At 44.2% G+C, this 1,153,433-nt stretch overlaps 1 protein-coding gene and 1 pseudogene across 1 annotated transcript; both read left to right on the top strand.

The window, feature by feature from the left end:
* The first annotated feature begins 179,794 nt into the window (after positions 1-179,794).
* LOC146855233 (cadherin-related family member 3-like) lies at positions 179,795-808,382 on the top strand. The gene is made up of 26 exons (XM_085651100.1): positions 179,795-179,855; positions 180,503-180,673; positions 187,971-188,153; positions 228,286-228,374; positions 244,506-244,628; positions 269,684-269,787; positions 284,434-284,600; positions 305,730-305,903; positions 347,078-347,166; positions 393,761-393,871; positions 394,278-394,390; positions 446,037-446,182; positions 505,353-505,533; positions 517,572-517,728; positions 556,651-556,756; positions 575,961-576,176; positions 636,735-636,880; positions 639,999-640,140; positions 675,935-676,188; positions 715,150-715,280; positions 735,554-735,643; positions 758,432-758,501; positions 785,966-786,002; positions 796,424-797,064; positions 804,559-804,653; positions 808,199-808,382. Exons 1-26 carry the CDS (start codon positions 179,795-179,797, stop codon positions 808,380-808,382), a joined length of 3,981 nt encoding a protein of 1,326 aa, XP_085507226.1.
* Positions 270,894-271,881, top strand: LOC146855234 (cilia- and flagella-associated protein 410 pseudogene; annotated as a pseudogene).
* Positions 808,383-1,153,433: the final 345,051 nt, after the last annotated feature.

Raw genomic sequence — 1,153,433 nt, 5'->3', positions numbered from 1 at the left:
GATTATAAATAAATAATAGTGTTTGTGTAGTATTCGCCGCTCTGGAAGATTTGCGTATCTTCAACCACATCTTATCCCATAACTTAATGGGCCAAGAAATTGCAAAATCTTTTTCCCAATCTTCCTCTAATGTAGTTTTAATGCGAGGAAAGGAAATAGTGTGAAGAAAAGCATATATCGTAGCAGCCTTAGAGTGCTTAATAAGTAAAGAGTGCAGGGAAGTAGTATCAGAGGGTATATGAGGAGATGAAAGATGCAAACCAAGTTGAGCATCGTAGGCCTGTTGTAGTGCGTGTGTCAATAGCGAATATTTAGTTCGACAAGCGAGAGGTAAATTGAAAGAAGTGGCAACTGAATCAAAGGAAATGATCTGAGTCTGATGGAACAATTGACGCACCCATATAAGGCCACGAGTTCTCCAGGATTTCCCAAAAAATTGGCTTATTGTTAATTAAGATGGACGCGTTATGCCAGATAGGTTGATCAAAAAATGATAAAACAGGAACATCAGGAAGAATTTTGGTGGTATATTTAAGAATAGGAGTTGAAACAGACTGAGGTCTGCGAGAGAACATAAGATATTCTCTAAAGGAAAAGGGAGAAATAAAAGACTTCTCCAAGGTCAACCAGAGAGGGGAAGATAATGAGGAATCTTCAATCCAATGAGAGACTTGACGCAAGAGAAAGGATTTATGGTACAAAGAAAAGTTTGGGAAGTTCACCCCACCTTCCTTTTTGGAACGCATTAGCTTAAACAAAGACATACGAGATTTTTTGTGCCCCCATAGAAAGGAAGATAAGATTGAGTTTATTTTCTTGAAATATTTCAAGGGGATAGCAAGTGGTATATTGGAAATTGTAAACAAAACAATGGGAGAGAGCATCATCTTAATCGTGTCTAATCTTCCCCACCAAGACAAATATAGAGGATGCCACTTGTTAGTGAGAGTGGTTAATTTTTGTATACAGTCTTCCATACATTTAGCGATTGTACCAGAAAGGGAGGAATGAAAATTAAGGCCCAAATATTGAATATAATCAGGACTCCAAGAAAAACCTGAAGCGGAGAAATCATCCCTGAAAGTCACTTTAGTCAGTGGTAGGATTTCACACTTATCCCTAATCAGTTTATAACCCGATATTTGGCCAAAAGAATGGACTTCATCTAAAAATGCAGGAAGAGAGGTATCTGGCTGGGAGATAAATAATAGGACATAAACACATAAGCGGCCATTTTAATGTCAGCAGTATGAAAATTAAAACCATGTATACTATCATTTTGACGGAGGCGCAAAAGGAAAGGTTCTAAAGCAAGATTAAACAAAAAAGGTGAAAGCGGGCAACCCTGTTTGACACCTCTGCCTAAGGAGAAGTAAGGAGATAAGCCGCCATTTGCAGAAATTGCTGCTCTAGGGCGAGAATAAAGGAAGGAAATTAGGGAGGAAATTTTTGGACCAAACCCAAACCATTTCAGAGTTTTAAATAAATAAGACCATTCGACTCGATCAAAAGCTTTTTCCCTATCCAAAGCTATGGCTGCAAGGGAGTGGGGATAATGAGAGGACTTGGAAAGAATATAAAAAAATAATCTAGTGTTATCGGATAACAGTCTGCCCTTAACAAAACCAGACTGCTCCTTCCCCAGGAGCTTGGGAAGAAAAGATTCTAAGCGCATCGCCAATGCTTTAGAATTTTTTTTATAATCAATGTTTACCAAGGATATAGGGCGATAATTTTTACAATACTGTGGATCCTTACCTGGTTTCGGAATAATACAAATAAGGGCATCAGAAAAGGATACAGAAGCGGAGCCAGTTTGGAGGAAGGTAGAGAGAAGTAAATGTAACTTGGGAATGAGCAATTTTGAAAAATAGGAAAAGAACTCAACAGTGAAACTGTCCGGTCCCGGAGCTTTCCCGTGTTTAAGAGTGTGAAGAGCTCGGAGGAGATCTTTGTGAGTAAGATCAGCTTTCAAAGATGAAAGGTCCGGAAGAGTGTCAAAGGGAGAAGATATGGTCGACAAAAATTGAGATATGGATTGGTCAGACGAAGATGATTCGGAAGAGTACAGGGTTTCATAAAAATGTAAAAATTTGTGTAAGATGTCCTCACTTTTATGTTTTAATAACCCGTCATGACCATAGATGGATTCAATAGTGATTTTATTTTGTCTCACCTTTAAATAATTAGCCAACAACTTTCCTGCTTTATGCTGCCCACCATAAAACTTGGCACTGGATTTTAAAAGGAAATTAGAAGCATTAAACGTAGAGTCCTTGTTAAATTGAAGTTTAGCAGAAATGAGATCATTTAAGCAATCATTTGATTTAGAGGTATAATATAGATGTTCTAATCGTTTAATCTTGGAAAGTAGGACAGTAGTGTCTTGCTGGGCTTTCTTCCTCTTGCGAGAAACAAAATTCATGATGAAATCTCTGGCCGCTGCTTTGAAAGCATCCCAAACTACGGGGAATGAAACTTTACCCGTATGATTAAATAGGAAATATTCGTGAAAAAAAGATGTAAAAGAGGAAACAAAGTGTGTATCAAGAAGGAGAGCGTTGTTAAAACGCCACTTTTTAATAGAGGCCTTTGTAACACATCTAGAACAATGGAGACTGGGGCATGGTCTGAAATCAAAATGGAGCCTATGACAGAAGAAATGAGGGACTGGGTAAGGTGATGTGAGATAAAAAAATAGTCTAGACGAGATTGAGTGTGGTGAGGGGGTGAAAAAAAAGAATATTCTCGCAAAGTGGGATTACATAGTCTCCAAGCATCAATGAGTTTGTATTGCGCAATAAGGTGAGGAAAAGATTTTTGGGATTTGTGTGGTATGTATGCGCTAGCCGAGTGTCGATCCAAAAAAGGATCAAAAACCTCATTGCAATCGCCTACTAAAATAAAGTTATCAACATAATGTTGAGTGATTAGCGGAGCTAAAGAAGTCCAAAAAGAGGCATCACCACTTGTTGGAGCGTACACATTTGAAATAGACGTAGGGACATTATCTAAAGTAAAAGTAACTAAAACCCATCTACCTGAGATATCAGCAAAATGCGATACTGACTTAACTGGGAGAGATTTTCGAAATAATATCAAAACACCGTTACGTTTACCGTCACCTGGAGAAAAATAAACCTCACCCACCCAACCCCTTTGTAATTTAGCAGATTCAACTGCCGATAAATGTGATTTCTGTATACAGGCTATATCTGCGTTGAGTTTGGACAAATGGGATAATACTCTCTGTCTTTTAATTGGTGAATGCAAACCTCTAACATTCCAGGAGAATATATTCAAAGGCATAAAACAACATTAAATATGCATACCAAAAATCCAGTTGAGAAATAATTCTGAAACATAAAGGCAAGTAAATCATTGAAGCATAATAATACTGTACATCTGAAATAAGAGAAGAACATGTCATAAAAAACAACAAAGAAAAAACCAATTACAAGATGAACAGAAGAAAGGAGAGTAAAAAAGAAGAAATATAGAAAAAATATAAGCAAGGAAAGTAGTAAAAAAAAAAACCGGATCAAGAGAAGTAGACAGGAAAGATGCTGAGAAGAAATAAAGATATGAAAGAAGGAATTAACTAAAAAACATAAAGAAGAGAGAAAAAGAAAGGTAAGAGCATATGCAAAGATAAAATAGTAGAAGATAAAGAGTAAAAAACTTACATAATGACGAAAACGGACAAACGAGGGGGAGGGTGGAGGCCACATAGAACAATGACGGGTCGTGCGCTCCAAAGGGAAGGCAAGGAATGGAAACAACCGCAACGAACTCCAAGAACATGAAAGTGGGTGACGGTACGGACGAAGACACCTGTGTAAAGGAGAAAGAGTACAAATGTGAAATATTAAATAAAAAAATAAAAAATATATAAAAATGTATATATATATATAAAAAGTGAATATAAAACATACAACTAATAAACATTACAGCTAATAAACATTATGAAAGCAGAACGGTCTGGATAACCAAGAAGAAATAAAGCACAAAAGCCTTAACATATGTGAACAAAACTAAAAATTAAGAACTTGAAGAAGCAGCAGTGTCCATTCCAGTGACATTGTGAGCGTAAAAAAACTTTTTAGTTTCAGTGGATCATCATAAGTAGTAGTCTTGTTGTTAAAAGTCACTTTGAAAAGGCAGGGATGGAAAAGACCATATCTCGCTCCCATAGAATGCAACTGAGGCTGAAGTGAAAGGAATTCCTTGCGCCGTTCTGCCGTGGGTTTAGCATAATCTTGTGAAAAGAAAAGCTGATTACCAGACCAGGTGAGTCGAGGAAGAGCCTTGGCCGCAGATAAGTTACACTGTAAGTAAATCCGTGTACTCTAGGAAATAGAGGATAACACCTCTCGGTCTTTTGACGTGAGTAGTAGAGAAGCCTGTAGGAGGAGGACCTAATCGATGCGCTCTCTGTATATTAAGATTAGTGGTATCTGGCAGTTTAATAATCTTCGGCAAAAAGGACTTGAAAAAGGCAAGGGCATCAGACCCCTCTGAATTTTCCGCCAGGCCGTAAATACGAAGATTGTTCCTCCGATTTCTATTTTCCAAACTCTCAAGTTGTTTGTGGAGTGCAGATATTTGAACGCATAAAGGATCAACTTTGGCAACAGAGGCGGTGAGAGTGTCCACAGATTGTTCTAGAAGGGTTACACGACCATCAATGTTAGACCATTTATCAGACAACAGTAGATTTAGTTTCCTCAAGAGTAGTTTTAGTTTCTTCAATAAAAGGAAGCAAAGCCCTAATTTCCTCCAATAATATATCCATTGTGACTTGTGAATTTTGTTTAGGAGGAGAAGGGGGGTCCTTTTTGAGTCATTTGATTGAGCCCTTAGCGACGCCGCTCGCTTGTGAAGCTGAAGCATAAGAGGAAAGTTTAGCAGAGGGGTCAGAAGAGTCATCCATCTCCAAACACTGAAATCTAGAGCTGGTGTGAAGGAGAAATTTGCGAGGAGCTGGAGAAGGCTTGCGCAACTCCTTATATGTTCTGCCCATAGAAGAGAGGAGAGATGTACCTCAGACAACAAAACAGGTTCCCTCATCCGATCTTACACCTATAAGGTGGGAGTTTGCGCTCCCCTTCAAAGGATTGCCAGTATCCAGAGAAGAAATCTTTAATATACCTTGCGAATTACTGGTGAAATGACTAGGATAACCTGGTTCCTTAAGTGAAGGTGATAACAATTGAAACTTTATTTCGCCACACATAAATAGCCGGCATAGGGTCTAGAAATACAACGTCCAAAATATACTCCCAGGCTCAATGACAAGAAGAAAAGAAAATGATGACGTCCATGACTAAGTCTAATAAGTGCAATGCAAGAAAAAATAATATGAGGGAATGAATCAAAAGACTCAGGGGAAAAGTATTCCAAACATGGGGCTCCAAAGGAGGTGAGACCTCAATTTGTACAGCTTTTAGGTGGTTATGAGGAGAAAAACAACATATGGGCAGGCATACCGCATTTGTGTCGCCGGGAGATCTCCTCACAGAAAAAAAAATGTTGAATCCAAGATGGCGGCCGCCATCATCTCCTCAGAAGCACGGAGCACAACAAAGTGGATTCACAAAGTTAAAGGCTGCCTAGAGTCTCGCAAAGAGGCTTGCCGGTGACAGCATTCCATCCGGCATCAGGAACCGCACACCATGTGTACTGGGGAGCCGTAGGACGCGGTGATTCCAATCTGGCTGCCGGAGCGTCACACGAACGCCGCCATTCTCTCCGGGCGCTAAGCCACGCCCCCTAATTATTATGTTTAGTTTATATCATTATGCATCCCAATGTCCTGCTATGTAATGCAACTTGTGTTCCCCTGCGTATGTAAAGCGATCTGTTACCCCCGGGTCTAGCTAGCGCTATATAAAACGTATAACTAAATAAATAAATAAATTACATTCTTTGTTGTGACTTTTCCTGAATCAACACATGATTCATACATCTTCAGACAGTGTGGGCTATACAACCAACTTTCCAGAGAACAGTTTGTTGATGACTTTCTTTTAGGCATTTATACAATTGTAGGTTTTGTTTTTGAAAAATATTGTGTTGCACTGTTTTAAAATTTACATTTTTTTTGTGTTTTTATGGCAATGCATATTTTCTGTGCACATGGATTATTACCCCATCAACTGATTGCTACTACACATAGCTAACGCTAATATAATGATGCACCTAGGGAAACCAGGGCAGTGAAAGAACAGACTTTTGGCCTTCTTAAGGCATGATTTTGCTGCCTGCACAAAGTGGTGGAGCTCTCCAGTGTTCCCTGGCAGTGGCCTGCAAAATAGTAGCAGTTTGTAACATGTTGCACTACATTGCAGCTGAGAAGGGACTTCCTATGCAGCCTGAGGTCCACAGCTCAGATGAGGAGGAAGAGCTACCACCATACATAGTGCCACCAGAGCTCCAGATGGGTGCACATACATTACAAACAACTATTTTAAATGTAAGTATATTAAAAGTGCAAAATAAAATCTAAAAGTAAACAGTCAAAACCACAAATTAATCGTATTTTTTATTTCCATATTATTCACAAGAAGATTGAAGACCCAGATCTGCAGAAAAGTATATAAAAAAAAATGGTTTGCCAACTGTATGCATACAACAAACATTTATGTTATGATTATCACAAAACATATTTCAGTGCCTTTTTCTTAACTTTGTAAGAGTTGGCCTTCTTATATTTGTCTGCAAAATGTCCCCTTCTATTTCAGCTGCAAGACTATGAGAACACCTACATACTTTGACATCAGACACAGATAAAGCTACTGTGCATGGAATCCTTCTTATTTTGTACAGCATGTGCTGTCTGATTGCTGGAAAGAATTTGCACGTTTGCAGCAATTCCATTGATGACATAACCTGCCCCAAAGCTTTAGCTCCGTCCTTGCTAACAGTGTGCCATTTACTGGAATATGTACTCCTGATGAGCAGTTCCACGGCAGTAGCAAGTTTTTCAACACTCTTCCCATAGTTTTGCATTTTAAACACTACATTGTGTTATCTTTTGTTCTGTTGGAGAGTCTTTCATGATTTTATTCATGTTTTCAAGGCTATTAATCATGGTTGACATGCCTTAATCCATGTTCATCCATGGTTCTGCCATTCTTATGTATATCGTCCTAATATTTATTTTGAACTTCTAACATAGATTTCTTTAAGTTCACAAATTCCTCTCTAGATGGTCTTGCAAAATGGTGGTCGTATTGCCTCCAGGGACCCCAACCCTAAGCAATTTCAATGATTTGACCCTGAAAACAGTACACAAAAATACAAAAAACAAGTCGACACCAAACAAATGCTCAAATACTGACATAGTTTGTTTAATTCATTATCAAATATTGATTTGGTTTTGTTTATTTGTATATACTTTAATCATTTAAATGTATTCATTTTATTTTTTAAAACAGTTGTGGACCCCCATGTGTTTTGGACCCCCAGGGGTCATCAGACCACAGGTTAAGAACCACTGCTCTACCGTATCAATATTCTGTTCTTCATGGTACTCTGAAATATTTGGTTCTATATCTATAGGGAAAGTATATAACATTATATGTTAAAAAGTATACTTTGTTTTATGTGTCATAGGGACATATATACAAACATTTGTTTGATAAATGTATGCTTTCACCTTCAATTTGTTTATTTTTTACATGAATATTGAACATAAAATTATTATTTTCATTGAACAGGTTCTTATTCTGTAATCAGTTATTGAAATGGCAATTACTGTTGATCTTAAACAGTCACAAGACTTGTAATGAACTGCAAATTCCATAATGCATTTCTATCTAGAAGATAAAACAGGTTGCATTTTCATTGAAAAAATAACCTTGAGGAATAAAAACAGTAAGTGAAATTTCATGTTTAACGTCCAATAAATTTACTCATTGTTATTAAGAAAATGAGTACACTAACCTGTGTTTCGCTGAGGAGGTTCTAATGGGTCTATATTAATTAGCCCAGATACAATCTATGTTAATTAGGTGTTTTAAATGACCTCACTTAAAGGTGTTTGTAAGGGGCCCCTCCATTGCCAGCAGCTTACTTCCTCCCTCTTCTCAGATTCTCCTTAGCTGTGGATCAATGGTCATGCCACCTTTTCCTTACCTCAGCCACACTCCGTGAGGTAATCCCAACAGCATTAAGTTTCTATTGGATCCTTCTCTAAATACACTTTTTTGTTGCTCCATGAACAGTTATGGGACCATTCCAACATAGCTAATTATTTCTAACACATTCTTGCACAAGGATTTCTATTATTTCATTCGTGAATTAATGCTTTATTTTTCTTGCGGAGTACTCATGCTGCCTTTTGTGGCTTACCATTGCTGATAAAGTCATTAGATGGTAGTCCCAACACTTGCTTCCTACCAGCTCCTTTGCTTTTGGATGTGATTGCAACAATGTATTTCCTGATTCTGATGTCATCACTATGTGTCTGGGCACCAGTCGCGTATTTCAAACAGAAGCAAATCTTTTTTTGCAATTTGGTATTTTAGGAAAGTGAATCCCAAGAAACTGTAACTTCAATCAAGTAGTCAGTAGTACATTTCATTTATTGAATCGCAAAATATGATTTCTTAACAATTGCAAATTACAGTTGCAAATTACGATTAAGCAAATTACACAATAGTATATCTGACCCTTAATCTCTAGCCTTCCATTGGTGTTCACCTCTCTATCATTCTCCTAGCTTCCTTCAGCATGTCTGAAAAAGGTTTCTAGGTCTTCTAAGCAATTCCGGTGAGTTGACAATATTACAAAAACTGCCATGCAGGGACTTTAAGCTAGGCTTATATTCCTTTGAATGACAGGTTTTTGCCATTTTTATAACGTTTTATATTTTGGCCCACTTCTGTGTATCTCGATAACTGCAATCATGTTTCTATGTATGCTTCTGAAGGGTGGCAGCCACTTTTTTGACATACTGACGGTCAAGTCCCACGTTTGTCACAGTACACATATTAGACATGGTTGTTTTCTATAGATTTTACCCATGTCATAAATATGTGTTCTAATGTTTCTTCACTGTAAGTCCCCTTTTACTTTCCCCCTTCCAAATTAAAGTCTGGCAGTCTAAGCTCTCTCCTTCATCTGGTTGTTTCATTGCATTTATTTTTACTGTGCTTCATTCCTATGCCGTGATTAGCCTTGTTTGCCTTTGGTCTAATTTAATAGTGCACCAGCTACAAGGCCACTGATATTGGCATCCTGACCTGCCTTGTTCACAAACTGTCTCTGAATGATTCACTGCCAGAACACCGTGAGACTGGAGACAAACTAATAAGAAATAAAATACTGTGAACATGCCTTCTCTATTTATTCAATCAAGATCTAGAACAACATCCCCATATGTAGAACTACACCAACCATCTTTCAATTCAGAAAAGACCTGGAGACTCAAAGCCCTCAAAGAAAACACTATCTACACATCCTATAAAGCATGTACCCTGTCTGACTGCAGCAGCTATATCTCTACTTTTCAAATGAGCCTAAGTTGTATGTGTGTTTACCAGCGCTGTACAACACTCTTTGCCACCGCATATATTTGAGCTTCATATATACCCACATCAATATCTCCATTTTGTGCGATGTATATACATGGATATTTGTACGAGTCTGCTCTCCAATGTATTTCTAAATTAGTCAACAGCTCTTGATTTTAGTCTGTAACTCTTACATCTGGCAAAAAAGTTGATTTACTGCCTGATTACTCCACCATAGTGAAAGTTGTAGCTGGACCTCCTTACAAAGTTGTCATGGGTAATAACCATCAGGGGGTATAGGTTATCCTCGACCATTTTTCCCACACCCTAATGACCAGGATACCTAAATATTTCTGACATTTCTGGTTCCATTTTATACTGGGCAGATATTTCAGATCTTTCCGGTTCCATTTCATGCTGAGTAGATATTTCAGACCTTTCTGGTTACATTTCATGCGGAATCGAACTAAAAAACACTTTTATGGTGGTGAAAGACATGGCCATCACAATACTTTTTCCTCAATTTACCTTTTAGCCAGAGTACTGTGAGAAGGAGTCTGTTAGGGATATCAAAGCCAGTATAGATGAGTCAGGTTTTTTATAAATATGTCATTAGTAGAAAGAAATGACTTCACAGGTCCTGACACAATAGGTATCTACTAGATCTTTTCCAAATGTTGTATTGCAGCGGATGGAGGTTCAAGTGCCAGGAGAAAAATGATGGAAGCAGAGGAGTTCTTGTCTTCTGCTTGAAACACAACACGGAGACTCAGTAGTTTCCCTACTTTGTCTGCCAGTTGTAAAGCCAATTGACTTTGGGCATAAAGGATCTGTCTAATATTTGAACAAGTAAACCTGTTTGATATGGTGGGGTCCCTTTTAGTTATAAAGAGAGATGGCTACAATATTGTTGGTTAGGTCTTTGGAGCTGCATAGAAAAAACACCAGTGCCCTCGAATCGTTTCCACTAGAATATTCAGTACAAATCCAACTTGGAATGGGTGTACTAGTGAGTGAATTCCCTTAAGCAGTTTTGTCATCAAGATCTTAGCTAGAATCGTGAAATCAACGTTATTATGGATGATGGGTCTGTAACTCCTGAAGTCAAATGGGTCTTTACCTTCCTTCAAGATAATTGTTGCAATGGCCCAATTGAATATGTTGCTCAGTGAAGTGGGTGTTTCAGTTTCTTTAAAAGCTTTAAATAGCATAGAATCCAGGAACTTCCATGGTTCCTTAGAGAATATGTCCTCCCTAGGTGATCTGCAAGTTGCAGAATCAGATTTAGTCGTAGATATAGTCGTAGAAATATGAGGACTGATGTATGAAAGAATAGTGATTTGCTATCCAGTCTCAAACATGTCGTGACTGCTGAAAAGGGTGTGCATGATGTACGAAGACTCGTTAAAGGTATATTTATTAAAGTAGCTTAACACATCAAATATTTAGTGATTTTTTTTTGCATTAGACAATACTGAACCACTGTTATATGGAATTATAAAACAGCATGTCACTATTGTGATGTACAAAGCATTAACGTACTGAACATTTGTTAAAAGATATCATTTTGTAAGTGCAAAATACCATAGCTTGCAAACAAATGGTAACCAGGTGCAAAGTGTAAAAGTCTGCCTGAAATATACTGCAATCTTTTGCAATGGCTGGCCTCTATGCTGTAGTGAGGAGGAAGCGGTTCTTGAAGAGAAAGGAGTTTCAGACAGAGGGTGACACTTTTTGACCACACAGATGATAAGGTTGATGATAAGTATAGGTTTACCAAATAGGTAATTGTATCCTTACTTAATGAATTTGACCCTGTACTAAGCAGGCCTACACAACGCAGTGATGCTTTTCCTACATTCAGGTATTTTTCAGCTTACAATCTTTTAGCTTCTGGTAGCTACCAATGAACTGTTGCAGTTGCAGGAAAGATATCACAGAGTGCTTTATTCAGGGTGTATAAATATTTTCAAGATGCAAAGTGGGCTATAATAAATTAATGCATTGCATTTCCAAGTAACATTACTGAGTTGTAAGCTACAAAAATCTAGTTCCACATAGAAGCACATTTCCCAAAAGTGATTAGATGTTTAGACGGTACAAGATTTTATTTATCCACCCTCAGAAATAGAGTATGTGTGTCATAATTGTAAAAACCCACATTTGTTACACATACTAGTAGCATATAATGCCACATGTCTGATCACAGACCTAGTTGCACGATCCCATCAGAGCGCTTCTAACTCCTACATCTTTAGACGCTGTGGAGTATATGACCAGCTAACAAGAGGACCGTTAGGGGATGGTTGGTTGTTAGGTGATTTCATTTAACATTTACCTTTACTATCCACATTTCAAAATTTACTTTAATCTAAAACAGTTTTGTAAATTTCCAGGTGATAGCGCATATGCAATATGACCATCATGTATCTTGACTCCACACTTTTGTCCCCAAACCTTTAGGCAAAAGAGGTACAATGCTGCTCAAAAGCAAACAAGGAGCATTACTGAGCAAACATTTGACCCACTTACAGGCAGACTTTAATGTCTGCCCAAAAGTGGGGGAGTCCTTGAGTACGATCCTGCCATGTGCTCCAAAAAAATAGCTGTGTGCTATGTTTCAGAACTTAGCAATACATAGGAATGTCCCAATTGACCCTGCAATTGAAAATTCTGATGAGGAAGATGTTGAATATCCCTCTCTCTTGCCACCTCCAGGACCTGATCCTGCAAGAGCTACAGACACATGTATGTGCATGGATGATGTTGCAAACAACTATTTTAAAGGGATGTATCACACAATTGTTTTGTAAATAAACATCAAAGTGTACAGAGTACTAAACAAGGCCTATTCTGTTAATTCACAGATTAGTTTAAAGATCGACAGCCATGGACATCGTAAAGATTTTGGGCACCCTGGGCCAAATGTATTTTGGGGTCCCTGTTCGGAACAGCTTTGAATTTATGATCCAATTTCTGCTCTTTCATGCCCTCTTTGGCCAGGTCACTGACAGTGCACAGGCACACTTGTCCAAATTCTTAATGTGTTTACATTCAATATTCAGGGATAGTTGTGTGTGTTTTCAATACTGTAAAACGGCATCAGCTTTTACTGCAAATATCTCTGTGACACCCTCGCATTTCTCATATGTGATGTCCTGTTTTGATCTAAAAATAAACCTTTTTTATGGCATGAATCATAAACACATTTTTCTGCAAAATGTCTGTAATAGATTCTGACTCAAAACCCACATTAACAATAATTTAGAGGAAAACTGTATTTAAAACCATTTATTTCAGATTACTCAAGGTCATCAGGGCAGGACTCTATGCAGAACAGAGCGGACTCTACGGGGGCGGGGGGGCTTGCATGGCCGGGGCCTTGGGCCAGAGCCCACTTTTTCCATACCTTAAAATGACTCTGCAGGACAGCATATCAATTAGGAACAGAAAATTATTTTAAAAATATGTTCTTTCTGTTTAAACCAAGAATATAAATAATATGTGTTTTCTTTTTTGACAGTGGCATTTTATGTTTCACTATTTATTTGACGACGTCTACAGGAAGCCAGGTTGAAGGTTCTCTTATAGTGATTAAGCTGGAAGAGTCCCTCAGAATTAGGGCTTTGTGCTTGTTGGATCTGGCATCCCTAAAAAATATTCTGCAATCCAACAAATCTGGTTCTCCACTGGACCCTCTCCTCTCTACCCTGCCAAACTCAAATTACTTAATGAACCAGTTCTATCCGTTATTTTAAAACTCCTTAATTCCTCTCTGAGTACGGGTATCATTCCCCAGAACTGGAAACATGCTCTGGTTCTCCCCATTTTTAAAAAAGCTGGCCTGGATCCCTCCTGGATCTAATTTCTGCCCCATTTCGCTTCTTCCGATCTTCTCCAAAATTTTGGAAAACCATGTCAACATAAAACTTTCACCTTCATCGAGACTCATCAACTTCTCCACCCTTCGCAGTCGGGCTTTAGGGCGGCTCATAGCACGGAGTCTGCTCTTCTTGGGGTGACTAAATATCTCAGAAAACATCTGGACTTGGGTGGCACAGCAGCTCTCATTCTGCTTGATTTGAGCGGTGTGTTCGATACGGTGTCTCACTCTATTCTAATCGACAGACTTGAGGCCTCGGACATAGAGGTTTTGTCTTTGGAATGGGTGAGCTCTTTTTTAAAGAATCACACCTTCCAGGATTCTTCAGCCCATGACAGATCAAGACTCTAGGCCTGAATTCTGAAGTCCCAGAGGGATCTACTCTACGGCTCTTTAACATCTACGTCGCCACTTTAGTGGACATCATTGAGAAATGTGGGCTCACACTGTTTTCCTACGCTGATGATACTCAGATCATCCTCTCGTTATATAATGCCCATCGACATGACCCTTCACTGCTTCATGTAAGCCTGAGGAATATTTCTGTTTGGATGCACAATAATACCCTAAAACGTAATGGCGGAAAAACGGAGACCCTGGTCTTGGGCAACAATCTGGGTCTTTGGGGACTAAGCCACTGGCCTGACTCTCTGGGGCCAATACCCTTTCCATCTACAAAGCTCAAGAATCTTGATTTCATTATAGATGACAAACTTTCTCTAAAGCCACAAGTATCCAAGGTCATTGCTGTCTGTTTATCAGTCCTTTAATGGCTGAAAAAGATCCTCTGTCTTATACCTATAGATAGACAGAGAATGGTCGTTCATGCCCTGGTCACATCCAGATTGGACTACGGCAATGTGTTGTACCTAGGCGCTGACAAGACATCGATTAGATGCCTTCAGACCAGAATGCTGCTGTCCTGTTCATTTTTTGTCTACAGAGACATAACCTAGCCTCATATCTGCTCCAGGAATAGCACTGGATAAAGATTTAAAAATGCATTGAATTTAAGGCACTTTCCTAATCGTTCAAGGCCAAACATGGCCTGGCTCCCGCATACATTCAAGGACTGGTAACCGTTTTTGACATCTGCCAGCTACGCTTTGTTCACCACTCCTAAGTTCTGCTTAACCCACATCAAAGGACGCTCCTTTTTTCCTGTCTCGACCCCAAACTGCGGAATTCTCTCCCTGCCTCCAGTGCTCCTTGATGTAGCTGACTCACCAATGGAAATACTGCTCACACTTGAGCTCTCTTCCGTTTGAGTTTGCTTTCCCTCCAAAGTGTTTGTTATTAGACTCCTTGGTATATCACCACTTTGCTGTACTAACTCCACTAACATGTTAGTTGTTCTCTGGCCCATAGTTTGCGTCACTGTAGGCAACTATTCTACTGAACCACCAAATGTTTGCAGTCAAGAGTTCATGTGTCTCTGTTGTTGCCTGGGTGATGCAGGGTGTTCAGCCATTTGTGTGGCCAGATCCTTAATAACCATATTTAAAAGTTCAAAGCCTGATCTAATGCTTTAATTACCCTCAGAAATGATTCTATTTAATCTTGTTACACGTTTACTTAATTATGAGGTTGCCCTATGCTGCTTTCGTTGACTTTCAAAAATAGATTTGTCCAATGCACGGAATTCAGCAGGAGTAGGAGAGGTTTCCCGGACTTCTCGCATTCTGGACTCTGCAATAGGTCTTAAAGTCGTTCTTTATTATTGCAAAATAGGTATGGATGATGTTAGACCTAACTTCCTTGGTGTATTCCTCCAATTTGTTGGCCTCTCTCCTCCTGTTTTGGTGAGTTCTTTTTTGTTGGCAGTAGGACTGCTAACCAGTGCTAAAGTAGTTCTGCTCTCTCCATCAAACGTAAATTGGATTACATCTATTAAGAACATTTAATTTACTTACAAGTCCCTAGTATATTGTACTGCCTGTACCAAGGGGCTGTAAATTAAATGCAGTGATCACTGTGCCACCCACTGAAGTGACCTTATTAAACATAACTTAGTCCTGCCATTTACAAAACATGTCTCAGAACTGCCTGTAGTGCAGATTCAAACTGCCATTTCCACCTGGAAAATAAACATTTTGTATGCAGAAAAAGTGATTGAATGCACTCCATTTTTACAAGAAAAATTGAGATGCCTGTAGGCAAGAATTTGGTGTGGAGAGCTCGTTTATGCTCTGCCCTATTAGCATAGTCAATATTCCATGAACTAGCTGGTGCACAAGGAGCGCAGCAGACCCAAGACGCAGTCAGGCAACATGGATTGAATATGAATGAAGTAATCCTTAGTTAGAATTTGTATTCAACTTTTTTTTACAGTAGTTTCAAAGTTTATGCAGAAGCAACATGATTTCAATCTTCATATCCATGAGAAATGCCCATCAGGCTTTTTTTCTACAGCATGTCGAAATTCACATTTCATCCTGGGTAACTGTGCTAACATACACCCAATGCATTTCAGGCAAAAAGCCCTTTGTCAACGGTTACTATAATGTAAAGAGAAGCCCATCAGCAGTCCTCAATAACACCATTCACATAATTTAAAATAAACAACTAAACATTTTATAACATTCATTGAGTTGAAGTTAATATGCTAAACCACCACCAAGACATATTGTAAACGGTTTCATCAATAGATACATGCTTTGTTTGAAACCAACAAAATAATTTCTTCAAAAAGTAAATAAAACAGTCCTCAATGCTGCATGTTTCCACCAGTACAGCAAAGTTAAAAATATACCCGTGCTACATGATGTCGTGAATAAAAACATATATAAAACCAAAATAAGAATCACCAAACATAACCAAGCAGAAATAAAATTGTAATCCAGTTGGAAACCAATGTATTAACGCCGTTGCCTGCATTTTAGTCACCCGTTACGAACTGACTAAATAACGAATAATAAACAAAGATTAGCAAATCTGCACAATCAGGGCCATCACAAGTTCACTCAGTAGATGTATTGCATAGCAAGGTTACCCCTGAGTAGCAGAAAACTCCAAATATGAGTGATCTGCCGGTGCCTTAACCTTTTCGAATAGAAGGTTGGCACCCATATTAGCAGTGCAGGAAGGACTTGTAAAAGTAATAAAAGCCCTAGTTCCTATGGGTATAAGGGTGGTTCCGGTTCTGCAATACTTTTAGTAAAGTGGCATTTACTTTTCCTAACCATTTTCACCTTCTGCCAATTTCCAGGGTCACATACCTGTGAATGGCTCTGCTGCTGCCTAGGGGCTTATGTGTGGGCAAGACGGGCAATCCTGAAGATAGCCTAGGGTGGAACTGTGCCCTCCCTCACTTGCATGTCAAAGGGCTCTGCCTCCTACCGACACAAAGGAATCTGACACCAGGCCTGCCCTGTCTGTTGTCACTCCAGATAGTTTGGAGTCTTGACAGGGTAAGGGGAAGAGCAGTCCAGAACCAGATGTGGGGTTGGTATAGGGAATTTCACCATAAATGTTGGACCTCCATAGCCATTCATCAGAACACTCCTAAGCCTGTGCACATTAGAGAAGAATGACTATGCTGCTGCTTGGAGAATACCTCACCGACCGAGAAGAAAGACTAGATTAGCTTACCTTCATCCCAGGCTAACCTGAGTGACTCCAAGGGTCAGTTGGCTGACATTCTGTTTAAGCTACAGGGATACAATAAACACCAGAGGCCTGCCTGTAACTGCCCAGATGACTTGTTGCAAATGGACTTACCTGGACCTACAATTGGACCGGCCTGAGCCCTGCTGGCCTCTGCTGGGGGGAGTTCCGGATCCCCACAAGGCGCCCCCAGATCCTTGACCCTTTGTTGGTATCAGTTTGACCTCCGCCAAGAAGAAACGGGGAACTCCGGAACTTTGGGCTCTTTGGGACCACAAACAGGCTCATGTGTGCTGAGAGCATGCTGACCACAATGACCATCAATGCAAAGCTTCGGTGAGACCTGCTCTTTGCGCTATAGCGACCACCAGCAACGCGAGGTCTGCATTTTGTTCTATAGGAACAACAGCCTGCAGTGACCACCAGAGCAAGGCTACAACAATGACTGCTTGCGATGCCCAACCTGCTCTTCTTTTTACAATAACAACAGGCTACACTGCCCAGCCTGTTCTTCCTGATACACCAACAACCATGTTTTTCAAAATTGGTTTAGTATTTTTCTTGTTTTGTGTTTTCACATTATCACTCTGTGTGCTGTGTAAATATTTACACTTACACTCCAAGTTAAGCCTGACTGCTTTTTTGCCAAGCTACCAGAGGGATAAACACAGGTTAAATTAGTGACTTTTGTTTTTCACTCTGACAAGGATAGTGGTTATTACTTGTTAAGCTTCCACCCCCCTCAATCCATAGCTCATTTATTTTTACATATCCTAATGTTTGTTGTTCAGTTTCTGCAGAAGAATCAAGAGTTGTAGTTTGTTCTTCTAATGTTGGGGTGTTGTTTTGGCTGCTTGTTGGCCTCTCAGTATCAATAGGAATGTGAATCACATTTTCTGCATTTTCAGTTTCTGTGTGACAGAATATTTCCACAGCATTCAATGTTGGTAGTGTTGTATGTGCAGGTTGAGATGTTGTGAGTTAGAAAAGAGTGAAAGTATTTCTTTTAATATAAATTACATAAAACCTGACGGGGAAACAGGTAACATTCAGACCTCAGTGATGCCCCAGCAGGTTATTTAATTGAGACGAGACCTTGGAGTAGTAAGTGTGGCATATTCAATACACCAACATACAGTGGGAAGAAGCTTTTGTCACTGATATTGATTGCCCTACCTTGTTTCATGCAAACACAGTTCTTTTGACTACAGACTCGCCTTGCCACCAGAGAATCTATGGAACAAAATCTTTGCTTTTTATATATATGTAAGTCATTTGATGTGTGTAATGTCTTGCATACATGTTTTGTTCTGTTGAATTTGTGTGTTGCTACTGTGTGCCCAGTCACAGGGCTTATCACTACTTTAACCCTTTCAGTGCTCATGAAGGAGCGGTTCCGTCATGAGCCATGGTGGGTGTGTGCTCATGACGGAACTGCTCTGTCATGGCACCCACCCATGGGGAAAGCCCTGGCGCTCACCCCATGGGCAGCCCAGCATCGTGCCACAAAGGGAGATGGCAGCTTCCGCTGCCACCCCCGACCCCCCCTCGGCGATCTTGTGATGTCAGCGCCCGCAGCACGCGCCAACGTCATCAGGGAGCGCTGGGATGCCTGGAAGCCATTTGCTTCCAGGCGTCCCAAGGAGGAAGGGTGAGTGTTTCTGCTCCGGTGGGGCGGGGGGCCAGATCCACACGCCTTGAGCCATCGGGGGAGAGGAAAAAGTGTTTGCTCTCCCCTGAGGAAACATTGTTTCCTCTCCCCTGATGTCTCAATGCAGGGCATTCCTGCTGCACGATCGCGCACAGCGCCACGATCGTGTAGCAGGAATGCCCCCACTGGACACCAGGGATGTCTTTTGTCATGAAAGGAAGCGACCCCTTGGGCAAAGGTCGCTTCCTTAGAGGGATATTTGGTTTGAAGACTTTTCTGCCCCTCCTGTGGACAGATCGCCCGATTTTTAGGGCGTTTCTGGCCCCAGGGGGGCAGAAAAGCCCACTAGAGCCAGGGATTGTTTTTTAAGTGGATTGGAAGCAAGCCACTGGGTAAGGGTCGCTTCCAGGGTCCTTATTTAAAAAAAAAAGTTTGTTCTGCCCCCCGGGCAGATGTGTTTGTTTATTTGGCGAATACCTCACTAGACACCAGCAAAAATGTTTTATTTAAATTGGAAGCGACCTCTTGGGCAAGGGTCCCTTCTTTAGGGGGATAATTATTTTGAAGACTTTTCTGCCCCCCCTGGGGACAGATCACCTGCATTTTTTTGGTGTTTCTGGGCCCAGGGGAGGGGGGGCAGCAAAGCCCCCTAGAGCCAGGGGTGTTTTAAAAATGAAAATGAAAGCGACCCTTTGGGCAAGGGTCGTTTCCAGGTGCCATATTTTATTTAAAGTATATGCTGCCCCCCTTGGGGGCAGATGAGTCTGTTTTTTTGGCCTTTCTGCCCCCGGGGGGGGGCAGAAAACCCCACTATACATCACGAAGTGTTTTAAATTTTAAATGGGAGCGACCTCTTGGGCAAGGGCTGCTTCCTTATGGGCCTTATCAATTTTTAAGACTTTCCTGCCCCCCCCTGGAGACAGATCGCCTGCATTTTTTGGCATTTCTGGCTCCAGGGAGGGCAGAAAAACCCTCTAGAGCCAGGGATTTAAAAATAAATAAATTGGAAGCGACCCCTTGGGCAAGGGTCGCTTACAGGGGACATATATTTTTTGATGTGTATTCTGCCCCCCCTGGGGGCAGATCTGCCTGTTTATTTGGCCTATCTTCCCCCGGGGGGGCAGAAAACACCACTCGACACCAGGGAGTTGTTTAAAATTAAAATGGAAGTGACTCCTTGGGCAAGGGTCACTTACAGGGGACATATATATGTTTTCTTAATGTGTATTCTGCCCCCCCCCTGGGGGCAGATCTGCCTGTTTGTTTGGCCTTTTTGCCCCAAAGGGGGGGAGGGGGGGCAGAAAATCCTCTAGGCACCAGGGATTTTGTTTTGTGTGCAATGGAGCGACGTGGTTGCTTAATGTTTTTTCTGCTCCTCCCGGGGACAAATCTGCCCCTTTTTTGGCCTTTCTGCCCTAGGCGGGAGGGGGGTGGCAGAAAACCCTACTAGGCTCCAGGCATTTATTTCTTAAGCAAGGGGGGCACATTTCTGTCTGCTGTTTTCTGCCCCACCTGGGGGACAGATCGGCCTGGCAGACAACCTCATCCGATCCCTTGGGAGAGATCACTCCCCATTTTTCTCAGTCCTCTTTGAAGGCCCATCTGGCAGATTGACCATTTAGGTAGTGACATAGCGTGTTATAATGTTAATTGTTTTATTTCTTGTGAATTGCAATTGTAATGCTTTATTTCTCCCTTTTTGTTTTAGTTCAAGGCTTTTGCTCTTTAGACTGTTCCAAGTTGCGGTTTCATTACTGGTGGTTCTGCTGTTTGTGTAGTTGCATGTGTTTGGTAAGAGACTTTTTTTGTACAATGTAAATGTTTTTCATTTCTCTGCATGAATGTGTTTTTTACAAATGGTGTAATAATAGCAGTATGTTTGGCTTCTGTTTTTTGAGTGTCAAAAACTTTTTGCATTTTTGCTCGATGTGTATTTTACTGTCTTGTGAGTAATTTTTTTAGTGTTTTCTTTCTAGTGGGATATCATTGGTTTTTGCTGTCTCTCTGCAGAGTAGGTGCTGGTGAGTGTAGCTGTCTCTTGCAAGTGAATCGTATAGTTTTTGAGTATATAGATCTTTGTGATAAAGGCACACTTTTTTTTAACTTTCTTATTTTGCACAGTGTTGGTTGTTGTTGAGTTGTTTGTGCAGTTTCCTTTCTTAGTAGTGATAATGGCTAGCCGCAGGATGACTGCTCAGCAGGTTGTTGGTATGCTTTTTGAGTCTTCCTCTGACCATGGTTCAGAGACTGAATCTGAGGCTGAGGAGGGAGGGGAAGATTCAGGTAGTGAGTTTTCTCTCCACATGGAATCATCGGATGATGAAGCTACTCTCAGTGTGGATGAAGCGACTTTTAGTGCGGATGAAGTGCCTGTTTTAGAGGAGGACATTGATGTGCCGATAGTGCAGCAAGAGGCATCTGGGTTGCAGCCTAGGGCTGCAAAGCTTCTAGTTGGAAGTGATGACCTCTGGGTTGCCCCAGACATGGTGCAGCCGGCATTGCCAATCAATCAATCAATCAATCAATCAATCAATCAATCAATCAATCAATCATAGCATTTGTAAAGTGCACTACTTACCCTTGAGGGTCTCAAGGTACTGGGGGGTGGGGAATGCTGCTACTGCTCCAAAAGCCAGGTCTTGAGGTGTCTTCGGAAGGTCAGCAGGTCTTGGGTCTGCTGCAGGTGGATGGGGAGTGTGCCAGGTCTTGGCGGCGAGGTGGGAGAACGATCTGCCGCCGGAGGTCGTTCTTCGGATGCGGGGGACTGTGGCGAGGGCAAGGTTGGCGGGGCTGGCAGGTGGGGGTGTAGAAGCTGAGTCGTCTGTTGAGGTAAGCTGGTCCAGTGTTGTGGAGTGCCTTGTGTGCGTGGGTGAGGAGCTTGAAGGTTATCCTCTTGTTGATAGGGAGCCAGTGCAGGTCTCTCTCAGGTGGGATGTGATGTGGCTGCGGCGAGGGATGTCAAGGATCAGGTGTGCAGAGGCGTTCTGGATGCGTTGAAGCCGTTTCAGGAGTTTGGCCGAGGCTCCTACGTAGAGGGCGTTTCCGTAGTCCAACCTGCTGCTGACGAGGGCCTGGGTGACCGTTCTTCTCGTTTCGGTGAGGATCCACTTGTAGATCCCCTTGTATATCTTGTGGAGCATGCGGAGGGTGCTGAAGCAGGAGGAAGAGATGGCGTTGACCTGCTTAGTCATGGAGAAGGTGGATTTGAGAATGACCCCTAGGTTGCATGCGTGGTCGGTGGGCGTTGGAGCTGTTCCTAGTGCGGCCGGCCACCAGGAGTCATCCCAGGCCGAAGTGGTGGTTCCGAGAATGAGGACCTCCGTCTTGTCCGAGTTCAGTGTCAGTCTACTGTTCCTCATCCATTTGGCGATGTCCTTCATTCCTTCGTGGAGGGTGGTTTTGGCGATGTGGGGGTCCTTGGTGAGGGAGAGGATCAGCTAGGTGTCATCGGCGTAAGGTATGATGTTGAGGTTGTGTCGTTGGGCGACACAGGTGAGTGGAGCCACGTAGATGTTAAACAGCGTTGGGCTGAGGGATGAGCCCTGGGGTACGCCGCAGATGATCTCTGTGGCTTCGGAGTGGAAGGGGAGGAGGCGGACGCTCTGTGTTCTGCCGGAGAGGAATGAGGTGGTCCAGTCCAGGGCCTTCTCTTGGATCCCGGCATCATGGAGGTGTGTGCGTAGTGTGCGGTGGCAGACCGTGTCGAAGGTGGCTGAAAAGTCCAGGAGGATGAGGGCCGTGGTTTCTCCTTTGTCTAGCAGGGTCCTGATGTCATCGGTGGCAGCGATGAGGGCAGTTTTGGTGCTATGGTTGCTGCGGATCCCAGACTGGGACGGGTCCAGGATGCTGTTCTCCTCGAGGTAGCGGGTCAGTTGTTTGTAGACGGTCTTCTCAATGGCCTTCGCCTCGAACAGGAGCAGGGAGATGGGCCGGAAGTTCTTGAGGTCCTTGGGGTCCGCCTTGGGTTTCTTGAGTAAGGCGTCGATCTCGGCGTGCTTCCAGCTCTCCAGGAAGGTTGCTGTCTCGAAGGAGATGTTGATGGCTTTCCGGAGATGGGGTGCGATGGCGGTGATGGCTTTGTTGAAGATGTGGTTTGGGCATGGGTCTGACGGAGATCCGGAGTGGATGGTGTTCATGATTTTGATGGTGTTGTCCTCATTTATGTTGGTCCAGGAGAGCAGGCGGTCGGTGCGGATGGTGGTCTTGGGTGCGGAGGTCTCAGTGGATGTCGGGGTGGTCGTGGCGTTGAAGCTGTTGTGGATGTCTGCGATCTTGCGATGGAAGAAGGTGGCCTGCGAGTCGCACAGGTCTTGCGAAGGTGGGACGTCGTTGGTGTTGGATCTGGGGTTGGAGAGTTCCTTCACGATGTTGAAGAGCTCTTTGCTGTTGTGTGCGTTGTTGTCTAGGTGGTCTTTGAAGGAGGCCCTTTTGGCGGATCTGACGAGGTGGTGGTGTCTGCGGGTGGGGTTCTTGTGGGCTGCGTAGCTGTCTGGTGTTCGTTCGCGGAGCCAGTTCTTCTCTAGCTTTCGGCAGGTTTGCTTGGAGGCCTGGAGGTCTTCAGTGAACCAGCTGGCCTTCTTGCTGGTGTGGTTGTTGAAGGGTTTCCTGACCGGGGCGAGGGTGTTGGCACAGTCATCAATCCACTGTCTGAGGTTGCGGGGGCGGTGTCTGGGTCGGTGGGGTCGGCGGTGGGCGTTAGCTGGTCTTCGGTGACTTTGCTCCAGCAGCGGCGAGGCATCTGTTGGGTGCGATGGTGCGTGGTGGGTTTTCAGAAGGTGAAGTGGATGCAGCAATGGTCGGTCCAGTGGAGTTCGGTGGTGTAGTTGAAGGAGACATGGGGGCTTGCGGAGAAGATGGGGTCAAGCGTGTGGCCGGCGGAGTGGGTGGGTGTTGTGACGAGTTGTCTGAGTCGAAGGTTGGCCCAGTTGTAGATCAGCGTGGTGGAGTTGGTGTTGTTGTTGTTCTCGCGGTGGAAGTTCAGGTCCCCGTGGAGGATGTAGTCTGTGGAGGCGAGGGCATGTGTGCTGACGAAGTCGCCGATGGAGTCGCTGAACTGTGGTCGGGGTCCGGGGGGGTCTGTAGATGAGGGTTCCTCTGAGGGTGGCGTTGGGGTCGGTGTGGATCTGGAAGTGCAGGTGTTCAGCGGTGCTGAGGGTGTCGTCGGTGTTGGTCGAGACTCTGAGAGTGTTCCTGTGGACGATGGCGATTCCTCCTGCTACTCCGTTGGTGCGGTCCCTGCGGGTGATCTTGTAGCCTTCCGGGAAGGCAATGGCGATGTCGGGTGTCGAGGAGGGGTTCAGCCAGGTCTCCGTCAGGAAGGCGACATCTGGGGAGTCGAGTAGGTCCCAGAGTTCAACGGCGTGTTTGCGGGCGGAGCAGGTGTTGAGGAGAATGCATCTGAGGTAGTTGGGTTCTTTCCTGGTCAGTGGGCTGGCGGGCCGGATGTTGGGAAAGCTGCAGTTCCATCAGGAGAAGAGTCCTTGGGTGCGATTCGGGGCGGCCAGGCAGCAGGTGCGTGATCGTCTGGCATTGAGTGCGTGGAGGGTGCTGGAGTCGTAGCTGAGACGGGCGTCGTGGTGTTCGCAGGGGCCAGAGGTTCTGGTGCTGGGCTCGGTCCAGGCGCGGACTGGCGCAGACGGGCTTACCTCACTTTTGTGGGTGCCCAATGCAGAATTGGCTAAAAACTTATTTTAAACAAAATTTAGCACTTAGAATTCTCCCTTATTCTCTATGTTCTGGGCTCTTCGTAGTCACAGGCCCTTGCCCTATCCACACAAGTAAGGTATCATTTTACTCTGGAGACTCAGGGGAACGCTGTGGGGTAGGACATTTGTGCCGGCATGGTGATTACACACAAAAATATGTGGAAAATGTATTTTTTTCAGTTAAATTTGAGGTTTGCATGGCATTCTGGGTAGGAAAACTTTGGGGGATCCATGCAAGCCATACCTCATTGGACTCCCCCGGGTGTCTAGTTTTCAGAAATATTTGAGTTTGATACTTTCCCAAGATGGCCACCGAGCCCGAGGCCAAAATCTCAGGTGCCCCCTCCCCAAAACCAGGTAGTTTTGTTATAGGTAATATTGAAGTCTCCACAGTACGATTTGGGCCATTTCCTGTTGCAGCCACTATGCCTAACCACACAAGTCAGGTACCATTTTTATCGGGAGACCTGGGGGAACGCTGGGTGGGAGGAAATGTGTGCATCCACGCAGATTCCAGAGCTTTCCCACACAGAAATTTGAGAAAAAAGTGATTGATTTTTTCAGCGACATTTGAGGTTTGCAGGGGATTTTGGGTAGGAGAATGTTGGGGGACCCACGCAAGCCATACCTCACCGGACTCCCCCGAGTGTCTAGTTTCCAGAAATGTGTGGGTTTGGTAGTTTTCCCTAGATGGCCGCCGAGCCCCGGGCCAAAAACTCCTGGGACCCCCTGGCAAAACTAGGTTGGTTTGTGATAGGTAATTTTGATGTCGCCTCAATAGGTTGTGGGCCCTTGCCTGTCGTGGGTCCTTGTGTGGTAAATAATTTAATTACCGGGACTTAATTTGATACAGAAACATAATAAATTAGCTCAGTAAATAAGAGGCAGAATCCGTGGTATTAGAGGTTCGGAATGGGCTTTATTCCAATGGTCGATTATAATCGGTTGCTCCAGGTTCCATCACCACGAAGGTTCAGGAAGTGAAGTACATACATTATTGATAATTATTCACTTTTATACAATAGGCATTACAGTGAAGCCAATGCAAGAGGCGTAACAATTGATAGCAAAGATAACATTTTACATGCGTAGCTGAAGGAGGCGTAATTGGGTGTAACAAGGAAACGTCATTGGTTGTGATGTCACATATGGGTGGACCTATGAAATAATTTCGCAATGTCAGCAGAAATACTTGGCAGAGATGCGCGCACAGCAGCATGACGTGTGATTGACGTGCAACTAGGGGGTGAAGGGGACTTGACATTTAGCTCTACATGTGGCGACAGAAGTCTGGAGGGTCAAGTCAACCTAATCCCAAATCATATCTAACATCCTATGTTTAAAGAACTATGTTTATCCAAAAGAGAGGTCTCTTAGAGTAGAATCTTATTCTATACTGACTATACTGACTGTTAGTGCGTGTAAAAGCGTCTAAGTGTCTACACTAGATGCGAGGGCAGGAATCTTCCATAGTAACAGGGCTATGAATTACTTGCATGAAGACAGAGAAGCCGGGCCTTTGCTCGGTAGCTGGCAGAATGTTTACTTAAACTACTAGACAGGAATGCATTGGGCAGGGATCGGAGCAGATAATTTCGAAGGTGAAATACAGTTCTTGGCAGGCAGCAAGCTGATGTCAGGCATCGTGAGCCGCGCAGGGAATGAGACAAAGTTCATGGTCACAGATGCAGACTCAGACTGGAGCTTCAGAGGCAGAAAGAAGGAAAAGCTTGATGACAGAATCAGGGCCTACTTGCCTGGACTGAAAAATAGCATAAGTGAACCATATAAAGGCGGTGGCCTTTTGTACTTAGGAATGGAATATCCGGCCCATTCATGGCGGATCTGAAAGAGGACATGTTAACGGTGGACGCACATGTGTTTGCGTCTTCATAACTGGAACTGGAGGGAACATACATGTACTTGTAACATGCACATAGAACCGTTGGGGTCCAAGATAGGGGACATAACTGACCAGGAAAATCCATATTTCCACATTCCCTCCTTGTCCCCTACTTGCCCGTCAAGAGATATCAATCTTCATTAATCCATTGATCTGTTCATATAGCATCATTTGTTCTTCTTTCTTCTTCCGGGATCTTGAACGAAAATCTTGATGTGGAATACACGATGTGGCACACAGACCACAAATCGCTGGTCCACATTGCAGGCATAAGCAGCAACTGAATAGTATGAGAAGGCCGATACCTAGGAAGGATAGAACTCTCCATCCCCAGGCTGATAACACGCTCCAAAACCACCCGGACCAAGTCCAAGTGCCTGGATTCTGGTGTATCTGGCTCACAATCTTATGAAGGCGGGTTATAGCTTTATATACAGATGGCGAATTTTCTGGTATGAATACGCAGCAGCTTGATCCGATGACCCTACAAGCTCCGCCCCTATCGGCCAGGATGACGTCAAGGACAAGACGATTTTGAAGCACAACAATCCGCATAGCAGACTGCTCTTCTGTTAAGTTGCCTAAGGCGGAAATAGTTTCGTTCACTACTGCTTCAAGGGTTCTGGTTAATCTACGTATCAGCTTACTATTAGTAACTGTACCTATATAGGGAAAGAGACCTTTATTGAAATCTGTGTATTTTTCCCATGCTGTTTCAGTGTAATCGACTATTGGGAGATCTCTCCTTACTCTATTATATACTAAATGAGTATTTCTGTGATAATCAGGAGGAGCTAGGAAAACAGGTGGCAAAAGAAATCCAATGTAGCAGGTACCATCCCAATCTAGAGGCAAACGTACATAGGCCGTCTGACCACATATGAAATAGGAATGGCGGGAAGCTCTAAATGTAGACTTGCCTTGATCACTAAATTCTACTACAGTGGTGCATCTACTATGGCCCATATGTATGGAACCATTCTTTCTTACACATAATTCACCTTTTACTGGAAATATTGACATAGCGGGCAAAATTGGAGTAGCTTCGGATTCGACATTTAGGATCATAAGATTAAGCGTGAAATTACCTAATCCATATACTTCATTTTCTAGATCAGTTCCTGTTCTTTTGGGAAGTCCCTCCTTGTTGGGGTGGCAGACTTTAAGTAAAACTAAGTTCAGATTTCCCCATACCCAGTTGTCTTGATAAACTGCAGAATTTGAATCTAAGGAATTAATTAAGCTAAACCATGCTCCACAGGAGCCGTTGTGTGTGAACGGATATGGAAAGAGAGGTAGAATTCCTTTATAATTCTGATAGGGAGGGAGTCGGCCACATATCCAACAATTTGTAGCATTGCTAACCTGATGGGAATGATGTAACATACTAATAAACGTGTTATTGCGCAGCGCAAATCTATAAGACAACTCAAGCGGAGGTAATTCACTAAAAGAATGTTCAGCAGTAACATTATAAACGTGTCTAAAAATAGGATAATATATATGCAACAATATACTTGCAGTAATTATTAAAAGACTTAAGGACAACAAAATTAATAACGTCACTGTACAATGACTACGCAGTGATTTACAGTACGCCTGTCGTTTCAGCATTTTTCGGGTGCATTCTCTATTCAGGTCCAAGGGATACATGTCAGAGACAATTCAACCGCTTCACCTCGGAGAGGACTTAAACAATCAAATTGCTTGACTGATTGGACCTGAGTTTTAGTTTATAAAGTTCGGAATTACTCTTTTCAACAAAAGGAAGTTTTGAGTCAATGGGTGAAGACACACGAGGTGTGGTATTCACATCCGCTGGTAGTCCATGGAATTTCTTGATATGACTTGAATGAATCCAGCCTTTCCTGCCCTCGATCTTCATGGCTGTCCTTGTGGTGAGCAAGACCAATTTCGGTGACTTCCACCTAGGATCCAGCTGAGTCTTTCGATCAAAGTTCCTCACTAAAACGAGATCCCCCGGAATTACGTCATGGGGTTTCACCTCAGTGTTGTCAGGAAAAGCTGCAGCTACCTGTGAACGACAAGATTGTAGTGCAGACATCAAGGAGGCCAAATAATCTGTCAGCATATTACAGTCAATATCAGTTATTTTGCGTGGTATAGGTGTCCCCCACATATTTGGTGGTCTGCCGAAGATCACTTCATACGGGGATAGCCCTGTTCGAGAGTGTGCTACCATTCTTGTGTAAAAGAGTGCAACTGGTAACGCTACTACCCAGTCGACACCTTTCTCTCTGCATATTTTAGACAATCTAATTTTCAGGGTCTGATTATGTCTTTCTACGAGACCTGCTGCTTCGGGGTGTCGGACACAGTGGAATTTCCACTGATAGCCTAACAAAAGTGAAACGTGTTTCATTAATTCGGATGAGAACGGCTGGCCGTTATCTGAGTGAACAACACGTGGTAAACCGTATCGTGGGAAGAATTCTCGAACTAACTGTTTGGCAGTAGTCGGGGCCGTGTAATCTGAAACCGGGTATGCCTCCGTCCAACGGGAAAGAGCACAAACAACTACGAGAACATATTTGAATCCTCAACATCGTTCCATCTGGATATAATCCATCTGGAGGACTTCAAAAGGGTGATCAGGAGGCTGAAATCCACCCTGTTCTACGGGAACGCTTTTTCCTGGGTTGAACTGGCAACAGATCATACAGGTACGGACCTTTTGTTTGGCTGCTGCTCGTAAATGTTTATTGAACCAAATGTGTTGAATGCTATCTAGCATAGCTTTTTCTCCTAGATGTGCTGGACTATGTATAGTGTTAATTATAACTTGGACCATTGAATCAGGAAGGAACCACACAGACTTTTCCTTCATCATCCATCCTTGATCCGTTTGGATCCCTCCTAATTCAATCCATTTCTTTATTTCGTCTGGTGTAGCATGTGTCTGTATGTCAATTACGTCAAGGGTAGGATCTTTAACTGTCATACAATGTGTCGGCATCGGGACTATTGTCTTTGTCATGTCGGATGTTTGGGTTTGAGCAGTCTGTTTAGCTGTTCTGTCGGCTAGATCATTGCCTTGAGAAATGATATCAGTAACCTTCGTATGAGCCTTACATTTCATAATGGATATTGCAGTAGGTAGATGTATTGCATCTAATAAGGCATGAATGAGGGGTCCGTGCTGAATGTGGGCACCGTGGGAAGTTAAATAACCTCTCTCTCGCCATAGCACGCCGAAGTCATGTACAACTCCGAATGCATAACGTGAATCAGTATATATGTTGACTTTTTTATTTGTGGCTTGAATACAGGCTTGTGTCAGAGCAATAAGCTCTGCGGCTTGAGCTGACAAAGTATTTATATGATTTGTTTCAATGACTTCAGTATCTGTTGTGACTGCGTAAGCAGCCACTAACTCTCCTGTATTTGTTCTCATACATGAACCATCTACATACAATGTCAGGTCTGGGTCTGACAATGGGACATCGGTTAAGTCTTGTCTAGGTTTCGTCGTTATTGTAATAACTTCAATACAGTCATGGGCTAGTGGGTCTGTTCCGGTTACTGGCAAAAGTGTGGCAGGATTCAATGTGTTACAGCGTCTGATTTCTATGTGTGGCTGAAACAATGTAAGTTCGTACCCTGTAAGTCGCGCTATAGTCAAGTGTTGTGTTTGCGTTCTATTTACAAGAACCTCTACTGCATGTGGTACTTGAACTGTCAATGGATGTCCTAACACTATGGCATCGCTTTGTCTGATTGCTAAAGCTGTCGCTGCCACTGATTTTAGGCATGCAGGCAAAGCCTGAGCTACGGGATCTAATGTACTAGAAAAGTAAGCACATGGTTTGTGTGCTCCTGCTTGTTCCTGTGTGAGTACTGACAAGGCAGTACCTTCGCGTTCTGTAACAAAGAGTGTAAACTGTTTTCTGTAACATGGCGTTGCTAAAACAGGTGCTTGACATAAAGCTTTCTTTAGGCTTTCAAAAGCTTGTGTATGTTCCTGAGTCCAAGGGAGGACAGTCGATGTGGCTGCCTCCTGTGTTGTCAACTGAATGAGTGGTTTTGCTAGAAATGCGTACTGAGGGATCCACTGCCTGCAATATGACGTGAGGCCTATGAAAGCCCGCACCTCCTTTTGTGTCTTGGGTATTGGCATGTTAGCTATTAACTGAATGCGGTCGGGTGTAAGCTGCCTTCCCTCCTTGGACAGCGAGTGTCCAAGATAAATAACTCGCTGGACACAGAATTGCAGCTTAGAAGGGGACACCTTGTGCCCCTTTTCGGCTAGAAATTGTAAAACTGTCAGTGATGCTTTTTCACATTCCGGTTCACTTCTCGCGGTGATCAACAGATCATCGACGTATTGAAGCAAGGCAGTGTTAACTGGCATGTGGATACTGTCAAGTTCTCGTTTCAGTGCTTGGCTATAGATGCTGGGGCTTTCTGTAAATCCTTGAGGTGCGCGTGAGAATTTGAAGCTACGTCCATTTAAACTAAATCCGAACAAATATTGGCTTTCCGGATCTATTGGGACGCTGAAAAAGGCATTCTTGAGATCGATTACAGTAAAGAATGTCGCTTCGGAATCAATAGCTGTCAGTAATGACGAGATATCTGGGACCACAGGGAATTGTGGCACAATGCATTTGTTTAATTCGCGCAGATCAATAACCAATCGATATACTGGCGGGGCCTTTGGATCTGTTCGTTTAAGAATCGGAATTATCGGTGAATTACATACATTGGAGTCTGTTTCTACAACTACTCCTTGGGTAATGAGCTCGTCAATGATTTGTAGTAAAGCCACTACAGCATCTGGTGGTAACTTGTATTGTCGCATTCGTGGTAGTACCACTCCTGCCTTCAGTGTAACTCGATATGGTGTAATATTCATGCATCCAACATCAGTAGGGCCTTGTGCCCATAGGTGTGTAGGTAAAGTCTGCAGTCGGGGATCCATGTCTCTAGACACATAATGACCTTTAAAATCACGTAAAAACAACCTTACTCCTTCCGGAGAACAACATATTATAGCTCCTAGAGCTTTCAGTGTTTTTATTCCTAACAGATTTTCTGGACATGATTTAGTAAGCAATAAATCTGTAGTTCGGGTCAAAGGTCCTATCGTAAGTGGAAGAGGTTGTGACACTTCATTAACAATAGGTTTTCCTGAAAAACCAAGGGAAATATTCTGTGAGCCTGAGAGGGGTGCCCCTGGAACTTCACTACGTTTTATGGTTGTTCGACTTGCCCCTGTATCGAGTAAAAATTTTCTGTCTTGGCCTAACAATTCACTATGTACATAAGGTCCTTCTTGATCTACAGGGATCTTGATAAGGGGTAAGTCAACTTCCCTCTCTAGGCTGGTTCATGAGTATCGTTGATAATCAGGATAGTCATACTGTGCGGTCTGGTACAGTTGTCGTGTCGTGGTTTGTGTGGCAGCAACGGGCAGCGCTGGTGCAGCTGGCACAAACTGTATAGACTGTTGTGAAGCTGGCATGGACTGTGCATGCTGCGGAGCTCCTTGTTCATTCTGGTCCTGTCTAGGTGGCCGTGGTCTTTCTTGTGTCTTACCTATGGTGATATTATGTTTCAAAACTGGACAATCGTGTACGTAATGACCTGGCTTTTTACAATAATTGCATGTCCCTTTTACAGGTCCGGCTGAATCGGAATGTGTCATACCCTTTTTATGTCCTTCAGCTGGAACTGTCTGAGAAACTAACATTTTCATTTTCGTGTCTTTCATGCGTCTGTGTTCATGTTCTTGTTCCTCTCTAATTCTATTGTGATGGTACTGTAACATTTGTAACATTTGTGATGGAGTGTTACCTTGCCAGGTACTCTCGAATTTTAATACTCTATTCTTTACTTGGGGCAGAGCATTTTCTACTAATTTTGTTACAAACAGATGTGGGTATGATTCGCTACTTGCTTTTAGGCCACTATTTATACCAAAACATTTTTCAAATCGGGCATAGTAATCACTAGTGTCTTCATCTTGCTTCTGTTTACAGGCTGAAATTGTACCCCAATCTTCCTTTTTCGTAGTTAATAAACGTGGCAGTACCTGTACTAATAAACCTGGTAGTGCTTTAGTTTTATCCCCAAGTCCTGCTCCTGCAGTTCGGGCCTTTTCTTCTGCTTCTAATACTGACCATTCTATCTTTTGGTCTCCTACCTCCCACTCTTTTTCCCTGAGTTTCTCATAAATGCCAGCAGGCATCAATACCTTTAATATTGTCATAATGTCGGGATAGGTATACTCTCCCATGAGTAACATGTCTTTAATTTCTCGGTGAAAACCCGCTGGATCTTTGTCATGACTGGGTACCACTTTCTTCATTTCTAACAATTCTATTTTTGATATGGGCGTATATACAAATACGCGCTTAAACTCGTTGTCCTCGCCCTTTATTGGGTGCACTTCTCGTAAGGGATTCTGTCTATCCATGTAATACGTGGTTCTTTCCTTGATGGGCAATGAGACACGGTCTGAACAAACAAAAAGAATATACTGCTTTCTTGATTCTAGAATTTCTTTAATTAATTTAGTACCTGAACCTCTCCATCTATTCATAAGCAATTCAGTCAATATGTCAGGTAAGGGACCAGGGTCCGAATGCTGACTCTGATATAGTATAATGAGTTGTTGAATCATATAAATCCCAGCTAAACGCTGTTCATCTGGGGTGAGATTCAAAAATGTGCGTGCTACTGTATCATCACTATATTTTCCGGGACTGTCAACCCAATGGACAGCTGACCTGGCTAATTCTTGTTCATCCATAGAATCGAGAAAATGATAACCCCTTCGTTCTCGGAGTAGTTTGTCAGCTGCTTGGAACGAATGCTCGTTAGACCTTATATGGACTATGGGTGTTGGGAAACCCCTGTTATTGTCTGGACATATCGGACGTATCGGGTCAATAAGACATCTATTACTATTACAAGATCTTCCTTTACCTACATAGGCTATGGTGTCTGACTGTCCTGCGGGCAGTCCTGACCCTTCCTCCTCGTTTTGTTCGAACTCGTCTACCGCTAATCTTTCTTCGTGTAGGCGTTCTATTTCTTTACGGATCTTTCGGCACATGGCTATTATACAATTTTGTTTATCATGTCTACCTTCTGATATATTCTGGCTCCATCTGGTAAGAATTTGCATTGTTTCCGGGTCTACCCCCGGTCGGTCTTCATTTCTGATCACACAATTTATGAGGAAACGTAACAGTTCCCCCTGTATTTCCACTTTCTGGTATTCCATAGCTCTGTTAATACATTCAGAATCTCGCCCTGTTTGGACAAAATGGTATATTTTATCTAGATGCGCAGTCATTCCTGGTAATTTCCCTAAATACACTGCGGCTCGTCTGATACGTAATGATGCTAGGGTCATTTCGTCCTCTTTTCCGGGCACAGGGTCATATCTACAATCTATAAGAAGTTCCTTAAGCGTACGGGCATTAATGAGTTTGGGGGTACGTGAATGTGCTGACTCTTGAAACGTAAGTTTATTTATTCTGGGTGGCGTAGAAAAAATGTTACTAGCACCTCCCGTAGCCCCATCTGGGGTGTCGGGTGTGAAAGGATTCGTCGAACGTGACACAGCAACTATAGGTGTGGACACAGCTATAGAAGCAGCTGTAGGAACAGATGTAGAAACAGATGTGCTTGTCGGAACTTGTGACACGATCTGTTGCTGTAGGGATACGGGTACTGGATCTTGGCGTTGAACCTCCCTGGTATGCGGTCTATGTGGGGCAGAATTAGCATACTCGGGAGCTGCGTCATCTAAATATGAGGAAAGAAAAACGTCTTCTGCGGTTCTAGGATGCCCCTTAGGATGTACCTTTATTGGAAATAATGGGGGTGGCAAGTCTTTCGGTGTTTCTGGAGTAGCTTTAGGTAATCCTTCGGCCAGAAGGGGATACATACCATTCATAAGGGCATTTCTTTGTCTGTCTACTTGTTCTGATTTCACTCGGATACCTTCCTCAATTAATAGATTTTCTCGAACTTTATTGGAATTCTCTTTACTCTTCTCCTCCTGTCTACGTGCTTTTTCTGTTCGTCTATGTGATTCTTTACGCCATAACTCAATGGCGTCTTTCTGTGATTGTCTAGCTTTCTTTTTCCATAATTCTTCCTCTACTTTCATGATGCACTCTGCATCCCAGGTTCCCGCTGTGGGCCACCTCTGACTTTCTGGTAATTCCTTGGTGTAGTCTACCCATAAATCAAGAAATAATATAGCGTCTAGGCCATGTTTATGATACATGAAGTACCCTGGAGTGTCCCTAGGAGGAATAGGAACGGCTTCTTCGAGTACCCCTTTTCTTGTAGTGATCTGTCTTAGTTTCGAAAAGAGCGGCATATTGAGAACTGATCTGATACTTAATCTTGAACACACTTAGTACAAAAGCACAATAATGAACAACCATTCATACCACAATATGCCGGACGTTTAACACATTAAACATTAAACATTAAACATTTTTTAACCTTTAAAATAACCAACAATGATGATCGTCTGCATAACTAATCACCAAGCATAATTCTTTGACAATAACTAGATACTTCGGAATACTTGATATACTGCTAAACAGTACATATACACTGCTAAAACAGTGCAGACCGGATTTGTGTACCCAAACCCGTCTTGACCGGCACAACCTATGTGCACGTCAGAAATGCCTCCCCAGCAATGGTACTCACCGGGTAGCTTCGGAAACGGAAGGCCTCGGAAACTGAACTTGGACCGGACTGGGCTCGACTCGACTCGTCGGAAACTGGACTCGACTTCGAACTGGTGGGCCTCTGTATACCTCGGATCTTGCTCTCTCAGCTAGGCTCTGGTCGGGATACTTCGCACTTCTCACCGCCTCGTCTGGGTGTTGATCGCAGCCTCAGTCGCCCCCGCTTGACCGGAGGGAGATACAGGAAATCCTGCTGGTACGCGTTATTGTCCGTCCAGCTGTGGCAGGAGACCGGGCCTGCAACTCACCGCCGGCGCGTGAGATGAGAAAGTGTCCCTATTCGGGCACCATTCATGTGGTAAATAAAATTCTTTACCGGGACTTAATTTGATACGGAAACATAATAAAATAGCTCAGTAAAATGAGAGGCAGAATCCGTGGTATTAGAGGTTCTGAATGGGCTTTATTCCAATGGTCGATTATAATCGGTTGCTCCAAGTTCCATCACCACGGAGGTTCAGGAAGTGAAGTACATACATTATTGACAAGAAATGACTTTTATAGTACATACATTACAATGAAGCGAATACAGTAGGCGTAACAATTGATAAGGAAAATGACGATTCATATGCGTAACCGAAAATGGGTGTAATAAGGAGTAAAAAGGAACATAATTGGTTATGATGTCATATATAGGTGGATCTATAAGATAATACTTGGCATAGATGCGCGCGCAGCAGCATGACGTGTGATTGACGTGCAACTAGGGGGTGAAGGGGACTTGACATTTAGCTCTACATGTGGAGACGAAAAGTCTGGGGGGTCAAGTCAACCTAATCCCAAATCATATCTAACATCCTATGTTTAAAGAACTATGTTATCCACAAAAGAAGGACTCTCGGACAGAATCTATTCTATACTGACTGTGCGTGCGTGTACAAGCGTCTAAGTGTCTACACTAAATGCGAGGGGGTAAGAATATTCCATGGTAACAGGACTATGAATTACTTGCATAAGACAGAGAAGCCGAGCCATTGCTCGGTAGCTGGAAGGAATGTTTACTTAAACTACTAGACAGGAATGCATCGGCTGAGGGGTGAAGCAGATAACTCGAAGGTGAAATACAGTTCTTGGCAGAGAATAGGCTGATGTCAGGCTTCGTGAGCCGCGCAGAGAATGAGACAAAGTTCATGGTCACAGATGCAGGCTCAGACTGGAGTTTTCAGAGGCAGAAGGCAAGAAGAGTTCGATGACAGAATCAGGGCCTACTTGCCTGGACTGTAAAATGGCATAGGTAAACCATATAAAGGCGGTGGCCTTTCGTACTTAGGAATGGAATATCCGGCCTATTCATGGCGGATCTGACAGAGGACATGTTGACGGTGGACGCACATGTGTTTGCGTCTTCATAACTGGAACTGGAGGGAACATACATGTACTTGTAACATGCACATAGAACCGTTGGGGTCCAAGATAGGGGACATAACTGACCAGAAAAATCCATATTTCCACATACCGCTAATCTTTCTTCGTGTAGACGTTCTATTTCTTTACGGATCTTTCTGCACATGGCTATTATACAGTTTTGCTTATCATGTCTCCCTTCTGATATATTCTGGCTCCATCTGGTAAGAATTTGCATTGCTTCCGGGTCTACCCCCGGTCGGTCTTGATTTCTGATCACACAATTTATAAGGAAACGTAACAGTTCCCCCTGTATCTCCACTTTCTGGTATTCCATAGCTCTGTTAATACATTCAGAATCTCGCCCTGTTTGGACAAAATGATATATATTATCTAGATGCATAGTCATTCCTGGTAACTTCCCTAAATACACCGCGGCTCGTCTGATACGTAATGATGCCAGGATCATTTCGTCCTCTTTGCCGGGCACAGGGTCATATCTACAATCTATAAGAAGTTCCTTAAGTGTGCGGGCATTTATGAGTTTGGGGGTACGTGAATGTGCAGATTCTTGAAAAGTAAGTTTATTTATTCTGGGTGGCGTAGAAAAAATATTGGTAGCACCTCCCGTAGCCCCATCTGGGGTATCGGGCGTGAAAGGATTCATTGAACGCGATACAGCAACTATAGGTGTAGACACAGCTATAGAAGTAGCTGTAGGAACAGATGTAGAACCAGATGTGCTTGCCGGAACTTGTGTCGGAATTTGTTGCTGTAGAGATACAGATACTGGATCTCGGTGTTGAACCTCTCTGGCAGGTGGTCTATGTGGGGCGGAATTAGCGTACTCGGGAGCTGCGTCATCTAAATATGAGGAGAGAAAAACATCTTCTGCGGTTCTAGGATGCCCCTTAGGATGTACTTTTATTGGAAATAATGGGGGTGGCAAGTCTTTTGGTATCCCCGCAGTAGCCTTAGGTAATCCCTCGGCCAGAAGGGGATACATACCCTTCATAAGGGCATGTCTTTGTCTGTCTACTTGTTCTGATTTCACTCGTGCACCTTCTTCAATTAATAGATTTTCTCGGACTTCATTTGAATTCTCTTTACTCTTCTCTTCCTGTCTACGTGCTTTTTCTGTACGTCTATACGATTCTTTACGCCATAATTCAATGGCGTCTTTCTGTGATTGTCTAGCTTTCTTTTTCCATAATTCTTCCTCTACTTTCACGATGCACTCTGCATCCCAGGTCCCAGCTGCGGGCCACCTCTGACTTTCTGGTAATTCCTTAGTGTAGTCTACCCATAAATCAAGAAATAATATAGCGTCTAAGCCGTGTTTATGATACATGAAGTACCCTGGAGTGTCCCTAGGAGGAATAGGAACAGCTTCTTCGAGTACCCCTTTTCTAGTTGTGATCTGTCTTAATTTCGAAAAGAGCGGCATATTGAGAACTGATCTGATACTTGATCTTGAACAAACTTAATACAGTAATCACAATAATGAACAGTCATTCATACCACAATATGCAGAACGTACTAAAAACATTTAACATTTAACATTCCTGAGCAACAATGATGATACGATCTAAGGAAACTTAATTACTGAACATAATACTCGGCATTAACTGAATTATTCTGAATTTATATACTAGATATACTAGATGTACTGCTAAACAGTACAGATACACTTCTAAAACAGTGCAGACCGGATTTGTGTACCCAAACCCGTCTGGACCGGCACAACTTATGTGCACGCCAGAACGCCTCCCCAGTAATGGTACTCACCGGGTAGCTCGGAACGGAAGGCCTCGGAACGGAACTGAACTGAACTTGAACCGGGCTGGACTCGACTCGAACACTTCGGAAACTGGACTCGACTCGGGACTTCGGAAACTGGTGGGCCTCTGTATACCTCGGATCTTGCTCTCTCAGCTAGGCTCTGGTCGGGATACTTCGCACTTCTCACCGCCTCGTCTGGGTGTTGATCGCAGCCTCAGTCGCCCCCGCTTGACCGGAGGGAGATACAGGAAATCCTGCTGGTACGCGTTGTTGTCCGTCCAGCTGTGGCAGGAGACCGGGCCTGCAACGCACCACCGGCGCGTGAGATGAGAAAGTGTCCCTGTTCGGGCGCCATTCATGTGGTAAATAATTTAATTACCGGGACTTAATTTGATACAGAAACATAATAAATTAGCTCAGTAAATAAGAGGCAGAATCCGTGGTATTAGAGGTTCGGAATGGGCTTTATTCCAATGGTCGATTATAATCGGTTGCTCCAGGTTCCATCACCACGAAGGTTCAGGAAGTGAAGTACATACATTATTGATAATTATTCACTTTTATACAATAGGCATTACAGTGAAGCCAATGCAAGAGGCGTAACAATTGATAGCAAAGATAACATTTTACATGCGTAGCTGAAGGAGGCGTAATTGGGTGTAACAAGGAAACGTCATTGGTTGTGATGTCACATATGGGTGGACCTATGAAATAATTTCGCAATGTCAGCATAAATACTTGGCAGAGATGCGCGCACAGCAGCATGACGTGTGATTGACGTGCAACTAGGGGGTGAAGGGGACTTGACATTTAGCTCTACATGTGGCGACAGAAGTCTGGAGGGTCAAGTCAACCTAATCCCAAATCATATCTAACATCCTATGTTTAAAGAACTATGTTTATCCAAAAGAGAGGTCTCTTAGAGTAGAATCTTATTCTATACTGACTATACTGACTGTTAGTGCGTGTACAAGCGTCTAAGTGTCTACACTAGATGCGAGGGCAGGAATCTTCCATAGTAACAGGGCTATGAATTACTTGCATGAAGACAGAGAAGCCGGGCCTTTGCTCGGTAGCTGGCAGAATGTTTACTTAAACTACTAGACAGGAATGCATTGGGCAGGGATCGGAGCAGATAATTTCGAAGGTGAAATACAGTTCTTGGCAGGCAGCAAGCTGATGTCAGGCATCGTGAGCCGCGCAGGGAATGAGACAAAGTTCATGGTCACAGATGCAGACTCAGACTGGAGCTTCAGAGGCAGAAAGAAGGAAAAGCTTGATGACAGAATCAGGGCCTACTTGCCTGGACTGAAAAATAGCATAAGTGAACCATATAAAGGCGGTGGCCTTTTGTACTTAGGAATGGAATATCCGGCCCATTCATGGCGGATCTGAAAGAGGACATGTTAACGGTGGACGCACATGTGTTTGCGTCTTCATAACTGGAACTGGAGGGAACATACATGTACTTGTAACATGCACATAGAACCGTTGGGGTCCAAGATAGGGGACATAACTGACCAGGAAAATCCATATTTCCACACTTGACCCAACCCGCGAGTGAGGTACCATTTTTATTGGGAGACCTGGAGAAATGCTGGGTGGGAGGAAATTTGTGGATCCATGCAGATTCCAGAACTTTCCCACACAGAAATTTAAGAAAAAAGTAATTTCTTTTCAGCGAAATTTGAGGTTTGCAGGGAATTTTGGGTAGGAGAATGTTGGGGGACCCACGCAGGCCATACCTCGCTGGACTCCCCCGAGTGTCTAGTTTCCAGAAACGTGTGGGTATGGTAGGTTTCTCTAAATGGCCGCCGAGCCCCGGTCGAAAAACTCATGGGAACCCCCTGGCAAAACCAGGTTGGTTTGTGATAGGTAATTTTGATGTCGCCTCAATAGGTTTTGGGCCCTTGCCTGTCACGGGTCCTTGACCCACCCATGCGAGTGAGGTACCATTATTCTCGTAAGACTTTGGGGAACGCAGGGTGAGTGGAAATTCGTGGATCCACATAGATTTCATAACTTTCCACCACAGAAAGTTGAGGAAAATGTGTTTTTTTTGACAATTTTTTAGGTTTGCAAGGGAGTCTGGGTAACAGAACCTGGTGAGAGCCACTCAAGTCACCCCCTCCTGGTTTCCCCTGGGTGTCTAGTTTTCAAAAATGTATAGGTTTGCTAGGTTTCCCTAGTGCCGGCAGATCTAGGGTTCCAAAACTACAGCTAGGTACTTTGCAAAAAAAGGGTACTTTTTAACTTTGAAATTGTGGTATGTCCACGTTGCGTTTTGTGCCGTTTCCTGTCGACACTAGGCCTACCCAACCAAGGGATGTACCATTTTTCTCGGAAGACTTTGGGAAACGCTGGGTTGGTGGAAATTTGTGGATCCATGCAGATTCCAGAAGTTTCCACCACAGAAATGTGAGGAAAATTTGTTTTTTTGACAATTTGTTGGGTTTGCAAGGGATACTAGGTAACATAACCTGGTGAGAGCCAGTCATATCACCCCATCCTGGATTCCCCTGGGTGTATAGTTTTCAAAAATGTATAGGTTTGCTAGGTTTCCCTAGGTGCTGGCAGAGCTAGGGTTAAAAAACGACAGCTAGGCACTTTGCAAAAAAAGGTCATTTTTCACTGTGAAATTGTGGTGTGTGCACGTTGTGTTTTGCGCCATTTTCCTGTCACGGACACTAGGCCTAACCACACAAGTGAGGTACCATTTTTATCGTAAGACGTTGGGGAACGCGGGGTGGGTGAAAATTTGTGGATCCACGCAGATTCCAGAACTTTCCACCACAAAAATGTGAGGAAAATGTGGTTTGTTTGACAATTTTTTAGGTTTGCAAGGGATTCTGGGTAACAGAAACTGGTGAGAGCTAGTCAAGTCACCCCATCCTTGATTTCCCTGTGTGCCTAGTTTTCAAAAATGAAAAGGTTTCCCTAGGTGCCAGCAGAGCTAGGGTTAAAAAACTACAGTTAGGCACTTTGCAAAAAAAGGGTCATTTTTCACTGTGAAATTGTGGTGTGTCCACGTTGCGTTTTGCGCCGTTTCCTGTCATGGGAACTAGTTCTACCCACACAATTGAGGCACCATTTTTCTCGGAAGACTTTGGGGAAGGTGGGGTGGGTGGAATTTTGTGTATCCATGCAGATTCCAGGACTTTCCACCACAGAAATGTGAGGAAAATGTGGTTTGTTTGACAATTTTTTAGGTGTGCAAGGGATTCTGGGTAACAGAACCTGATGAGAGCCAGTCAAGTCACCGCATCCTTGATTTCCCTGCGTGTCTAGTTTTCAAAAATGTATAGGTTTGCTAGGTTTCCCTAGGTGCCGGCAGAGCTAGGGTTAAAAAACTACAGCTAGGCACTTTACAAAAAAACGTCATTTTTCACTGTGAAATTGTGGTGTGTCCATGTTGCGTTTTGCGCCGTTTACTGTTGCGGGCACAAGTCCTACCCACAAAAGGGAGGTACCATTTTTCTCGGAAGACTTTGGGGAAGGCGGGGTGGGTGGAATTTTTTGAATCCACGCTGATTCCACAACTTTCCACCACAGAAATGTGAGGAAAATGTGTTTTTTTTTTACAATTTTTTAGGTTTGCAAGGGATGCTGGGTAAGAGAACCTGGTGAGAGCTAGTCAAGTCACCCCATCCTGGATTCCCCTGCGTGTCTAGTTTTAAAAAATGTATAGGCTTGCTAGGTTTCCCTAGGTGCCGGCAGAGCTAGGGTTCATAAACTACAGCTCGGCACTTTGCAAAAAAAGGATCATTTTTCATAGTGAAAATATGGTGTGTTCACGTTGCTTTTTGAGCCGTTTCCTGTCGTGGGCACTAGGCTTACCCACACAAGTGAGGTACCGTTTTTATCGGGAGACTTTGGGTAATTCAGAAATGTAGAGCAACTGTTATTACCTATTGACTTTTGATGCATTTCTGCCTTCCAAATGAAAGACAATGTGTAAAAAAGAAGTCATTTTGAAAAATGACCGATAATTCTCATGCTAGTATGAGTATTCCCAATTTCGAAAATGTGCAAACATCTACTGTTTCTAAACTCTATATTTTGTTCTCATTTCAGAATTACATAGGTGTCTTTCATACCGATTTATCCATGTATACATTTTCCCAAAGTAATTGCTATATACCCGGTACATAATTAAAAACTATTGCAAGTCGCTACTCAGTTTTTGGCTCTGGATTCGTTGGGTTCTTGGTGAACCTACAACTCCTATATATCCCCACAACCAGTAAGGTCCAGTAGATGTAACGGTATATTGCTTTCAAAGAGTTGTCATAATTAGAAGAAGTTATAGGTGAAAACGTTGACAGAAATGGCTGTTTTTTTCAACTAATTTTCAATTTTTCCTATTTTTAACTGTTAGCTTTTATAAAGAAACCTTGAAGGATCTACGCAAATGTCCCCTTGCAGAATTCAGAATTGTGTCTAATTTTCTAAAATGTATAGCTTTCCAGGATCCATTTTTGATTTTATACCCATTTCTACCATTAACTGGAAGGAGGTTGAAAGCACAAAAAATAGCAAAAATAGGCTCTGGCCCAGAAAAATGCCAAAACTGTGTGAAAAAATGTGGTTTTCTGACAAAAGTCTGTCATTCCCAGAAACCTGGGAAAGTGGTGATTTCGGCCCCACAAACTCTTTTTTGATACCATTTGCAGGGGAAAAAACAGACGCTTTCATTTGCAGCACTTTTGTCCCATTTTTCCCTCCAAAAACAACATTTAGCTGTATTTTGGCTAATTTCTGGGGCCCCTCCAGGGGAATACAAAAACCCTGGGAACCTCGTGAATTCCCATGATGTTGGAAGAAAAGGACGTAAATTTGGCGTGGATACCTCATGTGGTCAAAAAGTTACAGGGGCCTAAGCGTGAACTATCTCAAATAGCCAAAAAAAGGCTTAGCACAGGACAGGGGGGGGGGGGGAGACCTAGCAGCGAAGGGGTTAAGAAGATGTGCTCACTTAAAACACTATATGAATATCATCCTTAGCCTGCACAGGCTTCGATCACTTCGAGGAGTATTTATGCCCAGTGTCCCATACTTATCTTATTGTACTAAGCATCACAAAATTGTGCCATGGTTCACGGCAAATTAACTTTCTTATTATATATTAAAGGTACAAAAAAAGAACACAGCATCAAGCAGGTGTAAATTGTGTATGAGCATGCAGAGTGTGTGAAGTCACCACACCCTACAGTGATTGCACTACTTAATTAAGAGCGGAATCAGGAACTTAGATCCTTGGTCCTAAAGATTAGCACGAGGAAGTGTGGTTTGCAACATGAAGACCTGGTAGAAGGAAGGGTCATGAAAACCATGCATACCTTCTACTTGTATTCCCTTAATAATCATACCGTCTGGAGGACAGAAACAAGCATGACTCTCCTTTCAGGCATTTATTTTTAACTCAATTCAAAATAAACCCCACCAACTCTTATCTATCCATCAATTGGTACTTACTATTCAGTGCTCCTGTGTCTTCCAACGGTAGCAGCACGCGCTGTTCCTCAGCGCAACGGGAAAAACCCTATGATGAAGCATGCCACCAAGGTTTAACCTTGGCGGGTGAGGGTTATGCAAAAAAGTTTTGTGCTGCTTCCACATTTAGGAGGCCTAGCACTATGCATGGAGTAGGGCTCTCTTTTTTGACATATAGGTAATAAGTAGGACGGTCCCCCCTCTTGGAAGTCCCACTTTTTTTGATATATCAACTGGACCCTGATCATGTAGGTGATAATAAAGTATTTATGATGGAGTCCAGCATCAAGGAACAGATAATTCATTATGTTGTACATATTATGTGGATGTTTGTAACACTCTTCCTTAGTGTGATGAGCTCTTCCTATGACCTCTGCACATACTTTGCAAAGTGTTCGTGTCTGTGCTGTGTGCAGGCCATGCCTGTTAATGAATCCGGTGGAAGTCGGTCTCGTACCTCATTAAGAGTGCAATTGAGCAGCAGAGGTTTCTTGATGAGGCCATTGGGGCTCCGCCCACTCACCTATTTGGCAATCCCATTATCATTTTTATATAAATATAACTCTGACAGTTAGTACGTATATGTAAAGTAATGGTGAATGCTTTGCTGTCTGAGCCTCGCTCGTAGTAAAATCCAGGCAACCACGCATTTTCTGTAGTTTCAGTGCACAGGGCCCAGTGACGAATGATGCAATGACGTTGGGTTTACAGCCCTTCACTTTCATAATAGGGGGTGGGTGCTGCAGGCTGGCAAGCAGCAGCACAGCAGATTGACGGCCATCGGGCGATGCAGGGAGAAGCCCAGCGTCGTCAGGCTTCATGTCACTCAAGTTAGACTCCCAACGTTTCCTTTTCCCCCTCCTCAGAAGGTGCGGAGACAATACGAGTGCCTTTGACTGGATTGAAACGAAGCAGCTGAAATATGGCTCTTACTGCCTGCTTGATGTCAGCGGCACCGCTCTTGATTGCTGAGAGAACCAAAGCAGAGTTGAATAAAGGAAAACTGACAACTCTGCAGCTGCTATCCTTCGGTAAGATATGAAAATAAAATAGTAAAGTTGACCGTCTTATTGTTAAGAAGGTTTTGCAGCAATTATCAGCAATTGTTGTCGGAGTTAATCCCAAATCAAGGCGTCTGCTTGGTGTCATGAATGAATGCTTCTGCGCTCTGTTACTTATCGCGCATACTTGTGCCATTCAGGGGCCTTCTTTTCTGTCTTTCGTTTTGCAATCTGTACATATTATGCGAAGTAATACATATATATATATATTTTTTTTAACCAGTCCCACTCACAGGCCATTCCAAAAGTGAAACTTTCAAGTGTAATAACAGGGGTAAAGGACTGTCACTGAGATAAAATGAAGCGCAGAATTTTGATGTTTCTGGAAGTTAATTGTGCATTTCTTTTTTCTGTGATAATAGGCTTGCAGTAAGAAATTCGTCAATGCTGTAACAAGCAACAGTATTGAAAAGCTATGTTCCTTCCCATGTTCGGAGCTAGATACAAGATTATCTGTACACAATCAGCACAGCCTTTCCAACGTATGTTGTAGTTAGTGTTTTTACACTGTTCTCATGTATTCAGATACAATGAAAGTGTTGTTTCTCCGGCCTTAGTGCATTTTTACTATGTACATGTTTACTGACTGGATATTTTTTTGGGTAGAATAAAGCGCAATCCCAAGTTTTGGTTTTTAACCCTAAATCCGCTGGATCGCTGTTACCTTGTTGAGAACGGGTATTTCCTGTCCTGATCTAAGCATCACTTTTAGCTGTGTAATATCATTGTTCTTAAGATTTGCGTGTGGATGTCATCCCCCAAAAGTATTTCAGCTATCTTTCATGTCAAAAGTAAATAAGCAAAATAGCTGTCAAAGACTTTGGGGCAGATTTATAAGCCCTGTGCGTCACTTTTGTGCCGCCGTTGCGTCACTTTTGTGACGCAGCGGCAGCGCAGAGCCAGCGCCATGCTGCGGCAGATTTACAACGTGACGCATCTAGGGAGATGCGTCACATTGTAAAGCTTGCGCCACAGGTGGGCGTACCTTCCCAGGGGGGGGCATTCCGGCGCAGGAACGCCTCCGAAAAGTGGCTGAATGAAATCTACAAGATTTCACTCAGTCACTTTTCCGGCCATGCTGCGTCAAATCCCTGCGTCTGCTTGAAGCAGGCGTAAGGATTGACGCAGCATTGCACCGATAGGGCACCCCCGAGCCTTGCTGGAGCTGCGTCGCGCTTGCAACGCAACTCCAGCAATGTGCCGCCCTTCCGCCATCAGATGCGTCACGCATCTGTTTATCCTTGCGCCACGATGCGCTGCATTGTAAATGCGGCGCATCTATTGTAGTGCAAGGGTAAACTTGCGTGACGCATCTTCCCTGTCGCATCCCTGCTGATTTGCAGGGATGCGCCAGGGAACATAAATCTGCCCCAATGTGTATTAACTGAGGCATCTCCATCTCCATTTACAAAGTCTTTTTTTCAGCATAGCTAGCTAAGTGATTAGCTCATACCCACTCACCCTTTATGATTTGGCGGCAGGATTACACAAAGTACATAAAGAACAGGCCTTCCCATGATCATGTGATGTATTGTGAATCCATGCTCTACCTGCTAGTCTATGTCTCATCCCTTCCAAAGTTCACCAGCCTCCACTGCGATCGAGATCTCCCACCCGAATCATTGTTATGGTACTATAGGGGGCTTACATTACAAACTATCAAATATTCCACATTTGGGGCATAGGTATTTACGAATCACGGGGCATATTATCAAGACAGGCGATAACATTATCGCCGCTTTAGCCGCAGAAAACCGCCGCTAAAACGGCGATAATGGGCTTGATAATATGCTCTATGGAATTCCAATTGAAGGTCAGGTTAGATGTCCTTCACATCTAACATGGGCTTCAATTGGAATTCCATAGAGCATATTATCAAGCCCATTATCGCCGTTTTAACGGCGGTTTTCTGCCGCTAAAGCGGCAATAATGTTATCGCCTGTCTTGATAATATGCCCCCACATTTCTTGTCCATCCAGTAACCCATCCACCGTACAACATCTCACATCTGAGGCCTGAATAGGGTGTTTCACCAGAAAAGGCACCGTTGGGGGCATTTTATCAAGTACCAGCGTTAAAATTATCGCCGCTTTATCGGCAGAAAACTGCCGCTAAAGCGGCGATAATGGGCTTGATAATATGCCCTTGAGAATTCCAATAGAAGCCCATGTTGACACCAGAACATGGGCTTCTATTGGAATTCTCACGGGCATATTATCAAGCCCATTATCGCCGCTTTAGCAGCAGTTTTCTGCCACTAAAGCGGCGATAATTTTATCGCCTGTCTTGATAATGTGCCCCAGAGTGTCTAGTATTTTTTCTTTGATTTCTCTAAATGCAACCATTTCTACAGTACTCATGGTTTTGGGGTAAACGATCCTTAAAAGGTATCCAAAGTACTATTAATTTGCTACTCATCCCTTGCTCCTACTGCGGCATTCACCAATGTCAGGATAATGCCACATGTGGGAGAAGAACTAGTATTGGATGCTGTTTCCAAATCGCCCTGCCCTACAGCTTAGTAGAGGACAATGAACAATAAGCGCCTCATTGGAGTTTGGAGGAAACAGAAAGCCCTTGCATTTCTGCAGGAAAGTGTGAATATAGAATAAAATCCATTTGCTGAATTTCCCACAAAATACTATCCCTATCGTGGAGGAAAATTCACCTTGAGTAAATAAGGCCCTTAGACTTGTACTGGGGAGTTGCACCCTCCAAAGCTATTTCATTATGTATCCTCTCCCTGAGCTACTATTTGTCATTACACTACTTCTGAGGTACATTTTTCAATAAACTGGGTAGCTGAAACAAAGAATGTTTAGTTATTGTTGCACAGCTTTAGAATAGTAAAAAAACGTTTTCTACAGTAACACATTGTGCAAATTGTCTTATGGAACCCCATGTGTATTCACTTTTTTCAAAAGTTTACTCACAGCAACAGCTCTCTACTCAAACAGGATCTGAAAATCTTTTTTTTTACTTTATTGTTGCAACTAGGTACACAGAAAAATGTCCTCACTGTAATTCTTTTTTGATGCCAAGTTTTTGTTTTCATTTGCACACTTCAATGCATTTTAAGTGGCATTGGCATGTCAACAAAGATATTTGTTTTAGATAGATGACTGGATAGATGACCTTTGCAAAACACCAGTGATGAAATAAAGGGCCAAGTGTACTAAGAGATATTGCGCTCGGCAACCCTGTAATTTGCAAAATCACAGGGATGCGATTGCAAAATCCCATTTTTCAAATGTATTAACCCCAAATGGGTTTCTGACCCTCTAAAAAATCGCTATTTGGATGTGGCGTGGTTTGGGAATTTCTTCCAAATTGCATGCTAGTACTTGTTAAGACACTGTTGAGAGGTTCACAGAGCACCTGAAGGCTATTAGACCTTATGCGTGGAGGCTGAGACCGTTTGCCCCTGATGTACAGAGATCCATCCAACTATGGTTTTGCAAACTGGGCCAAAGTCAATCACTTCAGTACTTGACTCTCAAGAGTAGGAATGGTGGGCAAGACAGGATTCTCAGGAAGATAGTCTATAGGTAATTATCCAGCCCACTGCTTAACTTTTATAATAAGAAATACTTAAATACACATTAAAATGGAATATTACATACTTCAATTGAAAGTTACAGAGTCTCTAGCTCAAAGCCACTGTAATTCGGGCAAGGGCACCCCCAATGCTCATCTTTTGCCTACTCCCACTATAGGACAAGGCAAGTTCAGTGTAGATCTCATGCAGAAGTGCAATGCTCTGCTCTCTGTCAAAGTCTTGCATTCCTAATTTTCTCACAATAGAGAATTCTTCTGACAACCCTCAGCTAGATCTCAGTAGGGGTTAGTCCATGTGCTCCCTTCATTCAGGTAAAACGTGCTGGCCTCAGGATTGCCGACCCTCATCTCCTTACCTACCTAGGAGCAGAAGAAGGGACCATGCAGTGAAGTCAAGAGACAGGCACTGTCAGGATTGCAAACTGTCTTCATAACATTGGAACTTTTCCTCGCACAAGGTGAGCCAGTGAAAAGTAGAAAGTCAGGTGTCACTGCAGGATCCTTCTTCCACACATGCTGGCTGGTGAATCAGCTGCTCTGCTGGCAGGTCTTGGGATCGATGAGGAGATGCAGTTTGCTTTGTTTCATCAGTCCGTCTGCTAGCAGCTGCACTGTTTCAAGGAGCTTTACATGTTCACTAGGGCCATCATATTCTGATCAGGTGCACTTCAGGTCAGTGCCTGAGGCAGCCACGTTCAAGGTCGCAATGGCCTAGTTGTTTCAGGCACAGGCTAGCCATTTCAGAGTCTGTTCGTACATACATCGGTCAAGTGCCACAGGTTTTCAGAACAACCAGGTTCAGTGGCATAGTCAGTTGAAGTATACTGTGGGCAGGTGTCACAGGCTAACAGCTTCAAGGACACACTTCAAGAAAGTGCAATGGTATTGGCAACAGCATGTTTGTGCATACTTTAGGCTACAATTGGTTTTGTCTCTGTCAAGCCTTCAGATCAAAAATGTAGTAGCCATTGGTTTTGCAGCATGATCTGCTTTGGCACACTCTGGGCAAATGTTGCAGATTCTGTGCTTTAGTGAGGGTGAGACACTCCTTCTTGGGAAAACACTGCTCTCTGAAGTATCTGGTAGAGGGACCCTCAGCACCGGGGGCAACTGCTTCTTGTCTACACTGGCAGTTTGTTCTGCCTGCTCTGTTGGCTTACTCCTTCCCTCTTCTCTTTCAGGTGCCTCAGGACAAAGAAACAGCTCTTCCTTGAGACCAGACTTTGGGTTATGTCCCCTCACTTCTTGGGAGCTGGCATGGCAGGCAGACACCAGCCCTGTTTGAACAGCGATCGTTTCTGTCCTTTGTGGAGACCCCCCCTTCTTGGGCAGAAATAATTTGGAACTGAAGAAATGGGTCAACAGCTCCCACATTTATGCAGGTAGAGGAGAAAGGGGATGTGCATTCTCTGTCTAAAGCTCCATAACCAATGTTGATTGCATAAGACATTGTGTTATTAGATGAAGGGAGTAAGTACCCACCTGAAGTAATAATCACAATTCATGTCACGGTGACCCACTAAAGTAACTAAATAAAGCTGAGCTCAACCTCCTGGTATCTATGGCACAGAACAGAGAGGCTTAACTTAGAGGCAAAATGCAAAGTATTTATGCAGTAATAAAACAGTTAAAATGCCTACAATGAATTAGAAAAATAGAATCAAATTTAATAATCCAAATGTCACTAAAATGACAAAAATCCAAGGGGAACCGGAGATACACATTTGTTTTTACATTTTTAAGAAGAAATATCTCCAAGAAGCACAAACTGACAATGTTAGTCAATAGTAGCAGTAGAACAAGACCTAGACACAATTTGACGCTGCTGTTGAACACACTGACCAAGTTTGTCTCAGTCAAAGATTTCACCTTCTGATGTTAGTCCCAATCGACTACACAAGAACACTTCTGCAGCTCCATAGGACCTAAGAGTAGGCACTTAGAGACTCGCAGGGTGGCAGGCACAGGCCAAGATGGGGGGGGGCTAGTCCAGGTTCAGTTGTCACTTGTCAACTGGGCAGTTGCAGAAAAAGGCCCTAACCTTACTCGCTTTGAGGATTTTGAAGATGGCCAAAGTCTTTTGCCACACTAAACTTGGGCTCTGAGAAATGGAGTATATGTGTGTGGGGGTGAATTATGGAAATCCTAATGTCCTCCCACATCTAACACTAAAATCCAGTTCTAGGCAGGTCCTGTACCCACAATAACCTCAGAGGTAGACATCCAGTAGAACAAAAGCTGAGTTTTCAGCAACCACACAGTGGATACACACAAATAGTTTTGGCATTCTGTTTCCTCCTTGGAAGTGTGTCCCAAATATTATATATAAACCCTGCAGACCTGTCAAACAGGCTGGACACCTTAATGTAAAAAATGCCTATCGTGATTGGGGCATGTCCGGCTGAGGGACGAAAGCAGGGCCCTTCCCAGTTACCTGTGACAGGAGAGGCATCTTTGAAGTAAGACCAAATTGTTATAAGAAAAACCTGAGCAGACCTGACATCAGACTCACACAACTTGTACAAGGACCGACTCACATCGCTGGACACACAATCAACCCAGTCTTCACAGCGAGCAATAAGATCCCTTGGAGCCTCCTCACCCATCATACAGAGACTGACCACTACATTGTACAATTCTACATCAAGCACAAAACAGCAGCAAACCAAAATCAGCCATCAACATCAGTCGCAACTCAGACAACATAGCAGAAGTGGACTGGATCAAAACCCTTAGATCCAACCAGCCTATCCTCAAAGGAGACAGAATGGCCTAACCATGTTTAACAAGTGAATCTCAGTATGCACCAACATCTTGGCTCCAATGAAGAAAATCAGGCATACAAGAACTCATGCCCAAGCATGCTGGTATACAGACGAACTAAGAGACTCTAAGTGCTATAGCAAACATCTAGAAAGAAGATGAAGAACCAGCTGAGACAACACCTCTAGGGGCACCTACAAATCTGCACTGAGAAGGTACCATGCCCAGATCTAAGAAGCCAGGAAAGCTGCCCTTGTGCTCAGACTAACATTCTGCTCCAACTCCGGCAAAGAACTGTTCAACATTTTCACAGAATTCACCAATTCAACAGTAGCCACCAACACCATCACCCACTCACAGAACACCAGCGACCACCTTTCTGACTTTCTCCAAAATACTCAAGATCCACACAAACTTTGCACCCCAACCCACTGTAGAAGACATCATAATCGAACCTGCCACCATCACCAGGAGTACCCCCCTGTTAAGTGTTAGGGCAGTGGAGCCCTCTCACCACAGAAGACACTGCAAGAAGAATGCAGACCCCACCCCATAGACCCCTGCCCTCACCACATGTACAATTTTGGAAAAACAATGATCAGAGCCAACCTCACCACCTCCTCCATCTTTGCTGATACCAACCTGGAAAGCTGGAAACCCGCAGAAGTAACAGCTCTCCTGAAGAAAACCTCTGCAAACTCAAAAGAACTTTCCAACTACAGACCCCGCTTGTTCCTTCCATTTATGGCCTAAGTCCTGGATAAAGATATCAACAAGCAACTTTCTGCCCATTTAGAACAACACCACCTCCTGGACTCTAGCCTGTCAGGGTTCCAAAGGAACCACAGCATGGAAACTGCCATCCTGGCAGCAACAGACAACATTTGGTCCATCATGGGCAGAGCGTAAACTTCTTCTCTCAATCTGTTCGAGCTCTTGGAGGCCTTTTGACACCGTCTTTCATGGGAGCCTAATCACCAGACTCCAGGACTAAGGAATTCAAAGGCCTGCATGAGTTGGATCGCATCCATCCCCTCCAACAGAACTCAACAATTCAAGCTCTCCCCTTACAACTCTGAACCCAAGTAGCTTATCTGCAGAAGCCCCCGGGCTCCTCCCTCAGACCAACCCTGTTCAACGTGTACATGGATCCCCTCTCCCGCATCATAAGAGCCCATGGAATTGTCTCCAGCATTGATGACACCCAGCTCATCCTCTGGCTCATCATTACAAACAATACAACCAGGACCAATTTCACCTCCTGCATGCCCAATGTGGTCAACTGGATGAGAGAGAACTGCCTTAAACTCAACACGTGCAAAACAGAGATCCTGATTGTCAGAAATAAGAGCTACACTGGGGACTCCTCCTGTAGGCCACCTGAATTAGGCCCCATGCCCATGCCCACCCCCACAGACCACACCAGATTCTTTGGCATCATACCAGACAACAAACTCATGATGAATAAACAGGTCAAAATTGTGATCGCATCCTGCTGCCTCATCCTCAGAATGCTTTGTAAGATTTTTCAATGGCTCCCCATGCATAAAGGACACATAGTCACCCAGGCCCTCATAACCAGTAGACTCGACTATGGCAATGCACTCTATGTCAGCATCTCCAATAAGCCCATGCAAAGACTCCAGGCCCTCCCAAACTCCACCTCCAGACTCACCCTAAATCCACAGAAGCGCCCACATCACTCCCTACCTGAATAAACTACACTGGCTACCCACCAAGAATCATTGCCATTTCAAGCTGCTTATCCATACCTACAAAGCCCTCCACAACACCGTACCAGCATACTTCAATGACTCGGCTCAATTCTACCAACCTTCCAGACAGCTATGCTCTCTCTCTCTCTCTCTCTCTCTCTTTTTCACTCTTTCTCACACATGTCTTCTGCATCCACAGAAACAAGTCAAGAGGATGCGCCTTTTCTTTAATTACCACCAATTCATTAGGACAGCTACTTCACTTCTCAATTTCTGTAAGAAACTAAAGACCTGGCTATTTAACTAGGAGCGCCGCCCAACCCACCTTCCTGCTCCAGTGCCTGGATACTCTCACAGGTGATTAGGTGAGCCAAACGAAATGACATAACATGACATCACATGACATGACATAACATATCATAGAATAGCATATGAAGCAAAATGTGACATTCAAGCAGGATTTGACACTTTAATATCAAGAAGGAACCTACCAGCACCACTCTGCACATTCTGTCAAGTTCATATGGCTCATCTATGCCCATTCAGGTCAGCCTATTGTTTGCTCCACAGTTCACTCATGGCTATTCAAATGCTTATTACAGGCTGGCAGAAATGAGAGAGCAAATGCAGATTTGGCTTCCAGGGACTTCAGGCAGGGCAAAAGTAATTTTCTAAAAGTTGTCTTTGCAAAATATTTATTTTAAAAATGGCTTGCATTCAAAATTTTAAAAAAGTCCAGAAATGGAATTTGTAGCGGTTTCTTAGCCGAAGATAACATATAGTCAACTTAATACTGTATCCCAAAGCCCTTGTATAGAATAGCCAACTATGCTTCTGTGAAAATATTTTTTATGCCTTTTTCATGATAAGAACTTGTTTAACATTAAACATTTACATATCCTACTTTTAAATACCATGCATCCTGTCATATGGACAGTATGACCTACTTACGGGTGACATATTAATATTTAAAAGGAGGGTTGAGGCATGTCAAAAGGAAGTTATTTCTACATGTCAAATATACAGTTCTAACCCACACAGTTGTGGTATAGATGGCTAGCCTGTAGTCATGTTTGCCTTTCTACTGCAGTGAGTGGCACAATGGGTGATGCAGCTCACTGGTTATATTAAACTCCTGGGCCCTGGGTACACTCTGTGCCATATAGTAGGGACTTGTATTTAGATTAATGATGCCAGTTAAGGGTGTTTGTCATTTTCACCATCAGTTCTATCAGAAATATGAATTTTTATCATTTTAAATAGAAATAGTGCGAAGAAGCACAAAGTGCCAATGACATTCAATAGTAGAGTGGGTATAAAGGGCCTAGGCACAATTTGACACTGACCACGATGGAGTGCAGGTTGTATACACCAACCAGGTTCGTCTTGGCAAACAATTTTACCTATTAACTAAGGACCTGATATAAAATTTGGGGAATGAAAATGATATCCAGTCGCAATGGCATAGTACTTTACTGTAGTCATGGCAAGGGTACTCTGTCTGCCAAATTTAGAGATGTCTACTGGCCCAGAGGAACATCTCTTGCATTTCCTGGCACCTCCATCACAGGGGTTCCTGTAATTGCATTCAAAGTTTGATGGACAGCTCCGTCAACATGATGGAGCCGCACATCAAACTTGAAACTTTTTTTTTTTTCAAAAACAAAATCTCAAAGCAGGATTTTGTTTCTGAAAATAAACAAGCAGAATGGCCGCCATGGGTGTTTTCTCCCATGGTGCAGAGTCATTTTGCAGTTTTCACTGCCCCTTACTACCAGGTTTTACCTGACGGTGATAGACAGTGAAAACCTGTCCTTTTTCCACCCACTCTAAGTAGGGCAGGTAGACAAATAGCAAAACCTCAGACATCCCTTAATCTGTCAGGCCGTTGGAGGTGTATGTCTCCACCATAAACATACTGAGGGTCCACCTAAGTCTAAACAAGGCGGGAGGACCTTTACGTTGGCTGAGAGGGTACTCTGTCACCATTGTACCCCTCCTCCAAACTTGATATTGAACCCTTAGTCTTTAAGATCCAATCCACTACAGTCAGGAGTACCATTCTATAGCCCCCAGAAAATCAGGAGAACCACATAAAAACTAAATGGGTATCAGGCAGAAGCCTACAGCAGCGTCAAGACCAGGTCTAGTTGCCACTGTTCAGCTGGACAGTTGTTTGCAAGTGTTCTTGTAGATTGTTGTATCTCTGTAGATGGAACAGGAAGTATGACCCTTGGAGTCACCTTCTTATTACTAGGCACATGAGGTCTTTCAGGGCTCTTCTCAGGACTCATGTCTTAGACAGCAGGTTCAGTACTCATCTGATCTTCCACAGGTTCAGGAGGGTTCTGACACAGGTGTCTGGAGATGCCACATTTATGCCTAGCATGAGCTAGTGGGTGAAAATGACTCCCTGGGCACACCCTTACCAATGGGGTAAAGATTCCCTGGCTAATCTACGCACTTCGGGCATTTTCAAGATGGCAAAAGTCTTTCGCTACACTAAACTTGGGCTCTGAGGGCTGTGTGGGTGTGTCATGGGGAGTGTACTATAGTAATCATAGGAACCTCCAACATCTAGCACTAAAAATCAGTTTGAAGCAGATCTTGTACCCACAATAAACTTAAAGACATGAGTTTAATAGAACAAAAGCTACATTTTCCAGCAACCAGACAGTAGATACATAAGAATTGTTTTGTCATCATGTTCTCGTCCTTTGAAGTGCACTCTGTTTGTTATATGTAAAACCCCAGCAGATCCTTCAAGCAGGTTTTGAAATACCAGCTGGATTTGACATTGAAATGTCAAAAAAGGCCTGTTGTGATTCTAGCATTACTGGTGGGGGAGGGGGGAAAAGAAGGGGGCTTGAGTCTTAGCTACATCTACTTGCGACAGAGTAGGCCTCTTTGAAGTGTATCAAGTTCCTTGGCCCAGCCTAAAGGCCATACTATGGAGGTCACAACAGCACCTCCAAACACTCAAGACCATTGTTTCAACTTTGAGACCAAGTTCACACCTCATCAAGGGGGCTACTCAAATGCTAATTACTGGCTGGCAGAAGTGGGAGAGCAAAATGCAGACTAGCCTCCATGAATGTCAGGCAGGGAAAAGGTAACACATTATTTTTCATTAATATTTAGTAGAAACTTGACTTTACCATGGAATTAGATTTTTTTAAATAGTTAAGTATTTTTTCCAGCTAGTTCCATTCTCGAGATACAGTATTAGTATTTAATATTGAATCCTAGTGTTTCCTTATGGCATGTACCCCCTTTCATACAGTGAAAATAGCTTTTGGGTCCTTTTCACTGTAGGCACAAGTGTAACATTAAAAATGTACATGTCGTACTTTTAAATAACATGGACGCTGCCTTATAGGCTATAAGGCCTACTTTGAGGAAACGTAATAATATTTAAAAAAAAAGGTTTAAGCCTGTGAAAAGGGTTATTTTGACAGGTTGAATTTGAAGTTTAAAAATGCACAGCCAGGCTACACTTGGTATGCCTGCAGGCATGTTTCCACTGGGTCTGTAGTGAATGGCACACTGGGTGCCACAGTCCAGTTGTAACATTTAATTCACAGGTCCTTGGTACACTTTGAACCATATGCTAGGGACTTATAGGTAAGTGGGCTATGCCAATTTCATTGTCTTAAAATGGGGAACACAGGCACTGTATCCCTGATTAGCGGGGAAGGTGCGGGGAAGGTGCTCAGAGTTCTACAGCTAGCAAAAGAGTCAAGGTAAATATCAAAGGTTACATCACACAAAAGATGGTCTTATCCAACTCCTACATTGCCGTACTTCTACCATCCACTCCCCAACCTTGCACCCTGCATTTCTCTTTCAACCTTGAGCTACCAACTTTTACCCTGCTCTCCTCTCTTGAAACACCAGAGGTATGGCAAAGGAAAAAAAATGTATGCTTCTGTAACACATATGTTGCAATTCAAAGCACAGTATTCCATTCTTCGCACACATGGAACAGGAGCAACGTGCAGCAGCAGCTCAACATATCGTGCTTGCATTCACGTTTCGCAAGCCTAAGCAGAAGTGGGAGCTGAAGGAGTTATAGCATTGTGTGAGGGGGGTTCTTTGCTATGCAAGGCTCATGCAGTGCAGTAGGGAGCATGGGTACAGAGGGCATACACAGTGTGGTGCAGTGTGGAAAGTCTCCTGAATTCTGTGCATCAGTGGGAGAGAAAGAGAGCTGCAGGTGGCTCTCAGCATTGTAGGATTTTGATCCATTCTTTAGCTATTGATAGAGATGCTAGGGATGCAGGTCATTCATTAGGGGTCAGAGCGTTGTTGAAGGAGAAGGTGCTCTGATGCCCGACGTTGGGTAGGGTAGAAAAGCCTCGAAGAGCCTAGAAGGTGACTGGAAGGTGTTGGTGGCCACATGGATGAGAGGTGTAATGGTAAGCAACAAACATTAGGCTGCAAATCTTCTCAAAGTATGCAGAGGATGCTGGCAGTAGGCCAATGCGGCTTGTGCCACTATGACGCCTGTATTGGAACCATTTCTCCCTCTCTTTAATTGCACCTGTTTTACCTGCTTATTTCTTATTATTTTTCTTGCTCGCTAACAACTGGACTTCTGTTGGTCACTTGAGTTCTAGCCTCTAGTCTTAGATGATCCCGAAGGCACATTGAATTTTCAGCCCTTTGACTGGCGCGAACTGGAGTTATAGTGACTTTTTATTTTGATAATTGCAATCTTGCATTAGTGGTTAAGTATTCTGCATTTTTGAACTAATTAACACCTGCATTACTTGGGTTTAGATGGCCATACTTAGTCATCTTTGTAGGGCATGGAGGAGCAGCCGTTTAAAAAATGAACAAAATGCTCCTCAGCTGCCTTTGTGTTGGAGGTGCACGTGCCTACCAGGCAGTTGTATTGTGCATTTATTCCCCTGGTGTAGCGGGCCCCATCTGCTTTTCTTTTTCTTCGCGGCTTTGGATAAGATGACACTAAAGAAGTTGCGCTCTGGGTAAATTGTTGTGTCAAATCATTATCTGAAATTAAGAAAAAAAGATTATTTACAACAAAAGATCTCAATTGCTCCATTTAAAATCTTATCCAGCAATTTCATTTTTTTTTTGCTAAATCCAATAAAGAAGTCACAGACATCACAGAAGGCAAAGAAGCCTTTGATTCCCTCTTAGCTCTGATTCCTTACTTGTACTCGAGTATAGACATGGATATGTCATATATATCTAATGGTCAAGAATGGGGTGGGGATGCCTCCCTCTCTGTTTCTCAACTAATAACCTCTAAAGAGGAGGAAACAACAAGGGGTTTGAAGGAATCTGCCCTTGTTTTGAAATCACTGGCATTAGACCAGGAGAGTGCCCAAGGAAAAGATTCAGGGGAAGCTCTGGCATAAGCTCTGGCATAAATGCTGCTAGAAGTGCTTTCTGGTCCGACCCAAACCAAGCATGGTGGAGGACTTTACATTGCCAGCCATAGAGCTGACTAAGGGGATTCCTATGGGGTGGCGGTAACCCTAGGACGCCCTGATGTACCTTCAAGAGATGAACCAGGGCATTTCCCTCAAAACTCTAAAATGTGTCCTTATTTATATAGCAGCACTCCCAACACAGGCGGATTCTGCAGACTGTGAAGCCTTCATCTCGTCCGGTGTATAGTGGAAACTGGAGTCCCGCAGTACTGGTGGGGAAGGGATACAGTCAGAGCTATTATTTTATATTGAGAAAGTTATATCTCCTATTTTGTCACTCACTGAAGAATTGTTGTCTAATTCAGACCATGTTTCGGACATAGTGTCTTCCATACTAATAAGGGTTCAAACCCCCTGGAGTCATTACAACGCCTCTCTAAATCTTTAAGGAGTCAAAATCTAAAGGGTGTTCAATGTATGGAAAGTCACCTAAAAAGATCCTCAGGCAGTAAGTAAAAGAAAGGGAGAAAAAAGAAGAAAAGGCGTATTACAAAACGAAGGGTTAAGAAAATCATATTTGAGAATGTGCCAGTTGTGGATAATTCTGAGCTGGCTTCTCCCCTATCTTCCCTGACTGTGCTTATGGGCTTAACTTGAAATATTAGATCATGTTAATGCTTTAATTAGTGGTTTGCAATGTACGGCTGGAACATAAGATTATTCAAAGGTAAGACACTTCTAACGTAAAGGTTGCTGTGGACAACAATGGTAATATGATCCTTAATACTGTGACCATTGCCCAACAAGGCGTAGCAGCCTGTAAAGATTTGAGGCCTTAAAGTCTATTAAATCATGGGGCAAATGTTTTTGTCCCACAAGTGCATTGACCAGTCTCTGGAAATGTTTCATGCATCTCAACAGTAATCAACTGGGTCTAGATCTCAAGGCAAATAAGCTGGACTTTGTTTTAATGTTTGATTATGAAATGTATCTTTTTAATAGAGGTTTAATTTTGCATTCTCTTTTAGAAATTGAGGCTCTGAAACGAGTGAAGAGTAGTGATATTGAAAATGTGTATATAAATTCATCAGGTTTGGTAGCCAACACAGTAATTACCTTTTGGTCAATGATTATTGTAAATCTAATAATGCAGCGCTGTGATTACTTCCTTAAGAGGGGTAGCGATGTAGAGAAGTAATTCTTGTTGGGCAGGAAATGGATTTAGATTTTGAACAAGTGCCATTTTTTAGGTTAGAATCAGAATAAGGGAATGTTGTCCCTGGGGCTCAATAAGGTCATGCTGCAAGAAAACCCCACGGATGTTGTTGTACCAATAGGCGAGGGGGCAGAGTTATAAACATCTGGGAACCTGTCCAACATCCTATTCAGGCACTTGAGCAGGGGAGTAAGCTAGTTAAATGGAGTTGGGTGGCGGGAACTTTGAACAACAATCATCCCAAACTATTGGAGCCATGGATGTAGCTCCCTCAAAACAATTATATCTTGAAACCTGGCAGGTTGGGCAAATATAATCTAAAATTGAATTCCTTAGAGTCTTCTAATCCAACAATTATATGCCTGCAGGAAACATGGCCTGTTACGAGTCTATGCATGAAACTTATTATGTTTGTTCTTGTGAGGCAAAACCTGCCTCCAAGGGCATGCTGCTGGGAGATTAGCGATTTTGATAAGGAATTACATCAACTGGAATCATGAATTATATATCCGGCCCTCCAATTTATGCCTGTGTGTAGAACTAAAACTGGCTACAAAGGAAGGTTCAGGGGGTCCTCTTTGATTCTGACAGACAACATATATATCCTGTTGGGCAAAATTAATGATTATCTAGTGAGCTCAATCTTCCCATATACCCTTGGCATTGGTATTTCGGCATATTGCACTAGGGTAATAATCATAGTTGATCTAAAGGCAAAGATTTCCAACTCAGCATGTTTGTTCTTTGCATATCTGGAAAAGGAGGAAGTCTAGGAAATCCCCTAAATAGTATTTCCCTCAAAGATTAGGACTGACAGGTGGGGTTTTTTATTGCTGGTCTCCCATAGAATGTGGGAATTTGTGCTTTTGATCTGGTGGATTCCAGATGACACACCTGCATCATTTACTTTTTTTCCTCATGGCCAGTCCTTGATTGATTACATGATTGCCTTGCATCAGATGTATGCTCTACTTTAGATGTCAAGGTGTCAGCTCTGAGTGATCACATTATTTTGAGTATTAATGATGAATTAACAACACAGGTCTCTGAGCCATGGAATCACTTGAAGGGTGATGTGGTGTTCAGTAAATCAAATGAGTTCAGCTTCTTGGCTACTAGCAGCATAAAGATTTTAGGGTCACAACTTTTGGAGGCTATTAAGGGCATAGAGGCAATAGCAGGTAGGGATCCACTCATTTGGTATGAAAGTTTTTCTTAGCCAGGAGAGTAAAGATAGATATCCAGGCAAAAATAAAATCTTTTGACTTAAACAAAAGATAACTAGATTGAGGGCCCTAGATCGGAGAAGGGAAACAGACAATACATGAATTCATATAGGAGAAAGCATCAACTCCAAACAATCTTAGGAAGTACTGGCATCTAGTGGCACTGTATTGTGATTCCAAAGAGAGCTCTCGAGCCATTTCCATCTCTGAAGATGATTTGACGAATTATATTTCCAATCTTTACGCCAGTAACCAAAATGGTAGCGAACCCTTAGATCTAAGATTAGATGCAGACCTGTGCAAATTTTATGGGCCTCCCTCAGTTCAGGAGATTTTGGGGTTTAACAGGAGTGCCAGAGCATTGAGTGCAATGGTCCTTGATTAAAATCCAGTTTAATAGGCTAATAAACATTAAACAGGCAGCTTTTTTGCACCCATTATTTTACTATTGCTATCTCTCGGGAAATATTGCCCTAGCCTGGAAAGGCAGCATTATTGGCCGCTGCACAAAAGGGGTCCAAAATTATCTCCTGCAAGCTATAAGAAAACACTATTATTAGATGCAGTGGGCAAATCTTTGCCAAAAGTATATTAGGACAAACCAAGAATGGGTAATTTTAAATAATAATATTCCACCAAACAGGATGGATTTAGGAGGAACTGTAGTAATCTAGATAACATTGTGGTACTTCTGCCAATCATAGAAAAGTACCCCAGTCACGGGGAAGGTCAGTGTACATGACCTTTATCGATTTCTCCGTGGAGTTCGATAGAATTAACAGTGAGACTCTATGGAGAAAGTTATTTCATTTGGACATGCCCTCTCATTCTATCAGGGTAATTATTGCACTTCATATGACATTGTGGAGTCAAGTGATGATGGGCGGTAATCATGGTTTATCACAAAATGTTCCGATATATAATGGCGCCCTTTCTGTTTTCTTTAATAATGATCTCCCACGAAGGGTATGAATGGTGAATGGGGATGCTCTGAGAGTTGGTAATATGAGCATATGTTGTCTCCTGTATGATGATGATGATGATGATGATGTTGTTTTAATGGATTTAACTCCTGTTGTGCTGCAAAGATGCCTTGGCACACTAGAACCTTATGCAAAGGAACATTACTCAAAAATTATTATCACAAAGTGCAAGGTTCTGACTTTGTGGAAAGAGTGCTCTAGATTAGGGGGAGGGTCAATTGGTTTGTAGGACATGAAAAGATGGAGATGGTCCATCTCTATCCCTATTTAGGTAAAATCTTTTCTAGCACTTGGGGAGAATATTGACATAAAAACGAGGAGTGGGCAGACCTCACTACATAAAATCTTAGTGAGATTCTGTAGATTTCTGCAAGCGGGAGGAAATCGGTACATTATGCTGCTTGTGCTGATTTTTAGCACCGGGAGCTTGTTCGGTGCTGCATAATCAGTGAGAATAGCATGCCAGAGGGTGGTGCTTCTTTGCTTCAGCTTGAGTATATTTTCTACTCGAGCTGCAGTTTTCTCACAGTGAATGATCGCGACCACCTGCGTTGAGAAAATGTCACTGGAAATCATGGTAGGGACGCCAATTCTCGATCATGATCGCCAATTTAGCGTTGGCAAGTCACATGAGAGAAAAAACTCAACCACAGGGCGGTTGACGTAGTTTTGTCGGAACTCTGCGTTACAAGTGTAACATAGAGTGGGCAAACCTCTGCGATCCCCACCGGCAGAGTGGGATTTATTACTGTTTGAGTAAGGCGATTTTGCAAGATAGAGCTAATAAAAGATTATATAAAGCTTGGGGAAAAGGCATTATACACATGTATTGTTAGTGTTTCGGGTAAAAATCTCTCCTTCCCTAAGGTATGCTTGTGAGGTAAGAGACATGAGATATTGGAATTTCTTCGATGTAATCGAAGGTCGGATTTTCTATCAGATCTGTAATCTGAACTCCATGGCAGCCCTGTATGTTTACATCTGGAGATTACACTTGGTGCAACTTTCATTACAGCTCTAGCATCAGTTCTTTTTTTTTTTTTAAGTTTGAGTTTATTGAAACCAAAAAGATATTACAATATGCAATCAAAAAACCATTAAAAGAACACAAGGGAGGGATGTGATATATATGTCATTAAAAAAAGAGTTCAAAATAAAATGTAACAATAAAAAAAAAAAAAGAAGCATTGTATGTGGTTAAAACCCTAAAGAAGATACAGTTATATATTTGTACAAACATAATATTGAAAACAGCATTAGATCATTTCACAAAGAAGACAACAAACAAAATCAGGGCGGTTTATGAACATCATCCGACGTTCTCACAATAGGACTAAGTGACGTATTTGAAGAAGCAGAAGTGGATAAATATGTAGTAAGAGGGAGCCATAGCAAATCTCTTTTAATTGCCAGTGACACAGGGGTAACATAATTGGTATCAAGCCTGTGATGAAAGCAGAGGGCGTTCCACCAGGCTCTATAAGTAACTTTGTCCGCATGTTTCCAATTTGAGGTGATTAAGTGTAAGGCGATGGCAAGGAACAAATCGATTAGCTGAGAATGTGATGGAGACTGAGGCCAAGAGGGGGATAGGGAACCTGGAAAAACATTTGGGAGGGAAAAGGAAACCTTAGTATTAAATATTTTGTTAATTTGAGACCAGACTGAATGCCAAAATTTATCAATAGGGGGGCACTCAAACAACATGTGTTTTAGATCAGCCCTAGAGCATGGACAGGACCAGCATTGTGATGAGGAGCTAGAGGAGAAGGACGCTAAAGCTGCAGGTGAATACAATGAACGATGATACACAAAGTAAAGAGTTTGAGTAGTTTTGGCCGCCCGGGAGGTCTTGTGGATCTTAAACCAAATTCTATCCCACATAGAGACAGACCAGGATTGCGATAAGTCCTCTTCCCAAGCCAATTCAGTCTTCGTTTTGCACCTTACGGAAGAAGATAGTAGAGATTTGTAAAAGAAAGATGCAGAGGGGGAGGTGCTTAATAATGGATACAATGTAGAACATGGTGTAGGGAGATCAGGAGAAGGCGGAAGTAATGGAAGATAATGGTGAAGGGAAGGGAGTAAAAGATCATATTGTTTCTTGAAAGAATTAGGAAGAGCAAAATTGGATTTAAGGATTGAAAAAGATAAGGGTGTATTATCAGACAAGAGTTGAGAAATCCATACCAGCCCCTTGGAGTACCATGTCTTCCAGTAGAAAGTACGGTTTTTGATGCGCAGTAGTTTATTATGCCAGATAGGTTGTTGAGAAAGCGAATTAAGCGAAGGATAGGAAGACGGCAGAAGGGGAGTTAGGAGCTTACGTGTGTAAGAAATGACAGAATGACGTAAAGAGGAGGTGTTAGGAGAGATAGTAAGGGATTCTGGAAAGGAGAAAGAGGAAGAGAAGTACTTCTCTATGCGTAACCAAATCGGAGGGTAGGGAGAAGAATCAGAAGAAAGCCAGCAAGAGGCCTGTATTTAGAGAAAACGCGTAATGGTAATATTTGAAATTAGGAAACTTAAGGCCGCCATTTGATTTATCTTTTTTAAGAGTAGATAAAGCTATTCAAGGAGGTTTACCTTTCCAGAGAAATTTTGACAAAATACAATCTAATCTCTTAAAATAATAGCTTGGGATATGTACCGGGATCATAGAAAGAGAGTATAAAACAATGGGAGTAAGCATCATCTTAATAGAATCTAATCTACCCCACCAAGAGAGAAAAAGGGGGTGCCATTTAGAAATTGAAGCAGTTAATTTCGTAGTGATATAATCAAAATTCTGTTTTAAAGTTTCCGAAATAGTCGGGGTGAACCACAAACCTAAGTATTTTAATTTTGAGGGTTGCCAGGAAAAACCAGTGTGAACGAAATAATGTTTGAGACACAAGACATTAAGGGGCAGAACTGCACACTTATCTCGATGTAGGCGATACCCTGTTAATTTTGAAAAGCCATCCACCTGAGAAAGGAAAGGGGGAAGAGAAGTATCTGGACTGGAGCAATATAAAAGAATATCATCTGCATAAACAGACATTTTGACTTGGTGAGAGCCCAGGTGGAACCCTGAAATCTGGGTATCTTGTCTAATTTTGGTGAGGAAAGGTTCCAACGCAACTACAAACAATAGGGGGGATAGCCCTGACGCACACCTCTAGAAAGAGAAAAATATTCGGAAATCTTACCATTAGTAAAAATAGATGCTTTGGGACCTGAGTATTAATTTAGAAGGAAACCCTATCCATTTGAGAGCATGGAACATAAAGTCCCATCCAATCCTGTCAAAGGCTTTTTCAGCGTCTAATGCTATGGCAGCAAGAGCATAATCTAAGGAAGAGGCTTTGCTAAGAATATTAAAAAAGACTCTAGAATTATCAGAAGATAAACGACCTTTTACAAAGCCCGATTGCTCCGGTCCAAGAAGTTCAGGTAAGACTGTATCAATATGTAAGGCAAGAATTTTAGCGAAAATGTTGTAGTCTGTATTAACTAAAGAAATAGGGCGATAGTTTTTACAAAAGGAAGGGTCTTTGCCTTCTTTAGGAATTAGGCAAATCGTTGCATCTTGAAAAGTGCCTTGAGACAGACCACTCTCAATAAAGGAGGTGAATAAGTGAAGAAGTTGCGGGAGAAGAAGCTTCGAAAAGTGCTCATAAAATTCAATAGTGAATCCGTAGGGAACAGGAGTCTTACCTCGTTTTAAAACCGATACAGCATGGGAAATTTCTGTCAAAGTAATATCCTCCTGTAGCGAATCAAAATCAATATGTTGGGAAGGGGGGGGGACTGATGGATTGGAAATAAGAAGAAAGGTCAGAGTGAAGTGGATGAGTCTCTGGAGTGTAGAGATTTTTATAAAAGGAAACAAATTCAGTTAAAATATCTTCATCTCTAAGAAGAACATCACCATTAGAGTTAGTCTAAGAGTCTATCCTAATTCTATCTCGCCGTGTTTTAAGATAACTAGCCAATAATTTCCCCATTTTATTCTGACCTCCGTAGTAACGAGCACTACTCTTCAGAAGATAAGAAGAAGCAGCTTCCGTAGATAATTTATTAAAAGTGATCTTAGCAGCAATAAGTTCTTTTAAGGAAGTTTCAGAACAAGAATGATAATAAGCATATTCTAATTTTTTTATTTGGCAAGCAATTGAGCCGAGTGTTTCTCAAAACTTTTTTTCTTCTGAGAGACAAAATTGATAATAAAACCTCTGGCAGCTGCCTTGAAAGAATCCCAAATCATAGCAGGAGAGGAATCAGGAGTTGTGTTTATGATGAAAAATTCTGAAGCGAAGGAACTGAATTGGCTAGAAAAATTAGGATCCACCAGCAATGAATTATTAAAATGCCAACGTCCAGCAGACGGGCTGTAAGGGAGTAGGTCAAAATCAACAGAGACCGGGGCATGATCCGAAATTAATATGGACCCAATTTCAGAGTGGAGAACATGTTGCGTTAGAGATTTGCTTAAAAAGAGGTAATCAATACGGGATTGTGATTTGTGTGGGGGGAGAAAAAGCTATATTCCCTAAGATCAGGATGACACAGTCTCCAAATGTCAACTAAAGATTTTTGATGAATGGTAGAAGTGAATTGCGAGTGCATTTTATTATGCACAAATTTGACTGGGGAATTCCTGTCCAAAATGGAGTCACAAATTCGATTACAGTCCCTGCCAAATACAATATATTCCTCCTCAAGTGAGAGTAACTTATCAGAAATTTGCAACCAAAAAACATTATCAACTGAGACTGGAGCATAAACATTAAAGAAAACTAACGGTATTTTATCGATAAGTAATTCAACAATGACCCAACGACCCTCAGAGTCAATTTCTTGAGAAGTCAGCGAGACAATAAACTTCCTGTAAGAAAGAATGAGAACACCATTCTTCTTACCCAAAGCTGGGGAAGAAAACACATTACCCACCCAACATTTCTTTAATTTGGACGCTTCATCATCAGATAAATGGGTCTCTTGAAGAAAAGCAATATCAGTTTTCAGTCTAGCTAAGTGGGATAATACTTGTTGTCTTTTAATAGGACTATTCAATCCTTTAATGTTCCATGTGGTAACTCTGAACTTGACTGGATAAGAAGAAAGTCATTAATCCATGAACATACAATGCAATAAACAGTTAGAGAATTAAAAGGAATAAAAAAGTGTGAACTCCGGAACTTACTGACTAGAAGATAAAAAAAGGAAAAATTAAAGATAAGAATTTTAAAAGGTTCAATAGGGGAAAAGGACAGTAAGCAAAAAGCATAAATTTGTGAATGATCAGATAAAAAGGGAAGAGAAAAAAGAAAGTAGAATAAGGGAAGAGCAAAGGGAAAAAAAGAAGGGAGAAAAGGGAAAGGAAAAAAGAGGAAGAGAGAAACAATAATACAAAATAGCAGGAAAGACACAAAAAGAAAGTGTGAATAGAGAGCATACTTACATAAAGAAGATCCAGAGGAACGGGAGGGAAGGGTGAGGTAACCAGGCGAAGACGGGTAGGGGGTGGAACCACAGGGAATGGACAAAACATCCAGGGGTCAGCGAAGCGAAGGACCGAGAAGACATCGGAAGACAAGGATAGGGGATCTGTAGCAATAAAGCAAGGAAAAAGTCAGAACGAACTATTGAGAACAAATTCAAACAGCAAGAATTGAGAATGTAGGAAAATAAAAATTCAAACAAGAAGAACCATATGAGACAACATCTTCAGAAACGCCAATGGGAGGAGGAGACAGCAATTAGACTACTAAGCAACAAAACGAAATGAAGGATACAACACTCAAGCACCATTACGCAGGAGAGACAGGACCAACAATAAGAAGAAGATGCCGGACCAGAAGAGTCCATGACAAGTGGTTTACATGAGTTAATAAAGCTTTGCAAACTAATAGGATCATCATATGTCATTGTTCTGTTATTATACGTGACCTTGAAGAGGCATGGGTGAAAAAGTCCATATCTAGCACCAATTGAACGTAAATCAGATCGCATATTCAGAAAGGCGTTGCGACGAATAGCTGTAGCTTTAGCATAGTCTTGCGCAAAGTACAAGGAAGAGCCCGACCAAGAGATTTTTGGAGAAGCTCTAACCGCTGACAGAACCTTTAACAAGTCAGTATACTCGAGAAAGTATAAAATGACTCCACGTGGTCTAGATGAAGGCGTAGCGTGAGCTTGAAGACGGCCAAGTCGATATGCTCGCTGAATATTAAGCACCGTTCCTTCCGGCATATGAAGCAACTTAGGGATGAAAGATTTGAAAAAGGTTAGGGAGTCTGTCCCCTCAAGACCATCCTTCAGGCCGTAAATGCGCAGGTTGTTACGTCTACTGCGATTTTCCAAATCCTCGACTTGTTTCTGCAGTGTAGAAACTTGAGACTGAAGGTGAGAACCAATAACACAAGTCTCTTTGAAGGAGGAAACAGAATGTTCAACTGATCAGACCCTTACTTCAAGTTGAGACCAGTTGTCTGTTAGTACTTGTAATTTGGTGTTTGTCTCCTCCATAAAAGGGCGTAACGCTCTAATTTCCTCCAACAACAGCTCCATCGACACCGGCGACGCTGATTTAGGCGGCGATGGAGGATCTTTTTTTAAGCGCTTAGTGTTGGATTTCCCTGAAGCTGTATGTGAGGGCTCCATTATATTATCTGAATTTTGAGAGGATTCGATTAAAAAGTCCTCCAATTTAGAAAGTTCAGAAAAGATCTTTGAGTTCTTTATAAAAATGTGTTTTGGCTTGGAAAAAGATGGGCGCGGTATCTTTGTACGTCCCATAAAAAACAAATAACAACTCCAAGACAATGCTATTATAATGTGCCAGAAACCAGGAACGGCAGGTAAGGCACTTGGTAAATGAGGACACAGTCGAAGTTGAGCAAAGAGACTCCTCTAGCCACTTGCAGCCAGCGCTGCCAGCAGTCCAAGCATGTAGTAGGGAAGTAAAAAGAACACCAAATACAATGTCACTGTGTTAGAGAGGAGCTGTATCCTGAGGGGTAGAAATGAAGAGATGAAAGTGCCACCAAATTGACTGCTGCGCTTGTTTCAGAAGAAAGCCAGAAATGGGGACACCTCCTTCAAAGAAAAGTCATTAATCCAACTTGGTAGGCCGTCTGGGGCAAAAAAAAAAAAAAAACACAAATACATTTTTTTAAAAAATAAACACTCTGATCACATTGTGTGGAGTTGCATGTAGAGGGAGATGAGGAAATTGGGATAGATTCAAAAAAGAGGGTTGTCACAGTAAAGCGCCACAAATTCCCTCAGAGAAATGCTGCTATATAGCAAGGGCGGAATTTTGGCAGTGAGAAACACATTGCTGACGGGCAGAAAAGACACTGTGAGAGGTTTACGAGGAGACGCGCGCTCGCACAGAAAATTCAAAATGGCGGCCGCGCTCGTTACAAAGCCTCCAGAGAACTCACTGTGGAAATAACAGGGTCCAAATGCCTTTTCAAAAGTTCCCAAGGGCCACAAAGCATGCCCAAAATCTTCATATTGCCACTCGTTATGTCAAAAAAGCAGCAGCTGGTCTGAAAACGCCGAGTCTTCATAACGGACCGCGGAGCTTCACCCGGGCGCCGCCATTCACTCGGGCGCCTAGCCACGCCCCCCCCTCTAGCATCAGTTCTGAGGTGGGAGAATTGCCTGTTCAGCGGGGAAATTGGGCCATTACTTGGCTCTTTGTGGCATGAAATGGCTAAGAAAAGAAAAGAATGCATTCTCTCATGCCTTTTTAAAAACTAGTAAAATCTTTGGGTTGGATCATGCTTATATTTGTCCTATGTCCAAATTATTTTTGAAAAGCCATTTAAAACAATCTTTAAAGTAAGTTCGATTCGGGATACGTTATTATGTCAGCACCACAGGAGAAATGTGGTTATACAAGAAAGCGGTCTATGGAAAAAAAAAAAAAGAAAAAACGCAACCCTATCTGACGTGAAATGCCACACATGAGGTAGGTAGAGCGATTTTATTACTGAGATTAAATGTGTTGCCTCCACAGTTAGTAATAGGGTCTTGGGACGCTGTCCAAAGGAGGGAGAGAATGTGTGACTTACGTGCTCTCCTTATACAAAATTTAAATCATGTAATTTTTACATGTCCTTCCATGCATTTGCACTTCGTCACTTTTTAAGACCGGAGTTTTTAAAATACAATGTACAATCAGTACAAGAATCATACTAATGCTTGTCCCCCTCCCCCCAATGAAATTATTTGTGCTAAAAAAAAAAATGTTTTCAATGCCTCTTAGAAATGTACTGATGAGGACTGTCTGGTATTGTCTTGGTGTCATTTTATAGTTTAGAATGCATGATGGCTTTTTGCATGGTTTCACTCCTCTGTAGGGGGAGAGACTCTTTGATGTATTGCTCTACTTTTATTTACGCTAGGTAGGTCGAATTTACGATAGCACTTGGCACTCTACCCAAGGGAGTGAGATCTTGTAATGTATTCCTCTATTTTAATTGATACTATGTATGTCAAATGTAATCTTTGCACAATGTCAATTTTTCCCTTTCAATGAGAGGAAACGTGATAAAAGTGTTATTTATGTTTTCCAAAGTTTTATAAATTGTATAGGCGATCTCTTGGTACATTTAATCTATAATACTACTTTGCACAATGACACTTTTTTCCTTCCGAGTGTGAGAGAATGTGCTAATGTCATTCCCCTTGAAATCCTGTATTTTTTATGCAGACCACAATCAGAGTTCCGTATCATAAAATAAAATGTACTTGTGCTTAGTATTCATAGCTGCTATCCATGCACTTCCTCTTTGTTGTATTATTCTGGGTTGCAAACCTCTATTAAATATACAAAAGCAATAACTATTAGCATTATCAATGCTTGTTACAGTTAGACACCGCTGCATGCGTATTGAGAAAAGTCCCCGATTTTCCAGTGCATCATACTCGTAAATACCACTTTAGGAGTTTCCGGTGCGTGTAAGCCCTTAACTAACATTATGAAGGGTGGAGGGGGCGGAGGGAATCTTCTGTTTGTTGGACTGTCCATGTAGTAACCCGGGAAGGTTTATAGGTGCATGAAAAGAAACGTCATTGCCTTTGCATATTTAAACTTTGCTTAAATGTGTAATCGCGATGCAGGCTCTGACTAAACCGATAATTCATTGAAATGTAAACATGTCACAGGCATATTAGATTTTTTTAAACGGCATTAGCCCTAATATATTGTTAGGATTGCCTCATTGATTTACCTTCTATGCAGAGCATAACCATTGCTGGCTATGAAAGCAACATAGCAACTGCTTGAGTAAACACAGTCTGGCAAAGAATGCACATCTTTACAGACTCAACGATATATATATAGTCGGAATGTGTCCCTAGATATAAGACCGTTTATGACTTTAGCAGTTCAAACAGTTCTTACTGCAGACTCTGATTTCGTTACCATCAAGTATTTCTTCAGCTTTAGCAATGGCTCTTGGGAAGACGGTGTTCTTGGCACTTTCATTTATTGCAGGTACTTTTTGAATTGCATCATTTTTTTTGTTATCAAAGAATAAAAAAAAAATTGTTTAAAAAACAAAATTTAAAATGCACAACGTAGATTCAGTTTGCTTTATTTGTGCCCATTTCATCAAATTAGAACATATATTTGCAGGGGATCGAATATTATTTGCTACCGATTGTACTTTTAAGTTACAGATAGGGTGCTTCATTTATTGCAAATTAAAGGCAGAATTAGTCAATAACCAGTATGCATTTGAAAATGAAAACGGCGCACTCATCTAAAACTACAGGTAGAGCATTGAAAAGACAAATTAATTTAACAAGGACACTTTTATTAATTTGATTTTTCTATAGCTCGATTAATACGAAGTTGTTTCTGTAATTGTTTGTTCTCGATGGGGACACAGGGGGCGAAACGTATTTACGTCATGAAAAATGTGTGAACAATATTAAAAATCCACACAACATCTTGTTTTATACATGAGCTAGATGAGGGTGTATGTGCAGTGGGCATCAGCGATAATGTTTCATTACAAACTTGATGTGCATTATTGCAAATCTAAGTGCATTTTTGGTGGCTAGTTTCAGTGCAGTTTTCAGTATCAGTTTGCCATTCATATATGTTGGAATATGCAGAGGGCATCACACCCTGGATGGGAGACATCCTTTACAACAAACGTGTTACAACGTGTGTCATTACAACACCCTTTTTACAACGCAAAATCTAATACAACACGTCATTACAATGCATGCCATTACAACACATTCCCCAAAGTAACGCCCTGGCGGAGTTAGAACAGTAATTTGGGTTGTAATGGATTATGCGTTCTAGTGGTTTGCATTGTAATGAAGTGCATTTTAATGGAATTTGAGTTGTAAAAAATGCGTTGTAATGGCACGTTTTTTACATGCTCAGTGTCACAAAATTAATTTGCATGGCCACGGAGAGTGTCCGCCCTGCCCTTCAGTGTTTTATTTGTGTCATTTTGGCAATCATGTGAGCCCACTGAGAATTAATCCAGTCTAATGACATGAGATCTCAGATATGGACGCTGATGTCCAGGTGGGTGGCCAAAGTGCACCCCTCATTTATAAAGTGGCTACTGCTCTCTCTGATATATGAGTGGCTACTGGGCTTTTTGTCTGGCATATGAGGGACTGATGGTGGCGGCAGAGTGATTATTGTAAGAGTTAGCCTCTTTCCTGTACCCTGTGATGATTACTGGCTCCCCATAGGTAAGGATCAGTCCAACCTCCTGTAACTTGGGTCTCTTGTCTCCATCATGTCTGTGACAAGTATAAAGGGGCACCAGCGCCTATGAGTGCAGTGTTGTGGCTGAGTATATGATGTGTGAGAACGCTTGGTTGAGTGATTCATGAAGTTTATTGGACGCCACTTTTACATATACCGAAAAGATGGTGATTGACTTTGTTTAGGGCTGCGCAAATTCCATGCTGGACCTGGGAGACTCATGTTTACAGTCTCTGCCCCTTTATAAAACTACGGGGGATATTCTCAACATTCCGCGAAAACTAACGCTAACCCCATTTAGCGTGCTTTTTTTATCGCTGTGTACCGCGGGAAATTATCATCGTGTTACAACACGCCGCTAATAGGCGATAGTTTCCGGGATCGGCGGTGAAATCTGCTGATAAAATCAGTGCGGAGGCGATAGGAAATCTGGCATTAGCGGGCCAGAACTACCGATAGGCTCATTAGCAGCAAAAAAACTCATGTTAGCCAGCCCAACGTAAGTTTTTTTTGCCTCTAATGCAAAAAATAGCCTATCAGTCAACATCCAATAGAAAATAGGTATAAAAAACAAAAAAATGCAGAATGGAGCAGCCTGGGCCTAGTGCAGCACACATCAACCACCCCTTCAAGCCATCCAACATCCAGGATGACCAGGATGAGAGCGAGGTTGCCTCGCTGGACCTGTGTCTGGAGCCTGGATGCCTCACTGGACCTGTGTCTGGAGCCTGAATGCCTCCCCGGACCTGTGTCTTGAGCATGGATGCCTCGATGGACCTGCATCTGGAGCCTGGATGCCTCGCTGGACCTGCATCTGGAGCCTGGATGCCTCGCTGGACATGTGTCTGGAGCCTGGAGTGGGATGCGGAGGAGCTGTGGATTCGATGAGTGGTGGCTGCAGACATTGAGGTGCGACAAACGCCCTGTACCTGGTGGTGAAGTCTGGCAACTCGCATGGAGACACGTTGCTGACCTGTGTGGGAAGGCCACCTTGCGCACCTTGGAGCTGTTAATAGTAGAGGCGCTTCTGCGCCCCAACGTAGGGAGGTCTGCATTGCATACTAGGATCCACCGTTACACTGAGGGGGACGGAGGGGATTACCTACTTTCCTGTTCCTGTAAGCAGATGCAGGACAGTAGGAGCAGCGAAGAAACGTGACCAGGCTTTGAGGTAAATCTTCCCTAATTAAATTTTCACAACACCCGCTCACACACACATCTTCGCTTCCACGCCCCATCCAGTGTTCTTTCCAGCGTTTGCCACCTCACAGCTGTCCAGCCCCCCCAGCACTTCTCAATAGCGGCCGCTGTGCGCCCATGCACAGCGGGCATATCACCCGTGTGCCAAAGGCACATACGTGGTTGCGACATCAATATCATCATGCCCACATCAGTGAGTGCAACCAAAAACTTACCTTTGCACCCCAAACAAAACCGTGAACCTAGGAATTCCTTTTTGAGACACCATAATACACCCAAAAATCTAATTTGACCCAAATGCACACCCCAAAATCCATATTGTACCCCAAATGCACACCTCAGAAATCATTTTTTACCCCAAATGCACCCCCAAAATCCATATTTTACCCCATAACACACCCCAATTTTCATATTTTAACCCATAGCACCAATTTATATATTTTACGCCAAAACACACCCCAATGTTCATATTTTACCCCCAAAACCCATAACCACCGAAAAACTTTAAATTACCCCATTACTGACCTCACAATACGTTGTAATCAAATGCGATGTAAAGGCACCTGCGTTGTCTGTGTTGCATTGTTAAGGATGTACTGCCTGCATTGTACTGGTTGTCTCCCGTGCCAAAGGCAACCCATAGGCTATGCCATTTGCATCCGTCTGCCCCTGGACCGCACTCAGCACCAAGGAGCCTTCCTCTTGGACACTCCACTGCTACGACGCCAACACCCTCCTCGCCATCAACACTGGTCGCCCCCTCACCTACCAGGACTAACCTCTGCTCCGGACCGGACATCGCCATCGCTATCGCTGACAGCTGCAGTACCACCCCCAAGGAGCACCCCTACCATCAAGGAGAAGGCATTGCCATCACTACAGCAGCGCACTCTGACTGACTATGCACTCTAATGACCCAAGGGTGACCATGGACCACCTCAACTCCCAGATCCAAACCATGCCCAAGCACATCCTTTGCAGCACCCTCATGTGCAGGCCCCTCTGGCCATGGCCCCCCATTCTCCAATACCAATGTAGACCTCATTGCACCCCAGGGTCTCCCATCCACCAACAACATCCTACTCAGTGAACTCAAGTTCCACCTGGACAACCCCTGTGCCCAGGACACCACCCCCACCTGGGGAAGGTCGCCTACATCAGACGCAAGCAGCAGGTCACCTCAACAAGCCACATAGCTTGACACACAGTCGAGCACGATACCTCTGCCAGCAGGAACTTCAACTACAGCCACAATAGTGGGCTCTCCTGGACTGACCATGATTGGTAACATCACGTCTTCACCTTGGCCACCGGATGACACCGCCATCATCGCACACCCTCGCTTCTGGATCAAGGTCACCGAAGAACGTCTCGTCAACTACCTCCGCACCTACACTCCACCATTGCTTCCAAACAATGATACCGCAGCGCGCAACCACCACCAATGGGTCTCCAACAGCGCCAACATTTGTGTACCCCTGATGAATGGCACTGCATCAGTACCTTCTGCCTGCCTGATGGCAGTTGTGAGGGTGGCGCAGTGCCACAGGGATAGGCTGACTCCATGCATTGCTAGAGTTGCGTCATGGTTGTGACACGACTGCAGCAATGCGTAACTTTAGTGCAGACAGATACGTCAGGATTCCTGACGTATCTGTCATTACTTGCGTCATGGAGTGCTGTCCAGTGAATACAGTGCATCCATGCTGTTGCAAGAAGGGCGTAGTGAGAAGTGTTGCAACGCTGTCTTGTCGCAGCGCTGCAACACTTTTCATTACTGGGAACCAGGAATGCGCACTATCTTATTGATGGTGCGCATTTCTGCGCTGTAGTTTTGTCGCAGGGCAGCGCTGCAACATTGCTTGCAGCGCTGTCCTGCAACAAAACCTGCTGAGATGTGGCCCCAAGTGTTATCTCCATTTTTAAGACCAGCTATTTTCTGGTCTTAAGTTACTGGCTAACTCCAGTTAGAGCCAGTTTTTTTGGTCTTCAGAAGTTCATGGATCCCCTTGTGAATATGGAGTACTGGTGTTTGCGTGCGTTTTTGCACAGGAACGCCTCTCCTGCATATAATTATCGCTAACAGAAGTAGCGATCTTTAAAACGGACGCTTTCGCCTAAAAATGCCACAGCTTGAGAATAAGGCGATACAAATATCTGCCAATAACACGGGGATATCGCATTGAGAATGTGCCCCTAAGGGTCTCTGTTGGAGCAGGATGTACAAACAAGCCCACTATGAAGTAGAAGGAGCTCCTCTACAAGTGTGACACGAGCCATGCCATTCGTCTTGCTCAGCTTTAGGATCTTCCCTTTTGTCAGAGGCCAAATCATGATATGGCTGGACCAGCTCAAAAGCTACAGGAAGAAATGCCCCGTGCATGTGCTCAAAATTAGAGGAGCCCCTCAAAGTTCAAAAGATGCAACGGAATTGATTAGCTGGATTTCACCAAAAGTATTGGTACATTTACCAATACAGTTTACAGTATTTATCATCCTAGTGGAAGTTTAATGTTAGTTGTGATGAGACAAACTGTATTGCTGATATAAGACCTTTTTGTTTGCTATCCTTATCCCAGACTGGGCAGATGTCTAAGTCAAGCCATAGATGAAACCCTTGCAGTAGTTGAACTGAGCATAAGGAAGACCAGCGTGTCTGAGACAGACGCTGGACTGCCAGCTCAGTAGAACCCAGCAACCTTACAGGAAATGTGGGAGCCAGCCATTTGGTTATCCTTGGTCCAGGAACACAAGGTCACTTCCAGGCAGCTCCTCATCGGTCAGTAACATGGTAAGCCTACCTTGCCACTGAACCTCCCTATGAGGTGGCAAGCCTGTGGGCATGTTCTAATGTCTATGAAAGGTCTTGAGTATTTCTTCAAATTCAGCTACAGGGGCCAGGGGAACCAATGGGATATTTAGATGAGTTTTTACTGGTTCTGAAAATTATTAGCCTCCAGCTTGGTTATCGCTCTTGCATTGCTCAGTGGTCAGTGCCACCCTCCTCATGGGTGACTGCCACAAGAATTACTTAACTGTGACAGGTGGGATTTAAGATACAGCATGCCAATATTGTGTACTATTGGAAAGGGTAGTTGAGTATACTGGCAAATAGTCCATTCATGAACCCCAATCATTAGTCCAGTGAGGGCTAAACCAATGGGACTTCACTAGAGTGTTCCCCGCAAACCAGGCACCGGACACCAAACACTGGACACCATACTTGTACTCCCTTGCTCTTTGGCAAGACTGGGAAGGCAGCATTGAGGTCCAGACATGTTTTATTGCAGATGGATTGAAACCTGTGCAAAAATCCTCTATCTGTAACTGAAAAGAAAGCACTGCAGGTCCAACATGAAGACTGCATTTCCCTCAGATAAACAACAACAAGAAAAGTGAGTTTTTTAAGTGTGTGTTTGTGAGAATATGATCTGGTGCTACTGTTTAAATATGATTTTTATTTTTACAAGGATCAATGCTTTTGGGCATGTTGCACCACAAATTTGTGTAGAGGAATTCACCTTCCATTGATTAAGAAGGGCCACATGTCCCTTGTCAACTGTTTTATAGTGATAAACACGTTTAAACTCTACTGTTGTTTGGGGTTGTATCTCTGGCTAAAACAAAAGCTATTAGCTTCTGTTTTTTCCCTATTATCATTTTGTATGTACCATAGATTAGTTTTCTTAAGCACCTTAAAGCACTGGCTTTTCATATAGTAACTGGTAACAATATTTTACTTGTATTCCAAGCATCTAACCTAATCACCTCCTTAAGTCAGCCTTTGACTGCCCCATTACCCTTAGTAAGACAAAAGTCATAACAATGAGTACCTGGATATTCAAACATTTTTTTTTTTTTTACAGAGTTTTATATAGGGCGAACTTGACCCGAATCGGGTATCAGAGCGCTTTACATGGCACCAGTTGCATTACATGAGGACACATTCATTTTTTTTTTTTTTTGTTAGGCATGGGGAGATTAAGTGATTTGCCCAGAATCACAGGATGTTCAGCGTCATTGCCGAGATTTGAACGCAGTTCCCCAGATTGGAGGTTGAACGCCCTAGCCGTTAGGCCAACTCCTCTCCCCAGGGGCGCCTCCTCCTAAATGGTGGAGGAGAGTTGGCCCACCTGCTGTGAGCTCAGCAGGTAAACACAAATAAATAAAATGGCATAATAATGCCATTTTATGTTGCCACCAGTTTGCGCCGTGTGCAGCACGGGTGTGAGGCGGGTAGGGGATCTGAGTCCTGCTATTGCAGTATTACTGCTGTCCCTTTCAGTGCATATGTCGGGTTGGCCGGCTATGTTGCTATGTTCAGCCAAACAGGCGCACCATAGACCCCGCAATCCCCAGGCTGTGAAACAGCCAGGGGATGTCTGGCACAGGCCCCCAGCCTCAAAATCAGCGATGGTTTTGCCTGCTTCCACCAATTCTGGAGCAGCTACAGGATTGTTATGGATTCGCTTTCCACTGGGCAGGAAGGGAACTCCTTTCCTTTCCTGCTTGTGGACACCACCATCACCAGGAGAGCAGTGATGCACTGGGCGGGAGAATCAATTGTGGTGAGTTGGGTGCATAATGCCTCTCTTATTTATGTATTGCCAGCCGCCACTGGGGTTAATAATGTTGGGACCCCAGAATACCAGTGTAACAAGACACTAATTCTCAAAATGAATATCAATCAATCAATCAATCAATCAATCAGGGGTTTGTAAAGCGCGCTACTCACCCGTGAGGGTCTCAAGGTGCTTGGTGGGGAATAGGCGTCTCCGGATCAGTTGAAGAGCCAGGTCTTGAGGTCCTTCCTGAATGTGTGCAGGGTAGGTGAGCGTCTGATGTTCACAGGGAGCTCGTTGCAGGTCTTAGATGCGATGTAGGAGAAGGCTCTCCCACCGGTTCTGGTTCTGCGAATATGGGGGACTTCTGCCAGAGCGAAGTCGGCGGAGCAGAGGTTCCTCTTGGGTACGTGGAAGGAAACTCTCTCATTGAGGTATCTGGGTCTGCTGTTGAGGGACTTGTAGGTGTGGGTGAGGAGTTTGAACGTGACCCTCTTCTCGACGGGGAGCCAGTGGAGGCCTCACAGGTGTTGGGTCATGTGCTCATGACAAGGTGTCCCGAGGACGAGTCTGGCTGGTTTGGAGTTTGTGAAGAAGAGTTCTGTTGATTCCGGCATAGAGGGCGTTGCCGTAGTCAAGTCTGCTGGTAATGAGTGTGTGGGTGACGGTCCTTCTGCAGTGACAATTGAGTGCCTTGGAACCCTAGTTTCCCTGGCTGGGGGCGTGGCTATAAGTGTCCAGATGGCAGTCGCACTTTGAGAGTGCTCCAGACCCCTCCTTCATTCGCAGGCATCCACACAAAAGACAAGGACCGGGAGTTATCCCCAACTCTTCCTCAATGCCCCAGCACGGCGCAAGGGTGCCCCGAACCATTGAGGAGACCAAAGATCCAAGCAACCACAGTGGAGAGGCAACAAGACCCCGATGAAAGATGGTGGCCCCCAGGCTAGAGTGAAAACCTGCTCAAAGACATTGAAGGCTCCACCCGCCTCATCGAGAGCGGAGACAAACAGGGTCCCATACCGCCACTCTAATAACCAGGGCCGCAGGTGAGACAGTCGCCTGACCCTTGGGCCACTGGATGCAGGGGAGCACCAGCCAGTCGAAGTGAGAATGTGCTGCGCCGTGGGACCATGGCTCCAGGACAACCGCCCACCGCTTGGAAGGCGAGGTCATGGCTGAGGCAGGCCTTGACCCTGAGGAGGCGCGGGCCCCCTCTGCACTGTAGCAGATTGGTACGACTGGAGGAAGGCATCAGATTAATGGAGGGTTCCTGTAAGAGGCTATAGTGGTTGCTGCGACACCTGCAATTCAAACTGTTGCCCCCACAAAGAAGAAAGGAAGACGTGAGGGGACCCACCACTATGGATACCATGCCGTGGTAATAAGGAATCAGCGGCCCGATGCCCAGGGCCTCGACACTCCAGTTATCGCCATACTTGCGCGTGTTTAGCAGAGGAGCAACTGGATCTAGAGTCGGGCCCATACCTACTGAAAGGCTGTGAGGGCACCTGCACCCAATCGGACAGCAGTCCCCTTGAAAAACCAACGCCTGATACAGACCTTGGTCCATTAGGAGGAGAGCCCGTGATTCTTTTATACTTGTTGAGGAACACTCCCTCACATTCATTTTCATTCTTCATGGTGAGTTTACTCACATTCCACCCTCGACAGAATTTCCACCTTCCCCCTCTTTTACTAACGCAATCTCCTTCTTTATTGATGCCCTGACAAGAAGCCTCACTTTCACTCCATACAGGATTGGAGGAGTTTGTTTCTACGTGACTTGATGAGTCTAGGCATGACTCTCCTACTTTTATCATAATTTTTTTTTATAAACACACAGACCTAAACAAATCAACCCCTTCTTCTTTTTACTAGGCTGTCACACACACTTCTTTTGTCCTGAAGAAGACACACAGTGATGTCCTCATAAAACAGACATTTTCGATCGCAACATTGACGTGCCATCTCTCGTGTCCAATAACAGTGTAACCATAAATAATTGAAGGTATTGGTTACCACTGTACTTATTCACTTGGACAGAGGATCAAAATTAGTGTTATTTATGTATTTGTGTTTTCATTTTGTGTTTCCAGTATTTCACTTCAATCACCTCATATCACAACAGTCACCATTGAACCACGTTCTCTTTGTATTGCATGACAGCTGTCTCTTCATGAACAAGATTTGACATGTATATAAAAAAGAGAATTATATATACACTTCTTTGATCAAGAATTGGTGTAGTGTGTTTATTTTTAGGAATTTATGTTCTTTGTTCAATGGGAAAGCATCAGTGACCAGCCGAAGCGGAGCTGGAAGGGAGCAGTGCCAAATTCACTGGGCGACCCCAGACCCTTGTGGGCCTTGCTGGACCTCTATCCACAGGATCGACCGAGAGGTCAAATAAGGAACCAGTCATGGGCAGAGAAAGAACGGCAAATCGACCTCCCTCTCGCATGGAGCAATACAGCAGGAGCAATGTGGGCACCAGCAATGCCGCCTCGTCCAGAGCCATGGTACCCAAAGGGGAACTAGCCACTATCCTCCAAGTGATCAGAACTTTACAGGACTGAGTTGAAACTAAGATTGGCGAAGTGTGTGTGGACATGTCACTCATCAGGCTGGATTTCCACAACGCGACAGCTAGGCTCTCAGAGGCTTCATCCCGTCTATCCACCATTGAAGATCAGGTCGCAGCAATGAAAAGTTAAGTCTCAAAGCTCCTCTCCCACATGACGGAGCTGCATAAACAGGCAGACGATGCAGAAAATTGTTCCCGCTGAAACTACCTCTGCTTTGTGGGTATTCCGGAGGGGACAGAGCCTGCTCAGATGGCGACTTTCATTGGGTTAAGTTGTGAATGCCGGTGTATCGCCTCTCCACATGGTTCATGGTGGAGAGTGCTCTTTGCGCTCTTGCACCTAAACCGCCTCCTGCAGCCCCCAACAGACCCCTCATAGCATGCGTCCTCAACTTCGAGGACAGAGACACTATTATGCAGGAAGGGTGCTCGCAAACCATCCTCTCTTACCAAGGAAAAAGAGTCATGATATTCCCAGACTAGACTAGAGATGTACAGACCCAACGGAGATCCTACACTGCAGTCAAATAGGAGTTGTGTGTCCTCAAGCTTTCCTACCAACTCCTGTTCCTGGCCCGCCTCAGATTAATTCACGACAACAAGAGCTACTTCTTTGATTCTCCTGAAGAGTCAAGGACTTGGGTCACAGATGGATGTCTCCTCCCCCACACAAATGCAACCTAATACCGCAATGCAACAGCCAGCGAAAATGCAACTGAGGCGAACCCAATCATGGCAGGGGTGCCAGACAAAAAGGAAGAAATCCTCCTGGCCCGAGGTGACCATGAGAAGCAGTCTGGCCCACTGTGGAGGTGAGACCACAAGCTCTGTCACAAGAGCAGGAACCAAATGGAGAGACACCTCGGACTCGATCGCTGACTTTGGTGATGGAGGGAAATGGAGAATCAGACCTGTTGCGTAGTCCAAAAATATAATTGGTTGTTTCTGAAAGAAGCAAGGGCAGTAATGCATCGGTCTTGATGGCCACAAACACTTCCGTATTTCTGACCAATCATAAATCCTCCAACCTGGAGTAGTCCATCAATCTGCCCTCAATTTGCAACACTTGAACTTGTTTCTGTTCTTATTGTTAGGATGGCAGATGCTTCAAGGGATGAAGTATGGGGTGGTAGCTGGGGGGAGAATTTGGGGATTTGTTTGCCCAGTGGAGTACTATTTGCCATTTAGAGAGATCCTGTCATGACAGCTCCAAGCGCTGTATGCAGAGGCAGTGGAGTAAGGAACTTTTCTGTGAGACATTGACATGGCTACTATCAGGATCTTCCCTAAAACAGACCCTCCCTCCAATTTGTGTGCTAACCACTGTCTGATTTCACTTATCAACACCGAAGTCAAACTGCACGCCATGATTCTCACAACCCACCTCAAAAGGGTAATCGCAACTTTAATACACCACGGTGGACTGGGGCTATTTGGAGGCCGTAATAGTCCATGTAGGATTTAGCCCATACTTTAGAGGGCTTGTGAAGGTGCTATATTTTTGCCCATCTGTCCAGTTTCTGACCAATGGGGTTCTGGCAGATGAGTTCCGCATCTGCCAAGGAATGTGGCAAGGTTGCCCCCTCGCCACCTTGCATCTTGATGTGGCTATAGAACCATTGGCCCGGCTCATTAGATGTGACACCCAAATCCAGGGATGGCAATGGAGCACATCCCATGAGGAGCGTACAGCCTTGTACACGGGTGATGTGCTCATATTTATGGCAGACCCTTTAAACCCAATGGGAAAAATTGCCAATCCCCTACAATATTCCAACTGCAACGAGGTCAGTCCTCCTTGCGTGGGGCTCGGTGCTTCGACACACCTGCTGGGAGGCTAGAATCACACTGCAAACACCCTTGTGGCAAGGTGAGTGGATGGGGGAGGTGGCACGATTAGAGGGGTTCCAGAAATGGGACATCATTGGTATTGCTTAAGTGGACTTGCAAAACGCATACTCCCTTAACAACATGCTATTTTATAAATACCTGCAGCTCCGACATGCCCTTACGATGCATATCCCCGGGGGCACCACTTTTCCTGAGTTCAGTCTCTTAGAAGCCAAACTCCTTATCAGGGGAGCTGGGAAGGGGAGGGGTTCCCAGATCTATACATCCCTTGTCAATTATGCCCCTACCACGTTAGATAATTTACGGACCCAATGGGAACGATGGCTGAGACGTATGGAGGATGAGGACTGCATGGATGACCTTATGGCCCCCTGGGTAATCACTGTCTTGTCCAGGCTGATCCAAATCTACTAACTTAATTGAGCATACCTCACCCCAGTCAGGTTATACCGAGCGGGTTGTCTTCCAACCACGAGATGCCCATGATGTATGGAAGAGCCCACAGACTTCCATCATATGACCTGGTCCTGCGCTATCATATCGAAATACTGGGTGGAAGTGGTAAGTGAGCTGACTGTGGTTCTGGGATGGGAGGTTACACTCAGGCCCAAGCTCTGCTCCTGGGGATCCTAGACGCCATAGGAGGCTCCAGGGCGGCCAAGCATTTCTGGGCACAGTCACCATTGTGGCAAAAAGGGATATAGCGACTAGATGGAAGACTCCTGCCCCCCATGCAATCATCCAATGGCGAAGAGGCCTAGACTGGTGCACTGCACAAGATCAGCCGGTAAATTTAGCATGGGGATGTCCAGCCAAATATAAACGAGTGTGGGGCAAATGTCTGTGACTGTTGGAGTGAATGGGCAAGGATGGGACACAGGGAATTACAACTCTGGATTTAATGTATGATTGCATGGTGATCCTACTGTATTGTATAGGTGGGCTGCCTGGCATACCATGTGTAGTCTGTGTGAAACAGGGGTGGCCCATTGCCATGAACTGTCGTGTCTATTTGTTTGTTTGATAAAACCCAATACATTTATTATTATTTTAAAATTATTTTAATTAACCATAAAACATATGCTTCCATAAAACAGTTCAAGATACACAGTGGAGGGTTAGCATGTACAAAGATATAGCAGCATTCACTGTGCACATTCCCCTCAGTCCTTCGTTGCCCCAAGGTGGTCGTGGATGATTGAAACCACATGCTCCCTGGCTATGGGCCCCCTTCATGCATCAAGGCCCAATAAATTTGAGTATCAAAAAAATAAATAGCTTTCCTTAAAGGGAAAAAAAAATGATTTGAAGTAAATTATTGGTGTGTGCTTGTGAAGGTTGTTAGAATCTTTTACTAAATGCAGGACAATTGAAATCATCTCTCCAACAGGGGCTCATACCATGGCATAGCTTATGGAAGTGGGGGCAGCCTTAATTTGTTACCAGTGTGGCAAATTAATTAGTCTCTACACCTGCATAATTGATCCATGACATCTGTTGGGTAAGGAGCAGAGTGTTTGGTGTTTTATTTTTAAAAAAATTGTAAATGGGTAGTTTTTAATAATGTGGAGTTTTCTATCTTGGAGCTCCTTGGAGAACTTGAGATTCACTCTTGCTTTCTGTCCAGCGACAGTTACTCATTTATATTTATTTATGTTTTTTGGCAATGAGCCACAGGAAAGAGTGCAGTTTATTAAAAGGAATGTTCTGAAAAAATGATATCCAACAAATAATACAAATATAAATAATCATAAGCAAAGGACTCTAGCACATCACTCACAATTGATTAATATGTGCTAGAAACTAGCAACAGCATACTCGGGGAAGAAGGCAATTTGATAATTATCATGCAAGCAACTGATAACATAGTATTATAGCAAAGAAAATGGGATTATCACACTGAGAAATTCATGTGAAATAATAATAATATAAATGTGTCAAAAGGTCAGTGTTTCACCATTCACTTGCGTCAACACCCCTCACACGCATGTGTATAGGAAAACCAAGCAATGTTGTTGTAAGAAAGCCACCAGGGAAATTGTGGAGAGTGGCCGCAGAGTCCTACTTGAGGTGCTGTGGTTGAGCTCCTCCACAACTTGATAAGGGGTTCGCACAGCAGTAAACCAATCATTCACTAAGAGTATCCCCGAGCTCATCTGAGTTGCTATAGCATGAAGAAGAATGTTTAAGATACGTATGACTTGTGTGAGATAACATCCCAAATAACAACAATATAGTTAAGTGAAAATGAAGATAGAGGAGTTTAATAATTTGACTTATAATATGTTAATCAAAAACATTTAGAAAAATGGAAAGATCTTGGCAAAACATATAGAGAGCAACCATTTACAGAAAAGTCATTGGAAAAGGAAAAAAGCTCCAAATCTTTAAACAAATTCAGAAAATTCATAAGATCTCCTTATAGGCCTTGGGCTCCCTAATGTCAGAAATCGTAAGAGATTACGGGGCATATCAACAAGGGCTTTATCTCTGCTTTTTTGGCTTTAAAAGCCAAAAAAGGAGAAATAAAACTAGCGCCCTATCAACAACAGGGTGCTAACATGCAAATTTGCATGTTAGCACCCTTTTACTCTACGCTTCCCCTTGCATCTCTAATGAGATGCAAAGGGGGCGTTCCAGAGTAAAATAATAGGAGAAATGTCGCTAAGCGACATTTCTCCTATTATCAAGAATCTCGCTAACCCTGTTAGAGACAAAAAAAAGCAGCGCTAACCACGGTTAACGCTGCTTTTTTACGTCTGGTATTTTTCTGACTTAGCCATGATATCCTATGGAAGGAGGATATCATGGCTAAATTTGCCTGTCCCTATCAACAAGGTAACGTGAGATTATCGCTGGGTTTCCAGCGATAATCTCACGTTAGCCTGTTAGCGTGAGTATTTTTATCGCTATTGAGATAAGCGTTGCTAATAGCACGCTATCTCAGCGATAAAAATTCACGCTAGCCGGCGATAATTATCCTAGCGCTAAGTGCGCTTAGAGATAATTATCGCCGGTTGTTGTTGATATGCCCCTATAGGTGGTAAGAGATTTTACCTTCAGATAATATGCTTCGATATGGAACAAAACCATTGCAGAATGATGAGGCTTTAACCTGCACCCAGAGAGGCTATAATACAATCAGACTGGAAGCATTTGGTGGTGATAAAAATCCTAGAGACAAAAACCTCAGTGAAGAGCTTACTCTTAATGATGTTGGAGTTACAATGAGAGGTCAATTGATGTTGCAGGTATCTTCCCTTCAATGGTACTTTGTTGCCAAAATCTCGGTCACTTGCAGTTTCTAACGGAAAATTGCCAGAAACGTATTTCTTAGAAGACCTCCATCTGCCCAAATTGCTCACCTTAAGCTCCTCATAGCCATGTTTTGTGGGCTTGTAACTTATTTGAATGACCCACAAGACTTTTTCTATCCTGTCACGTTATATTTTTTCCATAAATATACCTTTGGTCCACTGAAGAAATGTTGGCAACTCCTAAAAGTTTTCCCTTCAAAAGTTAGGCCTAGTAGAAATTTGCCAATCTTCTGAAATAGGTCTGATGAACTCAATCTGCTCTACAGGGCACCAATTTTCTGAAGTCATAATAAAATGGATACTAAGGTCTTGATTTTGAGAGTCACACAATAACCCCAAACACTTTTTTCATTCTAGCCAATGATGTTCCAGACAACACGTGTTTCATCAACCTACTTCATCAGTCATATAATATTATAACTTATCTTCTTTGTAACAAAACAAAGAACCTTTACACCTCATGGTCAATAGTCCATATATAAAAAAAGTGTCATTATAATCAAAACAAAGAAGGGCAAATAAGTCTTAATTGTGAATGATGTTAGGAACAACATCAGTCAGATTACAAAATTTCACCCATAGGTTAGTCAATCAATCAATCAATATCAACTTTATTCGGTAGTTTTGAAAAAACACCATAAAAGTTCAAATAGAATAAAAACACAGTTACAATTATATAAAAAAAAAGGTTAAAAAGATTATTAAAATGTACATTTTTGGGCACCGCCAGCAATACATGGAAGTAAAAAGTGCATCACAATTTCATTAGGGCAAATTTTTCCAACATGTGCAAAGACGTACAGTTTTTTTGTTATCTCAGTCCCTTCGTTAATATGTATAAGCGATATTGTTCGAGGTTATAGATTTGTGCGGTGGCGTATACAAAATTTAAGGTAAGATACAATCGCTTTCGCATAGTTTTCATTTTCCAGAAATTGTAGTGCCAAATACGCTGGGCGACATTGACGGAAACCCCAGAACTTCAAGATAGGGAGTATCCAGCGCTTCCGGGGCTCGCTATAGAATTTGCAGAATAACATTGTGTGTATCGTTGATTGTGGCGATACCAAATCACAAGGGCACATAGAGGTGGTAGAAGTCCTGACATTTTGCTCAGGAAATAGAACTAGTAGATGGAACAAATCAAGTCTGAAGCGGGTAAGCAGCATTCTTTCAAACTGTGTTATTTTAAAATTTAGGTAAGGTTCAGCAGAGAACGCAGTCTGGACTAGCAGGGAATGTTGGACTGATGGCTTGTGGACCTCGGATAATAGACGTAGCTGACGTAAATGAGTTAAACACTCCCTTTTTAAGGTCTTTTTAGGGATTTCCTCTATCAGCGATGGATGGTCAAAGTATTTCCTATATCCAAGATCTGTCAATAACGCTTTGACGTACGACAGCCATTTGATTTTCTTAGCGTGGTCTAGCGTTAAAATATCTTGTATAATCGTCCTGGTCAAGTGGCATTGCTCGGTGACCCATATTCTGCGCCACAGCATTATTGGTTGTAGTTTTATGATGTCAGTGATGTAGTCAATGCCCAGCTCAGAGTGGCAGGCATAGGTGGAGCAGGTTTTGGGCACCGCCAGCAAATATCTAAGGAAAGAGTTCTCTATTGTTTGTATTGAGTCCACGTTTTTAAAACCCCAGATCCCCGCCCCATATGTTGCAGTGCTTACACATTTTGCGTTATATATTTGCGCTAGTTCTTTAATTTGTCTCTGCCCCAATCTCTGCGAGAAGGTTTTTAGTGATGATGTCTCTCGGAGGAAAATCAATTTTCTTGTATTAATGGCTGGAGTCCATTTGAATTTTTCGTCAATGACAATCCCTAAATAGGGATAGGTTTTAGTCCTATCCAGGTGTTCGCCCTGCGCCATTAACTTCCTGTGTTTTACGTTTCTTTGCTCCCCTGAGTGCATTGTGTACGTTTTTTTTGCGTTTAGTTTCAGGTTTAAACTTGCCATAAAATCACAATATCTGTTCAGGGCCATTTGTAATTCGTTTGATGTTCTTGCTAGGATAACAGCATCGTCGGCATATAGAAGTGCTGGTATCTGCCGACGAGCTGTTGCCGGGAGGTCCTTACTGCCTTGTAGCATGGCAACCTCTAGGCCATTCGTGTATAGGGTGAATAAGAAGGGGGCCAATACGCACCCCTGCCTGACCCCCTTTTCCACTCTGAAGAAGTTAGTGAGCTCGCCCTTTGTCCCAAATCTTACCCTGCCAATGGTGCCAGTATATAGTTCGCGTAAAAAATCCACAATTGGCGTAGGAACGCCCATTTTCAAGATTGTATTCCACAGCATTGAGTGTGACACGCAGTCAAATGCTGCGGAAAGATCGACATAGGCCATGTGGAATGAGGACCCTTTGGCGTCCAGGTATTTGCTCGCCAGTAGGGACAGGTTTAGAGCCTGGTCAGTTGTTCCTAGTCCCTCCCGGAAGCCATATTGTAGATCGGAAATAATTTTGTGTTCTAAGGCCCACTCCTGGAGGCGGTCAAGTAATATTCGTCCTGCCATTTTGCCTAGGGAGTCCAGGAGGGAGATCGGCCTATAGCATGTTGGACTATTTCGATCTCCTTTCTTGAAGATAGGTACCAAGATTGATGTTTTCCAGGATTCCAGGATACCTACTTCAGTGGTGGCGTTCAAGACGTTAGTTAGTAGCGGGGTCCAAAGATCTGGAAGGTGTTTAAAAACGTCAACCGGAACGCCGTCCGGGCCTGGTGCTTTGGCTGTTTTTGAAGATTTTAAAGCTTTTTGGACCTCTTCATGGGAGAAGTGAAGATTTAACGGATAGACAATTTGTGGTAGAGGTTCAGGCTGATCTGTGTCTTCGGTCGGGTCTATGGCAAAGACTTTAGTAAAATGGTTCACCCATTCGTGTTGGCTTATAGATACATCAATTGATGGAAGGTTGGATTTCTCTGTTAGGAGTGGGGAACGAACTATCTGCCAGAACAAAGCACTATCGTTAAGTTCCGAGCTTTGGATCAGTTTTGACCATAGTTCAGCTTTTACTTCCTTTTTCCTGTTTTTTAGGGCGGCTGTATACTCTTTTCTAAGTCTGATGATTTCGACTCTGTCCTTATGTTTACTGTTCAGAGCTTCCTTTAGGCGTGTAGATGCTTTAGTACATGCTGTATCAAACCACCCTTTCTTCAGTTGGGGCCTTTGTTTGTGCTTTTTAGTCAATTCTTTTTGTATGGTTGTTGTAATTGATAGAAAGCTTACTATAGTTTCACTAGGGTGGGTGGTGGAGTCCAAGCAGTTAATAATATCCGTTTGGTTATTTGTGACAATTTTTTTTGTTGTGGCTTCTTTATCAATATTACCCCACTTCAATGTAAAGCCATTCAAAGAGCCTAGCTCTAGATCGCTTTGATTTAGAGCGGTCAGAATGTCATATGGCTTATTCTTTGTTCTTTCAGCGAGGACCATGATAATGGGGAAATGGTCACTTAGGGGGTTGTTAAAAACCTTCAAATCTTCTACGATGGATCCTATGGGTGATGAGATCAGTATAAAATCAATTATACTTGTTAAACCTCTTCCGTTGAATGTGGGCTGAAATTGAACAGGTGGATTCTTTGTTTCGTTAGCAAAGTTTAGTTCTAGTTCAGACATGAGTTCATTCATTTTTTCCCCCCCATTAGAGTGTGTAAAATGCGTGAGGTTTGTATCGGACTCATCACTAATACCACATTTATTATTGTCACTATTACTGCATAGATGTAAGTTGAAATCTCCGCCCCAAATTGTTATGCATGCCTTTTTGATGTGAATAGTTCGTTGCTTTTGTATTATTGCGGAGATCTCTGGGAGTAGCGTGTTCATAGCAGAGTTGGAGAGGTTATTATAAAAGTTTATAATAAGGTAAAGTCTTTGTTTGGTGACCTTAACTGCTATGATCTGAAAATTTGTATCTAAACTTATGGGAATTATCTCATCCACGGAAAGGGTGTTTTTGATATAAATAACTAAGCCTCCGCTATTTCTGCCAGAAGTTGATTTCGTCGCAGGTGACCAAAAAGTTTTAAAGCCTAGTATATGTATAGGCCTTATGGCCCACGTCTCCTGAAGACAGATACAACCGCTCAAATTGATCTGGCTTAGGAAGGCGGGGTCAATTTTCTTTGCAGAGAGACCTGCGATATTCCAGTAGGTAAAATGAAACTGCAAAGTATCTAAGATAGAGTCAACTGAATTGCCTGCTTTAGCCCTCCGTTCGATGATTTCCTGATTAGTTTGGGTCGGTGTTGCCATAGTAATAACTTCATAATTGATTTTTGAGCACTCAGGTTTAATGAGAGGAAGAGGCAAATGCGTAGGAGTTATTGCAAAGGTGGGATATGAGTTAGATGATGAAGTTGGGTTCGTTTTGAATGATTGTGAGAATTCCCCAATATTGTAAGGGTTGAAAAGTCAATCGTTAAAATCTAAACCAGAAAAGGCATTAAATCTGTTATATATTGGAATGTTAAAGGAAGTAGCTAACGGGGGAACTGGTTGTCTCCATCGATTATCTCCATTCTCTTGATGGGGAGTATCAGAGAGATAAGGATGGATAGATGGGGGTATGGACGTTTGGCTCTGATGCCACTGGACCGAGCCTGTTGGGTATAGAAACTTAGAGTTCTGGTGAGGGATGGAAGGGTAAGAGGTAATAGGATAAGGTCTTTCTAAAAAAGGATTAGTAGGGGCAGACGGGATGTTGGTGGTTGTATTTAATAAATGCCTGTAGAAATAACCTAACGGGAGAAGGGTTGTGTTGAATTCCCAAGTAGAGGGTGGTGGTGCTTTGGCTAGTGTCTTTTCGGCCCACTGGGGGTTTCTGAAAGTAATAACTACACAATCCCCCTCGAATTTTTTCCGTAAGGGGCCTATCCAACCTACTCTTTGCGTGTGGGAAATTTCCCCTGCACATTCTATTGGGAAGTTACAATTCAGGCTTAACCAATGAAGTATCTTATTTTTCAGGGATGTTGTTGTTTCACTCTGTTCTTGCTTAAGTGTTGGAGCGTTTACCAATACAAGGACGTAGGCTCCGCATTCAGGTGGAAGGGTAATGCGTGCCGGTATCTGTCTAGATTTATAAGGTTGTTCGTATGGTATCTTTGGTTGCTGGGATTTTGCATTAAGCTGATTTAGTTGTGTAGGTTTCTGCGCTGGTTTCTGTGAACCTTTCTGGGATGGTATAGAGGTGCTTACCGTTTGTGAGTTGGCTGTTTGAGTGTTTAAATTAGTGATAAGTGATGTTATATTGGGCGTGGGAGGTTTGCTTTCGGCAATTATACTGTTACTGTGAGAATTTTGTTTCGGGAGGGTTATTAACGTCGATATGGGTTTCTTAACTGTGACTGTCTTAGAATGGGTGGAAGTCGTGGGAGCCAGAGGGGCTAAGGTGGTAATGGGTGGCATAAGGTGACTAGTGTTGCTAATTAATCTTGCCATCTGTTTTTCGATATTATTTAAGGTTCGCTCTATTGGTGTTAGTTGAGTTTTTATAAGGTCCTTAATTACATCTAGTACTTGTGAGTTAAGCTCAAGATAGTTCGAGTTGGTAGCGCCATACCCCCTGTGATCGTCAGGCGGTACGGTTGCGACAGAGGGGTCGTCCGCGTTTCCCGATGGTGAATAGCTTGTGTTATTCCGGTTATTATTGCGGGTCGTCTTTTTGGACCTCAGGCGCCTTGGTGTATTTTTTTGCTTGATCTTGTTCTTGACTACTAGTCTTGTACTATCTTCATTAGGAAAAGGACCCTCCCTTATCTCCTTATCAGTTGTTGTTGGAGGAGCTACTATTAGAATTGAGGGCTGGGTTGAGAATTGTGGCCCGATCGCAGTTGGTAGTTGACTTTGGGTGATTTGGGTGGGGCTAATCATCAAAGTTGGTGTTTTTTCGAGATCATCCAAGGTATCTTCTTCAAGTGATAAGTGGGTGACAGATAGATCAACGCTTGTTGGTATGGTATGAAGTTCAGCACGGGTTTCGCGCAGTAATGGGACATTTATTTCCTGCTGGGTGGGTGTTTTAGCTAGGGCCAAAAGGCCCATTGAGGATCTACGTGCTGCTGCGAGGTCCTGGGAGACGCGTCTCTCTAAGAGGACTATCCCCTGATTGATCGCGTCATTAGCTTTACTGATGAATTGATCGATCGGCCCGATTATGGGACCCGCTCCTTGTGCTGTTTTATTCCTCATTGCCCTAGTTGTCATAGTGGCAGCTATAATTATGGTTATTATAATCTTACCGGGGCCACGCTGCAGGACGAATAAAGATGGATTTAGTGGGGATGACAATGGATTAGCCCGGACCAGACTTGCCCAGGCTTGAACAGGCCCGCCCTTGGACCGGGCGTCGACCCGCGATGCGCGTTGGCAGCCTTGCTTAAGACTGTAAGTGGTGAAAGGGGGCAGGGCACTGGGAGGGGGCGCGGCCCGCGCGGGAAGAGAAAACAGCTGATGGTATTTACGCTGTGGCTCGCAGTCCCGGGGCCGCGCCTTGCACCTCCTCTGCGGCCGCGCTGGTTGAACTCCTTCCTCCTTGGGCAGGTAAACAGATTTGTTGGTAGGCTACTCCTGTAGTGAGTTGTGGGCAAAGTCCAGAACAAATACACAGACCTCTATGCAATGACAGTCAAAGATTGCACGAAAGACAATAGACTGGGAACTGTAACAGCAACAACTTACTTTTGGAACGTAATATCAAGGGGAGAGCCCAGCCCGGCCTGGTCGGCCACAGACGGCCCGCCCTTTGCCCGGGCTTAGCCCGCGCGCGGTCCCGCGACGCGGGAGACACGGCGAACTTTTGTGCGCCTCCTGGCGCGAAACCAGCAACGCGGCTCCCCTGGCGCTTTGAATGATGGGGAGTGTAGTCCCGTCCCCGCTCCGCGGCCGCAGATGGTGTTAGCGGCGGCGGGGGACGGAAACACTGCAGAAGAAGGCAATTTGGCAGCGTGGAACGTTTGGATCCCAGGTAGGTCCGCAAGGTCTCAGGAGCAAGAAGAAACCCGCTCAGCCGCAGTCACGGCGATCTTTTGTGCGCCTCCTGGCGCGAAACCAGCAACGCGGCTCCCCTGGCGCTTTGAATGATGGGGAGTGTAGTCCCGTCCCCGCTCCGCGGCCGCAGATGGTGTTAGCGGCGGCGGGGGACGGAAACACTGCAGAAGAAGGCAATTTGGCAGCGTGGAACGTTTGGATCCCAGGTAGGTCCGCAAGGTCTCAGGAGCAAGAAGAAACATAGGTTAGTCTTCCAATTAAATCTTCACGCTTTCTGAGTAGTGCAAATAGTCCAAAATGCAAAACAGCACATTATCCTTCAAAGTGTACATCAAGTGAAATCATGTATCCATATAACCCAAAGTGAACTCACTTCTGAATTATCACCAACTATATAATATCCTCACCTCCCCTATGTACAACACAGAGGCCTTCAAACTCTAATCCAATCAAGACCTTTAAATAACTAGTTCTATATCTCCAAAACAAAGTTCCTACAAAAAAAGGAATTACCCTATAAATGTGCCATAGGGAGTGTGAGCCTCTTGCACACTTTGTCACTCACAAAACGCTTACCAATCGCATTACCAATATTTCCATACATGTGAAAATGTTTGAGTTCACAGCGCACTCCAATTCAGCTCTACTCTCAAAGCGACCAGCAAAATACAACATAGGCAGGGGTGTGGCCAAAGTGACCAACATGGTGGGCGCTCTGAGCTACCTCCTAGCTGCCAGAGTCCATAATATGTGGATATTCTGTTGTTGGCATAAACTGGGGTTCCCATTGTGGTATTGATGGTGGAGAGAGTATCCGGGACTCCCTAGGGCAAACGTAGCATCCCAACAGCCCTGTGGAGCCCAGAGCTGAACAGCTACCGGCACCAGACAGCCTCCAAGAAGATTGTGGGCGGTGACTGAGCGGTGAGCCAGAGCAGCGTTGGTCTAATGGGTGTGAAACCCAGGGCTGTATGGTCCTGCAAAGAACCAGACTGTGGCCTGGGGAGACAGATGCTAATTGGCCCTGGCAAAGATTAACAGAAAGGAGATTCTGCCCTGGGAGGCAGATTGGCTCTGGGTCTTGATGGAGCCTACCACAACGAAGTGGGACATTGGGCCTTCATTTAGCCAAGAGGGGTCCCTGGTCGGGCCTGCAGCAATGAACGTGCCATTTTCCCCATAGACAGCAGCACCCACCAGGTAGAGGGGTGAATGGTATGGTCCCGTAAGGAATACCTAGATGAGCATCCTGACTGGGGGCCCAGTGGGGGTGTGGGGCATGTCCAGGGACACTGACCTTGGTTAAGCAGGTCATTGCTCCTCCCATATGCCCAGGCCCAGTAAATGTGGACCCCCAGGGAGGGCAAACACACCAGCACTCTGGTCACACCCTCCAGTGGCGGTGGATCTGCCTCAAATCTCAGTGAATACTGGAGGACCGCCCTGGTTAGGGGCACAGTGGGAGTGTGGGATCTGCCCTGGGACTGCTCATTGTTGGAAATGGCCATTTTTGCAGGGTTATCCCCAAACCTTTTGCTTCTTTCTCCTATTTTTCCTGACCTGTTTTTGTTGGCTTTAGGACTCTGGGAACTATACGAATGCTAATTGGTGCTAAAGTGCATATGCTATCTGTGTAAATTGTGAACAAAATTGGTAATCCATGATTGGCATATTTGATTTACTTAGTGTGCCAAGACCTGTAAATCAAACACTACTAGTGGGCCTGCAGAACTGATTGTGCCTCCCACATAAGTAGCCTGTAAAGGTATCTCAGACTTGCCACTGCAGTGTCTGCGTGCAGTTTTAAACTTGCAGCATATATAAACTTGCCCACTTGCCAGGCCCTAACCTTCCAATTTAAATATATTTTTTTATCTGCTGGCAGTCGCCAGTAGGTAGTTATAGTTAGTACCTAGTTTCGATAGGAAGAGGATTTTTTGTTTTGCCAATAACATTGATGACGCTTGACGAATATTTACAAACTTTTCAAAACTTATACTTTAATTGGTTTAGCTGCTGTGTTCAAAGTTTTGGGGTTACCTGCCAAGTGGCGGCCAAGAAAAAGTGACTGTCCAAAAACACATCTCTCCCATGATAATTACTGTAGGAATTTTGAACACAACTACAGCCCGAACTGCTGGACGGGTTGACACAAAATTTGGCTGAAAGCTAGCTATTGGGCCAGAAATCATGCTTTTTGTGATCTGGTATAAATCCATTCAGTAGGCTTGGGGGTGGGAAAAGAAGAGTGTAAAAAGATATAAGTGTTCAGGACACGGGTATCCTGACCCCAAAGGACAGATAGGGGACAGATTAGGGACCCCTCATGGGCAAACAATTTGCCATCTTTTTTTCATCTGATCCATGAGTCAGTGGATTCACCCACAGATCTCAACAGAGCCCTCTGAGTAAAGTTGTAGAGGATCTGCTGATCCAGAGAAAATTGATAGAAAAAAACACCCAATGCATCCAACCCCATTCTGCGCACAATCGAAGGCCATGTGCAGCTTCGGTTTGGGTGCATGCTGTAGGCCAGGCTCTGCGGCTAAACACCCACCATGCATGGCCAAATGCTATGCAGGGCGCCAGTTATATTAACACGTGTGCTAAAAAAAAAACATAGAAATTATATATATACATATAATATATATATATATTGTTGGACTTGGCCCTTTTTGCAGGATCATCCCTAAACTTTTTGCCTTCCTCCTGTATTTTTTCTGACCTGGTGTTGGCTGTTTTATGACTCTGGGCACCTTACCACTGCTGACCAGTGCTAAGGTGCATATGCTCTCCCGATGGTAAAATGTATTATGTGAATTGACTTCCACGTTTGGCATATTTGGTTTACTGTCAGTCCCTTGTGGAGTGCACCAGGGGTGCCCAGGGCTTGTATATCCAAATGCTGCTAGTGGGCGTGCAGCACTGATTGTGCCACCCACCGAAGCAGCGGGGTAAAATGTGTCTAGGATCTGCCACTGCAGAACCTGCGCGCGGTCTGGTACCGTCGCGCTGACTGAGCAAGTGTCCCCACTTGCCAGTCCCTAAACCTTCCCTTAACTACATGTTAGTCACCCCTCTGGTAGGCCTAAGCGCGGGGTGCATTGTAGGCATAAGGTAGGACATGCCCTGATGTGTGTGGCATGTCTTAATAGTGAATGACAGCCATTTTCGTTTTTCACTATTGAAGGCTACCTGCTCTCCATAGGCCAGAATGGGCTGCTGGGATCGCTACACGCTGTGACCCCAGTGGACTCAGAGAGCATGGTAGAAACTCATGTTTAGTATGCCTGAACTCGGGATAATAAAATACATCTTTTAGTAAAGGTTATTTTAATATCCTGGGTTTGCAAATGCTACTTTTAGAAAGTTAGCCTTTGCGTGCCTGACCATCTCAGTCCGCCTCTGCTGTGGGTGTGTGTTCTGCCTAGCAACAGTACAGGAGCAGGGCTGGGGGATTCCAGGAGACAGGTTGGCTGCCAGGTGGTGGGTAGACAGATTACACCAGGATGGGTGGGAGGAGTACACCTAGACTCTTGAATAGACCTGTGCTCTGCCACCACAAAGCCAGCTCCGCCCCCCTGTGGAGCGGCTGATGTCTCTGCCCTGCTGCTGAAAGGAAAGAGCAGAGTCACCAAAACAAAGTACTCCAGAACTGGACTGAGCCAGGCCCAGGCCCCCTGGCGCTAAAGAACAAAAGAATCACTGTATAAAAGTAGGAGCCTGGCTCCTAAGAAATCAGATCCAGATTGAACCACGAAGGAACTCTGCCCGTCTAGAAGGACCTGGAAGAAGCTGAAGGAGGAGTAACTTTCCCTGACCTGAGGGACTGGCCTGCAGTAGGTGCCTTGCTGAGGAAGGAGAGGAAAAAGACTGAAAGAGACTTTTACACTTTGTTCTTCAACTATCTCCAAGGGCTTGGAAGAAGAGCTTGCCCCCTGAACTGAACCCCAGGACCAGTGGGTTCACCGTGTCTCCGCTCGTCTGAGAACTCGAGCCGTGTGCTTTCTCCCGCCGGAGTGCTCTGCGCACCTTGCCACCCCTCCTAGGGCCGTGACACCCAGAAGCCTGGCTGCCTCCCCTCGCCGAGAGCCCCGCTCTACCTGAGTCACTCTGGACCCATCGAGGCTGGCCGCCCCGCTTCCCTGTCACCTGCCTGCCACTGGAGCGTGCCTGGTGCCCTCTCGCCCTCCTACCGGATTTCTATTTGGGAAGTGAAATCAAGCCTCGGACGGCCGCCCGTACGTCATAACGTATCCGGCCGCCCCGCTTCACCTCCCAGCCTGAGTCTGACCGTGCCGCCCTCCGCAGTGACCTCCCGCACAGTCCGTGTCGGAGGCCCTGGGCCGCACCTGTCTACCGAGAGCCGCCCGCTGAATTCTTGATCCGGAGACCCGCGAGGTGCAGAACCTGCATCTCCCCCGAAGACTCGTCCGGGCACATCGCATGTTCCCAGGTACAGTGAACTCTCTATCGGACTCAGGGTCCGCAACGTTCTGATTTCCCCGTATCACTGTACCCCGGGTGCACTGCGCATCATCGTGACTGGACCAACGCAACCGAGCCCTGTGAAGCGCTCTTGATCGAATAAGTTACCAAAGACAAGAACAGTGCCTAATTATCATCTTGTAGCTTCCATTTCGCAACCGTTATTGATGGTCTTGTACATGCCTGCGTAACAAAGAATCTTTTATATAAAACCTCCGTATTTTTGATACAACTTACGCCTGGTGTCCATTTGTGGGGGATCATTGTGGTTTACTGTGTGTGATCATAAATGCTTAACTGACTAGCGCCCTGAAGTTTAGCCCTGACTGCTCGCGCCACACTACCTATAGGGTGAGCAGGGGTTGTTCTGAAGGGGTAATTCTCTCGCCCTGAATAGAAGAAGGGACCACTGCTTGTCACAAGTGCTTACCTGTGCCAACCAGAGGTTCCCCATTCTAACATATATATATATATATATATATATATATATATATATATATATATATATATATATATATTCACTGAAAAAAACATAGGTTTCACACATGTTATAGTTAGCTGGACATTTCACTCGTACAAAACCATTGAAATTTCCCCGTTATAGTTAGTTCAGCTAACTATAACTCGCGCGCCCGTAATCCACTGCTGATGACGTCACATATTACATCACTCATGACATGGTCAGTGACATCACTCATGACATCACTGATGACATCTCAAATGACATCACTGATGACATCACTGATGACATCATCCATTGAGTATGTGTATCTGAACAATTTTAAAATGTTTAATATATATAGGGAAAGGCCTGTTGAAGAATAAGTGGGTGTACAAGTGTATAAATGGATGATTCTCTGTGGTGCGTAACTGACTCTATAAGTGAGTCATTAAATGTATCTTACTGCAGACTAGTGACTAAACTGTGTAAATTTCTGTATGTGTCTGTATGTGGGTGTATAAGTGGCTGCATAGTTTTGTGAATAGCTATATGAGTGTCTATATGAGTTATTGATTGCTTGTCTCAGTATCTGTATGGGTTCCTGAGTGTTTGTGTGGGTAGGGTGTGTGTGACTCTATGCATAGATGTGTGAGTGGGTGATTCTATGGGTGCATGGTTTTAAGAGTGCATCTGTGATGTACTGTATGGTTGAGTGAGTGTATGTATGGGTGTGTTAGGGATTGAATGTATATCTCAGTGGTACATTTGTGACTAACTACATATGTGAAAGGCAGTATATATGCGTGTAACAGTATATAAGTGGGTAGATGTGAGAGTGTGTGATTGTGAGAGTGACTGTATGGATGAGTGTGTGCTTGTATCAATGATTCTATAAGAGCGTAAGAATGTGGTACTATTTTTATGAGTAAGTGAACTTGAGTGTGTATAACCGCATAGGTGAGTAAATGGGAGTCTGATTATTTGCATGACTGACTAGGTGTGAGAGTACCTCTATGGATGATTGGTGGTGTGTGAGTGTCTATATAGTTGTATAAATGCATATGATAGTCTTGTATGAAGTGACTGTAAGTATGAGTGACTGTACAGGTGAATGAGTGGAGGTGTATGTAGACCTAAGAGTTAATAAGTGGGTATGTAGTTATTGGTATTGGAGTATGTATGGTTTTGAGAATGGAACTCTGAAATTTTGAGTCGGTGTATCAAAGGTTATATTAGGGTGTGAGAAGATGTGATAATTTATCACATGGATGACGTCATCAGTGATGTCATCAGTGATGTCATTTGAGATGTCATCAGTGATGTCATGAGTGATGTCACTGACCATGTCATGAGTGATGTAATATGTGACGTCATCAGCAGTGGATTGCAGGCGCGCGAGTTATAGTTAGCTGAACTAACTATAACGGGGAAATTTCAATGGTTTTGTACTAGTGAAATGTCCAGCTAACTATAACATGTGTGAAACCTATGGTTTTTTCAGTGAATTTGCAAGGTTTTTTAAATGCTAATTCCTAACTATAACGTGTGTGAAACCCATGGTTTTATCAGTGAATTTGCAAGGTTTTTTAAATGCTAATTCCTAACTATAACGTGTATGAAACCTATGGTTTTTTAAGTGAATTTGCAAGGTTTTTTAAATGCTAATTTATGAATGTATTATTATATTTTTTAAATATTTATTTTACAATAAGCTACCTATGTATATAGTTATAGATTGACTTTATCCTGTAATATGGAATGGCTCAGCTCTTTTTTTTTAAATTTGGATAAAGTTGAACAGCATAGTTAATATCTTCTATAAACTTATAAACACTTTTTTTTTTGGAGGGTTTTTCACGGTGCACGCACGGTGCACGCATGCGTATGTGCTCCGTGTGCACATGCTTACGTGCTCCATGTGCGCATTCGTACGTCATGCGTGCTCCATACGCGCATGCTCCGTACACGCATGCGCGCGTGCTCCGTACGCACGTGCTCCATACGCGCATGCGCGCGTGCTCCGTACGCGCGTGCTCCGTACACGCATGTGTGTGTGCTCCATACGCACATGCATGCTCCGTGTGCGCACCGTGCGCGCACGGAAAGTCATGTGATTCAGAAACAACACTTTTCATTGGTTTATAGTAGTTTCAGGTCATGTGATTAAGAAACAACACTTTTCATTGGTTTATAGTAGTTTCAGTTCCAGAAACTTCCAACACCACACCCACTCCCCTCATTATTTCTTCTGATTCCCTGGGAGAAGGAGCTGAGCAGCTTTTCCAGTACTCCAGTACTTGAGAATGGCAGAGCAGCAGTCATCTTCTGGGAGTGAGCAGGAAACCCTTATGAGACAGAGTAAACAGAAAGACTCTTTTATATGGCAATTTTTTACATTTCCAGAAGAAGGTGAATGCTCCAAAAGTCACCTGCACTATTTGTGGTGTTGCCTTATCAAGAGGAGATCCTAAAAAGAAATACTCTTTTAGTATTTTCACTATGATCAGGCACGTTAAAGGAGTACATCCTGTGGCTTTTGCTCGAGCTGCTAGAGACAACCCTCCAGCAGCTCAGCCGAGCACATCCGCAGCAGCTCAGCCGAGCACATCATCGGCAGCTCAGCCGAGCACTTCATCTGTGGCGGCAGCTTCACCTGCTTCTGTTCCTCTGGATATACACCCTCTTTTCAAGAGGGTGCATATACGGTGCAATGCGTGCACTGCTCTTCTCTCTTATGGTGACACCAGCATTCCCCTAATAGAGAGCAAGATACAGCAGCACACATGCGGTACCCCATAATTTTTTTCATTCTTTTGTTCCTCTGTTCCTCAATTAACACAACGGCTCTTTTTAGAGCCACCTAACATCTAAACACTTAAATTTGATTTTTCATTCTATTTTTTTTTGGATTTTTTTCCGCCGTGCGTGCACCGTGCGCACACCTCGCGAAGGTGCGCGCACGGTGCGCGCACCCCACGATTTAAATAAAAAAATAATAATGTTTTTTTCACCCTTCGGGGTCCTTCAGGGACCCCCTGACAAAAGCTAGGGGGTCAGGAACTCTGTACCCTGCCCCCTTTTCACGTTCTCCACCTTTCTTTTTCACTGTCACACACAAAATGGCGGACAACACTTCCTGATTTCAACCGATTCGAATGTTGACTGACATGTAACCACCAATCACAATTACGCTCGCGCACGTTAAGGTGCGCGCACGGTGCACGCATATAGATATTTATGTACTTTTAACTGCAATTTTCTCAGGAACTACTGAACAGATTGACACCATATATGCAAAAGGCACATCCCTGACCTGAGGACTACCTCTTTGCCAAATTTCAAGTAATTCTGTTCAGCCGTTCGGGCTGTACCTTCGACTAAAGGTCCTATGGGAGAATGCATGGGGAAAACGCGTTTTGGGACCCCCCTTTTTTCTCAGCCCCCGCTTGACGAATCACCCTGAGACTTCCAGGGTAGGAGCTGAGCGGAGCGCCCCATTAGTTTTGAAAATTTCGCGAGGATCCGTCTACCGGCGACAAAGTCATTCAAAATAGAATTTTCAGATTTCCTATGGAAACACGGTCCTAACAATAACTATCTATATATATTCACTGAAAAAAACCATAGGTTTCGGGGGCGTTATAGTTAGCTGGACTTTCACTCATACAAAACCATTGAAATTCCCCCGTTATAATTAGTTCAGCTAACTATAACTCGGGCACCCGCAATGCACTGCTGATGACGTCACATATTACATCACTCATGACATGGTCAGTGACATCACTCATGACATCACTGATGACATCTCAAATGACATCACTGATGACAATCATCCAGTGAATGTGTGTTTTTCTGAAAATTAAATATGTTTTATATATGTATATCTCAAGGTGGATGGAAGAATAAATGGGTACATACATAAGTGTCTAAATGGATGATTTGTTTTTGAAAAATTGATTGTATAACTGACTGATTAAGTGTATCTCAGTGAATACATGGCTTAGTGAGTAATGTTTAAATATGTAGATATCTGTATCAGTCTCTCACTTTGTGTTTAAGTGCTGCATGGGTTGGTGAGTAGCTACATTATTGTCTATATAGGTTATTAGTTGGTTTTTTGAGTAACAGTATGAGTGTTTGTTTGTATGGTTCGGTGGGGGGTATTATGTAGTGCATAGGTGCATGAATGAGTGACTCACTGTTTGTATGTGTTGAAGACAGCATGTGCGCAGGACTGTATGGGTCGATGAGTGTGTGTACGGGTGTGTTATTGAGTGAATGACTGTCTCAATAGTGTCTTTATGAGTAACTACATATGTTTTAAACTAGTATATGTGACTATTGGTGTATATAAGTGAGTATATGTGAGAGTGAGAGATTGGAAGAGTTCCTGTATGAATAAGTATGTGAGTAAGTGTGGTGGTGTGTGTATAACTGTATATGCAAGTAAATGGATGTTTGATTCTTTATTAGCATGAGTGACTATGTGTGTGAGTAACTCTATGGTTGTGTAACAGGATGTATAGGTATATGAGTGCATATGATGAGTGAGAACATGTATGAGTGACTGTATAGGACTGTTGGTCAATGAGTGGATGTGTATGTGGATCTTAGAATTACTGAATAGGTTGTTGTAACTGGTATTGGTATGTCCATTGTTTTGAAAATGTTAGTTTCTATTTTTGAATGTGTTTATCAAAGGTTATATTAGGGTGAGAGGAGGTCTGCCACTCTATCACAAGGATGATGTCATCAGTGATGTCATCAGTGATGTCATGAGTGAAGTCACTGACCATGTCATGAGTGATGTAATATGTGACGTCATCAGCAGTGCATTGCGGGCGGAATTTCAATGGTTTTGTACGAGTGAAAAGTACAGCTAACTATAACGCCCCTGAAACCTATGGTTTTTTCGGTGAATTTCTAAGGTTTTATAAATGCTAATTCCTAACTATAACGTGCCTGAAACCTATGGTTTTTTCAGTGAATTTCAAAGGTTTTTTAAATGCTAATTTCTAACTATGCCTACAGAGATAGGACATGTGAAGAAAGAAGAAAAAACGCACAGAAAGAAAAAAAAGAGAAATGCAGAAAGAAGCAACAGAAGTCCTCAAAGACGAAGAAAAGTGCAGAAAGAAGGATAGCGTGCAGAAAGAACAAACAGAAGAGCAGAAAGAAGCCTTGTTGCAAAATCATCCTGTACCCTCAACTTTTTCAGATGGATACTGGTGGTAACTGAGTCTGACTAACCAGTCCTAGAGCCAGTGCTATGTTAAAAGACACTCAGAATACAGTGAAAACACCTACATACACTAGGGAACACTATGCGTTGGGGTCCCCCTGTGATCAGCATGAACTCCTCTGTAAGCCCCTAGTATATAATAGGGCAGTGGATTAAAACTACCTCTTAAAACGCGCCACAGGGCGTGTTTGCACACGTCACCTCAGGCCCCGTCCCCTCACTTCCCCACTGTGTAAACACGCCCTGTGGCCGTTTTAAGTTGGGAGATTAAGTCCCCTTGAATCCTGAGGGTCCCTAGGGTCCAACTAGACCACTAGGTACCTCCAGTAAGCGCCACAGAGCTGCGTTGCAGAGAGATGTAAAAAGGGGCACGGCCTAGACCATCTCTCTGCAACGCAGCGTAGTGGCGCTTACTGGAAGCACCCGGTGGGCTAGTTGGCCCCCAGGGTCCCTCAGGATTGAAGGGGAATTATTTCCCCAACTTAAAACGCGCCACAGGGCTTGTTTGCACATGTTAACTCAGGCCCCGTCCCCTCCCTTCACCACTGTTAAACACGCCCTGTGGCCGTTTTTAGTTGGGAGATTAAGTTCATTTGAATCCTGAGGGTCCCTAGTGGCAAAATAGCCCACTAGGTACGTCCAGTAAGCGCCATTGCAGAGAGGTGTAAAAAGGGGCACGGCCTACACCACCTCTCTGCAACGCAGAGCAGTGGCGCTTACTGGAAGCACCTGGTGGGCTAGTTGGCCCCCAGGGTCCCTCAGGATTGAAAGGGAATTATTTCCCCAACTTAAAACGCGCCACAGGGCGTGTTTGCACACGTCACCTCAGGCCCCATCCCCTCCCTTTACCACTGTGTATATGTGCCCTGTGGCCGTTCTAAGTTGAGAGATTAAGTCCCCTTGAATCCTAAGGGTCCCTAGGGTCAAACTAGCCCACTAGGTACCTCCAGTAAGCGCCACAGAGCTGCGTTGCATAGAGGTGTAAAAAGGGGCGTGGCTTCAGACACCTGTCTGCAACGCAGCTCCCTGGCGCATACTGGAGATACCTGTTGGGCTAGTTGGCCCTCAGGGACCCTCAGTATTGAAGGGGAATTAATTCCCCAACTTACAACTGGCCAGGGGGCGCGTTTGCAGAGTGCTGCAAGGAGGGGGCATGGCCTCCGGTGCGATGCCGGTCTTTTATTTATTTAATTTTTTTAAGAAGGAGGGCTGTGTGGCCCCCCTACTTTTTCTAATTTACTGGCCCTGGGGACCCCATCCCCCAGGGCCTGCACCCTAATTTTTTTGTTGAAAAAAACTACATTTGGACCTCTCAAGGCCTTAATCGGCCCCGGGGACCCCAGTCCCCGGGTCATGACTTTTTTTAAAAAAATTCTTTAGGAGGGGGCTGCGTTGCCCCCGTCCTCAGGCCACTTATCGCCCCGGGGACCCCATCACCCGGGGCCGGCCTTTGTTTTTTATTATTTTAAAAAAATATATATTTATAGAAACACCTAGGACATGCTGGACAAACCGTATGTACCTATCACCATGACGATTTGCGTGATATTCATTAAAAGGCGACTATGCATAGAATGAATCCACATGGAATGTATTTACACCGCTAGTGAAGCTCTGACGTGTCTGACGCCCTAGCGTGCCTAATCTCGGCACCCCCGCCGGTGGGTACTCTGCAAGTAGACACCCTTGTCGTTTATTTATACAAACATGGGTAGCTATTGACAGGCACATTTAATATACACGCACACCAAGCCATTCAAAGGGGAATCGACAAAAATTCGACCAAACTATGCAAGAAATCCCCCTCACGGTTAATAAAACACACATCCACCGCCGGATGTGTAATACTTTTTATTTTACTCTCTGGAAAGGAGACGAACCTCACTTGAGAGTCACAGCGTGCTCCTGGCTGAGCCCAATGCTATGTTACACCCACCAGTGCCCGCCGAGTGCCTCACACCTCTGTGTTGTATTCCACCAGCTAGTGCGTATGCTATGACACTCTCTAGCCCATGTGCACTGTAACACCACCCCGTGAATATGTCATGCCACACTTGCCTTCGCACGGGTTATATTGCCCCATGTAACGTGCCTTCCTCGATGCCTATGATATAACGCACAGCGCTATGCCATACATATTACAATCTGGGATCCATATCTTTGTCACAGTGCATATGCAACGTTACACTCCCCAGCACATATTTTATATTACAACTTTAGAGACGAGTTAGGTTACACACAACTGCCCTGTGCATATTACACTCCAAGGCGCATATCGCATAGCACGCGCTAGTGCCTGTGCTATCTCGCGCTCTCCAATGAATCTGTCATTGCGCACAATGTATTGCATATTATATTTCACGCCGCTTTTGTCTCTGGTGGCCATCTTGGGAGATTTATTTGTTATGAAGTTTCCTAATTTCCTCATTTACTGCAGTCTCCTCAGTAGGAAATGCTTTCAGTTTTTTACTTTGATTCCATCAAGGTAGGTATTCAGATATGTCACACATTTGCCATAAATTCTGAATGTTAGCACTCTAGTTGCTCATTATATCACTGTAGTAAAGCTACTGCTCACCACAGAAGTCTGCTGCTGGTATTAAAAGTCCATGTTTCAGTCTGCATATCAGAAGTTTTTAATGAAATAGAAGAGGATTTGAGAAGTCACTCAAAATGTGCCCTAATTTTTCTTTCTTCAGCACTAATCATAATTTCTGTGGCAAAATGAACCCCCTCATTGTGTTCCTTTTTAAATTAAATGTTTTAAGTGTTACCAGTTTTTTCCAATCAAGAGGGCTTCAGGTGTGCCATACTTTTGTCATAAGTAAGACAGTAAGTGCTCTAGTTGTTCTTAAGAACACTCTGGGACATTCTGTCATTGGGCTATACTTGGGCTACATCTGGGTGATATTTGGGCTACATTTGGGCTCTTTTGTCACTGGTGGCCATCTTGGGAGATTTATTTGTTATGAAGTTTCCTAATTTCCTCATTTACTGCAGTCTCCTCAGTGGGAATACGTTCAGTTTTTTATTTTGGTTCAATCAAGAAGGCATTCAGATGTGTCACACATTTGCCATAAATTCTGAATGTTAGCACTCTAGTTGCTCATTAGATCACTGTAGTAAAACTACTGCTCACCAGGGAAGTCTGCTGCTGGTATTCAAAGTGCATGTTTCAGTCTGCATGTCAGAATTTTTTTATGAAATAGAAGAGGATTTGAGAAGTCAAAATGTGCCCTCATTTTTCTTTCTGCAGAACTAATCATAATTACTATGGCAAAATGAACCCCCTCATTTTGTTCCATTGTAAATTAAATGTTTTAAGTGTTACCACTTTATTCCAATCAAGATGGCTTCAGGTGTGCCATATTTTTGTCATAAGTAAGAATGTTAGCTCTCTAGTTGTTCGTTAGAACACTCTGGGACATTCTGTCATTGGGCTATACTTGGTCTACATCTGGGTGATATTTGGGCTACATTTGGGCTCTTTTGTCTCTGGTGGCCATCTTGGGAGATTTATTTGTTATGAAGTTTCCTAATTTCCTGCAGTCTCCTCAGTAGGAAATACTTTCAGTTTTTTACTTTGGTTCCATCAAGAAGGCATTCAGATGTGTCACACATTTGCTATAAATTCTGAATGTTAGCACTCTAGTTGCTCATTAGATCACTGTAGTAAAGCTACTGCTCACCAGGGAAGTCTGCTGCTGGTATTCAAAGTGCATGTTTCAGTCTGCATGTCTGAATTTCTTTATGAAATAGAAGACGATTTGAGAAGTCAAAATGTGCCCTAATTTTTCTTTCTACAGCACTAATCATAATTTCTATGGCAAAATGAACCCCCTCATTGTGTTCCTTTGTAAATTAAATGTTTTAAGTGTTACCACTTTATTCCAATCAAGATGGCTTCAGGTGTGCCATACTTTTGTCATAAGTAAGACTGTTAGCGCTCTAGTTGTTCGTTAGAACACTCTGGGACATTCTGTCATTGGGCTATACTTGGGCTACATCTGGGTGATATTTGGGCTACATTTGGGCTCTTTTGTCTCTGGTGGCCATTTTGGGAGACTTATTTGTTATGATGTTTCCCAATTTCCTCATTTACTACAATCTCCTCAGTGGGAATACTTTCAGTTTTTTATTTTGGTTCAATCAAGAAGGCATTCAGATGTGTCACACATTTGCCATAAATTCTGAATGTTAGCACTCTAGTTGCTCATTAGATCACTGTAGTAAAACTACTGCTCACCAGGGAAGTCTGCTGCTGGTATTCAAAGTGCATGTTTCAGTCTGCATGTCAGAATTTTTTTATGAAATAGAAGAGGATTTGAGAAGTCAAAATGTGCCCTAATTTTTCTTTCTGCAGAACTAATCATAATTTCTATGGCAAAATTATCCCCCTCATTTTGTTCCTTTGTAAATTAAATGTTTTAAGTGTTACCACTTTATTCCAATCAGGATGGCTTCAGGTGTGCCATACTTTTGTCATAAGTAAGACTGTTAGCGCTCTAGTTGTTCGTTAGAACACTCTGGGACATTCTGTCATTGGGCTATACCTGGGCTACATCTGGGTGATATTTGGGGTACATTTGGGCTCTTTTGTCTCTGGTGGCCATCTTGGGAGATTTATTTGTTATGAAGTTTCCTAATTTCCTGCAGTCTCCTCAGTAGGAAATACTTTCAGTTTTTTACTTTGGTTCCATCAAGAAGGCATTCAGATGTGTCACATATTTGCTATAAATTCTCAAAGTTAGCACTCTAGTTGCTCATTAGATCACTGTAGTAAAGCTACTGCTCACCAGGGAAGTCTGCTGCAGGTATTGAAAGTGCATGTTTTAGTCTGCATGTCAGAATTTTTTAATGAAATAGAAGAGGATTTGAGAAGTCACTCAAAATGTGCCCTAATTTTTCTTTCTGCAGCACTAATCATACTTTCTATGGTAAAATGAACCCCCTCATTTTGTTCCTTTTTTAATTAAATGTTTTAAGAGTTACCACTTTATGCCAACCAAGATGGCTTCAGGTGTGCTATACGTTTGTCATAAGTAGGACTGCTAGCGCTCTAGTTGTTCTTTAGAACACTCTGGGAAGCTGCAGTAGAACACAAAGGAATCAACTGACAGTCTCTGCCCTTGTTGGATGTACATGTTTTACTGAGAATGTCAGACTTCATTCTCACATGACTGAGAAAGATAATGTGAATTTACAGAAAATATGCTCTCAGTTTAGCTTATAGATCACCTTCCAAACCTCTGTGGGAAAAGCATGAGAAAATAGTTTTCTCTCAAACATGATTCATGATATCACAGCAGAAGGCTTTTCCACATGGTAAAATCACCTTAGAACACACCACAATTCCTAAAATGAGTATGGTACCATCAACAAATGATTTATAATGTAACTAAAGTCTTAAAACCTTCTATTAACTGCAATGCTTTTTAATGAGGTGCTATCATGTATATTGGTCCCAAGATGGCTGCCAACACTTCTTGGATGAAGTGCTGACAGCCAATCAGATCTCACGATGAGATGTGTGGTTAGGCTCCGCCCAGATATATATAAGATTTTACTTTTGATTTTCTCAGGAACTACTGAACGGATTTACACCATATATGCAAAAGGCCTGACCTGAGGACTACCTCTTTGCCAAATTTCAAGTAATTCTGTTCAGCCGTTCGGGCTGTACCTTCGACTAAAGGTCCTATGGGAAAATGCATGGGGAAAACGCGTTTTGGGACCCCCCTTTTTTCTCGGCTCCCCCTTGACGAATCACCCCGAGACTTTCAGGGTAGGAGCTGAGCAGAGCGCCCCATTAGTTTTGAAAATTTCACGAAGATATGTCAACCGGCGCCAAATTTATTCAAAATAGAATTTTCAGATTTCCTATGGGAACTCGGTCCTAACTATAACTATCTACTGCCGACTCCCAGTAGATAATATATATATATATATATGGATATATATATATATATATATATAGACAATCGAACGTAAAGTTTGATATTGCAACAAAATGTCTGCCAATGCACTACGTCGTAGAGAAGAGGCAGCGGGTGAAATGTTTAGCGATTCCCCGAGGACCGACGACATGCCATTACAGGCAAGCAGTAGTTCTACTCTTTGGAGCACCGCGAACATTAAGGACATGAAACATGAGCAAGCCAAATGGTGGGAGCACAAGTCACTGTACGGATATCTGGAGGTGGGCAGAATCCCACGGGGTCTAAGAATTAGGATTGCGCCCAGCTTTGAAAACTCTAACCCCAATATGCTAAGGGAATGGGCAGAATGTAACTTGGAGTCATCGAGGAAACTGGTACAGATATTAGTGAAGTACGCCGAAATTGACCGCAGCGAGCTACAAAAACAAATAGACGAGCTCAATGAACAAATTGGTAAAATAGAAGCAACCGATGCGGTAATAAAATGTCGGGAAGAAGTGACAATCAGATTACAAAGAGAAGAAGACATTATTAAAAAGAGGAAGGCGTTTAAATTCCAACGAGATAAACAAGACTACCAAACGGGCCAAATCTTTGCATTTTCATAAAAAATATGACTCACTGAAAGCTACTAAAAAGGGTGTCCGCTTTGATAAACGACAGGTGGCAAGTTCCTGTACTAGCACAGATATGCAAATGGCAACATCAGCGTCAATTGAGAGTGAATCAGATAGTGAGGATAACAGGGAGACAGCAGGTCAATCAACAGTAAAGCTGTCTCCAGTGGAAGAACTAGATTTTTTATGCCAAGACAGGCGTCAAACGTTATGCCCCAGGACACAAAACTACAAACAAGACAAAGGAGAAATAAAAAGAGGGGAGAAAGACGCAAAGAACGGTGCAATTGTAAAACCGAGATTAAACAAGAAACCTACAAGCAATTGGAAACGCAAGTAGAAGAACCCACCAATAATGCAATGCGAATACTATAATTAAACTATCTCATATCACCTTAAATGAGGCAGAAATACAGTTACTTTCTTTAGGATTATCTTTCTGTCCCGAGAGCAATTTCAACTACTCTCAAACAAAAATGGATGTTTACAAATTCATTTGCAAATTAAAGCTACAAAAATATCATCTCCTTGGCAAAAGCAGTGGCAATAAGCAACGTCCAGCAGGCGTTGAAATACCAACTAGTCCTAATATCATGACGGCAACAGATGTACAATTATTGTGCAATTTACAGTAGTATCCACTCAAGTAGTTATAGAACAACAACAAATTAACACTTTTAGCACTGTGAGCACAGATTTCAAACCAACATCAACATTTCAGTCCATAATGTCATGAGACAAAATTGATATATTCAATGAACAAGTGACAAATTGAATTTTACACTAAACTACTTACCTGGAAGAGCGCAGGACTCCTCAGTACTGATGAACACAAGTATTTGAAAAATGATCATCCATGCCCACAATTTACTTCATCCAAATAATACACAAAAATGCGGTAAAACCCCCAGGAAGACTCATAATCTCAGCACAAAAAGGCCTTCTAGAGAATACATCACGTTATATTGATTTCTTCCTCCAGGAACATGTACGATCCTTGCCATCCTATATACAGGACACTAGCGATTTCATTAGACATATCCACAATTGCAAATGGGAAGAAGATTACTTATTAATAACATTGGATGTTACTACACGATATACGAATATCCATCATAAGGATGGTATAAGAGCCCTGGAACACTTTTTAGGCAATAGATCGATCTGTTTATACCAACACAATACGATGTTGGTGAATATGATTGCATTTTGCTTAGAAAATAACTTTGTTATGTTCCAGAACCAGATATTCCAGCAAATCAGAGGTGTCGCAATGGGGGCCAGCTTCTCCCCAAGCTATACTTGTTGACACATGGGATGGTGGGAGGAGCTGGTCCTCAAAACTGATTATAAGGAGATACTTGATAAGCATGTTGTCAAAGAAAGTACGAGAATAACTTAGAACATCTCAAATACTATGTACTTGATTTGGTTTTACCTTCAAGACATGGTGGTAATCGGGAGACAGTGATAAGGAAACTAGAAAAGCGATACATCTTAGAGCTTGACACCAAAAGCCCACATGGGCTGAATGCTAGTGAGGATTTCTATACTTGTCTATAAACATCATTAAGATAGTATAAGAAAACAATACAGTATATTTTCAAAGTATAACATCAACATGTCCCCCCACACACACATATATATTACCTACTGGCGGTCACCAGTAGGTAGTTATAGTTAGGACCCTGTTTCCATAGGAAATCCGCAACATTCTATTTGGAATAACTTTTGCGCCGGTTGACGAATCCTCGCGAAATTTTCAAAACTAATGGGGCGCTATGCTCCGCTCCTACCCTGAAAGTCTCGGGGGGATTCGTCAAGCGGGGGCTGAGATAAAAGGGGAGTCCCAAAACGCGTTTTTCCCATGCATTTTTCCATAGGACCTTTAGACACAGCTACAGCCCGAACGGCTGAACAGAGTAACATGAAATTTGGCAGAGAGGTAGTCCTCAGGTCAAGGAAGTGCCTTTTGTAGGTCTGGTGTAAATCTGTTCAGTAGTTCCTGAGAAAATAGCATTTAAATCAATATATATATCTGAGCCAGCTTACGGTGCGCTTACGGTAAGCAGAGGATTGCGGTCGCGTGAGTTATAGTTGCCTGCACTAACTATAACGGGGGAATTTCATTGGTTTTTTATCAGTAAAATGTCCAGCTAACTATAACATGTGTGAAACCTATGGTTTTTTCACTGAATATATATATATATATATATATATATATATATATATATCCAAACAAAAACTCTTTAGCCTTCCAAAGTTGGTAACGCACTCCGAGCCAATAGATTTTCAAAAAATGCTTTATTCCACCATGCTGACAAACCGGTTTCGGTCTTCGCGACCTTTTTCAATGTCAAAGTCCATTTGCCATTCATCTCTTAAATACACGGATGTTAAACGACATAGAAAGAAGATTTCAGTGTTTAAATACATAGAAAAAAAAAAAATATATATTACCTACTGGCGGTCGCCAGTAGGTAGTTATAGTTAGGACCACGTTTCCATAGGAAAACCTCAACATTCTATTTTGAATAACTTTGGCGCCGGTCGACGAATCCTCGCGAATTTCTCAAAATAGGTGGGGCGCTACGCTCCGCTCCTACCCTGAAAGTCTCGGGGGGATCCGTCAAGCGGGGGCTGAGATAAAAGGGGGGTCCCAAAACGCGTTTTTCCCATGCATTTTTCCATAGGACCTTTAGAACGAGCTACAGCCTGAACGGCTGAACAGAATTACTCAAAATTTGGCAGAGAGGTAGTCCCTAGGTCAAGGAAGTGCCTTTTGTAGGTTTGGTGTAAATCTGTTCAGTAGATTCTGAGAAAATAGCCTTTAAATCAATATATATATCTGAGCCAGCTTACGGTACGCTTACCGTACGCTTACGGTAAGCGTACGGTGGCGTGCGCGAGCGCGATTCTGATTGGCTCTTAGATCTTAGTAAACATTCGAATCGGCCGAAACCAGGAAGCGGCGGCCGCCATTTTGTGTATTTCACTCTGAAAAAAAAGAGTGAAAACAAGGAAAGGGGGCAATGAGGAGAGTTACAGACCCCCTAACAATTGTAAGGGGGTCAAAGAAGGACAGAAAAGTACAAAGAAAACATTTATTGATTTTAAAAAAAATCACGGGGTACGCGTACGGTAAGCTTACGGTAAGCGTACGGTAAAAAAAATAAAAATAAATAAATGAAAAGCAGATTTAAGAGTTTAGAAATTAGGGAGCTCTAAAAAGAGCTGTTGTGTTTATGGAGTCATTTTTTTAGTGGTACCTACAAGTAAGTACCGATGCAGAGTCTAAGGTTCAAGAGGAAGACTCTGTTCCCTTCATCATTGAAGTGCACACCATCTCCTCTATAAATGTCTTGCATGTCGTAACGCAAGTTGTTGTGGTAAATGGCACCCATACCATAGTCACGGAGGAAAGCAGAAACAGATTTGTTGACGTGCTTTCTTGCTTTGTCAATCTGTGGACAGAAATGATTGGACCAGTTCCATTTTTGCCTTTGGCATATGTTGGAAAACACAAAGGCAGTTTTAGGGAAAAGTGTAAACAGTTGTGCAAAGGTGTCCTTCATAAGCATTTCCAGACCTACCCCAGTCAAAGTGCCTAGGTCATTGCCACCACAGTGCACTATTATGAGGTCAGGGTGTTGGATTTGAATGAAGGATTTCACCAATGGCATCAATTGGTGCCACTTTAACCCTCTCTGACCAATCCATTTAATGTCTACATTTGGCAAAGCAAGGTCTCTCACCATATCTGTTTTCTCTGCAAACTTTTCACTCCAGAAGACATAGCTGTGCCCTACAATCCACACTGTGAACATCTTCAAAGGAGAACTGGATGCACTCAGGAGGTGTCTTTCAGTAGAATGGCAATATGAAAAGAAAGACAGTTTGGAAATGGAGGCATACATATTTTTTACAAAACAAAAAGAACTGATTGGCTGTTTCATACCATTCTAGAAAAAAAACTAGGCTGTATGTGAAAATTAATACAAGCATGTTTTGTATTGGTACAAAAAAATGTGTAACCAAAGAACAGTACTATGGATTTGCTGTTAGGTTTGAAAAGTCAAGCACTCTTGCTCTGTGGAATTGAAACATTGTGTGTCGAACTTCTGACCTAACTGCACACAGCAGTGTTCCATGAGCTGTTGCTATGGTAGCAGGCAGAAGTCAAGTTGGGGGAAGGGTACTAGGCAGAAGTCAAGTTGGGGGCAGGGTACTTTTGGAAAAGGGTTGGTTTTCAACCAATAGAAATGTGTCATTACATTTGAAAAAAAGGGGGAAGCACTGAGATTTGAAACTTACATGTATATGTGTGGAAAAATAGAGGGAAAGTTTGCCATTATCTGGTTCTGCTGAGAGGAGAGAGGTGAACACAACAGAGATCCTGGCTCTGATATTCTGCTGTTTGAGTGTCACATTTCTTTCACAACTAACTAATTATAAAGGTGAGTTTACAGTTTGAGAGGGGATGTATGTGGTAACTTAAGAAATGAATAATAGAAATGGGAATTGTTTTTGTTGTAGTTACACATGGTGGTTTCATAATGTGTCAGTCTGTAAAAGTGATTTTCACTTGGCCCGAAAAAAAAAGAGCAGTAAGTGTGCTTTCAAATTGGCAAAGAAATTTCGTTTTGGCACTAATGTGAAAACATGACTCTGTGTGCATAGAAGAATTATAGGCAGAGATTTATTGCGTCTTGCTCTGGTGATTTCACAGTTGCAGTAGATGGAAAAGAGGAGCGAATTTTTGAGGGAAGAAGCAGAGGCTTAGCACACACCCATGTGCTTGCCATGTATAGTCATGCACAGTAATTAGAAGCGAGTGGGGTTTTCAGGTTTAAGTCTGTAATGCAAATACATTCAGCATCACTAAGGCTGGTTGCCCCTGCTGGAGTGTAGGCAGTCACAGAGAATACACACGGTGGTGGTCTGAAAAAAAAAACAGCTTGGACATGTGCATTTAAATAAAATTAAAAAAAAGGTTTAAGAATGTGTCAGTCTGTAAAAGGGATTTCAAATTGTAAAAAGAGATTTTCACTTGGCCCGAAAAAAAAAGAGCAGTAAGTGTGCTTTCAAATTGGCAAAGAAATTTCGTTTTGGCACTAATGTGAAAACATGACTCTGTGTGCATGGAAGAATTATAGGCAGAGATTTATTGCGTCTTGCTCTGGTGATTTCACAGTTGCAGTAGATGGAAAGGGGGAGCAAATTTTTGGGGGAAGAAGCAGAGGCTTAGCACACACCCATGTGCTTGCCATGTATAGTCATGCACAGTAATTAGAAGCGAGTGGGGTTTTCAGGTTTAAGTCTGTAATGCAAATACATTCAGCATCACTAAGGCTGGTTGCCCCTGCTGGAGTGTAGGCAGTCACAGAGAATACACACGGTGGTGGTCTGAAAAAAAAACAGCTTGGACATGTGCATTTAAATAAATTTAAAAAAAAGGTTTCAGAATGTGTCAGTCTGTAAAAGTGATTTCAAATTGTAAAAAGAGATTTTCACTTGGCCCGAAAAAAAAAGAGCAGTAAGTGTGCTTTCAAATTGGCAAAGAAATTTCGTTTTGGCACTAATGTGAAAACATGACTCTGTGTGCATAGAAGAATTATAGGCAGAGATTTATTGCGTCTTGCTCTGGTGATTTCACAGTTGCAGTAGATGGAAAGGGGGAGCGAATTTTTGGTGGAAGAACAACAAACAGCAAAAATAAGGCAAAAAGATTTTTTGGTAAAAAATGTAAATATGTGTACTGTATTATAAAATGTTTAAAAAATATTAATACTTTTTTCTTTTTTTCCAGATAGATATAGAAAATTTTCGAAAACTACAACCATTTTAAAAACTATTTTTTAAAAAAACAAATGAATAAATATTTTTTTGAGTGAGTATGGTAAGTCAATAATAATAATTGTAGTCTCTCAAGGACCTTCTAATGTGATAAATGATTTTTAGTGTTTTTTTTAAAAAATAAAAAAAAAGGTACGCTTACCGTACGCGTACGGTAAAAAAAAAAAAAAAAAAGTTTTTAAAAACATAAGTAAAAAAAAGATGAAAGATAAGGTTGGCTCTTAAAAGAACCGTTGTGTTCATGCAGGGACAGAGGAAAGAAAGATTGGGAATATTAGACGGTACGACAAGTGTGCTGATCTATTTTACTGTTCACCAGGGAAACACTGGTCTCCCTATAAGTAATTAGATCGTGACAAGTGGCGCACCGTACTTCAACCCTCGCAAACCGAGGGTTAATTTCCAGAGGGCCAGCAAAAGGAGATTCTCCCCCCACAGATGAAGGGCTCACCTGACCTGCAGAAGAAGGAGTCTGCCCTGCAGGTGATGGTCCAGGCTGAGCTGCTGTGGATGTACTGGCTCGTCTTTCTGAAGAGTTACCTCCAAAAAGATGACCATGTGTCCTTTTGTGTACATCCTTGAGGTGTCTGATCATGGTATGATTCCCAAAGGAATACTTCCTGTCAGGATTACCTCTAGAAAGTACACGCTGACACAGCCTGCAAGTAACTAAGGGTGCATTCACCTTTTGCTGGCCTTCTGGAAAAGTAAAATAATCCCAAACATAAGAAGGCTTTACTTTCCTCGCTCTCTGCCTCAAGACAGTGCTGCTGGTGCTAGCCTCACTCTCAGAAGGGCTCTGCTGTTCTGCCATCGTATCCCAAAGACAAACCAGCTCCTTCTTCCAAGGGATCACAAGCAGAAATGAGGGGAATGGGTGTGGTGTAGGAGAGTTCTAGAACTGAAAGTAGTTTCCACCAATCAAAAGTTGTGTTTCATGATCACATGACCTACCGTACGCTTACGGTACGCTTACGGTGCGCTTACGGCAAAAAGTACGCGTGCGCGTAAAAAAGACACGCGCTTGCGCGCATGCGCATAACAGTCACTCCCCGGCACTTCCGCGTAACGTGCGCGTGTTGCGTAAGCGCGCACGCGTCCCACGCGCAGTACGCGCGGCTACGCAAAGTACGTAACTATACGCAAGCAGCGTAGATAGATTACGGACGTTGCGTAAACCGTACGCTTACCGTGAGCTTACGGTACGCGTACTATAAAAAAAAAAAAAAAAAAAAAAAAAAAAAATCTGGAAATACATTTTACATGTTTATTTTAAAAAATATATATCAAAAAAATATTTAAGGATTTTAAAAATTTAAGCATAGTCTTTATAAAAGATAAGAAAATTAAATTAAAAATATGTTTGAAAAAAATGAAGAATCAAAAAAAAAAATAGCATTTAAAAAACCTTGCAAATTCACTGAAAAAACCATGGGTTTCACACACGTTATAGTTAGGAATTAGCATTTAAAAAACCTTGCAAATTCACTGAAAAAACCATGGGTTTCACACACGTTATAGTTAGGAATTAGCATTTAAAAAACCTTAGAAATTCACTGAAAAAACCATGGGTTTCACACACGTTATAGTTAGGAATTAGCATTTAAAAAACCTTAGAAATTCAGTGAAAAAACCATAGGTTTCACACATGTTATAGTTAGCTGGACATTTTACTCGTAAAAAACCAATGAAATTGCCCCGTTATAGTTAGTTCAGCTAACTATAACTCGCGCGCCCGCAATGCACTGCTGATGACGTCACATATTACATCACTCATGACATGGTCAGTGACATCACTCATGACATCACTGATGACATCTCAAATGACATCACTGATGACATCACTGATGACATCATCCTTGTGATAGAGTGGCAGACCTCCTCTCACCTTAATATAAGCTTTGATACACACATTCAAAAATAGAGACTAAAAATTTCAAAAAAATGGACATACCAATACCAGTTACAACAACCTCTTCAGTAATTCTAAGATCCACATACACATCCACTCATTCACCAACAGTCCTATACAGTCACTCATACATGTACTCACTCATCATATGTACTCATACATCTATACATCCTGTTACACAATGCCACTCATCCATAGAGTTACTCACACACATAGTCACTCATGCTAATAAAGAATAAAACATACATTTACTTGCATATACAGTAATACACACACCACCATACTTACTTCTACGGAAACTTACACATACTTAGTCTTTTAAACAATCACTTACAGAAACACATACTTATTCATACAGGAACTCTTTCAATCTCTCCCTCTCACATATACTCACATATATACACCAATAGTCACATATACTAGTTTAAAACATATGTAGTTACTCCTGAAGACACTATTGAGACAGTCATTCACTCACTAACACACCCATACACACACTCATCCACCCATACAGTCCTGCACACATACTGTCTTCAACACATACAAACAGTGAGTCACTCATTCACGCACTACGTAATACCCCCCACCGTACCATACAGACACTCAGACTGATACTCAAAAAAACAACTAATAACCTATATAGACACCCATGTAGCTACTCACCAACCCATGCAGCCACTTATACACAAAGTTAGAGATACACTTAATCAGTCAGTTACACAATCAATTTTTCAAAAACAAATCATCCATTTAGACACTTATATACCCATTTATTCTTCCATCGACCTTGAGATATACATATATAAAACATATTTAATTTTCAGAAAAACACACATTCACTGGATGATGTCATCAGTGATGTCATCAGTGATGTCATTTGAGATGTCATCAGTGATGTCATGAGTGATGTCACTGACCATGTCATGAGTGATGTAATATGTGACGTCATCAGCAGTGCATTGCGGGCGCGCGAGTTATAGTTAGCTGAACTAACTATAACGGGGCAATTTCATTGGTTTTTTACGAGTAAAATGTCCAGCTAACTATAACATGTGTGAAACCTATGGTTTTTTCACTGAATTTCTAAGGTTTTTTAAATGCTAATTCCTAACTATAACGTGTGTGAAACCCATGGTTTTTTCAGTGAATTTCTAAGGTTTTTTAAATGCTAATTCCTAACTATAACGTGTGTGAAACCCATGGTTTTTTCAGTGAATATATATATATATATATATACATTCACTTAAAAAACCCTAGGTTTCACACATATTATAGTTAGCTGGACATTTCACTCGTAAAAAACCAATGAAATTCCCCCGTTATAGTTAGTTCAGATAACTATAACTCACGCGACCGCCACTCTATCACAAGGATGATGTCATCAGTGATGTCATGAGTGATGCCACTGACCATGTCATGAGTGATGTAATATGTGACGTCATGAGCAGTGGATTGCGGGCGCGCGAGTTATAGTTATCTGAACTAACTATAACGGGGGAATTTCATTGGTTTTTTACGAGTGAAATGTCCAGCTAACTATAACATGTGTGAAACCTATGGTTTTTTAAGTGAATATATATATATATGCATGTATGTATATATATATATATATATATTCACTGAAAAAACCATAGGTTTCAGGGGTGTTATAGTTAGCTGGACATTTCCCTCGTACAAAACCCTAGAAATTCCCCTGTTATAGTAAGTTCAGCTAACTATAACTCGCGCCCCCGCAATGCACTGCTGATGACGTCACATATTACATCACTCATGACATGGTCAGTGACATCACTGATGACATCACTGATGACATCTCAAATGACATCACTGATGACATCACTGATGACATCATCCATTGAGTATGTGTTTCTGAACAGTTTTATTATGTTTAATATATATAGGGAAAGGCCTGTTGAAAAATAAGTGGGTGTACAAGTGTGTGAATGGAGGATGTTCTAGGTGCGTAACTGGGTTTATAAGTGAGTCATTAAATGTATCTTACTGCAGACTAGTGACTAAACTGTGTGAATGTCTGTATGTGTCTGTGTGTTGGTGTATAAGTGGCTGCATGGTTTTGTGAATAGCTATATGACTGTCTATTTGGTTTATTGATTGGTTGTCTGAGTATCTGTATGGGTGCCTGAGTGTTTGTGTGGGTAGGGTGTGTGTGACTCTGTGACTAGATGTGTGAGTGGGTGATTCAGTGGGTGCATGTTTTTAAGAGTGCATCTGTGATGGACTGTATGTTTGGGTGAGTGTATGTATGGGTGTGTTAGTGATTGAATGTATATCTCAGTTGTACATGTGTCAGTAACTACATATGTGAAACGCAGTGTATATGTGTGTAAGAGTATATAACTATCTATATGTGAGAGTGTGTGATTTTGAGAGTGGCTGTATGCGCCATAGTGCAAGGATATCTGTGTCATGTGCTGTTTGTTTTTCTGCAGGAAGACACAGAATTTGTTAGTATTTTTATGAGTAAGTGAACTTGAGTGTTTTTAACTGTATAGGTGAGTAAATTTTACTGTGGTTAATTATTTGCATGACTGACTAGATGTGTCAGTACCTCAATGGATGATTGGCAGTGTGTGAGTGTCTATATAGGTGTATAAATGCACAGAGTGACTGTAAGTATGAGTGACTGTACAGGTGAGTGAGTGGAGATGTATGTAGACTTAAAAGTCAATGAGTGGGTGAGTAGTTATTGGTATTGGAGTATCTAAGGTTGTCAAAATGGCCGTCTGAAATTTTGAGTCGGTGTATCAAAGGTTATATTAGGGTGTGAGAAGATGCACTAATTTTTCACATGGATGACATCATCAGTGATGTCATTGGAGATGTCATCAGTGATGTCATCAGTGATGTCACTGACCATGTCATGAGTGATGTAATATGTGATGTCATCAGCAGTGCATTGGGGGCGCGAGTTATAGTTAGCTGAACTAACTATAACAGGGGAATTTCTAGGGTTTTGTACGAGGGAAATGTCGAGCTAACTATAACACCCCTGAAACCTATGGTTTTTTCAGTGAATTTCTAAGGTTTTTTAAATGCCAATTCCTAACTATAACGCCACTGAAACCTATGGTTTTTTCAGTGAATTTCAAAGGTTTCTTAAATGCCAATTCCTAACTATAACGTGCATAAAACCTATGTTTTTTTTCAGTGAATTTCAAAGGTTTTTTAAATGCTAATTCCTATCTATAACTTATCTCTGAAGATATCATGAAAAGCATTCTTTTTTAAAAGTAGGGTGCACATTAGTTTTGTGGAAAAGCATCTTTGTGATTGGTTAAGAAAAAGCAGTTTCAACATGGAGTACATATCATAGGATAAAATTTGCTCAGCTCAACCACACCTGCTACTTGCATTTGGAAGGCACTGTTCGAACTTAAAACAATCGTCAACTTTTAACCTGCACGTGTCGTTAAATGTTCAAGAAAATGTTACAAAAAAATATCGTAAAGTTTTAAAAAATTAATGAACTTTTAACCTGTACGTATTGTAGAATGTTCTAGAAAGTGTGTTGATAGAATACGTTGCACTTCTGACTTCTATATGTTATTGAATATTTAAAAAAACGGTTCATATGGAAAATTAAAAAGAAACCAATAGAGAAGTTTTGAAACCTAAAAGAATCAAGGAACTATTCTAATTTATTCTTTACTTGTATTTATGTGTGCAGCAACAAAATTATAGACACAACAGCACTAGGAAAAGGAAGAAACAGGGAGTGGGGGGAGGGGGAGATGGGCAGAATGGCACACATGCACAATTAAGTACAACACACATATAGACTAACAATGGCCAAAATGAAACACACCAACAAGGAGCACAAGTCACACAACCTGCCAACATCACACCACTGAACGAGCATAGAAGTGAAAACCACACTGCATTCATACAGGATGTGTACAAAGGCCAGTCGTTGGTGTTGTGGGATGTCTGCGACCGTGGTTATCATGGATGAGATGGCCAGCATGTGGCACATGGTCGAGTTCACTGTGTGTTATGTTGCCAAACGGCTGCTCCTCCCTCCCACAAGCTCCCACACTTTTGTACGGTGAGCTGTTGTATCTCGTGCACTCGTACGGCACGCCTTTGTAATGCCTATTTGCGCATGTCCTGCTACATTCCAACTACAACATCACAGTGCCGTTTGGAGGTGGTGCATGCCACTTTACAACATCGACTGCTGCGGCTCTTGTAACAGGCCACACCAGAACACTGAGACACACTTACCGCACTTCCTGTACACGGACATGTCCGAGACACCCCGTTCCCCTTGCCGGTTAGGCACACCCCTGCACTGACCTGTGAACAACAGACCAGCACACGCCAGTTGTGCATGCAGGAGGATGCGTACGTAGCTACACATCCAGGCTCACTGCCAACGCTGAGGTGACAGCACACTGTGATGTTGCAGGGCTCGTGCCTATCATGCTAAGACAATGACCACAGGGACACACTTACTAAGATGTGGGTTTGGGGGGCATTGGCGGTCCTGGAGTTGTTGAGATGAGTCTTCTGGCCCTCATGGGTATCCCTGTATCATGCTCATTGACTCTATGGCACCTGTGGGTGTTCTGGTGTGGCTCTTTGCTGTGTTCCCTTTCATGGTGCAGGTAATTGTCCTTCTTAACACCAGCAGAAAGCAGGTGTAAAATCCCTGGTGCTAACGTGTCTTATCGCCGGAATTTGTATTACATTGCAATTGGTGTGAAAGTTGTGATGTGATTTTTTTCATGTGCACAACAATATACGAACTGAGCAGTATATCTCGTCAAGATCCAGCACCTGACGCACAGTTCCAAATCAATATAAATACAATGAGATTTCTTAATAGATTTTGTGTGTACACTGTAAGTGCAGCCAATACCTCAGTGCAATTCAATACAGGATTTTAGTATTTAGAATAAATCGCAAAGGTGCACCTCGTGTCTTTTTGCACGGGAACGGTTACTCTCCATTTCATTATCAGCACTTTAACAGTAGTAAAGTTGAGATAAATCTAACACACTATTCAGAAGTTGGTACAAACTGCAGATATCACCGGTATTCCAGCGATAAGTGCCCCAAAATTTAACACCATGGTGGACTCCATCAAATAACAGTAATAAGAACAAGAAAGAGTCACACAGCAGTTAGGAGAACAACCAAAAACATTATTAATTTTTTTTCAAACTTTATTTTTTATAATAATAAATATATAAACGATAAACTATTTTCAAACTTTATCTTTTTATTAATATAAATATAAACAATAAACTAATAAACAACAAGGCGGACAGACCTAGAAAATCAGAAAGATTGTTTAAAAAACAACAACATGGTATTCTCAACAAAATACCACAAGAAACAAATCACAGATATATAAAATGTATACAGCTAACAAAATTGTATAAGTTTAACTTACAAAAACTGTAAATGTTGCCGCTTTAAAATATTTACCGAATCTGAGGAAATTATTTTGCAGAATGCACCACGCACACAACGTTTTTCTTCAGTGGTGAAGACATTTTTAACTTTTTCCAAGGGACAAACAAAGACCAATGCCACCTTCTTCATTCGCAAGATTTGCCAAAGAGTTCTGTTATGAGGGGATCCTAACAAAAAATACTCGTGCGGCACAGCAAGTATGATGAAACACCTAAGGACCCTTCATCCAAACAATCTTGCACGAGAAGAGTGCAAACAGATGAGAAACACTCCTGTTCTGTATCTGTAAAAAAGAATCACAAATAAATGTATATTAATAACTTTCAAATTTATACTATTCCATTACTGTACAAACACATTTTATATAAAAACTGACTAAGAAACTATAGCCCTGAACCACAAGTGTGACGATCGTTAAAACACTACATGCATAGTGCATACTACTTTGAAGCAGTTCATGCCCTAAAGCCTACCTCACTAAAAGACTACATGCTAACTGACTAAATGATTACAGTACTATAAGGAGACACACTGGGTGAGTGACAGGGTGTTTGCTAGAAGAGTATGAATACTAACTAGGGAATTGAAGGTGTGAAACACAACTGTGTAGGTGATTAGAGGACTGAAACCATACTGCATAGGCATTTAAAGCAGTCCATGTGCTAAGGCCTGGCTCACTGCATGACTACTTGGGTACTGACTGAATGATTACACTACAGCAAAGAGAGTGCCTAGGTGAATTTATAAGTGCTAGGCTTTTCGCACAGGGAATGGATTAGTACTTGGTACTGAATGGGTCACTAGAGGAGTGCAAAGGCAGTCACAAGTGCTGGACTGTATGGATACTGACTAGGAAATTGAAAGTGTGAAAGACAAGTGTCTAGGTGGTTAGAAGACTGCATGCATAGTGCATAAGGGTTTGAAGCAGTCCATGTGCCACAGCCTGGCTCAGTGTATGAATACTTAGGCACTGACTGAATGATTAGAGTACTGCAAAGATAGTATCTTGGTGAATTTATAAGTGTTTGGGTTTTAGCACAGTGAATGGATTAGTACATGGTGCTGAATGGGTCACTAGAGGACTGCAAAGGGAGTGACAGGGTATTTCCTGGAAGTGTATGGATACTGACTAGGGAATTGAAGGTGAGAAAGACAATTGTGTAGGTGGTTACAGGACTGCATGCATAGTGGACAAGGGTTTGAAGCAGTCCATATACTAAGGCCTGGGTCACTGGATGAGTACTTGGGTACTGATTGAATGATTAGAGTACTGCAAGGAGAGTGCCTGGGTGAATTTATTAGGGTTTGGGGCAGTGAATGGATTAGTACATGATGCTGAATGGGTCACTAGAGGAGTGCAAATGGAGTGACAGGGTGTTTGCTGGAAGTTAACGGATACTGACTGGGGAATTGAAGGTGTGAAAGACAAGTGTGTAGGTGCTTAGAGTACTGCATGCATAGTGGATAGGGGTTTGAAGAAGTCCATGTGCTAAGACCTGGCTCAGTGCATGAATACTTAGGCAGTGACTGAATCATTGTGGTACTGGAAAGAGTGTGTCTTGGTGAATTTATAAGTGTTTGGGTTTTGGCACAGTGAATGGATTAGTACATGCTGTTAAATGGGTCTCTAGAGGACTGCAAAGGAAGTGACAGGATGTGTCCTGGAAGTGTATGGATACTGACTAGGGAATTGAAGGTGTAAAAGACAAGTGTATAGTATGTTAGAACACTACATGCATACTGCATAGACATTTGAAGCAGTCTATTTGGTACTTAGAAACTGACTAAATAATCAGACTACTTCTAGGACAGTGTTTAGGTAAAACTTTTAAATTTTCAGTTCTGCCACAGTGAACAGAATAGTACATGGTACTGCACCTTAGTGTCAAACCCTGACTCATTTTATCAATGCATAAGCAAAGACTAGCTTCTAATGCTACTAAAACTTGGCAACATGAGAAGTTTTGAATTAGTTATCTCTCAGCAAATACACGATCTTACCAAATGCTTCTCTCACAGTGGTTCACAAATGCACACAGACTCACAGTGTAATTCAAGACAACAACCACTATAACTAGGTGTTTTCCAAAACTCATACACTACTGTGGAAGTGGTAAGCGAACTGCACACAATCTTCATATTTCAGGACTGCACTTTTATGTCAAAGCCCGACTCATATAATCAAAGCATAAGCAAAGACTGGCTTCTAATGCTACTAAAACTTCACAACATGACCGGTTAAAAACAGGTATATGTCAGCAAATACACGATGTTACCAAATGCTTCTCTCACAATCCTTACCCAAATGCACACATACTCACAGTGTGATTTTAGACAAGCAACACTATCCTAGGAGTTTACCAAAACTCATTCACTACTCTGGAAGAGTTAATGGTACTGCACACAATCTACATATTTAAGTACACCACATCAGTGTCAAAGCATGTCTCATTAAATCAACGCATAAGCAAAGACTGGATTCTAATCCTACTAAAACTTCACAACATGACAGGTTTTAAAACAGTTATCTGTCAGCAAATACATGATGTTACCAAATGCTTCTCTCACAGTGATCCCAAATACACACTAACTCACAGTGTGATTCTAGACAAGCACCACTATCCCTATGAGTTTACCAAAACTCATTCACTACAGTGCAAGTGGTAAGGGAACTGCACACAATCTACATATTTCACAACTGCAATTTACTGTCAATCCCTGACTCATATAATGAAAGCATAAGCCATAACTGTCTTCTAATGCTACTAAAACTTGACAACATGACATGTTTTACAACAGTTATCTGTCAGCAAATACACGATGTTACCAAACACTTCTCTCACAGTGGTTCCCAAATGCACACAGACTCACAGTGTGATTCTAGACGAACAACACTATCCCTAGGAGTTTACCAAAACTCATTCACTACAGTGGAAGTGGTAAAGGAACTGCACACAATCTACATATTTCACGACTACACTTTAATGTCAATGCCTGACTAATTTAATCAACGCATAAGCAAAGACTGGCTTCTATTGCTACTAAAACTTGACAACATGACAGGTTTTAAAACAGTTATCTGTCAGTAAATACACGATGTTACCAAATGCTTCTCTCACAATCCTTACCCAAATGCACACAGACTCACAGTGTGATTTTAGACAATCAACACTATCCTAGGACTTTACCAAAACTCATTCACTACTGTGGAAGGGGTAAGGGGACTGCACACAATCTACATATTTAAGTACAGCACATCAGTGTCAAAGCATGACTCATTTAATCAACATATAAGCAAAGACTGGATACTAATGCTACTAATACTTCACAACATGACAGATTTTACAACAGTTATCTGTCAGCAAATACATGATGTTACCAAATGATTCTCTCACACTGATCCCAAATACGCACTAACTCACAGTGTGATTCTAGACAAGCACCACTATCCCTATGAGCTTACCAAAACTCATTCACTACAGTGCAAGCGGTAAGGGAACTGCACACAATCTACATATTTCACGACTGCAATTTACTCTCAATGCCTGACTCATTTAATGAAAGCATAAGCCATAACTGTCTTCTAATGCTACTAAAACTTGACAACCTGACTGGTTTTAAAACAGTTATCTGTCAGCAAATACACGATGTTACCAAATGCTTCTCTCACAATCCTTACCCAAATGCACACAGACTCACAGTGTGATTTTAGACAATCAACACTATCCTAGGAGTTTACCAAAACTCATTCACTAGTCTGGAAGATTTAATGGTACTGAACACAATCTACATATTTAAGTATAGCACATCAGTGTCAAAGCATGACTCATTTAATCAACGCATAAGCAAAGACTGGATTCAAATGCTACTAAAACTTCACAACATGACAGGTTTTAAAAAGTTATCTGTAAGCAAATACATGATATCACCAAATGCTTCTCTCACACTGATCCCAAATACACACTAAGTCACACTGTGATTCTAGACATGCACCACTATCCCTAGGAGTTTACCAAAACTCATTCACTACAGTGCAACTGGTAAGGGAACTGCACACAATCTACATATTTCAGGACTGCACTTTTCTGTCAAAGCCTGACTCATTTAATCAAATCATAAGCCATAACTGTCTTCTAATGCTACTAAAACTTCACAACATGACAAGTTAAAACAGTTATCTGTCAGCAAATACACAATGTTACCAAATGCTTCTCTCACAGTGGTTCCCAAATGCACACAGACTCACTGTGTGATTCTAGACAAACAACACTATCCCTTGCACTATACCAAAACACATTTCTTCATCTAGAAGTAGTACTACATTTTAGTATAGAAACATAACATAACTCATTTCACAAATTCATAAACAATGACTGGTTTCTAATTCTACCAAAATATAAAAACTGCACAGTTATCTCTCTACAAACACATGAAAAACACAAATGCCAATCACAGAATGGTTTCTACATGCTCACACATTGTAGAGAAAAACTACACTTTAGCAGGAAAAATACATTAGTCTGATTAAAGTCAAAATAGTCTACATACATCCCCTCACAATTAAATAACTCATCTTTCAAGTTCTTTTGTAGATTAAGAAGTATATCAATCACTCACCATATTTTCTTTTACAGAATCTCTGCACTGTGCACCTCTCAGCAAAAGCAAAGAATGAAAAAGTTTCCCTTTCATTTTCCACACATATACATGTAAACATCAAATCACAATCCTTCGCACATAAACTCAAAAGCAAACACACATTTCAATTGGTTAAACATTTCAACCCTTTCCAACTGAAATACATTTCAACCCTTCCCCCAATCTGCCTTCTGCCTGTTACCATAGAAACAGGTCATGGAACACTGCACTGAGCTCACAGGTCACAAGTTCAGCACACAATGTTCCTACACAAGACAGGAAGTGTGCTTGACTTTTCAACATATCAGCTTATCATATATAATGTTCCTTACAATCTGTTTTTGTTAACCAATAACAATCATACCTTTAAAAACAGAAATATACACCCTACCTTTCAGTGTAGAAAGTTGTCAAACAACCAATGATTTCTTGTCGTTTTTCAAAAAACGTTGCTGTGGATCCGCGCACCCACCGCGAGAGAATCCGTGCATCCAACGCGATAGGATGCGCGCACCATGTGCGCATTTCCCCGTGTTTTTTTTTTTAAAAGGGGGCCCCAGGGGTCCTTCTGGGACCCCCTAAGCACCTCTAGAGGGTCAGAGTATTTCCACTCTGCCCCCTTATATGTTTTACACACTTATTCCCCTTTCATCTTCTGCCTCGCTTCTACCGAGGCAGAAAATGGCCGCCAACAGTTCCTGGTTTCGAATGTAGAGGGACACTCGACAGCCTATTAGCATTCAGCGCGCGATCGGGAAGGGGCGCGCTCGGTTCGGGGAGGGTGCGCTTACGGTGCGGGTAGGGTCCGCGGATCCTCCCCGGGCATAGATATCACTAACTTTTTTACCCTAATTTTCTCAGGAACTACTGAACAGATTCACACCATATATGCAAAAGGCACGAGTCCGAACTGAGGACTATCTCTTTGCCAAATTTGGTGTCATTCCGTTCAGCGGTTCGGGCTGTAGCTGCGACAACAGATCCTATGGGAAATTGCATGGGGAAAACGCGTTTTGGGACCCCCCTTTTTTCTCGGCCCCCGCTTGACGGATCAACGCAAAACTTTCCGGGTAGGAGCAGAGCGGAGCTGGTCAAAAGTTTTGGAAAATTTCGCGAAGATTCATCAACCGGCGCCAAAGATATTCCCAATAGAATGTTGCGGATTTTCTATGGAAAATAGGTCCTAACTATAAATATATATATATATAAAATGTTGTGTATACACACACAAACGCTGCCTCTCTCAGGATTTTAATGAATTTTTGTAATTTTTATAAGTGAGGTGACACACAGGGAGTTTTTAAGCACTAAGCACTTTACATCACGCTATTGGAAACATCAGCAAAGAAGGCCCACTTGGGCGATATTAGGACATAATAGCTATGAGTAAATAGAATGTTCAATAGTTGATGGCTGGTTACAAATACATTAAGGATAAAATAACAGGTTGCACACACATAGTTATGAATCATTTTTGGTTTGCTAATCACTTTGGCACCCTCTGACGAGTCTTCACAAAACATTTCAAAAGTAAGTCTCGTTCAACTCTGCTCCTTGATATGCATGTTCTTTTTCTTTGCAGGTACGTTTTTGTGATTTCACAGTTAGAGAAAGGAGTATTGTGTATTAGAGATAGTGAGACCTGAGAAGAGAAATTTTGGCAAGAGTAGGATATTTTATTGAGCAGAAAAAGCCTCCTCTTCATTGTGTATTAGCATTTAGGGTGCCCAGGGTTAACTTGGTCATTCAAGCTCTGTGGAATGGGAAAATCAACAGATGTTGCAGATACACATTGGGGAAAAGACAAATGCGTGGGGTTTCTTGTGACATGTTAAGAAATATGGAAACTCTTGGAACTTTCTGGTTTAAATTAGTGTTCACACTATTAAACTTTAGAGCAGATTCCTTTTGACTTTGAGAGGTGCAGACCTTTCTGCTTCCTTTTGTTTTTGTGAGCATGTGACTTTATGCTAACACTCTTTTCTTTTTGCAAATGACTTTTGCTGCAGACTACACTATGCTGACACCTTTCTTCCTTAATTCCTAAATCCTTTGAGACCCTCTATTCTAAACCATTCTCATTATACCTTTGACTTTGGATTAGATGACCCTTAAATCTGTTCATGTTTAGAAAGGAAGATTGGAGTTTCTTTATGGAATGCCAATTTTTGTTTCTTGTCTGTATTGCTGTGACTGTAATCTTTGAATGCTTTGTCCTACTGAAAATGAACCTATCCTCGCATTTCAGCTTGCCAGTTGTGACTTTGTGTCTTTATAATGTGATCTTAATATATACCTATATTGGATTGATCACTAAATTTTAATAACCTACTATTCTTTACCTATCAGTTCCTGGTCCTCATTGTGTGGCCAAAAGGTCTACACGAAAAGGTAAATTGTAAATTTGTTGTTTTCTCCCTTGCCTCTTAGTCAACTAAAAAGATACATCAGATGAAGACTGGCCTTTGTTTCCGTGCATACCCCAGAAGGAAGGGGCAAGATAGAGAGTAAGCATACGAGAGGGAGAAGGGAGAAACAGGGACAGAATAGATAAATGGTCAAGAAAGATTGTCTGAGGGTGGGAAGGGAACGGAACCAGTTGAAGCATTTTTGCCAGGGCTGGTGTTGGTTTCCCAGTGTGGCCTTGATTTGTACATGCAAAAATGGTGCTGCTTCCACGTGAATGTGGAGACTTTTATTATCTAGAACTTGGTTAGATGTTATGAATGGTGAGATTACAGGGTGGGACAAGTACATCAGAAGAGTGGCACACATAGATTAGTCACTATCACCAGAGGTCACCTTTGATCTCCCATGAGGCTGTTGGGATTTTATGCTGGATAAACAAGATGTGCAATTTGTGAACCAACCCTAGTAAAACGACAAAAGCGGGCTTGTCTGGCAGGAGCCCACATGCTCCAGATCAGAATACGTGTCAACATCCTGTACTCAGCAAACGGAAGTCCCTAAAACGAGTCAGACACTCAGGGGTCAGAAAGCAAAATCAGGTTAAGCCCAAAAAGGCGTACAGAAGAGTGACTGTATTGAATATGTTACTTAAGAATGCTCAACGTGATCCTCTTTATACAATAAATGGAACAGACTTCTTCTCACACCCTATCCCTGCATGAGTTCTCTGGCTTACAGATCACAGCTTCTTTTCAAGCTACCGTGTATGCAACTTTGCACATTTTGTTAGATTTGTAAATGAAGCCCTTTGAGAATGTGATGAGTCTGAAACATTAATGAACAGAAACAGTTGTTCTTAGCAGAGAGGCTTCTATATTTATAAATAAGAGAGGGTAGCAAATTATCCCAGCACATTTGCTAAATAATTTTTAGCAGGTGCAGCACTCAGTGGCGATGTACTATTGGAAATGAGACAGGGTCCATACATAGTTCTCTACAAGGACATCAATATCTTTCAGTAGGGTACTACCAGCCCTTCGAGAGAACCGTCACATGCTTAATAGCACAATGACAGTATTTCTCACAGGATGTCACTCTCTTAATGAGTAGCCCTTCTCCTAAGACCTGTAGTGCTTTAAATAACTGTTCCAGTACCTCTCAGCAGGACTGCTATCTTTAATGTGTTTATTGCAACTCTTTTTAAGAATATTATAATTTAGATACAACAGTCACAACACATTCTAAGGAAAACATAGAATCACAATTTTAAAATAGGGATTGCGAATGGCCATCTGGATTCAGCCAAAAATAGCAATCAGCTCGTTGACAATTGTCGATGTTATCACAGAACCAGAAAGTGAAACTGGAGAAGTCCAGAAGAGGAAGGAGAGGGGCAGCGACCGCAATCTTCCAAAAAACACTACAATGCCAAGACCGGACGAAAGACAGTAATGACGTTCGATGGCTTTAAACAGAAAAATAACAAGCTGTTTGACAAACCCTTTAAGTGTTTATTCCTGATGCAACAACAATAGATATGCTCTCGCATCGGTGGGAGGACTAGAGGCTTCCCTGGGCTTGAAAGGGAAAAGAGAGGAGTTTTTTGCTGGCAGAGGAAAAAGAGGAAAAGCGGAGAAGCGGCTTACAGGCAGGGCAGCTGCACAACAGAGAGGTAGGGTGGCTAGCCCAGAAATACAAACACAACGGGGCATATCAACAACAACCGGCGATAATTATCTCTAAGCGCACTTAGCGCTAGGATAATTATCGCCGGCTAGCGTGAATTTTTATCGCTGAGATAGCGTGCAATTAGCAACGCTTATCTCAATAGCGATAAAAATCCTCACGCTAACAGGCTAACGTGAGATTAACGCTGGAAACCCAGCGATAATCTCACGTCACCTTGTTGATAGGGACAGGCAAACTTAGCCATGATATCCACCTTACATAGGCTATCATGGCTAAATCAGAAAAATACCAGACGTAAAAAAGCAGCGTTAACCGCGGTTAGCGCTGCTTTTTTTGTCTCTAACAGGGTTAGCGACATTCTTGATAATAGGAGAAATGTCGCTTGGCGACATTTCTTCTATTATTTTACTCTGGAACGCCCGCTTTGCATCTCATTAGAGATTCAAGGGGAAGCGTAGAGTAAAAGGGTGCTAACATGCAAATTTGCGTGTTAGCACCCTGTTGTTGATAGGGCGCTAGTTTTATCTCTGCTTTTTTGGCTTTTAAAGCCAAAAAAGCAGAGATAAAGCCCTTGTTGATATGCCCCTATGTTTTGATATGGCTAAAGGGCAGAAAGAAGAGACCAGTAACTTGTGGGGGAATGGTAACGAACAACCACAATCCGGGCAGGCTTGGGAGTCCCCCCCAGATAGCCGGGCTGGTATCTTTGAGGTCAGCAAGAAAGTGTCTGGCTCACAGGGCGGTAGATTGAAGGAAAAATCGGAAAAGGAGACACAAAGAATAGGGGGAAGGAAAAGAGGACGAAATTAATTTTATACCGTAAAGGTAACGTTACTCCATCCTTGATGACCTTTTTTAAGGTTCTCCCACCCGTGGTGATTCTGCAAAGCTGAGAGAGAAGCATGAAAAAGAGCCCAGTTATGCTTGAGATAGCTGCAGGGGGGGGGGGCAGCCTGCCCTGTAAAGTCAAGTCAAGGAACAACATTAGAAAGAGCTGAGAGCAATAAGAGTGGGTTCCAGATGGGAGATGGCAATGGCGCGCCAGACAAATATAGGGAAGAACCTCAGTCAGATAGACTTGAGAATGATCTTGTAGTAGAGCAAAAGAATGTGGGGCGCAGGTAATTCCTTAATGATCATGTTTTCCTCACTTTCTGGGGACATCAGAAAGGGCTTCGCAGTATCGGAGGCAAATCAGGGTAAGATACGTAACTTTTGCGAGTCCTTAGAGAAATAAATAGACTCCCTGATAATATTAAACGTTCCAGAGGGAAGAGAAGGTGATGATTTGAAAACGTTTGTGGTATCCTTAATAAAGGAAGTGGTCTACATTGAGGAGAGTGAGGCAGCCATCGAGAAAGATATCCAACGGGCACACAGAGACCCTTTAGAAAACCCCCAAATAGGGTGAAGCTGCGGAAGGTCCTTCTTAGCTTTCAAACATACGCCCTAAAAGAAAAAATACTTTCATGTGCGCTAGAATTAAAGACTTTAAGGGGGAAGGATTTCACATTTGAGATCAGATCGGACCTAGCCCGGATCATCTTGGATAAACAGTGGAAACTGGGAAAGCGTTCAGATGAATTTAAAAAAGCATGGGCAACAGCTCAGCTCAAATTCCCAGCATCCCTGAGAATCATGCACAACAATAAAATGCATCTGTCTAGAAGTGTAAGAGAGTCTGATGATGTCTTAGTGGCCATCAAAAAGGGGAGTGAAGACCCGAGGGATTGATGTAAGAAAGAAAATAAGAGATCGAGGAAATATGGGAGGATGTTGGGGGGTAGTATAAGTTTCTGTTTATGTATATAGGTGGGTAGCAGTGCGTGCCGGTGGGCTGCGAAGAAAATTAGACTAAAATTAGGTCCAGAAGGAATTATGGGTGGGTTCTCCAAAGGAAGGGGGGATAAGGAGGGTGGGGTCACTGGGTGTGGAGCATGTGGGAAAAATGTTATAAAAAATTCCTCAAACACCTCAAGGAGACATCGGATAGCTAACAGAGATGGTAGCGTTCAACTAAAGGGAGGGGGAGCATAATAGGGCAATGACGGTTCCTGGCGGTTTGGGTAGGTGTTCCAGCTTTGCGTGCCTTCACGCGGGACCCAATCGGTGTCCTTTTAGTTACCGCCAGGGCTGTTGCTAGCAATTTCTAGTAACTTACTAGGTCACGGACCTAAGGACGTGGTATGTAGATTGCACCCTACCACGTAGTGTAGATACATTTTCTGATCCTGAAGAATTGCCCAGATCCTCCTGACACACAAGGCGTGAAACATGTTGATCTTCTAGAGTAGAGCTACATAACTAGATACCTTATCTCTAGTACACAGCCACTCTACACCATTTTTAACCGGTCAGTTTACCTTCTGAATAAATATCGACTAGGACTAACTGACCCGTTTTAACCCACTCCTTGTCACATCTACACACACTAAGCCCCTCACCCCCATGCACCAACCGGCAGGAACAAAAGATCCCCGATAAAGAGCCCCGGTTCGGGAGCCCGTCAAGTATTGCAGCGCCGACTTGACGAGGGGCATAGCTCATATGATGAAGCATGACACCTAGCTTGCTGGGTGTGTGAGAGCTCTAGTTCCACCAAGGGAATTCCCCCGGTCTTCCCTCGGCCACCTCCCGGTAGTTAGTGGATGATTATTTTCCCCACATTCACTCTCTATTCCCCCTTGATCTTTTCTTTGTATCAGAGGAACTTTGTACCCTGATTTGTCTACATGCACAGAAAGGACCATCAACATAAGAGGGGTGGTAATAGTAGTAAATAAAAAGAGGAAATGTATGGCTGTTGGATATGAGAATCGATAAGGGTGGTAGGTGGATTATAACAACCATAAAAATAAATGACAGTCCACTAACATTAGTGGGCTACTATGGCCCAAACCACAATGACTGTGAACCACTACAGTGTTTACCAATCTGTTGGACTTCCCAGGTCCTGTTATTATTGCAGGAGATTTCAATGTCATTATGGACTTGAACTTAGATAAATCTAGTAAAAGCAGAGTTATACCCACTCCCAAATCACGTGACTTTTTGAAGTCCATGATGAAGCAATACTCTCTTAGTGATCTATGGAGAGAGAGGGTTGGATCCTTGCAGGGTGCTTCGTTCCATAGCAACAAATACGGGCATAGATCAAGGATCAATAATTCCCTTATGGAGCGGAATCGTATATCACATATTGGGTACTTGACGTCCCATCTGTCAGACCATTCAGCAGCAACTATAGCAATTAGGAATGCTAGCCGGCCCACAGAAAGAAGGTGGACATTAGACCACACTATCTTGGCGGATACAACAGCAATGGAAAACTTGAAAATAGAAGTAGGGGAATTTTTTAAGGTTAATAGCCACTCCACTCCTACGGGAGTAATATGGGATACACTCAAAGCTTTTATTAGGGGTAAGATGACGAGTACACTTAGCTATGAAATAAACAATACATGTAGGAAAAAGTTCACCTAAAATGAAGAAATTAAAAATTTTGAGATAAAAATAAAAACCAATATAGACAATGACAGAAGGATCTTGGCAGAAGAGAGACTATGTCTGTTGAAAAATCAAATGGAAGGAATCCTCAAAAGCTGAATTAAAAGAAGATGGGATGCAAGTAACCTGGCTCACTTTGAGTATGGGGAGGGAGCTTTTAGCATGGAAAATCAAGACAGATCAAAACAGAAACCGGATTAATGGAATTAAGCTAAGGCAGACTGAGGACCAGTGAAAGGGAAAGGAGGCTTTCACAGAGTATTTTCAGTATCTTTACTCAGAAGAGGGGCGAGCTTCAGAAGATGAGATGAATGTCTGGCTCGCAGATTCCTCGCGATCTAAAGCATAGCGTTAAAAACTGCATGGTTGACGAAATCTTCAAGAGGTGACATGATCTCCAATCATAAACAAAGGAAAGGCAAGTCAACAGGAGACATGAGGTAGCAGTAACAGGTGGGGAACAAGGAGAAAACCACCTTTCACTTCCACGGAGAAACACATTGAGAGGACCTTCTAGCACAACTTGTTACTAGAGTGAGCAGCATCGACACCTCAACTCCTACACTATGCCGGATAAGCCCACTTCAGTATGTAAATATATCACACATAAGTTGTATGTTTGGTGGTAGAACATCATAAACCATAGCTCAGGCAAACATGTTCAACTAAATGTAGAACCACACAAGAAGCATCAACAATGGCCATGTAACAAGTGATCTATTCCTGGACACATCAGCCACAGACATTCCACCATAGGATTTGCAGTCAACAAAATATGCATTGTCGCTGAATAAAAGGAGTGGTTTCCAAAAGCATCCACCTATAAGCACATGGCTAAATTCACAGTATACACAGGCATAATGTGCCATATGATCACTAACAAGTTTACATTGTTTGTTTTCTGAAACTTTTACATTGGCTTCCGGTTCGGGAACGTATCCAATTCAAGCTTGCATCTATCACTTACCAGGCTCGATTGGGTACGGCCCCTGCATTCATTTCTTCGGAGATTATCCCCTACTTGCCAACTAGGGAGCTCCGATCTTCTTCCCAATCCCTCCTGATAGTTCCCCGGTTTCGCCGGAAAAAGTGGGGGGGCTCAAAATTTGCGACCCTTGCCCCAACCCTTTGGAACTCATTACCCCTTGATCTCAGATCCCTAACCCCATATTCCCAGTTTCGAAAGAAACTTAAAGCCTACTTCTTCAGCAAAATTTTCATTTAATCCTCTGTTACCCGACCTCCCTTCCTTGCCTATTGAGGAGATCTGCCAGTTACAGCGCCATGAAACCGCTGGTGTAAGAGCGCTATATAAGAATTTTTAAACTCAAACTCAAACTCAAACTCAGTAACAGACTCTGCCATCATAATCAATGCAATGTCATGACACCTGTTCTCCTTCGCTACAGATTATACAACATTGATAGCCTGTGAAGACACTTACGTGAGTCAGTCAGAAAGGGATGTTAGCTAAACTTCACTGGCAAGTGAGACAGCATGAGTATTTACATCTGTGGTTTGTGTACAGTGACCTATCCAAGATCCTACTACATCCTTTGTCAGCCACACCAGTTGTTTTAACTACTGGCCTATGTCCAAAGAATAAACAGTGGGATGAACCCAACATTATCAGCCAGAACTGAGATACCCCAGGGACGAAAGGGGGCAAGAGGTGCCACTGATGTTAGAAACTGGGTTACTGGTTGACTAGGGTGTGAGCCTTGGTCAAGCAGCAACCAGAATCCTAGTCAGGGTAAGACAACAGTGTTTGATACTTGTGCAACACTTCAACATTAAAACACCACCCACAAAATCCCACACCAGGTTAGAAAAATAGAATTGAAAGCTACATTTAATTAATAAAACAAAGCCAAAATTACAAAAGTCCAATCAACAGAACAGGAGTTATGACTTTTTAAAAGCATATACTGCAATATAGCACCTAAAAGCATAATGCACCAACGACAGCTATCTGGTCGCACTGGACTGGGTCAAAGTACAATGTTCAGGCCAAATGCAATGGAGAGTGGATCGGATACAGTCCCAGATTAGTGCTGCTGAAGTTTTACCTTCTTGGGTTTTGTGCCAAGAGTTCCATTTGCATTGGAGAGGGTCGAAATGAGGAAGGAGATCGTTGTGGGCGGTGGTCTACTTGGTGCCTAGAACAGGCAGGGTGTCGAGGACGGGTGGGCTGGAGCTTTGTGGTGGCCGTCCTTCACAGGTGACCGATTCTTGTTGTGTGAAGAGATGGGACTTGTGCTGATTTTTTGAGTGAGCAGCTAGGGTACAGTGTGAATGGGCTGTTCATGGTCAAGAGCTCGAGAACCTCGCGAAGGGTCCAGGACTTGAGAGGCACCACTTGTGGGTAAGGAACTCAGTAGAGACGGATCCAATGAGCTGATGGGAAGGCTTTTATGTTTCTGAATCTCAAATCTGGAGGCCAGCGAACAAGCCCTTTGAGTCACTTTGGGGTCCTGTGTTCAAAATGAAGTACTATGTCCAGTTGTTCTTCCCCAGGCAATAGGGCAGCAGGTCTACACAACAAAGTAGCATTTCCTTTAGAGCAGCTGTCCATCAGAGTAGAAATCTTTATAGTAGCAGCACAGCAGTCCTTTTTCCTGGCAGAGTATCCACAGGATAGTGCAGAGAAGCTTCCAGAGGCATGCTTTGAAGTGCGCAGAGGCCCTGCCTTCCCTGCTTGGGCTCCAGACTAACTACAGGGGGTATGCAGCCCTTTCTGTGGAGGTACGACACAGCCTATTCAAGTGTGAGTGGGGGAGGGCCAAGCTCCTCCATCCCATTCTGCCAGTGATGGCCCATCTAGTCACACCTAAGCTCCCATTGTGTGTGGCTGCCTAGAAGGAATATGCAAATCCCAAAAACCAACTACAATCAGTCATGTGACTAGAGACAGGCTGGAGGCACCAAATGGCTAAGCAAGAAAATGCCAACTTTCTAAAAGTGTCATTTTAAGAAATGCCATTTAAAATCCAAATTCACCATAAGTTAGGATTTTAAAATGTTATTCCAGAGACTCCAAACATGAACTGGGCATCCCTTCCCATTTGGAAACTACACTTAAAAATGAAATAAGGCAATTCTAATGTTATCCTATGGGAGAGAAAGGCTTTGCAGTAGTGAAAAACAAATGTAAGAGTTTTTCACTACCAAGACATGTAACACTTAAAAAACAAATATCCAACTTTTTAAACACAATGCACCCTGCTCTTGCGGCTGTCCAGGGACTACCTTGTGGGTGACTGTTAGAAATGGGATTTCTGGTTGGCTAAGGCTTGCGCCAAAGTCAGGCAGAAACCACCACTCTAGTCAGGGCAAGGAAGTTACATGCCAAAGATAACCCCTGCTCACCCCCTTGGTAGCTTGGCACGAGCAGACAGGCTTATCCCTGAGGCGATGTGTAAAGCGTTTGCGCGCGCACCCAGCAACAACACCCAAGGCCCACCACAAAGGAAACTCCACACAAGGTATTCTATAAAAATAGCCTTTGTATTATACACACCACATCAGATAAAAACACACACTTTACAATGTGCCAACAGGCACGGGCAGAATTTACAAGGGATTATATGTACAGGAGACAGGGCCACATGGACCCCTGTCCGAAATTAGCACTCTTAGAACTTAGGAATAATACTTTAGAACATAGCACACAGTAACATATATAACACACAATCAGTAACTCCTGGTAACCAGAAAGTACCACCTACGCAACCCTAACCACCTTAGGAAAATACTGCGCAGGGAATCAGGACCTCACCAGCACCACCTGTACTAGGAGAAAAACAACCACCTAAGCATCACTCTACCTGTAGGGGTCTAAGCACATAAACACAGGATGCATAAAATACATTCAGAGGTGTAAAGCAAAGCACATGATGCATAAACACATTCAGAGGTGCAGGAAATGAAAACACATGATGCATAAAATACCTTCAGAGGTGCAGGACAAGAATAGCGCCAAACTCACATTAGCCACTACCTGTGGCAGTCCCTAGGCCAACTGGCCTTGTCGGGGCAAGGACGCCCTGTGTCACAGTGTCAGGGGAAGGCTGCGCAGGCTGCGCAAGCTAAAGCGTAAAGGGGGGGCACAACCTACACGTTGCAGCTGCCCACTAAGTGCTGGGCAGCTGGGAAAAGGAGCGTGGGCACCACTGTGCCCTTTGAACACAAATCACAGTCACGTGGGGCCCCTCTGGGCTCTTAGAACAGTTATGGCCTTCTGAGCCCCTCTGGGCTCTACAACAAGCAATGCCCCCTGAGCCTCGCAGGCTCTACGACAAGAAATGCCCCTGAGCCTCGCAGGCTCTTCGCAAATATCTGCCCCGTCGTGGGAGCCTCGGGGCTCGGAACGACGATGTTCCTTTTGGAGCCTTCCGGCTCTAAACTCAGAATGCCCCTGACGTTGGTGGAGCCCTCCTGGGGCTCGAGAAACCAACGAAAATGCCCCCTTAAGGCGGAGCCTCGATGGGCTCGAGAACACGTTGGGGCGGCCCGCTGCCTTCCGGGGCCGCCCGACACCTGCACTGTCCCGGTGCCTGCCGGTGAAGCGCACTTGCTCCTCACCCAACAAAGAATGCTCCGGTGGAGCGCACTCGCTCCGCACACAACCACGGATGCCCCCACTCACCGGGACGGCTCCTACGGTCTCGGCGGCGCTGCTCCTCCTCTCGTTAGATCCAGCGCGGGGTGGGCTCCCGCCTGGATTCCTCTCCTTCCCTACGGCAGCAACAGCGCAGGGCTCCCTCAGCGCACGGGAGCCCCGGTCCACAACTCACTTCCTGCTTCCCTCACAGGAGCGTGGGGTAGGCTCCCGTCCGCTTCCTGTGGGTACAGTCCCGCCCACGTCTTCGCCGAGGCTGCCTGGCTTCCGTTTCTACGCGGCGGTGACTCTAAACTTCGGCAGTCAGAGGGGTAGGCTCCCTCGTCACAAGCAATATACGGCGGGGTGGGCACCCGCCGTAGGAAAATAATTAAATAAGCGGGGTAGGCACCCGCAAGCGCCACAATGCGGGGTGGGCACCCGCTTTAGAACACGGCCGAAAAGTGGGGAATCCCACACCGGGGTTCCCTCGCTAAATATTGCAGCTCGGCGCTGCTGGGGCCACAGAGAGAGCGCTCCTAGCGCTATAAGGCAGAGAAAAGCGCTCCCAGGCGCTTAGGGGTGAAATAACCACCAAATCCAGCAAAGTCCTTAGTAAGGTGGGCAGGGGGCAAGGCTGGGCCAGGGGCCAGCTCACTGGGCCCTCCAGGCAGGAAGGCAGTCCAAAGTGGCGGTTCCTCCTGGCCTCCAGCAAAGCAGCAGCCCCCCTCAGGATCCTGGAAGAGAACAAATTGTAAGGGGACACAGCCCCTTTTTATACAGTAAAACTCTTTGTCTGAAGGTGCAGGGAAGGGGCGAACCAGTTACAACAGGTTCCTGAGCACTTTGTTTTGCTCAGACCCTCTCCCTATTCACTGGACAGTCCAGGGTCATCAGACGCACCACAGGGGCCGGAGCCAGCATTGTGTGGGGAAAGCCCTGTCCTATTCAGGACCCAGGTGTACTCCTCCCCAGCCATCAGTATGCTAAACTCCCCATTCACCACTGGGTGACTCCTCCTGACTCTGGGGAATCCCTAGCCCGTCACATGACCTCCACCAGCCAATCGCCAAACAAGCCACACATTTCATACTGCACACCGAAGTGCCCACTTCTAGAAGTGGCACTTCCACACTAGGTACATGCACGCCGCACACATCATCGCGCAGCATTCGATCACCCGAGTCCGCACATACCAAACTCGGGCATGCAAACCCCACGCATCAGGAACTACTAGGGACACATACATTCCCCATGCATTCCTATGGGAGGGCAGGCCTATCTCACCACATGCACTCAGAATGCGCACGCACTTTCCTCTGGGACACAGGGAAAGTGCGCAGAAACCAAAAATCACCACACCAAGTCACCAATAAAAAAAAAAAGTTCAGGGGTGGACCTGCCAGAAGGGCCAAGTCCAACAGTGACATATGTATAAACAAGGAAGGTTTGGGACTAGTAAAATATTTATTTTGCAAGGTTGACATGGCAGTTTAAAACTGCAAACATAGGCTCTACAATGGCAGGCTGATACATGTTTAAAAGGCTACTTAAGTAGGTGGCACAATCAATGCTGCAAGTCCACTAGTAGCATTTAATTTACAGGCACTGAGTACATGTGGTATCAATTTACTAGGGATTCATAAGTAAGCCCTTTATGTGAAGGCAGGGCACAACCTATTCAAGAGTAAGTAGGGCTGTGTCCAGCTCCGCCTGCCATCCTGACAGTGATCGCCCATCCAGGCATATCCAAGCAATCTATTGTGTTTGGTTGTCTAGGAGGAATACTCAAAGCCCAACTGTCAGCTACACCCAGTCATGTGACTTGACATCATCCTAGATAGCAAGCGCTCCATGCAAAACCAGATCAACTCAGTCTCCTCTGTGTGCTTCCTCACTCTTCTCATACATGTACATAGCAATTGGGATGGATCCCTGAGCGATTGCCAGTGGCTGAGATTAATTCAAGCATTCCATCCATCACCTTTTTTGTTTATACATTTGCCACCCTAAGTGTGCCGGGTATGCCCAGAAGTGTGTCTGGAGGTCGCAGTGCCACTGGATTAAAGCTAGCCTGGCTGATGTTCTGTTACATTATATTTAGTTTTTATAGTGCTCGAATACCCGGAGGCGTCTTGGCACTGTCCTAAGAAATTACTGGTGCAAGATGTGGCCCTCAAGAGAAGAATCTACAGGGATTTGTATAGCTAGGTCTTTAACAATTTCCTGAAAGCAAGTATGTTAGTGGCTTCCTTGATGTACGGGGGGAAGGTATTCCAGGCTTTTGTGGCTCCCAATACAATGTTCTTTCCTCCCCAGGTTGCCCGCTTAAACCTTGAAGGCACCGCTAGTTTGACTGTAGCTGAACGTAACGTCCAGGCAGAGGTATATCGTACCAAACACTGATGAAATAAAAGAGGGCCCTGACCATGTAGCAATTTGTGGGCGATACAAAATACTTTAAAAGTAATTCTAGGTCTGATTGGGAGCCAATGTAGTTGTCTTATTGCCTTTGAAGCTGAATGATATTTGGGGATCTTGTACAGAAGCCTAGCAGCTGCATTCTGAAGGGTTGGTAATCTATTTATTACTGCTAGGATGGCAGGGAAAAATAAACCATTACAGTAGTCCAAATCAGGGATGTCACAATAGTTTTTGGAGAGGACATGGGATGATAGGTAATATCTTTTTAATGGTCCTCAAGGAATAAAAGGTGGATAAGGTCACTGAGCGAATGTGATCTGAAAAAGATAGCTTATCATCCATCAAGACCCCCAGATTGCAAACCTTCTTTACTGGGAATGGTAGAGGGTCCAGATCCTGTGGCCATTATGATGGGGTCCAGAAAGAGGTGTGGCCTCCAAACAGTAATGCTTCCGTCTTTGTGGAGTTGAGCTTCAGATAGTTCTTATCCATCCATAGTTTGACTGTCTGCATACAGCTACTGAACCTAAGGCATGTGTTGCAGTCCACAGTTGCCACTGAGACAACAATCTGCGTGTAATCTCCATATGACGTTAGGGAGAATCAAAATTTTATAATAAGGTCAGCTAGTGGGGAGAGATATACATTAAAAAGGGTTGTGCTAAGCGCGAAATCCTGCAGTGATTGCCAGTGTCTGAGATTAATTCAAGTATTCCATCCATCACATTTTTGTTTATACATTTGCCACCCTAAGTGCGCCGGGTATGCCTAGAAGTGTGTCTGGAGCTCACAGCGAAGTGAGAAAGAAATGGAGGAAAAAGGGTCCATGCTCCATGCTGACCGGCAGTACAAAAGAGAACACACAGACTGCATGATCTATCTGCATGTGACATCCATCAGAGAGCTGCGTGAATAATTACCTGGTAATCCCCTCAGCACAATGCAAACATGCACATACATGACACTGTTCAGGGATCCATCATCTACATTTCAGTAATATCCAGGCTCTGCCCATGATCCCTCGGTTAGCAAGGTGGTCCAACAGCAATCCATGATTAACAGTATTGAAGGCGGCTGAGAGGTCGAGCAGGACCAGGGGAGCTCCCTTTATCTGGTCTACTGCCCTTCTGATCTCTTCAGTTGCCTTGATTAGAACTGATTCCATGCTGTGTCCAGCATGGAAACCAAATTGAGCATGATCAAGAAGGGGTCGGTGGATATATTCTATGAGCTGGGACTTCATTATTTTTTCAATTATTTTTGCTGGAAGGGGGAGGCGTGAAATCAGGCGATAGCTATTATGGTCTTTGGGTTCAAGTGGAACCTTCTTCAGAAGTGGGAATATCGAAGCTTTTTTCCAAGAAATATGAAAAATGCCTGAGTTGAGCATAAGTTGAAAGATTGAGGTAAGGCAATACCTAAGGCAATAGTGCCCGCCACTAGCTTCGCTACTCTGGGTGGGCATGGATCACACGGGGATCCAGACTTCGAAAAGCGAAGATAATTGGCGACCTCCTCATTACTGGGTGGAGTAAACTCACTGAAAGTTTCTAGTAGTACTGGTTACAGCTGAGAGACAGGCTCCGAGAATGGAGATGACGTAACTAAGTAAATACATTGTATATTATTTCTACTATCTATAAAAAGAAGTTGCCCAGAATGTTCCAAAAATATTGACTGGTCTCCCTTTGTGTATTTTTGATTGTTGTTAGTTTAGTGGCATTCTTGAATAGTTCTTTAGAATCATTTTTTGCTTCATCTATTTTTTGGGTATAATAATTATTTTTATTTTACAGAGTTTTATATAGCGCAAACATGACCCGAAGGTATCAGAGAGCTTTACACAAGCACCAGTTGTGTTACATGAGATCACATTCATTTTTGTTAGGCACTGGGAGATTAAGTGATTTGCCCAGAATCACGGGATGTGCGTGTCCTGGCAGAGATTCGAACCCGGTTCCCCAGATTTGAGGTTGGAGGTTGACCGCCCTAGCCGTTACGTCAACTCCTCTCCCCTAATAAGATGTCTTCTCTTTCCTAATTAAGGCCTTATAGACTGTTAGGCAGAATTTATATTTATTTTTTTCTGTTTCACTATACTCAGTTCTCCATTTCTTTTCCTGCCTCTTTCAGACTTGGTTTTGTGTCCTAAGTTCAGCAGTGAACCAGAGGTCTGGATTTTTAAACCATGTGGATTTAATCTGTCTATTGGGTGCCAGTAAGATGGTCCAACCACTGAGTATATCTTGTGACGGCCGTTTCAACACTGTCAGAAGGTTCCGGAAGAGAACTAGATAGTACATTAAAAAAAGGGGCTAGTTGGATTTTATGCCAAGCCCGAAAGGAGGAGCTAGCAGGGCGAGTTTTAGTTGGGGGGAGTGGGCTGCTTTATCCATATGTCAAAATGGAATGGCCTTATGGTTTGACCTGACCAGGTGTAGGATTTTGGCAATAGTGAAAGCTGGGTTATTTGTAAAGATACCATCTAGGGTATGTCCTGCCTGGTAAGAAGGGGAAGTAACCACCTGGAAGTTCAGTCATTGTTTGGAGGAAGGTTTGCATGTCTATATCTTGGCTGACTTCTAGGTGAAAATTAAAATCACCTAATACAGTATAATCTCTAGTAAGAATGTGACCCTCCATAAAATTGCAGATTTCTTGAGCAAACATTGTTATAGGACCAGAAGGTCTATAGATAACCATACCATTAAAGGATGGAGTTTTGGAGAGCCCTATATTGAAAGATACTGCTTCACAACACTTTGAAACGAAAGGAAGGCATTTTACTGTAAGGTCTGACCTGTGGAGTATGGCTATGCCACATCCGTGTTTTGGACATATCTAATCGGTATATAGCCAAACCCTCAGGGAGGGCAACTAGCATATCTGGGATACTCGCTGGATCAGCCCAGGTTTACTTTACATAATAAACTCTATAGATGATCACTGCATTTCCAGAAACAGTCGGAGCTCAGCACTGTGTTTGACCATTGACCTAGCATTTATGAGAACACAGGGCATAAGTAAATCAGTTGGCAACACATCAGTTCTAGAAAACCCAATGTTTGAGGGAGTTCAAAAAATTCCCTAGGTGAATCTGAGGGGGAATGGGCTAACCTGGGTGCCACAATCCTGACAGATAGCTGGAAAATCAGTTCCTAGACTCAAGCGATCTATAACAGGACAGCCCGCCCCTTTACCTAAATCCAGAGCAAGCAATTGGTATTTTGCTTAGTGTATAGTTGGTATGCCAGCTCCCAAACGAGCAGGAGGACTGTGCTGGGCGCAGTCCAGGAATGGACGGACGCAGACGGGCTTACCTTTGGCACACCTTCAGCATGTATGCGCTGTAATATTCCTAAAATAGCCTGCCATGAAAGAGCACGTGACAGATGTGTGTGGCTTGGCGAGCTGACCTCATCCTATTAAGACGAATGGGGCAAATTTAAATCTAAACCAGCATCTAGCAACCCTCACAGCCAGCTGCAGGCTCCCCTGCAACCTGGATGCTACTAGTAAAATACATCAATAACTAAAATAAGCAGGAGAAACATGAACAAATAAACAAATTAAACAAGGGTTAAAACCCTTCTGGTATGGCCCCACTGAAGAACAAGGGAGCCAGGGACCTCCCAAAAAAACCAACAGCAGTCTGCCTACAAGGAAAATAATATGGCACTTACACCGTTGTGAGGGGTGATACAGCGAAACCGGTTCGAGGATGCTTGTTTCTAGTCAAGGGAGGACCTGGCCTGGCAGTTCGGGCTGGACTCTTTTTCCTTAGGAAGCAGTAAAGATTGATTTACATATGGCTAGGTCCAAACTTGGGTGGCATGGTGGGCAAACCAAAACTAATCATTTTTTACGTGGACCCAAGCGAGTCCCACTGGATTCAAGCTAGCCTGGCTGATGAGGGTTGATACCACGAAACCAGTGCCAGGATGCTTGTTTCTGGTCCAAGGAGGATGTGGCTTGGCAGTTTAGGCTGGACTATTCCCATGAGGAGCAGGGTCAAGACTGATTTGCACAAGGCCTGGGTCTAAACTGGGGTGGCGTGGTGAGGAAAAGAACAATGGATCTCTTGACTGGGGGTGAATGTTTGATTTGTTCCGCATTCCGTCCTTCATTTTTGTATCTTAAACTTTCTAAAAGTGGCATTTTCAAAATTGTTATTTTAAATCCGACTTTACTAATAAGTTAGGATATTTCTTTACAATTCCAGAGATATCAGACACAAACTGGTAACCTGTTCCCTTTTGGAAATTACACTTATAAAATGTAATAAGGCTACTCCAATGATATCCTATTGGAGAGGCAGACCTTGCTGTACTGAACAATTAATCAGGCCTAGGCGTAGTTCACGGAGTTTTGCTTCGTGGAGCTTTGCGAAGTTACAAAGAACACTCAGCGAAGTTCCACGAGTGGCGGAGTGCAGCGCGAACTGCAGTTTGTGCTGGTATTCCTGCCGCTCAAGTAGAAATTCTACCCGAAGTGGAATTTTCTGCACTCCGCGAGCTCTGCGGAGTGCGGAGAACTCTGCAAACTTCGCGAATGGAGCGAAGCTCACCATCCAGGCCTACAATTAATATAAGAGTTTTTCACCACCAGGACATGTAAAACTCAAAAGTACATGTCCTACTTTGGAAGTACATTGCACCCTGCCCTCTGGGCTGTCTAGGGCCTACCAAAGGTGGTGACATATATATTTAAAATGAAGGTTCCGGATTGGCAAATGGTTTACTTTTCCAGGTCAAAATGGCAGTTTAAAGCTGCACACACACACAGAGGCTACAATGGCAGGCATGTGATATGTTTAAGGCGCTACTTAAGTGGGTGACACAAAAAGTGCTGCAGGCCCACTAGTAGCATTTAATTTACAGGTCCTTGGCACAGGTAGTGCCTCTTTACCAGGGACTTAAAAGTAAATTTAATGTGCCAATTGGTTATAAGCCAATCTAACCTGATTTAAGGAGCGAGCACAAGCCCTTTAGCACTGGTTAGCAGTGCTAAAGTGCACAGAGTCGTAAGGTCAGCAAAAACGAAGTCAGCCAAAAAAGGAGGTCTGAAGGCAAAACGTTAGGCACAAACCACTGCAAGGATGCCAAGTCTAGCATCTTCCTACTTGCACTATGAAAACATTCTTTATAAATGGGGCTTCCCATTTCAGGTGCAGGTTACCTTCAAGGCACAAAATACGTGGCCACCAACAATAGCGGCAAAGAAAATTCTCGGTTTACTCTCCATGAGTGTCTCTGCCGCCGGGGATGTAGAACCTCCTCAGAAAGATATCTGAGGCAAAAGGCGCACAGCAAATACAAACAAAGCTCAGATAGACAGGAAATAACAACAGTAACATCGGTACAAGGAGCTCTTGCTGGCTTCTTAAGAAGAGAATTAATCCTTTTAAATTTGACTCACTGAAATAGTGGTACCTTCTCACCTATTTATTGATACCTGGGACTTCTGGGTGCCATTTATCCGGTTCTCTTTCCCTGAGATGTGGTGGGGGTCCACAAAAACTCCTTTGCACTGAAGCGGCAGTCATTGTATACCCATTCGCTGCCATATTTTAGGCATTTTTGATGGCAGTATTCAGTGGAAGCATAGCTCCCAGACCTTAAAACAGAGCTAGTCCCCACCATATATGAAGTCTGTTGGCAATCGATTAGGTGATAGACACACTGACTATGTATGTGAGCTTCTAGATTTTATCTGGTTAATACTGTTTTTGTTCAAGCTTACGGTTTATTTGTTCCTACTTTTAAGTTAATTTCCCAGTTTCAACGCATGCAGCCACAAGCAGAGCTGAGCAAAGGGAATGCTATGATGGATCATCCTCCGCAGCACTGCCACCTACGGCGACCTAGTGGGGATGGAGGGTGAAATTAGGGGATACACCGTTTAAGCTAAAGTTCCATTATATCCGGCGAAAGGTCTAAACATCGCCTCTATGACAACTATATCCATTGTTGCTTTAAATGTACAAGAGCTCAACTCCACCATAAAAAGGAGAGTGCTTCTACATTGACTTAAACTAAAGGAGGTGGAAGGGGCCCTCATACAAGAGTTCCACCTCCTTAAGCAGGACATCAGTACACTCCATTCATACTGGTTTCCATCTAAGTTCCAAGAGGTAGCCATAGCTAAGCTGAAAGGTGTGCCTATCTTGTTACAGCAAAGCCTAGTCTTCAAACTAGAATATAAATACCAGGACAGGGAGGGGAGACTGGTAGGCATCCAGGGCGGACTCTGAGACATACCCCTGACTATCTTCTCGCTGTATACCCCCAACGATGATAAAGAAAATTCCTGTATGACAGCTTTACCATACATAACACACACCTCCAAAGGCCATATCCAGAATCCTGGCTTAAGCCAATCTCCCTGAGACCAGGACAAACACGTACTCCATCTTCACTCATCTTGGCATGTTTGACCTCCTCATAGATTACATTTGGAGATTGGAGCATCATGGGGATAAGTACTACACCCAGGAGCCACTGCTTTCAATCTGGAGTGGTGGGGTGGGGGCGGGCTTTGAGAGTGGTAAGGAAATGAAAAAAAAGAACATTTACCTGGGCTGGCCAGCCGCTGCCTTTCATCCATCCTTCTCTTCCTGTCTCCACCGGCAGCAGGAAGCAGCAGGATGCACCCAGGCTCCCCATAGCCATTCACAACACTCTAATGCAGCGTTGTGATTGGTCTGAGCCCCAAACCATGGCACTCAGATGGAGAATGGGAGTCTTTGCATGTTCCTTACGAGGCTGTGAAAAGCAAGCCTGCTGAGGAAAATGCAAAGTGGGCGGAGGACTTGCACTTATCATGATCTTTGATGGGTCACTTGTTTGGACAGCCTTGAGAAATAGCCAGACCTAAGCCTGCTATCTGTGGATCCCACGACTGGGATGTTATGGGGTAGCTTCTATGCACTGTGGTTCCCAAGACAGGACTACACTCACTATTGATGATACCCACTACCCCCGTGGGGCAGCTAGGGGGTCTTAGCAGAGGCGTGGATGGAGCGGAGGACTTGCACTTAACTTGATCTGTGTGAAGACATCTGTCTGGTTAACTCTGCGTACACTTTGGTTTGATTTCTGCAGCTATGGGCCCCTCGCGTGGGTCTTGCTTGCTGTTAGTAAAGTGGAGTGATGCCCATCACGGCTGCGGTAAGGAGATTACACTGGGAGGGTGGAAGGAACGGAGGTCTCGCACACTCCTCAAATAATGTGCAGCCGCCTGCGTGGCCAAGCTCGAGCAGTTTATACAGGGGAGCTGGGGTCTACGACAGTCACTTCGTAGCTGAATAGCTTTACTTTGCAGATGCCTTCAATGTTGAGGATATTGGGGCTGGGGGAGCAGAAATAGTTGTACTCCTCGAGTTTTTGCTTGTAAAGAGGTTCCCCTCTGAGATGGGGATTCTCCGAACTCGTAGTTGTTGTTTACACTGTTATGTTGTGTTAGTTCGATGTCATGGTACCTTTATTTTGCTTTCCTTTTGTGAAGTCTGAGGGTGGATGGGGGACGGGGAGAGAGTCAGAGTAGGGGGCCTAAGGGTGGAGGGCCGGTCCCTATTTAGATAAATATTGCGGTCCGTAGTATAACATGGAATATCTGGGGCCTAAACTCCCCAAACAAGCGACAGCGCCTTTGGAAATACTTACTAGATCACAATATCCAAGTGGCGGCACTCCAAGAAACGCACCTAAAAAAAAACGGGGAACACCATCTGAAACATAAAGCTTACCCTCTCATTTTCTGATCCTCTCATGCCTCAAAATAGAATGGAGTGGCACTAGTTTTTCATGCGGGGTCCCTTTACAAGTTCAAGACACCAAATCTGATATAGCAGGGAGATACTTAATGGTTCGGGGGGACCTGAGAGGCCGACAGTGCACATTTGCAGTAATCTACGCACCTAATGCGGGCCAGCAGGACTTTCTCCTTTCCTTCCTCATAAGTTTGGAGAACTTTGTACGGGGGACATACTCCTAATGGAAGACTTCAATCTCATTAGGGATCCGGGACTAGATACAACCCACCCACACAGGGCGGCAGGGGGAATTTTGGCAAGGCAATTAGATCACAACTCCAACACCTGGGCATGGTGGACATGTGGAGGGACAATAATCCCACTGTACGGGACTATTCCTTCTTCTCCCACTCTCACAGGACATACTCCCACATCGACCATGTGTTTGTGAGGCAATCTCTGTTCCCCATGGTCTTACAGTCACACTTTCACCCGATTTGCCTGTCTGACCATGCCCCTCTTCAGATGACCCTCACCTGTCCGGCCCCGAGTTCAAAGCATGCGCGCTGGTACTTCCCTAATTTCCTCTGCAGAGACAGACATCTGCGGGACGAAAACAGACAAACCATTAAAGATTTCTTAGTGAATAATGACCCTGATCTCACCTCCCATGCCATCACTTGGGACACTCTTAAAGCGGTTGTCCAAGGTAATTGCATCGAACTGGCTACCACACTAAAGACCCAGCAGTGAGAGAAGAGGCTTATGTTGGAAAGAGAACTGCAGACCGCAGAGCAGGCGCACAAGGCAACCCCCTCGGCACTGGCATTGCGGAAAGTAACATCCGTCAAAGGGAAGCTGCAGGCCATATACACCAACAGGGTGGAAAAGACCATCTTGAGATTGCAGGCCAGGGGATACGAGCGGGGGACAAAGTGGGGCATTGTAAGAACGCCAACTGAGGGCCAAACAAAAAAGGGAATATATCAAACTCATAGTGGATGACACAGGCATCTCGCACATGACTGAGGAAGGGAAGGCCCACGCCTTCGGGGAGTTCTATCGCACCCTTTATACCTTGGAAAACCCAAGGTCGCAGGACCAAGCGGGTTACCTGGACCTCTTAGACCTCCCACAGGTCCAGTCTAGTATCAATGAGGAATTGGCTCAACCTATCATGGCCGAGGAAGTCCAGAAGGCGATTAATGCTCTGAAACTACAGAATGCTCCAGGGCCTGACGGGTTTTCAGCGCACTAGTCCCTTAATTAACTACTCTGTTTAATGTTATCGCTTATACTCAGCAGGTCACTCCCACCATGGGGGAGGCACTTATAGCAGTGATACATAAGCCAGGGAAGGACCTTAAAGCTTGTTCCTCTTATCACCCGATAGCCCTTCTGAATCTTGACGCCAAGATCTACTCATCCATGTCATGGAAAAGGTTCAGAAGAAAAACATCCCAGCGGCTATTCTCTCGCTAGATGCAGAGAAAGCCTTCAATCGCGTAGAGTGGACCTTTTTATTTCGGGCGCTACAGTGCTTTGGGTTTAGCGAGACTTTCATAGGGATGAATCGCGCCAATTACCATTCCCCCAGTTCCTGGGTCCTGGTCAATGGTGCCGCATCGCACTCTTTTAGCTTGGCACGGGACACGAGACAGGGGTGCCCGTTGTCCCCCCTCCTTTTTGCCTTATGTATAGAACCCCTTGCACACAAAATCAGAGAACATCTGGACATACGGGGAGTGCGATTTGGCACAGGTGATCATAAGATATCGCTCTTTGCCGACGATGTGCTCCTCCCACTAACGGAGCCACTGACCTATCTGCCGGCTATTCAGGCAGAGCTTTCATTGTTTCAACAAGCGGCGGGATTTAGAGTCAATCTGACCAAATCCTTCCTACTTAACCTGACCCTACCCAAAGAGGAGTGGCGTCAGGTGGAGAGCACGTCACCTTTCCGATGCACAGTCAAGGACATTACTTACCTGGGCATTAAGCTCACCCCGTGTCTCAGATCTATATAAGGCCAACTATCCCACGGTGCCCAATGCATTTCGGGCATGAAAGCCCTTCTTCAGGGGTTAATGTGCTGTAAATTCAAGGAAACAGTTAGTACAGAAACATTAGTTACATGTGAAGAAATCTAAAAAAATCGGCAGTAATCTCGTGGTGCCAGTCGTTTATGCTGATACCCTGTTTCCTTGAATTTACAGCACATTAACCCCTGAAGAAGGGCTTTCATGCCTGAAATGCATTGGGCACCGGGCACTTTGAATGAATATCAATTCAAAGCATTTACAAGTGTGTTATAGTGAAAATATTGGTTATGGATTAACCTCAAGACAAACATTTTAAAAAAACGTCAAACCAAACGCTATTTGAAGAATTATTTACCTCAAGAAAAACTATTGAACCCAATTTTCGAGTGCACGAGGGATACACTCTCTTAGTCCAAGAGAGTGCGATTGCATTCTATACTCATCCTCATACTCAGGAGGACTTACCTGATTGCACCACTGACCGGATCACCACACCCATCACCTTTATCCAACTGAGGAGTGCGCTACCCTGTTTATTTCACAAGGTAACTGATAGGACCATCTGGGACCTTCTCTGGAATCCAAAGCATGACTGACCGCCCAATGCCTACCTTCGTACACCCACAACAACCACATTGCGGGTTTGGGACAACCTCACCAAGAGGTTGCAACTGACTACTTTCCCGTCCCCCTACACGCCCATACATTTTAATGCGGCCTTCCCCCCAGCGCTTCATGAGGGACCCTTTGAGGCATGGCAGGATGCCTCATGATCTCTGACCTATTCAATAAGGGGGAGATTCTCACCTTTCGAGAATGCATGCAAAAATTCTCTATGACTGTCAAGGAAGAATTCCACTATCTGCCGATTAAACACTGAGTGCAGCAACCTCTGGTGCAGCTGGCCGCTACCAGGGACCTGCTCCCCATAGAGAAATTTGCCAAATATGGGTGCACCTCTAAGGGATGCATTTCTTTTCATTATGCCCTTATTCAGGGGCTGAGCCCCAGATTGACCTCACAACATAAAGACTTCTGGGACGCAATTCTAGGTACTTCTCTAGTGGATAAACAATGGGAGCACCTATGCAGAGACATTACAAAATTCAACCACTAGATGTTTCTTAGGGAGGCGCACTACAAAATCATGTATGACTGGTATCTATATCCCCAGAAACTCCATAAGATTTTCCCCGACTCTTCCAATAGGTGCTGGTGGGGGTGTGGTTTGCTGGGCGATTTTCATCACATTTGGTGGGACTGCCCCTCCATACAGCCTTTTTGGAAAGAGATCCTGTCCCAAATCAAACTCATATTAGGCTATCCAATTCCTCACACACTGGAACACATCTTGTTGGGGGTGAGGGACCCAACCCTGAAGCGCCGAATGCAGAGCGATCGGGCGGTAATGTGGCTTTGCCTGGGGGCTGCTAAAATGGCAGTGGCTGCCGCATAGAAAAAACAAGAGGCACCATCTTTGACTCAATGGCACGCGAGGCTATGGAGGGCATTGGCTCTGGAGCGCAAAACCGACATAATGGAAAATGCCAGAAAAGGGTTCTAACATATTTGGTCCCCGCTGGTGAGTTATCTGTCAGAAGGGCTTCCATTGACGCCGTGCGCCCCACGGCTCGGAGCCCTTAATCTGTTTCACATATAACGCCATAAAAGAATAGGCAGGAGCTTGCAGCTCGAAAGGTTCCCCTACACGGGTCCAGAAGCCCTCCTCTCCTGACCACTTCCATACTACTTGCAACATGACGTCAAGGTTATATTGTCTTTATTCTGTAGGTCAAGTTTCCCTATTTTTCTCTCCTATATTTTCTTTTTCCGTCTTTTCTTTTTTCTGATCCTCTTCCTAGAGGTTTGATTGAAGAAATGTCGCAAGATACCAATTGTAACATGCTTCCACATCTACCATCTACCATCTAATAGGTAGGACATGCCAAAGAACGTGAACAAGCTGTAACTTTCATGTGATTTGTGGCCTACATTGACAAATGTTGCAATTGTGCTATATTTCTGTGTCGTTCTAATATTCAATAAAAAGAATTTGATTTAAAAAAAAAAAAGCAAAGTGGGCAGGACTGTTTGGCCGCCTGAGAGTGCCGGCCAAGCAGTCATGTGCACTTAAGGAGTGCAAACCACTCCTTTCCCCGCTCTGGCCAGCCCCGCCCAGATAGCCATTGACTACAAAAGGAAAAATAAAATGATAATAACGATACATTATTATCATTTTATTTTTCCTTTTGAGCAGTGGGATGATGCTTCTCCGCTTTAGCGAAGGAGCCGCTACTGACTACCTTTTTTTCCATTGTCCATAGAGCCCATTCCTGCATTGTTTTTTCCGTAGCTTCGAAGATTCGCAGATCTCACATCATTTCTACCGAAATTGGTCCCAAGAGCCTCCCTGACCATGCTACAGTCTGACTACACCTTGATACTATCAGACCCTACCCATGTCCCTGTATTGTATGGATACTTAATTAAGTGACTTTTGAGACCCAATGGAGACAGATTGCATAAAAGATGTGATCAAACATTACTCTCGAGAAAATGATAGTGAGGAAGTATCCACCCGGGTGTTTTGGCATGCTGCAAAGGCAGTCCTAAAAGGAGAGCTGATTTCCCACACCGCAACACTAGAACACGAGAAACAAATGGGCCAAATTGGAGAGGGAATGAGCCCACCTTGAGGCCTTAGATAAACAGGAATATTTACTACGAACACAAAGATAATTGGGCAATGTGCGGGGTGAGCTGGAGCATATTTCGATGTGAGACATAGCCAAGAAACTGTTGTACCTAAAGCACACCTATTATGAAAAGATGGATAAGATGGCTAGACTACTAGAATATAAACAGAATAAAGCAAGCAGACTGAACCACATTCATCACATATGTGATGAACAGAGAACCATCCACAAGGACACCAAATCTATTCTAGAGTGCTTCGCCACATACAATAAAGTCCTTGTTACAAGTGACAACCTATCACTGGAAAACAGGCTGTTTATCTGGCGTCCTTTAGACTTCTGGTGGGAAGGGATGCATTCCTCCCTTTTGAAGACCTCATGGCTCAGGAGGTCTGGGTAGCAGTGTGCACACTACCAGGCAAGAAAGTGCCGGGGCCTGATGTGTTCCCAAAATGTTTTGCAAAGTGTCTGCCACATTATTAGTCATGCCTCTATTGGAGGTATTCAATGACATAATTAGGCATGGTATAATCACTAACACAATGTTGGAATTTCAATCGCGTTACTACAAAAACAGCCGAAAGAACCCGCATTGTACGCCTCTGCCATGTGTGAAGTGACAGCGTGAGAGTTCCTCGGGAGCAGTACCCTCAAGAGGCCCACATTTTAGCAGCTTAGACTCTGATTTTAGTTATACTGAGTATCAAAGTGGCTAGATGAGGGGAAGGAAATTTAGGGAGAGTACTGTGGTGAGGGAAATCTGGAACAAGACTCATGGCATAATAAACACTTAGGGCCTCATGTAGGTAGCCAAATACCGGTCGGTAACGGCCGATTTTCGGTAATTATACCGTTACCGACCGGTATTTTGGCCATTGGTATGTAGGGGTACAAATTTTGCTTTCGGAATTTACCGAATCGGTAAAATTACCGATTCGGTAAAAATACCGAATCGGTAATGTTACCGAATCGGTAACTTTTCCGAATCGGTAATTTTACCGATTCGGTAAATTCCGAAAGCAAAATCGAGATGTAGGGGGAGTGTGTGTGTGTGTTTAAGAGTCGGTATTTACCACCAACTTATAGTTGGTGGTAAATAATGAATGTATGTGTAAATGCATTTTTACGCGCGTAGCAGTGTGCAATGTGGCATACATACATGCCCTTAGGGCATGTATGTGTGCCACATGTGCACACATGGCCGAATCAGGGGTGCAACAGGGTGTCAATGTGACACCCTGCCACCCTTGTATGTGTTCCCCCATTACCGAATCGGTATTTACCGATTCGGTAATGAGGCATACCTTCCCCTCAATGGGAAGGTATGCCTCATTACCGAATCGGTAAATACCGATTCGGTAATTACCGACTAGTAACGATTCGGTAAAAAATACCGACTCATTACCTACATACCAGTTACCACTTCTAAAATACCGATTCGGTATCGTTCGGTATTTTAGAAGTGGTAACTGGTATGCTACCTACATGAGGCCCTTAATGTGCATGCATTACCACACGTAAGGATTGTATGAACATAGCATACCTGCAAAGAAAAAAGATGCCATAGATGGAATAATTAGTTGTGGGTAGTTATGTCATTATTCCAAACAAGTCGTGAAACTTCTTGTTATGTTTCATTTCTTTTGACTTTGTGATCAATAATAAATGCTATAGATAAACAGGGCTCTCAAGGCTTTATCATTATTTGCAAATCCAGATTATTACCACAACGTGATACCCAGTGTTCCTTTATTGTGTGAATTTAAAACTCCATTCACTTGAATAAATTCCACTCCTGTAAAGAATACATCATATCAACTTGTTCATACTGGAAGTTTCATTACCCAAAATATACTCTTCGGTACGCTAATTGGGCCAGGGGCACTACTCGGAGCAATTGCCTCACATGCTAAAACCTCCTTCACGAGCGGTGATCAGGAAATGCGAAAATGCCCAAGGGCCGCTCCCACTGAACGAGAAATGAACTTCAACAGTATCCTGAAAGCCGCTGCCACTGAGCGATAAGCGAAGTTCAACCATGTCCTGAAAGCCGCTCCCGCAGATCGGAAACACAGATACCAGACGGTCGGCAAAAAAGGAGTCGGCTTTTCGTTTCACCAAAGGGAGCCGATCGGAAGCTCCATCTCCCAAGGCTTGAAGTAGCATAGCCCCAGTCCCCTCTAGTGTTTGCACTATCAATCGAACAGCCCATCTAAAAAATACAAGCTAAACCAAACATAAAAGGCCTGAAACTCGGCACAGAGGAAACCCAAGTTGGGGCTATTCTTGGACTATCTCTTGTATTTCGAAGATGTCTTGTATTTCATCACTGACCCCTCTTCCTCTATTCCTGCTCTAAGGGAAGAATTTTATATAGCATACAGCAATGTCTCACAAGGTATTATTTAGTAGACAATTAGAAAAGAGCACAACGAATTGCAACGGAGGGGGAAATGAGGGTGGAAGAGAGACAAGAGACCAGAAAATATTGAATGGGAAAATTCTATCTCAATTATTTGGTTGCAACAACGCAAACACAAAAGCACTGTGTTAGATTGAATGCCATGTAACCTGTACTAGACTGTGCCCAAGTGCTCGTGAAGAAAGTGAACGGTGCTGGTGACAAGTGAAGGGGTATATACAGCGAGAAATGGGGTGCAGGAACAACAATAATATATACATTGAAGTATTATTGGTACCCATACACATGACACATTATGAACACAAGTAGTTTTTTGGGGACCATGAGGAAGGCGCCATAAATTATGCTGCAGAAGTCAAGGACGTTTTGGCCTGTATGGAGTTTAGGCCATCATCAGGACCTGGTTACTAATTTCTTTTACAACAGGGCTGTATGGGAAAAAGCGATAATACAATTAAAGGGTGGACCATGACACTCAAGGATAAGAGACTGCAAGGTCTGAAGAGTGGCAGCGAAATAGCTGAAAGATCATGGTGATGAGCCAAAGAGGGCACAGAAGTATCCTAAAAAATGGGCATGCATTTGACCGCACAAAATCATGTAGCACCATAAGAGCACAAGAGTTCACGATGGAAAAAGGTAAGGTGCCTAGGCTCAAGAAGTAAGAAAGAGGATTGATGATTAGAGTCAGAGTACCCCTAAAGGGCGAGACTGATAACTAACCTGGTTGGTGAGTGTAATTGTGACACCCTGTGGAGAGTAATATGATGGCGCTGGAGCTTTGTGGTGACCATGGGAAGGTCAGGGATGTTGGAGAGAGATCCTCGCAATGGTGGGGCTGGAAGCTAAGAGAGAGAAGGACGAAGGGATGAATAAAAGCCAGGTGGGTGGCCCATTAAATGCAACCCGGAGCAAGATAAAAACACTTATGTCAGGCGCAGAGTGTGCTCGGGTCACCGTGGTTAAGCGGGATGAATAGCACCCGAAGCAGAGGTTTCGTCTGTGGGGAGGGAGGGTGTTAATTGAGGCGGAGTCTAGAAGGCTCCGGAGGATTAAGTGAAAGAACCACGCTGCGGCCTCAGGGACATAGAGGGAGAACCTACTTAGTAGTGAAGTGGAAATTAGATATTTCGTATAGCCGGAGCGAATAAAGCTGGAAGGGGTCCAAAGTTGATTGGGATCCAAATAACGCTGGCGTGAGTCTGGGGAAGAATGCCAGCCAGCTGGGCAGCAACTAATACATGGGCGGGAGTGGGGTTGTGTGTGATGCAATGATGTTGCATCCAAATTACTAGTAGAGAGGAAGGAAAGACTGGGAGGAATAAACCTTACAGATAGGAGAAATGGAGGGGACAGTATGTGAAAAAGGTTACTCAATACACATCATGGCATTATAAGTAGATAAGGCATGTTTGTCTATAATTTTAGCGATAATGACAGAGGTTGATGGAAAAACAGTGAGCTAGAGTCCAATAAAGGGAATCACAGTGTACAGCCTATAATGAACGAAAACATCATAGAAAAGAGGTGAATTACAGTAAAAGGAAAAAGGTAAAAGCTGCATATGTAGACAAAATTGGATTGAATAAATCCATGAACATGTGTTTTGGACACATAGAGATTGGGGCCATTTGCGGTCAGAGTATACAGAACAGAAACACTTGATTACAAGTATAAGGAGAAATAGAGGGGCTAGCATATTATGGTGTTGTTCCACTCATCCAGGGTAATACAGCCTTGTTACACTGAGTTGTTGTAAGTTGCAAACCCTCCGTGGAAGAATTGACATATTTCTCTGCCCTCTCAGGCTTTACAGTGAATTAAATAAAATCTGGTAGCCTCTGAATAGCGTCCCCCCAAAAAAAGGTGCTCTAGCGGCCCTAATCACAATGGCTTTCATATGGGTGCAGTCGGTAATTCAATACTACTGGTATATATCTCAGGATCCAAAGCAAAGCTCTATGGATATAATGCCTCGCCCCTCTTGAATATGTTCTTTAAAGACCTCTTCCATTGGGACACATTAGAGAGGTCTTGACTTGGCAGGATATTATACGTAAAAATTCATTTTTGACTGAGACACCTATATGTAGCCCACATTTCTACCACTCAAATTTCTGCCCTCCACCCTAGATCAGACACAAAAAAAGTCCTTGTCTTTTGTGTGGATAAAGCAAGCCTGTGGGTGCCGAGTACAACAATCTACAGACCCGCAATGGAGAGGGCACTAGGGTTTCTGAACATCAAATCCCACATCTTAGCAGCTCAATTCCACCCTGCTTTAGATTGTACTACTCACGGAAGCAAAAAAAATGGGCAGTAGTCAAACAGCACTTTTCATCTGTCTCACTCCAGGCCCTATTATGGCTTCCCCAGAGAGCCTTATCCCAGAAACAACAGATAATCAATACCTCCTTAGCAGCACTAGAATACTGGCAGCAGTTCACCCAGAGAAGAGGCTCCACCACCTTGCCATCTCCAACGATGCCGATACACTATAATCCAGATTTCCCATCTGGGGTGACAGACACAAATTTAGGCCTCGGAATACACGACACCTTCCTACCCTGGGAGAATTGTTCTTAGTTGGGGAGCTGTACTCGGAGAATTACTTGTAGATGGACAGGTATTTGGATAGGGAGGGTGTTAGACCTGGCACCTTGGCGTGAGTTTCCCTTCCACTTTTTGATGGTGTGCCTCGATTGTTTTGCTGGTGTTGTCCGCTCAGGGCACAGCGCCACGGCTAATCCGTGCCGCAGTGCAAGTGCTCCCTAGGTAAAGTGTACCTGTAATTGATGTTCATGATTGGTTTATTGGATTCACTGTCAGTCCCCAGTAAAGTGCACCAGGGGTGCCAGGGCTTGTGAATGCCAATGCTGCTGGTGGGCTTGCAGCGCTGGTTGCGCCACCCACAGAAAGCGGCCGTGTAAAATATGTCTAGGGTCTGCCACCGCAGACCCTGTGCGCGGTCTGGGACCGTCGCGCTGACTGAGAAAGTGCCCCCACTTGCCAGTCCCTAAACCTTCCCTTACCTACATATTAGCCACCCCTCTGGTAGGCCCAAGGGCAGGGTGCATATAGGCATAAGGTAGGACATGCCCTGATGTGTGTGGCATGTCCTAGTAGTGAATTACAGCCATCTTCGTTCTTCACTATTGAAGGCTACCTGCTCTCCATAGGCCAGAATGGGCTGCTGGAGTCACTACACGCTGTGACCCCAGTGGACTCAGAGAGCATGGTAGAATGTCAAGTTTAGTATGCCTGAACTCAGAATAATAAAATACTTCTTGTATTCAAGTTTATTTTAATATCCTGGGTTTGTAAATACTACTTTTAGAAAGTTAGTATTTACTGACCTGACCATTTCAGTCCACCTCTGCTGTGTGTGTGTGTTCTGCCTAGCAACAGTAAGGAGCAGGGTTGGGGAATCCCCAGAGACAGGTTGGCTGCCAGGTGGTGGGTAGGGAGATAACCCCAGGATGGGTGGGAGGAGTACACCTTGACTCTTGAATAGACCTGTGCTCTGCCACCACAAAGCCGGCGCCGCCCCCTGTGGGGCGGCTGATGTCTCTGCCCTGCTGCTGAAAGGAAAGAGCAGAGTCACCATAACAAAGTGCTCCAGAACTGGACTGAGCCAGGCCCAGGCCCCCTGGCGCTAAAGAACAAAAGAATCAGGGTATAAAAGTAGGAGCCTGGCTCCTAAGAAATCAGAATCCTGTTTTACCACAAAGAACCTCTGCCCGACTAGAAGGAGAAGAAGACGCTGGAGGAGCTGGCCTGCTGCTTGCCTTGCTGAGAAAGGAGAGGAAGAGACTACTGAAAAGACTTTGCTGCTTTGTGCTTTAAACATTCTCCAAGGGCTTGATCTGAGCTTGCCCCCTGAACTGAACCCCAGGACCAGTGGGTTCTCTGTGCTTTTGCTCGTCCTCCGATTCGAGCCGTGTGTGCATCCCGCTGGAAAGAGACTGCGCCCCTCAACGCCCCTCCTAGGGCCGTGACACTCAGGAGCTCGCCTGCCGCAACCCCGTGAGAGCCCCGCTCCGTCCGGAGCCGCTCTCTGTCCCCGGGCTAGGCCGCCTGCGCCCCTGTCACCGCCTGCCACTGGAGCGCGCTGAACGCGCTATCACCCCTCCCGCCGGAAACCGTCCGACGACTGTGATCTACGCCGGGTCATCCAGCTGCACTGACCGTGCCCTGTGACCCCGCTTCGCTATCCCCGGACACCTCAGGCCGCGCCGCCCCCGCTGTGGAGACCCCCCCTGCACCGCCGTGCTGAGGGTCGCTGGCCGCGCCTGCCTACCTGCCCACACCCGCTGATCGAGGACCCAAGACCACTTCCCAAGCTGAGAGTCGCACCGACCTGTGTCGACTCTCCACATCACGAAAGAAGTTCCAGTATCGGGCTCGGGGCCCGCAACGCCTTATTTCCCCGTTCGCAGGAGCTGATCTCTGTAAGTACTGGAACCACAAGTAACATTTGCAAGAGACTACAAAGTATCCATTTGAAACTACGAACAAAGAACATTTGCCTGCTTTATAACCTGGTGGCATAGCGAAAACGTTATTGGTCTTGTGATAAGTCTGCTGAGATATATATACCTATTTTTACATAAAGAAGCGTATTTTTCTACATATCCAAGTCTGGTGTCCGTTTCTGGGGGGGATTGATGTATTTACTGTGTGTGTGATTGTAAGTGCTTAACCAACAACGCCTGAGGAATCGCCTTGGCTGCTCACGCCACGCACCTAGAGGGTGAGCAAGGGTCATTCACAAGGGGTTATCCTGTGCCCTGACGTAGAGGAGAGGGTTCCTGCTTGACACAAGGGCAACCTTGCGCCAACCAGAGATCCCCGACTCTAACATTGTTGGCAGCGGCTGGGATTTCGGATTTGCATTTGTAATTTGCATACAGTGAATTATTAATCACCAGATATTGAGAGCAGACCAAGTAACGCAGCCACAGGTTTTCATTTTTGTACTTTGTTGAGACATCTGCCATTACGGCAACCATGCCTGGCTCACTCTCTGCTGGAAGAGCACTCTCTGTGATTTCTGGAATGGATGAGGTGGATTGGGAGAGACTGGAAGGCTACACGGTAGAGCAATTGAAAGGCTACAGTGTAAAATTCCGAGTTCCCCATGCTGGATTCAAGAGGAGGGTCCAGTACGCCAAGGCGTTGAGAGCCTGGAAGGAGTCACGAGACCCACGGAATGCGGGGGACATCGTTCCACCCGACAACCTTGAGGAGCCCAGCAGAGTCCGGTCGCCAGAGGAGCTGGCAGACAGGGTAGCAGACAGGGCGCATGCAATGGAGATGGCAAAGTTGGCAGGACAAATGGAAATGGAAAAGCAGAAGTTGGCCCTGGAGGCACAACAACGCCAAATGGATCATGATATAAGATTGAAGGAGTTGGAGCTGAAGGCGAAAAGTTTGGACACCGCTCCTTCTGGTGGCAGCACTCCACCGGTGCAGGTAGAGTCCAAGGTGTACATCCCCAAAGATGTAGTAAAGGAGTATTTTAGGAAGGATGACATAGGGCAGTGGTTTAGGGCCTACGAGGTAGCCATGTCTTCACACCGGGTCCCTGAGAAAGACTGGGGAGCGGGGTTGTGGGGAAGGTTCCTTGCTGAAGGGCGTGACACACTGTTAGATTTACCCTTAGATCTCCAAGCCTCATACCCCCATATGAAGGAAGCTTTAATGACCAGGTATGGGTTAACTCCTGAGCTATATAGACAGAGGTTCAGGGAGACTAAGAAGATCCCTGAGAGTACGTATGTGGAGTATGTAACCTTTTTCTGCAGAGCACTGGATGGTTGGGTGAAGGGTAGCAAAGTGAATGATTATCAAGGGCTGCTTGATTTAATTGCATGGGAGCACTTGTCCAGTCAATGTTTTCCTGAGCTACGCCAGCACCTGATTGATAGCAAGCTGTCCAACCCGAGGAAGCTTGCTGAGGAGGCGGACCGCTGGCTCAGCACCAGGGTCCACAAGGATCAAGTGGGAGACTCCGCCAACGGTGGGCAGGGTCCCCAGCAGAAGAGTGGGGGGGACAGGGGAAACAGAAGGGGTTCCAAAAAGGCCCCCAAAGTAGTTCCCAAGGGAACCAGCAGAAGGGCTCTCAGCCTCCCCCGCCCCCGCAGCAGAACGGGGCCCCGACAGGTAGGCCTGTTCCAAAGGGGCCCTTCAATTGTTATAGGTGTGGTGACCTGGGTCACATTGCCTCTGATCCTAAGTGTCGCCTGTTTGGTAAGACCGCACCCACTGGTGCTCCACCCCGGCAAGTAGCTAATATTAACTTTGGGGAGGAGGTAGTAGTCCAGGGGGGTGGGGGTCCCGGGCAGATGACCCTAGTCTCGCTAGGAGACAGTGAGATGGTCCCTGAAACCTACTTGCCCTCTAACACTAAGAAATATGGGCAAGTAGTGACCATCAATGGAAAGAAGGTTGAGGCTCTTAGAGATACAGGAGCCAGCGTGACCTCGGTGAGGCAACACCTGGTGTCTCAAGAGCAGATTGTACCCAATGCCTACTGTAGGGTTGTCAATGCTGACAACATAGAGAGCCGTTGTCCAATGGCTCAAGTTCCCTTTGAGTGGGGGGAGGTCTCTGGTACTCTACAAGTCGCTGTGTGAACTGACATGCCTGTAGACTGTCTGCTAGGGAACGACCTGGAGAGCTCCCCTTGGGAAAAGGTGGAGAAGACCACGCATCTGAGGATGGTGGGTCTGCCCGACTGGGCGTGCGTGACCACCCGGTCCATGGCAGCCAGTAGGGGTGTTGAGAGGGTCCTGGAGCCTGAGGGAGAGGTCCAGGAACCGGCCTTAGGGAGAAGGCGCAGGAGGCGCGGGAAACCGGCCCCCGAAGTTCCCACGGCCCAGGAGGAAGTAGACCCTGAGGGGGATGCTCTGGAGCCTACCGGGGAACAGATTGCCGAACTGGGAGACCTGCCTGAGCTGACCCATTGGCAGCAAGAAGGAGGTCCCTCCAGGGAGGAATTCTGCAGGGAGCAGAAAGAATGCCCTTCTCTCGTGGGTATGCGGCAGCAGGCTGCAGACCAGGCCAATGGTGTTCAGGCCAAGACACACTACGTGTACTGGGAGAGTGACCTCCTGTATTCAGAGCCTAAGGCTGCTGAACCTGGGTCAGCCCGTGTGCTGGTGGTACCCCAGAAGTTCAGAACCTTCCTACTGGGGCTGGCTCATGATGTGCCTTTAGCAGGACTTTTGGGGATGGACAAGACCTATGACAGGCTTGTCACCCACTTTTACTGGCCCCAAATGCATAAGAATTCAGATTCCTACTGCAGAACCTGTCAGACTTGCCAGGCAAGTGGTAAGAGCGGAGGGAAGCACAAGGCTCCTCTGCAACCTTTCCACGTGGTCGGTACGCCATTCCAGCGAGTGGGTATTGATATTGTGGGGCCTCTGGACCCCAAGACAGCCCTGGGCAACAGGTTCATCCTGGTCTTGGTGGACCATGCCACCCGGTACCCTGAAGCCATCCCTCTGAGGACAGTGACGGCCCCCGTGGTGGGACGGGCACTGATGGGAATTTTCTCCCGAGTGGGATTCCCTCTAGAGGTGGTGAGCGACAGGGGGACCAATTTCATATCCACATATATGAAATCCCTGTGGAAGGAGTGTGGGGTAACTTACAAGTTCACCACTCCTTATCACCCCCAAGGAAATGGGTTGGTTGAGAGATTCAACCGAACCCTCAAAGGCATGATCATGGGCCTGGACGGTCCAATGAGGCGTAAGTGGGACGTCCTCTTGCCATGCCTGCTCTTCGCTTACCGAGAGGTGCCACAGAAGTCTCTAGGATTCAGCCCCTTTGAGCTTCTGTATGGTCACCCGGTAAGAGGACCTCTGAGTTTGGTAAAGGAAGGCTGGGAGCAATCTCCCAGGAAACCTCCCCAGAATGTATACAGTTACATGCTGGCCTTCCGAAACCAGACTAGGCGTTTAAGGCAACTTGCTGAGGCAAATCTGGAAGCCAGCCAGGAGGAGATGAAGCGGTGGTACGACCGGAATGCCACTCTGGTAGAGCTTCAACCTGGACAAAAGGTGTGGGTCTTGGCCCCAGTGGAGCCTTGTGCACTTCAGGATAAGTGGACAGGTCCATTTGAGGTTGTGGAGCGCAAAAGTCCTATCACCTACTTGGTGGACATGCGGTCTCCCAGGAACCCTTTGAGGGTCCTACATGTTAACCGCCTTAAGCCCCACTTAGAGAGGACTGAAGTGGGCATGCTGCTGGCCACTGATGATGGAATGGAAGAGGAGACCGAGCCTCTTCCTGACCTCTTAGTAGCCTCTGAGAAAGATGGGTCAGTGGATGGAGTTAACCTCTCACCCACCCTGACGCCCGAACAACAGGAAGATTGCCGCCACTTGCTGGGACAGTTTTCCGATAGGTTCTCCCTGGTTCCTGGTGTCACAGATTGGTGCGTCCATGATGTGGACACAGGAGACAGCTTACCTGTGAAGCATAAGGCTTACAGGGTAACTGACAGGGTCAGAGCTTGCATCAAGGAGGAGGTCTCCAAGATGCTTGCGCTAGGGGTGGTTGAGTCCTCCAGCAGTCCTTGGTCCAGCCCCGTGGTCTTGGTCCCCAAAGCTGCTGCGCCGGGAGCCACACCTGAACTCCGGTTCTGTGTGGACTACAGAGGACTCAATTCAGTAACGAAGACTGACGCGCACCCCATCCCCAGAGCTGATGAGCTCATTGATCGGCTGGGGGCTGCCCGGTTCCTCAGCACGTTTGATTTAACGTCTGGGTACTGGCAGATCGCCTTGACCGATGGGGCCAAAGAGAGGTCAGCATTCTCTACACCAGATGGGCACTTCCAGTTCCGAGTCATGCCATTTGGAATGAAGAATGCCCCTGCCACCTTTCAGAGGTTGGTCAACCAGGTACTGGTTGGGCTGGATGCGTTCAGTGCCGCCTACCTGGATGACATCGCAGTGTTCAGTGCCACCTGGCCCGAACACCTGCGCCACCTCTGGGAAGTGTTGATGGCTCTGCGCCGAGCAGGCCTCACGATCAAGGCAAGCAAGTGCCAGATCGGGCAGGGTTCCGTGGTGTACTTGGGACACCAAGTGGGGAGTTGCAAGGTGGCACCCTTGCAACCCAAAATTGAGACCATCCTGGCTTGGGAACCCCCCAAGATGCAGACCGCAGTGAGGGCCTTCCTGGGGCTCACTGGGTACTACAGGAGGTTTGTCAAGGGCTATGGAACGATTGTTGCCCCCTTGACAGAGCTGACTTCCAAGAAGCAGCCCAGGAACGTGATCTGGACTGACACCTGTCAGAAAGCTTTCGACACCCTGAAGACTGCCATGTGCACGGCGCCCGTGCTCTTGGCCCCTGACTTCTCCAAGGAATTCCTAGTGCAGACAGACGCTTCAGAGCATGGTGTAGGGGCTGTTCTCTCACAGATGACTGAGGAGGGCTGGGACCAACCCGTAGCCTTCATCAGTAGGAGGTTACTTCCACGGGAAAGTAGGTGGAGTGCAATTGAGCGAGAAGCATTTGCTGTGGTCTGGGCGCTGAAGAAGCTAAGACCCTACTTGTTTGGGTCTCACTTCCGGGTTCAGACGGACCACAGGCCCCTCAGATGGTTGATGCAAATGAGGGGTGAGAACCCGAAGCTGTTGAGGTGGTCCATCTCCCTACAGGGTATGGACTTTACGGTGGAACACCGTCCTGGTACAGATCACGCCAACGCTGACGGTCTGTCCAGGTATTTCCGCCTTAGTGACGAGGAACCCCCTGGGCAAGGGTAGTTCTCCCCACATTTCAGCTGGAGGGGACACGTGTTAGACCTGGCACCTTGGCGTGAGTTTCCCTTCCACTTTTTGATGGTGTGCCTCGATTGTTTTGCTGGTGTTGTCCGCTCAGGGCACTGCGCCACGGCTAATCCGTGCCGCAGTGCAAGTGCTCCCTAGGTAAAGTGTACCTGTAATTGATGTTCATGATTGGTTTATTGGATTCACTGTCAGTCCCCAGTAAATTGCACCAGGGGTGCCAGGGCTTGTGAATGCCAATGCTGCTGGTGGGCTTGCAGCGCTGGTTGCGCCACCCACAGAAAGCGGCCGTGTAAAATATGTCTAGGGTCTGCCACCGCAGACCCTGTGCGCGGTCTGGGACCGTCACGCTGACTGAGCAAGTGCCCCCACTTGCCAGTCCCTAAACCTTCCCTTACCTACATATTAGCCACCCCTCTGGTAGGCCCAAGGGCAGGGTGCATATAGGCATAAGGTAGGACATGCCCTGATGTGTGTGGCATGTCCTAGTAGTGAATTACAGCCATCTTCGTTCTTCACTATTGAAGGCTACCTGCTCTCCATAGGCCAGAATGGGCTGCTGGAGTCACTACACGCTGTGACCCCAGTGGACTCAGAGAGCATGGTAGAATTTCAAGTTTAGTATGCCTGAACTCAGAATAATAAAATACTTCTTGTATTCAAGTTTATTTTAATATCCTGGGTTTGTAAATACTACTTTTAGAAAGTTAGTATTTACTGACCTGACCATTTCAGTCTGCCTCTGCTGTGTGTGTGTGTTCTGCCTAGCAACAGTAAGGAGCAGGGTTGGGGAATCCCCAGAGACAGGTTGGCTGCCAGGTGGTGGGTAGGGAGATAACCCCAGGATGGGTGGGAGGAGTACACCTTGACTCTTGAAAAGACCTGTGCTCTGCCACCACAAAGCCGGCGCCGCCCCCTGTGGGGCGGCTGATGTCTCTGCCCTGCTGCTGAAAGGAAAGAGCAGAGTCACCATAACAAAGTGCTCCAGAACTGGACTGAGCCAGGCCCAGGCCCCCTGGCGCTAAAGAACAAAAGAATCAGGGTATAAAAGTAGGAGCCTGGCTCCTAAGAAATCAGAATCCTGTTTTACCACAAAGAACCTCTGCCCGACTAGAAGGAGAAGAAGACGCTGGAGGAGCTGGCCTGCTGCTTGCCTTGCTGAGAAAGGAGAGGAAGAGACTACTGAAAAGACTTTGCTGCTTTGTGCTTTAAACATTCTCCAAGGGCTTGATCTGAGCTTGCCCCCTGAACTGAACCCCAGGACCAGTGGGTTCTCTGTGCTTTTGCTCGTCCTCCGATTCGAGCCGTGTGTGCATCCCGCTGGAAAGAGACTGCGCCCCTCAACGCCCCTCCTAGGGCCGTGACACTCAGGAGCTCGCCTGCCGCAACCCCGTGAGAGCCCCGCTCCGTCCGGAGCCGCTCTCTGTCCCCGGGCTAGGCCGCCTGCGCCCCTGTCACCGCCTGCCACTGGAGCGCGCTGAACGCGCTATCACCCCTCCCGCCGGAAACCGTCCGACGACTGTGATCTACGCCGGGTCATCCAGCTGCACTGACCGTGCCCTGTGACCCCGCTTCGCTATCCCCGGACACCTCAGGCCGCGCCGCCCCCGCTGTGGAGACCCCCCCCTGCACCGCCGTGCTGAGGGTCGCTGGCCGCGCCTGCCTACCTGCCCACACCCGCTGATCGAGGACCCAAGACCACTTCCCAAGCTGAGAGTCGCACCGACCTGTGTCGACTCTCCACATCACGAAAGAAGTTCCAGTATCGGGCTCGGGGCCCGCAACGCCTTATTTCCCCGTTCGCAGGAGCCGATCTCTGTAAGTACTGGAACCACAAGTAACATTTGCAAGAGACTACAAAGTATCCATTTGAAACTACGAACAAAGAACATTTGCCTGCTTTATAACCTGGTTGCATAGCGAAAACGTTATTGGTCTTGTGATAAGTCTGCTGAGATATATATACCTATTTTTACATAAAGAAGCGTATTTTTCTACATATCCAAGTCTGGTGTCCGTTTCTGGGGGGGATTGATGTATTTACTGTGTGTGTGATTGTAAGTGCTTAACCAACAACGCCTGAGGAATCGCCTTGGCTGCTCACGCCACGCACCTAGAGGGTGAGCAAGGGTCATTCACAAGGGGTTATCCTGCGCCCTGACGTAGAGGAGAGGGTTCCTGCTTGACACAAGGGCAACCTTGCGCCAAACAGAGATCCCCGACTCTAACAGAGGGCACACAACTATTCCACTGTGTGGGCTCAAGGGATGTAAAGAACAAAGTTTGCAAGGACAAAACTTCTCTAGAAATCCTTAAACCCTTTTGCTAATAAACCTACCCCTAAACATCATAATGTGCTCGCTCGGGAGGGATATCTGGGGGGAGAAACCTCAACTTAGACCTGAGAAAGAATCTGGAGGACAGTGGTCAATTCCTCTATCTGCACTTCTCGCCAGCAGAGTGCTTATAAGTTGCTCTCATGATGGTACGGTTCCCCAACACATTTACATGCCATGTTTGATACCTCAGAGGCCTGTTGGAGAAGGAATTCGTCTTCCATGTGTGGTGGTTCTGTAGCTTGATGCAGCACTATTGGATGGAGATTCAATCGAAGATCAGACAGATGTTAGGAAAGTCTCTACCAATGGATCCACTGGTGGTCTTGCTCGGGGACCCCAGCACAAGCACTGTACATCCTCCATTGACTCCTTTGGGAAAACTAATTTCCCCTCTGTTGACAGCTTGCCCAGTTCTGGAAACAGCTAACCAGCCAACCAGACATCCTCTCTGTCCAGATGCATTATAGGTATAGCGGTCTTATCAACTGCACGGGTCTATCCTTTATTACGGGGTGTCACTCGTCTTACCTCTAGGCCTTGGTGTGATAATTTGAAAGATAACTTCCTATAGGATTTACGTTGAGCACCATTACAATATAAACTGGTGGAGTTGGACATCATTACAGTGGGACATGCCTTTTTAGCTATTAATTTTGATAGTTGCCTCTATAGATGGCGCTATTCTTTGATACAATATTCTACCGGACGGGGAACAGCTCTCCTAGGGAATCCTAGAACCAAAAATGTATGGAGTTGATTGACCCCACCTTCATCTAGTGCCCTGAAGAAGTCCTGCACTAGGATAAAACACGTAGGTTGAACCATCAAAACTGGACGCTGTGTGTTATCTACGTCAAATGAAAATGAAATAATAAAAGAGAAAGAAAAAAGGAAAAATTGAAGAACACTTTTTTATGGATATGGACGCTATAAATTGTCCTTCTTGATAAAGTTCTGTTGTGTGGTGCACCTGTGCTTTTGTTTTGAATTGTTAGGTTCCTGTTGGGAACAAGCACTGTGATGGTGGGTGCTATCCAGTTTGCACACAGATCCCACCTAGTATAGAAGGGACAAAACTCAAGGAGTGTAAAACAGGTTAGGTGTTGGTAATCAGAAGGTTCCGCTGTCAGTTCTTTTTTTTTTATGTAAGCCAACCAATACATGTTTGGTGGGGTAAGATCTATACTACCTATGCTCTGGAGAGGATTATGGCATTAGTAGATGATCACATGGACAAATTGAAAAATATATGGTTGCCTTATAAGACCTACATGTAATGAGAATGTGCTACTGTGGCAAATCTACTTGGAGTCCCAGACTTGGTACAATGAGATGATCTCCATTTGATGTCCTCCACTAAGAAAACGTCCTCAGACTCAAATGAAATAGATTAGGACTGCTGTGCATGGCTCCCAAGCAACACTGGACAAACTTTCACTCATGCCCTACTCACAAGCAACTTGGACTATGAGAACACCTTCTATGCCAGAATCACCAAGCAACTCACTAGAAGAATAGACACCATCCAGAATTCAGCAGCAAGACTCATCCTCAATCTACCACAAAGCACTCACATCACACCATACTTCAGGAAACTACACTGGCTCCGGATATGCAAGTGCACTCAATTCAACTCCTCACACACATATTCAAGGCACTATATGACACAGGCTCTACCTACCTAAGTGGTTGCATCTCTTTCCACCATTTACCCAGACACCTCCGCTCTGCAGGACTCCTATTCGCACACATCCCACGCATATACAGAACCAGATCAGGAGGATGGGCATTCTCTTACATTGCTCCTAATGCATCGGACAACCTCCCACTCCACATCAGAGCCTCCTCCTCTCTTCTTCAATACCGCAAGAAGATGATGACCTGGATTTTCAATCAACCAGCCTACCATAAAATGGGCTAGGTACACCACACAATCAATTCCAAGATATCCTCAAGGGTGATCAGAGTGGCTTTAGCCCTGGTGGTTCCTAGGGTGACATCTTTTTGGCACCCCATGACCTCCTCCTCCTTAGATTCCCTCACTACCACCTGGCAAATGTGGCCCTCATCGCTCCATAGCCCCTTTCTCACATACATTTTTTTTTCAAGCACTGTTGTTTGAAGCGAGCAAATTAACCCTCTGCGTGCTTTGAAGTGAGCCAAAACTGCCACTAGAGAAAACTCTGACCTCTCTCTCTAGCATGAACGTCACAATTGCAAGAGTTTTCTTGATATTTGTATTACTCCCTGAAAGCTGGTCGCACAAGGAGCTCGGCAGCAGGTACTTTTAAATCACTAGTTATTGCTGAACACCTTCAGGTCAGTGCCCAGTGAAGCCACACAGGCAACACTGTCCTAAAGCAGGCCCTGAAGGCGATGGTGAGCTTTACACATAACATAACAACTTAACATATGAAAATGTCTAAGTTTAGTCTAAACAAGGATTAATACTTCACCAGGACAGTACAGTGGCCATCTTGGTATTTAATGGATTATATCCTGTCTCCAAGGCTACAGGCAGGACCTGCACTGGCAGTCACTGCACGCTTCCATGAAACTCCTGACACAATAACACGGTACTATCATCACAGCCGTGGGCCCCTTCACACTCACTGACAGTTGGAAAGCTTAAGCATGTTGGGAGAGTAGCCTAGGGTACACCATTTAAGGCATATACCTCCTATTTGGTCCTCCCCAGTATGGCCATGATTTTTAGGTGTTGGGGCTGTTTTTTCCCTCCAGCTGCTGCCTCTTTAACTGTGCCCTAAATTAGAGAGACACACTGTCATGGACTACTGGCTTCCTGGGGCTCAGCGCATGCACAGTGCAGGATCCAAGGTGGTTAACCTTGCAAATTGAAGCCCTGCCTCGTCCCTTCCTCCATCGCCCCTTCCCTGCTTCAGAGCCGACCTGATGTCATTGCAGATTCCAGCCCTGCTGTGCTCCGAGCAAAAATGCATGCCTTTTTTTGACCATGTACAAGTGCAATGCAGTCAAACACTACCAGCACCAAGAACATGCACTTAAAAGACAGGCACATACAATGCAGACATAGAAAATAAAATACAGTTGCAAGAGAGAAAGGAAAATTCACGACATATGGACAAACTGCTCGGATAGACTACATGTATACAGTTACAAAAAAACAGTCTTACATGGACTTAAGTGGGAAGGCTATGCCCAGACGTGCGTCCTGTGCATGCTATTCCACAGGATTCAGGCTAGCATGGGTGGTGAGGGGTGACACCCCTAAACCATTCCCAAAATGTTTCTTGTCCAGGGAGGACCATGCCTGGCAGTTCGAGCTGGACTGTTACCATGCGGAACAGGATCAAGAATGATTGGCATATATCTGGGTACAAACTGGGATGGCATGGCGAGCAAAACAATGATGGATTTAACCCAGATCTGTGACTGGAGGGTGAATGTTTGATTTGTTCACCATTTTGTTCATCATCTGTTCTTTTTGCTTTTGTCACCCAATGTGGGTAGGGTATGGCCAGATGTGGGTCCCTTTCTCGCTATGCCAAGGGATTCAGGCTGGCCTTGCTGATGAGTTCAGGCTGGGAACAGGGTAAAGACTGATTTGCATACGGCTGGGTCCAAACTGGAATGGTGTGGTGAGCAAATAAAAAAACCATAGATTTAACCCAGATCTGTGACTGGGGGTAAATGTTTGGTTTGTTCAGCATTCCGTCCATCATCTGTTCTTTCTGCATATATATATAAAGACATACACACGATAAATTCTGACATGGAAAATGCATATACGTATAGAAAAAAGCATACAAATTAGGGGTGGGCGAAACTCTGCTGAGTTTTTTTGTAATGCCGTTGAATTCCAAGGAGTAAAACTCAGCAAGTTTCACACACACCTAATCTCAACAGGACATTAAAGTCACAACTGCTGAATGCGATGACTTAATGAAATAACCCATTGAAGAATTTGCTTCTTTAAAAAGCAAGAAGAAAATACCAAAAGCCGTGTCTCCCTGGTTGTGGAAAAATTATATGAAGTATTAAATGCATGAGAAAACTCGTGGATACTTGGAGACTGTTACCCCTTTCACCTTAGGGTGGTATTCCCCCAAACATTTTGCCTTCCTCCTCCATTTTTGCTGATCTCGTTTTGATTGGCCTAAAGACTCTGTGCGCTTTACCACTGCTAAACAGTGCTAAAGTGCATGTGCTCACTCCTCAATAGAAGGTAACCTTGGCTTATCCCCAATTGGCGTTTTTAATTTACTTATAAGTCCCTAGCAAAGTGTTACTACATTTACCCAGGGCCTGTAAATTAAATGCTACTAGTTGACCTGCAGCACTAGTTTTGGCGCCCACCTACGGAGCACTTTAAACGTCTGCCACTGCCACTGCAGCCTGTGTGTACAGTATTAATCTGTTATTTCCACCTAGCAAAAATAAACCTTTTGCAAGGCCCAAACCTTCTTTTCTAGTACATATACGTCACCCGTAGAGTAGACCCTGGACAGCCAAGAGAGCAGGGTGCAATGTATTTAAAATGTTGGACATGTACTTTTAATTTTTACATGTCCTGGTAGTGAAAAACCTTAAATGTGTTTTTCACTATTACAAGGCCTACCTCTTCTGTAGGATAACCTTGAAGTTAATTCATGGGGCAAGATGGTGAACGAGTAACGCTGATGTGAGCTGGCTCCTACCTGAGCTCCTGCTTGATGGGAAGCTGAGGAGCAGCAGCAGCAAGATATGGAGCAAGGAACAGCAGATTTTTTTGTCTACATCAGAGCATTTGCAATAAAACTACCAGCTGGAGGTGTCTCTTTTTGAAACTCTTCTCCTCGGCAGTGACTGAGTTATGATTCGGTAACGGTGGAAGCTGCCCATAGTGCAGAGGAGTTTGGTGTTGTGCTGTAGAGGGGAGAAGCATTCCAGGCAACTCAAGCACTCAAGCATTCACAGAATGACACCCAAGAACGCCAAGATTACACAGGATAAAATGGAGTGCAGCCCCTCAGAAGGACGTTTGGCCCCCTCATGTGACTAGTACCTACGACAACTAAAAACTGATTGAGGGAGCATCTGCTGAGGTGGATAGCAAGAACTCAGGACCATCAAGAAAGCCGGAGGAGGAAAATCCGGCATTACCAGGAAAATACCAGTGTCTCCACAGTAGCTGAGGACTTGCAGTGTTTTACAGACTTTTTTCAATTCTCCACGCTCAGCAATCCCGGCCCACTTGGAGAGGCTAGGGCTAGTGCCACGAGCAATCAGTGTAAGAAGACTACAAATGCTAAAAGTGATATAAATGCTCAGCTAACAATTACTGCAGGTGAAACTCCAGTGCGATATTCGGCTCCGGACAAATTGGTGATGGCAACAAGGGGTTCGCTAAGCAAGTGAGAGGTAAGGACATTTGGAAAAGAGTGGTGATTTAGGTGTCTTGGAAATCCATGATTTTATAAACCCACAAAGGAATGGGAAATGCACTGGGCCATGGCATAGAAACTCTGGGCATGCTAACCTTGATGATAGTGTGTTAACTGTTGGAAGCTTACTTGAATGTGGGGGGAAGATACCCACGAACAGTGTTAAGATGAAGTGTCCAGGTAATAATGAATTGGCGGAGCATAGACTCTGAGACAAACAAAATCTTGACTTATCCCGGGAAGGGGGACGAAAACTTTGACTCCCTCACTGATGAATCTGGATCAACTGATGTAAGCTTGGGAACAAGCGAGGAGCAAATAAGCAACTCACTGCTTGTGGCTAGTGGTAGTAGCTTTTCCATGATCCCAGTGGGGTAAAATGAAGCGCAGATAGCACAAGATGCAATTGAGGGTGCAAGGGAGGCAAGGGAAGGGCGCTCCTACTTCTGAAAAGAAGGGAGATGGAGAATTGCAGATGACTGCAACACTAAAATGGGATTATTCTAATACACAATTATGGGGTCAGGATAGTTTGCATTACATTTCACCCAGTTTGAGCACCAGAACCCCCCACCAGTGCTTTAAAAGAATCGACCAAGCTTACACTAAAGCTTATATATGGTATCATCAAAGAACATCAGGCAGAAACCAGGGCAGAAAGTAGGAGAGCTAGATTAGCCACCAAGAAATTCCAAGGGGCAGTGAAAAAGGTGACCAAGTCTTGCATGTCGATAGACAAGCTCACAGCCATACAAGAGAGAACAAAGGTGGTTGAAATGGATTTGGGGGTTCTCAAGGCCAGGTAGAGACACAAGGAGGCGAACCGTCAGATATTCTATGGAAGATCAAACATTTTGAGAGTCAACAAAGGTGCAATAATTTATGCTTTCTGTGGATTAAGGAAGGGCTTGTAGTCAACGGCATCAGATCTTTGATGTTAGATTTGTTAAAGAGGGTTTTTCCAAATCTGGGACCTGGAAGTACAAAGAGTGCACTGATTCCTACTAATGCACAGAAATCAGAATCCCCCCTGAGAGATTAAGTAAGAGTCGACCCAGAGCGGTTTTGAACACTTTGAGGATTTTTCTGTCTAGGCAACCCATTTTTGAGAAGGCTCGAATGGAAACTCAGCTGACTTTCAGAGATGTTTCCTTTTTTGTACGCCCTGATTTTGTAAATGCCACGGTGGGACACAGGTGGCAACTGAGATAGTTGATCAAACCTTTCCAGGAGGCTGGAAGGAAAGCTTGTTTGTTGGTCCCAGATCATTAAAGAGTATCTTCAAGGGAAAAATTAGGTCCTTCACTTGAGAGATCTTGGCTAAAGAGTATTTAGCTAGTCTTGGCTCGAAATGTCAAGTATAGCAAAGCTAGTGGTTGTTATGGCAATTAGGGACTTTTCTTGTGCACTAATGAATGCTGGGTATGCCTCCTAGGAGTGACTTGTAGTCCTGGGTAGTATTCAGCTTTCCCATATGGTTTGATGACGATGCTTGTTTTTGGGAGCTGGGGAGGGGAGCAGCAGAGGCTTGCAGGTTGGCCAACACTCATGCCAATAGGTAGTCTGAGTGCCCTAAGTATTTGGAGGGGGACGGTAGGGGGTGACAGGGAGGGCCTGGGGCAGATGATAGGGGGAAATGGCGAGTCCAGGGAGGGTTGGTTGAGGTTTAAAATAACGGATAACCTTGGAATTAGTGTATAATAATTAATAAACTGTAACTTCCAAATGGGAACAAGTAACTAGTTCATGTTTGGTGTATTTGGAATTATATTGAAAAATCCTCCATTATGGCAAAGTCGGATTTCAAATTACTATTTTGAGGATGCCACTTTAAGAAAGCTGACATTTTCCTGCCTTAGCCACTTAGATCCTCCAGCCTGTCTCTGGGTCACCCTGGGTGTAGATGACAGTTGGGCTTTGTGTATTCCTCCTAGACGGCCATACGCAATGGAAAGCTTATTTGTGCATGGATAGGCCATCACTGGCAGAATGGGAGGGTGGAGCTGGGCACAGCCCTGCTTACAGTTGAATAGGGTGTGTCCTACCTCTACACAAAGGGCTGCATACCTCCTGTAGTTAACTGGAACAAGGGCAGGGAAGGCAGGAAACCTGTGCACTTCAAAGGGAAACCTCTAGAAGCCTCCCACTTCAAAGGAGAATGGACCTCAAACACCAACTCTTCAGTATGTTTTAGGACCTGTGGAGACTCTGACTGGGAAAACGCCTGTTGTGCTGCTGGAAAGACTGCCACTCTGCTCTACTGCTGGCCTGCTGGAATAATACCTTGCTGGACTGCTGCTTTGCTGCGCTGCTGCCCTCTGCCAGAGTCAGAAGAACTGGCCCGCACCTAAACCCAGGACCCTCCAGGCTAACTCCAAGAGCTAGTCTGCTGCCTCCTGTTCAGAGCCACAGGGACATAATAAACTCCCAACCACCTAAACCAGAACCCAAGTCCAGCTGTAGTCAACCCCTGACCCCCAAGTAATACCCTCAGGTCCTGGATCTTTGATGTGGCCTTAGTGGAGCTGAATGACATTTTTTTAGGCTCTTAGCCAATGCTATTGGGACCATTCTCATTTTTTAAATATCTACATATGTCCATTGATATACTCCCAACGGCAGGTAAAGATATACAACAATGCTGAAGACATGCAGCTGATTTTCACCGTCAACAATACGAGGGAATCCAAAGTATTTTCCCAAAACACCATGATATACTTCCAGGACTGGATGAATAACCATCATCTGAAACAGAACTCAGAAAAAAAAGAGATTGTGGTGACTACGAATTAACTCCACCAAGGGAATCCCTCTTTTTGGCCTCCCGAAATGGGGTCTTTCCCGAGGAAAAAGTCTTGGGATTCTCATTGATGAGAAGCTATCCATGAAAGCCCTGATACATGCAGCGGCTTCCTCATGCTTTTTCCAACTTAGGAAGATTAAGAGAATAAGGAGATATTTCGGCTATTATACAATTATCCAAATCATAATTGCTTTAGTGATATCCTGTATTGACTATGCAAATGCTCTCTACTTAGGACTCCCAACTGGCCTAACCCATAGACTGCAATAAGTGAAAAATCAAGCATTTGGGCTGGTCTTTCCGCAGCCTAGACATTTTCATATCTCACAGCTGATGGAAAAGCTAAATTGTCTCCTGGTAGCCCAGAGAACCATTTTTAAAACTGGTTGTATCATTTTTAAATCCCTTCATGGCAAACGCCCAACTTCTATTTCAGCTAATATTCAGCACCATGTTCCAAAATGCCATCTCAGATCATCTTAGCTGGACCTGTTGATGGTTACTAGAAGCAAAAGAAAGAGGCTGGGATTGGCTAGCTTCTCATTGATCCCTCCCCACACCTCGAATTCTCTCCCTCTTGAAATGAGATCTATGCATAACTATGAGATTTTCAGGAAACACTTAAAAACTAGTTTGTTCAGACGAACCTATGGTTAATTTACCAATCGCAGCTCTCATTATTTACGTTAGTACCAAGAGACCTTTTTGGTGTATAAGGGTTTTATAAATCTCTCATAACATAACATTCCCTAGGAACTGGCTAAACATCTGCTACTCTACGTTGACACTTTAGGGAATTCATCACCTGTGCAAATGTCTAAAGATTGCCCAAGGCTCACCCCTCCACCCCCTGACAAAAGCCTTTGCGTATGTCAAAGACCTTAATAACTTGTGTCATCTTTCAACTCTAGCCTTCCAAACGAAGGTGATAGACAGTTGGGTATCCTCCCACCATTCTCTTCAAACTAGGCCAAACAAATCCTTTCAATTTCTGATCTAGATTTTGGCAAGCTTGTATCACAAAGAATTCCTTTCTACAACTTGTTCATGATGCATTCTGCTTTCTTGACTCAGAAAACTCATGTTCACTTGTGCTTCTGCATCTTTGTATCCATGCAATCATCTCTCTCTGATGAACCTTTTGAAAAAATGAATGGGCATCAAGGGGTTAGTTTGAAACTGGTTTACTTCCTATTTGTCTTACCATACCCAAGAGGGTAAACAGAGTAAGCTCTGCTTTCAACAGTGTCAGCCTACAACAAGGAGGTCCTCTAGGGTCATTTCTGTCTACAACACTATTTAATCTATATTTGGAACCACAAGGAGCTGTCCACAGAAATGCTAAGATACTATAGAATCAATATGCAGCTGATACTAAGATTTGTCTTAATGTTTTTGTTGCCAAATGATATCACAATGCTCTCCATCACTTTGAAATACACCTACATTTCAACCATACAGTAACAGAATTATAGTTAATCTTTAGAAAAAAATGCAACCTACCTGTCCAATTGTGAAATATATCATGTTCACCTCTGGATAGGAAATCAGCTACTGTGTATAACGCCATATCCCTGGGATTCATCCATCCTACAAAGTCAAATATCCACTGTGTCCAAGACCACAAACTCAGGGTACTTTGGGGTATTTTTCTGTAAATTCAATCAAGGCTTAAAGTCTGTAGTTCAGGTGCTCATTGCCTCCTGGCTGGACTATGGGTATTTCCTTCTCACTAGCCTCCTTAAAGTCAATCTCGCACTGTTAGAGTTGGGCTGAACTCGCAGCTCACTTTATTTCTGAAAAGCATACATTTGGCCACTTTACTCCTGTCTTTTTTTACTCTAGTGTAGCTTCCTATATAAGAATAGGCCTGGGCTAAAATTTCGTTCCGTTCGCGGAAATTGCGATAATTTGACATTTTCGCGTTCCGCGGAGAGCGCGAAAATGTCAAAATTTCCGCTTTCCGCAGCTTGGCGATAATTTGTTTCTTGCTCGCGCTGTAAAATAATACATTCTCGCGCGCGCGCGATCGCCTTACCTGAATCCCTGCATTCCCCGACAAGTTTTCCTGATCCGGTCGTGTTCTCCATGAGATGTTGTATTGTTTTTAGCCATTTGCGCTGTCTCGCGACAGTTCGCGCCCGCAGTGACATCATGCGTCGCGCGATCACGTCTTTCTTCTCGCGATCATGCGCCGCGAGACAACTCAAAACAAGATGGCCGCGCCAGCGAGCAACCAGATGGGTAAGTTGGCGACCCGCAACCATGCAGAAAATCTCGCGAACATGCGGGAAAAAAACTTCCGCATCGTCGCGATATTTCCGCTTGTTTGCGATAATTTTAAACATTTTCGCGATAATTTGCGAAAGTGGATTATGCAAATTCCGCCCACCCCTATTGAAGAAACAACACAATTTAAAACTTCTGCATCACTCTCAAAGCCCAGCACCCCGCCACAGTCTCATATTTTGCGGAGAAACTGAAAATCTCTGGTGATCCATGGGGGTTGAGAAATGCAGGATCCCCCTTTTTGAGCCTCCTACATACACACAAGAGCAGTGTATGAAGCAGTTCTTCTTTATTGTACAGAAAGGATCTAAAATGAACTTCCTCCATCCCTACGTGTTACCTCATGTCATGAAACATTTAAAAAAGGATCTGAAAGTCCAGTTATTTCAAAGAACCTTCGTTGAATAAACTCCTTCTCTGAATTCTGCAATTTGGATACGGTGATTTCTACCCTATTTTGATTTTGCATTTAATTTGGTTTTACTTTTATTGTTATTCAGAACGTAATTTTTAGTGCTAATTCTTTTTTTCTTATTTATGTTATTTGAAACTCAATTTGTAAAGGGCTCTAACAACATAGTGCAATCTGCGTAAATAAATAAATCAATGTTGTGATTCTACAAATTATGTTATGGGTTACACTATCCAAATTTGGACACTTTGCCATTGCTTGACTTTATCGCTATCGGCCCTTATCGCCACTTCATGGTGCTTTTTTCACCATTGCATCATTGTGTTCAGTGCATGAAGGTAATGAAATACATATCAGACCTTATCTGCATCTCTCTGCACACCTTTGTAAATTTGCCTCATAAATCCGAATGAAAAATTCCAAAACGTTAAACAAATTAATTGCCTGATGCAGGTATGTTCACATATCCATAGTTTAACATGTGTCTGGTCTTTTTGCTTTCATAGTGATAACCAAGGGTAAAGCTCAGAGAATTCTTTTTACTGCAAACCCAGTCAATTTGCCTGAACATAGACCGGCTAACGAAGTTATAGCCACGGCTGATGATCGTTTGGTGTATAAACCTCTTACAAGCTATGTTATCTCAGGCAATCCAGCTGAATTTAAAATTGACCCAGGTGAGTACATTTATGATTAATATATCTGTTTAAAATGCATATGGGAATATGTTTAAAATGACCTTTAAAGGAATTCAATCTAATGAGTTGCCTCAGAAAGGGCGAATGAACAATTTGTGTAGCTTGAGCTAGCTCTAGATTTGCTTTCATCAGTATTATGGATGTAGTTCTTAAACAATACCCTCTTTTTCAATGTGCACGTACGCTCTTTTTCAATGTACACGTACGCTCTTTTTCAATATACACGTACGCTCTTTTTCAATGTACACGTATGCTCTTTTTCAATGTGCGCAACCAACATTGGGCCAGATGTATGAGATACTGGCCACAAAATCTTGGTCTCAAACTGTGACCTGTAATTTGCGACTAGTAAATAATTTTACCAGCCAATCTATGTACTAATAGGCTTTTTGTAAAATTCTGAATCAGTGGGTCGCAATCTCACCTAGCACATAAATATAGATAAGATAGGTTGCAAACTGTGACTCACTAAAATTGGAAGCTATCACAGGGATGGTGGTCTGATGGAGTCAGCAGGCCACCATTTCTGTGACCACTTTCAAATACAGCAACCTTTTTTTCAATGCAGCCTGCTTTCCTTAAAGAAAACTAGACTATTTTAAAAAAGATAACCGTTTCTTGGTGCTTGCTTGTTTGAGAGTTGGCAGTGGTTCATGTGACCACTGGCTTTTACCCATCATTCTTTTTTTTTAATGCACAAAGGGGAAGGGGTTGCAGGGGGCACCCTTTACTTCTGCAAATGGGTTACCACCTCCTTTCAGATGTCAGTAACTTTTCAATGTTTTGTGACAGGATTTTGATTGTAAAACATTGATACATAGGGACATATTTACAAACCCCTATAGCCACCGAAGCACCACTTTTTTTGATGCTCCGGTGATGTTGCGCCATTTTCATTATTTACAAGTGGTGCTAAGTCACTTAGCGTGGCTTAATGCCACCTTGTAAATATGCCCCTTTCCAAAGCAGTTCTCTGCGGCAAAGGGATGTGCAATAAGTGTTGCTGTGGGCATTGCACTGCATCACCAATTGCTTTTTGACGCTGCCCAGATTTACAAGGAGGTGCAACTCCATGGGAGCGCCAAAAACTAGACCAATGCAAGAGCAGGTTTTAGAATAGTGCACAAGGAGAAATGCTTTTATTTCTCCTAATTTTTGCTTTTTCTATATGTGCTGAAGAATGTAGCACACATAGAAAGAGTAGAACACCGTTAATGATTGTTTCTGTACAGGAAGGTGTCTCTTCCAGCACATAAACAATTATTAAATAATGACGATTTGCTACTTCTATGTATGCTGTTTTGCAGCACACATAGAAGTAACAAATAGCCATTATGGATTGTGTATGTGCAGGAAGGTATACCTTCCTGCACATTAACAATTATTCCCTGTTATGCAGGCACCCTTGCACAATGGTTCAAGGGTTCCTGCGCTGGTGCCGGCAGCGAATTTTAGTGCCAGCGCTAGGGAAAACACAGAGGTGTGCCCTATTGTAGTAAATATGGCGCATCCCTGCGTTTTGAAAATGTCAGAGCGCGGCACAGGCAAATTTGGCGTTGGTCCGCGCTCTGACATTTTCTAGTAAATATGCCCATAGTTTATCAATTTGGAAGGGAATCCTACAACAAGCCCCTTCCAGATGCCACCTTGGAATCCATTCGAAATCTCATTGGGAGAGTCAGAAACACGTTTGAGACTTCAAAAATGGGATTAGTACATCTGATTTTTGTTTTACAGTTACTAACGCTCAATCGAAGCTTTTGCAGCTGAAAATTGCTTAAGAAATCTGACCCTTAGTCCTTTATCAAGATACTGATTCCACCAGAGAAAAGGTGAAATATATTACAAGATAGGGCCAGTCTGGAAAGTCATTTTAAAACACTACCAGTAACTGGAATAACGTTTTTAGGTCTCGCTGAGACAGCGCAAGCTGTCTCTTTGAGACATTTTGAATGTGGGATTTTCAAAGTGCTGCTGGCTGGCCTAATGCTTGCGTTCACGCGATCATGCACGCGCGCAGCCGGCCGCCAGCAGCACCTTGAAAACTCGTGCGTCATCGCGATCACTTTCGCTTTCAGAGCGATCGTGATCACGATGACGCACGCGCACACACAACTCCCGCTTCTCCCCCTCCCCCACCACATATTGCATCTCCGGCCGCTCGCGCGCGGCCAATGCGTGTTCTATGTGTGGCTTATCTCTTTTCTGTTCATGGCCAAGGTGCTGGAATTTCCACCGGTTAGGAATGTGCCATTATAAAAAGGGTATACTAACAGCCTAACGTTTCTTTAAAATGGCACACCCTTAATGCAAAGTTTTCATTGCATTTAATTTAGAAATCCTCCTTATTCACCCTCATTTCATTTTTTTCAGCTCCTTCCAGCGCCTGGAAAAGTCCATGTGAAGGAAGGAAGCGCCTTCTGTTAGTGTGAATCTTGCTCTCGCGCCCTCGGTGCCTGCCCTCCGTCGCCTCCTCCCCCACAAGCTTCTCCGTGCCGGGCTGCAGTTAATGTTCAAGCCCCGCTCCCCCAGCACAGACTGCAAGGTGCGCTTCCACACGGCAGAGTTTAAATATCTTTTTAATGACTTGAATATGTCCCGGGATAGTGCACTCCTCTCGGTGCATGACGGTGTCATGACTGCCCTCGTGCAATGTGCCCCCCACACGCACATATATTGTCACTCAGGCGGACACACACTCACACACAATCCACACTCTCACACTGATGCTCAACAACACGTAGACACATGCAGAGACATGCAGATGGACGAGCTGACACGCACAGGCACACTCACTCAGACACACACTGACACGCATGTACGCAAATGCGCAGACAGACATACACACACAGGAACACACATGGAGAAACCCGCACAGAGACATGTGCACAAACACACAGGCGCATATACACAAGTATGTACACACATATATCCGTACGCACACAAGTGCATACACAAACATAAGATAATTCACGGTGCATTCGTAGGTGGCTGGTGTGGTGGACGGCACAAACCAAAATACATGTTCGCAGGGCAGCAGAGTCACCATTTCGAGTCACGAAAGTTGACATACAATTAATACAGTTTCTCATATATTGATAGTTTCTTTTTAAATAAACGCGAAATGTAGCATTACAATTTCTTTTATTACGGTTTTAGTGGATACGGGAGTTTTCTTGTGTTCTTTGTTGCTAATTGTATATACAGACATAAAACATAGTTCGAGACACATTGCATATTTATTCACACATATGCAAATGCAGACTACATTTATATATGTTAAAAAATACACACTATAAGGAACGCGTTCGCTGCCCCCTCTTGAAAAAAAATTAACATACTGCTTGTATAAGATTGCGCTGTCGGTATCTCTCACACCTGTCTCGGGTCTGGTGACAGAGTCTTTCTAGCCCCTGTCCCTTCTGTTGACAAGGACTCTTGGTTGTATGTCTCTCTAGTCCCTGTCTCTGGTCAGGTGACATTGTCTCCGAGGAGAGGGAGACTGTCTGACCCCTGTGTCTGGTCCGGTGACACGCTCTCTGAGGCACGTGAGACTCTCTTTGGGCCCTGTCTCTGCTCCGGGTGACACGATCTCTGAGGCGTGCAAGACTTTCTTTGGCCCCTGTCTCTGGTCTTGTGCTAGGTCTCTGAGGCCTGTCTGCTTCGCCGCCCCGGTTTCTGGTGTGGTGAGACGCTTTCTGATGCCTGTCGGTGTCTCTTGACCTCCCTTCTCTGTTCTGTGGACACGGTTTCTGAGGCCAACTTGTCTCTGTAGCCTCTGGAGGACTTTACATGAGCAACACCTACACTACATAAGATCCCATTCTTTTTTTCGACATAGGGGCAATTATTGATCTGCCCATGATAACAGGATGTTGAACCATTGCCGGAACTCAACGCGGGAGTTCAGGCTGGAACCCTGCATCTCTTTCATTCTCAGCTGAAAATGCATTGGTACCGTTTTACAGCTAGCAACAGATGTTCCTTTATCTCTCTTTTTCATCTCAAAACGAAAAACTGCTAAACTTGATGAAGCGCGTTTATTATAATTTATTACAGCTCACTTGTGACCTTACTTGCTTAGAAACACTGCTGCTTTCAAGAAATTCACAATCAATGGTAACAAGCCGAAACACTGCACTGCTGCTTTTTCACAAAAGAACTATAGGAGAATAATTTCCCCTTTCTTGAAAAGATATATAAACACAAATTACTTGAAATAAAGCTTCAAATAACTTTTACACTGCACACGACTGCGTGATTCCATTGACAACATACACCAATTTTCATTCTATTTATTTACTATTGTCAATCATTACTTAGGCTGCTTATTCTGCATGTAAAGTACTTTCAATCGTATTGTTTTCTATTGTGGAATACTTTTTATATTTCATCTTAGGTGACTCTCTTGTGCGTGCCTTCTAAAGTTTGCTTAGACTCACCTTTTACTAAAACATTCATTTCATGCTCATACTTTGAAAGGCGCCTGCTTCTCAAGTCTGTCTGCTGTTTTGTAGTGTTTGGTTGTCTGCGAGTCCCTCAGTCGCGCTCTCCCCAGCCCTCTCCCATATTCCAACTATGCTTTCAGAAAGTCCTTCTTCTACGTTACTCGTTGTTTTGTTTTTGCGCGTCCCCCTCTATTACCACTTCATTGATTAAATACCTATATCCTGTTCATTCAGTCGTAATTCAGGACACGGGAGAACTTTAACCACAAGTGCAAACTTCAAATTTAGAAATAGAAGCTAGCAGAAAAAATACATTAAACTGATTATTATGCATTCTTTATGTTTGGCTACATGCTCTTTTGGATTATTTTGATAGCCAATCGTTTATTTTTCTGTATCCATTCCCCGGTAAAACACCTTTTTGGGGCGAGCATGCACGCTGCCTGCAGGGCGGACCTAAACAAGGAGGTATGAAGCGCTAGCATTTTTACACAGCTCATCGACCCGAGGGTAATACGCGCTTTACATGAGCACCAGTTATTCATATTTTGTTGTTACGCACGGTGTGATTAGTGCAGAATCACAGGATGTTCTGCCTGTGCCGAGACTCGAGCCTGGTTCCCCAGTTACAAAGCTGGTAGCTCTGGCCATAGTGCCACATTTTACACGCCTTCTGTTCTAAGAACAGCTGTCTCTCTTCTTCCGCCACATAATGCACTTATGCTTGGTGTTAAAAACAAGGACTTATTGGCTGTTTTGCCTCTTAAGTAATTTATTTTTTATTTTGCCGTTGCATCTCACACGCCTGAGACATGGTGAGTTTATCTTGTCATAGTTCATTTCCTACTTATTAATTTAACACAGCCGCAGGGTCGCAGAACGTAGTCAAAAATCCAAAATAGGCCCAAACAGTACATCTAATTAATCGCTCCCACCGCCATTGTGGCTCTCCTGTTCTCACTCACTCTTCCTTTTCACATTCTCTTCCTGTACACTCTCTCAGGCCTGCTTTCCACCACAGCCTTATTTAAGCTGACTTTCCCTATTTTCGCCCAACCCTCTTTCTCTCTCTCTCTCCTTCACCATTTTCACCCCTCGCCCATATCTGTCACCCAGTCCATGCCCGCTTTGTTCCCCTTATGCTCCCTTCGGCACCATTCACTAACCCTGTTTTCGTAGAGAGTGATTAACTGACTGGGTAGAGTTCAAAACGGATGTATGACGTTACAACGCACACTTTTACAACGCATGCACTTACAACGCATTTTTTACAACGCATAATCCATTACAACGCATGACTTTACAACGCAGGACACTACAACGCATTTTTAAAAAATACCTTTACAACGCATTACCATTACAACGCATACTACCTTTACAACGCATACCATTACAACGCATAATATTAAATTACATTTAAGGTAAGTATTAGATAGTATAGGGGTAAAAATTACTATTCTAACTCCAGGGGGTGCAACAGTAAGGTAAGTGTTGGATAGTGTAGGGGTAAAAATTACTATTCTAACTCCAGGGGGTGCAACAGTAGGGTAAGTGTTGGATAGTGTAGGGGTAAAAATTACTATTCTAACTCCAGGGGGTGCAACAGTAGGGTAAGTGTTGGATAGTGTAGGGGTAAAAATTACTATTCTAACTCCAGGGGGTGCATCAGTAGGGTAAGTGTTGGATAGTATAGGGGGTAAAAATTACTATTCTAACTCCAGGGGGTGCATCAGTAGGGTAAGTGTTGGATAGTATAGGGGTTAAAATTACTATTCTAACTCCAGGGGGTGCATCAGTAGGGTAAGTGTTGGATAGTATAGGGGTAAAAATTACTACTCTAACTCCAGGGGGTGCATCAGTAGGGTAATTGTTGGATAGTATAGGGGTAAAAATTACTATTCTAACTCCAGGGGGTGCATCAGTAGGGTAAGTGTTGGATAGTATAGGGGTAAAAATTACTATTCTAACTCCAGGGGGTGCATCAGTAGGGTAAGTGTTGGATAGTATAGGGGTAAAAATTACTATTCTAACTCCAGGGGGTGCAACATTAGGGTAAGTGTTGGATAGTGTAGGGGTAAAAATTACTATTCTAACTCCAGGGGGTGCAACATTAGGGTAAGTGTTGGATAGTGTAGGGGTAAAAATTACTATTCTAACTCCAGGGGGTGCATCAGTAGGGTAAGTGTTTGATAGTATAGTGTAATATTATGCGTTGTAATGGTATGCGTTGTAATGGTAGTATGCGTTGTAATGGAATGCGTTGTAAAGGTAGTTTTAAAAAAATGCGTTGTAGTGTCATGCGTTGTAATGTCATGCGTTGTAATGGATTATGCGTTGTAAAAAATGCGTTGTAATGGTAGTGCGTTGTAAAAGTTGCGTTGTAAAGGTTGTTCCCCGTTCAAAACAGACCACTACAGGGGAAGTGGAGGGAGCGGGGACAGTTTATGGCAAAGCAGTTTATTTTCACTGATATTCACACCACTGATAACAGAGCATGCTTGGGCCTGTGTCTACTAGGATGTTGTTAGCTTACGTTAATATAAGATGAAGCAGGTGAGCGGTTCGCCTTTCCTCAATCCTTATCGCAGTCTAAAACAAGCATTGGCATAGCCTATAGGTCTCGCCTTTGGGACCTTATAAGTGTTTAGCCATGCAACAGTTGATGTTGTTGCACCAAGGATATTGTGCTGGATAACTAAGCACTTATAAGGTCCCAAAGGCGAGACCTATTGGCTATGCCAATGCTTGTTTTATTTGTTCCTCAACGTAATACTATTTGAACTTTCTTGTCAACTGTAAAATCAGCTCTGTCCATAATTTTTATACAGAGAGCGGGAGTATTACAGCAACGAAAACGTTCGATTACGAAAAAGATGTCACAACATACATGTTAAATATTGAAAAAAGATTACCAAATGGAGATGTTGACTCAAGAGCAATTCTTATTATCAATATTACCAATGTAGAGGAAGCACCCGAATGTTTACAGACTGCGTTCACGGCGGGAACTGGTGAGTGACACTACATCTGCACACTGTTTGCAATTTAGATTGACAGTTGCTATAATCTGGCTATAATGACATTAATAATTTTGCAAATGTTTTTCTATCATTTCTTGCAGCCACTTCTTAGATTCTTGTATGATGCTTTACTCAATCCACAGTCCTTCCAAAAGCCCCATTGGCTCACCAATGATGCTGAATCACATATTGCACCTTGAGTGTGCATTACATGAACTGGATTGAGTTTCAGGGTGTTATACTCTCTCACGCAAGGTGTGCTTTGGTCCCTTTACCTTTGAAATTGAGTTTGAAAACATTCTTCAAAGAATATGAGTGTTGAGCACATCGCGCATTGCACTTATGATAACTACCTGTATCACTGTGAACAAAACAAGCTTTTATATGTACATTGCATCTAGAAATTCTGTTCCATTATACTTGACCCGAGTAGGGCCTATAAAAACAGAGAGGGCCTTTAACAAGTATATCCAGTGGCACAAGGGCTAGAAGGGTTTTGGAACATTCCACCCACTGAGGGTAGAAGGTTTTCATTTAAAAAGGGAGAAACATGAAGACAAACATTGGCATTTTGTAGCTCCAGGGTTATACCTGCCATTATAACTCTAGAGTTACTCCAATGGAGCTCTCAACATTACAATGTTCTGACATCATTTTTAAGCACTTCATTGAAGTGAAAGACACATAGCAGGTTAGTCATCTTAATACATTGTTGTAGATGTTTTGTGATGGCATGCAGTAGGAAGAGAAAAGAAATACAATAAACAAGTTCTACTGCATTGCCTATACTGGTGCACTTAATGCATTTCTTTATAAACATACTGGAACCTTAGTCCGGGTGCCTTACATATCTGTCATCCATGTTGAGTGGTTTGATTCCATGAGATTCACTGTTTATTGTCCGGTACTGCTGAGCAGCCAGTCACTTTTGTGAAGCTCAGCCTAAGTATGTATGAAATGGCGCTCATATGTGCCGGGGTCTGGACCTGGGGGGCATCAGTAAACGGCAAGTCTCAGGTGGGTGCATCTTTACAGTATATGAGATCCTTGCTCCATTCGCTTATCATTGCTGGCGGACCCCTGCCTCATCTCCTCCTATGCGCCTCTTAGCCAGTAATAGAACCAACACGGTGAACTTCCTGGCTGAACTGGTATGTTCTTGACACATCATAACAGATCAGTTAGAGGGTCAATTGCTATTGTTACTCTTTTTATTTTACTTATATCTGTAAATATCAGGCACCAGCAGGTTCATATACTCGGGCATTCCAACATCACCTGCATGAAGTTGACTTCTACATCTTTACATCGAGGACACTGTGGGGCATATTTACAAGACCTCACCACCACAGGAGCATCACTTTTTGATGCCCTAGTGGTGCAGCACCAGTTTCCATATTTCCAAAGTGGCACTGATCCACTTTGCATGGCTTAATGCCAGCCTGTCAATATGCCCCTTTCCGCCTCAGTCCTAAGGGACGTGCAATGTGTGTTGCTGTGGGCATTCCACTGCAACACCCTTTGGTTTTTGATGCTGCCCCAGATTTACAAGGCTGAGCCAGTGACAAAAACTAATACAAATTTAAAATTCTCCTAGTTTTTTGCTCTTTCCATGTGTGCTACATTCTGCGGCACACTTAGAAGGTGCAAAACACCATTATTAATTGTTAATGTGCAGGATGGTGTCCCTCCCTGCACATAAACAATCGTCCCTGCAGCACTGGCACCCTTGCAAAATGGCAGCAGAGTGCCTGTGCTGGCACTAGGAAGCTTTTTTGCACCAGCAGTCGGGGGAAAAACAGGGGATTGCCGGATTCTTGGGAATATGGCATATCTGTGTGTTTTGAAAATGTCGGAGTGCTGCACTGCTAAATGTGGAGCAGCTCAGCCCTCTGACATTTTATTACAAATATGCCCCTGAGTTTTCTTAAAGACCATACCCTTCAAATGCAGTAGGGGTGTAATAATACATATTAGCAAATGTGGTAGAAGGAATGTACAGAGAGAGCGAGAGGCTAGGCACAACAGTAGCACAGTAGCGGCTGCTACTGGGCAATAGTGGTGAGCCGGGAGGTGGGTTTAAAAAAAGAAAAGAGAAAAAAGAAAAGAAAATGTTACTTACCTTTCCGGTGGCCACCTCTCCTCTGTCCTCTTTGATCGATGAAGCAGGAAGCACCCAGGCTCCCAGACTCCCCTTCACAATCACAATTTCTGCATACTAGCAGCATTGTGATAGGTCTGAGTGCCATATTTTGGTGCTCAGAGAGGGACTGGGATATGCCCACACGAGGGTCCCTTGCTCACTTTGCCACTGGATTCAAGCTAGCCTGGCTGATGAGGGCTGTTAGCCTGAAACTGGTCCCAGGATGCTTGTTTCCGGTTCAGGGAAGACATGGCTTGGCAGTTCGGGTTGGACTGTTCCCATGAGGCACAGGGTCAAGAACGATTTGCATATAGGTGTGTCTGAACTGGGGTGGTGAAGTGAGCTAAAGAACTATGAAGGATTCAAACCAGATCTGTGCCTGGGGGTAAGTGTCTGAAAAGTTTCAGCGCTCAGTCCATCATCTCCTTGTGTTTGCTTTGTTCGCCCTAAGTTGGCTTGGTATGCCCTGACGTGGGTCCCATGCTCACTTTGCCACTGGATTCAAACTAGCCTGGCTGATGAGGGCTGTTAGCTCAAAATCAGTCCCAGGATGCTTGTTCCGGTCCAGGGAAGACATGGCTTGGCAGTTCAGGCTGGACTGTTCCCATGAGCCACAGGGTCAAGACTGATTTGCATCTAGCTGTGTCTGAACTGGGGTGGCAAAGTGAGCTAAAGAACGAGGATGGATTCAACTCAGATCTGTGACTGGGGGTGAATGTCTGAAAAGTTTCAGCGCTATGTTCATCATCTCCTTTTGTTTGCTTTTAGAAAGTTGTCATTTCCTGCCCTGAGTGTTTGGTGCCTGTTCTTGAGTCACATGACTGGGTGTAGTCGGCAGTTGGACTTTGCTTATTCCTTGTGGACAGCCACATAATAGAGGAATTAGGTGTGTTTGGATGGGCCATCATTTGCAGGATGGAGGGTGGAGCTGGGCACACTTGTCACCACTGCATTGTTCGTGCACCCATGAAACTTCAAGAATTTTATAGGGAATTCTCTAGAAACTTCTCCTACTTCAAAGAAAGCACTAGGTATAAAAATAGAACCCCCAGACCCACTCTTGAGTTCACATTTTGTACCTGCGTAATGACTCTCAAAGGACTGTCTTCTGCTGTGGCCTGTTGTGCACTTCAGAAGATTGCTTTGCTACACCTGAAAGAACTGCTTTGCTAACTGACTCCTTTCCAGAACTTTCAGAGGATCTCCCTGCTGTTTGAGCCCTATTCTACAGCTTGAACCCAGCAACTTCAAGGGTGAGTTGGCTGGCCTCCTGACAACACACTCAGGGACAGAAAAGGCTTCGACCATCTTGAACCTGCACATGGTCCCAGCCTGATTGAGTCCTAATCCCTGTGGTAGTGCTCCTACAGTCCTAGACCCTAGGTGGTGGTATTTAGAGGTGCACAGATAGCCAAAAACCAAAACTTGGGACTTTTGGGCTAAAAAACTGCTCTGTGTACAGAGAGAAGACCAGGAGTAACCTGCTCATCGCCGGTCAGCCTGACTTCACGGCAGCTCCCGCTACTTACTTCTATACAGTAGTAAATCCTATTCAGTGGTCCTTCATCAAAAGGGTATCCAGCATCGGTGAAATCTCATTGGCTACAGCCGCCAGTCTCATCCCGCTGGAGAATTTTTCATTCCAAAAAAGAGACTAAGTCTGAACGTCAAAATGTTTACCACAACTTCGTCCAGTGGCTCCCCGACAATTACACCTCCTCAATAGACACTATCTGCAGACTTGTTCCACTGAACTTCTACCGTCTCAGAGACTTTTTCTTCAAATTTCTTCTAAGTCTAAACTTAAGCACAGACCCGACCCAATCCACTTTTCAATGCTAGTTTTTACCTAAAACGTTAGAAAATCATAACTCTTGTTCTATTAATTGGATTTTTGTCATTTTGGTGTCAAATAATTTATTATTATTTGTTCTGCTTTTCTAAATTGGTGTGGGAATTTTCTTGTGCTATGTTTTTACTTTATCACTGTTTGTGTGCTGCATAAATACTTTACTAATTGCCTCTAAAGGAAGCCTGACTGATTTTGTGCCAAGCTACCAGAGGATTAAGCATAGCTTAATTTAGTGACTTTTGTGGTTCACCCTTACAGAGATTGTGACTGTTGCTTGAGCAGGGTTAACACCCCACTCAACCAACAACACAATTTCTCACAAGCTGTAATCATTATCACTTTTCTATGATCATTCAGTCCTTGGATGTTCTAAGTGATCAGTCGTAGGATGGGTTTTTGAGAGTTAGAGTCAGGGACACAGTCTCTAAACTGCTCTATCCTTTGTGTTTGCCTGACATGTTCTCGCCTCTTAACTAAACACTGCATATGTCCTGCACCTCCTTATTTCTCAACTAAAGACTGCATATGTCCTGTAACTCCTGATTTCGAACATGTATTTCAATGTTTACTCCTGGCACCCCTCACCCATATCACTTTTCCAAACGTTCAGTGAAATTACAACCCACTCCAACATTCCAGTCCCCTTTTCTTAAAACTACAATTTTGAACAATTGTGGAACACATGCAGAGGCAAAGCATGAAAGTTTAACCCCCACTGCTCAGACACCACCACTTAAGTACACTTCTGGACCTGTGGATACTCTGCCAGGAAGGACTGCCACTCTGCTGGACTGCATTCTGCTAAAGTCTTGCTTTGCTGTGCTGATCTGCTGCCCTCTTGCCTCCGTCAGAAGGACTGGACCTGCATGTCTTGACCCCAGAACCCACAGTGACTCCAAGGACTAGTTGGCTGGCCTTCTAATCTGAAGCATTAGGGACATAATGGCATCCAACCACTGCACATGGACTCTGCATTTGTGACTCTACCCTGCCAAGTGGTGCTAAGCCCTATTCTGAAGACTTGGAAGTGGGCCTAAGGTGCTTGCGAGTGGAACCAACACATCTTCTATGCTGAGTGGCGCATCTCTGAGCTGAACCGACGCATCACTGCTGCTGTGTGGATTGGACCTGTCGCAAAAAACACATTGTCTCCAGCATCCCACATCTTGGAATCAACGCATCGTCCTCGTAACCGCTGGTGGGCAACACTTTTCCCAGCGCAAGCTACTCGTATCCCTCGCCGACAGCAGCCTCAATGATGCCGCTGAAACTTCGCATCACAGCCTTTCCTCTCATCAGAACCGATGCTTGACTTCATATCGCAAGCCCAGTCAACAGGATCCTCAAATTCGATGCATCAGGACCTCACACGGCAGCCATGCCACATCTCGGAACTGGTGCATTATCTCATCTGCGCAATGCATCTTCGACGTGGATTGAAGCAACGTTCCACGGCCAGATTTTAAGATACTCTGTTCAGTGGGCCTAACTGGTTCACTGTACCATCCCCACTCCATTGCGGTTGGCCTAAACTTTGTCCCGGTCCAGCATGACCAGGTATCCCCAATAGCGCTTTGTGCTTTTTGGTGCTCTTTTTCACTAAAAACTTTAATAAAAATCAATATCTCTGATTCTACCGATTGGATTTTAGATTTTTGGGTCCTATTTTATTTATTGAAGTCAAATGCATTCTTTAAATTTGGCGTGGGATCTTTTTATGTGGTGTTTTCACTGTTTATTGTTTATAGTGTTGCACAAATACTTACCACACAGCCTAGCATGACTGTTCTGTGCCAAGCTACCCAGGTTAATTTATGGTTTACCTACCTGTTACCCTGACTAGGATTGTGGTTTCTGCTTGACCAGGGCTAATACCACATTCAACCAGTAACCCAATTTCTAACAAGTGTGATTTAATGGAAAAATGAGTTAATGAACTTGGAGAGAGTAACTGAGTATTACATGAGTTCCTAAGTATATGAGAGAGTGAATGGTTCTAACGTTCTTCCAACCCGCTTAACTAGAGGTGGAACTGTGTGAAGGGCTGTTATTTACAACAAAGAGTTGTTTAAAAATATGAGATGCCCCGGTTCAACCCTGAAAACACCTCTTGACCCAAGTGCTGTTGGTTGAATGACACCAGCTGTGAGGGGTTCTGTGAGGGATGTGATACTCACTTGCAAATCCAAGTCAGCCGGTGATCCGTCCATGCGCAAGATTACAGGACCCTAAACATTTTCCAAACTTCCCACCTAACATGCTTGGCAAATGCTAAATCTGCCTGTTGTTGTTTTTCCCTCTTGGCACGCAGGCACAAATCCAGCAACATGGTCTCCGGGAATCACTGCAGCGAGCAGCAGCAGCACAGGGGATATGATGAGAGGCACGACCAATGCCCTCTTAAGCAACTAGACCTACTTCCTGCTGAAAGAAGCCCTGAGCAAGCCCAACCTGCAGTGTGAGGCTGCCAGAGTAGACAAGGAACTGTTTAACAATGACAATAGAAGGTAGTCCAGCTTGTTCAGGCGCTGTGCGCTGCAGAGTAACTTACTAACTATGTTAAAATTACACTTTTAAGGAAAACTCAAATTTTATTTCCTGAACATCCTTACAAGAATCTGCAAGGTTGTTTATCTGCTGAAAGGGGTCAAGAGGAGGAGGAGGGGCGGGAGGGAAGACACAATAAAATACAGCACCGAAGCTGAACACCATCATCAAGAAATAAAACAAGCGCGTGGGCAACATTAAAGAATGCTGCGCTTTTAAACACAGCTTCTGACCCGAATGGAGCAGAAAATAGACTCCCTAGCGGCAGATATCCTACATCTACAACAAAGCCTTCCCAACTGGATTAAGCCTCCTTGCTCACACACTGCGGGTAACTACACACCTTCCCCCATACAGCCTCTTCCATGGCTCCACTTGCCACCCCATGGCCCACCAATCCTATGAGGAATCAGGCACATCGTCCGAGCCGAGCTCTCCGACCCATTTCAGAATGAGTAGCAGATGATATCAACGCCTCTTACCTCAAAATTAGCCAGAACTCGGCCCCATTTGCAATCCCAATTGAAGTGAGCACTAATAGAATCCCTAGACCTGTCCCCTTGCCCAGACCCCCTGCTCAATACACTTCTATACATACAGCACACACCACCACTGAAGTGCCCCGGCCTCTATCATGCATGCTCCTCAACTGTAGATCAACAGTACAACACGCCACAGATATTGCTGAAGGTATACTCGCAGAAGAAATAAACATCACGTTCCTCACAGAATCCTGGCTCAATGACCACTCTACCCCCATCCTAGACTTTCTCACCCCCAGGCTACAACATCATCAGACACAACAGACTAATCAAAACATGTGACAGCCTAGCTATCATCCATAAAGAACAAATACAGTTTACCAGATTAAAATCCACAGAATACCTGACTCTTGAGTACCTAGGTGTTGAACTCACAGCCAAAGGCACCAGGCCCATCAAATTTCACACCACCTACCACCCTCTTGGTGAACGTACCCTCTTCGCTGAAGAACTAACCGATCTAATAACTCGTTTCTCCCTACCAAACATTGAAGACGTGTTCCTGGGTGACTTCAATATCCACTGGAACAACCTAGAAGACACTACAACCCAAAACCTCTCCAACCTGCTTGAAATTACAAACCTCAAACAACTCTGCAATGAACCAACACACATCAAAGGTGCAACTCTGGATACGATCCTCACCAAAAATGAGCTGGTCTCTTTGAGATCAATTTCTTCCATTGACTGGTCTGACCACCACCTCATACTGTTTAATATTGACTCACATGTCAGAAACCAACAAATACGACCTGACAAACCTAAGCACTAGACCAGGAACATCAAAGGAGTCCCCATAACTGAACTGGAATCCAGGATTCATGCCCATCTACAACCCCAGTCTTCCAATATGACGACCGATGACCTCACAGCCCACTTTAATTCCACAATGACAGAGGTGTTAGATCAAGTAGCACCTTTCAAACTCAAACATTTGAGATCTACCAAATCTAAATCTTGGTTCAATGTGGATCTTAATAACGAAAGAAGTCAACTCAGACAATCAGAACGGACTTGGAGACTAAACCCTTCGTCTCTTCACCTAGCACAACTTCGATCAACCCGATCGGCATATAAAAAACTAATTTTTCGAGAAAAGGCCACTTTCTTCCGCAGCCAACTAGACCAGGGGAAGAATAGACCTAGAGAACTCTTCAACATTGTCAAAAGTAAAACAAACAGCACACCCCCACAAGAAATTAAGCCTCCAAACATCGATTCGAACAAATCGTCAGTTCTTCACAGATAAAGTCACAAAAATTGAGCAAGCCTTCATTCAACCTGCCCCGCTTTAACCACCCCAGACCAAACAGATCGAAATCTTACAGCGGACATCCAGACCCGCTTTCAACTGAAAAATGACGCTAAGTGGTCGAACTCTGAACCCATGTCAGAAATTGAAGTCTTCTATATAATTGCAAACTTAAAGCCTTCTTCCCACACTATGGACCCTCTCCCATCCACAATAGTAAAAAAACTCAACCACATCATTTCCCCTTTCTGGACAAAAATCATCAACTCCTCTCTCAGCTAGGACAAATCACACCTATACTCAAGAAACCAGGGGCCGATCCCAACGAGCTCAACAACCTCAGACCTATCTCCAACCTTCCATTCCTAGCTAAAACATTGGAGAAGTGCGTTCTTCAACAACTTAACAAACATATTGATGACTTTAACCTCCTCAACACCTTTCAGTCAGGTTTCAGGAAAGGTTGTAGCACCGAAACAGTGATGCTCAATATTTTGCGGATGATATCCACAGAGCCTTAGAAGAAGGTGAAGCATTAATGGCGCAGTACTAGAATGGTTCACTTCCTTCTTTCGGCACCATTCGCAACAGATTAAAATCAACTCCTGCCTATCTGTACCAACACGAGTCAAACTTGGAGTCCCGCAAGGATCGATCCTCTCACCATTCCTCTTCAATCTCTTCATGGAACCCCTTGCAAGTATTTTGAAACAAGCAGGGGTTCATTACCACCTATATGCTGATGACACACAAATATACTACAAAATCAAATCGCCCAGTGACGTCCGACACCTCAATGTCACGCTAACCAAGAGCCAAACCTGGTTTAACACAAACCACTTAAAAAATTGAACCCGGACAAAACAGAATTAATACTGTTCTCTTCGAAAAGTAACCCCCAACCAATTCAAGTCTGGCTCAAGGAGCTTGATGCTCTAAACTGCTCCCTCATCCTATCCAACTAAAGTAAAGTCACTAGGCATTACCCTGGACAAAACTTGTCAATGAAGGGCCACATCAAGAACTCTGCAAAAAGTGCGCTTTATTCTCCAAAATACCTCAAGAAAATTAAACCTTTCATTCCTCAAGAAGATCTCAAGACAATTGTACAAACCCTAGTCCTTTCTAAACTGGACTATGGAAACGCCATCCTAACAGGATCACAAAAAAACTCACCTAGCCCCACTAAGGTCAGTCCTTAACATGGCAGCCCGACTCATAACTGGTGTAAAAAGATTTGAACACATCTCACCAACCCTCAACGCACTCAATTGGCTTCCCATGTAAGGTAGATGTATTTACAAACTGGCCTGCATCACACACAAAGCACTTCACACCCAATCCACAAACTACCTAAACAGCAAACTAGTAAAAGCAACAAAATCCAGAACTCTGAGAAGCATCAACTCTCTTCTTCTCATCCCTCTGAAACTGAAAAAGAAAACGACCCAGTGCCGGTCCTTCTCTGGAAACGTACCCAGGATGTGGAACGCACTCCCTACTGACCTCAGATGCAACCCCTCCTTCTCTTGTTTCAAAAAGTACCTGAAACTCTTTCTCCTCAACCAATACTTTACCGACCAAGGCAGCCATCCTAGGCATCAATAACCTAATGGACTCCCCACTCACTCTGACCTTCAAGGATGGTGGTTTTCTGACTGTGTCAGCCACCTGCATCCTTCTCCCTTCACTGGATACATGAGTATTATGTCTTTGCTTTTATCTTTATGCATCCTCATGTCCTGTGATGTTATGCAATTTTTTATTTTCCTATGTGTATGTAAAGCGCTCTGATGCCCACGGGTCTAGCTAGCGCTATATAAGCTTTTTAAATGAATAAAAATTAAATAATCAGCAAATTAATATGTACACAAAGACATGTGTGGGGGTCTTGAGGAATCCCTCCATACCACAAAGGCACAAGGATGTGGATTACCTTGTTTGGTCCTATGGGCAATGGAGAGTACACAAAGAACACTGGAGCCCACAAGGAGGTCCCTGCTTGTGCCCTTAGGAAATGGTAGAGTGCGTGCTCAATCAGAGTGTAAAACTGACCCAGGCAGGGAGCAAAGCAGTTGAGACAAAGAAAGAAAAGGGTGAGGTGGAGAGAGAGGGGCGTGAATCAGAGAACAGGAGGAGGGGAAAGGCAGTGAAAAGTAATGTGTAGCAGAGAGCAAAAAAAAGCACGCACATAGCCACTGACAACATGGTGATAAAATGTCCCTAAGCAGATCGATGATCCTAAAGTGTAAGTGCTGGAGGCTCGACCAACAAACTGGGGGCAGTAGTGATGGAGATTTCTAACCTGGGCCATAGCTGCTTGGTGGCTTGTGGGGAATTTCTAAGCCTTTGGGTTTTTCTTTTAGTTACCAGAATGTGGCATGCTAGGCTTGTAGTTTCAATCTTCTCCTTATGGCTCTAGTTCTTCAGGTTCCAGAATGCAAAGTTTTGTTGTCTAAAGTGTTAGGACTGGATACAGGTGTGACATATGACAAGGCACTCCTTGACCTGGGGAAACGGAGATGAGTATTAGAACACACTTTAATGGTGGCACATGATAAACTATCTATGACAAAATTCTTGTGCGACTGCAGTTAATTAGCGTGCGGACAAAAATGACCACACTGATGCAGTTGCTAGCATTTCTTATCTAGTTATTTTTGCCACAAAATATTCAAAGGTAGCGTGATAGTGTTAAAAGAAGCACTAAAATATTGGTGCAGGTGAACTCAGTGATTGTTGTTAAGGCTCATAACTCTTGGAGTTGCGTTCCTGTCTCATTTAAACTCTGTGGTCCCTCGGGGAGATTTAGCACCCTGCAGACAAGTTGCCTGCATGTCACAGCGGAAGTCGTGGTTAATGTGGTGTGTTTGCAAATTTCAGGCCGTGACTGTCTATACCCATCCCACTACAGCGCCATGTGTCTACTTGTCACAACCACATCACTGTCCCCAACACACACTGACATACTCACCCATCCAGGGCCCCGACATTCTGCGGTGCCCCTTTCTGTGAAACGCACATAGGAGGGCCTAGCTAAGGGTTCATGTTTCCAGCCTCCCTCACACAGAGATGGGTTCAGGACAGGGTGGCTGGTTTCACTGGTCTTGCACAATTAGGTCCTCTATAGCCCCTCTGACCTTTTTTTCCTCTCATGTAGCCCGCGCTCTCCTCTCCAGTGTCCTCTGAGGTTTTTTTCACACTTCCTGCTCTGAACCAAAGGTTGACCTGTGCCGGCCCACACTGTGATAATTTGCAGTATTATTATCTGCAGCTGGCTGGCCAATCAGCGCGAGAGGAAAGCGGTGACATCATGGGCTAGGTAACAGCAAGGAGGCAGTGAGACATCCGTGCTGCTGATGCTAAGTTTAGAGGTGGGAAGCTGGGCTCAGGCCAGAATGGGGGGCCTGCCGATGGACTGAGCCAGAGAGGGGGTTCTTGAGCAAGTGCATCGGGATTACAGAGAGGCATGGATGATGCAGTATTGCCACGGTTGCTGGCAGGTAAATGTGTGCCTTTTTTGTAGCCATACTATCAGTGCTGGTGAAGCTGAGAGCAAAAACAAAAAAACAAAAAAAAAGACAAGCACATAGCCACGGAAAACATGGTGAAAAAAAGTCCCTAGAAAGCGGAAGCAGATCAGTCCAGCGGTAAAAAACTTCAGAGCCTACAAAGTACATACAACAAATCATCTTGCAGCGCAAGCGCTGTAGGATCAACCTAAAAAGAAATGTAGCACTGCACTGGGAGAAGTCACGCTCTCACAGCATGTCAACCCTCTCATTTGAAAGAACTATTAGAAACGCATTCTGACAGTGCCTTCCAAAGCTGCAGATTTTCTAGTGTTAAGGCCACAAAGTTAAAATTAAGAAGGAAATAGACATATTCCCAAAAAAATGAAAAATATAGTAAAACGATATGTGTAGAACATAAAGGCATGTCCCCCTCAAACTGTACTGTGTGAAAGCATGCGTGTGCAGCCTCCCTTGCAAAAAGCAAGCCATCGTTCTTCAGTGGTGAACTTTCCTTTGTGTACCCTGGAGGCGCCCATTGCATCAGTCATTTTTGGGTCCCCCCATGGCCTCCTTCTTTACTATCACCGGACAAAAGTGCCCCTCATCTCTCTAAACCCCCTCTCTCACATACATTTCATTTGTTTTTAAGCATGGTGAAGGCTGGCTTTACTAATAAGAAAGTGTATCTACCCAAACTAACCCTTTTTAATAACATTAGATATAGATTATGAAAGACTGGGGGGAAAAACATAACTTCCTAACCTATTTTATGCAGTTTGCATGGAGCTCCTGGGTGACAGTTCATAACAGTCACTGTTCTATATTAGGGTTTCATCTTATGAACTACGGTAACAAAAGTATCTCTGTCTCAAAAGCAGTAACCCACTCAGCTATCCACATAAAATACCTATCTGGGATCTGCAGGGTATGTGTTCTTTGCAGCAGGCATATTAACCCTCTGCACTCCTTTATGGCTCGACAAAACTCCAATCTCTCTCTCTCTATCAGGAACCTTAATCACAAGGGTTATCTTGACATTTTTATTGGTGCCTGAAAGCTGGACTCTGGGGAAACTGTGCAGTAAGTGTTTTTAAATCGTTAATTATTGCTAAACACAGCATCCCCCATGGCCCCTCCCTCCCCCCTGATGTGTACAGGCCCCAGCTAGGCCCGCAAGGCACAAGGGTTCGCTCTCCTGTAACGGAATCTATAAGGAAGTTGGCACGGAAACTGCAAAGTACAAAAACAAGGTTTATTAACCCTTAAGGGTGGTCCTACAATCCATACAATACCCTTCAGCATTGCATAGAGTAGCACAAAGAACTTGCGTACACAGTCCCCTTTTATACACACCAGAGGGGCTCATAAGTGGGTGGATACAACATGAGGCCGAAGAACATTACCATTTATGGTCATTCTCGATACTGAATCAATACATAGGCGGAGCCAACACACTTCTTGAGTCCGCGAAACACATGGTCAAGCAAGGCTAATTATAACAGATGTGGTCAAGTCTGGGCATGCGCCAAATAGACAAGAGAGAGCTATTTATAAACTGTTACTAGGCAGATTACAAGAGCAACTAACACAAAGGTCGGACTCTCCTCGTGGCGAACACGTGGCAGCATGACAATACAAAATGGAGTCCAAACTTCGGTCAACATAACGGAGAAAACATGATCTAAAGGGAAAGCATTAATGTCTTCAGTAAATGCTTAATCACATTGCTGTTCTAATTACAACAGACGACCCTTTCAGCATTTACTGAAGACATCCGGCTTCCAAAAATCATCATATATGTCAATTATCATCATTCCTTTAACCTCTTTAGCTAGACGCTTCTGATGAGCAATATCGGCAATAGCTTTCTTATCCGGAATGCAGAATGAAATGCATACAGAACAGAACAATGGTCCACATTGAACACACATACAGAAAAAGAACAGAATTGCTATAATAATACAGAGACCAGTTAAGACCTTCCATCCCCAGGCAGTAACCAATGCCCAAAACCATCCAGAAAAGGACCAAGTGCCGTTTTCTGTGTGGATTTCAGCTGCTATTTTATGCAACTTGTTAATGGCGTTGTAAACGGATGGCGTATGATCAGGGATGAACACACAGCAACTGCTTCCAATAATTTTACAGGCTCCACCTCGATCAGCTAGCATTACATCTAGTACCATACGATTCTGCAATGCAACAATCCTAGTTATTTGTAACTCTTCCGTAAGATTCCCAAGAGCAGCAGCAGTCTGATTTGTCACAGCTTCTACCACTCTTGTTAATCTTCGGATCTTCCTACTATTCAAAGCGGCTCCAACAAAGAAAAACAGTCCTAAGTTAAAATCAATATACTGCTGCAAGCTGGTATCAGTTTGATCCACATCATCAATCGATAAAGTACGTTTATACCTATTTACAGTCACATTATTCAACAATTTCAAATCCTTATGGTAAGATGCTGGTGCTAGGAATACAGGAGGTAATAGGAAGGATACATAACATACCCCAGACCACCCAGCCGGCAAACGGTAATAACCTTTATTTCCACACACAAAATAGGTATTATGGGACGCTAGGAAGGTACTGTTGTTCAACCCATCAATGTTCAAGACAGTTAGGCAATCACTGACACCAACAGGGATAAAACCCACACTCTGGACACACAGGTCCGCTTGAGCCTGTGCCACTTGGATCACGAATTTGCCCTTCCCCACAGTGTCTCTGGTGTTCGTGAAGATGTAGGGAATGGATTCATTGTCTGGTCGGTACTCTTCCCACTCCCAAATTGTCCCATTCGCTTGTGGATACCCATTCTTGTCTTGATGGCATTCTTTATTAAGTCTAAAAAGCAATCGTCCCACTGTCGGTTTCCGAGTGGCAAACAGTAAGGTGTACCATGCTCTACAAGAGCCATTATGAGAGAAAGGAAGTGGTATGAATGGCGTACCTCCTTTCTTCTGATGGGCCGGCATCATCCCACATATCCAACAGTTCGTAGCGTTTGTAGCAACGTGGGTATGATGCAGCATCTGAATGAAAGTGTTATTCAAATAAGACTGTCGATGCTTCAACTCTTGATACGGCAATGTATAGAAGTAGTGCTCCGCAGGCACCGGAGTCGTCAACACAAGTGTTTTCCGAGCAGGAGTTACCTCCTCTACAAACCATGTTGTTATCCCAACAATAGCTACTGTTAGCATGAACCCCAACGCACAAAGAATTTTCTTCTTCTCCATGTCAAAGGAAACAATACCCTGATATCTTCCTGAAACTAAAAAGTCTGTCAGAACTCTTCCCCTTGGGCAGCGGTTGATTTCTTCACCAGCGGGCCAAGACGGGTGTCGCTACACTAATGCAGGGCTGATCCCCCCCCCTTGCCTCATCGGCTCTCCGTTTCACTAACCCAAGGGCCGTTCTGACAGTGTGTCCCGGTACTGGAAACCTCACTTCCGTGGTCGAAGATGATATCGCCTTCCTCCAGAAGTCGCGTGGTCCGGAAAGAGCTCCTCAGTGTCACTTGGCTCTGCAGCACGGCCTGTCTCTGCTGCCAGGATTTCTCGTTGATCGGCCAGCACGGCAGACTCCACCAATCCGGGCGGTACCTTTCGACAATGCAAGGAATGGATCCAATTCTTCCTGTTCGAGACTCGCACAGCCGTCCTCGTTGCAAGGAGAACTTGCTCAGGGCCCACCCATCTCGGTTCCAAGCTGTTCGTTCTGTCAAAGACTTTCACCATCACATGGTCACCAGGCCGGAGACCATGTCCTTCACCGGTAGACCGATCAGGGAGCGCCTCTCGGACCTGTTGGTGAATAGAAACCAAGTTATCCGTTAACTGTGCCAGATAATCACTCATCATTACACAAGGTACATCATACACAGCCTTAGGCCTTGGTGGACCCCAAATATTCATTGGGCGTCCGAATACCACTTCATACGGCGTGAGGCCAGTTCGAGAGTGCGGTACTGATCTAATTGACAATAACGCCAGTGGCAGGGCGTCTGGCCAAGTCAAAGACGTTGAAGCTTGAATTTTGGCTATTTTAAGCTTCAGTGTACCATTATACTTCTCGACTAGGCCTGCAGACTGAGGGTGAAACACGGCGTGGAACTTCTGAGTGATGCCTAGACCCTTCAAGACATACTTTATAACATCCGCTACAAAGTGAGGGCCATTATCACTCCACAGAAGTCTACAAACGCCATATCGGGGGAAAAACTCCTTCAGCAGCAGCTTCGCAGTAGTCATTGCAGTATTGTCTTTCGTAGGGTACGCTTCAACCCATTTGCTGAAAGCGCAGACCACTACTAGAACATACTTCAAATTATTACAGCGCTCGAGCTGGATGTAATCCATCTGCAGAACCTCAAAGGGTGCAGTAGGTGTCGCAAATCCTCCTGCTGGAGTTCGAGTACCCTTTCCTGGGTTATACTTCAGACAGATCATACAAGTCTGCACCACCCTCTTTGCCGTGCTAGCAATCTCTGGATGCTCCCAAACTTGAGTAAGCAATTTCACTATTGCGGAAGCTCCAACATGTGCTAGCCCATGTGCCATCTGAACCATAGGTTGTACAAAGGCCGTGGGTAATTTCCATCTATCCATTTGCTTATTTCTCCAGCAACCCTCGTCATCCAACTCTCCCTCGCTAGCCCATTGCTCCCGCTCTTTATCAGAAGCGGTCCTTTGCATTTCTCGCACTTCCTCCTTCGCATCACGCCATCTTTCCACCTGTGACTTTACTACATACATGGCAGTAGCACCGGGCTGCATCGCAGTCTCCCGTGCTACTCGATCTGCTAACGCATTCCCTTCTCCAACTTTATCAACTATTTTCCTATGGGCGCTACACTTAACAATGGCAATTTTCTTTGGGTATGTCAATGCGGTTAAAAGATTGTGAACTAACTCTCCATGCATTATCTGCGCCCCATGTGACGTTAAAAACCCTCTCTCCTTCCAGAGTAGGCCGAAGTCATGCGCTACTCCGAAGGCATAGCGGCTATCTGTATAAACATTCACACATAGTCCTGTACTGAGCTCACATGCTCGTGTTAATGCTATCAGTTCCGCTGCTTGAGCTGATTTCTGTGGTATGCGTGCTGTCTCCACTATCGTTTGTAATGTGGTAATTGCATATGCTGCTGAAGTCGTACCATCTGGTAGCTTCAGACAGGATCCATCCACCCACAGTTCTCCATCTACATCTGGAAAGGGCGTATCCTGGAGATCAATACGACCCTTTGTTTGTTCCTCAGTCACAAGAATACAATCATGCGCTTTCCGCGCCTCAGGCTGAGTTTCGGGGTATGGCAACAATGTTGCCGGGTTTAGTGTTACGCACCTTTTCAACGTAATATGAGGAGCCAAAAGCGTCAACTCATATCCCGTCAAACGGGCACTGGTCAAATGCTGCGTCTTTGTTTGATTAAGCAGGGCATCAACAGCATGGGGGACTAATACCAACAGCTTGTGAGATAACACAATTCCCTCGCTTTGGCGTATTGACACAGCTGTCGCCGCAACCGAGCGAAAACAACCAGGCAATGCTCGGGCGACAGGATCAAGTACAGCCGAGAAATATGCACAAGGGCGCTGCTTGTCGCCGTGCATCTGTACTAAAACTGACAATGCACATCCATCTTTCTCATGCACATACAACGAAAAGGGTTTTGCATAATCAGGGGTCCCTAACACTGGTGCTGAACAAAGGGCCTGTCGCAGTTGCTGAAAAGCAGCATCACACTCATCTGACCAAGGGATTGGGATAGGTGTATCCTTTGTCAAAAGGGCTAACAATGGCTTAGCTATGTGTGAAAACCCCAATATCCACTGTCTACAAAAAGAAACGAGGCCCAAAAATGCACGGACATCCTTCTGTGTGGACGGTCTCGGTGTATCCAAAATTACTTGGATACGATCCGGTGTGAGTGCCCGTCCCTCCTTAGACAAAAGGTGACCCAGATAAGTCACCTTTGGTCTACAGAATTGCAATTTCTTCCGAGATACCTTATGATTGTGGGAGGCTAAAAAGGAAAGTAAGGATAGCGTGCTTTTCTCACACAGCTCCAGGGTGTCAGCCGCCAACAAGATGTCATCGACATATTGAATGAGGGCGACCCCCTCGAGTAAAACAAAGGAATCCAACTGTCGTTTCAAAGCCTGACTGTAAATGCTAGGGCTTTCTGTATAGCCCTGGGGAATCCTACAGAAACGATAAGATCTATTATTTAATGTAAACCCAAAAAGATATCGGCTATCAGGGTGAATGGGAATGGAAAAGAAGGCATTTTTCAAATCAATCACTGAGAACGTGGTCGCCATAGGCGGGACCAAGGTAAGCAACGTCGTGATATCGGAAACCACCGGGTACTGAGGTATCACGATCTTGTTTACCTCCCTCAAATCAATTATGAACCGATAGACCTTTGCATCCGTGTCCTTTTTCAGAATAGGGAGAATCGGACTGTTACAGATATTATAGGGAACTTCTTCCACTACTCCCACTGCGATCAAATCTTGCACAATCCGTATGAGAGCCTCCTCGCCCTCCTGGGAAATACGATACTGCGGGAGGCGCGGCAACACCGCCCCCTCCTGGACACTAATGTGGACCGGAGGAATCACCATTTGTCCCACATCTGTGTCCGAAGTCGCCCATAAAGCTCGAGGGAGGGTGGCCAACAACGCATCCTCTGATATCGAACACATCCGCTCTGACCGGGGGTAGTTGTCATTTAAGATCACCCTCACACCCTCAGGGGAGCAGCGGATCGTAGCCCTAAAATGCTTTAACATATCAAGGCCCATAATGTTATCCGGCGTATACGGAGCAAGCAGAAACGGACAGGGCGCAGAAAAAGAATCAACCTTAAATATAAGGGGCTGTGAAAGAGGGCTGCGGGAGAGTGTACCGTCAAACCCTACCGATGTAACCACTGAGCCGGATGGGGGAGCCCCCGGAACCAAGTACCTAGACAATGCACTACGTGTCGCTCCTGTATCTACTAGGAACTGATCAGTAGAACCTAAAACCTCAGCCGATACATAAGGACCCGTCTGATCGACCGGCACCTCAACTGATTCAGACCCCCATCCAACGCATTCCTATGCATGCTGCGAATCATGATATCCCGACCGATCGATCTCCGATACGTGATACTGGTGCTGGCGATCGAAAACATTTGAGCTATCTCGGTGCTGCCCAGCAGTATCGAAACGAACATGATCGGTAGAATTTCCTTTAAAGCTCGAGGAACCCCCTCTACCTCTCGGGCCACCCGGAGTATGCCCCTGTCGCGAGGCACGCAACACTGGGCAATCCCTGGCCCAATGGCCCAATTGCTTACAATACGCACACTGGTTCCTATTCAAATCAGATCGGCCCGAAGGGGGACCATAAGATCCTCCCCTTCCTCTATTATTACCCCGTCGGGGCGGGCCATAAACTTGTGCCAACATTACCTTAGTCTTAAGATCTTTCGATTTCTTTTCCTCCTGGCCCTTCGCCTCGTGCTCCTGACGCTCATAATACTGAGCGATAGTCAGAAGGGCCGTCGGCGTCGCGGAGGACCAGGAACTCTCGCTCGCTTTTAAACGGGCCGCAACTGCCGGTAACAGATTAGCCACATATTTGTCCGCGAAAAGGTGGCGGCCAGTGTCGTCAGTAAGCGACTGGCCACTAAAATCATGAAACGTTTCCTCAAAGCGCGTGAAGAAATCTGCAACTGACTCGTCAACTTTCTGTTTACATGCGGCTAACATATTCCAGTCAATCTTTTTTGGGGGGGATAATCGTCTTCAGCTTAGTCACAATAGCAGCAGGGAGATCTAAAATACTCTGCGGCGGTTTCTGCGCGGGCTTCCTCTCCCTGTCTTCATCCTCAAGCTCAGACCACCGGGCCTTAAAGGCAACTATATCATCTACCTTTCGTACAGATCGCCACATATCCGGTGGTAGAATAAGGCCAAAGAACAGGTCTATGTCTGCTAAAGTCATAACGCAAGAATTCAAGGCCCCCTCAACTTCTTCATAGAAGGCCGCTGGATTCTTGCGAGGGTCGGGCAGCGCATTCTTCAATCAGCCCTATGCCACGGAGTGTAAACCCAATTATACATGAAATATCCCCTAGCATCGGCGGAGGTAACGTCCGAGCTAGTCCCTGCTCCTTTAGGAGGAACATACAAAGGCGCTGCCTCTCGCATTGGTTTAGCATGCACTACGTCATCCTTATCTGACTGGGAGGTGGATGAGTGGCCCCCTGCTGCAAACGAATCCGACTGCTTCTCCTCCTCCGTTTGTTGGCGTGCTTTCTCTCTAAGGGCCAGCACCTCGTCCCGCAAAGCAAACAACCGCCGAGCCGCCTCAGGAGCCTTAGGGGGAGAAAAAACACCATTACGTAGTGCTCCGGCATCCGAAGACACTTCGTCAGGCTCAAGAACACTAGAATATTTTCGGAAAGCAGTAATTACTTCATCCGCGAAATGAGACAGAAAATACACCCTCTCTCTATCTTGCCACGACCCCCAAGTATGGAACAACTCCTCCTTAGACATCTTGCCCTTAAGTGCACGGAGGGAAAGTTTCCGAAGCTCATCCATATGCTCGGCCGATAACATGGACCGTGTGTCTACCTTACCCGAGGCCGGGCCAGAATCTTGCGGCCGCGGAGCAGATGCGCCAACATAAGGGGGCGGAGAGCGATCTAGCAAATAAAAATCATCATCAGGATTATTAAGGACAGGATAAAGTGGCTGGCGAACAACATATTGACCCGAAACTTGGAGCCTACGCTCTTTCTCTTGTCTGTCCGCCTGCTCTTTGTCCTCCCGACGCTTCGCTTCCTGTGCTCGCACATGATCATTCTTTCGTTGGTCTTTGTCATACAGCGCTTTCTCACGCTTCTCTCGCTCACGCACTTCCTTCACCCATAATCGCACACACTCAAACATATCCTGACGAGCACGTCGTTTACACATGCACTGTTCCACATACTCAATCTTACGTATATCAAACGATCCATACAAAGGCCATCGCAACTCAGGATCCTTCTTTGTGTATTTCCTCCACACTGTGCTGTACATTATGGAAGAAAGACCATGCTTCACATACATATCCCTATTAGGCGTCCCCTCTGGGGGAGCCGGAGCAGATTCCTCGAGGTTCAACCGGTTTCCGAAACAGCAGCACCACTTACGGAGTGCGCTGAAAGCAGGCATGCTCAGAAATAATGCAAAATATGCAATATTATAAAAAATGGCACTTAATCGTTGCGCCGTTCAAAGTTACACAACTCTGGAGAAATCTCTCCACATTACCTGCCTATATGTGTTGCAACGCATATATATTCACAAAGACAAATCCAAAATATGACTAGTCATCATCAATCAAACTCAAATAGCCAACCCAGGCTTCAAAAACTCGGAGCAAGTACCGTACAACGGTTCTTACCAATCAAGAGTCCAGATTCCAACTGCCAAGCTCCACAATCGCCCAAACGGCTCTCACGGCAGGACCGACAGAAGAGGTCTCAGTCGATGACCGGCGCCACCCAGACGGTCAGCTCGGAAGGGAAGGAAGAAAAACCTCGGGATGCCAGGGCTAAAACGCCGCTGGCAGTGATCACGTCCCCGGCCAAACTCCTCACCTTCGTCGTGACCAGTCCTTCGAGCATCCGAGTCGCCGATGAGCCCCACGTGACGGGCGCCAATTGATGTGTACAGGCCCCAGCTAGGCCCGCAAGGCACAAGGGTTCGCTCTCCTGTAACGGAATCTATAAGGAAGTTGGCACGGAAACTGCAAAGTACAAAAACAAGGTTTATTAACCCTTAAGGGTGGTCCTACAATCCATACAATACCCTTCAGCATTGCATAGAGTAGCACAAAGAACTTGCGTACACAGTCCCCTTTTATACACACCAGAGGGGCTCATAAGTGGGTGGATACAACATGAGGCCGAAGAACATTACCATTTATGGTCATTCTCGATACTGAATCAATACATAGGCGGAGCCAACACACTTCTTGAGTCCGCGAAACACATGGTCAAGCAAGGCTAATTATAACAGATGTGGTCAAGTCTGGGCATGCGCCAAATAGACAAGAGAGAGCTATTTATAAACTGTTACTAGGCAGATTACAAGAGCAACTAACACAAAGGTCAGACTCTCCTCGTGGCGAACACGTGGCAGCATGACAATACAAAATGGAGTCCAAACTTCGGTCAACATAACGGAGAAAACATGATCTAAAGGGAAAGCATTAATGTCTTCAGTAAATGCTTAATCACATTGCTGTTCTAATTACAACACCCCCAGGTCAGCGCCCTCATCCTAGGTCAGCGCCCACTGCAGCTGCACTGGTCCTGCATGAAGCATACAAATAGCCTTAATTCCCTGAAGCCGGCCCTGCGTGAAGCTTTACAATCTGAATTCATGTCCTTTCAAGCCTCACACGCCTTAGCCTGCCATAACCCAAGTTACCATTCAAACTTTCACTTATGCTTTACAAAGTTTAATTTTGCATATTGCTAATAAAGAAGCTGCTCTGACAGTAAGTGCCATAAGGAGGTGTGGCCTAATGTCAGAGATTCTGAGCTTGGAACTGGTGAAACCATGTCCAAGTGCTGGCGCCTGTCAACATACTGAGATTCTTTGCAAATCACTTGAGCTCCGGGTTCGTAAGAAAAAGCAATGAATGTGACTTTGTGTAATGTAACCTGCCCAATGCCGTCCACCGAAACAACACAATGATGCTCTGTGCGAACACCTTTGTATCTCGGTATTTTGCAGGCGGAGTTAGTAAAGGACAAAATGCTGTCACTCAAATTTAAGAGAACCAACAACTGGGTGGAGGCATTTCCATATGCTGTATGTAGCGGTGGGTGTAAGCAAACTGAATGACACAACCACAGTCCAATGAATGGATGGAGATGAGTAGCCGAAAGCACACATATTTGTAAATGTATATGTTTTTATAAGATTTTGTCTTTTGTTAAACCAAAGCGTCTTGGCTAACGTAAGACCTGCAAAAGGGCCCTAATGAGATCTAACACAATACCTTTGTACAATTTGCAATTTTCTTCCATTTTACAGACATATTTTTTTTTTCATTTTCCTTTGTTCAGGGCACAGTCCCATTGTCTTGTGGGCACGTTTGGATACCTAATGTGTATTGTGTGTATCTGAATGCTTAGCCTTGGTATGATTTGTGATCACTGTTACTACTTTAAGATAATGGCGTTAGTTTGTTGTAATTGGCATATAGTCTTATGCATCAATATAAAAGAATCAAGAATTGAAGGACGGTGCACCAGAATGAAGTTAAAATAGATCCGGATGTATTCCAAAATATATATTCATTTCTTAATGTCTCTTAAAATTAGGATTTGAACATCAGCCAACGCGTTTCGTTCCAAAGGGAACTTTGTCAGGGCTGAAAGAAATACACAAATAGAAACAAACTAAATACAACATACAAAACATTATATACATATATATAAACAATATACATACACATATATCCACATACAACATATAAATTAATAACACTGACATAACGGCTAGCTAAAATTACAGAAAATTCTATTCTGAAGCAAAGGCCTCATCAAAAAACATTTCATAATCAACATCAATCTTCATTTCAGAAAATACTGTAGGTAACTAACAGGGAAAAGGAAAAGGAGAGAAGAAAGAAACAAAACTAGAAAAAACAATCTGCTGTTCTAAAACAGGGATAGGAATAATGACCATGCAAAACTAAAAAGAACAGGAAAGATCCCAGTACGGAAGATTATTTGAAACAATAGTCAGAAAGGTCCAGACTGGTCAAATAAAAAAAACGTCTTCAAAATGCACCCATTGTACAAAAAAGAAAGAAGGTAAGAGTTCCATTGTGCACTCATAGAACTAGAAAAAACGCGAAAGAAAGTAAATTATATCTTTATTTAGTGTGGAAGATGTTAATAACACAATATGCACTACTAAATCCAACTAGAGCTCTCACCAGGAATATCCATATCTGGTATCAATTCACACAAATTATTGTTTGATAATAATCAAGTTACTTTAAAAATGTAAATTCTGTGTAAGAGAAACGTGCAAAAATCTATTGGGTAAATCCACTATAAGCGGTTAGAATGATCATCCAACCCACCAGTTTATAGCAAAAAACCAAGTGACAATTCAATTACTATACTAATATTCTCCCAAAGCCCAGTAAAAGTCACACATTAGTGTGAGACTTACCAAAATTCATATGATAATTTCAACGTCCCACTGAGTTCCAATTACGTCAATTCTAGCAGAAACCAAGTCCTAACCCCAAAGTAAATATACAAAATTATACCATGCCGTCAACATCTTATCCATATTGACTCGCAATATTATTTGGAGATAACTAAATCCAAAGCGGCCTATATTGGTGGTAACCTTGGTTCTGGTCAGAGAAAACTTAGCAACAAATTATATTATCGTGCAATTGGGACCAACCCTGTTCCAACCATCACCGCTATAATTAATGCTAGGTTGACGGAATGGAGGAAAGTTGGTCTCCTTACAGAAGATGAGTGCAGATACCTATGGGTGACTCTCCGTCCTTTCCGTGCATCTATATTTTACCAAAGATACACAAGGGTGGGCAGTTCCCCCCGGGTAGACCTATTATCTCTGGCGTTGGATCACCAACCGAAAAATTGTCCCAGTATGTGGACCTGAGACTTCAGAAACATGTCCCTAACTAACCTTCGTAATGCTTGTTGGTCTTAACGCGGTTCGATTTAAAAGTAATGATTCAGATAACACATATGAAGTTGACCTTTTAAGGTCCGTGTGAGTAATAATTGAAATAAAAAGTCGATTTTTCAGGGGTGTATGCCAGATAAATCCCTAGTAGCCAATAACATAGAGGGTGCTAATAACAAAGCATGATGTCTCCAGGTGGGTCCTACTGTTGCTTTTCTTCGTTCAAATTGTCATAATGCAAGTTGATGTTTCGAACCACCTTGCTCACAGCAATCAGCATTTTTTTTAAAGGGGTAAGAAACTTCATGCTGAGGGGTCCATCTGTATCCACCTAGGCGCACTTGCATGTCACTATGCCAAACTTTAATGACACATGTTTAAACATAAGTTTGCTGCCTGTAAGACACAAATGTATATGGCTTATTTTCTGTGACCTTTTTCAATGTATCTCCAACTAGTGTGCCCATGGCTGTCATTGCTCCTCTTTCTGGAAAAAGAGAATGCATCCTTTTTAATTTATTAGGCTTTTTTGGGCTCAGTTAACATTAGAAACGCCTTGACATTTAAGCTGAATGAGTCTCTGAGTGAAGGTTGCTCCCTACTGTAAATGAACGACTGATATTTGTTCAACAGAAACAGATTTATAAAATCTACTGGTTATAGATACATTATCACCGCTGAATGAACTATGTCTAAAAGTACTCGACCAGTGCTCGCCGTTGGCTTATTAAAAGTGGCAGGTTTGTTTTATCAGTTGCATGAGGGATAATTTTGGTGCTATCTTGAGAAAATGGCGGAGCCAATAGTCAAATATTTGCAATTAGATCCTTGATCTATGTACTCAGCCAGTTGCTGCTATTGCAACAAATTAAGTTAAAAAGTTATGGGACAGGTGAATTGCAATGGAACGATCAGGTACTGATTATTAACCAAAATCTTGAGCCAAATCACTTCTCTCAGAATGTATTTTAAATGGATTAGAACCTTCTGGAGGCCCAACCTTACTGCAAATTAAGCACAAGAGACTAGGCTTTTGAGGTTGGGGTTGTGGTAGTTGATAAATAAATCTAATCACTATCTCTTCGCCATGTACTGCATTAAATGATCTGGAAGAGCTCGGCATCCCCAGCAGTTCTATAGACGTATATAATCGAGTGATAAAAAGAGTTTTGGGAAATAAACTCAGTGTTGCCCCAGCACCACAAAGCCGTCATGTAAACATCTGTTTCATTGATAAAAAATAAATAAACCTCATATACAAGAGGTGATGCCTTGAAGGTACTTGTATTTCTCCATTGAAAGGGTCTCTGCTTGGCTTCAACAATTAATTTATGTCATACATCTGTATTGATGAATTTGTTGATTTGAGTATGCCACTTAGACGACTACTTGAATTTTAACAAGGAAGAGCCTCTTGCTCAGGAGAGGCTCGGAGATAGGATCTGGGTGGCATGAGCACAAGGAGGTTTAAGAGAGGCTGAGATAGGCTCAGCGAAAGCGTGCAAACTTCTGTTAATAATTGACAGATGTACTGTATACAGTGGGGAGCTGTTGCTATTGTCGTTATAAATCTCCAAACAGCATTCAGGTCTATCCATGGGCCTTTTGTGAAAGTAAATCTGTGGTATGCGGATATGCAGGTTATCAAGGAATATTATGCATCAAAAATAGCAAGAGTTTGAAAGGGCAAAGCAGGATATTTGACAGATTGTTTCCCTATTCACTTGGGGTGACGCAGAAATGTTTGCTCACCCCATACTGTTTAAGCTGCATAAATGATTAATATGTTCAAGCAAGGTGCGGGACCATATATCCCAGTGAACCACTTCACTTGCTACTGTTTGAGGAATGCCCTGTCCTCCAGGTCAGAATACGCAGACCTTAATTCATTTTTTGAAGCGTATGTCAGTCAAATATAGTGCAAGTTTGTTGATAACTAAGTAACTCATGAGTGATTCAGCGAAAATATTAGCTCCAAAGTGTTCCTAATTAACAGTCCATATTTTCTGGAATGTGAGTGTAAATCCAGTCTATTTTACAACAATCTATAGGAGTACGCATATTTATCATGTATTTTATGTACTTGTATGTATTCATGATTATTGCAAGATGGTAGAGCTACACCATCCATTTGCTTTCTTAGTGCTTCTAATCATATATCTCTGGTACTGTCTAATGGTTGTTGCAGCTCATCTATTCTGCCCTAGAATAACAACTGTTCAATAAATCTTTATTGATACACGCCTGGTATGTATTTTCTGTGTATCTCTGAGTCAAAATAAGTAAGCACGAGTAACTTAGCTAAAGGTAGTATATTTTTTCCACAATTCTGAGGGATCAGGGTTGTCATGTTCTGAGGTTGCCAAGAACTATTCTCTCCCTGATAAGAGGAGATTTTAGTGGCACTGTCAGCTAGCTGATACAGACAGGCTAATGTATCTGGTGGTGGTGCACAGAATCAGTCTGCCATCAAACTCACAGTTTATGTTATCCTAACACGCAGATCCTCAATAGGGTATATAGGAACAACACGACATGGCACTGCCAACATTGGTTGGGTACTTATTTAACGGTATAATCTGAGTAGTTCAGTCGTGCTAATCTCAGAGACCCCTACTCACAAAACACCAGAGACATCTGGAGAGGGTGGGCACAAACTCTGCCACAGCTGGATAGGCGAAAAAATCCAATCTATTGGCTGTTGGTTAGTCAAACTTGAAGGACACAGTGTTCCTAAAAATTCCTTGAAAAGTTATTTAGTGTTCTAAAAACAATGCCTAACCAGGAGTTAGACCCAATACAACAAGCACAGCCCCTCTCTAAGGAGGAAGATACAGATGCAATACCTATTGCACCGAATTTTAGGAATACAGTCACCCTGAGACTGCTAGAGTATGGTTTATCATCTAGGGGTGACTTAGCAGTTTTCGTGATTAAGGCCCACGAATCAAACAGAACAGAGGTATTTTATTTGTGGGTAACACTCTCAGCAGCAAATGCAAGAACAAAAACATTTCAGGAGATCCACCAGCGGACTATTGTCCGTTTGAGGACACTAAGGTTCCGCTCACGTACCAGGAACACTTATACTGGTTTAAAGGCGCCCTACCCCACATAAGAAGAAGAGTAAGACTCAGCCCACTCGGAAGAAAAGGGGCAACATGGCCACTATTAGCATCCTACACACCACATCCTGACATTGACACAATGCCACCAGGAGACTTACTTATAAAACACAAAGATTTTATTAAAATCTATAGAAACTTGACGTAATTCGTCGTGAGGAAACTTACAGTCCAACCAGCAATAGTTGCAATAAATGGAACTCAAGCTCAGGGTACAGCAACTAAAATCACACGACAAACATTACACGCGGTGATGGGTAAAATGCCCTCTAAACGTGAATGAATGCCATTCTGGGTAGCTCTGAAAATAACACAGCTAGAGGCAGTATACCCGAATACTACTCCGTATGAAAAACACAGAATGCTAACAATCACCTTGCCCATCGGAGTAACACCACAAGTAGAGGATTGTACCACTTGGGGTACACAATCTTTGCTGCTATTTATACCAGGACTCATGGTATCCCGTCATTAGCATTAGTACGAGACGTATTAAGAAAATACAGAACGAGCACGGAGCAGAGCCTGCTCTGAACTTAGGGATGAAGTTACTAGGTAACTATGCCGAGGTATCAGCCATAATACTAGCTAATATTGAAGGGGAAGCAGCTTCAGTGGCTATCCGCCAACGCCTAAGGGAGTTCAGTCCTTTAGAAAAGGAACACAAACTACCTAAAATAATTTAAACTGCATATGCAGAATTAGGCAGATACAGTTTGTGTGGGAAAGCATTGAAACCACAACTCCTGGGCAGTCCTGAAAAGGACACTTCCAAGCAGACACCGGCTTCAAATAAGAAGAAGTGGGACAATAAAAAACAAGAATACTTTAAAGGAAACAGATCTCAATCCCGAGGTTAATCTCCACCACAGGAGCCCTCGATAAGAGGTACAACATCAGGAATAGGGATAATATTAAGAATCCTGACAGGTGTCAGGATACTGATACACGTTTCTCTCGTTCCTTTCAGGGTTTATCGAAAAACTCTGAGAGGGAGAAACGGTCAGAGAGACAAGAAGAGTGTGCAAAGTCCAGAGACAAGCAGCACGCTCAAGATTATACTTCCAAAAAAGAATATAAGCAAAAGCCACAGTTCAAAAAGAAGAAGGTTGCAGGTCTAAAGATCAGACATGCCCAGAATTCTGAGGACTCAACTAGTGAATGGGGAATGGGTTCTGACGATGCTAGACAGTGCGGCAGAGGTAACAATAGCTCGCCAGAACCTGATGGAATTTCTAGGGACAGCGGACTTGAATGATTATAATATTTTAGAAACACCCAATATTAGGGTAAGCTTCCCACATAAAGTATATGAAATAACGCTCCAAACTGAGGGGGACACTTGTAGAATAGTGAAAGGTCTTGTTTGGGAGAACCGGACGTTTGGCTATGACATTTTATTAGCTGAACAGAATTGGCCGCCAGCATTCGTCATGGATTGCCCTAAAGGAGAATAAGTAGTTTTAACGGCATTCTCAGACCATATTCCCAGGCACTTACAACACACATATGCGCAGGAGTGGGCGGTAGCCCATGCGCTGTCATTATATAAGAACCATGTTGGATGGGATGAGGATTCAACCCACCAGATAATTCCTTTAAAAAATATTCCAACTGCACAGAGGCAGTATCCAATAAATCTAGAAGCTAAAAAACAAGTCAGGGAGATCTTAGATCAACTTGAATACCAAGGGGTGATCGAAAATTGCACCTCACCGATGAATAATCCTTTGTTTCTGGTCATCAAACCTGACAATTCATATAGTTTCGTTTTAGATTACAGACATTTAAACACTTGCAGTAAGACATTTGCAGTCCACAATGCACACAGTTCCACATTAATGAATAACATTGTGTGAAAAAAATATAAAACAACACTTGATATCTCAAATGGATTTTTCTGCCAAAACATAGCACCCGAAAGGAGGTATTTAACAGCATTCTCAGCGCTAAGGTCACAGGGGCAATTTTGTTGACTCCCCCAAGGGTATAAGAACAGCCCTGGGTTGTTTTCGGCCAGAGTAACTGAGTTACAGATATTTATCTGACGGACGATGACCTGGAGGAGAACTTGAATACCATACTTTGGAGATTTGCATCTGAGGGTTACAAATTCAACTTTAAAAAATTGAAAATTGCCCACCTCACTGTGCTGTTTTTAGGATATGAGCTCTCAAGTGAAGCGGAAAGCCTTGCAGCCAATTTTTTAGAAAACGCGTGCTGCTCCAATCTCCAAAAACATTAACAAATTTACAATCAATACTAGGATTCCTACATTTTGGTAGAACATACATTTTGGATTACCCAGAACGAGTAAAACCTTTCTGCGATTTAATAAAACCTGATTCTTCAGTAAGACAATGGACACAGGAACATACAGATACACTTGTTCCTTACAAGCTGACATGATAGCTTCAAAACACTTACAGATGCGCGTAAACGTACGCAACCTAGTGATCGTATAATTGCGGGTCAATCTGGGTACACCTATCTAACATATAATGAAGGTGAAACAGTACCAATTGCATACAAGTCACATTTGTACACAAATGCTGAGATGCGTTTCGCATCTACAGAAAAGATTCTAACAGCGGTACAGACTGCTGTAGTGAGAGAAAGAGCACTGACTCAGGGGAAACGAATATTAGTAGTGACTCCAGTTCGAACCTTAAATGCTGCGACAAAGGCAAGCGTTCCTAATGCTAAAGCCTTACATCGAAGATGGATACAATGGGCTTATTCTCTCACTGCAAATGATGTAGAATACAGGTACAACCCAAATCTAAAGACACAAGCATTTCTGCAATGCGAACAAGAATATCCTCTACTGAATGAAATAATGCCTCTATACCAGTATCAATATATTATTTACACTGATGGATCTGCTCAACTGGCCAAAGGAAGTAAGCAACAATATAGCGCAGCATGCGCAATCGTTAAAGGTCGCATGCGGGATGGAAAGTTCCACCCCACGTGCACAAAAACACAGTCTCTAGGAGACTGCACGGCACAGCTGGCAGAATTAAAAGCATTGATACTGCCATTAGCAAATACGGATCCAGAATTCCCCACACTAATTGTGTGCGATTCCTTTTACTGTGTGCATTCATATAATGAATATTTAAAGTACTGGGTTCAAAACGGGGTCAGAGATGCAGAAGGTGGCACAATTAAGCACAAGATTAGGCCTGGGCTAAATTTCCGTTCCGCTCGCGGTAATTGCGATAATTTGAAATTTTCGCGTTCCGCGGAAGGCACGAAAATGTCAAAATTTCCACATTCTGCAGCTTAGCGATAATGTGTTTCTTGCTCGCGCTGTAAAATAATCCATTCTCGCGTGCGCGTGATCGCCTTACCTGAATCCCCGCGTTCGCCGACAAGTTTTCCCGATCCGGTCGCGTTCTCCACGAGATGTTGGATTGTTGGTAGCCATTTGCGCTGTCTCGCGACAGTTCGCGCCCGCAGTACCGTCATGCGTCACGCGATCACGTCTTTCTTCGCGCGATCATGCACCGCGAGAAGAGTGAAAACAAGATGGCCGCGCCCGCGAGCAACCGCATGGGTAAGTTGGCGAGCCACGACCACGCAGAAAATACCGCGAACGGGCGGGAAAAAAACGTCTGCATCTTCGCGATATTTCCGCGTGTTTGCGGAGATTATTAACATTTTCGCGATAATTTGCGAAAGTCGCTTTCGCAAATTCCGCCCACCCCTACACAAGATGCTATGTGAACACGTAGTGGAGTTGAAATCTGGACTACCAAGGGCCCACGTGGTACATACACTGAATCATCAGCGTGATGGCGTTCACATTGAAGGAAATTCATAGGTTGATGGAGCCACAAAGGTGACTGTAGGCACGGCTTCCATAGCTGCAATCACTCGTTCTAAAATGAGAAAAGACGGTGAGATTATAGTAGCTCTCATTGATTCAGGAAAAAACAGCGCTGCATTACCAAAAATGTTTCCACTCAAGTACTCCTACAAGTTAGATGCCAATAACATTCCATTTGCTCAAACTCCTGCATTGGGGGGATAGAGTAGTTCCAAACATGGATCGTAGGTTAGGTTTAATAGTAGCAGCACACAAAGGGATAGTTTCTGCACATGCAGGGGTTTCGGCAACTGTTTCTTTGTTGAAACAATGCTATTGGTGGTCTGGTTTCACAAAGCAAACTAAAGACTGTGTCTTGAAATGCGACATCTGTCAGCAGATGAAAGGTTCCACCGTAACACGTCCAGCACACACACCACTGTTAATATCTGACAAACCACTTGCGTGTGTCTAATGGATCACTCCAGCCCCTTACATAGAGATGGGGCTTACAGGTATATAATGGTTGCAGTGGATTCTCGCTCAAGATTACTATGGGTGTGGCCCCAACGCTCGGCTGAGGATCGAACTGTCATCAAAGACTTGCAAGTCTTTATAGGGACATATGCAATTGGCACATAACATTCTGACCAGAGCCCTACTTTTAGCTCTTGGGCTTACAAGGAGGCCATGCAAGGATTGGGTGTTTCATTGCGGTATTCCTCTCCACCCATCCTGAGGGAAATTTGGTCATGGAGAGGAAAAAACAAGACTTAAAGCAATCTTTAACAGCTAGAGTATTAGGCATGGGTGAGAGTTGGGTAAAACATCTTTATGGAGTGCAACCAGCTTTGAACAATATGCTAAGAGGTTCTCTAGGGGGTCACTCCATATGAGGTCCTATTTGGGGGAAGAATGTGGGTAACTGATCTTGATTGTGAAGGCGCAGTGGCGGATGACAAGCCTTTTCACATCCATGATCATTTGGCTGATGACAAGCCTTTTCACATCCATGATTGTTTGACTGTTTTACAGGATCTAAATGAATCCAGGACACAACAAAGTAATGTCCACCTGAAGCAGACCGCAACTGGGGAGGTCAAATCAGTCACGGCAAGATCTGTGTGGATCTCTATAGTTGGGGATCTGGTCAGAGAGAAAATAGCAGACAAGAAATAATTTGGGCCATCCTACCGAAATCCTGTACCAGTCCTAGCAATTGAAGGAACAAGAACTGTACTTTTACCGCCTCTTGCTGGAAAAAAGGAGAAAAGTTTTGTCTCAATTGATCAAATCAAACCATACTATGTGGCCAATACTGAGTGGCAGGCCACGTGGACTCCAAAGTAGGAGACGCCCTCCTCTCGCTACAATTCAAGAAGTTCAAATGGAAAGACTCATCACGTTCGAAGAGTCCCCTGTATGGAATGATGGACTATGCAACAATGCTATGGAACTCGTTCCTCTTGAACTAGAAGTTCAACTTCAAAATCAAACTCAAAATGAAAGACAAATTGCTATTAGACCAAATATAGACGTCTACATCAACATGCCTCGACAAGAGCAAACTACGATTTCAACAAATCCTGATGCAATTCCAACAATTGATCCAACTGCTTCTGGCTACTTCATAAATGTTGATGCTTTTTCTTTGGATCCAAGGGAACCTCAAACGATGCCAGCCCAAAAAACAGTTAAAGACTTTCTGAACTTTTTAGAAAAAATTACCCCGTATCACCTTGGGTAGAAATATGGGTAATAACTGGGATACTTTTCTTTCTCTTCTGGTTAGGCTTAGTGATAGTTTTTAGCATGCTTATTAATGGTCAATATCTTCGACAAAGTTCTGCAGCCCAAAAGGTGAAGGGCAGTTCGTATGAAAAACCGCCTGTATCCCTGCTGAAGACCTTGCGATCTGGAGATCAAAAGTCTCTCGAGCGGAGGTTAAGGGCACAGACCTCTGTAGAAGCATGGCTTTCATTCTACTTAAAGTAGCAAACCATATTAAAGAAACACTCAGTGAAGGCCATAACTGCCCTTACCATTTTGCAGAAATGGTGAATCATATCTTTAACATGTCTGATACGACAGGCATAGTCAACCTATTTAAGACCATAGGTTCTGGACTTCTAGGCACCTTTCAGATGGTACTTGGAGTTATACAAAACTTCATACACTCCGTGTTCGGAAGCATCTTCGAGGACTTCCACTAATCCTGTTTCTAATAGCAGGTGTCCTGATTATCTTCTATCTGCTACACAATGGACGTCCCCATCATCAAGGAGATGAAAAAAACACTCCTGGACCATAAATACCGTGACCGCTTGGTACAACATCTAGGCATGCCTCGCCTAAGAGAACTAAGTGCATCTTAGTTTTTGTCATTTTGACCAGTCTGGATGGACTGCATCTTAACTGTCCTCCGATGCTTGTTTTGCGGAGAAGAATGCATGTTTGACCTTTGTTTGACACTCCCATCATGCGCACAACCGGACGTGAATGCGTTACTGGACCCGATAATGGCCTATGTTTTGCAGTGTCTTCAGCATATTCCAGTGTTGATGGAGGTATTCCTTGAGCCATCGCAGGTAGTAACTGCACCTGTTGGTATGGACACCGGCTACTCTTCTGATACTCAGGCTTTGGACAGCACACAGGATGCCCCATCAACGGCTACGGACAGTGTGGAACATCATCTGTGCTCAATTGATGTACTCTGCGAGATGCTATAGCGGCCGTCTACTGCAGAAGCAAGCAACAAAAAAGTTGCATCTATCAGCCAGGACACATAAACAATTGACTCATTTAGCTCGTCTTGTGCTGGAAGAAATTCGCCCTTTTTTAAACAAGCTCAGTTTGGAACTCAGAAACAAAATTGACATTCGTTCATTTATTAGGTATACATGGCTTTGTAATGCTTATAGTGGTTCGGACTATATCTACGGCACTTTAGAGCTATGGCTTGCAAGATTTTAAACATTTTTTTAAAGTTTTTAATATTTTTAGACATTTTAAACATTTTAGCAAAATAAATGTTTTTAAACTTTGTGCTTACCAATATCTAGTTAGGATGGTAGTACAATAATAGGTTACATATGTCATTCAGTCAGAAGAGGAGTGTGTGTTATATTCCATTTAGGTACCCTAAATAGGCACATGTAACATTGCAACCATTCATCTATATCCTTCCCTATATTACATACATAACGGTTCATAGGGACTGACCTTTAACCTATATATGACACTGCATTCAAACGCAGGTTTTTACCTAGTTCAAATCTCATACATTATGCATGAGGCAGCAGGACTGACATCTCCTGTATATATCTCTGTATAAAGTTCAGGCCTGACGTCATCCTTTAGGCCGACACAGTAACACAGCAAGGTAGGACCCCTGGGAGACCTATGGGCATATGTACTTCATGTCTTGCATAGAAAGACAGAGGAGACCGAGACTTCCCGGCTGGCACACTGACCAGAGATGCTGAGGTTCCTGCATGCAGACGCTCCAGCTAGCAGTGGTCTAACATCCCTCGCGGGGTGTCCAACTCGAGACAAGGACTGGGTCCCATATTCTCTAATTCCCAGGTAATGGGGTTGACTAGATCCTACAGGGATTCTTGGCATAACACCTACATAGATGCTAGGTACATTTAGGTACATCTAGTTAGATAGACATCGTAGGAGTACGCACTTTTATTATGTACTAGTATGTATTCATGATTATTGCAAGATGGTAGAGCTATACCATCCATTTACTTTCTTAGTGCTTCTGATCATATAACTCTGCTACTGTCTAATGGTTGTTGCAGCTCATCTATTCTACACTAGAATAACAACTGTTCAATAAATCTTTATTGACAAACACCTGGTATGTTTATTCTGTGTATCTCTGAGACAAAATAAGTAAGCATGAGTGACCGAGCGAAAGGTAGTATATTGTTTCCACGAATCTGAGGGATCAAGGTTGTCATGTTCTGAGGTTGCCAAGAAATACTCTCTCCCTGATAAGAAGAAATTCTTGTGACACTGATACAGACAGGCTAACGTATCCGGTGGGGGTGCACAGAATCAGTCTGCCACCAATCCCATAGTTTATGTTATCCAAACGCACTGATCCTGTATAGGTTATATAGGAACTACACAACACCATCTTAAAAAAGAAACTAAAACTTGTGTTAGGAAAAGAAAACATATATAACATGTGACAGATTCACTACTTTTTCAGGTCAAACTATGTTTGATGGAGAAAGACAGGCGTCTTTAAATGATACAAGCCTCAATATTGTGAGGAGCTATGAATCATGATAGAGACAGGACTAAAGCACTAGTAGAGAAGAAGTAGAGAAAAAGCAAGTAAAATGGGATGTCACATCTGGAAGGTGATGGTGATTATTGAAGATTTAAGAGTAATTTAAATCATATAACCTGTATGGATTGAAATATCCAATTGACGTGTAAAGTGAATTGTTGGTGCAGCAGGATGCATTAAATTGGCAGATAAATTGGCTTGAGAATGGGACAAACAAGGTGGCTGATAACATTAAATAAAATATGGATTCTTCTCAAAGAAGTTAATTGGGTATCAATATATTCTATATAATTCCAATAAGTAACAAGCACTTAAAATGCAGTAGGTCTCGCATTTGCGAAACTTTAAGCTATTGGCATTGTAAAAAATACCTTTTATTTATTTGTTTTGAAAACTACAAAGTGCGTGTTTATGCACTGCTTGCAGGTTTTCAAAACATATAAATAAAAGGCATTGTCATGACAATGCCAATATATCAAACTCTTGAAAATGCGAGATCTATTGCCTTGCAAGTGCTTGTTTATTTTTGTAAAACCATTAAAAGCTAGAGTGTCTATTTGTACACATGAGAAGACATAGGCAGCTATTGCAGAATAGTTTTTATTAAAATGAAAAACATTGACAAATGACCACCGAATCCCACACATTAACAAATAAGCAGTCACCTTAGAATATTTTTATGAAAATAAAAATTAAAAGATGGGCAACCATGCATTCAGACAATACAAACATGGCCCTTATTAGATTTATTTTTCTTAAATAATTATGTCCACGATGTCTAGATGACAAAAAACAAACAGTGTAGCAGTAGCAGTGTTAGAGGAGCTGCTGAGCCTTTCCCGATCCCATATAAAACAAGCATTGACTAAATGTAATTTTTGAAATTCAAAAAAAAAATAACAGTAGTTCCTGGCACTGAAGTTTTTGCACAGATGTGCACCTTATGCAGGAGCAAAATGCTGTCATTCACACTGAAGTAAACCAATGGCTGAAGTGAACTGACCATTGCCCCACCCATTCTGTTTACTAAAGTGGAGAAAAATGTGACTAATCAAATGAAGGTTTCCGGCAGAAAGCTTTTATAACTAAATGTATTATCTTAAATTGGGTAATGCAAGGCAGGTATAATTGCAGGATGTAGGAAAAGATAAAAGTGTGAAAAAAGAACATAAAGTAATCCTTTGTACAAAAACGCAATGACATTTTAAAAAAAAATCAATAATTGAAAATGTAAGCAACACATTGGCCAAGCCAATATGTCTGAATTTCTTGTGCAGGCACAGAGACCCACACACACAGGTACATAAACATTTGCACTCACAGACATATGCACATATAAACGCCAGCTGGCATGCAAGAATTAATTGGCACATGCATGAACACTCATGCACTGGTGAACAAACACATGAACATGCAAACAGATACACACTCACACAGCCACTCAGAAGTGAGGTTACAAAAGTGCATAGCCACATTTACCGGTGGTATCCGGACACTGGTTATCACAGCCATGAACCTCAGAAAGGCATAGCAGCTGATCCCCTTGCTTGCCTTTTAGTATCCATGGAAATGCTATTGCTACTGCTGATCTCGGGGATCACAAAGGCAACAGCGGGAACAGAAACCGATCAATGATCAAAGATGTCTGCTTACTTTTTGTAGTTTCCACTCATCAACATCAAAATGGGCTTACTGATGGGCGGGTGTGGGACATCGGGTCAGACTTGTGATGTCATCAGGAGTCAACAGGTTGTTGGTGTCACTTGTGCTAAGCAAACACAAGGAGATGATGGACTGAGTCTGAAATTTTTCAGACACTCACCCCCAGTCACGGATTTGGGTTGAATCCATAATCGTCACTTGAGCTAAGCCTGCAATTTGGTGACTCCATGTTGGAGATCTTACATTCAACAGACTGCAATTGTGACACATGGAAACTGTAGCATACGGTAATCACATACGCAGTTTTTTAAATTAGCATAACACTTTGCTTCGGTAAGTGGTAAATTAAATGATTTCTAACATTTCATTTAATCTGCAATAAGTGCTGCAGTGTCACACAGTGTGGTGCTGATGTAAACACTTTCTATACAAATGTTGTAATGTTGCATAATTAATGCACTGTGTGCTATAACTCAGCAGTGTTCACAAATGTCAGTTTCTCTGGAAGGGAGAAGGACCGAAATAATTGATTCATAAAAATCAGTCTGTCATTTGATCCAATGGGAAATGCAAAGTGAAACACACAATAACTGAAAAAAAAGAACAAGCACTGATCAGCGGAAGCTGAGGAAAGTAAAATTTTAAAAAAGGAGTTCTCCCTCACAACAGCTGAAGGACCAAAGTGTAAGGAATTTGTACTTTACCAGTGCACCTCAGCCTTGAAGGGAAGTGACATATCAGCAAAGCCAACGAGTTAAGAGTCAGCAAAGAAGGAGGACAACGGAGTGAACCATGAAATTATGCAGGTATTGTTTTCTCTGAGGTGCCAGGCATGTTAAAGGAATGTCGTTAATGGGTATGGGCCACAGCATCAATTGGTACACTCTACCGATTGGTATAGCTACCTCTCTGTAGGATCTGCTAAACATGTGGGATCACCATGCATTTCAGTGCGTTGCTCTAAACACATATTTACCACCACTCCTTAGAGCAGATATGATGCATGGTTTATGGTTTACAATTGCAATACATTATTATGTCTTTTTTTTTTAGTTTCCTATGGTATGAATATTTTATGGTGCATTCTATAGTGCTAATCACCATTGTTATGGCATCAGTGTCCACCTGGGTGCCATGTTGCGCGGCTCTTGCAAAGCCACCTTTAAATTGAAGAAAGTGTCAATTGGTGTGTGGCTAGTAAAGTTTATTCAGTGTAATTCTTCGAAATGTGTTTTGTGATTTAGTACAAAAGTAAAGTGAGTTTAATATTGGAAGATCTTTATTATGTTTCATGTGTGTAAGTGAGTTTACCAAAGGATGTTTCAACTTTTATTTGGTTCTGGTCAATTGTCTCTTGCCCACCTTAAGTGTGTTATTTTCTATGTACGCAGTGCTTCATTTGAATGGTGGTTGTCCGTAGGGCCTTATCGGCACTCGTTTGTGGAAATCAGCACTTATTTTTGTTCATTATATATTGAACGTGAGAATCTCATCGAAAATGACCAGTTTTCGATGAGATTGGAAGAATGTGTGTGGTGTTGTTGTTAGTTATAGCATCCAGTTAGAAATCTGATGAAGTTCAAAACATAAACTATCAGGAGATATTGCATGTCTGTGCTAAGCATTGGCTATAATTTACTAAATGCAACTGTGGCTGATGAGACCTGATCTAGGAAGATTTGTGCATCCAGAAACAGCTATTCTCCAGACTAGAGCTGTTGTATATGTATGAGTGATGTTAAGCACAACTTCCTTGAATAGACTACCACCTAGCTTCACTAGAGCACTGATTCTACTTAGCACTTGATAACCAATTACTTGAACGTATTCCTACTATAGACTGATCTCTGAAATATAGGACCCAGGGCCCTCAGTCCTTGCACAAGGTCAGGATGCTTCTCAGGGCATTGTGTGACTCAAAGGCAGATAGGCAATCGTTGTACCAAGTCAGGCCACTGCCCCTGAAAATACAGGAACCAGGTACTATGCTATGCTCACTGAATTGCCTTGATCTTCAGGTTGTAGAAAGATTGAGGGGTATAGACTTTCCTGCTGGAGGAGGGTGTGAGGAAGAGTACCCACAGCACATGTATCACTCACAATAAATGCAAAATCCATAAAGTGTTATTCTTTCATAAACATATATAAACCTGTTTTTAGTGTCAAGTTAACATGCCCAGCAACTTTAACAGGACCTATGGTAGCCCTCTCATCAGAAGTGGATGTTGTTCCGCAGAGCAGCTACACCTACACATCACCAAGGATCCAATTCTATTGCTTTAAATAATTAAATACATTCCATTTCATGTGCTACCATGAAAACCACATTGTGTGCACTGATTAATGATATCTCAATATACCTTTGCGAGAGAAATTGAAGCTCTCAGTTTTAGACACATCCATAATGCCAAGAAAAAACTTCAGTTTGAAAAAAATAAAATAAATGCACTACTTTATTAATACTCACAAAATATGCAGATAAACGTATACACTAGGATTTAATTATGTTAATGGTATACATTCAAGTGAACACTGGATGAACAAATGTGAATCTATGCCACTAACATTTCAGTTTCAGCACAAACAATGTACTACTACTTTTCTTTTCAGAGATAATATCCATTGATGAGAATTACCTGATGCTCAATTCTATATATAAGGTGGATGCCAAAGACGAGGATTTTGATGACATACTGACAGTAGGTTAATGTGTTTTTCCCCTTTTCATTGTGCTTTTTAACTATAAAAAAAAATGCTTTATGTTCAGTTACACAATTAACATAATATCCATGTACCTCAGTTTAATACAATGCTTTATCAGTTTTTAGCTATTGAATTTGCTGCTGACTGACACCAGTTATTTACATGATTTTGGGCCAACTTTTTCATTGTAATTTTTATAGTCTTAACATCTATCACGAATGTGAATGTAATAGTGTTGGCTCCACTCAGTCCGACAAGTGAGAGAGTTTGCCTTATGCTTTGCATCCGAGAAAAAGTAAACGCAAAAGACAGACATCTGGGCAGAAGTGACATTATTAGGTCTGCTACTCATATTAGTGTTCGTGCAGACAGTCAGAATTTCTTCTGACATACCTATCAACCTTTGACACTAACTGTAATTATCTGTCTTCAAAGCGATGCTATATAACACAGAAAACCTTTATATATTTCTGAATTTGGGGTTTAATATTTATGATATCTGGATCTGCATAACCGTACATTTTGGAGTCAAAATATCAAAATTAGCGATGTGATATCTGTGCTTTAATCTTAGAGGGGAAATGCTTATCCTCCCATTTCTTTAGATCTAGTCTAGGAACAGCTTTAGCTGTCTGCAGTCTCATGTAATAAAAAAAAAACAAAGTCAAATGCAAAATACATACATCAATACAAACAGAAGCTTTAGGTAGGCAGTCTTCATTCATTGGTCTATTCGTCGTCCATTCATATTTTGCTACTACAGGACACATGATGGGTCAATGGGTCAGCCCATTTCACCCACTTGCTCCCTTGCAGTGAGATTGACAACATTTTGCCTGATCACATGTGTGCACCTGTCCAAAAAGTAATGCATTTTAGTTTTTAGATTTTTGTATAATGTAATTTATGATCTGTGTAGTATAAATCTGCTTTTTGAACTTTATTGATTCCTATGAAATTCTGCTTTATCTTAACTAATTTATGGTCAAAGCAGATACATTTCTGTTATGAGGTCCATTGTAATTAATGTACTAAATGCCAAATATTAGGTTGCCATTTGGGGTAGTGTTTTAATTGGGAGAAGGGTGGGATCACTGGGTGGTAGGAATTTCATAAATCCTCACAAATTAAAGTATTTTCCTTCACAGAAATAATAGGAAAATATTTGATTTAGCCAAAGTTTGAAATCTGAAGGCTATACTGGGTAAAAAAAATGTATCGGAATTCACACAAGCTACACCACCCCAGACTTTCCTAAGTACCTTGTTTTTAAAAATGTTTGGGCTTGAAAGGTTTATTTGGGTCCCGACCCAGTCCTGTCCTAAAGACCACAGCTACCCACATTACCAGAATTGGTCAATTTGCAAGGCAAAATCTTGATCTTTCCTTGTGTCTTATGGGCCTTAAGGAGCCTTTCATTTGACGGACGATAGCTCAGTCACACAAGTGGGGTACTACTGTTATGGGGAGAATTGTAGGAAAACTGGGTGGTCAGACACTTGTTGATCCCCACAGATTTCATTAGCGCGATCTGCATTCACTTTCATTTTGCTGGGTAATATCAGTGTGTGCAGTGTACTGTGCATACTGTGTATATCAGAAATCAGACTTGGGACTCATTGGTAGCATTTCCCTCACTTACTGACTTTGATTTTGGGAAAGGAAAAGTTTCTGGTGTTTCTTCCAGAAACATTTTCTTTTCCTGTGCTGTGGATGACCCTTTGAAGTCCATAACACTGTGAAAGTAGTGTGGTGGGCGTCAACAGGTCGTCTGCCCTAAAGCTGTTACAAAAAATACCAAATTCATGCAGCCTATTATCCTGTGCAACAAGAATAGACAACAAGCTGTGGGGATATGATGGCCACATTGCGTTCTCTTCATTGTTCAATGATTGTAGGGGACTTCTCCAGTTCCAGGAGGCTCACATGATGATATGCTTTTGGGACAGGGGAACAGCAAAAAGCACAGTGGTCAAAGAAAGATAACAGGTGCTGTTAATAGCCATGCACAGCCAAGAGAAAATGTCAGTTGCCATACATGGTCCATGGAGAAGAGGGCCAGCGAATATATTTTTTGAGAAGAACAAAGAAGATAGAAGAGAAGACAGAAAGGAGAAGTTCTAGAAAAGGAGAGAAGATGAAGAGAAAGAAAGGAGAGTAAATAGAAAAAGCAAGAGACAGCAGGAAAGACAGCAATGGGAAGATCGATGTAGCAGCAAAAAGAAAGGGCTAGTGGGGAAAAGTTTTAGAGAGGCAGTAGGGGCAGAGATTGAGAGATTGGGAGTAAATAGAGAAAGTAAGAGATAGCCTAAAGGAGCTAAATGATAGCTAAGTACATGTAGACAAATGGTGACTGGTGCTTTTAAATGGAATTTATAAGCTTATCATGTTTTGGCCAATACACCTGGACCAATGTGATTTCAAAGCACAAGTCTGTACTTTAATTTCTAAAAGTGATCTTAGTGTAAGATCCACAAATCAACTTGCAAAGTGGTTTTTAAGATCCGAATACTGTCTAACCATGGTTACTTGAGCCACATTGCTTTTTGCAAATTGCTTAACAATGGCACCCTCTTGGTCTTTGTTACTACATGCTCATTGTGAGAAGTGCTCACACCTTCTCTTTTGATGCATAGCAGCTATGTCTACATTTGATGGCATAGTCGGTGATAATTACAACCTACGTGCTGAGAAGTTAAAAGTTTTGTTAAGGAGGTGATTTGGCTCAAGTTTTTGCCAGCAGTGACAGTTCTGTAAGGAAAAGGGTCTGCAAATGAAGAAAGGCACCAAGAAGTTGGAGTTTCAGTTTTGTAACATAAAGCTTGACTTTTATCTGCACCTGTAGTAATGGCAAACTATCCCTCTGTAAGAAAATGTTTCCATTTCAAGTACACATGGGAGGCTTCCATGCTTAAAATTCACAAAGCTGCCAGTCAGCATACTTTACAACTTTAAATCCTTCTACTTTAAATCCCATCTAATTGATATGATTTCATGTTGGATTGTGGAAAGCTGATTGAGTGTGCTTTAATATGTACCTTAAAAAATCCATAGCTACCATCACATAGAATCACACTGTTTGCACCCTGAATGCCAAACCCAAAATATCTAATTGAAAATTTCAACAGGTAAGTAAGTGTAGTTTTTCTATTCCTTACGCCACATATATGTACCTACGCAATATACCACTATCTTCCAAGAATGTAGATGTGGAGTTAGTAATAGTAAATCTATACTTCCCTATATGTGCTTACCTTTCAATATTCTGTCATCATCATTCTTGTACCATGATACTCTGGGGGTCGTTGGGTCATTATTTAATAGTACAACCAGTATTTGGGAAAGAATGCTCATGTTTTGCCAGAAGTAACAGTCCTGCAAGAACAAACATTTGCAATGCAATAGGTCGTGCATTTCCAAGAGTTGGAGCTATTGGCATTGTAAATGACAATGCCTTTTATTTAAGCATTCTGAAAACCTGCAAGCTTTGCCTAAACACGCACTTTGTACTTATAGTCCTTGCTTCTGAGAAGCAAGCCTGGCAGTAACTGCACCTCTTTTACTGCCAGCCTTGCTTCTCGTAAGCAAGGACTATCAGTATTAAGTGTGTGTTTATGCACTACTTGCAGGTTTTCAAAACACATAAATAAAAGGCATTTTCATTTACAATGCCAATAGCACAAACTGAAATACGAGACCTATTGCATTGCAAATGCTTGTTTTAAATGCTTTCTTTTTAGTGATCTTCCCCAATTATAAGTGCACTCGTTTTTGGGGACTAGGACTTATTTTTCAACATCAGACTTTTGTAACTGACTCTTTTACATATAAGACATGGATGTGTGTTTGATAAAATCCTATTAGACTGTTAAGGTTTTGTAACAGGGATGTTTATTCCTCCATCTAAATTAATTACATTAACCACCTCTTTAGCCCCGTGTGTTCTGCTTTTAAGTGGATGATAAGCTTCATGTTAGTTCGAAATGAAGTAGCCAAACAAATGTATAATTAGTAGCGAAACTATGAAAAGTAAAAATGGAGCTATAGTTTCCAGGGATACCACCCAGGTAGTGTTTTCTGCCCTCTGTGAGTGGCTTGTGAGATGTTGGTAGGCTGCACCATGTGTGCGTCATCAAATGAGCACTGAGTAGTTCTAGGGTGACATACTACATTATTAATGTTTAAACTGAAAAAAAGGCTAACGTTCAGAAACTGAACCTGTTTCACTAATTATTACATTACACATAAAAACGAATTTGGAGAAAGTTCCTGCGTGTGCCTTTGAAAATGAAACTTTAACAGAATTACCTTAAAATGTCCACTTTTATTGTTTAGAAGCTGTCGAGTCCGGGAGCCACTCAACCACCGCCGCCATGCCCCCGTTGCTGCAGCCCGCCATGTTAAATGGTACAGTAAGGCAGGGAAAATATGCAGTGCCAGGCAGTGAGGGCCAAAGCGTCTGGCTTTTGCGAAGTCGTGTGTGCTTAGCTGCAGAACGGGACACAGCTGTCCTTATCTTAATCTCCCCTATGACTATGAGCACCATGCTAAATATAAAGCGCAGTGCCTGAATATTTACAAGTTATCTGTGCACCATAAAATAAATGATTTTAAAAGCGGTCCCCGTGCTGAATATCCGCGGTCCTCAAAAACATGAATGTCCCTGACTAAAAAAACAAGTAAATGAAGTATTAGAGCACTAACCTTGGTGTTGCTCAGTGGAGTAATGTGCAGAAGGCATATACAGGGAAAGCCAATTTAAGCATCTTGAATGAATTTAAATAATTCACGGAGAGAGTAGAGAGGGCGGGTCGGAGAGATTTAAAAAAAATTGCTTTCGCTGGAGGTGGGGAGGTGTGAAGAGGCTGCGAGTTCTCTCTAAATCTGTGGGAAATAAATCCGTGCCTAACGGGAGAGCGGTGGAAGAGGGGTGGCAGCTGCTCAAGCCTGGGGTGGAATATTGTGAACACACAGAAAGCACAAGTCTTGATTACGGAGGACAGCAGAGGCGCCAGCAGTGCTCCTTACAATGTGTGTGTGTGCATAATGTGCTGGGAGGACTGGAGAAGAAAATGCACCGAAAACATCGCTGGGGAAAGGAAGCACATGGGAGAGGGTACGCACGGCAAAAGTTGCTATGGAGTCATGAGACGCTTGGATCAGGTCAGAGCAGCAGAGGGACCCCGCAGCTTCATGTCAAAACAAGGTAATTTAATAACCGCGCATAACAAAATAAAAGAGCAGACCCCATTTTAAAAGGTACAACTCAGAATGCTGGGCTGCAACAATTGTATAAAAGAGTTCTCCTCAGAAAAGGTACAACTCAGCATGCTGGGCTGCAACAATTGTATAAAAGAGTTCTCCTCAGCAACACTTGAAACATGCAAGGGGACGAAAACTGTAGTTGGGCGGTGCTGCTTCCGGGATAAACGGAAGTGTCATATCGCTGCCTCAATGATTTTGAAAGCAGCAAAGAAGAGTGGGATTGCTTTAAACCAATGGGGTGGGAGCAGACGGGAGCGAAGTCCTTCATGCACACTGCCTTTGCTCGACCTAAAAAGGGAGTGCAAATGAAGACAGTCACCAAGAAGTTGGAGTTTTAGAAATCTCTGAGGGCCTAGAAGGATGACCCTCAGTTACTGACAGCAACATTGGATGGGAATGAGGAGGATAATGTAGAGATCCAGGGCAGGGCCTGGATACCAGCCCTGAAATGCAGCCTCAGGGGAGGGAGAAGACTCATCTCTCGAGTCAGAGCTCCCTGCCAGAGCAAGAAGAAGTATACAGTGACATGGCCTGTCCCCAAAGGAGGTGGTAGACAGGAAGGCAGAGAGGGAGTTCCAGTTGCAGACGGCCAAGCTAAAAATCGAAAAAGAACTAGTACTGGGGAAACAAAAACTGGCTATGAAGGAGACGGAACTGGCCATGGCGGTCGAGCAGAGGAAAATGGCTCACGGAAGGCGCCTCAGAGAGCTGGACATCAGGGCTAGTTAAGCACAGTCCAGCAACAATGGTGGCAGCATACTTACAGTGTCCGAAGGAGAAAAGAAAATCCCTAAAGATCTGGTGCCTAACTGTGTGGTTGGGGATAGCATAGACAAGTGGCTTGCCGCATATGAGGTAGCTCTTAAGGTACACAAGATTCCAGAGGAGTATTGGGGGTGTAGTTTGTGGAGACATAGGCGACCAGTGAGAAGGGACACTCTACTCACACTAGGGGTAGAAGACTAGACAAGATATGTCCCAAGAAAAGCCATCCTTGTCACCAAGTGTGGACAAGAAATACCACATCAGGTTCATGGATAGTCAAAGGATTCAGTCTTAGTGGATTTTCTTGTTTATGCTGGTAAGGCACTGAGTGGCTGGGTGAGGGGCAGCAAAGTGAAGGATTATGATGGGCTCTATAACCTGATTCTGAGGGAGCACATGCTCTTTACTTGTTTTACAAAGATGCACAAACACCTAATTGAGTGTCCAAAAAGATATCTGTGGGATCACCAGAAGAGTGGTTAGGTGTCCCACCAGAAGAAAGGGGGGGCACTTAAAAGTAAGGAGTTCTCTAGAGGCTCCAAAATAATTCCCAAGAGAATCATAGTAACCAATTCCAGTCTGAGCCAAAGAGGAAAGGGTTCTTTGATAAGCAGACAAGGAGGTTTGCCCCCCAGTGTGCATAGTGCTACAAGTATGGGCCCTGCAAGGGAGACACCAAATGTCCAAGAGAGCACAGCACCCCACCAGTGGGCAGACACCTGTGTTGGCGAGTTTAGCTCTAAGTGAGGAGATGGTTACAGTTAGCTTGGGGTAGAAGACCGAGGTTAGATTAGTGTCCCTGGGAGATAAAGAGATGGTGCCAAAAGCTCATATTCCATCCAATACTTCTATAGGCAGTGGGTCACCATCAATGGGCAAAGGGTAGCGGTCCTGAGAGACACAGGAGCCAGCATGACTGTTGTAAGGTGTCATCTGGTGTCTTCAGAGCAGGTTCTCCCTAACACATTCCACCAGATCATAGTCACAGACAACCATTAGAGTCGCTACCCAGGGCTCTGGTTCCCTTTGAGTGGGGGGTCTCAGGTTTGCTAAATGGAGCTGAGAGCCCTGCCATGCAGGTACATTGTCTCTTGGGTAATGACCTAGAACACCCTGGAAGGAGGTAGAGCTTAGTTCACACCTGGGGATGGTAGGATTGCCTGAATGGGTATGTATTACTACAAGGTCCATGAATGCCCAAAAGGGGAGTCAAGGAATCCTGGAGGCTGGAAGAATGGCCTAGTAACTGCCAAGAAGAGGAAGGGCAAGGGGCATGGGAAACCAGCTCCTGCAGTTCCCACAGTCTAGGTTGATAGGGCCCCTGAGGAAGATGCCCCAAAGCCTACCAGGGAAGACATTGCAGCCCTGGAGAGGACAGTCTGAGCTTGTGGGATGGCAAATTGAGGGTGGGCGTACCAGGGAGATATTCTGCAAGGTGAAGAAAGAGTGCCCTACTCTTGAAGGATTGAAGTGGCAAGTTGAGGGCCATGCAGCAGGTGATACCTCTGGAGATAACCTTATCTCTTGGGAAAAGGGCCTCCAATGCAGTGAGCCTATGGTTCCTGGACAAGGTGCTGATGGGCTCTCCCCTACTCTGACCCTGGAATAGCAGAGTGACTGTCACCAGTTATTGGGGCACGTTTTCCCCTCTAATCTCACTCACCCCTGGTGACTGGAGACAGTCCACCTTTCAGAAATACAATTTACAGGCTGTCAGATAAGGTGAGGACCATTATAATGGAAAAGGTCTCCAAGATGGGTAATTAAGTCCCCTAACAGACTCTAGACCAGCCTGTGGTGCTGGTACCCAGGGGTTCACCAGATCAGAACTCCAGCTCTGGGTTGGCCACCAAGGTCTCAATTCCATTACTAAGACTGAATCGCCCCCCATCTCCTGAGCTGATGAGCTTCCAGACAGACTGGGCACTGCCAAGCATGTTTTTTATACTTTTGATCTCACATCAGGGTACTGGCAGATTGCCCTGACTGAGAGAGCAAAAGAGAGGTCTGCATTTTCGGCCCCAGAGGACCCTTTCAAGTTTAGATTGATGCCCTTTGGCTTAAAGAATGCCACTGCTAGCGGGGAAAGAGGCGTTCTGTGCCACCAACGTTGATGCCTTAGGTGTCTTCAGCTCCAACTGGTAGGAAAACCTGTACCACCTCCAAGAGTTAGTTCAGTTCCTGCAGAAGACGGGCCTGACTTTCAAGGCTAGTCAGTGCTAGATAGGGCAGGGTTCTGTTGTGGGTCTGCGCCACATGGTGTGTGGGTCCCCTCCAAGCCAAGATTGAGACCAGGTAGCCTGGTAACCCCCTAAAACACAGACTGAGGTGATGGCCTTCCTAGGGCACATAGGATTCTATAGGAGGTTTTGTGTGACAGCATTGCTGTCTCCTTAACTGAGCTGACATCGAAGAAGCAGACCAAAAATGTGATCTGGACAGAGGCCTGTCAGAAGGCCTTCGACACCCTCAAGGAAGCCTTGTGTACAACACCTGTACTCAAGGCTCCTGATTTTTCTAAGGAAATCATTGTGCAAGGTGACGCTTCAGAGTATGTAATAGGGGCTGTCTCAGCACTGCAAAATGTGGAGGTCTTAGACCAAACATTAGCCTTCATCAGAAGGACGTTAGTTCCCTGGGAACAGAGGCAGAGTCCTATTTAGATGGTGGCCTTTGCTGTAGTCTAGGAACTGAAGAAGCTGAGACCATGCTTGTTTGGGACTCAGTTCTGTGTTCAGACAGACCACAGACCACTCAGATGGATCATGCAAATGAAGGGCGAACATCCGAAGCCGTTGAGGTGGTCCATCTTCCTACGAGGTTGGACTTTATGGTGGAACACCTTCCTGGGACAGACCATGTCAAAGCTGATTGCCTCTGTAGGTTCTCCACCTTAGTGATGAGAACCCCCAGTATCCTGGGTTGTTTGCCCCACTTTTAGCTGGTGGGGGACATGTGTTTGCCCTGTCAGCAGTAGGGTGGTCTTAGCCTAAACGTTTTTGCCTTCCTCCTCCATCTTTTGCTGATCTTGTTTTTGCTGGCCTTAGGACTCTGAGCACTCTACCACTGTTAACCAGTGCTAAGAAGCTTGTGCTCTCCCTTCTTAACAGAGTAAAATTGGCATACAACCCAATGGCATATTTCCTTTACTTGCAAATCCCTAGTAAACTGGTTCTACGTGTGCCCAGAGCCTGCTAATTAAATGCTACTATTGGGCCTGCAGCACTGACTGTGCCACCCACTTCAGCAGTCCTTTAAACATGTATCAGTCTGTGTGTTCATTATTTGAACTGCTACGCCAACTTGGCAAAATAAACCTTTTGCCAGGCCCAATCCTTCTTTTATAATACATATACCCCCCCCCTGTATTAGGCCCTGAATAGCCCACAGTGCAGTGTATTTAAAAAGTTGGACTTCTAAGTCCTACGTGTCGTAGGAGTGCAAATCTCTTAAACTTGTTTTTCACTATTGCAAGGCCTACCTCCCTCATAGGATAACAGTGGTCTACCTTATTACATATAATAAGTGATAGTTAGACAAGTCGACTTTAGATGTCTATGGAATTGCAATTAAGATGTTTCTTCAATGACAAAGTCAAATTCTTAATCACCATTCTGAAAATGCCACTTTTAGAAAGTTGGTTGAACAACACAGGATTCGGCTCATAATCAGTAAGACTAGGCCCTATTAATCGAAACAACAACACAAATGCCAGTACTGATATACTTTTAAACACTTACTCACTCATGCAATCACATACATACATGTTATGATCAACGATCATTAGTCATTTCTTTACTTTTATTTTATTCATTCTTTTGGTGTGCTCTTTTCTTTAGTAAATTTCGAAATATGGTTTATAAATGTAATTCTGACAAACTTGACATTACACAGGGGAACAACAAATTAATGCAAATGTTACATACAGGAAAAAAAGAAAGACAATAAAAAAAATTATTGACAAAAAATGAAAAACACAATTGTACCAAAAACATTGTTATGAACAACCTAGGTTCTGTTTTTCAAATGTTTCTATACAATGCCCACAAACCACCTTTCCTTTAATGAGGCACTTTTAGAAAGTTGGCATTTTTCCGTCCCAACTATTTTGGTGGCTGCTGTCTGCATGCAGGGTCACATGACTAGATGTTGTTGGCAGTTGGTATTTGTGTCTTGCTCACAGACCGTGAGACTAATGGAAGTGAAATGTTCGAAGTAGGCCACTCTAAGTTAAGAAGGGGGAGGAGCTGTCGCTTATCCCACTTGCACATCATAAAGGCCCTGACTGAGCACTCTCATAAAGGGATTTGACACCCAGACAATCTGTGGCCAGGTCAGGTAGGGGGGAAAATTCCAAGCAGATCTGTGGGGTGGAAACCTCTGGAGGTTTCTCCTTCTGTGAAGTAGACACCAGGTATAAACATTGGACCTCAGACCCCAACTACTCAGATCACTTTTGGACCTGTGGACTCTGCCAGGAAAGACTGCCCAACTGTGAAGTCTGCCCAACTGACCTGCTTAGCTATCCAAGACCTGATCAGCTGCCCAATGACTGCTATTGCTACACCAGATCTTTTCTGCTGTGAACTGTCCTGCTGAAACCAGCCAGGACCCCAAGATCTCCAAGTGACAGTCGACTGACCTCTTGTTCTCAAGCCACAGGGATTCATGAGGCATCCCAGTGCCACGCATCTTTGAAGCAGGACCACACATCGCGCCAACAGCTCCAACAGCTTCTGGTATCTCTGCACCGACCACCGACCCAGTGCCCCGCAGCACCTCATAGCTTTGACGCCGGACTGCGCATCGCGTCCACGGCTCAGCCAGTGCAACCCAAAGGAGAGAGGAAGTGGTCCGCCAGCTAGATTGCTGACTTTGGTGCTGGAAACCAAGGTTGGAGTCTCGAGGTCACGTCCACATCCTGTGATTCTGGGCAAATCACTTAATCTCCCCGTGCCTGAATGAGTACTTGTGTAACGTAACGGGTGCTCATGTAAAGCGCTCCAATATCTTCGGGTCAAGTTCGTTCTATATAAATCTGCATTAAGAAAAAAAACATCATAAAGGCGACTGCACACCAACAACCAGCTCAGCCTGAAGCAGTGTGGTGCATCTCGACACAAAAACCCAGTAGCTTTACCAGTACAGGATTGGTGCAAGACCCAGCAATTTCCTCAATGACGCTGTGGCACCTCAACGTCGATGGTTTTGTGTTGTCAGTCAGTGCAACTGTATCAAAAAACAGGAGAAAGGGGACCAGAGAGCTAATTAATGGTCCAGTGTCCATGCTCCCAAAATTACATACCAACAAAAAAGGGGACACTGTTCCAAAGCAGGGTCAAGAAAGATACCCAAAAAGCCTAACAGTATAAAGAAAAAAGCATCATAAAACGAAGAAGTCCTAAGTACAGTGGGCCCATCAGGTGAGGGAAAGAACATATCTTGCCTCTTGTTGCCCTCACACACCCCGAGAGGTGTCATGCTTCATCATCGGGCATGTGCTCCTCGTTGGGCCGGCGCTGCAATTCCCAATGGGTCCCCCGAAGGGTCACTTTGTCGGAGATCTTTTGAGGCATGCCGGATGGTGCATGAGGGTGTGCGGGGTGGGTGCTATGTAGGAGTAACAAAAATTGCGTGCATAGTGAGTTAAAACTGGTAAGGGGTAACCTCCTAGAGGTTGAAGTAATTGAATGACCCTCTTGGCAGTATAAAAAACTCTAAATAAGAGTATCATCCCAAAAGGCACAATATGCCTAAGTATCAAAAAAATGGCCATTTTTTTCTATTACGGGAGCAATGCGTGCCGACAGAACGCGAACAGCTGCTGTTGGCATGATGTGCGATTTAGTGCCCCTTTGGGATTCGCAAAAATTCACTTCTTTTTGAGTAAATGTTTCTAAATTTTGAGTAATTAAGAAAAGGGAAAATATATGCGACTTTAGCACAACCATAGTTTTCTGTGAGCACAAAAGAAGTATTTATCACGTTTGTAACATTCCTTTTCTTTTAAGAAAATAGAATCCTTATCCTACTATTTTCCTTGAAGCAATCCTAATGATATTGTGTTGTCTATTTTCTTGATTTCACCGGCTACATGAAAGCAGATCAGAACTTCCAATATCCATGTTATTGATGGTATCTGTATCCTACAACTCCGTGCGCTCCAGGAATATCATCCCTAAATGGGCTTCCTGTTATTACAAAATATTAACTTTAAACGAAAAAAGTTCCGGCAAACTATTTATTTCATTAATTCCCTATTCTGTTTCTCACAAAAGACATGTTTATTCACCAATGCTTATCAGACCTCAAGGGTGTTCATCCCACATATCTGTACCAAATATCAATCAACATAAATTCAATAGGGCGCTCAACAAAGCCATTCAACTATATACACAAAGACAACCAAATTTAGTGACCACATACCTAAATTGCATATTCAGATCGAAATAATCCACAAAATCTTTTTCGTTCTTATTACTAAACTAATTAATACACTAATGGCCCATTTAAAGAATTGAATATAAATCCTGATAACTTAGTGAAACAAGCATTTGCACTGCAATAGGTCTCACATTTATGAGAGTTTGAGCTATTGGCATTGTAAATGCGAATGCCTTCTATTTATGTGCTGTTTTTAAAACAGGTGAACCCGATGATGAAGCATGTCACCTCTTGGTGAGTGAGGGCTCCAGTCCTCTTTCGGGATTATCCCTGTGGGGATTCAATTCACCTGCCTTGGTCTTTTGTGTTCACTACCTTCTTAGACCCGAGACTGACCTCTGTGTTTACTTAGTATATGGGAAAACTTCATCTTGCTGGTCTATAATTTTTTTTCCCTTTGACCCCCCCTAATTCCTGTTGTTTAGAAGGAATTATTAAGCCATTACAGCAAGTACGCACCTAGTACCAAGCTGTACTTGAAGAGATTAGTGAAGGTTGCTTAGCCGACCTGTGAATCAGCCACTTCACCCATAAAACATCAGTAATGTTTCCCAAAAATATAAATCCATCTATATAAAAGTCCCTTGCATATCTTTGAAAACAGGAAGTAGATGAGGTCCACACGGGTTACCTACTACCTAGTGTAAAATTGAATATTTCTCCTGGGCAGTAGCCATTTGACCTTCTATAAAACAGCTTCCAATATTCCACAGTCAGCTAGCAACTGGTTTTATATTTTTAATAGCATCCACTCTCCATGAAAATTGAACCGTTCCTTTTAATAGTGTTTTGGACAACGAAAGTTTATTTTTTTTTGCAGAGTTTTATATAGCGCAAACTTGACCGAATACAATCAGGTATCAGAGCGCTTTACATAGCACCAGTTACGTTACATGAGGACACACATTCATTCTTTGTTAGGCACGGGGCGATTAAGTGATTTGCCCAGAATCACAAGATGTTCAGCGTCATTACCGAGACTCGAACCCAGTTCCCCATGTTCGAGGTCGAGCGCCCTAGCCATTAGGCCAACTGCTCTCCCATTGTCTGTATTGTCTGATATGATAAAATTGCACCTGTAGACGCCATGGGTGCACAACTGAGAAACCTGAACTTGTTATGTAGGAGGGCCCACTGCACAGGAATGCAACATTGGTGTGGGTTAATTTTGTTGGCTAAGATAAACAAGCCCTTATATTCTAATGATCTTAAATGTGATGGGGTTGTGTTCATTTATTTTAAATAGGCAGGTAATGTGGGTAAATTTCTAGTCATAAACTTGATTGGTTTAAGGGACACAATAAAATCCCCAGTCTGAATTGCTCTTAGTAAAGAACAACAAGACGAGAAAACGAAAGTAGCGCTTTACTGGAAAACTCTGTAAAGTGGTGCTAATGTGTTTGGGTGTGAATAAAATCAATCTGGTCACTTTGAGGCCACTCTGTCTTGCTCTATTTGGGTATTTAGTTTTTTTCTCACCGTCCCGAGGCTGCAAAATCTGAAAAAAACGACATTTCTAGCAAAAGTGTTTTTTTTTTTTTTGGGGGGGATCCATTTCACAGGGGAACAAATGAAGGAAATTGAGGGTAAGAGCCATTCTTGAAGTCACGGGTTTTAGCATGTGAGGAGGACAGAGGAAGAAAGATGGGGAGCAGCTGCCACCGGCAGAGCAGAAGTGGGCAATGTCCTTGCCGTCCTTGGGCAGGAATGAAAAGACAGAGTCCTTTTCTTTCTCTGCCACCCCTCCCGTCCCGAATGGCCGAGCCTCATATATAGGCCTTGGCTATTTTTCCATCCTGGTACTCATTTTTTAAATGAAAAAGTAGCGGAACGGATTCTATTAAATGTAAAAAGTAGGGGCACGCCATGCCCTGCTGATCCCGCCTACTCCGACCACTGGGCTGCTGCAATGAAATGGAGATCTGCCAACTGCAACGGAATACATGCCGGCCAGGAGAGAGGGCAGACCAAGGAGATGGCATCGAAGCGACGGTTCAGTCACAGCAGAATGGTTGCCGCAAAGCAGAGGAAGCATCGGGCTCGGTACACAGCTGGCAGGTTTTAAAACATTAGTTAAAAGACTGCTTTATTACCCGATCAGAGCCATGTAGGTCTAAATTTAGGACTGATAAATGTTATGTTGTGTGGACCACCCCATTGTGAAGTCAGACAGGAGGGGGGTCACATACTACTCCCCTGTATATGCCTGACCTGTGGTAGGCGCCCGACCCAGAAGTAGATGAATAATAAAAGGGTCTTGGGGTCGGAAGCTCGAGGTCACTTGGCCGAGTAAACTATCGTGTGTGTGAGTGTGACTTCATTCTCCGTACCAATCCCATGCACACTGTATCTGATACATTAGCCCACGTGTTCCCCTTCTCACCGGGGTACTCAACAATATTATTTCCCCTTCCAGAAGTCGAAGTTGGTGTTGGTACATCCCAAAGCACAAAATTTGTGAGAATAAAGTGTCCACTTACTGTCAAACAAAAACTTTACTGGAAACAGACATTCAACTCCACAACTGCTCTTTGATGTGTTTGCATTTTGGTGTGGTGAGCTTCGCATGTAGAAAAGGGCCTGAATGATCCCTCTCTTCTACATAATGATATGGATACTCATATCACCTCAGTGTTATTTTTAAAAGATAGAAGTCATGTCCAACTCCATTAGGCAAGCTTTTATGGTGGAGGCTAAAGCTGCAAGTAAATATTAAAGGTGGCGCGCTTGTGAAGCGGCCGCTACCTGTCAGTTAAAGTATGTTATACGGGTGCTCACAACTAAAGTATGTTGTATATCCCAAGTATTACAAGGTTAACAGGCAGCAAAAGCATGCAGTGTGGGTGCCGTGATTGCATGTAGCTGAAGCTGACAAAAAAAATATTAATTACAAAGAAGATGGGGTGGCGGTACCTATTGAAGTCCACGAAAGTGATGGGCGGAAGGCCATAATTAACAAGCAGTCACGATTGTCCCGGCAGCTTTGAAAGTGAAAGCACGCAAAGTGCGCTGAATGTAAACAAAACACATCATGCCTGAAGTAGGACAAACTCAATAAAAAAAATAGTGCTTACAACTCTAAAATAACACGTACCGTGTAACAACCGAAGTAAAGGGGCCAGTAACCATGGGAGGTTACAAATGAAGGCAATGGGGTACTAAGGAGGGACTAACAAGCCTATTAAGGAATCAGAAGCCAGCATTTACTAGGGACAAAGACACAAGCCAATGACACATGTGGGCGGGGCTTCTCCTCCATACGCTACTACAGCAGATCGCTAGAGCAGTGCATGCACGCTGGCTCAGGCTGGACCTTAAAAATCATTTGTAGGTACTTACTTTGTTTAATGTTAACGATGATTAAAAATACTTTATGTACATATTGTCATGTCTCTTGATACAACCAACAACATGGCATTATCATATAAAAACGAGTTTTACACAATTACAATTTCTTTAACTTTGCCTTATAAACATTTTATAACAATATGCATTATGCACTAGTTTTCATCATACTGTACTTTGCAGTTGAAAAGTTTTGCTTTTTCAATATTTTTGATTGAATATTACCTCTTTGGCTTTCTAATACAATATATGAAGTAACTTAGCATTTTAGTTTATTTAAATGTAATTCATTCCTTTCATAATTTCAGTATACTCTCCAAAGTGAAATCTGTGCTCCTGACCCTGAGGGAAAGTTCTTTTCGGTGGATAACCTGACTGGAGTTGTTTCAAGGACATCACCGACTCCTTTGGATTATGATGCAGGGTATCATGTAAGTTATTGTCTCATTGTTTGCTTTTATATACATCATATTGCTGGTGTTTCAGTTCATCACTATTGCTCCTGTGTTACATGATTAGAGATGTTTCGTGCTCGGAATGTTATGACGTGTCAAGTCAAAGTGGGTCTTTGTGACAAATGCCAAATATTAGTCAATGCTCCTGTATGTAGATACCTTTTTCTGCCTTATGAATCAAAAATTACCTATTTGTGCAGCGCGTCCAAAGAAGTCTCATAAACGCTACGTCTCGGAGGGCCCGATTCACAGAACTAATTTAAGACAAAATCGTAAACTTACTACCATTTTGGTATTCACAGAAGGCACTTTCTCATTTTGGTATTCACAGAAGACACTTACACACTTCAGTATTCACAGAAGTTAGGAGTCACAACTTTAGGACTCCTAAATGCCTTCTGTGAATACCAAAAGTCTTAAAATTAGGATTTTTCTCAGTTTAGGAGTCCTAAAGTTTGAACTCCTAACCTAACTACTACTAAACTGAGAAAAATCCTAATTTTAAGGCTTTCGGTATTCACAGAAGGCATTTAAGAGTCCTAAAGTTAGGACTCCTAACTTCTGTGAATACCGAAATGAGTAAGTGCCTTCTGTGAATACCAAAATGAGTAAGTGCTTTCTGTGAATACCAAAATGGTAGTAAGTTTAGGATTTTGTCTTAAGTTAGTTCTGTGAATCGGGCCCTCAGTTCTTGTTCTTGTTGCGTTATTCATTTTTTCTAGGACCTGCATTCAACTGAAACCACACTATCCCATGTTTCTTAATTTATATGGGCTGCTCAACACAATTGATTACTTTTTGCTTTTATTCTCTTGTATCTGTTTGCAGCATTTGATAATGTGTTTCACCCCGTTTATATTCCTTCCGTCACACTCGTAGCATCAAGCAATCTACTCTACAAAAGAACTGATGATATCTGGGAACCCAAAGCAGCCCTGGCAAATTTTGACAGACTAGCCCTCATACGATGCATATCCAGCGAGCCTGACCACTAGAAGGGGGTTGGGTGGTTCTCCCCCCAAAGTTTTAGGGAAAAATGGCAGAAGTTTGTGCATTTTACAACATATTTTTCATTATATATTCAATGGTATTAGTTTTTAAAGCATAGAAAATTATGAACTTACGGAGCACCAAGATACAGCAATCTGTATTGGGGCTCATCAATTACCCCTCCCCCCACTATCGCCCTTCAACAGTGCCTCTAGTCTCCCAATAGCCACTCTCTCGCAAGTATTCCATTTGTTTTATAGCGCCTCTCATACCAGTGTAGGGTGTTGCAGCATTTTACATCACTCACACATAACAGAGACAATGAATCCTACGTGTGAGAATCAGTGTATGGAAAATGTTACATAAGACAAAGGGGAATACCAGATGTAGGATTCACATGTACTCCATACTGGTAGGCATTTTTTAAGAGTGATTGGTCTGGGGAAGCACAAACTCAGGATTCAGAATATAAGACAGTGGTTAGGGTTGACTTTATTAATAAGAATTTATTTCGACCCAAACAAACCCTTTTTTTAGCAAAATTAGGATAATGAAAGACTAGGAAAAAACATAACTTTTAAGCCTTCATTACGATTGTAACTTATGACTCCCACTAGACAAAACTCTGATCAGAAAGTACATTATTCACTAGAGTTATCTTGGCAATTTTATTTTTGCCTGAAATCTGTTGGATATGCAGGGAACTCTGCAGTGCTTTTAAAACTGTTACAAAACCAGCCCCCACTAGCAAAAGCGACACCCCACCCTTCCAGCCTCCTGGGAAAACGCTCACTGGATGGTATGGCCAGTCTGGCCTTGGGCACTGGCATTTAAAAATGGTTATGTTACAGGTTTCTTATGCTGAACTCTTGAAGAACTGAGGGTCTCTGCTTTCCACGTAGTTCTGCACCAACCCTTCCACCTAATTCTAACCACTTCCCTCCTGATATCTTGACTTTCCCTTCCTCAGCTGGGCACCCTGATGTCATGTTCAATCCTTTTATGCACTTGGCATCATGTTGAATAAAGTACTGTGGTACTAATCACACATAACCATTATATGTAACTCTAGTAACAGAAACAGAGTCAATAAAACTCACTCCAGTAACGCTCAGTAGCTCCAAATAATATGAAATCTATTTCTTGCTTATTTCAAATTATTGCCTTGAATTATGTTCTTTGCAAATTACATTGAAGAAATGCCCACAATTCAGCCAACACATTTTGTTCCGAATACCGTCAGCTTCTTCGGGGAACATCTGTCCTAGTTTCATGTGTTAAATAATTTCAGTATCCCCCAAGTAGTATTTGTTATCGGTTCAATTTTAATCAATTCTTATATGGTCTTGCAAGTGAAATTATAAGTGATAAGATTTGCAGTTTGAAGCAATATTTGACATAGGCACTGTTAAACAGTGACATTTTAAGGAATTGTGGGGCCTCTGGCAAGATATATTATAGGGCCTATTATCTGGAACAAGTTTGATTTTATTACCCTTTTCCGTCTCATTCAAGCCCTCATGATGCTAAACAATATTGAATTACAGGTTCAACTTCAGAAAGGGGCCAAGCAAAAATATCTGTATTTTGTGTGCCATCCAAATAGCAACAAAAGAAAGACTAAACAAGTATTGATGAAGCTATTTCTCATCAAGCCTGATTCAGGATTTTTTTAATAGCAACAACATTTCAAGGGGAGTTTTGCTAGATGTTTAGTGATACATATGTACATATATATGTATACACATTTATAAGCAGTGCATAGCGTGGACGTGAGTTATACTTACCGTAGGGCCCATTTGCATGTATAGCCAGGTCCCAGGGAATTAGGTCTTCGTAGCCGAAATGGTCCACTGGTGGGGGGGCTGCGTGGCCCCTCCCCTTTTTTCACTGCAGCTGGGCTCCAGCGAATGGGGTCCCTGGGACAGAAATCAGCCTAGGGAGGGGGCTGCAAGTGGCCTTCTCCCCCTTCTCAATATCGGCCAAGAGATAAGGACCATGAAAGTTGGAAAGATAGAAAATATTTATCTGAGGAAAACAAGCTCAAAACTACAAAAATCCAATAAGTAGAATTGCAATAATGAATTTTTAAAGAATAAACAAAATTTAGTGCTTAGAAGTCAATAGCACTAAAAGGTCACTTGAGGTCGTACTAGACTGGGAAAACCCACATTTCAGGGTAATCACGATGGAGGGCAGTCTGGCTACAGGACTCAAACAGGTCCTGGTGACAGAGTACCTTGGATGGAGCAATGCGTAGTCATCGAAGTATGATGCGTCAGTTTTGATTCACCTAGTCGGGCTGATGCGTTAAAGTTGAGCCTCGCAGTCAGGACCTCGGATTGTCACTGCGTTGGAGTCGAACATCACAGTTGGTACTTCCGAACGGCGCTGCCTCATCGTTGAGCTGCGTAGGGATGTCTGCAGATCGGCACTGTATTTGTAACGAAGGGCAAGGCATCTGCTCCAATCAGCGCAGTGGTGATGATTCATCTGCTTTGCAGCGAAACAGCTGCAGAACATACTTCTGGGGCCCAGGACAGGAGAGGACACCCAAGGCAAGGGTAAGATTCACCATTGGCAGAGTCCAGCAGCACCAGCAGAGTTGCAAGTTGTCTTTTATGACTTTGAGACTTCAGAAAATAGGAGGCAAGCCAGCAAGCCCTTGAAGACACTCTGGGATCAAGTGAGATAGGTCCAGTCCTTGTCCTCAGTAGGGGGCAGTGATTAGCAGGCAGCAGGGCCAGTTCAGCACAGCAGTAAAGCAGCTCCTTGGAACAGTCAGTCAAGGAGAGCGGCAAACCTTGCAGCACAACAGTCCTTACTCTGGGCAGAGTTCTTCACAGATCCAGTAAGCTACTGCTTTAGTAGGATCATAGCCCTAGTACTTATACCCAAATGTGTCTTTGAAATGGTGGTGAATTCAAAGCAGCTCCTTGAAGTGCACAGGTTCCCTTTCATCCCAGCCCTCTCTGCCAGGCTCTCTGTGTAGGGACCCGCCCTCGACTGGATTCGCTCCTTTCTCGCGGCAGAACCCAAAGGATCAGATTCCCTTCCTTCCTCTCCAAACCCACAGAGATCAACTGCGGAGTACCCCAAGGATCATCGCTCAGCCCCACACTCTACATGGCCTCCCTCACCGCCATTGTCAGAACAACATGGGCTCAGCATAGTATCATACGCCAACGACACCCAGCCAGGGCCGGACTGGGAACCAAAACCGGCCCTGGCAAAGTGCTCGGCTGCCCCCTCAACCCCCCTTGGGGGTGCCACCGAGCTCTTTGCCAGGGCCGGTTTTCGGCCGATTTTGTTACAGGGCCGATTTTGCAGCTATGCTGCAAAAACGGCCCTGTGACAAAAACGGCCCCCAGGGGCCCAAAACCGGCCCCCACCCGTGCGGCGCACCGGGGGATTGCCCGGTGCCCGCTACGGCCAGTCCGGCCCTGCACCCAGCTCTTCCTCTCCCTCACAAAGAACCCCGAAGACACCAGACTCAGCTTCCAGGAAGGAATGAAAGACGTCCCAGCATGGATGAGCCACAGCTGCCTAAAGTTCAACTCGGAGAAGACAGAGGTCCTCGTCCTTGGACCCTTCCTCACCGCTTGGGACAACACCTGGTGGCCCTCTGCTCTTGGAAACCCACCCACCCTTAGGGACCACGCCGGGAATCTCAGCCTAATTCTAGACTCCTCCCACTTCATGACTCGCCAGATCAACGCCATCGCCTCCACCTGTTTCAACTCCCTCCACAATCCACAAGACCTTCAAGTGGATCCCCTCTGAATCCAGAAAGACTGTCCCCATGCACTCATAATGAACAGACTGGACTACGGAAACACCCTCTACACTAGAATCAATAAATCCCTACTACACAATCTCCTGACCATCCAGAACACCGCAGCCAGACTCTTCCTCGGCATCCCACAAAATGAGTACATGACCCAACAGCTGCGTGGCCTCCACTGGCTCCCCATTGAGAGGAGAGTAACTTTCAAGCCCACACCTACAAAATCCTCCACAACATCGGACCCAAATACCTCACCGAAAGAGTCTCTTTCCACGTTCCCAAAATAAACCTCTGCTCTGCCGACCTCGCCCTAGCAGACACCCCGCGCATCTGCGGAACCAGAGCAGGTGGAAGACCCATCTCCTGCGTCACAGCTAAGGACTGGAACGAGCACCCATTCAACGTCAGAAGCTCCCCTACACTGCACACCTTCAGGAAGAGCCTTAAAACCTGGATTTTCAGCTGACCCTGAGCTGCAACCCCCTAGCACTTTGAGACCCTCACGGGTAAGTAGCGTGCTTTAGAAGCCCCCTAATTGATTGATTGATTGATTGATCAGTCCTTTGTTTGGGGACAGGACACCACCTATTTGGATGTATCAGCACCCTCTCCTCCTTCCTGTACAGGAAGGATATTTGAATGTAGATGAATGCAGATGAGTTCTCTGTCACACGTACCCTTCCTTTGTTTGTGGCTGTCTACAGGGAATGCACAAAGTGTAGCTGTCAACAACCCCAGACATGTATTTGAGAAAGGCTGCAGGCACACAGAGCTAAGTTAAGAGCAGAAAATGTCCACTTTCTAAAAGTGGCATTTCTAAAATAGTAAAATGAAATCCAACTTTACCACTAAAGATGATTTATCATTACCATTCCAAAGATATGAAACATGATTTAGCTACTCCTTTCTAATAAGTAAATATAGCTTTAAAGTGTTTTGAGGAATTCCCAATGCTAACCTATGAGAAGAGTAGGTCTCACAGTAGTAAAAAATGTATTTAGCAGTTTGTCACTACCAGGACACATAAAACTTAAAGGTACGTGTCCTACCTTTTAGTTCCACAGCACCCTGCCCTTAGGGGTGACTTATCTGGAATAGAAGTGGAGTTTGAGGCTTGGCAAGTAGTTTTAATTGCCAATTCAAAGTGGCAGTAAATTGCACACACAGGCCCTGCAATGGTAGTCCCGAGATAGGTTTGGAAAACAGCTTGTGTTGGTGGTTAACCATTGCTGCAGGCCGACTAGTCGCATGCAGATTACAGGCCCTGGGTATATGGTGTGCTACTTTACAAGGGATTTACAGATAATCTAAACGTGCCAATCAGGTATACACCAATGTCACCATGTTTAGGGGAAAGCAAGTGCACTTTAGCACTGGTTGGCAGTGGTAAAATGCTCAGAGTCTTAAAGCAACAAAAGATAATGCAAATAGTGAAGGTAAGCAAGGACAAAGTTGGGGGAAGACTCCCTAAGGATGATAGGTCTAACACCCAAACTCTGCATGAGCCATCATAAGGACCTATGGTCTGTCTGAACCTGGAAGTGGTCCCAATAGGTATGTCTCAACTTCTTCAGTGTCCAGACCACAGCAAAGGCTACCCTTTAAATAGTACTCAACCTGTGCTCCCTGGGAAGTAGCTTCCTCTTGATGAAAGCTACAGGCTGATCTAGGTTCTCTTCACTCAACGGTGATAACACTGCTCCAATGTCATGCTCTGCGGCATCAGTTTGAACAATGAATTCCTGGGAAACGTAGAAGCCTTGAATACAGGGGCCGTACACTTGGTCTGTTTGGGAGTGTCAAAGACTTTCTGACAGTCTTCTGTCCAAATCACCTTGTTGGGCTGCTTCTTGGAAGTTAGCTCAGTTAAGGGGGCAACAATGGTGCCATATCCTTTGAAAAACCTTCTATAGTAAGTAGTGCAGTCCAGAAAGGCCCTCTATTCTGTCTTGGACTCCAAGGGCAGGTTAGTCTCTATTTTGGCTAGGAGGGGCTACATCTTATCCTTGCCCCCGAGGTGTCCCAAGGGCCCTGCCTTATCTGCCACTTACAGGCTTTGATAGTCAGGCCCGCTTGTTGCAGGGCATGAAGGAGTTCCTGGAGGTAAAACAAGTGTTCCTTCAAGCAGCACCTGTAGTATAGGCAGCTATGTCATCCAAGAAAGCAGCACCAAAGGCCTCCATTCCAGCTAAGATCTGACTCAGCAACCTCTGGAAGGGGGCAGGGGCATTCTTCAATCTAAAGGGTATCACTTTAAAATTAAAGTTTAAGAATGCTGACCTTCTTTTGCCCTCTCAGTTAGAGCTATCTGCCAGTACCCTGAAGTAAAGCCAAAAGTACCCAGGAACATGGCAACCCCTAATCACGTCTGAGCATACCCTCCCAACTTATGGCGAACAAAGCAAAACCAAAGGGAATGATGGGCGGAGTGTTGAACATTGCAAGCACTCACCCCCAGTCTTGGCAGGGTATGCTCAGACGTGAGTCCCTTGCTCACTTTGCAACTGGATTCAAGCAAGCCTGGCTGAAGACGGCTGAAATGCCAGAAACCGGTCCTAGGAAGCTTGTTTCCGATCCAGGGACGACATGGCTTGGCAGTTCGGGCTGGACTGTTCCCATGAGGCACAGGGTCAGACTGATTTGCATGTGGCCATGTCTGAACTGGGGTGGCAGAGTGGGCTAAAGAACGGTGATGGGTTAAACCCAGATCAGGTGACTGGGGGTGAGTGCTTGCAATGTTCAACACTCCGTCCATCATTCCCTTTGGTTTTACTTTGTTCGCCATAAGTTGGCAGGGTATGCTCAGACGTGAGTCCCTTGCTCACTTTGCCACTGGATTCAAGCAAGCCTGGCTGAAGACGGCTGAAATGCCAGAAACCGGTCCTAGGAAGCTTGTTTCCGGTCCAGGGAAGACATGGCTTGGCAGTTCGGGCTGGACTGTTCCCATGAGCCACAGGGTCAGACTGATTTGCATATGGCCATGTCTGAACTGGGGTGGCAGAGTGGGCTAAAGAACGGTGATGGATTAAACCCAGATCATTTGACTGGGGGTGAGTGCTTGCAATGTTCAACACTCCGTCCATCATTCCCTTTGGTTTTGCTTAGCACATGAAGACCACCATCACATATGTTGCCCCATGCAGAGGCTTTGTAGGCTTACTGTACAGGTGGTCATTCTCTCACTAGATTAGGTGATCTCCAGAGGTGTCAACTGCTACCTGGGAATCAGCTTGCCACCTCATGTCCTCTAGGGTTGGGCACTTCTTCTCTGCCTTGTAGAACTCTTCCCTGCAGGGCCCACCCTCAACTTGCCGTACAGCAATCTCAAGCAAGTCTCCTAGGGAGGCAACGTCCTCCCAAGTAGGCTCCTGGGTGGCCTCCTCTGGCACCTCATCCACCTGTACTGTGGCTAGTTTCACACACACCCTGTCCATCCCTTGCTTGGCAGCTATCTGGGGCCTTCTTCTAGGCTCCAGGCCTACTTGACTCCCCTCCTGGGCAGCCATGACCCTTGTGGTCATACAGACCTACTCATGTAACTGTAACATTTTCAGGTGTGACCTGAGCTCCACTTTTTCCAGGCAATGCGCTGAAGATCATTTCCAAGCATACAATACATAGGAATGCAAGGCTCACAACTACCTGAGTCCCTCCTCCCCTTCGCAGGAAAGCAGAGCAATTGGGTAGTGGCTCTCACAGCTGCCTTGTACTACAACATGGTCAAATGTATTAGGTATCACCTGCTGTGAGGACAGTAGAAGACACTTGATAGTAGCCATGCTGGCTCCTGTATCACTCTGAGCCTTCACTCTCTTTCCATTACCAGTGACCCACTGCCTATACTTGGAAGTTATAGAAGGTGTGTAGACTTTGGGTACCTTCTCTCTCTCACACAGGGACACTAGGGTAACATCAGCTGCCCCCCCCCAATACTAACTGGAACTATCTCCTCCCCAAGCACTACACTGGCCAACCCAGGGACACGCCCAGCAGTGGGGAGCTGTGCCCTCTTCGAGCACTAACTCATAATAAAAGAGTGGTGTTCTGTAGGGATAAATTCATAGAGAGGTACTCCTACCACATTGAAATAAGTAATGTTCTATAGAAATTTGATTCAATCAGATGTTGATACCTTTATCAATCAATTACAGGAGCCTATCTGTACTTTTGTTAACATTCCATTATATTTATAGATCACTGGTGTAAAGAGTAAAACAAACAACAAATTGTAGCATACAGAAACAAAACGTATATTCTGCAATTCTGCAAATGTCCAAAAGCTGTGGGTAAGCTCATTGTCCATATTTTCTTCCTTACATCCCTATTATTATAAGAATACGCTGGTTGTATAATCAGTCCCACACCAAATCCACCAAGAGGTAGTCAGTGAGTCAAAATAGCCCTAGAGCAACTTCCCCCCTGCTTTCTCCTTCTGAATATATCCCTTCAATACACACTATATCTTGTTAGATTCCTTCTAATATAAGGTCAACATGTTTCAGCCGCAATCATTAAAGGCTCCTTTGGACTAAGAAAACAAGAGACCCTGAGCCTAAAATAATATATTCAACAATTTCCATTTAAGACATATGCCTCAATACACAGATTTTCTGTGTCACAGCTTTGGCCACAGACCGATACTTCCATTAAAGTGATAGCCAGAGGTAGAACATTACTGCCTGGAAAAACTATGCACCATGTCACACTTGTCAGGAGATCACTAACCATACTGGTGCTCGCATGCTTGTCAGGGCAGAGGTCTGTGTCTCATGGAATTCAAAGGACTTTTCCGTCTCAACAAAATCCATGAGATCTAATCTAAGGGGCCATGCATGTTAAAAACTACGTGCAAACGGAGGGCCATAACGTACATATGTCGCCCACAGTGTGTTACAGAAGAACTTAAAGCGTCAGCGGCTGAACAAGACGTCCTTTGAATGAAGAAATGCCCAAATAAACTAGGTAAGTAACTGGTGCAAGATTGTGTTAGGACAAAATATGCTCAACCCTGTTTCATGTAGTTAGTGGAGAGGCCCCAATAACTATCCTCAAAGCCTACCGCATAGGACCAAAGGTCCATTCCAATATTTCATGAAAGGCCACCCCGTGTGGGCCTCCGATTTGTATAACTCCCTCATGCAACACAGCGTGAGCTTCTTTAGGACACAACAGCCATGATTCAAAAGGGTCCAGAAAGCGCATCATGAGTGGTGCATACGGGGGAATAATCATGTGTCGGATTTGCGGGGTGGTGGCGGTCATGTTAAAATGAGCAACTCCCTTTTTCAGGCAAAATATATAACAAAGGGACGTGCCAAAATAGTAAGCCCAAACATTTTATACATTTGAAATACTTACTTTAAATGTTCATAATTGTTCGACTAATTAGTGAGTTTAGATGCACCTTTTTGTTAATTCTACTAACATAATTTCACAAGATTATTTGTCAAGCTCTGCTGGCCACCTTTGATTGTGGAACACTTTATACAGGCAATTCTATTACAGGAAAGGTACAAACATATTGACCCAAACAATTTATGCTTCAATTATTTACATTAAATTTGGTGTTTAGTTCTCAAATATAAGCAAAGTATAAGAAATAACCTAAGTACAGATATCAAAAAATAAATCAAACCTGTACTCATCTTCGCTCTTGTAAAGAGCCTCTGTTTGATCTAGGAAGATCTAAGAAGAAATGCATCAAAACACATTCACAGGTGGGAACATATCTTGTGCCTGGTGCGTCCACTAACATTTAGAGACTTTTTACTTTAGTTCTGCTCCGAACTGCATATAATATTCATTCCATCAACCACATAAGGTACTCTGAAAACGATTCATAGCAAACTGAACATAAAATTCTGCAATAAATCATATCAACCCGATGATTATAGCAAGGAACACATTTCGTTCATATCATTCAGGCCAGTGACAGCTGTGTGAAATTTCTTAATGATTTTTACCTCAATTCTTTTCACAACTGATGAAATGGAACCACCCCTGTGGTCACCTTGAGTAACAAAGATCACTGAACAACTCAAGTCTACTTTATAATGATTCATTTTTCTGTAATGTTTGACCATTGGTCCACCTTGCACATGACATTTTATCCGGGACCTACGTTAGAGAAAAAATGTCTGGACATACTCTGTTGTTTGGCAGGTATACGCCTTATTGCAGGGGCATTTCAGAAAATAAATTATGTTTTTGGTGTTGCAATTGGAGAATCTGGTCTGTTTATTCACAATGCCAATAGCGTTACCAGTTTGTTGTCATTCGTAATTTTGCAGGCCAGACAGTTTTTGCACCTGAAGTGACCTACTGTTGGGAAAATCCCCAACGTAGACACTATGGGTCAGATGTATGAGCCCCTTGCGCCACTTTTGCGTCACTTTTCCCATGTTAAAAGTGACGCAAAAGTGGCGCAAGGGGCTCATAAATTTGCCCTTATATTTCTATTTTTCTCAGTAGCCCTAGCACCTCTGAATAGTTGTTGATGCAGATTCTTTCCTTTAACAAATAAAATTGCTTTGAAATGTCAAAGTCTGATAGGATATTCCAATCATTTTGAATAATTAACTTTGATGGTTTAGGTATTATTTGTCAGGACACGTAAACAGATTATTATTGGTCTTATTTTTGGGCACCAGGAGTGTTTCCCATGGAGTACACCAAGTTCTTTTCAAAGTAGCTTTTTAGGGTAGCCTCTATCTACAAGATTACCAACCAATATGTTTGTGTTAGTAAAATAATCGTCCTTGCTAGTACAATTCCTTCTAATGTGGAGGAATTGATGGAAATTAAGATTTTCCTTTAATGTTCGTGCATGTCCGATTGATATATGCAATAATGTATTTTCATCTGTGGATTTGGTAAATAAACTCACAGCTAATTTATCTTCTCTTGCTTGGATCCACTTCATTTGAATCATACGTAATTGTAAATCTTAAATCCTCAGTCCAACTGCGTTGGAATACCCTAACTGGTCATACTCATAGCACTTAGGGACGAATATGCCAGTGTTCTTATCCACAAAATATTTTTTCTAGGCAGACTGGGGCTGGGTCTCTTTTCCCTGGGAACTGGTTTGGGGGCCTTAGAGAACTCCTTCCTAATATTCACTTCCCCCTTCTTCTTATGATGGGAACCCCAACCATTCTTTTGGGATTCCCCCCAAATACCTTTTTTGACACCAGGGTACTGAGCCAGAGGTACAACTCCTTGGCAGGCTTCCTGGGTTCAGTGAGCATATTATCCACTAGGTTCTGGTGCAGCTCTGTTAAACAGGTATTGAGCATGTGCTCCCTCAAAATTAAGTTAAGAAGCCCAACACGTGGTAACTTTGCTGCCCCTCAACCTTTCATTCAGTGCCTTGCTGGAATAGTGCAAGAATTTCACCCAAGACTAGTTTAGGAGTTTGAACCTTTATTGCTACTTCTCTGGGGTCAACCCAAAGTTAGAAAGAAGTATGGTTTTCATGAGAATGTGCTTTTCTGTTTATCCACCTCATATGTAAAACTTGTGTCACTCCCCACGGTAGGCATGTCTTTCCATAAGCTACCCACCCCGCTATTCCTCTGGGATCCTGTGCATTCTCAGGGCAACCTCATAGGCAGAGAAACATTTGTCTATGTCATCCCCTGCCTCTCCAGGGGACACTGAAGGTATGCTGCCACCATCACTACTGGACTCTGAAGTGTGCCTGGCCTTGAGATCTTTCATGCTTTTCTCATGCTCCAGCAGTAGTTTTGTTTCAGCCAAGGCCCCTTCAATCTCAGCTTTCTCTTTGGCCAGGGCTCTCTCTTTTTTTCAGTTCTTTCTTTGGCCAATGTTCTTTCTGCCTTAGTCTTCCCATCCTCTACTTCCAGATTCATTTTGCCTAGCTGTAGTTTGAGCTCCCTCTCTGCCTTCTTGTCCTCCACCTCCTCTGGAGAGAGGCCCCAGGCAGACACACTGCTTCTTGCCCCTCATGGACCTTCTCTGGAGGTGAGTTGTACCCCTCTGGCAGCTCAGGACTCATGTTTGGGTCCTCCTCATCCGCAAAATTCATGTCCCCCTCCTCAGGGTTCTCGATCTCTGGTGTTTCCTGTAATCTCTTGACCTCCTCATTGACTCTGAGGGCTATCTGGAGGTCCACATTTGTAGCCTTCTTTCCTGTATTTGGCCCTCTTTCCATGCAGATCCTCTGCAGGTCAGCCCTGCTTAAGGTGTCACTGCTGAGCAACTCCATCTCCATTGTACACAAAAGGGAGGTAGAGTTCTGAAATTTAGAAAATGGACAAAACAGCCACTGGAAAACTCTGAGAATTAAAAATCGTCAACGCTGGTGTCCAACTATTATATGGGATTTTTGTGTTACTCAAATCACTGTCTAGTCAAGTACTGGACCACATCACTGATGTGAGAAATTGGGTTGTTGGTTAAGAGGGGTGTTAATCCTGCTCAAGCAACAACCATAATCCCTGCCAGGGTGAACCACAAATGCAACTAAATGAACCTCTGTTTCACCCACTGGGAGCTTGGAACAAAATAAGCCAGGCTTAACTTAGATGTGAAGCACACAAACAGTAATAAAGTGAAAACACAACACACGGATAGTCCAACACCAATTTAGAAAAATAGAGTACATTTTAATAATGTATTTGAGAGCAAAGCAACAAAAATTCAATCAATAGAACAGAAAATATACATGTTTAAAGTATAAGGTAAAAACTGGCACTTAACTGATCAAAGTCCCACCCATGGACATGTAAGACCAGGTCAAAACCGAAATATATAGCGGACAGCGATGGGGCGCGGGTCAGATACAAGAAGTGGATTGAGCATGGTTGGCGCTGACCTTTGGACTTGGAAGAAATGTTAGAAAATTGACTGAGAAGTTGAAGTTTCAGCAGAGCAAAGCAGCAGGCTATGTCTGAGGAGGAGGCATTGTCATCAAGGAGACGCTGGACGAAGTCCTGATGAAGATGTCCACATTAAGTGTTTGATCGCGAGTTGGCTGATAAATTCTGTTTACGCACTGGTTGGAATGACAAGTTTGGTTGTTAGCACCCAACTCCATATATTATTCCCCACAAACTTGTGGTATATGTTATTTATTGAACATGATAAATAACGCACCCAGTGGAATCGTTATTTATTTTGTGCAATAAATAACACCTAAACTCGTAATCAGGGTCCAAGTCTTTTTTTTTACATTGAAAATCTCCCACCGGATGAGGCTGGAGACTGTAGCTAATGAGGGTTCCACCAGGCCAGATACTTTTTCTTCAAAGGACTACCAAAAAGACTTAGATGCAGTGGAAAAGAACGCAGTGGGAGCTGATAAAAAGTCAGGCCAACCTGCGATGCACATTGGGTGGAAAGACAAGCAGGTTGGTCCAGTTCTTCTCCTTGTTCTCAGAGCAGGTTTCAAACAAATATTTTCCAAGTTTTAGATTTTGGCTATCTGGGCACATTTAACAACACCTCCAAAGGTTCAGGACTGGAGAGACATGACTTGAGGGGTTAGGACTCATTCAGACTAGATCCGGGTGCAAGTTCGAGATAGATAGAGCCTTTTCTGTCACTGAGGCTCTGATCAGGAGGCCAGCAACTAGCCCTTGGAGGCACTCTGGTTATCCTGGTTCAAGAAGTGGAACAGGGCTCAAGTAGCAGGGCAGGCCTCTGAATGCTCAGACAGGCTTCAGGCAGCAGAACAATCCTTCCAGGTGCTGCAAAGCAGTCCTCTAAAGTACTCAGCATGGCAGTACTCTGAGAGTCCTTCTTCAAGTCCAGAATGCGAAAAAAAGAGTGGGTTTAAGGTTCCTATTTTTATACCTGGTGCCTTCTTTGAGGAAGGAGATATTTGTAGAGTCTCTTGTTTGAGGTACTGTGGTGTCCAGCATATTACATTTCTGTGTTCCCTCCTGTTGCACTCTTTATGGTATAGAATGCTTCTTTTCGGGTGCTTGTAGTTTCCTGCCTCCCCTGTCCTGGTTCCAGCCTAGCTGTCTAAACAATGAGGTAGTGTGAAGTCATTTGTGTGAAGGCAGGGCACAGGCTACTGTGGGATGCACTCAGCTCTGCCCCCTAATCCTGCCAGTCATGGTACATTCAGGAACACCTATTGTGTGGCTGTCTCTGAGGAATAAACAAAAGCCAACTGCTGACTAAACCCAGGCATGTGACACAGCAACAGGATGCATGCACAAAATAACTAGGACAGGAATATGCTAACTTTATAAAAGTGGTATTTTCAAAATTCGAACTTAAGTTCTACTTTATCATTAAAGAGAATTTTAAATTTCAATTTCTTAGACACCAAACATGAATTTCTTGCTTGCTCCTAATCAAACGTTAGCACTTTTTAAATATAACAAGGCAACTCAATGCTATCCTATTGTAAAGGTGGGCCTCACAGTCGCGAAAAACAAATTTAGGCGGTTTTCACTACCGTGTTATGTAAAACTTAAAAGTACATGTCCAACCTTTTAGATACAATGCACTCTGCCCTATGTGTTGCCCAGGGTCTCCCTTAGGAGTGACTTATATGTAAAAAAAGGGGAGTTTGAGGCATGGTCAGGGATTATTTTACCAAGTCAAATTGGCAATTTAACACTGCATTCAGACTGCAATGGCAGACTTGGAGCATGTTTTAAGGGGCTACTTAAGTGAATGACACAAAACGTGCTGCAAGCCAGCTAGTAGCATTCAGTTTACAGGCCTGTGTATCTGGTATACGACTTCACTAGAGACTTAAGTAAATAAATATGCCAATTACTTGTTAGCCCAAGCACTTTAGCACTGGCTATCAGTGGTAAAGTGCACATAGTACTAAAGTCTGGGGGAAGACCACCATAAGACTGACAGATATAACAGATATTAAAATGGAGCAAAAGCTGAGTTGAAAAGGGAGGTCAAATTGAACCTGAAATATACTGAAATCACATGTTTAAAAGTGTTTGCATGGTATTGGAAATCAATATATTATTATCATTTCCTGCTTCATGCATTTTAAATGTAAATGTCCTGAGATGGAATTATTTAATGATTGAGAAAAAATTATATTTGAAAACACTGTGCTCACACACAATGCTAGTTGATTGTGTATTTACGTGTTAATAGAAGTTCTGTTGAGCCAGTTCACAAACTTCTTTCTGCTGTTGATATCATATAAAGGTTGCAAAGGTTGCATGTGTACATAAACCTCTGAGATACTGATTCACAAACCCCGCATTTGTGCTTTTTTCATTAGCAGATTGCAATATTTCCAAATATTTAAAATATACAGTTCTCCCAGATGGAAAAAAGGGGTGGCTCATTAGAAAATAATAAGAGGGTGAATTAGGTGAACATCCTCAACATCCTAACGTTTTTGGTATTCACAATGTTTTTGTATGTGAATTAAAAACGAAAAATGAAACTTCCAAAGGCAGATATCCCCTAATCCTAAATATGTTTAGTGTCCACTCTATGAGATGCTAGCCGATGTTGAGCCTGGAGGACGGGATACGCACATCATGTAACGCACTTCCAGGGCGGAGCTTGAGACGCAATGTTCCTCGGACCTAGGACTGTATAGGCAGTCTCAGAGAAGAAGACTCGCTGTTAGACTGCAAAGCTGCGGCAGCCAAAGCGGCGTGGAAGGCTCCAGTTTACCATCAGTCAAAACAGTGCAGCATATTTTGCTTTGCGGCCATTCTCTGGACCTCCCTTGTGTGCTCACAGTGTCGGGTCACCTTCTCTTTCTCCAGTGGCCTCTTGAGGCAGGTGTGAATAGTGAGCTGCATGAGGTGCGGTGAGCAGGAGGGGAGAATGGGTCGTTCTCAGGGTGTAGCTGTGCAGCAACTAACTCGGCACAGATAATACATTTTGCTCAACCTGACCTGACTCGCTGCTGCCCCCACTCGCCCATCACTTCCTGTCCACTGTCCCACCTTCCGCATGGTTTTACTTGCTTAACACCTGTCACTTGCTGTGATTTTTCTAATAAGCCCCCCATCAGCTAGTTGCACATTATCAGCAGACCAATCAAAGACAATAAAGAGACATTAAATAGATGCTAATAATAAAGCAAGACACTGACTCGGGGGCTACAGCATAGATCCAGCTCCATTGCTTTACTCAACATCCTCACCTAATCCAGTTTACCAGTTAACGCTCTTAGCAGTAACGCATGCACGCCGAAAATGCTGAGATGTCATCAGAGGAGGGGGAGGAGCAGTGCATCGCAGCAACCCACAGCCCACCATTCACATCCTGTGGCCCGGCCCCCCCACAGCTCCCAAACATACATCTGCCCATCACCCCCCCTTGCAATGGGGCCTTGAGGGTTCTCAGGGGTTCAGGTGACATCCACGCCAGTGGAGCCGCCTGGGGGAGCCTGACATGATACCGATCAGCTCCCAGCAAGAGGCTCCCGTCTCCTGGCCCAGCCCACTGGAGTGAGGCAAGCGGGAGAGGGCCAACTACGGTTGTAGCGGGAGCTGACCGACCGACCTACCGACTAAACCAAAAGAGCACGAAAGCACCAGAGCAACCTGGGGTAGAGCGAGCAGGGTGGCCTTAGAGTTCCGGCACTGAGTATGTGCTCCTGGCAAGCCCCTACGGAGGTGGCCAAGACAGTCTGTGTGTTGCTTATGGGGGCCATGGTTCTCCGCTTTGCTCCTCCAGCATTGCACTCACAGAAGCCACCAGCTTCCCTTAAGACTGCCCTACACTTCCTCAAGAGGCATCAAGGAAAAAACGACTGCTAGGAAAACCACAGCAACAACGGAGGGAGTGTCAGGATCCTGCATCCAAATCAGGAATATCAGCTCACCTTCCCTGTTGAAACTCAAATCAAAGGCACTATTTAGGAGACAAAAGTCTCCAAAAACATTGGTAAGTGCCTTCTCATCTGCATAGGCCCGAGTGGGGTCAGTGAAGGTGGAAAGGAGTGAAGAAGAAAGGAAGGAGGTGGGTAGTACACCAAAAACTCCCCGCACAGGAACTGAAGTATGAAAAAGAATTTGTCTCATCAACAAGGAACATTAGCGGGAGACAATGAGCTCAATACACTCAAGGGTCAAAAGAAGCATGGCCCAGCAACTCAACCAGGAGTTACCCACAGTGTCTGCACCCCAACAAGGACTCATAACTCAATATTTTGAAGCACCTGCCTGTCCAACGGCAACTTTGAACAGCTCCTCAGAAGGGGCAGAAGAGGTGACAGAGCACAAACCTCAAAGGCTGGGACCCCGGCAAGGTAGGGTGGACTCTCCCCTCCTCAGAACCCCTGTCCCTAAGAAAAGAGCTCACTCATGCCGAAGATTGGGAACAGGAGGTACAGGATCAGTCCCCCCTTCAGAGAGCACCAAGGGGCAAAAGAGTGTTAACACCTGCAGAGAAAGAGTCCAAGTGACAGAACCCAGGTAGTTCCCACAGAACAAAGAGAACATGGAGAACTCTAGGAAGTCAACAGATAAGGCAAACGTCCCTCAATCGACTGAAGCTCTGATTGATTGGCGATGGGACCAGGACTACGAGGCAAAGGACTCAACGCTATCCACCCGAGATCAGCCATAACTATATCTCCTGCAATCAGTCAACAGGCCAACTCCCCTGGGGCAGAAAATCTCACTGCCTCAGTCCTTCAAAAACTGGAATTAACAATAGAAAGAACCCTGGATCTCCCCCCAAAATTGTTTGGGAAAAACGAAGAGGAAAAGTTTCCCTGTGCGGAGTGCCGGCCAACAGCAGACCAAGAACACCTCCACTTGAAAGCCATCAGAGAAGCCCAAAACCCAATAGCAAGGGCCCTGATATGGTACTCTAGAAAAATGGATATCAAAATAGTTCTCCTGCAATCAATTGCCCAGCACCTTGTGAACCAGGGCAACAGGCTGGCAAAGCTGGATGCAAGCATTCACAACAACTTGGTTATGATTGCCTGCACATGCTCATGTGCCGACATCATAGAAAAGTGGGCCAAGCTGGCCAAGATACACGGGAACGTGGTAGCTTTAGCTAGTGGCAAGGGGGAACCATCGACATCAACTAGTGGATCACCCAGGTCAACATCAGGGAACAAACCTCCCACAGTCTCGAAAGGAGAATATAGCCTAGCAATGAGCCCAGAACCAAAGGAAACTAAGGAAGGGCAAAGAAGCAAAATTACCTGGGTTACCCAAAGAAGGAGGGAAGGGAAAGAAGTTCTCGGCAGCTATCAAATCCCGACTATCACGAAGGGGCAGCACTCAAGGTGAACACTGAGGGGGCAGTAGGAGCAAGGGCAGAAGCCCCCTGTCCAGGAGGGCAAAGAAAAAGCAGAAAAAACAGCTGAAAGTCGAAAATAAAAAGAAGATCAATCATGCCGGCAATGCTACACAATCACAGCCCTGAAAAAAGAAGCAACCCAAGGCCACTCAAACTATCTTCAAACTTAAACAGCAGAATAAGCAATGGGCTACCACGGAAGAAAATGGCTAAGAAAATGAGGCTCCACACGAAAGAGCAAGTATACGGCCATCCATCAACTAAGGGGGCTAATATCAGCCCCAGGATGGGTTGCTGCATCTGTGCCAAACCCAGAAAAGGACAAACCAGGGCACCCAAGGGGAACACTATACTCTCACAGAGGGAGCAGCAGATAAAAGAAAGCCTGGCTAGCACCTCAAGCTGGGCAGCAGGAAGATCACAGGGTAGAATCTCCAACACCCTCTCTTCTAATTTAGGATCGCTCACCCACCCCAGGGTGAGGACAGGCACCCAACGGACGCACGCAGGCCAAAAGAATCACCCCCAATCCACGAGGTGGTGCTCACCCCCAGGTATTTCATTAAGGACCGTCATGACATTCTGAATAGGTCCAATATCCTTTGGCTATTGGGCCACCCCATTCTACCTTGATACAGATCACGTAAAAAAATCTGGAATGGGTAAAATTCAGAAGGCTACAAGTGGACACCCAGGGAGATTCCACAATGGTGGGTTTCAGCCAACAGCATCTTCAACTGGGGGTCCTAGGCAAAGCTCAACAGCTAGGCAGCTGCGGTATAGACGTACAAGTACCCAGCCTGACAAAATGCCCATATGCCTCATCACCCATTACGAGGGGAGGGGGCCCCATCAATTTTGAAAGGAACAAACAACCACAGAAATGGAAGGAGAAAGATCCAGGCACAACCAAGCACCCCGATAAATATTCAAATTACCCAGCGTAAAGTGCAAATGGGCCAGACCAAGCAGGCAACACCTGAGAATCCCTGGCAGCAGCATCCCTAACCACAGATAAAGTCTCTTCTGCACAGGGAAAAAAAATGGGGGAACTCGTTGATGGCCAACAACAGCTAACCCTTATCTCTTGGAACATCAAAAGGCTAAGCAAAATCTCCAGGGATAAGAAAACACAGGATTATCTAGCAAAGGGAGACATACTGTGTTTACAGGAAACCTGGGCTTTGGCAACGACACCATTAGTCGGCTTTTACGAACATCATGTAGCCACAAGGAAAAAAAAACATTGTTGGCCACCCATCAGGAGGCCTGTTGGTTTTCCTAAGCCATGCTTGCAAATTCAAAAAGTTCAGAAATAAGAGTAAAAACTCCCGACTTGCAAGTCCTGAAAATTCAGGGGCACAGGGTGAGTTGTCAGCCTTACTGCCTGCTGCTAATAAATTGCTACATCAACCAAGTACAAAGTCAAATGCAATCTTTCATGGAATCCTTCAACAGTACACTGGAAGATGTACTAATGAAATGTTAACTCCATAATGTGATAATTGCCGGAGAATTTAAGATGAGAGGATTGGATCAGGCTCTAGACTCGCATAAAAATGGGATAAAGGCGGGCCCCTGCTCTCGTTTCTTAAAAGATTTTTTAAGCTTCTATCAACTCAGTGCAAAAAAAAACATGCTCCCCTTCGTGGTGCCCCAAAACCGACCTTTAGGATTGTTTGAACAATTGATCCTACTTAATGAGGGTCTGGCTGAAAAGCTAGGAGACTTCGCTGTTGACGATAGAGGGGAAAAAGACCACAAGCTCTGCGCGCCTCTTTTCATCTTGCAACGCGACCAGTAGCTCTCCAGCAAGTAATAGGGTGACCCACTGGAGAAGAGCGATACAGTGTCCTCAAAAGTATAAAATGGACTGCCAACCTCTGAATCAACGAGGGAAGCACGCCCAAGGATAGGATCTCCATCGAAAGTACTAAGTCACTGGGAAGCCCTGACGGGAGAACTACAGCAGAAATTGGGGGAAGCCCAACATAAAAAAAAGAGACCCGGTCCAGAATCATCTTATGAGTCTCAAAGCAAACACACCCTGAGGATGGCACTCAAGGCAAAAAAGAAAGGAAGAACATTGTCAAAGGTGACCCCCCATAGCCACTATGAGGACAGCATACTGGAAGAAAGCATGGGAGCACAAATGAAAGCTCACCGAAGAGAAATGGCTGAAAGTGTTCTTCTTGATAAAAAAAAAAAAACAACTCCAAATTATTGAGATACATCCACCAGCTAAATTCCCAAAGCACAGCAAGAGAGAATGGTGTTGCAGGAAATGAGTGGGAACCGTATGTAAAAGGGGTGTATACAAGAGACTCCCCAGCAGTCAGGCCCATCACCCTCAGGAATACCCTGGAAGCAGCCCAAGACATGGAACCCTCACCAGGAGCATACAGGAAGCAGGCCCAGAGACCACCCAAGGCACTTGCTTCACTGAAAGGGAGATAACGAGGCTCATTAGGCCACTGAGAAATTATACTGCACCAGGGTCCAACAGCGTGCCTGCCCTGGTATTCAAATTAGCTCAGGCAATTTTTGTCCCAATCCTGACCCCACATTTTAATCATGCCTTCGCAACAGCAATAATACTGCAGTCTTGGAAAGGACCAATCCTATTTCCCACCCATAAAAAAGCGACTAATCGAACCCTGCCAACTACAGGCTTGTCGCTCTGCTTCACCTAGAAGCCAAGGCCTACTCTCGAACACTACTGAAAGATCTGGGGGAATGGTCAAATAAAAACTGAATCCTCCCATTCCACCAGACAGGATTTAGGGTAAATAGCTCCACGATGGACAACCTCTCCAAACAAGCGGTTAGCGAAAAGCATCCGACTCTGTTCTGCTGCTTTATAGACTATAGCACGGCCTTTGACAGAATTGATCGAGGCAGACTGTGGAAAACTGAAAGCCTGGGGGATCCTGCTGAAGCTTCTGAAAGTGATTACAGCTCTATATAAGGGGACATGGGTCCAGGTCAAAGTAAGCCCCACAGTAGTAACATCAAGTGTTGAAACCAACAATGGACTCAATCAGGGCTGTGTTTTGGCCCCACTACTATTCAATCTTTACACTGCGGACATGGGGAATGCCCTGAAAGAAATCAGCTTAGTGCCCCGAGACTGGGCAAGGTGAGGCTCGCAACCCTCCAGTACGCTGGTGACACAGTGGTAATGAACCACACCAGAGTGGGCCTTCAGAGAGCCCTAAATGAACTTGAAAAGTACAATAAGGAAAACAGCCTGTCAGTCAATCAGAACAAGACAACAATAGTAGTATTCAGCAAATACCCCACACAAGCAAGCAATTTGACAACTGGGAGACCATCAAATAGGAACAACATCAGCCTACAACTATCTGGGGGTCACCCCTGTGGTACACATAAAACATCTAAACACCAAAACCCACCATGTAATCCTCTCACTGAGGTGGTTAAGCCAACGCCTGTCAAGTCCAACAGCAGGGGCAAAATGTATCCCGGCCATCAATTACAGCCACCTGGCCTTTCCAGGATCTCTAGACAAATTGATTGCAGCAGCCCAGTTAAAAGCCTACACGACAGTGCTGCAGGCACCCAGTCAAGCCAGGAATATCAGGCTATGGCTGGAACTCGGCCTCTGCAGACCAGAATTGGCTTTACAGTGGGACTTAATTAAGTACTACATCAGGGTCTTTAAAGCCTCGGATAACACCCTCAAACATTAATTGGAACCGATTTTTTTGTGAAGCGGATTCCCCCTGGTATACTAAGATTAGCAAATAGGGAACCTGAAGAAGGAAGCAGAGAGTCTGACCTCACTTGAGATTCTGCCATCCACCTGGTCAAATGCCGTGAAGTGGCAGGTCTGGGCTATTTCTTACAAAAAGTATCGGGCCTCACTCCGCTACAACCCTAACACAATGGCACAGATGCGTCTAACATCCCGGGAAAAGCACAACAATATCTACGAGATGCACTTTCAGCCCAGGCTTGTAGTAAAACTCTGTTCATGCAGCTCATTGCCCTCAAGATCTCAGAATTTAACCCAACATGGGCCGAAAGAATGTAGCAGCCTCTTGTCGGTTATGCAACTACCAGAAGGAATCCTGGCTTCATCTACTATGCTGCTGCCCCGAACTGGCCAGAGGGCGTCATGGGCTGCTTCACCCCATTTTTAGGGTTAAGGGCACAATGTCCTGCAAGGAGGCCTCATACTGGTACTTCTCTGAAACAAAAACTTATATCCTTGTGAGAGTGGCGAAGTTCACACACTTAATCAGACAGGCACTCGCTGCCCTGCCACAGTCATCAGAACTAGCGGCAGGCAACATATTCAAACAGATGGATTTCGTCAACAAAGAGCCTCCAATGAGGTCCGCAGCTGGTCCCAATAGCTGAACAGTTTCCACCCTCAAAGTTGAGCCCTCAGGGCCATCATTAGAGGCAGCAGTGTTACCATAACAGCAACGTGGCATGAGGAAGCTGCACCGTATTCCTGACCTGAACAACTGTACATCCCATGGCCCGGTTTGAAGACCATGAGCTAGAGCTGAGCCCCCATACACCAGAAAGGTGACAATTAATGATTCACTCCCCAGGCCTCCCGCGCTTAACCACAGGAACTCTGAACTCATAGACTTTTTTAAACAGGTTGTAATTAAATGATTTGTGACTTTTATGAAATTAAGTGACAGGAGGGTTTGAGGGAGGGGGCGGGGTGGATGGGGAGTCGATTTTAAGTTCATTTTACTGTAAAGATTTTAAATAATTGAACGGGTAATATATTTACTGACTTACTTATAGGTGTAGGTTTAAGTAAAGCCAGAATATGACTTGAAATTAACAAACTGTAAAAGATTTCATTGCACTTTCCTAAATCTGCTATAAATCTAGGGGAAATCTGGGTGTACGTCTATGCTTGTATGGGTATCCTCGTTTTGTTTAACCATGTCCTATGTATTCATTATTGTACCAATTATACCTGCCTTACTGATCATGATTCATTGTTTTTAGCACTGTTGACGTTTTTCGCAAACATTAATATCCTTCTTTACTAAAGTTAATAAACTGCTCCTTATTGTCCTCTCTTTAAGAGCACAAAAAATGTAAAATCTGGCGAACCCAAACTATTTAAAAAACAGAGGCGTAAGAGCCATTAGATATTTTTGTTTTTCTGAAACAAACTCCTGCTTTGGGAGCTTGTTAATAAAAAACAACAAAGTCTGGTGTGCAGCCATCAGGAGCACAGCGGGCCAGCACCAAACCTTTCTGTGGCTTCAGAGGAGCTGCCATGGAGGCGGCTCCTTTGAAAGAACAGACATCACTGCAGAACCGGTGGTGTTCTCTTAATTTGTCAGTCTGCAGTCCGGCTGGGGCGGTGGAGTGGATGACCTCTGCCATCCTGAGGAATGAATGAAGAGTAGCCCACAGTCTGGCCCACTGATTTCACTTGTGCCTCACAGTTATACTATGCAAATCTTAAGAGCTTATGAGAGTTTCACTTCCACTTGTCTGATGACTTGTTAAAATTGCCCCCTGCTCTGCATAGTAGGACTGCCAACATACCACGAAAAACAGCTCAACAGACAGCAGAAAAAATGCTTAAAGATAACTGTAAAAGGAAAAAGAAAAATTCATTGGCAAACACTCTATCCTGAACATGTGAAATCAGCAATGAAAACCAGCACATGCTTTTAAGAATTATGCACAGGCATGTGGTATATACTACTAAAAAGTTGTAAAATATAAGTACTAAGGTTATTTGAAGGTGCACAGTAAATTTAAAATGAGAAGATTTCAAAATGATGGAATTATTATACTTAATCAACAACAAATGTATTCATTCACACTTTCATACCGTACCATATCTTCATCCCGTCATTTTTACACATTTGTTTATGCTTAACTGAAATACTAATAGTTAGATATTACTAAAAATAGCCATTATGTGTCGTGTGCAATGTTTTAGCGAAACACAATATTTATATACCTTATTATTAATTTACTTCTGTTTTTTGTTTGTTTTCAGACTTGTCAGCTTAAAATTCGAGTAACTGACAGGTCCAAACTGTTTTGTGAAGGAACGCTTACTTTCAACATTAATGATTTAAATGATGAGTCTCCAGAATTTGAGTAAGAATGTATTACACTATTCCCTTCGTCAACAGCAATTACGAATATCTCAGTTTTGAAATAGTTTGAACATTGAGGAGTTTGGATGATGTCTGTTACTACCTGTCCTAAACTTATAATTTCTAATGAGTTGATAGTTTGTTGTTACACTGTCTTGTCTCATGCATAAGGCATGAGCATGAATGCATGACCTGAGTGACGAGGTGTGATTTTAAACGCTAATGGAACAGATAAAGACGTATATTGATGTTTGAACAGAATTCTTATTATCATTCATTTTACTCTAAATCTGAAGTGAAAAAAGAAAATTGGCTGCTATATAGTAAAGTCCGATTCGAGTTATTTATTAACCATACATTACAAGAATACTGATAGTAACGAATAAAAGAATTATAAAGCACACTGCTGCCTGAAAGACATCCTGGTTCTGAAGAGAGAAGACGCAGGTAAGCAAAGTGAAGTGTACAATAATGGTGACTTCAGGGTCTTTTTAGGTAGAGCCTGAGCCAGCGCAGAGGCGCTGCTCTGGGGATGATCTGTGGTAGTTCAGTAGGGGAGAGAAACCCCACGTAACTCTCCAGCCCATATTTTTCATTGGCTTGCGTCTTTGTCCTTTGTAAATGCTGACTTCTGATTCGTTAATAGGCTTGTTAGTCCCTCCTTAGTATGGCCATGTTGTCATTTGTCTCCTCCCATGGTTACTGGCCCTTTTACTTGGTTGTTACACGGTATGTGCACTATTTCCTTTATTGAGTTTTTTCCTAGGTTAGGCAAGACAAAAACGACTTGCTTTGCTTACTTTCAGTGGCCATAGCTGCTTTCACTTTTTCAGCAGCAGGGACAATGGCAGCCGTTTGTTTCCAATGCTATAGGTCTCGCATTTAAATGCGAGACCTATAGCATTTCAAATATTTTTTTAGTCCCTCTTTCATTTTTGAGAGAGCTCTCATTGATGCTTTCATTTCGTGATCTTGCCCGGCAATGGAAGATGAACTATCATGGCAACCCGCTTTCTGCGTTGATTTAACATGGTGGCCATTAATCGAGTATGTCAATGGCTGTGGGAGTTAGCGCTGCTTAATAATGTCTAGTGAACAAGCACGAACATGAAGCTAACCCTTAAGCTAGTGCTGTCACGGGCCAAGGCATGCGAGTTGGAGAGAGTGAGAAAACTGAACATCTGGGGAAGCTGGTTAAGCGATATCTCAGTATGCCGGGAGATGCCTAACATCGAGGTGATCATCCTAAGCGTCAACCAGATCACCAGCCTGCAGCCCCTCAGCCAGTGCCAGAATCTGGCCGAGCTCTATTTGCTTAAGAACATCTAGAGCCTGCGTGAGAGCTGTCACCTGCATGGGCTGCCCTGTCTGCAGGTGCTTTGGTTGGCGGAGAACCCCTGCTGCGGCCCGGACCCCCACCGATACCGGATGATGGTCGTGAGGACTCTGCCCGGTCTGCAGAAGCTGGACAACCAGGCTATGAGCGAGGATAAGCTGGGCCAGGCCAAGGAGGAAGGGAACCTCCGGCTGCAGCCTTCTGCCAGCGTAGGCAATGGTTGCCATCCAACGCCCAAGGTTGCCACAGACACGGAGAGCGACCTGTTCAACTTCAGCATGGAGGAGACCAACAAGATCAGGGAGCAACTGGCCATGAAACCCTTTCCCCAGGACAAGTTCACTTCCTTTGTATCCCCCAAAGCAGACCGGGAGTGGCACCTGGAAGAGAGAGGGGGATAATGTCTTTAGTGCCATCCTGCTGCTGCAAGAGCTCGATTGGGACGGACTACAGGCCGTGCACCAGACAGCAGGGGACATGCTGCAAGTGCTGCAGCAGAATGAACAGCATAACAATGGCCCCCTCTGGCACTGTGCACCATGGTTGGACAGGTCCCAGGAGGCTCTGAGGATGGAAACCGGTTTCGTTACTGGAATCTCCGATTTTGTATTGTTGCAAAATTGGCCTCAAGAGCCGGTAACCAAATCAGCAGCCCAGTCACTTTCCAGACATGTGTCAGAGCAGTACACCCGCGAGATCGAGACAGACAAACCGAAGTCCGTCTTTCATTTTGTTGTACCTGTTGCTCAGCCAGTATGAGTGTGGCGTGGAATGTTGGTGTGGATGGAATGTTGGATGTCTGTGAGTGTCAGTTGAGTATGGGCTGAGCAGCAGGGTGGCTGCTACTGGTGGGGTTACTTGTTTTCACCTTGTAACTACTTAACAAAGAATCTAACTAATCTATGCATAGAGTCCGGATCATCTTTTTGTTTACAACACATTTCCATTAAATCAGGCTTGGTGGAGATCAATCACAGACAATGGCCTCTGTGCCGACTTGGTGACAGATGGTGATGTAGGCAGTCGTAGAGAATGGAATGCCATTGCCTGCCTAGAGCTGGAAATGCCGCCACCAGGTTATACGAAGGTGGAACATTTCCTTAGGCTACTTTGTAATGGGAAATTAGATCAAACACTGGTGGATAACATTAGCTCTGCTTGCTTGTCTGATAATTTCTTCAAGCGTCGTGATCAGCAGAGGCAGAGAAATGAATGCCACAGATGGCAGATAAAGGGTGTGGCACAGCAGCGTAGGGCTATTTCTTTTAGCACCCACTGGAGCGCAAAAGGAATGGATGGAGGTAATGATGTTTCCAAATATCCTTTTGAATATCAGCAAAAGGAAACACAGGAAAGACTTCCTAAACATTTGAGTTCCTGGGAAGCGTTGACATTCATGAGCAGTAACTAAATCCATGTCTTGTACGAAGTAGTGAGGCAGGGTAACAGCCAAGCTCTGTGCTTGATAACAGCTTGAAGTGTTAGAAGGAATGTGAGGTGCATGCACGTGTGCTCAGATTCTGCTAATATTCTCACCCATGGTCTGGCAACAGCTCAAATAAATTGCGCAAAAGACCATCCGGGAAGTCCAGGTGATGAGGGGGAAGATTCGTAGGCACATGCAAAATGGCAGATGCAAAGTAAAGTCCTGAGTTTAAAAAAAAATCATATATATATTCATTCACATTTCAACAGTGCCCGCAAAGTGCAACCCGATCTCATCACTAAACGTATTATGACAGTGTTTGCCCACGGATGCTTGGTGACACCCAGCAGCAAAACGTATGTACCCCTCAAATCATGCAAGGCAAGTACAGGAGGCTCCTGTGCAGTGCATGGTGAGTCTGCCCAGTTTCCACTCGAGCTGCTAAAGGTGGAACGTTGGCTCCAGGCTGCCTTTAGTACAACATCCTAGGGCCTCCTCTTCCAGTAAGATTGCTTTTTCCCGTTTTGTGGAAGTACACAGTACAAGTGGATCTGCCATGTGGCTCATGCAGCAATGAGCAAAGTAACTGCCTCTTTTTGAGACGCACTAAATGCTATGCGTGGCTGGGCCATCAGTGAGTACTGCGGTCCACGGCATGAAAAGAGAGTCCAGTAGGGACCAGTTTCAATGGCCATTTTTAGTTTTCGCCTCAGATAGTGCATGCAGTGTTGCAACAATCTTCTGTTAACAAAAAATATAGCTTAAAACGGGCTTGAAGCCCTCCCAGTATTTGGTTAGCTTTTACGACTCTTGCTTCCTTGCTTCTTCTTGGTTAGCACCTCTTGCTGTTTCCTTCTGGGGCTTCGTGTTTGTCGCTGCCAAAGTGCATGGACAAAGTGCAGCTTTCTGTCTGCAGCCTGTGTCCTTCCAACTGACTGCGTGTTTTTTTGAAACTTTTTTGCATGCGCTTTATAAGAGTGTATGCGTCTCCAGTCCCTCCCACCTCTCATGCTCTTGCCACAACCCCCTCCTGCTGTCTGTTGTGGTGATGGCTCCCACCCACATGCTTCCCCCTGCCCCCTCCATCACTTCTGTTCACCACAAAAATAAATAAAACAAAATAGTTCTCGCTTATGCAAGTGCTATTTGACTTTAGTGTTTTTTTAGACATCTTGCACAGCAGCGAGGGCTTGCGAGTCGCTTGTGATAAGACACTCTTTCTCACATAGACGGCAGCCATTAATACAGGATTTTCTAGGCCAACAATAAGCAAGTCTAGCCTAAAATACAAAAAAATGCCTACACTGTCTTAAACTAGGAAGGCCTAGCCAATGTGCAAATTTACAAAGAAAGTGCTGACATTTACAGGATAGCATTCAAACATCTTTTTTTCGGTGCAGAAAGCTCTATGGCTGCAATAAGAAAATCTGACCTAAAGTTCAAAAATGCCAAACATTGATATCTAAACCTGGAAGGGCCTAATCATGTGCAAATTAACAACAGAAGTCCTGAAATTTAACCCCTTCGCCGCGGGGTTATTCCCCCACAGCACGGGGGGAGGCACGCGCGGCGCCGCGGTGCTCGTGACGAGCCCAGCTTGTCATGAGCCACAGGCGGGGAATCAATCGCACGCGGGCGGGCCGCGACCGTTATGATGACCCCGGCTCGTCATGAGCACAGCTCCACTGTGCCTCATGACGAGCTGGGCTCGTCATGAGAACGGAAGCGGTTAACCAGAGTAACATTTGGACATCTGTTTTTGATGCAAAATTGCTAGGGCTGCAAAAAATAAATCTGACCGAAAGTGCCAAACATTGAAACTTAAAACCTGAAGGGCATAAACCATTTGCAAACTTGCAGAGAAAGTGCTGACATTTAACCAGGGTAGCATTTGAACATCGATGCAGAGGCACAAGTGTATTATAGAGTTACAAAAGAAAATGCAAATTGTTTCACCTACCAGCTCTTGACTCTTACGCAACAGCAACATGTAAACAAATGGCTTGTATTTTGTTCTGATTGCCAACCCCAGTAGTAAGCAGCTGCAAATCAGGTTAAATATCAGTCTTGACTTCTTAGCCTACAACTCATTACATTCTGGGACTTGTAGTTTCTCTTTTTAGATTATCAATTATATACCGAAAAATCGTATCATGAAAATATGTTGTGGGTTGAAGTGTGGACTTCAGCAGTGCAATATCCTCTAACTTGCAGGCAAAACGTGCTTTCCTGCAACGTGCTTTCCTGCAACATTCAGTATGCCATGCGTGCTTTCACTTTTATTTAGTACACATGATTTGTTTATGCCTACATTGGTCACCTTAGCAAGATCTGTGATTTTCCGGCTTTTTGGGGCATATCAACAACAACCGGCGATAATTATCGCTAAGCGCACTTAGCGCTAGGATAATTATCGCCGGCTAGCGTGGATTTTTATCGCTGAGATAGCGTGCTATTAGCAACGCTTATCTCAAAAGCGATAAAAATCCTAGCGCTAACTGCCTAACATGAGATTATCGCTGGAAACCCAGCGATAATCTCACGTTAGCTTGTTGATAGGGACTCACAAACTTAGCCATGATATTCACCTTCCATAGGATATCATGGCCAAGTCAGTCCTGAAGCAGGCGTAAGAAAAGTAGCGATAACAGGGGTTATCGCTACTTTTCCTGCCGCTATGCTTCATAGCGTGGGGCTTGATGATAGGAGAAATGTCGCTTAGCGACATTTCTCCTGTCATGTCAGGCCAGGAACGCCCACTTTGCATCTCATTAGAGATGCAAAGCTGGGTGTTAGGAATCCCCACGCTAAAGCAAGGTTTCACGTGTTAGCGTGACCTTGCTAATTAAGCGATAAAATTATCGCCGCTTTTCTGGCCAAAAAAAGCTGCTAAAGCGGCGATAATTTATTATCGCCTCCTTGTAAATATGACCCTCTAGGTGTCTTCCTCACAGCTCTTAAAACTAAAGCCATAAGAGCATACTAGTTGAGATAGTGAAGATACGTACAGATTAAATATGGGGGGGGGGATCAACGTTGAGCCTTGTGACACTGCTTGTTTCAAGATTATAAACTTAGAACAGTAAGACACAAGGAGCATCACCTGAAACCATAATTGCAAATATGATTTCATCCAGTCCATGGCTGCACAACTGACCCGTACTACCCACAGCCTGGTTAACAGTTCTTCATGAGTGAACATGTTGAATGCTCCAGACAGATCTAGCATAACTAGAGCCAATGAAGAAACTTTGTCTGCAACTATGTGAAGATCATCCAAGATAGAGACCAACACAGTTGCTGTACTTTATGAAGGCCAGAAAACTGATTGTGCCTTATCCAGAATCTGATGTGATATGAGAATAGCTGCACCGCAAAATCTGCATGTAAACTGCCTGCCGCATAATTACTTTTTTAGTAATTGTCGGGTGATTCCTTTGGCTTTCCCATGATGGTACAAAAATAGGCACCACCATGGGAACGTCAAAAACAGTGCCAGCATGGCATGGACAGAAAAGTCCATCCTGTGCTGGAACTTCTGTGCATGCACACATGGGGGCACATGTAGTGCCACTCTATGTGCATCCAAAGGGCGTAAGGCAATAGCGGGCCCTGTAGAGCCATCTCTGTTTCCTCTCCACTGGGGTTTTCATAGAGGAAGAACTGCCATGAAAACCCTGGTGGAGAGGAAACTTTCAATATGCTTGGCAGGACCACGGCCGTCCCACCAAGCATATGGCTGCCTCAGGACCGCTGCTCCACTGCCAGGGAACAGCGGTCACAGGGAGGCACGACCACGAGGGTCGTAATGTGGCCCCACCACTAGTCTTGTGGGCCCAGGATTGCCAGACTTGTAATTAGGCCTTTCGTGTTTATGTGCACATGCGGTTAGGTTGTGGTACAAAGAAGCTGATGTTGGATGAACCTAGGTTGCAGCCCAACCCATTTATCCGAGTTACAATAAAAATGTGATTATTTAGCCATGGCTGTAAGCTTTTGAATAGACATAACACTTTAATAATAGGTCAGCATGTATGTAAAAGGACAATAAAATGACAAGTTAAGTATTAAGCATGACATAATAGTTTAATTTGGCGATAAGAAGCAATAAAAACATGTACAATGTAAACTTCATAGTGATCCATCATCACATAAACATTAGATAAAATTCGCATTTAGGTCTCAAAAATATGGCACATTCGAAAAATTCCCACACAAGAAAGATTCAATTTAAAATATAAACTAATAAAGCACAATTAACACGTATTATTAAAGAAAAAACTATGACTATAAACAACTAATAATTAAATAATTAAAATGTATTTAATACCTACCCTTCACCCCTTTAAAAGTAAAATCAATACACAAGAAAATAAGCAATTACCCAAAATAAATATCAAATAATGAACATTAACAACTATATAATAATTAATTAAACACAAATTACTTCCCACCCTTTACTCCTATAAACACAACACACACCTAAAATTAATTACACAATTACCAAAATGAACTACCAATTAATGAATTAAAATGAATGAACAACCAATTAATAATTCATAAATGAAAATAAATTACTTCCCACCCTTTACACCTATAAACACCACAACACACACCTATAATTAATTACACAATTACCATATTTAATTAACTATTAATCAATTCAAATTAATTACCAACCAGTTATGAATTAATTAATAATAAATTACTTTACACATAAAACACTGTAACATCTCAATTAAACAAATATTAATAAATTTAAAAAATCAATAAATGTAATATAATTAAATTCCTTACCTCCATATTCCCCTATAGAACCACAACCCGCTACGGAACTAAAAACGCAAAATGCAAATAAAAAAAATTAATAACTAGTAAAAATGTAACACAAATAGCAAAAATACAAACAATTCTTATACAAAAAAACATACATCACAGACACATAAAATATATACTAAAATACATAACATTAATAAAAAAACAATATTTTTAGCAACTTTATTTCTGCAAATGATATTAAACGCTTAGATATTTTTAAAATCAATATTAATTTCCTTAAGTCATTATTCTTGACCACAATATTCTTGCTGTTGATGTTTCTAACCCACTCAAAATGTGTGAAACTCAACATTTTTTACTCGATATTCTGTCTCTGCACCCTCCTGCCTCTGTCATTGAAGGATGCAATAATCATGACAATTTTGAAAAATGGAAATAAGAACCTCCCAAACTACTACCATCAAAACTAATTACTAGACAGCACTGCCAAAATTCTAGGCAATGTAATATTGCAAAGGATGGAGGACTGGGTGGAGCAGAATAAGATTCTTTCCGATGACCTGTATGGATTTTGCCTGGGGCTGGGCATGGTGGAACATAGTCTAAACTTACATATGATTATTGGGAAATATGAGGGGCTAGGAGAGAGGCTGTTCATCTGGCCTTTACGGTCCTCTTCTGTGCATAACACACAAAATGGTGGACGGAATGTTGCACAATGGCAAAACATTCACCCCCAGTCACAGATCGGAGTTTAATCCATCGTTATTTTGCTCACCACGCCACCCCAGTTTAGACATGGCCATATGCAAATCAGTCTTGACCCTGTGCCTCATGGGAACAGTCCAGCCCGAACTGTCTTCCCTGGACCGGAATCAAGCATCCTAGGACCGGTTTCGGGGTTTCACCCCTCTTCAGCCAGGATAGCTAGACTCCAGTGGCGTAGTGAGCACGGGACCCACGTCTGGGCATACCCTTCCCACATAGGGCAAGCAGCAAAACACACAAAATGATGGACGGAATGTTGCACAATGGCAAAACATTCACCCCCAGTCACAGATCTGGGTTTAATACATCGTTATTTTACTCACCACGCCACCCTAGTTCAGACATGGCCATATGCAAATCAGTCTTGACCCTGTGCCTCATGGGAACAGTCCAGCCCGAACTGCCAAGCCATGTCTTCCCTGGACCGGAATCAAGCATCCTAGGACCGGTTTCGGGGTTTCACCCCTCTTCAGCCAGGATAGCTTGACTCCAGTGGCGTAGTGAGCACGGGACCCATGTCTGGGCATACCCTTCCCACATAGGGCAAACAGCAAAACACACAAAATGATGGACAGAATGTTGCGCAATGGCAAAACATTCACCCCCATTCACAGATCTGGGTTTAATCCATCGTTATTTTGCTCACCACGCCACCCCAGTTCAGACATGGCCATATGCAAATCAGTCTTGACCCTCTGCCTCATGGGAACAGTCCAGCCCGAACTGCCAAGCCATGTCTTCCCTGGACCGGAATCAAGCATCCTAGGACCGGTTTCGGGGTGTCACCTCTCTTCAGCCAGGATAGCTTGACTCCAGTGGCGTAGTGAGCACGGGACCCACGTCTGAGCATACCCTTCCCACATAGGGCAAACAGCAAAACACACAAAATGAAGGACGGAATGCTGCACAATGGCAAAACATTCACCCCCAGTCACAGATCTGGGTTTAATCCATCGTTATTTTGCTCACCTCTCCTGTGCATTTGACACAGTCCACAAACCAATTTGTGGGACACAATAGAGAGGCTAAGCTTTGAAAAAGTTCTCATTGACGGTCTCCCCTGTTTGCACTGGAACACCTTCGCAAAAGTATGATTTATTACAAACGGCAAATTCACACCTAGCATTATTTCCACCTTAGGGGTTCGTCAAGGCTGTGTAATAGCCCCTTTTCTATTTCTCACTTACATCAATGGGCTAACAAGTTTCCTAGCCAAGGCCCAACTCTGCAGTCCTCCAGCTCTAGTATTTCTCTAAGCGGACAATGCATTCCACATTGCTGGAACTGCTAATAGGCTGCAAACGGTCTTAGACGCTTTTAACTTATTTATAAGTGGCCTTGAGCTAAAGACAAACTCGTCCAAATCTTTTGTTTTAAAGTGTGGGTCCAAAAATATGAAATCTAAAAGGTTTTACAGTTGTGGGGATGAGTTGGCTAAAGTTCGACTATCTAGGTATTCCCTTTGACTTAGAAATGTGTACTCATCCTAAAGGCTCACCAATGACAAAGGTTGATCAATGACCACTTTCGCTTCTCCTCAAGGCTAGGGCATAAACCCGTGAGGGCGCTAGTTCACATTTACAGAAGCAGATGCATTGCGATCGGAACGTATGGCACAGGGGTCTGGCAGTACCTTAACACAGAGAGGTTACAAAGGGTAAAAAATGGCTTCCTACAAAGGCTGCTGTCTGTCCCACAATCGTCTTCTACTCATGTGTAACTCTGAGGGTGCCGGTATAGGATATGTGGAGGGCCGTAGTAAATTAAACCCCTTGATACTGTACTATTTGGGAGACCAGAGGCAGCATAGATAAGATCATTCATTTCTGACTGCCTGGCGCAAGACAATGTGTGTGCAATCCGTGTGTAGCATACATAAAACAAACACTCACATCCCTAGGGTCCCAGAGTTGTTCACCAACGCGGATTGTATCAACAATGACACAAGTGACCTAGCTAAAAGTTTGTTCTTCACTTTCCATTATGAAACCCGGGTGATATGCAGCAGAACATACAGTCACTAGCATCTGTGGGCAATCACATCAGAGCTCTGTCCCTGAATTTTTACTTGGCTGCATTAATAATACCTGTTATAGACTCCTCCTCGCTTGTTTCTGATTCAATACCATCCATTTGTTTATTGCATTTCCAACTCGGGGACCGTGGTTTTCATCACTTGTCATCAGGTGTCCCAGTGAAAATACATATTTACAAAGCACTCTTCAGTTTATGCTGTTTTGTTAATTATATACCTCTCATCCAAACGTTTTTTAGCTCCTCCATAATGCGAATCAAATATAGGCCACTCTAAAAATGCTTTTAGATATATTAACAGCAGTTAGCAGAGGTGTGGTGCCAGGGCGACTGACTCTGGAATCTGGGGATCACAGTTCGATCCCCGGCGCCGGAGGCAGATTAGCCCAGCACCTGGTGACTCTGGGCAATAGCTTGCTTATTCTTCCCGCTTGGCCCCCAGCGCCTAGAGACCCTTGCGGGTGTTTTTTCGCGCTTTACGAATGTGGATTATTATTATTATTATTAGATGGACTTCGAGTCTGCTATGCTGTCTTTACCGATATGAGATGTGCCCTAAGTACAAAGAAGGGATATGGAGTATCAAATCAATTGTAGCCGCTTCGAAGCTTTGTCAATAGCTGTTTTTAATATTTTTTTTATCTATTTTTAGACCGGCTTGTATTTATTTTATTTAATTTAAAAGTCATGCATAATCTGATCTCAAAAAGGACTTTATCAGTTCTTGTGTCAAAACTTGTCTTTTTTGTAAATTTATGTATACTTTTATGGCTAGTTTTAGCCGAATAAAGATCCGTGATTGATTAATTGATATTTATGTAGATCTGTTAATTTAAATAAGACTACAACTTCAATGTTCATGATTTTCAGAAAAAAATTACATTAATGCTTAATTGATTTGGTGTATCTGTCAAAAGGTTCCCTGAAGTCTAACCTTTTCCTTTGGCTTTTTGAGACAAGTCATTTACATATTTTTACCTACTGCAAGACATGCCGAGTTGAAGTATATTCTCCATGCTTGTGGTGCTCTCAAGTTTGTGCACTGCTCTTGTTTAATTTGAATCACTAGCTGTGAGCAATTGAGCCTACGCAACCATTTACCACCAGACCATGAGTGGTAGAACAGAAATATCCTCCTATGGCATTCTTGCTTCCCTCCATGAACCCCTGTCAGTGCCTGTGTTGTTTGGACTGTAGGTGACAGAATGCCATCCGACTGGTTTTGGCCATTGTTATATACAACTATATAATAATATTTGTCTAACACAACCTTCTTGTGCTTGTTGAGTATATCAAATTTAACGGCCCTGTTTCATGCACACTCCTTCGCTTCAAATAGTGTATAAAATTATTATTCGCCCGCTCACGTGCCTCACATATCGCAGACCCACACCTGGCACATCCAACGCGACACTACGATGAATATAAGGCCTACCATCTAATTATCAGTGCTTCCATCCACACCCCAGAACCACTCTCATGCCCCTGTTTAACTTCTAGCTACACCTAGGTTTAAATCCCACTTCTCTTTCAAACAAATTGGACAAGACCGTCGGAAGCTTTCAATGTCATTGATATTCTTACTGCATAAATCTGGTTATAATTTGTTTATTACTGTGATTGCTGTCCTATACTAAAAAAACAATAAAGATTTGTACAAAAAGTATTACTTGCATTTTCCAGCATATAGTTTATGGACTAAAACTTATAAATAAACTATGCGTCTTTCTTTGTGCACCCTGATCCTTGGCCAAAGGTGATACACTCCTAAGAGTTAACTCTATTAATGGAGATTCAGTGTTTTTACTGTCCTAAGTCTAGCGCATGTTAAATTATATTTTAAAAAAAACTAGACTATCCATCCTCAAGAATCCAATTTTGGCCTTGACTAGGGGCATGTGAGGCTGTTGTTGTTTATGATTTTGGCACTTCATTCCTTCATTAAGTCCTCTCATCTGTACATGAGACACTGTGAACTGATTAGGAAGCTTCATAAATTTGTTGTCTGGGTTTTAATGGGAGCTGATAACTGCATGTTCTGATCCAAACATCGCAAGCAACAGCATGATTGAGCCCTTTAAAATACAGTGCGTGCTGACTTTCCACTGGGGTGACATTTAACAATCACTACAAGCTAGCAGAGATTGTGTTGTTAAAAATGCTCATGCCGAACATATAACAGGTGCAGACCCATTATATATTGGTTACCATTTGTTATGTTTTGCTGTTTGAGAAAGAAAAATATCTGTTGTGATACTCTGCACATCCGTACCCTTTTTGTTGTTGTTGTTTTTTTCCTACCCAACATGCCTTGCATAGCTGACCCAGGACGTTAAACTCTGCACAAGAAGGCACACCCTATACCTGATGGGCTTTCCTAATCACTGCAGCTCATGGCCCCGTGGTAGAGGCAGGTCTGGACTGAGAACAGCAACCATCCCTGGTAGATTGCTGCTCGACCGGCCCTGGGAGGGAGGAGGGTGCTAGCGAGAAGTACCCCTCTCGCTTTTGTTAAAAGGGCCGATATTGCAGCACTGCTGCAAAAAAGGCCCCCAGTGACAAATCCAGCCCCCACATCCCTCCTGCCCACCGGGGAAATGCCTGGTGCCCACTACGCTCAGTCTGGCCCTGGGTAGAGGGGCTACAGTGGCATGTGGATGTGGCAGGAATGGGACATTAACCACATTACAACTGGAGTCGCATTTCCAGCCCATTCCAAATGAGCCTATATGTCTTTGCTTGCTTTTATTTTTTGCATGATGGGATAAACATGATCAACTAGGGTCCCAGATGTTTGCAGTCTCTAGCATACCGAGAAATCATTGTCGCCAGCTGCACTAAACTAGATCCATTTTGGGAACAGCTTTTCCTTTATATAAACACAAGTTTAAATACATAGGCCACAAAACTAGAATCATAGGGAAGGAATATTCTTTCATGAATAAATCTGAATTTCTATATGCATCGATGATTGCAGCCGCTTCCCACAGGAATGGAAGAACCTCAGCCCACTCGCTTTTGTAAAGGCAGGCAGGTGATGTCTGAAGCATATTTATAAAGTAGGTTGCAGACGTCACTCAGGGCCACCTGTATCATTATTTCAAATAGCAATCACCTAATTGGGATTCTCTGCAAAACGTAATTAAATAATCGCTATTTGAATGTATGAAACTCCATAAGCTTTGTTTATCTTTAGATTCCTAATGGGTCGCAAATCAACCTACCTCATTAATATTAATGAGGCAGGTCACAATTAGCCACCCTTTAGGAATCTCTAAAATCATAGGGATGGTAGCCTGCTGGGGTCAGCAGACCATGTCTGTGATTGCTTTTAAAAAAAGCAATCATTTTTTTAAAAATACAGCCTGTTTTCCTTAAAAGAGAAATGGGTTGCATTTTAAGAAACAAAAATTAAAACATGGGGACCCCGTCCCGTTTGCAAAGGGACGGGGTAGTAAAATGTCAATATTTTGCAACCGCATTTCATCTCAAAACATTCCTACATACCACTGAGATTCCGTATTAGGAAAGGACGCCTTCAACACACCTCTTCCTACTATCGAATCGGTATGGATTGGCAAATCGGTACCATGCTACTGAATCGCAAATTGGAATTCATATATACCAAAATGCACTTTACCCGTCGCAAATGGCCTGATTCAGTCACTTAAAAAATGTGCACAAATCTGGAGCAAATTGTTTTTTGCGCTTTTATCAATGTTTCTGATTAATGTTAAATCGGCCTCATAGGTTGTGGTTTTAGTATTCAATAGACCATGAAACACAATATTATCTCCTCTTCATTTTTTTCTTTTTTATGCTGCTCACTTTATTTTTTCCTTGCTTGTTTTATATCATCATGTTAAGTAGCCTGGCCCTCTTAGGAAGTAGTTTTGTAAAGTATTATCTATTTGGTTGGCAATCGAATAGTGCAGAAAAATGTAAAATGTTTTTCCTCCACTGAACTTTATCAGGTTCTTTCGCAATGGATGGATGAGGTATGTGGGTGAGTTGATAATGCATGTTTGGTGAATCTGGTATCCACATTGTTCTTTTGTGTGATATGTTTTAAAGTAAAAGAGTACTTAGTACTTCGATTACATTGATACAGTGTGTAAACCAAGAAACGCTTTGTCTTTAAAAAGAAACTATTGCATCTATATTTATTCTGTAACAGTTATGGCAGTAACACAATTGGTTGCTTCACTGAAATGCAAAATGCCTAAATCATTTTTAATGCAAAGCACTACAAATTATTGTTGATACTATAAATGAAATCTTCCAGCCTCACACTGCCACATAAGTAAATATGTATTTCACACTAAAAGGAATCCTGAAGATACTATTGAAATTTATGAAAATACACCTGTTGGTACCATCATCGCTACCGTGAAAGCCACTGATAAGGATGCGGGATCTAAGATCAGCTATTCATTTGCTGTTCCATCCGAAGTCTTTGCATTAAATCGCGGTAAGTTGATATATTCCTCTTTATTAATTTAATTTTAATATTAAAAGAAGGATTTGTGGTGCAGTGAAAGTATGATAAAGGAATTATGAGATGTAAATTGGAACACCAAATATATTTTATCATCATTTGGAACAATAGAAATCCCTTATTCAGATATTTTCGGTAGCTGTATCTGTTATCAGATGTTTACACACAAATGTACACGTGTGACAATATCTAGATAGGAGCCAAAATTATATGTTGCGTTTATTAGAAGAATCAGTTCAGAATAAATAAAACACTTTATATAAAGGAGGAAAAACGTTTTTTTCAAAAATGTTATCAGCTTTGATTCAAAAATCCACTGTAGCGTTGTTTTTAGTGCAGTCTCAGTACTTCAGATACCGGCTGTCATACTACACTTAACTGAACCCCAGCCAGGGAGAGACTACTGTGACCTCAGAGCGTCTGATGATGACATTCCCGGATTCTGAAGTGAGGGCTGTTTGCCAGTTGCGGATTGTTGGCTGCGCCTAGCTGGAGCAGTTGGGGTTTCCTGTATCTCTGATCAATAAAGTGACAAAGATTAAAGCACATACGACAATGCTTCGAATTTTTACTTTTTTGGCAATGATTTAGCCAAGCCAGGCGGTGTGTTCCCAAGATCAGGAAACCCGGAGAAGAACGGACGCACTGAATGCCGAAAGGGCATGTGAGGGGAGGCTCCACACATACACTTATCTCCTGAGAAATTTTGAAGGGTCTATGTAATGTGGAGGTTATGAATAGAAAGGGTTAAGCATCCTGGTAATTTTCGTGAGGAGACTTAACAAGCAATTAAGGTACGGCTATCTGCGTGCCAAAGTTACACTTTGAAAGTAACGTTTTTGTGACCAGAACGTGTCAGTTTTAATGTTGCGATAGGCACGGAAAACACATATTAATTTCCGGTACTGCGGTCGTTTGAAGCACCTGAAAAGGGGGGGCTCTTGGCCCCCCCGCCCGCATGGCGGTGCGGCGATCGCCCTTACCTCCGGGACCTCTCGGGGGTGGGGCGTGTCCTTTGGGGGCGCCCTGCCACCGATTGGTTTCCACCCTCCCTTGACCCGGATGACGTTAATCGACATCCGGGTCGGGGGAGAGGGGGCGGGCTGCTGAGGGATAAAGAAGCGGGGAGCGCCCAGGTGACCCCCTTGTTGCCTGGTCGCTCCCCCACTCCGGACGTGGTCCTGTGTTCGGGGGTTGGTGAGGTCATAGGGAGGGGGGTGGCAGCCAGTCACTGACCATGTGCGATCGCTCTCGGGACACAAAAGCTAGCAGCCCTCACAGCATTCGAAGCGTCTTGTCAGGATCGAACGCACGCGCTTTCCACGAAGCGCATGGGCTCTGCAGTTCAAGAGGCCGCAGCAGCGCTCCCTGTCTTCTGCTTTTCCTGTTGAGTAGGAACTTTGAGCCAAGGCATGTTTAAGACTAAATATCAGAGTGGAGCTCACGCCCATTATTATTACTACGGAATCTGCTGGATAAAAGTGATACTGCAAATGCTGTGGAGCCAATTACTTAAGGAAATACTTGATACACTGTGATTTCAACAGTGATTGGCACACATTATGAAGAGTGCAGATCAAGCAAGACTTCAGTGATTTGCACAGTACTTTGCAAGCTTGAGAGCATTTAAGGAATACCTACCATTGATATTTTCAAACTTTGTGTTGAGTGCAGATCATCATTTATTAAAGCTTCAGCAATTTGCAAGCTAGGGTGTCATGTTGAGGAGTGCTTATTGAAGCAATAACCCTACACCAATTGTTTGCATACTTTATCAAGAGTGCAGATAGGGTTATATTAAAGCTTCAGCTATGTGCACACTATTTTGTAAAGTTAGATAGTACGTAAGGAATACTTGCCATTTCATATTTTCTTCAGTGATTGACACACTTAGGGGCCGATTACGATGCGGTTTGGAAGGCCCCCCAATGGCATTTGCTCCACCCGAATCGGATCAGGAACATGTCTTTCTGACTGAATCGGAAAGGTTTCCGACCGACCGATTTTGATGAGAGTTAAGCATTAGGATTATCCTAATACAAACCTGATGGCATTCGGAATTACCAAGCCATACGGAGCAGACTCATACGTCTCTACGGGCCGTGTTTCCGAATGACCAATTACCGTGCTGGATTTGGACAGCCTTTCTGAATCGTGCCATCTGACTCGAACCAGCATTCATAATCAGACTTTGGGGGCCTGTAGCAGGCCCCCTTGCACCCTTAGCCTTCCCAATCAGGCCTGTGGGGGTACTCATGGGTCCCCCCTTACCAGTCATGTACAGTGTGGCCTTCACCAGGGGGTGCCCGCCACAGGGTGCAGATTTTCTCCAGCCAGCCCTTTCTTCAATGGGAGCCTATGCATTCGGTCAGAACATAGGCTCCCATTGAAGTCAATGGAAGTGTGACCGAATCATATCTGGAAGAATACGGATGCATCGCAACCGGTCAGTCGAACTCTCCCGATCCTAGTCGGTCGGAAACAATTCCCAAACCGATTTGTTCGGAATGATTTCCGAACTGCATCGTAATCGGGCACTTAGTGTTGAGTGCAGATCAGCCTTCATTAAAGCTTCCACGATTTACACGCTACAGTGGCAGGTTGAAAAGTGCTTGTTGAAACAATACCACACATAGCAATTACTTTTCTGGGAAATGTGATAACTGCTCCACCACCATTTCTAATGTCTGCCGGTGATCCACCCATTGAATGAGAGGATTTGATTGACTGTTTTGAAAACATATTTGGTTGCATTGATGGTACCAGATTTCCTGCAATACATAAAAAAGCTTTTTTGCTAGGAGCGTTGGGCAAGCAGGGGCAACATGTTTTTAAATATCTACCACAACCTGTAGAAGAGGTGGATGTTACACGCCACCACAAAGTCTATACACAGCCACAGAAGGTTGCAGAAACGGTGGATGAATTTGTCTCCAGACTACGGGAGTTGCTGCTCAAGTGTCAGCTTGGTCAAATGACTGACAAGATGGTGCAAGATGGTAGTAAAATCTAGCCTTGCCATTTATACTAATACACTGTTCTATTTAAATCTTTTTAAGGCCCTTTGTTGTCCCATCCACCACGTGCCACAGCAACATCTGCTTCCAGCGCTACAAATAAACCTAGATTGGCACCACGCAGCAGATAGATGGTACACTCTTGAATGTGTGCTTTTTTAAAATTGGATCTATCCTCTTTAATTTTTCTGACAGGACAGTTACATGTCTTTTGTCACACATTGTTATTGGCACCATACTCCATTTGTAATGCAATTGATTTTAGTACAGTTTATTTTGTCATATAAATCTTCCCTTAGACTTGCCAATGTAACTGCAGGACTATAAAATATATGTTAGGCATTTTTGTTCTTTAACTTTGATTTTACAATCTCTTATTGCCCTGGTCCACAAAACGAGAAAGAAGATTCTCTCTGTCATACTACTGTTCAAAAAATGGTAGGGGGGCACCATTCTTTCTGCAACCTATTTTAAACACTATAGAACCAAAAGAGGTAGCTATTATTTGATGCTTTTATGTTCAACCTAGCACAAACAAAATCGAATATAAATAAACATGATTGGCTATATAATACTCTTTTACTACAGAAGAAGAATGCATTATTGTACCAAAATAATGCTTTATTTTGCACCGACATCTAAATTACAACAACAAGTATTAGCCTGGACGCATGATGCTAGAATGGAAAGACTCCAAGGTATTAATAAAGCAATGGCAACAATTCAACAAAAGTTTTAATGACCAATAATACATGAGGATGTTCTTATGCCACTTGTGCTCAATGTAAAATCAGCCATGCAAAACCAATGGATTTACTTCATCCAGTTCCTGTACCAATGACTTAGTGGCATACCAGGTCTATGGACTACATTGCAGAAATGCCTGTGAGTAAAGGAAATTCAGTTATTATGGAAATTGAAAAATATTTAAGAATATTGAAAGGGGCATGTTGATTTGTTACCTGGTCTGCCTTCAGCTTCAATATTGTACAGTTATTTGCACAAAACATCATCAGGTTCCATGAAATACCAGGTGTTTTAATCACAGATCATGGATCATAATTCAAGTCTTTCCAATCTACTACACCACTTCCTCCACTACCCTGGGATCGATTGCTGTAGCCGGATTTGTACAAAGACATTGAGTTTTGGCAGAGTTTAACTTATATCCTGAGTATCTACCAAAAGAGTTAGCAAGATGTTCAATGACCGGCAAGGCAGTGTCAAGGTTAGAGGTGACCACAGTAATATCGTCCGCATAAGCAAAAACAATATAGGGCTGGTTCTGAACAATAAAAGGGGGAATCTGCATGTTTAATTCCAGCATCTTCACAAAGGGATTAATATAAAAAGCAAAGAGAAGAGGAGAACAGGGACAACCCTGACGGGTCCCCCTGCAACTAATAGTCCAAAACAACAGTAAGAAAGCAGACAAACGGCTATGGGCTGCGAAAAATCCTACCCATTGAAATAGCTAAAGTTGTGGAAGAGTCAGAGAAATGTATGAAAGAAATGAAAATCATTTCTCAAGAAAAAGGAGCAGAAGTGTCAGTGATGCAAGATGACACAGAGTCAGTAAATATTGTAAAGAGTAAAACACATTTAAAACGAGGAAGCTTCAGTAAAGATAAAAACACTAAAGGTGCTATCAATATACCTGGATGATTTGGGGAATGAGTATGTTGCAGGTGTGGCAGTAAATTTCATTTAGCAGGCTCAAGAAATTGCTTTGCAGAAAGCAAGGTGTGCCATAACTTTGAGAAGATAGGATTTTATGCATGCATGTGCAAAGTGAGTGGAAGGAAAATAGCTTTTGTAGAAGAGGAGGAAAACGAACATAGAGTATTGGTCATCAAGGAAAGTTGTTGAGGAGGAGAGAATGGAAAAAAAGGAAATGACCCAAGGCTGACTTTGAGATTGATGGAAAGATAATATCGTTGATGGTTGACACTGGATCCCTCTACACCATGATACCTAAGTGGTTACATGGAATTGGTACCTTCGAATGTTGTTTTGAAGGGCTATGAAGGGTCTAATATTGGAGTGTTGGGATATATCTTGGCCTTCATGCAGGAAGATGCACAAACGGTAAAGTTTGTTTTGCCCCTGATGGTCTGCCAATTTTGGGTTGGACACATAAGTACAAGTTACATATAAAGGAAGATCCTAGTGCAACAAATCAGGTTATGGTGGTTGAAGAAATTGAGTTGCCGACTATCTTTAACCAAAATGCAAGGGTGTTTGAGAAGACATTAGGGGAAGCAAAGGGTTTCATGCATGAAATTAAACTAAAGAGAAATGCTATCCCAATTAAGCATGTGGCAAGGAAAATAATTGTGGCGGCATGTGCTAAAGTCATAGAAATAATACAGCAATTGTTGGATATAGAGGCAAGTTACGGAATGGCTAGCTCCAGTGGTGATTAAAAAGAAAGCAGATGGATCTCTTCATTTTTGTGTTGACTTGCACAGCTTGAATGAAAGTGTGATCATGGACAGTTTTCCTTTGCCCAATATAAATGTGATAATTATGATGCTATCGGGGGGATGTTTTTACCTTCATGTTTGCCTTGATGCCATACTGTGCTCATCGGACATCCATGAAGGAGTACGTAGTAGTGAATACCTCACTCGGATGATCTCTGACCATAATCCTGAGCTGATAAGCTTACAGTGGTATTGAGCGAGGCCCAAAATACCCATGTGACGACTGCGGCCTGAGGCTTTAGAGGATCAGGTGTTCCAAGGGGAAATAGGCACAGCTATAAAACATTATTTTCGAGACAATGCTAATTCAGCATCAAGTTCCTTGGTTGAGTGAGATGCCTTTAAGACACTCATTAGGGGGCGCTGTATATCGGGGATTGTGTGCACGCGGAAGACCTTGCTGGAGGACATACAGAGGGCGGATCAGCGCCTCAGGAAAATTGAGCGGGAAAGACCGGAGAACTCTGATAAACAGGGAGAACTTTTAGAGGCTAGAGAAAACGTGGCGGTGCAGGTGGAACGCCTCTGCTGTTTTGACTAAAAAAAAATATATAACCCGAGTCCATAGGGAGATAGATAAATCAGGAGCGTTGTTAGCTTGGTTGGCTAATCTGGCCAGGAGAGGTTCGGTCATTCTAGAGATTAGAGAACCGTCTGGAGAAGCGTTGTATGCCCAGCAAGGCATCAATGACCTGTTTTTAGAGTATTATACTGATCTATACAAAAATAGATTATCCCAGATAGGAGAAGGCGTAGATCAGTTCATAGATGACATGGAATTACCAATTTTTGCTGAGCATCTTGTGGAGACTCTGGGACGAGATATTGAAATTGGAGAAGTTTTAGGGGAGCTATCATAAACATGGCACGGAACAAACCGCTGGGGACAGATGGCCTGCTGCTTGAATTTTACCTGACATTCATTGACTTGTTAGCCCCCAGACTAGTAAAGCTGTACAATGATGCAAAACAGGAGGGACACCTCCCTGTCTTGACCAGAGAGGCGATCATAATACCGCTCCTTAAACCAGGGAAACCACCCTGGGATAGAGCAGCTTATTGCCCGCTCTCTATGCTTAACCTGGACTTCAAAATCCTGAGTCGTGTACTGGCTACTCATCTTCTTCCACATATGACAACCCTAATGTATAGTGACCAATCTGGGTTCATACCCACCAGAAACACAGCCCTCAATGTCATATGCCTTGTACAGGTACAAGAAGCAGACTCGTATAGGAAAGAGGAGGCAAAGGTCTTTTCAGTAGATATAGAACAGGCATTTGATTAGGCCTGGGCTAAAATCCCATTCTGGTCGCGGAAATTGCGATAATTTGACATTTTCGCGTTCCGCGGAGAGCGCGAAAATGTCAAAATTTCCGCAATCCGCATTGTACCGGAAATTTTTTGCTTGCTCGCGCTGTAAAATAATACATTCTCGCATGCGCGCGATCACCTTACCTGAATCCCCGCGTTCGCCGACAAGTTTTCCCGATCCGTTCGCGTTCTCCATGAGATGTTGGACTGTTGGTAGCCATTTGCGCTGTCTCGCGACAGTTCGCGCCCGCAGTGACGTCATTCGTCGCGCGATCACGTCTTTCTTCTCGCGATCATGCACCGCGAGACAAGTGAAAACAAGATGGCCGCGCCCGCGAGCAACCAAATGGGTAAGTTGGCGAGCCGCGACCATGCCTAAAATACCGTGAACGGGCGGGAAAAAAACTTCTGCATCTTCGCGATATTTCCGCGAGTTAGCGGCGATTTTTAACATTTTCACGATAATTTGCGAAAGTGAATTTCGCAAATTCCACCCACCCCAACATTTGATAGCCTGGAATTGCCTTATTTATTCCATGTGATGAGGAAAGTTGGGCTGGGAGATAGCTTTGTGGACTGGACCGCCCTCCTGTATTCCAGCTCTACTGCCAGAGTGAAAACGTGTGGGCTCATATCGGATGCTTGTACTGTCGGACGGGGAACGCGACCGGGGTGCCCACACTCCCCTCTTCTGTTCACCCTGGTGATGGAACCGTTCGTAGGTAGGGCCAGGATGGGGCAATACTATCAAGGCCTCAATGTAAATGGGCAGACACCACATTGCAGTCTACGCGGACGATCCGCTGATGTTTTTGGCAGACTCAGGGGAGGTGCTCCGAGGCGTGAAAGAATTGTTAAGGGCCTTAAGTGTAACAGTGGAGCTGAAGGTGAACTGGGCAAAGTCTTGTTTATTCCCTGCGAAGGAGGGTAGGATAGGCCCACAGGAGACAGAGGGAGTAAGATGGGCAGATAGGAGCCTGACGTACCTCGGCACCCAAATATACCACACACAGAGAGACATGCTGGAGGGTAATATAGGGTGGGCCATTAGAAGTACAAAAAGTAATCTTGACTTCTGGGCCTCTTTACCATTGTCTGTGGCCGGCCGCTTGGCACTGCTTAAGATGGTGACACTGCAGCGATTGCTGTATTACTTTGAGACGCTGTCGATCTGGATACCAACAAGATACTTTATCCAACTAAAATCAATGATTTCAGTGAATCGTATCTTAAACAACGACTTGCGGGAAGGACATATGCCTCTCTGCTGGAAACATGCCAGAATTCTTCCATTGTTAAAAAAAAACATGGCTGACCCTGAGGTAGCTGGTAACTACTGTCCTATATATCTGCTTAATTTTTTCGCAATGGTCTTGGAGAAATATGTTAATTCCATTCTCACCGAGTACATCGAGACTAATCATCTTTTGCACCCTAGTCAGTCAGGTTTCAGGGCTAATTTCAGCACTGAATCAGCCATTTTAGAAGTGTCTGCAACTTTAAAAGCCACGCTTGACAGGGGAGGCAACGCGGTCTTGGTACTACTGGACCTCTCCGCGGCTTTTGACACCGTGCCCCACAACAGACTGGTGCAAAGATTGATGGAGGGCGGTGTCGGTGGCACTGTCCTGAGTTGGATCAGGTCATTTCTCAGTAACCGTCTCCAAACCTTATGGTCCCCCCATTTTTCAGCTGTTATCCGACCTATGAATGTCGGGGTCCCGCAGGGCTCTATTTTGAGCCCAACTTTGTTTAATCTATATATGGCTCCTATCGCCCTTCTTGCGGAACAACATGGGGCAAAGATTGTATCGTATTCAGACGATACTCAGCTGTTGTTCACTTGTGAGAAGGGTGTTTATTTTGATAGCCATGCAATAAATACTTGTCTCTCAGAAGTCTTTTCGTGGCTGAAAGATAAACAAATGAAATGTAATCCTGACAAGTCCAAGATTATATTTTTCGGCCCTCGCCCCTATGAGACTTGGCACAGCTGGTGGCAGCAGGATTTGTCCCCCCCCTCGGGTCATCCGTGACTGTGGTTAAGAATCTTGAAGTTAGATTAGATGCTACGCTTTCTATGAAATCCCAGATCCAATCTGTAGCAGGGACCTGTTTCGGGATTTTAAGAATGGTGAGGAACTTTTTGCCTCTGCTTTCTGTACCTCACAGAAGAACCGTTGTCCAAGCTCTGGTTACCTCGCAATTGGATTATGATAACTCTTTGTACTTGGGGTTTCCCAGCTACTTAATTGCCAATTTGCAGGTGATTCAAAATACGGCAGCTAGGGCTATTTTTCTGGCCGGCCTCAGGACTCATACATGCCCTCTTCTGTTCTCCCTGCATTGGCTGCCTGTTCAGAAAAGAATCCCTTTAATATCTCTGATTCTGGTTTTTAAAGCTTTTAATCAGATTGGAGCCTTACCTTAGGCAAAGATTCCCCCATTACATCCCTCAACATACTCTGAGGTCCTCTACTCAACTCCTGATTCCTGTTCCGAAAGTTGCACTTGCTCGGGTCGGAGGTCATTCTTTCCAGGGGGTTGCCTCCCGTTTAAGGAACAGCCTTCCTTTGACCCTCAGACAGGCTCAGGATCTGCTTACTTTTTGGAAAAAGCTCAAGACATGGCTTTTTCAAGTCTAATTCGTTCTGTCGGTCTCTGCTTTCGGTGCCTTTTTCCTTTTTCGCGGTTATGTGGTTTTTCGCTTAGCGCCGGGACACTCCAGGGTGTAGCCGTGCGCTCTATAAATACCAAACTAACATAACATAAACTCTATCAGTTCTGCTTATGCCTTCTTCAAATCCTTATACAGACCCTGTAACAGGGCTTTATCCTTCCTTTGCACCTCCCAACCGTATCTTGATGTTTCTCCCCTGACCCTTGTTTTTAATGTATCCTACACAGTACTGATATTAGTGCTTCTCAAATTCTCAGCAATATAATCAGAATCCATTCCCCCATTTGTTGAAGATAACCCTCCTCACTCAATAGAGCTCTATTAAATGTCAAAGGTTTCTGGTGGATTTGAAGCCCAATGTCTATTTCAATCACCAGAGGAATATGGTCCGACATGACTTTGGGATATTTACTTATCAAACACCATTGTAAAAGCTCTTGCGACATAGAAATATAATCCAATCTTGCATGCACTTGGTGTGGTGCAGAAAAGTCGGTAAAACCAGGGTCGCTCCCCTTCAGTGCTGCCCATACATCCTCAAACCCGTGTAAAGATTTAAGTTGTGACAATGATTTAAAAACTCTTGGTTTGCGACCTTGGTATGTCATCCCTCTATGGGTGACAGCCTGACAGCTCAGAATGATATTCATATCCCCGCAAAAAATCAAGGGGAGAGGCCAGCCCACTAGCTCTATATTCAACCAATCAAATAATGCAGGATCATCGAGCATTGACCCATGTACAGAGCAAAGAGTAAACATTTTGTTCCCAAAACGACATTGCGATATTACTCATCTGCTCATCTTATCTACCAGTGAATGCGGAAAGCTGCCCATTCCCTTTCGTGCCAGTACCGCCACCCCTCTTGTCCGAGTTTCCTGTGTAGTAGTAGCAATGAGTTGATATCCCGCCATCTCTAAAACCCCCTTCCTACACCCTTCAATGTGTATCTCTTGAAAACATAAAATGTCTGCTGTCAAGAATTGAACTTCGAGACTAACTCTCCTTCTGTTTTGGGGGCCATTTAACCCACAAATATTAATGGATGCAATCCTAAGTTTCCTCATAACAAAAATAAACTGTAGTTCCAAAACATATAGAAGCTCGAAACAAGACATATAAGCTCCTGTATCCCATAATCAACCCGGTGCAAAGAATTCTCCCCTTTTCCCCTTGGTTTCTCTTAACCGTCCTTCCTCCCCTCCCTCCCCCACCTCCCCTTCAAAAGGGCAAAATAGGTCCACGGACCCTTGTGATGCCTCCTGCATGTGCTGTGCCCCCTAGCCGCTCCCTACAAAAAAAACACATATGTAGAGAAGGAGAGAGAACATAGGGAGAAAAGTAAGATATATCTAGTGATTCTACAAAACAATCTCCCAGACTTATTTCTTCGAGAGTTCATTCAAAACTTCCTGGGCTTGAATCTCCGACATGAATATCCTTGTTGTGCCTTTACAGATAACTTTGAGCCTAGCAGGGTTCAATAAAAAGACTTCACAACCCAGTTTCTGAAATGGTGTAATAGGCAATCGGAGTCGCCATCTCCTCTCCACTGTTGTGTGGCAGAAATAAGGCCGAACAAAAAAGTAGTGTCCCTCACCCACCCTTTGTGCGTTAGGCCTGGCTTTTTCAAAGATAACTTAATGAAGAAGAGAATTGCAAAAGAAAATAAGGATGGCTCTCTGTTTCCCATCTTGCCCAGGTCTCTTTAAGGGGAATCGGTGCACCCTCTGCACCTCAGACCCCAAATTCCAATGAGCAGGTTCGGGGAAGGCTTCCTTAAGTAACCTTAGGACAAATCCACGAATATCATCCCCTTCGGCATTTTCTGCAATCCCAAGTAGTGTCTGTTTTCAAAGTCCTCCAACTTCCATGACACGTCGGTCATCCTGCTTTCATTAGTCAGAGTTTGTTGTCCAGAAATTTCTGTAGTGGCCTCTAACTGTACAATCCCCTCTTCTAAAGCCGAGGTGCGCTCAGTTATTTCCATGTAGGCTTTATCAACTTTACATACGTCTCCTTACAGTTTTTTCGTTGCCAGGTGGGCCCTCTTATGCTCCTGACAAGCCTCAGTTTGTATTTGTTTCAGAGTTGTGTATGTTAGCTCCATTGAGGGGTGTGGGATTATTTGTCTCGGTTGAACATTCTAAATCGTTTGCTTGGTCTCTGACCTCATCTTCAATCCCCTTTCCAAATTGGGTTGCAGAATAGTCCCATTTGAGCTGACTTGATTGACTATAGTCTGATGTAAAACCTTTCTCTTTATCTGACCCTCTTGCGCTCCTTTTCTGTGTGCGAACCGGTAGGCATTTTTGTGTATCAAATTTCATCGGAGGGCTCCCGCTCTGCCCCCGGTAAGGTCGTCATCAGTTCTGTTCTTCTCGCTAATGTAAGACAGTTCAGATTCATCTGTCAAGGAATACATTTTATCAAGATCCGGAGTCACTACGATTTTACCAGCTCTCTGAATGCTGGCCCCATATTTCCCTGTTACAGCCTGTACTCGGGGAGATTCATCTGTGGCTTGAGCAATATTGACAGTATGCATGGATTCTTGCTGGGCATTTGTCTCGTTTGTCAGCGTCTCATCCTCTATACCACATAAGTTTCCATGCAAACTTTCCACCGAAGGAGGAGATTTAGCTGACTCTGCCGCCTCTGGGAGGCTCTCTCTTGTACTGAAGCTATCTTTGTCAAACACTTTCATCCAATACAGCCACGTTAGTAGAACAGTCCACGTTTATTGTTAGTGTAGAATTGTTTTTACCTTTGTAAGCCTTTTTTCCAGGGAATTACCTAACCCCCGGCCGGAGAACATTCCTGGTACAATAGGCTGTTTGACTCTAGTAGGCATCTCATTGGGGCGCTGTTCCCCTGTAAGTTTCTCACCGCAGGCTCCGTATTCTTTCTGCTCGGCGTGGCGCCTGTCACTCTGGGATGAATTTAGGCCTTCCCTTCTGCAATCGCACGCCGAGTTGTGGATGTTCCCTTAGCTCCTGCGGGAGCAGTGATATCCTTCCCCACAGATTTCGTCTTCGCCGGCATGTTGCAGTGTTCCCGGCCCAGCAACTTCAGCTCTAAGGCTACAATGTTGCAACTGGCCACTGCTATTTTAGTCTCCGGCCATCTTCCTGTTGTAAAAAGTAACGATTGGTTTCCCCAAGCCTCCGAAGCACCTTTCGCCTGAAACCAGCTGCCACTGAGAAAAGCATCCATACTGCTCGGGCCATCAGGAGCACGACTCCCGACAACCTCATCTGTCCACAAATCAGCAGAGAGCCAAGAAACCAGGAAATCCAGCAGTTTGTCCGCGGGTGAGTTACAGCGTTTTCCCCGACTTCTCTTATGATCTCCTTCTCATAGTAGAAAGCACATTAATGCCACGGCAGGGAGAGCGACTTCGCACAACACTCACGCAGCCGTCATCTTGCCCCTAGAACCCAGAAGTGAGGTTGGTTATTCATATTGTAATACTTTTTTCTATAGCATGGTTCTGAGAGTAGTGTATTGGAACCTTAGCTCCCATTTGTGAGTTGGCTACCAAGTAATGGTCCTTAATGGGTGGCCAACAGTTTTGGACATATTGATTTCTCACCCCTCACTATGACTGAGAAAGATCCATCAGAGGAACCTCGCTTCTGTGGCACAGTGCATTGGTGTCAAATCGGAATAAGGGCCCTGTTGGACTTGGCCCTTTTTGCAGGGTCATCCCCAAACATTTTGCCTTCCTCCTGTATTTTTTCTGACCTGTTGTTGGCTGTTTTATGACTCTGGGCACCTTACCACTGCTGATCAGTGCTAAGGTGCATATGCCCTCCCTATGGTAAAATGTTAATGTTCATTGGTGTCCATGTTTGGCTTATTTGGTTTACTATCAGCCCCTAGTAAAGTGCACCAGGAGTGCCAGGGCTTGTAAATGCAAATGCTGCTGGTGGGCTTGCAGCACTGATTGTGCCACCCACAGAAGTGGCCTCGTAAAATGTGTCTAAGGTCTGCCATTGCAGAACCTGCGTGCAGTCTGGTACTGTCATGCTGACTGTGCAAGTGCACCTACTTGCCGGTCCCTAAACCGTCCCTTAACTGCATATTAGTCACCCCTATGGTAGGCCCAAGGGCAGGGTGCATTGTAGGCATAAGGTAGGACATGCCCTGATGTGTGTGGCATGTCCTAATAGTGAATTACAGCCATTTTCGTTTTTCACTATTGAAGGCTACCTGCTCTCCATAGGCCAGAAAGGGCTGCTGGAATTATTACACGCTATAATCCCAGCGGACTCAGAGAGCATGGTAGAAAGTCAAGTTTAGTATGCCTGAACTCAGAATAATAAAATACTTCTTTTAGTAAAGTTTATTTGAATATCCTGTGTTTGTAAATACTACTTTTAGAAAGTTAGTATTTACTTGCTTAGCCATTTCAGTCCGCCTCTGCTTTGTGTGTGCGTGCTGCCTAGCTTCAGTGAGGGGCAGGGCTGGGGAATTCCAGGAGACAGGCTGGCTGCCAGGTGGTGGGTAGAGAGATTACACCAGGATGGGTGGGAGGAGTACACCTTGACTCTGAATAGACCTGTGCTCTGCCACCAAAATGCTGGCTCTGCCCCCTGTGGAGCGGCTAATGTCTCTGCCCTCTGCGCTGAAAGGAAAGAGCAGAGTCAACACAACAAAGTGCTCCAGAACCGGACTGAGCCAGGCAAAGGCCCCCTGGCGACAAAGAACAAAAGAAACTTGCTATAAAAGAAGGAGCCCTGCTCCTAAGAAATCAGATCCTGTTTATGCCAAGAAGAACCTCTGCCCGAAGAGAAGGACCTGGGAAAGCTGCATGGAGGAGTACTGTCTCTAAGCCTGAGAGACTGGCCTGTGGTGGGTGCCTTGCTGCTGGAAGTAGAGGAAGAAAAGACTGAGAAAGACTTTGAATTCAACTTGTGCTTTAAAAACAATCTCCAAGGGCTTGCTTGTGAACTTGCCCCCTGAACTGCGCCCCAGGAACAGTGGGCGCTACCCCTCCCTGGAAGACGAAGAAGCTGCTGTGGGTGGATTGCTGACGCTGACCTCAGAGAACCTGTGTGCCCCCTTTTCGCTGAGCAACGCGACTCCTGAATCGACTGTGCTGCTGTAAGCACCGTGAAGGCCTGACCTGTCTGGCCTGAGCAAAGTGAACAACTGCCCCCTCGAGCCGGAGCTCGCAATGTAAGGAGAGACTGCCTGTGTCCCAGCGCTGAGCCTCTGCGACCCCAGGCCGTAGAGACCACTGTGAGGACCGGCGGCGCACTGGTTCGCTGATTCTGGACGAAGCCGACAGCGCGCCACGCTGAAAAATCACCCCCAAGCTGCCCCTCCTGCTTCCAACATCGAGGTGTGCTTAGACGTCCTGAGGCGCCCCACGAAGCATCGCCGTCCACTCACCAGCGGGACAGCAACGCGACGTGGGACGCCCCTGCCGAGGACTGCGGAGGCCGCCACAAACTTTGCCCCAAGAAGAAGGTACTGTGAGCCCCAACGCGCCCCTGTACGACGTGTACTTTGCTGTGTACGGTCCGTACCGCGCAGTCGTCCCGCTACGCTATTCACGCGGGAAGCGTGAGTCTTGGTGCGGTTCGCTCCAAACCCGTACGGCGCGTCCCTGCACCTGTACGGCCCGTACCGCTTTAAAGACATATGCTCGCGCCACGTTACCTAGAGGGTGAGCAGGGGTTATTTTCTAAGAATAATCCTTTGCCCTGATTTAGAGGAAAGGGTCCCTGCTTGTCGCAAGTGCATACCTGCGCCAACCAGAGACCCTGGATTCTAACAGGCCAGTACGGTTAGAGCGAGTGTAGTAAGTTACATAAAACACTCTTCTGCTGGATCACTACTTAGTAACCCATTGTCAAGATGTGCAGAAGCCTTCCTGATTCTGAAATTGAAGAAGATGGAGAGTACTTTGAGAGAAATCAGGTCATTGCTTTTGTTGCTTCTTAAAAACATCTCATTTAAAATCTTAGATCAGATTTTTAAAAGTATCAACCATGATGCCCCTTCTTATCTTGAGGGGCAGGTCCTTAAAATGCATCTTTTCTCCAAATAGATGTGGTCAATTCTCATTTATATAGAGGTTCTTGTTTTGTATTTTTAATTAGTGCACAGATGTACTCCATATAAATAGATACAATAAACTAAATGAACAACAAAATCTCAGTTTTCAAACACGACCCACTTACTGTACACTATAAATGATGTATTGTATAGGAAATGTTATGTGCTCAAGTGAAGTTTAGTTTTAAAGAGCCCTATGTGGGCTTTAGTGACAGTTCATCTTTTACTGTCCTTCCCAGGGTGTGTTTTTCAGTGGTCTTTGAGAGGGGGAAATGGGGTAATCACTTAAGTGTGTATTATTATGCAAGAATAACACAGTTTGAGGGAGAAATACTAGCTCAAATAGATGATTCCCAATCTCTTGTGGCCTGACAACTACCTGGAACGTTTTGCAAGCATAGACACCTGTCTGAAAGAACCCATTGCAAACAATTATGTAAAGGTTCTTGTAGAAGAAGCAGACTGGAATGAAGTGTGCTGGTGCTGTCTGAATGATGCAAACTAGTACAGAACGTGTTTCCAAAGAATGAACTCCTTTCCTCTAAAGAGTCTTGTCATGGTTCATCCCTTCACTTTTCAGAAGGCCTGATAATATGTATCACAAAAAATTTGGATATCCCAGAGGAAGGGAGGAGAGCCAGGATACAAATTTCAAGGGCAGAGACAAGTCTCACTGCTATAATGTCCTGCAGGATCCAAAGTTCCTCTAAAAGTGAGTGCGACTGTGTAGATAAGATGGTACTAAGAGTTGAAAACAAAACAAAAATATGGGATCAGGAGGCCAGGCATTATTTCTTGGCACAGGGACACTTTTAAACAAAAGCATCAGAAACACCAGCTGCTCACATTCTGTAGTTTGAGTGCATTTGTGGTGATATTTTACCACGAACTGCACATTAGCTGTAAATTTGTACCTGAAACCCATTAATTATGCCAGCGTGGTTTAAATTTTGCCCAGGCCCAGTTTTTATGTCCCACTGCAGTGCCGCATTAATCAATTCCAACATAAAGGGAGGTCATTTAGCCCACAGAAACTGGGAATGCCGTGGATCTACAAACAAAGACTAGAGGTATTAGGATTGTGATAGAAAGTTAGCCTCATTCATCCTCCCAAACTCTCTATCCTTACGTGTACCAGCACTGAAGGATTGTTTGTGGGTAGTCATGGTACAATACAACACAATTATCACAGTTGCAATAAAGGAGTCAACATGCAGCCAAATTTCTGAAAATGCAACACTTTCATATTAACCCTGGTATATATAAATAAGGTACATACATGGTATATTAAGTTAACAATTTCTATTGTGTGACAAAGACCCAAAAAGCATGTCCTGGTGTTGAAACAGCATAATGCAGCAGATGTAGTGGAGACCTGGAATGAAGAAGAGGATGGTTGAATAAAGAGCCATGCCTTTAGCTTGCGAAAGATTAGTGAACAAGACGCAAGTCTGAGCTGGGGAGAGACTTTATTCCACAGTTTAGTACTAAGATAAGAGAAACAGCACCCACCAAATCATGAGCGTTTGATACATGAAGGAGCAGAAAGTATGAGACCGACTGTATACCTCAAATTTATTAGGTAGATGCATGGATTCTTTTTTGTTGAATGCTCGACGAGTGATGCATAAGGATTTGAAAATGGAACGTTACCTAAACGGCGGCCAGTGAAGCTCCAAGAGATGATGAGAGAAGTGAGATTTATGGAGAAGATTAAGTTGTGCTGCCACATTTTGGAATAATTGAAGGTATTGCTCCAAGTAGACAGGTAGGGCCAAGAGAGGAAGTTACCATAGCTCAGTCAAGAAGTAATCTGTGCCTGGATTACTGTTCTCTTGGTTGTGGTAAGGAATAAGGTGAAGATCTTTGTGGTTTGTTTGACAAATGAAAGATCGTCATCAATAAATAAGTGAATAGTTTTGGGAGATCTGACTGGAGTAAGGGGGAGACCCAGTTCTGACCAAGCAGGAAACCAAGCAACAGATGTCTTGCTGAAGACTGGCACTTAAGCAGTTTTCTCTTATCCATTTGGCTACGGTTGACATGCAACTGTCACACTGAGCTGCAAGCTTAAAGGTTGTTTCATGGGGAGATGATAATTTGTGTGTAATTGGCATATGATATAGTATCAAAACCAAAACTGAGCACTACTGAGGCTAAAGCAAAGACAATCACATTGTCCAAGGTGGGGTTCAGGGAGGAACACCTTCCCAAATGAAGAGTCGATCAGACAGTAAAGAATACAAACAAGCATTTATTACTTTTACTCTGCAGAGGGGGCCCATCATAACCTGCACCCTGGGATGGCTGGAGAGGGACTGACTCCCCAACATTCGCTAATAGAAGATAAACCCTTCAGGAGACTTTGGCCACACCCCTGGTGGAAAAGTACCGGTCTGGGCCTGACACGAACAAAGAAGGCAGAGAAAGATGAGCTAACACCTGCCAGATGGGCACCCTATCAGCAGCCCAAGGTCACTATGCCGAGTCTCATCGCCTCTTAGTGTGGGAGCAGGACTACATGTATACGATGGAATGCACAGCAAAATAATCATAGTGTTAGCAAGTCGAGTTGTAGCCTTGAATATGAACAGAAAATATAACGAGATGCAATGTTCTGCTGAGGCAAGCGATTCTGAATTCTGAGGCCTAACATGAGCACGACACTGGCAATCTTATAGGAATTGCAAAATACAAAATGGAGTCACACTGGCTAATGGGCCTGCATACTTCGAGGAATACTGGACGGGCTACAGAATGCGAGCATCAATACATGTAATTTAGCCACACACTGCTAATCTAAAACAGCAACTCAGAAGCATCACAGGAAAGGGAATTTTAAATCTAACAACAATTAGGATTTGTGGAATATGAGAGAAAGGGGGACATACAGACAGATTGTTTTCTTTTCTTCAGTAAGGAGCAGATTCATCCTAGAGTCATGTTACTGACTTCCAGGTTGAAGAGTCTGGATAGGAGAGCAGCATAAGACACTATCAAAAGTGACTGATAAGTCCAAAATGATGAGAATGGCAATATGTTGCATGCTTTCCATCATTTGACTTATTGTGCATCTGTATGGCCCCCCAAGAGTTAGTTACCACTTCCGTCTTCATGCAGTCTCAGATATATGCTTTTATTCATTCTCATTGATATTTTGACATTTCTCTTCAATTCTGCATACGTCCTACTGCTAGGGAAGATTAGCAGGTAGGTCAGAAGCATCTGAATTCTAGTTAGAATGTTCAGTTGCTAGACCTGCGTTGGTCAAATCAGCATGTTTTTTCCCCAGTTCTTAAGGTTTGGGCCAGGCCAAACTTCCATACCACACGGTGGTCTTTTTAGGCAGCAATGCTGCACATTGCCCTGCAGCCGCATAATGTGAAGATCCTCCTGGTGACATGCTGCTAGTGTATATTATTTTCCCCATTTTCTTGAAGGATGTTTACAAAAATTGTTACTGTTAGTTTCATTTGGGCGCAAACGCCATATTCAGACGCAAACCGAGAAAGCACCTATCCTCATTGTCAGAGCTGTATGGTAGGAATGAACAGCCATGATTTTTTCCATATGAGCAAGGCTTTATGCCTCAAAAGAAACAGAATGAGAATGTTACTCACTTCTACAGGTAACCACTGAAGAGAAACTAGAATAGGAGAGGTGTTAAAATTGAGTGCACCTATTGCCAGTCTGACTGCAGTAAGAAGGGATTAGTTGTAGCAATATGTATTTTGGAAGTGGGTAGCTTCTACAGATTTTGATGTCCTTAATGAATTTTTACATACACATCCCATATAGATTCAAAATCTTTTGGGAAGAAAATTTTAGATAAACTTAGTGTCATCTATGTTAAGGTGTTAGGAGACATTTGAGCTGTTGAAAGTCTAGGTTGAATACGATACAAAGGGTACGGGAGTGAAAAGATCAGCATAACTTCAGGTTGGATCTGTGTTAGGAAGTTAGCTATTCATTTTGTTTAAAAGTAAATGTTTACTAAGGACTTCTTAGCAAAATTCATGTAGATAGATACTGTACAACAAAACAGGAAGTAGGACAGCAGAAGAAAAGAACAACTGGTACATAGTGTCTCCATTCAAGAGATGAAGTAACATATTGGTTGAGAAAATATAAAGCAACCCTTTTTATGCTTTGGCTCTGGTTTTTCAAACTGGAGAAGAACTAGTGAGGAACAAGCTTGAAGGCAGTCCGGCCATTCTCATTTAGGGGTTTTTATTTACCATGTCAAATGCCCCTTAGCAGTTGAGGAGTAAAAGAAGGCAGAGTTTATCTTCTTATAGGATGCAGAAAGCATCATCAACTATACTCCATCCCACACCTTTGCCGGAAACCTAATTGAATCTCATCTAGAGAATTAATACTCTCAATGTAGCGTTTTAGCTGGGACTCTATTCAGCTCTCTAAAAGTTCGACCAAGATGTGAATTGTTAAACATCCTGGAACTGTTTGTTGGGACAGTGAGGGATTAATCAGGTTTACTCAATATGGCGTTATAAAGGACATATTCTTGAGGAGCAAGTTGGAAATGGGTTCAGAGAAGTGGGAGGAGTATTTATGTTTGCCAATTATGTTGCACAATTCAATTTGGGTGACTTTTCTGAAGATGGACAACTTAGCTTTTAGTCACATAGCAATGTTGATCTCAGATTTTGAGAATGTGTGGGGGAGAGTTCTTTATTCTTCACCTACTCTACATAGGAAGAATATAACTCCTCTCATCTTTCTTTAAACATTTGTGTTATCCCCTCTGATCTGGGAACAATGGGTAATGACATCAAAAAGTATTTAGGTCAATTTATAGCTTGGTTGATCTGCCTCTTTTGTAGGTAGATTTCTATGTGAAAGCTAACTTCTTGTATTTGCCTTTTTCAATTCAGATTTGTGATAGGTTCAGGGGAGTGGGATTTAATGCTAAATTTGTTGATCTTTAGTTACCCTTGCTTAGTTCTATACAGAACCAATAGACTGGCCTTTTTAATGTTTGTCCTTTCATTATTTGAGGGGTAAAAGTGCCCTTTGTCACCATCATCTTTCCATTGTACTGGGAAATGAGTTTGAGTAGAATTTGACGTCATGCATTGGAGAACATGGGAGAATTCGAAGCCTCAGCTCTGTCCAGGTTTCAGGTAGGACAAGCTGATCCACTACTTGTTCAAGTGATACATTCAACCAGCTTTCAGTCAGGTATAAGAAGTCCCGGTTGCTCAAGGTCTAAGTCAGCAATCCTCGCGTTACAGGGTGCTGCTGATCTTCAATTAAGCAGGACATATTAGAAGGAGGAGTACATAGTGCTGGTAATGGAGGTGATTAGTATTTTCTGGGTTGACAAGGACCTCATGAAGTGTGATTCTTGTGTACGTACCATCATCTACAAGTACACATATTACATCTACAGTACTTTGTTACTAACACTAATGAATGATGAACCGTTTCCTTCAATGAAACACACCTGTCACTTATCTCTTTCTAAATATGAATTTCTCATTAACATGTGTATGTGTTTCATCTCTTCCATCAGTTGCTGGTATTCTAACTCTTCTGAAGAAGTTGGATTTGGACAACCCTGATAATGCTAAAACATACCCTTTACTGATTGAGGCTACAGATAATGACGCCACCCATACAGCCTTCTACACATTAACTATTGTTGTTATTAATGAACCTCCAATATGTGACCCTCGTTTCTCCTCCGGTAAGATTTGTTCCAATATTTCTGAATCTTTAGGGAAACTCACCACCCATTTTCACAAACTGAAACCCATGTCACAGTATTGATGATATCTTTTACTAAGTATTATATACTTAAATGCATGTTTTGTTTCTGTTTAAAATATCTTATACCAGAACAAAGCAACATTTTGATTTGCTTCAATATGAAAAATAAATATTAAGACATATTTTCGATATGTTCTCACTTAAAAAATCTTGAACAGACAAACAAAAACCTAAAAACATAAGTTAGCAAATACATCTGGACGTAATTCAAAAGAAGTACTAAAAATCAACTAAGGACTGTGTCTGAAGACATTTCGGAAAGTAAACCATAACTAATTGCAAAACCCACGAAGGGAAAGATTCACGAAACATTTGTTAAATATAACGTCCATAGTTCATCCCTTTTCGCGTACCACTTGCTGTGACAAGGAGCAACGTTAACTGTGGTCCCTATTACTTGTTAGGGATATCATTTTATAGTTGGGTTCTGCTGAGGGATGCAGGGACAATGTGCTAGTAAAAATATTCTTTTAATCATTTTTTCACTAGCATGTTTGGAATAGGCACATGCAGATGAAAATGTTTCCAAATCATCTCACTTGTTACAACACACAATACCTGAAATGTATTATTAATTATCTGGCAATCAGAACAATACAGTAATATGAGAAAAATAAAATGTAATAAAATTATGTTGGATTAAAATATATTAAAATGTAAAATTGAATAATACAGGCTAAATTGTTATGATATAATATAGCAGGTTGTGATTGCGATCGGCCGAAGTTTGAAGTTAAATAGGTCTTACGCTTGTTTAGTATATCTTCTTCGGGTTATGTCAAAAGCAGGAATAACGTCTCACAGATTTATTTTCTCAGAGCCCATGTAGGTGTGTGTCTTTTGTTTAGCAGGACACGGATCAATAGGTCTAGATATAGATGTGTCAGGGATTATTTTCTATGTCTGTACATAGAATTATTCCTTCATACAACTATAGATTACTTTAACGTCTGCATTGTAAACTACGCCTGATATTGGTGCTAAAAGGGCCCTTTATGAGCTGAATACAATTAAAACAGGCTGTGGAAGGTTTCTCTGGATGTATGACGTTACAACGCACACTTTTACAACGCATGCACTTACAACGCATTTTTTACAACGCATAATCCATTACAACGCATGACATTACAACGCATGACACTACAACGCATTTTTAAAAAATACCTTTACAACGCATTGCCATTACAACGCATACTACCTTTACAACGCATACCATTACAACGCATTATATTAAATTACATTTAAGGTAAGTATTAGATAGTATAGGGGTAAAAATTACTATTCTAACTCCAGGGGGTGCAACAGTAGGGTAAGTGTTGGATAGTATAGGGGTAAAAATTACTATTCTAACTCCAGGGGGTGCATCAGTAGGGTAAGTGTTGGATAGTATAGGGGTAAAAATTACTAATCTAACTCCAGGGGGTGCAACAGTAGGGTAAGTGTTGGATAGTGTAGGGGTAAAAATTACTATTCTAACTCCAGGGGGTGCAACAGTAGGGTAAGTGTTGGATAGTATAGGGGTAAAAATTACTATTCTAACTCCAGGGGGTGCATCAGTAGGGTAAGTGTTGGATAGTATAGGGGTAAAAATTACTATTCTAACTCCAGGGGGTGCATCAGTAGGGTAAGTGTTGGATAGTATAGGGGTAAAAATTACTATTCTAACTCCAGGGGGTGCATCAGTAGGGTAAGTGTTGGATAGTATAGGGGTAAAAATTACTATTCTAACTCCAGGGGGTGCATCAGTAGGGTAAGTGTTGGATAGTATAGGGGTAAAAATTACTATTCTAACTCCAGGGGGTGCATCAGTAGGGTAAGTGTTGGATAGTATAGGGGTAAAAATTACTATTCTAACTCCAGGGGGTGCATCAGTAGGGTAAGTGTTGGATAGTATAGGGGTAAAAATTACTATTCTAACTCCAGGGGGTGCATCAGTAGGGTAAGTGTTGGATAGTATAGGGGTAAAAATTACTATTCTAACTCCAGGGGGTGCATCAGTAGGGTAAGTGTTGGATAGTATAGGGGTAAAAATTACTATTCTAACTCCAGGGGGTGCATCAGTAGGGTAAGTGTTGGATAGTATAGGGGTAAAAATTACTATTCTAACTCCAGGGGGTGCAACAGTAGGGTAAGTGTTGGATAGTGTAGGGGTAAAAATTACTATTCTAACTCCAGGGGGTGCAACAGTAGGGTAAGTGTTGGATAGTGTAGTGTAATATTATGCGTTGTAATGGTATGCGTTGTAATGGTAGTATGCGTTGTAATGGAATGCGTTGTAAAGGTAGTTTTTAAAAATGCGTTGTAATGGTATGCGTTGTAATGTCATGCGTTGTAATGGATTATGCGTTGTAAAAAATGCGTTGTAAAGGTAGTGCGTTGCAAAAGTTGCGTTGTAAAGGTTGTTCCCCGGTTTCTCTGGGTAGAAAAACGAGGGGGCAGAATTACAACCTCCTTGCGCCACTTTTGCGTCACTTTTAACATGGGAAAATTGACTCAATAGTTGCAAGGGGCTTGTAAATCTGCCCGAGGTATCTGGCTGCGGACCCAATATGGTGGATTTCTTCAGGTGTTTATTTTTCCAACCTACATTCCAGACCAAATTTCTCTTCTGTAGGAGCTGTTCACAGGTAATGTCCAAAGACCTTTTGACAGCCTCACAGTTAAACATAACAGGATCAAACAATCAACAGCCTCAGATTGTAAAACAGTTTCTGTGCCCAGTGACAACTGATCAAAACAGGACACAAATTAGAATGAAGATGGCATGATGCTTTCAAATCAGATAAATGGAAGGCCATGGGACCTTCAAAGCACTTTAGCACAGCAGAGAGGGGTCAATTTCAAGACAACTTATGAATACTTTGTTTCCTTTTTTAACCCTGCTTTAAAATGACATAGCAGCAACATATTTGCATATTTGTTACCAATTTCGACTGACGGAGTTGTATCTATAAAGTGAGTCATGGGAGCGCTAAGTACAAATACGGTATATGCCACCATTTTGGTCTGAGTTTTGTCTTAACGACTGAAAGAGCCAGAGCAGTGCTAGTTTATCACCTTAAACTGTAGCAAGTTAATTTTCTAAGCATTTGATGATTTTAGCTGGGAATATAGCAGATTGTTTTAGTCATATCTAAAGTAAGCAACAGGCCATGCATGCATAATATCATACACATAGTAACATAAGAACACAAAAACATACACAAAGGGCACATCCCAAAAAACTGAATATAGCACAACAACCGCAGACCAACACAAAAAATCACATTGCAATGATGTAGCTCAAAATCAGAGCTGCACAAAAACAACAGGACACTTTATCGCAACAAAATAGCACGTTGCAAATGTACACACATTATCACATTCAGAAACCGGTTTTCATAACACAGTGGTAGAAGGTGACTACGCCAAACACTGCCTTAACTTACCTGAAATAGCACGCACTTTGTATAGGGCACAACACAAGCAACGGCTGTAAGCATTTAAGAGATGGTCTACTGGTTTCATAAAGCGACTCTCCTAAGAAGCTGGCAAATTCTCTTGTCCCCTATGTGCAGTAAAGGTGACACTTATTGCTCCGTAGGTTTTAAAGGTTTGTTGACTTTAACAGCAAATAGCTGCTAGAGTAGAGGAATAATCAAGATATCCCCAAGAGTGCTAGGGATAGTGTGAGGGAACTTTTTTAAAAAAAGTATTTATTTATCTTTGCTTATTTGTTCATAGTTTTTTTGTTATAGCACTGATTTAAAAAAATAAATAATAATTATGCCTTTTTAAAAATACAACATAAAGAAATTATTGACATTATATGGCAATACTAGATCAACACATTTGCAATGGGTCTAGTCCTCCTGGCACTCCACACAAAGTTAAACATAGATAGAAATATTGAACACATCCTGTACTACACTTAGGGCCATATGTATGAAACAGTTTTACCCATTCTGTGTCTATGGGAAAATGTGTTGATATATCTGGCCCTTAGGGTCAGATGTATGACCCACCAATTTGCGAGTCCCAAATTGTGTCGCATTTGCGACTCGCAATTTGCAGCTCGCTAAATGGGATGAACAACAGTGTCTGAGACAACGTGTGCAATTCGCAATGGGGTCGCACATTGCAAGCCTCATGCATAATAATGAGGTTGTCGCAATTTGCGACCCCATTGGGAATGGCTGGCACTCTCAGAGATAGTGGCCTGCTGGGGTCAGCAGACCACCATGTCTGGGAGTCCTTTAAATAGAGCAATTCTTTTTTTTTTTTAAATGCAGCCGTTTTTCCTTAAAGGAAAACGGGATGCTTTTAAAAAAGAAAAATGAAACTTTTCAGTTAAATTTTTTAAGGGCAGGCAGTGGTCCCTGGGTCCACTGCCTGCCCTTAAAAAATATGTTGAGAGCCAGTCACAAAGGGGAAGGAGTCCCCTTGAGACCCCTTCCCATTTCTGAGTTGTTTACCACACTTCTGTGAACAGTGGTAAACTGCAACTGTTTTGCGACTGCAATTGCTTCAAGAGTCACTATTAGGAAGGGGCGTCCTTGGAACGCCCCTTCCTACTAGCCAGTCGCTAATCCTATTTTGTGACACGCAAAATAGGGTTAGTACATGGGCCACGCGTTTTTTGTGGTCACAAACGGGTCTAAAACCCACATGCGCCCGCAAAAAACGTTAGTACTTTTGGCCCATGGTGATTTAACCCTGGAATTTCAGGAGCGGTTCCGGACCAGCCATTATTTATAGGGATTATTGAGAGCTGTCTCCTGCTGTGCATCTACTGTGCTCTGCAGTGGATCCGGTCACTCACCTGATGCAGGATCCAGAGGGTGAGACTGTAAATAATTAAGTAGAGGTTTCCAAACATCACATGGTGTAATATAAATCAGCATATAGAGTTAGCGCTTGCACGAGGCTGAAGCATCTGTTTAGGTAGCCTTGTAGTGACACCACGAGGTACAACTGAATATCTTCTTCTACCATGAAAGTTAGAGTAGACTGTATTTCAAGCCAGTATGATTGCACTGTGCCGCAGGACCATGCCACGAGCAGGAAAACCTCACCCGCCACACCACATCTATCACTGTGATCATCCTGTCTCGGTCCAAATCTATGTAAACTGGCTGAGGTGTAGCATGCCCTCTGAAGAAAACCATAATAAACGATCTGGAGTCTGCTGGCTTATTTGCATGTAACAATACTGCCGTTGCTCATTACTCCCACTGCTGATCAGCTTCCTGATAGGATACAGGGTATTCTGTCTCTGCTGATCGATAAAGGGATGAAACTAGGTGCTTAGTGTCTGTTGCCTGCAACAGGCTATCTATGGTAGTATAGACAGGAAGTTTAGCCAGGAAGTTGGGAAAGGCAGCCCTGCAGTTGCATTTCATTATGGGGTATGCGAATACCTTGCGGAGTGAACCAGATGTGTTTCCCATATACTCTGCTTGAGTGAGAAACTTCCCATTCTATAAAGATCGCCTATCCCGTTCGACCTCTTGATCTAAGTTGTGTCCTAACCAGCTCTTCATGCTTGCCTGGCAACAGGGGGTGGTAGTCAAGTGGAAGTCTTGGTGAGTATATAAGGTTCTTTCACACCTTGTAGCATATCTGGTCCCAGGTTTTATTGGTACAAGTGACAATGGAAGGGCCTACTGCGATTTTGTTTGAAGGGATCCCTTTGAACATTGGGGGCGGTGGGGATTAGAGCCATATAGCACTTCTCTATGGCTAGGTGATGGAGAAATGGAGTTGGATGGTACCAGTAGACCGCACAGTGTGCCTGAGCACACAAGTAATAAAGTTGCATATCTGGGGTCTCCTTTCTGGAATAGCGGCATAAGGTTTCCCATTTAATGCAGGGTTGTTTTCCAACCTAGGCCAACCTTTCTAATTGTGACTTCAATACATTAAAGAATGCTTTTGTGAGTGGGAGAGGAATATTCAAGAATAGGTACAATAGTTTCAGGAGAAGTAGAATCTTTATTAATGCCATTCGCCCTGCCAAGGACAGCAGGAGTGAAATTCAGTGAGTAATCTGGTCCAAGATATTACTTGACGTAACTCCATAATTGATGCAGATCACTTCCTCCCTTTCTCAATGTATCCAAATGCCCAAATATTTGACTTCCTCTGTGCACCATCGGAGGCAGAAGTCTGGGGTGAACTGCACTGTGTTAGGTGTGAGCAGGAAAAGCTGTGATTTGTTCCCAGGTAATATTGAATCCTGAGAGGCTTCCAAAACTGATGAATTCTCTCAGTATCTCATTTAGGCTTACACAGGGGCCCCTCAGGCATAGGATAATATCATCAGCATGCAGAGAAATTATGAGACGTCTACTAGGGTAATAGAGGGCATAGTCTCTATTTCTGTCTCAGCTTGGAGGCCAAGTGTCATACGCTCACCTGGTCTCAACCATGGAGATAATTTTGGAGCTGATAGTGAATCTCCTATCCCACCTAAGGGCAATTCAGATCCAGGAACCGAAACCCGAGAGTTCACACTGTCTTCCTGGGCATAAAGAGGGTTGGGATGATAAAATAAGAAAGGATAGACTTGTGGTACTGGATCCGCTCAGCAGCTGTGCGAGACAAAGTACCAGGAGTTGTCCCTTCTGAGCCCTTCTAAATTTTTTAGGTAGATGTGCACTGTACCAGAACCTCTGACTTTGAGATTAGGCAATGCACTGGAAAGAGGAGGCAGTTACCATCAGTACACCAACAAGTCTTTATATACAGTAAACATGCATTAACCTTAGTGACACAAACTTACAAGTTTCATCAGCAGCTCGGCATGACAAGAGAAATACCAAAATCACAGATTGGAGTGTGGCACTCCTAAGAATACTTGAAATACAAATTGAAGTTATTGGCACTCCTAGGAATAAAGTTGAAATATAAGATAGAGTTACTTGAACTCCTATGGATACACTTGGAGCAAAGGTTGATGTTACTTGCACTCCTGAGGATACAATCAGAACATCGGGTGGGGTACAGGGTTGATGCATATATCAAAGATTCTGAAGTGCTTTCTCTTGGCACTATTGTTCATCAGAGAAACACAGAACTAAAGTCTTTAATCCTTGTGCAGTGACAGTTCGGGCATCAAGGCTGTAGGAAGGGTCTGGAGGATAAAAACACAAGAAGCTCTGGAGTAATTCAGAGAAAGAAAATAGAGGAAAAGCCTATAGTCTTTGAAGACAGGGATACTTGGTCCTGTTTAATACTGTCAGAGGTTTAGTGTGCACTAACCTTATATCAAGTACTTAGCCTAGTTCTTCATCTTGTCTGAAGTTCGAAGAAGATCTTGAAGCCTTGACTACGGGGGTCACAGGAGGTCTGGAGTAGCTATGCAGGAGGAATCAAGAAGGAAGACATTGAGAGAGCTGGTGTCACTGGAACCACTGGTTCAGATGGACTTGAAAGAGACTGGAGCGCTTTTTTGTTCCAGCAGGATTTTTAAGGTGAGTGGAGAGGTAAACCTTGTTCTGCAGGGAGTGAGGCTAAGCCACGATTTGGGTTTGGGTGGGGTTTATATACCCCCTCGAAGGCATGATGTATGTAGCTACATCAGATGTGGCACCTGAGGCTCATGGCCATGTAGAAGGTTCTCGAACCTTGGGAAAAACACGTTAGTACACTGTCTTTGATGGGGCTGGTACAAATTGTTGATCAGAACCAAATAATAGTGAACAAATGTATCGATTTCACTCGAACATGGAAAGTGGAAAACAATACCAAGACCCCAGTAACAGTGAGAGCAAGGCTTGCCATTGGCTCACGGGATTCTGGGAGAAACTATCAGGGATTCAGTGGAATACCACACCAAGGCCCTAGTAACATCAGGGACAGTTAATCCATTGGTTGATGGAATGTGGGGAACGCTTGCAGGGATGCAAGCATAATGGAATTACAGGTGTTAGGGAAGCATCAGTCATGAGGGTGGTATGGGAATATCAGCCATGAAGGACGCTGGGGGTGCATCAGTTATGAGGGAGCAGGGGGATCCTCAGCCATGTGGGAGCTGGGGAACATCAGTTATGAGGGATGCTGGGGGTGCATCAGTCATGAGAGAACCGGGGGAACATCAGTTATGAGGCATGCTGGGGTGCGAATCAGTCATGAGGTAGCATTAGTAATGAGGGATGCTGGGGGTCGCATCAGTCATGGGGGTGTTGGGGAAACATTGGTCATGAGGGATACTGGGGAACAATATCATAGCGTGCATAGGGCGCAATAAGGCAAAGCAACATGAGCCCTGCGTGCCAGACCACTATGCAGAGGACACAAACAGGGGTTGTGACATGGATGCAGCAGGAGGGGGTTGTGACACCAAGGGCTCCATTGTCAGGTCAAGTTATATGAGTGATAATGGACATCCTTGTTCGGTGTCTCTCAACATTTCAAAGGGATTCAAGACTGTTCCAATGATACATACCCTTGTCAGGGGTTGGTTGTATAATAAGCGAATCCAGTCCATAAATGTTCCTGGAAATCCCATTCAGCTAAGTACGGCTTGTAATTTGTCCCATTCCAGAAAATCAAATGGTTTGGTGGAGTCAAGGAAGACAGCCACCGCGTTCAGGCCTGGGTTTATGTCCAACAGGACTGCAAATAGCATCTTCAGATTATGGGAGGCAGAATGTCCAAGGCTAAAGCCAGACTTATATGAGAATACTGAGTGTGTCATCAGGAAGTTCAATCTATTTGCCAGCAGTTTACGCCAATGCATTTGCGTCTTATTTATTTATATGTTTACTTACCTATAATCGGCCGTAATTCGTAGTTTACTACCCCCAACCCTGCTCCTCCCCCGAGCCACGTCAGCGCCCGGCAGCACTCCCACCACGGGCCGCTACTGGTGTAAGCCAGTATTTTATGCCAGAGATTATTAAAGATATGGGGCTTGTATGAATCACACTGCTCTGGGAGTTTCCCAGGTTTAAGCAGTGCAATAATCAAGGCTTCTTGCATGGGTGTAGGGAGTCATACTGTCTGGCATGTCTTTTCAAACATTGTGAGAAGTCTGTGGACCAGGGTGCCACTATATTGCCTATAGCATTCTGCCAGGAGTCCATCTGGCCCCAGCAATTTCCCAGCCAGCAATTGACATATTACCTCAAGAATCTTATCCACAGTGAATGCCTGATCAAAAACGTTTTATGGGCCTCACTCAGCAATCCCAAAGCTACAGTCTTGAGGTATGAGTTTACCTCTACTGGTGCAACACATTGGGATGTGCATATGGATCAGAAAAAGATGGTAAATATGCAGAATGGAGATGATATCTGAATGTATATGTCCCTGTGGATCGTGAATGCTGAGCACGTCATTAACCATCCAAGGACACTTAACCATGTCAGCTACTGCTTTCCCAGGCCTTTGCCCTTTTCCATATGCTCCCACCTCTGAATGTTTCCCTCAAAACAAAACTTCTCTGGTGGCTACTTCATGGTACTTTGTCAGTTTCATCCAGAGCCGACTCACTATTGTTGGATGCGTTTCCAGGTGTTTCAGTTTCCTCTCTAAGCAGGTGAGATGGCATTGAAGTGTACACAAAACTCCCCCTCCTTTGGCTTTACAGAACCCCCTGATAGTAACTTCAAAGGCCTCCCACATGTTAGTGATCCCTCATTTCTTTCTTAAAAGTCTTATTTCCTGGTGAAGTTTGTCTGGAAACAGATGGACTAACAGGGTGTTTGAGGAGAGGCGCCAGCTTAGACCTAGTGGGACCGCAGAGGGATTACTAGTTCTCTCAGGACTGGAGAGTGATCAGAGAAAATCCACCCCAGGTGGTTGGCTTTGTGCACCAAAGTTTCCACTCCCCTGGATGTTAGCCCGAAGTCTAGTTATACCGCACACACCTGAGTGGTATGTATCCTCTCTGTCAAGGGTGTGACGTGTCCACCAAATGTCAATTAGATTGTGTTCTATGATAATATCCCATAGATGATGAGAGGCTGCTCCCAGGTAGCTAAGTGGGACATGAGATCTGTCTATTTGTTCACTGAAGGTACAGCACCGCAAAGCAGTGAGGACTGGTCCATGGACATAAGCTTCCCTCAAAGCCTATAGAAATGACGGTTGTCAGTATTAGGACAAAAGCAATTAAAATTAGTGAGTGGGTGTGAGTCAAACATTTTTCTCATACAATTATATACCGGCCCTGGTCATCAACAGGGGACCCCTGAGGTGTGTAGGGTACCCCTCTTTATATCAGGATTACTGCTCACCTGGCATATGCAGAATAGGAGGAAAATAGTCAAAAGAAGCCAATTTTGTTGCAAAGGTTGGGGAGGGAATTGGGCCAAGGTGTGTCTCCACAGTAATGCTATACTGACCTCATGCCTCTCTTAATCAGACATGATTTGTTGACTCTTACAAGGGCTATTTAGGCTGTGCACAAACCATGTGACGCATATTGAGAAAGTGCATAAACTGTTATTAGAGGTTCCTGTCACATCAGCCAAGATATATCTAAAATTATTGAGACAGTGATTATGTACAGTGATAGGGGAGTGCCAGCCAGAAACAAAAAATAATTAAACATCATATCAGCTATTAAATAATCTTTTTCAAACTGGAAGGGTAGCCTCTGGTATATGTCCAGAGAACCAGCGGGGTCCTACCCAATAAGTCAAGGGCGTCAGTGAATGAAGTATAACATAATCCTCAGGGTGCACCAGGAGCGCTTGTTGACTCCACATCCAATGACTAGCATCTGATTTTGGATTGTGGGGGAGTAACCGCATGCGGTGTCAATGGATGATTGAGTAAGACAGCCAAATTAGCCTGTGGAGCTTATCACATGTATGGGTATGCTAGTGGGGATGAGGATTTGAAAGTTGCATTAGAGTGATTGTTTCTGCCCCTAAGGTCTGGCAGTTTACACAGGAAGTCCAAGGTAGGCCAGGGCGGAATTATAATTCCGCTTGCGTAATAGGCAGACAATAGGGTTCCTGCCAAATTTCTCCAATCAGCGTGTATTTGAATTATTACGCAGTTCACGCCTTGCAGAGATAATGTGAGGGTCCGCAATGTGCATTTGCAAGCGTAAGCAAGATTTGCCAACTCCTGGCATGATTTCGGGTCACCACGGAGCCCCCTTGTGCCATTTGATAACACCGGTGGGCATGAGCGGTCTTGGTGAGAGAGGGCTGACATTTGAGTAGATTTTGTACTTGAGATGCAGCAAAATCAACTCAAATAGCTGTATGCTCTTGCGCAACGCATGGTGCCATTTGCACTGATTTTCAGCACTGCTCGGGCTACCAGCGCTTAATTGCATGGCAAGCTGCATATTTTCCCATGGATTTCTGCACAGTGAAACTCCACGAGTTCTGCCCACCACTAGTCCAAAGACTGCTGCAGGGAGTTTAAAATATGTTGTTTATCTTTTACGGAGATATGTAGTCATGCTGGGTAGTGCATGGCATATGGAACACTAGCAGATTGCAGTTTCTGCTTAAAGGAGAGGAACTTGCACCTGGCCTCCTGCACTGCCACTATAAAGCCTGGAAATAGCGAAATGTCATTGCCATAAAAGTTCTGGGCTTTACCGAGCCAGACGAATGGTGGTGTCTTGATCGCTGAAGTTTTAAAGTTGCGAAGATGGGTTATGCAGGCATTCCAGGTGGTTGCCTGCTGGCTAGAGACTGATGCACTATTAACATGCGGGGAAGGAGTCTGATCCAAAAAGTGTAACTAGAAGTTTTTCAACTCAATCTTCCAATATTTGTGTGTTCAGGGACCCCTAGGATTTTAATATTATATCACCTGGAGCGTCTATGTTCTTGGCTGCTATCACCTCCAGAAGATTTCCATATTATTGAGAGCTTCACTACAAGATGCCAAAGCCTCCTCAACTGTAGAAATACGCTGCTCTATCTTTAGCAGCTGGCTGTCATGTTTTTCCAGCCTACATGTGGTGGTATCCATTTTGACGCCAAGGGAGTCCATATTAGTTTCAATGGAGGTCAGGCTACTTTACATAGCAGTCAGAAGGACCTTCATGCCTGTAGCATCCATGGCTCCCACTGACGGGGGTCAGCATTGACTGCCCCCACAGTCATAGTGATAGTCTTCCGAGAGCACTTTCTGGAGTAATACTGAAACCTGGGTTCTCTGCCATCCGTCTTACCCATTGTCAATCGATATCTGATGGGGACCAGTTTCCATGCAGCTATTCTCTGATGTATTGTCCCCCCTTCATGTCATTCACCATATTGCCAACTGATGGGCATCAGAAAGGATGCTGCTAGTCCTGTAGGTGGGCAGTCTCCATTGTGATCTGATGGGTAACACATTTTAACGGGTCCGACCATAACTCAGGGTCCCTCTTCTCCCCCACACAGGTAAATCACAGGTGGGGGCCTCAGCAGACCGATCCTTTCAAGCAGGTAACAGCACAGCTCACCTTTCTCCACCACCGACAGAAATCAGAAGGACAAAGCCCTAGCCAGAATGGCCTTACACACAAGGCATCACTGGGTGCTGTCGGTCACCATATTTGCGAAAGATTCACACTGTGGCATCATGGCGGTGTCTCCCGAGGTACATTTCATATCAGGAGCAGGTAATGGCAGTCGCTGGGTGCAGTTGCAATCGTATGCAGTCCATTCAAAGCATGGCACTCACCAAATGGCTGTCCGAGGCTGAGAGGGCTTTGCGATCATCAATGCTGCAGAAAGGGGGGGAGGCGGAGGACCCCAATAAATCATGCTATGTCGCCGAGCCCATAATCAGCTACACAGACCAGTGGGGGTTTACCTTCCCACGGCAGGCACACCACTATCTGTCGCTCACCTCCCCCAATTTGCAGTGGCAGCTGCACACAGCCTCAGGTCTGCAGCCTCTCTCCCAAGAGTGTGAAGCACATAGAGCAACTGCCTGCATCAAAGCAGTCTGCAGTTCTCCCTTGTCTCACTGGCAGCAGCATAAACAGCTTCACACACCACTTCTCTGGCCTTGCAAAGTTTGTCATGTAGTCCATAGACCTAGTGGATGGCCAGATTATCTCATGGGTGATCCACAGCAGCCACAATTGTGGCACATTGTTGTATTTCATCCTGCGGCTGATGACAGGCTCAGCAGCAAAATCCAGGCCCAGCAGGCACAGGTCCCATGTAGGCCATGCGCAGGATCTATGCCCAGGACATCACAATTTCGGGTCCATTTAGTTGCACGCGCTGGCTCTGGGGTATGCAGAACTGTGATTGGCACTCCAGCAGCTGATGGTGAGGATAATGAAGAATTACTACCTCTGACTGTGAGAGTTTCAAGAAGGTGTGGCTATCTTGCATGCCGGTTCTCTGGCATCCATATAGTGCTGTTTAACCACATACGGTGCCACAGAGCTTTACATGTTCACTTCAGGATACGGCAGAGGCAAAAATGCAAGAGCAAATAATTGATATAAATTATGAGTAAGTGCACTTACTCATTTTGGTATTCACAGAAGGCACTTGATCATCAATGAGTAAGTGACTTCTGTGAATACCAAAACGAGTGGGTGCCTTCTGTGAATACCAAAATGGGTAAATAGTAGTACGTTTAGGATTTTGTCTTAAGTTCATTCGGTGAATTGGGCCCTGGCTGTTCATAATACGATATGTGGGAGGCATCCTTTTGTAGTAGACCAGCATTGGGAGAGACTATGTTAGGCATAGTAGATGACTCATGAGTTTTGTTTCAAAGCTCTGACAGAAAGGAGTAAATCTTTTGTGAGATACAAAAGCATTCAACATTTTAGAAGCCAGTTCTGCTAATATTATTTCGCTGTATTTTTCTTAAATAATGGAGATCCAATGAGTGGCAGAGATTTGCAAGTAGAGCTCTCATTAGAGGCTTTAGATTTTACCACCACGTATATCCCTGGCAACTTCCTCATGGTTAGGTACATTCTCAATACTTTATTCTGTAGCCTTTTAGAAGATGTAGTCACATTTCAGGAGCAAAAGTGATCTTCCAAACACCAATCCATTATTTGGAATTCTCTACAATGAGGGACATTTCTTACAAGGTTTAATTAGTTGTTCATGTCCTTGACAGCTTATTTAACATGGCTGCTATCTCAGGTCAAATATAACATTGAGGTTCCATGTTCTTTACTGATAAAGGTGCATTACCCAGCTTCTGTAAGCTTCTATAAGCAGTTAAGGTGTTTCAGGTCGGGGGTTGTTGACTTTGCATATAATCTGAACCTTAGTTTTAGAACTGCAAAATTACATGCAGTTATTTCACATCAATTGAATGTGGCCATAGGGATTACCTATTGATCCACTTGACACCGACCTCGACTGAAGAGTCTGCAAACATTTTTGTTTAAAAACATTAATTGATATCATAAGAAAGTGGGTTATCAGTTAAGTGACGGGGTGAGCCACATTCAAGTAATATACAGTCCTTGTCAGGATGAACAAAAAAAGTCATTCAATGAACCTGGACTTCAACCTTTGGTAGCATGACACAAATGCAATCAAGCCTAACTTAGAGACATTGTGTAAAGTATTTATGCAATACTCAAACAGTAATAAAGTGAACACACAACAGGCGAAAAATCCCACACCAATTTAGAAAAACTGAGTACATTTTAATGTTATAAGCTATGAAGTTTTAAATGTCTAGGAGGCAATAATAGAGTACATTTTAATAAATAAAATGAAGACCAAAACAACAAAATCTAATAGGTAGAGCAGAAGTTATGAATTTTTAAATGTTTATGTGGAACAGCACCAAAAACAACAGAGCACCACTCATGGGTATTTGGTTGAGTTCAATCGGGTCAAAGTCACAAGTTCAGGCAGTCCTTGATGGAGCCTGGGTCAGATACGGGGACCAGGCATTTTCCGGTGAAGAGTTTCCCTTCTCAGTCTCCAAGTCCATGCAAGGAGCCTCAGCTGGAACTTTGTGTTGATGGGAACACTAAGGAGGTCATTATTGGCGTGAAGAGCAACGCAGGCATTTGCTGTTTGATGCAAAGAACAGGTCGCCATCGGAATTCCACATTGGCGGGAGATGAAGCGACCATTGATGATGCAAGGAGCCCACTCGCAGTCACAAAGAGCCCCAAACATCTTGATTTGAACCTCAAGTGCAGATTTTGTAAACCTGAAAGAGGAGAAGCACACTCTGATGCTAGCCATCTGGTATAAAATTTTTGTTTAATAAAGGACAGTGTTTACAAGCAAGAAATATCAAATTCTAGAGGAATACTATTTAATGTCAACTGTTTAAAAAAAGTCTACCTCACCTTTGCATTAGCAATGCCAAGAGGTCTAGTTTGTCAAAATCATCATTTTAAAAAATGTAGTTTGCAAATATATAATAGGTATTGAACATATAAATTTGATAAGTAAAAATGCTGCTGTCTAAAGAGGATGTGTATATCTCTGGAAAGGTAAGTAAATATTAACTCATCATAAAAAAGAAAACAACAAAAAACATGAAATCAAAGCAGAGATTGACCTTCCAGTACTGACACCGAACTGTGTACTACCTTTGACGGGGATGTGTACATGCTCGTACTTACAGAGTAGAGAGACATTGCTAGAGAACAAATGACTGAAATGAGCTGACACATTGCCCCATGCAGTTTGCTGTGGTGGGCGGAAGCAAAATGTAAATGGCACTTGAACAGACCAATGGATGAAGAGGGCTGACCAAAAGCTTATGTAGCTATACGTACATATTTTTCTTTATTATATAATTATTATTTTTAAACAGGAGGCTGGGAAGGCAGCTAAAACTGTCACTAGACAAGGCCTTAAAACGAAACCATAGTCAGCTCCACCATCAGAAACACCATTCTAATTTGCCTGCTGAGGTTCTTAGGAGGCCAGCCCTAAATTGAACCCCATCTTTAAAGCATCTGCAAGCTGACACTACTTAGGGTGGGCATCTCATACAGAAGTCGAGCACATGGTCTATTTTCAGGCAAGGCAAGAGTCTACTGCTCTAGCAGGGAGTACTACACTGATTGCCAACTATAGCAACATGTAAAACAGGCATTAGCAAAGCCAGAACACCAGTAGGTATCAGTTTTAAAAGGCTGCGCTATTGGCGTATTGCCATTTGTATGCATCAAAATGCTTCAAGATGCACACGCACATTTGGCCTGTAATCTTGACAGGGGTTTTCTAATAAAGAAAACCTTTTCCGAAATAGGGTCCAGTGAGCATGCATGCATCGTGATGGATTCACACACATGTGTAATGAAGCATGGTAGCCATTTTTAGTTTACCATTCTAACATTATGTTCGAAAGATACCTTAAATTGTAACAGCAATAGGGTGTGAAGAGCTCAAAAGGAAGCAAGTGGTCCAGCATCACTTTCCATCTGCCAGCCCCTTGTAAAAATAAACTAAATAAATACATGAATATATAAATACATTTAAAAAAGAACATTGAAGCCGGATGGGGTGCAGGATGCATGGATGAGGGAGTGAATAGAGGACCTGCAGGTTGCAGGTCATAACAAAGGCAGGGGGTGAGAGCAAGGAAATAAATGCATTCTGATTGAGTGCTGCATGGTAAATAAAGCAAGCACTGACAATGCCAATAAGTCCGGCTTATGAAGAATATTGCCTTTTCACTGACTAGTGAATTTAAGGGACTCAATAAATCATCATCATACATGCACATGGCTTCTAAGGAAATGTATTAGATTCCATGTAAAAAAATTAGGGTCTGCCACACTTAACAAAGTTCAATAACAACTTACTCTTAAACTGACCAACATATGGCATCTGACATAGCTTTTCCCAATGAACCGATCAGCTTTGTAGTCTTAAAAATGTGTTTGTCATCATAAGCAGCCCTGGTCTGCTACATTGAATATAAACGTCCCTGCAAGGGAACCTTTAAATTATAAATATGTACAAAATAACATTTGGAAAGCATTATACAACCCTTGTTATAGTGGCATCACAACAATTCTAACAGAGCAAATCTTCTACCTCTAGGGTTTGCTGACGGATCAAAAGACACCCGCCTACAAAGCTAAATTGTGAGATTTCATGGAACAAAATAGCAGTATGTAGGTTTTATTACAGGGTAGTAGCATTTGCTAAAAAGGCCAATTGACTTTCACTTAAACTTTTCATAAGAATATATCAGACCTACTGTTTTCGCCATACGCTTTATAATAAACAGATTAGAGCATCTTGCGTACCTTTTGAAATGAAACTATTCAGGTCTGTAGTCTGTTTCAATGACTTGTCACCAAAACCAACTTAGGCCGACTTTTTAGACAATAAACTTTCCCCAAAAGAACCATCAGGAATACAACCATGAATCAGAAAATGATGTCCAAAATTACAGTTGGTAAACAATACACAACTCATCCTAATACATGCCAACAGGAATTATCAAAAAGCAAATCTTCTGCCCGCATCGTTTGTAGAAGAATGTGTCCAACATCAGACCTTTGCCTGCTGCAGTATTTGAGAGATTCCACCTACCGCAATACCTGTCTACAAGCTTTAACAAAGTGTAATAACAATCCACCCTTAAAGACCTCTTGGTTTTAACACATGCTTTTCACAATAAATTCTTCAGGTCACTCCTTGTCATAAAAATATCAGACCTAGGTACCTGACATTGCATTTCCTAATGAATCAATCAAGATGGTATCATCCCTCATTGCCGACCCTAACTAACTCGGGCCTCTGATCTGACTATATGCTTTCCCACAAGTCCACCATTCGTCAGTCATAAAATTTCAAATCTATACAAAATTACAGTTGGAAAAAATCATACAACCCTTCCAAAAATGGCATATCTAGAATTTCCAAACTTTAGATCTTCTGCTCATTAGGTTTTGCACAGTTGTAATTGACTCCAAAATCCTTGCTTACTTTGGAATCTGTGAGATACTGAAACAAATTGCCTGTCTACTGACTAACCCTGCATACTAATACTCTACTCCTAAAAGCCCACTGGCTTTGTCATATGCTTTGCATATTAAATAATTCAGCCCTACTGGGTTTATCATTACATTTGATAATAAACAGCTCAGATCTATAGCATGTAGCATAACTTTTCCCAAATTGCACACTCAGGCCAACAGCTTTCTCTGTGGCCTACTGAATTGTGGTTAAGCTTTTCCATATGGCAAACATTAGTCATGCTGTCATACAATTGTAACTCCATAGAAAATTAAATTAGAATCCAACTGCCTCAATCTCAACATAGACAAGACAGAAGTAATCTTCACTCTGGGACTTCAGCTGGTGGCCTGCAGAACTCTAACTCATACTCCTCCTGGCAACCCATGCAAAAAGAACCTCAGAATAGTAATTGATAACCAACTCACCATGACCGGCCAAGTGAGCACAGTCTCTGTATCCTGCTTCCACACACTAAAGATGCTCACGAAGAGCTTCAAAAGCTACCCACCAACACTCACAGAGCAGTCACCGACTCCCTCATCACCAGCAAGCTGGACTACAGCAATAGAGTCTACGCTAGAATCGACACTCAACTGTCCATAAGACTTCAGACCATACAAAAATCAACAGCCAGGCTCACCCTCAAATTCCCACCCCACACTCAAAATCACCCTGCACCTCAAACAGCTCCACTGGCTCCCAATCCACAAACAAGCATTCTTTAGACTCCTCACAACACACTTACAAAGCCTTACACAAAATTGGCCCTCACGTACCTCAACAACCGCATAAACGTCTACAAACCTACCCGACACCCCCACTCAGCCAGACTCTTACCTGTGTATGCTCCGCATATGTGGTACCAGATCTGGCAGTCGTGCCTTCTCCTATTTCACTACAAAAGTCTGGAATTACCTGCCCCTCCATATCATAGCCTCCTCTTCAGTTCCTGAATTCATCAAGAAACTAAAGACCAGGCTCTTCCTTTAACCCCGAACCTTGCTCGGCTCTTACATCTCCTGCTTTAGTGCCAGCATACCCTCCTGGGCGAGTTGAGTTCCATACAAATACACATAATTGACTAAACAATACACAATCTCTGCTAAAAAGGGTGATGAAGGATGATCAAAGCGTATATAACATTCATGATATGTCAGAGGGGGTGTCCAACACCAAATCCGTTGCTTACTACAGTAAGCTGTGAAATTCCATCTAACACAATACCTGTCCACAGGCTTTAACACAGTGCAATAACAACTCACCCTTAAATGGCTATTCATTGTAAAAAGTGTTTTTCATAATAAATATGCCGTGCCTACTGTGTTTGTAATCTTTACATAATTAACAGATAGCTATAGCAATGATCATTGGGTTTAACCATATCAACTCGGTCCTGGTGGATTGAGCAAAGGTTTTGCACAAGACAGCAATTTCAATACAAGCATTCTTTTTCAGGGAAGCAGGCAACCTCTACCCAATCAATAGCTGTGTATATGTAAATCAACATGTGGGTGGAGCTGAAAGCCCTCTCTCAGTAGTGCTGTTTGAAGCTATTTTCTTGTTGATTGCATAAGGTCTGGCTAGCGCTGTGCTTTCAAGCCAAACTGAAAAAAATAGACCTGTGGCATGCAGTAAAATGATTTGCTACATAGAAACTTCGATAGCCAAGCGGAGATAAGTACCTTATTTATTTTGTGAAGTACCAGGTAATAAATAAGGAGCCCACAATGCAGACTGTCCTAATGCATCTGACTCCCAATGAAGTCTGAGCAACCGATGTATGACAACAGCGCGGGCCATGAAGCAGTAACTCAAAAGCAAACATAGTAACTGGAATGCATATACTTTTGACATTTGAGCTCGTTCATAACAAACCCAAAGATACCGCACACTACATACATTTCTTATGGTACAACACCTTCCCCTTTTTGAAAAAAACAAAGGTAAATAATAAGTATGAAAAAAATCAAATAAAAATATCTTTTGCAAGACATATAGTATCCTCAAATTTAGAAGGCATTGTAGTGGGGAACAACCTTTACAATGCAACTGTTACAACGCACTACACTTACAACGCATTTTTTACAACGCATAATCCATTACAACGCACTACACTTACAACGCATGACACTACAATGCATTTTTAAAAACTACCTTTACAACGCATTCCATTACAACGCCTACCATTACAACGCATAATATTACACTACACTATCCAACACTTACTCTACTGTTGCACCCCCTGGAGTTAGAATAGTAATTTTTACCCCTACACTATCCAACACTTACTCTACTATTGCACCCCCTGGAGTTAGAATAGTAATTGTTACCCCTATACTATCCAACACTTACCCTACTGTTGCACCCCCTGGAGTTAGAATAGTAATTTTTACCCCTATACTATCCAACACTTACCCTACTGTTGCACCCCCTGGAGTTAGAATAGTAATTTTTACCCCTATACTATCCAACACTTACCCTACTGTTGCACCCCCTGGAGTTAGAATAGTAATTTTTACCCCTATACTATCCAACACTTACCCTACTGTTGCACCCCCTGGAGTTAGAATAGTAATTTTTACCCCTATACTATCCAACACTTACCCTACTGTTGCACCCCCTGGAGTTAGAATAGTAATTTTTACCCCTATACTATCCAACACTTACCCTACTGTTGCACCCCCTGGAGTTAGAATAGTAATTTTTACCCCTATACTATCCAACACTTACCCTACTGTTGCACCCCCTGGAGTTAGAATAGCAATTTTGACCCCTATACTATCCAACACTTACCCTACTGTTGCACCCTCTGGAGTTAGAATAGCAATTTTTACCCCTATACTATCCAACACTTACCCTACTGTTGCACCCCCTGGAGTTAGAATAGTAATTTTTACCCCTATACTATCCAACACTTACCCTACTGTTGCACCCCCTGGAGTTAGAATAGTAATTTTTACCCCTATACTATGCACCCCCTGGAGTTAGAATAGCAGTTTTTACCCCTATACTATCTAATACTTACCTTAAATGCAATTTAATATTATGCGTTGTAATGGTATGCGTTGTAAAGGTAGTTTTTAAAAATGCGTTGTAGTGTCATGCGTTGTAAGTGTAGTGCGTTGTAATGGATTATGCGTTGTAAAAAATGCGTTGTAAGTGCATGCGTTGTAAAAGTGTGCGTTGTAACGTCATACATCCCATTGTAGTATTGCGTCCTTTTCTAGTGTTAAGGCACATAATTAAATTATTAGATTGTTCAGGATCAATCTCTGTACCAGGTTGCCTTTGTGAAAGTAACAAATCATTTGCATTATGAGTCTGAGATTAACCTTGACTGTCAGTTGAATGCTCTTGAGTTGTTTCCCAAAAAGTGATTTCAAGAGAGGAATTATTGCCATCATCGCCTTGCACAGCTTGATTTTCAGCTGCCTGCACCTGGGTAATCTTGATCCCTCTTACTCTTACAGCTTTTGTCCTTTTTAAATACTGAGCCTTTAGACACTATTTCAACACAAACTGGTTTTGAAAATTTCGATAAACCCTGTTTGACCATTGTGCGATATCTGATCAAATCTCAATCCCCTGCTTTTAATGTTAGTTCTTTGACATGGCATGTTCTTTAACCTGACTTTGCATTGCTTCAAGCCTGGGAGCAATAGTCTGCAAGTCAGGTGTGCTAATTTTGTTTACCTCTCTCAACCAATCTGGACAAACTGAAGTCCTTGGTAATCTTTTGCATAACATCATAAATGGAGACATACCTGTTATAGATTGTGGAGTTATTAGATATGGCCAAACTTTCTCCATGAGGAACGTTTCAACCTCAAGACCCACAGTCAAGGTTGTTTGCATACCCTCTTTAAAGAAATTATTAATGTATTCAACCAAACCATTGGCAGATGCTGAGTAAAGCGTAACTCTCAGATGAGTAATGTGAAAACCCACAATGAAGTCCATCGTGCGTGTTTATGAGAAGTTGGTGCCGTTGTCTGCAACAATTTCTCTAGGTCTCCTCCTACATCAAAAATGTGTTAAAATTATGTGATCATAGCGCCAGTGTTGGGGAGAGAGGTAAAACCAAAATACACCTATTTTGAAAAATAATCAATTAAAACCTTCATGTATCTTTTGATAATAGCCAATAACTGAAATGGACCAGCAAAATCAAATGCCACTTTTTGCCAAGCTACCTACGGTTGAGAGACCATATAAATAGGTTACTCATGTACCTTCTAGTGCTTATTAGATACCAAGCAGGTGGCGCAATTATCAATTAACTTAGAAACTTGAACTTCCAATGCAGGCCACAAGTACAATTATTTTTATGTGCATGTGCTACTGATCCCTAAATGGCTATTGTGTACCTTCTTAATATCATTCCTGGTAATCACATGAGGCATACACACATCATTATGTACAAGCACCCCTTCAACAACTAACTGAAAGTTCTCAAAGATACCTCAACATTTCTTTCCTTGGGCAAACCTTCTTTCATGAATTTGAAAACAGACTACAATGTGGCATCCTGTTTGGAATCTTTTAACCATTGTTTATGTGAGATCACCCCTTTGCTCCACAGTATATCTTCCACAAAAGCAATCACATTCTCATTATCTTGAAGTGTGTTGGATTTTTCGCCTCCAATGGGTAACCTTTGAGAGACAGTACGCTCTTAATTTTTTCCTACCATGTATGTATTTCACCGTATGATTAAATTCTTGCACCTTTGATGACAATCAGACCAAATGTGATTATGCTTTCCCTGAGCCATTTCCACTCAACAGGTGGAGCAATGTTTTGTGATCTGTGAATAGATCAAAATAGGAGCCTCAAATGAAAGCCTTGAACCTTTCCACCGCACTACAGCATGCCAATGCCTCTTGCTCAATAGTGCTGTAACTGGCTTCCGCTCTACTGAGAGAGAGAGAGAGAGAGAGAGAGAGAGAGAGAGAGAGAGAGAGAGAGGAAAAGGCAATACTGTTTTCTTTGTCCTGACATAACTATAAAACACAGTCCCCAATCCATCTTGACCGGCATCAACAGTTATGATACACTTTCTACCTGCTACAAATGGAGTTAAAGCTGGCGCTGAAATAATGAAATCTACTTCACTCCTTTCATGAGTACATTTCTCGAGGGCTTGACTAGTGTTTGTTTAGCCCAAGAAAGGAGCAAAGTGTATCTTTGTCACCCGGTGGATGTGCATCTTCCATAGCGTCAATCAATGTAAAGTTTGGAGAAATACCATTGGGAGTGATAGAGTGTCCTAAGTAGTCAAAGATGTCTGCTTACAATTTGCATTTATCTGTCCAAAGAGTGATACCAAACTCTTTAAATTTGGTGGAAACACTTTTAAGAGGGTGAATATATTCAGGTAAAGATTTTGCAAAAATCAGCAAATTACCTTGAAACACTTGTAACCCACTCACGTCCACCAATATGTTAACTATGAGGTGCTGAAAAACAGTAGCCTACTGAAGCTAATCCAAAAGGGAGTCTGCAAAACTTAAATGCTCTGAAAAGAGTTACAAAAGGGGTCTCCAATGTTTGCAATTTAGTCTTGAACCTTGGGCAGAGGATGGCAATTAACCACCAGGACCATGACAGATAGAGCCACAGGACAGTCCCCTTCATTTAAGTCAACACTGTGTACTTTAACTTAGTGTTTACCAGTTCTGCAAACACTGTGAAAGTGACCTAATTTCTTGAATTTATTGCATTATTTACCTTCTGCTGGCCATTGCATATAATTGCTTAAATGAGATTTTTTTCTGCACCTGAAACAAATAATGTTAGTATTATGGTGAGCATTCTTAAAGGTCTTGCCCTTAGTTTGTACAGCATCAACATGTTCAAAATACACCACAGCATTGAATTCCTGAGCGATCATGCGACCAGAGATTATTGAACATTTAATGCTTTTGGCCAGATCTACAACCTCTGACAACGGAGTGTCTCTGCAACTGAGTAGCCATTTGTGTATCTTTTTTTTAAAAGCATCTATACACAAGCTGATATCGAATGTATATGTTAATAGACACTCCAACATTGCATATAACAACTAATGCCCTTAATGTTTCATTAGTATTTTGTTTCTTCTTGAAAAAATTAAATCTCTGTAATAGGATACTAGGTTGTTCTGAGAATTTGACTATAAGCTTTGCAAGAGTTTCTGAGTACTCATTAGAATCTCTGGATTGCCCAGATGTGGCAGATATTGGAGGAAAATTATCAAAAACGTCCTTTATTTTCCAAACGACTTTAAAAAAAGCACTTTTTTCTATTAGGTTCTAAGCTATCAGCTCCAACTGCAACAAAATAGTTCTCAAACGATCTTAACCAAGCATTCCACTTAATCAAAGGTTTTCTAGGAAGTTGAAGAAAGTGTGAAATCTGAGCTTAATTGTTAGAAGTCTTTGAAAATAATGGTTTAAGATGCCACTATCCAAAGAAGAGTTGATACAGGTAATGAGGCAGTTCTGAGAAGTCAATAAGTATTTCCAGGTTCACCTAAGCCAATTCAATCAAACGCTCTCATGTTATAAAAAAACATTGCTATAAACTTGAAATAGCCAAAGCAATCCAGCACTGGTATTGAAATATGAGCGTGGTGGCACAATATTGATAACTAAAACAGAAACAGATCAGACAAGTTAAGTTGATTCCAGGAGGACATATGCACTTGCAGCTAAGTAAATAACTTGTAGGACAGGCATGTAAACTGAAGAAATGATATCAGGCGCATTCATGAGCAAGATGGCTCGTTGGCTCACCTTTGTTGATGAAGAAGGGGAATGCACAGAGCTGAAATGATGAAGTGGGTGGTCTGTGCTCAAAAAAGCCCAAAAGTAGTCTTGGGGCTATGTGGGCTCCAGTAAATACAGGAGAAATACTCACCGGGAAACAGCATCGATGAATGGAATTATAACGATGATAGCGTGAGTTATCCAGAGTACGCTGTAATCTCCAAATTCTCAAAAGTCTCAAATTTCTCGATAAATCATCACCAAATGTTATGTAGAGACTTCTGGAGCCAAGCAGAGATACATTTATTGTTTATTTCATGAAGTACAAGGTAATAAATAAGGAGCCCACACAGCCTGTCCTCATGCATTAGACACCCAGTGAAGACTGAGCAACCAATGTGGTACAGCAGTGCAGGCCAAAAAGCAGTAACTTAAAAGGAAACATAGCAACCAGAATGCATCCTTTTGACCAGTGAGCTCATTCTGCAATGCAAGACCTCACTTGTTCATAGCAAGTTCTTAAAGGTGCCACCCTGCATACATTACTGCAATGTCTTACGGTACAACACCTTCAACTTTTTGAAAAAAGAAAGCTATATAATTTGTATGAAAAAAGAAATCAAATAACATATATTAATCCTTTTAAATTTAGAAGGCATAGTAGTATTGCATACAGCTCTGGTGATACGGGAAGTAATGCAGTCATTAGATTGTTCAGGAACATTGTCTGTACCAGGTTGCCTTTCTGTAAGTAACAAATCTATAGTTTATTGCCGTAATGTTAATTTCTTTAATGGCATAAGCTTTCTTTTAATGGACTGAGGGTCATACTATTATGCAACAAAAATGTGAAAAACTGATAAAAGGCAGGACAATCAGGGGAAAATACAAAATGAGAAAATACAGAATATCCTACCTATATTTATTTTTGGTTGGTGGAATTTCTCACCATCTTAGCAACACCCAATAGGAGTCCAAAGGGAGCCTAGAAACAAGTACAAATGTCTACGCAATATAAACATATATTAAACAAACGAGCAGAAGTTAAAAGACAATATAACTTTTTCGTGGTATTTATTGTGAATATTTATACACAAAAATTATTTACAACATTTTTTGTAAAACCTAAGTCTGCTTGAATGTAACGAAAATAGGAAAAATGAAAATCAAACACCAAGAGAACTAATGTAACACCCTCTGCTCTAACCATCACAAATACACTCATTCATACAAATTTCATTAATACACTAAAAAAACAACCAAAATATATAAAAAATCTGAAAAACATGACACATGAAATATTCAAGAGGACCTGAAATTGCAGTCAGTTCTTTCGTTGGATTAGTAATAAAGTAAATTGTCTACATATCTTTAGTTAGAGCTTTCTCCAATGACTTATAAGTACATTTCAATCAATGAAGCCCCCCTATGTGGAGAATCTTCCTGTATAAACCTAATAAATAAAATATAACCTAAGGTTCTTCTAGGGGACTTATCCATAGGAGGGCTTATAAATCTTAAAAAAGTGGCCGAAGTAAAGTACCTTAGAAGCTCTAGAGCAGGCCACTCTACAAAGAAATATCAGGTAGTGTAAATGGGAATTACAAGTCTTCGGTTTTAGGAAGCTTGAGTCCGTCTATCAGTATGCTTAAAGTAGCTCAAGGGCCTGAGTGTCAGCTTGACATCAAGCTAATAAGAAATACATCTGGGGACCAATCAAAAACAGGAACATGAAGAAACCTTGCATAGAAAAACAATCTCAAAAGAGTAAGCTTCATAATGATAAAGCGAGAACATTCACATTATATCTGTCAGGGCCCAAAAGTGGAGAGGGGTCAGGTGTGGCCAATATAATACAAGGATTCCAGAATAATTGAATCAAAGAACTAAATGTATCAGAAATATCCCAAGAATATAGCTGGGCACACTAAAGTGACGCTAAAAGTAGGCAGAGGAGCACATGCATAATGCTTCCTAGAATCGGAGAACACATACCAGGGGAAGTATGTATGATAGTGTGATGCGGGGAACTGGATTAACTCCCAGAGTGATATCTATTTTTTAATTTTTTTTAAAAATTTCAACTAGATCTTTATTGGCTGTTTTCCAAGTTGACACAGCAAAGTGCCTACATCCCAGCGGGCTGGCACTGCATTTCGTATGAATTCATATCAGAGGGGGTAGGGGAAGAATCACATCAAGCCGCCTACAACCCATCGGGCCAGTGGCGTAAGGAGGTCATGCAAGACAGTCAGTCAACTCTTCAGGTCTCTAGTAAACATGAATAATACAATACTAAAGGAAAACCCCAAGGAAGAAAAAAAAGGAAGAAACCCTGTGAAAAAGGCCACAGATCCCATGCCACTGATCATCATCTGAAACAGCGATCCCTGCAACAGTTCTCTCCATGTATCCCCGTCTCCTCCCCTCGCCGCTCTCAAGTCCACAGTTGGCACAGCACCCGCCAAAACGTCCCCGCCAAACAATCAGAAGTCGACCTCTACTCAGTGTCCCTCCCCTCCCGGTCTCCCACCCGCTCTGACAGCTGGGCTAGGTGGGGGTTGTCAATGTCAGTACATTTCAGGAGATAAGTTTGCAGAGGGGCCCAGATGTCTCGTGGTCGAGTTGTAGGTGGCATAAGTTCAGCATAAGTATGAAGTTGATCTTGGAAAAGTATGAGATCATTCATCCACTCCTTAAATTTTGAAGGCCGTCCTCGCCCCCAATGGCATGCAATCCATCTTTTTGCTAATAGAAGGGCCAATGAAGTGTACATTCGGATCTTAACTGGCAATTTCTCCGTGCACCCCAAGAGTGCCACCAGGGGGGTATCCGGCACGTGCGTCCCAGTCATCTTGTCCAATGTGCTAAATACCTCCCCCCAGTACCACCGGATCAATGGGCAATCCAAGGCCAAGTGTCCAAACCCTGCACCCTCTGCTCTGCAGTGGTCACAGCGGTCATTATCACGCAGTCGGAGACGATGCAATCGGGCAGGTGTGTAATACAGTTGGTGTAAATATCTATAATGTATGAGTCGCAGTCTGCTCTTAGCCGAAATGTCGCCAGTCTGCTGACAGCAGAAGGACCACTGTTCTTCCGTGAGGGGGTGTCCCAAGTCTGCCTCCCATCTGGCCTTGGCCGGGGCAGGGTCCCAGTCCCTTTCCCTCTTTGTGGTGGTATACAGGTTTGAAACTACATGCTCTGGGGGGTCTTGCTGCATTAAGACGTGCAGGGGGGCCATGATAGGCGGTTCGAGTGGAAAGCAGGATACAAGAGCACGAACATCTTGGCATAACCGCACATAGTAGAAACGTTCCAGCGGAGTGGGGGAGGAGGCTCCAAAAAACTCATCACAAGTGCAAAAGGTCCCACGAGTATACAGCTGACCCCAAGTGACCCGTAACACCTTACCTGACATCCGACAGCATCCTCCCTCCTGTGTAACAGGTATGTCATGTCATCCTCACAAGGGTGTTAGAGGTGAATACAAAAGGGTGTTTTGCAGTCTCTGTGCCATGTCCCACCAAGCACGAACAGTGCATTGGACGGTAGTCGAGGCCAGGTGTCTAGGTACAGTGGGGGCACTTAAATATGCCAAATAAGGAGTGGGAGCCATATATCCATCCTCCACTGCCAAATGGGGCATGTATGGGGGGGATGGATCCAGTAGGCTGCAAAATGGGCCTGTGTAATATAATTTGATGTCAGGGACCTCAAGTCCTCCATCGACAAAGGGACGCGTGAGGATCTCCCAAGCCAGTCTGGGTTTCTTCCCGCCCCATGTCAGTCTGATCAGCTGTGATTTGATGCTGTTAAAGAAGTGGTGGCTCAGAGCGTAGGGTATGTTAGTAAACAGGTAGAGAAGTTTAGGTAAAATCACTATCTTAACCAAAGACCCCCCGGGCGGCCATGGATAAGGGCATCGCAATCCATCTAGTTATTTTATCCATCAATTGACCCAATACCCGTCCATAATTATCTCTCATCAACTCTTCTCGACAGCGGGAGACCTGAATGCCCAGGTACATGACAGATTCTGCGCACCAAGCCAAGGGATAATCAGGCTTGAATCTCGGGGTGGAAGCAGTCAGGGGGAATATCTGGGATTTACTCCAATTCACTTTTAATCCTGACAGTCTACCAAACAATATCAAAACACAGAGGATCGGCTTAAGGCTGATGGTGGGGTCCCGCAGATATAGCGTCAAGTCATTCGTATAGAGTGATATTAAGATTTGTCTTTACTGATAGACCAGGGCATGCTCCCGATGATGTTGTCGAATTTTAGCTGCCAGTGGTTTAATGGCGATAGCAAAAAGGAGAGGCGACAGGGGGCATCCCTGTTGAGTGCCTCTGGTTATCGTAAAGGGAGCAGAGTGTACACCATTAATAAGGATCCGGGCTTGTAGACCTGAGTACAGCAGATTGATCCAGGCCAAAAAAGGGGGGGGGGGGATCCCATTCTCTGCAGCACGAAGGCGAGGTAATCCCACTCCAGGGAATCAAACGCCTTTGTGGCGTCTAAGAATATTGCTGCGGCGTTGGTTTCCGGGTCTACGTCATGCAGTAGCACAAACAGCGTGCGCAAGTTGTGGGAGGTTCCTCTAGTAGGGACAAAGCCGGACTGGTCCGGGAGGACTAGGGCGGTCATCAGTGGGCTGATACGGTTGGCAATTAATTTAGCTAGGATTTTCGCGTCTATGTTTATTAAGGAGAGGGGCCTGGTTTGGGTATGGAGATAATATGAGCTTCTCTCATAGAACGGGGGAGAACACCAGACTCCCTAGCCTCTTCATATACATGTCGCAGAACCGGGATGAGCAGGTGATGAAAGGTTTTATAGAACTCCGCCGGGAGGCCATCCGGCCCCGGCGCCTTCCCAGATGAGAGCTGCATAATTGCGGTTATCATCTCCTCATCCTCGTGATGACGTAACAAGAATTCTCTTTGGCCATCCCCCAACCACGCAATCGCAGTGTCTTAAAAAAAGGAGTCAAATTCAGTAGAATTATTCCTTTGAGTCTTATACAGACACCTATAAAAGCTTTGGAAGGTAACCACTATATCCGCCGTATCTCTATGGATCAGGCCATCTGCCCGGCCTGTCGCCCTCTCCATATTGACGCGCCCTAAAGTACTTTCCCCTGAATTTTCACTCTTGTTCCGCCGTGTCTTGATACTCCTTTAGTATATTCCTAAACTGCGCCCGTAATTCGGGCGTCGGCTCTGTCTGAAGTTGCAGGTCAACATGGTGGAGCTCACCCTCAAGTCTCTGCAGTCTTGCCTTAATATCTTTCAGGATCCCCCCACTCTTGGCAATGCACAGGCCCTGAATAGTTACTTTAAATGCCTCCCAAATAGTGGAATAAGTCCCCACCGAACTTTCATTGTGCGGCAAAAAATCTGTGATCTCCTGCTCGAGTTCTTGCTTAAAAACTGGGTCAAGCAAGGAGCGTGGATTCAAGCGCCAATTTAAGAATGGAGAGCTTTCATGTGAAGGGGTAAGACCAATTAGCACCGGGGAATGATCAGAGTAAGTGCGAGAGAGATGGAGGGTGTGTGACAACCATGGAATAAGCCCCTAAGTAATCAGCCACATATCAATTCTGGACCAGGAAGCCCGAGCCGTGGTGAAGCAAGTCCCTTCCCTTTGTGACGGATGCATATGTCACCATGCATCAACCAGTTCGTGATCAGCTACGATCATTTTTAAAGTGGATTGGGATGGGGACCAATGGCAGGGTTGCGGGTGTGACCGGTCTAACGTAGGCTCAAGAGTGACATTTAGATCCCCTCCCCATAACAAGTGCATGGATCCTATTTCCAAAATTTTACCCCAGAGTACTCTAAAAAATTCAGGGTCATCAGAATTAGGCCCATAGCATGAGACAAATGTAAAGGTCTGTGCGGCTAATCTGCCCCAGATCATGGAGTGCCGTCAGAGACCCAATAGGAGTGTATTAAAGATTTTTCTACACGAAAATACACGTGCCTCGAGCATACGATGAGTAGGAAGAGAAGATGGTATAACTGGCCCACCGAGAAGCAAATGTAGGGGTCATACTAGGACTAAAATGGGTTTTTGCAGCATTGCGATTTGGATATTGTGACGGTCCAAATACGCCAATATATGGCGGCACTTATGCGGGTCCCCTAGTCCCCACACGTTCCATGTGAGGAACCGGTATGTGGGATGAGCCGGGGGGTCAGTCACAGCGGCTGACATGAGATTACAGGAACATCATTTGTGTGTGGCAAGTGGCAGTCGCCGAATGGGTTCCCTTCTAGGGTCTGATGACCAGTGTCTTGTGGCAAATCACTACTCCATACGGTTCTATGGCCATAAGTAAACTTCCCCCATCCCACATCAGCAACCCAATTCTGCCGTGGTCCCCGTCCCTCCCCCTTCCCCACAATCCCGCGTCCCAAGACCCCCCCCCCCTTTCCATCAAAACAACAAGACTAAGGGGGAAGATCCAGCAACCAAATCTTTTCAACCTCATCCAAAGTGTACAAACAATAGGTAGGGTTCACCTAATAGGTGGGTTCCAGAGGGCTTCCAAATCCTCCTCGCATTAGCAAGGGTGTTCGGGCAACATTAGAAAGATATCTCGTGCCAGTACATATAGTAATTCTATGGCTTAATGGGTGACCAATGCGGAAATCTCGGTTTCCTGCAGGGTAAAGTCATTCCTAGCTTGTAGGTCACAATACTGGGACTAAAGACTTACTAAACCCATCCCAACCAGTACAGTACTCTCTCAGGTACAGTGAGCAGGGGGGGAACACGCCCCAGGGTTCCATACATTCCATCCTGTTCAGTGTCCGTGCCACAGTTCTGCTCCTCCGCACTCAGCTGCAATGTCATAAAGGATATTTCCAGGAAAAAGCACATCTTGACAGTATGCTTCTGTCCGCTGTGTGAAGGTAAGTGTAGGGCCGGAGCAGCAGTGCATCATTCTATGTCGGAGGCCCCTCCGTGTTCCTGGGGGGGAGGCACGGGCTGGCGGCTGTTTAGGCAAGCTTTTAAGAAAGTCCTGTGCCTGCTGGAGGGTATGGAAAAACAGCTGTTTCCCCAAATGCGTGATTTTAAGCCTTGCCGGGAAAAGCATAGCGTAGGGTAGGTTTAGCTGCTGCAGTTTCTTTTTGACTGGGATACATTTTTGCCGTTGCTCCTGCACCACCATGGTAAAATCGGGGTAGAGAGAGATTTCCATGCCTTCAAACCGGAGCTTCCCGCGCTCTCTGGACAGGCGGAGGGCGGCGTCACGATCCCGATAGTTTAGTATCCGGGCTATTATCGGACGGGGAGTGGCTCCGGGGACCAGGCGCGCAGACAGGGTATGGTGCGCCCGCTCAACCACCAAGACCGGTGAAAAGGCCTTCCTCCCAAACAGCGTGACAAGGAGACGCTCCACAAACTCCTCCATGCGCCCTGTGGCCATCGTCTCGGGCACGCCAAGGATTTGGAGGTTATTGCGGCGAGAGCGGGATTCCAAATCCTCATTCTTGGCCGCCAGGACCTTGAGGGTCCTCTCCACGTCCGAAGTCCGGGAAGTGGTGGCATTGGCAGTGTCCTCGAGATCTGAAATATGGCGTTCCGCCTCCGTCAGCCGGTCGTCATGCCTGTCTACCCTATGCGTGACTCCGTCCAGCCGAGCATTCATAGAGTCCATCTTAGATTCAATGGAGGTCAAGCTGAACTGCATGACGAGCAGGAGCTCCTTAAGGTCTGCAGTGGAAGGAGGCTGAGGTTCCGTGCAGTCATCCTCCTGCTCTGCCTGTGATCGGGTAGCCTTCCGCGCTTCAAAAGTCAGTTTTGGCTGGCGGCCATCCGGCTTCCCCATCTCCAAAGACCAGGATGCAATAGGGAAGGGGGACCTTCCACGGGCGTCTAGATCCTAGGTGTGTAGCGCAGTCAGATCATCACTTGCCACTAATTTCCTCAGCAAACTTCGCAGCCCAGGGCATCAGAAAGAGACCGCGCCACCAGAGCTCCCTACCGAAGAAGAGTGTCTCCGTAGCCAGGCCAATATCCAGCTAACGTCAATAGCGGCACTCCCCCCCCACAGTGTCACCTCAATCAGCTACCGGTGTGCTTGCAGCGCTAGACGGGATCCAAGCAAATAGGGGGGGAGGATCCGCGTACCACCCCCAGGCCCCTGGCGGCAACACTGCAGTTCTGGCCGCCCCCCACAACAACGGGAAGAAAGCGGCCGCAACCCGATGGGGGCTTCTATAAGCCTGTATCCTCCTCACCAAGTGCAGCCCAGGCACAGGAGCAGGTTCATCTAGATGCAGGCCCAGGCTGCACAATTAAGGCTCCTCCGCAGTATTCCCAGGCACCTGAGTCAAGGAGCTGCAGACGGCCCAGACGGCGCGCACCATCGATCCTCAGCGCTTGTCTCACCGCTTCCCCAGAAATCATCAGCGGGCCGCTGGCAGGCAGCGAATGATTCCAGGCCGCAGGGGGGGGAGGGGGCGCAGCGGCCGTTCACCCCGTACGGACAATCACGGTCCCGCTCATCTCACTTCCCGCAGGGCAGCGTCGGGGGCTCCTTCCTCTCCGATACCGCACACATCAGCAACGCGCGACTATCGGGCTGTAAAGGCGGTGCACTCTGCGGGACCAAATGTTGTTGCAGACGTCGATTAGAGCCCTCCACCGGGCAGAAGCTCCAGACCACAGCCGCCTCCGCCTGACGCCACCAGCTCTCAGCTCGTCAGAGCCGCCAGACTTTGCTCGCCCTCCCTGGAGATCAGCAGTTCGCCGCGGTCGCCGCCATCCTGTGGATTCTGCCTCCGGGTCCAGGCAGGGAATCTCCAGGCTACCGCTGCATATTTACATGTTTGCCAGTTTCTGACCACTGCCGCAGTGCCCTTCAAGCCTTAGCTATGCTCTGATGTGTGTTACCGCAGGAGATGACATGGATAACCGGCGGATGGTAGACTGAACAGCAAGAGCCTCACACGAGTGCAGCCATCTTGCTTGGCGCCCTCTAGCACCCTCCCAACTCCCAGAGTGATATCTAAGGTTATAAGTAATAGAAGTCCCTACATCACCTCAAAAATGGAGCGTTACTGGATATGTATGGATGACCAGAACACAACCCCTACATAAAGTAAACTAAATAGGAAAAACGGGATATGGGAAAAGTGGAGGCTCCCACTATGTTAGTGAAGTACCAAAAACCCTGTGGGTGCACAAATACAGGATTGAAAATCTCACACTCTAAAGCTTACCATGAAAAGCTGGGTGGAGAGAACTCCTGCATCCTCGGAAGCAAAGGTATGTGGCGGGTATCTCAGAAAAGGATCCACGCATTCCACATTAAATATAGTTGGCCTGCTTGCCGGAAATGCTCAGAAAACACTACATCCAATAACGACTAAGCATAGAGAGCAGACTGAAAACATTCTGATAGGCGCCATCTTGGAATGAGACGAGGGCTAGATAAATATATGCTAGGACCAGCATGTTAACTGAGTCTCAGGCATGGGGAAGTCCCAATAAGTTAACAACAATAGAGTCAGACTACCCATAATCGGCATGTGAACATCACAATCTGATGTGATACATTATAGAGACAGTCGAACAAAAGATCCTTATCTGTTTATATAAACCGAAAGTATAACAAGGAATGAAAGATCATGGGAATAAGGTAAAGTACACAAGAAATACAAAAGGATACTAAAAGGGCAGAGCTTGATGATAATTCCTAAATAGCAGAGTACACGGTCCATAAGTAGGGCAAACAGATACCCATGAGTCCACAAGACTGATACAGGAAGGTGGAAAAATAAAGAATGAAGGGGCACATCCGATTATGAAGGTGGCACAGAAAGCATCAAAAAAAGAGGGAGACTGCAGAAGTAGCGTGTAAGGCTAATTGGCACACTGCAAACTCAGAGAGCATTTTCCCAAGTGTTGATTTTTATAAATGCCTCATATTCCCAGTCCAACACATAGATCCCAAAAAACTCTTTTTTCTTACGATATGCAGTGCTGTCCCTTCCTTTAAGAGGGCTCATATTTTAAAGAATAGTCAATCAAAGTTCTTTTTCTAAGTGATTTTTTGATAGCCAATGTGTAAGTGTAAGTTTGGTTTCTTCGTTGTTGATGTTCAGAAAGTGCCATTGTGAGTTGATAGTATGTCTAATCTTGTGATCAAAGTTGGACTGCAGTGTGACACATATTAATTTGTCTTCCATTTCTCTCTGTTTGGGCTCAAACATGCTGTCTCCATTATAATATCTAGCTCTTTTAAATGCATCTTGGACTATATTCTTGGGATAGTCTCTATCCAGAAGTTAAGTATTTATATCTTCAGCATTCATAGCAAATTCTTTGATGTTAGTGCAATTTCTTCACAAGCGAAGGAATTGGCTAAACGGAATCCCCTGTTTTTGCCAGAAAGGGTGGAAACAACTGAAATGAAGGAGTGTGTTTCTGGCAGTGGGTTTTGTAAACAGTGAAACCTGTAGCTGTTTGTTAAGATGTTTGAAAGGAGGCACCAGGAGTAAGTTGATAAGATTTATTTTAGTAGAAATAGCCACCACCACAGCGCACCGCACATCCCCCTTCGAGCTATCTCCAACCGCCCGTCCTAGAATATCCCAACCCCGACATTCCACCTGTCCCCTGGACATAGCCAAAGGGTCATGCCAGCCCAACACATCCTTCCCCTATAAATAAAGTAAGGAAAATGCACAGATAACAGAACTTAACAGAAACAAATGTACAGCACAATGAATGATGGCACATGGGAATAAAAAGTTCACACTACACATTTGGTTGAGAGACACCCCACAATGTAAACCTTGTGCCACACCGGTTTGTGCCTTTTACTGCTTGCCCTGATTATACATGGTTCCCTTAAATGCTCAATCTCAGATGACTCTTCCAAGTGAGTTCTCACCAGGTCCATTTTACTCTTGGGAATCACAGAGATCCTGTCTCTGTTCCACACCTTGCGATCACTGGTGTGGATTACACTTTGTGGCACCTTAACCACTTGTTTGGGACAGGAAAACTTGGAATAATCTTTGAGAACATACCCTGGTTTCTTGATCCTGACCCAACATCCCACTCTCACATCACAAAAATTTGATTTTGCGCCAACCTCACCATACCTTTCTTGTACTTTCTTTCTTACGTCTCCCACACCAGCCAGGCTTGCATCATCAATATGATTATGGGCCATCCACTCATGCTTGTGTTTAGAACTAGGAACTCTTCTCTGCAACAGGGCGAAAGGAGAGAACCCCGTAGAACAATTGGAGGTTTTCCTGTAATCCCACAACATGTCATCCATTGTTGATTTCCAATTTAAATTATTAACTGTAGCCAACTGCAACTGGTCGTTGAACGTACTCCAGAAGCGAAGCGTTCACCCAGACCATTGCATCTGGGATGGTACAGGGAGGTACTCACATGTTTGATACCCCATGAATCTAAAAATGACCTCATTTCCTCTGGCACCAATTGTGTGCCATTGTCTCTCATGATTTCAGCAGGGTAACCCTCCCTCAAAAACACTGTGTGTCGAAATTGTATGACCGAAGCAGAGGTGACATTATTTATAAAACTAACCTCTGGTCACTTTGACATATTGTCCATGGGGACAATGGCAAATTTGGACTTCTCACCCAAAATGTTTATAGGGCCCACTATGTCTAAAGCCAATTTAGCCCTTGGAACCAGAGGAGAATCCACCAATTTAATAGGGGTAGATTGAGTCACCTGGGACTTATCATTTACGAAACAAGGTCCACAGTCTCGCACAAAACATTCCACTGCTTTGTCCACTCCAGGTCATCAGAAGCCCTCACACACTCTGTGCTTCATGGCTCTTATACCAATATGACCCTCATGAGCCAATTCCAGAATGTTCTGCCTCACATTAGTAAATGCAACCAACGGGCCTAACCTCTGTAGTAGACCATCATAACATGTCAATTAAGGAGCCATAGCTCATACAAAGTAAAATTCCCATCCAGAGATTTATGAATCATGCCACCCTTGTGTGACCCAGGACATAATTTTGCAAAGTATATATCAAAAACAAAAGAGCAACCCATATGTCCATGTGTACTGGGTATTAGCTAGTCAGCTACAGACAATTGTTCACAAGGAACTCATTTTAAAGAAAGGTATATCATTTGTTGGAAATATATGAATTTTTGCAAAATACTCTCTCATGAGCCTAAAGGAGTGATAGCATCTGAAGGTTTAAATTAATATCAACCTTATGATTTGTTTCTTGGATGTCTGTTAATGAAGTAGCCCAAGGATGTATTCGTTCATACTCACTTCAGCCAAAGTGAGTGGCATTTTTTTTTTTTAAATACATACAAATTTTTATATAAAAAAACCAAAAACAACACAAATTGGTAATGCCTGCGTAGTTATAGAAAAGGTGATTTATGGAGTGACCATAACCAACATGTAATAAAACATAAGTAACTGTATTAAAGGACAAGTTATTGGAATGGAAAGGATGTCTTTGTTATTCTGATTCAATGTTTCAGACAATTTTTTCTAGTGCTTTCAAGACTCTCCTCACTGTGTGTATAGGGATCTCTTCAGGACGGAGAGTTCTGGGGTATGTAAGTTGGATATGGTGTTAGTGAGATAATATTTTGAGCTGTGTACGGGCTGCAGCAAGAAGGTAAGTAGGAATATGGTTTACCTACTGGTGCTTAGGCACCTGTCCTAAGTACCAAGACTTAATGTCAATTTCTTTAATGGTCTGCACCCTCAATTCACGGAATCCGGGGGACTAGTACAGGATAGGTGCAATACCTATGAGAGGGGGTAACAGTGTTGGTTTTAGGGTGTAAAATATAATTATCAAGGTGAGCAAGGAGACAAGGGAGTAACAATCACTCACCATGGACTGGGTCTAATGGCCTTCAATTTGAGCCCTTACGGTGGGAAGGCATCTTGGGTAGTCAGATAGAGTAACCTAGAGACAGGAGGGGTATCAATCAACCTTGTTTTTGTCAAGGGAGACATATTGGGTAATGTGGTGAACCGTGTTCTCAACTCACCCTGAATTCATTATTTTGGGGATCACCTCAATGGGGAACCCTGATGGTCCTCTGCAAACAATATTTGACTGTTTCCTAAGGTCCAGGACCAAGCGTGTCTGACAATCTGTCAATGATTGCCGTCAATCTGGCAAGGCAGGGGCTCCTGATAGAATTCGGTGGAGCATAATACCCAATTTTAGAATTTAGAATAATCGAGAACGGAGGGGTTGTAATATGGGACATTGTGGGCCAGTACTTACTAGGATAAAGATGCCATTGTAGAGTGCTAATCGGCAATGTCTACGGAAGTTGAATCTCCGGTCAGTTCTGAATACTCTTTTATGTGGTAATGGAAATAGAAGAGGGAGGGAGGAAGAACTACTTGACGCACTCACGTGGGAGTGCAGTTCAGCTCGAATCAACAACTGCAGCCATCTTAGAGTTATCTGAGTGTCTAAGTCTTGGTATGTTACTGTGGCAGATTGGAGGCAGATCTATGTGTTGGATTTGAAAAAAGAGGTCTTAATGAAATCACCCCTTGGGAAAATGCTCTTTGAGTTTGCAGTGTGCCCTTTAGCCCTGCATGTTACTTCTACAGTCTCCCTCCTTTTTTGACGCTCTCTGTGCTGCCTTCATAATCAGATGTGCCCCTTCATTCTTTATTTTTTCACCTTCCTGTATTCGTTTTGTGAACTCATGGGTATCTGTTTGCCATATTTACGGACCTTGTACTCTCCTCTTTACGAGTTATCATCAAGCTCTGCCCTTTTTGAATCCTTGTGTATTTGTTTTGTACTTTACCTTATTCTCGTGATCTTTTGTTCCTTGTTATTCTTTCAGTTTATATGAACAGAAAATGCTCTTTAGTTCGGCTTTAGACTGTCCTTCAGTAATGTATCACAACAGATTGTGATGTTCACATGCCGATTATGAGTAGTCTAACTCTGGTGGTGTTAACTTATTGAGATTTCCCCATGCCTGAGACTCTGTTAACATGCTGGTCCTAGCGTTTGTTTAACTAGTCCTGGTTCAACTTCAACATGGCACCTACAGGAATTATTTCAGTCCTCTCTCTATGCTTAGTCATTATTGGATGCAGTTTCTCCAACCCTTCCCAGCAAGTATGCCAACTATATTTAATGCAGTACGCGTGGATCCTTTTCTGAGATACCCACCACATTCCTTTGCTTCCTAGGATGCAGGAGTTCTCTCTGTCTAGCTATTCCTGAACGCTTTAGACTTTGAGATTTTCAATCTTTTATATGTGTGCCGGCAGGATTTTTGCTACTTCATTAGCATAACGGGAGCCTCCACTTTTACCCTATCCCATTTTTCGTACTTACTTTACTTTATATAGTCTTTGTGTTCAGGTCATACATACAAATCCGGTAATGCTCCATTTTTGAGGTGATGTTGGGACATCTATTCCTTATTACCTTATATATCACTCTAGAAGTTAGTCCAGTTCTCCACATCACACTATCACACATGATTCCCCTAGTATGTGTTCTTGGGTTCTAGGAAGCATTATGCATGTGCACCTCTGTCTACGTTTACGGGCACCATGGGGATAGTGTGCCCAGGTATATTCTCTGGACATTTCTGATACATTTTGTTCTTTGATTAAAATATTCTGGAGTCCTTGTATTTTATTGGCCATACCTGACCCCTCTCCACCTTTGGGCCTTGGCAGTTACAATGAGAATGCTTTATCATTATGAAGCTTTCTCTTTTGATATTGTTTTTCTGTGTATGGTTCCTCAGTGTTGCTGTTTTTGATTGTTCCCCAAATGTATTTCTTATTAGCTTGATGTCAAGCTGACACTCTTGAGCTACTTTAAGCACATGACTAGACGGACTAAAGCTTCCTAAAACTGAAGAACCGTGATTCCCATTTATGGCACCAGATATTATTTCATAGAGTGGCCTGCCCTAGAGCTGCTAAGGTACTTTACTTCGGCCCCTTTTTTAGATTTATAGGACCTCCTATGGATAAGTCCCTTAGAATAACCTTAGGTTCTATTTTATTTGTTAGGTATATACAGGAAGATTCTCCATATATGGGGTCCCTCCCCCCCATCCTGTGGTTTTGGTCAAGTCATCTCCTTGACCTAGCAAACCCTCACATTAGAGGTGTAGGTATACATTCCTTTTATGTGAACCACTAACTCCCTCTGCTGCCCTATCCCAGTTTTGCATGGAAATCCCTTCCTTATTCTTTTTTGGAAGGCTACACAGCTTTGAACGTCGACTATTTCACACATATTTCTCTCAATAGAACTCATGTGGTGTTCTTGTCCTTTATCCTTGGCTTGTCTTTCGAGGCACTGCCTTCTCAGTATTTTATACACACTATGGGTTACTGCTTACATTCTATGTTGCATGGGCTCCTTTCTTTAGGTCTAACGAACAGTACTTCTCTTCCTACACTTCCCTTACATAAGCTTTTTTCAGCTTTTACATATGTTCTAACCCTTGGAGCCAAGAAACAAATCTTAAGACATGTAAATATTTTCATAATTTCAGTATATATTCATCGTTGACACCAAGACCCTCTGATCAATTTTACGCTTTTAGCACCCCGAAGAAGGTGCGACCAGGATATAGTGGTCTTCACCGAAATGTGCGTTGAAGCAATTTCCAGAAGCTATAATGAGAGGACCACTGTACACAGTCATTGGTTGAAATGTACTTATAAGTCTTTGGAGAAAGCTGTAACTTATGATATGTAGGCAAATTACTTCATTACTACTCCACGAAAGAACTGACTGCAATTTCAGGCCCTCTCGAATATTCCATGTGTCTTGTTCTTCAGATTTTTGATATATATATATTTTTTTAGAGCGTTAATGAAAGTTGTAAGAATGAGTGTATGTGTTTTGGTTTGAGCAGAGGGTGTTACATTAGTTCTCTTGGTGTTTGATTTTAATGTTTTCTCTTTTCGTTACATTCAAGCAGACTTAGGTTTACATCAAATGATATACATAATTTTTGTATATAAATATCAACAATAAATACTATAAAAGTCATATTGTCTTTCAACTTCTGCTTGTGTTTTTTAATATATGTTTATTTGTCTCAGTTGCGTAGACAGTTGTAAGTGTTTCTTGGCTCCCTTTGGACTCCTATTGAGCATTGCTAAGATGGCGAGAAATTCTGCCACAAAGATATATATATATATGCAGGATATTCTGTATTAGCTCTTACTATTATGCTCAGATGTGCAAATGTACTCTAAATGTTTTCTGTTGGGAAGTAACCGTGAATAATAATTATTGTGTCAGTTGTATTTGGCGGTGCTTTTATTTTCTTTTGTCAGTTGATATAGCTTAGGATGACAAGTCGAGAAAAGCTTGTGGGGCAGGCCTTTATGAATTGCTTTCACTGATTTGAGTTGTTTTATTATTTACGTTCTTGCATTTCAGGTCTTTCTTTAAATGTTATGGAAACCTTTCCTGTCAATGAAGTTGTCTACACTGTTCTAGCAAGCGATCCAGATGGAGATCCTATTAAAGTAAGTTATTAAAAAGCAAATTGATCAGGACCAGTTTTAAAAGGTGGTGTGAGGATTAAGAAGGAGAGTGAAAATTGTCAGTGATGATTATCTTTTGAGAGGTGACTCTGGCCTTACTCTGGCAGTTCAGATTCAGGGCACAGGGACCACATAGCACCTCATAGCTACAGATACTTCACTTGAAAGCCTCTGAAGGTACTAGATGGCAAGAGATCCTGATGAGGTTTGTGCCTGCATTTCACAGAATCTGTGACAGAATTATGTTAGCAATAAAGGTAGACTCCACAACCTTCTTTATTATAAAGGGTTGTCTTTTGAATGATTGAAGCCAGGAAATGCTGATTGTTATATATTATACCCTCCGACTTCAAAACATCAACTCAAACATGAGGAAAATACAACACATTACTGGAGGGCAGTTGGCCACCCTCCATTTGCAGACCCCCAGAGGAAAACAATTGACTTTGGGATTTTGGTATGGAGCAGTGGGGTGATGGCAGAAGGAGGAAAGGTGTACCATACAAGGAAGAGTTGTGCCATAACTTTTATATATGATATCCATGGAAGTACGACCTTGCAGTAGTGTGCTGACTGAGTATTTGTTGACATTGAAGGGGGAGGTGAAATGACGTTGCTTCATTTGAAATATTTTGCATTATTGTGCCACAATTGCTGACTTATTTTATCCTCAAAATTAAGTTACATCTTGTCCAGAAATTAACTTCCTAAGTCAGGTTGCTATCATTCTAAGCTACAAGAAGCCAGTACCATTTATTTTATTATCCTATACTCCTTTATTCACTGTACAATCAAATATATTTCACTCTGAGGTAAAAAAAAAAAGGAAAACATTTGTAATAAGTGGATGTGTAGCACAGCTTTGGCATTATAAATTATTATCCCAGTCAATCTGAAATAGAGCAAAGGTGACCCCTGACCATTTTTTCACTTTCAGTGGAACTCAGTTTAGGTCAGGCAAGGCATCCACCATATGTGACAGCAAACCACTTGAATGTTTATATTGATGTAAAGCCTTTTTGATGTATCCAATAGACCATGGGATTTTTCTGTAAACTTTAGTGTTTCAGGTATTGTCTATAAATGTATTGCATCATTCATATCTGACAGGACCCAGTCAGTTAGAATGCCTCCTTTCACATCAGAAAGTAGGAGTCAGGGAAGTGGGATTTCATAGGGATCACGTTTCCCACATTTCTGTTTAATCTATGTATGAGACTCCTGGATGTTTTCCTGCATGTGACTGGTGCAAGTTTTTATATGTACATTGAGGACACCCAACTAATATTTGTCTTTACATGTTCATTCGAAAGCAACACCAGTTCTCGAAACATAGATCTAATGAGAAAACGTCTTTCTGTATGGCATGAACAGATGACCTCTAATTTCATTAAACTTAATCCATTTTACTCCTTCTCCAACCAGCGACAGGCCCTGCCCATAGACTGTGCGTCCTACTCCTCCTTCATTGCATGTAATTCAAAATATGATAATATAGATAGATAGATAGATAGATAGATGGATAGATAGATAGATAGATAGATAGATAGATAGATAGATAGATAGATAGATAGATAGATAGATAGATAGATAGATAGATAGATAGATAGATAGATAGATAGATAGATAGATAGATAGATAGATAGATAGATAGATAGATAGATAGATAGATAGATAGATAGATAGATAGATAGACAGATAGATAGATTTAATAGATAGGTAGAAGTATAGATATGTTCTGAAACAGACACTCACAGCAGGCAATCTCATTTGCGCTGGCACTGTCCGTGCTGACAGACAGACTGCGAGTCCTATCAGCAATATAGCAAAATCAAAACACAAAGCACTCCAATGCGCATATTATCTACTGGCGGTCGCCAGTAGATAGTTATAGTTAGGACCGTGTTTCCATAAGAAATCCGCACATTCTATTTGGAATAACTTTGGCGCCGGTTGACGAATCCTCGAGAAATTTTCAAAATAGGTGGGGCGCTCCGCTCCGCTCCTACCCTGAAAGTCTCGGGGGCTGAGAAAAAAGGGGGGTCCCAAAACGCGTTTTCCCCATGCAATTTTCCATAGGGACCTTTAGTCCAAGGTACGGCTGAACAGAATTACTTGAAATTTGGCAGAGAGGTAGTCCTCAGCTCAGGGATGTGCCTTTTGCAGGTCTGGTGTCAATCTGTTCAGTAGTTCCTGAGAAAATCAAAAGAAAAATCATATATATATGTGGGCGGAGCCTAACCACACATCTCATCCTGAGATCTGATTGGCTGTCAGCACTTCATCCAAGAAGTGTTGGCAGCCATCTTGGGACCAATATACATGATAGCACCTCATTAAAAAGCATTGCAGTTAATAGAAGGTTTTAAGACTTTAGTTACATTATAAATCATTTGTTGATGGTACCATACTCATTTTAGGAATTGTGGTATGTTCTAAGGTGATTTCACCATGTGAAAAAGCCTTCTGCTGGGATATCATGATTGAGAGAAAAATATTTTCTCATGCTTTTCCCACAGAGGTTTGGAAGGTGATCTATAAGCTAAACTGAGAGCTTATTTTCTGTAAATTCACATCATCTTTCTCAGTCATGTGAGAATGAAGTCTGACATTCTCAGTAAAACATGTACATCCAACAAGGGCAGAGACTGTCAGTTGATTCCTTTGTGTTCTACTGCAGCTTCCCAGAGTGTTCCAAAGAACAACTAGAGCGCTAACAGTCCTACTTATGATAAACGTATGGCACACCTGAAGCCATCTTGCTTGGATTAAAGTGGTAACTCTTAAAACATTTAATTTAAAAAGGAACAAAATGAGGGGGTTCATTTTTCCATAAAAAGTATGATTAGTGCTGCAGAAAGAAAAATTAGGGCACATTTTGAGTGACTTCTCAAATCCTCTTCTATTTCATGAAAAAATTCCGACATGCAGACTGAAACATGCACTTTCAATACCAGCAGCAGTTTTCCCTGGTGAGCAGTAGCTTTACTACAGTGATCTAATGAGCAAAAAGAGTGCTAACATTCTGAATTAATGGCAAATGTGTGACACATCTGAATGCCTTCTTGATGGAATCAAAGTAAAAAACTGAAAGTATTTCCTACTGAGGAGACTGCAGTAAATGAGGAAATTAGGAAACTTCATAACAAATAAGTCTCCCAAGATGGCCACCAGAGACAAAAGAGCCCAAATGTAGCCCAAATATCACCCAGATGTAGCCCAAGTATAGCCCAATGACAGAATGTCCCAGAGTGTTCTTAAAAGCAACTAGAGCGCTTACTGTCTTCATTATGACAAAAGTATGGCACACCTGAAGCCATCTTGATTGGAATAAACTGGTAATACTTAAAACATTTAATTTAAAAAGGAACACAATGAGGGGGTTCATTTTGCCATAGAAATTATGATTAATGCTGAAGAAAGAAAATGAGGGCACATTTTGAGTGACTTCTCAAATCCTCTTCTATTTCATTAAAAAATTCTGACATGCAGACTGAAACATGCACTTTTAATACCAGGAGCAGACTTCCATGGTGAACAGTAGTTTTACTACAGTGATCTAATGAGCAACTAGAGTGCTAACATTCAGAATTTATGGCAAATGTGTGACATATCTGACTACCTTCATGATGGAATCAAAGTAAAAAACTGAAAGCATTTCCTACTGAGGAGACTGCAGTACATGAGGAAATTAGGAAACTTCATAACAAATAAATCTCCCAAGATGGCCACCGGAGACAAAAGAGCCCAAATGTAGCCCAAAATCACCCAGATGTAGCCCAAATATAGCCCAATGATAGAAGTGTGCAAAACACTTATTATTTTGTGTTTTTGCAGTGTTATATAGTGCAGACTTGTCAGGTATTGGAGTGCTTTACATGAGCATTGGTTACATCACACAAGAACAAATTCATTTTGGTTGTAGACATGGGGAGACTAAGTGATTTGACCAGAATCACAGAATGTCGAGCTGAAGCAGAAACTCCAACCTGGTTCCCCAGTTGCAAAGTCTGCAGTTCTGGAAGCAACACCACATCCTCTCCCCTAAGTGCAACATTTAATCAAGTGGTCAACTGGATAAAAAAACATAAAGATAACAAATAATTTAAAAGTGCTTAGTCGCTATTTGAAAACTCAGAAAATATGTCCTTATTTTAGTCTTTTAGAGCACTAACCATCATTTTGATGCCAATAAGACCCTCTCATATATGTAATTTCTAAAGGAAATGCTCTAGGTATTACAGTTTTGATTACATCAAGATGACGTCAGGCGTTCCACACTTTTGTAATAAATATAGAATGTTAGCAATCTAGTTGTTCATTAGGATACTGTTGAGAGGCAGAGGCCAGGGGCACGGACTCTGAAAATTGAAGGCAGGTAGGAGGGTGCAAAGGCAACAATTTAACCACACTGAGCAGGCAGGAAGGGCCGTGGCAGCACAACAGACTATGGAGTGCAGTGGAAAGGGGGGCAGGGGCAACAAACCAACAATACAGGACTTGCAAGAGAGGCTGTGGCAATGTAATAGACCATTGTGGGCAGAAGGAAGAGGCAATGGTAGTACAACCATACATGCCAACAGACCCGATTCAGCCAGGAAACGTCCAATGTTTTTAAGCTCAAATGGGCTTTATTTGATCTGTCTCCTTTCTACAATCTCCTCTTTTTCAATGTAACTCAAAGGGGAAAATCAATACCCCAGTTTTTTTTCAAAATCTCCCTCTTACCAAGTTCAAAATGTTCGCAAGTATGGTACAACATTGGATCATGGAAGGAAATGGGGTAGGGACATGGACTTGGATAACAGAGGACAGGAGGGACATGGAGAGGTGCACCAAACTGACCCTGCAGGGCAGGCATCAGGGTTTGCAGCAGCGCAATACACCACACAGGGCATGCGGGACGGGAGTGCAGCACAACAATCCATAGAAAGCAAGAGGGAGGGGACCGGACCATGCACATGGACAACAGAGAACAGAGGGGCAAGAGGCAATGGTAGCTAGCTGACCATAATGGACAGACAGGAGAGAAAGCTGCAGCATGACAGACCATAAAGGGCAGGAGGGACGGATCAGGGGCATTACAATGGAACAGACAAGCCAGGAGGGAGGGAGTAGGGGTCTGCACATGTAAACAGAGGGCTGGGGGCAAGGGGGCAGGGCAGGAGCAGCAAGATAGCCATGGAGGTCAGGCAGGATGGGCACTAGAAGCAAGACACACCATGAAGAGCAACAGTGAGACTGTGATGGCATACACACAGACCATGGAGGGAAGGTGGGAGGGGGTCAGGGGCAGCTAACTGACCACACAGGGAAGGTAGGAGGGGCCATGGCAGCACAGAAGACCATGCATGGCAAGTGGGAGGGTTAGTGGCAGCACAATGGCTATGATGGGCAAGAAGGAGGGTGCAGGGGCATGCACAAAGGACGATGGAGGATAGAAGGGAGGGTCAGGACCTGTGCACAGACAAGAAAGTTCAGTGGAAGGGGCCTCACAACAGACCGCACGTGGCAGGCAGGAGGAGCAGTTGCAGCACAACAGACCAGGGAGGGCAGAAGGGTGTGGCAGTACAATGGACCATGTAGGACAGGAGGAAGAGGATAAGGGCATGGCATGTGGACAGGCAGGGTGGAGGTGGCAGGGACAGGTTACAGTCATCTGACAATGCTAGGCAGGTGGGAGGGGAGTGGCAGCTCAACAGAACTCTCAGAGTAGATAGGAGTGGCAGGTCCATGGAACATGGTGGGCAAAAAGGATGGAGCAGGGGCATGCACAAAGACATCGGAGGGCAGGGGGAAGGAGAATAGGGGCAGCAAGCTAAGCACAGAGTTTAAGCAGGAGGTCAATGATGGGGCATAGAATTGGGCAATGGAGGGCAGGAGGAGTGGACTGCTACATCATACTAAATTGAGGGCAGTGGCAGCACATCAGACCATGCATGGCAGGAGGGAGGAGGCTAGTCCATGGATTCACACAACAGAGGATAGGGAGGAGGGGGATGGGGCAGCAAGCTAACTGTTAAGAGAAGGTGGGTATTAGGAACTTTATTGATTTTAAAACGTGTGTCTGTGCGAACTACTTAAAATATGAACAAGTATGCAGCATAATCTGACTTTTATTCAGGAAGAAGAGGACGTTTGTGACTGTGAATCCGGGCTCACTTGGCAGAAGCACCCCCTGACCCTCCACCCCCTATCGCAAAATGTAATGCCCGTGAAAAGGGTAGGTGAACACAGTGTTATATAGAACATAGTCCTGAGAGCACGATTGAGAATGAAAACTAGATATAGTGTATGGTATAAACTATGCACCAAAAAGTGTGATATAAGATGAACCGGGCGTGAAATATAATATGCAATACATTGTGCGCAATGACAGATTCATTGGAGAGCGCGAGATAGCACAGGCACTAGAGCGTGCTAAGCGATATGTGCCTTGGAGTGTAATATGCACAGGGCAGTGTTGTGTAACCTAACTAGTCTCTAAAGTTTTAATATAAAATATGTGCTGGGGAGTGTAACGTTGCATATGCACTGTGACAAAGATATGGATCCCAGATTGTAATATGTATGGCATAGCACTGTGCGTTATAACATAGGCATCGAGGAAGGCACGTTAGATGGGGCAATATAACCCGTGCGAAGACAAGTGTGACATGACATATTCACGGGGTGGTGTTACAGTGCACATGGGCTAGAGAGTGTCATAGCATATGCACTAGCTAGTGGAATACAACACAGAGGTGTGTGGCACTCAGGAGGCAATGGTGGGTGTAACACAGCATTGGGCTCTGCCAGGAGCGCGCTGTGACTCTCAAGTGATGTTCGTCCCCTTTCCAGAGAGTAAAATAAAAAGTATTACACATCCGGCAGTGGATGTGTGTTTTATTAACTGTGAGGGGGGTTTCTTGCATAGTTTTGGTCAAATTGTTGTCAAATCCCCTTTGAATGGCTTGGTGTGCATGTGTATTAAATGTTCCCGTCAAGAGCTACCCATGTTTGTATAAATAAACGACAAGGGTGTCTACCGGGATTAGGCACGGTAGGGCATCAGACATGTCAGAGCTTCACTAGTGGTGTAAATACATTCCACGTGGATTCATTGTATGCATAGTCGCCTTTTAATGAATATCACGCAAATCGTCATTTTGATAGGTACGTACGGTTTGTCCAGCATGTCCTAGGTGTGTCTATAAATATATATTTTTTAAAAATAATAAAAAACAGTGGCCGGCCCTGGGGATTGGGGTCAAAACAATATAATTAGGAGACAGGGCCTGGGGGATGGGGTCATCAGGGCCAATAAATTAGAATAAGAAGGGGAACCACACAGCCCCCCTTGTTAAAAAATTAAAATAAATAAAAGACTGGCATCGCGCCGGAGGCCACGCCCCCTCCTTGCAGCACTCTGCAAACGCGCCCCCTGGCAAGTTGTAAGTTGGGGAATTAATTCCTCTTCAATACTGAGGGTCCCTGAGGGCCAACTAGCCCAACAGGCATCTCCAGTATGCGCCAGGGAGCTGCGCTGCAGACAGGTGTTCTGAGGCCAAGCCCCTTTTTACACCTCTCTGCAACGCAGCTCTGTGGCGCTTACTGGAGGTACCTAGTGGTCTAGTTTGACCCTAGGGACCCTTAGGATTCAAGGGGACTTAATCTCTCAACTTAGAACAGCCACAGGGCGCGTTTACCAGTGGTGAAGGGAGGGGACGGGGCCTGAGGTGACGTGTGCAAACACGCACTATGACACGTTTTAAATTGGGGATATAATTTCCCTTCAATACTGAGGGCCCCTGGGGGCTAACTAGCCCACCAAGTGCTTCCAGTAAGCGCCACTGAGCTGCATTGCAGAGAGGTGGTCCAGGCCGTGCCACTTTTTACACCTCTCTGCAACACAGCTCTGTGGCACTTACTGGAGGTACCTAGTGGGCTAATTGGACCCTAGGGACCCTCAGGATTCAAATGAACTTAATCTCCCAACTAAAAACGGACACAGGGCGTGTTTACACAGTGGTGAAGGGAGGGGACGGGGCCTGAGTTAACGTGTGCAAAAACGCCCTGTGGCCTGTTTTAAGAGGTAGTTTTAATCCCCCTGCCCTATTATATACTAGGGGCTTACAGAGGAGGCCATGCTAATCACAGGGGGACCCCAACGCATAATGTTCCCTAGTGTATGTAGGTGTTTTCACTGTATTCTAAGTGTCTTTTAACATAGCACTGGCTCTAGGACTGGTTAGTCAGATTCAGTTACCACCTGTATCCGTCTGAAAAAGTTGAGGGTACAGGATGATTTTGCAACAAAGCTTCTTTCTGCTCTTCTTTTTGTTCTTTCTGCACGTTATCCTTCTTCCTGCACTTTTCTTCGTCTTTGAGGACTTCTGTTGCTTCTTTCTGCACTTCTTTTTTTTCTTTCTGTGCATTTTTTCATCTTTCTTCACATGTCCTATCTCTGTAGGCATAGTTAGAAATTAGCATTTAAAAAACCTTTGAAATTCACAGAAAAAAACATAGGTTTCAGGCACGTTATAGTTAGGAATTAGCATTTAAAAAACCTCAGAAATTCACTGAAAAAACCATAGATTTCAGGGGTGTTATAGTTAGCTGGACTTTTCACTTGTACAAAACCATTGAAATTCCCCCGTTATAGTTAGTTCAGCTAACTATAACTCGCGCGCCCGCAATGCACTGCTGATGACGTCACATATTACATCACTCATGACATGGTCAGTGACATCACTCATGACATCACTGATGACATCTCAAATGACATCTCTGATGACATCACTGATGACATCATCCTTGTGATAGAGTGGCAGACCTCCTCTCACCCTAATATGACCTTTGATACACACATTCAAAAATAGAGACTAAAATGTTCAATACAATGGACATACCAATACCAGTTACAACAACCTCTTCAGTAATTCTAAGATCCACATACACATCCACTCATTCACCAACAGTCCTATACAGTCACTCATGCATGTACTCACTCATCATATGTACTCATACACCTATACATCCTGTTACACAATGCCACTCATCCATAGAGTTACTCACACACATAGTCACTCATGCTAATAAAGAATCAAACATACATTTACTTGCATATACAGTTATGCACACACCACCACACTTACTTCTACGGAAACTTACACATACTTAGTCTTTTAAACAATCACTTATAGAAACACATACTTATTCATACAGGAACTCTTTCAATCACTCACTCTCACATATACTCACTTATATACACCAATAGTCACATATACTAGTTTAAAACATATGTAGTTACTCATAAAGACACTATTGAGACAGTCATTCACTCACTAACACACCCATACACACACTCATCCACCCATACAGTCCTGCACACATGCTGTCTTCAACACACACAAACAGTGAGTCACTCATTCATGCACCTATGCACTACGTAATACCCCACCGAACCATGCAGACACTCAGACTGATACTCAAAAAACCAACTAATAACCTATATAGACACCCATGTACCTACTCACCAACCCATGCAGCCACTTATACACAAAGTGAGAGACTAATACAGATATTTACATATTTAAACATTACTCACTAAGCCATGTATTCACTATGATACACTTAATCAGTCAGTTACACAATCAATTTTTCAAAAACAAATCATCCATTTAGACACTTATATACCCATTTATTCTTCCATCGACCTTGAGATACACATATATAAAACATATTTAATTTTCAGAAAAACACACATTCACTGGATGATGTCATCAGTGATGTCATTTGAGATGTCATGAGTGATGTCATGAGTGATGTCACTGACCATGTCATGAGTGATGTAATATGTGACGTCATCAGCAGTGCATTGCAGGCGCGCGAGTTATAGTTAGCTGAACTAACTATAACGGGGGAATTTCAATGGTTTTGTACAAGTGAAAAGTCCAGCTAACTATAACACCCCTGAAACCTATGGTTTTTTCAGTGAATATATATATATATATAATATATATATATATATATATATATATATATATATATATATATATATATATATATATATATATCTAGAGTCCCTAAAAAAACAAAGGTTAAACCTTTGTTATAGGTTGGTGTTGAAATAAGGTACAAACGGCTGGGTAAAAACAAAAAAAAGTCTGAAATTCATCAGTTTTAGCTTACTGAGCTACATATGAACTGCGCTCACCATGCACTGTTACGACCTCACATATTACATGAATGAATGAAGGAATTTAAAATTTATAATGTGCACTGCCACTCAGCTGACAGTTACATTGTTCATGATGCAGAACTCGTACGGAGGTCCACATAACACGAAACAATACATATAAAAATCAACAATTGAAAAGTATAAAACCTCCAGTCTATTACATACATCATTTGGGAGCATCATTTACTGTCCTTTATAAAGTGACAACATAAATAGCACCACAGGAAATATATATTTATATGAATGCTGTTCTATAAGTGCAACCTTTCCAAATGATATCATACACAGAGCAATAGGAAATATTTAAACATCCCTTAACAATATATAAAAACCTAAAAACATTTTAAACAATATATAAAGGGCAATGTGCGTAGTGCAACATGCAAAATGCAAATAATACATTCTTATATATGCAACCTTTAAAAAATAACAGCATACATGTACAAAAATTACATATACCAATATTGCACATCTAAAAAACATGACCAGAAAATACACTCTTTCAGCACAGTCCTTCAGAACATTCAAAACTAGCATTAACATTAGCTTTAAACAACCAATGAGGTGCCACAGCCCTAATAAATGAAGAAAGAGGAACTAAAAGTATTAATAGATCTTTTTACTGATCATATCATTTAGGGGAAACATTGCAATAAATCTAAGCAGCAGGCAGGAATACCAGTAATGCACCAAGGACCTAATAGATGTTCTAAAAGGATCTGAAAATCTTTTTAAAACCCCCCAACGGTCATACACCAGGGCCCTAATAGATGTTCAAAAAGGATCTGAAAAATTGATAAATCTTGATACATATAATTTCATTCATGGGAAACAATACGCATTGCGAGCCTCCAAGGTGTATGTTGCATTTAATAAACAAAGGCCTTACAAAATGGCGTTGAACATTCTGTAACACATGACACACAAATAATACAGGGGTATGATATTGAATATGTATCTGGCACAGCTCGCATCTTTAATCCTTTTTTGGGATGATTATCCCAGATGCCACTAATCACACGTGAAGGGAGGAAATCCAGTCACAAAAATAGGATCAGCCTCCTGAGCCGATTGGGCAGATTCTGTATTAAGTAGAGCTAGGTTTTATTCCACAGATTGCTCTCCTGAACCACGTGGGTTTGACTGGCTTAGGGCAATATCTCCAGCCAAACGCATTATAAGCACAGAGCCCTTTATTAAGCTCTTGAGTTCATTTGGGAATACAATAATCTATATTTAGGTCGAGCCCAAAGGTTTCATCAGCCTACTAAAAAACGTGCTTGGTTCTTTCTGAAGATAGAAAGTTTCAAACTTTCAGGCTGACCGCAATGTTTCCTCTTCTTTACATAGCAGTGCATTTCCCCACCTCAAAACGACACCCAGGGAAAAGGAATAAGAGGATAATAAGCCAAACACCAGGCTGCAAGTGAATTCAAATTACACATCTGACAAAAGATTTGACCAATAAACCCCTTAAAGGATAACCAATAACTCATATCTAACACTTAGCATGCATAGAACAAACGGGGGGGTTGACCCTATAGACAGACAAGACATGCCCAAAATGATGTATCCCACAAAGTTTGTAAAATATGTACTGGGCTTTGGCCTGGGTAAGGACCCTGCTTGAACAAATTTTAATTTGATCAATCTACCGCTCATTCTTAGCGAAGATCTTCCCGAGCTAAATGTATAAGTTGACTATTTCTAATTATTCAGTACCTAAATGGCAATTAAAATTCCTCTTTTTTTTGTGTCCTCCTTCTGCCAACTCTCTTGCTAGGATTGTTCTTATCCCATAGAAGACAAGGCAAAATAAGAGCCCTTCCACGCAAAGAAACTGCTTTTTCCACTCTAGCTCCTTAATTGTAACAACAGGGGACCATCAATTGAGAGGCGGCCGGGACCCACAGCATGTTTGGCTTAATCATTGGACCCGCTCTCTTTCTCTCGCCAATCAATCAATTTTGTCCAGATCTTATCCTGACTCCTAGGGTCACACGGCATAGCAGACAGGCTCGTATAGATAATACTTCTTAGACACTCAGCAAAGGATGGAGGATTTACGGCTTTCCAAAGCCTACAGATCTCTCGCCTCACCAGTAGAGACACATAGAAGATAAACTTAGCTGCAAGTGAGTTTGTCCAGACAGCGACCTCTTGACATATAGCAAAAAATGCAAGGCTTAGGCTTACCTTGATCTCTTAGCCAATCACCTCACCAAGAAAGTCACATACCGAAGTCCAATAGGAGTCGATCTTCGGGCACCATAGAAAAACTTGTAGACAATCTGCTAAAGGAAGCCAACATCTTGGGCAATAGTAGATGTTACCTGTTATTTTGGATGGCTTTGCTGGAGACCAATACACCATGTAGGTAGTAACAAGATGGTTACATTTAAGCGAAAGGAAAAAGAAATTAACCATGCGGTAGTCGCCAATTATTATTGTTTTTCTTGTTTCTAGATTTCCCCTGATGAAGGGACGTGTCGGTCCCGAAATGCATTGGGCTCACCTTTATTCTCTCGTGTTCTAAACTGTGTTAACCAAAAATGTACCTTGTCTGTATATTGACATATGTTTATTAGCATCAGGATGCACTATAAGTGATGTGTTCTGTAACAAAATGATCTATGTATATGTGTGAAAATTATCAACATATATGAATTATATATGTGCATTGAATCCAATTGATTTGTTTGATTACTTTGCATTCGATGAGTTGATTAATAATCAAGGGTCATAGTTATCCCTAGTTATCCCTAGCACTGTGCGCAGTGGCGACTACCGCATGGTTAGTTTCTTTTTCCTTTCAGTTATTATGCCCGATTGACAGCGAGCATACCACTGCAGCACCTCAGTCACAAGTGATAAAACCAATCTTCTATTTTGAATAAACAGGAGTGCGCTGCCCCCGTCAATTATACATTTAAGCGAGGCAGGTTTTACAACTGATTATAAAATGGAAAAGGAATCAAACCAAAGTTGCTTCACATCATTATCCCCCAACTCATCTGCCCATAAGTTTGGGATTTCACTTTCCATACTGTCATCTGCCTCCAGAAAAACCCAATACCGATATGAGACTTCCTTTGCCCATCGATCAGTTCTCTTAACCTGGTCGAGTCTCAAGTCGTCTTCATCATCCCAGTCCTGAGTTGCCCACCAAGAACGTATTTGATAATACTTGAATCTTGTCAACTGTCCCCTTGTGAGGTTGCTTAGAACTTCCCAACTTACTAGACTTGATCCTGCTTTAAGATCTGCCCAATAGTATAGCCCCCCCAGATTTTAAGGGCTGACTCAGTTGATCTTTCAGGCATTCTGGGGTTCCCGGGGACTCCCAAATTGATGCCCATATTGAATAGTAAGAGACTCACAGCCTTTTCCGCAGATAGACCCACGTTCTTAGGGCAGACCTCAGAATCTTCAGCCTCACTTCTTTAAAGAATTTCGGGTCTCCATACTTAAAAAGAAAATTATGTTATCTTTTTTTTTATAGCTTTGCTGGAGACCAATACACCCTGTAGGTAGTAAAAAGATAGTTACGTTTAAGCGAGGCAGGTTTTACAACTGATTGTAAAATGGAAAAGGAATCAAACCAAAGTTGCTTCACGTAATTATCCCCAAATTTATCTGCCCATAAGTTTGGGATTTCACTTTCCATACTATCATCCGCCTCCAGAAAAACCCAATACCAATATGAGGCTTCCTTTGCCCATCGATCAGTTCTCATAACCTGGTCGTGTCTCAAGTCGTCTTCATCATCTGCCCAGTCCTGAGTTGCCCACCAAGAATGTATTTGTTGATAATACTTACATCTTGTCAACTGTCCCCTTGTGAGGATGCTTAGAACTTCCCAACTCACTAGTCTTGATCCTGCTTTAAGATCTGCCCAATAGTATAGCACCCCAGATTTTAAGGGCTGACTCAGTTGATCTTTCAGGCATTCTGGGGTACCCGGGGACTCCCAAATTGGTGCCCATTTTGAATAGTAAGAGACTCCCAGCCTTTTTCGCAGATATACCCACGTTCTTAGGGCAGACCTCAGAATCTTCAGCCTCTCTTTTTTTTAAAGAATTTCGGGTCTCCATACTTAAAAAGAAAATGGTGTTGACCTTGAGTAACATCGGCCAACATTGCCTCAAAAAGCAGGCCCATTGATGATCCATCTGGCTTATTCACCAGCATACGAAAATTCTTAAAATTAAAGGCATAACAATACACCAATAAATCAGGTAGCACCATTCCCCCTGCCTCTAGCCTCCTCCTTAGCTTTTTCCATGCTATCTTCGGACCCTTTGAAGCCCAAATAAAACTCCCCATTTTTCCCTGAAGCTTCGCTATATCCTCTTTCTGAAAGGCCAATGGAATTGAATTGAAAAGAAAAGTGACTTTGGGGAGGATAATCTTTTTTATCAGTGTTAGATTTGGGGGTCTCTAGTTGGCAGAGGTAGGCATCTTTGACCAAATAGGGGCCCCATGCGTCTAGTCAGGGTAAGGGGGTACACTCCTAAAATAACCCTTGCTCACCCCCTTGGTAGCTTGGCACGAGGAGACAGGCTTATCTCAGAGGCAGTGTGTAAAGTATTTGTGAACACGTACAGTAACCCAGTGACAACACTACAGATGGACACAACACAAGATGTATTATAAAAATAAGTATTCTTTATATAGACTTAACTCAAGACCATAAACGACAAAAATCCACAATACTGTACTTAAAATGGTAGAATTAGCTTAGTTCTCTTTAGATGTTAAAATGCAGGACTTTGAGTTCAATGTACCTTAGGATGTGTAACGCTATACAACGAAAGTGTTGCAGGGAACGTGATGCGTCGGTTCCTTACACGCAAGAACAGTGATGCGTCGGGTCCCTACTGATGTGTAGGTGATGCGTCGGTTCTTCTCTGCTATGATGCGATGAAGATCCGGTACAATGCGACAAAGATGGCGTCTTCTTCTTGATGCGACACGATGCGTGCATGCCCGACGTCGTGTGGCGACTCAACGATTCTCCTGAGCCGCGACAGGCCCTGCGACATGCTTCTTGGTGATGCGGCGGCATCTGATGTGGCGTCGATCCTCTTCTCCGGCGATGCGAGGTGCTTCGGCAATGATGCAACAACTGCAGTGGTGATGATATGCTTCTCCGTTGATGCTACGGCGTCTGATGCGATTTAGATCCTCTTCTTCGGCGATGCGACGACAGCAGCTGCGGCGACGACACGCTTCTTTTTCGTGAGTCGCGCTTCCAGCTCCTTGCGACACGCTGTCCTTCAGAAAGCCTCGCACAGCAGCAGGCACTTCCAAAAGAACTCTTGGGGAGCTGGTGGTTAAAGTCTGTTGTCCCTGAGACTTCAGCAGGAGGCAAGCTCTCTCTCAAGCCCTTGGAGATCCTTTACAAGTTGATGAAAGTACACACACAGTTCCTCTCTCCTTTCTTTGGCAGTTTAGGCAACCACTGCAGGCCAATCCCCCAAGCAGCACTTCAGCTTAGGGATAGTCTCTCCTCAGTCTCTCTGGTTCCTCTCCTCAGCAAAGGTTTCTTCTTGTTTCCCAAAGTGATCTAAAGTTCTTGGGTTTGGGTCCCAATATATATACACAGTTTCTCTTTGTTCTCTGAAGGCAGAGAGGCCTTTGCCTAGTCCAAACCAGTTCTGGTCAGTCCTGGAGCACTTTGTTGACATGACTCCTTCCTTCCTTTCACAGTGTAGGGCAGAGACATCAGATGCACCACAGCAGGTGGAGCCAGCATTGCGGAGGGAAGGCACAGCCCTATTCAGGTCCCAGGTGCAACTCCTCCCACCCATCTACATGCAGATCTTTTTATTCAGCCCTGTGCTGACTCACCCTGTCTCCTGGAATCCCCCAGCCCCTGTCACTCAAACTCCAGACAAGGAATACACAACCTAGCAGAGGCAGGCTTTGATGGTTAGACAAGAAAATACCTACTTTCTAAAAGTGGTATTTTCAAACACAGAATGTTAAAACCAACATCACTAAAGGATGCATTTTATCATTCTGAGTTCAGACATACTAAACTCAAATTCATACCTAGTTCCCTGAGTCAGTTAGGATTATAAGATGTAATAATCAAACTGCCCATTCTGGCCTACGGGGAACAGGTAGCCTTGCAATAGTGAAAAAAACTAAATATTTTTTCGTGATTCACTATTAGGACATGCCACACACACCAGGGCATGTCCTACCTTATACTTACAATGCACCCTGCCCTTGGGCCTACCATAGGGGTGTCTGATATGAAGAAAATGGAAGGTTTAGGGACTGGCAAGTGGGTGCACTTGCCCAGTCAACATGGCAGTACCAGACTGCACACAGGCTCTGCAATGGCAGACCTGAGACACACTTTTGCAGGCTTCTTCTGTGGGTGGCACAACCAGTGCTGCAAGCCCGCCAGCAGCATTTGGTTTACAAGCCCTGGGCACAGTCAGTGCACTGTACTAGGGTCTGACAAGTAAACCTAACCAGCCAATCATGGAATCACTAATTCATACATCAATTTACAATAGGGAGAGCATGTGCACTGTAGCACTGATCAGCAGTGGTAAAGTGCCCAGAGTCATAAAACAGCCAACAACAAGTTAGAAAAAATACAGGAGGAAGGCAAAAAGTTCAGGGATGACCCTGCAAAAAGGGCCAAGTCCAGTAATCAGATCCACCCGACCATAGATGTTTAATGGTAAGTTAGCCCACTTTAACAACAAATTTCTAATCTCCCGACTGATTTTCTTCCAGTTTGTTTAAGGAACCTCCTCTTATTTCTGCGTAATCTGTATTCCTAATTACCGTATTTGAGATCTAGCCCCGGGGCTCCGCATGCTCTGGTTCCACTTCATTATTTCAGTTTTTTCCGCGTTTATCTTATATCCGGAAATTAAACCAAACCTCTCTGCCTTCTCCATCAGATTAGGGATTGCCTCATGTGGGTTAATAGTGTATAAAATCAAATCATCCGCATATAGGGCCAATTTAGCCTTAAACCCACCAGATTTAAAAGGTATTATTTTATGATCTTGCCTAATCAAACTAGCAAAGGGCTCTATCTACTAGTTCAAAAGGAGAGGGGAGAGGGGGCAACCTTGTCTGATGCCCCTTGAAATAGTAAACCAGTCTGACAACTCTCCATTAACTAGCACTTTAGCTCTAAGAAGATAGTAAAGGTTTTGTATTCCTCTTTATTGTGACCCAGTCTTACAAAAGATCAAGACTTTTCCGTCACAATATTAAACTTCAGAAAGTGGGCTTCTGCATACTTTGACAATGCTACAAGACAACACTGCAAGCCAATTGGAGTTAGGTCTATAATGGCTACATCATCGGCATATGGTAGGGAGACAATGAACATCGCACCAGTTGTGGGAGGATCATCCCTCCCTTGATTTAAGGTGCATGGAAGATCATCAAAATATGAGGGGAAAAAAGGGGAGCCAACAGGCAATCTTGCTTAATACAGTTTCGGGTTTTAACCTTATGGAATAAACCCTGCGTCTCTCCCATCAGAATTTGGCACTAAGTATCTCTATGTAGCTCCATAATAAGACCCAAAAGATGGTGCAGAACACCCAAAGTAAGAAACTTTCTCCACAGCAGTCGGCAATCAACTCTGACAAACCCTGTGGAGTACTCAACACATGCCTTGTATAGTGGCATACCTTGAGAAAAGGTGTATTTTTATACCACTAATTAAAGGACAGCAACATTATCAAGTGTACTATGATTCCTCCTAAAACTGACTTGGTCCGGAAGAATAATTTTCTGTTCTTGAGCCCACTGCTGTAAATGAGTAAACTCTTGCCAAAAGATTTGCCAGAACCATCCAGCAATGCTATGTGTCTGAAACTTGCCAGGGAGGATCTAGGGCCCTTGTTATACATTAGTACAATACCACTACTCTTCCATGATTGGGTGATTTTCCCAGAACAATAACAATAATTAGAACATTGGAATGTGGAGCACTCCATTGTAGACAATGAAGTGCTCCATGCTTCTACGGGCCGGTAAAGGCCCGCAGAGCAACATTCCAATGTTTTACAAAAGCCTCTCGAAGTTCAAGGGGATTTAAATCCCCTCGAGCTTCGAGAAGACTTTGTTTAATTTGTTAGAACATTCTGCCCTCTAGTGGCAGAATGTTCTAATAGCCTTATAGCCCTTCGTAGCAGGGCTATACCGCTATGGCGGGCTATAAGGCTATATTAAAATAATGGAGCAACGAAGGATCCGCAAGCTACTGTCTCCTTTTTAATGACCACATTGGTTCCTCGTTAGGCCCCAAAGCTTTAGAAGATCTGGCTTTCTTTATAAACCTCACAATCTCATCAACAGAGGGAGCACCATACATGAAATATGACACCTCATCCACACGGAAAGTCACTGGGATATCCAACTCGGTGTTACTCTCGTACAACTTGGAAATATATTCCACCCAAGCATTTTTGGGAATAGGGATTACCAGCGCATTTACCCTAGAGTCGCAATATTCAGGGATCAAACATCAGTACTTTCTAGAGTCTTTGGCACTGACAGCTTCTCTTAGATTGATGCATTTTAAATCATGTTTCCTCTTACTTTCATGGAGTTTGCATCGGGTTCTTAGCCGTTTGATGTGGTCACTTAAATACTAATGAACCAAGGAAAACAGCAAATGCTGATTTCTTATTAGTAAATGTATTTCTTGATTTAAAAAGGGATTTGCACTTTTCCAACAATGATTGGGCCATCGGGCCCAGTGCTCAACTTACAGAGCTCATCCATATTGAACTTGAAAAAAAGAACAGGATCACCACAAATTAGTCCCAAAGGGTCGGCACAGCCTCCCTTGATCTTAACACTTATGGCAGCCGTATTCCTAATTGTTCAAAAAGAACAACCATTCAACTTGTTAAAGCCAATCATACCCAATCGAGAGTTCCCAGAATCTAACACCTGGAGATTAAAGGCCACAGATGTACCAACTGAGCTATGATAACTCATATCAGTTGGAAAAACAGTGAGTTTCTTATAGACCCCAAACATCTGAAAGGAGTCTACCACATAATCAAGTAGACTCTGAGTGGAGGTATTGTGAAAGGTATACGAAGCGGCTTCACCTACAGGTGATCTCCCATTTTATATGATCAGGTCAACTTTACTAAGAGTCTGAAGTAGCAGAAACCCACATTTGTCTGTTCAAATTTGATCACAATTGGGTTTAGTGCTCGTCAGCAAGTCTTAAAGTGCTGGTGCTTCAGAAAAAGTTAAGCTGGTTATAGTTGTCCTGAATTGGGCAGCAGTCATTATACAGTGTGATTAAAGTGAGTTGTTTGGTGCTTGTAACCATCATTGGTTTTAAAGTGCCGGTGCAACTGTAAGATGTTGTTACTAACATTTTGGGTCTAGCTTCAAGGCCATTATTCTGCGTATATTGCCGTCGTTGATTAAAGGTGCCAGTGCAGCTGTAAAGTGCATTTTTAGTATTTTAAGCAAACATCAAGCGGTGCCCAGTCAACTACATTTTATGTGTCCGCATCGTGTTTTTGAGTCTCTTTGTTACTGTCTCAAAAATGTTTGTGAGCCGGCAGTTTAGCTGTACCTCGGCTGTATTGAAGCATAACTTTACTGCCTGCCTACAGGTCCGGATACCATGCCACTTAAAAAATGGTCGTAATAGAGTACTTCTTATGTCCTTTAAATTGGGGCAGATGCAAATGACATGGATGATATCCTCCTTACCACGTCCACATAGGCGACAAGGTTGCGGACAACCTCACCTTTCCCATGGTGGAAATGTGGGGTAATCAGAATGACGCCTAGTCGTAACTTTAAACATTTTTCCTTCGTCCTTATTTTGACTCCTATTTTCTTAATATCCTTTTTAGTTTTAAATAGCGCGAACTAGACCCTAGAAATCGGGGATCAGAGTGCTTTATATGATCACCAGTTTCGTTACAGATGGACATATTCTTTTTTGTAAGGCACGGAGAGATTAAGTGATTAGCCCAGAATCACAGGATGTTGAGCATCATTGCCAAGACTCGAACCCGGTTCCCCAGCTCTGAAGTCAACTGCTCTAGCCGCAAGGCTACACCCTTTCCCCAATATAGGATTGCAGTTGCAGTGCTTCGTAATCGCTGAGCACTATCCAGCCTTGTGCCCTTTTAGCAGGCGTTTCCTTGTCCTCTATGGCAGATACAATTTGTGCTGGTTTTTTCACCATTTTTTTTAAAGGATAAATGATCAGTTGGGATTCCCCAAAGTTCCGACAATCCCAGTATTTGAAGGGAGTCAAACAAATATTCCCTGGCTGGGTAATTTTCCGTTGTGAACTAGCTCGAGCCAAAGATGGGAGTTTAAGTATCCAACCTCGGCTTATGCACGCTATTTACATGCGACCCTTCATTCCACCGATTGTTTTTAGAGCCCAAATTCCAGCCATATTTGGGCCGGTGAAACATATTTTGGTAGATGGAAAATTGCTTTGTAGGAATTGGCTATTACTATGTCCAGAGCTGGGGCATCTTTCTCTTTAAGAGATTCTCTCCCTTATGTTAATGTCGGCTGCAATTTTGCTTGCAATACCTGTAGCAAGGGATCAAGTCAAGTGTTAAATCGGGCAATTTTTCCTTCAGTGATTTCATCGCCAGGTAAGTCATGGTTTCCTTTCCCCGTAGGGACTCCAGCTGTGGTTTAAATGAGTTTTTATGGTCCAGAAATATTCCAAGGTATTTATAGATGGTTGTCTGGTCCAGACCTTGCCCATTTAAATACCAATTGATTTTTTTCTTTTTGCAATAATCTACTGCCATGATTTTGGTTTTCCTAAGATTTATTTGACGGGCATTCCGTTTTTAGAAGCTGTTTGTTCTGTTCTGGAGATGTTAAAGGCCAATGGGGGTCTGACTTATCAACACTGAATAACCCGCGTATAGCAGGTATGACAATTTCATATTCCCGAATTTTGGAGCATGAAAGGAACACTTATTCAGTTCCCCTGGTAGGTCTGCTAGGAAAAGGTTGAATGGTAGAGGCTCTAGTGCGAAGCCTTTTTTTTTAACTCTTTGGAGGTGAGGATTCGTTTAAAGAGGTGTGTTTCTGTACTGAGTCTGATCTTGATCCAAGTGTCTGTGTGGAGCAGTTTGTACCAGTCCAGGAGTAGTTTTGGTATCCCCCAACATCCCAATTTTTGCCAGAGTTTGGCGCGGTCAACATGGTCAAAGGCAGCAGTGTAGTCAATGATACAGAGAAATAGGGGGGGGGTTTAGCCTCTTTAGCAGCATCCATTAGCAAGGCTAGTGCCATGATGTTTGTTGTGGTTCCTTGGCCCTGGCAGAATCCAGTTTGATTTATTGAGATGATGGAGTTTTCAAGTGCCCAAGATGTTAATTCATCCAGAATTGTTCCTGCGTAGTACTTTGCATCTACGTCAATAGGAGCGAATAGTCGATACTTATTTGGAGCTTTCCTGTCGCCCTGCTTAATCATTGAACTGATGATTGATCCTTTCCAGGACTCCGGGATTGTTGTTGTATCATTTATGTGTTTAAAGACCGGTGATAGTGCTTTGCTCCAGAATTCTACATTGTGTTTATACAGCATTGAGGGGATGCCGTTAGGGCCTGGGGCACCTGCAAATCTGCCCCTGGGTATTTGCCTCTTTATCTGAGTTGCTGTTGGACCGGGGCTTTCCTCTTTGACGGAGGATGAGTGGTTTGAGCCTACTGCCGGGTCTCCCTCCTGGTGATGTTGCATTTTCCTGTGGGGGTCATGCAGCTCTGCTGGAATGGGGTTGTACATCGTTTCTTCCCTGCTAGTGTCGCTTCTATCCCCTCTCGCATTCCCCATTTCCTTGCCCGTTTCTTCATTTGTTTTCGCTTTTTTATGAAAATGGTTGAAGAGATAATCAATCCAGACTTCCTCTGTTATATTAGAGTTTATTCCAGGATGATTTGGGGACTTGATTCTGTTGATTGTTCGCCAAAACCTGGTGCTGTTTTTTTGTTTGGCTTTTCGAAGTAACTTGGTCCATCGTTCTTTGATCTTTTTCTTTCCCATTCTTCCTTTTTATTAGTTCCTTCATTTTCCGTAGGACTTGTTGCAGATCCAGTTATAGTGGAGTTTTGTGTTGCTGTCTTAGTGTTTAGTTTACGGTACGTTTGAGTTGTTTTGATAATGGGCTGTTTGTCACTCTTGTCGAGGTGTCCGCCGGCTAACCTGACTTTATCTTTACCCCCTTCGCAAGTTTTCCACCAAGGGTCGCAATTAAGTTTTCCCATGCTTTCACTGGTAGGGTTGGGGTGTCTTCCCCTTGGATATATAGTGTTTTAGTGGTGACTGATATTGCATCGATGTTACTAGGGTTACACCTTAGTTGCTTGAGATTTGAGGCCCCTTCTATGTTGATGGTTTTGCTTGACTATATTGTGAAGGCTGTATTGGCTTTTAACTTCACTTCCTGAGGTAAGTGATCGCTTTGTTCGTTGTTGCCTATTCTAAAGGTAGCGATTTTAAATTTAGGGTTGTGAATGTAAAGTTTATGTAGGAAAATGTTTTTGATGAGTTAAACGTGGCGGCCGGTGGATTATCCCCCTGAATCGGCCATTCAATGCTCTTAGGTTAAGATGTTTGAGTTGCTGAAGCAGGTGTTTTGAGCATTTTGTGGGTTTCTTGATTTTTGCTGGGCCCTGATTCCATATTCCCTATGCGACAGTAAGGTCTTGCGCAGGGTCATCATCTGGCCCGGACCCTGCAGGTTGAAATCACCTGCCAGAATGATGTGATCAGTGTCTTGCTCATCCATAATCCTTTTTATTTCTTCAATCAGCTCCTTAGCTGCTTTCAGTTTTTGTTTAGGGTGCACGTAGTTGTTAATTATTGTGACTTCTTGAGGTACCGTGCTAAACTCAAGCGTTGTCATCACTGCCTGAATGGCGCTTGGAGGTGCAATTTGGGACTCTATAAGTATAATTTCTCCTATTTTGATTATTGAGGCCAGTATCATTAATCCCCCCCACCGAGCGATGACCAATGTCAGAGCCCTTTGTTGCTGGAACGCAATGGGAGGTGTACCCCTGAAGCTCAAAGTCCTTGTCTTCCCAGGTTTCTTGGAGCAATATCATGTTGAATGCTTTTAGGTAATTTAGTACCTCATGGTCCTCCGTTTTACTGGCTAAGCCATTGATATTCCAAATACACATGCTGCTTTTTCCCACCTTTGCAGGGGCTGTCAGCGAGCTGCACTTCCCTTGTCAATTGGTTCGTACTGTTGTTCTTGTTCGCTGTATTTGCGTCCAGTTTTGCGGTATGGTTGTTGAAGCAATACGTAATTCCCCAAGGTCTGTATTCAAGGTAAATGCCTTTATGCAAGTGGAATATGTCCCAGAGGATAATGCTCCTTGCTCCTTTTAGTACTGAGGTGGTGGTTTTGGGTGATCTGTTGGTGTGGATGTTTAAAAAGGGTGTCAGATAAGGTGACTTTGATTTGGCTTTCAGTTTTATCCCCCAATGTTTAAACTTGTTTTTATCTTTCATGATTTTGCTGACTGTCTCGTTGGAGTCCCAACTTGTTCTGGATGCTTAATGTCATTGCTGATTATTGGTTGGTTGGAATTCTATGGAGAAGAGCTCTACAGAGCTTATGCTTTCAAGGCTTGTGATGGAATGTAAGAACCGCAATACATTCCCTCTGTTTAGTATATAAGCTCTTCCCTGGGATTTGTACTCGGGGATAAATGTGATGGCGGTCATTCCTTCTGCGTATCGCGCCTCTGTGTCCGGGATGGAGATTTCCTCTTGTGGCGGGGGCCTTAGTTGGACGAGGCAGCTTGTGCTAACTCCTTGGTTGTGCTTAGTACGGGAGGTTTGCAGAGGGTCACTTTGTGTCCTTGTTTTCCCTAACTCACAGGTTATGTTCTCATTTCCCCTCGTTGGCTGTTGTAGTAACTTCTTCTGATTAATCAGTGATTCGTCTCGCTAGTTCGGCCTTGGATTTTGTTCTGCTTTATTGATCCGATCTTGCTTAATTTTTTGCTTCAGTGTGAGTGGCTCCTTTCTAACTTGAGTTAACTCCTGCTTGTTATCATCTGTTGGTTCGTTTTGTGTTGGTAATCTTATGGATGGCCCTGCGTCCGGTGACAGGGTAGTATTAGATCTTACGGAGGAGTGTTCTGGCCTGTCAACCAAAGTGGAAGTGGGGGCATGCCTAATGTCCTCAAGTTCGGAATCAGGAGCAGCACTCTCTGTTATTTTTGCTATTGCTTTGCTGCCATCGAGTGGGTGGTGTGGGTTGGTTGGTATCGACTCCGTTTTTGGTTGCTCAGGTGTTGTACTTTCTGTCCTAAAAGGTCCGCCACTCGGATAGATGCTTGATGGGGCATTTGTTTTTAAGTCTGATATTAGCCAACCTAACATTGATGGTAACACTAGTAATTTGTCAACTATTGGAGCACAAGTGCATTCTAGTTGTGGGATTTGATTTTCATGGGCCTCTTCTTGCCCTCGCTTTATACAACCATTAAGTTTTGATAACTTCCAATCAATCCCTGAAGTGAAGTCTGCCAAGGTTTGGAGGACCGTGAGCTGTAGGTCCAGTTTGTGCAATTGATATTGAAGCCCCGTAGCTGAATATTGCAAAGTGCTTAATATTGTTGCCCAGATGGATTCTGTGTTTGAACATCCAGTGGGATTGCTTCTCTCTACCCGCGGCGTATTTGTAACTGCCACGGGGGAGTGATGCGGAGCGGGATTTAGGTTGTAAGAGGCAACAAGTTCCTCCCATTCCTGTGAAGCAAGAAAGGACATATCAGTATTCATCAAGTGGGAGTCTTCATAAGGAAGCAGCGTGCGGCACACTGGAGGTATGTTGTCCGATGAATCGTTAAGAGCTGCCAGGGCTGCCCGGGCATTAGCTTGTGTGATTTGTGTCAGGAGGGAGGAACTGTTTTTTGGTTATGATAACGAGACCCATACTTTCTGTTCTGCCTGCTGAAGCAGTTCCAAAGTGGGGGTTTGGAAATCATTGGGATTCAACCGGTCATTTTCTGCTTGCCCCAAGTTTTTTGAGGGGCATGTGTCTGGCTGACTCTTGGTGTCCAATTTAAGGGATCTGTCAGCCATTTGGTGACACGTTGGACTGCCTTTTGCATCGCAGGGCATCTCCCTGACATTGATGGGGGTCCCCTACTCTGGCTCACCGCCATCTTTGTCTCTACTGACTCTGACCCCTATCAGGTTATTGGACTCGCTATTTATCTGGGTAGCTGTGTCTTGTTTAATGATGTCTAGGACTCCTTCCGTTGCCCTGATTGTTCAGTAGGGGTTGTCCTTTACACGTGACGGTGATTCCACCAGCTTGATGATGATCAGTGGAGTACGTTTGAGTTTCCCTGGTTGCAGGGGGGTTTGTAGCCTCGTTGTGTTCTCATTTTTGAAGTAGATTACTGTTCCGGGGTCTTTCAGGAAAGAGAATTTAGTATAAATCTTTGGTTGGAGGGTACAGAGATTTTTTTTTTCTGCGAAACACCCTCAATATTTATGAGATCTTTTGGCTCTTGGCTTCTCAGTGGTGGCTGCAGGTCGGTTGTGATTTGAAGGTTTTATTGTCACCGAGCCGTGGACTTCGCTGGTGCTTGACCCGTCAATGGCGGAGCTTGTAGGGATGCAGGTGTCCCTGCTGTCCATTGCTGTATCGCTTTTTTTGCTTATTTTATCATGGACCAGCCCTAACTTGAGGGTGTCCTCGCACTTGGCTTTCCTTTTTGTTGATTTGAGCTTTGGTCTTGTAGGAGACCGCCTTACTCTGCCAGACCTCATATCCTCCTTATCGACACCCCTTGTAGCCTGGTTTATGTGATGCACAATGTTTGGCACCTGCGCTCTGACGCTCTCAGCAGCCTCTGTGTCCTTGCTGCTGCCCCTGTTGTCTTATCTGTAGGATAGTACGCAGGCTTTTGGCAGAAGAGCAATGAAGAACAGATAAGATGAGCGAGCAATGCACTTGAGACGAACCCACCAACCACAATGATTAATGGTACTCTTGGTTCTGCGCGGTTGTACTTGTTTCAGTCGTGCCAGATTGCCAATTCCACTTGAGGCCTCTAGGCCGCTGCTGGCTGAGTGACCAAGAGCTTGTAGAAATTTACGTGAAATGTGTCAAAAGGGGAAAGAGGGAGACAATGTCACTGACTTCTCTTTTCATGGTTCTCCTGTGGTGACAGTTTTGGCTTCCTGCTGGCTTGCCTTCACTATGACCATGCAGCTTTGTCATGGGCTGCTAGCCCCAAGTTACACAGAATGTGCTCTACTGTCGCGTCTGGTCCTGAAGGATCCTAATAAGTGCCTGGTGTCTAAATGGGAATAAATGGGGGTGAATGGGGATGAATGGGGCCGGTGGAACAGCGGGTGACTGCTTGGGGCCGGGCCGGAAGGGCAAAATGGGTTGAAGCAGGGCACACTGTCAAACTGCAAGCCACACCCAACCTAGTTAGGCCACTTCTGTGGTCTCGCCGGACTCACACTCAGCGGCCGCCGCTAATGGCGGCAGCGCTCTCTGCTCTCTGCCTCTCCTCTGTTACCCTAGCCACTTTTCTCTCCCAATCGGAGTTTGTCACGGATCGCTGGTCACGCCGCAGTCCGACGCAGCTGCGGAAATGCTGTGTTTCTCTGCGGGGGGGGGGGGCTCGATCTCAATCCATCGGAGCCCCTTTACCGCAGCAGCAGCAACTGCTCTTCACTGCCGCCGCTCACTCACTCTCTCAGCTGATCATCCTAATTTTATCAGGAAACAGAATCTCTGGAATAGACCAGGTATCTTCTTTGTCAACGTTGACCAAGGTTGCAGAGGCGGAATTTCACACCTTTGCATTTAAGTCTCCTATGATTATAACCCGGGGGGCAATCTTTAGTAATACAAATATCATAAACAATAGGAAAGCAAGAGCTCACCAGGAAATCAAATGGTTTCCCAGGTTGAATATATATATTCACTAATATAAAGAAGGATGGACAGCCATTAGCACCTTGGAAGGTCAGCTTCAAGCATAGACATACATTTGAGGGATGTATATAAAATACAAGATACCAGTTAACCGTGTTCTTAAGCAAGATTGTCATCCCCCACAAGCATGATCCCTTCGAGAATGCTTTGCATTACAGGAAGATATAAAATAACCACTGCAATCAAACTCTGTGCATGACCAGGTTTCTTGTAAATACACGATCAAGGGATTAAAGAATTCCAAAAGATTACATTTTTTCTCATCTTCATCCCAATCCAGACATATGCCATGGCAGACGTAGCCCACCCAGACTACCACAAAGGCTCAATGATCCTGAGTAAAGAGCAGGCATTATTCAAAACACCCACCACCCAACTCCACTGAGAGAAATCATCCTTCAAATCAGTAGCACAGGAATGGATTACAGGAACCTCCACCACATTAATTACTTAACACACTTGCCCTAGTGAAATACCTATGTCTTTTGGATTCCCTTGTATAAGATCAGACTCAAACCCACTGCATCAATTACCATTGGCTTAAATACTTTTAGACCATTTGCTTGTTGCATAGGGAATTCCAAGTACTCGACAACAGAACAACATCAGCACCTCACTTTTGAAAATACTGACAAATCCGAACAACCAAGTTTATGTTAACCAGGGAACCAAAGGTAACTCTAGAATAAGGGGACAGATCAAACGCATAAATAGTCACATTTGTGATGTTACTACTTTTCACCAACTTTAAGGCGCCAAGCTCCAAATAAGAATTTAGGATGGAGCTTCTATTTACTGAGGGAGATTTAATATCAAATAACAGGAAAAAAATCAGAACAGATGATATACCTCTCTGCTTCACACAAGTCCTCTGTGAATGGCCTATCGGGGGCAACCATAGAGGTTCCCCAACCATCCGACAAAATGTTTTAACACCATAGTTGAGCAAAGGATGGTGGTACCTAACAGAGGCTTTTGTATTGCCATGATCTAGATTTCTTGTACTCTGTGGATGAGACACGTGAGGCACCTTATACCCCTTACTTGTCCCTCCTAGGAGGAACATTTACCCTAGTGGCCAATCAACCTGATTACTAGCATCACCAGAACCTGTCCCACTTCCTATTCCCCCATTCTACTCCAGGAGGCTCAAGCAGAACTTTCGTAATAGGAATCAAGGCCCCCTGTGGGAGATGAGAGGACAGAGTGGAACTAACCGACAGTGCTCCAGCTCTTGCCTGTACCCCAAGAAGATTATCAGATGGGGAATTCTGCGTAGTAGGTGCAGTTGAGGCACTGCCTTTAAGAGGGAAATTTATCAACCCCCCACCCTCAATCACTTCCTATCATAATTCTTAGGGAAATGCAGTGTTTTTTTTCCGTTTAGCGATGCTTCTTATTTTTTACTTTTTATTTTTCTTAGTTGCACCTTTCTGACTCCTTACAAAAGACTCCACCCTATCCTTCATCGTAACCATGCTTAGCGCACCACGTGACTCAGGCACAATATGATGCGCACAATATGATGCAATGCTGTCAAAGCGCTAGCAATTGCCAACTCCTCTTCCAGCCCAAAACCTGACTGCGATGCTGATTCCTTTACCATCCTGGCTTTTTGGGTGCCTTTTTTTGACCCCTTATTAAACACCAGAATTATCTGTATCCTAGCTGTGTTAATGGAGGTGTTCTGATCCACATAGCTCTTCAGTTTCAAGAACACAATCATTTTTTGGGTACACCACCTAACGCAGAGGTGTTCCAGTTGAACAGAAGCATCTTTTACCCTTCCAAATGGCACAATAGCTCTAGACATATGTTTCACAATATTATCCTTGAAAGGATTTATGGCTGACTTTGACTTGGAAGGGCCAAACATATTTATATTTTGCTCTTCAAACAAAATTACAGACATCATTTCAGATAAATGACCAGAGCTTAAGACAGATTTTTCCAATAAAGATAAAATAGAGAATTAAATCGTTTTAACACAAAATTAAATATCAGATGAAGCATCATTTCCTCCATAATCAGTGTTCAATTTGGTACTCAGGAAGAAGACATTATGGTATAATTCTCAAAGGCCCCTCCCCAAAAGGAGAAGAACTACAGTACAGTGGACATAATGATGGATGCAGCGAGGAATTGAGTTAAGTAGGTTTCCCTTTTTCCAGCTATTTTATGGAGGGACCGCAATTGGGGAGCCCCCCTACTTTCCATATGCAAATCAATATCAATGTTATTGAGAGTAAAATCTTCACCAAACTCCCCCTCTCTGCTGACAACTGTAGCAGGTTAATTGAAATTTCACTTCTCGGTAATACTTCTGAGGCTGCACATAACCCATGGTGGCCACCCTCCTGGGCTATGTTTAAAGAACAACAATCTTTAATAATGCTATCCGGGGGTTAAAGGACCCTAACGGGGCAGCTGAGGATGACTCCACAAAAGACCAAGTTGAAGGCAGATGAACCAGGCCCTCTTGTACCCTGCCAGCCATTAAAGTTCCACTGTCATCACTGGCCTTCAGACAGCGGTGCACCAGAGAAGATGACATGGCCAAGAGAGGCGGCACGAGAGAACAAGAACTAGAGGCTTCCGCCACTGCCACGGAGGCAACTTTAGGCACTTTCCGGAAAACACACTAATAATGGGATGAGATTTTGTTTTGCTAGGAACTTCTTTTACCACTAATTAATTTCTTTACTTTTGGGTTTTGACTCTGGGAAGAATTACTGTACCAGAACACTATTTCTTCAATGTCATTGTTGTATTCTCACAAAATCACTCAAGGCTCTTTGGAGCCCACATCCAAGATCTTATAGGCTGCTGCACAGGCCAAGAGATTTGCTCATGCTCACTGGTCAAGGACACAGAGAATGCTGCAACAGCTACACCACTGCCAAAAAAGCACATGTTTCAGATAAGGCAATTAGCAGCACGCAGTGTTAGACTGCGAGCAAACAGCAGGCAGCAGATAGAAGTCAAAATCAGGCATCCAAATGGAAGGCAAATGGATGAGCAAATAATAAATGTGTGTGCAGAGAGCAGGCTCCCCTCCAGGAGACACAAGTCGCACTGCCCTAGTACTGGCTGCCTCCACACCACTGTGGGGGCATTCGGCCTTAGCCTCTACCTGCACGCTGCTGCTGATGTCCTCTGAAACACGGAGTCATGGAGCCCAACTATCCGACTCCGATTACCTTGTGTCACTGCCTTCTGCCTTACAGAGTGGGGAAGAAAAGGGAGTAGACCAGCAGAAAAGAGGGGTAAGAAAGCTGGGCGGGATACCCCTCAACCTTTTGTGGAATTCTCCTGCCTCTGCTGCCACTATTGTGACTGTTGATGTCCCACTGCCATCACTGAGCTGTCGGCTGCTGCAGACTGCTCACCAGCTTTGCTTTCTGTGACCTCTCGCTGATTCTGGCATCTGAGGTCAGTAGGAGTTGACAAGGCACCAGTTTCATCTGTCACTTGCCATAGAGCACCCAGGAGCTATAGTTTAAATTCGATAAGCGGAAAAGTAAGAAGAAAGTAAAGATAACTAAATGAGGGAATAACAAAGTGCATCAGAGGCCAGGAACAGCCAGCTCTTCAAGTGCTTTTTGAAAACGGCTTACGATTCTGTGAACCGCAAAGGACTGGGGAGTTGGTTCCATACCTTGGATCCTAGCACAGAGAAGGATTTACCGTATTAGGTTTTAAGTCTAAATAGGGAGGTCTTGAGATGGTTCATGTGAGAGGATCTCAAGATTCTTTTGGTTGTTTAGAGCGTGAATCTGGCAGTCTAATATTTAGGTCCGGTGTCTTTAAATTCTATGAAGGCCAGTATAAGGATCTTAAAGAGGATCTTTTTGCGTACTGGTATGTAGTGTAACGTTTTTAAAACTGCAGGCTCATAACTCAGTCTAGGAAATTTCAGCACAAGTCTGGCGACCGCATGTTGCACCATCTGAAGTTTGTGGAGTATTGGTTTTGAGGATCCTGTGTAGAGACTATCACAGTAGTCGAGTCTAGAAGTGATAAGAGCGAAAGCAACTGTTTTTCTGGCAGTTAATGAGAGGAAGTCATAAAACTTTCTTAAGGATTTAATTAAAATAAAAACACATTCCCACCACTGCAAGAGCAGGAGGGCAAAAAGAAAGGTATTTTTACTCCTAAGTTACTTGCAACTTCTATTGCGGAGTTGGCGTAGAGAATTCAGCCGCCATTGAATTGAAGAAAAACAGTTTGACTTGCCAAATAACAAGTTCTCTGTTTTATCCATGTTGCATTTTAAGGATATCTCATGTGAGATAGTTTTGGAAGTTTAGTTCTGTGCCAAGGGACCCTTGGTCCAATGATAAAATCAGCTTCAGATCATACACATAGGATGTAGTGGCGATTCCAAAAGAAGCTATCAGGGAGCTTAGAGGGGCATTAATATATTAAATCGCACAGTGCTGAGATATGACTCTTAATGCCACTGGTCTTTCTTAATCCAGGGCTGGGCTTTATGAGAAATACCACAGTCCTTGATTTGCTGAAGGACTATGGAGTGTGAGATGGTATCAAATGCGGTGGAGAGATCCAGTAAAATCCACACAGCATTGTTTCCAATCAGCAGGGTCAATTTTATGGTATCAGAAAAATTCCCAACAGAGCTGATTCTGTGGAATGTTTGTGTCAAAAACCAGATTGCTGGGTGTGAAGTGTATTGGAATTTTCCAAAATGGATGTTAGTTGGCCATTGACACATTTTTCAAGCAATTTAGATAATGCATGGAGCAAGGAGATGAGGCAAAGGTTGGACACTCATGACATGTTAAATTTCATCAATGATGACATCGCTGATGACATCTCAAATGACCTAACTGATCACATCACCGATAACATCATTAAATCATTGTCACACCATCCTGTGGCTTTTGTGAACTCAAATTAATTTAACATACAACATCTTTTGCTAATTGTCTATTCACCTTTATGGGGGGTTATCCTCTTTAAGATTTCACATTACCTTCAATTTTGAGTTGGGAGGTTGTGTGAGAAATGGAATTGTTGGTTTGGTGGGGTCCCTGTCAGGGTGTACCACTAAAATCACTAAATTAACCTGCCACCAAAGCAGTTAGGCCTAACTTAGAGGCAATGTATAAAGTATTTATGCAGCGCACAAACAGTAATAAAGTGAAACCACAACACAAGAAAAATCCCCAAAATAGAGTAGATTCTAATAATTTATTTGACACCAGAACTACAAAAATCCAACCAGAAGAACCAGAATTCTGAATATTTACAGTTTAGTGTAAAGTTTTGCACTTAAATGATCACTGTGGCAACTGCGGACATGTAGCCTCATGAGACCGGATCAAAGTCAAACAATATGGTCAACCGCAATTGGGCGAGTGTCATATAAAAGAAGTTGATTGGATGCAGTGGAGCCTTGAGAGAAGCAGAAGATGGTGATTCGGTTGGCTGCAGGCAGCAGGTAAGTTCTTCTTTCTTTCTCGCTGAGCCACCTCCCCCAACCCTGCTTCCACCCCCGCCTCCCACTCTGCCCTAATGCCAGCTGCTACTGCAGAGTGAGTCCAAGGGCTATTTGACCAGCCTCCTGATCAAAGCATCAGGGATATAAAAGGTTCCAACCATCTTAAGCCTGCACCTGGACCCAGCCTGAGTCTGTCCTAGCCCCCCAAGTTGGGCCCATCCTGTCCCGGATCCTTGGATGTGATGTTAGATGTACCCGGATAGCCAAAATCCAAAACATCGGGGTTGATTACGAGTGTGAGGGTCTTCCGACTGCCGCACTCATGGTGGCGCAGTAGTGACTGTCGACTATCTGCCAGATTCAAAGTTGCACTGGCTGTGCACCACCGCCTGCACCAGGGAACCGCTGTTTCGTGGCGGTGGCGGGGCTGAGGCCCAATGTACCATGCTGAGCGGGACTGTTGCAGTCCCACTGAGCATATTAGGAGTTCCTCCAAAGCCAGATATTTCATGGCAGGCTCCCCACTATGAAAAGGCTGGTGGGGGAGGAACAAAGGGGGCCATAGAGGCCCCCCATGTCCCCCCTCAATAAAGATGCATTCACGGAGGCACAACAGGTGCCCCCTGTCTGATGTCACCGTCCATGCTGTGCTGGAACATTTTTGCCATTCCCATTGGGGTGCCTGTTTTTCTGGCACCGCCAAGGGAACAGTGAAAAGAGCATCTGCCTGCAAGTGAAAAACCTGTAATCAGGCAGGCAGTCTTTGGATGGCTTTGGCGCAACTGCACTGGTGGAAAGCCTGTGCAACCTTTCCAATGTCTTAATCAGCCCCTTAATGATTTAGGAATCTTTTGGCTAAAACTGTTCTTAGTACCGAGAGGAGACCAGGACCAACCTGCTTGTCTATCTGCCCAACATGCATCGCCCATTGGCCTAACTTCACAGTAGCTCCCACTACGTTCATCTTTGCAGCAGCAAATCTTATTCAGCAGTCCTGCACCAAAGGGGTATCCAGCTGTGTGGATCTCTTGTCGGTTACATCCTTCAGCTTTGTCACGCTGGAGAGTTTCAACTTCCAAAAAGGAGACTAAGTCGAACGTAGCCTTGCCCTCTGAATTTTACCTTCTCAGAACAATTTCTACTAAGTCCGAAGGTTAGCGCCGACCAAGGCAGAGGCTCCCAGCCTTCTCTGTGGCCAATCCTGAAGCTGCTCTCATGCATGAGTGCCTTCGATATTCACGCCCAGTGAGACTGGGAGCCTCTGCCTGCTGTCTCCAAGCCAGTAACGCAGCTCAGGTTGAAAACAGCTCAATGCTCATGTGCATTTGGTGTGCCTGAGGCGGCCAGCCAAACTCACATGTGCACTGATAGCAGTGCCTACCACTCCCACTTCTGACTGCCCTGCAATGGCTTAGCCGCCAGGATGCAACACTTAAAAGTTGAAACATAAAATGATAATAAACCTGTTTTATTATCATTTTATTTTCAACTTTTGAAGCTGGTGGCAGTGGGGGGTGATGCCCCTCCACCACAGTGGAGGAGCCTTCACTGTCACTCTGGTCACCTGGGGTTCAGGGAGTGGTACAGGGATTAAGCAGGAGGGCAGGCCTCTGAAGATTCAATGCAGACTCCTCGCAGCAAAGTCCTTCCAGGTGCAGCAAAGCAGTCTTGTGGAGTAGAAAGCAGGCCAAAGCAGCAGGCAGTCCTCAAAGAGTATTTCTGCAGGTCTGGAGAGTGAAGTGAAGAGTGTGTCTGAGGGTCCCATACCTGGTGACCTCTTTGAAGTTGGAGAAGTTTCTATTGATTTCCCTTTGAAGTACTTGACATTTCCATCTTCCTCTGTTCTGGATCCAAGCTGGCTGCATGAACAATGCAGGACTGACAAGTCCTTTGTATAAACGCAGAGCACTGCCTATTCAGCTGGAAGTGGGACCGTGCCCAGTTCCCCCCTTCCTGCCAGTTGGTGGACCAATCAGGTACATCTAATCACTCTATTGCATGGGTACTCACAAACATATTTACAGGAGCCACAAAGTACTGTCTGTGGCATACCCAAAGGCAGCACCGATTCCAGCAGCGCTATTGTCATGGTGATGAAAGGTGGGCGTAGAGGGAGGTGAAGCAGGTGCATGGTGTTCACAACAAACGGAGTCTTTACATGAGTTCTGTCAGCCTCCGGCGCTCTATTCTCATGCACCAAGAATTAAAGTTAACGCATTAACTTCTATTGAAAAACCTGAGAGGGAAAGAGATACTCATCTGTGGGTTGAACTGCAAATGTGAAACCAGAAAACCTGGGATCAGTCCTGCCTTCCCCACTTGACAAAATTGTGTGATCCTTGGCAATTGTTTAATTTTACTTTCCCTCCTTTTTCTTTTTTCATTTATTTATTTATTACTACCTGGTGCAATCAAGCATGAATACAATAAATAAATATTACATAAAAACCACATTATACAAAGAATTGATTATCACAAAAAACAATATAATCAGTATGTAAACATTAGTATAATACCCTAGGGCCTTTTAATACGCGAGAATCCCTCCAACCTTTGAGGGGGGCCCAGATGTTCTGCCCCATCTCCCTCATTCTCCTGCCTCTCCAGGAATAAAGAGAAGATTCGATGTTATGAATCCCCAAGAGTCTGGAAAGCCACATTTGGAAGGAGGGAACCGTGGTATCCTTCCAGCCTGCAGCCAACAATATCCGGAGAACTGCCACACAAATAAAGACAAAGGCTTCCTCTCCCTTGTTCAGATTCAGGCTACAATCAGTTCCTATTATCATTAGGGTAGGGGATAGATTGATCTTAACACCTAACAGCCCCTCCCAAATTTTTTCAATCTGAACACCAATCTCACGTAACTTATTACAGAGGTAGAACATATGTATCGGATTTGCAGACCCCTCGTGGCATCTTGGGCATTTAACGTCGTCCCTCTTACCCCAATCGAATAACTTAGCTAGTGTAAAATACAGGTTAAACAACGTTTCATAATTTTGTGCTCTCAAATTCGCATAACAAAACAATTTCCCAGCCAATTGTAATGCTTTGTCTAAGTCCACCTCCGGATCCCCTAATTCCAGCATCCATGAAGCCTCAACCTTCTCCAAATCATCTTGCATTGTTGAGATTAGTACTTTATAAATCGGACTGATCTTAGTACCCCGTCCCAGCACATACTCAAGTATACCAATTTTACCACCTGGGGTAGACCGTGGCCTAATACGCGATAGCGTTTGATGGATTTGTAAAAACTTAAAACCGTGTTTGGTTGGGATTTCAAATTTACGATAAATATCATCAAAACTCAACACTCTACTCCCTTCAAACAGATCCCCTAATCTTCTAATTCCTTGATACTCCCACGATCTCCACAATATATCATTGCTAAAGTGTGGGAAGATACAGGAATTCCAGAGGGGAGTATAATAGTTAAGCTTTGGAATTACCAATGATTTCTGAATAGCTTTCCAGACCCTCCAAGCGCCATCCAATACTTTAGATCGTTTTTATTATAATAGCGCCTGTCTGTCTTACGCAATAAGAACCCCACAGTTTCCTTACCTAATAGCAATTCAAAATCAGATGGGGGATTTAAATTCCCAAACGGGCAATCAGACAGATTTGTGGCACAAACTAATAATGTTGCCATCTGACTAAAAAGACAGGCCAAAAGATAGAATCTAATATTGGGGATAGCGAGCCCACCCCTATCCTGCGGCAAAGACATATATTTCAGAGAGCTTATGGTTTTCCCATACTGCCAAATAAAATTCATAAAAACTGTCTCAATAGATTTGATCACACCCTCTCCCACCATAAGCGGGATTGAGCGGAAAAGATACAGTAATTTGGGGAGCATGGTCATCTTCAGCACATTGGCTCTCCCTATTATAGAAAGATGTAAAGTTTCTATTCTTTTTAATTCAGCTGTAAATGAGTTAACCAGGGGGAGATAGTTCTCTTTAATAATTGTATCCATTACGGGACTAATCTTAACCCCAAGGTAGACTGCTGAATCCGTGTATCTTCCATCCTGCTTCATGATGTTATTTGAGCAGATTATCTGGGTCTTGCTTTCATTTAAAAGATACCCTGAACACCGACCAAACTCCGTAGATATCCCTGTAAGGGCAATCATAGCCATCCCTGGATCTGTAGTTGTTATAGCCAGATCATCGGCATAAGCCAACAGCTTGGTTTCAAGCCCATTACAAACCACTGGCTTAATGCCCTCACACCCTAGTATCCTACGTACCAAAGGATCAATATGCAGGGCAAATAAGATTGGCGGGCATGGGCACTCTTGCCGAGTGCCCCGAGAAATATATATTTCATCTGAGCTACCACCCATTAGTTGAATTCTCGCTATGGGGTCAACATACATAGCTTTTATAGCGTTCATTATATTAGGGCCAAAGCCCCTCCGTTCCAATATCCCCCACAAATATTTCCATGTGACGCGGTCAAAGGCCTTTTCTGCGTCCAGAAGGATCATAGCGCTCCGTCGCCCGGCAGCAGCCTGCATATCAAACAACGTAATGGCCCGCCTGATATGATCCGTTGTCCCTCGGTCCAGGATAAACCCATGCTGCCACGGGGAGACCAGACCGCCAATGATCCCTCCCAACCTTTTGGCCAAAACCTTAGCATACATTTTTGTGTCTGCATTTATGAGGGATATTGGACGATACGACTCCGGTTCTTCCTTAGGCTTACCCTTTTTGTGAAAGACAATGATATTTGTTTCTTTCCAGGTGACTGGAGGTTTCCCAGAGCAAATTATGCCATTAAATAAATTCAATAGCAGGGGAGCTATAACCGTTTGTAAACATTTATATACCTCAAGTGGAATACTATCTGGCCCTGTATCCTTCCCTGCTGATAATTCCTGCATGGCTTCTATCACTTCACTTAGTACCAGATCGTTATCCAATGCCACTCTATCCTGCTCAAGCAGGTTGTGTCCAAAGTCTTCAAATGCCAAGCTATCAAGCTCTGTCCTGTCCTCTTCCTTATAGAGTTTTTGATAAAAAGTTTTAAAAACCCTACGGATATCCTCCGGTTCCACATACTGTCGGTTACCTTCATGGATTTCCGATATTATATTTTTACCATTGGACTGCCTAATCCTTAGTGCAAGCAGTTTCCCCGCCTGCTCGCCCGTCTCGTACATCCTACCCCTGTGTGTCTGGTAATCATCTGTATTTTTCTGAGCTATCCACTTATGTAATCCCGCCTTGATAACCAATATATTCTGCTGGCTGTTCTCGGCCTCATTTCCACCTATAATATCCCTCAGATGTTACTCTTCTGCCTCTGCCAGCTGACGCATCAATTCCTCTTGCTCTTCTCGTACCTCCTTCCTCAGCCTGGCAGAGAAGCTGATCGTCTACCCTCTCAATGCCGCCTTAAAGGAATCCCACACACAGTTTCGAGATGCACTATACCTATTTATATCAAATACATTTTTAGCCCAATTCTTTAAATGTTCTACAAATTTGGGGTCTGCTATCAATCTCCTCTCAAAAGTCCATCTAGAGCAAAAGTGGGTAACCCTCTCAATTTCATATAACAAAATTAGTGGGCTATGATCCGAAATCACTTTCAGTAATTTTTTAATAACCACACTCCGCACCTCCATAGAAGAAACAAGAAAATAATCCAACTAAGTATATTTCTTAAAGGGGCATGAAAAGTAGCTAAACCCTGGATTGTGAGTTTTTTTTATACCCCCAGACATCCACCAAACTGTATGATTTCATCAAGGAGCAGAGAGCTCTAAATACCTTGGGCTTATGGCCAACATAATTGATATTATTATCAATATCTCTAAGATCTGTAGAAATATTAAAATCACCACACACTACGAGGGGAGATGGCCAGTTCAATAATTCCACCTCGAGTTTGTCAAAAACCTCAGGTTCATCCTGATTAGAACCATAAATTGTACATAGTGTAAAACCCACCTCAAGTTCCACAATTGCCCATCTGCCCAAGGTATCCGCCAGGCAGCGCCTAGCACCACCCAGACTGGATTTAGCCAGTATTGCCACCCCCCTAATAGTAGACGTCTGCGAGGAACAAGCCAACAGATCAAACCCTTGCTCTGGGGCAAGATGACGGCCGCTTAGGAGGTCGATTGCGGTACTAAGTGGCAGTAATGGCTATTTTTTAGTATGGGACCCGTCTAAAGCTAAAATAATTCACTCCATTAAATTTCACTGCCCCCCCGTATCGTTGATGCTGTGCTCCTGTAAATCTGTGCGGACACTTCGAGCTGGATCTGGAACGGCGCCGCAAATAATCCGGCGGTATATTGAAAGATACCTGCGGCGGTTGCTCCATCGGCTGGTGGAAGGAGGTTTGGTGATGGCCCGAAGGTGGCGACAAGTGCGGCGGCATCTAAGGCAGCAGCCGTGCGCAAGGGTCGTGGTGAGAGCGCGCTAGACCCTGCGGTTTCAGGAGGCTCTCCCGGGCGATCACATCGGCTGCTCTCACCTGGCCTGCCGGTGCTCAGAAGAGGAAGAGGCGGAGTTTCTGCCAAAACCCGCCCGGCTGGGTCTTCGGTGGTGGAGCTGCTGCAGCGAAGGAGGGAATTGTCCGCGGGGGTGGACGCAACGCTTGCGGATGGAAATAGCGGGTGCAGCCTTGGGAAAGCAGAGAGTCGGTCCTGTGAGAAGGAGGTGAGTCTGGTGAATACGCACGATGTCCTAGATGGAGTAAATGCAGAGGATGGTAGTTTGAGTAACGTCACTGGAGATACTGCTAGAGATGAGGCTCTAGTAGAGTCTTTGTTACCATTCCCCCCAGAGCAATCAGACATTACAGACATTACAGCAGAAATAGAGGAATCTGGTAATGGGGAGATTGGTAGCTCTGGAGATAAGCCGATTGAAAACATGAGGATTGGGCTTATTGATGAGCAAATGGCTGGAGCCCGGGCTCAGGAAGAGGAGTTGATAATAGACAAAAATAGGGGCGAAGTGGAGAAAGAGCCCAGTGATTGCTTCTTTTCTGTTTCAGAGGGAACAGAATGGTCGGACGACATTATGAGTACTTCACCGAGGGCCAGTAGTTTAGAATCGGACCCTGAGGATAGCGAGGGGGATCGCCCCATAACAGCTAAAAAATCTTCAGGACAAAAGGGGTCGCAGAATAGAGAAAGGAAAGATCTGACATGGGAATACTCATTAGCTACCCCGCTTTCAGGTCCTTTTGCAAATGAAGTGCCTGTGGTAGTGGATGGTACCCCCCCCACTTTGGATATAACACACCAAGCTATCCTGGCACACAGGGAGGAGACGCGACAAGATAGCCGGAAGGCCCAGGCGGGGATGAGGAAAATGCAGGGGGTAGTTAGAAAGCTGTCTAAGATGTTCTCAAATATGGGAGATAGAGTGACGAATCTCGAAGAGAGAATTGTGGCTACTGAAGCCGATGCGACGAGTGCTATAACCCTGGTGGAGGCCCAGTGTGCTCAAATTAAGGACCTTCAATGGAAACTTGAAGAATTTGAAAACAGACAAAGGAGAAATAATCTCAGAGTGCTGGGGGTTCAGGAGAATTTAGAAGGGTCGGACACCAGAGGTTATATAATTGGAATGTTTAAGGTGGCTTTTCCCGAACTATCGGAGTGGAATTGGGCAGCGGAAATCCAAAGAGCGCATCGCATTCCGCTTAAACTCCGAACACCGCCAAAAGAGGGTGATAGACCATGAGCTATATTAGTTTTTTTTGGGAACTATCTCCTGCGGCAAGCTATTACTGATAAAGCAAGGCCTGATGCCAAAAGATCAAGTGGAGGGGTCACATTTTTTGTTCAACCTGATTTTTGCCACGTAACAGTGGAGAGGCGCTGGAGGTTGAGACAGCTCATAAAACCATTCCAGGATAAAGGAACCCAGGTCTATCTTGTTAATCCAGCACAACTGAAAGTGATTAATCAGGGCATTACGCGATACTTCTCATCGAAGATAAAAGCAAAAGAGTACCTGGACTCCCTGGACAAATAAAGCTGCCCATGTTGTGAAAATACGATGGGGAAAGGGAAGAGAGGGATGGATTTGGCATTATAGGTGTATATAAATTGGAAGGCAAGGGTGGTGGAAGAGTTGGTACTGAAAAATTGGAGTGTCTTTCTTTTTTTTTTGTTATTTTTTTTTTATAAGGGTCCTTCATAACTTAGTCATGTTATGTTAGAAAAGGAGTCACCGCCCTTTAGTATTGCGCACATCATATGCACAGACCAAGGTGGGGTGGAGGTGTGGGTTAAGGTAGGGGGGGAGATGTGGGGTGGGTCTTCTTAGGGGGAGTTGGAGGGGAAGGGGGGTGGGTTGTGCATCATATGGAAGGGAGGGATTAAAGGGGGAGCGGGGAAAAAAAAAGAAAATTACCTGGTGCTGCGATATTTTTGTTTGGTTTTTTGTATCGTTTGGAAATTGTTGGTTCCTGCTGAGATATTGGTTAGGTATTATCCTAATAGTGATTAATGGGGAAGATTAAGATTTGTTCAATTAATACAGGGGGCCTGAATGATTGGAGTAAAAGACAAAGATTCAGGCATTTTGTTAGGTCAAGTCAGTTAGATCTGATTTGCCTACAGGAGACCCATATAATAATAATAAGCACTGCTTCCCTCCTTTTTCTACATTGCCACACATGAGAGCACCTTGAAATACATGAGTTCAAGATGTATGCTGTACAAAACCTTCCCTTGGGTTTTATTTAATAAACTATAATGTTGGTCCTATTATATAACAAGTGAGGCTGGACATGAGGTGTACCTGACAAATTACTTGTCTCTTGTGGTTCACTGTTGGCATTGTTTTCATAATGGGGGCGGCATGAATGTTTCAACGTTTATGGTTGAAAACTATCACTTCTAATAAATGCCTCTTAATGCAATGATGTTATCTAATCCACTAAGGTAAAACACTCATTCATGCTAATAACAAACACTTTTTTTTACGTGTACAGAGAGTTTATCATGTTTTTCCATGTTTAGTGCAGGATGTCTTTAAAACTTTAAAACTAAAGGTGTTACTAAAGATAAGTTGTCTAGCACACCTTCTTTGCTTCCTTACCATTACTTTAGTTAACGTGTAAATAAGGTATGTCTGTTTTGCCGCTTTCTGAATATTCCTGCTCTGTCAAGTGAACAGCAACCTAGTGCTGCTGTTCACCAAGGAGCCACAATAATAGATCAGGAGGGCTGTACTTTGAGAATCCCGCCTCTATTGTGTGGCTGTCTGGGAGAAATTAACAAAGTCCAACTACACCTAGTAATGTGACCTAGGACAGACTGCAGGCAACAAATAGGGCAGGAAAATGTCAACTTTTTAAAAGTGAAATTTTCTAAATTGTAACGTAAAATCCATCTTTACCATTAAAGAGGATTTTAAATATTTTCCCAGGCACCAAACATGAAATGTTTTCCTGTTCCCAATCAAACGTTAGCACTTACTAAATGTAATAAGGGCACTCAATGTTATCCTAAGGAAGAGGTAGGCCTCACAGTAGTGAAAAACAAATTTATGAGTTTTGCACTACCAGGAATGTAAAACTTGAATGGACATGCCCATCCCCTTAAATACAATACATCCTGTCCTATGAGCTATCAAGGGGGGGCCTCATTTGCAATTAAGGGAGAGTTTACAGTTGGTAAGGGGGTTTTATTGCCAAGTCAAATTATCAATTTAAAATGCATTCAGACTGCAATGGCAGGCCTTGGATATGGTTTGAGGATCTACTTAAGTAGGTGGCACATTTTGTGATGTAGGCCCACTTGTAGCATTTAATTTACAGACCCCAGGTATATGGTATACCACTCTACAAGGGACCTAAAAGTAATATCAAAATTGCCAACCAGGTGTAATCCAATCTTATCATGGTTAAAGGGGAAAAACAGGCACTTTAGCACTGGTTAGCAGTTGTAACGTGCACAGAGTCCTAGAGCCAACAAAAACTAATTTCAGCAAAAAGTGGAGGGTAAGTAAAAAATATTTAGGGAAGACCACCCTAAGGCTTACAGGTCTAACAACCTGCCTCCGTGTTAGTCCTGACCTCCTTGGTATGGCATTCCTCCAAACATTTTGTCTTCACTCTCCTAATTTGCTGAATTCCTTTTTATTGCCAATAGGAATCTGTGCACTTTGCACTCCTGGTGCTAAAGTGCTTGTGCTCTCTCTGTCAAACATGGTACAATTGCCTTACACATGATTGGCACATTTTATTTAATTGTAAGCACCTAGTAAATGGTACTACCTGTGACCTGTGTCCATAAATAAATGCTACTAGTGCCACCCAATAAAGTAGCTTTTTAAAACATATCTCCAGTCTGCCACTGTAGCTTATAGTGCAATTTTAAAACTGCCAACTCGACCAGGCGAAATAAACATTTTGCCTGGCCTCAACCTTCCATTTGATACATAAAATCCACCCCTAAAGTAGGCTCTAAAATACCATATGGCACAGTGCATTGTATTCAAAAGTAGAACATGTGTTTTAAGTTTTACATGTCTTGTTGGTGAAAAACTCCTGAATTTGTTTTTCACTGCTGCAAGGCCTGTGCCCTCCATTGGATAACATTGGGTTACATTATTACATTTAATAAGTGCTAAGATGTGATTGGAAAATTTTAGGGATGTCAAGTTTGAACTCAAATTAATTTTAATTTAAAATCCTCTTTAATGGTAAAGTTGAATTTTAGAAATTTGGCATTTTTTTTGTCCTAACCATTTGGTTCCTTTTGCCTGCTTCCTGTTTCCTGAGCTGATACCTATTTTCTTTGACAATGCCTGTGTAAACATGTAATCGTGGTACCCTTCCAGCTCCCAGGAATTACATCAAAAGAAATGAACTCACAAAATAGTCTTGAGAGCTGTACACACCTCTCAAAATATGCTAATACCATAAGGAACCAATGCTGGTGAGCTGTTTCATTTTTGGATTAGCTTCACTATCATAAGATGCCTTCATGCTATGCTTTTCCGTGTTAGCACTGGAATAATGCCATCTTTTTACATAACCCTCTTCTAAGAAAGTAGAATTAACATCAGTTAAAGTTACAGTGTTATCTGTTAAATAGTCCACTTATTTTTTGGATCTATTATTTGCAGTTTTGCTGCTTACTGGACCACGAGATATTGGGTGCTGTAGCCTCCAAGAGCATCCTCCCAGAATTTGTTTTGAACTAGAATCTTCTTCCAGTGCATCAGGGAGAGACTGTCTGGTTTCATAGATTTATGGGTATCAAGACACTGATTTTCATATTTCTCTCGAAGAAACTGTTTTAGCCCTCACCTCAATTTTTTTGCAACCACCGTCAAACCCTTTTACTTTTTTTCCTGAGCTCTCTCAAATGCATTCTATAAGCCATACAGTGCATTTGCAGCAAATTTACCAGAGTGTAATTCGAGTTCCCATGCTTGCTAATAGAAAGTGGAGAGCCTTGTGATATGTGGCCTAAGCTTGGGTTCAATAATGACTACAGGGGGTGTATGATATATACGCACACTTTACCTGTTCGCACTAAGGTGCTCCTTTCAAAAGGAGTGCTGGGCACAAACAGGGAAAATGTGCCCTGTTATGCAGAATGGGCTGCCACCAGGGCAGCTGTGAATTTGTGCTGCTCTGGGGGTAAAGTGAAATACAGTACAGCTGCTTTAAAGCCACTCCGTGTTTCACAGTGCAGGTGGCATGCTGCCTGCAATTTTAAGAGGTGAGAGAGAGCTCCTTGCAGGCGGGGCAGTGAGTGAGTGAACCCGCCTGCTGGGGAACCTCTGTGGGTCCATGGGACCGCCTTTCTCCTCTCAAAGGGCTGCCTTTAGGATGCACACTATGAGTATACCACATTTATATGGTGCACTTTCAATATGCCTCCTAAAGGACAGTATTATCAATGTGGGTGCAGAGGCAAAGAAGGGCACACCCACATGCAAATTAGGGAACACCCTCTCATTTAAGCGCTGGCCCTTCATGCGCGCCAGCACTATTAGTATCACAGAAGGGCATGCACCAGTTTTTGTGTGGCCCCTTGAGTCATAACAATGTGCCCTGAGGGGTGCATAAATCGGGCACACACTTCTGTTGCACCCCGGGGGCACAGTGTCTAATACAGCTCCTGGGGCACTCCATGCAAATCGTGTAAAATGATGACCTAAATTTACCCTCTCAGTCTACTTTTCTAATTAGCTCTATCTTTTTCAGGACATGGTCATTTTCTGTCCTTTCAATAATTACTAAGGACCCAATTATGAATATGGTGGTCCATGGTCCGCCATAGCCATGGTGGCAGTCCGGGCACCATCGCGCCGGCAGTCTGACCTCTGTATAATGAGTTTGGGGGTCAGACTGCCATAGGACCGCTGCCACCGCCGTCGGTCTTGCAGCAGTCTGAGGCCCACAATATGCATATTGCAAGTTTCTTCATCCCCACAGTTTTCATGGCGGAGAGCCCACCATGAAAAGTGTGGCAGTGAGGAAATTAAGCCCCAGCACCAGGGGATGCATGCAGAGGGGCATATATTGTACCCCCTGGATGCATTTACCCCCAGTTCATGCATAGCATAGACTTAACAGTCCATGCCACACAGGAACATGCCTTGGTACTCCGATTGCAGTGCCTTTCTAAGGCTCAGATATGAGCCTTTGAAAGACATCGCCATGGGACCGCCAAAGTAAATCCGGCCATATTACAAATAAGCTTGTAATCTGGCGGGCGGTGTGTCGACGAGTTTGGCGCTGCCACTCCGCCAAACTCTTAATCAGGTCCTAAGTCTCCAATTTCAGTTCAAAATATCTAAATAAAGTTAAAATCGCTAGCATTACAGGTGCCAAAGGGTTAGTGTGGTTGGCCGAGATCGATTGTGAGGCCTCATCCTACTATTTAGGCCAAGCAACCCACAAATCTAGAATTGGTTTGTCAGCAGTGCCTCACAAGCGTTATCCGATGACATATCCATTTATAAATATAGGTGGTTATAAGAGCTGACATAAATAGAACATCATAATTTGTTCATATTTTTCCCATATTCTAGAATTTAACTCCCAGTAACCCTGGGCGGTGAACTCCGCTCTGCTCACGTAGTTTCCTGCACTCCGCGTTACGCGGAGATCGCGGAGTTCTGAAAAACTCTGCTTCACGTTGCGTAGCGTAGTTTTCTTCCTCGCTCGCGTTCGTTAACGTCAAGTTGGCGACTGCGAGCGAGGAAAATCAACCTCCCGGCGAGATTTTTCATTATTCGCGATTGTCAACATCAAGTTGGGGCGAGCGCGAGTGTGGAAAATCAACATCCCGACAAGATTTCTCAACGCGGGAGAATGGTCAGGTTTCTCATTGCGAGTGGTCGCCTACACGTTAAGAAACTGCTTGTTCGCGTTGAGAAAGCTGCCATTCGTGTAAAAATATACTCGAGCGGCAGAAAAGAAAAGCAGGGACCGCTTGCACAGTGCATGGTGCCATTCGCAATGATTGCACAGTGCAGACAAGTATCCGGCACTGTGCAATCACCTTGAACGGCATTTTTCTATCGTACTTCGCATAGTGCCGCGTAGTGCAACTCTGCGAACTATGCCCAGGGTTACTCCCCAGACACTATTAATAGACATAATCCAAAAGATGCAATTAGATCAAATTAACTATCTTCAAACGTGGGAAAATAGTGAAGCTCATTAAGGTTAGTGTAATTAGAGCATATGTACCAATTCCTTATGAAGTTAGTACAAAAATAAATTAGTATTGAAAAAGAATATTAAATGTGTGAATCTGCAGTATGACAAACTGTATAAAGTTGTTATTTTTATTCTTGTCAGGATAGTTTTTTTCTAATTATATTGATTTGCAGTTTGCTTTCTAAAGTTACCTACTTAATTTTGTGTTTCTTTTCTTCAGTTTAAGTTACTAAACTCATCGCACAATACAAAAGTATACTTTGTTTTGAATGAAGATTCAGGTGTGATTACTACAACTGATGTTGCTCTGGATTATGAAAAAGACCCTAAGGTAAGACATAAATGAACTTGTAATTTATTGTGGCAAAATGCAATAATATGTTAACACCTACAATGAAGTACATTAAAACTAGCCACAAAACATCTGATGATGCATGCCAACACCTTAACAAACATGTTAATTCTTAATCAATTTCCTGATGGTTAAACAATTATTTTCGGATTTTGGCTATATGATTTGGAATGCCTATTTTATTTTGAGTGTACATGCGTTATGCCTCTCATTTGAAAAATATTTTGCATGCTATACACTTCTTATTGTTGTAATTGAAAAACGGATTTGCTACCTCTGTAGAGAAACATTAACTGATGTGATATTTAGCACATGCCACATTGTTCGAGGAACATTTCAACAGAATTGTAAGCATTTTTTTATATTTTTCAATATGACACCATAGGTTTTTCGAATGGTTATTTCTGCAACAAATACAAAAATTAAAGATAGCAAATCATGCACTGGAATGCTAACCTTCAACATTATGAATGCAAACGATGAGACTCCTGTGTTCAAGTAAGTGCTTAGTAAATACTCTTTTTTTGCTTGGGTTCTTGAATCATATATTTCACCATTGAACACTGGAATATCATTCAAATTACTGCCCAGTACTACAATCTATGGCACTAATTGGCTTTGGCATCTAGGCAAGGCGGGATAAACAGACATTCATTGGAAGACAATACCGACAGACCTGACAGAGGAGGGCACTATCTGCACTTAAAAACAGGGCTAGTAGGCTCTATGTGGATCCAAAAATCACTATTAGTGAATCAAGGGTATTACTGTTCGTGTGTGGATTAGGACAGATATAGCACAGTGGTCACCCAATCAAAAGGATGGAAAATGAATCCAAAAATAATGCAACCTCTCAACGACATCCTGTGTCATGCTTCATCCTCGGTGTTGTACGTATTTATTAATTGGTGACAACTAGTCGGGATCATACTGAGCTCATGTAGAGGTTTTACTAGTTAGAAATGAGTGTGCCAGGTAGAGAGGGTTGCCATGCATATTGATGTCATTAACGATGTAATTTCAGATTCAATTATATCACAGAATGTGTCAACACTTATGTAATTTATAAGGTCATGTGAGATCATGAGCAGGGCATGGCAAGTGTGCTGGTTATATTACCTGGTGAATTTCAATGGTTTTGATTAGTTTAAAACATTACATTTTAACTTTTAACATAACAATAGTGGCACTTTAATCTTTCTTTTACCAGTGAAGTTTTTTATAAGTAAAGTGAAATGGTATTAGTATTCACACATGGCAAAAGGCTGTGCACAGTGTGAGATTGGCCGCAGGGCTTGAGTCAAATACCTGTTAAAGGCTAACCCCTAGCAGCACATGGCTCCCTGCAGATGGCCCCATGGAGTGGGGATGGCCATAGGGCCGGGCCTGCTGCCTGACCCTGCGTCAAACTCGCATGTGGGTGCTGACCCGGCACCATGAGCAGCCTTTGGCAGGGCAGAGGCTGTGCGTAGTAGGAATTGGTGAGCACCTGGCTTCTCCACAAAGACCTCAATACAGGGAAGAGGTGTGGTGCCGCGGCGACTGACTCCAGAATCTGGGGATCACGGTTCGATCCCCGGCGCCGGTGGCAGATTAGCCCAGCACCATGTAACTCTGGGCAATAGCTTGCTTAATCTCCCCGACGGCCCCCAGCGCCTAGAGACCCTTACGGGTGATTGTTCACGCTTTACAAATGTGGATCATTATAATACTGAATGAAGGATGTGACTGGTAGTGTTTGGTGGTGTTTTTGCATCCCCCGGGACTACATGGGGGCCGTGCTGAGTCCCGCCCGACAATGATGATGTTTTATTTATTTGTTTTTATGTAGGCCTCAGGGGCCTCTGAGACCCTCCCACAAGGGTATGCCTACCCTGCCCCCTTACAACCTTTCTCAGCAACATTTTTAGGACTCACGGACTGAGTCCCCGAGTCATTTTATACTGGCCAGCCAATCACATCTGTCGTTCCCTCGGGACCAGCCAATCGGATCGTGTTTTTATGCCTACATGGACCCACGTGAGTACCTCAGGAGTATCCTGTTGCTGGGTATCTGACAATTTTGAACTTTAATATCTAATAAACTACTCAACAAATTACACCAAATCACTAAAAGCACCCTTCCTGGATAAAGATCTAGCTTTCTGGCAAATTTGGTGTAATTCCGTTTAGCAGTTTTGGCTGTAGCTGTGTCTAAATTTCCTATGGGAACTGCAAGGGGAAAACATGTTTTAGAAACTCCCCTTTTTCTTTGTCCATGCATGAGGGATCCCCCTGAAACTTTCAAGTTTCATGAATAGTGTCAAACAGTGTAGGCCTGGGCGAAAATTTCGTTCCGTTCGCGTAAATTGCGATAATTTGACATTTTCGCGTTCCGCGGAGAGCGCGAAAATGTCAAAATTTCCGGTTTCCGCAGCTTGGCGATAATTTGTTTCTTGCTCGCGCTGTAAATTAATACATTCTCGCGTGCGCGCGATCGCCTTACCTGAATCCCTGCGTTCGCCGACAAGTTTTCTTGATCCGGTCGCGTTCTCCATGAGATGTTGTATTGTTTTTAGCCATTTGCGCTGTCTCGCGACAGTTCGCGCCCGCAGTGACGTCATGTGTCGCGCGATCACGTCTTTCTTCTCGCGATCATGCACCGCGAGACAACGCAAAACAAGATGGACGCGCCCGCAAGCAACCACATGGGTAAGTTGACGACCCGCAACCATGCAGAAAATCTCGCGAACATGCCGGAAAAAAACTTCTGCATCTTCGCGATATTTCCGCTTGTTTGCGATAATTTTAAACATTTTCACGATAATTTGCGAAAGTTAATTTCGCAAATTCCGCCCACCCCTAAAACAGTGTCAAAGTTTTTAGCAAACTAACAAATGAATTTCCTATGGAAAGCTACCCCAAACTATAACCACACAAATATATATTTCCTCCTCTCTCCCCCAAGTTCCAGGACAGAGCACAGCACCCCTAGGAAGCTTTCAGTAGTTTATTGATATTTTTACAGAGGTACAAACATGTACGCATTTCAAAGATAATCACCTTGTTCAAGATTTCGGCGCTAGGGCGTCAACACAATACACGAGCACCCCCGGTGGTTTCGTGACAGCCGGAGAACGCCAACACTGTTAAAGAAACCGTGTTTTCCCCGTGAACAAGGTCTCGGCTGAGACTGAAACGCGTTGGGGTGTGTTGGTAGCTTTCAAAATAAACACCCTTGAACTACGAATGGATGGATTGTTGTTTATTGTTTTTTTTTAAATGTACGGAGCAGCGAGTGTGGTGAGAAATCCCTTGCAAGGGAAGTGTGCCGATAATTAAAACGGCTTGGTCCTGCCGTACTCAGAACACACCACCAAAGAAGCGCCCACAAAGTCAGTAAAATGGACTATGCAGACAGGAATATATATATGTATATATATATATATATTATATATATATATATATATATATATATATAATATATATATATATACATATATAATATATATATATATATACATATATATAAAGATGTGCAATTTGAATAGCAAATCAGTACTTGCCTATAAAATTATGTTCATGATTCAGTGATAGCCTATATTTTGGCCATGGTATTTTGTCAGGTTGTATTCTTGTTCTTGATATTGTGACATCCAATCAATACTACCCTATGAGAAAAAACACAATAGCAAGCCAGTTTTTCTAGGAACCTGGGTACTGTTACATGAAAACAGTTGCTCCTTCTGAATCTTTCACAAGAGATGCTCTTGAATCCTAGGAATCAATTAATATATCAACCAAGATAATGAGTATCCTAAAAGAAGAATCATTACATGCAGCAAACATAAGTGACCTTAATAGCATTTTCAACCAAGACTAAGACTATTTTATAAAGTCATTATTTTAAGACCAGACAAACAAATGTAAGGTGATATGAAACATTGGAGACCAGCCCAGTTCTTGTTTGCTATGAAGGGATGAAGTAGTTCTCGCATTTAAGAACTTTCATCCTACATAAGAGATCACTTACATGTCCTATAAAGCACCCTGCACTTAAACCACATTAATCCATTTAAATACACAATTATTAGGCCGTAGATGACTCAACTACTGCTTGATATATTATCTGATTTTCAAACACTGCCTAACGCCACTGTCTCCTAACAACAATGCAAGGTTAACTACTATTACTTGATAAAGCTCGAGCCCATCCAGGCTCTCCAATTGACAACCTGCAACTGTAAATTTATGAACTGCATCTCACGCTCTCATCCATTTTTTTACTTTTTAATTTCCAATGATGATTTCGCCATGTGTGTTTTTCATTTACTTCTCATGCTTTCCAGGAGCCTAGCAGTGAAAGACTTTAAGACTAGCATCACCACTGACAGTGCAAGGTCACAATAGACTAACATTTATAAAAAGTATATATACTCTGTCATTATGGTCTTTTTCCTTTCCTTCTTTAGTTATAGGTACCATTGACCCATAACCATCCAGCGTACTAATTGATGCACTGAGAAGAAGAGTAAGTGCAAAGCTTCCCCTCGCACGTCACGCAACAGTGACTTGCAACTTTGGTCCTGAAGAAAGCCTTCTGACCCTACCCGGCACCTAAAGGGCTGAAACATGCCGACTCACGTTTTTGAAACAGGTGCTATAGAACATTAGCCCTTCTATTCACCCACCACATTCCTTTTTTAACCTTGCCCATCCCTGAATAAATTCGTATCAGAGAAATGGAGGCAATTTTAAGCTCACCTCACTCTCACCCTCACCATTTCTGATCTCTGCTGTGAATAACCAGTAGATCTCCCTACTGGTGGAGGAAAGCATGACTAAGACCCAGTGATGATTCTGTTCACATAACAGATTGAAGCGGCAATCAAGATATACCGCTCCTACGACTACCACGACAATGAGGGATTTTTAGACGGCCGGAACCCCAGACCCTGGTAGCAACAGGGCAAGTGATCCATTCCTCTGCGATTATTTGTAGAAAAAATATGCACAAATAAAAATAAACTAGAATGTTTTAACTGTTCACTATCAAAGCATACATTAATTTGACCTTTCGACCCCAACTGACCTGTTTCCTGGGGTCAAAAGCCCATCTGAACATGTGCTTTGCCACTATTGAGTTCTGATAAGATCGGGGAGCCCTAAGGATTATTACTTACAATGCTCTTCTACTTCATTTGATACAGAACAGCGGAAACATTTCTATGTTCTGTTTGTTTTAATACAGCCAATGAGGTGTGTGAAGTTTAATCTTTAACTGGAAAAATGGTTTCCAAATTAATTCTGGTGCCAAATTGCATATAGGTGTGCCATATGCTTATTGGCAAGTGTAATAACTCTGCCCTTTTAAGAATCTGCTGTGTTTTCTGATATGTAAAATCACTAGAGCTGATAAGAAGCTGACTCCTCCCTTCCCAAACCCCCCCCAATAGCAAAATCTGGACTGTTTCTGCCTCTGAAGCCTGCTGAATGACCCAAATGACATTTGAGCAGGGTTTGAGCAGCCTCTGCGGTGGTTAATCTAATTCAGCGAAGCCCTTATTCTTATCATTGTCCTTGAACCCCTAGAAAGCTGTGAACAGTGGTTTCCCATCTCAGAGTGCATTCAGAGCATACTTTAGCTCCAGACCCCACATCACACCACTTGCATTAAGAGGGCACCAGAATTCCACATGTTAATTTAATATGTAATTTGGGAAGTCCAGTTGTCAGAAAAATAAAACACAGTCATCAGACTCTTTGGGACCCTGGATGTTCTTACTCCTGTATGTCCCTAAATACACATTTTGACCTCGCGCATGCTATGCTCTGTAATACAAACCAGTGCTAGGGCACGAGGTATACCATCATTAGCAAGAAGAATACCCCCAAGAAATGAAAGAACACCTGCCATGGCAAGCTGTAATAACTTTGTTGTGAATTGTAACAATGGTTTCTGGTGTTTGTGAGAATCTTAAGTTAATTTTTCATCACAAAAATGTAAATCACTTAATGCACGTTAGTTTCCTCTGAGTAAACATTCATTATTTTATCTTGCTTGAAAATTTCTCCCCTAAATGCATAACAATTAATAGACCTTCGAGTCATTACACACACATAAAAGCTTTGTATCCTTTGTATCCAAAGCCATAAGTGAACACACAAATGATTCAAAGATGTCAGTATCTGGAAGTGTCAAAACCGGTTTGACAATAGAGCCACAGAACATGCAAGAATTCATAGGCCTCGATAATGGTGACTAGGTCCTGTTGCCTCTGTTGTCTTGACCCACTGGGGCCTAGAAAACTGAGCATCAAGTACAACGCTTTAGGATTTGACTCTCAGGGTAGCGAATCAAACAGTCCAGGTCTTTCTCAAGGGTAGTACCATGAGGTAAAAGATTAAGGGCCCGATTACGATGTTGGGTGGAAAGCCTCTGACCAGCGACTTTCCACCTGACATCATAGGTTTCAGTCCGACCACCACATTGGGATGACTACGATCAGAGTGAAACTAGCGAGGGAATTCCGATGTGGTTCCTATGGGTTCAGGGAGCCCGTCAGAACGTTGGAAGCCACAATAATCCCCAAATTACGGTAGAACCAGGTTTGGCTCCTCTGTCTGGATAATGATGCCACTTTCTAACAGCATTTTCATGTCAGTCTTTCTGACAAGAAAAGGCTGTCGGAAAGTGTCTTTGGGGGCCCTGGCAGTGCCCTGTTCCCCCCTGACCCTCGACTATGGGGCCTAGGGACACCTATGGTGCCCCTCTAAACATCCATGCCACATGGTGCAGGGATATTTACAAACATACATTTGTCAATGGAAGATTGAGCTGCAGGCCTTTTCTGCCCCCTGCACAGGCTTCTGTTGACAAAATGGATATTTGTGACCATCCTATGGGTGGTCGCATTATAATCCTGCAGTTGGAACCGCTGACCTAAGGTCGGGTGGTTCCAAAACGCAATGGAGTCAGGGCCAATGAAATGCACAACATATCACCCAATAAGAGTATTGTTCAGCCAGTACCTATTAAGAAACACATACTTAATTCTACACGCAATTAGCACAGCATACTGCACAATTCAATAGGGTAGCCTTCTACAGAGCTAGTCTGGTTGCGTCTCAGATTGTAATAAGTGAATCAGCTTTTGCCCTTACCTTGACACAGAGGAACAGGCTATAAGCATTCTGTGCCACCATGATCCAGTGCTATGGGAAAATATTCACAGATCAGCAGGTGTAAATGGCAGTTTTACACTTTAGTTGTACTAAATGGAACGGTTTACCTCATGATACATGATACAGGATACATGATACAGCCAGCACCTGTCACAAAGTGGCTCTTGGTACTAGGTCAAATGCAGACTGTAGGTCCACATATACCACATGTAGTCATCCACCACCAGTACTACAGTTATCAAATATAATAATTGAAAGCTGAACACCTGGTCCATGGTACTCATACTTACCCAGAAACCAGGTTGCAGTGGTGAGAGTGCTTTGGTGGTGGTTAACCATTCATGCAGCCTATCCAATACAATCTTGCAGAATATGTTTTGAGTACTATCAATACGGCTAATCAGCCTGTAGTTACAGGGGAGTACCCTAGAACCCTTTCTAAAAATTAGAATGATCTTTGCCCCAGGCTTAGTCAGAGGTAAAGATGCACCACTTAAAATGGGATTAACAAGAATATGCACACCAAAATGCCAATATCAGCATGGAAAAGATCTCTTGGAATCTTATCCAGCCCTGAGGCATTGCTAAACGTGGTCAGTTCTATGGCTTTACAGATTTCAATACTAGAAATATGAACTGTATTCAGGTTTAACATACCCGACTCAACTAAACCTCTCTGCTGTGTATCTATCCCCAGTGATCCTACACCAGGGACAGAGTTCAGTGATAGTGGCCCTTCGAGATCCATCTGGTCATAATCAGGCTCAGCTGGATTGGAGTAAAGGGCTTAGAAATGCTCAAACCAATCAGCTCCTGAAATGCTATCTTCTATAAAGCATTGTCTATCTGAACTACCAGTAGAGAGTATGTTCCAAAAGGAATGATGATTCTTGGCCCCTACAGCACTCAAGATACCTGCCCCACCTATCATTCTCCCACTCTCTTTTGGCTGTAATGATTGTAACTTTCTATATTCCTCTAGCTTCTTGGACCTAGGATTGGTCCTGACTTCGAATGGCCTTTGGAGAGTGCCTTCCTGGCAGCTCTAAATGATTTGTTATATCAAGTAGGCTGATGTTTTTTCTCTCTATTGAGAGCTTAAAACGTGATTCCTTAGTTGTCAAAAACATTTTATTATGATCATCACTAACTCTATCCAAAGTAACTCTTTCTTCCGAGAATGAAGCCAGCTGCAGTATAGCTCCAATGCCATCAGCTACAACTTTATAAACCTCGCCCAGAGAGTCTTGTGGATGCACCATCGCAATCCATTTTATTCTACACCTGTTACTAGTTAATCTTAGCCTTCTATTAAATGGTTCAGCAGAAGAGCTAGATATTCTATTTCCCAGTGGCCTAAGAGGGAGCGCAAGAGCATTAGGGTGTCTGGCTTCATGTAAAATCATAGCAAAATCAACCAAATTGGGCCACTGCCTGATATCTAACAAGACATAATCAATAAGGCTAAAATTGTGCATACGATTGAAAGTATACTTCCTCTCTTTATCAGAAGCTGTTCTTCCATTGCAAGCTTGTAGGCCAGGGTTAAGGGTAAGTGAGTTCATTAGAACAGCCACTGGAGTCCAATTCTTAATATGGAATTTATCATAGATGATCGCCGTCGCTCACAGAAGCCTCAACATTTGTGTCTAATGGTTCGAACTTGCAATTGAAGTTTGCTGAGACAATGTAAAATATTCCTTCAGGAAGGGCTGCTAGATGCGAGTTCAACAAGTCTAACACAGGTGACTCAGGATTAGTGTCCACAGTATACATTATAGATGTAATACATTTAATTAGTTGTAAATCGCAGACTAACACATTCCAAGGAACTCAACTTGATCACTTTGGACACACATTAGGCAAACTTTTTTTAACCCCTATTGTTAACCCTCCAGATGGCCGTTCCTTCCCTGCTATAACAGCAGCCTGACTATAATCAACAAATCCAGTACAGAATTGAGGTGACAGAGACCAAGGGGCATATTATCAAGCCAGGCGATAAAATTATCGCCGCTTTAGCGGCACAAAACTGCCGCTAATACGGCGATAATGGGCTTGATAATATGCTCTATGGAATTCCAATTGAAGCCCATGTTAGATGTGAAGGACATCTAACATGGGCTTCAATTGGAATTCCATAGAGCATATTATCAAGCCCATTATCGCCGTTTTAGCGGCAGTTTTCTGCCGCTAAAGCGGCGATAATTTTATCGCCTTGCTTGATAATATGCCCCCAAGTCTTCTGAAAAGACAAATGTCAAACATGTCTATAGATTGATACCAGTTAGGACATGTTAATTTGGAAGACACACCAGCAAAATTCCATTATAAAATCTTGGCAAAAAAAATACATTGTCATTAGCTTGTACCTGACTAAGGGCTGTCGAAGTAGCCAAGCTAGCACCATTGGTAGAGTTAGATGCTAGAATAATATTGCATGGATCCTCTTTCTTTTCAAAACCTTGGTTGATGTTCTCACAGTTGATAGACGTTGCTATATGTGCCATGTCTTAGGGATCTAGTTGGTCCAATTGATTACCCCAAAGAGGAAGGGCCTTTATCGCCTCCCTTCTCTGCCTGAAGATGTACAGCCCAGATCAGTGGTCACAAGTCAATCACCTTCCTTAACACTTGAGAGATATTGATAGCAATTAGATAAAGGTAATTCAAATGCAGATTGTACGGTTAGCAGTCTTCTGATCCTGGGTCAGGGGTGTGGTGTAGGGCAGGTATCAAGCAGGCAATATCTTTAGGTTTATAAAAATGGCCAAGGGGCAAAATTTGCGGGCCTTCAGACTAAACTTTGCAATCATAATGAGATCTTAGTATGTAGTGCACAAAATCAGGCAGTAAAAATTGATGATCACACAGTCCCCTTCGCAATCTATCACTGAGCATCCAATCGAAGCTACTTGAGTTACTCTGATGATTTCTCTGGTGAGAATGTTTATATCCTTCATAGGGGCCCCAAGCCAGTGGACACACTTATTTTTTAGGGATTCCTGGGATTCAAACAGTGTCAATTTTGCAACATTCTTGTTAGAAAAGGGGTTTCTGGTTGGCTAGGGTATGCACCTAATCCAGGCAGAACCCACCACTCTAGTCAGGGTAAGGGAGTTCAGCACCCAAGATAACCCCTGCTAACCCCCTTGGTGGATTGGTACGAGCAGTCAGACTTATCCCAGAGTGTAAAGTGTTTGCTCAACACATGCACACCAGTGACACAATAAATATACCACAAAAGAGACACCACACATTAATATATGAAAAAGTAGATGCATTGCATATAAACATAGACCAAATCCAATAAATCAATAATCACTTTGAAAATTAGGCAATTGTCATAACATCACAGTTACTGCAATAAGGTAAAGATTTATATGTTGCACACGTCATAAAAACATCGTAAAAAACACCATTACTGACAAGTGCAATGCATCGCCTGAAATAAGGCCCACTATCCTGTCAGTGCAAGGATTAAATGGCATGTCAAGACATTCAAGCCATGAAATGTAGCAGGTAATGATTACAACACATTTTTCACTATAATCACAGTGAAAACCAAGTGCACAGTGCACCACCTGTGCTTCTATTATGCTCTCTACAATGAGTAAGCACCATCTGTAGGGTACAGAAGCCACAGTGCACCTACTACAGTAATTATGGTACTTTCTAACTCGTCTTGAATGTGGCATGCTCCAAACAGGGGACCTCAGCATTAGGATTCCTCCCAGGGGAACCTTGAATGGAACCCCAGTCCTGCGTCACTCCTAGGGCCCTCTTCAGAGGAGTCACCCCCCCAGGAATGTGGGATTGATGTGGGTAGGCAACGTAGGTCATAGGAATCCCCTTGCGCACCTACTCCATGTGATGCGGTAAACTCAGCCATGCGTTCCCAAGTGCAGTGAAGTACGGCCCCTCGAGACAGGGACGGCACCTGCTGCATTTGTAGGCAAGGTGGGCCGGGCCGCCTGCACTGTGAAAATACAGAACCAGGGCCCTCCATGTAGGTTCAAGCAACAACAACATATAACAAATATAGTGAGTGGGGCACATCGTATTTCCTGCTCTGGCCAAATTTGTTGCTATATTTAATCAAATTATTGCGTGCTGCACAGGATCTGGGAACTGCCTGTCTCCCTTGTGTGTGATCAGCAAGAAATGATTCAAGTCATACAAAGTTTTACCGGAAAAACCTGCGTACACTGCTAAGCATATTTGCCATACAAATGATCTCTGTGTATACATAAATGATTCTTACAATTTTTTCAAAGACAAACTATATTTCTCCTACAATACATATTTGTGTCTCATTATCCATTGTTCAAAGCTCAAACAGACATTCACATCTGTAACATAGAATTTTTCAAAATAACATTACAAAATGACATTTATTTATTTATTTATTTATTTATTTCTGGCGATTTTTAGAGCGCGCAAATACCCTGGGGTGTCTCGGCGCTGTAGTTGCAGAACTCTCCGGAGGAGGGGGGGGGGATTAGGCAGGGAACAACCATGTCTTTAGTTGCTTTCTGAAGTTAAGAAGGGTCGGAGCGATCTTAATGTTTAGAGGAAGTGCGTTCCACATTTTGGCCGTGGCAACAGCAAAGCGTTTGTCGCCCCAGTTGGCCCTTCTTGTACGGGGGACCATGAGTAGGTGCGCTGAGGATGACCGCAGAGTTCTAGTATGTTCAAGTGGTCGGAAGGCTTTTCTTAAGAATAAGGGTCCTTGATCGTGAATGGCCTTATATGCAATGCATAAAGCCTTAAACTTGATGCGGCTCCTCACCGGTAGCCAATGTAATTGTCTGATGTAGGGGGAGACTGATGCAATTCTCGGGATAGGTAGCAGTGTTCTAGCGGCAGCATTCTGGACAGTTTGCAGTTTATTAAGAACCTTTTGTTGTGTATTGAGTAACAATGCATTGCAGTAATCAGTTTTGGAGAATACTAGTGTACTGACCAAGGTTTTACCTGCATGTGACGGAAGGTATGGGATTAGTTTTTTTATCCTTTTTAGTACGTGGAAGGAAGAAGAAACCACAGCATTGACATGTTGCTGGAATGTCAATTTGTTATCGAAGATAACGCCCAAGTTGCGTACCTTCGTCACAGGTTCTGGCGGTTGTCCCATCTGGTGAGGCCACCATTGAGGGGACCAGGTGGGTTGAAGCCTCCCGAATGTTATCACTTCGGTCTTATCAGAGTTGAGTTTAAGACAGTTGGATGACATCCAGAAGCTTATTGCCTTCATTCCCATTTGGAAATTGGCTGCTACTGAGATTCCGTCATTATGTATCGATAACACCAATTGGGTATCGTCAGCATAGGTAGTGAGGGAGATTCCACAGGATTTTATGACCCTCGCCAGGTCCGACACATAGATATTAAATAGTGTCGGACTTAGCGAGGATCCCTGTGGTACTCCACATGGCAAGGAGAAGGTCTGGGATGTGAAATTGCCTAGTTTCACTGTTTGTGGACGATTCGACAAGAATGAGGCCAGGAGGTTTTTTGCTTTGCATGTGATTCCTATGGCTTCGACACGGTCGATCAAGGTGGCGTGGTCGACCGTGTCGAAGGCCGCAGATAAGTCCAGGAGTACTAGAACTGCGGCTCCTCCATTATCCATTGTGGACCTAATCTCATCTGCTGCTTTCAACAGTGCCGTCTCTGTTCCATGGCCCTGTCGAAACCCAAATTGGGTGTCATCCAGTAGATTATTGTGATGGATGTAATTTGACAGCTGGATATTCATGATCTTTTCAAAGATCTTTGCAGGGAATGGGAGGCAGGCAATAGGCCTATAACTAGCAGGAAGGAGAGGGTCTAGACTAGGTTTTTTAAGCAGCGGTTTGATTATTGCTTTTTTCCACTGCGGGGGGTATACACCGGATTCAAACATTGCATTGCAGATGGTGGTTAGGGGAGGGGCAATAACCTCCGAAATAAGGTTGAGGATGTTTGGAGGGCAAGGGTCCAAAGGTGAGCCGGATTTGGTTCGAGCGATCAGTAGTTGAATAGATTCACAGGAGGTAGGTTCAAAACCTGCGAATGAAGGGCCAGTGTCAGCTGTGGAATGAGAAGGAATGGTCGCTACCTCAGGTGTAAATGAGTTAAAGATAGCTCTAACCTTGTCCTCGAAAAAATTGGCTAATGTATCCAAAAGGGCTTGAGACCCTTCTGACTGAGGAACAGATGGATTGGACAGGTAGGTTACTACTTGAAATAGTTTCCCTGAGGAGTTTTTCGCCTCATTAATTTGGCTTGTATAGTATGTAGTTTTTTCTGTTTTTATGAGTTTTTTATAGTTAGTGAGAGCGCTTTTGTAACTAATCTTGTCAAATGTGTTAAAGTTACGGCGCCACTGCCGTTCAAGGTTTCTGCAATACTGACGCTGAAGTCTGAGCGGCTCAGAGAACCAGGGGGCTGATGGACAATTTCTAGTACGGTGGGAGGTTTTAGGAGGTGCTAATTTGTTGCAGGCTTCGATCAGAATCTCCGTATAAGTGTCTGACGCTGCTATGGGATCATGCTCATTAAGTGATGGACTATCCTGAATCATCTGAGTGAGACGTTCAAGATTTAAGTTCTTCCAGTCTCTGAATGTAGTAGAGTGGGAAAGAGACAGCCGAGGGGGCGTGGGTTTAGTAGGGATAGAGAAGCATATAGCAGAATGATCAGTCCAGATTAGAGGAATGACCTCTGTGATGGAGATTTCGGGATAATTGGTGAATACTCCATCCAACGTATGGCCTGCTTTGTGCGTGGGTTTTTTAACAATTTGTGTGAGACCGGCAGTCTCTAAGTCTCCAAGTAACATTTTAGTGTCAGGGTCTTCTGAAACTTCGAGGTGAAAGTTAAAATCACCTAGAATGGTGAACTGTGGTGCTCCAATAGATGTCTCGATTATGTGATCCAGGCGTGCTAGAAATTTGGCTCTGGATCCTGGAGGGCGGTAAATCAACATGCCTTTAAATGTTGCTTTACTGGATAGGCCTATTGAGAAGAGGAGGGCCTCGCATTCAGGATAGGTTGTATCTGTAGTAGATATTTTAAGGTGATCTTTGTACATGATTGCGACTCCTCCACCCTTCCTTATAGGTCTGTCAAGTTTACACACACAGTAGTTGTCTGGTGTGGCGTCTCTGAAATCAGGGCCAGAGGCCTCGTCTCCCCAAGTTTCAGTGATAAATAGAATATCTATCTGTTGCGAGTCTATGAACTCAGCGATTTCAAATTTATGTTTTGGTAGGGATCTTGCATTGATAAGGGCTGCTGTTACAAGAGGGGGAGGTATAGGGGGAGAGATGGGTGGCGTCTCAGTGCAAGTGGGACACTTGAGTGGTCCGAACCTAGGATCGTTGTAGTTAAAGTTTGGTAATGAATGAGGGTACCTGGTTGTTTGTTTGATGCTGAGGAGTTGATCCGGAGTGTAAGTTATTGGTAAGGTGCTGGTTGCGGGATAAGGAGATGAAGGATCAGGGGGGGTGGCCCTTAGCCCGGTCTCGGCGCGGACGAGCGCAGACGAGCTTGCCTTATGCGCGCCTTCGGCGCGCATTCGTCGCGCCCGCTGCGCTCGTCCGCTGCGCTTCCTGTGCAGACACATTCTTATGGACTAAAAAGCCAGGGGGTGTGGCCTCGGAGTGGTCGTGTCCTGCTCCGGGCGGGGGAAAATGGTCTTTTCCTAAGCGAGGTACTTGTGGTCTTCCCAGCGTTCGTTTTAGGCAATAAACAAGTGCCTGCACACAGTAATCGTGTGCAGGGATCAGGGGGAGAGTGAAGTTAAAAACATGAAATTTTCGATTTTAAAAGCAAAACAAACGTCTCCCGGCTGTGCCTCAAGAGGTAAACAACTAACAAGCGCCCAGCGCGACGGCGCGCTATTTATGCAATGTTCTAGGGGGTGTGGCCTCGGAGTGGGCGTGTCCTGCTCCGGGAATTATATTTGATTTGTCTTCATCTGTGGATTCCACATGGTTGCTTGCGCTGCCCTATGCATTTAAGGGGCAAATGGTCCCTTCCTCAGGTGCCCCTAAATTAAAACAAATCCAAAAGACATATTATTCAAACCATCCTCCAACTTACAACATCCCCAAAGATTAACTAGTAACAGGTGTAGAACAAAAAGCACAACAGAGCCACCATTTAATTCACCAAGCTGCAACATGTTGATGTGCTCATGCCAAAGCAGAACATGTGAACTTCTCTTTGGATTTCTAAGTGCATCAAGCATAGTTAACTAATCATGTGCTTGCTGAGCGAGAACTAACTAATTTGCCAACATTAAAACCGTTAGGTTCATGTGCTTAGTGAGCGAGAACTAACTAAACTGCCAACATTAAAACTGTTAGGATAGCCAACGTTAATGAGATGCCACCACACCACTCACTTTCCTCAAAGTGCATCACAGTGCTCCAATATACTCACACGCAGTATGGAATTGTCAAAAGCTTTATCCTGGAAATACAACACCATATAGTTATTCAGTAGAATAACACGATGTTTATCAATACACGTATAGATAGTGTGTTTCTAGTGACAATTGGCGAAGCCTTAACATACCTTGGTTGATCTTGTAAGAACCATTCAACCTTTATGTCTTATAGTCAAAGTTACATGTCTCCACCCAGCTGCATCAAAACACAACTGCATAAAAAAAACAAAGAATCGTAAACTAGCGTTGCCCAATATGTGAACATGATAATGAGTCTTCCTACCCACTACTGCTGCATACCTGAATGCCTGCTGTGTGCCTCATGTATTCGCCGCTGAAGTTGCCCTATGTCGAGTTCAAATGTACTTTAAATCAGGTTCTGGCTATATGCCCCGTACAGACAGCGTTTTCGGGGTGCCGACAGGAACCAGGGACTACGAGGTTAATATTCTGTCCTCAAGCAATGTGGTGGCCATCTTGTAGTGATAAACCAAGACTCCATTTAATGTCTCTCAAGTTGGTAAACCCCCTCTATCATCATCTACCTAAAACTATTGCTGTGATGCGAATTGCTAACAAGTTCCTTGGAATACCAAGGACTATCTCTGTCCAACAAGTAATGACCACAGTAATGCATAACTGACCCAGTAACAACAAAAATAATACATAACAGATTATGTTGTCAGCATTCCATGCCAAGGGCTATCCTATGGTTTTAATGTTGGCAGATTAGTTAGTTCTCGCTCAGTGAGCACATGATTAGTTAACTATGCATGATGTACAGAGGAATCCACAGTGCAGTTCACGTGTTCGGCTTTGGCATGAGCACATCAACATGCTGCAGCTTGGTGAATTAGATGGTGGCACTGGTGGTTTTGTTTTGCTTTTTGTCAAAAATGTGAATATGTGTGTTTGAGCTTTGAATAATGGATAGTATGATATATGTAATATATGAAAAATATAGTTTGTCTTTGAAAAAAATTGTAAGAATCGTTTATGCACACACAGAGATCATTTGTATGTTAAATACAATTTAGCAGTGCACACAGCATTTTCAGGTACAATTTTTTTTTACTTGAAACATTTCTTGATGAGGTTCAAGCAACAGCGAGAAGTCGCTGCGCTGGTCCCAGTGATCCCAGGGGACCCCACAGGTCTCCGACCTCAGCAATAATACCTTGGGCAGGCTTCTGTGCATTCAGTTGCCCTTTTATAAAGAAAAGCAATGGTGAATGGCATGAATGCCCAGCACTTCTCCGGGCACGGGGTGGTCCTTGCTTTTCTGGGGACCCCCATTCCTCTCATTCAGGCATTGCTGCTCTCCCCCACAGCTGCATCTTGTAGAGGGAGTCTGGTTGCTATGGCAGCATCGGTGTGGCTGCTAGGAAGGCGTCCTTTGTGTCTGCAGAAAATTCTGCTCAGTGATTCCAATGTGGGGCACCCTTACACAAACCGAATTTGGATGCCCAGGGAGCTCCGGGCCTGCACTCTATGCGGAAGAAGAGGAGCAATCCAATGGCCGAACCAGGAGCAGGAAACAACACTCACCACATGCTGTCTGCAATTAAAAGTGCTCTTCCTTCAGATATTGGGAAGAGTGAGCACTCTACACACACTTGGTGCCCCGAGACGAAGTGAAAAATGCAGCGCTCACCATGCGCTAAATTGTAAAAAAACACAGGGCAGGCCATCACTGGGGCATTAAAGCAGGAGTATAGACAGCAGTTCAGCACACAGGATCCTTGGGCAGAGTGGCAGTTTCCCCAGCACATAGCAGGTCTGCTCAACAAAGCAATTAGTCACAATGGCGGTTCCTCATGGCAGCACATCAGTCCCTTTTTGCAATGTGCAAAATGTAGAGCCAGCATTGTCTGGTTACAAGTCCCACGTAGTGTCTAAAACCATTGGGGTCAGAGGCCTTTACTTATACTCAATATGTCTTTCATGTGGAGGGAACTTCAAACAAACTTTAGAAGTGCACAATACCCCCACTCAACCCCATCCTTGGCTCCAGACATACTACAGGGGGTGGAGACAGCATTGTGAGAGGACAGGCACAGCGTTATTCAGGTGTCAGTGACAACTCCTCCTACCACTCTAACTCAGGAAGTCCCATCAGCATATGCAGGGCACACCTCGACTCCTGTTGTCTGACTGCCTAGAGTGAATCCACAAACAGGCCCCTGTCAGTCTAAAGCAGACATTGATTGGAGTCAGTTTGCAAGGCACACAGAGTCATAAGCACACAGAAAGGACCACTTTCTAAAAGTGGCATTTCTAAAATAGTAATGAAAAATCACCAATAATTCATCATTTTATTCAAAATCACTATTCCAAACATACCAAACATGGCAACACTTCTCCTTTCAGATCAGAAATAACCACTGAACACCTATCAGGGAATTCCTTATGCAAACCTATGAGAGGAGCAGGCCTCACAGCAGTGAAAAACCAAATAGGTTATAATTACCGGGGCATGTCAAACAACTAGGCCTGGCCGGTATATTCCGTTCGGCTCGCGGAATTTGGGTAATCTCGCGTTCCACGGAGAACGCGGTATTGCCCAAAATTCTGCGTTCCGCGGCTTCGTGGAATTTTTTGCTCGTTCGCACTCTCAAAATGCGTGTTCGCAAGATATTTCCCCCCGAGCACGCAAACAGTGATCGCGAACAGGAATAAAGCATCGTGAACAAGCAATTCCGCGTGTTCGCGGAATTTCTGCGTGTTAGCAGAGATTTTTTACTGTTTCGCTGAGCTTTGCGTAGCGCGACTACGCAAATTCCACTCACCCCTACGTGACACTAAAGGTACATGGCCTGCCTTTTACCTGCACAACACCCTGCCCATAGGGCTACCTAGGGCCTACCTTAGGCATGGCCTATATGTAGTCAAAGGGGAGTTCCAGATTTGGCAAGTAACTGAAAAGTCACTGTGGTAGTAAACTGCACACACAGGCCCTGCCATGGCAAAGTCCTGAGGCAGATTTGAAAGGCTACTTCTGTGGGTGGCGCAAACAGCCCTGCAGACCCACTAGTAGCTCTTAGTTTAAGGGCCCTATGGTATATAGCTTACCACTGTACAAGGGACTTATAGGCAAATTAAATGTGCCAAACAGATGTGGACCAATTATACCGAGTTTAAAGGAGAGCACATACACTTTAGCACTGAACAGCAGTGGTAAAGTGCCCAGAGTCTTAAAGCCAACAAAACAAGGCACAGAAAAAACATACAGGAGGAAGGCAAAACGTTTGGGTCAATCCTGCAAAAAGGGCCAGGTCCAACAATTCTTAATTACCAATACAAAGGGCATGGCTTCAAAAGGGAGATCCATGTGGGGTAAAGAAGCATTTTTTGTCATCTGGTGCAAGCCCTGGTGATTACTAGTTAATGTAACATCCCTTATGCTTGCTGTTAGAGCTGTCAGCCTCTTACTTGTGGGAAGTTGGCTAGTTACCTTTGATATTAAGTGTGAATTATGATTGCTGCTCAAAAGGCGCATATTTGGAATTATGCTGCAGTTCCTGAGTAGAATGTAGTATTGTCTATTTGTCTATTGCATTATTTGGGATATGGCCAGTAGTAGGATTGGAGGGAGCAAGAAAGTCAAATTTGACTGCCTTAAATTTCAGACATAAGGCTTTGTATCTCAGATAGCACAGCTGCGTTGATGGTGATATTATCTAACGCTGGACTCACAAGAGTGAGCTCGATGAGAGCAACAAGGCTCTAGGCTAATGGATTCCATAACAAACATGTGTACTGGCGCCATCGGATGTTTTTCAAAAGTAGAACTATTTAGAGCATTTGGATTGGCCATATTTAGGGTGCTAGTAAATTCACAATAGCATCTAGTTGGGGATTTGCTATTTCCCTAGTAGCCGAACTCTGGCCATTGTGGCTTTTAACCGCCTCTCTCGTCACCCTTTACTTACACATAATAATAAATACCCTTGTATTTAGAGTGATGAGAGTCTTTGTTTAATATATCATAATGCAGATGATTGGGGGGATTAGAAGAAGTTGAAGAAGGAGAAGGGGCTGGGCGAGGGATATTGGTGTATCAGATAGAAGATCATTCTTCCATAAGTGTCTTATTTTAGATTAATGGAACAGTCAAGTGCAGCACTCCAAACACTAACTCTCTTCTTATTTCCCTTTGCTGGCAACAAAGTATTTGCCTTGTGCTTCCCCATTTCACATGTAAGATAATAGAACAGTACAAATGTTAGAACAATACAATCTGTGTATAAGATCCAACATCAACCTTATTAGCTGCCAATGATGGGGTGTTGGAGGGGACTCTGTCAAAAAACAAGAAAGGTGGCCCAACCCAGCCTCCTCCGAGCTCTAATGGGCACAGACTTGCATGCTCTTGGTCAGGGTTTTGCCCGGGTCTTCTGCGTGCCACGATGACAGGGTGCGCTTTATAGCCCTAGTTATCTCCAGGCCTTCTTCTGAGGCAGACCAGTGTACTCTGGGGTTTGCAGTCCCCCCGCAACTCCTCCAAACACAGTGGAATGGCATCCCCAATGAATGCAATAATTGCTTTGTGGTTCAGGAATCTAATGGAGGACAGACTCGATGAGAGAAGGGTTTTGGGCTATCAGAGATTCTTTACTGGTTAATTATGAGTGTTGGCTCTATCCAGCAACATCGCCAAACCCTTGAAGCAAGTGAGAAGGAACTCTGAAGGCCTAAATTGGTCAACTGGGACAGATACTTCAGTGGCCATGGATTCAGAGGCTCATCACAGATCCATGCAGCACACTTCTCCCCCTAGTAGTTCGCAGTCCAGCAATCACCGGTACTTTTGCATTCATTCTTTCCTTTCCTGAGGCTATAGCTCCATCAGGCAGGAATGCCTTGTTTCTGCTCTGGGCAGACTTCTCCTGCAGGCACTCCTCCCACACTCCTCTCTCAACAGCAGGCAGACTCCTCATACAAGGCAGATCCTCAGCACCTCAAGCTGAAAGTTGCAGACTTCTCAAGTGTGTCTCCTCACCTGACTGGAAAGCTTTCTGTCAAGGATACCAGCTCACTAATTCAGAAGAATCTCCAACACTCTGCAGAGTGTAGGCCAAGCCAACCAGTGTGAAGTCTTTGAACATTGGATTGGGGGTTTCAGTCCCCTTCTTGTATGGCATTTTAGACTAAGTTTGTGTCTTCACCTGACACAGCTTTGGGGCTGGTTTGAGACAGTTCTGCCACATTGTGTATCCATATTCAGATATTTCAACTGCAGTCTTTGTCAGCAAGAAAGAAGGATGTATTAGGGAATAGCTTAGTCATGGAGACCCAAAATACAGGAAACCTTCACAGCTCATCAGTCTTTGGGCAAAGGCACCTCCAGGGGAAAATTTATCAGGTCAGGGTCAAAGACTAACTCTGCACTTCTAACTAAAACTCAGACACCTGTCCTCACACCCCTCCCATCAGCTTGATGTTAGTGACATGTGAAGGAAACAAGAAAGGTCCTGACCAAAGGCTGCTCTTACACTTCTGAAGAGACTGCTCCACCCAGTCAACCCAACATTGTCTTTAATTGTGACTCCCTCAGGCTTCATTAATATCAGCAGTAAAGATTGCTGATTTCAAAGACTACCTTCAACCTCCTTTTGGATGCGTGACTTACAGTTATGATCCAAAATGGATTCCACTATGCTCACAGTCATGCATGACACATACACATACAGACACACTCCTGGCTCCTCCCACATCACACATATATGTGCCTCTCCATGTGAATGGAATGCAATAAGAGACCAGATTACAGTGGACTGGACAGACAATTTTAAGAGGTAAGACAAGTAGGCCAACTGCACAATGCAGAGAACAGGTTAAAAGGCCTGTCCTCTACTATAAATTAACACACTGCCATGTCTACCCATCTAGGACAATCCATTTGAGCTGATAGTAGTCCTGCTCATGATGGAGACCAGGTATGGTGCACCCGTCCTAACCCATGAGTCTCAATCCGTGTCTCAAACTATAACTCAGTGGTCCTCAGTGTGCACAAGTAATTGTTGTGTAGACTGTGGCCAAACGCAATAAGGATCAAGATACCAGAAAGCTGCCTCATGGCTCACACAGGGCAGGAGTTGTAGGAGAGTAGGATCTGCCTCTTATGGTTACCCCCACTTTTTGCTGATGTTTCACTGTTTTTCGACCTTAGTCTGGCTGGGGCCCTGCTATTCAGGACCTTAGCCTAGCTGCTTCCTCTCTGAATTGATTCCTAGTACCTTAGGTACACAACAGATTAGATTCCGAGGTGCCATTATAAGTCCCTAGTATATGGTATACTGTGTACCCAGGGCATAGGTACCCCAGAGGCCTACCAGGGGCTGAAGCATGTATTATGCCACCCCTGGAAAGCCCTCCAAAATGACACCACAGGTCTGCTACTGCAGCCTGGATAAGGTGGTGCATGCACCCCTTACAGAGATATAGGTTCACTATATCTCACCTATAACTGCACATAGAAACCTATCAGTCACCCCTATGGCAGGCCTTATCAATCCTGAAGGCAGGGTGCTTGGTTATATGTGAGAGGGTGCCTAGGCATGAGCTGAGCCCCTCTGCAGCCTTCGGAATCTATCTGAAGGGGCTGAAGCATGTATTATGCCACCCCTGGAAAGCCCTCCAAAATGACACCGGAGGTCTGCTACTGCAGCCTGGGTAAGGTGGTGCATGCACCCCTTACAGAGATATAGGTTCACTATATCTCACCTATAACTGCACATAGAAACCTATCAGTCACCCCTATGGAAGGCCTTATCAATCCTGAAGGCAGGGTGCTTGGTTATATGTGAGAGGGTGCCCAGGCATAAGCTGAGCCCTTCTGCAGCCTTCGGAATCTATCCTTCGGTGGTTGTCAGTAGTGCAGCCTGACCATATACTCTTAAGTGCATTATAACTAAAACGGTTAATGCTAACTTTGGACTGGCTGCACGGAAACATGTCATGTTTGGTTTCAAACACCTTGGAATCATACCCCCACATCAATAACTGGTGTGGGAATATGATCCCACCCTTCTAGAGGGAGAGACATGACAGCACCGGTATACCCGGTACCAGTTTAACAGAGCCCTGGCATCACAAAATGGATGCTTCAGCCACAGACACGAGTCTGACCTCCTGCTGCTGACTGAAACTCCAGCATGGGAGGCCTGGACAATAGGTTTCCTGTCACAGGGAGGTGTAACCCCCTCCCAGACAGGCTTTGGTGTATTAGGGCTGGGTGGGAGCACTCCAAGAGTGCTTTGAAGTCTGCACTGGGGGCACATTTGGTGTCCCTGTCATAGTCTAGTTCAAACCGGCTGCAGCGGCTACCAGCCCCTGCTGTGGCGTGAAGCTGGACAAAGGAAATGGGTGTAGCCACCCATCTTTCCAAACTATCCCATAGGTGGGTCCCCTGAGTTAGTCCAACTACTTTCTTAGGTATAAGTAAGGAACCCCTGGCAACAGGACTTTAGATATCCCTGGACAAAACTCTGCAACTGAATCCTGGAACTTCAATGCTCTAATCAAGATTAGAGGTCTGAAGAAATCTCCCTTGGTGTCAAGGAGTGACTCTCCTGCTCAGCAGGCACCAATGAAGCAATTGCCGGTCTGCATCTCCGAAGCTCCCGCCGGACTCCAAAATATCTGCAGCCCAGGAAGAGGATTTCCAGACTTCTCAGAGGTTGACCGAGTCTCCAGCAAAGCTGAGACCCGCAGCCCTCGTGAGTAACGTGGAACCGGAATTCCTGGACACCGTGCACATTTGCAAGTGCATTGACTTCTCAAAAACTCTTGAAGTCGCGCTTTGGGTTACTTGTAGCCGAAGCCCCGAGCACCTTTTGCACCGAAGATTGTGGACCTACACTTCACGAGTGTTCCGTGAGCCCACTTCTTGCATTTCCGCTCGAGGCTCCTTCACGATCCCTGGTCCGTCGAGTGGTGGATCCCTGTGAAGGCAACTCTGATTTTCCTTGGGCTTCTCTGGTTGCTCCAGACATGCCCTGACTCCCCACCATGTAGTTGTGGGGAGTCAGGCAGACCTTGCTGATCTGCACCAAAGCATCTTTCTCCTTTCTGCGTGGGTTGCTGTTGTCAAGGCTTGTTGTGTCCAATCCGGGCACCGACGCTGCAGCACTCGACATCATTCGTGGAACAGCTCGACCCCAGCTCCTGGTTGTCCTCGACGCCTCCTGGTTCTTGTGGCTGAAGAGTCAAGCTTCACCTCCTTCACCTGAAATCACCCGACATCAGTGGGCATTTGTCTATCGTCCCCTGGGCACTGGCTAGTGACCCAGACTTTGCCCCCTCTGCTTTCAGCTTCTTCTCATCTTCGATCCAGGCTCAGATCTCTTCGGACACTTCGCATCTTCCCGGCAGCAGCACTTCTTCACCGGCTTGCATTGAAAACGACGACGCGACCCGACACCATTTGACACCTAAGCACCCGGCTTCCCTGGGTGAGGTAACTCGAGTACTCCGGTGCTCCTGTGGGTGTTGACCCTAGAACTTCCTAAGTACAAAAGGGTTTGGTCCTAGCTCATCTCTAAGTGTCCCTAATCTTTAAAAATCTTACTGCGACGGTCCCGTGGGTCCCCTGTGTAACTACCTTGGAGTTCCAGCGATTCTACAGGCTCTAGGCCTTGTGTCTAGTTAAGTTGTGGTTCTTATATCACTATTTTAGTATATGGTTTGGCTCGTCCCTAGGGCCTAATGTGTATTTGTGCTAGTTTACTGTAATATTTGAAGTCTAACTTATGTGTTTGGACCTCTAGCCTCATCAAGAGACTAGTAGGGTGTGTTTAGTTACATATATTTTATATATTTACCTGGTGAGGTTACCTTTCATTTAGCCATTCAAGAGATTATAGACTGGTAAAACAAGCTGCTTTGCATTCCTTCAAGACTTAGCCTGAAGGCTGCTCTCCATAGCTACCACTAGGAAAGCTTTCAATAAAGGTTGTCTATAACCTATCATCAATAAGGGGTTGTTTGGACTGGTGCAGGGTGCCCACTATAACTAGTAGACAGCATATACCAGGCCAATTCTCACAGGAGTGCTCACTCAAAATGTCATGCAGGGGGACATTCCCTTTTGAACAGTGACAATCTACAATAACTGCCCACCCTCACCAAATAATCATAGTGTGGTACTGATCCACTCTTCCAGATACAGGTTCCTCAGCTGTGTCATTGACAGCAGAACATTATTTATAATATAAGAGGTTTGAACTCTCATCTTCAGCAGTCCGTCGTATTTATGGAGTGGTTCAGCCACATTTGCCTCCTCCATCCCTGCCTCAGTGTCTTAAAGGACATTATGCCAGAGCTCTCTGGACACCTTAGAGGCTTCATGTGTCCTCTGTTACAGAAGTACAGAAGGGATCATCATGTGTTTAGATTATATGGATTTTTAAAGTTTTGTCCTTGTTAATATGGAACTTAAAAATTATCAAATTATCCTGGTTATACACATTGCAGTATTGATTGCCTTTTCTCAACATGACCATAAACCCTAAGCTGTGCCCTTGAGGGCATATTTATGTATGGGCTGCATCGGTTTTGCACCATGCAATGGGGTGCATGCAGGATACAGCCATACAATCCGATTTATAAAGCCACACAAGGCCACTTTGCCTGGCCATAAGTGGCCTGATAAATTCGGAGTAACTCAAAGCAGAGCCAATCACTGTATTGCCTTACTCTGCTCCAGGGAAGCATTCCATGGGAGCTGCATGGGTGTTCCCACGGAACACCGAAAGATTTTGATGCATTCCCAGATTTACCATTATTGGCAGACCTAGAAATACACCAAAATGTTGGTCCTTCCCAGGTCGGCAGCAAACATAGAAAGAGTAAAATGACTCACAGGATTGTTTTCTGTGCAGGAATATGCCTCTTCCTGCACAAAAACAATCCTGCTTGCAATGCAGGTACCCTTGCACAATGGGGCAAGGGTGTCTGTATTGGTGCAAGGCAGCACATTGTGCCCTAGAACTGGAAAAAAGCTGTAATGTGCTGTATTGAGACAACACTGGAGCATTCATGTCCTTTCCCTTTAATGCAGCACAGCAAGGTGACTTGTTTCGCTGTGTTACTTTTTGATAAATGTAGCCCGTTTCCTCTACAGAGAGAACCTCATAGTCAAAGAAAGCACAGGCCATGCACATGCCCTTAAAGGTTTGCAAGAACTTCAAGATTAGAGAAGGCACACCCAATTCACAGAAGTTTCATATGAGGGATGTGAGCAGGTCTCTTCGTATAGTTGATTAGTCCAAGAATTAGATATGTTGTTGGATTACATTTTTAGTATATAAAGTGGTCCAGTTTTCCTCAATGGCAGTGTTATTTCTTCTTCTTCTTTTTCTTCTTGTTCTTCTTCTTATTATGATTAATCATAATAATAATAATCATCACTGGATTTGTAAGCGCCAATTGTTGCCCAAAAAGAGGGTGTCCTGGTGCTAAGAAGAACTAAGTCGAAAAAGGATTTTTTTCTGAAAAGAATGAAAGGGGATTTTTAATGTCAAGAGGCAGAGTGTAACAGGCTTTCACACTGAGGGAGGAGAAAGTTCGACCAACTGCACAATAGCAAAGTGTGCGAAAGGGCGATGAGCACAGCTGCCTGGATATTATTTTATGTGTAGCTGTAAACACACTGTAACCAACAATGGTATTCTGGCGATTAGCCGGTGTGTGTGTCTAGCCCTGTCTATGGTAGGTAAGTTATGACATGATATGAAGGGTATTTGTAGAGCGCAGCAACTGCCCAAAGACGTTAAGGCACTAAGGCTGCAGTGATAAATGTACACACTGGAGTAGAGAACACACTGTCTATAGCAAATCTATTCTGTGATTAGCCAGGTCTTTAAAGCTTTTCTAAAGGGAAGTGAGCTCTAATACTGGTCAAATGACTTGGCAGTGATTTCCACAATCTAGCTGACGTACTTGAGAAGGCTCTCCCTCCCCACTTTTCTGAAATCTTGGCACTGTCACCAGATTATGGTGAGCAGAGCAAATATTCCTGCCGGGGAAGTATCTATTAACAATAGTCCTAAATCCTGAAGGGCAACTCTGATAGAGGGCCTTCTGCACTAAGCAAACACATTTGAACATAATAGGTTTCTTTATGGTGAGCCAGTGAAGGTGCTGTAACCCATTATTCACTGACTTGTTTAGGAATGTCCAGAGTTAGCCTGGCCAGTACATTCTGCACTAGCTGTAATTTAGCTTGGGTGCTCTTGTTGGTGTCTAAGTTTAGAGCATTACAGCAATTGACTGTCAACATGAATAATGCCAAAACCACTTGTTTACGTGCAGCAAGGGGAATGAAAGGAACATTTTTAAAATAAAAAGTCAGGTCATCAGCTTATTGCGGAATTCAAGAAGAGAGGAGGCTCTGATGTGGAGTGGCAGGCATCTCCATGCTTTAGCCTCTTCCATGCGCAGGACGGCCGGGAGCCGTCACGTGTCACGGTGGGCATGTGCGCACGACGACTCCCGGCCGTCCAAATCCCCGCCCACTAATAAAAACGCCCGCACGGCGCGGGAATTTCCCGCACATGGAAGGGGTTAGAGTGCTATAAGAGCATGTCCGTCCCCCTGATCTGCGAATGCGTGGGATCTGTGTAAGTAAGGGTCCTTCAGAGCAGAGGTGTCTGGGTGGTTGGTAGAAGGAAATGCAACTTTTCTGGTAGGGGAGGCCTAAGTTGTGTAGTGCCTTGAATGTATGTGTGAGGAGTTTGAAATATGCGGGATAGTGCATAGGGAACCAGTGGAGCTCACTAAGTTGTGGTCTGATGTGAGTTCTGTGTGAGAAGTTGAGGATGAGTCTTAGAAGGTGTTCCAGTAGTCCAACATGCTTTTGATTAGGGCATGAGTAACAGCTTTTCATGTGTTCCTTGGGATCCATTTGAAGATCGTCCTCAGCATCTTTAGAGTGTGGAAGCAGGATGCAGTGATACTGTTGAATTGTGAAGTCAGTTTGCCATAAAATATTATTTTGAGGTTCCTGGTGTGGGTGCTGGGTATGGGTGTGGGTCCGAGTTCAGACAGCCACTAGATGGAATACTATGGTGAGGTGTTGTTGCCGAAAATCAATACTTCTGCCTTTGTCTGTGTTAAGCTTGAGACAGTTCCCTTTCATCCAGTTAGTGACTTCGATTATGCAGACAGTGAACATGTTTCTTTTGTTGGGGGTCTTTTCTGAGAGGGAGAGTATGAGTTGCGTGTTATCAGTGTAGGAGAAATTTTGATATCATGTGCATGGATGTCGTTGGCCAGAGGGATCAGATATTTGTTGAAGAGGGTGTAGCTGAGCAAGAACCTTGAGCCACTCTGCAGATGAGTTTGTGGGCATTCAAGTAGTAAGGTATCAGCTGTTAGCTTGCGTTTTATCCTTTAAGAAGAAGCTGAAGTAACAGGGCCATACATATCAACCTCATACATGCATTTGATGAGAATGACATGTGAGATGTGGGAGAATGATGGAGACTTGTAGAGCACACGGCTATTCAGTGTGTCCCAGAGTGAAAACCAAAGATAAGGAAAGCAGTTGTGCAAGAAGCGAAAAGATGGGTTGTAAGAGCCTTCTAAAAAGACAACTCCAGAGGACAGAGGAATCCTTTGAAGCGAGACAGGGAGCTGGTTCCATGCCCTATTGCCACATCTTGTGGTGCAGAATCTGGGATGTTAACCAGCAAAGCCAAAGAGCATAAGTTTCTCGGAGGTTCATAATGTAAAAATCTAGAAAGCAGATGTTGTGGGCCCTGTTGATGTAAGGTCCAACAGAGAATGATCAGAAATGTAAACAAAATTCTCTTAATTGGGAGCCAATGTAGCTCCCGCAGAAGATGAGTTATATGGGCTCTCTGAGGAATGCAGCCACATTTTACACCATTTGAAGTTTGTTGATCAGCCAATCAAAAAGCCTGGGATATAGGACAATTTAGAATAGTCCATTCTTTATCAACACATGCATCACAGTTTTATGAGATGTTGTGAGCTAGAGATCCAAAATGTCTGTAATGAACTCAATAGGGAGAAGCAGGAGGGAACAGCAAAATTGAATTGTGGAATAAAAGACAGTTCATCAACTATAATTACTCCTAGATTGTTCACTGAAGAAGCAGGCTTGGGAGGGAGGGGCAAAGTTTGAGGCCTAACAAGGGGATATCCATTTTGTTCGCAGTGCATAACAGATGATTTTCTCTCAGCCAGTGCATGGTGGCAGTGAGGCAAGATTTCAGTGGTTCCACTGGAAAAGGGGAAGAAGCATTTTCTGTTAGAAGAAGATACATGTCATCAGCATAAGTTATAGTACTAAGGCCAGAAGATTCATAGAACTTTGTGAGAAGAGCCAGATAAATGTTAAGTAACATAGTATTAAATGAGGACCCCTGGGATACTTCAAATGACAGTTTCTTAGTCGCTAATTGGTTGGGGGCCAGCCATACTTTTTGTTCTCTTTCTTCAAGAAATTATTTAAGGCAAATCCAAGCCATATTGCAGATACCGATCGCCAAGAGTCGTTGTAATAACATAGCATGGCAGACAAATCCAACGGGATGAGAACACCATATTGTTTCAAAGATTTTGGAAGCTGCTGGCAGAAGGGTTATCAGATGGAAATTAGCCAGCACTTCTGAATTGGCAGACAGTTCTTTAGGCAAAGGCAATATTTTTCCCCTTTTCCAGCCTCAGGAAACACAAGCAGTGACAAAAGTGCAATCACTTCACCCGCCATCTGGAGGATGATGGGAGGACAAGGATCATCTGGGTGTGCCTGAATTACAGAGGGAGATGGCGTGAGAGATTAGTTTAAGCGAAAAAGGACCAAATTGACTTCAATTACAGTTGGTCACATTAGATGACTGGGACAGCATATGTTTAGTGCAAGAAACGATGCAACCAGATATATCAGCCAGAGATACAGACTGCAATTTCGGAATCTTATCATAAAACATTTGGGAGAGGAAGCTATAATGATTTTGCAGACATGAGGATTGAGGAAAGATTTAGTGATTTAAAAAAAGAAAATACTCTGCAGAGTTAGCTGAATTATTTTTGTTTACAAAATACATCTTCTGGGCCACCTTTATAGATTTATGGTACAGTTTAAGTGCCGCTTTATAGGCTTCTTTAACCGTATGTCATAATTAATACACCATTGCGCTCCAACTTCTTACTTCCCTTTTTCTGGACCAGAAGTTCTGGGTGAAAACCATTGGGATAGTAGATGATGCTGGAAAGAGGGACCAAGATTGTGAAGGGATTTAAAGATCAGGTGAAGGGCTTTGAATGTACTACACTTCGACACAGTCATCCAGTGGAGATTTCTAAGGTAGGGTAACAGAGGTGCATGACAGAAGACAGATAGATGCTAGGGCTGCAGAGTACTGAACTGTAGTCTTTAAATTAGGCCAAAGGCACACCCGACATACAAGGCATTGCAATATTCAACTCAGGATATAACTAGAGTTTGAATAACAATAATTTCAACATGAAAAGAAAGACAAGGAAAAAGCTTTCCTGATCACTTTGATGAAAGAGATCCTAATATCTGCCACCTGGTTAATATTTGGACAAAAGATTTTTTTTTTGTCAACAAGAATGTATAGCAGGGGTGCATGAACTACAGCGCCATGGCCAGTGACATGGCAATGGAGGAAAAAAAGTTGGAGTGCTAACCTAATCGCACTACTCGTAAATGGTCAAAAGAAAATCCAATCAAAGCTCAAGCAATTCCAATACTGCACAGGTTGCTCCATTTCTAGCTATATGTATTTAAGAATATGTTAGAAATGGGATTTCTGGTTGGCTAGGGCTTGCGCCAAAGCCAGGCAGAAACCACCACTCTAAGTCAGGGCTGGGGAGTTATACGCCAAGATAACCCCTGCTCACCCCCTTGGTAGCTTGGCACGAGCAGTCAGGCTTATCTCGGAGGCAATGTGTAAAGCGTTTGCGCACGCACCCAGCAACAACACCCAAGGCCCACCACAAAGGAAACTCCACACAAGGTATTATATAAAAATAGCCTTTGTATTATACCAAAACACATTAGATAAAAACACACACTTTACAATGTGCCAACAGCCACGGGCAGAATTTACAGGGGATTATATGTACAGGGGACAGGGCCACATGGACCACTGTCAGGAATAAGCCCTTTTGCAACTAGAACGTTGTAGAAATATCACTTTAGAACATAGCACATAGAATCACTGTAGCACCAATTATAAAATGTAGCGCACAACCAGTAGCCACTGGTAACAGGTAAGTACCACCTACGCAATCCTAACTACCTTAGGAAAATATTACGCAGGGAATCATGAACACATCAGCGTAACGTATACCAGGAAAAACCCTCTCCTACTCATAGGTACAGCTAGAAAGAAACACAGCACAAAGGCATTGCGCAGGCGCAAAAGTACATATATAACAATCACCAGGTACCCTAGGGGAGGGCACAACACAGGGAAACTGTCCCCAGGCCAACTTGGCCTTTCAGGGGTGCAGAAAGGCCCAATATCCAGCAAAGTCAGGGCACGACTGCGCAGGCTGCGCAAGCCAGGGCGCACAAGGCACAACCTAAACGTTGCAGCTGCCCACTAAGTGCTGGGCAGCTGGGAAAATGCTTGGGCACCACTGAGCCTTCCAAAACAATATACAGCACTGGAGCCACATAGGTTCTAAAAGAAGAATGCCCCCAAAACAGCGTGGGAGCCTCGTGGGCTGTAAAACATGAATATGGCCCCAGATAACGTTGGAGCGGCCCGCTGCCTTCCGGGGCCGCTCTTATCACAAACAAAAAATGCCCCCGTCGTTGGAGCCCTCTAGGTTCTGCAATATTAATGCCCCCGTTGGAGCCCTCTAGGCTCGGCAATACTAAGGCCCCCGTTGGAGCCCTCTAGGCTCGATGAACAAACAATGCGGTCCCGTTACGTTGGAGCGACCCCCCCTATCAGGCGGGGGCCGCTCAAGAAGTAGGCCGGTCTGGGACCGGCACCCACAGCACACGCATGGAGTCCCCCAGCCCTGCTCAACTCACCGGGCTGCTGCTCTGGGGACTCCCGCGTCGTCTCCGCTCTCCGCTTTCTTCTTGGTTGCGCCGTGGCAGCCCTGCCCCGGACAGGTTCCGCTTCCGCCGGGCACTCCAGGGCGGGGTGGGCTCCCGACTGGACACTTCCTCTGGCTGCACCGGAGCGCGGGGTAGGCTCCCGTCCGCTTCCTGGTTCCGGGACGAGGCTTCCTTCCCACGGCCCGCCCCCAGGGGATGCCTGACTTCTGGGTTTTTGACGTTCGTTGCGGCTCGGGCCGGCGGTGGTGAAGCGGGGCAAATGAGGGGTAGGCTCCCTCGAATTATCCACTTGCAAACAATGGCACAAACGCAGGGTGGGCACCTGCTTTTAGGGGAATAATTAATTAAGTGGGGTGGGCTCCCGCTCGAGCAAATAAAACGGCAAGGTCCCTGGCGGGATGGGCACCCGCTAGGGATATTAATTCCCTAATAAAGCGGGGTAGGCTCCCGCTCGAGCACCACAATGCGGGGTGGGCACCCGCCACGTAACACAGCAAAGCGCAGGGGGGAATCCCTACGTCGGGGCTCCCTTGCTGATTAGTGCAGCTCAGCGCTGCTGGCCACAACCGAGGCGCTCTTCAGTCCAGACAAGGCGCGTCTCAGTAAATCAAGGTGTAGCGCTTCCCAGGCGCTAGGTTCAGGGAAAGTCTTCAGGAAAAGTCTCAGAAGCAGGGGGGCAAAGACTGGGCCCAGGGGCCAGCTCACAGGGCCCTCCAGCAGGGAGGCAGACCCCAGTGGCGGTCTCTCCTGGCACCCAGCAGCAGCAGGCCCCCCTCAAGTGAGGATCAGAAAGAGAACATTTTACTTGGGGTCACAGCCCCATTTTATACACAGGTTCACCTTTGTCTCAAGGTGCAGGAAAGGGGCGAACCAGTTACAACTGGTTCCTGAGCACTTTGTTTTGCTCAGCCCCTCTCCCTATTCAGAGAACAGGCCAGGGTCATCAGTCGCACCACAGGGGGCGGAGCCAGCATTGTGTGGGGAAAGCCCAGCCCTATTCAGGTCCTGGGTGTACTCCTCCCACCCATCTGGCTGCTGATCTCCCCATTCACCACTGGGTGACTCCTCCTGACTCTGGGGATTCCCTAGCCAATCACATGACCTCAGCCTGCCAATCACGCGACAGGCAGTCATTTCACACTGCACACAGAAGTGCCCACTTCTAGAAGTGGCACTTCCACACTAGGTACATTGACGCCGCACACATCATCGCGCAGCATTTCATCACACGAGTCCGCACATACCAAACTCGGCCCTGCACTCCCCACGCATCAGGAACTAACATGGTCACTCAGATCCCCCATGAATTTTATGGGAGGGCAGGTCAGTTTAACTACACGCGCGCACTTTACCCTGGGACACAGCGGTAAAGTGCGCAGAAACCAAAAATCACTACCACCAGGTCACCAGTAAAAGCAAAAACTTTAGGGGTGAACCTGCCAGAAGGGCCAAGTCCAACACAATAGAAATATAATTAAAATAGTAAAAGTTAAAAAAAATATACATAAAAGAAAGACACTGCTTGCATGTGGAGCCAGGCCCCGCCAAAATGGATACAATTAAATAAAAATAAAGCAACCTTCTAGGAATTGTATGTAGTGTACTGAGAGCAGAGCTGTTGCCTCTAATTAGGAAGGCCAATGGCCAGATGTACAAAGCTTTTTTCAGGTGTAAATTGGACCATTTGTGACTGCAAAAATGCATTTTTCAATGTACAAAGGTTAAATTGGAGTTCAGAAACTTGTTACTGAATTGTGATTTGGTATTTTGAAGGGGCGTATTTAGGGTGTCCCTTCCAAACAGCGATTTAAAGTAGTGTGTAGTAATGTTTTGCTGCCGTATTACAATAGCAAAACAAACGTAGTGATAACTAATTCACAAATGGGAAGGGGCCCCTAGCTCTTTGAGAATGTTAAAAAAACATATTTTTTAAGAGCAGGCAGTGGTCCTATGGACCACTGCCTACTGTTAAATAATTCATTTCAAACATTAAATATTTTCATTTAGGTCTTTTTAATCGTTGAACACACTGCTGCTTTACCTTCTGTGACATCCATTGTATTTTATTGGTTCTTGCACCCCTGGGTCCCTTTCTCATTCTTCATTGGTTTAATATTCACCCACCTTTCACTCTACATTCAATGAACCTTTCAATGCAAATTTTCTAAAGGGGCAGGACTGCAGTTTCTCCCTAGCAGTTTTTTCCTACTTATAATGTCAGGGACAACTTTAGCCCTGGTGGCGCCCGGTTCAGCAATCTTTTTTGGTGCCCCCACGACCTCCTCGTTGGATCCCCTCACTATCACCCAGCAAAAGTTCCCATCATCTCACTATAGCCACTCTCTCACATACATTTCATTTGTTTTCAAGCACTGGTAAAGGCTGGCTTTACTAGTCCACTCAGCTATCCACATAAAATAAATTTCTGTTATTTGCAGCTCACATATTAACGCTCTAGGTTACTTTTTGAGGAGGCAAATTTCTGATCTCTCTCTCTAGCAGGAACATTAATCACAAGAGTTATCGTGAAATTTGTGTTGCTGCCTGAAAGCTGGACACACAAGGAACTCTGCAGCAGGTGCTTTTAAATCGTATTTTATTGCTAAGCACAGCAACCCACTGAGGTCAGTGCCCACCCTCCAGGTCAGTGCTCTCCTGCAGGTCAGCGTCCAGTGCAGCTGCACAGGTCGCACTGCTCAAAAGCTAACAATGTATACTGTCCAGCATGGAAACACACATTCCTTCATGTTTAAATCAAAAAGCCCATTAAGACCTTCAACCAGTGGCACATTTCAAAAACTTCATATTTTCACACACACTTTACAAAGCTCCCCATGCTTCGATGTGTTACCCTTCAGCATTCCAGTCAGAGCAAAATATGCATTGCTTGAGTCCATTGTGCATATTCATTACAAATATGTGAGATGCCTTCTGGAGTTGGATGTGTTTATAGGTTACGCTCTGGGGAATATATGTTTAGGTCTCTTGTTTGCCTGCCCTTCTCAACGTGCAGTTACATTTTACTTTTTAACTTGAGAGGAAAATTGAGGACTGCTCTGCGTTTAAAGAGGAGTGCTCAAGCATGGGTATCTGATGTTTGTGAATTCAGTCCCTGTGTATTATTGAGACGTGTGTAATTCAGCAAACACTTGCACATTTGTCTGAACGGTGCATGCTTGTTTTCTCTTCTCAGACACTCTAACATTTCATAGAATCTTTATGCATATTATACTGATCTTTATCTATGAGTCTCCTCGTGGAAGACATCAGTGATCCTGCTCAGATGCTGAAATACTTTGCCTTCTCTTTATCTTCAATTAAATTCTTACAAAATGCAGTCCCTGATGATTTACCCACCACAGTACTCCATCTTGGTACAATATTAAGTCTCAGGATTCATTTAACTAGGGGTGGGCATAACTGGTATTATTCTCTCTAGAGTACTTACTCAAAATTAACGCAACATTACTCGTAATTATGAGTAACTGCCTTAGAAGTGTAATCTAGCATTTAGCTCTATTTTTTTACTGCAAAATGCACTCTTGTGACCAAAATGGGCCTGAAGATGCATTAAGTGCTAAGAAAATAGCAATAAATGCTACAGGACTCGAGGAGTAGCCTTCAACCGTTTGCTTTCTCTTAGTTCATTATTCCTGAGCTCCTGCTGTAGGATTCTAGCCCCAAAGTACTTTTTTAAGTTTGAAAGTTAAAGTTTATTAACAGTTGATATACAAATTTCAATGAGAGCACAATCAAATCAAACATTGTGGTCAAAAGAAAGGCATTAAAATAAATGTAGCTAGGAGGAAGGGAAAGAGGGCAACATTAAATATCCCATGAATAATAAATAGATACAGTATCAATGGTAAACCATTGAAAATACATATGCACTGATATTACAATAAATAACAATTGTATATAATAGTATTAAAAAATCATGGGGGCTTAGGCACCTCTTCATTCCTAGGATTATGTACGTATGCATATTGTGCTGAAGAGTCCAGGAATGTTGTCACAGGTAACCAAAGAATCTCTCTTTTAATAGCAAGAGATATTGGGTTGACATATGCTCTGTGTAGTCTGTGATTATAATAAACACCATACCACCATGCTTCAAATGATATTTTAGAAGAATCTTTCCATGACTTGGGGGCATATTATCAAGACATGCGATAAAATTATCGCTGCTTTAGCGGCAGAAAACTGCTGCTAAAACGGCGATAATGGGCTTGATAATATGCTCTATGGAATTCCAATTGAAGCCCATGTTAGATGTGAAGGACATCTAAACTGAGCTTCAATTGGAATTCCATAGAGCATATTATCAAGCCCATTATCGCCGGTTTAGCGGCAGTTTCCTGTCGCTAAAGCGGCCATAATTTTATCGCCTGTCTTGATAATATGCCCCCATGTGATCTGCTGAAAGGCAACAGCAAGAAGTACGTCTAATATATCAACGTTGTTAGGATGAGAAAACCAATCCTCTGAGATACAACTCAGGAATGTATTTTTAAAATGAAGAGGGATCTGTGTGGTAAATATTGTATTTATCTGTTTCCAGAATTTGAACCAAAATTGATAAGTAGATGGGCATTCAATTAGGATTTGCTTGAGGTCAGATGGAGATAAGTTGCAAGACCAACAGGAGGTCGAGTATGAAGGGTTATTTTGTTTAAAGTGGCTGGAGTGAGCAAAATCCTGTTATATATACAAAATATAGTTTGGATAGTGTTAGCTGCCCTGTAGGATTTTCCTAGCTAAAGTAAAATCTTATTCCATACTTTGGGAAGCCTGGCTGATGGTGCCCAGGTGTCCCCCAGCTTTCCAACTTACCTGTTCGGCTTTTGGTCACCCTCGTCCAGCTGCTTGGTCCAAGCCTGCAGTATTTCTTACAGACTGACATCCGCCATTGTTTTACTTTGGGAGCCCGATGCCCAAGTGACGCTGGAGGTGCGCTTTTGGTGGATACATGTGGCACCCTTTGCACTTACCTTTGATACCTGGGCCCTGACCCAGAAACCATAGGTGACTGATACTCTTCCGTGTGCCCCCCCCCCCCGTCTCCATAGCACAACATTTTGCCCAGCCTCTCCTTTGACTTCTGCACCTGGCCGCCCCTGTGCCGATGAGGGTGCCCTCTCTTTACCTACCTGACCCATGCCCTTTGTAAGTGATACGAGCGCGAGACTGAACTACAAAACGGACTACTTACCAGTATGTTACTAACCTTGTTTTCCTCCATAGGAACACATTGAGCTGCACATTGCATTGCCTATCTTTAACAACTATTTACTGCATTTACGAAGTCATATTGCAATCTTGAAAAATGTGTCAGTCTTCCAAACTGTATAACTAAGTGATACTTGGTTCTAGTATTACAAATAACAAAGTAACAGGTTTTTATACAAATAATTGGTCTGGATTCCGTCTTTGAGTGTGTGACATCATCTCTTGTCTAAGTGTGTACAACAAGTTCTTCACACTACCCTCTGATAAGCCTAACTGCTCAGCCCGCGCTCATCGCTGTTCATTAGTGGTGCATGCATGGACTTGTGGTCCTTGGAATACATTAATTTTCTTCACTGGGCTCTGTGTATTAATGCCTGCAAAGGTACATTTGCTGGGAGTGCGACCTCAAAAGCTTTTGGGCATTTGGATAAACAATTAATTTCACGGCGCCCTGTCGTAGAGGTCGGACCATCTTTAAGAAAACTGGAAACAGTGAGAGGCTGCGCAACCCTGCACTGAGCTCTGTTGCGGTCAGCACAGCAAATGTGGACTAATTGAACCTACCTGGCATCGTGGTGCCCACTGGAGGACTTTTGAATGAGAGACAATGCTGCATGAATCAAAATACGGACACAGAACCCACTGAGGGAAATTAATGTATTCCAAGGACCACAAGTCCCTGCATGCACCACTAATGAACAGTGATGAGCGCGGTCCACTGGGGGCAGTTTAAAACAGGTGCAAGCAATGGTAATCTAAACCGCATTTCAGCAGCTGCCTAGGAAGAAGAGGCTGTAAGCCTCAAAATGCGTTGGCATATCAATAAGAGGATTCCTGGTATGTCGGGCTGGTTTCCGTGTATTAATGCCTGCAAAGGTACATTTGCTGGGAGTGCGACCTCAAAAGCTTTTGGGCATTTGGATAAACAATTAATTTCACGATTTGCACTGATGTCCATGGCACCTTCATAACGTGAAGTGGACCACAACTCACCAGATTATTGAGGATTGAGTGAACCCAGCACCAGAAACAGGCTAGCTGAATGGCCGACAGCCGAAGCAGCGGAGCCGGAGGACGCCGCGGTAATCGGAGGCAAAGCAGGAGGTAAGATGCCGTATACAACATGCTGTGGGGGGAAGGAACATTGCTTGACTTCGAGACAGCAAAGGAATGCGGAAGAGCCGAACACTTTGACTCTGAGCATTTTTGCCGGGAGTTATGCTAAAGGGGAACAATAAAATATATGCTGCACACTGCAATGAGATGCAGCAGCGGCCTAAAGAAGGCAATTTAGTTGCCAGAATCACTCACCAATTTTGAGAAAAAATATACAATTTCTTACTAGTCACGAAGGAAGAGAGAGAAACAAATAGCAGTTAATGAGTGCCATTATGTGGCAACCAATTTGTAAACTGAAACTAATGACCTCATAGAACTGTGCTGGGAGGCTGGAAGAGCAGCATAATAATGCGCAATACAAAGTTGAAAAAATTCAAGTTTCAAGAAATACAGAATTATAAAGAAGACCATAAAATAAAAGGGAGTGAGATCCTTAATTAACACAATGGAGGCAAATGTCACGAAGAGGCAGAGAAAGGCGTAGACACTCTTCACAGGTAACAAATAACGGCAATTAGGAAATAAAATGACAGACACGTCAAGATCACAAACCACGTAGAGCAATTTAAAACAACTATTTTCACAACTTTAAAAAACAATGAGAGTGCCAAGAGGTTTACGGATTTTCACTCCGCCTAATCATCCAGACACCACACTGGAAATGCTTGAGGAATGGGGGAGGAACAATAGGCAGTGTTCCAGGAATATGATGGAAATCATAATTAAATATGACAAAAAAGATCTGGATGAGATTGATAAGCAATTAAGAACACTGAAGCTCAAATTCAATCACTAAGGAAGGAGGAAGAAAGTAACCAGAATAGAAAAGCATGGAAATTAAATTAGACAAATATGAAAACGAAATAGAGGAAAGAAAACAAAGAAAATTCAGATGAGATGAGATAGACTATGAAATAGGTACAATTTTCACCGTCGCCAAGAGATTCACAGTTTTGAAACAACAATTAACAGTGAAACAAATAAGAGGGAATGAATCTGATCCAACTGTAAGCAAATCAGATGCGGACCTAGGTGAATGAGAAAGCGGGATAACAACTACAAAAAAGACCTATTTTTTAGAGGAAATTAGACGGTTATATATAGAGTATGTAGAGTAAAGACAAGGAAGCACGAGAGGGAGAGGACAGGTACAAAGACAAGGACACGGAAGAGGGAGAACCATCAACCAATCAAAGGAAGAAAATCAAGTAGAGGCCTCAGGAAGTACAAACAAATATCCTCTACTCAGCAAACAGAAGAAGTAGACCAAATATTGAAATCAGAACAAGAAAATAATATTATAAACAACTTGTCAAAATACACATTAACTGAAAATCAATGCAATTTTCTCAATAAAGGATTGATGTGCTGCCTTGAGAAACACCACAATTATGTGGAGAAAAGAACTGATATATACAAATTCATTCGAAAATTGAAATTGGCGAAGTTCTTTGCTAGACATAAAACAATACCAATCACTAATTCTAAGTATATCCAGTGATCAAGCCTCAGGTTTCAAAATTATTCATGACCGGGCTTATAACTTACAGGATGATGATATGCCTAAATCAGACGTACTTAGAAAACTAGGTTTGAATACCACAAGCAGAGACAATACCCACTTTAGACAAAATTCAAAGTTCTGTCCATCCTTGACTCCGGGCAATAGAATTGATATATACCAGGAATTAATAACATCAGATTTGGAAAATCTAAACAACAAGGTTATGCCAAACGAGAAGAGAACCTTACAAAAGCAGAAAGGGACGCCTTACATAAACTGATGAATAATCATGAAATGAAAATTAAACCAGCAGATAAAGGCGGAAATATTGTGTTGATGGACAAGACACAATAAAAAAAGAGGCATTTCAATAACTAAATGTTCAGAAGAACTATAAAAAAAACGATACAAAATCCTATCAATGAATTGACACTGAGTCTGCTTGGCAGGATAGATGCATAGTATGAGAAACGTGTGCTAAGCAATGAGGAAGTAAAGTTTCTGAAAAGAGACAGTCCTACAATCCCCATAATCTATTTCCTCCTGAAAGTGCACAAAACACTTGTAAACCCACCCGGGCGATCAATAATTTCCAGCTGTGGTAGTCTATGCTAGCCGATCTCAAACTATGTTGATTACTTTCTAGCCCCTATGGTAACTACATTAAATTCTTATATAGAGGGCACTGGTGACTTCTTGAGGATTTTGGAAAATACATATTGGCAGGATGGATATCTCCTTGGCACTATCGATGTGGTATCCCTCTATACTTCTAGTAATCACAAGATGGGATTAGGTGCACTAGAATATATTCTATGTCACAAACACATTAAATATCTGGAACATTCAAAAATGCTTAAGAAAATGGCTGAAATATGCCTTAGAAATAATATCTTTCTATTTGATCAAAAACTTTACTGCAAGATTTGTGGGACTGCTATGGGAGTTTCCTTCTCTCTAAGCTACGCAAATCTCACCATGGGATGAGATAGTGGCTTGGGGTGAGAAGAAGGACCAATACACAGAAAAAATAATGCAGTGGCTAAGGTTTATTGACGACTTGTTTGTCATTTAGAACGGCACAACTGATGAATTTACTCAGTATGTTATTCTGTTGAATGAGAATGATAGAGGTTTGAAATTTACGTATAACACCAGAACAATAATGGTTCAATTCCTGGATGTACAAGTATACATAGAACAAGGCACAATAAAAACCACCGTATGTCGCAAACGCACTGCAACCAACAGCATTTTACATGGCTCTAGCTTTCATCCCAAACCCCTAATCAAGAGCATACCATATGGGGAGTTTCTAAGAATGAAACGTAATTGCTCGGACGAGAAGGAATTAAAAACAAAAAACGAAGAAACAGTGTGTAAATTCTTAAAAAGAGGATATAAACAAGCTTATGTCATGGCAGGCAAAAGGAAAGCAGAGACAATACCTTGAGAACAAACACTACTGACAAAAAAAGAAAAAAGCATGGAGATACAGAAAAAGGAAAACTCAGAGATTAGGTTGATCCTAGCCTGCAGTAAAGAAAGTCATGAAATTGTCAGGATCATGAACAAACATTAGAATGTACTTATGACAGACCCTGATAAAGATTCTGGGACACCGACCAAATATAACCTATAGACAAGCACCATCTCTTAATGACAAACTGGTACACATCCATTATACTAGACCACAAAATAAATCGTGGTTATATGAACATTAAAAAGGATTTAGCAAATGTGGCAAATGCAAAGATTGTCGTATTGGAAAAAACATCAAAGAAATTGCAGACTTCAAAAGAAAAACTTTCTGTATTAATGAAAAGATTAATTGTGAAACAACTTATGTTGCCTACATGTTGGAGTGCAACAGCGGCCTAAGATACATTGGTATCACCATCTGACAATTGAAGAAAAGGATTTTAGAACACATTTGTGCAATACAGAACAATGCCATGACAAAACATATGCACACACATCAGGAATCCAACTGGCAACAAATGAAATATTGGGGCATAGCATCAGTTCTCGCCAGTAAGAGGGGTGGGGACAGAACAACAAAATTGCGAGGCCTGGGATCCAGATTGATAACTCGTTTCCGGACCAAACAACTATATGGATTGAATGGGGATGAAGAAATACATGTTCATCTATAATCCAGAGTGAAACTAAACAGCTTCCAAAAAATCCGATTAAAAAATAAAAAAACTGAATCATAACTTAAGGAAAGAACTCAGTTGCATCTTGATATCACTTTGATGAAACAACAAGTGAGAGATACAAGTGACAAATAGAAGCTGACACAAAAATTCCGTAAAAGAATACAAATGGCACTTAGCCTGACACATTACGCAAATTTCATTAATAAGGAAAAATTGTCAACAAGATCAATGGTTGGATAACAAAACCAAATAATATTGGATTTCAAGTAATTTAATTTGGTGTAGAAGTTATATTAACAAAGGAACTTGAGCAACATTATGACAATGTTTATAAATGAATAGTGTGGACTTTCTTTATACATATTTCGTTTTACACAGTGAACTACATCTTTCACAATGCCTCATTGTGGGTTTATGTGTAAATAGAAACAATGATATCCAAAAGAGGGGACAGAGGGGCTAGTTTAACGAGGTCCAGAGTACGAGCCAAGGGGGACTGTATGTAAACAAGGAACACGGTACCTCAGAAACAAAGAGAAGGGCAAGGGAGGAGATACTGAAAGGTGAGGGTAAAAATTAATCCCGCACTTACTCCAGGTAGGAAGAAGAGGTGAAAGGAGAAGGGGAGGGGGGAATCCCCTTACGGAACTAGAGCTCTCACACACCCAGTGAGCTAGGTGTCATGCTTCATCATATGAGCTTGCCCCTCATCAGGTCGGCGCTGCAATACCTGATGGGCTCCCAAACCGGGGCTCTTTTGTTCCTGCCGGTTGGTGCAGTGGGGGTGAGGGGCCTAGTGTGTGTAGATGTGAGTGAAAGTGGATTAAAACAGGTCAGTTAGTCCTAGCCATTATTTTATTCATGAGGTAAACGGCCTGGTTAAAAATATGGAGAGTGGCGGTGTACTAGATGCAAAGTGTCTAGTCATGTAGCCCTACTCTCAAGATCAACATGTTTCGTGCCTCTATAGTCAGGAGGATCTGGGAACTTCCTCAGGATCAAAGAAACCTATCTACACTACGTGGTCAAGTTTACTCTACGTACCACATTCACAGGTCTGTGACCTGAAATATAAACAAAGGATAAACTATTGTTAGCCACAATGTTTTCTACAATGGTCATGTCGTATCTCATCTGCCCTTGAATATGGACAAAATGATTGTTATATAGGGTGGTATAAGGTGCTAACACAATCATAATATAATGTACTGTATATGATCACTATTAAAAGGTCTTATCACCGTGTAGTGCCAATAAAGTGTGGACAATCAAGATGATGAAGTTTAAAAACAAGATAAAACTCATGGGAACATTAAATCACCAATTAACCCCTTCTGTGCCCATGACGTGCTGGACTCGTCATGGAGCACAGTCGCGCTGTGCCCATGACAAGTCCAGCACGTCATGAGGCATTCCCTGGGGAATCCCTCTGGTGCGGGCACCAGAGGGATTCCCTTTAATTAAACATAGCCTCGGGAGCTGGGGAAGAGCTTCCCCAGCTCCCGAGGACCCCCCCCCACCCTTTCAGTGTAAATAATGACGATCGGCGCGCACGTCGCGCTGACGTCATTACACTGAAAGTGAAACTGAAATGAGCCAAGAGGCTCATTTCAGTTTCACTTTCTACGTGCTCAGGGGGCTATCTCAGCCCCCTGAGCACGTAGAAAGACGGGAGAGGTATCGTTGGAAAGGGGAGAATCTCCCCTTTCCAATGGTACCCCTCCTCAGTGGATCCCTGCTTGGGGATTGCCACAGGAGGGCGATCCCCAAACAGGGATCCACCCACTAGACACCAGGGACGGGGGAGCGGCCCCTTGGGCAAGGGCCTTTGCTCCCCCCAAATAACATTGGCACCATTGAGTCTTTTTGCCCCCCCTGGGGGCAGATGGGGGCATTAGCCCCCATCTGCCCCCCCGGGGGGCAAAAAGCCCACTAGACACCAGGGAATTAAAAAAAATAAATAAATAGGGGTGGGGTTGCCCAAAATGGGCAAGCCCATGCCCCCAACCCACCCCCCAATTACTACAGTCTTTCTGCCCCCCCGGGGGCAGATGGGGCATTGGCCCCTAATCTGCCCCTTCGGGGGGGCAGAAAGCCCACTAAATACCAGGGATTCGTTTTTAGGGTTTTTTTTAGGGTGGGGGCTGCCCGCAACGGGCACGCCAATGCCCCCACCCACACACCACCATTACAGCCTTTCTGCCCCCCCTGGGGGGCAGATGGGGCATCGGCCCCCAATCTGCCCCCCCCGGGGGGACAAAAAGCCCACTAGACACCAGGGAATTAAAAAAAATAATAATAATAGAGGTGGGGGCTGCCCAAAACAGGCAGGCCCATGCCCCCACCCCCCAATTACTACAGTCTTTCTGCCCCCCCGGGGTGCATATGGGGCATTGGCCCCTAATCTGCCCCTTCGGGGGGCAGAAAGCCCACTAAATACCAGGGATTCGTTTTTAGTTTTTTTTTAGGGTGGGGGCTGCCCGAAACGGGCACGCCAATGCCCCCACCCACCCACCACCATTACAGCCTTTCTGCCCCCCCTGGGGGGCAGATGGGGCATTGGCCCCCAATCTGCCCCCCGGGGGGGGGCAAAAAGCCCACTAGACACCAGGGAATTAAAAAAAATAATATTAATAGAGGTGGGGGCTGCCCAAAATGGGCAGGCCCATGCCCCCACCCCACCCCCCCCAATTATTACAGTCTTTCTGCCTCCCTGTGGTGCAGAAGGGGCATTGGCCCCTAATCTGCCCCTTCGGTGGGGCAGAAAGCCCACTAAACACCAGGGATTTATTTTTATATTTTGTTTAGGGTGGGGGCTGCCTGTAATGGGCACACCAATTCCCCCACCCACCCGCCATCATTACAGCCTTTCTACCTCCCCTGGGGGCAGATGGGGCATTGGCCCCTAATCTGCCCCTTCGGGGGGGCTGAAAGCCCACTATCCACCAGGATTTTTTTTGCGCAATTGTTTTTAGGGTGTGGGCTGCCCGAAACGGGCACGCCAATGCCCCACGCTCCCCCCCCCACAAAAATGACAGTCTTTCTGCCCCCCAGGAGGCAGGTGGGAGCTGAAAGCCCACTAGAAACCATGGATTTTTTTGTTTTATTAGTGTAGGGGTAGGGGCTCCCCAAAATGGGCCTGACAATACCCCCACCCCACCCCCAGAGAAACTCCAGTTTTTCTGCCCCCCCGGGGAGGGTAGTTGGCGGCAGCGGCCCCTTGCCTGTCGCGGGTACTTGGGCCTCGCACACGAGTGAGGCACCGTTTTTATCGGGAGACCCGGGGGAACGCTGGGTGGTAGGAAATTTGTGTCAGCCCGGTGATGCCACAACTTTCCCACACAAAAATGTGTCAAAAAGGTGATTTTTTCAGCTAAATTTGAGGTTTGCAGTGCATTCTGGGTAAGGAAACGTTGGGGGATCCACGCAAGACATACCTCCCTGGAATCCCCCGGATGTCTAGTTTTCAGAAATGTGTGGGTTTGGTAGGTTTCCCAAGGTGGCCACAGAGCACCGGGCAAAAAACCCAAGTGACCCCCTTGCAAAACCAGGTCGTTTTGAGACAGGCAATTTTCATGTCGCCTCACTACGTTGTGGGCCCTTGCCTGTCGCGGGTACTTGGGCCTCCCACACGAGTGAGGCACTGTTTTTATCGGAAGACCCGGGGGAACGCTGGGTGGTGGGGAATTTGTGTCAGCCCGGTGATCCACATCTTTCCCACACAAAAATGTGTGAAAAAGGTGATTTTTTCAGCTAAATTTGATGTTTGCAGGGCATTCTGGGTAAGTAAACATTGGGAGATCCACGCAAGCCATACCTCCCTGGAAGCACCCGGGTGTCTAGTTTTCAGAAATGTGTGGGTTTGGTAGGTTTCCCTAGGTGACTGCCGAGCACTGGGCCAAAACCCAAGTGACCCCCATTGCAAAACCAGGTCGTTTTGAGATAGGCAATTTTCATGTCGCCTCACTACGTTGTGGGCCCTTGCCTGTCGCGGGTACTTGGGCCTCCCATACGAGTGAGGCACCGTTTTTATCGGGAGACCCGGGGGAACGCTGGGTGGTAGGGTATTTGTGTCAGCCCGGTGATGCCACAACTTTTCCACACAAAAATGTGTGAAAAAGGTGATTTTTTCAGCTAAATTTGAGGTTTGCAGTGCATTCTGGGTAAGGAAACCTTTTGGGATCCACGCAAGCCATACCTCCCTGGAATCCCCTGGGTGTCTAGTTTTCAGAAATGTGTGGGTTTGGTAGGTTTCCCTAGGTGGCCACCGAGCACCGGGCCAAAAACCCAAGTTACCCCCCTTGCAAAACCAGGTCGTTTTGAGATAGGCAATTTTCATGTCGCCTCACTACGTTGTGGGCCCTTGCCTGTCGCAGGTACTTGGGCCTCCCACACGAGTGAGGCACCGTTTTTATCGGGAGACCCGGGGGAACGCTGGGTGGTAGGAAATATGTGTCAGCCCGGTGATGCCACAACTTTCCCACACAAAAATGTGTGAAAAAGGTGATTTTTTCAGCTAAAATTGAGGTTTGCAGGGCATTCTGGGTAAGGAAACGTTGGGGGATCCATGCAGAAAGTTTTCAGAAATGTGTAGGTTTAGTAGGTTTCCCTAGGTGCCGGCAGAGCTAGGGTTAAAAAAACTACAGCTAGGCACTTTGCCAAAAAAAGTTCATTTTTCACTGCGAAATTGAGGTGTCGTCCACGATGCGTTTTGTGCCGTTACCTGTCGCGGGCACTAGGCCGACCCACACAAGTGAGGTACCATTTTTCTCGGAAGACTTTGGGGAACGCGGGGTGGGTGGAAATTTGTGGATCCACTCAGATTCCAGAACTTTCCACCAGAGAAATGTGGGGAAAATTAGTTTTTTTGGGCACTTTTTTTGGTTTGCAACGGATTCTGGGTAACAGAACCTGGTGGGAGGCAGTCAAGTCACCTCATCCTGGATTCCCCAGGGTGTCTAGTTTTCAAAAATGTATAGGTTTGCTAGGTATCCCTAGGTGCCGGCAGAGCTATGGTTCAAAAACTACAGCTAGGCACTTTGCCAAAAAAGGGTCATTTTTCGCTACGAAATTGAGGTGTGTCCATGTTACGTTTTGCGCCGTTTGCTGTCGCGGGCACTAGGCTGACCCACACAAGTGAGGTACCATTTTTCTCGGAAGACTTTGAGGAATGCGGGGTGGGTGGAAATTTGTGTATCCACGCAGATTCCAGAACTTTCCACCAGATAAATGTGGGGAAAAAGTGTTTTTTTGGCACTTTTTTAGGTTTCCAAGGGATTCTAGGTAACAGAACCTGGTGGGAGGCAGTCAAGTCACCCCATCCTGGATTCCCCTGGGTGTCTAGTTTTCAAAAATGTATAGGTTTGCTAGGTTTCTCTAGGTACCGGCAGAGCTAGGGTTAAAAAACTACAGCTAGGCACTTTGTAAAAAAGGGTAATTTTGCATTGTGAAAATGTGGTGTGTTCACGTTGGGTTTTGAGCCATTTCCTGTCGTGGGCACTATGCCTACCCCTACAAGTTAGGTGCCATTTTTATCGGGAGACTTAGGGTAATTCAGATTTGTAAAGGAACTGTTATTCCCTATTGACTTTCGATGCATTTCTGCCTTCCAAATGGAAGACATTGTGTAAAAAAGAAGTCATTCTAAAAAATTACTGATAATTCTCATGCTAGTATGAGTATTCCCAAATTCGGAAATGTGAAAATATCTACTGTTTCTAAACTCTATATTTTGTTCCCATTTCAGAAATACATAGGTGTCTTTCATACCGATTTTTCCATGTACACATTTTTACAGAATAATTACTATATACCCGGTACATAATAAAAAACCATTGCAAGTTGCTACTCAGTTTTTGGCTCTGGGTTCATCGGGTTCTTGGTGAACATACAAGTCCTATATATCCCCACAACCAGTAATGTCCAGCAGATGTAACGGTATATTGCTTTCAAAGAGCTGTCATATTTAGAAGAAGTTACAGGTGAAAACGTTGACACAAAAGGCACTTTTTTTCAACAAATTTTCAATTTATCCTATATTTAACTGTTTGTTTCTATAAAGAAACCTTGATGGATCTACACAAATGACCCCTTGCTGAATTCAGAATTTTATCTACTTCTCTAAAATGTATAGCTTTCCAGGATCTATTATTGCTTTTGTACTCATTTCTACCATTAACTGGAAGGAGGTCGAAAGCACAAAAAATAGCAAAAATAGGCTATGTCCCAGAAAAATACCAAAACTGTGTAAAAAATGTTGGGTTTCTGACAAAAGTCTGGTATCCCCTAAAAGCTGGGAAAATGGTGATTTCAGCCCCACAAACTCTTTTTGGATAACACTGGCAGGGAAAAACCCAGATGTTTTCATTTGCAGCCCGTTTTTCCCATTTTCCCCCAAAAAACTAAATTTTGCTGTATTTTGGCTCATTTCTGTGACCCCTCCAGGGGAATCTACAAACCGTGAGTACCTTCAGAATCCCCATGATGTTGGAAGAAAAGGATGCAAATTTGGCGTGGATACCTTATGTGGTCAAAAAGTTACAGGGGCCTCAGCGCGCACTACCCCAAATAGCCAAAAAAAGGGCGTGGCACAGGAGGGGGAAAAGGCCTGGCAGCGAAGGGGTTAAAACTCATGGTAACGCTTAATAATCTAAACACACCAATTGCAACACGAAACAATGTATATACTTGATTACCTGCCCTTGTGTCTTGCAGTACATAGGGATGACCATGCGAACAGTTAAAACTACAATAATCGAACATAGGAGTAACATACGCTGCCAAAGAGTTACAACTGGACCATACAGACACTTCACAGAGGCACAACATCCTCCAGATTCAGTACACTGGATTGTACTGGAATCTCACCCACAGATTTCAAAATCTTCTCTATTCAGGATTGAACAGAGATGGGTCCACAGACTATCAACTCACACAGAAGGACTGAATGATGATGTCCCATGGGGCTCACTTCTCTAACCACAGCCTACTGTAGCACTCATGAATACCCTATGCTTCTATGTGTAGTAATTGAGTATATCTGTACAACACAGACTGAGTGGCTTACTATTGGCACCACTTCACCATCTTTTGATGGTCTTTATATTCCCAGTAATTCTGGTTTACATACGAACCATAATGACCTGGTACCTTATCGATTGGTTTTATTGTGCTCCCATCACTATGCCACCTTATTCTACTGCAGCCACATCTGTACCACTGTACGATGGGTGCCATACTTAGAACGTGTCTGTTTTTGTATACGAACAATATTGTACAAGTGTCATCATTATTGATTGTTTGCTATGGGTTATGATGCTGCTGATACGATGCTTCGATAACATCTATGCCATTGATATTGCAGCATACTGTGTTTTAGTTTAATCATACTCCATGCTAAGATGGCCGCGGGATTCACCACCACTCATTGAAGGGATCTCCTTGCACCACCGGTCATGCGCGAGTAACGCCTACCGTGCAACTCCGCCCACCGCCGAACAAGCCAACACTATATCCTCTCACCACCCTGGTAACCAGGCACCATTATTGTTCCTGGTGGCAGGGTAGGTCAGAGGCTCTGCGTGTTCACATGTGGGAGAGTACTATCTTCACTGAATCCGTTGACTGTACAGGCTCCGGACTGGACCTACCCTAGGTAAGCCAACTTTGGTTGCTCTCTTGGATATCGGCTCCCCTGTGTGGAGTCCCATTGCCAATTTCCTTCCCCTTTCCATCTCAGCCGCTACGAATTGACACTCGGCTGAGTACACTAAGTGATTGTGTGCCCCTTACTGTCACTCGTTTGTGTGTTGCCATGGATACCTCGATCCACACCACACGGGGGAGCGTGGATCTCCGGGTCACTCCTGATTGTCGAGCCACCTTAGGCGGGCACGCCCCAGACCCTTAATTGACAACTAGGCCTAGGCTAAATTTCCGTTCTGCTCGCGGAAATTGCGATAATTTGACATTTTTGCGTTCCGCGGAGAGCGCGAAAATGTCAAAATTTCTACATTCCGCAGCTTAGCGATAATTTGTTTCTTGCTCGCGCTGTAAAATAATACATTCTCGTGCGCGCGCGATCGCCTTACCTGAATCCCTGCGTTCGCCGACAAGTTTTCCCGATCCGGTCGCGTTCTCCACGAGATGTTGGATTGTTGGTAGCCATTTGCGCTGTCTCGCGACAGTTCGCGCCCGCAGTAATGTCATTGGTCGCGCGATCACGTCTTTCTTCTCGTGATCATGCACCGCGAGAAGAGTGAAAACAAGATGGCCGCGCCCGCGAGCAACCGCATGGGTAAGTTGGCGAGCCGCGACCACGCAGAAAACACCGCGAACGGGCGGGAAAAAAACTTCCGCATCTTCACGATATTTCCGCATGTTTGCGGGAGATTTTAAACATTTTCGAGATAATTTGCGAAAGTCACTTTCGCAAATTCCGCCCACCCCTATTGACAACCTTGATTCACCTTGACAGTCATTCACATTTCATGCATATTATTTACTTACAGGACCCAATTGGTGTCCATTTTTATAAAACCGCCAGGACTGTTGCTAGCAATTCTAAGCGGCAGGCAAGGTGAGTCTGCTAATCCTTCACCCATCAGATTATTAAGTGTTACCATGAGTTTTAATTGGTGATTTAATGTTACCATGAGTTTTATCTTGTTTTTAAACTTAATCATCTTGATTGTCCACACTTTATTGGCACTACACGGTGATAAGACTTTTTAATAGTTATCATATACGGTACAGTGACCCTCGGTAACACCAGCTATATTATGATTGCGTTAGCACCTTATACCACCCTATATAACCATAATTTTGTTCATATTCAAGGGCAGATGAGATACGACATGACCATTGTAGTAAACATTGTGGCTAACAATAGTTTATCATTTGTTTATATTTCAGGTCACGGACCTGTGAACGTGATACGTAGAGTAAACTTGACCACGTAGTGTAGGTAGGTTTCTTTGATCCTGAGGAAGTGCCCAGATCCTCCTGACTATAGAGGCACGAAACATACTGATCTTGAGAGCAGGGCTACATGACTAGACACTTTGCATCTAGGACACCGCCACTCTCCATATTTTTAACCAGGCAGTTTACCTCATGAATAAAATAATGGCTAGGACTAACTGACCTGTTTTAATCCACTTTCACTCACATCTACACACAATAGGCCCCTACCCCCACTGCACCAACCGGCAGGAACAAAAGATCCCCGCTAAAGAGCCCTGGTTTGGGAGCCCATCAGGTATTGCAGCGCTGACCTGATGAGGGGCAAGCTCATATGATGAAGCATGATAGCTAGCTCGCTGGGTGTGTGAGAGCTCTAGTTCCGTAAGGGGATTCCCCCTCCCCTTCTCCTTTCACTTCTTCTTCCTACCTGGAGTAAGTGCAGGATTAATTTTTACCCTCACCTTTCAGTATCTCCTCCCTTGCCCTTTTCTTTGTTTCTGAGGAACCTTGTACCTTGTTTGCATATAAATAGAAATAATAGAAGGATTGTCACTAACCGGGATAAAGACCGCTTTGGTCGAAACGCGTTGCTTAAGAATTGGTGATGGTGATCTCTGACATCTAATGGAATATAACAGCCTAAAATATAACTTCTGGAGTGCAAGTATAATTTTTGTTGGAGGAATAATTGCGGAATTCGATTCCTTTCCGCAATACTTGCACCGGTCGAGAGCGCACTGATAGATGAATCAATTGTTGGTATATGTATACTGGGTATAATGTACCAAAATAAAATATGTTCTGAGAACAGCTTTAATTTTACTCTGTGATCTGCCTTTCACATTGGCTGCTAGCTCTGGCAGCAGGAGTTCTGCTGCCAGAACTCCACTTTAATTAGTTATTATAGTTGAGCAGCTATGTCTTTGTTTTATTTCAGGTGACTAGGTTAGTCGCAAGTCACCTGCAATAAGGAAATTAGAGATGGGGTTTTATACAGAGATTGCAATATTCTATGTGTTTTATGGTAGTGAGTATTGAATCCCAAATACAATAGACACCTACACTGTATTTAGTGGACTGCTCTCACCTGTCATTCGCCAGTATTTTTGTCAAGCCTTATGTCATTTCATGAACAAGTATGTGCTTGAATATCTAGCCTAAAGTCGTATTCCAATATTTCTCTTTGGCAATAGTCAAATGGTTTTACATGCATATTGTAATGCCAAATCGGCTATTTTTTAAAAGAGGATCTCCTTCTTGTAGCATAATGAAAGATGAACACATGTATTTCAATCTTCTGCTGGGTGAAGTCCAAACTCAAAACTAAGAGGCTAATTAGCCGCCCTGACCAATGTCGCGGTAAAGCATCTATTTCAAACACTGTTAAAAAAACAAAATTGTATGGAAAATGTTTGTGTGTATTGCAGATTGGGTATTGACCTTGCTACTCTTTCAATAAAAAATTGTTTCTTCTTATGTTTCAAAAGAAATTTACCAAAGCAGCCGATTACCTTTAATGAGGCCCTTCCTGCTGGATCCTTGATATTTGCATTACGAGCAACGGATCAAGATATAGATGACATTGTACGCTATGAATTTGTGGATAATTACAAAGGTTTTTCTATTAATGAAGGTAATGTTATACTTATTTAGAATAGTGGAAAGGTGCTTGATCAATAAGTAATTATATTTTTTAGAGTTGAAATGTATGAATATTTTTAATAGAATTAATTCCTGTTAATATTTTGAAGATGATTATCAACTCGTTGTTATTATTTTTCTTGTTGTTATACGTTTATTATCTTGGTAAGGAGGCTGCCCTGTTTCTCAATATTCTTCATTTAGCTTCAAACTATGGCATCATCTTCTCCTAAAACTACAAAAAATATCTGAACCCCCTAGTTTAGTAATAATGCCTTTGTTTCAGACGACAATGGTGTAAAATATGTGTTGATGCTACATTTGTCGTCCTGGTGACAGCCCATATTTGTTTTAGAGTCCATTACCATTATTTCATTTTCATTTTCAATTCCTCTCAGTTTGAAGGAGGCATAAGGAAATCCTCCAATACACTTCAAATTATTTCCCATTTTGTTTTTTGTAACAGAAAGGTGTCTTCAACATCTCCTGCTTCCGTTTTATTCTGGCACTGATAGATGGACTAAGCCTATTCCATTTTCTTTTTGCAGTGGAGATACTTCTGTCCGGAATTCATCATTGTTCCTCAACATTGATATTACTATGTAGCATTCTGTCTACTTGTGGCTCTGGTTCATGGAGCACAATAAGTGTGTATATGGTCGCCCATCCACAGTTGATTGCTGTATCGAACCATCCACTATACCTCCCCATGCAGCAAGAGATACTGTCCATTCAAGGCATTGTGATTCCCCCACCAGGTACTTAGAGGTGGCCTGACAGTGTTCCTACTCATTCCATATACTAGTGTTGCCTTGTCATCCAGCAGTATACCCAATAGCTTATGCAGTCTTAGAATGAAGCGTTTCAGATTACTTGAGACTGGAATAGGTGAACAGCAGTTACTCCTTCGAGGTCTTTAGTTTTTCCGCTTTCAAATGCTTTAATGACCCTAGAGCTAATTGAAGAATACGACCTAATCCTGCACATTAAGTGCCTGCTTAGAAAAGTAACAATTATCCTCTACCCAATGAAAAACACTGTACAAGGGCATATTCTAGCCATAGTCTTATTATAAAAAAAATTAGGATTTTAATCAGTTACAGATCACAACAGATTGAACTGGTATGTCATGATGATCTCATTTAGGATGGTGACACTTCATGGGATTATCTTGATGCTTATATAGAGAGATTTAGAGTTTAATCCACTTAAACAGCTGAATATGTTGGTTAACTCACACCAATCATGTTATCCCATGAAAGATGTATTCAATTTGCGACCCGGGTAAGCCATTCTATGGTACAGGAAGGTCTTAATCATTTCTAAAAATCAAGACTAGTTGAAAACTGAAGATTGCTGCACTTCAGAAAATTATATCTGTTTGCACCTGAAATTGTTGTAGCCCTATTGAACAAAAAGGAAAAATGTAGATTCTTAGAGGAGGTTGCATGCTGAATATCTTGTCACTGGACCTGTTCTGGACTCTAGCCTCAACCTCAAGGAATACATTACTAAGAAAATAAAGACAGACGGTTAGAGGTAGTATGTGTTTGCTCTACTAAACAAAGTGAAACATTTAGTCTGAGAAACCGACTCCAGAACTACTGTTTAAGCCCTGTAAATTGTGGCCCTGTCTAAGACACAACACACCCATTAACTTCTTCCTACACACCATACCATGCCTCATCAAGGGTCTGAAGACAAGGAACATGTTCCCTCCAGCTCTGTTAGTTCGCAAGACATGATAGAATACAGAAAACTGGGACCTTGAAAGAGAAGGTAAACAGGACAATAGACAATATGCACTTGTACCCACAAAACTATGTTTCTCAGGCTCACATGCACAACCCCAGCTATTATATGGCCAGCACAATCAGGGGCATTTTCAGGGAAATGGTGGAAAACCAGGTATTTAATCCTACCTGTATGGAGTTCCCAGCTGTTGTTGTGATGCTTCGTTATTAGCTTCAGTTCTATCACATTTGTTGTTTTCCCCTCTGCTCATGTTCCCTTCATTTCTCTAGTATACTTACCTGCTGTTTGTGGTTACATGCTTTGTTACCTTCTTTTTAATGTGCCTGTTTGTACAGACCTTCCCTCTCCTGGTGTAGCATTAGCATTTCTTCTTCAGTTCCTGAAGAGGGTTTGCACTTTGCAGTCAGGTGAGGGCAAGTTACAGCAACCCCTCTGCTTGTACAAGCTAAAGCTCAAACTTTTTACCATTCAATCTAATTCCTGCCCCATTACGCCAAACCTTTAGTAATTTGTGCTCTCTTCTCCGTAGGTGGAACATTTATGTTCAGAGTTTGGCCTTGAGATGCTGTGCCCCTGGAGTTCTGTCTGGGATTTCTGAACACCAGAATGCAGGAGTGTGCGTCACTCTCTCTCCCTCCTTACTCCTTTCCCCCCATAGTCAGGGTTCCAAACATCCTAGACCTAGTGCGAGGGGTTGATTTTGACCTCTAGTGGGGAGATGAAGGGATTAACTTCGACATTCACTCATTTAAATTACTGTGTATTTGACTCCTATATAGAACTCCAACTCCATTGGCATCTCATACCACCTCGCACAGTCCTCAAAATCAGTTGCATCATGCACAAAGCTTTTGTAGAAAAATGCTACTTTGTACATGACCACCCCCATTTCTTTGTACTGATGATGCTGTTTGTTGACTGTGTGCACCTGCAGTCAATTAACCAGACTCAGTTGCATGTGCTCTGACCCCTAAAACATGTCAATATTGGCTATACTCCTAATTGGCATATTTAAAATACCTATCAGTCCCTAGTACATGGTACAGTGAGTACCCAGGGCCTGTACATTATTCACTAGTGGACTGCAGCACCCATTGTGCCACCCATTACAGTGGTAGTGCAAACATTACTGTAGGCGTACCATTGTATTCTGGCTGTGCAGTTTTAAAACTGTAAATCTGACTTGTCAAATGAATCCCTTTTGCCATTCTTAAACTATCCTTTTAAATATTAATAAGTTGACCGTAGACCGTATATAGGCCTTACTGCTCATAAAGCACAGTGTGTGGAATTAAAAAGTAAAACATGTAACAGTTTAATGTTAAACTTGTCTTTACAGTAAAAAGACCCCAAAATCAATTTTCAGTATAGCAGGGTTGCTGCTCTATAGGAAAGCATTGGGATACAATATTCTTAACAACAATATTTTTTCATTAGAATATTTTTGTGTACAATATTTTTTTCCTATATTTGTGTCTCTTGCTATTTTGTACAAACACCATTACCGAGTTCCTGCGACCCGTGCTGTGTACTCCACTTAGCATCCTGAGAAGCTTGGGACTTTGAAACATTTTGGCTACGAAGACTGCCAGAGGGCCGACACTGGGCCAAATATTCAGGTTGCTACCACTCTGAGCGTCTTCTGATGCAGCAAATCTGTTTCAGCAGGACATTACAGAGAAGGTATCTGGTATTTTGGAGACCTGTTCGGCTACAGTTTGCAGCCTTGCTGCACTGGAGGAATGTGAGCTCTAAAACAGTGACAAAGTCTGAACGTAGAAAGCATCAAAAGTATCTGGCCTGCGAGGAAACTTTCTTCAGCAGAAATGTTGAATTCTGCCACTCTGCTTTCCCATTAAATGCAACAGCTTCAATGGGACATTGTCCAATGGTTTCCCAGCCTCATGGAGTCCTTCTCAGCCTCATCCTACTGCCTTATCCTGCTGAGGATTTTTGACTTCCACTTTAGAGACTACATAGGAAGGTTAATCTTTGGACCAGGTCAAACTTGGTTTCTGTTTCCCACACCTAACTACTTGTTGGTGCGTAATGCTTTTTGGCGATATTTCTATTAAAAAAGTTACAAAATCATATCTTTGGTTCCCCTTATTATATTTTTGTTATTTTAGTGTAATTTTGTTTATTAAATCATTCTCTATTTCATGGACTGGACTGGGACTTTCATTGTGTGGTGTTTTTGACTTCTTAATATTTTTGTACATATGGTAGATCAAGAAATCAGCAAAGTGGCTATGTAAATAGGTTGCATCTTTAACACTAAAGATGCATGGTTTGGGCATTATATAAACTTCTATATAGAATATGATCAAAACCTTTTCACAACATTGAACTACCTCATAAAACAAGAATTTGTATGGTACAAGAAACTAAGGATTTAACTGATTTAGAGTGTGGCGTAGATGGTATTCCTTTACAACATACTCTTTGCACCAAATTGAAGTTCCACTGGTCTTATTTACAGAGAGGCAGAGATTAAGTATGCTCGCAGCAGAGACTACTATGTCTCTGTCATTGACATACTTCTTTTTGATGGCCCAACAGAGTAAATTCCGGAAAGGATTGCCCATTTGACCGCCCACCCGATTTAGATGAGGTGGTCCAATTGTCAGTTTTACTCTCCTTAACTGTTGTGAAAAACCTGGTGGCAAGAGACAGTAAAACATTTTAAATGGCACCCACTCCATGGGAGAAAACTCCCATAGTTTGGAGGGCATTATTTTGTTTTCAAACACAAAATCTCACTTTGGAATTTTGGTATTGAAAAAACAAACCCATGTTAAAAGTTTGACGAACTGTACCATTATTTTGACGGTACCACCCTTCAAACCTTCAACACATTGATATAAACCACCTTGACAGTGGTTCCTGCTAGTGTTATAAGATGTCTACTGGGCTGGTGGACATCTCTAAATTCGGAGTAGTTTTCTTCCATCAGGGCGTTGGAGTATTTTACACCAGTGTATTGATGGAGTAATTAGGGACTCCGAAGTCTCAGGCCTAAATGATAACATAGGGAGTACAATATAATCACAGTCCACTTTCCTAACAATACGTGCCTTGAATCATGCCTCATCTGAAGCCCTCATCCAAATAAAAATGAGCTTTTGAAACGTGTTGGATGAATATACTCCTATTTTTAGCAGTGACAATAAAAATGTTCACGTAATTCAAGGAAAGGTTGATGATTGGCTACTTATTGCTCTGAACACATTTGCCTCCATTACAGCATAGGTCTCTCATCATCTTAAACCACATGAACCCTGGTTTTTATAGACCTAAATAGCTTTAAAAGAATGAATCAGGCGTGAGCGATTATGATGGCATAATTACTGCACAATCACGCTATCTGGCATCTCTCCGCCACTATAAACAAATGATTATCACAAATCAAAGATCTATCCTGCTACCAATGCTTTCAAAGAGATTTAAAAAATTGGCCATTCTTTCACTCAATCAAGCTGCAAGAAAAACAATATCTCCAAACCCACTGAATTTTGCAATAAATTAGATCAATTGTTCCTTAAGAAAACTGATACTTTCTGTTTCAATTTTAGTATAAACCCAGCTACTATGACTGATATGGATGATGTTATTCAAAATCATGCCTCTCCACCTCATATTATTCTTTTAGGTATTGAGCATCTTGCCTCTCCTATTACTACATGATGGAATGCTTCCCTCAAAGCTGCCATGGTCTCCCTTAGCCTGTAACCATACCGTGGTTAGGCCTGTTCTAAAACCAAATGTCTGCTGACCCTCACATTCCAAGCAGCTATCACCCAATCTCATTGCTGTCAGTTTCCATCAAAATACTTAAAAAACATTAACAATGATCTTTCATCTTTTCTTGACTCAAATTCCATCTTCAACCATGTACAAACAGGCTTTAGAACACTTTATAGCACAGTCAACACCTGAAGCAGTGGTTGACAAATTGGCTTGGGTTTTAGCTCAGGGTGACTGTGCAGCAGTATTATTTCTCAACTTTTCCACAGCCATTGACACAATTTACCATGAAGTAATTTTAAATCGATTTCACAGAATTGGGGGTTGATTCCGATCCTGTATTTTTTTTTCCCGTACGACTCGTATCCGTATTTTTTTCCGTACGAATCGTACAAGTCACGTCCGACCCGTGAAGTACGATCCGTACGGGAAAAAGTACATACGAATCGCAGCGGGAAAATTAGTACGAGATGGACCCGGACACTTCTCCGTATAAATCGTAAAAATGAAGTCCGACCGTACTAGTACGATCCGGACCGGCGTTGCAATTTACGATGTGTACAGAAAACGTCCCGTACACGGGGAATGACTTTGCCCACTATGAAGCGAAGTTTGTACACACCGTACCCCCAGCGTGAATGTATGGTGCGTACCCACAGCGCGTAGGTATGCACCGTACCCCCAGCGCGTAGGTACGCACCGTGCCCCCAGTGCGAATGTACGGTGCGTACCCCCAGCGCGTAGGTACGCACCATACCCCCAGCGTGTAGGTAGCACCGTACCCCCCCGGCGAATGTACGGTGCGTACCCCCAGCGTGTAGGTAGCACCGTACCCCCCCGGCGAATTTACGGTGCATACCCCCAGCGCGTAGGTACGCACTGTACCCCCAGCGCATAGGTACGCACCGTACCCCCAGTGCGAATGTACGGTGCGTACCCCCAGCGCGTAGGTACGCACCGTCTCCCCCGCGTAGGTCCGCACCGTACCCCCAGTGCGAATGGACGGTGCGTATCCCCAGCGCGTATGTACGGTGCGTACCCCCAGCGCATATGTATGCACCGTACCCCCAGCGCATAGGTACGTACCGCCCCCGCGTAGGTATGCACCGTACCCCCAGTGCGAATGTACGGTGCGTACCCCCAGTGCTTATTTACACACCATACCCCCAGCGTGTAGGTAGCACCGTACCCCCCCGGCGAATGTACGGTGCGTACCCCCAGCACGTAGGTACGCACCGTACCCCCAGCGCGTAGGTACGCACCGTATGCCCCCCGCAGGTACGCACCGTACCCCCAGTGCATAGGTACGCACCGTACCCACAGTGCGAATGTACGGTACGTACCCCCAGCACGTGTGTACGGTGCGTACCCCCAGCGCGTACGTACGCACCGTACCCCCATTGCGAATGTACGGTGTGTACCCCCAACATCATGTATGTACGGTGGATGTTGCGGGTACGCGATGTTGCGGGTACACACGTACAGACGCGATGGGCGGTCTACGCACCCGCACCGTACATAGCAATGTCTGTGTATGCGCCGTACATACACAACGCATGGGGGTGTGTGGCTGTACGACTCGTACCCCTGTACCGTACTGAACCACGGACACTGTAAAACAGCACAAGGAGGGCCTATTGGACTCGCACAACACCACAAAACACGTCTACACTGCACAAAAAATGAAAAGGACTGACCTGGACACATCCAAACAGGCAAACAGTGGGGCAACCTCACAACCACCCCTTATAACACACCCACCAAAAATTCAAACTGAGCCCCACCCACAAATGGACCAATAAAAAGGGACCACACACACAAACCATGAGCCTTTGCAACAGACTCACCACTGCTACAGAGCACACACAAACCACTGCACCCATCCACCTAAACATATACACCTACACACACACTCCTTCACACATACCCCCTCTCCACATTCATACCCACACCGTCACATTCAGACCCACACACCCACAACCATCCACACCCTCACCCCACACCATGCCCACCGACAAGAATCCAAAGTTCACAAGGGAGGAGCTGGACATCCTTGTCAATGAAGTCATCAGAGTTGAGCCACAGCTGTTTGGAACATTGGTCAGACAGACCAGCATAGCTGAAAAATCACGCCTGTGGCAGAGGATCGTCGAGAGGGTGAATGCTGTCGCACCCATCAGAAGGACCAGGAATGAATGCCAAGCCAGGTGGTACGATCTGCGGAGGGTGGTCAAGAGGAAAAGGAATGAAGAGCACGCCCAGACCAACATCACTGGAGGTGGCGCGCCCCGCAGACCAGTACATTACCATCCCTGGGAGGAGAAGGTGATGGCCATGCTTCCGCCGGTGGGAGTACATGGACTCCAAGGACCTCCAGAGCCTGGTGAGTACACAAACCACTTACGTAACATGGGGGTAATGGCATCCACACCCCAACTACACCTAATGCACGCAACTACCCCCAAGCCCTCACCCGCCAGAACCACAGTCACAAACAACGCAAATGCCAATAACATGTGTATGCCCCATCGAGAAAGCAAGGCCATGCCATGTCCCATGCTACACGAAGCACCAACTCAAGAATGGATGTCCCGTATGCTGGGAGGGTGGGTGCACAAAAACGCATGTTTAAATTCCAAATCAGACACAATTGCCCTCATCCCATATGGCCCAGCTACATACCCATGCACCATGTGCAATGCACAGGGATTGGGAAAGTACTGACAAGATAGCTCACACTTGGCCCTGGTGTAGGCAGCACAAGGCCCTCCTGTGACCAGTGCAAACACAAACACCAACACAACAAGGTCAGATTTCTAGGATAGGAACTCACACTCACTGTCATGGCAGCATGCTCCACGGGGGGACAGCTACATTACCTGGGAGCCCCAGGGCCAAATCACACTACACCCACCAGCAGGCCCTGTCACACACACCCCTTACACAAGCACACACCACCAGGACAGGCAATGGATTTACCCACTGCCACAATGGACATGTAACACAACAACACCAATACATAGCCGAAGAAGCATCCAAATCACAAATGAACTTGTCAAAGACTCAGGCGAACATATCAATCTGTCCCCCGCAACATACCCATACACAAGTGAACATTGAGGAGAATGCTAGGCACATACAACTACCTGGAGGAACTGTGCCAACTTGAATGTGTATGAAACATGCATGTTGCATTAAACAGCTTTAACATTGTCTCTCTCTCACACACAGGGCAATGTGATGAACATCCCCCGAACAATGGGAGGGAAGAATCACAGTCACCGGTTCGGGAGGAACCAGATCCCACCAGCAGCGACGCCTCTCAACACTCCACGGATGACCCCGACCGACCTGGACCCTCTGGTGTCCAAGCCCCTGCATCACCTGGTTCAGGAACATCTGTGCCAACCACCACCCCCATTCCTGCCACATCACAGGAGACACCGAGGATCTCTGCCCGCAGTGAACAACTGAGCCAGTCTGACCAGGAGGGACAAGGTTCGCCGGGCACCCAGGAGGAGGCAGACAACACCACCACTGCCATCCCTCAGGGGTCCCGTAGACCCGATGTGCCCAGAATGGCAGGCCAGGCTCGTGTGGGCAGGGGTGGTGGGGGTGGAGGCAGGCGGAGGCGAGAACCTGACCAGCCAGCTGAAGGGACCGGTATGTCACACATACACAACATCATGGACGCATACCGGCGTGACACCAGGGAGATCAGCCAGGTAGTGGGGACCCTCACAGAGATAAAGGGGACCATCACAGAGATGAAGAATTAGCAGGCCGAGCAACACGCCAGTCAACAAGAACACAAAGGATGGATGGAGGCAAGACTGGCTGAGCTCCTGGCGGTGCAAATGGACATAAGCCATTCACTCCGTCGGATCGCCGACAACATGGGCAACCCTCCCTGTGACACCAGGCGCAGACCAGCACCAGCCACAGGGAGGGAGGAGGAGGAGGATTCGTCCGACGGAGCGTCCCAAACATCGTCCAGGCCTGCATCTGAGGGTCCCCGGAGAAAGGTTGGTCGCCCACGGAAAAGACCGTGAGAGGCAGTGGGCCATCCACATCTCCCAGGTCACCTGGCCAGGCACCTGGCCTTCATGTGCGACAGCATCACCCCATTGACTGACATCATCTGCCACATGGACTTGCTAGTCACAGTCTGACCAATGATGCCAAACACTGTGGGCTGGACTCTGATGACTTCAAATGCCAAGGATCCCATCTCCCCCTGTGAACTTTGGATTCTATGGTCCCTGAATTTCCCCATTTTCTGTGCACAAATCACGCCCCAGAGCTCGAAATTTCATGTTGCAGTCATTTAGCATGAGTCCACAACCTACGTGTGGGGATATGTTCAAGTATGCCTGAGTGTGGAACTAACTCCAGCCATCCATACACTTGGATCTGAGTCCGGTCGATGACACACATGGCTCACAATGTATCACAAAATACAGACAAGGAGCCTAACACTCACCCGTGATGGCCTCAAGCTGCTGAGGGGGGGCTTGCTATATTGCTCTGATAGACCAATTTGGTAGAGTTACATGAAGGTGTAGAGGTCATGGGTCATGTTGATGTGCCCGGGGAGGGAGTACCAGGTCTGTTTTGCGAGGTGGGAGAACTATCTCCTGCATGCAGAGGTTATGTGGATGTGATGAATGGTGGCCAGGGCAAGGTGGGCTGCATGGAATAGGGCCAATGGGGTGTTGGATGACACGCGTCCAAGGTCGGTTTGGGTCTGGAGTTGTGGACTGCCTCCTGAGTGTGGGTGAGGAGTCTGAAGGTGATACTGCAGCACACAGTGAGCCATTGTACCTCTCTCAGGTGGACGGTGATGTGGCTGGGGAGGGGGATGTTGCAGATGAGGTGTGCGGATGCACCCTGGATGTGGACAACTTCTCCTGCAGTTGTCCTGTTGTGCTCCGTAGAGGCCGGTGCTGTAGTTTAGCTGGCTGGTGTCGTGGACCAGCGGGACGGTCTGTCTTGCCTTGGAGTGGATCCACCTGTGGGTCATTTGCAGCATGTGGAGGGTGTTGCAGCATGAGGGACAGATGCTGGTGAGTTGCATGGTAATTGTGAGCGATGGGTCCATGATGAACACCCGCTTGCGTGTGTGGCCACTGGGTGCTGGTGCGGTGCACAGACCAGTGGGACACAAGGAGTTGACCCAGCCGTAAGGGGACAATCCTCAGATGATGACCTCTGTCCTGTCCAAGTCCAGCCTCAGGTGGCTGATGTTCAGCCATTCGTCAACGGATCTCATGCCTTCTTGAAGTTTGAATCTGGCAATGGCTGGGTCTTTGGTGAGTTTGAGGAGCAGCTGGGTGTCAATGGCATACGAGATGATGATGAGGTCGTGTGCGCATGTGATGGTGGAGAGGGGAGTCATGGAGACATTGAAGATCGTCACGCTGAGAGAAGCACCCTGTGGCATGGGCCAGATGACCCCAGTGTACTACATGTTGCAGGGTGGAGGCAGACTCCCTGGGCCTTGCTGGTGAGCGACTTTCAGATTTAACCCTGGGCCCTCCTGTGGATACCAGTGTTGGAGATGTGTGAGCTGACAGTGTGGTAGCACATGGTGTAGAATGCCATTGAGAGGTCAAGGGTGGTGGCCTCACCATTGTCGAGCATGGCAAAGTTGTCGTTGTTGGTGGCAATGCTGACGGTTGCAGTGGTGTGATTACTGTGGAAGATGGTCTGGTGCCGGTTGCCTGGAGATGGTTGCATGGAGCAAAATTGTCTTTTGCTTGTTGAGTGTCTTCCTGATGACATTTGCTGGGTAGGGAAGCAGGGTGATGTATCAGGAGATCCTGCGGTACTGCCGTCCGTTGTTTAAGAAGGGCCTGGGGCTCTGCATACCTCCTGCACCCATGGAATGTGGCAAACTCAAAGGAGACATTCAGGACGCGCTGGACGTGGGCTTCAAGGATGTGGAATGATGTGGTTTAGATGTTGTGTGGGAAGGGGCCTGATGGAGAGTCAGAGTGTATGTTGCACATGAGCCAGGTTGTGTCATTGCTGCTGATGGGAGTCCATAACCTGATGGGGGTTTGTCCTGCGGATAATAGTGCTGTCTGCCTCTGGATGCCAAGGCTGTCATGTATGTCCATGAGCTTGCAGTGGTACAAAGTTGCAAGGGATGGGATCTGCCTTGCAAGGGTGGGGTGTCTTGGATGGAGATCTGCTGTCAGTTCACTCACAATGCTGATGAGCTCCTTGATGTCGTGTGTTTGGATGTCTCGCCACTATCTGAAGGATCTCCACTTGTCCTTGCTGATGATATGGTGATGGCTGTGTGTGGTGTTTACCCGGGCTGTAAGGCAAATGATGGCTCTTTGTGTTGCAAGGTTTGCACAAGAGTCCGGCTAAGTCTGTAGGAGTCTAGTAGGTCTACCTTGTCCCAGATGCCTTAACTGTTGTTCTGCTTCACAGGAAAGTCCGTCAATGTGGCAAGATTGTTGGATCAGATGCTGATCCAGTGCGTGAGGTTGCAGGGTGTGGCGGGGTGTTATTTTGAGTGTCCCACACAGCTTGTCTGTGGTGACTTACATCAAGCATCTTTGGAGGATCAGTAGCGGGGTGTGGGGCAGTGTGTTGCTTGTCAGAGACGTGGATTCAAATGTTGATGGACCAATGATGGATGGTGGTGTGGTTCCCCTCCAGCAAGAAGTTACTGGCCCCCACCCACATGTAGCCCGTGGAGGTGAAGGCGTGCGTGCAGATGTACGTGTTGATGGCTTAGCGGAATAGTGGATGTAGGCCCGCAGATCTGTAGAGGAGTGTTACACTGAGGGCTGCCATGGAGTTGCAGCAAACCCTGATTTGTGACTCTGAGGGTGTACTTGTGAATAAATAGCAATTCATCCCCCGGGATTGGTGTTGCCGTCCCTGCGGGTGATCTTGTATCTGTCTGAGATGGCAATGAAGACGTCATGTTCTGAGGATGCTTTTGTCCAGGTTACTGTCATGAAGGTGATGTGTGGGGCTCTTTGGTTGAGGAGGTAACAGAGTCCAATGGCGTGCTGGTGGACGGAGCGGGTGTGGGGAAGGAGGCACGTTACCTGGTTGTTCTGACAGGGTCTTGTAGGCTGGGCAGCGCTGTGTAGGCAGTTGGAGTAGCACACTCAGCATGCAAAGGTGTCGTGTGTGTGCTTAGGGGTTGCCTGATAGCAGGAGGATGATTGTCACGATGACATTGCTTGGAGAGTGGCTGCAGCATGAGCCTGTTGTGTGACGTGGGTCATGCAAAGACTAGAGGGTCGTGCACTGTGTATGTTGCAGGCGCAGACGTTCCTGCCTTTGGTACGGCGCTGGGGCTACAGTGGCACAGAAAAGCTGCTGCCTGCATTTCAAATGGGTGGAGGGGGAAGGGCAGAACATTTTTGAGGCGTGGGAGTTGCAGAATCAGGGCACTCGGTGGGGCGGTGCCGCAGGTGAGGCAGCAGCAGGCGGAAGGGGTTAGAAATTAGGCAAAAATTAGCACACAAAGACAAGGTCTGAAAGTCACAGTGCAACAGGTGTATGTAAAGGAAGAAGTGTCAGGTTATTCATGGGTCACTATGAGAAAATCTATGAACAATCACCATAAATTACAGCCACTGGATCAGGCAACAAAATGCGGAGATGCGCCAAGGAGACACACCATCAGCAGGCGTTCACGTCCCGTTGTGGGGAGCAACATGCACAAATACATACCCAACCAGGTACTTCATGCACAATAGAGATCATTAGCCATAAAGCACTGCATGCATGTTGCCAAAGTACACATACACACAGATGCTCAATCTTTGACTATTATGCCATAGATGACGCATGCAAACTGTCAAGAGAGCTGCAGTGACAAAGATGAGGCACTTTGGATTGTGCTGAACACCTTTATTCCACATACACACACAAAGGGATATGCATCCATATTAACAGACTCACAGGTCAGTTGACAGAACATGTGCGACATACGCTGGACACCCCCTGCACAACACGGATGATGTAAATCCCAATGAACTGGCACACAAGTTAAGGGGATGAGCCAAACACATCCTGCTGCACACCGAGAGGCTGCAATTCCCCATGGAGCCTGTTGTTGTGATGTCCCCCACTATGTCCACCCGTAGCATCTGCAATGTTTCAGAGGCAAGGTTTACACACATTGATGCCTTCATCAGACGCCACACTCCACTACAGATGACTGTCAAGAAGGGTGACTATCATGTCATGGGAGTGATGCTACATGTGATATGCTCCATGGTGATAAGACATGTATGAATGGTACCACAACATGCACAGAAGAAGTCCCCACACATTCCAAACCCGTACCACCACAAAAAATCCTTTCTGCAAACCTTCCCAAGACTGACCTTTCCACATGTCCCTGCATGGAACGCTGATTCAGCACACGTTCCAATCCTCATGAGGAATAGCAGGAGGACAACGATGACACGAGCACACAACAGGCGCAAAATACCTGGGAATGACAGACACACAAGAAGTCACCTAAAACAATTATCACCGCACACATGGACATTTACCAAACATTAACTATGTTTGACACATGTAAATTGCTAAGAAAGTCGCTCCGCAAAACTGTGTGGCATGACATCATCACTCGAGTGACACATCAGAACACACATGAAAGTCACTTTGCATTCAGTCATCTGGACACACACATTGCAACACATGCCACTCAATGCTACAAGCTTGCACACTCATACCCAGTGACTCACCATTATGAGAAGAAGTTGCGTATGAGCTGACTCCGGATATCATCCTCCTCCTCCTCCTCATCACTAGCCTCGTGAGCAAGCCCTTGATCCTCCACGGGTGGATTTTCCTGCTCATCCGGATCCAGGATGAGTGGCACTGCCTTCTCAACTGCCATGTTGTGCAGCAAGCAGCACACGAGGAAGATTCGGCAGACCTTCTCCGGGGCATAAGGGAGGGACCCGCCTGTCTTGTCCAGGCACCGGAATCGGCTCTTCAGGAGGCCAAACGTCCTCTCAATCACTCGCCTGGTCTGGCCGTGTGCATTGTTGTACCTGTGATCTACAGCTGTTCTTGGGTTGCGGAGAGGTGTCATTAGCCATGGCATGTTGGGATATCCAGAGTCCCCTACATGGAAACATCATGTAAAAAAGCGGGTCAGGAGATGCCGTAAGAGCCAAAGATACCGCAACACACAGGACAAACAGAGTATACCCACCAACAAGACATGCTCGATCGTTGTGCAGCCGCAGCTTCATTTGAGGCACCCTGCTATGCCTCATGATGTAGGCATCGTGTGCTGATCCTGGAAAACGTGCACAGACATGGGAAATCAGCATGTTAGCAAGACACACCACAAGGGCATTAATCAAGTGGTATTGTTTTCTATTGCAATAGACTTGTTCCTGTGCCTGTGGTGGTACCAAAGCCACATGTGTACCATCAATGGACCCAATGACATGGGGCATCCCTCCCAGGGCATAGAAATCACCCTTGACATCTGTCAACTGCTCAGGAGTAGGAAATGTGATGAATTCATCAAGGTGCTCCAACATGGCTGCTAAAACATCACGCAGGACACGGCTGAACATTGTCTGTGACATGCCACCAACATCAGCTATGGTGAATTGAAACGTACCTGTGGCAAAAAAATGTAGGGCTGCCATCACCTTCATCTTTGGGGTCAGCGCAGTAGGATACCTGTGTCGCGGTTGGAGGTGTGGTGTCAGCCTGTCGGTCAAGTCCTCAATAAACTGTTGAGTGAATCTGTAACGTCGGATGCAGGCAGGTTCCCTCATGGCACCCAAGTCTGGCATTGGTCTTGGGACAGGCGGTGCCCTGCAAGACATTGTTTGTAAGAATGAAGATTGAGAGTCTGCCAATATCAATGTCAATGAACATAGCACATGCTACACTGCTAATACACATCAGGTAACTATGGAATCGGGTGTGTGCAATACATAACAGGACACATATGCCAGCTTGATGGCACTCCTACAAAAAGCCAGATACACCTGTTGATAGTCACGTCAACATGACATGCCCTGAAATGATTTGGGGCCAGTCTGAGTGAAGAGCCACAGATATCACCGGAGTGACACACAACCACATAGCTGCATTGGAAGGATGTCATCTCATCCAGACAGCTGACTGAAAGGCACACGCACAGGTCACATGGAATGTCAAATGTACATATCAAACACAGTGCGATGAAGGGGTACACGTGACAACACAAAGACACATCCATTGAGACAACGCAGACATGTATGACTGGGAAAATATGATGTCCGATGCACACAGACCCTACAGCCGTGGGAATCCAAATGTGTCATGGTGTGCGTCGATGTGTTCCATGCCCATCTCCACACAGACCCCTGTGATGCACCAACAGCAGATGCAGTTGACGGGACACTGACATCAAGCTCATGGGAACACATGACACACACCTGACATAGTCCCAAAGGGGCACGCTGATCGTGACAGGTCAGTTGATAGAGTGTCCCTGTCCCTGGCATCAGGAGACAGGTGCGGGTGTTGATGAGTGTGCCATCCCACTGCTGCTGTGCATGACACTGTTGGACTACAGACACACATGTGGCAAGTGTCAAGGTGATGTGTGCCACATAGTGCCCCATCACACATGACATGTGTCCACAGGTCATCACACATCAAATGTGCAACTAGATGAGATGACCTGGGCAATATCACTGGCTAACACACCTAGGGCCTGCACATGAAAGTATGCAATGACAAGTACTTGATGGACATCCTTGTGCGACTGGTAGCCCTCCATTCCTGGCATGTGTATGCCTGTATTACCATTGTAAGCGTGTGAAATGCATACCCGTACATGTATGCACTAGTAGTACACGTACCTGTACGTACTAGTAGTACACGTACGTGTACTACTAGTGCGTACCCATAAGGGGATCACAATAGTAGTACACGTACCTGTATGCACTAGTAGTACAGGTACGTGTACTACTAGTGCGTACCCGTAAGGGGATCGCACTAGTAGTACACGTACCTGTACGTACTAGTAGTACACGTACGTGTACTACTAGTGCGTACCCGTAAGGGGATCGCAATAGTAGTACACGTACCTGTACGCACTAGTAGTACACGTACGTGTACTACTAGTGCGATCCCCTTACGGGTACGCATTAGTAGTATATGTACGTGTACTACTACTGTGATCCCCTTACGGGTACGCAATAGTAGTACACGTACGTGTACTACTAGTGCGATCCCCTTACGGGTACGCATTAGTAGTATATGTACGTGTACTACTACTGTGATCCCCTTACGGGTACGCAATAGTAGTACACGTACGTGTACTACTATTGTGATCCCCTTACGGGTACGCACTAGTAGTACACGTACCTGTACGCACTAGTAGTACACATACCACCCTGATTGTAGGTCCACCAAAGGTGCATCATTGTTCTGCCTGACTTTGCAGCAGCTACCACTATGTTTTTCTCCATAGCAGCAAATCTTATTCAGAGGCTTATTGCAGATCCAACCTTGTGAGGCCTCTTATCCAGTGCCCCCCCCCCCGCACCCTCTCCCCACCATTGACGTGGATGCCTCCTCCTCGGACACCGCAAGCCGTCTTGCACCGCTGAACATTTACTATTTACTTTCTCTGAAATCTTTCCTTGCAATTTCTTCAAAGTCTGAAGGTAAGTAGAGTTCAGGCACAATCCACTTAGTGTATCTGAACTGCGCTGTTGGCCATAATGTTTTACTTTGCCTAGGCCTTGCACTATTAGATGTCTGCAGGTTGCAAGTTGCTACTTTTCACTTTAACCTTTTACAATTTCATAGGGTCCGGTTCTACTGATTAGATGTTTTTTGTTTGATGTCATATAATTTATTAAAATGTACTCAATTTTTCTAAATTGGTGTTCTTGTAGTTTCACTGTATTACTGTTTGTGTGCTGCCTAATTACTTTACACATTAACTCTATGTTAGGCCTGACTGGTTTTGTGCCAAGCTACAGAGGGTTAAACACAGGTTAAATTAGTGACTTACGTGGTTCACCCTGAGGAGCTTGTGGCTGTCTCTTGATAAGGGCTCACATCCCCCTTAATCCAAAATCCAATTTCTCACAATGCTGCAGTCAGCCAATCAGAGGGCTTCAAATCTACAGACTCAAAATATATAATGGGAGAAAAAGCTTCCTCAAATTAGTGACTTACGTGGTTCACCCTGAGGAGCTTGTGGCTGTCTCTTGATAAGGGCTCACATCCCCCTTAATCCACAATCCAATTTCTCACAATGCTGCAGTCAGCCAATCAGAGGGCTTCAAATCTACAGACTCAAAATATATAATGGGAGAAAAAGCTTCCTCATTCAATCAGAATTGCTTATTTTTAAAATGTGGGTCCTGATTTGTGTACTATCTGTGGACAAACAATCCCAGAATCTCTAAATTTTAACCCTTTCAAGCTCATCCAAAAATCTTTTTAAATGCTAATTTCCTTAAAGCTACTGAATGTATTTGAAACAAAATCTATTCTATTTTCCAGAATCAGAGAGCAAAGTTCCCCAGAGAAATTAAAAAGTATACAGTCAATTTTGTTGCCCCTACTGATGGAGCTGCATAAAACATATCATGCTGAATCCAAATTGGATGAACTTTTTTGGGAAACTTTCATGTAGATTCCTAGAAGGGTAGAGGAACAAATTAACTTTTCAATGAAAACTTTCAGCCAAGGGTCTCAGTGAGTTAGGTAATGATCCTCAAACATGCTAAGTGTGAGGTCAAACAGCAGCAGCAGACTGGTCTGTAAATTAAACTTGGAAAAACATGCTCCATTTTTGATCCAGACAATTTACAATAAAGCAAAAGTGCAACGTCATGTAGAACTGTTATGTTACCTTTTAATCTGAATACAGTCAACAGAGGCCTAATATTAAATGAGAGAAAAACTGTCAGTAATGGAATAGTGAGCAAAAAAGAATGTGGAAAAGGAATGCCTAAAAAAGTATATATATATATATATATATATATATATATATATATATATATATATATTCACTGAAAAAACCATAGGTTTCAGGCACGTTATAGTTAGGAATTAGCATTTAAAAAAGCTTAGAAATTCACTGAAGAAACCATAGGTTTCAGGGGCGTTATAGTTAGCTGGACTTTTCACTCATATAAAACCATTGAAATTCCCCCGTTATAGTTAGTTCAGCTAACTATAACTCGCGCGCCCGCAATGCACTGCTGATGACGTCACATATTACATCACTCATGACATGGTCAGTGACATCACTCATGACATCACAGATGACATCTCAAATGACATCACTGATGACATCACTGATGACATCATCCAGTGAATGTGTGTCTTTCTGAAAATTACATATGTTTTATATATGTATATCTCAAGGTCGATGGAAGAATAAATGGGTATATAAGTGTCTACTCTAAATGGATGATTTGTTTTTGAAAAATTGATTGTATAACTGACTGATTAGGTGTATCTTAGTGAATACATGGCTTAGTGAGTAATGTTTAAATATGTAAATATCTGTATCAGTCTCTCACTTTGTGTATAAGTGGCTGCATGGGTTGGTGAGTAGCTACATGAGTGTCTACATAGGTTATTAGTTGGTTTTTTGAGTATCAGTATGAGTGTCTGAGTGTCTGTATGGTTCGGTGGGGGGTATTACATAGTGCATAGTTGCATGAATGAGTGGCTCACTGTTTGTATGTGTTGAAGACAGCATGTGTGCAGGACTGTATGGGTGGATGAGTGTGTGCATGGGTGTGTTAGTGAGTGAATGACTTTCTCAATAGGGTCTTTATGAGTAACTACATATGTTTTAAACTAGTATATGTGACTATTGGTGTATATAAGTGAGTATATGTGAGAGTGAGACATTGAAAGAGTTCCTGTATGAATAAGTATGTGTTTCTATAAGTGATTGTTTAAAAGACTAAGTATGTGTACGTTTCTGTAGAAGTAAGTGTGGTGGTGTGTGTATAACTGTATATGCAAGTAAATGGATGTTTGATTCTTTATTAGCACGAGTGACTATGTGAGTGAGTAACTCTATGGATGAGTGGCGTTGTGTAACAGGATGTATAGGTGTATGAGTACATATGATGAGTGAGTACATGTATGAGTGACTGTATAGGACTGTTGGTAAATGAGTGGATGTGTATGTGGATCTTAGAATTACTGAATAGCTTCTTGTAACTGATATTGGTATGTCCATTGTATTGAAAATTTTAGTTTCTATTTTTGAATGTGTGTATCAAAGGTTATATTAGGGGGAGAGGAGGTCTGCCACTCTATCACAAGGATGATGTCATCAGTGATGTCATTTAAGATGTCATCAGTGATGTCATGAGTGATGTCACTGACCATGTCATGAGTGATGTAATATGTGACGTCATCAGCAGTGCATTGCGGGCGCGCGAGTTATAGTTAGCTGAACTAACTATAACGGGGGAATTTCAATGGTTTTATACGAGTGAAAAGTCCAGCTAACTATAACGCCCCTGAAACCTATGGTTTCTTCAGTGAATTTCTAAGCTTTTTTAAATGCTAATTCCTAACCATAACGTGCCTGAAACATATGGTTTTTTCAGTGAATTTCAAAGGTTTTTTAAATGCTAATTTCTAACTATGCCTACAGAGATAGGACATGTGAAGAAAGAAAAAAAAACGCTCAGAAAGAAAAAAAAGAAATGCAGAAAGAAGCAACAGAAGTCCTCAAAGACGAAGAAAAGTGCAGGAAGAAGGATAAAGTGCAGAAAGAACAAACAGAAGAGCAGAAAGAAGCCTTGTTGCAAAATCATCCTGTACCCTCAACTTTTTCAGACGGATACTGTTGGTAACTGAGTCTGACTAACGAGTCCTAGAGCCAGTGCTATGTTAAAAGACACTCAGAATACAGTGAAAACACCTACATACATTAGGGAACACTATGTGTTGGGGTGCCCCTGTGATCAGCATGACCTCCTCTGTAAGCCCCTAGTACATAATAGGGTAGGGGATTAAAACTACCTCTTAAAACGTGCCGCAGGGCGTGTTTGCACACGTCACCTCAGGCCCCGTCCCCTCACTTCCCCACTGTGTAAACACACCCTGTGGCCGTTTTCAATTGGGAGATTAAGTCCCCTTGAATCCTAAGGGTCCCTAGGTTCCAACTAGACCACTAGGTACCTCCAGTAAGCGCCACAGAGCTGCGTTGCAGAGAGATGTAAAAAGGGGCACGGCATAGACCACCTCTTTGCAACGCAGCGCAGTGGCACTTACTGGAAGCACCTGGTGGGCTAGTTGGCCCCCAGTGTCAGGACTGACCAGTGTAAGCCACCCATTTGTCTAAAGTTCCTTCCAGTTATTTGCAAGATCCAGAGTATGCGCAAGAACAGTCCAATAAAATACCTTCCAAACCGCTGGTCGTCCCATTTATTTAAAGGTAGATTGAATCCTTCACAGCGGAATCCACAGTGGAATTTCAAGATGGCCGCCGGCATTGAGCAGCGAGGTTGTCGTTCTAGTTTTTGTCCCTGTTTACCGCGCAGCTGTGCTTGCGAGTACGCTCGCGGCAAACTGCGCACTTCAACAGAGGCATTTTGGAAAACGGTCGCTACTCTCTTGGCGGTGTTTTCGATTCCAAGGAAGTTTCCAGGTAGTGAGTTTTCCTGAGCATTGGCAGTAAGTCCTCTTCCGCTGCTGCCGTGAGTTAGCCTTACCTTTTGGGAAAAAGAAAACAACAGTATCCTTAAACAACATAAGGCTTTTGAGGGGACTTCAGTCAGAGTAAGACGTATTAGTCCTTCAGGTTTTGAGGCAAGTTCTTGAAGAAGGATTACTAGTACTCAAGCCTTGTTTATTTAATTCAGTCTTTGACAGGCTTGGAGACATCATTCCTGTGACTGAGAATCTAGTTAGAATAATTAAAGAACATCTTTCGGGCAACTCTATTCCACACATTGCCCACAAGGACATTATAAAAACAAAGAGACAATTGTTGGGAGAAGAGTTAAAAGGAAAAGACCTGCAAGTAGGTGTAGTTATATATATATATATGTATAAGGATACTTACCGACAATAGTCAAGTTCTCTCCCTCTACTAAATAATCTTGGTGCTTCATTGACGAGTAGACCTTCAACAGCTGAAAGAAGAAGAGAATAGATTAACAGACTGCCTAAGGTTTTCGCAAGGTAAATGAAGGAAAAGAATATAGAAAGATTTATCAAACTAGATAGACCAGAGAAACTATTTAACCCTGTGTTGCTTTTCTATTTAGTATTAATCAACCTAGAGAACCACTGAGTAGTGGAGATCATATAGGCAGCAAAGCTACAAGAGAACAGATAGCCATCTACGTAGGACAGGTAAAGCTCATTTTGGTATTTGTAGGATTAATTAGAAATGTCGAGTATAGTTGTTTAAGAAGTTTTATTTTACAGGAAGGCTACATGAGAATAGCGGCAGACCTGTTCAGTTGAAGAAGAAGTGGCGTTTCTCTTTTCTTCCCAATCCCCTTTCCCCCCTCTAGTTGCCAGAGTTTTTATTGTTTGGGTAACGGAGTTGGGGAATCGTGGAATTAACATCGGCTCCTGCGGAAGACTAGTTCTGGGACAGGTACTTGACACCCAGGGTCCCTCAGGATTGAAGGGGAATTATTTCCCCAACGTAAAATGCACCAAAGGGCTTGTTTGCACACGTTAACTCAGGCCCCGTCCCCTCCCTTCACCACTGTGTAAACACGCCCTGTGGCCGTTTTTAGTTGGGAGATTAAGTTCATTTGAATCCTGAGGGTCCCTAGGGTCCAACTAGCCCACTAGGTACCTCCAGTAAGCACCACAGAGCTGCGTTGCAGAGAGGTGTAAAAAGTGGCACGGCCTGGACCACCTCTCTGCAACGCAGCTCAGTGGCGCTTACTGGAAGCAGCTGGTGGGCTAGTTAGCCCCCAGGGTCCCTCAGGATTGAAGGGGAATTATTTCCCCAACTTAAAACGCACCATAGGGCGTGTTTGCGCACGTCACCTCAGGTCCTGTACCCTCCCTTCCCCACTGTGTAAACACGCTCTGTGGCCGTTTTTTAAGTTGGGAGATTAAGTCCCCTTGAATCCTGAGGATCCCTAGGGGCAAAATAGCCCACTAGGTACGTCCAGTAAGCGCCATTGCAGAGAGGTGTAAAAAGGGGCACGACCTGCACCACCTCTCTGCAACGCAGAGCAGTGGCGCTTACTGGAAGCACCTGGTGGGCTAGTTGGCCCCCAGGGTCCCTCAGGATTGAAAGGGAATTATTTCCCCAACTTAAAACGCGCCACAGGGCATGTTTGCACATGTCACCTCAGGCCCCGTCCCCTCCCTTCACCACTGTGTAAACGCACCCTGTGGCCGTTCTAAGTTGAGAGATTAAGTCCCCTTCAATCCTAAGGGTCCCTAGGGTCAAACTGGCCCATAGGTACCTCCAGTAAGCGCCACAGAGCTGCGTTGCATAGAGGTGTAAAAAGGGGCATGGCCTCAGAACACCTGTCTGCAAAGCAGCTCCCTGGCGCATACTGGAGATACCTGTTGGGCTAGTTGGCCAGGGGAATTAATTCCCCAACTTACAACTGGCCAGGGGACGCATTTGCAGAGTGCTGCAAGGAGGGGGCGTGGCCTCCGGCGCGATGCCGGTCTTTTATTTATTTTATTTTTTTAAGAAGGAGGGCTGTGTGGCCCCCCTTCTTTTTATAATTTACTGGCCCTGGGGACCCCATCCCCCCGGGCCTGCACCCCAATTTTTTTTGTTGATAAAAATAAATGTGGCCCTCCCAAGGCCTTAATCGGCCCCGGGGACCCCAATCCCCGGGTCATGGGCTTTTTTTTTTTTATTCTTTAAGAGGGGGCTGCGTTGCCCCCCTCCTCAGGCCACTTATGGCCCCGGGGACCCATCCCCCGGGGCCGGCCTTTGCTTTTTGTTATTTAAAAAAATATATATATTATAGAAACACCTAAGACATGCTGGACAAACCGTATGTACCTATCACCATGACGATTTGCGTGATATTCATTAAAAGGCGACTATGCATAGAATGAATCCACATGGAATGTATTTACACCGCTAGTGAAGCTCTGACGTGTCTGACGCCCTACCGTGCCTAATCCTGGCACCCCCGCCGGTGGGTACTCTCCAAGTAGACACCCTTGTCATTTATTTATACAAACATGGGTAGCTATTGACGAGCACATTTAATATACACGCACACCAAGCCATTCAAAGGGGATTCGACAAAAATTCGACCAAACTATGCAAGAAACCCCCCTCACGGTTAATAAAATACACATCCACCGCCAGATGTGTAATACTTTTGATTTTACTCTCTGGAAAGGAGACGAACCTCACTTGAGAGTCACAGCGTGCTCCGGGCTGAGCCCAATGCTGTGTTACACCCACCAGTGCCCGCCGAGTGCCTCACACCTCTGTGTTGTATTCCACCAGCTAGTGCGTATGCTATGACACTCTCTAGCCCATGTGCACTGTAACACCGCCCCGTGAATATGTCATGCCACACTTGCCTTCGCACGGGTTATATTGCCCCATCTAATGTGCCTTCCTCGATGCCTATGTTATAACGCACAGCGCTATGCCATACATATTACAATCTGGGATCCATATCTTTGTCACAGTGCATATGCAATGTTACACTCCCCAGCACATATTTTATATTACAACTTTAGAGACTAGTTAGGTTACACAACACTGCCCTGTGCATATTACACTCCAAGGCTCATATCGCATAGCACGCGCTAGTGCCTGTGCTATCTCGCGCTCTCCAATGAATCTGTCATTGCGCACAATGTATTGCATATTATATTTCATGCCCCGGTTCATAATATATCACACTTTTGGAGCATAGTTTATACCATATACTATATCTAGTTTTCATTTTCAATCGTGCTCTCAGGACTATGTTCTATATAACACTGCGTCCACCTACCCTTTTCACGGGCATTACATTTTGCGATGGGGGTGGAGGGTCAGGGGGTGTATCTGCCAAGTGAGCCCTGAGTCACAGTCACAAACATCCTCTTCTTCCTGAATAAAAGTGAGATTATGCTGCATACTTGTTCATATTTTAAGAAGTTCGCACAGACACACATTTTAAAAACAATAAAGTTCCTAATACCCACCTTCTCTAAACAGTTAGCTTGCTGCCCCATCCACCTCCTCCCTATCCTCTGTTGTCTGAATCCATGGACTAGCCTCCTCCCTCCTGCCATGCATGGTCGGATGTGCTGCCACTGCCCTCCATTTAACATGATGTACCAGTCCACTCCTCCTGCCCTCCATTGCCCAATTCTATGGTCCATCATTGACCTCCTGCTTAGCCTCTGTGCGTAGCTTGCTGCCCCTATTCTCCTTCCCCCTGCCCTCCGATGTCTTTGTGCATGCCCCTGCTCCATCCTTTTTGCCCACCATGTTCCATGGACCTGCCACTCCTATCTACTCTGAGTGTTCTGTTGAGCTGCCACTCCCCTCCCACCTGCCTAGCATTGTCAGATGACTGTAACCTGTCCCTGCCACCTCCAGCCTGCCTGTCCACATGCCATGCCCCTATCCCCTTACTCCTGTCCTCCATGGTCCATTTCACTGCCAGACCCTTCTGCCCTCCCTGGTCTGTTGTGCTGCAACTGCTCCTCCTGCCTGCCCCGCGCGGTCTGTTGTGAGGCCCCAGCTGCCCCTTACCCCCTACCATCTTCCCTCCATGGTCTGTGTGTATGCCATCATAGTCTCATTGTTGCTCTCCATGGTGTGTCTTGTTTCTAGTGCCCATGCTGCCTGACCTCCATGGTCATCTTGCTGCTCCTGCCAGCTAGCTACCATTGCCTCTTTCCCCTCTGTTCTCTGTTGTACATGTGCATGGTCCTGTCCCCTCCCTATTGCTTTCTATGGATTGTTGTGCTGCACTCCCGTCCTGCATGCGCTGTGTGGTGTATTGTGCTGCTGAAAACCCTGATGCCTGCCCTGTAGGGTCAGTTTGGTGCACCTCTCCATGTCCCTCCTGTCCTCTGTTATCCGAGTCCATGTCTCTACCCCAATTCCTCCTGCCTACCATGATCCAATGTACCATACTTGCGAACATTTTGAACTTGGTAAGAGGGAGATTTTGAAAACAAACTGGGGTATTGATTTTCCCCTTTGAGTTACATTGAAAAAGAGGAGATTGTAGACAGTAGACAGATCAAATAAAGCCCATTTGAGCTTAAAAACATTGGACGTTTCCTGGCTGAAACGGGTCTGTTGGCATGTATGGTTGTACTACCACTGCCTCTTCCTTCTGCCCACAATGTTCTATTATATTGCCACCGCCTCTCTTGCCAGTCCTGTATTGTTGGTTTGTTGCCCCTGCCCCCCTTTCCACTGCCCTCCATAGTCTGTTGTGCTGCCACTGCCCTTCCTGCCTGCCCAGTGTGGTAAAATTGTTGCCTCTGCACTCTCCTACCTGCCTTCAATTTTCAGAGTCCGTGCCCCTGGCCTCTGCCTCTCAACAGTATCCCAATGAACAACTAGATTGCTAACATTCTATATTTATTACAAAAGTGTGGAACGCCTGATGTCATCTTGATGTAATCAAAACTGTAATACCCGGAGTATTTTCTTTAGAAATTACATATATGAGAGTGTTTTATTTGCATCAAAATTATGGTTAGTGCTCTAAAAAACTAAAATGAGGACATATTTTCTGAGTTTTCAAATAGCGACAAAGAACTAAATTATTTGTAATCTTTATGTTTTTTTATGCAGTTGACCACTTGATTAAATGTTGCACCTAGGGGAGAGGATGTGATGTTACTTCCAGTGCTGCAGGCTTTGCAACTGGGGAACCAGGTTGGAGGTTCTGCTTCAGCTCAACATTCTGTGATTCTGGTCAAATCACTTAGGGCCCGATTCACAGAACTAACTTAAGACAAAATCCTAAACTTACTACCATTTTCGTATTCACAGAAGGCACTTACTCATTTTGGTATTCACAGAAGACACTTACTCACTTCGGTATTCACAGAAGTTAGGAGTCCTAACTTTAGTACTCCTAAATGCCTTCTGTGAATATCGAAAGTCTTAAAATTAGGATTTTTCTCAGTTTAGGAGTCCTAAAGTTAGGACTCCTTACTTTACTACTACTAAAATGAGAAAAATCCTAATTTTAAGAATTTCGGTATTCACAGAAGGCATTTAGGAGTCCTCAAGTTAGGAGTCCTAATTATACTACTACTAAACTGAGAAATATCCTAATTTTAAGGCTTTCGGTATTCACAGAAGGCATTTAGGAGTCCTAAAGTTAGGACTCCTAACTTCTGTGAATACCGAAATGAGTAAGTGCCTTCTGTGAATACCAAAATGAGTAAGTGCCTTCTGTGAATACCAAAATGGTAGTAAGTTTAGGATTTTGTCTTAAGTTAGTTCTGTGAATCGGGCCCTGTATCTCCCCATGTCTACAACCAAAATGAATTTGATCTTGTGTGATGTAACCAATGCTCATGTAAAGCACTCCAATACCTGACAAGACTGCACTATATAAAACTGCAAATACACAAAAAATAAGTGTTTTGCACACTTCTGTCATTGGGCTACATTTGGGCTACATCTGGGTGATATTTGTGCTGCATTTGGGCTCTTTTGTCTCTGGTGGCCATCTTGGGAGATTTATTTGTTATGAAGTTTCCTAATTTCCTCATTTACTGCAGTCTCCTCAGTAGGAAATGCTTTCAGGTTTTTACTTTGATTCCATCAAGAAGGTATTCAGATATGTCACACATTTGCCATAAATTCTGAATGGTAGCACTCTAGTTGCTCATTAGATCACTGTAGTAAAGCTACTGCTCACCACAGAAGTCTGCTGCTGGTATTAAAAGTGCATGTTTCAGTCTGCATATCAGAATATTTTAATGAAATAGAAGAGGATTTGAGAAGTCACTCAAAATGTGCCCTACTTTTTCTTTCTTCAGCACTAATCATAATTTCTATGGCAAAATGAACCCCCTCATTGTGTTCCTTTTTAAATTAAATGTTTTAAGTGTTACCAGTTTATTCCAATCAAGATGGCTTCAGGTGTGCCATACTTTTGTCATAAGTAAGACAGTAAGCGCTCTAGTTGTTCTTAAGAACACTCTGGGACATTCTGTCATTGGGCTATACTTGGGCTACATCTGGGTGATATTTGGGCTACATTTGGGCTCTTTTGTCTCTGGTGGCCATCTTGGGAGATTTATTTGTTATGAAGTTTCCTAATTTCCTCATTTACTGCAGTCTCCTCAGTGGGAATACTTTCCGTTTTTAATTTTGGTTCCATCAAGAAGGCATTCAGATGTGTCACACATTTGCCATAAATTCTGAATGTTAGCACTCTAGTTGCTCATTAGATCACTGTTGTAAAACTACTGCTCACCAGGGAAGTCTGCTGCTGGTATTCAAAGTGCATGTTTCAGTCTGCATGTCAGAATTTGTTTATGAAATAGAAGAGGATTTGAGAAGTCAAAATGCGCCCCAATTTTTCTTTCTGCAGAACTAATCATAATTTCTATGGCAAAAGGAACCCCCTCATTTTGTTCCTTTGTAAATTAAATGTTTTAAGTGTTACCACTTTATTCCAATGAAGATGGCTTCAGGTGTGCCATACTTTTGTCATAAGTAAGACTGTTAGCGCTCTAGTTGTTCGTTAGAACACTCTGGGACATTCTGTCATTGGGCTATACTTGGGCTACATCTGGGTGGTATTTGGGCTACATTTGGGCTCTTTTGTCTCTGGTGGCCATTTTGGGAGACTTATTTGTTATGATGTTTCCTAATTTTCTCATTTACTGCAGTCTCCTCAGTAGGAAATGCTTTCAGTTTTTTACTTTGATTCCATCAAGAAGGCATTCAGATGTGTCACACATTTGCCATAAATTCAGAATGTTAGCACTCTAGTTGCTTATTAGATCACTGTAGTAAAGCTACTGCTCACCAGGGAAGTCTGCTGCTGGTATTGAAAGTGCATGTTTCAGTCTGCATGTCAGAATTTTTTAATGAAATAGAAGAGGATTTGAGAAGTCACTCAAAATGTGCCCTAATTTTTCTTTCTGCAGCACTAATCATACTTTCTATGGCAAAATGAACCCCCTCATTTTGTTCCTTTTTAAATTAAATGTTTTAAGAGTTACCACTTTATTCCAACCAAGATGGCTTCAGGTGTGCCATACGTTTGTCATAAGTAGGACTGTTAGCGCTCTAGTTGTTCTTTAGAACACTCTGGGAAGCTGCAGTAGAACACAAAGGAATCAACTGACAGTCTCTGCCCTTGTTGGATGTACATGTTTTACTGAGAATGTCAGACTTCATTCTCACATGACTGAGAAAGATAATGTGAATTTACAGAAAATATGCTCTCAGTTTAGCTTATAGATCACCTTCCCAACCTCTGTAGGAAAAGCATGAGAAAATAGTTTTCTCTCAAACATGATTCATGATATCACAGCAGAAGGCTTTTTCACATGGTAAAATCACCTTAGAACACACCACAATTCCTAAAATGAGTATGGTACCATCAACAAATGATTTATAATGTAACTAAAGTCTTAAAACCTTCTATTAACTGCAATGACTTTTAATGAGGTGCTATCATGTATATTGGTCCCAAGATGGCTGCCAACACTTCTTGGATGAAGTGCTGACAGCCAATCAGATCTCACGATGAGATGTGTGGTTAGGCTCCGCCCAGATATATATGTGATTTTACTTTTGATTTTCTCAGGAACTACTGAACGGATTTACACCATTTAAGCAAAAGGCACCAGTCTGAACTGAGGACTACCTCTTTGTCAAATTTCAAGTAATTCTGTTCAGCCGTTCGGCCTGTACCTTCGACTAAAGGTCCTACGGGAAAATGCATGGGGAAAACGCGTTTTGGGACCCCCCTTTTTTCTCAGCCCCCGCTTGACGAATAACCCCGAGACTTTCAGGGTAGGAGCTGAGCAGAGCGCCCCATTAGTTTTGAAAAATTCACGAAGATAAGTCAACCGGTGCCAAAGTTATTCAAAATAGAATTTTCAGATTTCCTATGGGAACTCGGTCCTAACTATAACTATCTACTGGCGACGGCCAGTAGATTATATATATATATATATATATATATATATATATATATATATATATATTCACTTAAAAAAACATAGGTTTAAAGCATGTTATAGTTAGAAATTAGCATTTAAAAAACCTTAGAAATTCATTGAAAAAACCATAAGTTTTAGGCACATTATAGTTAGAAATTAGCATTTAAAAAACCTTAGAAATTAGCTGAAAAAACCATAGGTTTCAGGGGCGTTATGGTTAGTTGGACATTTCACTCGTACAAAACCAGTGAAATTCCCCTGTTATAGTTAGTTCAGCTAACTATAACTCGCGCCCCCCGCAATTCACCTCTGATGACGTCACATATTACATCACTCATGACATGGTCAGTGACATTACTGATGACATCGTCACATATTACATCACTCATGACATGGTCATTGACATCACTGATGACATCACTGATGACATCTCAAATTCGAGGGGACTTCATCCCCCAACTTAAAATGTGCCACGAGGCGTGTTTGCACAGTGGTGAAGGGAGGGGGCGGGGCCTGAGGTGACATGTGTGCAAACACACCCTGTGGCACATTTTAAGTTGCCTCCAGTAAGCGCCACAGGCCTGCATTACAGAGAGGTGGTCCATGCCATGCCCCTTTTTACACCTCTCTGCAACGCAGCTCTGTGGCGTTTACTGGAGGTATCTGATGGACTAGTTGGCCCCCAGGGACCCTCAGGATTGAAGAGGAATTATTTCCCAACTTAAAACGTGCCAAAGGGCGTGCTTGCACACATGTCACCTCAGGCCCCACCCCCTCCCTTCACCACTGAGCAAACGCACCCTGCGGTGCAATTTAAGTTGGGGGATTAAGTCCCTTTGAATCCTAAGGGTCCCTGGGGGGGAGCCTGGGGGTGTGGTGGTCCCCAGGGCCATCAACGGCTCCAGGAGGGGGGCCGTGCGGCCCCCCTCCCAACATGTGCACAGGATGTGGGGGCCCCCCGGGCTCGGGGGTCCGTTACGGACCCCCACATATACATACTTAGTGCCCTGGGGAGGTGGTGGTCCCCGGTACGTGTAGGGGGGGCTCGAGTTTCCCCACACAGGTTCTTTTTTTTTAAAACAAGCCCCGGAGGGTGGCGGTCCCCGGGGCTGCGGTGGGGCCATGTGCCCCCGCAAATATTTTAAAAATCTCCAGGTGTGGTGGTCCCCGGGGCTTGGGGGGGCCTTAGAAGCCCCCCACACATTAAAAAAACAAGCCCCGAGGGGTGGCGGTTCTCAGGGCTGCTGGGGGCCATGTGTTCACCGTAAATATTTAAGGAAAGCCCCGGGGGGTGGCAGTCCCCTGGACTGCGGGGGCCTCCCTGGGCCCCCGCAATTACGATATGGCATGCCCCCGGGACTTGGCCCACCCGGGGGCTAAATAATAACGAAGTGGGGGAGCCCGCGCTTTGTTTTTTTATTTTCACCCGAAATTTGCACTGGGTGTGTGAATCTCACCGATTTTCTTTTTTAGAAAATGCTTTTTTGGCCCTGAGGGTCCTTGTGGGAACCCCTGAGCAGGCCTAGGGGGTCAGGGTGTTTCTACCCTGCCCCCTTTTCTGTTTTTTACCTTTTTTCCCTGTTTTCTTGTGACTCTGTTCTACCAAATCACAAGATGTCTGTCAACACTTCCTGGTTTGGCGTGTTGACAGCATATTAGAGTAAAGCTCATGGTCGGGAGGGCCCACGGATCCACCGCACCTCTAGATATCGAAACTTTTATTTTTTGATTTTCTTAGCAACTACTGAATGGAATTACACCATTTTAAAAAAGGGCGCTTTCTGAACCAAGCACTACCTTTTTGCCAAATTTGGTGTAATTCCGTTAAGCAATTCGAGCTGTATCCGTGTCTAAAGTTTCCTATGGGAAATTGATTTTCTGACCTCTTTTTTTTAAAATTTCTCAGGGACTACTGAATGGATTTACACCATTTAACAAAAAGGGCTCTTTCTGAACCAAGGGCTACCTTTTTGCCAAATTTGGTGTAATTCCGTTCAGCAGTTCGGGCTGTAGCAGTGTCTAAAGTTTCCTATTGAAAATAACATGGAGAAAACACGTTTTGGGACCCCCTTTTTTCTCGGACCCTGCTTGGCAAATCACCCCTAAACTTTTAGGATAGGAGCTGACTGGACCAGGCCACTAGTTTTGAAAATTTCACGAAGATTCGTCAACCGGCGCCAAAGTTATTGGGAAAAGAAAAAACGCTTTTCCTATGGAAACTAGGTCCTAACCATAACTATCTACTGTGGCAACCTCATATATATATGTATATTACCTACTGGCGGTCGCCAGTAGGTAGTTATAGTTAGGACCCTGTTTCCATAGGAAATCTGCAACATTCTATTTTGAATAACTTTGGCGCCGGTCGACGAATCCTCGCGAATTTCTCAAAATAGGTGGGGCGCTCCGCTCCGCTCCTACCCTGAAAGTCTCGGGGGGATTCGTCAAGCGGGGGCTGAGATAAAAGGGGGGTCCCAAAACGCGTTTTTCCCATGCATTTTTCCATAGGACCTTTAGACAGGGCTACAGCCCGAACGGCTGAACAGAATTACTAGAAATTTGGCAGAGAGGTAGTCCTCAGGTCAAGGAAGTGCCTTTTGTAGGTTTGGTGTAAATCTGTTCAGTAGATTCTGAGAAAATAGCCTTTAAATCAATATATATATCTGTGGCAGCTTACGGTGCGCTTACCGTGCGCTTACCGTAAGCTTACCGTACGCGTACGGTGGCGTACGCGAGCGCGATTCTGATTGGCTGTTACATCTAAGTAAACATTCGAATCGGTCGAAACCAGGAAGCGGCGGCCGCCATTTTCTCTCTCGCACTCTGAGGGGGGGGGCTGTAAACAAAGGCAAAAAACATATAAAGGGGCTGTTTAGACAGCGCCCATGCACATAGCCATGTTAGTTGAGTCCTCAAAGATCCCCCAAGGCCAAAAACGGTAAATTTTTATTTTTTGAAAATTTCGCCGATTACGCTTACCGTACGCGTACGGTGCGCTTACGCTAAAAATTTTAATAAAAAAAAAAAACACTCTCATGGCATATTATTGTCATCACTTACAAATTAAATGTAACAGATTACCTATCACAAGGAAGCGCATAATATGTCCTCCATGTGCGCACGGTGCGTAACGTGGGCACGCGGTGCGCGTAGCGCACTGCGTGCCCACCTTGCGTGTACGGCACTAACTACGTAAAGTGGGCGCGCGGTGCGCGAAGCGCACCGTGCGCGCACGGAACGAACTGCGTTAAGTGGGCGTGCACGCCACGAATGGCGTAAAGTAACTTAGCATTTAAAAAACCGTACAAATTCACTGAAAAAACCATAGGTTTCACACACGTTATAGTTAGGAATTAGCATTTAAAAAACCTTGCAAATTCACTGAAAAAACCATAGGTTTCAGACATGTTATAGTTAGCGGAAATTTTACTGATAAAAAACCAATGAAATTCCCCCGTTATAGTTAGTGCAGGCAACTATAACTCACGCGACCGCAATCTTCTGCTGATGCCATATGTGTCTTTATGAAAAAAAAATATTTGTAATATATGTATAGCTAAAAATTTATGGAAGAAGACATGGGCAAATAAGTGTCTAAATACAGTATTAGCATCAGCAGAAGATTGCGGTCGCGTGAGTTATAGTTGCCTGCACTAACTATAACGGGGGAATTTCATTGGTTTTTTATCAGTAAAATTTCCGCTAACTATAACATGTCTGAAACCTATGGTTTTTTCAGTGAATATATATATATATTGCGATACTCCTTCTGTTGTTTTGCAAACAAGAACGGAACGGACTCCACTTGTTTCGTGCATATAATTATTTATTTCTTGCTTCTGCCGCCATTACGCGTTTCGGGCCACCCAGAGCCCTTGATCACATGACATGCTTCGTTTTTTTCCCCCCGTTTTTAAAGTGACATAGTGCTAGTTAGCGTTCATAACCATAAACAACAGACTGCTCGTCTTTTTTTCTCATTGTTTGTAGTACTATTGCGTTTATCACATATCTGAACCAGAAGTTTGTATCATACTTTGCAATATTTTGACAATTTGGTTTGTATGAATAAATAGATAAATAAATAAATAATTAAATAAATATCTTTACAAACTCCATAAAACTATGTTAATAAATATTGGTAATTGTTCTTAAAAACCACATTCTTTAAAATGATCTGATATTTTTACGTGACCCCTAGTTCCAATATATCTGCATAAATGCGCCAATATTTCAATTATGTTCATTTCCTTGATCTATTTTGGAATCATTATATTTGTACAATACATATTTTATCCACGCAAAAATACATACATGTGATAAGCATAAAACATTTTGAACAGGTTCCCACTGGGTTATCTATTCACTATTTGATATTGCTACCTGATTATATCCCTTTTTATAACCCATTTTGTTCTTTATGCTGCATGTATGTTAGAATTGGGGTACACATTCAAGGTTTTGATACAGTACGTGATATGTGCAAAGTACGCTGAAAACAGTGCTAAGGTGCTAATTTTCCGTGACCCCCACTATTTGTGTAAATCTTTGTTGTGTGCCATGCGCCCATGGTACTATTAGTAAAAACAACGGGTATTCTGGCCGGGAGGTGGGACAGAGTAAAATATTCTTTTATATTGGCAGCTTTATTTTTTAATGTTATATTTTTATTCATCAGAGTCTTAGATCTACAGCCAGGTGTACAAGTCTTCAGTGGTGTTCAGACCGTGCGGATTTTTACTGTCAAGTTCTAATATGTATTTTGTTTCTAAACGTCTCAGAATTGCATCTCTATTGCCTCCCCTTCTTAATGGGGGGACATTATCGATTACATAATATTTCAACTGGTTCAAATCTTTATTGTGTGCCTCGTTGAAATGCCGGGCTACCGGATAGGAACTATCATTGTTGGTGATAGCCCGTAAGTGTTGAAGTATTCTCTTGTGTACCTGGAGGCGTGTGCTTCCAATATATCTTAGACCACAAGAGCACTCCAATATATAGATTGCAAACTCTGACTTGCACGTTAGAAATTTACTGATGGGGATAGGCTTATCATTGAAGGGCGAATGGTACATGGTTTTATTTTCCCCATACTTACATGCTTTGCATGTTGTACATCTCACAAAGCCTTTGCGTTTGGTCAACCAGTTGGAATTGGTTGGAACTTCAGGGCTACTGCTCACTAAATGGTCACTGGTACTGCATGCCTTCCTGAAGGTGATAGTAGGAAAGGCAGGCATTTTATCCCCAATTACAGGATCACTTAAAACCAAGTGCCAGTTGCTTTTAATTATTTTCCTGATGTTGTTTCTTTGATTGTTATATGTTAGAATGAGTCTGGGGCTACTTGTGACGTTCTCACTGCCACACTGTTGTTGTTGCTGTTTTATTTTGTTACGTGAGGTTTTAAAAAGTAGGTCTTCTCTGGAGGTTTCCTTAGTGCGAGTAATTGCACGATCTAATACCTTTTGTCCATAGCCTCTAGCTAGGAATCTGGATTTACATTCCTGCTGTGCCGTGTCAAGATCATTAGCAGTGCTACATATTCTGCGTATGCGCAGCATCTCCCCATATGGAATACTTTCAATTGTATGTCTAGGGTGAAAGCTGCTATTATGCAGAATAGTGTTTCCTGACGTGGGTTTCCGATGTAGTCGTGTTTGTATGTTGTTGTTATGTATGTATACTTCAACGTCAAGAAAACATATGCTGCTTGCACTAATTTCTGAAGTGAAATGTAAGTTCATATCATTTACATTCAAATCCATAATAAACTGTTCTGCACTCGATCTGTTGCCCCGCCAAATAATAAACAGATCATCAATGAATCGAATCCACTTTATCACATTTTTAGTCCAACAGTCACTATGTTTGATTTTTAAAATTTTCTCCTCCCACCAACCCATGTGGAGACAGGCGTAGCTTGGTGAAAAACTTGCACCCATTGCTACGCCTCTCTCCTGGTGGTATATCTGTTGTTGAAATATAAAATAGTTATTGTTTAGACAAAACGTGATAAGATCCATTAGCAGTTTGTTATGTGCGTGAAATTCTATGGGCCTTGTGCTCAGAAAGTACTCGATTGCTCTTAGTCCATCCCTGTGATGGATTGATGTATATAAATTGGATACATCCATTGATATGAGCACATAATCTTCTTCCCATTTGCATTCATGCAACTGTCTTAGAAAATCTGTGGTGTCTTGAATATATGACGGTAGTGCCCTCATATATATATATATTCACTGGAAAAACCATAAGTTTCAGGGACATTATAGTTAGAAACTAGCACTCCCGCCCCCGCAGTGAAAAGGCACATTCAATCACTCACCTATACAGTCAGTCATGCACCTACTAAATCATCCATTCAGACACTTATGCACCCACTTAATGTTCAATACACCTTGGCATATATATCTAAAATATATTTAAACTTTACAGAAACACACAGTCACTGGATGATGTCATCAGTGATGTCATCAGTGATGTCATTTGAGATGTCATCAGTAATGTCATCAGTGATGCCACTGACCATGTCCCTCAAACCTATGATTTTTTAGTGGATTTCTAAGGTAACGAGTCACAAAATGGCTGCCAACACTTACTGGTTTGGCAGCCAATCAGAGGCAAGCTCTTGCTCGGGAGGGCTGAGCCAATCAGATCTCACAATTCGCAAATATCGATATCTCTAAATCTTTATATATCTAAAGAACTACTGAACGGATTTACACCATTTAAAAAACAAAACGTGCTATCTGGACCAAGAGCTATCTCTCTGCTAAATTTGGTGTAATTCCGTTCAGCAGTTCAGGCTGTAGCCGTGCCTAAAGTTTCCTATGGAAATTAACATGGAGAAAACACGTTTTGGGACCCCCCTTTTTCCTCAGCTCCCACTTGAAGAATCACCCCGAAACTTTTAAGACAGGAGCTGACTTGAGTGAACAATTGGTTTTGAAAATTTAGTGAAGATTCGTCAAATGGCACCAAAGTTATTGGCAAATCAAATGCTCTACCTACTCGCTACTGCCAGTAGGAGATATCTATATATATCTCACTATATATATATATATCTATCTATCTATCTATCTATCTATATATATATATATATATATATATATATATATATATATATATATATATATATATATATATATATATATATATATATATATATATATATATATAATATATACATATGGGTTACAAGTTTACTGCCCGGCGCCCCACAATCCGGCGCCCCACAATCTCAGACACTGGTCCCCACCAGTGTTATTCTTATTTTCAACACAAAGAAATCTGAGATAACCACATTGTCGTACTCTAGACATTAACAATAAAATAAGTCTTCTTTTTCATTCCTTTTTAGACGTTTATTCTCATTTCCTTTGAAGTCAAAATTACACAGAAGTGTCACAGAAATGCCAACACGTGTTTCACGCACACTACGCTTCTTCAGGGCTGTCACATAAACAAAATTAGTACACTTTAGAATCAAAGAAAAAACAGAACAACTTAATATAGCTAACATATAAGCATTACTATTATATTATTATCCAGATTTAGTCTCCTTACAGCCAATGTAAGTAAGATCATTTATCATCATATTCAACAAAAGAAACAACATTCTTAACTTCATTTTATTAAAAAAAGTTTTCCTTTCTTGTTTATACATAATCAAATGAATCAGTCTATTACCCACATAGAGGGTGGGTTGCATTATTGTAATAGATAGGATAATTAGTTTGTGTACCCCTTCTATTATTCCACACTCAAATTTAAAAACACAATTCTTATAATTGCTGGAGCATTTTTTACCTCTAATCAGTAGCTAGTCCCAATTCTTGAAATATATCTTAGAGAAAAGTCATCCGTGGAGTTGTTGAATCTCCTTTGTAGGCGTAGGTTCCTAAAACAACATATACTAATTTTAACCTAATTGCTTTTGCTTTTTAGAGGTTTTCACTATTAGTATTTAAAATGTATTCTCACCTTGATAGTTAATGTAAATATATTCCTCAATGCTAAGCAAATCTTCAAGGTATATATTTGTTCATAGTCAGTCCTTAATCTAGCGCTCCTTGATAAGATCTAAAATAATCAGAAAAACAAGAAAACAAGGCCCTAAGTGTTTACTAAATACTTATTATTCAGATCAAAAGTTTAGTGTTCTTATCCCCAAAATTCAGATTAGCACGTGAGTACTTCATGTTATCTCGCGGCATGGAAATTACTAGTTTTTAAGATTTAAAATCGGGTGCATAGATAGACTTTTCTAACAATACTGATTTATATATCCATTAGTCATTAAAAATCAATAGCGAGTGTCCCATGGATAGCGGAGTGCCTATCCATACTCTTGAGCAAAAAATCATGCAGCAAATAGAATGAGCTATTCTACATTGGTTCTAGCAAGATTGAAACCCTCATGCTTAGGCAGTATCCTTACCGCTAGGCATGTCAGCGTCCGTCTGACCGTTTCTCCTGCAAGTAGAGCGGGTAGTGCATTGATGCCTACTTCTGCTTTATATACTCCGCCCCTAATTAGTCTATTTCGGCTTTTGTTGGCGGGAAAGATAATTAGTGTCTTTTGCCATAGAAAAGGACCGTCATATTCACAGTTTGATTAGATTGTTTTATCGAGTGTTTCAAAACTGTCGCATGAGTATGTGTTAAAATTTGAACTGACATTACATGTGATGGAAGTATAAACGAAATACAGATTAAAGTAAATGGTTCGTAAATTACATATTATTATTTTTGTATAAAGATTATATATCCCCATGTCAGGATCGAACCCCCTGTACCTTTTCATTGTTACCTTCGTGTTTTTAAGCATTGAGCTATCTTTCTTATCCAACAAACACAGTTTTCAAGAGGGGTTATATTCCTGTGATTTTGCAGGGTATTATTTTGTTAACTGAAAACACTTTGTATATATAAACCAGGACGGTCAAATGTGGTATTTCTTTGACAAAAACAAGAGATAATAAGAAGCCTTTACTATAAAAATAGTCTTGATCTTTTTAAGAGAAAAGATTATCATACACAAAAAATATATTCCATTAGACATCCCCTGGTCAGATTCTAACCCCGGATGACTTCTTATTGTAATTTGTGCATTCTTATATGTTGTGCCATCTTGAGTTACATACTGAATACTGCATTTAAAGATTAGTATTCCATGTGATGTATCTCATTACTTATAGTTTCCTAGTTTTGTCTAGATTGAATCACTAGTCTTGATCTTTTAAAAGAGTAATTATAATGCACAGAAGATATTCTTTAGACATCCCCTAGTCAGAAACGAACCCCGGGTGACCAGTTATTGTAGCTTGTGCTATCTTCAATTACATGTTGAATACTGCATTTAAAGATTAGTATTCCTCGTGCTATGTCACATTTACTTATAGTTTGCTAGATTCAATCACTATTCCTCCGTATATATAAAAACCCGACAGATGCTTTTTTCTAGTCAATCCACTAAATATGAGAATGTACCCAGAGAATTAATACGCTTAAATAGTTATTCATTTTTAGGATCATTGTTCAAACTAACATATTAATTCTCTTATTAGACTGAGAACGCTGTGCCTTAGTCTCCATCTCTATTATAGTTATTCAGGAGTTTGAGATCAATGTGATATCAAATTAATATCATGTTAGTGGTAAAGCTAAATGCCAATGTATATACAAGTATATTTGATAATTAATCCAGCGTATGTCACACAGAACCGTTATAAAAGTTAGATTAGTTATTTCAAATATATTGTATGTGTATCCTTCTTCTTGAAGATGTTACTAGGATGCCAATTAACCCAACAATGTGTATATTTCGCGATCCATGTTCAACCCATATTGTACTGCCTGTAGTCTGTTTATCCAGATCTTAGTTTCGCTTCTAAATCTCCACCCCTTCTGTCTATATTAACTTGTTCTATACCCATAAATTGGATGTCTCCTATTTCAGTCAATTTGTGTTTTTCTTTAAAATGTACTACCATAGGATAATTAGGATCACAGTTTTTAATTGCTCTAAGATGTTCCATCCATCTAATCTTCAGTTTTCTCATGGACGAGCCCACATATATTTTCCCACAAATACAAGTCATTGTATATACACAATGACTTGTGTTGCAATTAATGAAGGAATTAATGTTATATGTGTTTTTATATGTATGGTCATGAAATATCTGAGCTTTGTCTGCAACAGATACAATGATTGCATCTATAGCATCCTGGCGATAATGTATTTCTTGTCCTTACCTGTTGTTCGATGCCCTTATTCTGCACTACGTATGTGCATGTATCACTAGGACTTAGTATATTTCTAAGTGTTGGTGCCTTTTTATAAACCATTTTCTGTTTGTTGCCTAAAAATTGTGCAATCTCTTTATCTAAAGTTAGTATATCCCAATGTTTGCAAAATGATTTGAAAACCCTACTATTTCCTTCGCTATATGTAGTGATATATCTAATCACTTCTTAGATTATAATCACTTCTTTCTTATTCTCTCTAGATCGAAATCTGTCATTCAATAGTTCGTCTCTTGTCACTCTCTGAGCTCTAATTCTAGCTTTATCTGCAATTACTTTGTCATATCCTCTTCTCAGAAATCTCTCAGTTATGTCTTTGCTAACAATCTGATATTCCTTATCCTCACTGCAATTTCTTTTGGCTCTTAAAAATTCTCCTTAGGAAATATTATCAATCTGCCTTTATAAATGTCCTGATTTAGCATATAATATCGACTTAGTTGATGTTAGCTTCCGGAAAAGTCTTGACTATATATGTCCATGTGTGACATACATTTCCACATCTAAAAAAACAATAGTTTCCATACTATATTCAAGAGTGAGGGTTATGTTATAGTTATTGATATTTAAATGATTATGAAAGAGTTTCAATTTGTCTTCCTTTCCCTTCCAAATCATGAACACGTCATCTATAAATCTACCCCAGTAGATAATGTTTTCCTCATAAATTTCACCCAACCTCCAAGCATGTTCTTTTTCATTGTGTCCCATAAATAAATTAGCGTATGATGGTGCGAATTTCGCCCCCATTGCTAGCCCTGTTTTTTGGTGAAACAAGTCATCTCTATAGTAGAAAAAGTTATTTGTAAGGACCAGGTTTAAAACATCTAGTACCATATTTGAATGCTGTAAATAGCTGGCTGACTTAGTGTACAAAAAATATTTAACAGCTTCAATCCCTTTATCATGTTTGATACTGGTATAAAGACTATTGACATCCATAGTTACTAGCATCATTCCTTTTTCCCAGTTTATCTTTCTCATTTGTCGCAGAAAATCCTTGGTGTCTTTAATATAAGAAACAAGTGTTTTAACAAATGCTGCCAAAAACATATCAATATATTCCGATATATGTTCTGTCATGCTGCTGATACCTGATATAATTGGTCGTCCCGGTGGTATTTTTCCACTTTTGTGTATTTTCGGGAGAAAATAGATTATGGGTGTTTTTGCTTTGTCTACCAAAAATAGTTATATTCATCAGTGTCTATCAGTTTTTTGTCTAAATAGACCTTGAGTTTGTTCTTAATAGTCTCTTTTGAGTTTGTTAATTGAGATAAATTGGCTTTTGCATAACTCTCACGATCTCTAAGTTGTCTCAATGCTTCATTATGATAGTCACTATGATTTAACACCACTACATTCCCCCCTTTATCTGCTTGTCGAATAATGATACTTTTATCCTTACTCAAGTTTTGCAGTGCTTCAAATTCCTCTTTCTTAAGATTGTACTTACATTTTTTTGGTATATCTTTATCAAAATCTTTCATAACAAGATTAGTAAACACATCAATCACATTCTCTCCTTTCGTAGGAGGTACAAACTTGGATTTTGGTCTTCGTTCTAGTGCGATATCTTCAATGTCACAATTTGTTTCATCATCTAGATTAACAAGACATCCAATATCATTAAGTTCTTTGATGGACACTTGACTGATATCTTTCTCTATGCAAGCAGTTTTCTTCATATCAGGTTTATTCAAAAAATATTTCTTCAATTTCTGTGTACGTGCAAATCTATTGACATCAACTTTAGCTTTCAGGTCATCCCATTTATGTGAAGGTGCAAAACTTAAGCCTTTATTAAGAACACTTATTTCTGCTTCTGTCAAGTTTTTATTTGACAGATTAACTATCAAATTTTCTATTTCCTCATTTCTGTCTCTGTCTGTAGTTGGGACCTGGTTCTTACCCCGTCTCTGTTTCTGTCTTCTACGGAAGGCTCTAGTCCCCCCTCCTTTACTGCCTCTCCTCCTCACATTTCCTGTTCTCGATCTCTCCCTCCTGTTTGAAATTGTACTTTCCGCATTCTTTTGAGTTCCCTTAAAAAAGAAGAGGTTCTCGCCCCAGCTCCTGATTCTTCCCTATTTGAGCGCTCTAAATCTGATTCACTACTACTTAGACCAGTGCTTGAAGTATCACTAAGAGTTGTGTTTTTTTTAACTAATCTTTTTAAGGTTTTTATTATTTCTCTCATCATTGCGTATGGAGCCATCAAATTTTCTAGCATAAGTATAAACTCTGCCATATTTGTAATCTCTTTCATCTCTAGACAATTTTACCCTCTTTTGTCTTTAAGTTCTACTTGATAAGAATCCATTATTTTATCTAAGATCTCATAGTTTTTAACTATGTTTTCTGGACAATTAAGATTGTCAATTTCTTTCTTGGTTTCTTCAGTCTCTGCCAATAGCAGTTTTCTATGGTCTTCTGCAAATTCTATAAGCATAATCATAAGTTCTTTGGATGTTGTTTTTAGTCTTTCTTCCCCTCTTTCTGCCTTTTGCTATATATATATATATCAAGACAATACCCTTTCAGGCATAGATTGCCACATAAATTATGCACAAACGACATAGGTAGAGAGCTCTCTACCTATGTAGGTAGAGAGCTCTCCTTTTTTATTTATATCAACAATGCCATTTTAAGCTTAGAGTGCTGCATTATTTATGCTACGGAGAGCAGGAGCAGAGACCTCTGGGTAGTTCCAAAGTTTAAGCAGAGAGCAGCTCCTTTATATAACTCAACAACACCACGGACAATCCAAATTCGTTCACACCAAATGTCGGTTTTTTGTAGCAGAGTTTTTAAATATATTATTGGCACAGTGCCATCCACGCCAAGCTAGAAAGTCACAGAGCCTCTTATTATTTTTACAGCATAGTGTTTAAACTTGGAATTAGCTGAATGATGTCAGGATTAGTGAAAAGTAAGAGTAATCCTAACTATTGTAAATCTGAAGTAAGTAATTCAAGTTAATTGTATGGCGTATCAGAGCACACCATTCTCTGTTGTCATTAAATTAATATGAAATAGAAGCTGATACAAGTTGCTCTCTGGTTTTCTCTCTAGTTGTTTACCAATATGTAAGTCCTTTACCAATCACCATACTCACCCATTTACAAATATTTTCTCTTTACCATTTGCTATGCAAATAAATTCTGCCTGCCTATTCACAGCACTTACGCTTAACTAAGCTGCTTAGCCTTATTAGGTGGTTGTCTCAGTCTTTCATCTTTGAGATTGATTTTGCCTCCACGCTCATTTTAAGGATTTTGGAAGCCTCGGGTAAAGCTTTTTTTAGAGACTCCTATATAACACAAATTTGAATTGTATTACCCATTTGACGCCCATGAGATTTGATTTTGTTAGGCCCCTCTGATGTAGTCCTTTAAATCAACTTGGCTCCACCATCCCAATGATACGCAACTAAAGTGTTAAATGTCCCTTAGAGGCCTATGATTTGCCTATTGATACAGCCAAATATGTGTGCCTTGTGACAAAACATATTGCTTTGGAATGCATGTACTTTAGCTGCTTTAATGTTGCATATGTGTGCATTCGTAGATGGGTACCATTCTACACCATAGGTTGTGCTTGATTAGAAGGATGTTGGATTGTGGTGGTCATATTGAAACACTCAGTCCAACCTGATTGCTTTGGGTAATCTAGGTTAAATCTATAATATTAAATGCCATAGTGGATGTTAAGTGATTCTAACATAATTCACCAGACAAACTATGCAGAGATTAACTATCTTCTCTCTTTCTCTTAGACTGGAGGGCCCCAAAGAAGGGAGGGGCTCCTGCTGTACCCGGGAATCAGCATAGATAGGCAGGGACAAACCAACACTTTGCCTGGGCTGTCATAATGTTTATCCATAACATGGACAGGGGCAGGTCAGGACCACATAGCGTGATTGTAGTTGGAGTGCCGGAGGCCAGTCAGATATGGGCTGAGATAGGAACATGAATGTAGGCCAGCATTGAGGTTGCTCTCTCCTTCTCCTCTTCTGCCAGTTTGTAGATTGATGCTAATCTTGGCAGCTTCTCGCATTCTTGTATTGAGCTGTTCTTGTTCGTTCCAGCCCAATCAGTGGTCCTCTCACATCCTAATCTACCTGCCAATTACACAGTTCATATTTTCACAGGAAATCAAGGATCAGCACATTAATGAGGCCTATTAAGGGTGAACGTTTTCTGTGTTTTTCCTAAACTAAAGAGGATGATGCTCAGTATAATACTATTCTTAATAGAAATTCACTGCAAAGCTGGTGTCATAGCTACTACCCCCTAAAGCACAGGTCTTCAAACTGTGGGGCGCGCCCCCCTGCAGGGGCGTGGATGCGTTCCCAGGGGGCGCAAAGGCCTCTGCAAGCACATGTAAATGAAGAAGCCTGGAAGTGCAGAGATGTTTATTTGCTGCATTTCCAGGCTGTCTTCATTTACTCCGAAGCCCTCAGAGTGCCGTGGGGCCAGAGGTCAGTGGGTGTGCTGCTTGGGGCTTGGCTGGGCAGTGTCTGGAGTCTTAAGACTACAGCACCCCCGCTTTTTCACAGGTCTTAAAGACCAATTTGCATACCTTTGGAAACTAGTCACGGAGGCTGTTTTCTTCCTTCTGTTTCCAGTACCCCCTGGGCCCCAACTCTGCCTATTCCTCCTTACATTTGTATTTTAAATATACAGCTCTAGTGTGAAAATGCATTTTATGAAAAGGAATACAAAAAAGGGTTGCCAATAGAAAAAATGCCAGCCATGTATGTTTAAAGAGCCTGCAAAGACCTTGCTTTGACACTAAATAGGATCTTAAATAAAAAACTATGTATTCATTTGTAATTTGACTTTCTGTCTGTTCCTTTTATTTTCAGTCATGAATTATTCAGGCAGCCCTAGAACACATTTAAAAGTGCTTTATATTTGCCTTTCGAAGTACGCACAGATAAGTGCTGAAAATAGGGCTTTAGGTGACTGTTTATTTTTGTACCGTCTGCAACATCAAAATAATGAGCTAGCAACCCTAATCATAAGACTGGAAGTTTGTTGCAGGATCAGCACATTATTTATTTCCTTCACCCTCTATTCCCTGATTTAATTCCATAGTAGCAATAGTTTAACTTATATCTGAAACCCTACGCCCCATCAATAACATGCTGATTAACTTCAAGTGTCTGGGAATTCACCCTGCATTCAGACAACTCACTCCTCATTCTCACCCTTCACTTTCACACTCACCCTGCACTCACAGCGCAGAGTTATGGTTTTCCCGCATTTGCCACAAAATCTATCGTCTGCTGTATAATTTGCAGATTGAAAAATGCAGCAACACATGTTACCTCACAGTGGAAGGCCCTTTCTAAATGTTGACTGGTCACCTTTCTGTTGCTTATTGCTATATGTGGGTATTAATGTGGTACTTATGAGGGGCAATAAAGGCCAGGACAATGTTAACAAGTGTAAAAATAGCAAAATAGTGCAGTAATGCTATCACAAAATATGCAGCATAATTTGCCTTTGCTTGCTGCAGAATTTATTCAACCAGGCTGCATAATTTGGTCTTTTCCTCGTGCATAATTCCAATGGCCCTGTTTATAGTGCTATGAGGTCCCAGCCTGTGGCAGAAAGCACTGAGAATATGTCATTATTTTAAAACAGTATTTACATACTCTAAGCTAGGCTGCTGCAACATGATTCAGTGATTGCGATAAAACAATATCTTACAAAACATTATTTTAGTAATAAGTAATCAAACTGTATCAAATACAGACATTTTGTAAGTGTTCCAGATCCCAGCTGATAACTCCTTTACATTACATCTTAAAAAGAATAGATCTTTACCACCATAAAGCTTTAAGCAGATCCACTGGAATTATTCAGCAGAAGAGGACAACATTGTGCGGAAGGTTTGACTAAATTATGCAGCAAGAAAAGGTCAATTTTGCGGCACAATGCGCCGCATTTTGTGGTTAGCATTACTTCATTATTTTGTCATTTTAACTCACGGTAACACTGTTAGGGGAAATATTTCACCTCATTAGTACCAGTGTAGCACCCAAATACAGCAGTAAGCAACTACAAGATTACCAGTCAATCTTTGCAAAGGGCCTTCCACTGCTCCGGAACACTTTGTCACGCTTTAATTAACTTTTCTTCCGTTTGAGCTAGAATCAAGTTTTTTTTTGTTTAAATCTGCAGATTACGTAGCAAATGCAGTACACTGATAATTATGTGGAAAACGCTGCTGCAGAAACTCATAATTCCATGGTTTCTTGTTTAACTTTCTGCACTACCATCAACTCAGGCAGAGGCATCTCAAAGTCAGTATTAACCATTCAGGGGCAGTTTTTGTGTGAAAGCTGAGTACATGGGGTAGCAGGTAGAAGGCCAGTAGGGTTGCATTCAGATGAAGAGCCCTAATCCCCTAAATCACTGGAGGCCTCACAGTAATGGTCTAGGAGACAGAGGAAAGGAGCAAGATTCATAGATATTGTCAGAGAGAAGGCCCAGAATAGGGAGCACTGTATGGGGACTCATTTTTATGTTTACACATGGCCAGAGACTGCTTCAACGAGATACCCCAAAGAAGGGGACAATATAAGTGTGTTTTTTCTTTTAAAAGGGACATTCATTAGTGAAGCTGGTTCTGCTGCCAAGTGTGTAAGTGGCCACCACTGGTTATCTTTAAGGGAGCAGATGCAGCAGGACTGGGGCCCAGGGATTTGGGGGGCCCACTGCATCACAATTAGGACTGTCTACCTTTAAAAAAGGGGCATCAGAGCTCATTGTCCTTTCAAGCATTAGGACAGAGGTGATGATCCATCATGGAGGCGAAGAGGTAAAAAAGGCAAAGGAGATAGCCTGCTACTCAGGACTGCAGTTATCATAAGTGCAGCAGGTATAGTTGCATTGGGGTCAAAGAGTGTGAGGGGCTCAGTTTGTTTGGGATATCGGTATTTGTTTGATGCATTTGCTGTTTTATAAGTCTCATATTTGGTGCAATTCATAAGCTATAGATAAAGTATTCCTGAAATCATCTCTTAAGCCCCGCTCCCTGCACGCAGCCATGTCCCTCCCGCTCCCCCAATCTTTGTCATAAAGTTTTGGAGGGGGGCCTGACCTTAAACCCTTTTGCTTAGGGGGGGCTCAGAGTAAAAAAGTTTTGAAGACCTCTGCCCTAAAGCTATGCTAAGCAGTATTCCATATCTATCATACTGGAATAGACATTATATTCTAGTTATGTTCTTAACATTATCCACTTCCTAATGTTGTTGATTGATTGATTGTCTAGTCTAAGTTTATGGAGTTGCCCGAAGGGGGATTCTTGTATCTCAAACACTGGATTTCATCATCAAATAACCCAAGCCATTGGTCATTTGAACCTTTATTAGTCAACAAGCAGAGGGGATAAGGAGGTAATACGTACATTGGTTATCAGAATACCAGTTGGGACTTCACAGGAAATTACAAAATGTAAGTGAGTTTAAAATGAATTTATTTAATAAAATGAGTGCAAACCAGATCATTTGTTTATTAAGTGTTCAAATTTAGTTATCATTATTACAGATTTAAATAGTATAAAAGTTGACATTTCAGAATAAGATAAAATAGCACATTTGTAAGAATTACAAATAGAATGAAAAATATGCAGCAAGTGTGTTCCATAAAGGAAAATCACTAATCAAAATCATAGAAGGTTTCGGGAGCTGGAATGACATTTAAATCAAGCAAATAAGGTAAGGAGTCAGCTTCAAAAAACCAAATGACGGTTTCTGATGGGAGAATAGAAATGCAGAGGCATGACGTTTTAGCACTCAGGCAGTAGAGATTAGCAGAGGCTAGCATGGTTTTCTCAGTTCAAAGTCAGCAAGTATCTGTCAGATCTGCCCCATCCTAATCTAAGAAAGACACACTATTATGAATTTCTTTCTCTCCTCCCAGACAGTACCTTACTATCTGTTGTCTAATACATAACAATTGACTTTTTACTAGCCAAAAGAATGATTTTGGAAAAATAAAGGATCTGCAGCGGGAAGAAAGAGAAAAACATCTTGTGCAAACAAAGCAATTGCATGAATATGCAAACTGCCTTATTAATCTTAAACATGTAAAGTCACCACTCAAAATGGCAGCAGCATTTAAGCTAACTTAATTCTTTACAATATGTTAATTCAAGTATTTGCCTATAATGTCTAAGTGTGATTAACTATTACAATGTTTGCATTAAATGGGCACATTATTTAAGATTATAAATTACACTTTGGTAATTAATGTGTTTAATGAGCGAAAAAGGAGGCATTTTGCTCTATCAGGGTGAATAAAAATTCCTCACTTGCTTTACTTAGCTGAAGGACCCAATGGTCAAATCGAGTCATCTTTCTTCTGACCTACTGCTATAGCAAAGACCTTTCATTACTAAATGAACATTAATATGTTTGAAATGATGGATGGGGACTCTGCCCAAGTCAGCTAGGTCTTACCAAAGAAAACTGAGTATTACTGGGTAGTTTATTACTGGGTAGTTAATAATCAGACGATTCTGTCACAAACCTCAAATGATCTTGAAAATTATCAAACAACAAAGGTTGAGTGGGTAATGATAAAATCCATTGACCAGAGTAGAAAAAGGGAGGTGTAATATGTAAATTGACAGAATGTGTAAATTGACAAAATAATGTTTTCATCAATGAAAAGTAGGCCCTTTGTAATGGAATATCTATAGATGACTCAAATGGTAAAAAAATGCAGTCATAAATCTGTCCACTCCCCACTAGGCCTAAGTGAAAGTAAAATTAACATTTAGAAAATATATGTAATTGTGCACATATACAGCCACAAGCAGAGAATGAGACAAGGAAATGACAGGCCAAAAATGTACTAACGTTTGAATTTGCTATTTAGAAATTGTAAGAAATAATGAATCACAATTAGCCAAATTGATATTTCAAATGTATAAAGCACCATCAGCCTGAATCAGTGATTTTATTTGTTATCATTCACATCTGCAATTTCCTGATTTCCAGTTTGGGATGCAGTATTAATTTTATATTGTGAATTGAGATATTGCACATTGCAAAAGTCACTTTTGAGGTTGATCTGGCAGTAAAAGATGGCATCAGAAACAGGAAGTAGGTTAAATGTACCACAGTGCAGTACAGAGGAGGTCACAGGAGAGGAGCGGGCCACAGATAATGGTAAAGAACTTTGGAAATGGTAAAACAGGAAATGAATGGGAAGAGAGACAAAGAAGAAGAATACACAAGTTTGCTGATCAGATTTTGGTGGAGGAGTGTCTGGCAAACAATCACCAATTCTTCTGCAAGGGGTCACTGATAGTATGTTAAGCGACAAAGAGGAGGATTAGGTCAAAAGGACGAGTTACACACGAGAGCACTACGCATAGCTGCCACCCACCCTCTTGGGGGAGGCCATTGAGATGACCCTGCTCAATGATGCTGACATTAGAATCAAATAAGCAAAAGAGGCATGTCAACAATAGCACAGCCACCACCAGGTAAATGCCTACATTTGAAACCCCATTACCAAAATGATAAAGTTTCCCTTCATCCAGGCACTAAGATTGATTATAGTGTATTGTCATTAGTATCAAGAGCACTGGCATAATATGAAGCACATCCATACCAGCTAAAATTTAGTCCACTGAAATAAAATCTGAGACTTAATGTAATATACAATATAGCAAAATGATGAGAAAGCCAAGGAGTGCAGTGCACACATGATATGGCCTACACGCCATACATCGATTCATTTATTACATTATACATCATCACCATGATAATCCCCCCAGCACAACCATGTATTGTCACCTTAACTAACATATGATGTGTCCATGCAAATCGTAGAAGCAGGGTTGATGAAGAGGGATGTGGGATACTCAGACTTTTAAACATAGGGTACTAACAATTACCACAACCCTGGCCACTGGAAAACGGACACAGGATACAGAGCAGTCCGTCACAAGGATCCATGACCACTACCTACAGGACCAATCACCCAACATCAGACAAAGGTCACTACCAGAGACTAAGAAGGCACCAAAGAATATTCATTAGACATAGGGAAGTTGTAGTGCATGAGGGAGGGAGGTACCATGTCTAGAGGGAAGTTCAGTGTTCTTGAGGAATCTACTTTGTATGTACCTCATCAATGATTATACGATGTGCAGGCACTAGGTAAAAATGTGGACTGTGAGGTATCATACATAAACCAAGCCTATTGAGCAATGCTACAAAATATGAGTCCCTACTAGAAGCAGGAGCTACATGTGCATTGCTGAATAGGCCTATTACACAAAAATGGTGTTAGAAGAAGATGCTGGTTAAGATTGAGGAGGTCAGTTGATAAACTAGCAACAGCCACTTGTATTCTCTCATGCCAATAACTAGGGTATTGTTTAAGTGGGTTGGAAGCTTCACTCAAGCAACAACTACAATTAACCTATGCTTAATCCTCTTGAAGCTTGTCACAAAGTAGTGGAGCCTAATTTAAAGGCAATGTGTAAAATATGCATGCAGCACACAAGCAGTAATAAGGTAAAACCACAAAGGAAAAAAATCCCAAACACAATTACATAAAATAGAGAAATTGTAATAAATAAAGTGATGTCAGAATGACAAAAATCTAATCAGTAAAACCAGAGATATGTAATTGTAAAGTTTGTAGTAAAAACAGCGCTAAAAACACAAAGCGTCAATTGTGGTTATCTGGTTGTGCCGGACAGGGACAAAGTCACAAGCTTAGGGCGACAACAATGTAGCACCGACCTGATGCAGGGACCAGGTTAGTCCTGCTGAGAATTGTACCTTATGGCTGTGGTGTGAGGCTTTACGTCACTTAGCATTGGTTCTGATCAGGAGCTGAGCAGTGCTGCAATGCAAAGTCCTGCGTTTAGATGCATTGCTTTTAACCAGGAGCTACGTTGCAAGGTCCTACATCAAATTCCGCTGTGTTGTGTTAGTTGCGATCAAGAACTGCAGTATCTGCAATGGAAGGTCCTGCTTTATTTTATACCACAGGGCGATGGTTATAATGAGGCTGCAGATCAGGAGCTGTGAAGGACTGCGATGCAGGGTCCTGATTTGCACTGTGCCGGATTTGATGGAACCCACAGGCAAGGAACAGGAGACTCTGATGTCAGCCAAGGATCCAGGATCTGGAGAGGTACCTCTTGGGTATCAGGGACTCACTCCAGCAGAGGTCAGCAGGGCTCAGGCAGGTATAGTTGCAGGTCCAGGCAGTTCCACTTTCAGTAGATCAGCTGGGCAGTCGCATGGGGTCATCTGAAGCATATTGTGTCCCTGTAGCTCATACATGAGGTTAGCCAATTGACACTTAGTGTCAGTCTGGTTAGCCTGGGATGAAAGCAAGCAGATCCCGTATTCTTTTGAGATAACAAGGCAGTGGTTCATGCAGCTGCATAGTCCTTTTTTTGAAATTTCCATGGTTCCAGGAGTGTTCTGATAAAAAGTAGCTCATGATGTCCAATGTTCATACCTTCTGCCAGCCTTTGTGATGGGGAACTCTCAGTCCTACCCCCGCATATAGTAATTCTGTTCTGGAAAGTTCTTCCTCTTCCCCTGTCAAGGTTCCAAAAAGTCTAGGGTGACAAAAGACAGGGCAAGCCTGGTGTCAGGTTCAATGGTCATACCTGGTGCCAGATCTTGTGTCGGGGGACTCCCTGGTAGGAGAACATTGGAATTGCCTTATTACATTTTATAAGTGGAATTTCCAAATGAGAAAGGGTAACTAGTTCATTTTTTAGGTCTTTGGAGTCCTAATTTAAAATCCTAAATCAGATTTTAAATTAGAATTCTGAAAAATGCCACTTTTAGAAAGTTGCCATTTTTTTACCTTAGCCATTTGGTGTCTGCAGCCTGTCTGTTGACATATGACTTGGTGTAGTTGGCAATTGTGCTTCATTTATTCCTCCCAGACAGCCACACATTATTGGAGCTTAGGTGTGATTAGATGGTCCTTCTCTGGCAGGATGGGAGGGATGCACTGAACCTAGCCTCACACTTGAATAGGCTGTGTCTTGTCTCCACATAAAAGCCTTAATGACAGTGCATTGTCAGTTCAGCTAGCTTGGAAGGGGCAGGGAAGGTAGGAAAGTCTATGCACTTCCAAGACACTGCCTAGAAGCTTCTCCCACCTTCCAGAACCAATGCACTAGGGTATAAAAAAAGACCTCAGACACCACCACTTCAGTACACTTCAGGGCCTGTGGATACTCTGCCAGGAAGAAGGGCTGCTGTGCTGCTGAAAGGACTGCCACTCTGCTGGGCTTCTATTCTGAACAAGCTGCTTCCTTGCTATGCTGACCTGCTGCCTTCTGCTCTCTTGCTTAGGGGGGAAGAATTGGAACTCCAACCCATTTTAAACCAAGGACCTCAAAGTGACTCAAGGGGCTAGTCTGTAGGCCTCCTGAACTGAGCCTCAGGGACATATAAGGCTGCCCAACAGCTCCTGGATCCGTTTTTAGTTTGCCCTGACCCCCAAAAGGAACCACTCAGGTCCTAGACCCTTGGTGTGGCTCTTGAGCTGTTCAATTCAAGCTTTAGAGCTCTTCGTGACCACGAACTGGCCAATTCACACAAGAACCTCACTGATCGCACCAAAATCAGTGCGATTCTCAGCCAACCTGTTGTATGATTTTAGGCGCTATATTGCAGCTTATTGTTTCGAAATGCATAGCTCCGGTACTATTGATTGGATTTTTGTTTTCTTGGTATTGCTTTATTTATTAAATAAAGCTATATTTTTCTAACAGGTATGGGATCTTTTTGTATGGTGTTTTCACTGTTTTACTTTTTGAAGTGTTGCACAAACACTTTACACAGTGCCTCTAAATTAAGCCTGACTGCTCTGTGCCAAGCTACCAGGGGGTGAGCACAGGTTAATTTGGGATTTGCGTGTGTCTTATCCTGAATAGGCTCCTGGTTGCTGCTTGACCAGGTCTCACACCCCAGTCAACCAGCAACCCAATTTCGAAAACGTATGACATGAGTTTAGCTTCAAAGTGATTAGTTGCAATGTCTTTTCTGCATGCACTTCCTAAAGCAGTCTTTGATGAATACTACCCACAGTTGGAAGTTGGAAAATCATTGTAATCCAGGTTGTCATTGTGTAGCCATTTTTGGTGTCAACTTTTGTGCAAGGTTGCACAATAGCCAATGATCTTGGATTCGCTGGTACAGGTATACAGCACGGTACCACCATTGTTATATGGACGCCTGAATATGGTTCTCAGCAGCCCAAATCCATGCCATCTTGGCCAAAGTGCTCCAGGCAGTCTGAAGTTTCTAGGCACCAATTGTGACAACCACTGTATTTGTGATTCTGGTGTTCTGGAACCCCAATAGTGTGTACCATTAAAACTGGAAACAAATGATCCCTCTTAGCACTTCACTTTCATGGGAATGAGGCAAATAAACCCAAGGATTACTCAGAGAGGTGCTGTGAACTACAAAACACATCAATCAATCAATGTCCAGTGAGTGTATGTATTTCACAAAACAATATAGATAAAAGCAGGTGGAAAAAACTCAAAAGGACTGCTCAAACTAGAGGAGGTGCACACTAAGAAAAGCACACAGAAATCTGATAAACCCCAGATCCATACTAAAACCCATCGATGTAAGGCTTCTTTAATGATTTTCACTACGGCAGGTTCAAACCTATAAAATCACAAAACCACCAAATATGCCTATAGCAAGTAATATGTCACACATTTAGAAAAAATAATTCATACAGACTGCATCACAGAGAGTTTGCAATGTAATCAGTAATAGGAAAATTGATCTCAAGAATATTTCACAAACATGAGCATATTTCAACAGTTACTATTAAACCTGTGAAATAGGTCACTAACGATTTCTCAAAACTCAATGCATTAAATACTCTCCAATGGCACAACAAAAGGTCAAAGGTCAACCTGTGAAGCACCTGAAAACATCACAAAGCAGCTCCTGGGATCAACAAATCAATACCTCTGGAGACCTACGGTGCACTTTCTCCATGGATGAGGGGGGCACTTATGGGGGTCCTGCACTGCTCCATTCTGGCCCCACAAAACTCTTTGGGTGGTGCTCCTGCTCCTCCTTTGGGCATCTCAAGCAGAATATAAACATTGTTTGTTCATACCAGTGGTCTTTCCTTTGATGAGACCCCAGCTGTAAACGCTTTCTTTTTTGTTTTGTTTTTAAAACTGGTATATGTGCCCTACATCATGGTCTCTTTGTCCTCATGAGCAGTAGGGAGATATAGGCTCTCTCTAATAACTGTAAGAGACTACTCTCCTGCCCAGCCCTTAGTAGTCTCCTGGCCTTAGGTCTTCCTACAGCAGCAGTCCATGGATGACAAGGCAGACCAGTCTACCTGCCTGCGGCCCTCAAGCATTCAAGGGTTTCTCCAGAGTGGTTGCGTGTCCAGTTGGAACATGTGTTAGACACTCCTAGTACATGCAGAACCAGGACTATTGCACAGAAGTCCAAGGGATTTCCCTTTTCTAGTGTCCCCTGCAATTCCATCATCGACTGTCCCTGGGATGTGCAGGGAGCTAATGTCACCAGCTATAGAGACAAAACTCCTCCAAAGCCTCTAACATAGAAAGTTTAAACATTGTCCTCCCACATCCTTGCAAAGGGAAGAACCATGTCCTAGCTTGGAGAAGGTGGTAAATGTTTGGGGATGCTTTTTTTGCTGAAATTGGGGTAGCCTGGGGAGGCAGAGAGAGGGCAGAGATCCTTTCAATTCAGCTTTTTTCTTCTCCCCCAAGCTGAAGTATAAGGCCAAAAGGCGCTGGGTGCAGCAGCTACCCACAGTCCCTGCAGCTCCTGAGATAACTCTGGGTCTGTTGTGTCCTTGGCTGAAATCATCGTGTCTGAAGTTTGAGGACCCAATGACTCGGGCCCCAAAGACAGTATTCCTCTGGGGATCTCACTCTGATCAACTGGTAATAAGGATCTTCATCACACTGATATGCATACTGATCCATCCGGCACATGGACAACAGTGAGACTCAATCAAAAACTCTGTATGGCTTTCATGCTGAATAGCTGTCAAAAGGCTCCATATCAACAGTGAAATGTATAATCTGGCCCTGTTTCCTAGACAACAGCATTTTGCATGCTATGCCTTAAAGACTCACTTTTTCTAGTACGATCATGCGCCTTTACGTCTTTGAATGTACATGCATTACTCAGTCACCGGCCAAGCATGTTTGTATCATACAAGTAGCCCTAAATTTGCCCTGTAACCTTTGTTAGAGCACCATATTTCCCAATGCATTGGGTGCAAGGAACATTATGTGAACCACTCTAGTAAACCCACAGACGTTTGACCTTCAGTTGCATACCATTATCACAATACGTTGGTACCTGTTAGTGTAAAAGTTAAAAAGTGTATGTAATTGGTAAATGTAAAAGTATATGCCAGTGGGAAACACTAAAAAACTGCTACAGGCCAAGCCATGTATAAGACACTCAAATGTACAAACAAACACTAGCCAAGCAAATCGGTCTGGTGCTGTGTGCCAGGATTTGCCTTTGCTTATTTTGTTATGGTTTTGTAAACCATTTTTATGTTGGAGGAACTGCCTGACCCTCACCAATTTAAAAATATATGACCAAATCAAAAATATAGTTTGGTCTCAAAAAAGGCACATATTGCCACAGCATTCCATGCACTGAACGGAATTACTTTGCTTCCAGATGTGCTCCTTGTAAAAGCTCAGCATACCATCACTCACAGTGATTTTAGCCATGTGACTGATGCATTGCCCCATGCTATTTTCTAAAATGGGGGGGAAGAAAAATGTGAATGACAACAACACACCAATGGTTGAAGAGGGCTGATTGAAGGCCCATCCCTGTAAGTATATTATATTGTTTGCCACTCGACTGCATGGATGCCGTTGATCAGAACACACTGCACACAGATAAGATTACCGACTCTAGGGGGAAGACAGACTTAGGATATACTAACAGCCAGTCCGGTTATTGGGTGTGTCAATCCATATCAGGAAGCCTAATCAATAAGTCCTGAAGAAGTCTCATGAAGGAGACGAAACACATTGGCTATTTTTAGCTACTTCTGAAAAAACGTATTTATTACAAGAAGAAAGACAAGATGTGAATAAAAAGAACATTTCAAAGAAAAATGAAATGCAGTCTGTGCATTAAGTTTGAATGAAGATTTAATGTGAAACCCGTCAACACAGCTAAGGGTATTATTTGTACATATGAGTTTGGGCATGCTGGTCATTTGCTTGATATTTTTATTAAAATCAAAAGGTCTTGGCTTACACTAGATCTAAAAATGGACCAAGGTCCGTCTTTTTCAAAACAAACGCTGGCAAGTCCATATATTAAGGAATTATCCTTGTCTTCGTAGTTGGCCTAAATATTTGCTCTTTATAACCCTACCTAACGGGCATTTTAGAATGACTAATCATGTGCCTTTTCCTTTAAATATGCTATTGTGAGTAATTGGCAAATACATCATGGAAACTTTGAATTTAGATGTTCTACTCTAAAATAATGCAAACACTGAACATGTGGTATACATGTCACCAGCCCAATTTGGGAGGTACTGTGGCGTTCCTTTATTTTAGTGGGGACAAGGTATGAGTTAACTGTTCATCTCCTTGTTCTTCATGGGTGGTGTGGTAATCCTGAAAAAGCGTGCAGATTGCCAATTTCTGATTCTGGTGGAGTGGAAAACTCTGACTGAGACTGAGCTCAGAGGTCCACAAGGCCTGGCCCCGATGACCCTGGGCTCTTTTTGTAGGATCACCATGTCATAAAGTACAGAGGGCTGGGTCCTGCAGGTCCTGGAAGGGGTCCCATGCTTTTATGTGTGGAAATCTCTGACCAGCACCCGGGTCACAGCTCCAGCAGGCCCAGGGCATGCATCCCTCCTCCTGAGCTCCATTCGCTGGGTCTCCACGTCACAAAGTAACCAGGACAAAGTTTTGCAAGCCTCCCTGCTTCGACAGGGTGTAAATCTCTGACTGACCAGGCACAGTCCCCTGGGCCTGGAATTCATCTGCCAGATGGCATGTCATAAAGTACCAAAACGGGATCCCTCAGGCTCCTTAAAGAATCTCCTGCTTTGACAGGATAGAAAGTTCTGCCTAAGACCAGGAACAGGACTACAGCAGACATGGGGGCAAGGTCCCTTGGGTTTATACTGCATTAGCTAGGCCACTATGTCTTAAAGATTCTATCTTGGGATTCAGAGGGTCCCTGGAGGGACTTCCTGAACCTGACCAGATCCCAAGTCAGAGCTCCAGCAGGACCTGGGATGTGGCCCCATGGGCCTGGGTCAATCGGCCTAGTCTTCCATACTACAAAGTACCCAGGATTGGGTCCCTCAGGCCCCATTCGTTCTCTCTGTCTTGCCTGGTGGAAAGCTCTGAACAGAACCCAGGTCAGAATCCTAGCAAGCGCGGAGGCCTGTTACATATGGCCTGGGCTCAAGCCATGTCAAAAAGCGCCCAGGATGGGACCTCAAGGTAGAAAGTTCTGACCTGGACCTGGACCTGACTCTAACACCTCACATTGGGAAAAGTAGCACTATAAAAAATAATCTATTTGATAGAAGGGCTATAGAGAGATGAGGGGCACCGTTGGAGGGTGGTAGTGAGGAAAAATTGAGAAGTAGGACATTGTAGGATGCCAATAATGGTTCTCACACAATGTGCCATCAACTCTAAAGCTGGTCCTGCTGGATGTTCCTAAATGTTTAAGTGGCACGCAATTTGAATGGTTTAGAAGGATTGTAGCTTTACATCCTTTCCATTTTTAGACTCCTTGATACTTCACTTAATGTGAAAAAAACAGTCCATGTAAACAGATTGCTGCCTGCTGGCAAACTAAGCAGATCACATACCACTAGTGCTTTATAAAAAAATATAAGTGCCAGGGCCCTTCTTAGAAGGCCACTGCAGTTTGCACTACTGCAAGAGTGACAATTCAGACTATGCTAAGCCACTCAAATCTATCAAAAAAATGGCATGGAGCGCAGACCCTGACCAGTTTGTAATCAATATTGAATTATTAAACACATATTGATGTGTTGATCTTAAAAACAGACAAACAGTGCCAACATGTGGTGGCATTTCATAAGTGCTGATTTTGAGAGTTAAATATCAGTACAGAGCACTACAAAACAGGGGTTCAAATTAAGCACTCCCTGCCGCTATTAAACTATTTGTGCATGTTGGTCTGTTTACATAGAAATAGATTACTGTGATCGTTGAGCAGGCAATAGGAGCTCATAAGGCAGATACATTACCATTTGTTTTATGAAAAGGTATTCTACCTGGAAGGATCTGCCTTGCCCTGTAGTACCTATGAAAATAGCCAGACTGCTACCGCTATGTCCTACTCTTCGATACACAACCAAGTGCGAGTTTGTTGTGAGATTCCAGAGCCCAAATTGACTCAAATATTTATGGGTTAAATGAATTTTTACATGAAGGCATGCCGACACTCACGGGTCAGTTTGGAGCATTTTAGCCCAGGCCTATTTCTAATGCATAATAGTGTATTTTGTAAACAAAAAGGATAGCGTTTGGTTATTTATTTTATGTTTTCATTACTTTTCTGGCTATAGCAAGACGTAACTAATGCTACGTAATCAACCTCACATTCACTTGTTATTTCGTCGGACGTTGATGTTTTTGGGGGACAGTAATGAAGCTTGCCATTTTACAAAAAAGGGTACATTAAAGCATTACTTTGTCTTTGAAGTTACCTCATTTCGTTGCCACGTGCACTAAGGACTCATGCACGCTATACCGTTTTTTAAATTCCAATAATATGTTACGCACTCTCTGGAGGGGTTGGAAGGATCTTCCACAAGGTCTACTTTTGATCCTCATTCTTCTTACCCAGATTGTTCTCATTTATCTTGAGTTAGGTCTAATTTACATACACATTACCTTTTGAGATCTTTATGCCAACCCACAAGAATCCCTATTATATACACTTATATATTTCAGTAGAATGCTTGTTATAGATAATTCCATTGATAAATGAAGACAACCAATAAACATGGGAATTTTCTCCGATACAGCCATATCTGCTTGTAAAATCATTTCAGAGTTGTCCATTTATTATGGCGTAAATTATGGTTGGCAAACATGTTTTGATATTATTTAGGATTGGCAAATTATGCTTCAATTAACAATTTGTATCTTTTCTCTTGGCAATTAAGACACAGGAGACATTACATTGTCCTCTCGAATAGACGCTGAAGATCACAGACACCCTCCTGTTCAAGTGGTTTACGTAAGAGCATATGACAATGACAGAGTGCACTCTGCAACAGCAGAGCTATCATTATCTCTGCTAGACGTGAATGATAATTCTCCCAAGTGTGAGGAACATCTTATTATGTGAGTATGCAATATGACTGTTCCCTGTACAATTACATTATGTTCAATGCACATTGCATTAAAAATTGTTCTGAGCACATATTAAAATAAGAATTGGTGAAGCCAATATGTCTTGTCTTAGCATGCTGGTGCAATGTTTAACATTTTTTGAAACTTTTGTTGCAAACATATTCTTGCAATAATCGTGGTAAATTTCAAAAACTTCTTACATGTGGCTTTTTTTTTACAAGTGATGTTTCAAAAGAAAAAAAACGCCTTTCAGTTGTACCATGCATTTTCCATTATTTTTTGTGACGGTGACAAGAAGAAATCATCACCTAAACAAGCACTCTAATTGCAGACAGCTGCAATGTCACAGAAACCCTTTATAACAACTACTTTAACAAGCATTGGCAATGCCATAAGGCCTGGCTTTGAAAGAATGTTGTATGGAAATGTGAAGCATTGCCAGTAAATAGCATGGGAATGGATATGTATTTGTATGGAAACAAACAAGATTTGAATATTATTAGTGTAGGTTAAAAGGTCAAGTGACAGTTGCACTGCTACGCCAGAAATAAAAATCCATCTACGTTAATGATTGCCATTCTCCCATCTGTGCTGCTACCAGAGAAAAACACCACATATTATTTAGTTATCTAAGACAAAAACACCACATATTATTTAGTTACCTAAGACACTTTGATTGGATTACAATGCCATGTATGTGCCACTAAATACAAGCTCAGGGAGGTGGATAAATGAACAAAATTATCACAGCTATGTCCAATAAAAGCACGTACTCCTGGCGACCAATGTGTAGATGGAGACAGGGCCCCTTTCTAGCTCACATAATTATCTGGCAGCAGCTGTGCTGTCAAGCCAGGCCATAAAAAGGAGACAGCAAAGTATATCACCATCGAATTGGGCACCTAAAAACCTGAAATTAAAGTGATGTAAATAGCTTTTTTTAAAAAGATAATGGGGGGGTACCTCGAATATCGCATCTAGAATATTGAGTCATGCAAATAGAGGACAAAATGCGGAAAAGGTAATTAATATAGTTTTTTCATTATATAAAAGTCAAACCTTTGTTTTAGTTAAGAAAACAGTATTCTTTCTATATGAACCAAAGTTCAACTACAAAACATTAGAAATGCTAAAGTTATAGTTGTTCCTTAAATTTATAATTTAAGCACCACCTTTGAATCACTGTAACTTTTTTAATTCTTTATATACAAACAAAACTTAAACTACACACATTTTAGAAATTCCTAACTTATACTTATACCTTATAATTTACACAACACCTTCAAATTACTGTAAGTCATGCACCTCTGTGCACAGTGCTGTCACCTAACTCGCAAAACTGCATCAACTATAACCCTCTCCTTCCCAAAGCAATGGTTAATACCATTGCATATTACATCATTTACACCATGTGAAATCATAGCATTGATAACAACACTCATGACATTGCAAATCACATTATTTCAGAGAACACAGTTCATGGTAGAGTGCGTACAGTGGAGTGGGGTAAAGTGGAGTGGCATAGTGTTGAGAGACAGAGTGTAGTTGCATACAGTGGAATAGTGGAGTGAAATAGAGTGGAGTGGGTTACAGTGGAGTGGCGTACACTGGAGAAGTATTGACTAGAATAGCATACGGTAGAGTGTTGTACAATGGAGTGGCTTAAAGTGGAGTGGCATACTGTGGAATAGCGTACAATGGAGTGGGGAAAAGTGGAGTGGCATAGAGTGGAATGGGGTAGAATCTAACAGCGTATAGTAAAGTAGCATGGAGTAGTGAACAGTGGAGCAGCATATAGTGGAGAGACAGAGTGTATTATTACTGGCATATAGTGGAATAACATAGAATGGAGTGTTGTAGAGTGAAGAGGTGTACAGTGATTAGCATATAGTGGAGTGGCACAGAGTGGAGTTACGTACAGTGGAGTAGTTGTAGAGTGTAGTAGCATAGATTGGAGTGCTGTAGAGTGGAGTAGCATATAGAGGGGTGCTGTAGACTAGGGTGGTGTAGAGTGGAATAGTGTAGAGTGAAATTCTATTTAGTGGAGCAACATACAGTGGAGTGGCGTAGAGTGGAGTGGCATACAGTGGAATAGTGGAGAGTGGAGAGGCGTATAGTAAACCTGCATGTACTGGAATAGTGTAAAGTGCCACACAGTGGAGTGGCGTACAGTGGAATAGAGTACAGTGGAGTGGTGTAGAGTACAGTGGTGTACAGTGCAGTGAGGTAGAGTGAAGTGGCATACCGTTGAATAGCATACTTATGACTGAAGTACATTGGATTGTCATAGAGCGGAGAGAAGTTTGTGTGGTGGCATTCATTGGAATAGGCTAGACTCAAGTGGGTAGAGTGTAATGGCATACAGTGGAGTGGTGAAGGGTGGAATAGCATACAGTAGTGTGGCGTAAAGTGGAGTGAAGTAGAGTGGAACACTGTAGAGTAGACTGCTGTAGGCTGGACCAAGGTATAGTGTAGGGGGTTCAACTGAAGTGGCGTACAGTGGAGTGGCACTAACTGGAATAGCATAGAGTGTTGTTCAGTAGAGTCGAGTAATATAATTCTGGCAAGAATATACATTATGTGTAAATTGTAATTTTTGGTAGTAGGCTTAATTAGAGTGTTAAAGTTATAAGTATGAATATACTTAGTTTTATATTCTGCTGAGGTATACTGCGGTAACTTTGAGGTATATCACGGCAGATGCCAATAAGAAGGCACTATGCGATTGGCTAATGGCTATCTTCACAAAATGTAAAGGGCAGCCATGTCATTTTTAACATAGTTTCGCTGTATTGTGGGTTAGTGCCTTCGATATAGGTAGGTATTAGATTTTATAGTTTTTCCCAACCTATTACTGGTTTAATAAAGTGGTAATAGATAGAGAAATGTATTAACATTTTAAATATATTTTGCCACTGGTTATGTAGAACTGGATGATTTTTAAAACAAAATGTAAGTAGCACAGTCATTTTTGGGTATAACTCCGTAGACTTTTTTTTCAAAGAAAGAAATATGTTTCATTTTGTAACTTTTTAAATACTTTTTTTAGTACTGCAGTACTTTCGAGGAAGTACCGCTGTACTCTGTATATTAAAAAAAATATTTCAATAGAATTTCCCCTACCTATTCCCACTTTATTATTTACAGTATAACTTTAAAAATACTAACATGTTCTACCCAAGAGGATCATATACACACAATCCATATTCCTGCCAAATTTCATTCAAAACTGTTCAGCCGTTTTTGCACTTCATGTGAGTACAAAGTCTACGGAAAATGCATTGGTGCCAAAACATGTTTTGCAACCCCCTTTTTTTCTTTGCACCCCCTTGACAGATCTCCGTGAAGCTGTGCATCATCCTCGAAGGTAACTCAATGCCTCCGAGCTGGGGAGAGGTGCGCTAAAAGGACAAAATCGTCCTTTTTGTAGAAGACCCCTCACTCACCAACCTAGTTGGTGACATGCTTCCTCATCGGGGTATCACCCGGATAGCCGAATGCCATCCGGGTGTGCTGCGACACCTGATTACAGTGGAGCTGGTATTTTTCTTTTTTTGGGGTGCAGATGAAGGAAGTGATTAAAAATTGGACAGATTTAACTCTCTATAAAAAACTCTTTTATTTTAGAGAAACTGAACAATATTAAAAAGATCAGGAGATACCATGTGAGGTTAAATTGACCTGAGGTATCAACAAAAGTGAAGTGAAGTAAGAAAGTGAAATAGGTCTACATGTTTCAACCTTGTGGGAAAAATATCCAGGTTTTCGTCAAGACCGATGTTAGTAACCAGGGCGGTCTATACACGCTAAGGTGTACCCTACCCTTGGTTAGAATAAAATCCCCTCATGTACTCACAGTGGGGAAATCCTTACTTGAATTTCTTAAGGAAAGTTACCTGTAAAGAAAAAGTAGGAAACAATATACACAAAACATAATCCGTTCTGTAAGCAACAGTCGTTTCAGGCTCCTCTCAGTTGTCATCAAATATTTTTAAAAAGTGGTTGCTAGTGACTAATAGTTCAGTCATACTGATAATGCCAACTAAAGTGTATTAGTACAACCGTGCTCCATTGTGAGCTACAAACTCGTATAATCCACCGGGTTTGAATTCACCCGTGATCACTAGATCTAACCCACTACAACAGATGTGTGATTATGCGCACTCACACAGAAAATACTGGGGTGCACAATTTAGGTGACGAGTGGTCAAGTGTCTAGCACGAGTGCCATTCGTCCCACAGCAAAAACACACTGACTGTTACTGATCCGTTCAGACGTGGGTGTCACAACTTAGTGAGTCAAATATAATCAGCATAAAAGAGCATACTCAAAAACAATAGTGCGATACACAAGCGGGAAATAGAGGGAAATGAAAGTAAAGCCGTAAGGGCAAGCCTTACTAGCAGCGCGGTAATAGCGTGCCTCAAGGGTGCCGAGGTCACGTAGCATGTTCCTACCACGATCTTTGGGTAAAAATACAGAGTAGGCAGTTATATTGAAAGGCGTTGGACCAGGGGACAGACTTCGCGGTGCCCACCCGCATTGAGTCTCCGAACTTACTTTGTGTGAAACAGGCTCGGCTGTTATGCCTATACCATGACCCGCATCGGCGTCCCGTAAGTGAACGAGATCAAGTCGGTGCCGAGATGGATATTAAGTATATCCGGGTTGATGACATGGGGAGGAAGGGGCCCAGTGAGTGGCATCGAGCTCTGGAAGGAACAACCAATTAGGAACGCTCGCCAGAGAAGGGGCGTGGTAAGAGGTGTGGCCCACAGTCAATCACAGTATCTAAAGGGAAGGCGCCCGGAAGGGAGGAGCGCGCTGGGTATCTAAGGACGCTGCTAGCAAGATACTGCTGCAAATGGGGGGATAAAGTTGCTGATAATAAACGCTCACCTGAAAAGGGGCGTGATGGGGGGTGTGTCCCAGAGTAAATCAATGTATTTAATGGGGCGCACTGGGTATCAAAGGACAATTGTAGATCGATACCGCTGAAATTAAGGTGGAGAATTAAATCACACATAAAGAAAGAAAGGGAAAAGAAGGGAGATCAAATGATCTCAAGCTCAGAAAGAATACACGTTATAAAGGGCATAATATCCCAGGAACCAAACAAAGCACGCAAGGGCTGATAATGAAAGGAAAACATCCGGATAGGTTTATCAATTACGGTGATGGTCAGTTCAAGGATTTATACTCAGCAGCAGATGTTAGTAGTTCGCCAAATAGAGGATAGTCTATTTCGAAAAGGACAGAGTTCCATGGAATGTTATCATTCAATCCACTTTTGTGAGTGGATAGTCTATAAACTCAGCGTTGTTCTTTTTCGAATAAACGTTCTTGCATCCATTCTCCTGTCTTTATTTGCTCAATGATGGTCCACCTCATATCGTTGGTTGTATGGCCCATCACGAGAAAGTATTCCGTGAGTTTCGTCATTGATTTCTTGCACCTAATAGTACTGCGATGTTCACAGATTCTCTGTTTGATTTTTCTACTTGTCATACCCACATATTGAAGTTTGCAAGGGCAGATAATCCTGTAAACTACATTGGTACTATTACAGTTGGTATGTGTTCTCAAGGTCCACACTTTGCCTGGTTCAAGTTCCAATGTTTTCGCGTTATCTGTAAAATGACAGACACTGCAGTTGCCACATTTGTAGTGTCCAGTGATGTCCGGTAGACCCCATGCATTGAGGACAGTGGTTTGTTGGTCTTGAACTGTCTCCTTAGGGCGCGTGTTAACTAAAGAGTCCTTTAGGCTTCTGGATTTTTTGAATGAGAACAATGGTTTTTCCCATTTAAGGTTACCAGTGTTTAGAATAGTCCAATGCTTATTAACCGATTTAGTGACCAGATTGGATGCCGTACTGTATGTTGTTACGCAGGTCAGCGGTAACGTAGCCTCTGTTGTGACCCTGTTTTCTAGTAGTGCTGCTCTGGGTTGGTTTCGTGCTCGTTTCTGGCACTTGGTGAGAATTCTTTCAGGATAGCCCCTTTCTGATAGTTTTCTTGTGAGATCAAGAGCTTTTTTCTGGTAATCCGTGGTCTTACTGCAATTACGGCGTAGTCTTAAGTATTGGCCATAGGGAAGGTTCTCTCTCAATGGCCTGGGATGAAAGCTTTCAAACCTCAGTAGGTTGTTCTTCGCTGTGGGTTTGTAACGGGTTCTAGTTTCAAGATGATCGTTTTCCTTGGTGATCACAACATCCAAAAAGACCATGGTTTTCTGATCTTTAGTGTGGGTGAACCTCAGATTTTGATCGCAAGCGCTGATCCACTGGCAGAATTCGGAAAGGATGTCTTCTGGTTCTTGCCAGATGGCAAGGATGTCATCAATATATTGTTTCCAGAAGCTGATGTAGGTGGAGAACGGATTCTGTTCGTTGAGTATGAATTTCTTCTCAAAGTCAAAAACATAAAGTCCAGCCACGCTTGGCGCGAATGTGCTTCCCATCAAAGTACCCCCCGTTTGGAGTTAGAGGGTACCTTCGAATTCAAAAAAGTTCTTCTTCAAAGCCAATCTGGCACATTCCAGAATGAAGTTCTCGGGTGTCCGATAGGTCCAGTTTGTTGCATCAAGGGTGCTCTTGAGAACTTCAAGCGTATCATCCTGGGGAATCCAAGGAATTTCTATCTCTGGGAATCTTAACTGTAACTACAGAGTGCCTACTGGCCCTCTTTAAGTATATATACATATATATATATATATATATCCAACACCCCTCTCTTCCATATGAAGAAATTACTCAGACGCTCCTGTATGCTTCAAAATAGCCAATTTAATGACAATGGCACTCCGACGCGTTTCGGCTTTATGCCTTGCTCACGGCAAATTCGCCCACTCACACACCAGTCATTCACCCATACAGATATTCACACACCCACTCATTGACTCCTAAAGATACTTAACCATGTACTCAGTCATCTAAAAAGTCACTGAGACAACCACATAGTCTCCCATAGATCCTCACTCACTTACTCACCCATACAAGCACCCGCACAGACACTCACTCACTCACACACCCACTCACTCACACATTAATTCACCCATAAAGCCACTTATGTACCCTTACACTCACCCATAGACACTCATGCACCTGCTCACTCACCTATACAGCCACTCATGTACTCTCTCATCATCAACAGTCACTTACACACCCACTCACTCACCCACACAACCACTCACACAGCTACTCATATATCCACTGACACAGCCACATGCTCACCTTTACAAAACCTCAAACAACTGCTCACTCATCTATAACAGTCTCTAACATACCCACTCAATTATCCATCAACCTTTTACACACCCACTCACTCACCCATACAGACACTCACACAGCCACTTACTCGCCCATATAACTACTCACATACCCACTTATTGACACATACAGCTACACACACACACCCACTCACACTCATTAGTAGTACACAAAGTAAACTAATTTGACTTTTGTGATACCTAGTACATATGTTTAACACTCAGAAACATTTAGAAAACAATCACTGAATGATTTTATCAGTGATGTAATTTGAGATGTCATCAGTGATTTCACTGGCCATGTCATAAGTGATATAATCTGTGTGGTTATATGTTGTGCATTGGCGGGGGCGTAATTCATAGTTAGGTCAAGTAACTATAACTTCTGAATTTCTATTTTTTTGTATGAGTGGAATCTGAGTAACTATAAAGTCCCTGTAACATTTTTTAAAGTGTATATAAATATATATATATATATATATATTTATATATATATATATATATATATATATATATATATATATATATATATACATACACACACACACATGCACACACACACACAATCACACACAATTTAATATGGAACATACTGAACACAAGTAAACTCTCATTTGCACAAAGAGTGACTCTTGATTACAAACATTTGTGTAGCATGTTCAGTACCTCCACACCCCTATGGTGCTTTAGGAACCCATTTACTTTCGAAACACTTACAACCATTAGCTGGACTCAGGCTGTGCAAGATTACATAGACATGTAATATGGTACTTACCTACCACTATTTAGACTAGAAATGAAAGTAGCACAGTCATTGGCTGATGCCATAAGTCATGTCATACGCTATGTCATGAGTGGTCATATGTGATGTCATAAGCAGTGCATGGTGGGGGCGCGCTCTGCAAACGCAACTACTACCTTATAGTTAGAAATTAGCATTTAAAAAAACATTAGAAATTCACTGAAAAAAACACAGGTTTCTTGGACGTTATAGTTAGGGATTAGCATTTAAAAAATCTTAGCAATTCACTGAAAAACCACAGGTTTCAGGGCCGATAAAGTTAGTTGGACATGATTTTACTCCTACAAAATCAGAGAAATTCAGCCATTATAGTTAATAGAGCGAACTATAACTTGCGGCCCCGGCAATGCACTGCTGATGATGTCACATATTACATCACTCATGACATGGTCAGTGACATCACTGATGACATCTCAAATGACATCACTGATGACATCATCCATGTGATAATCTGATGCACCTCCTCACACCCTAATATAACTTTTGATACACCCACTCAAAAACACAGATTTCGACACCATAGACAGACCAACAGCAGTGATTCATACGTCCATACACACATCCACTCACTAACCCATATAGTCACTCATACACATAGTCATTCATCATTACAGCCACTGATATAGCCACTCATACACCCATATAAACACTCAAACACACTGCCACTCACCCAAAGAGTTACTCAAACACCTAGTCAGTCACCTAAAGAAGTAATTACACTGTCATTTACTCACCTATACAGTTATTCACACACACCACCTGACTTATTCATACAGATAGTACCATATACGTACTCTCTTCAACAATTACTGACATAAGCAAACACTTATCCATGCGCTCACTGTCACATATACTCACTTATATACTCCAACACTCACATATACTGCCTTTCACATATGCAGTTACTTTGCACATATACCACTGAGATATCCATTCACTCACCAACACAGCTATATGTACACTCATTCACCCATACAGTCTCTAACACACACACTCATAAACCCACACACCCAGAGAATCACCCACTGACACAGCCGTGCAGGGAGTCACACAATCCCCCACCCACCTACACAGACACTCAGGCACCCATACAGGTACTCAGACAACCAATAATTAACCCATATAGACACTGATGTAGCTACTCATCAACCCCTGCAGCCACTTACACACCAACTGACAGGCTGATACAGACATTCGTACAGATTAGTCATTCACCCATGCATTCACTAGGACACATTTAATCACTCATTTATACAGTCAGTCACGCACCCACTAAATCATCCATTCAGACACTCATACACCCACTCATTCTTCAATACACCGTGGCACATATATATATATTTTTTGAAACACTCAGTCACTGGATGATGTCATCAGTGATGTAATTTGAGATGTAATCTGTGATGTCACTGACCATGTCATGAGTGATGTAATATGTGACGTCATCAGCAGTGCATTGCGGGGGCCGAGTTATAGTTAGCTCTACTAACTATAACGGCCGAATTTCTCTGGTTTTATACGAGTGAAATGTTTAAGTAACTCTAGCATCCCGGAATCCTCTGTTTTTTTCAATGAAAAATAATAATATATATATATATATAGATAGATAGATTTACCAAGCAGACCAATAAGAATGTATATGTATTTTTAAACCATAAGTAGTATATTATACTTGCACAAAGAAATGCACATATCTAAATACATACATATATTCAATTATAAATGTTTACACACACAAGCATATGATAGTTATCTGTGGATGTTTGGGGGTAATGAATTCCATAGTTTTGGCTACTTGAACAGAGAAAGATGCACCACCCATTTTCTTTTTTTCTATTATTCTTGGGTTTTGACGCGGGTGCCCTTCTGGAATTTCTTTTGTTGTATGTATTTGGTGATTTTATTCCTAATGAAAAGAGCTCATGTTCCATGAGTTGCTTTGTACGTGATACAAAGCACTATGAAGGTGGACCTTCTGGAAAACGATAACCAATGTAGGACCCTCAAGGCAGGGGAGATGTGGGTTTGCAACTTTACATGTAGGAGTTGTCTGGCAGCAGAGTTCTGAATGTGTTGTAGTCTTTTCATAGTTGATTAAGATGCTCCATGTTAAAGGGAATTGGTCGAATCAAGTTTAGACAGTACAAGAGAGATAATCGCTTGGAGACCTTGTTTGGAAATCCTAGGTGGGGGAAGATGCATCATAGAGTTTTTACAGTATGGAAGCTTGATCTTGCTAACTTATGCACTTAGGCATTTATTGATAGGTTGAAGTCCATGGCAATCCTAAGGTTTCTCACTTCCTTGGATACTTTAGAAGTTGGCCTAAGATTGTCAGGCCAGACTCAAAATGGGTTATATTTTTTACAATTGCCAAATGTGAGTATTTCAGTTTTGGCCGGCTTCAATTTTTGATGGCTTCATGTCGTCCACTGATCAACGGCTCAGAGGCATCTAATGGTTTTTGAGTTTCCAATGTTTTTGGTGCTTTTCAGTGTGAGAAGTATTTGTGTATCATTTGCATAGTTAGTTATAGCATGTGAGCTGAAATTAATTGATCATTGCTGGAAATTACTTTATGTAGATGTTGAAACACATGGGTGAGATGTTAGAGCTTTGCAGGACCCCTGCTTTTATGTAGTACGGGTTGGATAAGAAAGGGGAAGTATGGATGATATTTGTTCTGTTTTGAAGGTAGGATGTGATCCATTCAAGAGTAGTCCCCTCTAAATTAGCTTCACAGTGTCTTTGGATTAAAATGTATGACAAACTGTGTTGAAGACAGCCAAAAGGTTCAAAAGAAGTAATGCAGTGACCCTGCTCTGGTGTACTGTGTTTTTACGGTCATCCCAGATGACGAAGAGGGCAGATTCTGCACCTCTTCCTGGATGTATTCCTATTTAGAAGTCAGAAAGTATGAAGTTATATTCAATGAATTGCGACATCTTGTTGAATGCTGCTGTTTCGATCAGTTTGCCCAGGATAGGTCTTTTTATACTTGGTCTGTAGTTGTTTGGGTCGTGTGGGTCCAGGTTTGTTTTCTTTAGTAATGGGCATATGTATACCTTTTATTAAGTCTCCTGAAAAGACTCCTATCCTGGTTGGTAAAGAATTATTGATGATTGTTCTGACTGGTGTGGCAGCAGAAGTAGTTAAAAGAATGTTCTTGAATATTTTTTGGTGGACATGGGTCAGAAGGGCAGCTGGCTGGCCTGCTTGTTTTGATAAGATCTATATATTAAGTTTCTGATAGTTGTTTGAAGGATTGCAGAGTCGGTCTTAGCCTACTGTTGGAGTAGATTGCCTCAAATGGCCTGGTGGTTTTCCTTGGTTTTAAAGAGGAGTCCAGTGTCAGCTTTGGTTGTATAAAGATTTCCCAGTTGCTGTTTGAATAGTACCTTTATTTAGCAGCTGCACAACTAATTATAAATACCTTTCATGTGTTTTTAACTGTACATTGTGATTATAATAGATGGTTTTAATGTTTGCGTTTAGGACTATCTGAAATTAATCGAATAAAATTATTGATTGAACCTGTTATATGGTGAATTGTACTCTGATCTCTTAATATGCAAGAACTTTGAAATTATCTTGTGTTTAGTCTGCTCTTTACATAGGAAAATGCACTTTTTAACAATTATAGAGGGGGTTATGGGATGTCAACATGTAATAAAGTAGATGTGATTGAGCATTTGTATTGGGGTTTGTAAACTGTGTAAAGCTGTCTCAGCTATTGTTTGAGGGCTTCTGTCATATTATGGTAAATATTCAACTAGATCTGCAGATCTGTATTTTTTGGATTATTTATGACATTTGCATTTCCATGTTTTAATCTGATGAAATACCTATTACATGACTAGTGCTAGCTTTGAAGAATGCAAATTGAAGATGTCTGGAATTTGGTCCAGCAGTGTGTTAATGCGAACTGTCTATTCTTCCCTGGTGGTCATCATGCAGTATTCAACTTCCAGAAACAACACCGATTCGTACCTCTCTGCTACAACTAACATGTACAGATAATGATGTTTCACCACCGAATAATGTTCTCGAATATTCAATGGATCTTGATGCATATTCCCTCAACAAGTTTAAACTGGTCCACAATGAGATAATTGTAAGTATGCATGTTTGTAGATTCCCTGATTAGTAGTTTGAGATAAATATGTCATTGAGAAATATACTTTAACTATTATTTTGTAAATTATGTTATTCCATGTATTATAAGTAGCCTAGAAAGCAGTTGTTTTAAAAGATCATGGTATAAGAGAAAAATTGTATTTTAAATTTATAAGGTGCACAGCTACCCCAAGGGGTTTCATGGCGCTGGCAGGTGAGGGTGAAAAAGAGGAAGTGGGAATAAATTACTGATTAAACAACCAGGTCTTCACTTGTCTACGGAAACTACTAAGGACAGTTTCCTCCCGTATAAAGATAGGGAGAGAGTTCCAGGGAGGGGCCCAAAAAAGAAAAGGACCTACCGCCCACCCGGGTCAGTTTAATTCTAAGGATAACAAATTTAGACTGTCCAGCAGAACGCAAAAGAGAAGGTGTATACAACTGAATTAAGGATTGCAAATATTGTGGGTCTGTTCCTGATTTAATTTTAAACATAAAGCTCAAGGCCTTAAATTTAATACGTTTCTCCACTTTTAGCCAGTGTAATTTTCAAAGAGAGTCGGTGGGTGACACCATCCTGGGTGCCTGACACAGCAGCCTAGAAGCTGCATTTTGCACCATCTGTAGGCTACGTATTAAAGTTTCATTTGAGCCTAGGTATAGAACGTTGCCATAGTCAAAACTAGACGTAATCAAGGCTTGAACCACAGTACGTTGAAACGAGAGAGGTAACATCCACAGAATTATTCTCAGCCATCTCAGAAAGGTAAAGCATGTCATAGCCACCTTAGTGTTTGTTGCTTCATTGACAGATGGTCGTCAATGATAATACCCAGGTTACGAACTTGATGTACTGGCTGGGGTAAAAAGCCCATTTCAGTGGGCTAATGTTGGGGTCCCCAGGATTCTTGTTCTTTTCCTAAAATCATAACCTCAGTTTTATCTCCATTTAATCTGAGCAAGTTGTTCTGCATCCAAGATATAATTTTCCTCAGACCTATCTAGAGAGCAGATGACTCAGATCCCCTAGATGAGGTAAGGGAAAAGATTATCTGCATTTCATCCGTATTGGAAAAAAAGGGACAGCCCAGCTTCTTCTGCAATATATGCCAATGGGCACACATAGATATTAAACAGCAGGGGACTCAACACAGGGCCCTGGGGAACTCCGTAAGGAAATCGATGGATATTAGAACTCGCCAAGGTGGAGAAAACCTGAAAAGTTCAATCAGCCAGGAAAGAGCGAAACCATTCTAAGGCTGAGCCTCCAAAGCCGAAGGAATGCAAGGCTTTCAGTAGGACCGTGTGAGACACCGTCTTGAAAGCGGCACTGAGATCAATTAAGATGAGAGCCCTTATATTTATATTAATGAAATTTTGTTTTTCAAAAGGCTGTTTACTTTTTTAATTGAAAGCATAGCTGAATTCCAAATAAAAAAACTTACATCGTAACAAATTTTTCAATATTTTGATTGAAATATGAGCATAAACAAAGTTATACGACAACAAAAACGAACAAAAGGTAAGTGAATAATCCTTTCATTTTAAAAGTTTTGTCACTTGAACATATCAAACAATATATCTTAGAAGGGTGAGTGGGCCATTTGAGAAATAAATATGGTTGTTTATCCCAAGTATTATGGTCATTATGCTGTTAGGTCCAGATAGAGTTTCAGTTACTTAATTCAACCCATGTTAGCTATGGCACATAGCAAATAGTCATAACCCAAGAAAATGAGTAAAGCATGTAGAAGTACCAAAACAGTACAAAAGTCCAAACTCAATTAATAAAATCCCACTCTGATTTATAAAAATAGAGAACAATGGACATACTGACACCAATAAGGAGAACCAGAGATATGGATTTCTAAAGCTTTAGGTAAAAATAACTGCAAAACTAGTAAAGCACCAATTCAAAGGGAGCACAGGTTAGATATATCAACCTGATTAGAGCTGTTATCTGGGGACTTGGTCTTTTTTCTGGAAGTTAAAATCCTTCAGCAGCCCAAGGCAGCAGGGTGTATCCAAGGAGGGCTCCACAACATTAAATAGGTATTAGATAATGTCCCATGAAAGCCATTGGTTATGGCAGATATCATGTCCACCGTATTACTAGCGCAACATATATTCAATGGCACTTGTAATAGGCAGAAGGGATATCGGTCATGTTACTCTAAGCCAGGCCTTTGTCTTTTTTGGAGCATGGAATAGGGCTGAACAAGGCTAGATACCTTCCTGGAAAGATCCCCCTGCAGCAGACAAGCTACAAGCTACAAGCAGGGGAAACTGTTCCTTCAGCCTAAAAGCATTGTACCTTGGCCTGATCAACTTGGCAGGCTTGCCCTGCTCCACCAGACGTCTTGAAGGTGAAAAAGTCACGGGTTTTTAGGAATGTTAGGATAAGTCCTTTTCGATGCTGCCAGGCGTCCAAGGATCTCAGGCACAGCACTTGGGGGTTATGACTCACTCCTTCAGAAGTCACTAGCAGGGTCAAGGCAAGGTCAGTTCAGCTCTTCAGAAAAAAGGCCTCTTGTTGTGGCTCTGTCGATTACACAGAAGGTCATCCAGCTGATCATTAGGGTCCACTTGTTCACCCTGAGTGCAAGTGGGAACAGGTCTAGCTCTTCAGGTCTCTTCACAGGACTCAAATAGCAGGCTCAGTCCTTTGTCCTACTCTAAACAATTCCACAGTGCCCCTTACTCACTAAATTCAAGGCAGAGAACTCTTTTTCCCTTTTGCAGAGGCTGTGTGCCCACCCAGTGGTGAGGCCTGGGTAATGAGCAATCCCCTCCTTCAGCACATACAGCAGCTTTCCCACCACTGGATTCAGTGCCTGTCTGACTGGTTGGACAAAAGAAGGAGCATGTGCAGGTATCCTCTGATGTGTGCTTGTGACAGCGAGGGTCCCTTAAAATAAACAAAATTCTTGGGCGGTGCCAACTTGTCTTTATTTATTTATTTATTTATTTTATTTTATTTAATTTAAGGGATTTGTAGAGCTGCTCAAGGGCTTCTCAGCACTAAAGGAGAATTCTAAAAGTGCAATGCTGAGCCAACGCATAATTAGCGGGGAAATAGCCAGGTTTTCAGCTTTTTTCTGAAAATGGTTTTGTTAAATGCAGCTCGGATTTCAAGTGAGAGGGCATTCCACAACTTGGGTACCAGATAGGTGAAAGATCTGCCTCTCTATCTAGCCCTTTAATTCTGGCTGTCTTAAGGAGCTTTTGTTGGGAGGATCTGAGGTGTCTAGTCGGGGTGTGCCTAGATATCAGATTCCTCAGCTTTTCAGGCCCAGTGTTAATAATGGCTCTGCGAGCTATGTAGAGGGTTTTCAACTTAACTCTGGCTTCGATAGGCAACCAGTGCCCGCTATTTAAGTGGTTCCTTTGCAGATTTTTAACAGGAGTCTAGCTGCTGCGTTCTGTACCACTTGGAGTCTCTTCATAACATACTTTGGTGAATCCAGATACAGCGAGTTACCATAGTCCAGTTGTGATATAAGGAGGGGTTGAATCACAGTTTTCTTCAGGTGCTCAGGAACCACATTCATGATTTTTCTTAGCATTTTAAGAAGGGCAAAACGTCCCTGAAAGCTTCTTGGATTGGCAATCCAGTGTGAGGGTATCCTCCAGCCAAATTCCAAGGTTTTTTATGGCTGGTCTGGGAATAGGTGGATCCCCAATACAGTTGGGCCAGTGTGTTAGGGGTGAGTGGATGTCCAGGTTTCCCAGCAGCATGAGCTCTGTTTTCCCACCATTCAGCTTCAGAGAGCTGTTGGACATTCAGTTGACCACATTCTCCAGACAAGTGGGCAGCTGATAATTGCTAGAGTTAGAGCTGTTGTTAAAAGACACAACTAGCTGGGTGTTGTTAGCATAAGACACCACTGATATTCCAAATTCCTGCACCACCTCGGCCAGCTGTTGTACATAGATATTAAATAAGGTTGGGCTAAGGGATGAACCCTGCGGGACACCACATGTGATAGGGAGGTGTTCTGAGACTCTGTCCCCTTCCATCACCTGGAAAGTTCTGTTCTCCAGGAAGGAGGCAAGCCAATCCAAGGATTTTCCCTGAATGCCAACTTCCCCTAATCTCCATTTTAGGATGGTATGATCTACGGTGTTGAAGGCGGTGTTGAGGTCCAGCAGGAGGATGGGGGCTGACCCACCCTCATTGAGTATCGACTTTAGCTCCTCAGTGACCGTCAGTAGTGCTGTGTGCTGCTCGAAAGCCCATCTGGGTGGGATGGAGGATGCCATTAGTCTCCAAGAAATTGGTCAGAGAATGATTAACATGCTTCTCCAAAAGTTTACCCAGGTACAGTAAGATGGAGATGGGATGGAGGTTATTATAAATGGTGGGGTCGAGATTGGATTTCTTTTGTCGAAGAATAATGGTTGCATGCTTTCACGATTTGGGGACTATGGCCGAATCTAGGGAGAGATTGAGTAGTTCAGTCACCGGTGGTAAGAGGATCTCCAGGGCATCCGCTAGGAGACGTGGGGGTGCTGGGTCCATCGGAGAGCTGGATTGGGTAGATGTGATTGAGCGTTGGACATTTTCTTTCTCCAAACTGGGCAAATGAACTAATGAAGAACTTGAGGGCATCTTACTTATTATAGCTGTAGCATGTTTCTTGTTTTTTGGGAACTGATCGTATATTTCTGTCACCTTTTGAGAGAAAAAGGCTGCTATGTCGTTGCATCTCTTACCAGATGTGGGGGGGTGTTGGTATTTTCATGAGGGTTAGTCAAAGTTTTAACTATTTTAAATAGCTCTTTGGGGGAGTTTGCTGCTCAAGCTATTTTGCCTTCATAATATTTAGATTGGGCTGTCTTCATTTCATTGTGATAAGCTCTGATTAGCATCTTGTAATCAGACTTGAGGGATGGGTCTTAATTTTTCCTTCAGCGTTTCTCCAATTTCTTGCATTCTTTTTTCAATGCGGAGAGCTGTTCATTGTACCATGGGGTCATTTTGGGGTGAGATTTACTGTTAAGAGTTCTTTTGGGAGCACTGATGTCGGCTGAGTGGGCGATCCAGTTTTCCCACTGATGGTATTTCTCATCTATATTTCCGGAAAGGATAGGGGAATTGGCCTTCAGGACTGCCTGCCACGTTTTAGGGTCCAGTTCGGACCAGCTCCTAGTGGTGATAGTTTGTACTAAGGTTTTTTACGAATGAAGAGGTTTTGGTAAGCTGAACATGATTAAAGAGTGGTCTGACCAAGGTACTGGGATAGGTTTAGAGACTATGATCTGCGGGCCATTAGAGAAAATGAGGTCCAATATATGCTCTTTCTCGTGCGTAGGTGATGTAACGAATTGGGTTAGTTGTCATGCTTCCATGTCACCATGCAGCTGTCTGATGTGGAGGGAATCGTGTTTACCAAAGTATAGAATGAGGTCTCCAAGAATTGTCAGTTGGGCCTTTTCCATCGAGAGGCTGGATATAGAATCGGGTAGTGCCTCTAAAAATCTACTTCTAGTGTGGGAGATAAGGCTATGCGGAACTGGGCGCTTTCACACTCAGGAAGAGAGAGTTGAGATATGGTGCATTTGAATTCGTCTTTTAAGATGATAGCAATGCCAACCCCAATTCTGCCTGGTCGGTCTAGCCTGTGTAGGTGGTAGGCCAGGGGAAGAGCAAGATGGATATCTCTGCCGGAGCTAACATTGAGCAAAGTTTCAGTTACGAGCAATATGTTTAGGGGCTCTTCCTCTAGCACGATTCTATTGTCTGAGATGTGTTGTGGGATGGAGCGAGCATTGATTAATCCTATCTTCCAAGTGTCCTCTTCAGAGGAATTTGACCTGACCTGTCTTGTCTGGTTAGTGTGTGTATTATATCCACATTGTTGACTGGTTACCCTAGAAAATGATGTGGCCGGGTGTGGCAATGGCCTAATGGTTAGTAGCTGCTTGCTGGAGTAGCCTGTGTTGCAGGGGCCAGGGGTTCTGGCCCCTGGGCCTCTTCGGGCACAGATGGGTGCAGACAGGCATGCCAGCGGCGCGCCTGCTGCATGCCCGGCCCGCAGTGGCAATTTAAAGAAGAGGTGAAGTCGGCAACTAGACCGCCGACCTCCCGCCTCCATTAAAATGCTATGATGCAAGTGTCCCGCCCGCACTCTATATTCCCGGAGTAGGGAAGTGCTAATTACCCTGTATTAGCTGCTCAAGAACAAATTCATGCAGTGTTTATGTTTCAAATTTAAGAGAATTAAAAGCAAGTGCAACAACAATTTTAAAAATGAATGAATAGCGAGTAACATATGCGCCATGCAGAGCATCACTGGCAATGCTCTTACCTTTGTGCCCGGCCTGCAGTGGTCATTTTGAGAAGAGGTGGAGTCAGCAACTAGACCGCCGAACTGCCGCCTCTGTCAAAACCCTATGGTGCAAGGGTTCCACCTGCACTCTATGATTCCTTAGTAGGGAAGTGCTAATTACCCTGTATTAGCAGCTCAAGAATAAGTTCATGCAGTTTTATGTTTCATGACAGTGCACACAGAATAAAAGCAAGTGCAACAACAGCTCCCAGCAGCACACAACTCCAGCCCACACACAAGCCATTGTCTTTGCTCTTGAAGCACTTTTGCAGTTTTTGCAACTTATCAGGCCATTCATCAGCTGGGAGACATCTAGGGGCAAATTAGCCTCCAGGATCTTTAGGCATGAAAATTGTAAGTTTCTAAAGGTTCCTCTTCCTTACGTTTTATTAAATGTCTGACTTCAGCATTTAGTTGGACTTTTAATGAATATTAAAAACAGCCCCTGAATTATTTTTCTAGCTGGTACCTAGCCTGAGGACGCAGAATTCATATTTAATAATCCTTTTTACTACTTCCTGACGAGCCAGCCAGCCTTTCTACAGTTATAATTTCTTTTGGTGGCTAGTCACTGAAAGGGCATATTAACTTTAAATTTTTACATGTCGTACTTTTAAATACCATGCACCGTGCCTTATGGGCTACAAAGCCTACACAGGGGTGACTTTTAAATATTTGAAAGGGAGCTTTCTCCTGTCAACGGGCTTTATTTTTACAATCTGGGTTGCCGTTTTGAAATTGCAACAGCCAGGCTCGATTTTCCATGTCATTGGTGTAATTTAGGACCCCATATACTATGACCCCATATACTAAGTTAACTCATTCACTGCTAAGCCTTTTTTTGGCTATTTGGGGTAGTTCACGCTTAGGCCCCTGTAACTTTTTGACCACATAAGGTATCCACGCCAAATTTGCGCCCTTTTCTTCCAACATCATGGGGATTCTAAAGGTACCCAGGGTTTGTAGAGTCCTCTGGAGGGCACCCAGAAATTAGACAAAATACAGCTAAACAAAAAAAGTGTGAGAAAAATGGGAAAAAGTGCTGCAAATGAAAGCGTCTGTTTTTTCCCTGCAAATGGTATAAAAAAAAAGTTTGTGGGGCTGAAATCACAATTTTCCCAGATTTTAGGGAATGACAGACGTTTGACAGAAAACCAACATTTTTTACACAGTTTTGTCATTTTACTGGGATATAGCCTATTTTTGCTATTTTTTGTGCTTTTAACCTTCTTCCAGTTAATGGTAGAAATGGGTCTGAAAGCAATAATGAATCCTGGAAAGGTATACGTTTTAGAAAAGTAGACAAAATTCTGAATTTAGAAAAGGGTTATTTGTGTAGTTCCTTCAGGATTTATTTATGGAAACTAACAGTTAAATATAGGAAAAATGTAAAATTAGTTGAAAAGAACAACCATTTGTGTCAACGTTTTTACCTGTAATTATGACAGCTGTGTGAAATCAATATATCGTTACATCCGCTGGACATTTCTGGTTGTCGGGCTATATAGGACTTGTAGGTTCACCAAGAACCCGACAAACCCAGAGCCAATAACTGAGCAGCATCTTGCAATGGTTTTTTATTATATACCGGGTATATAGCAATTATTCTGGGAAAATTTATACATGGAAGAATCGGTATGAAAGACACCTATGTATTTCTGAAATGGGAACCAAATATAGCGATTTGAAACAGTAAATATTTGCACATTTCCGAAATTGGGAGTACCCATACTAGGCCTAGGCTAAATATCCGTTCCGCTCGCGGAAATTGCGATAATTTGACATTTTCGCGTTCCGCGGAGAGCGCGAAAATGTCAAAATTTCCGCATTCCGCAGCTTAGCGATAATTTGTTTCTTGCTCACGCTGTAAAATAATACATTCTCGCGCGCGCGCGATCGCCTTACCTGAATCCCCGCGTTCGCCGACAAGTTTTCCCCATCCGGTCGCATTCTCCACAAGATGTTGGATTGTTGGTAGCCATTTGCGCTGTCTTGCGACAGTTCGCGCCCGCAGTGATGTCATTGGTCGTGCGATCACGTCTTTCTTCTCGCAATCCTGCACCGCGAGAAGAGTAAAAACAAGATGGCCGCGCCCACGAGCAACCGCATGGGTAAGTTGGCGAGCCACGACCACGCAGAAAATACCGCGAACGGGCGTGAAAAAAACTTCCGCATCTTCGCGATATTTCCGCGTGTTTGCGGAGATTTTTAACATTTTTGCGATAATTTGCGAAAGTCACTTTCGCAAATTCCGCCCACCCCTAACCCATACTACCATGAGAATTATTGTTAATTTTTCAAAAAGACTTCTTTTTTACACATTGTCTTTCATTTGGAAGGCAGAAATGCATCACAAGTCAATAGGTAATACCAGTTGCTCTACAATCCTGTATTACCCTAAGTCTCCCGATAAAAATGGTACCTCACTTGTGTGGGTAGGCCTAGTGCAAGTGACAGGAAACGGCACAAAACGCAATGTGGACACAACATTTTCACAGTGAAAAATGACCCTTTTTTTGCAAAGTGCCTAGCTGTAGTTTTTTAACCCTAGCTCTGCCGGCACCTAGGGAAACCTAACAAACCTACACAGTTTTGAAAACTAGACACTCAGGGGAATCCAGGATGGCATGACTTGACTGGCTATCACCAGGTTCTGTTACCCAGAATCTCTTGCAAACCTAAACAATTGTAAAAAAAACTGATTTTCCTCACATTTCTGTGGTGGAATGTTCTGGAATCTGTGTGGATCCACAAAATTAGACCTACCCCGCGTTCCCAAAAGTCTTCCGAGAAAAATGGCACTTCACTTGTGTGGTTATCCCTAGTGCCCGCGACAGGAAACGGCGCAAATCACAACGTGGACACACCACATTTTCACAGTGATAAATGACCCTTTTTTTTGCAAAGTGCCTAGTCATAGTTTTTTAACCCTAGCTCTGCCGGCACCTTGGGAAACCTAGAAAACCTATACATTTTTGAAAACTAGACACCCAGGGTAATCCAGGATGGTGTGACTTGACTGGTTCTCACCAGGTTCTGTTACCCAGAATCCCTTGCAAACCTAAAAAATTTACAAAAAAAACACATGTTCCTCATATTTCTGTGGTGGCAAGTTCTGGAATCTGCGTGGATCCAAAAAATTCCACCCACCCCGCATTCCCCAAAGTCTTCCAAGAAAAATGGTACCTCACTTGCGTGGGTGGGCCAAGTACCCGCAACAGGCAAAGGCCTAAAACTTATTGAGGCGACATCAAAATTACCTATCACAAACCAACTTGATTTTGCAAGGGGGGTCCCATGAGTTTTTGGCCCAGAGCTCGGCGGCCATCTAGGGAAATCTACCAAACCCACACATTTCTGGAAACTAGACACCCGGGGAAGTCCAGTGAGGTATGGCTTGTGTGGGTTCCCCAACATTCTCCTACCCAGAATCCCCTGCAAACCACAAATTGTGCTGAAATAATCACGTTTTTCTCAAATTTCTGTGTGGGAAAGTTCTGGAATCTGCATGGATCCACAAATTTCCTCCCACCCAGCGTTCCCCCAGGTCTTCCGATAAAAATGGTACCTCACTCGTGTGGGTGGGTCAAAGAAGGGCCCAAAACCTATTGAGGAGACATCACAATTACCTATCACAAACCAACCTGGTTTTGCATGGGGGGTCCCATGAGTTTTTGGCCTGAGGCTCGGAGGCCATCTGTGGAAACCTACCAAACCCACACATTTCTGGAAACTAGATACCCGGGGGAGTCCAGTGAGGTATGGCTTGTGTGGGTCCCCCAACATTGTCCTACCCAGAATCCCCTGCAAACCTCAAATTTTGCTGAAAAAAATCACTTTTTTTCTCAAATTTCTGTGTGGGAAAGTTCTGGAACCTTCGTGGATCCACAAATTTCCTCCCACCCAGCATTCCTCCAGGTCTCCCAATAAAAATGGTACCTCACTTGTGTGGGTAGGCAAAGTGGCTGCAACAGGAAATGGCCCAAATCGTACTGTGGAGATTTCAAAATTACCTATAACAAAACTACCTGGTTTTGGGGGGGCACCTGGGGTTTTGGCCCCGGGCTCAGCGGCCATCTTGGGAAAGTACCAAACCCAAACATTTCTGAAAACTAGACACCTGAGGGAGTCCAATGAGGTATGGCTTGCGTGGATCTCCCAACGTTTTCCTATCCAGAATGCCATGCAAATCTCAAATTTAGCTGTAAAAAAACACATTTTCCAGATATTTTTGTGTGAAATCACTGTGCCAGAACAAGTGTCCTATCCCACAGCGTACCCCTGAGTCTCCCCAGTAAAATGATACCTCACTTGTGCGGGTGGGGCAAGGGCCTGTGACTGGGAAGAGCCCAACACTTAGGGAATAAGGGTATAGCACCGAGAATTCTAAGCGCTACATTTTTTAAAAAATACGTTTTTAGCCAATTTTGCATTGGACACCCACACAAGTGAGGTATCATTTTTCTCGGGAGACTCAAGGGGAACGCTGTGGGGTAGGACATTCACAAAAATGAAATGCACTGTAAATAACTGAAAGGACAAAAAACTGAACCAGTGACTCGCAGTTCGTGAGCTGTAAAGCCACGACAAGGCACCAACCGCTTTACAGGCCATTCACACACCTTTCATATGTTATACACACAAGACCATTCACACCACCAGGCACGAAACCAACACATTACAACATTCTCAAAAAGGGACAAGGTACACCCTGCTTGAGAAAGACAGAAAAGACAAATATTTCTGCACAACCACCCCAGCCAAGCACCAGTCCATGCACACCACCAGCCAAGCGCCAGTCCACGCACAACGCCAGGCAAGCACCAGTCCAGGCACACCACCAGCCATTCACCAGCACACACACCGCCATCACATTTAGGATATTTTTATACAAAAAAGAAAACACAAACAAATTGCAAATAGATACAAATCTACTAACACAAAATCTGAAACTAAAAACATTGCACAAATGCCAACCTTGAAACTGAACAAAAAATATAAGACGATAGAGACCAGGCAGTTCACTTTACCACTCATGGATGCTCCCAAAAATTATTTTGCGTGGGGTACATTCTAAAACAAGCAGGCACACACAGCGCAGGGTTAGAAGGACACTCGGGGCAGTACATACGAGTCTCCTTTCATGTACCTCTTCGCCAACAGACTCTTTATCTCCTATTGGGAAAGTCTTTTGAGGGTGGGAGGGTAATGTGATCAGGAAAGTGGCGATCTTTCAATCCAGCCACATCCTCCACCACTCCAACTCTAGGAACACTTGCCTGTTCCACTACAAAAAGGCTGCCCATTACAGACTCCTGAAACTTAGCAAAAGTCATCTTTGACTAAGGACAAGAATCCTTGATTACAATAAAAGCATTAAAGGTTGCCAAGTGGAAAAGATAGATAGCCAACTTCCTATACCAAATGTAAGCCTTACGAAGAGCAGTGTAAGGTTCCAACCTCTGATCTACTCTATTAACACCACCCATGTGCTATTATAGTCTAAAATGCACACAGGTTTGCGCGCTTCAGCAACCTGACCCCAAACAGTCACAGGTGAAGTGCTTTCATCATGGATGGTAGTCAGCATGTAGACATCTCTCCTGTCTGAAAACTTCACAGCTAGAAGTTCCTCACAACGCAATGCACTGCACTGTCCCCGCACAAGCTATTGACAAACAAGTTATTTTGGGAAACCTTTATGGTTAGAGCAGATTGTGCCACAAGCAACAGTGTCCACTTTGGCCAATTCCCTGAACAACTGCACACCAGTGTAAAAGTTATCTACATATAAATGGTGACCTTTGTTAAAAAGTCCTCTACCAAGTTCCCACACAATTTTCTCAGTCACTCCAAAAGTGGACGAACAACCAGGGGGGTTAATCCTGGATTCCTTACTGGTGTATACCCTGAAATTAGAGACATATCCAGTCCTACTGTCACACAGCATATACAGCTTAATTCCATAGCATGCCCTCTTACTAGGAATGTATTGCCTAAAAACCAAGCGGCCCTTGAATAAGACCAAAGACTCATCCACTGCTATTTCTTTCCCTGGAGCATAGATCTCAGAAAATCAATCTACAAAGTGATCAATGGCAGACCGAATCTTAAAAAGACGGTCACACTCAGGGTGATCTCGTGCCAATGCTAAACCAGTGTCGACAAAATGCAGCATCCGAAGCAGAAGCAAATACCTATCATGACTCATGACTACTGGAAATATAGCCGTTGCCATCAAGGGACTAGTAGACCAATATGAAGGCATCGATGGCGTCCTTAGCAAGCCCATCAAAAAAGTTAAACCCCAAAACTTCTTCATCTCTTCCAGATTTGTGGGAGTCCACCTGGCACTGTTGTCCCTCAAAAACTGTTTGGCATACAAATTAGTCTGCTCAACAATCTCTGCCAAAAACACATCGTCTATAAACAACTGAAAAAAAAATGTATTGGTAACAAATTTTCTGTATTCACTCTACACCCTGAAACACCTGTAAAGTCTAGCAATGCTGGCTGCACCATGCCTGGGGCAACCCAGAGGTCATCACTTCCAACTGAAAGCCTTGCAGCCCCAGGCTGCAGCCCAGATGCTTCTTGCTGCACTATCGGCACATCAATGTCCTCCTCTAAAACAGTCACTTCATCCGCACTAAGAGTAGCACCATCCGCACTGAGAGTAGCTTCATCATTCGATGATTCCATGTGGAGAGAAAACTCACTGCCTGAATCTTCCCCTCCCTCCTCTGCCTCAGATGCAGAGCCAGTCTCTGAACTATGGTCAGAGGAAGACTCAAAAAGCATACCAACAACCTGCTGAGCAGTAATCCTGCAGCTAACCATTATCCTTACTAAGAAAGGAGACTGCACAAACAAGTCAACAACAACCAACACTGTGCAAAATAAGTAAGTAAAAAAAATGTGTGCCTCTATCACAAAGATCTATATACTCAAAAACTATACAATTCACTTGCAAAAGACAGCTACACTCACCAGCACCTACTCTGCAGAAAGACAGCAAAAACCAACGATATCCCGCTAGAAAGAAAAGAACAAAACCAATTTCTCACTAGACAACAAAATACACATCGAGCACAAATGCAAAAAGTTTTTGACACTCAAAAAACAGAAGCCAAACATAGTGCTATTAATACACCATTTGCAAAAAACACCTTCATGCAGAGAAATGAAAAACATTTACATTGTACAAAAAAAAAGTCTCTTACCAAACTACACAAACAGCAGAACCACCAGTAACGAAACCGCAACCTGGAACAGTCTAAAGAGCAAAAGCCTTGAACTAACACAAAAAGGGAGAAATAAAACATTACAATTGCAATTCACAAGAAATAAAACAATTAACATTATAACACGGTATGTCACTACCCAAATAGTCAATCTGACAGATGGGCCTTTAAATAGGGCTGAGAAAAATGGGGGGTGATCTTGCCCAAGGGATCGGGTGAGGTTGTCTCCCAGGCCGATCAGCCCCCCAGGTGGGGCAGAAAACAGCAGACAGAAATGTTCCCCCCTTGCTAAAGAAATGAATCCCTGGTGCCTAGTAGGGTTATCTGCCTCCCCCCTCCCGCCTAGGGCAGAAAGGTCAAAAAGGGGCAGATCTGTCCCTGGTGTCTAGTAGGGTTTTCTGCCCCCCCTGGGGACAGAAAGGCCCAAACAAAGGGCAGAATACACACACTAAAAAACATCTGCCCCCTGGAAGCGACCCTTGCCCAAGCAGCTGCTTCCATTTTAATTTTAAATAACTCCCTGGTGTCTAGTGGGGTTTTCTGCCCCCCCCACCCCCCATGGGGGCAGAAAGGCCACATAAACAGGCAGATCTGCCCCCAGGGGGTGCAGAATACACATAAAAAAATATGTTCCCTGAATTTTAAATATAATTAATTAATTAATTAATTATTTGTATAAAAATGGACCAAATTATTTTTCAAGTATATTCTGCCCCCCCCGGGGGCAGATCGATCTGTTTATTTGGCCTTAAACCACACCCAACACCAGGGAGTGTTTTAAATTTTAAATGAAAGCAACCCCTTATTTTTAAATCCCTGGCTCTAGTGGGTTTTTGGGCCCCCCGGGGCCAGAATCGACAAAAAATGCAGGCGATCTGTCCCCAGGGGGGGCAAAAAAGTCTTTAAAATTATTTAGGCCCATAAGGAAGCGACCCTTGCCCAAGGGGTTGCTTTCATTTAAAATGTAAAACACTCCCTGGTGTCTGGTGGGGTTTAAGGCCAAATAAACATAATAATAATTTGGCCCATTTTAAATTTTAATACCTCCCTGGCTCTATTGGGCTTTACTGGCCACCCTGGTGCCAGAAACGTCAAAAATAAACAGGTGATCTGTCCCCAGGGTGGGCAGAATAGTCTTAAAAATTATTCACGCCGAAAAGGAAGTGACCCTTGCCCAAGGGGTCGCTTCCATTTAAAATTTAAAACACTTCCTGGTGTCTAGTATGGTTTTCTGACTCCCCTGGGGGCACAAAGGCCAAATAAGGGGGGGGGGGGCAAAATATAATTTAAAACAAATATGGCCCCTGGAAGTGACCTTTGCCCAAGGGGTCACTTCTAATTTAATTTTTAAAAGACTCCCTGGCTCTAGTGGGTTTTTCTGCCCGCCTTGGGGCCAGAAACGGAAAAAAAATCAGGCGATCTGTAACCGGGGGGGGGGGGGGCAGAAAAGTCTTTAAAATAATTATCCCCCATAGGTGTTGCTTCCTTTCAAGAAAAAAGACATCCCTGTTGTCTAGTGGGGGCATTCCTGCTGCACGATCTCGACGCTGTGCGCGATCGAGCAGCAGGAATACCCTGCATTGAGAGATCAGGGGAGAGGAAACACTCTTTCCTCTCCCCCGATACCTCAATGCCTGCCGCTGTGCGCGATCATGCAGCAGGAATGCCCTGCATTGAGACATCAGGGGAGAGGAAATTCTCTTTCCTCTCCCCGATACCTTAATGCCTGTCGATCTGCCCCCCCCCACCCCACAGGAGCACAGACACGTACCTGCTCCTCACCTGGACGCCTGGAAACCATTTGTTTCCAGGCGTCCAGCACTTCCTGATGACATTGGCGCGCGATGTGCGCGCTGATGTCAGAGGATCGCCGAGGGGGAATCGGGGGTGGCAGCGGAAGCTCTTCTGCTGCCATCCCCTTTGTGGCACGATGTTGGGCTGCCCATGGGGGGAGCACCAGCGCTTCCCCCATGGGTGAGTGCAATGTCAGAGCGGTTCCGTCATGAGCACACGCCAACCGTGGCTCATGACGGACCGCTCCATCATGAGCACTGAAGGGGTTAAACATGCCAATTGGGATTTTAGCTCATTTTAACATGTTTTAGGGGCCAGAGCACATGCACTGTGACCTAGTTAGCAGTGTGCTTGTACACAGAGTCAAAAGACCAGCAGCATCAGTCTACAAAAAAGAGGGGTGACCATGCAAAAAGAGATACTTTCTCATACGGTTCCGCCCAACCCTCCATCCAACATGGTTAGTGAAGTTTGCATGGCCTAGGCTGGCAGCCACCTCCCACCGGTCGAACAGCTCTCAGGAAAGGGCCTGCTGATGGGATCGGCAGTTGTTTTGAAGCCTCGGGGTCTGACTGTAAGTACCTGGGACTGTTGTCCCATTATCACCTCCTCTCCTGAAATGTTCTGGGCGGGATGATGAAGCATGTCACCTTGCTGGGTGTGTGAGGGCATTCAATAAGAGACCCGCTCCCTTCCCCTTTCCCTTTTGAGGAACTGCACATCCTTTTGTTTTTCATACCCCTTTGGAGCATTGTACAGGACCTCAAAAAAAGCTCTAGGTTCCTTTTTTGGACTCAATTATCTTAATTCTTACCTCATCACAGCAGTAGGGTTTAGAGCAAGACTTTATCCTGTCTGCTGCCTCGCTACTTGTGTCTGGAACGTCTTCCTAACACAGCTAGGGAGGGGAGGGAAATCTGCGCTTCCAACCCACTGTACACTTTAAAGTGCTCTCCTTTAATTTGACTACTTTTCCTCCTTTATTTCTAAATGCCCCCATCTAATTGGAATACCTTACCTCCTCTATCTTTAAGTGTTCTCCTCTTAATTGGACTATTTCACCTCCTAGATGCGCTAGCCACATCATGGCCCAACACACCTCTCGCTCCTCTGACCACCTTGCTCAGGTAGGTCTGAATTCTTTTATGATTATCTACCCCTCCAACCTGTCGAAGAATGTGAAACAGACCTTCAAACACTATCTCCTCAAACGATGTCCGGAAACGCTTATCTCAGACACATATGTTTCCACTAAGGGCACAGTGGTGACAGACCTCATTTCCTACACTAACAGAAGAGCCTAGTGGAGAAAGACTCTAACTTCTGCACTTTGCTCCAAACAGCTGACCAAAACACCACACGGTTTCCATTTAACCACACTACCCTCCCCTGCCCTTAAGGCAGATCTGACTGTTTCATTATACAATAATGGGAACATCCTTATTCAAGCCTCAGACCTGAACCTCAAGTCCTAAGACACTATCTTTTTGAGGATTAAAACACACTTAATAACTCAAACCCGGCCACTCTCCATCATAGCTGTCTACCCATAATATCTGCACCCTCTGTGCCTTACGCCTTTTCTTCCCCCAATTCTGCGTCCCCATTTTTACCTATTTACCGCTCTGTTCTCTCCAACACCATGGAAGATATGTATATAACCCACACTATTAACCCAGACAACACTGTTATTCCTCACTTCGGCTATAATAGTTCCTACTCGAGGGCCTTCCACCAAGTTGCTGTCCCCAGTATTTCTCCTCCTTACCCACTCCTGTCAAATTTTACGTCACCCTCTTTACCCACTGTACCTTCTGTGATTTCCAAAAACAGGGGGGTTGGGCACTACAGCAGCGCAACCAACCATGACAACCCTGCTGGGGGGCGTGTCCAGGTTGACAACCAAGATGGTGCCTTGACGAAGAAGTTCCCCAGCGAACGCACTGCTAAGGCTGCACAGGTACACGTGTGAGGAATCGAGCCCCCAGGGATGGCGCTGGTGGGCTGAGACATGCGGGCAAGTGGAGAGAGTTGTGGGGGCATTGGGAGTGCCCAGTAGCTGCCAAAGCGGCTGCCATGTGAGCACGGCCTGACACAGCCCTCCGAGGCCCTGTGACGTCAGGAGTTGCAAGCGAGCCTCAGGGCGGGGCCGTGGTCAATGAGTGCAGCCGCAGAGACCTGCTTGAGCACGGGGATCTGCAGCCTCTGTAGACACAGTCGAAAGATGCCAGCACCCATTAAATTCTGACCCAGTGGGTAGTTTGAGTTCAGCGCGGGGATGTGGGGCCTCCCCCCTTTTTATTTTTTTCTTTCCTCATCTCTTTTCCCCCTTGCTTTTAACGGGCAGTAAAGGGGAGAGAAACGTCCCACATGCCGCATAACGCAGACTTGGCGGCTGATGGCCACAGTGGCTTTTCAGAATATAATTGGCGCATGGGTGCCACCTGCCCCCCTATAATGGTTGATCTGGGAGCAATGCACAGTGGAAATTACTAGGAGGTACTGCAGGGTTAGGGGGTGCTACTGAGGGCCACTACTTTGCCTATGCTTGGAATCATAAACAGTGGGATAGCGAGACTGTAGCGGCTCCCCCCATTGCACTAAGTCCTGTGCTATTGACTGGGAGATCTTGTGTCCCTATTCCGTCACAGCATTCAATTGGCAGTCATGGGGTGTGGAGACCCCAAGCAGAGGCAGCTCTCCTTCAAGGCCTCCAAGACCCCAAGGAAGGAGGGTGGAGATGAGGCGCCACAGGATGACTCCCCTGGCTGCGCTGATCCTCCAAGTGCTAGTGGCGCAGTAGCGGAGGGAGCTGCCACCATCATGGCTGAGTTACGTGCTGGATTCAAGGACATAGATGCACGCTCTGATGAACTGGGTGCACAAATGGAGGGCGTGCATGGTCACCTGGAGTAGCATCAAGCTGGCATAGAGGCTTCTGAGCAGTGCATCTCCAATGCCGATGATACGCAGGCCTCAATTTCTAAACGCCTAAATGTGTCGAGCGCATGCTGAAAACGACGGCGGCAAAGGCAGAGGACCTTGAGGGACGATTGTGCAGTAACAACCTGCGTATCGCAGGGATCGCTGAATCAACCAACACCAGCCCTATCGAGGACTATGTGGAACGGATGTTATCAGAGCTGATTGGCAGAGACAGTTCCTCAACTACATTTGTGGTGGAGCGAGCTCACTGGTCCCTGGCCCCCAGATTTGCTCCTGGTGCACCCCCTCGGCTTGTCACTGCACAATTACTGAACTACCATGATAGGGATGTTGCATTGAGAAAGGCCTGGGAGATGGAAAATCTGCAATACAAGGGAATGAACTTGTCATTCTACCCAGATTTTACGCCCATGGTGCAGGAGGCCTGGCGAAAATTTCAAGATACCAAGCGCAGTTTGAGGAATGAGAATGTTTGAAATGCCATGCTGTACCCGGCGCGCCTGTGTGTTCATCTCGGCAGAAAAACTGTCATTTTTGATACACCTGCGGAGGCAGCTGATGGCTGGAAGCGCCATAAATAGAACAGAGCCCACTCACCTGGAAAGTAAGAGCGGCATGGGCTTAGAACGTGGAGTCAGGGGTGCAGCGCGCTCTAGAGCTCCTCAGAGACACGTTAACTCAGCAGCATTCAAGACACCAGATAATAGACTGCGATCCCCCTATTCCCTCTACCACCAAGGACACGCTTATGATATTGTTATTTAACTTATGCAGCTATGATCTAATGATGTAGCAAATGTTCTCACAAATTTTGGAAAGCTCGGGGCGTTGTTGCCCCCCTAGGAGAACTCCTACTACCTACGTTAGTGTGTGGCTATTTCTTTGATATTCTATTTACTACTTAGTTAACATGTGCTTGGATTCACCGGATATTGGTTGGGTGGATATCCGATGTGGGAGGGGAGGTGGGAGAGTGCGAGTTCCAGTTGAATATGTGTGTTTTGTTTGTCCGTTTGCAAGCCATGGGAACATATGTCAAACAGCTACCCAAGTATGACGATAATACTTCAGTATTCTGCATAATGTCTCACCTGATGTAGCGGGGGGCGACCCGGAGGGCTTGAGCTGCGCTGTATGTCCTGAAATGTTAGAGGACTGTCGAACCAGTGCAAGGGACTGCAGGTGCTAGCCTATTTAACTAGGCACAAGATACAGGTGGCAATGTTACGGGAGACACACTACGCCCCAAAATTAGACAACAGGTTTGCTCTAGATGGGGTGACAAACGTTTCTTCGCTGGGTATAGTACTTACTCCCGGGGAGTGTGTATATTAATCCGCAAATCGCTTCCTTTCATGGCGCAGACTGTGATTAGGGATCCGGAGGGCCACTATCTACTTGTGGCGGGAGCTATTGGTGCACAGCGCTTGATATTCATAAATGTATATGCCCCCAATGTAGACGCCCGGAGATTTTTTGCTAGCATCTCAACTCACATTACGTGCATTCCAATTGACTCTAAAATATTTGGGGGAACTTCAACCTTACCCTGCAACCCGGGTCGGATACCACTGGCATGGGACACACCACTAAACCATGTTCAGCTAGGGAGTTTCAGACACTAATACATGCAAACCTGCTGGAGGATGCCTGGCGTCACCGATTCCCGGCTGCGCAGTGATATTCATTCTATTCGGCACCGCATGGTAGTTGGTCCCGAATAGACCGATGGTATGTTACCCCTGATTTGTCCTCAACAAACAGGAGGTGGACCATCTGCCACGCACGTTATCGGATCACTCGCTGGTGCTCTCGGTTCTGACCCTGCCCGCTGTGGCACGCCCTTCCGCATGTTGGCGCTTTCCTGCTGAAGTGCTTCTGGATACTGTTTTCAAGAGTGAAGTACAGGATGCGATTGTCAAGTATTTCCAGATAAACACTGGCACAGTGCCTCACTATGGAATTCTGAGATTTGGACGCCCGGACACTGGCCGGCATGGATCCTTCTCCACTGCACCACAGCGCTAAACTATTTGGGGAGTTTCAAGAGCTAACGCAGTGGGAGACAGCCTACCTGGGCAAGTACGCTCGCACCTGGGTATATGGGGAGGGGGAGAGGCCGGGACACACCTTGGCATGGTTACGTACTCCCAAGCACCAAGCTACATACATTATGCAACTCTAGGACGCAAATGGGACACAAACTTCTTGTCCTATTATACCTGCCTCTATGTGACGTGCTCGCCACGCACTGGTGAAGTGCTGACATTATCTAAATGAAATAGCAATGGTGTTGATAGAAAGGGGGCAGCAAGAGTTCCTTGCCTCGCCTATCGGGGCAGACGAGATTATCTAGGCCACAGATAGTCTGGGCGGTTCACGGGCCCCCGGCATGGACGGTCTTACTAGTATGTTTTATAAAGCATACAAGGAACACCTCTTACCACAATTATTGGAGGTTTATGCAGAGGCGCTAGACTCTGGTGAACTCCCCCCCACTATGCGCGAGGCGATAGTAACATTGCTCTTGAAACAGGGCAAGCTGTCTGACCATTGTTTTTCCTATAGGCCACTATCTCTCCTAAACCAGGATTATAAAATATTAGCTAAAGTCTTGGCCACACGTTATTCACTCATAATTGGGCAGATTATAGCTCCCTTTAAATCGTGGTTTATGCCAAACAGGTCTACCTCAGTAAACGTACGTACGCTGTTTGCAATCATCTATCAGATCAACCCAGCGCTCCCTGCCGTGGCGATATTGCTAGATGCCGAAAAAGCATTTGATTCCCTAGAATGGGATTTTTTTGCATTCAACGCTAATCAAGCTAGGCTTCCCTCAAAATTTTTGGGCACTGGTCCGCCTACTATCTACTAGGCCAGTTGCAAACCTACGCTTCAATGGGGTATTATCTGATGAATTTAACCTGTCAAAGGTCACCTGTCAAGGATGCCTGCTCTTGCCCTTACTTCTTATCATCGCTATGGACCCTCTAGTGTGGCATCAAAAGGAGCAGCACCTACAGCGAGGCATAGGATACCACCAAGGTCCATTGCTTGCGTCACTATATGAGGACAACATCCTTTTGTTTGTCCGTGAGCCCGCTTTAAATCTTCCTCCCATTATGAGAGAGGTGGTGCATTTCGGCATCTTTTCTGTCCTAGTCATTAATTGGAAAAAATCTGAAATATACCCTCTGACAGATGCCACTGCTCCATTCACACAAGCTGCCCAGGTATCTTGGAGTAATTATACACCACACAGCCTCGGTGGTAGTGCGGCCAAACTATGGGCCGGCCGTTGATCAGCTATCTGGACAAATAGATCGATGGATCATTAAAATGGTTGTGCTGCCCAGGTTCCTAAATCTGTTTTTAAATATACCTATCACACTTACAGTCTCCTTTTTTAAAACCCTCTGTGGGATGTTGACCCGACTGGTCTGGGAGGTGGGACAGGTGTGGGTGGGTTGGAACACTCTTACTCAACCCTTTGAGAGGAGGGGTTTCAGGGTACCCGACTTCTACCTGCATTATTTAGTTGCACAGGCCCATTATGCCTACTTCTGGTACCATCCAGACACACGCTTGTAGTTCCTGAGGCCTGAGCACACGCAGTCCCACCCTTACCCTCTATCCACCATCCTTCCAAACGGGCTGAGGAGAACGCCGACTGAGATACATACCTTACAAACCACAGGATGACTGTGGGAGCACTTGCGCAGATATCCGGGGGCAGAGCGGTTGTATTCCCCGCATTTGCCGATTCTTAATAATCTCTGGCTAGCACCCACGACTGAAATGCTGACGCAGAGAGTGCTCACCCGCTGTCAAATACACTACCTGGGCTGCATGTTAAGAGATGGTCAACTACGTACACTGCCAGACTTGACAACAGACCGGGACGCTAACACATTCGACCGCTTCCTTGTACATAGAACAAGAGTGGCTTTGGTCAGTGCGCTACGCTCTGAGACAGTGGAGCCTACAGACTTCCCTCCACTAACAATGATTATTACAGCGCCCGATGGCACACATTTGGTTTCTCGACTATATCAACAGGCACAGGCACTTCGACCAATGATGGGTGGTGGAGCACAACCGGCATGGGAGAGGGATCTAGCGCTGCCAACGACTGAGAAGATGTGGGCTTACTGTTATGAACAAATGCACTTAGTGTCCAATAATTATAAACATAAACTCCTGCACTTCAAATACCTACTCAGAATCTATGTCACCTCTGTTTTGCTTGCAAATATGGACCGTACGAAGACCGGTTGCTGTCAGAGATGTACGATGGCGCATGCCAACTTCATTCATTTGTCATGGAACTGCCTTGTGATGCTGGCTTACTGGGAGGTGGTGTTTAGGCATCTTCAACAAATGGTTGAGGTTGCACTCCTGCACACACCGTTGTTGTCCCAGCTGGGGTATGTACTCCCGCTGAGCAAGGGAATAAGACGATTCACCGCTAAAGCGCTAATACTGGCAAAAAGGCATATGTCCCTGTCCTGGGGTGGAATGGTGGCACAGCAAGCTGGGGCATGGTTCTGAGATAAGTTGTACTGTGACACAACCAGTGATGTATATGCATCCCTACTTCCACCGACCTCCCGCCCAAAAAACATTTGGCAGCCACTCTGCTCTAATCTATTAGCCCATTTAGAACTCAGACTGAAATGTATCAGATGATGTTATGATTGCTGGGTTGCCTGTCTGGTCACACGGATCAGGAAGCCTAAAATATGTTTTGTTACATGAGCCTGTATTGCTGTTTTGTTGTTCCTAATAATAGTACAATAGATGCTATGTGTGGCCAGATGGTCATTTCGACATTATTTGCCAAAAAGTGGTTTGAATGTGCCACACAGTGAAAACAATGTAATTTTCTTTCTCTCTTTGCATAATTTCTTGAAGAATTCAATAAAAACGAAAACAAGTTAAAAAAAAAACAAAAAAAAAGAAGCATGACAACCCTGCTAATCTACCCCTAGGCTCAGGTATTACCAACCATGACAACCCTGCTAATCTACCCCTAGGCTCAGGTATTACTAACTCGAGGGCCTTGGACCTAGCTGCTGCCTCCAGTATGTCACCCCGTAACCCACTCACTCCTTCCTCTTCCTACTGTGCATCCCCTACCACCTTTGTTAAAACCACCTTGACCATTTCTAATCCCACTTCAGGATCTGCTAAGCGCCTCCTTGCACCAAATCTTACGTCCCTAAGTGGGATTCTATCTCCCCGTGTCACTGTGGTAAAGGACATACTCTACCAGAATGAGACCCATTGTCTCATTCTGGGTCAGCTGCGGAGGGCATTAACCACCCTTACTTTGAGGAGAAGATTGCTGACCTCAAGCAGAATCTCCTTGCTGTCAAAGAGATCATGCAAACACTTCTACAGTTCTCCATGAATAAACACCCCTCCCAGGGGACTGATCAACACAATCCACCAAAAGTGTTTTACGGCGGGGACGATCAATCCTTTATCCTCTCCCCTCTTAGCTCCATCTGGAGTTCGAGGCCCCTCCCTAACCACCATTCTATGCCCCGTAGGTTCCAGCCTCAGCTGTTGGATGAGGACACTGTCACTCTTTTATTCTCGTACAGTGGATTTTCTCCTCCTCTAACTCTACTATTAACATCCCTCCGATTACCTCAGACCCTGACCCTGACAGGGAACATAGGATCAACCATAGAATGGTTAACAAGGAAAACCTACTTCAAATAACTACCTCTCATCATAAAGTGGTCACTATTAACCCTCACATCAAATCGATGCTGCTCAACTGCAGATTGGCTGTGAAACATGCAGCTGATATTTTGGAACTCATCATTTCATAAGATTTGGACCTACTGATTCCCACTGAAACTTGTCTCAATGATGCCTCCTCCCCTGTTCTCGACATTTTAATCCCTCCTGATTATGCCATTATCAGATGCGATCGACTTGTTAAAAGTGGGGGGGTTGCTTGCATTCATCGCTCCAGACTCACTATAAAGCAAGTCACCGAAATTTGGAATAAGGGCAAGACTACCTGTGTGCTTCACTCAATTTATCATCCACCAAGCGATAATCTGATCTTCAAAGAGAAAATCATGGAGGTCATTAGCTCGGACCAAGTCTGCCATATCTTCCTCTGAGACTTTAACCTCCTTTGGAATGACACAAATGATCCTTTACCTGCTACTTTAAGGCCTTCCTCTCCGATTTTACCTTCTCACAGGTCTGTAAGTTACCTACCCACAACAAGGGCGCCACCCTCGACCATATCATATGTTATGTTATGTTATGTTAAGTGTTGCTTATAAAGCGCACTGAAACCGAAGCTTCCTGGCGCTGGTAGACAGAACAAAGTGAGGGGGAGGTAGAGGAACAGAGTCTACGTGGGGGTGGGAAAGAGGTAAGTTTTTAGCATTTTCCTAAATTTGAGAAAAGAGGAGCAAGATTTAATAGAGGAAGGGAGGAGGTTCCAGAGCTCGGGGGCTAGGTGAGAGAACCGGCGTCCGCCGAATCTCTTAGTTTTGCTCCTGGGGGTTATCAGCAAGTCGCGGTGGGCGGATCGAAGATTACGTGTGGGGCAGTAAGGGCGGATGGTGGATTTTACGAAAGCAGGGGAGGGGCAGTGAAGTGCCTTAAAGGTGAGACAAGCCACCTTAAAGGCAGCCCTGCGCTCAACCGGGAGCCAATGCAGGTTCGTAAGCAAAGGTTTAGCTGATTGCCATCTGGGTGTTCCATGGATCAGGCGGGCAGCCTGGTTCTGAACGATTTGAAGGCGTGAGTCAGGTATTGTGGCAAACCGTGGTAGATGGCATTGGAAAAATCCAAACGGGAAAGTACCAGCGAAATGACAGTTTGGGTGAGTGCTGCCGGGGGGAGAAGGTGGCGGATTTTGCGGATCCTCCGAAGTTGGAACATACAGGAGGAAACCACCGCTCCCACCTGAGCACTAAGAGAAAGCTCGGTGTCGATAATGACACCCAGACTTTTTACTGATTTTGCTGGGACGGGGGAGGAGCCAAACTCCGGAGGCCAGAACTGTGGACCCCAGTAGGTGGCACTGAGTCCGGGAAGTAGGAGCTCAGTTTTACCGGGGTTCAACTTTAATTGGTTCTGGTTCATCCAGAGTTGGATATGGGTCATGGCTCCATGAAAAGTTGTGATGGCATTAGGTGAATTAAGAGGGAAAATGATTTGGAGATCGTCAGCATAGTTATAGGTGACGATGTCCCATTTCAGAAGCGATTGAATGAGTGGCCGGAGGTAAAGATTAAAGAGGAGCGGGGAGAGGGATTTTTTTGCAGTGTAAGGACCTAGGCGGACCGCCTGTGTTCTCCCTGTGAGGAAAGACCTGACCCACTCGAGAGCAACGCCCTGGATGCCCGCCTGTCCGACACGGTGGAGAAGGATGTCATGGTCCACCGTGTCGAACGCGGCCGATAAATCCAGTAAGACGAGGGCTTGGGGGTTTCCCGCGTCCGCGTTGCCTCTGAGTGTGTCAAGGACTGCCAGAATAACAGCTTCTGTAGAATGGGCGGGTCTGAAGCCGGCCTGGGTAGGTACGAGATAGCCGGAGGATTCAATAAACCCGGACAGGCAGCGAGTGACATGGGCCTCCATGAGTTTAGAAAAATAGGGGAGAAGAGAGATGGGGCGGTAGTTCGATGGCTCCGTCATGTCGGCGCCAGGTTTTTTTAGTAAGGGTACAAGGATAGCTTCCTTGAGGGAAGTAGGGCAAATGCCGCTGCTGAGGGAGCTATTAAGTAGATGTAAAATACTGTCAGGTAGATTAAGACATATGTTCCGCAGAACGGACGGCGGGCAGCAGTCATTTGGGGAGCCAGATTTTACGCGAGTGGCTAGTTCCGCCAAAGAAGAGGAGTCTAGAACCGGGAAAGAAGTGAAGGACATGGGATTATTGAGGGAGTTATCCAGTAGTGGCAGTTGGTGGAGTGAGGAAATGGATTTTTTGATAGTGGAAATTTTTTCTAGAAAGTACGAGTTCAAGGTGTCACAGGCCTCCTGCGTGGGAGTCTGGGCTGGTAGGGTCCTATCATCTGTGGTTAACTCGTTCATAACTCTGAACACCTCCTTAGATTTATTAGCTGCCTGAGATATCCTACTGGCGAAGTGTTCGGTTTTAGCTAAACGAATAGCTATTTTGAATTCTTTGCGAGCGGTCAGATAAGATTGTTTGGCTAGGTCAGAGTAATCGTGTCTCCAGATGCGTTCCAGCTGGCGTGTTTTAAGTTTCCGGGCTTTGAGGTCGTCGGAGAACCACCTGTGAGAGTTCCTGTGTTTGGTACAGGGAAATTTGACCAGAGGGGCAAACAAATCGCTGGCCGACTCGAGCCAGGTGGCCACTTTTTGTTCCAGCCCGTCCATGTCGGTGGGGTCAGAAATCACCGGGGAGGAGTCAGCCAGGGCAGTTAGAAATCCCTGGGAGTCATATGAGCTCCATTTACGGGCATGGCCGCCGGCCATCAAGGGAGCGGGGGTCTGAGCAGCAACCGTGATGATAGTGTCTACCAAATGATGGTCGGACCAGGCACACGGACGTATGTCTGGTGGGGACAGCTCCAGGTTGCAGGTCCAGATCTGGTCCAAGACGTGTCCCTTGATATGAGTAGGTTGGGAGACGTGTTGGACAAGGTTCAGGCTTTTAAGCGTCTCAAAAAGCTCAGTGGCATGAGAACCGGCGTGGCTATCGCCGAACCAGTAATTCAGGTCGCCAAAAATGGCGAGATGGGAATGCGATATAAGAAGGGAGGATAGTTGTTCGCTAAGAGTGGTGGAAAAAGATGGCATGGGATATGGGGGCCGGTATAGTAAAAGAAGAGTGAGGGGATCAACATCCGTCTGCAAGTTAATAATTAGGTTCTCCACCTCAGGTAGAGGAAGGGAGTATGAAGATATGGATTTAAGGCGCTTAGAAATAATGGCCGCCACCCCACCACCAGGCCGATCGCCAGGGCGGTCTGCGCAGAGGATGTAGTAATCGGGGGGGAGGGCTGCCAGGATGTCCGGCATGGACTCTGATGTGAGCCATGTTTCTGTGAGTAAAAGCATATCGGGGTTCGAGCTAGTTAACAGGATAAAAATATCCTCAGAGTGCTTCACCAGTGAGCGGGTGTTAAGGTAAGATACCTTGAGAAATGTGGTGCTCGCTGGTGCCAATGCTTGGGGTGTGTAGCCTTTGAGGAGGGGTTGGTTGGGGCGCATGAGGCCCGCCGATATAATGCGATGTAAAGCCATAGGAGGTGGTAAAATTGCAGTGTGCTGAAAGTCCCTGAGTGCTTGGGAGGAATATGTAATAGGCAAAGCGGGATGGCATGCCCTCAGGCCCGTCCTGGCGCGGACGGGCACAGACGGGCTTGCCTTTGGCGCGCCTTCGGCACGCCGCCGGCGCGCCCGCTGCGCCCGTCCGCTGCGCGGCCGTGGGAGGCACATGGTTTATGTAAGTGAAGAGCAGGAAGGGGCGTGGCCCGTGATGAAGGGGGCGTGGCCTGACCAGGCTTCCCCAGAATGACGTGGCAGTGAATGGCGGCCCGCAACAGCGTTCAGATCGGCTGTGCGGGGGAGGGGAAGTAGCGAGAGTGTTGCCAAAGGTATAATTTTTAAAAGTACACAAATAATACAGCATAAAATACAGATTTCTGCGTGCTCGTTTGTTGCTCCCGGCTTTCCGCCTCAGGAGTACGGTCTATCTGCCGGCGCCTGTGAATTGGCGCGTTATAAGGCGGGGGGGCGTGGCCCGTGATGAAGGGTGGCGTGGCCTGACCAGGCTTCCCCAGAATGACGTGGCAGTGAATGGCGGCCCGCAACAGCGTTCAGATCGGCTGTGCGGGGGAGGGGAAGTAGCGAGAGTGTTGCCAAAGGTATAATTTTTAAAAGTACACAAATAATACAGCATAAAATACAGATTTCTGCGTGCTCGTTCGTTGCTCCCGGCTTTCCGCCTCAGGAGTTCGGTCTATCATAGCTAAAGACAATATCATATAACTGGGTGACATTCTACCCTGGTACTGGTCGGATCATCATCAAATTTCCTTCCACATTTTGGAAAAGGTCACGTGCAGACATGGCCAACCTCTTAATGCTAAACAGCTGACTCGCAATCTGGGAGACATCAACATCAATGTTCTAACATCAATCCCCAAGAAAAGGATTCAGCCCCTTCCTAACATGACCAACCTTAACAATCTTTCTGATCACTACAATAACACTGTGGCTATCATTTTTTATACTATTGTGTTGAAGTAACTCAAAAGGATTCCAGTCGATCAATCCAAACCTTGGTTTAATGGTGCCCTAAATTATGAATGTCGCAAACGTAGACTCTCAGAGAGGCTTTGGAGAAATACTTCCTCCACCACAAGCCTCATTCAGCTAAGGAAGGTGAGAAGTACATACAACAAACACATCTGCATTGCTAAAACAGACCACTTCATGGCTCAGCTGGACGGCACTAAAAATAGACCCAAGAAACTCTTTGAAATCATAAAACAACAAGCTAACCAGTCTTCCAACTCTATCTCGACTCCCGCGATCTCGCTCTCTAGTGGGTAGGACTCAGTGCACTTCTCCGTGCACTTGTCCGAAAAAACTAGAAAAATTGAACTGGAGCTGCTACCTGACACTCCCATTTTACGGCCTCTGAACCTCACTGCATCATCAGTTAAGCCGGTGGAACCTTCGGCAGAGTCCTTGACCATTGGTTGTTCTCTCAAAAACGACACCTCTTGGAATTCCTTTCTCCTTCGAAATGTCACAGAGTTGCTCCACGCCATGGCGCCACTAAAACCTCCCAACCATTTCAGCTATCCGCTACCTGCTAAGTTTTTTAAAGATCTCAATTTGGCCATTCTCCCTCTTTGTTCCTGGATCATTCATGAATCTCTCTTGCAGGTAAAGATCCCTGATTGCCTCAAGTGGGGGCAAGTTACTTCCATCCCTAAGAAGCCCAACTCTGATTTATCTGATCCTAACAACTTCCGACCTATCACCAGCATCATGACTCTAGCTACATTGTTTGAGAAATGCATCCACTCGCAGCTATGCAACCACATTGAGAAATTTCAAACACCGTGACGTCTACCAGTCGGGTTTCAGAGCAGGGCACAGTACTAAAACGGCACTAATTTACATTGTGGATGATGCCCAGAGATCCCTTGATCAAAATGTCCCTTGTCTTTTGATCCTTCTTGACCTGTCCTCAGCATTTGATACCATCGAACATGAAAACTTGATTGTTCTTCTTCAACATATGATGGGTCTCTCGGGTCGAGTCTTAAATTGGTTTGCCTCTTTCTTAATTAACCGCACACAAAGAATCAAAGTTAACCACTCCCTTGCAACCAGTACCCCTGTTATGATCGGAGTTCCTCAAGGATCCACACTCTTGCCCCCTTTTTTCAACCACTTTATGGAACTACTTACCGACATTCTGAACCATTCTAACATTCATTACCACAGATGTACGCAGATGACACGCAACTGTACTTGAAGATCTCCTCCCAAGAGGACAGAAAAACGCTAAATGATGCACTCTCACAAACTCAACAATGGTTGCCCAGAACCACCTTTTGTTAAATACTCTCAAAACTGAAATCTTTCTGATTGCCCCCCACAACCACTCTGCACCTACTCCAGACTGGCTTGTACAACTCACTCCTCTTAACTGCACCCCTCATGTGGTAGACTCTGCTAAATCGTTAGGCATTACCTCGGACAAATACCTAAATATGCAAGCTCACATCAGTGCAACTATTAGGGGAGCCAACTTTCAACTCAACACCCTTAAGAAAATCAAGCCTTTCCTTCCCCCTGAAGACATCAGGCCTGCAGTACAATCCCTGGTTATCTCTCGACTGGAATAGGGTTTGATGAACCTTGCTGGGCTTCCCAAAGCTAGCCTGGCCCCTTTCAGTGCCACTCTGCACTGATTCCAGAAAGCATGACCACATTTCCCCCGACCTTATGCAACTAATTTGGCTTTGTTTCAAGACAGCTTGCTTGATGCATAAAGCCATACATTACAACACCCCGGTTTACTTGGTGAAAAAGCTTGAATTATCTGGCTCATGTCGGAACTTAAGAAGTACGTCCACCCTACTTTTGAAACCTCCCAAAATTCAAAAAGAAAAAACTTACAATCATGACTTCACCTCTTCCTCCCGAGAACAGATCCCATCCTTCCACTGCATCTTTCAAGAAACATGTCAAAAGTGAATATTAACAGCATCAATTGTACTCATTCTCTGTCTATAGATTTGATACTTATTTTACACTGTTGTTTCGATTTATTTTATGCTTGTCTGTTGAATTGTTACCTCGCTCTCTGGCCCTTCTGAAACTATACTGGCGGGCCGACACCCCAGACCCTTACCTTAATTGTTCCCCCCCTTTTGTTTGACAGTGTGTGGACTTAACTACATCATTTGTACCATTGTGTTTGGTTTTATTCATGCTTTCTCCACATCTGTACAGCGCTCTGATACCCTTAAGGGTCTTGTTCGCACTTTATAAAACTTTTCAAATAAAATTAAATGAATAAATAAAAGGTGAGGACTAACTTAGGCATTTCCTTGGCAATTCTCATCGTTTATGTGAAGGAACCATTGAGGTCCATGCTCCACTATAAAGTCCATTCTTTATAGGGAAATGGACCACCTCAATGTTTTGGGATTTTCTCCTCTCCTCTGCATGAGCCACCTGAGATCCCTGTAGTCACTATGAACCTGGAAGTGAGTATCAAACAGCTTCTACAGTGACCAAACCACAGCAAAGAATTCTTTCTCCATGGCGCTCCAATGCTGTTCTCCAGGGAGTAGTCAACTGTTTATAAAGGCAATGGGTTGATCATCTTTCAACCATGATAACACTGCCTCAATATTATGGCCTACTTCATAGAATCCAGCTATCACAGGGGACCTACAATAGTGGCATACCCTTAACAAACATCCTGTAGTAAGTATCCTGTTAGACTTTGGAAAGCTCTGACCAGAGTCCGAATTTTATGAGGCTAGCAAGCCCTGATTGTGTGGATTATAGGTTGGAGAGGCTGCACATGTCCCTCTTAACTAGGGTTACCAGGTACACACACACCCCTGACCCATCTGGCTCTTGCTGGACTTGATAGTCAGTCTCACCAGGTCCAGGGCCTGAAGCACTTCCCTGAGGTTGGGTCAGATGTTCCTGAGGTGGGGCGAAAGACAGCAATATCATCCAGCACTAAAGGTCTGCAGCCAAGGCAGTACACTGTTGACTAACCTCTTGAAGATGATGGGGCCATTCCTCAACCCGAAGTGTATTGATTTAAATTGGAAATGGCTCTCAGCAGTTTTAATTGCTGATCTCGCCTTTGTTCCCTCAGTTCGGGCAATTTGCCCGTTTCTGGAGGTCAAATCAAATGTACTTAGATACTTGGCAGCCCCTAACCAACCAATGAGCTTATCAGCTAAGGGAAAGAGGTGTCCAGCAGTCTTGGTTACTGCACTCACTAATCCTCACTAATCTGAAAATTATTTCTGGGCTACACCTTTTTTGGTTGGTCTTTGGTACAAGCACCACAAGGCTGTACCTGGGAGTAGAAGAGGAATCAACCACCCCAGGGACAACATTTTGGAAACATTTTTCTGGACGTTGACCTTTCCTTTGTCTGGCAACCTGTATATCATATTTATAACAAACAAGCCGTCATCAGTGTGAATGTCATGAACACACCACTGGGTCAGTCCAGGTGTCAATGAAAACAGTCCAGCAAAATGACCTAACAATTGACGACAGCCTCTCTGCTGCTGTCCTGTCAATGTAAGGTAGAGTACTTCTCTGTCTACTGAACTATCCTTAGAATTGTGGGATAAGAGGCCGGGGAGATGTCCAGTTTTCTCCTCCTGTCCTCGATCTTTGACCATCAGCACAATCATGTGTTCTCGGTCAATGTGGGCTTCAAATAGTTGGAATAAGTCAATTCAACTATAAAATATAAGGAGGAATGTACCCTGTTGTAGAGGATCAAATCCCCTGATGGAATTAATATCATTAAGGGCCCATTCAAGGGTCGCAACAATTCCATGTACACATTTAGTTAACTTATCAGGGACGTCAATAGGCAAGTAGTGTTGGGTAAAGCTTTCACTAGCATAAAGGCGAGGAATTTCATGCTTTTCTAAGAAGTGTCCTGACTTTGACCAATGCTGATGTAACTTGGGTTCAACATTTTCTGACAATTTTTGCAGCAAACGTCCAACCCAGCATGGATGAGGTATATTGCTGCATGGAGTTTGTGACCCACAGCCAACACTCAGTCATGTTCCATCTACTATTTCAGCTGCAGGAAGTTCTTGGACTTCTGACAATGGGTAGAGGAAAAAGAGTTTGACACTGCAAAAGAATGATAGATAATCTACTACTGTTCATTAGACTTTTGGCCCAAAAGGTATCAGAAATGTTCCTTATGCAGTGTGAGGGTCCTTTTTTGCTAATTTCTTCTCTAGCTTTGAAATTTAGGGAGTAGGCATCGTTTAAGAAAGTTGAGAAGTCAGGCACTTTATTCCAGAAGACAACCCACTTAAACCAGCATTGGCGTTTTTAAGTTTTGACCTCGGGTGTAAGTAATTTTAAATAAATATACATCGATTGTTCAACTTATGATTTACTGGAAGGTATCCTCCAAACCACTTAAATTCATCACATAGCTTATCAGAAAGGCACTAGTCTTCTATTGATAATTCAACACAGTCAGCAATGCACTCTTGCGCAAATCACTGACTCTACACTGGTACAAACAATCAATGAAAAATAATTGTATTGTCACAAAATTACCTGTGTCATTTGAATTGTATTTTGTAATTTGAATTAATATGATTTGTATCACTTTATAGAGTAATCCATCAATTAAGCATTTCTTTTATGTTTATGAAAAAAAGTGCACTTACCTTGTATAAAACTGTGTAATGGAGACAATGGTCATGTGACCAAGACCACGGACGTGGTCGAAACGCGTCGTCCTCTTCTGCCTTTTGAAAATAAACTGCTACACTGATCGAGCGGGCTCGTGTGGATTCTTTTCCGACTGGGATCGACATTGTGTGAATATATATATATATATATATATATATATATATATATATATACATACATATATATATCTTACCTACTGGCGGTCGCCAGTAGGTAGTTATAGTTAGGACTTTATTTCTATTCAAAAAGTGTTTTTTCTTTTGCCAATATCTTTGCCGCTGGTTGACAAATCTTTGCAAAATTTTAAAAACGAATGGGGTGCTCCAGTCAGCTCCTGTCTGAAACGTTTCAGGGTGATTCGTCAAGAGGGGGCTGAGAAAAAAGGGGGTCCCAAAACACGTTTTACCCATGTTAATTTCCATAGGAACTTTAGACTAAGCTACAGCCCGAACTTCTGAACGGAATTACACCAAATTTGGCAAAAAGGTAGGCCTTGGTTCAGAAAGCACCCTTTTTATAAATGGTGTAAATCCGTTCAGTAGTTACTGAGAAATTAGAAAACGAAAAGTTTCAATATCTGAGCACCGAGGAGGAGCCGCTCCTCCTCCTGAGTACGAGCTGACTTCTGATTGGCTGCCAACACTCCAAACAAGGAAGTGTTGGCAGCCATCTTTTGACTCAGTAACTGAGTCACAAGAAAACAGTGAAAAAAACATTAAAAATCAAGAAAAGAGGGCTGGGTAGAAACACTCTCACCCCCTAGGCCTACTGAGGGGTCCCCAAAAAAAGCATTAATTTTTTTAAATGGCAGAATTTGCGCTGTGTGTGCGAATCCTGCAGAGAACATGTTTAAAAAAACGAAGCACAGGCCCCCGTGCTTCGTCATTGTTAAGTCCCTGGGTGGGCCAGGTCCCGGGGCAATCCCAAATTATATAGCTGGGGCCCGCAGAGCCCCCAACAGCCCTGGGGACTGCCACCTCCCCGGGGCTTCATTGATGATTTGTGGGGGCACGCAGACCCCCCGCAGCCCTGGAGACCACCACCGCCCCAGAGCACTCATTTTTTTAAATAAAAATGTGTGTGGGCTCCCCGGAGCCAGAAGTGGCCACCCTCCCCTCTAATTACAACATTTAAAAAAAACCTGAAAGGCCGGCCTCGGGGGATGGGGTCTCTGGGGCCAGAATTGGCCTGAGAAATTGCACCCCCCCACACGCCCCAGGGGCCACCACCTCCATGGGGCTTTGCCAATTAAACGTGGGGGCCAGAAGCCCCCCACAGCCCTGGGGACCGCCACCTCCCCGGGGCTCAGTTTTTTTTTTATAAACGTGAGTGGGGGGCTTGAGCCCACCACACGCACCAGGGACCACCACCTTCCCAGAGCACTAAATATTCAAATTCGGGGATCAATTACGGCCCCCAGCCCCGGGGACCATCACCTCCCTGGGGCTTTGGAAATGAAGGGAGGGGGGCCGTGAAGCCCCCCACCTGGAGCCCTTGATGGCCCTGGGGACCGCCACCCTCCTGCAATGTCCCGGGTGCCCATCCCTGGGACATTGCTGTTGGCTATGGCAGGGCGGGAGCTTTGATTGATTGAAGCAAGAGCAGGTAAACCTGTCTGTAGCTACCCTTGTGCAACAGCAATGCCGGCTCCTGCAGGAGGCAGGGTGCCGGCAGGACCGTGGGGGCATTGGGGCAGCCCCATGGTCCCCAACGGAGAGGCCAGGCCCCGGGAGATGGGGTACCCAGGGCCAGAAGTGGCCCCCCTCCAAATAAAATGTTTAAAAAGTCTGGCAATGCCCAGGAAGATGGGGACCCCGGGCCGAAATTGGCCTCGGGAGGGAGGCCAGGCAGCACCCTTCCCGATTTATATAAAAACACATTTTTTAAAAAGGGGTCAGGCCCATGCGAAAATGTAAAAGATGGGGGGCCACACAGCCCTCCTTGTATTTGTTTTTTTTAAAAGCCAGCATGGTCACGCCCCCGTTCTCCACCACTCTGCAAACGCACCCCCTGGCGCGTTGTTAGTTGGGGAATTAATTCCCCTTGGATACTGAGGGTCCCTGGGGACCAACTAGCCCACCAGGTACCTCCAGTATGTGCCATAGAGCTGCATTGCAGAGAGGTGATCCGAGGCCATGCCCCTTTTCACACCACTCTGCAAATGCGCCTCTTGGTGCACTGATGATGGGGCGATAAGGTCCTCTTGTCTCCTGAGGACCTCAGGACACAAGTGGACTTCATCCACCACAGCGATTAGTTGGTGACCAATCTGCACTCTGATGACTCTTCCAGGTCCAAGAGGCTTGGGTGCAACATTTGAGCAGCGAGTGGTGGTCTTCTTGGCTGCACCATCGAGGTGGCTACCAACCAGCTAGTGTGGGCAAAATCATTGTTTGTGGCCCTTGTGCTGGAACAGGGAGTCAGCAAACTGACTCCTGGAGTTCACCTTTGTGGGCTAGGGCTCTGAAGCAACATTTCTAAAAATCAGGGGCCACAGACATAGTCCTTTCTTTGCTAGCCCAAGAAACAGCAGGGACAGTCCTCTCTTGAAAGGTCCAGGGGCCAACAGGTCAGTGCTTTTTTGGTCTTTTCTACAGTCCAGATGTGATCTGAGGTTTGGAGTGTCAAGGGTACTATATGTATGCCCATAAAGTACCCTGAAGGGGTGATGTGGATACTAGCCAATGGGGTGACAGGATCCTTCCCACCCTATGATTGCTTCTGGCTAAGAGTGGCATCTAGCAATCCCAGAGTGCACTATTCTGCCTACTCGCAAGATGTCTGAACCCTTCCTTTGTCGTGAGGTGCTTAGTAGCCTACTCCAGAGGTGTGCCTACCTGTGGGCTACACAGTCACAGAAGAACAATCGGCCAACTGTTTTACTCTTTCTGTTCCTTCCAGCCAGCCCCATTGAGTGTGGTTGCGATTTGTCTGCTAAAGGTGGCTACTCCTTTGAAGCTTGCCTTTTGGGCCAGCACCCTGTGTGGCTTCCTGCGAGGGGAAGGTAACACCTCCCTCTATGACAAACCTCTATTGTCCTGGGAAAAAGAGTGGCAATTTTATAAAAGTTGCTGTTCCTTAAAACTTACATTAGATTTGACTTGGGCATCAAGTCCGGTTTAATGCCATGATTAATTTGATACCTTGAAGTGCCTATTGTGTTTATCCTATTGAGAAGTTAGCACAGCTGATATTTCAGTGTGTAATTCTGTACTAACCAATGGGGCCACCGGGCTGCCCAAAGTAAAAACAACATTTTAGGGTTTTTGCTGATAGGGCATATAAGACTATATGTACTACTTACTAATACACAGTTGCCTGCCTTATGATTCAATATGCCTTCCTTAGGGAAGACTTACATGTATTGTTAAGGGATGGGGAGGTTTTGCCATAGGTTTAAATGGCACAGTTGAACTGGCAGTTTAAAACTGCCCTCTCAGTCCACAGTGGCAGGCTGGGAGCCATGTTGTGCTTTATCACACTCAGTGTGGCACTTTCAGTAGTGCAGCCCAGGGTGAGCATATAACTTACAGGCCCTGGGTAGCCTTTGGGACCAAATACTAGGGGCTTATTAGTAAGTTACCTTGTGCCAATTGGGGGTAGCCAATTCAACATACATTTTGTAAAATATTAGAACTGGCACTGAAGTCTGGTTAGCAGGCCTCAGTGCACTCTCATAGTCGAAAATTCATCAGCATCAGTCCACACCTTTAGGGGTGATCATGCAAAAAGAGGCATTTACTTACAGCTTCTTTGCTGGCTGGGCATGGGTAGTTGAAGGCTCAGCTTCTACATTTTCCTCTTATACAGTATCTCCTGCACAATTAATTTATAGGCCTTATAATTAGCAATGCATATGTCTGTCTATACATTTTGAACTTGTGATATAGGTTATTGTTTTATATTTACATAGCATTTCAACATATACAATGTTATTATATCTCTTATCTTCAAAGATTGTTCAGTAACAATGCCTATTCCTTAATGCCCGTCTGTATTCCTTCCCTAGCCTAATACCTGCTAACACCTAAATTAATTGAAACCACACACATATTTTGAAGATCTGTTTGTCATTTGTTGCATGTCTATATATTTATATGTAACTGTCTACTTTTCAAATGAATTAATTACTACTTGAAACCTAAGCATTTATTGCATTTATTTAACATATTTAATGTTAACATGGAGTGATGAAGCCTATTGAGCAGTTTACTTATAACAATGTTAACATCACAGCACAGCACGTAATATCAGAGTGTTTACCAGGTTCGATGTCCCCTTCGGCCCCAAGTCCACCAGCAATTCTCCTCAGGCTAGCAGAATGTATTATGATGCTTGCTTAACTTTCTAAGGACTTCAGTTTCGTGTGAGGTGCAGGGTCGCCACCAGTAAGTGGTATGTGTGTCTCTTCTGTGCTTGACTAGCAAATCCCACACTCCTGTCTTCAGGTGACTGAAATGTTTTTTTGTGCTCTGTGCGTGGAAACATAGAGATCGCATTCACTTTATAGGTGACGTTCTGCCATACATGGGCCATCACCTTTCCACTGGTCTTCATTATGAGGTCACTCATGAGTCCTGGACCCTCCTTTATGACCTCGGTCATCAGAACCTGCAGCTCTCTCTCAAACAATTAGAGTTTCTTCACCTTGCCAGATGCCATCTAAGTGATATAAACAACTAAATGTAGGTGAATGCCACATATGCCACCTAGATTATTCTTACTGAGATGGATTGAATTCCACACATTTTAAACAGATTCATGCAGCAAAATGGTTTCTACGCAGAGCTCTCCTATTATCATTCAGCACAGTTGCTAAGAACAGGATGTTTATACAGGAAGTCATGTGTTTGACACTTAAAAGTGATGTTTTTAGTTTCCCTGTGCTTATTTCGTTCATGCACAATAATTCTGTGTGCAGTGAATTCGTCTGTGATGTTTTCAGATGAAACAATGCATGCACAAACCAATTTCTCGCATAATCTCTGGGTGCTATTTTACTACACCCGGTATTACTACTGTGTTTTTCAGGTGCTAAATCTGGGTGTGGTAAATACAATACAGCAGGACCCTGAAAAAATGCAACACACAGAAAATGACCACCAGGTATCAGATTTACCACACCCCGATTACTACCCTTTACCACCTCACCCAGAATGAATCAACGGGATCCTGGTTAAAACCATAAGAAGCCGGTTCACCCCCTTATGGTTAGTACACCTTACCGTGTGTACTCACATTTCACGAGGCCTTTTGTGCTTAAACTATTTCTGGTCCTGAAGAAAGCCTGCTAAATTATTTGACCAAGGCGAAACATGTAGACCATTGCCAGGACATCTACAATCAATTCTGTCTTAAAAATATCCGTTCTCAGTTTTTAACATTGTCCCAGGAACCCAGTATTAAAATATATTGCACCAGGTTTGGAGGGGGATCCTTGAGATAATTTTAACTTACCGTTGATGCAGTTATATTATATTCCATTTCAGGGCCCATCCTCATTGTTGTTCTGTATTCATTTTAACCATCAACAAATATTGAAATGGTTATGCCAGTTATTTGTCAGTATTTCAACTACATGAGAATGGCACAACGGTTGATTATACAGTATTAATACTTTGCTCTCCTTTCTTCCAGCTTGGGCCTAAAGGGTTGGATTATGATAATATAACCTTCTCTGGAATGCAGTTTAGGCATACATTAATCATTAGAGTTTCTGATAAAGGAGAACCATCACTGACAAGTGAGTGATATTTTATCATCCTACACTATGCGTATTCACTTGATTTTACATACCTACTATGCCACCTTGTTCATACTTGATCTCTCAGTGACTGTTGATCTGGTGTCTCATTTCATCTTGCTCAATCATCTTTGCAGTAAGGGCATTTGCCTCCATGCAGTGTTGTTTCTATCAGGTAGGGCCTAATATCTCCACTTACACCCCTATCAGTCTATCCCCTGAAGCGCCATCATTACATCTCACCATATTGAGTGTGTAAATGCTGTTTTAGTGGAAATTGTTGACTTAATGGTTTTGAGATTGTTTCCTATTCAGATAATTCTCGAAACATAGTCGCCATCTTTAACAATCTGTTGGAGTCTAAGTTTCGTTAATGCATGAAAGACATTGCTACCTGCATGTCCTCTAACTGTCTAAAACTAAACAGAATAGCACTGTCTATGTTATTCTCCAAGGAACAGGTGATATTGCTGTGCTTATTGTTTGTTGTTCTAATATAGAGGAAATCTTTTTTTACATAAAATTAAGACTGCAGCTGCTTTCCTAAGGATGTTTATTTTATGCTAAATGAAATTAAAACCGCATTTGTAACTTTTAGGAAATTCTTTGAAGTTTATTGATTACTATTTTGTGAAAATATGTTCATGACGATCTAAGATACCTTTTACCAGAGGAACTAATTTGCTGCTTGATCCCGACATTTTAATTATTGATTTGTCGTATTCTGTGGATTTATTTTTCATTATTTAAAACATGTATTTTTAACTTTTATTTCTATAGAATAATTTCTTACCCTTCAGAGTCTGGCAGAATTCTGGACATAATCCTTGACAGGGACCTCACTACATCCTCCAAAGTGAAATATACACTTGCTGCTTCTTTTGCTGCTGTTAAAACTCTAAGCAGAGGTTCAGGCCTTAGTCATGTCTCGTCTAGAAAGCAGCTGTATGCCTTATCCTCAAACATCTTGCCCACTCATCCATTTCTAAACTTCTTACAGACCTCCACTAGCTCTTGATACAGAAACAATCATCACTTAACACTCCCAGCTTTGCCCACAATGCCTTTTACAATACAGGACCCACTTAGTTCAATAAGAATTAATTATAATCATCGTCTTTTTCTCTCTAGAGTTCCTTGTGTAGTCCCACCAAACCTGGTGTCTGCCTATTCGATTTTCCAGAAACTAAAAATTGGAATAAATTGGGTTGCTGGTTGACAGGGGTGTTAACCCTGCTCAAGCAATAGCCACTAATCCCTGTCCGGATGAACCACAAAAAGTCAGTAAATTAACTTGTGCTTAAGCCTTGGTAGCTTGGCAAAAAAGCAGTCTGACTTAACTTAGAGGCTATGTGTAAAGTATTTATGCAGCACACAAACACAAATAAAGTGAAATTACAACACAAGAAAAATACAACACATTAATTTAGGAAAAAAGATTATTTATAAAATGATTTGATATGAATTATTTGACACCAATATGACAAAAATCCTATCAGTAGAACCAAAGTTATGAATAATAAAGTTTAAGGTAATAATTAGAACCTAAAAAATAAAGCGTCAACTGCAGACATTTACTCGTGTGGGACTGGGTCAAAGTCAATGGAGTGTGAGTCCGACACAAAACTTAGAAGAAATTTATACAAAAGCCTCTGAGAAAGTAGAAGTTCAGTGGGGCAAGGGAGCAGGCAGTGTCCGGGAAGGAGGCATCATTGTCAAAGAGCCACTGGAAGGAGTCACGGTGAAGATTTCTACATTCCGGATACCTCTTTGGCAAATGACTTTTGAACAGATTTGCTGCTGTGGAGAAGAACATAACGGGAGCTGCCACGAGGTCAGGATGACCAGCGAGGCGTGTCGCAGCTGTGCCTAAGGGAAGCCCTTCTGTACCCGTCTACACTTAACCCATGCTCAGCACCAGCCACGCTGCCTAGTTTTCTCCTGGGTGGGACCAGCCGTTAGTGTACTCATCTGGGAAGATCCACTTACTAAACCAAAGAATTCCTTGTCCAGGTGTGTGCAATTGTTTAATCTTCCCTTTTCCTCCAGTATGCTCTTCTTGTTCGGCTAAGCTGCCTGGAAGAGACTTTCCTAAGATACATATGCCACCTAAATGTACTTTAAAATCTGCTAACACTCTTATAGTTCAGGCAGCATTGATTAATGCATGTTCCCTCCATAAGAACACTTTACATTTCTTTAATCTTTTAAGGGATGATTATCTTGACGTCCTCTTTCTCACTGAAGCATGAATGAATAATAGCTCTGCACCTGATATCACATTAGCTATTCCAGAGGGCTAAACCATTTTGCACTGAGATAAAGTTGGTAAAAGAGGCAAGGGTGTTGCCATGATTGTTAGGCAAATCCTCAAGTGCCTCTCCTTTGAAATCTCTGAACTCCTGGGGGCAGTAGTTTTTGGCCTCTGCCTCTCCCCTTCAGAGAGCAAATCAGTGGAGTGAGTTTTAATTTACTGGCCTCCAGTAGCTGACCAGAATTTTCATCCTCCTTATATGACTGTTTATCTAAACATCTTTTAAAATACTTCTCGATTCTGGGTGATTTGAGTCTCCACCTTGTCAAGGTGGATGATCAATATGCAGGCCCCCTCCTTGATAATTTGTCCCCCTGGAATCTGAAACAGTTTGTCAATTTACCCGACCTGTCATTGCAAACAGCAGTGTCCCGGGGGTGGGCACCCCGGGACACTGCAGGAGCCGGCCCTGGGGGGTGTTGGTCCCCAGGGCCATCAATAGAATGTTGCGGATTTCCTATGGAAAATAGGTCCTAACTATAACTATCTATTGGCAACCGCCAGTCATTGCAAACTGCTTTGCTTCATTGAAGCGAGAGCAGGGAAACCTGCTCTCGCTTCAATGAAGCAAAGCTGATTGCTTTTCCACATGGGGAGCAGCATGTTAGCTGCTCCCCATGTTGAAAAGCAATGCCGGCAGAAAAGATCGGGATCGGGCCGGAGGCCACGCCCCCTCCTTACACCACTCAGCAAACGCGCCCCCCTGGCGCGTTTGCAGAGGGGGAACTAATTCCCCTTGAATACTGGGGGTCCCTGGGGGCCAACTAGCCTACCAGGAACCTCCAGTATGCACCAGGGGGCTGCGTTGCAGAGAGGTGTAATGAGGCCACACCTCTTTTTACACCTCTCTGCAACGCAGCTCCGTGGCGCTTACTGGAGGTACCTGGTGGCCTAGTTGGCCACTAGGGGACCTCAGGATTCAAGGGGACTTAATCCCCCAACTTAAAATGCGCCACGGGTGCGTTTGAACAGTGGTGAAGGTAGGGGGTAGGGCCTGAGGTGATACTGTGCAAACACGCCCTGTGGCGCATTTTAAGTTGGGGAATTCATTCCTCTTCAATTGAGAGGTCATCTAGGGGTCAACTAGCCCACCAGGTACCTCCAGTAAGCACCACGGAGCTGCGTTGCAGAGTGTTGTAAAAAGGGGCGTGGCCTCTGAACACCGCTCTGCAACGCAGCTCCCTGACGCATACTGGAGGTACCTGGTGGGCTAGTTGGCCCCCAGGGTACCGCAGGATTGAAGAGGAATTAATTCCCCAACTTAAAACGCGCCACAGGGCGTGTTTGCACACGTCACCTCAGGCCCCGCCCCCTTCCTTTACAATTGTACAAATATTCCTCTAAAATCAGCCGAACTACGAATTCCGATTTACTCACCCGTTATCAGGAGAGAACCCAGAGCTGCATCTTTTAGCCCAGCACTGACCCTGAAAAATAATTCTAAGCGTACTTACCAGTAACTTGTATTTCCTTCCATAGGAATCCATTGTGTGGTTTTCACCAGAAAATGTTCAAAGTGTCCATTTTCGAAATGTACAAATATTCCTCTAAAATCAGCCGAACTACGAATTCCGATTTACTCACCTGTTATCAGGAGAGAGCCCAGGGCTGCATCTTTTAGCCCAGCACTGACCCTGAAAAGTAATTCTAAGCATACTTACCAGTAACTTGTATTTCCTTCCATAGGAATCCATTGTGTGGTTTTCACCAGAAAATTTTTAAAAGTGTCCATTTTTGAAACGTAGAAATATTCCTCAAAAATCAGCCGAACTACGAATTCCGATTTACTCACCTGTTATCAGGAGAGAACCCAGGGCTGCATCTTTTAGCCCAGCACTGACCCTGAAAAGTAATTCTAAGCGTACTTACCAGTAACTTGTATTTCTTTCCATAGGAATCCATTGTGTGGTTTTCACCAGAAAATTTTCTGTGTCCATTTTTGAAACGTAGAAATATTCCTCTAAAATCAGCCGAACTACGAATTCCGATTTACTCACCTGTAATCAGAAGAGGACCCAGTGCTGCATCTTTTAGCCCAGCACAGACCCTGAAAATTAATTCTAAGCGTACTTACCAGTAACTTGTATTTCCTTCCATAGGAATCCATTGTGTGGTTTTCACCAGAAAATTTTCAGTGTCCATTTTTGAAACGTACAAATATTCCTCTAAAATCAGCCGAACAACGAATTCCGATTTACTCACCTGTTATCAGGAGAGAACCCAGGGCTGAATCTTTTAGCCCAGCACTGACCCGGAAGAGTAATTCTAAGCGTACTTACCAGCAACTTGTATTTCCTTCCATAGGAATCCATTGTGTGGTTTTCACCAGAAAAGTTTCTAAGTGTCTATTTTCACAAACTAAAAATATTCCTAAAAAATAGTCTGTATGACTTAAACACATTCTTTCAACTGTTTACAGGAGGTTGGCCAGTGCTGGATCCAGGATCCACCACTGAATAAGAAAAAGTAATGATAACACTACTTACCTGCTAAGTGAATTTTCTGCCATAGGATAACATTGGTGATTCTATGTGAAAACATTTCTAAGTGTCAACTTTTAAAATACAATAATATTCCTTAAAAATAACTACTGTAACCAAAGCGCTTTTACTCAACTGTTTACAGGAGATGTCCAAGGACTGTGGTTAGAAAAGTAATCCATAAAGTAACTAATTGCATTTCACTAGAAATTCACATTGAGCTCAATGTTGCTTTGTGTTTGAAATTGTGTTGCCCATTGCAACAACTGTAACTACTGTACTTAAAAGTCTGTTGCCTATTTGCCAAGCATTTAAACTAAAGTAATTCATTCTCAGAAAGTATATTTTGTATTGTAATGTATAATGTAATTATAATGTAATTAAAAAAATATATCTAAAAATAAATAGTTTAAAAAATATAGTAAATATAGTAAATGTGTATCAAAAAAATCAGTATAACAATTAATACATTCAAAATTGTCACTTACAAAACCTTTGAAATTCACTGAAAAAACCATAGGTTTCAGGCCTGATATAGTTAGGAATTAGCATTTAAAAAACCTTTGAAATTCACTGAAAAAACCATAGGTTTCAGGGGCGTTATAGTTAGGAATTGGCATTTAAAAAACCTTAGAAATTCACTGAAAAAACCATAGGTTTCAGGGGCGTTATAGTTAGCTGGACATTTCCCTCGTACAAAACCCTAGAAATTCCCCTGTTATAGTTTGTTCAGCTAACTATAACTCGCGCCCCCGCAATGCACTGCTGATGACGTCACATATTACATCACTCATGACATGGTCAGTGACATCACTGATGACATCACTGGTGACATCTGAAATGACATCACTGATGACATCACGGATGACGTCATCCAGTGAGTGTGTGTTTCTGTAAATTTTAAATATGTTTAATATATATATAGGGAAAAACCTATGTAAGAATGAGTGGGTGTATAAGTGTGTGAATGGATGATTTAGTAGGTGCATGACTGACTCTATAAGTGAGTCATTAAACGTATCTTACTCCAGACTAGTGACTAAACTGTGTGAATGTCTGTATCTGTCTGTCTGTTGGTGTATAAGCGGCTGCATGGTTTTGTGAATAGCTATATGAGAGTTTCTATGGGTTATTGATTGGTTGTCTGAGTATCTGTTTGGGTGCCTGATTGTTTGTGTGGGTGGGGTGTGTGTGACTCTGTGCATACATGTGTGAGTGGGTGATTCTATGGGTGCATGGTTTTAAGAGTGCATCTGTGATGGAGTGTATGGTTGGGTGAGTGTATGTATGGGTGTGTTAGTGATTGAATGTATATCTCAGTGGTACATGTGTGAGTAACTACATATGTGAAAGGCAGTATATATGTGTGTAAGAGTATATAAGTGGGTATATGTGAGAGTGTGTGATTGTTAGAGTGGCTGTATGGATGAGTGTGTGCTTGTATCAGTGATTGTATAAGAGCGTAGGAATATGGTACTATTTTTATGAGTAAGTGAACTTGTGTGTGTATAACTGCATAGGTGAGTAAATGGGAGTGTGATTAATTATTTGCATGACTGACTAGGTGTGAGAGTACCTCTATGGATGATTGGTGGTGTGTGAGTGTCTATGTAGGTGTATAAATGCATATGATAGTCCTGTACTGAGTGACTGTAAGTATGAGTGACTGTAAAGGTGAGTGAGTGGATGTGTGTGTAGATATAAGAGTCAGTGAGTGGGTATGTAGTTATTGGTATTGGAGTATCTATGGTTTTGAGAATGGACGTCTGAAATTTTGATTGAGTATATCAAAGGGTGTGAGAAGATGCACTAATTTATCACATGGATGACGTCATCAGTGATGTCATCAGTGATGTCATTTCAGATGTCATCAGTGATGTCATCAGTGATGTCACTGACCATTTCATGAGTGATGTAATATGTGACGTCATCAGCAGTGCATTGCGGGGGCGCGAGTTATAGTTAGCTGAACTAACTATAACGGGGGAATTTCTAGGGTTTTTGCACGAGGGAAATGTCCAGCTAACTATAACGCCCCAGAAACCTATGTTTTTTTCAGTGAATATATGTATATATATATATATATATATATTTATATATATATAACTACACTCACCACTTCTAAAATAACACCAAAGACAACTAAAGCTGAACTTGAAGAGCTCTGCCCTCCAGCCATAAAAGAAGATATAAATAGCATAGTACAAGAACCAATCACTGGATTGGTAAAGCTATGACTCAATTAGCTCCTCTTAAGTAGGTTAATTTGTTTTATAGGATATCTTCAGCTTGCTTATACAAAGAAAACCTTAAAGCACTTAAACGTGAATCCAAGGGCCTAGAGAGGGCGTGACACAAGAATATCAATGTAGGATGTAAGTGTAATTATGTGGAGAAATATCAAAAAAGGAAACAAAAGCTGCATTTTATGCTTATAGAATGAACACAGCAAATAACAGAGTGAAAGAGGTTTTTAAAACTAACAAATAACTTTCTAACCCTAGCTGCTGCAGACCCCTGGCTACATGAATGTTCATAATTATGTGAATAATTAACTCAGTATTTTCCAGTTAGATCAAAATAATATGTTACTCTCTTAATCAGTACCAAGTCATCTTCAATCAGTTACCTGATTGCAAATCCCATGTGACATCAGAACACCCAAAGGCTTCGCTGACAGAATTTGACACAGTTTCAGTAAAGGAGGTGGAACATGTAACGTTAAGAGTAACATCTGGCTCTCTACTGGATCCCTGTCATGTTAAAATATTTCATCTAGCTATGGAGTCAATAGCCTCTCTGCTAACAGAGATACATATTTCAAGATGGCAGAAGACTGGACAATATTTGGCCAATCTATTTATGTCCAAAGTGGCAGAAATGCTGATGAATAACAAACTTTCAGAGTTCAAAAGTGAGTGTTTCTCAACTCTTCTGCCCCTAATACCTAACAAGAGAGATTTCTGATTACTTTTCTAGATTCTATTCAGGATGTCCATGCAGGTAAACTGATGTGGGTTGGTAATTTAATTATTAGATAGCAGATAGGTATGGATAGGCACCCACATGGCAGATACACCACTGTCGGTGCAGCCCACTCTACGCTTAAGTTGCACTCTGAAGTGGGGTTAATCGATATATGGAGGAGTATGATTTTGTTGGAGATGGAGTGTCCCTACAGCTCACATAGGCATCACACGTTTTACAGAATTGATTTGATTTAGGGTAGTAGTGAATTGCTGTTCTTGGCTGATAAGGCTGATTACCTACCCAGATCATGACCCTGTGTGCTGGGATGGAAATCTGGGGCACATGCATAGGAATTATATATGGTTAAAGTCATCATTGCTAAAAAAAACAAAAGGCTGAATGAATAGGATTTTAGTGTGGGATAGGCGAGTAATTTAAGCTGAATAAGGTGGATGGGTTCTGTCAGGCAGTGTTATGGTATGACTTTAAGATGGTCCTTAGGGGAAAGTGGCTTGCATAGCAGGTCAACTGGAAGTCTACTTTGGTGCATCACTGTGGAGATACTCTGGGTTGATCTAGTGGAGGCTGAGAAGAAATATCGAGAGAGGGGTTCTGTTAGGATACTTAAAGATTTGAGAACTCTGAGAGGACTGATCAACTTGTTGTCATAGAGCATAAAAGGCCTCTTTTGTGACTCAAATAGCACTTTTATGAAAATGCAAATACAATTATCAAAACCTTGGTGTTGAGGCTTAGAACAGCATGGGAGAAAGCCAAGCGAAATTATCAACATGAGAGGCGAGGAAAAGAGAGGCATTGGGTGGTTGTACAGAGGTGAACCATTCAAAACTAGCGATCTTAGGTTTTTTTCTGGATATTAATTTGCATAAACTAGGTCACAGTGAAAGAGACTGCCTGGAACAGGAAATTACACCAGATAAGTTTGAAAGATCCATTAAAGGCCTCTCAGCGTACAAAGCACTGGGCCTAGATTGGCTGACAAACAGGTTCTACAAGAAATATCTTTTGAAGTTAGCTACCAAATGGCCAAATTATACAATGCATTTGGGATTCTACATTAATCACAGAGTTTATGCTGGAAGCTGATAAAGCATTATAGAAACCAAGAGACTCATGTACCATTTATAGGCCAATATCATTGTTAAATACTGATTCAGAAATGTATACTACAGTATTAGTATCACAATTGGAGTCACTGATTCATTATTTGATTGACCCAGATTAATTGTGATTCATAAAAAATAGGCAAACCTTCAATAGCATTAGCACAGCATTGCAGTTCATTGACAGTAAACATGAAGAAAGTCTTGCTGGTGATGCTCATTTTTGCGACAGATAAAGCCTTTGACCGAATCAACTAGACCTTTTTTTAAAATACTTCTCAGATAGGATGGGAGTCACACTGGTCATGCAGGCATTGATTTGTTTAAGCTACAGAGAACTTGGGACAAGAACTATAACCAATGTATAACAAATGGGGTCCCTATGGCTAGGCAGAAGCACAAGACAGTGATGCCCTTTGTTACCAATTGTTTTGTCCATCTCTATTGAGCCCTAGGTACAAACAATTAGTCAGACAAGGGAGATTGAAAACTTCACCTTTTGGCGGCCTCAACATAAAATTAATTTATTTGTGAATCATATTCTGCTAACATTGGTCAAACTGAAAGAATCCATCACACTGGTACTGACCATGTTGAGGAACTATTTGTCCAAATTAGATTTTAAGCAAACTTTGATAACTCTGAGATACTGGGTGGGTCTGAGGGCCCTAGCCTGTGTGAAAGGCTAGAGGGACTGTTTCCTTTTGGGAGTGTTAGGAGTATATCATATCTTAGGTGGTTAATATCACAGTGCTGTTACAGGGGCTATAAAGGGCCAGTTACACTCCACCATGAGAGATTTAACTAGATGATGCCCACTAAACGATGGGTTCTTTCAAAATAATAAAGATTAATGTGTTACCATGACTGGCATATTTTTCAGGTGTTACCGGATCTAATTTCCAAAACAAAATTATGCAATTTTGCGGCAGGATTGTGAGAATTTTACTTGGGGAAGTTAGAAATGGCCATCCATATGTGGCTCAAAAGCTTCTACAAAGTCATAGATTGAGAGTTGGACTGTGTGTTCTGAAGGTGGAGAATGTTAAAATTTTGAGGCATTATGAAAAAGATTTGTAGTTCAAAGAATTTGCTAGCCTAAAGTATCTTATGGTTACAACCATAAATATTATACCCCATGCACAGTACCTCCTTTCAAATTCTATTTCCCATATACGATATCACTAGGAGGGACCTCTTGAACATCTATCCCACACTGATGTAATTCCCAATGCCGCTGAGGTGGCCATTTATGTCTGTTTGGAGTGCTGCCCTGAATAGACAGATGATTCTCAAGGAATGGCAGAACCCTTGGTTGACTATACCTATGGCCTGTAGGAGTATCAAAAATGCTCTACATCCATGCAATGCACATGCCTAGCCCTCTCACTATCCTGGGTGGACAGCTGCTCAATTGAGGACATTCATGACCCTTATCCTCTATTGATAATTTAATTTCCTTGCTCCTACTCAGCAAATCCAATTACTATGACAACTATACTTCGGTGCCTCCAGCACAATTTGGACCACTCTAGCAGGGTACAGCAGGGTTCTTTAAGTGGGCGAGGGGCTTGGAGTTCTGGTAAAACTATCTAGAAACATTTTACAGTGTCAATTATTTTAATCATTGGTGTCCCCCTTCCTAATCTATTATGTCCTCAGATAAATTGGGCAACATGAACTGAAGGATTCATGATGCAAACATAACCTTAATCAGAATAAGTGATTGCTGGTATACACCATGATGAGCAATGAAAATTAAAATAATATAAAATAGTTTTAAAAAAGTCCATCAACCATGTGTGTGCAGCTGCTACCTCCAGAATCTAACTGTTTTACGCAGCGTGTCTCATGGAAAGCTGATCACTCCTGCTATGCCCAATGTCCTACATTCTCCTACTTGTTATATATCTCTTGTTCCTATGTGCATTAAATACCCTTTTGAGACACCAGACTTAATGTACTCCAAACCCTACCAATTTTGCCCTCTTAAGAGTCTCAGTGCCAACTATTTTTATGATTTTGTGCATGCTCAACTCAGCTGTGCTTCATTCCCATTTCTGTGAGCTCTGCTGATTACAGATGTTTTAGTTGAGTCTGTATCCACTGTATAAAATTCCAGACCCCAAATCAATGTATTACATCTCCATCGGTCCCACAGGCATTGTGGAGCTGCTTGATAACACACTGCTCTCAAATTTGCCTTCCCAAACCTCTCAGCCTAGGTACAACATATATTCTATTTTCATGCATGAAGGACAGTGTCCTCTATTATCGAACATAGTCTCAGGTTTTAATGCAATTGGTCCATGTGCTGATAACAAGCTTGACTCTGCATAGATATTTGACTGTATGTTCAAAGAGGAAATGTTAAACCACACATGTTGCTTTGATATACATCAAAGGGACAAGGTAGACATGCACCTTGATGAGAGGTAAGTTGATGGTTTCCGGCAAATGTTGGGAAGCCTAGTCAGTTACCTTTCTGAAATTAGCTAAATATATTGATTTTCTAGTGGGAAACCCATGAACATTAATACACAGTACCACTACCAACCTGGAATGATAAATGGAATATAATGTGTGCAACAGCTGCAATATATGAGACTCACAAAGTTCATGTTGCTCAATAAGCATGGCATTGAATGATGAATTTGGGAAGCATGCTTTTAAAGTATTTTCCTGAAGATCCACCATGGTTTGGTGTGTTAGAGTCAGACCTGCTTTTGATGCTGCTGGATGATGTATGTAGAGCTGAACGAACAGTACATTTCAGTTTCACAGATAGTTCCACCTTGCACTAAGGTATGCCATGTAAGACAGCCAAAGTCAGACTGGTGTCCTGAACTAGTGATACACTTGAGTGCCAAGACAACCAGTGTACTGCTGTAGAGATACTAAAGCACACAACACATAAAAACTGTCCTCTGGATATGGTCTCATGAATGGAATTTGGTTTTCAGGACCCTCAAAGTGTAGCATGGACATACACACACCATGCCCACTTCAAATAAGTGTCTCAAATATCAGGAACACAAATGATACATGATGCTAATCTTCCTAGAATGCTCGATAGTAAATCTATCATGTTTTGTATGGTCATAACGTTTGCAGCACCACTTGGATGTGACAGCGAGAACTCCACTCCTCACATCTGCAATTAAGCCTTCTTGCCCTCACATCTTTGTAGTTAAATAAAGAGCTGACAACAGATCATTCATTTTTATGTGTTTTTGATCTGTTTTGAAATTGGAAATTCCCCCTCTTTTTCTAGATAAAATCTGAATGTTGAAACGTCTTCCTTGGCTGTAATGATACTTGACACTTTTGCTGCAATACCAGTAGCCTTCCTTGACTTTCTCGCTCTCTGTATATGAGTAATTTCTGTATGGTAGTCTCATCTCATTGCATTTGATATTTAAAAGAGTTCAGCACTTCTGTTGCTGAACTTTTGTGAATATTGCCATGATGTGTGTCTGTGAGTGGATACAGTTTGTTTTATCCCAAAACCTGCAGTGTGTTACTAAAGGGAAGCCCCCTCCTACCGCTCCTTGTGGGGCACGAGCAAGCCTACTTAAAAGTACTTTTGGCATGGTTTGTGGAGTTGAGCACTGTACTGACTCACAAACACACTTCTTGGCAATATTTACAGCCATGTTTTTGACTTTTGCACTCTTAAAGTTAGGATGTAGACTGTTTTATAATGCTCACATGTTCCAGCTATTTCTTATCGACATGGAGAGTCCAGAAATGTATTCATTTACCAGCAAACTAGACTTCACAAGTGAGATCGCGTTGATCTATGTTTCACAGATTTTGATCCACTTTAGACAGAATTAATGCAACTCTTTACTTCTCCCCCCAGACTGGATTTGTCTTTTTAAACATGACTCCATGGGAGTACAGGACAACAGTCACATCCAATGACCACATATTAACTTGTCTGTACCTGCCCCCCATGGGCTCTAAATTTTAACAAAACTGTTTTTGTACACAGTACCATGATCACTTCACTTTTGGTAACAAGCATTACACTTAAGATCAACATGGTGCACACTGGATCAGGACATAGAGTGTCCTTTTACATAGCAAGCAAATAACTTTATTTTGGTTTATTGAACCATAAAAGTACAGATACAAATATTAAAGCATAATAAGATGCAATCTATGCTGTTTGATTTAAAAATCAGAACTAATCAAACAAATAAAATGAATTTACAAGCATTACGGCCTTTGGTACCTAGGCATGTACCTGCTGTGGCAACTCTGACAAACCTCAGCAAAAACACCTGTAGGTGCACTAGAAAAGGGTCCATTGTGCTATCTGCAAAGTCTGGGCTGGTAACAAATTATTTTAGCCTTAGGCCAGCATGTAACACTTGAGATGGACAGATCAAAAATACCTAATCATTTTTCTGGCGGTTTGCCATGAAACACAGTTAAAAAACACAGATGAATACATTTATTGGGAGCTAAGGTGCCTTTGGTAAGATGCATAAAATTATTAAACACATTTTAAATAATGATAACATTTTTATACAATATGTCATAACCATATGATCAGTATACTCTGACCTCCTCTAGAAGTAAAGTGCTGTACAAATCAGGTTGGGCAAAGAGCCTCAAGAGTGTCATGGGATTGGCTGCGGTCTCATCTTTTGCCTAATCTCCCACACAATTCACTAATATCATGATACAGCAAAAGCAAGGCTTTGCCTCACATCTGATTTTAAAGTACAAAAGGCCTCTGCAAATTTTGTGACTCCTAGGTTCCTACAAACAGGGACTAACCATTTTCTCCTTCCATTCAAGTACAAAAGTACAAAGCATGCTCTTCTGTTTCCTTATTATATCCACAAGAGGGGCATGCCAACCTGGCTGGCTCATGAATATTGGCCTTTTGGCAGTGAAGGAGACAAGCAGTAGTGCACTGTAGTGAAATTGGAGATATACCTCCCTAGATGTTGGAGGTTCAACTTCTTCCAGAAACTGTTCTAACTTAAATCCGTCCTTCATCAAAAAAAATAATCAGTCAGGGTGACAAATGAAGGATGAGCCTGCAATTGAGTCAATTTACTCTGCCCATAAGTCCTCTTTCAAATTAATTTACTGGTTGAGACAGCTACCTGCAGATCAACCCACAGGTTCCTACACCCCATCTTAACCAGTGTCTCTCCACGTACTTGAGCCAGGGTATGCTTTCCTACCTAGGGACTCTTAAGACTTTCTTTAACCCTTCACAATAGGAGTGGAGCTCAGGAATAGCCCAGATACATCTCCAAAAAGGATTGGTCTCACTCCAGCCCCGTCTGAGATGTGCCTGAGCCCCATATCTAGCCTTAGAGGAAGCAGAGGGGCACTCGTTGGTAAACCCTTCAGCTGTAGTCGAAATTGATTTTCCATTATTACCATTTTTGTCATATCCTTATGACCCCAAAGCTCCGCCCCATAAAAAGCTGATCCTACGACCTCCTGTTTATATATTTGGATTACTGGTGAAATTGGGCAAAAGTGGGATCCTTGTTGCACTTTAGCCAACCCCCCGGTGATTGGATCTAGTTTAAGCCTACACCTTTCGATAGGTTGCGGTCAATCTAGCTGTTCTGTGAGGGTCAGTCCTAGGTATTTAAAGGTATGCACACATTCCAGAAGGGACCCTTTGAGTTTAGGATTAGACTTCGTAGAGTGGCAGGGGTTTTGGACAATGTATTTGTATTTTGCTATGTTTGTTTCCAAGCCACTTTTGCTGCAAAAGTTCTCAAAATAGTCTAAGATGTTTTGAAGCCCTATTGGTGATTTGGACAGTAGCAATGTGTTGTCAGCAAACATTAAGGCATGAACCCTAATGCCTGTCAAATGTGGGATATCACCATTAAAATGGCTCAGATATGTGGCCAGGTCAAGGACATATAGAGTAAACAGGGTAGTGGCATGAACGCAACCCTGTCTTACACCTCTGTTTAGAGGGAATTTCTCCGTCAGCTCACCCAGTTGGCCACAGTGGACCTGGGCATAGTTATGTTCATGGAGCTTCATTAGGATAGCTAGGAGCTCATTGGGTGTGCCAGAACCTGCCAGAGTGTGGACCTAGGGACCAGGTAGAATGTAGACTGCCAGTCACCAAATACAACACCTAAAGTGCTGGGGAAACAGTGGAGGTGAAAATGTGGGACCAGGCAAGAAGAATGGATGGGGACAAGCAGTGCTGAATTTAAGGTGGTGGTTGCCACTGGGGGGACCAGCACTTATTTTTGGGTATCAGCACTTCTTTTTCCATATCATTTTTTTACGGAGGTCAAGAGAGGGAAATCTCACAGATCGGAAAGACAGACGCTTAGAAAGATGACTAAACCATCAAAAAAGAGAAAGCTCGAAACCTCTGGATTAAGAGTAAGTGGGAGGGAGTGTCTGACAGTGGATTAAAGAAGTATGAGATGGTTTTAAAACTAACAGCCTTGGTATTCCACCTGTTGACATTTAATTCTACTGGCCACTGGCTTCTGAGAAGAGTTTTAGGCACTGGCACTCTTTCTTTCAGAAATTAAGCACTGGGGACAAGATTGAAAGAATTTGTAAGGTCATTCTGAATGCTATTATGTCATGGATGCTAGCGCAATTTGGCTTATAGCATTGTTTGGGTACAAGAGCATATATGTGAACATTTTGATTTTATTGACAGGAGAGGAATATAGTGAATTTCACTGCTGCATTTCTATAACATTACTAAACTCATTGTCCATTAAAAAACTCAAATGTCTGCAGTGTCCCAACCCACAGATCGGGGAATTTTCTCAACAGGCAAAAGTTCATAAATGTTTCATTTACAAATGGGGCCCACTTTTTAGTACCCAATTCAGAGATTATCTTGAATTCCCCTTTTCTGAAAAAAAGAACATGGTGTGCTTTGTGAGCTACATTTAGAAATGTGATATAGTTATTCAGCAGGTGGAAATGTTGGTCGCTTTGTCACACCACACTTCACTTATCAAAATCTTCAAAGCCACGGTCATTCCAACATTATCTGCTGATGATGTACCTCTACCTGCAGGTTCAAATTGACGCTATTACAAAAAAAAGTATATACCTTTCACAGATTCTACAATGGCAATTTTACCCCAACGGAGATAGAAAGCCTTCGATTTCATACTAAAAATTGCTACACTGTAATTTCTGTTTACTGTAAGCTTTTTCATTGTAGATGCATACTTAGGACATGTTAATCCTAGTACATGTCATCCTATTGACAACCTCATGTGCTGACTTTGACTGTAGAACTATCAGCCATTCCCTTGAGGAATATGCAATTTAGAATCTTGGTAAATGTTCAGGTGAAACCCTGTCTGGAGGCCAGCAAATCACCAAGGTGGTCAAGAACATGAATTTGTACCTAATGTTTCTAAGAAGTAAAATTCATCTGCTCCAAGTAACTCATCAACATTTGACTAACAAGGCCATTGGTACTTTGAAGTCCTGATTACTGTAACACTGTGTATGAAGGAACACTTCAGAGCTTGCAGAATCAGGAGCTGGGTCACTAAAGGGAGGTAGAACCACAGAAGCCCAAATGGCTCTTACTTTCAAACAATGTGGCTGAAATATTAGGTTGATATGCTGTGATTTTTTGACCTGCCTCCTACAAAATATTCAAGAGTTGAGCCAGAATTTAAAACCCGAATACTGGCTGCAACACCCAACTACAGCATGTGATCAGGAAAGCAGGCCCGATACTGGATGCACTGTTGCTTCATAGCAAGTGAAAAATGATTCAAGTCCTAAGATTGAAATGTATCCTTCTTGGTGTTGGTTCAATAAACTTTTAAATTGCAAACTCTTTGTCTGCTCAAGACTTTTAAATGAAAATGGGAATTTAGTTGTTGACTTCATTTTTGGCAAAATAAGATGGGGTGGTTTATCCTAGTTGCCACCTTAGACAGCAAGGCAACAATGAGCTTCTACAGTGTACCACTAAAATAGAAATCATATGTATACTAACAACACTCAATTACAATTAAATAGCTTTTGCAAAAACCCTCTCACTACCCAGAGCAATGTACAGCCTCAAACTACAGAATTTCATTGTAGGCAAAGAAACACAGCATGCCTGACTTTTTATGTTAAATGTAACTTTCATGAAAATCAGATATATCATGAAAGAAGTGAGCCGAATCTAAAAGGTATTCCCAGAAGTCTTTCATAAAATGTACATCTTTTAAACTGTATATACTATTTTTTTCGCTGTCCAAAGAAGTAAACTAACATTTATAAATAAAATAAAATACAACATATGTCAGTCCTTTAAAAAATATTAGCATGCAAGTGAAGAGAAACAACTATCCAAAGTATTTACATTAGGGGCTTGTTTATATCTTGGTGGATGGAATAATTATCATCACCATGGTGGGGTTCTTTACTCCTGCCATGGCGAGGCTATTCCACCAACTGTATTTAGAGATGTCTGCTGCCTCTGCATACATCTCTTGCATTTGGAAACGCAACAGTGATGGAGTACCTTTTCTGCCAACATCTAAATCAGGCCCTTAATTCTTTTCCAAACAAAGCCCAATACACAGATGGCTGGTGACATTCCAATGGTGACCAATGCTATTGAAGCTTTACCACATGCATTCTAGAACCAAAAAGTGGAAACTGTAGGTAAATTGAGATCAGAAACATGTCACAGCATCTCTCCAATTGGTGAACTCTTGATGTAAACTAATGTTTTAAATGAATGAAAATCCTAACAGTAATGACTCATTGTTGTCCTTGAGAATTTTGACATCTTTTCATTAGAGGTCAGACTAAGCTCACTGGTAAGTCAAAAAGGATTAGGAGGCCAACATTACATTGTAGACAGTGGATTAGTGCCCTGGTTAGTGAGGAACACCGGCAGCCTCTCCATTGGCAGCTACTGTGGAAAGGTGGTGGCAGGGGGATGAAGAATAAAAATAAGGATCATTTAACTGTTCATGCCACACGCTTCTTGTCATCCTCTGCTCTTCCTTGCTGCCAGAAGCAGGAAGCACTCAGACTCTCCTAGGTCAATCAGGACGTTGCTGTCACCATGACAGCAGCGTTGTGATTAGTCTGAGCGTCCTGGTTCAGCGCTCAGATGGGGACTGCGAGCCTGTGCATGATCTCCGCCCAGGCTGTGCATTACAGCCCGGTGGAGAACATGCTAAGTGTGCATGACTGTTTGGCCGGCACAAGACAGCTGGCCAAATTATCATGCGCAATTAAGGGGCAAATACCACTCCTTGTGACAGAATCCCTGCCCGCTCCGTCCAACCTGGCTCCATAGAGACAAATCAAATGATAATAACATCCTGTTATTAACATTTAATTTTCCTTTGTTGCACTGCTCAGAAGTAGTGGGGTGAGTCTACTCTGCTTTAGCGGAGGAGCCAGCGCTGAGTCTCTCCATTGTTATTGCCAGGTTTCCATTCCAAGAGTAAAGGTTGGGGGAAAAGTCTGACACTTACAGTTGCTTACATCTTCATTTGCTCTCTGAGGTGAAAGAGATTGCTAACTGAGGGCCCAATTCACAAAAGGTAATCTCAGAACTCAAGTCTAAGTTTAGACCTGAAGTCAAAGGGCCTGATTCACAAATGTAAACTTACATTTTTGTTTAAATTTCGTTTGTTTTGAAACTGACAAAAGTGCATTTCAATAGTAAATTTAGGAGAGCGGAGACTCCGCAGTTGGGGCTGAGAACCCCACACATAAAAAGATGCAACATGCCTATGTTTTTATGTGCGGAGTTCTCTTTCCCAACTGCGGAGTCTCCGCAGTTGTAAACTTTTCAAATAAAATGTTGACTCTTTCATAACAAATGTAAACTTACACAATAGTGTAACTTTATCTTTGTAAATCAGGCCCTGCATGCCTAATAGCTGTTTACACACCAATAAGAATCTGGCGGAACATAACTGCCTGTAACATGTTGATTCTTGCGAATTAATGAGCTTGAGGTGATTAGAAGGAACTGTTTTCCAAACAGTCAATGAATGCAAAATGGTGTACACAACATTTTTTTATATAAAATAGTTTATACCAAAAAAGTGTAGACTTAAAAAAATACAGCGTCAATCGTGTAAAATGTCCATTAAACTATTTGAACAAACGTACATATTACTGCATTATTTTGAAACACAGAATGCAGTATTGTGGTAATTTATCCAACTACCTGAGTAGCAATACTGATGTCTTTGTGTTTACATACACATTGTTACTCAAACATGTAAGTTGTTTAATGAATTAATATGATTTACATACACAAAAACAAACCTTGCTCAGCCCATCCTTCTGTTTTTGTACAGGCACAGTAACAATGATTGTGAGAGTAACGCGTGTCAATGAATTTAAACCGGTGCCAGGGAACAATGTATTCACCGTTGTGGAAAATAGTGAACTGGGGACTCTGGTGGGGACGGTCAAATTCACCGACGACGACTGGCCTTTTAACAATCTGAAGTACACCGTTGTAGCAGGCGACTTTGGAACACCTCCGAAGTTTTACATCGAACCGAACACAGGTACTTATGTGCCAATTATCTTGGGCGAATGAAAGTTCTTATCATCTCTGCAGTTTGGTGCAAATAACAACATTGTTTAATATTCTTTAATGTTTTCAGAGTTTGCATAGTTCTTAATTTTACACAAAATGCAAGAGTAGGGATAAATTAAGAACCATTTGTGCTTCCACCTCAACCACTTTCGGCCTCACATGTAGAAAGTGTGTCTCTGATCACTGCAATCTTAACCTCTCAAATGTAGAATGCGAATACATGTAGAACCCTAGAGTAAAGACATTTTTAATCTTACAGATCTGATTTTATCATGCACAGCCACAAAAACAAAGAATTGTTCGTAATATCCTATTTGGCTCCATAAATCAAAGCTAGATCTAAGTGTCTTCTCTGCTGATCATTTTAAATGGCAAGTGCTATAAGACAGCTATATTTACTTTATTTTTTTATTAAAAAATAATTATTGTTTTACAAACCAATACTCAATTATTCATGCATTTCATTTTAGAGGAACAATAGTAAAATATTTAGAAAGTCTTTAACGTACATTAATCATATCAGGATTATACAATACAATAATAGCCTATGATATTGTCACAGTAAGTAAAAAAAAAGCACACAAAACAATACATGAATCAAGTACAACATAGACACATAAGGCAGTCTCTGTCTCGATAGTGTTAACCCCAACATTCCATTACATTGTCTTAATAGATAAACCGCACATTTTAAAATTCAAATAAAACCACAAACTTCAGGGTCCAAATTGGCACGAAGATAAAACTGCATCTTCTCTTACTTGGCAACAAAACAAACTGTTAGAATCCTCTAACTATAGGAACAATAATAAACGTAAAGATCTTTTACTTACTTATTTTATCCAACATATTTTTAACTGTGCATGTGATGTCATTTATTGAGTGTCAATAATAGAAAGTTCCACCTTGAACCATACACTAATTTATAATTGTCTGCTCTAATTGCAGTAATTTCTAGTTGAGAGATATATATTGTAAAGTACCAGAAGGCATCTGAGATATTTCATACCAATATTGAATGATTTGTACATAGAGCTGCAGACTTTGAAGAGGGCTGGCATGTTTCTTTTGCCTATAACCTTAAAAAAATGACACATCCCTATACCTATCAATACAGCTTCTGAAATGTTTGTTTGAACATTGGAACATATAGAAAAGTAATTTGTAAATAATTCTAGTAGATGTGTATGAGCTGGATGTATTAAGGATTTTTCCCCTTGCAAACCACATGATTTGCAAAATCTCTTTCTCTGATGTATCAACTAATTTTGCTATTTGGAAGTTAAATATTATCTACTAGTAATTCTAGCATTAAAGTCCTACAAATCATAGCCAAAATTGCAATTGTAATTCCAGTATTAAATTAAGTACAAGATCCACAACTGTCATTTGACCCACTCCCGGAAGGATATAAACACTACAAATCAAAACAGTAACTACTCACTGAAGCCAAGACATAGTTAATTTAATCACCATTAAGGGTCCGATTGCGATGTCATTAGGAAACTGTCCCGGATGAATCGGTTCCAGAATAGTTTCCGTACGAATCGGGTCCTGTGAGTCCGGATGACCAATTATGATGCTTCCCAAAATCGTTCGGTCGGACTCGCATTGACTTCAATGGGAGCCTGAATTCCAAACGAAAACACAGGCTTCCATTGAAAAAAGGGGTAGTTGGGGAAATCCTTGCACCCTGTTGCGGGCACCCTATGTTGCCTGCCACATTGTGATTGGATGGAAAGAGGGGTCCCTTGGGTAACCCCACGGGCCCCATTTGGACTCCTCCGGGTGAAGGGGGGGCCTGCAACAGGCCCCCAAAGACATATTCCAGCAGCCATTGGTCTTAGGTAAACCGAATCTGAACGACTGTCCAAATCAATCATCATAATCGCTTGTTCGAAAACCGTGTCCATAGATCTGTAAAATCATCTCTGAAAGACTGGGGCTGTCTGGATGCCTTTCGGAACAGATTCGGACTGCTCAAATGGTTTCCAGGCATTGTAATCGGTTGTTGGGAAATCTGTACGATTCGGTAGGAAACAAGGGTTCCGAATTGGATTTTGCAATACCGAATTCCCTCCGGAGCCTTTCCTAACAACATCGTAATCGGCCCCTAAGTGGTTACAATGAGAGGAGAGAAGGACTGGCTCCCAATTAAATCCCACTCTTAGTGATATAGCTAACCCCCCTTTTTTATAGCTCTTATTTCATTTTATTCATTAAAAGAGTAAACCATATATTTTACTAAATCAACACATGGCCAAGTTTTCACCCCCTTTTTACATTGTGTTTCTACGATGTTAGTCTCCATTATAAAATACAAAAATCCTTCAGAAAATCAAACAATTCTGCTTAGAAACTCTTTCCATGTATAAGTAGCAATGCTCAATTTTCGTCATCATGAAAGTCCTTTTGATCATATTTCTGTAAATTTGAATTTTTGCTGGCCCATGCTACTCTAAGCATGGAAGCATATTTTCCCATTTCTTCAGCTAGAGTATAACCATAACATGGGATGAGCTTCTGACTTGGTAGATTTACAAACATTATCCATCTGTTTGGTGTTCCCTTAGTTAATTGCATGGATATTACATCCAGCATCAGCTTGAGAGAATATCGACCAGTGCCACTGCACCGGGCTACAAGCTAGGGTTTTGCCATTTTCGCTCTGATCGAAATAAGCTCTTTTGTCCATCTTCCATCTCTTTGACATTGGTAATCCTGGAACTAAAGGTTGGGCAATGGTGCTCACATGGTTGCTCATGGCATTTGAATTGACAGTTTCTACATGAGAGATCAAAATTTGGAGACAGTGACTTATCGAATGGGTCCTGGGGATGCCCCTGAGAATCAGCACACTCAAATATCCTGTCTGTTTATTAAAGCAGCATTCAAATGTATCTGTTTGTTCCACTGACAGAGATAAGCCCTTCTGACAGCTGTTGTAGAGGTACGAGGGCCATATTGTTTTGATCCAGACCCTTGCTGTCTTCCAAAACACCCAATAGTTCTAACTTCACTGTATAGGGGTCAGTTGCACCTCACCCTTCAGCCACATACCCCCATGCTCTGGTGTATAACAATGTGCTCAGCTCATATTGTAGTTTACACTGTGTAACTGCTCCTTTTGTTGCTTTTGTTGCTGTGATTATCACCCACACAGAACCATCACATTTGTCATTTCTTAGGTCTTTTTCATTTAAACTTTCTTTCTGCAAAGTCCCAGTTTTGCTCTTTCTAACGCATAAAGCATTTGGAAGTTTTGGGATGAAGCTCTCAACAATGTTCTGTGCAGTAGCTTGTGCAGAGGCTGGATGATAAAATAAAGAAAGTTAGGAAAATGTACATGTAGCTACACAGTAAAAGCATAGTAATACCACTTTAAAATCTTTATCTTCAATGGAATCTTCCTTATTCATCAGTTAAAAGGCTCATTTTCTTCAGAATTATTCCCTTGCGTTATAGTTACTTCTAAGACCCTCATTGCAAGTCATTTTTTACGACGTGTAGTGAATTTGCATGGACCAATACAAATACTGTGTCTTAAATCTGTGGTGGGAATCGCAGATTGTGACATTTTACCAGGTCCCACAATATTGGATTTATCATGTGGGCACCGTATACAGATTATTCAGTGTTCGCACAAAATATTGATTAAAAAACATCGAGGGACAGAAAGATCTGAAATGAAATGTTGCGACACACAAATATCATGATGCAGAAATATCGTTGACCAGAATATCTATTTTTGAGTTAAGTAATATGGCTGTAAATACTAGAGATGGTTTTTATATAGTTTCTACTAATATAGTGGTTAGAAATACAGTTTACTAATTATTTGAATGAATTTTCGTCGATTTATTAATTGTATGAGTTACTATTGTTTATATAAATGCTATTAATTATTTTTAAAACATAGCTTGTAATTTTAAGTGATTTAGAAGCTCTTATAATTTTTGATGGTAATTTATATTGTTGTAGTGGGTTGTTGGGTTTGTAGGGGGATAGGGTGGGAAGTTAATTAGGTGATAAATATTTAAGAATTATTTAATAACTTGTATTTAATTATATGATTGATCTTTATTAAGTGAATTATGTAACACTAATTTACTTTCAATGTATGTTATTTGTGGGCTGTTAGGTTTGTAGGGGTATAGGGTGGAAAGTTAAGTAAGTAATAGCTTATTAACAATTAATTAATCATTATTTAATTGAATTTAATTATGTAATTTACGGAATAATTATTTTAGTTATATTTTAGTTGCCGGACGATAGGTTTGTAGGGGTGTAGGGTGGAAAGCTGATTAAGTACTAAGTAATTAACAATGTATTATTCATTGCTAATTATTTACTTGATTTATATTTAAGTAAAATGCGGAATATTGATTTATTTTACTTATATTTTATTTGTGGGATGTTACGTATGTAGGGGTATAGAGTGGGAAATTAATAAAAAAAATAGTTAACTATTAATTGTTATTTGTAAACTAATTATTTGATTGAATATTAAATATGTAAATTGTGGAATACAGATTTAATTTCAGCTTCTTTTAGTCATGGGAGGCTGGGTTTGTAGGGGTCTAGTGTGGGTGGTTCATTAAGTAATGAATATTGAACAATTAACTATTATTTAATATGTGACATATGTAAGTTATGCAACAGTTATTTTTGTAGTTATACTTTAGGTGTTGACGGCTATGTTTCTAGGAGTACAGGGTGGGAAATTAATGAATTAATAACTAAACAACAATTATTTATGAATTGATAATTCATTTTGTATCGAATAATATGTAAATTGATTCATTGTTTTTAGGTATATATATATATATATATATATATATATATATATATATATATATATATATATATATATATATATTATCTACTGTCGGTCACCAGTAGATAATTATAGTTAGGACCTATTTTCCATAGGAAATTCACAACATTCTATTTCCAATAACTTTGGCGCCGGTTGACGAATCTTCGCGAAACTTTAAAAACTCGTGGCGCACTCCAGTCCGCTCCTATCTTGAAGGTTTCGGGGTGATTCGACAAGCGGGGGCGTGAAAAAATGGGGGTCCAAAAATGTGTTTTCTCCATGCAATTTCCCATAGGAAACTTTAGCCGGGCTACGGCCCGAACTGCTGGACGGAATTACACCAAATTTGGCAAATCGTGGCTCAGAAAGAACCCTTTTTGTTAAATGGTGTAAATCCGTTCAGTAATTGCTGAGAAAATCAAAAGTAAAAACACATATATATCTATGGCCGCGGAGGATCCGCACACCCTCCCGGTCACGTGCTGCATGCTAATTGGCTGTCGACACTCCAAACCAAGAAGTGTTGGCAGCCATCTTGTGCCTCGGTAGAACCGAGGCACAAGAAAACAGAAACGTGAAAAACATGGAAAGGGGTCAGGGTAGAAACCCCCTGACCCCCTAGGCCTGCTTAGGGGGTCCCACAAAGACCCCCAGCCCCCCCCCCAATCCAGCAGGGTGCGCGGATCCTGCTGAGAAAACAAAAATGAAGCGCGGGCTCCCACGCTTTGCTGCTATTTAGCCCCCAGGTGGGCCAATTTTTGTATGTGTGTATCAAAGGTTATATTAGGGTGAGAGGAGGTCTGCCACTCTATCACAAGGATGATGTCATCAGTGATGTCATTTGAGATGTCATCAGTGATGTCATGAGCGATGTCACTGACCAAAATAACTGTGCTGAAAATATAAACAGTGTTAAATCATTCCTAAATTCGTGAATTAAAACCTAATATCACTATATCGCCATATTTTTGCAAATTGATCTATCAAAGATTGCTGCACGCCCAGTCATTATTGCAAATCCAAAAAGTCTTGTTTCGCTTTTTTTTCAGTTTGTAACTTGTGTCCTCCTATGGAAACACATTTCAAATGAACACACACACAATGTTTCCATTCATTGTGATTTTTGCTTTTATTTATTTTAGGTTTTAATTCACAAATTTAGGAATGATTTAACACTGTTTATATTTTCAGCATAGTTATTTTTCTACACTGAATACGTTAAAGAAACAGGGCCCTTGGGTGACACACAGGAAGTGATGTAAAGGAAGCTTTTCCTGTTTTTTGAATTTAAAAAAAAGATTCATTGTACCAACATTCAGCCGTGAGCAAGGTATAAAGATATACCGAAACGCGTTGGTTTGGTCTGTGCATGCTGTGAAACGAAGAATTAAACACATGCATAATCATTCTGCTGGAGTGCGACCTGTTTCCTCTCTTGATGAAAGGTTTTGTTTGATATATATATATATATATATATATTATCTACTGGCGGTCGCCAGTAGATAGTTATAGTTAGGACCGTGTTTCCATAGGAAATCTCAAAATTCGATTTTGAATAACTTTGGCGCCGGTTGACGAATCCTCACCAAATTTTCAAAACTAATGGGGCGCTCCGTTCAGCTCCTTCCCTGAAAGTCTCGGGGTGATTCGTCAAGCGGGGGCCGAAAAAAAAGGGGGATCCCAAAACACGTTTTCCCCATGCATTTTTCCATAGGACCTTTAGACACAGCTACAGCCCGAACGGCTGAACAGAATTACTTGAAATTTGGCGGAGAGGTAGCCATAAGGTCAAGGAAGTGCCTTTTGCAGGTCTGGTGTAAATCTGTTCAGTATTTCCTGAGAAAATAGCATTTAAAAGCATATCAATATCTATACGCGCGCAGGGTGCGCGCACCGTGCGCGCACCGTGCAAGCACCCTAACGTGCGCGAGCGTAATTCTGATTGGTGGTTACATGTTAGTCAACGTTCGAATCGGTCGAAATCAGGAAGTGTCAGCCGCCATTTTGTTTGTTTTCAGTGCGAGAGTGAAAAAGGAACGTGGCGAACGTGAAAAGGGGGCAGGGTAGAGAGTTCCTGACCCCCTAGCCTTTGTCAGGGGGTCCCTGAAGGACCCCGAAGGCAAAAATTTTTTTTAAATTTTTTTTAAAAATCACGGGGGTGCGCGCACTGTGCGCGCACGTTGTGAAACCCAAAAAACAAACATTTTTTTTTTTTTTTTAAATCACGGTGTGCACGCACCGTGCGCGCACGGTGAAAACCAAAAAAAATAATAATAATTTTTAATACGTAGTTTATTGTAAAATAAATATATAAAAGAAATTATAATACATCAATAAATTAGCATTTAAAAAACCGTACAAATTCACTGAAAAAACCATAGGTTTCACACACGTTATAGTTAGGAATTAGCATTTAAAAAACCTTGCAAATTCAATTAAAAAACCATAGGTTTCACACATGTTATAGTTAGGTGGATATTTCACTCGTAAAAAACCAATGAAATTCCCCCGTTATAGTTAGTTCAGATAACTATAACTCGCGCGACCGCCACTCTATCACAAGGATGATGTCATCAGTGATGTCATGAGTGATGCCACTGACCATGTCATGAGTGATGTAATATGTGACGTCATGAGCAGTGGATTGCAGGCGCGCGAGTTATAGTTATCTGAACTAACTATAACGGGGGAATTTCATTGTTTTTTTACGAGTGAAATATCCACCTAACTATAACATGTGTGAACCCTATGGTTTTTTAAGTGAATATATATATTCACTGAAAAAACCATAGGTTTTACACACGTTATAGTTAGCTGGACATTTCTCTCGTAAAAAACCATTGAAATTCCCCCGTTATAGTTAGTTCAGCTAACTATAACTCGCGCACCCGCAATCCACTGCTGATGACGTCACATATTACATCACTCATGACATGGTCAGTGACATCACTCATGACATCACTGATGACATCTCAAATGACATCACTGATGACATCACTAATGACGTCATCAATGTGATAAATTACCACATCTTCTCACACCCTTATAAAACCTTTGATATACCAACTCAAAATTACAGAGTTCCATTCTCATATCCATAAATAATGCAATACCAATAACTGCATACCCACATATTAACTTTTAGGTCTTCATACACCTCCACACACTCACCTGTAAAGTCACTCATAGTTACAGTCACTCCATAAAAAAGTATCATATGAATTTATACACACACCTATATAGACACTCACACACTACCAATCATCCATAGAGGTACTCTCACACCTAGTCATTCATACAAATAATCACACTGCCATTTACTCACCTATGCAGTTATACACACTCAAGTTCCCTTGCTCACAAAAATAGTATCACATTTTCATGCTCTATTAGAATCATTGACAAAAGTACACTCTCATCCATACAGTCACTGTCACAATCACACATTCTCACATCTAGCCATTTATATACTCTTACACACATATATACTGCCTTTCACATATGTAGTTAGTCACAAATGTACCACTGAGATATACATTCAATCCCTAACACACCCATACATACACTCGCTCAACCATACAGTCCATCACAGATGCACTCTTAAAACCATGCACCTATAGAATCAGCCACTCACACATCTATGCACAGAGTCACACACAGCCTACCCACACTAACACTCAGGCACCCATACAGATACTCAGACAACCAATTGATAACCCATATAGACACTCATATAGCTATTCACAAAACCATGCAGCCACTTATACACCAAGAGACAGAAACATACAGACATTCACACAGTTTAGTCACTAGTCTGCAGTAAGATACATTTAACGACTCACTTATAGAGTCAGTTACGCACCAAAGAAAATCATACATTTACATACTAGTTCACCCACTCATTCTTCAACAGGCCTTTCCCTATATATATATTAAACATATTAAAATTGTTCAGAAACACATACTCAATGGATGATGACATCAGTGATGTCATCAGTGATGTCATTTGAGATGTCATCAGTGATGTCATGAGTGATGTCACTGACCATGTCATGAGTGATGTCACTGACCATGTCATGAGTGATGTAATATGTGACGTCATCAGCAGTGGATTGCGGGTGCGCGAGGTATAGTTAGCTGAACTAACTATAACGGGGGAATTTCAATGGTTCAACTATAACTCACGCAACCGCAATCCTCTGCTGATGACGTCAGATATTACATCACTGTATTTAGACACTTATTTACCCATGTCTTCTTCCATTAATCTTTAGCTATACATATATTACAAATATTTTTTTTTCAGAAAGACACATATGTCATCAGTGATGTAATATCTGACGTCATCAGCAGAGGATTGCGGTCGCGTGAGTTATAGTTGCCTGCACTAACTATAACGGGGGAATTTCAATGGTTTTTCACGAGTGAAATGTCCAGCTAACTATAACATGTGTGAAACCTATGGTTTTTTAAGTGAATTTGCAAGGTTTTTTAAATGCTAATTCCTAACTATAACGTGTGTGAAACCTATGGTTTTTTCAGTGAATTTGTACGTTTTTTTTTAAATGCTAAGTTATGTATTTATTTTTTTTCTTAAGTTTTTTCACCGTGCACGGTGCGGGCACCCAGCGATTTTATGCAAAAAAAATATTATTTTTTTTACCCTTGGGGGTCCTTCAGTGACCCCCTGACAAAGGCTAGGGTAGTCAAGACCTGTAAATCCTGCCCCCTTCTCACGTTTTCCCCCTTTGTTTTTCATTGCCTCAGACTGCGAGAGACAAAATGGCGGCCGACACTTCCTGATTTCGACCGATTCGAATGTTTACTGACATCTAACAACCAATCAGAATTGCGCTCGCGCACGTCACCGTGCGCGTACGGTATGCTTACCGTACGCGCATGGTGCGCGCCTATAGATATATATATGTTTTTAACTGCAATTTTCTCCGGAACTAATGAACAGATTTACACAAGACCTGCAAAAGGCACATCCCTGAACTGAGGACTACCTCTCTGCCAAATTTCAAGTAATTCTGTTCAGCCGTTCGGGCTGTAGCTTGGACTAAAGGTCCTATGGAAAAATGCATGGGGAAAACGTGTTTTGGGACCCCCCTTTTTCTCAGCCCCCGCTTGACGAATCCCCCCGAGACTTTCAAGGAAGGAGCGGAGCGACCCACCTATTTTGAAAATATTGCGAGGATTCGTCAATCGGCGCCAAAGTTATTCCAAATAGAATGTTGCGGATTTCCTATGGAAACACGGTCCTAACTATAACTATCTACTATCTATATATAGATATATATCTATATCTATATATATATATATTCACAGAAAAAACCATAGGTTTCAGGCACGTTATAGTTAGGAATTAGCATTTGAAAAACCTCAGAAATTCACTGAAAAAACCATAGGTTTCAGGGGTGTTATAGTTAGCTGGACTTTTCACTTGTACAAAACCATTGAAATTCCCCCGTTATAGTTAGTTCAGCTAACTATAACTCGGGCGCCCGCAATGCACTGCTGATGACGTCACATATTACATCACTCATGACATGGTCAGTGACATCACTCATGACATCACTGATGACATCTCAAATGACATCACTGATGACATCACTGATGACATCATCCAGTGAATGTGTGTTTTTCTGAAAATTAAATATGTTTTATATATGTATATCTCAAGGTCGATGGAAGAATAAATGGGTATATAAGTGTCTAAATGGATGATTTGTTTTTGAAAAATTGATTGTGTAACTGACTGATTAAGTGTATCATAGTGAATACATGGCTTAGTGAGTAATGTTTAAATATGTAAATATCTGTGTCAGTCTCTCACTTTGTGTATAAGTGGCTGCATGGGTTGGTGAGTAGCTACATGGGTGTCTATATAGGTTATTAGTTGGTTTTTTGAGTATCAGTCTGAGTGTCTGCATGGTTCGGTGGGGGGTATTACGTAGTGCATAGGTGCATGAATGAGTGACTCACTGTTTGTATGTGTTGAACACAGCATGTGTGCAGGACTGTATGGGTGGATGAGTGTGTGTATGGGTGTGTTAGTGAGTGAATGACTGTCTCAATAGTGTCTTTATGAGTAACTACATATGTTTTAAACTAGTATATGTGACTATTGGTGTATATATGTGAGTATATGTGAGAGTGAGAGATTGAAAGAGTTCCTGTATGAATAAGTATGTGTTTCTATAAGTGATTGTTTAAAAGACTAAGTATGTGTAAGTTTCCGTAGAAGTAAGTATGGTGGTGTGTGTATAACTGTATATGCAAGTAAATGTATGTTTGATTCTTTATTAGCATGAGTGACTATGTGTGTGAGTAACTCTATGGATGAGTGGCATTGTGTAACAGGATGTATAGGTGTATGAGTACATATGATGAGTGAGTACATGTATGAGTGACTGTATAGGACTGTTGGTGAATGAGTGGATGTGTATGTGGATCTTAGAATTACTGAAGAGGTTGTTGTAACTGGTATTGGTATGTCCATTGTTTTGAAAATTTTAGTCTCTATTTTTGAATGTGTGTATCAAAGGTTATATTAGGGTGAGAGGAGGTCTGCCACTCTATCACAAGGATGATGTCATCAGTGATGTCATCAGTGATGTCATTTGAGATGTCATCAGTGATGTCATGAGTGATGTCACTGACCATGTCATGAGTGATGTAATATGTGACGTCATCAGCAGTGCATTGCGGGCGCCCGAGTTATAGTTAGCTGAACTAACTATAACGGGGGAATTTCAATGGTTTTGTACAAGTGAAAAGTCCAGCTAACTATAACACCCCTGAAACCTATGGTTTTTTCAGTGAATTTCTGAGGTTTTTTAAATGCTAATTCCTAACTATAACGTGCCTGAAACCTATGGTTTTTTCTGTGAATTTCAAAGGTTTTTTAAATGCTAATTTCTAACTATGCCTACAGAGATAGGACATGTGAAGAAAGAAGAAAAAATGCACAGAAAGAAACAAAAGAAGTGCGGAAAGAAGCAACAGAAGTCCTCAAATACGAAGATAAGTGCAGGAAGAAGGATGACGTGCAGAAAGAACAAAAAGAAGAGCAGAAAGAAGCCTTGTTGCAAAATCATCCTGTACCCTCAACTTTTTCAGACGGATACTGGTGGTAACTGAGCCTGACTAACCAGTCCTAGAGCCAGTGCTATGTTAAAAGACACTTAGAATACAGTGAAAACACCTACATACACTAGGGAACATTATGCGTTGGGGTCCCCCTGTGATTAGCATGACCTCCTCTGTAAGCCCCTAGTATATAAGAGGGCATGGGGATTAAAACTACCTCTTAAAACAGGCCACAGGGCGTTTTTGCACACGTTAACTCAGGCCCCGTCCCCTCCCTTCACCACTGTGTAAACACGCCTTGTGTCCATTTTTAGTTGGGAGATTAAGTTCATTTGAATCCTGAGGGTCCCTGGGGTCCAACTAGCCCACTAGGTACCTCCAGTAAGTGCCACAGAGCTGCGTTGCAGAGAGGTGTAAAAAGTGGCACGGCCTGGACCACCTCTCTGCAATGCAGCTCAGTGGCGCTTACTGGAAGCACTTGGTGGGCTAGTTAGCCCCCAGGGGCCCTCAGTATTGAAGGGAAATTATATCCCCAATTTAAAACGTGCCATAGTGCGTGTTTGCACACGTCACCTCAGGCCCCGTCCCCTCCCTTCACCACTGTGTAAACGCGCCCTGTGGCTGTTCTAAGTTGAGAGATTAAGTCCCCTTGAATCCTAAGGGTCCCTAGGGTCAAACTAGACCACTAGGTACCTCCAGTAAGCGCCACAGAGCTGCGTTGCAGAGAGGTGTAAAAAGGGGCTTGGCCTCAGAACACCTGGCTGCAGCGCAGCTCCCTGGCGCATACTGGAGATACCTGTTGGGGGCGCGTTTGCAGAGTGCTGCACGGAGGGGGCATGGCCTCCGGCACGATGCCAGTCTTTTATGTATTTTAGTTTTTTAAGAAGGGGGGCTGTTTGGTTCCCCTTCTTATTCTAATTTATTGGCCCTGATGACCCCATCCCCCAGGGCCAGTCTCCTAATTATATTTTTTTGACCCCAATCCCCAGGGCCGGCCACTGTTTTTTATTATTTTTAAAAAATATATATTTATAGACACACCTAGGACATGCTGGACAAACCGTACGTACCTATCACCATGACGATTTGCGTGATATTCATTAAAAGGCGACTATGCATGCAATGAATCCACGTGGAATGTATTTACACCACTAGTGAAGCTCTGACATGTCTGATGCCCTACCGTGCCTAATCCCGGTAGACACCCTTGTCGTTTATTTATACAAACTTGGGTAGCTATTGACGGGCACATTTAATACACATGCACACCAAGCCATTCAAAGGGGATTCGACAAAAATTCGACCAAATCTATGCAAGAAACCCCCCTCACGGTTAATAAAACACACATCCACTGCCGGATGTGTAATACTTTTTATTTTACTCTCTGGAAAGGGGACGAACATCACTTGAGAGTCACAGCGCGCTCCTGACAGAGCCCAATGCTGTGTTACACCCACCATTGCCTGCCGTGTGCCACACACCTCTGTGTTGTATTCCACTAGCTAGTGCATATGCTATGACACTCTCTAGCCCATGTGCACTGTAACACCACCCCGTGAATATGTCATGCCACACTTGTCTTCGCACGGGTTATATTGCCCCATCTAACGTGCCTTTCTCGATGCCTATGTTATAACGCACAGTGCTATGCCATACATATTACAATCTGGGATCCATATCTTTGTCACAGTGTATATGCAACCTTACACTCCCCAGCACATATTTTATATTACAACTTTAGAGACTAGTTAGGTTACACAACACTGCCCTGTGCATATTACACTCCAAGGCGCATATCGCATAGCACGCGCTAGTGCCTGTGCTATCTCGCTCTCTCCAATGAATCTGTCATTGCGCACAATGTATTGCATATTATATTTCACGCCCGGTTCATCTTATATCACACTTTTTGGTGCATAGTTTATACCATACACTATATCTAGTTTTCATTTTCAATCGTGCTCTCAGGACTATGTTCTATATAACACTGTGTTCACCTACCCTTTTCACGGGCATTACATTTTGCGATAGGGGGTGGAGGGTCAGGGGGTGTTTCTGCCAAGTGAGCCCGGAGTCACAGTCACAAACGTCCTCTTCTTCCTGAATAAAAGTGAGATTATGCTGCATACTTGTTCATATTTTAAGTAGTTCGCACAGACACAATGTTTTAAAAACAATAACGTTCCTAATACCCGCCTTCTCTGAACAGTTCGCTTGCTGCCCCATCCCCTTCCTCCCTATCCTCTGTTGTGTGAATCCATGGACTAGCCTCCTCCCTCCTGCCATGCATGGTCTGATGTGCTGCCACTGCCCTCAGTATGATGTACCAGTCCACTCCTCCTGCCCTCCATTGCCCAATTCTATGCCCCATCATTGACCTCCTGCTTAAACTCTGTGCTTAGCTTGCTGCCCCTATTCTCCTTCCCCCTGCCCTCCGATGTCTTTGTGCATGCCCCTGCTCCATCCTTTTTGCCCACCATGTCCCATGGACCTGCCACTCCTATCTACTCTGAGTGTTCTGTTGAGCTGCCACTCCCCTCCCACCTGCCTAGCATTGTCAGATGACTGTAACCTGTCCCTGCCACCTCCACCCTGCCTGTCCACATGCCATGCCCCTATCCTCTTCCTCCTGTCCTACATGGTCCATTGTACTGCCACACCCTTCTGCCATCCCTGGTCTGTTGTGCTGCAGCTGCTCCTCCTGCCTGCCCCGTGTGGTCTGTTGTGAGGTCCCTTCCCCTGAACTTTCTTGTCTGTGCACAGGTCCTGACCCTCCCTTCTATCCTCCATCGTCCTTTGTGCATGCCCCTCCACCCTCCTTCTTGCCCATCATAGCCATTGTGCTGCCACTAACCCTCCCACTTGCCATGCATGGTCTTCTGTGCTGCCATGGCCCCTCCCACCTTCCCTGTGTTGTCAGTTAGCTGCCCCTGACCCCCTCCCACCTTCCCTCCATGGTCTGTGTGTATGCCATCACAGTCTCACTGTTGCTCTTCATGGTGTGTCTTGCTTCTAGTGCCCATCCTGCCTGACCTCCATGGCTATCTTGCTGCTCCTGCCCTGCCCCCTTGCCCCCAGCCCTACTCCCTCCCTCCTGGCTTGTCTGTTCCATTGTAATGCCCCTGATCCGTCCCTCCTGCCCTTTATGGTCTGTTATGCTGCAGCTTTCTCTCCTGTCTGTCCATTATGGTCAGCTAGCTACCATTGCCTCTTGCCCCTCTGTTCTCTGTTGTCCATGTGCATGGTCCTGTCCCCTCCCTCTTGCTTTCTATGGATTGTTGTGCTGCACTCCCGTCCTGCATGCCCTGTGTGGTGTATTGTGCTGCTGCAAACCCTGATGCCTGCCCTGCAGGGTCAGTTTGGTGCACCTCTCCATGTCCCTCCTGTCCTCTGTTATCCAAGTCCATGTCCCTATCCCATTTCCTTCCATGATCCAATGTACCATACTTGCGAACATTTTGAACTTGGTAAGAGGGAGATTTTGAAAAAAAACTGGGGTATTGATTTTCCCCTTTGAGTTACATTGAAAAAGAGGATATTGTAGACAGGAGACAGATCAAATAAAGCCCATTTGAGCTTAAAAACATTGGACGTTTCCTGGCTGAATCGGGTCTGTTGGCATGTATGGTTGTACTACCATTGCCTCTTCCTTCTGCCCACAATGGTCTATTACATTGCCACAGGCTTGAAGGAGGGTAGATTTTGTATCACAGGGGGCCCCTGGCCCGTTCTGTCCACACCTGAAGTATGAGACCCTTGTCCTTGCCCTGCCAGCTGCATTTGTAGGCCGTATTAAATTGACCAGCGGGTCCTGTGTTGCTATATAATTATCCTGAGACATCCTTACCACTCAGCCAGTATAAAACCCCTGTGTAGGGCCTTCTGTTCAATATGTAGGCCTCTTTGTTAAATTGACCATAGCTCTGCAATTTTAGTGTATAGCAGTCTGAAGGCAGGTCTGCGAGGCCTTCTGCTCCAAACCAGTAGCCCCCACCCTACCCGAGTGCTCCGTGCTCGGTATCAAAGTTCAACATCCCCCTGAAGCTGTCGACATACAGTAGGCTGCATCCTGGACTGGTACTTGCTTCCTGGGCAGGTTTCCCGCTTTTAAGGAAGTGGCAACCGCAGAGCGTCAAGTTAGGAGAACTGAGGAGATTTTATACATGAATATATTGAATTCCCGTACAATACCCATTATTTTCTGCTTGCTCTATGGAACTTACGATAAGCGATTGGCCTGAGAGACTGACCTTTTCACCCAGTCCATTGTCAGCATTAAGTGGGTAAATGACGAAATGTCTGGTAAAATCTGCAGACGAAGCTTTTGGGTAGCATACGTAGGTAGATGTAGCGTGCAAAGGAGCCCACAAAATGATATAAAAAGGGAGCACCCACAGATATCGACGGACTACCTCGCCGTCTGTATGTAGGTTAACAGGCAGTGCAGGTTTTCCCCAAGAGCTGGGAGCTCTTGTCTTCCTTTGCTTAAAATGTCTTGCTCTGCTTTGCTTGAAGTATCTTATTCTATTTTACCTATATGAAATGTCATGTTATGTTTAACCATTGTTCTCTTTACTTTTGCATTTAAAAGATTTTGCATTGTAATTGCAGGAATGCTTGCTCTAAGAGTAAACGTGAGTGTTCCTAGGTAACATTTTCCTTGGTGTAACTTGTTTCTCATGATGCATTTATAGATGTGTTTTCTCTCTCTCTCTGTCAGTACATTAATTGAGATACAGAGAATATCATGACAGCTGTATGATTATCTGGATTCTGTATTTTGTACTTTATGTCTCTATTCTGCGGTTTCTTTGAAGTTGCATCTTCTCATTAAACTGCCATTGTATTCTGCCTCCAATTCCATGTCTCATATGTCTGTTTTCTTCATTTTTGGAGCAAGCGTTCCTAGGCACCCCGTCTCAAATTAAGGTGCCCCTTTTGTCCCTGACTCACTCTCCTGCTCAGTTCTGTGGTGGCTCCCGGGGATCTGGGGACCGCCCCTAGCTTCCTTGACCCGTAATAGATCTTGCCTCCAACAGCCTCTCTTGCAAGTCCTGTATTGTTGGTTTGTTGCCCCTGCCCCCCTTTCCACTGCCCTCCATAGTCTGTTGTGCTTCCACGGCCCTTCCTGCCTGCTCAGTGTGGTTAAATTGTTGCCTTTGCACCCTCCTACCTGCCTTCAATTTTCAGAGTCCGTGCCCCTGGCCTCTGCCTCTCAACAGTATCCTAATGAACAACTAGATTGCTAACATTCTATATTTATTACAAAAGTGTGGAACGCCTGACATCATCTTGATGTAATCAAAACTGTAATACCTAGAGCATTTCCTTTAGAAATTACATATATGAGAGGGTCTTATTGGCATCAAAATTATGGTTAGTGCTCTAAAAGGCTAAAATAAGGACATATTTTCTGAGTTTTCAAATAGCGACAAAGCACTTTTAAATTATTTGTTATCTTTATGTTTTTTTATCCAGTTGACCACTTGATTAAATGTTGCACTTAGGGGAGATGATGTGGTGTTACTTCCAGAACTGCAGACTTTGCAACTGGGGAACCAGGTTGAAGTTTCTGCTTCAGCTCGACATTCTGTGATTCTGGTCAAATCACTTAGTCTCCCCATGTCTACAACCAAAATGAATGTGTTCTTGTGTGATGTAACCAATGCTCATGTAAAGCACTCCAATACCTGACAAGTCTGCACTATATAACACTGCAAAAACACAAAATAATAAGTGTTTTGCACACTTCTGTCATTGGGCTATATTTGGGCTACATCTGGGTGATTTTGGGCTACATTTGGGCTCTTTTGTCTCCGGTGGCCATCTTGGGAGATTTATTTGTTATGAAGTTTCCTAATTTCCTCATGTACTGCAGTCTCCTCAGTAGGAAATGCTTTCAGTTTTTTACTTTGATTCCATCATGAAGGTATTCAGATATGTCACACATTTGCCATAAATTCTGAATGTTAGCACTCTAGTTGCTCATTAGATCACTGTAGTAAAACTACTGCACCATGGAAGTCTGCTCCTGGTATTAAAAGTGCATGTTTCAGTCTGCATGTCAGAATTTTTTTAATGAAATAGAAGAGGATTTGAGAAGTCACTCAAAATGTGCCCTCATTTTCTTTCTTCAGCATTAATCATAATTTCTATGGCAAAATGAACCTCCTCATTGTGTTCCTTTTTAAATTAAATGTTTTAAGTGTTACCAGTTTATTCCAATCAAGATGGCTTCAGGTGTGCCATACTTTTGTCATAATGAAGACAGTAAGCGCTCTAGTTGTTTTTAAGAACATTCTGGGACATTCTGTCATTGGGCTATACTTGGGCTACATCTGGGTGATATTTGGGCTACATTTGGGCTCTTTTGTCTCTGGTGGCCATCTTGGGAGACTTATTTGTTATGAAGTTTCCTAATTTCCTCATTTACTGCAGTCTCCTCAGTAGGAAATACTTTCAGTTTTTTACTTTGATTCCATCAAGAAGGCATTCAGATGTGTCACACATTTGCCATAAATTCAGAATGTTAGCACTCTTTTTGCTCATTAGATCACTGTAGTAAAGCTACTGCTCACCAGGGAAAACTGCTGCTGGTATTGAAAGTGCATGTTTCAGTCTGCATGTCAGAATTTTTTAATGAAATAGAAGAGGATTTGAGAAGTCACTCAAAATGTGCCCTAATTTTTCTTTCTGCAGCACTAATCATACTTTTTATTGAAAAATGAACCCCCTCATTTTGTTCCTTTTTAAATTAAATGTTTTAAGAGTTACCACTTTAATCCAAGCAAGATGGCTTCAGGTGTGCCATACGTTTATCATAAGTAGGGCTGTTAGCGCTCTAGTAGTTCTTTGGAACACTCTGGGAAGCTGCAGTAGAACACAAAGGAATCAACTGACAGTCTCTGCCCTTGTTGGATGTACATGTTTTACTGAGAATGTCAGACTTCATTCTCACATGACTGAGAAAGATAATGTGAATTTACAGAAAATAAGCTCTCAGTTTAGCCTATAGATCACCTTCCAAACCTCTGTGGTAAAAGCATGAGAAAATATTTTTCTCTCAATCATGATATCCCAGCAGAAGGCTTTTTCACATGGTGAAATCACCTTAGAACATACCACAATTCCTAAAATGAGTATGGTACCATCAACAAATGATTTATAATGTAACTAAAGTCTTAAAACCTTCTATTAACTGCAATGCTTTTTAATGAGGTGCTATCATGTATATTGGTCCCAAGATGGCTGCCAACACTTCTTGGATGAAGTGCTGACAGCCAATCAGATCTCAGGATGAGATGTGTGGTTAGGCTCCGCCCACATATATATATGCTTTTAAATGCTATTTTCTCAGGATCTACTGAACAGATTTACACCAAACCTACAAAAGGCACTTCCTTGACCTGAGGACTACCTCTCTGCCAAATTTCAAGTAATTCTGTTCAGCCGTTCGGGCTGTAGCTGTGTCTAAAGGTCCTATGGAAAAATGCATGGGAAAAACGCGTTTTGGGACCCCCCTTTTATCTCAGCCCCCGCTTGACGAATCCCCCCGAGACTTTCAGGGTAGGAGCGGAGCGTAGCGCCCCACCTATTTTGAAAAATTCGCGAGGATTCGTCAACCGGCGCCAAAGTTATTCAAAATAGAATGTTGCGGATTTCCTATGGAAACGTGGTCCTAACTATAACTACCTACTGGCGACCGCCAGTAGGTAATATATATATATACACATATATGTATATATATATTTTTTTGTTTGTGCTCTCCGTTTTTTACAGCTGCGGAAAGGCTGCTGAGTTGTAGAATATATATATATATATATATATATATATCCAAGAACTCCGCTGATGTCGCTTCCGACAAACGGATACGGACCACAGTTTCGTGCAGAGATTAAGTTTATTCCAAAATCACCATGCCGCCATGATGCGTTTCAGCCCGAGCATGGGCCTTGATCACATGACATGGTAACGTTACATTTCATTGGTTTATATGGCATGAATAACAAGCAAGCTGATTGGCATTTTCTACAAACAACAACTGACATGAATGACAGACTGCTAGCAAGTAGTTGGTAGTTCCATACTTGTTCCAGGTTAAAACTACGTGTGAAATACAACGAGTAAAATTACATGTAATTTGACAGGGAAGTTTATAAAAACCTTAAAACCATTAAAAATGCATAAAATAGATTTCTGGTTTAAATACCAAGGTTTGGGTTTCGTTGGAACAAGATGCTAGTCTGACAGTAACTTATGCATGTTAATTTGTTGCCTTATGCTTAACTATGAATATAAACCCTAGAAACCAATGTGAAAAAAGTGCAAATAGTGCATAATGCCTGTGGGGGTACATAGTATGAAACCATATGTACATCTTTTGACAACGTGGATAATATTGGTGTCAGGTAGGACATTTGTTTTGTGCATATGCGAGTATTAATTGTCATACCAACATTTCCCCTGATTGGTGCACGATTTCTAAGTGCAAAAAGTAAATATATATAACCACGCTAGTTTGCATAAATGCAAATAGGTAAAATTCCATGCGAAATAACAACCTGAAAAGAACAATAATAAGTGATTGCATGGATATAATTATCCGTGAAAAGAATTTTTTCACTCTTGTCACTGGAGCCCCAGTGATACTGTTTATACATGAGATTCCGGTCTGTCTAATATAAACAAAACTTCATTACATAGATGTTGTAGTTGATAATAAAAATTGATGTGGTCAGCTCATATTGGGGTATTAGGTTGCAGGTAGAAATAGAATATATATATATATTGACGCTCCAAATCCTTTCAAATGTAAAGAATACAAGCACTCACGGGTGGCGTGGCAACAGGTCTTTCCGGAACAGACGCGTTTCGGCGGTCTGCCTTCCTCGGTGTTAACGGCACATCGAGAAACGCCATATTTTATACATATCCATCTTCACGTGTCACAACATAGTAGACATAGACAGAGGACAGCGTAAAGTGTCAGTGGAATTGTAGCAACCTGCTGTTGTGAGCTTCTTCGATTACCCCTTTGCTGTTTGTGTTGAGACAAGATTCATTGTATTGTATATAAAATTAATGAGTTTTGACAGCCAGTGCAAGCCGATACACGGCATTATTAAGTGCAACGCCGATACACGGCTTAATCATGAACAGAGGTGGTGAGGCGGCCATCTTTTAGTGACACACCAATTGTGTGTTTAATCTATATTATTTGGTGCGGTATACACTCCAAGTGAATATTGTAGCCACAGGATTAATTCTGTTAATCTGGGACCGCCCTCACATTTACGTGTATATATTGTATATATTGTATAATTTGCACTGTATATATGTACATAGGTACATTATAAGATGGCGCCAGTAATTCCACTGACACTTTACGCTGTCCTCTGTCTATGTCTACTATGTTGTGACACGTGAAGATGGATATGTATAAAATATGGCGTTTCTCGATGTGCTGTTAACACCGAGGAAGGCAGACCGCCGAAACGCGTCTGTTCCGGAAATAAAGACCTGTTGCCACGCCACCCATGAGTGCTTGCATTCTTTACATTTGAAAGGATTTGGAGCGTCAATACTATACGGCAGGCACCGCCGTATCTACAGCACCCGACCGCGAGTGACTCGTTTCTGGTGCAACTGGAGCAGTCTCATATATATATATATATATATATATATATATTATGCTAAATTATTTTTTGTTATGAGTTTATTATTTCTTCTATGTTTACTGAGTTACTCATATATGTAATGTGTAGTTTCCGTATTCTTGCTTAGACTGCAGAAGGAACACTAAAATTAACATCTTCACAGCACAAAACTACTGTTGTGCTGTTTGGTGTGAGAACAGTAAATTTCAACATTCCATAATCTAACTCTTTCCCTACTGTTGAAGAGACTGGAATGGGAATAGTAAGTTTTTTCCCTCTAAAATCCAACACTTTCCCTACTGTTGCGGTGACTCAGGTGGGAATTGTACATTGCACCTCTCTGAAGTTCAATAATTTCCATATTGTTGGACTAACTGGAGTCGGAATAGGAACCTAACTACTGTGAAGTCCACAACTTTTCCAATTATTGTGGTGACTGGATAAGGAATAGTAAATCTAACCCCTACAAAGTCAAACACTTTCTCTACTGTTTCATAAGCTAGAATGGGAATACCATATTTAATATTCTTAGACTCCAGTAATTATCATAATATTGGTTGAATTGATTTTATGGCATTAATTCCCTAATGTTTTATATCTTACTTATGTTTTTATTTTTAAAGTTATTTTAATGTTTAGGTTATTTTTGTAAATTTGTTTTTGGAATTTTCCGGTGATATATTGTTTCGTATTCAATTGTTTATATTTTTATGGTTTTATATATATATATATTCACTGAAAAAACCATGGGTTTCACACACGTTATAGTTAGGAATTAGCATTTAAAAAACCTTGCAAATTCAGTGAAAAAACCATAGGTTTCACAGACGTTATAGTTAGCTGGACATTTCACTCGTAAAAAACCAATGAAATTCCCCCGTTATAGTTAGTTAAGCTAACTATAACTCGCGCACCCGCAATCCACTGCTGATGACGTCACATATAACATCACTCATGACATGGTCACTGACATCACTCATGACATCACTGATGACATCTCAAATGACATCACTGATGACATCACTGATGACATCATCCAGTAAATGTGTGTTTTTCTGAAAATTAAATATGTTTTATATATGTATATCTCAAGGTCGATGGAAGAATAAATGTGTATATAAGTGTCTAAATGGATGATTTTGTTTGATTTTTTTTTTTGAAAATGACTGATAAAGTGTATCAAAGTGAATACATGGCTTAGTGAGTAATGTTTTAATATGTAAATATCTGTATCAGTCTCTCACTTTGTGTATAAGTGGCTGCATGGGTTGGTGAGTAGCTACATGGGTGTCTATTTAGGTTATTAGTTGGTTTTTTGAGTATCAGTCTGAGTGTCTGCATGGTTTGGTGGGGGGTATTACGTAGTGCATAGGTACATGAATGTTTGACTCACTGTATGTGTTGAAGACAGCATGTGTGCAGGACTGTATGGGTGGATGAGTGTGTGTATGGGTGTGTTAGTGAGTGAATGACTGTCTCAATAGTGTCTCCATGAGTAACTACTTATGTTTTAAACTAGTATATGTGACTATTGGTGTATATAAGTGAGTATATGTGATAGTGAGAGATTGGAAGAGTTCCTGTATCAATAAATATGTGTTTCTATAAGTGATTGTTTAAAAGACTAAGTATGTGTAAGTTTCCGTAGAAGTAAGTGTGGTGGTGTGTCTATAACTGTATATGAAGGTAAATGGATGTTTGATTCTTTATTAGCATGAGTGACTATGTGTGTGAGTAACTCTATGGATGAGTGGCATTGTGTAACAGGATGTACAGGTGTATGAGTACATATGAGTGAGTACATGTATGAGTGACTGTATAGGACTGTTGGTGAATAAGTAGATGTGTATGTGGATCTAAGAATTACAGAAGAGATTGTTGAAACTGGTATTGGAATTTCCAATATTTTTTTATTTTTTAGTCTCTATTTTTGAATGTGTGTATCAAAGGTTATATTAGGGTGAGCGGAGGTCTGCCACTCTATCACAAGGATGATGTCATCAGTGATGTCATCAGTGATGTCATTTGAGATGTCATCAGTGATGTCATGAGTGATGTTAGTGACCATGTCATGAGTGATGTTATATGTGACGTCATCAGCAGTGGATTGCGGGTGCGCGAGTTATAGTTAGCTTAACTAACTATAACGGGGGAATTTCATTGGTTTTTTACAAGTGAAATGTCCAGCTAACTATAACATCTGTACAACCTATGGTTTTTTCACTGAATTTGCAAGGTTTTTTAAATGCGAATTCCTAACTATAACGTGTGTGAAACCCATGGTTTTTTCAGTGAATTTGTATGGTTTTTTAAATGCTAATTCATATTTTTAACGTGTGTGAAATTTTTCTTTTTTTTTCTTTTTGCAAGGTTTTTTACATCTTTTTTTTTTACTTTATATTCCCTTTAAACACTATGGTAAAATTTTAAAAATTCTTCAATATATAATTTTTCACCTTTTGTTTTAACCAAACAGGTAAGATATAGTAGTATAACATAGTGAATCTTTTTTTCGAATTTTTTTTTTTTCCGTGCGTGTACGGTAAGCTTACCGTAAGCGCACGTTTTGCTTTATGTACGTAATATTTCTACTCTGTTTGCGTATGGTTACGCAATTTGCGTAGACGTCCGTACTACATACGCGACGCGTAAGCGCATACGTTACACGCGTACGCGCGTGCACACGTTACGCGGGTGTTTTCGAGCGTGCCTGTTATGTGCATGCGTACTTTTACCGTAAGCGCTCCGTAAGCGTAACGTACGCGCACGGTTGGTCATGTGATCAAGAAACAACACTTTTGATTGGTTTAAACTACTTTCAGTTCTAGAACCTTCCTACACCACACCCATTCCCCTAATTTCTGCTTGTGATCCCTTGGGAGAAGGAGCTGAGTTGTCTTTGTGATACGATGGCAGAACAGCCGTCCTCTTCTGAGAGTGAGCCTGGTAGCAGCATCATCAGAGAGAGAAGGAGGAAACAAAAGACTTCTTTTGTATGGGAATATTTCACCTATCCAGAGGGGCAGAAAAAGGTAAATGCTCCTTTAGTCACCTGCTCACTTTGTGAGCGTGTCTTATCTAGAGGGAATCCAAGGAAGAAGTATTCCTTTGGAAATCACTCTATGGTTAGACACATTAAGGATAAACATCCTAGGACTTATGCTCGACATACTGGAGAAACATCTCCAGTAAGTCACCCGAGCACACCTGCAGAAGCTCAGCCGAGTACATCTTCGGCAGCTCAGACGAGCCCTTCCTCTGCGGTGGGAGCATCACCCTTTTCTGCTCCTCTGGATATAAAACCTCGTTTTGGGAGGGTTGCAATGAGGTGCACAACATGTCATGGCCTTATTGTTTATGCGGAGACCAGTGTTTCCCTCATAAACAATAGAATAGACCAGCACATCTGTGGTCCTTGTTAGTATTCCCATTCTTTCTTTCCTCTTTCCCTTTATGAACACAACGGTTCTTTTAAGAGCCAACCTTACCTCTTAACTTTTTTTGAAAATTTTTTAAATGATTTTTTTTTATTTATTTTTTAACCGTACGCGCAATTTTTTTTTTTTTTTAAAAACAAAAACATTTTAATCACCCTACAAGGTCCATGAGGGACTACTACAAAAATGAGAAAAGCATAGAGAAGAGTAGTGAAAAAAAGTGAGCATTAAAGTAAATGTGTGATAATTTCAGAAATTTCACACTTACCTGACAATAAAAAAAATTTAAGAAAAATAAGTGATTTATTTAACTTTCTATAAAGAAGTTTATTTTTCATATTTTTCCTTTCTCAATCTGTAAAAAAAGAAAAAGGTATTAATATTTAACAATACATTTTAGAATACAGTGCACATATTTTCATATTTCAACAAACATTTTTTTGCCCTTTTTTTTCTGATTTCAGAATATATTGCATTTTACTGTATATCGTAAAAGCAATTGCATTCATCACTTAACAGCTTGCCAATTTGCTTGCCAATTTCAAAGCACACTTACTACTGTTTTTTCCTCCAAGTGATAAGTACTCTAACACTCTGATACATTTTCATTACAGTTTTCAGATACAGAAAACAGCACATGTGCAAACAGCTTTTTCAGACCATGAACATGTGTGACCTTGGTGACTGACTACACCCCAGCAAAACAAATCAGCCTTAGTGATGTTGAATGTATTAGCGTTTCTCACTGCTACCTGAAACACCACTCACTTGTGAATACTAAGCATGATTCTACAGGATAAACAGCTGGGTGTGTGCTAACAGTCTGCTTATGCAGACTGTGTATTTTCAGTTGCAAGAGACATATGCATGGATACTTCCCAAAAGAACCAGAGAGACACGAAATACATCTCTGACAGCAATTCCTCTGTGCTCACAGACTCATGCAAAAATCACCACATACATCCCCTCTCAAACTCATAACTCACCTTTAAAATTAGTTAGTTGAGAAAGAAATGTGGCACTCAAACAGCAGACTATCAGAGTCAGAATATCAGAGCTGTACACCTCTCTCCTCTGAGCAGAACCAATTAATGGCAATGTGTCCCTCTCTTTTTTCACACATATACATGTTAATTACAAATCTCAGTGCTTTCCACTTTTTTTCAAATGAAATCATACATTTCTATTGGTTGAAAACTTCAACCCTTTTTTAAATGTTCCCTTCCCCCAACTTGACTTTTGCCTGCTACCATAGCAACAGCTCATGGAACACTGCTGTGAGGAGAGAGGTCAGAAGTTCACCACACAATGTTTCAAATCGAAAGACCAAGAGTGCTTCACCTGTCCAACCTAACAGCAAATCCAAACTATTCTTCTGTGGGAACACAATTTTCTGAACCAATACAAAACATGCTTCTAAAAATGTACACATACAGCCTAGTTTTTAGTGTAGAATGGTGTGAAACAGCCAATGAGATCTTTTTATTTTAAAAAAATATGTATGCCTCCATTTTCAAACTGTCTTTCATTTCATTTTGCCATTCTATTGAAAGACACCTTCTGAGTGCATCCAGATCTCCTTGAAAGATGTTCACAGTGTGGATTGTAGGTCATAGCTATGTCTTGAGTGATACATTTGCAGAAAAAAAGAGGTATGGGGAGAGACCTTGCTTTGCCAAATGTAGACATTAAATGGATTGGTCAGAGAGGGTTAAAGTGGCACCAATTAATGCCTTTGGTGAAACAATTCTACATCTCCCACAGCCTAACCTTATTATTGTGCACTGTGGTGGAAATGACCTAGGCACTTTAACTGGTGTAGGTCTGGAAATGCTTATTAAGGACACCTTTGTGCAATTGATGTTGCTTTTTCCTCATTCTGCCTTTGTATATTCTAACATATGCCAAAGGCAAAAGTGGAACTGGTCCAACCAATTTTGTCCGCAGATTGACAAAGCAAGAAAGCACGTCAACAAATCTGTTTCTGCTTTCCTCAGAGACTATGGTATGGGTTCTATATACCACAACAACTTGCGTTACAACATGCAAGACATTTATAGAGGAGACGGTGTACATTTCAATGATGAAGGGAACAGAGTCTTCCTCTTGAACTTTAGACTCTGCATCGGTACTTACTTGTAGGTACCAAAAAACACTCAATGAACACAACGGCTCTTTTTAGAGCCCCCTAATATCTTAACACTTAAATTTGTTTTTTTCTTCTTTTTTTTGTATTTTCTACCGTACGCGTACGGTAAGCTTACCGTACGCGCACCCCGTGATTTTTTTTTCAAAAAAATAAATGTATTTTTCATACTTTTATGGCCTTCTTGGACCCCCTGACAAATGCTAGGGGGTCTCCAACTCTCTTCGTTTCCCCCTTTCCACGTTCTCCTCCTTTTTTTTATCAGTGTGAGACACACAAAATGGAGGCCGACACTTCCTGATTTCGACCGATTCGAATGTTTACAGTCATGTAACCACCAATAAGAATTGAGCTCGCGCATGGCACCGTGCGCGTACGGTAAGCTTACCGTAAGTGCTCGGAGCGCGCCTATAGATATATATATTGATTTAAATGCTATTTTCTCAGCAAAAACTGAACACATTTACACCAGACCTACAAAAGGCACATCCCTGACCTGAGGACTACCTCTTTGCCAAATTTCAAGTAATTCTGTTCAGCCGTTCGGGCTGCAGCTCGGACTAAAGGTCCTATGGAAAAATGCATGGGGAAAACGTGTTTTGGGACCCCCCTTTTTCTCAGCCCCCGCTGGACGAACCCCCCTGAGACTTTCAGGGAAGGAGCGGAGCGCCCCACCTATTTTGAAAATTTCGCCAGGATTCGTCAACCGGCGCCAAAGTTATTCAAAATAGAATGTTGCGGATTTCTTATGGAAACACGGTCCTAACTATAACTACCTACTGGCGACCGCCAGTAGGTAATATATGCAGTTCACCGTAATTCGGTCGTTGAAAGCTACCCCAGGTGAATTGCTCAGCACTGAGGAAAGCCATACCGGCTGAAACACCTCTGCCCTAGCGTTTCACAGACTTTGAAGCACACGCGTTGATATTTGCTCAATAAACCTACCTGTTTGACCCAGAGCTGTGTCCTGCTTACTTGTATCCCAAAGTAGGACTTGGTTTGGATATATATATACGAACTGCGAACTTTTGAGAAAGGTCAATGGTGACCAAAACATGTCAGGACATTTGCCAATGCTGTGCCATTATTAAATTGATTTTGTCAACGTTATGGAGTGTGGCTATTTCTCTTTGACAGGGAGAATTTTGTGATGTCCAACGGCTTGGTTCTGCCGTAATGCAATGCACCACCAGCAAGAGCACCGGGTTTGCCTGACAGTGAACCATGTTTTGTGCTCGCGAAGGCTTAAAGGGCAATGGGCAACCACTGGAGACCAACTTTGGCACGGTTCTCAACAGCTTTAAAAATGTGCTGCTGAGACACAACATTTTAAACTGCAACAGCAAAGAGAACATTTTATTGACATAACCCACAGGAGGGATAAAAAGCGAGGGGCAGCAAAAACCGCAAGTACCAGCATGGAAGATGTCGACCCATGAGGGTGCCCACTAGGGGGCAAATATCTATAAAGCTATGCAATCGACTTGTTGGTTTCCTGCTCAGCATACCGATGTCTACGGCAAACTTTTGAAAAAGGTCAATGGTGACCGAAACATGTCAGAACTTTTGCCAGTGCTAAAACTTTTTTAGGAAATGACTAAAGAAAACCTTTCACAACGAAGCGCATAATATGTCCCCCATGTGCGTACGGTGCGCGAAGCGCATCGTGCGTACATGGCCCATCCCGCGTAACGTGGGCACGCGGTGCGCGCAGCGCACCGCGTGACCACCGTGCGTGCACGGCACTAACTGCTTAAAGTGGGCGCGCGGTGCGCGAAGCGCACCGCGTGCTCACTGTGCGCGCACGGAACGAACTGCGTTAACTGGGCGCGCACGCCACGAACGGCGTAAAGTAACTTAGCATTTAAAAAACCATACAAATTCACTGAAAAAAACCATAGGTTTCACACACGTTATAGTTAGGAAATAGCATTTAAAAAACCTTGCAAATTCACTGAAAAAACCATAGGTTTCACACATGTTATAGTTAGCTGGACATTTTACTGATAAAAAACCAATGAAATTCCCCCGTTCTAGTTAGTACAGGCAACTATAACTCACGCAACCGCAATCCTCTGCTGATGACATATGTGTCTTTATGAAAAAAAAATATTTGTAATATATGTATAGCTAAAATTTAATGGAAGAAGACATGGGCAAATAAGTGTCTAAATACAGTATTAGCATCAGCAGAGGATTGCGGTCGCGTGAGTTATAGTTGCCTGCACTGGATGTATGTCGTTACAACGCACACTTTTACAACGCATGCACTTACAACGCATTTTTTACAACGCACAATCCATTACAACTCATGACATTACAACGCAGGACACTACAACGCATTTTTAAAAACTACCTTTACAACGCATTTCCATTACAACGCATACTACCTTTACAACGCATACCATTACAACGCATAATATTAAATTGCATTTAAGGTAAGTATTAGATAGTATAGGGGTAAAAATTACTATTCTAACTCCAGGGGGTGCAACAGTAGGGTAAGTGTTGGATAGTATAGGGGTAAAAATTACTATTCTAACTCCGGGGGGTGCAACAGTAGGGTAAATGTTGGATAGTATAGGGGTAAAAATTACTATTCTAACTCCAGAGGGTGCAACAGTAGGGAAAGTGTTGGATAGTATAGGGGTAAAAATTACTATTCTAACTCCAGGGGGTGCAACAGTAGGGTAAGTGTTGGATAGTATAGGGGTAAAAATTACTATTCTAACTCCAGGGGGTGCAACAGTAGGGTAAGTGTTGGATAGTATAGGGGTAAAAATTACTATTCTAACTCCAGGGGGTGCAACAGTAGGGTAAGTGTTGGATAGTATAGGGGTAAAAATTACTATTCTAACTCCAGGGGGTGCAACAGTAGAGTAAGTGTTGGATAGTATAGGGGTAAAAATTACTATTCTAACTCCAGGGGGTGCAACAGTAGGGTAAGTGTTGGATAGTATAGGGGTAAAAATTACTATTCTAACTCCAGGGGGTGCAACAGTAGGGTAAGTGTTGGATAGTATAGGGGTAAAAATTACTATTCTAACTCCAGGGGGTGCAACAGTAGGGTAAGTGTTGGATAGTATAGGGGTAAAAATTACTATTCTAACTCCAGGGGGTGCAACAGTAGGGTAAGTGTTGGATACTATAGGGGTAAAAATTACTATTCTAACTCCAGGGGGTGCAACAGTAGGGAAAGTGTTGGATATTATAGGGGTAAAAATTACTATTCTAACTCCAGGGGGTGCAACAGTAGGGTAAGTGTTGGATAGTATAGGGGTAAAAATTACTATTCTAACACCAGGGGGTGCAACAGTAGGGTAAGTGTTGGATAGTATAGGGGTAAAAATTACTATATTATGCGTTGTAATGGTATGCGTTGTAATGGTAGTATGCGTTGTAATGGAATGCGTTGTAAAGGTAGTTTCTAAAAATGCGTTGTAGTGTCATGCGTTGTAATGTCATGCGTTGTAATGGATTGTGCGTTGTAAAAGTTGCGTTGTAAAGGTTGTTCCCCCCTGCACTAACTAGAACGGGGGAATTTCATTGGTTTTTTATCAGTAAAATGTCCAGCTAACTATAACATGTGTGAAACCTATGGTTTTTTCAGTGAATATATATATATATATATATATATATATATATATTATGACAGAAGATGAGATTAGGAATAATCAAGTATCAGTCCCTGATTCAAGATTTTTTAGCGAATGCATACCAAAAGTGATTTTGTTCATTTGAAACAACTGATATGTTTTTAATTATATTCTTAAAACACACTATTTATTATCATTCACCAATTTTTTGTTACATGATGCTTCAATCAATGGGACAGTCAATACACGCTTTTATATCATAAATGAAGAAATATTTCGAAAAAGTTGATTTTTAATATGTGCACCTGTTCCATTAAATATATGTTGTCAGTGTCTAATTGTTTTCACGAAACCATTGGTTGCACTTTATTTAAAAATGGAGACCCGTCACCGGAGCGTCAGGTGATCAAGATCGCTTATGCGATCGAAACGCGTCCGGGGCGGACACTTGTCTGCACTAACTTTGGTGATGCTAATTGAATAAAAAATGAAGCAGTAACCTTTCGTTCTTGGATTTTCATTAAGATTTAAGAAATTGGCAGTCCGTACCTGTTCGTCTCTGGAACGATATCCAGAAATCCAGGCAAAATACCATATATATATACATCCCTTGCTTTCTGTGTGAGAAGATTGATATATATATATATATATATATATATATATATATATATATATATATATATATATATATATATATATATATATATATATATTATCTACTGGCGGTCGCCAGTAGATAGTTATAGTTAGGACCGTGTTTCCATAGGAAATCCGCAACATTCTATTTGGAGTAACTTTTGTGTCGATTGACGAATCCTCACGAAATTTTCAAAATAGGTGGGGCGCTCCGCTCCGCTCCTTCCCTGAAAGTCTCGGGGGGATTCGTGAAGCGGGGGCTGAGAAAAAGGGGGGGGTCCCAAAACGCATTTTCCCCATGCATTTTCCCATAGGACCTTTAGTCCGCGCTACAGCCCGAACGGCTGAACAGAAAACCTTGAAATTTGGCAGACAGGTAGTCCTCAGGTCAGGGATGTGCCTTTTGCAGGTCTGGTGTAAATTTGTTCAGTATTTTCTGAGAAAATAGCATTTAAAAGCATATATATATATCTATAGGCGCGCACCGTGCGCGTACGGTAAGCGCACCCTGCCGTGCACGAGCGCAATTCTGATTGGTTGTTAGATCTTAGTAAACATTCGAATCGGTCGAAACCAGGAAGTGTCGGCCGCCATTTTGTCTCTCGCAGTCCGAGGGAGGTGAAAAATAAAGGTGGAAAACATGAAAAGAGGGCAGGGTGGACAGTTCCTGACCCCCTAGCCATTGTCAGGGGGTCCCCAAAGGTCCCCAAAGGTCCCCAAAGGACCCCCTGACAATGCGCACCGCGCGCCCACAGAGCGCGCACGGTGCGCGCACGGTGAAAAACCTTAAAAAAAAAAATATTTAAATAATAAATACATAACTTAGCATTTAAAAAACCGTACAAATTCACTGAAAAAACCATAGGTTTCACACACGTTATAGTTAGCTGGACATTTCTCTCGTAAAAAACCAATGAAATTCCCCCGTTATAGTTGGTAAAGGGAACTATAACTCACGAAACCGCAATCCACTGCTGATGACGTCAGATATTACATCACTGATGACATATGTGTCTTTCTGTAAAATAAATATTTATTAAATATGTATAGCTAAAGGTTAAAGGAAAGAAAAATGGGTAAATAAGTGAATAAATACAGTGATGTAATATCTGACGTCATCAGCAGTGGATTGCGGTCGCGTGAGTTATAGTTCCCTTTACTAACTATAACGGGGGAATTTCATTGGTTTTTTACGAGAGAAATGTCCAGCTAACTATAACATGTGTGAAACCTATGGTTTTTTAAGTGAATATATATATACATATATATACATATGTATATGCATACAATTGCATATATGTGTGTATTTGTGTGTTTATAGAATGAAATATAATTAAATATTGGTGGAAAATATTTAATTTAAACTATATTACATTTATATATTAAAATATTTAACATTTACTACTTTCAACCTTATTTATATTTTAAAAAATCTATATTTTTGTCTGTTTTTGGACGATACTAGTGTCAACAATATTTTTTTCCAATATTTTTGTAATTGCCATTATACGTATGGGAGCACAATATTAAGGTAAACAATATTCTTGACACAATCATTTTGCGAGTTATATTGTTCTCCACAATATTTTGTCACTGATCCAGATTATTCAGTTGTGGTTTTAACAAGTGATAATGGCATATGCACGTTTACCACATGGCATTCGAACAGGACATGACAGAAAAATAGGATATAAATAAATTACTTATTCCATCGGCTTTGGCAGTGCAAGCTTTCAAACATGATAGGCATACTGGTACTTACATTTCTTTCGGCAAAAAGGGCTTTCTGATACAAATCCATTTCCTTATAAGAATCACCAACTATTTTGGAAATCACACTCCATCTCAATTCTCCTGCTTTGCTTGTCTTCTGGACTTAATTAAAATTACAACAAAACTACTACATGGCCTCAGCTGAGTAAGAAACACCAACTTTTCTAAAAGGGAACTCAGGGTGCTTGCTGAGGAGATGGTGAAGGAGGAGCCAATAATTGTTGCCAGTCTTTAAATAAAACAAATGCACAAGTAAGGACAGAAATATGGCAGGCATTGCAAAGAAGGTAAATGGGGTTACTCAGTTTCAACGTATAGTTGAAGACTATAAAATGTGGTGTATTGACCTGAGGCATTATGTTTGAGTGCTAAGCATATGCAGGAATCACAGACTACTAGTCGTAGGGCAGCACCAGAGTTGAAGCTACATTTCTGCGAGGAACAAATTCGGCCTATCATACCAAAATCAAAAAATGAAGGCAGTGAAGGCCCTGATGTAGAAGAAAGTGAAGAACAAGGTTAGCCCTTTTATTTTTAAACTTGTAGAGTTATGAATATTATAAATAGAGAATCTACGTATATGAACATTTGTATTTGACATATTTGAATATGTACACATCAACTGTATATAGGCAATTAATACTGCTATGTACCCGTATTCTTTTGTGGCTGGCACCAGTGAACACGCATTAGTTACCAATGAACCCCCACCTACAGAATGAGAGAAAACCAGACCGAGTACATCCTCCAAAAGATGGGAATCCACAAAATACAGTGACCTCCATTTCTGTTACCTGCATCAGTAGCATGGCAATCTTTTCAACTGTGGTTAAAATAACAAGTGGTTTGCCCCCAACAAACACCTCTCTGGCAATTATACCTCAAGTGCATAGTCCTTAGTGCACATTCCAATAACCACTGCTAACTAATCTAAGTCTGAACATCATCAATGAATCCGAGCAGATTCATGAACAACGGGAAGATGAGGATCCCAGAAAATGTTTAAATGTTCACATTGAGGACTGGATCTTATGAGCGGGGATCAAGATACATCTACACAACATCCAGTACAGTACCCATCTCCAAATATCTGTTCTGATACTATGATGGAAATTAGTCGAAGAGTAGCAGTTGAGACAGTGCTTTGAATAATACAGAAACAAAAGCAACTATGGAAATTAACCACAACTTTGCTGAACTTGTGAAAATTAGCAGGCTTGTTTTTCACTTAGACATCGAATATAGGTGTCATGACTTACACTAAGGTCTTATTATGAATTTGGGCGGATCGCCGCCTACAGGCCGGTGGCGGTCCAACGTATTGGAGGGAGCTTTATTAAGGGTCATGAGGGCAGGGGGCTGAGCACAGGGCTCAGGCAACCTTCACCGTATGATCGAGGGAGTGAGTTAGGGACAAAAGGGGCACCTTAATTTGAGCCGGGGTGTAGGGGAACGCTCACTCTAAAAATGAAGGAAACATATATGTGAGCTATGGAAACTGAGGCTGGAAGCCTTACAGCTTTATTCAGAAGATTCAACTACAAGAAACTTCAAGAAAAAGGCATAAAAATACAAAATACAAATGAAAACACTTCAGAAAACCTCAAAGACACATTTATAAATGCATTATGAAAAACAAAAGTTACATCAAGGAAAATAATCTCAGAATGCAAAACACACTTGATCTAAAATACTGAGAATACTCACCTACCTACCTAAAACCTAAAAGAAAGCAACTTTGCAAATGTAATATAAGTATGAAATGCTCAAAATGAAAAATCCAGTTTAGGGACAAAATAGCATAGCAAAATAGCATACATACCATATACAGCAAATCTATTGGCAAGTTAAATTGTATCTTAAAAACAAAAAACAAGAGCTCTTGGGGAGCACCCACACCTGCCTGCCATCTACTAACAGACGGGTGGGGTAGTTCAATGATGTCTCTGTGGTCTCCCTTCTTATACTCTTTAAGGCGGTTAGAAGTGCCTACGGTATCGTCATCTCACGCCACGTGTACCTAGTCACTTATGGCATGGTTTGCACATTTTACCATACATGATGACGCCTTTTTCAGTAACTGTGGTACGTGAGTTAGGTGAAAGTTCATATCGTAGGCCAGGCGCTTGTCATAAATTGGATGGGGCAAGCAGAAAAATGTGTATTGTAAAGGGATTCTATATATACATATATAAATCTGCACGTCCTGGGTTGCCACATTCCTGCCTCAGCTTGACACATCTGCGGTGGCAACTTCCCTAAAAGTATGTACTGGCCCAGGATGCCGTCTGCTGCATGTCGAAAGAACAGGGGGATGTTGAACTTTGAGACAGTAAACTTCGCACACGAGTAGGGTGGGGGCTCTTTAGTTTGGAGCAGGAGGCCTCGCTGAGAGAGGCTGGCAGGGACTTTGGTCAGACAAGCCTAGGGCCTGCTGTTCAGTAAACATGGGTGCAGAACTCAAGTCAACTAAACAAAAAGGCCTACAGTTCAGGCTGGCAGGGCCTACGTAGGGGTTCATGCTTTGCTGAGTGACAAGGATGGATCAGGATATTTATTATATAGTAACACAGGACCCTCCGGTCAATTTAACACGGCCTACAAATTAGGCTGGCAGGGCAAGGACAAAGGTCTCATACCTCAGGTGTGGACAGAACGGGCCTGGGGCACGCTATGATATAAAAATAGACCCTCTCTCATTCCCTCCTCTTGTTCATTCTTGAACAGAATCCTTACAGCATACCTTTCAGGTCTTTGAGGTATTTCGGTAATGGTAGCAGGCTGCATTTAGTGTAGTCCTATTGTTACTTCTACAACTTCTATAAGTGCAAGTTATTCACATTCCCTGTTCTATCCTTGTTCTCCCTTTGCTAATTATGCATTTCTCAGGAGGTGCAACTGCTACGTACTCTGTGTGTTTACTGAAGAGCATATTGTACATTAGGACACAGCCCACGTATTTAGAGACAGGTATGACATTGTGACACATGCTGTTTTCTGTATCCGTAGGCTGGTGTGTGCAAACATAACATCCTGCTCTGTCAACTGTCCCCCTGGCCCGTCTTTATCAATGGCAATTTATTCAATGTGGTACAAAAGTCATTATAATAGCAGGAATGGGGGTCAATGCTGCTAGTAGCACCTATGATCATTTTCTCTAATTGTTCTGAAAGTCTTGAGCAAGTCTTGGGGCATTGTTCCAATCGTTGGTACGTGTGGCTAGTCTGACTAATTTGAAGAATGTCTTATCTTCTGCTGAATAATAATGTAGAGCCTCAGAGATGATACCTGTAAAAAGAAAAAGTAACCGTTGGTGCCTGTCTTCAAGTAATTTGAGAGGTTTGCAAGCACTTCTATTACTTAGGCACATTCGATATGAAGGAAACAAAATAAAGAAAAGGTAAAGATGTCTCGTTGTCACAACTTGTAGACTGAGGGGTTGGGGCGTCGATGTTTCCAGACGTTCTTTAGGTGATGTATCCTTGGGGTTCGCTTACACACTCGTCCTTTCTCTTCTGTGTAGCACGTGCAACCCTTCAAGATGAGCTTGGGATACCATTCCCACTTGGTAGTTATCGTGGAACACATGTAGTTTCTGTGTGGCTCCTTGCCCCTTGCACAACCCCTCAATCACCTGTGAGATGATCGCTGGTCCATTTTCAGAACCCAAAAGCAGAGGTACTCAAAAGCGCGGTATGAACTCTTTCAGGAGGCATTTGGCAATAGTTTGTGCATTGCTGTTCTTGATTTGGCATGCCTTAGTCCATTTGCTGATCATGCACACAATAACCAACACGTATTTGTAGTTTTAGTAGGGGGTATGTTGATGAGGTCCATTTCATGTGGGGAAATGAAGTGGCCTGAGTCAGTGGAAATACAGCTTTAGGAAAGCAGTCTGATCTTCCTATCACGTCGTACAAGTGATGAACCATGAAAAAGACGGGCCATGGGGGCAAGCACTATCGTTGGTAAACATTTCTTTCCATTTGGGCCTATTCATATCCCTTTTCTGCTTGTATACATCCTCCCCTGTTCCCTTCTTCTTTTTCTTCCACCCAGCCCCTTCAATAATATACTTGGTGTCATAGTACATATCATCATCCCTTATCTTTATATCATGATATCATGCGTAGTAGAAGCAATTTGAACCACTGTGTACTCACAATCAGTTAATGCTATTCTTTTTTTTGTAATCTGCATCAATAAATTCTTTACCACTTGATACACAGTCCTTGGGGGTGGTGTGGGCAGCACATTCTACAATTGAAACGTTGGTAGTAACAGGCCTTGCAATAGTTGAGCTATTAATGGTGCACGCTGCATGTGTTTTCCAGCTGAGGTAAGGAGGGAACTCCAAATGAAGAAAAGAACCCAAAAATTATATTGGCATCCCTGTACAAGACTTTAAAAAGAAATTCATTATCTTCAAAAGCAAAAGAGGAATTAAAACATTGTACTATAGCTTGACCCAACAGCAAACACAGATGAAAATCTGTGTCACAGTAACACCTTTAGTAATCAAAAACACTCCTAGTTTGTCAAACTGTGCCCAGGGATGTGGAATTCCCGTAGCCCCACTCCCAGGACATATTTTTGGCTATCAGTTTACAGGACCACACTATGGATCAGGGAAAGGCATTGTCTGCATTAAGGTAATATTTGTGTCCATGTGTTAATGCTGTTCAAACTTGTATTTCTTGTTCATTAATGCAAAGGCTTTATTATTAGTGTGAGCGCTCTAAGTAAATGTTGTAAGCTCAGATTGCACTACTGACAGTTGTTACAGTATGAAAATGTGTACACACTTTTTCAATATTTAACGATGTGAGGCTATGTATGCTGCTCTCAGAATGCTCTCCAATTAGATGCAAATATTTGCAGAAGCTTGAAAGCAAGACTGATAATTCTTTGCTTTTAAAATAAAATGTTCACAAAAAGAATGCAAAACATTTAGCTAAACTACTGGAATAAGGTAGGTACCATTTCTTTGCAACATAAAAATAAATGAGCATTGGTAAAGCCAATTAAATTGTTGGTCAGCCTTTTGGCTTTGTCAATGCACAACTTGTTTTAGCAATATTTTTGTGAACCCTCATTGGTGTGGGAGCTGCTGGGCCCTCACAATTATGACAAACATTGACAAAAGCACAAAATGTTGTGGTCTCAATATTCACACATTGCACAGTAGTTCCTGTCACTGGATAAAACAACTGTGTTTCAATATGCTCCTTGTGAAAGAACAGAATGAAGTCACTCACAGTGAAGCTAGCCAAGAGAGGGAGGGAGAGACAACATTTTACTAAACATAAAAGGTCATTGTTAAAGCCAGACCTAATTAGGGGCCAAATCATGATATAAAGTACACCCATGTCCTTGTATGAAGTGCAGATATACAACTGTTGTAAATTCACAAGACTACAGAAGTAGGCCAAGAAATAATACTCCTAGAAAATATTTGTGAACTGTATTTAAGCATGAGCAAATATGCAGGTGTACTATATTGCTCAAGCAAAAATCTGAGCCATTGCAAGTTCACTTTTCTTATTTGTGAGCCAGAACTGTTGCTTACCATTACCTTCAGCCCCAGTATGTAGATCTGCGGAAATGTGGCAACATAAGGGAATTGTTAGTATTAAAAGCGTACTATGGAAGGAGCCTTAACATAATCAGAGAGGCTATTTCAGAGCTCTTATATAATGACATTGCTGCCATAATTTGTCGCTGCATTACATGGCACAAAAGGGACAAGTGGATTTTGTTACAGGACAAGTATATTTAAGAGGCAACCTGCCCCATGAACAAGTAGATATTTCATTAAATTTAACACCCCTTTGTGCCAATCCCTACACCTTGAAACCTATTTTCAAACACCCTGAAAGATTACACCTATATATTAAAACACATATTAAATCTGTACACATTGTATCCTTGAAACATTATAATACGAAGCACAGTTATTCAATGCACACTATCCTTCTGTATTGGCATATACTTATTACTAATGATCAATACATAAACATAATATAAACACAACATTACTACTTTTCCTATTACTCCTATCCTTTGTGTCCATGGCGAATTCACTGCATTTAGAATGCATTTTAGCACATTCCACCTTACACTGTAATTTATTACTCCAATATTCTCTCCAACCCTGAAGAACATCGGCTTGTGAAGATGGTGGTGTTCCTGTTGCGGCTGATCACCTGTCCTCTTCTTCTTTGGACTCAGGGATGATGGCGCTCTTCCCCTTCTGCCTGAATACCTGAGTAGAAAGAAACTTCGTAGCGGGTGTTAATTTATACAAATATATGCCTTCTTACATAATTTCAATGCCACTGTGATGTCTAGTTGATGTGACCTATACATATATTAATTGATCAGGGAGAAGTAAATGGGGCGTTAAGTTGTTGTCAGAACATAGTAATATTTGTGAGTGAAAACAGAGTGATCCATGGGCAATAAACTATTTTTGCTTTCTCTCAATTTTTACCTTTAAACAGTCCGTTCAGGCATTGATGAAAGCTATTGCTGCTTTTATATCATAATGGACACATGGTCTAGCTGTCATCCAAACATGTGGGAAAATGTGGTAGGCCTGAGCCTGTAGTATGATAAATTATCCTATTTGTATTTTATTTCTAACCAGACACGAAGTGATGAAAACAATAACATTGAGCCTATGTAAGCAAACATCCCTAAGACAGGAAATCCAATACACTTCTTGGAGACGCAGGGAAGAATCTAATAATAATAATGTTGCAAAACCTCTAATCATTGATTAACTAAGAAAGTGAAAGAAGAACCCTAAAAGAAGATAGAAACTTTTAAGGGAGATAAAAACTCGTAGTGGTCGAACTGCAAAATATACGCAACCACCTCTAAAGTCTGCAACTCTACTTTTAGAAGGCCTCTTTAAATTCACACCTATTATTCTGGAAATACTGCGATACTGAGCATTGCTTACTCCATGCATACCATCCTTTAACATTGAGATCTACTTTATATCTGTACGTATTATTTATTCTTTTGTATATTCCTAGTACTGGGGCATGTGGTGGCTACCTGTGGTAATCTTATTCCTACGAATCTCTGGTTGTCTCATATTTTGAAGGTTGCACACAGCTGTGCATATCTGAAAACGTATTCCCTACCTCCTCTCACCCATCTGCACATAAACACATACATATTCCTTCACTAAAGTGAACAACGTGAAACCTGAAACACTGTATTCAATCTCGGCTTCCCCCGTTACCAAATTGTGTGATTCTAGGTAACTTATTTCTCTTGTTCACTTCCAGAGACACAAATATATTTCTAAACATAAATTTTCTTTCTACTAAATCTTATGTTCGCTGCCAACCCAAGCCCATTTCCTGCCTGGCTCAACACCCAGAATCTGTGGTCAGCCCGGAATGCTACTTCTAACGGCAGCCTCAAAAATCTGATAACCCTTCAACACCATGTAATATCTAGACATGTGTTGTCTTCAATTGTACGTAAAATATAGCCTATTTTAAAGTAAGATGGCTTTTTTTTTAAAGCGCACGTTTACTCAGAATGGTATTGTGGCGCAAAATAGCAAATCTTTATTGTTCCCCTAACTCAATGGTACTCATTTTATCCAACTTGGAAAGATGAAAGGCTTAGGAGACCTAGCAGCATTTGACGTGGGCCCATGAAGTCAAACTATGGGTATATCTAGCATGCATTCCACCCCATCATTTTATCTCCCCTCTTCTGTGCACTTACGTGCACAAGAAATTGGAAGGGAACAGTCTCCAGTCTTAACTTGCTTATTCCAATCTTCTGTCTAATGTTCACCATCTGCTCCGACATTTACATTGCCCTAAGTCTAGTGTCACTAACTTTTCTGGCCGTGAGACACAATTTCAAAATGTTCCCTATTAACTAACCCCAACTATGTGCTCTTTGTGGCAGCACTTACTGGATCTGCCCTAGCATTCGGGCTACTGCTTGTGCCTGCTTCAGTTGCTGCTGAATTTGGACGCAGGTAGGAGTAAATTATTCTGTACTTGGTTGCTCAGTGCTACAGCATTTGGTGTAATCTTCAGTGTGAATTATAATTGGCCATCCAAATAGAGATATATTAATATGTATTTGAAACTGAAAGTTTCTCCTTTTCTGCCAGGAAACTACATTACCGATATTGATGGCATTTTTAGTCTTTTTAATATTGTGGGCCATGATCCTAAAATTATCAAAAGGAACAGCTCCATTTTACCTGGTATTACATCCTCTATCATTGTGCTCTGGGCGGTAAGGGACGGCAGTCCTTAACCTCGCTTTATTATGTCACTCTTTCTTTTGTGTGGCTGGTCTATCATTTGACGCTGGGCCAAGTCTAGGGCGTAATAGCAACCAGAAAACGCAAAAAGGTGCTGTGTGTTGTGGCGAGAAATGCATGCAAAAAGCCTTCCTCCCCCTCTTCCTACCACTTTACTGAATATTCAAGTGGGAGAATCCTTTACTATGGGTGCAAGCACGCCAGAAAGGTGAGATGAGAAGCATGAGGTGTGACTGTCAAGGAACAGAATGTACTTAATTCAGTGTGTAATGAGTTAAAATAGGGGAGCCTATCTAAAACCGTACTCAAAAAGACATTTGTATTTGTAGGGGAATTTATATAGCGCATGTATACCGGCAGGTCTCTTAGCGCTGGCATAATTATTAGTCTTGAAGGCAGCTACTTGGAAGCTAGACACAGTATTCACTGGATGCACCGCGCACCAGTTGCGTGGTCTCTAATTGAACCTGTCTCAGTTAAAGTGGGTGTGCTTGGCACGTACCCAGATGTTCCTGCTTCTCACTTCCCACTGCAGTGCACAAGAGACGTACACCTATATATTACATCTCCTGTGGTACCATTGTGAGTGAAAGAGATGAGGAGGGCCCATAACCAAAAATAAGAGATTAATGGTAAGTATTTCCCTTCTGAAAACAAAGGGTCTTACGTTGAAGTGGCACCTTTATTCATCAAATCATTAACACAGCAGAGAATATATTCATCAGTTTGTTAGCTCCAGAAAGACTATTCAAAACTACAATTGTCATCAGCCAAAAATAGTAACACAACACTAGATGTTTATGACGCTCAAATATCTAGAAGGCAAACCCTTAAATGAGAAAATTAATCATGCAAGAATTTACAATTTCACAGTACATTTAAAGGCAATGAAAGGGTGAAGTTTCAATGTCCTAGGGCACAGCACCAAGGCAGCTTAATTTGAGGGGGTGCTTCTGCAAAAGTATGACAAAATAGACGTGTAAACGATAGGGAAAAATAGCTGTCTGATTTATATGAAAGAAACCCTTTTTTTACAAATAAATTCAATATATAGCCTGGAAGTCTTCACAAAGTCTTGGCATTTAAAGACACATTCCTGGAGCGAAGAACAAACTCATGTAATGCAAATATATTTTAAGTCAATGGAAATACTTTCAAAATGCAACATACACTTTACTGCAATGCTAGGAATGCACACGTTAAGTTAGGAGGGACAACCATTAGTGCTTTGCAATAATGTTTTAGAATAAGGGCAATGCAGAGGAGAGAGAAAAAGACAATTTCAAAGTACAATAAGAAATTAGAGCTTCAGCCAAAGATGCTTAGATAGAGGGCTGAAGGAGACCACACAGGCGTCGGTGACCCACGGGGTTACTGCAGCGGGGTAGTCCGTCGAATGGACTAAGGAGCAGATCTTTATACTCTTTTAATGATGAACTATTGACCACAAAAGGACAACATTATCAGGTGCCTCTGACCTATAGGACATGACGCATTGTGGTCACTTCTGGGAAATATTTAAGTAAATAGAAGTGCCACCCACGCTACAAATTTTTTTCTCAAAGGTCACAGGATTCTTGACCATGAATCATAATGAAATTGAGCACCTATTGAACAGGATTTGTATCACTTCAGGGAGAAAGGCCTATAAGCCAGGTAAGAGAGGGAGAGACGCTAAATTGCAAATCGAGAGAAGGTGACAGACATTATATCTATTAAAGTACACCGCATGTAGCTGAAAAAGGAGAAGAACAGAGGACACCCATTACAATATGGTGAGAGAAGTCGAAAGGCGTTGGCTACTGTCAGGCCTAAGATAGGAAACCACAATGCGATGTGATGTGATGAAGGAAAGTAGCTTCCCTATTGGAAGCACGCAGTTGACAAAAAGACACTGTTAAACTCAATGCGATAAGATGCCTCCAATTTTATGGCAAGACCGGAGGCTCCTATTATGCTTTCTTTTCTTGCTTTTATTCCAACAGCAGCAAGATAAACTAACATACCCAGAAGGCTTGGTGGAAAAACTACCAGCCAATGGAAAACGAAGAAACAAAATATTGTCCAATCATAGCTCAGCTCGTAATATAAGGTCTATCCTGACTGCGAACAGCCCTCTTTTCTTGCTGCTCGCAGTCAAGATAAGTACCTTTTAATTCATTTCTTCGAAAGTTATGTCTTATGCTATGGTTATGGTGTACCTTGTTTGAATGTTCTTTTGTGCGCAGCGACGTTTCATTGCTGCTTGCCTTCGCGCTCGCACGCGCGTATGCTCATTATTTATTCCTTTTAGCCCCCCCTCGTTTCTAACGACGCTTCATCTGCTCCGTGCGCGCCTCGCTTACCGGCCTTCATTTTTCCTCAAGCCGGTGGCGCAGCGCTTCGTTTCTCCTCACGACCCGACTGCTTCTCAGAATCGTTGTCACCACGCTACTTTCCGGTTCAACGCCCACTATTCACACGCCCCTTGTGGGAGGGGGTTTGTCCTCTTGTCACACGCCCACTTCATTTCCTTCAGTTTTAACCCTTTCCTTTCCAGTTTTGTGTCCAGTTCTCTCTAGTATTTCATTATGTATGTTTCTGAGGAAAATAATGACAATGACGGGGAAGCATTTAAAGAGGATTTGAATACCTTTATTAATACCTCTGTGGAGCATGCTGTTGAGACCTCCATGAAACGTTTTTCCAAAACTATGGAGAATTCTATTTTAAGTTTAATGACCAAAACAATGGCCCATTCTGCGGGGGATAGCAGAAAACATAAGATGGTACTCTCTAAGGTTCCTTTGGCGTCTCAAGTGGTTGGTGAGTCTTCCTCACATACGACAGAGGACGTGGTTCCTCCCAGGCCTCCTTCCAAGGAGGGGTTAAAAAGTTCAGGTGGCAAACGTAAAGCCAAACTAAATAATCCAGAGGTACCACAGAAATTGGTCATTTCAACAATTTATGATACAGATGACGATATGGGTGACGCCACTGACCTTACTGATCTTTTTGAAATTGTGGACCCTTCGTCTTCCCCTCCTAAAAAATTGAAGTTAGATGCTTTTGCATCTGATCCAGTGCTTGACCCCGAAGGTACTCCTCTCTTCGATCCTGCTTCTATTAGACACCCTAATTCAACCGAATGGTTTCCCATTGAACACGTGGGGGAGTATATCACCGCAAGACTTCGTCTTCCACTAGACAAGACGGTTAGGGCTAAACTGAAGTCTGAGTGCCCGAAGCCTTCTCTCCCTTCCCATATCACTTCTACTCCCGCTGTAGATCAACCTCTCATTACTTTTTTCTCAAAATTTGGCAAAGATCCACGTAAAGGAGTGGATAAAGCATGGTCTTCCTGCCAAGACAAATTGCTCGATCGAGTGGGTCCCCTTGCACGTATTTTTGATATGGCAGAGGCAGCTCGCCTTGACGGCTCCGAGCTCAATCCGGAAGAAGTATCTTTGTGGGTCCTGCGAGCCTTTTGCCTTCTGGGCAATACCAACGCAGCCATGACTCATGAGCGCCGCAAGGGCCTCTTAATTAAATTGGATCCCAAATTGGCCAATCTTGCCCCTCTTGATCCTGGTGTCAAGGCCGATGGTCTTCTGTTCGGAGATTCGTTGGTGAGAGACTGGAGCAGGTTCGTCACCACCTTTGCCTCCCTGGATAAAGCACAGCAATCCATCAAGAAAGTCTTCCCATCTCGGGTTTTTGGCAGGGCCGGAAGAGGCAGGAGCCGCTCTACCGGCCGTGGTTTCCACTCCCAAGGCTCCCGTGGCTCCTTCAACTCGAATCAACAGGACTACAAGCCCCAGTTCTACCCCCAAAGAGGTCGGGGATACAGAGGCAGGGGCCAACGTGGCTTCCGCCACAACTCGTCCCAGCAAGGTAGGTGCAACAACCCCCGTTGGGGGACGTTTATCTCTTTTCCTTCACAGATGGCAGTCCCTCACTGCAGATCCTTGGGTTCTCAACACTGTCCAAGGTTATCGTATAGAGTTTTACGCTCCACCTTTTCAAGAAAATTTTCCCCCGCCGTTAGTGTTCTCCACAGAAATGTCCCTTCTGGTGTCCTCCGAAATACAAGTCCTTCTTTCCAAAAAAGCTATTCTAGCTTCCCCCTTCGATCCCTCAGGGTTTCTCAGTACTCTGTTTCTCGTTCAAAAGAAGAACAAAAAGATGAGACCTGTGATCAATCTCAAATATTTCAATCAGTTCGTGGTTTATCGCCACTTCAAAATGGAGACAATTCTACATTTACGAGACACTTTGCGTCAACACGATTGGATGATTCGTATCGATCTCCAAGACGCTTATCTAGCTGTTCCCATTCACGATTCCCACACGAAATTCCTCCAATTTCAGTGGCAAGACGTCACCTATCGTTTTCGATCCCTGCCTTTCGGTCTTTCTTCAGCACCTTGGTGCTTCACAAAAGTGATGCGACCTGTAGTGGCTTATCTCAGATCTCTTGGGATCCGGCTCATCATTTATCTCGACGATATCCTTATCATGAATCTGGACAAACAGGCCTTATTGAACGATCTCAACATCACTCGTTCTCTATTACTCGATCTAGGCTTCCTCCTCAATTTGGAGAAGTCCTCTCTTATTCCGGCTCAGAGTATGGAGTTTCTGGGGTTTTGCATAGACTCCCCATCTGCTTCCCTTCTTCTTCCTCAGTCCAAGATCTCCAATATTCATGCGGAAATTTCTCAGGCGCTCCGCCGTCCATTAATATCTCTCAGATCCCTAGCAAGGATTGTCGGCCTTCTCTCGGCCTCCATTCAGGCAATCTTCCCGGGTCCCCTTCATTATCGGGCTCTTCAACGCCTAAAGATCAGACATATTCGGCAAGGCCTTGCATATTCCGATCAAGTAAAATTAGATCTCGAATCTCGTCAAGAACTTCATTGGTGGATGAACCATTTAGATGCTTGGAACGGTCGAACCATTTTCGCTTCCGCCCCAGATCTTGTATTAGAATCCGATGCAAGCCTGTCGGGTTGGGGCGCCCGTTGTGGACCAATATCGACTGGAGGTACATGGTCAAAAGAGGAGTCCAAATTGCACATCAACTGTTTAGAGATGCTTGCAGGCTCCTTTGCAATTCAGAGTCTGGCAAAGGACAAAGTAAGTTGTACCATCCTCCTTCGCATGGACAATGTTTCTGCGGTTCGCTATATAAACCATCTCGGTGGCACCAAGTCAAAGGTCCTGGCAGACCTAGCAAAGAGCCTTTGGGAATTCTGCCTATCCAACAATCTCTCGCTCTCTGCGGAGTATCTTCCAGGGGATCTCAACGCCGTCGCCGATTGGCATTCTCGCTATCTCCGGGATTCCAGCGATTGGAAGCTTCTTCCCTCCGTGTTTCTCTCCCTCTCTCGGTTGTGAGGTCCTTTCTCAATAGATCTCTTTGCTTCTCGACTGAATTCTCAGTTGCCCCGCTTTTACAGCTGGCGTCCGGACCCTCTGGCTCTGGCGATCGATGCCTTCCTTCAAGATTGGTCCCTCCACCTCAATTATGCGTTTCCTCCTTTCCTGTTAATCAACAGAGTCCTCTCGCAGGTACGTCGCCAGATGACGTCTCTGGTAGTGGTAACTCCCTTCTGGCAGTCCCAGATTTGGTTTCCGTCTCTCCTAGAGTTGGCGGTGGACTTTCCCGTCCTTCTTCCCCCACTTCCCGATCTTCTCTCGGACCCCCTGGGCAATCCTCACCCTCTAATTGTCGACCAATCACTGGTGCTGTCCGCATGGAAAATTTCCAGCCTTCCTCTTCTGATCTCGTCATTTCGCAGGAAGCTTCAGTCTTCATTAGTCGTGCATGGGCCCCAGGCACCTCCAAGGCTTACAAATCCGCCTGGTCTCTTTGGTCAAGCTGGTGTCTTCAAAAATCAGTCGATCCCTTTTCAGCCTCTTTAAATTTTATTGTTAACTTCCTGGCTTCTGAGGCCAGTTCTGGCAAATCTTATCGTACTATTAATCTGTACAGATCCGCCATTTCTCTCAATCATGCCCATATCGATGGAAAACCTGCGGGAGCTCATCCCTTGATCTGCAGATTGCTGAGAGGAGTTCGTTTTTCAAAACCTCCGTTGGCTAAGTATTCTACTTTATGGGATGTTAATCTGGTTTTACAGTTGTTTTCTAATTGGCCTGATAACTCTGCTCTTTCTCTGAAAATGATTTCTGCCAAACTCACTATGTTGTTATGTTTACTTTCCATTAAAAGAGTATCTGATGTGAGGGCCATGGATGTCTCTTCTCGCCAATTCACTCCTACTGGTGTGCTGTTCCATATTCACAAACGCACAAAGACTAATTTAAATACTGTGTTCTATCCTTATTTTCCCTCCAATCCCAAGTTGTGTGTAGGTCAATGCCTAAAAGTTTATGAGAGTAAAACCTCTGATCTCAGGACTTCCTCCAGCTCCCAACTTCTGATTTCCTTCCGTAAACCCTTTCACCCTGTTTCTTCTGCCACTCTGGCCCGCTGGGTTCGTTGGGTCATGTCCCTGGCCGGTATTGACGTCTCCGTTTTTGGAGCTCATTCCACTAGGGGAGCCATGGCTTCTAAAGCCTTTTGGGCTGGCTCCCGTCTGGAGGACATCCTAAAATCAGCAGATTGGTCTAATGATACAGTGTTTCGTACATTTTATTGTAAACCTGTTGTTACTGCATCTTCTTTAGTGGTAGATATGCTTTAAACAAGCATAATAGGAGCCTCCGGTCTTGCCATAAAATGTAGATTTTCCTAATATATTATGACGGAAAGTCTTAATTTTATTAAAGACACGGAGGCGAGTATTATCCCGCCGCAACACTTCTAACAATTGTTCTCCCTCCCCACAGGCACTCCAGCGCTTCCACCAGCGTCATCCTGAGGTTTCCCCGGATCCTGCCAAGATCGCTTCTTTGGTTCCATCGCCTACCATGCTTGGATCCGAACTCCTCTCCGAGTCTCCTCTACTGCTCTTTGGAAAGGAAGTCTTCACGTGGACTCTATCTTTATGCATTTTGTTATCCGTTACTCCTTTATTTTTGTATTCTCTGTAATTGCTCGCACAAGAAAGAGGGCTGTTCGCAGTCAGGATAGACCTTATATTACGAGCTGAGCTATGATTGGACAATATTTTGTTTCTTCGTTTTCCATTGGCTGGTAGTTTTTCCACCAAGCCTTCTGGGTATGTTAGTTTATCTTGCTGATGTTGGAATAAAAGCAAGAAAAGAAAGCATAATACTCGCCTCCGTGTCTTTAATAAAATTAAGACTTTCCGTCATAATATATTAGGAAAATCTACATTCCCTGCAGAAATAAACATTCAAACAATGCAATTTACACCTAATAAGTAATCAAAATTCAAAACAAATGTGAGCTGCCAGACGCAGTCCCATAAACACGTATTTGTGGCACAAAGTGGGAGACGCCAGATACAACCTCCTGTCACCAAGTACATGCTTCAAAATATAAATATGAGGAAACAGTTAAACAATTCGGGGTATATTGTTGTGCACTACGTGGTCAGTTATCTAAAAGTGACCTGTGCTAATTAAATGTGGTGCTGCGCCACATGGGTCAGACAGGGGCTGGGGGGGGGCAAGGGATAACTATATAATACTATTTATTCACAAAAAGGCAACAGCTTTGATATGAAAAAACAGTAACAATCCTAGTTATTATTGGTCTTACTAAATACATGAATGGTCGGTGCGCTAGGCACAGATGCTTAAAAAGACAAGCACAATGCATGCTAAAAAAGTCCATAATAAAAAGACATTTGACCGTAAAATATTCGCAGTTCAATTATACAAAATGTGAAGCATATTATTTACACGTCTATTAAAATATATAAACCCAAAGCGCTATTTGCACATTCTCCTCTGCTGGTCTAAATGCGTACAGAAGGGTGTCTTAAAATAAAATAGCAAAAAATAAACGTCTTTACATTTAATTTTAACACAGGAAGAGAACAAAAAACCACATTGGAAGGTGTTCTGTTCATAAACAATAATCACACAATAATCACACAATACTCATGTTGATTATCTTTGGAAATAAAAATATATACTGCCAGTCCCTCGCAAAAGCCGAGGAAGTCTGATAACTGTTTATCATAAATCCTCATGTGCCAGTCACAAGACGTACAGTGGCACATCTTATCTGGGACTCGGAACCGCTCCTGAGCCCGCCAAAAGCTGAGATTTGCATCATGCAAACTCCTTGCCTTCCTGCACAGGCGTAAACTCTATCTCCATTGCACAAAATATATCTCTATAATAGTAAAAAAAAAAATACATAATGTAAGCCCTAAAATAAAAACAATGCTTAAGCTAGCGAAAATATATTATCTAATAAATCATCCCGGGGAAACCACTTGTAATCCACTCTAAACAGGAGATATCCGTGAGCCTGTTAGCTAGGCGGGTCTGGTGTAATCAACCTCTTCCCTATTAGTATTAAAATAGGGGTCTCCTCTGAATATTCAGAGAAGCACCAAAGACTGCTAGTCTTACTCCTACCTACGCAACTATGATAGGGGTATTCTCATAATAGCACAAAAATAGCCACTGAAAGATGCCAGACGCAATCATCCCTGGCTTTCAAAAAGGCACGGTAACAAGTTATAACATCAATGAAGCAAAGTGAGCCCTTGAAAGATGACAGACACAGTCTTTCCTTTGGCTCTACGAGAGGCACAATAATAACGTACGTCTATTAATAGCAAAAAAAACACGTAAATCACCTAACTTCCTAACTTCACTCTCTGGCTCAGAATTCCATTTCACACACAAGCTTCCTCAGCTTTAGAATGTCCTTTAGCGAGACCAGCCAGACAGGGAAGAAAAACTGATTGGGAGAAGGAACGCAGAGGTCTGACAAGCGCTCCTCTCAAAAACTGTTACCAAAAGACACAATCACGTCAGGCAGCAGTCATAGACTTACCCGAGTGCTGTTCTCTGAGGTTCAGTCAGAAAGGAGTCACGGGTGTTTAGTCTGCGTCCTCTCGGTCCCAGCTGTCTCTCTCAAACGCTCGGATTAGTATACCGGCAGTCAGAGCCCATTAGTCGGACAGTCTGACTGATGCTTCCGAGAGGCTCAAGGAGCACGTCTTGGCACCGGTCGGATTGTAATGCTTACATTGAGAGTGGTGCCTTTGCAGGCACTGCCATAGGGATTACAATGTCCCTTTCTGACAGCCTTTCCATGGCCATCCGACCGCCATGGAAAGGCTTTCAGAAAGAAACATTGGACCCGTGGGCCTCCGCTATGTGGCCCTGGTGTCACCTGTGGTGCCCCGAAAAACATCCAGGCACTGTGTGCCACGCACCACAAGGTGCCTAGATGTTTGAGAAATGCTTTTTACTATTGCGGCTTGTGAAGCGGTCGCTGCTCAAGCAACAATATTAAACAGCATTTTACAACCACCTCCACATGGTCGCATTGTAATTTGGCTGTCGGGACTGCCAACTACTTATCGGACAGTCCCGTGCCTGAAACGATAGAGGTTGGATGCTCATCCGAACGCCATCATAATAAGGCCTGACTAAGGGCCTTATTATGATGGCGTTCGGATGACCCCCCAGGATATTGCGGCATGGATTAGCAAATTTAGCGGCACAAATATGCAAATTTAGCGGCACAAATATGGAAATTTAGCGGCATTTTTGCAGCACTTTATTTTACTCATAATCATTCATTTTCAGCCTGATATCAATGGAAACTGTTTTAGCAGAGTATTCCACTTTGCAATAGGTATGTTTAAAGTGTCTGCAGCTCTACGGAAGCTCAGCTCCATATCCTAACCTCTTGGGCGGGAGCTGTATTTCTCCCTGGGATGTTCTAGTCCCCATGAATGCACCCCGGTCGGGGCACCGCTGCCTCCCGGATCCGTGAGGCAGGACACCTCTTCATCAGGCACTCCAGGGTACAGGATAGTAGTGGCTGATCCAAATAAGTGACAGAGACTGCATAGGGAGGTCACCTCCTGCTTACTCACTGTTCGGACATGAGTAATCAGATATGGTAGAAAAAGGTAAGGAGTGAAACCATCTACTGTTTGATGAATTGTGTCCAGAGTTTCATGGACCTCCAGTTGTATAAGATTAAATACATAATCTTGAATAATAGGGGTGATCAGATCCTCTCTTGTGTTTCGAAAGATGGTTTCAGTTCCCCCTTGAAGGTGGAGACGTAATCATTAGCTCATCAATCATGCACTACTCGGAGCAAACCACAGATGGTCATAGCACACGTAGGTAGACACAGACATGCGTGCAGTTTCACACCCACAGGCAGAAATAACACATACATATAGATACACACTTCAAACATACCCATACAACTCCTACCATATACACCAATACCCATGGATATGCACCTTTCCACTCATACTTGCTTTCAAGCTCTGGATCCTCCTCTCTCTTGCTAAAATGATGCCTCTAAAGAAAAAGCATTTGCAATGCAATAGGCCTCACATTTGCGAGAGCTATTAGCATTGCAAACGACAATGCCTTTTATTTGTTTTTAAAAACCAAAACATAAATAAAAGACATTGTCATTTACAATGCGAATAGCTCAAACTCGCGTAAATGCGAGACCTATTGCATTGCAAATGTTGTTTTCAACTGCCCCTTGGTTCCGGAACCTCAAGTTCAAGTTAAACTAGACATCAGAATTACAAGTACAAGAGCACAAGCCCAAATACAACACAATGAAATACAGAAACCCAAGCTTGCTATGATGTGGTGAGTAGATAGGTGAGCTAACAACTAAATAGTTATTATAAACTTAAAGATCAAAACACTAAAACATATCTTCAGGGAAAATCGGATATACAACATGATTCTCTACAGTCAGGGATCTACAGGTGGAATCAAAACGTGTGCCGGTGGTCACTGCTAATGGTGAGAGGACAAAGAATATGTGTGAGGAGTACACAGGTTCACATACGAGTAGGTCTGTGAGGGGATTCCACATCCAAGGAAGATGTTTGAAGATGTTAGGCGAAAGGTAGACAGTGTGCCTGGGATCTGTGCCTGAAGGGTTCTACGGTATACAATATGGTGCTATTTTGGCCTGATAAGCCAGCCAGGTGTTGGCAAAGCAAAACTGTTGAATAGGTGAGCGTTTCCAAGAAAAAGACGGAGTGTGTCTCAGGTGATCTGTGCAGACAGAGGTAGAGTTTAGTGCAATCCAAATGTCTGTCTTCCCCCTTATGTTTTACTTCGTTGATTAGTCAATATTGTGGACACCATAAAATGGCCACAAGAGGTCCTCGATTCCTAAAAGTTGGGAATTGAGAGGTGAATTTCTCGGGCAGTTTTGTAAAAATCGCAGCATTTTTACAAAACTGCCAATTTCGCGGGCAGTTTTGTAAAATTCGCGGCATTTTTACAAAACTGACGATTTCGCGATTTTTTTGCAAATCGCGAAATCGCGAAATCCTGGAGGGTCTAAGTTAGACTGAAAAACCATAATTTCCTTCTGCTGGTAGACAATAGGGCCAACAGATAACCTACTAGGCGCTTAACCCTTGAAATAAGAAAATTCACAAGAAATATTGCAAAGGGTCATTCATGTAGCAATGTTGACTGTGACTGATTCACACATCATTACTTTACAGCAATGTAGAATGACAAGCATACAGATGCCTTTTGTACAAAAAGCAAACTGCACTACTAGCTTTTCACCTCCTCTTCATGACCCTCACAATCTCCACAACAGCTTCGCCCAGACTCTAGGAAGTCTGCACTTAGTTAAAAAACGTAACCGTAATTTGACAACAGCAGATACAATTGGCATCTTCCTTTAAAATATTACTTGTATATGTTAAATAATATATATATTTGAAATGAGATGGTAACTAATGTATTGACTGTGAGTTTGTATAGGACAAGTAGATTCTACTTTCATTTACAGTCGTATTCAAATAGAAACGGATAATGCAATAGTTGTACCATCCATAGTAGTAGATTTTAGTAATTATAACCACTTAACTAGCAATTTTACATAATCAACTTAGCTCATAGTTTATTTTTATTTTTGATGATACATTATTAACTGTTAGCGGCATTGTTTAATGCTTGATGATGCACATTTTATGTCTGCTGTTAATTTAAAATACATTGTTTTAATTTACCTTATACTTTTTATAAATACTGAAGTAAAGAAATTATGATGTTGAATTTAATATCTTACTGTTAGATCTGGCACGCTCTTCAGGGTCATCCCCAAACATTTTGCTTTTTTCCCTATACATTTTGCTGAATTTGTTCTTGTTGGCCTTATGAGTTTGTGCTCTTTATTACTTCCAATCAGTGCTAAAGCATTTGTGTTTATTCCCCTAAAACTTGGTTAGATTGATTTATACCCAATTGGCATATTTAATTTACTTATAAGTCTCTTGTAGAGTAGTATACAATATACACAGGGCCTGTAAATTGAATGCTACCAGTGAACCTGCAGCACTTTTTGTTCCACCCACTCAAGTAGCACCTTAAATAATGTTCCCGATCCTGCCACTACAGCCTGAATGCAGTTTTAAACTGGCATGATTACTTGACATTAAAACCCCCTTGCCAGGCTTTAAAATCCCCTTTTATTACCTAAACGTCAACCGCAAGGTAGACCCTAGGTAGCCCATAGGACAGGGTGCTGTATAATTAAAATGTTGGCCATTTACTTTCAAGTTTTTACATGTCCTGGTAGTAAAAAACATCCTAAATCTGTTTTTCACTACTGTCAGGCCAACCCTTCTTATAGAATAACATTGGGGACTCCTTATTACATTTAACTAGCTGTAATTTCCAATTGGAATCAGGTAGCTATCACATGGTTTGTGTCTTTGGAACTGTAATGAAAAACCCTATTTGATGATAAAGTCGGGTTTTTGATGACAATTTTGAAAATGACACTTTTAGAAAGTTGTCATTTTCCTGACCTTATCTCTTCCTGCCTGTAGAGTGCTTTCGGTCATATGATTGGGTGTAACTGACAGTTAGACTTTGTGAATTTCTCCCAGACTGTCACACAGTAGAAGGATTAGGGATGCCCCACTTGCAACTTGCCACTTGCATCTGAAATAGGGAGTGCTCTGTCCTCACACAAAAAACCTAACACCTACTCATTGTCACTGTAGCCAGCTTGAAGCCAGTGCAAGGGAGCCAGGAAATTCCATACATTTAAAAGTCACAGTTTAAAAGCTTATCCCACCTTCCAGGAGGGCAAGAGGGCATACAAATAGGGCCCTCAGATACAAAATCTTCAGTACACTTCTGAACATGTGGGCTGCTGTGCTTGTGAAAGCCCTGCCACTCTTCTGGACTATTCATCTGCTGCTAGATTCCTGAACTGCTGCCTTTCTGCCCTGCTGCCCTCTTGCCCAGAGAAGGATTGGACCCTCAACCAGAACCCAGGACCCCCAGAGTGCCTCAAAAGTAATAGTTTGCCGGTTTCCTGATCTGGGCCTCAGGGACAGAAAAGGCTCCCCTCATCTTGAACCCACACCTGAACCCAGCCTGAGTGAGTTCCGACCCTCCAATTGGGTCCCCACAAGTCCTGGACCCTTGGCTAGCCAAAAACCAAAAGTGGGGACATAGAACATGTTTGTTAAAAAACTGCTCTGAGAACCAGGAGAAGACTGGGACTAACGTACTCGCCTATCCACCTGAGGTGTATTTTGTGTTAGATTGATTTTGCGACTTCCCGCTTCATTTTTCTCCGCAGTAGTAAATACGTTTCAGCGTTCCTTTGCCAAAGGGGTATCCAACTTTTCGACTTCCTTTCAGAGACTTAGGGCCCCATTTTGACTTTGGCGGACCTCCTGCGTCACCGCCATCTCTCTGTTCGCAGGGGGAGCACCAAAGCCATGGTAAACCCACCCGCTGGATTCAGAGTTGAATCCAGGCCAGGCGGGCAGTGCTGCGGTGTTCTCATGGCAGAAGGCTGTTAGGCTCAAAGGAGAGCCTAACATGCAGCCCACAGCCATGACCATGCAGGCACGGGAGTGCAATTACAGTGGGGCACAACATTTACCCCACAAATGTACCCCCAGGCCCAGGCCCAGCAGGGGGCCGTTGCCTCTCTGTCACCATTTTCATGGCTGGTTCACTGCTATGGAAAGGCAACTCGTAATATGCTTGCCAAAGCCTGCAGTGGCACCGGCAGCATATTCATGCCAGTTGCAGACCGCTGGCCCAACGGGACCCTGGTTCCCAGTGGAGCCAGCGGTCTTGTGGCAGTCTGACTGCCACACCCTGAACACTGCAGGCAGACCCGCAGTGCGGCAGTGGTCGGACTGTCACCATGAGTATGAGGATCCTGTGGACCACCATACTCGTAATTAGGCCCTAAGTCTGAACGTAGAAGTCTCACTGCGGCTTTGACATCAGGCTTTTTCTCAGAAATGTTTCTTTCCAAGTCCGAAGGTAAACTGACCTGGCCCAATCCATTTCTGGTACAGGAACCATGATCCATCGTGGTCCGCCATATTTTTCAAGTTAGACCCAGTCTTGCTTGACTAGATGTCTGTAGTTGGTGCTTTGATCTTTTAGGCCCTAGTTTTTACGAAAAACTTTGTTAATTCATTCTGGTTCTACTGATTGGATATTTGTCAATTTGGTATCAAATAATGTAATTTATTAAACACACACTATTTTTCTAAATTGGCTTAGGTTTTTTGTTGTATTGTGTTTTTACTTTATTTCGGTTTGTGTGCTGCATAAATAGTTTACACTTTGCCTCTGGCTTAAGCCTGACTGCTTTTTGAGCCAAGCTACCTATGGATAAGCACAGGTCAAATTAGTGACTTTCTGTGGTTCACCCTGCAAGGGACTTTGGCTGTTCCTTGACCAGAGCTCACACCCTAATCAACCAACAACCCAATATCTCACATGGATGAATTCCCAATGTAAATGTATTTCCTTTATTGTGGTGCAAGCAGTTTTTGATCCAATTTTCCTACAGTAAATGGCTTTGCTAGTTATAAACTTTCTAAAGGTGTAATCGCAGCAGCTATGAAGGATTTCAAATTAGCACTCCTTCTGAACCCTTAGCTATGCATGGTAATGGAACCTTAGTAGTTCAAGTTACTTGGCGGTTCCACTGGAGGTTCAGTTTGCGCTACTTCAATGACATGGCGTTTAGTCAGTCATGTGCAATCTTCTGTCAGTCATGCACAAACTCTCCCATGACTTTCAATAAATTATGCCTTTTGTATTGACAACCTTCCATCAGTCATGCCTTATGTAATCACAACCTTCAGTCACACACGTGCTTGGTACACAATGTGCATTCTTAGTCATACGCAATTTAGGTCAAAGCGCCCATACTATGCGAGTCAGAGTTGTCCCAAAAAGTAATGCCTTACAGTTTTTTGGTCGAAGATAATGTCACTACAAGCTCAATCTGAACAGTGGGAAGCGTTTGCAGCACGTCGTACTTAATATGCGGTCTGAAAGTGCGCTGCTTAGCATGCGCGCACACACTTATTAGTGTCATGGTGCACTAAGCTTGAGGGTGAGAGTAATAAGGCTAAGTTTGAGGCCTCGGCTGAGGAAGTCCCGGGTTGGCTTTGCTACAGATGGGGGATTTTGAAGTAGATTTGGGCTAGCGGCCCAACCAGAATCAGGAGCTGGTTGCAGGTTGATCATCTTCTCCAAAGGCAGGAATGCCGAGCAGGAACTCGATTGTTGGGAGTGGCTATATAAACCTTCCTCATCCAAGATGGCTGCTGGTCACATGCTCATGCCTCACTTCCTGTGCTAACTGGGGGCATGTTGGGATATGTAGTTGGGTGCTTATAAATAGTCAGTGCAAGTCCTAAACACATCTAGACATGTGTTCAACCAATGATTCAGGCCTTCTAGCATTCTGAAACCTATGCCTATTGGGTTGTATGTGTGTGAGAACCTTATGTCAGAACCTAGAGTGCCACTGACGGACCCAGCCTGCCCATCTACTGACATTGGTGGGGGCCACAGCTAGAGTGAAGTGCTTAGAATTGTGGGTTCTCATAATATCCAACTTTAGCATTAAGGAGGATTGTTCATTATTTGATCTGTAAACATGAAAGTTCTACTTGCTTCCAATCAAAAGCTAGCATTTATTAAATATAATAAGGCAACCCATTGTTATCTTATGAGAGAGATAGGCCTACAGTATTAAAAAACGAATTTAGGGGTTTTCCACTACCAGGACATGTAAAACTTTAAAGTACATGTCCAACCATTTACTTACAAAGCACCCTGCCCTAGACTCATTCATTCTCATTTGTAATCAATATTTATGCTATAATGTTTTTTCATAGTTCAAAATGGGATTTGTTATTCAATTCTTGAAGAAATGTATCTTTGATGAGTCTGTACTCTGAAAAAACAACTAGACAACAGTTATCAGTGCAAAACCAAGAATATGAAGAACGATGTAAAACATATTTGCTTCTTAACATAAATACTGATTTATGCGAACTCTAGTAGGTATCATTTCTTTCATTGGAAACCTTATCAGCATTAGAAGTGTGGAATTGTGGAAATAAGCACATCCACAACCACATGCACATAGATTGCTCATATGTGACCAAGAATTTTTGCTACACTTAAGTGTTGAAACTTAGCCTACTTCAAGTAAAATCATAAATGCAATTCTTTCCATTGTTTTTGCTTTAAGGTTAGAGATCTCATTATAATCTGGGTATTTCTTTAGAGAACCTTTATGAGCAATATTCAGGTTTGTTTCCACAGGGATGAAACATATTTCAGAAGCTGACAAAAATTACTCTTCACTGTTGTAGGAACATCCAGTTGAACAGTCCATGACTGACTCTATCCACTGAACATTGAGACTGATGCACTTTTATGAAAAACTGTCTAATGACTTAGGGCCTCATTATGATGTCGGGTGGAAACTTTACACCCGACTCCTTGTTGGATTCGGTTCTGACCGACTCGTGTTCAGCGGTTCCGCACGACCGAATATGATGCTTCCAAACACCGTTCGGAAGGACTCGCATTGACATCAGTGGGACCCTGTGTTCTGACCAATAACGCAGGCTCATATAAGGAAAATGTGTGTCTGTGGAAAACCTTGCACCCTGTCGTGGGCACCCCATGGTGCCTGCCACAGAGGGCATGGTTTTACAGGGGGGTCCCTTGGTAACCCCCTCAACCCCAAACCAGAGGACACAGGATAAAGTCAAAGTCAGTTTCCAACAGCCTTTTCATGTCGGACAGAACGAGTCAGAAAGGCTGTCTGAATCCGACATCGCAATCAATCTGTTGGAAACGCAATCCGTAGAGGTGAACAAATTCTCCGGCTACCGGTAGGAATCGATTTGAAATGACCAAACGGTTTCCCTTCCGACCGCAAAGTCGGTCGGAATTGTTTGCGACTGAGTCGGGCGGATAGGCTCTGACATGGTCTGGGAGAGTCCATTTGTCGGTCGGAGGCTTTCTGCCTGACACCGTATTAGGCCCTTAGGCATGTTATAACAATTTATCATGTGGTAGAATTGACTCATATTTAGTAAATGGAAAATGTTTAACCCGAAGTTTTGAAATTTAGAAATGGTTGGGTCAAACAACAGATTTAAATCAATTAAGAAACTATAATTATTATAAAAGAGAACACAGGACATAAATCCAAAAAGAAAGACTATGGAGAACAAGAGTGCCAAATGCAGGTGGTGTACTGAAAAAAAATGTCCTGATGGGTGTTGGCCTGTCAAAGGTTGAGGATATCATAATGGAGAGGAGTCTTACTGAGGTAGCACAACCTTGTTCTCCACTTATTAAAATAGTACCAAAGTTTCTGGGTTGCATACTGTAAATTGTTGACCACGCACCCCACATTTGAAATTCAAGAGATAGGTAATATAAGGATCCATGCATTAGTGTGATCCTCTCTAATCTTCTACTGCTTACATTTGAGTTTTTGCAATATTAAAGAACTCTTCTAGAGGCAATGACATGCTTCTGGAGACAATGGCATTCTTCATTCTCTACATTGCATAGAACAGGGCCAAAGCAGAAACTACTGTCCATTCAAACCCAATAAAGCTATTCCATCCAAACCAAAAGACATAAATGATTTGAGAAATGTTAAAAGAAACAGGTTAATAGTGATGATTTCAATTCACAGACTACATCCATTCACCAGCCTTAAGTTTAAAGGCATCTGGTGGTGGCGATCAGGTTCTGCGAAGTTTAGTAGATACAATTGTCTGAAGTCAACATACTAATAAACGGAAGCCTCAAATACAGCCATCAGATCCCAAGTGGCTAGAGACCCAACTTAATGATGATCTGTGATAATATTGCTTCTTTGTGCAAACTGCATGATGCTGACAGGAGTGAATGTCAGGTAAGAACTCTCACCCCAAAAACAAGCTATGCTGTCAGAAATGAACATAGTACCCTGGCCAATCAAACCCAAAACCACAGAGAGCAGCACCAACAAGGCAGGGCTTAAAGTGATTGTGGTGGTCAATATAATCATTGAGCTTTAGTATAACTGCTTTCTTCATATTTTTTCATAATAATAATAGATTACTCGGTTGGATTGTTGGTTTCGAAATTTATAAAATGGACACCAGCATGCCACAGTATATATGCCCGCATGCGTCATGGAGAATCTACATGCATTTGTGCATACAGCAGCAATATTAGAATGCTTTACAAAATTACTGACGTGCTCACATGCATGTGTATGTTTCATTACACATGAGCATGTGTTCATCATAATGCATGGCAAAGAGACAAGTGACAGTGCAAAAGAGGATTGCCAATAAGTCAGTGATCTCCTTCAGAAAGCGTTGAAAATACTTGTTTACATTTTAATGTGCCCTATTAGCCTGCTGCAAAGGAGATCTGTTCCTTACTAGCCTCTAGAGCAGGTCGATGATTTCTCAGCAGCAAATATATTTCATCAATCATTTTAAGGTTCTGACCATTTTGATGCATTTTCATATAAGAGGACACAAATCTTGAGATGAGATTACTGGAATAACACACAAGATTGCTTTTGTGGTCATTTAATTGTTAAATACTCATACCACCCATTCTTGATTATTGTAGGTAACATTGTGGTATTAAATGCGTTAGACAGAGAGACTCAAGAACGGTACACTGCAAGCATCCAAGCAACAGATCTCAACAACGATATTGAGCCTGATCCATTGAAACAGCTGAAAAGCATTGCTTTGATTACAATCGACATTCAGGTAAATATCACTTGTAGACATGACATAAATTATGTTTTTACTCTACAGGTCACTAGGTCAAAATGTTTTCCAAGCAAATTTATGTGAAATTTCATATGACAGAGTGCACAATATAATTAAGCAAGATGATAGAATATGATATTATAGTAGGACAAGGAAGGAAAGATTAATTTAAGGAAGAGTGATGGAAAATACAACAAATATAGAGTGTTTTCATGTGATGTCAGGGCTTGTTTGAAGCATTATGAGAGGAAGATATGACACAACTCATTTTGCTCCCTAAATGTTTGTCACAATATTCACCATGTTCTACTATTTTTGTCACTAACTTACGCTTCTAGCAGGTTAAATTGTTTTACTAAGGTGTTGTATTGAGCTTTGAGGAGTTTATTTACCTTTTGTAATTTATTTTTAACTCCTAAATAAAACCGTCTCAAGGGAATAGTTGGCACATTTCATCTATTTTATTCAGTAGCTACTGAAATGAGTCCTTTTTTCTCCATCTCTGCATCCAGTCCTTGACAGATTGGGGTACCATCGACTCCTTAGGCTCAGTAACTACATGGATCCTTCCCACGTCTGATCACTAGAGTTACAGCAATTGTGCCTTGAGAATGTTATGCTTGGTGTCACAGTCTACAGACGTCCTAGTGTTTTCTTGCCCTTCATTTATCTTGTGATCCAGTAAAACTAAGATAATGTTTGCATTTTGCTTTTGACTTTGCATAGTTTAATCAAGCTCAGGCTGTGATAGATTGCCTGAATATGTCCCTTTCCAGGATGAGAATAGGCTTGGGTAACTCCTTTAATAAGCAACAACTGTTTACTTATAGGCTTATGATGTCTTCCTATCTGCTTTAAAGAAGATATTTCAACATCCTGTTTTGGAGAATGTAATTGAAAGTCTGTGTGATTTTCAGCAAGGTTGATTGGATGTATTGACTTTAAAACTATTTTCTGTCAAGTGGAAGCTGAAACTAATTTGGTTAAAACGCTCAGAAAACATTATTTTAGTGAAGCCTGACGTAATCAAGGATGAACTGATTTGATCACTGTGTCCTGCTTCTTTTCTGAACTTATGGAGTTAGCGCTATTGATTTGACACAGATTACAAGAGAGATGAAGGAAAAGAGAAAAGGCCTCAGAAAGTTATTCTAACTTTTCTGCAGGTAATTTGTCTGGTCGATATGAGAATTCAGTGATTAATGGTCTCAAGGAGAACCTATGAAAGTGTTATCAGAGATCGGCCCTTAGGCAGAGTGTGAGACAGAGCATTTGTGAAGGGTGGGTTTGGGTCTATATTGTGATGATGTTGGACATATGATAAAGTAAACCGCTAAATGGCATGTTAGGTATCCTGGAGGACTTCAAACCTCTCATCAGAAGAAGAAAGGAGTACACTGGCTTTCCTAAATTGACTGCCTTATGGCTAATGCTACTAATTTTCCTACCAACTGTTATGAGCACAGAAGAAGGAAATATCATTAACCTATCTACATTGTTTGATATTGGTGATTGCAGTACATTTACCGATCAGTTTTGGTCCACAAAAGAATAGGACGTAAAAGACTCCTAAAGTTGTCACAATCAGTTTCTGTGGTGAGAATGTTCTGGCCCATTTAGTTTGCCTCTTCCAAGTTCGATTGGCTGAATGGTGCTCCCAGTAATGTACTGCCACTATCTACTTGATTTTCTAGAGGTGCGGTTTTGCGATACTGGTTGACACTGTGAATCCTTGCTTCTATAGAAATTATGTCCAAGCAGAAACTGGCACCCGTTCATAAACCCTTAAGAGTTGTTGGGTGCACTACAACTCATAATGAACCAAAAGAAGAATAGATTAAAAGTTCAAAATTAACATGTTGCTGAGTCTTGCTCTTCTGTGTGCTACCAGCTCCTGTTGAGTCCATACTTCTTTCACCAGGGAGCTGAGATCTTATTTTACCTCTATACAAACAGCCTCTTGAAAACAATCAAAAACGTTACAGTCACAAATAACTAATTCACCACCAATGGCTAGCTGCATTTTATTGCAGTTTAAAGATGCCTGACAGTGCTCAGGAGTTCTGGAAATTAGTTCAAAAGCAGTCAGACCTGTTTGCTAACAGCGGTCCATCTATAACAATATTAGGGAAAAACTGGATTTTATACCTATTAACTCTCGTGTTTACCAACAACCCTGCAGATTCCTTGCATTAGAGAGGCCTGGGTTAGAACATAGAGTTGAATTTATAGTATAGTTAAATTCTGACTATCATCAAGTTCAATTCGCAATCCAATGCTGTAGGCCCCTCTGCTAGGCTGATCATTCACTTAAATCAAGGAATGTGCCGTAATGTATGTTGTCTCTACATCAATAGGCTGTTGCCACTGTTAACTATTCTTACATGTGTTGTGGTGCACTCTTGGGGATAATATATAGAAAAGGGCAATAGGTAGTCTACCAGGACTGGCAGGATCCTGGCCATTTCAAACCCCATACCTAAGATTTTTGCTGGGTTATACTTAGATGGAGTAGAAGAATTGTATCTGCTGTGGATATACTACCATCTATCAAAATTGGTTTTCATAGAGGTGCTGACCATCGCTAGGCAAAGCCTGTTCCCGGGGTCTCTGTGCTATGCATCCATGGAATACTATATGGCCTTTGATATGGTGGACTATCTGCGGATTACATTGTTGCTACTGGGTGCCCCAAGAGTTGGTTGTCATTGTAGCTTTAAAAAGATGAGACTTCAATACTCAATGTGGAGAAGAAGAATTTATTGCAGTAGACACGGGACTTGTTGCATTGCAGCTGTCCAATTTTTAATTTTAATGTTGGTCTATAGGAGGGAAACCTTTACCCCCTGCTACTTGAACTACATATCATCTATAATCGTAAATGTGTTCTAGGCAATAAGTGCAGACTATTGTATTTTAAGTTAATTAGGATTTTACTTTCTTCATAAACTATTGCAAAGCACTGTAAATATCACATGATCATCTTATGTTGTGTTGATGCTGCAGCCCTAGCAGAGACACAGTTCTCTGTGGTGTCCCTTTGAGGAAGAAACACATACCCAATCATAATCCACTGAATGTTATCTGAATGGATAAACCTTTACTCAATTTTCAGAATGTTAATGATGAGCCACCTGTCTGCAATCCTGCATATTATGAGGAGTATATACTTTCTACAAATAAGGCACCCATCCTTAAGCTGCAGTGTTCGGACAGGGATTCACCAAATGACCAACTCAGCTATGCTATTACTGGCGGTAAGTTTGATTCTTTAATGTATACATCACCTCATGAGCTGCATTAAACATGTTTACTAGTGTTTAAAGGCTTATAGATCTTTCTGATGTAATTCTTTTTTTTATTTGTTATTGTTATATGTATATTCCATAGTTATATTGGAGAAATGATGATCATAATAAATAAATCATTACTGAGATTCTGTTCAACATTTAACAAAGAATAATTTTGTTAAAATGCAATGATTGGTCTTTGAAAACAAGAACACATACAGACTGTATTACTGCCTACTGCCTACTGGAAAGTTTGCTATACATTAAAAGCCTGTTTAAAACTGTAATCAAACCAACAAATAACTCATGGGAGAGTCTTCTGTCTCAAAATGGCTGTGATAATGGAAACTGCAAGAGCAAAAATGAGTTTAACTTATTTATGTTTTATCGTCTCATGTACAGAGCTGATCCTTGATCTATGTTCTCTCAAATGTGCAATGGAACTTGGCCACCATAAATGAGAATAAAGAGAGGTTCATGAAACCCAATAGTCTCAGCAGTTGAGACAGAATAATCATGCAGTAGCAAACTACAATTAGTAATAGTTTTGGAGAAGGATGGAAAATCATCAGCGTTCAGACTTCAGCATTAATCTGTTAGCATTCAGCTTCTGTGTGAAAAAAGTGTGTGGGGTAAGGGTCTGGAAACAAATCATTAACATACTCTAGGAAGGCGCACTAATGTAAACAGTCAAAAAGAAATGCTGTAGTCCAAGGTGCCGATCACAATCCGGTAAAAACCGGGTACGAACCGTCGGACGGAGCATATTCTCCGTCCGACGCGTACCCGGTCGTCAAAATATACAAACATGGAATTACGATTCGCACGGGTACACCATTACCGTACGAATCGTAAAAAAGACCGACCGAACAAAAAACACCTACCAATGCGATCCGGGAAAGCGCCGACCTGACGTCGGGACGCACGCAGCCAGCCATTCACGACCCAGGAATCACGATTCGCACCGACGTCACCCCGCACGGTGAATATTTTGCGGCACCCAAAAACTGCCGGAAAATCAGGACGACGCGAACAAGGACCACCAGTACGCGACGGACAGACGGCGACGCGAACAAGGAGGACCAGTACGTGACGGACACACAGGACGACGCCACCAAGGAGGACCCGTACGCGACAGGACGACGCGATCAAGGAGGACCCGTACGCGACAGGACGACGCGAGCAAGGAGTACCAGTACGCGACGGACAGACATGGACCCGAACCTACGAGTCATCCCTGCCCTCATAGCAGTACACCTCCTCTACAGGTTACGACGCAGACGCCGCAGAAGGTCAGAATAACTAAGGGAGGGGGGAAAGTGGGGTGGGGTGGGGGTGGCACTACCAGGGCAGGCCACAAAACAACCACATGAGTGACACACTACACATGGCCTGGACATACCTGACTCCCATGCCCTGGTCACCACGAGGGGGTGGGGGCGTGTCCTGATAATCCAGCGACCGCCACAACGGAAGTCCGTCACCACGCGAACCGGCAACACAACCAGACAGGTACGTCCCGTACCCACGCCTGAAGAGCGTGGGTACGAGTCGGACCACGCCCACACACGTCACCCCAACAATGGCGGGACGGATCGCACCCACGTGGCAAAGGCCTGGGTACGGGCCGCACAAACATCACATAGCGTGGGGACGGATATGTACGGACCCTACCCCCACCCCGTATGCAAGGAGCGTACCCCCCAGCCCAACAGTGCAAGTACGACCCGTACCCCCACCCGCGGACGTACGGAGCGTACCCCCAGCCCAACAGTTTAAGTACGACCCGTACCCCCACCCGCGGACGTACGGAGCGTACCCCCAGCCCAACAGTGTAAGTACGACCCGTACCCCCACCCGCGGACGTACGGAGCGTACCCCCAGCCCAACAGTGTAAGTACGACCCGTACCCCCACCCGCGGACGTACGGAGCGTACCCCCAGCCCAACAGTGTAAGTACGACCCGTACCCCCACCCGCGGACGTACGGAGCGTACCCCCAGCCCAACAGTGTAAGTACGACCCGTACCCCCACCCGTGGACGTACGGAGCGTACCCCCAGCCCAACAGTGTAAGTACGACCCGTACCCCCACCCGCGAATGCAAGGAGCGTACCCCCCTGCCCAACAGTGTAAGTACGACCCGTACCCCCACCCGCGTATGCATGGAGCGTACCCCCCATGCCAACAGTGTAAGTACGACTCGAACCCCCACCCACGAATGCAAGGAGCGTACCCCCCTGCCCAACAGTGTAAGTACGACCCGTACCCACACCCGCGGACGTACGGAGCGTACCCCCAGCCCAACAGTGTAAGTACGACCCGTACCCCCACCCGCGGACGTACGGAGCGTACCCCCAGCCCAACAGTGTAAGTACGACCCGTACCCCCACCCGCGGACGTACGGAGCGTACCCCCAGCCCAACAGTGTAAGTACGACCCGTACCCCCACCCGCGTATGCATGGAGCGTACCCCCCATGCCAACAGTGTAAGTACGACTCGAACCCCCACCCACGAATGCAAGGAGCGTACCCCCCTGCCCAACAGTGTAAGTACGACCCGTACCCACACCCGCGGACGTACGGAGCGTACCCCCAGCCCAACAGTGTAAGTACGACCCGTACCCCCACCCGCGGACGCACGGAGCGTACCCCCAGCCCAACAGTGTAAGTACGACCCGTACCCCCACCCGCGGACGTACGGAGCGTACCCCCCATGCCAACAGTGTAAGTACGACTCGAACCCCCACCCACGAATGCAAGGAGCGTACCCCCCTGCCCAACAGTGTAAGTACGACCCGTACCCACACCCGCGGACGTACGGAGCGTACCCCCACCACACCAGTGTCAGTAGACACGTACCCTCACCTCTAATGCAGTGTGCGTAACCCCACCGTGTATGTGCCAAGCGCACATATCCAGAAATCGGAGGTGTGTGTGCAGAGTCCACCCAGCAGTGCCCTGAGACAGGAGGGGTGGGTGCAGAGCCCTCCCAGCAGTGTCCAGACCCAGGAGGGGTGGGTGGTGAGTCCTCCCAGCAGTGCCCAGAGACAGGAGGGGTGGGTGCAGAGACCTCCCAGCAGTGCCCTGAGACAGGAGGGGTGTGTGCAGAGTCCTCCAAGCAGTGTCCAGACCCAGGAGGGGTGGGTGGTGAGTCCTCCCAGCAGTGCCCAGAGACAGGAGGGGTGGGTGCAGAGTCCTCCCAGCAGTGTCCAGACCCAGGAGGGGTGGGTGCAGACACCTCCCAGCAGTGCCCAGAGACAGGAGGGGTGTGTGCAGAGTCCTCCCAGCAGTGTCCAGACCCAGGAGGGGTGGGTGGTGAGTCCTCCCAGCAGTGCCCAGAGACAGGAGGGGTGGGTGCAGAGACCTCCCAGCAGTGCCCTGAGACAGGAGGGGTGTGTGCAGAGTCCTCCCAGCAGTGTCCAGACCCAGGAGGGGTGGGTGCAGAGTCCTCCCAGCAGTGTCCACACCCAGGAGGGGTGTAACACATGTGTGTGATGCCACAATTACCCAAATCCATACTGCCTACAAGGGAACATGTCCCCATGAACTCATGTCAACTGACTCCACACACAAGTACAGTGATCACCAAGGATGCCACGATTGTTGCAGGTGGAGACATGGCCATGCATGCATGGCCAAAGTAGAAGGGCTCCGTCACACACACAGCTCATGTACACACAGCTCTGCGCTAAACATTGGGAACACCCTGCAGGGAAGAAACTGGGTACACAGAGGAAGGAATACACCCTGGGACAATTGAACCATGCAGTAACTGCTGACATGACCTAAGGAAGTTAGCCAACACCTTGTGATGGCACACAGATCCTAGGGTGGCCCCAAAGAGCAGAACACTACTACAAATCCCACACACCCAAAGCCTTAAACACCACCCAAAACAATGTAGCAGCCCCACCAACACCAATACCACCATAGCAGAAGTGTGATAATGAAAAAAAAAATAAGCTTTAATCAGCATGAGCACAATGTCCGTGGATCAACGGCAGTTCAAAGTCAACAAAGGCCATAGGGCAGTCAATTATTCCCAGCTGCATGGGGGACACAGTGGGATGTGTGTCCCCTACCTTGCCTGCACAGTCAAATGCCATCGTCTTCCATACTGGTGAGGGCATCGGGGGGGGGGAAGCAACAGGCACCGCAGGGACATCAGGGCAAAGGGGCGGCGTTGTGGGTGCAGGGATGGAGGACTCAACCACAGGGGGTGTGTCATGGCCAAAGGCGGAGGCCAGGATGGCACTACACACCTTAGCAAGGTCCTCCAGGGAGTCCCCTGCACCCGAAGTGACCTCAGGCCCCAAGGAGGGGGGGGGGTTCAGAGGGATGGGTTGCAGCGCCACCGGGGGAGGGTGGAGACAGGGGGGGAGACTCAACCACCCTGACCGAGGACTTCCTTGACCGCTTGCGTGGTGGCGTAACTGTGGGGCTCAGGGACAGAGCGGCCATGAAGGAGTCCTTGGGGGAGATGTGGCCAGGAGAGCTGAGGGGAGGGGATTTGGAGGGAGTGGATTGTGTGGAATGCGGACTCCCACTCTGGCTGCGTGTCACACGTTTGCCCCCCGACCCAGTGGGTGTGCCTATCTCACCCTGTGTGTGCGTGTCAGGAGGAGTGCGGTGGACCTTCCCTGCTGGTGTGGTGCCTGTGTCTGTTGTGGTGGGTGCATGCCGACGTCTGGGTGTACGTGGGACAGGCATGGAAGTGGGAAGTGTGGATGGGGCAGGGGTAGGTGGGGGGAGGTCGCGCTGCAGGAGACCCACTGCTGCAGTCAGTGTGGAGTCTAGGGACCTCAGCAAGTTGCGTTGGTCAGCCTGCAAAGAATGAATGCCCTCCAAGAATGCCTCGATGTTGGTGAGGGTTTTCCCGTGGGAATGGAGGACATTCAGGATCACAGCCTGACCAACCTGCATTTGCCGCTGGATGTCCATAGACTCAGCATTGGCGGCAGCAGTGGAGACAGGGGCAGGGGGTGCGGTGCCTGGCAGGAATGAGACATGCGGTGACCGGGCACGCTGGGAAGGGACACGAGCAAGTGGGAGGCGGTTGGTGGGAACTGAGGGGGCGGTGGCAGGTGTTGTTCCACTGTCAGCTGCTGGTGCAGCCTCCGCCAACCCTGAGACATCCTCCTCGGACCTGTCAGCTTCGTAGTCTGATGTGCCAGTCGACAGGTCCTCGGCCACACTATCCTCCGCCTCTGTCCCACTCGATGTGCCAGCCCCGATGTCACGGCTGCCACTGGTGCTCGGTCCCTCCGCCTGGTCCGTGTCCATGTCTCCCTCTGTGTCCCCCGACGATGCTGTGGGCAGGGTGGAGAGACAGAAATTAATCAGACACCTGTACACATCTGTCACATGAGTCCAATCTACATAGTCAACATTGCATAGCCTGAAGAGGCAGATCCCTAACATCTGCAAAACAAGGTACCGATGTAGGGCATGAAACACAGTTGGTTGAGCCACCATGCCACTGAAATACCATGGAGAGCATGAGACAATAGCTGATGACAGGAAACGGAGTCTGACATAGCACCCAGGCCCTGGGGACAATCCTGCACTGCCTCTGCACCACACAGCGTTTGTGAAAATACCTATGACCAGGGACAATATCCATGAACTTGAGACACATGCTGCATAGGTAATGCTGCAAACATGCCCAACATAACTCGGTCACTGCACCTTGCGTGTGTGTCCAGTAACATCACACACTGTCCAGACCCAGCAATTAGGAATCAGGATTTGACACATAGGCATTGCCCGCCCCAAGCAACCCCCACACGATGCTAATTGCTGAGACACAGGTGGCACCAACATCTCATAGTCTGGGTGATAAACACAGTGGCAGGCAAAAGGCTAGATTGGACGCAAAACAGCAAAGGTGCGCCTGTACAAATAATGAGGTACCAGTGCCCATCCTCAGATGAGTATAACAAGACACACAGGCACTGGCAACTGTGAGTATGAAGAGGGACAATCAGGTCAGGCTGCACAGTGGACACCTGTACATAATAGCACGTCTATATACATGGTGACAGGGGACAATGGCACAGAGCACAACCTACGCTGTAGACAGTGAGAGTGTCCACGTTGATGATGACACAAACAACACTGAGGATAAGGTGCCCCAGGGGACAGTATTGGGCACGCAACTACATGCTACTGAATGGCTGAATGGGAATGACTGCTACACACGTCACCATCCCTGCACTATGCGTAGCGCACACTCATGCACATCATGTCACAGGCCACTACATAGGACATGCGCGCTGTAAGGCATGACACATGAGAGACCAACTCCCATGTCTGGAGCCAGCATCAGTGCCAACTGACATGGAACCCACATGCAGTGAACTTGACAGTTCACAGGCAAGGTCCCACAACCTGTTACCCACCACCACCACCCATGATGCTACAGTCATTGTTCTCGTGGACAAAGCGCCAGCCTACATTACCTTGTGAAGGAGTGACTACACACAGACCAGGGAACACATTGCAAGGAGGGGAAGGGTGGCAGGGGCGCAGCGCTACACTTGGGCAAACTGGATGGGCACAGCACCTTTAAACCCTGCCAGTGAATTAATGCCACTGTGCCCTTACAAATGCCGGTGACACACAACAAACGCACATGTACCTACCCCCTTCCGCCTGCTGCATCGCCTGTAAGCGCCTCTCCAGGTCTGGAAAGACCACCGGCAGCACACGCCTGTGGAGGTGGGTCAGACGGCGGCGGCCGCGGTTCTTGTGGCTCTCAGGTGAGTCCCCCAGCAGGAGCCGTGCAATCCTCCGCGTCCAGCACCGGATATCCTGCCAGCGTTTCCTACCTGGGACAGGCTCCGCCTCCGACCATCCACACGCCTCACGGCACTGACGGCGGTCAGCCAGATCTGCTCCTTGGCAGAGGCGCCTACCTGTGAGGAAGTACAAGTGACACCACATCAATACACCAGCCACATGTCACAGAGAGACATATGTGAACATAATAGCTGGTTACTACATGGCATGTAATGCAGACAACGCATTGCACCTCTGTCATAGGGACATCATCCTCTGGTGAGGGAAAAGGCAGTACGTGCCATAGTGGGTACTCAGGTGGAATGATGGCAATGTCACAATCAATGATCAAGGCTCACACTGTGCATCACACCCACCCCTCCTGTCTCAGGGCACTGCTGGGAGGACTCCACACCCACCCCTCCTGTCTCAGGGCACTGCTGTTAGTGATAGGTCCCCACCCCTCCTGTCTCAGGGCACTGCTGGGAGGACTCCACACCCACCCCTCCTGTCTCAGGGCACTGCTGTTAGTGATAGGTCCCCACCCCTCCTGTCTCAGGGCACTGCTGGGAGGACTCCACACCCACCCCTCCTGTCTCAGGGCACTGCTGTTAGTGATAGGTCCCCACCCCTCCTGTCTCAGGGCACTGCTGGGAGGACTCCACACCCACCCCTCCTGTCTCAGGGCACTGCTGTTAGTGATAGGTCCCCACCCCTCCTGTCTCAGGGCACTGCTGGGAGGACTCCACACCCACCCCTCCTGTCTCAGGGCACTGCTGTTAGTGATAGGTCCCTACCCCTCCTGTCTCAGGGCACTGCTGGGAGGACTCCACACCCACCCCTCCTGTCTCAGGGCACTGCTGGGAGGACTCCACACCCACCCCTCCTGTCTCAGGGCACTGCTGTTAGTGATAGGTCCCCACCCCTCCTGTCTCAGGGCACTGCTGGGAGGACTCTGCACACACCCCTCCTGTCTCAGGGCACTGCTGGGAGACATCAGGCACCCCCCCCCTGGTACCCCCCCGACAGTACATGGCATGTGTGTCACACCGGGTCACAATGCCTGAAGACACAGTCACAACATAGGGACAGTCTGTGGCAGTGGCCTATGCACTCACCTGATACCCTGGTCGCCCATACAGCATGGGGTACTGTGGGAGGATCACATCCAGCAGAGCCATGTTCTCCTCCAGGGTGAATGGCTGTGTCCTCTCCACAGCCCTTGACATGGTTCCAGGGAATCAGTAGCAGCAGCTTGGTCGACAAATGCAAAGATGTGCAGGCAAGTAATCCCTCATGGGACCTGGCTGCCTTATATGTGGCCTTCTGCCCAGTCTCATGCACAGGAGTACAGAGTGATTGGTCACTCACATTTGCATCCTATGTTTCCACCAATCCCTTCAAACCTAGCAGTCTGTGGGTTCTCTATCGGTTTCATTCTCCTGCATGATGTCAGCCCCACAAACACATTGCAACAAAGTAGAAGAATTCCAACTGACTTCTGCTGTGCACCTTCCAGAACAAAATCGAAATTTGAACCTGGTCGCCATGACAACCAGCATGCATGTAGGCCTTAATACTTGTCCCCTATGTAATTAGGAGAATCACACACAGGTACGGTGCGTTTCCGGGCCCTAGGGCACCCCAAATGCATGGCAACGGCCCGTACATGCATGCCGACGTTCAAAATCACTATGGGTCTGCACGCGTATGCGTACACGTAGTGGTACGGACCGTACACACGCATGTACGCTCACTATCACTATGGGTCTGCACGCGTATGCGTACACGTAGTGGTACGGACCGTACAAATGCCTGTACGCTCACTATCACTATGGTTCTGCACGCGTATGCGTACTCGTCGTGGTACGGACCGTACAAATGCCTGTACGCTCACTATCACTATGGGTCTGTGTACCCGTAGTGATAGTGAGCGTACATGCGAGTGTACGGTCCGTACCACTACGTGTACGCATACGCGTGCAGAACCATAGTGATAGTGAGCGTAGATGCGAGTGTACGGTCCGTACCACTACGTGTACGCATACGCGTGCAGAACCATAGTGATAGTGAGCGTACAGGCATTTGTACGGTCCGTACCACAACGAGTACGCATACGCGTGCAGACCCATAGTGATAGTGAGCGCACAGGCATTTGTACGGTCCGTACCACTACGTGTACGCATACGCGTGCAGACCCATAGTGATAGTGAGCGTAGATGCGAGTGTACGGTCCGTACCACAACGAGTACGCATACGCGTGCAGAACCATAGTGATAGTGAGCGTAGATGCGAGTGTACGGTCCGTACCACTACGTGTACGCATACGCGTGCAGAACCATAGTGATAGTGAGCGTACAGGCATTTGTACGGTCCGTACCACTACGTGTACGCATACGCGTGCAGACCCATAGTGATAGTGAGCGTAGATGCGAGTGTACGGTCCGTACCACAACGAGTACGCATACGCGTGCAGAACCATAGTGATAGTGAGCGTACAGGCATTTGTACGGTCCGTACCACTACGTGTACGCATACGCGTGCAGACCCATAGTGATAGTGAGCGTAGATGCGAGTGTACGGTCCGTACCACAACGAGTACGCATACGCGTGCAGAACCATAGTGATAGTGAGCGTACAGGCATTTGTACGGTCCGTACCACAACGAGTACGCATACGCGTGCAGACCCATAGTGAGAGGGCCGTACACTCGCATGTACGCTCACTATCACTATGGGTCTGCACGCGTATGCGTACTCGTTGTGGTACGGACCGTACAAATGCCTGTACGCTCGCCATCACGATGGGTACACATACGGCAGCACTCCCACAGTGATTGGGGAACATACACAGGCCCTCTTAGCAGCAGTACGCCGGTTTGTACACATCACTGTGGTGATAGTCGACACACAGGTAGGAATAGGGCGGACATACTTGTCCATGGATGGACATACTTGTCCAGGAATGGACATCAAGGCATCGTCTGTGCATTACTACATGTGTGGGGCACAGGTGTGACAGGCTGTGATGTGGAACATGCCTCCTGAGTGGAGGAGGCACCAGATGTATGATGAGATGTGTACAGGTGTACTGTGTGAGGGTGCAATGTGTGCCAGGCATGCCCTTGACTCCTTTGACATGTGTGCATGTCGTACTGCGCACTTGGGGTGAGCGTCACTGGCATGGCACGGACACCAACACACGGAAGTGTCCCATGATGCCCGGTACAGGGGTCATGACACCTGACTTGTCACTACCCACAGTGCACAATGTGACTATGTCATTTATGTGTCCGGGATTTACATCAGGTTGATGTTGTAGCACCCTCAAAAGCTGCAGCCGTTGCAGCAACCAACATGTGTCTGTGTGTAGATTGTCATTGCACACTGTTCTGCACACCATGCCACATGTGGTATCTGATGTGAGGTGCACATGTATGCATGGGACACGGAGTAGCGTGACAAGGCCATGTCAGCATCCTCACAAGGAATGTGTGGTGAGTCATGACATGTGCACCTTCATGGCAAGGTGTGTGGGCAGGCCTATTGTAATGTCATGTGACCTGTGGCTCCGGTGTTCCGCTACCAGTCTCTACAATCGGCATCCTACTTCTGCTGATGTGTGTGTGTATGTCACTTCTGTCTTGCGTCGGGCTGTTCACTTGCACTGGGACACAGCTATTCCCATGGCGTGGCATGGGGAGGTTCTCAATCACCGTGTGTAGCTGGGTCTTGGAAGGAGTGTCACCTTGCATCCATACGTGTCCTGGGCATGTAGCACATGCCTGACTCCCTATGTGGCATGTGTGTATTGGCAGATTTACATGTGCTCAGTAGACATGAGTTGTTCTCGTAGTGCACTCACTCTTCCTTGTCACTTCCAAATTACTGCAGAGCGCCTCCTGTTGCCCGAAGAATTCCAGACTTGGCCACCATGCAGGAGAATGACAGGATCCGGCTCTACCGCTTCACCCAACCGTTGATTCTGGAGCTGACGGCGAGACTGGCACCACACCTGCAACCGCAGCACAGGTATCCTACGGCACTGACACCCCAGCTGAAGGTAATGGCTGCCCTACATTTCCTTGCCACGGGTACCTTCCAATATACCATAGCCCATGTTGGTGGCATGTCCCAGAGCATGTTCAGCGGTGTGCTGCATGATTTCTTGGAGGCCATGTTGATTCACCTGGATGACTTCATCAAGTTCCCAACCCCTGAACAGATGACTGAGGTCAAACGTGGTTTCTATGCCCTGGGAGGGATGCCCCATGTCATTGGGTCCATAGATGGGACACATGTAGGTTTGGTACCACCACACGCACGGGAGGTGGCGTACCGCAATCGGAAGCACTACCACTCCATCAATGCCCTTGTGGTGTGTCTGTCCAACATGGTGATTTCACATGTCTGTGCTCGTTTTCCAGGATCAGCACACGATGCCTACATCATGAGGCGTAGCGGGATGCCTGATATGATGATGCAGCTGCGCAACGAACGTGCATGTGTTGTTGGTGGGTACAGTCTGTCTGTCCTGTATTCTGTTTGGCCGAGCAGCACTACCGCTTCGCCAGTTCTAACGATGTCCATGTGCTTTCCATTTAGGGGACGCTGGCTATCCCAACATGCCTTGGCTGCTGACACCTCTCCGCAACCCCATCACGCCGGCCCAGCTCCGCTACAACACCGCCCATGGCCGGACAAGGCGAGTGATAGAGAGGACGTTTGGCATGCTGAAGAGCCGATTCCGGTGCCTCCACAAGACCGGCGGCGCACTCCCATATGCCCCGGCGAAGGTCTGCAAGATCTTCATGGTCTGCTGCATGCTGCACAACATGGCAGTTGAAAGAGCTGTGCCCCTCATCCTGGATCAAGATGACGAGGACCATCCACCCGTGGAGGACGAAGGGCTTGGCAATGGGGCTAGTGATGTGGAGGATGTGGAGCCTCAAGAGGACATCCGGACTCGGCTCATACGCGACTTCTTTGCTTAGTGGTGAGTACCAGGGTCTGAGTGTGCACGCATTGGTCCACGTGTGGCATGCGTTGTGATGTGTGTCTCCACCTGCATGTATGGCACGTGGGTCAGAGGTGTGTGTGGGTGTGTCACTGGAGTGATGGTGGCAGTGATGGTAGTATTTCCCCAGACATAATTGTGACCTAGCATGTTGTCATACATACATGTGTCGAGTACATGCACATGCAAGTGGCTGTGCTTCTTGTGGCTGACTTCTTGTGTGTCTCTCTTCCCCAGGTACCTGCGCATGCCGTTTGCTGGTTGCATTGTTGTGGCACTGCTATTCCTCATGGACATGGCATCGTGGGCTGACTCAGCGTTACAGGCACGGACACGTTTGGAAGTCTCCATGGGGTAAGGGATGCATCTGGGGTGTATTGGGTGTGGCAGTTGTTCACGATGTGTGCACACTGCCCCGGTCGGGGTTTGGGTCCTCTGCAGACATGTGGCATCCCCATGGGACACGACATGCAGCTGGGTACACCTGAATAGATGGGCTGCCTGGTTGTCAGTCATCAGTGATGGGATGGTGGATTGTGATGAAGGCATCAATGTGTGTGACACTGCCCTCGGACACATACGGTTAACATTGTCTTGACATGGCGTGGGACTTCCACATCAGCGGATGTATGGTGTATGGCAGGCTCTCCGTGAGCAGCTGTGGGTATTTAGCTATTATCCGACACTTGTGTGCCAGTTCCATGGCTATCACGCATTTGTGCTGCAGAGTGGGGTGCCAGTGTTGGAGCCACATGTTACTCCACATGATGTGTTCATGTGTACTTCAAGTTGCCTCTGCAATCCCAAACACATGACTATTAAAGATGTCCCTATGCCTCCAAGGTGCCTCTTCTCAGTCAATGCTGGTGTGTTGGCACGGTGCATCCTGCATGTCTGGCATGGTATTCCCTGATTGTGGCTATGTGTCAATGTGTCGAGTGGCAAGATGCAAGCTGTGTGTGTGTGCTGAGACTGTGTAATGGGCATGATGTCCATGACTGTGTGGGTATTGTGACATGTGCCATCCCCATGCATCCAACGTTGTCCATGACCCCATTCTCTGCATCCACCGGACTCAAGCTTGCAGGACATGGTTCTGCCACCTGTCTTCACGTACCTGGGTGCCCCCCAGGACACGGGCCAGGATCCCTGACCTCTGCGCATGACTGTTGCTGTACTCAATGTGTCTGTCAGCACGGTTGTTCGGCCACCCCCTCAGCTGGTTCTGACCATCACGGGTGTGTATGGTGCTCCATGTCTGTCTTGCCTAGAAAACTGTGACCCATGTGTCCTGTGCCAGACTCAGGCCCCAGGGTGTGGATGGTTGAAGTGAACAGATGACTCAGGCATGTTTAGACTGTACAAGACACATGTTAGGTAATAATGCTACCAGCAGGCATCAACTCATAATAGTGTGATTTATTATTGGGGGGGGGGGCCAAGTGAGGGCCTTTCCGGGATTAGGGAATCCAAAGTTCAGTAGGGGAGTTGGTGTCCTTGCCATTGGAAATCCTCAGAGTCCATGCCACAGTCTTTGTCAACATTGGTCAGCCAGTGACCAGCAGGGCCATGTGGCAGAGAATGTCTCTTGATGCTGTGATGCTGTTGCTCCAGTGGGCCAGGTGCCAGGCCAGGTGTCCTGGGAGATGGTGATGTAGCAGCCACCCTCACGGTCCTTTCCGTGGACGACCCGGCTTCCTGCGGGGAACCTCAGCAGCAGGCCGTGACGACGTCTGGGATGCTCCGTCGGATGTTTCCTCCTCCTCCTCATGATCCCTCCCTGTGGGTGGTGATGTTCTCCGCCTTCTGGCACAGGGAGGGTCGGCCATGGTGTCGGCCATCCGACGGAGTTCAGCGTGAATCCCCTGGGACGCCGTCACTTGCTCAGCCTGTCTGTCCTCCATCCTCCGTTGGTGTAGCTGTAGACAGGCTATTAGCTCCGCATGTTGCTGGGCCTGCTGGACCTTGATCCCCTCGAGGACGGACACAACCTGGGCCATGCCCGTGGTGTCCTGCCGGTATGAGTCCAGGATGTTACGGACATGTGAAAATACCGGATCCCCAGCCAACTGGTCAGGCTCGCGCCTCCGCCGCTCTCCACTCCCACCACCCCTGCCCACTTGCGTCTGGCCTGCACTTGTGGGCACATGGGGTCTCCGGGACCCCTGAGGGGTGGCATTGGCGTTGTCGCCTGCCTCCTCCTGGGTGCCCGGGACACCGTGTCCCTCCTGGCGAGCCTGGCTGCATTGTGGTGTTGGGGCAGGGATCCTGGGTGTCTCCTGGGATGTGGCAGGAGTGGGGGTGGTGGTTGGCACGGTTGTACCTGACGCAGGTGCTGCAGGTGGTTGGACACCAGAGGGGCCAGGTCGGTCGGGGTCGTCCGCAGAGTGGTGAGAGTGGTCGCTGCCGGTGGGATCGGTCTCCTGCAGATCCGGGTCCTGTGAGTGTTCCCCCCCAGTGTTGGGGGGTGCAGCACGACGTTGACCTGTGTGTGAGAGAGACAATGTTACTTTTGATCCATGCAACATCCATGTTGCATCCGTTACAAAGTTGGCACATTTCCTCTTGGAATTAGGATCTGTCTTGCATTCCACTCACAGTGCACTTGTGCATGTGTGTGTCCCTTGGGCACCAATTTGGCCCCTTTAACTATGTGTGGCACAGTCTTACTTGCTGCGTCAAGTGTGACTGCAGTCAGCAGTGGAGTGTGCATGTGTGCCGAGCTATGCGTTTGCGCCTTCCTTGTAGCACTGTACATGTGCACATGGAGTGGATCCACACACTCATATGATGCAGGTGGCTGTCCTTGTGCTCGTGTACAGGTTGTGACATGGCCCTGCGTTTTGCCATGATGAAGAGGGGGGGTTCTGGCACTGGGCACCCTTGTCTACATGCACGCAGTCCACCTGCTGACGAGCAGACATTCCCACACACCAAAGGACTGATTTGCTCTCCCTGTGTCTCCCTCCTTCTCTGTCCCCCTCTCCCTCCCTCTCTGTCCCCCTCTCCCTCCCTCTGTGTCCCCCTCTCCCTCCCTCTGTGTCCCCCTCTCCCTCCCTCTGTGTCCCCCTCTCCCTCCCTCTGTGTGTCAGCCTCCTCCCTCTGTCCATCTTCCTGTGTCTCCCTCCCTCTCTGTCCCCCTCTCCCTCCCTCTGTGTGTCAGCCTCCTCCCTCTGTCCATCTCCCTGTGTCCCCCTCCCTCTCTGTCCCCCTCTCCCTCCCTCTGTGTCCCCCTCTCCCTCCCTCTGTGTGTCAGCCTCCTCCCTCTGTCCATCTTCCTGTGTCTCCCTCCCTCTGTGTCCCCCTCTCCCTCCCTCTGTGTGTCAGCCTCCTCCCTCTGTCCATCTTCCTGTGTCTCCCTCCCTCTCTGTCCCCCTCTCCCTCCCTCTGTGTCCCCCTCTCCCTCCCTCTGTGTGTCAGCCTCCTCCCTCTGTCCATCTTCCTGTGTCTCCCTCCCTCTGTGTCCCCCTCTCCCTCCCTCTGTGTGTCAGCCTCCTCCCTCTGTCCATCTTCCTGTGTCTCCCTCCCTTTCTGTCCCCCTCTCCCTCCCTCTCTGTCCCCCTCTCCCTCCCTCTCTGTCCCCCTCTCCCTCCCTCTGTGTGTCAGCCTCCTCCCTCTGTCCATCTTCCTGTGTCTCCCTCCCTCTCTGTCCCCCTCTCCCTCCCTCTGTGTCCCCCTCTCCCTCCCTCTGTGTGTCAGCCTCCTCCCTCTGTCCATCTTCCTGTGTCTCCCTCCCTCTGTGTCCCCCTCTCCCTCCCTCTGTGTGTCAGCCTCCTCCCTCTGTCCATCTTCCTGTGTCTCCCTCCCTCTCTGTCCCCCTCTCCCTCCCTCTCTGTCCCCCTCTCCCTCCCTCTGTGTGTCAGCCTCCTCCCTCTGTCCATCTTCCTGTGTCTCCCTCCCTCTCAGTCCCCCTCTCCCTCCCTCTGTGTCCCCCTCTCCCTCCCTCCGTGTGTCACCCTCTGTCACCTTGGCCCAGCTTCCTGGGCACACACTGTTAGCAGATCTTTGAGTGGCCCTTGGCCTGTTGATGTGAGTTTGTTTCTGATCTCCAGGCACCCATTTTGTCTGCTGTGTGTCTGTGCGCTGCTGCTGTGGTGGTGTGTGCTGCCACTCTTTCACACTGTTGGCTGTTCATTAGCTGCTGGCATGTGCAAAACAGTGCCTTCACCCCCATGTGTTGATGCAAGGCATCCGCCATTTGCTGGCAAGTCATTCCTGTGTTGGGACACAGTGTTTGTCTGGCTGTGACCTAGGCCATATGGGCAGAGGGCATTGTTGTCTGCTTTGGAGTCGCACTATGTGATTCTTGGTGCCCACACTCCCGCCATCCGGGTTACCGTGTCATGTGTTGTTGTCTTCTGTGGCCTGTGACTTGACATTGTCCAGCTGGGTGCATGGGGCATGGTGGCAGCAGTGGCATGTGCCTGCTCATGGAGTGTGGTTGAGTAATGCGATGGCTTGTGGTGTTTGCGTGCCTGTTATTAATTTTGGTTGTGGTTGCAGTTCCCCCCATGTGAGGTGCGTTGTTTGTGTACTCACCCGGGTCTCGGAGTCCTTCTACTCCTTCAACTGCCTCCACCGGCAGTATGGCCATCACCCTCTCCTCCCAGGGATGGTACTGTACGGGTCTGCGGGAGGGCCCTCCTCCGGTGGCGTTGGCCTGGTCGTGTTCCTCCTGTCTCTTGGCTCTGACCCTCCTCCGCAGATCGTACCACCTGTTCTGGCAATCCTGCTTGGTCCTCCTGGTGTCCGCAACAGCATTCACAGCATCGACGATGGTCTGCCACATGGCTGTTTTGGCTGCCTGGCTGGTGCTTCTGACCAATGTTCCAAAGATCTGTGGCTCGACTCTGAGGATTTGATCAACAAGGACCTCCAACTCTCGGTGACTGAACTTTGGATTCTTGGTAGTGGGCATGGTGAGGGGTGTGGGTGGGGATGGTGTGGGTGTGGGGGGTGTGTGGATGTTGGGGGGGGGTGTGGATGGTTGTGTGTGTGTGTGAATGTGATGAGAGGGTGTTTGTGAGGGTGGTCGTGTGAAGGTGTGCAAGTGTAAGATGTGGTGTCGCTTGTAGTCTGGTTCTGTGGTGTCTGGCAGCAGTGGGTCTGTTGCAAAGGCTCATGGTTTGTGTGTGTGGGCCCTTTTTATTGGTCCATGGGTGGGTGTGGCAGTGTTTGAATTTTGGGTGGGTGTGTTATAAGGAGTGGTGGTGTATTGGGCCTCTGTTTGTTTTTGACAGTTGCAGGTCAGTGATTGTGTTATTTTAGTGGTTGTTGGCCATGTTTAGTGGCTGTGTGCCTTGCGAATGGTGTATTGTTGAGTTGTTTTGTTTTGTCCTTGTTGTGTACGTGCGTTTTGAGCGTGTGTACGGTGTGTACATGGGCCATTTGGTTGTACGATTTGGTCCTTGTGTGTGGCTTTGTACGACTCGTACATGCGGTTGTGATGTTGGGGCATGGGGTGCGCTCCGTACTTAGAAGGTTGTGTTGGGGGTACGACTGGAACGTACTGGGGTGTACATGGGCGGTGGTACGACACGTACAGGGGTGGGGGGGTGTACATAGACGGTGGTACGACACGTACAGGGGTGGGGGGGTGTACATAGACGGTGGTACGACACGTACAGGGGTGGGGGGTGTACATTGACGGTGGTACGACACGTACAGGGGTGGGGGGTGTACATTGACGGTGGTACGACACGTACTGGGGTGGGGGTACGACTGGAACGTACTGGGGTGTTCATAGACGGTGGTACGACACGTACAGGGGTGGGGGGGTGTACATAGACGGTGGTACGACACGTACTGGGGTGGGGGGTGTACATTGACGGTGGTACGACACGTACTGGGGTGGGGGTACGACTGGAACGTACTGGGGTGTTCATAGACGGTGGTACGACACGTACAGGGGTGGGGGGGTGTACATAGACGGTGGTACGACACGTACAGGGGTGGGGGGTGTACATTGACGGTGGTACGACACGTACTGGGGTGGGGGTACGACTGGAACGTACTGGGGTGTTCATAGACGGTGGTACGACACGTACAGGGGTGGGGGGGTGTACATAGACGGTGGTACGACACGTACTGGGGTGGGGGTACGACTGGAACGTACTGGGGTGTTCATAGACGGTGGTACGACACGTACAGGGGTGGGGGGGTGTACATAGACGGTGGTACGACACGTACTGGGGTGGGGGTACGACTGGAACGTACTGGGGTGTACATGGGCGGTGGTACGACACGTACAGGGGTGGGGGGGTGTACATAGACGGTGGTACGACACGTACAGGGGTGGGGGGGTGTACATAGACGGTGGTACGACACGTACAGGGGTGGGGGGTGTACATTGACGGTGGTACGACACGTACTGGGGTGGGGGTACGACTGGAACGTACTGGGGTGTTCATAGACGGTGGTACGACACGTACAGGGGTGGGGGGGTGTACATAGACGGTGGTACGACACGTACTGGGGTGGGGGTACGACTGGAACGTACTGGGGTGTACATGGGCGGTGGTACGACACGTACAGGGGTGGGGGGGTGTACATAGACGGTGGTACGACACGTACAGGGGTGGGGGGGTGTACATAGACGGTGGTACGACACGTACAGGGGTGGGGGGGTGTACATAGACGGTGGTACGACACGTACTGGGGTGGGGGTACGACTGGAACGTACTGGGGTGTACATGGGCGGTGGTACGACACGTACAGGGGTGGGGGGGTGTACATAGACGGTGGTACGACACGTACAGGGGTGGGGGGGTGTACATAGACGGTGGTACGACACGTACAGGGGTGGGGGGTGTACATTGACGGTGGTACGACACGTACTGGGGTGGGGGTACGACTGGAACGTACTGGGGTGTACATGGGCGGTGGTACGACACGTACAGGGGTGGGGGGGTGTACATAGACGGTGGTACGACACGTACAGGGGTGGGGGGGTGTACATAGACGGTGGTACGACACGTACAGGGGTGGGGGGGTGTACATAGACGGTGGTACGACACGTACAGGGGTGGGGGGGTGTACATAGACGGTGGTACGACACGTACAGGGGTGGGGGGGTGTACATAGACGGTGGTACGACACGTACAGGGGTGGGGGGGTGTACATTGACGGTGGTACGACACGTACTGGGGTGGGGGTACGACTGGAACGTACTGGGGTGTTCATAGACGGTGGTACGACACGTACAGGGGTGGGGGGGTGTACATAGACGGTGGTACGACACGTACTGGGGTGGGGGTACGACTGGAACGTACTGGGGTGTACATAGACGGGTGGGGGTATACATATACGGGGGGTACGTGTCGGACGTACGGGGGCTGGGGGGAGTGTTGGGCGCGTATGCGGGCACATGTCTCCATGGTTGCTATTGGTGTTCGGTGCGGACGGTGTTTTTTCCATACGGTTGTAGGCTCGGACGCACGGGATGGATCGTGATTCCTCGGTCGGACTTGGATTTTTACGTTTGTAAGGTAAATCGTCCGAGGACGTGTCGGACACATTTTCCGACCCGAGGACGTGTGGGGAATGATTCCCGGTGCGGGTCGTATGGACTTTTTACCATGCGAATCGTGATTGCCAGTTCGTACGGCACTTGGACGATTCGTACGGTAAAAAGACCCGATACGAGTCGCACGGGGGAATTTTTTACCGGATCGTGATCGGCACCCAAGTGTATCTTCTTTTCCTCTCATCCAATCGGCTCTTAGGATTCCTCTGAGAACAAGCTCTCCTCTTCCTTCCCACATCTTGAACAATGGATAACAGACAGTTTGAGATGTGAAACAAATTTGCAATTGTGACTACAAATGAGGCCTTTCGATTTCAGACCTTCTTTTCCCATGAGCATGTCTACATTTCTAATTCCAATAAAGCAATTTGTATTTTAACTAAACAATTGGTTATGGGAAATAGAAACATCAGCGGCAACAAAATATTATTCAGCACCAAATCCTTTCATTATAAAATGAGAACAATATTTTAAAAGGGTCAACATTTCTTATTCATGCATTGTATTCTTTCATTATTTCAACTTACGATAATTTTTTCAAGCAAACATTTTCAAAGCATTATTATTATTAAAAACAATTCTGCGGTTTTATGTGAGGCTTTCATTAAAGGCATGTCAGGGTAAGGTCAGCTTTTACACATTTTATGTATGTCTTTGCACATTTGGTTAAGCCACTTGAAAAAACAAGATGATTCAGGCACTTTAAGGCCCAGTGCTAATAAGTATAGTTACATACTGAATTTTGCAAATTTTCAATATCGTGTCAGTGCAATATAAATTTGCACTTTAACTTTCCACATATGACGTTAACTATTTTATTTTTGTATTTTAATTAAACGTTCTTTCAAAGGATCTAAAAATGTTCACAGTGACAAAGACTAGTTCACGGCCATCACCAAAGCATGATGCATGACAGGCAAAATAAAAAAAAAAAATTAAACAACCCAAAAGTACCGCACTAAATTCTCTCAAAGTGATTTTGGGACCAAAACATGCTGAACTAATCCCTCTATTGACCACTAATACAGGAGGGAACATTCAGTGAGATATTGGAAAGCTGATGCATAATATAAATATCCACATGATCTATAACTACATTTGTCAAAGGTTGCCCCCTCGGGCACATGTACAATTAAAGGGATATATGTTCTTCCAATCAAATGACTACATTTTTAACCATTCCGATTTACACTATTTAGTGCATAATGAGGAGCAAATATGTACAGACTTCCTCTCCAGCCTGGAATGGCAGTGTCCTAATACATTATGCAATGGGTTGCCTATTTGCAACAAATTCTACTCACAACAGATTTGTGCTCCTGAAAGGGGGTAAAGTGCACTCACAAACTGTAAATAATAAAACCATAGTCCATTTGCCTATCCTGAACTGGAAGAATCTCAAAAAGATTTAAAAGACCAGAAATAAAAATCTCAATTTCTTGTGATGGAGATGGATTTCCATTTTCATGTAGTCGCTTGATCAAGAAAAGTAAAATGTATGATGTAAACAATAATTCAACATAAATAGCTGTCATTTTATAACACTGGAAAAGCTTAAGCTCCAGTTTAACCTTCAGACTTAGTCAAATTTTTGGAGGTCAAAATACTGCACCACTAAAAGCTAGAAACTATAAACCGTCTGTTGGACTTGGCCCTTTTTGCAGGGTCATCCCTGAACTTTTTGCTTTACTCCTAGCCTTTTTTTTCTGACATGGTGTTGGTGGTTCTAGGACTCCGGGCACTTTTGCACTGCTGTTCAGTGTAAAGTGCGTGTGCTCTCTGTGGTAAACATGGTAAGATTGGTCTACACCTGTTTAGCATATTTAATGTACTTGTCAGTCCCTTCTAAAGTGGTATCTCATATACCCAGGGCTGGTAAATTAAATGCTTTTGGTGGGCTTGCAGTGCTGATTGCGCCACCCACCAAAGTAGCCTTGCAAACCCGTCTCAGGCCTGTGCCATTGCAGGTCCTATGTGCGCAGTGTTACTATCACTGTGATGTGGCACCTAAAGTGTGTGCCACGTCTGTGACCCCCCCTTTTACTGCATGTCAGTCACCCCTAAGTTAGGCCCTAGCTAGCCCTATGGGCAGGGTGCATTGTAGGTAAAAGGTAGGACATGTACCTTAAGTGTGTGACATGTCCTGGTAGTGACAAACAGCCATTTTGGTTTCTCACTGCTGTGAGGCTGCCCTCTCATAGGAATCCATTGGGGATTCCCTGATAAGGATTTCAGTGGTAATTCCTGATATGAGAGGAGCAGCGTGGTCAAGTTTGATATGGTTGGAATAGAAATAATAAATGCTGTGTGTTGGACTTGTCCCTTTTTGCAGGGTCATCCCTGAACTTTTTGGCTTGCTCCTGTATTTTTTCTGACCTGTTGTTGGCTGTTTTATGACTCTGGGCACTTTACCACTGGTGATCAGTGCTAAAGTGCATATGCTCTTCCTATTGTCAATTGATGAATGGATTAGTGACTCCATGATTGGATTATTTGATTTACTTGTCAGACCTTAGTATAGTGCACAATTTGTGCCCAGGGCCTGTAAATCGAATGCTGCTGGCGGGCTTGCAGCACTGGTTGTGCCACCCACAGAAGCAGCCTGTAACATGTGTCTCAGGCCTGCCATTGCGAAGCCTGTGTGCAGTGTAGTACTGCCATGTCCACTTGGTAAGTGCACCCAAATACCAGTCCCTACACCTTCCCTTTTCTTCATATCAGACACCCCCAAGGTAGGCCCAAGGGCAGGGTGCATTGTAAGTATAAGGTAGGACATGCCCTGGTGTGTGTGGCATGTCCTAATAGTGAATTGCAGCCATTTTCGTTTTTCACTATCGCAAGGCTACCAGTCCCCATGCCAGAATGGGAAGTTTAATTATAACACCTTATAATCCTAACTGGCCCAGGGAACATGGTAGAAATTCGAGTTTAGTATGCCTGAACTCAGAATGATAAAATACATCTTTTAGTAAAGTTGGTTTTAACATTCTGTGTTTGAAAATATCACTTTTAGAAAGGAGGTATTTTCTTACCTAACCATCCAGCCTGCCTCTGCTAGCTTGTGTATTGTGTGTCTGGTTTTGTGAGTGACAGGGGCTGGAGGATTCCAGGAGACAGGGTGAGTCAGCACAGGGCTGAATAGACCTATCTGCATGTACAGTGGTGGGTGGAGTAGCACCTAGGTCTGAATAGGGCTGTGCCTGCTTTCCACAATGCTGGCTCCCCCTCCTGTGGTGTGTCTGATAGCCCTGGCCCACACTGTCAAAGGAAAGGAGGAGTCCTGTAAACAAAGTGCTCCAGGACTGCAGAGAACTGGTTTGGACTAGGTACAGGCCCCTCTGCCTTCAGAGGACAAAATATTTAGTAGTATAAATATGGGGACCCAGACCCCAAGACTTTAGATCTCTTCTGGAACAACAAGACAAACCTCTGCCAAGGAGAAGAACCAAGGAAGCTGTAGGAGTTGGACTGCCCCCCTGCCTGTGTAAAGAGGAGAGGGAACTTTCAAAGAAATTTAATCATATTGCAGAATACTACTCCAAGGGCTTGAATTTGTGCATGCCTCCTGCTGAAGTCTCAGGGACAACAGACTTCACCACCAGGTCCCCTCTGAATTTCCTTGCTGGGAATTCTGTCTGCAGAAGCCTGCGTGTCACTGGGAGCTGGAAGCGCGACTCAACGAAGAAGAAGCGTGTCACAGTTGCAGCTGTTGCCTTCGCATCGCCGGAGAAGCGTGTCACCGTCGCAGAGGTCGTTGCCGCCCCATCACCAGAGAAGCATGCCTTCGTCAAAGCTGTTACCCGACGCATCACCGGAGAAGAGTGTCGTCGCCGCAGAGGTCACCGTCGCATCACCGGAGAAGCGTGTCGCAGGGCCTGTCGCTGCTCCAAAGTTACAGAGTTTGCTGCACGTCTTCACATCATCGCATCAAGGGGACCATCATATCGCATCACACCGGATTGTCGCATCGCAGCGCCATCTTGTCGCATCGTAACCAGCACGCAGTACGAGAATCAACGCATCACCTCCTCTCCGGTAAGGACCAAGATGCATACCCTACTCTGCGCAAGCATTGAGACGCGACGCATCGTCTCCCCCGAAGTAAGGAAGCGACGCATCTCCATCCCTGCAAACTTTTCGTTTGTTTTGCGTTACGCATCCAGGTACTTTTGTGAGAACTTTGTCGCATTTATCATCAACTTAAACTAAGTTACTTCTACCATCTTTAAGTCTATTTTGAGTACAGTATTGTGGATTTTTGTCCTTTGTGGGCTTGTGTTAAGTCTATATAAAGAATACCTATTTTTATAAAACCTGTGTGGTGTCCATCTGTAGTGTTTTCACTGTATTACTGTATGTGTTCACAAATGCTTAACACACTGCCTCTGAGATAAGCCTGTCTGCTCGTGCCAAGCTACCAAGTTGCTGAGTAAGTGTTATCCAGTAGTGTAATCCCCTTTCCCTGACTTAGAAGCAAGGGTCCCTTTTTGGTCAAAGGTACCTACCTCTGCCAACTAGAGACCCCCAGTTCTAACACTGTCCAATGGTGTGCGCAGACTTATCACTATTTTAGAAATGCCACATTTAGAAGTTGGCATTTCTGTGTTCTATGTGTCTGCCTGCCTGATGTGTATTGCATGTCTGGCTCTGGAGTTACAGGGGCTGGTGAGGTGTGTGTCTCCAGGGAGGGTAGGGTGAGTCAGCGCTAGGCTGAATAGGAGATCTGCATTTAGAGTAGTGGGACGTCTGTGCCTGCCTGTGTCAATGCTGGCTCCACCCTCCTGTGGTGGTCTGATGACAGAGCCTCCACCTGACAATGGGGAAGAGGAGCCCTGTAAACAGAGTGCTACAAACCCCTCAGAAGCAGTTCAGGCTGGTTCCCCAAAGCCCTGTGCCAGGGTAGACAAAGGGAAAAAGCTGAATAAGTACTTTGGCTGTGACCCCATGACGGTGTGCTTCCTTGGGATTGGGGACTTGCTGCTGCTGGGCCCCAGGAGGAACCGCCACAAGGGACTTCCTCCCTGCTGGAAGGCTCTGTGAGCTGGCCTGCTTGGGCCCAGCCTAGTGCCCCTGAAACTTGGACAGAGCGCCTTGTAAGCGATATATCGCTCTCCGAGGACAGGGAGAGTGCTGGTGCCCTGCAGCGCGGAACTGCATTTAGAGGGAACCCCGGTGTGGGGATTCCTCCGTGCTTCGTGGTGGAGCGGGAGCCCACCCTGCATTTTTGTGTTCCTTTAAAGCAGGAGCCCACCCCACATTTTTATGCTGCTTTGAAGCGGGAGCCAAATCTGCATTGATACCTTGGTGGAAGGAGCCGCCGCTGTGAGCCCAAGCCAGGGTTTGTGTTTTTCACCGACCCGACCCGGAAGTCAGGCGCCAGTGCCTGGTTGTGGGCGGATTTGCAGCCAGAAGAGTGGTGCCTGAAGGAAGACGAGAGCCCACCCTGCCTCCGTGACTGCAAGAGGGCATCTGTTGGTGGGCAGGAGACTACCCCGCATTCCAGGGCATCCCAGGCCCAAAGAAGAAGTGAGGAGAGGCCCTGTGAGTGGGGGCCAGTGGAGGCAGTGGAGGCATGAAGCCATGCAGAGAGACTGCAGAGCCAGGAGAGGCCGCACGTCCGCTCGCTGGGTCCAGATCTGCCAGAGTGAGGGTGATTCTGGCCAGAGAGGGAGTTTCTCCATGGGGGAGAGACTGAGAGAGGTCTTCCCGCCCCCAGGAGCAATGCGCTACTGGTTGGCAGCAATGACGGCCCCCAGTGTATTACGGGCCTGTTGCTGTGACTGCAACCAGGTGGGACTTTGGTTTTTAGTCCAGGAGCCCCAGAGTGGGGCTCCAGAGGCACAGTTAGTGCCAGTGCTCATTTTGCCTTTCCCAGTTGCATCGCTGATTATGGGCAGCTGCAACGTGGGGCAACTTTTGTTGAAGGAGTCCCAGAGTGGGCCTGCACAGGCACAGTGGTGCCAGGGCTAATTTTGCACATCTGACCCGCCTGTTGGAGGGCAGCTGCAACGACGGGGGCATGTTTATTGTGATGAGGAGGGGGTGAGTGGCACCCCCTGCCCCCAGTGTTCTATGCACATTACTTTCGCTGCTTTGGCAGCCAGGGGGGCTACTTGGAAAGCCCTATGATTGCAAGCCCTGACATTTTGGATAGAGGGCATTTGAGGCCCACAAAAAGCCAGTTGGCCTGGGGTCATTTCTGATGGTGAGGCCTAATATGATTGTGGCATACTGTGTTTTATGCTAATGTTATGCTTAGGATGCTATCTGCATAATGAGTTTTATGCCTAATGTCATGCTATCATGTTTTAGGATGATGCCTATTGCATAATGTGTGTATGCTTATGAGGCCTACTGCATAATGTGTTTTATGCCTAATGTGATGCCTACTGCATAATGTGTGTTATGCCTAATGTGATATAATGCTGAGTACAGTATTCTGCCAGTAGTTACTGGTGGTGTTTTTACAATTGCAACTTGTGCTTTCTAAAGGTTCTGACAGTGGCCCAATTGGCTCTGTCATGTGTATATAATCCCCAGTGAATATTGCCTGGTGCCAGTTGGCACAGTGTATATGTGTGGTTATGATCTAATGTGTTTATGATAATACAAAGGCTATTTTTTATTTAACCTTGCGTGGAGTCTCTTTTGTTGTGTGCCTAGTGTGTTGCTGTTGTGTGTGTGTGTTGCACACACACTTTATACATTGCCTCTGGGATAAGCCTGACTGCTCATGCCAAGCTACCAAGGGGATGAAGCAGGGGTTATCTTCAGCATGTAACTCCCTTGCCCTGACTAGAGTGGTGGTTTCTGCCTGGCTTTGGCGCATGTCCTAGCCAATCAGAAATCCCATTTCAAACACCGCCAATGGTCAAAAGGAAAAATTACCTTCTCTGCAAAAGAAGCTGTAGCATTTTTTTCCCAACACAAATCCTCAAATTGGAAAAACCTGGAAATATTCCCAACCAAGATATCACATTTCTAGTAGACTCAGAACTATATCCCACTCCTCTGGAGGGTAAAAAGTAGGCCTGGGCGAAGCACTACGCTACGCTCGCGTAGTTTGCGAAGTTCGCGCTACTTCGCGCTACGCGAACTGCACGTAGCACAGTGCGAACACGCGTAGCGTAGTGTTGCGTAGTGCTGCGGTCATTTTTTGCTTGCTCGCGGTCCTCAACGTCAAGTTGGCGACCGCGAGCAAGCAAAATGACATCCTGGCGAGACTTTTTCCTTGTTCGCGATCGCGAGCATGGAAAATAAACCTCCCGGCGAGATTCCCAACGCGAGAAGGTCAGGTTTCTCATTGCGAGGGGTCGCGTATGCTCGCGACCGCTCGCGATGAGAAACTACCAGTTCGCGTTGAGAAAGCTGCAGCTCGAGTAAAAATCTACTCGAGCAGCAGAAAACTACAGCTCGCACTGTGCAAGATGCCATTTTCAATGATTGCACAGTGCCGGTTGCTTGTCCGCACTGTGCAATCATTGAAAACAACATCTTGCACAGTGCGAACATGTTACTTCGCAGTTCGCGAAGTGCTACGCGTAGCTCGCGTAGTGCGAACTTCACTTTGCGTAGCTTCGCGAAGTGCTACTTCGCGAACTACGCCCACCCTTAGTAAAAAGGCTAAGACGTTGGTCTTTCTACGTTGGGATCCTTCTAAAGTTTGCAGACTTCGAGGAAAGGATTCCAAGAGGTCGGATGGATTTGAGTCAATCTCAACCACTCACTCCAGCAAGGGCATCATAAAGTCCCAAGTGGTCAGCTCATTCTTCCCCATTTTATGTGCGTGGGGCTACAGTACTCCAGTTAGTCTGACCTTTGAAAATACCATACATGCCTGAGTGCGATGGAGATGCAGTCCTCTGTCCTCTTTCAGGCACAACAACAGGTTCTACCTCTTCAGTTGGTCCCAATGAGCTGATAGCTGGACACTTTAATAGGCATCACAAGCTAGTGATTGGTGATAAGTCCAAAACCATCTGACAAGAATCAACAACCAAATTAGCCACCTTTTGTTGTCGTTCCTGTTTTCTTTAGTTCACTCAGTCACACAAAACCATGCTCTGTGAGTCTTCTATTATAGCAACATATCTCTACCATTATGAATAGCTCTGTATTTTTCTATCCAGGGTCTGTCCTATGGTAATGCAGCACCTATTCTAAAATCAACCCTGGTCAGTGCTGAGGCCAGATTTCTGCTATTGTAGCAGGAAACATCCTGGCTGGGAACAAAGCGACTTTATGGACACCCCAGACATTAAATCACTGTTTATCATAAACATACTGCTCTGGATGGTTTCAGGCACTTCTTTGTTTGGGCCTTCTACTTTTGTGTCATACACATTCAAAAATAGGTAGCATTGGATAGCCTACAATTTGATTGCTTCCTGTCAAAAGGCTAAGCCTATGTTCACGCCAAGTAAAGGTATTGCATACCCTGTCCACTAGCTAATCATTGCCACAGATCACAACTGAATTAAAGACTGTCAAGGCTTTCAGACAGGGGAAAAAACACATTTATACATTCATCTTTGCAGTATGTGTAGCAACAATCTAGCTATAAGCATTTTGAAACCTTTGCCCACCAGTAAGTTTTTACTTTGGGAAAGAATAGTCACAGCCAGTGCAGTGAATAGGCGTTTTTTGGGGGAACCAGCGTTTACAATGCTGTCTCCACAACGCGGTACCTTTTATTACATATAAGTCACCCCTAAGGTCTGCCCTAGGTGCCCCAGGGTAGGGTGCCTTGTTATAAAATGCATTATAAAAGATGTTTTATATGCTGTGGTGAGGTATAAACTGCCAATTTCATTTTGCCCATTGTAGTGCTGCTAGCTCCATTGGCTAACATCGGAAGGCTTCATTAAGATGTAACATCTAACTTTTGACAGGAGTGAGCTAGAACAATAACTCAAAGTTTCAAAATAACAGCTGCAATAAATTGAACAACTTGCTAAGGTCAGATTTAATATAATTATTGCAGGAAAGCAGTTTTAGAACTTTCTTTCCTGATGTTACCTAAAGCGGTCCTGTGGCAGCCTCCTCTGATTGGCCAGCCTTTGACAGCCTGAGCCAAGCTACTCCTGATTAGATGTGAAGTGGCCTGGACTGAGACAATGCAACCATCTGGTGGGAGGAGAACTGCTGCCTGCAGATTCCAGGAATAAAGGTGGCTGGGTAGCCAAATTGGTCTTCAAAGAGAAAAGCACAGTTAGCACAGGAGCCAGGCCCACCGCCACTTCCTGGACCCTCTAATTCTTTTAGGAGAGGGGCTTGAAGGGAAGTGTAAAGAGAGGTTAGCCACACCTGTCGGTTGGGTTAGACATACCTGAACTTCCAGTAAAGAATTTCTCCATTTTTATTTTTGCTGAAACATGCATTTTGGACAGAACTATGCCACACCTCTCAGGAAGTGGTCATCACAGAAGGTGGCAACTTGAACCCAATTTGGTGGAGGTAGCCTCCCCTCTTGTCAGCCCAGAATATGGAATAAATATGGGAGAGCTGCACTGCACCTCAAATCCCTGCTTCGAAACATCTGGAGAAGAAAGACTGCCCTACTGAACCCTTGCACTGCAGAAAGAGATGGCTGCACTCAGAAGGATTTCACCTGCTGCACTCTTAAGGCTTCACAAAAAAGGACTTTGCCTGTCTTAAAAGATCAAGGAGTAGACTCCCTGATCAGCAACAGGAATATAAGTGTCTGAAGACGTTATCTGCATCAACTACGAAAGAACAAGCCCAGTTCACCAGCTTCCCCTAGACTTTACTTGGATTAACCAGGTGCATTGTGGGAATTGTAGTCCTCAAGCCCCAAGAGACAAATCAGAGCTTCTGAACCATTGGCTGGTGTTGTGTACCCTTCAAGACCCTCGTAGGACACTTCGTAAATGTTGGACAAGTTTTTTGAAAAAGCTCCATAAGTTGACCGTCCTCGATGACGAGAGTTAAGCCGGCGAAGTCGAACTGCGACTCGGCCTGACCATGCAGGTTTGCCACACTGAAAGTTCCAGACCTCTTCAACGTCAACGACGAAGACAAAGACCTCTAGGATTCACAGAGGCATCATGCTTCAACAGGCTGCTATAGTCAAACTTAAATCTGGATTGACAAAGCCGATCGATCGCCATTGAGAGAAAAAGCTCAAAAATTGACCAATTGAGAAGGTAAAAATTTGACCAGCCCCAACCTTGTCATGCACTCACATGGTCCTAACCAGGTAGACAATACTGGAGCGGATGCTGGACCATCTATCCCTCTAAGAGCAGCACAAGATCAAGGGACCAAACTCCTTAGATCACGTATGACCCCCGGGGGGAAGGGATGGTGGGATAAAATAAGAGAAGAGAGACTTGCAGCATTGGATCGGCTTGGTGGCTGTGCGACACTGTGTAACAGGATTTGTCACTATTGAGACCTTCTGCATATGTGAGTTAGATGTTAACTGGACCAGAACCTCAAGAGGAGGCAGTTACCCTCAGTACACTAACAGGTCTCTACATATGATGATGATGCACTAACATCAGTGACATACACTTACAGGTTTCATCAGCAGCATGGCATGAGAACAGAATAACTACAATAATAGATTGGAGTGTGTCATTCCCAGGGATCAACTCGGAACACAGATTGAAGGTACTTGCACTCCCAAGGATACACTCGGAACACTGGTTGGGAGAAAAGGTTCATGTAGAATCTGAAGTGCTATCTTTTGGCACTACTGTTCATCAGAAAAACACTGAGCTAAAATCTTTAATTCTTGTGCAGTAGCAATCTTAGTGCCAAAGTTGCAGGAAGGGTCTGGAGTATAAATACACAAAAAGCATTGAGTAAATCACAGAGAGTGCATGGAGGAAAAGTCTATAGTCTTTGAAGATGCTGAAACTCAGTTCTGCTTACTACTATAGGAGGATTAGTGCGCACTAACCTGATATCAAGTACTTAGCCTAGTTCTTCCACTTGACTGAGGTTCTAAAGGCTTTGAACCAGGGAGTCGGGGGGGTCCAGAGTAACAGAGCAGGCGGGAGAGTGAATGAAGACGTCAAGTGGGCTGGAGCCACGGGAATGACTTGTTCACATGGATTTGAAGGAGTCTGGAGTGCATTTCGGTTCCAGTTGGATTCTTCAGGTGAGTGGAAAGGGTGAAGCTTGTTCCCTGGGGAGCGAGACCAAGCACCAACTTGAGGTTTGGTGGGGTTTTTATAGCCTCAAAGGCTCAACAGATGTAGCCAAATCATGTGTGGCGCATGACCATCTGGAAGGTTCCAGAACCTTGATAAAAACATGTCTTAGTACACTCGCTTAGACCTTACAGAATGGGCAGGTGCAACTTGGTAATTGGAACCAAATAGCAGGAAACAAATGCATTGTTTTCACTCGAACATGTGTAATGGGAAACAACACCAAGGCCCCAGTAAAATCAGGAACAAGGCTAGCCATTGCTCACTAGATGCTTGCAGGGATTCAATGGAAAACCACACCAAGGTTCCAGTAACAGCAAGGGCAAATAGTCTATTGGTTCACAGGTTTTGGGGGACTCTTACAAGGATTCAAGTGCAATGGAATTATGAGTCTTGGGGAACATCAGTCAAGGTACCATAGCGCGTCACAAATCGACAATGGGGTAATAGAGCATGAGCCCTGCGTGCTAGACAACTACGCAGGGGGCGCAGAAAGGGGTTGTGACAGAGAGCGGACAGGTGGGGGGCATGACACCACTCGACATATCTGACCCATGCTCCATCATGGTCCCCCTGAAACTTTGAGTTGGTCCCAGTCCAGTGCGACTAGATAGCTGCAATTGAAACTTTTTTTACTTTTCGGTGCAATAAAATGCACATTTTTGCATTAAATCTTTAAATATTCATATCTCCAGTTCCTTACATTGGAGTTTTGTCATTCTGGTGTAATTGTAAAGATAAAAATATTCTCTATTTTTATAAATTGGTGTTGGTTTTTTATTGTGTTTTGTGTCTTACTTATTTACTTTTTTGCTGATACTAAATGCTTTACAAACCTGCCTCCTAAACCAAGCCTGACTGCTCATCAACCAAGCTACCAAGGGTTGAGCAAGGATTTATTTATTGAGACTTGACTGGACCTTATTTTTGATTGTGGTGTTATTATGAGCTGTAGATACCTACCTACACTTACTAACAAACCACCTTCCAACACAGGTGTGCTGCAGCCTTCTTCACTATAGTATTCAAAAAACTATTTCAAAAAAGTAATGAATTAATATCAGCCTTTGGTAACCACTCTGGGTCACATGCCAGTCCATCATTGTTTTGCACAGCATGCACCTCAGTTTTGACCCAGCCATATGCAAATCAATCTTGACCCTGCTCCAATGGGAAGAGCCTAGCCCAAACTACCAGGTCAGGTCATCCCTGAACTGGAACACAAGCAAATCAGAACAGGATTCACTCTAGTTAGGGCCTATCATCCAAGTATAGCTTGCTTCCAGTGACACAGTGTGCACGGAACCCTCATCTGGGCATGCTTGTCCCACTTAGGGAAACACATTAAAGTATACAAAATGTGATGAATGGAATGCTTGAATTAATTTCAGGCACTGGTAATTACTCTGAGCTGCATCCCAGTCCATTGTTATTTCCACAGCATGCCACCTCAGTTTGGACCCATACATATGCAAACCAGCTTGACCCTGCTTCAATAAGAATACTGCAGCCCGAACTGCCAGGCCAGGCCCTCCTTAAACTGTAACACAAGTAACCCAGGACCAGTTTCGCCCTAGTAAGGGCTCATCAGACAGGTAGAGCTTGGTTCCTGAATTGCTTGTGTTCCGGTTCAGACAGGACCTGGCTTGACAGTTTGGTATACTGTTCCTATTGGAGAAGGGTCAAGACTGATTTGCATATAGCTGGGTACACACTGAGGTGGCACGGTGTGCAGAGTAATTATTGACTGGGATTGCGTCCGAGTAATTACCAGTGGATGAGACTAATTCAAGTATAGTGTGCAGTCTTGTTCACAGCAGTTCAGAATCACATTGGAAGAACTGAAGTCACATTTTTAAAGCACTCATGTGGGTGTTGTAACAACACTGCAACCCACATGTGGCATTTATCTTTATATCATTGATGTTATCAATGCACCTTTGCACTATGGCCTTACTTAAAATGTATTGAGCTTAGTCTTTCAACATCTTTCTGTGTCAGCGTATATGTTCTGGGAGGCTGAATAACATTCTCTCAGTGCCCAAAGTCAAAACATGGCAGTAAATCCACTATCTAAAATTAAACCTTTTTGAGATCTTGCTAAAAACTAAATTTCCTTCACTAACAAAATATAGGCTGCCTCAGCCCAAGCTTTCAGTTAACTGAAATCCTTGTCATGTTGCTGTAGTGCAGTAGGATCACAGATGGATTTTGGTTTTTCAACTAACTCATCAAAGGACTAATGTTGGACTTGGCCCTCTCTGCAGTGTCCTCCCAAAACTTTCTGCCTTCACCCTCCTTTTTTCTGAACCCGTTTCCGTTGGTTTTGGACTGTGTGCACCTTACCACTGCTAACCCATGCTAAAGTGTTTGTCCGCTCTCATGGCAAAATTGGCTTTCATCCAATTGGCATATTTAATTTACTTATAAGTCCTTAATAGAGTAGTACTGCATATACCCAGGACCTGTTAATTTAATGCTAATAGTGGGCCTGCAGCACTCACTGTGCTACCCATTTAACTAGCCTTTTAAATATGTATCAGGCCTGCTATTGCAGCCTGTGTGGGCGGTTTTAAATTGCCACGTCGACCTGGCAAACTAAACCTGTTGCCAGTTCTAACCTATCCTTTTCAATACACATATGTAATACCTAGGGTAGGCCTTTGAAAGTCTATAGGGTGAAAGTCATGTTTGGTATCTGGGGAAGTGTAATTTAAAACCTCATAAATGGCAAAGTTGGATTTTAAGTCACAATTCTGAAAAGCTCCTTTTAGAAAGTTGGCATTATCATGTCCTATCCAGTTAGGGACTGTAGCCTGTTCCTGGGTCACATGGCTAGGTGTAGTTGTCAGTTGGCCTTTGTGTATTCCTCCCAGACAGCATCTCAGTAGACGGCCTGGGAGTTGGCAGGATGAGCCATCTCTGGCAGGATGGGGGAAGGATCCGCCACCGCTCACACTTGCAGTTCAAAGGCACTGACTCAGCTCACACACAAAGGACTTCACACTAGCCTATTGTGCCCCGAGGCAGAATGGGACCAGGGCAGGGAGGCAGGAAATTCCAGACACCTCTATCCGGGAAAACTCCAGAAGGTCCTCCCACTTCAAAGATGGAACTAGGTATAATAAGGGAACCCTCAGACTCTGAAGAAGGACTGCTCTGCTGCCCTGCTACTCTGCTGCAAAAAGGACTGTAGAGCTCCTCTGCTGCTCTGCTGCCTTGATGTCCTGCCTGCAAGAGGGGCTGCTCTGCTGCCCTTCTACCTGAAGAAAAAGGCTGGGCCTGCATCTTGAACCTAGGACCGCCAGAGTTACTCCAAGTGCTAGTTGGCTGGCCTCCTGTTTGAGCTACAGGGACACAACACGCTCCAACACCTTTGTATGCTGTACCTAGACTCTACCTGCTGTGAGTCCTAACCCCCAAGTGTTGCATACCCATTTCTCTACCCTTGGAAGTGGTGCTAAAGGTGCTCTGTCAGCCCAGCTGTGTTCCCATCAGAATTGATCCAACCCAACGCAGCCCATGTCGCTTCTCATCGGAACCAATGCAGTGCAAGGCAACTCAATGTGGACTTAGCATTGCAGGCCTCGCAGTTCCTCTTTGGGAACTGATGCAACACGATGCATCTTGACGTGGACATCGCCTCTCAGCCCTTGCAGCTCATTGGAACCAATGTAGACCTATGCAACTCAACACAGGCCCCCCTATTGCTCATTGGAATCAATGCTGCATGACGCATCTAGACGCAGGACCCCACATCGCTCCTCGAAACTGCCGCTGCTGAGTCCAAAGCTATGCATCAAGGACATAAGGTGCAATTCACAGTGGGTCTAACCAGGTCCCTGTATCCGGTCCATGATCTATCATGCTCAGTCTGAACTTGTGACTTTGTCCTGATCAGGCATGACCAGATAACCACAGTTGGCACTTTGTGCTTCTAGGCACTATTTTTACCTAAACCTTTAATACTGCATATCTCCAGTTCTACTAATTGGATTTTTGCTGTTTAGGTGTCAAATTATTGATTACATTTTACTTTATTGTTCTAAATTGGCATGGGATTTTTCATAGGCTGTGTTTTCACATTATTAATGTTTATGTGCTGCATAAATACTTTACACATTACCGCTAAATTAAGCCTAATTGCTTTGTGCCAAGCAACCAGACGGTTAAAAAACGGGTTAATTTGGGGTCTGGTTGTGTGTCACCCTGACAAGTATTGTGGTTATAATCAAATGTCTCACAGCTACACTTACAGTGATTGTACGGCTAATAGACTATTTGCTTTAATAGAGCACAACCTTATAGTTCTTACAATGATCACCATTTGATTTTGTAGGTACATTTTTTTATATATTGGCATCACCACAGTCCCTCCTACCATTAACACTGCTCCTTTTATTCACCCATACTAGAACATGGCTCCAATTGGTGGCATGAGGAGCAGCTGTTGTTTCTATGCAACAGTTCAACAAAAAGCAACAACTCTCAAAATCCTGTGAAAACTAAAAGTTTGATTTGGAAGCTAAAATGGCAAACTGTGGCAGTTAAAGACGCAGGAGAGGAAAGCTCTTGATTAATAGCAGGCTTGAGTAGAAATCATCATTGGCTGAACTATTCCAAATACCGAGTTAATCTGTAGGCACATAAGTTTGAGCCAAGATATGAGAAAACACCACTCAGCCAGCCCAAACCTCAATGGGTCTGCTATGTTTTTGCATGTGGGTCCAGCTGCCCCTGCTGAGGAGTGGGAACTACTCTGGAAACATGAGAATGCTCATATTTTTCATTACCACCTTCTTCTTATTACCTTTTCTCCTCTACAATGGCCCTCATTAAAAGCCGATATGTCAGCTGACAGAGATCTTCAGTGTTCCCACAGATATCATAAGTTCAATAGGGCAGGTTCTTTGGAATTAAGATGATTCTTGTAATGACTGTCTTTGTATCGGGTAGTTTTAGCAGTTGAGCTTTACAACACAATACTGCCACAAGCCGCAACACAATTTAATCTGAAGATGGCAAGTCCAGGTCTGAGTCTGTCTACAGGACATAGTTTTCACTTTTCATTAATTTTGTTGCATTGTGATAGAGTGAATCTGAGTATGCTGAAGGGGATTGTCTCCTGCAATCATGCAAATATACTCATTTGCAAGTTCAAAGATTCTCCATAATATATTATTCTTAACATGAAGCACAATGAGAATGTATAAATGATATTTGGAAAATTGCTCTTTTTCACTATTATTAATTTTCTAGGGAATGGCATCCATCGGTTTATGCTGCTGCGAACAGACAATGACCCCCCTTTGTTGGCAACAAGACAAAATTTCCAGTACAAAGTTTTTGAGGGAATTCAAGATCCCACAGTGTTTCAACTCCTGATAGAAGTAACTGATGAGCAGGGAGGAAATACAGCTTCACAGCTGACCACCACCGCAACAGTCATAGTACATGTAACTCCCTGGACAACAACAGTGCCAACTAAACCCTCTGCAACAGCTACAACCCCAGTAAGTACCTAAGGGATGTATATTTTCTGTGAGTTGTTAGGTGAGCTAATATTGAAATTATTTGTACAGTAAATAGACAAATAAAGCCTGTGTAGCCCCTGAATACTTGAGTGCCACTGCTGTTCAATGCCCTAAACTCCCGCATTTGGATGGTCATAATGCCCTACTCCAGGGCCTCTCAGAATCCACAGTGGCACCATCTTCAGTGTATTCTATTCTACACGTTGCAGCACATCTCGCTCTGAGCCTGAAGAAGTATGGTCACATCATATTCCACCCTGATGGCACTCCATTGACTCTCCTTGTCAGCCCACACCATCTTCAAAACTATTAGCCTCACAATACATTAACTGTGCACGATTCAGCTTCCCCTCCTATCACTCACGGACCGTAGGCTTGTCTTTGTCCATGTAAAGTGCTCTGCTGCCAAGCTCTAGCTATAGAAATACTTTCTACATACATAGGTACATACATAGGTACATACATTCTCCCCAAGTTTGACTAACATTACTGATGCTAATAAAGTGGTTATATCATGTATCTCACTATCTGCATGGGAGTTGGACCTCATCAAAATGGAAAAAGGTAATTTCAGAACTGTTTGCTGTTAATGTACCTACAAGCATAAAAAACCTTCATCCAGTATGTTCTACAAAATAACAATCAATAATAGCAACATATTTACAGGTTTGTGAAATCACCTGATGCACTAGCAATCCGAATGGAGCCAAGCAATCCTTTTATAAGAACTTCAACAAATCTTAGTTATTGTATTTGCACATGAGCACTGCTATATACTGAACAGAGTTTGAAAGTGATCTTTTCTATGTTCCCAGCAAAGCAGAAGCATTGGCCGCACTAAATGCGGCGACACACTGAGCACATTGCTTATGATCTACTACGGGGACATGCATACTTTGGTTATTTGATCAATAGTTTCAGTGGACTTTTAAGGCCATCACTAAACTGAGTGATAGATTCCGTTGATAGAAAAATGAATTTTGCTTTTTAGCCTGACTATTTTATCTGGTTTTGAAAGATTTAGCAGAAGCTAGCCTCACAAAGGATTTCGTTTTAGCCTACAGCAAACCCTGAACCAAGTCAATAATTAGTAAGTAAGCCTCTAAGATCAATGCTTAATATTATTGAGGCTTTGTTATACCTAGAGTACCAAAATCGAAATATTTAGTGATAAGCTGTTTTGCTCATGATTTCTTTAACCCCTTCCCCGCTCATGACGGAACCACTCCGTCATGAGTCACGGTTGCCGTGTGCTCATGACGGAGTGGTTCCGTCATGCCGCGACCGTTGGCGGCCGCTCCGCAAACGCGGCGTGGTTTCCCCGCCTGTGCGGGGGGACAATGCAACTGGGCGGAGTCATGACGGAACCACTCCATCATGAGCACAGCTCAACCGTGACTCATGACGGAGTGGCTCCATCATGAGCACAGCGCCACCGCGCTGCCCCCCCACACCCGCCAGCGCTGCAGCGGAATTCCCACCGCAGCGAAGGGGTTAAAAACGAATTTCTCAAAACATGGCTGAATGGATTTACAGCAAATCACAAAAAAGCAAACCGTGAGTAGCCTTCTAACTTTGTGCCAAACTTGGTGTAATTCTGTCTGCCATTTTTTTTGTAGCTGAGACTATACTTTCCAATGGGAATTAAAGTGGGAAATTGCACTTTTGGGACCCCCTTTTTCTTCCGCTTGATGGATCAGTGCAAAACCTTCCAAAAAGCAGCAAACGTGGATGAACATTTTGTTTTGGTAAGCTTTGTGTAGATTAGTTAAACTGCACCGACATTATTAAACAACTGAAACATGTCTTTCCTATAGAATGTCTGACCTAACTATTACTCTATACCTACACATTGGTGGCCAGAGGTTGAATTAATCAAACTTGCCATACTGATGGCTTCAAGACTTTGCCACTTTAACAAGGTACCAAAAAAACATTAAAACAAGTTAGTGAGCTGTGATGCAGTCTATAGGCCATGGGCAGATGGGGATCAGGGCAATCCCACTTCTGTGCATGGCCTGAAGGCTGTGTGCAGTGAGAGGTTGACTGTCTGTGGGGGCAGCAGGCTTGACTGTCCATGGGGAATGGGTGCAGGATCTTGCCCGGCTGCCAACATCCGCTTTGTTTGGCCAAAGGCCGTGCACAGCAGGCATTTGGCTGCCTGCGGAGGATTGGACAAAGGGCACTCCGCTGCACCTGGCTGAAGACAATTCTTTCCAAGTTGAAAAGGCTGATTTTCCGAGAATCTGAGACAGTAGCCAGAAGTAGAAACATTCTGAATAGACTAGAGTGGGCTCCTGCAAAATATGTACTGACAATAAAACAACAGTGAAAAATGGTAGGGCTTTTGCTGCCTAAACAGGTATTTGCTGTCATCGCCATCCTTTTTTTCTTTGACAGCCAAGAGATATATAAGAAAACAGAAAGATGACAGTAGACACCTCTCCAGGCAGACACAATTTCATAACGCTGTTGACTAACTTTATATCCCAAATTAAATGTACTAATAGTTGCCTTTAGTTTATGAAAGAAGAATTTTACTAGTAACATGACAGAACGAAATAAGAACAATAGCTCCCATCGGCCCCACTAAGATTGATAGGAAGATGATGCCAGTAACTCCTCGATGTAACACAATCCCTTCAAAAAAGCATTTAACTGTTTTTCTTCAGTACCAATCGATCTCACTGATGAGCCTTACTTCTAAATAAGTGATTTTCAGAATTTGGCGATATTTAAATTATACTCTGATATTCTGCCAAGGATTCCAGCTTAATGCTCCTTTTTAACTGATTTAGTATAAATAACATTGTTCACACAATCTTTGGCCAAATACCCAATAATTCAATAGATTGTATGGTTTCATTCCACATATTGTAATGTTAATAAGGCACGCAATATATAGTACGCAAAGCGTGAGAGACAGAGCACCCCTGATGTGAATTTCTGGAGATCTGATCAGGCGCCGAAGCCAAATCTGTCATCAGGATCCATGCCTCTGCATCTAGCGCCTGCATCCATCTAACAAGAACTCAGTGCACACTTTGTCAAAATGAATGAACTATTCCAGTATTGGCAATAGATCAGAGCCCAGCTGTCCAGTGTCATCTTGATAGATAAAGGCATACCAGAAGCATTTTTTTCTATGATTTATAAGTGTCTCAGACCTATGGACTTGCTATGAGTGCAGTGTGAAATGGCAACCCTCTCTCACATACATTCGAGCAAGTGTGTCTCCTTACCAGCGGTTAGGAGATAGGGCTGATATGTCTGATTCTCCCTAGTCATTTACAAACATATTGCATTAGCATGATCTGCCTCAAATGCGGGATTTCATAGTAGTGGCATCTCCCTCCCCAAGCTATGTATTCCTGCTCACTGTACACTGTACTGTTGCCCCTCAATAGAAGACTTCAGTGAATCACAGACCAATATTATGGATGTCAGCCAACATTTGCATCTAAAAATGTGCTCATATGTTGCAGAATACTACTCCTGATCTTTGGTCAGTGCTTTCGTCAATGTGCACTGACGCATCATCTTTAGAACGTAAAATAGTTTAATAGAAACATTTAAAGGATTATGGTTAAAAGAAATCTTGAAAAATATCTACTAGAAATTCTTGGAAAAATATCTATATATATTCACTACCAAAACTAAAAACATTGATGTGTGAATATTGTTTATAGGCACAAGAGTAGAAGATAAATCCTAAATCTTTATCCCTATTGGACCTCCAAACGAAACGTTCTGTAAGCCTACAAGAGCCCTGAGAACAGTTGGCTTTCATTTGGAGCTGAGAGTTGGAAGTATTTCATTTGGGCTCAATACTCAATAATAAAAAAGAAAATCCCCACAAAGGATAATTTGCCCTGCCCTCAATGAAAGTTCAAAAGCAAATCCATTGAGCATAGTGGGTAATCACAGTATGGGCCATACACTGAACATTTCGTGGGATTCTAGCCACTCTTGTGCTATTGCATCACCCACTGACCAATTATTTTCTGCAACTGTCTTGGTAACATTTTCTCTGCGAGGTCGAATCTTAATTGCTCCTTCCCCTGTAGATACTGATTAAGTAGAACACCCCACTACTTCATAGCTATTCTGTCCCAAGCAGCATCTATCTCTGTAAGCATATGAGTCAATTAGTCAGCTAATTAAACTGGTGTCATTGTCACGGAGTTCTTCTCTTATCACCCACTGTTTAGTGCACCTCTCCAAATGTTGTATATTCCAGCTTAGAATATGAACATTACCCAAAAGAATGTCTATTATTATTATTATTGCTATTTGATAAGCTCCAATGCATCATCCTATGTGCTGATTCACACCACACAGGACAGAATTAAAATTAACAGAGATTAAAATCTAGAAAAGCCAGGTTTTCAGGGATTTTATTTAAAAGGAACTAGATCAGAACATGAGTGTGGATGGGTAGCTGGTTCTAATATTGGGGGGGGGCAAAATTGAACAAGAATGGCCCCTGTGCCTGGCTGTGCGTATACATCAAGGGTGCAAATAAAAATGGATCACTAGACCTAAGATTGTGTATTGGGACTTAAAGCTGTAGCTTGTTTTTCAGATAGTGTGAACCACTTTCGGGTACCTCTTTGCGTACCAAACCAAGAAACCTAAAGACGGCATGCTTTTTTATGGGTAGCCAGTGCAAGGATTTGAGCCTGAGTTCTGAAGAGGCTCAAGGTGGCAGGTTACAGACCAGGCAGGCAGCCGTATTCTGTACAACCTCTAGTTTGGCCATAAGACGCTCATTTATTGCTACCATTAAGGCATTACCATAATCCAGGCGACTAACAATGAGTGTCAGGGTAAGTGATTTCCTGGTCTGCAGAGGTAGCCATTGAAAGAGTTTCCTAAGGAGGCGCATCAGGCCAAAGCATGATCCCGAGATCGAATTTACATGATCTTTCATACGGAGATTCTCATTAATCAAAACTCCCAGGATTCTGACTACCTTTTTGGGGCAGAGAATCAACCCCACTTCCATGGGCCACCAATTTACATTTTTACTATTTTCTCAATACCTTTTTTTTTGTTGATATGGCACCCCCTGCATGTAACCTCCCTTCCACTTCAGTCCTACGACCTTCCTCCTGAACAAAAGAAATGTGCTCTTTGGCATCACACATGAAGATGTGCTGTTTCTGCTAGTGATAGACCCATGCTACACACTTTCCCTCCAACTAATTTGATGGTTGAGCATAAATCATGTAGAAAAACCTAAAATATAGTTCCTGATCTGCAACAGCTGACCTAAAACCTAGGGACCAGGATCTAACAATGCAGATTTTCCACAGTTTTACTGGGAAGAAAATCATGATTTTATTAAAGACATGGAGGCTAATATTATTGACTACTCCTTTATTGCCCTCAATCACAGCAGCAACAAAGAATTTGGAATTAGAATAAAACATCCTTAAAATTCTAGAACTCTTTAGACATGCATAATAACATAGAACACATAGCCATCTTCCTTCACACTTTATCCATTGCCATCCAAGCATATCTCTTCCGTTGCCAAATCTCTTCTCCGCTGTTTTCTCCTCAGTTCTGCCCTGTAAACAAACAATAGAAATCAAACACTTAAAAAGGGTAGAGAACTCACACATGGGGGATTGTAGCCTCCATGTCTTCAATAAAATCTTGATTTTCTTTCCATTAAACTGTGGAAAATCCGCATTTTATGCCAAGGCGTAGAGGCCAATATTATGCATGTTTAAAGCTCATCCATAACTCTCTAAACTACATTGTAATATAATAATAATAAGGGAATTTTATAGAGCGCTTCGTTACGCACAAAGCGTGTCCCCACGCTAGAACAGAAGAAATCCCACAGACTCAGCCAATGGGACTGTGCAAGCTAGCGTGTATATAAATGTGTTTTTAACTTCCTCCTGAAACCAATTTCCGATGACTCAAGACGGAGGTCCAAAGGTAGAGCATTCCAGCTCTTAGCCACCAGATAACGGAAAGATCTACCTCCCATGCGAGCCCGTCTTATCCTCTGGACCTTTAAAAGGCCTCCGTAGGAGGAGCGAAGGTAGCGTGTGGGTGCGTACCGGGTGATCAGGTTCTGGAGCGGTGTTGGCGCCTTCCCAGTGAGAAAGCGATGGCAGGTACAGAGGGCCTTAAACTCAACCCTGCTCCTCACTGGCAACCAGTGAAGAGTCCGAAGGGCAGTATTGGAGGCCACTCTTTTGGGCAATTTTAAAATGAGGCGGGCTGCCGCGTTCTGCAATACCTGAAGGCGATTTATGGCCTTGTTAGTTGCTCCCAGGTACAGCAAATTGACATAATCCAGGCGTGATGTGACGAGGGAGTGCACCAACGTTCTGCGAGCTGACGTGGGAAGGAGATCTAAGACCTTCCGTATGCTTTTCAGGACGCCGAAGCAGACGCCCGCCACACGTCCTATCTGCGGTCCGAAAGACAGGTCGGCATCTAGCCAGACTCCAAGGTTCCTTACTTCTTGGCAGGGTGTTGGAGCCTCACCCAAGCATGGAGGCCACCACGCCGACGACCAAACAGATGGGTTCCCCCCCACTACGAGCACCTCAGTCTTGCTGCCATTTAATTTAAGGCAGTTGGCCGATATCCAGGCTGCAAGGTCTTGCATGCAGGCTCTGAAACTGTCCGCCGCAAGACCGGGTGCTCGCGAGAGGGAGATAACCAGCTGCGTGTCGTCGGCGTAGGACACGATGTGCAGACCATGGCCTACAGCAATAGGGGCCACTGGGGAAACATAAAGATTAAAAAGGGTGGGGCTCAGGGACGATCCCTGGGGTACGCCCTGGTCCAATCCAATATCCCCGGAATAACAATCGCCCTGGCGGACCTGAAGTTCACAAGTTTAGAGTAAAAACTCTTAAATTTTGATTTACATGACCAATCTGCTGCCTTCATAATAGAATTTAAACTTCCGCCTATCACATGAGGTTAACACTCCATTGCACCCCTCACTGAATGTGCTCCAAACACACTCACATCTACTCCTGCCAACTTCATAACCTCCTTCACCCACCTTGCCAACGTGGGCACAGATACCACTCTGAAAGATTGCCTATTAGGCAGTAAGAACTGTGAACATCCTTGCTCTCTCAAGCTCATCGTTCTTTCTTCATATTGTTTAAGATATTGCACCACACACAGCAAATCCTGCCCTTCCGTCCTTGGATAGAAAATCATCCTTGACATAGTTTTGGTGAGCTTTCGTAACTCAAAACACACACCCTCAAGCTGAAAACTTTTAGCAGTCACCTCCAATGCTCTTGTATAGCTGTACATAGGAGGAGTCATCGTGATGGCCGCTCAGAGCCGAAGCTCCATGGTGAACCCGCACACCAGCTTCCTGAGCGGCGTTCCACTGTGCTTTAATCCCACCCACAACAACGATTTCTCAACCGGAATGCAGGTGGATCACCTGAGACTCAAAATTGCCCTTCTCCGATCTTGCATCGCAGAGCAATGAGCCGTGATGTCCCTGCCCATGAATATGCCAAGATGGCACCCGGTGGCCAAAAGAAGTGCTCCGCGATGCCCCTGACCTCCGTTTAACCATCTGACAGCGGCCCCACCACCCAGATGTTGCATTTGATCCCCAACCCTACGGCACGCATTGCGAAACGTTGACTTGCCGGCTGGCCCCCCTGAGGAGAAAACTCTGCATTGTTAAATTTGTTTACCTGCGGCGCATCTGAGGTATGGGTGTGGCTGGAGGGGGAGGGGCCCGCGGACCCGACATGCGGCGTCTGCCGAGACTGGTACTATATCGAGGACCGAGTCTGCGATTGGGAGGTACGTAGACATTTGGCAGAGGCTGCGCTCTGTCCCTCTGCATGCAAAACACCCCTTTGAGCGAGACGACTCCATACCATCCACTGCCAGGGAACCTTTTCCTATGCCTCTGGGAGCTCTGAGACGCCGGTTCCTGGTGGAGGCAAGGAGGCTTTAACGGCAACCTACCACTTTCCGGGTAGCGGTGTCACTACTGGACACTGAGGCGCCCAGGGTCCCCCTACCACTGAGAAGCTGCACAAATGCCCAACACTCACTACTGCTGCTGGAAATGGGGAAGTTCTGCAGGCTTTGAAACTGTCCCTTCCACCTCTCCTTTCACCACTCTTGACCTGGGGGCGAGCTGGAGAACGAGGCGGACGGCGCTTCCCAGTATCACTGGGACCGGTGATTTCGATGGATCTCAGACGAGACCCTCTGGGCGGAACCCATAACTGTCTGTACTTACTGAGGAGCCCAAGCAACCTTGGCCGATGCCTGGTGGAGCTGTCCTATGCAGCTTTAGAGAAGTTTGGCTCTGGTTCAACCCCTTGGCCGTCACCTACCCAGCCGGACATCGGACATTGTTTTCCTCGTCTCCCCGTTGTGTTTCCTTCCCTCCCCACCTCCTCCCTCTGTGATTCTTTGGCTGCCTCCTCTTTGCCACCCCTGCATGGAACCGTGTAGTCAGCTACCTTTATTGTTTTTTTTGTTTGAATTTGCATATCCCGCCATTTTTGGATAATGCTATCAGGCTTCTGTGGGTCCTCTATCATGGCAGTTTCGATCTATCCTCTTTGCTACTGGTCTGCTCCTTGTTCGCCTGATTGACCTTTTCTTCTAGTCCACCCCCCCATGGTGTCCCACACCCCTCCCTTCATATACTTTCACCGATACTCAGGTCAGTTTTGTCTGTCTTTCACTTTGACTGCTTTGACTGCTTTGTTCCCCCTGAAATACTTTTGCCCCTTGCCGGTCTGCCTGACTTTATCTGCATTCTTTACCCTGATTACCATTCCACCTCTACTTTTCATTCCCCATAAGACGTGTGTCTTGGCTATGTTATGCGCTAATAACTCATATTATTGTGTAATCTCATATTTTTCTCCCATGTCTATACTTGGCTCCTGTAATTGATGTAATTATGTAACCTAGAACTCGCTGATCTTCATGTAATGCGCTCTGATAACTCCTGGTCTAGCCAGCGCTATCTACAACTTTGCAAATAAATAAATTAAATAAATAAATAAATGATATCTGATATCCCCCTAAAAGACACCAAACACAACAATATCGCCTTATTCCACGACAACATCTTCAGTGACGTCGCCTCATTACTTCCCCATCCTTCGTCTCATTACAACATCTGCAACACATCTCATAAAGATGAATACTTCACCTATGGAGGAAACTCCATTCTTACCCCATATACCATTCTTTTAACCAGAGTGTGCGGCCCTATTGGAATTCCACCCACTAACTCATGCCCTGTTTAAATAGCTAATCTACTCAAAGTAACTGAATTGTACGCTAAACCCTTCCTAAACTATTTTGATAAATGATTCAGCACCTCTACCACAGGTGCTGGTATGGGATTCAAATTCCATGCAGCACACCAACATGACCATCTTTTCCAAACCGATCTGTACACCTTTGAAGTTCCTGGTGCCCATGACTCCTCAATATGCTCTGAAGCCTCTGCGATAACCCAGACACTTGTCATTTTCTCCTAAAATCAACCATCCCACCATAACCAGCTTACTTCCTGTTCACAACTCGTGACAATTCCCTTGGGCATCCACCAAAAGCTGTGGAAACAAGGTAACAGCACTGAATCATCGATCAACAGACTCATCACATCCAGAAACCACACCTGCGACTGCCAAAATGGAGTTGTTAACACTAACTCCACCCTCTCTCTCCTGACCTTCGTGAAAACCCTCTGAATCTGTGAGAAAGGTGGAAACCCATACAGCCTTCCTTTACCCCAATCATGAGGGAAAGCATCCACTCCATACGCCTCTGGATCTGGTCTTCAACTGTAAAACTTCTGAAGCTGTGTTCAACCTCTGTGATTAGGTCCATCTCTAGTGGACTCCATTTCTGATCCAAACTTAAAAATACCTCCCTTGTTCAACCTCCAATTGCTTGCATCTTTAAGATTGTTGAGCCTGATCCATAGTATCCCTGTCCAGGCACTAACTCCAAAGCTCCTTTGCCAACTCTGCTAAATCCCTTGATCGTGTGCCTCCCAGCTTGTTGAAATAGTGAACCGCTGAAACATTATGCATTTTCAGCAGCACAGAACACCTTACCTGATTCTTCACAAAACTACACACAGTTAACAGACATGCTAGAAACGTCAAACAATTGATATGCATCTCCTTCTCTTTCTCTGACCAATGTCCTCCCATTATCACCGTTCTACACCTTGCCCCCAACCATACAGTCTTGCATCTGACTCTATGATGACCTTTGGGACTTCCCCAACAATAGCCCTTCCGTTCTCATGTAGGACTTCAAAACAAGACCTTCGAAAACTCAACGCTTGCTGAGACTTAAAATGTGCAAATAGTGTGCACATCTTTTTATAACAATGTATTGTGTCAAAGGATAACTCAAGAAATGCACAATAGGTGAACTCTCCTGGGAACCTGCATGACTATACTTCTTATGCTTAGCTTAAATTTTCTGCCTCGATTCGAAGCTCCTTGAAAAAAACGTCTGAATTTTCCATGGGGCCCCATCTACTCCAGACTTATGAAAGGAGACCCAATGAGCTCATTTATTTGTTAACGCGTGACTTGTCCTAATTTGATTTTGTTATCTACGTTTGCATCAAATTATTCTCTAAAGAGAGCATGCTAGTGGAGACTTTAATAGACGCTGGAATTTCAACAAATCAAATTTTGTGTATTTTGGGGAATTCTTCATTCTTATGCATAAACCTCTTCAATACACACTCATGCTCAACATGTCGAGATCTGCAATTGCTCCCCAGATATTCTACCTTTACCTCAGCCCCGAATTACAGTCTGCTATGTTCTCCACTCTTTTCGTCATTTCTTTCAGCTTATTTTTAATATGAGATACTGCCTTGTTTTCTTTCAAAGGTAGTTGTCCTTATGAATGGCAATGATTATTTTATGCAGATTCCCAGATACGTTGTCCGTGATTCTCCGCCACCTTCCTTCTGCTTTTCCTATTTCCATTCATAATCCTTTTATTTCTCTCTGTATTTCTCCCATTTGACTTTTTGAGGAGGAACATGAGGTAAGCACCCTTCTAGTTGCACTAGCACTATCAGTTATGCACTCTGTATTAGAAACTGAAATGGTTTCAAACGTCTCATATTTGATTTCTTCATTATCTATAGTGTTCCAAATGGCAGCCTATATCAGTCATAACCACAGAAGCACCCTCTTGCATGTCTCCCACTTGAGGTCAACTCTCTATTTATAAAAGAGCACTCTTTCCTACAGGCCAAAAGCATAAACTTGTTTGTTAACTTTCTATCTGGAGAAATCTGCTAATTCAGAGTGCTGGCTTCACTAGCAACCAACATATCACAAGTAGGCCAGGGCGAAACTTAAATGACATCAACATAATTTGCATAAATTCTGAAATTTCACATTACGATTGTTACGCGAAATACCTGAAGTTATACTACTAAACATCTATCACACATGCACTGAAAAAACAACACAATTGGCTGTTTGTGGTGCTTTTGTTTAAATACTTTCTCATAAAAAATTGATGTGAGGACTCCTTTCTTACTAGAATATAGCACGAAATTACAGATTTATATTTTCTACAATTTCACATAATTTTGAGTAATTGTGCAACAGCAAATTATGCAAATTTCACACACCCATTGTCTTTAGTCTTTTGCACCTCCTTGAGGACCCTGTCTCTGACCTCTGATTGAACAAGTTCCTGTATACCCAAAAAGCTGTCATGTGCAGAAAAGCAGGGAACCAGATTATTGAACCAGCCATTGTTTTTGTATTCATAACATTTCTCAGTTTTTACACACTCTTGAACACACAACACTAAACCTATGCAATAAGTAGTCATTAAGCTGTGTACAAGGGGAGACTGGTGTTGAGGAAAGCCAGAGATCCTTTTGGGGTCTAGTGAAATGGCTGAAAGATGTTGACCTAGAAAGACAAGAGAGAAGTTTCACCTTTGATACTGTATTTTAACCTTAACTCATGGAGACTAAAATAAAGTTCTATTGTCTAACATGAGGTAATTTTAAAAAGAAATAGTGGCCCCTGATTGCTTTCACTGTTAGGGTGATACATGATAGAGTATCAGTGGATGGCCAGGCTGCATGTAAACTACTGCATTCATCAAATCTCCAATAGGAGCTCATTACGATACATGAGCCTTCCCTATCCCACAATCAAACATGGCATGGAGAGTGCCAATCGGGGGGGGGGGGGGGGTGAACAATCAGGGCCCTGTGAATCCCAGATTGTTCCAGTCTCTGGAAACTAGAACATGTCATAATCTGAGCAGACCCAGAAACTCTTTTTGAGGATACTTGCAGTAGCCCTAATATGATACTCACAAAGATGGACAACTTCTTCATCTCACACAACATCAGCACATACCACCAAATATTTCTAACTGTAAGATCTAATGGGGCGCTTTTAACCATGATGCAGATGCTTCCAGAAAATTCACTATAGACATCTATAACAATGTATCAATCTTGTTTAATATCAAAGGATAGAATTGCTTACCATTCAAACACATCTTTCAGAACCTCAAAGAGTCCAAATACACATATACAGAAACCCCTATACCCCTCAAACTATTGACACATCCAACATTTAATATTTCTAATGAAACTGGAGTCTTTTTCTAATTGTATTGTTATTGTCACAAATATCCTGCAATCATATTCCTCAGATGTTTTACAAGCTGTGTAATCTTGCTGTAGTCAGTCTACCTATTGAGTCCTCTTAGGAGTTATGTGATCATTTAAACAATTTCTTCTTGAATAAGACTAAAAGATTAAGAGGCTACAGAAGATGTAAACTACTCTTCAGCAGTTACTAAACCAATCCCATATGTGCACTCTCTTACTTCTTTTGTGTCACTATGAGTCACTGAACTTTCAGTCAACACCACCAAATCGGGGTCAACATCTGACCCATGCCCTGCGGCAATCTTTAAGAAGCCCAGTAGTTAGTCTTTTCTTTTTGTCTCTCTTGAATACCTACCTAACACAAGGAGAAGTACCATCATAATTTAATGATGCAGTTGTTCATTCATTATAAAAAAGCTAATGCTGATCCAGCAGATGTAAAACTCTTCCACCCTCTGTCCCTCCCTCCCTCTCTCTTTTTGCTATAAAGATACTGAAAGTTCATGTGTCAAAGCAACTTTATAACCTTTCTCAGTACATAATGGTGTGCTATGGTCAGGGTTCTGCCCTGATGCTCTGATCATAGCACAGAACTTTTGCTATAATCTATTATCAATCTCAGAATTGATTTGGACTCTGGACATCTTAATGTAAATCTCTCTGCTACTTTTGACATGGCTGACCATGCAACCTTTCGTGACCATGTTAAGGCCATAGGTATTGCTGGCACAGTGACAAATGTATATATACTCATCAACTGGCCAAAGCTCTTCTGCAACAATCTGGAACAAGAGGTGAATGCATATATGTATGTTAATGACACTCAGATTCCCAACTGATTGATATAAGCCCTACTTCCCACAGCGAATTTCAACGACCTATTCACTAGGTGTGGAAATGAACGGGAAGCAACAACCTTAAACTCAATGCAGATGAGATGGAGGTCTTTATAGTGACCCAGTGATTTGTGGTTGGACCTTTATTGGCCACAAGAACTCAGTCCTAGTGCTTCTGTCATCAACTTTGCAAACGGTTTGGGATTTAAACTTGACAGTCAACGTTCCGTGGCTCCTAAATCTCATCAATGGTATCCTCCTGTACCTATCATCTTAAGGTTTTGAGAAAACGTTTGCTTTTCCTTTCATAAGATGGGAAGCATACTGGCTTTTTTCACTATCATTGAATTGCGACTGGGTTACTCCAGTTCTTTGTACCAGAAACTGCCTGTTAGACTGGCATTATTGTAGGGGTTTTCCCCTAATTGTTGCCTTCAGACCTCCCGCATTTGCTGACTTTGTATTTGTTGGCCTTAGGACTCTGCACACTTTACCACTGCTAAAGAGATTGTGCTCTCTCCTTAAAATATGTTGAATTGGCTTATACCCAATTGGCATATTTAATGTACTTGCAAGCCCTTAGTAAAGTGGCAGTACCTCTACCCAAGGCTTGTAACTTAAGTTCTACTTGTTGGCCTGCAGCATTGATGATGCCACCCTCTTCAGTAGCACTTTAACCATTTCTCAGGCCTGCCAGTGCAGCCTGTGTGTATCGGTTTTAAACTGCCATTTTGACTTGGCAAAATAAACATTTTGCCAGTCTCAAACCTTCCTTTCTAAAGCATATACCTCACCCCTTAGAGGTAAGGTGCAGGGCATTTAAAGAGTTGGGCATGTACATTTAAGTTTTACGTGTGCTGGCAGTGAAAAAACTCTTAACTTTGTTTTTTCACTACTCCAAGGCCTACCTCTCCCATACGATATCATTGGAATGACTTTATTGCATTTTTATAAGCGTCATTTCCAAATGGGAAGAAGTAACCCCTTCATGTTTGGTGTCTCTGGAACTGGAATTTAAAATCCTAACGTATGGTGAAGTTGGATTCTAAGTTATGATTTTGAAAATGCCATGTGTCCTAGCCAGTTGATGCCTGCAGACTGTCTCTGAGTCACATGGCTGGGTGTGAGTTACAGTTGGGCTTTGTCTGTTCCTCCTAGACAGCCACACACAATGGAGAGCTTAGGTGTGGCTGGATGGCAAGATGGGAAGGAGGAGCTGGGTTCCAGCCCCACTGTCACCTAAATGGGCTGTGTCCTGTCTCCACACCCCTGTAGTGAGTCTGGAGCCAGGGTCAGGACTGCAGGGCACATGTGCACTTGGAAGGCATGCCTCTAAAGGCTTCTCCCTACTTCAATGGCATAGCTGGGTATAGATAGTGGACCTCAGACACAATCACTTCAGTACACTTCTGGACCTGTGGATGCTCTGCCAGGAAGAATGACTGCTGTGCTCCTCAGAGAACTGCCACTCTGCTGGATTGCTGCTCATAAGGAACTGCTGTCCTGCTGTGCTGGCCTGTTGCCTCCTTTCGTGCATGAGATGAACTGGACCTGCACCTCTTGAACTCAGCACCCAGAGTGATTCCAAAGGCTATTTAGCTGGCCTCCTGAACTGAAACCTCAGGGAAATAAAAGACTTCCAACAACCTTGCTTCTGCACTGGACTCCGCCATCTGTGAGTCTACCCTGCCAAGTGATGCCACCCCAGTCCTGGACCCTTGTAGGTGAGCTTACAGTGCTTTGCCACCCTCCGTGGAACCTGTGGATCTGAAGCATCTCCTCTGCTGCACCAAGCATGCCTAAGCAGAACCAATGCATCTCCTCTACTGCAGTGGTTGCTGGCTCAAAAAGAAATAGTGGGGTGCGAAGTTGTAAAACTCTCCACAGGCACAGCACTTCTGTCTGCTGTCCACAAGCAGGAAAAGGAATGACAACCTTCCTGCTAGTGGAATGTAACTCCAACAATCCTGGAGCTGCTCTCATGCTGTGGAAGCCTATCTAGGATTGGTGAGAGCAGGTTCACCTGTGGAAATTTAGCTTGCAAACTGAACATTATCTGCGCCATCTTGCCTCTCCCCAGCGCCACGCACAGCGAATGCACGGCTGCCATTTTAGGCACCCCACTCTCTCCCCGCTCATTCTCGATCGCCAGCGCGTCCCCCTGGCGCTGCGAGCATCCCCCGCGCGCCGGCCACCCCCGCTCTCTCATACAGGCCGTAAACCCTCTCCTTCTGCGCGACCCTGCTACGGAACCACATCCGACCGACATCCCATACATGGTCATGCCTCTCCTTTGATAACCCCCTTCCTCTGCGCCCCATTGTCTGAACTGGTCCCAGGCCATCACCTAGCCCTGCGGATGCAGTTTATTGCCCCTACTGTAAGGGAAACACCCCACATCAAAGGGATTACAGTAGATCAAAGCCCCTACCCCCTGAGACCCGACCGGTCACACACACCCCCGGGAATTGGCGGAATATCCTGCTGCGCGATAGCCATCTCCTACTGCGGGTAAGGTGGGAACTTCTACTGTAGCTATGTGTGGGATCGGATCTGAGCCGGGGCTTCAGGGGATGTTCTCTCATGCATCAAGGGAATCTCAAGAATGTACTATGTGTAATAAAGCAATAAACCTGTGTATAAGAGACCAGGTCTCAGAGATGCAGTTAGAGCACCTCGTGACGATACCTTGCTGTCTGATCTGATGTGTTCTGCTCCGACGGAATAAAACTTTGTTTCCTGCCTTCCAGTCTCCGGCGCCTGCCTCTTTCATTGGTAAATTATCGAGTGGTATGAGAGGCGATTACCGCTGGGCAAATACTTGAAAGGTTATCGATTGAAACTTCCGCTACCATTTAACAATTGGCGTCCCAAACGTGGGGCCCATCAGCGACACGTGGATCCAGTGGGAGGGGTCCCGACGACAGAGTGAACGACTGCAACGATCGGGAGAGCTCCTGCCCAATAGACCCTCGTCTGGCAGCCGATCATCCGAACTTCACTGGTTCCGAGCAGACCTCTCTCGAGTGATCTACGGTCCTGACTGGGAACCATCAGGAGTGCCGCGGCAAATACGGAGAGTAGAGGACGATCGGGCGCTGGAGGCGGAAGACGAGAAACTGTCCACGCGGTCCGGGTAAGGTCGTGATACACGACAAATTGCGAAATAATTGATTGATTGTTTGAAGCTTTTGGAATACTAGTATTGCTCATTGATTGTGCTCATTGATTGTTCTCTTTGAGATATTCGCTGTCTACAAACGGGGAGGAGTAGAAATACTCTCTCTCTCTCTCCCTTTGCAGATAGTGAAGGGTAGGTAACGCAGACTTTTGTCCCCGTTGAAACCCGTCGTGCCTATCTTTATCTCCCCACTGATTGATTGTCCGAACATTGATTGTTTTGAAGAATAGTGCTCTTTGAGATATTCTCTGTTTGCAAATAACGTAGAATAGAAATATTCTGTCTAGTCTTTGCAAATAGTGAAGGGTAGGTAACGCAGACTTTTGTCCCCGTTGTAACCCGTCGTGCCTATCTTTATCTCCCCATTGATTGATTGATTGATTGTCCGAACACTAGTTGTTCGATATTGGTTCTTTTGGAGGTATTCTCTGCTTACAAATAACGAGGAATAGAGATATTCTGTCTAGTCTTTGCAAGCAGTGAAAAGATAGGTAGTGCTGACTTTTGTCCCCGTTGAAACCCGTCATGCCTATCTTCTCCCCACTGATTGGTAGTTGGTTCTGCCCGGACCGCTTATTAGAGGTGGACCATCCGGCCCCACTGGAAGGCACCCCTAATAAGGACATGTTCACTAAATATGGACTAGTCGCCGTAGCTTATAGCAAGCTGTGGCATAAATATACCAAGAAGGACCCCGAGAGTCAGTGGCCACTGATGGGATCCTTCGATGACCATAAGATAGAAGTGCTAGAAATAGCTCTGCGTAGCAATAAGACGACGCCTACTATGCTTGACAGCATCGGCATGTGGCGCAAAGAAGCAACGCAACGGAAAAAGAGGGAAGAAGTAAAAGCAGAAAAGGAATTACGAAAAGCAGCTCACCTTGCCGCTAGAAAGTTAGAAGAAGAAATAAAGGAGAGAAGGGAAACTAAACTAAGACAGGAGCCCGAAACATCAGGCCAGTACGCTGTTAGGACCCCTTCTTTGCTCTACCCTGAGTTATCCTCTAAACAGCGAACGAATGATGAATTACTATTAGGTCCCCCGATCATTTACATGCCCCCTCCATACGCACCCTCCCAATCAATAGTACAACACCCACAACCCCCAAACACGAACGAAAGCAGTACAGGGGCCTCGGTCCTCACGGCCTCCGCGCCGGCCAAGCCTCCTGTACTGAACACAACGTCGGCAATAACGTTGGATGACCCTGAGATGAGAAAGAAAGATTCCACCAGAATGAATCGACTAACGAAGGATGAACGAGCAGGAATCGACAAAATAGTAAAGACTCTAGTGGAGCGTAAGGAAAGTGAGGAGTATAAACAGACGTATATAACTCGTATGTAGACAGCCGCAGACGACACTTTATCGTACGACTTTGTTATCATGCCCTAAATGCATATGAGGATAGGTACCGCGATAAAGGTCCCGAAGGCTTAGCGACCCTATATAGGAAGGTAGACATTGGGGAAGAAGGAGAGGGCGATGTAACGAACCTCTTCACTCGTACACTCGAGGTCTATCGACACCTTAGAGAACACAGGCAGACCACCAAAGCAGAAACCCCCATAGCGACTAAGCCCCAAGAAGGAAGGGCTGATACCATGATGCCCATCAAAGAGGCTGCCCCCTACTGGGTCCCCCCACGAGGTCAGGGAACACATGACGACATCAACCACCAAGATGCGAAGGGAAGGGTTGTATATAATTGGGTCTACCAGCCATGGGACCGACAAGATATTTTGACCTTTAGAAAAACCCTACCCGACTTGAGAAAGAACCCGACTGCCTTCTACACTGAACTGGGTACAGCCTTGGGTTCTACGATAATGACTTTAGCAGATATCGACTTGTTCTTTGGGCTATGTCTGCCGGCTGATGTGTGGAAGCAAATCCGGAAAGTTGACCACGCTGAGCCGTTCGGATATACCTGGGTACAACTCGATACCATAGATAAACAGCGAGAACCGGGACAGAAACCCCCGAAAGCCATATTAGAGCTCCCAGACAAGATTGTACTTAAGTTGAAGACTCTAATCCCGGAAAGAAAGGTAGATTGGTCAATAGGGACGGCTTGTCGCCAGAAACCCCAGGAGGATGTGTCTGAATATTTCTCTCGGTTCGAGACTGTGTTTTCCGATTATAGTGGCCAGGACATGACCACTGCAACCGGACATCACCTCTTTGTCCAGAATTATGTGAAGGGTCTGTCACAAGAAGTTTCTCAGAAGCTACAGACCAGCGAGAGTAGTTGGGCAGCCTCCAAACCCGCAGCAATTCTCCAGATGGCCCAATATTACGAAAACCAGAAGAACGAGAACGTCAGAGAGGAAGAAAAAGGAACTGAAGGAGAGGGTAATGATAGCACAGTTGCAAGGGGTGACCATAGGAAGGGAGCCCCCGAAAGGGAATTACCAACCAACCGCCCCTAGAAAGCTACCCCTAGAGACCATACACCAGCACCCTACAACGGACGGAGAGACTTAGATGGGAACCAATGTGCGTTCTGTAGAGGGTTCGGACACTGGAAATCCCAGTGCCCGGTCCTTCTGGAACTGAACAAAAATAGGGATCCCAGAGACACAGCATATGACCCCAGAAATAGAGGACAGGGACGAGGGCACACGAACGACGCAATCAACGACAGGCCAGGCAGACCAAACACCTTTGATCGCCCCCGACAAAACCAGTGTCAGCAGTCCGACTACGAAAGCACCCATGACTTCGCATAGGACCGCCAGGGGCAAGGGAGGGATCCAGTCGAACTCCGTGTTGACCAGCAAGGTCCTTACGTCACTGCTAAGGTCTTGGGCACAAAATCTCCATTCCTGGTAGACACTGGGGCGACACGTAGTGCGTTATCCAAACGACTGATCCCTAGGGCACCCTTGTCTGGCTCACATGTAACCTCAAAAGGCTTCGATGGAACGCCCTCCACTAACCCCTTATCAGCACCAATCTCCTTTGACTTAGAAGATAACACCACTGACACGACCTTTCTGCTCTCCTCCAACACCCCCGATGCTATTATGGGACTTGATTTGCTAAAACATTTTCGAGCTACCATCAGATGCTCCCCAGACGGAGTCCGAGTCATCCTACACGATAACCCAGATCTTTCCAGACCCTGTCACACACGGCGTATGCTCTCTATAACCGATGCTGACATGTCCCTACTCGACACATTACCTTCACATCTATGGGCTAAAACCGACTCAGATGAAGGGCGCATGGTGATCGACCCGGTACACATAACCGTCCGACCGGACGCAGTGCTCCCAAAGCTTCCACAGTATCGGATATCACCCGAAGGCGAGAAGGCATTGGTGGAAATCATCGAGTCCCTAGTCGAGGCAGCAGTGGTAGAAGAAGTAGTCAGTAATGTTTGCAACAGCCCTATCCTACCCATTGTAAAGAAGCAAGGCGAGGGAGATGAGAAAGCCTACCGTTTCATTGTTGATTTGCGAGAGGTTAACAAAGTAGTGTGGTAAATAAAATCTTCTTTACCGTACTGAATTTCATACGGAATCTTAAAATAAAGAAAAATAGCTCAAAATAACAAGAGGCAGAATCCGTGGTATAAGAGGTTTTCTAAATGGGCTTTATTCCATTCAAAATGGCCGACTCGAGTCGCGGCCTTCAGGTTCCGTCACCACGAGGGTTCAGGAAGTGAAGTACAATAATTTATTGACAGACATGTATTTTTATAATAAGTGCATTACAATGAAACGAATGTAGAAGGCGTAACATTTGATAAGAAGAGTGACAAAACAGGTACGTAATCGAAACTAGGCGTAATAAGGAATAAAAGAAACATGATTGGTTTGCATTATCAGACATAGGTGGATCTATAAGATAATACTTGGCATAGATGCGCGCGCAGCAGCATGACGTGTAATTGACGTGCAACTAGGGGGTGAAGGGGACTTGACATTTAGCTCTACATGTGGAGACGAGAAGTCTGGGGGGTCAAGTCAACCTAATCCCAAATCATATCTACCATCCTATGTTCGGAGAACTTTGTTATCCACAAGGAAGGACTCTCGGACAGAATCTATTCTATACTAACTGTGTGTGCGTGTCCAAGCGTCTAAGTGTCTATATGAGATGCGAGGGGCAGAAAACTTTCCATGGCAGCAGGGCTATGAATCACTTGCAGGAGGACGGAAAGGCTGAGTCCTTGCTTGTGAGCTAAAGGAAATGTTTACCTAAATCACTTGACAGGAATGCATCGGCTGAAGAGCAAAATAGATAATTCGAAGGTGAAATACAACTTCTTGGCAGGCAGGCGAAAACTGGCCGAGGCAGACATTGTTAGCTGCACAGGGAGTAGGACAAAGTTCATGGATACAGATGCGAGCTCAAGCTGAAGCTGTCAGAGACAGAGAGCAGGGAAAGGCTTTGAGGACAGAATCGGGCCTACTTGCCTGAACTGTAAAAATGGAGTAACTTAGCCATATAAAGTCGGTGGCCTTTCATACTTAGGAATCGAATATCCAGCCCATTGATGGCGGATCTGACAGAGAACATGTCGACGGAAGACACACATATGTTTGCGTCTTAGAAACTGGAACTGGAGGGAACATACATGTACTTGTAACATGCATATAGAACCGTTGGGGTCCAAGATAGGGGACATAACTGATCAGGAAAATCCACATTTCCACATTCCCTCCTTGTCCCCTTCTTGCCCTTCAAGAGACATCAATCTTCATCATTCCATCGATTTGCTCATGGAGCATCATTTCTTCTTCCTTCTTCTTCCGGCATTCTGAACGAGACCTTGGTGGTGGAATACACGATGTGGCACACAGACCACAAATCGCTGGTCCACATTGTAGACATAGACAGCAACTGAATAGTATGAGAAGGCCAATACCTAGGAAGGATAGAACTCTCCATCCCCAGGCTGATATCACACTCCAAAACCACCCGGACCACGTCCAAGTGCCTGGATTCTCGTGTATCTGGCTTACAATCTTATGAAGGCGTGTTATAGCTTTATATACAGATGGCGAATTTTCTGGTATGAATATGCAGCAGCTGGATCCGATGACCCTGCAAGCTCCGCCCCTATCGACCAGGATGACGTCAAGGACAAGACGATTCTGGAGAACAACAATTCTCATCGCTGATTGTTCCTCTGTCAGATTGCCTAGGGCGGCTATAGTCTCGTTTACTACAGCTTCAAGAGTCTTGGTGAGTCTGCGTATCAGCTTACTATTTGATATAGTACCTATATAGGGAAAGATACCTTTATTGAAATCTACATATTTGTCCCATGCTGTCTCAGTATAATCGACAACTGGGAGATCTCTTCGCTCTCTATTGTGTACTAAATGAACATTTCGATAATAATCAGGGGGAGCTAGGAAAACAGGTGGCAAAAGGAATGCTATGTAACAGGTACCATCCCAATCTAGAGGCAGACGCATATATGCCGTCTGGCCACATATGAAGTAAGAATGGCGAGAAGCTCTAAATGAAGATTTACCTTGATCACTATATTCTACTATAGTAACGCATTGGCTATGGCCCATATGTATGGAACCAACTTTTCTCACACATAATTCACCCTTAACTGGAAATACTGACATAGTGGGCAGAATTAGTTCAACTTCGGATTTGACATTCAAAATCATAAGATTAGGCGTAAAATTACCTAATTTATACACTTCATTTTCTAAATCAGTTCCTGTTCTACTGGGGTGACCCTCCTTATTAGGGTGACAGACTTTGAATAAAACTAGATTCAAATTTCCCCATATCCAATGTTGTTGATAAACTGCTGTGTCTGGGTCTATGGAATTTAATAAACTAAACCATGCTCCACAGGAGCCATTGTGTGTGAACGGATGTGGAAAGAAAGGCAGAACTCCTTTGTTATTCTGATAGGGAGGAAGTCGGCCACACACCCAACAATTGGTGGCATTACTAGTCTGATGGAAATGATGTAACATACTAATGAATGTGTTATTGCGCAGCGCAAGTCTATAGGACAACTCATGTGGCGGTAGGTCTCTAAAAGAATGTTCTCCAGTTATATTGAAAGCACGTTTAGAAACAGGATAATACATATGCAACAATATACTTGCAGTAACTATTAAAAAACTCAAGAAAAACAAAATTAATAAAGTCACAATACAGTGGCTACGCAGTGATTTACAATAAGCATGTCGTTTCATTATGATTCTGGACTCTACATGATTCAGACCTAAGGGATACATGTCGGGACAGATTCAACCGCTTCACCTTGGAGAGGACTTAAACAATCAAATCGTCCGACAGTTTAGATCTGGACCTGAGTTTCTGTTTATAGAGTTCGGTGCTACTGGCCTCAGCCAAAGGTAGCTTTGAGTCAATGGGGGAAGACACACGGGGAGTACTGTTTGTGTCAGGAGGAAGTCCATGAAATTTTTTTATATGGCTGGAATGCACCCAGCCTTTCCTCCCTTCGATCTTCACAGCTGTTCTGGTCGTCAGCAGGACCAACTTAGGAAGCCTCCACCTTGGCTCCAGTTGGGTTTTCCGATCAAAATTCCTGACGAGAACATAATCGCCGGGAATTACGTCATGAGGTTTCACCTCGGTGTTGTCAGGAAAAGCTGCGACTACCTGTGAAGATTGTAGTGCAGACATCAAGGAAGCCAGGTAATCTGTCAGCATATTACAGTCAACATCAGTTATTTTACGGGGTATAGGCGTCCCCCACATATTCGGTGGCCTACCAAAGATCACCTCATAAGGCGATAGCCCTGTTCGAGAGTGTGCTACCATCCTCATGTAAAATAGCGCAACTGGTAAGGCTACTATCCAGTCCACACCCTTTTCCTGACATATTTTAGACAATCTGATTTTTAAAAGTTGATTATGTCGTTCCACGAGACCTGCTGCCTCGGGGTGTCGGACACAGTGGAATTTCCACTGATATCCCAACAAGAGTGAGACATGTTTCATTAATTCGGATGAGAAAGGCTGACCGTTATCTGAATATACAACACGTGGTAAACCGTACCGTGGGAAGAATTCTCTAATTAGCTGCTTGGCAGTAGTCGGGGCAGTGTAATCTGATACGGGATACGCCTCTGTCCAACGGGAGAGAGCGCAGACAACTACGAGAACATATTTGAATCCTCGACAACGTTCCATCTGAATATAATCCATCTGGAGGACTTCAAAAGGATGGTCAGGAGGCTGAAATCCACCCTGCTCTACGGGAACACTCTTTCCTGGATTAAACTGACAACATATCATACAGGTACGAACTTTTTGTTTAGCTGCTGCTCGTAAATGTTTATTGAACCAAATGTGCTGAATGCTGTCTAGCATAGCCTTCTCTCCTAAATGTGCTGGACTGTGAACTGTAGCTATAATGGCTTGAACCATGGAATCAGGGAGAAACCATACAGATTTCTCCTTCGTCATCCATCCTTGATCTGTCTGGATCCCTCCTAGTTCAGTCCACTTCTTTATTTCTTCTGCTGTGGCATGTGTCTGTATGTCAATTACGTCAAGTGCGGGGTCCTTAATTGTCATACACTGTGTTGGTGTCTGAACTATTGGCTTTGTCATGTCTAATGTGCGATTCTGAGCAGTCTGTTTAGCTGTTTTGTCAGCTAAATCATTGCCTTGAGAAATGGTATCAGTAACCTTCGTGTGTGCTTTACATTTCATAATCGATATAGCAGTGGGTAGATGTATTGCGTCTAACAAAGCATGAATGAGGGGTCCGTGCTGAATGTGGGCACCATGGGAGGTTAAATAACCTCTCTCTCGCCACAGCACGCCGAAGTCGTGTACAACTCCGAATGCATAACGTGAGTCAGTGTATACATTAACTTTCTTATTTGTGGCTTGAATACAGGCTTGTGTTAGAGCAATAAGTTCTGCTGCTTGGGCTGACAAAGTATCTATACAATTTGTTTCAATAACTTCAGTGTCTGTTGTGACTGCATACGCGGCCACTAAGTCTCCTGTACTTGCTCTCATGCACGATCCGTCTACATACAACGTCAGGTCTGGATCTAACAATGGAACGTCTGTCAAGTCTTGTCTAGGTTTCGTCTTTATTTCAATGATTTCAACACAATCATGAGCTAGTGGGTCTGTTCCAATTACAGGTAATAGTGTAGCAGGATTCAATGTATTACACCGTCGGATCTCTATGTGTGGTTGAAACAATGTCAGTTCATAACCGGTAAGTCTTGCTATGGTCAAGTGTTGTGTTTGTGTTCGGTTCACAAGAACCTCTACTGCATGTGGTACTTGTACTGTCAATGGGTGTCCTAATACTATGGCATCGCTTTGTCTGATTGCTAAAGCTGTCGCTGCCACTGATTTCAGGCATGCAGGCAAAGCCTGAGCTACGGGATCTAATGTACTGGAAAAATAAGCACATGGCTTGCGTGATCCTGCTTGATCCTGAGTGAGTACTGACAAGGCAGTACCTTCGCGTTCTGTAACAAAAAGTGTAAAATGTTTGCTATAACATGGCGTTGCTAAAACAGGTGCTTGACATAAAGCTTCCTTTAGGCTTTCAAAAGCTTGTGTATGTTCCTGAGTCCAAGGGAGAACAGTCGATGTGGCTGCCTCCTGTGTGGTTAACTGAATGAGTGGTTTTGCTAGAAATGCGTACTGAGGGATCCACTGCCTACAATATGAAGTGAGGCCTATGAAAGCCCGCACCTCCTTCTGTGTCTGGGGTATTGACATGTTAGCAATTAACTGGATGCGATCTGGTGTAAGCTGCCTTCCCTCCTTGGACAGCGAGTGACCAAGATAAATAACTCGCTGAACACAGAATTGCAGCTTAGAAGGGGACACCTTGTGCCCCTTGTCGGCTAGGAAATGTAAAACTGTCAGAGAAGCCTTTTCACATTCTGGCTCGCTTCTTGCGGTGATCAGCAGATCATCGACATATTGAAGCAGTGCAGTATTGACTGGCATGTGGATACTGTCAAGTTCTCGTTTCAGTGCTTGGCTGTAGATGCTGGGGCTTTCTGTAAATCCTTGGGGAGCGCGTGAGAATTTAAAGCTGCGCCCATTTAAACTGAATCCGAACAAGTATTGGCTTTCCGGATCTATTGGGACGCTGAAAAAAGCATTCTTGAGATCAATTACAGTAAAAAATGTTGCTTCGGAATCAATTGCTGTCAACAATGATGATATATCAGGGACCACAGGGAATTGTGGTACAATACACTTGTTTAGTTCACGCAAATCAATAACCAATCGGTATACTGGTGGGGCAGTAGGGTCAGTTCGTTTAAGAATCGGAATTATCGGTGAATTACATATATTGGAGTCTGTTTCTATAACTACTCCCTGGGCAATCAGCTCATCAATGATTTTCAGCAAAGCCACTACAGCATCATGCGGTAACTTGTATTGTCGCATTCGTGGTAGTACCACTCCTGCTTTCAATGTAACTCGATAGGGTGTAATGTTCATGCAGCCAACATCCGTAGGGCCTTGTGCCCATAGATGTACTGGTAAAGTCTGTAGTCGGGGATCCATGTCTCTAGACACATAGTGACCTTTAAAATCCCGCAAAAACAACCTTACTCCTTCCGGAGAACAACATATTATGGCTCCTAGTGCTTTCAGAGTTTTAATTCCTAACAGATTTTCTGGGCATGATTTAGTAAGCAATAAATCTGTAGTTCGTGTCAAAGGTCCTATCGTAAGTGGTAGAGGCTGTGATACTTCATTAACAATAGGTTTTCCCGAAAAACCAAGGGAAACATTTTGAGAGCCTGAGAGGGGTGCCCCTGGAACTTCACTACGTTTTATAGTTGTTCGACTTGCCCCTGTATCGAGTAAGAATTTTCTATCTTGACCTAATAATTCACTATGTACATAAGGTCCTTCTTGATCTACAGGAATCTCGATAAGCGGTAAGTCAACTTCCCTCTCTAGGCTGGTTCATGCGTAATGCTGATATTCAGGGTATTCATACTGTGCAGTCTGATACATTTGTCGTGTTGTTGTTTGTGTGGCAGGAGCAGGCAACGGTGGTGCAGCTGGCACAAACTGTATGGGTTGCTGTGAGGCTGGCATGGACTGTTGCTGAACTGGCATGGACTGTCCATGCTGCATAGCTCCTTGTTCATTCTGATCTTGTCTAACTAATCGTGATCTCTCTTTTGCAATACCCGTAGCTATATTACGTTTCAGGACTGGACAATCATGTACATAATGGCCTAGTTGTTTACAGTAATTGCAGGTTCCTTTTACAGGAACTGCAGAATCACCAGAATGTGTCACACCCTTTTTGTGACCATCTGCTGGTACTGTCTGAGAAACTAGCATTTTCATTTTTGTATCCTTCATGCGTCTATGCTCGTGTTCTTGTTCATCCCTAATTCTATTGTGATGATACTGTAACATTTGTAGCATTTGCGACGGAGTGTTACTTTGCCAGGTACTCTCGAATTTCAATATTCTATTCTTCACTGGAGGCAATGCATTTTCCACCAATTTTGTCACAAATAAATGTGGATATGAGTCACTACTTGCTTTTATACCACTATTTATACCAAAACATTTTTCAAATCGAGCATAATAATCGCTTGTGTCTTCATCTTGCTTTTGTTTGCAGGCTGTGATTGCACCCCAATCTTCCTTTTTTGTAGTTAATAAACGTGGCAGTACCTGTACTAGTAAACCTGGTAACAGTTTAACTTTATCCCCGAGCCCCGAACCTGCAGTTCGGCTCCTTTCTTCTTGTCTACGTGCTTTTTCTGTTCGTCTATGAGATTCTTTACGCCATAACTCAACAGCGTCTTTCTGTGACTGTCTGACCTTTCTTTTCCATAACTCTTCCTCCACTTTCATGATGCACTCTGCATCCCAGGTTCCCGCTATGGGCCACCTTTGACTTTCCGGTAATCCCTTGGTATAATCTACCCATAGATCAAGAAATAATATGGCATCTAAGCCATGTTTATGGTACATAAAATGCCCTGGAGTGTCCCTAGGAGGAATAGGAACTGCTTCTTCAAGCACCCCTTTTCTGGTAGTAATCTGTCTTAACTTCGAGAAGAGCGGCATATTTACAACTGATCTGATACTTACTCTTGAATTTTCTTAATACGAAAAACACAATAAATGAACAGTGAACAATGAACAGTCATTCATACTACAATATTTTGAACACTTTAAACATTAAACATTAAACATTGTAACAATGATCGACAATGATGACAGTCTGCCTAACTAATCACCACGCTGAATTCTTGACAATAACTGAATTCTTCGGAATACTTGATATACTGCTAAACATTACATATACACTGCTAAACAGTGCAGACCGGATTTGTGTACCCAAATCCGTCTTGACCGGCACAACCTATGTGCGCGTCAACACGCCTCCCCGGCGATGGTACTCACCGAGTAGCTCCTTGAAACGGAAGGCCTCAGAGAATGGACAGGACTCGATGACTGCGGACAGCGGACCCTCTGGACATCGGGATTTCGGAAAACCTGGTGGGCCTCTGTATACCTCGGATCTTGCTCTCTCAGCTAGGCTCTGGTCGGGATACTTCGCACTTCTCACCGCCTCGTCTGGGTTGATCGCAGCCTCAGTCGCCCCCGCTTGACCGGAGGGAGCTTACAGGAAATCCTGCTGGTACGCGTTTATGGTCCGTCCAGCTGTGGCAGGAGACCGGGCCTGCAACGCACCGCCGGCGCGTGAGATGAGAAAGTGTCCCTATTCGGGCGCCATTATGTGGTAAATAAAATCTTCTTTACCGTACTGAATTTCATACGGAATCTTAAAATAAAGAAAAATAGCTCAAAATAACAAGAGGCAGAATCCGTGGTATAAGAGGTTTTCTAAATGGGCTTTATTCCATTCAAAATGGCCGACTCGAGTCGCGGCCTTCAGGTTCCGTCACCACGAGGGTTCAGGAAGTGAAGTACAATAATTTATTGACAGACATGTATTTTTATAATAAGTGCATTACAATGAAACGAATGTAGAAGGCGTAACATTTGATAAGAAGAGTGACAAAACAGGTACGTAATCGAAACTAGGCGTAATAAGGAATAAAAGAAACATGATTGGTTTGCATTATCAGACATAGGTGGATCTATAAGATAATACTTGGCATAGATGCGCGCGCAGCAGCATGACGTGTAATTGACGTGCAACTAGGGGGTGAAGGGGACTTGACATTTAGCTCTACATGTGGAGACGAGAAGTCTGGGGGGTCAAGTCAACCTAATCCCAAATCATATCTACCATCCTATGTTCGGAGAACTATGTTATCCACAAGGAAGGACTCTCGGACAGAATCTATTCTATACTAACTGTGTGTGCGTGTACAAGCGTCTAAGTGTCTATATGAGATGCGAGGGGCAGAAAACTTTCCATGGCAGCAGGGCTATGAATCACTTGCAGGAGGACGGAAAGGCTGAGTCCTTGCTTGTGAGCTAAAGGAAATGTTTACCTAAATCACTTGACAGGAATGCATCGGCTGAAGAGCAAAATAGATAATTCGAAGGTGAAATACAACTTCTTGGCAGGCAGGCGAAAACTGGCCGAGGCAGACATTGTTAGCTGCACAGGGAGTAGGACAAAGTTCATGGATACAGATGCGAGCTCAAGCTGAAGCTGTCAGAGACAGAGAGCAGGGAAAGGCTTTGAGGACAGAATCGGGCCTACTTGCCTGAACTGTAAAAATGGAGTAACTTAGCCATATAAAGTCGGTGGCCTTTCATACTTAGGAATCGAATATCCAGCCCATTGATGGCGGATCTGACAGAGAACATGTCGACGGAAGACACACATATGTTTGCGTCTTAGAAACTGGAACTGGAGGGAACATACATGTACTTGTAACATGCATATAGAACCGTTGGGGTCCAAGATAGGGGACATAACTGATCAGGAAAATCCACATTTCCACAGTAGTCATACCCCAGTACCCCGTGGTCTCAGACATCACCACCATCCTCACCCTGATTCCATCCACTGCCACCACCTTTACTGTTATTGATCTCAAAAACGCATTCTTTTCCATCCCCATCCACCCAGACAGCCGCTACCTGTTCGGCTTCACTTTAAAAGCCCGTTCGTACAGATTCTGCAGGGCACCCCAAGGCTACACTGAGAGTCCCAGTATTTATAGCCAAGCCCTCAAGAGGCAGCTAGATGCAGTCCAACTACCCGATGGAGTGGTGTTGATACAGTACGTCGATGACATTCTTTTGGCGGCCGACACCACTCCACTTGCCGTAACAGCCACCATTCACCTCCTACGCTTCCTTGCGGAGAACGGTCACAAGGTCTCCAGAAAGAAATTGCAATTCTGCCAGCCCCAAGTAACGTATCTAGGCCACCTACTATCCAAAGACGGGAGGAAACTTACCCCTGACCGAATTCAGACCATCCTAGAAACCCCTGTTCCCAAAACTCAGAAGCAAGTGCGGTCCCTAGTAGGCCTCACCTCCTTTTGTCGACAATGGTTGCCAAACTTCAGTCTTATCGTAAAACCCCTGCTTTCCCTGCTGGCTAAAGATGTCCCCTTCCCCCTCCCCTGGACACCTGAATGTCAATCCTCCTTCAAAGAATTACGAGACGCCCTCTGTTCGGCCCCAGTCCTAGGAACCCCAGACTACACTAAACCTTTCTCCCTCTACACCCACGAAAGGGAGGGATGTGCGTTGTCTGTCCTAACCCAGTCCATAGGCCCTAAACAACGCCCTTGTGCCTACTTCTCTGCCACTCTTGACCCTGTAGCCAGAGCTTTGCCCGCATGCCTTCGAGCAGTAGCCGCCGCGGCTATCTCTATCCGGCAAAGCGAGGGGATCGTACTCTCAAACCCCCTCACAGTATTGGTACCCCATGCGGTTGACACCCTCCTGAACCAAACCAAGACTCAACACCTGACTAGCGCACGACTGACCGGTTACGAACTGACTCTGCTTGCACCCCACATCACATTGAAACGATGCACCACTCTGAACCCAGCTACTCTACTACCTCTCCCTGACACTGATCCCAATGCGTCCCCTATACACGACTGTGTGACCCTCACCGACGAACAGACCAAGAGTAGGGTCGACCTCCGAGATACTGCCTTCCCGGACCCTGACGGAGAACTGTGGGTGGATGGCTCATGCATCAAGCTCCCCGATGGCACCACCTCAGCTGCCTATGCAGTCACCACAGCCCGAACAGTTGTTGAGACAGCCCGCATCACACAGCGATCCGCACAGGCGGCGGAACTAATTGCTCTCACACGAGCCTGCATCCTGGCAGCAGGGACAACCGCAAACATCTACACAGACAGTCAGTACGCCTTCGGGGTAGTTCACCACTTTGGGCTCTTATGGAAAGAGAGGGGATTCCTGACCTCTCATGGCACACCCATCCTGCATGGAGATCTAGTCTCTGCCCTGACCGAAGCGGTCTTCCTCCCCACACGGCTGGCTGTGATCAAATGCCAAGCACACAAGAAGGTGACAGACATTATAGGACAGGGAAATGCACTAGCTGACATTACTGCCCGAACCACAGCCGAGAATAGGTCCACGACCCGTATGTACGTGACCAGGTCACAAGCTGAGAAATGGAAGGATGCTAGGGAAACGATTAGGGACATCCAATTAGCCAGTACACCACACGAGTTAACTGAATGGGCACGGGTGGGATTGAAGGACGATGATGGTTGCTGGCGGACTAAAGACTCGAACAAATGGTTGCTATCAGACTCATACTTGATCCCCATGCTGACCATGGCACACTCCCCCGCACACATAGGGTCTGCCCCCATGATCGAACTCGTCTCCAAAGTCTGGCACAACGACAAGATCCCAGACTCAGCCAAACGTCTGGTCCAACAATGCCTAGTATGCCTCCAACACAACCCTGGGAAAGGAACTGCTGTACCCCGGGGAGGGTTTGGGGTCCCCAATCACCCTTTTGAAGTCCTACAAATAGACTATGTCCAGTTAGAAAGGTGCCAAGGTTTGAAGTACGTACTTGTCGTTGTGTGTGCCTTCAGCAAGTGGGTGGAAGCCTATCCAACCCACGACAACACCGCCATGACTACCGCACAAGTACTACTGAAGGAATTCTTCCCCCGATACGGCCTTTGTCGAATTTTGTGGAGCGACAACGGCCCCCACTTCGTAGCCGAAGTTATCCAACTCATCTTAAAAGGGTTGGGTGTAAAACAGAAATTCCATGCGGTCTTCCATCCCCAATCTGCAGGCCTGGTTGAGCGACACAATGCCACATTGAAGCTTAAGATAGCAAAAATAGTCGCCACCACAGGACTGAGATGGCCAGACGCTCTCCCGCTAGCATTGCTATCGATGTGTTCTACCCCCACTAAACACCACTTAACCCCCTACGAGGTCGTTTTCGGGCGGCCCATGAACCTTTGGGCTGCTCCATAGCCAACATCCATCCACGACGTCCCGGACGTCCTCATGTCTGACTATTTGTATAACCTAACTAAAACGTTGTCTGTCATCCATCAGCAGGTGCTGCACGCCATTCCTGATGTTTCCAGGGGCCCCGGACACGACATCCAACCCGGTGACTTCGTCTTAGTGCGTAACTTCCAGCGCACCAAGAGTCTGGAGCCCCGGTGGATGGGCCCCCTGCAAGTCCTGATCACCACCCGAACAGCTCTTCGAGTGGAGGGGAAACGCAATTGGCTGCATGCACACCACTGCAAGAAGGTATCACCGACCCTGACAACCACGGACAACATCACCGCCCAAGAAGAACTTCTGGACAAAGAACGACCATCCCTGAGCCGCTGCCCAGATACAGAGACACTCGAGTTAGTAAGATATCCTGATCCCACCGTGCCGTCCAAGGAAGGGTATAACTTGCGACGAAAGGAGAGAACTTCGGCCAAGCAGACCGCAGGCTAAGTGGAAATCTCAGAGCGGTAGCCTAGTCACCTCAAAGGCCACCAGGAGAGAAACTACGCGAAGTCTGTGGTTCTGCCCGCTACCGAGTCTCTTGAAGGTGATGGAAGCGCCCGACATGAAGATGATGGAAGCAACCGGACGTCCGAAGATCCACTACAAAAACCCAAAGACTGACCGAATGCACAGCTTAAAGACTATTGCACTTTTCATTACCCTTCTCTTTTGCCTTCTCCTCGTGGTCACCTTCTGGATCATGGAGGAGGGCACACCCGCTCATAAGATATTGCTGACCACCGTTCAACCTACCACCACGAAAGAACACCATCTGATCTCACTTTCACCCCAACTCCGAGAAAGGCGTAAGGAGTTCTGGAATAACTCTTTTGTGCAGTTGCTCCACCAACACAATCTTGCTGCCAACGCCACTAATTGCTGGATCTGTGGATTGCTACCACATGCCACTGGACACTCTATCCCTTTCATCCCTTCACCTTTTTCTGTCCATGGTTCCTGCCTCGCCTGGCTAATCCTCCTGCAAGAAAGCTACAAGGACAATGCCACTTCCGGCAGAACCATGTCACACTTCTACCATGGGTTCTGGCTGAACAAAACTGGAAGAACTTCTGCCCTCTTCTGCCCTCTGAGATCGAACACTTCCTTTCACATGGACATCCCTGCCAAAGAACGAGTTGAAATGCAAGTGTTCAATAACCCAGCCAGACCCACCTTCTCTTACCTCCGGAAACGGACGGCCGCCACCCTAACAGTGGCCCTGTCCGTCATCAACATCACTGGATTTGTGTGCCTCGAAGGCCTGGGGGCACAGCTGGTGGGCCACAGCTCCTGCCTCATCACCCGAACATTGGACTCAGTTGACCCACCCTCCTTTGTTGCCTCCCCGAATATGTACTTCGTCTGTGGTACTAAGGCCTACACCTGGCTTCCGAAAGGTTGGGGAGGCACCTGCTACATCGCCTTTGTCCTTCCTCCGACATATGTGGCTCCAGCAAACCATCACCGACAGAAACGGGCCAAAGACATTGTGCAAGCCGACTCCGCCGGAGCACAGTTCATGGACGCAGTGAAAGGCCTCGTTCCACTCTGGGGTCCAATGGCAAACAGCCGTGCCATCCGCCACTTAACCCAGGCAGTCGAAACGACGATGAACATTACGGCTGGCGCCCTCGCCAACAACACCGCCGAGCTCCAGGCCGTCCGCTTAGTGGCCCTTCAGAACCGCCTCGTTCTAGATGTGGTTCTGGCTGATCGTGGAGGAGCATGCCGCATCATTGGGTCCAGCTGTTGTACCTACGTACCAGATAACTCACCCTCAGTCTACAAAGCAATTGAACACCTCCACAGACTGTCCGCAGAGGTCCATCAAGAGCAAGGAGAATGGTCACTGGGGAGTTGGTTTTGGGACACTATTAAAAGTTGGGGATGGAGGCTGTTTTCATTTATCCTCATACCAATTGTGATACTATGTGGATGTTGCTTGGGGATTCAGTGTCTGCCACCTTTATGTTCGCTTTTTATGAACTGCATCTGCCCTAAGACTTTGGACTTTGAAACAGAGCGAATGAAAGCTCTGTATGAGGTGGAAGTTCGGAGTATTATGGGGATAGATCCGAACTAGGCAAGCTGGCGAGATATGTTAAAAGGGAGGACTGTGGAAATTTAGCTTGCAAACTGAACATTATCTGCGCCATCTTGCCTCTCCCCAGCGCCACGCACAGCGAATGCACGGCCGCCATTTTAGGCACCCCACTCTCTCCCCGCTCATTCTCGATCGCCAGCGCTTCCCCCTGGCGCTGCGAGCATCCCCCGCGCGCCAGCCACCCCCGCTCTCTCATACAGGCCGTAAACCCTCTCCTTCTGCGCGACCCTGCTACGGAACCACATCCGACCGACATCCCATACATGGTCATGCCTCTCCTTTGATAACCCCCTTCCTCTGCGCCCCATTGTCCGAACTGGTCCCAGGCCATCACCTAGCCCTGCGGATGCAGTTTATTGCCCCTACTGTAAGGGAAACACCCCACATCAAAGGGATTACAGTAGATCAAAGCCCCTACCCCCTGAGACCCGACCGGTCACACACACCCCCGGGAATTGGCGGAATACCCTGCTGCGCGATAGCCATCTCCTACTGCGGGTAAGGTGGGAACTTCTACTGTAGCTATGTGTGGGATCGGATCTGAGCCGGGGCTTCAGGGGATGTTCTCTCATGCATCAAGGGAATCTCAAGAATGTACTATGTGTAATAAAGCAATAAACCTGTGTATAAGAGACCAGGTCTCAGAGATGCAGTTAGAGCACCTCGTGACGATACCTTGCTGTCTGATCTGATGTGTTCTGCTCCGACGGAATAAAACTTTGTTTCCTGCCTTCCAGTCTCCGGCGCCTGCCTCTTTCATTGGTAAATTATCGAGTGGTATGAGAGGCGATTACCGCCGGGCAAATACTTGAAAGGTTATCGATTGAAACTGCCGCTACCATTTAACACACCCAGAGTTAATTTTGAGTCTGGGGGCATGTGCCAGCAATCCCCAGGCTGTTACACAGCCTTTGGATTGCTGGGTCTACAGTGCACATGTCGGGTTGGCCGATGCAAGATGGCTGGCCAATCCATCATGCACAATGTAGACCGGTGCTGTAATCCTGCATTTGCAGGATTCAGCCTCGCCCCCACCCTCACGCTGTACACAGCGCGAGCTTGTGTGGTGTGTAAAAAAATAAATTGCAATTGACATGCCACTTTATTTATTTGTGTTGGCCTGCTGCGCTCCGGGCAGGCGGGGGGACACACCTCTGCTCCTAAGAAGGAGTTATCCACATCACCTCCACAACCGGCAATCCTTTCAGAACTGCCACTATGCAACGCACCTTCGGAGCATGTATTCACATCCCTCGTCAACAGCAGCCTCGACAACGATGCAGGACTCTGCATCGCAGCTCTTTGGAACCTACTCATTGCCCCGGCTGTGTGTTGAATTCTTGCCGCGGAACTTCGCATCTCAAGTCCCATTGACTGGATCCAAATGATGACATCGGCCCTCACATCGCAGCCAGTGGTGAATCTCGGAACCAATGCATTGCATCGGCTGGACGATGCATATTTGACGCAAATCCTCGCAATGCTCCGCAACCCAGGATTTAAGATACTTTGTTCAGTGGGCCTAACTGGGTCCCTGTAGCCAGCCCGTGCTCCAGCGCCATTGGCCTGGACTTGTGACTTTGTCACAGTCCAGATATCCACAGTTTGCACTTTGTGCTTTTTGGAATTATTTTCACTTACATCTTTAGGATTTATATCTCAGGTTCTACCAACTGGATTTTGATCTTGTCTATCTTGTCTATTTTCTAAGAAAGCTCTATTTTACTACTTGGTTTGGGACCCTTTCATTGTAGTGTTTTTCACTTTATCACTGCTTGAAGCTTTACACAAATACTTTACACATTGCCTTTAAGTTAATCCTGACTGCTCTTTGCCTTCATGTTAATGCTGACTGCTCTGTGCCAAACTGCCAAGGGGTTGAGCACAGGTTAATTTTGGGTTTGCTTGTGCCTTACTCTGGCAAGGATTGTGGTTGCTGCTTGACCAGGGCTCACACCACAATCAACCAGTAGCACAATTTCTCACATTGCCTCAATATTTATACACACTCCAAGTACTCCAATGCACATCTGCCAGACTGGACTCAGGAGTCTCACTCTTGCTCATACTAAACCGATATTGAAAAAACATCATTGGCTACCTTCTTAACAAAGAGTATTTGCATATAAACCACACACTGGTCAATTTTACATTTCTTTCTTTAAAAAAAGGGTTTCACAATTAACTTCTTATAAGGCTGCCATGCTTCTCTGGCACTTATCTTTAGACAAAGTCTTGCAAATCCAAAATGCTTGAATGTAGTTTTTCAACATGTACCCCTAAACTTGCTCTGCAAACATTCAGGCACTAATTGAAAACCTGACTTTTCAACCAAGTTTTCATTTCTTCATTACTTCAGCCTGAACTTGGGTGTCAGTTTTTCTTTCCTTAGTGTGGGGATGGCCTAGCAATATATTGGTGACTACAAAAATATCTCTTAACTTAGCATAACACAACCCTCAACCCAGGAGGACTCCCAAGCTACAACCATTCAATATTGTCTCTTCTCCCCACATCAAGTCCTGGATACCTCCGAGCACTCAACAAACTTGACACTTTAAGCCTAGCTGTAAAGATCAGTTTAATTGATATCAGCTAAGCCTTGAAGCATGCAGTGCTATCAATTGCCTCTTATCTGACTACAACTCCATGCAGTTGGCCTAACCAAGAGATGGTGTGAGAGATCTCCAAAGTTTCCCTTGACAACCCCTCCTCGGGGCCAAGAAGAGAGAGGGCAAGAAAGTATGAGGGGCTCCCTTAGATTCTGCATCATAGAAACACTTCTGCCCACACATCAATCACCACAAGTGATTGTAGCCCCACAAAACACTATTCAATATGTAATTGATCTGGAAGTACTGCTTTCAGGTTACTAACAACCCCATAAAGGGATCTGGGGCACCCTGGAAACAGCAAAAAAACATATTTTGTTATTCACAGTATCACACACACTGTACTAAGAAGAATGAACACCTTTATTTAAACATATGTATTACTACAGGGACAATCTGTTTCTTAGTACATCTAAAACAACTACATAGAATACTATAAAAACAGCAACAAGGCAATAATGAGAACAAAATGGACTTCCAGCACTGTTAAAATGTAATTTAAAAGATGATCTAGAACTTAACACCCTAAAGCCTACTTCTATGCACTATTCTATGAGAGCCTGAAAAGTGTCTTATGGAGAAAAGACGCACTGCATACCTTGTTGACAGTCTATCTTTAGCAGTGGAGGTGTGAAGGCAGAACAGGAACAGAACAATGGAATCATCCACATACCCAGAATATTGTGGTGTTCTCCAGTGAGCCTCTCTGTCCTGCCTCTTGTTCAGCATGTATTTATGCTCCATAGCTCAGCTTCTCAAAAGTATTAAATAAACTTCCATATGCACAGAGAAGACACACAAATCCATTTCCATACATGCAACAACCTAAATAAGACTTGAACATTCGCCTCTTTGCCTACACAATGTCATTTACTGGATAAAGATGACTTTGCTATGCTTAAGTGGATCCAAGACTAATATTGTCATTAATGGTGAAAGCAAGCCCATCTCCTTTCCATTGATCTGAGAGTCTTGAAACCCATTATCGAACACCATACAAGCTGGTAAAATGGGAATTCTATTTGATTCTAAATTATTATAGACGCTATGACGTGGTCATAGGGATGAATCTCTATCGCTCTCTCCTCTGCAAAATCCCATTAATCTGAACCGACTATAAGGTGGAACTAGCCAAAGCCCTCCTCAATATCACCTGGGCACCTGCAATATCATTTATAGTGGCTTTTGAAAAACACTGATTGGAAACCTACACAACCAGATTTCTCAAATGTACAACAAAGTATGAAAGTGTGACCATTTAAAGACAGCTCTGAAACCTCTTTTCTGGCTACCACTCAAACAGGATTAAATGCAAGGTTTTTTGTGCCATTCACAAAGTCTTCTGGGGATAAAAGTCCAAAATACCTTCAGAAGATACCTACATGCTAAACCCCAGCTTGAAACCTTCACTCATCTGCTGCTAACTTGATCCACTAATGGTCTTTTAAGTGCATGGAGGGAGATCACTGGGAGTACAAGGTCGAAGACCGTTTAATGTCCTGACCCCTCCCTGAGAGCTAAATGAAATCAGTTCCATTTCAGAAAAGTCCTGAAAACTGAAATATTCAGATACACTTTGTAGAAGAGCCTTTGAGGAGAGCAAGGGTCATAATCACAGATTGGCAGATATGTGCACCTTCCTTACCAAAGTGACCTACTCACCCTTTATTTGCCTTTGTCTCAATCTGGACAATTCGTCTAATTTCATTTGTACTCTGAAGTTACAGAAAGATTGCTCGCAAAGTACTATTAAACAGCAAAATTAATAAATGTTATAATTATCCATGATAGAGAAACAGGGGTTAATGTGATTTTCATCTGTGCATGAGTAACTTTGAAAATTGTTTTCCTTTGAAAAGAAGTTAAACTAAAAATAGTTTCCTTTTATTGCTTGCGTAGGATTTGTTTGTTTGCAATATATGTCCATACTTTTTTAGACCAACCCATTAATAGTACGCATTAAAATACTTTCAGATTTTTTACAAATATCAGTCAGAGTTTGCAATCTTCATATAGTTTAGCGGAACAGTGATGTTGCGTTCCAACATTCTTTATTTTTTAACATCTGTTTCTCTTATTGACAGGTGACCACATCAGTGGTGTTCAAGTATGCATATGTTTGGAATCCTGATAGCTGGTTCCCTGCACTTTTAGCAATAACAGGAGTTCTTCTGTTATTGTGCTTGTATGCACTGGCATGGGGTATCTTAAAAGAGTAAGTTTCACTTTTAGTACTAAACATGTAATTGAACGTATTATAAGAATAATGTGCTGTTTTTATGTTCCTGATGTGGTCCAAATAACCTGCTTTAAAATTATGTCACACTCAGACCACTGAAAAACAAAGTCTAAATATGCAAGGGAAACAGCTACAATATTAACAACGTACATCATAACTTTAAATTTTTGACCAGATATCATTGTAAAGACAGGTGTCTCTTCATATGCTTGGCCATTGGCCAATTCATTATGTTAAAATGTACTCAGCATGCAAATTGTTGTATACTATTCCATTGGATTTAACATGTACTGAAAAACTTGCATGACCAAAATGTTAAGTAGGATGGTGCATACATTATCTCTTCCTAAACTACCTGTAAAAGGCTCACCTCTTACTTTGCTAAGTTTATTGGTTAATGTTTTATCAAATATCTCCAGGGTGAAACTTGATTATCTGGTAGATCTGATTATTTAAAATTGTGTATTACTTCTCCAAGGACTCCTTATGGGAGCTATTTCAATTCTTTTCCCAAAAGACCCTCACACCCACAGACATCTTGCCTTAGAAGGATCTATGATCAGTTTGGAATGACAAAATAAGGTATCAAGTCAAGTGAGGTTTGCTGGATCCTTTATGCTTTCCTCGTATGATGGTAATTCTTAATCTCTTCTTATCCTTCTGTGTTATTTCATTACATTGGAATGAGGCGGAAATTACCCATTGTTTCAATTAGCATTTAATTAATGCAGTGAAGAACTTTTAGTTCACTCTCTTCATGGTAAATATTCTTGAAAGAATTGTGGCAAAACAATTTCCCATCTCTTTGGAAGATTTCATTTTTAACCAATGGACATTTCTTTTCTCTAGGAAGGGAAACAGAAAATAATAACAGTAATTGAGAACTATTGTGGCTGATTGGGACACAGTGGGTGTGATCTTATTGCATCTGTTCTCTGTGTTCAATATGATGGATCATTATATTCTTGAGACCAGACTCAGGGAGGTGGAAATATTAGACACAGTGGCTGCTTGGCTTTCTTGCATTTGGACGTCTACTCTCATTCTGTGACCTTACCACCATTTCAAACATGAAAATAAACTGTTTAGTGCAAGTTCTCCGAGGCTCTTTGCACTCCCTAGGTCTTTTTAAGGTGGATGTAAAGGCACTGCAGATGAGAATTAATTGTTTATCTTGGCCACAATACACTGCAATTAGTTTCAAGGTCCTCTCTGTTATTGTGCAGTAGATGGATGGTAACTTTATAAAACTGAACAAGGGCGAAAGGGAACAATTATTCACCGGAAAACATCACTGGCATGATTCAGCCTGGCCCAAAATGCTAGGTTCTATGCAGTTGCCAGCTGTCACAGTTAAATCTCTTGGTGCATTGCTGGAAGAGGACCTTTTTGGATAAAGAACAAATAGAGTGGGTGCTTTAGTATCTTTGTATATTTGACGCATACCAGAAATAGTTTTATTGCTTGATCCTTTGTACTTTTGCCCTTGTGAAACCCCACCTGAACATCTATGATGACAGTATTGTTGCCCACCCAAGCCTGTAGTCTGTTCAGGAGCACATGCCCCAAAATGTTCCCAGTAATGTCAAAAGGTGATACTGGCCTGTAGTTAGATGGTAGCAACATACTTCCTATTTTGTGGAAAGGGATTTGGATGTCAGATCACCATTAATGTGGATCATTACATGATCTCGGGATAGCGTTGAATATCTTGGCCAGGGCCACAGACCAAGCTTTGTATTCTAGGAGAAACATTTTGACTGGTGCGCAGTCTGGGCTGGACGCTTTATTGGCCTTCTGGTCCAGGATTGCTTTTTGTACTTCTGGGAGCACAATGTTTGGCTGCTCTGTTAGTGGGGGGATATTGCAATTGACCAGAGCTGGTGTATAGCCACCACTGAAATATACATGGTCTTATAATGGTCTACCCAGGTCTGTGCTGGAATGTGGTTTTCCTGAGGTCTTGGACCTTTTCTGAATATTCCAGTGATTTTCTTCCAAAAGGATTTGTTATCCTTAATTTCTCCTGCCTTGGTCAGGTCTTGCCGCACTTCTCGCTGGTAGTTCAGTTTCTTACCTCTGTGTAGTGCTTTGTATTCTCTCCTTATGACCCTAAATGTTTGTTCTTCTCCTTGGGAGGTATGCCACTCATTGTACACTCATTGCAACTTATTCTTGGCTGCCCTGCACTCTTTATATTAGCAGCTTTTGTTGAGTTTCCTGCTCATACTCCTTGCTACCCATGGTGCAGACCAGTGGTGCATAAGTTCTTCTGAGAGTTTATTATAGTTTGTTGGTACTCCCCCATGCTCATCGCTATATGTAATGCAGGTCAAAAAACTTTCCAGGCGCGCATTAATAAAGTCTCATTGTTCGAATAGTGCTCTTTCTTTCATTTTACTGTTCGTCTGCTGTTGTTTGGGATTATACTGATTGCAAAGTGTTTAACCTTTTTCTGCTCAGTCAGGATTGCACACTTAAACCTGATGTAATCCCAACATTTACCTAAAACTGACTATTCTAACACCACTTTCTTGTCCTCCACGAGTCTCTGCTGTTTCAACAGATCTTTGCTTTACTGACTGCCCATAAAACAAAGGATACTCATTAGGACACTGAGGGTCTGATTACGATCTTGGCAGATGGGATTCTCAGTTACAAACATGACAGATATCTTGTCCGTCATATTACAAATTCCATAGGGTACGATGGAACTTGTAATACGGTGGACAGGATATCCGTCAAACTTGTGACAGAGTATCCAATCCAGCAAGATCCAATCAGGCCCTGAGTCTCATACATGACATTTCTTTTACTAGATTGGTAACTTCTGTATGTAATAAAATGGTTTACTAATTAGGGAGGGTGTGAGTCCTTCCCAAGTAATAAATTCAAAATCTTTTTGCATACAACACACAAATCCAATAAATAATCCTGGACACAGCCCCTGGCAGCTGTGGCACAGATTAGTCAAACTTAATTTAAGAAAAAATGTGTAAAGTATTTAGCATTATCAAAACAATAATTCAAAACATAACACAATAAAAAACCCACAGCCAATCTTTAGAAACAGAAAAAAACAAAATGATACCAAAATGACTAAAATCCAATAGGGGGAACCAGGGATATGAATTTTATAACTTTTAGGGAAAACTAAACTCAGAGTCGATTGATGGGATTAAGTATGGATTTCTAACAAATTCAAAGCCAAGCTGAAATAAATCAGTTGCGGAAACATAGTATAAAAATACAGAAAACCAAGGGATATCTAAAGTCACTGAAAAAAATGTATCCTCAATAACAGAAAACAGATGAGGTAGTCAGTAGCCGCTATAAAAAGGATAAGAAACAAGGTCTGATGAGTAGACTGAAAGTTTCAATCCTCTTGCCTATACACAAGGTTATCTAAGTAGACCTACTAAACCCTATTCTAACTAGAATTCGTGAAAATTAAACCGGAGAGGCAGGGAAAGTGTCAGTATAGCACAACTTCTGTAGAAGTTCTCAAAGGTAAAGTAAATTTGATAGCATAAAGCCACACAACAGAGATGTTGAAAAGAGGTCTGTACCTGGTAGAGTCTAAAGGGAATCTAAACAAAGCCAAAGTGCAATGCCCAACAAAAGAACCTTCTATAATACAAGGTCACATGTCCAATTAATTCCCATCTTCAAACAACAACTTGGCAACTACACTCACATTTTTTTTCGTTTGGTCTACACATTAGAAAGTCCTTGGATTTCTCCTGGCTCCTTATTCCACCCGGACAGTAGTACTCCCTTCCTTCTTTAAATAGTCTTATCCTTGCCAAGAGATACTCCTTCACACCTCACTATCTCATTCACACAATGTGCCTTTCTTTCACCATGAGCTAATGCAACTGTACCTGCTGAGGAGAGTAAAGTACTGCATCCAAAGCAAGCATTCACGTAAAATTAAACATTGCGAAATCCAAACGCTTAAGGCCTTTGATAAATTTTAGTATGGCAAGCATTTCAATACACATTTAAATGCATGATTACAGTGATCTAGCGCAACACCTAATCAGGGATCAATACTCGATAACATACTAATGACCCATACACATTCCCCCAAATCCCTGATGTGCTAGGGGTCAAGTTTTAATTACAGGAAAAATGTATTTACATCACAGGGTTATGTTTTGCATCTCTAAATACATGAATAATACCATGTATCAACTCTCTTGCCTCTTGGTCGCTGGACCAATTAATTGAGAAGTTGATGGTAATGATAGCGCTTTATCTAACTATCTATCTAGTCAGCTAAATATTCACAGATTATCGGTAAGATTAATAAAGCTTTATCTCATAGTCACAGGAAAAATATTATGCTCATCTGCATTCAGTCACAGTGCAAACAAATGAAATTCACGAGAGAGAGAGAACAACATCAGCATATGCAAACAGTGTCAGTCTCATCACCAATTCAATAGGCGCATGAAAGAGTGGATAGATCAAGAGACATTGGTTTCATAGATAAAAACTAATTTGCAAAAAATATGCAATAGGGTCAGGGAACAAAGATTCAGGACCTAGAAGCTGGACAAGTACAGGAACAGGTAGGCCTCTCTGCAGATCGACGGACAGCGATGCAGCACCCCTCTCAGACAGCTAAGAGCCAAAAGTGTGCTCTAACCACACCCCTAAAGATACCCCAGTTATACCATAGAACCTACATGTCTGTCCCACATCAGTTGCAACATTTTACAGGATTCTACAGCTTATTGGTGGATTCCGGAGGTGGTCTATCACACCACTGTGACTCTATTCATATTTTGTGCAGGTCTATTGTACGACATCCCTCCCCATTACATCAATCTTGACTCGTTCTTTTAATACAATATCTAATACATTCACATATATTCGCATTGGGCTTCTTCTACTATGTCTGCGGAAGTGGTCTTGGATCCCACGGCTAGTCACATTTCTTGGCAGGCGAACAATGTACTCTGTGCAGTACAGCCTTGAACCTGCTCCCTTTTTCTGATGCGCTCAGCACTTCCGTCTGTTCAGGTCATGTGTTTACTTTCGCTCATCTTCCAAACCCTCATCTATCCGGCTAACTTAAGAATAATGGCGGCTCATTTTGTCTCACTATGGCAAACGAAACATAAACATTCATTGATTACACAGAAATGCACTTTTCACTGTTTTGCCACCCACCTTTGCACTATACCCTGTTATTGTTTTCCTAGCAGTAGTTTAAGCAGAAAGCGGCATTATTTATTGCTCTTAAAGCAAGATGCGAAAAGATGTTAATTGCACACTAGTCATGAATTTTTTCATGTTTCTTTCAAAGCACAACGTAAATATGATTTTAATTTTCATGCATTATTCTCACGTTAGTGCATGCATGCGCAAAGGCAGTTTCCCTTGTGTTCATGTGATGTGTATGTTAGTCTTTACCGTACATTGTTAGTATGTATTATGGGGGGTGTTAATCCGAGCAGGTTTCTTTTTACAAAAACCTGCTCCATCAACAGATACATAGAAAGTTGCAACATAGGTGAAGAGCACTATTCAAATCGATAAATTTTCAGTTTGAAAATAAATGGAGAGCAATATTTAAAGAACTGTGTGGCCATATAAGAAATACAATCCTATTCAAATCACAGACACATTAAAATAAGTGAGAACTCCAACTCGTTACTGTAAAGAAAACGTTAATGTACACTTTATTTAATTGTTGAGATTATGCAGTAGATGCACTTTTCTGTAACTGTTCAAGTGCACTACATTACATTGATATTATTACATCACACAAGTACCTAAGGCCATATCTACACATATATGTGGCCTAATTAAACATGTAAGGGCGGAGAACTACACAGCTCCAACTGTGAAGGATTTACAATCATCTCTCCTTTAGGAAATCCTCAAAATTGGCCTTTTGTCTGCTGGATCATTTGGTAGTCTCAGTAGTTTTGTTAGTTAGGGTAGGCTGGCATGTAAATTTTGTAGGGTTAAGCTTTTCCCTGGGGTGAACATGTGCGTTAGAAGTGAGATATAGCCACAACATCTTCCTCTTGTGTAGTATCCTAGCCTGTATGAGTATTATAGTGATTGCCCCATTTCCAGCATAACTGTGCATAAAAAGAACTGAAAAACAGATTTCAACTCCTTCAATTTGAATAGCAATCCCATTACCTTTATATAAATGAAGCAAATGTTATATGTGATTGCACCAGTGATGTTATCAATGATGTATTTATGAAGTGATATCATGTGTCAGATCACTGGCAATGCAATGGTGGTTGTATCGATGTGTAGTTCACCATTAATAGCAAATGTATATGGTTATCGGGTTTTGTGTGCAGTTCATTGCATTCTGTAGGCTAAACTGGAAATGTGTCAAATTGTTTTATAACACATTATTTTATCATATAACTAACCAACAATAAGTTCATTTGAACACAAATTTGAATGCATTTTCTTTAGTTTTGTTATGTGGCACATTGTAATGTTTTAAGACTACCCTTTTAGCACAGCTCTTCAAGCTTCAACGAGTGGACACTAGTTAAAGTTTGTAGCAACAAGCCACATTCTATGTGCACTAGATATAGGCTGGCTGTGGCCTTCAGCCACTCTCATTGTGTAATACATATTTTTCTAGGCACAGTTCTTGACCATCAGCTATGAAATTTCCCAGGCCATGCCATCCAGAGCTTGTATTGTATAGAACATGGGCTTTAGATTTGCTTTGCTGCACACACAGTTCACTGTATTTCAGCTTTGCCCATGCCGTTATGCTCTTGATGGAGTATTCAGCAAGAACTGGTAGCCAGTCGGCTTTCCCCCAGATCACAGGAGCACAGCCTTTGAACATGCTAATGGGCTCTGGATGGTTTGGCTTTTCAGTCACTCCCAGATCTCTGCTCCCTAGCATTAATAGCCTGCTGTGCATGAAATCTGGTCATACCCACAGCGCTCTGTACATGACCTTCAACGAAGCCTTACATCCACTCTGCCTGCCTGCAGGTCATGGCCATTTATCATTGTTCTCAGAGTGCCAGGTGCACAGCCTTTGGCCTCAATCTAAGGATAAATTTCCATGCCCTGTACCCAATGGGCATTTGCCTTTGACCATAAAAATCTGCAAAAGAGTAGAGGTTGTGTCCTTTGGCAACATCCTGTGCCAAGTTCCATGATTCTAGCAAGTATTGGATACAGAGGGGCCAATTCACTAAGGGCCTCCACACTCATGGTAGAGGCCCGCAGTCATGGCAAGGGCCCCACACTCGTGGTGGTATCTCTGCAAAGGCAACTGCAGTACCCCATGAGTGCGGGACCCCAGCCACGAGTGCGGATGCCCTTTGTGAATCGGGCCTAGAGTGTGGCCAAACTCACATCCCTGAGTGCAATCACTCAACAATAAGTACTCACTGTACATGGTTCATGCTTGTGCTTAATGAGTATATGAGTACTGAGTAAAGAATTGGGCTTAGGCCTCAATCTAACTACTCTATGCACTGTACCACCCACCAGTACCCATTAGTCAGATCCTTCAGAGTAGGACCATTGGCTATGTAATGTGTGCAGTTCCCCTATCTTTTACTTTTCTCCAGTAAGGAGGGGCATAGCCCTCTGACAAAGAGTTGCATTCCCACTTACTAATACCTATGGACAATTCATAGGAACGGGGTCTACCCTGTCTGTGTCTCCTCCTTTGGCCAATGTTCATGAACCCTTTCAAGATGAATGTTAAGTGAGGATAGTCTGTTTCTGCCACAATGGACTTAAATTATGAACAATCCAAATGGTTTTATTTTTTCCACTTCTATCATATATATTAAGATTAATAGTACTTTAAGTTAACATCCATCATATCACTATAACTGTGTCGAGATATAATTTATCGAGTTTTTATCCAGCCCCATGTCTAACAGAAATAACATTTTAAGTAATATTAGAGTGAAACATATCCATAGTTTAATTTATGTGGCTTTTTAGTCATAGGTGTTTAAAAGCATTTCAGCTGCACAAATAAAAGGGCTATCCTGTTTCAGGTGATGAAAGTTCGAAAAATGCATTTTTTTTACTGCTGTGGAAGAGTTGTTGATGTGCACTTTGTGTAGCAAAGGATGAACTAGCTTCACTCTTGTCAAAGGAAGGAAAGGAATCTATTAAAGTCAGATACTATTTTGACATAGAAATGATGGAGTGCCAGCATTACTATTGTTACAAAAGGCTATCTTTAGCCAACCCACACACTCACAAAGATGGTGGTTTGATTTTGTCGCGGTGAAAAGGAACTGGTGGACTAATGTGTGGGGATGGAGTAGTTGTCTGCACGCTGTCTCATCTTCAGCAGCATGGAACCTTTACATTGCCAGAGATTGAACTATGGAGTTCCATGTAAACCAATTCCTCCATTTTTACTCAATCAAAACTCTTACAACCTACTTCCACCCACCCACTATGATTATGTAGATAGATGGTATTAGAGAGAATTCAGGGAATAAGGGCCTCATGTAGGTAAATAAATTTTACCGTTGCTTAAATACCGAGCCGTACCGAATCGTTAAATTAGAATTGTTAAGTTATATGTAGGTAAAAATTCGGTAACAGTTACCGATTCGGTAACATTCGGTAATCACGAATCGGAATTCACCGAATCGGTAAATACCGAGGTGGTATTTACCGAATCGGAAAATACCGAGGTGGTATTTAGCGATTCGGAAAATACCGAGGATACTACCACCTTCCCTTAACTAAGTAGCTAATATCATAATTATGTTATAATAGAAGGTCTCTTAGGCTTGAATAGGGGACCCCATACCTCAAAAATCAGCTCAGTGAAATCACATCACAGGAGCATCAGGAGCCGTCTCGCAGGAAGGCTCGTCTTCGGTCTGAATAATAAACATGATGTCTGTGATATGAAAAGCACCAACTGTCAGGTATTTGCAGCTGCGCGTGTGTCATGGCTAAATAGTGGGTCGAACAACCTAGAGTGGAAAACATGCATTGTGTAAAATTCCAGACTGTGTGTCACAGCATGTACAGACCAAGGTCGCTGCGCAGAGCTTGGGATGGGAACAAAAGAATGCACTCGTCTGAAGGAAGTCTCGAGTCAGCAGTTTATTCCAGAAAGAACATGTAAACGCAGTGTCGTGTGCAAAGACAAAAAGATGGCTACATAACATTCAACGTGGTTATGCGAACTGAACAATGTATGTACGTATTCAGGGAGAACTCACAACACGCCCCCTTGAGCGAAGCAATATTTAATAGGCAAGAAAAGAGAGAACGCAGAGTTCAGTTTCGTCAGAGCAGAACAAGGCGTAACCAATGCAGTGCCAAAGTCCTAAAGTCCAATTAATTGCAGCATAAAATTCCAAAAAACACAATGCAAGTATAGTAAAAAACTCAAGCCGACCATCAGGAAGAGAAAAAAGAGAAATAAAAGAAATAAATGTTGCGCCAGGGTGCTGTCCAGTAGCACAGGCGCAATGGACGACAATCCAGTTAATCCATGAATGTATAGGCAGCATATGTGGCCACGGCTTCCAACAAAAAATCGTTTGCAGGGCCACTAAAAGTCTCAGCCATCCAATTAAGTAAAGAAAAGGAACATACGTGTTCTCCAACCAACGGAGCCTCTAGCACAATCAGAGGGCACCCGGAATGTTCCTCCAAATAGCTCATGGACAAGAAGTCGTAGGCTGCCGCTGAGATGTCCCAATTACCCAGGATACCATGCGCCGCACCACACGCCATGATCCGGACACCAGAACAGGACAACTCGTGAGACACTAAGGGCCTCATCAGTCGATCGAAATCCGGCACCGGAGACACCATGTTGGTCAAGCACAAATCCAGAGGCCATTCAAAGGGACAATCCAGGCAGTGTAATACAGGTTGTACGCAGGTGAAGTAGGAATACCTGAAGGATAATCCATAAGCCAGGCTCAAAGTCGCCAATGGCAGAGTACCATAAAAGTCAAGCATCCGATCACGAAGAAGATGCAGACGGGACAGGTGCTCGTGTGGCACAGAAGGAGCAGCCATTCCGGAGTATGAAAAGGAAAAGCAGCACACCTGCCACTAGCGCCAGGAGCAGCGGGACACCTCCAAAGATGCTCGAGAACAGTGAATGAACAAATGCAGGAATTACACCAAAAATAGGTTGGAAAGAGGTCACGAGACCCGAGCCCACATGTGTAAAAAAATGAGCCAGGCCGGTCGTGGACGAGGCATTGAAAATAGTTTGGATCAAAGAGCCGAAATGCAGGGGGAGGTCAGTATTCAGAGGCGCCTGTACCTCAGTGCGCGTATTAGCAACGTGAAGGACAAATGTTTCACGAGAGGAAGTCAAAGGCACCTCTTTGTGGGACAATAGCGCTCTATTCTGCTCAACTTGTTGAACTCTGCTTTCAAGGTTGGAATCGAAGGCCAGATGGAAACATCCAGCCGCACATGCGGGGGTGGAAGAAGAACAGTATTGCAGCAGACAACTTTATGCGAGACAGTTATGTACGGGATTCCCACTCACATCCCGCAGCAAGCTTCATTATTCAACATTATATAAATACCGTTTGCAAGCAGAGTGAAAGGAGGTGTAATCACAGGCACTGGGATACCTCGTAGGACGCACGCCAAATTCGGGGCTTGTACATTGCATGCGCCGTGTACTTGCATGTGCCTATTGTCTCATGTATGAATCCTAGAAGAGAGAGTGCTAAAGCTATTATCTATAACGGCTAAAGCCTTCTCCATGTTTGCTTGGTCAATAGCTCTCAATCTGGAAGCCGCCTCACTGTGCGACAACTTGCAGACTTCGTTGTAAATAGCATACGCCCACCTTTTGGTTGTGCCACCCACAGGACCATTCACAAAATCATTCAATTCGGTATGCACATTGATGGAGTGGGTGGACTTCCTGATCCTGTAGATGTGCTCTGTGTCAGCTGGTGGACAGATTGGGATGTGTGTACCATCAATGCAGCCAATGGAATGGGGGAACTGTGCCATGTGAGAAATGTCTGTTTTTGTTTACTGCAGTGCAGCCTGTGTGTTGTGGAAGCTGATGTAGTGGTGCATTCTCTGCATCATGGCATCCAGGAAATTCCTGAAGGAACGGGACAGGCAACTCTGGGATACACCACCCACCGCAGCTGTCACCACCTGATAACTGCCGGATGCCAACAGATGTGGGCTGCAGAGCACCTGCACATGTGGGGGTATGGCGTGCGCCCTTCTTATTGGCTGGTCCAGGAGTGGGTGCAGGTCCCTGATTAAGGCCATGATGGTTTCGGGGTGTAGCCTGTACCTCTCATGTATCTCTGCATCAGTCAGCTGGAATAGTGTGATGCGCTGTCTGTAGATGCGTCCCTCCCGTCGCCAAACCCTCAGTCCTGCTGCCTGTAGATGTAGGCGCCTTGCAATGACGTACATAGCGGGCATGTTGTCCACGCTGTTGCATTTTGGGATTGCTTATCTGCACTGTTGATGGTTACCACCTGCTTTCAATCCGTGTTAATTACCGACTCTTATTTACCGATTTTCTTGGATTTCTTAATTACCGAGTGCTCCTACATGTCATTTTCATTTTTACCACTTCATATTTACCACTTCATATTTACCGATTCGTTAATTATGTATTCGGTAACTCTGATTCGGTATTTTGGAATTCGGTAAATATGAATCGGTATTTACCGCCTCATATTTACCGAAAAGTGGTTTTTGGACTCCTACATCTCACTTGTCTGAATACCGGTCGGTAACGGCATATTTACCGAAAATCGGCCGTTACCGACCGGTATTTGGCTACCTACATGAGGCCCTAAGTGCGGAGCCACTATTAGCACTATCTAGCAAAAGGCGGGAGACACTGCACTCTCTTGTCTGCAAAGTACAGTGTTTTGCTATTGTACTCCAAACGGGTGTTGGCATATTCTACATATGTTAATGTCTAATTTGTTCTCTCGGTCTTTAGCATAGAGTGTGTTTGTGTGTGTGTATTTGGGACAGTGAGGGTGGAGGACGAGTAATGCTCAGCATGGAATGGTTTAGGTTTCTGTGTGTTTGTATGTGAAGGGCACATATTTTGATTCTATGTAAGTCTCAGTTGCTCTGGTTCATTTTCATTTCTGTCCTCGATGTTTGCCACTGAGCATGTGCAACACGTTTGTATTGCTATGTTTTGCACTCTGCGTGCGTCCTGTACTATCCACAAATGTAATATATCTGTGTATGCGCATGTGCATGCATATGTACAGTTGTCCTTGTGTGTGTCTCTGTTTGCGTGTCTCTGCTTTATTCAGCCATCTCAACAAACATCACAGACCAAGATGTTTTATGCAAAGTATTTGTTAAATAAATTGTGTCTGGCGGTCCTTCCATTGTGATCCTTGCATTGTGGATATGCCTTTTGGCTATAGATGGGTTGTTCTTGTTCTTAGGTGTGATGTTTGGATTTTTCAAAATCCTCTGACTTCAGTGATATGTAAAAGTTGTATCTTTGAACTCATAACACAATTAGACTATCTTAAAAATGGCATAACCCAGTATTGTCCTTTCTCCAAATTGGCATATAGAGCACTGGAATATTTCACATGTCCCTATTCAATGCATTAGTCATTTTAGCAATTTTATGCCAAAATTGAGCTTTAAATGCCCTTTTGATTTACTCCTATCAAAAACTTACTAGGAGGAAGGCTCCCTGTGGGTGGAGCCAACGTAGGAAGTGGGTGGAGCCAGTGGAGGAAGTGGGTGGAGCCGGGGAAAGTGTGTGTGGCGTCTGAAAAACATTTGAGCACCTGGACTTCATATTTTACAAATTAAGCACTGGCCAGACTAGCTTGAATCAAGTGGCACAGCGAGCAAGAGACCCACGTCTGTGCTTAACCTTTGCCACTTAGAACGAAAATAGTAAACATAGCTTGAATCAAGTGGCACAGTGAGTGGCTTGACCGAAGTTTCATCGGTTGCCATTTATGTATTCATACAATCAAGGCCCTGTGCATGATACCCCAATTTTTGCACTGGATAGATGCATCTTTCTGATACGCGGTTTACCACATTCATAAACAGAGGACTGCTAGATTGGAAAGCCATTTTCTGCTTGTGAGCTCCAATCTTATTTATGAGAGGTATGAAAAAGCAAACATATAGAGTCGTGAGCCTCATTTCTAGAACGGTCAACCTCTGCATCTCTGCTGTCAGATTTTTACAGGAAGATAAAAACCTTTCTGTTTAGCAAAAATACTTCCCTGACAAAGTTTATTTTTTCAGTCCTACTGCCAAAATACCTATGCGCATATATGTGTTTCATAAATAAATACAAATTTCCACTTGTATTCCTTACCACTTAACAAGTCTACTTCAGTAGGCATTTTTGACAAGAATAGCAAAACCGGTTTTGGAAGCATATGCCAATGAAGTCCAAACCTTATGGTGGATTTAAAAAATGTCTGCAGTGTTTACTTATTGAAATGCCACTGGAAATACTAGGTTATCCCACATTTCGGTAAAATCTATTTAAGAAACTGTAAATTCAGAGGAGCCGTTTAGCATACTGCTAAATTGAGTAAGAGATGCATTTAGAGTGTGGTGAAATGTAAGCTCCATCATTAAATGGCAGATTTCTTGTGCTGCTAAACGGTGGTTCATCCCGCTCATTTAGGAACAGGAAAACACCCGATCAGCTGATGACTTAGCCTCCAGGGGCTCGACCAGTGGTCAATCCTTGACAGCAATCCATCAGTCATAGGGTGTATGCCCTTTTAGGTCCTCTGTCCAGATTCATATTTTCCCTGCCAGGGTCTGCCACACCAGGTATGGTGAGGGTCTACAAAACGAGGTATGGTGAGGGTCTGCCACACGAAGGGTGGTGCACCGGAGCAAACATAAACAAGGGACCACAGCTACAGGATGACAGGTGCCTGCACTTCAAGCCTATTGATTTAATATGTTTTATAAACGGCCTCAGGCTTTGGGGTGCAATTTATAAAAAAGGATTGCAGATCAGACTGCAGCAACAGGTTAGTTTCATATTTATTTCTGACTAAAATGCCCCTGGTGTGTCAGTGGAAGCAGCACCGACAGAAATGAGCCACCAGTTCAGGAAGTCCTTCAGAATAACACTGGTGGATTGCCGAAGGAAGGGCTGAGGCTGGGCATCCACCACCTCACGGCCTCTATGAACAGACCATCAAGTGGTGTTTGGCCTCCTTGAACATTTAAAATACTAGATGAATCCACAAATTTAGATCTATGAAAACTAACAACATATAATAATCCTTAATGTCAGGAATCCATTCAACTTTGGGCTATATTTCTTTTTGCAAACAAATCTAAAATCCCACCTCACAAATGTATATAGATTGGATATGGCCTGTATAGTTGTTGCATACGGTCAAAGTAATCATTTGAACATGCTTCCTAGGTGCATATTTGTAATACTGTATATTTCATACAAGCACTTTTAAATTCATGTTTTCATTTCTCTTTACTAGACTTAGAAGGCCTAATAATGATGTCTGACCAACATCAAAGAGGAATGGAACCGCCGGACCATAGTTCGGTGATTCCACCGGCTTTATTTGGATGCGACCGTCCTATGGGTGGTCGGAAACATCAATTTGTTTTGCAATTGCAGCTTTTGCGGTGGGCAGAAAAGGCCTGCAACACGAGCTACAATTGAAACATTGATGTTTTAGAAAGCAGACAGTGCAGGGATGTTTACGGGGGCACAGTGCTTAATTTGTAAAATATGAAGTGCAGGTGTTCAAATGTTTGGTGGAGGCCACACCTACTTCCTCCACTGACTCCACCCACTTCCTCCACTGGCTCCACCCACTTACTCTAGTAGCTCCACCCAAATCCTCAACTGGCACTGCTATAAGTCAGTTGTAATCCCAGAAAGCATGGAAATGTCACACACAGGAACCCAAGCCAGTGGCACTGGAACAAAGTGTTGTTAGGAGAGAGAGCTATCCTCTCTCTTACCAATGGCAGAGGCAGAAAGTTATGTTCCAGAAGACATGAAAACGTCTGACAATGGGAAAAACTGTAGATCTCATTGGCACTTCGGGGCAATTTCTATTGTTAACATACAGTAAAATCTCTCTATGGCACTTGCTTCGTATTTGTATCTTGACCAGAACCATTGAAAGTCCGAAGTTTAAAGTTTGTCACACCTGCTTAATTAGGTCTCTGTTTCTGTGCTCACTAGCCCTTTTCAGTCACAAGCCATATAAGTAAGAACCCTTGTTTATATTGACTCTACATAGTGGCCAGTGCCAGAGTCCTTATTAAAGTAACAGATTACAGTGAAATGGTGTGGTAGAAAGTTAAATGGCTCTATAAAAAGCAGCACTATAGGAAAATGTAAAATAAACAAAAATATTAAGAAATGATTGCCATCGTGTTAGGGAATTTACAGAGGAATACCTTGCCAGGCCTAGAATGAACCTGAGCAAAATGTATACTTTTGATGCAGTTGAGGCATAATTCTGTTGTCCTCTCTGTCTCGTGGTTACATTCTCTAGACTGAGATTGCATATTAAATGCTTTGAGATTTACTGACATTTTGAATAATCGATTATATATTGGTAGCTAAGAATTATAAATTAAGATGCTGCCTTCAACAAACAGCGTTCTCTACTAACCCACTGCAAGGCAGCCTTGTCTGCTCAAAAGTATACATTTTTTGTGCAAATTAAGTGCTCTTTGTACCAACGTTTTAATTTAAATACATTGAACATTTAAATTTAAGTGCTCTTTGTACCAATGTTTTAATTTAAATACATTGAAACATTAAAATCTCTTTACTTCTGTCCACATGTAAAACGTAGACAGTGTTTCTTGGTCTGGTTATCATAACACTGAAGAAAATATTACATTACATCCATGAAACAATATTTATGTGTCCATTAAAAAGGCTCTTTTTAACTTCTGAAGTCCACGCGAGATATGTGTGCCAGATTCAGCTTCAGATGTTTAGCAGCTGGGGGAAAGGGAAGAAACTCTGAGGGGGTCTCGTGGTGATTAAAAGTCTTTTAGAAGCAGAAAGGGGAGAGTACGGTAGAGCGTGCCTTAAGCTTGAACTTGGAGCGTTTTTCTAATCTTGAATAATTCCCAGGTATTTCCATAGTAGATACATACATACTTCAGCTCTGCCAGCCTCCGCCATAGACTTAGTTGGAAAAATAAATCTGAACGGGTGACTCAGGAAAGCCAGTGGCATGAAGAGCCTGTTGAATCGAATGCTCAGATGGCGCGCGGTTTTCATTAGCCCCCTGGCCTGGACTAGGAGGCGGGAAGTCGCTACGCTACGCTGTATAGAGTGCTTCAAATTAAATTAATGCAGGACATTATTGCGAAGCATACCTACCCCTGTCAATTGGCTTAGCACATCACTTTTTACATATTAAGGCACTATTACAAGCACAAACCATGGCACGCTTAAAGAGCCTTTAAGAGTATGGGCTCATTGATTAGGTTGCAACTATACATAAAAAAAGAAGGCAACAAATGTAATTAACATCCTGCTTATCAAGGCTCTTAACAACTCGAGTCTTAAGCGGTAAATTGTTTAGGGGAGGACACTTCAAGGGCAGGGGCCGGGCAGGGTCTTTAACTTAACCCCGGCGGCCCTATCATAATATAATGTGTACAGCTAGGCCAGGGTCCCGGGCATCGTCGAATCTTCAGATTGTGGCGCTACCACGGTAACCGTCACAACACCACTCTCAACAAAAAAATGAGCATAGCATGGCTACTTATTAGTACTTACAGTTACTGGTGGTGAGTGGCCGGGGCACTGCCTTTTTTAACTGATAGGACTGGTCTGCAGGTGCTGGTGCTGGTGCTGGTGCTGCTGCCTGCCCTCAACGTCATCCGCTGTTGACTCGTGGAGTGCGGGTGTGCCGGGGCGTGGCATTCTAAAAAGAAATCTGCGCACGCTGCCTGCGCACGCTGCTGCCTACCCCCGTCAAACCAAATCTAGGCCAATCAGTGTCCCATCCTCCCACCGGCAACATTGAAGTAAGGGCCGGCGGCAGCGCCTAAGGCAAATTCGCAATGCGCATGCGATATGGATATTAGCAGTATATAATTATTGTTGGACTTGGACCAGTAATGAATCATCTTTCATATCGTAGGAATCTCGGCTCTGACAGCCGCAACACTCTTTACCAGGATTCATCACTCGGGAAACACAATTAAAAACACTGTCTGCGCCGAGTTAGCAACTGAGTGAGGTAATTATATGATCAATGCCATATGACGTGCAGGCGCTTGTAGACCCGGCCCTGATAAATAAGTGCCGGTGCTAAGCACCGGAAAGCACCGGCACAAATTAAGCACTGGGGGGGGCACCTTAGGTGCCTCCCCAGACCCCATAGTGTAGAGCCAGGGGGGGAGGGGCAATCCAATATCAGAAAAAAATATCTCAAGAAATACAGTGCTGGTTAATTTCAGATACTCTACTGAGAGGGTTTCCAATGTTCTCCCATAACCTTTAATATTATCTATAGGCGCATGTTAGTGGGGTGGGGTGGGGTGGTACGCTGAGGGGAATGGAGCTGAAGGGAAGTTGGCCCCATCAGAGACCCTTCAGTCAATCTTAAAAGCACTTTAAGGTTTTTTTTATCAGGTGAAAGGAAAATCAATGACGGCCTGCACATACAACCAGGTAATCCAGAGCTATGTGAACTGACAAGGGAGAACAAAAGTCAGGTTCTTGGTGTAGCCAGGCCCCTTTGCTCATGGTCAGATTGTCACTTGGTATCCGTAAAAGCAATGTACATTCTGGAAAAAAAAACAATTTCCATGCAGAAACATACAATCCTCAGTATGTTTTTATTGGAGCAAGAAGTATTCCATCATACCATAAAGTTCTTCGCCAACTGTGGCTTGATCTGCATGCCTCTCCAACCAATGCTCACCTTCTTGGCGTTTAACACACTGGAATGGCCTTTCCGCTTCTATCTCTTGCCACGCATGGGCTTCAGTGCGATGTTCATATGCAAGATCATGCATCTCTACACCAATCCTTCGGCGCGTCTCCGTATTAATGGCCCGGTTTACGACCCTATTAGTATCAATTGGGGCACCCGGCAGGGATGCCCATTATTGCCAATGCTTTTTGCCTTTGCGATGGAGCCCCTGGTCGCCAGTCTCCGTCAGCACCACACCCACAGGTGAATTGGTTTCTCGGCCCATTATCTCCTCGTTTCTATGTATGCAGACGACGTCACCTTATATGTCCGTAACCCTCAGGAAAACCTTAGCCCTCTCGTTCGAGAGATAATTCGCTTTGGTGGACTATCCAGGATTCAAGTAAACTGGAGTAAGTCGGTGTTATTCCCCCTGACCGATGCTACCACGCTGTTCACTCCTGCCTTCCCGTTTCTGTGGGCTTCTGGCCCTACGCGCTCTCTAGGCATCTGGCTAAGTAGGGATCTGGACGAACTATGGAGATCCAACTTCGGCTGTGCAGTCAATTGGTTGGAATCTAAGATCCCGACCTGGAGCCGGCTTCCGCTTTCTCTGGCAGGCCGAATCGCAATCGCCAAGATTGTAGTTCTGCGGAAATTTCTGTACCTGTTTCTGAACGTTCCGATTCCTCTTACCACTCAATTCTATCGCAAATTGCGCTCCCTCATCATTTCGCTTATCTGGGCAGGCAAACAGCCAACCATCACCCCTCAACTCTACACAGTTGACTCTGAAATCCTGGTACATCTTTACCTAATGGCCTGGAAGTTGGAGTGCCATTCTTTAACAATTAGGATGTTCCTGAGCAGTAGCTATTTGCATCTAAGATTCCAGAGATCCTTCTTCTCTTGTTCATACACCAAACATGGGAACATTTTTAACTTTGGTATAGGAATAAGGATAAAGTAGCAACATCTTTTAATCCTTTACAAATGCTTCTTCCACGATAACAGTTCAATGGTCACCCATCAGATGGATCAGGGAACCCTGGGGAGATAATTCAAAATTCTCAAAAACTACTGTGTTAACAAGGATTCCGGGGCCTCCTTTCAAGCTAGAATCAGCTTCTCTTGCATGTTTAACAGTGAAAGTTGCTTTTTTAGTGGCAGTAAAATAAGCTAATTGATTAGACGAGTAAGGACCGTTGGTTATTACTTTCTGTTGCTTATGATTGTTTGGAGTGAGTCTACTACTGGATCCAAATAAAGTTGTCTTGCTTCTTCTTAAATGGGTTCTGTCTCTAATATTCTGTTAGGATTCTATGTAGGAAGGGTATTTTTTATATCTTTGGACATGGCAAATGTGTTCAAACTTCAGAATCCCTGTTTGTGTCCTATGTGCAGACTAATAAAGAAAATAATCCATCAACAGAAACATTGAGAAGATTGGTATGTCAGGCTGTTGCTCAGGCATATTTATCAGAGTGAGCCTATCTCAGGAAACATCCAAGACAAATCTACTTGGAGATGCCTACTTCATGGGCAGACTCAAATTGAGTAACTCTAGAAGAAATTTGTTGAGGAGCCACATGGTCTAGTTCCTATACTTCTTTTTAAACATTATCATTTGGATGTCTGTAAAAATAGTAAATTTTTTATTTCTGATGTTTTGAAGACTGTTGCTGGTTGATTTATAAAAGGAGTATTTATTTTAATAAACACTTGAATATTACAAGAAAATTGTAGTTTGTCTATGTTTTGGGTGCCTGCTGAAAATGTAAACTTAGTTATGCCCTCGTATGAATACGATGGGACACAGAAGTCAGATGAAGAGGTAATGATTCTGTTACTTACCGGGAGTCTTCTTTACCCTGAGCTCCAGTATTCCCCATCACAGTCCTCGTCACTCTCTACCTTCCACCATCATATTCTTTGGTACCTGAATTAGCTTGCTAATTGCAGGATGTTGACAAAAGGAGGTGAGAGGACATAGGTTTTAGTAGTAGAAGTTAAAAAAACCTACTTTAAAAGTGTTTTTTTCACTTTTTACATATCTTGGAAGGGATAGCTGTCTCAGGGAGTAAGGCCTACTCATGTGGTTAGGGCTGCAATGGGGAACACTAGGGCTCAGGATAATGATGATTACCAGTTAGTGATAAAATAATTTTCTATGGGAGCCATTCTAGGGCTGCTGCCCGTTTAGAACCTCTTTGAGACAAAACTATAATGCAATCAAGGATATTTTCAAAGATTACATTTTAAATGTGACTGAAATACTCACTGTCATCTATATATCAAAGGCTTGTTTAACACTACAACCGTATCATGATCCTTTTCTTCTTGCAGTGTTCCAAAATATGCAAAATTCTTTCCTCGGTGTCATGGATGCAGAAAGCGACCACGAAATAACACTTTTGGGAAAGACACTGGCATGAGGTAAGGCATGCAGAAATAAATCAGACACTGTTGTACATTGGCAATTGCAACTCGCAAATTGCTCCTCGCAATTTGGAGCAATTGGCGCGTCGCAATTGCCAATTGCTGTACATCTGGTCCTAAGCACTATATTTGTTTTAAAATATGTTTTTAGGTGATCCTGCATTGTACACCCACACAAGTGAGGTATCATTTTTATTGGGAGACGAAGGAGAATGCTGGGTGGTAGGACATTAGTGCCGGTGCGGTGATCCTATAGAGAAATTTCAGAAAAATATAATTTATTTTAGCTAAATTTGAGGTTTGCAGGAGATTCTGTGTAGGAAAACATTGGGGGGTCCACACAAGCCACACATCCCTGGACCCCCCGGTGTCTAGTTTTTAGAAATGTGTGGGTTTAGTAGGTTTCCCCTAGATGGCCGCTGAGCCCGGGACCAAGAACGCAGGTGATCTCCTTGCAAAGCCAGGTAATTTTGTGATAGGTCATTTTGATGTCTCCACAATACGTATGGGGCCCTTACCTGTCACGGGTACTGGGCCCACCCACACAAGTGAGGTATCATTTTTATCAGGAGACCTGGGGGAACGGTGGGTGGTAGGAAATTTGTGTCTGCCCGATGAGCACACAACTTTGCCACCCAGAAATGTGAGAAAAATGTGACCCACGCAAGTCACTCCTCCTTGGACTCCCCTGGGTATCTAGTTTTAAGAAATATCTGGAACTGGTAAGTTTCCCTAGATGGCCGCCGAGCCCAGGCTCAAAAACAAAGGTGACTACCCCGCAAAACAACGTCTTTATATAGTTGATAATTTTGAAGTCTCCACAGTACGTTTTAGGCAGTTTCCTGTCATGGGCACTGGGCCAACCCACACAAGTGTGTTACTTTTTTTATCGGAAGACTTGGGGGAATGCTGGGTTGGAGGAAGTTTGTGGCTCCCCTTAGATTCCAGAACTTTCCATCACAGAAATGTTATGAAAAGGTGTTTTTTTTACAAAGTTTGAGGTTTGCAAGGGATTCTGAAAAATTCACAGAAGTCACCTCATCCTTGATTCCCCTGGATGTCTAGTTTCAAAAAATGTATAGGTTTGCTAGGTTTCCATTGGTGCCGAAGGAGCCAGGGTCCAAAATTCACATCTAGGCACATTGCAAAAAAAAGGCCAGTTTTAAGTGGGAAAATGTGATGTGTCCATGCCGCGTTTTGGGCCGTTTCCTGTCGTGGGTACATGGCCTACCCACACAAGTAAGGTGCTGTTTTAATTGGGAGACCTGAGGAATTGCAGGATGGTTCTAAGTGTGTGGCTCCACACAGATTCCAGAGCTTCCCATCACAGAAATGTGGGGATTTTTTTTTTTACAAGGTTTGAGGTTTGCAAGGGATTCTGGGTACCAGAACCTGGTGAGAGCTACACAAGTAACCCCATCCTAGATTCCACTGGGTGTCTAGTTCTAAAACAGTTATAGGTTTCCTACAATTCCCAAGGTACCAGCAGAGCTAGGGTCCAAAATCAACAGCTAGGCACATGGCGAAAAAAGGGTCAGCTTTCACAGGAAAAATGTGATGTGTCCACGTTGTGTTTTGGGCCATTTCCTGTTGTGGGTACTAGGTCTACCCACACAAGTGAGGTACCGTTTTAATTGGGAGACTTGAGGAATTGATGGGTGGGTGGAAGTGTGTGGCTCCACGCAGATTCCAGAACTTCCCATCACAGAAATATGAGGAAAATATGTTTTTTATTTTTACAAAGTTTGAGGTTTGCAAGGGATTCTGGGTAACAGAACTTAGTGGGAGCCACACAAGTTACCCCATACTCGATTCTTCTGGGAGTCTAGTTTAAAACAATATACAGGTTTGCTAGGTTTCTCTAGGTGCCAGCTGAGCTAGATGCAAAAAGAACAATTGATGGACAGAATGCAGAACAATGTCATACATTCACCCCAGTACAGAGATCTGGGCCTATACCCAACGTTTTTTTGCTCACCATGCCATTCCAGTTTGGACCCTGCCATATGCGAATCAGTCTTGAGCCTGCGCCCAATGGGAACAGTCCAGCTTGAACTGCTAGGCCAGGTCCTCCCTGGACTGGAAAAAAACATCCTAGGACCGGTTTCGGGCTTTCAGCCCTCATCAGCCAGGATAGCTTGACTCCAGTGGCATTCATGCTTGGCCCTTCTGATCCTCCCATCCTACAGTCCTTCTATCTCACCCCCTTGCCACCTACAGGGCCCCCTGTATTCCCACTCTTTCTCCTGGGACAATAAACCCAATTCTAGCTGTCAGAGGGGATGACAGCTTAAACAAGAATTGGTAAATGCATTAGGTTTCGCCTATGTTATTAATAATACACTGTTTTTGTTGTCAACTGTAGCTTGATGAATAGTTGGGCAATATAAGTTACTGAAACTCCGTTCAAGTGTTATGGCATCTTTAGGAATTTGTAATGCAAAGGAAATTTATTTTTTGTTCTCTTTGTTATTTGTGGGGATAGGAGATGTGGTCTGTTGAGGTACTTGTTATCTATTTGTATTATGTACTGGTTATTTATTTGTATTATGCTTTTTGTATGTAAATGTGTTTGGCTTTTATTGTTCTGCATCAGTCTGCCTTGGGACGTCTTGTGTCTTGGAATGTGGAATGGAAGGTGGTACGGATTCGTAAGGGAGACAGTTTCATGGGCAGACTGAGTGGAGAATGCAGAATGGTACATTCAGTGGATTCAAAGTTTATTATTGTCTCAAGAGGGAATTTGAAACCTGGGTCTGAGATTATACCCAAGATATAACATTCGGGAGACGTGTTGAAAGCTGGAGAAAGTTGTTCCAGTGATTGAGAGAGTTGTGTTCCCTCCGCCCTGCCAGTGTTGCCAATGACAATACCAACATTAGAAATTGTGATGCGCAACAAATCGCAATTACGAAATCGCTATTCTGATTTTTGTACATCTAGACGGAAGTTCCTTGATCTCAGAAAGAACACTAACAACTCTGCACAAACATGTGAAGTTAGAAAAGTAAGTCAGCTATTCAGGGAATGGGGTAAAGTTTGATGGACAAATGCATTGTGTGGATTTTATCTTCTGCCCCATCGGGTGAGTGACCTGGTTATTAGCATTCAGTGTTGTGGTCTACGGTAAGCCTATTGGGATGCCATTTGGAGGAAGAAGTGGGCGCTCCAATATAGTAGGTTCTCCAGCTCTTTCAACTCTACTGTGCAAAATAGATCCTGTCTGCTTAAAAGAAAAGACCAGAGTGTATAGCAAAAACTACCATATAGGAGACATACCGATTAACTTTAAAGTTACAGTTCATAGAAATGTTTTTGTGTGTGAGGAGTGGGAGCAAATGTATTAAAGGCAAATAATGCTGATCACAACAGAAATCATCCCAGACTTGAGAAGACATGGCAGAAAAAAAGGTTAAATATAAAATACAATGATTTTCTATCAAGTTGTAAAAATATGTCACTCATCCTGGTGCAGTCTTTTCGAGGCATGGGTTAGTGTGCAGGTTGGATGCTATGGTATTAGGAGAAATTAGGAGTACTTGTTTGACCAGATTTGTGCGATCCTTGGCATGCCAATGTATATCTGTGTCCTTCAATTACCTTATCTGCTAAAGGAGTCGCTTCTTCAAAATGAACCAAATGCCATCATTTGATGCTGCATAAGATATAGCACATTCACGTTGACAAAGCCACCTTGCCTAACCGATGGAAAATCGTAGATGTGCCTACGACTGCAACTGGGGGTTAAAGATTAGAGGAAACTATTTCAGAGATTCACGGCCCATTGCTTTGACCTACATTGCCCTGCATTTGCCATAGCTGAGGCAGCCCTGCGTGCACCCTCCACCCCCGCTGAACTGAAAACAGCCAACATGACTTTCTGTTAAAGGTATATATGATTGCCATGGAAACTGGGACTCTGCCTCAATTCTCTTTAATTCTGGGCAAGGTGTATCATGGTAGCTTCTTATCGGGTGCAAGACCAATCTATAGCACCTAAAGTATCCTCTCTATAAGAAAGCAATTCAAGCATGTTGAAATAATTCTTCTCTATCTCATGTTTAGCATTTACCAATGGGGGCCTACACATAACAACATAAGGTTGAAAAAGTGTCCGCATTTTCTTGGTCGCATACTCACCTTGTATAAACCAGTTTCCCACCTCTCAACAAACTTTACCTTCCACAATAATAGTCCTCATATGCTCATGTTGCCCAATACATATTCCTTTGCTCTCTGGCTGTCTTTGCCCCTGCACATACTATCTGTTGTCTCCCTCTCTCCTTATTACCCTCCCTCCTTTAGTACTACATTTTCCTTCTTTGTTCTGTGTTTACACAGGCTATGTTACTAGCCACACCCATCTGCCCCTTTATCCTTCAGCATGATTCCATTCAGCTGCAGTCTAAAGCTTCCCTGCTTTTCCCTGAGTTCACCAGAAAATGTCCTTTATGGGGCTGGTAGTGGTACTACTCACACTGTCCTTTTCCGACCCACCAGATTTGCTAATAAACTCGATCAGTAGGTCCAGTTCCTTAATTTAGTTACTTTTTCAACTCAGTGTCTTGATTTTCTGTTGTGGCCCTGCTCCCACTTTTCCATCTCTTGTTCGTTGTCCAAATACAATTTACATTTAGGTTTAAAACCTCTTCCCTTAGTTCAGAGATGTCCTCCTCTTTACCTTTGAAGTTTCTTTTTCTCTCCCTCTCTCTCTCTCCCTCTCTCTCTCTCTCTCTCCCTCTCCCTCTCTCTCCCTCTCCCTCTCTCACCCTTTCCCCCTCTCACAATCTTTTTTAACACTACACTACAACCTTTTTGGTGCTAGAACACAGAATGGAATTCACGCCCTATTAAATTCTGGAATACCCTCATGCACAGGTGTCCAAAACGCCTGTACTGGAAAGACATATCTGAGCCTCTGACCTTTTTCACTGCATCTTGATGCAAACTGCACACCATTTTGCAGCAATAGCATTGCTTTTCTTTGCCTTAGATCCTTGCAGCTTCCAATTCTTCTGAGCAGTGTTGTCATCATGCAAGAGCACCTCCCGTGCCCCTCATGAGCAGTCAGTCTGGTCTCTACCTCAACGAAGAATGTTGACAGTCACTTCTGTCAGGCTAATCGAATATTTCGAAGGTTGCTATTCTTGAACATGGCAAATGGAGTTTGCAGTCATGACCACAGCCTTGGAGGTCAAAGGAATCACATGGTTGCCACTTCTGTGGGACCCCCATGCTTCTGGTCAGGAAATCTTGGCCTAGTGACTCGACATTTGTATCCCATCGTTATAGTCCAGTTCAGGGGTCTCCAAACTTTTCTATACTGAGAGCTACTTATGTTTAATGAAACGCATTGAGAGCTACTAATATTTTTAGTGTTGTATAATCTCAATGTTGTTATATGTATTATTATTTCAACTAAGCAAAAGCTTTCTAATTTAATAAGCTGGGCTGCACACAGGTGAGCAACCCAGAGGTAGCTGGGGCGCTACAGTAGCTCACTCGTTGGAGACCCGTGGTCTAGTTGGAGACAGTCCTTATCTGTTCCAGCAGTTCAGTTCTTTGACCTATTCTAGCCTGAGCTGCACTTTTTTCAATTTCAATGCAGACTGGTCCAGCAGCGGTCTTTGTTACAAGTGAGATCAGGGGGCCAGGTTGGAGCTGAGAGTTTCCTCCCAGGAGAAACCCAAAACAAGAGCATAAAAGCAAGTGTGGATGCCTCAGTTACCCACCTACTACCTATGGGGGAAGGCCTCACACAGGCAACCGAGGGCCAGTAAGCATCAGAGCTTCCAAGGATGTTTTGTCACCTTCCTTAAATCCAACAACATTCCCCAATCTGGCCCACTTAAAAGAAACCATGGAATATTCTAGAAGGAGCCTAACACGAAACATCTGCTGCTTGGCATCTCTTTACGTTCCACCAAAGTAAGTCTGATACAAAGTGAAACCCACTGTGACCACACCCAAATGTATCATTCGCACTCTACATGCATCCTCTATAAACAAGTATCACATGCACAAGCAATACCTAGGGTCTGCATGGATAATCAAAGGAGCTGGTTTTATGTTACAGGCAGAACAATTAGAAACATACAGGAGATGATGGTAGGCTGCTTTCCCAAGCAGACAATTGTGAAAAAACTGTCCTTCATCTATAATCATGTTGCTACAATGTCAGTCTTGTGAGATGACAAAGTCACTCTTTTAAAAAAGGATTGCACACATAGTGTGCACTCCCAACCACAGAGCCCCACTCTGGGTCTCACTCCGTATCATGGAAAGGGCACAGTATACGTGCAAGATCATTGTGAAAGCTGAGGTGAGGGTAAAAAAACAGTACAGCTTGCTATGGTGAGCTCAAAGCTGGGGTTCACACTCAGATTCATGCAGGGGCCTAACATCAACATCTTGGGTGAAGCATTTGGTTCTAAAGGCTTGACAGTCTTCATTTGGTGCAGTGGACACTGTAACCTGTAGGTTAGCTGTGTGTTCACTAGCAGTGGCAAAACTCTAGTGGCAGCAATGTAATGTGGGGCCTTTGATCAATTTTTTATGAGTCATGTGTTACACTGATGGCTGCTTCCATTCGGGCACCACTCAAGGCAAAAAGACTATTAATACCCAATTGAGACAATAACCAACTCCAGCGGAGCAATAATCAAAGTGTAATAACAACAACCAGATGGTGTGCTAATCCTCCTGGCTGGTACTTATGGGTAAGAACATCCTGTCCCCTCTCTCGAGGCATTGTCACTATGATTTAGGTCTTGATGTGTGTGCTATATCCCCTTGTGGCACAATAGTTTCAGGACTGCATCAGAAGTACTGGCATCTTCTAGCTTCCATTGGTATGCTTGAGCTGATATCACAGAGAAACATCCCCAGATTCCCGTCTTGGGCACCTCTGCCCTCAATATGACAGGTAATTTGGATCCCATTGTTAGATGGTTGAGGGCCAGTGCTAAATACAAATAATGATAACAAGCTATATTAACAATGCACAGTGTTTTCAGACAGCTTGTGTTGCTGCTTATGGGAGGAAAATTAAAATGTTTTAGTTTGGTCTATCCTGATATTCAGAAATTGGTTAGAGCCCACTGAGATGAAGATGAACTGCTAATCACTTTAATTTCTGTTGCTACTTGCAACTGATAGTTAGTCCTTGTGAGCAGAGGGTACCAGCAGATGAGAGTCTCTAGCATTCCATCTTCACTCATACTTCTTCTCCATGCATCATCTTTCTGGTCCTGTGAAAAAGGACACTTCAGATCCACACAAAGCCTAACATGAAAATACAAAGTGATGTTCTTTGTCATGACACAGGTGTGGTGAATGTATGTAGATGGTCGCCTCCTAAACCTGCTGTTGTAATCTTGCTTGTATCTTTAAATAATGATGTTCTGTATTAGAACATCTCTGTGGAATTTATGTGTGTGTACCTTTTCCAGCCATTTGCTTGTTGGCTGGAGAGGGAGAATCACCTGCAGTTGATCTTCTAATTCAATAAATCTTCTTAATCCAAGAAGACTATGATTGCTCATTACAAAACCTGCCTTCTTAAAAGCTACATAAGCCCCACTGCCCATATGGGTCAGAAGCAGAGGGAGCATTTCAAATTAACCCCACAAAGCCCAGGTTCTCACTGGCTACTTTTTGTGCTAGAGTATTCCTCCTTCTTTGCATGTACTAGACAATTGATCTTACTTAAAAATGAGATATTTACAGTCCTGGCATCATTTACCATTTGAACTCTACAAGGCGGAGTATCTTTGTGGGCCTGTTTAGTTGTTGAGATCATCCTTCAGTTACAAAGGGCGGCTGCTTACTGCATATAAATGTTTGTAATGAGCATCGCATCGATTTTTCTAGCTTTTATTACCAGGATAGGTTCATTGGCTAAGCTAACAAGGCTATGCAAATGTATTACTTTCCCTTCCGTTACCCAAAATTTCTAACATAGACCACTTTTCTTCATCCAGCTAAATATGGGCTGAGATAGTCTCTGATGTCTCATAACAATACCAGTACTAATAGACCACTATGACCATCATGTCCTCCATCCACTCCGGGCCACCTACCAAACCCTGCCCCCACCATCTCTGTAACCTCAGATCCAATATAATCAGCCCTGAACTCACTAACCTCCTCAATGCTTCCATCTCCACAGCATCCTTCCCAGATGGATAGAAACACAGATATATCAGATCCCTCCTAAAGATTCCCTCAGTCGATCTCAGTGACCTCAAAAACTATCAGCCAATTTACCTTCTTCCATACCCAGCCAAGGTACTTGAGAAGGCCATCATTCAACAGCTCACCGACTACCTAGAACAAAACCCCCTGTTTGACACATCACAATCAGGTTTCCTAGCCAATCATAGCAGAGAGACCACACTCATCGCTGCAATTGACTTCAGAACCCTCCTTGACCAAGGAGAAACCGTGGTGTTGATTCTTCTCTACCTCTGCAGCAGTCAACACTTTCACCCACCACATCCTCATCGATATGCTCCACAATATAGGCATTCAAAAACATTCCCTCAAGTAGATCACCTCATTCCTTTCAGGACACACCCAGAGGGCTTTGATTCTCCTGAACCTGTCTGCAGCATTCAACACCGTTGCCCACCACATTCTCAACAACAGGCTCCACAACACAGGCATTCAACAACATGCCCTCAAGTGGATCATTTAATTCCCCCCAGGACACACCCAGAAAAAGTGGGTGTGTCCTGGGAGGAATGAGATAATCCACTTGAGGGCATGTTGTTGAATGCCTATGTTGTGGAGTCCTGTCGAGGAGGATGTGGTTGGCGACGGTGTTGAATGCTGCAGGCTGGTTGAGGAGAATCAAAACCACTTTATTTCCTTGGTCGAGGAGGGTTCTGATGTTGTCAGTTGCGATGATGATGGTAGATGGATGTCTATCTCCTTTCACATCTACTCCCAACAACATCACATGCAGCGTGCCCCAAGGATCATCCCTCAGTCCCACTCTGTTCAACAGCTACATGACCTCCCTCACAGACATCATCAGATCCCATGGACTCTCACTCACCAAGGACTCTTCTAATACCAAGCCAAATGGATAAGAAACAGCTGCCTTGAAATTAACACTCACAAAACTGAGGTACTTATCTTCGGAAAAAACACCTCCGCCTGCGACCACAGCTGGTGACTGGAAGAACTCAGACCCATACAAACACTGACTGACCACGTTCGCATTCTCAACATGAACCTGGACAGCCAACTGACCATGAAACAGGTCACCACAATTGCTTCTTCCTGCTTCTTCATGCTCTGTAACATTTTCAGATGGATCCCAGTAAACACCAGAAAGATCGTTGCACAAGCCCTCGTCACAAGCCGCCTTGACTACAGCAATGCGATGTACACTGGTATCTCCACCCAGATCCTCAGAAGACTCCAGATAATACAGAACACAGCAGCTAGACTCATACTGGGCCTCCAAAACGTACCCACATCTCTCCTCACCTCCGAAATGTCCAGAAAATATGCCCGTTCAAGATAATCACACACGCCTAGAAAGCCCACCACAAACAAGGACCTTCCTACATCAACAACTGGCTGAACTTCGATCTTCCCTTTAGACACCTGCGCTCCTCTTCACTCGCACACGTCCCCCGCATCCATTGCACCCTCAGCAAGGGCAGCGCATTCTCCTACATTGCCACCAAAGACTGGAATGTCCTCCCCCTACACCTCTGAACGGCACTTTCCCTGGTAATCTTCAGATTCCCTCAAGTAGATCACCTCATTCCTTTCAGTACACACCCAGAGGGCTTTGATTCTCCTCAACCTGTCTGCAGCATTCGACACCGTTGCCCACCACATCCTCATCAACAGACTCCACAATACAGGCATTCAACAACATGCCCTCAAGTGGATCATTTATTTCCTCCCAGAACACACCCAGAAAACCTGGGTGTGTCCTGGGAGGAATGAGATAATCCACTTTAGGGCATGTTGTTGAATGTCTATGTTCTGGAGTCCTGTCGATGAGGATGTGGGGAGCGACGGTGTTGAATGCTGCAGACAGGTTGAGGAGAATCAAAGCCACTTTTTTTCCTTGGTCGAAGAGGGTTCTGATGTTGTCAGTTGCGACGATGATGGTAGATGTATATCTATCTCCTTTCACATCTGCTCCGAAGAACATCATATGAGGCTTGCCCCAAGGATCATCCCTCAGCCCCACTCTGTTCAACAGCTACATGACCTCCCTCACAGACATCATCAGATCCCATGGACTCTCACTCACTAAGGACCCCTCTAATACCAATGCACTATTTGTTTCCAAACCTCTCAATATGGTGAAGCAGCAAACCTCTTCAGAGTGCTGTAGGCCAGTCATCCAAGGCTGACCATTTGGCTATTGTGATGGAGAGAGATTCATTGGATAGACCACCAGCACCTCCTCAATGTTCTCCTGGTCATCTTGTTTCTTTGAAAAAGATGGTTGGGGATGACATTAAACCCTGATCTGAGTATCACCCTTTGTTGGGATAGTGTAGGTAAACAGGGGGAGAGGAGGCGACGTGGAGTGATTTTCAGTAAAAGTCGCAGGATTAATCTAATTAAATAAAATCTTACAAGGCCTCCCTGAGCCAGTGGTGTGTAGTTGGTGCCTCAATGCCTCTAACTTTTATATTAACCTACCACCCTCCTGGACCAGGCGATATTTGTGTAGACTGATCTCCCTCATTCATCCTTATTTAATTAGTCTAGGGGCTCTGCATTGTCAAGTGGAACGTCGTTTTATCACAAAGATATCTCAGAGTTAGACTAATTATTTTTACCGCATGGAGTAATAATTAGCACGCAATGTTCTCTTTAAGAACCCCATCCACTCTATTATTGGCATGCATCATCATCAGAGCTTATCCTGGTACCCTAGAAAACACGATGGACCAATCTTGGGAAAGGGGGTCTTTGATATTTATGTTTTAGAGTCAGTGCATGAAACATTTTTAAATACCTTTATATGCCTCTTCACTCACCCTAATGCCCTCTTTTAGGCTATGAGGCAACTGGCAGAAAGGGTTGCCACAACATTGTCAATTTCAGGGGAGGATATGAACCCACAGATCAAATGGCTCTTGGAGTGGATAGATTGGAGGCCTGACAAAGAGAGAGGCGATGGAAGAAAAAGGATGCCAAGGCCTGGCTGTTAGAGTATGAAAGGACTTTAAAATGTTAGAAAGCATGACTAAGGCCACATTTGTCACCTTGCAACTGCAGTATTCACCTAGCATCTGCAAATAAATGCTTAAGATTTTGAAGTAAATCTGTCATCCTTCAGTAACTCATCCTGGGGTTGCATTGTCGTAGCTGTGTCATGACAACCTGTCAGACTTTTTCTTCTCCAAATTTATTAAGATTCACAAGATGGGTGAGCGCCACATGGGCACCAAGTATTTTCATCAGCACCTTTGACTCTGCCCCTCCTCTGACCTGTATCTCAGAAACCCAGTTGATGAGCTCACGTGAGGGGTCACATTGTCTAGCCTTAAGTCTGGCTCTCTGGACGACTGCCTCCCTATAACCGTCCTCAAAACCTTTCTACCTGTCCTAGGAATACCAACCCATACAGCTATCAATGCCTTGCTGCACGTAGACATGGTATCACAGCAGCTTAAAAAGCAGAAGTAACCCCCACATGCAAAGGGTTTAGTTACCAATTATTAAACATAATAGAGGGCCAGAATCACCAAATCTTTGCACAAGCAGGAAACTGTTCCCACAGCCTTGCACACCATCCCAGGGCTGAATGTTATCCGGGGGTTGCGGGTCGAAGGAGCCAGCACTCATTTTTAGGTCGAGCCTAGCATTGCAGCGCATGCGCTGCTCGCTCTGCGAGGCATATTGTAGTAGGGACAAATGTGGAAGTGCCGTGGAAGCCCCGCCCATATTTTTCATTGGCTGACGTCATCGTCCATGGTAAATGATGGCTTCTGATTGATAATGAGTCTTCTTAGTTCCTCCTTGTTACCTTCCTGTCTCCTTTTAGGACCGCCCATCCGGACTGGATCTTTTACTTGCGGCGTTAGGGTAAAGCACTATGTTTTTCCAGTCAGTCGGCTTTCGTTGCCATCAACTCTCATTGCCTCGTTTTCTCTCTCTCTCTCTGCTGTTCTGTGTCTGTGCACATGCCTTCTTCTCCCCAAGTGCCTACTTTTCACGGACTGTCTCTCGCGTCTCTTCCCTGTCTCACTGATGGCCGCGCTGACATCTCACATCAGGGGGAGAACTGCGCGCCGCCCTGTGCGAGCTCTTTTATGCTTGTTTCCTATTTATTTACATGCCGAAAGCGACCGACCGCTATTTCATTTCGTTTTCATTACATGTGACAATCGCAGCACACGCACGGGTGTCGCAATTGCATCAAAATTAAAGAAATTTGTTTTCTATTTCTTTACTTTTGATGCAATTGCAGCACCCGCGAGGGTAACGCAATTGAAACAAAAGTAATGAAAACAAAAAGAAATGGCGGGTGTCTTCTACCAGCATGTAAAGAAATAGGAAAAAAACGTGTTTATCAGTTTCTTTATTTTGATGCAATTGCGGGTGCTGTTTCTTAGATGCGTCCTAGGGTAGGATGGCAATTGTGTATCAATTGAGATTAAATCATTATCGCCTCGATGTTTTCATCAAATAGCTCAGATTGTAGCCCTAAAATGTTGCCAAGTGAGAAGCTTAAAGGTCTCAATAAAATTCAAGGAGAATCAAAATAACGCTTATATAAAAAATTGATGACGCCGACTATTACTTTTCAGCAGCTTAAACTTCCGGGTGAGCATGCTTACTTTCAGTTTTACTTTCATCTTTATGATTGACAGGCAACGGGAGAGCACATACATTGCATACAAATTCAAATGCTCCAAGAGACAATTTAAGGCACCAAGTGGGAACTAAGGCTCCTAAAAGAAAGTTGCCAATTAGCCTTTATTGCACGTGCATGCAGGGATACTTGGGAGCCTGGTGTGAGGGTAATAACTTGCTTCAACTGGGGCCTTGGCAAACTCCCAAAAATAAAATTTTTGTTCTTACCACCTGTTTCGCAATCGCTTGGTTCTTCGCTGTTTTCGAAATAAAGCAATTCTATTTATTTTTTCTTTTAGTAGGAACAAGTTGTTGGTTTTTTTACACATACGTTGCTGCACTCTGTGTACCCACGACAGTGGGTCCGGAACAGTAATAATTCTTTTGACCCAAATAAACATGGTGATGAGAATTCCTTAATTTCGCTTTTCACCTACATTACTCTCCTTTCTAGGGCCATTAAAGGGTGCTATTTAAAGCACACCAGTATGGCGACTAAGTAGAACGGCGACTGAGTTACTTTATGCAGTTTCAATGATAGCTCTGGGGAGTACTCATTTTCCTGGCCATTTTTATCTTTTCATTTACCATTCCTAAAGGACTTACTTCTTTACCTTGTCTTTCACCTCTTGCTGCTTGTCCCGTACTTGGTTCACTCACTGACTGTCTGTGTCTGAGGTCACCAGGCCTGCCTGCTCCTGTTTTTCTTTCGCTTGTTGTCACTTAACTCATAGTTGTAGTGATGGAGCCACCCGGCCCGTTCACAAATGCTTATCACGCACTACGCACCCCGAAGGCAGGCTCGCTGAGGGTTTAAATAAAGGGGCTCAAGACCACTCGGGGTCTTGGCCCAGTGAGCATTTACTGAGTGTGTGTCGCAATTATTACAGTGGCCCAAACCTGCGGCCTAGTCCATGCCCTCGTGTGTCCCCTTGCTTCCCAACATTACAATGGCTATGAGGCAGGTCTCTCCCACGCCTCGCTGTGTCTGCACTAGGCCTGGGCTAAAATGTTGTTCCGTTCGCGGAAATTGCGATAATTTGACATTTTCGCGTTCCGCGGAAAGAGCAAAAATGTCAAAATTTCCGCATTCCGCAGCTTGGCGATAATTTGTTTCTTGCTCGCGCTGTAAAATAATACATTCTCACGCGCGCGCGATCACCTTACCTGAATCCCTGCATTCGCCGACAAGTTTTCTTGATCCGGTCGCGTTCTCCATGAGATGTTGTATTGTTTTTAGCCATTTGCGCTGTCTCGCGACAGTTAGCACCCGCAGTGACTTCATGCGTCGCGCGATCACGTCTTTCTTCTCGCGATCATGCACCGCGAGACAACTGAAAACAAGATGGCCGCGCCCGCGAGCAACCACATGGGTAAGTTGGCGAGCCACAACCATGCAGAAAATCTCGCGAACATGCGGGAAAAAAACTTCCGCATCTTCGCGATATTTCCGCGTGTTTGCGATCATTTTTAACATTTTTACGATAATTTGCGAAAGTGGATTTCGCAAATTCCGCCCACTCCTAGTCTGCACAGAGATACCCAGTATCTGCGGCTCCTGTCCAGTTCCTACCGCTGTAGTCCCAATGTCTGCGCAGTCTGCGCGCATGAGGCCACGCATGCTGAAGGCGGGTGCCCACCCTGCGCACGCCTGACCGCCTGGAGTAGAGCTCTGTTGGTGTGCACTGCCTCGAAGGCGCGCCACGTTTTTGGCCATCGCATCAGATTGGTGACTTCGGCGCGCGGAGCGGTGCCAGAGGTGAGGCCGCCCTGCTCGCGGATGTGTGCGCGCGCTGCCCAGGCCAGCTGCCATGCTGCCTCTAAGTTCACACCAGCACCCTGCCTCATCGCTGCCCCGCCGTGCTCCCACAGTCACGTGGTCGAGCCGGCGGGCGAAGCTCTGCACATCACAGCGCATCCTGCTGGCTGCATCTCCGCGTTACTGGAAGACTCCACTCTTCACGTACAAAGGCCCTCAGCTCAGCGCCCCCTGCAGGTTTCCAACAGTCATTTGCTCAGTGAAGCTTGCACATCCAGCCCACAGTGCAGAGTAGAGGACAGACTGTTGTATGACGTGGGGGACACCACTTACACAACAGACTACGCAAAGGAGTCAGAGATCCTCGTGCCACCCTGTGTTTGAGTGCCTGGGGAAAGGACTCACCCCAGTGACCACGCACAGCTGGGACACCAAGCAAAGCCAGCAGATGCTCAGGGTTTCCCGCTTCTGCACTGGTGTCCAGATTGCAACTTCACGGCGCCCACACTGACGCCACATCCATGTGTGCCTGCCCACTCGCCACAGTCCAGCGAGGGACCCTCTCCCAAGTGTACGCTGCACCGCCCAGCGTCAACAGATCATCGTGCCTCAACACACTACATTGCTGACCCACATTAGATGAATGTTAGATTAGATGAGTGTTCAAGGCGCCGATGGAGAGGGCACTCCCCAGGCAGTACCACCCCCTCAGCGTGCTGACCCACCAGCCTGCGCACAGCCCGGTCATGCCACAGCTGCCCCGTTACCTCCTTTTAGCGAACTATCAGATCCGTCCACTGCCGCAGTGCGATGGAAGTCCTGGATTGGCTGCCTGGACCATTACTTCATTGCCGTGCGGGAGACGGATGGGAAGGTGAAGAGGTTGCTGCTCATGTGCAATGGGAGCGGCGAGCTGTAAGACCTTATCGAGACCTTGCCGGACAGATCTTCAAATAAACCCTGATTTTGAACATTTCAAGCTCCGGCAGGTGCGGCAGGGTGAGGCCGAGACCATAGACATCTTCTACGCCTGCTTACGGAAGCTTGCAAGCTCATGCACACTGCCGGACCAGAGGAAAGAGTTAAGGGCGCAGATCATCCAGGGATGTTGGTCTGTCACACTGCGATGCCTCATATTACGACAACCCGGAATCGGTCTAGATGAAATCCTTGTACTCGCCAGGTCCCACGAGCTGCCCATGCCACAGCGGAGGCCCATGATCAAGGAGGAAAGAGTGGTCGAGAGAAGACCTTGTCAGTCGAGAGGAGCCACAAGACCTTCTCAGAAGAACACGTGCGGAAACTGTGGCCTAGATCACCCTCCAGGGCGGAGGTGCTTCACAAGAGGCAAGACGTGTTCACAATGTGAAAAACTCAATCACTTCGCAAAAGTCTGCAGGAGTGGAAGAGGACGGAGCACTGCCTCGAGCCCACGTGGGCTCTCAACAGCCGTGAGGCAACTAATGGTGGAAGACCCAATAGACCAAGTAGACAGCACCCCACCAGGGTTTGGCTTTGGAACGGAAGACGACGAGGTGTTCTTTGTGTCGTTTGTTGGCCTGGAAGGAACAAAGCGCCAACCACTGCCCATGTGCAACATCACCGTAGCAGGGTCCCACGTAAGTGCTCTCATAGACAACGGGGCGTTAGTCAACGTGATGGACAATGACCAGTATGAGAAACTATCGCCACGCCCGTCCAAGGCCAGGATTTACATGTACGACAGTGACAAGCCACTTCCTCTGAGAGGAGTCATGGAGGTCAAAGTTACCAGTGAAGGCCAGAGTCTGAGCACGAAATTCCACATCACCAAAGGAAGACAAGGCACCCTCCTCAGTTGCCACACGGCGGAGGACCTGGAGCTCGTGTTCTTTGTGAACCAGGTGCATGATCTGCATGCCTGTGAGATGCTCAGAGACTTTCCAATGCTGTTTGAAGGCCTTGAATGCTTAAAGGGAAAGACATTTAAACTGCCCATAGATCCGACAATCAGGCCCATGGTGCTGAGGCACCGAAGGGTGTCATTTCACTTGTGGAAGTGGAAGAGGAGTTGAGGAAGCTGGAGGACTTAGGGGTGATAGAGAAGGTGTCGGGCCCCACTCCGTGGGTGTCCCCTCTCGTCGTAGCCCCAAAGCCGAAGCAGCAGTGAGCCATTAGACTCTGCGTCGACATGCGCCAGCCTAACAGGGCCATCACGAGGGAACGCCATCTCACACCCACGATGGACGACATCGTGGCTGACCTGATTGGCACCAAATGGTTCACCAAACTCGACCTCAATGCGGGGTATCACCAGCTGGAACTACACCCCGACAGTAGGAACATCACAACGTTTTCCACTCACGTGGGACTGCGTCGCTACAAGCGGCTGAGCTTTGGCGTCTCGTCAGCCGCGGAGGTGTTCCAAAACGCCATCAGAGAATCACTCTCAGGACTGCAAGGTGTAATCAATTTAAGTGATGACATTCTGATGTTCTTCAAGACGTTGGAGGAGCATCATGTACACCTCCGAGCCACCCTTCAACAACTAGCGGACAACTGACTCACCCTGCACAAAGCCAAATTCTCATTCTATCTGGAGTCGGTAGACTTCTTTGGATACGTCTTCTCGAGGGAAGTGCTGTGGGTGGACCCGAAGAAAGCGGAGGCCATACGATCTGCCCCGAGACCCACGTCAGCCACCAAAGTCAGAAGTTTCCTGGGAATGGCCACATACTGTGGCCGGTTCATCCCCAACTTGGCGTCCCTATCCGAGCCGCTCCGTATCCTCACAAAGGGCGGTCAACCATGGGTCTGGTCCGCCAAGGAAGAGCTGGCGTTTCATGCAGTCAAGGAGGCCCTCATCAATGACCATGTCATAGCATCTTTCCGCCCGCATCGGCGCACGGAGGTAGTAGTGGATGCCAGCCCCGTAGGCCTAGGGCAGTCCTGATGCAAGAGACCGAGTCCAAGGAATGGGTCCCCACCGCATATGCCAGCCGGGCGCTGACTGCCACAGAGATGCGGTACGCGCAGATAGAGCGTGAGGCCCTAGCCATTAAATGGGCATGCCAGCACTTCCATCTGTTCCTGTATGGGCACGAATTTCAAATGATCACCGATCACAAGCCTCTTGTCCCACTCTTTGCCGGCACTGCTCGAATTGCTCCTCCCCGGATCGAGAGGTGGGCAGTGCAGCTACAAATATACCACTTCGAGGTGATCTTCCAGCCAGGGGCCAACAACCCGGCCAACTTCCTGTCGCGTCACCCTTGCCCGATCCGGCCGCTCCATGCACCGGCAGACGAGGACTACACCGAAGAGTTTGTCCGGATGGTCTCTCTGGAAGCGTGTCCCATTGCCCTTATGCTCAACAACATTGGGAAAGCAACAGAATCAGACGAGTGCCTCGTCAAAGTCAAAGCCACGTTAGCCAATCGGAACTGGCGTCACTTTCTGGACGGTGTCAGCCCCCTCACTGCGGAGGAACGACTATTCCGGCAACACATGTGAAGGGTGCAAAGCGAGCTCAGCGAGGGGCTCCATGGAGTGGTCTTGCGGGGAACCACACTTGTGATCCCGAGGATCCTGCAGAAGGAGGTGGTCCGCCTAGCGCACCAAGGGTGTCTCATAAACCAAGGCCAGACTCTGGAGCAAAATCTGGTTCCCGGGAATGGACGCCATGGTTGAGGAAGCTGTTCGGACATGTCACTCCTGCAACATCATGGGCGGTGACCCTGCACCCTTACTGGTGATCACTGAAGATCCGTGTCTGGAGCCGTGGTGAAAAGTGAGCATCGACTTTGGGTCATTCCCTGATGGACGGAACACATTGGTGCTCGTTGACTCTCACTCGAAATTCCCGGTGGTGGAGGTAGTGTCGTCGACAGCATTCCACCATGTCCAGCCAGCTCTGGGGTGCACTTTTGCCATGATGGGACTGCCGGAAGAGATCAAATCTGATAACGGGCCGCCATTCCAAGGTAGAGACTTTCAGGACCACCTGGCCTCCAGTGGTATCCGACACCAGAAGATCACGCCACAGCGGCCCTGGGCGAATGGAGAGGTAGAGCGGTTCATGCGTACAATGAACCGGGCCATCAGGATGAAGGGAGAAGATGCCGAGCAGTGCCTCTCACAGTTTCTCAGTGCTTATCGTCAAACCCCACACTGCACCACCCGGTGCGTGCCGGCCCACCTAATGTTTCGAATGGCGCCAAGAGACATCATTCCTGGAAATACATCGTTGAGTCCCCCAGAGCTAGATCAAGGTGCAGCCCAGGACTGAAGGAAAGCGTCTAATGACAAGGCGAGCCAGGCTCGAAGGGCTCGGTCAATGAGCATCTGGGTTGGAGACAGAGTTGTGGTGAAAGACCGCTACCCAAGCTGGAAATATCGCACCCCATTTGAGCCCGAAGTTTGGGAGGTAATCAATGGACAAGAAAGTCGCAGATGGCACATCGGATGACCAAGCCATGGAAGATCTGGAAGACAGAGACGGGGCAATCCCCTCGGAGGCCCCTCAGGAAGTCCTGAGAATTTGCGACAACAACCTGGAAGAGAAGGAGATGTGGTGGAAGAAGCGGAAAACTCTGGAACTGTGTTCCCCGAGGCAGAGAAGGAACCGGAAGGGTCGGAAGCAAGAGTGAACTCCCGGAGCCAGAGGTATGGTCTCCGGCCGAATCCTGCCCCTAGCCAGAGACTGAGAGACTTTGCGTGTTGTGCCAAGAGAGACTGAACACTCACCCGAGAAGGGTTGTTGTATCTAAAAGATTGGAGGGATGTAGTGACGGTGCCACCCGGCCCGTTCACGTACGCTTATCACGCACCCACGCACCCCGAGGGGGGGCTTCCCTGAGGGTTTAAATAAAGGGGCTCAAGACCGCTCGGGGTCTTGGCCCAGGAACATTTACTGAGTGTGTGTCACAATTATTACAGTGGCCCAAACCTGCGGCCTAGTCCATGCCCTTGTGTGTCCCCTCGCTTCCCGACATTACGGTAGGTATGTTGTGATTATCTGCTTGCGTGTAAGTTCATCAGGCCTGCCTGTTCCTGGTTGCCTCAAGCCTCTGTCCGCTGGGCTTGAAACAGGTCCTTCATGATGCGCCTGTACATGGCCTTCTTCACTTTAAGCACGTTCCCTATCTGCAGCATTTCCGTTTGTTGTCATTGTTTTATCTGCTTTGTCTTAACTTTCGCAGCTTCTTTAAACCGTTGCTCTGACAGGTATAGACCAGGATTGCATTTCCTGGTGTGAAAGGCCTCAAGCAGGGAGCCCCAACATGCCCCCATCCTTGTTTAACAGGCCCCTGAAGATGACCTCCAGTCCATGGGCGAGCTGAGAAGTCAAAAGTCTCCAAGGATAGTAAAGGGCGCAGGTGGTGCCACTTTCAGCCCATATTTCCTGCACTAATTCCTCCTGGGGTGGTGGTGAGGTCACAGGGTTGGGAACTATTAAAGTGATCTCTAATCGTGTGATGTTCTTAGAGACGAAAGGACAGGGCGCTTACTGCCCCCAGTTAATGCCTGGTTGCTAAGGGGAAGAGTGGGGCATTAATGTCGCATGAGTGCCCGGTTTCAACAACAGGTGTGCGCAGACAGGGAGGAACCAGGGACAGGCAGAAATTGGGATCAGGGCTGGGGCCGATCCAGGGAGCAGGGCACAACCGGGGGGCAAGATCAAACCGTGTCTTCAACTTCTTAACCTCTTCTTCACAGTGGCCTTCTCCCACGACCATCTCACCTTCAACCTCTCCCATCTTAGGCATGTGTTTCTTGCACCCCCATGTCCCCTACTGCCTACCATACATGCTTGTGTGAGTTATGTAGCGTGTTATGTATGACCTATGTCTCCAAGCGCTGTAATATCATATGCTGCTACTACCCAACTCAACATACTTCATTCATTCATTCATTCATTTCTTTGATGGCCCTGCTTTCATACACACACAACTCTTCAGCACACATTTTCTCATTCTCTCTAAATATTTTTCTTTGCTCTTCTGTGGTCTCAATTTCTTTCTTTCTTCTTTTTTGCTCTTCTACATCCACACGTTCTTCGTTACTTTTCTGTATATTTAATTTGTTCTTCTGGAGTTTCCTTGTATGGATATCTTTACTTCTTTTTTCTCTCCTTACCCTTAAATCTCTTCTCCCTTTAAATTCTCTGGTTCACCCATCCCCTCCGGCCTCCTGTTTCACTTTTCCTGACGGTCCCCTCTTTCACCAGGTCTTTTCAATTTATAAACAAATACGGAGTTATTTACTAATATTTTACAGGAGCGCTTCTGCAGAACAACACAAAGCACTTACGTTGATTCACACCCCACTTTAAAAGCTGCAGGTGCAACGCAATATTGTGCAGCGTAACCCTTAGTAAAAAAAAAATCACTTTATTTTGCTTCTTGCTCTCTTTCCTACTGCTCCCCCTTTGCCTCCATACAAGACTTCAGTAATCCCCCCTCACCCTCGTTTGCTTCCATACAAACGCCAGTATTTCCCCCTTCCAATCAGCCCACACTACCCCTGCTTAATGTCGTGCCCTTACCTGCAGCAGTGTCTATAGCAACCCAAATGAAATCCAAACTCTACCCCCTGAAGAACCAAAACAAGCATTGCCAATGCCAATACATCATATAAATGAAAGCACCTCTTAAGTCGCTGGTGAGTCTAGCCGTTCAATAACTCATCATAGATGCACACCTATTCACCCACTCATTCTTACATCCATTGACTTCCCCATCTGCAGTTAAATAATTACACAAGCTCAGCAAGCATATATGCAAAAGAAATTAAAAACACTGAAAGTAGAAACAAGTATTTGCGATGCAATAGGACTCGCGCTTGCGAGAGTTTTAGCTATTCTTAATGCCAATGCCTTTTATTTATGTGTTTTGAAAACCTGTAAGCGGTGCGTGAACACACACTTTGTACTTGTAGTCCTTGGCACAGTTACTGCCAGCCTTGCTTCTCGTAAGCAACAACTATAAATACAAAGTGCGTGTTTACGCACCACCTGCAGGTTTTCAAAATACATAAATAAAAGACTGTAATTTACAATGCCAATAGCTCAAACTCTCACAAATACGAGACCTATTGCATTGCAATTGCTTGTTAGGGATCAGCACTTATTTTTCTGCACTGATCATTTTCCACGAGCAAGAGTGGGAAACGCACAAGCAGGAAAGAAGAAGGAAGAGAAAGACTGCTAAACTGTCACCAAAGGAGAAAGCAGGCACCTGCAAGAGTATGATAAAGGAGAGAGTGGTGTCTAGCAGTGGATTAAAGAGTTCGGAGGGGGGTTCCAGGACTACAAAGCCTTGCTATTAGGCGCGCCGGAATTTAACTGCACTGGCCATGGGCTTCTTTGCACCGCTTTGGATACCAGCGCTCATTATTTTACAAAGTAAGCACGCCTCCATTCCCTTCTATGAGTCCCTCCCCAAAGATTGTGCTCCAATATTGATGTCATAGGGGCAGATTTATGTTTGTCTTGCGCCTCATTTACGCCGCCGTTGCGTCACTTTTGTGACGCAGCAGCGGCGCAAATCCTGCGCCATGGTGCGGGGTATTTACAACGTGACGCATCTGGGAGATGCGTCACGTTGTAAAGCCCTGCGCCACATGTAGGCGTTCCAGGGCAGGTAGGGGCGTTCCGGCGCAGGAACGCCTCCTAAAAGTGGCTGAGTGAAATCTACAAGATTTCACTCAGTCACTTTTGAGCCCATGCTGCGTCAAAACCCTGCGCCTGCTTGAAGCAGGCGTAAGGATTGACGCAGCATTGTGAAGATAGGGCCCCCCAGAGCATTGCTGGAGCTGCGTCGTACTTGCGACGCAACTCCAGAAATGCGCCACTTTTACGGCACAGATGCGTGACGCATCTGTGCCGTTTTTGCCCCATGGTGCACCGCATTATAAATGCGGCGCATCCATGGTGGCGGAGCTGGGGCGCAAAATAACTGGCGCATCCCTGCTGATATGCAGGGATGCGTCAGTTATTATAAATATGCCCCATAGTTTTTACAGTGCTATGGTACCCGGTAAGGCCTAAGTTTCGAACAACAAACACATAAAATAAGCACATAAGTGTTTTATGATATTAAATAGCTGTGAGATTATTTTATGATAGATATTTACAATTAGTACCAAAATGACCCTAAAAATCAATCATAAATTAACAATTTTGTATTTTTTTTCTATTTCAGTAATGCAGAGACAAATGAGAAACAACTCAAGAAATACGAAAAATCAACCACCTTGCCTGAAAATGTCTTTGTAAGTATTTGAGAAGAAATATTTTGTTTGTAATATTCTTGATACTGTCACAAAAAACGATGTAATCATTCAATAAAGCTTTTCAATCAGGGTGGAAGCAAAAACAGAACAGGTTGCTCAATCTCTTAATAACAAGGGATAGCAACTGAATTTGTAGAGAGGACCATGATTAGGAGTGCAGACCTGTCAACTCCAATATGATATTCACTGTGTGAGGAGGGGGCGGGGCATTGGAGGGGTGGGGCCTCGTGCCAAGAAGTACTCTCCTGATTACTTATCAGTAATCCTCATTACTCTTGGTCCTTCTCGTCCTCAACCCAGTCCTTTCTAATTAATTATTGCCCAATCAGGGACACAAAACAAAACAGGAATCGCTTGCTGACCTCACCAACACTCCAGCTAAGGTCTATAATTATCTCAACCTTAACTTAGCACCTCTAGAAATACCAAGCATCACAAAGGCTTGATATCAGGAGGATGACTGGGAAGTATGGTTGGGTTGAGGACAAAAAGGACTAAGAGTAAAGAGGATTACTGGTAAGTAATCAGGGTATTACCTCTAAATCCCTCGTCTTTGACCCAGTCCCTACTAATGAGGCATACTAAATCATATCCCCACAGATGAGGGCCTTTGTCAGTCCCAGAACATGAAAGAGCATAAAAGAACACACCAACAAGGATATAAGCTCATTCAAGTGATTTAATGCCATATCTAATTTAAAGTAACAGATTACAGAGTCCACAGTCAGAGCCTTCCAAGGCCTGTAATACACGACTTCCAAAATTCTTGTGACTTGATGGAGCACAATTTAACCAATAATGTTCAATAAGAGTATGTTCCTATGCCCGAGTACCAGCTTGGTAAATCTCATCCAAGGAAACTCGTTTGAAAGCAGCCCATGTAGTGGAAAGCCCCCTAATGGACTTCGCCTGAATATTGGACCGACAAGGCAAACCAGAGCCCTGATATACCAATGAGATGGTGTCTTTATTCCAACGACTGGGAGTCACTTTAGATGTTACTTTCCCTTGTCCTGAAAGACTAAAAATCAGATAGAGACTGTCAGAAGACCTGAAGCCTCTGATCTGTCCACATATACAGTTAATGCACGTTTAACAACTAATGTATGTAACAACTGTTATTCTGAAGAAGAAGGAGAGAGACAGGGCAAGATAAGTTCTTGTGAAGAATTAATCTTAGAATGAATCTTAGGAATATACCCAGCATCTAATTTCAACACGACTGCATCCTCCATGAAACATAAAAATAGAGGTTACCACCTTAAGTCAGTCAATTCTCCCAAGAGTCTAGCTGATGTGATAGCCACTATAAACACAACTTTAAAGGAAAGAAACTTCAAACCCACCAAAGATAAAGGCTCACAAGGAGGAAACTAAAGAGTGTGAGGAACCAATGACAGATCCCAAGAAGGAACAGAAGGTTTCACCAAAGGCGCAGTTAACCCCTTCGCTGCTAGGCCTTTTCCTCCCTGTGCTAAGCCTTTTTTGCTATTTGGGGTAGTGCGCGCTTAGGCCCCTGTAACATTTTGACCACATAAGGTATCCACACCAAATTTGCATCCTTTTCTTCCAACATCATGGGAATTCTAAAGGTACCCAGGGTTTGTGGATTCCCCTGGAGGGGTCTCACAAATTAGCCAAAATACAGCAACATTTTGATTTTTGGGGAAAAAATGGGAAAAACAGGCTGCAAATGAAAGTGTCTGGGTGTTTCTCTGCAAATGGTATCAACAAAGGGTTTGTGTGGCTGAAATCACCATTTTCCCAGCTTTTAGGGAATGACAGACATTTGTCAGAAAACCAACGTTTTTTAAACAGTTTGGGCATTTTTCTGGAACATAGCCTATTTTTGCTATTTTTTGTGCTTTCAACATCCTTCCAGTTAATGGTAGAAATGGGTATGAAATCAATAATGGATCCTGGAAAGCTATACATTTTAGAAAAGTAGATAAAATTCTGAATTCCGCAAGGGGTTATTTGTGTAAATCCATCAAGGTTTCTCTATAGAAACTAACAGTTAAATATAGGAAAAATTGAAAATTAGTTGAAAAAAACAGGCTTTTGTGTCAACGTTTTCACCTGTAACTTCTTCTAATTATGACAGCTCTTTGAAAGCAATATACCGTTACATCCGCTGGACATTCCTGGTTGTCGGTATATATAGGACTTGTAGGTTCACCAAGAACCCGACGAACCCAGAGTCAAAAACTGAGCAGCAATTTGCAATGGTTTTTTATTATGTTCCGGGTATAAAGCAATTATTGTGGGAAAATGTATACATGGAAAAATCGGTATGAAAGACACCTATGTATTTCTGAAATGGGAACAAATTATAGAGTTTAGAAATAGTACATATTTGCACATTTTCGAAATTGGGAATACTCATACTAGCATGAGAATTATCGGTAATTTTTCAAAATGACTTCTTTTTTACACAATGTCTTTCATTTGGAAGGCAGAACTGAATCATAAATCAATAGGTAATAACAGTTGCTTTAAAAATCTGAATTACCCTAAGTCTCCCGATAAAAATGGTACCTCACTTGTGTGGGTAGGCATAGTGCCCACAACAGGAAATGGCTCAAAACCCAACGTGAACACACCACATTTTCACAATGAAAATGTACCCTTTTTTTTGCGAAGTGCCTAGCTGTAGTTTTTTAACTTTAGCTCTGCCGGCACCTAGGGAAACCCAGCAAACCTATACATTTTTGAAAACTAGACACCAAGGGAATCCTGGATGGGGTGACTTGACTGCCTCCTACCGGGGTCTGTTACCCAGAATCCCTCGCAAACCTAAAAAATTGTCCAAAAAAGCAAAATTTTCACACATTTCTGTGGTGGAAAGTTTTGGAATCTACGTGGATCCACAATTTTCCAACCACACCGCGTTCCCCAAAGTCTTCCGAGAAAAATGGTACCTCACTTGTGTGGGTCGGCCTAGTGCCCGCGACAGGAAACGACCCAAAATGCAACGTGGTCACACCTCAATTTCGCAGTGAAAAATTACCCTTTTTTGGCAAAGTGCCTAGCAGTAGTTTTTGAACCCTAGCTCTGCCGGCACCTAGGGAACCCTAGCAAATCTATACATTTTTTAAAACTAGACACCCAATGGAATCCAGGATGGGATGACTTGACTGCCTCCCACCAGGGTCTGTTACCCAAAATCCCTTGCAAACCTAAAAAATTGTCCAAAAAAGCACAATTTCCCCACATTTCTGTGGTGTTAAGTTTTGGAATCTGCGTGGATCCACAAATTTCCACCCACCCCCTTGCAAAACCAGGTGGTTTTGAGATAGGCAAGTTTGATGTCGCCTCACTACGTTTTGGGCCCTTGCCTGTTGCGGGTACTTGGGCCTCCCACACAAGTGAGGCACCATTTTTACCGGGAGACCAGGGGGAACGCTGGGTGGTGGGAAATTTGTGTGAGCCCAGTGATTCGACAACTTTCCCACAAAAAAAGTGTGAATAAAGTGATTTTTTTCTGCTAAAATTAAGGTTTGCAGGGGATTGTGGGTAAGGAAACGTTGGGGATCAATGCAAGCCATATCTCCCTGGAAGCACCCGGGTGTCTAGTTTTCAGAAATGTGTGGGTTTAGTAGGTTTCCCAGATGGCCGCCGAGCACGGGGCCAAGAAGCCAGGTGAGTCCCTTTGCAAAACCAGGTGATTTTGAGATATGCAATTTTGATGTCGCCTCACTACGTTTTGGGCCCTTGCCTGTCGCGGGTACTTGGGCCTCCCACACAAGTGAGGCACCATTTTTTCCGGGACACCTGGGGGAATGCTGGGTGGTGGGAAATTTGTATGAGCCCGGTGATGCCACAACTTTCCCACACAAAAATGTGTGAAAAAGTGATTTTTTCAGCTAAAATTGAGGTTTGCAGGGGATTCTGGGTACGGAAACGTTGGGGGATTCACACAAGCCATACCTCCATGGAAGCCCCCGGGTGTCTAGTTTTCAGAAACGTTTGGGTCTGGTAGGTTTCCCTAGATGGCCACCGAGCACGGGGCCAAAAACCCAGGTGACCCCCTTTCAAAGCCAGATGGTTTTGAGATAGGCAATTTTGATGTCGCCTCACTACGTTTTGGGCCCTTGCCTGTTGCGGGTACTTGGGCCTCCCACACAAGTGAAGCACCATTTTTACCTGGAGACCAGGGGGAACGCTGGGTGGTGGGAAATTTGTGTGAGCACGGTGATGCCACAACTTTCCCACACAAAAATGTGTGAATAAAGTGATTTTTTCAGCTAAAATTGAGGTTTGCAGGGAATTCTGGGTAAGGAAACGTTGGGGATCAACACAAGCCATACCACCCTTGTAGCCCCTGGGTGTCTAGTTTTCAGAAATGTGTGGGTTTGGTAGGTTTCCCTAGATGGCCGACGAGCACGGGGCCAAAAACCCAGGTGACCCCCCTTTCAAAACCAGGTGGTTTTGAGATACGCAATTTTGATGTCGCCTCACTACGTTTTGGGCCCTTGTATGTCACGGGTACTTGGGCCTCCCACACAAGTGAGGCACCATTTTCACCGGGAGACCTGGGGGAACACTGGGTGGTGGGAAATTTGTGTGAGCCCGGTGATGCCACAACTTTCCCACACAAAAATGTGTGAATAAAGTGATTTTTTCAGCTAAAATTGAGGTTTGCAGGGGATTCTGGGTAAGGAAACGTTGGGGATCAATGCAAGCCATACCTCCCTGTAAGCCCCTGGGTATCTAGTTTTCAGAAATGTGTGGGTTTGGTAGGTTTCCCTAGATGGCCGCCGAGCACGGGGCCAAGAACCCAGGTGAGTCCCTTTGCAAAACCAGGTGATTTTGAGATATGCAATTTTGATGACGCATCACTACATTTTGGGCCTTTGCCTGCCGCGGGTACTTGGGCCTCCCACACAAGTGGGGCACCATTTTTATCAGGAGACCTGGGGGAATGCTGGGTGGTCGGAAATTTGTGTGAGCCCGGTGATGCAACAACTTTCCCACACAAAGATGTGTGAAAGAAGTGATTTTTTTCAGCTAAAATTGAAGTTTGCAGGGGATTCTGGGTAAGGAAATGATGGGGGATCCACGCAAGCCATTCCTCACTGGAAGCCCCTGGGCGGCTAGTTTTCAGAAATTTGTGGGTTTGGTAGGTTTCCTTAGTTGGCCGCCGATCACGGGGCCAAAAACCCATGGGACCCCCCTTGCAAAACCAGGTTGTTTTGTGATAGGTAATTTTGATGTCACATCAATAGGTTTGGGGCCCTTCCCTGCCATGGGTACTTGGCCCACCCATACAAGTGAGGTACGATTTCTATTAGGATACTTGGAGAAATGCAGGGGGGTTGGAAATTTGTTTCTACTTTCCGCCGTGAGAAAATTTTGGCACAATAATGCAAGGAAAATGTCACAGTCACATTTTGAGGTTTGCAGGACATTGTGAGTAAGATAACTTGTTGGGATCCACAAGAGAGAAATCACCATGCACTCCCATGGGTGTTTAGTCTACGACAAAAACTACAGTTGTTAGGTTTAAATGAAATGTACAGCTTGGCAGAGAGACAAAATAGACAAACATTACTGCACAGCCATCTATTCCTCAAGCACACACACATACTGGTTGGATTTGGCATGAGGGCGAGTGATGGTTCAGTATATAAAATTGTATTAACAAGAGATTTCACAAAAATGAAATGCAACTTTCATACATGATACACACAAGACCGTTCACACCACCAGGCACAAAACCAACACATTAAAACATTCACAAAAAGGTACAAGGTACACCCTGCTTGACAAAAACAGACTAGACATTTTTTTCTACACAACCATCTATTCCTCAAGCACACATACATACTGGTTGGATTTGGCACGAGGGTGAGCGATGGTTCAGTGTATATATAGTTGTATTAACCAGGGATTTCAAAAAAAAGAAATGCACTGTTAAAAATTGAAAGTACGAGAAACTGAACCCTTGACTCAGCTCGTGAGCTGTAAAGCCACGACAAGTAACCAACCTCTTTACAGGCCATTTATACACCTTTCATACGTGTGACACATACAAAACCATTCACACGGCCAGCCGTGGGCCCAGCACATTACAACACTCACACCAGCAGACAGCGCCATTCAAGGGCCCATCACTTTCACACGCTCACATTCTTGACACAGCAACCACACCAGCTCACGGATTGCGTGGATTGGCGTTTGGCTAGCAGGGTGTGTAGTGACCAGCAGCTAGTCACTACTCCCACACCGCCAGCCAAGTGTCAGCCCACTCACCGCCAGCCAAGCACCAGTCTACGCACACTGCCAGCCAAGCTCAGGCCCACTCACCACCAGCCAAGCACCAGTCGACGCACACTGCCAGCCAAGCGCCAGTCCATGTACACCCCAGCCAAGTGCCCATCCACGCACACCGCCAGCCAAGCACCAGTCCACTCACCGCCAGCCAAGTGCCAGTCCACACACACCGCCAGCCAAGCGCCAGTCCACTCACTGCCAGCCAAGTGCCAGTCCACACATAACCACCAGCCAAGTGCCAGTCCACGCACACCATCAGCCAACTGCCAGTCCACACACACCACCAGCCAAGAGACACTCCGCCACTCCAACTCTAGGAACCCTTGCCTGTTCCACAACAGCAAGGCTTCCTATCACAGACTGCTGAAATTGAACAAAAGTCAGCTTTGACTCAGGAGAACACTCCTTGTACACAATAAAAGCATTGAAAGTTGCTAAATTGAAGAGATGGATGGCCAACTTTTTGTACCAAATGTACGCCTTACGAATAGCAGTTTAAGGTTCCAACCTTTGATCTACTCTATCAACACCAACCATGTGCTTATTGTAGTTTAAAATGCACACCGGTTTGCGTACTTCAGCAAAGTGACCCAAAACAGCCACAGGTGAAGTACTCTCATCATGGATGGTAGTCAGCATGTACACATCCCTCCTGTCCACAAATTTTACAGCAAGTAGTTCATCACTACGCAAGGAACTGCACTGCCCCCTCTGAAGTTTTTTGGAAACAAGTTCTTTTGGATAACCTTTACGGTTAGAGCGGATTGTGCCACAAGCAAAAGTGTCCACTTTGAACAATTCCTTAAACAATTGCACAGCAGTGTAGAAGTTATCAAGGTACAAATGGTGGCCTCTGTTAAACAGTCCTCTAGCAAGATACCACACAATTTTCTCTGAAACTCCAAAAGTGGACGGACAACCGGGGGGGTCAATAGTGGAATCCCTACCAGTGTTCACACGGAAATTAAAAACATATCCTGTCCTACTCTCAGACCACATATACAGCTTAATTCTATAACGTGCCCTCCTGCTAGGGATGTACTGCCTAAAAACCAAACGGCCCTTGAACAGGACCAAAGACTCATCAATAGATATTTCTTTCCCTGGAGTAGATCTCTGAAAATCGATCTACAAAATGATCAAGAACAGGCTGAATCTTAAAAAGACGGTCACAGTCAGGGTGATCTTGTGCCAACGCCAAAGTATTATCAACAAAATCAGCATCCGAAGCAAAAGTAAATACCGATCACGGGTCATAATCGCAGGAAATATGGCCGTTGCCATACAGGGACTGGTAGACCAACTGAAGCCATGGATGGCTTCCTTATCAAGCTCATCAAAAAAGTAAAACCCAAAAACTTCTTCATCTCATCCAGATTTGTGGGAGTCCACCGGGTAGCTCTAGAGTGGGGCTTAAGTATGGCACTGTGGTCCCTCAAAAACAGTTCAGCATACAAATTAGTCTGCTCAACAATCTCAGCCAAAAATACATCATCCATAAACAACTGAAAGAACTGTCTAAACATTTTCGCAATCCACTCTATACCCTGCATCCACACTAAAGGCAGGCAACACCGGCTGCACCATGTTAGGATCAACCCAGAGTCCAGCACTTCCAGTAGGAAGCCTTGCAGCCTCAGGCTGCAATACCGATGTCTCTTGCTGCACCATCGGCACATCAGTGTCCCCCTCTAAAACAGGCACTTCATCCGCACTGAGAGTACCTTCATCCGCACTGAGAGTATCTTCATCATCCGATGATTCCATGTGGAGAGAAAACTCACTGCCTGAATCTTGCCCTCCCTCCTCTCCCTCAGACGCACTGTCAGTCTCATAATCTTGCTCAGAGGAAGATTCAAGCAGCATACCAACAACCTGCTGAGCAGTCATTCTACAGCTAGCCATAATCCTTACTAATAAAGGTAACTTGTCAAACAAGTCAACAACAACAAACACTTTGTAAAATAAGTAATAGACAAAATGCGTCTATCAGAAAGACCTATATACTCCAAAACGATACCACTCACTTGCCAGAACAATATCCCACTAAAGAAGAAAAAGAAAAGAAAATTGCACATAAGAGAATGCAAAACACATCGCAAAGAATCTCATGCTCAAAACACTAACTATATATGCTGCCATTATGACACCACTTGCAAAAAAATTAATTCATGCAAGACAATAATACTCATTTGGAGTAAATACAACAAAAATGTTTTTCTTACCAAAAAAATGCAACTAAGCAAAACTGCAGGACAACCATTGCCAAAACCACAAACAGGAATCAAAAGCTTTACACTAGAATAAAAAGGAAAAATAAAACATTACAATCACATATGCAAATAATGCACTAGTCCACATACTATCCACCAGCCAAGCAATGATGGTAGGTGGGCCTAAAAGAATAAGGCCGCTGTGCCCCCACAGGGAGCAGAAACAGGCCAAAAATTCACCCTCATAAAGGGAGAGCGAACCTTGCCCAAGGGGTCACTTCCCAACACCAACATTTAAAAAGCCCTGGTGTCTCCTGGCTTCTGCCCCCCTAGGGGACAGATGGGCCTGAAAACATATGGCCAATCTTTCCCCAAAGGGGCAGAAATGACAACAATAAATACCCGTTAAAGGGGAGCGATTCTTGCCCAAGGGGCTGCTCCCAACAACACAAAAACAATCCCTGGTGGCCTAGTGGGCATACCATAAAATTGTTTATTTGAGTCTATCTGCCCTTCCAAGGGGTCAGAAATGGCCCATATAAATGCTCCCCAAAAGAAAAACGTCCGTTGCCGAAGGGGCTGCACCCCAAAAACATTGCTCCCCCAAGGGGAGCGACCCTTGTCCAAGGGTCCGCTCCCCAAAAACACAAAAACAATCCCTGGTGTCTAATGGCTTCTGCCCCCCGTGGGGGCGGATTGGCCTAGACTCACAAGGCTAATCTGCCCCCAAAGGGGCAGAAACAGCCAAAATAATCGATCCCCAAAGGGGTGCGACCATTGCCTAAGGGGCCGCTCCCCAAAAACATAATATCATTTAAAAACAATCCATGGTGGCCTAGTGGACACAGGGGGCAGATGCCCCTAAACAAATTGCTCCCCCAAGGGGAGCAACCCTTGCCCAAGGGGCTGCTCCCCGACACAAAAAAAAATCCCTGGTTGCCTAGTGGGCACACACTACTTATTTTTGTTATTTTTTTTAATAGATTTACCCAGAGGGGGCACACACACATTTTTTTAATATAACAGACCCAACTGCATACATTTCTCCCCCAAGGGGAGCGACCCTTGCCTAAGGGGGTGCTCCCCGGCACAATTAGGGCTTTAAAAAAAAAATCCCTGGTGGCCCAGTGGGGGCACACACACCTTTAAAATATATAAATAATTAATGAATCTGCCCCCCAGACCTAACTACATAAAAATGACCCCCAAGGGGAGCGACCCTTGCCCAAGGGGCCGCTCCCCGACACAATTTGGGCTTTAAAAAAAAAAATCCCTGGTGTGCCAGTGGGGGCACACACACCTTTAAATTATAAAAATAATTAATGGATCTGCCCCCCAAAGGGGGGGCAGACCCAACTACTTACACATGACCCCCAAGGGGAGCGACCCTTGCCCAAGGGGTCGCTCCCCGACACAATTTGGCATTTGAAATATAAAAAGCATTCCTGCTGCACGATCGCGCACCAGCGCGATCATGCAGCAGGAATGCTTTTTGAAAAGACATCGGAGGTTTCTGATGCCTTTTTAAAAATACCCCCCACCCTCCACGGTGAGAAACTCACCTTTCTTTCCCGACGTACTGTAAGTAAATGGCTTCCAGCGCGTGGGGTAAACAAAGGGAAACCCTCAATGACGTCAGCGCGCCTCGTGTACTGACGTCATTGATGAAGTGGCAGGGAGGGCAGGGGGGGCAGGGGAAGCCCTTCCCTTGCCTTCCCCATTACAGGCAGGGAGATCGGTGTCCCACAGGGGGAGCGCCAGCGCTTCCCCCGTAGGTAGGTGTCACGACGGCCGGGAGCCGTCATGAGCACAGCCCCACTGTGACTCATGACGGCTCCCGGCCGTCGTGAGCACAGAAGAAGTTAAAGAAAAACACTGAAATGGTCTGGACACTAGATGCTCAGAATTCATGGAAAAAGAAACGGAGTCCCTAAATGCTCAGATACCTGCCCACTGCCCCACCAATGCAGACAGTGCATATCCTTTCCTAAGTTTATCCATAAAAAATTGTAGAATAGATGAGATAGTACAGGTAATGGGAGAAAGATCCTGGAGAGAACACCAGGTTTCAAAATTAGACTAGTGTTTAGAATAAGAAAGGGTTGAATTTCTTCGAGAACCCTGCTCCACAGAAATAAGGTGAGGGGTCAAACCTTGCTTGTCTACGATATTCTGCTCAACCTCCATCCCGCAAGAGTTAGAGGTACTGGAAATTGAGGACTGGGAGACTGCAAGGGAGATGAATTCTGAGGAAGGATCCATGGTGGAAGAATGGCCATACGCTTCAACAATGAGAACCTTGATCTCTGTGGCCAAAATGGAAGAACTGTCACCACTTGTCCTTGTTCTTGCTGGACCTTCATCAGTAGTGACCGAATGAGGGGGAATGGAGTGAATGCATAAAGTAGAACTGGAGGCCAAGGAATTGACAAGGCATCCACTCCTCACTTCTGAAGTCCTGGAACAGAGCAGTGGTAGGAGCGTATTGGCTCAAGAAGCAAAGAGATCCACCTCTGATAAGCCGAACTACCTGCAAATCAAATGAAACATCCATCTGGATATTTCCAGATCCTGAGAGGAAGCAAATGTGTGGCCCAGGGCATCCACCACTAAATTGTACGTTCCCCTGATGTGTTGAGCTGAGAAGGACTGAAGATGGAGTTCTGCCCAATATGCTAATGATCAAGCTACATGACTAAGAGATTGGCTGTGAGTGCTGTCTTGAATTTTGATGCAATCCACCATATTATATTGTCCAAGCGTATCAGCACATTGCAATTCAACAAATAGGACTCAAAATTCTGAAGGGATCTCTCCACTGCTAATAATTCCATCCAATTCGATGATTGTCCGGTTTATAATGGAATCCAATGAACCTGGACTGAAACTTGAGCCACTGTGGCCCCCAAGTCCTAGGGCACTTGCATCAGTTGTCCTCTCTATTGGAGGAGAAGGATGCATCCTTGTTGAGACTGGACGAGTCCAACCACCACTGTAGATTGAAACTAGCATCTTGAGACACTGGAATCTTCAAGGTCATCTTCTGAACGGGACAGGTCACACATTTTTGGAGATGCCACAGTAATGGCCACAGATGAAGCCTGGCCCATCGCACTGTGAAGACCGTAGGCTGCCATATGACCCTGTACTACCATTCACTGATATAGTGTGGTAGGCCCTTGAGAAAAGAGCATTGCCAGAAGTGATTGTAGGTGCAGGATCCTGAACTGTGGAAGAAAGGGACTGCTCAGAACAGTGTTGCAGCATGCCCCAATCAAATTCCTCAGAGTTGCAGCTGGAGATTGCACTTCAGGATGTTGAGTAGAAATCCCTGACTTTCTAGCCTAAGAATGGTCTGTCCCAGCTGCATTTCTTGGAAAGACGAAGCCTGAATCAGCCAATCGTCCATGTATGGGAAGACTAAAAATCACTGAAGATGTAGATGAGCCACCAAGGGAGCCACCACTTTGTGAACATCCTGGGTGGGGATCGTAGGCTGAACGGCAGGACACAATACTGCCACTGGTGACCCTGTACAGAGAACCGTAGGTATTGAAACTCTGGTGCCATGGAGACATGAATATATGCATCTCTGAGATTCAATGCTGTTTCCACAACGCTCTTTCATTACAATGCGGTTGTTACAATGACCTCATTTTTGCTACGCGATTCATTACATCGCAAGTCATTTCAACGACTTGCTGTAGGGGGCCGCTGACCTAAAGAACAGTATAGTTTACTATTCCAACACCTTCCCTACTGTTGCACACACTAGAGTTGGAATTGTAAATTATACTATTCCTAAGTCCAGCGCGCCCCCTACAGCAAGTCGTTGAAACGACTTGCAATGTAATGGATCGCGTAGAAACAACGTGGTCATTGTAACGACCGTGTTGTAATGAAATGCTTTGTTAAAGCATTTGTTGTAAAGACTCATATTCATCCAGTGTTGTCATCACATATCACACCTGGATCAACAAAATGATGCTTTGCAAAGTTTCCATTTTGAGTGGTATTTTCTGAACAAACCTGTTCAATGATTTGAGGTTGATCACAATCTGGAAACCCTCAGTCACCTTCGGGACCTGGAGTACGATGGATTAGATCCTGTGTGCCTGCTGTCTCAGGGGAAATGGAGCAATCACCTTTTTCTGGAGAAGAGAATTAATTACCCCTTCTAATGCCTTCCGCTTTAGTGGATCCCTTGACATCGTGTCTGCACTGTCCCTGATGATGGTGGAAGGAACAAGAGCTCTATTCAGTATCCCTTGGTCATGATGTTCAACACCCATTTTTGCTGTGAGATGCCAGTTCTTCAGAAAGTAACAGAGTCTCCTACCAATCTCTAGTGACTCCGCAGCGGTGTCTTTTGCGGCACAGTCAGGAACGCTGTTCGTCATTCCTTGCATCTTGACGATGTTTCTTTTGAAATTTTCCATGGAAACCGTTTTTATGGAACATTCAACCTCCCTCAGTTTTCTGTTGATGTTGGGATAGTTGATGAAAAGACTTAGATGACAAAGAGAAGAAAGATCATCTATTCTGTTGGTGTTTCCAGAATGAAAAAGAATGTTTCGTTCCTTAAAATCTTTATAAAGTTTGTCCTCAAGATCCTTTCCAGTAGGCTTGAACCTGTAAAGTGCATTCTCAATGCCATTGAACGTTGTGCAGAATCTGTATTTCATCCTTTCAGAAACAAATTCAATATGGCTGCAACAGAGGCACCACAAGAGAATGCTGATGCTGTGACTGAAACAAAGACGATATCTGACAGGAATTCTGTCTGCCCTTTCATGGATTCCAAAAGACCTGGACACTGTCCTCCATCTAGCATTATTTTAAACAGAGTCTTAAAGTCTGATAACAAAGACTTTGCCACATATGCTCCATAAACTCTGTAACGCAGTGCGAGATGGGAATCTGCATAAGCATTTTTAACTGAAGAATTCATCGCCACATCCTTAAGAATGTTTTCATCAGCAAGTTTGGGGTGGCCCACCAGACTGGCAACAATTGAGTGTTTCCCCATTGGAAATAATACTGCCGAGGCCTCCTTTAACAAGATGCAGGGGAGCCGGCTACATCAGTCTGCAAACGATTCTGCCAGGACAAGTCGCTAAGGTCAAAACATAGAGGACTTCACAAGTGCTTCTGACATGTAGTCCACAATAAGGCATAGAAAAACACGTCAGGATTGAAATAACTGTCCCAACAAACTGGACTGCCGTCTGACAGCAATGTCTCAGGACGCCATCAACCTGTCCCAACTTCGCTCTGCTGCTCTCTTGTTGGTTACAGGGGTCTCTCAAAGTACTGCAGATAGACACCTCTGAACTGAAGTGGTGGAGGTGAAAGCCTGTCAGTCACTCCTGTTCCTCCTGTTGGAGACAGGAAACAAAACAGGAAGTGCTAAGGTAAGACTGAGATAATTATAGACCTTAGCAGGAGGGTGGGAAGGGTCAGCAAGAGTTTCCTGTTTTGTTTCCTGTCTCTGATTGGGCAATATCTCATTAGACTGGGTTGAGGACAAGGGATGTAGAGGTAATAACAAGGCACTTTTGCACCACCCCAAACCCCCTCCTCCAAAAAAAAAAGAGAAAAAACCTTGCTGAGGCTGGTGCTAATATCATGGTGTGTTTTCACACCCCATAATGGACGGCCGCTGTTCAAAGACTTTGAAAATGAGTTGGAAATTAACCTTTTTACAGTGGTTTTCAGCTTTTTTTCCCTGACGCCTTGTACTATCTGTTCCTCGCCACGTAACCATGTGAAGGGAGCTGATATTGTGTGTCAGACTGGGGCACAGTGTAAGCTGGCAGGTCTGGGAGTGTGAAACAGTGTTTGAAACAGAAACCATTTGACAACTTCTGCCTTCGATATTACAGCGTGAACGTGTGAATTGAGGTAACCTTTGAATTTCAAACTTCTATGGCGTAGTGAAATGTGAAGTTTAATATAAAAAAAACAAAAATGTAAGCCTTAGCACCTCCTTATGCAATCACAGCGCTGCTTTCACTGTAGGAAAAGGATAAACAGGGCAGTGGGTGGACTTCCACAGGCCCCAGTCGCCACTTCCAAGTCCACGCTCCTCAATCCTGAGTCCAGCCTTTCAGTGTCTCTCATTACTACAATCCTGAATTACATTAACTTTAAAGAAGACAGTTATCCTAATTCTGAAGGATTCCAATGATCCATTGTTTAGAACACATTGCAAACATTCTAAGTATATTTTATTGTAATTGGACTGTGATACATTAGTTTCTTATTTATGAATGTTTTGTGTTCATTCTCTTCTAGTAATCGCAAGCAGTATGCACTGCTTACATCTATGGGCCCTGTTTTTCCTTGTTTTTCCCTGTTTTTCCCCTTCATTATCTGTTTTACTGTGTGATTCAAAGGATGCCTCAATTCACACGTTCACACTGTAATATCGACACAAACACAGCCACCCCCACACACACACACACACACACACAGCCATCCACACACACACACACATACATATATTATCTACTGGCGGTCCCCAGTAGATAGTTATAGGTAGGACCGTGTTTCCATAGGAAATCTCAAAATTCTATTTTGAATAACTTTGGCGGCGGTTGACAAATGTTCGTGAAATTTTCAAAACTAATGGGGCGCTCCGCTCAGCTCCTACCCTGAAAGTCTCGGGGGATTCGTCAAGCGGGGGCCGAGAAAAAAGGGGGGTCCCAAAACGCATTTTCCCCATGCATTTTCCCATAGGACCTTTAGTCGAAGGTACAGCCCGAACGGCTGAACAGAATTACTTGAAATTTGGCAAAGAGGTAGTCCTCAGGTCAGGCATGTGCTTTTTGGATATATGGTGTCAATCTGTTCAGTAGTTCCTGAGAAAATTGCAGTTAAAAGCACATACATATCTATAGCCGCGCACCATGCGTGCACCGTGCGCGCACCCTAACGCGCGCGAGCGTAATTCTGATTGGTGGTTACATGTCAGTCAACGTTCGAATCGGTCGAAATCAGGAAGTGTCGGCCGCCATTTTGTTTGTTTTCAGTGCGAGAGTGGAAAAGGAAGGTGGCGAACGTGAAAAGGGGGCAGGGTAGAGAGTTCCTGACCCCCTAGCCTTTGTCAGGGGGTCCCTGAAGGACCCCGAAGGCAGAAAAAAACATTTTAATTTTTTTTTTTAAAATCGCGGGGTGCACGGTGAAAAACCATTAAAAAAAAAATGAATACGTAGTTTATTGTAAAATAAATATATTAAAAAAAAAAATAATACCAACATAACAGCATTTAAAAAACGGACAAATTCACTGAAAAAACCATAGGTTTCACACACGTTATAGTTAGGAATTAGCATTTAAAAAACCTTGCAAATTCACTTAAAAAACCATAGGTTTCACACATGTTATAGTTAGGTGGATATTTCACTCGTAAAAAACAAATGAAATTCCCCCGTTATAGTTAGTTCAGATAACTATAACTTGCGCGACCGCCACTCTATCACAAGGATGATGTCATCAGTGATGTCAAGAGTGATGCCACTGACCATGTCATGAGTGATGTAATATGTGACGTCATGAGCAGAGGATTGCGGGCGCGCGAGTTATAGTTATCTGAACTGACTATAACAGGGGAATTTCATTGTTTTTTTACGAGTGAAATATCCACCTAACTATAACATGTGTGAAACCTATGGTTTTTTAAGTGAATTATATATATATATATATATCACCTGAACAATGCCTTAGAGGCAGCCACGATTTTCTTCTACCTCTCAGATAACTACAAAATGCCAACTATCCTAAAATATGTAACATACCATACATGGCATATTCAATCTAGTCCTCCAAACATAATAACATTTCCACAGTGCCTGTTCATAGAAAAAGATTTAAAACCCTTTTATTGTATCACACATCATAGTCAGATATTGGTTTAAATAAGTAAATGACCAATAATAGCTTGCTATGTTAACAGCATAAAATAAATCCGTCCATAGCAACAACCCTGCTACATTGTCCTGACTTTTTATCACTGGCAAATTCTTTGTGAATTACAGCTATGTGATTCATGACATTGTTATAGACTGAGGCCTGCAATATTTGTTAAATGTAGTGACTGGCTAAATGTAGTCCAAATATATTCACCACTGGAAGATATGGAATTTCATATCCAATCAGGTCCAATAAAACATGGAAATGGCAATTCATCATTCACAAACACAACATGAAGGTGTTGGACCAGGAATTTGTTTCAATCAAAATCTCGGTTTTACAATCATCAGGGCCAATGCCTGCTGTCTCAGGATTTTGGATCTTTTCATTGTGTTAGAGAAAATCAAGAGCTGTATATCACATTAAATTATTACAGCTTTTCCTATTTCAGTCAATAAAGAAAGTTTGTTTATGAGTTAAAGGGTTTTATTGTTCACATTTTTAGTAAATCACGTTTATTCAACGTCACAAGTTAATTCGTATTAATCTCAATCATCAAATATGAACAGAAATCGATAATCAATATTAGTGAATCAAAAAATAGTGCGTTAAGTGCGTTCCATTAGGGAAATGTTCCTATTCAAATAATGAGTATGAAAGGGTGCCAGTCTCAAAGACCCATAAAGAGTCGTGATATGGAGAGAAATCATAAAGCTTCAGCATAAAAAGTCAGCTCAATAAATGAATAATCAGTGAAAGCAGAGCTTCTCATAAAGAGAGGTTCAAGAAACTCAGTAGAGTGTCAAAGCAATATGGAATGGGTGGATGATGGGAATGTGTATAAGTGATGAAAAGGGTCTGGTGTCCTACTCTAGGAACGCACACTATTATAGACAAACAATATATTCAGTTTCAATCTTCATGTTACTTTTTTCTTCTGTCGACCAATCACCTTACCAGGTGCCCATGGGAACACGTTCACTCTCCGACTTCTAACACAAACACAATATTCTTTAGACAGCAATTTGAAATACAGCAACTAAGTTTTATCATTTGTAAAGTTTCATGATTCATTCCCCATTCAAGTGTATATTCCCTGATGTGAAACTTAATTCCTAACCTTCTAAGTATTTATTCATTAGTTAACAATGGTCTTTTTGGAAGTTCAAATATCTGTATAGACAGAAAAAAAAACATTTTGCACAGCAACTTTTCAATGGAAAAAGAGTTAGTTGAAAAGGTCAAGATTAAATTGAATGCTGAATTCACAGCTTCACAGCTCTGTTAACTTTAATATGGCAGCATCTCAACATTTAAGGCCTAGCATATTTAAATATGATTGCCTGGTGCAATTTTGCATGACATTTTTTGTTTTACATCTCATTAGTTTTCTACATTAATTACCATTTTCTCAATAATCTTAAATACTTCCCCAATTGTCAAAAAACCTTCTGCTCCCATGAGATAATGCAAAATTGCTCTTGTGCTGATACAACCATTTCTCCATTAGTGCAGGAGATGGCGATAAACATCTGTTTTATAATACAATTTCTGACATAAACCTTCATGGCATCACTCTTTATCTGACTAACGAAACAGAGTTACTTGTGATGGGCCACTGGTATCTACATCTCAATCTTTTTGCAAAATCATCAAATATATTTCCCCATTAGTCGTATAGACCTGTAAAGGAGTAAAAATCAGAAATACATTTCTCATTTGTGAAACCAATGTGACTCCACATTAAGGACCAAGAATCAATCATTTGGATTAAATTAATTCATTTTAGGACGTTAATCCATCCAGTATATGTACAAAGTAAAAATAAGTTCACGAGATACAGCAATATTGTTTGCAGGCTGAAATGTGCCCATGAATTCAATCGTAATAAAATGAGAAACAGAATAGTAACTGCCACAACTTAAATAAACCACATAGTCACAATAAGGTGTTCCATAAATAGACTTCTCTTTTCTATTCTAAACATAGGTTAAGGATGAATCAACTAACAGATTTCTATACAGGGAGCATAAAAGGTGTCAGCATGGAATAGAACTTCTGTAAAAGTTCAAAAATATAAGAGAAGTGCTCAGAATGAAGATTAACACTCAGGAAAAAGCCCAGCAAAGAGAGATTTTTTTCCTTCTCAGAGCCAAGGGAAAGATGGCCTAACTAGCAATGGAAGCACCAATTGAATATAATAGCTTCAAAGATATCCCCTTCTCTCCACAAAGGAAAAGCCAAGCAGTTGAATGTGTGGGAAAACAACGCATGCACTAAGTTCCATCTCATCAAAACGGGGATAGCAGCCTCCAATCTTGAGCACCTCACCATCCTGGTACGCCATAAACAGCAGGCCTTTTTAGACCATTGTTTCTCTGAGGTCATTGCCAGCTTTCTCCCCACAGGCCTCATAATCAGTCATCCAATACTACCCTTCCATTTTTTGCTGTTGCCTCATATGTTTTTGCTGATCTATATGCTTTGGGCACTTTGCCTCTGCTGTTCAGTTCCAAAGTGCAAGTGCTTCCTTTGTAAATTGTTATGATGGATTAGTGATTCCATGATTGGCTGTTTGATTTACTTGCCAGACACTAGTACAGTGCACTATGTATGCCCAGGGCCTGTAAATCAAATGCTGCTGGTGGGCTTGCAGCACTGATTGTGCCACCCACAGAAACGGCTTTTAAAATGTGGCTCAGGCCTGCCATTAAAGAGCCTGTGTGCAGACTGGGACAGCCATGTTGACTTTGCAAGTGCACACACTTGCCAGTCCCTAAACCTTCCTTTTTCTACATGTTTGTCATCCCTAAGGTAATCCCAAGGTACCCCTTTGGCAGAGTGCATTGTATGTGAAAGGTAGGAAATCCCTGATGTGTGTGGCATGTCTTGATAGTGAAATACTGCCAATTTCGTTGTTCACTATTATAAGGCTATCTGTTCCCATAGTCCAGAATGGGGAGTTAGTTTATAACATCTTATAAACATAATTGACCCCAGGAACAAGATAGGAAAATATAGTTTAGTATGCCCGAACTCAGAATGTTAAGATGCATCTTTTAGTGAGGGTGATTTTTACCTTCTGTGTTTGAAAATACCGCTTTTAGAATGTAGGTATCTTCTTGCCTAACCATCCAGTGTGATTCTGCTAGTTTTGTGTATTGCATGTCTGGCTTTTGGATGACAGGGGCTAGAGGAGGGCTGTGGCTCCAGAGGTCTGATGAGTCAGGGCTGGGCTGACTAGACCTGGGTTGCATTTGGAGTGGTGGGAGGAGTAGCATCTTCACCTGAATAAGGCTGTGTCTGCCTTCCACAATGATGGCTCCTCCCCCCTGTGGTGTGTCTGAAGCCAGGGCTCACACTGACAAAGGAGGTTGTTGTGCACTTGCAAAGTACCCCACAGAACTGGTTTTGGCTGGTTACAGACACTCTCTGCCTTCAGAGAACACAAGGATTTTGGTGGAAAAAAAGAGGGGCCCAGACCCCAGACTTTTAGATCACTTATGGGAATCAAGAGAAACTTTTGCCAAGGAGAAGAGGAGGAATACTGCCCCTGTTCTGTTTGCTGTCTGGGGTTGGCCTGTTGTGGCTAGTTGCTGTCAAGGAAAGGAGAAAATGACTTTGCTGTCTGCTTTGTCATCTTGAGGAAGTTCTCCAAGGGCTTGAAACTGAGCTTGCCTCCTGTTCTGAAGTCTCAGGGACACAAAGACTTCACCACCAGCTCCCCTGAATTTCCTTGCTGGGAATTCCAAGCTGCAAAGAGGTGCCTGCTGCTGTTTGGGACCTCTAGAGACTGTTTGCCGCTGGAAGCTGGGAAATCAACATAGACACCGAAGAAACATGTCACATTCGCACTGGTTGTCCGACGCATCACTGAAGAAACCGTCGCAGCGCCTGCCGCACTGATCCTGACACAAGCCTGCTGTGCAGCTGCACGAAGACGCACATCATACCGTATCAACGCATCGCATCGAGGCACCGAGACTGTCGCATCGTTGTGGTCCACAGTAAGAAACAGACGCATCAACTCCCCACACAGTGAGAAATCGACGTATCACCTCCCCTGTGCTGCAGTAAGGAACAGACGCATTACCTTCCCTGCGGCTTTTTTGTTTGCTTTGCATGACGCATCTAAGGTACTTTTGAGAAAAGTGTTGCATTTACAACTTGCATTGAACTAAACTATTTCTACCATTTGAAAGCCTTATTTTGAATACTGTATTGTGGATTTTCATCGTTTGGTCTTGTTTTGGTTTAGATAAGGATTACTTATTTTTCAAAAATTGTGTGCTTTCCATTTGTAGTGTTTTCACTGTATTACTGTATGTGTTCACAACTGCTTTACACACTGCCTCTGAGATAAGCCTGTCTGCTTGTGCCAAGCTGAAAAGGGGGTGAGCAGGGGTTATTTTAGGAGTGTATCCCCCTTACCCTGACTAGAAGCAAGGGCTCCTATTTGGACAAAGATACCTACCTCTGCCAACTAGAGAACCCCATTTCTAACAATGCATATATATCTAATCAAACTCCCAGTGAGGAACGAAACGCGTCATGGCAGGCATTATGCCTGTACACTCTGTGGTTTAATTAGTGGAATAAATTTGCTGGAGTGTTGAGGTCCGTGCCTGGAGTTCCACCTGAGTGAGAGGCGGATATATATATATATATATATATATATATATATATATATATATATATATATATATATATATATATATATATATATATATATTTATATATATCTATTTAGACAGGGACAAAGCGGGGCTCGTCAGGACTCTTTATTAAAAAAATTTGGCATGACCGGTTTCGGCTTACAGCCTTTTTCAAATGCCTCAGTCCATTACACAGAGTCCTCAGAATTGTTCAAATGAGCTCCTCCCACCTAAATAGCAAAGGGCCCGGCTGCAGCTCGTTACTGTGTCGACACCCAGTAGTCCCTTGCCACGAACTACTGGTCCCATCATACACCTGGCTGGAATATTGCGAGCTGCAGTAGGAATCTTGAACGGAGATGCTGGGGGAATTAACGTCCTTGGGTCCCCTATTACCAACCTCCTCACGAAGCGGCACCAAGGCTGGAGACACAACTGTATGGATGCGCCTCTCCACGCAGTGTTGGACTGCATTCCGCAGCACCAAATAGGTAACCTCAGGTAAGTAGGGGCTCGTGGATATCCGATAGCTCGGGCACATCCTGTTTCCACACATAGTTTCAACACGTCAGTGTTTTCCACAACCAACTTCCAGGAAGGGTCCCTTTAAGCGCACCACAGGCTGTGCGCAAAACATGAAAATAGCTTCTCTCTCCTGGACAGAAGACAGGGACATAGCGGGGCTCGTCAGGGCACTTTATTAAAACAATTTGGCATGACCGGTTTCGGCTTATATATATACCACTTTGATAATTGCAAAATATATACTCAGTTGATTAGTTTAAATATAACACACATGTTAATTAAATCAAACCACACATTGAATATAAATACCGTATATGAGTATGTCAATATATATTCATGATATAGAAATCAATGCCTTACAAATTAGTGCATTGACTATATATAAAAAGAAAAACAAAGATGCGCAGATATATAATTTGATCGTAATTGCGATGTAAGCAAATAATCTTATGGATAGTCAATATTGAGTCCATAGTGCAAGTGTGCGAGACAAACCACGTTTTTTTTATTAAGAAAAGGGGTGGTACTTAAAAACCGTGTCAGCCATCTTTGACACATCGCATATTAACATCTGTATTAAACATTGTTAGATATCTATGCACTATTAGAGACAATCAATTCATTGCAGTGTAACGGTTTGGCTATACAAGGGTAACAGGGGTGGTTCCAAGGACAAGGACTTCTGTCTTCTCTGCGTTGAGCTTCAAGCAGCTGTTGGTCATCCAGATTGCGATGTTTCACATTCCTTTCTGGAAGTTAAGTTTGGCGGTGGTGGGGTCTTTGGTGAGGGAGAGGATGAGCTGGGTGTCGTCAGCGTAGGATACGATGTTGAGGCTGTGTTGTCGGATGATGGCGGTGAACAGGGCCATGCTAGCGTTGAAGTGTTGAAGAGTTGGGTCCGAGAATGCATTTCCAAGGTTGCAGAGACGAGGTAGGTTACTCAATATACTTTTCATCAGTACACCGTGTAGTTACAGCCAACTAAAGATAGCGTGGCTTCTGCATCCACCCGGGGGGGGGGCTAACCATCATCCCTAATTGGGTTGTTTTTCTACCATTATTGAAGGTATTAATATATACACTTCTTCCTGTTTTAAATTACCTGTAGGGTTTGGGGACTATTGACTAAAATTACTAAAATAATTTCAATCACTGTGTAGATTAGCCATTTATCAGTAACGACTAAATACAGCAAGAAACATGTTGATCCACTTATGCACAATTTTATGAGCTGACACATACCAATATTTCTGTTTTCAGCCCCTATTATTACTTTTTTAAATCTAGAAAAGATAACCCACATAATGAAACTGCTAGTGCACATATTAGCCTATTTTAACTCTCCTACACTCACATTAATCTACACTCAGAGCCCATACAGTTATGTCCACACTTAATGTATGGCATAAAACAAAAGATCTCCGGCAAAGAGTCCCCTTGAGGGTGCCTGTTGAGCATTGCACTGCTGGCTCGATCAAGAGCATGCCCTATGATGAAGCATGACCCCCATCTGGGTGTGTGAGGGCTCTTTCTCCTGAGCATATGCCCCCTATCTGATTCCTCCATTCTTAAATTGACATGTCTTTTCTATTCAAATAATTTTCTCAAGGAACTGCATACCCCTTTTTGTTACTTTGGTGCACTATTTATACCTGATGCCCACTTTGAAGTGCAAATATTTCTACAGTCCTCCCCAGAAAGAGGTGTCTGTAATGTCATACCTCCCTGCTCGGGCCCCAGCTTGTCTGGGGCACAAAAGACTGGTGTGAAACCTTTTTCAGTGTTCTTGGGAAGAGTCTTTGTGATGTGCAAGTGTGATAGGTGTCAACTACTCCCTCTCATCAAATCAGAGATGGCCCATCCTGCCAACACCTATTCTGCTCTTGTCTCACTGCCTGAGAGTAATACACAAAGACCAACTGCCACCTACACCTAATTATATGGTCCAGGATACAGGCTTCAAGAATCAAATGGTTGGCACTAGAAAATGTCAACTTTCTAAAAGTGGCATATTCAGAATTGCGACTTAAAATCTGAATTTACCATTAAAGTGGGTTTTAAATTGCAATACTTTAGCCACTAAACTTGCCATTTGTACTTGCTTCTAATTGGAAGCTATCACTAATTAAATGTAATAAGGTAACACAGTTTTATCCAACGGGATACAAATGCCCTGAAGTAGTGAAAAACAAATCTAAGAGTTTTACACTGCCAGGACATGTAAAATGTAAAAGTACATGTCCAACTTTACCTGCCCTAAGAGCTGTTTGGGGACTTCCCAGAGGGTGACTAGTATATTAAAAAGGAAGATTTAGGCCTGGTAAAAGGATTATTTTGCCAGGTCAAAATGGAAGTCTAAAACATCACAAAAAGGCTGCACTGACAGGCTGAGACATGTTTAAAGGGCTACTCAGGCCTGTGCAGGTAAGAGCAGTGGGGTGGTGGGGGTGGATGGGGGGAGGGGGATTCGCCAGACGAACACAAGGGAAAATTAAAGAAATACTTAATTTTCCCTTAACGTCATCTGTTGAACTACTTGTACCTGCACGGGCCTTGGCTGGGGCTACTTAAGTGGGGGGCCCAATGAGTGCTTCAGATCCATGAGTAGTATTTAATTTACATGCCCTGAGTGCAAGTAGTGCCACTTTACTAGGGACTTGCATGTAAATTAAATGTGCCAGTTAGGTGTAAGCCACATTCACCATGTTTAAAGAGGAGAGCACAAGCACTTTAGCACTAGTTAGCAGTGGCGAAGTGTGCAGAGCCCTTAGGCCAACAAAAACAAATTCAGCAAAAACAGGAGGAATAAGGCAAAAAGTTTGGCGGGGGGCAAAACCCTAAGGCTGACAGGTTGAACAACCACTTTCCACAATCTAGTCAGTCTCGCTTTATAGTATGCTACCAAAGTCTGCCAACGCATTTCCTTCTAGGTCGCTCAAAACACTGAATTGCCTTCCAAATAGCTCAGAAAACATTTAAATAAAGTTGCTTTAAGGAAAACCTTGATCGTCTTCATGTTTCTCCAAGTAGTAGAGCAATTTTGCCTGGGCCAAGAGCTGGAAGCCACTGTGGATTGGACAAAAATAATGTTTCCAGGAAATGCATCCTCCAGGGTTCTTTTGCGAAAGGTTGCACCATAACTACTCACCAAACAGCTTGGAGTGACTCACAATGTAGCATTCTAAATGTTTTAATTCTGTCATACTTGGGATACTGATCATCAGATATACTAAACAACTGGCCCCTAATAGTGGTTGCATATTGCGCACAAACCTTTTGCAGCCAGTGTTTAATTTTGGGAGGCACCTGATGTAACAATAGGTCTATGAAATCTCCAGTTGTGTGAGATTACAGGACCCCGAAACCGGTCCTAGGATGCTTGGTTCCAGTCCAGGGAGGACCTGGCTTGGCAGTTCGGGCTGGACTGTTCCCATGAGGCACAGGGTCAAGACTGATTTGCATATGGCTGGGTTCAAACTGGAATGGCATGGTGAGCAAAAAAACGATGGATTTAGGCCCAGATCTCTGTACTGGGGTGAATGTATGACATTGTTCTGCATTCTGTCCATCAATTGTTGTTTTTGCATTCGTCACCCCGAGTGGGACGGGTATGCTCAGACGTGAGTCCCGTGCTCTCCATGCCACTGGAATCAAGCTATCCTGGCTGAAGAGGGGTGACACCCCGAAACCGGTCCTAGGATGCTTGGTTCCAGTCCAGGGAGGACCTGGCTTGGCAGTTCGGGCTGGACTGTATGACATTGTTCTGCATTCTGTCCATCAATTGTTGTTTTTGCAGATTACAGGACAGCCAGACAAATCAATATTAATAAAGCAGGTCGCTATTTGTGATGCTCTGTTATTGGTTACAAACGCAGGAATGGTAACCTTCAAGGAACACCATCCCTTTGCATTCCCAAATAGGAAACTTGTCTTTTTCTTAAAGCAGTTCAGATCTCTTAAAGCAGCTGGTGCTCCTTAATAAAAAACACAATCGTGTTTGTGAGAACATAGTGTGAGGTACAATGTGGTCCAGAAAATCACCGCCTATTCCCCCTGAGATCACACCATTAACAGCGGGGAAAGCAGTAGCGGTCCGTGGAGGGAGTGACGGTGGGGCAGTGAGGCGGGGCGGGGGAGGGGCAGGGTGGGGAAATGTAAACACTGGAATACGGATGAACGGAGGTAAGTACACATTTAAATAAATAAAACGAATTCCTTTGCGCGCGCTGCATCGCAAAATGCGATGCAGCGCGCGCAACGAAATTTGACATTTTCGCGTTCCGCGGAGAGCGCGAAAATGTCAAAATTTCCGCTTTCCGCAGCTTGGCGATAATTTGTTTCTTGCTCGCGCTGTAAAATAATACATCGCCTTACCTGAATCCCTGCGTTCGCCGACAAGTTTTCTTGATCGGGTCGCGTTCTCCATGAGATGTTGGATTGTTTTTAGCCATTTGCGCTGACTCGCGACAGTTCGCGCCTGCAGTGACGTCATGCGATCACGTCTTTCTTCTCGCGATCATGCACCGCGAGACAACTCAAAACAAGATGGCCGCGCCTGCGAGCAACCACATGGGTAAGTTGGCGACACGCAAACATGCAGAAAATCTCGCGAACATGCGGGGAAAAAAATTCCGCATCTTCGCGATATTTCCGCTTGTTTGCTATAATTTTAAACATTTTCGCAATAATTTGCGAAAGTGGATTTCGCAAATTCCGCCCACCCCTAATTACAATAGAGGTGCGTCACCACGGCCAGGGCGACTAATGCCAGAATCTGGGGATCACGGTTTGATCCCCGGCGGCAGATTAGCCCAGCACCATGTGACTCTGGGCAATAGCTTGCTTAATCTTCCCGACGGCCCCCAGCGCCTAGAGACCCTTACGTGTGATTGTTCGTGCTTTACTAATGTGAATTATTATTATTATTATTCCCATATTCGATACGGTATGAGTTGATATATGAATCTTTTGTGAGCCAGAAAGGTTTTATGGACTCGCAAAAGGCACTAATATATGCAAAAAGCCATTTTACAGTTGCAAACACTTTGATTTTGCGAATCACAGCAGTTTGCAATCACAAAATGGCTTTGTACATCTGGGTCATAACCAGAAACTAAACATATAATCGAAAAGTACACTTCATGCTTCTACATAATTATTAGTTTGCTACAAATCATGTGGTGTAATTATGGAGTTCTCCTGGTGCAAGGAAGTCCCATATATAGCTGAATATGATTTAAAAAAATGGAAACGTGTTTAAAGGTTTAAACGTGTTTTTAAAGGTTTAAAAGTAAATATTGTGCTGGACGTTTAGTGAACATGTGTGTGTAGATTCACATTGACAACTGGGTCAGTGTTAAACATATGATATTTGCTTTCACATGTTTAACCTGAGGTAGAAGCTGGTAGCAAAAGCAGACTCACATGAATGGGGTCATGGTTGTGAGAAAGAAAAGTACCTCTTTTTGTGAATAAAGGACAAACTTCTACTTTGTTAGACCATGCCCACCCTCTCACTGTAGGGCCCGATTCACAAAGGGGCAAACGGCTCAGTTTGGAGATACCACCCTGAGTGCGGAGACTCTTCACTCATAAATTTACGCGTTGCGCGTCACTTTTTGATTCGGGCCCACAATGTCCAAATGCAAGAGTTTGGCTTTTCCATTGGATGAGGTATAGTGACATGCCTTCATGCTGAGCTTTGCAGTAGAGAATAACTTTTTAATGCATATGCCATTCACCCTGCAGGCAATAATGGCTTTATTACCACAAGATCTGAGAGTACCTGTGAAGTATGTTTACAAACCCGAGTTTAGACAATTTTACAATAATTCTGTCTTGGTTTTCTCTTGTTTTTCAGCCTTCAACAAGTTTTGATGGCCGTGCTATTGACATAGGTATGAAAAAAGATTTAACACTTTGTTGTGTATTCATAAACAGAAAAACTGCTTTCTTCAGTAACTCATTGTATTATATGAACACACTTAGGTATTATACATGTAGGTTTGAAGCAATATTTGTGTTATTTCGGTCAACAGTTTCCACCAGAAAGAAGGGAGGAGGCATATGTGTGTGGTTGCGTGCTTGTTTTTAAATGTATATGTGTTTAAGAGCACACCCAGCTGTGGTTTATACAATCCACTGCTGAGGAATATCATGCGGTAGTTTCTAAAATGTTTCTCAACAATATCTCAACTCAAAAGAACAACGTCTATCTATTGTTGGCTAACTCTTTTAAAATAATGGGTAGTTTTTCGGTTCTAGGCCATCAGAAGTTGAAAATCTCACTGACGCAAGAAGTATTTTTCAATTTAATAAAAGTATGAACTGTGGAATAACTCTTAGTTGTGCAGGGTAAATTTAGAATACTGTAAAATATTGTTATAAATTATTTCGAGAAAATGAAACAAATTAGTATATTACTGAATCTCATTAGTTATGCTTACTGTATCTATGGTTGGCATACTATCAAGCGCCTAGAAAGTTTTGCAAAGAACCTGGGTACTGTCCTTTGCAAGGAGTACTACTGCTTTAGTGGGCGACTATACAATAACCTAAAGAAAATAAATAATCACACACAGTGCACGAAAGTGCCATGAAATCTATTCCACTGAAACCGAATGTACAAACACATTTTCTCTCAAATGTACTTTAGAAGAAACCATTTTCTAGGAAAAGAGAGTCAAATCAATAATTTTTTGTTACTTTACTAAAAGTTACTTGATGTGTAGGAACCTTTTCTTGTGGATTTTTTTGCAAACTTTGCTTGCTGGACATTTGAGAGACATTAACTTCAGAAAGCACTGTTCGCAAATCATATCATGTCTTTGAAAGAAAACGTTTTAAAATGATTATTAACCTAATCTGCTGAAAAATTTCTCTGATGTAGTATCATTTAAGACACTAAGGACCATATTACCTTCTTGGAGGATGGGATGCTAAAGCACAAACGTGATGGATATTCCAACCACCATATTACAAGTTCCCTTATATCCTATACACTGAATAAATAGGTGAGCGGTGCAGAGCCTTTCAGATCTGCTGCTTGACACTGAGAGAAGAAGAAGGGTTGCCAAGCTGGAAACTGGATTTGCACCATCAGGCCCTGCATTCTGACTGACCTCACCTGCTGCAATATCTGGGACAACAGCCCTTTGGATGTATCTTGCTTCAAGGGAAATAAAGAGTGGACTCTCTGCAAGCTTCAGGTTAAGAGAGCTCACCTGAACCATAACCACCAAGATTCCCTAGCCTGGAGTGCATCCAGTGGATTTGTAAAGGTTTTGCCCAAGTGGATTGTGGGAACTGAAGTTCCAAACTTTCAAAGACCATCTTGGATATTTTAGACCCTTGAATTGTGTTTTGGACAATTTGGAACCCCAACAGGAACTTCACAAAGAAGTTCTACAAGTTTGGAGCAACATTGGAAAAAAAGCTCTATAAAGGGACCGACTCAACCGCGAGAGCCAAGCCTGCGACCTTCAACCATGAGCCAGCTCGCCTTCCCTGCTGGCTTGTCCCACTGAAATCTCCGGAGGTCAGACTTCCAGAGTTTGACTGGGGACTCCCTGGAAAGCAAGCAGGCAAACCCTCACCGAACCCAGAGTGCTGAAGAGCATTGAGAGACCCCGGGAGAAAAAGCTCAAGAAAAGGTTCCAATTCCGAAGGTTAAATCTTGACCGGGGCCTAGCCCAAGGGGTTTCCAATCAGGGCTCCATGCCGGTCAGCCTAAAACTTTGATTTTGTCCCGGTCAAATGTGACCAGATGTCCCAGAGTGTCTTTATAGGTTTCTAAGTGCTATATAATGCTATATCTTTAAAATTCACATCTCCATTTCCCTACAGTTGATTTTTGTCATTGTGGTGTCTTTTTAAAGATAAATGAATTCCTATTTTTAAAAATTGGTGTGGGAGTTTTATTGTACCTTTTGTCTAAACTTTTAACTGAATTGGTGTTTTTCAATGCTTTACATACCTGTCTCTTAAAATAAGCTTCCCTGCTCACAGCCGTAAGGGTTGAGCATGGGAATCATTTATTAAGACATGTACTGAGCCCTAGGCTGTGTTAGTGGGCTTACTGCCAGTGGTAGATGCATATTTACTACTACTAATAACCCACTTTCCTACAACAGCCCTTCTAGGAATAAGACTATTTTAACACTGTATTGTCTGACTTTTTGGACTATTCATATCTGTAATGAAACAGCTTAATTCAGTCAGTCATTGACCAGTGAAACAGCTTAATGCAGTCTGTTACCAAGGAAACAGCTTAATGCTGTCTGTCATTGACCAGTGAAATAGTTTAGTTTGTCATTGTTAGACCTGAAAGCCTTAGAGTTGTCTTTACCCAACTTTTTGCCTGCCTCCCTACATTTTTTTCTAAACTAATTTTTGCTGGTTTTAGGACTCTGCACACCTTACCACTGCTGACCAGTGCTAAAGTGCTTGTTCTCTTTCCCCTAAACATGGCAGAATTGGCTTAACCCCAATTGTCATGTTTAATGTACTTATAAGCCCCTAGTTAAGTGCACTGCATGTGCCTTGGACCTTTAAATTAAATGCTACTAGTGGACCTGAAGCCATCATTGTGCCACCGACTTAAGTAGCCCTCTAACCATGGCTCAGGCCTGGCATTGCAGAGCAATATGTACTGTTTTAAATTGCCACTTCTACATGGCAAGGAAACCTTCTTGACAGGCCTAAACCTTCCTTTTTATACATGTAAATCACGCCTGAAGTAGGCTCTCCCTAACCAACACGGCAGGATCCTCTACTAGGGGCCCCCAAACTTGCTTTCCTACAAGCTTTCCATGTCGGAAAGCCAGACATGGAAATCCTGTCGGAAAATGAGCATCATAAACTTCAAAGGCGGAAACACCTTCCCATGGGATTACGGGCTGGTGTCCGACTGGCCGGCGGGCTCCTGGAGCCTGTCAGAAGCCAGCCGGAATGACGCTCCGGTTTAAATTTTAACCGGCTGTATTGTAATCAGCCGGTCGGAAGTGAAACTGACGTTCTCGGTCGTAAGCCTGCCGTCCTAAGGTCAGAGGGTTTACAACCGAGATTGTAATGGGCTCCTTTATTTTTCACTACTAAAAGGCCTATGTCTCCCTCAGGATTGTATTTGGATTAATTTATTACATCATTTATGTCTAATTCCCAATTGTGACAGATGGGAATTTCCAGTTTAGTGTCACTGAACTCACAATTTAAAATCTCAACGAATTGTGAATTTGGATTTTAAATTCCAGTTTAGCATATGCCACTTTTATAAAGTTGAGAAGAAGCAAGAGAAACACAAAATGGCAATGCTGATGAATCTTTACAAACCGAGTATTTAGCTCTGTGGTCACCCAAATGAATTATTGTGATCACTATTTTATTCACCATCAAATCACAAACTTATTACAACATCTTAAGACAAGATTCATAAACACTAACCGCATATATTAACATAATATTGAAAAACATATATAAATTGTCAAAATGTCTAATACCAAAAACCCACAATAAATATTGATACATCAATATAAAAAAATCACAAATTATATGTCAAATTCAACAACAAACAAACAATAATACCTGAATCAAAGACAACACAACTCTTTCAGTTCTGAAGTGTAACTCCCAACAGGTGCTCTAATGCCTTTGTATAATTCCAAAGGCTCCTGCCTGCTGGGCGATAACCATACGGTGAGGGAAGATTTTTTTCACCCAATGACGATGACTAGGGATAGATCTATGAACATATTGTTTTGACTTCCCTGTACATCAGAATTGCCTCTTCAAAGAACTCCTTGTTTATGGTTCAAAGCCAAGAATAATTATAATGCTACTCTAAAATGCTCTCTCTTTAAAAATTGCCTCAATCGTTGTTAAAAAAAAAAATCAAACAGGAACTTTAGATTTATGTGGGTAATTTTCAATGTCCTTTCAATCTGCAAAGAATAAAAATGAACACTTCAAAACAAGGTGCAAGAGTTGCTTAGAAAGCTCATGTTACTTAAGAAACTCCTAGGACAACACATAAGAACTCACTTGTATTAAGCAACCGAAATCATGTTACAAGCTGGGACCATAATTCTTCTTGCAAGGCCAATCTAAAAGTGAAAAACATACATAGCGGTGACCCCGGGTCAATTTTAGTCAGACTACAAACAACATGTGTCCATGATATTAAAAAAGGGGACACAGAGTGGCCTTAACAACTAAAATCTGAACCAATTTTAAATCTCAGACATGAAAAAACTCTATCAAGACCAATCATGTCAGAGATACGAAGTAGAATAGAATGTCAAAACTGAACCAACTTCGAAAAGCAAACTAAATAGATGGAATTGGCTGCAAGTCTTACTTGTGCATCTTAGTTTTCCCAGATCATAATCCTATGGCAAGCCATTGAATGCCCATGCAGCTAAAAAATGGTTAACGATCTTTGAAGGAGGGGTCATGGCAATAATGATAACTCATAGGTGGCCCAAGATATTTTGGGACATGTAGTATAAGTCCCTGCACTTCAAAAAGAAACTAAAAGAACAACTGCTGCTTGTCCATTACTTAGTTGAGATAAATCAAATATACCAGCTTCCTTGACAACCAAAATTATCTGTCTCAAGTAATCGAGTTGTGTTCAATGGACGACCAGTGTGGAACTTTGGGTTGTTTTTCAACTTCTAGTCCTATCATACAATGTCTGAGCAAGACACATTCTCATATACTGAGGACCACATCCAAAGGTTACAACTTCCTCCCAGTTTACCTCAGTATTTCTTAGTACCTCAGCTAAACAACTTAATGACTCTGAAAAATTACTTCATTTGAAAAAGAAACACATTTGTACAGAATTGCATGCCCATTTTTTGTTAGAATACTTGAAGGCAGGTACCATTCCTTGGGGCCGGCAGGTTCGCTTTGTTCCTGTGATTTTTGTTGAAGAGCCAGAGTATTGCAAGAGATACAGTTGTATTGAAAAAAAGTGTAGTAGGGATCTTATGATACTCACTGTTGAGACGGCTCAGAGATTGTCAAAGCAACAGCTGAAAGAAATTCCAGTCTTAGAACAAGAGATTGAAGATAATCAGTCTTTATTTGTGGCACAAACACTCCTTGAGAAGGTAGAAAAGAGATTGCTGAGTATAAGGATGTTACTATAAATCAAAAGAGTACTAAGTTTGATAGATATAGGAAATCCTTTAATTTGGAATCTGTTTACCCCTACCAAAAAAAAACGATTTATGGATAAATGTTTCTAACTGGATTTGGATTTTCACTAGATTTCCTTTTGTTGTGAATTATTCCACCCAGAACTATCTCTGGAGGCCTATGGAAGGGTGATGCTGCACGACCTGTCCTCAATTTTGTTTCCATTTGTTTGTGAGTCTAGAGAGCTGGACAAGGTCAGGATATGCTCCAAGATTCATTCTAGATGTGCTGGACATTTTGTACCTTTAAAGCTATTAGTCTTGGATCCTTTTGAAATGGGTATTTTTTACTGTGGGTCACATGAAATTGCAGCTGGTCAAGGAAGGCATAGTTATCTTCCCTGGAGTGCCTCTGACAATGGGCAATGGTACCTATAATGAAAAGGAGCTACCACGAAATCGGCAGTGCCATTAAGAGAACTACCACTATTATGCAGAATAGGATTGCAGCCTCTTCATAGTTTGAGGGAAATTAGCAGAATGATAAAACTAGTGAATCCCAAAATGGCTATCCTCTGAGAGTCATGTATTTGCAGGTATCCATGGGTAAATGTCATGTTGGAGGGCTCAAGAAACAATACTATTGATAGCCAAACAAGGCAAGATGAGGAGCTTGCCTATACCCAGGACATTCAGAAAGGATTATCCATCCTTGTCCTCTGTTTTCCTCCCAGCTCCTACCAGAAGAATTCCCCAGCTTTGTTCTCGTCAGCTTTCATAGGCAGTGACAAAGGACTGGACCCTCATGCACTTATGAAGATGTGGCAAAAGTAAATCTCTGTAAACATAGGTAGTGATAATTCTCCTACTGCGTGTGTACTTAGTGAGACAGAGGAAGCCATCCCTGTTAGCTCCGTATTGGGAACAGAACAGTAAAATTGGACAACAACAATTGCACCTACTAACACAATGCAATCAACCAATGGGGTCAGGTTTCTTTGCCTACTGGCACCTCAAAGAAGCAAGGTCTGCTAGCACTCTCAAACATCCCAATTTGTTTTTTTTGGCCTTCACCAGGGCTACATATAGACTCAAATATGCTCTCTCTGCAACGCTGAATTGCATTGTGGGTAGCTGACAAATTATTATTATTAAACAAGAGGTCAATAAAGTGATTTGGAAGGCAAATTGGAACCTACATTACGCAGCATACTCCAAGAACCAATAAAGTGAGGCAGGTAAATTAATAAGCTTCTAAACCCACACCCAAAGGTCCCTTGGTATAGCACACAAAATGGCTTTCATCATTCAAATGTCAGACGAGAAAGCCCTGCCACTAGTATGCCTGAATTTACAACTTCACTCTGGCACTGAGGTGCTCTTTTCCATTCAGGTCATAAAGGCTCTAATTGTACTGCCCCAACACAGAAGTCAACACTGATGTAAGAAATAAAATCCTGTCAAGATATTGTTCAGCAAAGAACCACCAAAACAATCAAGTGGCCACGTTATACATTGGGGTAAAATATTAAGCTTGATTCTCTTGACTTTTGTAAAAGAAGAGGTGTTTCTGGAATTTATGGAGGCTAGTTGTCCAAAGCGGAATGCCCCACGTAGCCCCAAGCTGGACATATATTTCTACTGTCAATGTGCCAGATATGCAGTGGACAATGGTAGTCTTGCCTACAACTGCACTGAGAAAGTAGTGCACAATTTTCACTTGACAATGCACATGTGGTGCAATGTGACAACTACAGACTAGATATGTATCACTGCCTATTTGGCTAGCTGCCATGCAAATTATTTACAAGCCATAAATCATATTAAAGTTGATCATGGTGAAAGCACACACCAATTATATTATCCTCATAGACATCACATAAAAACATTTTCAAGTGATGCAGAAGATAGCCAATATATTTTCATTGTTATGAACAACTCTTGCATTTGGATCTAACCAAGCATATCAAGCACATGTTCACATTCATAAATCTTCCAACTGAGCAATGAACAGTCACAGTGCTGTGATGATTAAGGAATTCCCATTGATTCTTAATTCTTATTGTAAAAGAAATGGAGAATTGGCATCTTCTTTGACTTCCACAGAGGCACTCTGAGTGGTGGCTTTAGCATCACACTCCACATATAAGCAGTCTTTTCTCCTTTGCACACCAGCTCAACGTTAGTCTTATTTATCTTATCATTGATCTGTAGTAGCAATGGACAAAGAGTTACCATTGCTTGTATAGTTGGGTGCATTTGGGGATTTTATTTTCTGTGAAGCATCAAAAGTTGTCAGACATTGCAGAGAACCTTTTCCACAGACAGCCCACACAAAAGGCATGTTTTCCACCTGCAAGATGTTGTATCCATGAAGAGTGGGATCATTTTCATCTGAAAACCATTGTATTATCAAAGATGTAGCTGGGGAACAGGTTTGCTGTTGATGTTGGGGATGTGGAGCTGAAACTTCAAGCTGTGTATGGAGTTAGGAGTGAGATGGTTCATAGAGACCTTCCCTGCTGGAGTGTCTTTGTGGGCAGGGTCCCTACCAGGCATGGGATGGTCAGATTAGATATGATAAGGTAGGGTGTCTGAGAAAGACAAAGAAGTGACAGTCCACCCACTACTCTTGGTGGTGTCTCAAGTCTTCGTACTTTGCAAATTTTCTCGTCCATAAACAGTGACCCAACTGCCACCTCCAATATTTCATTAACATTTGAACTCTTAGGAGGGACCAATTTGCAACATCCTGATCACCAATCATCTGATCTCAAGAAAGCTAGCAGCGAAGAATGTATGGAAACACTTGGATGGAAATATATAGGCTGTTCTAGATCAAGAGCCATTGGTATATTGAATGCCAAGTGGAGCAGTCATAAAGTTAAGCAAGCTAGTAACTAAACATCATTATAGAGATATCCACCCTTTTCTGTACTAAGAGCTACTTATGTTAAATGAAAATCACCTCGAGCTACTAATATTATTGGTGCTGTAACAGTGATCACCTCAGACATGACAGCGTTAGTGGTCACCCTATGCAAGATTACCAACAGAATTTGCCTCAGTGCATCCGGCAAGGCTGCCAGTATTAATGTAGAAAAGGCTTTCTTAATGTGGAATGCCTCTACAAGGGTAATACATATTAGTCATCGCTCAATGGCCCTGGTAACAGTATTAGTAATAAGTCTCCCTAATGCCCCATAGTTTATCACTCTAATATTAGCTTTAAATATATATTAAAAATGTAACCATTTTTCTACAAACATAATCTTATGAGTTCTGAAAATACAGACCTTTTTTATCTCAATTGCACACTTTTCAATTTTGTTATACATACATTTATTCAGCCAAGCAAAAGCGTCACATTTAGTAGGCTGGGATTCACACAATAGAACTACTTTGTTGGAGATTCCCGATCTAATATTTCCTAACTCCATTGCAAGTGGGCCTGTACTATGTGACTTGTGCTGCAGCAGTTAAGGACCTGCAAACATTAGACTACCATATGAGATTATTTTGCCTTGTTCTGTGGAAATAAACTTTTAAACTGTTATACACACACAAGCTATGCCCCTCAAATATTTTTAACAACTACTTACTGAGAGCGAGGACTACTGAGTGGAGTGTGGGGAAATGGGGAGTGATTACTATTCTTTGAAGTGTGATTGCACTCCCCCCCCACTCAAAAGATAGTATTACAGATTTTCACTTGGAGAGGAAGTGAGAATTCAGAAAGTAAGTGGAGTTTTCATACTTCTTTGAAGTAGCCACAGCAACACCAGAAAGTGGGCTAGAACCAACAATTAGTGGTGGAAACCATTATTCTGGGAAACAAAGTCTATTTGCCATAAACTATTTAGATCACAGGAATTATTAGTAGGTTCATTTTGGAACAATACATATTTTAAAGTACTTAGCACCCTAAATTACTTTTGTAGGCTTGCTTCTCAAGATCTAAAACTGTTTTCATTTGCACCCACAATCTAAAGGTAAGATATTTATCACAGGCCTTGAAGATCATAAACATTTTAGTACTTGACCTTCACTGCAGAACAGGTTGAATGCGCTTTTGAAATCTATTCCTTGCATTGTTAGTTTCCATGGGATATCTTGCTGACCTAATATGAACCATCATTTTAGGAGAAGCATGTACAAGCATAGTAGGTATCAAGATCTCTGTGTAACAAGGGTGAGAAAACTAAATGAGCTCTGCTTAAAGATCCTCAATAAAGTATATATTTTGTAGCTTCTTGACACAGATTTTATTGTTGGGCAAAGGCGATGAGTAGTGTTAGATCTGATGGTGTTTCTGTATTTCTCCCAGACAGTGTGACCAAAGGGGAACTAGGTTTGTCAGGATGGGCCATCCTGCCAGATTGGGTAGGGCTGTTCTATCCCCTGTCCTGCTTACATTAGTAGATAACCTGGTAGTGAAATTAGAATCCGACGTTGCCCCCCTTATTTGCGTTCTGCTCTACAGACCTCCCCACACTATGCCCCTATTCCCTAACTTCTTGGGTGAGCAGGTTGCGCACTTAGAAACCAACTATGGAACAATTCTGCTGATTGGTGATTTTCATTACTGGGCCAACAAGACAGCGGGTGGTCCCCAATCGGTTGGACTCTTTGAGTTACTCACAGGGCTTAACTTTATACAACAAGTACACTCCGCCACACATATCAAGGGGCACATCCTAGACCATGTCTGGACAACCAATCTTACCATTTCTACTATGTCGATCCTACCTTGTACCTGGTCAGATCTTTATAGACAAGATTATTAAAATTAAGGCCAGCTTCCCGGCTTGTTTAACCATGGAAACAAGCTCTAGTACAACTAAAAACCCCTTTATCTTCACGCAATTTCCTTATATTAGTAATCAGACCTTTTTGATCTCCTATCCAAAGTCAAATCTGCCTACTCTAGGGACTGTTGTCCCCGAGCATTTTAAAATAAATATGTACTGCCTTTCCTAGCCCGGCTTTTAATCTTCTGAAAGAGTCTGACTCAGGGCATTTTCCCCGAAACCTTCAAGGAGGCAACTGTTGTCCCCCTCCTGAAGAAATTAGGTTCAGACCCCCAGATTTTGACGAATTACTGCCCTATCTCCCCCTCCCATAACTAGCTAAGGTCTTGGAGGCCTATGTAACTAGATGCCTTTCTGGGTTTCTAGAGGAGTCTGAATATCTCGATCCTCATCAAGCTGGCTTCCATCCAGCACACTCTATTGAGGCAGAGATATTGACAGTGTTGGACACTCTTCGTAGTGATGCCGATAAGGGCTCTCCACAGGCTCTGATCCTGCTCGATCTTTCCGCGGCCTGTGACACGGCCATCCATGGCTTACTGGTCGACCGTGTGAGAGATGCTGGGATTCAGGGACCTGCACTGGGCTGGATTAGTTGCTTTCTGGAAAACCGTTCTAAAGCAGTTTGTACCGCCCAGTTTACTGCTCCCAGAATTAGGATCTCATGTGGAGTCCCACAAGGCTCTTCACTTTCTCCTCTGCTGTTTAATCTTTACCTCCTCCCCCTCATCTGGGCTCTGAAGGAACGAAAAGTTTGTATGTTCAACTATGCTGATGATTTCCAAATTATATTTTCCATCAGCAACTCCCCCGACTCGGTCCATGCTTTTCAGTCCACCATGCTGTTCATTAGTGAATGGATGAGCAGCAATCATTTAAAACTTAACCCGGACAAGACACAGCTGGTTCTAACAAGAGGTATTCATAAAAATCCCTGGTATCCTAATTTTTGGCCCAAGGAATTGGGTCAACCTCCCTCCCCTTCTAGATTGGCCAAGAGCCTTGGGGTAACTATCAACCAGGACCTTATTATGAAGTCCCAGATTGGGTCAGTAATTTCCACTTGTTTCTTCCATTTGAGGAAAATAAAAAAGATCTGAAGATTACTCACCCAGGAAGCTCTAATTCAGGTGACTCTTGGCATGGTTGTGTCCCATACCGACTACACCAACTCGTTGTATTTTGGCCTTCCCTTATTTTTATCAAAACGTTTGCAGCTGGTACAGAACCAAGCTGCGCACCTTATTTTCCATCAACCCAGGAACAATCATCTCACTCTGCTTCTGAGGAAGCTACACTGGCTTCTGATTACTCAACACTGCGCCTTCAAAGTCTGCTGCCTCATTTTCAAATCTCTAAATGGAAGAAGTCCTACATTTTTGAACAGCCTGATTATAAGGCATGAACCCACACGCAACTTGCGCTCGGCCCACAAGCAATTCCTGTCTACTCCCTTATTTAAATTGAAGCGTGTAGGCGGTTCTAGGTTTGCTCTCCTGGCCCCTAAACTTTGGAATTCTCTTCCTTCTGAAATTCGCTTTTGCACTGACCTCCTAGTTTTTAGACAACTTCTTAAAACCTGGCTGTTTCGACAGGCTTATGAGTAACTCCCTAGGGCATGGGTATCTATCAGGGTAGCGCACAGAAACCAGCCCGGTGTACGTGCGCTATATAAATTCTTTTTAACATAACATACCTTTCAAGGAGCTGCTTCCAGCACACTCACACAAGAACTTGACACCAGGTGTTGGTCACCCTAGACCACTTGGAGCCTTGCAGAAGAATGAAGGAAATTTCCAGAAACATAGGTGGTGGTGGACTCGAAGTTTCACCCACTTCAAAGGCTGGCACCAGGTATAAATATTGGACCATCAGACCAGCTCTTCAATTCACTCAGCGGAGGGCATTCAGAAGGACTGCCTTGTATTCCAGGAGACTGCCCTGCTATGTAAGGACTGCTTTGTACCTCAGAGCAGGTGTGAATTCAAAGTAGGAACAGTTTTCAGAGGTCTGAGGATGAGCTGCAGCAGTTAGGGCCTCAATTGCTGAAGATGTTTCTTTGCTCAAGAGTCTTAAAGGTATTAAACCAGTCTTAAGCATCCAAAAAGAAATAGGGGCCACATCAATTAGGCCTGGGATGAAAACATTACTCTGATGTATTCTTCCGTATTTTCCAGTATTTCTCTTTACAACTGTTACAAGAAATGCCTAAGATTACGTTGTTATGGCACGTTATGTAAGTAAGCTTTTGTGAGGTAAAAATCCAATTACGGAAACAGTGTAAAATAACCACATTTAAACCACTATTGTTTGTGTCATGTGCCATTTTGCCTTACTTTTTTTTTAGCACTCAAAGTGCACTAAAAATGGACGTGAGGACACGATAAAAAAATTAAAAGCTGGCATTTTGTGTAATAATGTGTTCTTTCAAAACGTTTTGGGGGGGGATTTTGCCTAACTGTGAAACTGAAATTTACACAAATTTTACCCGGGGCTAATTTTATTATAGTTGTCCACTGATTAAAACTGTTTTATGTTCACTGCTGGGGACTTCACCAGCTCAAGAAAGCAACTCTGAAACTTAAGCAACCACAAACAGATAAGGGTAGAAATCCCTGGTAGGCCTCTGAAAGCTGACTGTCCAACCATGGCTGCAAGCTATTGCACTAATTGAGCTTAGCACCCAACAAACGCTGCCACGTGACACGAATTGAGGATGACTGGGGTGCCCTATACACAACTCCAGGCAAGCTAGCGAAAACATTCGCCATGCATTGTGCCACATTTTATGGACGAGTTCAGGGTTGCCCAACACAAGAGATTGACATGTATCTCTCCGACCTCCAGCTGCACAGATACTGGCTGACTAACGTCTCACTCTTGACGACCCGCTCATAGCTGATAAAAAAGCTGTGGCCATCTTCCAACTCCACAGGAGGGAAGAGCCCCGTCCCTAAATGCCTCCCTGGGTTTTTTTCGCTGCCAATCGGAAATGTTTACACTGTCCTTACTAAATTTATATTCTGAGATCCAAAGAGTCATTGATCTTATAGTCCATAAGACAGACTGTCCCCCCCACTTTTGATCCTTGAGCAGGCACATCTCCTTGATCAACTCCAAAACCAAAATGCTCACTCAAAAACTGGTGATGTGCCTCCTGATGGTTATCTGCAACCTTGTTCACAAAGATCTCAAGCTTCATGCCATCCAGATCAACGTGTCACAACATTGCCATCTACACAATGCACTGGCAGCCACCTGCTTTCAACATAAGCCCTTGGCGTTGATGCTCGGAGACTCCAAGAAGGCCTTTGACTGAGTTTCAGAGTCAGGGGTGCCCAATGAGTGCCATTTGGACTCGAACATGGGACGCGATAGGGGTGCTCTTTATCACCCCTTCTATTCGCCCTTGCAGTTGAACCCCTAGCACAGGCTCTCCATGCAGACTCATGCCTACAGGGCTTCAAGTGGTCTGACACCTGCGAAGACTGTGTCCCTCTATGCGGCTGACCTGCTGATGTAACTAGGAGACCCTCACATATGTAGCCTGATAGTTATGACCACCCTTGAAACATTTGAATACTATTTCAGACTTAAAATTAAGCAGGGAAAAACAAGGGAGTATCCCGTGGGACCACAAGAGCGCTTGGTGGAGTGGGCTTAAATAGCTGGGTAGATGGTCATGACCACTGGCTTCTGATACCCAGACCATGGTGGCACAGATGAAAATGGACAATCTCACATCCCTGGTCACGGCCAAGTGGAGCAACCTCCAGAGTTGGCCCTCTCTGTCGCTTTCGTTATTGGGTGAGTTGCATTAATGCAAATAACGATCTTCACTAAATTATTGTACACATCACAAAATCACCCATTTTACATCTCTAAAGCAGCCATAGCGCCCTTCCAATTAGACCTCAAGTCATTTATCTAGGGGGTAGGGCCCCAAGAGGTTCCATCCAGTAAGTGCTGTAAGTCCAATTGTTATGATGGCTTGTCAATGGCCAACCTATTATCGCCTCTCACCTGCTTGTGCTGAATGACTGGATCTTTGGTGCGGAAGACAACTCAGCCTACAGAGCTGACCGCTGGTACATGGGCACCGCACCCACTCTCCTCTTCACTATTTCTACGGCAGCGGATTGCCTTCACAGGCCCCCCCTCCCTGAGAAAAGTGGCCCTGTGGGTTTGGGTCTGTGCGGTTCTTCTGCCCATTAGCGGCTCAATTAGGGACCACGCTGAGGACCTCTGTTCTATAAAGGAAAAGCAAGTGTTTCAGGTCCGAGGATGTCCAAAGAAACACAAGAGGGTTTAGGAGCAGTATCAGGAGGTGGGGAGTAGAGGCTTATTACTGGGCAAGGCACTAACTTTGAGAGATATGAGGCTATGAGGGCATGGTATCAGATAAAGGTGAATGGAAATCGACTGCAACTAGGTGTAGTGTGAACATGTACTTATGGTGTTCTTTATTTTATGTGATGGTGTTGTCGAATATAAAAATCAATTAAAAAACGGACTGTTTTTGTTTGTTTTAAGACTGAAAATACAGTCTTTCAAATGTATTAATCTAAAAAGGCATTCTTAAGGCTACTTTAATGCTTGTTAAGCAAGAAAAAAAGCACTTCATAAAGCAGGGCCAATCATTCTTGCATTAACAATGTCTTAAGTCAAGTAAACAGTTTAATTAATCCGATGTTTACCAAGTTTATTACTTAACCTCATCAAAGGCAAAGTGGAAGAATCATTTATGGACATTCTGAGCATGATTCACAAAGGTACATTTACCCATGTTGTAGATGTAGTCACGTGTAAATCAAGTGTACCAAAGTGTACAACTACACTTTTTTGCTAGTCATCATTTTCGGGCATTAATCTGCACTTTTTTGCTGTTCACCATTTTCAAGTGCAGATTTACACCTAATTGTTAACCCGTTGTGGAGCCTCCTACAACCGGATTTACAAGTGTGCGTCATGTGTTGGTTTCTGAGTGACATTTCAATGTAGGTTCTGGCATAACATCAAAGCCTCTTGCCAACCACCTCTGAGTAAAGACAAAGGGGCAGATTTATGTTTCCTGGCGCATCCCTGCAAATCAGCAGGGATGCGCCAGGAAAGATGCGTCACGCAAGTTTACCCTTATGCCACCACAGATTCGCCGCATTTACAATGCAGCGCATCGTGGCGCAAGGATAAACAGATGCGTGACGCATCTGCTGGCGTAAGGGCGGCGCATTGCTGGAGTCTTGTCGCAAGCACAACGCAACTCCAGCAATGTTTAGGGGCTGCCCATACCTAACATGCTGCGTCATGCCTTACGCCTGCTTCAAGCAGGCACAAGGTTTTGACGCAGCAGCGTCGGAAAAGTGACTAATTGAAATCTTGTAGATTTCACTGCGTCACTTTTCCGAGGCTTTTTCCGATGAACGCCCACCTTGCATGCATTAAAACTGACGCAGGTTTAATGTAGCGCAGGGCTTTACAACGTGACGCATCTCCCTAGATGCGTCACGTTGTAAATAAGGCTCAACATGGCGCATGGTTTACGCCGCCGCTGCGTCACAAAAGTGACGCAACGGCGGCGTAAAAGTGGCGCAAGTCTAACATAAATCTGCCCCAAAGATTGTGGGCACCAGGGATTATCCCTATGTGGAGGGCTGGGACCCTGGCTGTGTTATACAGTCAGAACCCAGTGCTATGGGCAAAGGCTGAGTAAATATGTTTTTTTTAGTAGTGTGCAGTTGGGTGAACGACTTTCCTAAAGATTATGACTCACTACTGATCTCCACTGGAAGGGTGAGCCACTCAGAGACGGTTTAGCCTAGGAGTCTAGTTGTAAATGTGGACCAGGGTTACATTCCATTGTGCACAGCTTAGAACTGTGCATAGCATATGTTAAGCAACTGTGGAGGATTGTACATAGGTCCCGGATGAAGGCACAAACTCAGTGGCCAATCTTTGCTGTACGTCGCCAAATGTTATGAGCAGGGTCGGTTGGTTGCTCACAGCGACTGGGCACAGTTCTCCCAGTGCACATGGTCAATGGCAGCGTATTGGGATAATTGTATGATGTCATCAATAATCTCATCAATGATGTCATTTAAGATATCATGATTGATGTAGTATTTGAGGTCATAAGTAATGCATGTAGGGGTGCAAGTTATGATTTGTTTATTGAAACATAGGTGGCAAATTTCGGTGTTTCTTAGAGTCTGTTTTGTACCCATAACCGCACTTTAAATGTTGCTTTGTCAGTTAATTGGAGAGGTGTTTTTTAATGTGCATTACGGTATTATGAGCAAACCTAAGCATAATTCTACTTTAACCTTTGTTGTTTCGTGAATTTCTGTTTTCTTTTAATGATATAAAATGTGCAAGTGTTTTTTGCATTTCAACCTGAGTTAAATTGTTACAATTGCTGTGCACATATTTTGTCTGTAAATAGCACGGAATAGTTGCAGTCTCTGAAGCACACTTTTGTGTGCTTCAGACATCTTAGCCATTATAGAGCATGACTTCTAGAGCGATGACGCAGGGGTGGACTGAATATCCTGTTTTTGTGGCAATCCTCTGCATCCTACCTGTGCCAGGGATTGTGTATGGAGACGACGTTCCCAAACCTAAGCCAATAGTTAATCTGTTTGCTTCTTTCGACTGCCCATAGTAAGGGCAGTCCAAGGAGCTTTGCAGGCCAGAATCTGAGAATCAGCATCAACCGGTGCAATCGGACTGATGCAGCGGAGAAGTGGCTGCAATGTGCAAACTTTAGCCATTCGCTGTAACCCATCTTTAAAGGGTCTCTAAACTCCAAGCTGGATGGCCTTTTATCGTCTGCTTGGGGGGATTGAGACCAATGGTCTCAAAATTGAATTTGACATGTTTTTCCTCCTGTCTGTCTTCCCTTCTGTTCTTTCTGCTGTGTGTCTTTCCTATTGACTTTCCATTTAAGGTTATTTCACATTATTCTCCCTGTACGAATTTTCCCATTGTTTTTTTCTTACGCCTTTTATCCATTGTACTTCCTCCTCTGTCTTCACATAAAAGGATTTTTACTAAAAGGAATATTCCCGTTTTAGTGCTCTAACACATTCAAATACAGGGTTTTCACAAATGATTGTTCCTTGTGCTCATTCATTGCAGACCTCTTGGCTTTGTGAATGCTTGTTTTTTTAAGTAGTCCTGCTTTCCTCCATATAACTCATTTCTGAATTTCCACATCCCCATTTAAAATGGTTGAGGAGGGACCCGTTGTTGTTTAATACAGAACTTTAAAAGACTGAGCAATCAAATCTGAAAGGATTGTGATTTGACTCGGTTCGTAGGCAGCCTCTGCCTTCTGAGGGGTGGTGACACAAACAAATTGCCATTTACAAAAACGTGTAAATCCGACATGTTTCAGCTGTTGTGACCCCTTAAAAGCGATTCAACAATATTGATGGGACAGAATACCAAGAGCAGAATATAATATCAAAATACAATATTGACAGGCGAGTAAGTGTAGAATTTCTATACTTAACTCCTCATATATGTGGTACATAAATATTCATGGTATGTAGATGTCGACTTAGGAATAGTAAGTCTATGCTTCTTTTTAAGCACAAACCTTTCAATATGTTCTTCCTCCACAGTCTGCCGTCGTTAGTAGTATGCCACACTATTGTTGCTGTTGATATATTCAGTGGTACAGTCATAAGAGCAATAGTGTAGGAGGCTCCAGTGACATGAGAACGTTCTGGGGTATTTCTGGAAGGAAGTGCCTGTCTAACCGACATAAACACATTGCTTCTCCCAATCTGTCTTTTTGGCTGAGATCAACAATCATTGACAGCTATCTTCTGTTTATTTTACACTTTCTTCTTCTGGCACTGTGCTGTGTTCTGCTATGTGTGAATCAATACAAAATAAACTACTGATTGTCTTGTATTCAAACCGTTAGATTCTCTACTTGACGCATTTATTAAATATTTATATTCCGTGTCATTGCTGTTTCTGTGTGGCATTACAAGAGCACAGTTAGAAATTAATATTTAATTGATCAGTATTTTCTGAATACGAGTCTCTCTCATGCACCCTCAATTTCTCTGAATATGAGAAATCAGTTGTACATGCAGTGCAGTTTGACTTCAGTTTAGGAATGAGGCAAATAAGATTACAGTGAGCTGCCTTTTAGGTCTGGCCTTGAGACAGTTGTAGCTGTCACAATAGACTATTGATTCTTTAAAAAAAATATGACATACCTACATATGGAGGTTTTGATTACAGGCCGTTACGCATTGGTCTCTTACGCTGTCATTCAACGTTGTTTCCTCCCACTACAGCATACAGCACATGACAATGGATCAGGCCAATTCAGTAATTGTCCCTCTTGCACTATGAATGACATAAATGTTACCTGATCACATGTGCATACAGACTTAAATATAGTTCGCTTTTAATTCCAAGGTGACATGGTTTACTCCATTCCTTTTTTTCATTATTTTTAAAAAATGTTCCTCTCTATCTTTTAGGGTGTGCAAAACCTAGAGGGGGAACCAGCATTTAAAGTGCTCGGCATCGAAGCAGCATCTGTGCTGCTTTTCATTGCCATGAAGTATATAAAAAAGTGAGCGATGGAATGCTTGAATTACTTGAGCCGCATCCCAGTCCATTGTTATATATGCACATCAACTCACCTCAGTTTGGACCCAGCCATATGCAAATCAGTCTTGACCCTGCTCCAATAGAAACAGTCCAGCCCGTACTTCCAGACTAGGTCCTCCCTGAACAGTAACACAAGTCTCCTCCCTCTTTCCCTTCTGGAAGTTCCTCTCTGTAAGCTGGAGGGGTATTGGATGCTTGTGTTTCCCCGTAGGGGGTTTCCTCTGTCTTCGGGCTCTCAGGGGTGCAGAGCAGATGGATCCTGGACCCTGGACCTGCGAATCCTGCGAGCCCTGCTACACTCTAATCTGATATGGAGCTGCAGGCAGGCTGAGGTAATCCAGAGGCTGGCTGTAGGAGGCAACCCCCGAAGAGCTGCAGCCCACGGAGAAGGTCTTTGAGCCATTCCACTGCCCAGACTCATTCCTGAACCTGACAGGTTGGTCTTCCCTCCTTTTCCCTCGAAGAGCCCATTGATGTGAATCGAGGAGTGGAGGTATGTCAGGCTTCCCACACCAGAGAATGTGGGCCTGAATGCTTTTTTGTTCAAAAGTAGTGCGGAGCGGAACTCTGCAAAATTCCACTGAGTTTTTAAGCAACTCCGTGGAATTCCACATAGTGCAAATTCATGTAACTCACCCACTCTTACCTAGGACCTGCCTATACCAACCATTAAGTCAACTTCCACCAAATCTCTAGACACCGGCGCTCCTCTTCACTCGCCCTCGCACACCCCGTCATCTGTCGCAGCCACACCGATGGCCACTCATTCTCCTACATTGCTGCCAAGACTTGAAACAACCTTCCCTTCCAGCTCCACACAACTCACTTGCTGGCAAACTTCAGAAAGAGACTCAAGTCCTGGCTCTTCGATGGAAACACAGCTCCCAGATACCCCTAGAGGTGACAGTGTAGCACTTTACAAATGCTGCTTGATTGATTGATAGACAGTGGTGCACTGATTATTATCATGCCAGTGGTATAATTTAACAGCCTGTCCCCAGTGCCAAGACTCACCCCGTCACAAAGGTACATACTACGGTACCTTTCAAACCATTACAAAGTCAAGGGTCATTCACAGCGAGAATGCAGCATAGAACGATGTCAATGCAAGCCACCATTCATGTTCTATAAGGAACTGTGTTGAGTGCATGTTTGCTCGGCTTTGCCACTGCTGCTGACATGGGGTTGATATCCCCCAATTACAACATCCGAGCTCGGTCTGAAATTGTGAACCAGTCCCATCATTATTTCATGAGTTGGGACGACTATAGAACATGAAAGTGCAGTTGTACATTAACTACGAAATTTGTTCTGTTGCCTAGCAGCATCGCAGAGTTGCTTTCCATTTTCAAGAAGCTGTAGAGAAAGAGTTAAAAACATTGCTAAAACATGACATCCTTCAACACTCCACTGGACCTATGCCATGGTTTTTGCCTGTAGTTGTTTGACCCAAAAAAGGACGGTAATGGAGCAGTGCGCATTTGTGTTGATATGTGCCATGCAAACAAGTCCATTGAGTGGGAAAGACACCCTGGTCCTCACATGGACCTATGCGACTCATAGGACTCTATAGTCCTATGCAACTTTTTGGCTGACTTTTGGGAAGAAATGATTAATACCATCCATGAGAATTTTTCCGATGACCCTGGACAGCCGGAGGAGGAAACCTATTTAAGTCATCCTCCGCCGAATGTCACTGCTGTCCTGGATAAATTTGAGTCATGCTCTTTGGAGCAAGCGCAGAAGGTGCTGGCCCTTGCTAAATCTGGCTCTCCTTTGGTCCTATACCCCCACACCGAGAATCATCTCCTACCTAGCCCATTCCATTGTGCTATCAGCAATGGCTCTTTATGGTCTTTCTCTAGTTTCAGCTAAACATTCGGTCAAGCGGAAGTCTGCCACAGTGTCTCCTATCATAAAATAAGCCTGCCACCAATCCAGATGTTCTTACCAACTACCGACCAATCTTACTGCTTCCTTAGCCTGGAAAAACTCTAGGAAGCTACATAAATAACTTGCAGCTTTCCTAGAAGACCACAATATCCTAGACCCCTCACACTCGGGTTTCAGAGCGATGCAAAGCACGGAGACCACACTAGTGGCAGTGACCGATACCATCAGATTATCACTAGACTCAGGCACACAAGTTATGCTGGTGTTACTAGACCTATCTGCAGCCTTCGATATGGTCTCTCATTCAGACTTAATTTCATGACTGCATGATGCGGGGATATATGGCAGAGCGCTACACTGGCTCATGGACTTTCTTGACAATCGAACACAAACCATCTCTATCCACTCCTTCCACGTCTCAAACACTGTTAATAAACAAAGGAGTCCCACGGGGTTCCTCCCTGAGCCCAACACTATTTAATATCTATGTAGCCTCCCTGGCATCAATTGTAAGATCAGCGAACGTCTCATTTCCTTTGGGCAGTATCCTGAAAAGGTAGATACTCGGTTTGCAGGCTGCATGAGAGAAATTGCTGATTGGAAAACGGCCTCTAATTGAATGGCGAGAAAAACAAGATTGTGCTATTTGGTAAGGTGAAGGTGATCTGGTAGGCAGAGTGATGGCCCGCTGAATTTGGTCTACCCAAGACCATAGGTGGTAATGAATCTTAGCATTAAATTTGACCAAACTTTATCCATGAAAGAGCTGGTCAGTGCTACTTGTGGCACCTGCTTTGCCACAATGCATACCCTACGAAAAATATTTCCACTTCAAGAAAGACCCTAGTCCAGAAACTAAACATGAGTCGCCTGAACAATGAGAATGCACTGCTAGTGGTAGCTAACAACACACTCCTGTCCAAACCGCAAGTAGTGCAGAATACGGTGGCTCGGTTGAACTGCAACCTCCCCTCACCTTCCTCTTCCACTCACATTCTGAAAGCCACGTACTGGCTGCCCATTCGAATACAGGCCATTTTTTAAGCTATGTTGCTTGACCCAAAAGGTACTTAATAAGTCATTATCTACCTACCTGTACTCCAGACATTGCAACTACCAACCGACTGAACTGCTTAGATCCACAAATAAAGCTTTATTAAGGATCCTCACATATACACTTTCAGAATTAGAGGCAGTTACTTCTCCTACCTTGCTCCTCTCCATTGGAACAAACTCCCTCCGCATATTTGTACTTGTGCTGATCTTCCCAAATTCAAAAACTTCTAAAGACATGGATGTTTTTACTGCACTGGAATGTTCCTGAGTAGCAAGCATCAAGATACTTCTTCGGGAGTGAGTTGCTGCGCTATAATACGTGCTTATAACATAACATAACCTAACATGTAGGAGACATGATCATGTATTTTCCTGTCTTGGCTTAATTAAAGGATAGCATCAACAAGAAGAGAACTGTAGGTTCATTACTACTTTTTCACCTTATGTTGGTTTGTTCATATAAAAGAGATTGGAATTTGGAGTGTCTTCATATGCTGAGATATTTCAGGATGCTATTCGCTGCGTGATTCAACCTGTCACACATGCTTTCAATTTCAGGTTAATGGTTTTTGGGAGAACACAGAAAGAACACGACAAGGCCCTTACCCAAGTGTGCCTGTTACTCGCTGATGCAGGACTCAGTCTGAATGCAGTAAAGTGTGAATTTGATAAAACCAAGCTCAAGTTTAAAGGGCATATATTCTCTAATGGGGGAAAGCCTCCAGATGCAGGCAAGGTGTAAGCTCCCTCATCCACTAACCTCCGTGAAGATGTTACCTTGCTTCAAGCATTTTTAGGCATGGCCAGTTATTGTTCAAAATACATTCGCAACTTTGCTGCAGTGAGTGCTCCTTTGAGAGACTTCACAAAGCAAAATGTCCCATTGCAGTGAGCTCATGAATGCGTCCAAAATTTCAAAGCAATAAAGCATGCAATTGAGACTACAACTGAAATGGCCTATTTTGACGCCAAGTTAGATACTGATATCTCAATACGTGCAAGTGCTGTGGGGCTGGGGACAATCCTTGCTCAACACAACGGTCATCTGAATTGTGCCTTATGTCAGTCGAAGCCCATCCAAAACAGAATATGCATATTCTCCACTGGAAAAGGAAAATCTGGCTGTAGTGTGAGCCTGCAAACATTTTCATGTACTCCTCAATGGAAAACGGTTTACAGGCATTTCTTACAATTTTTGGAAATTCGAAAGCCAAGATGCCCCCTTGCATCGAGAGGTTGGGGGTTGACATTGCAAGAGTATGACTATGAAATCATACAAAAGCAGAGGAAGGATCAAAACCCTGCAGACTACTTTTCACGAGTGCTGCTACATCGCAGTTTAACATCCAATGTGGCTGAAGAGTATCTCAATTGTATTGTGAGGTCTAGCACTCCAGCGGCTCTGTCTGTGGAACAAATCATTGCTGCTAACAATACAGACAGAAACATGGTTATCATCAAATACCTCATTACAACGCAGTCCTGGAGAAAGCATATTCGGCCCCTTGCAGATACTGTTCATTTTCAAAACTTCAAGGATGTGCAAAATGAGCTAGCAGTCACCAAAGGCATAATATTGAAAGGCTCAAGAATCGTCATACCGGACAGCCTAAGACAGCAAGTATTTGAACTGGCCCATGAAGGACACCGTGGTATTATAGCCACCAAGGGAGCTCAAAAAGATCTTGTGGTTCCCTCGGTTGATGAGCGAGTCGAGAAAGAGCTGAAAATGTGTCACATTGCTTGTCTCCCAAGGTGACACAGCACCCAGTGACAATGTCAGACCTTTCTGCCCATGTCTGGGAGAGAGTTGCAGTTGACTTCCTTGGGCCTCTAGATTATGGACATCTTCTCATGGTAGTCATTGATGAATATTCAAGTTTTCTTCTAGTGGGAGATCTATCTTCGACAACCCATGACAAAGTCATAGAACAGCTTGATGACATCTATGCAGCGTCAGGCTTTCCTGAAGTCCTCAAGTCTGACAATGGCCTGCCATTCAATAGCAAAGTATTCAAAGAATTTCTTAGCTGACTCAATGTGAAACAGCAAAAGAGTACACCTCCCTGGCCCCAAGCCAATGGAGTCAATGAGCAATTCATGGGCACACTCAAGAGGGCGATTCAATGAGTGCTGATGGAAGAAATCGATTTGAACCAAGCTCTGTGTCAGGCCCTCCAGCCCTATCTATCAACTCCTCACTCCACGACCAGTGAGAGTCCATCCACCTTGCTATTTGCGAGAGCCATCAGAACAAAACTACCTCAATGGACATCAGATTGATCAGTGAATGTGGACAAAGTTCATATCTCTGATGCCATTCAGAAAAAAAAAAAAAAAACATATGCTTGCAGTTCCGGTGTTCCCAGGAAAAGTCTTTGACAAATGAGACTGGGTTCTGGTTAAACAGAGACAGAAACAGAAACAGATGCTCCATTTGACGCTGACCCATTGTGGGTTATATCATTCAAATGACACATGGTAACAGCACATCGTCCCGGAAAGTACATCACACAGCACACATCACATTTTAAACATCTACCTCCACAGTTATCAGCTCCTCAGACTACATGTGAGGGGACCCCGCTCACAAGTATCATTCAATCACCTGTGCCACCGTTACCTGATCAGGGTGGACTTTGTTCATCTCAGGTCACCTGTGCCGGTGCGAGACAAGTGCGAGCACCTCGCATACATTTTGAGGAAATGTGATTTCTTAATTATATCTGCCACTTTTAATTTAACAAAAGGTGAGATGTAGTGTATTAATGATGTACCATCATTTTTGTCTGCCACCCCAAATGCAGCGCCTTCTTCAGCAGCAATTGAATGCTCATTTCTCATTGTCACTGTTAGACATTGGGGTGCATATTTACAAGGAAATGGGGGAGCGCAAAGCTGCGCAGAATTTGGCAGCACGCACTTCTCCATTTGCAAAATGCAGTGACACGCAGTATTTAGAGCAATATGGTGCACCCCTGTGTTTTACCTAGTGCGGCTGCTAAAAAATAGCTGCCTAGCCCCAATGCAGGCACCCTTGCACAATAGTGCAGTGGTGCTTGCATTGCAGGGAATGATTGTTTATGTGCAGGAAGGTGTCCTTTCTGCCAAATAAACAACCAATTATGGTGATGTGTTACTTCTATGTGTGCTGCATTCTGAAGCACACATAGAAGTGGCAAATCGTCATTTTTAAATGATTGTTTTTGTGCAGGAAGGGACACCTTCCTGCACATACGCAATCATTAATGCTGTTTTGCTCTTTGTATGTGTGCTGCAGAAACCTAGAAAAGGCAAAAATTAGGAGAAATAAAAGTATTTCTCTTTGTTGCACCATTCTAATGTCTGCTATTGCATGGCGTTAGTTTTTGGCACTGCCTCAGATTTACACATCCTTGAAATTCTGGAGCAGCATCAAAAAGCAATGGGTGCCAGGGTGAAATGCCCACAGCATCACCATTGGCACATGCCTTTTACACAAAGTAATGCGTTTAAAAGGGCCATATTTACAAGCTGAACTAAGTCACTCCAATTGGCCTTGCGTCACTTTGTCTATTTGAAGAAGGGCATAGTGCCAACAGAACCTTGGTAAAAGTGACATTGTAGTGGCTTTATCCCCTTGTAAATATACCCCTGGGCCTCTAGTTGGCAGAGGTCTGCACCCTGTCCAAATAGGACCACAGTCCAAGTCATAGTAAGCTAATTACACACTTTAAATTAACCTGTGCTCACCCTCTGGTAGCTTGGCATGCTTAACTTAAGAGGCAATGTGTAAAGTATTTGTGCAAAACTTATGTTCCAGTAACACAATGAAAACACCACAAACAATCTCCACACTAGTTTAGAAGAATAGAGAATATTTATCTGAGTAAAACAGACCAAAACAACAAACATCCAATAAGTAGAAGTCGAGATATGAATTTTTAAAGATTACATCCAAAAACATTGCTTAGAAGTCAATAGCGCTTAAATGTTACTTGAGATCGCGCTAGACCGTGGTAAATCCAAGGCTCCGACCAACCCTGATGGAGGGCAGGCCGACTACTGGAACCACGTAAGTACCGCTAACAAAGTACCTTGGGGATTATTTACAAGTGCCTTGCGCAGCCGATACATCACTTTTTCCCATATTAAAAGTGACGCACCATTAGCGCAAGGGGCTTGCTAATAAGCCCCCTTGGATGGAGCAAGTGTCACTGTTGAGAGCCCGAGGCATGGTCTTGCACAGGGTTTCCCCGTCATTGTCAAGACCCATTGAGATGCAGGCACTGCAGTCCATGCAGACCATCGTCATCAAGCCATGCCTGCTCTATTGCCACTGTCATCGAGCAGCCATTGCATTGGCATTGAAGGTCAATGAATTGGTTCTGATCAGTGCAAAGTCGCTCAGGCAAGGGTCAGACTCACAGATGGCAGAGTCCAGCAGTACCAGCAGAATTTACAAGAAGTCTTTTATAACCCTGAGACAGGAGACAACCCAGCAAGCCCTTGAAATCACTCTGAGTTCAAGTTAGATGGTCCAGTCCTTATCTTCAACAGGGCAGAGATCAGCAGGCAGCAGGACTGCTCATAAAAACAAAGAAGCAGTTGCTTAGAAGTGTTAAGCAGTTCCTTAGAAGTGTCAGACAAGCAGAGTGGAAATTCTTGTACCCCAACAGTCCTTACTCCTGGCAGAGATTTTCACAGGTCCAGTAGTGCACTGTCTTGGTAGGGTCAACGCCTTAGTACTTTTTCCCAATTGTGCCTTTGAGGTGGGGGTGACTTCAAAGCAATTCCTTGATGTATACAGGTCTCCTTTCATCCCAGCCCTGTCTGCCAGGCTATCTGTGGTGGGTAAACAGCCCTTTGTGTGGGCAACATGACACTGCCTATTCAGATGTAAATGTCAGTTCCCACTCCCCCTTCCTGCCCAGGAAGGTTATCAGAATGCAGATAAATGCAGATGACTCCTTTGTCACACCCACCCTTCCTGTGTGTGTGGCTGTCTAGAGGGAATGAACAAAGTGTAGCTGTCACCCAGCCCAGACGGGTATTAGGGACAGGCTACCAGGCACACAGAGCAGTAAGAGCAGAGAATTGCCCACTTTCTAAAAGTAACACAAAAAGAAGATAAACAGAATGCTGAACATTGTCAAACATTCACCCCCAGTTACAGATCTGGATTAATTGCATTGTCCTTTTGCTCACAATACCACCCCAGTTTGGACCCAAAGATATGCAAAGCAGTCTTTGACCCTGCTTCCCATGGGAACAGTCCAGCCAGAACTGCAAATCCAGGTCCACCCTGGACTGGAAAGCAAGCCTTCTGGGACTGGTTTCAGGGTATCACCCCTCATCAGCCAGGCTAACTTGAATCAAGTTGCATAGCGAGCACGGGACCCACGTCTGGGCATACCCTTCCCACTTAGGGTGACTATAGCAGCACAAAATGATGATAGAGGGAATGCTAAACATTGTCAAACATTCACTCCCAGCCACAGATCTGGGTGAAATCTATCATTTTTTGCTCGCCATGCCAGTTTGGAGCCAGCTATATGCAAATCTGTCTTGACCCTTATCCCCATATGAACATTTCAGCCCGAACTGCCAGGCCAGGTCCTTCCTGGACCTAAAAATAAGAATTCTGGGACACGTTCCGGGGAATCACACCTCATCAATAACTCTGGTTATTTTGCAAATCAGGCCACCTCAATTTTGACACAGATATTGGCAAATCAGTCTTGACCCTGTTCTTAAGGGAATAGTCAAGCCCAAACTGCCAAGTCAGGTTCTGCTTGAACTGTAACACAAAGAACAAGGACTGATTTCGCCTTATTCACGCATTCCATCTATCACATTGTTTCTGTTACAATTTAAAAGAGCCACAATGGCCAGTAAATTGTGGGCAGCCTGTTTCACTTTTCCATGTCAAGCTGTTCCAAGCTGAAAAGAATGGTAAGAAAATGCAAACTTCTGCTTTATGTCACATCATTTCTACTTCTTAAATACAAAATTGAGATGGTATTCCTTTCAGTTTCAATTGTGTTCACATAGGAAAAAGATAGTGTTGTGCATCACAGTGAGTACAGGGCACATATCTGTTGATTCTGGCCCACCTAGGGCATGCACAATCATCATTCACAGCCACTGTCTGTGGTCCTTCGTCCCAGAGTGAGCTAAAATAGGCAAATCCTGTTTGAACAATGTAGGGGCTTATTTAATGTTTGGTAGACAGGGTACTTGGGTGGAGTATCTTGTCTGTCAAACTGAGAAGCAACCCACATTCTTTTCCATCTCCTCTGGCAGAAACCTTGCATCAATGGACTTTGTGTAAATATAACTCAACTTCCTGCCATTGTGATTTACATTTGTACTGCTCAGAACTGCTGGGTAAACGGCCCTGGTGTCTGAGTCATTAGTTTCTTTGTTTGACAAAAACACCCACCTTTGGAGTTTGTTTTTGTAAAACAAAAAAGCTAGTCTCCCAGGCGATGAAATATGGCCGTTGTTCAGTACATTGTCACTGCCTTCAGGTGAGTCACCATGGCAGAGAGTCCTCTGAAGCATAGAGATTTCTGCGATGCAGGCATGATCTCAAAATATGGTGAGCTGTAGCCCACCAGGACAGTGGAGTATATTCATCCGCTGCCCTGGCAGAACATAGTGCTTCCCGCAAGGGACTCAATAACTCCCCTAGTTTTTAGGAGTTCTGAATAGAACATATATTAGGTTTGGTAAGGTTTGTATTAATGGTTTGAGAATCTTCTATAATCTTGGTCTTAATGCTGAGGGAAACCCACCTCATGGTTTTGTAACCTGCATTGGAGCTGGTGTGTTATCCAACTGAGGTCCATGCTACCTAGGGTAGAGTTGGTTATCTAGATGGACATTTATTTACTGTAGCCAGAACCGTGCACGGTGAAGATGATATTCAATTTATTTAGTCTTCACTGAAAGCCAGTGAAGTGTAATCAGTCTAGGTTTTATGTTGTCATGACTTTTTAGACTGAGGCTCATTCTGGCCACTGGCGTTCGCAAAGAAATAACACATCCATGTGTTTACCAGGGCTTCTTAGCATTAGCAAATTATGTCCGAATCCTTAAAGTAGGTCAAAAAGGTAGCGAAATACTTCCACAGGTATTTCTCCTGGGAAATCATTCAATTACAAATAGTTTATCCTATGATAAGGATAAGTAGAGAGTTTGCCACTTCTGAAATGGGTCTCATTGTATTAAGTTATGATGAATTATGTTCTTACTAGTCTTGAAGGTCAGGAGCGCCAATAAATAATGTCCTCATTTCTCTTTACAGCGTCAGGAAGACACTACCTGTTCAACAGTCAAACCGGCAAAGTCCAGTGGCTGAATTAGGCAAAGAAAATACTCACAGTATTCAACTGTGTTGGAGTCACCCTCTCCTTTATCAAACTAAAACTAAGATGGAAAAACAATGTTGGTTTTTATTTCGCAAGAGGAATACATCATGATAGTGTGTGCCTATAGATAGTTAGAATGCTCGTTATTAACTTTATTAATTATAGTTACTAACTGTTGATTTTCTCTGTTTACCTTACGACATTTTGACAATCTCTTCTTTCACTTTTTCAGGATTTATAAAAAACTGATTTCCTAAAAGTTTTGAAAATGTTGCTTTTGTTATCTTAGGGCCATATGTATCATTCAAAATTGCGATCAAAAACGCCGAAATTCGCAGAATCTCGGCGTTTGTGATCGCAATTTGGCTAAGTGGGATGTATTAAGGTAAAACTGCCTCGCAAAATAAGGAATCGCAAAATTTGTGATTCCTTATTTTGTGATTGCATTTAAGGAATCGCAAATTTTGCGATTCCTTAAATGCAACGTAAGAGGCACAGAAAAAAGTGCAATTTGGGCTTAATGAATCGCCAATTACCACCTACTTCAAGTTGGTCGTAATTTGCGATTTCTCTGAAAAATGCACTTTTTTGCATTTTTCAAAGTGCCATGTGACTCACATACATGCCCTCAGGGCATGTATGTGTGCTACATGTGCACACATGCACATTTCAGGGATGCAACAGGGTGTCCATTTGACACTCTGGCACCCTTGAAATTGCATTCTCAATTTGTGATTCTCTAATTGAGAATCGCAAATTGAGAATGTCTTCCCATTCATTCCTATGGGTGTCTAGGCCCATAGGAATGAATGGGAAGACGGGGAGGTATTCCTCAATTGCGAATCGCAATTTGCAATTCGCAATTAAGGAATATGTAGAATTCGCAAAATTATTTGCAAATCCTACATACATAGCGTTTTGCGATTCTCAAATAGCGATTCGCAAAAAATCGCTATTTGAGAATCGCAAAACCAAACTTTCATACATTTGGCCCTAAATCTCTATTTTGGCTTCTTCACTTTGAGTCCAGAGGTGAACAGCACATAATGTGTTATTTGGTTAAATATTAAGACTGTGTCATTAAAATGGTTGACATATAAGTGGCTATATGTTTTTAGCTCAATTTAATTATTGTACCAATGATCTGATGGCTTTTAAATATTTTTTGTGATATGATCATTTGTTTATTCTAGTTTTTCTTACGTGCAGATACACAAACAACTCGAAATCGCTATTTGAGCAACTTAAAAATTGTGTACTAACTTACATCACTTTTTAAAGTGTTGCCTTCAATACTGTTGATTTACATTGTCTTTATTATTTTAGTTCAAAGTTGCTTATTATTCATTCAGTCTAAAAAATGTAAACAAAGCCTACATATATGGTATAACTACTACAAAATATAAATTAGTACACCACCTAAACAATTATAAGAAGTTTCAATGCACAAAAATGGAAAGGGAAGGAACTTAAAAGTAGGCCGAATATATAAAATTGTTTATAGAATTGACAATGATAGCGGCCAATAAATGAAGTAAACAAGAGGGGCCAAGGTCACATTATCTATGATGTCATTTAGAGCCACGACTTGGAAAACACTACATTATTGACATGGTAATGTACAAGCGTATGTTATGTATGGCCCTTTGAGTCCACTCCTCTGCATAGATGAGTCCATTGTTCTGAAGCACAGTACTAAAGCAGTCATGGGTAGCGATGAGCAACATGGTTTCAACTTCCTTCAATCCCCATCCTCATAGCAATCTCAGGCCATTCCTCCATACTGAAAACCATTATACAAAAAATAAAGCCTACTTGGTTTAAACCTGTTACTAAAATAGTTTAAAAGGTATTGCCTGACACTGTTACATCCCCACCACCGGCCTCCATTCACACCCTCCAACTGAAATGTTCTACTGAACAACCATCCTCCCTCGCCATGTGAAGCCATGCTCTCCCTCCACTCAGTGCAAGCACAGAGTGCCAGCGCCGTGCTGACAAGGGCTTCATGAGAATTGTTGACCACATGATGTTCAATCCCGTCAGAAGGGGGTCCGCGGATAGCCACAGTTGACAGGGAAGACAGTGGTCAATGGCGCAAGATGATCACTTGAATTCCGCCTCCCTTGGGTGACCGAATGGGACAATTTTATTAAGTGTGAGCATCGTATAAAGCCAACCTTTTATAGAAGCTACATTAATTTCAATATCTCCAGCCTCTCCACTCTTGGCTAAAGAAATACTTTGGTGAAAGGATGATGCTCTTGTCAAAGACTGGCCGCCGGATGTCGATATGACCTGCCCCTTTCTTCTGCTACCTTCAAATTCAGGAAAAACCCACCAGAGTTTTAAAAGTGAGAGATAAAACAAGGACCTGGCGAGGATCTGGTCTTCTAGAGGAACAATTTGGAGACCAGGAGTAAAATCCCTCTGGACAGGTGACACGAATGCTGTGAATTAAATGTAGTAGGGGGCAGCAGACTGATGTTACGCAGGATGGATCAAGGCAGGCATCGAACTGCTGCAAAGCAAGTAGCATGCTGAAGTAAGAGAGGACTGATGGAGACTGATAGGCAGTTAGTTCATCGAGGCCTTTCAGCTCAAGTACTGAGCTAATGGACACCTCGGACGGAGACGACTAATAGAATGTCCAAACTCAGCCCCTTTTGCTACCATTATAATGGATTAACCAAACTCAAAGAAAGGTTAAATAAGAAGTGATACAAAACATAAAGATCCACCCTCAGATAGATGTTAAAGCTGTGTCCTCCCAGACTACTTGTGTTTCCTACAATGGTGGAGAAACACACAGTTTGTTTAAATACCCCTCAAACACCATACGGGCCCTTGATATCATGCTTTATAATAGGGGTCTTCCCGCTGCGGGACGGGCGTGCTGCAACCGACGACTACGTGGGAGCACTGTTATTGTAGAAAGACTATGGTGCCGATTCCGATCCTGTAAAACCCGGGTACGAATGGTCGTACGGAGCGTTTTTTCCGTCCGACTCGTACCCGGGAAAAACACCTTACAAACTCCCAAGTACGATTCGCACAGAAACACCATTTCCGTACGAGTCGTAAAAAACACCGACCGGCAAAAAAATACATACATTTTGGAACAATACATATTTTAAAGTACTTAGCACCCTAAATTACTTTTGTAGGCTTGCTTCTCAAGATCTAAAACTGTTTTCATTTGCACCCACAATCTAAAGGTAAGATATTTATCACAGGCCTTGAAGATCATAAACATTTTAGTACTTGACCTTCACTGCAGAACAGGTTGAATGCGCTTTTGAAATCTATTCCTTACATTGTTAGTTTCCATGGGATATCTTGCTGATCTAATATGAACCATCATTTTAGGAGAAGCATGTACAAGCATAGTAGGTATCAAGATCTCGGTGTAACAAGGGTGAGAAAACTAAATGAGCTCTGCTTAAAGATCCTCAATAAAGTATATATTTTGTAGCTTCTTGACACAGATTTTATTGTTGGGCAAAGGCGATGAGTAGTGTTAGATCTGATGGTGTTTCTGTATTTCTCCCAGACAGTGTGACCAAAGGGGAACTAGGTTTGTCAGGATGGGCCATCCTGCCAGATTGGGTAGGGCTGTTCTATCCCCTGTCCTGCTTACATTAGTAGATAACCTGGTAGTGAAATTAGAATCCGACGTTGCCCCCCTTATTTGCGTTCTGCTCTACAGACCTCCCCACACTATGCCCCTATTCCCTAACTTCTTGGGTGAGCAGGTTGCGCACTTAGAAACCAACTATGGAACAATTCTGCTGATTGGTGATTTTCATTACTGGGCCAACAAGACAGCGGGTGGTCCCCAATCGGTTGGACTCTTTGAGTTACTCACAGGGCTTAACTTTATACAACAAGTACACTCCGCCACACATATCAAGGGGCACATCCTAGACCATGTCTGGACAACCAATCTTACCATTTCTACTATGTCGATCCTACCTTGTACCTGGTCAGATCTTTATAGACAAGATTATTAAAATTAAGGCCAGCTTCCCGGCTTGTTTAACCATGGAAACAAGCTCTAGTACAACTAAAAACCCCTTTATCTTCACGCAATTTCCTTATATTAGTAATCAGACCTTTTTGATCTCCTATCCAAAGTCAAATCTGCCTACTCTAGGGACTGTTGTCCCCGAGCATTTTAAAATAAATATGTACTGCCTTTCCTAGCCCGGCTTTTAATCTTCTGAAAGAGTCTGACTCAGGGCATTTTCCCCGAAACCTTCAAGGAGGCAACTGTTGTCCCCCTCCTGAAGAAATTAGGTTCAGACCCCCAGATTTTGACGAATTACTGCCCTATCTCCCCCTCCCATAACTAGCTAAGGTCTTGGAGGCCTATGTAACTAGATGCCTTTCTGGGTTTCTAGAGGAGTCTGAATATCTCGATCCTCATCAAGCTGGCTTCCATCCAGCACACTCTATTGAGGCAGAGATATTGACAGTGTTGGACACTCTTCGTAGTGATGCCGATAAGGGCTCTCCACAGGCTCTGATCCTGCTCGATCTTTCCGCGGCCTGTGACACGGCCATCCATGGCTTACTGGTCGACCGTGTGAGAGATGCTGGGATTCAGGGACCTGCACTGGGCTGGATTAGTTGCTTTCTGGAAAACCGTTCTAAAGCAGTTTGTACCGCCCAGTTTACTGCTCCCAGAATTAGGATCTCATGTGGAGTCCCACAAGGCTCTTCACTTTCTCCTCTGCTGTTTAATCTTTACCTCCTCCCCCTCATCTGGGCTCTGAAGGAACGAAAAGTTTGTATGTTCAACTATGCTGATGATTTCCAAATTATATTTTCCATCAGCAACTCCCCCGACTCGGTCCATGCTTTTCAGTCCACCATGCTGTTCATTAGTGAATGGATGAGCAGCAATCATTTAAAACTTAACCCGGACAAGACACAGCTGGTTCTAACAAGAGGTATTCATAAAAATCCCTGGTATCCTAATTTTTGGCCCAAGGAATTGGGTCAACCTCCCTCCCCTTCTAGATTGGCCAAGAGCCTTGGGGTAACTATCAACCAGGACCTTATTATGAAGTCCCAGATTGGGTCAGTAATTTCCACTTGTTTCTTCCATTTGAGGAAAATAAAAAAGATCTGAAGATTACTCACCCAGGAAGCTCTAATTCAGGTGACTCTTGGCATGGTTGTGTCCCATACCGACTACACCAACTCGTTGTATTTTGGCCTTCCCTTATTTTTATCAAAACGTTTGCAGCTGGTACAGAACCAAGCTGCGCACCTTATTTTCCATCAACCCAGGAACAATCATCTCACTCTGCTTCTGAGGAAGCTACACTGGCTTCTGATTACTCAACACTGCGCCTTCAAAGTCTGCTGCCTCATTTTCAAATCTCTAAATGGAAGAAGTCCTACATTTTTGAACAGCCTGATTATAAGGCATGAACCCACACGCAACTTGCGCTCGGCCCACAAGCAATTCCTGTCTACTCCCTTATTTAAATTGAAGCGTGTAGGCGGTTCTAGGTTTGCTCTCCTGGCCCCTAAACTTTGGAATTCTCTTCCTTCTGAAATTCGCTTTTGCACTGACCTCCTAGTTTTTAGACAACTTCTTAAAACCTGGCTGTTTCGACAGGCTTATGAGTAACTCCCTAGGGCATGGGTATCTATCAGGGTAGCGCACAGAAACCAGCCCGGTGTACGTGCGCTATATAAATTCTTTTTAACATAACATACCTTTCAAGGAGCTGCTTCCAGCACACTCACACAAGAACTTGACACCAGGTGTTGGTCACCCTAGACCACTTGGAGCCTTGCAGAAGAATGAAGGAAATTTCCAGAAACATAGGTGGTGGTGGACTCGAAGTTTCACCCACTTCAAAGGCTGGCACCAGGTATAAATATTGGACCATCAGACCAGCTCTTCAATTCACTCAGCGGAGGGCATTCAGAAGGACTGCCTTGTATTCCAGGAGACTGCCCTGCTATGTAAGGACTGCTTTGTACCTCAGAGCAGGTGTGAATTCAAAGTAGGAACAGTTTTCAGAGGTCTGAGGATGAGCTGCAGCAGTTAGGGCCTCAATTGCTGAAGATGTTTCTTTGCTCAAGAGTCTTAAAGGTATTAAACCAGTCTTAAGCATCCAAAAAGAAATAGGGGCCACATCAATTAGGCCTGGGATGAAAACATTACTCTGATGTATTCTTCCGTATTTTCCAGTATTTCTCTTTACAACTGTTACAAGAAATGCCTAAGATTACGTTGTTATGGCACGTTATGTAAGTAAGCTTTTGTGAGGTAAAAATCCAATTACGGAAACAGTGTAAAATAACCACATTTAAACCACTATTGTTTGTGTCATGTGCCATTTTGCCTTACTTTTTTTTTAGCACTCAAAGTGCACTAAAAATGGACGTGAGGACACGATAAAAAAATTAAAAGCTGGCATTTTGTGTAATAATGTGTTCTTTCAAAACGTTTTGGGGGGGGATTTTGCCTAACTGTGAAACTGAAATTTACACAAATTTTACCCGGGGCTAATTTTATTATAGTTGTCCACTGATTAAAACTGTTTTATGTTCACTGCTGGGGACTTCACCAGCTCAAGAAAGCAACTCTGAAACTTAAGCAACCACAAACAGATAAGGGTAGAAATCCCTGGTAGGCCTCTGAAAGCTGACTGTCCAACCATGGCTGCAAGCTATTGCACTAATTGAGCTTAGCACCCAACAAACGCTGCCACGTGACACGAATTGAGGATGACTGGGGTGCCCTATACACAACTCCAGGCAAGCTAGCGAAAACATTCGCCATGCATTGTGCCACATTTTATGGACGAGTTCAGGGTTGCCCAACACAAGAGATTGACATGTATCTCTCCGACCTCCAGCTGCACAGATACTGGCTGACTAACGTCTCACTCTTGACGACCCGCTCATAGCTGATAAAAAAGCTGTGGCCATCTTCCAACTCCACAGGAGGGAAGAGCCCCGTCCCTAAATGCCTCCCTGGGTTTTTTTCGCTGCCAATCGGAAATGTTTACACTGTCCTTACTAAATTTATATTCTGAGATCCAAAGAGTCATTGATCTTATAGTCCATAAGACAGACTGTCCCCCCCACTTTTGATCCTTGAGCAGGCACATCTCCTTGATCAACTCCAAAACCAAAATGCTCACTCAAAAACTGGTGATGTGCCTCCTGATGGTTATCTGCAACCTTGTTCACAAAGATCTCAAGCTTCATGCCATCCAGATCAACGTGTCACAACATTGCCATCTACACAATGCACTGGCAGCCACCTGCTTTCAACATAAGCCCTTGGCGCTGATGCTCGGAGACTCCAAGAAGGCCTTTGACTGAGTTTCAGAGTCAGGGGTGCCCAATGAGTGCCATTTGGACTCGAACATGGGACGCGATAGGGGTGCTCTTTATCACCCCTTCTATTCGCCCTTGCAGTTGAACCCCTAGCACAGGCTCTCCATGCAGACTCATGCCTACAGGGCTTCAAGTGGTCTGACACCTGCGAAGACTGTGTCCCTCTATGCGGCTGACCTGCTGATGTAACTAGGAGACCCTCACATATGTAGCCTGATAGTTATGACCACCCTTGAAACATTTGAATACTATTTCAGACTTAAAATTAAGCAGGGAAAAACAAGGGAGTATCCCGTGGGACCACAAGAGCGCTTGGTGGAGTGGGCTTAAATAGCTGGGTAGATGGTCATGACCACTGGCTTCTGATACCCAGACCATGGTGGCACAGATGAAAATGGACAATCTCACATCCCTGGTCACGGCCAAGTGGAGCAACCTCCAGAGTTGGCCCTCTCTGTCGCTTTCGTTATTGGGTGAGTTGCATTAATGCAAATAACGATCTTCACTAAATTATTGTACACATCACAAAATCACCCATTTTACATCTCTAAAGCAGCCATAGCGCCCTTCCAATTAGACCTCAAGTCATTTATCTAGGGGGTAGGGCCCCAAGAGGTTCCATCCAGTAAGTGCTGTAAGTCCAATTGTTATGATGGCTTGTCAATGGCCAACCTATTATCGCCTCTCACCTGCTTGTGCTGAATGACTGGATCTTTGGTGCGGAAGACAACTCAGCCTACAGAGCTGACCGCTGGTACATGGGCACCGCACCCACTCTCCTCTTCACTATTTCTACGGCAGCGGATTGCCTTCACAGGCCCCCCCTCCCTGAGAAAAGTGGCCCTGTGGGTTTGGGTCTGTGCGGTTCTTCTGCCCATTAGCGGCTCAATTAGGGACCACGCTGAGGACCTCTGTTCTATAAAGGAAAAGCAAGTGTTTCAGGTCCGAGGATGTCCAAAGAAACACAAGAGGGTTTAGGAGCAGTATCAGGAGGTGGGGAGTAGAGGCTTATTACTGGGCAAGGCACTAACTTTGAGAGATATGAGGCTATGAGGGCATGGTATCAGATAAAGGTGAATGGAAATCGACTGCAACTAGGTGTAGTGTGAACATGTACTTATGGTGTTCTTTATTTTATGTGATGGTGTTGTCGAATATAAAAATCAATTAAAAAACGGACTGTTTTTGTTTGTTTTAAGACTGAAAATACAGTCTTTCAAATGTATTAATCTAAAAAGGCATTCTTAAGGCTACTTTAATGCTTGTTAAGCAAGAAAAAAAGCACTTCATAAAGCAGGGCCAATCATTCTTGCATTAACAATGTCTTAAGTCAAGTAAACAGTTTAATTAATCCGATGTTTACCAAGTTTATTACTTAACCTCATCAAAGGCAAAGTGGAAGAATCATTTATGGACATTCTGAGCATGATTCACAAAGGTACATTTACCCATGTTGTAGATGTAGTCACGTGTAAATCAAGTGTACCAAAGTGTACAACTACACTTTTTTGCTAGTCATCATTTTCGGGCATTAATCTGCACTTTTTTGCTGTTCACCATTTTCAAGTGCAGATTTACACCTAATTGTTAACCCGTTGTGGAGCCTCCTACAACCGGATTTACAAGTGTGCGTCATGTGTTGGTTTCTGAGTGACATTTCAATGTAGGTTCTGGCATAACATCAAAGCCTCTTGCCAACCACCTCTGAGTAAAGACAAAGGGGCAGATTTATGTTTCCTGGCGCATCCCTGCAAATCAGCAGGGATGCGCCAGGAAAGATGCGTCACGCAAGTTTACCCTTATGCCACCACAGATTCGCCGCATTTACAATGCAGCGCATCGTGGCGCAAGGATAAACAGATGCGTGACGCATCTGCTGGCGTAAGGGCGGCGCATTGCTGGAGTCTTGTCGCAAGCACAACGCAACTCCAGCAATGTTTAGGGGCTGCCCATACCTAACATGCTGCGTCATGCCTTACGCCTGCTTCAAGCAGGCACAAGGTTTTGACGCAGCAGCGTCGGAAAAGTGACTAATTGAAATCTTGTAGATTTCACTGCGTCACTTTTCCGAGGCTTTTTCCGATGAACGCCCACCTTGCATGCATTAAAACTGACGCAGGTTTAATGTAGCGCAGGGCTTTACAACGTGACGCATCTCCCTAGATGCGTCACGTTGTAAATAAGGCTCAACATGGCGCATGGTTTACGCCGCCGCTGCGTCACAAAAGTGACGCAACGGCGGCGTAAAAGTGGCGCAAGTCTAACATAAATCTGCCCCAAAGATTGTGGGCACCAGGGATTATCCCTATGTGGAGGGCTGGGACCCTGGCTGTGTTATACAGTCAGAACCCAGTGCTATGGGCAAAGGCTGAGTAAATATGTTTTTTTTAGTAGTGTGCAGTTGGGTGAACGACTTTCCTAAAGATTATGACTCACTACTGATCTCCACTGGAAGGGTGAGCCACTCAGAGACGGTTTAGCCTAGGAGTCTAGTTGTAAATGTGGACCAGGGTTACATTCCATTGTGCACAGCTTAGAACTGTGCATAGCATATGTTAAGCAACTGTGGAGGATTGAACATAGGTCCCGGATGAAGGCACAAACTCAGTGGCCAATCTTTGCTGTACGTCGCCAAATGTTATGAGCAGGGTCGGTTGGTTGCTCACAGCGACTGGGCACAGTTCTCCCAGTGCACATGGTCAATGGCAGCGTATTGGGATAATTGTATGATGTCATCAATAATCTCATCAATGATGTCATTTAAGATATCATGATTGATGTAGTATTTGAGGTCATAAGTAATGCATGTAGGGGTGCAAGTTATGATTTGTTTATTGAAACATAGGTGGCAAATTTCGGTGTTTCTTAGAGTCTGTTTTGTACCCATAACCGCACTTTAAATGTTGCTTTGTCAGTTAATTGGAGAGGTGTTTTTTAATGTGCATTACGGTATTATGAGCAAACCTAAGCATAATTCTACTTTAACCTTTGTTGTTTCGTGAATTTCTGTTTTCTTTTAATGATATAAAATGTGCAAGTGTTTTTTGCATTTCAACCTGAGTTAAATTGTTACAATTGCTGTGCACATATTTTGTCTGTAAATAGCACGGAATAGTTGCAGTCTCTGAAGCACACTTTTGTGTGCTTCAGACATCTTAGCCATTATAGAGCATGACTTCTAGAGCGATGACGCAGGGGTAGACTGAATATCCTGTTTTTGTGGCAATCCTCTGCATCCTACCTGTGCCAGGGATTGTGTATGGAGACGACGTTCCCAAACCTAAGCCAATAGTTAATCTGTTTGCTTCTTTCGACTGCCCATAGTAAGGGCAGTCCAAGGAGCTTTGCAGGCCAGAATCTGAGAATCAGCATCAACCGGTGCAATCGGACTGATGCAGCGGAGAAGTGGCTGCAATGTGCAAACTTTAGCCATTCGCTGTAACCCATCTTTAAAGGGTCTCTAAACTCCAAGCTGGATGGCCTTTTATCGTCTGCTTGGGGGGATTGAGACCAATGGTCTCAAAATTGAATTTGACATGTTTTTCCTCCTGTCTGTCTTCCCTTCTGTTCTTTCTGCTGTGTGTCTTTCCTATTGACTTTCCATTTAAGGTTATTTCACATTATTCTCCCTGTACGAATTTTCCCATTGTTTTTTTCTTACGCCTTTTATCCATTGTACTTCCTCCTCTGTCTTCACATAAAAGGATTTTTACTAAAAGGAATATTCCCGTTTTAGTGCTCTAACACATTCAAATACAGGGTTTTCACAAATGATTGTTCCTTGTGCTCATTCATTGCAGACCTCTTGGCTTTGTGAATGCTTGTTTTTTTAAGTAGTCCTGCTTTCCTCCATATAACTCATTTCTGAATTTCCACATCCCCATTTAAAATGGTTGAGGAGGGACCCGTTGTTGTTTAATACAGAACTTTAAAAGACTGAGCAATCAAATCTGAAAGGATTGTGATTTGACTCGGTTCGTAGGCAGCCTCTGCCTTCTGAGGGGTGGTGACACAAACAAATTGCCATTTACAACAAGCATTTGCAATGCAATAGGTCTCGCATTACGCGAGTATGCGCTATTGACATTGCAAATAACAATGCCTTTTATTTTTGTTTTCGTTTTCGTTTCTAAAACAAATAAAAGGCATTGTCATTTACAATGCCAATAGCTTAAACTCGCGTAAATGCGAGGCCTATTGCATTGCAAATGCTTGTTACTTTAGGGTCTGCCACAGTACCAAGGAATATTGGGCATGGTGAACAAAACTACTCTGCAGCTGCAAACCGTGCAATTCACAAAAGTACAGTGCTTGTGACCCATAACAGCATGGCATCGCAGCAATCTCCTCCACAAATTCCAAAAACAATTTGGGGTGGTGGCGTATTAGCCTCGACTGGCGCCTTATGACCCCACATGTGCAACACAGGTTGTTTTTTGCTTGGACCTTCTGGCTATCTCTGCTCATGCGCTGCGTGGAGTTTTTCCTCAGTGCAGCCGACTGGAACGGGGGACTTGGTGACTAGTCATAAGAGGTGCATACGCTGTGGTCGTGGGAGTTTCTGAGGGGCTTGGGGGTTCACCATCTTTCCTTGCTCCTCAGCTGCTTCAGGACCTGATGGCTGCTGTGACTGACCACTCAGCGTGTATCATTACATTTTCAGTGGGAGAGGATATGGTGGCCTTATCAACAGGTTGTTAATTCTTGGGAGAGAATGTAGCCTTAGGTCAACCTCGAAGCTGGGGAACCGGGTTCGAGTCTCAGCAATGACGCTCAACATCCTGTGATTCTGGGCAAATCACTTAATCTCCCCGTGCCTAACAAAAATGAATGGGTATCCTTCTGTAATGAAACTGGTGCTCATGTAAAGCGCTCTGATACCCGATGTCTCGGGCCTAGTTGGCGCTATATAAAACTCTCCAAAAAAAAATCTGTGCTTCAGAGGTTGTATTATTATATATTAAGAATACTAGTTTTCTGTTTTTACAGATTTATACAGATAAATACGGACAGAAAATGTGTTTTCAGTCGGTATTTATTTTCAAACGCTGAAAAATACTGAAAATTGTGCTTCTTTTGCTTGGCTCCCCATGCTGTCTTTCATGAGTCACAGGCCAGCAGCTGAGCAGATAGCCAGCAAGGAAATAAAAAACAGGGTAATGTTTCCTTAAATCCAGGCATATAATATATATAGGAAGTATAATTGTAATATTTACCTGCTGGAATAGTGTTTTGTTATATTTGGTTGCTTAATTTATTTTCTAAAAAGCGACGGGTATCAAAGTATGAATGCATGTTCAGTTAAATAAGTGTGGAAATATACCATTTTGCAACTCCATTTTTTCACCAAAACACAAAAGAAATATGGATAAATACCAATCAGAGGGGCCAAAAATACATGTGAATTAATACAGACTGAAATGTTTAAAAATACTATAAAACCAGGAGCCCTCGTAATAATACAGTGGTAGTTTCCCCTGGTTGTAATGGGGATCTTGTGCGGAACAGGACACTGCAACCCAGGTCTCCAGGGCCCCCAACTCAGCAGCTCAGCCACTGGACCACATCTCATCCTGGACACGTGCACTGCCCAGGAGACCCCTGGAACTGGAGACTAGATGGTAGAAGTGGCCTCCACCAGTAGACACCAGACTGCAGATTAGAGCTACAAGAGCTGTGCACTTGTACAGCAGATGAGGCTGCCGGAACTATCCCAGTACTGCATAAGCAGCCTCCAGAACGCATCTCAATATTCCAGATAAGGCTTTCAAATCTTCAGTACAGCAGAGGTGTCATCCAAAACTCCCCACAACACTCCAGATGAGTATCTAGAACTTGTCACTACACTGCAGAGAAGGTCTTTAGAAATGGCCAAGACACTAAGCATAACTACTCCAGAACTGGCAACTACACGTGGCACAAGGTCTCTGGAACTGGCAACTACACTGCGTCTAAAGCCTCCAGAACTGATCACTACGCTGTGCATGAGACCTTTATAACTGACCACCACACGGCACCTAAAGCCTCTAGAACTGACCAATACACTGCATCTAAAGCATCTAGAACTGACCAATACACTTCTCTAGAACTGACCAATACACTGCACCTAAAGCCTCTAGAACTGATCACTACACTGTGCATGAGACCTTTATAACTGCCCACCACATGGCACCTAAAGCCTCTAGCACTGACCAATACACTGCGCCTGAGGCCTCTAGAACTGACCAATCCACTGCGCCTAAAGCCTCTAGAGCTGACCAATCCACTGCGCCTAAAGCCTCTAGAACTGACCAATACATTGCACCTAAAGCCTATAGAACTGACCAATACACTGCCCCTAAAGCCTCTAGAACTGACCAATACACTGCACCTAAAGCCTCTAGAACTGACCAATACACTGCGTATGAGGCCTCTGGAACTGACCAATACACTGCGCCTAAAGCATCTAGAACTAACCAATACACTGCGCCTAAAGCCTCTGGAACTGGCCAATACACTGCACCTAAAGCCTCTAGAACTTACCAATACACTGCCCCTAAAGCCTCTAGAACTGACCAATACACTGCACCTAAAGCATCTAGAACTGACCAATACACTGCTTATGAGGCCTCTGGAACTGACCAATACACTGCGCCTAAAGCATCTAGAACTAAACAATACACTGCGCCTAAAGCCTCTGGAACTGGCCAATACACTGCACCTAAAGCTTCTAGAACTTACCAATACACTGCATCTAAAGCCTCTAGAACTGACCAAGCCACTGTGTCTAAAACCTTTAGAACTGACCAATCCACTGCGTCTAAAGCCTCTAGAACTGACCAATACACTGCGTCTAAAGCATCTAGAACTGACCAATCCACTGTGTCTAAAGCCTCTAGAACTGACCAATACACTGCGCATGAGGCCTCTGGAACTGACCAATAAACTGTGAATGAGGCCTCTGGAACTGACCAATACACTTTGCATGAGGCCTCTGGAACTGACCAATACACTGAGAATGAGGCCTGTGGAACTGGCCAATACACTGTGCACGAGTCCTCCGGATAAAACCCCTTTACTGTGCATGAGACATCTAGAACAGAACAAAGCCCTGCATAAGAGGCCTCAAGTGAGGGCCACAATATTGTAGATAAATGTTCCGACTCTGGACATGACACCCCAAATGTGGCCCGACACGAGGTGGAGCAGCGTCAAATGTGGCCTGACACGCGGTGCAGCAGCGTTAGAGAGAAGTAGAAGAAAGGCACAGCTGGTGATCTATATTACTCAAACACAATCATACAGAAATACACACACTCATGAAAGTCACAAACAGCGTCTGCGCAAACTAAACGTATGCAACACTGCGGAGATCGTGCTTTTTATCCTGCACTAAGCCTTTCATCCTTCCAAAGTCAATATGAGTACCACCGAGTCGAGTAACAACAAACAAAGGTTATCGGTCTACAGCGCCCCCTTGGGGTGAACGAGCGCCCTACAATTACACCTTAAATTAACATTTGGAGAAGCCCCTAGGGAGGGAGAGTCTCGGCCTTTAAAAAGCAGACTGTTGGGGTTCGGTCACAAACTCTACTTTAGGGCAGGGGCGTAGCTTCGGGGGGTGTGGGGTGCCTCTCGGCAGGGGCGTAGCATCGGGTGGGGGGGTGTCCTCTCGGCAGGGTTATAGCTTCAGGGAGGAGGGGTGGGGGTGTGCCTCTCGGCAGGGGCATAGCATCGTGAAAGGGGGGGGGGTTGGAAGGGGTTACACCCCGCCCCTAATAAATGTATTTCATAAATAGTTGAGTACAGGAGCTTTCAGTCGGGTATGGGAAGGTTTCCTCGGATTTCACCTGGGATTTCCAAATACTCTCAGACAAAAACACACGCACACTCTGGCCCCTGTTTTGAAGATCTTAAAACACGGTTGTTTTACAAAATACTGTTTTAGGACACATTCAGGTGACTTCTAGGGAAGGGAGTGACGCCCCGGAGCTGAAAAGGCCCTCGGTGCCCACCGGGTAAGACACCGCGAGCTCTATATTAGCAGCACATACTGCTGTCATGCTTTCAGGAGCACGATTATTTTAACACTGCATTTTCGGAGGCGTTTAATGTCAGTTATAGGCTGCTGGTTGCAATACTGAGCACTGGGGCCGCGAAGATGGGTTTGGACGGGGCCTGGGGGGGGAGGGGGGGGGGTCTCATTTTAGCAGCGAGGAGTCACAGTTGGGAGTGGTTGTATTGGTCGGACAGTCTGTCTCCATCATCACTTGCTGTAAAGTTGAAGGAATTATCTTTGCGCTGGGACATTCAATCTCGACATCCCCCCCCCAAAAAATAGAGGTGCCCGCAGTTTTCTGGGACTGACACATTTGTCGTGTTTTAAATTTCTAAATGTTTATGTCTCCAAGCACTCGGAAGCAGCCGAAGGTGGCATGTAAGCGCTATATAAAGTCCTCCAATAAAAGAACTGATTATTAGCTGAGCAGTGAAGCAGCGCTTAAAGGTCTGCGTGATCTTAAATCACGTGTTTGTATCCAGGCACAACAAGGCACCCCTAATCTTTTCAAGGTTGGCAGTTTAAATACCATTGAGTTGGGGTTATCATCAGGACAGAGCGCCTAAAAATGGAAAGTTTACAGAATATAGCACAATCTGATAAAGAGAAATTATTAGGCTCACACAAACATGTAATCTTTTTCGCGGCTTTTCGTTCTGGTCATCTTGGCCTAAGCTGAAGCAGCACGGATATCCATTTTTGCACATGACCGCTAATATTCAACAAATTAATAAACACTGACAAAAGTTCCCATGTTCATCACAGGCCTTCAAAAATCTACTCAAGAAGTCCAAGCACAAAGTATTGCCGACAAGTTCCTGAACTCTAGCAGGAAGAAAACCGCAGAACATTAATCACGAACTGGGAAAACCACAATAAAAGCGTTTTCACATCAACAGACACCAAGCAGGAAGTGGGATAAGGGAGGGGCTGGCAAATGGTGATCACTTTCGCGGCCCCTTTGATGTTCTCAGTGGCCGCACGGCTCACTGAGAACATCAAAGCGGACGCGAAAGTGACCAGGCAGGCTGACAAATGGTGCGCGCGCCCGGCGCACATGCACTGTAGTTGGCGGCCGAAAAGCACTAGTTTTCACTTCCAAAACGCGCTTTCTATAGCTCTCGCCAGAGCAGCGCTAAAGCGCTGGCTCAGACGAGACCTAAAAACGTGTAAATCCGACATGTTTCAGCTGTTGTGACCCCTTAAAAGCGATTCAACAATATTGATGGGACAGAATACCAAGAGCAGAATATAATATCAAAATACAATATTGACAGGCGAGTAAGTGTAGAATTTCTATACTTAACTCCTCATATATGTGGTACATAAATATTCATGGTATGTAGATGTCGACTTAGGAATAGTAAGTCTATGCTTCTTTTTAAGCACAAACCTTTCAATATGTTCTTCCTCCACAGTCTGCCGTCGTTAGTAGTATGCCACACTATTGTTGCTGTTGATATATTCAGTGGTACAGTCATAAGAGCAATAGTGTAGGAGGCTCCAGTGACATGAGAACGTTCTGGGGTATTTCTGGAAGGAAGTGCCTGTCTAACCGACATAAACACATTGCTTCTCCCAATCTGTCTTTTTGGCTGAGATCAACAATCATTGACAGCTATCTTCTGTTTATTTTACACTTTCTTCTTCTGGCACTGTGCTGTGTTCTGCTATGTGTGAATCAATACAAAATAAACTACTGATTGTCTTGTATTCAAACCGTTAGATTCTCTACTTGACGCATTTATTAAATATTTATATTCCGTGTCATTGCTGTTTCTGTGTGGCATTACAAGAGCACAGTTAGAAATTAATATTTAATTGATCAGTATTTTCTGAATACGAGTCTCTCTCATGCACCCTCAATTTCTCTGAATATGAGAAATCAGTTGTACATGCAGTGCAGTTTGACTTCAGTTTAGGAATGAGGCAAATAAGATTACAGTGAGCTGCCTTTTAGGTCTGGCCTTGAGACAGTTGTAGCTGTCACAATAGACTATTGATTCTTTAAAAAAAATATGACATACCTACATATGGAGGTTTTGATTACAGGCCGTTACGCATTGGTCTGTTACGCTGTCATTCAACGTTGTTTCCTCCCACTACAGCATACAGCACATGACAATGGATCAGGCCAATTCAGTAATTGTCCCTCTTGCACTATGAATGACATAAATGTTACCTGATCACATGTGCATACAGACTTAAATATAGTTCGCTTTTAATTCCAAGGTGACATGGTTTACTCCATTCCTTTTTTTCATTATTTTTAAAAAATGTTCCTCTCTATCTTTTAGGGTGTGCAAAACCTAGAGGGGGAACCAGCATTTAAAGTGCTCGGCATCGAAGCAGCATCTGTGCTGCTTTTCATTGCCATGAAGTATATAAAAAAGTGAGCGATGGAATGCTTGAATTACTTGAGCCGCATCCCAGTCCATTGTTATATATGCACATCAACTCACCTCAGTTTGGACCCAGCCATATGCAAATCAGTCTTGACCCTGCTCCAATAGAAACAGTCCAGCCCGTACTTCCAGACTAGGTCCTCCCTGAACAGTAACACAAGTCTCCTCCCTCTTTCCCTTCTGGAAGTTCCTCTCTGTAAGCTGGAGGGGTATTGGATGCTTGTGTTTCCCCGTAGGGGGTTTCCTCTGTCTTCGGGCTCTCAGGGGTGCAGAGCAGATGGATCCTGGACCCTGGACCTGCGAATCCTGCGAGCCCTGCTACACTCTAATCTGATATGGAGCTGCAGGCAGGCTGAGGTAATCCAGAGGCTGGCTGTAGAAGGCAACCCCGAAGAGCTGCAGCCCACGGAGAAGGTCTTTGAGCCATTCCACTGCCCAGACTCATTCCTGAACCTGACAGGTTGGTCTTCCCTCCTTTTCCCTCGAAGAGCCCATTGATGTGAATCGAGGAGTGGAGGTATGTCAGGCTTCCCACACCAGAGAATGTGGGCCTGAATGCTTTTTTGTTCAAAAGTAGTGCGGAGCGGAACTCTGCAAAATTCCACTGAGTTTTTAAGCAACTCCGTGGAATTCCACATAGTGCAAATTCATGTAACTCACCCACTCTTACCTAGGACCTGCCTATACCAACCATTAAGTCAACTTCCACCAAATCTCTAGACACCGGCGCTCCTCTTCACTCGCCCTCGCACACCCCGTCATCTGTCGCAGCCACACCGATGGCCACTCATTCTCCTACATTGCTGCCAAGACTTGAAACAACCTTCCCTTCCAGCTCCACACAACTCACTTGCTGGCAAACTTCAGAAAGAGACTCAAGTCCTGGCTCTTCGATGGAAACACAGCTCCCAGATACCCCTAGAGGTGACAGTGTAGCACTTTACAAATGCTGCTTGATTGATTGATAGACAGTGGTGCACTGATTAATATCATGCCAGTGGCATAATTTAACAGCCTGTCCCCAGTGCCAAGACTCACCCCGTCACAAAGGTACATACTACGGTACCTTTCAAACCATTACAAAGTCAAGGGTCATTCACAGCGAGAATGCAGCATAGAACGATGTCAATGCAAGCCACCATTCATGTTCTATAAGGAACTGTGTTGAGTGCATGTTTGCTCGGCTTTGCCACTGCTGCTGACATGGGGTTGATATCCCCCAATTACAACATCCGAGCTCGGTCTGAAATTGTGAACCAGTCCCATCATTATTTCATGAGTTGGGACGACTATAGAACATGAAAGTGCAGTTGTACATTAACTACGAAATTTGTTCTGTTGCCTAGCAGCATCGCAGAGTTGCTTTCCATTTTCAAGAAGCTGTAGAGAAAGAGTTAAAAACATTGCTAAAACATGACATCCTTCAACACTCCACTGGACCTATGCCATGGTTTTTGCCTGTAGTTGTTTGACCCAAAAAAGGACGGTAATGGAGCAGTGCGCATTTGTGTTGATATGTGCCATGCAAACAAGTCCATTGAGTGGGAAAGACACCCTGGTCCTCACATGGACCTATGCGACTCATAGGACTCTATAGTCCTATGCAACTTTTTGGCTGACTTTTGGGAAGAAATGATTAATACCATCCATGAGAATTTTTCCGATGACCCTGGACAGCCGGAGGAGGAAACCTATTTAAGTCATCCTCCGCCGAATGTCACTGCTGTCCTGGATAAATTTGAGTCATGCTCTTTGGAGCAAGCGCAGAAGGTGCTGGCCCTTGCTAAATCTGGCTCTCCTTTGGTCCTATACCCCCACACCGAGAATCATCTCCTACCTAGCCCATTCCATTGTGCTATCAGCAATGGCTCTTTATGGTCTTTCTCTAGTTTCAGCTAAACATTCGGTCAAGCGGAAGTCTGCCACAGTGTCTCCTATCATAAAATAAGCCTGCCACCAATCCAGATGTTCTTACCAACTACCGACCAATCTTACTGCTTTCTTAGCCTGGAAAAACTCTAGGAAGCTACATAAATAACTTGCAGCTTTCCTAGAAGACCACAATATCCTAGACCCCTCACACTCGGGTTTCAGAGCGATGCAAAGCACGGAGACCACACTAGTGGCAGTGACCGATACCATCAGATTATCACTAGACTCAGGCACACAAGTTATGCTGGTGTTACTAGACCTATCTGCAGCCTTCGATATGGTCTCTCATTCAGACTTAATTTCATGACTGCATGATGCGGGGATATATGGCAGAGCGCTACACTGGCTCATGGACTTTCTTGACAATCGAACACAAACCATCTCTATCCACTCCTTCCACGTCTCAAACACTGTTAATAAACAAAGGAGTCCCACGGGGTTCCTCCCTGAGCCCAACACTATTTAATATCTATGTAGCCTCCCTGGCATCAATTGTAAGATCAGCGAACGTCTCATTTCCTTTGGGCAGTATCCTGAAAAGGTAGATACTCGGTTTGCAGGCTGCATGAGAGAAATTGCTGATTGGAAAACGGCCTCTAATTGAATGGCGAGAAAAACAAGATTGTGCTATTTGGTAAGGTGAAGGTGATCTGGTAGGCAGAGTGATGGCCCGCTGAATTTGGTCTACCCAAGACCATAGGTGGTAATGAATCTTAGCATTAAATTTGACCAAACTTTATCCATGAAAGAGCTGGTCAGTGCTACTTGTGGCACCTGCTTTGCCACAATGCATACCCTACGAAAAATATTTCCACTTCAAGAAAGACCCTAGTCCAGAAACTAAACATGAGTCGCCTGAACAATGAGAATGCACTGCTAGTGGTAGCTAACAACACACTCCTGTCCAAACCGCAAGTAGTGCAGAATACGGTGGCTCGGTTGAACTGCAACCTCCCCTCACCTTCCTCTTCCACACACATTCTGAAAGCCACGTACTGGCTGCCCATTCGAATACAGGCCATTTTTTAAGCTATGTTGCTTGACCCAAAAGGTACTTAATAAGTCATTATCTACCTACCTGCACTCCAGACATTGCAACTACCAACCGACTGAACTGCTTAGATCCACAAATAAAGCTTTATTAAGGATCCTCACATATACACTTTCAGAATTAGAGGCAGTTACTTCTCCTACCTTGCTCCTCTCCATTGGAACAAACTCCCTCCGCATATTTGTACTTGTGCTGATCTTCCCAAATTCAAAAACTTCTAAAGACATGGATGTTTTTACTGCACTGGAATGTTCCTGAGTAGCAAGCATCAAGATACTTCTTCGGGAGTGAGTTGCTGCGCTATAATACGTGCTTATAACATAACATAACCTAACATGTAGGAGACATGATCATGTATTTTCCTGTCTTGGCTTAATTAAAGGATAGCATCAACAAGAAGAGAACTGTAGGTTCATTACTACTTTTTCACCTTATGTTGGTTTGTTCATATAAAAGAGATTGGAATTTGGAGTGTCTTCATATGCTGAGATATTTCAGGATGCTATTCGCTGCGTGATTCAACCTGTCACACATGCTTTCAATTTCAGGTTAATGGTTTTTGGGAGAACACAGAAAGAACACGACAAGGCCCTTACCCAAGTGTGCCTGTTACTCGCTGATGCAGGACTCAGTCTGAATGCAGTAAAGTGTGAATTTGATAAAACCAAGCTCAAGTTTAAAGGGCATATATTCTCTAATGGGGGAAAGCCTCCAGATGCAGGCAAGGTGTAAGCTCCCTCATCCACTAACCTCCGTGAAGATGTTACCTTGCTTCAAGCATTTTTAGGCATGGCCAGTTATTGTTCAAAATACATTCGCAACTTTGCTGCAGTGAGTGCTCCTTTGAGAGACTTCACAAAGCAAAATGTCCCATTGCAGTGAGCTCATGAATGCGTCCAAAATTTCAAAGCAATAAAGCATGCAATTGAGACTACAACTGAAATGGCCTATTTTGACGCCAAGTTAGATACTGATATCTCAATACGTGCAAGTGCTGTGGGGCTGGGGACAATCCTTGCTCAACACAACGGTCATCTGAATTGTGCCTTATGTCAGTCGAAGCCCATCCAAAACAGAATATGCATATTCTCCACTGGAAAAGGAAAATCTGGCTGTAGTGTGAGCCTGCAAACATTTTCATGTACTCCTCAATGGAAAACGGTTTACAGGCATTTCTTACAATTTTTGGAAATTCGAAAGCCAAGATGCCCCCTTGCATCGAGAGGTTGGGGGTTGACATTGCAAGAGTATGACTATGAAATCATACAAAAGCAGAGGAAGGATCAAAACCCTGCAGACTACTTTTCACGAGTGCTGCTACATCGCAGTTTAACATCCAATGTGGCTGAAGAGTATCTCAATTGTATTGTGAGGTCTAGCACTCCAGCGGCTCTGTCTGTGGAACAAATCATTGCTGCTAACAATACAGACAGAAACATGGTTATCATCAAATACCTCATTACAACGCAGTCCTGGAGAAAGCATATTCGGCCCCTTGCAGATACTGTTCATTTTCAAAACTTCAAGGATGTGCAAAATGAGCTAGCAGTCACCAAAGGCATAATATTGAAAGGCTCAAGAATCGTCATACCGGACAGCCTAAGACAGCAAGTATTTGAACTGGCCCATGAAGGACACCGTGGTATTATAGCCACCAAGGGAGCTCAAAAAGATCTTGTGGTTCCCTCGGTTGATGAGCGAGTCGAGAAAGAGCTGAAAATGTGTCACATTGCTTGTCTCCCAAGGTGACACAGCACCCAGTGACAATGTCAGACCTTTCTGCCCATGTCTGGGAGAGAGTTGCAGTTGACTTCCTTGGGCCTCTAGATTATGGACATCTTCTCATGGTAGTCATTGATGAATATTCAAGTTTTCTTCTAGTGGGAGATCTATCTTCGACAACCCATGACAAAGTCATAGAACAGCTTGATGACATCTATGCAGCGTCAGGCTTTCCTGAAGTCCTCAAGTCTGACAATGGCCTGCCATTCAATAGCAAAGTATTCAAAGAATTTCTTAGCTGACTCAATGTGAAACAGCAAAAGAGTACACCTCCCTGGCCCCAAGCCAATGGAGTCAATGAGCAATTCATGGGCACACTCAAGAGGGCGATTCAATGAGTGCTGATGGAAGAAATCGATTTGAACCAAGCTCTGTGTCAGGCCCTCCAGCCCTATCTATCAACTCCTCACTCCACGACCAGTGAGAGTTCATCCACCTTGCTATTTGCGAGAGCCATCAGAACAAAACTACCTCAATGGACATCAGATTGATCAGTGAATGTGGACAAAGTTCATATCTCTGATGCCATTCAGAAAAAAAAAATAAAAACATATGCTTGCAGTTCCGGTGTTCCCAGGAAAAGTCTTTGACAAATGAGACTGGGTTCTGGTTAAACAGAGACAGAAACAGAAACAGATGCTCCATTTGACGCTGACCCATTGTGGGTTATATCATTCAAATGACACATGGTAACAGCACATCGTCCCGGAAAGTACATCACACAGCACACATCACATTTTAAACATCTACCTCCACAGTTATCAGCTCCTCAGACTACATGTGAGGGGACCCCGCTCACAAGTATCATTCAATCACCTGTGCCACCGTTACCTGATCAGGGTGGACTTTGTTCATCTCAGGTCACCTGTGCCGGTGCGAGACAAGTGCGAGCACCTCGCATACATTTTGAGGAAATGTGATTTCTTAATTATATCTGCCACTTTTAATTTAACAAAAGGTGAGATGTAGTGTATTAATGATGTACCATCATTTTTGTCTGCCACCCCAAATGCAGCGCCTTCTTCAGCAGCAATTGAATGCTCATTTCTCATTGTCACTGTTAGACATTGGGGTGCATATTTACAAGGAAATGGGGGAGCGCAAAGCTGCGCAGAATTTGGCAGCACGCACTTCTCCATTTGCAAAATGCAGTGACACGCAGTATTTAGAGCAATATGGTGCACCCCTGTGTTTTACCTAGTGCGGCTGCTAAAAAATAGCTGCCTAGCCCCAATGCAGGCACCCTTGCACAATAGTGCAGTGGTGCTTGCATTGCAGGGAATGATTGTTTATGTGCAGGAAGGTGTCCTTTCTGCCAAATAAACAACCAATTATGGTGATGTGTTACTTCTATGTGTGCTGCATTCTGAAGCACACATAGAAGTGGCAAATCGTCATTTTTAAATGATTGTTTTTGTGCAGGAAGGGACACCTTCCTGCACATACGCAATCATTAATGCTGTTTTGCTCTTTGTATGTGTGCTGCAGAAACCTAGAAAAGGCAAAAATTAGGAGAAATAAAAGTATTTCTCTTTGTTGCACCATTCTAATGTCTGCTATTGCATGGCGTTAGTTTTTGGCACTGCCTCAGATTTACACATCCTTGAAATTCTGGAGCAGCATCAAAAAGCAATGGGTGCCAGGGTGAAATGCCCACAGCATCACCATTGGCACATGCCTTTTACACAAAGTAATGCGTTTAAAAGGGCCATATTTACAAGCTGAACTAAGTCACTCCAATTGGCCTTGCGTCACTTTGTCTATTTGAAGAAGGGCATAGTGCCAACAGAACCTTGGTAAAAGTGACATTGTAGTGGCTTTATCCCCTTGTAAATATACCCCTGGGCCTCTAGTTGGCAGAGGTCTGCACCCTGTCCAAATAGGACCACAGTCCAAGTCATAGTAAGCTAATTACACACTTTAAATTAACCTGTGCTCACCCTCTGGTAGCTTGGCATGCTTAACTTAAGAGGCAATGTGTAAAGTATTTGTGCAACACTTATGTTCCAGTAACACAATGAAAACACCACAAACAATCTCCACACTAGTTTAGAAGAATAGAGAATATTTATCTGAGTAAAACAGACCAAAACAACAAACATCCAATAAGTAGAAGTCGAGATATGAATTTTTAAAGATTACATCCAAAAACATTGCTTAGAAGTCAATAGCGCTTAAATGTTACTTGAGATCGCGCTAGACCGTGGTAAATCCAAGGCTCCGACCAACCCTGATGGAGGGCAGGCCGACTACTGGAACCACGTAAGTACCGCTAACAAAGTACCTTGGGGATTATTTACAAGTGCCTTGCGCAGCCGATACATCACTTTTTCCCATATTAAAAGTGACGCACCATTAGCGCAAGGGGCTTGCTAATAAGCCCCCTTGGATGGAGCAAGTGTCACTGTTGAGAGCCCGAGGCATGGTCTTGCACAGGGTTTCCCCGTCATTGTCAAGACCCATTGAGATGCAGGCACTGCAGTCCATGCAGACCATCGTCATCAAGCCATGCCTGCTCTATTGCCACTGTCATCGAGCAGCCATTGCATTGGCATTGAAGGTCAATGAATTGGTTCTGATCAGTGCAAAGTCGCTCAGGCAAGGGTCAGACTCACAGATGGCAGAGTCCAGCAGTACCAGCAGAATTTACAAGAAGTCTTTTATAACCCTGAGACAGGAGACAACCCAGCAAGCCCTTGAAATCACTCTGAGTTCAAGTTAGATGGTCCAGTCCTTATCTTCAACAGGGCAGAGATCAGCAGGCAGCAGGACTGCTCATAAAAACAAAGAAGCAGTTGCTTAGAAGTGTTAAGCAGTTCCTTAGAAGTGTCAGACAAGCAGAGTGGAAATTCTTGTACCCCAACAGTCCTTACTCCTGGCAGAGATTTTCACAGGTCCAGTAGTGCACTGTCTTGGTAGGGTCAACGCCTTAGTACTTTTTCCCAATTGTGCCTTTGAGGTGGGGGTGACTTCAAAGCAATTCCTTGATGTATACAGGTCTCCTTTCATCCCAGCCCTGTCTGCCAGGCTATCTGTGGTGGGTAAACAGCCCTTTGTGTGGGCAACATGACACTGCCTATTCAGATGTAAATGTCAGTTCCCACTCCCCCTTCCTGCCCAGGAAGGTTATCAGAATGCAGATAAATGCAGATGACTCCTTTGTCACACCCACCCTTCCTGTGTGTGTGGCTGTCTAGAGGGAATGAACAAAGTGTAGCTGTCACCCAGCCCAGACGGGTATTAGGGACAGGCTACCAGGCACACAGAGCAGTAAGAGCAGAGAATTGCCCACTTTCTAAAAGTAACACAAAAAGAAGATAAACAGAATGCTGAACATTGTCAAACATTCACCCCCAGTTACAGATCTGGATTAATTGCATTGTCCTTTTGCTCACAATACCACCCCAGTTTGGACCCAAAGATATGCAAAGCAGTCTTTGACCCTGCTTCCCATGGGAACAGTCCAGCCAGAACTGCAAATCCAGGTCCACCCTGGACTGGAAAGCAAGCCTTCTGGGACTGGTTTCAGGGTATCACCCCTCATCAGCCAGGCTAACTTGAATCAAGTTGCATAGCGAGCACGGGACCCACGTCTGGGCATACCCTTCCCACTTAGGGTGACTATAGCAGCACAAAATGATGATAGAGGGAATGCTAAACATTGTCAAACATTCACTCCCAGCCACAGATCTGGGTGAAATCTATCATTTTTTGCTCGCCATGCCAGTTTGGAGCCAGCTATATGCAAATCTGTCTTGACCCTTATCCCCATATGAACATTTCAGCCCGAACTGCCAGGCCAGGTCCTTCCTGGACCTAAAAATAAGAATTCTGGGACACGTTCCGGGGAATCACACCTCATCAATAACTCTGGTTATTTTGCAAATCAGGCCACCTCAATTTTGACACAGATATTGGCAAATCAGTCTTGACCCTGTTCTTAAGGGAATAGTCAAGCCCAAACTGCCAAGTCAGGTTCTGCTTGAACTGTAACACAAAGAACAAGGACTGATTTCGCCTTATTCACGCATTCCATCTATCACATTGTTTCTGTTACAATTTAAAAGAGCCACAATGGCCAGTAAATTGTGGGCAGCCTGTTTCACTTTTCCATGTCAAGCTGTTCCAAGCTGAAAAGAATGGTAAGAAAATGCAAACTTCTGCTTTATGTCACATCATTTCTACTTCTTAAATACAAAATTGAGATGGTATTCCTTTCAGTTTCAATTGTGTTCACATAGGAAAAAGATAGTGTTGTGCATCACAGTGAGTACAGGGCACATATCTGTTGATTCTGGCCCACCTAGGGCATGCACAATCATCATTCACAGCCACTGTCTGTGGTCCTTCGTCCCAGAGTGAGCTAAAATAGGCAAATCCTGTTTGAACAATGTAGGGGCTTATTTAATGTTTGGTAGACAGGGTACTTGGGTGGAGTATCTTGTCTGTCAAACTGAGAAGCAACCCACATTCTTTTCCATCTCCTCTGGCAGAAACCTTGCATCAATGGACTTTGTGTAAATATAACTCAACTTCCTGCCATTGTGATTTACATTTGTACTGCTCAGAACTGCTGGGTAAACGGCCCTGGTGTCTGAGTCATTAGTTTCTTTGTTTGACAAAAACACCCACCTTTGGAGTTTGTTTTTGTAAAACAAAAAAGCTAGTCTCCCAGGCGATGAAATATGGCCGTTGTTCAGTACATTGTCACTGCCTTCAGGTGAGTCACCATGGCAGAGAGTCCTCTGAAGCATAGAGATTTCTGCGATGCAGGCATGATCTCAAAATATGGTGAGCTGTAGCCCACCAGGACAGTGGAGTATATTCATCCGCTGCCCTGGCAGAACATAGTGCTTCCCGCAAGGGACTCAATAACTCCCCTAGTTTTTAGGAGTTCTGAATAGAACATATATTAGGTTTGGTAAGGTTTGTATTAATGGTTTGAGAATCTTCTATAATCTTGGTCTTAATGCTGAGGGAAACCCACCTCATGGTTTTGTAACCTGCATTGGAGCTGGTGTGTTATCCAACTGAGGTCCATGCTACCTAGGGTAGAGTTGGTTATCTAGATGGACATTTATTTACTGTAGCCAGAACCGTGCACGGTGAAGATGATATTCAATTTATTTAGTCTTCACTGAAAGCCAGTGAAGTGTAATCAGTCTAGGTTTTATGTTGTCATGACTTTTTAGACTGAGGCTCATTCTGGCCACTGGCGTTCGCAAAGAAATAACACATCCATGTGTTTACCAGGGCTTCTTAGCATTAGCAAATTATGTCCGAATCCTTAAAGTAGGTCAAAAAGGTAGCGAAATACTTCCACAGGTATTTCTCCTGGGAAATCATTCAATTACAAATAGTTTATCCTATGATAAGGATAAGTAGAGAGTTTGCCACTTCTGAAATGGGTCTCATTGTATTAAGTTATGATGAATTATGTTCTTACTAGTCTTGAAGGTCAGGAGCGCCAATAAATAATGTCCTCATTTCTCTTTACAGCGTCAGGAAGACACTACCTGTTCAACAGTCAAACCGGCAAAGTCCAGTGGCTGAATTAGGCAAAGAAAATACTCACAGTATTCAACTGTGTTGGAGTCACCCTCTCCTTTATCAAACTAAAACTAAGATGGAAAAACAATGTTGGTTTTTATTTCGCAAGAGGAATACATCATGATAGTGTGTGCCTATAGATAGTTAGAATGCTCGTTATTAACTTTATTAATTATAGTTACTAACTGTTGATTTTCTCTGTTTACCTTACGACATTTTGACAATCTCTTCTTTCACTTTTTCAGGATTTATAAAAAACTGATTTCCTAAAAGTTTTGAAAATGTTGCTTTTGTTATCTTAGGGCCATATGTATCATTCAAAATTGCGATCAAAAACGCCGAAATTCGCAGAATCTCGGCGTTTGTGATCGCAATTTGGCTAAGTGGGATGTATTAAGGTAAAACTGCCTCGCAAAATAAGGAATCGCAAAATTTGTGATTCCTTATTTTGTGATTGCATTTAAGGAATCGCAAATTTTGCGATTCCTTAAATGCAACGTAAGAGGCACAGAAAAAAGTGCAATTTGGGCTTAATGAATCGCAAATTACCACCTACTTCAAGTTGGTCGTAATTTGCGATTTCTCTGAAAAATGCACTTTTTTGCATTTTTCAAAGTGCCATGTGACTCACATACATGCCCTCAGGGCATGTATGTGTGCTACATGTGCACACATGCACATTTCAGGGATGCAACAGGGTGTCCATTTGACACTCTGGCACCCTTGAAATTGCATTCTCAATTTGTGATTCTCTAATTGAGAATCGCAAATTGAGAATGTCTTCCCATTCATTCCTATGGGTGTCTAGGCCCATAGGAATGAATGGGAAGACGGGGAGGTATTCCTCAATTGCGAATCGCAATTTGCAATTCGCAATTAAGGAATATGTAGAATTCGCAAAATTATTTGCAAATCCTACATACATAGCGTTTTGCGATTCTCAAATAGCGATTCGCAAAAAATCGCTATTTGAGAATCGCAAAACCAAACTTTCATACATTTGGCCCTAAATCTCTATTTTGGCTTCTTCACTTTGAGTCCAGAGGTGAACAGCACATAATGTGTTATTTGGTTAAATATTAAGACTGTGTCATTAAAATGGTTGACATATAAGTGGCTATATGTTTTTAGCTCAATTTAATTATTGTACCAATGATCTGATGGCTTTTAAATATTTTTTGTGATATGATCATTTGTTTATTCTAGTTTTTCTTACGTGCAGATACACAAACAACTCGAAATCGCTATTTGAGCAACTTAAAAATTGTGTACTAACTTACATCACTTTTTAAAGTGTTGCCTTCAATACTGTTGATTTACATTGTCTTTATTATTTTAGTTCAAAGTTGCTTATTATTCATTCAGTCTAAAAAATGTAAACAAAGCCTACATATATGGTATAACTACTACAAAATATAAATTAGTACACCACCTAAACAATTATAAGAAGTTTCAATGCACAAAAATGGAAAGGGAAGGAACTTAAAAGTAGGCCGAATATATAAAATTGTTTATAGAATTGACAATGATAGCGGCCAATAAATGAAGTAAACAAGAGGGGCCAAGGTCACATTATCTATGATGTCATTTAGAGCCACGACTTGGAAAACACTACATTATTGACATGGTAATGTACAAGCGTATGTTATGTATGGCCCTTTGAGTCCACTCCTCTGCATAGATGAGTCCATTGTTCTGAAGCACAGTACTAAAGCAGTCATGGGTAGCGATGAGCAACATGGTTTCAACTTCCTTCAATCCCCATCCTCATAGCAATCTCAGGCCATTCCTCCATACTGAAAACCATTATACAAAAAATAAAGCCTACTTGGTTTAAACCTGTTACTAAAATAGTTTAAAAGGTATTGCCTGACACTGTTACATCCCCACCACCGGCCTCCATTCACACCCTCCAACTGAAATGTTCTACTGAACAACCATCCTCCCTCGCCATGTGAAGCCATGCTCTCCCTCCACTCAGTGCAAGCACAGAGTGCCAGCGCCGTGCTGACAAGGGCTTCATGAGAATTGTTGACCACATGATGTTCAATCCCGTCAGAAGGGGGTCCGCGGATAGCCACAGTTGACAGGGAAGACAGTGGTCAATGGCGCAAGATGATCACTTGAATTCCGCCTCCCTTGGGTGACCGAATGGGACAATTTTATTAAGTGTGAGCATCGTATAAAGCCAACCTTTTATAGAAGCTACATTAATTTCAATATCTCCAGCCTCTCCACTCTTGGCTAAAGAAATACTTTGGTGAAAGGATGATGCTCTTGTCAAAGACTGGCCGCCGGATGTCGATATGACCTGCCCCTTTCTTCTGCTACCTTCAAATTCAGGAAAAACCCACCAGAGTTTTAAAAGTGAGAGATAAAACAAGGACCTGGCGAGGATCTGGTCTTCTAGAGGAACAATTTGGAGACCAGGAGTAAAATCCCTCTGGACAGGTGACACGAATGCTGTGAATTAAATGTAGTAGGGGGCAGCAGACTGATGTTACGCAGGATGGATCAAGGCAGGCATCGAACTGCTGCAAAGCAAGTAGCATGCTGAAGTAAGAGAGGACTGATGGAGACTGATAGGCAGTTAGTTCATCGAGGCCTTTCAGCTCAAGTACTGAGCTAATGGACACCTCGGACGGAGACGACTAATAGAATGTCCAAACTCAGCCCCTTTTGCTACCATTATAATGGATTAACCAAACTCAAAGAAAGGTTAAATAAGAAGTGATACAAAACATAAAGATCCACCCTCAGATAGATGTTAAAGCTGTGTCCTCCCAGACTACTTGTGTTTCCTACAATGGTGGAGAAACACACAGTTTGTTTAAATACCCCTCAAACACCATACGGGCCCTTGATATCATGCTTTATAATAGGGGTCTTCCCGCTGCGGGACGGGCGTGCTGCAACCGACGACTACGTGGGAGCACTGTTATTGTAGAAAGACTATGGTGCCGATTCCGATCCTGTAAAACCCGGGTACGAATGGTCGTACGGAGCGTTTTTTCCGTCCGACTCGTACCCGGGAAAAACACCTTACAAACTCCCAAGTACGATTCGCACAGAAACACCATTTCCGTACGAGTCGTAAAAAACACCGACCGGCAAAAAAATACATACAAATCTGAATCTGGACGGCGCATACGCGACGTCCGGACGGAGTCAGGCAGCGTTTCACGGACCAGCAAGTACAATTCGTGCCGACGTCACTCTGCACGTAGCAATTTTTACGAGAGCCAAAAACTGGCGGGAAATTGAGGACGACGCGAACAAGGAGCACCGGTACGCGACGGACAGCCATGGATCCCAACCTATGCGTCATCCCGGCCCTCATAGCCTACCACCGTGTGTTCCTAAACCGACGCAGATGCCGCAGAAGGTCAGAACAACACCCAGGGGCAAAGGGGGGGTGTGCAAGGGGCAGGAAACACAACCCACACCCCACAAACAACAAAGATATCCTGCACAACAATCACCTCCATGGTCTGGTCACTTCGGGGGGCGTGTCCACCAATCCCACGTCCCGCCACAATGGAAGTGGACGTGGACGCGTACCCGTCACCACCACAATGGTGGTACGGGACATACCCACGCCCCTCAGAGCGTGGGTATGGGCCGTACCACGTCTACCCCTATGTCGCACCAACAATGGTGGTACGGCCTGTACCCACGTCCCAAAGGCATAGGTACGGGCCGCACCAACAAAGTTGGGGTGCCGTAGGGGTACGGGCTGTACCCAGGCCATCAGCGCGTGGGTACGGCACATACCACGCCTACCCCTACGTCACACCAACAATGGCGGTACGGCCTGTACCCACGTCCCCAAGCCATGGGTACGGCCCGCACCCCCAAAGCTGGGGTGCCGTAGGGGTACGGGCCGCACCCAGGCCATCAGCGCGTGGGTACGGCACATACCACGCCTACCCCTACGTCACACCAACAATGGCGGTACGGCCTGTACCCATGTCCCAAAGGCATGGGTACGGGCCGCACCCCCAAAGCTGGGGTGCCGTAGGGGTACAGGCCGTACCCAGGCCATCAGCGCATGGGTATGGCTCATACCACGACAGTGGACAGATACATAGGGGTGTGTGCCTATCACTCCCAGCAGTGCCCAGACAAATGAGGGGTGGGTGCCTATCACGACCAGCAGTGCCCAGACAAATGAGGGGTGGGTGCCTATCATGACCAGCAGTGCCCAGACAAATGAGGGGTGGGTGTAGAGGACCCCCAGCAGTGGACAGACATATGGGGGTGGGTGCAGAGGACCCCCAGCAGTGGACAGAGACATGGGGGTGTGTACATCACCCTCCGATGCGCCAAACTCCATGGGTGCATGAAGGCATCCACAATGTGCGACAATGTTGAGAGTGCCATGACAACACATCACTGACAGCAGTGTCCAACTCCCATGAGGATGGATGTCCTTCCCCCACTGCATGACACACCACATGTGGGTGTGATGACAAATTACACATGCATACCCACCCCTGGCGGAGGCAGCACAATACACACACTGAGATCATGCAAGAAGACTATATCCTCATGTTAAACACCACTAAACTAAGAGAGCCTAAGGGAACACACACTGTCGCCAAGATTCCAGGGCCGCTAGGAATGTACAGGTGCCGGGGCAGCCAACAAGTTGTTGCCTCCCATGGAAGGAAAAGGGTGGAGTACACACAGATACAATGCCCACAATTGTCAGTCAGGTGCCCAAATACCCTGCAGAGCAAGTAACACATGTGTGCTAGGCTGGGAGTACACACATGCATAGTGCGGTAAAGGGACCATGTCCACATTAAGCCACGGCAAAATACTCCATACACAAATACAATGACTACCAAGGATGGCACAAACGATGCAGGCGGAGACATTGCAGAGCATGCATGGCCAAAGTTGAAGGGATGTGTCACACACCGAAGAAATGTTGACACAGCTCAGCACAACAATTGGGAAACACCCTGCAGGGAAGATGTCAGGTGCCACAGAGGAAGGAACACACCTTGGGACAATGTCACCATGCAGTAAGTGCTAACATGACCTAAGAATATATGCAGACACCCTGTGACGGCATGCAGATACCAGGGTCCACCTCATGAGCAGCACACTACATTTTCCAGACACCCAACACATTATCACCGCCCCAACTCAGGGAGCAGCAGCACCAACAGCAATACCAGAAAAGCAATAGTGTGCAAACGAAAAACAAAAAACCACATTCAGCATTTCGAAGAAAATTAGCTACAGTACACTATTCACCAAGCCCATAGGCCACGCCAGATGCGAAGTCCTGGTGGGGGACACGTCTCCCCTAGCTTGCCTGCACAGTTCACTGTACCATATCATCCACAGAAGGGGGGGCATCATGTGGGGGGGAAGAACCAGGCACCGCAGGGACAGGAGGGGCACAGGTAGGTGTCGTGGGTGCAGGGACGGACGACTCCACCACAGGGGGTGGGGCAGCGCCAAAGGAGGAGGTCAGTATGGCACTGCACACGGCCGCAAGCTCTTCCAGTGTCTCCCCTGCATCCGAAGGAACCACAGGCCCCAAATAGGGGGGGGGTCAGAGGGATGGGTTGCAGTGCAACTGGGGGAGGGTGTGGACGGGGGGGGGCCTCAACTCCCTGCCCGGGGAATCCCTCAAACGCTTGCGGGGTGGTGTCACACTGGGGCTGAGGGACAGACTGGCCATGAAGGACTCTCTGTCCGACTGTTGGGCATGAGAGCCAAGGGGAGTGGTTTTGGAGTTAGTGGGTCGTGAGGACTGCGGACTCCTACTGTGACAGCGTGGCTGCTGTTTGCCCCCTGACCCAGTGGCTGTGCCTTCTCCCCCCTGTGTGTGTGTGACAGGAGGTGTGCACTTGGCCTTCCCTGGTGGTGTGCTGCCTGTGTCTGGTGGGGTGCGTGCATGGGGACGTCTGGGTGTGTATGGGACAGGCATGGGAGTGGGAAGTGCGGATGGTGCTGGGGTGGGGGGGACGGAGCACTGCAGGAGACCCACTGCTGCCATCAGTGACGAGTCCATGGACCTCAGCAACATCCGTTGGTCAGACATCGCTGATGACATGCCCTCCATGTACGACACCATCCGTGTCAGCAGTCTGGTGTGGCCATGGAGGACACGCAGCAGCGATGTCTGACCAACCTGCAGCTGGCGCTGAATGTCCACAGACTCTGCATTGACGGCAGCAGGGGAGACAGGGGCAGGGGGTGCGGTGCCTGGCACGAAAGAGACATGTTTGGTGTACCACAAACTCCCCTCAGAACCCAGAACCCCTTATCCGACTAGCTTAGTGTCCCATTCGTTAGCCGAGGTTGAGCTCGGCGGTCCCAATGTATAGACAACCCAGAACAAGCGACTTACAATATTCTCAGGAATGGTGTGAATCAGAAATACCTGTTCGTCATTATTCTCAGATCAGTCCACAACAGAATAGACAAAGACACGGTAAAGTTGAAAGAGTTCATTCAATGAACCTCGCGTCCTAAGATGCAGTACTGTGGCTAACATAAGCAGACACATGGTTAAGTTCAGAAGCATCAGCATTGTTGCAATATCATAGACAATGAAAGGCGCAATCATAAGAAAATGACAGTGGAAACAGCAACCTTCCTGTCGCCAGTAAACCAATAGTAGTATCATTAGACTAATAGAAGGTCTCTAGGCTTGAATGGGTGACCCCCCACCGTACAGATCAGCTCAGTGGAATCACATCACAGGATCAGCTAGTCTCTTCTCCTGCGAAAGTTCTTCATCACAATGAAACTAAAACGTGCTGCACTGCAATATGGCAAGCACTCGTCTATCAGGTATCTGCAGCTGCGTGCATGTAATGGCTAAATAGTGGGACGATCAACCTGCACACAACAACATGCACCGTCTAGTCACCCAGACTGTTTGTGTACACAATGTACAGTACAAGCTCGCTGCTCACTGTGAAGGATGTCAAACACAGTTCTCATGTGAAGCAAACTCGAGTCGGCATTTTTCAATTAATAAGACGCAACTACAGTGTCGCGTGCAAAAGCAGCAAAATTGGCAAGATGGCTTACTAACAACTAACGCGGTGGTGCCAACTTAGCATAGTACATAGGGAGATAGGAATCATCACTACACCCCCCTTGTTTGTACCACTAACCACTAGGGGCGCAAATTCAAGAACGCAGAGTTCAAGTTTGATAGAACGGAACCAAGGGCATGAACTGGAAGTCCATAGAAGGGAAGCGAAAAAGTCAGAAAAGAAATTTCAATAATGAACGATGTTGCAGGGAAATTAACCATGTAAAAGGGGCAAAAATATAACATCGATCGATGCACCATGAAATGAGCAGGGCTAAAGTCAATCCATCAAGGTATAAGCACAATAAGTTGCAACAGCTTCCAGGAGGAAATCATTTGAACGTCCCGCAAAATTATCTGCCATCCAGTTCAGCAGGGGGAAAGAACACACGTGGTCCTCATCAATCGGGGTATCCAGCACCATTTGTGGACAACAGGTGGGGACATCAAGATAACTCCTGGATAAGAATTCAGTTGCAGCCGTTCCGATGTCCCAATTCCCTAGGACTCCATGTGCTGCAGCACAGGCCATGATCCTGACGCCAGAAAAGTCCAACTCATGAGCCACTAAGGGGCTCATCAGTCGATCATAATCCGGGGCAGGAGACACCGAGTTAGACAGGCAGAAATCCAGAGCCCATTCGAATGGACAATCTAGGCAATGGAAGACAGGTTGCACGCAGGTAAAGAAGGGAAACAGGAAGGACAATCCATAGGCAATGCTTAAGGTCGCCAGCGGCAGAGTGCCGTAGAATTCAAGCATCTGTTTCCGAAGATGGAGCAGCCGGGGCATGCTGTCTTGTAACGCAAGTTGTGCAGCCATAGCGTAGTACGCAGATCAATAATAGCACCCCAGCTACGAGGGCGAGAAGCAAAGGGAGACCTCCAAAGACGCTAGAAAAAATGGAATGATTAAATGCGGGGATCACACCAAACATAGTTTGGAAGGAGGTCACGAGGCCGGAGCCCACAATTTAGAAAAAATCAGCCAGGCCACTTGTTGACGAGGCATGTAAGATAGTCTGAATCAGAGTCCCAAAATGTAGTGGGAGATCAATGTTCAAAAGCGCTTGCACCTCTGTGCCCGTGTTAGCTAGAAGGACAAATGTTTCTCGGGATGAAGTCAACATGACTTGTTTTTGAGACAATAGAGCCCTTATTCTGCTCACCTTGTTGAACTCTGCTTTCAAGGTTGGAATGGAAGGCCAGATGGATACATCGAGCCGGCCATGCGGGGGAGGGAAAAGGACGTTATTACAGAAAAACACTCGTAGTGATACAGTCACGATGTGAGGAATTCCCACCAGGATCCCACAGCAAGCTTCATCATTGAATAGCACATAACTACTGTTAGCAAGCAGCGTACAAGACGGTGTCATAACTGGCACACGAATCCCTTTCAGAATACAAGCTAAATTATGAGCGTGTATATTACAAGCACCATGCAATTGAATGTGCCTACACACCACAGAATGATCCAGAGTGGAAGTGCACCCATCACCTTTTAAATACGCCTCCTTGCCGTCTCTCACGCACCTGTTGTCGCCTAGCATGGACACAAGGGACCCGAGCAAGTGGGAGGGCGGTGATGGGAATGGAGGGTGCGGCGAGAGATGGAGTGCTGCTTTCAGCTCTGGGCGCAGTCTCCGTCCCCTCTGGGAGCTCTGCCTCGGACCCGTCAGCGTCATAGTCGGTGTTGGGACTGGACAGGTCCTCCGCCTGACTCCCCTCGGCCTCCGTGCCACTTGCTGCGCCAGACTCCCCAGCACTGGTGGCCCCGGTGCTGGATCCCTCCCCCACGTCCGTGCCAGTGTCTTCCTCGGTTTCCCCCGACAATGCTGTGGGCAAGGTGAAGAGACATGAAATGATCAGACACCTGTATACATATGACACATGAGTCCAAACTACATAGGTCACAGTGCATAGCATGAACAGCAACATGAGTAACATCTACAATACTACAAACATATGTAGGCCCTGCACCACACAGTTGGTTTACCCACCATGCCACTGGGAAACAATGGGGAGCATGACACAACAGCAAATTACTTGATATCAATTCATACAGAAGAGCTACTCTCTGGGGACAGTCGAGCACTGTATCACTGGCATGCCACAGTCACCTACACCCGCAACTGTCCCCTGATGCCAGGTACACGGATAATGACACCTGACATGTAACTACCGGCGTTGCACGATGTGACTATGTCAAGTGTGTGTCATGTGTTCCCATGAGCTTGCTGTAGTTGTTCCGTGACATGCATCTGCAGTTGCTGCATCCAACATGTGTCTCCGTGTTGATGGGCATGGCACACGATTACGCACACCAGGCCACATGTGGAATCAGATGTAATGGGTGTATGTATGCATCGCACATGGACTTGCGAGACAAGGACATATCTGCGTAGTCTCAATGTATGTGTGATCAGTCTTGACATGTACCCCTTCATGGCAAGGTGTGTGGACTGTCCTATTTCAAGGACATGTGACCTGTGCCTCTAGTGTTCCGCAACCTGTCTGTATGATAAAACATCCTTCTTCTGCACATATGTAGATGTCTGTCACTCCTGTAATGCGTCTGCCTGTTCACTTACACTGGCCCACAGCTAGTTTCATGGCATGTCATGTTGACCTTGAGAATGAATGAATGAATGAATGGAAACTTGTAATCGCGCTACTTAGCCCGAAGGCATCAAGGCGCCTAAACAAAACAGTTCGAAAAAGAGGCAGATCGTATCTAAGCGTAGGCCCTGGCAAAAAGCCAGGTCTTAAGGGCCTTCCTAAAAGCCAGAGCCGAGGGAAGAGATCTTATCTCCAAAGGCAGGGAATTCCACTGCCTGGGAGCAAGAGTTGAAAAGGCTCTACCTCCCCACCTAGCCTTACGTATCCTGGGCACTGAAAGCAGAAGTTTATTTGACGACCGGAGGGTTCTGGGGGGAATGTATGGGACCAGCAAATCCTTCATACCCCCAGACCGATTAGTTGCCAAGGCTCTATAAATCAAAGTCAGGGATTTAAAAGATATCCTGGACTCAATAGGGAGCCAATGTAAGGTCCTTCTTGCTTGATGGGTCTTGGCCCGTTTAGGCAGGTCCAGGACCAGTCTAGCGGCAGCATTCTGCACCATCTGTAGACGAGACACCAAGCCCTTATTGATGCCCAAATAAAGAGCATTGCAATAATCAAGTCTGGACCCAATCAATGCCAGGACAGTATGTTTCCTGGCCTGGAAAGACAGATAGTGCCTGATCCTCCTTAAGATGTTTATCAGTCCCCAACAGGTAGAGATGGTCCTGCTTACCTGTTGATCCATCCTCAAAAGGGGATCGATCAAAACACCCAGATTTTTGGCCAGGGTCGACGGAGTAGGGCACACCCCCATAGAGGGCGGCCACCAATCAGTTGACCAGAAATCCTCCTTTCCCCCGAACACCAGAAACTCTGTTTTATCCCCATTGAATTTCAATGAGTTACCCACCATCCATTGAGCGACTGCCTTCAAACAGTTTTTAAAATTGGAGGCAGCCAGGATAGTGGGTTGGGTAAAGGACAGCAGAATCTGTGTGTCGTCAGCATAAGAGATTACCTCCATCCCAAAAGATCTAATAAGCCTGGCCAGTGGGGTAACATAGATGTTAAAAAGGGTCGGACTTAAAGCCGACCCCTGAGGGACCCCACAAAGCACAGGAAGGGATGGAGACAGAAAATCCCCCAGCTTTACCCTCTGTTCCCTCTGATTGAGAAAGGATGTCAGCAGACTAAGTGCTGTGCCCTTGACCCCGATCTCCCTCAGCCTTGATGTTAATACTGAGGGAGACAGGGTATCAAAAGCAGCCGAGAGATCCAAGAGGATGAGGAGAGTAGTCAGTCCCTTATCAACCCTAGTGCGAATGGTGTCAAGCACGATAGTAAGGGCAGACTCGGTACTGTGTTCTCTCCTAAAGCCGTGCTGCGAGTGGTCCAGCTTATCATGGGCTTCCAGAAAATCTACCAGATGCTTATTTAGATGGATTTCCAGCATCTTGGCAGGAGCTGGAAGCAACGAGATAGGGCGGAAGTTCTTAAGCACACCCGGGTCAAGAGAGGGTTTCTTTAAAAGAGGCTTGACCACCGCCTTCTTCCACTGAAGGGGGAAAGTCCCTTCCTTAATTGCCCCATTCATCACACCCAATAAGGGTGGAAGAAGACAGTCTTTACACTGTTTGAGAAGTTTGAGGGGGCAGGGGTCTAAGGGGGAACCCGACCTAACCTTGGTCAAGAGGCCCTCAAGATCCAGTAGGGAAAGAGAGGGAAAACTGGACAGACTTCCAGAGGGCACCTCCTCAGATAAAGATGGCGAGACACAGTCTAAGGGGATAGATAGAGTCACCCTTTGTTGCTCCAGAGCTGAATAAATATCCACAATCTTGGTGTTGAAAAATTGTGCAATATCATGTGTAGCTGACTCTTGGTAGGAGTATCACCTGGCTGGCATACGTGTCCTGGATGCATTGCACAGAACTGACTCTGTATGTAGCATATGTGTATTAGCTGTTGAACATGTGCTCAGTTCATTGGCATTGGTGTAGTGCTGTACTCAATCTTCGTTATTCCTTCCAAATTTCTGCAGGGCACCGCCTCTCCCCCGACCAATGCCAGACTTGGCTGCCATGAGGCAACGTGACTGTATACGCCGCTACCGCTTCTCCCAACCGCTGATTGACAACAAGACCGCAAGGCTGGCACCACACCTCCAACTGCTACACAGGTATCCTACTGCACTGACACCCAAGATGAAGGTGATGGCGGCCCTACATTTCTTTGCCACGGGTACTTTTCAATTGACCATAACTGATGTAGGTGGCATGTCCCAGACCATGTTCAGCCGTGTCCTGCATGATGTGTTAGAGGCCATGTTGGTACACCTGGATGAATTTATACATTTTCCAACTCGTGAGCAGTTGACAGGTGTCAAGGGTGAGTTCTATGCCCTGGGAGGGATGCCCCATGTCATTGGGGCCATTGATGGGACACATGTGGCTTTGGTACCACCACAGGCACAGGAGGTGGCCTTCCGTAACCGCAAACATTACCACTCCATCAATGCCCTTGTGGTATGTCTTGCCAACATGCTGATATCCCATGTCTGTGCCCGTTTTCCAGGATCAGCACACAATGCCTACATCATGAGGCGTAGCAGGGTGCCTGAAATGATGCTGCAGCTGCGCAACGAAAGTGCATGTCTTGTTGGTGGGTATACTCTGTTAGTCCTGTATTTAGCGGTATCTTAATATCTTACTGCTTCTCCTGACCCACTTCTGTCCATGATGTTTCCATGTAGGGAACTCTGGCTATCCCAACATGCCATGGCTGATGACGCCTCTCCGCAACCCCAGAACAGCCGCAGAACACCGGTACAACAACACCCATGGGCAGACGAGGCGTGTGATTGAGAGGACTTTTGGACTCCTGAAGAGCAGATTCCGGTGCCTCCACAAGACCGGTGGCGCACTCCCATATGCGCCGGTGTAGGTCTGCAAAATCTTCCTTGTGTGCTGCATGCTACACAATATGGCAGTGGAGAAGGCCGTGCCACTCATCCTGGATCCCGATGAGCAAGATCATCCACCCGTGGAGGATGAAGGGCTTGGGCACGGGGCAAGTGAGGATGACGAGGAGGATGAGGACATCCGGAATCAGCTTATCCGCAACTTCTTCTCATGATGGTGAGTCCCTGTGTCTGCGTGTGCACGTTTAGAGTCTTGTGTGGCATGTGTTGCAAGGTGTGTGTCGAGCTGACTGTGTGCTAAGTGACTTGGAGGTGTGTTCTGATGTGTCATTCAAGTGATGATGTCATTCCACAAATTTTTGCGAGACCACAAAATTCATTAATAGCATGGTGACAACATCATTCCTGTAGAGTACATGTACATGTCTGCGGATTACTAGCTCTTTGCTGACTTGTTGTGTGTCTGTCCTCCCCAGGTTCCTGCGGCTGTCGTCTGCTCATGTCATCATTGCCCTCCTGCTATTCCTCATGAGTATTGCAACGTGTGCTGGATCAGAGTTACATGCCCAGACATGGTGAAAAGTCATTTTGGGTAAGGAGTGCAGCAAGGCGTTTTGTGGGTGGTACGTGTTTGTGATATGTGGGGACTGCTCCTGTGCATGTTTTGTTACCATGCATACATGTCGACTCACCATGGGCCACATGACATGTTGCATGGCTCCCATGAATTGATGGTCACCCTTCCTGACAGTCATCTGTCATGGATTGTGGATTCTGATGAAGGCATCAATGTGTGTATAACGTCCCTCAGGAACATACGGGATGCTAATGGTGGACATGGTGAGGGACATCCCCATGACAGCCTCAATGGGGAATTGCAGCCTCTCGGTGTGCTGCAATGGGTGTAAGGCTCAACCCCTTCACTTGTGTGCCAGCTCAGTAGGATTTACCATATCTGTGTGTTGAAGGGGGTGTCCAGTGTAGGTCACACATGTTCAGCCAAATGACCTGTGAGTCTGTTCCAATGGGTGCATTTCCATTAGTGTGAGGCTGAGTAATAAAGGTGTTCGTCACACTCCAAGGTGCCTCATCTCTGTCAATGCAGGTCTCTTGCCACTTTGCATGCGGCATCTCTGGCATACTTGCTGTAGATAATGCATAGGAGGCCATGTGTAGTTTAGCGACATGCATGCAGTTGCTCATGGATTAGGCTCCCTATTGGGCATGAAGTACAAGGTCGTATATGTTCTTTTAGCAAGGTCGACCACACAATGGGCCATCAACAGCTGCTGAGGGTGTGTCTTGTGTGCGCAGGTCGCCCTTCAGTTTCCTGATCCGGTGTAATGGCTCTTTGGTGATTGTGCATGCATTGTCTCTGGGTGTGCCATGTGACACTGGACACTCCTTACTTTACACACGTGCCTGTTGCAGTTGTCCTTCTGACATCCTAGTCTTTGTGTGCAAAATGGGGCATTTTGCAGGGAAATGGCGCCTGCTGCTGCGGACTCTGCACAAGCACCCAGTGGCCACAGACACAAGATGGTGTGCATCATGTTTGGCTCGCTCACATATGCCATGCTAGTCCACAGCATCTGGAACTCATGCTGCAACACCCTCTGCATTATGCACATGATCCACAGATAGATCCACTCCAAGTTAAGACAGACTCTCCCCCAGGTCCATGACAACATCCACCTCATATACTGCCCTGCCCTCTACGGAGCAAGTACATCCAAACTCCAAGGAAACTGGTCCACTTCCAGGGGACATCTGCACACCTCGGCTTCAACACCCTGCGCCCCAGCCACCTCACCGTCCAGCATAGATAGCTGCAATAGATCACTGTCTGCTGCAGGATGACCTCCACACTCCCCACCCACACTCAGGAGGCAGTCCACAAACCCGACCCCACACCAACCTTATACGTCTGTCATCCTAGAACCCGTTGGTCCATCTCCGTGCATCCAACCTTGCCCTGGCCACCGTTCTTCACATCCACCGTACTCCAGCATACAGGACATTGTTCTCCCACCTGGCCACACATACCTGGGACTTCCTCCCCGGGTACCTCCACATGAGCCATGACCTCTGCGCCTTGATGATAATCTCCCAAATAGGTCTCTCCGCACAGTTTAGCAAGCACCCCCTCAGCAGCCAGAGGCCATCACAGGTGAGTGTTGTGCTCCATGCCTACATTGAATGATACCTTCTGACCCATGTGTGTCCTGTACCAGACTCTGATCCCAGGGTATGGATGGCTGGAGTTAGTTCAACACTCAGGCATAGTTAGACATTTCCACACACATATGTCATTGAACAATGCCAAATGACAGCAACATCTCATGTGCAGAACAATAAGAATTTATTTTTGGTGGGGTGAGTCTTTTGGTAGATGTGCTAAGATGCTCTACCGGGTGCATAGAATCCAAAGTTCACAGGGGGAGATGGCATCCTTGTCAGTTGGAGTCATCAGAGTCCAGACCACAGTGTTGGTCATCATTGGTCAGACTGTGACCAGCAAGTCCATGTGGCAGAGAATGTCATTGGATGAGGTGCTGCTGTTGCGCCAGAGGGCCAGGTGCGCGGCCAGGTGACCTGGGAGATGTGGATGGTCCGCTGACTCTCACGGTCTTTTTCGTGGATGACCCACCTTCCTCCGGGGACCCTCAGATGCAGGCCTTGACGATGCTAGGGACGCTCCGTCAGATGAATCCTCCTCCTCCTCCTCCCTCCCTGTGTCTGGTGCTGGTCTACGCCTGGTGGTACAGGGAGGGTTTGCCAGGCTTTGGGCGATCTGATGGAGTGATTGGCTCACGTCCCTGTGCACCGCCAGGAGCTTAGCCAGTCTTGCCTCCATCCGTCCTTGGTGTTGTTGATGACTGGCATGATGCTCGGCCTGCAGGTCCTTAATCTCATCGAGGGTCCCCTGCATCCCGGAAAGTCTGGACACGACCTGGTCGATGCCTCTGGTGTCACGCCGGTATGAGTCCAGGATGTTGCGTATGTGTGACATACCGGGGTCCTGAGCTGGCTGGTCAGGTTCGCGCCTCCGCCTGCCTCCACTCCTACCACCCCTGCCCACATGAGCCTGGCCTGCCGTTGTGGGCACATCGGGTCCACGGAACCCCAGAGGGATGGCATTTGCAGGGTTGTCTGCCTCCTCCTGGGTTCCCACAGAACCTTGTCCCTCCTGGTCAGACTGGCTCTGTTGTTCAGTGCGAGCAGGGCTCCTGGGTGTCTCCTGAGATGTGGCAGGAATGGGGGTGGGGGTTGGCACAGATGTACCTGACGCAGGTGCTGCAGGGGCTTGGGCACCAGAGGGGCCAGGTTGGTCGGGGTCATCCACGGAGTGGTGAGAGTTGTCGCTGCCAGTGGGATCGTCTTCACGCGGTGCCTGGGACTGTGATTCCTCCCCCCCAGTGTTGGGGGTAGATCGTCGACGTTGCCCTGTGTGTGAGAGGGAGACAATGTTAATGCTGTTTCATGCCACATCCATGTTTCATACATATTCAAGTTGACACAGTTCCTCCAGGTAGTTGGATGTCCCTAGCATTCCTCTTAGTGTCCACTTGGGGAGGGGTATGTTGCGGGGGACAGATTGGGATGTTCTCCTGAGTGTGTGACCTGTAGATTGTTGGCTCTGATGCTTACTTGGCTCTGGGTTGGTCTTGTTGTGTCACATGTCCATTGTGGGAGTGTGTGAATCCGTTGCCTGCCCCAGGGGTGTGTGCTTGTGTTAGGGGGGTGTGTGACCGGGCGTGCTGTTGTGTGTAGTGTGAGTTGTCATTGGGTCTCCCAGGTGATGTGTCTGTCCCCTCATGGTGCATGCTGGCATGACAGTGAGTGTGAGTTCCTGTGCTAGATACCTGTGATTGTGGAGTTGGTGTTTGAGTGTACAGTGGTCCCAGGAGGGCCTTGTGCTGCATACAGCAGGGCCCAGTGTCAGCTACCTTGTCAGTAGTTTGCCAGTCCCTGTGCATTGTGCATGGGTATGTACCTATGCCATATGGGCTGAGGGCATTGTTGTCTGCGTCTCATTTTCACAATGTGTTGTGTGGGGCCCACCCTCCCAGCCTCCCGGACATCCAGTCTTGTGTTTGTGGTTGTTGTAGCCTTGGACATGGCCTTGCCTTGATTTGTGTGCAGGGTGCATGGTGACGTTAGTGGCATGGGCGTGGTTTTTGAGTGTGGTTGTGTGCGGTGGGTGCTTGGGGGTAGGTGCGTGCATTTGTAGTAGTTGGGGTGTGGATGCCATTCCCCCCATGTTACGTACGTTGTTTGTGTACTCACCAGGCTCTGCGACTCCTTCGACTCCGTGTATTCCCACCGGCGGTAGCAGGGCCATCACCTTCTCCTCCCAGGGATGGTAGTGTACGGGTCTGCGGGGCGGCCCACCTCCAGTGATGTTGGTCTGGGCATATTCTTCATTCATTTTCCTCTTGACCGCCCTGCGCAGATCGTACCACCTGGCTTGGCATTCATGCCTGGTCCTTTGGATGGGCGCAACAGCATTCACCTTGTCGACAATCCTCTGCCACATGGCAGATTTTGCAGATATGCTGGTCTGTCTGACCATTGTTCCAAACAGCTGTGGCTCGACTCTGATGACTTCGTTGACAAGGAGGTCCAGCTCCGCCGTTGTGAACTTTGGATTCTTGTCTGTGGGCATGGTGTGGGGTGTGGGTGGGGGTGTGGATGGTTGTGGGTGTGTGGGTGTGAATGTGAGTGTGTGTGTGTGAATGTGAAGAGGGGGATGTTTGTGGAGGAGGTTGTGTGAAGGTGTGTGAGTGAAGGTGTAGCGAAGGTATGAGTAATGTGGGGTTGTTTGTGTGTGGGCTCTGTCAGCAGTGGGTCTGTTGCAAAGGCTCATGGTTTGTGTGTGTGGGCCCTTTTTATTGGTCAATTTTTGGGTGTGGCTGTGTTTGAATTTTGGTGGGTGTGTTATAAGAGGTGGTTGTGTTTGGGGCCTCTGTTGGCCTGTTTGGATGTGGCAGGTCAGTCATTGAGATGTATTTTGTTGTGTAGACGTGTTTTATGTACAGTGCGTACCCCCAGTGCGTAGCCCCCAGTGCGTAGTGCTGGGGGTACGCACAGTACATACACGGGTGGGGGTACGACTCGAACGTACACGGGTGTACATACACGGGGGGGTTCGACACGTACAGTTCGACACGTACTCGGGTGTACATACACGGGGGGTCGACTCGAACGTACGGGGGCTGGGGGGGGTCGACTCGAACGTACGGGGGCTGGGGGGGTTGACTCGAACGTACGGGGGCTGGGGGGGTCAACTCGAACATACGGGGGCTGGGGGGGTTCGGCGCGTACATACGGGGGCTGGGGGGCGGGTTCGGCGTGTACCGGGCACCTGTTTGGACGTCTCCATTGTTTGCTATAGGAGTTCGGTGCGGACGGTCTTTTCACCATACGGTTGTAAAATCGGACGCCCGGGACGGATCGTACTTGCACGGTCGGACTTCGCTTTTCACGTTTGTACGGTAAATCGTCCGAGGACGTGTCGGACACTTTTTCCGACCCGAGGACGTGTGGGGAATTATTTCCAATGCGACTCGTATGGGCTTTTTACCATGCGAATCGTGATTGCCAGTTTGTACGGCACTTGTACGATTCATACGGTAAAAAGACCGGATACGAGTCGTACGGAATTTTTTTTTACCGGATCGTAATCGGCACTGTTATTTTGGTTTGACCCGTTTTTCCCCACCCTGCATTATTTTGGAATGTGCCTGTTTGGAATGTTTGGTCTGTGACAGTTATGCTCAGTCATCTGAGGCGATTTGAGATTGTGACTGGAATTAAAGTTATTCCTACGATCACTGCGTGTGAAGAATTCTTTTAGCAGAACAACGGTTGCTTATGAAAACAATATACATTTAAAAATACTAATACCTGACACCCCAGCCATTCCTTTAGCTTTGGGGACCTGGAATAATCTGAACTGTCGCACTTGAAGCCATGAGAGATGGTTAGTAGTTGTTTTGGTATGGCCTTTGGCAGCGATGGCGGGGCATTGGGTGGTGCAAGCGCAGTGGCCTCCTGGTCAGGGCCCTGGCACTTATTATTTTACAAATTAAGCACTGGGGACCCCTTGAAATCAGCTGTATCACTTTCAGGTGTGATTTTTTTTTTCCATTGCAAGCTCTTTCAGGTGAACCTGTCTAGGGTACTGAAAAGAATGTGCGTAACAAAATAAACACTATGGGGCAGATTTATAATAACTGGCGCATCCCTGCATATCAGCAGGGATGCGCCAGTTATTTTGCGCCCCAGCTCCGCCATCATGAATGCGCCGCATTTATAATGCGGCGCACCATGGGGCAAAAATGGCACCGATGCGTCACGCATCTGTGCCGTAAAAGTGGCGCATTGCTGGAGTTGCGTCGCAAGCGCGACGCAGCTCCAGCAATGCTCTGGGGGGCCCTATCTTCACAATGCTGCGTCAATCCTTGCGCCTGGTTCAGGCAGGCGCAGGGTTTTGACGCAGCATGGGCTCAAAAGTGACTGAGTGAAATCTTGTAGATTTCACTCAGCCACTTTTAGGAGGCGTTCCTGCGCCAGAACGCCCCCACCTGCCCTGGAACGCCTACATGTGGCGCAGGGCTTTATAACGTGACGCATCTCCCAGATGCGTCACGTTGTAAATACCCCGCACCATGGCGCAGGATTTGCGCCGCTGCTGCGTCACAAAAGTGGCGCAACGGCGGCGCAAAAGTGGCGCAAGTGCAACATAAATCTGCCCCTATAAATATTAACCCTGGGCAGTGAACTCCACTCCACTAGTGGAGTTAAGGGATTTTTTGCACTCCGCATTACGCAGAGCTTGCAGAGTTCCGAAATACTCGGAGCAGAATTTTTTTCCTCGCTGGCGCTCATCACCATCAAGTTGGAGAGCACGAGTGAGGAAAACCCACCTCCCAGGGAGATTTTTCCTCGTTCGCGATCATCAACGTCAAGTTGGCTTGCGCGAACATGGAAAATCAACCTCCCGGCGAGATTTCTCAATGCGAGCGGTCGAATTTCTCATTGCAAGTGGTTGCGATTGCTCGTGAAAGCTAGCGTTAAGAAACCATCCGTTTGCATTAGGAAAGTTGCCCCTTAAGTAAAAAATCTACTCAAGCAGCAGAAAGAAAGCAGCACCCCCTTGCACTGTGCATGGTGCCATTTGTGATGATTGCACAGTGCAGACAAACACCCGACACTGAAAATCACTGGGAACGGCATTTTATCGAACACTAATGCTGCTCGAGGAGATCCGCGTAGTGCAGCAAGGTTTTTTTTTTGCACTTTGCGGAGTTTACAATGTTTTGTAAACCTGGGAATGCATCAGAATCCTACGCCTCCCAGGGGAGGTGTAAGGATGCTCAACGAAAAGAAATACTTTTATTTCTCCTTGTTTTTACATCTTTCTATGCTTGCAACAAGACTGATTTGCATATGGCCATGTCTGAACTGGGGTGGCGTAGTGGGCAAAAGAACGATGGAATTAACCCAGATCTCTTGACTGGGGGAGAATGTCTGCATTGTCAGCATTCCGTCCATCATTTGTTTGTTGAAACGCTTTTCGCCCTAAGTGGGATGGGTATTCCCAGACGTGGGACCCGTGCTCACTACGCCACTGGAGTCAAGCTATCCTGGCTGATGACGGCTGATAGCCAGAAACCGGTCCTAGGATGCTTGATTCCGGTCCAAGGAAGACATGGCTTGGCAGTTCGGGCTGGACTGTTCCCATGAGGCACAGGGTCAAGACTGATTTGCATATGGCCATGTCTGAACTGGGGTGGCGTAGTGGGCAAAAGAACGATGGAATTAACCCAGATCTCTTGACTGGGGGAGAATGTCTGCATTGTCAGCATTACGTCCATCATTTGTTTGTTGAAATGCAACATTCTGCAGCACACATAGAAAGAGGAAAACACCTCTTGTGATTGTTGTTGTTTAGGAAGGTGCCCTTTCCTGCCCAAAAACAATCATTCCAGCAATGCAGGCACCCTTGCACAATGGTTGGGGCATGGCAGCCAATTGTGAGCCAACGCAGCGGAGAGCTCATTGTTGTAAATATGACACATCCCTGTGCTTTGAAAATAACGCAGCACAGCACAGCCAAATGGCATGCGGCACCCGGCTGCATTCCTTTCTTGTAAATAAGGTTGTTTATATTTCTAGCTTATGAATAATCCAAATTGTGTTTACAAGGATCATAATCCATGTTTTTCAGATGTTCAAGAAGAGACATAGCACCGTTATAGATTTTATTCTTGCCAATAAGTTTGGTATCAAAATAGACATTTGTAGACCACAATAAACAGTGGAGACAGACTGCAGACTGAGAACAGAATGGATGGATTTCTCTTAAGCATAAGAGACAAGAAAGAAAGGCTATAATAAAGAGTTGCATTGGCATAAGAAGTGTTAAATAAGCATTAACTCATATTATTCAGACACCCAGTTTGGAGACACTGCTGTCACCATTTTTATTGTTGCATTTTACTTCGGAGCAGTAGATTGTGTTTTCGTATAAAAGAGAGATACCGCACACCTGTGCTGAAACAGCAAATAGCAAACACTTCTAGGTGACTATTTGTCAAAACTTGGGTTACTAGTTGACTAGGGTGTGATTCTGGTCAAGCAGCAACTGCAATCCTAATCAGGGTAAGGCAGAAGCAAACCACAAATTAACCTGTGCTCAACCCCATGGTAGCTTGGCACAGAGCAGTCAGGCTGTACTTAAAGGCAATGTGTGACATTTCAAACAATATAACAGGGAAAACGCCACACAAAAAGTATCCCACCCCAAGTTACAAAAATTGCTCTTAGTTAATAAATATCACAAGTCCAAAATGATAAAAATCCAACCAGAAGAACTGGAGTTCTAAATTTTGAAAGAATAAACTGCAATATAGTGCCTAAAAGCATAAAGCACCAACCAAGGCTATCTGGTCTGGCTGACGGTGAGGGAGCATGGACCAGATATGGTGTCAGATTAACTCCGCTGAAGTTTTACATACTCAAGTTTTGTGCCAAGGGTCCCATTTGCATTGGAGAGGGTTGTTGAGAGCAAGGAGGGGGCTGCGGGTGGCAGTCGCCATGGCGTGAAGAGCAAAAAGAACAAATGATGGATGGAATACTGAATGATGTAAATATTCACCCCCAGTCACAAGGATCTGGGTTGAATCCATGGCTCTTTTGCTCACAATGCCACCCCAGTCCCAATCATATGCAAATCAGTCTTGACACTGCTTCTCAGGGGAATATTCCAGCCCAATCGGCAAAGCCAGGTTCTCCCGGACCGGAAACAAGCATCCTGGGACCAGTTTGGGGTTTCACCCCTCATCAGACAGGCTAGCATGAATTCAGTGATGCAGTGAGGAGCAGGGTCAAGACTGATTTGCATGTGGCTCGGTCCTTACTGGAGTGGCGTGGTGAGTAAATGAATGATGGCTTAAACCCAGATCCTTGTGACTGGAGGTGAATGTTTGCATTGTTCAGCATTCCGTCCATCATTTGTTCTTTTTGCTTTTGTCGCCCTAAATGGAAAGGGTATGCCCAGATGTGGGCCCCGTACTCAGTGCATCACTGAATTCAAGCTAGCCTGGCTGATGAAGGGAGATGCCCTGAAACTGGTCCCAGGATGCTTGTTCCCCAGTCCAGGGAGGACCTGGCATGACAGTTCGGGCTGGAATGTTCCCATAAGGAGCAGGGTCAAGACTGAATTGCACATGGTGGGTCCAAACTGAGGTGGCGTAGTAAGCAAAAGAGAGATGGATTAAATGAATGTTTGCATTGTTCAGCATTCCATCCATCATTTGTTCTTTTTGCTTTTGTCGCCCTAAATGGAAAGGGATGCCCAGATGTGGGCCCTGTACTCAGTGCATCACTGAATTCAAGCTAGCCTGGCTGATGAAGGGAGATGCCCTGAAACTGGTCCCAGGATGCTTGTTCCCCAGTCCAGGGAGGACCTGGCATGACAGTTTGGGCTGGAATGTTCCCATAAGGAGCAGGGTCAAGACTGAATTGCACATGGTGGGTCCAAACTGAGGTGGCGTAGTGAGCAAAAGAGAGATGGATTAAATGAATGTTTGCATTGTTCAGCATTCCGTCCATTATTTGTTCCTTTTGCTTTTGAAGAGCAGGCCAGGCATCATGAATGGATGGTGTAGAGCTTTGATCTGGCTGTCAACCATGGGCTGATGATGCTACTGTGCAAAGAGATTGGCTTGCGCTGACTCACAATGGTGATTTTGGTGCGAGCGTCATGGTTCCGGTGTGAACAGGCCCATTTGTGGTCCCAAAGAGCCCAAAAGTTTGAATTTAAGAGCTCAAGAACGACACCCAAGGTCCAGAAACTGAAGGGCACCTCTTGGGCATCATGAACTCACTGAAGATGGGTCCAGGAGCTGTTGGGGAGCCTGTTATGTCCTGAGGATCAAATTTAGAGACCAGGAAACTATCCCTTTGAGTCACCCTGGAGTCCTGGGTTCAAGATGGGTTGCAGGTGCAGCTTTTCTTCCCCAGGTAAGAGGGCAGCAGTCAGCAGGTCAGTACAGCATGGCAGCAACTTCTTCAGATGAGCAGTCCAGCAGAGTAGCAGGCCATTTAGCAGCACAGCAGTCCTTCTTCATGGCATTGTATCCACAGGCCCAGAAGTGTCCTGAAGTGGTATTGTCTGAGGCCCTTATTTTACACAGTGGTACCCAAGTTCTGAAAGATGGGGAAAGCTTTTAGACAGTGTCTTTGAAGTGCATGAAGTTCCCTACCGCCCTTGCCCTGGCTCCACGCTGGCTAAAGTGACAATGCAGGGTTGTTGAGCCGGTTGTGTGACGAACATATGTTTATATATTTAAAATATCAAATTGATAACAATTGTGATTTCCCCCTCTTTTTACAGCCTCACTTGTTTTGCATCTATTACAAACTTGGCCGCAATGTAGGCTGTAAGTCAGTATTATGTTATTAACTTTATTTAATTAATCATTTAAGTAAATTACATTTAGTTGAATCGTTAAATAAGATGCTCTTTTTAAATTATAATAAAATATTGTTCATGTCTCAAATGTTTTCTATGAAAGTGTGTTGCAGTGCCAGTGTTGACTATGTGTGGTGCTTGATTTACTCCAAGGCTTGGATGGATTTCATATAATCCTGTTTTGTTAGTAGCACTGCAGAAGTAGATGGAGGTGTATGTTTTGTGAATGGGAATTGTCTTACTTGTTTGTGTTTTTTTTGTTTTTGTTTTGGCACGACCTGCTTTAAACCTCTCTATACATTTCCTTAAACCTCATCCATTTTGTAGTAATTATTACCCATTTTCCCACTAGCCTCCCTTGTCTATCCCACATTTACTTCTAAAACCTATATGAAATAACAAAGCTTCTTTTCAGGTAGGAAAACCTTATTCGAATGCTTCACACAACATCCAACAGAATGACAGTTGGGCTCAGGGAGCGCACAGTAGAATGCTCTCAACATTCTAGGAACCATGAGCAAGGAGGGAAGAAAGAAAAGTATAAGTTACAACACATCTGCTTTCATGGGGAACAATAGAAAAATATACAGGTGACAATGATGGGGAAACAAAAGAGAAGAAAAGTTAAACCATTCTATAATCTTTGTGTCACAATTGTTTCTTACATTGGTTCCTGAGGAAGTCTTTTCTTGGTAGGGTATGAGGTCCATCGTTTACCTGTGTTCTGTATTCCTTGGAGGAACCTTGTACATCCACACTGTTGTCTCTGACAATCCTGTCATAACACCACACTTGTCCATCATCAAGAGGTACAACATTTTTGAATACCTTACAAATTTTCTTCCTCTCTGAAAACTTGGAAGAACCAGAGTAAACAGATCTTGGTAATTTTACTTTTACAACATCACCTTTCATTCAAATCTTACTTATTTCCAGCGCTCTACTCTTGTACCTGTTAACATATTTCCTTTGGTGCTTTTGAATCTCCTCCCTTATCTTGTCTCGATCTACCTCCTCCACATTGTAACCAACTATCCACAGGGGACTTAACTTGGTGCCAGGTTCCCTACTTTTAAGAGATTTGAAAGGGGAAACCCTTGTGACAGAGTGCGGGGTTACAAGATAGGACCAAATAATTTCATCCAATTCTTTCTTAATGATCGTCCCTCTGTTAAAATTTATTGGATACAATCTTTAATCATACGGTTTACTCGTTCAACCAATCCATTAGCCCTTGGGCAATAAAGGGCAGATTGCAGGTGTTTCACCGAAAATCTATGTAAAAACTCTTTCATTAAAGATGAAGTGAATTGAACACCATTGTCTGTTATTAAAGACTGGGGCACACCCTCACTGAATACATCTTGTAGAAAAGAAATGACAGTGCTGCTGATGACATTTTCTACAATTTTGATGGCCACCCATTTGGAATGGTAGTCTACTAGTGTCAGTATAAACCTTCCTCCTAGTCCTTTAGCATTGATTGGACCAATAATGTCCAGAGCTAGTTTGTTCCAATGGACCCTAGGCACTTCTACGGCAGAATCCGGACCCTTGTTTACATGTTTGCTCTCGTCACTGCATGCACAACTTATGCATTGCCTAATGTTCCTTTCGATCATGGAGTCCATGCCTGGCCACCAATAATGTAATCTGGTCTTGCACTTGGTTAGACTTCAACCTAGGTGGCCTTTATGTGCCAATGCTACTACTTTCTCATGCATACTTTTAGGGGGAACAAGTTTGTTGCCCCTATGTAAATTGTCTTCATGTGTATACAATTCGTTCCTCAACTCCAAAATCCTTTCACATTATTTTTTAAGTCGGAACATTTATTTGGCCATCCTTTCAGGATGAATTCTTTCACACTTTGAATAGTGAGATCATCTTTCACACTGTCTTCCCACTCTTTTTTGTGTATGCCTTCTGTAATGGCTGCTACCACAAATTAATATACATCATTTCTTCCCAACTCATCTCCTGGCAAGGGTAGTCTAGTCAAGAAATCTGCTGCTTGGTTACTGGGTCCTGGAATATACACAATTTTGAAATTGTACCCCTCCAGACCAAGGAACCACTTGGAGATTCTGGGAGTGGTTCTTTCAATATTTTTTACTGAAAACACATTTACCAAAGGTTTGTGGTCCGTTCTTAAGGTAAAAGTAATGCACCACAGAAACTCCCGGAAATGCTTAACAGCCCAGTAACAAGCCAGTGCTTCTCTTTCTATCACTGAGTATCGAGGTTCTGCTTCAGGCAAAGCTCTTGAAACAAATGCCACAATTCTTTCTTCACTATCCACTACTTGACTGAGAGTCGCCCCTATACCCTTTGTGCTGGCATTGGTTGTAAGTATGGTGCGTTTACTAGTGTCAAATTGTCCTAGGAAAGGAGCATTAACAATGAAACCCTTCAGTTCATTAAATGCTTTCATACATTCTTTGCTCCAGATGAGTTTCACACCTTTTTTTAACAAGTTTCACAATGGATAGGTAATGTCAGCAGAGTTTTTTTACAAACTTGGAATAATATTCCGACAAACCCAGGGAGGACTTTACTTCTTCCTTGGTGGTGGGTATTGGTGCTGATCTGATCGCTTCTACCAAATCTATCTCTGGAAATCACATGTCTTAAATAGGTGACTGACCATACTCCTACTTGACACTTTTCTTTTTTTCAAGTTAATCCTGCCTCTTTTAACTTGCTCAATACAATCCTGAATGTCTCATTATGTTCATTTTCATCTTTTCCAAAAAACAGCAAATCATCCTGAAAGCATAGCACGAGATTTACACCTTCCAGAATCCTTTGCATAGCCCTCTGGAACACCAAGGCAGCAGATGCAAGTCCGAATGGCATCCTACAGAATCTAAATGCATCAAACGGTGTGATGAATGATGTCAATGCTTTGCTAGAAGGGTGAAGCTTCACCTGGTGATAGGCTGAGGATAAATCGATAACTGAGAAAAACTCAGCGTTGCCAATTTGACTCAGCATTTCATTTTTGTTAGGTAAGGGATGCCTGTCAATCCAAATATTGTTGTTTAATTCCCTCAAATCTATGCAGAATCTGATTGCCTTGGTATGGGGTTTAGACGTAATAACTAAGGGGGCAACCCACTCAGCACACTCGATAGGCTCGATAACACTCTGAATGACTAGCTTGTCTAATTCTTGCCTAAGGGGTTCCTTCAGCATTATGGGTACGTTTCTGCATTTGTGCACTACAGGTTTGGCATTCTCCTTCAGTATTATTTTATGATGGAAATTCTTCAAACACCCTAGCTTGTCTGAGAATACTTCTGGGAATTCATCGAGTAATTCTGTACCACACACTCATCTTTCCACAAGCAAGAAAGACACTTCTGCTGTGGGATCTAGTTTAATTCCAGGGCGGAGATCTCCAAATAGAAAAGATAGGAGAGGAAGAGATGTCCCTTAAGGATGTCTGTGATTTGCATTTTTGGTGCCACAAAGTACTATAGATGAAGTACAAAGTACTCCAAAATGGATTTTGAGAGTGGGGTCTTGTGTGAATCTATCAAATCCCTTCTATGCCATCAACACTCACTGTTTGTTCGATGTAAACCCTAATGGTAATGAATTGCAATTTCTCTCTTGCCTCTGAATCTTATTCAATTAATGTTGGGATCTACTGTTGCAGTCACAGGGAGAAACTGTAATGTAGAGGTAGCCCATTATCTGGAAAAGTATGGAAAATCTGGCAATGCCCCTGGTGATGACAGCTTCCTAACTGAAATATAGATCCAACAAACATCAACTAAGTTTTGATTGCATTGATTCCAACGCCAGACACAGCCGGATACATCAATTTCGCTATAGGTCTATTCTCTTAGGCCCAGGTAGGAACTTTAGGGGCAATGTCAGCACACTTTTACACCTTTGGCATGTTAGAGATAGTTGTGAAGAAACTGTGGCTTTTTACTCAATGCTGAGAAAGCATTTGCCATGTCAAATTGGGGGTAATTATTCTCGACTCTGAGGAAGTCAGGCATTGGTAATTAATCCAAAACAAAGATTAGGTGTCTCTATGTCATTTTTAAATAAATTGTGAAATATTTGTGTTCAATACCTTTGCCATCAAATGAGACAACAGACACAAATATTCTCAGTCACCATTGTTTTTTCTTGTAGCTGTGGAAACTCTGGCTCTTGCCTCCCGTCAGTCAAATCAGATATGTAGTGTTACAATATTATCAGAAGAAAAATAAGTAATCCTGTGTACTGATGACATTATCGCAGGTGAAACAATTGATTGCTCATTTATTGAATACCATGAATATATAGTCACAATACAATGGAAATATGATTCCTGTGGAAAAGTGAAGCAGTGACATACGAAAAAAGGCTGCAGTAGGAGATGGCCAAATTATCTGAGTCTTGAGTAAGGTTTCTTAATTACTCATGCTGATTAATAGGCATCTTGACAACATAGATCATAACATGCTCCCATTATTTGAGAAAATGAAGTTTTATTTTGCTAAAGGTGAGTAGCGCCCTTCCTTCAGGACAGAGGGACCACGCACTCCCCCTTATTGGACATAAAGAGTGTCTGTCAGGCTGATCAAAGGTCAGCCAGATAGACACTCTTTAGTTTCAGGTCATCTATCCAGGAGCTAGACATGTGCTAAATGCAAAATCTCCTGGCTGCCTGAGCTGAACTTTGCCGGCGTGACCTCCTTAGGCCTTTTGTGATGAGGGAGAGCGTCAGTGATAGCCTTGTACCTGGTTACCCCAGTTTTAAGACCTCAAGTGCCCAGGGCGAGTGTCTGTCACTGACACTCCCTCACAGAATGGGAGGGGTCAGCAGATTATCTGCTATGTGACGAGGTAGAGACTGAGATCAGCCAATGAGGGAAGGCAACAGTTCCAACCATCCTGGCACCTCCTATGCTCCCTTCCCTGAGAGCTGCAGCAGGTAAGTGTTACTTTTTAGTAACTATTTGTTACGTGCGTGTATGTATGAATATACATTTATATGTAAGTGAGTGTTGTGAATGTGTGCATGCCTGCATGTGAATGCTCGGTTGTAAGGGATTGTGCATGTGTTTGTGTACCCCCGCCCCAGTTGTACTTACCGGCCACCACTGCTAGAGGGTCAGATTACAGCTTTAATTAAGGGGCAGGGAGCACATAATATATATCACAATGCTCCCTCTTTCAATGTCTAAATCAGTACTAAAAAAAAGAAGAGCGATTCAAAACTTCATAACATATTTATAAGGAGAACGATGAGATAGCACAATATGTCTAGAATAGAACGATTGGGTCTCACCAACCTTTACAAAAACTGTTCATGTTTTAATCATCCAAAGAGTTATATATAAGGGTTATAGCATGAAGTCTTCCAAACACACATCTGATCTGTGATAATATCCAGTCTGATTGAGGGTGACATTTTTGAAAGTTTTTCACCTGTCTGGTAGCCATTGTTAATAATGAAAATCGATGCTTTTTGGATTAGTGTTTTGTTTGATATTTAGTACGAGATAACAATTTTATTATATGTAGTAGTAAATGTATTGTTCGATTAATCAAAATCATTTTAATGCCTGTATGTTGAAACAATTAGCTGTTACTATTGCATGTTTGATTCAGTTTTAAAAACCACAATGGAAACTTATTTGTGCCCTGATTTTGATCCGAGCAACATGTGACTGTAGTGTCCCATTTAAGACAGTAGGTGGAGCCAGTGGATAATCCATGACTGGGTTAAAAGTAAGATGCTTCCTTTGAGCATTCTCTTTAAGAAAACTCGAGTCTGCAGCTGCTTCTTAAAATTTGGTCAAAACACTGACACATGAACTACAGCTTCAAAGGAAGACGGAATTGCTTCTTTTCGAGAAATGTATTTTTAAAACAAAGACATTTTATAAAGTCCAGATCCAGAAAAGTGGCTAGTACATAGATTTCATACTTGGATGGCTATGGGCAGAAAATAAATGTGTTGGAAAGCATCCATAGCATGGTGTCCTGCTGAAAGTTACTACTTTTGGGCGTTCATTCAGATCTCATATTTCAGGGTTTGAAAAGTGAATTCAATGAAGAGAATTTTCAATTCTTATAGGACGTTTAGGCTATACAGGCCGCAGGTTTAGTGGAAGTTTCTGTGGGTTAGATATACCAGTTAATCCACAGATCTTAGGAATTTCATATTCATGATGCCTAAATGTGGGTTTTTCTTTTTAGCAGTGAATTTGTTTTCTGATGACAGTAAAAACTGAGAAGATTAAACATATGGCATCATCGTCTTTGTGAAATGTACCCAAAGGCAAAATCTCTCAACTGAAATTTCATCACACCCCTTCACAACAAGAGTGTTGCACTGTTAACCAAACCCTTTTAATCTGTAGTGTTAAAACCAGTGGCGGCTCCTCCGGTAAGGCGGAGAAGCAACACCCCACTGCTTTTAGCAGTACAAAAGAAGGAAAAATAAAATGATAACAACACGATGTTGTTAACATTTTATTTTTCACCCTGAAGCATGGTTTGGGGCGTTGCAGGGCTTGGCTGTCAACACAGCCAGCAGGGGGAGGAGGAAATATGTGCACTTAATTGCGCATGATGGTTTGGCAGGCCATCTTTGCCGGCCAACCATCATGCACACTTAGCATGTTCCCAAAAGGCTGTGATGCACAGCCTGGTGGGGATCATACACAGACTCCCTCTGCCTGCCTGGGCACTGAACCACGGCTCTCATACCAATCACAATGCTGCATTGCAGAGTTGTGATTGGCTAGGGGAGCCTGTTTGTGCTTCCAGTTCCACCGGACCAATCGGCCGAGAGACAACGATGGAGGAGTTGGATGCGTTAGAAGGTAAGTGCTATTTATTTTTTAAACCCCCTCTCACCCTCGTGCCCGCCACCCTCGTCCATTATCAGACAAGACTGGTTAAAACGCCTTATGAAATAAACACAGGGATCCACCCTTATCAAATTCATGGAAATTGAAAAAATGTGTGAAAAAAGTGTCCTTCCAGAAGTTGTGTCTCTCCTAAACTCTGGGGGAGCCTTATGAACATGAGAGAAGCAGGGCTCCATGACTCAGAGAAAGTAGCAACACAGAACTTAGCATTTCAAAATTAAAAACAAGAAGCCAGGGTTCATTGTGTGCAATATTTTCAAGAATAAGTTCAGTTTTAGAACCACTGTTTACATTTTTTGTCTGTGTTTTTCAGACCTAAAGATGTCATGAATCTTTTCCAGCATGCCCCTGTTGGAACGGAATATCCTCTGCATTGTAAGATATATGTACCCCTGCCTGAGTGCCCAACAGTATGGTAGACCCCTGATGCAAATTTCATTTTTCTTAGACAAGCTCGGATCATGAGTGTGCGCCATGACATAGGCATGTCTCACAGATTGCGGTCTTGCTAAACTGGGAGGGGCACCCAAAGTACTACCCTCACAGTGGTGGAAGGCTACCACCTCTTCCAGGAGTTAAACAGCACAAGCACAGTGGTGGAGGCTAACTGTGTATTGATCAGTACTAGTGAACAGGAACTTTTTAGCCTGTGTCACTGGACTCAGACCGACAGGCTCGCTCACCTTTTTAAAAGTTCTTCTACTATGTGCTTAACTTACCCTTGGCCAACGTCATGTGGATGTGTGGTACTGAATGGCGCAGAGGTAGTCTCTCTGTGCTGGATGTATGTGTGCCTGGGAAGGGTACACTACAGGAATAGGGCAGTATGGTGTAGTTCATGTGTGCACGATACATGTACCAAGTGTATGTATGCCTGAGAGAAGTACATTACATGATAGATGTAGTGCTATTTAGTGCATGCACAGGAACCGCATGTGCTGGGTGTATGTGTGCCTGTGTGAAGTACAATACATGAAGGTTGAAGAGTTGGGAAACGCTTGCATGGTAGGTGTGTGCAGTGTGTGTGTTTTCAAATAACACACCCTGGTTAAAGATAGAAAAGCTTCAGTGCTCAACTGAGCATGCAGATTGAGAGTGTGTGCTAAATGCATGTGTACATGTGACAGTACAATGCATAGAGGTATTAGTGCTGAATAGAAATTGTGCTTTGAATGTACACTGAGGGGCATATTTATTTGATCCTTGCACTACCGTAGCATTATTTTGTGGCGCTCCGGCAGGGCAAACCACCAAAGCATTTTAATGAGGCCACCCAAAGGTACTTTGCATGGATTTGAATGGCCTCATAGATCTTGAGTAAGACAAGGCAGCGCAAATTACTACATTGCCTTATTTTGTGGTAGGGAGGCATTCCATGAGCATTGTGGTGGGTGTTCCCACGCAACATCCATGGATTTTGATGCGTCTGCAGACTTACAAGACCATGTAAACCTGGGGCAGTGCCAAAACCTTACGTCTCCCATGGTGAGGCCTAACAATGAGAAATACGTTTGTTTTTTCTTGTTTATTCCTCTTTCTATGTGTGCTGCACTCTGCAGCACACATAGAAAGAGGAAAATGCCTCAATGGATAGTTTTTTTTGCCCCTTCCTGCACAAAGACAATCCTACTAACAATGCATGCACCCTTGCAGCAGCAGCTCCTCCGCTAAGGCAGAGGAGCATCGTCCCACTTCCTCTGAGCAGTGCAACAAATGAAAAATAAAATGATAATAACATGATGTTATTATCATTTTATTTTTCTCTACGGAGCCAGGTTGGACGGAATGGTGCTCGGCTTCGGTCACAGAGCAGGAGAAGGAGTGGTATATGCACCTTAAGTGCGCATGTCAGTTTGGCTGGCTGACCTGAGCCAGCCAAACAGTAATTCGCACTTAGCATGTTCTCCACTGGGCTGTAATGCACAGTCTCGGTGGAGATCCTGCTCAGGCTCGCAGTCCCTGTCTGAGTGCCGAACCAAGGTGCTCAGACCAATCACAAGGCTGCTTCATGGTGACAGCAGTGTCTTGATTGGCTTAGGGGAGCCTGGGTGCTTCCTGCTACAAGGAGCGAGGAAGAGCAGAGGATGACTAGAAGCGTGCTGCGTCAACAGTTAAGTGATGCAAGCAGGTGTGGTCGGCACAGGTAAGAGTGGTGGGGCAGGGGAGAAGTCGACAGATGACAGGAAAGGTAAAATTAAATACAAAATAAATAAAACCAATTACCTTGAGCTCGCCGCATTGCCGATTTGGCAATGCGGCGAGCGCAAGGTCAGTGTTTTTTTATTTATTTTTATTTCATTATTTCTACCCTGTCGTCTGTCAACTTCCCCCGGCCAGCCCCTGCCCAACCGTTCTTACCTGTGCCGGCTGTGCCTGGGTGCAAGGGTGCCTGCCTTGGCCCTAGGTTGCCAATACAGTGCCAATGCAGTGGCAAAGGACAGGAATGCTCTGTATTGGATAAATTTGGTGCATTCTTACCCTTTCACTTTGATGTAGCGCAGCAAGGTAACCTGCTGTGCTGCCATATGCCAAATCCCCATAAATGAGGCCCTGAGTGAGTGTGCCTGCAATGGTACAGTGTATGGAAGATTACGTGTTCAATTTTGGGAGACTCAGGCCTACCTGGTGAAGACATGAGGAGCAAAGGAATCCTTCCGGGCAGATTTGTGCAATGCTGCATTCCTGTGAGGTGGGTGAGGCACACTGGAGAATATGAACAGACTAACGTTACATCTCAAAAGACTGCTTTTGATTCTGTGATAGATCACCAGGTGGGGGCTGGACACATCTCAGTAAGGGAGATGGGACTGACAATAGAATCATAAAGAGTAGGACTCCCATGAATTATGCTGTGTACAATCAGCTTTATGGTTATTCCTGCTGTGACACACGTCTTTCATGAAGGAAGAGGAAAAGGAGAAGTCCACACTTCAAAAGAAGCAGAACCCCAACATAAAACTTCAAAGACCCATAGCCTAAATTACATTTGGTGTCTAGAAAAGGACTATAAAAAGGGGAGGTTGAGTCCCGAAACATTTTTCATCTGACAAGTATCCAGACGGACTGTGTGAGACTTCTACCTATATATATGACCAGGACTGCTAGTCTCCATGCTGGGTGAGGGGACATCATCCAGAGACACCAAGACCCCCTGCCCTGGAACCTGGAGCATCATTGCCTGCCTGCTTAACAAGACCAGTGTGCCCTGTAAGGAAAGCATTGGAGAGAGCGAGAGAGCGAGGTCCATTGAGGAGCCCTGACCCAAACAAATCCCTGAGACAGGTGTGAGGAGATCTGCTGTGCACCGATCGGCCCATTGCCCATGTGCAGGAGCTGTCCAATTACCTCCGTCTGCCAGGAGAGGCCACAGTGATCTCAGCCGTATGAATTGTTCTCTGTTGTAAGCACCAGACGTGCACCACATCCATGGCCCCTTAAGCCAGATGGGACCACCGGTGAATTTAGTTGGTCTGAAGCTTTTGACATTTTTGAGGGCGGTGCACAGAAGAGTCTGTGCCCCATAGTGAGGCATGCAGCAACCCCGTATGCCAGAAGGGGCTGATGTTAAGGCCTTGGCCTGCACAAAAGGATTACAGCCATGACGAGTGGGCCTAGCATGCCAACTGCACCTTACTGCTTCCTTGAAGACTTCAGGACACCACTGAAGACGTCCCACCCTCACCCGAGCTACAGTTAGGAGCCCAAAAACTCTCTCCTACTATTTGCTAGGGGAAGCGCAACTTACCTTTTGTATCCACTAAGTGGGATCAGCTCCAGTTGCTGGAAACCAACCAGGAGCTCTGCTCGGCAGGAAGAGCCTGCGCTGCGAAGTGATGCTGCATCCATTATGAGCAGCCCGACTTTGCCATACAGGATCTGGACTTGGGAGTGCCCAAGGAGAAGGCACTCACTGCACCACTGATCACCGTCACACCGCTGGAGCGGGTGAGACTGATACAGGGCCTTTGAGGCTCTGGGGGATTCACTGCAGAAGGTGCTGTGGCACCAAGGACACTTTTGGCTGACAGCCGAAAGAGTCAAAAGGGAACTCTTCGGTATGGCCTAATAGTTTGCATTCGCTCATGTGACCATCAGTGAATGGGGAATAACCCTGAACACGTTACATGAAGGAGGGTGAGAAAGGGATTAGTAAAACAACTACAAGAGCCAAGATCTCAATGAGGAGTGTGTTATTGCATATGATTATGGCATCTCTTTGCATGTGTAGAATTAGAAATAAAATACAACTTTTTCTTATAAAAGCAAGTATCTACCTGGACATTGATTTATTGTTCGTACTGTCTACACTTTGAGGTATGAGTCAAGTTAACTGACCTGTATCTGCATCTTTCCCGAGGGAGCCTTAACTGCTTGACCACAGCTACCACTGAAAGTCAAGTGCAGAAGGGGCACTTGGCTCTGTTAAGCATGATCCATAGTATGTTGGGCTCCAGGACATCAGTAGTAAAAGACCTCAACCGACACGGTTGGGCCCAGCAGCCTCTGCATGCTCTTAGGCCCTCTGAAAGGGTTCCTGGCAGCTGGGCAGTGCCTAATATGTGCCAGTGTTTGCACTGGCACCTATTTCTTGACACCAGCACATTTGTATGGCAGGTCACCACATGTTGGCTCTCTTTATGTCTCTATCTCCCTTCCCCATTTTCCCATGAGGGGAGTGTTGCTGCAGGAGTTTCCCTTTTTGTGCATCCTCTCTTCCCTCAGGTCGGATAGTGGTAGATTATTATGGGTAACCTTTTGCCAACAACGTTGTTCCCAAGTCTGCTTTGTGACTCCTTCTGGCATTAGTATCTTCAAAGACGGATAGCTCCTCCAACCATCAAAGCAAGAATTTGTTTTATAATTTTCTCTAGTGTCAAAACACTGATGGTTGTGTCTTCCGCTTGCCCGATAACCACCTCGATAAAAAACATGACTCTTGGTGTGCTGCATATGGACAACACGCTTACATCCAACCCCTACACTTCCAGCTCAAAGTCATGCGGCGTGGCTGTCCTCTTCAAGAAATCTTTATAATTCAGAGTGCTCAAATCATGGTCGGATGAAAGTGGATGAAATGGGGCTATATTCCTAAAGGTAACTTTACATGTGGATATCTCCATCTACAACAAGGCATAGATCTCCTGATAGATGAAATTTAAGATATCTGTGGGGAGATCGCTGTCTAGATTTACACTTCTGAGTCTTCACCCCTAACATGATGGGGTGGAAATTCATAATATTGCATTTATTGCTGTAAAGGTTCTATTACTAACTGTCCAGCAGTTTGTGGAGCTCTCTGATACAAGAACAGACATCTCTATATAAAACGTAATATGGAAAAATAATAAATCGAAATAAATATTCAGAAAAGTAATGTTTATTAATTTAAATAAAAAAATCTTCTTACCACCTCAAAAACAGTTTTATTATAAGATAGATTTTTAATTCTCCTGCTCCTTTTTCAGAATCACTTGTATTGAATCTATTACAAGCTTGGCTGCAATTTAGGTTGTAAGTTAACTTTATTTTAATGGTTTTTTGTTTAAGTTATTTTTTAAATAAAATTAAATTCAATTAACTAAAAAGTTTAATAAATTACACTTTTTAATTTTTTATACATTTCTATTCCTTGCTTCAAATGTTTTCTATGGAAGTGTGTTGCAGTACCAGTGGTTGGCCATGTGTGGTGCTTGAGTTCACCCAAGGCTTGGCTAGATTGCTATTAATCCCCTTTTGTCAGAAGAACTACAGAAGTAGATGGAGGTGAGCATTTTGTGAATGAGAATTGTCTAACTTGGTTGCCTTTTTTTTGGCATGTCCTGCCCTAAACCTCTCCTTTAATTTCCCTAAATGTCATCCATGTTTCAGTAATTATTCCCTATTCCCCCATCAGTCCCCTTGTCCATCCCACATTTACTACTAAAATCTATATGCCATGTGGGGAGATCTCTATCACTGGACCGCAAATCTCCTTACTGAAAAGAAAGCAAGGCAGAGGTGAAAATCTCCTGCCGGAGGTTTGTGATTTGCATTTTGGAGACCAAAAAGTACTACAAACGTATTATAAAGTACTGCAAAATGGCTTTTGTGAGTGAGGCCCTGTGTATATATTAAAATCCGCACTATGCCCTGAACATTCACTCTTTGTTTGATGTGAACCTCTAATGGTAATGAATTCCAATTTCTCTCTGGCCTCTGAATCTTATTCAATACTGTTGCAGTCGCAGGGAGAGACTTTTGCACCTTTGGCATGTTAGAAATAGTTTTGGAGAAACATTGGCTTTTTCACTCAATGCTGAGAAAGCATTTAGCTGTGTCAAATGGGGGTATTTATTCTGGACTCTGAAGAAGTCAGACAATGGTAAATGCTTCATAACCAAGATCAGGTGGCTCTACTCTGTTTTTAGATAAATTGTGAGATATTTGTTTTCTATATCTTTGTCATCAATGAGGCAATAGACCCAGACATTCCCAGTCGTCTCGTTTTGTTTTTATTTAGCTTTTGAAACTCTGACTCTTGCCACCAGGCTATGAATTCAAATAGGTTACAAGGTATACTACTGACATCTTTTTAGGCAAAACAATTGATTGCTCATTTATTAAATCTCACGAAGATATAGTTCGATATCTGGCAATATGATTAATGGTGAAAACTAAAGCATTGACATACAAAAAAGGGCTGAAGTAGGAGATGGTTAAATTCAATACAAAATGATGATGGATGGAATGCTTAACATTGTCAAATATTCACCCCCACTCACAGATCTGGGTTTAATCCATTGTTATTTTTCTTTTTTGTTTAAGTTCAATTAATTTTATTGAAAAGAATTTGAAGTGACCAAACACAGTATGCAATAAAAAAATTGTACATCTTAACATACCAAGCTCATCACATACCGAACAAAAGAATCAGACCAATAGTGAGAGAAGTCAACAGAAAAATGCAAATTAGATGAAATACATATGTCAACTAGGTACATAGTAGAAACTTATGGAACTATTAGGGGGACAAGGGTGGTTTAAGAACCTCCTGTTGAGAGGGTTGTGGTAATGAACACTTTTTAGCACTGTTATCAATAAAGAGTGTAAAAGGTGACCATAAATCAGCACGTTTGGTTGCCAAGGAAGGTGGGTATACAAAAGCAGTATCTAACCTGTGATTATGGCAAACAGTGTACCACCAAGCCCTATAAGAAATCTTCGACGAGTCTTTCCAATTGACAGTAATTTGTTGAAAGGCAACCGCCAGCAATAAGTCTATAATCCTGACATTAAGAAGGATATCATCCCAGATGGGCGAAATACTTCCCAAGAAGATGTGAGAGAAAGAGAAAGGAAACTTAGTGTTGTAAATTAAGCTAATTTGAGACCATACTTGTTTCCAAAAGCGGTGTACCTGGAAACAATTGAATAACATGTGAAAGAGGTCAGCATTGGGGGAGGAACATGACCAACATGTGTCTGGAATTGATGAAAAGCATTTAGATAGAGTAGCTGGTGTAAGTAACAATCTATTATAGACAAAGAATAATGTTTGGGTAATATCCGCTGCTCTAGAGGCTTTTATGTAATTTGGTCCATACACCATTCCACATTGATAGTGGCCAACACATAGAAAAATCCTGTTCCCAAGCTTCTTCCGTTCTTGTCTTCCGTGTCTTGTCCCCAATACTTTGGAGATGCTTATAAATAACAGAGGCCTTGGGTGTAGTTAATAACAAGATCTGAAGACTGGCAGAGGGGTTCAATGTGTCAGAAGTGTTTGGGGTAGCGGGAAAGTGGGAAAGAGATTCCAACACTGCTGTTTTGAGTAGATTATATTTATTGATAAAGGATGTAGGTAAATGGAATAACTGCTGGAGCGTGTCAAAGGGTATAAATTGTGATTCGGAAAATAATTGATGGATCCATATTAAGCCTCTTTGTCTCCAAGTCTTCCAGTAAAAGGGTTTGTTATAGATTAATACATTTTTACTATGCCAAATCGTTGAGTGTAAGAAGGATTTTTTAGAGTCATGAGTAAGGTGAGAGGGTATCTCGAGTAATTTAGAAGTGTTTTTTATTATGGGAGTAGAAATGGATTGTGGCTTGCGTGAAAAGGAAAGGTACTCACAAAATGAGTTAGGAGTAAGAAAAAGGCGCTCCACTGATGTCCAAAGAGGACAATCATCCATAGAGTCAAGCAACCATAAAGAAGCCTGACAGAATAAGAAAGCTTTCTGGTAAGCAGGAAAATCTGGAAAGTTTACTCCACGAATTAATTTTAACAGGGACATTCTAGGTTTTTTGTTACCCCGCAAAAAAGAGGATAAAATGGAGTTGGCTTTTTTAAATAATTTAGTTGTAATGGGGATCGGGATGTTTTCGAAATGGTATATAAAACTATAGGAGCTAGCATCATCTGTATGGTGTCCAGACGACCCCACCAAGATAAGTAAAGAGGATGCCATCTGGCAGTCAAGTCTGAGATCTTTTGAATACACTTACCCATACATAAGACTACTGTTCCTGAAATTGAAGACGTGAAGTGTAAACCTAAGTATTTAATGGCATTCGGACTCCATTTAAAGTGGGAGGCCTGAAAGTCTGAGCTGAAGGTGTATTTCGTTAAAGGCAATATTTCACACTTGTCATTATTCAGCTTCTATCCAGAAATAGAAGAGTAGGCTCTCACCTCCGCTAAAAAGGCAGGAATTGACTCTTCCGGTTTAGATAAGAACAGCAAAATGTCATCTGCGTAAGACGCAAGTTTGATGTGAGCATTCGGTGTTTGAAAACCACATATATTGGGATTTTGGCGTAATTTGGAAAGAAACGGTTAAAGGGCTAAATTAAAAAAGAAAGGCGATAGAGGACAGCCTTGGCGCACTCCTCTTCCTAGATTAAAAAAAGGGGAGAGTAAGCCATTAGCACATATTGCTGCTCACGGATTAGAGTAAAGAAGAGATACCAAATTTATAAAATTTGTACCAAATCCAAACCACTTTAGAGAATAACATAAATATTTCCATTCAACTATGTCAAAAGCCTTTTCGGCATCCTGCGCTATTGCTGCTAAAGAATGATCAAGATGGGACGATTTGGATAAAATATCGAAAAAGAGTCGAGTATTATCCGTAATGACGCGACCCTTGACAAAGCCAGATTGTTCCTTCCCTAGCAAATTCGGTAAAAAGGAGTCTAGGTGGATGGCTAATGCTTTAAAAATGTTTTTATAGTCGATATTAACCCGCGAGATTGGTCTGTAGTTTTTGCAAAACTTTGAATCCCTACCCTCTTTAGGGATAAGGAAAATGTGGGCTTCTGAGAAGGAACCGGAGGAACCATTAATAAGTTAATAAGTGAATGTAACTTAGGAAGTAAACGCTTAGAAAAATGAGTATAAAACTCAACAGTAAAGCCATCCGGACCAGGGGCTTTGTCTTTTTTAAGATTTTGGAGAGCAGTAAGTAATTCCTGCTGGGAAAGACCAGAGTCCAAAGGAGATAAGTCCAGCGATATCTGCTGAGAACATTGGATGTCAGAGAAAAATAGTGTTAATAAGTGATCCGTAGGATCAGTTTCTGAGGAATATAGGGGCATATCAGCAACAACCAGCGATAATTATAGCACTTAGCGCTAGGAAAATTATCGCCAGCTAGCGTGGATTTTTATCGCTGAGATAGCGTGCTATTAACAACGCTTATCTCAAAAGCAATAAAAATCCTAGCGCTAACTGCCTAACGTGAGATTATCGCTGGAAACCCAGTGATTATTTCACAAAATGTGGCTTTAGCTTGTTGATAGGGACTCACAAACTTAGCCATGATATCCACCTTCCATAGGATATCATGGCTAAGTCAGTCCTGAAGCAGGCGTAAGGAAAGTAGCGATAACAGGGGTTATCGCTACTTTTCCTGCCGCTATGCTTCATAGCGTGGGGCTTGATGATAGGAGAAATGTCGCTTAGCGACATTTCTCCTGTCATGTCAGGTCAGGAACGCCCACTTTGCATCTCATTAGAGATGCAAAGCTGGGAGTTAAGAATAGGTGCGCTAATGCAAGGTTTCACGCGTTAGCGTGACCTTGCTAATTAGGCGATAAAATTATCGACGCTTTTCGGCCGAAAACTGCCGCAAAAGCGGCGATAATTTTCTATCGCCGCCTTGTAAATATGCCCCATAGGGATTTATAAAAAGAGCAAATTCATTTAGAATTTTGGCATCTTTACACTTTATGACTAACTGTTTTATAATTAATAATGAAATCTCTTGCTGATGCTTTAAATGCATCCCAAATAGTTGCCAGTGACAAAGAATCGGTATGGTTCCTCTCAAAATAACCAGTAAAGAAAGAAGTAAATGACGGTGAGAATTTGAGGTCTAAGAGGAGAGCGTTATTGAAACGCCATCTTCTAGGAGCAGTGTTCCTGGGCAAAATATCAAAACCAATGGAGATGGGAGCATGATCTGACAATAGAATGGGATCAATGTCTGCAAACGCGAGAGATTGTGAGATATTATGAGCACAAACACGTAATCGATTCTGCTTTGGGTATGAGTAGAAGGAGTATTCCCTGGTGATTGGATTACAAAGCCGCCAAGCATCAAGTAAATTATGTTGAGAAATAGTGCGAGTAAAAGATTTGTGTATCTTATTGGGAATAAAAGGTACTTTCGAATTCCTGTCAACAAAAGGATCTAACACTTGATTGCAATCCCCAGCTGTTAGATCTGGGGGTCTCTAGTTGGCAGGGTAGGTACCACTGTCCAAGTAGGGACCCTTGCTTCTAGTCAGGGAAAGGGGGATACACTGTTAAGATAACCCCTGCTCACCCTCTAGGTAGCTTGGCCTGAGCAGTCTAGGCTATCAAAGGCAATGTGTAAAGTATTTGTACCAACACTCACAGTAACACAGTGAAAACACCACAGATTTACTCCACACCAGTTTTAGAAAAATAATGTATCTTTACTAAAAACTTCACAAGACCAAATATTACAGACAAACCAACATATAATTCAAAAAGGTTACTTTAAGGATAGTTCAAGAGTTTGCAGAAAGTACTCCAGGATGTCAAAGTCAGTGTCCTGCACAATGCGGCTCTCAATGCACAAAATGCGACACTTTCGTGCCCAACAGTACCTGTAGTTGCGATAAGGTTCCCAAAAGCTATAACAAGGAAGATGGCAAAGGCGATGCGATGCTCCTGAGATCCTGGGGAGGCTTTGCAGCAGCCCTGCTTCACGCAGCAGAGGTGGATGCGCCGGCTCCGATCTGTAGGGGGAGGATGCGATACCTTTGGCTTTCGTTGCGTAGGTTTCTTAGGGGGAAGCTTCACGCACAGGTTCGATGCGACACTCTTCGATGTGGTGCGATGCGTGGCGCAGCGTTGCCTTCCGGCGCCGCAACTCTCGATGCGCCACGGAACGGGACTCTGCGTCGACGCACGCAGCGATTGGAGACTTTTCACGCACCGGCAGTGGTGCGGCCCGCAAACTGGTTCTGCGACGACCCTCGCAATGGCAGGAAGCTTCACGCTTCGGGACGATGCTCGACGCACTCGGCGATGCGGAGACCCTGCGTGTTGCGATGGTGCCGCGATTAAATTTTCCACGCACTCTCGTCTTGCGACACGCAATCGGATGATGCGTTGGGTACCAGTCACTCTTGTTCACGCTTCTGCTTCCCAGCTCCCTCAACACAGCAAAACGACCTCCTGAAGCCCCGAGACTGGGCAAGCACTCCAAGGCAGGTCAGAACTCTCTCAGCAGAGTTCCAGGGGAGCTGGTGGTGAAGTCCTTTTGTTCCTGGGACTTCTTAACAGGGAGCCAGCTCTTCTCAGGCCCTTGGAGATCAGAATCAAAAGAAGGGGACACAGCAAAGTCCTTCCCCTCTCCTTGGCAGCAAAGCAAAACAGCAAGCAGGCAGTCTTCTCCTCTTCAGTTTCTTCCAGCTTTCTCCTTGGCAGAGGTTTCTTCTTAGTTCCAAAGTGATCTAAAGTTTTAGGTGTCTGGGGTCCTCTTCTTATACCCCTCCAAGTCTTTGTCACTCTTTGTTCCAGTGGGGGGATTCCCCTGCTCAAACCGGTTCCTGGGTGTGCTCTGCTCTGGAGCACCTGGTTCCTTTCAGAGTGAGGGGCAGGGTCGTTAGACGCTCAGCAGGAGGTGGAGCCTTCTTTGTGCCAGCAGAGGCAGAGTCCTCAGCCTGGCCAGCAGGGGGTGGAGCCAGCTTTGTGTTTGTCAGGGACAGCCCTATTCAGACCCAGGGACTACTCCTCCCACCCATCTAAAGCAGATCTCCCTATTCACCCTGCTGCTGACTCATCCAGGCTCCTGGAGCCACCTAGCACATCACCTGACACCAGTCAGCCAACCAGCACACAGGCACACAGGAAGGTTAAACAGGAGAATAGCTACTTTCTAAAAAGTGCTATTCTCACACAGTGAATTTAAAAACCATCTTGCTAAAAAGATGTATAATTAAATTCTGAACACAGAGATACCAAACTTGGATTTTCTATCTTGCCCTTATGGGAAGATAGGCATGTAAACAGCCTTCCCCATTCTATCCTATGGGCAAGATAGCCTCTCAGCAGTGAAAAACGAAAATGGCTGTAATTCACTACCAGGGCATGTTACACACCTCAGTACATGCCCTACCTTTCAGATACACTGCACCCAGCCCAGGGGGGTACCTAGGGCCACCATAGGGATGCCTGACATGTACAGAAAGGGAAGGATAAGGCCTGGTCAGTGGGTGCACTGGCCAGGTCGACATGGCAGTCCTGGACTGCACATAGGCACTGCAAGCAGGCCTACGACATCATTTTAGCGCTACTCCTGTGGGTGGCACAATCAGTGCTGCAGCCCACTAGTAGCATTTGAATCACCAGCCCTGGCACACGCAGTGCACTTTACTAGGGGCTAACAGGTGAAACAAATATACCAATCATGCATAACCAATCAACACAATAATTTACCAAGGGAGCACTTGCACTTTGACACTGATCAGCAGTGGCAAAGTGCCCAAAGCATCTAAACCAGCAAAAACGAAATCCAGCATAGCATCAAAAATACAGGAGGTAGAGGCAAAAAGTCAGGGGTAACCACGCCAAAGATGCCAGGTCTAACACGTGTCCCCTCCAGCTGAAAGTGGGGAGAACTACCCACCCTCTTGGGAGTTCTCATCACTAAGGCGGAAAAACCTGGACAGACCATCAGCGTTGGCGTGTTCTGTACCGGGGCGGTGTTCCACCGTAAAATCCATCCCCTGTAGGGAAATGGACCACCTCAACAGCTTAGGATTCTCACCCCTCATCTGCATCAACCATCTGAGGGGCCTGTGGTCCGTCTGAACCCGGAAGTGAGTCCCAAACAAGTAGGGTCTCAGCTTCTTCAGCGCCCAGACCACAGCAAAAGCTTCCCTTTCAATCGCACTCCACCTCTGTTCCCTGGGAAGTAGCCTCCTGCTAATGAAAGCTACAGGTTGGTCCAAGTCCTCATCATTTAGTTGTGAGAGCACCGCTCCCACTCCATGCTCAGAAGCGTCTGTCTGCACTATGAATTCCTTGGAGAAGTCAGGCGCCTTGAGTACAGGTGCTGTACACATGGCCTCCTTCAGGGCATCAAAAGCTTCTTGGCAGGCACTGGTCCAAATTACTTTCTTCGGTAACTTCTTGGAAGTTAGTTCTGTCAAGGGAGCCACAATGGTGCCATACCCCTTGACAAAACGGCGATAGTACCCGGTGAGTCCTAAGAAGGCTCTCACCGCTGTCTGGGTTTTGGGGGGTTCCCAAGCCCGGATGGTATCTATCTTGGCTTGTAGGGGCGCCACCTGGCCGCTTCCTACCTGGTGTCCCAAATACACCACCGAACCCTGCCCTATCTGGCACTTACTGGCCTTGATAGTGAGGCCTGCACTATGCAGAGCCTTCAACACTGCGCAGAGGTGTTGCAAGTGTTCTTCCCAAGTGGAGCTGAACACAGCGATGTCATCCAGATATGCGGCGCTGAATTGCTCCAGCCCGGACAGTACCTGGTTGACCAGTCTCTGGAATGTGGCAGGGGCGTTCTTCAACCCAAAGGGCATGACACGGAACTGGAAGTGCCCCTCTGGCGTTGAAAACGCAGACCTCTCCTTGGCCCCATCAGTTAAGGCAATCTGCCAGTACCCAGACGTTAAATCAAACGTACTGAGGTAGTTGGCAGCTCCCAACCGATCCACGAGCTCATCAGCTCTGGGGATGGGGTGTGCGTCAGTCTTCGTGACAGCATTGAGCCCACGGTAGTCCACACAAAACCTAAGTTCTGGAGTGGCACCTGGCGCAGCAGCTTTCGGTACAAGTACCACTGGGCTAGCCCAGGGGCTGCTGGAGGGCTCAATCACCCCTAGCTCCAACATCTTAGAAACCTCCTTCTTGATGCTGGCCCTGACCTTGTCAGCCACCCGGTAAAACTTCTGTTTCACAGGCATGCTATCTCCCGTGTCCACGTCATGGACACACCAGTTGGTGATACCGGGGGTCAGGGAGAACAGAGAGGCAAACTGACCCAACACATGGCGACAGTCCCTCTGCTGTTCTGGGCTCAGGGTGGGCGAGAGGACCACTCCATCCACTGACCCATCTTGCTCCTTAGCTGCCAGGAGGTCAGGAAGAGGATCGCTATCCTCCTCCATACCTGCATCTGTAGCAAGTAGCATTGTTATTTCAGACCTCTCAAAATGGGGTTTGAGGCGGTTCACGTGTAGGACCCTCATGGGGTTCCTGGGAGATCGCAAGTTGACCAGGTAGGTCACCTCACTCTTGCGCTCCACCACCTCATATGGCCCAGTCCACTTGTCCAGGAGCGCGCAAGGCTCCACTGGCGCCATCACCCAAACCATCTGCCCAGGTTGAAATTCCATCAGAGTGGTATGCTGGTCATACCACCTCTTCATCTCATCCTGGCTGGCTTCCAGGTTCGCCTGAGCGAGGGCCCGGAAGCGCTGTGTCTGGTTGCGGATGGCCAGCACATAGCTGAACACATCCTGAGGGGTTTTCCCCGGGGATTTCTCCCAACCCTCCTTCACCAGACTGAGAGGTCCTCTAACAGGGTGCCCGTACAAAAGCTCAAAGGGACTGAACCCTAGAGACTTTTGTGGTACCTCCCTGTAGGCAAATAATAGGCATGGCAAAAAGACGTCCCACTTCCGTCTCATGGGCTCTGTCAGCCCCATGATCATGCTTTTCAGGGTCCGGTTGAACCTTTCAACCAACCCATTTCCTTGAGGGTGGTAAGGAGTGGTGAACTTACCCCACACTCCTCCCACAGAGACTTCATATACCTGGAGATGAAGTTGGTACCCCGGTCAGATACCACCTCTTTGGGGAAACCCACACGGGAAAAGATCCCCATCAACGCACGGCCCACCACTGGGGCTGTGGTTGTCCTGAGAGGGATAGCCTCCGGGTACCGGGTGGCATGATCCACCAGGACCAGGATGAACCTGTTGCCTAAGGCGGTCCTGGGGTCCAGTGGCCCCACAATATCTATTCCCACCCGCTCGAAAGGGGTGCTCACTACCGGAAAAGGCTGGAGAGGGCCTTTGCATTTTCCTCCAGCCTTGCCACTTGCCTGGCAAGTCTGGCATGATTTACAAAAGGAAGCGACGTCCGTCTTCATCCCGGGCCAGTAAAAGTGGGTGGCAAGCCTTTGTCGGGTCTTGTCCTGCCCGAGATGTCCTGCAAGCGGCACGTCGTGAGCCAGACCCAGTAGGAAGTCTCTGAACCCTGCGGGTACCACCAGGGTACGTGATCCACTCGGCTCAGCAAACCTAGGCTCACTGTACAACAAGTCATTCTCCCAGTAGAGAAAAAAGTTCTTCGGATCAGCACCTGCTGCCTGGTCTGCAGCCTGGTGCCGCAGACCTTCAAGAGTAGGGCATGTCTTCTGCGCACGGCAGAACTCCTCTCTGGAGGGACCACCCTCTTGCTGCCAATGGGTCAGCTCAGGTATGTCTCCCAGCTCAGCGACCTGTTCCCCTGTAGGCTCCAGGGCATCCCCCGTAGGTTCTGCTCCTTCCTGGACCGTGGGAACAGCGGGGGTGGACGCACCACGCCCCCTGCCCTTCCTCTTTCTGGCAGGGACCTGGGCCACTGTTTCAGGCTCCAGGTCTGCTTCACAACCCTGTCTGGCTGCCATGGACCGAGTGGTCACACAGACCCACTCAGGCAAACCCAACATCTCCAAATGAGCCTGGCGTTCCACCTCCTTCCACGGGGAACTCTCCAGGTCATTACCTAGCAGACAGTCTACTGGCATGGATGGACTCACAACAACTTTGAGAGGACCTGAGACCCCCCCCCACTCAAAGGGAACATGTGCTACCTTGCAAAGGCGCACAGAGTTGTCAGCTGACACTACTGGGTGAAGTACGTCTGGAATGATCAGCTCCTCAGGGACCCACTGACACCTGACCGTAGTCACACTGGCTCCAGTGTCCCTGAGAGCCTCCACCCTCCTCCCATTGATGGTCACCCACTGCCTGTACTTCTTAGTGTTATCAGGGACAGGGGTTTCCTGGACCATCTCTGTGTCTCCTAAAGAGACAAGGGACATAACTGCTAAACCCTCCAAATCATTAGAAATTAAATCCCCCCCAAAAGCTACACTAGCTATACCCGGTGTTGGAGCACCAGTGGGTGCCTGGGATTTCTGGGGACACACAGGAGACTTGTGACCCAATTCCTGACAGTGATAACACTTAATGGGACCCTTGTTATCTGACCTGCCCTTAGGGGGCCAGGTTGGTTTGGGTTTGGACTTGGGGGGCTGGGACTGGTTACCCTGGGAACTATTTTGGGGCCCTTGTGAGAACTCCTTTTGGTTACCCTTGTCCCCCCCACTCTTCTGCTGGGGACCCTGCCCACCTTTGGCAACGGTACCCACAATTCCTCTGTGGACCCTGGTACTGGTCCAGCGGTCCGCCTCCTTAGCAAGCTCAATGGGGTCCGTCAACTTGCTATCTAAAAGATGCTGGCGCAGCTCTGGAACACATAGACTACTCAAGTGCTCCCAACTAATTAAATGTAACAACCCCTTATAATCAGTTACCTTGCTGCCCTTCATCCAACCTTCCAGTGCCCGCGAGTACAGATTCACACACTCCATCCAAGTCTCAGACTCTTTCTTCTTGGAATTTCTAAACTGCAGTCTATACTGCTCTGGAGTAAGTCCATACCTGAGACATAGGGCCTCCTTCATATTGGGATAGGTCATGGCACCTGCTAATTCTAAGGGCTCTAGAGCACTCCTCCTAGAAGCCTCAAAATGTTTCCACAGGCCCGCCCCCCAATGCTGTTCAGGCACACCATTCATTCTTAATGCTATCTCATACGATGTAAACCAGGCATAGATATCTTCACTCCTATTGTAATTCTGTACTAAATCTTTGGGGATATATACTTTACCCCCCTGCACTGGCTGTGCGCTGCCACCATTTGAACCGGACTCCACCTGCTTGGCCTTGATGTCCAGTTCTCTCATGCTCACTTCATGAGCCAGAAGCAATTTCTTCTCCTCCAAGGCACGGGCATTCTTGCTCTCTTCCGCCGCCTTGTCTACTTCTGATTGCTTCATCTTCATTTTCATAATTTCCAATTCATGGTTTCTCACCCTTTGATTCTCCTCCAGCTCCTCTGGAGTGAGCCCCCTACTGGAATGGGAGCTGCTAGCCCTTGAGACTGGTCTGCTCACAGGCAGATCTTGGGGAACAAAACCATCCTCTTCATTTGCATCACTTTCCTCTTGGGCCTCCCACCAGGCCTTCAGGACTCTTTGTAGCACATCTTTTCTAGCTCCGCTTTTAAAAGAGCAACCACGGTCTTTGCAGAATTGCTTGAGATCTTCAACTTTGTATGAATATAAATCCGCAATGGAAAACTCCAATTCTGCCTTCTCGCTTGTTGCCACCTGAGACATGATGCTCTTGAAGAGTTACTCAAAAATAGAATCAAAAAAATATAGTATGTGGTTGTCTATTGGTCTGCACTTAAACTAGTGATGTACACCAATTACTGTGGGTCAAGTACAAATACAAGTTCAATCCTCACCGCTGACCACCAATGTTAGATCTGGGGGTCTCTAGTTGGCAGGGTAGGTACCACTGTCCAAGTAGGGACCCTTGCTTCTAGTCAGGGAAAGGGGGATACACTGTTAAGATAACCCCTGCTCACCCTCTAGGTAGCTTGGCCTGAGCAGTCTAGGCTATCAAAGGCAATGTGTAAAGTATTTGTACCAACACTCACAGTAACACAGTGAAAACACCACAGATTTACTCCACACCAGTTTTAGAAAAATAATGTATCTTTACTAAAAACTTCACAAGACCAAATATTACAGACAAACCAACATATAATTCAAAAAGGTTACTTTAAGGATAGTTCAAGAGTTTGCAGAAAGTACTCCAGGATGTCAAAGTCAGTGTCCTGCACAATGCGGCTCTCAATGCACAAAATGCGACACTTTCGTGCCCAACAGTACCTGTAGTTGCGATAAGGTTCCCAAAAGCTATAACAAGGAAGATGGCAAAGGCGATGCGATGCTCCTGAGATCCTGGGGAGGCTTTGCAGCAGCCCTGCTTCACGCAGCAGAGGTGGATGCGCCGGCTCCGATCTGTAGGGGGAGGATGCGATACCTTTGGCTTTCGTTGCGTAGGTTTCTTAGGGGGAAGCTTCACGCACAGGTTCGATGCGACACTCTTCGATGTGGTGCGATGCGTGGCGCAGCGTTGCCTTCCGGCGCCGCAACTCTCGATGCGCCACGGAACGGGACTCTGCGTCGACGCACGCAGCGATTGGAGACTTTTCACGCACCGGCAGTGGTGCGGCCCGCAAACTGGTTCTGCGACGACCCTCGCAATGGCAGGAAGCTTCACGCTTCGGGACGATGCTCGACGCACTCGGCGATGCGGAGACCCTGCGTGTTGCGATGGTGCCGCGATGAAATTTTCCACGCACTCTCGTCTTGCGACACGCAATCGGATGATGCGTTGGGTACCAGTCACTCTTGTTCACGCTTCTGCTTCCCAGCTCCCTCAACACAGCAAAACGACCTCCTGAAGCCCCAAGACTGGGCAAGCACTCCAAGGCAGGTCAGAACTCTCTCAGCAGAGTTCCAGGGGAGCTGGTGGTGAAGTCCTTTTGTTCCTGGGACTTCTTAACAGGGAGCCAGCTCTTCTCAGGCCCTTGGAGATCAGAATCAAAAGAAGGGGACACAGCAAAGTCCTTCCCCTCTCCTTGGCAGCAAAGCAAAACAGCAAGCAGGCAGTCTTCTCCTCTTCAGTTTCTTCCAGCTTTCTCCTTGGCAGAGGTTTCTTCTTAGTTCCAAAGTGATCTAAAGTTTTAGGTGTCTGGGGTCCTCTTCTTATACCCCTCCAAGTCTTTGTCACTCTTTGTTCCAGTGGGGGGATTCCCCTGCTCAAACCGGTTCCTGGGTGTGCTCTGCTCTGGAGCACCTGGTTCCTTTCAGAGTGAGGGGCAGGGTCGTTAGACGCTCAGCAGGAGGTGGAGCCTTCTTTGTGCCAGCAGAGGCAGAGTCCTCAGCCTGGCCAGCAGGGGGTGGAGCCAGCTTTGTGTTTGTCAGGGACAGCCCTATTCAGACCCAGGGACTACTCCTCCCACCCATCTAAAGCAGATCTCCCTATTCACCCTGCTGCTGACTCATCCAGGCTCCTGGAGCCACCTAGCACATCACCTGACACCAGTCAGCCAACCAGCACACAGGCACACAGGAAGGTTAAACAGGAGAATAGCTACTTTCTAAAAAGTGCTATTCTCACACAGTGAATTTAAAAACCATCTTGCTAAAAAGATGTATAATTAAATTCTGAACACAGAGATACCAAACTTGGATTTTCTATCTTGCCCTTATGGGAAGATAGGCATGTAAACAGCCTTCCCCATTCTATCCTATGGGCAAGATAGCCTCTCAGCAGTGAAAAACGAAAATGGCTGTAATTCACTACCAGGGCATGTTACACACCTCAGTACATGCCCTACCTTTCAGATACACTGCACCCAGCCCAGGGGGGTACCTAGGGCCACCATAGGGATGCCTGACATGTACAGAAAGGGAAGGATAAGGCCTGGTCAGTGGGTGCACTGGCCAGGTCGACATGGCAGTCCTGGACTGCACATAGGCACTGCAAGCAGGCCTACGACATCATTTTAGCGCTACTCCTGTGGGTGGCACAATCAGTGCTGCAGCCCACTAGTAGCATTTGAATCACCAGCCCTGGCACACGCAGTGCACTTTACTAGGGGCTAACAGGTGAAACAAATATACCAATCATGCATAACCAATCAACACAATAATTTACCAAGGGAGCACTTGCACTTTGACACTGATCAGCAGTGGCAAAGTGCCCAAAGCATCTAAACCAGCAAAAACGAAATCCAGCATAGCATCAAAAATACAGGAGGTAGAGGCAAAAAGTCAGGGGTAACCACGCCAAAGATGCCAGGTCTAACACCAGCCATAATAAAATTCTCCTCAATGCAATTAGAAATACGAGTGGACAAAGCAGGCCAAAAGGAGGTATCCCCACCTGTAGGTGCATAAACATTAAGGCGAGAGACTGGAACATCTTTTAACAATAATTTAACGATAAGCCATCTTCCCTCAACATCGGTTTCTTGTGACACTAAGGTGAATGGGAGAGATTTGCAGCATAATATCGCAACTCCACTTCGTTTACCTCACCCACCCAACCCCTTTTTAATTTCATAGACTCATTTTCCGTAAGATGCGTTTCTTGTAGGAAGACAATATCAACATTTAACTTGGCTAACGCTTTGTCTTTTAATGGGAGAATTTAATCCCCTAATGTTCCAAGAAACCAACTTAAGTGACATAACGAATGTAACCGAAAAGCATATAGCAATTGAAAACTGTGGTCCATTTCAGTGCAATGGATAAAACAACAGTAAAAGAAGCCAAAATTATGATGTAGAAGTCCAAATCCAAATTCGTATAAAAGCAATGTAAATTGTGAGAAGGAAAATAAGAGAGGACGGAGAATAGAATGAGCGTATAATACTGCATGTCATAAAAGATGTAAAATCTTAACCAAGGACATACAGAAAGAAAAGTCACAGAAGAAGTTTGTGCAAAAGTTCGATAATTAAGGAAAGAGATAAAAGGGTGAGTTACAAAACATGAGACAAAGGTCACAACAAAAAACATACCAACTAAGAATATACCTACAAAAAGAAAAACTCATGAAGAGACGTGAGGGGGGATGGAGCCATATGGAGTAGGCAGCACGTCTAGGGCAGCTGACCGGGGGAAACCAGGAGAGACCACGTTACAGGCACAAACAATCTGTGAGGGCGATGAATAATCAAGTTAGAAGAAATATAGAGAAATACAATTAGGAAACATGCTAAGACAGACAATAAAAGAAACAACAACAGTGAGCTGATAAACTACGCAAAATCAACCATCGACATACAGTCTCGAAGATCCAAGAGCGGCAATTGACGAGAAAAATGATGAAATATGAGAAGAACAAAATTACAAGAGAATAAAGAAAAAATAATAACCATCAAATCAAACAAAATTCAGATCAGAGAACAAGTAGAAAGCAAAGCCTGAGCAAGCTAAGGAAACAACTTATATGTACAGTTCCATACAGAAAAAAAATAAAAACCTGAACAATATGGAATATCACGTAAATAACCAACGATGAATAAATATTAGAACATGGAGAACAACCAACACCATAACCGTACGGGATTAAGAGCTATTTAGCTTTAAAAAGTTAACAAAATCAGGCATTGAGCAATGGAGAAGAAGGCCGCTGAGTGTCCATAGCAGTCGGGTTGCATGAATTAATAAAACTCTACAGTTGAACTGGATCTTCGTAAGTTGTTGTTCTATTATTATACGGAACCTTAAACAGGCAAGGGTGAAAGAGGCCATAGCGGGCACCTAGGGATTGGAGAGCAGGCCTCAGGTTGAGAAAAGCTTTGTGCCGAACAGCAGTCGCCTTGGCATAGTCCTGAGCGAAGAACAAAGTTGAGCCGGACCAAGTAATATGTTGAGCCGATTTGACTGCAGAAAGCACCAACAACAGGTCTGTATATTCCAGAAAGTATATGATTACTCCTCTCGGTCTTTGTGAGGGCGACGAATTGGAAGAGGGGCGGCCTAACCTGTGAGGTCTATGGATGTTGAGCGATGTGCCCTCCACCAAATGAAGTAACTTGGGAAGAAAAGAGGTAAAGAAGGTGAGGGGATCGGACCCCTCAACTCCTTCCATCAAACCATAAATGCGTAGATTATTTTTCCTGCTTCGATTTTCAAGGTCCTCGATCTGTTTCTAGAGCATCGATACTTGAGATTGAAGCTGGGAGACATTCGCACATGTATCACTAAAGGTGGAAATACTATGTTCAACAGCAGTGACTCTAGTGTGGAGTTGCGACCAGTTGTCCGTAAGGACTTGAAGCTTAGAGTTAGTTTCCTCCATAAAGGGCCGGAGGGCTCTTATCTCTTCCAACAGCATCTCCATGGAAACCGGAGAGGCTGATTTAGGAGCAGATGGGGGATTGTGCTTTAGGCGTTTGGTAATAGTCTTCCCGGATGGATTGGGTAAGGGATCCATGTCAGCCTCCAAGGAACTTGGTATCGGCACTTGAGAGTCTTCCAGCTTGGAAAAGCGGTAAATATCCTGGAATTTTTAATAAAAATGTGTTTCTGTTGCGGTTTCGTTGATAAAGCACCCTTTGTTCTTCCCATAGAGATGCTAGTGCAGCCACCAAACAAAAATAGGCGCAAAAGTCAAGAGAATGAGGAGGGTTGTGTGAAGAGCTGCCGCAGAAGTAGAAATGACACTCAAGTCAGGTTGAAAGTATCAAAGGAGGCTTAGGCAGGGCAGCAAAACATCAAAAAAGCTGATCAAAAGCAATGAAAAAAATTAACATTGCCCATACAATGAAGATTGATGCGTCATATGGATGGTAAAAATGATAAAAAGTTCACTTCTTTGATACAATTATGCCAGAAAGATATGAGGAAATGCACAAAATGGCTGCCAAAAAACAACTTTCAGTCAGGGAGGCTGAGTAGAATCCACTAGTTCTCAAATGCCTCAAGACATCTACTTGAGGATGGCTGCAATTGAATTATGCCACAAGAAAAAAAAAAAGAAGAAGAAAAAAAAAACATGAAAGTAATTGTGAGCAGCAAATGGGCAATAGCGCGCTCAGATCAAAGGAAATTGCCGGCTGCGAGCGTCACAAAATGGTGGCCGCTACTTCGCGGTAGCGCTCAGGGAACTCAATTGGAAAATAAAGGCATTTTCTCCCAATATGAAGGAGCGCTATTGAGCGCACGGCAGCCAGCGCGTCTTCCGACATCCAGTGCTGGTCATAAATTCACCCAACAACATCTTCAGACGCGGAAACTCTCAGTCCCGCAGGAGCGCCTCAGCCGGATGCCGCCATCCACCGCGGGCGCCAAGCCACGCCCCCCCATTGTTATTTTTCTCACCACGCCATTCCAGTTTGGACCAAGCAAAATGCAAATCAACCTTAAACCTGTTCCCTAAGGGAAAAGTCCAGCCTGAACTCTCAGGCCAGGTCCTCCCTGGACCATAGAACATGCATCCTGGGGCCTGGATTTGGGGCATCACCCCTCATCAGCCAGGCTAGCTTGAAACCGGTGGTGTAGCAAGCACTGGACCCACGTCTGGGCAAACCCTTCCCACTTAGGGTGAAAATGCAATACAAAAAGAAGATGGACCGAATGTTGAACATTGTCAAACCTTCACACCCAGTCACAGACCTGGGTTTATCCATTGTTATTTTGCTCACCACGCCAATACAGTTTGCACCCTGCCATATGAGAATTGGCCTTGAACCTGTTCCCCATGGGAACAGTCCAGCCCAAACTGCCAGGCCAGTTCCTGCTTAGACCGGAAACAAAGATTGTGGGACCGGTTTCGGGGCATCACCCACCATCAGCCAGGCTAGCTTGAAACCAGTGATGTATCAAGCACAGGTCCCACGTCTGGGTATACTCTTCCCACTTAGGGTGAAAATGCAAAAAAAAGATGACGGCATGTTGAATATTGTCAAACATTCACCCCTAGTCACTGATCTGGGTTTATTCCATTGTTATTTTGTTCACCACGCCATTCCAGTGAGTGTCTGAAAAGTTTCAGTGCTCCGGCCATCATCTCTTTGTGTTTGCTGTGTTTGCCCTAAGTTGGCCGGGTATGCCCAGACGTGCATCTATTTCTCACTTTGCCACTGGATTCAAGCTAGCCTGGCTGATGAGGGGTGTTACCCTAAAACTGGTCCCAGGATGGTTGTTTCCAGTCCAGGGAAGACCTGGCTTGGCAGATCGGGCTGGACTGTTCCCATGAGGAACAAGGTCAAGACTGATTTGCATATGGCTGGGTCTGAACTGGGGTGGCGAAGTGAGCTAAAGATCGATGATGGATTCAACCCAGATCTGTGACTTGGGGTGAGTGTCTGAAATGTGTCAGCACTCCATCCATCATCTCTTTGTGTTTTCATTGTTTGCCCTAAGTTGGCATGGTATGCCCATACGTGGGTCCCTTGCTCACTTTGCCACTGGATTCAAGCTAGCATGGCTGATGATGGGTGTTACCCTGACACCGGTCGCAGGATGCTTGTTTCCAGTCCAGGGAAGACCTGGCTTGGCAGTTGGGCTGGACTGTTATAATGAACACAGGGTCAAGACTGATTTGCATATGGCTAGGAATGAACTGGGGTGGTGAAGTGAGCTAAAAAACGATGAAGGATTCAACCCAGATCTGTGACTGGGGGTGAGTGTCTGAAAAGATTCTGCGCTCCGTCCATCATCTCTTTTTGTTTGCTATGGAGATCATTAAATTACCTTGGTCTTGAATATGGTTTCTTAATTATTCATCCTGATTAATAGGGGTCTTGACAACATGGAGCATAGTATGCCCAGATCATTTTAGAAAATTATGTTTGAAGGGTCAAATAAGAAATTTAATTAAGGGAAAGGAAACAAGTAATAAAGATGATGGTTGCCATTCATTTAAATTACGTTTTCAGAATGCTCCCTCTTCCAATGCTTAATTCACTACTGATTGAAAGAAAAGAAGACCAGCAGCCTTTTTTGCTGGGCAGACAGCAGGCTAAGCATTAAAGCCTCAAATCCACATGTGGTTGCCACACATAGGTATGTACTTTTTGCCAGCTGGATGTCCAACTGTGATACCGCTTGACAGCCCCTTGCTCTGGCCACCATGGTCTTATCTGGAAATGAACTTATTGAATGTAAACTGGAAATGCGTATCTCTTATATTGCTTCCACAAAACATCATTGAGAGCATATAGCCCCATTATACATTCTACATGGCAGGCTTGGGCCACTGCCCACAGGTCGCTGAAAGGTGCAGGCTGGTGCAGCTTGGAGTCCACTGAGTTAGACAGAGGCAGTTCACATGGCAGGGGAGTGTTCACAAGTGGATGGACATGCTAAGTGAAAGTAAGCATAAGTCATCCATTGACCTGCTAAAAGAAACGAGTTTGAGTGTTTCAAGCAAGTAGTTTTTTCACTGATCACGAAGTATTGTAGACCAGCCTTCCACGACCTTCAAGAACCTCACCATTGCATTCCTCTCCGTAATTGTGGTTAGTTAACAGAACCCCGAAAACTGGGCTCTTTGCGGTTTTGGGGGCATATCAACAAGGGCTTTATCTCTGCTTTTTTGGCTTTAAAAGCCAAAAAAGCAGAGATAAAACTAGCACCCTATCAACAACAGGGTGCTAACACGCAAATTTGCATGTTAGCACCCTTTTACTCTACGCTTCCCCTTGCATCTCTAATGAGATGCAAAGGGGGCGTTCCAGAGTAAAATAATAGGAGAAATGTCGCTAAGCGACATTTCTCCTATTATCAAGAATGTCGCTAACCCTGTTAGAGACAAAAAAAGCAGCGCTAACCGCGGTTAACGCTGCTTTTTTACGTCTGCTAATTTTCAGACTTAGCCATGATATCCTATGGAAGGAGGATATCATGGCTAAGTTTGCCTGTCCCTATCAACAAGGTAACGTGTGATTATCGCTGGGTTTCCAGCGATAATCTCACGTTAGCCTGTTAGCATGTAGATTTTTATCGCTATTGAGATAAGCGTTGCTAATAGCACGCTATCTCAGCGATAAAAATTCACGCTAGCCGGCGATAATTATCCTCACGCTAAGAGCGTTGAGCGATAATTATCGCCGGTTGTTGTTGATATGCCCCTTGGTTACTGAGCTGTATGTTAAGCCAGCGATATAAAGTATCAGGTTTTTGGTAACCCCACCTGGCCAATGACGTCTAGGAGGAATCCTGGCCCGTGCATCTGCCATCACACAAGCGAGGCACCCTAGAAGCAAGGTTGCTATGTGCTATTTGTAAGACAGGAAATGGCTAGTGTGCATCGTCCTGGCTTCATCCCAGATTCCTCCTGCTGGTGTTGTAACTCGTTGAACTGTGACCAGGTGTACATGCTTTGGTCCCGCCCTTGTTTAGACCTCTTTTGAGCATCATTATCATCCCAGGAGTCGAACGAAAGTCTGTTTTTTCTCAATCCTTTGCGATGTTGACCCTCTTGCATGATAGATTCGACATTCCTGCGAGGACCCAGCACTGCCATAGAGGTACAGCCCCCTCAGTGACAGTGGCTAAGATGTGCAGAAATCCCGACACCCCCACCCTGGAGACTGGCTCACTCAACTGTCACACGAGATGCCACAGAGGAGGAGATCCACCCGCAAACTTTCAACTCATTTGGGGTTACTTTCTGGGACCAGGTTATTGATCCTGAACATGGAATGCAAAAGCACCACTGTATTACTTTAGTGCCTTATCCTGTCTGCAAGTTCACGGCATTGCTGTGTTACAATGCGTATGCGTCGCCCGTTTAGGGGTATGGAATATTCTGTTCAACCCAAATTTACTGGCGAGATCCTTTTAAGGATGTCTATGTTTCTGCGGATTGGGTATAGGACCCTTTTATTCGATTCGACTGAACGCCGATCTAATTCCATCATTGCCTCAGGAAACACTCTCGTGTACGGCTTCGTGTATGTATTAGTAATCGTTGATTTATTACAATGTTTGGTTTAAAAAACCCTTTTCATTCTCTACTCCAGCCCCCACATTTTCTAACCATTAAGTACTATAGTTCCACTAAGGCGGCAGCACGTGAAAGAATGTTAAGGATGCTACTTCGCCATCATAGTCGTGATAAATTAGATTTGATCTGTTACCTTTAGGTGATAAGATATACATATGTATGTGATTACTGTATGATACTCAACTTATTACTTCGCTAAAACGCTCAACCTGACTCTTCTGCTCGCTGCTTAGCTCTCGACTGCTGTATTCAGCATTAAAAGAGCTGATACTTTTTTTCCGCATATTGTAAACACCCCAGGCTACTGGTGTCGAGGAAGAGCTTTTGTTTGCAGCTGGGAAGTGGAGAGAACATTCATGTTCTGTTTATTTTTCCATGCATGACAACAGAAATTATTGGTGAATAACGCTTTGAATAGGATCTGCTGAATAGATTATTTTCTTAAGAAACTTGTGCATTTCTCATAGAACTCTGATCAACCGTATACATGAATATTTTCATGAAAATGTTTCAAACAAAAAATAAAATAGCTGGAAGAGAATGCCACATAAGTAACTTGATCATTTGTCTCTAATCACATACTATGACACATTGGGGGCATGCATACAATCCCCTATCGCCATCAGAGCGTCACTTTTATTGATGATCCGGTGGCTTAGCACCATTTCCCATATTTATAAGGTGGCACTGAGTCACATAGCCTGGCATAGTCACATAGCCTGGCATAATGCGGCCTTGTAAATAAGTCCCTTTCTGCCACAGTCCTCTGCGGCAAAGAAGCATGCAATGGGTGTTGCAGTGGGTGTTCCAATACAACACCCATTGCTTTTTGACGCTGCGCCAAATTTGCAAAGCTGAGGCAGCACCAAAAACTAAATGCCAGGGAATACCTAGTTTTAGAAAGGCGAAACGAGTAGAAATGATTAATTTCTCCTTGTTTTTTGCTCTTTCTTATGTGTGTTGCATTCTACAGCACACATAGAAAGTGCAAATTGCCATTATTGAGTGTTTATGTGCAGGAAGATGTCCCTTCCAGCACATAAACAATCGCCCCTGCAGCTCAGTCACCCTTGCTAAATGGTGGCAGGGTGCCAGGGCTGGAACTAGGTAGCCTTTTTTTTTTTTGCCAGCTGAAGGGTACACACTGGAGTGCGCCATATTCTAGTTAATATGGCACATCTCGGCATTTAAAAATTGTCGGAGTGCAGCGTTGAGAAATTTGGTGCTGCACCGAACTCCGTCATTTCTTTGTAAATATGCCCCAAAATGTGCTTTTATTCAGTGCCTAATTTCCAATTCCTTACGGGATATCTTAGCTCCCCATTCCCACACAGTACCAGAGATACCAATGATGCAAATCTTCATTACATGTTTATAAGCAGAACGAGGAGATAGCACAAAATATTTAGAATTGAATGATTGGTTCTCACAATCCTATTACATAAACTGCTCATTTTGTTTAATCAATTCGAGTATTATAAATACAGTTAATAGCGTGAAGCCTTCCAAACAAACTTCTGATCTGTGATAATATGCAGCCTGATTGAGAGTGACATTTTCAAATGTCCAGCGTTGACTATACATGCCTGGTATTTATTCTTGGTAATAAAATCGATGCTCTTTGGATAATAAGTAATTTGATATTTCGTATGAGTTAGCCATTTTATTGTATGTAGTCTTAAATTTGTTGTCAGCTTTTTTAAACCTATTTTATTGAAAGTATGTGCAACGTTCATTAGCTATGATTGTCACTGTCACTATTAACAGGATGCTCAAAACGTTGCATGTTTGATTGGTACCACAAAGGAAACAAACGTATTTGTGCTCCGATTTTGAGGTGATGAGAATGTGATTGTAATATCGTATATCAGACAGTAGGTGGCGCCAGTGGACAACCCATTAATGGGTAAAAAGTAAGATGCTTTCTTTGATCTTTTTCATCTTTTTCATAACGAAAATTCTCTGTCTGCTGTTTGCCTTAAAATATGGTCAAAACCATTGACACATGTACCGCAGGGATCGCTTCTTTTAGAGAAATATCTTTTTAAAACAAAGACATTTTACATAGTCCAGATCCAGAAATGTGGCTCATGCATAAATGTCGTACTTGCAGAGTTATTTATGGGCATTAAATAAATGGGATGGAAAGTATCCACAACATAATGTCCCGCTAAAAGTTACTATTTTTGTGTGGTCATTCAGATCTAACATTTTAGGATCTGAAATGTAAAATTCAATGAAGAACATTTTCAAATTTACAGGACTTTTAGGCTGTATAGAGGCGGCAGGTGTAGTGGAAGTTTCTGTGGGTTAGTATACCATCTAAACCGCGGATATTGAGAATTTAATATCGATGATGCCTAAATGTGGGTTTTTCTTTTCAGTAGTGAATTTGTTTTTTGAGGACGGTAACAAGTGAGACGTGAAAATATGGCATACGTGTCTTCGTGAAATGCAGCTAAAAGCAATATCACTCAACTCAAATTGCATCATAGTTTCACACCCGCTTTCAAGAGTTGTGCTAACCAAACCTTTGTATGTTGTAATGTTAAAAAGAATTACGAACATGAATCATGCAGGGCTCCTTGACACAGAGGACATAGCAACAAAGGGCTTAGCATTTAAAAATCAAAAACAAGACCCAGGGTTTATTTTGTGCGATAGTTTCAGAAACAGGTTCGGTTTTAGAACCACTGTCTAAATGTTTTTGCGACCTCTGGCTACTACCATACCTTTGCTTATAAAAGATGCTAGCAGGCCTCTATATACCACGCATCAGGCGTTACACTATCGCATTTCAGTGTGGCGGTCCGCATCACAGCACTGAAATGCAAAAACATGCATTAAAGCATCTCCTCATCTGTCAAGCTGGAGCGCTGCTATAATGCACAGCAATGACTGCTCCCGGCAGGCTAAGGGGCAAGGCTACGCTCAATATCTGCTCACAGCTTGAGTGCATTGCTACAATGTATTTAGTGCAAAAACAGACCACACCCGGGTCCGACACACACGCATATGATGTCACAGAGTCAGTGCCCAATGGATTGACTACTAGTAACTAAGAGTGAGTGAATTCTCTGAGACACACAGTTTTATAGGTGGGGGGTGAGTCATTGGTCCGTCGCCGTCCTGCTGCAGCCCATGGTACGAACTGGTGGCATTTTATAAACTTTTGGCTGCACTCAAAAATGCGCAGCTCCTCCGATCTTAGGCTTGATTTCCACAACCTACCGGAGCCCAGACCAGTGGCATAACGAAAGTTGAGGGGTCCTGTCAGGTACTTGGAGGGGCCCCTGCTCTGGATTTAATCCAGAGCTTTCAGGCCGGAGTTCTGCGCTGAGGGGACCCCCTGCAGCTTGTTGGCCCCCTGTACTTCGGGCGTGTCTGGTCCTGTGTTATGCCACTGGCCCAGTCAAAACCAGCTACGGCAACTGAGTCTCACCGTCAGTGACCCGCAGCGGCAGATTGACATCCCACTCATGAGTGGGGATGGACCAGACCCCAGCCCACTGGGCCACGGCGCCTGCTCCCAGGCTATGAGCAGCCAGCCACAATTCATCATGATGTTGCCAAGGGGCTCCAGAACGTGGCGGTCACTGGCATTCCTGAGCAGCTGGCCCCCTGAGTGAGAGCACTGTGTGAGGTTTTGATGGAGCAAGAACTCGTAGAAAGAGACTTGCTCGGTAGCAATCTTCTCATTTAACGTACTAACATGATATTAATTACGTATTGTGTAAAATTAATACGCACCACATCAAAATTAAGGGCTAGAGAAGCTTGCCTATGTGTTTACTAATGCAAATAACTCGAGCGAAGTTCTAAAATGGCTGCTAACGGGAAATCTTTATTGTGCATGCGTCAATTGCATCTACGCAGTATGACGAGCTGTCGATTGGAGGGAAATTCTTGCGAAAGAGCAGAAAATACTAATATGGCGGATTGAAAGCTCACATGTACGGCATCTTCTTTGCGGAAATTAAACCAAGCTATTTTAATAATGCGTGGAAAGAATGAATAAATACATGGGATTAGAGTAGAGATGGGTGGTACACAGTGAAACCATTTATTCTTGAAAATAATATTTGTCTTTCTGACTTTCTTATTAGTACGCAATTGGGCCTCTCGTATGTGTCCAGAGTTAGACATGTGACCTAAGCGCATGCCTGTTGAAAGTGAGCCGGAAGAGTGACGATGCACTTGAATACGATCCAAGGACACGAAAGTTACATACCCTGGGAACAAGCACTGAAGACGTCTGGATGAATGGATGTTCACGACAAATTAAAACAAATGTTTCTAATAAGAAGTGAATACGCGTGGGACTAAAGTTTTGGAATAAAAATTAAGGGGTTGCATCTATGAACAATGAGATGATAGACTAAGATTACATTTACGCATGGTGTGATGATTTTACCCCTCTTGCCTGTCCAATCAGAATAAGATTTTTACGATATTGAAACTTTATTGGGTGGTACATGAATATCGAAGGGTATAATTGAGGTAGTCTTAGTTAGTTAGTCAGACGGACATTTGCTGAATGCTGCAGACCTCAGAATGCTGTCGGAGTAACAAGAGATGCTGATGAAGAATCGAATGCAGAACCATCTATCTTAAATTATTTATTTTAGAAGACGATCGCGGAAGAATCTCGAGGAGGAAGAGAGTGTCAGAGAGGGGTGCTACGCAAGCGTTGGTGTTAGAGAGGTCATCTATCCTGTCCTGAATCCTGTCCTGAAGCCTTTGTCGCCTGATCTATCCTGGGGGACCCTTACCAGCCCTTTGGCCAGGGGGTTGGTTTTCACACCATCCTAGGTAACTACTATTTCCTGTGAATGTGTAGATGTTTTTTTCTCTCTGTCCTCTCCTTTCTGAGCATAAGTCATTGCAAGGTACAAAGTATGTGTTTGATGATTCATTAATTGAAATTTCCTTCCTATGAGTGACGGAGACTGTACTGTACTTTGAGGTGGATCACATGTAATTAATTTAGATAAAGATTTAAAATATTTCCCGAGTCTGTGGTTATTTTCATAGTAATTAGATAAATAATTATTGTCATTTCACCATCAACTAGTTCAACTAATGGTCCATCGACCAGAGGAAAGAACTTTTTGATCAGTGAGAATATTAGGTAGGAATGAAAGGAAACTAATCTTAAATTATGAAAACATAAATCATTGACTCCAGCGGTTACCCAAATTGTGTATGTGTGTTTATGGGCCCAGGTGAGTATATGGTATTGGAGTATCTGTTGCTGGTGCACTGCTGGATCAGGTTTCCCACAGAATCATGAATCGATGAAGTGGGTGGCATTGCCGCACACCTGGGAGCGAGTCCACATTGTTGCAGGCTGGCCACTCTGAGGAGGCCCACCTGTTGCCGCGGCACCAGTTCGCCAGAACTAAGTAAGTGCCTGAGAGACTGTAAGTGAGCTCAGCCTGTCTTAAAAGGATGTCCTAAAGTAAACGCTTCTGTGCTATTATTTGTAATGTTAATTAAATTGCTAGAGCCATGACTGTTGCAAATAGCGGTCGGCTGCTCTGCTTGAACTACTATTATTGATTTTTCTACTGCTCTTGGGTGTAATTTCTGATATTTATATGTTTTCCTCATCTTCATTGCTTGATTTTGCCTGCAAGAAAGTGTCAATCATAGTCGTTTAAATGTCACTCAAAATTACACTGAAATTATGAAAATGTCACACATAGCAATCTGAAACCTTCACAGCTGTGCAGTAAAGATCTCCTGAATTGAATCCAGTACATTGCCCACTGCTAAATTTGTGTCGGTGTTTGCACTGGCACTTATTTCTTGACTTCAGCAAACATTTGTGACAGTACACTATATTGGAAATTATCAAAAAGTTTGCTAGTACTGCAACTATTAAAACCTCAAAACCACTTATGAGGGCACATTTTGGGAAACAACAAAATGTGTATAAGACCTTTCTTTTCGTCGACTTAATCCATCAAGTTTATTTATATCAAAAATAGTTCAAACTCCTTCCATAATACAAAAATCAAGAAAAGGTTTACACCGCACATAAATGAGACATATTTGGAACAGTATATTTCACACCGTTAAAAGACTCATTCTAAACATTCTAGACTCCAAACCATTCTAAACTCCGAACACACTGGTACCACTAATCATTCATTCATTGCAATCAAACTCTCGAAAAAGACATAGACAACTGAATATACTTTTCTAAGACCACAGACATTTTTTTGGGGGGTAAGCTGAATGCTTTCAAAATTATTTCTTTTCACAAATTCAATTTCTTGTGGTCACACCAAAAGGTCTACGCGTTTCGAAACCCCTTAGTTTCAGGGTCTCTCATCAGGACCTGTGAATTAAAAATAACAAAAACCTTTTTAAGTAATGAGGGGACGTCCAACCATTACTCAAAACAACAGCAACCCTTAAAAACTGACTTAGTTACCTCTGTCACGTGAAGAGAAAAAGATCAGCCGATCTTTATTCAAGTAGCTCTGGAAAGAAGAAAACAAGGGACTAAAACCAAAGGGAATATAGATTGTGACAGCCCTAATAATGTTAGAACAGTGAAACATCCATACATTCATTCATAAAGGACTTACATGAGTTCTCCTAATTGTAGCGCGTCTTTGCTATCTGGATGTAGTGTTGGCAATGTAATTACTCGTCAGCTGTGAAAAAATGTAAAATTGTATTCAATATGGGTCACAGATCTCCGATAAGGGATCGTAGTTAGTTAACCATTAGTAATTAAGTACCTCATTGACGTGCGGGGAGCATCTGGGGATGACCTAAGGTGGCCCCAAGTAGCACAAATCCGAAGGATGCCGGAATTCGAACTTTCCGGAAAGGGGTAGTTTACGCTGTCTTTATTTCACATTAAACTCCGTCGGATGGAGAATTCTTTTGACCTGTATATTAAAACCCGGTTTCAGATGGTGGGTTATTTTCAAATAAAGTAAGAAACATTATCCGAGCAGGACGGTTTTATATACGCCATGTGTATGAGGCATGTTGAAAGATAAGCGTTTTTTGATGAAAAAAGATACATGAATTCTTTTAGCACAAACAGCAGAGCGGCAACTAGCCTATAGGTAAACACTCAGTTACTAGTCCGGTGGAACAAGTGCTTTTAGCACAAACAGCAGGGTGGCATCTAGCCAGTACGTTAACGCTCTGTTACCAATTCGGTGGAACGAATGCAACAATCCAAAAGAAAGCCTGGAGACAAGGCTTACCTGGTTGATTTCCGTAAATGTCGGTAACCGCTTGTGAACGCTGTGTCTTGTCACGTGTAGAGACACGTGATCGCGGTGTTTATGTATCATTTTGAGTAAAACAAAGAAAGGACTTATCATGTTGGAGTCTCTGCGAGAGGTTTATTTGTGTTTGAATCACAAAATTCCCCCTCTTTTTTGGAAATTAGTAGTTTTCTGTTCCTTCCAGAATTAGTACACCATAAAAATCACACACTTTTTGTTTGTCTGACAGTATGACTGAAAGTGACACCTTTGCTTACAGCGAAGAACATATAAAAAACCTTTTGGACGCCCCTTCCCTTTTTGCTTCAGCTTCTCTTAGTGCTTCAGCAAAAAATCAAAATTAATCAGATAAACTTTTAAGACTTAAAAAAAAGCAAATACGAACAGACCTTCATGGACATTTTTTGATCCAACACCTGAAAACAGGCACAATTCCAGGTGGACTACAAATTAGAAACATTCCGGTCATCTTTACAGAGGATCCACTCTATAAAAAAGGTTATAGTTTGATCGAGACTAAATGTAGCAGAGACCTGATGGTCCTAACAGTGGAAACTGCGCAACGTATTTCTAAACAACAACTGGAAGAAATCGAAATATTGGAATCAGAAATAAAAACCAATCAGATCATCAAGGATTCAAAAACTTTATTGGATAAAGTTGAAAAAGAAATTGCAGAATTCAAAGACTATACTGTTAATCAAAAAAGCAGCAAATTCGAAAAAGATAAAAGAAATTTTTCTTTAACAAAAGTCTATCCATACCTACAAGCAGACTTTTACACACGAACAGAATCTCGTCGCTTTCTGCCCGAATATCAAGGAAGATCCTCAAAATTTGTTATCACCTTCTCAGAGACATCTTCCTCCTCAAGTGGCAGTGAGGGTGATACCAATGATAGATATAGAAACAACAATCAGAGAGGCAATTTCCAACAAACCCAACAACAACCTCCTTTTTTAGGGAGAGGTCAACAGCGAACACGGGGAAGAGTAAGATTCAATACCCAACCATGGGAAATGTCTACCCGACGACAGAATTACAAGAACTAGGATCATCCTTGGTGTATAATCTGTCCAAAAGACCGCTAAATAAGGACGAATTAAGTATTTTGGAAAAAGGCCTCTCTTTCGTTCCAGCTAAACATACTGACTTTGTTCGTTTAAAAACAGAGACTATTGAATTCTGCAGAAAGATCAGACTTAAAACTTTCTTCATGACGAACCCTTACACAGAAAACATTGATGACACTGGCCTAAAGAAAAAATCTTCATTCTGTCCACCGTCTAATAAAATCCCAAAGGAAGTAGTCATCTTTAAAACAACCATTCTCTCAGCCATTTCTGAGATGGAAAAGAAAAAAAGATGGGTCAAGCACAACACGACAAAATTACAGATGGACGCCTTATCTAATCTATAAAATGACGACTCTATAATAATTAAACAGGCAGACAAGGGTGGTTCAATTGTCATACTGAACAAATCTGACTACACCCTTGAGGTCATGAGACAATTAAATGACACAGTGTGCTACCGGAAAATTAACAAAGACCCAACTTTGGAGCTACAAAATATTATTTTTCCACTACTTGACATAGGACTTCAGCAAGGTTTTTTATCAAAAAAAGAACATGATGTTCTGCAAAATAAAAACCCAAGGATTCCTTTATTTTACGTACTTCCCAAAATACACAAAAGTGAGACAACACCACCGGGCAGACCCATTATTTCTGTCTGCGATTCCATGATGGAACCCATCTCTAAATTTGTTGATTACTTCTTAAAGCCATTTATTTTTGAAATACCATCATTCATAGGTGACACAACAGATTTTATCAACAAGTTGGCATTAATCAATTTTGAACAGGACAGCCACTATCTAGTGACATTAGATGTGGTCTCACTCTATACTCAGATTCCACAAGACGAAGGACTTTCAGTGATTGGTTCTTATTTGGAAAGTAGATCTAGTCCTAAAGTTCCCACCAAGTTTATAATGGAACTGGCCAGTTTCGCACTAAAGAAAAACTACTTTCATTTCAACGGTGACTTTTATTATCAAGTCAAAGGAGTGGCGATGGGGTGCCCTTTCGCGCCGGAGCTAGCAATACTTTTCATGGCAATATTTGAGGAGAAATTTATATACTACAACAATCCTTTTTCTCAGTCCATTGGAAAGTGGACTCGTTATATTGACGATGTTTTTATGACTTGGACTGGTACAGAAGAGAACCTCAAAATATTCCATTGTTGGCTAAATAATCGCACTGAAGATATCAAATTCAGTTTGAACTATTCCAAAACAAAGGTCCCATTCCTTGACGTTGAGGTATATCCATCTGACAATGGACTTGTGACTACGTTATTCAAAAAACCAACTGATCGTAACAAGATGTTACACTTCACAAGCAGTCACCCGAGAAATCTAAGAGAAAACTTGCCATTCGGCCAGTTTTTACGTGTGAGACGTAATTGCAATTTTAAAGATGAATATATACTCCACGCAACCAGACTATTAAATAATTTGAAAAATAGAGGGTATCCGAAGAAACTTCTGAAAAAGGCAATGAAGAGAGCATGGTGGACCCCAAGAGAAGAACTGCTCAGAAAGACAATTAAAGCACCACTAGACAGGATTGTCTGTGTCTCAACATTTTGTCCCAATTCAAACAATCTGAAGAAGGTTATTATCCAAAATTGTCATCTCATAAAAAATCTTGACTGCTCATTACGACAAAATCCACTCTTTGCATTTAAAAAAGATCGTAATATAGCAAACCAAGTCGTGTGAGCTTCCATGCCAAAAAACAAACAAAGCACTTTACGTGACTATGTAGGACTTCCCCCAGTACGAGGACATCACAAATGTGGAACTTGTATCTGTTGGGAATCCACAGAGGAAGGTGATTTATTTGAACATAACTCTGTTTTTTGGAAACACGATTCTTTTACCAATTGTAAAAGTATGTTCGTTATTTATGGTATACGTTGCCCCTGCAACTTACTATATATAGGTAAAACAAGTCAAGAGATTCGTACAAGAGTATCGCAACATAAATCGCAAATCAACAAAAATGTAGAAGCAGCTCCATTGGTTAACCATTGGAAAGCTAAAAATCATGAAATCAATGATTTAAAATGGACAGTAATATCTAAGGTGGAACAAGATATAAGGGGTGGTGACCTGGAACTCAAATTATCCAGAAGAGAGGCTTTATTGATATTGAAATTTAATACAGCCATCAATGGACTTAATGAGCTATCCGAGTTGTACAAACTTAACTAATTTACCACCAAACTACGCTGTTTTTCATCACAATCAATAGAATATATTTCTCATTCAGAGGACATAACCAACGATTCACCATCCTTGTTGGAAGTTTCCACTCCTTATTCCTGATGGAGCTCATAGAGATCAATAGAACTTTGTGTGTCGTCCTCACGTTTCTACTGGCATTTAACGACTTGGACTCCTTTACCATCACAAAAGCCGAATCTCCTTACGAAGATTCATTTCCTGTTTAATTTCTGTTTATATTAAAGTCTTTAAGCTTACAAGTACAAATAAAGTTTTATTAGTTCCCTCCATGTTGGATCAGGTTTCGCGTTCCGACTCCAACATGATAAGTCCTTTCTTTGTTTTACTCAAAATGATACATAAACACCGCCATCACGTGTCTCTACACGTGACAAGACACAGCGTTCACAAGCGGTTACCGACATTTACGGAAATCAACCAGGTAAGCCTTGTCTCCAGGCTTTCTTTTGGATTGTTGCATTCGTTCCACCGAATTGGTAACAGAGCGTTAACGTACTGGCTAGATGCCACCCTGTTGTTTGTGCTAAAAGCACTTGTTCTACCGGACTAGTAACTGAGTGTTTACCTATAGGCTAGTTGCCGCTCTGCAGTTTGTGCTAAAAGAACTCCTGTATCTTTTTTCATCAAAAAACGCTTATCCTTCAACATGCCTCATACACATGGCGTATATAAAACCGTCCTGCTCGGATAATGTTTCTTACTTTATTTGAAAATAACCCGCCATCTGAAACCGGGTTTTAATATACTTACAGGTCAAAAGAATTCTCCATCCGACGGAGTTTAATGTGAAATAAAGACAGCGTAAACTACCCCTTTCTGGAAAGTTCGAATTCCGGCATCCTTCGGATTTGTGCTACTTGGGGCCACCTTAGGACATCCCCAGATGCTCCCCGCACGTCAATGAGGTACTTAATAACTAATGGTTAACTAACTACGATCCCTTATCGGAGATCTGTGACCCATATTGAATACAATTTTACATTTTTTCACAGCTGATGAGTAATTACATTGCCAACACTACATCCAGATAGCAAAGACGCGCTACAATTAGGAGAACTCATGTAAGTCCTTTATGAATGAATGTATGGATGTTTCACTGTTCTAACATTATTAGGGCTGTCGCAATCTATATTCCCTTTGGGTTTAGTCCCTTGTTTTCTTCTTTCCAAAGCTACATGAATAAAGATCGGCTGATCTTTTTCTCTTCACGTGACAGAGGTAACTAAGTCAGTTTTTAAGGGTTGCTGTTGTTTTGAGTAATGGTTGGACATCCCCTCGTTTCTTAAAAAGGTTTTTGTTATTTTTAATTCACAGGTCCTGATGAGAGACCCTGAAACTAAGGGGTTTCGAAACGCGTAGACCTTTTGGTGTGACCAAAAGAAATTGAATTTGTGAAAAGAAATAATTTTGAAAGCATTCAGCTTACCCCAAAAAAAAAATTCTGTGGTCTTACAAAAGTATATTCAGTTGTCTATGTCTTTTTCGAGAGTTTGATTGCAATGAATGAATGATTAGTGGTACCAGTGTGTTTGGAGTTTAGAATGGTTTGGTGTCCAGAGTGTTTGGAATGAGTCTGAACGGTGTGAAATATATTGTTCCAAATATGTCTCATTTATGTGCGGTGTAACCTTTTCTTGATTTTTGTATTATGGAAGGAGTTTGAACTATTTTTGATATAAATAAACTTGATGGATTAAGTCGACGAAAAGAAAGGTCTCATACACATTTTGTTGTTTCCCAAAATGTGCCCTCATAAGTGGTTTTGAGGTTTTAATAGTTGCAGTAATAGCAAACTTTTTGATAATTTCTATTACGGGTCCAGCTCTACTGCTTTTGGCCTACCTCCAGTCTTGGTTTGAGTACACTATATTGGGGCATTGCCTACCTTTAAAAAGCAACAAAACACAAGAGGGAGAGAGGAAAAGGGGAGTTATCTCAGTCCCCCCAGAGAGTAACAATAATAGTAACAGTAATCATAGGAGGAGTAACCTCAATACAAAGAACGGGATGTCGCTATCTGGAGGTAGAACTCCTGTTTTTTAGCGTAGTCTCACCCCGATATTTCTATGTGGCATGCTTCATCATTGAGTCCTCACCTTGAGAGGTGAGCACTTTATTCAGTCAAGGAGACCGGAAAATAAAGGAATTTTAAATGCCAAAAGTTAATCTAATTTGAATTTTTACTATGGAGAGCACCCTTGGCACTGCTAAAACAAAAGAGGGGCACCTATGGAGAACTTAATGGCTTCTCTACCCACAGGTCAACATGTTTCAACTGTTTCTTTAATAGCCAAAAAGGTTTACCAGCTTTTGTGAGGACTATCCATGTCTTGCAATAGTTGATGATACCTAATGCCTTCATTCATATGGCTATAGATTGATGCAACTCGTTCATGTCAAGCGTACACTCATACTGTGTACTGATACCACAACTTTTTATGCTGCAGCCAAATTTAGTACTTGAAATTCCCTTCGGGTATATTATCACACGGACCCTTTTGACCCGAAGGATGTCATTGTCAGGTTGTTTCTGGCACCACACGTTCGTCATGGGAGCAGCCCAGCCTGGCAACTAGTTTGGTTCAATAACTCCTGAATGACCAGAAGTCATTGGATGTGACTAAGTGCCTCGTGAATTAAGTAGCCTTTGCCAGGCCTGATACTACCTGCCAACATAAGAGGGGTGTAGTGGCAACACATCAAGAAGACGTCTACAATGAGTGTTGACTGAAGTGTATTCCTCGGAGCAAGGAGTTGTGGCAACCCAAGCCCAGGCACCACAATCGAACTGACTCCACATTAAAAATCCACAGTATAACACATTCAGCCATTCTAAAAGTGAACACTAGAATTGCTATAACACCAGTCATGGTCACTGGTAGCTATGACAGGAGGATGTAGCACAACATGTAGAAAATTAGTGACTCTCCCTCCTCTTTCAAAAAAATGCTGCACAGTGTGACACCCAAGTGGCACAGACGGAAATGGGGGCCCTTGCCGGCCATGATTCGAAGGCGAACTGATGCAATAAAAATGATACCTAGAAAATTAACAATTAAACCATAGCGGCAGGAAAAAAAACAGAACTGAAAAAATTCAGATGACAAGGAAAAGGGTAAAACTGTAGTTAGAAGGGTTGGAGGAAGTTGATAATAGTCAGGCAGTGTAGTGTGCCACACCCAAGTCCAAAATAAGAATTTGCAAGGTTCGCATCACCAGTGATCTCGTTGTATTTACCCGCTTGAGCTGCACCCCTCATCCAATTTCAGATGTGAGGTGATAACATTGCATTATGAAACATTTTACGTAGTTTTGTATACTTTTTAACAAATTTTGCAAAGTTATTTAAAATGGATTGTCTGAATTAGCCACACCCCTTTCCTAAAACACATCTGAAAAATGAGCAGAGCATTGCATTAAATAAACATGCCATTTTATTCTTGTGGAATTTATTTATATTGATAGGCTAACTATATTTTTTTTCTTTCTTTTGATCTTTGTTGAATGGCAAAGTATTAAAACAGCTGAGCAACGAAAACTATTTATGCTGCATCTGATTTATTTTCTTATCTGAGTGCAGATCTTTAACACAGTAGAATACACAAAACATTACCATGTTGTACTTAGAAACCATTGTAGCTGCAGAATTTTAATGGCAATCTTTTGGTTTGTGAATTTCATTGGAGCATGTGAATGTATACACCTCTATAGTTCTTTGTGTGAAAGAAAGTAGAGCGAATGCAAATACACATTACTTTTCTTTTCTATGCGGAAAGTATTATCCCATGGAGAAACCCCTCCCCTATATCCCTGTCAGTTTTAGGTAATTTTCCTTCACCTTTATGACCAGACAATGATTTGCTCCTGCCCTTTGAAGGAGTAGATTTCTGGTCCTGAGGATAGGGGTCAGAGAATTGTTTGGTGAATACCTACCAGTATAAAAGTTTGGATACATAAACCTTCAGGGCATGCATGCCCTAGAATGTCTATTCTCCACCCAGAGGAATAGTTTTACTAAGACAAAAACATAAAAATAAATACATTTATGAGTACCGAACTGTATTCTGTCAAATAAAAAACTTGTTTTAACACTTGAACAAACGTCTATTTGCCTCTGTAAATTCTACATCATGTATGGATACACAGTATACCTCGTACAAAGTACGCATTTTTCCACAATTGAAAACATTTTTTTTTTCTTATCCTTGTTGGAAATTGCCCTTGCTGCAGGGTCACCCCCAAACATTTTGCCTTCCACCTTCCCTTTTTGCTGAATTCACTTTTGTTGGCTTTAGGACTCTGGGCACTTTACCACTGCTAACCAGTGTAAAGTGCATGCTCCCTCTTCCTAAATCATGGTAACATTGGCTTATTCACAACTGGCATATTTAATTTACCTGTAAGTCCCTAGTAAAGTGTACTATATTTGCCAAGGGCCTTTAAATTAAATGCTACTAGAGGGCCTACAGCACTGATTGTGCCTCTTACTTCAGTAGCCTTTTAACATAGCTCAGACCTTCCACTGTATAGCCTGTGTGTGTAGTTTTAAACTACCATTTCTACTTTGAAAGTTAACCTGCCTTCCAAGGCCAAACCTTCCCTTATCACATATAAACCACCCCAAGGTAGACCCTGGGCAGCCCTATGGGCAGAGCTCAGTGCATTTAAAATTGAGAACATGTAGTTTTAAGTTTTACATGTCCTGGATCTGAAAAACATCTACATTCCTTTTTCACTACTGCAAGGCCTATTTCTCCCATCGGTCAACATTGGGATTGGCTTACAACCTTTTTAAATGTAATTTCTAATCTCTGGACTCACAATTTAAAACCACAACTCATGGTGAAGTTGGATTTTAAATTGTAAGTCTGAAAATGCCACTTTCAGGGAGTTGTAGGTTTTTTATTTGATGGGACAACTTTATTGTTTTCGTTTTATTGTTATCGTCTTTTTATATTGTCTATATTTGTTGCAATGTTAAATGTACTTTGAAGTGAACATATATAGTTGTTTTCCCCCAAAACAAGTTTGCCCTTCCCAAAATACGTGTGAGCTGATGTATATGAAATCCTGCAGTAACTATATAAGAGAAGTGAAGTAAAACAGATGGGCTAATCAAATAATACTATTGGTCCTTTTATTTTGCAAAGATAATTAATATTTGGCAACTAGATATTTTGTTAATGCATAAAGTTTAAGGAGGCCCAATCTAGTTTGCGGCTGAGAGCCCAACCCCTCTCTATCTACCTAGGTATATATCACCCTAAGACTCTGTGATCTCCTGTTATTCAATGTGTATTTCGATCTGAGTCGTTTGACTCGCAACAAGTCTAGATGTATACTACTTTTTTTTTGTTTGCGATGATCTTCTGATATGCAATGTTTATGCTAATCCGAGAATTTCGACTCGCAACGAGTCAACATGTATACTACTGTTATTTCTTGTGTGACTTCCCTTCCACCTATGTTGTAAAACGCTCTGATACCTTCGGGTCTGGCTAGCGCTTTATAAAAAACTCCTAAATAAATAAATAAATACAACTTTCAGAAAGTCGGCATTTTCTTATTTCAATCATTCTTTGCCTCTGCCTATCTCTGAACACGTATCTGGGCTGGGCGACAGCTAGGCTTTGTGCATTCCCTCCAGACAGTCACACAAAGGGAGAAGGGGTGTAACATTTGCATCCTGATGGCCCGTCATCAGGCTGATGGGCCTTCCTGATGCTGATGGGGAGGGAGGAGCTGACACTTACACCTGAATATGGCTGTGCCTCTCCCCACACAAAGAACTGCATACATCCTTGTAGTGAGTCTGGAGCCAGGGCAGGAAAGGCAGGGACCCTGTGATCTTCAAAGGCCTCTTTGAGGTCTCCCCCACAGCAAAGGCACATTTGGGTGTAAGTATTGAACCCTGACACCACCAAATCAAACTTTGCAGGAACCAAGGACATTCTGTAAATACAGCCTAAAAGCACAATGCGCCACTCATGGCTATCTGGTTGAGCTAGACAGAGGATAAGTTATAAGTGTAGGCCGACCGCGATGGCCCATGGGCCAGATACAGGGAACAGGTTAGTATCACTAAAGAGTTACCATCTGAAGTCCCGCACAAAGAGATCCGTTTGTCAGTTCCTGTATCTTGTCAATGCGATTTTAAATTTCTTTTCATGTGGCCATTGTTTATCTGACTCCTGGCGTTTCACAGCATTTAAAACTTCATACATTTGAAACTATTCTGAATTAAGTTGTTCTCTTTTAATAGGCCTAGGTAGCATCGCGACCTTCTATCTACATTTGTCCTACTTTGCTCTACATAACAGCTCTGGCGCTGATCTTTTACCTAGTTAGGTAACGAATAAATGTTGTGTGGTTTTTGTTTGAAAACTAGCGTAATTTATTATGCATGAGGATTCTTAGTATCACAGCAGGATTACCATCTTCTGTATATTAACTCTGTACAAAAGTCACGGCTATCATCATCCTTGTACGACAGGCCCACAGTATCATCACACATCTAGGTAGAACCCCTGAGGGTACCTTCTGGGTATATAAGCACCACATCTTTGCTGGGCAAACCAGAGGAGAAAAGCTTCCATGCTGATATGAGTCGCTGGAGTCCCACCACTCAGTACGCAGTGATCTGACATCCCTTGCAGGGTATCCAACTAGAGACCAAGACGGGGTCTTTCATCCTCTCCCATCAGGTAATGGGTTTGGCTCTTTCCTAGGGGTATTCTTTGCTTCGCACCTACATACATGCTAGGTACACTTAGGTATACTTAGCTAGGGTTTTCATTGTAGGAGTACTCATGATTACTGCCATGTATCTATATGTCTGCATATATTCACTGTTTTAGCACCATGGTAGAATTCTGCCTTTTATTTACTTTGTCATTGCTTGTAGTCGTATATATCTGTTTCTGTCTAATGGTTTTCACAGCATGCATATTTAATACTAGAATGACGCTGATTCAATAAATGCTTATCGAAAACATCCTCATAGTTTATTCTGTGTATCTCTGTGAGAAGAAGTGAGCACGAGTGACTGAGCGAAAGAGTACTGTACTGTTTCCATGATCCCTGAGGGGTCAGCATTGTCATGTTTGATAGTTGCCAAAAACTATATCTTCCTCGGTAAGGTTGGGGGGCTTATAGTGGTACTGCGAGCTAGCTGGTCTACAGGCTAACATACCCTGTGGGGGTGTCTGGAATCATCAATCCCTTAGTTTATATTTTCTAAACGCACAGATCCTATATACATTTATAGGAACTACACAACACTGCGAAGGTGGTATTTTGTACTCAGTGGCAATTCCTTGGTGAGGTTGGCCCTTGCTTCGATGTAGGTCATTAGGGTGTTTGTTTTCACTTCTTTATGTCATTGGTGGTCATTGTGAGGGCGGACTTAAAGGTGGCTTGGTCTTTCATGCCTTTGTTGGTGCGCCATCTTATCTCTACCTATTTTCAGCTGAATTTTGGTGTGTACCAGCTGGCTTGTTTGGTGGATCAGCAAGTCTTGGCTGGTTGATGGGGGAGACTAGGTCAGCAGCATTGATGATTCAGGTGGTGAAGTTCTGAACTGCTTGTTCCTGGGTAGATGCGGGATCGGGCTGGGTGGTGTTGAGGGCATCCATCGTTTGGGTCTGTGTCACTTTGTTCCAGCTGAGGAAGGGGCATTGGGGGGGCGGTTGGTAACATTGCATGATGATCCTGCGATGGCGAAGTGAACAATAGAGGGGTCGGTCCAGGTGAGGTCTGTGGCACGGCTGTATTTGTCTCTGTCAATCTGTTCCTCAACTAGACACATCTGGCATGTTATTGGACATATAAAGGAGGATCATACAACAGGCAAATTGACATTGATGCACCCATCAATGCTAATTTCTATTGAGCCTAAGAGCTAATCCTGTCTTTTCTAATGAAACATAAAAAGAATTATATGTTTAATGTTTTTTCTTGTAGAAATTAAAGAACATATATAATTCATATATATATATATATATATATATATATATATATATATATATATATATATATGTGATCAAGGCCGCATTTCTGGCGGTTGACACGTGTCCTTTGGACCTTGATGTGTGAATAAAGAACGACATCTATTTCTTGCTTCTGGAGTCCGTGCCCTTATGTTGCGCCGCTGTGGCTGGGATACTTTGGGATTTCGTTTCTATATACCTTTCTACATACATACATATTACCTACTGGCAGTCGCCAGTAGGTAGTTATATTACAGCCTAGTTTCCATAGGCAAAGCTTTTTTTGATTTACTAATAACTTTGGCGTTGTTTAATGAATCTTTGCGAAATTCTCCCTCAAAAAAGTCTATCCAGGTCAGCTCCTATCCTGAAAGCTTGGGGGTGATTCATCAAGGCGGGGCTGAGAAAAAAGGGGGTCCCAAAACGCATCTTCCCCATGTTAATTTCCATAGGAAATATTGCGACGAGCTAAAGCCCGAACTGCTGAACGGAATTACCCCAAATTTGGCAAAAAGTTAGAGCTTGGTTCAGAAAGCGACCTTTTTTTAAATGGTGTAAATCCGTTTAGTAGTTTTTGAGAAATTAAAAAATAAGAGTCAAAAAATCAATTTCCCATAGGAAACTTTGTGCAAGGCTACAGCTGAAACTACTGAACGGAATTACCCCAAATTTGGCACAAAGGTAGTGTGTGGGTCAGAAAGCGACCTTTTTTTTAAATGGTGTAAATCCGTTCAGCAGTTGCTGAGAAATAAGAAAAATACAAGTTTCGATATATGGGCGGAGCCTAAGTCCCGTGCACAAGCTTCACTGTGATTGGCTGCCAACACTCCAAACCAGGAAGTGTTAGCAGCCATCTTGTGGCTCGGTAGAAGCGAGTCGCTAGAAAACAGAGAAACAATGGTAGAAAACAAGAGAAGGAGGCAGGGTAGAAACACCCTGACCCCCTAGGCCTGCTCAGGGAGTCCCAGAAGGACCCCCAGGGCCCCAAAAAACATTTTGAAAAAAAAACTCAGGGCAATTCGCTCTGGGGTCACGGGTTCCCATATTTTTAATTTAATGAGACCCCGGGGTGGGCTAGGTTCCAGGGGCATTTCTTAAAAAATAATACGGGGGGCTCACGGGGCTGTGGGGGACCGCTGGGGTCCCCGCAGTATCGGGGCTTTACTCATGTTGGGAGGGGGGTTGCGCAGCCCCCCTCCTGGAGCCCTCCATCTGCTTATAACATTGGCGTCGTTTGACGATTCTTTATTAGATTTTCCAAAATGAGTCTCTTTTTTGATCAGCTCCTATCTTGAAAGTTTAGGGGTGATTGGTCAAGGGGGAGCTGAGAAAAAAGAGGGGTGTCAAAACGTGTTTTCTCAATGCATTTCCCATAGGAAACTTTAGACAAGGCTACAGGTCAAACTGCTGAACGGAATTACGCCATCAAGTTTAGTGATCTGAAAGATAGTATAGATTTATTTATTGCAGAGTACATACAAATGCACACGCATAATTCTCGGTTTCAAGGAAGAGAGAAAGAATTAAACAGTGTGAGAGAGAGGAAGAGAGAGAGATAAAGAGTGAGAGAGAGGAAGAGAGAAAGAAAGAAAGAGAGAGAGGAAGAGAGAGATAGAAAGTGGGAGAGGGAGAGAGAGAAAGAGTGAGGGAGAGGAAGAGAGAAAGAAAGAACGAGAGAGAGAAAGAGTGAGGGAGAGGAAGAGAGAAAGAAAGAACGAGAGAGAGAGAGAGGAAGAGATAGAGAAAGAGAGAAAGTGTTTGAGAGAGAAAGGAAGAGATGGAGAGTGTTGACACTAGGGAAAGTCTTTGCAGCTCACCTTTGTGCCACCGGTGTGTCTCTAACCATGTGCCGGGAGATAGTGCAGCCCTCAAGTTTAGTGATCTGAAAGATAGTATAGAATTAGTAATTGCAGAGTATATACAACTGCACACGTGTAATTCTCTGTTTCGTTAATGCGCAATGAGGCTGGTGTACCCCATCCACTCCCACTGCTCGGAGGTATCTGTGCACTCTTGGAGTGGAGCAAGACCACTGACTCATTCTCAGTGAAATTGCTCTCCCCCCTCGCAGCTCCACCATCAAGTGAGACCTTCTCCCGAGACCCTGCACTCTCAAGTGCTGGTGTTTGAGGCCCTCCTCCACCCGCAGGTTTTTTTACCTGTGCCTCATCCCTGGTGGTCCAGTGGACCTCTGTCTCCTTTCTCTCGCTCCGCTCTTTCTCTCCGTTTTCTCTCTTTTTTTACTGATTTCAATCTTCCCCTTTCACTCCCCCTCTGTGTCTCTCCTCCTTTTTCACTCCTTTTTTACTGATTTCAATCTCCCCCTTCACTCCCCCTCTGTGTCTTTCCTCCGTTTTCACACGTTTTTCACTGATTTAATCTTTCCGTCTCACTCTCCTTCTGTGTCTTTCCCCCACTTTTCTTGCACCTTTCACTGCTTATTTTCACTTTTTCCTCTCTTTTTGCCTTTTCTGTCCATTTTCCCTGCCACTGCTGCCCCCACGGCACCTCCCCCCCAGCACGACAAACGCGACTGGCCCAATCCAGCTCCCCGCCTCCCAGCTTTCCAACCCTCCCCGACCCCTACTTTACGGCGGCCGTGGGCAGCAGGTGCGTCCCTGGAGCCCGTCCACAACCCGACCAGCGCCAGGAACCCTGGACCTCCTCAATGCCAACGCTACGACCTAGCTGCACTCCACGCTCTCAACCCAGGCTGCAACAACAACTGCAAGCTAGCATCACCAGCCAACACCCACGGACCCTTCAGCTGTCACCACTGCCGGCACACCTGCAGCACCGCCAAGATCACGGAGCCGGGGCAACCCGCCCGCAAGACCACAACCCAACCGAAGACCCTGCAATGCATCCTCCTCAACGTCCGATCCCTCCACACACACGCCACCAAAATCTGGGACCTCCTTGACAGCACCACCCCAGACGTAGCATTCTTCACCAAAACATGGACCAACACCACCTCGGGACCGGACATCGCCATCACCATTTCCCAAGGATACAAGATCTCCAGGAAGGACCGCCCCACCCGCCCATGAGGAGGAATCGCCATCGTCCACAAATCCAACCTCTGCCTGAGCACACTCCCTGACGAGCCCACAGACCTGATGGAACACCTTCACTTCAAGATACTGGCCAGCCCTACCACCACCCTCCGAGGAACCCTCATCTACCGACCCCCCTGGACCCGCGGACTTTTCGCAAACTCCATCACGGACATCATCTCCCCGCATGCCATCGCGTCCACCAACTACACCCTACTGGGAGACCTCAACTTCCACCTCGACAACCAACTGGACCCCAGCACCACATCCCTCCTGGACAACCTCCACAACAGTGGACTCTGCCAGATTGTGACCGAACCCACGCATTCAGCAGGACACACCCTCGACCCCCTCTTCACAACAGGTAACTCCATCACCTTCAGCCATACCACGAACTCCCATGGACTGACCATCGATGCGTCCACTTCACCCTCAGAACACCCACCATCCACAGATGCCTGCACCTACTTCCACGAAGAAGCTGGACCAGAATCACTGACGACCAGCTAACCTCATCACTCAGCAACTTCACCCCAACCATCGCGGAAAACGACGACCCCAACACTGCAGCCCGAACTCTGCACAGATGGATCTCCGACAGCATCAACACCATAGCCCCCCTCAAGAAAAATAACACCACCCACGCCAAGAAAGCCAAATGGTTTACCACCGAACTTCGAGAGTCCAGACGCACTTGCCGCCACCTCGAAAAGGCCTGGAGGAACACCAAATCAACAGAAGCCTACAACAACTTCAGAGCCGCCACCAACGCCCACCACCAACTCATCAGAAAAACGAGGAAAAAAGGCATTGAAGACAGAATCTCCACTCACACGCACACGACAGCAAAGAACTCTTCAACATCATCAAGGAGTTCGCCCAACCCACCAGCGAGTCCACCGACATCCCTCCCTCACAAGACCTCTGCGACAAACTCAGCACCTTTTTCCACCACAAAATCAAGAGCATCTACGACAACTTCGACAAAGACAACCAACACACTGATCCCTCACCAACCACCCGAGACACCCTGAAGCCAGCGACTGACAACTGGACAGCTCTCACCAACGAAGACAAACTAAAGACAATGAAGTCAATCCACTCTGGGGCCCCCATGGACCCCTGCCCCACCACATTTTCAACAGAGCCCCCGACACCATCACACCCATGCTCTGCCACATCATCAACCGCTCCCTGGCAACCGCCATGTTCCCCGACAACTGGAAACACGCCGAGGTCAACCCCCTCCTGAAGAAACCCTCGGCAGACCTCACCGACCTCAGAAACTACAGATCCATCTCCCTGCTCCCGTTCCCAGCAAAAGTCATCGAGAAAGCCATCAACAGCCAACTCGCCGCTTCCATCGAAGAGCACAACATCCTCAACTCCTCCCAATCCGGCTTCAGAAAAAATCACAGTACGGAAACCGCCCTCCTCACTGCAACAGATGACATCTGCACCCTACTGGACAAAGGTGAAACAGCAGCCCTCATCCTCCTCGACCTCTCAGCAGCGTTCGACACAGTCTCTCACCACACCCTAATATGCAGACTCCACGACGCAGGAATCCAAGACAAGGCCCTCAACTGGATCTGCTCCTTCCTCTCCGGCAGAATGCAGCAGGTCAGACTCCCCCCTTTCCTCTCCGACCCTACATCTACCACCTGCGGAGTCCCCAAGGAGTCCTCCCTCAGCCCTACACTCTTCAACGTCTACATGGCTCCGCTTGCCCCCATCGTCAGAACCTACGGACTCAAGATTGTGTCATACGCAGACAACACCCAACTCATCCTCTCCCTATCCAACGAACCCAATACCTCCAGACACAATTTTACCAAATGGATGAAAAACTGTTGCTTACAACTAAATACCAACAAAACAGAAGTACTCATCATGGGCCCAAACCCCAACGCATGGAATGACACCTGGTGGCCCCCCGCCCTGGGAAGCCTGCCCACCCCCACGGATCATGCACTCAACCTGGGAATCATCCTGGACTCCGAGCTCAAAATGGACCACCAGATCCACTCCGTCTCATCCTCCTGCTTCCACACCCTCCGCCTCTTACGTAAGACCTTCAAATGGATTCCCCTCGAACACAGAAAGACCGTCACTCACACCCTGGTCACCAGCAGACTCGACTACGGCAACGCACTCTATGCAGGAATAAACAAAAACCTCACCCGCAAGCTACACAACATCCAAAACGCCACCGCAAGACTGGTCCTCGACCTGCCAAGACACTGCCACATCTCCCAGCACCTACGCACACTCCACTAGCTCCCCATCAAAGCTAGAGTCACCTTCAAGATGCTCACCCATGCCCACAAGGCCCTCCACGACACCGGACCAGCATACCTGAACAGCCAACTCAAATTCCACGCACCCCAGAGGACCCTATGATCTGCCCAGCTCTACTACGCTGTGGTCCCCTGCACCAGAAAGACCAGATCGGGAGGGTGCTCCTTCTCCTTCCTCACAGCCCGAGCCTGGAACGCCCTGCCGCTCCACCTCAGACAGACAACATCGCTCCCCATCTTCACAAGAAACCTCAAAACCTGACTCTTCGACAGACCCCCCCCTTGATGGACTGGAGCCTGCTAACCCCACCCCCAGCGCCTTGAGACCCTTACGGGTGAGTAGTTGCGCTTAACAAATGCCTGATTGATTGATTGATCTTGTGCGCCCAGACAGCTGCACACTATCCACTCCCACCGCCCAGAGGTGACTGCCCGCTGCTGCGAAAAGAAGTCTCTCTGCTCACCTTTCACCACTGGCGTGTGTGTAAGAGGGTCCACCACGTGCCAAAGCAACTTTGTCATGCGTTCAGGATGGCCACGCATCATCGCAGATTTTTTACACGTTCAGCTTTGATTGTGTTGGGGGTGAATGTCGATTCGTGATTCACAGCCTGTTAGATAAAAAGCAAGATAAGATTGTGTGTCATGCGTCCATCAAAGGCGAGAGGAAGAGAGAAAGAAAGAAAGAAAGAGTGAGCTGAAGACAGAGAGGAAGAGAGAAATAGTGAGAGTGAGAGAAAGAGAGAGATAAAAAGAAAGAAAGTGAGAAGACAGAGAGAAAGAGTGAGAAAGACGAAGAGATAGAGAGAGAAACAGTGAGAGAGAGGAAGAGAGAGAGAAAGAGTGTGAGAAACAGGAACAGAGAAACAGAGGAATAGTGAGAGAGAAACAGAGAGAGAGGATGAGAGAGAGAGAGAAAGAGACAGTGTAAGAGGAAGAGGGAGATAGAAAGAGTGTGAGGGAGAGAAAGGAAGAGATGAGGAGGGACACTGAGTGCCCACACGGTGTACAAAACCGTCACAGTTTACCTTTACGCCACCGCTCTGTCTCCAACCACGTGCCGCGACCTAGTGGAACTCTCAAGCGCCGACATCTGAAAGATAGTACAGAATTAGTATTGGCAGAGCAGGGTTAGATTAGGATTCAAAATCGGCCCGGGCACGCTAAAAAACAAGTGTCCCATATTTGCATATTGCCTTTCCTCAAAACACTGCTTGGGCGAAATTTTATTTGAAAAAAGGGGGGGTGGGGGAGATACAAAAAAATGCACGGATTCGTTTACACTGGTGGCTTAAAAACAAGTGAGGCCACTTCTGCTCAGGCTCCCTGCCCTGCTAGGTATGCATACATTAATGAGCGGCCCTGCGAGAGAAAGAAAGTGACACCTCTGCCTGTTGCTAAACGTGAGTTAATGACACCCATCTGCCTCCAGAAAGTCCATTCAGACACCACTGGGCCGCTGGCTGTATTCAAACAACAGCAACACTGCCCAAATCTGCCCCCCAGACTGCTCCAAAAAGCGGCCCACAGTTGGAACTCAGCACCGGCTCCTCGGGCATTGCTCCAGTGCCCGTGTTACCAATCCGATGCTGTGGCAGAGTATATACGAGTGCGTATGCCTAAATCGCTCTGCCATCTATCTGCATTCAGGTGGTGTACCCCATCCACTCCCGCCGCCCAGAGGTATCTGCCTGACGCTGTGCACCAAGGTCTCACTGCTCACCTTTTCGCGGTCACGGCGCCCTCCATATCATGCAGCTCCGTTCTGCAAGCTAATAGGTCTCACATTTGGTACTGAGTCTTGATATCGCCATGGCAGAGGACATACTAGATGCACCTATCATCATCACAGGTTGTACACCCACTCAGTGCTTGCGGTGCTACTAACTCAGTGAGAAGTGAGTGGCGGTAGGCCCTTGCTGTTGGGCTCAGGCCTACACTGCGGTGCAGCAGAGCACACAAAACATCAAGTGTCCGGACCACCGGTACAGGCCATCACCCTGGCAGTGTGACTGTGCCGGCCGCAGTGCATGCGTTGCGAGCAACCCGAAAATGGCGTAGAGCACGTGTCCCAGGTCTTTTTTATTAGTAGGGTCACGTGTCCTGTGACGCCTGTGCTGGATTGGTGTGGTGTGAGTGTATACCAGCTGTGAGGGAGTGGCTGTGGCAATTCAGTGTTGCCAGATTGGGCTATATCACGCACAATTGGGCTATATTTTGCCGGTTGTGTGGTAAAACTTTGGTTTGTGCTAGTTGCCAGATAATAAATATATATACAGCGCTCCAGCAAAGTAGTATGTTAAAGTGCTTTATTAGATAAATATTTACTTGGCATCCTGCTGCAACATCAATTCCAATGCATTCACCACTTGCTTGACGCTGTCCCTGCCCCTCCTTCCCTAAAGTAGCAATATTGTGCTACTTTGGGCTACTGTTTGGTTGGCATTGGGCTATAGAAAGCTTAAAAAATCTGACAACACTGCGGCGGGTGTCCGTGTTGGAGTGCTACCGTCACCCAGGTTGCAAAAGTGTCACTCTGTGAGCAACAATATGGCCAACATGAAAGGTACGGGGAATTACTGACCCTATATTCATCCATTGTTCCACACAAGAAAGATGGTGGACATGAGACATCTGTGTGGATATGAATGTTTATTGCACATTCAGTGGAGTGTTGCAGCTGTAGCAATACAGGGCCATGGAAAGTTGAAGTTTCAGTTTTTGGCACATGGAGGGCAGCCAATTAGAGACAAGCTTGTTGTCGGAGTTAGGCTGCGCCAACATATGTACTTATACAATCACTGCGACGATCCTCACGCACTTATAAATTCACTATACACTCTGCTTGCAGTACTCTAATGATGCAGTCTCTACGTACGTACATGTACAATGACCGAGACAAAGTTACATAACTAAAGTTTTCCCCCACTGTCAAAGGTAAGATGGTTGCATACGCTGTCCAGAGCACTATGTAATGTGGTAGGGCATAGGGGCAGCATGTTGCATACATAATGAACACACAGACACAGATAGATAGTGGAACTGGGTACGGGCACGTGCGCTCGACTCCTTTTTATTACCAGGGTCACATGTCCAGTGACGTCTGTGGTGGATGCGTGTGGGGTGATTGTAAGACAACCCTCCGGGAATGGTTGGTGCTGGCAACAGTACAACAGTAATCATTAGATCAGACACAGAGATTCACTCATAAAGGGTCAATGATTTGTGCTGCACTAAGGTACGGGTACCAGATATGAAATCATACAGAAAAGATTCTATCGTAAAGGGTTCATGACTTGTGATACACTGAGGTAGGATAGCAGATGTGAAATTAAACACAAAATATTGTATCAGAAAGGGTGCATGAGTTGTGCTGCAGTGAGATAGGGGTATCAGAAGCATTTAGCGTCAGCGCAGCCAGCGATGATGCGTTGTGCGGGCGAGCCACAGAATCGCAACTCGATGTGAATTGTGAGCCCAGCTGTCGCTAGTATACATCGAAGGCAGTAGTCAGCACAGACATCGAGGAATGTTTTAGTCACTTCCTCTTGAAAAAGTTTGAGGACATAGAGTACAATTCTCTCTAATAAATGAATCATGTTTCAAATTAAATTGTGAGCTCTGCTGACCGCAGTGTAGGTGTATGGAACAAAAGAGGCAACGTTTATGGAATACACTGAGGAAATCTTGGTTGTTCTGTGTACAGTTGTAAAGTACGGTATTCTGAAGCTAGAATCTGAACTGGCCGTTCATCATATTGTCTACTTTTTTCAGTAGGGAAGATCTGTGGAAAACAACGAGCGTCCAAACTTGTTTCCCACACACTCATGGGAGTTCGTTTAGCTTTTTTCATCTGGAACAATTCAATAGTATGTCCTATCAGTTCTTTTGAATGTAGAGGATGTATAGTATAATGTTCATAAATGTCTTCTTTTTTTTAATTGTCCACTTGAAATATGTATTTCGTCTTCTAATATCATTTCTTCTCCTTCTACATTTACAATTTTATAGTAAATATTGTTTTGCACCAGATATAATGTAGCCTTTTGGACTTTCATGACATGTACTAACTCTTGCTTGAAATGGGGGCAACCTCTTGCCCCCAACCAGACGCACAGCTAAATGCCGCCTTCTTTGGCGATCATGTATGTCTGTTCAGTTCATCCATGTAATCGTTTGAATCTTTATTAATCGTCTTTAAGCCTTCGGTTATTTTCTGTAATTTGAACATATATGATCGCCAAAGAAGGTGGCGTTTAGCTGTGCGTCTGGTTGGGGCAAGTGGTTGCCCCATTTCAACCAGTTGTTGTTTATTCCAGTGGCATTTGGGCAAGCCACATTACCAGTCTGCACGCATTCTTGGAATACTTGGACAAACTTTGTAAAACATTGAACACATGGTGTGCATCCCAACCCCCTGGACTGAATATACTAACTCTTGTCATGTTTTCCGACTCTTTGTGGGTACACCATTAACAAGAATGACTACAGGTTCAGTATCGTCTCTTTCTACACTAACAGTTTCAACATTTTTCTTAAAATCTAAAGGTAAATACACAACTCTTCCTTTTAAACCTCTTTATAGATCTGTTGAAGGCAGCTTACCTGTTTTAGGCTGCATACAAATTATAGCCTGAAAAGGGTGCACAGATTGTATAAGGATGGCCTTATATGTATTTAAATCTGTAAGTTTAGGAGGTATAGCAACTAATTCTAAGTCATTATGGACAGCTCTAGCTGGCATTTTGTTTTGTTCTAATTTATTTTAACAATAATTACAAATACATTGTACAGTACGTAACTTAAAACGAGCTTCCACAAACAGATAAGCAGAAAATTCTTCTATTTATCATTGTTATCCTTTTCACTTTCTAAAAATACATCTACATTTCTAGTTTGAGTTTTATTATGAGTACGTCGAGAACAAATGCAAACATGGTTGGGATTTTCAGCAGAAACTGCTTTAAATTTTGTTATTTCTTTTTCAAACTTCACATCAGTATTATCTACCATCTCTTCTTCAACACGTACACTTATCAAACTGTTATTTTCTGTACACTTCTCTTGACTAGCAAAGAAACGTAACTCTATATCATTACAAACTTGGTTTATATCATTTATATTAAAATTCTATTTCGTGCCACAGCAAGACCTAGACTTATCCAGATGATTCCTCTTGAGTTTGAATCTAAACTTGCAGATGTCTATCGATCCGAACATTCATAGGATCCAATTTCTCGATGTGAAAGCATCTTCAAGCTGAAGCTATACAATTTTTTGCTAAGTGTCTTCTCCTGTGAAATTTCTTCCCACATTTCTTTCAATTCTGTCTTCTCAGACTTGGTAATATATAACGTAACAAAGCGAGAAACAGCAATTGAGTTATCTGCAACATATTGTATGTCCATATTTGCATTCCACATCTTCACCGGATTGTAATCATTAATGTACTTCGACTCTTCTGTTCTTTTTATATTATAAGTATTTTTGGGTGATTTCCGAGTTATAGTATGCCTCACTGCTTACATAAAACTGTTCACTCTTCCTTGCAATGACTTATGCACTGAGTTAGTAGTACCTTTGGCGCTCAGCGTGTACGTACCCTGCGATGATGCGTGGTCCAGGAGGGCCTCACTCGGACCAATGTCTTTTGTCTATTGAATTCTGCCTCAGTAAGGCCACGTGGTGATGACTTATGGTGCACTGATTAATTAGTACCTTTGACGTTCAGCGTGTACGTGCCCTGCGATGATGCATGGTCCGGGAGGGCAGCATTCGGACCAATGTCTTTTGTCAATTGAATTCTGCCTCAATAAGGCCACATAGCGATGACTTACCGTGCACTGAATTAATAGTACCTTTGGGGCTCAGCGTGTACGTTCCCTGCAATGATGCGTTGTCCGGGGGGGCAGCACTTGGAGCACTGTCTTTTGTCTATTGAATTCTGCCTCAATAAGGCCACGTGGCGATGACTTATGGTGCACTGAGTTAGTAGTACCTTTGGCACTGAGCGTGTACATACCCTGCGATGATGCGTGGTCCGGGGGTCTGCACTCGGAGCAATGTCTTTTGTCTATTGAATTCTGCCTCAATAAGGCCACGTGGTGATGATTTATGGTGCACTGAGTTAGTAGTACCTTTGGCGCTCAGCGTGTATGTATCCTGCCCTGATGCGTGGTCCGGCTGGCCGCACTTGGACCAATGTCTTTTGAATTCTGCCTTAATAAGGCCATGGGCGATGACTTGTGATGCACTGAGTTAGTGGCATCTGAAGCACTCAGCGTGTGCGCACCCTGCGATGATGCGTGGTCTGAGGGCTGCACTGGGAGCAATGCATCTTGGTACTGGACTGCGTCATCTGCATTCGCTACTCCATCTGAATTGTGATGCCTGCTGTCTGCAGTGTAGATCGAAGGCAGTAGTCTGTACAGACATAAGTCTGCGGTGCTGTGCCGCTGGGTTCGCAGGGGGCCTGTGTCGCGGAGACCCACGGTCATGGCAGCAGCCACGTGGCAGGGTGAGGGCCACTGCTCTGACAGACTCGTTGGTCTTCACAGTTCACAAGTGAACCCCACCCAGAACCCTGGCTTATTTATTCATACTCCTACGCTGGAGTGGTGTATGTTGGACCAGCCAACTGAGCTTCCGCTTCCGGGGGAGGACAACACAGCTACATGTCCGAGATCTTCCCCACTGCCTGAGGTAACATGGTTGTGTTTATTGTGCACTACAAGCACCAGCAGTATATGTACAGATGGAGAGGTTTATGATCTGTATAGTGAGGTCTGTCCAGCACATCACAGCTACACTTGGTATTGTGTGCATTATTATTATTGATGGATGAGTTGCGTCCTTCACACATATTTGCTTGCCATATCTGCCAACATTCAAGTATTGTGTGGCTGAGGGGCCATACCGTTTTTGGAAGGTCCGCTGTCCTGTTCTGCGCTGCCTCGCTGGTAGTAGGGAGGGGGCAGTCAGGGGGGGACGTCCTGAGGCTGGTGGCAGTGAGTGTCGTGGCCTTCATGGGTGTTTGAGCTGCGTGATCAGTAACTCTACGGCATATGTTGCACTTCAGATGTGATTCTGGGCTGCGATCCTCTTTCACATTGTAGGTAGTCGTCCTGGTTTACACCAGTAAAATGTAGATGTTAGATACCTACTGCAAACGTGGCTTATTCCCTGTTTTTGGATTGTACCCCAGATTTGGCTGCTCATTGAAAATATCGGGAACTGGTGATTTTGTGTTAATTTTTACACGGGGACGTCTACTCTGTATATTATTACCGTTAGTTGTTGTTCTTATTTGTGATGAATGTTTTTTTGTGGAAGATATTACTGGAAAACTGGGGATATTGGCTGTTTTCACTAGGTTGACAATGAAGTGATAATTTAAAATCACTGAAAAAAACTATAGGTTTAAAGAAGAAAATAATTAGAAATTAGCATTTAAAAAACCTTTGAAATTCACTGAAAAAACCATAGGTTTCAAGTACGATATAGTTACAAATTAGCATTTAAAAAACCTTTGAAATTCACTGAAAAACCCATATGTTTCAGGGACGTTATAGTTACAAATTAGCATTTAAAAAACCTTTGGAAATTCACTAAAAAAAACATAGGTTTCAGGGACGTTATGGTTAGTTAGACATTTCACTCATACAAAACCATAGAAATTCCGCCGTTATAGTTAGTTCAGCTAACTATAACTCGCGCCCCCGCAATGCACTGCTGATGATGTCACATATTGCATCATTCATGACATGGTCAGTGACATCACTGATGACATCACTGATGACATCACTGATGACATCTCAAATGACATCACTGATGGCATCATCCATGTAACAATCTGATGCACCTCATCACAACCTAATATAACCTTTGATACACCCCCTGTAAAATACAGACTACCATTTTCAAAACCAACTACACACCAATACCAGTTACTACAAATGTACTCACCAATTTCTAGGTCTACAGACACATGCACTCATTCATCTATCTAACCATTCATACATGTAGTCACTGATCAATACAACACTATCATATGCACTCATACACCTATACAGACACCCACACACCACCACTCATCCTAGTCAGTCATGCACTTATCCTAATCAGTCATGCAAAGAATCAATCACAGTTCCATTTACTCACCTACACAGTTATACACACACCTCCTCATTGATTCATACAGATACTAACGCATGCTTACTCTTATATAATCACTAATATAAATATACACTCATCCATGCAGCCACTCCCACAATCACTTACTCTCACATATAGTTATTTATATACTCCAACTCTCACATACACTGCCGTTCACTTTTGTACTTACTTGGACATCTACCACTGAGACATCCATTCACTCACCAAAACATCCATACACACACTCACTCACCCATAGAACTGTTTCCACATGCACTCTTAAAGTCATACACCCAGTCAATCAGCCACTCACACATCTATGCACAGAGTCACATACCCCCCACCCAACCACACACAAACTCAGTCTCCCATACAGTTACTCAGGCAACTAATCAATAACCCATATAAACACCCGTGGAGCTACTGACCAATTTATGCAGCAGGTTATACAACAACAGACAGACTGATACAGGCATTCACACAGTTTAGTCACTAACCCAAGACACATTTAATCACTCACTTAAAAGGTGAGTCTCATACCTACTTAATCCTCCATCCAGACACATATACATCCACTCATTCTTCATTACAGCTTGGTATTTATTTAATACATATTTACATGTTAAAGAAAAACACATTCACTCGATGATGTCATCAGTGATGTCATCAGTGATCAGTGATGTCATTTGAGATGTCATCAGTGATGTCATCAGTGATGTCACTGACCATGTCATGAATGATGTAATATGTGACGTCATCAGCAGAGCATTGTGGGGGCGTCAGATATAGTTAGCTCAACTAACTATAACGGCGGAATTTCTATGGTTTTGTATGAGTGAAATGTCCAACTAACTATAACGTCCCTGAAACCTATGTTTTTTTCAGTGAAGATATATATATATATATATATATATATATATATATATATATATATATTTCACTAAAAAAAAGACACGTTTCACAGATGTTATAGTTAGAAATTAACATTTAACAAAACTTTTAAATTCACTGAAAAAACCATAGGTTTCAGAGATGTTATAGTTAGAAATTAGCATTAAAAAATCCTTAGAAATTCACTGAAAAAAACCACAGGTTTCAGGGACGTTATAGTTAGTTGGACATTTCAGTCATTCAATCCCAGAGAAATTCGGCCGTTATAGTTAGTTGAGGTAACTGTAACTCGCACCCCCGCAATGCACTGCTGATAACATCATATATTACATCACTCATGACATGCTCAGTGACATCACTCATTACATCAGTGATGACATCATCCAGTGACTGAGTGTTTCTAAAAAGTTTAAATGTGTTTTATATATATATATATATGCCAAGGTGTATTGAAGAATGAGTGGGTGTATGAGTGTCTGTATGGATGATTTAGTAGGTGCTTGACTGACTGTATAAGTGAGTGATTAAACATGTCTTGCTGAATGCATGGGTTAGTGACTAAACTGTGTGAATGTCTGTATCAGTCTATCAGTTGGTGTGTAAGTGGCTGCATGGGTTGGTGAGTAGCTACATGAGTGTCTATATGGGTTATTGATTGATAGTCTGATATCTGTATGGATGCCTGAGTGTCTGTGTGGGAGGGAGGGGGTATGTGATGTTGTGAATAGATGTGTGAGTGGGTGATTCACTGAGTGTATGGGTTCAAGAGTACGTCTGTGAAGGGCTACATGGTTGGGTGTGTGTGTAAGGGTGTGTTGGTGAGTGTTTAGATGTCTTAGTGGTACATATGTGAGTAACTACATTTGTGAAAGGCAGTATATGTGAGTGTTGGACTATATAAATGACTATATGTGAAAGTGACTGTGACAGTGGCTATATGGAGGAGTGTATTCTTGTGTCAGTGATTGTATAAGAGATTAAGTATGTGTTAGTATCTGTATGAATAAGTGAGGTGCTGTGAGAATAATGGTGTATATGAGTAAATGGGAGTATGATTGATTCTTTGCATGACTGACTATGTGTGTGGGTAACTCTATGGGTGAGGGGTGGTGTGTGAGTGTCTGTATAGGTGTGTGAGTGTCTGTGTTGATGAGTGACTACATGTATGAGTGTCTGTATGGGTGAATGAGTAGATGTGTGTGTAGACCAAGGAATCAGTGAGTGGGTATGTATTAACTGGTATTGGTTTGTCTTTGGTTTCAAAAATGGTAGTCTGTATTTTAGAGTGGGTGTATCAAACTTTATATTAGGGTGTGAGAAGGTACATCAGATTACCATGTGGATGATGTCATCAGTGATATCATCTGTGATGTCATTTGAGATGTCATCAGTGATGTCATCAGTAATGTCACTGACCATGTCATGAGTAATGTAATATGTGATATCATCAACAGTGCATTGCGGGGGCGCGTGTTATAGTTACCTCAACTAACTATTATGGCTGAATTTCTCTGGTTTTGTATGACTGAAATGTCCAACTAACTATAACATCCCTGAAACCTATGGTTTTTTCAGTAAATTTCAAAGGTTTTTAAATGCTGATTTCTAACTATAACGTCCCTGAAACCTATGTTTTTTTCAGTTAATTTCTAAGATTTTTTAAATGCTAATTTCTATCTATGCCTAAATAGGTATGACATGTGCAGAAAGAGGCACAGAAAGTAGCAAGAGAAATGCAGAAAGAGGCAACAGAAGTCCAGAAAGACAAATAAAAGGTGCAGAAAGAAGCAAGATATATGCAGAAAGAACCAACAGAGGTGCACAAAGACGCCATGTTGCAAAGTCATCCTGTGCCCCCAACTTTTTGATGACTAGCACCAGTGGTAACTGACTCTGACTAACCAGGCCCGAGCCAGTGCTATGCTAAAAGACACTTAGAATACAGTGAAACACCTACATACACCAGGGTACACTATTGGTTGAGGTACCCCTGTGATTTGCATGACCTCCCCTGTAAGGTCCTAGTATATAATAGGGCAGGGGGATTTCAACTACCTCTAAGTCAGAGGTGCAGAAAGAAGCAAGAGCAGTGCAGAAAGAACCAACACAGGTGCAGAAATAGGCAAGAGGTGTACGGAAAGAGGCAACAAAAAAGTGCAGAAAGAAGCAAAAGAGGTGCAGAAAAAGGTAAGAGAACTGCAGAAAAAGGCAAGAGAGGTGCAGGAAGAGGCAGGAGATGTACACAAAGAGGAAAAAGGGATACATAAAGAGGCAAGAGGGATGCAGAAAGAAGGAAGAGAAGTGCAGAAAGAAGCAACAGAGGTGCTTAAAGAGGCAAGAGGGGTGCATAAAGAGGCAAGAGAAGTACAGAAAGAAGCAACAGAGGTGCTAAAAGAGGCAAGAGAGGTACAGAAACAGGCAAAAAAGGTACAGAAAGAGGGAACAGGGATGCAGAAAGAGGTAAGAAGGATACAGAAATTTGCAAGAGGTACAGAAAGAAGCAAGAGCAGTGCAGAAAGAAGCAGGAGAAGTGCAGAAAGAAGCAAGAGAGGTGGAACATAGGGAAGAGGTTGCAGAAGGAGGCATGAGGGATGCAGAAATTTGCAAAAGATGTACAGAAAGAAGCAAGAGCAGAGCAGAAAGAATTAACAGAGGTGCAAAAAGAGGTAAGAGGGGTGCTGAAAGAGGTAGGAGAGATGTACAAATTGGCAAGAGAGGTACAGAAAGAGGCAGGAGGGGTGCAGAAAGAAGGAAGAGAAGTGTAAAAAGAAGCACCAGAGGTGCTGAAAGAGGCACATAGGGTGCAGAAAGAGGCAAGAGAAGTTCAGAAAAAAGCAACAGAGGCACAGAAAGAAGCAAGAGAGGTGCAGAAACAGGCAGGAAAGGTGCAACTGAGGGAACAAGGGTGCAAAAAGAGGCAAGAGAGGTGTAGCAAGATGAAGATGGGTGCAGAAAGAGGCAAGAGGGGTGCAGAAAGAAGCAATTGAGGTGCAAATAAAGGAAACTGGGGTGCAGAAAGATGCAAGAGAAGTGCAGAAACAGGCAAGAGAAGTACAGAAAGAGGCAAGAGAATTGCTGAAAGAAGCTACAGAGGTATAGAGAGAAGCAAGACAGGTGTAGAAAGAGGCAAGTAAGGTTCAGAAAGAAGCAAGAGCAGTGCAGAAAGAACCAACAGTGGTGCAAAAAGAGGCAAGAGGGGTGCGGAAAAAAGTAGGAGAGGTGCACAAAGAGGCAAGACAAGTACAGAAAGAAGCAGGAGGGGTGCAGAAAGAAGGAAGAGAAGTGCAAAAAGAAGAAACAGAGGTGCTGAAAGAGGCACAAAGGGTGCAGAAAGAGCAAGAGAAGTGCAGAAAGTAGCAACAGAGGTACAGAACGAGGCAAGAGAGGTACAGAAACAGTCAGGAAAGGTGCTGAAAGAGGGAACAGGGGTGATGCAAGAGAGGTGCAGAAAGAGAAAAAAGGGGTGCAAAAAGAGGCAAGAGGGGTGCAGAAACAAGCAAGTGAGGTGCAGAAAGAGGCAAGAGAGGTGCAGAAAGATGCAAGAGAGGTACAGAAACAAGCAAGAGAAGTGCAGAAAGAGGCAAGAGAATTGCTGGAAGAAGCAACAGAGGTGTGGAAAGAAGCAACAGAGGTGTGGAAAGAAGCAAGAGAAGTGCAGAAAGAGGCAAGTGTGGTGCAGAAAAAGGCAAGAGAGGTGCAGAAAATGGCAAGAGAACAGCAGAAAGAGGGAAGAAATGCAGAAATTTGCAAAAGAGGTGCAGAAAGAAGAAGGAGCAGTGCAGAAAGAACCAACAGAGGTGCAAAAAGAGGCAAGAGGGGTGCAGAAAAAAGTAGGAGAGGTGCACAAAGAGGCAAGACAAGTACAGAGAGAGGCAGGAGGGGTGCTGAAAGAAGGAAGAGAATTGCAGAAAGAAGCAACAGAGGTACTCAAAGAGGCGTGAAGGGTGCAGAAAGAGCAAGAGAGGTACAGAAAGAAGCCACAGAGGTGGAGAAAGAGGCAAGAGAGGTACAGAATCAGGTAGGAAAGGTACAGAAAGAGGGAATAAGTATGGAAAAAGAGGCAAGAGAGCAACAGAAAGAGGCAAGAAGGGTGCAGCAAGAAGCAAGTGAGGTGCAGAAAGGGGCAACAGAGGTGCAGAAAGATGCCAGAGAGGTTTAGAAACAAGAAAGAGAAGTGCAGAACGAGGCAAGAGAATTGCTGAAAGAAGCAACAGAGGTGTGGATAGGAGCAGGAGAAGTGCAGAAAGAGGCAAGTGTGGTGCAGAAACAGGTAGGAAAGGTGCAGAAAGAGGTAACAAGGGTGCAAAAAGTGGCAAGAGAGGTGCAGAAAGAGGGAAGAGGGGTGCAGAAAGAGGAAAGAGGGGTATAGAAAGAAGCAGGTGAGGTGCAGAAAGGGGCAACAGAGGTGCAGAAAGATGCCAGAGAGGTGCAGAATCAAGTAAGAGAAGTGCAGTAAGAGGCAAGAGAATTGCTGAAAGGAGCAACAGAGGTACAGAAAGAAGCAACAGAGGTACAGAAAGAGGCAAGAGAGGTGCAGAAACAGGTAGGAAAGGTGCAGAAAGAGGGAACAAGGTTGCAAAAAGAGGCAAGAGAGGTACAGAAAGAGGCAAGAGAGGTGCAGAAACAGGTAGGAAAGATGCAGAAAGAGGGAACAAGGTTGCAAAAAGAGGCAAATGAGCTGCAGAAAGAGGCAAAAGAGGTGCAGAAAGATGCAAGAGAAGTACAGAAACAAGGACAAGAAGTGCAGAAAGAGCCAAGAGAATTGCTGAAAGAAGCAACAGAGATGTGGAAAGAAGCAAGATAAGTGCAGAAAGAACCAACAGAGGTGCAAAAATAGGCAAGAGGGGTACATAAAGAGGCAGGGGGCATACAGAAGGAAGGAAGAGAAGTGCAGAAAGAAGCAACAGAGGTGATGAATGAGGCATCAAGGGTGCAGAAAGAGCAAGTAAAGTACAGAAAGAAGCAACAGAGGTACAGAAAGAGGCAAGAGAGGTAGAGAAACAGGTAGGAAAGGTGCACAAAGAGGGAAAAAGGGTGCAAAAGAGGCAAAAGAGGTGCAGAAAGAGGGAGGATGGGTGCAGAAATTGGCAAGAGGGGTGCAGAAAGAAGCAAGTGAGCTGCAGAAAGAGGCAACAGTTCTGCAGAAAGATGCAAGAGAAGTGCAGAAACAAGCAAGAGAATTGTAGAAAGAGGCGAGAGAATTGTTGAAAGAAGCAACAGATGTGTGGAAAGAAGCAAGAGAAGTGCAGAAAGAAACAACAGAGGTGCAAAAAGAGGCAAGCGGGGTGCAGAAAGATGTAGGAGAAGTGCAGAAAGAGACAAGAAAGGTACAGAAAGAGGCAGGAGGGGTACAGAAAGAAGGAAGAGAAGTGCAGAAAGAGGCAAGTAAGGTGCAGAAAGAAGCAAGAGCAGTGCAGAATTAACCAACAGAGGTGCAAAAAGTGGCAAGAGGGGTGCAGAAAAAAGTAGTAGAGGTGCACAAAGAGGCAAGACAAGTACAGAAAGACATATTACCACCGCTCCATGCCCTTTTACAAGCGGAGGCCCCGAGACATGTTACCTCACTCATCTATAACCAAGCCCAAAAAGCCCCAATGTCTAGCACCCTGACTGCCCATCCAGAATGGGCAAAGACCTAGAAACACCACTGACAGACAACCAGTGAGAATTCAGTTGCAAGCAAACAGAGGGCCTTACAGCTAGCAGTCGCCTGAGGCTCATACAATATACGTTTTTACACAGAATATATTCTGGCTAAACTCTACAAATTCAAGTTAAGGGAGGATGACAGGTGTGCATGATGTGGGGGGGAGGGAGCAGACTTTTTTCACCTCACCTGGCAGTGCCCACTGATACAATTTATTGGCTACAAGTGTTTGAAGATATGGCACGCAAGACTGACATGCAGCTACCTCCAACCCCACGGGTGGCACTGCTGGGATGTACACAAGATATTGACACTGCATACAAAAAATTCCTTGCATTGGGATTCGTCATTGCTAAGCGTAGGTTGGCATACAGGTGGGGACGTGGGCGAGCCCCAAAATTTAAAGAATGGCTACAGGATCTCACTACCTGGCAGGAACAATCACTTAGTTATGCAGAGCTACTCCCACTTACTTCAAGACCTAAAGATATATGGAGCCCTCTAACCACATATCTCCTTTCCATGGCAAGCAATACAGAAGCGGCCCAGGGGGCGGTGGAAGAGCAAGGGGCTGCTACGACTGACTCACAAGTAGAAGGGTGACATTGTGTATATACTTCCCTCTGGGGGGAAGGCGGGGCTTCTGTGGTAGGGAAATAGCAGCAATTAGGATCTCTCAGCTTGTCAAGTGTTTCACCGGATCCTTGAAGATCGGACGTTCATTGTTGTATTGACCTCTGTAGTTATGATTAGGATGTGATGCTACGGACTTAACTATAATACAGCTCTGGCTAACGAGGCAAGAGGGTGGGGGGGTTTTGTCCTCCTTTGTTCCCCAGGTTGGGGTTAATTGGCACTGTTGAGTGTATTTCCACACTGCTTGGAATGTACTGTATTTACTTGCAAAATCAATAAAGAAATGTTACAAAAAAAACGTAGGAGGGGTGCAGAAAGAAAGAGGAGAAGTACAGAAAGAGGCAACAGAGGAGCTGAAAGAGGCGCGAAGGGTGCAGAAAGAGCAAGAGAAGTACAGAAAGAAGCAACTGAGGTACAAAAAGAGGCAAGAAATGTGCAGAAACAGGCAGGAAAGGTGCAGAAAGAGGGAACATGGGTACAGAAAGACCCAAGTGAGGTGCAGAAAGAGGCAAGAGAGGTGCAGAAAGATGCAAGAGAGGTGCAGAAACAAGCAAGAGAAGTACAGAAAGAGGCAAAAGATTTGCTGAAAGAAGCAACAGGGGTGTCGTAAGAAGCAAGAGAAGTCAGACAGAGGCAAGTGAGGTACAGAAAAAGAGGCAAGAGAGGTGCAGAAAATAGCAAGAGAATAGCTGAAAGAGGCAAGAGGGATGCAAAAAAGGGAAAAATAGTACAGAAAGAAGCAAGAGAGGTGCAGAAAGATGCAATAAAAGTGCAGAAAGAAGCAAGACAGATGCAGAAAGAGAGAAGACAAGTGCAGAAGGAGACAACAGGGGTGCTGAAAGAGACATCAGGGGTGCAGAAAGAAGCAAGAGAGGTGTAGAAAGAGGCAATAGAACTGCAGAAAGAGGCAAGTGTGGTGCAGAAGGAGGCAAGAGAACTACAGAAAGAGGCAATAGAGTTGCAGAAACAGGCAAAAGAGGTGCAGAAAGAGGGGACAGGTATGCAGAAATGTGCAAATGTGCAAAAGAGGTGCACAAAGAAGCAGAAGCAGTGCAGACAGAACCAACAGAGATTCAAAAAGAGGCAAGATGGGTGCAGAAAGATATAGTAGAGGTACACAAAGAGGCAAGAGAGTTACAGAAAGAGGCAAGAAGGGGGCAGCAGGAAGGAGGAGAAGTGCTGAAAGAAGCAACAGAGGTGCTGAAAGAGACCAGAAGGGTGCAGAAAGAGGCAAGAGAAGTGCAGAAAGAGGCAAGAGAGATGCAGAAAGAAGCAAGTGAGGTGCAGAAAGAGGCAAGAGAGGTGCAGAAAGAAGAGAGTGAGGTTCAGAAAGAGGCAAAAGAGCAGAAAGTGGCAAGTGAGGTGCAGAAAGAGTCAAGAGAGGTATAGAAAGAAGCAAGATAAGTGTTGAAAGAGGTAAGAGAAGTGCAGAAAGAGGCAAGAGAGGTACAGCAAGAGGCTCGCGAAGTGCAGAAAGAGGCAAGAGAGGTGCAGAAAGAGGCAAGTGAGGTGCAGAAGGAAGAGAGTGAGGTGCAGAAAGAGGCAAGTGAGGTGCAGAAAGAGGAAAGATAGGTACAGAAAGAGGCTCGGGAAGTGTAGAAACAGGCAAGAGACATTCACAAAGAGGCAAGAGAGGAGCAGAAAGAGGCAAGAGAGGTGTCGAAAGAAGCAAGGAGAGTGCAGAAAGAGGCAAGGGAGGTGCAGAAAGAGGCAAGAGATCTGCAGAAAAAAAGCAACAATTTTGATGAAAGAGGCAAGTGAGGTGCAGAAAGGGGCAAGATAAGTGCAGAAAGAGACAAGTAGAGTGCAGAAAGAAGACAGTGAGGTGCAGAAAGAGGAAGAAAGGTGTAGTAAGAAGCAAGAGAAATGCAGAAAGAGGCAAGAGAGGCCCAGAAAGAAGAGAGGTTTGTGCACCATTAGTACCAGTTTAACACCCACATTTTGCAATAAGCAACACATGACCATTCCAGCTTTGCAAAGGGCCTTCCACCATGCTGTAACACGTGACACTGCATTTTTGGGAACATTTGAGCCATTTGAGTTAGAAACAAGGCTTTTTTTTTGTTCAAATCTGCAGATTAGGCAGCAGATGATGGAATATTTGGCAAATGTGGAAAATGTTTAATTTTGTGATAATTGGTGCAGCCGAACAGTCACATAATTCCAGTGGCCCTGCTCATACCTCTGACTAGGTCCAGTGCTCCTCAGTGCTTCCTTCTTATTTTGTGTCTCATTGAGTTTATAGTTTAGCCTCTATGGGAATGAGGAAGACTAAACCAGAGGTTACCACTCCACAACACAGACTACAATATCACATAATTACTCTCCACAACACATAATCCCACTACACATAATTCCTATACACTAAATACCACATACTTTGTATTCACATAATTTCACTGCACAACATACCACATAATTCCACTACACACAATGTACATACACTCTACACCAAAAAACATTAGTAAAAAACTTTTACATTTACAACGTCAATAGCACTAACTCTCACAAATGCGAAACCTATTACATTGCAAATGCATCTTTAACTAGTAGTCACATTTGCAGAGTCGTTGAGAAAGGGTGCTTGGCCTCCGACCAGGGCTCAGGAATTTGGCTGCATAGGACTTACAGGACGTACCAGGAGGGCTTCTTCGCCCCCAAAATCCCTCAGGAATAAAGTGGACTTCATCGCCCATCCTGTAGTCTGCCAGGAGGCGCGTTTGTAGAGTGGTGGAGAAAGGGGGCGTGGACTCAGAATATGTCTTAGCAATCCCACTGTGTGGAACTTACTGGAGGTAACAAGAGGGGTAGTTGGCCCCCAAGGACATCCTTGAAGGCAAACTACCCCTCCTATTACCTTCAGTAAATCCCACACAGCAGGATTGCTAAATTCTCATAGCAGGCCATGCCCCCTTTGCCCACCACTCTGCAAACACACTCCCTGGAGCGTTCTTTGATGGGGATTGAAGTCACCTTCACTGCTGGTGGTCCTTTGGGGCCAACTAGCCTACCTCTTACCTCCAGTAAGCCCCACACAGTGGGATTGATGAGAGGTGGACAGAGGCCACGCCACCTTTCTCCCACACTCTGCAAATACGCCTCCTGGTGTGCTCTTGGTTTTGGGATGAAGTCCCCTTGCCTCCCGAGGGTCTCTGGGGCACACTTGCCCACCAGGTACCTCCAGTAAGCTACCAACTTCCCCAATGTCAACACCCAATGCCCCAGTTTCAACCACAACCATTTTTTGGTAACCAATCTTTTTTAGGACAAGACCGTGGACGCAACGGAGGCAGGAGAAGAGGACAACCCCAGGTACATTGGGACTCAGAACCGTCTCCACCGAACACACGCAGCAAGAAAGGCCTTCTTCAAGCAGGGACCAGCACGGACATGACAATCTAGTAGTGAACCCGAGTTCACGGACTCTCACTGCAGATGAACAAACAGTTCTCAACAGAGGTCTAGGTTTTGTTCCGACCAATATGGGTGATCCATTCCAAATAAGTTGCGAATTAGCTAAGTTTTTTAGAAAAATTTACCTGCACTTCTTTTTCAAATCAAGAGAAGTGAAAACAGGAGATATGATGTTGGACCCTACATCAACCAACACCGGTTTGAAACCATCCTCTACATTTAATCCACCTACACATTTGGTACCTGACCAAGTTCTGACCTTTGGGGAAGCAGTGACTCGAGATATCATGATGCTCTGTGCTACAAAAAACAAGTCTTATCAGAACTTACCTGTAGCTGAAAAACAAGTCTTACAGACACTAGCCAATGAGGCCATGATAACAATCAAACCCGCAGATAAGGGCGGTGCAAATGTGGTCCTGGATACGGATACGTACCGTGCGGAATGTCTAAGACAATTGATGGACACAAGAGCTTATTGCCCACTTGTGACAGATCCCACTCCTAGACTCACCAAGGAATTTGGAGACCTTGTAGAAGATGCTAAAACAAAAGGATGGATAACATCACATGAGGCTGGTTTTCTGATCATGAGTCATCCGGTGATGCCTTATTTTTTTGTGCTGCCAAAAATTCATAAGACCCAGACATCACCTCCTGGGCGTCTCATTATTTCTGGGATAGGGTCTTTGTTAGAACCCTTATCGACCTTTGTGGATCACTTTTTACGACCACTTGTTAAAGAAATGCCAACCTAATTACAGGATACTAAGGATGTTCTGAGACTACTACCAGAAATTGGATTTGACATTGAGACTGCACAGGATCCACTCGGTGTGTACAGCTTTGATTGGGGTATGTTATTCACAATACACACATTTTTGAAAGCAGTATAGAAAAGTCTGGCTGAATTGTTCTAAGCAACACTGTTTTAAAAGCAGTTGCTGTTCTATTAGTTTGTCATTTACGATCCACTTCAGAATAGAAGCATACTACTTAGTGGGGCGTCTTTATGGGTGGGCAAACTACACGAAGTTGCACATGATCGCCAATGGGTTTTACTTATAATTCAGCTGTGGACACGCACGGGTGTGGATAATACCTACAACAGGTAGCTATCTTCAAAGCAAGCTAGATTTGAATGTGGTTTTCATTTCTTTTACCTTGAGTACAGAGCAGTGCCTCACTTCCTGAGCAAATGCCAGGTGAGGTGAGGAGTGCACCCGCATAAAGACGGGTGAGCAACTAAATATTTTCATAATATTATGTGACGTATACCAATAGTTACATGGTACATTGATGAGTATCTGGCGAAATCATGATATAAAATATCGCATATAGAGCATTTTATAACAGTCACAGTTTAGTGAATATTTTTAGGAGCACTTTGTAAGAGCTATTTTTATTTTTCAGGATTGTGTCCAATACTCCTGTGACAGTCGGACAAATTTGTAATCACAGGTGATTGTAGGTTGTATCGTACCAACCACTTTATTGTGACCCTACCTGTTTTTGCACAATCACATCATTTGCAGTAGCGATACTGCTTCTAGGTCCTGATGAAAGCCTTGATCATATTTGATCTATAGGCTGAAACATGTAGACCTGTCATCCTTTTGGACTATTGCAGTTATTTGTTTAAAACTGCATACGCACTGTTTTTATATTTGACACCTGGACAGCGCCTATTAAAATTGTTTGTGTCCTGGTAGCCAATTTTAAATCACATATTTTTTATCACATGCACTGCAACCATGACCATCATAATCTCTCATGCTCCACCTCCTGGGAATCATAGTGGATTCTAACTAAAACTACCTCAAAAAGAATCCGCGCGCTCCCTTCCTCTGTTGAGAAGGTCGCAGCCCTTGGTAGCACTAGGGATTGCAACCAAGAGGAGATCCCAGATGATGAAGCATGCCACCTCTTTAAGAGGACTCTTCTAATTAAGAAGGACTATTCTGGTTCTGTTAGTGCTCAGTTCTATAGACCCACGTTTTTTCATGCGTTAGTAATGCTTTAGAGAGGGGATAAAATTCCGTTTGGTCTGTAAATAATTTTCCCTTGGACACCCTGTTTAAATAAGTTTGTTGTATGTACCTCCAGTACACCCCACACAGCTGGATGGCTGAGAGTGGTCCGAGGCCACGCCCCTTTACACCACTCTGCAAACGCACCTCCTGGCGCACTGCTGCTCGGGGGATGAAGTCCACTTGTGTCCTGAGGTCCTGAGGACACAAGAGGACCTCTTCGTTCCACCAGCAGTGCGCCAAGAGGTACGTTTGCAGAACGGTGTAAAAAGGGGCGTGGCCTCAGACCACCTCTTAGCAATCCCACTCTGTGGGGCTTACTGGAAGTACCTGGTGGGCTAGTTGGCCCCCAGAAACCCTCCGAAATGAAGGGGAATTAATCCCCCAACTTTGAACGCACCAGAGGGTGCATTTGCAGAGTGGTGCAGGGAGGGGGCGGGGGCTCCGGCGATATGCCGGCTTTTTCTAAATTTAGTTTTTGGAAGGGGGCTGTGTGGCCCCCTTCCCTTTATCCCCCAGGGCCTGAGCATTTTTTTTTTTTAAACAACGGGAGGGGGTCTGCATGGCCACCTTCCGATGGCCGATTTTGGCTCCGGGGACCCCATCCCCTGGGGCATGGCTAAATGTTTAACATTTTTTTAAATTATTATTTTTAAGGAGGGGGCTGCGCGGCCCCCGCTCTTGAGGCCATTATTAGCCCCAGGGACCCCATCCCCCGGGGCTGTACCTCATACTTTTTTTTTAAAAGGTTTTTTTTATTAGGGAGGGAGCCGCGTGGCCCCCTTCACTTGCCCACTTCTGGCCCCAGGAACCCCATTCCCCTGGGCCTGGCCTCTTTGATGGGGACCGTGAGGGAAGCCTCAATGCCCCAATGGTCCCTGCCGGCTCCCCGCATCCTACAGGAGCCAGCATTGGTTTTGGACAAGGGGCGCTGCTAAAATGCATGGAGAAAACATGTTTTGGGACCCCCGTTTTTTCTCAGCCCCCGCTTGACAAATCACCCCAAAACTTGCAAGACAGGAGCTGACCTGAATGAACCATTAGTTTTGAAAATTGCGCGAAGATTCGTCAAACGGCACCAAAGATATTGGCAAAAGAAAAAACGCTTTTAAACAAGGTCCTAACTATCACTACCTACCTAAGGTTCTTGCCTGAAGCCGCAATAAAAACAGCAATTCAGGCTGCCATCATCTCACGGCTGGATTACTGTATTGTGTTACAGTGGGCCTGGGACCCACATATGGGCATACCCGGCGCACTCCGGTCCCTTGCTCACTTTGTCACTGGATTCAAGCTGACCTGGCTGATGAGGGGTGTTACCCCGGATCTGGTCCCAGGATGCTTGTTCCCAGTCCAGTGAGGACCTCGCATGGCAGTTCGGGCTGAACTGTTCCCATGAGGAACCGGGACCAGACTGATTTGCATATGGTTGCTGAACTGGGGTGGCGAAGTGAGCTAAAGAACGATGATGGATTCAACTTAGATCTGTGACTGGGGGTAAGTGTCTGAAAAGTTTCAGTGCTCTGTCCATCATCTCCTTGTGTTTGCTTTGGTTAGTGCTGGGACACTTCTATTGGAAGTAGCCATGCGGTTTACAAATTGCTTATTATTATTATTATTAATAATATATAATGCAAACAAAGAAATACATGAGTGTAGGGCTTCTGTTTTCACTTATGGTGACTTACACACGTGAATAATGTAACTTGTTTTACAAGTTTGCAATGTAGCTCCAATTCTGGGGTTGAGCTTGTGTTGAGTGTATGAGTGTATGAATGGCTGAGGGAATGAGGCTACGGCCTTCCGAAGCTGCATCTGATTATCAAAAGGGAACCCCTTTCTATTCAATGTTAAATGAAATAGGAGCATATGCTTGTAGTAGATAGAACCAGTATAATGAGGACTGTAGTGTTTACAGGTTTCCTGAAGATGGAAACTTTTATTTGGATAATTTGAAATATTTAAAGTCAGTTTTGTTGAAACAAGGTATTAAGGTAACAGTAACACCAGACAAGTTAAATGCATATTTCCAATGGCATGATGAAGCATTCAAAAACACATGAGGTTAAGGAAAAAGTATTACAAGTTATTAAGGCAAGTTTATAGAGTCAGTTGAGTTGTTTCTAGCTGTTGAGGAATGTGCAGACTTTGGTAGGAAAAAGAAGAAATGAAGCCAGTTTATAGGAACGAGTGTGGCAGAGATTTGAAGGTTGTCTGGTGTTATGAAACTCATATTTACTTCCACCATAGATGCTTTGAACAGCTTTGTCACATAACTAGTAGCTAAGAGGGAAACAGTGGTCCAGAATAGAATGGCTTGAGATTACATCCTGGGGGCATATTATCAAGAAACTGCATTAAATTTATCGCCGCTTTAGCGCCAGAAAACTGCAGCTAAAGCGGCGATAATGGGCTTGATAATATGCCGCCGAGAACTCCTATAGAATCCCATGTTCTGGTGTCAGGAAAAAAGCACTTGCCCCTTCCACCCCCCCCCCCCTCTCTAAGCTCAGCTCTGAACTGACGAGTTGGCATTACAACACGCTGTTAGAACTGAGGGGCACGGCCCTCTATTTTCCATGTGGATGTCATCAGTATGAGCACTTATGGAAAAGTTAAAGGCGGAGCCATCACAACAATTGGCCTGTCACGTCCAGCAACCAGGGCATATGCCCTGACAAGCTGCCATTTTAGTAATAGGTAAATAGTTCCAAGTTCTGATATTTTTTATGATGTTAATGTAATATGCTGTTAAAGGGCATGAACGGGTGAAGGCTGGGCTGGGGCTAAAAGGAAACACTGCACTCCATTCCTTGGCGAATGTTGCATTAACTTGCAAGCAGCTAGAGGTACCAAAATGGCCTCCCAAATGAAGGCGTAAGGATACTGTGGTTAGTCCCTGCTCGTGGGATTCAAAATAATCATTAATTAATGTAAACCCAAGCTGCCTTTTAGGTGCCAGTAAAACAGTTTCAAAACATTCTTTCTCACATACAAAAACATCTAAAATGTGCTATCTCAGACAAAAGAACAAGGCTTGAACAAGCCCAATCCCTCAGAAAAGGAAGCCCAAAACCAAAATAATATCCTACCAAAAAAATCCCAACTGACGGTCGACTTCAAAAATTGCAAAAACGGTTAAAAAAAACTAGCAAGGGACCTAAAGGCAGCACTGACACAACTGTAACATTAAGAGGAGGCGGGAGGGAGGAATGCTATATTAAAATGTAAGCAGCTATGGAGCACAAGCTGAACACAGGCAAACAGTAACATAGCAGGAAATCAAGAAAAATATAGTCCCCCAAAGAACAGATAAAGAACCATAGCGAAATGAGACATCACTTAGTCAATGCTGTGAGGGAGGAGAAGGAAGAGAAAAGGAGGGACAAAGAGGCAGGACTGACCCCTAGCAAGCACATATTTTTAAAGGACACTAAAACAAACAAATCACAAAAGCAAGGGGATGGTGTTAAAACCAAAGGAGATGTATGCTAAAGTATCTAGGTGGTTGTACACTTATGCTCCACCGAAAAAGGAGCTTTGACACCCCAAAATGTGGTAAGAAGATCTGTATAAATACTGAAGTACAATGCAATGCCCTGAACAGAAACCAAAATCGAACACTCCCTAATCCAGACCTATCTCGGAGAGGTCTATTCACATTGAAGCCATTACATTTACACATACCTGTCCTGTTTTAGGCAGTTGCCATCCTTCTAGTTGAAATTCACTTCATAACTTTCTAACTGGTCATCATTAAGTGTATTGTTTCCTTCTATATCTCTTACATGGTTTGACATTTAAATGCACTTCTACTAATTTTCCATTTTACATAAAGTAGGTGGACAATTGGGCTAATTTAAAATCAGCACTCCCATCTAACTGTCATTACAAGTAGAATTGGCTAGCATGAACCCATACATTTATTATTTTGGATGATTTCAAGAGGTTTAGATAGTCACTGACATTGTCACATTATAGAAAACACAAAACATATTGGCAGCCCATTAGTTGGTGATGCGTTGGATGTACAAAACAGTTTGACAAGTCATGGACTTTTCTATATGCAGTGCTAGACAAATTCAAAATTCGTGACACTTTCAGTAAAATGGTCACTGGAATACTTAGCTATTTTTGGCTGTACTTCAAATGCTCTAAACCCCATTGTACCTCTGCTATCCTGGGTGACATGGGACACTGAGTACAACCTACTTACCTAAAATATCTAGGAGTATGGTTTTTAACTATTTTTCTTGATGTCCTTATTGAAAAACAGAATTATTAAAGTAAATGGGCACAATGTTTTCTGGAACCAATGGAACAATGCTGGGATATATATGGACAAAGATATTGTGTCCCCCTGATTCTCCACTACACTTCACATAAACCCTTGGACAGTCACAGTGGAAAATATGGACTTCTTTATTGTGTTTATTTGATAGCCATAACTCCTTGAATAGATGCCTCTCTTATACTTCATGCAATGGAGACATTTGCTTTTAAGAGACACATGATATCCAAAATAAATATTATTTGGAGGCACAAAAACTCAATTGACGATAAACATTGGGAAAAGGGAATCAAGAATTGAAACATAGAACTAGATTAAATCCTAACAAGAAGGAAAATTGTAACAAGAATTGAAAGCAAAACAATTTTCCATGACCAGAGGTCCAGGATTACAAACTCTGCATTTGTATCTAAAATTCTTTTGAATAATAGAAAAAGCTAACTATCCTAAAATCAATAGAAGATACTGGATTTCCTCAGGACCACTGAAGCAGCGACTGATACCTGTAGTCACCTGTTGGCACTGTCCAAACGTGATTGGTGACTTACAACACTTACCATTCAACTGCAAGCAGCATATGCTTCTTCTCCTCTGCTGAAAGCTGACATGAGTCTGATAAAAAATAGAGCGCAGCAGTATCCACAGGTGGGATACCACTCTGGGTCAGATTTTGAGGCATCAGGATTGATGTTACCAGTTCAAAAGCCAGCCGAGTCCCTTGTACATAGTAGGAGAGAATAAAATGCTCCTCCATTTCACAACACAGTGGACCCTGTCTTCGGAATGTCTCCCAGCAACCCTCCCTATGCTTATACTGGCCCCACCACTCCCTTTTACCACCTGCTCAGAGAAGGAATAAAATTAGAGCAATTTTGTCCACAGGGTAAGGGCTCCACATGTGGAAAAAGTCCCAGAAATGTTAGGTCAGCATGTTATTCCCCTTGCTGGGGGCAAAATTCCATAAAGTTAGACAAGTCGATTTAGATGCAGCGATTCCAGACAGAATGATTACAGCCAACTAGCTTCTAACCCAGCCCCTAAATCTGCCTAAAAATGTATCTGGGCCATAAAATTTTATTCCAACCTGGCTTGTCTGAGTGCTGGTCATCACTTCAATGACTTACCCAAACTACACAAAGTGAATATTCTCTTACTATACTTACTCCTACTAATAGTTCTCATAACTAGACTGGCAATTTGGAAAATTAATATCTGCTAAGCATGGGTGTGCTACACTCATAATCCATACCTCAACATTCTCAACGACCAGCCTGATCTGCGATAAGATCACAAAACAGGCAATAAGGCGCGTTAGCAGCAGGAAATTAACACCTGCTCTGACCTGGTGCAAAGTCGGACTACAACCGGCACCAGAAAAGGGAGCCCAGACCACAGCCACACCTGAAGAACAACAGATGCCATGGAGCCAACACCCTCTGCCACCCCCCCAGGACCCCCCAGGACCCCTCCTGGACCAACACTGAGGCGGCACAGGCAAAGACAGCGACCTCCTGAAAAGGCACCACCCTCACAGACCCAACACCAGGGAATGTCATTGCCCACCACATGCTCAAAAGGACAACCATCCTATGCATCCTGACCACCATTGCCCACAGGCTGACGGTACCAACTCAGTGGACAACCAACATCCCTCCACAGACAAAGCTGCTGGCTGTGCTTCACCTGTTGGCCTCTGGAACATTTCAACCAACAAATGCAAGAGTCGGAGGAGTCTCACAGCCAGCACAATCCAAGTCCACGACAACTGTCTTGTATGCCATCATCAGCTTGGTACCACACTACTTATCCTTCCCCCACACTGCGCAGGAACAGCTGGAGACCGAGCAAGTCGTCTACGCCATAGCTGGCTTCCCACACGTGTCAGGGGGAACTTGACTGCACACATGTCCTACTTGTGCCCCCTGGGAATACTACACACAACATCCGCTACCGAAAATGTGCAGGCAATAGTGAACCACCGGGGAATCTACACCAATGTCGACGCCAACCACCCAGGCAGAGTGCATGAGTCCTACATCTTCCGGCAGTCCATCATCAACCAGCACTTCCAGGCTGGCACCTACGGAAATGCGCTGCTCGTTGGCATGTACCAACATGCCAAACAACATGCCCACCCACCAGACACAAAAGCACAACTTACTGTGTCAACCTGGGACAGCAATGCACATAAGCCATCAACGGCATGGCACCTCAGTCACACGATAGCAGATTGTGGGAAGAGGTGGGGACCAGGCATGTGCGAAGGAGGCAAGTGACCGAAGAATGAGAATGTACACAGTGCCAAGTGTGGTGTGGATGCAATGGCCAGACTGCAGTATGCAGATCACACATATATCCATGTCGACATACAACGCTGGTGTTTGGAGTGTAGTGGACAGTGGACGCAACCATGTCACCCCAGCCAGTCGGGAAGATCCCGGAAATGTAGACTGTGACGTCCCCCCTGTAAGCGTGAGCAGAGTGGGCTGGCCCAGCATACGCCAGGCCAGAGTAGGAGTGTGAATAAACAGCATGTAGCTCTGGGCATGGTTCTCTTCCAGAATGCCCAACGTCTCTGCCAGGGCGGCACCCCTTACTCCGCCACGAGGCCGACGCTGTTGCCATGAGCGGTGTTATAATATTTGAAAATATATATATAGGAAACTTGATTCAACCAAAACTTAATATTTAAAAGAACAAACAAAAACAAGTATATACAGTTGTGCACTGTGCTGTCATAATGACCAAATATGACCCTGAAAACAACTTAGTGATTTCTCTATTTTTATTGTGTTATTTATCAAATTACTTCTTTATGTACATATATATAATATATCAATTTTTATCTCTTTCAGTACTATTTGTTAAACACAAACTATTCCTCTTATAAATACCAAACAGTTGTGTATTATGATTGATCAATTACATTCCATTCAATTTTGGCCAGAAAGAACTTTTTAAACATGGCTCTAATCAATTTGGTTAATCAATCATATTCCAATTAATATAGACAGTAATATTTATTTACAACATGGCTCTATTAGATCTACGCGCGTTTCGGCGTTCAGCCTTCCTCAGGTAGCCATGATTCTTTAGCTCCTATAACAGAATGAAAAAAACAAACTATGATCATTTATATACAACAACTAACTCAAGTGCACAATCGATTAAAAGAAAAAACAAACTATTCTATTATTTATACATTATTTACATATTGATACATATTACATACAATACAGTTACGAAATTCGTGGTGTCTCTGATCAACCCATCCAATTTATAATGTAAAACCATGCAGATTCTGAAGAAAATGTGGGACTGAACCACTGCGCCCTTGGTAACACAGGCCCTTATAATATGATAGCCAGCCCGCTCAAGACCAGGTAACATTGTAGCCTCATAAGGCCTTGTTGGTAATGAAAAAGTGGTTGTAGCTAACCTAAAGGTTTACATACCTTATGGCAATTGATCTGATGTTAATAGTATACGATCGTATAGTCAGGCGCGAGGCGCGCGCTCTGCTACTTGTTATTGGGCATAGGAGTAACCCGGGTCTACAAAAGCAAATCTGTAAATAAGAAATGGGCTAATTAGCAAAATTCTGATGGCCTCGTGTAGGACCATAGAGGTTCAATGCGCACATAATTTGGCACAATGTACTTATACGTAACCTGTGCATAATAGTGGGCTAAAGTAAAATTAAAAAGGGGAGCCAAAATACCTAGTGTTCTGCAGTGTTGAAGGTTCTTAAGTCAGGCTTTAGTTGGTGAAATGTCATCCACCTGTCCTGGATAAATCTTTTGTGCCCAGTTTTGTTCAAAATATACAGAAGGTCACGAGAGGTGTCACGTTACTAATTGCCACGGGCAACTGTGTTGCTCAGTAACGGGACATAACTGGAGGACCAAAAACAGAAAGAGAATGGAAACAAAATTGTAGTGATCTGCTTCTAATGTTGTGCATTTCCCTTGCCCTGGTTCTCTGCCTAGCTATGTGATGTCACGTAGAATGTTGGGAATGTTGGGACTTGAAGGGTGGCAGTTGAAGATGATGGGCTGAGTAGCCAGGAGGCTGCTCCTGGTGGGGCTTACATAAAGACTTACAAAGGAACCTGTATGATACAACTAAGGAATAAACTACAACTTGAAGAGCATGTCTATGAGACTTCTTTTATTCCTACATTGGCGACGAGTTGGAGAAGAATTTACGCGTGAAAAGGAGAAGAATTTTGAAACTGCACCTAAAGGTACGAATTTTATTGAATAATTGAATTATTTAAATTATCTGGCACCCGCCCCACCAGTGACCATAAGATCGGTCGCCCTGAAAACTAAAGGTGTCAGATTCATCTACCTTGTCAATTCCCAAGCTTGATAAGATGTAAAAAGCTGAGTAAAAAGCTAAACAATTTGTAATGGTGCAGAGAAATTATGGCGCTCTCCCTGAAACTGGCTGAGAAGTCATGGTGCGACTTTTATACCTCGCAGATGGATGCCGCAGATGATTTTAAAGTGTAAACCCCAGTGTTTAGAGATGACTGTTGGCGCGTGCGCACTGCATCCTGAGGTGCACGTTATAATCTTAATTCAATGTGAGACCGTTTCACGAGTAATTGTACCAGTTTAACTAGAAACTTGAAGTAAGCTATGAATGATTTGCGAGGCAGCTGACAGTGAAAGAAATTGACATTGGCATAATTGGAGAGACAGCAACTTGAACAGAAGAGATGTGTAAACGGTGAACTGCGTGAAGTACTTTTCAAGCTACTCATCTCAGCTGTTGACAACGTGATCAAGATAAAAAATATAGATTCAAACTACCACAAGTACTGAGTGCCTTTTCCTTTGCTTACTGCCACTTTTGATTGATGCCTGCCTGCTCGTTGAGGTTCCCAGTGTCTCTGTCTTGATCTGTTCTTCGCTGGAGCACCTCTCCTTCTGGTGACGTCGTGGAACCTTCGGGGGTACTGGTGGAGAGGCAGCACGTAGTGCGTCACACGCCTTCCTGTGTTTCTCTTGTTGCCTGGTTACCAGCGAGTGGCCGAAGAATAACTTTCAGCACGTCTTCACGCACTACGCAAAGCGGACATATTTTGAAGTTTTTCACTTATTAGCGCCGGGTAAATAAAAGGAACTGTCAACGTTGGAGAGTCTAAGAGGAAAAAAAAGCCTGCCTGTGCACACATCTGCTATCTTTGTGATCTACGGCCGTCCCTGTAAGTGAAAATGCGATGCATTCATGATTTTGTTGTCAAGGTATGCACAAAATGAAATTAATTCATGAGAAAATGATTACACTTGATCGTCGGAGAAGCTGAGTTTTGCGCTCTGATCTACGATATAGTTTGCAAATCGTCATTGAACTGGCATGTTGTTTATGGATGTTTCCTACAAAATGAAATTACTTCATGAGAAAATGATTACACTTGATCGTCGGAGAAGCGGAGTTTTGCGCTCTGATCTACGATATAGTTTGCAAATCGTCATTGAACTGGCATGTTGTTTATGGATGTTTCCTAGCAACTTTTTTTTTCTTCATTTACAACGTCTTCTATGACAACAGTTCCACCTGGTGGACTTTTCAAGTATTTATCTGTGGCTCATTATCTCTTTTGCAAACATGATGTATGAAACTATAGCATTTAGGGTAATAGTTGAAACACAGAGTCTAGCGCCAGGGAAGCCTAGAATTTGAAACTTAATTGGAAAAGTAACGTAATTGGAAAAATGGTAAAAGGAGTACACATATTCAAGAAAACTTGTCAAGCGTGCTCACTAGAGCAACACTTTGTATCTTTTTTAATTTAAATGTTGTAAAATGTGTTTCGGGATCTGATGCTAACTTAACATGTCTACAGTGATTGCAATATATGGTCATTATTTTAATATGTGATGCGTGGTAGTTTTATTTACATTGTTTTTTTTTTAGGTAACTTATTTGTTAGGGAGGTGGATTCCCCCTTTACATAGATTTTGTAGGTAATGGAGAATTATAGGGAGGAGGATTCCCCCTGTGCAGTAGGTGTAAGTGTGTATGCAGTAGAGGGGATGCAATATTCCCTGGTCCTGTTATTTGTTTAGGGAGGTGAATTCCCCCTTTACATTTTGTTCGGAAGTGGTTGGCATGTTTAGGGAGGTGGATTCCCCCTTTACATTTTGTTCGGAAGTGGTTGGGATGTTTAGGGACGTGGATTCCCCCTTTACATTTTGTTCGGAAGTGGTTGGGATGTTGGGATGTTTAGGGAGGTGGTTGTAACTGGGATGTAAGTGGTATATTACTGTGCATGCGGTAGAAGGCATGAGATATTCTTTGTTATTTGTTATTTGATTATATTTATGTATTCATTTATATTTACAGTATATTTCTTGCTTTATTATGATTGTATTTACTGCATTACATTTTACAGTATTATTATTATTATTACGACAAAAGAAGAGTTTTTTTTTTCAGTTCAGTACTGTTGTTATATGGTGTTTATTCTAAGATGTTTATCTTCTTTTCCTACGTTTATAGAATTGTATGCTATTTCATTTTGTTAATATTTAAAGGGGGGAGATATGTAGTGATCTGCTTCTAATGTTGTGCATTTCCCTTGCCCTGGTTCTCTGCCTAGCTATGTGATGTCACGTAGAATGTTGGGAATGTTGGGACTTGAAGGGTGGCAGTTGAAGATGATGGGCTGAGTAGCCAGGAGGCTGCTCCTGGTGGGGCTTACATAAAGACTTACAAAGGAACCTGTATGATACAACTAAGGAATAAACTACAACTTGAAGAGCATGTCTATGAGACTTCTTTTATTCCTACAAAAATGTATTTAAAATGTTTGAGGAATACCGGAGACTATTATCGGAACTTGCCGTAAGTATAGGTACAAGAAATATATGTTTACTTACTAGTGATAGCTTTAGTGACCCCGAGCTACGATAATATGCTGCTCTCAAGGAGCTTCAAACGGGAATTGCCACTTCTATAATGGAGCACAGCACCATAATCTACAAAGAAGAGCATAAAATTAATACCAGGTGTCCCTAATACGATGCTCTAATAACTAACTAGTCTATGTCTAAAAACGTGACATCAGTGCCCTCTTGTGTGTACATATATAACTGGGCTTGTAATCTCTAGGGGTGGGCGGAATCTGCGTAATCGCGTTACGCAAATCTCCGCGAAACGGTAAAAAATCTCCGCGAACACGCAGAAATTCCGCGAACACGCGGAATTGCTTGTTCGCGATACTTTTTTCCTGTTTGCGATCGCTGTTTGCGTGCTCGGGGTGAAATATCTCGCGAACAGGCATATTGAGAACGCGAACAAGCAAAAAATTTCGCAAAGTTGCGGAACGCAGATTTTTGGGCAATTTCGCGTTCTCCGCGGAACGCGAAATTACCCAAATTCCGCAAATTCCGCGAACGGAAAGGAATTTACCGCCCAGGCCTAGTAATCTCCGTATTCAAAATAGCCTTAAATGCTCACTCTTCACGGAGAAGGCATAGTATACGCTGCTCCATCGGTCTAAATAAAGATACCCGGTTAAGTTAGTGCTCCATCGAACTCTGCATCCGCTTCCGTGATAGAAGTGAAAACAGGACCATTTGCCGGGGTTTCAATATAAACTCTCAGCTCGCCATTGATAGGTCATAAGCCACGAGCCATCATCTGTGACATCCAATAGCAGCTACCTATAGGGAAGCACCGAGACCGGCACTTTCGGTGTAAACAAGCCAACGCCGTTTCAAGTCAATGTTGTATCTCTGCAATTTGTTCAGAGGTGGCAAAATACTCCCGGTATAGAGGCATATATATGTCACATTATAAAATTAGATGGATACATATTGCAGATGAAAGTAATGGATTTAAACTACAAAATAAAACGGAGATTATGTTGATGTTCTAGAAAAATGCATGTTATAGAATAGATTTAAGAATTCAGATTGCCTCCGCTTGAGGTTTTGTTTGAAAAAAGGACAAGAGAGACCTGGCAGCCAAGAGGAAGCGAACTTGATATTAAGGGACTTGCCTGTTTAGTGCAGTTACCTAAATCTTCAAAAACTTAACAGGCACAAGATGATCGTTGGTGGAATATTGGCAATAAAGCTCACGAGGGAAAGGAAAAGAAAACATTACATTGATCAAACCAGGTAGTTGGCATATTGCTCCGGTAATCAGTTGGTTAGCACAATGAGCAATAAACCTGTGTGCTAAGATACCAAAGTTGCGTATGTTGCCTCTAAAACAAAACCGGCAGAGAATAATCATAGATGAAATATTGGCAATAAAGCTCTCGAAGGAAGGGAAAGGAAAGCATTACATTAATGGAACCAGTAAGTTGGCATATTACTCCGGTAATCGGTTGGTTAGCACATTGAGCAATCGACCTGTGTAATAAGATGCCAAAGGTACCTCAGGTTATAATTACCAACTCAACCCTGTGTAGACTAAAACAGCCAAGCTATATATCCTATGGTTATACCTCATGGTCTGAATTAAACACCCATCAATTGTTAAACCGAATTGCTTGACTCCACGGGATTTCATTGTTGAGGCCTCTTTTATATGTGTCAAGAGAAAATATCCAGAAGACCTCTCTTCTTTTAAAAATTTCTGTCCCTTCTAATCCATTGATGTTGATCTTTTCTATAATCAGCCATGAGCGGTGTTGCCTGCGATCATGTGTGCTGCCGCACCTCGGGCCACTGGTCCCCGTACAAGTCCTGCCAGGCCCTGAGCACCCAGGCCTCAATGCACATCTGCAGACACTGGCGTGTGTCGAAGAGGGCCCACCACGTGCCGGTGCAAGCTCCAAGCCCGAGTGCCGCGAACCTGGCAGCCTCCTCCGACCATCACGGCCTCCGTGACACAGGCCCACAGTACTCCCTTCTCATTGACGTACTACACCGGCATACACAGCGGACTAGTAGGTCACACATTTGGAACTGAGTCTTGATTTTTGCAATTGCATAGTACATATCATTGCACGCAAGGAGAGGTGTAAGAGGATGACGCATTTCAATCAGGAGGAAAAAAGGCTCATGGTTACGGAGGTGATCAAACACTACCAACAACTGCTCTGGTGTCAGTGACTCTGTGCATCGCAAGCCAATGACACGTGACTGTGGGTCCCTGGTGACCGCTGCCTACAGCCTACACTGCGGTCCAGCAAGCCTCACACCAATCCAATCCAGTTCGTACCAGGCAGGACACGTCCTCGTCGCTGACTGAACACCCGCTCAACTCTGGTGCTTTTACCTCCGTCAACCACAAGTCACCCCCAAATGCCATGTCAACGTCGTGTGTTAGAGTTCCAGGAGGAGCTCGCTGAACCACATTTGGCCCATGCCGACCGCTGCCTCTGGCCTCAACTGCGTTACACCAGGGCTCACACATCAAATCGAGTCCTGACCGGCCCGGACGACGCATCACCGCAGGAGGCACATGCCACCACCGCCAGGAACACCTCCAACCGCCAACTGCAAGACTCGAAACAGTCATGCTGGCAGACTAACGGAGTTGCTCGCACCTGTCGTGGATGCCATCATCTGCCTGATACCCTGCTCGCCACCACAGGTGCCCCAACCTCAATGTACTGCAACTCACAGACACTTCTGTTTGCATATTGGGTGGCTTCTGTACTTACTCCGCTACCTCCATGATGCTCCGCATTCGTCTCTGTTATGCTGGTGTTTGCAGTTTCCGTTTCAATGGTGTTCACTCTTCAAGTTGTTGCCAGCACCAACCACTTCATGGGGGCTGGCTCACACTCACCCCATACACATCCAGCACAGGCGTCACTGTACATGTGGCCCTGCCAATAAAGAAGCCGGGCACACATGACCGTGGCCAGTTCCACACAACTATCTGCGTGTGTCCGTGTGGTCATAATGTATGCATGAGGGCCCCGGGCCCGACAACATTACATTGTGTTGTGTACAGCGGACACCAACATGTCACCGCAGGCAGCGTGTTAGACCTTGGACATGTAGCTTTATCGTCACCCACTCAATACTTAAGACAAGTGGACTGGGCCGTCGTACGCAGGTCCAGCATGGATTTGTGAATGGTAATTGAATGTCTCTGGGTGTTGTTCAGTACTTGAAATGTGCAAATGCATGTGTCTCTGTTGCAGTGTGGGTCTGTTTGTGTGGTGTAGGTGGTCCTTGATGGGACTTAAACACCCACATATGTGATCTAGTTCATCTTTCATGAGCTCTGACCCCACCAGTGCCTGTTCGGCCACCTCCTCATGGCATTCTGACACCTGGCATTGGGATGCGATGTCTGCCTAGGTGACATGTTGGGAGCCAGCCGTGGTGGCGGGTGCTTCCTGCTGTGTGGTCTGTGCAGGGGCTGGGGTCTCCTCTGTGTGGCTTGGCTGCTCTGCTCCTGGGGGTGGTTTTCCTAAGATGTCTATGGGCTGTTGTAGGGCATCGGAGTCGATGGTGTGGTGGTCCCCTCCAGCATCACTGATGAGTGGTCTGGTCGGCTCTGCAGGAGGTGTTGTTTGTCCATCTGTATTATGAAGTGGAGATGCATGTTGACATTGTGTTGAAATGTATGTTGGTACATTGTTCTAGTTTACATGCAGACTGTATGACTGTGTACATTGTGACTGTTTGGGAGGTGATGTATATTTGATGTGGGACAGTGGACATTTGGAGTACATGACGGATGTCTGGTTGTACATGTGCATTTCCGTCTCACAGTTTCCAGCTTTGTTAGATGTGATTGGCCTGCTTCTGTGGATGAGCAGACCCAGTTGTGTCCTCTGTTCTGCAGTGTCGGTGTTGCACTTTGTGCCACATTGTCTATGGATGTGTTGTTATTGCTATGTGTGTGTGCTGCAGTGTGCTACAGGGTTCAGGGACATGATCCAGGGTCATTGTGGGTGTGCAGTGTGCTACACATTGTTGTGCATGTGTGACATTGTGCCCATCTCCTCTTGTTCACCCAGTCCCTGGTCATTACTCACCCTGTGATGTTGTGTCAGGTCCTCTCGAGCTGTGTCCTGACTCCCACCTCCTTGCAGCATCTCCACACTGATGACTGTGGCCCCCGTTTCCTCCTGCTCCTCCTGTGGTGCAGGACTCCCACCTCCTGTCACCATTGCTGCCTTCATGTTGGCAGCGGGTTTGTGCTTGTTTTGGCTTTTCACATCATGCCAGCGCCTCGTGGCCTCCCCCATTGCCCTCCTCGACACTCTGACTGCATACACATTGGTCTAATTGTGTGTCAGTTGATGGTAGTGTTCTGTCACCTCCGTGACGCTGATCTGGTTTTCCTGTGGACTGCACCCCGTCTTCATCTCATTCTTCTCCTTGGCCTTCCCCGACCTCGTTGTTCCTTGCTGGTGGTCTGTGGGGCTTGTGGGGTTTGCGTTGGCCTCTGCACTCGGGCCATGTGCTACACAGTTACTTTTTTTCTCCCCTTTTTTCCCATTGCTTTTATAGTGCATTTTCCCGCATGACGCGTGGGATTTGCAGGCCTGTGGCTGGTTTTCGCTGGTTTTTGAATCGCGATTGGCATCATCGCAACTTCTTTGGTGTTCGTGTTTCGCATTTTTGCGGCATCGCGTTGACTTTATCACGGACATTTGACGCGCTATTGTGGGCCTAACATATGGTACCGCCGGCTTGGGAATACCACGTTACCACGGTGTTATTTTCCCGCGATTGACTGCGATGTGAAGAGTTGTGTTAAGCTACTTTTGCGGTAGTTAGCACACGTTCTTCAGAATATCCCCCGTAGTCCCATTATCAAATGTCTTTGTGGTCAAACACTCATTCTAGTAACACGTTAGAGTTGTCTGCAGTGACTGTGATGTTCTCCAGGTGCTGTAAAAGACATTAATCACTGTCTCTGTCTTATGAAGTAGTCTGGTCTGAGCTGCAAACTACATTGTTGAATGTACCTATTGTGTGCTTCAGCCCTTCACTTTGACCTGAGACATCAAGAAATCCGTCTTGAAAACTTTACACAAATCAGATTTATTGGATTTTGGGAGCCCAAACCTCCTCCTTTTGTCAGGAACAGGAGAATTAGAAAAGGTACTGGGCTCGCTTTAGGAAGTCCAGAGTCAGTTTCTGGGTCTAGAGGGAAACTAAGCTCAATTTAGAAGATAAAAAATAATTGAACATAAGTAGTAGGCATTCTGTGTCAGGGACGGTGGCAAGGATTATGCATTACCCTCTTCATGATTGTGTCCAGCAGCCTTATAAACAATAACCAATAGAACTATATTCCCCATGAACCTAGGCAAATTAGAAAGCAGTGGACTGTCCAATACTGCAACAGTTATCCCCTGAAGAGAGATTAATGCTTACTGTGCCTTTTCTTTCTTTACTGCTCCAGCAACATTTAATTGCTTTCCTCATTCCTACTCACTCAGATTCTGTAGAATAATTTTTTTAATAATTTGTCACTAGAATTTCAATTTGCCTTTACTGTGGTTTGCAGTAGGTTATTAACCTCGCTTCCTCCCACAGGTTCTCTGATCATAGGATCAGTTTTCTGGCTCCCTGGGTGGTTACTGTACGGCACGCGGGGCGTGTCTGCAAGATATGTCTTTCAACTGTTAGTGGGCACTCATATCTTAGTCACAGGAAGCAACTACCTTCACCACGTGGGAAAGTCTCTCTTTTTAGCATAGAAGACTTTGCATCCCACGGTGACCGGTCACTCATTTATCCCGCTGGCAGGCTTCTGTGTTTGGTGCCCCTCTCTTACCTTAGCCCCTTTAGATTCTGGAAGTATGATGCCCTGACTAGGGTCTGTACCTGGCAAATGTTGAGAATGATTTTTTGCCCAAACTCTGCCCCAAGAATTGTGTCTGCACGGGGTGATTGAAACCTCTCTAATTTCTACATTATTGCAACATAGTTCGATCCTTAATAATCGATCCACAGGATTTATAAATTACATACTCTGGACTGCGTTTAGCCGAATAACATCATCTTCCTGCCACATCCATTAGCCTATCCAAGGTCACATAATGTTCCAAGGGGATGACTCCAACCTCCAGGAGAAGGGGGAATTAATTTATTTCATGGAAGGAACACACTGAAGAGGTGGTTGACTCCTCAATGCAAAAAGCTATAATTACAGTGCCTGTGGAGAAGAAATTCATTGAACTCGCGAACAGTAGAAATGAACTCCTCTTTGAGAGGGAAGACCTTCCTGGGGTCTCACAACCTCTTAGGACGCAGGCATCCCACATGAAAGTGGGACCTTAATGTCAGAGGGATCCCAACCCCAATGAGTATGCTTTTGATAATCTCCAGATGGCTTTCATAACCCAGGAATCTGCCCTTCCTGAGAACCCTGACATTTTTCAACTCCAAAAATCCCAGATAATACCCTTCTTCTCCCGATTAAACTGCCCCCGATTCCCCCGACTCTGAGGGAGACAAATAATCCAATAGGTTTTGGCACCCAAAATCTGCGACTTCAAATCTGGATACTCCAGCTGACCCCCTCCTGTTGGATATGCTGAACCTAGATGGCATATATCATCCTCACTTTACAGAGTGGTTTTCTGCAGACAAGGTAGTAGCATATGTAGTGGTACACCTCCGTAAGCTATGAGATATGGAAGTTTGCAATCACCTTCTGCAGGAATGCTCCCACCCTTCTCTGGAGGGGAAGGATATTCCAACTCCTACAATAGATGCAAAGATGGCCACTTCTCTAGCCAAATATATTAAGGACCCAAAAGAAATCATCAACCGTTCCGGTCAGGATAAATTATTGGGTATGGTAGGTTCACTAACAAAAATTCTAGCTATGGCTGAAGAAGTGAAACTGTTGGATTGATTAATTCAGAGACCCTTTCTGAATAGACCCTATGCACAAATATCTTCATTGGGAATGTAAATTGCTTCATTTCCAGTGAGAGGTGTGGATCTCTTATCATCAAAGTCGACCCTAAGTTGGGGGATCTTGCCTGTGGCAGTTGCCCTGGAGGGTCTATTCGAGGATCCCTTTCATAAAAGAACTGGGGAAATTCAGTTCAAATTTTACCTTCTTAGTCAAGCCACAGGCCTCTAAAAAAAGTGCATGCTCCTAACATTTACCCTGGGACCTACAGAGTGAGGGGGCCTTGGCAGGCTGTTTTTTCTAATGTGCATCCCAATGAGGACAGTATTCCAGAAAATGATACTGACAGGACCAAGCAAAGATTTATTTTTACCTCACGAGACTAGGGATGAGTCCATAGCATCAGAGGCCTCTCAAAGAGGATGTCCAGCTCCAATTCTTACTCCAGTTAGTGCACCATTGACGACATCAATTTTGGTGGGGGGCAGACTAGCGCACTTTCTACCCAACTGGAAATGCATAACTTCAGATGCATGGATTATGCAAACAATCCCAGGGTTCTACATAGAGTTCTCTGGGTGTCTCTTCCAGGCTGCCCTGCCCCTCACACTAGTATTCTCCAGGTAGCATTCCAGTGTCAGCGATCAAGAGACAGCTGACCTGGGAGCAAAAACAGCAATTACCAGGTCCTTTTTACATCCCATAGGATTTCTAAGCAATTTATTTCTAGTGGAGAAAAGGGCAAGAGCTTCAGACCAGTAATGGGGCTGTGCAGCTTCAAGTGGCTCATATACCATTGTTTCAAGATGGAGGGCATCTATCTGCTGAGGGACATTCTCTGTTAAGAGGATTGGCTTGCCTACCGTGACCGGAAGGATGCTTACCTGTTGATTCCCAGTTTTGGACCTCACCACAGATTCCTGCAATTCATCTGGAAACACCAACTATTCAAATGTTTGACTCTTCCTTTTGGCCTTACCCCAGCACAATGGTGTTTTACAAAGGTTCTTAAAATTGCAATGGAATTCCTCAGAACCGAAGGCATCCACCTGATCATTTACCTGGATCATATTGTCCATATGGATCTGTCCCACGATCTGTTAAAAAATACATTTGACTACCCTGAGCTCTTTCCTTGAAGGCCTGGGATTTATAATCAACAAAGAGAAATCGCTGATGACACCCTCACAGGCCATCTTGAGCCTTCCATGCAAGAAAACGTGCAAGATTCACCTGGAATTAAGGAGAATACTGGCCAAGCCAAAACTACCCTTAACAACTGGTGAGGATAGTGGGAATCTTCCTCAATCAAAGCAATTGTTCCTGGGACATTGCAGCACAGGGCCCTCCAGAGACTCAAAGCCTCTTTTCTTCAGAAGGGCCATACATATTTGGAGAAAGTACTGCTTTCAGAGGAGGCCGAGGAAGAATTCACATAGCACCTTATCGAGGCACATAATGGGAGAGCCATCCTTATCGAGTCGGGTGCCAGTCATTAAGAATGGGGCGCAAGATGTGGAGATGCTACTACAAGAGGAAGTTGGTCAGAACCAGAGTGCCAGCTACACATTAATTTTCTGGAGCGTCTGGCTGGATCTTTCACGATCAAGTGCTGGACTAAGGGCAAGGCCTAATGTTGTGTCTTTTGAGGATGAACAATGTCCCTACAATGCTATATGTCAATAATATTCAAAGTCAAAAGTCAGCTATTCAAAGTAGCTAAAGGACTCGAGAATTTGAAAGCTGGACCCAGATTGTGGCAGGCATTCACTGTGGATCTATTTGCGTCTCAATCGATCATCAAATTCACATATATTTCAGCTGGAGGCCGGACCTGGGGGTAGAAGCAACTGATACTTTTCTTCAGCATTGGCAATAGGAGAAGGAGCTCACCTTCCCTCCCTTTGCCATGTTCCAGAGGTCCTCAGCACAGGTGCCAGAAAGCAGAGATGGTGTTATTCACCCCAATATGGAGATCTCAAGTGTGGTTTCCAGTTCTTCTGGAAGTTTCCTGGGATTCTCCAATTTGACTACCCCACTTCTATCAACTTCTGAAGAATCCAGAAGGGTTACCACTTGACTTGGTACTGGAGGGCAACTAGCACTTGATAGCATGGCAGATTACAGGAGTAGATGAAAAATCCTAGAACTTTCTGAACTCAAAAATCTATCCACAAGGCGTGGGCTGTCAGTACCACCAAGAGGGATTGATCAGCTTGGAAATGATGACTGGGTAAGTTTATGCACAGACACGTGGATCCCAGGGGGTCAGGTATCCTTTACATCCTGAATTGTTTAGCTGATTTAGCCCTCTAGGGCATGCCTTACAGGATGGTAAATGCATTTAGGTTGATGACCTTGGCAGGTCATCTACCAATGAGGGTATGCAGGTATGAGAGTATCTGTTATTCCAGAAACTCTTTAGGGGCATCAGACTCTCTCTTTTCAAAGAACCAAGATACTCTGCATTTTGGGACATGAAAATTGTACTCAATCTTTGTCTATCCTGGGCACAAAACAAATACCTATCCTGGAAGAACTGTCTTGGAAATTGGCAATGTTGCTCTGTCTTGTATCATGCAGAAGAGTGTCTGATGTGAGAGTACCAGACATAAACAAGCCCAAACTTGGGGTCCATGAACTGGGACTGCAGGGACTTCCTTACGAATCTGCTCTCTTACAACAGATTTTCTCATTGCATTGAAAAAGCCCTATAGGCGAAACATGTGTCAGCTGTTTCTGTTCCTCATTTGATTTGAATAAATACAGAATCACAAAAGGCTGTATCTGTTCTTCCTTTGCTTTGAATAAATACAGAACCACTAAAAAAGAACAAACCTATAATTTACATTGGGATATTTATTCCAAAGATCGTTAACATTAGCACCACACACTACCTGTCTTCTCAACTATTGTCCTCCTATTGTCTGGTGGACGTTTAGGGTGTAACCTCCTGACAGGCGTGCCAGCCTCAAAAAACGAATTTAAGTTCTGTCTGGTTGTGTGTGAACCTTAGCAACTCGCCCCTACTAGAACCAAAATAAGTTAGAAGGATACCCCAGGGCTTGCAGCACTGGTTGTACCATCCTGGAGGTCCCCCAACTAAACTGAGGGCTCCAGTCTGCCACTGCAGACTGGAAGAGCAGCCATGCACTGCTAGCACGACTTTACCATTCAATGCAATGACAAAGCTACCACTTCCCCTTTACATCTGTGGAAGTCACCTCTCAGGCAGGCCTCCCGATTCCTAAGGCAGGTTGCAACACTTGACACAGGCAGGACATGTACTTTACATGCTCTGACAGTAATCACGTAAAATTACCATTTTTGGTGTGGAAAGTCATGGTTGCCCATTTGGCAAGTACAAGTTACACGCTGACTCCTCTGCTGTGTTAACTCCTGAAGGCTGCAACTAAAGTGGACATTCCAAGATATTTAACAACTTGTTACATTAAGTCCAACTTGTATCTCAAATTTAAATTAATGTAACTTGTTGCTGTGTGCCACTTTGACAAAGCTGTCACGTTGTTGCCTTTAAAACTCTTGTGTCTTCCTGGGCACACATGGATCCTGTTTCACCAGACAGCTTTCTGCCCTTCTGAAGAGAGGTGCCACCGACTCTCATGAAGGAGAACAATGAAGGATTGCAGGACAAGGAGTTGTCCCCTCCCTGCTGCAGGAAGTTGTTTGGGTGTTAGCCCCAAAAGGTAGGCTTCAAAGGAGAAGCCGCCTTTGAAGGTCAGAGCAGGCTGCCCGTTGTTTAGGCAGACAGGCTGGCATGGGTAGTAGGGAGGGAAAACGAGTTGCCAATCCGGTTTCCCCAGGGGAGTGTAGCCCTGAGGTAGCCACAAAATGATGCATCCTGGGATAGCCAGATAGCAAGTTCCACAGGAAGTGATCCCCAGGTGGGAGGGAACCTGGTAGTTTGTTGACCTCCAACCACGTCCTTCCCTGAGGACACTTTCTGGGCATAAAGGGGATACCCCTGCGACTCAGACCTCAGACCTCAACTGACTTGGAAAAAGGACTGATGAAGGATTGGCCTGATGTGACAAGTGTCCAGTGAAGAGAGGCCACACATCCAAAGACTACACTTGATGCATCTTGCAGCTAGAGAAGAGAGGGACTTTTCCTGCTGTGTCCTGCTCAGGGAGAAGTTGTCTCCAGAGCCCAGTTAAACCAAGAGACTCCAAGGGCCAGCCAGCTGGCCTCCTGTTCACAGCACAGGAACACAACACCTCAAGATGCCTGCTGAGGCAAGTTGGTAGCCCAAAATCTTCAAGTCGCTACTTCTGCCACCGCTGTGCAGCATGAAGGACCAAGACTCGATGCATGGAGTTGCACCCAAGTTTTCTGAACCCGAGAGTGCTGTCAGAGAGTTGCTTGGACCCTCAGTGGGCAAGTTATCAACCCAGGAAGGGTTGGCCTGTGACTACGACACCGGGTGACTGGTAGTCCAGTGGCGACTGGACTTCAGTGCTCCGAGTGGACCTTGTGGGACATTGGCCCTGCATCCATGACCCCCTCACCATCTTTGTGAACCAATGAATCTCCCCAGAAAGATCCTTATCGACCGCGACGCATCCACAGCATCCTTGGAGTATCTTCAGCATCCTTCATCCCTTGCATCAGAACCACTCCATCGGAATCTATTGCAATGTGGATAAAGTGCGGGAAACTGCTGGAGGACTTCTTCTTCTGTGCTGGTAACTGTTCTTAAGGACCTTGCTGGTCCCCCTGACTAGCTCCATACTGGGATTGTTTGCCCATAGTACACCCAACTGACCGCATTGACACTTACCCATGTTTTCTGGGAAAAAGTATCTAAGTGTCCAATTTGTTGGCTTTACCAAGTCTTGTTTGCGTTTGGGTAAAAGTGCTTTGATTTCTTAGTGCTTGTGAAACCTATATCTACGGAACCCTTCAGTGGATTTTTTTCGTTCTAGTGTCTAAATTTGTATAAAAAAACAGTCTATTTTTATAAATTTGTTTCGGATTGCTTAAGTATCATGTCAATTTATTCTTCAATTATTTTGGAGCTGTTTAAATGCTTTACACTTATTACTCAGTGTAAGTCTTGCTTCTCAGCGTCACAGCTACAGAGGGTTGAGACGAGGACTTTGACAGATGCAACCTAAGGACCTTAAAGGTGTTGGTAAGTGTATTACCCGGTGAGGTTGCACAACCATTCACCTGTCTTCAGGAGATAACTGTTGCAGGATTGGACAGTCTACTGTTTCCTAGTTTTGCTAGATTCATGGGAAATGTAGTTCTGTTTATTGCTGTTTAAAATGCTGATGGGCACAACAAAGAAGAAAGTATGCATAATCCTCGCCTCCATGTTCTTAATAGAATTGAAACTTACCTAAACACTTGCTAGGAAATGTATTATTCTTTAGAACACAGCCACAAATAAAGCATACCCTCCGCTCTATTCTTTCACCATTCCTACTATCATCAATTTTCATTTTATAAATAATTGGGAATTACAGTGCTAATGGATATAGAGATAGCCCTTATTGCACTGAAGGAAATATTCAGAAATACGTATGCGTTGCTTCACCTCGCCCAGTTGGGGCTCAATGTGCAAAGCAAGCTAACGGAATGGAACAGACTCCACCTTTTACCAGGGGAACTATTCTCAGCAAGGAAAGAAATAAGACGAAAAATAAACAAGTTGGAAGGTGAGAGAAGTAACGCCCAAACGCACGTGTTTTTTTTTTAATTTAGAACTGTGAAGATATAACTCATTAATCATCAGCCTACAGTCAAAACATTCAAGATTGCAAATAATGTATCAACACACTTTTAAGTACTAAAAAACAATCTATTCTAGCAGATGTCCTCATCTGCATTTAATTTGGCATTGTAATATTTGCCATGAATGTGCCTTCCCTTCGAATTGATGTAATTCCCATTGCAACTACTGCATTCTTATTCCGTGTAATCTGCATCTTGGCACCTAGGATTGGAATAAATGAAAAGGAAAAAAAATCCATATTGATCCATAAAAAACTTTACAATTAGGCACGTATCCCAAAAAAATAACACTAAGAATGGGTGACTCAACGATAATCCCACTAATTTAGAAAAATGTCAAAATCCCCGTATTTTAATATGGCTGTATTTAAAGGCATATCGACCTTTACTTGTCTTAGTACTTCAGCAAGAGCAGCCGCTGGCTATATTTTGACACATTTATGTAACTGGCACGCTGTCAAAATAAAAGGAATAGTGTTTTGCACTAATACAGTATATAGTTCGAGTCACCTAAATTCATATTTAAATGTACAGAAACACATTAAAAATATCTGTCTGATGCTTCATCCGGAATATTCCACTAGAGAATCTGCTTTTGAAAGCAGGCACACTTTTAAAACAAGCATACATTCCGTTCTATTAACATTATTTTGAACAAATATTTCCAGTTTGTATGTTTTCTGTCCAAACAAGACTCTACAACTAACAAACTGTTGGCCAAATACTGGAGAGTTGTCTTTGACACAAAAAGTGCTAGCGAAAAACATCAAAATAAATACTCTTTATTGCTGCATTATATATAAATCAATAGACAACAGGTGAATTCTAAATCTGCACGTTTTCATCATGAAAAGCTTTTGTTGCTCAAAAAACAAAGGATAATTAATTGATTATACCTAGAGCTCCCGGTTGTATGGTATTTTTTTTTTTACCATTTCTGTCTATATTTATCCATATTACATATATAGCAGAATCTCCTCCTTTGCCGCCTTCAAAAAAGAAGCAAAAATGTTTCTAATGAACAAACTAACATCCTAAAACTTTAACTCTCTGATATCTTTTGCAACCTATTGTATCCAAACACCAATGTCTACCTCTTTTGTATTGTATGTGATTTCCGATTGTATGTAAAAAGTGTGTGATAACAGTGTACTGTAAAGCGCTCTGATACCCCCGTGGGTCATGTTTGCGCTATATAAAACTTTATAAATAAAAATAAATAAATATTTATTTTTGGGCCATTTTATCTATATTTATCCATATTTATTTTGTGTTTTGTATATAAATGAAGTTGCAAAGCTTTACGTTTCCATATTTATTTAACTGATCAACGCGCACTCATACTTTGAAGTCTGTTTTGATTTAGCTATTTAAGCTGCCAAATATTACTAATACATCCACTAAATATTAGCATTATGTCACAAATATATGTTGACATATGCCTTTATTTAAGGACATTTCATCCTGATTTTTAATTTCACATGCTTTCCATCTGCTCAGCTGTTGGGCTACAATTCATGAAAGACAGCACGGAGAGTAACTTAAAAGAAGCACATGTTCTGTATTTATCCACTTTTAAAAATAGATGCAGATAGAAAACACATTGTTTTCTTTCTGTATTTATTAATGGTGGGCGTAGTGCTTCGCTCTGCCCGCGGAGTGTACGTAGTGCTGCCTGCTTCGCGGTTCACAAAGTAGGCATAGCAGGCAGCGCTACGCACACGCCACGGCAGAGCAGAGCTGCCCGCCACCCGCCTCCCACCCGCCCTCATTTTGAAATAATTTAAAGTATTTTAAAGTAAGAAAATGCCTTACCTGCGGTGCGGCATCCCGGGGCTCCCTCTTCCTGGTTCAGCAGCAACTTCTTCTCACAAATTTGCATGCGTGGACGCCCGCGCATGTGAATTTCTCACGAGAAATGCGCATGCACGGACGCCCGCGCATGCGCATTTGGGAGAAGAAGTTGCCGTTGAACCAGGAAGACGGAGCCCCGGGACGCCGCACCGCAGGTAAGGCATTTTCTCTTACTTTAAAATACTTTAAATTATTTTAAAATGAGGGCGGGCGGGAGGCGGGCGGCCCGTAGTGGGGCTACGCGGGGCGCGCAAGTGTGCGTAGATTTGGCGACACTACGCGATGCTCCACATAGCCCCACTTCGCCCACTACGCCCAGGGTTAGTATTTGTCTGTAAAAATCCATAAAAATGGAAAACAGGGAACCTTAATTATGACAAACGTTAAATTAAAATTGCTACACGAGAACACGCCACTGTTCTTCATATAAACACTTCTTCCCGTTGTCTAGGAGCATTAAAACCCAGGCCAAATACAGGTTTGGCTTTGGTAGCCTACATACAGCTCCTGGCCCCAGATGAGACTGAGATATATTTTTTAAGGATGGAAAATAAGTGACGATCAGAAAGAAGGATCCCATGATTTACCAGTATAGAACATATTTCTCAGAAAACATAGCCACGCAGAAAGTCTACTCCTTTCACCATTCACACTAATAAAATGAAATGCAAAAGTTAAAAGGCTAAAAGCTACAAGACTACTAGACAGCAAAACTTTCTTGTACAAGGGTTCATGACTTATAATGCAAAAGTAAAAAACAAGTTACTCTCGGCAATCCATCTTCACACACCCGATCACACTTCATTACTAACACCCTTATGCATCAAGCCAAAATCCAGTCGGTAAAATACCGATTCCTTATTAGCTCCCGGTATTAAGTAAAAAATACCCAATCCCAATGCATCAACCCAAAAGCAGAAATCGGTATTTAAGGAATCCTTAAATAGCGATTCTTTAAATAGGGATTCCTTAAATACCGATTCCTTAAATAGCGATTGCATTTAAGGAATCCCAAAGTGAGATTCCTTAAATGCAATGCATCAAAGTTAAAAAATTAGCGATTTCGCTAATAAGGGGAGCAAATTACCATGAAGATGAACTGCATGGTAATTTGCAAAAACTTTGAAAAATGCACTTTTGTGCATTTTTCAAAGTTTCATGTTGCGCACACACATGCCCTTAGAGCATGTGTGTGTGCAACATATGTGCACATATCATTTTCAGGGGTGCAACAGGGTGTCCTTTTGACACCCTGGCACCCTTGAAAGTGCTCCAGCAATTAGCGATTCGGTAATACCGAATCGCTAATACAGAATGGCTTTACATTCATTCCTATGGGCCTCCAAGCCCATAGGAATGAATGGGTAGGTATTCCTTATTACCGATTCGGTATTACCGATTCGGTAATAAGGAATGTTAAGGAATCGCTATTTGAATAGCGATTCCTACATGCATAGCCTTTTGCTATTCCTTATTAGCGATTCCTTATTTTTCGCTAATAAGGAATCGCAAATGCTAATGTTGATGCATATGCCCCTTAATCTGTTATGCCTGAGCTCCACATAGGCAGCTCATATGCTTCCCATACCCATGTAAAGCACACAGGGGCATATTTATGAAAACTGACTCATTGCTGCAGCACGGTACTCTGGCTCAAGAAGGGTTCATCATATTTACGGGATGGCGCACTATGTTGTAAGGTTTCTAGGTGCATCAATGTTAACTCATCAGTTGAAAGAATGGTACAAAGTGTTGTGACACATCAGCTCCCAATATGATGCACTGCTGATTTACGGGTCATAAGGTTATATTTAGGTGCCACAAATCAGCTTTGCATCACACCAGAGTGCATTGTGCATGGCAGAAAGCGATGCAATGCAAAAAAAAAAACGTTTGCAATTCACCAAATGCAAGAAATGTAGGGATGTGCAAGCAGAGCACAGGCCAAGATATCCAGACAGAATTCCAGAAAAAGAACAATTTCATTGAGGAGGAGAACCAAATATTAATATCTGAGGTGACAAGAAATTAGCATTGTCTCTTTATCACCTCCAAATTGCCATTAGGGAAGAAGAAACCCATTTGACTGTCCATAGTGCATATGATTAACAGTGTAGGCCAAACAAAGAATGACAGTGCCAGAGTGCAAGTAGTGCTGGCATGATTATAAGCGCAGGACTGAAGAAACACTGGCCAAGAACCCGAGGGCACCACAGAGGACTGGAGGAGAACTTGTGAACCAGGAGAAGTTGAACCCATTGGAGGAGCAGGTAGCATCAGTCATGTCAACAGAGTTGGTTGAAGGAGTGGAAGGACATAAAACTGCTGCGGCTGAGGACCTGGAAGATCTACATGATAGGTGCCAACAAGAGACAATGTTGTTAAACCTGTCATGCAGCGCAGCAACGCACTTTTCTGTGCTGCACTGTGCTGTGTTCAAGGTAAAGGGCTTACGTTAATTCATACAACACATTAATATAATTTGTTTTGCCCAGTGAAAAACTGCTCAGCCCATCCTTGCTCAGCCAAAGTTTGTCAAGTTCATGATTGATGTGCTGCCCCAGTCGAGGCTTGGCAGTTCGGGCTAGACTGTTCCCATGAGGCACAGGGTCAACACTGATTTGCATATGGCCAGGTCTAAACTGGGGTGGCATGGTGAGCAAAAGAATGATGGATTTAACCAAGATCTCTTGACTGGGTGTGAATGTTTTGATTTGTTCTGCATTCCGTCCATCAATATTGTTTCTTTTTCTTTCTCGCCCTAAGTGCGCCAGGTATGCCCAGACGTGGGTCCTGGGCTCACTGTGCCACTGGAATCAAGCTGTCCTGGCTGAAGAGGGGTGAAACCCCGAAACCAGTCCTAGGATGCTTGTTTCCGGTCCAGAGAGGACCTGGCTTGGCAGTTCGGACTGGACTGTTCCCATGAGGCACAGGGTCAAGACTGATTTGCATATGGCCAGGTCTAAACTGGGGTGGCATGGTGAGCAAAAGAATGATGGATTTAACCCAGATATCTTGACTGGGTGTGAATGTTTTGATTTGTTCTGTATTCCGTCCATCAATTGTGTGTCTTTCTCGCCCTAAGTGCTCCAGGTATGCCCAGACGTGGGTCCTGGGCTCACTGTCCCACTGGAATCAAGCTATCCTGGCTGAAGCGGGGTGAAACCCTGAAACCGGTCCTAGGATGCTTGTTTCCGGTCCAGGGAGGACCTGGCTTGGCAGTTCGGGATGGACTGTTCCCATGAGGCACAGGGTCAAGACTGATTTGCATATGGCCAGGTCTAAACTGGGGTGGCATGGTGAGCAAAAGAATGATGGATTTAACCCAGATCTCTTGACTGGGTATGAATGTTTTGATTTGTTCTGCATTCCGTCCATCAATTGTGTGTCTTTTCCAGTCCAGGTATGCGCTTTGACAACTGTGATTTGTAGTGTAATGTATGAGATGAGGGACAAGCACTACAAGTCCCACAACACAAAGCACAGAAACTGCACAGGAGCAACTTATCATTCATGGTACTTGGAAATCTGCACAACCTGACTGTGACAATGCACCGTGAGGTAAGTGTGCTTATCTGGAGGCTACGCAGCAAAAAGTGGTGTGTTTACACGAAAAGACACATCGCTGCACTGATGCAGCGATGCATCAAATTCACTTATGAAATGCTACGTCATTTTTTCTGCAACATGAAATCACCATATTTACGATATGGTGCACCATGACATAAGTTGCGAGCTACTTAAAAATAAATTATGCTGGCACCACCATTGTGGCGCTGCAAAAACTGATTCATCTGCCCAAAAAGTGTAGTATGGCAGAATGGCATCACATAACGTGAGCCAAACAACCTTAGTGCAACTTTTTAGTGCATAAAATATGGAAAATGTATGAAAAAACTAGACAAATAAAAATAAAACAAACAGAGTTCACTGAAGGCAGCCATGCTACTGCACACATGAAACAGGACAACACCTCTTGGGATTGTATTTGGACAAGAAGGTGTCCCTTCCTTCACAAAAACAATCACCCCTACAATGCAGACCCCCTTGCACCATGGCAGCCATGTGTGTGCCAGCGCAGGGAAAAAGTACAGGAATGCACTGTATCTCATAGATAAAGTGCATTCCTGTCCTTTTCTTTAGAATCCTTGCGGCATTACCATGCGCCAATACCTCCTCAATGAAGTCCAGCGTGTGGCCCTGGGGGTCCTCTGGTCATTCAGTGCATTCTAGGTGCTGGCTGGGCACATACAACTGCCAGTGTGTGTGGATGTGGAGACATTGCATTAAAAAGGATGTGAGAAGGCATATCTGTACAGCAAGATTGGCTCAAAAATACACATGCCCTGCTGTGTCTGATAGTGCCACACTTGTGTTGTAGTTGGGTAGGCATGACAGAGAGGAGCCCATTGGGGCACTACATCCTACACGTGACGTGGCCCTGGTTGAAGAGGGCGCATGTGGCAGGAGGAAGTCTGGAAGCAAAGTGTCCTCACCATCCCACATATGTCAAAGCCAGAGAATGTGACACAGGGATCACCTCAAGATATTAGAATAAATAGTTTGCCACACCAAAGTCCTTGAGTAAGGGAAGTAGGAGGCTGAGCTGAATGACCCTAGTTGTGTGAGAAACCTAGATAGGTACATCCCACCAATTCCAGCACAACTACCATGTGGAGTTCTGGTTGACCCACAGCACACAAATACAGGCTGCCTTGTCAGTCCATTGAATATGGTCACGCATATTGTTGGTGTTGTAGGCACATGGGAATCAATGTAGGATCTAGGTTACATCAGTGTGTGGCAGTAAGTTGTGACCTGGTTCAAAATAGCAAGTACCAGGGGAGACATTTCCATACACAGGTGAGAGGGGCTGCGTCAAACAATGTGTGGCACTCTAAAGGTAAACTAATCTTCCAATGATGAATTGTGGTGAGAGTCCATGTTAGAAATCTTCATGGTTTCACTGGGGCCATCCCCTCAGTGTTGCTACATTCTGCCCACTGCGCACTAATATGGAGTCAAGTTTGTGTGCACTTAAATCACATCAGTATACACCACTCAGAAAACCATCCTAAGAAAATGGCCTCACACAAACCTGCAGTGTATCAAGATTGGAAGCTATGTAGAGGCCATGAGTGAAGTACAGACCCGTTAACCATACAAATACACTATGTGCATGTAAGACACCACAACAAGCCAGAGTGCTGTGGTGTACGGTGAGAAAGGTAGACTGCAAGTGCATAGCTAATTAATTTCCCAGGCCATATCACTTCCTCAGAAGCGAAGGGCCCAAGTACTGGTCACATGAATGCTGGCTCCCTGGGGAACATGGTGCAATGTGCATAGTAGTAGTGTCAATACATCCAAATACTTGGGAGCATATTCACAAGCCCAGTGCACCACTGGAGTTTCACTTATAAAGAAGTTGGTGCTGCGTACTGGCCTTACACATATCTACAACGCCACATAAAGCCACCTGGTGTGGCTCTTCAAGGCCATGTAGACATTGAGAGAGGCAACACAGTGCACATTGCTGATTGCCTCCCACTACGATGGGGCTCATGGCAGGTGTTCCCAGGTATCAGTAATGGTATGTAAGACATTCCCAGATTTATAACGAGCTGTAAGCCTAGGACTGTGTCAATATCTGACGAATCCTCATGGGAGGTATAGGGGAGGAACAACAAGAAGCAAACACATCCTTTCACCCCGAATTTACCTCTTCCTATGGAACACAGAGGCAGCGCACAATGGCAGGTGCTGGAGTGATTGTGCGCAGGACTCTGGAATATACAAAACTAGCCTGAGGTGCAGATCTGAAGGTCTGCTGTTGGGTTCTTTTCAGTTCACCATGGTGCAAGGGTGTGTGCATTGGTGCATGGCAGCCATTTGTGCACCAGCACCGTGGAAGAGGACAGTAATGCATAGTATTTTATAGATAGAGGGCAGTCATGCCCTTTTCTATTTGATGAAGGGCTGCATTTCAGGATGCTTGCAATGCTGACTTGTGCACAAACTTGTAAATGAAGCCATGATTGTCAACCTTTTGACACTTATGAGCAACTGACAAGGGTCTACATCAAAATAAATATTTTCTATTCCAGAGGATGAAACACCTATTCCTGACTGACTGCCAAGCCTCGATCAAGACGCCCTCCAGGAAATCCTCAACTCCATCCAAACACCCTCTTTGGTCACAAGAAGGGCTAACAGCATTGCAGGTTCTCCACATGATCTGCCTCACATACCAAACACCACCTACCAGCCAACCCCTAGCACAGGAAACTGAGGACCCTCAAACAGTTTTCCAATATCGTGTGGTAGGAGTGCAGCATGAGTTGATAGATGAGGTGTGGACAGGGATGGAAACTGTGGTGCCTCAGCTCCAATAAGGACACCTCAGAGGCTGTAAGAGGAACCTACTTTCTGCTCCATGGCTTGGACCAGTCGCTGGCTGACATCACTGGTGTCATGAAGCAGAGGCATGAGCAAATCTTCACATCTTCAGCTCCTGATGTGTGTGTGCCTCTGTCAGCTATGGGACCTTCAACATCACCCTCATGTAAGGCCTCACAGACATCAGAGGAAGACGATGTAGACTTCAGTTCTTTGCAAAGAAAAAATGCCTAGTAGCATATCTCTGTGCCATGTGGCCAGTTTCTCCAGTGCCCTGTGCTATGCCAATGCCTGTGTACCTCTCAACAGGTACTTTATTGCATTTGCTTTCCCACCCGTTGACCTCATCCATGTGTGGACTGTCTATGTGGACTTTCTTTCATAATGGCACTTGGATCTTCCTCCTCACTGGAAAATTCCTCTCCTCAACATATCCCATGACATGTATCCCCCATTGACTGTGTCTGGACATCCAATGCCTCAAAACTATGTTGGGCTGTTGCCCCAAGGACTTCCAGTTGCTCCTTACTCCTTGGTTGACATACAAATCTAGGTTCACTTATCAGAATGTTGGATTTCTGGTCATAAGTGGATTAAGTAGTGCATAGTGAATTTGCTGACTCTCAAGGCACTATCTGACATCTAAAATATAATGTGGGTCTGAGATCCAGGGGTAAATATGCACAGCGCATGCAAAATAATACATGTGATCCCTAACTACTATAAAACTATCAAGTCGTAATCCAAGGTCAAATGCGTGAAGTGCAACAATAGTCAATCAGTGAATGTTAGGAATAATGGCCTTATTATGAGTCTGGCAGTACACGGACTGCCAAACTCACGGTGCTGGTCTACTGACTGCCCTATTTCAACTAGGGCGAACGGGTCTTCCTGGAACCACCGCAACAGCCAGGAAACCACCGTTCACTGATGGCAACACAGCAGTCCTGAAGCCGCAATACGCTTGACAGTACCGTCGCGGTCCCGCCAAGCATATTATGAGTTTCCTCTCTGCCAAGCTTTTCATGGCAGTGGGCCTGCCATGAAAACCATGGGGTAGAGGAAACAAAGGTGCCTAACTCCATATGGATGCACACAAGTGAAAGTGGTGACCTTTCCATCTTCCACTAAGAAATACCCCTAAAATTGTCAACAACTTCTTTACTACAGAACAATACAGCGTTATGCAAAGCCATTCAGTAATTGTGAAGGCAGGAACTATGGAAGAACTAAGGACCTGAGAAATCTAGAACTGGTCCAAATGACACACTGTACACAATTTCACCAATGGGATTGGTCTATTAGCCTAATTTGCATGATTACCACTACACAGTCTGAGCATGTAATAAACTGTGGCACATTGCACATGTCTCTGCATGGGTGTAACACTGGTCTATCATCTGCCAACAGTCTATTGAGCAGCATGTGGAATAATGCATTAATTGGCATGGTGGTAGGGTGTCTTTGCGCTTGGCACACAAACCGTTTTTTATTATATGATATACTAGCATTTCCTTATATTTTTTATTTGGAATGAGTCTGAGGAGACGGACATGTGAATTATGGATCTTTTGTTGTCCACAGATACAGCACTGATAGATACAGTTTGTGGCTTCCTGAAGAAGGTGGTTCGCCAAAATGCAAAGTAGACAAATATAGATACAAATATTATTTGGCCATATATGTGAACTGACACTTGCTGTATTAGAGAGAAATGTTCTATTTAATATAATATGATACATCTGTACATCAAAACACAATGACCTATTTTTATATATTGACAATTGTGTATGTTAGGTGCTTGAAGTGGATGTACGTTTGGGTGTATATGAGCAGTAGAATGTCATGTGGATGAATTGTAGTGACTTAATGTATATTATTTTGAAAATGTTTATTACAAACTAAAAACCATGATGATAAATAATAATAAATAATAACTTTTTTCATTTTTGAATTACAAAATGTTTTTTTTCTTTGCTTGTGCCCACAGTCTTGTTCTGTCTCTGATTAATTGCCTAAGATTTTTCTTGAAATTTGCAGATATCATCCCTGCCTTAGGCATTCACACTTTTGGCAAAGAAGGCCAAAAAATATGCTGTTTGAGTGGCATGAATGTCTGACATGCTCTGAATCATTTAGCCTGTACCAATGTTGGTAGGGTGGAGGTAGGATAAATGGCAGCTACCAATGTTGGCAGGGTGGAGGTAGGATAAATGGCAGCCATGTGCTTGGTATGATGTGAATGCACAATATGTGAACACATATATTGGGTACATGACAATTGTGCACACATCAATATCCGATGTGCTGGGAAGTATTTGAAGTTTTTTGTGGGTTATGTGTTACACCCCAACCACACCTGCGTCCTGGAAAGGATATGACTTCGCCACATAGACTGTGTCAGGGAGTTCACATCCTAGACCATGCAATATTTGTGTCAACATACTTGGGGTAACATGTTGGTAATTGTGGACCATAGTATGGGTGACAGACATTATAATCAATTACCATCATGGGGTTTGAGGCTGTTACTGGTACATGTGCCATAAGTCTCTACACAATAGCTGACACAACAGTAGCACGGCATATTAAGAGGCATACATCATGTGGGCATGCACACATTGCTAATCATTCCGGTTGGCAATTTGGTCCTGTCATTACCACATGAAATGTTTTCCTACTCCTGTCACGAATCTACATTTATGTTGCAGCTCATCTCTGCAGACTGATGATGCCCCTTGCATATCTCACAGCAAACAATTTCAGCAAACACACACAATTGTTACCGATCACAGTAACAATGAGGTGACACTCACCAGTAGCACTGGCATCGCTGAATATCGCAACCTTTGCATGGATGAATGGACCTGGTCCACCTACAAGACAAAATCATGGTACATAGCTCTGTGAATGCTGAATCTCTACACTTGGTGCATATGACGCACAGTACATTGTCTTCACAAATGCCTGGTATTTTCTGCACATTGGACTTGTACCCCAAGGCACACATTGGAATGCCCTCATGATGGACATATGTATGCCATGTTGCAGTGTATTCAGATGATAGCAGGCACATCATTTATGAGGTGCAGAGAGTGCAGACAAGGTGCAAGGCCAGCCTAGATTGTAACATGGTGGTAGGGTGCCCAGCTTTTAAGCCTATATAAACAGTAAAAACTGATTGCCTGGACACTGCATAGTATGACAGTGCTGGAGTCTTCTCAAGTTCATACATAAACGTTACCAAGCTACACATGTCAGACTATAGCCATGATTGTGTGTCTCCTTCACTTTGCTGCTTGCATTGGACCAGTACTCTATAAATGAACAATGTTCAATCACGGCCCATACAGGTTTATATATGTAGGAGGATGTATTTATCTAACAGAGACATATGTATGACTATTTTGGGGGGCACAGACACCCTGTCCAACTTGTGGCCTGATGACATGTGAATGTGCTCCCATGCATCAAATATGTGGGTGGGCCTTACAGTTGAGAGTGAGTAATGACCTGCCAGCCCAGGTGAAACCATAGCCTGCACAGTGCAGGATGGGTCCTACCTCACCCATGGGCTTCCCCCACACTGTATGGTCTGCTGTGCCCAATATGATGCCCATGTGAACAGGCCCCTGTATCCTGTTCAGCTCCTCATTTACAATATGTTGACACACGGCAGTGCAGCAAGCCTTCGTGCTGCACTACCGTTAGTCGACAGAAAAGGGTAGGAATGCACTGTATCTACAAACAATGGTGCATTCTGGTCCTTTTCCCCTGCCCTGGTGCACAATGGGCTGCCATGCGCCAATGCAAGCACCCTTGCGCCATGGTGCAAGGGGGTCTATGTTACATATGTCATACATATTTCTGACATTATTTTCACACAATGTTAGTTATTCAGTTGTTGATAGATTGACACTTTTCTCTTCCAGTACTCTGTGCGATAGCAAAATCCGAGTATGGGCTGTACACTTCTACATCATGACTCTGTTCCCATGCCTCTATCACCATGCATCTATACAGTTGTGAGCCTTTATTTCTAATGTTATTCAAAGAGAGGGAATTTTGCCAGGACTCATAGGTCCTGAGCAGCCCACAGACAAATTAAAGACCATATTCAGGTCCTCCCCCCAAAATAATGTATCAGCTTGTGTGTACATTAACAGCAGTAGACATAAATGGAAATATTCTGGTGTATCTATATTGGGAGGATATGTCATGAGAATCACCACTTTCTGATCTGCAGGCTCTCAATCTAGTACAATATTATTATTATTATTAACGAGCTTATAAAGCGCATGGTTACACTAAGGACAGTGTGTCCCCGCGCTGCGATATACCTCCCATCAGGGTCTTCCTGTTGCTGACATCATTTTAGGCTTACTTTTTTGTGTATCAAAATACACCCTCCTTTCACCCCTCTGGCATAGGAGCTACAGAATGCAAAGAGAGCAAGTGACTTTCTATTATTCAGATTGTTAGAGAAAGATGAAACCTCTGTGCAGTGGCGAATACATAGGATTTTCCATTAAGATCAATCTTCAATCTGTTGGAAACAACATCCCATAATTGGTGCCCCTATCATGCAGTGTTTCCATTAAATCATTGGATTTGTTTTATGTATCTTGGAGTGATTCCGCAAAATCAGGGAAAATGGGCATCACTGCACCCAAATGTTGTAAAGGGCCTTGCACCATAGCTATGTGTAGAACCATATCAAAGTCATTGAAAAATGTAGGAGCCTGCCAATTATTGACCTTGGAAGGCATCCAGGGGATGGATGTGTCCTCAAGGATCTGTGGGCTCGTTCAACTAAGAGCATATTTTTTAACCTAGATTTGACTAAGAGTACAGATAGAAGTCCTTCAACATAAGTATTTGGGTGGTCTATGTTTGTAGATTCAGCCACTCTTTGGATCCTAATATAGCTGTAGCATGATATCGCCTCCAAGTACTCCTTTTGGCAGTGGCTGAGGCAAGCATTTTTTCCATTTTGTTCAGTCAGGGAGTATTGGCAGCCATGTCATCTCCTAAATCAGATATTCATCTTTCCGAGTTATCTGGGCCAATCAGTAGGACAAAGAGTCTATCTTGGCATCAATATATTGCAGCCCAGCCTTCGGGTCCAGCAGGATGGTGTCCCAGCCTATCTGTGAGTCTTGGACATGTCCTACTGTGTTATCCATTTTGGTGCAAGAAGCAGGATGACTCAGGTGAAATAGTAGCTTGCTTTGTGTAGGTCCTCCATTCCCTATAATAGTTATCCCTGCAGACACCCTCTGTAGGAGAGTAGGATCTGCTTCACATGTTTACCCACACTTTTTGCTGGTGTTTCACTGGTTGTTGACTTTAGTCTGGCTGGGATCCTGCTATTCAGGGCCCCAGCCTAGCTGCTTCCTCTCTAAATTGATTGCATGTACTTTAGGTATTCTCCAGATTGGATTCTGGGGTACCCTTGTGAGTCCCAAGTATATGGTATACTATGTACCCAGGGCATAGGTACCCCAGAGACCTACCAGGGGCTGAAGCATGTATTGTGCAACCCCTGGAAAGCCATGCAAAATGACACCACAGGTCTGCTACTGCAGCCTGGGTAAGGTGGTGCATGCACCCCTTACTGAGGTATAGGTTCACTGTACCTCACCTATCACTGCACATAGTAACCTATCAGTCACTCCTATGGCAGGCCTTATCAATCCTGAAGGCAGGGTGCTTGGTTATATGTGAGAGGGTGTCCAGGCATGAGCTGAGCCCCTCTGCAGCCTTTGGAATCTTTTCTCCGGGGTTGTCAGTGGTGCAGCCTGACCATATACTCTTAAGTGCATTATATCTTAAACGGTGAATGCTAACTTTGGACTGACTGCACGGAAACATGTTGTGTTTGGTGTCAAACACCTTGGAATCATACTCCCATATCAGTTCTTGATGTGAGGATATGATCCCACCCTTCTAGAGGGAGAGACATGACAGTACTGGTATACCCGGTAGAAATCTAATAGAGCCCTGGCATCACAAAATGGATGCTGCAGCCACAGACACTGGTCTGGTCTCCTGCTCCTGACTGAAACTCCAGCAAGGGAGGCCTGGACAATAGGGCTCCTGTCACAGGGAGGTGTAACCACCTCCCAGACAGGCTTATGTGTATGGGGGCTGGGTGGGAGCACTTTCTGAGTGCTTTGAAGTCCTGCACTGGGGGCAGATTTGGTGTCCCTGTGCATAGTCCAGCTCAAACCAGTTCAGGGGCTTCCAGCCCCTGCTCTGGCGCAATACTGGAAAAGGGAAATGGGTGTATCCACCCCTCTTTCCAAACCCTCCCATAGGTGGATCCCTAGAGCTAGTCCAACCCCTTCCTTAGGTATAAGTCAGGAACCTCTGTAACCAGAACTTTAGATATCCCTGGACAAAACTCTGAAGCTGAATCCTGGAACTTCAATGCTCTACTAAAGACTAGAGGACTGAAGAAATCTCCCTTGGAGTCATGGAGTGAATCCCCTGCTTGGCAGACACCAACGAAGCATTTTGCCGGTCTGCATCTTCGAAGCTCCTGCCGGACTCTGAAGTATTTGCAGCCCAGGAAGAGGATTTCTAGACATCTCAGAGGCCGACCGAGTCCACAGCAAAGCTGAGACCCACAGCCCTCGTGAGTAGCATGGAACTGGAACTCCTGTTCACGTGCACTTTTGCAAGTGCATTGACTTCTTGACGTCCCTTGAAGTTGTGCTTGGGCTCACTTGTAGCTCCTACCTCGAGCATAGAATCCATCTGAGATTGTCAGCCTAGTCACCCCGAGTGACCCGTGGGCCATCATTTTGTGTTTCATCTCGAGGTCCCTTTGCGATCCCTGGTCCGTCAACTGGTGGGTCCCTGAGGGGGTAACTTTGATATTCCTTGGGCTTCCCTGGTTGATCCAGATGTGCGCCAACTCCCTGCAAAGTGGTGAGTCCCTCAGACTTTGCTGGTCTGCACCGAAGCACCTTTCTGTGTGGGTTGCTGTTGCCAAGGCTTGTTGTGTTCAATCCAGGCACAGATACTGCAGCACTCGACATCCTTTGTGGGACAGCTTGAATCCAGCTCCTGGTTGTCCTCAATGCCTCCTGGTCTTTGTGGCTGAAGAGTCAAGCTTCACCTTCTTCAACTGAAATCACCCGACATCAGTGGGCATCCGCCTATCGCCTTCCTGGTCACTGGCAAGTGACCCAGACTCTGTCCCCTCTGCTTTCAGGTTCTTCTCGACTTAGATCCAGGCTTGGATCTCTTCGGACACTTTGCATCTTACCGGCAGCAGCACTTATTTGCCAGCTCCCATTGAAATCGACGACGCTAACCGCCACCATTTGACACCTATGCACCCGGCTTTCCTGGGTGAGGTAACTCGAGTACTCCAGTGCTCCCGTGGGTGTTGGCCCTAGAACTTCCTAAGTCCCGAAGGGTTTGGTCCTGACTTGTTTCTAAGTGTCCCTAATCTTAAAAAATCTAACCGTGACTTTCCCGCTAGAAGCTAACGGGAACTCGCAGCTGTGTTCTCACACTGCACACGGCCCCCGTGAGTCCCCTGTGTTACTACCTTGGGTGGTTCCTTGGGGTCCCAGCGATTCTACAGGCTCTAGGCCTTGTGTCTAGTTAAGTCGTGGTACTTATACCACTATTTTAGTATATGGTTTGGCTCGCCCCTAGGGCCTGACGTGTATTTGTGCTGATTACTGTCATATTTGACGTGTAACTTATGTGTTTTGACCTCTAGTCTCATAAAGAGTCTAGGAGGGTGTGTTTAGAAATAAATACATATATTTTATATATATACCTGGTGTGGTTGTCTTTCATTTAGGCACTCAAGAGATTATAGACTGGTAAAACAAGCTGCTTTACATTCCTTCAAGACTTAGCCTGAAGGCTGCTCTCCATAGCTACCGCTAGGATAGCTTTCAATAAAGGTTGTCTTTTACCTATAACCACTAAGAGGTTGTTTGGACTGGTACAGGGTGCCCACTATAACTAGTGGACAGCATATACCAGGCCAACTTCTCACACCCTCCAAGAGGCCATCATAACATATGAATGCATACAGCCATGTAGTCTCAAGGATGGTGGGCTATAAGCTATCCAGATATATTAATTGCAGCAAGGGTCCATACGTGCATTATTCGTGAGCAATCCGCTCATTAACAGTGAAGTATTCACCTGCCTTCCAGGTCATCAGTAGCCATTCACCCTCACATCCTTCCACAAGCGTCTTCATGTGGTTCACCTGTGATTTATAGTGGGAATCTACAGAGTGCACTTTATGCCTGGCACCATTGGTTGTATCAGCGGGTCCTTGAGTCTCGAGCCACACCGGGACCCGCTCGGCTGTACTACCCATGGGGGTGGGGTCACACTAGGCCTACGGATTTGCTGCTGCCACCTGCCTTGGCGTGCAGCCAGCGATCGCGACCGCAGGATCATCAGCAGCCCCTGAGGCTGTTGGGACTCTGAGGCCTGTTGCTGCTAAAATTCATGTTCTCCGCTCAGCGAGGAATGAAGTCCACTCATTCCGATTTTTGCATTCTCTGGGCACAGGAGCATTAACAATCCCCCTCCCCACTCCCTCCTTGCATGCCAAGTTCGCTTTCTGGTTCCCCACCTGTCACTAAATATGTGAGAACGGCACCTGGACTTCACGCCGAGCAGCCACTTTGGTTACTTACATGGCCGTGCACTAATTTACAAGGCTATAATAGTTTCTGGTTCTCATCTCCATTGGATGTGTCACCACGCAGTTTTCAAGACTTTACATAAGGAACAATTAACCAAACTGGATCAAACACATAGTAGACAAGTTTAAATGACTGATTTATAACTGAAATGTAACATTTCTCCTGAGATATTATCAGAATTATTGCTTATCACACAGTATGGTAACACAGTACTGTAATGTTTTTGCCACAGTGGTGGCTTTGTTGGTGGAACCTCCTCTGTGTCTGTTTCAACAGCCATCTGACATAGGGGCTGTATGTTCTGGTGATACCTTACCTGGCGGCAGGGCACAAGTCCTAAAAAATATAAGTGGGGGGCTGCCTATTTTGGCAGTATGCAAGTGACATCACGGCACGTGACATCACAGTGCGTGACATCACGGAGCACGACATCAAGGCGCACAACATCACAAATGGCATCATAGGAATTAACATCATAGAAAGTGGCATCACAAGCCACATCTTTACAGGAAGTGGCATCACAAGAAGTGACATCAGATCTAAAGCCCTCACATATATGTTTAGCAGGTCTATCATGTGTACGTTTGAGCACATTGCGAGTATAATAGCACAGTGAGCTCTGGAAGATAATATGTGACTTCTACACCTTGCAATCCCTCAGTTTTATGTAACACGTCCTGCACATTCATTTACAAACTTATATAATTTATTGTACATTTAATATGCACGTGTTGATGTAAAGCACTCTGACACCCTGCTTTCGGATGTGTAGGGCTATACAGGACAAAATAGTGGTACTAAAATTATTTCAACACCTCCTCAGGGTAAGTAAGCTCTATATAAATGCAAATTGTTTTGTGTAAATACTGGGAAAGACCAACACATCTGATATTCTTACAGTGCATGCATATCTCCTAAACAGTGACTGAACAAAGTGAAAAGCTGCCTCTTATAAGTATGTGTGAAGTGCCACCAAGGTGTGATCCTTTGTTTCCTCTCTGCTTCATTTGCATCAGGTGTGAGGCTCCTGACTGCTCCCAGCCAAGAGACTCGAACAAAAGGCCTGATGACCCCTCAAATTCGGCCTATGTTATGGGCCCAGCAGGAGTCTAAAAAATGAAAGCCCGCCTGCACGTTGTTGGCGTGCAGGCGCTGCTGAAAGTGTCCCATTGTTTGGAAATTACACCCGGACGAGTCAAACACATTATTCAGTAGGGCCCAAATTCCTGGCAGGGTGGACAGCGTTCACCCTGTGAAAAAAGTGGGTTGACTTCGTCCACCCGCGTGTAACCCCGACCCTTGCCCTGGCTGGCGGGATGTCTCTATATTTTCCTGCTGTGTCTCCTGATACCTCAGGTGTTCGGCAAGATACAGCAAGGGCAGAGGTGCTGTCCTTTTTTGCTGGGTTCATGTGTTGGCTCTGGCCACAGAGCCAATGTGGATGCTCCAGGTATTTCTGAGGTCTTCGGTAGTCTCCTGGGCTGTCCAGTCTTTAGGACTAACACCTGAGATTTAAGACTTGGAGACTCAAACTTCATAGCTGTGGCATTCCAATGTGACAGCTTTAGCTGTTCAGCAAACCCATACCCTTTCTACAAGACATTCTTACACCCACAATTGGTTGTCTTTCCAGTCCTGGAGTTTGACGTCTGGAGTGCATTCTCTGTCCTGTCCATGATACAGTTTCTTCCTGCTTGAATTTCCCACTTGCTGCCATTGATAAGGCTCGGTATCTGGCAGCAAGGATGGTCCAATGGGTAGTTGTTTGGGGGTTCTTTCTTTCGGAGAAAGGATTTTGGAGGTTGTCACCTTTTTGCTTCCTTCTGTCTTGAAAGATTTTTTACCCTTAGATCCTCCCAGGAAGATGGTGCTTTCTATGTGGGATTTATCCTTGATAATGTGGACCTTTGAGTCTCTGAATCAGACTCCTTTGCACCTTCCTTCATCTAAATTTGGGTACTTTGTCTCTGTGGGATCTTTGTGGCATTTAGGGTACTAGGAGGTTTCTGGTCTCTTCTGAGCCTTACTTGTATTTCTTCAAAGATGCTTGCTTTTATATCCTGTTCTATATTTCTGCCTCAGATTCATCTGCATTCCATCTGGAGCAGGGGGTGTTTTACCTGTCTTTGAGACGGAGGCTGCATCGGCTGGAAGGCATGTGCGCAATTCTGACTTACTTGAAGAGCAGAGCTGAGTACGAGCCTGTGAGGTATTCTTTGAACATGTTGGTGATGCTAAAGGAGAGTTTCAAGTCTGCAACGGCTACTCAGAACCGATGGATTGGGCTGTTCTTACCATTGTTTCTATTTCCATTCTGTGATTTATTTAAAATGCAAGGGTGAGACGCGAATTGTGAAGGAGGGGAACTGCTGTGAGCGGAGAAAGTGTGACATCAGAAGGTGTCGCACTGCGATAGATCGGTTGGTGTGAGTCGCGCTGCTACTGGTGGATCGAGATCAGGAAGAGAAGGAAAACCTTGTGCTGGATCAAAAATGTGTTCATTATGAAATGTTTTAAGGTTTTCTGAGAATTATGTAGAGGTGACGAACAGGTGGTTACACGAGGGGGAGAAGAAGCCCCTCCCGAGGATACTCCGGCGCATGAAATGGCAAAGAATGTGGGATTGCATACTATATTTTGACTTGAAAATTGGCATAAAATGACACATGGTGAGGGAGAACTGACTTTCCCACGATATGGTACATTCAGGTTGAAGGTGTTGTATCAGTTGAAATCTGTAATGTCTTCGTTGCGACCTTTGCTGAGATCAACTCAGTTTGAGGCACTGCATGCATGGATCAGAGCAGCGCATGACAGGTAAAGAGATCGAAGTCAAGAGAGGGTGAAGAAGTAAATTAGGGCATTCCAGGATGCGAGGTGGGATGCTCTAGAGAAGAGGTGGAGAGTAGAAACGATAGAGGGAGATAGATTGTACCCACTACTAGAGAAAACAGACAGTTCTAAAACAAAGAGTGTAGATGAGGATGACAGTGATATGGACGACAGCTTGGTAGAGAGGTTGTTGTCTGAGAGACCGCCTCCATTCAATCCAGATTCCTATGAAGAGAAGTCGGCTCTAGCAGAAGGGAATAGTGGGTTACAGACTCAGTCAGAGGTGAGAGTAGTAGGGAAAATCTCGACAGGAACGGAGGACATGAAAATTCAGTCTGTAACGAACACAGAAGTTGAGAGAGGTGTGAGGTTACCGGACGCTTTAAAAGTACCGGTTACCATTGGACCCATTGTTTCAGTCTATGATCCAGATCAAGAGAGAGTTGGTAATCTAGCACAGTCAGCTGCAGGATCAAGGAGTGTGGTTGAGGGGAACGGGACAACGAGCGGGATGGAGCAGACTCAGAGACCTACAGAATGGAGTACGCCATTGCCAGCCACCGCAGATTCCTCTAGGGGACAGGTGGATGTGAGACCAATAAGACCAAGGTCTTTGACCGAGTCAAGATCAGATTTGAGAATGTGGGTGCCGCCTGCAAGGAATCAGTGTGAGAGAATCGTAGGGAGCGAGGAGCAAGGTGATTTGGGAAATCGACCAGTCTCTAGGAATATGACAGAAGAGAATAGACCTCGAGAACAGAATTATGAGTACGACGAACGGAATGGGGCAGCCTGTCGATAAATATTGTAGGGCACCCTGAAAGGAAGGATGTTAGATGTAGTGAGATTGAAAGCAGAAGTAGATGAACTAATACATGGAAATTTGCCTCTTGAAAGGATATACACGAATGAACAATATGAGTTACTTTTTGTGGCAAAGGATGTGACTCGCAAGGGAAGAACGGCACATGAGAAACTAACAGAGGGGCATATCATCAAGGGCTTTATCTCCGCTTTTCTGGCTTTAAAAGCCAGAAAAGCGGAGATTAAACCAACGCCCTATCAGCAAGAGGGTGCTAACATGCATGTTAGCACCCTTTTACACTACGCCTACCTTTGTATCTCTAATGAGATGCAAAGTGGGTGTTCCTGACATACACTACATGTCAGGAGAGCAATAACGCATCTTTGCGCTATCAGCAAGGATGCTCTTGCATTTTAGCAGACGTTAGTTTTTGGAGAAAACTGCTGTTTTCTCCAAAAATGAAGGGGCATATTTACAAGGCTGCGATAGAAAATTATCGCCGCTTTTGCGGTCGTTTTCGGCCGAAAAGCGGAGATAATTTTATCGCCTAATTAGCAAGGTCACGCTAACGCGTGAAACCTTGCATTAGCGCCTGAATTCTTAACTCCCAGCTTTGCATCTCTAATGAGAGGCAAAGTGAGCATTCCTGACCTGAAATGGCGATAATTATTGCTGGCCATTGCTGATATGGCCCAGAGTTGGTCAAAAAGTATGAGGTGGATTTGTCTAAAACTAAGTCATTGCAGGGGAACCATAGGCTGCAGTATGGTGACGAAGAACTGGAAGAGAAAAGGGTTGTGGGGTTGAGGACCCATATCAAAGATTTGATTATAGCAATGCGTGCATGGATCATGCTTGATAAATGGGAAGAAAGGTGGTCCAAGAAGAAGAGTTCTAAAAAAATGGTAAGAGAGACGCCACTTCCAGGTGGAGGGACGGCAGATATAGGAAATTTCCCTTCACGAGAGGTACAAAATGGAGGGTACATGCATGTGCCTTGGAGTAGGGGTGATTTGGCTGCATTCACGAACAATTTCCCTTGGTTGAGGGAGAAACCAGTTGAGTGGTACAAGCAGGTTGATCATTTTGTTAAGATTTCGCAGGTGTTGTTGATTGATTTGAACATGTGGTTTGACATTGTGGTTCCAGGCGATTTATGGTCTGCATGTAAAATTGCGGTTGAATGGCCGACTTCAGAGCCTGAAAGAGATCCTATTTCAAATGGTCCGTCACCCATAGTTATGAAGAAGTTTGAGCAAGTGATTACATGGCTAAAGTCGAAAATTTCACCTCAGGATATTGATTGGGTTAAGATAGATCGGACAGTCCAAGAACCAAAGGAAACGGTGCATGAGTACTATGAAAGACTCTTGCAGGCCTTCAAACAGTACAGCGGATTAGATGCTTTAGATACAAAAGACATGGGACAGTTTGTTTCGAAGTTTGTGTTGGGATTGAGACCAGTGGTTAGTCTCATGATACAGCAACATCTGATTTGCTGGCAGAACAAGCTGGTGGATGAGATCTTGTGGTATGCTAGATACTGCAGTGACGAGATACAATTGAAGCACAAGAAGTTAAAGGACAAATTGATGGTTGTTCTGATGCAAACGGCTCAAGCTCAGCCTAGCGGAGGGACATTAGGAAGGAGGAAGGGGAATAACCAAGGAGGAAATCAGAATGTCCAAGGTCAGGGAAGACCAAAGCCAGTTGATCCTAAGACCGGGATGGATGTGGCCACATTGAATAAGACCACTGTGTGTCATCTTTGTCACCAGATTGGGCATTGGAAGCGCGAGTGTCCCTTGAATCCAATCAACCAAGTGCAGCAAGGAGTAGAGACAGTTCAGTTACCCGTACCTGAAGCAGTCCCTACAGTGACTAGTCCAAGGTCGATGAAAGGGGGAACTTTTAGTCTGCAGGTGCAGGTTCCCCAGCCACCTAGAGTTCAATATGTTCAGCAGGGAGCTCGGACTTACCAACAGATGCCCTTGTTTGAAGGGTATGAAGAGTTCAGCCCAGACCCATTGGCATGACGGTGCCTGAGAGGGGAGGAGGACTGCTCCCTTGGAGCAGTCCTGGCGGTAGACCAGAGGGGACCATTTGTAGAAGCAGATGTTGATGGTCACCCTACCACCTTATTGGTTGATACTGGTGCTACCCAGTCTACTGTGAGATCAGCAGTAGTCCCTAACCTACCCCTATTGGGACAATCAATCCAAGTTGTTGGAGTAGCAAACAAGAAAATGACCAGTCCATTGACAGAGCCAATTCCTGTGAGAATAGGAACTTTCCAAGATCGACACCAGTTCGTGGTGTGTGACTCGAGTCCAGGTTGCCTGTTAGGTAGAGATCTGTTGTGCAAACTAAATTGCACCATCTACTGCACACCGAAGGGAGTTGAAGTACAGACAAAGGATGATGATGCGACCTTTAAAGTTACAAATCAGCACCTGTGCATAGAATTTTACCCAGCGCTGACGGTGGAGGAATTCCCACTTGACTTGAGGGATTCTGTGTTACCCGAGGTATGGGATTTCACCGGAGAGGAGATTGGGTTGATCAAAGGTTTAGAGCCAGTGAAGATTCAGGTCAAAACGAACGTAGAATTCCCTAGGACGCCCCAGTACAATTTGTCACCTGAGACTATTGCAGGGATTAAACCTGTAATCGAGTCTATGATCAAGCAGGGAATTCTGAAGGAGATTATGGATAGCCCATGTAATTCACCTAACATGGGGCTACAGAAACCGAGTGGGAAATTCAGGATTGTGCAGGACCTACGAAAGGTCAACATTATAGTTGTCCCATGCTGTCCAGTGGTACCGAATCCATCTGTGGTCCTGTTTCAGATTCCATGTCAAGCTGAGTGGTTTACAGTGATTGATCTGTGTCAAGCATTCTTCTTGACCCCACTCCATGAGGAAATCCAATTTCTTTTTGCTTTCCGTCTGGAAAACCGTGTGTTAACGTGGTGTCGTATCCCCCAGGGGTACACAGAGAGTCCATCGATCTTTAATCAGATCTTGAAGAAGAATCTTAAGAGTCTTGTATTGCCACAGAACTCAGTTCTGGTGCAATACATTGATGACTTGCTCATTGCCTCAGAAACAGAAGACGCTTGCAGAATTCATACCATTGCTTTACTGAATCTTTTGGCAGAGAATGGACACAAGGTGTCCCCAAAGAAGTTGCAATATTGTCTGAGTGAAGTGCAGTATTTCGGTCACAGAAATGAGAAGGGCTAGAGGAAGTTGTCACCGGATTGTATTGAAGCCATTATGAACATGCCTGTGCCTACCACACAGAGAGAAGTCAGAATGTTTTTGGGGATGGTTGGCTACTGCCGCCAATGGATTCCCAACTTCTCCTTTGAAGCGAAGCCTTTACAACGGCTGACGCACAAAGATGTGAGTGATCCGGTACCATGAAACAACTACTGTTTGATGTCGTTTTTAAGGCTGAGAGAGTCTATGTGTCGCGTTCCAGCTTTGGGAATTCCTGATTACAACAAGGCTTTCACGTTGTTCTGTTGCGAGAGAGAAGGTTGTGCATTGTCAGTTTTGACTCATGGAGGTGTCCGTAGACCAGTTGCTTATTTTTCAGCTACTTTAGATCCAGTAGCTTCTGCGTTGCCCGGATGTCTTAAATCCGTTGCCGCAACAGGTGTCAGCATTGAAAGGTGTGAGAGTATTGTCATGGGACACCCACTTACAGTTTATGTACCACACTCTGTTGAACTGCTGATGATGAGGACCAAAACACAGCACCTCACGAATAATCGATTAACCCGTTATGAGCAAGTTATTCTTGCCGCAGAAAATGTGACTTTGAAGAGGTGTTCTGTTTTGAACCCCGCAACAATGATGCCCATTCCAAATGCAGATGGTGAAGATTGTGAGGATCACAATTGTCTCGATGTGACTGAACTATGCACCAAACCGAGACCAGACATTGTGGATGAACTGCTCCCTGACCCTGATGAAACTTTCTTTGTGGACGGTTCATGCTTAAGAGACGATGTTGGTCGATTAAGAGCAGCGTTTGCTGTATGTACCATCACTGGAGTTGTTGAAGCTGCTTGTTTATAGGGAGTACACTCCGTACAGGTAGCTGAAATCATTGCTTTGACCCGTGCCTGTTTGGCGGCTGATCAGATTCGAATAACAATCTACACTGACAGTCAGTACGGGTTTGGTGTGGTTCATGACTTCGGACAGCTGTGGTCACAGAGAGTTTTCATGACATCTTCAAGTTCGCCCATCAGAAATGGGGAATATATGAGACAATTATTGGAAGGATTACAATGTCCCAAGGAAATTGCAGTTGGGGGATTGATTTTGTTTCACTGGGCAATAGCTATGCAGACGAGGTTGCCCGTTTCTGTGCAGAATAAGGATGCATATTTACAGGAGGTTATACTGGAGAAAGCCAAGAAAGAACCGAGCTCAGCATGATGTTAGCCATGATCGATACTTGGGAGGAACTAAAACGATTGCAGGATGAAGTTACCGACCAAGAACGAGATGGCTGAATGAGGGCAGGATGTGAGAAGAGAGATGTGGATGTGTGGGTCTTGAGTGATGGTCGAGCTGTTCTACCGGAAAGTCTGTTGAGCCCAATGGCAAGATTGATACATGGTGCAGTACATTTTGGCAGAGAGGCAATGGTGCGAGCGTTCAGACAGACATGGTACAATCCGAAGTTTCGTGCGGTTGCTGAAGCTGTAAGTCAAAGGTGTGTCACGTGTCAACAGATGAATGCAGGAAAGAAAACTGCTGTAACTTTGAGTCACATTGGTTGGTCAGGAGGACCTTTCAATAGAATGCAGCTGGATTTCATTGAGATGCTGAAGTGTAATGGGCTGAGGTACATCTTAGTTGTGGTGTGTGTCTTTTCAAGTTTCGGTGGAGGCTTACCCAACACGTAGGTGGGACACTCTCACTGTAGCTAAGCTGTTGTTGAGGGAACTGATCCCTAGATTCGGTTTTCCAACCGCTTTGGAGTCGGATAAAGGGACGCATTTCCATAGCGAGATCATGAAATTGCTCTGTGCTGCCTTGAATGTGGATCAGAGGTTACATTGCAGCTACTGACCAGAGGCTTCTGGGATTGCGGAACACGTTAATGGAACCTTGAAAGCACGGATGGCAAAAGTGTGTTTTTCGACATCTCTGAAATGGCCTGATGCACTGCCCTTGGTCCTCATGAGCCTTCGTAGTGTTCCCGATAGGAGAATGGGGTTGTCACTTCACGAGGTCCTGATGGGGAGGGCAATGAGATTACCAGCGATACCTGCTACTGCTTTGATTAGCATCACTGATGACTTAATTCTTGACTACTGTAAGAGACTGGCTGACATAGTCCGTTCTGTGTCTCAGCAGGTACAAGCAGCAACTGCTCCAGCCGCAAGTGACCTGTGCCATGATTTGTGCCCGGGAGATTGGGTGCTTGTTCACAAACACGTGAGGAAGAGTTGCCTGGTTGTTCGTTGGTGCGCCCCGTACCAGGTAATACTGGTCACGAACGCGGCAGTGAAGTGTGGAGGGTTGCCGAAATGGGTGCATGTCTCCCATACTCGCAGAGTTCCAGCACCCTTGCAAGAAACAGCCCCTCTCGTAAATGAAAATTCAGCTGAGGTGGCAGGGCCATCTGAGTGGGCAAGTCAAGCTGTGAGGGTTGCTGACGCAGTTGGTTGTGCACTTGATCGAGCTGAACAGGGCTGTGTCAATCAGAGCCCCGGATTTGACTCGGATGGAGAAAGTATTGCTGTAGGCGGAGTAGAGTCAAATTCAGCAGAAGGAGGAAGTAGTGCATAGGGTATCTCAAGGGACAGCAGAAGTGTCGCAGAAGCAGAAGAGGTTTGGCCCGTGAGGCGGCTGAACCTGAGGTTGGCACCTGAAAGGGATCTTGCCCCAGTTTCTGAAACATCTGAATCTGCACAGAGTGACGAAGAGCAGGCTCGGGGTAGTCTGAGAAGATCCAGGAGAACAAGAGTGGCTGTGTCAAAGGTACGCCTCACCAGAGTGGACCTACGCTGTGACTGATGACAGGAGTGGTGAGCTCGGGGAGGCTGAAGTCTTTGACGCTAGTCAACGATTTTCCGAATCTGAAAGTGGATGTGCTGCTGTTGGTTCCGGGAGTGAAGATCAAAGGAATACTGACTCTCACTATTCCAAATCCACCATTTCTGAGCAGAATCCGTGAACTAATTCTGGAGACGCTGGTTTTCCCAACCTTTGGTTATGTACCACCACATCAGGAATTAGTGCTGCTTCGTCTTGAACTTTTTCAGTGTGTTTTAGAGATTCTGGGAGCTGATCTTATTTTGGACTAAAGGTGAACTTTGTTGTAAATAAAAGTCTAAAGGAAGATAACCTAGGCCCGAGTGGAAGAAGAAGAAATGTAGGGGCTTTCCGTCAAGACGACGAAAGAGGGCTAGGGAAGTCTTTTTGTGGACTGTGTAAATAAGGAACTAAAATTGCAGGGGGGATTTCCAGCTCTTGAAGTATTGTTCAAACTGGTTAGCAAGTGACACCCAGAGGAGAGATGGACTCTTAATTGTTGCTGCTGAAACCAAGAACTTTGGGAACCTTGCAAAATCATGGATGCTGAAAATGCCCACCGTAGATCTAAGTTAGTAATAGGTACACTTATAGGGTTAGTGTTAGTTTCTATAATCGTAATAGTCATAGCCTCATATATCGTTTCACATGAGCAAGAAGAGAAGGTACAGGGAACACCTACGCCTACCCCTTCTAGCCAAAAGAAGGTCACTATAGGAGCTAAAAGAGCTTTAGTAATCGAAGAGAGTCGTAGATTTCACATAGATTTATCTAGAGGTGATTTTAAGCTCAATGCATATGCGAAGCTGCTATATGAATATGTGGATGCGATGGATGCAAAGGATTGTTACGTGTGCATGCAGTTACCTGCCTCAGTGGACGAGGGTATCAGATACCATCATCTTCCACTGACGTAAGGAATTTCTTGTAGTTTGTTGCTTAGTATCTTTTATGAAAGAGGCCAGTTTGAGTAATTATTTTCCAATTACAATGCAGTACTTCCTGAAATTCCAGCTTACAAGCATTTGAATAAGTACGATTACTACAAGTCAGAAGATAGGCTCCGGAAGTATTTCATACCGTCTTTGGAACTGGATACAGCTTACGCTCATCAGCATAATTTGACATGTTCATTATCAGATATAGAGAAGAAATTTGTAGATCAAGTAGAAGATAGATATAGAAAACTCACTGTAACACGAGATACAGGAGATAGTCCAGTAGATTGGACTGATGAGGAAAGATTACACAGATCCAAAGGGAGTTATGGTCCCATAGCATTGGTCACGGAGCAGAGAGGGAAGTTGTGTGTGAGACGTTATCAGACCTACTTTGAAAAGGTTTCGGTAGGACAGAGTACGTGTGATCATGTTTTCACCATGGAAGATTCTGCTAAGAACTTCCTGCAAGGCTCGGTGCAAGTGATTCCAACTGTTTATTATGTGTGTGGAAGGAATGCTTATGTTAGATTGCCTGCGAATTGGTATGGTACATGTTATTTGGGAATTATTTTTCCGAAAATCTACCATGCAGAAGATTTGGAGCTTTTGGAAACTGAACAGCATTCTAGAGTAAAAAGAGCCGCGAGTGCAGGGATGGTGATTGGAGATATCTTTGGAGCAATGATATCGAGTTTGGGTGTGGTTTTGAATGATGTCAAGATCAGGAGACTAGCGACTGTGGTTGATGAGTTGTCAATTAAATACAGAGAAGTCTTTGATACTGGTGGATGGAGAGATGTTATCGATTAGGACGATGATTTTGCAGAACCGCCTTGCTTTAGATGTATTATTAGCAAAAGAGGGCGGAGTCTGTAAATTATTGAAAGTTCAGGAATGTTGTACGTATATTCCAGACAACAGCAAGGATCTGGAGAGATATATAGACAACATTACCATGATCCATCAGGAGATAGAGGATTTGACCGAAGAGGGTGTGTGGGAAAAGATTGCTAAAGAATTTGGTCACGTGGGAAGTTGGTTTCCGAATTTGGGAAAAGGGTTCCTTGGCTTTGTGCTAAAACCCCTCATCATTATTGTGGTTTGTGTGGTTTGTTTGTGGGGATTCATCTGAGCTTACAAACGGTACAGAGGAAACCGAGTTGAAAGGGCTCTTAGAGCGAGTGAAATGCGAATGGCCAGTCTGCAGGACAGTCAATATTATAACCTTAAGAATAGAGAGAGACTGCAACGGGGAAGGATGGTGACAAGTACTGTTTAGGTCGGTTCTTTCTCCAAGGGAGTTGTGAAATGATGTGATGACATTTGTTATCAAAGAGGGGAACTGATAGAGCGTCACGTTTTTCTGAAGTTTGTAGGGGTGCATCATATTCACTGTTAGTCCGCACCCACATATTAATCGAAGTAGTATTAAGGTGTGACTTAGAAATGTATCACTAGAATCTGTTTAACATAAGTGTGATTAGAAATGTAACCATGCTTTTCATGAAGAGTAATGTCGTAGTTCATTGCAAATGTATTTTAGTCAATGCATAATGATTAGTTTCTATGTAATGTAGTGCATTAGGTTAAACGTGCACCATATTAAAGTTGCACATGTAGTTTGCTTTCTAATATATAAGGTGTGATGAAGTTAATGTTTGTAATTTGAATTCTAGAAGTGTATTAGGTTTAAACTGCGTAAAGGCCTGATCGCATATACGTTTAAAGAGAAAGGCCTGTTCATTTCTTATGTTAGCTACATGTTGTAGGCCGAAAATGATTTCCTTTGGTAAGGCTTTGGGTTTCAGGAGGATGGAAAATCTTGGAGAAGTGAAAAGTTTTTTGCTCTCATGTTTCTGTTGCAGGTGCAAGGACATTTAGCTCGTTAGAGAGACTAGGCCTTTATCTTAGGAGTGAGGAAGGTACGAGAAGCCAATATGGGAGTACACCGGAATTTAGGGATGATACTTTCAGCAGAGATGGTGTCTGGGACCCAAGGTCAAGCTAACCGTTGTTGGGTGAAATACAAGTTTCACTGGAAAAGTACTGGAAAGAAGACCTGCCGGAAGAGGTGTGCCGAAGGGCGTGTTCTATGTTTTGGGGATTTTTAATTAGGGACAGTGCCCATAGGGTTGAGTAGTTGAGGCTTAGATGGGAAGCTAGAAGGAGCATCTTAGAGCGAGCTCTGACTAAGTGAGTGCACTTCTAAGGAAGTCTTCACTTCTGACACCTTTTTACTCTCTTGCCTGAGAGGGAAAATGATAAGTAGGAATGTCACGTTAGAGATAGAGTAGGGATAGACTAATTGTTTTTCCTTTTAGGCTAATGACTTCTAATGTAGAGACTGGATTAATTATCGCATTTCTGATGTTATTGGAACTGATTATTCTTCTCATTCTGAGCCGAATTAGACTTTTGCGTAGACTCTCTTTTGTATTAGTGCCCATCTATTTCCTTCACCTTGTACCGAGGTGTTTGTATGTGCAGTTATTCCTGGTTGTAATAATAGCCTAAAAATGTAGATTCGGAGTCAGTGGTCCTTTGGAACTGAGATTTGATTCTGTTGATTACGTACTAAGAATTGAATTTCCTCCCCTCTACACTATTTAGCAGATAAAAAGATCCTGGCGACCTGAGAGGATTCTTGGTGATGGTAAGGTAGACAAGAATGCGTTATCAGTACATCTTCAATTAGGTAAGGAATAAAACGAGAATGCAAGCCTTGACGGTGATGTTTGAATGACTTGAGCTAAACACTTACAGTCTATCCTTGCAAGTTCAAACTGCCGCTAAAATGCGGATACATGGCCCGCTTTTTTAGGAATCTGGTTCGCAAAATGGGCCACTTTTATTTTGGTGCCTGTGGTATCCTTCCATTCTGGTTACACATAGTAAAGTTCTTAAAGTTCTCTCTTTCATTGGAATGTTGGTTGTACAATCCAGAATGTGATGTCAGGCTGTTATTGTCTGGTTTAGCACTAGGAGTCAGTGGATTCTAGATGCCCTGTGGATGGGACCATATATTACTTATATCCTGAATAAAGAAGATACTCTACTACCTTCAGTGTATTCAACTTCTTCACAGTGCCCGTGCCTATTTTCTGTCCTACTACGACCCTGCAACAACGTCCGTTACTCTACAGATGGGCTTTCAACAGTACAAACTTCCTTTGCAAGAACTCGTTCAGTCACAAATAAGCTTACATTGTTTACACCACTAGTTTGGAAGCGATGCACTACAATTACATTGTTCTGTTTGGCTGCATAGGGTTTTTTGGAAAGGCTTCATTTTTGAAGATGGAGAAAACCTTTTCTGATGCGTCAAAGGTTTCCTCACTGCAGCCGTTTTGGGACACACTTTGCTGAAAAGACAGGCTAGCAGCGTACGATAATAATGTTCAAAGTCAGGGCGTGAGAGTAAGGAAAGCTTTTAACTAATGGGGGCGATCTGCTGACCTATCCATCATTAAACATTTCTGAAAATCCTGAACGGAATTACCAAGTGCAATCAGCGAGTCGACACTGGTGTTCCTCAGACACCAGACGAGCAGCTGTCATTCCGGGCAGCACCGCTGGGTCCGTCTGTCAGGACTGCGGCCCGCGCGCGTCCTCGAAAATAAAGCGCCATTGTGCAGCGAGGGCTGCACTGGGCCGTGTTTGATCCTGCAATTGCCGAGTTTATTTTTCATTCTCTAAACCCATGCGTTCAATCACTTTACAGCTTACATGCTGCTTTGGCTTGTAAAATAAACGGGCACATGTGCAAACTATCAGACTGGGGTGAATGACGCTTTGTGATAACCGTGTCTGCTTTAAGATGCTAAAAAATGAAAGGCCTGGTGTTTGAGACTGTTAACAGCCTCGGTCTCAATTCCGCCAAATGGGTAACACCCAATAATTGCTTTCCTGGTTACCGAGGTGGCACAGGGGGAGTTCTTTTGAATTCCTGGGTGACTGGTTTACCCCTTAAACCACAAGCTCCAAAAAGTGTAAGAGGTACAAGGAATAAAAGAACATCTCGAGTTTCTTACAAAAATGCTTTTCTTTTCTCGTAATCCGTAACTGTTTGCATTAGCTCCCAGTTCGCCCGTAAATTAGCCGAGAGGGTATGCTGTGCCCAAGGTGGGCAATGAAAAACGAGTCACGAGGCACTGCAGGGCGCAAAAACAGATGTATGTAGGAGAATAGGTTCAAGGCCCAGGGCAGGAGCCAGGACGTGGAACACCTCGAATAGCAGGTCTGCATTGCGTTCCCTTTCATTACTTGTGACATAATATGCAGAAGTAAACTGTGTCATGTCTTTAACTCGCACCAGAGGGTACCATTACATAACTGTGGCTCTTGGCTCTTGGCTTCAGCCTACCACAGTACTAAACTCATGAAACACAAAACTAAGGAAAGATGTAATTGGCTGGAGTTTGATTCCTTCCACAAGTTGCTGCTAGTAATGTGAGTCACTCAAATTACTAGGCCAGTATTAGGTTTGCAAGAACATATGCGTGAAATGTTAATAAAAACATCTATCCGGCCATGCTTCTCCTAACACCTTCCATGAAGATATTGTTACACTCATTTTCAGTGAAGGATATGAGGGGGGTCCGGCTGGATCCCTGATGGGATAGCTATTGTTATGGTGGACCCGGATCCGGGCCGGACTCAGTGAACCAGGCTGTACCTGTCTGTGTAATCTTGTTAAAACAGAGACACTTTTAGCTGCGGCTGCAGTCAATTCGAGGGACTGCGGCCAGAGAAGGTGGGGCTACTTTCCACTGCTAGCAGGACCGAATACAGAATGATCACTAAAAAGGGCCATGTGACAGAGTCTCATCCTGGCTGAGAGCTATCTGGAGCTTAACATCTAGATGCCATCATGCCAATGCAATGGAGGGAAACAAGAGCACTCAGCTTGTTGTCAGGTGTTAAAGAAAAATTATGATTTGGCAGCAGGTTTTTGACTTTGTTCAAACCCTGTTTCTAAGAGGTATGCATGCACTGTAAGAATGTCAGATGTATTTGTATGTATGAATAAATATACTGATAATGATTTTAAAATACAGAGTGATATATTTTTTATTTAATTTCTTTTACAGCCAATGTAGCCTGCCAGAGCCCTTTACATTACCAACATTTGTTGTACAGAGACACTGAATCACACACGTGTAAATCAATCTACAGGAAATGTTACATAAAACAATATGTGTACAAATAACAGAGGCAACAGTTATTTCAAATCCACTTCCAAAAATCTTAAGTACAAAGTCCAACAATCATTATATAGAAGTGTGTGAGAAGTTGGCCTGGCATATGCTGGTCACTAGTTAAAGTGGACACCTTGCACCAGTACAATTCGACTCTTATGGTAGTAGGTTTAAGACAACCTTTTTAAGAAAGCTATCCTAGTGGTAGCTGTGGAGAGCAGCCTTCAGGCTAAGTCTTTAGAGGAATGTAAAGCAGCTTGTTTTACCTTATAATCTCTTGAATTACTTAATGAAAGGACACCACACAGGTATATATATCAGTTCAGTTCAGTTCTAATAGCTTTATTCGATTTTAGAATCAAAAACCATAAAAGCACAGTTTAAAACATTTCAAAGTGAATACATCAAAGTTACAAATAATTAACCTTTAAATAACAGTTTAAGAATTACAATAAAAAGCTTAATTCATTGAGGACCTAAATCTAATAATGTATTTTTTTTTTTTTTTTTTTTTTTTCAAATGCGAAAAATATTGCCCAAGTGGGCTTCGATGTTATTTTTTGTTTTTTTTTTTAAACCGTTTATTACAAAACTAAAAAAATATACAAAGATGGGCCTACAACCTTCCGGCCGGCCGCTAGTAAACAAAAGGAGCATATGATACACATTGTAGAGCGCGCGTTGCGGCTAAGGAAGATGCACAGGAGTTAGCAGCGTTGATAGCCACACCATCCGGACCCCACTGTACGGTTTCATTTTAAACTGAAATAACAACCAGAAAAAACAAAAACCACAAGGCAATCTACAATCAGAAATAGCAGCATGTGCTCCCCTGAGAGGGGGACCCTACCAATCCATAGGAGTATCAAGAAGGGGAAGAGATCAGGATTAGGGCTGGGTAAAACTCAATGCCCGGAACCGGGAAGATGGGTCGGCTACGGGGATGGGGCAGGCGACGGATCGGGCATTAACGGTGGAGTACAGATTTCCTCTTACCTCTCGCAACATACACCACCTTTTCCCGAAACATGCACCAATCCATATGTTCCTTCCAGGCCGAGACAGTCGAGGACCTCTGAGATCCCCACAGTTGAGCAATATCACGCTTGGCCACCATATATCCCAGAGTCACCCACCACGTCTGTGGCGCCGAGTAGTCGGTAGGTTCCCACACATTCAACAGGCATCTCCTCGCTTCGGGTAGCAGCACCACATGCGTAACCACACGCAGGACCTCATGCACACCACGCCAGAATCGCTCCACCTCCGGGCATTCCCACAATATATGCAGAAAGGTCCCCAAAGCGCCACACCCACGCTTACACAACCCGTCCACAGCATAGCCCATACGCAGAAGCCTCGGCCCCGTCATGTAGACTCTGTGGAGTATCTTGAGCTGGACGAAGCGAAGGTGGGCCGGTATGGCCACCTCTTTCGGGGAGGCCACCGCAAGGGTCCAGTCCTCGTCGTCCAGCTCCAGTCCATCGGCAACCCAAGCCTCACGAAGGGCAGTCAGCAATCCCGTGCGGTCATTGATCAGTTTTTTGTAGATCAGTGAGATCGTGCTGTCCGGAACGTGTCCATCCAGCACTCTATCCTCAAGGGGGGAACACTCCGGGATGGATGCAACGTCCGGGAAGACGGAGCCCAGTGCATGACGGATCTGCAAATACCGAAAGTACTCCCTGCCATGCAAGTGGAATTCCGTCTGCAGCATCTCGAACGTTTTAAATCCTCCCCTCGTCCAGAGATCCCCCACCTTGCTAATGCCTATCATGTCCCACTTCTCGAAGCCCTTCGAGGTCCACAGGGAGCCCAACTGCTCGGACGCGTTTAGTGGTGACGCCCGGGTCAGACGATCCTTCCACCCCATCGCCACATTAGCCGCCTGCCACACTCGCACCATGACACGCGTGGGGCCGGTCAGCCGAGCGTCGGGCGTGCTGGAGTAGAGCGCTTGATTATAGTCCCCACCCGGGAGTAGCATCTTATCCATTTCGAATGCCGGGTTTAAAGCGGGCCCATACAGGCCGTGATTAATCGCAGCCAGCTGGGAGGCCCAATAGTATCGTTTGATATCCGGGAGGGCAATCCCGCCGTCATACCATGGGAGCGTCAGCTTCGCCAGGGCGATACGCGGCCTCCCGTCCCAGAACAGGCGGCGCTGCAAACTCTCCACCTCACGGAAGTAGCGCGCTGGGACGGGGTCCATAGTATTCTGCAAAGCGTAGAGGAAGCGCGGCAGAGACATCATCTTAAACAATGCCGCCCGGCCGAGCGGCGAGAGCGGCAAGCGCCGCCAGCGCGTGACATCTTCCTTCAGGCGCTGGAGGGGGGGAAGCAAGTTCCGATCATACCGGGCCTCCGGGTCCAGAGTAATGAAGACACCCAGGTACCGGAATCCCTGCGGGGCGATCTGGATCGGACAGCCCCGCGGGAGAATGGGCGCCTCCCCAGAGAGAACATACACGCACGATTTAGCCCAGTTGATGACAAGGCCGGAGTTACGACCAAATGAATGCAAAACATCAACCAGTACTATAAGTGAGTTACGTGGGGAAGCTAGGTACAAGAGGATGTCATCAGCGTATATGGATACGCGGTCCTCATGCTCGGGGGTCCAACGGAGACCACGGATGGAAGGCTCCCACCGCAGCCACTCTGCTAGGGGCTCCAAGGCAAGCACAAAAAGGAGCGGCGATAAGGGGCAGCCCTGCCGCGTGCCCCGGCCCAGCTCGAACGGAGCCGATACTCTACCGTTAACCACCACCTGCGCCAATGGGCCCGAATACAGCAATTTGACCCAACTGATGAACCCTGCGCCAAAGCCAAACTTCGCAAGCATCGCCCAGATGTATGGCCATTCAAGCGTATCAAACGCCATGGTGGCGTCCAGGGATGCCAAAATGGCCGGCTCCCGTATGTACTGAACACGTGCAAGCACCCCATGCAAACGCCGCAAGTTAAGAGCTGTGTTACGATGGGGAATAAAGCCGGACTGATCCTGGTGAACCAGTTCACCCACCACGCCGACCAGCCTATTGGCCAGGACCTTGGCGAGAATTTTAGGCTCCGCGTTCAGTAGCGAAATGGGCCGATAGGATGTAACCCGGTCCCGAGGTCTCCCCTCCTTGTGGATAACCACGATTGTAGCCAGACGCTGGTCCAGCGGGAGGGAGCCCACCGAATGGGCCTCCAGGAACATCGATTGGAGATGTGGTGCCAGCGTATCCGGTCTCAATTTGTACAACTCGATGGGGAGACCATTAGGACCCATGGCCTTGCCGGAAGCGACCGAACGTATGGCGAGGGCGATTTCGTCGGAGGTTGGAGCGGCGTCCAACGACACTCTGTCCTCCTCCGAAAGGGAAGGCAGCGCAATATCCCTGAGCAGGGTACGGGAATCCTCTTCAGAGCAGGAAGACACCGGGGAATACACCCCACGGAAATAGTCCGCGAAGCAGGAGACAATTTCTTCCGACTCAGTAACACACACACCGTCTGTTTTCTCAATCAGCGGGACTACACGACTCGCTCTCTCCTTTTTGTCCAGCCACGCAATCAATTTACCAGCCTTATCACCCACATCATACAATCTCCCCTGTTGCTCTCTACTGAGGCCCCTGGCTGCCTCCGTGACGAGGGCCCTATAGGCCGCTTGCTTGAGTTGGAGGACATGCAATACGGCATCCGTCACCCCACTTTCTAGATTACCCTCCAACTCGGCTATCTCAGCTTCCACCCGGGTCACCTCCTCCCGCTCGCGCCTCCGGGTGTGGGAAATGAGGGACAGGGCCTCTCCTCGTAGTACTGTCTTAAATGCCTCCCACAGTGAGACAGCCGAAGGCACGGACCCCACATTCTCGTCAAAGTAGCGCTGGAGGGATTTAATCAATTCAGCGCGAATAGTGGGGTCGCGCAAGTACCAGGGATTGATCGGGACCACCCTACACTCACCCCTCGGAAAAAGGTCCAGGTGTAACAGGAGCGGGGAATGGTCCGAGATACCCCGTGCCAAATGGCGCACCTCTCCCACCCTCCCAACATAGGCCGCCGGGACCAGGACATAATCTAGTCGTGAGAGACTACCATGGGCCCCCGAATGGAAGGTATACTGTAACTGCGTGGGATGTTTTAAACGCCAGCAATCCACCAATCCCAAAGTGTCCAATAGACCAGAGAGCCACGCTTGGGCCCGGGGGAGGTCCCTAGGGGGGTGACGATCCACAGTCCCGGAAACCACCGTATTAAAATCCCCCCCCACCACCAGAATCCCCCCCGGAAGGCCAAGGAGGAGGCGCCCCAGGTCCGCAAAGGTAGTCGACTGCAGCCCCGGTGGGACGTATACTGACACAAAAACCACCACTTTGCCCTCCATCCTTCCCACCAAGACCGCGTAACGTCCCCTGTCGTCATGGAGCACCTCATCAATCTCCAGCGGAAGCGAGTTCTTGACCATGATGCCCACACCCCTTGAGCCAGACGTAAAGCCCGAATGGGCCACTAGGCGATAGCCACGCCGATTCATGGCGCAGAAGGAGTTGCCAATGAGGTGTGTCTCCTGCAGAAAAACTACATCGGGCGAGATTCGCTTCAAGAACTGCAGGACCACCCCACGTTTAATCCTGTCCCCCAGTCCATTCACGTTCCAGGACAACAGAGTTAGTTCCCTACCCCCCATCATAGACAAGAGCCACCATTCGTCCCCCCGAGAGCACTATAGAGCTAGCACAATGATACTTTTGCCTTGTGGTGAAAACGAACAACACCCCCCCATCCCTACCCACCCACCCCAACAAAACTCCCCCCTCCCTGCACCCCTGCATGAGCCCGAACAGCCCCCCCAACGTGCAGTGTGCCTGTCGCCCCATATATATAATAAAAACTAGCTAAGCCCCCTAGAGGAGGAGGGAGAACCCCCAAGAGACCCCACACAACCTCCATAGGAGGGGAAATTATACAGACAGATGCTTAATCGAGAGTGGCAACATTTTTGTCCAGAGTGAAGCCCAACATCACCCCCTCAGTCCCGATCCAGTGTGCCGCCTCCCCCCGCCGCCCCCCCTCCGCCCCCCAGATCACGATCCCCAGACAGAGTGTCCAGCCAGTCTCCGGCCGCTTCGGGGCGATCAAAAAAGTGCGTGCGACCCTCTACCTCCACTCGCAGCTTGGCTGGGAAGAGCATTGCGTATTTAAGGTTCAAGTCCCGAAGACGGCGCTTGACGCCTTGGAAGCTCAGTCTCTGCTTCTGGACCGCTGGGGTGAAATCCGGATAAAAGTTCACCTCCATGTTGTCAAGCTTAACCGGCCCCAACAGTCTGGAGGCTTGCAGGATAGCGTCTCTGTCCCGAAAGTTGAAAATCCGGGCAATGAGGGGCCGCGGAGGGGCTCCGACCTTCGGCCTTCCCCCGGGAACCCTGTGGGCCCGCTCCACCGCGAAGAATTTACTCAGCCCCCGTGGCTGGAGATGGGTAGCGATCAGGTCCTCCACAAATAGGTCCGCCGCCGCTTCCTCCCGTCCCTCGGGTACTCCGATGATGCGGATGTTGTTTCTCCGGGCCCGACTCTCGGAGTCCTCCAGGCGCCGATCCATAAGCGCGCTCGCCTGACTAAGCCGGCGCACCTCTGTTTGTAGCGCCGCCACATCAGTAGTAAGGCCCGATGCGGTGTGGGCCAAAGAATCAACTCGGTCGTTGGTCTTGGAAAGATCGGCCCTCACCAGGCCAACATCCACGAGGACCGAGTCGATCTTCTGTGCCAGTGTGTCGAACCGCTGGCCTACCGAGGCCTTCATCTCGGCAATGGCGCCCATGACATCCCGCAGAGTCAGATCCGTGGGCAGGTCCGGGGCATCAGGAGGGTCCTCAGGGGATTTGTGCGGTCCGCCGGGAGATCCCTTCTGGAGGGTATAGCGGTTCATACTGTTGGCCTGATGGGTGGTGCCACGCCGGGTCGGCTTGGTCTTCGCCAGGTCTCCATCTTGTTTGGTGGCCATGGCCACTAGTCTCCCGGTCGCACCAGTCACGTCGTGAAGGGCAGGCAATCAGGGCCACAAGCTCCGGGGGGGGCCACCCCCGACCGGCGGGGTGGGTCACAGCCGGCGGGCAGGCCAAGTCTCCCAGCGAGACCACACCAACACAAAGAGCCCCGCGACCCAACCCTGCAGTGATTGCAAGGGGGTGCGAAAGCGAAAGCGCGGGGTGCGCGACTCGCCAGGCCCGGCCCGCCGCTGTTGTTCACTTTGTCACTGGGTCACCCCTCAGCGCAAATCCGGGGTCTGGCGAGGAGAAGGCCGCAGACTTCAATCGGTGCTCACTCCGGTGTCCGAGGTCCGATTTGACAACGGGAAACGGGTGCCACCTCAGCTCAGGCTCACCAACACATTCCCCTCATCCGAGACAGGATAAATTCAGGATAGTCGTGGGAGGTTGCGGAGGTCCTCGGGAGCCTCGCACCTACGCGGCCATCTTGGTTGCGCGCTAGGCTCCTCCCTCTCTAATAATGGTTTTAAGAAACATTGACACCGAGAACATGAGCAAATCGTCATCTAGCATTTGCAATCTTAACAGTGCCGCTCTGCATTGTCTCAGGCCAAACTCTCTTAATACAGGGATTAAAATTCCTTTCCTAGGACCTGAATAAAATTTACAAAAGAAAATACAATGGAGGGAGGATTGAGCAGAAACCAGGTCACATGGGCAGGGAATTAATTCTTTTGACCAACAATTCATCTCCAGGAAAGTAATTAATCTAAAAAAGATGTCCACCCTAAAACGCGTCAGTAACATACGGTAATAGCAGCAGGGGACTTGCAACAAGTATGGCTGTATGCCTTGATTTTGTATGAGTAAGCAATTTGCCATAACAGTGCTCTTGCATTTCTCTATTTGACACCGTTTGTCTTCCAAGAAATGTAAACATAATTTCTTGAGCTTCTTCCTTGACGTCCCTGCCATACTATCCGGTACATCAAAGAATTCCTGGTGACCCATGGCCGCCCAAAAATTTTTTATGTACTTAAACCAGGAAATCTTTGAGGCCCCCTCAAGACCTAAACAATCCAGGATAATATCCCTATTCAGGCCTGTTTCGTTAGAGGACCATACTTTGTGCCACAATAAGATCGGATCAACTTTGATAAGGTCCTCAATGTAAGGTAGGCCTAGCTCTTGATGACATACAAAAGTAGAAGTGGACCCCGGGACTGCCAGGAGATAGCGAAGAAAAGCATTCTCACAGAGCTGTAGACTGTGGTTTTTCGCTATCCCCCAGATCCCTGCACCATATAGCGCCGTAGTCACGCATTTAGATTTATAAATATCCACTAGGGCATGTACTGGACGTCCTCCCACCTTAATGGCAACATTTTAACTGCCCCAATTGCTCGTGTGAACGCTAATTTTCTTGTTTCGCCAGCTACGATCCACGAACCCCTTTTTTCAAAATTGATACCTAGGTAAGAAAAAGTGTTTACGTGTCAATTTTTGAATTGGATAAAATGGTTTTACAGGTGATATTCTTCTTTTTGGTGCAGCACATATTAAAGGTCTTACTTATGTTGATCTTTAAGCCCCTGTTGCCCATATAATCTGAGAAATTTTTCAGTGATCTCTGGAGTCCCACTTGGGTCCATGCCATGATCACTGCGTCATCTGCATATAAAAGAATGGGGATATAGGAATTTCCTATTTTGGGATAATCTTGCTTATCTTCCAAGAGGTGAGAGGCTACCGAATTAATATATAAATTAAACAAAAATGGAGCTAATATGCAGCCTTGTCTCACACCCTTCCCTATAGCAAATTTGGAAGTACAATCCCCCTTGTCCCCAAAACGAACCCGAGCACCTGCTCCTCGATATAGTTCCCGGATAAAAATTAAGAGGTTTGGGTCTATTCCCATGTCCTGCAGTGTAGACCAAAGTTTGTTGTGATTGAGGCAATCAAAAGCCGAGCTTAGATCTACGAAAGTAAGAAATAAGCTTTCATTTTTAGCCTCAACTTATTTGGCTACTAAAAGAGCTAAGTTCAGACCTTGCTCTATTGTTCCCAGGCCTTCCCTAAAACCATATTGAAACTGTGAGAGAATACCGTTGTCTTCAACCCATAATTGTAATTTATTGAGTATAACTCTCCCGGCGATCTTCATAAGCGAGTCCAATAAAGAAATCGGTCTGTAGCACTTAGGCTCATTTCGGTCGCCTTTTTTAAAAATAGGAACCACAATTGCTTCCTGCCAAGTAGAAGGGAATCCTACTTTGGTAAAGCTATTTAGAACATTTGTTAAAAGCGGGGCCCACAAGGCAGTATTAGCCTTGAAGATGTCAACAGGAATTCCATCAGGGCCCGGGGCCTTTCCTGCCGCACTCTTATCAATGGCTGCCAAAACGTCTTTCAAAAGGAATACAACATTTATTGGATATGGAACAATATCCTGTCCTAATGGGTTAAGCCCCCACCCTGAATCTTCCACGGTTTCTGCTAAATAGAGCTCCCCGAAATAAGTCACCCAAGCCTCCTCCGTAATTGCTATCTCAATTGTGTCTGTTGAGTTGTCTTTAAAAAAAGGGGCATTTACAGCTCTCCAGAAAGCAATATTATCTTTTGACTGAGAGGCTTCTCGCAGGGTCTGCCATGCTTCCTGTTTTATCTGTTTTTTCCTATTTTTTAGTGCACATTGATATGCAGATCTGGCAGATCTGACTTCAGCCATATCCCTAGGGTCTCGTTTTAACTGTGTCATTAAACAGGCGTGAGTCTTGCTACAATTCCTGTTGAACCACCTCTTTGTTCCGGCCTCCCTTGATTTCTGAGGTTTTAAGAGCAAATTTCGTATTTCCTCCGAGATACTAATGAAAGCGTCGTGCACATTAGTAGGATCATTGTTCTCGGAAAGACAAGTGTCGAAATCCCTCTCTTTAGACTGAATTAGATTTCTAAAAAAAGCCACTGGTTCCACTTTATCCCATTTAAGAGCGTAACCATTCTTCCTGGCAAGGCCCAGCCTATAGTTATATAGGTTTTGGACTACAGTATTAGCCTTTCCACTACTCCCGAAGGAGGAGATGGATATACTGATTGGCAAATGGTCGCTCATGACTATCTCACATATTTCAAAAGAGCGAATATGGCTAGAGTACCTTTTGGATATTAACATAAAATCAATAACTGATTTACAGCCCCTACCTATAAAGGTGGTATTGAAGGGGACTGAGGGGGAGCAGAGTTCATTAACGAACCCCATGTCCAGGCAAAATATTAAATTGTTTAAAAGATTACCCAAAGGCGTATGAGAGAAGTGTGCTGTGGGGACATCTACAACCTCGCCCAACCCGCAAATATTAAGATTGCTGTGTGGACATAAAAAGGAGTTGAAATCACCCATCCAGATCACACAAGTATCAGCAGCTTGTTGTCCTTCGATGTTATTAAGGACCTTGTGTAGTTCATTGAAGGTCGATATCCGTTCGCCTTTTGGGATGTTATTATAAAAATGTATCAAAGTTAAATTTTGTTTACCCCCGTACATAATTGTCAAAATCTGGTAAAAATCCGAGACTGGGGCAAAAATAATTTTTATATCTTTCAAACAATTAGATACATAGGTGCAAAGACCTCCTTTATTTCTCCCCCTAGACGTACTAATTGCCGGCGTGTGGAAGGTACGGTAACCATTCATATGGATAGGATCCACTGACCAACATTCCTGTAGACCAATAATAGAAAAATGTTGTAGAAAAGATATGCAGTTTGCATCCCCTAGCCTGGCGGACAACCCTGCAACATTCCAAGAGAGGAGTCTTAAATCAGAGATTTTATCAGCATCTTTAAGTGGTCTTGCGTTTGAAATTAGAGAGGAGTCCCCAGTAGCCGGAGCTCCTCTGGGGCTTCCAATCAGTGAAAGGTAGTTATTTTGCTCCCCCACTTCACTGATAGAAAGAACATTTGTAGAGTTGTCCTTTCGATCAAACGGCAAGTAAACTGCCAAGCAGCCAGAAGATACATTGTATTCACTAGCTTGCTTGTTCCTATCATCAGTTGTCGACTCCCGTGTGAATTCGGGAACATTGAATTTTGGGCACAGTCAATCAACCAGGTCAAGGCCGCTAAATCTGTTCTTTGTCGGAAAGGCCTCTAACCAACCACAATCCGCTGTAGCCAACCTGCATCTTTGAATGTCAGCAACTATTTTGCCCCTCCCGACCTTTTCCCAAGTACCATTATTTGTTTGGTAAGGATTAAAACCATAAAAATAACCAAGGGGAAGTGGCCGAATTCTTGTGTGTGGCATAAGTGGACGCTCCTGCAAAATATATTCTACGGTCTGAATATCTTTAAAATTCACAACGATGCAATCCCCTGGTATATCTTTGTTACCCTTGCCCACCCAACTAACTCTTCGAGCAAACAAAATTTTACCATGTATATGGGGGGGGAGTGGTCGGTTAGAATTAAGCCAGTGCATTGTTTTATTCTTTAGTTCGTGGTATGTTTCAGTGGCAGTATTGTTCAAACCAGGAACCCCTGCTAATACAATAACATAGGGAGAGGATTCTGGCGGCAAATCTAAACTAGGTAGCAAAAAACCTCTCCTGTTATTGTGCACTGGGCTATTTTCTGTCTCATTAAAATTCTGGGCCTTACCACATGTTACATTTTCATTGACATCACTATGTCTTAGAGATGTGTTTTCTCTTAAAGGTAAATCTTTGGGGCCATTAAGATCTGAGTTAGTGTTAGTGCATAATAGGTCCACACCTTTATCCCTCGATGATCCCTTCGGGATTTCGAAAGTAGGAGCCAAAGGTACAGGAGTTTTACCCTTGGCATTAGCAGACTGATTGCCAGATGAGAACTGCACAGTAGGGACCGTTGATAATCCTGACTTTGGTTAAGTTCAAGGTTCGACAGGGCCATTTGTTCAAGTTTCTTAAGACGCTCTTCAATGAGCTTCAGTCTGTCCAGAATAGAGCGAGTAGAAAGGGCAAAGAGTTCCTCAATTTTGGAGCAGAGTCCCTGGTCCAAATTAATAACTGGATCTGCAGTCACTGTAAGCAGAGATTGATCAACAGCACTAGATTGGTTCTTGGATATCGATTTTATGTTTTTCGGATTCGTCGATCTCAGTTGACTGCCCTTTTTCCCTCGCTGGGAAATCTTCTGTTTAGGTTTAGCTCATAGAGTTTTAGCTGAGGGAGAGATAGTAGCCTCAGTAACAACGTAAGTTCGTGCCCGAGTAGATACACCTTCAGTTTGGGCAGTCGTATGGTCTAATTTAGAAGTAGAATGCCTAACGATGCTTCTCCCTTCTTTGCCGCTCTGAGTTTCCGTAGTCATATCCATGAAGACATCACTACTATCTTCATCAGGGACAATGGGATCATGAAGGGTAAGAGTTTTGGTATTTACCTTGGGTGTGACAGATGTTGCAATTTTTCCCAATGAAGAACGTTTATGAGACACGGGGTCAAGGGAAAGGCGACGTTCTGTAAGGTCAATTTCACGTTCAAGGAGGGTGGCAGCTCTTACAATAAAATTATCCAATGTGCCTGCCATAGAAACGCCTCCCACAGTGCTTCTTCCCTTGCCGGTTCCACCCACCATTGTCAATCAGAATAACTTAAACAAATTACTGTTACACTTATCTTGTTACCTCAGGGAACGGGCTTAGGGGATGGCCCAGTCCAGTCTCTTTAGTCTCGAACGGGCTCAAACGGGCCCGCCCTTGGCCCGGGCTTGGCCCGGCACGTACCGCGCGGGTCACGCGCAGCGACCAGCGTCAGAATATGTAGTGACGTTAGGGGTTGGGCTCCAAATAGGCGGGGCGGGAAGAGTGACCAGCTGTAGGTGGTGTGGACTGCTGGTCCTTTCAGTCCCACACCGTAGTAGTCCATAAGAAATCACCCAGAGATTCAGCTGCGAGCGGCTCCCGCGAAGCGGGGGCCGCGAGCTGTTTTATGCAGCAGAGAGGCGGGGCGGGAAGAGTGACCAGCTGTAGGTGGTGTGGACTGCTGGTCCTCGCAGTCCCACACCGTAGTAGTCCATAAGAAATCACCCAGAGATTCAGCTGCGAGCGGCTCCCGCGAAGCGGGGGCCGCGAGCCGTTTTATGCACCAGAGAGACGGGGCGGGAAGAGTGACCAGCTGTAGGTGGTGTGGACTGCTGGTCCTCGCAGTCCCACACCGTAGTAGTCCGTAAGAAATCACCCAGAGATTCAGCTGCGTGCGGCTCCCGCGAAGCGGGGGCCGCGAGTCGTTTTGTGCACCAGAGAGGCGGGGCGGGAAGAGTGACCAGCTGTAGGTGGTGTGGACTGCTGGTCCTCGCAGTCCCACACCATAGTAGTCCATAAGAAATCACCCAGAGATTCAGCTGCGAGCGGCACCCCAAATATATATGTATTTATTACTAACAACTCTCTGCTAAGTAAAGGACCCACTGGAGACGCATGCAGTGTGAGAACACAGCCACGAATCCCTATTGACTTCAATGGAGCAAGTCACGATTGGAAATTTAGATTTTTAGGATACTTCAGGAGAGTCTACAAGCAAGTCACTTACAGGGTAAGTAGTTCTAGAGCCAACACCCACAGGAGCACCGTAGTGCTGGAGTTACCTCACCCAGGGAAGCAGGTTGCATAGGTGTCTTTTGGTGTCGGGTCGCAGCGTCGTTTTCAATGGGAGCCAAAGAAGACTTGCTGCTTGTGAAGACAGGAGAAGCGTCCGGTGGAATCCAAGCATGGATTCAGAAGAAGGAAGACCTGAAAGAAGAGGGGACAGTGTTCAAAGTCACTTGCCAGTGACCTGTGGCAAGGAAGATGGATGCCCACAGTCGTCGGGTGATTTCAGGTGATCCATGGGTGTCTTGACTCTTCAGCCAAGAGGTCCAGGAGGCGTCAATGACAACAGGAGCTGGATTCAGTGTGCCCCACAGAGTCTGCAGCTTACTGCGGTGTCAGTGAAAAGATTGGAGCCAACAAGCATTGGTAACAGCAAGTCTTGTGGAAATGATAAAAAGTCAGCGGTGCAGACCAGCAAGGTCTGAGGGACTCACCCAGCAAGGGTAAGTCAGGGCAGGCCTGGAGCAACCAGGGGAGCCCTTTGGAACTGTACAAAAGTCTTCTGGGGACCCACAAGCCAACAGGCAAGGGATCGCGAAGACACCTTGGGAGGATTCACTCTACAGGGGGCCACGGTCACTCAAGATGAGGTATGCCTCTGATCTTCAAAAGGATTCCTGCTGGAGGCTTGGCCCACATGTGATCCAATGCACAAGTTCGTAGAACGTCGTGAAGGGGTTGCACTCAAAAATAGTGCACGGTACCCAGGGATTGTGGTTCCTCGTCACTCGTGGGGTCCACCCACCTCAGCGTCGCTGGGGACTCACGATGGCCTTGGAGAAGTCAGGAAATCTTCTTCCTAGGCTGCAGGGACTTTGGACTCAGGCAGGAGTGGGAAAGTTTGCGATGGTTGATTGCAAGATTGGGTGCCTGTCAAGCAGGAGAGTCACTCCTTGACTCCAAGGGAGATTCTTCAGTCTTGCAGAGGTAGTGAAACGTCGAAGGTCCAGGATTCTGTTACAGGTGCATTGTCCCATGCAGGTCTCCTTCCCTGTCCACCTTGATTTGAACACATATCAGCAGAAACAGAGTAAATGATAAACTAACACTGGTATCTTGTAGAAGGCACCCTGTTAATGTATGGATTTCTTCCATTTCAAATCATGGAATACCATCCTGTTCATATATGTGTTTACTGTAAATTATGTTCATGTATTATGTCATGTTCTTAAACTGTGGCTCTATCATGCCATAAGTAATAGAATAATGTGTAGTTATTCTGTGCAAACCCTGGGCATGAAAGACAGTTGGGCCACACCCAGGACCGCACCCAGTAATCCCTAGGCCTGAAAGATAGTTGGAAGCCACACCCAGTTTGCCACAAACCCTGGGCCTGAAAGACAGTTGGGCCACACCCGGACCACACCCAGCACCTGCTTAGGAGCCTAATTAAACCCCTCCTCTTCACTATTCAGTGCTTGGCCTCGTTGCTTCAACACACTTACCTGGCTCCAGCTTTTCCGATCGGCATATCCTGCTTGACAGCCTTGCATCAGCAATTTCCTGGCTTCCTGATTCCGGGCTGAGTCTCCGGTCCGACGTCTTCTTCCGTGTCGTATTCCCTGAAAAGAAGCGCACAGAGAAAACATTCTTTAAGGTATTTTTTGGAAGACAACTATCCCACGGTGAGTCTGCTTACATTAGAACTTGGAACATTGTTTTTAGAACTTGGAACATTGCTCTTTGAACTGCACAAATTAGCAGAACTATATTTCTTAGACAGAAGGAAAACACTTCATCTCGAGTGTTACGGCGAGTTTTCCCGTAGTACCCAGAAACTATTGACATTTATAAAAGAAAGAAGATTGTGCCTTTTTAAAAGTGTGAAAATAGTTATCACAAGCAAAGTTTGCCTTAAGAATCACAACAGCACAGATGTGGTTTTGACTACTATTATTTTGTATGCAGTATTGTTCGTTTATGGCAGAAGGTTGTTTTGGCAGCATTTGAACTTCTGTGCACTCAAGGCATCTGATCCTAAGCTGGGCATATAAGGATTCAGATTGCATAAATCGACAAGTAGATTGTTAGATCAACCCAAAATTCTGTTGAAACCTACGTAGTCTGTAGGTAAGAATTATTGGAGACTTTTGGTTACAAGTTTATGATAACTGTAAGAAGATACTGCCTCACAGACAAATTGTTTATCTTCTGTGTTTTGTACTTAGGAGTCTAGTAGAAAACTCAAGCCACTATCCAGTTACATTCCTGTTTATTGTATCCTGTGAATACTCAAGCCCCCTGAAGCCCTGATCCCCCTAAAAGAAGACCGCTGAAATCTTCTTGTTTCTCTTCTCTTGTCATCCCAACCCCTTTTCCCCCCTGAGACTACCGGACTGATCCTAAGTTATATCTTGGTATCACGCTTCTAGAGGGATTGGGGACCTGTCCTCAAATCGTCATCAAGGTGAAATGATCTGGAGCACAGGTGAGTGCCTCATAACAGATTCTTCTTCAGAGCGTCGTCCAGGGATATCTAGTTTGCAATGGCAAGGGTTCCCTAACTTATACTGAAAGGAGGGGAGGGACTAGCTCTATGACCCCACCTATGGGAGGGTCAGGGGAGGGGGTGGCTACACCCACTTCCCTTAGTCCAGTTTTGCACCAGAGCAGGGGCAGGTAGCCCCTGAGCCGGTTTGAACTGATGTATGCACAGAGGAGCCTACTGCTCCCCCAGTGCAGGACTTCAAAGCACTCTAGGAGTGCACCCACCCAGCCCCAATACACTAAACCCTGTCTGGGAGGTGGTCACACCTCTCTGTGATAGGATGCCTATTGTTGGGCCTCCTCCACTGCGAGTCAGTTACTGGTGTGGGGATATGATTCCAAAGCATTTGACACCAAACACGACATGTTTTGATGCAGCCATCCCAAAGTTAGCATTTACCGCGAGGTTATAATGCACTTAAGAGTATATGGTTTGACCGCATTCACAAACACCCCCAGAGAATGGACTCTGAGAGCTGCAGAGGGGCCCTGCTCAGGCAGAGGCACTCCCTCACATGGAAACCAAGCACCCTGTCCTCAGGATTGATAGGGCCTGCTTTAGGGGTGACTGATATTTTTAAATGTGTGTGTAGGAGAGATATAGTGAACCTATATCTCAGTGAGGAGTGCTAGCATCACCTCACCCAGGCTGCAGTAGCAGGCCTGTGGTGTCAGATTTAGTCTGCTTCCCAGCGGTGGCATAATATATGCTTCAGCCCCTGGTAGGCCTGTGAAGTACCTATGCCCTTGGTACCTAAGGTTCCATATACTAGGGCCTCATAAGGCACCACAGTATCCAATCACTAGTGCACCTAACATGCACTCTATGTTGTTTAAGGGAGTAAGCAGATGGGCTGGGGTCCTGAATAGCAGGATCCCAGCCAGACTAGTCAAAAACCATCAAAACACCAGGAAAAAAGTGGGGGCAACCATGTAGTCAGATTCCACCTTCTTAAAAAGTGTTTCCAGCCGATGTCATTTCAAATGGTTCTCTGATTGTGTTGTCTTTGTTAAAACCAGCCAATGGGTTTCACTTATACTGGAGCTTCCTCAGGACTGCAACATGCAAATTTATTTTATTTTTTTAAACTCAAAAAGAACAATTAAAACCTCCATACACACACCGATAGTAAAATTGATTGGCAGATGAAACTCATAGTACCACAAAATGAGCATCCATTTCTTTCATTTATATATGTTAGACTCTGCCAGGAGGAAGGACTGCAGTGCTGCTAAAGGACTGCTGCTCTGCTGGACTACTGCTCTGGAAAGACTGCTTTTCTGTTGTGCTGCTCTGCTGCCTGCTACCCTCTGGCCTGATTGAGAAGGACTGGACCGACATCACTTGAACCCAGAGTGACTTCAAGGGCATGCTGTCTTGCCCTCTGTTCTTACTCTCAGCGACATTAATTACTTCAACTCACCCTGCTACAGCACCTGGATTTTGCATGGTGCAAGTCTTGCCCTGCCAAGTGATCACCATCATTCCTGACAGGGCCGGACTGGCCATAGCGGGCACCGGGCGTTTCCCCAATAAGCCGCTAGGATTGGGGCCAGTTTTGGGCCCCTGGGGGGGCGTTTTTGTTACCAGGGGTCAGCAATATCGGCCCCCTGTAACAAAATAGGCCAAAACCGTCCCTCGCAAACTGCTCGGCTGCACTCCCCCTCACCGCAGGGGAGGCCGGCTGAGCAGTTTGCCAGGGCCGGTTTCTGTTCCCAGTTCGGCTCTGATTCCTGACACATCTTCAACTTTGTGCAGTTCAGAACAGACACATTACCTCCTTCGTAAGGATCAATGATGACACATTGCCTCCTCTGTTCCCCACATTGTCCTCGACGTTGGCGTATTCAGGGTACTTTTTTCAGCAGGCGCTTTAGTCTTTTGAGCACTGCATTTTTATTTATTCCTAACAATTTCATAACTCTGGTTCTGATTATTGGATTTTTGTCATTTTGGTCTTGTTTTAGACATAAAACTATAATCTATTTTTCTAACTTGGTGTGGAGTCCTCGTGTGGTGGTTTCCCTGTGTTACTGTTTGAAGTGTTGCACAAATACTTTACACATTGCCTTTTAAGTTAAGCCTGACTGCTCTGTGCCAAGCTACTAGATGGTGAACATTGGATAATTTAAGGTGTGTGATGACTTACCTTGACTAGGATTATGGTTCCTGCTTGGACAGGGTGCATACCCCTGCCAACCAGAAACCCAATTTCTAACATTGGTGATCAATGGTGAGGATAGGACTTGTATTTGTGCAATGCCACACAGGGGCTTTGTGTGCACTACTAATCCACAGCTAAGTCCACAACAATGTTTTTTTAATTGGCTGATTTTCTCCTTCCCTAAATTTAAGTTCCCTAAACCTTTTCTTTTTGCACCATGGGTGCTGGCAATTTTGATACCATCAGCAGGCCTGAGCTGCTGAAGCCCTGCCCCAGAAGGGGCTGAAAGCAGACAGGAAGGCTACCAAGTGGGATCTGCTGGTAGCCCTCAGGGTATTTGGGGAGGTACAAAAATGGTAGTCCACCTCAGGAGAGGATGAGGTGGATGACAATGAGGAGGAGGGAGCCTTCTCAGAGAAGGAGGAGAGAGAGGACCTAGACAAGTGTCTTGAATTCCAAGGAGAGTCCCAATATTTCCCAGCAGATTACATGATGCTCAGGATGGAGCAGGGAGTAGTATGCCTACCAAAGTCCTGTCCCCATAGGAGCTGGAGGACAGGAAAGAGGAAAAGAAACTTAAATTGGAACTAGCCAAACTGTGGATGGGGGTGAAAAAGTTGGCATATGAACTTAAACTTTAGGAGCTGGATATCCAAGCAGAGAGGTGGAGACCAGCAGCAATGGTGGCAGCGTACCTGCAGTATCCACTGGAGAAGAGGGGTCTGCATACCAAATGATTTTGTTCCCAATTATGCGGTCGGAGACGACATTGACAAATGGTTCTCTGCTTATGAGGTTGCTTTAAGGGTGCACAGGGCTCCTGAAGAGTACTGATGGGTAGCTTGTGGGGGTACATGCCCACAGTGGTGAGGAACACACTCCTAACACTAGAGGTAGAGTGCCAGACACAATACACCCCTATGAAGGTCATTCTTGTAAAGAAATTTGGCTTGACCCCTAAGAGATATAAGCAGTAATCCAGAGGCAGTCACAAACTTCCCACACACATCTGGTTGGACTTCTTTGATTATGCCAGCAAGGCTCTGAAGAGCTGGGTGAGGGACAGCAAGGGAGAAGATTAACTGGGCTGTACAACTTGCTTTTGATGGAGAATATGCATGATATTTGTTTTACAGAGCTGTGCCAGCACCTGATTGACAGCAAGCTGACTGACCACAGGAAGCTTGCCGGGGAGTCCAACATCTGGGTTAGCACCAGAGTGTCCAAGAGGGTATCTGGTGGGACTTCCAAGAGGGCGGTCAGGGTTCCCAACAGAATAATGAGGGAGAAGAGAAAACGAAAGAGTTCTTATAAGGCCCCCAAAACAATTGGCAGGGGAAAGGGTCCCAATCTGGCCACCAGAAGTAGAGCTTCCCCGACAAGAGTCAGAACAAGACTCGCAAGTGCAATGAGTGCTACGAGTATGGGTATTCCAAGGGGTATCCCATGGGTTCCCCGAAAGAGCACAGCCTCCCACTGGATGTAAGACACCAGGGGTAGCAAGTAGAGTGCTTTTGGAAGAAATATTCCTAGTTAGTGGGGGGGAAATCAGTGAGGTTACCCTAGTGTCCATGGGTGATGTGGAAATGGTGCCGCCCTAAAGCCCACATGCCTTCCAATACTGCAAAGTGTAGGCAGTGGGTCACCATTAATGGGCAAGGCTTTGAGGCTCTGAGGGACACAGGAGCCTGTATGTCTATGATAAGGAGTCAGCTGGTGGCCCCAGAGCAGAATATACCCAATGCATTTCATCAAGTTGTAGTAGCTGAAACCAGGAGGGTCACTATCCACTGGCCCTTGTTCCATTTGAGTGGGGGTGGGTCTTGGGTCTTCTGAGGGATGCTGTGAGCCCTGCCATGCCTGTGGACTGTTTGTTAGGGAATAACCTTGAGCACACTACCTGGAAGGAAGGGGAATTTAATTCACACCTGGAAATGATTGGCCTGCCTGAGTGTATTTGTGTAACCACCAGGTCAATGGCTTCCCAGAATGGGAGTTAAGGAAGTCTGCAGCATAGAGAAATGCCCCAGACAGCTGCCAAAAGAGGAAAGGGCAAGGGGCATTGAAAACCAGGCCCTGAATTTCACCCAGTTAAGGTGGTTGGCATGGCAGAGGAGGTTGTCCCAGAGCCAACTGAAGAGGACATTACCTCCCTTGGTGGCCTATCTGAGCTTGCTGTTTGGTAAGTGGGGGGGGGGCAGGGAGGAGTTCTGCAAGGCAAATATTGAGTGCATAACCCTGGAGGGCAATAGGTGATACCTCTGGGAATCACTGCATTTACTGGGAGGGGAACCTACTGTATAGAGAGACTAGGGCACCTGTGGATAGGGCAACAAGGGCACTGGTAGTTCCCATATTCTACAGGGTATTCCTACTGGGGCTGGGTCATGGGAAACCCCTGGCAGGACATCTGGGGCAGGACAACAAGACCTTTTCCAGGCTTGCTCCCACTTTTATCGGCCCAAGATGAAGATTCCCTCAGATACATTTTGTAAGACTTGCTTTACCGGACGGGCCAGGGTGAAGACAGGGCTGAAGCTGAAAGCTCCACTGCATTAATTCACTGTTATTGGCATCCCCTTTAAAAGGGTGAACATCAACATTGTAGGGCCTGGAGACACCCAGACAGCCTCTGGCACCAGGTTTATCAGAGTACTGGTGGACCATGCCACAAGATACCCAGAGGCCATACCTCTGAGGACTGCAACTGCACCTGCACTGGCTAAGGCCCTAATGGGGATTTTTACCAGAATGGGCTTACCCAAGAAGTGGTGTCTGAGAGGGGCGCCAACTGCATGTCTGCTTATATCCAACTAAATATGGAATATGGAAATATACAAGTTCTCCACCCCTACCATTCAAAAAACAATAGCATTGTTGAGAGATTCAACAAGACTCTCAAAGGCATGAACATGGGCCTGCCTGAGGCCCGGAGGCGTAAGTTGTACATCCTCTTAACATGCCTACTCTTTGCTTACAGAGAGGTACTACAGAAGGCGTTTGGATTTAGCCCCTTTGAGCTTCTGGATTGTCATCTTGAAAGGGGACAGCTCAGTCTGGTTAAGGAAGAGTGGGAGCAATATCACAGGAAACCTTGCCAGGAGGTGGTTAGCTACATGCTCGCCTCCTGGACCCAGATTGCCAAGTTTTGGATGCAAGCTTCTGAAAACGTAATGACCAGCCAGGAAGTGATGAAACAGTGGTACGACCAGAAGGCTCCCTCTGTGGATATTCTTTCTGGACAGAAAGTGTGGATGATGGAGCCTGTGGAACCCTCTAAAACCACTGGACTAGGCCCTATGAGATTGTTGGGAGGAAGTGGGAGGACACCTCCCTGGTGAACCTCAAGACCCTCAGACACCCCAGAGGGTGATCCATTGCAGCCTTCTCAAACTGTGCTTTGATAGGTCGGAGGTTACTGGTGTCAGATGCAGGAGAGAAAGAGAAGAGTGAACCTCTCTCTGACCTCCTAGCCTCCAAAGAGAAGGATGGGTCAGTGGACAGTGGGAACCTCTCCTCTACCCTGACTCAGAACAGGGGAGGGACTGTCACCAGTTATTGGGACTGTTCTCCTCTATGTTTTCCCTCACTCCTGGGATTACCCACCTAAATACCTATGATGTGGATACAGGAGACAGACTCCCTGTCAAGAATAACATATATAGGCTGTCTGATAAAGTGAGGGCAAGGATCTAGGATGAGGTATCCAAGATGCTGGAGTTGGGGGTTGTTGAACCCTCAGTAGCCCTTTGTTCAGCCCTGTGATGCTGGTACCAAAAGCAGCCCCATTGAACACTACACCAGAACTCTGTGTAAATTCCAGGGGGCTCAATTCAGTCAGCAAGACTGATGCTCATTCCATTCCCTTGTCTGATGTGCTGATTGGTAGGTCAGGGGCTGCCCAGTTCCTGAGTACCTTTGATCTTACTTCAGTGTGCTAGCAAATTGCCCTAACTAAAGGAGCCAAGGAGAAGTAAGCCTTCCCCACTCCAGAGGTCTGCTACCAATTTTAAATAATGTCATTTGGGTTAAAGAATGCCCCTGTCACCTTCCTGAGGCTGGTGAACCAGGTTTTGGCTGGTATGGAGGCCTTCAGTGCTGCTACCCTGTATGACATAGCTCTCTTAAGTAGCAGCTGTAAGGACCACCTTTTTTACCTACAGGAAGTGCTTTGGGCCCTGAAAAAGGCAGGCCTGACTATCAAGGCCAGAAAGTGCCAGATAAGGCAGGGATCTGAGGTGTTCTTAGGGTACCTGGTGGGCAAGTGTAAGGTGCAGTCCCTCCAGGCCAAGATAGAGACTATCATGGCCTGTGAGCCCCCAAAAAATCAAACTGAGGTGAGGTCCTTCTTAGGCCTCACAGGGTTCTACAGGAGGTTAGTCAAGGTGTATGGCCCAATTGTTGACCGTTTGACTGAGCTGACTTTGAAGAAGCAGCCCAGAAATGTTATTTGGACAGAGACGTGCCAAAAAGCATTTATCTCCCTAAATCAGGCCACGTGCACAGCCACTGTGCTCAAGACACTGACTTTACAGGGAATTCGTTGTATAAACAGATGCCTCAGAACATGGCATAGGGGCAGTTCTTTCACAGCTAAATGATGTGGGCCTATACCAACCTGTAGCTTTCATCTCTAGGAGGTTACTTCCCAGGGAACAAAGGTGGAGTACTATTGAAAGGTAAACCTTTGCTGTGTTCTGGATACTGAAGAAGTTGAAATCATATCTGTTTGGGACTTACTTCCGGATTCAGACAGACCACAGCCCCCTCAGGTGGCTAAGGCAAATGAGGGGTAAGAATCCAAAATTGTAGAGGTGGTCCATCTCCCTAGAAGAAATGGACTTTACGGTGGTAGACAGAACCGAGGTAGACCACACCAATGCTGATGGTCTTTCAAGGTTTTTTCACCTTAGTGAAGAGAATGTCCAGGAGGTTGGGTAGCTCTCCTCACTTTCAGCTGGGGGGGGGCACACATATGTTAGCCTCTGCCAGAAAAAAAGGACTGTTGTGCTGCTAAAGGACTGCCACTCTGGTGGATTTCTTTTCTGGAAGAACTGCTTTTCTGATGTGCTGTCCTGCTTCCTGCTACCGTCTGGCTTGACTAAGAAGGACTGGACCCACATCACTTGAACCCAGAGTTACTCCAAGGGCTTGATGGCTTGCCCCCTGTTCTAAGTCTCAGGGACATCAAAGACTTCAACTCACCCTGTTACAGTACCTAGACTTTGCTTTCTGCAAGTCTTTCCCCGCCAATTAGTGCCAACTCAGTCCTGGACCCTTGGAAGTGTTACTCCATCAAAAATCAATGCATCAACACCATTGCGATGCTCATAGGGATCGACGACGACATATCACCTTCTCTGCTCCCCTCATTGTCCTTGATGTGTTGAAGCATTCAAGGTACTTTTCAGTGGTCCAAGGCCTGCCCCTGTACCCGACATGCTCTCCATCATGATCAGCCTGAACATTCAACTTCAACCTGGTCTAGTGCCACCAGATAGCCCTGGTTGGTTCTTTATGCTTTTAAGCACTACATTTTTGTTTATTCTTTAAAAATTCATAACTCCGGTTCTGCTTATTGTATTTTTGTCATTTTGGTCTTGTTTTGCTAAAAAAATATATTCTATTCTTTTAACCTGGTGTGGAGTTTTTGTTGTTGTTCTGTCACTGTGTTACTGTTTGAAGTGTTGCACAAATACTTTACACATTGCCTCTTAATCTAAGTGTTAGACCTGGCATCATTGGCATGAGTCTCTCCTCCATTTTTTTCTGTTTGCCTCCTCTGTGTACGATGTTTTTGCTGGATTATTGCTTTGGGCAATGTGCCACTGCTGATCAGTGCCACAGTGTAAGTGCTCCCTATGGTAAATTGTTACATTGATTGGTGTTACCATGATTGGCTTGGTTGACTTCCTGTTCAGACCCTAGTCTAGTGCACTGCGTGTGCCAAGGGCGTGTAAGTTAACTGCTGCTGGTGGGCTTGCAGCACTGGTTGTGCCACCCACAGAAGCAGCGTGTAAAATGTGTCTCAGGCCTGCCACCGCAGCGCCTGCGTGCAGTCCCTGACTGCCATGTCGACTTGGCAAGGAAACCTACTTGCCAGTCTCTAAACCTTCACTTTGCCACATTTCAGACACCTCTATGGTAGGCCCTAGGACAGGGTGCATTGTTGGTAAAAGGTAGGTCATGCCCTGATGTGTGTGGCATGACCTAATAGTGAATTACAGCCATTTTCGTTTTTCACTATTGAAGGGCTACCTGCCTCCCATAGGCCAGAATGGGCAGACGGATTATTAACTCCATTATAATCTATCTGACTCAGGGAGCATGGTAGCAGGTCGAGTTTAGTATCCCTGAACTCAGAATTTAATAACACGCCCTTTAGAATGGATGGTTTTTAAATTCTATGTTTGAAAATAGCCCTTTTAGAAAGTGTCTATTTTCTTGTCCAACTATCCACCGGTCTCTGCTGGTTTGGTGTGTGTGTCAGGGGCTGGGTGGCTCCAGAGGTCTGAATGAGTCAGTGTGGGGTGAATGAGGCATTTACACATAGAGTGAGGGAAGAGTAGCCTGCCCTGCCTGACACAATACTGGCTCCACCTCCTGCTGGGCGACTGATAGCCCTGCTCCTGCCAGTGATAATACTGGCTCCGCCTCCTGCTGGGCGGCTGCGGACTCTGCCCTGCTCAGTGAATAGGCCAGGTGCCTCTGCCTGGCAACACCCACAACGAACCTGAGATGGGGGGAATTTCCCTGCTTGGACAAAGGAAACAAAGGAGAAAAGGGGTATAAGAGAAGGACCCCAGAACCAAGAACTCAGATCACTTCTGACAAGGAAACCCGTCCCAAGGACAAGAAGCCTGCTGATCTAAGGACTTGCCTCCCCTTTCTGCCAGAGTGCTGTTTTGCTGTGGAGGAACCTGAAAGCTGCTTCTTTATTTTTGCCAAGGAACAAGGAGAGAGGAACTTGGTGTGTACTCTCTGAACACTTGCTAGGAAATCTCCAAGGGCTGGAAGAGTGCCAGTCTCCTGTTGAAGTCACAGGGCCAAAGGACTTCACCATCTGCTGAATTGCTGAAATTGCTGGAAAGTGTTGTTTCCAGTACACAAAGGAAAATCTGCAGTCTCAACGCCGCCGCCGCCGCCGAATCCAGCTCGACATCGTGAGTAACGGCTCCAGTGTCCCGAGCCTTCGACGCCGGCCACCGGGCCCGATCGACGCCAGCAGCAACGCCAGTGAGCAGTGGGTATCGGCCCCAGTTCCAAGTGACCCCGTCTCGACGCCGGTATCGACGCCAGTGAGGAGTGAGTGTCGGCTCCACCTCCAAGCGACCCCGTCCCGACGCCGCTGCTGATCGCATCGACTCGACACCCTTCTCGACGCCGTGAGCGCTGCTCCGGCCCGACATCCCTCGACGCCGCTGCAGATCGACCCGACTCCGAGGCACAATCGACGCCGACCTCGACGCCGACATCTCGACGCCATGGATCCTCGTTTTTCTTCAGTTCTCAAGGTGCTGTGTTTGTGGGGTCTGTTGCAACTCCAGGCTCGACGTAGCGCTCCTCGCGGTCGACGCCGAACCTTGGGAATCCTGTAGACTCGACGTCGTGTGACTCCTGTGGGGGTCACATTGTTACCAAAGAACTGTGTTTCAGGAGAATACTTAATTTTGTTGCTAAAGACTATTTGCCAAGAAGAAACCTTACTTGAACTATTATTTTTCCTTCCAAGGAGTATTTATTAAGACTGTGGTATATTTTTGTCGTTATTTGGTCTTGTGCTAAGCCTTATATAAAAATACTATTTTTATAATAACTTCTGTGTCGTGTCCATCTGTAGTGTATTCACTTTATTACTGTATGTGGTCATAAATGCTTAACACACTGCCTCTGAGATAAGCCTGTCTGCTCTGCCAAGCTACCAAGGGGGTAGCAGGGGTTATCTGAGTGTGTAATCCCCTTGCCCTGACTAGAGTTGGTTGGTCCCTATTTGTCAGAAGTGTATACCTCTGCCAACTAGAGACCGCCGGTTCTAACATTGGTGGTCAGCGGTGAGGATTTAACTTTGCATTTATGACTCATGTGCAGTGATTAGTGTACGCTACATAGTGAAAGCAGACAATAACGCAGCCACAATCTGTTTTTGGTAGGATATTCTATTTTTGTTCTCCGCTTTCCTGGAGCTTATTTTTTTTAAACACTGCCAGTTTTGATTATGGAGAATGCCGGAGCTGCTGCACCTGCCGAGAGTGTTGTGGGGGAATTTGACAAGAAATTGATCAATAAGTACAAGTTAAAGGAGCTACAGCAATATTGCAAGCAGTTTAAAGTTCCTACCACAGGTCTCAGATTGAGAGACGACTTCCTTAAAGCGCTGAAGGCCTGGTTAGAGGCCAGAGATCCCTCTGATCCGGGGGTGGTACCGGAAGAGGAAGAGGAAGAGGAAGAGGAAGAGGATATGAATGGGCACGTGTCATCTCCCGGCAGCAGTATTTCCTCTAAGAGCCTTTCTCCTGAAGAGTTGGAAGACAGGGAGAGGGAGAGGGGACACCAGTTAGAAATGGCAAAACTTAAATTAGGAGGGCAGTTGGAATTAGAGAATGCGAGAAGCAAGAGAGAAGCTGAAATGGAGAGCAAAAGATTAGATTTTGAGAGAGAGAAGTTAGCATTTGAACGTGAGAAGATGTTGAGGGAGATGGAACTTAAAGAAAAGAGTTTAGAGTTGAATCCCTCTGGTGGCAGTGCTCCATCTGTGCCTGCAGAAAGTAGATTTTATTTTCCTAAAGATGTGATCAAAGATTACAGTAAGAATGAAGATATTAGCCAATGGTTTAAAGCGTATGAGTTAGCATTGTTGGCCCACCAGGTCCCTGAGAAAGATTGGGGAACGGGGTTGTGGAGCCGCCTTACAAACTAAGGGAGAGATACCTTGTTGAGCATGCCTGAAGAGGAAAGGGCGTCTTATACTCATATGAAAAATGCTTTAATGCTGAGGTATGGCTTAACTCCAGAAAAGTACCGACAAACCTTTAGAGAATGTAAGAAGTTGCCTGCTACTACGTGGGTTGAATATGTGTCTTTTTTTTGCAGAGCCATGGATTGTTGGATAAAGGGTAGCAAGGTTGATAGTTATGATGCTCTTTATGATTTGTTTGCTTGGGAGCACTTGTCTAATAACTGTTTTCCAGAGCTACGCCAGCACCTTGTTGATAGCAAGATATCTAACCCTAGAAAACTTGCTGAGGAGGCGGACCGCTGGGTCAGTACCAGGGTCCACAATGGTCCAGTGGGAGACTCAGCCAAGGGTGGGCAGGGTCCCCAGCAGAAGAGTGGGGGGGACAGGGGTAAACAGAGGGAGTTTCAGAAAGGGCCCCAAAGTAATCCCCAAGGGAACCAAGGGAAGGGTTCCCAGCCTCCCCCTGTAAAGAAGCCAGAGGCCCCGACAGGTAAACCTGTTCCAAGGGGCCCCATGACCTGCTACGCTTGTAAGCAGGTGGGACACCGTTATTATGATCCCCAGTGTCCCATGAAGGATTCCAATGCACCACCACGTGCACCCCCTCGTCAGGTGACGAATGTAGCCCTGGGAGGGAATGAGATGGGTGCCCCCGGTGGGTGGGGTCCCGCAGAAATGTCCCTGGTCTCTTTAGGAGATGTGGAAATGGTCCCTCCAACCCCTCTGCCTAGTAACACTAAAAAATATAGGCAGTGGGTGACCATTAATGGCCATAGGGTGGAAGCTCTCAGAGACACCGGAGCAAGTGTGACAGCTGTCAAGTGTCACTTGGTGTCCAGAGAGCAGGTGGTCCCTCATGCATTCTACCCCGTTGTAGCTGCTGACAACTCACAAAGTCAGTGTGAGGTAGCTCAAGTTCCTTTTGAGTGGGGGGGGGTCTCAGGTACTCTTCAGGTTGCTGTGAGGCCCGCCATGCCTGTTGATTGTCTCTTGGGCAATGATTTGGAGGACTCCCCTTGGGCTAAGGTGGAGAGAAAATCGCATCTGGAAATGTTGGGTCTGCCTGAGTGGGTGTGTGCGACCACCCGGTCCATGTCAGTTAGTAAGGGTGTTGATGGGGCCCTGGAGCCTGAAAGTATGGCCCAGGTCCCAACCGTGAAGAGAAGAGGCAGGGGGCGCAGGAAACCGTCCCCCATCGTTCCCGCGGTCCAGGAGGGAGCAGACCCTGAGGGGGATGCCCTGGAACCGACAGGAGAACAAGTGGCCGAACTGGGAGACCTGCCCGAGCTGACCCATTGGCAGCAGGATGGTGGTCCCTCCAGGGAGGAATTTTGTGCTGAGCAGAAAGTGTGCCCTTCTCTTGTGGGTATGAGGCAGCAGGCCTCAGCCCAAACGACAGGTGATCAGTCAGGATCACATTGGATCTACTGGGAGAACGACCTCCTGTATAGCGAGCCTAAGGCTGCTGAGCCTGGGTCAGCCCGTGTGCTGGTGGTACCCCAGCGCTTCAGAGCCTTCCTACTGGGGTTGGCTCATGACGTTCCGTTAGCTGGACATCTGGGGCAGGACAAGACCTATGACAGGCTTGTCACCCATTTTTATTGGCCCCAGATGAGAAGGGATTCAGATATCCATTGTAGGACCTGTCAAACTTGCCAGGCAAGTGGGAAAAGTGGGCGGAAGCAGAAGGCTCCCCTCCAACCTTTTCCCGTCGTCAGTACCCCTTTTGAGCGAGTGGGAATTGACATTGTGGGGCCACTGGACCCCAAGACAGCCATGGGCAACAGGTTTATCCTGGTCTTGGTGGACCATGCCACCCGGTACCCGGAAGCCATCCCTCTCCGCACAGTGACGGCCCCCGTGGTGGGACGGGCACTGATGGGTGTTTTCTCCCGCATGGGGTTCCCCAGAGAGGTGGTGTCAGACCGGGGCACCAACTTCATTTCGAATTATATGAAGTCTCTGTGGAAGGAGTGTGGGGTAACCTACAAGTTTACCACTCCTTACCACCCTCAAGGTAATGGGCTGGTTGAGAGATTCAACCGGACCCTCAAAGGCATGATCATGGGTCTTGAAGAACCAATGAGGCGTAAATGGGACGTCCTCTTGCCATGCCTGCTGTTTGCTTACCGTGAGGTGCCACAGAAGTCTCTAGGGTTCAGCCCCTTTGAGCTTTTGTATGGTCACCCGGTAAGAGGACCTTTGAGTCTGGTCAAAGAAGGCTGGGAGCAAGCTCCCAGGAAACCTCCCCAGGATGTATATAGTTACATGCTGGCCTTTAGGAACCAGACTCGGCGCTTCAGAGATCTTGCTCAGGCAAATCTGGAGGCCAGCCAGGAAGAAATGAAGCGGTGGTACGATCAGAATGCCACTCTGGTTGAGCTTCAACCTGGTCAGAAAGTTTGGGTCATGGCCCCTGTGGAACCTTGTGCGCTCAAGGACAGGTGGACTGGACCATTTGAGGTTGTGGAGAAAAAGAGCGATGTCACCTACTTGGTGGACTTGAAGTCGCCCAGGAACCCCTTAAGGGTCCTGCATGTCAACCGGTTAAAGCCCCACTTAGAAAGGTCCGAAGTGGGCATGCTCCTTGCCACAGATGCTGGGATGGAGGAGGAGAGTGAGCCTCTTCCTGACCTCCTGTGTGCAAAAGAAAAAGATGGGTCAGTGGATGGTGTTGTCCTCTCTGACACACTGACCCCTGAGCAGCAGCAAGATTGTCGCCATCTGTTGGTACAATTCCCTGATCTGTTCTCCTTAATCCCTGGTGTCACTCAGTGGTGTGTCCATGATGTGGACACTGGGGACAGCACTCCTGTGAGGCACAAGGCCTACAGGGTGACTGAAAAGGTCAGAGCATATATCAAGGAGGAGGTCTCCAAGATGTTTGCCTTAGGGGTGGTTGAGTCCTCTAGCAGTCTTTGGGCCAGCCCAGTGGTCTTGGTCCCAAAGGCTGCAGCGCCTGGTGCTTCACCAGAACTTCGGTTCTGTGTGGATTACCGAGGACTCAATTCGGTCACCAAGACTGACGCGCACCCCATCCCCAGAGCTGATGAGCTCATCGATCGGTTGGGGGCTGCCCGGTACCTTAGTACGTTTGATCTAACCTCTGGGTACTGGCAGATCGCCTTGACTGATGGGGCAAAAGAGAGGTCTGCATTCTCCACACCAGATGGGCACTACCAGTTCCGTGTGATGCCCTTTGGGATGAAGAATGCCCCTGCCACATTCCAGAGGTTGGTTAACCAGGTATTGGCCGGGCTGGAAGATTTCAGCGCCGCCTACCTGGACGATATAGCAGTGTTCAGCGCCAGCTGGGAGGAACACTTGCGCCACCTCCAGGAAGTGTTGTTGGCCCTGCGCAGAGCAGGCCTCACAATCAAGGCTAGTAAGAGCCAGATTGGGCAGGGTTCAGTGGTGTACTTGGGGCACCAAGTAGGGAGCGGCCAGGTGGCCCCCCTGCAACCCAAGATAGATACCATCCTGGCTTGGGAACCGCCCAAAACCCAGACTCAGGTGAGAGCCTTCTTGGGTCTCACGGGTTACTACAGGAGGTTTGTCAAGGGGTATGGCAACATTGTGCACCCCTTGACCTCGCTGACTTCCAGGAAGCAGCCGAGACTTGTGATCTGGACTGATGCCTGTCAGAACGCCTTTGACACCCTGAAAACTGCAATGTGTACAGCACCGGTCCTCCAGGCACCCGACTTTTCAAAATAATTCATTGTCCAGACAGACGCTTCAGAGCATGGTGTGGGGGCTGTTCTAGCACAGATGAATGAGGAGGGCCGAGACTTACCTGTAGCCTTCATCAGCCGGAGGTTACTTCCCAGGGAACAAAGGTGGAGTGCGATAGAGCGTGAGGCATTTGCTGTGGTCTGGGCGCTGAAGAAGCTAAGACCCTACCTGTTTGGGACTCACTTCCGGGTTCAGACAGACCACAGGCCCCTCAGATGTTTAATGCAGATGAGGGGTGAGAACCCAAAGCTGTTGAGGTGGTCCATTTCCCTACAGGGGATGGACTTTACGGTGGAACACCGCCCTGGTACAGATCACGCCAATGCTGATGGTCTGTCCAGATTTTTCCGCCTTAGTGATGAGGACTCCCTGTGTGAAGGGTAGTTCTCCCCACATTTCAGCTGGAGGGGACACGTGTTAGACCTGGCATCATTGGCATGAGTCTCTCCTCCATTTTTTTCTGTTTGCCTCCTCTGTGTACGATGTTTTTGCTGGATTATTGCTTTGGGCACTGTGCCACTGCTGATCAGTGCCACAGTGTAAGTGCTCCCTATGGTAAATTGTTACATTGATTGGTGTTACCATGATTGGCTTGGTTGACTTACTGTTCAGACCCTAGTCTAGTGCACTGCGTGTGCCAAGGGCGTGTAAGTTAACTGCTGCTGGTGGGCTTGCAGCACTGGTTGTGCCACCCACAGAAGCAGCGTGTAAAATGTGTCTCAGGCCTGCCACCGCAGCGCCTGCGTGCAGTCCCTGACTGCCATGTCGACTTGGCAAGGAAACCTACTTGCCAGTCTCTAAACCTTCACTTTGCCACATTTCAGACACCTCTATGGTAGGCCCTAGGGCAGGGTGCATTGTTGGTAAAAGGTAGGTCATGCCCTGATGTGTGTGGCATGACCTAATAGTGAATTACAGCCATTTTCGTTTTTCACTATTGAAGGGCTACCTGCCTCCCATAGGCCAGAATGGGCAGACGGATTATTAACTCCATTATAATCTATCTGACTCAGGGAGCATGGTAGCAGGTCGAGTTTAGTATCCCTGAACTCAGAATTTAATAACACGCCCTTTAGGATGGATGGTTTTTAAATTCTATGTTTGAAAATAGCCCTTTTAGAAAGTGTCTATTTTCTTGTCCAACTATCCACCGGTCTCTGCTGGTTTGGTGTGTGTGTCAGGGGCTGGGTGGCTCCAGAGGTCTGAATGAGTCAGTGTGGGGTGAATGAGGCATTTACACATAGAGTGAGGGAAGAGTAGCCTGCCCTGCCTGACACAATACCTGCTCCACCTCCTGCTGGGCGACTGATAGCCCTGCTCCTGCCAGTGACAATACTGGCTCCGCCTCCTGCTGGGCGGCTGAGGACTCTGCCCTGCTCAGTGAATAGGCCAGGTGCCTCTGCCTGGCAACACCCACAACGAACCTGAGATGGGGGGAATTTCCCTGCTTGGACAAAGGGAACAAAGGAAAAAAGGGGTATAAGAGAAGGACCCCTGAACCAAGAACTCAGATCACTTCTGACAAGGAAACCTGTACCAAGGACAAGAAGCCTGCTGATCTAAGGACTTGCCTCCCCTTTCTGCCAGAGTGCTGTTTTGCTGTGGAGGAACCTGAAAGCTGCTTCTTTATTTTTGCCAATGAACAAGGAGAGAGGAACTTGGTGTGTACTCTCTGAACACTTGCTAGGAAATCTCCAAGGGCTGGAAGAGTGCCAGTCTCCTGTTGAAGTCACAGGGCCAAAGGACTTCACCATCTGCTGAATTGCTGAAATTGCTGGAAAGTGTTGTTTCCAGTACACAAGGGAAAATCTGTAGTCTCGACGCCGCCGACGCCGCCGAATCCAGCTCGACATCGTGAGTAACGGCTCCAGTGTCCCGAGCCTTCGACGCCAGCCGCCGGGCCCGATCGACGCCAGCAGCAACGCCAGTGAGCAGTGGGTATCGGCCCCAGATCCAAGTGACCCCGTCTCGACGCCGGTATCGACGCCAGTGAGGAGTGAGTATCGGCTCCACCTCCAAGCGACCCGGCCCGACGCCGCTGCTGATCGCATCGACTCGACGCCCTTTTCAACGCCGTGAGCGCTGCTCCGGCCCGACATCCCTCGACGCCGCTGCAGATGGACCCGACTCCGAGGCACAATCGACGCCGACCTCGACGCCGACATCTCGACGCCGTGGATCATCGTTTTTCTTCAGTTCTCAAGGTACTGTGTTTGTGGGGTCTGTTGCAACTCCAGGCTCGACGTAGCGCTCCTCGCGGTCGACGCCGAACCTTGGGAATCCTGTAGACTCGACGTCGTGTGACTCCTGTGGGGGTCACATTGTTGCCAAAGAACTGTGTTTCAGGAGAATACTTAATTTTGTTGCTAAAGACTATTTGCCAAGAAGAAACCTTACTTGAACTATTATTTTTCCTTCCAAAGAGTATTTATTAAGACTGTGGTATATTTTTGTCATTATTTGGTCTTGTGCTAAGCCTTATATAAAAATACTATTTTTATAATAACTTCTGTGTCGTGTCCATCTGTAGTGTATTCACTTTATTACTGTATGTGGTCATAAATGCTTAACACACTGCCTCTGAGATAAGCCTGTCTGCTCTGCCAAGCTACCAAGGGGGTAGCAGGGGTTATCTGAGTGTGTAATCCCCTTGCCCTGACTAGAGTTGGTTGGTCCCTATTTGTCAGAAGTGTATACCTCTGCCAACTAGAGACCGCCGGTTCTAACAGTAAGCCTGTCTGCTCTTTGTCAAGCTACCAGGGGGTGAGCACAGGATAATTTAGGGTGTGTGGTGGCTTATCCTGGTGAGGATTCTGGTTCTTGCTTGGACAGGGTGCCTGCCTCTGCCAACCAGAAACCCAATTTCTAACAATATATTATATATCAGAAAACATATTGTTTTGATAATAGTATATTCCAATTGTTCATGACTTCATCATCAGGCAAGCTGTAATTTTCAATTTGAATGTCATTTACACAACTTCATTTATTAAGACTGATTAATTCCCTAAAAATACTCCACTCCTAACTTAATTATTTATTTATCATCAAAAACACATCTTATTATTTTGATGTAACCTCCAAAAATCACCACCAGATATCAGTCATGAAAGTTTCTTTTTTACATTATAATATATGTCAAGGTCATGAATGAAAATTACTGCTGTCCATTGTCTATTAGAGATTTGTGACAGGACAAGCCAGCATATTCTTGTAATTTGTAATGTGCTTAATTGCTGATATTCAGCAAATGAAAAGGTGCCCAAAAAGCAAAGAATGAAAAAACAATATGTAATATCTCAACTTGGCAAACACTGGTTACAGTGTAAACAATGTCTTCCTATATATATATATATAAAAAGACTATGGTATCCACTAAATCTAATCATTAAATAAGTTACTTAACCTGGGAGTCTATAAGTTAGAAAACCTTCTCAGAATGTAACGTAAGCCTCTGATGAAAGAAAAAAGCACTTAATACCAGATTCATTACTTCATCTAAATCGTACTCGCATCCAATCAATTACAGAACGGGCGGTTGTTAAACAAGTACGCAGTGAATTCGAGAAGGACCAAAAATTCAACTAAACACACACAGTAGCAATATCCAAAAAGCTGCGCTCCCACCTATACAGAATAAGCTGAGTACATATGCACTCTGTAACTTTGTGCTTCATTGCAAATGTAAACCCTCTCTCAATTTGCAACCACTTTTCATATGATAAACCTCTCATTGCAACCTCAAATATCCAGCATCATCGATAGTTAGCCGACACACAAATTTACCGGTGTAAGTCCATCTTAGCTTCAAACTGTCAAAGAGGTGTCAGGCAGTCTGTTATACCTTTGTAATCCCTCTACAAAATGCTAGAAGTTAATAGTTACATTATTAAGGCCCTTCTACACCATCTTAGAACATATGTTGTAAATTCAGTGTGAAGGCAAAACCGATTGCATATCAATATTATTATTGGATAGTCCCAAACCTATCCCTGTTTGATTCACTGATATCAAGTGTGAACCCATATCACACACCATGAATTATTAATCACAAGTGATTATAAACATATCAAAGACAAAAATAGATGCCATCTTGGGAGGAGAATAGCCCCAGGATGGATTAGATATCAAAGAGAAAATGTCCTTGTTTTTCTTGTATGTGTCTACGTTTAGAATCAATAAACCATAGCCAAATTATTAGTACAAATAATAAACTTTATCTACTATATTCCATGTACTATAAAGTAAAAAATAGGCAGCATAAATATGAGAAGTTGTATCGCATTGCTAAATACATGTGACTCTTCTGAAATCAGAGCGATAGCTTATGCAATGGGTGCCACCTCATGACGACTGTTGCAGTACAGTTGGAAAACACATTGATTAAACTCCACACAAAAACATATTGGTCAAGTCATAAAAATTGTCATGCTGCTAGCAGCATATCCTCATACAATTGTCATATTGATCTTACTCTGCGTTAAAAGTAATAATATCCCTTTAACAATATTTACAGCTCACAATGTGAATATGAACAGTAGGCATCCCTTACAAGTGTAAACCAGCTCTTTAGAAAAAAGGGGGGGCATGCGTTACACCTGCATCAACAAACAGACATTATATACCAGTTCAAAGTCTAGACAAATTTGTGTGGAACATCAAGAAAGTGCACCTTGTATTTGTCATGCCTTCTATGGTTATCATTTACATTTATATTTTATTTCTGTCATTATTTCAATGCTCCAGTCACTCCTTCTACTGTGTTCTATGGCTTGCATAATGCATCTTTACCATTAGCCATTTTACAGAAAACAGATAAAAAAGGAGAACATAATGTGAAGCATCATTCACAAAAAAAAAGTATAATTCTTTCCCTGACTGGAGATCTAGTTCAAATGGCCTCAGCTTACAAGTCCATCTTGTTCCAAACAAATAGTCAAAGGCAGCATAACTTATGAAAATATCCCCAAAACATTATGTAATTCTCTGTCTGATTTGAGACCTAGTTCTACTGCCCTCAACTTCCATATCCATCTTACTTTAAGTTTCCTTAAGCAGAGACCCATATCTCCACCTCTGATCTACTTTGAACATATAAATTCCATGAAAATAAATATTGACCTCGCCAGCATAACATGCACATGCATGTGTGGCCAGTGGATAGGTGACATCATTATTCAGGCATGCTCTATGATGTGCCTGTATCCACAACAGTACTAGTTGTGGGGTGCTACCCACATATATTTTGTCACATTTGCATTTGATCACATACACATGTGTTTAATATTGTACCTACTTGTTGTGATATAGCAACATTCTTTAGTTTTATTCATTCCCAAAGCACACATTATACAGTTCCAACATAGAAAGCCTTCTAGTTGAATCAATCAAGAGGTTTTGGAATTTGTACATGCTAGCGTGTAACTTGGGCTGATAATTTCTCATAAGGTCTGGCTACGTCGATAAGTGCTGGATGGTTTATCTGTAATCATTGAGCCTAAACCAGACGTTCCCTTTAGCAAGTCCCATTGCCTTTACAAAAATGTGTACGCATATTGGCTAATATTATTATAAGTGGTTAAAAAGGATATTGTGTTATAATCCTTTCTTTTGTCTTTAAACTGCAAAGTGCTTGCCCGACTAATAGTTTTTGCCCTGTTAGCAGAATCTTGTAACATATGATTGTAATAACCTCTCACCTTCAGTCTCAATATTGTTTGTTCAACATTCTGGAAAAAACCACTATCCTCACTGCAGTTGTGTCTTATAAGTATAATTTCCCAAAGGGGATAACTTTTTTAGTATTGGGAGGATGAGCACTGCCATAATGAAGGATGCAGAAGACTGCTATTTTTCATAATACAGTGTGCTGTGGAGTTCATTTCTCTCTGCATGTAGTTCAATGTATAGGAATTGTATTCTTTCTTTAGACATGTTAAGGGTTAGTTTGATATTTTTTGCATTTTAGTTGAGATATTCAAAATATAAACTCATCTGTTTTTTAGATCCGGTCCAAATGATAATAATATCATCAATAGAGCTCCCCCAATAGTATATCTCTGTTACCCATTCTCTGACCTCAATGGCCAAGGCATGTACTTTCTCGTACCGCCCCCCAAAAAGTTCATGTATGAAGGAGAAAGCTTGGACCCCGTCACAGTCCCTTGTAAATGCTGAAACAAGCCTTTATTGTACATAAAAAAAAGTTTGAAAAAATAAGGTCAGCCATTTCTAAAAGCACATAATTTTGTTCCATTTACTTGGCCCTTCGTGATGCTAGAAAATAGTTCATAACTATATAGCCAAATTATTTCTTGATACAGGTGTAGAGAGACTCTACAGCTGAGTTCACCAAACAAATTGTTTCTTGATTCCATATCAATTCCTCATGTTAGAAGTAGTTACTACGAGAGAGGGTTTACATCTGCATTGGAGCATGATGTTACAGATATTGCATCTATGCTCAGGTTATTCTGCACAGATAGGAACGTGACTTTTGGATATTGCTACTTTGTGTGTTTAGTTGTTCTATTGGTCCTCCTGGAATTCCCTTCATACTTGTTTAACTACCACCCAGTTATGTAATTGAGTTGATGTGAGTAGGATTAAGAAGTAATGAATTTGATATAAATCATTTTTTTGTTTGATTAGAAGGTTATGCTCAGAGAAGGTTTTTTAACTTATAAACTACCAGTTTCAGTAACTTGTTTAACGATTAGATTTAGTGGATACCATAGTTTTTTTCAATAAAAAGACATCATTTGCACTGTAAGTGTTTGCCAAGTTAATATATTACAGATTACTTTTTCATTCTTTTCCTTTTTGGGTAAATTTACATTTGGTGAACATCAGCAATTTAACACAATGTAACACAATAAAGATTATAAGGATATGCTGGTTTGTCCTATCATGGACCTTCAATAGAAAATGTACAGTAGCCATTTTCAGTCATAATCCTGACTTGTACTAAAAGATATAAAATGAACTTTAATGAGTGCTATCTGGTGGTGGTTTTTTGAGGTTATGTTGATGGGATAAGATGTGTTTATGATGATAAATCAATAAATAAGTTAGGAGTGGGAATTGTTAGGTAATTAATCAATCTCAAATAATGAATTTGTATAAATGACATTCAAGTTGACAATATTAGTTTACCTGATGTTGAAGGTATGAAAAATGGGAATATGCTATTATCATACCAATATGTTTTTACATATACGTGAATGAAAAAAATGTCCACTCAATTTGTGGTAATGTGAGTTTCTGCCAAATCATTTTTTTGCCAGTACACTGTATTGTAGGCATGTATATAAAAATATAAATGTAGGTTTTAATTGTTTTATTAGAGTTTAAAAATAATTGTTGTTGTAATTTTGTATATTGTAGCCTGGAGGAATGTCCAGTGTGAGCGAAACACATTGGTTGGTTTTAATGAAGATATAACAAATAAAGAACCTTTTAAAATAACATTGGCTGGATACACTGCTATATATTGATTGCTTGACTTTGTACTAAAAAGTTTTAGAAGTGGATTTGACATTACTGTTGCCTCTCCTATTTGATATATATTTTCCTATGTTGGGTAGTTTGACAGACAACCTATAAATGTGGGCAGTGATTACATAAGGAAACTCACTAGTCGTGTGGTGCATTGGTCCTTAGCTATCTAGGTGTTTTTTCTGCAAGGTGTAGGAGTCACATACCATCATTGCTGGCAGGCATTAGATATTAAGAGGTCAAGGCCACGAGAGCTACAGATGCCACAGAGTCAGGATTTACAACTTAATGGCGTTAAGAGGATTGTCAGTATTAATGAGACTTTATTCTACCCAAAAGAACCCTTTTTAGCAACCGTAGAAAATGAAAGCTTGACAAAAAACAATGAGAATCTAAACCTTTGTCTTGCAATTTGCATCCAACTCCTTGATGCCGGTTCAGAACTCAATGTGCTATATTAGGAGGATTGTCACTGATTGTCACTGATATACTGAAAGTAACAAAGGACCTCTGAGTTAAAAGTGGTAATCCACTAAATTAGCTACATAAAATACAAATCTGTGATCTGCACGTTAGATTTTGTGCTTTGCAGCAGGCACATTAATTAACCCTTTATGCTCCTTTAAGATGAGTCAAAACTTAAACTAGAAAAAACACAGATCATCAGCAATTATATTAACTACCAGACTTATCTTACAATTTTTAATATCCCCTTAAAATTGCTGGGCCCACAAAGACCATTACAGCAGAGGTCTTAACCCCTTAAGAGATTTTAAAATCAACTTGTTTGTGACTAATTGAGTATGAAAAAATACACCTACTGTTGCATTTGTCCATGTCAACAATTTCTGTGCAGCAGTTTTCTACAGAATAAATGTATAAGTTGACAGCTAGACTCTGCTTCTTATGACTCCAGCCATTTTGACTTCACCCCCTTTATGCTGCCACACCTTGACTCCCTCCCGCCCCCCCCAATTTAAAGCATCTTCCATTTCCAGCCAGGCGTATGTTCTTTAAGCAAGATTCCTTGATAGACAACGTACAACTGCTTGTGTCAGGGCCCGCCACAGACAAACCAGTCTGTTAATCTTCACTGCATTTTCTAATCAGAAAGATGCAGCATACAGGAAATTATATTTATGCTACTTTAATTAACAGACACTAATGTTTTGACCCGTCCATGTCATGGTCAGGGTCATTTTCAGTATCATGTCTGTAAATATGTTCTCAACAGTGCTTATAATGAAATACAGAAACTATTTCTTACAGAAAATATTTCAAATGTCCCAGTGACATATGAGTTCCATCATAAGGAAATCCCAAATCACTCGCACAGCTTTACAATTGCCCATTGATTAATAAAGGTTATGTTCATGAATGGTACAGAAAAACCTGAATAGTTTAAACTCAATTAATGCCCACTGTAAGCTGCACATTGCAGAGAACAACCTATCCCTTCTACACACAGTATTGGTTTATTGACAAACAAATCAAAGGACATTTTCTAATATTTTACAATATCACCCACATAATTAAGTTTTATTTATTCTTTTCGCTATAGACAAAGGTGCCGATCACGATCCGGTAAAAAATTCCCCCGTGCGACTCGTATCGGGTCTTTTTACCGTACGAATCGTACAAGTGCCGTACGAACTGGCAATCACGATTCGCATGGTAAAAAGTCCATACGACCCGCACCGGGAATCATTCCCCACACGTCCTCGGGTCGGAAAATGTGTCCGACACGTCCTCGGACGATTTACCTTACAAACGTAAAAATCCAAGTCCGACCGAGGAATCACGATCCATCCCGTGCGTCCGAGCCTACAACCGTATGGAAAAAACACCGTCCGCACCGAACACCAATAGCAACCATGGAGACATGTGCCCGCATACGCGCCCAACACTCCCCCCAGCCCCCGTACGTCCGACACGTACCCCCCGTATATGTATACCCCCACCCGTCTAGGTACACCCCAGTACGTTCCAGTCGTACCCCCACCCCAGTACGTGTCGTACCACCGTCAATGTAAACCCCCCCACCCCTGTACGTGTCGTACCACCGTCTATGTACACCCCAGTACGTTCCAGTCGCACCCCCACCCCAGTACGTGTCGTACCCCCGTGTACCTACACCCCAGTACGTTCGAGCCACACCCCCACCCCAGTACGTGTCACAGCCCCGTCTACCTACACCCCAGTACGTTCCAGTCGTACCCCCACCCCAGTACGTGTCGTACCACCGTCAATGTACACCCCCCCACCCCTGTACGTGTCGTACCACCGTCAATGTACACCCCCCCACCCCTGTACGTGTCGTACCACCGTCTATGTACACCCCCCCACCCCTGTACGTGTCGTACCACCGTCCATGTACACCCCAGTACGTTCCAGTCGTACCCCCACCCCAGTACGTGTCGTACCACCGTCAATGTACACCCCCCCACCCCTGTACGTGTCGTACCACCGTCAATGTACACCCCCCCACCCCTGTACGTGTCGCACCACCGTCTATGTACACCCCAGTACGTTCCAGTCGTACCCCCGCCCCAGTACGTGTCGTACCACCGTCAATGTACACCCCCCCACCCCTGTACGTGTCGTACCACCGTCAATGTACACCCCCCACCCCTGTACGTGTCGTACCACCGTCTATGTACACCCCCCCACCCCTGTACGTGTCGTACCACCGTCTATGTACACCCCAGTACGTTCCAGTCGTACCCCCACCCCAGTACGTGTCGTACCACCGTCAATGTACACCCCCCCACCCCTGTACGTGTCGTACCACCGTCAATGTACACCCCCCCACCCCTGTACGTGTCGTACCACCGTCTATGTACACCCCAGTACGTTCCAGTCGTACCCCCACCCCAGTACGTGTCGTACCACCGTCAATGTACACCCCCCCACCCCTGTACGTGTCGTACCACCGTCAATGTACACCCCCCCACCCCTGTACGTGTCGTACCACCGTCAATGTACACCCCCCCACCCCTGTACGTGTCGCACCACCGTCTATGTACACCCCAGTACGTTCCAGTCGTACCCCCACCCCAGTACGTGTCGTACCACCGTCAATGTACACCCCCCCACCCCTGTACGTGTCGTACCACCGTCAATGTACACCCCCCACCCCTGTACGTGTCGTACCACCGTCTATGTACACCCCCCCACCCCTGTACGTGTCGTACCACCGTCTATGTACACCCCAGTACGTTCCAGTCGTACCCCCACCCCAGTACGTGTCGTACCACCGTCAATGTACACCCCCCCACCCCTGTACGTGTCGTACCACCGTCAATGTACACCCCCCACCCCTGTACGTGTCGTACCACCGTCTATGTACACCCCCCCACCCCTGTACGTGTCGTACCACCGTCTATGTACACCCCAGTACGTTCCAGTCGTACCCCCACCCCAGTACGTGTCGTACCACCGTCAATGTACACCCCCCCACCCCTGTACGTGTCGTACCACCGTCAATGTACACCCCCCCACCCCTGTACGTGTCGTACCACCGTCTATGTACACCCCAGTACGTTCCAGTCGTACCCCCACCCCAGTACGTGTCGTACCACCGTCAATGTACACCCCCCCACCCCTGTACGTGTCGTACCACCGTCAATGTACACCCCCCTACCCCTGTACGTGTCGCACCACCGTCTATGTACACCCCAGTACGTTCCAGTCGTACCCCCACCCCAGTACGTGTCGTACCACCGTCAATGTACACCCCCCCACCCCTGTACGTGTCGTACCACCGTCAATGTACACCCCCCACCCCTGTACGTGTCGTACCACCGTCTATGTACACCCCCCCACCCCTGTACGTGTCGTACCACCGTCTATGTACACCCCAGTACGTTCCAGTCGTACCCCCACCCCAGTACGTGTCGTACCACCGTCAATGTACACCCCCCCACCCCTGTACGTGTCGTACCACCGTCAATGTACACCCCCCCACCCCTGTACGTGTCGTACCACCGTCTATGTACACCCCAGTACGTTCCAGTCGTACCCCCACCCCAGTACGTGTCGTACCACCATCAATGTACACCCCCCCACCCCTGTACGTGTCGTACCACCGTCAATGTACACCCCCCCACCCCTGTACGTGTCGTACCACCGTCAATGTACACCCCCCCACCCCTGTACGTGTCGCACCACCGTCTATGTACACCCCAGTACGTTCCAGTCGTACCCCCACCCCAGTACGTGTCGTACCACCGTCAATGTACACCCCCCCACCCCTGTACGTGTCGTACCACCGTCAATGTACACCCCCCACCCCTGTACGTGTCGTACCACCGTCTATGTACACCCCCCCACCCCTGTACGTGTCGTACCACCGTCTATGTACACCCCAGTACGTTCCAGTCGTACCCCCACCCCAGTACGTGTCGTACCACCGTCAATGTACACCCCCCCACCCCTGTACGTGTCGTACCACCGTCAATGTACACCCCCCACCCCTGTACGTGTCGTACCACCGTCTATGTACACCCCCCCACCCCTGTACGTGTCGTACCACCGTCTATGTACACCCCAGTACGTTCCAGTCGTACCCCCACCCCAGTACGTGTCGTACCACCGTCAATGTACACCCCCCCACCCCTGTACGTGTCGTACCACCGTCAATGTACACCCCCCCACCCCTGTACGTGTCGTACCACCGTCTATGTACACCCCAGTACGTTCCAGTCGTACCCCCACCCCAGTACGTGTCGTACCACCGTCAATGTACACCCCCCCACCCCTGTACGTGTCGTACCACCGTCAATGTACACCCCCCCACCCCTGTACGTGTCGTACCACCGTCAATGTACACCCCCCCACCCCTGTACGTGTCGCACCACCGTCTATGTACACCCCAGTACGTTCCAGTCGTACCCCCACCCCAGTACGTGTCGTACCACCGTCAATGTACACCCCCCCACCCCTGTACGTGTCGTACCACCGTCAATGTACACCCCCCACCCCTGTACGTGTCGTACCACCGTCTATGTACACCCCCCCACCCCTGTACGTGTCGTACCACCGTCTATGTACACCCCAGTACGTTCCAGTCGTACCCCCACCCCAGTACGTGTCGTACCACCGTCAATGTACACCCCCCCACCCCTGTACGTGTCGTACCACCGTCTATGTACACCCCAGTACGTTCCAGTCGTACCCCCACCCCAGTACGTGTCGTACCACCGTCAATGTACACCCCCCCACCCCTGTACGTGTCGTACCACCGTCAATGTACACCCCCCCACCCCTGTACGTGTCGTACCACCGTCAATGTACACCCCCCCACCCCTGTACGTGTCGCACCACCGTCTATGTACACCCCAGTACGTTCCAGTCGTACCCCCACCCCAGTACGTGTCGTACCACCGTCAATGTACACCCCCCCACCCCTGTACGTGTCGTACCACCGTCAATGTACACCCCCCACCCCTGTACGTGTCGTACCACCGTCTATGTACACCCCCCCACCCCTGTACGTGTCGTACCACCGTCTATGTACACCCCAGTACGTTCCAGTCGTACCCCCACCCCAGTACGTGTCGTACCACCGTCAATGTACACCCCCCCACCCCTGTACGTGTCGTACCACCGTCAATGTACACCCCCCACCCCTGTACGTGTTGTACCACCGTCTATGTACACCCCCCCACCCCTGTACGTGTCGTACCACCGTCTATGTACACCCCAGTACGTTCCAGTCGTACCCCCACCCCAGTACGTGTCGTACCACCGTCAATGTACACCCCCCCACCCCTGTACGTGTCGTACCACCGTCAATGTACACCCCCCCACCCCTGTACGTGTCGTACCACCGTCTATGTACACCCCAGTACGTTCCAGTCGTACCCCCACCCCAGTACGTGTCGTACCACCGTCAATGTACACCCCCCCACCCCTGTACGTGTCGTACCACCGTCAATGTACACCCCCCACCCCTGTACGTGTCGTACCACCGTCTATGTACACCCCCCCACCCCTGTACGTGTCGTACCACCGTCTATGTACACCCCAGTACGTTCCAGTCGTACCCCCACCCCAGTACGTGTCGTACCACCGTCAATGTACACCCCCCCACCCCTGTACATGTCGTACCACCGTCAATGTACACCCCCCCACCCCTGTACGTGTCGTACCACCGTCTATGTACACCCCAGTACGTTCCAGTCGTACCCCCACCCCAGTACGTGTCGTACCACCGTCAATGTACACCCCCCCACCCCTGTACGTGTCGTACCACCGTCAATGTACACCCCCCACCCCTGTACGTGTCGTACCACCGTCTATGTACACCCCCCCACCCCTGTACGTGTCGTACCACCGTCTATGTACACCCCAGTACGTTCCAGTCGTACCCCCACCCCAGTACGTTCCTGGCGCACCCCCAACACAACCTCCTAAGTACGGAGCGCACCCCATGCCCCAACATCACAACCGCATGTACGAGTCGTACAAAGCCACACACAAAGACCAAATCGTACAACCAAATGGCCCATGTACACACCGTACACACGCTCAAAACGCACGTACACAACAAGGACAAAACAAAACAACTCAACAATACACCATTCGAAAGGCACACAGCCACTAAACATGGCCAACAACCACTAAAATAACACAATCACTGACCTGCAACTGTCAAAAACAAACAGAGGCCCAATACACCACCACTCCTTATAACACACCCACCCAAAATTCAAACACTGCCACACCCACCCATGGACCAATAAAAAGGGCCCACACACACAAACCATGAGCCTTTGCAACAGACCCACTGCTGCCAGACACCACAGAACCAGACTACAAGCGACACCACATCTTACACTTGCACACCTTCACACGACCACCCTCACAAACACCCTCTCATCACATTCACACACACACACAACCATCCACACCCCCCCCCAACATCCACACACCCCCCACACCCACACCATCCCCACCCACACCCCTCACCATGCCCACTACCAAGAATCCAAAGTTCAGTCACCGAGAGTTGGAGGTCCTTGTTGATCAAATCCTCAGAGTCGAGCCACAGATCTTTGGAACATTGGTCAGAAGCACCAGCCAGGCAGCCAAAACAGCCATGTGGCAGACCATCGTCGATGCTGTGAATGCTGTTGCGGACACCAGGAGGACCAAGCAGGATTGCCAGAACAGGTGGTACGATCTGCGGAGGAGGGTCAGAGCCAAGAGACAGGAGGAACACGACCAGGCCAACGCCACCGGAGGAGGGCCCTCCCGCAGACCCGTACAGTACCATCCCTGGGAGGAGAGGGTGATGGCCATACTGCCGGTGGAGGCAGTTGAAGGAGTAGAAGGACTCCGAGACCCGGGTGAGTACACAAACAACGCACCTCACATGGGGGGAACTGCAACCACAACCAAAATTAATAACAGGCACGCAAACACCACAAGCCATCGCATTACTCAACCACACTCCATGAGCAGGCACATGCCACTGCTGCCACCATGCCCCATGCACCCAGCTGGACAATGTCAAGTCACAGGCCACAGAAGACAACAACACATGACACGGTAACCCGGATGGCGGGAGGGTGGGCACCAAGAATCACATAGTGCGACTCCAAAGCAGACAACAATGCCCTCTGCCCATATGGCCTAGGTCACAGCCAGACAAACACTGTGTCCCAACACAGGAATGACTTGCCAGCAAATGGCGGATGCCTTGCATCAACACATGGGGGTGAAGGCACTGTTTTGCACATGCCAGCAGCTAATGAACAGCCAACAGTGTGAAAGAGTGGCAGCACACACCACCACAGCAGCAGCGCACAGACACACAGCAGACAAAATGGGTGCCTGGAGATCAGAAACAAACTCACATCAACAGGCCAAGGGCCACTCAAAGATCTGCTAACAGTGTGTGCCCAGGAAGCTGGGCCAAGGTGACAGAGGGTGACACACGGAGGGAGGGAGAGGGGGACACAGAGGGAGGGAGAGGGGGACTGAGAGGGAGGGAGACACAGGAAGATGGACAGAGGGAGGAGGCTGACACACAGAGGGAGGGAGAGGGGGACAGAGAGGGAGGGAGAGGGGGACAGAGAGGGAGGGGGACACAGGAAGATGGACAGAGGGAGGAGGCTGACACACAGAGGGAGGGAGAGGGGGACAGAGAGGGAGGGAGAGGGGGACAGAGAGGGAGGGAGAGGGGGACAGAGAGGGAGGGAGACACAGGAAGATGGACAGAGGGAGGAGGCTGACACACAGAGGGAGGGAGAGGGGGACACAGAGGGAGGGAGACACAGGAAGATGGACAGAGGGAGGAGGCTGACACACAGAGGGAGGGAGAGGGGGACACAGAGGGAGGGAGAGGGGGACACAGAGGGAGGGAGAGGGGGACACAGAGGGAGGGAGAGGGGGACAGAGAGGAAGAGGGAGAGGGGGACAGAGAAGGAGGGAGACACAGGGAGAGCAAATCAGTCCTTTGGTGTGTGGGAATGTCTGCTCGTCAGCAGGTGGACTGCGTGCATGTAGACAAGGGTGCCCAGTGCCAGAACCCCCCCTCTTCATCATGGCAAAACGCAGGGCCATGTTACAACCTGTACACGAGCACAAGGACAGCCACCTGCATCATATGAGTGTGTGGATCCACTCCATGTGCACATGTACAGTGCTACAAGGAAGGCGCAAACGCATAGCTCGGCACACATGCACACTCCACTGCTGACTGCAGTCACACTTGACGCAGCAAGTAAGACTGTGCCACACATAGTTAAAGGGGCCAAATTGGTGCCCAAGGGACACACACATGCACAAGTGCACTGTGAGTGGAATGCAAGACAGATCCTAATTCCAAGAGGAAATGTGCCAACTTTGTAACGGATGAAACATGGATGTTGCATGGATCAAAAGTAACATTGTCTCTCTCACACACAGGTCAACGTCGTGCTGCACCCCCCAACACTGGGGGGGAACACTCACAGGACCCGGATCTGCAGGAGACCGATCCCACCGGCAGCGACCACTCTCACCACTCTGCGGACGACCCCGACCGACCTGGCCCCTCTGGTGTCCAACCACCTGCAGCACCTGCGTCAGGTACAACCGTGCCAACCACCACCCCCACTCCTGCCACATCCCAGGAGACACCCAGGATCCCTGCCCCAACACCACAATGCAGCCAGGCTCGCCAGGAGGGACACGGTGTCCCGGGCACCCAGGAGGAGGCAGGCGACAACGCCAATGCCACCCCTCAGGGGTCCCGGAGACCCCATGTGCCCACAAGTGCAGGCCAGACGCAAGTGGGCAGGGGTGGTGGGAGTGGAGAGCGGCGGAGGCGCGAGCCTGACCAGTTGGCTGGGGATCCGGTATTTTCCCATGTCCGTAACATCCTGGACTCATACCGGCAGGACACCACGGGCATGGCCCAGGTTGTGTCCGTCCTCGAGGGGATCAAGGTCCAGCAGGCCCAGCAACATGCGGAGCTAATAGCCTGTCTACAGCTACACCAACGGAGGATGGAGGACAGACAGGCTGAGCAAGTGACGGCGTCCCAGGGGATTCACGCTGAACTCCGTCGGATGGCCGACACCATGGCCGACCCTCCCTGTGCCAGAAGGCGGAGAACATCACCACCCACAGGGAGGGATCATGAGGAGGAGGAGGAAACATCCGACGGAGCATCCCAGACGTCGTCACGGCCTGCTGCTGAGGTTCCCCGCAGGAAGCCGGGTCGTCCACGGAAAGGACCGTGAGGGTGGCTGCTACATCACCATCTCCCAGGACACCTGGCCTGGCACCTGGCCCACTGGAGCAACAGCATCACAGCATCAAGAGACATTATCTGCCACATGGCCCTGCTGGTCACTGGCTGACCAATGTTGACAAAGACTGTGGCATGGACTCTGAGGATTTCAAATGGCAAGGACACCAACTCCCCTACTGAACTTTGGATTCCAAACTCCCGGAAAGCCCCTCACTTTGTCCCCCCCCCAATAATAAATCACACTATGAAGAGTAGATGCCTGCTGGTTGCATTATTACCTAACATGTGTCATGTAAAGTCTAAACATGCCTGAGTCATCTTTTGTCTTCAACCATCCACACCCTGGGGCCTGAGTCTGGCACAGGACACATGGGTCACAGTGTATTAGGCAAGACAGACATGGAGCACCATACACACCCGTGATGGTCAGAACCAGCTGAGGGGGTGGCCGAACAACCGTGCTGACAGACACATTGAGTACAGCAACAGTCATGCGCAGAGGTCAGGGATCCTGGCCCGTGTCCTGGGGGGCACCCAGGTACGTGTAGACAGGTGGCAGAACCATGTCCTGCAAGCTTGAGTCCGGTGGATGCAGAGAATGGGGTCATGGACAACGTTGGATGCATGGGGATGGCACATGTCACAATACCCACACAGTCATGGACATCATGCCCATTACACAGTCGCAGCACACACACACAGCTTGCATCTTGCCACTCGACACATTGACACATAGCCACAATCAGGGAATACCATGCCAGACATGCAGGATGCACCGTGCCAACACACCAGCATTGACTGAGAAGAGGCACCTTGGAGGCATAGGGACACCTTTAATAGTCATGTGTTTGGGATTGCAGAGGCAACTTGAAGTACACATGAACACATCATGTGGAGTAACATGTGGCTCCAACACTGGCACCCCCCTTCTGCAGCACAAATGCGTGATAGCCATGGAACTGGCACACAAGTGTCGGATAATAGCTAAATACCCACAGCTGCTCACGGAGAGCCTGCCATACACCATACATCCGCTGATGTGGAAGTCCCACGCCATGTCAAGACAATGTTAACCGTATGTGTCCGAGGGCAGTGTCACACACATTGATGCCTTCATCACAATCCACCATCCCATCACTGATGACTGACAACCAGGCAGCCCATCTATTCAGGTGTACCCAGCTGCATGTCGTGTCCCATGGGGATGCCACATGTCTGCAGAGGACCCAAACCCCGACCGGGGCAGTGTGCACACATCGTGAACAACTGCCACACCCAATACACCCCAGATGCATCCCTTACCCCATGGAGACTTCCAAACGTGTCCGTGCCTGTAACGCTGAGTCAGCCCACGATGCCATGTCCATGAGGAATAGCAGTGCCACAACAATGCAACCAGCAAACGGCATGCGCAGGTACCTGGGGAAGAGAGACACACAAGAAGTCAGCCACAAGAAGCACAGCCACTTGCATGTGCATGTACTCGACACATGTATGTATGACAACATGCTAGGTCACAATTATGTCTGGGGAAATACTACCATCACTGCCACCATCACTCCAGTGACACACCCACACACACCTCTGACCCACGTGCCATACATGCAGGTGGAGACACACATCACAACGCATGCCACACGGGGACCAATGCGTGCACACTCAGACCCTGGTACTCACCACTAAGCAAAGAAGTCGCGTATGAGCCGAGTCCGGATGTCCTCTTGCGGCTCCACATCCTCCACATCACTAGCCCCATTGCCAAGCCCTTCGTCCTCCACGGGTGGATGGTCCTCGTCATCTTGATCCAGGATGAGGGGCACAGCTCTTTCAACTGCCATGTTGTGCAGCATGCAGCAGACCATGAAGATCTTGCAGACCTTCGCCGGGGCATATGGGAGTGCGCCGCCGGTCTTGTGGAGGCACCGGAATCGGCTCTTCAGCATGCCAAACGTCCTCTCTATCACTCGCCTTGTCCGGCCATGGGCGGTGTTGTAGCGGAGCTGGGCCGGCGTGATGGGGTTGCGGAGAGGTGTCAGCAGCCAAGGCATGTTGGGATAGCCAGCGTCCCCTAAATGGAAAGCACATGGATATCGTTAGAACAGGCGAAGCGGTAGTGCTGCTCGGCCAAACAGAATACAGGACAGACAGACTGTACCCACCAACAACACATGCACGTTCGTTGCGCAGCTGCATCATCATATCAGGCATCCCGCTACGCCTCATGATGTAGGCATCGTGTGCTGATCCTGGAAAACGAGCACAGACATGTGAAATCACCATGTTGGACAGACACACCACAAGGGCATTGATGGAGTGGTAGTGCTTGCGATTGCGGTACGCCACCTCCCGTGCGTGTGGTGGTACCAAACCTACATGTGTCCCATCTATGGACCCAATGACATGGGGCATCCCTCCCAGGGCATAGAAACCACGTTTGACCTCAGTCATCTGTTCAGGGGTTGGGAACTTGATGAAGTCATCCAGGTGAATCAACATGGCCTCCAAGAAATCATGCAGCACACCGCTGAACATGCTCTGGGACATGCCACCAACATGAGCTATGGTATATTGGAAGGTACCCGTGGCAAGGAAATGTAGGGCAGCCATTACCTTCAGCTGGGGTGTCAGTGCCGTAGGATACCTGTGCTGCGGTTGCAGGTGTGGTGCCAGTCTCGCCGTCAGCTCCAGAATCAACGGTTGGGTGAAGCGGTAGAGCCGGATCCTGTCATTCTCCTGCATGGTGGCCAAGTCTGGAATTCTTCGGGCAACAGGAGGCGCTCTGCAGTAATTTGGAAGTGACAAGGAAGAGTGAGTGCACTACGAGAACAACTCATGTCTACTGAGCACATGTAAATCTGCCAATACACACATGCCACATAGGGAGTCAGGCATGTGCTACATGCCCAGGACACGTATGGATGCAAGGTGACACTCCTTCCAAGACCCAGCTACACACGGTGATTGAGAACCTCCCCATGCCACGCCATGGGAATAGCTGTGTCCCAGTGCAAGTGAACAGCCCGACGCAAGACAGAAGTGACATACACCCACACATCAGCAGAAGTAGGATGCCGATTGTAGAGACTGGTAGCGGAACACCGGAGCAACAGGTCACATGACATTACACTAGGCCTGCCCACACACCTTGCCATGAAGGTGCACATGTCATGACTCACCACACATTCCTTGTGAGGATGCTGACATGGCCTTGTCACGCTACTCCGTGTCCCATGCATACATGTGCACCTCACATCAGATACCACATGTGGCATGGTGTGCGGAACAGTGTGCAATGACAATCTACACACAGACACATGTTGGTTGCTGCAACGGCTGCAGCTTTTGAGGGTGCTACAACATCAACCTGATGTAAATCCCGGACACATAAATGACATAGTCACATTGTGCACTGTGGGTAGTGACAAGTCAGGTGTCATGACCCCTGTACCGGGCATCATGGGACACTTCCGTGTGTTGGTGTCCGTGCCATGCCAGTGACGCTCACCCCAAGTGCGCAGTACGACATGCACACATGTCAAAGGAGTCAAGGGCATGCCTGGCACACATTGCACCCTCACACAGTACACCTGTACACATCTCATCATACATCTGGTGCCTCCTCCACTCAGGAGGCATGTTCCACATCACAGCCTGTCACACCTGTGCCCCACACATGTAGTAATGCACAGACGATGCCTTGATGTCCATTCCTGGACAAGTATGTCCATCCATGGACAAGTATGTCCGCCCTATTCCTACCTGTGTGTCGACTATCACCACAGTGATGTGTACAAACCGGCGTACTGCTGCTAAGAGGGCCTGTGTATGTTCCCCAATCACTGTGGGAGTGCTGCCGTATGTGTACCCATCGTGATGGCGAGCGTACAGGCATTTGTACGGTCCGTACCACAACGAGTACGCATACGCGTGCAGACCCATAGTGATAGTGAGCGTACATGCGAGTGTACGGCCCTCTCACTATGGTTCTGCACGCGTATGCGTACTCGTTGTGGTACGGACCGTACAAATGCCTGTACGCTCACTATCACTATGGTTCTGCACGCGTATGCGTACACGTAGTGGTACGGACCGTACACTCGCATCTACGCTCACTATCACTATGGTTCTGCACGCGTATGCGTACACGTAGTGGTACGGACCGTACACTCGCATCTACGCTCACTATCACTATGGTTCTGCACGCGTATGCGTACACGTAGTGGTACGGATTGTACACTCGCATGTACGCTCACTATCACTACGGGTACACAGACCCATAGTGATAGTGAGCGTACAGGCATTTGTACGGTCCGTACCACAACGAGTACGCATACGCGTGCAGAACCATAGTGATAGTGAGCGTACAGGCATTTGTACGGTCCGTACCACTACGTGTACGCATACGCATGCAGACCCATAGTGATAGTGAGCGTACATGCGTGTGTACGGTCCGTACCACTACGTGTACGCATACGCGTGCAGACCCATAGTGATTTTGAACGTAGGCATGCATGTACGGGCCGTTGCCATGCATTTGGGGTGCCCTAGGGCCCAGAAACGCACCGTACCTGTGTGTGATTCTCCTAATTACATAGGGGACAAGTATTAAGGCCTACATGCATGCTGGTTGTCATGGCGACCAGGTTCAAATTTCGATTTTGTTCTGGAAGGTGCACAGCAGAAGTCAGTTGGAATTCTTCTACTTTGTTGCAATGTGTTTGCGGGGCTGACATCATGCAGGAGAATGAAACCGATAGAGAACCCACAGACTGCTAGGTTTGAAGGGATTGGTGGAAACATAGGATGCAAATGTGAGTGACCAATCACTCTGTACTCCTGTGCATGAGACTGGGCAGAAGGCCACATATAAGGCAGCCAGGTCCCATGAGGGATTACTTGCCTGCACATCTTTGCATTTGTCGACCAAGCTGCTGCTACTGATTCCCTGGAACCATGTCAAGGGCTGTGGAGAGGACACAGCCATTCACCCTGGAGGAGAACATGGCTCTGCTGGATGTGATCCTCCCACAGTACCCCATGCTGTATGGGCGACCAGGGTATCAGGTGAGTGCATAGGCCACTGCCACAGACTGTCCCTATGTTGTGACTGTGTCTTCAGGCATTGTGACCCGGTGTGACACACATGCCATGTACTGTCGGGGGGGTACCAGGGGGGGGGTGCCTGATGTCTCCCAGCAGTGCCCTGAGACAGGAGGGGTGTGTGCAGAGTCCTCCCAGCAGTGCCCTGAGACAGGAGGTGTGTGTGCAGAGTCCTCCCAGCAGTGCCCTGAGACAGGAGGGGTGGGTGTGATGCACAGTGTGAGCCTTGATCATTGATTGTGACATTGCCATCATTCCACCTGAGTACCCACTATGGCACGTACTGCCTTTTCCCTCACCAGAGGATGATGTCCCTATGACAGAGGTGCAATGCGTTGGCTGCATTACATGCCATGTAGTAACCAGCTATTATGTTCACATATGTCTCTCTGTGACATGTGGCTGGTGTATTGATGTGGTGTCACTTGTACTTCCTCACAGGTAGGCGCCACTGCCAAGGAGCAGATCTGGCTGACCGCCGTCAGTGCCGTGAGGCGTGTGGATGGTCGGAGGCGGAGCCTGTCCCAGGTGAGGAAACGCTGGCAGGATATCCGGTGCTGGACGCGGAGGATTGCACGGCTCCTGCTGGGGGACTCACCTGAGAGCCACAAGAACCGCGGCCGCCGCCGTCTGACCCACCTCCACAGGCGTGTGCTGCCGGTGGTCTTTCCAGACCTGGAGAGGCGCTTACAGGCGATGCAGCAGGCGGAAGGGGGTAGGTACATGTGCGTTTGTTGTGTGTCACCGGCATTTGTAAGGGCACAGTGGCATTAATTCACTGGCAGGGTTTAAAGGTGCTGTGCCCATCCAGTTTGCCCAAGTGTAGCGCTGCGCCCCTGCCACCCTTCCCCTCCTTGCAATGTGTTCCCTGGTCTGTGTGTATTCACTCCTTCACAAGGTAATGTAGGCTGGCGCTTTGTCCACGAGAACAATGACTGTAGCATCATGGGTGGTGGTGGTGGGTAACAGGTTGTGGGACCTTGCCTGTGAACTGTCAAGTTCACTGCATGTGGGTTCCATGTCAGTTGGCACTGATGCTGGCTCCAGACATGGGAGTTGGTCTCTCATGTGTCATGCCTTACAGCGCGCATGTCCTATGTAGTGGCCTGTGACATGATGTGCATGTGTGTGCGCTACGCATAGTGCAGGGATGGTGACGTGTGTAGCAGTCATTCCCATTCAGTAGCATGTAGTTGCGTGCCCAATACTGTCCCCTGGGGCACCTTATCCTCAGTGTTGTTTGTGTCATCATCAACGTGGACACTCTCACTGTCTACAGCGTAGGTTGTGCTCTGTGCCATTGTCCCCTGTCACCATGTATATAGACGTGCTATTATGTACAGGTGTCCACTGTGCAGCCTGACCTGATTGTCCCTCTTCATACTCACAGTTGCCAGTGCCTGTGTGTCTTGTTATACTCATCTGAGGATGGGCACTGGTACCTCATTATTTGTACAGGCGCACCTTTGCTGTTTTGCGTCCAATCTTGCCTTTTGCCTGCCACTGTGTTTATCACCCAGACTATGAGATGTTGGTGCCACCTGTGTCTCAGCAATTAGCATCGTGTGGGGGTTGCTTGGGGCGGGCAATGCCTATGTGTCAAATCCTGATTCCTAATTGCTGGGTCTGGACAGTGTGTGATGTTACTGGACACACACGCAAGGTGCAGTGACCGAGTTATGTTGGGCATGTTTGCAGCATTACCTATGCAGCATGTGTCTCAAGTTCATGGATATTGTCCCTGGTCATAGGTATTTTCACAAACGCTGTGTGGTGCAGAGGCAGTGCAGGATTGTCCCCAGGGCCTGGGTGCTATGTCAGACTCCGTTTCCTGTCATCAGCTATTGTCTCATGCTCTCCATGGTATTTCAGTGGCATGGTGGCTCAACCAACTGTGTTTCATGCCCTACATCGGTACCTTGTTTTGCAGATGTTAGGGATCTGCCTCTTCAGGCTATGCAATGTTGACTATGTAGATTGGACTCATGTGACAGATGTGTACAGGTGTCTGATTAATTTCTGTCTCTCCACCCTGCCCACAGCATCGTCGGGGGACACAGAGGGAGACATGGACACGGACCAGGCGGAGGGACCGAGCACCAGTGGCAGCCGTGACATCGGGGCTGGCACATCGAGTGGGACAGAGGCGGAGGATAGTGTGGCCGAGGACCTGTCGACTGGCACATCAGACTACGAAGCTGACAGGTCCGAGGAGGATGTCTCAGAGTTGGCGGAGGCTGCACCAGCAGCTGACAGTGGAACAACACCTGCCACCGCCCCCTCAGTTCCCACCAACCGCCTCCCACTTGCTCGTGTCCCTTCCCAGCGTGCCCGGTCACCGCATGTCTCCTTCCTGCCAGGCACCGCACCCCCTGCCCCTGTCTCCACTGCTGCCGCCAATGCTGAGTCTATGGACATCCAGCGGCAAATGCAGGTTGGTCAGGCTGCGATCCTGAATGTCCTCCATTCCCACGGGAAAACCCTCACCAACATCGAGGCATTCTTGGAGGGCATTCATTCTTTGCAGGCTGACCAACGCAACTTGCTGAGGTCCCTAGACTCCACACTGACTGCAGCAGTGGGTCTCCTGCAGCGCGACCTCCCCCCACCTACCCCTGCCCCATCCACACTTCCCACTTCCATGCCTGTCCCACGTACACCCAGACGTCGGCATGCACCCACCACAACAGACACAGGCACCACACCAGCAGGGAAGGTCCACCGCACTCCTCCTGACACGCACACACAGGGTGAGATAGGCACACCCACTGGGTCGGGGGGCAAACGTGTGACACGCAGCCAGAGTGGGAGTCCGCATTCCACACAATCCACTCCCTCCAAATCCCCTCCCCTCAGCTCTCCTGGCCACATCTCCCCCAAGGACTCCTTCATGGCCGCTCTGTCCCTGAGCCCCACAGTTACGCCACCACGCAAGCGGTCAAGGAAGTCCTCGGTCAGGGTGGTTGAGTCTCCCCCCCTGTCTCCACCCTCCCCCGGTGGCGCTGCAACCCATCCCTCTGAACCCCCCCCCTCCTTGGGGCCTGAGGTCACTTCGGGTGCAGGGGACTCCCTGGAGGACCTTGCTAAGGTGTGTAGTGCCATCCTGGCCTCCGCCTTTGGCCATGACACACCCCCTGTGGTTGAGTCCTCCATCCCTGCACCCACAACGCCGCCCCTTTGCCCTGATGTCCCTGCGGTGCCTGTTGCTTCCCCCCCCCCTGATGCCCTCACCAGTATGGAAGACGATGCCATTTGACTGTGCAGGCAAGGTAGGGGACACACATCCCACTGTGTCCCCCATGCAGCTGGGAATAATTGACTGCCCTATGGCCTTTGTTGACTTTGAACTGCCTTTGATCCACGGACATTGTGCTCATGCTGAATAAAGCTTATTTTTTTTTTCATTATCACACTCCTGCTATGGTGGTATTGGTGTTGGTGGGGCTGCTACATTGTTTTGGGTGGTGTTTAAGGCTTTGGGTGTGTGGGATTTGTAGTAGTGTTCTGCTCTTTGGGGCCACCCTAGGATCTGTGTGCCATCACAAGGTGTTGGCTAACTTCCTTAGGTCATGTCAGCAGTTACTGCATGGTTCAATTGTCCCAGGGTGTATTCCTTCCTCTGTGTACCCAGTTTCTTCCCTGCAGGGTGTTCCCAATGTTTAGCGCAGAGCTGTGTGTACATGAGCTGTGTGTGTGACGGAGCCCTTCTACTTTGGCCATGCATGCATGGCCATGTCTCCACCTGCAACATTCGTGGCATCCTTGGTGATCACTGTACTTGTGTGTGGAGTCAGTTGACATGAGTTCATGGGGACATGTTCCCTTGTAGGCAGTATGGATGTGGGTAATTGTGGCATCACACACATGTGTTACACCCCTCCTGGGTGTGGACACTGCTGGGAGGACTCTGCACCCACCCCTCCTGGGTCTGGACACTGCTGGGAGGACTCTGCACACACCCCTCCTGTCTCTGGGCACTGCTGGGAGGACTCTGCACCCACCCCTCCTGGGTCTGGACACTGCTGGGAGGACTCTGCACACACCCCTCCTGTCTCTGGGCACTGCTGGGAGGACTCACCACCCACCCCTCCTGGGTGTGGACACTGCTGGGAGGACTCTGCACCCACCCCTCCTGTCTCTGGGCACTGCTGGGAGGACTCACCACCCACCCCTCCTGTCTCAGGGCACTGCTGGGAGGTCTCTGCACCCACCCCTCCTGTGTCTGGGCACTGCTGGGAGGACTCTGCACCCACCCCTCCTGTCTCTGGGCACTGCTGGGAGGACTCACCACCCACCCCTCCTGTCTCAGGGCACTGCTGGGAGGTCTCTGCACCCACCCCTCCTGTCTCAGGGCACTGCTGGGAGGACTCTGCACCCACCCCTCCTGGGTCTGGACACTGCTGGGAGGACTCTGCACACACCCCTCCTGTCTCAGGGCACTGCTGGGAGGACTCTGCACCCACCCCTCCTGGGTCTGGACACTGCTGGGAGGACTCTGCACCCACCCCTCCTGTGTCAGGGCACTGCTGGGAGGACTCTGCACCCACCCCTCCTGTGTCAGGGCACTGCTGGGAGGACTCTGCACCCACCCCTCCTGTGTCAGGGCACTGCTGGGAGGACTCCACACCCACCCCTCCTGTCTCAGGGCACTGCTGGGAGGTCTCTGCACCCACCCCTCCTGTGTCAGGGCACTGCTGGGAGTGATGGGCACCCACCCCTCCTGTCTCAGGGCACTGCTGGGAGGACTCCACACCCACCACTCCTGTCTCAGGGCACTGCTGGGTGGACTCTGCACACACACCTCCGATTTCTGGATATGTGCGCTTGGCACATACACGGTGGGGTTACGCACACTGCATTGGAGGTGAGGGTACGAGTCTACTGACACTGGTGTGGTGGGGGTACGCTCCGTACGTCCGCGGGTGTGGGTACGGGTCGTACTTACACTGTTGGGCAGGGGGGTACGCTCCTTGCATTCGTGGGTGGGGGTTCGAGTCGTACTTACACTGTTGGCATGGGGGGTACGCTCCATGCATACGCGGGTGGGGGTACGGGTCGTACTTACACTGTTGGGGTGGGGGGTACGCTCCTTGCATTCGCGGGTGGGGGTACGGGTCGTACTTACACTGTTGGGCTGGGGGTACGCTCCGTACGTCCGCGGGTGGGGGTACGGGTCGTACTTACACTGTTGGGCTGGGGGTACGCTCCGTGCGTCCGCGGGTGGGGGTACGGGTCGTACTTACACTGTTGGGCTGGGGGTACGCTCCGTACGTCCGCGGGTGGGGGTACGGGTCGTACTTACACTGTTGGGCTGGGGGTACGCTCCGTGCGTCCGCGGGTGGGGGTACGGGTCGTACTTACACTGTTGGGCTGGGGGTACGCTCCGTGCGTCCGCGGGTGGGGGTACGGGTCGTACTTACACTGTTGGGCTGGGGGTACGCTCCGTACGTCCGCGTGTGGGGGTACGGGTCGTACTTACACTGTTGGGCTGGGGGTACGCTCCGTGCGTCCGCGGGTGGGGGTACGGGTCGTACTTACACTGTTGGGCTGGGGGTACGCTCCGTACGTCCGCGGGTGGGGGTACGGGTCGTACTTACACTGTTGGGCTGGGGGTACGCTCCGTACGTCCGCGGGTGGGGGTACGGGTCGTACTTACACTGTTGGGCTGGGGGTACGCTCCGTGCGTCCGCGGGTGGGGGTACGGGTCGTACTTACACTGTTGGGCTGGGGGTACGCTCCGTGCGTCCGCGGGTGGGGGTACGGGTCGTACTTACACTGTTGGGCTGGGGGTACGCTCCGTACGTTCGCGTGTGGGGGTACGGGTCGTACTTGCACTGTTGGGCTGGGGGGTACGCTCCTTGCATACGGGGTGGGGGTAGGGTCCGTACATATCCGTCCCCACGCTATGTGATGTTTGTGCGGCCCGTACCCAGGCCTTTGCCACGTGGGTGCGATCCGTCCCGCCATTGTTGGGGTGACGTGTGTGGGCGTGGTCCGACTCGTACCCACGCTCTTCAGGCGTGGGTACGGGACGTACCTGTCTGGTTGTGTTGCCGGTTCGCGTGGTGACGGACTTCCGTTGTGGCGGTCGCTGGATTATCAGGACACGCCCCCACCCCCTCGTGGTGACCAGGGCATGGGAGTCAGGTATGTCCAGGCCATGTGTAGTGTGTCACTCATGTGGTTGTTTTGTGGCCTGCCCTGGTCGTGCCACCCCCGCCCCACCCCACTTTCCCCCCTCCCTTAGTTATTCTGACCTTCTGCGGCGTCTGCGTCGTAACCTGTAGAGGAGGTGTACTGCTATGAGGGCAGGGATGACTCGTAGGTTCGGGTCCATGTCTGTCCGTCGCGTACTGGTACGCCTTGCTCGCGTCGTCCTGTCGCGTACGGGTCCTCCTTGATCGCGTCGTCCTGTCGCGTACGGGTCCTCCTTGGTGGCGTCGTCCTGTGTGTCCGTCACGTACTGGTCCTCCTTGTTCGCGTCGCCGTCTGTCCGTCGCGTACTGGTGGTCCTTGTTCGCGTCGTCCTGATTTCCCGGCAGTTTTTGGGTGCCGCAAAATATTGACCGTGCGGGGTGACGTCGGTGCGAATCGTGATTCCTGGGTCGTGAATGGCTGGCTGCGTGCGTCCCGACGTCAGGTCGGCGCTTTCCCGGATCGCATTGGTAGGTGTTTTTTGTTCGGTCGGTCTTTTTTACGATTCGTACGGTAATGGTGTACCCGTGCGAATCGTAATTCCATGTTTGTATATTTTGACGACCGGGTACGCGTCGGACGGAGAATATGCTCCGTCCGACGGTTCGTACCCGGTTTTTACCGGATTGTGATCGGCACCAATGTGTTTATTCCAGTATTTCACTTACTATCTTTAATAAACATTTCTCTGTTTAAAAAACATTTTCCAGTTAATCTTTCCAAAATTAACATGCAATAGAAAAGTAAGAGGTTAGCTGTGTAGTATGATCTTCATTACATTACTGAGGATCTGTTTGTATTTACATGACCAAAAGGCTGCCTGGGTAGAATAGCAGTCAGGTTAGAAGGTGTGGTTTGTGTAGCCTGTGACTCCCAGGGCCCTCCAGGACAAATCGACTGGGCTCTACACCGTACGGCAGAAGAAAGGAGATGTCACCTACCTGGTAGACATTAGATATTAGAAATTAATAAGTTCCCAAGAATTGCAGATGGTAAATGGAAAGAAAAAAACCTGGGATACCTTTCTCCTAGATAAGTTGACGGAGATGTATTGGGATGGGGGCTGGAGGGCTGTACGGTGCATTATAGGAGACCCTTATAGATGTTATAATGGACCAACAGGAGAGAGATAGGCCCTGACAGAGAGAAGCAGATTTCAGGAAACTCCAGGGAGGGGGTCAGTTGAAGATACATACCACAGAGGACAGTGCTGTGGATAAAGCCTCTGAGTGTCTTAGAGTGATGGCTTTCTTTAGACTTTATTCACAGTCTTGAACATTACTTTACAGATTATACTTGAGACATTCTCCTCCACCCTTCTCTGAGGTACCCATGTCACCCATCAAAGGGATCGCACCGTTAGGTAGGCTAGATTTCGGTGAGAACTTGAACTAGTACTCTAGAAATCTAAGAATGGACAAGTTGATGATGTGAGAGTTTTAGGAGGGAGATACTGGGGCTCATTTATGAGCCCCAGCGTCACTTTTGTGCCACCGGTGCATCACTTTTTGTGACGCACCAGTGACGTAAAACATGCGCCATGTTGCGCCATATTTACGAAGTGACGCATCTAGGTAGATGCGTCACTTCGTAAACCCCTGCGCTACATTATACCTGCGCCAGGTATAATGTATGCAGGGTGGGTGTACCGACGCAAGAAAGGGTCGTAGGAGGGGCGCAGCGAAATCGTCACTTCTAGGACGCCAATGCGTCAAAACCTTACGCCTGCCTCATGGCAGGTGTAAGGGTGACTCAGGCCCTTTCACATGGGGCTTGTCCCATGTGAAAGGAACATTGCTGGAGTTGCGCCAGGCTTCCGACACAACTCCAGCAATGTGCCACTTTTCGCGCCGACAGATACGTCAGTTATACTGACATATCTGTCCTTCCTTGCGACATGATGCGTCATATTGTAAATATGACGCATCATTGGTGTCGAAAGGAGGGCAGCGATGCGTCACTTTTCATAAATGAGGCCCACTGAGTTTTGCCCATTAGGATGAAAGGGAGAGTCAAAGGGATAAAAAAGATTAATGTGGCCAAGAAGAGAGGAAGAAGGAACAAGAGAGGCAGGAAAAAGAGAGAGAGATAGGGAAATGGAGAAGGAGTGCATAGCTCTAAATAAAAAGAGGCTGAGGTACGCAGAAGAGAAAAGGGTTAGCTCTGAGGATGGTGAATGCTCTCCCAGCCCACCCCAGGAATCACCTCAAAGGTATCAAAAGTGTTCATTCATATGCATGAGTTGGGAACTGACTGACATTTTATAGTGGTTGCACTATTTTTAGATTGCATTTAAAGCACAGAGTCTAAAGAGAAGTCCAAGGCATTGACTACTGAGTCATCTCCCCATTGAAGGGACTGAGATAATTTGAAGAATGCCTGAACTTGATAATTTCACTTGTGAGTGCATGAAACTTGTTTATTTTGGGCATTATTGGTTAAAGTCAGCAAACTGTATGCAGAGACACTGTGAAAGCAAACAAGAGGTTGGAGTTCAGTTTCAGACCTGGATCCATGACATAGCGCGTTATTGGAATCTATGGATGAAAGAGATAGAAGCAAAGGATTACCAGTTCCTAAATCAAACAATTAATGTCTACAGAGTGACTCAGGGAAGAGTGCTATAACCCACTTTGGGAGTACTTGTCTGCACTCAATGAGAGGCATTCACAAATGTTTGTTGTGGTGGCCGTCAAGTGGTTATCCAAATGGATAATCAAGGGACTGGAGAAGCATGGTTACAACCCAAAGGGGGAGAAAAGCCACCAACAGAATGGTTCCAAGCTTGAAAAGAAGGGTCAGACAGGCTCTAAAGTCCCTGACCTGGATGGCAACCCAAAATGAACTGGATTATTACCAAAAGTCCAATGTAGATGGTATGGAAAGGGATGACCCAGGTTGGTAACCTGTTTTAGGTGTCACATGGAATGGGATTACAAGAAGAATATTCAAGGTTTGTGTGCCAGCTGCATCTCCGATGGGCAGCATGCTATCAGTAAGGATGAATAACAGTGAGGGCTCAGTTGCCATCAATATCTGAGGAATGTATAATGTTTCAATGCATACATTTACAATGCATGCATTTACAACGCAGTTTTTACATCGCAACATCCTTTACAATGCATTCTCTTTAACCCTGCACGTAGTACTTCGCTACGCTCTCGGAGCGTGTGTAGTTTGCGCTACTACGCAAATTGCACGTAGCATAGTGCAAAAACGCGTAGCATAGTGGGCATTTTTTGCTTGCTCGCTGTCCTCAACGTCAAGTTAGCGACCGTGAGCGAGCAAAATCAACATTCCGGCGAGACATTTTCCTCGTTCGCGATCAGCAACATCAAGTTGTCGATCGCGAGCATGGAAAATAAACCTCCTGGCGAGATTCTCAACGCAGGGAGGTCAGGTTTCTCATTGCGGGTGTTCGCGTATGCTCGCGACCGCTCCCGATGAAGAACTACAGGTTCGCGTTGAGAAAGCTGCTGCTCGAGTACAAATCTACTCGAGCGGCAGAAAACGACCGCTTGGTCTGTGCAAGATGTCGTTTGCAATGATTGCACAGTGCGAACAAGCATCCGGCACTGTGAAATCAGTGTGAACAGCATTTCCCTACCGCACTACGCAGTTTGCGTAGCTACGCATAGCGTGCATAGTGCGAAGTGCACTTCGCGTAGCTACACGTAGCGCTACTATGCAAACTATGCCCAGGGTTAATTATATTACATCGCATTTTCAGAAACTACCTTTACAACGCATTCCATTACATCGCATTATACTTTTACAACGCATACCATTACAATGCATACCATTGCATCGCATTTAAGGTAAGTGTTGGATAGTATAGGGGTAACAATTACTATTCTAACTCCAGTGAGTGCAACAGTAGTGTAAGTGTTGGATAGTGTAGGGGTAAAATTACCATTGTAACTCCAGTGAGTGCAACAGTAGGGTAAGTGTTGGATAGTGCAAGGGTACTATGCATTGTGATGGTATGCATTGTAATGACTTGCGATGTAATGCCTGCATTGTAGTGACATGCGTTGTAATGACATGCGTCATAGTGACATGCGATGTAATGGCTGCATTGTAATGACATGCGATGTAAAGGATGTTGCGATGTAATGACTGCTATGTAAAGGTAGTGCCATGTAATGACTGCGTTGTAAAGGTTGTTTCCCATATCTGAGAATGGGGTCTAGATGGTCATTAGCACAATCACCCACAAAAATGGGGTATAAACGTTAGGTGGGAATAAATGGAAGGAAGGTTTGCTGTTCTGTGAAATACTCGTGTTTACTGGACTATAACTGAGAAAAAGTATGTCACAACAGAGGAAATGTTTCCTGGTATCATTGATAAGCACCTGATGGCCAATGGGGACATCGCAGACTACCACCTTGACAGAGTTGAGGTAAAGGTCAACGACAACATAGCTGTGGATGAGGCAGGGTCACAAGAGAAGCATGGTGCTGAATGCCTACTTCACAATGACCTGGTTTCACCTGGACTAGTACCAAGATCTAAGATCAGAATGGTTTGAACAATATGAGCTGTGAAACTAGAGCACAAGCTGGCCATCAGCCTCAGGGGGAGGCTGGGGCCACTCCTAGAGTAAAGGTTTCAGATAGGTAGATCAGATCAGATGGGATGATCAATAGAGTAGTTTTGATCAGAATGGACTCTAAGATGACACCAACTGTGGTATCCATCACCCATGCTCCAGACAAGACAGAGAGATGAATGAGGCCCCCTAAGACATACCGGGGGTTGGCATTGTGGTGATTGTTTTAGGCAATACAGAAGTTGCTAGCTTCTGTGGAACCTACAGAGGAGAAATTACACAAGGCACCACAAAGGTGTCCTACTCCTTAGGACCTACTCAGATGTTGGCCGATCGTTTATGTAAAACATTACATAAGCACTAACCTTGTTTTACACCAATGTATAAAGCTGTTACATCTAAAGTCACAAACCACACACAGTCCTCCTAATTCAAATTTAACAGCATATTTAAAAAATGTATCCCCTTACTATATGATGGTAAATTCTTCATTATTATTTGCCCAATTGAAAAATATATTTGATCTAGAAATAACCATAAGCAAGTGCATACCAGAAAAAAACAAGGCATAACATCTACATATGGTAAATCTTTTCTAATTCAAAATTATGCATAGATAATACCTCCATAATTTAATCATCACAAACACAAAATACAATTTTTTGCTTTAAAATATCACACTACAGAACCATATCATAAAAGAAAAAACATCACTGAGCCACAATCCTAATCCATATATAGATATCCGTTCAAAATACCACAAGAATACCAAATTATTTTCTTTCTTAGAAAAACAAACATTAAAAAGCCATATCAAGTCCTAGAATTCCTTCAAAATCTGAAACATATTTTATTAAGAAAAGAAATTATCCTAAAAATCTGAAAATGTAAATGATATTGCTAAAACATGTGTAGCTATTAAATATGTCAAACCATTTTTACACAATCCACTTCTCTTGAAATGGAAAAACATACATTCTCATCAACAAAAGAACAAGTAATACAAAAGAAATACTACCAATATACATACACCTCCTACATAAAATAATTACAATAGCATAATTAGAAAACACTAAGTAAAGCATTCTAAATACTCTGTCCTAGGCATTAACAAACACACAATAGTTAAACAAAAAAATTACTAAACCCTACTAACAAACACGAGAGCCCAGATGTACGAAGCCCTTGATATGCTACCACTAAATGGCTTTTAAGTATGTACTAAAACCATTTTGTGATCCTGTAAGTGCTCCTCGAGTCACAAAATGGATTCAGAAATGCATACAGAATCGCAAATAAAAGTGAAGTATTTAGGGCTCCCCTTCCAAATTTCAATTCGGAATGCTATTTATCCATGTTTTGCAAACACAGTTTTGGTCGCAAACCATTGACAATTTATGACTCCTCAAAGCTATTCACCAGGGAGAAAGGGATCGGTCGGGTCAGATTACAACTTGTCAAAATAAAAAAATAAATGTTTGTTTAGTGGCTATAGCGTAACAAGGATTCCCGGTGCAAGCAGGTTAGATAGCCCCTTTCAATGTTGTTGAGGTAGAAAATAGAGCAATTATCAGGATTCAATGGGCCTCTTTGCGGCCCTGGGCCTGGTGCCCCCAGCACCTGCCACACCAATGGTAGTTGCGCCCCTTTGTGGGATGACTGGGGTCCTGTGGGACCACTGCCAACTCTTAAACAAAAGAAAAATAAATATATATTTATTAATATCACAGCAGAGTTTTGTTTAAGGAAAACAAATTCAATGGAATTTAGAAAGTGTCACAGACATTGTGATTTGCTGACTCCAGCAGGCCACCATCCATGTGATGGGTGGCAATCAGAGTGAGTTTCAATTTACAACCCATCTAATGAATAGTAATGAGTTACGTTGGATTGAATTTTGCAAAATGACCTATTATTGCATAAGTCAGTTTGCAAAATTCGATACCATTTGCAAAGTCTGTGCGCAATTTGCTACCACTTATTGCAAATTGAATTTTTGTGCATCTTCCCCCTAAGACCCAATTCACAAAGAAAAAATACCCTTGACCCACCACCTGTTGTAAAAGAAGGAGGGGATCAGAACCAAGAGTCCAGCAGGGACTAGACAGCTGTCAAGGACGCTGTCCTGAACATAAAGAAAAACACAATTGGTTGTGGGGATTGGTGCATAGATATTTCTCCATGGCAGGATGGAAATGGTCAGAGTTTAGATTATTAGCAGTGTGGTTCATGTCTAAGAGGTCCATACACCTCATGAGTAAGGAATGTGCCTGAGGAAGATTGAGGTCAAGTAATCTACAAGTTGTATTTAACCAAACTGATGAATAATGTACATGTTCTTCAATTTAATTTGTTAAATTGGATACCTCGAGTATGACAAGCTGTTAGAGAATGAATGAATAGAAAAGCAGCAACATTCAAGTTGACTAGGTTAATCCTCCACAGGAACAATAACAAGCACAGGCAAAGCCAACTGATCTCGATTTTAAAGAGCTGAACAATTTGGGGTTGCCAATGCTTGTTTTATTGCCAGCTGCATTTGAACACATCCATCTCTACGCATGGGCATGCATGTGTTTCATTTTTTTACAACCACACTAGTTCCTAGCTCATAAATGCTGATGATTTCAATACCACCTTTGAGTCACTGGATGGTTTAGCCTCTGTTTTTGGTTTAGAAGTTGAAGCCAGAGGTATACCCCTATTAGAGAATGAACCCTTATTATCATGGGCAGCAGAAGCCACACAGCTCTTAGCATAACTTTGAATTATGGCATACATGCATGTAACAGGATGTTCTTGTCCGGTATAAAGTGTGTCCACACATTTGTTCGTGGCCCTATACAAAGTAGAATCGATTATGTCTTTCCGGATCTTGATCTATGTCATATGACAGAGGACATGGACCGATAGTGACCACAACGCACTGAGGCTTAAATTGGATGCCCACTTTATGAGGAATTATGCGGTGCTGGATGACAAATGAGAAACAATCATAACCTTGAACAATAATAGGAAATCAATCAAATGGTCCAAACTGAGCATTGATATGGGAACTTCAACTAGTATTTATGATAACTTTTAAACCTCTTAATAAATATCCCTGTGACATTTCCTTACTACTGCATTGTCACCATGCCATATTTGCTGCCCTGAAGCTACGTTGTACTAAGGCCCAAAATGGTAAAAAAAGCCGTTTTCTTGCAGTGACCTACATGTTACACTAAGAACTCACTGACGCTGTTAAACAGTGAGTTCAAAAGGAAATCCATGCTGCCAGAACAAACTATAAATGAATAACTACAAGCACCAAATAGAGCTGGGTAGACTCTAATTGTCTAGCTCTAGTAGAAGCATCCAATAACAATGACTCTCAGACATTTTGGCATATTTTGCACATGGTTGTCCCAGATCTCACAGTCCTGTAGAACTGACACTTCAACCACAACAGTGGGTTGAAAATTCTTCAACAATTTATGCTCAAACTAGCACAGAGTCTAATGTTTCAGTGACACAAACGTTAGATAGGGAGAATTTTACTGCAACTACACCACTTTGTTTCACTCCTCAAGAAACCATTTATAGGGGACGCCCATTTAATTTGCCGTATTTGCTCCTCGCTGGGGGTCTGGGTCCAGGAGCACAGGACTACCTGCACCAGCACGCCCTGCAGCGTGCCTGCCGCTGACATCATCCACAGTGCCAGGAGGTGCTTCAAAAACCGATGAGGGCTTCCGCAGCGAGGGACGCACTCGGGCATGCCCGGGCAGTGTCCAGACAAAGCCCAGGCCAAGGGTGGGCCCATCTGTGCCCATCTGCGCTCATCAGCGACAGACAGAGGCTGGGCTGGGCCACCCCCCTAAATTGCCAAACAGGACCTTCAGAATTCGGGTAAGAGTGAATATATTTGCTTATTTGGTTACATATTGAGGACGTCATTCACCATTACTATGGGAAAGCGTAAACTCGCAGCTGTCTCATCAGGCAATAAAACAAAAATGTTAGATTGAGCGCACCCATAACAAACAACTTAAACACCACCATGGGTCTAATCAATAGCGCGATTGTTAATGTTGAGGAGCGCCTAGCAGCCACCAAAACAGCACTGAATATAGTAACTGAAGGAATTGTACTGAGGGAAGTGATACCAGAGTCTGACACAAATACAAATTTACAACTAAAGGATACAATAGCTGTAATACACAATACCAGTTTAGCTCCTTGTGTATCTACAATACCACTTGAAATAACAGTCCTAACAGAGAGCGCAGACCACATGATCACCTCGGTGAATAAAGGTAAAAACAAAAGTTCCTCTTAAACAGCATCAATTATTATCTATGAGACAGAGTAACAGCATAGGGGATACCCCGAGCTTTGAACATCACCCTAACCATGGAATCATTATTTAAAAAACTACATGAGAAAATTGACTTAATTTAAAGGAACTTGATGTTTGAAATAATACAAATTAAGAGTGATGTAGCCCAGATCTCAAAATTAATTACAGTAAAGATACTATTAGAAAATCGCTCCAGTATAACCAGCTCAAATGCCAAATCTGTCAGGAAAACAACTGTTAACAATGAAAGATCCCCTTCAAATGACAATTTGCCAAGCACTTATATTGTCTAACAGATTCCTACCCCTTAGAAGATGATTGACTACAGCATGTTCCTAAACATAATTTTCCCCATATTAAAACCAAACGAGTATTAATACCAACCAAAAATTCAAAATCTAAGAACCTGACATTGGTAGCATGGAACATTGCAGGTATTAACAAGAGACTGCATGATGAAGCCTGGTTGGATTTATTAAGTAACTGCCAAATCATCTGTATGCAAGAAACCTGGCACACGAAACCCTTCCATGCTGGCTTTACAACAATTGATACACAAGCAACTCCCTCTCGACATGGAAGGGCAAAAGGGGGTCTGGCAGTCCTAGTCTCTGTCATATGTCTATTGATACTTAAAAAAGCTTACACTGATTCACCTTATTTACAATTTTTGTGGTTCTTATCTACTGCTAACCAGTGTTTTTTAATAATCAATTTTTATAATAATGTATTTGACAATACTAGAAACCAAGTTTACTGGCCCTTGAGCAGAAGCTTGATTTATTCTTAAAAAACATTAGCAGTGATTGCTCGATGATGTCCCGCCATATTGCAGTTTTGGTGCCCAGTGACACGTTGGAGGTGACGAAGAGTTGTTGATGGTGTTCCATCACCTCCGTGACTTTGATCGTGTTCGCCTGCGGACTGAACTTCGTCTTCCTCGTCTTCTTGTCCTTCCCTGTCCCTGAGGTCTCAGGCTGGTCGTCCGGGGTGCTTGTGGGTTTGCGCTCCTCCTCTGCGCCTGCTCCGGCTACCTCCATGGTGCTTGGGTGTAGGTCAGTTTGGGTGTGGGAGTTTTTTCTGCTTTTATGGAGATTTTTCCCACCTGCCAGGTGTGTTTGCAGCCCTGGCGCTGCTTATCAATGATTTCCTCATCGCGCTTTGGCCCATCGCAGGTTTTTTGGTGTTATGGTTTGTGTTTTAATCTCCATCGAGGTGGTTTTATCGCAAACATTGTCCGTGGTTTCGGCAGACTATCACATGCTACACGTTGTCACTGGGTTATTTTCCCGTGATGGGCTGCGATATCGAAGGTTGCGTTACGCTACTCTTGCGGTAGTTATCACACGTTCTTGGGAATATACCCCTTGGTTTGATAGAGGGCAGGCATACAACTGACAGGGATGCACTTCTAAACTAAGTGGGGGGCCTTAAAGAAAACAGTGAGATTTAAAAGGCCATTATAGACGTCAAATCAATGTTAATATAACTGGCATCTATATGGTGATTAAAATAAGTGATCGGTGTGTTGGGGATTTTATTGCCCCCCACTGTAGTGAATGTGGTCGACATGTTTCTGCCAGTTGGCCCAGTAGGGTCCATGGCATTCATCAGGACCTAAAGGAGAGATAGCTGGCTCCACTCTTACCAGGCTTTGGTGAGAGGGTTCCAATGTGTGGGGTGAAATATGTCACACTCCACTGTTGTGTGGCTTATGCATTCAAGCCTGAAAGTCAAAGACAAATGTGTAGGAAACAATAAATAGAGCACCAAGGACGAAATGACATCAAACTTCACTCAGCCACATGCACGGACGGATATTATGAGTGGCTATAAGTGCAACAATCGTGACAAACATCTGTACACTTATGAACTCTGAAATTTGCCCTCATTTCGATTGGAAGCCATTTGAGCTGTGTTCATATTTCTTTTCTCCAGTGACTATTCTGGCTGCTGCATTCAGAGTTAATCTGAGGGGAGCTAGGTGAGATTTAGCTGATCCTGTGAGGGCTGCAATCCCGTAGTCCAACCTGGACAGCACCATGGATTGAGTAGCTTGTTTGAGGTCGTTCTGAGGGATGAAGGGTTTTATTTTGTTGAGTAGTTTCAGGTTGAGGAAGGAATTCTTTGCAGTGTTCTTGATGGGTTTGTTCATGTCTAATTTGGGGTCCAGGGTGATTCCTAGCGATTTAGCAGAGTCTGCTAAGGTAAGGTTGTGGTTGAGTGAATCGATCGCTTTTAGCCATTCTGAGATTTTGTTTTTTTTCTCATCATTAGAGATTAGGAGGATTTCTGTCTTGTCTTGATTGAGTTTTAGGTGGTTGCATGGTAGCCAGCATTAGACTTCTCTTAGAGTGCTGTTCAGTCTCTGAATGTCTTCAATGGAGGAGGTCTCCAGATATATCTGGGTATCGTCTGCATAGAGGTGGAAGGGAATGTTGGATTTTTTGAGTATGGTGGTCAGGGGTTCCATGTATATGTTGAAAATTTGTGGGGAGAGTAGTGATCTTTGGGGACGCCCCTGCTAAGTGGGTGTGGGTCTGATGAGAAGTTTTTGATTTTTATACTTTCGGTGCGGTTCTGTAGAAAAGAGGTGAACCATTGTAGGACCATCTGTTCAGCTCCAGCACTTTCTTGAAGTGCCTTGATGAGTAGTTTATGGTCAACCGTATCGAAGGCTGCCGAAAGGTCCAGGAGTATGAGTAGGCAACATTGGCCAGTATCAATAGAATTGTGCATATCATCTATTATGTTTAGGATCGCTGTCTCTGTACTGCATCCTTTTCTGAAGCCTCAGTGGTGAGGGTCTAGGAAGTTGGTGTTGTCTAGGTGTTGGGTGAGTTGGAGGAGAACACATCTTTCCAGGATTTTTGCTAGGAGAGGGAGATTGGAGAAGGTTCTGAAGTTGTTTAGATTGTTTGAGTCCGCGCCTGTTTTTTTTCAGTAGAGGTTTGATTTGGCCGCTTTTGAGACAGTCCGGCATGACTCCAGCACTCAAGGAGCTGTTTATGATCTTGGTCCAGCCTAGATGGAGACTGGCATAACTGGGGGTGAAGCAGGTACCCATGGCTGTCCCTTGTTCCTGCTAGTACAAGTCTGCCCCAAACAAAAACAATAGTTTTTGTCAGACACCAGTTCATCATTTCTAAAATCATGCTATTATGTTGCATGAATCTCATGGGTCTGGTTTTCAGGAAGTATTCTGTGGCCCTCAATCCGTCTGTATTTCGAATACTAGTATACAACGTGGTTATGTCCAATGTCAACAATACCATGTTTTTATCCCATTGCACATCATAAATATGTTTCAAAAAGTCTTCTGAATCTCTAATGTATGATGTTAGAGTTTTAACAATAGGATTCAAGAAAAAGTCAATATACCTGGAGGCATTCTCAATAAACTTCCACACGAGGAGATGATTGGTCTCCCTGGCCGTTCTCCTGTGTTCTTGTGCACTTTCGGCAACATATAAAAGGCTGGAATAATTGGATGCCCCTGCTTAATAAATTTGAATTCATCCCAACTCAACAATTCTTGTTTATACCAATATTCCAGCTTTTCAAGGAAACCATCTTTCACTTCTTCGTATTCCAACCTAGTCACTTTCCTGTAGCAATCTCTGTTGTTTAATTGATTCAGAGCTTCCTTTCAATATAGGTCTCGGTCCTAGAGCACGACATTGCCCCCCTTATCTGAGGGCTTCATCAGGGTATCATCTTCTTGTGTCAAGTTTGTTACGACTTTGGATTTGAGCATCCTTATAATTCGTCTGATACAGGCGTCTCAGATCCGCACTAACATTTTCTGAGAAGACATCCAAATTGTCCCTAGGCATTTGGGGAATATAACGTGATTTGGGATGAAAAGGGGTTTGGTCAGAATCCATTAACTGTAGAATCAAAGGATCAGAATCATTGGAATCTAATCGACTTTCCAATCTAGTCAGCTCGGATACATTATTTTCATTCTGTAATGCCCACAATTCCTCCTATGTGGGTATATCCATTACTGTTAGAGCATTCCTCTCAATCTGAGGCTCCTCTTTTTGGGGAGGCATTGGAATTCTTTTAAAAAGTTTGTGTAGTTTAGAAAGTTTCAATTTTCAGACGAATTTGTACAGGTCCATCCTGCAATTGGCGTTGTTGAATTCATTTTTTCCACAATACGAGAGGCCTAACTCCAACACTGATTTATCCTCCTCTGATAACACTGTATTGCTCAAGTTGATTATTGTATTGCTTGGGGTTATTTCTATGATACCTGCTTGACATTGGAGCGCATTAGCCTATTTATTGGCCCTCCTGCAGCTTCTACAGTATCCTTCACCCCTCTCCGCTGTCTCCTCTTCCTTGTCCCCTGCCCCTCCCTCGACCTCTCATTACCTGATGGTCAGACATTTGGTCCAGTTGTAAAAAACGTAATTCCTCAGTTACATTCAACCTAGTATTTACTGCTCCTCTTCTTGTAGTGTCCTCCTGTTCTACTTCTGACCCTGTGTCAGAGCTAACTTTGCTCTGTGAAGCTTCTTGATGAAATGTACTTCCCCTTTGCACTTTTTGTCTCCTTTTCAGGTCGAATCTCTTAGCAAATGTGTAAATGCGACCTTTTTGATAATCCAATCCAATTGATCATGCACAAATTTCGTTGCTTTTCTGTCTTTGATCCTTTTTTCATATTTTTCCAATCTATTTTTCATGTCTCCTTTACATTTATTTATTCTGGTCTGATCTGCATTTTTCTCCTAAATATAGTGACAAGTTCCTTCATTTTTATCACTACTTCCTGCCTTTCAATTTCTGCATACTTTGTAAGCATCTTCAACATATTCATGGAGCTGTTGGCACTGTTCTCTGCCCACCACGCAAAAGCTCTGGGTTGGGATTCTCATACATCAGCGTTACCATGATGGCCAGGCCTCTTGGAATCCTGCCCACTTGCGTATATTGTTTTAATGATGCCATTTCCCACTATCGAGAAATTTCACATTTTTTCAACTTCTTGTAATTCTGATAAAGTTTACCAACTTCATTACCGGTTAAAGACAAAAGTTCTCCTCTCTCCGTACTTGTTACGGTTCTCGTTTCCCCCCCCAAAAAAAAAATATATATATACACACATTATTTTTAGTCTGTTTATTATATACAACAAAAGGGAAAAGTATCCATTTTCCAGAGTACAAAAATAGTCCCTTGCCACCAATGCGCCCAATCCGTTTCACCAAACTCATTTTACTGCCCAGCACATTTGCTAACAGGTAAAACATATCAACCTTCTGGCAGGCCAATTTGATAGATGGTGGTATAGGAATCTATGAAAAAAGAAAGCCACAGAAAAAGAGGAGAGCGAAGGAAATGGAATGACTGACACTACTCGTCCAACTGACTGTGCGCATGCCCGTTTGAAGAGATGGGGATAGCCCAGCATCAGGGTACTGCCCACAAACAGGTACCCCACATATGTTGGCACTTCTCCAGCGTAGCCCACTGAAGACAGCTGCACAACGCTGCACACTACCTCGACCTTATCTGGAGTGTCCTCAGCCGAAGCATGCAAGCGCAAATAATTTTAAATGGTTCCCAAATATATTTAGGGCGGGAAGAGGCCAGCATTAGGTCTCAATAAGTCACCAGTTGTCTTTGAGAGTATGAAGCATCCCGCAGCCAATCCTCAAGTCGAGGGCATAATCTGCGACTCCAACACATCACCAATCTCCGTTTTCCCAGAAGTTGTAACAATGCGACCACCTTGCATATCCCAGAATGGCGGTGAGTGGTGTGTGATCTAGTTTAAGCCCTGTCATCTAATCTATAGCATCCATTACTGCATCCCAATATCACCAAATGTCAGGGCAGTCCCATGCCAGATGCAGAAAATTCACGCAGGAGGCACTACGCTTTCTGCACAGCCATTTCGGTGTTCAGTAAAGCCTATGCAAACATTTTACATTAATCAGCCGCAGCCTATAGTTAGGTGAAAGTACTTTTGACTGAGCACAACAGAACAGCCACACATCTTCTGGGTAGGAAACTCCAAGTAGAGTCTCCCACTCCAAGCGAGCAGAGGGGACTTGTACAACGGAAGTATGCTGTGTGGTAGAGTACAACCTAGTAATCAGCTTGTGCAGGGATGGATTCCCAAGAAGTCCCTCCAGTGCAGGCAGCGATGGGGGTGTAATAGGCAAGGATGCATATGTAGTGTGCATGGCTGCCTGAAGCTGGTAGTAAGTAAATTGATCAAACAAATTTGTTGTTTCCCCTTCAGGCAGCTGCTGCTATGAGATGAAAGACCCACCAGGGAACACCATGCCCATAGTAGTGAGCTGTAGCTGTCAAAGTCTACCGCACACACCTGCATCCTGTGGAGAAAAAAAATTGTGGATGCCAAAGACATGGTATTGATGGGCAAACAGAGCATCGAACCTGGCTCTGTGGCAAAGTTCATTCTAGGCCCAAACTGTACAGCCAATCGTGTCCACTCCTGTCTGTGGACAGGGCTCCGTACTGAAAAGTACCATAGATAATGGCAGCGGGGCTGCTGGATCATGCTCCATAGCCGTAAATGTCATAAATTGTGTAGGGTGCAGCCAGTAAAATGTAAACTGCACCTGCGCACGCCAATGGTATAAATCCATCTCGGGTGCTCCCAGGCCCCCCTGGTTGAATGGTCGGGTAAGAATTTCCCAGGGGATCCTGGGCTGCCATCCAGCCCACGCTAAAGCCACCAAGCTGTTACTCAACTGCCACCGGGAGCTGTCCATCAGTGGCAGGGGCAGATTAATGAGCAAATAGAGCAGGTAATATAATCATTTTGGCTATTGCTAGCTGCCCCGCCATGGAGAGAGGGAGGAGAGCTGTGGTAAATAATTTAATTACCGGGACTTAATTTGATACAGAAACATAATAAATATAGCTCAGTAATTAAGAGGCAGAATCCGTGGTATTAGAGGTTCGGAATGGGCTTTATTCCAATGGACGATTCGAATCGTTGACTCCAGGTTCCATCACCACGGAGGTTCAGGAAGTGAAGTACATACTTTATTGATAAGTAAGTACTTTTATACAATAGGCATTACATTGAAGCAAATGCAAGAGGCGTAACAATTGATAGTGTAGATAAAACATACATGCGTAGCAAAAGTGGGCGTAACTGGGTGTGACTAAAGAACGTCATCAGGTGTGATGTCATAATAGGGTGGTTCCATGAAGGAATTTCGCAATGTCAGCAGAAATACTTGGCAGAAATGCGCGCGCAGCAGCATGACGTGTGATTGACGTGCAACTAGGGGGTGAAGGGGACTTGACATTTAGCTCTACATGTGGCGACAGATGTCTGGAGGGTCAAGTCAACCTTATCCCAAATCATATCTAACATCCTATGTTTAAAGAACTATGTTATCCAAAAGAGAGGTCTCTTAGAGTAGAATCTTATTCTATACTGACTATACTGACTATTAGTGCGTGTACAAGCGTCTAAGTGTCTACACTAGATGCGAGGGCGAAAGTCTTCCATAATAATAGGGCTATGAATTACTTGCATAAAGACAGAGAAGCCGGGCCTTTGCTCGGTAGCTGGAAGAATGTTTACTTAAACTACTAGACAGGAATGCATTGGGCAGGGAGCGGAGCAGATAATTTCGAAGGTGAAATACAGTTTTTTGGCAGGCAGCAAGCTGATGTCAGGCATCGTGAGCCGCGCAGAGAATGAGGACAAAGTTCATGGATACAGATGCAGGCTCAGACTGGAGCTCTCAGAGGCAGAAGGCAGGGAAAGCTTGATGGCAGAATCAGGGCCTACTCGCCTGAACTGTAAAATGGCATAAGTGAACCATATAAAGCCGGTGGCCTTTCGTACTTAGGAATGGAATATCCGGCCCATTCATGGCGGATCTGAAAGAGGACATGTTAACGGTGGACGCACATGTATTTGCGTCTTCATAACTGGAACTGGAGGGAACATACATGTACTTGTAATTTATACATGGAACCGTTGGGGTCCAAGATAGGGGACATAACTGATCAGAAAAATCCATATTTCCACAGAGCCCACACGGTCACATGTTCTTCCAACCAATCCATCACACACCCATAGTTAGCACGCGAAAGTGCATCCTGCTCGCGGCTCAACTAGATCTTCAAGTACTTAATTGGTTCCCAATCCCAGTGGAGAGGAAAATCAGAGGGGAACTCCTCCATGACATCCATGAGCGCAAAAACCACAGACTTAGCCCAATTAATAAAGATGCTGGAGAGACCACCAAATTCTATAAATTCCCTGACCAGAGGAACTAAACTTCTAGTGGGGTGTTTTACATACAACGTAACATCGCCTGCATACATCGAAACCCCCACTACCCCAGGGGAGGGGGTGACAGCGAGACCCCCAATGTCCATGATGTTGCCGGAGGCAGGTTGCAAGGGGCTCCATGGCAATACCAAAAAGAATAGGGGATAGTGGGCTTCCCAGTCACATGCCTTGAGAAGCCAGAAACGGTGAAGACACCACTCCATTAATTTGAAGGCACACTGTAGGATTTGCGTAAATAACTCTGAAAAGTTGAATGAATTTACAGCTGATTCCCAAACACATCAGCAGGGCAAACATATAAGGCCATTTGAGTGAATCAAATGCCTTAGCGCCATCAAAAATATAGAGGCCGCTGCTAGTTAAGGCTCAATCACCCGAAGGACCGTGAAAAATGTGCACAAATTGTGTGTGGTGGCTCTCCCCAGCACGAACCCGGATTGATCTAAATGGGCAATCAAGGGAAGCAGGGGAAAGAGCTGCTATGCAATCAACTTGGCCAGAATTGTATTATCCACCATGGATAATGGCCTGTATGATCCACACCATCTTAGAACGCTTCAAGATGTCGCGCTTCAAGATTGTGACTACAAGTGCTTCCCTTAGTAAGGGAGGCAGTTCACCCTTTTCCAAGGATTCGCTGAACATGTTTAGCAGATGCGGCACAAGCAAAGGTGTAAACTCTTTATAAAACGTGGCAGACAGGCCATCCAGGCCTGGTGCCTTGCTGCCCAGGAGAGCCCTAATGACCAGAACCACCTCTTCTTCCGTAAAGGTTACATCCAAATAGCGGTGATGACTCTCCCCAAGCCATAATAGTTGAATGAAGTAAACAAATATGTTGAGATCAGGTGAGGTCTGTGTTTGCATCGTCCGATACAAGGAAGAATAGAAGGACAACATTTCCTCCTGCATAGCTGTCGGTCCAGTGCTCACTACTTCCCCATCCCTGAGCAAATCCTCAATGTAATCATTAGCCCAAAGCTTCCTCAACAATCTAGCCAGGGTCCTTCCCGCCAGGTCTCCTTCACTGTATCACCTGGCTCACACCTCCTTTCACAAACAGTGCGTTTCGCGCAGCGCAGCCTCCTTGTTGATTTTGCAGCGTATTTCCTCTAAAAGGTATGCCTGCTAACTGCCATAATACTCACACTCAAGGGCTCGTATCTCGGTCTCAAGGCGACATAATTCACGCCTGAGTTCCCGAAGGATCCCAGCCTGCTTAGCTATATATTCACCCCTGATTACAGATTTACAAGCCTACCAAAGCACAGAGGGGAACTCACTGATCCCTCATTATGACAAAAAAATGTGTGCACCTGGTGGAAGTCACCATGTGAACTCTTGATCTGGGTAGTTCGGGACCATTATGCTGTATGCCCCAGGTCCCACACCAGAACCATCCTTCAAGATAGGGGTCCCCAAGTAAGAAATGCCCAGATCGGAGATGACAAGAGCAATATGTTCATTTCATTGTCACTGGTATGGCTGGTATCTTCTTTTCCAAGGGCAGATTTCAAGTCAGTTCCAACGTGCGGCAGACCCTGGATGAACTTCACAGCTGCTTTTGGATCAAAAAGGGAAACAGTCTTACCGGCCTGGAATATTCATAACTTCGCTGGGTAGAGTAGGGAATACTTAGCTGCAGTCTATTGAAGGAAGCGTTTCACCGGGCTGAATTCTTTCTGTACTGCCTGCACAGCAATGGTGAAATCGGGGTAAAAAGAAATGGTGAGTCCTTGATACAACGTGGTTTGCTGCTCCCTGGCAAGTCAGAGGATGGTGTCCCTATCTTTTTAGTTTAGGAGCCGGGCGATGATCAGCCATGCAGGGGCACCTGGTGATGGTCTCAGTCCCAATGACCTTTGTGCTCACCTCACAATACACATGGCAGACAGAGATTGCCCAAACAGTGCCCAAAGCATTTGTTCTACATAGTCCTCGATCCAAGTCATTGCAGTGGACTTCAGTACTTGCATGATCCTGATGTTATTCCTCCTTGACTGGGCTTCCAGGTCCTCATTCTTATTGCAGATTAGTTCAAGCACTTTCTTTATGCGGAAGAGCTGCACTTGTGCCACGCTGCCGTCTTCCTCCATCGTATATGTACACTGCTCAGCTGACTTATTTGCTCATCATGATTTGAGACTTTCTCTTTGATGTACTCAAGCATGTCCACCAATGAAGAAATGTTGTTATGAATAGTAGTGAGAGATTGTTTAAAATCTGTGAACATGGCACATATATCAGGCTCCTGAAGGTCCTCTCCACCAGCTGCAGTGTGATTCAGGGGCTCCTCCTGTTGTGCCTCCGTACCTCACAGCGGCCTCCGCTGTTCAAAGGGCTGCTTTGTTTATTTAGTGTCTTTTTTGCCCATGATGACAGAAGACGAGGAGCTCAACAAATCACAATATGGTCACTTGTTGAGTGGGGCACTCCCAAGGGCGAAGCCTGTCATGGCAGAAGCCCCAGAAATTTGGCACACTCAAGTGTCAGCAACACTGGGTGTCTCACTGGTGCAACACTTACACTAAGGTAGCCCCAGCCTAGTGTGGGTCAGCCAGGTGGCAGCGTCCTTCAATAAACTCTTAAGGTAGAGGCTCCACCACTCACAACACTGCCGCCCCGTACTCTCTGCGCCTATTCAGGCAATTTCCACGCAGCTCCAGGTGGACCGGATCTGCACTCATGTTGCAATTGCAGGCCAAAATGGGGGCTCCGCCAGCAAGCCAACTCTCTTCCATCTGGGAGGGATGTGTCTAAGGGTGCTAGAAGCACTATGCTCTCCTCTCTGGTAACACCAGCCTATCCATGGCAGTCTGCCTTTGGTCCTCTCCGCGTAGTGTCATTTCGTCTGCACCCCGGAGGGTGCCTGCAAGACCCCCGCTCTCTCCCGCTTGGCGCAGTCAGCCGTTGCGAGGTCTTCTATCTCCACCGGTTGTTGCTGTCCATGGAGTCCTCCTTCGCTGAACTCCTCTGCATGGGCTTGTCCTCTGCACTCTGTGACATCTGCGCCGGCATCCAGTTTCTCTGTACATCAGTCGTCGGCCAGTCCTCGCCACGAACCACCATCACGTCTCCTCTCTGAGGCAGCACACGCCCCATCTGCTCATCCAGTCAGGCCCAGTCATCCGCAGCGAGGCCGTCTGATTCAACTAGCATTCGCCACTAACGGGGACTGCTCCAGCAGCACCCCTCCACGTGGCGTCATTGACCACGCAGCAGACAACTTCTCCATCTTTGCCGCGCCTTGGTCCTAAGTTAGGCCACACCGCCTACTGTCTTTGCAGTGGCACAACAAGGGCTCTGTCCGTAAAAAGAGAGCCCTCTCCTCATTCTGCAGCAAGAGTTATTTTACTCTACCGCTGGGTTTCAGACAGTGGGTGCGATGTCTGCAGATAAATGGCGTATGAGCATTCAGGCCCACAGAGTCTCTCAGAACAGTAGCCATCTGAGACCAGGCTCTCTGGTGTCCCAACTATGAAGAATATTTTGGCGGTAAATACTTATAAGGACATCTTTGATCGACGCAACAGTGATTGAATTAAAAACCTTTGTTGCTTCTTGGAGTCTTTTAGGGAGTCAACTGATCAAATGTATTTAATTTTTCTGGCAGGTGATTTCAACGCAGCCAGGTGTTTTAATGAGGATTCATGTTTTAGAGACCTAGGTGGAAATGATGTTAATGTTCTCTCTCATATCAGCCATGTTCTACAAGGCAAGGCTCTGAAAGATTTGGGGCCAGATGTAGGTGGCTAAATACCGGTCGGTAACACCGATATTCGTTTAATTTCTGCGTTACCGACCGGTATTTAGCCATGTGCGATGTAGGTGACTTTAAACCTACATGCAAAATAAGGAATCGCAAAATAGCGATTCCTTATTTTGCTCTTGCATTTCGGGAATCGTAAATACTGATTCCTTACATGCAATGTACTTAGCACTGAAAACAGTGCACCTCAGCCTTAAAGAATCGCTATTTACCACCAACTTCAAGTTGGTGGTAAGTAGCGATTTCCTTACAAAAAGCACTTTTTCGCTTTTTTTAATGTGCCATGTGGCACACATCCATGCCCTTAGGGCATGCATGTGCGCCACATGTGCACACATGCACATTTCAGGGGTGCAACAGGGTGTCCTTCGGACACCCTGGCACCCTTGAAATAGCTCCCGCTATTAACGATTCGGTAATACCGAATCTCTAATAGTGAATCTCTTCCCATTCATTCCTATGGGCCTCCTAGTTTTTCGGAAGGAAAGGCTAGGTATTCCTTAATAACGAATAGGAATTACCGATTCGTTATTAAGGAATGTTAAGGAATCGCTAATATTTTAGCGATTGCTACCTACATTCCATTTAGCGAGTCCTTAATAGCTATTCGGTAATAATCGCTATTAAGGACTCGCTAAATGGAAGTTACCTACATCTGACCCTTGATTTGCACATTCAACTAATCTTGCCTCGCATCTCAATAACTCAAACAATGTCCTTACATTTCGGAATAACTTGACTCTTTTAATTTTCAAATTGGAACATTATTCATATTTTTTCAATTTTTTATTGTATTTTATCACAGATATTCTTCTTAAATTATTAATATTTCAAGTAAAGTGCACACTTCTTTTTAAGCATTTTTACTACTACATGCGTTTGGAATTATCTTTCCAAAAATAATTATCTTATTTATTAGGCATGCAATATGCTGAATACAGACATTGAAAATGAAAGAAATGATTGAATTGTGAGGTTTTTTTGATGTACAGCCAGATTATCATATTTAATTTCTCATAACATTTAAGTAACATTAAGCGCCAAGTCTCGGATCTTCTACATGTATCCTTACCCCTACCTAAAATCCATCCATTCAGATGTAAGTAATCCAAATGTCCAGCCACTTCCCTGTCTCTCCTACATTTGCTACTAAAACCTAGATCTGTGTGTGTGGAGACGTCCACACAGAAATGATAACAGAGGCAGTGGACCCCACATGAGGGTTCTGACCAGCAATATGTAGTGTGTTTTTAATGCTACTGTGGTAGTACTAAATAAACTATAAATTGCAGTTTGTGAATACGCCCCTACATCTTTACCTTGCACATAATCCTGCTCCACATATACCCGCCAACTCGCTCCTCGAAGACCTGGGAATAAAAAGAGAACAAGAGCAGAGGAAAAGAGTGGTGAAAAGAGAGAAAGAACAAAGTCAAAAAAAGAGCTAGGAGAATGGACAAGGAGACTCGGGCAATGCCATTAAAAAGGGACTACATGTTACGGAATAAGGTGAATGCCAAGGGGGAAGACGCAAGTGAGTCCCAAGGAAGTAGGAAGAAACACCAAGAGGGGATGCCAAGATTGCAGACAATGATGCCTGGACCGAGGGTAGGTAGACCCAGCTGAGTGATGCCAATTAGCTCACTTTTGGCAATTCTCCGATTGGGTTAATGCGTGGAAATGACCTGGACAGGCAAACTCGCAATCCATTGGCGCATAAGAGATACCCCGAGAGGTGATCAGAAGTATCCAGATACAGCATAAAATATGACTTCCAGTCCTAACCGATAGGAAGATCGTTATCCATGGAGCTTCCATGACTCTGAGATACCATCAGGAGTATACATAACCCCCTCCATCATGACCGACAGGCCCATCAGCAGGAAGACCGTTTCTCATGGATCTTCCTAAATAAGAAGAAGTTCCACTTAACACTGAAAAAGATTTCTCCAGGATGTGTTAAGAAATACATGGTTGCCCAATACCCTTAGCCCCCAGGTTACTATAGTCTTGCTGAGACCCCCATATACAAAATAGGGTTGAAACTTTGTGGACACCAACAAAAGTACAGTCTTTAGGTGAAAGCATTCTGGTCGCTTCTTCTCTATTGTCTGAATAAACATTGAGACGTATAACCAATAAGTCTGTGAATTTGTTTTAATTTTATGTCACTCCACTGTCACTTTTTCTAGATGTTTGGTTATGATTATTCTACCTGGGGCTTTCTATCACATCATATCACATACTTTTTAAAACACCAACCACATAAACAATATGCGCAGCTATATATTTATATATGGATACATGTCTAGTTTTTATATAAATAACAAAAGAACAGACCACTAAGTTCAGCTGAATTGAGTGTTATGACATCTTGGATTGGGCTATAGAATTTATTTTTCAATTTGATTATAACAGAATTGTACTATTCTGTACTGTTCTTTAATTCTAAATAATTGTGCTTTGATTTAATTTTGCACAGATAATGTCTTTGAAAATAGAAAACTGTTTTTATAAATGAGTTCCATGTGAACACTTGTTAGAAGCTAATGCCAATTAGCACACCACAGTCCTGGAGAACTGTGACTACCCTGGCGCATTAGAATGGGTTACAGCATGCTAGAGTAAGAGAAATGTGACACTTTTTGTTTTGTTTCACCTTTGCTGTTTAAGTTGTTCTGAGAATTGTAGGAAAGGGCTTCTTTTGACATGGCTATCCCCTACTTTTTGCCTGATGTCTGATGTGATTTTGAACTGTAAATGCACTGGGTCCCTACTTACCAGGTCTCCAGTGCCCGATCTCTTTCCCAAAACCTGTGCCACGATTGGCACAACTTCCATTACTGCCTGTAAGTCCCTAGTCAATAGTACCCATGGTACCTAGGGCCTGGGTACTGAAGAGGGTCCCCTGGGGCTATAGCACAGGTTGTGCCACCCCAGTGACCCCTCATCAAAGCTACACTCTCTGCCATTGCAGGCTGCATGTCTTGGTGTAGAGAAATCCGATGAGTCGACATAGCACACAGCCTTGTGTGCCATGCCAACCATACACTGCAGAAGACATATTTAAGATATAGGTAAGTCACCCCTATGGCAGGCATTTAGCCCTACGGTGTGTGAGCATATCAGCATGAGCAGATTTGCCCCTACAATGTCCAGTCTATTCTGAGATGTTGTAAGTGTTCAGGGAAGCCATGAAGAGTACATGGGCTGCATACTTGTCAACACGAGTTTCCTGACTCCATGATGGCTTCATGGATTTCTACAGTGTGTAGTACCATGCATCTTGTTTAATAACTCCTCACTGATGCCAGTCATGGATTTAATAATAAACTCAAACAGGAGACCCTTTTACAGTGTCCCCTGAAAAGCTACCAAGCACTGGTATGGTTCCTGACTTGTTTTCACCAGCCTGCAGACATGTTTCTGACCTCATGGGTTTAGAGCCAGCACTCTCAGAGGACAGAGACAAAGCCTGCTCTAGGCGGTGGTGCTTCACACCTCCTCCAGGACAGTATAGCCTTCCTGGGTGGGAAGGTTCAAAGGCAATGCCACCTTTGAAATCCCATCCGGGAACATCCAGATAGTACGAAAGCCAAACCCACTTTCTTGCTCCACTTTTGGTGGGAGGGAAGGGGGAAACTTAGATTTGAAGGAGGGTCCCCACACAGCCTACACCACACCTAGGGCAGGGTAGGTGATATGAACCCCTCTCCTGAAATTCCACCATCTTTGGATTGTGGGACAACATCCTATAGGGTAGCACCTCTTCCCACATAAAGTGGTCACTTGAGGGTGTGGACACTACCTGTCTCCTCTTGTAAAGCTCCTAAATTCATTATTTAGGTGGAACCCTGAGACCTTAACATCAGATTCGATGGACAAAAAAAGAACAGGACAAAGAAGATGCACTGCATGAGAAATGAAGACCTGCTGCACAAGACAAATGTGCCAAACCCCGTCTTCTGCTACCAGGACTCAACAATTGCTGCTGCTGTGTAGTCCTGAAGCCTGAAAGAACTTCAAGAACCCCAGAGCACCTGATTTACACTTCTGGGAAATATAGTCACATTTGGTGTGTTGACCAAGGAGAACCAGACCCTTTTGGTTCCCTTTGTTGTTAAAGAGCCTTCCACAGCAGACAATTACAAAAATATTTTGGTCCGCACACACGACAAGCAGTCCGTTCATTCAATGATAATTCACACAGATGTATATTCCTTCAATCTTTATTTTCATATTACTCTTCTCAGTAGCCAACGCGTTTCGTCCTGTTGAAGGACTTCTTCAGGGCTACAAAAACAAAACATTCTTTTAAAACCATATATTTATAAAAATACATTCTCATATTTACATATTTACATTGTAACACAAGATCAATTCATTGATAGCGAGACCATGATCTTAGTGTCAATACAGATCACCTCTTCAAGTTACCTGCTCCTGACCGCAAGGACCGCAAGAACTTCAAGACGCACATCACCCGGCTGACCTGTTCACTGCGCCCGGCCAAACCAGCTCCAGCACCAACCAACCACCTCTGCTTCCCTGGTCCCTCTAGGGAGACCTAGTGGATTTACTTGTAAGTCCCTCTTTGCAGTGCATTTTCAAATGTCCCCGTTTGTCTTTGCGCTCCAGCTTCCAAGACCTCAGTACTCTGCTCCCTGCTGATTTGGGATGCTCCCAAACTTCTCCTACTGGAAGTCTGGACCTGGTCCTGACATCCATCTAAAATGAGAAGGTGAACTTCATGAAATCAGTGTCTTAATTTCTATGCTTTTTTCAGCTTTTTCCCCATAGTTTCCTATGTTGCGCAATTGTGAATAAGAGTGATATATTTATTGAACTTTACAAAATCGTATGTCCAAAATACTTACCTCAGAACTGTGTTCTTGGTCTTGAAAATTATATAAAACTCAATTTTATTTTTACCAATTGGTCTTGGATTTATTCTTGAGTGTGTGTTTCATTTATTGCCTCTGATAGTACAACAAATGCTTAACACTACCCTCTGAGAAGCCTAACTGCTCACCCACACTGCCGCAAAAAGAGAGTTAGTATTCTCTACTTGTACCTCTGTATACCCATTGGGGATTTCCTGGACTCTCTACATCGTGTACTTCCATTTAGTAAACTGTATAGAGAGCAAGTTTACTACATTGGTGGTTCAGCGGTGGGGTAGCACATTTTGCATTTGCTGGACATTTTTGTCAATAAGTGACCACATGAGTAAATCTCAAAATTGTCTGTAGATAGTCACATTTTGTCTAACGTTCTAAAATTAACTGCTTTGGCCTTGCTTAAGTCCCTGAAACTAAGGGGCTTATTTATGAGCCCTTGCGTCACTTTTGCACCGCCGGTGCGTCACTTTTTGTGATGCACCAGCGGCGTAAAAAGTGAGCCTTGTTGCACCATATTTACAAAGTGACGTACCTACTTAGATGCCTCACTTTGTAAACCCCTGCGTCATATAATACCTGCGCCAGGTATAATGTGTGCAGGGGGGGCGTTCCTACGCAAGAAAGGGTCGTGGAAGTGACACAGTGAAATCTATAAGATTTCACTGTGCCACTTGTAGGACGCAAATGCGTCAATATCTTACGCCTTCCTCATGGCAGGCGTAAGACTGACGCAGGCACATTTTGCATGGGACTTGCCCATGTGTAATGACCCATTGCTGGAGTTACTGTATCTGTAACTCCTTGCGACATGATACGTCATACAGTAAATATGACGCATCATTGGTGTCGCAAGGAGAGTGCAATGAAAAGTGACGCATCTCTGTTTTCTCGCAGCGATGTGTCACTTTTCATAAATGAGGCCCTAAGTGATTAAAAATGTAAAAGTCTGTGATGCAGTTAGGACAATGTATAGTTATATTTTGTAATTGCATAAAAGGGTTCCAACTTTAGTAAAATAATGCCTGATTCTGAAAGCCATGCTAAGGAGCTCAACCTTACCCCTTACATGGACCTCAACCATGCTCAATGTAGGGCCCTTTGTAAGGGCTGTGGTATCAAAGCAGGCAAAAGTCCCAAAAAGGAATATCTCAGACAACTGAAAGCGTCAGTTTGAAAAAGAAAATCCAAAATGAGTGGCTGAATCTTAGAATGAGGAGCTTCTGATGAAGATGATGCTGAGAATGGACATGAGTCCGTCCCCTCAGACACAGCTGAGGTCCCCTCAGATGAGGACCTCATGCTAGAAAGATTGACCAGGAGATTGGTGTTAGAGGCTGAGCTCCTGGAAATAGAGAAATAGAGAACAGAGATGGACCTGGTACCTATCTCTGGTCACAGCATACACATAAATAGGGGGAGTGGAGGTTCTTAAGACTCTAATCTCCCAGGGATCATCCATAACTATTCAGAGAGTGATGACATCACCAAATGGTTTACAGCATTTGAGAAAGCCTGTGTAGTAAGAAACGTAGCTAGACAGAATTGGGCTCCTCATTTGTGGGAACTATTCTCAGGAAAATGCAGGGATAGACTCCTGTCATTGCCTGAAAAAGATGCAGAATCTTATGATTTCATGAAGGGTACCCTGTTTAAGGGCTTTGGACTAACCACTGAGGAGTATAGAATAAGATTCAGGGAGAACCGAAAAACACAGAGTCAGTCCTGGGTGGAATTCTTTGAAAGTTCAGTAAAAACACTAGGTGGTTGGTTAACAGGTAGCAATGTGAATGACTATGAAAAACTTTGCAATGTAATACTGAAAGAGCACTTGTAAATAATTTTTACAGTGAGAAGCTGCATCAGCATCTGGTAGACTTAGGTCCACTTTCTCCTCTAGAGTTGGGGAAGAAGGCAGACCACTGGGTCAAAAGAAGCATAACTAAAGCTAACACTGGTGGGGGAGACGTAAGGAAAGAGGCCAATAAGGCCCCCAAGGGAAAGAGGGTAACCCTAAAAATAAAACGTCTTCTCAGTCCCCCACAAACCTGTTCAGGAGGGTGGGCCCAAACACTTTTCATAGCCAAAAGGTAGGTACCAGGGGAAGACTTGGGATCCAGAGAAGGCTTGGTGTTATGAGTGTAGAAGCACAGGGCACCGAACTGGAGGCTCTGGCTGTAAATCCCAAGAAAAAAGCCTCTTGTCCAGCTGCAGCACCTGCAGTTGTCAATCCCTAGATGGGATCTCAGGAGAGCACTGGCGACCATGTCAGAGAGCTCACTGAGGCAACCATTGTAGGGGATTGGGATATAGTCACTTTAGCTGTCTGGCCCACTAAAATGCAAAAATACAGGCAACATCTTTTTATTAATGGAGATAGGTTTGAACATTTAGATACCCTGGTGCTAGTGTCACCATGTTGACCAAGCAACTGGTGTCCCCAGAACAGTATCTGCCTGGAAGGACCTATCCAGTCACCAGTGCTGACAATATTACAACAAACCATCCCATTGAGATGGGGTCCTTTGACTGGGAGGGGTCGCTGGTCAAAAAGGGGATGCAGTATCTTCATCCACCCCGGTTGAATGTTCGCCTAGCAATGATATGGAGTCCTCAACCCGAGCTGAGGCAGAACTGAGAATCCATGCAGAAGTGCTAGGATCCTACACTGGGTGTGTGTGAAAACCAGAGCACAGAGAAGAGCCCTGAGTGAAAAATAGGTGCTAGAGACTGGAACAATGGCCTAGCCCTCCAAGATAAAAGGCAAGCATACTGCAGAGCCAGATGCAAATCAGACCTAGTATTTCCTGAGGCGGAAGCTGGGAAACGCGCGCCAGTGGTGGTATTTATGCTGTTTTAATTGCTTTGTCGCTGCTAAATTTTTAAACTTGCTGAATTTGCACCAACTTTTAATTCCTGCTGCCTTGCCTTCCCGAAGACCACGCTCTCGGCAATCGGGGCAGAAACCTGACTCCCTGCTTGGGATGGCCGCCATTTTGGAGGTACAAGCAGGTTGCGGGCTAGTTGTCAAGTCCACATCCACATAAATGCCTGAGCCTGAGCGCATGCGCAGCACCTAGTATTTCCTGAGGCGGAAGCCAGGAAACGCGCGCCAGTTGAGGTATTTATGCTGTTTTAATTGCTTTGTCGCTGCTAAATTTTTAAACTTGCTGAATTTGTACCTACTTTTAATTCCTGCTGCCTTGCCTTCCCGAGGACCATGCTCTCGGCAATCGGGGGCAGAAACCCGACTCCCTGCTTGGGACGGCCGCCATTTTGGAGGTACAAGCAGGTTGCGGGCTACTTGTCAAGTCAACATCCACATAAATGCCTGAGCCAGAGTGCACACGCAGCTCCTAGTATTTCCTGAGGTGGAAGCCGGGAAACGCGCGCCAGTGGTGGTATTTATGCTGTTTTAATTGCTTTGTCGCTGCTAAATTTTTTAACTTGCTGAATTTGCGCCTACTTTTAATTCCTGCTGTCTTGCCTTCCTGAGGACCACGCTCTCGGCATTCGGGGGCAGAAACCCGGCTCCCTGCTTGGGACGGCCGCCATTTTGGAGGTACAAGCAGGTTGCGGGCTAGTTGTCAAGTCCACATCCACATAAATGCCTGAGCCTGAGCGCACGCGCAGCACCTAGTATTTCCTGAGGCGGAAGCCAGGAAACGCGCGCCAGTTGAGGTATTTATGCTGTTTTAATTGCTTTGTCGCTGCTAAATTTTTAAACTTGCTGAATTTGCACCTACCTTTAATTCCTGCTGCCTTGCCTTCCCGAGGACCACGCTCTCGGCAATCGGGGGCAGAAACCCGACTCCCTGCTTGGGACGGCCGCCATTTTGGAGGTACAAGCAGGTTGCGGGCTACTTGTCAAGTCAACATCCACATAAATGCCTGAGCCAGAGCGCACGCGCAGCTCCTAGTATTTCCTGAGGTGGAAGCTGGGAAACGCGCCCCAGTGGTGGTATTTATGCTGTTTTAATTGCTTTGTCGCTGCAAAATTTTTAAACTTGCTGAATTTGCGCCTACTTTTAATTCCTGCTGTCTTGCCTTCCCAAAGACCACACTCTCGGCAATCGGGGGCAGAAACCCGACTCCCTGCTTGGGACGGCCGCCATTTTGGAGGTACAAGCAGCTTGCGGGCTAGTTGTCAAGTCCACATCCACACAAATGCCCGAGCCTGAGCGCACGCGCAGCGTGGCAAGCCCGTCTGCGCCCGTCCGTGCCCTTACAAGCCCTAAGCCAGAAACGGCTGCCCAAATCAGGACTACCACCCGCCTCCTGACCCGGATAACTTACCCCTCCAAAGCCTTATTAGATATTAGAAATAGGAAAGTCACCCAGCTTATCCCTATGTTTTGCTGCCCCAATGTTTTCCCTTTAAATCTTGAAGGGCCAGTATCATGCAAAACCTGTCCCTTCTGCTGCAAGCTAAATACCCTGGACTTGCTTTCAGGGGTAGACCAGTCTGATCCAGGCCATCCCAGCCCGAAATTTATCCTCTGCAACGTTAGATCCCTAGCAAAACACCCCATCGAAATCTGGGACATGATCAGTAGCCACGCCCCGGAACTATGTTTTTTTACAGAAACCTGGTTAAACCCCACAAACCACCCTCAGATTAATCTCGCAGTCCCTGATGGTTACAAATCATTCACTTGGATAGACAGGGAAAACAGGTGGGCGGGATCGCAATTGCTTTTAAAAATTATCTAAATGTCCAATGGACTGCCACACATAGCACGGACAGTTTGGAACTAGGCTTTTTAAACTCACTAGATCTCCCTCTGACAGCTGGAACGGGGCCCTGATTTATTGGCCACCCAGACCCAGGACCCACTTTTCAAATGAATTAGTCGAGCTGATCGCCCTGCAAGCTCTAGCATCCAGCAACTTTATGTTGCTCGGAGACTTTAATTTTCATAGTCTAAACCAAATCAGGCTCTCTCTACTCGCATCGGCCCCCACGCACAGGGCAGGCCACGCTTTAGACCTAATTTTTACCTATATTGGGCATCTATTCTGTCTTCCTCCCCTTCCCTTAACAAGGTCTGACCACTTCATGGTCCCTTTCTCCACTCGACGGCAGTGTACAAATATGCAACCAGGATCCGGAGCACGATCAAATCAACTCCGCAGACCTTGGAACAACCTATCCTTAGAGGCATTCGAGGCTGTCTATCACGCACAGCCACAGGCAGACACATCGGTAGACCTAAACGTCTCGAGGCTGCTGAAGAACTTTAACTCCAGATTAACATCGGCTTTTGATTCCCTAATCCCCGAGAAAAATTTCTCTCCCTCCAAACAGCGACTACCAGCCCCCTGGCTTACAGCGGAGCTTAGCGCTGAGAATTCTAGGTGGAAAGCCCTGGAGAGATGCTGGAGAACCAGCAAAACGCTCTTGGACAGACATACTTATAAACTATCCCTATCAAAATACCATCAAAATATAAAAATAGCAAGAAAATTGACCAGGCTACCAACTCTTCAAAAACTCTATTTAACATAGTTAAAGACTTTGGCCCTCATTTATGAAGAGCTTGCGCCGCCGATGCGTCAAAATTTTTGACGCATTGACGGCGCAAGTCATACTCCATATTTATGAAGTGACGCATCTGCGTGAAGAAAACACTGCGTCATAATGGACTGCGTCACGTAAGGATTTAATTATGCAAGCTGGGCGTTCCTTCGGAAATACATGCGCAAAAGTGACGCATCTATATTTATGACTTTTCCCAATAATGACGCATCCGTAGCTTAAGTGACGCAGCGTTGCGTTTACGTCAAAATCGGTGCGCCTGCAAAACAGACGCGTAGGAAATGACGCAACAACACGTATATATAGGAGAAGTTGGAGTGGACAGTGCTACATCTACAAGTACACCATGGAGGTAGTAATTCTGCGGCTAGGAGCCAGACGGAGACGAGCAGCAACATCAACCCCACCACAACCCCCCTCCCCACAATCTCCCCCACCCCTCCAAAGGCAATGCATGAGAAAGGAGCGCATATTTCGCCAAAGGAGCACTCTGAGACGAATCAGGGAGGAGGAGGTCATCAGTCTCCTTCGCCTCAAGAAGCAGACTATACAACACCTACTACAACTTATTGCTCCAAGGCTGGAGGCCACAACCAACAGGCCTACCAACATACCTCCACAGGCAAAACTCATGGCTGTGTTGCATATGCTAGCGTCGGGCTCCTTCCAAACAACAGTTGCCAAAGTGGCTGGAATATCCCAGCCATCCTTCTCATCATTCCTCCCCACTGTCCTGGACGCTATCATCCATCTGACACCCCGCTACCTCCATTTCCCCAACACCCCAGGACAGCAGATGGAGATCAAGCAAGGGTTTTATGAAATAGCAGGCTTCCCACATGTGCTGGGTGCCATGGACTGCACACATGTGCAATTTGTACCTCCAGCAGCAACCTCACATCTGTACAGGAATCGGAAACATACTCACTCCATCAATGTACAGGCCATTGTGGATCACCGTGGACTTTTCACAAATGTGCTGGCCAAATACCCTGGCAGCGTACATGATGCCTTCATATTCCGCCACAGCATCATAAATGACCGCTTCAAGAATGGCCAGTATGGCAATGGCCTACTTGTCGGTAAGCTAAACAGTATGACCTAACGCACCATTCATAATGCCATACTGGCAACATTGTGCTGCTTGAATGACACATTAATGATGTTCAGGATGGAACAATGTGTCACTAGCATATATATATAGAAGGTCATGTAAAGCCACGTAGGGTAGCAATCCATGCCCTCATACCCTCACAAATATGTGTCCAGTTCCATGTAGAATTATGTGCAAAACTTGTGTTGGCTGTGTGTTGCTGGGTGTGTTCTCTGCAACATCCATGCCTTCTGGACACTGCACTTTCTACAAATGTACACGCCATATGGCATATACTTTACCCTAACTATGTCAAAGATTTGATTGTATATTTTATTGTTTATTTCAGCTGACCAGGGATATGGTATACAGCCGTGGGTCATGACACCCTATGGAAACCCACAGTTGCCGCAGGAAATCGCCTACAACCAGGCTCATTGCAGGACAAGAAACATTGTAGAAAGAACCTTCGGTCTGCTGAAGGCCAGGTTCAGATGCTTGGATATGTCTGGTGGCCGATTGTTGTACTCACCACAAACAGTATGTAAAATGATTTTGGCATGTGCAATACTGCACAACATATGTGTGCTGACAAATGTCCCCTGGGATGAGGAGCCTGAAATCAATCAGCATATGGCGGAGGATGACCAGGAGGATGGCCAGGCTCCAGCAAATCCAAACACAGCAGCAGGCATACGCAGACATGCCAACATAGTCCGTAATTTCTTTTCATAATAGTAACCTGCAAATATTCCTTATGCACCCAGATTTGTGTTTACAAAAATAAAAATACAGTATAAAACTATTACTTGCCTGTGTATATATATATATATCACATGTCAAATTAACATTGTAAGTCGCAGGACAAACTTAGACTTGGAGTATATGTCAGAAATGGACTCTCATGTCCGATGCCTGGCATCAGATATACATCAACCCACATTTGCAATAATATTGTGCTGCCTTGCGTTTCCCCCAGCAATGGCCCTACACTTAGCAGTGTATGGCCAACACAGGTACCCTTGCACCTTAGTGCAAGTGTGTCTGTGTGCAGGGTAGGATTGCGTATGTGTGGGAAGGTGTCCCTTCAAGCACATAAACAATTCAATTTTGCCACTTTCATGTGAGCTGCTTAATGAATCACACATTAAAGTCACATACACATCATAAATTTGGAAATCGATTGTTTATATACAGGAAGGGGGACATTCATGTACAGTAACAATCCATGTCAATTTTGCTTCTTCGATGTGTGATGCACAAGGCAGCACTCATGGAAAATGCAAAAACAAGGATGAAAAAACATTTCTCCTTGCTTAGCAAACTTAAGAATAGATTTTCCCTGGTATCAATGTTGGCGCTGCCTCCTGGGTATGCCACTCTTGTACATAGGGGGCAGTGTCAAAAACAATGGGAAGTGGGGTGGTACACCCACTGCCACACCGAATGTCCACACCTCTTACGCTAACAATAGTGTGAGAGGGGTCCTTATTTACAAGGTAGCGTTAAGCCACATTAAGTGGATTAACGCTGCCTTGTAACTAAGGCTAAGACCCTATCGCCAACACAGCCTTTGAAAAATGACATTGTTGTGGCCATAAACGCTTGTACATATGCCATAAAGATTACTTCCATTGTGTTTATTACTCCAATAACACATGAAATAAGCCTACATAGACACTACATTCCCAATTGTCATTAATCTAATTTTACCATGAATTAACATTGTTTACTATTCCAAAAAATACATGGGTGAAGGTGACCCCATATAATGAAATCTCACACAACAGTTCAAACAATATAAATATTTATGTATGTTGTCAAATTTTGTGGATCAAAAATGTATAATAGGACAAACATTAAAGAAAACATCCAGTTGGACAGTGGTGGACTGAAAAATTATGTCATGGAGTGAAAAAGGTGCTGTCAGTGCTCGTCAGAGTTTGCATAGTCCTAAATATAGCTCACCCCCAAATGACGTTTATGCATCATATGTCAGAATCAGACATATGCATTTCCCACTCAAGTCCCAAAATTGACGTTAGATCAGGATACGTCATATTCAGACACATGCATTTCTGACTCAAGCCCCAAAATTGACGTTAGATCAGCATACGTCACATTCAGACACATGCATTTCTAACTCAAGCCCCAAAATTGACGTTTGATCATCATATGTCACAATCAGACACATGCATTTCTGACTCAAGCACCAAAATTGACGTTTGATCAGCATACGTCACATTCAGCCACATGTATTTCTGACTCAAGCCCCAAAATTGACGTTTGATCAGCATATGTCACATTCAGACACATGCATTTCCCACTCAAGCCCCAAAATTGACATTTGATCATCATATGTCACAATCAGACACATGCATTTCCCACTCAACCCACCCAAAATGACGTATGTGCATCATAAGTCAGAATCTGACACATGCATTTTTCACTCAAACCCCCAAAATGACGTTTGTGCAACATACGTCAGAATCAGACTCAGCTGAATATACTACCACCATAAATTGACACTCTAAAATGTAATGTGCCTGTTGAGGCACTTTTATGACAAACGGGAAATACGCACCTGGTGTCCTGCGTGCAAAACAGTGCAACTGTACATTGACAACTACGATGAACGATGCGTCATAAAATGATTTTTGACGCATGCAAATAATGACGCACCGGTGAAAACGTGTTGCATCGAAACAGGATATGATGTAATCAGCCTGCCATGCTGCACACCAGGAAGTTCAATGTTGCTTTCACTTTCTATTTCACTCATTTGTAGTCTGTTCTAGGTGTAGGAGGGTGTTTTTGCTTGCTAGTGTTTTTGGTCAAGTTTAAAAGCTGTTTGTCTGTCTGTGTCTTGTTTATTGTGTCCATATTGTGTCTGAACTGTTGTGTAGTTGTGTATTGTGTAGTTTTGTGTTGTTTTGAAAGGGGTGTTTGTCTATTTAGGGGTATTTCTTCATAGTTATAGGGGGAAGAGTTGTTAGGCAATAGAGTTACGTTTTTTATTTCAAAATTGTGTTTTGTGCTGTGTCACAAATATGTCGGGCAGGTCCAGGAACCTGACTGAGCAGGAGTTTGGGGGGCTACTGTGGCTCATAGTCCACTATCTCCCCAACATGATTGGGAGCGGAGGCAGGGTACTACAGGGGTACCCGACACAGGAGAGGAAGACAAGGTGGGAGAAGGTGCGTTACCAAATGGAGCGCGTCTTTGGTGTGGAGAGGAGCCTAAGGCAATACAAACACCGCTGGGCAGACATAATCAACCGAGAGCAGGATCTCCTGGACCACCTGGGCCTGGAAGTTGCCGGATTAGTAGGTAGGTTTACTGTCAGTGATGTTTTGTAGTAATCCATGTGGACAAATGTACAGCACAATTTTACAAAAACCAACGCAGCACGGTTGCGCAAGTCAGCTTTCTGAGCAGCACTGTGTTAGGTTTTGAAGCACAGTGATGCAACATAGTTCACTTTACATGATGCATCTCTGTGCTTTTCCAGGCACTGACACATAAACTGATGACATGCACTGGCTCAGGCACCCTTGCCCCATGGTGCAAATACGCCTGTGTTGTGGGTAAACAGTTTTTCCTACAAGGGTCTTGCGCCACTGTTATTTCACATTTTACCAGTGACGTTTCAGTGGCGCAAGGGCATTGTAAATAACCACTGCTGTTTTACAAATCGTTGGGTCTAGCTACGCCATCCCTGCGTTGCCGTAGCATTCTGACGCCTTTCCAGAATCACAATTGCTAAAACTTTGTAAATGCATTAGTGGACATGGGTGTTGCTGAGGAAAAGCCACAGCAACACCCATGGAATACCCCTTTCACGCACTTTAATGCGTGAATGATGCCAATTTCATTTTTTGGTGAACCATGTGACGTGGCTTTCCTTGCCCTATTATTATGCCTGTAGCACATTGTGCCACCAGTACATAATAAGAGTGACATCCTGGCAGCACAGTGGTGCCAGTCCAGCATCATAAATGAGGCACCCTATGTCTGTTGCAGGGTGTTGTGGGGTTTGTATTTCATATGGGTTCTGTTGTGTTTGCACCTGCATGTGGCAATTCACAGGTGTGGCAGTGGGCTGGTACTGCGCTTTTGACATATGTATTGTGATGTACATGAGAGACCTGGATTGAACTGTGCAACATCTGACTGTCCAGGGTACAAGGCTTTTATGTGACACTTCACTGTTATTGACATGCATGACTTCCCTTTGCACAACGCATGTCACTAATGAGGCCTGGTACCTTACTAAATGCACTGCACAACATTAACTTGTTACCAACATTGCCCCTTGTAACAACTTACCCTGTGTGTCTTGCAGTTCCTCATGCTCAGCACTCTCCTGTCCTGGAAGTCCTGCCACCAACTCATCTGGGATGACAGCCGCCACCCGCTCCTCAAGGGCATCCAGCTCTTCCTGGTGTGCTGGGCTGCCTCCTCCAGTCTTCGTTGCTTCCTTCCGATTTTGGGCCATTTTTTCTTTTGTCCTGCGCTTGATGTCATGCCAGCGTTTCTTTATATCAGTCGCTGTCCTCTTTGATTGGGCCACACAGTTGACCTTTGTCAATATGGACTGCCAAATGGCCTCTTTTTCAGATAATGGCAACTTTGAGTTGACAAACAGCTGGTGTTGGTGGTCTGTTACCTCATTAATGAGTATTTCGTTCTCCTCCACACTGAAATTTACTTTCCTCTTCCTCTTCCCCTGGGTTTCGGGCTGGACATCCTGGCTGGCATGTGGGAGGTTATCTTGACTGCTGTTGTCTCCTTCATACTCCATGGTAGCTATATTTGCCTCAAGAAATGAGTTTATAGGTGGATGCGTGTATTTTTAGCTATTTTCCGAATACTGACGCAACGAAAAAGTGGTGCAGGGCAAGGTTGACTTGCGTCAGAATACGTGAATCTGACTTACGACACTTTTTCAGCAGTTGCGTCAGTTTTGGTTACGTCAAGACGGCAGCGTCTGCGTCTGCGTGTGTTTTTTTTTACTTTCATCATCACTTACGACATGATGCGCCAAACCATAAATTTGACGCATCGATGTCAGAAAAAAGTGGAAGGAAGCCTTTGTCCGACCTATCCTGAAAAAAACGGCTGCGGACCCCCACATACTTAGTAACTACCGCCCCATATCTCTGTTACCCTTGCTGGGCAAACTACTTGAATCGGCCATAAACAGACAGCTGAGTCACTACTTAGAATCTAACAATCTTTTGGACCCTTCACAATCAGGGTTCCGTCCAGGATTCAGCACCGAAAATGCAATCCTAGCAGTGACCGATTCACTGAGGCAAGAAATGGATGCCGGAGGATCAGCTATTCTGGTCCTCCTGGATCTCTCCGCAGCATTCGACACTATTGCACACGGCAAGCTGTCGGATGGACTGCTTTCCTGCGGAATCCAAGACCAAGCCCTAAAATGGCTACAGAATTTCCTGTCTGACAGAAACCAGATAATCATGCTGGGACCTTATCGTTCAGATAAGTGCTATTTGGACAAAGGTGTTCCCCAGGGCTCCTGCCTCAGTCCCACATTGTTTAATTTGTACATGTCCCCTTTCGCGAAAATAGCAGAGTCATGTGGATTTGAGACAATCTCATACACGGACGACACCCAGCTTATTTTCAAAATTAACCCGGAGGCAAAATCAGAACATCTACGCTTCGCAGCTGGAATGCTCGCCATCTCCGATTGGATGACTGAGAATTATCTCCAATTGAATCCAAGCAAAACTGAAATTATGTTAATTGGGAAAGCTTCTCTGTTTTTATCCCATGACTGGTGGCCTAAAGAGCTGGGTGCTGCCCCCTCCCCAAAACAAGTAGTGAAAAACTTGGGATTTAAACTTGACCAGGTACTCTCCATGAAGGAACATATAGCAGCAATTTCCAGGTCCTGCTATTTCAGCCTGCAGCTTTTAAGGAAGATCCTCCCCTATCTGCCTACCAAGCATCGCAGAACCCTAGTCCAGGCCATGGTGATCTGTCGCCTCAATTACGGCAACGCTCTACTGGCAGAATTAGGCCCGACGCTGCTAAGGAAACTGCAGGTCATCCAAAATACCACAGCGCAAATGATTTTAAACCGCCCGGCGGGCTCACCTTCAACCCCTCTGCTGCTAGACCTTCATTGGCTTCCGATCGCAAAACGAGCATACTGCAAGACCTGCTGTCTTACTTATAAGGCCTTAAACGGTAAAGGTCCCCAATATCTGTCAAGCAGACCCACTAAATAGATTTCAACTCGCAACCTTAGGTCTAATTCGCTTGGGTTCCTGAAGACCCCTCGAATTCGCCTCGCCCGCTCCGGGGGAAGGGCCTTCTCATATCTTGGTCTGCGCTATTGGAATATGCTCCCTATTTCCATACGCTTATGCCCTTCCCTCACTATTTTCAGGAAACAACTGAAAACCTTTTTGTTCTGATCACTTGGGATCATTCTCCGCTGCCTCGTTGTTTTCTCTCTTATTCTCTTCAGTTTGCTACTAGGTACAGCGCCGAGATGCCCCAGGGTGAGTCGTGTGCTTTAGAAGTATCCCTAACATAACATAACATAACAACCCCAGACCCTTCTCCTCCGAAGAAAGAAGAGTCAGCCCCAGAGGGAACTGAGCCTTAGGAGCTGGAGCCCTACCAGGCTGAGCTTTTGGGCCCAGGGGGACCCTCTAGGGAGGATCTGTGCCAGGGACAGAGGACTTACCCCACACTTGAAAGCCTGCAACAGCAAGCTACTTCACGGAAATGAGGTGATGTTGGTGGTTCCCACAGGACCTATTGGAGGAGATCCATTACACTGAGGACAGAGACCCCACATCTGGTGCCACTAGGAGAGTGGTAGTGCCTCAGGTGGTTAGGTGGTTAGGAAATTCCTCTTCACTTTGGCTCATGACCCCCCCCCCCAACTAGACACCTTGGCCAGACCAAAACTTGGAGCATGCTAATCAGTCACTTCTATTGGCCAGGGATGCACCAGCAGGTGAAGGAGTTTTGTAACTCCTGTGCCGCCTGCCAAGCCAGTGGTAAGACTTGTGTCCACCCAAAGGCCCTCTTAAGTCCACTTTCAGTGGTTGGTGTTCCCTTTGAGAGGGTAGGGATTGGTCCCCTTGACTCTCCTACAGCATCGGGAAACAGATATATTCTGGTGGCAGTAGATAATGCCACCAGGCCTCCTGAGGCTATTTCACTTAGGACTCCACCTACCCCTGCAGTGGCTAGGACCCTCATTGGTATCTTTTCCAGATAGGGCTGCCCTAAAGAGGTGGTATCCGATAGAGGTACAAACCCCATGTCTGGTTAGCTGAAATCTGGAAGGAATATGAAGTGACCTACAGTTTCACTACCACATACCATCTGCAATGTAATGACCTTTTTGAAAAATTCAAAAATACCATGAAAGGTATGATTGGTGGACTCCCTGAAAATGAGATGGGATGTCCTACTGCTATTCCTGCTTTTTGCCTTCAGGTAAGTGCCACAGAAGGGAGTTTGGCTCTTCCAATTTGAATTTTGGTTTGGTCGTCCTGTTAGGGGACCATGGAAACTTGTGAAGGAAGGATTGGAGAAGCCTCTTGTTGAACCTAAACAGGATATAGTGGACTATGTACTTGGCCTCTGCTCCGGGATTGCTGACTACATGGAGAAAGCAAACAAAAACCTAGAGGCCAGCCAAGAGCTCTAGATGCAATGGTATGACCAAAAGGCTGCTTTGTTGGAGGTCCAACCATGGCAGAAGATGTGGGTTGTGGAGCGAGTGGCCGCTAGGCCCCTCCAAGATGAGTGGAATGGCCCCTTCCCTATCCTAGAAAGAAAAGGGGAGGTGACCTATCTGGTGGGTCTTGGCTCCTGCAGGAAACCCCAAGAGGGTCCTCCATGTAAACCGCCTTAAACCCTACTATGACAGGACAGATGTGATCAGGCTTATGGTTACAGATGAGGATCATGAAGCAGACAGTGAACCTCTCCCTGACCTCCTGTCCAACAACCCAACAACCCAAAATATGGATCAGTGGAAGGAGTGGTCTTGTCAGACACCCTCACTGCCCAGCAGCAGACTGATTTCAGGCAAGTCCTAGATCAGATATATGAGCTTTTCTCTTTGGCCCCTGGTCTGGCTAGCTGGTGTACACCCATGATGTGGACACTGGTGAAAGCCCACCTGTCAAATCAAAATCTACAGGCAGTCTGATCATGCGAAAGAGGGCATCGAAGCTAAAGAAAGCAAGATGTTGGAATTGGGAGTCACAGAGCCATCTGAGAGGACCTGTGCCAGCTCAGTGGCTGTAGTCCCCAAACCTCAAGAGATGAGGTTCTGTGTGGACTCGAGGGGCCTCAATGCTGTGACTAAAACCGATGAACACAGAATAACAAAGGGCAGATTAATTCATTGACAGGTTAGGACCAGCAAAATATGTGAATACCTTTGATCTCACAGCTGGTTATTGGCAGAGAGATCTGCATTTTCAGCCCCAGATGGGCATTATCAGTTTACTGTGATGTATTTTGGGCTGAAAAATGCACCTGACACTTTTCAAAGCTTGGTGAACAAAGTCCTTGCTGGATTGGAATCCTGCAGCACAGCTTATCTAGATGATATTGCTGTCTTTAGGTCCACCTGAATGGATCACCTGATCCACCTTAGGAAATATTAGAGGCTCTGAGGAGTGCAGGTCTCCCTATCAATGCAAGCAAGTGGCAGATATGGCAGGGAAAGGCTGTGTACCAGGGCCGCCTTGTTGGTGGAGGCCAGATTCAACCATTATAACCCAAAATCTAGACCATTCTGTACTGGGTGGTTACAACAACCCAGACTCAAGTCAGGGCCTTCCTTTTCTTGACTGGGTACTACAGGAGGTTTGTTAAGAAATATGACATCATTGTGATACCCCTCACAGAACTGTCTTCCAAAAGAATGTCCAAAATCTTGAACTGGACAGTGAACTGTCAAAAGGCTTCTGACACTCTGAAGGAAGCAATGTGCTCAGCACCTGTTTTGAAAACTCAAGATTATACCAAGCTATTCATTGTGCAGACTGATGCCTCTGAACATGAGATAAGAGCGGTCCAATCCCAGATAAAAAAACATCGAGACCAGTCTGTGGCTTTCATCAGTAGAAGGCTACTCCTCAGGGAGTAGCGTTGAGGTGTCCTTCAGAGGGAACCCTTTGTTGTGGTCTGGTCCCTGAAGAAGCTGTGTCCATACATGTTTGGGTTTCACTTGATTGTTCAAACTGACAACAGGCCTCTCAAAGGGTTTCATGAAAGAAAACTTGAAACCAGACCTGCTAACTGGATTGACATATTTCATCGTATATTACTGTATTTTGAATTTACCATGTGGAGTGCTGGATCACAGTGTTTTGTTTATGATTTGTAGGATCCTTGATCCTATGGGGTTTAGGGATATTGAACCTCAGATCCTTGGCACCCAAAAAAGCTATACTAATTTTGACCTTACTGAATGATAGGTGCAATCATTTTTTGCCTCATACCTCGTTCCTTTTGTATATTATCAACTTAAAAACGTGTATAAATAAAATACATGTTTCTTTGTTGATGAAACCACATTTCCTATAAGTAAAACAGGTTGCATTTTAACAGAAAATGTGTTTTATTTAAAAGTGATCACAGACATGGTCTGTTCAGCTCAGCAGGACATCATCGCTATGATGGCCTCCAATCAAAGTGAGTCACAGTTTGGGACCTAACTCTTTCATATGCGGATTGAGACCCAAACCAATTCCTTATTTTGTGAACCGACCCATTTATAAATCAGTTGATTCTCAAAATAATTTAGTGATCAAAAACAACTGATAACACAATTTACAATTTTTTTTTGCGACCACATTAACAGCATATGAGGCCATTAATCCCCTACATTTTCTAGTATGGGTTCAATTGGTGTTTCTAGAAGGGTATGATGGGGTCAAATGGAGCCTGAGCTCTATTTGTCCTGGCCCCTGTTGGGCCCCACCAACTCAGCTTTAGAACGTGCCAGGGGGCTACACAGCAAACAACAGGCAGTGATTCTTGCCACACATATTTATTTGTTCAAGTACCTTTTACTGCAAAGTTTAAATATGCCTATATATTTATATATCTATATATACATGTATATATCGATATAGATACATGGACAGAAACATACAAATTCTTTTTAAGCATACATGTACACACATATATACACGCTCTTTATGATTCACCTTTGTACGTGGCCACAACAGTTTTATCTCTGGCCCAATGTGTGCCTCCGTAAAATTCACTTCTTAAAACGCCACTGAAGGTTTCAATATTTAGCTGCATTATCAGAGCAGCAAATACAACCCCAAAGTGGTCAAATAGACGCATATTGTAAAGGTTCTTGGAGAGATTGTGTATTCTCATTACTTAGCTAGCAATTGAAGAGCACACTCTGAAATTCAGTTACTTTCTCGGGATTAAATTATATACTGCAGTCTAACTGTAGTCCCAGGATGTGCACTGAAGGTTAAATGTTTTTTGATTTAACAAATATTTAGTGTGCGTTTCAGATGACATTTATCATTATGCTATTTAATTCAATTTAAAATCATTCACTGAAAACATAAAGAATTAGAATATATCAATCCAATAAATTTCCTGATCCTGAACAGATATCCCATAGGAAGGAAGACATCACAGCACTCAGTACATCTTTCCTCATTTGAAGAGAAACAGAAGTTTGAGTGATGCAACATGAATGTTCAGAGTATAACTTTCACAGGATATCATAACAGTGCAGATAAATTTGATTTCAGTTTTCAGGTGAGGTAGGCCGCTTTGCGTAGGAGTCTCTTTACAGTGCCACAGTGTGCACACATGAGCAAGGCTCTTGCTACCTGAAACATATTGCAGTTGCTGTGCCAATAGTAAACGTGTTTAGTATTGAGGCATCGCGCTGCACACACTTCTTTCTCGTGGAATGTTAATAATGTATATTTACTGTAAAAGCCATAGTTAAAGTGATGTCCATTGGATAAACCTACAACCAGCTGAAAGTCTCAAAATTTTAACTGTTACCCTTGCCATGCTTGCGCATGAGCATGATCTTGCGAATTGCATCATAGATCACATTTCACGTCTCTTATATCATCTCAAATGACATCACTTATGACTGCATATATAATTACCACTCATCAGTAATATCACTGATGTCTTTTTCATCATCAAGAAAACTGTTCAGTGGTATGACTTTTTCAGCTGTACTCTTCCCCCACCATTTCACAACCATAAATACACCTCATAAACCTGGGGGAGCTCGAGGACTCACCAACATGGTTCAATTTTTATATACACCCACTTCTCGCCATGGAGAATCCTTGTGCTTCCAGAGAGGTTATCGGACCTTTTCCACCGTAGGCAAATTAGAACTCTTTCAAAATAATAAAAACATCAATGGCATTTAGTTTTTGGCAATTAGTCAATGATGAGAGGTTGATGGAGGTTTCAAAACCTTTATTTATCGAAAAAGTTAGAATCTATAATTATCTTTATTCAGTTTGGTAAGTTTACAGAAATATAAAAATAAGTTTAGTCAGAAGTCAGCATTGGAACCCATACAGAGATCCTCTGGAGAAGAGTGAGTAGGAGATGAACTTCTCATAAAGAATAGTTCTGGAAACTCAGCCGAGTTCCCTACAGCTGCATTACCAACTGTAAATAAAAGTGTGATCCTTGGACCACAAATAATCCAAAATGATCAAAGATGAAGAAGAATCAGTCGGGAAACAACCTTTACAACGCAACCATTACATCGCACTACATTTACAACGCAGTCATTACATCGCAACATCCTTTACAAAGCATGTCACTATAACGTATCCATTACATTGCATGTCACTACAACGCATGACACTACATCGCATGTCACTACAATGCAGGCATTACATCGCATGTCATTATAACGCATACCATTACAACGCATAGTGCCCCTACACTATCCAACACTTACCCTACTCTTGCACACCCTGGAGTTAGAATAGTAACTTTTACCCCTACACTATCCAACACTTACCTTAAATGCAATGTAATAGTATGCGTTGTAAAGGTGTAATGCGATGTAATGGAATGCGTTGTAAATGTAGTTTTAAAAAATTTGTTATAGTGGTATGCGATGTAAATGTATGCGTTGTAAAGGATGTTGCGATGTAAAAACTGCATTGTAAAGGCATGCGTTGTAAATCTGTGTATTGTAACAAAATAAATTTGAATCAGTCACCTCAGTGAACTAGCTAAAGAAAGCCAACTCTCCATACAGAAGAGTCTCAGAGCAAAGTAAGATTCAGCAGCAGGAACACTGGAAAAGTTGGAAGTATTAAGAGGCCTTTAGGTGTATGGAAAAGTTATGATTAACTAGGTAGGAACACTCATTAATATAGATTCATACTTTTGTAACAGTTTTGTAGGCATCTCCTGTCAATATCCAATGAGAATAATTCACGAGGTGGCGTCATCAGTCATATGGTGCTTCTTCTTCCGATTCCCCCGTCTGTACTCTCGTCGCCATGATCGATACATATGATTGAAGCAATTGCTACATAAGGGATGGTTCTCATTTGAACCCTCCTACCTAAGATAAAGGATGCACTATGAGCTCAATGTGTGAACTATGACTTGTCAGTATTATGAAAGTAACTATCAATGTTATTCGGAAGCAACATTCATAAAAGTCTCTAAGTCATCATTTAACATAAGCAGTTTTAATAGGCTGTTTGTATTCTAACATATGATTTACATGGAGTGAGGAGCTGGATGAATACAATGTTATAGTCAGCATATTTCTAACGGATGTTACTAATGCTAAGCAGTTTTACTAAATGTCTTATTCATATAATTATGAGCAAGAGTCGAGGGAAAAGACTTTTGGGCCTCATTAACATACATGTTAAAAATAGTTGCCTGTTGCATTTTTGAAACAAACATTCTAAGGGAAATATCAAACTTACATGTGATTAACTAATATATTTTTACAGTTTGTTTACTAGAATTCTAAATATTATGCATTTACACCTTTTGCCTGAGTTATTTTCTAATGTAAACCTTTCTGCAGCATTTAAAGCATTCTAAGGTGCAATTCTAATGCAATGAGTAAGTTGGTTTTATAAATTCATGCTCAGTTCTTTCATACTCATGCACCCACCATTTTACAACCACATACCCATCATCACACATGCACACATCAATCATTAAATGACCATATCACTGAGTTAGTAAAATAGCATCGCTCAATCTCTTCTATTTGTACTCAAAGGACATTGATGGTGTTTATAACCATGTCACATTTACAACCCTTTATAGAAATCACTGATGTGTTTTTTGATCATCACACTTCTAAGAAGATAAACTCCAAATAAGGCCACACAAATTGTAAAATTCACATATCCCTAGAGCAATGCTGACAATGTTTTTCCCTAAATGAGAGAATTTAGTATCAAAACCACACTTACATTGAAGCACTGAAAAAAAGTATAAAAAACATTTTCAAATTTAGTGATCACCTAACAGGAACAACACCAAAGGAGTCCCACCCATATGTCTCATCATCAGTATTCACTTACAAAAAAGGTCAAAATAGTAAAAACGTAGAAGTAAGAGGTGGGAGGGGGAAGGATGACAAAGATATCAATTATCATATAGTGTTATTATTCATGGCATCAAATCTCATTATTTCTTCTCTCCCCGCCTATGCAGTGTTGATGGTGTTGCCGCCTTATACTCATCACTAATTTGGATGAGATGAAGTAAAATGTCCTAAGAAGTACAAAGAAGATTTTCAGACCGACTTGAAATGATATCATACAATTGTACCAGTTTAAACATCAGCACATACCCATTTCTGGACCTGTGACTTTAATTTCCATATGCTTACAACACTTCACAATGTCACGTGTTTCAAAATGTCAGTGCTATTTCATACATTCCAAACTACTCAATGAAATAATTTCACTGAAGTTTAAGATACCACTTTAGTACTCAACATACCGTCAGGCAGCAAAAACCTTTGGTTATTATCCCGAAGGGTACCATCATATTTTCGAGGTATTAACAATCAAGTATTGCCAAGTATAAGCTGACATATCTAAAGTAGACACCATATCATAACTAAATGACATGCAGAAAGGTAACATAACACATTTCAAACACTATGGGGCACAACAAAATAGTTAAAAAGAATGCAACACAGCAACCACAGCACCAGACAATAACAGTTCATGGCAATAATACAGCACAAAAAACACCAGAAGACATCACCACCAAAACAAAAAGCCACACAACAAATATGCACAGTCTTGAAAATGAAAATCAAGTTTCGGTGAGGAATCTTAGTCTTACTCGAGGTAAAGGAGGGTTCAAGAGACAAGGGAAGAGCATTAGGGTCAGGAAAGCAACCACATAAAATAAAAAAACAAATAAGTAAAAATAGGAAAACGTTTAATGATTAAAAAGAATGCCAAAATGAGTGTCTGTTTAGGGAATGGAGTTGTGAATTTTAAATAAAGAAAATAACTAAGTCACAAAATCCTATGCAAGATAGAGAGACCCAGTTGAGCATGTCCTATACCGGCTATGCAGTGATAGGAGAAAAGGTGTAGGTTTCCCCAGCCCACTTTTCAGGTGTACCAGAATTTTGGTGTCCTCTGTTTCTGTGAACAGTTTGTTCTGAACAGCAATTTTATCTTTGAAATTTGAAAGACTTTTCGAAAACATTGAAATCTTTCAGTGGGGTAAAGTGAATGGATGTGGCAGAACTGGGATGTGAAAGTATTTTTTAATATCCTTTGAATGCTTTACTATAGTAGCCTCAAGCTTCATGCTCCAAAGTTCCAAATTTGCTAAACATGGATAAGGTGGATTCCAAGACTGTGCTTTTTTCAGGTAAGCTTGAAACCTTTGATGGTCCTATGGGGTCAAAATACTTCTATGTTTCATTTTTGTCAAAATGTATATACATTCTTTCTGGATGCCACAAATCCTCCCAGTCTTTCCAGAGCCCTTAGTTAAAAAAACAAAATGTCTTGTATCCACAGGGCTTGCAGTTGTCTCCTCAAGGAGCCCATTGTGTCCTTCACCTCTTCGTAAAGTTCAGGAGTCTAGCCTTCCTGAATGTAGAGAACAACTACCATAGTGTTTATTAAGGCTCACCTGAGGTTTCCAGAGGAATGGGAGGCAAAAGACTGAAGAGTAGATCTCCACTTCCCGCTGTCACCTAGTCCGCTCAACAAAGTATAAGCAAACCAACGTTCAGGGGAAAGAGGGTAAACAAGGGAAGGAAAAAAGAAGAAGTTTCTTCAGTATGACACGGACAGCAAAATTTGTCACTGGAAAGGTACGTGATCCTGTAAGCAAGGCAATAGAGTGAGACTCTGCTCAAGATAGAGAGAAACAAATTTATAAACATTATCTAAAACATTTGTCAATATTCTCTACCTGATTCATCTCCCTCTTCCACTAACATCCAAAATAATTGTTTTCAGGAGTCAACGAGTAATTCTGCATTGAAAACAGCAAACAGAAAATATCACAATGTGCACCCTATTCCCTTGTATGCAATGTATGATGGGCTCACCATGAATATGAGCATAGTAAAAGAAACATAGCCCCAAACTGATAGCCTAGTCATAAACCCATATGAAAGGTCTGAGGAACCAACAAATACAAAAATAAAAAAGCAAAATTTGCATGCTAAGGTATTTCTTATTTCCTTAATTTCAGGAGTCTAATGTATTGACTGCTATACATCAGCACAGCCTAAAGCAATGCAACAATGAGGAATGCAGATGTCCATTTCAGCCATGGAGACCCACTCAGATAAGTGTTTCTAGGTTATACTCTGGAACTTCTATTTAGGCATCTAAAGTGCAAGCGCGTTACCGCATTCACCAAGCAATGCTTTTCTTGACATTATGCAGGAAGGATTCCCACCAGTGCCGCTGAGTGAATGACGAGACGCCGACTCAGAACCCGATGAGAGGAGACAGGAGCCAATAGTGCTGCGGTGACCCGGAAGCAGGTGAGTGCCCCCAGACGGCAAGGAGACGCTCGCATGAACTACAACGCGAAGCGCTCCTTCGGCCCGACTCGCTCTTTTAACCATGAGTGGCTCCGCCCCTGCTGCAAATTGCAGCCAGAACGGATCATTCTCAACAGTTTTGAGTTCAAGAGAAAACAGTAGTTAAGATCCCATTTATGATGCCTGGTTTTGCTACAAATATATCATGTTTAATGGAAAGAGCACATGGAGTTATGGTTATTTAGCTATCTTCCACAACCCAAAGTCAAAATATGCCAGCTAGGCAAAAGCCTGGGTGAACAATGAAAAAAAGATTGATGTTATGCAGCACAACACTGATCCAATCTATATAAAGTTTCTATAGATCCCTGATGTGATTTTACTCCAAACTGCTGCAAGTCCTCTTCCTAGCCACACCAAATGACTAGCAGGGTGGTTTATGAGCACAAATCTAATATGACAGCAGAAATCCACTGTAATAGTCTCCTTGTCCTCTCACTTCAACCCTCTACTAACCAATTGAGCTAATTCAAGTTAATAAAGTATACCATCACCATCTGAAAATAGTATTGGTAGACCTTATGATAGTCCTCCCCTAAACTGTTTGCCTTTGCCCACCACATTTTGCTGAAATTTGTTTTTGTTTACCTTCAAACTCTTTATCCTTTACTACAGCTAACCAATGCTAAATTGCTTGTGCTCTCTCCCCTATACATGGTAACACTAGCTTACACCTGATTCTAGCTGGGAATTAAATAAATCAAAATAAATCAATTTAGTGTCAGTAAGCATGTGTTTCATTGCCTGTGATGGGGTAAGTCTGAAAAAAAGGAAACTGAATCTAAAGTATTATGCCCAGGAAAACATACTAATGTGTCCCTCTATGTTTTGCAGCTACCCACTGTGGGAGTTGGGCAATGTTTCCATTGTGTGAAATTAAAAACTGTGTGTGGAACACTACCTCTGTGTAACTAATGATGTGCATAGTGATGATAACAATGCATTTCTCCATAATTATCTGACTTTAAGTACACATCCTCACTTTCAAATACAGTATAATATTCAAGCTTTGAGAGCATTGAGTTCACCGTTCTTAAACCAAATTCATTAGAAACAATTCTAGGTGTGATCACACCACCTATAGTGACTTTAAAGATGTAAGGTATCTGCAGTGTTTCTGCAGGGACAAAAATATCATATTTAACCTTATTCCAAATAATTCCATCAATTACAGGAACCGCTGAAATGTTCACAAGGGACAGGTTTCTTCACACTTTGTGTGAAGATGAATGAAATTTCAGTACCTCTACTAGCAGCTCTGCAGCAGAGCATTATGAGATTCAGTGTGCTTTTATCAGCAAAAAGAAAACAATCACTCATGCAATTTAAAGAAGCAGAACAAATGGAGGAATGGCAATCCAAATGTAGCACCATGTAGGGATCTGATAAGTTTATTTAAACCAAAAAAGAAAGGCACGTACACTATGTAGTGAAGTGTGAAAAGAGTCCGAAGAGAAGTCTTCAACATTAACAAAGTAGCTAGAAGCAGTCTGTTGAAAAACAGGAGTTGTAGTAGGCAGAAGAGAACTGGTAGACACCTTCAAAGTTGGTTCGTCATAAACAACTCATATCTGAAGCATGGCATGTATTTATAGCTAAAATTGAAATCTACAATAGTTCATTCTGTGCTCTCTCCAGCCGGCAGGAAACACTGGTGTTGCTCAAAACTTGTAGAGGAAACATTGATGTTGAAAGGTGTATCTGACACCACTGTTCCAGGACAGTCAAGATCTGAAATGTGCATTTGGATGACGAATAAGACCTCATGTGTGATCCTGCCACTCAAAGATCATCTAGGCAGATTATTTAATGCTCTCTGCACACCAGACAAGTGATGAACCGAACTACGACCTGATACTCTAGCTTTTAAGGATTGTTATCATCAAGGTTTTTCCTCTCCAAAATTGAATTTCCCTCTGGATTATGTGGAGAAGAGCAATGCAAAGCCACACTCAGGGTTCTCATACTATCTCTGTAAGCCGTAGAGGCAAAAGCAGTGCCCTCGTCTGAGTGGAATAAAGCTACTGTATATGTGCTGATGAAGACTTGCAAATCTTTAATAACAGTTCAAGCATCAGCCAATTGTTGTGGCCAAAATCATAGGATGGAGCGAGAATCTATTGCAAATAGAATACATTTAAATGCACCATCTAAATATAGAGGACCACAATGGTCTAGATACCTGCCTTGGAGAGGTATGCTGAAACTAAGAGAGGTGTCTGTGGTGGTCATGCAATGGTGAAGCTCTTTATTTGTTGAGAGATGTCACAACTATGGACACGCTGTTTTGTCTGTTTGAACAGACCATGCCATCAATAGTGTTTTTGTAATAGAGAAATTGTGGCCGCCACACCAGCATGGGCAGATGCTACACCCTCATGGGCAGCTACAATTAATCCATGAGATCTTTATCTATCCTCGTGTGAGAAGGAGTATTCGCAGCTACAGTTGCAGTCTTAACTCCTTGATTTTGTAAAGTAGGGTCAATAACATAGTCTACATAAGTAGCTGCCAGGGAAGTGGACCATTGTATCCATCTAGGATCTAAGGCTTTCACGTTAGGAACGCTGGCCCTTGTGACAGCCTCTAAGGCTGGAACTGGAGTAACAGCAATTATGTGTTTTGCTTGAGCCAGTGGTCTTTCCTTAATGACAGCCATCTGTATCGCATTTAATATTTTTTCAGTGAATGCAAAATGCATTTCTGCATTAGAATATAAGTATTATTTATATGCTATCAGCACTGCATCATCTTCTTTGAATGTGACATATGTACAGCAAATGGCACCTGCCATGACCGCATTTGTTTTGTTGACAGATGTGTGTAAGTGTCTTTATGCTAGCATGTCAGTCTTTAGTCATCTGAATATTGTCTGTTAGTAGTGAACTGAATGTTCCGTTGTCCAATGTGTGTTAGAAAAATCAGGGCAAATTAATTTGTACAAAGGTTTTATGCACTGTTCATAATCTGGTATGTACGTTCTGTCAAAATAAAAGAATCCTAGAGAGGATTTAAATTTTTTGAGTGTGTTCCGTGGCTGTAGAAGAGCACATTTCTCTAGGAAATGTGGGGCCAGGTTCTTACACTCATTTGATAACTCATATCTCAAAAACAGGACACTGATAAAAGCATTGTTTTTTAAATTAAATTTATAGCCATGTTCAGCAAATCCCAATACTATGTGATGTACCCTGGATAAGTGTATACTTAGGTCATCGTCCCTTAGATATATGTCATTTACATAGGACAATGATGTGTGAATATCATGTAGTATTGATGTAACATGGGCAGCAAATACTCATAGACTGTTCTTATACCCTGAAACAATTGACAAAAAGCAATGTTGAGAGCCCAGCACTGAAAACGCTGTCAAGTCTCTGCTTTCAGGTGCTATGTTTTAGCAGAGGAAACCACTGGAAATATTCAAGGTTGTTTTGTATTTTCTTTTGGGATAATATTGTTCCTTAGAGCTGTACTGTGTGAATTTGGTATTGCAAATGTGCATGTATGACTGTCTAAATGTCTATAGTCTCAGGCTATGCGGTAGGAGTGATTTGTTTCAGCTACTATAAATAAGGGACTATTCACGGGAGGTGCACAGGGTTCAATAATTCCCCGGTAGTGAAGTTGTGTCCAATCAGCCTCAACTAAGTGAATGTCATATCTAAGTGTTACCTTTTTGCCAAAAATTACTTTAGTGGTTCGCTGTATGTCACCATTAATTTGTATATTTAATCATAAATTGTATCTGTAGGGCTGATGCATTGATCTGGAGTTTCAACTTCTATGAAGTCATCAGTTGCTTTCACATCCAGAAAGTCTTGAAGATTCTGGTGAACTTTCATGACCTCTGCTGCACTGTCTCACATCTTGTTCTGCAGGAGAGTTCTCACTCTGTGGGGCATATTTTGTTTTTTTTTGCATTGGAGTTTTAATTGTGGAAATATTTTCTTCCTTATTTATTCTGGGATCAGATGACCATTGTGAGTCCTTTTTCAGTTTCACATACTCTTCTTGTCCGCACTCTGACTGCCCACCGCTATCTGATCATCCGTTTGATGAGACCTGAAAGAAACTAAAAGGGCGTGTATCAGAGTACTGACACCTAACAAACAGTTTAATGTTATCACAGCATTTTTTAGAAGACTTTGGTTCTTGTGTGACATTGTCCTTCTAGGACCTACCTTTAAGCTGTGGCTTATTTGGTCTGACTCCCAAATTATCTTGGCCCATTGATGTATAGGTGTTTGCCATAAATGTTGGTACCTCAGACTCTTGGTCTGCAATTGCAACCTGCATGAGGTGCTGGCATATCACCAATGCTTCTGCTTCCCCTTTAATGTTAATTAATATAATTGAGGCTACTGAAGCAAAATTGCCAATTAGTTTCATCCCCAAATCCAGGGCAAGCCCCCCCCATATTCATTTAGAATTTACTTTAGTACTCCTGGTAAAACTACAAGTGATGTTGTACCATGCGTTATGGTATATATTGTAGCAAAAACTGTACCCCGTGTGGCACAATAATCAATGGTGGGAACCATTCCAAGTGGCAAGCATTTGTGAGAATTCTATGTTTATTGTTTTATCCCATATGGGGAAATCTGGTTTGTTTTTTGCAATCTGGAACAGAAATTCCTCTTGGCGGGAGGGGGGGGGACATTTCCCATTATGGAATGAATAGTTACAGGACTAATTGAAGGCCCAGCTAACTGTGGTTGGACAGCTTGAACAATCCTTGCTGGGTAGGTGCTATTGTATGCATAACAAACTTAGTTAGATGTCTATATAGTCTAACCAGACCATTATACAGAGTGTGTAGATCACCAGCATTAAACAGTCCTACATTTGGGTATGATGTGTAACAGGCTAGTGCTTGCCATGCAGCCCAGTCATTACTGAGGGGACCCAGCTGTATGTTGTGTAATGTATTTAGTAGTGCCCTTGCAACCAATTGTGATGTTCCTGATATGTTAATGGTGTTTCTAAATTGTTATAGGGTCTGTATTGATCTGGAATTTGAGCTTCATTACAATGGTGAAATGTTTTTGTGTATTATCTTGTATTGCTGGGAAAGTCACCCATAAGTAGAATACTTCAGTTGTATATATGTTGTGAGCCTCAACCAAGAAGGTAGCATCTCTATCCCCATTTTGCAGCCCATGTTTAAATATAATTGTGCTGTAGCAGCAGGTCTGCAATTAGCAGAAATATTAATTTGGTTCACCATTGTAATGAATGAAATTCAGAGAGGGAAATAACTGTAGTGGGACATCCTTTTAAACATTTAGCTTAAACAAACCTCCCAAAAAATAGGCACTTCCTATTATGCTGAGTAGGATTTCTCTCTAACATTACAGACGTCTCAGTTAAATGGTGATGGGCACACACAATAACTACTCAGGAGACCTGTTAAACAAGTACCTGACCTAAGAACATTGTTGGCACCATGCTAAATGGTTCCTGTTAAGAAAATATAGGACTGCACATTAGGACAACATGACTTCAGAAAGCAGGGACTGAGTCCATCTACACCATCAGAAACTGTTGGTCCAATTCCAAACAACCTCGCAATGCCTCACCCAAAGGCCTAAACCAACCAGGGTAACAGATGATTTTGGCAACCTTGAACAGGACCCTCTGATTCCCAAGAGTATCGTAGAAACAGATCTTAACCTTTACATTCTTTACTATAGCATGCCCTTGGTAAAACACAGGAAAGATACAAAGTATGTTTTTAATACTTTTATTTAAACAATCGTAATCTTGCATAGAAAGAATGAGCTGTGATTATTAGGCAGATAACACAAAGCAAGGTAACCAGCATTATGCCCATGGTGAAAAGAATGACCAGTCCAACCATGGCAGTTAGATTTCTACACACATTTCTATATATCCCTACCTAGCTCTACCCCTATTCTGAGAGCATAATGAGTGTACACTTCAGCCCAATCTCTTAGGATAGCCTGAGGCCCCATAGCTGGCCTTGGTCTGTAGTTGGATTGGAAATCCCTCTTTCTGAGCGGGCAACATATGTACTCGTATATCTTTCTCTGTGTTGAACAAAGTGTACTGATTATGTTGCTGGAAAGGCTGTCTAAAACAAGAAGCACATGCAGGGTTACTTAGAATATTATTGCAAAAATAAAATATGTAAAAGGTAACAAGACTAAAATTAAATTCTGCTAAAATGTGAAAAATATAAAACGATGAGGAGAACCAAAGTAGGTTCTTAAGGGCTTCACCACACCCCAATTTAATTCACTCTGTCCGTGCCATTGTATGTGTTACCTTTGAATTTTATTTTAGGGATCAAATGTATTCTAGGAAGGCTATCAATAAGTGAAGATAAAACTGGATGTCCAGGCAGAAGTAGGATATATACGTGAGGTGTAGCCATGAAAGCTCCAAAAGGACAAGCTGTCTATATCAAGAACATACTGGTAAAGATTTGGTAAACCAAAAGACATACACACACAAACACACACACGCTCACTGGTTTCTCGATGAGAGATCAATTTCCCAAAGTTTCAAAACAAGTTGGATTTTACACTGTAACTATTATGTCTCAATGTGCAAACAAGAAGATTTAAGAAGAATTAAAACAAATGAAAGCATGAACGATAATACTCAAAACAAAGGATGATAGTGAATGGAAAAGGAGAGAAAAGTAAGACATTAACTTTGTTTCCCAACTTCACTATCCCTCCTCTCTCTTCACTCTTGGTTCTACACATTCTGCATGAAAAATGTTTTAATTCAATTGCCTATTTACTGAGACAAAGAAAGAGCAAAAGGAAAGAATGAGAGACAATAAAAGTTAGAACATATGGTTATGAATAGTCAGGATTTCCATAACAGACCTGCATCCAATCTAGCAAACAATCACATCATGTTAGAAAACAGTTATCAATGAGACAGAGTCCGATTTAATTAGAAGCATTCAAAACAAGCATTACAATGGCCAAATATATCATTGTTTAATATGATAATGCATGTAAACACAGCTTTTAAGAAATTGTATTTGCGTACAATAGCGCAATAAGGATCTTCTGACTTTTCCAAAGCTGGTTGGTTCACCTGGTGTTAGTGGGTTAGTGGTGTGGCATTATTGGTGGTGGTATTAATGCTTGTGATGATGGTGGTACTGGTGTTGACAGCAGTGGTGTTGCTGGTTTTGGTTATGGTACTACTCATGATATCGGTACTGGTATTTTGGTGGTGATATTTGAAGTGGTGGTGTTATGGTACTGTTGGTGTTGATGATGCTAGCAGTGGTGATAAAGGTGCTAGTGGTCTTAGTTCTGATGGTGATACTTGCTATTGTGGTCATGGTGCTGGAGCTATTGACTCCGTTGGTGGCATTAGTATTTGTGAATATATTAGTGGTATTGATCTTAGTGGTATTTGTGCAATTGACAATGGAGTAGGTGATATTGATATTGACACTGTGGTGTTGGTAGTTGTTGATGTATTATTCATCATTTTATTGGCAGTGGGATGAGTGCTGGGGATATTGATTGCAGATGGAGGCGTTAGTGATAGTATGTTGCTGGTAATATTTGTTGAGGTGGTAGTATGGTATTGGGGTTTTGGTGGTATAGGTTGCAGAATTGTTGGTGGTGGTGTTGGTGGTTGTAGTAATGGCATTGGTGGTGTTGTTATTGGTTGTGGTATTGGTTGTCACAGTGGTATTCATTGTGGTGGTGGTCTTGCTGGTGGTATTGGTGATATTGGCGGGTTTTGGTGGGGATATCGTGGTTTTGCTGGTGGTGATATTGGCATTGGTAAAGGTATTGGTGGTGGTGATAGTATGTGCAAAAGTTGGTCGCACACTGCTCGTCACACCAGCATGTTGCCCCAAGGAACTGTGGTAAATGTAGTGGCGACGGCGAGTACGCCTATGCCACGATGTATAAAGAACAGTATGTGTTGCGTTAGCCATCCCTGGACACGTGTTTCGAGGTAGTTGCCTCTCGTCAGCAGGGAGCAGGTCAGTGTAAGGGGTGCCGCGTGGACTGCCAAAATGTAATTAAAACAGGTCATGTACCTCTCATGGCGCGCAGGTGCAGATCCAAGGCTCATCAGCCCATTGGCTCAAGGGAGCCGTAATAAATTGTGCAAAAGTTGGTCGCACACTGCTGGTGTGACGAGCAGAGTGCGACCAACTTTTGATTCATTTATTACGGCTCCCTTGAGCCAACGGGCTGACGAGCCTTGGACCTGCACCTGCGCGCCATGAGAGGTACTCTACCTGTTTTAATTACATTTTGGCAGTCCACGCGGCACCCCTTTACACTGACCTGCTCCCTGCTGACGAGAGGCAACTACCTCGAAACACATGTCCAGGGATGGCTAATGCGACACATACTTTTCTACATACACCGTGGCATAGGCGTACTCGCCGTCGCCACTACATTGACCACAGTTCCTTGGGGCAACTTGCTGGTGTGACGAGCAGAGTGCGACCAACTTTTGATTCATTTATTACGGCTCCCTTGAGCCAACGGGCTGACGAGCCTTGGACCTGCACCTGCGCGCCATGAGAGGTACTCTACCTGTTTTAATGACATTTTGGCAGTCCACGCGGCACCCCTTTACACTGACCTGCTCCCTGCTGACGAGAGGCAACTACCTCGAAACACGTGTCCAGGGATGGCTAATGCGACACATACTTTTCTACATACACCGTGGTATAGGCGTACTCGCCGTCGCCACTACATTGACCACAGTTCCTTGGGGCAACTTGCTGGTGTGACGAGCAGAGTGCGACCAACTTTTGATTCATTTATTACGGCTCCCTTGAGCCAACGGGCTGACGAGCCTTGGACCTGCACCTGCGCGCCATGAGAGGTACTCTACCTGTTTTAATTACATTTTGGCAGTCCACGCGGCACCCCTTTACACTGACCTGCTCCCTGCTGACGAGAGGCAACTACCTCGAAACACGTGTCCAGGGATGGCTAATGCGACACATACTTTTCTACATACACCGTGGCATAGGCGTACTCGCCGTCGCCACTACATTGACCACAGTTCCTTGGGGCAACTTGCTGGTGTGACGAGCAGAGTGCGACCAACTTTTGATTCATTTATTACGGCTCCCTTGAGCCAACGGTCTGACGAGCCTTGGACCTGCACCTGCGCGCCATGAGAGGTACTCTACCTGTTTTAATTACATTTTGGCAGTCCACGCGGCACCCCTTTACACTGACCTGCTCCCTGCTGACGAGAGGCAACTACCTCGAAACACGTGTCCAGGGATGGCTAATGCGACACATACTTTTCTACATACACCGTGGCATAGGCGTACTCGCCGTCGCCACTACATTGACCACAGTTCCTTGGGGCAACTTGCTGGTGTGACGAGCAGAGTGCGACCAACTTTTGATTCATTTATTACGGCTCCCTTGAGCCAACGGGCTGACGAGCCTTGGACTAGGCCTGGGCAGTAAATTCCGTTCCGTTCGCGGAATTTGCGGAATTTCGGTAATTTCGCGTTACGTGGAGAACGCGAAATTGCCCAAAATTCTGGTTTCCGCGACTTCGCGAAATTTTTTCTTGTTCGCGTTCTCAAAATGCGTGTTCACGAGATATTTCTCCCCGAGCACGCAAACAGCAACTGTGAACAGGAAAAAAGCATCGCGAACAAGCAATTCCGCGTGTTCGCGGAATTTCTGCATGTTCGCGGAAATTTTTTTACCGTTTCGCGGAGATTTGCGTAACGCGATTACGCAAATTCCGCCCACCCCTACCTTGGACCTGCACCTGCGCGCCATGAGAGGTACTCTACCTGTTTTAATTACATTTTGGCAGTCCACGCGGCACCCCTTTACACTGACCTGCTCCCTGCTGACGAGAGGCAACTACCTCAAAACACGTGTCCAGGGATGGCTAATGCGACACATACTTTTCTACATACACCGTGGCATAGGCGTACTCGCCGTCGCCACTACATTGACCACAGTTCCTTGGGGCAACTTGCTGGTGTGACGAGCAGAGTGCGACCAACTTTTGATTCACTCATTACGGCTCCCTTGAGCCAACGGGCTGACGAGCCTTGGACCTGCACCTGCGCGCCATGAGAGGTACTCTACCTGTTTTAATTACATTTTGGCAGTCCACGCGGCACCCCTTTACACTGACCTGCTCCCTGCTGATGAGAGGCAACTACCTCGAAACACGTGTCCAGGGATGGCTAATGCGACACATACTTTTCTACATACACCGTGGCATAGGCGTACACGCCGTCGCCACTACATTGACCACAGTTCCTTGGGGCAACTTGCTGGTGTGACGAGCAGAGTGCGACCAACTTTTGATTCATTTATTACGGCTCCCTTGAGCCAACGGGCTGACGAGCCTTGGACCTGCAGCTGCGCACCATGAGAGGTACTCTACCTGTTTTAATTACATTTTGGCAGTCCACGTGGCACCCCTTTACACTGACCTGCTCCCTGCTGACTAGAGGCAACTACCTCGAAACACGTGTCCAGGGATGGCTAATGCGACACATACTTTTCTACATACACCGTGGCATAGGCGTACTCGCCGTCGCCACTACATTGACCACAGTTCCTTGGGGCAACTTGCTGGTGTGACGAGCAGAGTGTGACCAACTTTTGATTCATTTATTACGGCTCCCTTGAGCCAACAGGCTGACGAGCCTTGGACCTGCACCTGCGCGCCATGAGAGGTACTCTACCTGTTTTAATTACATTTTGGCAGTCCACGCGGCACCCCTTTACACTGACCTGCTCCCTGCTGACGAGAGGCAACTACCTCGAAACACGTGTCCAGGGATGGCTAATGCGACACATACTTTTCTACATACACCGTGGCATAGGCGTACTCGCCGTCGCCACTACATTGACCACAGTTCCTTGGGGCAACTTGCTGGTGTGACGAGCGGAGTGCGACCAACTTTTGATTCATTTATTACGGCTCCCTTGTGCCAACAGGCTGACGAACCTTGGACCTGCCCCTGCGCGCCATGAGAGGTACTCTACCTGTTTTAATTACATTTTGGCAGTCCACGCGGCACCCCTTTACACTGACCTACTCCCTGCTGACGAGAGGCAACTACCTCGAAACACGTGTCCAGGGATGGCTAATGCGACACATACTTTTCTACATACACCGTGGCATAGGCGTACTCGCCGTCGCCACTACATTGACCACAGTTCCTTGGGGCAACTTGCTGGTGTGACGAGCAGAGTGCGACCAACTTTTGATTCATTTATTACGGCTCCCTTGAGCCAACTGGCTGACGAGCCTTGGACCTGCACCTGCGCGCCATGAGAGGTACTCTACCTGTTTTAATTACATTTTGGCAGTCCATGCGGCACCCCTTTACACTGACCTGCTCCCTGCTGACGAGAGGCAACTACCTCGAAACACGTGTCCAGGGATGGCTAATGCGACACATACTTTTCTACATACACCGTGGCATAGGCGTACTCGCCGTCGCCACTACATTGACCACAGTTCCTTGGGGCAATTTGCTGGTGTGACGAGCAGAGTGCGACCAACTTTTGATTCATTTATTACGGCTCCCTCGAGCCAACGGGCTGACGAGCCTTGGACCTGCACCTGCGCTCCATGAGAGGTACTCTACCTGTTTTAATTACATTTTGGCAGTCCACGCGGCACCCCTTTACACTGACCTGCTCCCTACTGACGAGAGGCAACTACCTCGAAACACGTGTCCTGGGATGGCTAATCCGACACATACTTTTCTACATACACCGTGGCATAGGCGTACTCGCCGTCGCCATTACATTGACCACAGTTCCTTGGGGCATCTTGCTGGTGTGACGAGCAGAGTGCGACCAACTTTTGATTCATTTATTACGGCTCCCTTGAGCCAACGAGCTGACGAGCCTTGGACCTGCACCTGCGCGCCATGAGAGGTACTCTACCTGTTTTAATTACATTTTGGCAGTCCACGCGGCACCCCTTTACACTGACCTGCTCCCTGCTGACGAGAGGCAACTACCTCGAAACACGTGTCCAGGGATGGCTAATGCGACACATACTTTTCTACATACACCGTGGCATAGGCGGACTCGCCGTCGCCACTACATTGACCACAGTTCCTTGGGGCAACTTGCTGGTGTGACGAGCAGAGTGCGACCAACTTTTGATTCGTGGTGGTGATAGTATTGAGGGTGGTGGTATTGGTATTGGTTTTAATGGTGTAATTGTTGGTAGTATTGATAGTGGTATTGACATTGGAATTGAGAATGGTGGTGGTGATTTGTGTAAGTGTATTATTGGTATAAGTAGATCTAGTACTGCTGGTATTAGCACTGGTGCAAATTGGTGGTGGCATTCGTGGTATTTGTATTGCTGGTGATGGTATTGGAGGATGTGGTGCTATTGGCAGTGTGTGCTTTCATAGCGTGTGGTATAGGTGGTGATGTGTTGCTGTTGATGGTATTGGTAGTAGGGATATTGTAGTATTGATTGCGGTGATAGTGTTATATTGGTTTTAATGGTGTTGTGATATTGATAGTATTTGTGGTTGTGCTATTGGTGGTAGTTGGATATATAGTCCTTGATAATTCAATATTTTATTTAATCCTAATCTTAGTGACATTAGTCTACTTATAGTAACAAGCCCATTTGCAGTGAAAAATTGGACCGTACAGACCAACGGAAAAAAGATTGGTCAATATTGTTGTTACAAAAGGCAGGTAGTTGAGGAAATCTACGATTTTCTCTACCATACTGCAAGTGGTGAGAGGTGGTAGGAAAGGAGTGCAGAAAAGTGGAGCATGATCTATTAATGCCAATAAATAATAATTTTTAAAAATATGCCAGTCTGTGGTCCCCTTAGATACACGAAAAACAATTTTGTAGGGTTTCATCGCATCTAGACTGGATTATGCCAATTCTCTCTATCTAGGATTACCATCCTGTTTGTTAAATGGTTTGCAGATAGGGAAAAATACAGCAGCCAGGCATTCTTTTTGTACTGCCTAAACCTCAATCAGTTTGCCCCTAATTGAAAGAGCTGCATTGGCTTCCTATAAAAAAGCGCATCACTTGCAAAGCAATTGCATTTCGAATGTTTCATCAGGGGACTCCTAGATATCTTTGTAACATGCTCTGTCCTTATCAGCCAGGGAGTGCCTTTCGATTGGAACAGGCCCAATTTTTAATATGTCCACAGTTTTGTTTGATGATCAGGGGGCATCCCTCATTTACTGTCCTACAGTCCGAGGCTTAAAATGTGTGGCTCTTTGCCTCATGGAGAAAGGAATTCAGTTTAGATCCCAACTGAAGACATAGATCTTTGATAGGGATTAATTTGCATGGATGTTGGTTTCTTTCTTGTATCTAGCACCGGAACATCTGCCAGCAGCTGAGCGCTCTATAAATCTTTTGATTCATTGATTGATTGTGGTAAGGGAAGAAAATGAGCCAAAATAAGTAGTGCTATGTTCTACTAACTTTCCTTTACATTACACGTTTGAGGCCCAGTTATGTCACCAGGAATAGAATCAGAAGGTTGGGGATGTCATGGGTGGAATATGGGGTGAGAGACGGTTGGGAGCTGGAGGGAGGACAGTTATGTTTGTGCTGCTACCTGAGGGTTTGAAGGTTTTTTCTTGATGTACTACATATAAACATCCTACCTCCGCCTAATTGCGTCCAGGACTTATTACTGGTGATGAGTTTATTCATCAAACCTGTACTGAATAATTTGGAAACCACATATGTGAACATTATTTTTTGCTACTAACCTCAAATTGGCTGCTGATTCGGCATTTTGGATTATCCATGCCCTGAGGTACCCGGAGGAACCGAGTGCGCTGTGCTATCGGTGGATCAGGTTGTCAAGTCGACGCTGAGTCCGTCACGATGATCCACAAGTCGCACCTGCGGGACGTGAAAAGTTATTAAAGCCAGCGAGGAATCCTTTTCCATGACCCTTCAACTAATGATGACGTCAAGTTCCAGGTAGAAGAGTACCTCAAGGCCAGAAAGTGATACGTGTAGTTCCGTGCTTACATACATCAGCGGCCATCTTTAGTGTTTCCACTGTCATCACGGAAGCAGTGCAGTTGGCATTCAAGCGCACTGGAGCGTGTAACGTAAGTTTTTTATTTATCGAGTGTTCAAACAGAGCAGCGCAAACAGATTCCCGATTCAGATTGCCTTGGAGCCACCTGAGAGAGATTTGTTCTGGCATTAAGGTACAATGCAAGAGTTACAAGGTGATAGGCACACCTTAAAAGTGCCTTGCTTGTGTTTTACCGTGATGGGCACACCTCGTCTAGTTTTGGATAACTTGTTTCTTGTCATATTTTTTAAACTGACACATCGTCATCTTCTACAGTTAAAGTTTAACTGAGTCTCTTGCCTTCTCATAAATATTTGTAGGGCTTTATTTGTTCAAGTGACTGGGTCTCGACATGTCTACTACATCTGAATCTCCTCATTTTCATTCAGATAAGGGTGACCCTGTGCTGCCATGAAACGTTGGAAATTATTTTTTGACTCTTATCTCATTGCCTCCGGTGGTGAGAAATTCTCTGCCACTCGGAAACAAGCAAATTTAGCACACAAATTGGTTATTGAGGGAAGTAATATTTATGAAAGCCTTGATAAGATTGTGATGGGGGTGGTGGAAGGGGAACCCGGCATCGTTTATGACATGTCTGTCATGATGTTAGAAAAATATTTTGGATTCCGTGTGAATGTGGTGTTAGAAAGGCACAAAGAGAGTGCAAGGTAAGCTGGAAAAGATTGGTAGTTTTGTAGTGCCTTTGAAAACCTTGGCTCGCATGTGTGAGTTTGATCACTTATCAGATTCCTTAGTGGGAGACCAAATTGTTAGGTGTTCCAATAATTCCCAAGTTCAGGAAAAAGTGCTTTCAAAGAACCCTGGTTTGGCTGATGCAATAGCTTTAGTGGAAGCAATTGAAAATAATAGTATGTGGGTGTGTGAAATGAGGGAAGAAAAGAAGGAGTGTGGTATTCCGATGTTACAGACATCTGTAAATGAGGTAAAAGGGAAGGAGAGTACACAGCTCAAAGAGAACATTAAGTATAAGAAAACTATTCTAAGGAAAAAAACTATTCCAAGAAGATTCCAAAGGTGGGATGTTTTCAATGTGGAAGTGATGCGTACATGTCAAATAGCCCAAACTGCTATGCTAGGTTTGCAACTTATAACAAGTGTGGCAAAAAGGGCAATACGCGCATGTGTGCTGAGGTGCATTTTCAAAACAAAATGTGAACCAAGTGGTTCATGAACAGAATTCATTTGTGCTGAATGTGAGAAGTGATAGGCTGGTTGAAGCAGATCCCATTCAAATGCCTGAATGCATACTAGCAGCAAATGGGAAGAATGTGTCTGGGTCAGCAGATTCTGGGTCCCCGTATACCATCATTGGGGACAAGAATTGGGATACATTGTTCAGACTAGAGGAATTAAGCCTGCGAGAATTCGACATAAATCTTGTGGGTTATAGTGGAAAGAAGATTGATGTTTTAGCTTATCATGTGATGAAGATACAGTTTGAGGAGAGTGAAACAGTGGGGAAGGTGTATGTAGCCAGAAGAGGTGACAAGTTATTAGGATGGAGACACCAAAGAGACATGGGGATAACCTTGAACCCTAATGGCATGGAGAAGGTGAGGGTAATTGGTGAGGTGGGATCTCCTGAATGCATGTTCACTGTATTTCCGAAGGTGTTTAGCAATGATTTAGGCTTGTTGAGGAATTTAGAGCACACAATTGTTCTTAAAGCTAATGCTTCACCCTTTGTTTCCAAAGTATGGAGGATTCCTCACATGATGTTCTCGCCACTGGAGCATGAACTTAATAAATGGAAAAATAATGGTGTGATTGAGAAGATAGAGAATTCAGAATGATTGGCTCCGGTGGTTTTGGCACCCAAGAATGGTGGAAGTGAGATCTGCATGTGGGTGGACTTAAGAGGGTACTTAAGAAAGATTTTTGGGTTGACCAGCAACCATTGCCCAATATTTCAGAGACTTTGGGCCCGATTCACAGAACTAACTTAAGACAAAATCCTAAGCTTACTACCATTTTGGTATTCACAGAAGGCCCTTACTCATTTTGGTATTCACAGAAGGCACTTACTCATTTCGGTATTCACAGAAGTTAGGACTCCTAACTTTAGGACTCCTAAATGCCTTCTGTGAACACCGAAAGTCTTAAAATTAAGATGTTTCTCAATTTAGTAGTAGTAAAGTTAGGACTCCTAACTTTAGGACACCTAAATGCCTTCTGTGAGTATCGAAAGCCTTAAAATTAGGATTTTTCTCAGTTTAGTAGTAGTATAGTTAGGACTCCTAATTTTAGGACTCCTAAATGCCTTCTGTGAATACCGAAAGTCTTAAAATTAGGATTTTTCTGAATTTAGTAGTAGTAAAGTTAGGACTTCTAACTTTAGGACTCCTAAATGCCTTCTGTGAATACCGAAAGCCTTAAAATTTGGATTTTTCTCAGTTTAGTAGTAGTAAAGTTAGGACTCCTAACTTTAGGACTCCTAAACTGAGAAAAATTCTAATTTTAAGGCTTTCAGTATTCACAGAAGGCATTTAGCAGTCTTAAAGTTAGGAGTCCTAACTATACTACTACTAAACTGAGAAAAATCCTAATTTTAAGACTTTCGGTATTCACAGAAGGCATTTAGGAGTCCTAACTTCTGTGAATACCGAAATGAGTAAGTGCCTTCTGTGAATACCAAAATGAGTAAGTGTCTTCTGTGAATACCAAAATGGTAGTAAGTTTAGGATTTTGTCTTAAGTTAGTTCTGTGAATCGGGCCCATGGGCATTAATCAATGATGCCAAGATTTTTAGTGTTATGGATTTATCTTCGGTGTACCATCAAATTATGCTGCATCCAGATTCCATAAAAACTATCAACAACATGCATGCCAGTACTGAATCAAAAATTTGCAATTTACTTACTCAAACCACACCTGACACTCATTGTCATTGGAAAGAACTATTTTATTTTATCTTTTTTATTTCGAAAGGAGAATTGAGAACATACAATTGAAAAAATAAGAATAATGACATACACGTGAATAGAATAAAAGAAAAACACAGGAAAAAGCGCGACCAGCAGGGGGGGAAGTGTATTTCAGGCTAGAACCCTCTATTGTTGATCGCATCCAGACTCCAGGCAACTTACTTCCTTCATAACTCCTTTGGGTGCATTCTGTTTCATTTGCATGCTGTTTGGGCTTGCTTCTGCCACTGCATGTTTCCAAAGGGTCATGAAGAAGGTTATTGAGGGGTTGGATAATGTGCTGTTCTTCCAGGATGACATATTGGTCTATGGGGGTGATGTGTTTGAACATGATATCATTCTTGAAGGGTGTTAGGTCGTCTGCAAGAAGCGGGCCTTGTACTCAAAAAGGAGAAGTGTAAGTTCAGAGTGCCGACTGTAACATATTTAGGGCATACAATATCAGGGGAGAGAATAAGTCCCAAATTAGGTTTGGCAAGCAACATTGTGAGAACTCCTGTACCTGAGAATAGGGATCAAGTGCGTTCTTTCCTTGGATTGGCAGAATTCTGCTCTTAAGTTCATTCAGAATTTTGCTAGCATTGCTCAGCCTCTTAGGTGTCTGCTGGAGAAAGTGAGCCCGTTTTTCTGGACGGAAGATTGTGACCTGGCATTCAGTGTTATTAAGGAGTGGATTGCAAAACTCCCAACTTTGGGCAATTTTGACGTCGATAAAAAGACAATTTTGTCCACGGATGCCAGCATGAAGGGTTTGAGTGCCTTCTTAGCTTAGATGGATGAAGGTGAACTGAAAATTGTGGCATTCGCCTCTAGTTCTTTGAAGGGGGAGGAGGATCAGTATTCAGTTATTGAGAGAGAGACATTGGCTGTGTAGTGGGCTATTTTACTTTTTTTTGGTGGGGATTGCCTTTTACAGTGTGGTCGAACTACAAGCCTCTCAAAAGAATTTTCTCTTGCAGAGATTCAGAGAATTTCACTTCCAGAATCAGAAGATGGACATAGTGTTTATCCAGTTAAAATGTCATTGTGGATTACATGCCTGGTTCTCAAAATTATGCTGCTGATTGTCTTTCCAGGTTACCAGCTAATGTGGGGGTCAGCAAGTCTGAGGAAGGATTGGTGAATTGGGTGTGTGAGCCAGCTTTGAAGGACAGCGAGTGGGAACAGGCTGTGAATGAGGTTGATTTGGAGAAACTTAAAGTATTAATTGTTAAAGGGTGACCTGACAAAAAAGATGTATCGGTGTTCTTACATGGATTCTTTTCTGTCAAGGATGAGCTGTGCATTGTGGAAGACAAGATATTTAGGGGTGGGGAGAGTGGTACCCCCAAGGGTTCTGAGGGAAAAACTCATGAATTTAGCTCATGAGAGTCATCTGGGCAGGAATAAAACTAAAGCCAGATTGCATGAATGGTACTGGTGGCCAAGAATGGAACATGTGGAGGGGTTGGTCAAACACTGTTGGCAGTGTGCTAACAATGATAAATAAAAAAAAAACACAATGCTCCCTTATCGCCTGTTGAAATTCCGTATGAACCATGGACCAAGCTGGCATTAGACATTGCTGGTCTTTTTGAGTTGTATGACCACAATGAATGGTTTCTGATGCTTTCAGTGGATTATACGTCTAAATTGGTGGTGACAAAGTGTGGTCCTGACATTAATACCAGGGCAGTAATTGAATTATTTAAAGAGGAATTTTCATGGGAGGGTATACCAAAAAGCTTGGTCACAGATAATGGGGTGCAATTTACATCCCAAGAGCTTTCTGATTTTTTTGGGTCATCTCTCATTTACTCACTTCAAAACAGCTCTTTACTCGCCTCAGTCCAATGGACTTGCTGAAAGCATGAACATGGTTGGGAAAGGTTTTGCTCAACGTGCTTTGCTTAGTAAAACTTTGCTACGTATGGCCTTGAGGGAAACGTGGTGGGCTCATCGGGTCACTCCCAATGAGATAACTCCAGTCTCGCCTTTTGCGTCATTGAGAGGCAGAAGACCCCATTGCACGCTTAGTCCAGCCTGGATAAATTTGAGCACCAAGGTGGCAAGCAAGTGGTCTGAAGATGTAATCAGGCACCGTAAATTGGAGCATCAGTACAGATATAAAAAGTGGTTTGATGTCAGGAATTTTGTATGTGCTGGCGAATGGCCAAGGGGGATAAAGTGTTTTTGAGGAGAGCTGGGTTTGTGAGAAAAGGAAGGTCGAACTTTATGGTTTCTTTCTTGATTTGTGAGATGAGGAAAAATGTTGTTGCTCACCTGTTCGGAATGAGGGGGGTGATAAGTTTACTCTTGATGTACTACGAATAAACATCCTACCTCTGACTACTTGTGTCCAGGACTTATCTAGATTCTGAAACAAATGACAGACAAAACCTCCTGACCATCTCCAAAAGAATAAAAGGTCGAGCAACATAAAAAGGAACACATTTAACCTGAGCATTTTTAATGTGGAAATATTCATATGCAACAGAAACACGCTCATTCTATCTGTATTGCCATTTAAAATAAATTTGCATAACACAAGCCTATGGATGTAGGGCCACTGTGCTGAAGATTATAAAATGTTCCCCTAAACCCATAAAAGCTTCCTGAAATAAGAGTGAATGCACATTACAATGCATTTGGCTGGTTCTTTCTCTTTTTACTAGTTATGACAGGGAAGCTTTGCTGTTTTTGTCAGTAAAATACATGCATATTGTTTCAATTCATCCACGGTATAGGTTAGCCTAAACAAAAGTGTATGTTGAAATGTGGTGAGTTTGATGTTGATTGGATGGCGTAAATTGTACTTTAATACCATGGATGTTAAATTCGATATATTATTGAAAGTATAATCTGCAGACAAGGAAATAAATCCACAGCTGAATTGAAAGGAGCAAACGAAGTACAAGAAGGGCCCGTGAACAAGACAGAGGATTCCATTTAAACAGTTTTTACATTAATTTCAACTATAATTAAACAAAAGAGACAAGACATCCAAACACAGTTTTGACTTAAAGAAGATAAATATATTTGATTTGATAAAAGTCTACTGTTGCCAACCAAATATTTTCAAAAAGAGACAAACAATGTGTGCAACAAATTTTGTTTTTCTAAAAGAAAAAAGAAGCATTTGAACAAGTAAACCCATTTGGGTAATTTTAACAGATATTCACAAATTCATTGTAGTACGATAAATCATTGGAAATAGAATTGCATTTTAGATATTAGGCAAAAATCACGTTTTCCAACTTTGGAAAATGTTATCAGGTGTGGGTATTTCGTAAAGTCATTTTTTTTTTAAACACTGTTTTCTTGGAAAATTCAACGCACAGTTACAGCTTCTACTCTAAATTTGGAAAACATCGCATTTTTTTTAACAAGTTGTGCACTTTTGAACTGGAGGGTACACATTTTGCAAAAATATTTTTCAATACATTTGCATAATTTTCATATAATTATACTATTACATGAAGTACTTTTCACTGGAATCTGCGAGGTATACATCGGAAACATTTCCCTGGCTGCAAACTGATTTGAGGTGGAAATGTATAACTAAGAAAATATCTCTTGGTGAAATATTTTCTACTCAAACTCTTCTCACGTAGGCAAATATCATGCAAAATGTTCTTGTTTGTGAAAAGTTGTATATTTTCCACATTTCATGTAACATGAATTTCAGAAATTATGCAACATCATGCAACACCTTCACAGGAATATCTTGTAACCTTATTGCCAAAATATTGACTGCATGCATAATTTGGTGTTACTGTTGTGCTCCATCATAGCATTTACGAAGCAAATCTCAATAGCATAAGAAGCTTGGGGTTAAGATGAGCATAGGGCTGATTTTTTAGGTCGAGCCTGGGCAGCGCATGCGCTACTGCGAGGCATGCAGTAGTAGAGTATGGCTTTGAAGCCTCGTCCACTCTCCGCCCATATTTTAAATGACTTGTGCATTTGTCCTTCGTAAACGCTGGCGCCCGAGTTGATATAGGCTTGTTAGTCCCTCCTTGGTACTGCCTTGTCTGCATTTGTTACCCCCCATGCTGACTGGACCTTTAACAGGTGTTGTTATATGGTCTGCTTCGTAAGTCGGTGAGCGCTATTTTCTTCAATGCTCTACCCCTATTCCACCCATGACATTGCAGCAACTGCCCTCTTTTATTTTAAAGTATGTCTTTATTCAAATTACATCAAGTTGACCCGCAATGCACTGCTGATGATGTCACATATTACATCATTCATGACATGGTCAGTGACATCACTGATAACATCACTGATGACATTACTGATGACATCATCCAGTGACTGTGGTTCTGTAGAGTTTAAATATGTTTTATATATATATATATATATTCTCTGAAAAAACCATAGGTTTCACACACGTTATAGTTAGGAATTAGCATTTAAAAAACCTTGCAAATTCACTTAAAAAACCATAGGTTTCACACATGTTATAGTTAGTAGGACATTTCACTCGTGAAAAACCAATGAAATTCCCCCGTTATAGTTAGTGCAGGCAACTATAACTCACGCGACTGCAATCCTCTGCTGATGACGTCAGATATTACATCACTGTATTTAGACACTTATTTACCCATGTCTTCTTCCATTAATTTTTAGCTATACATATATTACAAATATTTTTTTTCAGAAAAATACATATGTCATCAGTGATGTAATATCTGACGTCATCAGCAGAGGATTGCGGTCGCGTGAGTTATAGTTGCCTGCACTAACTATAACGGGGGAATTTCATTGGTTTTTCATGAGTGAAATGTCCTACTAACTATAACGTGTGAAACCTATGGTTTTTTAAGTGAATTTGCAAGGTTTTTTAAATGCCAATTCCTAACTATAACGTGTGTGAAACCTATGTTTTTTTCAGTGAATTTGTACGGTTTTTTAAATGCTAAGTTATGTATTTTTTTTAAAAAAAATTTGCCGTGCGCGCACGGTACGCGTAGTCGCGGAATCGTTACGCGAAGTTCGCAGAATTTTTCCGTTTACGCCGTGCGCGTACGCTACGCGCATTCGGCGATTTTTCGAAAAAAAATTACAATTAATTTTTGCCCTTGGGGGTCCTCCTGGGACCCCCTGACAAAGGCTAGGGGGTCAGGAACTGTCCACCCTGCCCCCTTTTTACGTTCTCCACCTTTGTTTTTCACCCCCTCAGACTGCGAGAGACAAAACGGCAGCCGACACTTCCTGGTTTTGACCGATTCGAATGTTTACTAAGATCTAACAACCAATCAGAATCGCGCTCGTGCACGGCGGCGTGCGCGTACGGTAAGCTTATGGTACGCGCTCGGACGCGCCTATAGATATATATATTGGTTTAAATGCTATTTTCTCAGGAAATACTGAACAGATTTACACGAGACCTTCAAAAGGCACATCCCTGACCTGAGGGCTACCTCTCTGCCAAATTTCAAGTAATTCTGTTCAGCCGTTCGGGCTGTAGCTCGGACTAAAGGTCCTATGGAAAAATGCATGGGGAAAACGCGTTTTGGGACCCCCCTTTTTCTCAGCCCCCGCTTGACGAATCCCCCCGAGACTTTCAGGGAAGGAGCGGAGCGGAGCGCCCCACCTATTTTGAGAATTTCGCGAGGATTCGTCAATCGGCGCCAAAGTTATACCAAATAGAATGTTGCGGATTTCCTATGGAAACACGGTCCTAACTATAACTATCTACTGGCGACCGCCAGTAGATAATATATATATATATATATATATATTACCTACTGGCGGTCGCCAGTAGGTAGTTATAGTTAGGACCCCTTTTCCATAGGAAAACCTCAACATTCTATTTTGAATAACTTTGGCGCCGGTCGACGAATCCTCGCGAATTTCTCAAAATAGGTGGGGCGCTACGCTCCGCTCCTACCCTGAAAGTCTCGGGGGGATTCGTCAAGCGGGGGCTGAGATAAAAGGGGGGTCCCAAAACGCGTTTTTCCCATGCATTTTTCCATAGGACCTTTAGAACGAGCTACAGCCCGAACGGCTGAACAGAATTACTAGAAATTTGGCAGAGAGGTAGTCCTCAGGTCAAGGAAGTGCCTTTTGTAGGTTTGGTGTAAATCTGTTCAGTAGATCCTGAGAAAATAGCCTTTAAATCAATATATATATCTGTGGAAGCTTACGGTGCGCTTACCGTGCGCTTACCGTAAGCTTACCGTACGCGTACGGTGGCGTGCGCGAGCACGATTCTGATTGGCTGTTAGATCTTAGTAAACATTCGAATCGGTCGAAACCAGGAAGCGGCGGCTGCCATTTTCTCTCTCGAACTGTCAGGGGGGTGAATAAAAAAGGTGGATAATGTGAAAAGGGGGCAGGCTCGACAGTTCCTGACCCCCTAGCCTTGGTCAGGGGGTCCCAGAAGGACCCTCAAGGGCAAAAATAAAAAAAATTTATTTTTCGAAAAATCGCCGTATGCGCGTAGCGTACGCGCACGGCGACCTGCGGAATTACGCGTACCGTGCGCGCACGGAAAAAAAAAATTTGCGAAAAGGGAAGCTTAAAAAAAAATAAAAAAAATTGTGAGGTAAGGTTGGCTCTTATAAGAGCCGTTGGGTTCATACAAGGATGGAGGAAAGAAAGAATGGGAGTATTATGAGCGTCTACAAACATGCTGGTCTATCTTATTGTTAATAAGGGGAAGACTGACCTCCCCAAAAACAATAAGACCACCACATTTTGTACACCTCATTTCAACACTCGCAAATCGAGGGTTGATGTCCAAAGGAAAAGAAGAAGGTGATGCTCCAACAACAGAGGAAGGGCTCAGCTGAGCTGCCGATGATGTACTCGGCTGAGCATCTGAGGCTGGGCTCTGGTGACTTACTGAAGAGTTTTCTCCAGTATGTCGAGCAAAGGTCCTTGGGTGTTTGTCCTGAAGGTGTCTCATCATAGAGTGATTTCCAAAGGAATATTTCCTACTTGGATTTCCTCTTGATAAAACACGATCACAAAGTATGCAAGTGACCTTTGGAGCATTGACCTTTTTCTCCCCCTCTGGAAAAGTGAAATACTCCCATACAAAAGAAGTCTTTTGTTTCCTCCTTCTCTGGATCATGGTGGTGCTGCTGGCCTCACTCTCAGAAGAGCCCTGCTGTTCTGCCATTGTATCCCAATGTCAATCCAGCTCCTGCTCCTAGAGAATCACAAGCAGAAATGAGGGGAATGGGTGTGGTGTGGGAAGAATCTGGAACTGAAAGTAGTATCAACCAATGAAAAGTGTTCTTTCAAGCAGTAAAGAGGGGAATGGGTGTGGTGTGGGAAGTTTCTGGAAGTGAAAGTAATTTCAACCAATAAAAAGTGTTCTTTGTAAGTCACATGGCCTACCGTGCGCGCACGTGACGCTTACGGTGCGCTTACGCAGCGCTTACGTCACTTTCGCGCATGCGCATTACACGCCCCTGCGTAACCGCGATGTTGCTTCCGGGTGTACGCGTACGGCACGCACGTATCACGTATCGCGCATGCGCATTACACGCCCCTGCGTAACCGCGACGTTGCTTCCGGGTATACGCGTACGGCACGCACGTATCACGTAGGCGCGCTGCACTAATTACGTCCAGAGCGCGTAGCGTCAGCTTACCGTACGCGTATTTTACAAGCGCGTAGCGTCAGCTTACCGTACGCGCACGGAAAAAAATGCATAAAAAAAACCTTTCGATAATGCAGGATATAGTACATAAATTATTAAAAAAAGGCTTACAAAAAATGAAATAAAAAAAAATTGCATTAAATTATAATAAAAATATAAAATCGAAATAAAAAACCACTATCCACATTGACCCCACCCCCTGTGCTTTTGGTGGCGTTAAGTGGGCGCGCACGCCACGAATGGCGTAAAGTAACTTAGCATTTAAAAAACCGTACAAATTCACTGAAAAAACCATAGGTTTCACACACGTTATAGTTAGGAATTAGCATTTAAAAAACCTTGCAAATTCACTGAAAAAACCATAGGTTTCACACATGTTATAGTTAGCGGAAATTTTACTGATAAAAAACCAGTGAAATTCCCCCGTTATAGTTAGTGCAGGCAACTATAACTCACGCGACCGCAATCTTCTGCTGATGACATATGTGTCTTTATGAAAAAAAAATATTTGTAATATATGTATAGCTAAAAATGTATGGAAGAAGACATGGGCAAATAAGTGTCTAAATACAGTATTAGCATCAGCAGAGGATTGCGGTCGCGTGAGTTATAGTTGCCTGCACTAACTATAACGGGGGAATTTCACTGGTTTTTTATCAGTAAAATTTCCGCCAACTATAACATGTGTGAAACCTATGGTTTTTTCAGTGAATTTGCAAGGTTTTTTAAATGCTAATTCCTAACTATAACGTGTGTGAAACCTATGGTTTTTTCAGTGAATATATATATATATATATGTATATATATATATATTACCTACTGGCGGTCGCCAGTAGGTAGTTATAGTTAGGACCCCTTTTCCATAGGAAAACCTCAACATTCTATTTTGAATAACTTTGGCGCCGGTCGACGAATCCTCGCGAATTTCTCAAAATAGGTGGGGCGCTACGCTCCGCTCCTACCCTGAAAGTCTCGGGGGGATTCGTCAAGCGGGGGCTGAGATAAAAGGGGGGTCCCAAAACGCGTTTTTCCCATGCATTTTTCCATAGGACCTTTAGAACGAGCTACAGCCCGAACGGCTGAACAGAATTACTAGAAATTTGGCAGAGAGGTAGTCCTCAGGTCAAGGAAGTGCCTTTTGTAGGTTTGGTGTAAATCTGTTCAGTAGATCCTGAGAAAATAGCCTTTAAATCAATATATATATCTGTGGAAGCTTACGGTGCGCTTACCGTGCGCTTACCGTAAGCTTACCGTACGCGTACGGTGGCGTGCGCGAGCGCGATTCTGATTGGCTGTTAGATCTTAGTAAACATTCGAATCGGTCGAAACCAGGAAGCGGCGGCCGCCATTTTCTCTCTCGAACTGTCAGGGGGGTGAATAAAAAAGGTGGATAATGTGAAAAGGGGGCAGGCTCGACAGTTCCTGACCCCCTAGCCTTGGTCAGGTGGTCCCAGAAGGACCCTCAAGGGCAAAAATAAAAAAAAATTATTTTTCGAAAAATCGCCGTATGCGCGTAGCGTACGCGCACGGCGACCTGCGGAATTACGCGTACCGTGCGCGCACGGAAAAAAAAAATTTGCGAAAAGGGAAGCTTAAAAAAAAATAAAAAAAATTGTGAGGTAAGGTTGGCTCTTATAAGAGCCGTTGGGTTCATACAGGGATGGAGGAAAGAAAGAATGGGAGTATTATGAGCGTCTACAAACATGCTGGTCTATCTTATTGTTAATAAGGGGAAGACTGACCTCCCCAAAAACAATAAGACCACCACATTTTGTACACCTCATTTCAACACTCGCAAATCGAGGGTTGATGTCCAAAGGAAAAGAAGAAGGTGATGCTCCAACAACAGAGGAAGGGCTCAGCTGAGCTGCCGATGATGTACTCGGCTGAGCATCTGAGGCTGGGCTCTGGTGACTTACTGAAGAGTTTTCTCCAGTATGTCGAGCAAAGGTCCTTGGGTGTTTGTCCTGAAGGTGTCTCATCATAGAGTGATTTCCAAAGGAATATTTCCTACTTGGATTTCCTCTTGATAAAACACGATCACAAAGTATGCAAGTGACCTTTGGAGCATTGACCTTTTTCTCCCCCTCTGGAAAAGTGAAATACTCCCATACAAAAGAAGTCTTTTGTTTCCTCCTTCTCTGGATCATGGTGGTGCTGCTGGCCTCACTCTCAGAAGAGCCCTGCTGTTCTGCCATTGTATCCCAATGTCAATCCAGCTCCTGCTCCTAGAGAATCACAAGCAGAAATGAGGGGAATGGGTGTGGTGTGGGAAGAATCTGGAACTGAAAGTAGTATCAACCAATGAAAAGTGTTCTTTCAAGCAGTAAAGAGGGGAATGGGTGTGGTGTGGGAAGTTTCTGGAAGTGAAAGTAATTTCAACCAATAAAAAGTGTTCTTTGTAAGACACATGGCCTACCGTGCGCGCACGTGACGCTTACGGTGCGCTTACGCAGCGCTTACGTCACTTTCAGGCATGCGCATTACACGCCCCTGCGTAACCGCGACGTTGCTTCCGGGTGTACGCGTACGGCACGCACGTATCACGTATCGCGCATGCGCATTACACGCCCCTGCGTAACCGCGACGTTGCTTCCGGGTATACGCGTACGGCACGCACGTATCACGTAGGCGCGCTGCACTAATTACGTCCAGAGCGCGTAGCGTCAGCTTACCGTACGCGTATTTTACAAGCGCGTAGCGTCAGCTTACCGTACGCGCACGGAAGAAAATGCATAAAAAAAAACCTTTCGATAATGCAGGATATAGTACATAAATTATTAAAAAAAGGCTTACAAAAAATGAAATAAAAAAAAATTGCATTAAATTATAATAAAAATATAAAATCGAAATAAAAAACCACTATCCACATTGACCCCACCCCCTGTGCTTTTGGTGGCGTTAAGTGGGCGCGCACGCCACGAATGGCGTAAAGTAACTTAGCATTTAAAAAACCGTACAAATTCACTGAAAAAACCATAGGTTTCACACACGTTATAGTTAGGAATTAGCATTTAAAAAACCTTGCAAATTCACTGAAAAAACCATAGGTTTCACACATGTTATAGTTAGCGGAAATTTTACTGATAAAAAACCAGTGAAATTCCCCCGTTATAGTTAGTGCAGGCAACTATAACTCACGCGACCGCAATCTTCTGCTGATGACATATGTGTCTTTATGAAAAAAAAATATTTGTAATATATGTATAGCTAAAAATGTATGGAAGAAGACATGGGCAAATAAGTGTCTAAATACAGTATTAGCATCAGCAGAGGATTGCTGTCGCGTGAGTTATAGTTGCCTGCACTAACTATAACGGGGGAATTTCACTGGTTTTTTATCAGTAAAATTTCCGCTAACTATAACATGTGTGAAACCTATGGTTTTTTCAGTGAATTTGCAAGGTTTTTTAAATGCTAATTCCTAACTATAACGTGTGTGAAACCTATGGTTTTTTCAGTGAATATATATATATATATATATGTATATATATATATATTACCTACTGGCGGTCGCCAGTAGGTAGTTATAGTTAGGACCCCTTTTCCATAGGAAAACCTCAACATTCTATTTTGAATAACTTTGGCGCCGGTCGACGAATCCTCGCGAATTTCTCAAAATAGGTGGGGCGCTACGCTCCGCTCCTACCCTGAAAGTCTCGGGGGGATTCGTCAAGCGGGGGCTGAGATAAAAGGGGGGTCCCAAAACGCGTTTTTCCCATGCATTTTTCCATAGGACCTTTAGAACGAGCTACAGCCCGAACGGCTGAACAGAATTACTAGAAATTTGGCAGAGAGGTAGTCCTCAGGTCAAGGAAGTGCCTTTTGTAGGTTTGGTGTAAATCTGTTCAGTAGATCCTGAGAAAATAGCCTTTAAATCAATATATATATCTGTGGAAGCTTACGGTGCGCTTACCGTGCGCTTACCGTAAGCTTACCTTACGCGTACGGTGGCGTGCGCGAGCGCGATTCTGATTGGCTGTTAGATCTTAATAAACATTCGAATCGGTCGAAACCAGGAAGCGGCGGCCGCCATTTTCTCTCTCGAACTGTCAGGGGGGTGAATAAAAAAGGTGGATAATGTGAAAAGGGGGCAGGCTCGACAGTTCCTGACCCCCTAGCCTTGGTCAGGGGGTCCCAGAAGGACCCTCAAGGGCAAAAATAAAAAAAAAATATTTTTCGAAAAATCGCCGTATGCGCGTAGCGTACGCGCACGGCGACCTGCGGAATTACGCGTACCGTGCGCGCACGGAAAAAAAAAATTTGCGAAAAGGGAAGCTTAAAAAAAAATAAAAAAAATTGTGAGGTAAGGTTGGCTCTTATAAGAGCCGTTGGGTTCATACAGGGATGGAGGAAAGAAAGAATGGGAGTATTATGAGCGTCTACAAACATGCTGGTCTATCTTATTGTTAATAAGGGGAAGACTGACCTCCCCAAAAACAATAAGACCACCACATTTTGTACACCTCATTTCAACACTCGCAAATCGAGGGTTGATGTCCAAAGGAAAAGAAGAAGGTGATGCTCCAACAACAGAGGAAGGGCTCAGCTGAGCTGCCGATGATGTACTCGGCTGAGCATCTGAGGCTGGGCTCTGGTGACTTACTGAAGAGTTTTCTCCAGTATGTCGAGCAAAGGTCCTTGGGTGTTTGTCCTGAAGGTGTCTCATCATAGAGTGATTTCCAAAGGAATATTTCCTACTTGGATTTCCTCTTGATAAAACACGATCACAAAGTATGCAAGTGACCTTTGGAGCATTGACCTTTTTCTCCCCCTCTGGAAAAGTGAAATACTCCCATACAAAAGAAGTCTTTTGTTTCCTCCTTCTCTGGATCATGGTGGTGCTGCTGGCCTCACTCTCAGAAGAGCCCTGCTGTTCTGCCATTGTATCCCAATGTCAATCCAGCTCCTGCTCCTAGAGAATCACAAGCAGAAATGAGGGGAATGGGTGTGGTGTGGGAAGAATCTGGAACTGAAAGTAGTATCAACCAATGAAAAGTGTTCTTTCAAGCAGTAAAGAGGGGAATGGGTGTGGTGTGGGAAGTTTCTGGAAGTGAAAGTAATTTCAACCAATAAAAAGTGTTCTTTGTAAGTCACATGGCCTACCGTGCGCGCACGTGACGCTTACGGTGCGCTTACGCAGCGCTTACGTCACTTTCGCGCATGCGCATTACACGCCCCTGCGTAACCGCGACGTTGCTTCCGGGTGTACGCGTACGGCACGCACGTATCACGTATCGCGCATGCGCATTACACGCCCCTGCGTAACCGCGACGTTGCTTCCGGGTATACGCGTACGGCACGCACGTATCACGTAGGCGCGCTGCACTAATTACGTCCAGAGCGCGTAGCGTCAGCTTACCGTACGCGTATTTTACAAGCGCGTAGCGTCAGCTTACCGTACGCGCACGGAAAAAAATGCATAAAAAAAAACCTTTCGATAATGCAGGATATAGTACATAAATTATTAAAAAAAGGCTTACAAAAAATGAAATAAAAAAAAATTGCATTAAATTATAATAAAAATATAAAATCGAAATAAAAAACCACTATCCACATTGACCCCACCCCCTGTGCTTTTGGTGGCGTTAAGTGGGCGCGCACGCCACGAATGGCGTAAAGTAACTTAGCATTTAAAAAACCGTACAAATTCACTGAAAAAACCATAGGTTTCACACACGTTATAGTTAGGAATTAGCATTTAAAAAACCTTGCAAATTCACTGAAAAAACCATAGGTTTCACACATGTTATAGTTAGCGGAAATTTTACTGATAAAAAACCAGTGAAATTCCCCCGTTATAGTTAGTGCAGGCAACTATAACTCACGCGACCGCAATCTTCTGCTGATGACATATGTGTCTTTATGAAAAAAAAATATTTGTAATATATGTATAGCTAAAAATGTATGGAAGAAGACATGGGCAAATAAGTGTCTAAATACAGTATTAGCATCAGCAGAGGATTGCGGTCGCGTGAGTTATAGTTGCCTGCACTAACTATAACGGGGGAATTTCACTGGTTTTTTATCAGTAAAATTTCCGCTAACTATAACATGTGTGAAACCTATGGTTTTTTCAGTGAATATATATATATATATATATATAGTCCATAGATTCCAAGTAAACGCACACTCAGAGTTTAGTTTGCAAAGCTTGGCAGCTATTTAATGCTCGTTACGCGTTTCGACCGTAGTCTTGATCACACGAACATAACAACATTCCTAGCGTGTTTAAATAAAGTAAAAAACACCAATGCTTGTGATAATCGATGAAGGACTACAAAGCAGATAACCCCCTGCACCATTTTCGGCAGCAGACATTTTGCAATGGGCAAATTATACATATAGAGATACCATTTCATTTCGGAATACCAAATTGATTTCACTCTCCTAATTGGTACAAAAGGAATAATTGTTATTTATATTTATATTTTGACTAACATATAAAATAATTTAGTCAAGTAGTACCGACCACGTTTTACATATAGAAAAGTTAATAAAAGGTCCTGGTGAACCTATTTGATATAATACTACAATTCCGTAGTGCTACATTATGGCTTAGATATCAATCAACTATGCCTACTATTATAGTCATAGATTCATTGCTAAAGTGGCAGTAGCTTACTGTCAGTACCAACGTTATTCCTATTGCGTGGACAAATCGGATTGATCTAGTGTCAGATTCCGAAATCATTTGTGTTATGTTCCGCTAAGGTTCCCATAAGGTTCCGCTAAGGTTCCCATAAGCAATTGCCACATGATCATCAATAACTTATATACAAGATCTAGTGCAATGATATTTCTTATACTTTCTGTGTATATTATATATACATTATTCCATGTAAGTACATATTTCCCAAATATTCTTATTACATCATATTGGAACAATTCGCATAATTCTGGTTATACTATCCATGTCGTGTCCATGTCGTTATAAAATTAATATCCTAGTGAATAACAAAGTGCTATACAATGAGTGCTAGAAATTATTTAGAATAATTAGAAAAATAGAAAAAATCAGAAAAAATCATCAAATACTCCTCATATAAAATAATCCTTGGAATTCAAAATTTAAGTAAACTATTTCAGGATAAAAGTCTCTTATCCGAATCCTGTGTTGACCCGAGCCCGGGGAAGAAAAGGGTAGGGAACCCGTGAAGTGACCATGTAGATGGTGGGTCCCTTCCTTTCCTCCTGTGAAAAAAAGGAACATCGATAAGAGATATACTATTTCTTCCACGGAGCACATTATATAAAAAACAGCAATATACACAACAGCAATATATTATAGCAGAAAAACATTTTTTATATAAGTGTTCATGAATCATGGAGATGTGAGGCTAGTTCCTCATCGAGGTTGTGTCCTCCCGGAAACTTGGATTCTAGTTCTAATATCCATTTGGATTCCTTTTGTCTAAGTACCAGTTCCAATAGCAAAAAATCTAAGTAGGGAATTATTGGATTGATGGTGTTCCAAGAAATGTCTGGCAATAGGGTAAGCTACATTTACATTAATTATGGCCCTAAAGTGTTCCATGACTCTTTTTTCCCCATGCATGTAGTGCTACCCACATATTTAAGTTTACATGGACACGCCAGTACATACACAATGAAAGTGCTGCTACATGTCAGGAATTGATTGATTTTCCAATTTTTGTTCCTCCCTGGGATACGGAATTCCTTCACTGAATAGCTAAATCTACAAGCTCTACAGTGTCCACAGGGAAAAAAACCTTTTAACTCATGGAAGTCATTCTTTTTCATCTCCTTTATATAATAAAACGAATTTTGTTGCGTGCACTGCATCCCCAAATGCAATGCTGTGCACGCAACGAAATTCATTTTATTAATGTATATGTTAATTTACCTGTAAACCTCCGTAATCCATAGTTTACTACCCCCTACCCCCCACCCTGCCCCTCCCCACGTCACCGCCCTGCAGTTACTCCTACTACCGACCGCGGCTGGTTGTGTGGGTGTTTCCACGCAACTTCCATGGTATTTGCAGCATTCCCAGATTACAAGACCTTGTAAACCTGGGAATGTGTTAAAAAGATACACCTCCCCAGGAGAGGCGTAACAAGGAGAAATATCTTTATTGTTCCCCATTCTGCAGCACACATAGAAAGAGGAAAAAGCCTCTCAGGATTGTTTTTGCGCAGGAAGGTTCCCCTACCTGCACAAAAACAATCCTGTCTACAACACAGACACTGTAGCACCATGGTGCAAGGGTACCTGCGTTGGTACTAGGCTGCCAAAGTGGCGCCAGTGCAAAGGAAAAGGACATGAATGCGCTTTAACGGATAAAAACGGTGCCCCTCTGCCCTTTCCTTGTGACATGGCAAAGCAGCAAGGTGACTTGGTGTGCTGCCCTGCGCCTACGCTTCGTAACTATGGCCCTAAGTGTGAATAAATGCAATGTTTACATACAGTATCCCTTGCTGGAGTTCTGATACGGGCCGCTAGCTTATCGTGCACTGGAGCATATGGAAACTTAAATCATTCGGCACTCTCTGAAAATAGGGATATCTGCCAAATGTACTGAAGCTTGCCGAGACAAATGGTGAAAAACCCGGAAATGTCCGTTCAAATCTTAGATGGAAAGGTAGAGTTACAGAGGGGATCGTCAGAAATGTGGCTATGGACACATAAAGCCTATTTGGTTATTACGAAAAATATTATGATGCCCAATCATGCAGGAATGTTACAGCATTACAGCAACTAGCTCGCACCACATGGATCCGGACAAACTTGTCAGGATCAGTTTTTCAGGAAGTGTGTACGGTTTGGCAATTGGCATGTTTGTTAAAAGTTCCGATTACTGTTTAGAGGAAAACATTAGCAGAGCCCAAAATAGATGATTTTGCTACCATTCGAAGCAGGAAGAATTATAACGACTGGTGTAAATCACTAGTCCATGAAAATGCGGTGCATATATGTGCATATAAGAAAAGCATGAGTAAATCTACGTCGCTAAGGACACATGCATTAACTACACACATATGTTGATTTACGTTCTGCATAGTGGCATAAGCAAAGAGTGATGCTTTCGTGTGAAATAATCATTCAACACATTACACATACACATACTCCCTGCTCCATCAATGCTCCATCTTTTAGCTTTCCCTCCATCTCCCCCTCCAGGCCAAAGCTTGAAAATGATTTTCTGATTCACAGAAAATAATAGAAAATACTAGTTCCTTAAAATATTTTGCCCAAACCCAATGCAACGCACTGTAACACACATTAGTCTTCACTCTCATCGCACGAGCCTTCATTAATCACATGGTTGCTCATCCCATCTCCCTTGTTTAGCGCTGCAAAGTGCTGATTGTGGCGCATGGCACAAAGAAAAATTAACGGAGTTGTTAACCTGAAAGCAGCGAGTATTTAAGTGCAGTGAATTTGTGTAAAAAAGGCCCTCTTTTATGGAATTTGAATCGATTTCTGGGGCTTCTGTTAATGGACAGAACAAATAAATAAAGAGACGCTGTAACAGTAATCAGCTACCTGTCCTGGCACCTCCAGGTGTAGCTTTCACACTCTTAAAAGGTCTGCCTGACTGCTCGCATTAACATGTCAACCAAGCTCTAACTTTCATCGAAATGATGGGAGGGGAAACCTCAGTTCATCAGTCATCTTTTGACTAAAATGTTTAAAGTCTCCTGGAGAAACGATTGGTCCCCTTAAAGCCAGTATTATTATGGAACTCATTTCTATTGCCATGAATTGTTTTTAATGGTATGGGTATGTTCCCCAACCAAGGCCTAAGTAGCAAAGCGACCTTTTACCTACATTTGTCCTACCTTGCTCTGCATAACAGGTCTGGTACTGACCTTTTACCCAGTTATGTGCTGAATAAACGTTAAGTGGTTTCTTTGAAACGAGACTCATTTACCATGCATGAGAATTCTTAATAAAATCCCCTGCACATGACTTACATAACAGGATTAACATACTCTTTATGAAAGTTTTGGCCACCTTCATCCCACTACTTTGCATAATTGCAATTATTGACTTAGGATCATTTACATATTCATACTCACAACATATCGATAGTGGTAGGAACCCTGAGGCTATCTTTGTGGAATAAAAGAACCACACCTTCACTAGGTAACCACAGTAGATGCTCTGACTCATGACACTGATGTCCCAGCACGCTGAAGCTTCAACACGCAGAGGTCCGACATCCCTTGCGGGGTGTCCAACTGGTGACCAAGATGGGGTACTTCATTCTCTCCCATCAGGTAATGGGGTTGGCTCTTTCCTAGCGGATTCTTGGCTTTGCACCCACATGCATGCTAGGTACATTACTTCATTACTGTTATGTTTCTATGCCTGCATATATTCACTGTTTTAGCACCATGGTAGAATTCTACCTTCTATTTACTCTGTTGGTGCTTGTAATCTTTTACATTTGCTGCTGTTTAATATTGTCGCAGCAAATATGTTTTATATTAGAATAAATCTGGTTCAATAAATGCTTATTGAAAACGTCCCCAACGTTTATTTTTTTAATCTCTCTGAGACTAAGTGGGTTCGATTGACTGGGAGTAAAGTACTGTACTGTTTTGGCGATCCCTGAAGGATCAAGGGTTGTCATGTTCGATGGTTGCTAGAAACTATTCACTCCTTGGTAAGGTGAGGGGGCTTATAGTGGCACGGTGAGCTAGCTGGTCTATAGGCTGACATATTCTTTGGCGGTGTCTGGAATCAGTCTACACACCAATCCATTAGTTTATGTTACCTACAAATGTTCAGATCCTAAGTATTTTTAGGAACTGCATGACAGCCTGAATTAGTTATTTTACGTAAACGTGGAATTTCCACACACATGTAATGCAATCTAAAAACCCAAAGCTGCAAATGTTAAAGAGCAGCAATTTCCAGCTGAGTAAAATAATGATCTGACACGTCAAGTGAAAGAGAACTATGAAGAGCCTACACACAGTCAAATCGATGGTTCTAGAATACCGCAACATTTTTCAAAATATATAAACCAAATAATATAAATCATGCTAATAAAATATACAGCACAATACAATGTGTATTTCTGCATCAAGGCCTAAAATAGGATGCCCAGTGATTCATGAAAGCACTTTGGTGTGGAAAAGGCTGACTCTGTCTGTCAGTTATTCAAAGGGGCTTTGTTAGAAATTTTGGCTGGAATACAGTTAATGATAAATCTATGGGACCTAAATCCAATCATAATGTTCACTGAGTTCTCAGCTATCGTCCTTCCACAAAGGAACTATCTTGAGGCCCTCTAGTATGTAGGCAGAGAGAACTGGGGTACTAGTTCTCAAACCAGAAAAAAAGACGTGATGATCTAAAGATGTCCATATTTGCCCAATTTACTTGAATATTTCATGAGTTCAACAACATAGGCATTTGGAAAATTAAGGAGACAATCTTTAGTTGGCAAATTAACTCTGAGATTTGGGAAACTTTGTTTGGGAATCCTCTCTGTTGTTTGTATATCTGAAAAAATCTGTTTATATCCATTGTCCTTAAGATGAATGTTATTTCTTATTCATTCTAGATTATATTGTGGTGCTTGACATCGTGGATTTTACAGTGGATGGCTTTACTATACAATGTAATTAGGGGTGGGCGGAATTTGCGAAATGCACTTTCTCAAACTATCGCGAAAATGTTAAAAATCTCTGCAAACACGTGGAAATATCACGAAAACGCAGACGTTTTTTTCCCGCCCTTTTGCGGTATTTTCTGCGTGCTCGCGGCTCGCCAACTTACCCATGTTATTGCTCACAGGCGCGGCCATCTTGTTTTCTCTTGTCTCGCGGTGCATGATCGCGAGAAGAAAGACGTAATCGCGCGACGAATGGCGTCACTGCGGGCGCGAACTGTCGCGAGACAGCGCAAATGGCTACCAACAATCCAACATCTCGTGGAGAACGAGACCGGATCGGGAAGACTTGTCGGCGAACGCGGGGATTCAGGTAAGGTGATCGCGTGCACGCAAGAATGTATTTTTTTACAGCGCGAGCAAGCAAAAAATTTACGGTAAGATGCAGATTGCGGAAATTTTGACATTTTCGCGCTCTCCGCGGATCGCGAAAATGTCAAATTATCGCAATTTCCGCGAGTGGAACGGAATTTTCGCCCAGGCCTAATTGTAATGTACCTAATTGAGCCACTTTTTCATGGTTGAGGACATTGCTGAAGAAGGATAACTGTATTCACTAGCAAAGCTAACTCTGCATCAATTATTTTGTGTTGTGTTTAAACTCTTCCTGCTGCTGCAAATTTTCAAGCAACCAACAGTTTGACTGCTAATGCCTCCAAGGCATTACAACCTAATACTCTGCTCTCATGAGCATGTGGCTTTGTTTCTTTCGAAATTTCTGTGAAAAGTATTGCTTTTGGTCACATTTTCAAGGCAATTGTGCTGCAAAATACATCATACTACCTACTTTAAAAAAAAACTTCTTGTGGGATGAGCCACTTACAAAGCCCTCTCATGAACATTGTGCTTACTCAGACAAACTCATGCTCTCATTTTATGCCCCACTACTTTCAGACTTCACCAGCTGCCACTAAGCCAGAGAAGAGCTGCAGAAGGCACTTGTCGCCTGGTATCAAACACAGAAAAAGTGATGGTTACAATAAGTCTCACTGGCAATCGCTCAGGGTAGCATTCTAACCCATTATTATTTTGCCACCTTAGATAAGATCCAGTCATATGCAAATGAGTCTTGACCCTCCTCCAATAGGAGTGGCTTAGCCCGAGCTGCCATGCCAGGCTCTCTCTGAAGCAGTGGCATAGCTTGGCCCATGGCGGTCCTTGACCTTGCACAATGTAAGAGCAGGGGTGCTGGTAATTCCCGCATTTGCCCTGCGATGCCCACAGGTAAGAACGGGGGGTGGGAAGCCACCGTCCCCAAAACTCGTGTCCCCCCCTTGATACGCCACTGCTCTGAAGCAGGACACAAGCAACTGGTCATCTGGTACACTGCTTCATGTAGAATATCTTGCCCAAGTCAGAATCTGCAGAAGTACATAACAGAGAGGTTACTACTGCTCATTAGAGGTCTCAGTTTTGCCCTTAGAATGGGAGCAAGTGGCTTTAGAGAACGACCAAGAGGTCAACAGGCATAGCATAATGACTAGAGGCGCCTTTACTTACAGGGGATGTACATGACCTGTCTTATTGTGGCGTGAGCTGGCTGGTTGGCAGCCATCAGGATCCTCAATCATGGGAGACATATATTTCACAGAGATAGTGTACCACGGTTAGAGACCTTCAACGAAGGGCTGAAGCCCGAGCAAAGGAAAACATCAATGATGCATCAAGATATGCCTGGAGAAGTATTGTCTGCTTAGTACGCCTAAGGACCACCAGTCTGGAACCCCTTGACAGCTAGTGCTCCATCACTATTACAAAAAAATGTGATCAGCTGGAAGATTCCTAGGAGGATAGTGGGACTTAACTTTCACAACCACTTGAAACATGGACGTCCTTTGAGCAGTGAGCGAGGTCCGCCATATGTAGTCAGCGGTAAAGCAGATATGCTTTTTTTGCTGAAGAACTATTGAAACTGTGGGATTTAGCTCCAGTTGCAATGCGGGAAACCCTGACTTCTATCACCTATACACACTTTTTATTCTAATGAGAACTTTTAAACCACTGTACACTCTCCCCGCTCTATCCAGCTTCGTTGGGCCCGGATGGAATAAATCCTTGAGATGACTGTCTCTGTAAAGAATTAAGCAACATAAAACATTTAAGTGTAAATGAAACTTTGCTGTTTGCTTTCTCAACCTCTAAAGCTTTCTTCCGTAACGTGTGTCAGCTGCTCATTAGTGCCATTTTCACTAAAGAGACTCACAGTGAAAGTTAGACATTGTATTAAACGTTTTACAGTTTCCATCAGTGCATTAGTTTCCATACATTTCTGGGATTTTGTTTGGTTCCACAGACTTCAATTGAATTGATTTAAAACTAATTTTATACATTATTCTTTTATTGATTTTTTTGATCAGGCTTTTCAAGGTTCCAGTTCAATATATTTTTAGCATTCATGAACCTGTTTTTCTCTTCAGTTCATTATACCTTAAAGTGTATTTACATTTCTTGCCATCTTATGTTTTTTCCTGAGCTGCAGTCTCTGCATCGACTCGTGCACCACTTGCTTCATGGTGTCATGACAGAACACTCGATCCATTTGATTGTTATGTTTAAGCTATCCCTTTGGAGACAGATCTGTTTCTAATTATCAAAGGTGCGTCCCGCCCAAAACCTGGAAAGTCTCCTTTTTTGCAGCTATAGCACACATTCCTTTGGCAAGACTCACAAAACGTGCCAGTTCCAATATTTGTTAAGCTTCAAGTGCAAGCTGCGGACCATAACAGATATGCATATGTTTTATCCCAGGAACTCACCAGTGTCTCACATACTGCAAGGAGTTAAATATTGTTCTAAAAGACGACACAATGCTCCCTCCTCCCTAGAAAATGAGGTATTAACTCGATTCTCTGTCCAAATCAACACCGCCTATTTTTAATTGGGGCTAGAACCAGATGAGATCAAGAGGAACATTTGCATATAATTTGCATTAACAATGGAGAATGCGATTGCAAACCAAAACTTACCACTAATCGACAATTAATATGATGCTATATAATTCTAATCAGCATTTCCTTTACTTGTGAAGATAGCGCGTTCATAAAATGCTCTCCTATAAAAGGGGTACAGCCCGCTAATTGGTCAAGTGTAAAATGATGTGCTAATAAAGTGAAGAAAGTAGTACTGCATGGTTTTCCTCGTATGACTTATTTTTTCAAAAAGGCTCCTTTTTCATAAGGATGATTCTTTAAATAATATGAGTGAGGGGCTTACTCTCCCAGTGCACTGTGACAATTGTTTAAATTATTCAGGAGTCTTTTTGATGGAAATGATGGTATGAAATGTTCACACTTGAGCCATGAAATCAAAGAGCAAGGTTAGAAGTGTTTCCATGGTGAATGAGCTTCCAGGGTTCAACAGTCCCTTTCAGCTATTCTCCAGGAAATCAACTAAAAGCCTTCTTGCTTCTCATGGTCTTGTTTTCTTATTCTTGGGCATTGCTTTTTTTCTTGCTGGTGACGCCACGCGCCAATCCACGAAATGATTAATGGATCGTTTTCTAATTTTATCCTCTCATTTATCCAGGAAAGACAAAGCAGTGTCGAATTCTCTTAATAAAAAACGAGCCCCTTAGCACAACTCCGGATTTCAAGAAATGATTGTAAAGAGCAAATCTTTTCGATAGGAGAAACTATACCGGAAATATGTAAATAATAGGATTTTGATTTTTTCTTGTTCAATTTTTACTAATACCCATAATGCACCATTATGGTACAAACGTGGAAATATATATTCTGTTGTGGTCAAATAGCTTGATCAAACATCAAGCGAGAGACATTTCGATTAAACTTGGACGTCATGTGTACACTGACGTGACTAGAATTCGAACAACTACAGTCATTGGCCGGATTGGGTCTGAAGTCACAGAAATATTCAAACGATGTACTCCACTCTCAGTAAATGTTTAAATTCCTTTAGCAACAAGCATTTGCAATGCAATAGGTCTCGCATTTACGTGAGTTGGAGCTATTGACATTGCAAATAACAACGCCTTTTATATTTGTTTTTGTTTTTAAAACATAAATAAAAGGCATTGTCATTTACAATGCCAATGGCTTAAACTCGCGTAAATGCGAGACCTATTGCATTGCAAATGCTTGTTCGTTTAGTAGGGGTTAAAACTAAACTAGGATTTTTTTTTTAATATATACTTGCTACATTGTGTACTCAAACTACAGATAAATTGAAATGTGCATATCAGATCTGGAAAAAAAGTAAAATATGCCTTTGAAGATACCAAAGTACACCAAACACGAGCCAATTTGTACATTCAAGAACACAGTTGCCAGTCTACATTACAGCTCAAACACCCAGCACTGCTCACAAAATCAATTACAGTGGCCTTGTGCAAAAATATCGCTGCACCAATAGGAGATTGGCAAAGTAATCATGAGAGAATACAGTATCTATGGTACTTCTCATTTACAAAATGTCGAACTTTGGTATAACATTCGTCACCATTTGATTTTTACAGTTCTGTGCTCCCTCGTCACAACATATGCAAGCTTTTAAATACAGCAAATACCCATCAGTGGAGCAATTGTACACCCAATATTCAATGACAGACCTGCCCATGCTGCATGTTCACACATGACCAAGATTTGCAGGCACATCAAGATGTGTAGGTGTAGGCACACACAAGTACTTAGCTTGCCCAGAACATCCGATCTAGATTTCAACCTGAAGACTGAACTCATTTTTAAGGGTGGGCGTCAAATTCTGTTCCGCTCGCGGAATTGCGATATTTTGAAATTTTTCTGTTCCGCGGAGAGCGCGCTTTGAAAATGCGTTCTCACGCGCGCCATCGCCTTACCGGGATCCCTGCGTTCGCCGATGAGTTTTCCAATCCGTTTGCTTGCGCCACGAGATGTTGATAGCCTGTCGCGCTATCCCGTGAGAGTTCGCGATCGCGATCACGTCATTCTCCTCGCCATCAGACACCGCGAGAGTCTGAGATCACGAACACGTAATTTTCCAGCACGAGAGAGAGCGTGAGGGCGCAAACACGTCAATCTCTACCGCAACAAAGACCATGAGATCGCAAACACGTCATTTTGGATGCGCCATTGACATCCGGCGGAAGTGTGGTGAAGGTCGCTGTTAGATCTGGGGGCCTCTAGTTGGCAGGGTAGGTACCACTGTCCAAGTAGGGACCCTTGCTTCTAGTCAGGGAAAGGGGGATACACTGTTAAGATAACCCCTACTCACCCTCTAGGTAGCTTGGCCTGAGCAGTCTAGGCTATCAAAGGCAATGTGTAAAGTATTTGTACCAACACTCACAGTAACACAGTGAAAACACCACAGATTTACTCCACACCAGTTTTAGAAAAATAAGGTATCTTTACTAAAAACTTCACAAGACCAAATACTACAGACAAACCAATATATAATTCAAAAGGTTACTTTAAAGATAGTTCAAGAGCTTGCAGAAAGTACTCCAGGATGTAAAACTCAGTGTCTTGCACAATGCGACTCTCAATGCACAAAATGCGACACTTTCGTGCCCAACAGTACCTGTAGTTGCGATAAGGTTCCCAAAAGCTATAACAAGGAAGCTGGCAAAGGCGATGCGATACTCCTGAGATCCTGGGGAGGCTTTGCAGCAGCCCTGCTTCACGCAGCAGAGGTGGATGCGCCGGCTCCGATCTGTAAGGGGAGGATGCGATGACTTTGGCCTTCGTTGCGTAGGTTTGTTAGGGGGAAGCTTCACGCACAGGTTCGATGCGACACGCTTCGATGTGGCACAATGCGCGGCGCAGCGTTGTCTTCCGGCGCTGCAACTCTCGATACGCCACGGAACGGGACTCTGCGTCGACGCACGCGATGACTGGAGATTTTCACGCACCGGCAGTGGTGCGGCTCGCAAGCTGGTTCAGCGACGACCCTCGCAATGTCAGGAATCTTCACGCTTCGGGACGATGGTCGACGCACTCGGCGATGCGGGGACCCTGCGTGTTGCGATGGTGCCGCGATGAAATTTTCCATGCACTCTCATTCTTGCGACACGCAATCAGATGATGCGTTGGGTACCAGTTACTCTTTTTCACGCTTCTGCTTCCCAGCTCCCAAACACAGCAAAAACGACCTCCTGAGGCCCCAAGACTGGGCAAGCACTCCAAGGCAGGTCAGAACTCCTTCAGCAGAGTTCCAGGGGAGCTGGTGGTGAAGTCCTTTTGTTCCTGGGACTTCTTAACAGGGAGCCAGCTCTTCTCAGGCCCTTGGAGATCAGAATCAAAAGAAGGGGACACAGCAAAGTCCTTCCCCTCTCCTTGGCAGCAAAGCAAAACAGCAAGCAGGCAGTCTTCTCCTCTTCAGTTCTTTTCAGCTTTCTCCTTGGCAGAGGTTTCTTCTTAGTTCCAAAGTGATCTAAAGTTTAGGTGTCTGGGGTCCTCTTCTTATACCCCTCCAAGTCTTTGTCTCTCTTTGTTCCAGTGGGGGGATTCCCCTGCTCAAACCGGTTCCTGGGTGTGCTCTGCTCTGGAGCACCTGGTTCCTTTCAGAGTGAGGGGCAGGGTCGTTAGACGCTCAGCAGGAGGTGGAGCCTTCTTTGTGCCAGCAGAGGCAGAGTCCTCAGCCTGGCCAGCAGGGGGTGGAGCCAGCTTTGTGCTGGCAGAGGCAGCCCTATTCAAACCCAGGGACTACTCCTCCCACCCATCTAAAGCAGATCTCCCTATTCACCCTGCTGCTGACTCATCTAGGCTTCTGGAGCCACCTGGCCCATCACATGACACCAGTCAGCCAACCAGCACACAGGCACACAGGAAAGTTAAACAGGAGAATAGCTACTTTCTAAAAAGTGCTATTCTCACACAGCGAATTTAAAAACCATCTTGCTAAAAAGATGTATAATTAAATTCTGAACACAGAGATACCAAACTTGGATTTTCAATCTTGCCCTTATGGGAAGATAGGCATGTAAACAGCCTTCCCCATTCTATCCTATGGGCAAGATAGCCTCTCAGCAGTGAAAAACGAAAATGGCTGTAATTCACTACCATTGCATGTTACACACCTCAGTACATGCCCTACCTTTCAGATACACTGCACCCAGCCCAGGGGGGTACCTAGGGCCACCATAGGGATGCCTGACATGTACAGAAAGGGAAGGATAAGGCCTGGTCAGTGGGTACACTGGCCAGGTCGACATGGCAGTCCTGGACTGCACATAGGCACTGCAAGCCTAAGACATCATTTTAGGGCTACTCCTGTGGGTGGCACAATCAGTGCTGCAGCCCACTAGTAGCATTTGAATCACCAGCCCTGGCACACGCGGTGCACTTTACTAGGGGCTAACGGGTGAAACAAATATACCAATCATGGATAACCAATCAATATAACAATTTACCAAGGGAGCACTTGCACCTTGACACTGATCAGCAGTGGCAAAGTGCCCAAAGCATCTAAACCAGCAAAAACGAAATCCAGCATAGCATCAAAAATACAGGAGGTTGAGGCAAAAAGTCAGGGGTAACCACGCCAAAGATGCCAGGTCTAACAGTCGCGATTGCGAACGCGCCAAATTTTTGATTTGGAGAAGAATATTAACTCTAGCTGCATAAAACCTTCTCTAAATGATGATTTGGATGGAAAAAACTCCTCTGATTGACATCTGGCTGTCATTTTTTGTGCAAGGAGTTCTTTTTAAAAAAAAAACCTTTAGGGGGAGAGGGAGGAAGTGCCACAGAGTCTCCAACTTCCTGTCCATTAGGCTCCTCCCAGTGCTTTGTCCATCTCCTGTTCATTCTGCCTTTGGATTTCAGCTGGAAGGATCACTCTTTGTGTCTGCTGCATCATTATCATTGGATTTGAGGACTTTTGAACTTGATCTGTTTGATTGGGGGCATTGCAGTTGCTGCAACTACAATTTTGGCACTTATCATTCTTTTTTTTTTTAAATTGTTGGGGGTAGCCAGTAGGCCCAGAGTTAGTCATGGGTGGGTGCATGACAAAGCAACTGTTCCTTTGGTGTGTGTTGAATGTTTTTCAAACTTCATTTAGGGCATGGATGGCATTGGATTGAGTT

This window comes from Triturus cristatus, chromosome 4_1, assembly GCF_964204655.1.
Source record: "Triturus cristatus chromosome 4_1, aTriCri1.1, whole genome shotgun sequence".
NCBI classification, from domain to species: Eukaryota; Metazoa; Chordata; class Amphibia; order Caudata; family Salamandridae; genus Triturus; species Triturus cristatus.
Note: the sequence above shows the minus strand (reverse complement) of the source record. Positions and strands in the feature narration are given on the sequence as shown.

Coding starts and splice junctions, on each gene's coding strand:
- LOC146855233 (XM_085651100.1), top strand. CDS start 179,795: ATGGGGGTTGAGAAATGCAGGATCCCCCTTTTTGAGCCTCCTACATAC. Junction 758,502..785,965: donor CCTTGCCTGAAAATGTCTTT/GTAAGTATTTGA, acceptor CTTGTTTTTCAG/CCTTCAACAAGTTTTGATGG. Junction 786,003..796,423: donor TGGCCGTGCTATTGACATAG/GTATGAAAAAAG, acceptor CTGGGTTTCTAG/AGGAGTCTGAATATCTCGAT.